At 46.6% G+C, this 1,153,433-nt stretch overlaps 1 protein-coding gene and 8 long non-coding RNA genes across 14 annotated transcripts; 4 read left to right on the top strand and 5 right to left on the bottom strand.

Annotated features, from left to right (window-relative positions):
• Positions 1-36,670: 36,670 nt before the first annotated feature.
• LOC311598894 lies at positions 36,671-48,911 on the bottom strand. The gene is made up of 4 exons (XR_014779700.1): positions 48,681-48,911; positions 47,658-47,793; positions 40,852-41,061; positions 36,671-37,028 (listed from the first exon to the last, which is right to left on the bottom strand). It is a non-coding gene; the product is annotated as an uncharacterized lncRNA (long non-coding RNA).
• LOC311598896 lies at positions 41,662-46,957 on the top strand. Its single transcript, XR_014779702.1, has 3 exons — positions 41,662-41,695; positions 42,472-43,460; positions 46,874-46,957. It is a non-coding gene; the product is annotated as an uncharacterized lncRNA (long non-coding RNA).
• Positions 48,912-54,804: 5,893 nt separating the features above from the next.
• On the top strand, positions 54,805-94,737 carry LOC311598892. 2 transcript variants are annotated; one of them, XR_014779693.1, is made up of 4 exons: positions 54,805-55,090; positions 64,970-65,132; positions 66,863-67,622; positions 93,559-94,737. It is a non-coding gene; the product is annotated as an uncharacterized lncRNA (long non-coding RNA). The 2 variants fall into 2 exon arrangements; XR_014779694.1 differs by lacking the exon at positions 93,559-94,737 and having other exon boundaries at positions 66,863-68,264.
• Positions 94,738-201,133: 106,396 nt separating this feature from the next.
• On the top strand, positions 201,134-261,404 carry LOC311599755. Its single transcript, XR_014779993.1, has 3 exons — positions 201,134-201,234; positions 257,018-257,195; positions 259,655-261,404. It is a non-coding gene; the product is annotated as an uncharacterized lncRNA (long non-coding RNA).
• On the bottom strand, positions 208,026-214,597 carry LOC311599281. Its single transcript, XR_014779851.1, has 3 exons — positions 213,994-214,597; positions 211,451-211,574; positions 208,026-208,101 (listed from the first exon to the last, which is right to left on the bottom strand). It is a non-coding gene; the product is annotated as an uncharacterized lncRNA (long non-coding RNA).
• Positions 261,405-526,251: 264,847 nt separating the features above from the next.
• Positions 526,252-978,942, bottom strand: PLXNA4 (plexin A4). Its single transcript, XM_084784426.1, has 32 exons — positions 978,167-978,942; positions 902,279-903,546; positions 886,968-887,150; positions 695,039-695,170; positions 633,201-633,301; positions 622,617-622,740; positions 621,117-621,270; positions 619,768-619,867; positions 617,151-617,265; positions 607,038-607,238; positions 598,742-598,838; positions 598,196-598,386; positions 594,326-594,477; positions 588,126-588,243; positions 583,749-583,885; positions 582,589-582,753; positions 580,075-580,168; positions 579,485-579,724; positions 578,866-579,012; positions 578,103-578,337; positions 574,113-574,255; positions 567,475-567,743; positions 564,413-564,479; positions 563,619-563,765; positions 560,498-560,657; positions 548,597-548,700; positions 547,940-548,039; positions 546,271-546,461; positions 544,950-545,119; positions 540,469-540,681; positions 535,515-535,665; positions 526,252-533,307 (listed from the first exon to the last, which is right to left on the bottom strand). The coding sequence occupies exons 2-32, from the start codon at positions 903,461-903,463 to the stop codon at positions 533,212-533,214; spliced, it is 5,682 nt and encodes a 1,893-aa protein (XP_084640552.1). The 5' UTR covers positions 903,464-903,546; positions 978,167-978,942; the 3' UTR covers positions 526,252-533,211.
• On the bottom strand, positions 747,531-752,144 carry LOC311598895. The gene is made up of 3 exons (XR_014779701.1): positions 751,941-752,144; positions 749,634-749,795; positions 747,531-747,677 (listed from the first exon to the last, which is right to left on the bottom strand). It is a non-coding gene; the product is annotated as an uncharacterized lncRNA (long non-coding RNA).
• Positions 978,362-1,003,515, top strand: LOC311598893. Of its 5 annotated transcripts, none has more exons than XR_014779696.1 (6): positions 978,362-978,434; positions 989,240-989,347; positions 991,727-991,860; positions 992,017-992,095; positions 994,237-994,312; positions 1,002,466-1,003,515. It is a non-coding gene; the product is annotated as an uncharacterized lncRNA (long non-coding RNA). The 5 variants fall into 5 exon arrangements; XR_014779699.1 differs by lacking the exon at positions 1,002,466-1,003,515 and adding an exon at positions 996,629-996,811; XR_014779697.1 differs by lacking the exons at positions 978,362-978,434; positions 989,240-989,347 and adding exons at positions 989,603-990,572; positions 991,479-991,605.
• A 133,385-nt stretch (positions 1,003,516-1,136,900) lies between these two features.
• LOC311599841 lies at positions 1,136,901-1,140,983 on the bottom strand. The gene is made up of 3 exons (XR_014780022.1): positions 1,140,840-1,140,983; positions 1,137,838-1,137,978; positions 1,136,901-1,137,090 (listed from the first exon to the last, which is right to left on the bottom strand). It is a non-coding gene; the product is annotated as an uncharacterized lncRNA (long non-coding RNA).
• Between the last annotated feature and the right edge of the window lie 12,450 nt (positions 1,140,984-1,153,433).

Genomic DNA, 1,153,433 nt, shown 5'->3' with positions numbered 1-1,153,433 from the left:
GCATTACAGAGGACACAAGGAAAGTGAGACTTGGGGGAGTGGAGGCCTTTGGGAGGTGGAGGAAATGCTGAGGTGCTCTGGGTTAGGGTGTGTTTGGGTGACTTTCCTCTGCACCCAGGAGCCATCATCTTGGGGAGTTATCCCGTCTGGGCTTGTTGACTGTGTCCAATCCCTCTTGGAGAGTTTTCAGCCTCTTATAGGCGGCCTCCCCTGCTCCGTTATATGCAACTCTGCCTCAATTGCATGTAACCTCAGGAAGGAGCTAGAATATATAGGCCCAGGAAGAATACGCATCTGTAGGGAGACCCTCATCCCTCGCTGGCTAAAGCCTTTCTGGGTGCAGGAAAGCCCCAGGGCCCTGTAAAAAACCCCTCACCTGTGCTTTGCAAGTAAGCCCAATAAACTCATCAATTCTGGAGAATGAACTCTGGTCTTGGTTGTATTGGGACCTTAGAAAAAAGGGTACACATCTCCCCTTGGGAAGGAATTTTAGTATCAGGACACCAAGCCAGGCCTGAGATAGAAGCCTAAAAGTGCATGTAGCAGTGTAGCACTAAGTGGAGATGTACCTTGAAAAACGTGATGCAGCCAGGAACAAGGAGTTGTGGGATATTCTTGAGCAAAACCACCTGAAAATGACGATGGACATCTGTTCTCTGGTGGCTGGGGTTGGAAGGGTGAGGGTTTGGGAGGAGCGGGTGGTCAGAGGACTCAACCAGGAAGCGTTAGGGGCCTGGGCATGGGGGATGGTACTGGCAGCACTGGCAAAATGCCAAGAGCCCACGACGGTGGGATGAGGTTCTGGGAATTCTGAGCTATTCGCACAGACGATATTACATGGGAGACGGAGCGTTTCGGACAAGGTGAAAGGTGAGTCTGGCTTTGTGTTTGATGTCTTTGAGGGGTCATTTGTAATTGGGGATCTCTGCTGCCTGGGCCTGATACGAGGAGAGGGGTGACATGCCCAGGGTCCTGACAGTGACCACAACTTCAAGGGAGAAGAGAAGAGCTAAGTCAGCTTGCCCATACAGGGGTGGGGGACCTTGTGGAAGAGAGTGCTTACAGGAAGGCCTCCATCTTGGCTAATATCTGGGCTTCTTCAGGGTGGAATTTGGTTTGCATAAAGGAGGAAAGACCACCAAGGATGAGCCAGCATTGTCCCCAGGGGGCAGGGTGTTTGTCAGGCCGACAGGCAGGCCCTGCCCAGGCTCCCAGCTTAGATAACCCTGAGCTATTCCAGGAAGAAAGCCCTAAGAAGATAAACAGGCTGGGGCCGGCAGATGGACAGATAACCTGCCCTTATCCCCAAGGAGAGGGGAGAGAGGGCTCTTTGGGGACAGGAAGGTGCCAGAGTCATTGGGAGAGGAGGGGGGACTGGAGCAGACTGAGAGCAGTGGCTCCAGCCCGGGAGTGGGGCAGCACGTGCCTGTGTCTCCAGCCCAGAAACGGGGGAGGCAGGCAGAGGTGGGGGTGGGGAGGGTAAGCAGGAAAGTTCTGTGGCTGTGGCTAGCAATGGAGTCAGGAGTTTCCTGACCTCACACTGAAGTCGGGACACTCAGTTTTATTTGGCGTCTCAGTGCTCAGCTGTATCTCTAGAGACTGAAGGCCAGAGTGCTTTGTTCATTTCAAGCTATGTATCAGGCATCTGTGATTATTAAAAGTGTCATTCTAGTGCTATGGAGATTGCAAGCATGTGTGTGTGTGTGTGTGTGTGTGTGTGTGTGTGTGTGTGTGTGTACAATATGAGAGAGTCTTGTAGGTTTGAGATATGTTCCAGCCTGTTCCGTGTGTAGGTAGTTATGGATTTAAAAAATAATCATTCATTTATTTTTATTTTATGTGCATTGGTGTTTTGCCTACATGCATATCTGTGTGACAGTGTCAGATCCTGGAGTTACAGACAGTTGTGAGCTGCCATGTGGGTGCTGAGAATTGAGCCCAGGTCCTTTGGAAGAGTGGGCAGTAGTCTTAACTGTTGAGCTATCTCTCCAGCCCTAGCTATGGATGTTTTAAGCCTGTGCACATGTGAGTATGGTCTATGGTTGGTTGTTGGTGATACTATGCATATGTGTACTTGTATGTAAGAGAGGTGTAGCTCTGGCATGTGTACATGTGCAGGTGGTGCATGTATTATGAATGGTACATGTAGTGTTAGTGTGTGGGTGTCAATATTTGTGAGGAATTGGTGTGTGGATGTACATGTGGAATTAATGATTGGGTAGGTATGTATATGTGGGTTTTGTATATATAGTATGTGGATGTAGATGTGTGCATGTGGGGTTAGTGTGTAGGTGTATGTTCGTGTTTATAGGGTTAGTATATGGGTTTATATGTGTAGGGTTAGTGTGTGGGTACAGGTGTGTGTATATAGGGTTAGTGTGTGGCTATAGGTACGTCTATGTAGGGTTAATGTGTGGATGTAGGTGTAAGGGGTTAGGTGTGCGTATGTGGTGTGAGTGATCTGGCGTGTGTGAGACAGGGCACTAGATGTGAGGTATATACGATGTAGCATGTTTGTGTACGTGCTGAGGGTGTGGGTGCCTATGGTATGACAGGAGTGGAGTGACAGGTAGTAGACTCCCAAGTGTGACCTGGCTCCCTCAGGCACCACCTTTCTGGAGGCAGAGTAGGGTCTTCCCACCTACTAAGTTCCCTTAGAGAGCTGCGGACCCAGGAACCTTGTCCCATCCCGTCGTGCCCTCCCCTTGCCCTCCTAGGGACTGCCTTGCCTTGTCTCCCTTTGCAGGCTTGGGCCATGTGCTTCCCTGTGGGCTCCATTTACAACATTTCCTCCCTAGGGAGGACCCTGCCCATCCTTTGACCTTAGAGAGCACCCATGTGACTGAAGATGAGCCTAGCACTGGGAGCCTGAACCTGGGCTCCTCCCTAACCGCTTACTCAGTGGCTCCTTCCTGCCACTGTCTCTGATGACAGACAGTCCTACCCACTGGGGTTTTATTCTTTCCCATTAGATTAATGATAAAAATAAATATCAATCTTGGACTTGGTAGGAATTGCTCAGAGCCCTCGGCTGAACTCATGGCCTCCAAGTCTAGATTCTACATAAGGTAAGACTGTAGCTAGCATCCAGAAAGGCCCCTTGTGGGCCTGGGAGACTCTTTCTTTTCCTCTTTCTTTCTTTCTTTCTTTCTTAGTTTCTTTCTTCCTTCCTTCTTCATTCCTTCCTTTCTTTTAAAGCATTCTAATTAGAACCAAAACAAAACCCTTCTGAGTGTTTGAGTGTGTGCCTGTGTGTGTGTGCGCACTCACATATGTACATATATGCCTGTGCCTGTGTGTGTGTATGTGTGTGTGTGTGAGAGAGAGAGTTTGTGTTTGTGTGTGAGTGTGTGTGTATGTGTGTTTGAGTGTGTGTGAATGCAGACTTGGGGGGTCTCTGTAGCCACCAGGTCCAGCTGTGTTATGATCTTGTGAGGCAAGAGGAAACTCCAGTTCAACATACTTAGTGAGCCAATTTTGATAGAAACTTCTACAGTCTGACCCTTAACAGTTTATTTTAAGCACATTTATTAAATACAGTTTAATTTGAAGTAAAATTTCCTGGTGGTGGGGGTCTGAGGGAGCCCCTGGCCGTACAGTTAGTGCAAAGATTGCCTTGACTATTAGCCACCTCCGGTCCTGCTGTGGGAGCTTAGTATATTCTGGCCCTAGAGATAACAAAGAGCACCAGGCTATTAACCACCTCCATCCCAGCCTTCTGGGTGGAAAAATAGGTTTTATATCTCTCCCATTGAAGAGACAGTGCTGTGTGTTTAGCATCCGTGGTTTCCCCTTATGGCTTATCTGTGAGCAAAAGGCCCTGAGTACTCCCAACAGTAGACCCTGTCTCAAAAAATAAGGTAGACAACGATCTGCAGAATCTCTTCAGTTGGACACTCAGCAGCCAACAGGCTGGGTCATATCTGCCACCTCCTGTCACCGTGCACCTGGAACTACTCAAAGAGGCCTGTCACTGAGCATGCCCATCCGCGATACCACGCTCCCTCTCTGCATCTCCCGTTCAGGACCACAGGGCTTTCCTGTAGCTGTTCTGTCTGCTCCTATCCTTGGCCTGTTTTCTGTTAACGTCTAGAAGTTGCCTCTTTCTCTTGATTTCTAAAGGTCCTTTGCACACTCGTATTAGGACAGAGCAGGCCTCTTCTCATCTCCCATTCCGTCACCTGGATGCAAATTTTATTTATAGGTCTTTGTTTTGGTATTCAGCCTTTTTCAACTTCTGTAAGCGCTTTGGAAGTTTCCAGTTGTCTTTCCCAATTCCCAAATCACAGAGTTATTCTCGTCTGTTTCCTGGCATGAGCCTTCTGTGTGGACTGCCCATGCGCAGTACTTTCTGGAGTGTCAGGAGTTGAACAGGCAGGAGTTGTTTTAGACACTTTACACATGGATTAACTTATGTAAGCCTCACCACGTTATGGTGCGGTGATGCCTATTTTTGTCATATTTTTTTTAAAGATTTCTTTATTATGTAAATAATACGTGTATGTACACCTGCAGGCCAGAAGAGGGCGTCACATCACATTATAGATGGCTGTGAGCCACCATGTGGTTGCTGGGAATTGAACTCAGGACCTCTGGAAGAGCAGTCTGTGCTCTTAACTTCTGAGCCATCTCTCCAGCCCTTTTGTCATATTTTCAGGCACCATAGAATGATGAGGCATAGGCACTTGGGCCGCACAGGTAAGGGGCTGAAGTGTCGCGGCAGCTGGCCAGTGCCGCACAGGTAAGGGGCTGAAGTGTCGCTGCAGCTGGCCAGTGCCGCACAGGTAAGGGGCTGAAGTGTCGCTGCAGCTGGCCAGTGCCGCACAGGTAAGGGGCTGAAGTGTCGCTGCAGCTGGCCAGTGCCGCACAGGTAAGGGGCTGAAGTGTCGCTGCAGCTGGCCAGTGCCGCACAGGTAAGGGGCTGAAGTGTCGCTGCAGCTGGCCAGTGCCGCACAGGTAAGGAGCTGAAGTGTCGCTGCAGCTGGCCAGTGCCGCACAGGTAAGGGGCTGAAGTGTCGAGGCAGCTGGCCAGTGCCGCACAGGTAAGGGGCTGAAGTGTCGCTGCAGCTGGCCAGTGCCGCACAGGTAAGGGGCTGAAGTGTCGCTGCAGCTGGCCAGTGCCGCACAGGTAAGGGGCTGAAGTGTCGCTGCAGCTGGCCAGTGTACTTCAACCTCCGTGCTAACCATTTGTCTGAGCTGACCTGCACTCAATCCTCTGATAAGATGATTATTAGATTAGAGTGTACCTGAGCCCCTTGCCCTAGCTCCCAGGCCTCACCAGAGCCAAAGGCCCGTGAGCTAGAACCCCTTGATTGCCGTGTAGCCTCAGTTCTTGCTGGGAAGCACAAAGATGGAAGCTGGCCCCACCTGGTTCTGTAGAGAAGTGACTTCCGAAGCCTAGGAGTAGAACGGGAGTGACACTGAGGGGACACACTTTCAGGCTGGTCGCTGCTGGGAGCAGCCAGGGATAGGGATCTCTGAGGATAGAGAGACTGGGTCCCCAAATTGTCCCAGTGGTACCTATTTACCGGTTCCTACGTTCCCCTGGACATGACCATCCCCTCCCATATATTGATGTCCAGACAGAAGAGCCCTGAGACAGAATTCAACAAACTGAAGGTATGGCCTAGGACAGGTGTTGTCACATGACTTCTGGGCAGGGATGAGGCTACTATGCTGTTGGGTGTCATCGACACTGACCCTATGGACATGGCGTTTGGACATTTCTGTGCTACCTTCCTGGTTCCTTTCTTCTGACATCTGGCTTCTGGTAGGAGGACATATTTCGCTCCTTCATCTTGTGCCCTTTGACAGAGCACAGGACAAGAGCAAGCCTGCTTTCTAAGGAGCATCTTTAGGTTCTGGGAACCTGTGTGGGCCCACTGTAGGTATCATGGCCTCGTGTCCTGGCTGTCATATTCTCTAACAGCTATAGTGCCGTGGTAGTCAAGTACTGAGTACAACAGAGTGAAAACAGAACCTGGTAGGTGCCCTGGGGGCTCTGTGCTAGAGGAAGCAGCTCCCAGCCTCTCCTGCTTCCACTGGGGTGACAAGGGTGTGAGTAGGGAGGTGTCTGCCGGCAGAGGAAACAGCTAGAGCTTTAACAAAGGACCCAGGCAGGAAGCCCAGGGTTTGTATAAAGACCAGTGTCCAAATGAAACTCAAAGGAGGCCTCAGGGAACAGTTGAGTTACCTCTGTTAGGGTGGTGAGGGGAAGGGAGAGAAAAGGAAGCTGGCGGGGGCTGCAATGGTGTAGCTGGCAAAGGGTGGAGGCTTGTGTTTCCTGAGGCTAGGAATCTCCTTTCTCCTTTGTGTGGGAGAAGGCAGAGTTGTCCTTCTCCCAACCTAGGTCTGCGTCTGTGTGGCGTGTCACTCTGCGTCATGGACGCAGAGGGCAGGAAGAAAAGCACAGAGCTGGAGTCTACCAGGGTGGGGACTGGTGTGGACCTCAGAGTCCTTCGGGGAAAGTTCTGGAAGGACTCCCTTATGTTGCTACCAGCCCGCTGTGCACAGTCTAATGGCAGTGGATATGAAAGAAGGCAGAAGAGGATCCTCACAACTGTGGCTGACGAGTGATGGAGTGCCCGCCTTTCACTCCTCCAGCTCCCTCTCCCAACTTTGACAAGTTGTCTACCTGGGCACATACCTGGTCCCCTTCAGCCTGGCCCTGAAGACACTGTACGGTCGATGCCTAGCACTACACAAACAGGCAGGACCGTTCTCAGCAAGTGCTCTACTACTGAGCTGTGTGCTCAACTTTCTCATTGCCTTTTCACCAGAGCCCTGGAAACAGCCCCATTCTAGGAAGCAGAACTGATGCTCTGTTCCAGGAGGCAGGAAACGCCCATGTGATCTGTCCTTAGGCAGCAACGCTGTGAATGGAACAGGGACTGGGGACTTTGGGGAAAGGGTCATTGAGGCGGTGACACTTGGCGACTCAAATCTGAACTTCCGGATTCCATGCGAGGTATGTCCTCAGGCTATGTTCACTCCTGTGTCAGCACACACACTGATGGTGGCACCTCTGACTCACATGGAATGGCGAAGATTGTTTTCCATCTCACATGGGAAGAGCTGGGTAACACTAATCTTCTCTCTCACCGTGTGTGCTTGGCGGGGTGCTAGGGGACAAAAGCCACTGGCATAGACGCTCTGTATGAGCACTTTTCCCAGCCCACTGGGCCTGGCTGGGTGCTAGGTAGAGCCAGCTCTGAGTGCTTCTCCATCTGTGGCCTGAGGACCACGGCTCTCTGCCCTCACAGAATGCTAACAAAGCCTCCTTGTCTATAAAGCAGGTGGGATGTTTCTGCTCTTACAGAACAGGGCGCTGGCCAGGAGAGCTCAACGTGGAAACTGGAGGCTCCAAACAGCTGGAGCCCGTTGTCTTTCAGTGCCAGAAGGCCACAAGTCTCGGGGAAGATCCCCAAAGGCTTCTCCCTTCTTAGGGGCTCAGTCGGGGAATCTGCTCCAAGCCTCTCTCCTAGTTTCTGGCAGCTATCAGCAATTCTTTGACATCCTTTGGTGGTGACATCTTTACTACAGTCTTCGTCTCGTCCTTGCGTGGCTTTCTTCCTGTGTGTCTTCATCCAAATGTTCCTCTTTTAAGGATAGTGGTCATTGGATTAACACTAAGGACCTCATCTTAACTTGTATAAATACATACAATATAATAAATAAACATTTGAAAAAAAACGGACGTTAAGAAAGAAATTTCAAGCAGGGTGGTGGTGACATACGCCTTTAATCCCAGCACTCAGGAAGCAGAGGCAGAGGCAGGAGGATCACTGTGAGTTCGAAGCCAGTCTGGTCTACAAAGCAAGTCCAGGACAGCTAAGGCTACACAGAGAAACTCTGTGTTGAAAAACCACGGGGGGGGGTGCGGGGGGACAAAAAACCAAACAAGGGGTAGAACAAGAAAGAAAGAAGGAAAAGAAAAGAAAAGAAAAGAAAAGAAAGAAAGAAAGAAAGAAATTTCAGAGTTCATGGCCAGCCTGATCTATAAAGCCAATCCAGAACAGCCAGGACTACAAGAGAAACCCTGTCTCTGGGAGAAAAAGAAAGAAGAAAGAAAAAAAGAAAGAAAGAAAGGAATTTTAGCTGGGCAGTGGTGGAACACGCCTTTAATCACAGCAAGCGAATTTCTGTGAGTTCAAGGTCAGCTTGGTCTATGAAGTGAGTTCTGGGACAACCAGGTCTACAAAGAGAAACCCTGTCTCAAACTCCTCCCCCTAAAATTAAAAGAAAGAAAAAGAAACAAGCTTCATTCCAAAGAGATGGGGGGTGGGGACGGGGGTTACTGGCTGCCAAGCCCACAACCTGAGCTCAATTCTGCCCAGGAGCCGCATGGTGGAAGGAGAGAGAGCTGACTCCTCAAGTTTGCTTGGGCAGGTGTTTTGTTTTTCTAGGTCTCATTGGGTAGCCCAGGCTGACTTGGAATTAACAAGCCTGGTGCCTCAGTTTGCCAAGAACTGCAGCTACAGGTGTGAGGTACCCACACACATCAGTCGCCTCAGCTTCTGAACTACAGAATGCACTGCCCAGGATGCTGACGCAAACCGCATTTCCATTGGGTTCCTGAGAAACATTAATTCATTTGGGCCATGGCTGTGCTGTGGGCAGCAGGGGCCTGTGTGTCACTTCCACGTGGGCCTCCATCAAAGGCCCGTCAGGCGCTTAGGAGAAGACCGGAGACCTCTCCATTTATTCTCAGCTTGTGACCTTTATGCCTGTGACGCAGCCTGGCAGGCTTTGTACACACACATCACCTGTGACGTCTGTCCCTCTTCTTTCTGCGCCTGTATTAGTGTTCCAGGGAGCCAGCCTCGTGGTGTGGACACATCAGGGCAGCCAGAGGAAGCTTGGTAAAGGAGGGCCACAAACACATCAGCACACGAAACACAAGCACTCGGCCAAAGACCCTCGTCCCTGGGCCCCCAGCCAGGACTGTCCCTTGATTATTTTTGTTCCCTTTCCTCTTTAACTAGATCTTGCATGAAAACAGCCTGGGCGTTGCTAAGGTAACGCCTTGGAGCCTCCCTGAACACATCATTGTTTAATTCCAGCAGCAGCAGCAACCCAGAGGAATTCGCTATTTGTTTAAGAGATGAAAGCCACAAATTTCCACACATTCTTCTCCAGCCTTGCTCCCCTTCCACAGCGAGGCTGGGCTGGAGGGGACTCACTCACGGGGCCCAGAAGATTAGTGGGTGATCCTTGCTACTTGAGAAGAGAGAAAAATGTCTTTGGGTGTTGGGGAAAATGCAGCCCCATGTGCGGGTCTGAAGGACATGATAGGTAATGTTTTCAATCCTGTGAATTGGCCCCTGCTCCCCTTCCCTGTGCTTCAATTCCACAGATAGCAACCAAAGACCTTGATGCGTGGCAACCCTAGCCTCTATGTAGAACATATGAAAACAGGACCTGCAGGAGCTGGGAATCACACTCCATCAATAGTGTACAGGCCAAACAGGCAGGAGGCCCTAGGTTCAACTGTTTAATTGAATTATTTAATCAGCACTAAATAATCTGGGGGAGGGGTGCATACCCATGAGCCTAGCACCAGGGAGACAAATGTAGGACGATCAAAGGACACATGTCAGCCTGAGATATCAGAGACTTGTCCACTTGAAGTAGGGTGTGCCTTTAATCTGGGCACTTGGCATACAGAGGCAAGTGGATCTCTGTGAGTCGGAGACCAGCCTCATCTGCACAGCAAGTTATAGGCTAGCCAGGGCTACAGAGTGAGGCTATCTCACAATAAAACAAACAAAAGGTTCTGGAAAGAAGGGCCAATTTTGTTTTTGTTTTGTATTGTTTTTGTTTGTTTGTTTGTTTGTTTGCTCGAGACAGGGTTTCTCTGCATAACAGCTCTGGCTATCCTGGAACTTGCTCTGTAGTCCAGGCTTGCCTTGAACTCACGGAGATCTGCCAGAAAGGGTCAACTTTGAATGATGCACCTGTAGCTTACTATTTAATCAGGAAGTCAGTGATCACCAGGGAGGCCTTGGGGTGAACTTGAATATGGCTTGAGGGCATTTTTAGGAACCCACACAGAAGCTGTAAGCAAGCTATGTGGCAGCCCACAGAGCGCCTGCTGTGCTCGCTAGGCAGAAACTGGAAGGCAAGGGTGCACAGCAACAGGTTTCCCATCTCCTCTCTACCAGCTCCCTCCATCTGCAGACTCCTCCGCCCCCCCCCACCCCCCCCTGCCCCCCCCCCCCCCCCGCACGGCCCTGCTCGCTATGCTCTGGCACCACGTGGCAGTTCCGCCATCTCTGGAAGTTCCTGCTTCGCTAGCCATGTGACCATCTGCTTCTCTCACTGAGCTCTGCCCGGCTCCATCCCTGTATCACATCCAAGGAATTTGGTGTAGGCCTGGGGTTCTCAACCTGTAGATCATGCCCCCTTTTGTAGGAGTCAAACAACCCTCCCACAGGCTTCTCCTAAATGTTAACATACTGCCCCAGTCTGCATAGCAACCTATGACGTCATTACCTACCTGCCACTAGGTGCACCATTGGCAAGGAGTACATAAAAGGACAAACCCACCCACCTCTCTTGCTCCTCTTCCACTCTCCTCTCTTGCCTTTCTCCCACTTTCCCCTTCCTCTCTCGCTGTCTCTATACCTGTATCTCTCTTCTTGTCCCTCTCTTTTTCTCTCTGGGTACCCCTTCCCTGATAATAAGCTTCTCCGTATCTTATCTGTTGCCTGGCATCTTATTTTTCATATTTAAAACTAAGACCATTGGACAATACCTACTTACATTATGACTCATAACAGTGGCAAAATAACAGTTATGAAGTAGCAGCAAAATAGTTTTATGGTTGGGGGGTCACTGTAACATGATCTGTGTCAAAGGCTTAGGAAGGTTGACAACTAGGCACTCACTCGCTGGACTGGGCTATCTAGGACACTGGCTGGCCAATAGAGTGGCAGCCTTTAGGTCAGGTGCTTAGCTTTGGCCTGTAGGCTATGGCCCCCACGTACGTCTATGCCATTTTTGCCCTTATCTTGGTGCCCTGGCCCAGCGTGGTGTCTTCGGTAAGTGTTCCAGAGGTCTGACCTGCCATCTGTTATAAAAGAAAGATAAAATTAGAAGAATTCCACAGAGAAAGAGAGAGAGAGAGAGAGAGAGAGAGAGAGAGAGAAAGAGACAGAGAGACAGAGAGACAGAGACAGAGAGAGAGACACACACACACAGAGACAGACAGACAGACAGACAGAGAGACAGAGACAGAGAGAGATCATTCAGGTGAGACTAAATTTTGTGGTACATGGATATGAGGTACGATCTCTCTCACATGTCAGCCCATGGACCCTGAATAAATGTACACTGCTCTCCAAGACTTCCAGCCATGGACTTGTAAGGGTTTTTGTGTTTTGTTTTGAGAGGGTGAGAGTCTCTTGCATCCTAGACTGGTTTTGAACTCACTGTGTAGCTTATGGTGAACTCCTGATGTTCGTCCTCTGCCTCTTTCTCAGGTTATCACCTATTGCTTGGTTCCTGCTGTGCTGGAGGGTGATCCCCGGCTTCATGGCACACTACACAAGCACCCTACCAAGTGAGCTGTAGCTTGAACCCCCCAGAGTTTTACTATGTAACACAGGAGGGCCTGGAACTCTGTGTAGCTCAAGCTGGCCTTGAAATCCCAACAATTCTCCTCTCTCAGTCTTCCAAGAGTTAGGATTTCCAGCTACCATGCTCAGGGTGTTGTATTTGTGCTTTCGTGGGAACTTGGGTGCCCTGACTCCAGACTCCACACAAAGGCAGAATTAAAACAGAGGCTGTGCCTGGGGCCCCACCAAAACCTGGTGACCTCTAACAAAATGTTAGACATTAGACAGCGAGTGGAAGGACAATCAGGGAGACCCGTGGAGGTACATCAGACAGACATACTCTGAGATATAGAAACTCCAAGAGAAAGCGAGACAAGCAGAGATACAAGAGTAGACACAGAGATTAATAGCAAAAACTTTTGTTTTATTTTGTTTTGTTTTGTTCTGTTTTTGGAGACAGGGTTTCTCTATGTAGCCTTGGCTGTCCTGGAGTCGCTCTGTAGACCAGGCTGGCCTCGAACTCAACAGCGATCCGCCTGCCTCTGCCTCCCGAGTGCTGGAATTAAAGGCGTGCACCACCACTCCTGGCCCTGCAAAACTTTTGAAGGGCAAAGATGACACTAACACCTTAAAGTGGAAAAGCTTTGGGAGCCCAAGTCTGAGCATGTGTGGGCTGTGACCCAGCACTCAAAAGGGACACAGCTGCTGAGCACTGGACAGTGATTCTCTGAGGAGATGTCCCCAAGGTACTGTTGTCATGTAGCTAGAAAAATATTAGCAGCCTTGAAGGCCATGGAGGATAAATATCTCTCTTCGGATACTATTCCTGAAAAAAAAAAAAAAAAAAGGAAACATCACATTGTCCTTCATATTAAAACACAGGGGAGGATCTGGAAGGAGTCAAGGAAGGGAAAAAATATGATCAAAATACGTTGTAGGAAACTTTTTTAAAAAGTTGAGTGTGGTGGCACATGCCTATAATCTCAGCACACGTGAGGCAGAGGCAGGTGGATCGATGTGAGTTTGAGGCCAGCCTGGTCTACAAAGTGAATCCAGGACAGCCAGGGCTATACTTAGAAACCATGTCTCGAAAAAAAGAAAGAAAATTAAAAAATCATTTTAAAAAAGATTTAAAATACTACATGAGAGGCAGGCAGATCACTGTAGGTTCGAGGCAAGCCTGGTCTACGGAGTGAGTCCAGGACAGCCAAGCTTACACACAGAAACCCTGTCTTGAAAAACAAAAAATTAAATAAAATAAAAAATAAGATAAAATACTACATGAAAAAGTGGGTGTTTCAGGGTATTGTTGAGGCCCATTAAGGAAGAACTACATCTTCCTGATAGTCAGAAACATGAGATATAAGAGGTACCTCAGGCCCTCCCTGTTGTGACATTCCAATCATCTCCCAAATTAGAGAACATTACCCACTGTTGTCCATTCCCCCCCCCCCCCACACACACAGAAATTAGTACATTTGAGCCTGTCAGTCACCTGGTAGACCACCCCTCAGGAAGGCTGATTTCCCAGAAGATTTGCTAAGGAGATGGGAGGAATAATTATTCCTTAATGAGATAATGTACTTTTCCCTCTCAGAAGCTGCTCTGTCAATGCAGTTGCTTAGAGAGCTTTACTGCTAAGCCTGCTTCAATTTTTTTTCTTTTCAAGAAAGGGTTTCTCTGTATAGCCTTGGCTGTCCTAGATTCACTTTATAGACCAGCTGGCCTCGAACTCACAGTGATCCACCTGCCTCTGCCTCCTGAGTGCTGGGATTAAAGGCGTGCACCACTATTGCTTGGCTTGCATGACTTTTTCTAACTAAAAAAGATTAATTTTTCCTTCTCTCTCTCTCTCTCTCTCTCTCTCTCTCTCTCTCTCTGTTTTCTTGTTTTTTTGTTTTTTGTTTTATTCTGCTTTTTGAGACAGGCTTTCTCTTTGCAGCTATCCTGGAATTCTCTTTATAGACTAGGCTGGCCTCAGACTTAGAGATCCACCTGCCTCTGCCTCTTGAGTGCTAGAATTAAAGGCCTGTGCCACCATGCCTGGCTGCTCTGCTTTTTCTTTGCATGCTAGCCAAAATCCTAAATTTGCTTGTTCTGAGACTTTTCATTATTTTCTATAAAGATTCCCACTCCTCCCGCAGTTCTTGCTTATTTTCATAGCTAAACCTTTTTTCCTTTTTCTTCTACCCATTTTCTTTCTTCTGCTTGTTTATTCTCTCTCCTGACTTTCTGAGGCAGGCTCGCACTGTGCAGCCCTGGATGTCTTGGAACTCACTGTGAACCCCAGGCTGGCTTCGAACTCACAGACAACCACCTATATCTGTCTCCTGAGCTTGGGATCAAAGGCATGTGCTACCGTGCTAAGCTTATTTATTTGTTGGTTTGTTTATTTTGAGGCAGGGTCTCCTAAGTAGATCTGGCTGACCTGGCATTTACTATGTGGACCACACTGATCTGGAAGTCATAGAGATCCGACTGTCTCTGCCTCCTGAGCTCTAAGATCAAAGGAGTATGCCACCGCCCTGCCTCTGTCCGGAGTTTTATAGTCTAACTCAGCAGGCATCTCTAGATGCTTGTCAGCCCCATTGTTTTTCTAATTCTAATAGAGTGGCCCTTTGCTTTCTTTCTGAGCCTGCTTTTTTAGTTCTTTTATGAATGAGACTAAAAACTTATGAAAGGGAATCTCGGGGGGTGGGGAGATGGCTCAGTGGTTAAGATCGCCACCTGTTCTTCCAAAGGTCCTGAGTTCAATTCCCAGCAACCACATGGTAGTTCACAACCATCCGTCACGTGATGTGATTCCCTCTTCTGGCTTTCGAGTGTGCATACAGGCAGAACACTGTATACATAATAATAAATAAATCTTTTTTTAAGAAGTGAAAGGGAATCCCAGATTCCTCAGAAAATCTGGTTAAGAGATGTTGTTATCATTAAAAATAAATAGACAGAGACGCAACAGACCTGATATGAAGAGATTTATTATAGAAGTGGAGGAAGAGAAAGAAGGGGGAAGGGCACTCCGGGGGAGCAGGCAGAGAGACAGAGTCCAGGAAAGAGAGAGAGAGAGGGAGAGAGAGAGAGGCAGGCAGGCAGACAGACAGACAGACAGAGACAGACAAGAGTCCAGGACAAAGACAGACAGACAGACAGAGGGCGGAGAGACAAGACAGAGAGACAGGTAGACAGAGAAAAAGAGAGAAAGAGGTGAGGTGGGTTGGTCCTTTTTATGTCTGGTGCACATCTGGCCAACGCAAACGGTGACATCAGAGGTTGCTAAGCAACCTAGAGGCAGGTTAGTGGGGCTGCCAGATGCTAATGGTTGAACTGAACAGTGGCTGCCACCTGTCTGGTTTTCAATCTATAGCCACCCAACAAGGTCAAAACATAAGCATGTAGGGGCTGGATACTACGCACAGGCAACCCCACCAGGGCCAGCCCTGACTGAGGGAGGGGTTGGGGGAGCTCTTCGTGCAGTGGCTGCATAACTCAGACCTGTACTCTGGGCATAGAGGTCCTCAAGACAACGCTTTCCATCTCAGAGGTGGTGACCGGAGCTCAGCGGGGATGCAACTCCCCGAGTGACGTGCTCAAAGCCACTGCCCTTCAAAGAGAGTTCACTTTTCTTTTTACCTCTTGGGTGGGAGCTCTGGTAGGTAAATACTGCCTCATTTTCTGTGAGGCTCTCTACCCCTTTGAGAAAGACGAGGACATCATTTGCTGACAAAAGGGACAGGGTGGCTCAAGTGTAGAAAGATAGTGAAAAATCCCAGCTCCTACCCAGCAGGGTGGGAGAGGAGGTGGAAAAGGACGGAAGGTCAGGTTGCTAGCATGGCACAGCTTTGAGAGAGCTTGCCCGAACCCCACTTACTCATTACAGGACCACTCTGAGGGAATCATCTGGCTGGGGGTGCAAAGTGGCTTGTGATAGGCGATTGATTAAATATTGGAATGAGCTAATGGTGGCAAAGCTATAATATATAAATGCAAGTTTATTGGAAGGGGAGAGAGTGTGTGCTGGGGTGGGAGGGAAGGGAAGGACAGAGAGCAGGGGGGTGGGAAAAGGGGGTCAGGGAACTAAAATGTCTGGATTATATAGCGAAGAGCCTCTGGGAGAGGGGAAGTCGGGGGCCCTAGGCAGAGGGCAGGGCATGCCAGGCACTCCCTGCAGCAGGACCTAATAGCAGGGGTTTGGTGAGCCGTCCATAGGGCAAAAGGGCAGGGGTCTTATACCAGCAATAGAAAATCCTTGTTCACAGCTGTGGTAAAAGCCTTGCAGTTTATAGAGGTTCCTGGGAAAGGCGCTTCTGGCTCCCCCCTGCGCCCTTTACCTCGGTGCTAGCTGTCGAACCAATAACTGACCACACACACTTAGCTACGGCGGCTCTGTACCAATCCTCATATCCCGGTGCTCTCTCCCCAACTTGCACACAGGCACCTTTGAGCTCCCCACTACCCAGGAGTAGCGTAGACCACCCATCTCAGAAGTAGGCATCACATTTGCATCGCTGGGGGACTTGAGCCAAGGCCCCAGCGGCTGGGAAAAGGAAATGCAGGCTCTCAGAGCGAAGGACAGCCAGCCTCCCGCCTCACGCCACTGCGTTACCACCGAGATGAAAAAAGAGCCGGGGGGTGAGGCCCGGGGGGGGGGGTCGGGGGGGTTCTTTGGTGCTCAGTTAAGATCTTCCTTTTGAATGCAAAGGAGAGGTGGGAACTGGAATGGAGTCAAACGTGGCTCTCCATCTCAATGCCCAGAGACAAAGGGCAAAAAAATGTAAGGAATTTCCAAAGTGCCTCCTTCGTACATCATCTCCCCCCACCCCTCTGGCTCCTCTCCACGGCTTTCATGGATGGGAAAGGCAGCTTTCTTCTCTAGGCTGGGTCTGGCCTTCTGCCCGCTCTGTTAAAGCTTGTATCAGAGCTGAAAGAAATTAGGAATCTCGCTGTGTAGCCCATGCGCTTACTGCTAGGTAAAAAGATACTTCTGGGTACTGGGGGAATGAATGGCCTTGTTGGGGGCGGGGGGGGGGGGGGTGTTCTCCTGGTCTTAGGGATGTTCGCTCTGCTTAGTGACATTGCCTTGTGAGTAGCCGTCTATGGGGGGTGGAGTAGTCAGGCACCCCTGGCATCCAGGACAACGAGAATATTTAAACTCTGAATCAGGCTGATGGAGGAGCCCTCCTCTGGCTCTGTGCTCTTTTGTTCTCCTTCCCCAATGGAAGCGGAACAAGATGGAATAGGTATTCGTTGTATCGCCAGGAACGAAGGCAGGCAAGGACACACAGATCCCTCCCTCCCTTGAAAACATCTCAGGGTTGGGCTGTAGTTGGGGGGCTGGGGAGACTGCTTGTAGCAGGCACAAAGCTGGGGGTTCAATTCCAAGCACTGCATAAAACCAGCTGTGGTAATGTATGCCTGTACTCCCAGGTGGAGGTGGATGTTATGGTTTAAGTGGTGGACCACACAAAAATCACAGCATGCAAGGGAGAGGTGTATTGGGGGAGGGGGAATATGCAGAGGCAGCCTCTGAGTGAGGGTGGAAGGGGGCAGGGGGAGTGTGAGGAGGCACTCACTGTCTTTTTATAATGGGGTACTCTGCGAACACATAGGGAGAGCAAGCGGTTCATGGCACAGTGGAGATGTGTCCTGTTTTGGTGGTTGATGATGACACTGTCACTAGGTTCCTGAGATGGGCTAAGGCTGGGGTCTCCAACAGTGGAGGCAGGAGGATTAGAAGTCCAAGGCCATCCTGGCTTGAGCTACATGAGACTCTATATCAAAAGCAAAAAGACATCTCGAGACATGTGACATTTGGGACTGCTCAGGACTTCCTGGCAGTCTAGACAAATGTCTGAGGCTCTCTCTCTCTCTCTGTGCCACTGTACTTAGTTAGCTCTTCCTCTGACCTTTTTCCTCCTTTCTCTGCAGAAAGCTGGGGTGGGGGTCACCTCTTCCTGCGGAAGGTGAGAAAAAGTATAGAAAAAGTAGAATGGAAGGAAGCGCATGCTCATCTTGGGAGGAGAGGTGGGCAGCGACACCCTCAGCATCACTTGTGAGATCCCTTCCTCTCTGCCATGCCGTGCCTGGGCTCTACTTGCTGTCTCCTGCTGACAGTACTCAAACACAAGCTTAGTCCTCCCACTGCTGCCTTGCAAAGTGGCTCTCTCTGGCCGCTGAGGGTGGTCCAGAGGGCTGGGGCAGTTCACAGCCCACCCCTGCCATGCTCGCTCACGCCTATCCTTGCATTTTGTTTACTCTGGGCCCCTCTTCCCCCATCACCCATCTGTCATCTTGCTTGAATCGCCTTCTCTAAGAAGCTTCTTTGACAAGCCCTTGCTGCCTGCTCAGCCTTGGAACTCTGTGTTGCTTGCCATGGGACCTTTGGGCCTCTCGCTTCTCATCTGTGTTACGGGGAGAGCAGCCCTCCACGTGACAGATCTTACACTGACCAAGTGGGATTAGCACATTAGGATGACAGACACCCAAGGAAGTCTCTTTTCCTGTCCTGTACCCCCACCCCGCGGTCCTAATGTACTTAATGCACTGTGTTCATTCTGCTGCCATAGGTGACGGGCTGGGGGAGCCTCATTAGAGACCAGACCGTCACCTATACCCAGGATTTCAGAGAAATCAGAGAATCGGACATGTGACCTAGGAAGTGGGAGGATGCCTTATTTCAGAGTGAAAACATGCACCGAAGGTGAAGAGTGAGGGCCCGGCGCGCAGAGGCATGCTCAGTGAGTAGCTGCCCTAGGTGTTTTCATAGCACGCTTTATGATTACGGTCAATATGAAATGGAGGAGATGGGGAGGAGGTGGTTATTCATGTTAAGGTGGAGAAAGGTTGGGAAGGTCCCCCCTTACCTTATCCTCATGTGGGGGTGCAAGGACATCTTTATATGGGGTGGTTTTGCAAAGCACGGGCCCTGGGCCGAGCAGAACTTGGAGAGCTTAGGTCCCAGACAATCAATCAGTAGCCATCAAAGCCTCCTCAACCCAATGGCTTCCAAGCTTTTGTCTTGAAGACTTGAAGAGGAACATCACGGACAATGGACGGATGGATTTTGGAGAGGAGCTTTGCTATAGCCGGGCGCTTTGGAGAAAGAAAGAAAGTAAATAGAGTTCTCGTATGGCCAGAGGGTCCCAGGGAAGGGTTGTAAAGGAGGAAGAAAGAGAAATGCTAGGCACCAGGACACAAGCCAGTGCCCTTAAAGGTTTTGGTATTTCTGATCTCGGGCCAGGGCACAACTGTTGATAGAAATAAGGGTATTTTGGCTTCTGGTCAACACAGAACTGGTTGGCAAGGACAAAGAGTACAGCTGTTCCCCATTTAGGTTCCTTCTCTAAACTGCTGGACCAGTCTTTATCTTCTGTTCTCATCATTTGTACCATATGCAAGATGGGCACGGCCCCTTCTGCAAGGCTAATGATGCTTGCTCTTAGTACCAAGGGGGATCCTAGCAAGCAGGCTTGGAGAACACTGGAGCTGGACCTTGCCCCCAGCAGACTGGACTATCGAGGGCTGGAGGTGCAGGCCTCTGCTTACTACTCAGAGGCCCAAATGATATCACTGACCCTTCCAGAAATGTGAGATTCCAACTGCCTGTAGGGTCATTAATAGATAACTATCTAAACCGGGCTGCAGGAGTACTCACCCCTACAGGATTACCTTCTGGAAGGAGGCTTAAGATAAAGATCAAAGACATCCCATTCTCCCCCGCCCCAGCCCCCCAAGAGTCCGTCCAAAAGTGCTTGTCCATCATGGGGACAGGAAGAGCCCTCAGGAAAGGCTGCCTGTTCCATTGCCTTAGAAGGCTGACTTAGCAGTCCCCTTTGGCCCTTGTCTGGTCTCTCCCTGGAGCATGTCCTGTGCTCTACTCTACAATAAACTCTGCCAAGCTTCCCCACTGGGCTCTGTGCTGCCTGTCAAAATTCTGTCCATGGCAATCACATGGAGCCGGGAGCCTTCGGGAGTCCAGAGCGAGAGCTCCATTGCCACGGAGACACCATGAAGCAAAGCGCAGCTGAGCTTGTCTGTGTTCACCATGTGAGTCTCAGGCAGCTTTGTGTGGTTTTCACAGGGCTATGATGTCCTGGTGTCCCTCGGCACTGTGGTCGGTCGTATCAGCTGGAGGTTACCCACAGGTCTCCTCCCTGTGCCTCTTGTCTGCCTCAGTTGGTACTCTTGCTTCTAAACTGTCTTTGGGAGTATACCAGGCAGGTTTTAGTTGTCTTAAATAGTGTGTAACTCTGGAAGACTTAAACCCTTGGAGTCTAAGGAGACTCTATTCCAGCGGTCTGAAAAGTGAGGTTCCCCAACTGCTTGTGAGGCATTCAGACTTCCATTCAGCCTGATACTAATGAACCCATAAATATTTAAAAAACAATTTTTCTTTTTCTTTCTTTCTTTTTATTTTTAATTAAAAAAAACTTTTTTTTGAGACATGGTGTAACCTTGGCTGTCCTGGACTCTTTTTGTAGACCAGGCTGGCCTCAAACTCACAGCAATCCACCTGCCTCTGCCTTCCAGAGTGCTGGGATTGCAGGAGTGCACCATCTTACCTGGCTCTTTAAAAACTTTCACACATATATATAAAAACATATATATTCTTTTCCCTCCCCCAACCCAATCAATTCTCACTTCTTGTTCTTTCTGTCTTGAAAACAAAACAATAAAGCACAAACAAAGAAAAAATAATTAAGAAAAAAACAAGAAACCCACAACCGGGCATAGTGGCACACATTTTTAATCTCAGCACTTGGGAGGCAGAGGCAGGTGGATCTCTGTGAGTTCAAGGCCAGCCTGGTCTACAAAGTGAGTCCAGAACAGCCAAGGATACAAAGAGAAACCCTGTGTCAAAAAACCTAAAAAAACAAAACAACAACAACAAACAAAACAAAACTAAAGCAAAAACCCATTTAAAAAATCAATGTTGTGTTGGCCAATGACTTCTGGGCATGGAGCCTGTCCTGAACAGCCCATGGGAGAAAACCGATGTTTCCCTTTTCCAGCATGTATCAATTGCAAATCATGTCTGGGTTAGGGGTGGAACCCCATGTCCACTCCCCCTGTCTGTGCTGAGATGCTGCATGGTTCGAGCTTGTACAGGTCTTGAGTGTACAAGGTGTGGTGTCTCGGAGCTCACATGCACATTAGTCCTGGGGGTCCAGAAGACACTGTTTCTTTGGAGTCGTCTGAAGGGGAGAAACCTGTTCTTTAGGATCCCAAGTGTGGGATCGAACGGTCTAGTAAGAGAACAGGTGATGTTAAGTCACTAGAAGAGCAACCACCTTGTGCAGAAGCTTAATTGCTACCAGATGAAAAAGATCCTGTGAACAGACTCTGGGAGGAGATATATAAATGAGCCCAGAACTGGCGGCGGCGAGGATTGGAGACTTGGGATAGATTTGGCTGTTCATCGCTGCCCTTCAAGACGCTTCTAGAGAAATCTGCTTGAGGGAAGGCTTCAGAGCTCCAGCTCCTGCTGAGGCTCTGGGGTCTTATTACCCCCGGTTCCAGTGGAAGAAATCCTGTGGCTCCCGGTCGGAGAATCATTCCTCGGGACTGATATCCTTAAGGTTTTGTTGTTGTGTCAATTAATCTGCATTTCCTACTGTTTTGGTTAATCTGGTTATAATTGACGTAGGCTCGGTCAATAAGTTGTTAATAAAATATTTTGGTTAAGAAAATTGAGTCTACAGTCGTCCATCAACTGTGGTTCTTACATGCCCCCCCCTTCCACACAGACCCCCACCTAGACCCATTTCTTGTATGGGCGCGGCCCTGTTTTAGTAAACCTTCTAGATTATTCTGATGTACCTTCAAGATTTAACAACCAATGTGGGGTTGTTCTGGAAGCATGAACAGTCTGCCCAGATAGCCTACGTGAGCTCAAAGAAGCCACTTATCTAAAGTAGGGGTGTAGCCCAGTGGCAGAACCCTTTGCAAGCCTCTGGGATCTATCCTGAGAACTACACAGTAAGCAAATGAGCAAATATTTCTGGCCACCCATTGCCTCAGAATCAACTTTCTATTCTGCCCTCAGATCCAGGTATCTCTGAGCCAGCACCCCCTGTCACAACCCTCCCTCCCCCGCAACTTATCAGAGGATAAAAAGTTTCTTCTGTATGCTTTGTGTATCCTGCCAGTGACATTATGCTAGTCAGGAGCTAGGAGGCTGACAGAGATCCGAGAAGAGATATGTGGACTCTCCTCAGAGACCGGCTGACTGGCTGACTGGCTGACTGGCATAGACTGCCTGGCCTGGTGCTCTGAGCCATGCCAGGATTTCCCAGAAGGCCACTGGGGTGAAGAGGGAGATTTCAGTCAGGTTGCGTTTGGCCTCTTCAGACGCCAAGTGGGAAGATCACTCTGCACCCGGGCAGCTTCCCTCAGGGAGCCAGCAGCCTGTGTGGCCAAGAATGGTGAGCCTTGAATGAATAGGGACCTTGTATTGAAGTCCTCGCTGGAGCCGGGAGCCATAACACAGGGGCTTTTCAGGAAGACTCTCGCAACAGAGACAGCATTGAACATGACGTGTGGCTCTCCGGCAGACGTGGATTCTGGTGGACGTGTGGCATTGGTAGAACGTTTGCTCTCCTCTGGACCCTGCCTGGGCTAGAAAAGGAGCTTGGGCATATTTTCCCAGAGGGAGTGCAGTTAAGAGTCACACTGTCCCTAACAGAAGCCACCCTGATACCCTCTTCCACCCAGTGGCATTTGCAACTGTACAGGAACATAGCACACGAGTAAAGGAGCTGCCATGCTAACTGGGTAAGTAGGTGTCGGACAGGAATGGGTTAAAACGGTGCACGGGGGGGGGGGGGGAGGGGGGGGCTGGTGCCTGGGGAAAATGGAGGACAGAATTCTAAGGGACCCTCTCTCAGCTTGGCTAAGGGGATCTGTACCAAGGCTGTAAGCCAGAGACAGGCAGTGAGTACAGGGGCTGACGATGGGGGTGGGGCCCCGTGGGTTGATTCACTTATTTGATTTTTGGTGAACTTGCTATGGGAAAGGCCTCCTCCTCCACCTCTGCCCACCTCTCTCCTGTGGCTGATCAAGGGTAAGTCAGACCCCGGATTCTCTCTTCCCATGCTTGCTCTTTTGTAGATTAGAGTCAGGACCAAAAGTTTTTTTTTTTCCTGGCCACAGGATATACATGTACTGCTATACACATGCATGTGTGTAGTATACCAATGTGTGTATAACACACGTACAGGCAGGTGCCCCACACTCTTCAAGTTTCAGGTCAATGGCATCCTTTCCAGGGAAGTACGGGCAGTCGCTAACTGTCTCTGCCTCCAATTTTTTTGTTTATCATGGTTTAAGATGACCCTGTCTTCCCGTAGCCAAACGATCATTTACCTGCCCAGCTGGCATCTTAGGTCTCTACCCAGGCCATAGATTTCCTCTTTCTGAGTATAGCTTTCCCTGACTGAGCCTTCACTGCTTCTGCATCAGAAGGGCCGTTGGGTCAGGCTGCAGCTCAGTTGGTAGAGTCCTTGGCTAGCCGGCACGGGGCACTTCAGTTTCCAGTGCTGCATAGACTGATTGTGGTGGCACACACCTCTAACCCTAGCCCTCAGGGGGGTGGAGCCAGAAGATTCAAAATGTTGAGTTTGTGGGATATGTGATACCCTGTGTCGGGGGTGTGGGGGTGGGTTGCACTGTGTTTTTTTTTTCCTGTAGGGTCTGTTAGGTGGAAATGTCATTGACTATTGAATATGATTATCAAACTATTCCCGAGAGTCCAAAGAGCTATAAATTATGGAGAGGTGGATTGGCTGTTGGGAGGGGGAAGTGAAGGAGTAACCTTTGGTGTTAGCTTGACACCAGGTAAGGTTCAGCCCCGCCCACCCCCACCCCTGCTCTGTGTTTCCTGCTTGCTCAGCCTCTGCTCTTGGCTAGTCCCAGGCTGTGCACGTTGCGACTGCTCAGTGCAGCTGCCCAGTTCCCGGGTTTTCAGCTTGTTTCCTAGTACGCTAACAGGAGGCTCAGGGGGCTAGGTGCAAGCTGGAGCCTGCATATGCGCAACCCTTACAGAGTGATGCTTGCCATGCCCGGGGCCCCTGGATTTCAGGTGAAGTGCTGCCTACTCCTTTTCACTTTCCCATCAGAGAGCTCTAAATGCTCTCAACTAGGACGTTTGAGGGCTCAGTATCAGCCTGCGTTGTTCAGAGGCCTCTATGGGGCCGTTAGGTCTTGAGTGTGGGGGAACCCATGGAGAAGAGACCAGAGGCAGAAGAGAGTGCTCCAGCAGGCAGCAGGCAGGGCTGAGGCCCTGGTGAGAAGCAGCTTCTGCCCCCTAACAAGGCTTGGCTGTCCAGTGCTGGCTGAGGCCGTTGAGGATGCTCTGTCCCCATAGCCTTCTGCATTGTCCAGCTTACTGAGCCACTTCCACTCTTGCCCTTTCTTCCTTGGCTCGCCTCAACCTTCCCCCTTTATCTGTCATTCCTTGAACCTTAGTCCAGCAGATGGGGACACGGAGGAACAGGTGTGTCCCTTGAGTACCCTGGCTCTCCTTTCACCTTGTTTTGCCTTTCGTATCACAACGTGGAATCTATTGGCCGTTGATTGATTATTCTATGGGTACCTCTTTCACTTGACTGGAGAGGGACTAGCTCCCAGCATGTGGCAGGTGTCTGTGCTTCAGTATTCGTGAGCAATAGACGCAGCCAGATCTGTTTCCAGAATGTCCCCCAGTGGTGACAGTGACTTTAGAAATCATATCTGTGTGTCACATAATAGCCTAACACACATTCCAAAAGTAGCTGAGAAGTGCCACATAGAATCACCTGACAGTCTCAGTATCCTGTCTCATTTGGATGGATTAGTCACTGTAGCGCAACCCACTTATCCTGACAAGAAAGTTAGCCAAAAGAAAAAAGGTCAGCTGGGTGTGGTGGCACACACTTTTAATCCTAGCCCTCTGGAAGCAGAGGCAGGGGGATCTCTGTGAGTTCAGTGCCAGCCTGGTCTACATAGTGAGGTTCAGGAAAGCCAGGGCTATGAAGGGAGACCTTGTCTCAAAAACAAAGAAACAAAAAAGGTCCAATTCTAAAATGATTATAATATCAGGGCTAGTAATGTAGCTTCCTTGGAGAGTACTTGTACAGCCTGCATGAAACCCTGGGTTGGATCCCAACATTGCGTAAGGAAATGTGGCTTGGTGGCAGACGCCTGCAGCTCCTGTGCTCCAGAAGGCAAAGACAGGAAGATCAGAAGTTCAAGGTTATTCTTGGTTACAAAGCAAATTTAAGGGTAGCCTGGGCTATATGAGATTTTTGAGAGATAGGCAGGGGGCGGGTAGCTCTATGACTGACTGATGATGGGATGGTTCAGCCTTTCTCACATGATAAGTCAGTAAAATGCAACAAACAAAACAGCTGGGCATGGTGGCACACACCTTTAATTCCGGCACTCGGGAGGCAGAGGCCAGCCTGGTCTATCGAATGAGATCGAGGATACCTAGGGCTACACAGAAAGACCCTGTCTAGAAAAATTAAAAACAAAAAGAAACAACAACATAAGTTGTCTAGTGGCTTGGTCAGTGGCACACCCCTTTAGTCCCAGCACTAAGAAAGCAAAGGCAGGTGATCTCTGTGAGTTCCAGGCCAACCTGCTCTATATAGCAAGTTCTAGGCCGAACAAAGCTACATAGTAAGACCCTGTCTCAAAACAAAACAAAACTTTTTTAGGAATATGTATATTCACATTAAAAAAAAAACTAAGAATACTAACAAATTCTGAAGACCATTTTTCCTTTGGTAGAGGATAAGGAGGCCCAAATGGCATTCATACGGCTCTTTATTACATTATTTTTTAAATATATTTTTGGTTTTGATATTTTACAAGTGCTCGGAGACTGAACCCAGGCCTTTGTAGGCAGTCTAGTTTATCAGAGAATCTCTCTCACTGTGTACGTAAACTTGGGAAGGAAGGGAATCTGATCAGTTTCATGGACTTCCTGAAGCTAGTGAGTTGTTTGCTTCCTAAGGCTTGGGGTGTTTCCCTCAAAGGCGCAGGTTTTAACTGTGAAACAGGGCTTTGTAGCTGTGCAGGGAGGGCTTTCCTGCCCAGCCCTGGCAGCAGCCCCAGCTCCCGCGGGTGGTCTTTTTTGGTTTACTTTTCTTTTTTATATACATGGTTTCTCTTGTCTATCCTGGGCTTTCTTTTTAAACCAGGCTTCAAGCTCACTGTCCCCATCCCTCTGCCTCTTCAGGATACTTACAAATACTACATTTTCCGGTGTACAGACAACTTTTTTATTTTTAAACACCCCCCCCCCACACACACACCTTGAAAAACCCATGCCAAGGTCAGGGGTCGTCTTACGCCCAATACTAACCTGCAGCTTGCTTCCCCTTCCTTATGTCCGGTGCATCTGGGGGGGGGGGTGCTGTGGCCAATTCTCCACTCTTTGGGGGGAGTATGAAACAAGTAGGAGCAAGCTGAACACATCTTCCTGTACCTCCAGGAGGAGATCATGAACGTGCATTGGTCCCCTCCAGAACCTGCCCACTTGACTCGGAGGGCCCATTTGACTCAGAGGGTTGCCTGTATTCCGGTTGAGTGTGGAGCGTGCCTTAAAGGGGCAGTGTAGGCTGGCGCCTGGCTGTCTGTGCCCTGCCTGCAAATAGACACATGCCTGAGTCTGCTGCGCAGGGTATGTGTTGGAAGAGGGGTAGTCTTATGTGGTGAGTATATTCCACACTCTATATTTTAATTGGAAAAGTTGGGGGTCGTGTTATATGCCAGAAAACACAGCATCCAACATTCAAGTGGTCCTTTCCCAGAAATATCTAGGCATGTGAAATCTGAAAACAGTGAACCTTTTTATATTCTATCCCAATAAAGTACGTTAGTGTCTCTTGAATTCTGAAGAGATTTTTTATCTGGTGATTTTTGTTGATGGTCATTGGAAAATACTGGCCTATGAACGGTAAAAAGTCCCAAGTGTGAGCCCACCTCATGTAATGTCAAAAGGCCACATTCATTCTCATCCGTCCCAATCTTGTCAGGACCACCCATTCAGGATCGGCAGACACATGGCTGCGGAGGTTTTGCAAATTTCTTCTTCTTCTCCTTCTCCTTCTCCTCCTCCTCCTCCTCCTTCTTCTTCTTCTTCTTCATTTTTGTTTTTTGTTTTTGTTTTTCAAGACAGAGTTTCTCTGTGTAGCCTTGGCTGTCCTAGACCTGCTTTGTAGACCAGGCTGGCCTCAAACTCACAGTGATCTGCCCGCCTCTGTCTCCTGAATGCTGGTATTAAAAGTGTGTGCCACCACACGGGCAAAATGTGTAGCTCAGGCTGGCCTCGAACTCGTGATCCTCCTGCCGCTGCCTCCTTCAGCAAATCCTACCGGCGTGCACCACCCACACTGGCAGCAAACTTCTAATTTCATCTTTAAAGCAGAATTTTTTTTCCTCAAGACAGGGTTTCTCTATGTAGCCTTGGCTGTCCTGGGCTTGCTGTGATGACCAGGCTGGCCTCAAACTCATAAAGATCCTCCTGCCTCTGCCTCCTGAGTTAAAGCAGAAATTTTGGGTTTTTTTGTTTGTTTATTTTTGTTTTTCAACATAAGGCTTCTTTGTGTAGCACTAGCTCCTGGAACTAACGCTGTGGACCAGGCTGACCTAGAACTCACAGAGCTCTGCCTGCCTCTGCCTCTCAAGTGCTTGGATTAAAGTTGTGTGCTGCTGCCACCACCCAAAGCTGAAATTTTATAATTGGCAACAAACATTCTCATTTGCATTCCTTGATGTGACAGGCTTATCTGCTTGTTTTCAATGAAATAACTTCAAAATTCTCCATATCTGAATAGACATGGTCTGTCAGTCATTCTTTAAAGGAAAAAGAAAAGTGGTGAATTACTCTTGTAGCTCATACACTGGTGCCTCTCCGCTCCCCAGACAGCGAACACATGTACCAGAAATATTTGCATAGTCCCTGTTTTGGCACATAGAAAATAAAAAGAGCAAGCTGGGCAAGTGGTGGCGCACACCTTTAATCCCAGCACTCGAGAGTCAGAGGCAGGCAGATCTCTGTGAGTTCGAGACCAGCCTGGTCTGCAGAGCAAGTTCCAGGACAGCTAGGGCTACACAGAGAAACCCTGCCTCGAAAAACCAAAACCAAAAACAGGAAAGAAAGAGAGCCACGGCAAAGGCTTCATAAAGCCTTCATTGTCTCATTGACAATATTCTTTCCTGCTGCAAGCACAGGTCTATCATCCCAGCACTCAGGCGGCTAAACTGGAGAATCACAGCATACGAGGCAACTTGAGACTCAAAGAAGGATACAGAGTGTTTTCCTAGCATGGATAAAGTTTTGGAGTTAACTTCCAGCACGCCTGCAATCCTGGCACTTTAGAGACGAAGGCAAGAAAATAAAAAAACAGGATCATTCTTGGCTTCATAGAGAATTAGAGGCTGGCCTGCGCTACTCAAGACTCTGTTAAAAAAATTAAACAAACAAACAAAATTAAAATAAGCTAGCTGTGACAGTGCACACCTTGGGGAGGCAGCACTTGGGGAAGCAGAGGCAGGTTCACAGAACTCTGTGAGTTCGAGGCCAGCCTGGTCTACAAAGCGAGTCCAGGACAGCCAGGGCTACAGAGGGAAACTTCATCTCAAAAAAGTTTAATTAATTAAAATTAAAATTAAAATTCCACTACTAAGAAATGTTGAGAACAGGAGAAGTAGACTTCCCCAGGGCACATACCAATTAGTTATTGAAAATCAATTGGTCAGCCTTGGAAACATATTTATATATGTGTGTAATATTATACAAACCGAGAAGGTTGTATTTCTGGATACATATACATGCATGCAACAGCAATTAATTTAAACAGAGGCCATGAATTTGAAAGAGAGCAAGGAGAGATATATGGGAGGTTTTGGAGGGAGGGAAGGGGATCTCAGGAAAGTGAGGTAGTTCCAATTTCAAAATTATAAGAAAACATTTAAAAATCCCAAGTGAGATTATTCCCTCTGTGAATGCCCAAAGGTAAAGAATACAATGACATTGCCTGTAGCAAGATGCCGTTGCCTTGGTTTACCTTGGGTACCAGCCCTAGAGAGCATCCTGACATTCTAGAAGCAACTTCTCATCAGAACTCTTTCTTTGATGACTATATGAGTGAGGCCTCCTTCTGGCTTCTTGCTGGGCTCTGTTAGAGGAGAGTGAGGTTAGGGCGCACGGTGCGGTGCACTGGTTCTCCTCCCTGGGCCCCCAGTGGTCCAGTCAGGTAGCTTCTTACAGATCTTCAACTGCGGCTGCCCGTTCCCGCTCAGGCTGGGACAAAAAAAAAAAAAAACCCGATAGCTCCTCACTGTTACCGGAGCTGTGCTGTTTTGTGCATGTCCTGTGTTCCCTTAACCCTGTCCACTTGTTGTGAATAGTCCCTCTATTTCCTTCTGTAACCTTCTTTACACACTATTGTCTTCCTGCACAAACCGTGACTCTCTGTCCACTTCCTACGGTCATGGTGCAGGCTGTCAGCCTGCCTCCCCTGCCAGCCTTTCCCCCTGGGCTAATGGCCCCTCTTATGTCTCTCACCGGCAGCCACAAGCTCTGCAAGTGGTCCACTCTTTGTTCTTTACACACTCTTTCCTTAGACCCTCCCTTTCCTCTGACACTTCAGATGGGCCGTGTACACACAAGTAAAGAGGATGCGATGGATGGATGGACAGACAGCTACATATGTAAGAATATCACCTTGCCTTTTAATTTTCTATTATACAATATCTTTTTCATTTCTTCCTTTTTTTAAAAACCCAAATTAAAACATTCTAGGCAAGTACTTTACCTCTAAGCTACACCACCAGCCCGATTAAGCAATATTTAAGCACACACACACACACACACACACACACACACACACACACACACTTAAATTATAGTAATAATAATAGTGACAGTATATGTATGAAATGGACACTCACCTAGGTTTGTCAAGCTGTCTGGAAGAAGCAGAGATCGGCTGTCTGGAAGGCCTCTCTCGACCCGTCGGGCTGCCTGCACAGGCTCCAGCTTTCATCAGCGATCACGCATGCAGGGGTGGGATCTGGTGCTTCAGCTGCCTTTGAGCCTTTTCTCTCCTGTAAGTAACCTCTCGTCCATACACTGTAAGCAACCTCACCAAGGTGGGCCTTTGTGGCACTCTCACTTTGGCCTGCTGCTTGTTTTCTGTCTGGGGTGAGTGTTTGTGTCCCTACAGGAATAGTGTCACACAACAGCATAAAGTCCCCAGGGCCACATCCCCCTCCCCCAAACCCACCCCCGACCCTTCCTACACATTCGACATGGCCACTTGTTGAATTTTGATGTCAAAGAGGAGTACCTAGCCTTACCTGAAAATGTTCTCAATATACGTCTGTTCATGTGTAAGTTTGCAAAGTGGGAGATTTCTCTCATATTCTTTCAAACAGGTCTTGTTCTGGTGGGTTTAGAATTTGCTAGCTGGGCCAGGCTGGCCTTGAATTTGTGTCCATCCTCCTGTCTCAGCCTCTCGGGTATTGGGATTACAGCGTGAATCACCACATCTGGTTCCCTCATAGTCTGCAAATAAGCAGGAGGCTGCTAAATGCGGAGCACACGTGGGAAGGCGGTGCCTTTGTTAGCTCATACAGACTCGCAGGTGGGCAAAAAATATCACCTTTCTCAGAGTTGTGTTTTGTTTTGGAATATGACTATGTTTAATAAAAAATATGTGATTTACTTTTTTTTTTTTTTTTGGTTTTTCGAGACAGGGTCTCTCTGTGTACCCTTGGCTGTCCTGGACTCACTTTGTAGACCAGGCTGGCCTCGAACTCACAGCGATCCGCCTGCCTCTGCCTCCCGAGTGCTGGGATTAAAGGCGTGCGCCACCACGCCCGGCTATGTGATTTACTTCTTAAATATGTTATAGTTAGTAAAATACACTTAAGTTTGTTTAATTGGCTGGAGAGGGGGCTCAGTTGTCAAGGGTGCTCAGCACTCCTACGCACAAAGGCACAACTCTTCATTCTCTTCCCATAGCACTGCCACCAAGCCTGGCAAGAGACTTGAAAGAGAAGAAAAAAATTGAAATAAAAAGTACATATTTTAGCTGGGCGGTGGTGGCGCACGCCTTTAATTCCAGCACTTGGGAGGCAGAGGCAGGTGAATCGCTGTGAGTTCGAGGCCAGCTTGGTCTACAAAGTGAGTCCAGGACAGCCAAGGCTACACAGAGAGACCCTGTCTTGAAAAACAAACAAACAAACAAACAAACAAACAAAGTACATATTTTTCAGGTAAAAGACTAACAATGAACCCATGACATATGAACATATTTTTAAAAAGTTTTGAAGATTTAAAACATTTTATGTGCATGAGTGTTTCACTGCACGTGTGTATGCGTACCGTGTGCATGCAGTGACTGCAGAGGGCGCCAGATCATCTCCGAGAACTGCAGTTACAGAGGGGTGTGAGCTGACATGTGACTGCTGGGATCCCAGGCAGGGGCCTTCACAAAAGCAGTACCAGCTCTACCCACTGCGCCGTCTCGCCAGCCCTTGCTTATTTTTATTTTTATTTTTAATTACTCGTGGGGGGCGCTGTTTCTAGGAATTGAACCCACCTCAAAGTCAGGCTGAGAGTTGGTGCTGCCGATAAAGTGCCACTGAATTCGGAGAATTCTTCCTTGGTGCCACGGGTTGCCTGGAACGTGGTGGCTGGCCTCTCCTTATCAGGAGACCCTTGCTTATCTCCTCTGCGAAGGAAACATTTGTTGGAAGTATTTCATGAGGGGGATAGCTCTTTGGCTGTGGAGCTGCCCAGGGTCTCTGCAGGCACCTGAGACCCAGAAGGAAAGGGGCCTTTGGCAAGGCAGTAGCGTGCCTAGCCCAGCAGGAGCTCAGCCTACCTTCCCTCCCTACTGGGCTACGGGTGTCATGCTTGCACGTGTACCCATGTGGCTACTGATGCGCGAGAGAAGACTGGGTCAGACAGAACTCAGGGATTCTGATTCCTACCTCAGCATTGGTCCTAGGATAGAAACTGGTTTTGACAAATAAGAAAGACGCATCTTGTGGAGAGAGTCTTCCAGAACGGTCCCTCCCCTGAAGGTATTTCTTGGCAAAGACTGTGCCCAGTATATGGGCCTGAATTGCCAACCTTTCTATTTTGGAATCAATGAAATGTGAGCGAGGCTCGTTAGGAACCGAGCAGTGGGTGGAGATGACCTTGTCCCCACTGTTGGTTGGCTCCTTCCATCTTGGAGTTGCTGGGCCATGAGGAGGGTTTTTCCTGGCTGTGGGCACTGGGGTTGACTCAGGGGCAGTGTGAGGCGGATGCCATGGGAAAGGGCTTGTCTGAGAGGAAGGCCTGAGGTTCCTGGAGAGAAACGATCTCACGTCCTCATTTCTCTGGCTGAAATACTGCACCGCATTCCCTGGGGGCCTTAGCAACTTCTGGCCCTGGCCTATAGAAGCTGGAGAAACTATAGGCAGGGACCCAGAGGCAAGGTGGTCCAGAGGAATGCAGGAGCCCCTTCCATCCTAATCCCCAGGGGCCTGGGGAGGCGGAGGCTGGTACAGGTTAGGACTGTGGTTTTTTTTTTTTTTTAAACCCCGGAAGCCTATCTGAAACGGGAGGGCAGGCTGTATTATTTATAGGTTTGGCCCAGCTAGGGAAGGGTCTGAGCTGGGAGTCCTGGGCCTCACACCCCTTTGGAGTAGATAAAGAGAGAGAGATCAAAGGAAGCTGCTGGTGAGCTCACTCCTTAAACACCCCTGTATCCAGGCTCTAAGATGTAGAGGCTGCAATGTTAAGACAGACATTTGTTTATACCAGGTAGGGGCATTTTGCTGGCTCTTTTCAAGCCTCTTGCACATCCCTTCTCTCATTGGAAGCCAGCCAGCATACCTCCTCTGCATAGCCCAGTAGCCCTCTTAGTGCTGGGCTTTCCTTGCAGCTTGTCAGTCTTCCAGAAAGTTCCCTTCCAATTCTAAATCCTCCTTGCTTTCTCTTGCCCAGCTCAGGTTGTCTTGTACTGAAGGTCAGTGGCAGCTTCCAGAAATCTGAGCATGACCTTCTCCTAGTGGGGACTGTCTGTGTCTGCTGCTGCCCTGCTTAAGTGGGGTCACAGCCTTTAAAGACAGATTGAGCCCCCCCCCCCCCCAGTCCTGGAACACGTGTGAATATTCCCGGAGGTATGGGATGGAGGATCAGGCCACACATCAATCACTGGGCACTCATTTTCCTAGACTCCACCTGGGAGTCCACGCTACCCTGTGGTATCCTGGCCGCTCAGACAGGGCAGCAAGGTCCCTGCCTGCTCCTCACTCAGACTTTGAAAACCCCTCTGTTCTCCCTGGCGGTGGGGCCTTTCCCAGATCCTCTCTCGCAGCCTCCTTGGGAAGTCCCTTGGCTCTCAGTGAGGGAAGCCAAGCCCAGTGCAGTCATGGAGGCTCAGGGAAGCTTGTTGTGGGTGATCTGAGACTGCCTGTGTCCCTTAGGCCTATTCAGGGACCTATGCTTCATCTCACTGGGGCCACAGAGGCTGACTGTGGGGTGTACAGCCAGACAGCGGCCTGCCCAAGCCCCTGTCTACTCTGAGCTTGGTTGCTGGTCATCGCCCAAGCACAGGGTCAGGGTCTTAGACCGCTCCTGGAATCTGGAAACCATGCGAACCCTAACAATTTTCTTCTCCTTCAAAACAAAGACTCTTTTTGATTGTTATTACTCTGTTGGCACATATAGACGGAATGATTTGGTGATAAAAATAATATTATAACCGGGAGCGGTGGCACACCCCTTTAATCCCAGCACTCGGGAGGTAGAGGCAGGAGGATCGCTGTGAGTTCGAGGCCAGCTTGGTCTACAAAGCAAGTCCAGGACAGTCAGGGCTACACAGAAAGAGACCCTGTCTCGAAAAACAAAGCAAAACAAACAAACAAACAAAAGAAAGAAAAAGAAAAAAATATAAGCAAATACTTGTAGGCGATTGCTATCGTCCAGATATGATTCTACGCATATCTTATCATCCCTCTCTCTCTCTCTCTCTCTCTCTCTCTCTCTCTCATCTATCCATCCATCCATTCAGGGTCTTTTGTATCCAGGCTGGCCTCAGCTGCCTATGTAGCTCAGGAAGATGCTTTTGTTTCCACCTCTGTCCTGCTAACACCGCAGGCCTGCGCTACTCTGCCCGGTTCACGTGGTCCTGGGGGCCTTGTGCTTGCTAGGTAAGCACTCTAGCAGTTGAGACATCCCCCAGATCTCTAAGCACATTTTAGTTATTAACTTATTTGTCCTCTGCAGCTGGGGAGAGGTCTGCCTGCCTCTTCACCTACACAGTGATGCCTTCGGGGTCAGGCATCTCTTCCTCAAGGATTCCTTACGCCCTAGGAATGTTTGCTGATGATCTGCCATTGTGAAATCCCTTGTCAAACAGGGCTAAAGTTCTTCCCTTTCCTATTCTCGTGGGGACAAAGAGCAATGGAAAGATAGGGGGAGAGCTTAAGACAGCCAGGGGAGACATGCCTGGGTCCCCTGGAAGGAAGAGAGAGGAAGTCTTGGGGTGTGTGTGTGATCACCCTGGTTGCCTCTGACTGGTGGGTTGTGGGTAGCTTGGTTCTCCTTTTCCTGCTTGCCTGGATTTCCTACCGTGAATGATTCCATTTGCACTCTTTTAAATTTTTGTATTATGATTTTGTTTATTTTGTATATGCACGTTGAGTGGGACTTGTGTAGAGGTGAAAGGTAGATTCTCTCCTTCCATCATGAGTCCTTGAAATTAGTGCTTTCATTTCCTGAGCCATGACAGGGCCATCTTGTCTGCCTCTTTTTGCACTCTTTTTTTTTTTTTGAGACAGGGTTTCTCTGTGTAGCCTTAGCTGTCCTGGACTCACTTTCTAGACCACTCTGGCCTCGAACTCACAGTGATGCACCTGGCTCTGCCTCCCGAGTGCTGGGATTAAAGGCGTGCACCACCATGCCTAGCTTTTTTACTCTTTTTAAAAAATCTCCTGAGACAGGGTTTCTCTCCGTAGCCCTGGCTGTCCTGGAACTCACTCTGATGACCAGGCTGGCCTCGATCTCCTTTTGTACTCTTAAAAGAAGACTGAGATTTTTTTAAAACAAAATGTTAGTTGTGTATTTGTGGAGCGGGGACCGTTGCACTCAGTTTCCAAGGCTGAGCACAGAAACTCCAAAGCTCTTTGGCCTTCAGCGTTCCTCCCAGTCCATCTGGCTGTTTGTCTGTCCTGAAGCCCAGAGAGCTGCTCTGACGTCACGGTCTCTGCTCTAGCCACTTCCCTCTCCCGAGCGAGCCAGCATCTAGACCCAGTGAGGTGCTCGCCATGTTGGTGGGGGCATCTGCTCTCTCTCTCCTAGGTTAGCCATGTCCGTCTCCAGCTGGGAATTGCTGGCTACTGGTTGGCATCTACACTCCTCAGCGAGCCATGCGTGTCTGAGAAAACACTGAAGCCCGGCATGAATGCCATACCCTTGGGGTGAGCTTGCGACAGCATCAACTCCCTCACATCCCTGATGGTTCAGCCGACACCATGGGGGCAGACAAAGATGCAATACTTGTGTTGACACAAGGCTTCATGGAGGCCCTTGTGCTCTGCTAGGCATGAGCAGGGCCACAGATTCCTCTAAGTTGATTTGGAAGTTTGAGAGCCACTGAGATCTCAAGGCACAGGCCTGTTATCTCAGCTTCTCTGGAGGCTGAGGCGGGATGATGGAAAGTTCAAGGCCTTCCCGGCCTACAAAGTGAGTTCAAAGCCCTTCTGGGAAATTTAAGAAGAGTCTGTCTCGAGAGTAAAAAAAAAGAAAAAAACCAGCCAAGCTCAGTGCTTGCTTAGCATGCCTAAGGCCATGGGTTCAGTCCCTAAAACTGCTAAAAAAAAGATAAGAAAAAAAGTTATTAGGACATGTCCATAGAGACAGGAGCACCCAGTGTGACATCCAACCAACATGGCAACACAGAAACCCTGGGGAAGGGGGGGGGATCACCAGGCCAGTCTTCCTTGAAGGTCCTGGAAACAGTTTTGGGGTACTGTCCCACTGGGGAAGTGACTCTTCTGGTCATTTCTAAGGTTTTCTAAGTTTTTTTCAGGGGCTCCTTTTCTGAACCAGCCCCCCCCTCTTCTGCTCTGGCTGCTCTCACTGTGTCGTCCCCCCCATCCCCCAGCTCTGCTGTTGGGTGTGGCTGTCCACTCTTTAGTCACTGCCCTGGCTCTCCAGGACACCCCGGCAGGACTAGGCATGGACAGATAAGAGCCATGCTTGTTAACACAGCTGTGCTCTGCAACACCCAAGCCTTGTTTTCAAACCTGCGGAAACTTGGGTGCGGAAGCGTGGCTACATCCACCCAACTTCAGAGTTGGGCTTGCTTCCAGATAAAAGGAAATTCAGTCAGTTTTCCCAGACACGGTGACAAAAATAGCGTCGACAGGAACCTCATAGGGTCTGCTGGAGTTCCAGTGTGACGTCTCAAAAAGAAAAATCAGTCAGGTCTAAGGTCTGGATGCTGTTAACTGTGCTGTTCCAGTGAAAACCTTCTTTGGAAGAGGTCCTCACAGGTCCTTTGGGGGAGATGTTTTACAAGGTGGAGGTGTAGTACCGGAAGACTGTCTCTTCTTCGGTTGGCAGTTAGAGTTTCTTTGGCCTTCTGAGGCCTCGCAGGCTGATAAGCTTAGTGGAAGGTTCTAAGATAAACCATCTGTGTGGTTAAGTAGATGGTACAAAGAGAGGGACAGGAATGGGACGGTAACTCTTGTTTGGATGGAGGGGACCTTTGCCTTCTGGTGTCCCATTTCAAGTGTGTGTGCCCCATGTAAGCGCCTAGTGCTGGAGGGAGCCGGATGGAGAGTAAATATCTCCTGTGGGAAGTTGTTCAGCCTCAGCACCCCCTGCGGGTAGAGTGTTGCTATCACAGATACCCTTCCTCATATTCTTCAAGGATCTTTGAAAAAGGAGCACTGGGCTTGTCATCATCGGACAGACGGTGGTTGCACTGCCAGTGAACAGCAGCGCTGAGCCACATCTCTCCATTTCCCATGCCCACCCAACTCAGAGAGCTAGCTCATCAAACGGTCCCTGGAAACTGGAGATTACATAAAGCAAGCTTGGGAAGGGCCAGCCCTCACGCTCGCGCATGCGCCCCTATTGGATGACGTCGAGATGGGAATAAGGTTTCTTGTAGGTCTTTGTCTTGTAGGTCTTGTGAAATGAGGAGGGAACTTGGCAAGGCATAGAAGCTTGGGATAAGCCTCCTACCCCCATGGAGCTTCTGTGTCCTTGGCGAAGAGCAACAAAAGTACCTCCTGCAAAGTTGCCGTCAAGGTTAAGGTGAGATGCTATTTCTGAGTACAGGACACAGCGCACTTCATAAGGCTGGGGAACGTGTCTTTATTAGGGCTTTCCATTTTGAGCTGCTTCTGTCTCCGTTTTCCTTGCCCATCTCCTTTAGGCCCTAAGGGATTGGGCGTAGGATGGGTCCACACCTTTGAGGAGGAGACAAAGGTTTCTCAGAAGAAAAAGAAACTTCTCTTGAGACACACAATGATTCGTCAGCTCTGGGGTCCTAAGGGTTACCCCACCCCCTCTCCAGCCCTCTGGGGCTCTCCCTCTGCCCCTGTCACAGAGTTCCTGCTTTCTATGGCCAGCACAAGTCCTGCCTCAAACACCCGCCCCCCCCCCCCCTCCACTGCCCTCCCGTGCCCGGAAACCCTGCCCCATTGTCCCAGGCTGCTGCCTAGGCTTCCTTCAGGAGTCCAGCTGTGCTGGGCTGATGTTTCCCCAGGTGACTGTGATGATTCAGGTGATGCCTATCACAGTTCAGGGGAAAAGGCTGCCCATGGGCCCAGCTGTGGGATATGCAAACAGTGTTTAGATAAAGTGATTTCTGAGCGTTGAAGTCAGCTCTTTTCTCCCGGCTCCCAGTCTCCAGGAGAGTGGGCTGGGGGTTGACTGTCAGTGCTGGGAGGGACTAGAGAGCGACAAAGGTGATTTCCTTGGGTAGCCTGTGTCCTGAGGAAAAGAAAGGCCAAGCAGTCTTTAGGGGTTGGGGCACTTTTCAGAAGGGCTGATTCTATTGCTTGAGTTTTTGTTTGTTTTTTCCTTTTTTTTTTTTTTTTTTTGCCTGCATGTGTGTCTGTGAGGGTATCAGATCTTGGAGTTACAGACAGTTGAGCTGTCATGTGGATGCTGGGATTTGAACCCAGGTCCTCTGGAAAAGCAGTCAGAACTCTCAACCACTAAGCCATCTCTCCAGCCCCTATTGCTTGAGTTTTGTCCCAGGAAAAAGATTCCTAGCACAGGAAAGCTTTAAAGTCAAACACTGAGCCAGTGATCTTGGGGGCTTTGCTGCTGCTGTGCTGGTGTTGGTAGTTTTGAAGGCAAGGTCTCATGTAGCCCAGGCTTGCTATAAAGCCAAGGTTGGCCTTGAACTCCTGATTCTCCCATCTCCATTTCCTGAGTGTTAGGATTAATTCAAGTTCCTAAGAAGGGATAAAAAATACTCTTCATGGGGCTGGAGAGTTGGCTCAGTGGTTAAGAGTACTGTCTGCTCTTCCAAAGGTCCCGGGTTCAATTCCCAGCACCCACATGGCAGCTCACAACTGTTTGTAACTCCAAGATCTGACACCTTCACACCAATGAACATAAATTTAAAAATTAAATAAAAATATTTTTTAAAATACTCTTCATGGTTCTTTGAAGATAATGGATCTGGTCTTCAGAGACCCTCACAGGAGGCCTGGCACAAAGACACCAGCCTATTGGGGGCTGTGTGACATGAATGCCTAGAAACACCCGACACCACTCCCTTTACTGGAAAGAGCGGGTCACGTTCTAATGGTAAGTCAGATGGGCCATCTCCGTGTGGAAGAAATAACACCTCATTCGTTCAGTAAATATTGATCGAAAGCTTGCTATGCGCCAGACATTGTTCAGGCAGCACAGGAGAGATGACAGCGAACAAGACAGTGTCTGCCCTCAGAGTGTGGATAAATGTGCAGGACAGGGGGTTAAGGGGTGGGGTAAGGACAGATAAGTGAGGAAAAACAAGTAAGGGTAATCTAACTTAGAGCCGGAGCTGCCTGTGCAAGGTCCTGAGTTCTAGCCACTGCCCTGGAAAACAGAGATGGGTCTGTGAAAACATGGAGGAGGGTGGTGGTCTGTGTGCTGCTTCCTCCCGTCACGGAAAGGAAGCTTTTCTAAGGAGGTATTAATGGAACTAACTCCAGGCCGAGCAGGAGCAGCGAAAGTCTGTGGCTGGAGGGTTTCCTAGTTAGGTCAGTGGGGGTGGGGAAGGTAGCTCAGGCAATAAAGTGCTTGTCTTGTAAGCAAGAGCACCTAGAGCTCCCAGAGCCAGGGCCCTGCCCCCCCACTGATGCTCCTATAGGCATCCGCATCCCTCTCCCTCCTCCCCCTGCCCCACCCCGTGGAGAGGACATGCATCCACAAAGCTGTGACTTAGGCTGTTGAGAGTGTCCCGAAAAGCAAGGCAGCAAAGCTGTGCTGACTTCTCTCTCCTGAAGAACACTATCCTTCCGTTACTTCTCTCAGAGTCTGTAAGGCTCAGCTGTCTCCACAGCAGGCAGAGCAGGACTCCTCCTGCCCTGAGGCAGTGGGACATGGGGGATGCCGCTCTGGCCCGGAACACTCATCTGGAGATAGCTTTGCTGACCCTAGTACCAGGCTTGTCTGCAATGCCTGCTTTAGGGGAATGGAGACCCGACGAGTCCTCGGGGTTCCCTGGACAACCAGTTTAGCCTACTTGGTCAGTGAGAGAGGTTGTGCTCCAATCTCCTCACATGTGCGTACCACATGCGTGTGCACCTGCACACAGACACATATCCTTTCCCTGACAAGGGACAGCAAGTTGGGGGTTACTAATGTAGAGACCTACTTCAGAGAAAAAGTGGGGCGATCAGAAAAGGGGGAACACAAGCAGCATAAGCATCCTCTGTGGCCACACCCGTCTGAGTAACTTACTCATGTGGGTCTGGACGCGGTCTGTGGACCCCAGGCCATACTGCCAGGACAGTGACTGGCATCCCTGTGCAGGTGACCTGTTGCTTAGCCTATGTGTGGAGGGGGCACCAGGATGTAGCAGAAAGCTGACCATGGAGGCTTGTATATTTTTTTTTAATTAAAGTGATGGCAGGCAGCTGTCTTTCTTTTCTTTTTTATTTATTTATTGAGTCCTTGCTTTCTGATTAAAACTCTGGTGCTATTTGCTGATGCCAGGGGTCATCTTGTGTTCTGAAAACACAGCAGGGCCCAGCTGCTAGCCTTGGGACCTGCTTGCTTCCCAGCTCGTGCGAAGGGTCAGTCGCAGCCAGGGCCAGCGGCTCCACTCGATGGTGCCCCCCGACTCTGGGTACCAGATCAGAGCCCTCCTTAGGCCCACCATCCAAGAGAAGAAAGTCGCTTTTGTCTCCAAGTCAATCCAGTTGCCCTAATAACTGGCTCATATTTCCCTTCATTAAACTTGATGCTCACTCAAACCCTTCGGTGCAACAATATTTCCTGGGGGCAAATAATTAGTAATGGTTAGGGCTTGTATGACAGGTGACAGGGTGTCCTGATGGGTCAGATCCATGCTCCAGTTCCACAGGTCATAGGGATAGAATGGGGATGAAGGATGGCCCCCAAAGGCAGGGATGTCTTTGAACCCCAAATCCCAGACAGGATGGATGAGGTTGAGGATTCAGAGTTAGATAAACCAGGAGAAATATGCTTCAGCCACTGACGTGCTTGCCATGCTATCATGAAGACCCGAGTTTGAGCCCCCAGAGCCCATGTAAAAAGAAATCCCAAGCCGGGCATGGTGGCACAAGCCTTTAATCCCAGTACTTGGGAGGCAGAGGCTGGCAGACCGCTGTGAGTTCAAGACCAGCCTCGTCTACAAAGTCCAGGACAGCCAAGGCTATACAGAGAAACCCTGCCTCAAAAAACCAAAAATAAAAAAAGAAAAAAAAAAAAAAGAAAGAAAAGAAAAGAAAAGAAAACCCAGTGCTGGGGAGGCAGAGGTGAGCAGATCCCCAGGAGAGTCACTGGCCCGCTACCCTAGCCATTGGGAGCTCCAGTGAGTGGCTTCTGAGGAATGACACTGAAGTTGCCCTATGGTCTACACGCACATGTACACATGTGAAGAGGAACAAATGTGAACACATGTGCATTTGCTTACATGTGTGCACCTGTACACACATGTACACAGAGAGAGGAGGGAGGTAGGGAGGGAGGGTGGAAGAATGAGTCCCTAAAAAACAAAAAACAAAGTTTGGTAAGCCCTGAGTACAAAGGACCATAACAAATCACCTTTCAGGCTGGAGAGATGGCCGAGTGGCTAGAAGCACTGGCTGCTCCTCTTGAAGACCAGGTTAGATCCAGCACCTACATGGTGGCCCACAGCCATCTGTAACTCCATTCCAGGGCATCCAAAATTCTCTTCTTGGCCCCCATGGGCACCAGGCAAACAAGACATGCACAGACATATGTAGAGGCAAAATACCTATACACATAAAAAAACTAAACCAAAAACAAACAAACAAAAAACAATAAAAAATGCTTTTAAAGCTAAACAAACAAACCCAACCAACTTTCCCCAGTGTTTAGCTTCCTGAGCCCAAATTGTACACTGCCTTCTTCCTCTGCCTTGAGTTACCAGGAAATGCTATAGCAATGGTTGGTTTTGATTATCAACTCACCTGGGTGAAGAAACACTAAAGGTACAACAAAGCACAGCTTTGAGTGTGTCTGTGAGGGTATTGAAAAGAGGCTTAGCTGAGGATGGGAGACCCATTCTTAAAGTGGATGGTCCGAGCTGGGCGTGGTGACTCATGCCTTTAATCCCAGCACTCGGGAGGCAAAAGCAGGTGGATCTTTGTGAGTTTGAGGCCAGCCTGGTCTACAAAGGGAGTCTAGGACAGCCAAGCCTACACAGAGAAACCCTGTCTCAAATAACCAAAAAAATAACTAAATAAAAATAAAGTGGATGGTCCTATCCCATGGTCTTGGGGTCCTGAACTGAACAGAAAGAAAGAAAGGAAAAAACCAGCCCAACACTGACATTCCGCTTTCTCTGGCTCCTGGTCAGGGTCAAGAGCCAAGCTGCTCCTGCCGTCTTGCTCCCCCACCGTGGTGGACTGCAATCCTCTGAACTGTGAGCCAAAATAAACCCTTCCTCCACCAATTTGCTTTTTCCAAGTAACTAGACACAGCAATGAGAAAAATTACTAATATACGTATTTCTAAAGCCAGAGCTGTTTCCCTTTCTTTTATTCACTTTCGAATAACTGCTTCCTGGGAAAATCTGAGTGCCTTCACTTAGTATTTATTTATTTTTATGTTTATGTTTATGAGAGTTTGCCTGCATATATGTATGTGTATACCTTGTGTGTGCAGTGCCTGGGAAGGCCAGAAGAGGGCATCATAACTAGAGTCACAGACGCTTGTGAGCTGCCATGTGGGTGTTGGGAATCAAATCTGGATCCTTTGGAAGAGCAGCCAGTGCTCTTAACTACTGAACCATCTCTCCAGCCCCAGGGTGCACTTATTTATTCAACAGCACAGATTTTGGAGTCGAGTCACTGGACGCTAGATGCCCACCACTCCCTTCAAGGACTCCCTCTGGCATGCACTGAGGGCCTTGGTTGAAGCCTCATTTTTCACGCTTGTCTCTGGCTCCCTGAAAAAATGTTCAGTTAAAAGATCTCACTTCCTAAGTCTGTCTGTGGACTTCCTGACTTTGCTGCCTGTTCCAGCGCTAATTCTGCCACATAGTCTCTTTGATGTCTGGGGACTCTCATAGTAGCTAACAGACACCATTTCCCAGGCACAGGCCCACACTTCTCAAGCCCTATGCCTGGGAGTGACGGCCAGGACTGTGGGTCATGGGTGAGGGGCAAAAGGTTACAGGACTGTTTGTCTTGTCATCAGTATGCACAGAGTGAATGGCCACCACGGAAAGCAAATGAGCCAGGAGGTGAGGCTTCTAGAGGCTTCTATTCCTGAAGAGGGCAGTACCCAAGTGGGAGTAAGTCATGCAACAAATATGAATATCTGGGGTGTATTGCGTTTCCCTGCCTTGTAGCTCACCAGGATGACTAGCAAATGCAGGTCTCTCAACTGAGACCCACCATGGGATGCAGATCAGAGTCCTGTCTCCTGCGGCTTAGAGGAGGGCGGGCGAGGGCAGGGGAGCAAGGGGCCTAGAGATGGAGCAAGAGGAGAGTGCTACAAATAAAAGGGGGCCAGGAAAAAAACGCTCACAGAACATCAAGGACGCAGGTCTGTGTCATGTAGACAGTTCTCCTGAACAGCTGAGGAGGCTCCCACAAAAGGCAGAGTTAGAAGCTTCCGGTTGTGAAGGAGACGGTAGATGCAAAGCCAAGCCAGCGAGGTGAAGGGTTTGGCTCCAGAATGTTCAGGCACGGGCTGAGCGGGCCCAAAAGTTCAGGACTCTCTTTTCATCCCTTCAGACACTGTCTGGGGTATAAAATCTTGAAATTGGAAAGCCGAGTGGGCTGGATTTCCTGGATGAGGAAGGACTCACGGAAGGGGACACAAATCAAAGGACCGAGGACCAGTCGGGTGTCACAGTTGTACTCTGAGTTTTTTTTTTTTCTCTTCCCTGCTCTTTAGCCACTCACTGCCCTGTCTTATCTTCCTTTTGTTTCTGTAGCTTCCTCATCTGGTGCTGGCCAGAAGCCAGCCTCTTTCCTCTCTATCCATTTGAGTTTTTTCTAATCAGTTTTGTTCTTTCATCACTATGCACCGAGTGAATGGCTGGCCACCGTGAAGAGCAAAGGAGCCAGGAGATGAGGCCTCCTTGACGGAGGAGGGTGGTACCCAAGCGGAAGCACGTCATGCGGCAGATATGAAACAGCTAGGATGTACTGAGTTCCCCTGCCTCGCAGCTCAACAGGGTGAGTAACACGTACAGAATTACCTCAGATACTAAATAGGGCCGAGCCCTCGGAATGACACAAGCAGCGCCTCACCGGCAGGAGCTGGCTCGGCCCCTGGCTCTCCCTTCATTTCCCGGACTCCTGGACATGGTGAGCTCATCTCTGCTTCCTTACCGGAAGCTTGCACCTGGACATCTCGTCACCATCCCACTCCACGTGGCCCACTGGAAAAATCCCATTTACTCGTCTGTACCTGTTGCTACACTTGTTTCTTTTGACTTCCCAGCTCACGTTGAAACCCTGCATTACAACCCTGGTTGGAAACCTCTGGTGTCATCACTTCCTTCCTCTTCCTTCCTCATGTACCCAGTAGCAGACATGTGAGGATCCATCGCTCACACTCCCCGCTCTGCTTATCATGTCTGTCTGTCCACACAGCCACGGACAGTGGCGGCTCTCACTTTGTCTTCCAGTCCAGTGTAGGAGTCAAGAGGCTCCAGCCCTGTGGCCCCCATATACTTGTTTTGAATGGCTCTGCCAGGAATATCTCTAAAGGGCAAATCATATTCTGCTTATTCATTCAATTTATTCTGGCAGCATGAATTATTGGAGCCATCGTGCGCTGGGTGCCATTTGAAGTACTTCATAAATATCAACTCATTTAAATCATCCTTTTTTTGGTTTATCTGTAACTCAGTGCTGGGGATCAAACCAGGGGTCTCGAACACGCCAGGCTTCCTCTAGGAGCTTATGAGGCAATGCATTTCTAGTTATGTCACATTGACCTTAGGATGCCACCAATTGTAAGATGCAGCTCATTTTTTCTTTAATACCATCAACAAAGCGAGGGGCTGTTGAGATGGCTTGGCAGAAAAAAGCACTTGCACACAAGCTTAATGACCTCAGTTCGATCCCGGAAGCCCACAGAAAGGTAGATGAGACATGTCTTTACAGAGTTATCCTCTGACCTTCCTACGAGTGCCGTGGCATTCGTCCCTCTTCCTCACAGACCATGTGCCCACACACAATAGTGTCAACTTTTAAACTGTGTGTGGTGTGTGACGGCACATGCCTTTATAATACCAGGAGTTGGGAGACAGAGGAAAGAGGAACCTGGTGTGTTCAGCTTTGTCTACATAGAGAGTATGGGCAGCCAGGCCAATGTAGTAGGGTGCTGTCTTTATAAGGCTAAAACAAAAACTGTAAAAAGAGAAGATTAGGTGCTGTTGTGTCAGTCTGGGGTGCACCCATTCTACCTAATATCTGAAGTGTTTCTATTTGTTAGCAACCCCAATACTTTGTTGTTGAGTTATTTTATATGTGAAGAAATATTTTTTTTACACTTGATTAGACATGGATGTTGGAATCACATATCTGCCTTGTGGGTCTATCTATCTATTATCTATCTATCTATCTATCTATCTATCTATCTATCTATCTATCATCTATTTGTTTTTTGAGACAGGGTTTCACTGGGTAGCGCTGGCTGTAATGAAACTCACTCTGTAGACCAGGCTGGCCTCAAACTCTGCCTCTGAAGTGCTGAGATTAAAGATGTGCATCACCACTGCCTTGCCAGTATGTTTTTTGTTTTGTTTTTTGTCAACCTGACAGAATCTATTTTTAAATAATTTATTTATTTTTATTGTATATGCATTGATGTTTTGTCTGCATGTTTGTGTGTAGGAGGGTGTTGGATTACCAGGAACTGGAGTTACAGACAGTTGTGAGCTGCCATGTGGATGCTGGGGATTGAACTTAGGTCCATCTTGGGGAGCAGGCAGTGCTCTTAACTGCTGAGCCATTTCACCAGTCTGCCTCTGGGGATGGCTTTGTGTATTCTCTCTCTCTCTCTCTCTCTCTCTCTCTCTCTCTCTCTCTCTCTCTCTCTCTCTCTCTCCTTCCTACCTTCCTTCTTCCTTCTTTCCTTTCTTCTCTTTTTGGAGACACAGTCTTACTGTGTAGACCAGGTTAGCTCACTGTCTTTCTTCCTTAGCCTCAGTTGGGGCTGTTCTAGTAGGTTTGGGCTAGCCTAACATGCTGCTATGCTCCGAGGCCTTATTAGATGTCCACTTCCCAAAGTAGATGCCACCCAGCGCTCCTCTCAGGCCTGGGTCCTGGCTCTGCTGGGCACAGACCTGTCCTACTAGGCTCACACTCCTGAGCCCTTCTGTAGAGGACAACTCAGCCACACCTCAGAGTCTCATGATTGGCCCTGTGCCACGTCTAGTGAGACACGGCCAGCTTGTTTTCATGTCATGGCAGAACCTGATCAGCTGTCATGTCTGGCCCGAGCTCCTCCACAGAGGACTGACTGACTTCCACACAGGTGCCTCTGGCCCCACGCAGGACTTGCTTCTGTGGTCTGAACTGCAGCACTTTTTCATGCCCTCCCCTGGGTTGGCATGAAATCAGCCTGATGGTTTGAGGAGTGTTTTAAAGAGCTGAGATGCGCTACCCCCCCCTAAGCAGCCATCAGGGGTTTAGGTCTTCTTCTTTATGCTGTGTAAGTAATATCCTGTCTTGAGGAGGTGCGTTCTTGACATCAGCATGGCTCATAGGGAAATGCCAGGCTTCATACGTTAGAGACATTCCTTGTCCCCTGTGTCTTCAGGAACCTGACCCCTCATGGCATATGATGACCTGGGCATTGCTGTCTGAGAATATGTGGGTGGTGTGTGTGTGTGTGTGTGTGTGTGTGTGTGTGTGTGTGTGCAGGTGTGTGCATATGCACACAAGTGTGCAGGGTGGGGCGGAAGTGCTGGCAGACAGACCTCCTTTTCTGATGTAAGACGCACTTCCTAGAGGCTCCAGGACCCTCTCTTCCAGTTCCTGCCCTGGGCTGGGAGCCAGCAGTTACAGTGGGAGAGATCTAGACCAGTGCCAGCTTAGGGCCCTAGCTGCCCTCCTCCGTGGTGTGGGGGTTGCCAAACCCATGTGGGAGACACAGAGAAGGAATGTTCCAGGCCTGTTCAGTTATTAAAACCCTCTCAAGATAATCAGTTACAAGGAAGAATAAAGAAACAAAAAAGCAGCTAAATTAAAAGGTACCTCCCTCCACACGTTGGCCACTAGGCCCGGAAGGCATTTGGCTGATGGTCAAGGCTGTTGGCAAGAAGGAATTTCTGTCATCTCCGGGGCACTAGGGCCTCTGAGTGTCCATGAGGATGTGGAAAATATCCCAGTGGGAAGGCCTTAGGTGCAGGCTTAGGGCCCAGGACTCAGGACTCAGGGCTCAGGCCTGGGTGTCGAACAGCGGTGGGGAGTAGACTAACAAGGGGTTAGGAGGCATGGACGCCCAGCTCCAGGGTACAGGACGCCCCACAGTCCTACACAGCTGGTGTTAGAGGAAGCTCCTAGAAAATTTATGTCAACCTTATGCCAATAAACAGGTTCTGGTTATACTAAATCTTGCTTCTATATACACTCAGAGGCCTGGGAGCATACGACACAGACAGCACCCGTATGATCTGGGAGAGCTGGCTGGGCCTGGTAGCATGGGCCTGTCATCCTACCCACTTCAGAGGATGAAGCAGGGGCATCTGCAGGTCAAAGCCAGTTTGGGTTACAGAGTGAGCTCAAGGCCAGTTTGAGCAACTTAGTTAGAGCCTGTCTGAGCAAGCAAGCAAGCAAGCAGCAAACAGGCAAGCAAGCAAGCAGCAAGCAAGCAAGCAGCAAGCAAGCAAGCAAGCAAGCAAGCAAATGGTACAGAGGAGGGCTGGGGAGATGTTGTTTAGTGGTAGAGCACTTGCCTAGAATGTGCAAGGACCCCCAGTTCCGTCCTCAGAGGACAGAAGAGGGAGAGAAAGGCTACAGGAGCTGTGTGGTATGGGATGAGGGTAAAACCGAGTGGCCCAGCAATACTGAAGCTCGGGCTTGAGGACTGCAGGACCGAGTGGAGAGAAGAGTTGGGGAGCGACTTGGACCTGACTTTTGAAGACTTTGCCCTTGACATGTGAAAGGGGAACTGACTTTAGCTACCACAGGGAGGCCCTGAGCCCAGGAGGGTCAGAGAATGCAGAGCCCCGCATGTCGGAGCTGGGAATCATGAGATCCTGTCCCCTCCTTCTAGAAGCAGGACATTAGGCCCAGAGAGGGTTAACAACACCCTGTATAGACCTGTATAGAACCATCAGGTGCCCCGCATGCATCTCGTGGGCCTTTCTGTGGCAGGCATCAGACATTCCAGGGGAGGAAGCTGCTCTTGGAACAAACCTGTGGCTGTCTTGGTGGAGACAGCTCTGAAGACACAAGGTTTCAAGTGGAATAGCTGGTACGGGGCTGCGCCCTCGGGAGGTAGAGGAGGAGTATATTCACAAGTGTGAGACCTAGACACAGACGCACCCACTCCCTAGGAAACAGAGACAGAGAGATCCAGTGGGCTGGGGATCGTTCTGCGGGTAACGCACTTCCCACACAGGCACAAAGACAGTCTGAATCCTCAGGACTTATGTCAAGTTGGAGGCAGCAGCACATGCCTGTAATCTTAGCTCTGTGAGGACCGGGGAGGCAAGGAGAGCCCCAAGGAAGCTGTGGGCCAGCTAGCCTGGCGTACACACTAGTGAACAAAAGATACCGTCTCAAACACGGTGCAAGTCAAGGACCTCTACCTGAGGCTTTTCTCTGGCTTCTGCACACCTCACCTGCATTTTTAGCACCCCTGCCTCCTACATACATATACATGCAAAGAATTTTGAAAAGTAAAACCTTGAAAAGAAAAAAAAAATTCAGCTTTAGGTATTTTACCCAGCTGCTCAGTCCTAAGACTCTGGGCAAAGCTGTGTGGTCTCCGGTACCTGTCTATTTAAACCTCCTGGCTTACGTGGCCTACGTGTTGCCTGTTGGGGGTCAGGTGATTTTAGGCACACCTGAAGAGGTGAAGAAAGGAACATAAAACGGGCCATGATGAGATGAGAGGGCTGCTGGGTGAGCAGCCGGGGACAGCACGGGGGGTGGGTGGGGGTGGGTGGGTGGGGGTGGGGGTGGGGGGGGTGGGGGGAGGAATGACCAGAACCGGCTGATTTTCCCTGTGTGGCCCTGGCTTCAGCCACATCAGAGCTGAGAGCAGGTAGGCAGCAGGCTCCTGGCAGCATTCCTCTCATAAGTGGAATAACACAATAAACTCCTCCTTAATTGACTGCTGCGGGGGAAGGTGCTCCATCATTCCTCCTCCTCACCCCACCTGCCATGGCCCTGGGGAGGAGTCCTAGCAAGGTTGACAGGAGATAAAGGCCAAACCTGCACTCTTGAAGTCCTGGCTGGGGGCTGCGCCTGGAGCCCCCTCTCCGCCTCGTACCCGCGGCTCTGCTGTTTAGACAAACCTCAGACATGCTAAGGGCTGCTGCTCCTGGTTCAACTAGGGGATGGTGTCAAGTGGAACTGGTGAGAGTCCTGGGATTCCAGCGCTGGGCAACACCCCCAACCACAGCTGCCCTCTCTAGATGCAGACAAGCTACGTCGTGGGTTCTATCTTGAGAAGGGAGCCAGGTGACTGAGGCTTCCACTGTCAATGTTGGGCAGTGTTGGCAGGGGTGGAGGGGTAAACCCAGGTGGGTAGACAACGCAGGGGACAGGCAGGGTCTACGAACTCAAATGCAATGAATGGCACTGCCGGGACTGGATCTCGGCACAGGTGAACAGCCCTCTCACCAGCCTTAGGGTCAGAGCCCACACTGGAATTTGTAGATGGAGCAAGAGAAAATGTCTTTGCAATGTACGACATGGTTCTGGAAAGACACCGTGAGCTGGCAGGAAAAAGCAGACCAGGCAGATGCCAAGAGGGGGCCTCAACGGTATTAGGAAAGGCTTGTAGGCTCTAGGGAGCTAAGAAAAGTTTGGGCGCAAGACAGTAATGTGATCAGATGCAGGTCTCCGAAAGGCCCTCCTGAGCTGCAGTGGGAAGGGCCCAGAAGTTTAGGGGCCATTTGAGATGATAGCAATCCCAATGACAGATAACATAAACCCAAGCTAGGGTCCTGGTGGAAAACGGGCGAGTCAGCCTGTTCCCATCCAGGTGTGGCACAGAAGGCAGATGGACAAGGAAGGGGCTGTGTCAGGGTAAGGTGATGGCGTTCAGAAGGTCCTCAGGGGCCTTGATGAGGGCAGGGTTAGTAATTACCACGATGCTGTTGCTATGGGTGCAGTGGTCCCAGGGGACCCTAGGCTGCCAGAGTGGGGAACTGACACCTGGGTTCTCAGTGGTTGTCAGCGATTTGTCCTGTCAGAACCCTCACCTCTGCAGTCCGCTGACTCAGGGATAGGATGCTCCTGGCAGGCGAGAGATACACAGCGGACTGAACAAGTCCTACCGTTTAAGGAGAAAACACCTTGTAGCAGAAAGCCGTCCCCGCTTCCCTCCTGCATTGACCCTTTAAGTCGTACTTTCTCAGAGCAGGCATCTGGAGAGGTCTTCCCTGGCATGGACGCCACCTGACAGATGAAGGACGCAGAGCAGGGTGAGCTGCCACGAGAGTGTCAGCACAGAGCATCTCTCAGCTCCTTGGTGACAGGCTGCCAGCTCCAAGGTCCCTTTCTTCTCAAGCATGTCCCCATGGAAGTGTCAACATGTTCCCAGGGGACAGATGTGCTAAAATCAGGTGCAGTGGATAAGTGTCCCTGACCACGGAGCCTGATCCAGGACACACTGGGAGGTTCCAACTGAGCTCTGCACTCTACCTGGTGGAGTGTAGGTTTGATGACAGACAAGTTAAGATGCACCCCTTGCTCACCCCGTGCCTGAATCCCTCCAATTGCTATCTCCTGTCCAGGCTCTACAGCCTATCTTCCCGGGTCCCTGTGCTGACCCTCCCACCTCTCTACCTTGCTCTGTCTTCCCAGCCCTCCTTTCCCTCCAGTTAGCTCATGCTGGTCACCCTTTCTTTCTCCTCAGAGGTCATCCAGGCACCAATCCCATGGATGAGCTTTGCCCTCTAGAATATTCTTCTCACCAGGTACAACCTGCAGAAACCACGTGAGATGTCCTTCCCCAGAGAGTCCTCCCTGCTCAGTCCAGCTAAAGCCTCCGGCTCTTTCTGATGCTCTTGTTTTCCTTCTCATGAATGGGTGATGCCCTCAACGGATCTTAGTACTGTCATTTTCTTGGGCCATCCATTTTCATGGCTTCATAGAGTGTCAGCGTTGCCTATTTATTGCCATGCTCTGGTGCCGAGCATAAAGCTGGCCCACTGGTGTTCATTGTGGCCTGACACCACTGTACTGTGGCCCTGGGATTCACTTTGGCCTGACCACTACTGTACCACATGTGACCCACTGGTGTTCAATGTGGCCTGACCACCACTGTACTGTGGCCCTGGCATTCATTGTGGCCTGACCACTACTGTACCACATGTGGCCCACTGGTGTTCAATGTGGCCTGACCATCATTGTACTGTGGCCTTGGAATTCATTGTGGCCTGACCACTACTGTACCACATGTGGCCCACTGGTGTTCAATGTGGCCTGACCACCACTGTACTGTGGCCCTGGCATTCATTGTGGCCTGACCACTACTGTACCACATGTGGCCCACTGGTGTTCAATGTGGCCTGACCACCACTGTACTGTGGCCCTGGGATTACCACCCAGGTGGAGCATGTCTGTGTTGCCAGCAGCACAAACAAGGTCCTATCTGACTCTGCAGGGACAAGGAGCACATGTTTTGGCCCCCAATATACCCAATTTCAATTTTCAGGCCTGCTCCTAGGGGGAATTTCTTACTCCCGGATACTTAACTTTGTTCATCTTAAAAAATTTAAAATGTGGGCCAGACAGCGGTGGTGTACGCCTTTGATCCTAGCACTTAAGGGACAGAGGCAAATGGATCTCTGTAAGTTCGAGGCCAGCGTGGTCTACAAAGCAAGTTCCAGGACAGCCAAGGTTACACAGAGAGACCCTGTCTCAAAACAAACAAACAACTCAAACAAAAAAGAAAGAGAAACTGTAGATATAAATGAATAAATTACATATAACAAAAAATTGACCATTTTTATGTATACAAATCTGTCAAATCATCTCCATTGTCTCCAGAACTTATTTCATTCTGTGGAACCAAAACTCTATCATGAAGCAAGGCCTTTCTGATCCCACCACTCCCAGGGCCAGGAACCTACTACCATTCTACCTGACGTCTCCGTGAGTCTGAGCATTCTAGCCCCCAAAGACTCTAAGAAAGCTCTACCATGAGAGCTATGTCCCCAGTCTTTTTTTTTTTTAATTATGATTGCGTCATCATTTCTCCTTCCTCTTTCATTCCTTCAAGCCCTCCCATGGACCCCTCTTTGCTCTCCTTCAAATTTGTTCATTGTCCTTGCATTAGACATGGTATTTGTTACTTGTTGCTGTGACCAAATATGTGACCAAGAGAAGCTTGAGGGAGGAAGTGTTTGTTTTGTCTTACAGTTTGAGGGAACACAGTTCATCATGGGGCTGGGAGAGTGGCGGGAGAGTATACTTAAGTTACCTCACTTCACATTTTGCCAGAGTTAGAGAGAAGACAGGAAGAGGGATGAGGCTACGAACCTCAAGGCCCTCCCCTAGGGATCCATTTCCTCCAATGAGGTTCCACTTCCTGAAGGTTCCGCAATCTAACGAAACAGCGCCATCAGCTGGGGACAGACGTACGAGCACAGGGACCTGTGATGCAGGCACCTCCCGCGGAGTCTCTGCACTGACGCACTGTGCCTTGCTTGTTCACTTAATCTATCTGTAGACGCACAAGTCACCTCTACCTGTTGTCTGTCACAACTGGGCTCCTGTGGACATGGCTGTGCACACAAATCTTCAAATCTCTGCTTTTTGTCTTTGTTTTAAAATATTACCCAGAATTCTATTTTTAGTTAATTGTTTATTTTATTTAAAAAGAGAGTCATACTATGGAGCTCAGGCTAGACTCACACTCTCTTATTTATTTGTGTGTGTGATGTGTGCAGTGTGCGCTTGTGTATGGGTGTACTCTGGTGTGGCGCCACAGATCAATGGCGGGATGCCTTTTCTCTTTCACTCCACCTTACGCTTTGAGACAGGGTCTCTCACTGAATGAGGAGCTCATTTTGGCTAGACTGGCTGCTCAGTAAGCCCTCAGGGCTCACCAGATTCTGCCTTCCAGCTTTACAGATGTGTGCCACCACATCTGGCTTTTATTCAATGCAAGGAACCCAAACCCAGGTCGTCATGAGTCCTCAGCCTCCCTTTACCCAGTGAGCCATCTCCCAGCTCCTCAAAGATTGACACCTAGGGTTGCCGATGTATGCTCCCACACTCAGCTTCTACTTACGTATATTAACTTTATTAACTTATCATGCCGCATAGTCTGCTAGTAAATATGTGAAGCCGTGCATATTTTCTGAGGTTTAGTTTTTCAAGGAATCACCACGCTGTTTTTCCACAGCAGCCGCCATGTTGCGGCAACTCTACCCACAATGCACCAGGATCTCCAATTGTACCACCTCCTTGCCAACGCGTGAATTATTTCCTGTAGCCATCCTCATGGGAGTGACAGGATTTCTTTTTGTGGTTGCACTTGCATTTCTCTAAGGATTAGTGGTAATGCGGGCCATGAAGAGAGGCGGGCAACATCCTGTGGGTCTATGAGGAGACAGTCAGACCACGAGGGCCGTGTGTTCTCTTCATCATTGCAAAAGAGGACAGGAGACATGTTCACTGCCTCAGTCCCTCTGCCAAGAGAGCCCACCTGGGAAGAAGAAAGACCCTGTGGCAGGCTGTAAACAGCTCTGGGATCTGCCCTGACGTGCTGGTCTGTGCCTGGACCAGTTCAGGGTCAGCTCATCTCTGTTCCTTCTCATGGATTCGCTGCTGCCTGTCGGACAGCTCTGATGGCCAGAGTGCACCCTGAAAACTCCTTTGAAGTAAAGCAAGGACTTTAAGTGCAATCAGCTCCTGATAACCCAGACTCCCTGCCTCAGGCCCAGGAATGCTGCCCCCTCTCCAAGCTCTGACTGTCCTGGGAGTGGCTCCTGGGCCTTTAGTCTCTGTTTGCTTTGTGGTGGCTGTGTGTTGGTTTGTACCTTTCTTCTGGGTCCAGGAGGAGAGATAACAGTTCTAGGAGACATGCTGGGATCAGAGTTTCAGGACAATCCGAGGGCTGGCAAGGGAGGGAAAGAAATGCGAAATGGCAGAAAACTCAGTGGGGGGGGGGCGGGGGAAGGGGGAGTAAGGGATGGAGTGGGGGGGTTGGGGGTGGGGGAGGGGTGGGTGGAGGTGGGGGTGGGGGGAGGGGAAGAAAGTATATGAACAGCCTAGGATGTAAAGAGTGAGCTCAGATTTCCCCCAAAGCTTGGGAGTGATCTGGGCTGACGAGGCAGAAAGTGCAAGGGTGGTCTGGACACCAGACCATGGTGGGTGGGTGAGAAACCGAAGGGACACCTGGGACAAGCGCTGGGCTCCTGGCTGATGTGCTCACATTCATGCTTTCTGTACCCGGCCAGTTCCCATCCCATTGTCTCTTGCCACAAGTCTGCCCACTTTAGGTGTCTCATGTAACTGGGCTCAGACACTATTTTGTGACAGCTTTTTTTTTTTCACTTGGCACCATGTTCCTAGGAGTTGTCCGTATGGTATGGTGCATGGGTCAGAATCTCCTGCTTTCTCTCTCTCCAGTCATCCACGGGGGAGTGTTCCGCCTGTCAGATCCCTTTAAAAGGCGAGGATGTTTTCATGTCTGAGAGACACCCCGCACCAGTCTTTGCTGTCCCTCACCTCCCCGACTTCACACAGTCTGTTGCTGCACCTAGTCCTCTCTATTCCTGCCATGTTTGATACTTCTGGACAAAGGATTTAGCTGTGAGCCTACTTCGATGAGCCTCTCAAAATGAAAACATGATAACAAAATGTTTTAAGGCTTGGGAAGCGCTGGGCCACCTCATTTCGTTCTGCCACTGATTGCTACTTCTGACTCCATTTTAGGGATGAGGAAGTTGGGGACAGGAGCCGGGGAGGGAGGCGATGGCAGTAGGAGGAGGGATGGAAAGATGGACCGGCTGTGGGCTGGGCTGCCTAGGAAGGGGGTACAGCCAGGGGGAGCCGTCCCGCTGAGAGGAAGCACAGCTTTTTCTTGGAGTCTGGAGAGGATTGTTTCTATCTCCCTGTTCTTGGTCCTGGGCTGAAGGCTCAGCCCAAGAGAAGGCAGCTCAAGCCAGGGGCAGCCCTGAGATTTAGCAGATAATATCCTGAACAGGGCTCAACCTGCGGGGGCTTCATCATGGCTGGCCCTAGGATAGAGCTATGCTGAAAGGCCTAGCCTCAGGCACACAGTGTGGGATCTCTCTGTGCCTCTCAGTCAGGCCTTCTAGGAGGCAGTGACCCTGAGTCCTCTCACTTGGCCCTCCTACCCACCCAGGACTTCAGGAACACGCGTGGGGACGGAGCAGGAGTGTCAGGAGTGGGGAGTGAACGAGAGCAGGATTTTGTGTGTGGGGCCCGCCTCACTGGAGGCTAAAGACTTAACCTCTCGTGTGCCCACTATGAGAGGCAGAGATGTCGGTCCAGATTCTGTTCCTCCTAGCAACGGTACCTCCTAGCAACGGTACCTCCTAGCAACGGTACCTCCTAGCAATGGTAACATGCGTGCTGCAGGATCACCGGGTCAGTCCAACAGAAAAGCAGCCAGAAGGAAAGTGCCAGTGAAACAGAAGGTGATTGGTTGGGGGACACGGTCTCCCCCTCTAAGGAATGGTGGCAGAGGAGGCTGGCTGGTGTCGGGAAGGAGCGAGGGAGGGGGTGATGGGAGGGGGAGGACAGACACCCTGGGAACTGATAAGTGCCCTCGGCAAAGGGAGAGAGCCAAAGATAGAAGCCAGTGGCTCTCAAAGTGGGGTGAGAGGCGTGAGCAGGCTGCTTGCATGTATCTAGGGCTGTATGCATTGTGATGTGTTTTCTAGTGTATGTGGTGTGTGAAATGTTGCATACGTTGTTGTGTGCTGTGTGTACTATATGTTGTAGTCTGTTGTGTTGTATGTTGTAATGAGTGCTGTATATGTATCATGTTATACCGTGTGTGTGATGTTGGTATGTGGATGTGGTGTGTATTGTGTACCGTAGCATTTATATTGTGTATACTGCACATGGTTTTGAGCATGTATTATATAGTGTGTGATGTTAGATACGCATGCCTGTTGTCTATTGAATGTGTTGTCTGTGCTATGGATTTGTATTGTTTACTGTAGTGTTTATATTGTGTGAGCTGTGTATGATATTGAATATATATATATGTATTGTATATTTATCATCTATGGTGATGTTGGGTATATGAATTTATCTGTGTTATGTTGTGTATGTTGTGTGAGTTATGGAGGCTTCTTATCAGCAGTTCTTTTCTTTTCAGGGTGGCCTCTGGAGCTGCTCCTGAGTGCGATGGTCAGGTCAGGTGGCTTGTGTCTGCCATCTGGTGGCCCAGAGTGGTACAGTGAATAGGCTGATATTCCCAGTGTGTGTGTGTGTGTGTGTGTGTGTGTGTGTGTGTGTGTGTGTGTGTACGTAGCGCGCTAACCCTCTGCTCCTGTACCAAGGGGGTGAATTTCTCTGAGGTGTCTCAACTTTCTCATATGGCTGAAATGTTGAAACAGCCTGGAGGGGGCCCTGGAGCTTGTGGGCCCCTTGTGTGTGGTGGTGTCAGTGTGACACCCACTGAGAGTCTGGTGGCCCTTGTTTAGTGGCTCTTCCAGAATCTCAGCACAATGTCTGTCTCTGATAGAACTTGGGAATTGTGACAAGGTGACAAGTAGGGGTCTGTAAGGACTTAATAAAAAAAAAGCACAAAATTATCTGAGATTAACGAGACCTCTCACATTTAAAAAAGCCAAATCAGTGATGCTGTGACTGGTTAAGTGTCCTGCAGAGAGCTGGCCCCAGCTGACACATGGTGGTGACTCTGCCCTCTGTAGGCAACTCATTAGCTCATTTGTGCCCTGGCTTAGGCTGCTAAGTTGAATAGTTTCTGAATGCTTGGACCTAGTCGGCTGCTGGGCTCCACGCTTGGGACAAAGTGGATAAAACTCAACCTGTGCCCAGTGGTGAAGGCCGCTTCAGGATAAATCCTCCACAAGGCGTGAGGCCGCCAACGCCCTGTCCCTCAGAGGCACGGTGCAGGGGTGGAGTGTGCTGCTAGTCTGTAGTGGCTCAAGACCCTCTTCCCTGCCTCACACCCTTGTGAAACTCACATCAAATGCTCTGCTATAGGAATGAGACTTCTGCCTTTAAAAAAAAAAGATTTATTTACTATTATGTACACATGCTGTCTGCATGTACACATGCAGGCCAGAAGAGAACATCAGATCACATTATAGATGCTTGTGAGCCACCATGTGGTTTCTGGGAATTGAACTCATGACCTCTGGAAGAGCAGTCAGTGCTCTTAACTTCTGAGCCATCCTTCCAGCCCCCAGATTTCTGCTTTTTAGCATTTATTTTGTGGCTGTGTATGGGCATTCCTCAAGAGCATGTGGAGGTCAGAGGACAGCTTTCAGGAGCCAGGTCTTCCTTTCCACCACAGGGGTCGTGAACTCTGATCTTCAGGCTTGGTGGCAGGTGCCTTTACCACTGAGCCAACCCACCAGCCTAGGAATGGCAATGAGATTTCTATGAAGTTCCTAGGAAAAACCAGTTCTTCTCAAGCATGGCTGGGACGGGAGAGTAGAGACAGTGCAGCAGATGTAAGGGTGACAGGGTGGTGGCCTCACAGGGCAGAGCCGAGAGCAATGATCAGAGAGCTGGGCGCCTCGGTTGGTTAGCCCAAGCTGAGAGACTAAGCTGTCACCACCCACTGCACTGACTGTTGCTGGCTGTTATGAGTGACAGATGTCTCCCCATGGCCCATGGGGTTTGTCAGGGCAGCTTCATTCTCTGGCACTGAGTGGACTGTTTGTTTTGTTAAATAGTAAGGAGTTTCTTCTTTAAAAAGGTTTATTTGTTTTTAATGGTGTGTGTGTGTGTGTGTGCGCGCACGCACATGGTTGTAATACCCACAGAGTCCAGAAGATGGCATCATATCCCTTGGACCTGGAGTTACAGAAGGCTGTGAGCCATCATATGGGTGCTGGAGACCGAGCCTGGGCCCTTCACAAGCTCAGCCAGTGTTCTTAACGGCTGAGGCGTCTCTCCAGTCCCCAAAGAGCAACAGTTTTTTAAAGACTTCATTATAAAGTGGCTTGGCCCCCTGCAGCCCTACTGTGGGTACCTGGCTTGCCTGAAAAATAGTAGCTGAGAGCTGTATATTCTCTCAGGGTTGTTGCACAGATTATTTCAACCATTTTACCAAGAAGATGGACAGACAGCAACATTTCCAGAAAGACTCACTCCTGGAAACAGAAAGTCACCCATGGCAACGTTAGTGACCTCAAGGTCTGGAGTCATTGCTCAAGATGACAGAGAACACTGACTCACAACTCTTGGTTTCCAATGTAGTTAAGAGAGAAACTAAAAACAGAAGGGGGTTGAGAAGACGGTGATTCGGTAGTCAGCTTAAGTTAGGACCCGGTATGAGGAGAGTTAAGCAGACTCTCTCTGAGAAGTTACTCCTTAGGTCTTGGGCGTCTGATTTTCCGGGTGAGTGGTGTTGAATTCAGCACAGGCCGACTGCAGGGCTCTGGCGGCAACTTTCCTTCTAGAGTTCTGGAGACACTGCTTTGGGAAGTGACTTCTTTCCACCTGAATCCGGTGCAAAGAGAACAAGCTGGCCTTCCTGTAGTGGCACGCACCTGTCACCCTGCAGTTGGGGGACTTGAGACAGCCGGCTACACCGTGAGACCTTGTCTCAAAAGTGAAAACAAAACAAAACAAAAACAAAAACAAACAAAAAACAAAAAAGCCAAACAAACCAAAAAACAGGGGTCTGATTTCTGATTTCAAATGTGGTCTCCATTCGTACTTAGCTAGTGTAACAGCCCCCCAAAAGGATGACATTTGTCTGTTCACTTATTTGTAGGGTCTCACTATGCAGCCAAGCTGGCCTTGAAGCTGCTTCTTGCCCGTCAGCCTCTACTGCTGGGATTCCATGTCTGTGGTATCACACCCAGCTTGATATTTTAGTTTTTAGACAGAGTCTTTCTATGTAACCCTGGATAACCTGGGCCTTGCTATCTAGGCCAACCTGGCCTGACGTTTACAGAGATCTGCCTGCCTCTGCCCCGGCCTCCTGAAAATGGTTCTTTCAAAAAACTGTTTTTATGTGTCTGAGTGTTTTACCTGGGCGCGTGTCTGGGAAAGACATGCCAACCGTGCTCATGAAGGCCAGAAGAGGGCGTCCCATCCCCTGGGACTGTAAGTGAGCTAGGGCATCTGGAAAAGAGCCTGTGCTCTTAAGAACTGAGCCATCTCTCCAGCCCCTGCAATTAGTTCTTGAAGATGTGGAAAATTTTTCTCTCTCTTTCTATTTATATCTATGCAGTAGACATGGATGCAGTGTATCTGTGGTGTTACAACTTCCTGAGGAAGGAGCCAGCAGGAAAGCAAGCTGTCTATCCAGACTCCTGAGGATGACAGTTACAGGGAGCACAGAGCTGGGAAATGTTGGCGTGGACCCATTCATGCATCAGAGCGGCTCCTTGTTTCTGAGCTTTTGGGGCCTCACCTGTTTGCCTCAGTGAGGGTAAACAGATCTTACCTCCTTGTCAGGGCTGTGAGCTTTAGTCACATGAGAAACCAGAGGCTGGATGGGGGAACAACTCAGTGGAAAAAAAGCTCTGGTCTAGGCCTTGGAGGACCCTGAACTCAGTGGTTCTCAACTTTCCTAATGCTGTGACCTTTTAATACAGTTCTTCATGCTGTGGTGTGCTACTGTTATAAACTGTTATGAAACAGTTTTGGAGATAGAGGTCTGAGAGCAGATGCTCTCTACCATGGCAACAGGAATGAGATGAACACCAGAGGGTAAAAACTAACCTCCAGGCCAGCCTGAAGTTCTGCCGTGAATTCGTGGTGAGTCCCAGCAGCACCTGCATATGTTGGAGGGTCTCAGGCCTAAGAAAAGGGGCGGAGCCTAAAGCAACTAGTCTCTGCTTGTGTGGGAGGCACCACGCGGGAGTTGGCAGCTGTGAGCCACCTGCTGCCTACACACCTGTTTCCAGGGGGACCAGGGTCCCTACCAGGGGAATCACGTGTGCCAAGCCCACCATGCAGGCACCGTGATAGGAGAGGCCAGGACAGACCTGAAGTGGGTGGGACAGGGCAACACAGGAAATGCCTGCTGGGCCTAAAAATAGTGTGGGAGGGAACAGGAAACAGAGACTTTGGGCCAACATGGAAATGCTTTCTGAGTGATCAGGAAGTGAGGACTGGGGCTGGAGGGGCAGCCACCGCCCTGCTGCACACCCCGAGGCTGTGTCTGGCGGGGGTGGGGGTGGGGGTGGGGGTGGGGACGTTGCTTCCCACCTGCGTTTTGCTTCGTTCCTAACCAGCACCGTCGTGCCTGGCTGATCTGTAGCTGCGTGTAGATGTCATTCTGTGCTTGGATGGCAGCCTGGTCTTCCCAGAACTGGGGTGGTTCCTGGGAACGTGGGCGCAGCAAGATGGTTCAGTGGGTAAAGGCACTCGTCCGCCACGCCGGGTGATCTGATTTCAATCCCTGGGACTCATGTGGTGGAGAGAGCTGACTCTTGCCATTTGACCTTTGACCGCCACATCCCCCCCCCCACACATAAATACATGTAATAAAAACATTAAAACTGGAGTAAATTCTGAAAACAAGAAACTCAAGGGTCTTTGGGAAGGAGGAAGCTTAAGGGTCTTCAGACTTTACACAGTGTGTCCTTCCTGTGCAGTGAAGACTTAGGGGTGCGTGATCAAGCAGTTGGCTTTCGTGGCCACCTTGAGGTTGGATCTTGTTCTACTGTGTGGGTCCTGGGGATCAAACTCAGCTTATCAGGATGGGTGGCAAACACCTTTACCACTGAGCTAGCTTGCCAGCCTTCTATTGTCATTTTATCTTTAATTAAAAATTATTTTATTTTATGCATGTGTTTTTAAAAATATGTTTTTATTAATTTATTCATATTACATCTCAATTGTTATCCTATCCCTTGCATCCTCCCATCCCTCCTTCCCTTCCATTTTCCCCTTACTCCCCTCCCCTATCACTGTGACTGAGGGAGACCTCCCCCTGCATATGCTTATAGGGTATTAAATCTTTTCTTGGTAACCTGCTGTCCTTCCTCTGAGTGCCGCCAGGCCTCCCCACCCAGGGGACATGGTCAAATATGGGGCACCAGAGTTCGTGTGAAAGTCAGACCCCACTCTCCACTCAACTGTGGAGAATGTCCTGTCCATTGGCTAGATCTGGGTAGGGGTTTGAAGTTTACTGCACATATTATCCTTGGCTGGTGCCATAGTTTGAGCAGGACCCCTGGGCCCAGATCTGCCCATCATGTTCTACTTGTAGGTTTCTAGGACCTTCTGGATCCTTCTATTTCCCCATTCTTCCATGCTTCTCTCACCTAGAGTCCCAATAGGATGTCCTCCCCTCTGTCCCACTTTCTTGGTAAATGAAGACTTTCATGGGACATGTCCCTTGGGCTAGTGTGCAGATATAAGTGAGTATATACCATTTGACTCTTGCTGCTTCTGGGTTAACTCACTCATTATGATCGTTTCTAGTTCAATCCTTTTGTCCACAAATTTCGGAAATTCCTTGTTTTTAATAGCTGAGTAGTATTCCATAGTGTAAATGTACCACAGTTTCTTTATCCATTCTTCTACTGAGGGACACTTAGGCTGTTTCCATGTTCTGGCTATTATGAATAAGGCTGCTATGAACATGGTTGAGCAAATTTTCTTGTTGTGTGCTGGAGCATCTTCTGGGTATATTCCAAGGAGTGGAATAGCTGGGTCTTGAGGAAGCCCTATTCCCAGTTTTCTGAGCTAGTGCCAGATAGATTTCCAAAGTGGTTGTACTAGTTTGCATTCCCACCAGCAATGAAGGAGTGTTCCTCTCTCCCCACATCCTCGCCAGCATGTGGTGTCGCTTGAATTTTTGATCTTAGCCATTCTGATGAGTGTAAGATGTAATCTCAGAATCGTTTTGATTTGCATTTCCCTGATGATTAAGGCTGTGGAGCATTTCTTTAAGTGTTTCTCAGCTGTTCAGTATTCCTCTGTTGAGAATTCTCTGTTTAGTTCTGAGCCCCATTTCTCAATTGGGTTATTTGGTTTGGTGGTCTTTAATTTCTTGAGTTCTTTATCTATTTTGGATATTAGACCTTTGTCAGATGTAGGGTCGGTGAAGAGAATGTAAGTATTTTGTCTGCACGTATGCATACACACCACATGTGTGTATGATGTCTGTAGAGACTAGAAGAAGACATTGGATGCCCTGGGACTGGAGTTGAATATGGTTGTGAGCCACTGTGTGGGTGCTGGAATCTGAACACAGGACCTCTGTAAGAGCAGTAAGTGCTCTTAACTATTTATTTATTTTGTATACAGTGCTCTGCCTGCATGTACACCTGCAGGCCAGAAGAGGGCATTAGATCATGTTATAGATGGTTGTGAGCCATCCTGTGGTTGCTGGGAATTGAACTCAGGACCTCTGGAAGATCAGATAGTGCTCTTAACTGCTGAGCTATCTTTTTTTATTTGTGTGTGTGTGTGTGTGTGTGTGTGTGTGTGTGTGTGTGTGTGTGTGTGTTTTCCAAGGCCTGAAGAAAGCGTCAACCCCTCTGGAGCTGGAACAGTAGACAGTTGTCAGTCATCCAACATGGGTGCTGAGAACTAAACCCTAGTCCTCTGCAAAGGTTCTTAAACACCGAGCCATCTTTCCAGTTCCTGCATGTTCTTCAGCTTTGCAGGAGCATGATTCTTGTATGCTGTAGTCAGCTAGGACATTAGCATGGATGGAGCCATGTGGGGCATGGCCTGGAACCCCCAGACAGTCTCAATAGGTGGTCCACACTGGAGGCTGGAGCTGTGCTTCCAACTAAGCTGCCTTGGGCGCACTTGGAGAAACATCTGTTCAGCCTTCTGTTCCCTTATGTATCTGCTAGCTCCAACCATATTGCGACCAAGTGCAAATGATCAATGTTAACTGCTACCCAGGCATGCTGTGCCCCTGAACTTTTCAGGGGTGGTGTGATGGAGGATGCTAGTTGTCAATATACTGCCTGCTTTGGCTGGGGTCATCCCATCCATGCATGTTCTGATATCCAAGGCCCAGGTTGGAACAACCCAGACCTGCTGGGATGAACTGTCACAGCCCAGGGCCCGAGGGAGCATACATTGGTGATGTGTTCCACTAGGTACTAGGCCAGCAGGTAGTAAACTCATGTGGGCCTCCAGGAGAACATCTTCCAGGCTGCTTGAGGAAGCAAACACCTCTGTTCTTTCTACCCTTGGACCTAGGTGTTCTGAGAGTTCAAATCCAGTTTCTGTGTGGATATGTTTTAGGATTCTGTAGCTCCAGCCTGGAGTTCCCCCGAGGCAGGCTTTCAGGTAGCCCAAGCTTGAATTCACTATGTAGCCCACAAGAGTAGCCTTGTTCCTCCTGTTTCCACCTCCTCGTACCCCAGGCCTAGTTTACACAGTGTGGGGGACTGAACCTAAGGCTTTGCGTATGCTAGGCGAGCACCTTACCCATTGAGCTACAGCTCCAGTGGAGGCAGCTTCAGGTGCTCTCCAGAGTTAGGGTGTCTAAGCCTCAGCAATCCTCCTGGAGCAGGGTATGGATGAGCTGTATGTAGGCTCAATTTTCTTAACAAATATATTTTATTACAAACTTATTAACTGAGAGTGCCTCACTTATTTATTTATTTATTTTGGTTTTTCGAGACAGGGTTTCTCTGTGTAGCCTTGACTGTCTTGGACTCACTTTGTAGACCAGGTTAGCCTCGAACTCACAGCGATCCGCCTGCCTCTGCCTCCCGAGGAGTGCCTCACTTATAACCTGACTAACCTAAACAATAGGAAAAGAAGATTAAAGAATACAATAATGAAACCATAAGGATATCAGTTCCAAGGAACGATTCTCCTGGCGTAGTCAGCAGGGTTTCTTCTGGAACCTGGAGCAACCAGAACCTGGAACCTCAGCCGGAGCCCGGAAGCCTTCCCTCGAGCGGTTCTCTCTAGTGGCGTCTTGAAGTGGAACAATGAACAGCCAAGACTATCTCAAGTCTCCAAAGGCACCGCCTCTTGTTTTTGGCTCATTTTTATACTTCCTCTCAGAATTTGTTCCAGGATGTTTTTCAGCTGGTTAATAACCAAGCTCCCCTACAAAGTGGTTTGACTCCTAATTGGAGAAACATCACCTGCTCTCTCACATGTAAGTGGTAAAGATTTTGCTCTCTTCCCCATCCCCTACAGACTTCAGCTGAGAGGAGTTCAGTAAGTAAGTAGATAGGATGGATTCTTGACATTGGCCAATGAGCACATGAACAGTGTGGCCATGGTGGCAGAGACGGGGGATATGCCTGGGCTGGACAACATGGACTGCTACTCACCAAGCCTGACCTGGCTGCAGCTGCGGCTGAGTGCCAACAATAGCTGTAGGTCTGGGACAGTCCACTGGTGCCTCATGCAGGGCACTGAAAGCTAAGCAAAGGCCACCCAAGTGCAGGTGTCGGGCAGTGAGTGCCACACCCAGGTGTGGCTGGGGCAGTGACTACCATTCCTGAGCATGGCTGGGGCAGTGAGCGCCGTACCCAGGAGTGGCTGGGGCAGTGAGCGCTATACCTGGGCATGGCTGGGGCAGTGAGTGCCACACTCAGGCATGGCTGGGGCAGTGAGTGCCATTCCCAGGCAAGGCTGGGGCAGTGTGTACCATACCTGGGCATGGCTGGGGTAGTGTGTGCCATACCCAGGTGTGGCTGGTGTTCCCAGTCGTTTCCTCTACAAGGTGTAAAGTCACTCCCAGAGGTGAGTGGAGGGACACAGAAGAGAGTCACAGAGGTCTAGACTGACTCAATACCATGCCATTGTCCTTTATATCCTCCCACCAGGGACAGGACCACTCTTCAGCTTGGGCCCTACCTGAATCTGTGGAGGTGACAGCACTGAGAGTGGGGAGTGACAAGAGGAACATAGACAGGTCCTAGAGTCCATAAAGCTGCACTGGTAGTAACAGTAGCAGGGCAGATGGAGGGGTTTATGTTTGTCTATAAGTCTGAAAGCTCTTTTTATTGGGGGAGGCAGAGATGCCATTCAGCCTGGATGGGAAGGCCCCAACTGAGCCTTCACTGGGATCCCAGTCTCACCCTCTTTGTCTTTTCTGACTTTAGTTTATGCGACCTTTATTTTTCCAAAAGATTTATTTACTTATTTTTTCTTGGCCTTGTGGGTATTTTGCCTCTGTGTGTGTGTGTGTGTGTGTGTGTGTGTGTGTGTGTGTGTGTGTCCCGACGTGCACAGGCCACTGTGTGGGTGTTGGTAACTGAACCCTATCCTTCCGCAAGATCAGTGGGTGCTCTTAACCACAGAGCCATCCCTCCTGCCCCAGCTCAGCCCTCCTGAAAGGATGCCTATGCTGATTGTTTCTTCCCCTAAGCCAGAAACACAAAAACAGCTTCATTTATGAATTTCAATTTTGTTTTCAGAACAACCGAAGGAACGCAAATGACATTAAAAGGGGCTAAAAAAACAAGCTCATGGATTCAGGGTGCATGTGTGGGTCCCTGTGCACTGCTGTGCTCTGTTCTGTAGAGTGACCAGCTGCTCATTAAGTGTTCCGGATGATGGGGGCTCAGCGCAGTTGTTAAGGTAAGATGCTCCTCAGTGGGCGGAGCTGACTGTTTAAGCACTATAAGGCTACTTCATAGTTCAAGAGTGCCTGGAGGAACCCATCCGCCCATTTGCCTGTTTTATGTGCCTTAAGAGTGGAGTTTTATCATTTGGAAACCCTTGTGGAGGCTTTGAGGTCTGCAGTCATTTCTGTTGTAGAAGTGGAGAGCTTGTGTGGCGAAGGGGAGAGCCCCTTAGGAGTCATGTGATTCAAGCAAAGTGCTTCTCTGAGCCCCACTTTCTCCTTCTGTACAGCGGAGAGAACACGTCGCCCACCTTCCAGGACAAGCTCAGCGGTGTGTGTGCCAGTCCTCTTTGAAGTACAAAGCGCTGTGCAATCAGAGTATTATCCATCCTGCCATCATTCTGTGTGTCATTGTCCCCATGGGAAAGCCTGAGTTGCTTTATGACAATTGGATTTACAATGTAGTTTCCAGGAATGCATTTGTCTCGAAGCAGCCATTGGCCAAGAGCAACATAACCTGACCTGGGGATAAAATGCATCTGTGGCGGCACACAGGAACTGCCTAGGCGGGTTTAACAGAGAAAGAAAAAGAGAGAAAAAGACTTGTATAGGTCGGGAGGCTTGCTTTGTTCCACTCCACTTGCGGCAACAGAGTCCTTGTGTAGAGTTCCCCAGAGAGACAGGAAAAAGCAAGGAGTGTGTAGTGCATTCGTCATGTCTGTCAAGATATTATGTATTTATCATCTATCTATTTATCTATCTACTCACTCATCAGCTTCCTTCCTTCCTTTCTTTTTCTTTCCTCTCTTCTGCCTCTCTCTGTGGCTCTGTTTCTCTCTCCTTCCCTCCCCACTTCCCATCTACTTAAAATAACTGTCTTTTGCACTTGTAGAAGCTAGTAATTTTGAATCTTAGACTAGGTTGGCAGGTTGGTGACCAAAAAACAGCAGCTAGAAGGCAGAGGCCATCTGCTGGGAAGAATGCGCTCTGGCCTAGGCAGGCAGTCTCTGCTGCGCTCAGGCCTTCCACTGCCTCCACAAGGCTCACCTGCATCCCACAGTCTAATCCGCTTCATTCAAAGTTTTCTGATCAACATATCCATCTCATGTACAAAGTTACCCCTCCAAAGCACAATGATATTTAATGAAGTATTTTAGCACTGTGGTGCAGCCAGTTGACACATACAATTTACAGTCCCGGGGGTGGGGTGTGGTTCAGGGGTAGAGCAAGTCCTTAGCATGCATATGGCTCTGCGTTTAAGCCTCAACATCAATGGAAGCCATCGTGTGCCCTCTCTTAGCTCTTCCGCTCTTCCATCCTCCACAGGCTTCTGCAGCCTCCCAGAAGTCATAGCATCTCTTTTTCCCTCATGTTTTCATAGGAAATCCTATATTTGTGTGTCCCTACGGTAGGCCAAGGGACAGTTTCCACTGAAGTGTGTGGCCTTGGTTAAGGATTTCAAGTGGGGATGAGCTGCAGAATCATCAGTTCTTACCCATCCCATGCCCCATGAGGGATCAGTGGTCCAGGCACACCACCCTTCCCTGGTGTGTGTGTGTGTGTGTGTGTGTTTTAGTTCTCTCTTGAAGCTTTCACAAACATCCTCTGCACATAGGTATGACCTTGGGCCCAGGCTTAGACAATGTTTGAGGAGAGGTAATGAGCAGTTAGTCACTGGCGAGCTCCTTTGAAGGTACAACAGCAGAGGTGACTTCACCTGGGACTACCTGTCTTCGATACCCAGGGCCAAGGACACATAATGGAAGTTTTCAGGAGACTGGAACCCTGAAGATCCGTGGAGACCTGGCAATCTAAGGGAGTATTTACAGAGTATGTCATGGCCCAGAGACCATGTAGCAAGATCTTGCCCGTCCCCCTTTGTGACCTGAAGAAGCCAGAAAGGTGACAGAAGAGGGACAACAGCACCAAGCGAAGAAGAAGGGAGCTAGCCTGCTGTAATCGGCTCACCTGGGAGGCCTGGGCTGAGTGGTGGGAGTCACCAAGTCCTGAGTCACCGAGTTCTGGGACACATTAGTATGACAGTGAGGGGCTGATAAAGGGGGTACAGGCATGCACCGCCATGCCAGGTCTCAGCCCACCCATGACTGAGGGTGTGTGTTGTTGAGCATTCTGCTTGTCCATAGGGACCTCAATACCAGCTCCTCACTCTGCAGAGCCCGGGTGCCTACATGTGGGTGAGCAGGCGGATGAACCATCATAGAACCAAGAGCATGGACGGCAGTTTCCATGGCTTCCTGTCCCACTTGCCTCCGAGCACCTGGCCATCCTTCCCACTTCTATAGTGACTTCAACTAGCTGTACCTGGAACTATTAAAAAGAAAGCTCCCCAGGATTTGTCTGTGTCTTTATCCCCATCTTTCCGGATGCTCCAGTCTCCAGACCCTCCTTCTCGTGAATATACTTCTTGCCCAGAAGGAAGCAATGCGAGGGTTGGGCTGACCAGTGGACCACATCTTTGGACGAGAGGGCCGGCTCCCATCACGGTAGCTTCCGCCTTCTACCTAAAAGAATTTTGAAAAATGACGTGTCTTCTAACTACTCTTATGAACATTTTCAAAACATGAAAGAAACTGTACAAGGTGATTTCCAACATATCTGAAATGTTTTCATTTAAAAATAAGATGCTTCCACGGAATTGGAAGGCCTGGGTGATTTTGTAACAGCCCCCATTTGGTAAAAGGCACACATGTGACTTCTTTAAAAGCCTGAAGCGTGACATCATTTGTCTCTTTGATCTGATGTTCCCACCCCAACTTCCCCCTGAGCAACTTCATCCTGATATGATACGTTGCCTTAGAAAGCACTTTATTGATCATTCTCCCACACCTCACAGCGATCCAAACACATTTGTGAAATTAAATTTTATTCCCCATGATCATCGGTCCATAAATGTTGAGTGCGTTTCTTCTGGATTGAATTATTTTTGGCAATTATTACTAATAGGCAATTGATCAAAGCAACTATAAACTTTAATAAATAGTTAAAAGGTAGAAATCCATCTTTTCAGTAGATGAATTGGTTCAAGTCCCCTCTGGGAAAATATTGCTTACTTACTGCTTGACTGAGACAAGGCTCAGTGTGTGCCCTGTGCTTGTGTTTTTGTGTTTACGGACTTAGGCACTGAGTGGCTTTGCTCACATGTGTATCAGGGTGGGGAGAGGAAGAGGCTTTGCTCTTTCTGTTATTTGATTCTTTTCATTTCTTCTAAGTCACATCGTGATCTAGCATTGATGCCTGTCTATTTATTTCTTCTTCTTATTTTTAGTAACAACTTGATTAGTTAGCAACTTGACTAGGTGCTCCTACGATGTTGGGAAAAGTAAAGAATTGAACCGTCATATGACATACAAAAAGGAAATGGAATCATTATCCTTTTCACTATGGAAACCAGAGGTTCAAAAGTAGAGCGGTCGCCTAACATGCTCAAGGCCCTGGGCTTGATACCCAGCATCATGCAAAGGGAAAAAAACCCAGATGCTATACTTTAGGTGGCCTAGGGTCTCCACATCTGGGGAGAATGTGGCACAGGGCGGTCCTGCAAAGATGTGCTTCATTTTGTCAATGGAAAAAGACTCAAGAACCTTGAAGGGGAGGGCCCCACTGGAGCTATGAGGAAGACAGACTTTTCAGAGGATTACACTTGTAGGCTGAGTATCTGAAATGGAAATTTGTCCTTCTACAGGATGTTAGTCTGGCATACCTTCTACACTGCTATTGAGCCCCAAGTCATTGGTTTGAGATAGGCCTCCTGAAAGAAGAGATTTTTTTTTGCAGCTGGGTCCGAAGGGCAGGACCTCATGCATCCTTACCCCGCCCTGCATATGAAAGGTGTGTAGATTAGCTACGCATGCTCAGTGTGCATGGGCATCTTAGTGGTGATGCATGTGCTTAGCTTGATGAATCCACAAATCAACTCCATGAGGATTTATTTATTATAAACTTTCAAGTATAGGTGAGAAGTTAAGGCTTAGCGGGACTAACTGTCCTTGGTCACATAGTTGGTAATCTGTAGAATTGGACTCTATAGAATTTGTCTAATATCAGGGGTAAGGGTCACAAGCCTGCTTAGGCAATAGGTGCAAGTGAGAAGCAGCAGAGGAGGACTGGAAGTGGATGCTTGACTCATCTTCTCTTCACCAGAGAGGGCTCCTCAGACAGTTGAAAATAACAGACTGTTCATGACTTCTTTGTGAGCAACATGGCATGGAACGAACTGGTTTATTAGGACTATCTCAGTCCTAGTGTCACCTACCATGATGGTGATTGTAATGATGCTACGGATGATGGTGGTGATAGTGGTGATGCTACGGATGATGGTGGAGATAGTGGTGCTGGTGCTGATGATGGTGGAGGTAGTGATGATGATATGGATGATGGCAGTGATAGTGGTGATGATACAGATGATGGTGGAGATAGTGGTGCTGGTGCTGATGGTAGTGATGGTGGCTACGGATGCTGATGGTACTGATAACAGTCTTGATGGTGATGATGATGATGGGATTAATCTTGATCAATAGAGATAGTGATGACAACAATGATGAGAGCAACTACACACTATATCCCATTGTTAGGTATGCATGTATGCATGTGTACCCACCCATATGTGTGTGCTCATGTGTGTGTGTATGTGTGTATGCATGTGTGCATGTGCATGTGGAAGCCCGAGTTCAATGTTGCGTATCTTTCCTTGATCACTCTTCACCATCACTTTTTAAATTTATATATTGCTTTTCAAGATACGCTTTGGTGTTTTGCCCACATGCCTGTATGTGTTAGGGTGCTGGGCCCTTAGGACCAGAGTTACAGACAGGTCCCATGTGGGACCTGGGAATTGAACCCGGGTCCTCTGAAAGAGCAGGCAGTGCTCTTAACTGCTGAGACATCTCTCTAGCCTCACTGTCGGCTACTATTTATTTATGTTTAGATTTTTTTTATTTGTTAAGGATCTTATTTCTGGGTGTATATATGTACTGTGTTTGAATGAGTATATATATATACTCATATATATATATATGTGTGTGTGTGTGTGTGTGTGTGTGTGTGTGTGTGTGTGTGTCCATGCCTTTGTGTACAGAAAATGGCATCAGATCCATGAAGGCTGAAGTTACAGACATTCATAGAATGCTCAGCTTGTTACGTAGGTGCTGGGATCTCCAAGTGGCTAGTTTTGAATGTCAGCTTGCCATAACTCAGAATCCCCTGAAAGGAGAAGCTCTGTTAAGGAATAGTTTAGGTCAGGTTGGCCTGTGGCATGTCTGTGGGGAGTTGTCTAAATTATTAATTGATGCAGGAAGACCTAGTCCATTGTAGGTGGCACCGGTCAATAGCTCCATGCAATATTAGAGTGAAGGAAGTTTGCTGAGCCTTGGCAGCAGGCAAGCACACAGCATGAGCTGATTAATTCTGCACTGTTGACTGTGGGTGTGAAATAACCAGCTGTCTCAGGTTCCTGCCTTGACTTCCCTTTAATGATGGGCTGTAGCTCGGAATTGTAAACCAAACAGACCCTTTCTGCCTATCAGTTGCTTTTGGTCAGGGTGTTTAATCACAGCATCGGAAATGAAGCTAGAACAGATTTATGCCCTGGCCACCAGGATTGCACAGCAAGTGGTCCTAAACATCAGTTTAGGCTGACCAGCCAATGAGCTTCAGGCATCCATCTCTTCCTGCTCTGCCCCTTGTACTTGGGTTGCAGGTGTTGGGCCACACCTAGACTTTATGTGGGTTCTGGGATCCTGTTAAGACCCTTGTGCTTGGCAGGGCAGTGGTGGTGCACATCTTTAATCCCAGCCCTCGAGAGGCAGAGGCAGGTGGATTGCTGTGAGTTCAAGGCCAGCCTGGTCTACAAAGAGAGTCCAGGACAACCAAGGCTACACAGGGAAACCCTGTCTTGAAAAGCTAAAGAAAAAAGAGAAAAAGGCTGGAGAGACGGCTCAGAGGTTAAGAGCACTGTCTGCTCTTCCAGAGGTCCTAAGTTCAATTCCCAGCAACCACATGGTGGCTCACGACCATCTAAAATGATATCTGGTGCCCTCTTCTGGTGTGCAAGTGTACTTGCAGGCAGAATATTTATTATACATAATAAATAAATAAATCTTAAGAAAAAAGACCCTTGTCCTTGTATGACATGCAGTTACTGACTGAACCACGACCTAACACCCTACATTAAGACACTTGCGACTCTAACTCTCTGCTCTTTTTAGCTCTTTCCCCTGCTTAGTTTGTCAAGCATTTCCTTTGTAACACACCTCTAGCTGCTGGATGTTTAAATAATCTCTCTTCTCCAGTGATGACTCCCGTGAGATCTCCATGTCCTCATCTCTGTCTTGAGTATAATGTCATTGGCACAGTGACTGTTAGCATATGCATCCCAGGATTTGTCACTGTCCTCCAGATGTGGTTTGGCCAGGCAGAATGCTGTGCAATTGATATTTCCTCTGATGTGTGGGTACCACATGAATACTTCTGGGACACCACCATGCACAGATTCGGATGCAGGTCGGCTGTAACGCCAGCCGCTCTTCTTTTCCTATACTTTGATAATTGGCAAATTGTGACCTTGACTATGAGACTTCAAGCTACCTCTGTGGAATTCCATCTCAATATCTGTAGTCCGTGTTCTGGCCTGATAAAGGGATTTGAACTCTGATTCTGCTCCTAAGACAGGACAACGCAAAGAGTGGCATAGTGAAAAGTACGGCACAGCATTGTAAACTTACACAAACCATCAGGCCAATAGTTTCTTAAGGGTCCCTTTGCCTAACAGTGATCACGTGTGTTATTTAGGGATAGGTGAGGGATATAGGATTGTTTCATTTATTTGATGTATACTAAAGTTTATGCGTTCTGGTACATTCTGGTGAAGGCAAATCTCAGAGCAGTGCTGTCAGTGCACAGCATTAGCAGACCTGACAGCAGAAAGAGTCATAATGCTCGCTCACCTGTGTAAGCTCTGTGACGCCAGCTGCCACCTGTTGGCTTCTCTTTAAGAATTTTGTGTGTCTAGTCAATGCGGAAATGCCTGAGTGGAAGGGAGTGTGGACCTTCTGGCTGGGGTCAGGTGACGATCCTCCACAAGTCCCAAGCCACTCCCCTGGAGGTCACAATAATTGGCCCCACAGGCCTCCTTTTTCCTCATCCTCAACGGGATGGGAATACTCAGCAATGTTTCTCCCGTGTCCACTTCAGCTATGGAAATATTTTCTAACATCCATTACACTAATTAACAGAAGCTGCAGGGATGATCAGAAATCAAGTTGGTCTGGATGCTTAGAAGCAGCCGCCAGAGCATGAGGTTTTCAGAAACGTATTTCAAACCTAACGACCAACCCCTGTCGAGTGTTTTCCACGTCACCGGCCTCCTTCCCCTGGGCTACACCGGTGAGACGTCTTACATGTTTATCTGTATCGCTTGCACACTGAAGTAATTTCCATGGTGACAAGGAGTGTAGCTTGTGTGTGAGTGGGGAGTCTGGGGGGCCTGGGTTTGCTCCTTGCTCTTGTTACCTGGTGTTTCTGGGCAGTAAATGTTCTGCTGCGGCCACCAGAGCTTACCTGTTGCCTGAGAGGATTGTGTACACATTCTACAAGGTCACGCGGTGTAAGTGAACAGAAGAGGTAGTTTGATGGGGGTGGGGGCGGGGGCGGGGGCGGGGGCGGGGCTGGGGCTGGGGGTGGGGGTGGAGGTGGGGGCGGGGTGGGGGTGGGGGTGGGGGTGGGGGTGGGAGCAGAGAGCAAACATGCAGCCGCCTGCCCTCAGAATCCTCATGCTGGGTTTGGGGCCTAGTCTTCTAGTCAGCCAGCAGGGTGTAGAAATGGTGATTTCAGATACACTAAATCCACAGGTGTTAACCTGTTGAAAGCCTTATTGCACAGAGGAGAAGCCCCTGCAAGTGTTACTATCTTGCTAATGCTGATGCTTAAATGATTTGAATGTGGGAAGAAAGAGCTGGTGAGAGTCCGTGCAGCACTTTTGTGATTCCATGAGCATCTGTAAGTGGCGACAGCCTTTCTGTCTGTTTTTTAAAAACACATTGAAAAAGGCATGTCGAGGGCAGGAGAGGTGGCCCTGAGCTTAAGAGTGTGTGCAGCTATTGCAGAGGACCTGTTCAGTTACCAGCACCCATGTCAGGTGGCTCACAAGCAACTGCCACCTAGGTCCAGAGGATGTGATCCCTCTTCTGGGCTTCAGGTGCACCTGCACTCACACGCATAAACCCTCACACAGGTACTCACGTGTATACATGGACACCTGCACTCACATGCATTAAACCCTCACACAGGTACTCACGTGTATACATGGACACCTGCACACACACGCATAAACCCTCACACAGGTACTCACGTGCATACATGGACACCTGCACTCACACGCATAAACACTCACACAGGTACTCACGTGCATACATGGACACCTGCACTCACACACATAAACCCTCACACAGGTACTCACGTGTATACATGGACACCTGCACTCACACGCATAAACCCACACACAGGTACTCACATGCATACATGGACACCTGCACTCACACGCATAAACCCACACACAGGGACTCATGTGTATACATGGACACCTGCACTCACACGCACACACCCACACACAGGTACTCACGTGCATACATGGACACCTGCACTCACATGCATAAACCCACACACAGATACTCACTCATGTGTACACGCAGGCAGCACCTTTAGTAAAGTATACTAAGACATTTGTGCTTGGAGCTCTTTCCCATCTTTCCAACACTGTTGTGTTTGTTTTCTTCCTCGTGTGACTAATCATGGCCATGAGGAGCTCTTCTAGATGTTAACTTTAAAGCACAGATTCAAGCAGCACACGGGGGCGCAGGTCATTAATCCTAGCACGAGGGAGGCAGAGGCAGGCAGATCAGTGGGAGTTTGATGCTAGCCTGGTCCACATAGAGAGTTCTAGGCCAGTCAGAGCGACACAGTGAGACCCTGTCTCAGAAAACAAACAAAACCAAAACACTCCTTCTGGAGACTTCTGTGGAACTCCTTTTGCCCAATTGCATTGACAGGTTTGTCAGTCAACTTTTAGTTGCTGTGATAAAATACCCAAGGTTATCCACTTGCAAGGAGAAAAGATTTATGTGGCTTCAGCCCTCACTTGGTTGGCTCCATTATTTTGGGATGTGGTGAGTAAGAACATCATGTTGGGGAGTATATGACGCAGTAAAGTGCTGACTAGGGGCTCAAGAGCTGGATCCCACAACCTCACTTCCTCCCACAAGGCCCCAGCTCCCAAAGGTCCCACCCCCTCCTAATAAAGCCCCAGGCTGGTGACAAGCCTCCAGCATAGCAACCACCTCGGGTGTCCTTTAAGTCCAGATCATCGCAGCTGGGCCAGGGAAGCCTCACAGGACACCAAGCAGCACAAGGCGTTGCATACCCCAGCACTCAGGAGTCGGGTAGGAAGGCCAGGGGTCCAAGACCATGCTTGGCTAGGCTGCAGAATGACTCATTTAGTAAACTGTATACCCTGCAAGCAACACCTGTGTTCCATCTCCAGAACTCACATCAAAAAGCGGGGTGTAGTGGGGTGCCCTTGAAATCCTACTGCTAAAGAGATAGAGTTAAGCAGATTCTTGGGGCTCACTGGTCTAACCACATAAGAGACTTCTGATGGTTTTTTTTTCAGACACAGGCCCATTGTGTAGCTCTGGCTGTCCTGAACTCACTATGTAGACCAGGCCAGCTTTGAACTCACAGAGATCCACCTATCTCTGCATCCCACGTGCTGGGATTAAAGTGCACCACTACACCCAGTCTTAGATTTTGAGTCAACTTGACACAAGCTAGGGTCATCTGGGAAAAAGGGATCTAAATGGAGAAAACACCTCCATAGCATTTTTCTGGAGGCAATATGGGAGGGTATTTTCTTGATTGATGGTTGATGGGGGAGGGCACAGACCACTGTGGGTGGGGCCACTCCAGGGCTGGTGGTTCTGGGGTGTATAAGAAAGGAAATTGAGCAAGCCAGGAGGAGCAAGCCAGTGATCAGCACCCCTCCATGGCCTGTCTCAGTCCCTACCTCCGTGTTCCTGTTTGCATTCCTGTCCTGACTTCCTTCAGTGGTGGACTGTTACCTGGAAGTGTATGAGGAAACAAATCCTTTCCTCTCCAAGTTGCTTTTGGTCATGGTGTTTTATCACAGCGTTAGGAGTCCTAAGACAGAGACCCCGCTTAAAAAAACAAGCCTACCCAAAAACAAGGGGAATGGTGCCAGAGGAATACCACTCAGGATTGACCTCTGCCCCCCACATCCGTGCATGTGTGCATATACCTATCTCCTCTCATCACTGGCTATCCGGCAAGTTCAATGCTAACCTAGGCTGCATAAAACCTTCCTTCAAAAACAAAACAAATTAAAAAAAAAACTTGAAGAGACAGATATATTCTGAGCAGGGTCTCCTTCCCACATCCACTCAGTTCCCATGTAGTTGAGGAACTAGGCTGCTATCATTTTCTTGCATTTGGCAAAAGTCGCACGCGGAACAATCTGGAAGTACCTGTTGGTCCAGAACATTCTCTTTACCAAAGCCTCTGCATTTGCCTTCCTTCTAAGCCCGTAACATTTTGGAGTCAGATCACTTGCTTTGATGGTTTCTTCCCCCTTTTCAGAATCCTTGGGGGAATTTCTCTCCCTGTTTTCTTCTTTTGCACCTGGCCAGGTTTCCTGCACACAACAGCCAGTCAATAAATATCTGTTGTGGCTGGAGATGCTCAAGAGTGAAATTGAGGAAGCCTTTCATGTGTTGATGATGGCGGTGATGTGCATCAGATGGGGGCGGGGGGGGGGGGCTGCCAGAAGCATTGATGATTGCTCTCGCAGTCCCATCTCCCCGGGCCGACTTTGCGAGCCTCTGATTGAACCATGATAACGGTATCATCTTGCTGCTTTAGAAGGAAAGGTATATGGAGATTTGACGTGCGTGGCATCTCATAACTTCCTCTGGATAAAAATAGGGGCGTTTGTCTTCTTTCATCTGAGGCGGAATCATTTCCGAGATGGAGTCTTAAATTTCGAGGTGCAGAAACATTTCCAGTTAAACATCCCCGAGAAAGCTTGCTTCATGTTTTTCTGCCCAAATGGGGAGTAAGATTGCAGAAACCTGTTACCTCCTGTAATAGGAGCTCTGAAGGGGAGCGTGCCTGCAGGACGCTGCAGTCACTCCTGGAAGGCTCCTCACCATATGCGGGCTTTTGTTTCACCTCAGAGCTGTGTGTGATTTGGAGGGACCACAAGGTGTTTTGAGAAAGAGGAATAAAGGGCAGCCCTGCATAGTGACATCTTTGGGGTGCCATGTACTGTGACAGAAAAGGTGCTGGACATGTTGATGGTACAGAAAACAGAGACCCATCCCTGCTGCAGGCATCTGTGGTGGGGTTGCGGAGGAGCTTTGGGCAAGGCAGGGATGGAGGCAGGTATGAATGGCCTTGGTGATGCAATTACATTTTGTGTTTTGTATTTATCTTTAATTTATGAGCAGAGTGTTTTGCTTGCACTTATGTGGACCTATACCACATATATGCCCAGTGTCCACAGAGGTCAGAAGATGGCAGCCGATCCCCAGAAACTGGAGTTATAGATGCTTGTGAGCCGCTAAGATTTGAACCTGGGTCCTCTGCAAGAGCAGCTAGTGCTCTTAACTACCGAACCCCCTCTTTAGCCTCTCGGCCTTATTGTTTGAGGTGGTGCTCCTGACTGAATTTGGAGCTAGCCCGGCCAGTAACTCCCTGAGAGCCTTTTGGCTCTGCGTACCTAATGTTGACATTACTGGCCCATGCTGCCATGCCCAGCTTTTTACATGGTATGCTGGGCATACAACCCAGGTCCTCATGTGTGCATGACAAACACTTTACTGACTGAGCCACCTCAACAGCCCCAATACCTGAATAAATATTGACGGGGACACCTTCGAGCTATATCAGCTGGGAGATGTAGTTTTTATTAGGGTGATAAAAGCTAAGACAAAAGTCAAGGGTTCTGCTTACCCTAGAAGGTCAGATGGACTGCTGTATGTTATGTGGCTGGCTACCCTAGTGTTGTTCTCTGCATCTGCCTGTGCAGTTGTGAGAGGGTTTGCCGTGCCATTCCACTGCCATGCCCTACTCTGTCTGCACGTGCTATCAGCATTAGGGTTAAGCAGGGACATAGTTGTAGTGCTACAGTCTTTCCACCAGAGGGAGATAGAACCCCACATATGAGACCCAGAGGATGGCTGCAGGTCAGAATTTAGCCTGTGTAGTGCCATTCTCCCCAAGAGAGACTTGATGATAAAATGTTTTCCAGCTTCTAAAGCCACGTGGAACAGAGCGTAAATTGTGGAAGTGCTTGCCCACTTGAGAGGACCTTAGGTCTGTGAGAGCACCGCTGGAGGTGGCAGGGCCACACCATCTGCTTGGAGGACCTAGCTTGTAGTGTGTACCTTGGGGAAGAATCACACCTACCTGTGGGCATGGCTGAAAGGCCCGCCTTTCTCTCAGTTACAGGTAGGACAGTCTCGGCATCAGCCTGAGGCCAGGCAGCTGCACATGACTTTGACCCTAGCTTTCTTCATCCGTGATATGGGCACCAAAAACCAGCTCTTAAGCAAGGTCCTGAACATGGCAGATGGCATCAGAGCATCAAAGCTTCCTTGAGAACGAAGGCAGGAGAGTTCAGCACTGACGATGATGGGGACTTGTCCTTCTCTCTGTCCTCCGAGACTGAGCACTGGTTTGGATCATAGAGGGATGGTACAATGATGTCACCCCATCTTTTTAAAAAAACATAATATGTATATTGATTTTTTGGGAATTTCCCATAATCATATTTACTTCCTAGTTCTCCCAGGTCCACCCTGGTGGACCAGGTCCCAGATCCTTGTGATCTCTCAGAGAAAAGAAGAAGAAGAAAAGGAAAAGAAAGTGACAAGTGACAAGTTCATTTTGTGTTGCCCATATAGTCACTGGAGCATAGTCAAACTCCCAGGGGCCAGGCCCTGAAGGAAAGCTGAGTCCTTCCCCACCCCCACGCCTGCCAGAGGCCATCAACAGTGAAGAGCTACACTTCAGCATCCTGATCACAATTTTTGAGAGTTCTTTTCGATAGCTTCCTGTCTAGACTGTTTCCTTTTTTAGGGAGGTGGGGTGGTGGCAAGGGAAAGGTTGTCACAGAAACCTTTTCTACCTCTCATTCTCAACTGTGAGTCAGCAGTCATCAATACCACGGCAGAAGCAGCTTCCTTGCCCTTTACAATCAGTCGGGAGGAGCACGGATCCCGGACTCTCACATGGCTTCTGGTGTCAGCACAGACCACGGAGCTCAGCTTGGTTTCCAGTGACAGTACAGACTGTGGACATCAACCTCGGCCTCAGTATGGACTGCAGACACCATCACAGATTCAGGTGGCAGCACAGATACAGACATCCACATGGCCTTTGGTGGGAATACAGACCACAGACATTAACATAGCCTCCTATGGGAACATGGTCCACAGACATCAACATGGCCTCCTGTGGGAGCATGGACCATAGACATCAACATGGCCTCCTGTGGGAACACAGACCAAAGACATCAACATGGCCTCCTGTAGTAGTGTGGACCACAGACATCGACATGGTCTCTTGTGGGAGCACAGACTGTGGAAGTCACACAGTCTTAACCCATCCCGAGACCATGGCTCTCTGGGGTGGTGATAACACTAGTTAGTTCTCCAAGAGGTTACACCTTTTGCAGAAAAGAATTTTTGTGATGGACTTAGCCCACGCTAAGCTGCCGTGATCCCTTAGGAATGGACCAAGATGGCCTCATTTTCCTCTCAGATGGCTCCCTTGTCTAGATGGTGGCATTGTTGGACTGGCGCTCCCACTTTGGCACATATTATGTCAGGAGAGACTGCTCCAGAGTTGGGGGCCTTGGTTTCCTCCCCTCATCTTTCTTCTTGAGACCAGATGTGTGGGAGCACTCACGGGCTCTGACAAGTTCCATTCCTGAGTAAATAAATATTCTCTCTGAGCACTGACAAGAGATCCAGAAGAAGAATAAGCCACCCGCTCGTCACCTCTTCTACTGTCCCGGGAAGAGGATGCATTTTGCTACTGGATGTGGCTGATTCAGAGACAGGGATGGGAGATGGGTTCATTTCTGCTCAGTTGGTTTGGTCTTGTCTTAGCCTTGGGAGGGACTGAGAGGAAGCAGACACTGGGTTATGGCTGGAGCAAATCAAGCAGGATGGAAGGTTGAGGAAGCTGCCCAGGAGAGAATCTACCCAAGAGAAAAAGAAACGGGATTGGATAAGGGTTCCGTAATGGAAGAGGCAGTCTAGGTTATGCTGGGCCCAGGGCATGTGCCTGACTTCATCAGAATAGTTCTGTACTCTTCTGGTTGTGGCTCTGTTGGTGGTGGTGGTGGTGGTGGTGGTGTGTGTGTGTGTGTGTGTGTGTGTGTGTGTGTGTGCGCGCGCACGCACACATGCGCATGCAACAGGAGCACACAGGACACAGCATGGTTGAAGCTCCAGCCTTGCAGCAGGCACCATCCCAGAGAAGAAAGCCTTGATTTGCACGCTGGGATGGGGAGGGGACGGATGGGATGGGGACCTCTGTGCTCTAAGACCTGCTTTCTCAGGTCTCTGCAGCATGGTTTTCAGTCTTCCACAGAACCCAGGACAGAACCAAACACAGCCTCTTTCTGACCATAGGACGGACCAGGCGGCCTGTGGGGTCCAGTGCTGGGTCCAGGAAGACAAGGTTTTGTGTGGTAGATGTTCTAGGGCCCGTTAGAAACAGAAGGTAACAGAAGTGAGAGCTCTGTGATTCCATCAGAGTCTGGCTGTGCAGTGTGTGTGTGTGTGTGTGTGTGTGTGTGATTGCAACGCAGATTCTTTGTTCTTCCATATTCCCAGCTGTACAATGGAAAGGCCCATTCCTGCCCTGCCCCGGCCTGGCCTGCTCTTCTGCCTAGGTGCGATGGTGGCAACTATGAACACACGCTGTCCTGAGAAGCATGGTGCAGACATAGCGGCGTGTCAGTACACCCTTTTTTCAGGTTAGGCAGATCCCTTTTCCCTCCCATCTCCCTCCCATCTCCCTCCCATCTCCTCAGCTTCCTTTTATCTTTTTGTGAGGTGTCAACTCCCTTAGGGTCAGCCAGTTCCATGGTTCCAATGGAAGCTGCCAAGCCTCTGTATTTATTCCCCATGGAAAGGTGAATGGTCGTGGTCCGGTTTATCTTTGGTACCAGCTTGGACGATTCTTGAGGGTCCCTGCAGGGGGCAGTGGCACACCACATCTAGGCCTCCTTTATGCTTCCTGGCCATAGCCCTGGGCTGGGCCCGGGAAGCCACCTCACTGAGCTGTGTGTGTGGTGTTCCTCAGGCAGGTCGAGAATGTCTTAATGACCTGTGCACTGTGCACTGGATTACCTAGGAGTCTGGTGAGGCAGGGCCACCCCGGCGGTCGTGCCTGGACACACGAGCAGAGGTTGAAGGGGAGCTGTCCTGAAGAACACGAAATAACAACGAAGCTCCCAGTGCTGCCCATGCACATGCTGGTGTCCCACCGAGACCCTGACTGGACATAGTGGCCACAGATGAGACTCAGGTGAGCCCTAGGAGGGCCACCTGCTCCCCCTCTAGAGCCTGCTTCTGAGCTCCAGTGGTGATAATAGCAAGGATGTCCTCAGGCAGGCCTGGAGGAAGGAGCCAAGCATTGACCTGGGCCCTCTCCTCACCCTTAGGCATACTGGAGGGGCCATCCATTCCCACATCAGTGTCTCTTTATGCTCCTCCTACTTCATCCCAAGTCCGCTTCCAGCTCCTTCCTCCGGCCCCAGCTCCCCAGCTCCTAGAAGCCCAGTCATGCGCATCCTGCTAACCCCTCCTGTGGACTTCTGGGTGCCCAAGGTGTGACTGCAGGAGCTATTGAATTAAAGTTCCCACAGCACCAGGTCTGGTGACCGTTCACCTGGGAGCCTTGTAGGACCATGCTCCCAGAGGGTGTCCGTGGCATGGGCATAAGCACAGGGCTTGGCCCAAGGTTCTGGGGCACTAGTGACTAATACTCTTTTATGCTTAACGAAGTTTTTTGAGGAGCCTTAAGGTAGGGGTTGGCCGTTTGGCCCCATTGCTCTTTGCCTGTCAGTTTCTGGTCCTGTCCTGAGCTTTGCAAGTCACGTCAGCTTACCAAAGGTGATAGCAGGGTCTTGCCAGGATCCCTCGAAGGCAAGGATCAAACTCTACCGCCTAGTGCCATACTTGCGAAAACATTTGCTCAGCAGCATCCATCGGCAGAGTCCTCGGGTGAACCTGCAGGCACGTGTTTTTGAGTTCTTACTGTGTTCTAACACCCTTCCCCTTCCTCCTCTCTTGGATTGCTGTGATATTTCAGGCCCCATGAACAGCCAGGCTTTACCATCCTGGTGAAAACCAGCTGTGGCTCCAGATGTGTGGCTAGCCAGAGGGCAAGAACAGGATGGAGCCAGATGATGGAGGGGCAGCATGAGGAAGAGCCCGGCTGGACATCGCAAGGCAGATCTGGGGAAGAGGAGGTGGGAACAAGGCAGGAGGAAGCACAGACTGGGGCGAGAGGAAAAGATGGTCAGACCAGGGAGGGGGGAGGAGTCAGGAATGGGAGGAAGGAGCACTGGTGGGAGGACTGACTAGTGGCAATCCAGTATGAGAGCCTGGAGCTCAGGTTTGGAACTAGCAGGCTTGAGGCAGTTCCCCAGGGGCCTCAGATCACAGCTCCTGCCACAAGCCCAGCTTTCTCCTGTTGGTGAGAACAGTCCCCCGTATGGCAGGGGCCGAGAGAGAGCTTATGTACGTTGTCCGTTCCTAACTGTGGGCCAGAAGGGTGGATCGAGACAGAGCCTTGCCTTCCAGGAGCTGCTGCCAGCCCAAGGTGAGTCATCCCCGGTGTTGGGGTGCCGCACCCTGAGCTCCTTCAGGGCTGCCAGCCTGGCCCTGGTGGCTGTGTACTCTGACCTCAGCCAGGTAGGGTTTCCCTGTCTTTCTCCGGCCAGGGGTTCAACATGGGTTTGTCTTGTGCTCCTTTCCTGAGCACTCCTGGGTGACAGTCCCTTGCAGAATGAGTGCCATGTTGACAACTGTGAAATGGCTCATCATCTTCCAGGTGGGATCGTTGAATAGTTTAACACAGGGCTCATAAGACAGTGGCTGGCCAGGCAGGGTCAATGAGGGGGACATTGTAGGACATTTTGAACTCCCCCCAAGCCTGCACCTCCGCACTGTGTGGGTGTTCATGCTTCCTGCTTGGAGGCCAATTTGTCACTACCCAAGAGTCTGTATTCAAAATGTTCGGAATCTGTAGGGACACGGGCTCTAGTTTTCTATAGGTGGTTCTGAGAGCCTAGAAGCCAAGCAGGGCTTCAGACTCCTGGTTCTCCTTAGCCCAGTTGAGGTCGGTGTGGTGTGCCCTTCCACCTCTGGTGGGAAGATAATAGCTGGGCCTTTCTCCCTTCCCTTCTCTCCTCTCTCTCTCTTCCCTCTCCTTTTCTTTCTTTCCTCAGTCAGGTCAGCACTGGGCTGAACTCAGGGTCCTACATATGCTAAACAGTCTACCACTGAGTTATGTTCTTAGCCCTTGTAAAGGTGTGTGTGCCTGTAGTGTGTGTGTGCGTGCATGGTGTATGCATGGCATGTGTGTACATGTGTGCATGTAGTACGCATGTGTGTATGGTATATGCATGGCATGTGTGTTCGTGTGTGCATGCAATGGAACCCAGAACTCAACTTTAGATCTTCCAACTCTGTATCTTCCATCTTATTCTTTGAGACAGTAGCTCACTGAGCCTGGAGCTTGCTGATTGGCCAGCCAGCCTAGGAGACCCTCCTGCTTCTGCCTCATCAGCAGCAGGGCTATGGGTGTGTGCCACGGTGTCTGGCTCCTATGCGGGATCCGAACCCAGGTCCTCATCTTGACGAGTGAGCACTCCATCCAATGAGCCGTCCCCGCAGCGGGTGAAGACTGTTTCTAAATCTCTCTCAACCCTTTCCTTCTCAAGTTCACAGAAAATTCATTTAAAAAATCCCAATATTCTTCAATTATGGAGCTCTTCAATCTCTAATCATTTGCTCAATGTCAATCCTATAAATTGTTTCCAGTTCCTGCTTCTCAAGTGAAACTAAATTGGACACATTAGGAGTTTTGGGACTTTAATGAAATGATTGCTACTTGGTTTCCATATGTTTCAAAAATCTTCCAACAGGATTGGTGGTTTTTAAAACATGAGTGTTTTCATACTTCCCCCATGTCAGGCTCCGTTTGGGGCCTCTCTTCTGTATCTTCATTTCGTCTTGAGGACAGTGAGGCTGTCAGAGGCGTTGTTACTCCCATTATACAAAGGTTCGGGGAAATCAAGGAGACCTTTGCTCAAAGTGGAAGCGTGCCTGTCACAGATCTCTAAGATGATGCCCGTCAGTGTAGAAATTGTCTTCAGGAAAATTTCATCCTATTAAAAAAAGGTTCATTCATTTTTTATTTATGCGTGTTGCTCCCGCTTGTATGTCTGTGCGCCGTGTGTGTGCAGTGCCTGCGGAGCTCAGAAGATGACACTGGATTCTGGAGCTGGAGTTACAGAGGGTTGCCATCCACTGTATGGGTGTTAGGTCTAACCTGGGTCTTCTGCAAGATCGGTAAGTGCTCTTGATTTTTGAGCCATCTCTCCAGCGCCCCCATTTTTTTATTTTAACAATTCACAAATATTGCAGATTGTATTTTGTATGAAATTTACACTTACAGGCTGTTGAGATGGCCCAGCAGGCGACATGCCTGCTGTGTAAGTCTAAACACCCATGTCTGATCCCTGGAACTTATGCTGGAAGAAGAAGACAGACTCCTGAAAGCTGCCATTTAGCCTCCACACGGGAACTGTGGGTGCACCCTCATGCTCACACCCCCACTGCTCACAGCTCCAGAACTTCCATAGAGGTACATGTCTGTAACTCCAGTGCTCAGGGGGCTCTGAGGCAGGAGACTGCTGTCTGAGGTCAACCCTAGTTACATGGTGACACTTTATTAAACAAAACAAAACAAAAAGAGAACTCCTCACAACAACGTATTTGCTTTAGTATGAAGGTTAATGATTTTATTTCTGTGAACCCTGGGATAGAATTGATGTTGTGGGAAGATGTGTCGCGTCTCTGCTGTGGCCTGGGCATCCCTAGACAGGGAGCTCTGACCTAGGACTGGTGACTTCTGGTCTGGCCTCGCCATGAGGCTCCTTGGTGTTGTTTGCATCTTTTCCTTCCCCTGAGTCAGCTTTGCATCTTCTAAGATGGAAGTGATTTGTATCTCAGAGCTGTTTTGAAGATAATGTGAAATAATAGACGTGAAATGGGCCGCAGAGAGCAGACGCATGGCATTTTGGGTTAACATTTACATTTTAGCATCAGGAAGCCATTTGACCCACATTGAGCTTCTGAGTTATTGTGTCTTCAGATTTATTTTTATTGCATTCTCACAGATTTATTTGACCTAGAGTTTCCCTTCAGCTCAATCTCAATTTCCCAGGGTCCAATGGAAGTTCCTGTTTCCATGACTTGATTTCTTTGCCTGGTTTATAGACTATCTCTTCAAGGGGAGGAGACCAGCAGGGAAGGCGCAGGGTGAAGGGCTATCCCTGTCCAGGAGAGTGGACATAAGCCCGGCCTACAGCAGCCCCAAAGGTCAATGCCCACACTCAGAGCATCAATATGTTCTGAGTCCCTGGATGAAAGGTGGGATGCACAGATGCTATTTATAAAAGCAAGAATGCTGGGCCAGGTGTGGTGGTGCACACCTTTAATCCCAGCACTTGGGAGGCAGAGGCGGAGGCAGGCAGATCTCTGTGAGTTCGAGGCCAGTCTGGTCTACAGAGCGATTCCAGGACAGCCAAGGCTGCACAAAGAGAAACCCTGTCTCGAAAAACTAAAACAAAACAAAACAAAACCAAGGATGATGGAATAGTCAGTGGAGGTTTTAACAGTTCTGTTCTGGGACCAGAGACTTTCCTAGTGCTGGAGAGGGATCAGTGAACATAACAGATAAGGATCCCTGCTCCTGACGAGCTTAGATTCATGTGTGTGTGTGTGTATGCACATATATGTTTATTAAGATGTATGCATACATATGCACATGAACAAACAAATTATAGAGTACATTGGAAAGGGAGGGATGATTTAGGGAAAAAAAGGAAGAGTGTTTTGGAAGCACTAAGGTCACGGCTGAGCCAGCGTTACATCAGACATTTTTGGTGATCAAACAAAAAACGGTGAGAACAACCCAGGAGGAAAATACACGCAACTTTCGATCAGATTGGGAAAAGGGAGGTCAAAGCTGACCCCTTAGCAGAGTTGCTGGAAGTCACACCAATGTGGTGACATCTTCTAAATGCTGAAGGAAAAAAAATCATCCATCTAGACTCCTACACTGAAGAGTCCCCTCAGAGCTGAGTGATGGGCTGTGAGGGCAGCTTGGTGGTGAGCTCGTAGAGCACAGAGCACATGAGGTCCTGGGTTCAGTCCCCGACAGAACGTAGAACAGAGGCGGCAACTGCCACCACCACCTGAAAGTGAAATGGAGCACTAAAACATTCCAGAGACTGAATGAAAGGATCCCAGATGGAAGTTCAGGATGTAGGAAGGAGAGAGGAGCAGAGGCGACAGTTTACCGTATCAATAAATACATGTATGCAGAGATTGACTAGCAAGAGTCATTTGTAAAGTGTGCCTATCTTCCGGGCACTTTGTGCATTAATTAATTAATTAATATACTCAATCCTCTGAGTTTAGTGCCATTAGCAGTCTGTTTGTTACACAGAGAGGCTGATGCTTACAGAGACAGAGTAGCGTGAGGGTACTCTAGCAACGACGTGCCTTTGTCTTACCCTCCAGTCTGTGTTTCCCTTACCAAATTATCCCTCTCTGATCTATCAGTAACGTATGGCTTTAAGTTCCAGGAGGATGGGCTTCCATGGGTGTCAGCTAGGTGACTGTCATCCCCACCCGCTTTCCACTTCTTGTTGAAGGCCAACTCACAGTAGCTGTAGGCACAGTAGGGAGAGCGGTAACTCCCTCTTGGTGGGACTAGTGAGCTCCGTCTGCTTCAGATGGCTTCTGGTCTACCATCTGTGCATCCGTTTGTCCATCCATCTGTCCGTCTGTCCAATCATCAGCCATCCTACAATACTTAGCCAAAATCTTGGCCTGGCCATGATGTCATCTCTTACATCTATCTATCTATCTATCTATCTATCTATCTATCTATCTATCTATCTACCTATTCTGGTCACTCTCCTGCTGATTTGCCTGTTGATTCCAGTATTACCGATGACACCCTCTACTGTTTCTGACAGGACAGCTCTTCTCGCTCTGTCACCAGATGTAAGACATTAGAGGGCAGAGACCACAACCTTTTGGCCTTGTACCTTCCAGTATGGTTGGTCTGTACTGTTGGGAATGGACTTGGGTGGTCCACACTCAGGATTTGTTACTAACAGTTTATCCTATCTACAACTGACAATGAAGTCAGCACCTGGCGCTGTACTGTATCATATTGGCTGTATTGTGTAAAGAATTGCATGGTGTTTAAAGTTCCCTTGAAAATCTGAGCAGTAGAATCCATTGGGGTCCAACCATGGAAGTATTTACACAGCATCAGTGGCAAAGCCTGGCGAACTGTACATGGATGATCAACGGCCCAAAGTAGTTCCTAAGCATCACTAACCATAGATGTTTGGTGGAATTAGACTTTCCTGTATGAACTTTTGTCATGCTGGCTTGTGGATGGCTTCACAGTCACAACCTCCCAGGTGTTCCCTCAGTCCCAGTGCATGCAGCTTCTCGCTGAGTTCTGCCTCTTCCCTGCTCGCTCATGGCTGATATCTAATCTGCTTTCCTCTGATGATCTTCATGGGAGTCTAGACACATTTGTGGGCAGAGAGGATGCCCATGAGGGTATCCATGGCGAATGCTGATGAGCCCTCCAGAAGGAGAGTAGGACTCTGTGTGCCAGTGGGAGTGTGGAGGCCGAGAGCGACGGCTGGAAGAAGATAGAGTAAGTGCCATTCCTGCCTAGGCAAGGTGCAGCAGAGAGGGCAATGTAGGTCTCAAGTGGTCCAAATAGTCTGTGGATCTCTTTTGGCTTGACAGGGGCCACAGGGAGAGTGCCGGCATAGTTACCTGGTGACTTCCTGTATCTCATGGAGAGTCAAGTCTCCCATGTGCGTCTCAGGTAAGATTGAGTGAAAGGAAAGAATTTCAAAGTAGCGTAGATATGACATATGGTGGTTTGCAGCCTTCGTTTCACGTGTGGTTCTCATTTGTATTTAAAGGAGAGGAGAAGATGTTCTTCAACCAGTCTTCCTCTCTACGTATCCAAGCACGATAGTATTTTAGTGAAGTCAGGTCTAACCCTACACTGACATACACAAGTGTGTATGCGTACAGTCAGATTTTCAGCTACAATTTGTAAAAAACTGGCTTGGTACATTAAAAAAATAGCAGCAATGATATTTTGGTAATAATTGCATCAAACATATATATCACTTGGAGAACTGGTGTCTTTACAATGCCGAGTCTCCCAATTCATGAGCACTGTATGTCGTTCAACATAATTATATCTTTGATTTATCTCATTAATAGTTTGTAGTTTTTAGAAGTCTTTTATATGCTGATTAAAAAGTTATGCCTAAGCCTAGCATGGTGATGCATATCTAAAAGTCCCAGCACTTGAGAGGCAGAAGAGAGGAAATCGCAGCCTGGAGACCAGTGCATTACATAGCAACATCCTGTCTCAAGAACAAGGCCTGGGGGTTTAGCTCAGTGGCAGAGTGCTTGCCTGGTATTAGCAAGGCCTTGGGCTTGATTTATGCCTAAGTGATGGTAATTTTATTTTTGGCTTCCATGCCTTCATTGCTAGTAGATAGAAATAACTGTACAGCTGATTTCAGAATGCTGATATATCTTGCGACCTTGCTGAATCCACTCACTGCTTCTAAGAGCTTTGCTTACAAATATCCTGGAGTGTTTTGCAAAGATGATCATGTCCTTTGCTGTCTGAGACAGTTTAATTTCTTCCTAACTGACACACTGAGTTTTTTTTTAAGTGTAAAAGTAATTCAGGCCAGGTGATGGTGGCCCACGCCTTTAATCTCAGAACCCAGGAGGCAGAGGCAGGTGGATCTCTGTGAGTTCGAGGCCAGTCCTGTCTATAGAGTGGGTTCCAGGAGAGCCAGGGCTATACAGAGTATAACCTAGTCTCAAAAACCCAACCCCCCCCAAGAAAGTAATTCAATGAAGGGAGCAAAGCATAAAACAAAATTCTGCCAACCACAAGCACCTCGCCATAATACTACAAGATATATTTTGTGCATTAGCTAAAGCAGATTACAGATGTAAGTGTAAGCCACAGAATCATAAAATGTTTATGGGCTTTATTCAAAACAAAAAGAAAAAGAAAAAAATCAAGACATAGTTAAAGCCAGGAAAAACATTGGCTTTAGATTTGCTCCCATGACTCATGAGGCCTTTTCCTGCAATCTGTCCATCCTTACTGCCCACTGCCATCCTTTCTTGGTCTTCTTTCTAAGTGTGACTCATACCTATACTTACAGCTGGAATGTTCTGCATAGATGATGTAATATTTACACATACACACATATAACAGGCTAGGATCTGTACAAATGTAATTGATAGTGAGAGTGTGCTCCAAACTCCATGGCATCTGAATGTCCACTCTAACTGTATGGTGGCTCCATGGCATAGAATTGAGGCCTGGGTGAATGACAGGCCTCCGTGATCCAGCCCTGTGATGATTTTATTAGTGAGTTCATTACAACAAAGTAATTTTAAAAACTTTGAGACACTGAGAAGTAGCGTAGGACCTTGGGAGAAGCTCTTAAGCATGACACGAAAAGCACTATCTACAATGGGAACACAAACGCATGAAACAAACTTCATCCAAATAAGAAGCCTTTGGCACCATACCAGACCCGGGGAAAGGAGTGAGAGGACAAGCTATAGATTGGGAGAATAATATCTGCAAGGCAGATATCTGACACTGGTCATCTCTAGATCACAGTAAGAACTCCCAATAACAAAAACAGACCAACAAGAAAACAGGCAAGAGATAGGGAATGGCATTTATCACAGGAGACTGCGGATGATAAGCAAGTGCGTGGAAAAATGTTGAGCATTGCTAGTTGTCCAGGAAATGCCACTGAGAGCATATTTACACATCCATGAGACTGGCTAAAATAAATAGCATCAACAGCTGCTATCGAGGCTGTGGGAAACTAGCTCTCAGGTATTGTTATTGGGTAGGATTACTCTGAAAGAGATTGAAAAAAAAAAAAAAGAATCCTATCTAGTCTAACACAATTACACTCTAGAAAAATTAAAAAAAATGTGTTTACAGACTCTCTGTGTGATTGCTTATATTGGCTTTGTTTGTAATAGTCACAAACCAGAAAGAACCAGAATGTTCTAAAATAGCTCAGTGAATAAACTCTCAGCTTATGGCCAGCTTCTCAGAAACAGCAAAGAATGGTTCATAAGTGAAACAACTTGGGTGACCTCAAGGCACAAATATTGGTCTCAAAGGGTCATGTGTTACACAATAGTTTTGTATTAGAGTTTATGGTGACAAGCTATAGCGGTGGGAGAAAAGTAATAGTTGCTAGGGGCTAGGAATGGGAGGGCAGGTGCCATTCTGTGGGTGCACGGCCAGGGAAGTCCTGAGGTTGTAGAAGAGTTCTGTTTGTGGCAGTGACGAGAGTCTATACATTTGGCAAGTTGACTCAGAATCTCACACCTACACGGAGCAGCACTGCTGTCCTTCTTTTAATATGCATCATCTTTCTGTAAGAGCATCTCTGGGGAAGACTGGGTCAAGGGTGGATGGGACCGCTCGGTGCTGTGGATAAGTGATGAGCTCGCAATAAGAAGTTAAACATAGAGAAACCAAAAGGTCCAAGCCATACCAGAAGGTAGAGAATGTGAAAGAGTTTCAAGTGTCCCCCACCCAGGGAAGAGAAAGAGACCCCAAAGCTCCGGTGTGCATGTCCCTCCCTCACATTCCCTCCCTTGGCCACTTCCCTGAAAGAGCTGCTGGCCTGGTTCTGTTGTCTCATTCATCAAAGAATGGGTTTGTCCTTGTTTAGTGTGGCTGTAATAGTTTTCTTTGGCAAACATTTCCATGATACATATTTTTTAATCCATTTCCCTTTGTTATTTATTTAACCATATTTTTTATATATACCTTGAAAGTAGCCAATAAATTTTATAAAAAGTACAGCCTAGGTTTTTTTTTGCAGCTTCTGGCTATTACAAGTAATGCTGCTATGAACATAGTTGAGCAAATGCCCTTGTGTATGATGGAGCATCTTTAGAGTATATGCCCAGGAGTGGTGTAGCTGGGTCTTGAGGTAGAGCTGTTCCCAATTTTCTGAGAAAGTGCCAGATTGATTTCCAAAGTTGTTGTACAAGTTTGCACTCCCACCAGCAATGGAGGAGTGTTCCCCTTTCTCCACATCCTCGTCAGCATGTGGTGTCACTTGAGGTTTTGATCTTAGCCGTGCTGATAGGTGTAAGATGGAATGTCAGAGTTGTTATGATTTGCATTTTCTTGATGACTAAGGACGTTGAACATTTCTTTAAGTGCTTCTTGGCCATTTGATATTCCTCTGTTGAGAATTCTCTGTTTAGCTCTGTGCTCCATTTTCAACAGGATTATTTGGTTTGTTGGTGTTTAATTTCTTAAGTTCTTTTAATATATATTGGATATTAGCCCTCTGTCAGATATGGGTTGATGAAGATCTTTTCCCAGTCTGTAGGCTGTCTGTTTGTTTTATTGACAGTGTCCTTTGCTTTACAGAAGTTTTTCAGTGTTATGGGATCCTACTTATTAATTGTTGATCTTAGAGTCTGAGCTGTTGGTTTTCTGATCAGGAAGTTGTCTCCCATACCAATAAGTTCAAGGCTCTTCCCCACTTTCTCTTCTAATAGACTTCGTGTTTCTGGTTTTATGTTGAGGTCATTGATCCACTTGGACTTGAGTTTAGATGTCCCTTAACCGAAGAATGGGTAAAGAAACTGTGGTACATCTACACAATGGAATACTATTTAGCTATCAAAAACAAGGACATCATGACATTTGCAGGCAGATGGAGCCAGAAAAGATCATCCCGGGTGAGGTAACCCAGACCCAGGAGGACACGCATGGTATATACTCACTTACAAGCAGATATTAGCTCTATAATACAGGAGAACCATACTACAATCCACAGACCTAAGGAAGCTAATTACCAAGGAGGGACCTAGAGAGGATGCATAATTCTCGCTCAGAAGGGCAAAGAAAACACTGGAAGCTGTTGAAGAGAGAGAACAGGCGTGAGCCTGCCACAGATGACGTCTGACAGACTCCGCCCGGCAGGGGAACAAAGTGGAAGCTGAGACTCACAGCTAAACTTTGGTGGAGCACAGGGAGTCCTGTGGAAGAGTGAAGGGGATAGAAGGTCCTGGAGGGGACAGGCGCTCCACAAGAAGACCAACAGAGACAACAAATCTGGGCAGTGGGGTAGGGGATGGGGGAGGGGGCAGAGCCCAGTGGCAGAGACTAATGCACCAAACAAGGACCATGCATGGAGAGGACATAGGTCCCTGCTCAGATAGACAGCTCAGTCTCCATAGGGGTCCCTTAGTAAGGGGAGCAGGAGCTGTCTCTGCCATGGACTCTGGTGCCTGCACTGATCACTTCTCCATGGTGGCTGCCTTACCATGTCACAGAGGAAGAGACTTGCAAGGCAAGGGTCAGCTGGTAGGGGAGAAGAGCAGCGTCCTGCTCTGAGGACTAGGGTAGGGGAATAGGGAGGAGGGGGAAAGGAGCGTGGGGCCTGGAGCAAAAGAGGGAGGGGACTACGACTGAGATGTAAAGTGAGTAAAGTTTTTAAAAAAAATTTAAATTAAAAGAAAGATATAAGAAAAAAGTACAACTTGATAATGCTTGACTTTTCCTTGGCCCATACAAGTTTATTTACATTGATTAATCAAATTACAGGCTTATTTGAGTATGTATAAACTTTTGTTTGATTTTTTTTTTTTTTTGTTGGCTAGGTTTTTTTTTTTTTTTTTTTTTTTTTTTTTTTTTTTTTGAGACAGGACTTCTGTGTAGCCCTGGATATTCAGGAACTCTCTATGTAGGTCAGGCTGGCCTTGAACTCACAGAGATCCACCTGCCTCCTGAGTACTGAGATCGAAGAATCTACCACCACATCCTGCTCAGTGCAGTCATTTTTTTTGAGACAGAGCTTTACTCTGTATCTCAGGTTTGCCTGGAATGCACTTCAGAGCCTAAACTGACCTTGAGCTGGTGCCAAAACCCTGTCTTTCAGCTTCCCCAGAGTTGGGCTTCCATATGTGAGCTACTATGCCTACCTCAAGAGCAGTGCAATATAGTTTGAGATAAAGTCTTACTAGGTATCCATGCTGTCCTTGAACTCAATAACCTCTTGCTTCTGTCACCCAAGTGTGGGGTGACAGGCATACACCACCATATCCAACTATGGACTGGGTTTTTCCTGCCTGTTCTTTCTTTCTTTCTTTCTTTCTTTCTTTCTTTCTTTCTTTCTTTCTTTCTCCTTTCTTTCTTTCTTTCTTTCTTTCTTTCTTTCTTTCTTTCTTTCGTGTGTGTGTATTCAGCTGTGCTTGCACATGTGTACATATGTGTAGAGACCTGAGGTCAATGTTATTTTTTCCCAGCTGTTCTCCACCTTGCTTTGTGAGTCAGGGTCTCTCACTGATTTGCTGGGACTCTCTCAGCTGCATTAGCTGGCTGTCAAGCCATACGAATCCTCGGTCACTGCTTCCCGGCACTGTATTATAGGCGCACACCACTGCACCTGACTTCTTTACACGGATGCCAGGGACAAAACTCAGGGCCTTTTGCTGGTGCAGCAAGCACTTTATAGACTGAACCATTTCTCCCACCCCTGTTTCTTTTACTAAGTCTTTATGAATCAACTGAGCATACTGAGCATTTCTCTCTCTCTCTCTCTCTCTCTCTCTCTCTCTCTTTCTTTCTTTTTCTTTAAATTATAACAGACTCCTAAGGACCCATATTTAGATTCAACATGACTAATTTTGCCTCATTTTTACCTCATTCCTCTTTCTTTATTCTTCCAGATTATTTTGAAAAAAAAAAAAAAACCGTATCCTATAAGCCCATTTCCACTGACCTTGGTCAAAAGGCAAAAAAGGTCACTTAATTTCATTCTTAGTATTTCAGATCGCATCTCTAAAATTCAGTTGTAAAGTGTACCACACACTATTCCACCTAAAAGGTTAATAATTCAGTAATATTATCAACAGAGGGCTTCCATTTTTTTCTGATTCTTTGTTTCCTTTGCCTTTGCAGATCCTGCATTTGAACTATGATCTGATGAAGATCCAGGAGTTACACGTCACTCACGTCTAGCATCCCTGCACATCTAGGCTCCCTCCAGCTCTGCCTTGTGTGTGCTTGTTGAGGGAGTGGGTCGTTTGTCGCCTGGTTCCCGCTGTCTGTACCTAGCTGACGTCATCCTGTCTCAGTGAGCGTGCCCCAGCTTCCTCAGCTACCTGCAGATGAGCAGTCAGTCCCAGGCTTGATTTCATTAAGATGTCTTTTTAAGAGCATCTGATGGGTTGTTTTGCATACTGTTACAGAGAAGCTCCCGGTGTCTGCTCTTCTTTTCGTTTTCTTTTTATGATATTAGCTGACATTAGTCATTATTACTTTGATGTATTCATTCATCAGGGGCTAGAGAATGTGGCGATACTGTGATTCTATTGTTCCTTCCTCATTCATTAGCGGGATGCCTTGACAGGGAGGAACTTCCCCTGCTCTCCTACTCGAGACTGCAGGAAGGCAAGATGAGTGTTTAGTACCTTTACTCTGTCAGTTTCATTCTCTGGTGTCTTCTGAAGAGACCAGTGAATTAAAAGCAAACATGATGTGGTTCAGTCAGTGTGATGGACAGCCTTATTTGTGCTTAAACCATGCACGTTTGCTCAGCATTGTCGCTGGCTTGGTGCCTGAGCCTGCTTGAGCTTCCTTTTCTTTCTTTTTTCTTGTTTCTTGTGAAAACATAACTGCCTACATTTTATAATATTTCCTGCTTTGACTTGGAGCCAGTCAAGTCAGAACTTCAAGAAGTTCTAGCTCCTTTCAGCAAGAAATAGTATTTGCTCACATTTAAAAAAAAAACTAATTATTTTGTGGGGCATGGAAAGTGCCACTGTGGGCATTTGCCCAGAGGACTTGTGGGAGTATTCTCCTTCCTCCATGTAGCAAACCCCTTTACCTGCAGAGCTGTATTGTTGGCCTGGACCAACTGTGTCTGAGGAGTACCACAATCTGGATGCTATTGGCCAGCTTGTTTCTGGATTAGTCATTGCTTTTATATGTTTAAAAAATCTTTTCCGTGAACATAGCCATTAAATATATCCTAAAAAATCATAAGTCACAAGGTTATCCTGGTATTTGAATTCAGGGTTTACAGACTCTTACTGAATGTTTTCTATTCTACCACACCCAAAATCCTGGCTTCTGACATCTACAGCATCTCTCCTTTCATTTCCCCATAGTATGTATATACAGTGTTTACTGTTTTTTCATGTTTGTGTGTGTGTGTGTGTGCGTGCGTGCACACACATGCACCTTTTATTAATTCAACAATGAATTGATGTTGAATTAACTGTTGTTTGATTAATTCCTCTCTGATAATTTGTGTCTATGTTGCCAACTAGATGGTCTCATAGATTCATTGCTTTTTCTCATTGCTGTATTTAAAAATAACCAAAAGGAAGAAACATGGAGGGAGGAATCTGTATTCTGGCTCACACTTTGAGGGGACATAGTCCACCATACTGCGGAGGCAGAGGTGGCTCTGGGGTGGCAGGAGTGTGTGACAACTTGCTCACATTTCAGTGGGATGGCTCCACCAAGCCACTTCCCCCAGCCGGGACCCACTTCCTAAAAGCTTCACAGCCCGGACAGCACCTTCATCTGGGGGTTGGATGTCCAAGCACATGAGCCGGCAGGGACATTTCACATTCAAATCATAAGACATATTGTGGCAATTTGGGTGAGAATGTCCCCCATAGGCTCACAGATTTTCATGCTTGGTCCCCAGCTAAATTGTCTGGAAAGGATTAAAGGGCGTGGCCTTGTTGGAGGAAGTGTGTCATTGTGGTTGGGCTTTGAGGTTTCAAAAGCCCATGCCAGGCCCAGTCTCTCTGTCTCTGTCTCTCTGTCTCTCTGTCTCTGTCTCTCTGTCTCTGTCTCTCTGTCTCTGTCTCCCTGTCTCTGTCTCTCTGTCTCTGTCTCTCTGTCTCTGTCTCTCTGTCTCTGTCTCTGTCTCTGTCTGTGCCTCCCTCTCCTCTCTGCCTGCTACCTGTGGATCAGGATGTAAAGCTCTCAGCTCCTTCTCCAGCACCATGCCTGCCTTCCATTCTCCTTGCTATGATGATAATGGAACAAGCCTCTGAAACTGTAGCAAGCCCTAATGAAATGCTTTTTTTTTTAATATATAAGAATTGTCCCCATCAGAATTAAGATAAAAAAAAACCCAAGTGACAGCACATACTGGCGAGGATGTGGAGAAAGGGGAACACTCCTTCATTGCTGGTGGGAGTGCAGACTTGTGCAACCACTTTGGAAATCAATCTGGTGCTCTCTCAGAAAATTGGGAATACCTCAAGACCCAGCTATTCCACTCCTTGGAATATACACAAAAGATGCCCCACCACACAACAAGGACATTTGTTTAACCATGTCCATAGCAGCCTTATTCGTAATATCCAGAACCTGGAAACAACCTAGATGTCCCTCAGTTGAAGAGTGGATAAAGAAACTGTGGTACATTTACACAATGGAATACTACTCAGCTATTAAAAACAAGGAAATCCTGAAATTTGCAGGCAAATGGATGGATCTAGAAATCCTGAGTGAGTTAACCCAGACCCAGAAAGATACACATGGTATATACTCACTTAAATTGGACACTAGCCCAAAAGGGATGTCATGAAAGTCTTCATTTAGCAGGAGATTGGGATAGATATTGGGATTCTGGGTAGGAGAAGTATGGGAGAATTGGGAAATAGAAGGATCCAGAGGGTCCTAGAAACATATAAGAACCATATCAAGGCTGGCAGATCTGGACCCAGGGGGGTCAGCTCAAACTACTGCACCAACCAAGGACAATACATACAGTAAACATTGAACCCCTATTCAGATCTGGCCAATGGACAGCACATTTTCCACAGTTGTGTGGAGAGCTGGGACTGACTCTGACATGAACTCTGGTGCCCCATATTTGACCACTTTCCCTCAGTGGGGAGGCCTGGTGGCACTCAGAGAAAGGATAAGCTGGCAACCAGGGTGAGACCTGATAGGCTGTGATCATATGGTGGAGGAGGAGGTCCCCTCCTGTCACAGACCTAGGGGTGGGTAATAGGGTGAAAGAGGGAGGGAGGGGGGACCGGGAAGATACAAGTGATGGATAACATTTGAGATGTAATCTGAATAAATTAAGTAAATAAAAAGTTTAAAAAAGAATTGTCTTGGTCATGGTGTTCTTCACAGCAACAGAACAGTGGCTAAGACCCACATTTTAGACAGATTTACTTATACAAGCCAGATTTTAATATTTATGAACACTGTGTGAACTATTTCCATAGCTCTCCACATGCCACAAAACCTGCCTTTTTACCTATTTCTCCAGCCCCATTAGCTTTCTCTTTTTATGGGAAGTCATTGAAATGCTTTACGACTTTTCTTTCTATTATTTTATTGTTTGTATAGGTAAAAGTACATATAGGTTCATAATCTTTTGCCTTTTCTCAGGTAAGTAAGATGTTGATATGACGTGAGGCTTAGTGTTAATTGCCAGCTTGATGGAATCCAGAATCATTAGGCAGGTAAGCCTCTGGGAATGCCCAGTGTGTGTGTGTGTGTGTGTGTGTGTGTGTGTGTGTGTATGTATGCGCGTTCATGTGTGTGCATGTGTGTGCCTGTGTGCACACACGTGTGTTTGTGTGTGTGCCTGTGTGTGCATGTGCATGTATGTTTGTGTGCATGTGTGTTCATGTGTGTGTGCATGCTGTGTGTGTGTGTGTGTATGTGCACATGTGTGTGTATGTTTGTGTGTATCTTGATTATGTTAATCAATGTGGACAGACCCATCGTAATTGTTGGTGAGCCCTTTTTCTGGGCAGATGACCCTGACTGTGGAGATGGGGAGATTGAACTGCACACTAGCATGCATTCCTCCCCTCCCCCACCTCTCTCTCCCTCTCTCTCTCTGTAACTGGGGATGCGATGCAGCCAGCTGCTCCTGGATTCTGCCGTCTTGACTTTGCTGTAATGATAGACCAGAGCCTGGAATTTTAGCTGAATAAACCCAATCTCCCTTCAGTGGCTTTTGTCTGGACATTTTATCACAGCAACAGAAAAGAAAGTGAGACACGTACAAAACCCATCTTCCCCTAGCACCCCTCATTCATTTAGCAGTGTAGGTTGGATTGTGCTTTTTTGTGGCTGCGTAGTCTATTTGTGAATGCATTGTAGATGCTACAATCAGCTCTTTGAGCATGGACAGCTGGCTTGCTTCCAGGCTTTTTATTACTAAGGGTGCAACAGTGAACAGAATTGTGTTTATGTCATTTTATATTTTAACTAATGTCTTTTTGAGATGTCTAGAATACTTATTTCAGAGTTAAGAGATAAATGCATCATAATTTGATTATTGACAGAATTGCCTCCATAGGAGTGCACAGTTTTGTGTTCTCATTAGCAGTACACGAGCACGCTCACTTCTTCACCGGCTCTCCGACGGAGTATGCTGTCACTCTTTGGGGATTTTTGCCAGTCTGACAGGTGAGAAATGGTGTCTCAGGGTAGCTTGGTCTGTGCTTCTCTTTTGTGAACGAAGTTGCACATATATTCAAATGGCGAGTACCACTTCCATCGTTTCTACTGTAAAAATAAGGTATTGATGCATACACGGTAAAATTAATCCCTCTTAGTTTGTGGTTTTGAAGTTTGAAGGGTGTGAATGGTTGTGTAGCCACCACGACAGTAAAAACATAGAGTAGGCTTCTCCACCTCCAGATTTCTCTGAGCCGCTTGGAAGGTTGATCTTCCGCTAAGTCCTGGAAACTATCCTTTCTTTTTTGTTTTAGTTCTTGCTATATTACACATGGTTTGTCCCCCAGAGGGTTAGGTGTTGGAAGCATAATCCCATGTGCTAAGGCTGAGAGGCAGTAGGGGCTTTGAAAGGGTGGGGTTCAGTGGGATCATTATTCACCAGGCACGGCGAGCTAAGCAAATCTCTTTTCTTTATAAGTTATCTTACTTCAAGAGTTTTTTTTTCAAGACAGGGTTTCTCTGTGTAGCCTTAGCTGTCCTGGACTCACTTTGTAGACCAGGCTGGCTTCAAACTCACAGAGATCCACCTGCCTCTGCCTCCCTGAGTGCTGGGATTACAGGCGTGTGTCACAGGTCCCAGCTCTTCAAGTATTTTATTATAGCAAACAGTGTTGCCATGGCTGGCCATCAGCTCATTGGCTCAGAGATCTTTCCATATCAGCCTCTCAGATAGCTGGGATACAGTATATGGTGTGTGTGTGTGTGTGTGTGTGTGTGTGTGTGTGTGTGTGTGTGCATGCACACACACAATATGAGACAGACTCTTGCTGTATAGGCCAGCTGACCTAGAGCTCATTATATAAATCAGTCTGATTTTAAATTTTTGGCAATTTTCCTGCCTCTGCCTCCTGAGTACTGGATTGCAAGGTGAGCTTCCATTTGCAGGCCAGATTTTGTATGTTATGTACTTGCATACATAAATTTAATGCTCTGTGTGTGTGTGTGTGTGTGTGTGTGTTGGCAGTGGGGGGGGGGGAGGGCTGGAGAGAGGGCTCAGTTGTTAAGAGAACTCTTGCAGAGGACCCAGGTTTGATTCCCAGAACTCACCTGGCATGTCGCAACTATCTATAACCTCAGTTTCAGGGAACTGATGGTCTCCTCTGGCCTCTATTGACTCCAGTCATATGGTACACAGATGTACATGCAAGCAAAACACCATGGAAAAAAGGGAGAGAAAAAAGGATTTAGAGGCACTGGCTCATGCCTCTAGTTCTAAAATTGAGAGGGGAAACAAGTTTGAGGCCAACCCAGGCTACATAGTGAGTTCTAGGACAGCCTGGGCTACAGAATGAGAGACGCTATCCTAAAAAATAAAAATTTGGCTTGGTGTGGTGGCACACGCCTTTAGTCGCAGCACTAGGGAGGCAGAGACAGGAGGATCTCTATGAGTTCCAGCCTGGTCTACATGGATCCAAAACAGCTAGGGCCATTACACAGAGCAACCCTGTTTTAAAAAACAAGAACAAACATTTTTTTAAAAAAGCATTTATTGGGGCCGGAGAGATGGCCCAGTGGTTAAGAGCACTACCTACTCTTCCAAAGGACCTGGGTTCAATTCCCAGCACCCACATGGCAGCTCACAACTGTCTGTAACTCCGAGATCTGACACCCTCATGCCAAAGCACATAAATTAAAAATTAAATAAAATATTTAAAAAGGATTTATTTATTTACTTGTGGGGAGTGTGTGTGTATGTGTGTGTGTGTGTGTGTGTGTGTGTGTGTGTGTGTGTGTGTGTGTGTGTGTACATGTGCATGCAGGTGCCTGTGGAGGTCAGAAAAGGACCTGGGATCCCCTTCCAGATTAGAACCGGAGTTACACTGGGTGTGAGCCACCCAGTATGGGCTCTCGAGATTGAACTAAGGTCTCAGGAAGGGCAGAATGAATTCTTAACCTCTGAACCATCTCTCCAGCCCCTCAGAAAAACTTAAAAAAAAATAGTTTGCTTGGTCATTGATCAATTTTGAGAGGTGCTTATGTGTTCGAGATGACAATCTTTTGCCAGTGATTCGCAAATATTTTCCCCCAGTAAGTAGCATGCATTTTTACTCTTTTTAATTGTATCTTTCATGAAGAAAATAAATACATAAGTTTTGATAAAGTCTAACTTGCTGTTTTCTCTCAGGCTTGTCACTTGGTTGCTAAGGAACGGTTGCCTTGGGCCTTCGTGCTTTGCGCTTCTGTTTTCTTCTAGAAGTTTTATAGTGTTAGCTTTTACAGTTCAGTCTTCTATTCATTCTGAGCTTTTGTACACAGCAAAGTATGGATTGCAGTTCATTTTCCCTTTGCATATGGAAATCAATTTGTCCCAATTGTGAAAGGACCATTTTTTGTTTAACAAATCATAGTCCTTTTGACAAAATCAATTTAACACACACACACACACACACACACACACACACACACACACTTAAATTTTGAATTGATTGAATATAGAAGCAGAATAATTTTGTACGCTGACTTTGTGCCCTGCAACCTTGATAAACTCCGTTTTTGTCTCTTGTAGATTTTTTTTGTAGTGTTTTGGTGTCGGCTCTCTTACCCTGGCAGGTAGGGATGGAACGGGAGGGGGCTTGGGTCTGCTGTTTCCTCTCCCTGGGGGCTGAACTGGATGGTGAGTGTTGGCTACCCAGCCTCCTCCTACACCCGGAGGAAAGATACACTAAGTCAGGAGTCTCGATAGAGTGAGATTTCAACTTCATTATGGCGGGTTTCTCTTATATAGAGCATAGGGAGTGGGCAGGGTATAAGCTGTCAGGAGATGTGATATCTCCCAGGATGTAAAGTGGTCTGATACTGTGGGACCGATTGGTTTTTGTTACGTGGCTGTTGGCAGGCAGGGCTCACACCAGGATGTACCCGGATGGACCATGCCTAGTCCAGCCAAGCATTTACCAGAGACTGTCGCTGAGGCCTCAGAGGCTGACAGAATCGGCTATGGGGCCCAATATTTTGGTATAAGCAATCATATTGTTAATGAAGGGTGATCATTTACTTTATATAATCTATCTGCTTTAAAAACAAAACAAAACAAAACAAAGTGAAAACAGGCTGGGGATTGATCCCTGAGCCTTGCTCTTGCACGCAAGACAAGCGTCCGATTTCGGAGCTATCTCCAGCTCTCTCCTCCCAACCTATGTGCTTTCACTCTCTCTTCACTTTATTCTGGTTATGTGTGCAATGTGATGCTGCACAGGAGTGTGGAGAGTGAGTATTTTTGCTTTATTCCCAGTGGATGTGGGGAAAATATTTCCTCTTTAGCCACTAAAATATGACATAATAAAGTCTTTACCAATAAGGCTGCTGCTGCTGAGGGTTTCACGGATGACATTTATCACCTTGAGAAAGTGCCTTACTAGTCTTAGTTTGGTGGGACTTTCAAAAATCACATCGTGTTTAATTAATTAACTAATTAATTACTTATTTACTTATTCATCTATATCTATCTATGTATCTATCTATTTATGTATCTATCTATGTATCTATGTATCTATGTATCTATGTATCTGTCTGTCTGTCTGTCTGTCTGTCTGTCTATCTATCTATCTGTCTATGTGCATGCTCATGTATGTGGACACACATGTCGTGGTGTGCTTGTTGAGGCAGAGGACAACTTTCAGGAGTAAGTCCTCTCCTTTCACCATGAGAGTCCTGGGGATTGAACTTAGGTCATCAGGCTTGGCAGCAGACACTGTCACCTAGGAAGCCACCTCCCTCCCTCACTGTGAGCTTAGATGATGAATTTTGTTGCAGGCTTTTCCTGTTCCTGTCCTGAGGAACTTATGAAACTGTGTATATGAAGGTTATTGGCTTGCATTCCCTTTTATTACAATTTTGTTTTTGTTGTATTAAAGGGATAGTTAATCTGCCTCACTTTCAAGCATGGCTTAAGGCGAGCCTGCCTTCCTAGGGGAGATAATGATTAATACACAACTGAAGTGCTGAGTATCTGCCCAGGCCTGCGATGCTATTCTATTGACTAGGAGTTTTCCTTAATTGACCATTACTGCTGTTGTGATCACTACCACCACAAAGATGTAACCCTAAAATTATTTAGGAGCCAGGCCAGAAATGAGAACCCCAAACACTTCCAACATTTCTCACCTTCATCTGGGACAGGACCAGGGCATTTCTAGCCCTTAGCAAACAAAGAAAGTGGTCAGTTTTCTTTGGGATCTTTTTATCCTAAGATGCTTAACCAACCTCTGCCTCTTGTTCTTATCTTTTTTCTTTTCTTTTTCTTAAATTTTATTAATTTATTCAGATTACAACCTAATTGTTATCCCATCACTTGTATCCTCCCGCTCCTCCCTCCCTCCCTCCTGCTTTCACCCTATTCCCCTCCCCTAGGTCTAAGACTGAGGGGGACCTCCTCCCTCACTATATGGTCATAGGCTATCAAGTCTCATCTTGGTAGCCTGCTTATTCTTTCTTTGAGTGCCATCAGGCCTCCCTACTAAGGGGAAGAGGTCAAATATGGGGCACTAGAGTTCATGTCAGAGTCAGTCCCCGTTCTTCACATAACTGTGGAGAATGTCTTGTCCATTGGGTAGATCAGAGTAGAGGTTTGATGTTTACTACTTGTATTGTCCCTGGTTAGTGCTATAGTTTGAGCAAATCCCCCTGGGCCCTGATAAGAAGAACATCGTTCTTATCTTTTTTCTAACTGCCATTACTAAGTTTACTAAGTTGAGATGATTTAGCTTCTTAGAGATTGGTGGGGACATTGACATGGCAGGTGGGATACCCTCCACATGGCCTGTCTGGAAGACCCCAAAAGCACACCAGTGGTTTTATTTGTATAACTGTCAGATGTAGGGAAGGAAGGAAGTCCTTGACTGGTGCTTTGAAAGAGACAGAGAGGAAAAGAGAGGCAGGGCTATTGGGATTACAAGTCATAGAAAGGAAGCAGCCAGGTAAGCCAGACAGAGGATGGTCTTTAAATTTTCAAATCAAAGCCAACAGAAACTGTTGATGGGCTCAGAAGCCTACCTATTGTGCCCTTGCTCATTTTCCTTTGTCCTCCAGAGCTGGACTCAAGGGTGACGGACCCAGGATGCTTTTCCAGAGTGGGAAGGACAGCTGGAAAGCCTAAGTGAGTTATGAAGTTCAGAGTAAGTTATATGTAAAAGATAAGATTTTTGAGGTAGTATATATTATCTTAAAATTTCTCAGGTCAAAGTTCAATACATTGATATTAAGCTTCTAATTATATCAATGGAGTTCTCTTAAGTTATTGATTTGTTCTTGGTAGCAGGTGTAAATGCTGCCTTTAAAGAATTAAAGATATGTTCACTTGAGGCTTGTTTATACATTATCTAAACATTACACAGTACTTAAAAGTATCAGGCTGGCGAAACTGACCTTCTGGGTATCAATAGCCATAATGGAGGGGGTATCAAATGTGAGCAAAGGGATTAAAAAAACAGTCTTTTGCCCCATGCCTTCCAAGGTCAACAAGGTCCCAGGGGATTGTGGGCACTCACCTTTTCTCTTGTTCTGTGTGGCCATGGAGACTCTGCTGGGTAGATTCTAAGCAATGTCCAGTCTACAAAGAGGAGAGTCGAGAGGAAAATTTTTCTTCAATATTGAAAGGTTTTAAGCCACACACTAATGGTTTTTACACTGGAATGTTCATTCACAATATCTATATCATGTAGTGTAATAGTAGTTTTCATGGCTACAGCATCAACTATGTGTTCTTTTTTGTTTCGTTTTGTTTTGTTTTTGATTTTGAGACAGGGTTTCTCTGTGTAGCCTTGGCTGTCCTGGACTCGCTTTGTAGACCAGGCTGGCCTCAGACTCACAGAGATCCACCTGCCTCTACATTCTGAATGCTTGGGATTACAGCTATGTGCCATCATGCCCAGCTGTGTGTTCATAAAACACTTTATTTAACAGTTGTGGGGCATCCCATGGGTAAGGTGGTAGCTATCTAGGACCCAGCAGCAGGGTAAGTGCAACATCCAAGTCTCTCTTTCTGAATCCAATAGGGTGAGTTCATCACCCTCTTGAATGAAGTCTTTAATGTTTTGGGTGGTGGAACAGCTGGTGTCATCCATAAACTCCACACACACCTGAGCACTGTCCATGTGAAGCAGTCTTGACCTTTGATGGGCTGCACGCAGCTCGTGTCCATGATGGAGGTGATCTGGCGGAGGGAACTGTGTATTCATTTACCTCAGAGGTTTGTATTCATTGTACAAGGTGGCGAGTTTCCTTATGACAGTTTCATTCATGGATGTTACAAACTTTGACTTTTATTCCTCAAACAGTCCCTTTTCATGTTCATGTTGTATGTTGCATACCATCTAGGTTCTACATGTGAAGAAAGTTGTGATACTTGTCTTCTTCAGGTTTATTTGTTTATTTAAATTACACTTACTGTCTTAGAGTTACTATAGCTGTGATGAAACACCATGACCAAAGCAACGTGGGGAGGACAGGGCTTGTTTGTCATAAACTCCCACATCACTGCTCATCAAAGAAATCAGGTCAGGAGCTTAAACCAGGCAGGAACCTGGAGGCAGGAGCAGATGGCGTGGTTATGACAGAGTGCAGCTTGCTTGCTTGCTCCTTATGGCTTGCTTAGCCTTCTTTCTTAAAGAACTCAAGACCACCAGCCCAGAGGTGTCCCCACAACAATGATGTGGGACCTCCCCCATCAATACTCATTAAGAAAATACCCAACAGAAAACATAGCCAGATCTAACGGGCATTTCCTCATCTTAGACTCCCTCCTCTCTCACGACTCTGTGTGTGGGCCCTGGGGGAAGGAGTGTGCATGAATGGAGTTCAAAGGAAAAGTGCTAGGAGTTGCTTCTTTCCTTCTACCATATGGGTTCTGGGAACTGAACTTAGGTCATCAGGCTTAACAACAGCAAGCTCTTTACCTGTTGAACCATCCATTTCTTTTATTTTGCCTACTATGATAATCTCAGGTTCCATCCATTTTCCTGAAAATGACATAGTTTTGTTCATCTTATGGATGAAAACAAAACCAATTGTTTTTTCTTCATTCATCTAAAGGTCCAATAATAAGAACAGATATGAGAATATTCAGGTCATAATAGAGTTGTTGTACTATTTTAAGTTTTCACTAAAAAAAGTACTCGTAAGGTTTATAGTGATCTCCCAACTCTTCTAGTCAATCTAGGTAGAAATTTATAGCTTATATTGATCTAAACAAATGTAACTAAGTTTCTGTTTCACTGAATTTCTATTTTTCCCCCTGTTTTCAATTTCCTTTGTTTTGGGCAGTGTTGGGATTGAACCCAGGGCTTCCTGCATGGTAGACCGCAGCTCTATCACTAAGCTACATCTCCAGCCTGATTCTCATTTTTTAATTTCCTCCCTACTGTTTCCTTTATTTGTACTTCTCCCTTCTTTATGCTCAGAGCCCATGTCCTTGACCCCAGCCACACCCCACACATTTTGACTTTGTTTTCATTCACTTCTAAGTATTTTCTAATTTTCTTTATGGTTCTGACTTTGACCCAGACATATTTTGGAAGTTGATTGCTTAACGCTTCTGTGGGTTTTTCAAATGTCTCTATTACCTATTTCTAATTTCACTTTATTATAGTCTTAGAACCTAATTTAATTGTGAGTGCCCTCTTTGTACCCGCCCCACTTGCATCCTCGGAACAGTCTTAGGCTTTGCCTTAGCTTTAGCACCCCCCTACCCCCATGCACTCGATGTGGGTAGCTTCCTGAGGAGGAGTTTTCACCATTTATTGCCCTCATCTTGGCCTCTAGCAACAGATTAACATATTATCTCTCTTGTCATCTCATGCGGCATCTGGAGGGACCCCCACCCCCACCCCTGTGTTCACACCCTACCTCTCCATGGAGGTATCAGGCTCCGGGAAGGACAGATAACTAGGTAACCTACAGCTTCCTTTTCAGAAACTAAACACAAAACAAAGAGGCCAGTTTTCAGATTGCTTGGTGAGGATATTTGATTCCAGTTTCCTATCTCCACAGAGGCCTGAGGCCTTTCGATCTCTTTTTTTTTTCTTTCAAACTCTTTATAACCCCTTGACCCATTTTCTGCTTTGACAATAATTTCTTTACATGGTGTAAGGCACTATTAAGCCCATCCAATAAGGTTTAAAGAAAGTTTTCACACTTAAGTATTCAGCACGTATGCGCGTGCATGTGCACGCACATATGTATACATATATACACACCACAGTGTGCATGTGGAGGTCGGAGGACAGTGTATGGGTTCTGGGGGGCTTGACTGAGGTCATCAGGCTAGGCAGACAGTACCATTATCTATAGAGCCATCTTAAGGGTTGCACTGATTTTCTCATTCTAGCTAATCAATTTTAGAATTCCAACTTAGTCCTTTTTCTAATCTGGATTTTTGGCAAATAGGTGTCTGTTTCCCTGCTGACTTTTAAAAAGCTTCCTTATATTTCGTTAAAGAAAGAAAGCTGAGGGTGGTGGCACACACCTGTAATCCCAGCACTGGGAAAGGCTGGTGGAGTTCAGTGAGTTCGAGGCCAGCCTGGTCTACAAAGCCAGTCCAGGACAGCCAAGGATACACAGAGAAACCCTGTCTCAAGAAACCAAAACCTGCCTCCCCCCAAAACACACACACAAAAAAACCTCAAAATAATTTTTAAAAAGTCTGATGGGGAAAAACAAGGATGGCAGCAGCCACTGGCACCTACTGCGTCTGAGGAGTCCAAGAGACCCATGGAGGCTCTGGAACAACAACAGCAACACAACAACAACAACAATAACAACAACAAGAACAGCAACAACAAAGCAAATCTTATGGGAAGATGCTTTTAAAAGGTGGACTCAGAAAATTGGAGAGAAAGATGACGGACCAGAGTTGCAAGTCCATCCAATAAGATCACAAAACTATAGCCCTCACTGCCAGAAGGCTGCACGCACTAAGGTCTTGCCTGAGGAGGCCTGGGGCTACTGGCACCAATGACAAGGAGATGTGCTGTCACCTATAGCAACTTCAGAACCAAATCAATACTGAAAAGGGCTGGTCAGAGAGGCGCCAGGGCTGCAGCCAGTGCTGGGGCAGCTGATAGGCACAGAGGTTGAGCCAGGTGAGCCTCAGGGTAGCCAACATTGAGGTTGGTGAGGTATGTGGCAGCCAGGAGCTTGCACAGAACCTGCCCCTGGGTACCTTGCTTAGCTGCAAAATGACTCTGGATAACAGTGGGATATCTGAGAGGAGACTTGGTGATGGTTCAGTACTTATGGCGCTTCAGAAACCAGAGATGTTGAACCAGACCAATGGCTTGTTGCAATGAATACTTGCATATAAAACTGTTTGGAGGTGAGGGGGGGGCAGGAAAAATACCTCGTGACAAAGTAAAGTCTCCATTGCCACTACAACAAAGGAGTATGCAACAGAGAGGTGAGGAAGATGGATGAACAGAGCAGTGAGTGTGTGGCTGAGGGAGGGGGAACTAGAGATGCATGCAAATGTTTTTGTTTCCTCAGATGAGGGGCTGAGATGACAGCCGTACCCAAGCTTCAGTAATAATACACGGCTTGAGCTGAGCCCAGAGAGTTTCTATCTATGCCTAGGCCTAGGCCTGTAAGCTTCTAACCTCCATATTCTGCAAGCCTGGATCTCAAAGGCTTCAGCTTCCAGCCTCCCTCTGCTAACATAGGCCTAGATAGAATATTTTCAGCCTTTGAGACTTACTGCTGAATAAGCTCACCCTTTCTATTTCTTTCTGAACTCTGGTTGGCTGGCTCAACTCACCTGTTTTTGCTCAAAACTCCTCTCAAGCTGACTGACTCAAAATGGCTTCTTCCCACTTCTAACTGTATCGCTCTGCTTAGAAAAACTGCCTCTGAACTCCACAAACTGAATTGCACAAATTCAACTGCACTCAACTGAATGGCTCCAAACTGTACCGTACTCCTAAACTCTTCTGTACTGTCTTCTGTCTCCATGAACTCTTCTCTCTCTCTCTCTCTCTCTCTCTCTCTCTCTCTCTCTCTCTCTCTGTGATGCTCTTAAGTAGCTTCTCTTTGCTGTTTTTTTCTTGAGAGTTGGGCATGTCCTATCTCTGACTCATCCTGTCAAATCTTTCCCTGATTCATCACTTTGTCGGCTCCTCAATTTGACATCACTGTTTGGGATTAAAGGTGAGTACTGAGGGTGTGTCTGTATTCCAGCCAGATCACACAGACATCTTTGGATGTGATCCTTTATCAGAGTAGCCATGTTGCTGGATTAAAATTCCTCTACAATTTGACAGCAATGGCAGGTGTGAGAGAAGGCTGTGGTGAGCAGGGGAGTATGCCATTGCTGAGTAGGGCTGATGGTAGTGTGCAACATCCTGGAGCTTGCGCAGACTGAGCCCCCAAACACACTGCCTAGCAGCATGATTTCCCTGGTCCTGAGCAACCACAGTAGGTCTGTGATGAAGAACAGTTCATTTTCTGGATTGGACCTCCTTGAAAGACCCCTGTGGTCTGTGCTGCCCTTCGAGGCCATGTTAGTATCTGTAGTCTGCTGTCATAGGCTGTGTTGAAACTGAGGTTCATGTGGATGTTCATGGTCTGGCGATCATGTGCATGTCTGAGGCCCATGCTGCTGTTGGAGGCTAGTGGACGTCTGTAGTCTGTGCTATTGCAGGATGCCATATTAGTGTCTGTGGTCCAGATTGCCACTGGAAGCCATGTTGATTTGTGTGGCCTGTGCAGCCACCAGAGGCCGTGTTGATGTTCATGGTCTGTGCTGCCTCCAAGGGCATTGGGTCCATGGTCCTACTGCAGCTGGGAGCTCTGTTGATGTCCATGTGCCATATGATCACCAAAGACCATGTGGGTATCCGTGGTCTGGGTTTCTGCCTGAAGCCCTGTTGATGTCCATGGTGGGGCTGCTGCCAGGGACCATATTGGTGTTCGTAGCCTGTGTTGCCCAGTGAGCCATGTTGAAGTCCTGGGCCTGTGCTGCTGCTGAGGTTGTGATAATGTCCATGGTCTATGCTTAGGCAGAGGGCCATGTTGATGTTTGTGGTGTGTACTGCCATTGGAGACCATGCTGAGGTCCATGGCCTGTGCTGATGTGGAGGCTGTGTGGATGCCCATGGTCTGTGCCGTCTCCAGAATCCATGTAGAAGTCCATGACATTTGCTCCTGCTGACTGTAAAGGGCAAGGGAGCTACTTTTGCACTGGCACCAATGACTGCAGACTCACAGTTGAGAAAGAGGGACATAGAAGGCTTCTGTGACAACTCTATCCACATTCCCCTCCTCCCCAGCCCCCAAAGTAATAGCCTAGACAGGAAGCTATTAAAGAGAACTCTTAAACACTGTGATAAGGATGCTGAAGTGTAGCTCTTCACAGCTGATGGCTTCTAGCGGTGATGGGGTGGGTAAGGACTCAGTGTTCTTTAAGGGCTGGATAATGGGAGTTTGACCAAGCTCTAGAGAGAATATGAACAACAGAAATTGGATTTCCTTTTTTTTTTCTTTTTTTTCTTTGAGAGGGATCACAAGGGTTGGTGAGGGGCAGACATGGGAGCACTGGAAAGTGAATGTGATAGGGTCCATAATGTGAAATTGCTAAATAATTAATAAAATATTATGTTGGGGAAAAAGTCTGGCATTGTAGTTCAGGGCTGGGCACATGGCTCAGCAGTAGAGGGCTGATTCTTGAAGCTCTCGGTTTAATCCCCTCCACCACAAAAGCCCAACCAATGGAGTAACACTGGAGTTTAACATACGATGCTGCCATGGGTCTGTTTCTGCTACATGTAATTTCTCCCATTTTTGGAGACGCTATATCATGTTCAATATGTATTTTGAATATTTTTCAAAAATTTCTGATTGCTGTATTTCAAGTCTATAAATAACTAAGACCAAGGTCTTACTACACCTGTGTTTGTAATTTTTCACATGTGTGTATGAGGTACTAATAGTGTGGGAAGGGAAGAAGTGAATAATCTAGAAAACTTGCGTTGCTCTTCCCCTGGGCCATCATGTCTAAACATAAAGCATTTCTAGACTGTTCCCCTATGCTGGTGCTGCACATCTGGAAGGCCAGAACTTAGGAAGTTGAGATGGGTCAGGAGTCCAAGCCCAGCTCAGCTACATGAGACATTGTTTCAAACAAAACAATAAGGCAATTGTTCTCAAGGAGATGTCCTCTGAGAGAGCGTTTGCCATCCAGAAAGTTTCTGCCGAGTTTATTAGGGCCTTCCCCACCTCCAAACTAATGTTGGCACCCAAGATAAAACTCAATTGCCTAGTAAGGCTGTTTTCTCCTATTTTGGTGACTTTCATTCTGGTTCAAATCTGTAACTAAAGACTTTTATTTCATACTTTTTTGAAGGATGGTTGGTATTTTCTGCATAAAATCATCAGAAGGTGATGATAATAATGCTCTGCCCCTGGCGTTTCTATATGTATGAACACATATACACATATACGTATGTGTATTTTAAGTGTAGTTAGCTTTGGGGGAAACAACTACAGCTGCCTTTAGGAGTTTGCATGCTCAGAAGGAAGGCATGGTTGAGTGTGCTAAGCATTGGGAAAAGCATGTCCAAGTAACTTCTTGTCCTCCTGTAGCCATACTTTGTGTGTGTGTGTGTGTGTGTGTGTGTGTGTGTGCGTGTGTGTGTGTGTGTGTGTGTTTGTAGTTTTTACAGATGATGCATGGTTGCATCCTGGGGTTTCCCATATGTATATTGCACAGATGATTTGCCAACTACACTGGGTGTTCATCAGACATTCCCAACACAGTGGGTGCTTTTGTGTGGGGATTCTGCAGAAAACTGCAGTCAGTAGCCACCGGCCTCACGCCTCTCTCAATTCATTCTGGGAGGACTTTTGGTCACTTTGTGCATGAGATGATGCTGACTGTACACAGGGGCTCCAGACAACCCCACAGCAGTAAGTGGACAATGATGGGAAAGTGTTCAGAGAAGGTAGTGGACCCACAGCTGATGAGCAAGTGAGTCAGCATTTTCTATGGGTGTGGTGGGGGACATAGGTATGAGGTGGCCATTTCTAACTCTGAGACAAATGTTTTTCTGGAAGCTGTAGTTTGTCCTGTTTTTGTGTTTGCATTTGAGGGTCTAGAGGAGTGTTTAAGCTAGTGCAAATGGATGTAGTGTTGACGTCCAGACACTGGAAAACCACAAACCCATTCTTTATCATCTAGCTTTATAATTAGATAGTCAGGCCAACGTATGTCATGCCTTCTACTGCAAATGTTGCTGTAACTTAAGAAGAAGCTAGCCAGAACAGCAGTCCATGTATTTCCTGCCAGATTCTGTATGGAAATGTGTTCCTACATACTGGGATGGAGATTTAGCCCTAATGCCCTGGCTGAAAGCTCGGGTCTTAGTAACTCAAGTTAGGCCACCCGTGGGGAGGCAGTCCTCTGGTGGCCAGGCTTAAGCTTTCCTTTTCACGGAGTCTACCTTGGTTCTTGTTTAGTTTTCCTAGGGAGTTGGCCATTGAGTGAAGGGCTAGGGCTGGGAGATGAGTGTCAGGAGGTCAGTTTTCTGTGTCTTTGTACATCATATCTTAAATCTTATGTCCCACCTCCTTGGCCTGGTCTTTGATTGTTGGTACTTGAGGCAGAAGCAGAGAGACCAGAGCACTTCCTTAGGGAGAGCTGTCAGGCTGCCCTTTTATCTGGATGATGTTTCACCTAGTTAAGTGCCCATTGCTGGCCCATCCTCCATTACAATCACCGCCTGCACTTCTTCCAGAGAAGGTGCCCTACCATCAAGTGTCTTCCCCTGGACAGAACCTTTGCTTGTGAGATACAGGTCCTTAGACCATGCATGCTTTCTCTATGACCTATTCCATCTCTGGAGGTGAATTTTATGTTGTATTCCTAACACTTCCTGTTTGGTCATCTGCAAGGGGCTGTCTGTGCCTGGAAATCTTGAGATCTGACAACCACACTGTATGATCCCTTCCCAGATGGATTGAGAACCATTGGAGGTACAGTAGGTGCAGATATAATGTGTAAGGCAATCACAATGATCTAGGTGACGGAGAGGGTGGTGGGTTTGCTTATTATCCCATGGAATGGAGGCAGATGGCTGCATTGTAAATGTAGGAGGAAGGTGGAGCATGTGGAACTACTGAAGAGATTGGGTGTGGGGTATGAGAAAAACAGAGTGATCAAAGATGACTGCAAGGTTTGGGCCTGGGCAACTGAAGAGAATTGGAGGGTGGGTATGAAGAGCACTGTGGCATGTGTGATGGTTAACTTTCGTTCTCAGCTCGACTGGAGTCAGAAAAACCTGGGAGACACACATTTGGGTGTGTCAATGTGGGCATTTCCAGAGAAGTTTAATCACAGAGAGACACACCGCTATGGATGTGGGTGGGGCCACCATACAGCCAGAGTCACAGACTGACAAGAAAGGGAAATACAGAGAGTGAGTTGAGCACTGGAGTTCATTTCTGCTTCTTGACGCAGTGTGTTTGGCCATCTCACACGCCATCACCATCCCACACAAGCATCACCACCATCTCACACAGCCATCACCATCTCACACAGCCATCACCATCTCACACAGCCATCACCACCTCACACAGCCATCACCACCATCTCACACAGCCATCACCATCTCACACAGCCATCACCATCTCACACAGCCATCACCATCTCACACAGCCATCACCACCTCGAACAGCCATCACCACCATCTCACACAGCCATCACCACCATCTCACACAGCCATCACCATTTCACACAGCCATCACCATCTCACACAGGCATCACCATCTCACACAGGCATCACCATCTCACATAGCCATCACCACCATCTCACACAGCCATCACCATCTCACACAGCCATCACCATCTCACACAGCCATCACCACCATCTCACACAGCCATCACCATCTCACACAGCCATCACCATCTCACACAGCCATCACCATCTCACACAGCCATCACCATCTCACACAGCCATCACCACCATCTCACACAGCCATCACCATCTCACACAGCCATCACCATCTCACACAGCCATCACCATCTCACACAGGCATCACCATCTCACATAGGCATCACCATCTCACATAGCCATCACCACCATCTCACACAGCCATCACCATCTCACACAGCCATCACCATCTCACACAGCCATCACCACCATCTCACACAGCCATCACCATCTCACACAGCCATCACCATCTCACACAGCCATCACCATCTCACACAGCCATCACCATCTCACACAGCCATCACCACCATCTCACACAGCCATCACCATCTCACACAGCCATCACCACCACCTCACACAGCCATCACCATCTCACACAGGCATCACCACCATCTCACACAGCCATCATCACCATCTCACAGCCATCACCATCTCACACAGCCATCACCACCATCTCACACAGCCATCACCATCTCACACAGCCATCACCATCTCACACAGCCATCACCACCATCTCACACAGCCATCACCATCTCACACAGCCATCACCACCATCTCACACAGCCATCACCATCTCACACAGCCATCACCATCTCACACAGCCATCACCACCATCTCACACAGCCATCACCATCTCACACAGCCATCACCACCATCTCACACAGCCATCACCATCTCACACAGCCATCACCACCATCTCACACAGCCATCACCATCTCACACAGCCATCACCACCATCTCACACAGCCATCACCATCTCACACAGCCATCACCACCATCTCACACAGCCATCACCATCTCACACAGCCATCACCACCATCTCACACAGCCATCACCATCTCACACAGCCATCACCACCATCTCACACAGCCATCACCATCTCACACAGCCATCACCACCATCTCACACAGCCATCACCACCACCTCACACAGCCATCACCATCTCACACAGGCATCACCACCATCTCACACAGCCATCATCACCATCTCACAGCCATCACCATCTCACACAGCCATCACCACCATCTCACACAGCCATCACCACCACCTCACACAGCCATCACCATCTCACACAGGCATCACCATCCCACACAGCCATCACCATCTCACACAGCCATCATCACCATCTCACAGCCATCACCATCTCACACAGCCATCACCATCTCACACAGCCATCACCACCACCTCACACAGCCATCACCATCTCACACAGCCATCACCATCTCACACAGCCATCACCACCATCTCACACAGCCATCACCACCATCTCACACAGCCATCACCACCATCTCACACAGCCATCACCACCATCTCACACAGCCATCACCACCATCTCACACAGCCATCACCATCTCACACAGCCATCACCACCATCTCACACAGCCATCACCATCTCACACAGCCATCACCACCATCTCACACAGCCATCACCATCTCACACAGCCATCACCACCATCTCACACAGCCATCACCATCTCACACAGCCATCACCACCATCTCACACAGCCATCACCACCACCTCACACAGCCATCACCATCTCACACAGGCATCACCACCATCTCACACAGCCATCATCACCATCTCACAGCCATCACCATCTCACACAGCCATCACCACCATCTCACACAGCCATCACCACCACCTCACACAGCCATCACCATCTCACACAGGCATCACCATCCCACACAGCCATCACCATCTCACACAGCCATCATCACCATCTCACAGCCATCACCATCTCACACAGCCATCACCATCTCACACAGCCATCACCACCACCTCACACAGCCATCACCATCTCACACAGCCATCACCATCTCACACAGCCATCACCACCATCTCACACAGCCATCACCATCTCACACAGCCATCACCATCTCACACAGGCATCACCATCTCACACAGGCATCACCATCTCACACAGCCATCACCATCTCACACAGCCATCACCACCATCTCATACAGCTATCACCATCTCACACAGCCATCACCACCATCTCACACAGCCATCACCATCTCACACAGGCATCACCATCTCACACAGGCATCAACACCATCTCACACAGCCATCACCATCTCACACAGCCATCACCATCTCACACAGCCATCACCATCTCACACAGCCATCACCACCATCTCACACAGCCATCACCATCTCACACAGCCATCACCACCATCTCACACAGCCATCACCATCTCACACAGCCATCACCATCTCACACAGCCATCACCACCATCTCACACAGCCATCACCATCTCACACAGCCATCACCACCATCTCACACAGCCATCACCATCTCCCACAGCCATCACCACCATCTCACACAGGCATCACCATCTCACACAGCCATCACCACCATCTCACACAGCCATCACCACCACCTCACACAGCCATCACCATCTCACACAGGCATCACCATCCCACACAGCCATCACCATCTCACACAGCCATCATCACCATCTCACAGCCATCACCATCTCACACAGGCATCACCATCCCACACAGCCATCACCATCTCACACAGGCATCACCATCTCACACAGCCATCACCATCTCACACAGGCATCATCACCATCTCACACAGGCATCACCATCTCACACAGCCATCACCATCTCACACAGCCATCACCACCATCTCACACAGCCATCACCATCTCACACAGCCATCACCATCTCACACAGCCACCACCACCTCACACAGGCATCACCATCTTACACAGCCATCACCATCTCACACAGCCATCACCATCTCACACAGCCATCACCATCTCACACAGCCATCACCACCATCTCACACAGCCATCACCATCTCACACAGCCATCACCATCTCACACAGCCACCACCACCTCACACAGGCATCACCATCTCACACAGCCATCACCATCTCACACAGCCATCACCACCATCTCACACAGCCATCACCATCTCACACAGCCATCACCATCTCACACAGCCATCACCATCTCACACAGTCATCACCATCTCACACAGCCATCACCATCTCACACAGCCATCACCACCATCTCACGTAGTCATCAGTGTGCCATCCCCACCTGGGTGAACTATATCCCCCCAATGCACCAGGTCATGTCAGCCCTTCTCAAGGTGCTGTTGTCAGGTTTTTTTCCTGCAGAAATGAAGAAGGAAACTCGGTGGTGGATCAGGAGCTCAGTTTTGAATATGGTCAAGTTAAGACACAAAGACACTCACTACTACAGTTTGGATCTTGAATGTTCTCCAAAGGCTTCTATGTCAAAAGTTTGGTCTTTCAGCTTGGTATTATTGGGATATAATAGAACTTTTGAGAGAGAAAGGAGAAAGAAGGGTGGTTATTGGAGACATGTCCTTTAAGTGGAATTGAATTTGCCTCCCTGGTGTGGTGTGTGTGTGTGTGTGTGTGTGTGTGTGTGTGTGTGTGTGTGTGTGTAGTCAGTAATGGGTGTGTTTGTTACTTTTCCTACTGCTGTGACAAAATAGCTGACAACAGAGAAATAAAGGGAGGAAGACTTTATTGAGGATTTGCTGTGTTGCACGGTTTGAGGGGTACAGCCTACAGTGGCAGGGAAGGCATGGCAGCTTGAGGAGAACAGATCCACCAAGAGGCTGCTGGTCTTTGCATCCATGCTCAGGAACCAGGAAAGTGTCAGTAGCCTATAAAACCTGAAGCCCTAGCCGGGTGTGGTGATGCATGTCTTTAATCTCAGCACTCCAGAGGCAGAGGCAGCATCTTTTGTGACTTCGAGGCCAGGTTGGTCTACAGAGTGAGTTCCAGGACAGCCAAGGATAAAACAGAGAAACACTGTTTTGAAAAACCAAAAACCAACCAACCAAACAAACAAAAATAAAAAAACCTGTGTCCTGCCCTTAGTGACCACTTCCTCTAGCAAGGGTCCATTCTCTAAAGATGTCACAACCTTTTCAAACTGTAGCATCTATGGGGACCAACTGTCTAAATACAGCAAGCTATGAAGTGGTGGTGATACATGCGACATTCAAATCACAGTGGTGGGCAGAGGAAGAGAACTCTAAGAAGTGAGTCTGGGAGCACTTTAATTTAACGTGTACAGAAGATAAAATTCTACTTGTTGTCGTCCTCCACTCTCTTTATGTCTGTTTCTCATCAAGAACGTGAGCTTGGTGAGGAGAGCGGCTTTGTCTGCACTGTCGCCCAGAATCAGTGATTCTATAGAAACCCCAGAATATTCGAGCACAAAGACTTCTTCATTCACTAGACCTGTGGTGGTGAAGGTGGGGTGGGTAAGCTTTTGTGCCTGGTTCCCCGGAGCCAGCCTGGGTTGCAGCTGGCAATGGAGGGCGAGTGGGTGTTCTAACACTGCCCCTCCCCCCATACACATTCTACTGAAGCTCTTTATGGAGAGCTGGGAGCTGAGGGAGCCAGGAGCCTACAGGATGGCGAGGCTGCAGCTTTTGCAGTTCGCATGCCCTGGGAAGTGGCTGTAGGTGGCCAGAGGCTCTTCTGCTCACACAGATGGCCTCTGAGGTCCACCACTCCCCTCCCCTCTCCTCAGTGTTTCTGTGTATGTTAAAGATGCAGGAAGTGTTGTAATCCTGTTACCTTGGTCTTTTCCTGCTCAGAAATCTAAAATCCAATTCCCCGAGAGTGTCAGGAAATGCAGTGGGTGCCAAGCCAGAGGCTCAGAGCCCGAGGACTTGAGTCTTCACCAGCTACCCAACAAATCGCTCCCATGGGCTTATCCCTGAAGGATGAGTCTGGGAAAGGCTCAGCTCCATCCCAGACCACTTATTCTCATCCCTGCCCAAGGCTTTCTGCCTCTCTCCATGGGGCGCAGTGGCGCCCTACTCTTCTGCACACGTCCCTTTTATTCACACTCTTCCCGTCCATCCATTTATCACTCTCTTAGGCAGAGGGTCCTCTTGTCAAGTGGAATTTCTTAAGATTAATGCACAGATGCACACAAATTGCATCTGTGTGATCTTGGGTTCCTCCCAGGCTTGGCATAGGCTCGCTTCCTTGGTGGTGTTTTCACCTGTAACATCCAGATCGGGAGAGCTAGGCACAGTTCTGAGGGCACTGGCCTGCTGACCCAGCTCTACGCATCAGCTGTCTGTCTCCAGAATCTGTCTGGGGCTGCAGCTTGCAGTTGCTGTCAAGTTGCCCTTTCTTACTCTTTTGTGCGAGCTATTGATTGTTTCCTCACAGCTCACTTCATATGCACCGGGAGCCTCCAAACCTAAGGACTGGCAGAGTTTAGGCTCTGAAGAGTGCTACAGTAGCTCCAGCAAGATGGCTCAGAGATCAATTTAACCTGCACGGTAGGAGAGACCAGTGCCTGTGAATTGTCCTCTGATCTACACACACACACACACACACACACACACACACACACACACACACACATACACACACACACACAAACACACACACATATGCACACACATACACACACATACATACACACACACATACACACACACATATGCACACACATACACACACATACACAAATACACATACATACACACACATACACACACATGAAAATGTAAAAAAAAAACCTAACACTAAGATAATTAAGGAGTAGCACTGATGGCGAAGTTGCATATAACATTAAGTAGAAAATTAAGCTGAAGATGGTGGCTTATGCTGACAATCCCAACATGTAGGAGGCTTAAGGTAGAGGATTATTTTGAGTTCAAAGTCAGCCTGGACTATATAGTGACTTCCGGACCCAGCTGGGCTACACAGAGAGAACCTGCTTCAATATTGAACATCATCTTATCCCCCCATGAATCTATGACAAGCTGACAGCCATGGTGAACACTGGGTGTGTCTTTTTCCAGGTTCCTCATTCACATTTATGCAGTGTTTCAGCCTTGAGTCTATCCTGTCCACCAAGCTTTCATCAAGTGTGAGGAGGCATCACTCTTGTGTGCTTTATGGCAATGGCACCTCAGCTCTGTGAGGGTAAAGGTCATTTCAGCTTCTCACAGGCAGTCTGATCCTAGATCAGACCAGGCTTGCTTCCTCTGGTGCACCCAGAACTGGCTCTTTCACCAGCTTCAAGCCCAAATCTAGGCCGAGTTCTCCCCTACTCCTTTGTAGTAGCACTACTTACTGGGTTTTGTTCTTTTCTCTGGAATACTGCCCCCATCTGGCTGCTATTTGCAATTACAGCCTAGATCCCACTTCTTGGGAGCAGAGAGCCCCACTTTTTTCCTCTGGAAGGTCATCTTTTGTTGTTGTTGTTACATTTTTTTTCATTTAGAATTCAGGACATTTTTATGCTTCTGTTTTCCACAGAAAGGCCCAGAGGCTCTTGGCTCTTGCTTGCTGATGCAAGCAAGGTACGTGCTAATGGCTGTTTCCCTTAGATTTCCCGAAGGCGTCACCTGGGCCAGCCTGGTCACAGGAGGGCAGGAGGAGGCTAGGGGTTCTCCAGACAAAGTCAGTATCCCTTCCTGTTGTGACTGAAGCACTGAAGACTCTAGAAGGACCTGACTCTGTCTTCTCTGCCTGGTGACACTTCCCAGTGCCTGCACCGCTTTGCTCCAGGCACCTCAGCTACACTAGTGAGCCGCATGTTGACGGTTTTGCCTGTGGCGTGAATGTCACACACCTTCAACTCCTGGTGGATTCCACCCAGTTCTTCCTCCACCAAGAAGCCTTCTCTTCCCCCTAGGCCCTTTGTCCTGAATTCTTCCTGCACATGGCATTCCTGTCAAGACAGCCTGTAGAACCCCACAGCAACCGAGGCCCTTGTTCTCCAGCTCCCCTACACTGCCCCCGTCTCCATAGGGTGGCCCATGTATTTGATGTAACAGAGATATCTTCTCAAGGGGTGACCAGCCCTCGCAAGGTCCCGAGGTGACACCCAGCAGCTAGCTCTTTAGAAGATGGCTGATTGGGAGGGACGGGTGGGGACATGGGTGTGTGGACCAACATGTCTGCATTCAGCAGAGTTCAGACCTCTCAGGGCTGGAGAACAAGTTAGGAGACAAGTAACGTTGGCTCCTGGCCATGATCCTTTGTGGTTTTATTTGTACTCTTGCCTCGGGTTTGGCAAATGACAGGGGGGCCTGGTCTGCATGGAGGGTTAACAGCCACTGTCACCTGCTTTCCCTCAGACAACAAGAATGGAGACTCTGCAGGCAGAAGTTGGGGCCCACTTGCACCCCCTCCTGCCACCAGGAAGCTGACTGGGCTCCAGCACCTTCTCCCACAGTGCCCTCTTTGGGACACCTGTTGGCTGCATCTGCCCTTGTTCCCAGCCTTTGACTCGGGGAAGAAGTTCAGAGGTCCTAGGGTGAGGAGTCATGGGTCACCTTCTTTGGGACCTTGGAAGCAGCCTGTGGACAGCCAACCCTCATAGGGCACGGGCTGCTTGACCTGGGGGTTTCTTGCAGATTGGAAAGATGACTAGCAACTAATGGGACCCAGAGATAAGTGAGGTGAAACAGAGTGATGTGACTCTTTCAAGGGAAAAAGAGTAGGAGGTACAGGCTATTCCAGGGTTCAATTAGGATATTAACCAAGGGGCATTTGCCAGAGGGGCCATTTAAACAGGCCAGAGATAAGATCTTAAATCACTGGATACCTCAGGCAGGTTCCATCATAAAATGCTGTGACTGGGAGTAGAAGTGTGAGGAGGGAATGTAGCCAGGGGCTCTGTAAAGAGAGGGCTTGGGCTGGGGTAGGGATTTATACCAGGCCTAGGATGGCTTGAGCTCTTTGGAGGAGTCTTGCTCTTGGCTGGGCTGCTGTGTGAAGTCTGGCCTGGGTGCAGAGAAAGGGAGCATAAGGCAGGAAGAAGAAAATCTTTCTGTCCTCCATGGCTCCTGGTATTGGTCCCAGAGACTCCGCCAGGATGTGCGTCCTGAAGATCAGAGGAGGTGACTGCTGAAATGTAAAAGGTGGCCAAGCTCCACACCGGCTCCCCAGCTATGCCAGTCAGAAATGCTATCTCTAGCCCACCTCTCCTTTCCCCTAATCGAATGCACAGGACTAAACTCAACTTAATTAGGAGGATTATGTGTCTTATAAATTTAATGTTTAATATTCAAGCTGCTGCTCCCCCCAGCATATTTATTAAAGATGTCCTGAGGGGAATGTTAATGGGCATGACGTCATAAGTATTTAGACCAAAGATGCTGGAGGCAGGGAAAAGGGACGAGAAGGAACGAGATCACATTAAAAAACTAGAAAGGAATTAAAATTTTCTCTTGCGTTGGGCTTGTGATGGAGGCTGCTGGGGCCTTCTGGCTGGGGTAAGATATGAGACCAAGATGAAGAGCTATGAGCTGAGCTCTTGTCCAAAGCCAAGTGCCACTGGGGTACCATGTGTGCTGGACCAGTTTTGAATCTAAGTACAGACCATGCTTTCAAGGAGCCAAAGTAAATGTTTGGATGAGGAACGGAAGTAAGGTCCCAGTCCAATGCTGCACCGATTTGGATCATCTCTGGTCATCTGGAAGCAACCTCAGTGATGTCTTAGCATGTGGGTGCCTCACTTAGATGCAGCATCCCTGTCAAATGTCAAAATAGCATTTGGATGGAGGGAAGGAGATTCTCCTAGGGTTTTGTGGAGGCTGACACATTCATCCCCAGACCCTGGGGGGAGTTTTCAGTGATTAGACCCCTAGTCCCCCAACATCTCCAGCCTTGGATGAGGCATAGATCCCTCTTCCTCCACGGAATTCATCTGTTGAGCAGTTCAGATGGAGAGGTATACAGAGGAACCAGGGATGAGTTTCTCATGCCACTCCCTGGTGATGTCACACACTGAAGTCCCTCTGAGGATGTAAAAAGCAATTGGATGTGGTCCAAATCAATCTAGTCATACAATCTGCACCCAGCTCTGTGGTCCACTTCTCTCACGTCTCTCTCAGTTCCGCATAGTTTGGCTTCTTGGAGTACTGAATGAGAGCTGCTATTTAAGGGTCAGGAGCCTTCTTAGTGCTGCTGTAGAAGGTGTTTTGTCACCCACATGGGGAAAGACACCTTATAGACTCAGAGGCACCAGCTGGGCACCTCCGACAAGTATGCCTTTCCTGAGGTGCACTTAACCTTTATGAATGTCTCTATTAGTACCTTGCTCACTTTACTGAGATTTCTTTCTTCTTTTTTATTTGCTTTTATTTTTATGTGTATAGGTGTTCTGTCTGTGGACCACATATATCACTGCTACCGTTGAAAGGTACAGGAGGCAATCAGATCCCCTGGAATTAGAGTCACAGACAGTTGTGAGCCTCCATGTGAATGCTGGAAACCCAGTCTGCATCCTCTGGGAGAGCAGCAAGTGTTCTTAACTGCTGACCCATCTCAGATGTAGCCAGGCATCTTTACCTCCCCAGGGAAAGGGAGGGAAGGATCTGAACTTCCACACAGGACCACAACAATGTTCCTGAGAATGACCTTGGCTTCGTTCTTGATTTCTATTGATACACACTGAGTTAGGGATGGCCTTGCAACTATAGTTGACGTAGGAGTTTTTCATGTTTCTGTCAGCTCCCTGAAGAATGTAGGGGTACCTTGTGCCAATTGTTTTCAGCTTTGAGGCTTTATCTGTGGCTCTGCAAGCTGGAGGCAACTGGATTAGTACCATTCAGGCTCTTTATGAGATTTCTGTAGCTGAGATGCTCTGCTCACAGTCGCCCAATGCAGACACCGCTCCCAGCTTCATTTTCTTTACTCACTCACACATTGAGTTCCTTATGAGATAGATAGATAGATAGATAGATAGATAGATAGATAGATAGATAGAGAACATGTGTGCACATAGGAGCTTTGTCTGAAGAGAGGCAAACAAAATCAGTCTGCCTTCAGGATCTGGCCTTGGTGGGGAGGCAGCCCTAGATCCCTAGGGTAAAAGTGATCTAGCCTTGGTGGAGAGTGTGCAGGGATTTCTGGCATGACTGACAGTAGCTATCAGAAAAGGCTTCCTCAGTGAGTGAGGTCTAAGCTGGGATTTGAAGGCTGTGCGGAATTTAGCTAGATTCGGGCATGAGCAACACAGGCGGGGAATGGCATGTGCCAAGGCTCAGAGGACAGAAGCACATCTGAACACTGAAATTACAGTAAGCACAGAGGATAGATCAGAGGGCAGGGTGGGGTTTGAGGGATGGGCCTGAAGGAGTAGTTGGCACTGAAGAGATGACCAGCCCTGATGACTGAGGGCCTGACACCAGGAAAGGACTTTACTTCAAGGGGGAAGAAAAAGCAGTTCTCAGTGAGTGTCACAGAGGCTCATAAAATCTATATGCAGACAAAACAGCTCACATGAGTGAGAACTGATGGTGTCTTGATGTCAGGGAGATCAATAATGAGCTACTTTCCCACTCTCTTGTCCTATCTACCACTAGCCAGTCCAGGTTAGCGAAACAGGTCACTTGGGCTGAGAGAGCACCAGAGAAAAACAGGCACCTTGAGAAACACCAAATTTCTTGTTTATTTACTCTAATTCTAGATGGCAGGAAAAAACCAGAGGTTCCCGACAGGGCAGATGCTCCTATGCCTGTCTACCGACCTCGGGGGTGTGCCCAGGCGAAGACTGAAGAGCACAGACCGACGAGCCATAGCAGTAGAGTCAAGGTGCAAGTGACGGTGGTTGAATTGCTATGGTAACTCAAATTGTCTTTGGTGCTTTGGTCTATCAAAATGTAAGTGATAGGAGAAAACATTGTGATGAACAAAGGGGTCTGTGGCTCTGACTCAGAGCAGAGGAAGGGGGACTTGGCCCTGTAGGGTAGCAGTGTGATGGACAAAAACTGGGGATGGGGTGGGGGTGGGGGAGGGGCCTGTCCTGAGTTCTGGCTGAGAGGGGCTGTGATAACAATAACCAGAAATATATGACATTATGGCAAATGCATGAGGCCTGTGAACATCTCAAGACATGCCTGGAGATCCTGAAATCTGAAGAAGGAAGGAGCTAAGTATGCGATAGATGGGCAGCAAATCATAGTGGGGTATTATCCCAGGAGACCATGAAGGAACTGAGGGTTTATGAGGGGTACCCTGTGCAGTTCACTGAGCATGTACTGGAAATGCTATGGACCCCAAGCTCTGTGGAAGAACCTTGTATTGTCTGCTGCTTTACAGTGAACTGGCAGCCTGGTGCCCCGAGGATGCTCTCCTCCAGTCTTCATCCTTCCAGGGAACTTGGAGCAGAGTCCTGCAAACTCCCTTCTGCCCCAACATTCCCAGTGAACTTACAGCCTGGGGCTGTATCTTAGTTAGGGTTATTATTGTTTTGACAGAAGTCCAAAGCGAGCTGGAGAGGAACGAATTTATTTGGTTTCCACTTCTGCATCACTGTTCATTGAAGGAAACTAGGACAGGAACTCAGACAAGGCAGGAACCAGGGGGCAGGAGCTGATGTGGAGGCTATGGAGGGCTGCTGTTTACGGCTTTGCTCCTCACAGCTTTTCAGCCTGGCTTCTTATAGAACCCAGGCGCACAGCCCAGGAATGGAATCACCCACAGTGGCCTGGGCCTTCCCACATAGGCCACTAATTAAGGAAATGTCCTGCAGGTATCCTATAGCTAGATCTTAGGGAGGCATTTTTTCAGTTGAGGTTCCCTCCTTTCAGATGAGTCTGGCTTATGTCAAGTTGACATAAAACTAGGCAGGACAGATCATTAGCTCCATCCTTCAGATGAATCTGAAGTATAACTTCTTGGGGACCCCCATCTCTTTCCCTCACCCCTTGTTGGATTTGTAGCACAGGATTCTAAGGACCTCTTCCTTGTGTTCCCAGACCCTCAGTGAGCTTGAGGCGCAGGGTCCTGGATACCTTTCCTCCCGGGTCTGTCCTCTCTGCTCGCACTCTGTCCTACCCTTGGAGGGTTTCAGGGATGCCCAGGGGAATGTTCCTGGGAAAGCCAGGAACAACATCCGTAAGCCAGAGAAACAGAAGTGAACAGGGTCTGGACCCACACGTGCCTCAGAGTTCCTTCCCGCTCTATTTCTAGGTTGTCACCCTCTTTTCCTCTCAGTGACAGCTTGAGTTGAGAAATGAGAAAAGAACGGCGAGACGCTGATATCTAATGCTGCTCCCAGCTGCCATTTGCAGGGTCTGCATGAGCTACGCTGGGTGAGCAAGAGTGGGGCGTTTCTGCCAGCTCAGGGTGTGTCTCACCTGGGAGCTTTCAGGAGGGAGACCCCACTGTGCATGGTAAACACGCTAATAGCCTTGTAAAACAGTCTGGACAGAGATCAACATGATTCTCAAAGGTCTGATGCCAAATGTGTGGATTTCTATCTACAGGATGTGATGCAGGAGGCAGAAAAGTGGGACCCCCCCACCGCCAGTTCCTGCAGTTGCCTTAAGCACCTGTGATTGACATCCTGAGGTCAACTAGCATCCCAGGCTAGCCTCAGAGTCCTAGCTACTCCATGGAGGTGGGCACCTTTGTGGAAAGCAGATGGGGAGGGGGGGCGACCCTGGTCTGGCTTGAATATATATGTTCTGCAAGAGTGTGTGCATGTGTGGGCACAGGTGGCATGTGCACTGCACAAACCAGGAAAACCAAAACCACTGAAGTCATGAAGCAGACAGACAGAAAGGAAACAGAAATAACTCCAATAGCAACCCAATCATTATGATTAATTTTTAAAGAAAAAGGCATTTCACCAGGTACAGGGAGTATGCCAAGGAAGGGGACAACCCCAGAACAAAGGGTCATTTTACCAAGCATGGTCAGTTGACAGATTCACATGCACACTCCTCACAAGCCACAAACACAACCCCATCACACCACCCTGCCACATACCCCAAAACACTAGACACCCCACTCAACCACCTGGTAAAGCTCACTCCACCACACACCCCACTCTTCCACACCACATACCGCACTCCACATATACCACACCCTACTCCAAGGTCTGGGGATATGGAAAGAGATAAGGGAGAGATTTGATGGTGCACCTGTGGCCTGAGCGACACATGTGCTGGCCCAGGGCTGGTAGGGGTGGAGAATCTTCTTCAAGCAGGCCAGGCTTGAGGCACATGAGTAGCCGGTTACCCACTGAGGGCCAGGCACAGAGTTCCCCAGAGAATGGACATCCTCAGTTCTACATCTCTCATCGCTGTGAACAAATGAAGGGCATGAAGCAGCTCGGGAGGGGAAAGGCTTATTTTGGCTCACGGTTGAGGGAGATACAGTCCACGCGGGCAGGTAGGGAGGCTTGGCGGCAGGAGCTGCTGGCAGCTAAGGCAGCGAGAGCTTGTTCACATCTGAGTGGGTCAGGAGTCAGGGAAAGGAGTTCAGGCACTCAGGTGGCTTTCTCCTTTCCTTTTTCTTTTTCTTGTATTCATCCAAGCTCATGGAACAAAGCCGTCCACATTCCAGGTCAGTCTTCCCTCCTTAAGGTTAAATCTCTCTGGAAACATAGACAAACCGAAGGGTATGTCTCATTAATGTCCAAGATGGTTCTTACATTAACAAGATTTATTTAGTATGCTTTATGTGTATGAATGTTTTGCCCGCATGTATGTCATGTATGTATGTGCACCACACACACCCCTGGTTCCCATAAGGGTCAGAAGAAGGCATCTGGTCCCCTGGAACTGGAACTACAGGCAGAACCATTATATTAGTGTTGGGACTCAAGCCCAGGCTCTGCACGCCCAGCCACTGAGAAGTCTCTTTAACCCTCGAGGTGTTTCTAAATTCAGGTTGATAGAATTAGTCATCACATCCTTTGCCTGTGCCAGGCCAGGCCACATCTCACTTTCTGAGGAGGGACTGGATTTTCCATTTTCGGAAAGAATGCTGCTCAAGTTGAAGGACCTGGGTGCAAGGTCAGGGTACCCTACCTGGGAACCTGGATCCAGAGCCCCCTGCAGCATCCTGCTCCCTGCCTTCTGCCTGCTGGGTCCCTAGGGAAACACAGACCCTAGCGGCCTCACCTGTACAGACTTCTCATTGGTTCAGCTTCTTTATCCGCAGTTCCTAGCAGCTGACTTACATTGTCTTTATGTGCTTCTATTGTGAGATCTGACCGTGTCTCAAGTGGGAAAATGCCCAGAAAAACCTCAATTTCCCACAAACAGAGATTCTGATTCATCCATGAAATGAAAGCTTGTTTCTTTGAAAGATCTTTAATCGTAGCACAGTGCGGAGGTGGTAGTGGAGGCATTTGGATTCTTGGTGGCTCCAGGGACAAGATTCACAGAATAAAAGCACACGAAGGGCCCACATACAGCTATCCTATGAATTTACACATAATATTCACGTCACGTGTGTACATGCACATGAATATGTGCTGAGCTAGACTGGGGAGAACAGGGAGACCTAAGGAGACAGCTACTTTTCATTCTGTCACAGAAGAGCTCTTGTCTGGAGAGGGGAGTCGACTTCGGTATCAACTCTGCCTTTTAAGTTAAGGTAGGACCTTGGGCAAGTCACTTCAGTTCTGTGAATTTCATCCATGTGTTGGACACAAAGGGTCTAAGGCATGAACCAGACACCGATCCAGGCTCGGACAGGAAGGGATTTTGTAAAGAGAAGTGGGTATTTATATTACCAGAAAAGCAAGAAGGAAAGACTCGAGGCCACCAGGCCAGGCAACTGCTGCTGCCTACACACCATCATAGAACCTCATAGTCCTGAAGCTAGGGATGACAAACCCTGAGCCCTGAAAGGGACCATCGACAGCACTGGTTGTCACCAGCAGCACTGCTGCTCCTCTGAAGATGGGTGTGGTACCTTCTAGGCTCCAGCCTCCAGGTCTGGCACTAATATCTCAATAGGCACATGATGAACAGAGAGTCTCAGCAGGGCCCATGGAATGTTTTAGCTCTACAGTTGCTGGAGGTAAGAGGAGAGAGCTATACGAAGGGAGACTCCACCTGAGCATTTGGGACAGTCTTTTTGCTCCAAAGTCCTGTGATTCTGTCAGGAAGCCTATGCTTGCAGAATCTCAGTAGAAGTAGCCCTTTAAGAAAATGGCCACCTGTATTACAGGCTGTGGCCAAAGATGGCCCCTAACTCCTCATCCGCCTGTCTCACCCTTCTCAGTGCTCGTGCCACTGTGCCTTGTTTATGTGGTGCTGGGGCTCCAACCCAAGACTTGGTACATACCAGGAAAGCATCCTACCAACTGAGGTATATCTACCAACTGAGGTATATCAGCCCAGCAATTCCACCTTTTGAAGAGTCCATTGATTCCGCCATTGATCTCATCATACCTTGTGCAGTTAGCCCCCTGCGCATGGGTAAAGCTTCCTTCAGGCTGGTGGCACTATAATGCTCCTTGAGTGTCATTTCTGAGGAGGGAAGGTCAAGAGAGAAGCTGCTGGTTTCTATCTCTTTCCATAATTCTTCTCACGCCAAGTCTCATCCTTATGTGAGATTAGAATTTTAGGAGCTTGGAAGGTGGCTCCGTTGCTAGAAAGTTTGCACCCAAAGTCAATGCTGGATAGTGGCGTATCTGTAACCCAGCACTCAGGAAATAGAGATGGGATTTGTGGGGGGACAGGGCATCCCTGAGGAAAGCTGCTTAGGCAAGGTTTAAGTGATAGACCTTGTTTCGATAAATAAAATTGGGAATGATCAAGGAAGATGCTCAACACTAACTTCTGCCTTACACACACACACACACACACACACACACACACACACATACACACATGAATTGGAAGAATATAGACAAAGTTCAGGGGGAAGACAAGAGTTCGTTGTGTTCACACAAGGGCCTCGGACTCGTTACAGAAGCACATGGGGCCCCTCTATCCAGGAGGCTGTGAGTTCAGCAGGGCTCCTAGCATGGGCAGCAGGGAGAAGCAGGTGGCTCCGTTCTCTGTCTCCTCTCTGCTTCCTTGGCCACCAGAGCGATCTGAGATAATGAGCAGAGTAGAGGGCAGGAGCCTGCTGCTGCTGCAGCACTGTGAGGTGTGGGATACAGAAAGAAGGAATAGAATTTAAACACAGCTTGACGAGAAACCTTCCCCATGCTTGCATCAGTCCTCCAAATTGGCACTAATTGCCACCTCCTCCTGCCACACCTGTTGGCAGAACAGTGGGAAGGGACTAGCTCACTTTCCTTGCAAGTGGTGACGGTGACAGCAAGTAGGGGAAGGTGGGGAGGACAGCATGAGGCAAGGAGGCTCTGATGGGGACCTAAGGGCATGTGGAAGGCTCTAGAGACCCCCACACCCCATCCTGCTGCCCCTTGAATCTGTAGGCCTCCTTCTTATAAAGGTCTGGGAAGCAGACACTTTTCCAATAGACAGCATCATTCAGAGGTCGACATGTGGGCCCCAGGGTGGTGCTCTCTGTGGTCATTATCCTGAGTCTGGTCCTTAGACATAGCTGGTTATCAACGTGGACTGTTCCAGTTGGAATGGCACTGGGAGTTAAGCTTCTGCTTTGAACGAAGACTTTCATAGTCTTTGTGGGTAAGAACCCCCAGAAGCACCAAGTAGGGGGAAGGCTATAACCTCAGATCAGTGACCAGGAGATCCTGTTTGGTCTCAGTTCCATCATGTCACCTTGTTGGGCCAGTGTTATCTTTACTCTCCATGGGAGGGTAGAGGCACTCCATCTTGGCTACAGTGGTCTGAGGTCCTAGGTTTTCCATGCACCTGTCCCCTCCCACTTTATCCCTTCTCTCTCTCCTTCTCCCCCGCACCCTACCTCAGAGACCATGTGTTCTCTCTGGCATTCTTTTTCTGTTTTCCTTATTTTTTTTAAAGATTTATTTATTTATTATGAATACAGAGCTCTGCCTGCATATACATCTGTAGGCCAGAGGAGGGCATCAGGTCACATTATAGATGGCTATGAGCCACCATGTGGTTGCTGGGAATTGAACTCATGACCTCTGGAAGAGCAGTCAGTGCTCTTAACTGCTGAGCCATCTCTCCAGCCCCCTGTTTTCCTTATTTTTAAAAACTATTAATTTTTATTTATGTTTCCTCTCCTTCTCTCTCTCTCTCTCTCTCTCTCTCTCTCTCTCTCTCTCTCTCTCTCTCTCTCTCTGTATGATTTGTGCATGTACCCAAGAAGGCCAGATGATGGTGCTGGATCCCATAGAGCTGGAGTTATAGGTGCTGGGAACTGAAATCAGGTTTTTATTGGAAGAGCAGCAAGTGATCAAAACCTTTGGAACATCTCACCACCCCTTGCTTTGCCTTTTTGAGACAGGGCCTCTCATAGCCCAGGCTGCCCTTGAGCTCACTACAGCTGTAAGGGTAAAGCTGGCCTTGACTTCCTAATCCTCCTGCCTCCACCTCCCAAGCACCATCACCACACCCGCCCATCCTTGCTCCTTCTCAGGTGCTTGTAGGCCGATCTGTGAGTGTCAAAAAAGAATTCCTTTGACTGCTGGGAAAGAGCCCGGATGTGCACTGAATACACAGCCGGGTTTTGTTATTCAGCAGGAAGAAAGAAGAGGGAGAAAGCAAAGGGAGAAGATATTGTTTGGGTACAATCTGTGTTTGCAATTTTCCACATCGGTTCTTTTTATGAACACTCCAAAAACAAGACAACAGCAGTGGCTGATTCAATATGCGCCATGCAGGAAAACAATAAGGAAAAAAAATAAGGGTTTTTAATAAGCACTTGGAAAGGCTGTAATTAAATCTCGGGCTCTGTTTGGAAAACAAGAATCTCATTTAGTGCTTTTGCCCCTGCGCTCCCTAACATCTGCACCCGTGTTTTCTGCTGGGCAATTACCGAGTCCTCGGTGGCTTGATTAACAAATACAGGTGCAGGTTTGCTCAGGAAGGAGATCCTGGGATGGAAGTTGGGGTGGTGGCAGGGGGCTGTGGGAGCTGGGAAGGTTTGGCTCTCCCTAACAGGTGTCTTGTGGACTTAGGGGAGCCTGAGAAAGAAGAGTTGCCGGCTGTGGGGAAGGGAGAGGGGAGGGAGGGAGGGGGGAGACAGGAGTGTCTTCTTCGCCTCTGCCTGCTCTTCTTGAATCCCTTCCCACCAAGGAGCCAAGGGTTATGGAAGAGGAGGGCTTCTCGGGATGAGGACCGAGGCACTTCTCGAACACAGTAACCAGCCTAACGTGATGGCATACACCTATAATGTAATCCTCACACACGGGGACTGGAGGCAGGAGAACACAGTGTTCAAGATCATGCCCAATTCCTCAAGCCAGCCTGATTCAAAACCAAATCAAAACCCAACCCAACCAACCAACCAACCAACCAACCAACCAATGACAAAACCCAGATCCAAGCAATTAACCCACCAATAAGCAACCATCCAAGCAACCAAATAAACAAAACCTATGGCCCAGCAGGAGAGGGCTTCTTGGTAAGACAGTGGGAGCCTGGTGACCGGATGTCCCTAGAGCTTTTCTTTGCAGGAAAATCTTTGAGATGCATAGGACTGGTTTGTCTCCTATGCCTGTTGCCAAAGTATCTGCCTTTGCCACAGACCCCTGCCTGCCCCATAGAGACATCAGACTGTCCCCCATGGTGTAAAAGTCCTGCTTGCCCTGAGAAGTCACCTGTGGTCATTGCCAAGCAGAATTCTGCCCAGGGACTGGTGCTAGTGTTCCAGCTCTGTTTTCTGTAAGGGGAAGCCAAGGCACAGAGGCTGGGCAGCACATGGAAGCTGACGTTGGCAGTAGGATATGGCCAGAGCCCTCACTGTCCACGCTTGCCTCCTTGCCCCCTCCTGTCCAGCAGATACCTTTTCTGTTCCATCTTCTGAGGACCCAGCTCTCAGGCATTTAACAGAAGGTCTTTGTGGAGGGTGGGAAGGGATATCACTGGTTTGCCTTTAGCCTCTTTGTTTTCCTGAACACCACTGTCCCAAGGACGTGGATTTGGGGCATGCACTGACAGCGGATGTCTGTCTGTAAACTTGGGTAGCGCTACCAAGCCTGAAAAACATTTTCTAGCTGGTTTCTTCAAATGCTTTAAAACATTTTTATTTTATTCTATTTTATGTGTATGAGTGTTTTGCCCACATATATATCTATGCACTATGTTCAGGAAGTGGCTATAGAAACCAGAAGAGAGCAATGGCGTCCATAAAACTGGAGTTACAGACAGTTGTAAGCTGCCATGTGGGTACTGGGACTTGAACTCAGATCCTCTAGAAGAGTGGCAAATATCCTTAACCACTGAACTATCTCTCTATCCTTTCCCCAAATCTTAATGCACTATTTGAATGCTCTCTACTGAGAAGGCACTGGGACTTGTATGCTTTCCTCAAACTTCAAGGCAAGTTGGCAGTGCCTGGAGGGCTGGGAGAACCTGCTGGCACTGATACTTGGTCTACTGATGCGCTATCTCCTTTTATGGCTCTCTGATACAGAGCTTGAATCCTTTTGAATGACTGTACTCTCTTTTCCATCCCTCTGTGACCTCCAGGAAAGGACTCTTCCTCACAGAGTCTCAAGGACAGATGCATTTCCTTTTAGAGATTGTGTCCAACTTCACGAGGCTGCCTTATGGCTTCAAGATACCCTACTCTTGTCACGGCTGCTCTCAGCGCTAGCCAGACGCTGGCTCTAGTCCCTTCTTCCTTCCTCAGCCCAACAGCTCCCTGTGCCAGCTGGAAGCAGCCCTGTTTGGTGTGTGCGTGCTCATGGTTAACTCCTGTAGCTGGTGCCAGGCTCCTGGAGAAGACCTGGGATTCTGGAGGAGCCAGCCCCCTCTTGTCAGTGCTAGGTGCGGGCTCTCCCACCCACCCACCCAGATGGACGCCCTGCTCACTGCTGCTGGGGCTGCGGTCACCCGCTGCTGCTGTGGCTGGTAGGGCCACAGCTTTTAGGCAATGGTGCCGGAATCAACTCAACAAAGGAGGGAGGCGGGGAGGAGAGATGGATGAGTATCACTCCAAATAAGGAGAGACCAATTAATATTCTTGGAACCAGCTCTCTTAGCTGTATCGTCTGCCATCAGGAAGCCGGTGCAAATGGCGAAAATTCAGATACAGACTAGAGCAGCAGGGCTATTCCTTTCAAGCTGGGGTGCTCTGCTTGGGGGAGTCTTGAGGAGTTGACACTCCACCATTACCCTTACATGCTAATTACAAACTGTAGAAAACACCTGAGGATGTCATTAATAACACCACCTGCCATGCATTTTCTACTTCCTTCTGGGAGCTCTGATGACAGAGAATGCATGATTTCATTTATTGTCACTGACACGCTGGAAGGTGGCACCTCCCCCAGCCCCCTCTCAGGTTCCGATCCAGAGGCCAGGGAGATCATTGCATGTTAATGGCTAAATCAAGTTTCAGTCCCAAGCCATCGCTCCTTTGTTGAATTTCCTTAACAGACTCTTGAAGGTGGGTCTCTTTAGAGAGACTTGCTGTCACCAGGCCTGTTTAGCATGCCGTACTCGGAGAAGGTGGGTAGAATAGCTAATGCTCAACAGATGATTGCTTTCTAAGGTGGCTGCTACACTGGTGCCGGTGCTGGTTTACTTCATGGGGCCTGCTGTTGAAGTGCCAGTGGTGGCCAGACTTCCCGTATTGTAGCCAGTCTACAGCTGTGGCGTGTACGCTGTTTGCCAAACCTGACTGCCAAGTTCTGCCTTGTGGGCTCTGGTGCACGGCCTTCACTGAGGCCTTGAAGGGTCCAACCAGGATCTGCTAGGACGGACCCTAGCAGACATGGCTCTGCGCTAGGTGAGTCTATCCTGAACCAAAGAACATTCTACTTGGTCATCAGATGCACTGGCCGTGATTCAGGTAGTGGTGAAAGAGAGGACCAGGCTTTCATCACTGACCATACCTGTCCCATTCCCACTGCCCTGCAAACCTGGCAGCAGTAACTTTCCTACGACACCACATTAGGAGTGATGCAGTAAAGTCAGGTGACCCTGTTTAGTATTAGCACTGTAGTAGATACTGTTCCCTTGTTATGATGAAAGACCTGCCCAAAGCCACTAAAGAGAGGGAGAGTTTATTCTGACTCACAGTTTGGGGGTTGTGGGGTTTGAATAGCAATGGCCTCCCGTAGAGTCCTGTGTTTGAATCCTTGGTCCATAGGACCACAGGAGGTGTGGCCTTGCTGGAATAGGTGTGGCCTTGCTGGAGCAAGTGTGTCACTGTGGGGGCGGGCTTTGAGGTCTCAGATGCTCAAGTAAGTTCTCTCCCTGCTGCCTGTGGATCCTAATGTAGGACTCTCAGCTCCTTCTCCAGCACCAGGTGGGCCTGCGTGCCACCATGTTTCCCGCCGTGATGATAGTGAACTAAGCCTCTGAACTATAAGCTGGCCCCAATTAAATATTTCCCTTTATATGAGTGGCCGTGGTCATGGTCCACCATGTGGGTTGCAGGGATTCAAAATAAGGTAATCAGGGTTGGTACCAAGTACCCACTGAGTGCCATCTTACTGGACCTATCTACATGGCCCTTTAGTCTTTCTTTTGATTACTGATAGGTAAAGACAGATCTCCTGGCCAGGTAGGTACCGGGCCCAACTGTGGTACTTACTGCCTTCAGAAATGGGACCATACAGTTATTGTTGCTTAGTAGTGCCTAACAAATACGTATGTTATTTGAATGAAGTGCTTTCCTTTCTAGAGTTTTCTGGTGGCATCCTTAGGGTCTTTTGTGCACAGAATTGGATTAATTGCAAATAAAGGCTTTGACATTTTCCTTTCCTGTTTTTATCCCATATTTGCCTATCTCTTGACTTATCGCTTTCGCTAAGACTTTCACATTGACTAAGAACAGGAGCATATGAATACCCCTGCCTCGCTCCTGATTTTAAGAGAAACAATTTAAGCCCCTCCTCCACTTAATACGATGTTGTCTCTAGGTTTCTTATATATGGTCTTTATCATTTTGAGATGCAGCCCTTCTATTCTGGGCTCTTCAGGGATTTTAACAAAGAGACGTTGGATTTTGTCTAAAGCTTATGCTGCATCTGTTGAGGTGACCATGTGATTTCTGACCTTGGAATCATATGTAACTTATAACCCTAACTGATTTGCAGATATTGGACCATCCTTGCATCCCTGGAATAAAGCCAGTAAGATCATGATGAATGATCTTTTGGATGTGCCCTTGGATTTGACTTGGAAGTATTTTGTTGAGAATTACTATGTTTATGGGGGATATTGGTCTACAGTAATCTTTATTTCTTACATCTTTATCTGCTTTTGGTATCAGGGTAACAAGTGTTCTCATGTGATTCACCATATCTATGTAAATCACGGATATTGGTCTGTAATTTTCTTTTTGGGTTACATCTTTATCTGTGTTAGATAGTAGGATAAGTCTAGCTTTGTAAGACAGAGTTTGGTAATGCTCCTTTCATTTTCCCCCCTATTTTATGGAATAGTTTAAGAAGCATTGGTGTCCATTCTTTAATGGTGTAGTAAATTTCACCAGACAATCCATCTGGGCATAGAAATTTCTAAGTCAAGAAATTTTTTCTCTTTAATTAATTAATTAATTGATTAACTTTGCATACTGATCACAGCCACTTCTCTCCTCTCCTCCCAGTCCTGCCCTTTCTCGCTCTTCCCCCATTCCCCTCTCCCCTTCTTCCCAGAGAGGGGAGCCCACCACCCCCGTCCTGTCCCACCACTTCATGTCACATCAGGACTAAGCGCATCCTTTCCACTGAGGCCAGATGAGGCTGCCCGGCTAGGGGAAAGTGACCCAATAGCAGGCGACTGTGTCCGTGTCAGGGACAGTCCCTGCTCCAGCTGCTAAGGGTCCCACATGAAGACCACATCAGCTCCGTAAGTGTGGGGGGCCTAGGTCCAGCCCATGCACGAACTTATCTTGGTGCTTCCGTCTCTGTGAGCCCCCATGGGCCTAGGTTAGTTGTTGGTCTTCTGGTAGAGTTCTTGTCCCCTTCTGGTCTCTCTGTTCTTCCCTTGACTCTCCCACAAGATTCCTTGATCTCTGTCTAACGTTTGGCTGTGGGTCTCAGCATCTGTTTTGATCCACCACTGAGTGGAGCCTCTCAGATGTTGTAATTCAGGAAATTCTTAATCACGGCATCAATTTCACTGCCTACTACAGATCTGCTTAAATTGTTTATCTCATCTTATTTTAATTTTGGTAGGTCATAAGCATCTATAAGTTCATCTGTTTCTTCTATATTTTTGAAGTAAGTAAGAGCGTATTGGCTGGTTTTGTGTGTCACCTTGACACAATCTAGAGTCTTCAGAGAAGAAGGAGGCTTGGTTGAGGAAATGCCTCCATGAGATCCAGCTCTAAGGCATTTTCTCAATTAGTGATCAATGGGGGAGGGCCCAGCCTATGATGGGTGGTGTCATCCTTGGGCTGGTGGTCCTGGGCCAGAAAACATCACCCCTCCATGGTCTCTGCATCAGCTTCTGCCTCCAGCCCTGTTTGAATTCTGCCCTGACTTCCTTCAGTATTAAACTTCAACATGTAAAAATGAATAAATCCTTTCCTCACCAACTTGCTTTGTGTTCACTGTGTTTTGTTGCAGCAATAGAAACTCTAATTAAGACAGTAGAATTTGTTTATTTTTTCCTTAAGACTGATGCTTCTTTGACTTTTATTAATATCTGTTATAATGTCTCCCCTTGCATCTCTTATTTTATTAATTTGAGCCCCTGCCTTCTGGATAGGCTAAGGATGTGTCCATTTTGTTTATCTTTTCAAAGAAACAACTCATTTTATTGACTCTTTGAATTGATTTTTTTTTCATCAACTTCTGCTCTGAGTTTTAGGATTCCTTTCAGTCTATTGACTTGAAGTTTGGTTTGTTTCTATGATTTGCTTCTTTTTTAAAAATTGATTTGTAAAATGTATACGTGTGTGTATGTGTGTGTGTGTGTGTGTGTGTGATGTGTGTATGTCATGTGTGTGCAGGAGGAGGTCGTGGATGTGAGAAGAGGACATCAGATCCCCTGGGGTTGGGAAAAACAGCAAGTGTTTTAACCACTGACCTATCTATTCAACCCTTTTGATTGCTTATCATCAGCACTTAGAGCTATAAACACCCCTCGTAGGATTGTTTTCATTCTATCTCAAAGGTTTTGTATGTTGTGTTTTCATTTTCATTTGTATTTCTTTCTTGATTTCTACAAAGACCCCTCACTTAATAATGTGTTGTTTAATTTCCATGAGTGTATGCTCTGGGGTTTATCTTGCTGTTGATTTGTAGTTTTATTTTATTGTGATCAGATGGAATACAAAGAACAATTTCAATTTTCCTGTATTTCTCAAAACCTCCAGTGGTGTCCTAATATATGATCTACCCTAGAGAAACCTCGTGGGCTGCTGGGAGCAATGAGCACTCTGCGGGGTTGGATGGAGCGGTTCTATCTGCCCAGGCCACTTGAGCTGTGAGGCTATTTAACCCACATGTACCTATTTTTTATTTTTTGTAAGGATGACCTTTCTATTGGTGAGAGTGTGGTATTGATGTTCCCTACAATTGTGCTGGGGTTCAATCTGTGGCTTTAGATCTTGTAGTATTATTTTTTTTAAAATGAAATTGGGTACACCCAAGGCTAGAATTAGAATAGTAGTGTTCTCTTGATAGATTGTTCCCCTAATCAGTGCAAAGTGACCTTACTTATCTTTTTGTACTAGTTTTAGGTTGAAGTCTATTCTATCACAAATAAGAATAGCAATATCTGCTTGTTTCCTGGGTCCATTTCCTTGGAAGTTTCCCCGCCTTTTTACCATGAGGTGGTGACTGTCTTTTGTGGTGAGTTACATTTCTTGGAAGTAACAAAATAGATGTCTCCTGCTTTTTGAGCCACCCAGTCTACTAGCCTGTAACCTTTTGATTGTGGATTTGAGACCTTTAAAATTCAGAGTTATTATTGAAAGTCATTTATTGTGAATTTTTAAATATCACAACCACTCGTCTTCTTCTCTTTCTTAACTGTTATTCTAGCATTCACCCCACTGTGGCCATGTGGCTAGATTTGGTTTTTCTCTTCACTCTAAAAAAGTGATTCTCAATCTTCCTAAGGCCGTGACCTCTTAATATAGTTTTTCATGTTGTGGTGACTCTCAACTATAAAACCATCTCATTGCTATTTCATAACTGTAATTTTGCTAGTTATGAATCATAATGTAAATATTTGTTTTCAGGACATTAGATATGTTATCCCCAAAGACAGGTTCTTGATGTCAGGAGGAACACTTGGACACATTTTTTTGCATCTTCGTATATGCACGCAAATCTTATTCATGGCCAGCCATGTGGTCCACAGACAGATAAGACACACGGTAGATGCAGACAGCAGCTTGGGTAGCAGGAGGGCCTGTGGGGCTTGCATGAAAGCAAAGGAGCACATCCTAGTTTTAATTGCTGGGCAGACCTAGAGAAGTCATGGGACCACCGCCCCACCCCCATCCTGTTCCTTACCCACCAGTACGCTACCCATCTCACCCACTGTGACCCACAGGTTGAGAACTGCTGCTCTGACAGCTTCTTTCAAGTATCTTCTGTGGAAGAGACTTGGCTATCATAGATTCTTTCAGTCTAGTTATATCATGGAATTTTCTTATGGCAGATAGCTTTTCTGGGTACAAGCCAGGTCTGGCTTGGCAGCTATTATCTTTTAGAACATGGAAATACATAATTCTAAGTCCCCTCGGGTATTAAAGTTTGAATTAAAAAACCTGGTGTGATTCTGATGGACCTACCTTTGTATGTGACTTGATTTTTTTCCTCTTGCCACTTTCAACGTATTTCCCTTGTTCTGAATATTTAATATTTTATGTATAATGTGATGAGGGAATGTTCTTTCCTGGTATGGTCTGGTGTCCCAAATGCCTCTTGTATATGTATTGTCATCTCTTTTCCTAACCGTGGGGCATCTTCCATTATAATTCTTTTGCTTATGTATTTTATGCCTTCAGAATAAGAGCCTTTTTCTTAGTGTTTAACCAGGAGATTTGATCTTTTCAGAGTGTTGTGTGTATCTTGGAATTATTTCATCTTTGTCTTTCCAGAGTAGTTCCAGTTCCTCCACGTTGTCTTTAAGCTCAGACATTCTGTCCCCTCCTCTATCCAGTCAATTGCTAAACCTCCCCAAAGAGTTTTTTAAAAAAATTACTATGTTTTTCTTTTATTTTCAAACTTTCAGATTGATTTTCCTTTAGTGTTTTTATTTCTTCATTGAATTTCTCTTTTATATCACCCATCATATTCATTATTTAATTCAGCTTTTTATTTGTGTCTTTGAACATGCTTATAATCATGTTTCTGAGTTCTCTGTCTGGGATTTCATCTAACTCACTCATGCTAGAAGCCATTACTGTAGGATTAAGGGGTTATATTGTTTTGCGTTTTCATGTTTCTTCTGATACTTAGTGTTGGGATTTAAGCATCTGGTGTTATTCTATTACTTAGCTTATTATTTTTAAAATCAGCTACCTATTGTTTTAGTTAAAGTATTTGTCATGTTCAAAATGGACTTAGATGCAGTACAATTGAGTATTTAGCTTAGAAATTAATTCAGAATCTCAGGGTATCTGATGTAGGCTCTGTATTATTCCCTGAGTAAGATGCTAACTGAGAGGCTGTTTGAGGATAGCATTACTCAACTGTCCCTCTAGGTAATTAAGGACAGTGACCTCTCTGACATTAATGACTATTGGAGAGTGGGAAAAGCCAAGGATGAAACGCAGTACATTCAGATTCTAGTTAGTAAGATGAAGAGTGAGAGAGAAGTAGGTGGGTAAGGATAAGGAGTAAGTCCTAGACCCAATCTACTTCAGAAACAAAGCAGGAGGCTGAAGTAGCTGGAGGGGAAATCTGGGATATGGTTACGGCCTGTGGCATTTGGAGAGCGTTAAATGTATGGAAGGCTACAATTAGCAAATAAAGAGAGCTTGGCCTGTTGGCGCACGTCTTTGATGTCAGCACTTGGGAGGGCAGAGGCAGGTGGATTTATTTGAGTGAGCTCCAGGACAGCCAAGGCTACACAGAGAAACCTTTTCTCAAAAAAAAAATCAGAAAGAGAGAGAGAGAGAGAGAGAGAGAGAGAGAGAGAGAGAGAATGATGAAAGAGGAAAAGAAAGAGGAATAAGAGGAAGGCGTAAATGAGCTGTGGCTGAACAGTACGGTCAAGATTGCCCTATTGTGCACTGGGTGGGGAAACATAATCAGCAGTCTCAGGACCTAACTGAGCAGGGTACAACCAAAAGCCAGACCACCCTGAGATGCATGTGCAAGAGTGGAAATTAAATAACAGAAAATAAGAGATGACAAGGAATACCTAGGCAGTGAATTGCTGGCACAGCTGTGCTGAGTCGAAAGGTGACAGTGTCAGCTCTCTAGGGCTCCAGCAGGCGTCACCCAGTAGTGTGTGTGTGCGGAGGAGCCTCAGTGTTCGTGGGTTGTGGCATGTGGGGAAGGGGAGGCTGTAAGTCCTTTTCTGCTTGTTTTTTGGACCTCTGCACTCCACTGCAGCCTCGGCTGGCCCTGCAAATTCAAGACTGTGTGGAGAAACAGTTCCCTTGCAGTTTCTGCTGCTCCTGCTAGGGCAGCTGTAGCAGGCAGGCCAGCATGCCGTCAAGCTGAGAGGACTTCCAGCTGGGCTCCTGTTCTCAGCTTTCCTCCCTCATGGAACTTCTCTTTTAAGAAGAAAAAAAAATGGCAGCTGAAAGTACAAAACTACGAATATTTAGCACATTGGATGTGATAAACGTTAGGAAAAACAATGAAGCAAGCATGGTAGAGAGCAGAAAAGGGATGCTGCAGGAGTGTAAGAAAGCCCTCAGCAGGAATCTGAAGGTAGCGGGGAAGCCAGCCACACAGGCATTTGGGGGTGAGCATCTAAATATAAGAAATATGGGGGTGCAGAGGTGGCTCATTTGGAAAAGTGCCTTATGAATCAGTACGAAGACCCGAGTCTGGATTGCCAGCGCCCTCGCAAAAGCTGAGTGTGGTGGCACATGCCCGTAACCGCAGTGCTTACGGCAGCAGTCGATGGATTCCTAGAGCTTACTGTCTGGCCAGCACAGCCAGTCAGTGAGGTCCAGGCTCAGGAAAAGACTGTTTCAAAAACTAAAGTGCAGAGTGCTAGAGGAAGAATGCCATTCTCAGATCTTCATTTGTATGCATACCAATTCATACACAACTACACACACACACACACACACACACACACACACACACACACACACCCCTCATAGGAAATAGCAGATGCAAGGCTTTCAGGCAGGGGTTGATTTAAACAGCAGCAAGGAGTCCAGGATGGCCATAAAATAGTAACAATGACAGTGTCAACAAAACCAGTGAGATAGCAGTGTTGTGCTTGGCAGAAGGCTAGCCCAAGGTTATGCAGCTACTATGTAGAAGAGCTTAGTCTAGGCATCTGGGATGCAGGCCTGCCCTGTTCATCAGCAAATGGAAGAAGAGTGAAGAAAGGACTTTACAGGATTTGTCAAAGTACGACTTCTCAGAGGAAGGAGCTAAGCACAAGAGCAGGGGCAACAGTGCCTCCCCTTTAGCATGGTGGCCCATCGTTGTGGACACCCAGGCGCAGTGGCTGTGAATAAATCCAGAGCGAAGAGGCACCCGAAACAAGGGAAAGAAACAGGAGCCAGTGCCTGATAACCGAGGGTAATTATCTGTTCCTGGAAGCCCCTCCCAGGCCTGGCTCCTTCCTGCTGTCTCGGGCGCTGACTATGGTGCTGAATGCTGATGTGCTGAGCACAGGGCAAAGTGGGCTGTGGAGGGTGATTTCTGCTAGTGCAGCAGCCGGTGTGGGGGCTGCTGGAGTGTCTGATGCTTAGGAACGTGATGAGGGCAGAATGGAAGCAGGCAAGGGTGAGGTCGTCCACTCCATGTCCGATTCTGATATTGGACACGGTATATGAAGAGTCTAGGCCCCGTGGGATGCTGGCTAGGGGGCTGTGCCGTGGCAGAAGCAGAAGGACCTGCTAGCTCCCTGTTTCCCAGTGGTGACCAGAGTAGGCCACATGTCCTGTGACTCTAGGTCACTCATATGTCTTCTTTTGTGCTGTTGTTTGGTTTTCCAGTCTGCGATGCTTAAAACCTGCCTTCAATTTCTTCGCCTTCATGAACCTCTATTATTTCTCTCTTCAAGTGTTGGTGCACGTGTAGCTTACCTCACACGACCAGGTCGTTTTCTGTCACCATTCCATTGTTCCATTTCATTTGCAGTCCTCACAATCTGCACTTCTGGAAACACGATAGATCGGCAAAAAGTCCTCCCATCCTTTCGCATCTCTGTGCTTCCACGAGTTTACTGTACTCTTTCTTGGATTATTTTCCACCAGAGCCATTGTTGTCCTTGCAGTGTTAAAAAAAAATCTCATGTGTTAAGCCAGTGGGAGTTTTAAAAGACGTCGAATCATTCTTTATGTGTTAAATATTACAGAGAAAGGGTAGATAAGTGGGAGATAGGAAGCAAGGGCTGGTGGAATCAAAGAAAACAATATTTATGCTCATTTGCAGGGATGGTAATTATGTCGCATTTTGCACGTTAATTATGAAAAGTATGGATTACCTTGGCTTGTCCTAAATGGCTGCCCCAGATGGCAGCTTGCCAGGTTATTGGTCTTTTATGGATACGAAGATTGCGTGTCTGAGTTATCGGCTGGATTGCCTCATTATGCTAGTTCTCTGGCCTCAATATTTGAGTCAGGCTGATAAATCTGATCTTGCCTTGGAGGTCTGATACTTCCTGGAGGCTAAGAGGATGGAGACGGAGAAGAAGCACCTCTGATCATGCTCTGCCCCCAACCAGATCTGTCCCATGTAAATGCCATGGCTGTTGTTCTCATTTATCTATCTATCTATCATCTATCTATCTATCTATCTATCTATCTATCTATCTATCTATTTATTTATTTCAGGGATCCAGCAGCTGCTCTCGTAGCCTGGCCATCAGTAATGTATTAAGCAGAACTTGTTTGAATCTCTGGGCATGCCATGGAGAAAGCTTTTTTTTTTCCCCCAGTAAGGCTGGGCCCAGTATCAATCATCTGTTAGCCAAGAATCTCTGAGAGCAGGAAGGAGGAAATAAGCTCTTCCTTCCCCTTTCTCCGTGTCACTTTGTCTCCCTGCCTCTCTCTGTCTGCGTCTCTGACTCTCACCGTCTCTCTCTGTCTCTGTCTCTAGTGGGTGTGGAGCGAGTGTTGAGAGTTTGAGAGATCACGGCAAGAGCTGGGAAGGATGAGAGGTGGAAGGACTGAGGAGGCAGGACTGACCGATCGTAAGACAGCGCACTGGAGCCTAAAGCAAAATAACTGGGAGGAACACGGAAGGAACGAAAGAAAGCGTGTGGTTGGGAGACCAGGGCCAGAGAATGCAAGAGTGAGTGTGACAGGGGACCCATGACAGGGGACCCATGACAGGGGACCCATGACAGGGGACCCATGACAGGAGACCCATGACAGGAGACCCATGACAGGGGACCCATGACAGGGGACCCATGACAGGGGACCCATGACAGGAGACCCATGACAGGGGACCCGTGACAGGGGACCCGTGACAGGGGACCCATGACAGGGGACCCGTGACAGGAGACCCATGACAGGGGACCCATGACAGGGGACCCATGACAGGAGACCCGTGACAGGGGACCCATGACAGGAGACCCATGACAGGGGACCCGTGACAGGGGACCCGTGACAGGGGACCCGTGACAGGGGACCCGTGACAGGGGACCCGTGACAGGGGACCCGTGACAGGGGACCCGTGACAGGAGACCCGTGACAGGGGACCCGTGACAGGGGACCCGTGACAGGGGACCCGTGACAGGGGACCCGTGACAGGGGACCCATGACAGGGGACCCATGACAGGAGACCCATGACAGGGGACCCATGACAGGAGACCCATGACAGGGGACCTATGACAGGAGACCCGTGACAGGCTGGTGACAGGCTGGTGACAGGCTGGCAGACACAGGATCTGGAGGAGAGACGGCAGCATGGACAACAAGGATGGGTAGACTTAGAACAGAGGGGGAACCAAAGACAGAAAAAGGAAACGAATAACCCACAGTCAACAAGAAACCTGAGATGAGATACATGGCAACATTACCCGAAGGCAGGGACTGGGAGACAGAAGACGACTTAAGCCATTTTCTGCTCTGTTAAGTCACCCTGGCAGCACAACGCGATGTCTGTCTCTGATCATTGTTTACTTAGAAAGCTGCCTGACGTGAGCTGAAATTAACACAATAGGATGGAAAATTGCTAATAAAACAAAAATCCCTGCCGTTAGATTTTCATAGCCTAATTATTCAGCACGTTACTCACTAATAGCACGAGACATTACCATGCTAATGTGTTGCCTGCATATGTTGAGGAGGAAGGGTGGGAGGGACTTTGACTCTGGGCGAATGGAGAAATCCCACAGTCCCAGATGGAGGACGGCTGAGATGGGTAGCGTGCGTACTGGTGGGTAAGGGAGGGGGTAGCCATGGACTTCTCTAGGTCTGCACAGGAATTAAAAACCTAGGATGTGCTCCTTTGCTTTCATGCCATCCCCACAGTCCCTTCTGCAACCCAGGCTGCTCTCTGCATCTACCATGTGCCTTATCTGTCTGCGGGTCACATGCCTGGCCGTGAATAAGATTTGAGGGCAAATAAGAAGACGCAAAAAGCTGTGTCCTAGCGGCTTCCTGACAGCCGCTGTCTTTGTTTACTTCCTCACCTGGCATCGTCTGATCACTCTCTAACTTAAGTCACACACAGTTAATTTATTGTTATTCTTGCTTTTATTGTAAATCTGTTCGCTTTTACTAAGAGACATTCTTAACTGTCCTAGACAAAGTTAGAAAGAAAGAAAAAAAAGACACTGAAGTCCAGATACTATCTTTCAGATTTCTTAGGAGATCCTTAGTCTACCCAGCTGTGGATTCAGAGATCCAGATATACATACAATATTAGCTGAATGGCCATCTGGTGGACAGAAAGACCAGCATGTTCCCCAAGATATGCTAGTTCTCCTGGGGGACAGGCGGGGAGCAGCACATTATAGAAGAGGTTTTCTTTGTTCTTGTTTCCAAGACAGGGTTTCTCTATGTAGCCTTGACTGTCCTGGACTATCTTTGTAGACCAGGCTGGCCTCAAACTCACAGAGATCCATGCCTGCCTTTGCCTCCCGAGTGCTGGGATTACAGGTGTGTGCCACTTCGCCCAGCTGAGAAGAGGTTTTTAGTGAAGGAAAAAGAGACTGGGAGAGTGTCTTCAAGCAAGTCCCAGGCTTGTGGAGGATGGTGACAGAGCTGTTGCTCTGGTGAACTGATTTTTGCTTTCATCAGCTTTGACCAATCTTGCAACTACAGGCTATTGCTAAGAGGCGCAGTCAGGCTGCAAGGCTTCCCTGAATGCATGTGGGTTGTGTGTGTGCACGTGAGTGTGTGTGTAGTGTGTGTGTGTGTGTGTGTGTGTGTGTGTGTGTGTGTGTGTGTGTGTGTGTGTGCTGGACTCTGCCCCTGGCATGGCTGGCTCTGGTAGCTGCATCCATCTTTTCCTTACTCTGGAAACAGCAATGTTCTTTCTAGCAAACTTATTTTAAGGGCTGAGGATAAAGGTTGGTACTTACCTAGTGAATAGGAGCCTGTGGATTTGTTAGTCAAGTCTGCTATAAGCCAACACCTAAAATAACAACAACAATAGAAGTCGCTGTTAATCCAGCAAGTGATTGGCTCAAGGATGGTCACTTGACTCTAACCCAGGAGCTTCCTTAGAGTCCTAGGGCACTTGCTGGAACTGGTAGCTGAGGTATTTTCTACCTCAAAGTTTCTGTCTGTCTCTGTCTTTTTTGGGATGTCTCTGGTGCAGATTTATCTCAGTAAGCCAATTTGGTAAGCCCATCATCACCTGGGCTCCTTGGTTCTACGGAACAATTCGTTCTCACTACACTTGAGCTGCTTTGAGCTAAAATTTCCCGTCACACGCAAATCAAGTCCTCCTTAGTTACACGGTTTCTTCCACTCATCTCAGCTTCAGAGCGCTTAAGGCACTCTTGGCCACTATCAACAAGATGTGACTTTATAATTCCCTACAACTATCATGTCCTTTTGTAGCCTGCCATCTGCTTTTGTGATGGCGGGTGACGAGACGGGTCAAGCAGCCTGCCGAGCAAAGCTCAGCGGACAGAAAGCTGGTGCGGAGGTCCTTGATCTTCCCTACAAAGGCTTATTGAAAACACTTTTCTCAGCCTTCCTTCCTTCTGTCGCTCCTTGGATGTGTTCCCTCCTGTAAATTGATAGCGAGAGTCTGAAACCAAGGGAGAATTTTGTAAAGAGCTAAGGTTTGCAGGAGGGATTTCAGAGTAGTGAAGCAATTATGCATGCGGGCATCTGAGTAGGCGCCATGTTTCTCGAAAGCCAGCATGGTTTCCTTTGTGTGTTACTGCGCATGCGTCTCTTGGTGGCAATATTGGCCCAGGCACAGGAAGTGGGAATCATAAAGGCTAATGACTAGGCTTCATATTTTTTTTCCCCTGGGCATATGATACAATTGCATTCCCATTCTTTTAGAGGCGGGTGTGGCTGGATGATTTGATGTTAATGTCTTCTATGGTGGCAGCTTTTGCCCACCAGACTATCTTGGAAGGAGGAGAAAAGGAGCCAACTTGGTGTGAGTGTGAGGTGTGAACAAGACGAAAAAAAACCCCACCATTTTCAGTCATCGAACAGAGTTCAGGATTCCCATTTATTGCTCATCCACTAGTAAGTAACATCAAGCATTAGATTGGTGTGGCATATATATTGCAATTAATGAACCAATAGTGAGGCATTGTTATTAAGGTAGTGCACAGAGTTCTCTCTGATTTTATTAATGCATATAATGTATGTATCATCACAGTGTCACATAGAATAATCTTACTGTTCCCCAATTCCTCACCCCACACTTCATCGCTTCATCGCTTTTATCTGCTTGTCACCTTGGCGTGACCTTGGCATCTACTGATCTTGTTAATGTCTCTCGTTTTTTTCTTTTCAGAATGCCACCTTGTTGCAATCATACATGCATATGCAGACACTTACGGCAAGCTTCTTTCATTTAGTAATGTGCTGATTGGTTTTTGTCAATTTGACACAAACCTAGACATATTTGGCTAGAGGGAATCTTAGCTAAGAAAATGTCTTTGTAAGATTGGCCTGTAGGCAAGTCTGTGTGGGGTGTGTTTTTAATTAATGATTAATGTGGGAGGGGCCAGCCAATGGCGGACAGTGCCGGCCTTGGGCTGGTGGTTCTAGGTGGTATAAGAAAGCAAGCTGAGCAATGCACAGAAAGCAAGCCTTTTAGCAGCACTCCCTCTGTGGTCTCTGCGTCCCTCCCTGCCTTGAGTTCCTGGCCAGACTTCCTGTAGAAGGATGGACTACAAGCTGTAAGATGAAATAAACCTTTTCCTCCCCTACATGCTTTTGGTCAGGGTGTTTATCACAGCAATTGAAAAGTAACAGAAACAAATAAGATGCATTTAAGCTTTTGTCACATGTGAGCTCACCTCTTTTTGTCGGAGGACAGCACTTTCATTGTGTGGAATAGCTTACACATCCAGTCACCTACTGAAGGGCATCATGGCTGCTCCTGGTTTTAATCATTATGAGTGAAGCTGCTGTAAGCATAGAGTGCAGGTTTTGTGTGTGCATACGTTTTCAACTAGGAGGGCGACTGCTTGACTGTATCTGAGACTATACCGAACTTTGTCAGATGCTGTAAAGCTGTCATTCAAAGGGACTGTACCACTTAGGATTCCTTACAGGTCAGCAAGCACCCTCACTGTGCTGCATTCCTGCCAGTCCTTGGTACTGCTAGGTGAATTCTCTCTCTCTTAGTTTTAGATATGTGGAGGAATTTCATTGTTTTCATTTGTAAGTCTCTAGCGCAACATGCAATTGGATGTCTTTTCACACTGGGTCTCAGTGCCCTCTTTGGTGATACATCTTCTCATACATCCTGCCAATTCTTTAATTGGTTGTTTATTTTCTTAATATTGAATTTGAAGAGTTCTTTCCATATTCTGGAACTTAAGGCCTTTATCAAATATGTATTTTATGAACATATTCTACCCAACTGAAGCTCATCTTTTCATTCTTTTATTAATACCTTTTGCAGAACAGCAGTTTTTAATTTTAGTTAAGTCCAACTTGACAATTTTCCTTTTAATTATTATACTCTTGGTTCTGTATCTGAAAACTCATCTCTAAAATCAGGCCATAAAGATTTTCTTCTATGGTATATTTATTTTTTGCATGCATACACATATGCTTGTTATTTCTGTGTCATGTATTTATACATATGGGCATGTATTCATGTGTGTATGCATGTGTAGTATTCACATGCGTATGTATTTATGCATGTGTTATAATGACGGATCTTTTCCCGGGAAATTGCAACACATGTTTACTCACCTCAGATAGGGATTCCACAACAAACCAAAGTATAGATACCACCAAAGTCCAATTTGGATGAGTCAATGAGTTTTATTGGGGTTACTTACAGGAAATGGGTGACGGGTCACTTACAGGGGAAGAAATGACTCAAGCTGCATCACCAAAGCCCTCCCCAGCATGGGTGGCATCCCACACAGCTGGGAACCCGGAGCACACCGCGCAGCCTGCAGGCAGCTGACAGTTTGGAATGCCCTTTCTCGGTGTCTCAGTTGGTCTGAACTTCTTCACTCAGCTCAGCTGGTTCCTACTTCTTCCAGGCAGCTGGACTGGTCTGAGAGCCTCCTTTACAGCTTTGATTGTCTGAATCAACTCTCTTCTGTCTGGGGGGGGGTGCGGGGAACGTGTCTCAGGTTTTATTACTTACTGTGGCAAGGAGGGGCCTAGTGAATAGGATCAATTTCAGGGACTTCCTGAAGCTATTTTGAGTTTTTTCACCTTTCTGCTTAAGGAGCTTCCTGCAGAACAGAATGTTTTGATCTTGGAGGAAACTATTACACAACATGCATGTATATTTATGTTTTGAGGCATGTATTTATGTGTATGCATCCATATATGTATACATATGTATGTGTTCATGTGTGTGCATGCATATGTGCTCATGTGTGTATGCATGATATACTGTTATGTACACATGCCCTTGTGTGTGTATGTTCATGTGTGTATTCATGATTATGGGTCTGTATGCATGAAAATGTGTGTGTGTGTGTGTGTGTGTGTGTGTGTGTGTGTGTGTGTGTGTGTGTTCATGGAGAAGCCAAAGGTTAACCTTAAGTGTCTTCCTCATTTGCTTTCTACCTTATTTTCTGAGACAAGTTCTTTTACTTTCACTGGAGCTCACCCCTTTGGCCAAACAGATTGGTTGGCGAGCCCTAAAGATCCACCCATCTCTGCCGCCACACTGTAGGAACAGGAAAACGTAGCTATGTTTTCTACTTGTGCTCTGGGGATCAAACTCATGTTGTTACAGAGTAAGAAATTTACCTGCTTGTGATGCATTTTGAGTTGATTGTCTATGCAAAGTAGAACTCCATATTTTGGTGGTGTTTTGGTAAGGCTGTCTCAGTGCTCCATTACCACTAGTTGACATGACTTGTAGTTGTCCACTGAATTTCCTTTGCTACTTTCTCAATGAGAGGCTGTGTATTTTATCTGGGTTCATTTTAGACTATTTTGTCACCTTGATCTGCCTATTTTCCCCAAGTGCTACTCTGTCTTGATTAGTGACCCCTCATTCTTCTCTTGATGTCAGCTGCCACCAGTTCTTGGCTTTGTTGTTATTCAATATTGTGTTGCCCGTTGTGTATGGTTTGTGTTGTTGTGACTTTCTTCGCCTTTTTATATCATCCCCAAAATAACTCTCTAAGATTTTGAATAGGATTTCATCTAATCTATTCTATAAATCTGAAGATCAGATTTGGGGAACATTGACCTTCCTACCCATGAAAATATGATATGCCTCTATTCATATCCTTGATTTTTCTCATCAGAGTTGCATATATTTCTCTAGCATTCAGTTGTGACTCATGTGGATAATGTTGTGTTTTAAGTTTTGTGTTCTAATTGCTCATTGTGAGCTAGATCTGAAAACAACCACTTTTGTATGGTAATCCATTACCATGACACCTTGTAATTGTTTGTTAATTCTAGGGGAGCTTTTTGCAGTAAATTCTTTTAAAATATTTATTTATTAATTCATTTGTATATGTATGTCTAGGCTATGGTTCATATGTAGGGATATGGAGACAACTTGTGAGAGAGTCTTCTTCTATGATGTGGGTTCCAGGGACTTGAACTCAGGTCTTCAGGCTTGTCAGCAAGCCCCCTTACCTGCTTAGCTGTTCTTCTAGCTCCTCCTAGTGGGGAAGGTGTCAATGTCTTATGATTTTTCAACACAACTATGGCATCTTCAAAAACAAGAGACACTTTTATTACATTTCTCCACTGATTTAAATTTTGCATCCTTGTCTTACTTCATCAGCTTTTCCGGATGACTTATTTGAAGCCTTTCTTCTTTTCAAACATACACATTCAGTGTTGCATTCTTTTGGCTTTTGAGATATAGTTTCAGGCAGCCCGGGCCAGGTTTGATCTTATTTTACACCTGGGCTGTGTAGAATGAGGAGAGAGCTCCTTGTGTGTTCCTGATCTCTGTGGTGCATCGTCCTGCCATTAAGTTCCTGATGTCTGTGGTGCATCGCCCTGCATCTCACCATTAAGTTCCTGATGTCTGTGGTGCATCGCCCTGCATCTCACCATTAAGTTCCTGATGTCTGTGGTGCATCGCCCTGCATCTCACCACTAAGTTCCTGATCTCTGTGGTGCATCGCCCTGCATCTCATCAGTAATACAATGCCGTGTGTGGGGTGTGTACATTCTGTGTCAAGGCAAGAAACTATCTTTTCATTGTAGTTTCATGTTTTTCTTTCTTAATCATGAATGGACAGTGGATTTCATCAAATATTTCTGCATCTATTGGTGAGATCATGCATATTTTTCTTTGTTAGCCTCTTTATATAACGGATTGTGTGAACTGACTTTTGAGGTTTTTGCTTATTTGTTTGCTTGTTTTGAGACAGGGTTTCTCTGTATAGCCTTGCATGTTAGTAATTTGTACCTGGCCAACACCTTGTCTTAAAAGATGATTTTTATGTTATTTTTGCTTTCAGGTGTTTTGCCTGCATGTGTATCTGTGCATCCATGCATGAAAGATGCTCCCCGATCCCGCCTGTGGGTGTTGGGATTCAAGCCTGAGTCCTTTGTAAAACCAGCCAGTGCTCCTAAACACTAAGCCATCTTCTTGCTCCCTAATTGCTTTTTTATTTTTTTACTTCTTGTCTTGATTTCCTGTTTCCATTTTATGATTCCTGTTCTGACTAAATTACTTCTTTGACTAGCTTCCTTAAAGTTTATATTGCTTTCTTTTTTTTTAGTTTCTTGAGATAGTTGGATTTATGCTTTCTTTTCTATCATATAATGTATGTGGTGTGTGTGTGTGTGTGTATGTGTGTGTGTGTTGTATGTTTTAAGACTGGGTCTCCTATAGTTTTGGCTTGCTTTAACTTATTATGCACTCAAGGTTGACTTTGAACTCTTGGTTTTGTTGCCTTCATTTCCCAAGTAGGAGGTTACAGGCTTGCACTGTTAAGGTTGCTTACCTTTCTTTAACCAGAAACCCTCAGCATTCAGAGGGAAAAGGAAAAACTCTTTAATTAGCACCCAGATGTAGCCTCTAGTCATTGCGTAGAGAGATGCAGACCCAATCAGAAATATTTCATATCTATAGATATATGCTTTGTCGTAATCTTGTCTGTGTGATCATTGGCCATCCTAGGGTAGTCTTTTTTATCCTTAACCTAAAGGAGATTTTCCTGAGTTTTATATAAGCTGAAATGTGCAGGTTTCTAGTCAAGACAATTTTATCTTTAGCAAACAGAGCTCACTGTTGATGCTTTTCCAGAGAAGAAGAAGGGGCAAGCAGGAATGCAGAAGTCAGTAGTTCATTTGGCTCCTGTTGTCTCAGATTAGAGACAGAGCTCCATCCTGTCTTCTTCTTACTATGTAACCTTATATTTCTAAGTAAACTTGTCGATTGTATTTAATTAATGTTAACATTGTTGTTTTTCCTTTCTCCTTCAGTACCACCATGCCTAGCGGACATTGTCAGTTTTCCAAGCACGTCACATGCTGATGCATCTACAAACTTTGGTACATTATGTTTCCGTCTTTACCTAGATCAAAATATTTTAAAATGTATCTTGGGGAAAATTCAGCTGATCTGAGATGCACAGACAGTGCGTCTGTTTGTTTCCAGTATAAAGATTTATCGAGAGGGGGATGGGCAGGATAGAGTCAATCAACAGGCTCTTTCCTCACGGCCTCCTGTACTTGTTCAGCGACCCCGACTTCTTCTTGGCCAGGTGTGGCCACACCCTCTTCTAAATGAACTTAAGGGCTTGCTTGGCCTTCAAGACATTGAGTAGCTTCTTCATGGGGCACTGCTCTTAAGGCACCAAACCAAACAGCCTTCAGATCGTGTCCCACAAATTTGGTATGCTTGTTGAGTCTTGCTTTGCTGACATTCTTGGTCACCATGTGACCTATGTTGAGTGGATCAGAGCCATTTTTGCTGCTCCCCAACGGCTGCTGTGACAAGAAAGACTGCACTTGCCATTTGTTTTGAGTGTTACAAATTTATACTTCTTTTTCTCTCTCTCTTTTTCCTTCCTTCTTTTCTTTCTTTTTTCTTTCTTTCTCTCTCTCTTTCTTTCTTTCTTTCTTTCTTTCTTTCAGACAGGGGTTCTCTGTGTAGCCTTGGTTGTCCTGAACTTGCTTTGTAGACCAGGCTGGCCTCGAACTCATAGAGACCCGCCTGCCTCTGCCTCCCCAAGTGCTGGGATTACAGACATGCACCACCATGCCTGGCTTACAAATTTATGTTCTGAGCTGTAGAAAACTCGTCTTGGTCTAGTGGTAAAGGGTAGACAATGGACTTAGAACAGTGGTCATGGTTTTCAGTGTTAGGTAACAGAAACCAAATCTTGTTAACGTTAAGCGAAGGTGAATTTGTTAAAGTTAGTGTGGGGCTGTTGAGAATATTTTTAGGAGGCGATTGCCAGATTCAGACTATTGGCTGCACGCCTAGAAACAGTCTTCCCAATTACACAACAAAGCTAAGATATCCAGTTGTGGAGAGCCTTTCTCAAGTGTGTGTGTGTGTGTGTGTGTGTGTGTGTGTGTGTTTGTGCAGGGTTTGATCCATAGTACTGCTAAAACAATAACATAAAGCAAATTAACAAAAAAGAAAAACAAGACAAAGAGACCCTAGTCAATGAAGACTGCTGTTGTCATGACCAGGCACTGACAGTACCAGTTCTGCACTTTTGTCTGGGTAGCTGGAAATGTCTGCTTCACACAGCACAAAAGAACTGCAGGTTCCCATCTCGTCATAGGACCTACCTCCACTGCATTCTGGGAGACTTCTTTTTATTTTTTATTTATTATTTTATTTTATTTTTTTATTGAAAAATAAAATCATTCATATTACGTTTCAATTGCTTTCCCATCCCGTGCATCCTCCCATTCCTCCCTCCCTCCCACTTTCACCCCATTCCCCTTCCCTATGACTGTGACTGATGGGGACCTCCTCCTCTTGAATATGATGCTATGGTATCAAGTGTCTTCTTGGTAGTCTGCTATCCTTCCTCCGAGTGCCATTGGGCCTCCCGATCAAGGGGACATGGCCAAATAAGGGGCACCAGAGTTCGTGTGAAAGTCAGTCACCAGTCTCCACTTAACTGTGGAGAATATTCTGTCCCTTGGCTAGGTCTGAGTAGGGGTTTGATGATGATTGCACATACTGTCCTTGGTTGGTGCCATAGATCCAGCAGAACCTTCTTCTTGTAGGTTTCTAGGACCCTTTGGACCCATCTATTTCCCTATCTCCTGTATTTCTCCCACCTTAGGATGTCCTCATCACTATCCCATTTTCCTGGTAAGTGAAGACTTTCATGAGACCTACCCCTTGGCCTAGTGTTCTGGGAGACTTCTGATGGGTTAGTTCCACGGCACAACACTATCTGCTTTGCTTAGAAGCAGAGTGGTCTACTAAGTAGGATAGTGCTGCACTTGGAGACGAACCCAAGGAGGGGGACGAGACTCTCAGCAGTGTGATCCTGTGCACACTGCTCCACTCTATGGGTTTCTGGAGTGGCATGTGGTCAAAGGAGACCAGAGCTTGAAGGGTTGGGGCATTCTCCAGCTTGGATATGGTGAGTGTAGCACCCAGCCACAGGCATATCCTAGGTACAGACTGGGCACAGATTAAATGGAAGATCTAAACATCAGATTAAGACCTTGGGCCATACAATTAGAATTCACCTAGGAACCTTTGTCCTCTGTGTATGGTGAAGCCTCACCCATGAGAACAGGCTCCGAAGACTGGCTCCTCACTATGCGTTTGTTGAATGAGCAAATGAGTAACTATCTTCTGCGTCATCTTCCCAGCCCAGACCCTTATATCTATGTTCATCCGGGGAGTTACTTCCTGACTCAGTGACTTGGTTTTACTTTTTTCCAGGTTCACTGAAGAGGGTTCAAAAGCACCCAGCTGTCCAGTTAGTTTCCATCCGTGCTTCTCTGAGTGTTGTGATGGGTGCCTGCTGTGTTCTCGAAAAGAAGCCAGCTCTGCTCCCTACTGTGGCCTTTTCAGCCCAGCACCCAGCTGTTGTTCTTTCCTTTCCTTTCCTTTCCTTCTTTCTTTCTTTCTTTCTTAGCTGCACTTCTCTCTCCCATCTTGGTTCTGAATTCCCCCTTGCTCAGTTGGCCTCAGCGTAAGTAGTCTAAATACATCAGTCTCCACCTTTGAGGGATGGTGTCAGCCCATAAAAGAATTTTTATTGGACTTATCCCACACAGAAGTCATGTCCTAACCACAGGGGCCACTAAGAAAGCCTGGGGGCCCTACAGAGGACTTGACAAGTCGTCCACTCTTGCCTCTTCTGAGGTAGCTTTGCACTTGCTGCCCTTCCACCTGTCTAGAATCTGCCCTTGATCCTCTCCGGGCTGGTCTCTTGTTACTGAAGGTTTCAGTGTAAAATCCACCTTGTTATACAGATCTGCCAGAGCACTCCATTTAAAGTAGCCACCCAGTACCTCTCCCAAGGCTACCCCAGAAAGATCTACCTGTTGCTTACCATGAGTTCATACACATAATTATTTATTTATTCACCACACAAACAGATGAATAGTGTCTGGCACACATTAGAAACTCAATAGTGTGTATGTGTATGTGTGTGTGTATATGTGTGTGTGTATATATGTGTGTGTTGTGCATGACTGTGTATATGGGTGGGTGCATACACTTTTTTAATGTGTGCATATGCAGAAGCCAGAAGTTTCGACACTGGGTGCCTCCTAGATCATTCTCCACTGTGTTTTGCCGGGGCAGGGTCTCTTGCTGGACTTGGAGGTTACCTATTAGGCTAGTCTAGCTGAGGAGTTTGTCTTGGAGATCTGCCCTCCTTCCAAGCTCTGAGATGCTAGGCAGGTCACCATGCCCACCTGGATTCAGTGCAGTCCTCCTGCTTATGCAGCTTGCATGTACTGCATCCACTGAGCCTCTCTCTAGCCACCAATAATATCTGTTAAGTGGATGAATCCAGCTTAAGGCAGAAAAGAAAAGCGACTCTGGCAAGGTCACACAGTTCAGGAGTAGAGGAGCATGTATGAGACCCCATGGCTGTCAGATGCTTGCGCAGGCTTTCCCTCCCATGCCGGTTTTCATAGTGAGAGTGGGAAAATGACAAATATTTCTCTCAGTGTGTGTGTCTGTCTCCATGTTTGCTGCTTGTGCATGTCAGTCATGATTACAAAACTGGTAGAGTTCATGTTTTCCTAAACAAGGACACAGAGCCTTTAGGATGCTAAGTGAGTTGGCAGGCACCGACTCTCCCTCCACCCTGTGCACGCGAGCATGTGTGTGTGTGTGTGTGTGTGTGTGTGTGTGTGTGTGAGAGAGAGAGAGAGAGAGAGAGAGAGAGAGAGAGAGATAGAGAGAGAGAGAGAGATATGAATTTGGAGTCTGAAACCAGCTTGCTCTGGCGTTCAGGTTCTTTGTTCGGCATCAGCCGCCTGAGTCTTTCCGGGAACCATTTACACTTCACTAGTATGTCTGCACAGAGAGCCTAAGCAGCAGGCAATGGGAATTTCAGGCACTATGGTGGGCTGCCAGCAGGTATGGGGTAGGAAGGCTGTACACCTTTCCTTTTGTCCTTCAAATGGCACTAGTGAGATGACATCTGTCTCTGTCTCACACGTGGGGCTCACTACTCTGGGGTCCTGGAATGCAATTGCCACACTGTGTAAGTGGCCTTGAAAGTTGTGTCATTTGAATGAGAACTCTGCGCAGCTCCATTCGGCTTTCTGCCTGACAGGACAGGCAAAGGTGGGATGTATGTAATTACTTCCCAAGTGACTGAAAAACAAAGCATCCCATTAGTTTGCTATATTCCACAAAATGCCGTGAAACTGTACCAGATCCCTCACCCTTTGGTTCCCTCGCCTCTGTCTGCAGCCTGCATCCTAGGTCCATTCTGGCACCGTCCCCTCCTTTGTTCATCTGAGCTATAGTGCATCTATCTGGCTGACTCGGAACCTTGGACACACTCAGTCATCCCTCCTCCACACTGCAGAGCAGACTATTCCTTGGGCTGTGGTGTGCTTCTCCGACTGGCTCCCTTCCCAGTCCATGTTCTCCTGCCTCAACTGTGATCTCACTGGCAGATCTTCCTGTCCTCTCTTGCAGGTAAAGCCACTCCAGATGTATTCAAAACGCTGCCAGTGCAAGTGCACAGCCAGATCTTACAGTGTGATGAGATTGTAGGTCTCAAAAGGCTGCTGTGGTGGGCGGCGGCGGCAGCAGCAGCAGCAGTGGTGTGTGTGTGTGTGTGTGTGTGTGTGTGTGTGTGTGTGTGTGTGTGCTTGTGCACACATGTACTTGCACACATGAGTGCATGCATCAACCCACAAACTTACACTCGTATCCCCACAGTTCTGAAGAGGATCTTAGGGCCATCCTTCCATCGATACAAAATCCACTTTATACTGAGAACCATTCTAGGTTCTGCCAAAGAAACGCTCAGATAGATCTTTGTCTGATATCCTGGTACTTTCATGTACATAATAGTTGACATCCGTGACCACCATTCCAGGGGCAGTGGCTCGGGAACCGGTTGCATCCCAGACACATTCCCTCTGTTCACGGTTCTACTTGCTCATTAACTTTAGTTGTATTCTTGGGCTGAAGTCACCTCTAGGGGTTGAAGTCTAATTCACTAGATTTCTCTTTCAGAGGCAGGGAAGAACAAAGGCAAAGGCGATGAGGAGGCAACGAGAAGACACACCTGTTCAAGGCAGAAACCCTCAAAGCAGCCCCTTTTGGAAACCAAACATTAAAAGTAATTTGGGTTGAGCTGAGATCTCCCTGAACTCAAAAGCACAGGTGTAGGGAGATGAGAGAGAAGAATTATCTTGGAGATACAGTAATAAGCTAATACAGCATGCATGACAACTCTGGGACCGAGATTCATAAATATATTCATGTTTGCTTTCCAGCAAGATTGATTAAATACCCAAGCAAAAAGTTGGAGTGAAAGAGAGACTGGCGGAGAGAGAGAGAGAGAGAGAGAGAGAGAGAGAGAGAGAGAGAGAGAGAGAGAGAGAGATAAAGAGAGAGAGAGAGAGAGAGAGAGAGAGAGAGAGAGAGAGAGAGAGAGGCAGAGACAGAGAGAACGTGGAAACCAGCTACAGAACTGGTGAACTGTCAAGTCCGGCAAAGAATACTTCATCAAACATGCAAACAGTCACTGCTTGAGGCATTCTGGTTGGGAGATGTCATAAATCAACCCTCCAAGAAACTTTGCAAAAGTCACATTTACCATCCATCCAGCTTTGGGCATGTACATGTTCATAGCTATAGAGAGAAGAGAATACACCTCTTGTACGGCATTTCCGGAGTTGCTTTCCAAATTACTCAGCAGAAGAGGAAAAAGCATTCCTAGCTGGTTCAGGGACAGAGCGCTGAGAACAGAGCCGATTTCCTCACCAGGGCGCCCCTTAACTTTGGGTGTTTGGGGCATATACATGGGAGGAGACGTTTGTTGTACCTGGCTGTTCACTTTCTTGTTAATTCCCTTTATGCTTTGATAGTGCTGAGGTTTGATTTTGAAAAGAGCTCATCCACAAGGGAAGGGTCTTGGGAGAAGCCACAGAGGCCAAGAGGAACTCAAGGGGAGTGGATGAAGTGGAGGAAAATGGTGGCAGTTCAGGGTGTGGCCTGCTTCCTTCTAGGCCATGGGACATAACACTGGCTATTTAGTAGGGCTAACGGACATACTGGGCTGGGAGTCTCCATCCTTGGAGGAGTATGACAATCCCCACCCCCCTCCATCCTTGGAGGAGTATGACAATCCCCACCCCCTCCATCTATGGAGGAGTATGACAATCCCCACCCCCTCCATCTATGGAGGAGTATGACAATCCCCACCCCCTCCATCTATGGAGGAGTATGACAAACCCCACCCCCTCCATCTATGGAGGAGTATGACAATCCCCACCCCCTCCATCCTTGGAGGAGTATGACAATCCCCACCCCCTCTATCTATGGAGGAGTATGACAATCCCCACCCCCCCTCCATCCTTGGAGGAGTATGACAATCCCCACCCCCCCTCCATCCTTGGAGGAGTATGACAATCCCCACCCCCACCTCCATCCTTGGAGGAGTATGACAATCCCACCCCCCCTCCATCCTTGGAGGAGTATGACAATCCCACCCCCCCTCCATCTATGGAGGAGTATGACAATCCCACCCCCCTCCATCCATGGAGGAGTATGACAATCCCACCCCCCTCCATCTATGGAGGAGTATGACGATCCCCACCCCCCTCCATCTATGGAGGAGTATGACAATCCCCACCCCCCCTCCATCTATGGAGGAGTATGACAATCCCCACCCCCTCCATCCTTGGAGGAGTATGACAATCCCCGCCCCCTCCATCTATGGAGGAGCATGACAATCCCCACCCCCCTCCATCTATGGAGGAGTATGACGATCCCCGCCCCTCCTCTCCATCCATGGAGGAGCATGACAATCCCCACCCCCCCTCTCCATCCATGGAGGAGTATGACAATCCTCACCCCCCCTTCTCCATCCCCTGCTGGGATCCAAGTCAGGGCCACCCACTGCTCTCTCCACCTGCTCTTTTGAAATACTCAGTTTATCACCACAGTCAACCAACTGAGCGCAGACATTAGAACCACCCTCCCTGCACCTTCCTAGGCACAGTTTCTCACACAGGTTCCACACACTGTCAATTAGGATGAGTTCATTTTCTTTGTCTCAGCGATGAGAAAAACTAGACTCATGTGGATGATAAGGAGAAGTCGATAGAGCAGGGAAAGTTCTGCCAAGTTTACACTTATCCCAAAGTCCTTACAATATAATGCTTTAATTTACTTCTTTCTCCCTTCTCTCCCCCAACTCCCATTTTCTTTTTCTATCTCAGTTTTTGAGACAGACTCTCACTCTGTACTCAGGCTGGCCTCAATTTCACTGCAATTCTCCTGTCTCAGTTTCCCTAATGCTGGCAATGCAGACATATTTCTAATCCCTTTATGTTTTGTTAGTTATTTTCTCTGGGCCTCAGGCTCCCCTCTTTAAGTAGGTAGCAGGACTGGATGCTCTCTCAACTTCCTTTTCAGTTTGGGAACTCTGCTCCCACAAGTCCTTTGGATACAACCAACTCTGTCCAAGCTTGATCATGCTGTTCCAACTGTCCTGTCCACATTTCTGAATGAGGTCTTTGTCCCAGACACTATCCAGGGAGCTCTGGTCTCAGCACCATCAGGCAGAAGGGATGGTTGGGAACCTGGTAGGTGTTGTAGGCCAGAGTGTCACTGCTTGCTGTAGCATCTCCTGATGGCTGTATGATTTTGTCACCCCTGGACTCTACATGTGCTGACAAAGAGATGCAAGAGACCTCACAGGGTGATCTTATATCCTTGGAGGGCCCTGTGCTGCCTGGTCAGGCCTGCTGTGGAGGAACAGAGTGCTGCTGTTGTGTAAACACATTTGCAGCTAGAGCTAGGAGTGGCCCTTCGGGGCCCATTTCCAGGGCTTGGTGGCAAGAACTGTCTTCATTGCATGATGGACAGAGCCATCGGGAAAGCTAAGCAGTCTGTGATTTCTCTCAGTGTGGAGCTGCACTCACCTAAAGGGCAGAAGGAGAGGGATAGAGCAGGCATGGGACCAAGGGCCAGGCTTCTAAGTATGTGGGCCTTCTCTGCCACATGCCCTACAGGCCATTACCCTTGGCCTGGGCCTTCAGGAGGCAGTAAGACTCCTCTGGGTACTTGCCTAGGTTGGGGTGAACCTAGTTGGCAACTGCAGGAAGAAGAGCACTCCTTTCCTTCCCTCTCTCCCTGTCTCCTTGTTTTACTTGGGAGTGGGTGGGGTGGAGTGATGGGTGCCACCTCTGGCACTGACTGGGTGGAACATTCTGGGAAGGAATCCCACTGTATTAGTGCATGATTATGTCCTCATATTAAAATTGGGGTGGGGAAGATTCTGGAATGCTGAGAGCACCCTAAGCAAGCCCACAAATGGAGGGCTTGGCCTTTAGCAATGGCTTGAGGTACAGGTCTCATTCAGTCTCTCTGCTGTAACAGAAGCTAGGGCGGCTGCTAAGCCACAGACGTTTGTTTCTCACAGTTCCGAAGCTGGAAGTTGAGGCCAGGACAGCAGTATGGAAGAGGCCCTTATGAGCAGAGCACCAACTCCCCAAATCCTCACTTGCCAGACAGCAGCCAAGGTAACACAGGCTGAAGAGCCTGCCCGAAGTTCCTCAGCTGGCACACACTGCAGATGGACTCACAACCCAGAACGCATGGCTCTGCTGTCACCCTGGTAGCTGGTTGACTCGGGGCACATCCTCCAAGCTTCATGCACCCTTCTTGACCCACATTGGCCAATACGAGAGCCACCAGCCCCCTGTGGCTCCTGAACACTTCAGCCGCAGCGTGTCTGAGTGGAGATGTGGATAGGAAGCGTAATCTGAGCTTCCAAAAACCTATGAAAAAACCATAAAGAAAAAAAAAACAAATGTAAAATATCTCATTATTTTTTATATTGATTATATGTTGAAATGATAATCAATTGGATGTACTGGTTTAAGTAAAATATCACTGTGATTTATGCCACTTCTTTCCTTTCCCTAATTTTATGTAACTACCAGAAGCTTTTAGGATATATATATATATCTTGCATCTGGGGGCTCCTGTGAATGCTCATGTGGTTTATGTGACTTGTGTCCATAGATGGGAGTCACAGGATGGCTGGAGATATAGCTCAGCTCCAGCCCCCGGGGACACAGTGGCTTGTGCAAAGTCATCCCATCCATGCTTGGCTTTTTCTGCATCTATGACTCACATTCTTTCTTGAAGATGAGCGAAAGCCCCCTGCCACCACAGGATGATATCAGCAGCAGCAAAACATGGTATCAAATTCTCTGGGGCTGTTGGCAATAGAAAGGGGACAAAACTCACACAGCCTTGTTGAGATCCTGGCTTTCCTTCATGCTAGCCTTGCTTTTTAAACCCTGGCCTTTGCTTTCTGTAGTTGGAGGTTTGGGGGTGAGGTTGGGAGGTGGGGGGGTGGTTTGTAATTCCTGCACCTCGGAGCTGTGGCAAGAAGTGACAGGCCATCTAAATAAGGCATGCAATGAGAGGCTGTCCCCTGCAGGTATGGCCCTTGCTTTTCTACCCTCCAGTTTCTATGCTTGGCTAAATGTGATACCATGTGGTGGTGACCGAATGCCAACCCGGAAAATTCCCAAAGAGAAAGCATTCCTGCTGCCCATGCATTTCCACTGTTCTCTGGTGACGTTGGAGAGGCCTGAGCCTCAGTTTCCTTCTACACGAAGGACGGTACTGAGGGAGACAGCTCTGCCCAGTGGTGGTGGACGGTGGGATCCCAGGTGCTAAGTGGTGGTGTTGGGTAAGCGAGAGAAGGGCCATTGAGTCTGCCTCTGGGTTACAGGCTTCCCCAGCCTTGCTAGTGGAGCTCTACCACCAACTCAGCCTAGCATCTGCTCCAGGTGGGAATCCAGTACCAGACATGTCAAACCATCCTGGTGATGACAGTGGACAGACAGTGGGTCTGTGCCCCATGGATCCTTCTGGCAGAGGAATACTGTAAATGTTTGGGAAATATGGGTGGCTGGGGATATCACTGGCTCCAGCTTTAAAAAAATACATACATGTGTATATACTTAAAAATAGATAAATCATGTGATTTTATCACATACAACATGATGTCTTCAGGCATATACACATTGTGAGTGACTGAATTCAGGTAACTTACTTGTAAATTAACTGACATGGTTCTGGTGAGAAGCTCTGGCGTCAGGGCTCTCATGGTGTGAATATAAAGTCCCAGAAACAGAAAGACTCAAATGGTGTATACTCACTTATATCTGCATCCTAGGCCAAGGGGCATGTCCCACGAAAGCCTTCACTTACCAGGAAACTGGGACAGAGGGGAGGACATCCTATTGGGACTCTAGATGAGAGAAGCATGGGAGAATAGCAAAGTAGAAGGATCCAGAGGGTCCTAGAAACCTACAAGCAAAACATTATGACAGGCAGATTTGGGCCCAGGGGTCTTGCTCAAACTAAGGCACCAGCCAAGGACAATACAGCTGGTAAACATTAAACCCCAACTCAGATCTAGCCAATGGTCAGAACAGTCTCCACAGTTGAATGGAGAGTGGGGTATGACTTTCTCACGAACTCTGGTGCCTCACATTTAACCATGTCCCCTAGAGGGGGAGAGCTGGGGGCACTCAGAGGAAGGACAGCAGGTTACCGAGAAGAGACTTGATACCCTATGAGCATATACAGGGGGAGGTAATCCCCCTCAGGAACAGTCATAGAGGAGGGGAATAAGGGGAAAATGGGAGGGAGGGAAGAATGGGAGGACACAAGGGATGGGATAACCATTGAGATGTAACAAGAATAAATTAATAATAAAAAATTAAAAAAATAAAGTCATATTGGAAAGCATGGTAGAAATAAATGTGTTCAGATCAATTGGAATACACTGAGTGCTGAGCCTGAACATGTCAGTCATGTGTCCACAGAGAAGGCTGTAGGTCTCTCTGAGCCTGTCTCTTACTTCTACAAGGAAGCAAAGTTGGCATAGCCAATGTAAGATGAACACAATGTATGCGAAGTGTACACTACAAATGTGCTTTGTGGACAGCCATTTATGGTGGTTATTAACGTGGAGCTGTGTCCATCACAGAATTGGCAGGGGTATTTCCATCTCTGTGCTGTGAGAAAGCACTATGTTGTCTGGAAGAATGCCACCAGCAGTAGCCCAGTGAAGGATGAATGAACTTCCGGGCACTGTTCCCTCTGTCCTTCAAGCCAACATCTTCCCTCTGCTCTGTGCATTAAGCCGTCTGAGTCATTTCCTTCTCAGAAGCCTATAGGTCAGAATTGGGAATTCTAAGGACAATTTGCGACTAAATTTCAGCCTGTCCATGGTTTATAGCAAACAAATGATTCATATTGTGCCCTTGGCCCATCTGTGGATCCTCTCGGGGCATCTACTTCCTCTTTAATGAGATGGGATGAGTAATCCTTGCCTCCCTTTCATCTTACAAGCCTACAACAGGGATGAGTCAGGTAATGGCTACAGAATCCTTTGAGGTCCTTGGAGAAATAGTTGCTATATAAATGCAAAGTATGATGTCCATTTCCATTATATCATGATTTGCAAATAAATTTCTAAGCCTACAGCACATCTATGTCAGTGCCTGTCTGGCTAGTCATCTGCTATAGTGTGTGTGAATGTGTGTGTGTGTGTGTGTGTGTGTGTGTGTGTGTGTGTGTGTATGTGTAAATCATCTCTATACATTACTCCTTGAAAGCACACCTTACAATCTGCAGCAGGTGAGGCTGTATTATTATGCATATCTGTCTTTATATGCCCGGCGTGCATGTCTGTTCTGCCTCATGCCAGTGGACAGGGTTTCTAAAAGACCCATCATTAGGATGGCCATGGGAGGAATTTCTTGCTATTGATAAGGATCTAAGTATAATGAGGGTTTCACGCTCGTCATCCTTCCTGTGCCCTTTTTATGACCCTCTTTTGTTTTGTTTTGCTTTTGAGACAGGGTCTTTCTGTGTAGCCCTGGCTGTTCTGAGCTCCTGTTGTAGACCAAACTGGCCTCGAACGCACAGAGATCCTGCCTTTGCCTCCCGAGTGCTTGAGATTAAAGGCGTGTACCACCGTGCCCAGCTAACCCTCTTAATTGAGCTGTTTGGAAGAGATGCCCTGAGAGGTAGCTTCCTAAAAATTTTAAGCAGGTTTTCCCTGATCCTAAAAAGAATGTGGATTGATGGAAGCGTCTCAATTCATGCAACCCTTTAGAGGCCATTAAGGGTTGTCAGTTATCTTAGTGAAATGATCTCAATATGTAGGGGACTTAGCTTTGGGTTTGCTGTCCATGGTTCTGAAGGTCAGAGCTTCTGTTTTGGTGGATCACAACTTACAGGGCTGAGCTTTCTTCCTTTTAAATAAAAATACACTGAAATTTAGCCCAGAGGGGAAAGTGTGCATTGATCCTAAATTGAAGGAGAGAAATTTCTTGTGTGTTTAAGAAGTCTCCTGTGTCTTCTACTCAAATGGAGACAGTTGGGGTCCTCTGGGCCTGTGTCTCCTGGGGTAACCCATATTCATCATGTGTTGACCTTTCTCACTTTGCGAGAGAGTCAATTTATGTTCACAAAACCCTCCAGAACGGCAGGGTTGGGATTTCTGCATTTTCTACCTTCATAAGGACTAACAAGTAGGTCTTAGTCCAGTGCTATGAAAGCCTTGGACCTCTTGGTCCCAACCGTCTGGTCCCTTGGACTCAGTGCTGGCACACTGATGGATTCCTTTAAGCATTCAGCTCCCAGGATATCCTGTAGTGAGGACTCCTCTTGCCTGTTCTGAGCTTTTCTGCTTTTGTGTTTAAGCCAGTCTCTCGGGTGAGCATGGCTTCCCCTATCTTATCTTTCCCCCTGCTCACTTTTAACTTGGGACCACCCTTCCGATTGCCTGTGGCATGTTTGTCATATAGGTGCCTGTCCTAACCACTTCTCCTGTTGCTGTAATAAAATACTATACTCTACCAAAAGGAATTTAAGAGGGAGGGGGACTTAACTTTGGTTCAGAGTCTGAGGGTGTTGTCCATTGCGATGGGGGAATCAAGATGCCAGGAATGAGAAGCAGCTGAACGCTGATGCTCAGCTTGCTGTCTCCTTGTTTGTAAGAAGGTCCAGGGTCCCATCCCAGTGAATGGCACCACCTGCAGTGAGGTCTTCCCACCTCACTTAGCCCCAGGTGATCCTGGATCTCATTAGGCTGACAGTGGGGTTAACCATCACAGTATTTTAGACTCTAACTATCGGAAAGCAGTCACGCTGTCTTTTATTCACATCAGCTTGGCTTTCCACACTCTTTGCCTTGGTTTGTGGGAACTAGTAAACAAACTGACACAGAAATGTGGGAGTCATCATGCTGCACTTTCCTTTATTTTTCAGTTATTAAATATCTCACTGTCTTTCTGTTCCTCCTCGGTGTCTTCCCTGTGGGTCCTTGAGAGACTGTGGGCTTTGCAGCTTCTCCCTTGGCCTCTCACTGAGGTGTTACCCTGGCACATGGTAGATCCCACACCATCTTCTCTCATTGTCAGTGAGTCCTGCTTGGAATTTTTTCAGATCAACCTGATTGTCTCTTTGTGCATTTGAACAGCTCAACAGCATTTATACTATATAATTCTCTCCATATCCTGGCGTTTCTACCTAATTTCCTGTATTTTCCACTTGTCCATGATGTCCATAGGGCAAAGACTCCTGAGTGACACCAACTGCATCACTCAGAATTTCATACAGAGCAGGAAGTTCTTTCTCCAAAGGTTTTGTGTGACTTATGAAGGGTCTGGGGTGCTGTCCATGGTGCTAGTCTCTCTCTTCCTGGCTCCTATGTCAGGAGCATTAAGATATTGTGTGTCCACGCAAACCACTGGCGCTGCTCAGTAAGCATCTTGTCTTTCATTTTTGACTGACATCCCCTGTGTCCCAGCAAAGGAGTAATGGAGTCATGTTTTCTAATACAGATTTCACTTTGAACCAGCATGGAACCCTAGGATTCCAGTAGCTGGGTTGACATCTCAGGCTATGTACTGAATAAAATACTAGACTTGGCATGCAGACCACTGGATGGAAAGAAAGCCAGATTCAGCATTTCCCAGGAAATGGCCCATAGCTCATACTACTGTGAAAACACTTTATTGTACACAGTTAACTCACATTACCGTTTTTAAAAGAAAGATTTATTTATTTATTATTATGTATACAGTGCTCTGTCTGCATGTACATCTGCATGCCAGAAGAGGGCATCAGAGCACATTATAGGTGGTCTTGAGCCACCATGTAGTTGCTGGGAATTGAACTCAGGACCTTTGGAAGAGCAGTCATTGTGCTTAACCTCTGAGCCATCTCTCCAGCCCCTCACACTACTTTTTTTTTTTTTTAAAGGACAGCTCTTTACTCTACTTTCTGCTTTGAGTGACACAGCCACAGTGAAGCATTTTGGGCATCAAAGATGATAAAGATGACTGTATCAGGACTTGATGTCTCCCACTCTGCCACCCACCTTTTATACCCAGCTCTCATCTCACTGCTTTATCCTGTTTCTGACTTTATCCTGTTTCTGAGATCATCTGCGGGGCTCCCTGGGCTTTCATACACCCATTCTCATTCCTTTAGACTCTTGGAAATTAGACAATTTGAAATTATAAATCTCATTTATTATGCAGGATAATATTACTTTTTCTAAAATCTACTTTGTCAGATACTAATAGATATGCCAACTTAATTTTGTTCTTTCTTTCTTTCTTTCTTTCTTTCTTTCTTTCTTTCTTTCTTTCCTTCTCTCTCCCCCCCCCTCCCTCCTGTGTAGTACGTTTGTGTATACATGTACCACAATACTTATGTGAAGGTCAGAGGACATCTTGGAGGAGTTGGTTCTTTTCTCTCACCATATGAGTTGTGGAGCTTAAACTCAGTTTGTCGGTGTTGACGGCAAGTGCTCTTACCCAGTGAGTCCTCTTACCAGCTCCCACTGTCTTTTCATTATTGCTTCCATGGTATACTTTTCACTTTTGACCTATCCATGTAATTCGTTTTAAAAACAGTTTTTCTTAATAGGGAGCATGGAGTTTGAACTTGCTTTTATTAGCCATTTTGTTTATCTCTGCCTTTTAATTTGTATATTTATGCCATTTGCATTTAATGTATCATTGAAACAGTGGAATCTAGCATTTCTTTTTGTTTATTCATTGTTTTCTTTTCTGCTTTTTCTTAGAGTTACTTGGATAGTTATTTATTATCCTCCCTTGATTTATTTATTGACTTCTAATCTATATTTCTTTGTACTGTTTTCAGTGACTGCTTTAGGAGTTATATGCACACAAACATTTTGAATCTAATTAGAGTTATGATATTACCACATCAATTAAGATGTGGAAACAATATAAGTTCCTTTCCTGTTTACTAATGGCCACTAAGCACATTATGTCTATCTTTGAATGTACTGTACTTACCTGTATGGAAAACTCCATCCAATAATATAACATCACTTTTCAACTAAATTGAAGAACTTAACAGGAGAAAAAGCGTTCTCTGATTTTTGGGTAATTGATGCTCTTTTCCTGATGTTTGCTGTTTCTCTGTACTGCTCTTGCCCTTCACCCCGCAGCCCTTCTGTTAGTGTGTCTTTCAGAACAGATCTGCTGATGAGAAACTTTCTTCATTTCCCTTCATCTGAGCATGCCTTCCTTTCGCTGTAGTCCCCCGAGTGCCTTTTCTGAATACACAATTCTGCCAACAGCTCCTTTGTTTCAGCACTTTAAAGATTCTACTCACGGTCTCTGGCCTCCATGTTTCTAGTGAGAAATTCACATTCTGAAGTTTGGTTCCCTGATGATATTTCCTTCCCTTTGGGTGATATCTAGACTTTGTCTATGTCTTTATCTGTTAGCTGTTTGATTATATATATCTAGGTGGGTCTTTCTTTGAGTTTATCCTATTTTAGATTTTCTGAATTCCCTGAGTTATAAAACTATGCCTTTCATCAAATCTGAGAAAAATTCAGTCATTATCTGTGCAATTATTTTGTTCTATACCAATCTCTCTCTCTTCCCTTCTGAGACTCTAAAGGCATGAATGGTACAACCTTTGATTTCACCTGTGGGTCCTTGAAATCCTTTTTCCTTTTGATCTATCTGTCCCTCAGATTGGGTGATTTTATTGATCTGTCTTCAAGTTCACTGATCCTTTCCTTTGCCATCTCCATTATCCAGTCCAAGTGTGTTTTATTTCAGACATTGCATTTTTAGCTATGGAATTTACATCTGTTTTTATATAATCTTTTGCCTTTGCTGAGATTTATTTCTTTTTTACCCCAGGAGGAATCATCCTACCTTCTTAAAGGATGGTTATAATAACTGCTTTAAAGTCTGTCTGTTAAGTTTAACATCTGTCCCTTTGATCTTAGCACCTGCTCCTTATCTCATATTGGCTGTGTGTTTCCAGTTCTTTGCTGGCTGAGTGCTTTTAGATTGTTCTTGAACATGTCGGATGTTGCATTATGAGCTTATGAGTCCCACTAAAAGTATGACACAAATCCTGATTTTTGTTAAAGTAGGTGAACCATTCAGTCAGACTGTGAGTGGTGGTCCTAGTGCTAGGTCTTCCTGGGCCTTCTGCTGTTGCTTTAGACCTGCCTCTCACAAGTGCAGCTCACAAGTACAGGTCATGTGTAGCATAAGGTTTTCTTCTTCCCATTTTGTTCTTCTCTTGGATTAAAAAGACTATCTGGTTCCCAGAGGCCTCCTTTCCTGTTCTTTGGAAACTCATAATGTCCCACTCTCACTTGACTTCATACGGTACCACTGTGTAATTCCAAATGAAAGAGTGATGTGGGCTTATCCCATACTCTGACCAAGGAGCTCTTTTCTTGGTACCTCTTGCCAGGAACACACAGATCACTTGCATAACTATCTGTGTTTATTTTCACAGTCCTCATTAGGTTACTTTTAAAGATATCCCCAGAAGAGGAAAAATTGGAAAAAAACACTGAATATTCCCTCTGCAATAGCTAGTGTTCTGTTTCTGTGGACAGAAAGGTAGAATTTCTGTATGATTTTTTGCTTATTTTATCTCATATGAAGTTTTATAATTGTGACAAGTGCCAGTGGATTAAGACAAGAAATGGTGGTGGGTGGGGAGGCAAGACATGGGCTGTGTTTCTGTGGCTATCAAGAAACATACTGCATTTGAGTTGAGTGTGGTGGTTAGGATAAATTGTCTACCACCCAGAATCCAGAATGACCTAGGCAACAAGGATTTGGGCACATCTGTGAAGACATTTCTAGATTGGGTTGAGGTAGGAAAGACTCACCGTAAATGTGGTGACACCATCCCCTAGGCTGGAGGATTAACGGCGATGAGTGCCAGCATCCATCGCTGTCTGTTTCCCAACTGCAGATGCCTCGACCCCCCACCTCCTGTTTCCAAGCCTTGCCTACCATGGTGGACCCGCTCTAGTTGTGAATCCAAAGCTGCTTTTTTTTTTGAGGCATTTATTACAGCAAGAAGAGAAGAAATTTGTAAAAGGAAAAAAAAGCCTAGTTCTTTTTTTTTTTTTAATAAAAGAAAATTCCCAACCCGGTTGTTTTATGTCTCCCTCCCGGTATCTCTGTCTGCCTCTGGTTCCTGATGTGGCCCTTCCCTTTCTCCTGTGACTCGTTATCATCTCCCAGAATGAATTCAGGAGACACATAATGACTCAGGATTGTTCGAATGCTGTTTGCCCTTTAATGGAGTCAATGTCAATAGATTCAATTTATCCGTAAAAACTTTTCTAAGTGTCCCCTCGGTAGAACATGATGTGGTAATTCTAAGATTCATGTGGAAATGCAGAGTCTAACATAGTTAAAATATCTGGGAACAAAGAACAAAGTTGAAGGGATTGTGATATCTAACTTTGAAGCTTACTGTCAGGCTCACACAGTAGCTTTTTGTTGTGGCTGTTGTAATGAAGAGTGAGATACAAGCATCCATGGAGTGGAATGAGAGCGCGGAAGAGTATGTCACGTACAGGAGCAAACTGTATTCAGTAAACCATGGACCTCAGCTTTGCCTGTGTCACCTCTCCTTGCCCATGAGGCAGCGAAGCTGGAAGGTCATTGCCACATGATTAGGTGAACATGCCCAAACAGAAGCAGGTTCGTGCCTCCGCGAAGCTCTGGGCCTCTGCCTTCCCCTCAAGGTTGGGGTTTCTGCCTGGCCCTTTCAACTCATTGATGAGCCTGGGCACATTTGAAAAGTATCTATCTAGCATGTTTTGTTTCTTCCCAGTGGTATGATTGGCTAGGCTCAGAAATCACCATGCTAGTAAAAATGCAAACTCCATGTTGAATATTAACATGCATTATGAATGATTCTGGGATCTGTATTTTTATGTATGGTTCAAACCTAGCCACACTAATCCATGTACTTATGATTTATTGTTTTAAACTCCTAGTTAGCATTCTACTGTGCCATATATCACATTTTTCTTCGGATGTTTAAGTTACTTCCAAATTCCAAAGTTTTGTTTATAGGCAATGCTGCAAAAAATTGGATAATTTTTGTGATATAAAATGTCAAGGAGAATATTATTAGGCAATAAATTAGATGCATTTTAAAATTCAAATAGACATTTTCTATATTGCTCCCAAAGTGTGTGTTTATTTATATACCCCAGAACTTTTTTTTTCTAATCTCAAATTTCTGAGATTTAAGATTCTAATACAACTCCATTGAGCAAGACTTTCCTTTTAGGCTGCTGTAGAGTCCCCGTGCAGCCGACTGATGATTCATTGGCTGCCCTGGGCCACTTACAGGTGAGGGGAGGGCAGGTGTATGAAGGGACAGAAATCTCTGAGTCAGATTTTCTTAGAATGGCTTCACAAATCCTTTTCACACCTTCACGTTTGACTGTGTTCTCTAGGTCACTGATACAACTATTTTAGGGTTCTGAAGAGTTCAGATGAGATAATAATATGACAATATCTTAGAAAGACAAAATAATATGGCACTAATATTGTTATTTTAAAGTCTTTTGTTTGTTTGAGATGTGGTCTCATGCAGTCCAGGCTAGGCTCAGACTTGCTATGTAATTGGCAACAACCTTGAGTTTGTGATCACCCTGCCTTCACATTCTAAGTGCTAAGTGCTAGGGTCACAGGCTTGTGACATCATGACTATTTGTTGACTTCATTCTTGAAATTAATGAATTGGGGGGCGGGGCTTGAGAGGTGGCTCAGAGGTTAAAAGCACTGGCTGCTCTTCCAGAGGTCCTGAGTTCAATTCCCAGTAACCACATGGTGGCTCACAACCATCTATAATGAGATCTGGTGCCCTCTTCTGGCTTGCAGGTGTACGTGCAGGCAGAGCACTGTATACTTAATAATAAATAAAATCTGAAAAAAAAATTAATGGTTTTAGTTAGTGAATCCCATACAAAATAATGGGATTCATGATAGCACTTCCCACATAAATTTTATTGTACTTTGCTCATAATTTCCCCTTTTTCTTCTCCCCTCACCTCTTCTCATTCACTCCCTTCATCTCCTAAAATGTTCCAGACTCCCACCCACGCCCCGTGTAATTGGCCAGAGGACAGTGCTGCTCAGTTTCACTGGGACAATCAGGAACTCTGATGGAACACAGATTCGGATTTGGTGGGCCTTGGTGGTCTCTGTGATTCCATGTTTGTAAGTTGCGTCCAGCAATGGTAAGTGACCAGGAGGTAGGGTAGCACTGCTTGGCTCCCGGATCTGGCTGCCCCATTTCCTCACAGCCCCTGAGCCCACTCATGAGCTTCACAGGTCTGTACTGGCTGTGGTTTAGAGTCAGGAAGAACCTAGACTTTCCCTCAGCTGGACTTCCACCTTGCCGAGAGCCCTCACGCTCCATATTGTTCCATGTTTCTTTGGGTCTGAGTGTTTGTAGTCATCAAAAAAAACAACAACAAAAACAACAACAACAACAACAACAAAAACCCAGACCCTCCAGACCTGAGTGCTGCCCAGTTCTTGCTCTTCTGTCTCTTGCTTTTCCTAATGAGCAGTGACCAGTACGGCACTCTGAGTGGCTCTGGTTTCAGAGTGATCCCTCCCATTTGTTTTATTGTTTCATTGCTGTTCTACGTCACCTTGAACCCCTGATTCCATGCCACCTGAGGGACGAATCCCAACCTGATGTCTGTTCTGCTGGCAGACACTTCCTAGGCAATGGGAGATGCTGGCTAGCCACGCATGTCCTGGTGGTCTCGTGGGCATCCTGGGTAAGCAAGCCCCCTCAGCTCCAGGTTCAGCTCCCAGAGGGGGGGGGGCGGTTGTTCCAGCTGCATTGCTCAGACACCTGTGGTAGAGTCTAGTTCAGGGCTTGTCACAGGCTCAGCATCCTGTCACTCTGACCTGATCCATGTCTTTCCTCAGCACCACATCTGCGAAATGAGTAAGTCAGACCAGAGCTTACCGGGGTGAGACTCAGGACTGAAATGGCCTCTGTAGGTCTCTGATGTAATCACTCTTGTTGATTGAGCTTAGTTCATGTTCAGGCTTGTCAAGTTAGCTAGGATCACTGTAACAGCTACCAGAGATGAGAGCTACACAACGGACCTTTGTGTTTTTTCAGTTGAGATGGCGACGTCTTAAAAAGATCAAGGTGCTATCTGAGGTCTTCTGAACAAATCCATGGCCACCTTCTTATTGTCCTGTCCTAGTGCAGGGAGGGAGGAGGGACAGAAGAAGAGGAAGGGGAGGGGGAGATGCAAACAGAGAAGGAAGAAGAGAGAACAGAGAGGTGAGTGGTGAAGGGAGCTGGGGAGAGGCGAGGGGAGAGAGGGAAGGAGGGCTCCCTCCCTGTCTCTTCCCATGAGAACACTAGGCCTCATCTTCAAGAGTCACTTAGTCAGGTTGGCTTGGCCTGGGATTAGGGTTTCAACACATGAATTTGAGGCATGAAGAGATAGCAGGGCCTTGTCACTGTGTCTTCACACTTCACACTTCTGCTAAGCTATCATTTGCTAGACAGGCTGCCTCTAGCTCCCTGCTCTGTAGTGGCCACACGCCTTCTCTCCCAGTCCCCTTGTTTATAAATGATCCGCACACGGCTCAGTGCTGAGGAAATGTTTCTCTACTTAGGAAGGCATCTATCCTCATCCCCCGACTCCAGCAGGGAGAAGCAGGTGCCTGGTGCCACTCTGTCTCCAGAGTGTGGGACAGTGCTTGGCACCCAGCGCTCTTTACTCACTGGCATGTGGATAAAAGGCCCAGGCATCAACCATCAAAGAAGCATCAGTCTCTGGAGGGTGGGAGGGAGGCTGATGGTTGGAGGGTAGGTGCACATACCACGGCAGAGAAGGTTTACATGCACACTCTAGGTGCCTGACTGTGGAGCTGTGAGGAGAGGGCTGGGGGCCATGTCACAGGTGTTCCTTGGCTTTCACCTCAGAATGACCCAGGAGAGACAAGAGGACAGGTGGCTGTCCTGTACATCATGGCTGTGCTCTGAGTACAGGTTTAATTGCATCATCTGTCACTATTGCAGTGTAAGAGTTTCTTATATTTATATTGTCTTGGAATTGACAGTAAAAATTGTGTTTATGGCATATACTATAATATATGCATATATACACATACATACGCTATTTATCTTCTTAATAAATCATCTTCTGATATGAATTTATAGTTCCATATTTGGAGTTGTCATATGAATTACAAATATCTTCTCCCAGTCAGCCGCTTGCCTTTTCATTCTTTTTAGTAATGGCTTTTAAAGAGCAGCTCAAAATTTGGATGATATTCAATTTATCACTTTTCTTCTTTTGTGGCTTGTGGTCTTTGTGTTCTAAGCTGTTTCCACCTATCCCTCACGTACAAAGACCCTACCTGCTAATCTCAAAGCACTAGGGTCAAGTCGTGTGTTAAAGTCCACCATGGGTTCCAGGCCAGGGATGATGGTGTATGCCTCTGATCCCAGCTTTGTGAGTTTGAGGATAGCCTAGTCTACACAGTAAGTTCCAGGCCAGCCAGGGCTACGTTGTGAGACGATGCCTCAAAAAAAAAAAAGTACAAAAATGTAAAATAAAATCTAGAAGTGTAGGTTGGTGCCGGTGCAGAGTGTGAAAGAGGGGCTCAGCTTCCTCATTTTGCCTAATTTTCACAATGCATTTATGAAATGACTGTTTTCTTTCTAATTATGTTGTCATCTTTGCAAAGACTTAGTAGGCCACATTAATATATGCATCTGCCTGTGTAGCTGCTATTGCAGTTCATCAATCCTCATGTCTTACCTTATGCTAATAACACTGCTTTGAAAAATGGTGCATTATGAGAAGTCTTGAAATCACTTTGTGTAAGTTCCCTAAATGTATTTTTCCCCACAAAATTTTGAGGCCATTCTAGATCTTTGGACTTTACCCATGAATTTTGAATGGATTTGTCAACATATTAAATTTCTGTTAGTGCAAGAGATAGCAGAGATGAATCCATTTGTAAATGGAGGGAGCTTTTTTGTCTTGGGTCATTGGTGACCCGCCACATCCCAGACTGGACTAAGCCACTCACCTCATGGCTAGAGCTCAAAAGAGGCAGCATCTCACCATCCTCCCAAGTTCGCACCTCCAGTGACCTAACTTCTTCCAGCTAGACCCCCACCTCTTCAAAGCCTCCTTTCCCCCAGCCGTGGTCACCCTGGGCTCCAGTACTCCAGCATGCCTGGGCCTTTGTGTGGCATTTCAGATCCAAACCATAGCAGCCGGCTTCCCCAGACAAATGCTGACGGAATCCTGACTGCGATCGCCTGATTTTGTGGATTAGTTTAGGAAGGCCTGCTATTTCACTGACACTGAATGTGAGCTAACTCCATCTATTGGGTTTCCAACATTTCACTTGCATTGTGTAGTTTTCAGCATCTTAGACAACTATTCTAGGTCTGGGTACCACTATCAGTGACGCTATTTTAAAATTTCATTTTCTAATTATTTGCTGCCGCCATAGGAAAATGCAATTGATATTTGCGCTGCAACTGTGTTTTACGACCTTGCTCAATCTGTAGTATTTCTTCTAATCCCCCTGATGTGAACAATTTCTCCATTTCCGTGCTGTTTTGGCACACAGATGTTGCACCTGTTGTTGCATTCATCCTTAGCTAGAAGTAGGAACACTGACTTTATTTGTTTTTTTCTTCCTCTGTTGTGATGTTTACAGATGGTTTAGATTACAAAGGCAGCTCAGAGTCCCACCAACAGGCAGAGTCACTTGTACCCTGGGGCAAACAACAAAAGCTTGGAATTTATCTTAATGGAAGTGGCTGTTGGGGTTTAAAGATGGCGGGTTCTTTCAAGTGACTTAATGGATCTTGAAGTAGGTTATTGACCTAGTGAGGAGCTGCCGGTGTTGGTGGGATGGGATTGAACTTTAGCTCCTGGGGCTGGTGGGTGCTGAGGGGTCATCTTTGTAATTTAGTGGACCAACCATCTTTCCCTGAGGTTGGAGGGGGTGAGTGGAGGAGGGCACGTGGATGCTATTGCTGCAGCTTTTTTTTTTCTTAATTAGGAGAAAAGAGATGGAACCTGGAATGCGAGTCTACAACCCATTCTTCATTCTCCCCAGTGCTCAGGGTAATGGTGTTTAACAGAAAGACAAATCCATCCATCTTCCTGGCGTCTTAGCCCAGGGAGGCTGCACAGGCTGCTGTCAGAAGCAATATTAGGGGCTATAAAAAGCCTTTCAAATCCCTCCCCCTTTTAATTCTCACTCTGTAATCTGCTTTCCAGGGAGAGCAGAGCTGAGGTTGCTCATTCTCCATCACCTGGAAGTTTTGGCCTCGTGGGTATTCATAAGGATTTAGATCAGCTTTGCCGTCCCATTCTTCTGTCTCCATCATTTCCCTGTTAGAGCAGGCAGCACCATGGAAGGATTTGTCTCTCTTCTTTATTCTACTGATGTTGAAATTGTCTGCTTGCTATGCCTCCGGGAAGAAGGGGCCACAGCAACTCCTCAGGATGGTAGCAGCGCCTGATGCTTGGGAGCCTGGCTTAGGGCTGAGCTGCATGCCTTTCTTCCATGTTTTTATTTTACCATTGGCACGTGCACTTCGTCTCCTCTCCTCTCTCAAGAGCATCATTGCCAGGATACATTGGCCAGCATCCCTCCCTTTTGATAATCACATCCACCCAGGGGAGAAGTCCATTTCCTAAGGATTTTCTTCCTCTACTCTCTCGTGTTGCTATGGCTCCAGCCTCTGTTCCCGTCATTTCTCTTCCATTTCCACAGCAGGTTCAGAAATTCAGTTCCACACAAATCACATGGCACTGACTACATGCCAGGGGCTTGGCGGGGAAGAGAAGGGTGGAGGGGTACGGGATCATGGGGAGAAGGTTCTCCGGAGAAAACACATGGGTACACAAGTATCTGTCACCCAGGCCAGAACTAGCGAACTGCAACAGAATTCAGCAGGGTTCTGTCTGTGTTTGTTTTCAAACGGTCTCAAACCCATCATCCTCCTGCCTCAGTCTCCCAAGAGCTGGCATTGCTGTCATGAACTACTGTGGCCAGCCAAGGAAGGCATTTTGATGATGAAGTCTGACAAGGACTTCACACACGAGCTAGACCTTGAATAATGGGTGAAGTTTTCACAAGCACAGAGGAGGGGAGGGGATCAGGAGGGGAGGGGCCTTGAAGCTGGAAAAAGCACTGCTAAAGGGCCAGAGGTGGGAGCATGCTAGTCAGCGTGACCTGGAGGGTGCATTACATGTGGCTCAGGAGAAACAGGAGCATCAAAGCCGAGTGCACACCAGTCAGGTCACAGTGGAGGACTTGGCTGCCACACTAGGGAGATGACACTGTGGGGAGCCAGCAAAGGTTTTGCACACAGTATGCAATGGTGAAAGCTGGGAGTTAGGAAGCTCCATCTCTCTGGGGAGGTAGAAATTGCTGCAATAAACCCAAGACCGTCCTCTCCCAGAGGCTCCTGGTATATACTCTAAACTCATGGGCGGGATGTCTGCTTGTGGGTCAAATTTCTATTTGATATAAATATATAAGATAGAAGTGCAAATCAAACATTTACTGACAATAAGTAATAAAGAAAGTTATTTGAAAACAGTTCTTTTGGGCCTAGAGAGATGGTCCAGCAGTTAAAAAGTACTTGTTACTTTTACAGGGGACTTACATAGTAGCTTACAACTGTCTGCAACTCCAGTTGCAGGGAGTCCAAACTCTTTCTTCTGACCTTGAGGACACCAGACACACATGTAGTACACATACATACATGCCGACAAAATGCACATACATATAAAATAAAAATTTAAAAGTCTAAAAAAAATTAATGATTCTTTGACATACATATAATTTTGTCACTTTTTAAAGAGGAATGCAAATATGCTTCCTATGAGATAGTGTTGTGTGTGGCAGTGTTCCCGGGAGACGGGTCTACTCATCCCAGATAGGAAATCCCATGACAGACTCAAGTAACGTCACTGCCAATGTACAAATTGCTGAACCAACGGGTCTGGTTAGGTAACTTACAGGACTATGAATGACTCAAGAGCATCAGTAACACCGAGAGCCCAGCTTAATGTCAGTGACAGCTCACAAAAGGCAGGACCCTGAGCTCTCTGCATAGTAAGCGGCAGCGCAACAGGTCAGAGCCTCTTTTAGACAGCTCAGCTCTGTCTCTTCCCTCAGCTCTTCTTATTCCTCATAAAATCTTGGAGAGAGAGAGGAACCTTGTGAATCTGCTAATTTCCAGAAACTTCCTGAGACTTTGTGAGCTGTTTGTTTGTTTTGTTCTGTTTTGTTTTGTGGTAGGATTTCTCTGTATATCCCTGGCCGTCTTGGAACTCACTCTGCAGGCAAGGCTGGCCTCAAACTCAGAGATCCACCTGCCTCTACCTCCAGAGTGCTGGGATTAAAAGTGTGTACCATCATGCCTGGCTCTGCTTCTTAAATCTGTTTTGTTGTTGTTGTTGTTTTTTGATTTTTCGAGACAGGATTTCTCTGTGAAGTCCTGGCTGATCTGGAACTTGCTCTGTAGAGAAGGCTAGCCTTGAACTCACAGAGAGCTACCTGCCTCTGCCTCCCAAGTGCTGAGATTAAAAGCATGAGCCACCATACTCAGCTCAACTTCCTAAATCTTAAGGAGCTGCCATTTACAAGTTTTTGACTCTTAAAATCTCTACAGGATGGACTACTTCAACTCAAATTGTGTTTTTTAAATAATATTTTTCTTTATTTATTATGTATACAGTGTTTTGCCTGTATGTGTGCTTGTGTGCCAGAAGAGGCTACCAGATCTCATTATAGGTGGTTGTAAGCAACCACATAGTTGCTGGGAATTGAACTCAGGACCTCTGGAAGAGCAGCTAGTGCTCTTAACCCCTGAGCCATCTCAATCAAATTGTTATACAACAGGTGGATATACCTGCTCACTTACACACAGAGTTCGGTCTTGGCTGAGTATGTGATATAGGGCACCCTCGGCATTCTCCAAAAGCTGATCAGGGCTTTGATTTCATAACTGTCAATGCTGCACATGCTGCTTTGCATAAACATGCATGGTGAAATGGCAGAAGTATGTTCAAGGATATTTTAGAAATTCCGGGAGTTTCTGTTTTAGTGCCAAGTCAAAATCTGCTAATCAATTTCTAAAAATGAAACTCAACTCAGCAATCCAAACAGCAACTCAAAAACATCAAATATGTCCACATAAGACAATCCAAACAGATACTAAGTTGATTCTGAGGAATGATGGTGGAAAAATAATAAAGGTTTTTGTCTTAAGCCACTGTTTCTGTTGTGAGGCATTCATCAGAGAAGACCACTTGGATACAGGCTTAAGCCAGTAGAAAGTCTTTATTAGTCAGCGGATAACTACACAGGGTCTTCGGGACCTGCGTGTGGCCCCAAGCCTTTCTCAAGGTGAGCTTTTAAGCACAAAAACTGACACACTTCAGTTAGCAAAAAGAGTTAGCTAGAGGCAGAACCGTAGAAGCCAAAAAGCAAGGTTAGTACATTTCCCAGAACTACGGACTTTGATGGATTAGGTCTTTGGTTGTTTTGGCAGGTGTGGCTGCCTATGTGCTGGCTTCCAAGGCCTGAATGGTCCTTCCATCTTGGTGTCAGTTGTGCTAAGGTCTTGGGGTCTACTAAGGTCTGGGAGCCTGTTACGTTTCTCCAAGAGTGGGAACCTGGCTGCACAGTGAAGTCATGTCATCTGCAATCTGAGCTGAGGTATTGGACAGCATCCACGAGAATGCCACAGACTGAGAAGCTATACATCAGCAGGCCAGAGACTAGTGATAGCCAAAACATTGAGAAGAGGAGGCATAAACTGCCAGAAGTTACTGAGAACGCACTGAAAGGCTTGAAAAGGTCTCTGACTCATCTCTCTGAACCTAAGACAGATACAAAGTTTTATAAGTGCAGATATTCATTGCACTGTCTTTTTTTTTTAAATGCAGAAGGAAGTAAATAAAGGAAGAAATGAAGGAAGAAAATGAGTGTTCTGCAATAATGTACAGGCCAATTAAATTATGGGTCATCCATAATGTTGACTAGTATTGCTGCATAAAATTCAATTTAAGATACTTTTGGAAAGTATTTAATGACCCATGAAAATGAATAGGATATAACATATTTATTCATTTAAAAACTCAACTCTAGGGCCATTAAGGTGGCTCAGAGGGTAAAAGTGCTTGCTGCTCAGCCTGATGACACAAGTTTGATCTCTGGGCCCCACCTGTTTGGCAGGAACCGCCCTCCATATGTGCTCTGTGTCATGTGCGTCCTGGCATACATGGATATATGTACATGCACTAAATCAATCAACCAATGTAATAAAAATTCAATTCACATGCAAAATGTTTCCACTTTAAGGATGTAGAGCAATTTTTTCCCTATTCGTAAGCTCTACTGAGGCTCAGTTCACGTATAATAAGCTAGTATTTTATGTGCAAAACTTGATATGTTTACAGAATTATGCCCAGCCACATACCCACCATGCCCATGGTGACGGGCATCCCCATTGTTTTACATTATTCTCCCATGTACCTCTATACTCATTTCTTTTTCTTACTGTCAGGCCCAGGTGACCTCTGAACCATTCTACTGTGAAAGATTAGACTCCCCGCTTTTAGAAGTTCATAAAAGAGGAAAATAACAGCACTTGTCCTTTCTATATAGCTTCTTTCACTCAGCATAATAGTTTTGCCATTCATATATGTTATTGCTTATATTAGTACTTTTTATTAGTGTATAGTATTCCAGTGGAAAAAACATATTAAGTGTGTTCAGCCATTTTCCTGTTGATAAACGTTTGTGTTGTTGCTGGTTCAATGTTCACATGACCAACGCGGCTATGAGTGTTTGCATATAGGTTTGCTTGTGGGTATATGCATTCATTTTTTTGAGTAAATCTCCGAAAGGAGAATTGTCAGCTAGTCTGGTAGGTGTATGTTTCACTTTGTAAGGCATTGCCAACCTGGTTCAGAGCATCTATACCATTTGATGCATTGATCAGAGTACCAGCTGCCACAGCTTCCTTATTAGCGTTTAAAATGGTCACACACACACACACACACACACACACACACACACACACACACACACACGCATAGGTGTGGATGCTTGTGTCCACACACAGATGCAAGGTGAGGGCATGGGATGTCTTACTCTATCACTTTCCCACTTATTCCCTTGAGACAAGGTCTCTCACTGGACCTACAGATTGTCATTGCTAGGCTAGTGGCCAGCAAGTCTCAGTGAGGCCCCTGGCTCTGTCATCCACAGCACGAGGGTTAAGGCATGTGTGCCCATGCCTGGCTTTTATTTTTTTGAATTCTCCTCTCAAATATTACATTCCACACTCAGTTTCCCCTCCCTCTACTCTGCCTAGTCCCCTCCCTGTCCCCCACCTCTCCTCTCCCAAAGATCTACCTCTCCTTCATTTCCCTTCAGAAAAGAGCAGGCCTTCCAGGGATATGAGCCAAACATGACATATCAAGTTGCAGTAAGACAAGGCACATCCCCTCATATAAAGGCTGGACAAGGCAACCCAGTAGGAAGAAAAAGCTCCCAAAGGCAGGCAAAGAGTCAGAGACAGATTCCACGCTGCCTGTTAGGACTCCCACAACAACACCAGGCTATAAAACCGTAACACATATGCAGAGGACCTAGGTCAGGCCCAGTTAGGCCCCATGATTGTCAGTTCGGTTTCTATGAGTCCCTAAGAGCTCTGGTTAGTTGATTCTGGGGATTTTCCTGTGGTGTCTTGGCCCCTTTGGCTCCTACAATCCTCCCCATCCTCTTCTGCAGGATTCCCTAAGCTCCACCTCATGTTTACCTGTGGGTTCCTGTATCTGCTCCCATCAGTTTCTGGATGAAGCCTGTTTGATGATGATTACACTAGGCTCTGGTCTACAAGTATAGCACAGTGCTACTAGGAATCATTTTTGTTTTATTCTGGTGGTGTTTGGTTCTATCCTAGGACTCTGGTCTACCCAGACCTGGTTCTTGGGCCTCCAGGCAGTGTCAGGTATGGGCTCCCTTCCATGGCATGAATCCCAAGCTGGAACAGTCATTGGTTGGCCACTCCCACAAGTTCTGTACTACCTTTCATCAGCTCATCTTTCAGGTAGGGCAAATTGTAGGTCCAAGATTTTGTGGCTGGGTTGGCGTCCCAGTCCCTCCACTGGAAGCCTTGCTTGGTTACAGAAGCTGGTTGGTTCATGCTTCATATCCCCCATTACTAGGAGTCTTAGCTAGGATCACCCTCACAGATTTCTGGGAGTTTCCATTGCACTAGGTTTATAACTTGTCTCCAAAATTCCCCCAATTCCACTCATCTTTCCCAGTACTTTCTCCTTCCATCACCCACCTCCCAGACCCTTCCTGTTCACATCCCCACCCTCTTCCAATTCTCCCTTGAAATCTATTCTATCTCCTCCTTCCCAGGGAAATCCATGCATCCTTCTCTGAGCCCTCCTTGTTACTTAGCCTCTCTGGGTCTGTGGACTGTAGCATGGTTATCCTGTACTTTACAGTTAATGTCCACTGATAAGTGAGGATATGTCATGTTTGTTTTACTGGGTTGCTTTATTCAGGATGATTTTTACCCCCCTTGTTTCATTCATTTGCCTGCAAATTTTTATGATTTTTTAAAAAACAGCTGAGTATCTGTTTCTATTTTGTGGAATAATTTGAGGAGTATTGGCATTAGGTCTTGGAAAGTCTGGTAGAATTCTGCACTAAAACCATTGGCCCTGGGCTTTTGTTTGTTTGTTTGTTTGTTTGTTTGGAGACTTTTAATGACTGCTTGCATTACATTAGGGGTTATAGGTCTCTTTAATTTTTTTTCTGAGCTTGATTTCGCTGTGGTAAGTGGTAACTATCATGAAAACTATCCTTTTTTCTTTTCCAGTTTTGGGGAGTATAGCTTTTTGAAGTATGACCTAATGATTCTTTGGACTTCCTCAGTGTCTGTTGTTATGTCCCCCTTTTTATTCCTGATTTTGTTAATTTGGATAATCTTTCTCTACTTTTTAGTTACTTTTGATAAGAGATTGGCTATCTTCCTTTTCTGACCATGTCCCCTGGATGGGGAGGCCTGGCGGCACTCAGAGGAAGGAAGGATAGCAAGTTACCAAGAAGAGACTCGATATTCTTACAGCATATATAGGGGGAGGAGGTCTCCCTCGATCACAGACATAGGGGAGGGGAGATGGGGGGAAGTGGGAGGGAGGGAAGAATGGGAGGAAACAGGGGAAGGGCTAACAATCAAGATGTAATATGAACAAATTAATAAAAAAAAGAAAGAAAACAAGGAAAAAAGAAAAATCTTGTTGATTTTCTGAAAAAAAAAAAACAGCTCTTGGTTTCATTGATTCTGTATTGTTCTCTTTGTTTCTATTTTATTGATTTCAGCCCCTAGTTTGATAATTTCCTGTTATCTGCACCTCTTAGTTTGTTTGCTTTTTTTTGTTCTAGCCCTTTCAGGTATGCTCTTCAGTTGCTAGTATGAGATCTTTCCAATATGTTTATGAAGGCACTTAGTGCTATTAACTTTCCTTTTAGCACTGCTCTCATTGTGTCCCCTAAGTTTGGGTATGTTTTACCTTCATTTTCATTGAATTCTAGAAAGTCTTTAATTTCTTTATTCCTTCCTTGACCCAGAAGTTATTCAGTAGAAAGTTATTCAGTTTTCATGAGTTTGTAGGTTTTCTTTTGTTTCTGTTGTTGAAGTCTAACAGTTTAATCCACGGTAGTCTGATAGGAGATGGGAGTTACTTGATTTTTCTTATATCTATTGAGACTTGCTTTGTGACAGACTATGTGGTCAGTTTTGGAAGAGGTTCTGAGAAGAAGATATATTCTTTTGTGTTTGGGTGAATGTTCTGTAGATATCTGTTAGGTCCATTTGAGTCATAACGTCTGTTAGTTCCATTATTTCCCTATTTAATTTCTGTCTCAATGACCTGTCCATGGGTGAGAGTGGAGTGTTGAAGTCTTCCACTATTAATGTGAAGGGTTTGATGTGTGCTTTAAGATTTAGTAATATTTTCTTTACCGATGTGGATACCCTTGCATTTGGAGCATAGAATTAAAATATCAACTTGGTAGATTTTTCTTTTGATAAATATGAAATGTCCTCCATCTCTTTTTGGTTAATTTTGGTTGGAAGTCTTTTGTATTAGATATTAGAATAACCACACAGCCACAGCAGTTTTCTTCTTGGGCCCATTTGCATAGAAAATCTTTTTCCAACCCTTTATTCGGTTGTAATATCTATCTTTGATGTTGAGGTGTAATTCTTATATGCACTAGAAGAATAGATCCTGTTTTCACATCCATTCTGTTAGCCTGTGTCTTTTTATTCAGGAATTTAGTCTATTGGTATTGAACGATATTAATAAACAATGATTGTTAGCTCCTGCTATTTGTTGTTGTTGGTAGCTGTGTGTGTTTATGTTATCCCTTTTTTTTGGTTTTGTTGGCACAAGGTTATTTCCTGTGTTTTCATGGGTGTAGTTAGCCTCCTTGCATTGGAGTTTTCATTCTAGTACCTTCTGGAGGGCTGGATAGATAATGTTTAAATTTGATTTTGTCATGGAATATCTTGTGTTCTCCATCTGTGATGACTGAGAGTTTTGCTGGATATAGTAGTCTGGGCTGGCATCTGTGGTCTTTTAGAGTCTGCAAGACAAACATCCAGGTCCTTCTGGCTTTTAGAGCCTCCATTGAAAACTCAGGTGTAATTCTAATAGGTCTGCCTTAGATGTACTTGGCCTTTTCCCCTTGCAGCTTTTACTATTTTTTCTTTGTTTCATATGTTTCGTGTTTTGATTATTATGTGGTGGAGGGGCACTTCCTTTCATGGTCCAATCTATGTGGCACTCTGTAAGTTCCTTGTACCTTTATTGGCATATTCCTCTTTATGTTAAAATTTTATTTTTATGATTTAGTTGAATATTTTGAGCAGAAATCTTCATTTTCTATTCCTATTAACTTTAGGTTTGATCTTTCCATAATGTTCCAGATTTTCTGATGTTTTATGTCAGGAACTTTTTAGATTATTTGTATAACCTAAGCCTCAGACTCTCTCTTCCATCTCTTGTATTCTGTTGGTGACGCCACCATCTGCAGTTCTTGTTTGCTTTCCTAGATTTTCCATCTCCGTTCTTTCAGTTTGTGTTTTCTTTACTGCTTTTGTTTCCATTTTTAGGTCTTGAACGGTTTTATTCACTTCCTTCACCTGTTTGTTTGTATTTTCCTGAATTTCTTTAAGGAACTTATTCATTTCCTCTTTGAGGGCCTTTATCATCTTCATAAAATTGGTTTTAAGATCATTTTTACTGTGTTTCAGCCATGTTGATATACCCAGAGATTGTAGTAGGATATCTTATGCTCCTTTGGGTTTGGGGTTATTATAGGTTTAGGTGCCAATTTCTGAGTTTATCTTTGTTGGATGGATGCTTTTTTCCCTTGGTTTCTGTTTTCTCTCTGGTCTTCCAGTCTCAGTGGCTTGTGGTTCTGATGATCAGTGAGTCTAGTAGGTTATCTCAGCTGGAGTTTTGGTAGCCTGTGTGACCCCTGAAGTTTTGGATGCTGGCATTGCCTTTGGGGTTCTGGGATTCTGAGAACTGGTGTGGCCTTTGGGGTTTCTAGTAGTGGTTTGGCCTCTGGTAGAGTGGGGGTCTTTTGCCAGAGTTGTGGGCTGAGATATGCAGCCAAGGGCATGAGGTGCTGTTGAGGACAGCTGGATGAGCTCTAAAGAATGTCAGAGGGTGGTGGTGGTGTCTTATCTAAGGTTCCTAATACCTGTGTGGCCTCCAGTAGAGCTGGGGTCTTATCCTGGTGTTGTGGGCTGGGATCTTTCTTGGCATTCTTCAAGGGATTTATTAATTTCCTCCTTTTCCATCCATTTTTTTTTCTTTGTTTTCTCCAATTGTTTGTGTTTTCCTGGATTTCTTTAAGGGAGTCATTCATTCCTCTTTAAAGACCTCTACCTTCATAAGGTTGATTTTGAGGTCATTTTCTTGTGCTTCAGCTATGTTGGAATATCCAGGGCCTGTTGTAGCTGGGCGCTGGTGGTGCCGTATTGCCCTGGCCATTGTTGATTGTGTTCTTACTCTTGCCACTAAGCATCTGGGTTTGGGGTAATTGCAGATTTAGCTGCTGATTTCTGAGTTTGTCTTTGTTGGATGGGTGTTTTTTTTCCCCTGGATTTTGTTTTCTCTCTGGTCTTCTGGGGTGAGTGGACTGTGGTTCTGGAGACCAGAGAGTCCTCTGATCTAATAGGGTGTCTCTGCTGGGGTTTTGGTAGTCAGCATGGTCTCTGAGGTTCTGGGTTCTGGCATTGCCACTGGGGTTCTGGGGTTCTGGGAATTGGTGTGGTCTCTGGTAGAGCAAGGGGCTTCTGCCAGAGCTGTGGGTGGGGATATGGAGAGAAGAGCTGTTGAGGGAGCCGGGTGGGTTGTAAGGGAATGTTGGTGGTCTGTCTATGGGAGCTTTCCTGGAGCTACGGGTACCTATGTGGCCTCTGGTATAGCACTGGGCTTCTGCCCCAGTTATGAGCCAAGACATGCCTGGCTTTTTATATGGGTGCTAGGGACCTGAATTCTAGTCCTTATATTTCCTCAAAAAAGCATTCTTACCCACTAAGCCATCTCCCCAGCCCTGAAGTTTTAAGTTTTTTTTTGTTTGTTTTTTTGGGTTTTCGAGAAAGGGTTTCTCTGTGTAGCCTTGAGTGTCCTGGACTTACTTTATAGACCAGGCTGGCCTCGAACTCATAGCAATCCACCTGCCTCTGCCTCTCAAGTGCTGGGGTTAAAGGCATGGGCCATCATGCCCTGTCTTGAGTTATTATTTTTTTAATAATAAGTTTTAAAACATACCAACTACACTACTACATACCTATTAGCCATCTATATATAGTAATATTTCACTAAGGTGGTTTAAAAATCAGTTTCATTGACATATAATTTACCAACACCAAACTCATCTATCTGGAGTGCTTCATATTTTGTGTATTTAGAGTTATATTACCACCAATACAATCATGTTTTAGGGTATTTTTGTCTCACCCAGAAGGAATCGATGCTCATTAGTAATCTATTCTTGCCTCCCATCAAGGTTGAAATGTGAAGTAACCCCCCAGGCCCATGTGTTTGAACACCTGCTTCTCAGCTGGAGGTGCTGTCTGGGGAGCTGTGGGGTCTGGATGGAGGGGAGAGTCGTGGGGTGCAGGCCTTTGAATTATACCTGGGGTCCTGCCTCTGAACCCGTTCTCTGATTTTTGATCTTCAGTGATGTGAGTTGACACTTTATGCTCCTGTCACTATGGATGGAGTCAATTGGGTCTCCATACCTTTCTGGCCATGTTGGACTATATGGTCTAACACCATAGTCCCTCCTAAATTACCTCTGTCACTTATCTTATCATTGTAACAAGAAAAATAACATACTTTCTGTGTACTGTGGTGTGACGTGAGAAAAGCAAGCCAGGCAAATGTACTACTAGAACCTTAAAAAGAAAATTTACATATTATATATACATATATACATATATTTTTATGTGGATATATAATATGTATATATGGGTACATATGTAAACATGTATGAGAAAAAGGCTAGAAGGAAATTTTGCATGTGCGGATCTTAATTGTCTTTTGCTGATGGCATTTTTATTTTCTTCTCGAATCTTTTGGAATCTCACACTGAGCACATATTAGTGCTGTAGTTTAAAAATCATTATTTACATGAAAAAGGCAGGCGATTCCTTCGGGTTGCATCTGTGGCAGGGGCAGCAGCACGCCAGGTTTGCTCACTCTATACTCGCAGCCTGATTTCCTTAGGGAAGTGAGCTTGTAAAACCGTTTTCTTCTGGGTTTCGGCAGTGAGTTGGCAGTGTGAACTTGCTGTTTGCAATATTTACGGGAACTGCCTGGGGGAGTCCTGTAAACTACTCTCTGAGTTGCATGCTCCATTGACAGACTGTCAAGTGCTCAGAAAATGTGCCCGGGAACACACATCTGTATGAGCATTGACTCACGGGGTACATCTTGCTTTGTGATGTATTGGGAGAAGGGAGGAGGTGGCTGGTTACCGGGGCCTTGCTCTTCTAGTTAGGGAAGCAGGTTTTTGATCATGCATGTTTGTGAGCACGTGTGTTCATATCATACGAATATGTGACTGTTACCGTTTGACTGTGAGATGTCCTCCAGAGGTTCCTGCAGTTGAACATCTGGTTCTCAGCTGGAGGTTGTAGGACCTGGAGGAGGTAGGGCAGAGCTGGGGAAACTGAGTCACTATGGTGTGGCCTTGAGGCTTATAGCCCAGTCCTACTTCTTGGCCTTTCTCTGCTTCCTGGTTTTCCCAGATGACAGCAGACTCTGTCACCATGCCTTTTCTGCCAATGATGACCCATATCCATGCACCCCATGAGCCAAGACAAATCTTTGTTTTCCTGGATTTCTTCTCTCAGTTTTTTTTGTCCCAGTGATGGGAGGGCCAGTAAACAAAATTACGTACATTTCACTTTGTGCGTTAGTGTGGATTGAGAAGGTTAAATATATTAGCTTCCTTGTTGCCATTTAATGACCACCACACAGTTTGATTTAGGGTAAGTCAAGTTCTGATTGCTTTCACAACATTCTCAATTCCAAGCATGCCTTTCTCAGAATCCACACCTTGTTCCTATCTCCAAAAGTCCCATTCTGGGGTGAAATTGAATCTGTATTAGCTGTTTGACTGAAGCAGTGGACTGTGGGGGATGGGGGAGACCTGAGTCAGAGATGGATAGTGACCAACTAAACCCAGAGAGGCAGGTACAAACAGAGGCTGGAGTCCATGCCAGGAGCAGTGGGCAGGGAAATGAAGGGAGAGGAAGCTATGTGTTCCTCTGTGAGTTTGTGCCCACCCAGGCCTTATGACCTATGTCATGGCATCTCTCTGTGTTCCTCTGTGAGTCTGTGCCCAGCCAGGCCTTATGACCTGTGCCATGACATCTGTCTGTGTTCCTCTGTGAGTCTGTGCCCAGCCAGGCCTTATGACCTGTGCCATATCTCTCTGTGTTCCTCTGTGAGTCTGTGCCTGCCCCACGCCTTATGACCTGTGCCATGGCATCTCTCTGACCACCTTTTCCCTACATGGGCTGCTTCCACCAGTGAGACTCATTTCTACTGTCTCATGGCTTCAGCTCTGTCAGGACTTTCTTAGACTATGATGCTTACTCCACTACACCCCTGCATGTGCACATGTCACACATGTACATGTAACTGCACATGTCAAGAACCCACCTGTAGGCGTACTTTATTGGGTTCTCATATCTCCCACACTTCCAACCCTTATTCCAACCCAATCCCTTCCAAACCTAAGTAGGAGAGAAAGAAGGTTACAAGGGAAAGGGTATATAGACCTCTTTAAATTACTTCCTGTTAATTAGGGGTGTCAGGTTCCTAGGGGCAAGTCCAATCTTTGTCATCAGAATATCTCTAAGCAGTAATCCAGCAATCCAGCAAACCAGCAATAGCAAATGCAGCAACAGGGATCAACAGCGGCGATGGCAGCAATAGGGGGAGCAGCAACTGCCACAGGCCCTCTTAGGGCTCTCCCATTTATACTCTCCAGAGTCCCCAGAATTAAACTATCTGTATCTGGCAAAAATCACACCCCACTTAGATCATGAGACAATCATAGCTAATGGCTCTGGACAAACTGAAGCGGCCACATGTTCCATACCTTGGGTTAAAAAAAATCATATTCACATATCATAACTGGGTTTTTAAAGAAACCAAAAGTTTTTACTACATTCACCCATTCCTGAACCCAGGAATCCGATTTGCTCTTAACAGAAGTGCAATTAAGGGAGGTCACACATGACAAAACTGCCTTCAGCACAGGCTATGGTGCCAGCGGTTGCCTATGGCAACAGGAAGCCAGGGTCACTGTGTTGGTGTAGGTAGTGGCTTTGTTTGAGGTTTTGCAAATGAGGAAGGTGGAGAGGGCAAAAGGTGTCCTTTGCCCTCAAATTGGAAACTTTATGAGTTTCAACATGTTCACTCAAAATGTTTCAGATTTGGGATTTTGGGCTTCAGGATGGTTAACTAGAAAAGATACAAATATCCCCAATCCCGAAATCAGGAGTGGGGGAACCTCCCAAATCTGGAAAAAACGGTCTATGGAATTTCAGATAACGAATTCTCAACATGCAGTCCATGAAGTAGTGTGGTGTGTGGCTCATGTCTGGAACCCCAGCACTTGAGAGGCTGAGGCAGGAGGATTGCTTCATATTCAAGGTCAGCCTGGGCTACATAGTGAACCCCAGGACATCCAGGGCTATGGAGTGAAACCCTACCCGAAACAGGAAGAGCAAGCAGTAAGCGACAGGCGGTCTTTAAGATGACGGCATACAGATTTGTCTCGTGGGAATCCCAGGTCTCTGTGTAATCGTCTCCTGTGAGGGTGGGCCAAGCCTAGTCCTCTACTCTTTCTCTTTTTGGTCCTCTTCTTTGCAGTCATTGTCTCCTCCTCTCTGCCCTCCTCCTCTCTTCCCCTCCTCATCATCGTCATCCTTCTCCTCCTCCTCTTCCCTCCTCCCTCCCTGGTGTTAATGGAAGTAGCATGTAGCGGGTTGTCCTATGGATAGGCCCATGTGGCAAGGAAGCGAGGGAAGCTTCTGGCCAACAACCAGGAAAGAAGAGAGGCTGTGACTATTCCGTCTGCGATGGCCTGTGAGGAAATGAATCCCACGAAGGACCAGCCACGCCAGCTTGGGGAGTGTTCCTTCTCCAGCTAAATCTGGAGTTGCTTGGAGCTCTGTGGACACCGCGGATGGAGCTTGTGAACTCCATCGAAGCAGAAATGATTAGCTAAACCACACTAGCTTCCTGACTCACAGAGACTGAGCTACTAAATGCAGGCTGCTCTCAGAGTCTTTAAGCTACAGGGTAACTTGTTACACAGAAGTAGCCGTTAGCACAACTGTTGATGCACAGACCCAGGGTCACCTGGCTTGTGAGAGAACAGGTGAATGAAGAAGCTATCTGCAGAGCTTACTGAGGCTCAGGCACTAGTCTCCTTTTACATAGAGGGCAAGTTGGAGGGTGGTTGCTGTTTTACCATGTGGCCAGTTGGTCAGTGAATGAAAAAAAAAAAAAAGAAATAGAAAGGAAAGGACATGCCTGCTCCTAGGTGTGCTGGAGGAGAGAGTTTATTGTAGACACATCTGAGAGAGTCCTGAGGGTGCACGATCCCCACTGAGCTGAGCCATGTAGGGAGAGGGAGAGGGGAAGGGAGAGGGGAAAGAGGGGGACCAGGTGCAGCAGCCAAGAGAACAAAGGTACAAAATGGTCAGTACCCAAGATGTCTGCATTATATGGGGAAGAGCCTCTAGGAGAAGGGCAGCCCAGGCCCTAGGCTGGAGAGTTTGCAGTAGAGGATTGAGTATGCCAGCCATATCCTGTAACAGCTAGGGACTGAGGAATGCTGGGAGAACCTGGCAGCTAGGTCTGCTTTAATACTTTAAATAGGCACCTCAGCCACTTGTCCCAGGCTTTGAGACTTAATAGGAGGAGGGTAGGTGCTAGTTATGTCAATGAATGTTTATAACACGCAAATGGACACCTTCATTCTAGAGAACCCAAAGGGACAGGAAGTGCCCACATGCGCCATACTACCTGAGATGTGCAGAGGTGCGTTTTAACTCTGAAAGACAATGGCTCTGAACACACGCCATGAGGTGCTTGCTGAGCCCTCAGGGCCCTAGGGAGGTGGTGGCGATCAAGAAGGCTCAGTCCTGGGGACTATTCCAGGGGTGAAAAGATTAGCTCAGAAGACTGTCACACTTGAGTCTTATGGGGCTTCATCAGACGCCCAAGGACCGGAGAGCATTTGGAAGGTTTGGCCACACCCTCAAGCTCAAAAGCCTGTGTCCCCAGTTGATTCCACAGAGGGACTGAGAGTTCCTTACCTGGAAAGTGAGGCCACAGGCAGGTTATCCTGAGGGAAGCCTCTTGCTTTTGTCCCCAGGGCAGAATCTTCTTCTAAATATTTTTAGAGAATTTGAACATTAACTGTGAAAATGCTTATACTTTGACTTTTCTTTTTTGTCCCTGGCATGTTTGCCTCAGTTTCCACAAAGCCGATGGATCTCTTGTCTCTCTTTTCAGCAACCTCACCTTCCTCGTGCCAGGCTTTTCTATTCTTCAGGGTCCTTCTGTAGCTGTGCAGAGGGCGTTCTAATGACAATACACACTTGAAATACTCAAGCCCAGATTTATTGACACACAGTGAGTCATCATCACACAACTGTGGAGAGAAGAAACTCCACAATGCTGAGGCGTCTTTTCCCTTTGTTCTTTTAAAGGCGGAATTCCTTAGGCTGATTTTCAGAAGCTTTGGACTTGGGGCCTGGAAGAACAGGCGACACTTAGCTGACAGGACAGAACAGAGTCCACCCATCCAGGCCTGAGTGGAGGAGCGGTGTAGTGGTTTCGTTCCGTGCACAAGGTGCCTGAACGGTTAAGTGTGCCTTTGGAGGGCTGGTGTGTTAAAGGAAGAAAGGGGATGGAGCAAAGGGACAGCCATTGTGTCTGACTTTCAGGGTTACCGTAGAGACAGGACCACACCCACCCTGTGGCCTGGAAAAGCAATTCCTCTCTGAGAGCGTTCTAATAAAGAAGAAAGGCATTCTTGCTAACAATGCCTTGTATTTATCTCACGTCTCTCCCTCCAGAAAAGCAGCTAGGGATTCTGAGATGTTATCTCTAGGAACGCAGGGATGAGCAGGTGAGGAGACCTCATGGGGAACCCATAATCCAATCAGTTGTCTACACGTTCCTGACTTCTTTCAGGTGATTAACAAGATGGGCCTAGAGTGGGAATCCTATGTTGGGGTGTGATATTCCAGGCAGGAAGCAGGTAAGTGTGATTTTCTCTGTGTGTGTCTCTCTGTGTCTGTGTCTCTCTGTGTGTGTGTGTCTCTCTCTGTATGTGTGTCTGTGTGTATCTATGTGTGTCTGTGTGTTTATGTATGTCTCTGTGTGCATGTGTATGTGTGTGTGTGTGTGTGTGTGTGTGTGTGTGTGTGTGTGTGTGTGTGCCACACAGACTTTTACTCTGTAGACCAGGCTTGGAATTCAGGATGTCCCCCACACTGCTTTGAACTTAGGGTAATTCCACTACCTCAGCCTCCCAAGTACTGAGATGATAAGAACTTGCTAACATGCGAGGCTATCCAGCTGCCTGAAGCTAGGGAAATTTATTCAAAGGAAGGCTCTGCACAGAACTCAGAGTCTACTGAAATCTGGAACTGGGTCCCGGGAAGCCATCTTCTCCATCTGTTTTGCTCTGGACTGGCAAGCTGGTCAAGTCGTCTGCCCAGGTCCAGTCTGCCCAGGTCCAGTCTGCCCAGGTCTGCAGCATTTGTTACTTTCCCATGCCCCCTTTTTTTCTGTAGCTTTTGCTAGCTTCCAAGTGGCTGGCTTGGTATTTGAGTTTTCTGTTTCAGGATAAGTGGTTCTTAAGCCATCCTATGCGAGGAAGCAGAGTGGTTAGCGCTGGTCTGCTGTTGCCCTGGCCAGTCTCGGCTGGTGGTTGGGAGGGTTTCCTTCTTGATGTGGGCCCTTCTCATCTCTGTTTCAGTTTCTTCTTGCTTGGAACAGACTTGGCCTCGATTCCCAGATGACCGTCATCCTCCTTGAGCCCTTTCTCAAGGGCATTACCAGCTACTGCCCTTGCCCGTCTTGTCTAACCCATTTGCTCCACACAGTCCTAGACCCCCACAAGCTGTTTATATCTGTTTGCTCGTTTGTGTACTCAGATGCCTCTGCAGCTAGCACAAGTACCATCGGTGTGTGTATGTGTGTGTGTGTGTGCACACGCGCGCCTTTTTCTCTTGTTCATTTTTCTGTCTCAGATGGTAGCTAGCAAGCATAGTGCCCCGTGAGTGAAGGAATGCATGTAAAACAACACATCTCCTTTCACACAGCCACCTCACCCTTTGTCTTTATGCTAATGTTTCATTAGTACTGTAAGAAAAGTTTCTCCTTTTTAATCAACCTTTATGACCTAATAAAGAGGTTTCTAAAAAAAATGTATTGATGTCAGACCTTCCTTCCACCTTGGGGAAATTAAGGTAGCATGCTGTGGGGTAGCCACACTGTAATGGTCCAGAGCCTATGGTTCAGGCGCCTCTGTTTCTTTATTACAATGGGTGTTGGAGAATCAGCATGTGTGCTGAGGGCAACTTTCTTTGTTTTGTTAATAACAAGTTATATATGCAAATGTATGCATATATTAGTATATGTAGATTAGTGATGATATCGCTTAGGTCTATGTTGATGGCCATGAACTTAATGAATTTATATTAGGCTCACTTTACCCCAAGTCTGAAGCCATGGCTTCTCACATGGCAAATTGTTTCATGACAGTAGGCAAGGTGCAGGCACAGGGAAGTATATGGAAAGCAGACTCAGCTGAGGTCAGCCTCCCTCTCTCTCCTGCCCTAGGTGACCACTGGGGCCACGGCCACCTCCTTGCTCATTTTGCCTGAGTGCTGGCTCTTGCATGTACTCCCGTGTACCTCATTATTCCTCATTCTGAGAGCCTGCTCCTCAGCTTCTAAGTCTCCCATGATCCTTCTTAGCAACGAGCAAGCATCTTCATTGGATTGTGGCAGCTGTGGAGCTGGCATGGAGGTGTTTGGACACAAACACCTTCTAATCCACTATTAAGTCCTCCAGTTTCTGTTCTCACTACATTAACCGTAATGAACTCTTCACATACTGATGTCAGTTTAATACGCTGCTTCCCCAGGAAGGGCCCAGTAATTTAGCGTTAATTAATGATGACTTATTGCAAATTATGTTCCTGACTTACTGATGCTCCTGGGTGATACGCACATCTTTTAGATGAAGCCATAATGTTATTGCTTAGCATTCGCACGGTGCTTCACACGTCCCCAACACTTGGTAATTGAGTTAGCTGTATTGTCACCATCCCTCAGGCTGATCCTGTCATCTGGGTCAGTAGAGGTGTCCCTCATTATAGGTAAACTTGACACTCAGAATTTCAAACTTGCCAAATTGATACAGTGGAGGAATTTCATCTCACTGTCCCAGTGTAGTCTAGAGTGAAAGGTACGAGGGCTTCGGTTTTTCATCGGGTCTTCCATGCTGGGAACAGTTTTTGAAGCATGGTGTGGAAGGGCGGTTGTGCCGGGCATTTTAAATAGCCAAGCAACACTTGAGATCTATGTTTAAGAGGAGGTGAGAGAAGGGATAAGTCCTTTGGTGAAGGGAACCCTGAGAGAGGAATGTCACAAGGAGGGGCTTGAGTTCAGGTCCCCAGAACCCACATACTAAGCAGGGTACAGTGGCACAAGCCAGCAATCCCAGCACTGGGGAAGTGAAGACTGGGGGGATCTTTCTGGCCAGCCAATCAAGCCGATTCAGCGATAGATCCTGTCTCACAAAATAAGATGGGGAGTGATTGAGGAATACTTGATGTTGACTTCCAGCTTCCATATACTGGGCACCGCGCCCCCACACCTATAATCCACACATGCAACTATATATACACAAAAAAATAAAGATAAAAATATCAACAAGGAAAACGAAACTATTAATATGGATCACATTATTAGTAAGTCTGAATTAAGCAGTATCTTTTTCCCATACAACTTCCTATGCAGTGGGTGTTATGGTTGATATTATTGGCTATGTCTACACTTTGAGAATGAGAGGGCATCTCAGTGTTATTTTCTTCATTCTCAGAGCGGAGTGAATTCAAGAGTGAGGGAAGAGCCTATCAGCCCAGCCTCAGGGGACAAGGGCTATGGATTGGAGATCGTCTTCGGTCATTTCTCATCTCCCTAACCTCTGTTCCCTGCTCACCATGGTTGCCCTTCTGTGCCGGACACATTACAGAGTCTAAAATATTAAACACATCCATTTGAAACAATATTTTGATTTCTAATAAATGATAAGGAAAGGGGAAATGAGATTCCCCTCTGGCCAGAAAAAGGGCAATCTTTACTCTCCAGGGGAGAAAGATAAGCCTACTTGATTTGTGGAGATGATGTCAAAATTAAATTATTTTTCTAGAAACTTATATAAAAATACCCCAACTTGTCTTTCTTGGAAAAAGCACGATTGCCATCTTTCTTTGTCATTATTCCGAAGCAAACTCTGGGACCTTAATTAATCTGTTCTCTATTTTATTGGTTCATTTCTGTCTTGCTCTTGTCTTGCTTGCCAACTCCATTTGAAAACACCAAAATTGGCTCCCACAACAGACAACTCGGAATTCATTTCAAGCTCAAATATAAGTAGAGCCCATATCAGAATCTGTTATTCATTATTCTTCAGCTTGGTATCAAAACCTTTTGATGGGACCCAAGCAAACTGGAGACATATTCAAATCAGGTTAGCAATTTGCACCTTCACCGAGAGCTTAGCAGGACAGCTTTGTTCTGATGCCTTGACAAAAATCTATCTGAATCTGTCGGGAAATGTAGCCTCATTTGAATCTATGGCTACATCCCAGGGTCAAGAATGATGCTGAACCAATTTGTGTCTCCAGTAGCACTGGGGGGCCTCAAAACATCAGGCTCACCTGAGAGATGTGTCCTTGGGCTGACCTCTGGTTCCCTGGTCCACTGTATTGCAGAAGCTTTGAGGTGGGCATGGGCAGAATGGCCCAGTGACAACTATGTTTGTGCCTGAAGTGCAAATGCTGGCTTTGCTCCATATGGGCTAGCTTGGGTGAGTCACTTGATTTCTCCATGCCTCTGGCTCTTCACTGAGAAAATTGGCATAGTTATGTCTACCCTATAGGGTTGTAATGTTTGATTAAGTGAGGTGATATATTTAAGACACGTGGCAGATGATGAGTGCTCAAACCAGCCACTTTTCTTAGCTCTAGAGTTAAGAGTTGGTAGGACAAACAGAGGTAGAGAAACACGTAGAAGGCAGGGCAGTAGAGATGCATGAAAGGAACACCAGGAAAGACTCGCCTGCTGATGCCCCTGCGGAGACCCAACGGAGCTCACACATCCCATTTCCACACCATCTCTATAGACAAGATTCGTGGGTAGATGAAAGAGGCTCCCATTCAGGCACATAGATGTGAGTGGGCAGAAGACGTCTTCTAGCATGGCCTGCCCTGTGGACTTGGATGCTCCACCCTCAGCAGGAACTGGAAAGAACACAACAGTTTCAGGAGCTTCGACATAATCAAGGGAATCCTCTTACAAATTGCTCAGCATATGGGCTCCTCATCTGCTCAAAAGGCCTTCCTTATGGAAGGTTCTGGACTGCAGGGAGAGGGACCTTCTTAATGCACATGGGGATTTCAGGCTCGTGGGATACAATGCTTGCTGTTACTTTTCAGTTTTGTTTATTGGTAGACTTTGGTGTTTGTCTTCACAGTGATCCAAGTTCTTGGGCCTCCGAGCCTTTCTGTTTTTCTCTTTGCATCCTGGGTCTTTGCTTCTCAGCATCTGACCATTATTGGACTTGAAGCTTTGGGTATGCTTAAGTAGAGAAGCCGGTTGCAGAATCGAGTGTCAGGACCAAACTGACTAGGAAGTGGCTGATGTCAAGTTGCAGAAGAAAGGCTTTGTCTCTGTCTATGGCCTCTTATCTCAAGTCTCTGCTCATTCCTGGGTCCTGAGTTGGGAGGGGAGGTGTTTCTTTCTCCCCACATCGTCCCTGCTGTGTTCTTGCCTTTGTCTTTGTCACTGTTCTATTGCTGTGAGGGGACACCAAGGCCAAGACAACTCTTATAAGAGAAAGTATTTCATTGGGGCTGGTTTACAGCTTCAGATATTTAGTCCATTAACATCACGGCAAAGATCATGGTGCCACATAGGCAGGCACAGTGCTGGAGAAGTAGCTGAGAGTTCTCCATCCAGATCTGCAGGCAGCAGGAAGAGAGAGAGAGAGGCTGGGCCTAACTTAGGCTTTTGAAACCCTAAAGCCCATCCACAGTAGCACACTTCTTCCAACAGGGCCTCACCTCCTAATTCTTCTCAACTAGTGCCTATGACTAAGCATTCAAATACATAAGCCTAGGGGACGGAGCTTTTCTTATTTAAACCACCACAGCCCTGAACCCTAATATGATTGTTAAATAGGATGTGAGGTACCTTAGGACAATGACTTCAGCAGGTCCCCCCCCCCCAGAAAAGGTTGGACCATTCTGGTCTGGTTCTGCTTTTAGCCCATGTCAGTGCCATATAGTCATACTTTACCACTGCCCTCTTCTACAGTCACCATTAGAGGGCGCTTGCCTGCAGCCAGCCTGGAAGTTGCAGCCTTGAATATGACCTGGGCCTTCAAAGGAGCCACGAGAATGATAAGAAACTTCTCTTTCCCAGGGGTTCAGTTAAAAAAAACTCTTCTTTAATGTGACCACCCACGTAAAATGCCTTACTCCTGCTACTGGTGGCATTTGGCTTCTTGTTTCTTCCCTAAAACTTCTCACAGTTAAAATATAAAATCTATTTTGTTTCCACATTTCTTGTCTAGTTTAAGCTTTTTGCTAAGCTTAAGGACCTTCATAGGCCAGGTCCATCTTTTTACCTTTGTATCCCCAACACCTGGAAGGGCGAAGAATTCAGCAAGCTTGAATCAACAACAACAATGACCACCACCATCACCACCACCACCATCACCACTAACACCACCACCACCACCACCTCCACCACCACCATCACCACCACCACCACCACCACCATTACCATCACCATCACCACCACCATCACCATCACCACCATCACTATCACCACCACCACCACCATCACCACCACAATCACCACCACCACCATCACCATCACCACCACCACCACCATCACCACCACCACCATCACCACCACCATCACCATCACCACCACCACCATCACCATCACCACCTCCATCACCATCACGACCACCATCACCACCACCACCATCACCACCTCTACCACCATCACCATCACCACCACCACTCCATCATCACCACCACCACCATCACCACCATCACCACCACCACCATCACCATCACCACCACCACCATCACCATCACCACCATCACCACCATCACCACAACAACAACAACAACAACAATAACATGTGAAGGGCTGAGGATGTAACTCAGTTTTTACAATTTGTACAGTTCTGGATTTCATCCCCAGAACAACATAAAAGTGGGTGTGGTGGCCCACGCTTGTAATCCCTCACATTGGAGGTGGAGAGAAGATCAGCAGTCCAAGGTCATCCTTAATTATATGGAGTTAGATGCAAGGGTACATGAGGAAGGGTGGAGGAGGGAGGGAGAGGGAGAGGGAGGGAGAGGGAGAGGTGGAGACACAGAATCTGGGGGTCAGGGGTCAGGGTGGAGCTGGAGGCTCTCAATGAAGACACTGTCCAGGCATGGTAAGGGAACAAGAATTGAATATGTCTTTTACTCTCATTGTATCATTAATTATTCAAGAATTTCCATCCATTCGAGGAATTTAAGCTTGAAGAGGTGAAATGACCTTTCTCAGCTTACCAGCTGGAATTTGCACCAACTGTCTGCTTCTAGAAAAATGATTGACAATCTTAGCTGTACATTAAACCCGCCTAGGGAGCTTCTAGATCTCAAGATGTGCATCCAGGATTGGCCCAGAGCAGAGCTTCAAGAGGGAACTCACGCATCAGTAATTTACAAAATTTCCTGGCTAGGGCTGGTGAGATGGCTCGGTGGGTAAAGGTGCTGACAACCTGAGTCTGATCCTTGAGATTCACATGGTAGAAAGAGAAGATTGGCTTCTGCAATGTGTCCTCTGGCCTCTACATGTGACTGTGGCACACACAGAGCAAATAAAGATAAAAATCATTCTTGGATGGTGACAGTGTACAGCAGGGCTGAGAATAACCTCTAGACCAATACTGGTGATTCTCCATATGGGGCCTCAGCTACCTGTACCAACAGCTCCTGGGAACTTAGCATTGACCAACCTCCTGCCTCATCCCTGACCTTGAACCTAAAGCTAGAGGGTGGGTCCAGTACCCATATCCCAGCAGCCCTCCAAGTACCGTGGTTTCACGCCACTTTGAACAGTTATACATACTGATGTTCAGGGTGGGTCGGAATCATCTGGAGATGCCATTGAACCAAACACTTGGATTTAAAAAAGCAAAAAGGCTTCAGCTTCTGCACTCATGATGCAGATGTGTGTGGACCACACCTTGAGATGCAAAGGGACTCCTCCCCACCAGGGAAGCTTTGCCTCTTAAAGTGAGGTCCCTGGGCTGTTTGCAGCCAAGCTGCCTGTAATGTCTAGTAGTAGCATATGGAGGCTTGGGTGGGTACCACTCCAAACCTTGTTGAGAGGATGGGCAGGGCACATGTAAACAAACCCAGTGGAAGGGATTCTGGGTTTTCCCTCTAAGTTTAAGAACCTCGTTCCCTCCCTCCCCCCCAAAGGATCTTTTCAATCCAGTCCACTGAACCAGTTCACTATCACAGCAAAGAGAAAATGGTGAACGCGCAGCTTTGCTCTCAGGAGGACCCTCTCTTTGGCATCCTGATCTGGTTCTCTTCCCATGGACCAGCCTTTCTGCCCACCAGAAACTCGGGAACACCATGTCTCTTGATCTCGTGGGCCCCTTAATCATAGCTCCACTGTGTAATTACATGTGAAATATAAACACTCCTGGGCTGCTTTAAGAACACTCATTAAGTCTGGGTGAGGATAGTTATCACAGGACAGAAAAACTGCCCGAAAGCTGTGTGGCCCAGGCCCAGGCTCTGTGAGTGCTTCCTGCTGTCAGTACCATTTCAGGAAAGGGAAGGGACTGGGGTCATCCTGGGATGGATAGTGCCTGCTCCTCCACCAGGCATGGACCTCAGGGTGCAGGAGGAAGGGTGGGTAAGTTCCTTGAGGACCTCCCTTCTGTCCCCAAGAGAGAGGGTTTTTTGGTGCATCGTAGTCTAGCAAAGGGGACAGACTTTATCACACGGGCTAGCTGAAGAATCTTAGCTGACAGATGGACAGAAATGACCTGCCTGGATGACCTGAATCACAACGAGCCCCTGTGGACCGAGCTGCGGACTTTTCTGAAACATGCCAAGCAGTGTGGTGTGGCTCAAGGTGGCCCTTTATGACATAGCATAAAGAACTCTGGAGGGAGTAACAGCAGTTACAAATGCCACTTTGAGGGCTCAGTTGCAGTCCCCTTCATAAAATGCAATGAACCACAGGGGTCAAGCCAGTCACAGCCCCCAGGCATGCCTGCCATGGACTGCTTCTGGTCCTTGTCACAGCCACCCTCTCCTGGTACCCCTGAGGCATGTGCTAACTGGCTTCATGGGCAGCATATGCTATTATCTGCTGAGCACAACAGGAGGCTGAGGGGAACAGGCCCCAAATGCAGGCCACAGTGGGAGCTGGCATTTGAGGGTGATACCCGACACCTCTGTGAATTCTTTATAAGCAGAATGTTCCAGCAGATCAGCAGAACTCGCTTGTGTCAGCTCCCACGTGCTCTCCGCCCCTGACCCAGCCCTACTCCAGCAAACAAGGCTCTGGGAGCTGTGATGCACACATCCTGGAGAGGGTGTGGTGGGAAGCAGAGGATGTGGTGCTTGAGAAACAAGGGCTGATTGCTCCCACACCCTTCGCAGAGACTTCTGCTCTCAGGAGGCCCTGGGAGGAACGAGGTGGGTTTTTTTTTTCCTTCCCTTTCTCTTCGGTTTTATCAAATAGGTGAAGGGCCTCCCTAGAGGTCGGTGGCTGGGTTCTGACAACTCCTGACCCATGTTGTTACCAGGATAGTCTACGTCCTGTGTCTACAGTCTTGTCCCCTAAGCTGGGTGGGACCTAGTAGGAGGAGCCAGCGAGGACAGCAGGATATTTGCAGATTGCCTGAAATGGTCTCCTGTTGCCATCTCCTAGCTTTTCTACTCTTCTGTTGAGCTGTTGAGTGAAGCCTAAGCAGCCATACTTTAGGATGTGAAGGCAGCTGAGCTAGGAAACCTTGCCCTGCTCGTCCCAGGCCAGCGCAGAGCAGCTTAGGAGAAGGCCGAGGGACAACAGTCAGGGTGCGTTCTTTCCATGTGTCATGCTGGGCTGGGGGATGAGGAGACATTACTCTCTCTCTGTCTCTCTGTCTGTCTGTCTGTTTGTCTGTCTGTCTCTGTCTCTGTCTGTCTCTGTCTGTCTCTCTCTCTGTCTCTGTCTGTCGGTCCGTCTGTCTGTTTGTCTGTCTGCCCCCCCTCTCTCTTTCTCTCTCTCTCTGTCTTTCTGTCTCTGTCTGTCTGTCTGTCTGTCTCTCTCTCTCTCTCTCACACACACACACACCCCACACCCCCCCCCCCCACACCTCCCTCCCTCTGGTTCTCTCTTAGGGTCCAGAGATGGAGAAGGTGGATTAAGAGGCCGAGAGCAAAGGATGCAAGAGCGCACTGATTGGTATTGCTTGTTTATAGAAAACTAAGTTATTAAAAGGAGGCTCATCAACTATAACACACCAGAATTTCATACTGAGCACCACTTATCTTTAAATAGAGAATAGATGGACAAGGAGTGATGCAGACAGAGACCCCACAGCATGACTGTTGTCTTCTTATGTCAGCAACAGCAGTCTGATACTTTTCATCAGAATTGGTTCAAAGCTCCCCAGAACACCCACTTCGGCATGGCCCACGTTGACTGTCTTTTTGCCTTCCAAATTCTGCCCTCCTTTTCCTAGAGAAGGGCTCTGCCCCAGAGCACCCTGTCCTGGAGCTAACAGGGCTGTTTAAGAGTCTCTTTGAGAACAGACTGTCCTCTGCTGTGTGCCTGTGGTCCTTGCTCAGATGCCTCAGGCTGCGAAGCCCAAGGACAGTAAACCACACATATGCCAAGGACTTGGGGACTAGATTGCATTATGTTGCCCGTGGCAACCAGTTCCAAGGCCAGTTCTGCCTCTGGCGTGGCTACCCATGTTTGAAACTACTATGTTTTCTTTGCTCACATCCCATCTCCAGCTTTAGGCATAATTTACAAATAAAAATAAAAATGTCTGTTTAAAATATACAACACAATACTTTGACATCTAAATATATATTATATAAACCATCATATTTGGATACCATTTTTGTGTGTGTGTGTGTATTTGTGTGAGTGTGTGAGTGAATGTATGTATGTGAGTATGTGTGAGTGTGAGTGTGTGTGTGTGTTGAGAAGAATTAAGATTTATCTCCCTAGAAAATTTCAAGTGACAATGCAGTGCGTTAACTGGACCTTATACTTTTGGTCTCCAGAAAATACCTGTCCTGTATAATGAAATCTGTGCCCTTCCATGAGTATCTCCCCACTTTCTCCTTTCCCTCCAGCCTCTGCCAATCACCCTCTAAATCTGCTTCTGCGCCTGTCTCTATTTTAGATCCTGCACATAAATGAGACCGTGCACAGTTTATCTTTCTGTGTCTGGCTTATTTTACTTAGCATAATGTCTTCCAGTTTTATCCATGTTTTCACAAATGGCAGGATTTCCTTCTGTTTTAAAGGCTGTATTGTGTGTATTTCCTGTACCATGGTTTAGCTTTTTATCCATCCATCGGTGGACATTTGGATTGATTTCATATCTTACCTATTATGAACAATACTGCAATGAACAGACATCATAATTGGGTCCAATTTTCATTTCCTTTGAATATATATATTCCCAGATATTGCATTTCTAGATCATGGGCAATTCTATTTTTGGTTTTGGGGGAGTCTCTGTGCTGTTTTGCATAGTGGGTTACTCGTTTACATTCCTACCAATAAGCTAGTATAGGCTAGTAAATGCTGCTTGATAGTTTATAATTGTAGGCTTTCCTCCCTCCACAACAAATCTCTCTCTCCCTCTTTCTCAAACACCCACTGTTTTTATGGAGACATCTGAAACATTGGCTCTCAATATGAACCTAGAGGATTGATTCTGGATCTCCAAGTTGATAAGTAAGTGCAGATAACAACCACAGACAGACAGACAGACAGACAGACAGACAGACAGACAGACACAGACACAGACACAGACACAGACACAGACACACACACACACACACACACACACACACACACACACACACCCCACTTAGAGCTGACAACCGAACTCCTAATAATGTATTTCCCACTAGCTGTGGTCAAGATCTGCAATGTTGCTGAGCCTTAGCTTTATTATCCATTCATTGTATTAAAAATACATATCTCACAAGCTTATGGTGAAGATGAAGTGAAACAATAGTGAATCTATAAGGATTAAATGATGGGTGACGATACCTTGAAAACCTGGACCACCATTTATCTACATTTTCCAAGCCAAAGAAGCAGACTATAAAAAACATATATATATATATATATATATATATAATAAAACCATCATAACCTCTCTTAATCGAACAGTTCAGTGGTATTAACTAAATTCACACTGCTGTGTAACCATCCTCAAATCCTGAGAGCTTCTCCATCTTGTAGAACATAAACTGTGCCTGTTAAACAACATTTCTCTCCTCCCCTGGCAGCCTCTGATACCCATCACTCCACACCGTCTCTATGGAGATACTAAGGACCTTATGCATGTGGAATCATGTAGCAGCTGTCTTTCTGGCTTCTTTTACTCTATGTGTTCTCAAAGTTCATCTGCGCTGTAGCATGGCTGTGGATTTCCTTCCTTGGTAAGCCTGGATGATATTCTGAGGGCATTTAAAAAATGTCTATGTAATATGAAATTCCTAGCATGTGTGAAGAGCCACAGGAAATGACAAAGTCACCTGCTACACAATGCAGCAATGGAGAAGGAATGTTTCACGTGCCCTGAACTGTCTCTACGTCCTTAGCATCCCGAGGGACTGTATCTGGGTCAGGCATACAGTTGTGTTAATCAGAGTCTATGGTTTACAACAGGGATTCCCAAAACAAACAGCACCAAGCAGTGATGAACAAGTTCATTTGCTGCTGAGGTCTTGAGAGTGAGAGGCTATAGAACTGGGAAGCAATTGGGACAGCTGAGGGCGGGGAGACAGAGCAGGGTGGTCAGCAGTTTCCCTGACAGTCTGGGCTTTATGGCAGGGGCCAATCTGTACAGGTGATAAGGACAGGCTCCAAGCAGGAATGAAGAGAAGAGCTAAGATAATACAGCAAGCTAATAATTCCCAGCATCAATGCCTTCTTCCAATGGGTCTTGGTGACCTGCAGGCAGAGGAGTGACAGCTGATGCTGGCCTTATGTAGGCACTATGGACAGCAGGTTGGATGGGGAAGGCTTCATCAAGGTTGGTGTATATTTAAAAATGAGCTAGAGGGAGGATAAAGTGTGGTGGCTTCCTTTAAGATGGCTTATGATGCAGATTACATGTATCTTGATGTATGATTTTTTTTCAGCTTTGCTCTTAACTTATTAGATAACCCCTCATTGTTAATTATGAAGCAAGGAATGTAGTGTCTTAACAAAAATAAAACAGGAGAAAAGTGACCTACTTACAAATCCAGCTTTGCTTTGTAACTCCTGTGCCATAAACCAAAGCATCATCTGTGGAAGCTACTGGAACTTCAGGTTTTGTTCATAGGATCAAAACAAGCCAGTGCTTTCTAGTAGCCTTTGGTAAAACCATGCCTTGTGAGTGACAGCAACTATTTTAAGTTCTTGGGGGCAACAGTCAAGTGTTGAGGGAAGATAGAAGCAGGGCAGGGATAGGCGGAAAATGGCGCCACAAGTGGCTTGTCTGCCTTTAACTGACTGAAGGCAAATACCTTGGTCCTATGACAGATTGTATAAATTAATACAAAACAAGTCTCTATAATCTGCTGAAAGATAAAGATGAGGTTATTCATAAGAGAAGATTCTTACTAGCCAGTTAATATGTGGGGAAAAAGTTTACTTTCATTAGTACTCAGAAAATGCCAACGAAATAAAAACAAACATAAAAGCCCAGATCACAGTGATGTGCATGTTAGATATCTTTGCTGCAAAGGGACACCATGACCATGGCATCTGTTATAAAGGAAAACATTTAATTGGGGCTGGCTTACAACTCAGAGGTTTAGTCCGTATCATCGTGAGTAGAAGCATGGCAGTGTGCAGGCAGACATGGAGCTGAGAGCTCTACGTCTTGATCTGCAGGCCGCAGGAGACTGTGTGCCACACTGCTGAAGCCTGAGCATATATGACCTCAAAGTCCACCTCCACAGTGACACACTTCCTCCAACAAGGCCACACCTCCCATAGTGCCACTCCCTATGGTCAAGGATTCGAACACATGAGCCCTTTGGGGCCATTCTTACTCAAACTACCACATTAGATCTATTGACTTATCAAAAATTAAAGGTTTGAGAATAGCCAAATTACCAAGTTTGCAGGATATGGGTTGGGGCAATGACTTAGTTGGTAAAGACTTGCCACACAGTCATAAAGATCTGAGTTCGATTCCCCAAAACCTACTCAAAAAAAAAAAAACCCAGCAGCCTAAATAACATCTATACCACACACTCCAAGGTATAGGGAGCATTGGCGAGGAGGCAATGGGATGGAATTTAACATGGGGAGGAGCGCAGTGAAAGGGCATCTTTTGCGCATGGCGTGGCTGTTGCAACCACTGACGTCACCACCTCGCAGCAGCTGTGCTTATCTGAATAAGATCTCAGCCCACCGACATCCCATCATGGATGAGGAGCGTGCTTATGAGGTTCCACTCCTACAGGAAAGTGACAGGCTGTTAATGGCTGCTGGCAGGCAGGGGGAGTAGTTTGTCTTCAGTGGTGCAGCTCATGCTCTGTATAAAACTCCCAACCTGTGTTCATGGGACACAGTTAGATGCAGTGGTTATTTAGGAAAAGAGAGATGCCTGGGCTGGGCCTGCCACCGGCTGACCAGCTCAGCTACCATCGGGGTTCAGACCCAGCACTTCAAACATCTACCCACCTACGAGCTTCTAGAGCTCATGAAGAACCTGGTTTTGCAGGACCAGAACTGCAGCAGCATCATGACTCTGGCAACAGCTGTAGATCTGAAACGACTCCACATATGGTTTAATATTTATGGTGCTTCAGAAACCAGAAACCCTAAAGCAGGCCCGACAACTTGTTGTAATGAATATTTGCATGCAAAACAGTCTTGGCAAAAGAAAAGTATGTATATTTTAAAAGAAATATATCTTTTTTACTACGTGGCACACCTCAGTTTCCAATGTCATCATGACGAATGAATAATGGATGCAGAGGAGGGAAAGTTAGAGGAACTGAGTGGTTGTGAGTGAGCTGTGGAGAGATGCAGAACCAGAGACACGGTGGCGGTGATGAGTGTGAGAGAAGCCTGCAGTGGACTGGGGGGAGGGGCTTGCACTCCGACTCAGTCTGTGAACACACTCTCCAGCTGCACAATCTCTGGTTCTGAGCAACGACAGGATGTCCAGGATGAAGAACCATTCATTTTCTGCATTGGACTTCCTCGAAAGACCTCTATGGTCCATGCTGCGCCCGGAAGCTACTTCAGTGTCTGTGGTCCACTGCTCCAGGCCATGTTGAAGCCCAAGGTTCATGGGGATGTCTGGTCCTATAGCATCTGGAAGCCATGTTGATGTCCCTGGACCAAGGTACCACTTAAGGCCATACAGATATCTCTGTTCTAGGCTGCCACCTGAAGCCATGGTGACGTCCATGTCCATGAAGTCATCAGAGGCCATAGCAATCTGAGTGGCCTACATTGCCACCTAAGGCCATGGTGATTTCCAGGTCTGTGCTGCTGTTCAGAGCTATGTCTAGGTCTGTGGTCCTACTGCAGCTGGGGTCTGTGTTGATGTCCATGACCCGTGTTATCACCAAGGACCAAGTAGATGTCTGTGGTCTGGGCTGCCGCGTGGAGCCATGTCTGGGTCTGTGCCCCTATTGCTGCAGAGGGCTGTGTTGAAGTCCGTGGTCTGTACATCCACGGGAGACCATGCAGAGGTCCATGGCTCATGCTGACACTGAAGATAATGTCACGTGATGTCCATGGTCCGTGCTGTCTGTCTCCAGAAACCATGTGGATATCCATGATCCACGGACACTGTAAAGGGCAAGGAAGCTACTTTTGCCATGGATTGATGACTGCAGACTCACAGTTGAGAATGAGGGACACGGGAAGCTTCTGTGACTACTCCTCCCTTAGCCCCCACCCCGCCTGAAAAGTAATAGCCTACACAGAAAGCCACCGAAGAGGACTCTTAAAATTTGTGACAAAGATGTGGAACTGTGGCTCTCCACAAGCACTGCTTCTGGAGAGGGATGCAGAAAGGATTCAGTTTTCTTTAAGAGACTAGTCACTGGGAGTTTGACCATGGCAACAAAAATTGGATCTTCTTCTTCTTCTTCCTCTTCTTCCTCTTCCTCTTCCTCTTCCTCTTCTTCTTCTTCTTCTTCTTCTTCTTCTTCTTCTTCTTCTTCTTCTTCTTCTTCTTCTTCTTCTTCTTCCTCTTCTTCTTTCTCCTCCTCCTCCTTCTTCCTTCTTCTTCCTCTTCTTCCTTCTTCTTCCTCTTCGTCCTCCTCTTCTTCTTTTTTGGGGGGTGAGGAAAGTCACATGAATGAGGACTGGAAAAGAAAGGTGCTTGAAGTTCATGAATTGGAATTCTCAAATAATCAATAAAAATATCATGAAAAAGAAAAAGAGATGAAAGTAAAAGGCTGACTTTTTGGGAGGAAAGAGAGGTTCCGAGGGAGTGGGAACAGATAAGAGGGTAATGGGGTAACTATGATAAAAATTAATGATATACATGTATGAGATTGTCTCAGGATGAAATTTTTTTAAAAATCCAGGAGCGGCAGCACGTGCCTGTAAACCAGTACTGGCACTTAGAGACAGGAGTACTCTTGGGACTTGCTGGCCTGACAGTCTAGCTAAAAATAAGGTAGAAAGAGAGAGAGAGAGAAAGACATGTGCCTGGCTTGTGATTTCAGTGCTGAGAGGCGGGGACAGGAGGGTCCTTTGGGACTTGCTGAGCAGCCAGCCTCACATAATCAGCAAGCCATAGGCCAATGAGGAGCCATGTCTCCAAAAGCCAAGGTAGATGGCTCCTGAGGAATGAGACTCAAGATTGACACCTTGCCTCTACATGCATGCACACATGCCCATGTGCCATACACACACACACACACACACACACACACACACACACACACACGCACACACGCACGCGCACGCACGCACACACACACACACACACACACACACACACACACACACACACACACACACACACACGAGTCCCCTAGAACATACAAAAACAATTAAATCCTCCTTAACCTGGAAAAAGCTGAATTGTATTTCCCTTTGAGGTTCTGCCTCAACCTGCTCATTCCTGTTTCTCCCTCAGATCAGTGATGGGAGGATGTTGTGCTGGACCAGGAAGGGGAGAGCAACACCTGATGCCAGGTCCCCACAGTACTCCTGGGAGATGACTGCTACACTCTGACAGCACAATTCCAGCAGAGAGTCACTATGTCCAATGTGCTGGGGACATCTTCAGAGTGTGGCAGAATGGATAGTGTAGTTTTTGCTTTGTGGCTTTGCCATGAGAGCAGTAACAACGTATGTATTTCTTGACCCAGAGCATGGATGGGCAGCATTTCACCTCTCTTACACCTTATTTATCTCCTTTAATGGTCTGAGACATTCCATTGGGCTGTGACATTCCATTGAGTAGTGATTTCCTCTAAATTTAAACATTCCATCCTAGCGGGAAGCTGTTTGAAACTTAAGAAAATTTAAAGGAAGGCTTCTTAAGCCCCCAAAAGTAAACAACTCACATACCACAGGAAGACCCTGAAACTTAGCAAATTCAGTAGGCTCCACCCTCGCTAAAGTTATATTAGCTTAACTCTTGTGTTCAGCAGTCTGCAAGCTCTACCTAAAGTTGTCTTCTAGCTCGGTGGACTTTTGGTGATACCACTGACTTTAATTCAGCCATGCTTCTTTAAGTCACCCTAAGAAATTCATTAGTCCACCAAGTTGGACTTTGATGGTATTATTACCTTGGTCTGTGTTTAAATTCTCTGTCTGTGGTGAGTTGGTATTTGTTCACATCTTCCCATAAGTAGTCATTCAACACATCCAGAGATGTGCTGTGGGTGTGGTTGGGTCACACTGGGGTACAGGGAGTTTGGAATTCATGTGAACTGATTAATAAACCTTAGTAAGTTTTCACTGGTGCCTTAGATGGTCACACTCATCTTAGTTCCTCATATTCGGTATATCACCAGTGACTTCAACCCTGTGCCACAAGAAATCTTTTCAAATATATTGATGGCAAAGCAGTATTCCCTCTGCAACCGTTCTGCACTTGTATGTTTTTTCCCCCAGAGACTGCTCTTGGGCTCAGCATATATACTTGTTAAATTTTGCCTTGGATTTGGCCACGTATATAAACCGTTGAGATCATTCTGAGCTTTTCCTCTGTCATCTCTGACAAGTGCTCTTCAGGGTGGGGGCCATCTGAACAATTGATTGGCAGATATTTTTGAAAGGCTAAGGCCAAGGACACGGTCCTGTATTCAAACAGCAGAACGTTTCGCCTTCACTGACATTGAGCCATGAGTCAACTCTCTTTGACTGTCTCTGTTCTGCTGGTCACAGCTCTAGAGAAGAACACAGAGTACAGCGACTGGGGCCGAACACTGTGAGTATATTCAGGGTCTCCCGGTGAATTCTTCAGTTGAATGCAGTTCAAGGAAATCCCCAGCCAGTTTCCTCCATACACCCAGATGAGCTGATTCTCAATTTTATTTGGGAAAGCACAGGAATGTACCGGTTGAGGAGGAAAAAACAAGAACAGAGAGAATGAATCTTTTAGAGATCAGAACCGAAGACTTATTATAAAGCTATAATGATTAGCACTGTTCCGTATCAACACCGAAGAGGCAAAAGATCAAAGGAACAGAAAAGAGAGTCCAGAAATAAAACAATAGCGCAGCACGCACATAGCAATTTGTTGTGGTACAGGGTGCATTGCACATCTTTTGGAACACAGAGGCATTTACAAAGTGACACTGGGCTATGTGGCAATCTGGAATGGAAAACAATGCTCTCTCTCTCTGGCTCAGATCTGAACTGAAACAGATCCTAGGGTGTTTAAAGACCTGAAGATGAAAGAAAAAACTTCAGCATATTGGGAGAAAAGTTAAGAGAATGTCTTCGTGACCTTCGAAGTAGGAAACATTTTTAAAATAAGATGCCAAAAACAGGAGCAAAAATGAGAAATTTTATTCATTTGACTCGATTAAAAATTACAAATACTCATTTATCAAAATACAAGGGAAAGGTCAAACTTACAGACTTGGAAAAGATGCTTTTTCCAGCTATAAAAGATAAATAATTAGTATTCAGAATCTGATAAAGCCTTTCATAAGCCAACATGAATAATACAAATAATTGACGAGGAAAAGAAATGAGAAATCTTACCAGGGACTTTTACAAAATGAAAGTCAAAACACAGAGGAAGGCATTCATCCCTCTGCAGTGCCCTGCCTCTGTGTGAATAGGTAAGTGCAAGCTGAACTCACAGCAAGTTTCCTTCTGACCTGTTAGATTGACAGTATTGCTAAGTCTGTTGATAGCAGCTGTGGGAAAGGCTGTGGAGCGTGGGCCAGACCTGCCTTCGGGAGAGCTGGGAAATGCCGGTGCGACCCAGGCTTCTACGTGCTCACTGCTGGGTGAAACAGCAAGACAGGCTGCTGGGGACCTCATGGACGCGGAAAGTTTGAAAATGGCTAATAAAGCTGAAAAATGCGCATCATACGGAGATAGTAATTTCACGCACAGGTGTGAGTCCTAGAGAAACCCTCGGCGTGGGCCAGGAAGCACTTTCCTGTCACAGGGCAATGACAAATAATCAGGTGTAATAAGGAAGACCATCAACATGATTCTTCAGCCTGAACCACCTACCTGACCGTCGGCGGGAGCGGAAGCAAATCAGCTGTGAAACATTCATTTCATGCTGACGCTTGCGACGATAGCAGCGACGGAACTAAACCCACACGGCTACCACGGATGCCTTGGAAACCTAAAGCTGAGAAAAGACAAAAAACTGTAGAAGGAGTCTTAGAGTGAGGTGCCGTTTACAGACAGAGCAGGTAAATGACGCCGTGGGAAGGGTGACAAAGCACAGCCTCTAACTCAATGCCAAAATAACAAATGTCCATTTTTATAAATACAGTTTTTAAAAATAGTATAACTGCACGCATTTGTTTGCATATTATCTATGGCTGCACTTGTGCTAAAGGAGCAGAGCTCTATAGCTGAACAGAGACAGTGTGTCCTTAAAGCCTACGTGTTTACTACACAAAGCATTTGCTGGCCCCTGGGATATACATGTATTGTTAGGCCAACATCACACACATACACACATATACACACAGGTAAACACACACATGTACATGCACATGCACACACATACATGCACACACACGCACACATACATGCACATGCACACACACAGAGGGAGAGGGAGAGAGAGAGAGAGAGAGAGAGAGAGAGAGAGAGAGAGAGAGAGAGAGAGAGAGAGAGAGCGCGCAGGAGAGGAGTCTCTTTTTGCTCAGTAAGCAGTCTCATGTTAATTAGACACTCAAACTCCTTCTACTTGGGTCCTGTCACTGTTCTAGGCGTCATCCATCCCATGATCCAAGATGGCGCTCCAGTTCTCATAGCTGCACCTTCTGTCTGGTGAGCTCCCTGGGCACGTGTGTTACCCTTGAAGCAAGAAGAGCAGCTGTGGGAGGCATTAGAAGCTTCTTCACCAAGTTGAATTATGAACTATCACTGAGTGAGTGATAAAATAATAAAGACATGAAAAGAAATAAACACTAAATGACCTTATATTGGCCACTGGTCAGTTTTAGGCAGAGGAAATGCAAGCAGGGAGAGAGAAATAAGATTGAGCTAGGTGTTCCCAAGGCACTTAGAGCTTTGTGTCTTAAGGTCTTGGCAACAGAAGCTAGGGCAATCTATTACATTTTGTGAGCATGTGTGTGCGCATACACACACACACACACACACACACACACACACACACACACACTTATAAGAGTGAAATATTCCAAGAAACATGTCAAAGGTTAAAAAGCAAGGAGGGGGGCATAGGAAGATACTTAGTCACCTTACCACCAGTTAGAATTTTAATACGCCTAACTGAAGCAAGGCTCTAAAGCCCACATGTCAGTATGGTATCCTATTAGGCTAACAGAGCTAAAGTTAACGGTGTAGTATATACTTTTAAACAGTCACTTTATTATAGGCATCTATCACCGTCGGCATTGGAGCCAGTAGGCTCAAGGGTTTTTTGATCAGGTCCAAGACACATTGCCTACATATATCCTTATTTATTTTCAGCTTTGACACACTACCAGGGAACAGGAACATCTAGGTGGGGGCCAAGCAGCTTCCACAAGCATGCACTATACCCCAGAATACTCAAAGTCACAGGGGAAGACTCCGAGCACTGGTATTTTCTTTAAACAGAGAGTTAGTTTTCAAACTTAGTGTGTCTGTGTGTAGTTTCATGTTATGCACATCACATGTGCGCAGGTGCCTGAGGAGGCCACAGGAGAGCATTGGAGCTCCCTAAACTGCAATTACAGGTGGTGGTGAGACACCTACTGTGGGTACTAGGAACCAGGTCCTCTGCAGCATGTCTGATTTGTATGTGGTGCCTGCACCAGAGGTAGCTGAACGGGACAAGGCAAATCTCCAGATCTTGGAAAGAGAACTCTCACTACCAAAAGCACATTACTCTGCTGTGTACAAAGCCGCCTCCCACTGTTTGGTTATTAGGAATACATTTTCTTTAGACCCAGTTATTTTTTCTCCCAGAAATGTATCCCAAATAAATCCCACCACAGGTCCACAGTGGTGTCACTGAGAGGAGCAGCTCACAGCCTTTGAGTGTTGCCAGGCAGGCTGTGATGGGAGTAGGTTAATTGGAGGCAACTTGGGTCACCATCCCACAAGGGTTGGTATTGCAGTGTGGCAGATGCTTGCCATGTGGAGTGGTTAGAGACAGAATTAGATGTACACAAAGCAATATGGAAAGGTTTTTAACAACCAAGATCTGACTGAATGAGATGTGTAATGCAATAACATTTCTAGAAAGAAAATGCACACACCATTGTAGTCATTTTTCAAGAACACGTGCCATCGAGAGAGTGGATATTAGATGCATTAAAATTCTGACTGGTGGTAAGGTGAGAGAGTGACCCTGTTCCCTCCCACAGTGACTCTTTGGGGACTTACTTGGAACACCTCCCGGTTAACTTGGGGCTCTGGGCAGCCCTCCTGGCCCCAGCCAATCTGATCTCCAGGGCACCAGCCTCCACTCTCCCACTCTTGTGGGTTGGGTAGAGTCTGGCCTACCCATGCCCGTGCCCTGAACTCCTCTCTGACACATGGACTTGGCTTTGGCATTTTGCTGGGCGTCTGACCATATCGCTCACCTTCTGCTCTGGCTTTTGTCACTCCTGGCTCATTGCTGACAGCTTGTGGTGGCTCTGCTCTGCTACCTGGCCTTACAAGTCAACTGAGGTGCAGGCGAGGAACCTTCTTGAAATCGTGATGGATCAGTGGTGGCCAAATAGAGTCAGGCTTGTTGCCATCTGCTGTGTCCCCAGACCATTTGTCTGCCTGCCACCCTCTCTTCCTCACCTTTCTAGCTCTTTCTCCAGAGGGCACTGACCTCTTCTGTCTCGCCTTTTCATTTCATCCTGGCACCACGACCCTTTGACTTTTAGTTAGAAATCCTACACAGCTTTTGACTTTCTGTTAACACCACCACTTGTAGGCTGGTATGCATTGCCCAGGCTGGCATCAAACTTCTTACGTAGTCCAGGCTGACCTTGAATAACAGATCCTCTGTTTCCACAGCCAGACTGCTGGGATGACAGGTGTGGGCCACCACATCCTGTTTATGCAGTGCTGGGGATCAAAATCAGGGCCTTGTAGGCAGGTACTTTACTAGCTGAGCTATAGCCTCAGCCCTGTGATGCTATGTCTTAATTTAACTTTCCTTCTCCTTTCAAAGCAAAGAGCCATAACACCACAAACGTGTCAAAAGGCCGAGTTGTTGAAGAAGAGACGGTGGGTCTGGTCTCCTAGGCCACATGTCCCATGTTTGTTGAGTCATGGTCACCCTTAGCTATCCACCAGAATGAGACGGCTTTCAGAAAGATGGTGACATTGCTAACGGGCTCAGTAGCTGAGGGGCCGCCTGGAGGGAAGAGTCAGATAGTGAGAAACAGACACAAATCTCTGCCTTGAACTGAGAATCAATCACTCACATCCTGGCTTCTGTGGCTCTTGGCCAGGGATGTTTTCAGCCGTTTCCTGGATCCAGAGAGGAGGGTTGTGTAAACGCATGCGTAGGGGATGGGTGAGTGGCCAGGTCTGTGCAGACTATAAACTCCAGTGCCCACAGAAGGCCTTGCCACATGTGCTCCTGGCATCAGTGGGGCTAACAGCTCCCGTGATCCCGCCAGCTGTATGCAAGGATTATAGTCGAGGCACAGCAGCAAGGACTCGCTTCAGTATTTTATGACAATCTGCTGTCTGTTCTCTGGGGCAGAGTGGCGGGGGTGGGGTGGGGGTGGGGTCGGGGGGAAATGGCGGGATCTGGCTGCTGGAAAACAGTAGTGGCAGACCATGCCATGAGGGAGCGTAGGCTCTGTGATGACGGCGGCTGCAGTCGATAGGCACGCAGAGGCTAATAAAACTGCAGAGCAGAGGCTCCAAGATGCTCTGCCTCAGCTGTGGTGGTTACAGTACTTGCCCCAATCACTTTGCTAAAGTGTAAATGAGCGTTGGCCAGGAGTAAGTGGGCTGAAACTACCTCTTCAAGATATGGAGGAGGGCCAATGAGGGGCTGTGACAGAGAGCCAATGGGGCAACGGCTGTGACAGGAGGGCCAATGAGGCAATGGCTGTGTCAGGAGGGCCAATGAGGCAACGGCTCAGGAGGCTGTGTTTTCAGCACCAAAGGTGTCAGAGGAATCTAGGGTCTATTTGGATGCAAGAAACCAAGGGGTATGGTTTGGATGAGCGTGTTATAAGATCTCTAATGTTTTGTGGCTTGCTTAAAAATAGGTGACAACATGGCCATTAAAATGAGTCTTAACAGAATATATGGCTCATGTGGTTACCACGGTATGGCAAACAGTTGGCAGAGGTGTTTGGGGGTTGAGTGATAATACGTAGAGCAGTAGACCAGTGGGCCTGCTAACTGATGAGTTGCCCTTTAAACAGTGGGTCCTTTTGGTACTGCTGGTTTCCACCAGAAAGAGATAAGAAGATTTATTGAGATGATATTTGGCTGGAGGGAGAAAAGAGAGAAACTGGGGTGGGAGGGGCGGATGCTAAGGCGCTGTGATGAAGGATGGGTTAGTATTGCTGGCTGAGCTCAGGCTGTCTGGCATCGCTGTGTGCATGTGGTCGATGTATGATTCTTTTTTTTTTTTTAAACAGTATCTCAACGTGGAGGCCTCAATCTCTTGTTCTTCCTACCTCTGCCTCCCAGGAGCTGGAATTGTGAATGTGTACCACCATACCCAGGCCACATCACATCTTGACTTAAATATGTGAACATGGGCAAATAGCTCAACTTTGCTAAGTTCTAACTGCCTTTTTCTTGTTATGCAAGAATAAACGATCCAGCCTGTCCATGGCATTTAGGGCACAGTGGACAGAACGTAGAGTGCTAACGTTTACAGCTTTAACAGTCACTACTCTCATTTCCCCATGAAACGTCTTAATAAGCTGGATTGTCTTTAAGGTGTGTGTGTGTGTGTGTGTGTGTGTGTGTGTGTGTGTGTGTGTGTGTTCTCAGAGGCCAGAACAGGGCATTGAATTCCTTGGAGCTGGGCTGCAGGTGGCTCTAAGCTGCACAGCATGGGTGCTGGGATCTGATACTCTGCAAAGGCTGCAAGCGCTCCTAACTGTTGAGCCAACTCTCCAGGCCCAGTCATCTACTCTTTTAAAAATCTGGCTGGATTCTTAGATGCATAAACCTTTTGACAGCAACGAGGACAATGGTGGCATATAACAATTGGCTAAGAGTGATAGGGAAGGAAAAATCACTTGACTGTCTCAGCCAGCTGCTCCTGAAAAGTTTCTGGAGTTAAAAAAAAAACCTGAAAGTCTGAGTCTATATGCGCAAGTGGCCTCAGTACATAGCAATCTTATTGCTGGTGTCCTTCTTTGTCACATTTTTCTATTTTCCATGTGGTCTACAGGGACTCTAAAAGGGAGCCATGTTTGGGGCAGGGACAAGGGAACCCAGGAGGGAGTAGAGACATCATTAGAAAGAATGTGCAGAGTCCTGGATGTAGTGAGGCTTTGCTTGGGTTCACCCTAAGCCTGGCCCTGGGAGGCAGAAGGCTGCTTAGAGACTATAAAGGGATGCCTCCTTTGGGGCTGTAAGAGCCGGTGATGATGGTTTCAGCAGGAGGGCGAGGAAGGGAAAGTACCCATTTACCTCCCCATTGGGGAGAGGTGGGCCCGAGGCCGAAAGGATCCACAAAGGGGTGACATTGGAGTGGCGGGGGGTGGGGGGTGGGGGGGGTGGGGGGGGCAGGGCATGGGCCGTGCAGAGCTGCCTGTCTCAAGCATTGGGGAAGACAGAGCTGTGCACACATGGAAAAGCAGGAGCACTTGTCTCTCTCCATCTTTGCTGTGCTTCCAAGTGACTAAGAATAGCCTGGGCTTCCGCAATCTGGCACACTGTTGGAGTCTCCTTATTACACTGGCTTGGAGGCAAACTTCAGGACTTAGGGGAACGCCAGTATGAGCGGTACATTCACTGGTATTTTCTAAATATTATGAGGTTTCAAGGAATGGGAGTCTCATGGGGTCAGGGGAAAGATTAAAGAACATCTGTGTTTGCTAATTATCTGGAAGTTAAGGTCCCACTGCCCACAGAGTGGGAGGTGGGCCCCCCCCCATCTCCCTGATGCTTGGTGTTTCAGAGAGGTGGCTGAGCATTCCTGAGAGGGAAAACAGGCTGGCGGGAGGGGAGGGGGGGAGGTCTATACTGCCGATGAATGGAGGAGGAAATTAGGGCTGTGAGTTTGCTAAATTACATGCCAGCAGCAGACAGGGATCAGGGTACAAAGCAAGAAGGAGTCTGCCCAAGGTTCAGGGAAGCTTTGGGGACACTTATGTCCCTCTGGGTCACTTGCTGTTTGAAGGTAACATCAGAATAGTACTTGCCTTTGGGTGTGGCGTTTTCTCTGCTGGTTTTCTGGAGAGAGTCCCTGGCAGGCTTGCCAACCTGGAGGCTCTCAGCAGAGGGACCAGCATTTTACCATTCACACAGCTCTTTCCTGGACACCAACGTGAAGCCTACCTGTGACTCGGCTTCCTTTCCTAGTGACCCTTTGCCACTTTCTGTCCTCAGTCTCTGGTCCTCTTGATGACTATTTATGAACCCGAGACCCTACCCCAGACAGTGGTTGCTTCCCCTCTGGCCTCCTGAGAGCTTTGGCATCAACACTCTTTACTAACCATTTACTGCAGAGGTAAGAGCTTGCTGCCCCTCACGGGTGCTGGGCTGCCAGGGCTGCTGGCTGGAGCAGGCAGTTTGTATGCTAATTCTGCTGATTGCCAGCTTCTTGAGGATTCTACTTCAGCCAAACTATTAACCATACTATCTGCCCTGGGGGAAAGATCCCCACTCCTCCCCCAGCTGCTATCCATCTGCCCTCTGCCTCCCCTCCCCCTCCAGCCTCCAACCTCTCTAGCCCCCCCCCCCCAGCCAGCCTTCCCATAGAGACCTATAAAATTTTATTTGACTCATTATAGCCCAAGCAATGCCTTATTCATTTTGAGAATAGTCCAGATTCAAATGTATTGTCTGTATCAAAGAGGCTGATTGCCCAACCTGATACTGGGGAAAAATATCAAAAGGGTTAATGGGGCCAGCCCAGGCTTCTATATATACTACATTGGTCTTTAGGAAGAGGTGCAGCCATACCCAGGCATCTAGGAGTCTTTCTCAGGGCTCCTATCTAAGATTGGTCAGGTTTGGTGTTCTTAATGGAAATGGGCCTCCAGGCAGTAAACAAGCCTCAAACCTAAGGGTAACTAAGGGCCAGAAGCTTCTTCCACAAGTATTATTAGTGCAGCCTTCTTGGCTTACCCTAACTCAGTATGCGTGACCTTGGTATGCATTACTATCCCTTAGGGAGATGGGGGAAATATCAATGCTTTGGCTATAGTCCCTGAGACTGAGATTTAATTGGTTTAGCAGAGTGTGGCTTGAGCATTGGGACATTTATAAAAGTGAAAAATACACAGTTAAGGCCTAAAGCCATTGCCCAAACCAGTTTACAACAGCCTGGACCCTAAACCAGAATGCTCATTTGTTATGTAAAGTGGGAAACTCAATGGTGAACGAGGCAAGCCAGTGCCTTGCCCACTTTCCACTCTTCTTCCCCGTAGAGGAGTCAGCTTGGAGATGCCACATGCTCCTGCAATCCAGGGAGGCATGGTGGTTTATCATAAGGAACCCAGGCTCCGTCCTCACACAGGGCTTCGTTTATGTCTTAGTTCTCCTGTTTGGAGCTACATGACAGAAGAGAACAAACAACTTAATCTTCATAAACCTCAATTTCATCATCCTTAAAATGGGGGTAATAAGAACCCCCAAAGACTTGCAAGGATTAAAGTACATGAAGGAGCCGGTCGAGTGTGCTTATAGTGATTAAAGTGCTCATTAAAGGGATGCTGTTATTACCATCAGAATAAAACCTGGTGCCTTGGTGTTCGGCGGGCCTGGTGCTCCACTCTCCCCGATGAGCTGATAATAATGCTGACTGTGAACACAGTTACTACTTGCTGAACACGATGTTAAAGGCTTTGCATATATTATCAGAGGCACCCAGAGGTTAAACAGCATGTCCAAAGCCCTCAGCTAATCAACAGCTCAGCCCAGGGCTGAAAGCAGCCAGGCTGTCTTGAGGGCTTGCCCCTGATGCTCTCACTCCATGGCACCAAGAGGGCCACAATAACCGGATGTGGTCACAGCCGGCTTTCCTGAGTGCTACTGACTGAGCCCCGGAAGAAAGGATGAGTTTACGTAAGTGTAATCCTGCGTGGAGGATCTAGAAAAAGAAGACAGCTCTATTGAGTGACACTTGTATAAATTGCTCTCTGCTCTGAACTCCTCCATATGTCTCTGGCTATTCTCTCTCTTGTATATATAGTAAAAACGCTCCCCGTAACCACACCATGAGGCGGCCATGTTGTCAGTTTATACAACCTCCTTTTGAGCTCCTGGTTTGGCCACAGACTTCATAGCTATATCGGGGTCCCAAGGATGCTTCAGGTCACTTTGACTGGATAAGGCTGTTTCTCAATACTGATACCATTTCTGGGACATTTGTGATTACACTGGGTTACCCACTTGATGCCACCTTCATGTGAGAAATGAGCTAGGACACATCGATGCTGTTTTCAGACAAAGTCTCTTTACTTAGGCAGGATGATCTTGGCCTCACCATGTATGAACTGACGATATTTCCACATGCTGCTTCAGCCTCTGAGTGTGGCAATCATAGGGTGTGTGAAAATGGGATTTTTAAATGCTCAATAATAAGCTGTGAAGGAGGCAGGTTTGATAGAGGCTGTCCGTGATGGTTCATTTTAGGATATCTTGAATCCTCTTCTGTCTCCAGGAACCCTGCTACTCGGAGTCTCAGTTAGAGTCACCTCCATATCATTCTAGAAGCCTAATAGGTCTCCAGGACATCTCAGAGATGTCCCCACTCATGTTTCTCTTCTCTGTACAAACCGTTTGCCCCTCCATGCCCACTTCCATCATCTTTCAACAGTCTGCTTGACCCTTCTGTCTTCTAGCAATGTACCTGAAGTACCATTGCTCAAAAGTCTCCTCTGATGTCATGACAAACAGTAGGAGACCCTGGCCCTGCCTATCAGAGTCTATGGCTATGTGCCCAGACTCTTGCCAGGTCTTCTTCCTGTGTGTGACTCCTGTCCTTGCGTACTTGTCTCTGTTGACTTTGTAGTCTGGCACATTGAGGAATCTGAGGCAGGACACAAGGACTTTCTGTTTCCTCCACACTTTACATGGTCTCTGGAGCAGAAGAAAACACCTTTACCGTGCTTAGCTGCTCTCCATTTGTGTAGCACTCACTCAGTGGGCTGCTTAGTTTCTTAACTTATGAAGTCAGGAGGATTCCGGAAGTTGGTTGAACTCTTTTGGGAGATAGGAGCAAGCTTCTGACCAAGGTCATGGCTGGACCACATGTGCTTTCATTCCTCCTCAGTCTTGTTGGCATCTGCTTTTGTTTTTGTGTTTTAGAGACAGGGCCTCACTGTGTAGCTCTGGCTGGTCTGAAACTCAGCACCCAAATTACCTGTCTCAACCTCTTGAGTGCTGGCATTCAAAGTGTGCACCACCACACCCAGCTGGTGTGTTCTCTCTTCAGTGCCTTTCTCTGCCCCCAAGTAGCTTTCTGCTGTCTTCTTAGGGCATACCATTAAAGCAGGGAACACCATCTACTTCTGCTCTGTCCACCTTTTCATGGCCTAGACCCACTCTTGACAAACTGTAGTACTAAGGCCAAGTTCAGGCTGTCACCTTGTTTTACAAATAAAGATTTATTAGAACCCAGACGTATCCATTCATTCTGTATTTGCCACCGACAGTATGGCGTATAAAATCTGAAATCTTTACTACCTGGCTCTCTTCACACCCTGACCTGGATCACTGGAGCCAACTCTCAGACAAGCTTGCACCATTTGATTGTTTCCTATGCTGTAGAAGCATGGCCACTCAGCACACGCAGATTGACACGATACTTTGCAACTTTAAAAGCCAGTGGGGGTGTCCAACAGTCCCTCTGCTCACCAGCATCCCAGGACCTGCCCTTTCAGGTAGCATTAAGGAGCATTTGCCAGAGAAGCCAGCTTCCTTGTTTCTGTCCTCCCAGTTGTCCCAGTGTGACTTCTGTGACCCTGAGCATCCTTGATCTGTTACTGACATGCCTTTTGTTTCTGCGGGTAAATGCCTGGCAACAGCGACTCAAGGAAGGAAGAGTTGATACAGATGGAGGGTATAATCCATTAGGGCAGGGAAAGCATGGCGGCAAGAATGTGAGGCAGCTGGTCTTGTTGCACTACAGTCAGGAAGCAGAGGCAGCGATGGATGCTAGTGCCCAGCTTTCTTTCTATTTGTTCAGTCCTGAGCCCCAGCCCAGAGGGGGTACCACCAATATTTAGGATGAGTCTTTCTTCTTCAGATAAGCCTTTTTGGAAATACCCTCATAGACATAGCCAGAGGTGTGTTTCCATGGCGGTTCCAGAGCCAGCCAAGTAAACAATGAGATAAATCACAGCCCAATTCCCCCAACAGTTTCTCTCAGGTTGACATATTTTATCCTTTTTTTTCCCTAGAAAGCTCACATCCACCCAGTCAGAAACCCAGTCAAATGTTACCTCCTCAAAAGATCCCTGAGGTTCCACCTGCTGTAGCATGCTGTGACTCTTTGTTCCTTGGGGACTGACCAGAACCGAAGCAGATAGGGAGGAGCTAGTGGGATTCCTAGGGACTTGGATGCACGGAGGAGTCCTCCAGTATAGAGGGAGGAAGTGGCTGAGTTTGCAAATACTAGTTGTAGCCTAAGCAATGGAAATGTTCTTGAGAATAAACAAGGAGGAAAACTGGGCCCAGTGAGAGGAGGGCTCGCCCATCAGTTCCTTGTGTTGAGTGATTATTATCCAGCCCCATTCTTTTACCCCTTCCTCTATTGGTAAGGGTAGAGGACCCAGCCTTCTTCTTCCCCACTGACCAGTCCTTTTATGCCATCCTCTAACCTCTCCCCCATCCCTCCCAGGACTTCATCACAGCATCTACTCTCTTTCCACTCACTAGCTCCTTCTCTTTAGTCTTTGACTTAGAGCCTCGTACTCTCTAACCACACAGCTCTCCCCAGCTTTTCTCAAGCCCTCCTTTTTCTCGCCAACTATCTACCTGCCTTCTCTCCTGACCCAGGCTTCTCCAGTAGCATGCACAGAAACCTCCAGTTCTCAAAAAGCTAACCATTAGGGATGAAGCTTCTGGGTCAACACCAACTTGGTTTCTCCATATTCTATAGCTCAAGCGGGTTTTCAGCATAGAGTCTTACCATGAAGGGCAATGGCACTAGCCTGTAATGCTTGTGGGGTCACGGGACTTCACTGATAAACCACTCCCACAGAGGTCATTCCCAGCCACTGAGCTTTTTACTAGGTAGCCTATAGTGTCTAAGAAGGACATCATCCTCTCATTATAGGGGAGCTCCAATTAAACTTTTTATATGTGTATATGTATTTAAGGATGCCTCCATAGCAGTTTTTTGAAGGGTATTTAGTGTTAGTTATTCTGCCTCATAGTCTCTCCTGTATCTTGCCTCCCATCTTCCATTCCACTTAGTTCTTCTTGCTCTATTATTCCCCATCCCCCATATGAAAATATGATACATTTATACAGTAGAATGATATTTAACTGTTAAGGAAAATGCAATTATGAAAATTTCAGGTAAATAGATGGACCTGGAAGTATTCATTCTGAGTAAGGTAACTCAGGCTCAGAAAAAAACTAACATCACACATTATTTCATATATGGATGCCAACAAATTTTTAAACTGGAACACTCACAGAGTCCAGGAAACTAGTAAGAGTCCATGGAGGAGTGGGGCACTGGTGGAAGGGGAGGTGGAACACAGGACGTATGATAGAGGTAATGTTTTTAACCAAAAAATTTAAATTAGCCAATTTGTCAAAAAGTTAAGTTGTTGAAAGGACTTGGCAGTTAAAGGTTCTTGTCATCAAGTCTACTGACCTACGTTCAATCCCTGAACTTACATGTCTTTTGTTGTAAAATTTTAGTTACATTGTGAGCTAAGATCAGTTGGCTTTAATTTAACAGTTTTGATTTCTGTGATTTAACTATCTGCCAACTTGGTATCATTTAAACAATATAAAATTATGCATATATAGACAATGTAAATATACATAATCATACATAGACATAGAGTTCCAAAAATGGCCAGTGATGACTCAACAAGAAACACAGTGGTGAGTAGACAAAAATGTTCAAAGATGATTCAGGAAAACAATCAATGATTATTCAGCAAAACACTGCAATGACTCAGCAAATTGCCTAACAACAAATCAAAACAAAACAAAATAAAACAAAACAAAACTTAAAAACAAAAACCAATGACAATGCAACAAAACACCCAACAACGACTCAACAAAACTTCAGCAATGACTCAGCAGCAGCAGCCGCTAAGAGCATAGTAAAATACTCTTTGTAGACTGGTAAAAATGCTCAGTGCTGACTCGGCAAAAATATATAGCAATGACTGGGCAAAAACCACTCTATCCTCATCTAAATAATTGTCAAGGGATGACTTGATAGAATGCCCAGTGATGACTTGGTAAAACAAAACAAAACAAAACAAAACAAAACAAAACAAAAAATATTGATGGCTCTGCAAAAATTGCCAGGAAGGCCTCTGTAAAAAGTCAGTGATGACTCAGTAAACCATATCCAATGACAGTAGCAGCAGATGACTTAGCAAAATGCTAAGTGATGACTTAGCACAATGCCTAGCAGTGATACAACACAACAGCTTGCAGTTAGGGTTGAGGTTAGAGTTGGGTGGGATTGGAGTTAGGGTTACAGGCTTAGGTTTTGGAGCTTTAGGTTTAGGGTAAGCCCATACTCTAAGCATAGCTGTGTTAGCTGCATCGGCTATGGTGATCAACACACAGCAATACTTTTCTTCAGTGCTCTGCCAGGCTTCTAAAGGACTCTATTCCAGGGACTGGCAAACTCCCTTTGTCTACTCCAGAGAAAATTGAAGCAGGCCAAGGAATTCCTGCAGGTGTACAGATCACCAGGAGGCACTGCTTTGGTTCTTCTGGACTGGGATCCCTTGCTGTCTGGGGCAGGGGACCACAGTGGCACAAAGGATTCCTTGCACTTGGTGCTTGCCACAGGGCACTCTCAGGATCCTCCACCGCCTACCCAGGAGGTGAGATGTGCCAGACAGGAACACAGACTGACACCTTCACACATGGCTTTGATTGCTGCTGACAAGGACAGTTGGAGCCCAACCTCTCAGGCCAGGCAAGACTCCTCCCACTTGTTGTAAGTTTAGAACTGGAAATCTGTCTCAGCTCTCTTCAGGTGCAGGCTGGGTTTTAGGCCAGGAGCCCCATCTTTCATGGGCATGTTTTAACGCTGGGTTTTGGCTCGAATGGCTAGCTCGTCAGGGTGGCTCCCCCATGGTCTCAGGCAGGGAGACAGCAGGAAGATCTCATTAACACCTTTCCACAAAGGGGAAAAATAATATTTCAGCTTGCTCCCTTTGTGTCCTCAAGCGGTGATAAGGTACTACCAAAGTGCCAGTCCGAGCTCCTTTCAAATGAAGGGTTATTCTGATAAGATGGAGGGGGCGGGGAGGGGGGGATTCTCTGGGGGTGGGGAGACTTGAGGAAGGGGAGACAGGCTGCTGTGAGGTTATTAAACAGGAAATGCCTGACCGAGGTGGATCAAGGGGAAATTACACATTCTGTCACATTTGCTTATTGAATCCCAGTTCCATTGAAGCACGGGGTGGAGGTGGGGGGGCAAATAACTCCACCCCCTCAACTTCCTTGTAGCTCTTATTAGATTTCACAACCTTTCAATATTAAAATGCTACTGCCGGTGGCAAAATTCCTTGTCAGTTTTTAATATCAGTAAGGGATTGTGGTATTAGGTATAAGGGAGCTGGAGGTGGGAAGGGGAGGGGGAGGCAGATGGTGTGCAGAGTCCTTGGTCCCCAAGCTTTTAAAGGTCTTTGCTCCCTAGAGCCCGTGGAAGGCCTAAGTAGCTTCTGTTTTCACAAAGAGCAGGTGGCAATCTCAGAGAGGCAGGAGGCCAGGCTGAGTTTTGCAAAAAGAGCCATCGTCACCCATATTAAAACTTTGTCACCCCAACCTCTGTCTCATAAACCTGCCAGACAGAATCCTTCTTGCCTGGAACCTATCTCCTTCGGATGAGTAGGGAGGGATGATGGTTAGCTTTCTGTTGCCATAACAAAGTAGCTGAGACCATCAATTTATAAAGCAAAAAGGTTTGTTTTGGCTCACTATTCTGGAGGCTCCAGTTCATGATCAGCTGGTCTTACTGACAGAGACAGTTAAGTACATCACAGCAGGAACATCTTCTGCTTACTAGGGAACAAAGAGGGAGTTAAAAAAAAAAGGAGGGGGACTGAGCTCCCACTGTCCTTTGAGGTCTTGTTTCAGTGATCTATAGATCTCCCACTTGGTCTCTCCTTAGAGTTCCCACCATCTCGCAATAGTGCCATTGCAGGGACCAGGCTGTTAACACAGCATCAGGGGGCACCAGGGTCACTTTTCCACCTAGATTGTCTTTCAGCAACTTGCTACCACAAAGCCTACTTCTATCTCTCTTTCCTGTCCTTTCTCCCTTGGCACGACTATTGTCCCTTCTCTAAACACAAGTGGCCTCCATCTTTTCTTTCTGGAACTGCCCTTTTTGTGAGCTCAGCCATTTAAGAATTTGGGGGTAGTAGGATGCTAATATCCAAGCTATTTTCAGAAATTAGTCTAGGAAAAAATAAAGGTACTTTTGGGGGAAAAGGCTTCCCAGCTGGTAGATGAGGACACTAGAAGCACAGGTCCTGACCTGGACCACTGACCACCTGCCCTACCCTTGCCCTAGCTGGACCACTGGCTGCCTGCCCCACCCCTGCTCTAGATGGACCACTGGCCACCTGTCCCACCCCTGCCCTAGCTGGACCACTGGCCGCCTGCCCCACCTCTGCCCTAGCTGGACCACTGGCTGCCTGCCCCACCCCTGCCCTAGCTGGACCACTGGCCACCTGCCCCACCCCTGCCCTAGCTGGACCACTGGTTGCCTGCCCCACCCCTGCCCTAGCTGGACCACTGGTTGCCTGCCCCACCCCTGCCCTAGCTCTTCTGCAGGCGCTTCTCCATCCTCCCCCCTTGGGTATGAGGTTATTCCCAGAAGTAGATGGTTTTGATAGTTTCTGTTCTGTCTGTTTTCATGCAGAATATTCTACAGTGAAATATTGGTTTCATGTGAACAGCTAGAACAAAGCTAAGAGGGATTCATTAATAGTTAGACATCTGGCCCTTCGGTGGGCCCTTTGTGGGTTCTTTAAGGGAAAAAGAAGACACGATGAGCCCAAATATATGGTGGGACCAGCAAGATGGTTCATCAGGTGGAGCACCTGAGTACAGCCACCAGCACCCACATGGTGGAAAGAGAGCTCTTACTCCCTCAGGTTATCCTCTGACCTTTGTGGCAGCTGGGGTCCAGGAGAAGGTGAGGGAGGTGGAGTCACAAACCCAGGACACAGACTCTGGAGATCAACATGGAGGTGCAGATCGGTTTTATTGTGTAGCAGCAAGCATTTTTATACAGCCTTTGGACCAATGGGGAATGGACACATAGGGTAGCCAACCATCTCACTGTCACTATCGGGAGGTGCCAGGCCACCAGCACACAAGGGATTTCCGTGACAACAGAGGAAGCAGCCACTGCCCTGTTCCGGTTCCGTTCTAAGGTTTTACTAGTTTGCTAGGATCCAGTATGCCAGCGGACATGGGCACTTATACTATAGACAGGTAATATGGAAGCCTCCCTCACCATCCACCAGGGCCCCCCAAGGGGGCTGCAGCATCCACAGACCTCCATATTTACACTGTGGCAAGTAGGCCTGTCTGAGAGGCAGCACTGAGGGAGGATCCCTGAGCATGAGGTTTTGGGAAGTCCTTTCTCTGCTCCCCCAGAAAGTGAGGACTCTCCTGTGGGCACTATGGGCTTTGGCCTTGTCATTGCACACGCCTAGTAGTACCTCATCCATCTAAGTTAGCTTAAATGCGCATCTTTTTGAGTGTAATGTTAGCTCCATGTCAACCCGAGAGGCTGTGCTCTAGAAACAGACAGTTTCTTTCTTCCTTTTTATTACATAATTTATTTTTAAAAATTTATTCACTTTATATCCCAATTGTCGGCCTTCTTATCTCCTCCCTTCCCCATGCTCCCTCACTCCATATTCCTCCCAACCATCTCCCCTAGTCCTCAGAAACAGGGAGCCCTCCTCTCCCATCATCTGACCTCAGCCTATCAAGTCTCATCAGGACTGCCTGCATCCTCTTCCTCTGTGGCCTGGCCAGGTCGCCCCTCCAGGGGGAGGTGATCAATGAGCAGGCAGCAGAGTCCATGTCAGAGGCAGCCCCTACTTACTCCCCATTTTAGGGGACCCACATAGAGACTGAGCTGCCCATCACCTACATCTGAGCAGGGGGCCCAGGTCCTCTCTATGCATGGTCCTTGGTTGGTGGCATCGGTCGTTGTAGACCCCCTGGGCCTAGATTTGTTGGCTCTGTTTGTCTTCTTGTGGAGCTCTTGTTTCCTCCAGGTCTTTTTATCCCCCAGCTCTTCCTTAAGACTCTCTGTGTTTTGCCCAAAGTTTGGCTGTGTGTTTCAGCATCTGCTTTGATCCCCTGCTGAGTGGAGTCTCTCAGAGGGCATCTATGGTAGGCTTCCATCCTGTTTCCTCTCTTCAACTGCTTCTAGCAGCTATTCTGTAAAGTCCAAGTGGATTAAAGACCTCAGCATAAAACCATACACACTAAATCTGTTTGAAGAAAAAGTGGGGAAGAGCCTTGAACTCATTGGTACAAGAGACAACTTTTTGAACAGAACACCAAGGCTCAGGCTCTGAGATGAACAATAAATAATGGGACCTCGTGAGACTGAAAACCTTCTGTAAGGCAAACAACACTGTCAATAGAACAAGACGACAGCCTACAGACTGGGAAAAGACCTTCACCAGCCCTACATCTGACAGATGGCTAATAAACAAAATATATAAAGAGCTCAAGAAATTAAACACCAACAAACCAAATAATCCAGCTAAAAATGGGTCAGATATAAACAGAGAATTCTCAGCAGAAGAATATCTAATGGCTGAGAACACTCAAAGAAATGCTTCATGTCCTTAGTCATCAGGGAAATGCAAATCAAAATGACTCTGAGATTCTGTTTGATCAAAAAACTGAAGTGACAACACATGCTGGTAAGGATGTGGAGAAAGAGAAACACTCCTCCATTGCTGGTGGGAGTGCAAATTTGTACAACCACTTCAGAAATCAATCTAGTGCTTTCTCAGAGAGTTGAGAATAGCAGTACTTCAAGACCCAGCTATACCACTCCTGGGCATATAACCAAAAGATGCTCCACCATACAAGGACATTTGCTAAACTATATTCATAGCAGCCTTATTCATAATAGTCAGAAACTGGAAACAACCTACATGTCCCTCAACAGAAGAATGGATAAAGAAATCCATTTGTGGTACATTTACAGAACAGAATACTACTCGGCTATTAAAAACAAGGAAATCTTGAAATTTGCAGATGGATGGCTGGAACTAGAAAAGATCATTCTGAGTGAGGTACCCCAGACCCAGAAAGACACACATGGAATGCACTTACTTATAAGTAGATATTAACAATATAGTACAGGATAACCCATGAACCCAAAGAAGCTAAATAATGAGGAGGACCCTAGGGAGGATGCTTAATTCTCATTCAGAAGGGCAAATAGAAGAGATAGATGGTTTCTTGCTGGAAAGACTATGCCTGTCTGAATGAGGTTAAGTGAAGGGAGGAGCAGAGCTCACTCCCATGGTTCTATCTTTAGGAAGCCTTGTGTGGAGTGCGAGTCTACCGTCTTGCCTCTCAGGACAGGGACAGAGAAGTCACAGGTGATGGTGATACTGCTGATGTGTGTGGACTTGACCAACCACGGGTGATGCACTAGTTTGCCATAGTACTCCTGCCTTCTTTGTGTCCCTAGAACCTGCCTATGTCTGGCCTCTGTGTGGCGCCTGCGCCATTGCAGTACCGAGTCGAGGGCGAGGGGCTGCGGTTTTAACTCATGCACATACAATAACACAGAGGGTCCTTCGTGCTAAGAGAGCAGCAACCACAGAAGGAGCTGCGGCAGCGGTTTATTATCCTCGGTCAGAGTTCCAAAGAGCCTTCTTATAGGCAGCAAAACAGGAATCCTCCTCCCAAGTGATTGCACATGGGAGGAAAAGTCTCGAGGAAGGGAGGGGCACGTTCTCAGAGCAGAAAACGTGACTAGCTAACCAAGATAAACACAGACATGGAAGCTGCTAGAAACAGGACATGAAACAGCAAGACAGGCAGGCAGCCCAGTCGGGCCTGGTGCCTACAACTCTGGTCAACTATACTGGCAGGGTAAGTGAGTGAAACCCTGTCCATTAGCCCTGGAAAATGGAGGCCCCATTGAGAATGAAGGGGAGCCAGGTTGACAACAGCTCTCTCCTAACAGCAGCCTAAAAAGATCTGTTCTCATTAGCAGGAGGCCCTACAGGGAGGAGCTGGGAGCCAGTGGGGTGCACGTCAGAGTGCAACAACTACACCACTCTTTAAAACAAAAACAAAGCCAAACCAAAAACAACAACAAAAAATCCTGTACTTTATTTGAGGGTGTTTAGGTCTCAGCCTCCCTTCCAACCTATCAACCCTATGAAGGAGAGAGAAAGTTAGTGGAGAGAGGGGGCCCAGCTGTTTAGGGTCAAAGGGTCCTTGGGTCTAGACGAGTCTACATCAACAGCAGACAGGCAGCAGCCTCCTCCAAGCCACTGCGCCCTGAAGCATTTGGAGCCTGTCTGCTCCAAACCACCACACCATCCATCGATGGGCTTTAGGCCACACACCCACACCACACACCACGCTCTCTCTGGGCTCTCGTTTATACCCTCAGAGCACCTCTCCATGCTGCATGAGGAAGGTCCTACCTGCTGGCAAAACCCATGGCCCACATGAAACAATTAACAGTTGTGGGCAAGCTAAAGCTCAAACTGAAACCCCACACTTGGGATTAAAACAAAAACATATTTATATAATACAACTGAGTATACAAAGAACCCAAAACTTCTACTACAACAAACTGGACAGTACCCCCTGTCTCTACCTTTCAGTTTGCTTCTGGGAAGTCTGTGTTTGCAAGTAGTGTGGCTCTTTTGGGGTCCAGGATAAATCAGATTCCGAATGCCAGTGTCTTTGAGTGTGTCTGCTCAGCACCCTGCCCAGAAGGTCAGTCTGTCTTCTCAGTCATGGATTCAAGTATCGGACATGGGACATGTACCAAAACCGGCCCATGCCTTATGCTGTAAGGAATGGAAGAAGTGCTGGGGAGTTGGCAAGCGTTGGTGGCCAGTTGTCCTTGTTCTGAGCACTCCGTGAGGGCCACTGCTGGTAGATGAAGCTACAGGGGACATTTGGCTTTTGATCATTAGGCCAAAGGACATTGATGTCAGGTTGAACAGATGGACTTGGCAGTGTGTGTGTGTGTGTGTGTGTGTGTGTGTGTGTGTGTGTGTGTGTGTGTTAACTGTTGTTACTCACTCAGCCTTCAGGCAAAAACTATCTCCAGTCCCTGCACCCAGCTCCCAGGCATGCCCTTTCTCACCACCAGGCAATCAAAGCCCCATGTGCTGTGACTCTCAGGAGGCCGCAAACTCACCCAGAGTCCATTCACAAAATGCAGGCCAGCTGCCAAGGCGAGGAGCACCTGCTTTCCCTCCCTGCTTTCAAGTTTTCTGTCCGAAGTTGCATGCCGCTGGAACAACATGTTGTAGTGCGGAAAGTCTCCTAAGAGGGGTTTTGGCATAGAGATGACAAAGGGACACAAGAATCATTCAGATTAAGAGCCATACAGATGGAAAGGCAGGAAGGCCCAGCAGGCCCCTCCCATGCAGTCAGCTTGAGTGTGAGATTTTAGGTTTGTATTAACTGTACCATTACTGTTAACAAAGTGTAAGGAAGCCCAGGCCCACTACTGCCCATGGAAGATTTCTGCTAATTGGAAAGACAGGCCTTAGATCATCCTTTTGGGGCCACAAATGTATATGTGTCCTTTGATTGGCTGCTGGGCTGGTGAGGTATACGGAGATGGAGATGGTAAGCAAGCCCTATTGGGTCCCAGGAAAAGAGTCCTTGCCTAGGACTTCTGGATAAGTATCTTTGATTTTGTATAATTCCTACCCTGGGCCAGGCAAGAAGGGCCTCTGAGCAACAACAACAACAACAACAACAACAACAACAACAACAACAACAGAGCAGTCCACAAGACACTTCACAAAAAGGTTCTGCTCTGAAAACAGTTTTGCTCTCTGCCAGTTTTAGGAAGATGTTCTTATTACTGAAAGGACACAGGCAGCTTGTCCTTGCTGGGATGTTCAAGGGTTGCAGATGTTAGAAAGAAGGGTCCTCAGGAATGGTCTGGCCCAGCCTGGCTTGGTGCTGGGCTGTGTGGCAGATCTGATGCCAGACTTGGAGGCAGGCCCTGTCCTCATGCGTCTGTATGGAGCAGATACACTGCTGAGCCTGCACCTGTCTAAGTAACAGTCAATTACTATAAAGACTAAATGAAATTCCCTTTGAAGATATGTTTTCTACAAGGCTTAGCTCATGGAAAGCTCCTGGTAAAATGCTGGGTCTTCCTGTTTCCTCACTAGTCCAAATTTCAGCAAGTTCTTATCTCTCTATTTTGTGAGAAATTAGGACAGCAATATCTGCGACAAAGTTGTTTGTATGAAATGGAGTGAAATAGAATGTGAAGTAACTGGTGAAATACTGCAGTTATCCAAAATGTCAGTTTTCCCCCATGTGAATGGTGCAATTTACCAAAAGGCCTGGAGGAGCTGGGGCTTAACTCAGAAGGTAGAGTGTTTAGCTAGCATGCTCGATGCCCTGAGTGTGACGACACACACAAGCCAGGCATGGCTGGTGCACTCCTGACTTCCCAGCACTCAGGTTAGAGCAGCAGGAAGATTAGATAAAGGCCTTGTTCTCAGCTATACCTACAGTCTGTAAGTCAGTGTGAGGCTAGCCCGGCGTACACAAGGCTTGTCCAAAAAAAAAAAAAAAAAAAAAAAAAAGACAAGACTTGGAATTTTTGTAGATGACACCATATAGCAGTGTGAGAAAGGGGGCCCCAAATCTAGCAAATGAATTTTTGGAATGAAGTCGGTACGAGTATTGATCAAGCTTCTTTTAAGAAAATCTAAAAAAAAAAAAAAAAGAAAGAAAAGAAAAGAAAGAAAGAAAGAAAAGAAAATCTCCTGCAAACACATAGTGGAGGTTAATATAACTAGATTGCTTAATTATGAGACGAAACAAGGGCAACAATACAGGAGAATATGAGGAGAAATAAAAATGTCTGCCTCCAAATTAAGTACCTTTTTATCTCATCCTCCCAGGCCATTAATTACCACTTTAACCTCGTCACGATCTCCCTACTTCACTGTGAGGAGCGCACTTAACTTTCTCTTGGTGGTGAAGTGTCAAAAACCTCCCTCAGCCCGCTGTATAGTTTTCCAGAGAATCACTTAGAGCTCTTCTCTGGCTGTCCTATCTAATAATCCTTCTTTGGATTTATTGGAGGCAAAGCGTTAAGTATTTCATCATTTCTCTAATTAGTTCTAGAGGATAGTAACAGCCCCCTTTCACAAAAAAGAAGCCGTTTCTTCTTTCAGGAGAAAGCATCCGACTTTTTATATTTCTCTCTCTACCTTCGTCCTTTCTTGTGTGGGGTGGTGCTAGGGGATCACGGTGGGTTTTGAATACTTCCTGACAGACGCATTTTACATCTTGTTTTACAAGACCCCTACTAGTGGCTGCTATTGTCCCCTTTGAAAGGTGAGGGTTTCAAGGCCCAGGGGTGTAAATACCTTTCTCAAGGTTCTTGCAGAGTGAACACTCAAGATGAGCACGTTGCTTAGCACCTCCCCCAAGCCACTACTCCCTCAAGCCACCAGCTAATAGTGCCACACAAACACAGGCAAAATGTGGTTCAGCCAGTTACTGAGGTGGGTAATATAAACCACAGTGTGCTCAAGAGCTGAGAATGGCAAAACCCAACCAACCAACCAAACAAACAAAAAATCCGAAAAACAAAACAAAACAAAACCAAACCAAGACCCTTGCCCTCCCGTCCTGCCTCCTGAGCATCAAGTGAGGTGGGGATTGCTTGGGTTGGAATCTGGGCTCCAATGTTTGCAGTCTTGTCACTAAACTCTAGTCTCCCCTCCCTTGGTTGTTCCTGAGGTTTTGTGTCCCCCTCCCTCCTCCCCGCCCCCCCAAGTCGGCCCCCACCACCGCATCTGGCACAAACGTTTATTGGGGGAGGGGGTGTCAGTCCTTATTGGCCACCACTTTCCTCATGGCTGCCAGCACGTTGCTCAGCTCCTCCCACTTCCCCTTGGTGCTGATGTGGGTGTCCACTCTCTTCTTGACGAACTTGAGCGAGCTTGTCCTTGGACACTGTGAACATCTCCATAGCGTGCTCAAGGTGCGAAGCCACACACCTCCCTCATCTTGTCCCGCATGAACTTGGTGTGCTTGATGAGGTGCTGGTGGCACCAGCTGTGCCCTCAGCTTGATGTCGTTCTTACCCCCTGCCCCCCCACCCCCTCCGCCCTCCAACCCCCCTGTCCCCCCAGCCCCACCCTCCCGCTGCCATGGGGTAATGCAGGGCAGTGGCTGCTGCTGTCCAAGAGCGCATGTGACAGGAAGCGTTGTTCCTTCTGCTCAAGACAGACCTTGTAGTGGCCACGCCTCTTTGTCTTGAAAAGAACATCTTTTACATTAATGGAGATCATCGCAGAAGAACAAGTCCTGTATTGAATAAAAGAATATTCGATTAGATAAAAAATATGTTCTAAAGCCTGATGGCCAGAACCAACTGTTTTCTTCAGAGTATTTGCTATGTGAACATAATATGGAACAATTTCAAATTATAGTTTCCACACATCAATTCCGGTTGGCTCAAACAAAAGGAGGGGTTTTGGAGAGATGCTGAAGAACCTCACAAAATCAGGACCACTGCAAGAGTCAACAGAGGAAAGAGGCTGGGCAGTGACTGCAGACTCCACACAAGTCTGGGGAAGTCACTGTCGTGGGTGCGCTGTGCCCTGTTGGAAGGACTCAGGATCCAGAAACTGCTGTGCAGGTTCCCTGGGCTGTGAGGGCACTGCAGGGCTTGTAGTCATTTCCTGCTTCAGCATGGACAGTTTTTGACTCTTAATTTCATTCTTATGCAGAAGCATAGCAAAGCCCACACCACCCCCTTCTTGGAAAGTGGTTTGGATACAAAACCTGAATGGAGTTCAAAGTGCTGGGGATTTCACACTTTTGCCAGCTCAGGGAAACTGGGCCACATTAGCCTGTGTAAGTGTGCTTGTAGTTCTTAGAACATCCCACCATAGACAGGACAATTAGCTGCCCCCAACACTGTCACCGCAGTTTGTCGAGGTGACTCTGAGTCCGTCTAAAGTTGCTCTGAAGCACAGGTTTCCAGGAGCCAGACCGCAGTCACCATAACTTAGCAGGCTCTACTGAATCGATAACTCAGAAACCTAAAGGCCATTCAGTGGCTGAAGGCTTTTTATTTAGCCTTTGTGTTTGGGTATTAATGGTATCCCTGTGGCAGCTAAATGGCAGTGGTGTTTATGGATTGGAAGTCATTCTGACAGCGTGGCTCCTGGCCATCCCTCTGGGTGAGTGAAGCCCGCAGGACAAACAGGGACATTTTGTGTTTGCTGATGCTGTGGAGTCTACCTCATTTTCTTGTAGCAGTAGTCACAAAGGGCATTAGAGGAAGAGTTTCGTTGTTTGAAAACACACATCAAGCCATCAGCTCTTTGTTTGAGTTCTAACTGCTCTGGAATCTAAATCCCTGCAAAAACAAAATGGTGTTAAATATTGGTGTTTCTCAACCCTTCTGAGGTTTAGGATTCTTTTAGTTGAAAAACAATAGTACTATGGGTATGGGATTAACTGCACTTAAATGATGACCATATATATATAATATATATATTATATATATATAATTTACTGTAGAGCACAGTGTACTTAGTAATTTCCAATGAGTTTATGTTGAATTTGTTTAAATGACATATTTGTAAAATGGACAGTTTTGAGGCACACTTTTCCTTCTGCTTAAAGACTGCACATATACCTGGCTGCTAATGATAAAGTCAGGCCTACCATTCTGAATGCTCACTATGTCCCAGGCACTGATCTAAGCGCTCTCTCTCTCTCTCTCTCTCTCTCTCTCTCTCTCTCTCTCTCTCTCTCTGTGTGTGTGTGTGTGTGTGTATGATTGCATGCATGTGTAGGTCAGAGGACAATATCCTGGTATTAATTCTCGTTTCCCCACCTTGTTTGAGATGGAGTCTCCTTGCTGCACCATAAGCGAGGCCAGCTGGCTTTTGAGCTCCTGGTGACTCTCCTGCCTCTGCTTGCCACCTCCTTTTGATCGTGAACTGAGATTATAGACTTGCACTGCCTGGTTTCATTCGCGGACTCAGGGGATCTGTGTGACAGGCACTTTACGTACTGAGTCACCCCTCCAGCCCCCGTGTAAGCATTCTAAGGTATCACTTATAGACCCTCAGGGTTAGTAGCTGGAACATATGCCAACCACAACCCCTATTTTATGGAGACAGAAACTGAGGACCACTAATGTTAAGGGACTTGCTGGAAAAGCGATGCAACCATGCTGTCCTGGAGGTGTCGCAGCACTGCCCATCACTGCTATCTACAGCATCAGCTGTGATCTGTGAGGCCCTCCAGCATGGTTGGGCTGTAGGGGAGGAACACGTGCTCCGCGTGGTTGGAAGTTGCCCTCCCTGGTGTGGGCACTGCCAGCCTCCCTGACTGTTTATCCTCCTGTCCTTACCTCCCAGCTTCCCTCCTGATGACTTCCTGGTGCTAGGATGAGCTCAGGAGAGGAGGATCCTGGGAGCAGTCAGGTGACAAGGCACAGCAGGGTGAGGGAATGTCAGGGTCAGAGGGAACAGTTTCTATGGCATCTGTTTCCTGCCATCGCTCTCCCTCTCGGGCATTCGGGATCTACTCCTGAGCAACGGCCAGTGGAGAAACACAAGTCCTGAGAGGCTAGGCAAGCTCCTGCTCCTTACTGCTCCCTTGATGCACCTTCCCCGGAAAAATCTGGTTTGGAGATTATGAGTTAAGCTAAGGGTATCTGATTTAGCTTCCTTTCCCCCTATTGCTTGAATCTAGGTTTTAAGAACTTTGTTAGAATGTTTGGTGTCTTTTTAAGAATACAGGCAGGCAGGCAGGGAGGGAGGGAAGGAAGCAGGCAGGCAGCAGGGAGGGAAGGAAGGAAGCAGGCAGGCAGGCAGGCAGAGAGGCAGGGAGGCAGGCAGGCAGGGAGGCAGGGAGGCAGGGAGGCAGGCAGGCAGGGAGGCAGGGAGGCAGGGAGGCAGGGAGGCAGGGAGGCAGGGAGGGAGGGAGGCAGGCAGGCAGATAGGCAGGCAGGCAGACAGGGAGGCAGGCAGGCAGAGAGGCAGGGAGGCAGGGAGGTGGGGAGGCTGGGAGGCAGGGAGGCAGAGAGGCAGGGAGCCAGGGAGCCAGGGAGCCAGGGAGCCAGGGAGCCAGGGAGCCAGGGAGCCAGGGAGCCAGGGAGCCAGGCAGCAACCCAGGAAGCTATAAAGATGAGGCTGTCTTCATATCTAGAAGTCTAACGTGAATGTCTGATCCCCCCTCCACCCCCAAGCCCCAAGCAAAGGCATTGCTTTTTCTTTCGGCAAACTGTCTTCCATTTAAAAATGAAGTGTTTATTGCCACTGTGTAGAGGTTCTAGATACAATATCTGCCTCCTCCCCTACTATGAATGTATCATCTGGTCCAAGGAAGATCTGGGTACCAAATCTGCCTCTGGTCCCACCTTGGATCAGCAATAGGACCAGGAATGTGGCTGTGGCTCCAGCAAGGGTGATCCATGGGCTGGGAGAGAGGACTTCATCCTTGGTCTGGAGTGTCTCCAGTGAAGGAATAGACTTGCAGAGCTATATGGAGCCTCTGGGGACCTGTGGGCATAGCAGGTGTCGCAGGGGAGACAGGCCAGTGGGCACAGAGCTCGCTAGTAGCCTTTAGGCTGTTTGTGAAGAACAATCAGTGGCCCTTTGTGTTCTGAAGTTGTTTTAGCACAACCAATGCAGAACTAGGTCCAGAGGTTTGAAAAACACTTTGCAGAGCAAGCATTCATGGAGGGACCTGAGTCTCTGTCCCTGGTCTTTGACCTCTTCCTAAGATAAGGAACTAGGCAGCATTTCCCAAGAAGGACTGCAAGCTTCCACAGCACTCAGAGAGCTATTGAATGAAAAGGGCTCACAGCAAACGTCATCAAAAGTGTGACTGGAGGTCTGCATAGGCAGTGACCTTCTAAGGTCATTAGCAGCTTTTCTGGGGATAGTTGGTGTGTCCCTTTGGGTTTTTTTGGCTAAATAAATACCAGAGGGACTTGATATAGCAGGATTGGAGTCAGAGGCCATTTCCAAGTGACCTTGAGCTAACTATTCATTGGGCCTCCATGACCTTCAGCTTTCTTGTTTGTAAATTGGGAAACTAATTTCCATTTTATGGTGGATTGTTGTGACAATTAGATAAGAGAGTGGGTGTCATGCCACATTACTAGCATCCCTAGCTTTCATAGGGGTGCTACTAAGAGGGTGACATGGGACAGTCGATGTACAAGCCATCTGATTATTAGAAGTCTGGGCCAGGGCGTGTGGCTGAGCTCACTCATTACCTTGGCCATCAGAAGATGGCGACTGCTGTCTCTCACAGCCTTCCTTGAGTTCTAGAGTGAACTGTGTTGAACTTGCTAGATTTGGTTGGTCATCTCTTGGGAAAGGTGCACAGACCCAGGGTGAGGCTTCCTTCCTGTTGCTCCTCTGCCTCTCCCCATGTCCTAGGTAGGAATGTCTGGAACTTCAGTTCTTCCTTGCTCATCACTCAGAGGCAAGAGCTATGACTCAGGTGCACAAGTGTCTAAATATTTCACAGGCAGATCAATCTGAGGTAGCAAGGAGAGGCATGAGAGAGAGAGAGAGAGAGAGAGAGAGAGAGAGAGAGAGAGAGAGAGAGAGAGGAGAGATATAGGGAGAAAGAGGAGAAAAATAAGAAAGGAAGGAGGGAGGGAAGGAAGGAGAGAGAGAAAAAGGGGGGATTCCAATGATGTTTTTGTGATTTGCAGCATGCCATGAATAAGAGTCCAGACTCTGTCTGCAATATTTTGTTTTAGCTCAGTTCAGAAGGAAAACAGCTGGGCACCTTGGCACACACCTGTAATCCCAGCACTCAGGAGGCAGAGGCAGAGCCAGAGCCAGATGGATCTCTGTGAGTTCGAGCCCAGTGGGTGCTACAAAGCGAGTCCAGGGCAGCCAAGGCTGTACTGAGAAATCTCATCTCAAAAAATCAAAACCAAAACCTAAAATCTGGACCAGAAGTCCTTCCTCTAGCTGACAACCGGAGCTATGACGGACCTCGGAGCAGTGGTGGGTAGAGACGAGAGAGGATGTGCATCTGCTATTCCTTTCCCAGCATGCAGAGCTCCTGGCTTGTCTCCAGCTTCTAGAGTCCCCTGAACCCTGACTAAGATTGTGCTCATGGTGAGGTTAGACCAGGAGGAAGGAAGACAGAGAGAGAAACCATCATGGCCACTGTATTTTGTCTACATCTTTGTCGGAAGGCAAGGCTAAGCTTGCCAGGAGGTTGGTGGCTGTCATGGTCCCATTGATGGACACCAGGTCAGGGCACTCTGAGGATAAGCTATGGTTGGTGGCTCCTAGCTGGGGAAGGTGGCGGAGGCGTTTAATATTCTCAGCACCGCAGGCATTGTTTTCCGCTGTTCTCTTTGACTACTAGGAAATGCTTAGGAGTATTCTCTGAAATGAAGATTTCCTTCATCTGGGTTTTGTTCCAAGCAAAATGTTCCAGTTGTGTGTGTGCACGTATGTTCCCATGTGTGCAGGTGTGTTTTAACCAAGCTGCTGAGCACAAAGGTTTGTTTGTTCCTACTCATGCTAGTACCACAATTTCATACTTAGAGTGGATGCTAATGCTCTATGATTGGAAAATGTCACCCTGCGTGACTAATTTGCCAGCGGGGCCTAATTGAAGTTCAGCATCATCTGCGGCTCCGGTAAGGCCTTTCTTCTGAAGTGTGTGGGCAAGGCTGCCACAGTGGTGGCAGTGGGGTGGCCCAGAGCCAGGCTGTGCTGAGAGGATAGCGATTTATTGCCCCCCATTTCTCAGGAGTTCTAAAAGGTTGGGTGGAGCATCAGCTGTGGCTGAAATGTGGTTGGCCATAAAAGAGAAGTCTGGGGCTGGACTGGCTTGTGTGGCAGGTGGTGCTCAGTAAATAACTGGGCTTTCTCCAGGGAGGACTTTTTTTGTTTTGAGTGACGGAAGCTTTGTGTGGAGGCAAGCATCAGAGGACAGAGGGACCAGAGGAGGGCAAATCCTGGCCAGTTTGTTCCCCTGGCACTTCCCTTGGGGTGTGGAATCCTTGAAGGTTTCGTGTGTTTGTCATGTGCCCAGTGCCTGTCATCACACTCAGCAGTATTGGGATCAGATGTGATCTTATACTAGACTCTTGATCTGGGCCTCAGAGTGTGTGTCTAAGAGAGAGGAAGGTGGAGAAGGGGATATTAGGAGTTTGAGACCTTAGACCTAACACATCCTTATTGGGCATCTTGAACGCATAGATTCTTTGTGAATGCACCCTATGGATTCAGTCCTTGTGGAGATTACATTCTAGGAGGATTAAATAAACAGTAAACATCTAGAGAAATAAGCCAACCCGACATAGCAAATGTGATACAGCCTGTATTGGATAAGGACAGTGGTGTGTGTGTGTGTGTGTGTGTATGTACACGCACGTGCGCGCAAGTTCGTGTGTGTGTGCATGTGCTCATGTATGTGTGTGTGTGCACGCACACATGTATGACAAGGGCATGAGCGTGGTCCAAACAGGCTTCTCTGAGGAGGCGGGGCCCAATACACATGGAGTGAGAAGGAGGCACTCTTGTGAAGAGCAAGAGAAGTTCATTGAAGCAGAGGGAGCAGCAGGCAAGGTGAATGTGCGCAAGAAGGTGGTTGATCTACATAAGGCTGTAAAGGAGGTCGGAGCTATACGGAGGGTAAGGAGTGACTGGGGCCATGCTGCAGAGGTGGCCAGAGCTGTTCTGGAGACGACATTGGATTTGATTCTAAGTAAGTGGGAATTTATTTATTTAATTACTTTTATTTTTTGAAACGTTTTTTCCCCTAGGGGTTTGTCCTTGGCTGTCCTGGAATCTACTCTATAGACCAGAGCTGGTCTCAAACTCACAGAGCCCTGCCTGCCTCCACCTCCCAAGTGCTGGGATTAAAGATGTGGGCCATGAGGTACTATTTGGTGGAGATGATATCCCAGCTCTGAGGATGAACCAGGATCTGTTCTGAGAAAGAATGAGGGACTCTGGAGGTTTCTGGGGACATCCGAGATGTCTCGGGGTGTGGAGGATGCAAAGGAGCTGTAGAGTTTTCCTTACATATAGTGGGGAGCCCTTGCCCAGCAGGGGGCAGCTGGAGGACACACTGATTCTGTAATGAACCTAATGCATGCGGCAGTGTGGAGGACGGATCCCAGGAAGGAAGAAATGAAGGAAGACAAGCTTTTGTTACTATGACCAAAGTTCAAAGGAACATGACGAAGTGTGGCTGACCAGACGGCCATAGATCTGGAAAACATGGCACACGGGCTGAGTAAACACACTGCTTAGGGAAAGAAATATGCCAGAGTTGGCAGTTTGGGGATTTTTGAATATTTGACTATCTAAATCTATATCTATATATAAAATGAGATAGTTTGGCAATGACTTCTAGGTCTATGCAAGATTTCATTTATATTTTATATTTATGTATATATATTCTGAAAGTAATTGTATAAAATGCTTTAGAGCACTTGTGTTTTGGCTATGATCCATCACATGAGGTCGGATGGGATTTTCAACCTGTGACTATGTGGCACTCAGAAAGTTTCAGATTTGAGGGACCAAGGATATGGCTGAGTAGTAAAGCACTTGCTGTGCGAACGTGAGGCGCTGAGCTCATGCAAACGGCTAGGCAGCATGCACCTGTAACCCTGGGGCTGGGAGGTGAAGACAGGAGGCTCCTGGGAGGCTGAAAGGCCAGCAAGCCTGGCCAATGAGTGAGCTCCAGTTCCAGTGGGAGACTCTGCCTCCAGATCTGAGGTGGAGATGCTCTGGGGCCTCCCCATGTGCATGCACAGGCACACTTGCCAGCATATATATATATACACACACCACACACATGCAAAGGCACATGTGAACACATTTATAAATAACAAAAACGGTCAGATTTTACAGCAGTTTTGTTTTTCAGATTAGGTATACCCAGGCTGCTGGAAAACATGCTGATAGCGTTTAACATGGAAAAACATACAGGGCAAGAAAGCACCTTTCAGCACTGGGTGGCTGCCACCTAGAAAAAGGAGTGCATGTTCAGAAGAAGCGACTTGTGGGGCTGCTGGTTGAAAGACCAATGTGCAGACGCAGTGTATTTTCAGCCAGAATAATCGAAGAATAAGATAGGCTTTAAGTATACAGGGTTACTTCTTTTTTTTTCTCCAACATCTTATAAAAAGAAGCGCGTGAATTTCCACCAAGACCATATGAATCAGTTAGCTTCCTGCTGCTGTGACAGAATGCCTGAGGTGAACACCACACAAGGAGGGAAAGTCGGTTTTGGCTAATGGTTTCCGCTGTTTCAGTCCATAGTCATTTGGCTTGGTCACTTGGAGAGCCTGTGGCAAGGGAGGACATCATGGAGAGTGGAGTGCTACAAAGCGGCTCACTCTGTGGTGGTCAGGAAGCAGAGAGACAGGGGGGGAGATGGAGACAGAGACAGAGAGAGAGAGAGAGAAAGAAAGGGGAAGAAGGAAAAAAGAGGAAGAAGAAGAAGAGGAGCAGGAGGAAGAGGAGGAGGATTCAGTGGTAGCTGGAGTGGGCCTGGAGTCCTCATATGACATTCTTTTCAAGGGCAAACTCTCTGTGACTTAACTTTCTCCAGCTTGGCTCTACAGGCAGCTCTCAGTAATGTCATCTGCTGGGAGAATTTGTTCCTTCAACATGATCATTTCTGGGACCTTTAAGACATAAGCCAGTTTAGGGAAGGCTTCCTCAAAACAGCCCTTGTGACGTACTTGAGGCCCACTTAGGGGATCTCCAGGCGTGTCACATGGCTTGTGCTGCTCCAAAGCTGGGGAATAAAAAGACAGCCATGGGAGTCAGGGAAAGGACAAAGCCATGGACAAACGTAATCTTTGGAAACAGATCAACCTCTTGATTTTCCCAGGTTTTAAGATGAAAAACTTTTTAAAATGTTGGAAAAAACCGCTTTGGACTGGGAGATGGCTCAGCAGGCAATGCGTTTGTTGTGTAAGTGTGAGTTTGGAGCCCCCAGGACCCATGTAAAATCCAGGTAGGCATGTAAGGCCAGCATTCCCAAGGCAGACACAGGGATGCTCCAGAGGAAGATGGATCACCAGAGCAGCTGAAAGGTGGTTCAGATCTGCTGCAAGAGGCGCTGCCTCAATCTGTGAGGTGGGTGAGATCAAGGAAGACATCCATTGTCAGTCTTAAGTCTCCATGTACACACACATAGGCACACGCGCACGTGCATACTACATGCACACACACACATACACACATACACACACACACACACACACACACACACACACAGAGAGAGAGAGAGAGAGAGAGAGACAGAGACAGAGACAGAGACAGAGACAGAGACAGAGAGACAGAGAGACAGAGAGAGAGAGAGAGAGAGACAGAGAGAGACAGAGAGAGACAGAGACAGAGACAGAGACAGAGACAGAGACAGAGACAGAGAGACAGAGAGAGAGACAGAGACAGAGACAGAGACAGAGCGACAAAGAGAGACAGACACACAGACACACAAACACACTGAGACAGAGAGAAAGCTTCTAGCTGAAGAAATAGAACAAAACCAAACAAATGTCATCTAGAACTTTTCAGCACAGAGAATTCCATTGTTTTCGTTGCTCTTGCCCTTTAACTCTCCCTCTCCTTCCCCTTCCCCACCCCCTTTCTTTCTCTCTCTGTGTGAGTATGTTTGTGTGCATACATATACACAGAAGCCAGAGGGTGAAGGCATGTGTCTTCCTCAATGGCCCTCCACTATACATCTATTTTAAATTGTATTGTGAATTGATTTTTATGTATGAAAGTGCTTTGTCTGCATGCATATATATGTGCCACATGCACACCTGATGCTCTCGGAGGTCAGAGGAGTGTCAGATCTCTTGAAACTGAGTTACCGATGGCTGTGGGCCATGTGAGTGCTGATGGGGACTGAATCTATTCCTGTTCAAGAGCAAAAGGGGCTCAAACTTCTGAGCCTTCCTTCCCTCCAGCTCCTTATTTTCTGAGATAGGATCTTCCTGAGCCTGGAACTCGCCAGTTTGGCTAGATGGGCTGGCCAGTGAGTTCCAGGCATCTACCTGGTCCACCCTGTGGAATTTTCCTGAGCTGGGCATTAGAATTCAGTTTCTTATGTTTCTGTGGCAGGTACTTTATCAGCTTAACTATGTAATGGTTCCTCATGCTTTGTTTCCTCATGTTTCGTTTGGTTTTGTTTTTTGTTTTTTCGAGACAAGGTTTCACTGTGTATCCTTGGCTGTCTTGAACTCGATTTGTAGACCAGGCTGGCCTTGAACTCACAGCGATCCGCCTATCTCTGCCTCCTGCTGGGATTAAAGGCGTGTGCCACCGTGCCCCGGCCTCCTCACATCTTTAACTCTTAATTTTTCACCAATTCTCCTCACCCAGGACAGCCCAAATTGGAACACCCCAGTAAACTAAAACAAATGAAAAAAAAAAAGATACTCAAGAAACCATCTATTATTTCCAGGCTCAGCAGTAGCAGGACCCCCAGCTCCTCCCTTCGTACCCCCACTGTATTAATTCAGGAGGGGAAGTTATAAGCTGACTCCAGGTTAATAATGCACTCAGCAGCATTATTATTCTATTTCCTCTGATTCTTTTCTGTCTGCGTCCACCCAGCTGTCACCCCCACCTCTTGTTCTGTACTCCAATTCCTGTATCACTTTCAGTCCCATTCTTTTGCATCCGAGTTCCCTGCCTCCTAATATTTAATTTGAATTCATAGCCCCCTCCCCCCACCCCTAGTAAATCCTCAGACAACACAGCCAGGCTTCCCCTCCACCTCCCTTCTGCTTTCTTTATTATCCGACGGTCAGATTAGCATCTGACAAGGGAGCTGAATTGACTGTCTTCTGCTTGGGTTTCAAAACCTAAGGCAGATTATTGTCCCTGTTATAAATATAAAGGACATTTTAATTTTCTAGGAGCCAAGAACAGACACCCCAGCCATTGTCAAAATGGAAGAGGGCCCCAGGGCTTCGGGTGAGTTTCCAGCAGATCCTGTGTGTTAGCTTCCTCCCTCCGTGCCAATTCTTCTTGGGAATGAGGTGGGGTAGAAAGACAGGAAAATTAAGGGACAGGACGGGAGAAGAGGCCCTCGCTCTCTGTCTGGATGAAGCTTCTTGCCAGCTGGGGATAAAAAATTCAAATATAATCAACCGCACTTGCTCTGAAGATTGAGTGTACAGAAGCAATATTGTTTTTGCAGAGAGAGATTTTCAGATAAGAGTATTAAAACAGTGATAGACCATGCTCGGGGCCCTTGGTCCCTTCCTACAGTGTTGTCCTGGAAAGTCTGCCACAAACAAGACTATTAACTTTTGTTGACAGTGAAAGCGTCTTGTGGTGCTCTAACTATCAGCTGTAAGCCTCAGGGATGTTCCCACTGCTTGGAAATGGGAACAGCAAAGCCCCGTGCTATTGGCTGCTAGCCGGGGTCACAGGCCCAAGGAAATAAAAAATGTCATATGTCCTGGTGAAACTGGTAGTCAGTCAATACCAAGGGGTTCACAGAGAGCAGAGGAAGTAAATTCTCAAAAGCCTAAAGCAGCCATGGTCTTATTTTCTGGTTTCTGCTGCACCCCACCTTCAACCTCCTTTGGGAGCTTTTTGGAGGGCATTTTGTTTTGTTTTGTTTTCATTTTGTTTATTTTGTCCACCACCCCAATGAGCTTTCCTAAACCTATAATTTTTCACCTGATCCACTGACAAATCAAAATTGTCCATATACATTCAAATTAATCAAGGTGATTAATGCCTCCCCCCGCCCCCAGCTCAATGCCTAATTTATATCAGAGCTGGATCAAATTGGCCAATTTCCTAGGATATAAAAGCCCCTTCTCTAAAGCTCTACTTAGTAATCCCTTTTCCAGACCCCTTCCCTCCGGCACGGAGTTGTCACCCCATTTCTCTGTCAAACACTGGCTGTTTGCTTTCTGTCGTGTCTGCTCATCATCCTTTACAACCATGAAACAATGAACTCAACGGTGATGCAGCAAACTGGGAATATTATTGTCAGCTCCAAAGGAAAAAAATCTGTCTCCCTAAATTCCAAAAAGCAAAGGGACTAATGGCTATCCTGGGTGCCCATTAGCATTGCGAAGTGCGAGGTGGCCTCCCGGCTCTCACAGGTACCTGTGACACACTTCAAACTCCATCTTGGCATCCTAGCTCTTCTGACCGCTTTCCCTACCTTAAACTCCCTCCAGCTCATGGGCTCCCCTCCCTTGCAGCTTCTCCTTCTCCTTACATCCCTGCTATTTAAGCTACGCTCACTCTTCTTGCCTTCCTTTTTCTGTCTCCTTCCTACCCCTCTTTTGTCTACTACTTTTGTTATATATAAAAATTAAGATGATGTTAGAATGCAAGGTACCAGCGTGGGGCGCCAAATGTTAGTAGAATTGTGCGGCGGAGGTTAGAGGTGAAGGGCGGAGCTGTACAGAGGGGTGGAATCACACCATGCAACAGATCCACTTAAGAGGGTTTAATAAGGGGACTCACGTGGGGGCGGAGGGAGAGAGAGAGGGGGAGGGACGGAGGGAGGGAAGGAAATAGAGAGGAGAGGTAGAGAGGAGGTAGAGCTAACCACGTGAAGGGTCTGTCTGTCTGTTATACGGCCCAGAGCAGGACCACGCCCCCATGGCAGGTCAGCAGTGACATCATAGGTCGGCGGACTGAAGCGGAATCCTAACAACTTTCTCTGCTCTGGACTCTTCCAGATGCCTCTGGCCGCTCTCTCCCTCGTGGCTGTAATAAAAACCTTCCCCTTAACCATACTGTGGAGTGGCCATGTCTTCAGTTTGTACGACTGTGACCCTCCTTGGCAACCCTCTGAAGGGACAGCCTCAGAACCCACCAGGCGGCGCATATGGCTGCTAAAAAGACAATGAAGCACTGCCCCTAGAAAGCCCACGCTGCCCTGGCTGGGTCTCATCCTTTCTGTGAACATCTTTCTCTTAATCTGTGTTTCTCTTAATTTATGTTTAAATCTCTTTTTTTAGTCTATGTTAAAAATCATCTCTTAAGAAATTGCAATTCTGTTTCATACTGGTTCCTCCTAACACTCTTTTCTGTGGTGATGTAAACTCTTGGCTTGCCGGATAAAAGTCTCTGAAAAGAATTGAAGTGACAACGTGCCTTAGGCTTGCCTGGGCCACTGAATAGCCTCTCTCTGTAAGAAGCACTGTTCTTGTTTGTTTGTTTGTTTGTTCTGAGACAGGGTTTCTCTGTAGCTCTGGCTGCCCTGGAACTCTCTTTGTAGGCCAGGCTGGCCTCAAACTCACAGAGGTCCACCTGCTTCTGCCTCCTGATTGCTGCGATTAAGGGCGTGAGCCACCACTGCCACTGCCTGGCTCAGAAGCATTGCTCTTATGTGGCTAGGGAAACCCTGGCTCTGCTTAGGACAGAAAGGTCCCTCATCCTGCATCTCAGTGACCGCTGATACTAACCTCCAAAGGGATAGGACTTATTAGCATTCAAGGAGGGGCTCTTGGGCCACAAAGGGCCACATGGGACCAAGGAGATTGTCTCCTCTCAGCTTCTGAAGTTTCTCATATCCCCTTCTAACGTGTTTGGGGTCGTGCAGTTAGAGGAGCAAAGTCCTGCTCTGAAACAGGCATCTGATCTCCTCAGGATAGGCGCGGGTGGGTAGTGAGACAAGCCTCAGGCCTCCACATGCAGGCCTTTAGTTCCCATGCCCCTCTGGAGACCAGCCCACTGACATATCTGAATGGTAGGCTTTGGGGACTGGGGCCAGCCAGACCTTGATCATGAACTCCCTCAAAGGTGTCCCACTCGGCAAGTATCTGTCTGTCCTTTTGTTCTCTAGAGAACAAGTTTCATAAGTCACTGGGTCTGTCGTAATGTCAGTCAGGCCCTTCCATGACACCCTTTTCACTACCTCTTTGTTTAGCTTTCCTTATACAAGCCGGAAGGCATACCTTAATCGGAAGGAGTGTGTTCTGTACCACTATGTAGCTAAAAATAGCAGGCAGACCTATCCTCGTGCTCATGTGAACTGAGAGGGTGGGGTCTCCTGTGGTCTTTGGTGGACATCCTATCTCTAGGGTGAGTAGCTGTGTGAGCCCATGAAGGGTCACTATAGACCACAGAAGAAAGCAAGAGAAAGGCATTCTCTCAGGTCCAGAGGACAGATGTCCAATATCAAGACATCACCAAGCAGTTGGCTCTGGGAGAAATATGTTCATAGCCCCTTTCTCCTACTTCTGTTGGCTGCTGGTCGCCTTTGGTATTCCATGTTGGTTGGCTATAGTAACCTTCTGATCACTGCATCCTGTGGCATCCTTTCATATGTTTCTGTGTCCCCAAGTCTGCATATGGGCTTCTTGGATGGACACTGCTCATTGGATTTAGGGCATTTGACTTGATTATAGCCACTTAGCCCTTATTTCTAAACAAGGTCACACAGATATGGGGTGGTTAGGATGTTAATAGATCTTTTTTATTTGTTTATGTAAAAATGTAAAAAAAATTACTTTATTCTTATGTGCTTGAGAGTTTTGCTTGAAACTATATGTGCATCACATATATGTGGTACCTAGACACCAGAAAAGGGTATCAGATTCCCTGGATGTGGAGTTACAGACAATTGTTAGTGGCAACGTGGGTGCTGGGAATTGAGCCCAGTCCTCTAGAGGAGCAGCCAGTGCTCTTAACGACCGAGCCATTATCCCCTCAGTGAAACTTCTTAAAGCATAAATTTCACTCCATATAACAAAGCCACTGGACTTATCGCAGGCTGATACAGCTTGGACCCTGGGTCTCTTCTTCCCGTGCCTCAGTTTCTTTTCCCAGCAAAACTATTGGTGAAGTGAGTGCCAGTCCTACCATTTAGTGAGCTTACATTCATTTTGTATTTAGCCATTCTCCTGTCTCAAGGAGATAGAGAAAGAAAAAAATGAAAAGAGAAGATGGGACAGAAAAAATAAAGGAGCAAAGGAGAAGAGCTGTAAGAAGAAGAAAGGACAAGGGGGAAACCACCTGCAAGCAAAGGGGTGTGTGGTACGTGGCCACCAAGCCTGCGTCTCTCTGTCCCTGTCCCTGTCACCCCCCCCACACACACACAGTCGGTCTGTATGTGACAATCAAGCCTGTGTCTCTCTGTCCCTGTCTGCCGCCCCCCTCTGGTATTTAACCTTGTTTGCTCATAATCTTGCTGCAAACAAATATAGCTTCATAATACGCAGCAGAACATTTCCTCTGGCTGCATACAAACTCCTGCTTTACAAACTATTATCTCCCGAGGCTATTAATTTAGAGCATATTGTGAAAAGGACTGCAAAGGCACGACCTGTCAGAGGTGCAGTGTGTGTGTCTGTGTGTCTGTCTGTGTGTGTGTGTGTGTGTGTGTGTGTGTGTGTGGAGAGAGAGAGAGAGAGAGAGAGAGAGAGAGAGAGAGAGAGAGAGAGAGAGAGAGACAGAGAGAGAGAGAGAGACAGAGACAGAGACAGAGACAGAGACAGAGACAGAGAGGAGAGACTTTTTTTTACTCCTTGAAAGTAGAAGGACTTTTCAGGTCTGTGGCTCTAGCTTGTCTTCAGCTGCCCTCTTCACAGTCTACTGGGAAAGACACATGGCTTTGGTGTAGTTACATGCACCCTCACGATGTCCAGGCCCAGCGATGGCAGCACCCATCTGAAGCCTAGTGTTCCACTCAGTCTACAGTCAGGGCCACTTTGCATCTCTTGATATCTCTGTTGCTTGCTCTAAAATGGCAGTGCTTATGTTGAGATTCCCTCAGTGAAACCACCACATTTTACAAAGCTGCCGCACTGGCTCCTTTAACTATTGCTGGATGCCAAGTCGTACCCTCTCAGTTCATATGTTCCGCCATGCATCTTGGGGGCTATATGGTTGATGACGTCCTCACAGCTGCTTGGGCAAATGGCCAGTAGGGTTGCTAAAAGGAGCAAAGAAAAATCCAGTATATCTACCCTTTACATTGTACTTTCAGCTTAACAGTGAAGTTTCAGCATAAGTATATCTTAAATATTCCATCGGCTCACTCACTTGGACTGAAAAAAAAAGTTCTTTTAAAGCAAAAACGAACTGGGCATCCTGAGTGCTTTTTGGTGAACCCAGCAAGAGGGGAAATTGATGTGATGCTTTGTTCTGATTCCTGAGTCTTGCATCTCGCATAGCTGTGAGGCCTTCTCTTTCTCATCTTTGGACATTTTCAAAGGAAACTAGTGGCTTCCCCTGTTGGTTGTCAGTCTCCTCTGTATAGAAGGGGCCAAGCGAGTGCCACAAATAAATACAGAGCCAGATTGGCCTTTGGGAATATGGCTCCTGCACTGTGATCTGTCAGCTGGAGTTCAGTACTCCTGTTTGGCACATGCATCTTGTCACGGGCGTTTATCTTTTGCCATTAGGACTCCAGAGAGGTGGGACGGTGAAATGTGAAATCCATCAAAGTAGCAAACGTCCCAGCAATCACACTTCTAAGCCTCTGCCTCAAGGAAATAATGAGAGATATGTACTTAGATTTATGAACAGTGAAAGACTGGAGACTCTCTGAGTGTCCAGTAATGGGAGGATAGTAAATGACCGGGCATTCTTGGAGTGGAATATTATGTGACAACTAAAAATGATGGCTTTAGACAAATGTTTTATGACATCCTGCTGTTAGTAATACAGAGGGTAAGGACGCATGATGCATGGCAGTGTGATTTTAACAAGTCTAGAAGGAAGTGCACCAACTCGCTTGGCAGGCTCTGCCTACAGGACTGAAACCACTCATGATTTCCCAGCACTGTCCTGCAATGAAGGGAGATAAGAGGGTGGAAAGCAGCATCTCTGACCATAGGGTTGTGTTTCCCACAAAACATCTGTGAGCACTTGTGAGTGACTTGGGCTCCTCACCCACAAGCCTGTCTTCTCCATGCCTGCAGGGTCCTGCTTAACCTCTCAAGAGTTAGCTCTCGGCCATCACTCAGCTCTGCTGCTCCCCTCAGCCCCCAGCCACACATCTCTTAAAAAGAATCTGTGTGTGTGTGTGTGTGTGTGTGTGTGTGTGTTTATCTACTTCCTTCCAAGTGTGTGAATGCTGGTGCCTGTGTGTCATGGTGTGTGAAAACTTGCAGGACTTGGTTCTGCCCCTTCACCTTAAGACAAGGCCTCTTGTTGTTCGTAGCCTTATATGGCAGGCTCGCTGGCCTGTGAACTTCCAATGATCCTTTGCTCTCCATTTCCCATCCTGCCGTAGGAGTGCCAGGGTTACCACACTACCTCATCTGGCTTTACATGGGTCCTGGGGACCTGAACTCATGACCTCAAGCTTGAGTCTCATGCACTTCACTCACTCAGCCATCTCCCTTCTGAAAGCATTGTCAAGGCAACCTCTGAACGGTGTCCTTTTTATTTTTCTGACGTCACTGGGGATTGGATCTGAAGATTGGAAAGCCTATAAGAAAAATATAACTATATACATAATACTTCAAAAATGCAATTGCGTCTATCTTTGAGAGAAGCAGCTTTTAAAGTTCCTGCATTCTCCCTCAGCCACCCCGAAGCTGTCCTGTTTTATCTCCGTCTTGCATTAGTGAGGCTCTGATCATAGTTGATGATCCACTATCCATGTTATTATGAACTCAAGTCTGGAGCTGACGTCAGGGTTTACTCTCTGTGGTTTGCCCCATGCCTGGAGTGCAATCGTCAACAGACTGGGGCAGAATTAGAGAGTGCTACTGTCCCAAGAATGCCCTGTGCTCTGCCTGTGAAACCCTCCTCTCCTGCGTGCCTTTCAGGTTTTTACACTTATTTCTTTTGAGGGTGGAACACACAGGGTGCCGCAGAGGACAGTGTGCAGGAGTCTGCCATTTTCTTCTACCGTGTGAGTCTTGGGGATCAAACTCAGATCAGCATGCCTGGCAGCAAGTGACTTTACCTCTGAACCCTCTCACCATCAGTTTTTAACCGTACACATTTTAGCAAGTAAACAAGGGCCAGCGAAACAAAAATGATTATTGTTTTTAAAATCATGACATTGCTAAGAGTGGTGCTCATGCCTATGATCCACACATTTGAAAAGCTCATGTGAGATGCTCACTACTGTGAGTTTGAGACCAGTCTGGGGGTACAAACTGAGTTCCTGAGTAGTCTGGACTATAGGATGAAACTATCTTTTAAAAAAGTGTGGTGTGTGTGTGTGTGTGTGTGTGTGTGTTTGCATGTGCGTGCATGTGTGCATGTGTATATGTGTGTGTGCGTGTGTGTGTGACCCTATTTTATATACCTCAATAAAAAACAGGAATTTTATATTCCTTAGACTTTGCAGGTCTATTGAGTTTGTGCAGTAAATGTTTGGTCCTCATGCAGCTTGCTAACAAAGGGCCTTTAAGTAGTGGGAGGGGTTGTGTCCTCTTGATCAGTTTAAGGGCCTTTGGCTTACAACTGAGAATCCATAATCTCAGCTCCTCCAGCTTTTCTGGCCTGGCATCCTCAGCACTCACTCACCCACTCACTCACCCACTTACCCACCATTTTCCTCCCTAGGCTGGTTGCCTTCAAACCATTAACTTCAGCACCCCACCCACTTCACTTCATCCTTTAAGATTTGATTAAATGCAGTGCCCTCCCTGAAGACTTCCTGCCTGTCTGGGTGAGAAGTCTGGTCCTCTCTAACATCCTGGTCACAAATTTCCATGCACTTGAAATAAATTTATTCACACCTCCTGTCTCTTGTATCGAAGGGCAGTTTTAGAGAAGATCCACATCCTATGTATGATGGCTTGAATGAAAATGGCCCACAAAACACACACACACACACACAGAAGAAAAGAAAAAGAAAAAGAAAGAAAGAAAAGAAAATGGCCCTCATGGCTCATAGAGAGTGGCACTGTTTGAAAGGACTAGGAGGTGTGGCCTTGTTGGAGGAAGTATGACCCTGGGGGTGGAGCTTTGGGGTTTCAAATGCTCAAACCAGCTGCAGTCTCTCTCTCTCTCTCTCTCTCTCTCTCTCTCTCTCTCTCTCTCTCTCTCTCTCTCTCTCCCTCCTCCTCCTGCCTGCCAATCCAGATTTCTCAGCTCCTTCTCCCTCTCCTTCTGTGTTGCCATGCTCCCCCCCCTCCCGCCATGACCATAACTGGACTAATCCTTTGAATGTAAGCATGGGCCAATTAGATGTTTCCCTTTATAAGACATGCTGTGGCCCTGATGTCTCTTCACAGCAACAGAAACCCAAAGACACTATGTGCCTTTAAAAAATGTTGCTTAGCCAGGTATAGTGGCACACACCTTTAATCCCAGCCCTTGGGCGGCAGAGGCAGAGGCAGAGGCAGGCAGCTCTCTATGAGTATAGCCTGGTCTACATAGTGAGTTACAGGCAGGACATAGGACAGCTAGAGCTACATAGTGAGACTTTGTCTTGGATAAAAAAAATATAAAACCTGTTTCTTGAACATAAGTAAAAAGTATTTGTTGATTGAAATAGTATCAGCGTCCCCAGATGAAGGATTTATTCAACCACCCTTACAATGGACCATATACCATTCTAGGCACTGAAGAGACCCTGGTGGGAACAAAATAGCGAGGCCTTTGCTCTCAGGGAATTCTCATTCTTCTGGTGAGGGATAAACAATAAGCAAGCAGATAAGAGAATCTTAGAACTAAACAGATAATATCATTCATTCAGTCATTCAACAAATACTCATTAAGCTTCTCCAACATGTGAGACATTGTTCTAGTTGCTAGGCAACAAAGCGAAATTTCTGCCTCCAAGGATGCTGTGATAATAGAGCATGGTGGGGTGGGCTGTACTCGTCGATGGAATGGTCAAGGTGAATATCTAAAGTGAACAGCTCGGGACTTTAACATGAAGAATGAACTGTTGAAGGAGAATAATGAAGAGGAATCCCAGGCACAGAAAGATCAGGAGAGAATTCCTCCATGGAGAAGAGAGAAGGCTGCAGGGGCTCCGAGGTGGGATGAGCCTGGCGTGTGGGACACGTGGCTAGCCAGTGCATCTGAGATGGTGCCTTGGCATGAGGATGGAAAAGGCCTCAGGATGATGCATGAGTGACCTCAAGCCAAAAGAAGGATGCTTACCACCACAGTCCAGGTCCGGCTTTAAGGCCCCTCTCCGTTCCAAGAAGCCGTGATGAGTCATGTGTCCTCAGCTGCTGGCTTGAGGGAATGGACCAGTCCCCATACTGATGATGGTGCAGAGGATAGGCTACTTATGTGAACGGTCGCGCTTGAATATCTGCCCCTTAGCTCTCAAACACTTCTCAAACCAAAGAGGGAACTGGGTAAGAACTAGCAAAAAGGCCCTTTTCTGAAATTATGGGTGAAGTGACCCTGGAGTTCTCTTAAGACATCACATTCCCATAGTGCTTTTGGGAAATGGGCAGGCTGGAATCGTTATCCATGAAGATGCCCGTGGAAGGTCCAGCTGGGGAGCCAGCATCTAAGCCTCTGCTGTAGGCTCTCCAGGACACTCAGAAGTGGGAAATTCCTTACTCACTCGGACCAGCTTCCAAGATTCAGAGGCTCAAGCACCCCCAATGACTTCCATTCTCTCCCAGACACCTTTCATAGGGTCCTTGACTACGGCGGAGAAAAAGATCATGGCTGGGCCCAGTGTGGCATGTTGAAATCAACCTCCGTCACAGACGCCCTGTGATTCCCGGCAAGTCCTGTCTGTCTCTGAGCCTGGGTTTGCTCCTTGGGAATGCGAAATGGAGAGATGAAATGTCACTGCTGGCTTTCTGTGATACGAATCATTGATTTTATAGAGCTGGGGACATTGAGGCAGGGGCCTTTTGCTGTCTCAGAGAAAATTGCCTTTTGAATAGAGAACGGAAATTGTAATTGCTTTGGGACTCCGGGCTCAGTGAGCGGTGCACTTCTGAGCTGGGGAGAGTCCCCAGCTGTGCTGGGAGAGTCGGGGACACGCCCACTGGCTCCACCCTGCTCCTTCCTCTCCGCCCGCTGTTATTTGGATGGTAGCATTTCTTTTCCTCCTGGATCTTCTTTCCAGTGTGACTCCTGCCACAAACACGAGAAGACACATTTCACCAGGAACTGAAAAGTACAATTATTTTTAAAGCAATATGGGACCTTTACTAGGGTGTCCCTCTTTATAGTCACGGCTTGTCGGATCTAGGAGAAGAGAGCAAAGCTGTGACAGTAGCATAAGACCAGTCGACTGCCTGAGTGTGGTGGCACACACCTATAATCCCAGCCATCAGGGGGATTGCCATGAGCTTAAAGGCGGCTAGGGCCACATAACAAGATCCTGTTTCAAAAAAAAAAATTGGAGTTCCTCCCTAAAATGACATTAAAGCCATTTACTGGAAAATGTGGGAGAATAAGTAGCTCAGCTTCTCCAAGAAGCCCTAGCACAGGTGCTGCTGGTGGTTGGAGATGTCTGGACAGCACAGCCCTTCCTCCAGCAGTTGGGACTTGATCAGCAGTGGAGAACATACCAAGCCTCGCCAGGGGAGGGCGCCAGTGGACTCAAGCCACAGAACACAGTGGCTTCTTTCAGATGGAGCCGTGCCCTGACAAGCAGAGCTTTGGGGGCTCCCATCTGTTCAAAGGCCTAAACACTAGGCCAAAGCGCCTGACAAAATAATCCTACAACGTTACAGCACAGAACCAATTCTATTTGTGAAAAGGGTGGACTGAGGGCTGCGCCCCCAAAGCCACCCAGGGACCCAAGTCCTTCCAGTTCATGATTCCACCTTTCCTGGTCCTCAGAGTTTTCCACTCATCCAGGAAATGGACAGAGCAGGCGTGGAGGGCTGCCTTAGGCTTTACAGACTGCTAGGGAGTGACAACAGTCCAAACCCATTTCCCGTTCTAAACGAGTGGTCAAATGTGCTGCCTTCATGGCCGCCTACCTCAGGGCTGTTTCTGCTCACGAAGCAGAGGGCTCCTAGCCCCATGCTCGCTCTATCTTAGGCACTGTGTACTACTTACATAAGGCATGTACGTTACGAGGGCGATGTCTGGCTCACTGAAGGACCAGGAGTGGCATGTGCCTAGCAGGTGAGGTTGAAAGCACCATCCAGGCTAGCAGTGTCTGATGTGTGAAGTCAAATGCATTTCTACACAGAGACCCCAGTATGGCTCTCAGTTCCAGTAATGAGCTCTGGAGACCTGAATAAGAAGCTGGTTTCCAGGTGACCATTGTGCAATTGTTAGAGGGATGGTTTTTTTTTTTTTCCAATTTCCGGGAGTTGTGGCGAACATAAGAAATAAGCCAGCTAGGGTGGTTGGGGCGGAAGAGATACTAGACAAATAGCATCAGAGTTCTTGTTTGGTTTCCGTAGAGCCCTGTTAGAAATGGCGGTCTGTTGTTTAGTTCACTAATGAGTTTGGGGATTCCAGCTCCTTAACACACTGCAAGTAACTGGGCATAGTGCACACAGCACCTGCCATCTCAGCACTTAGGAGGGGAAGGCAAGGGAGTGAGGACTTCATACACAGTTCTGGCTACATAGAGAGACTGAGACTAGCTTGGGTTACACAAGGCCTTTCTTAATAATCAATCAATTAATCAATCAACCAAACAACACACACACACACACACACACACACACACACACACACACACACACACACACTTCTCAAAATCCTGAAAGAGACATTATCAGTTCCTTTGCATCCTGGCTGAAAGCTGGTCGTTGGTAACAGCTCACAGCCTGATTTCTTGTCAACAGCAGCATTTCGTTAGATGGAATAAAAACCCAGAGCCATATCAAAGCAGGAGCTGAGTTAATCAGATCCAAGCCCAGGAGACTCTAGTCACTTCCATGAGCTATGTGACTATTTATTACTTATTTATTATTTGTTTATTGGTGCTGGGAAATGAGTTCAGCTCACTCGCTAAACATATGCTATGCCCCTGAGCTGTACCTTTTACTCTTAATATTTGAGTTTTGGAACGTCTGCCAACCTAGTTTTGTTGGTTTGTTTTTTTTTTTTAAAAAGAATAAGATGCTCACTTAAATGTTACGCCCGATTTAAGAAAGATAGTTTTGTTTGTTTTGCTTTTTATTTTTGTTTGTTTTAGCGAGGAGTGCTGACTGTAGTCCGGACATGATCCATTGATGCCGTTTGTCATCCTGGGGCCCATCTTCTCTGTCACTGTTTCTGAAAACTGATGTGGGACGTTGGAAGTCCACCTGTGCCATGATGGAAACAGAGGTGCCTGCCTTGAGGACATAGCAGATGGCTCGTGCTTCCCACAGGTAAACATACATTCCTTGGGTAGGTAGGAGCTAAGAGGTCCCCAGTGGGCACAAATGAAAGTATTCCGTTTGCTATGGGCTGACGTTAAAAGCCAGGACTGACACCCCGGGCCCCCCACCCTCTCGCTCCCCCACCGCAGAGCCTCAGGCAGGGAACTCTGAGAGCAGAATGGCATCTCCCTTCATTCTACCTTCTTTCTGAAGAGAAAACATACCTCAAAGTCACACTTTTTGAAGATGAAGTAAAAGGTTTCCTTTGTTGGGCAATTCGAGTTTTGGGGCATGCGCAAATGCTGCTGCGGCATTTTGTTTGTTTGTTTGTTTTTGTTTTGGAGTCCCTGTCTCTTAGTCACACACTGGTTGTGGGATCCCTGGGCTGATCTTGCACCAAACTCATTTTCAGTGTCCAGCCTTCTGCAAGGGCGCCTCTCTGTTTGTTCGTCTGCATAATGCAAATCCTTTTTAACGGGATTCTGTATTTGTCTTGGAGGCTACTTTGCTTCATTGTAATAACAGAGCAGCACTAGGCTGATGTCTCACTAATTTGCTGGGTTCATTTGTTTATTTACTTATTTATTTTTGGTCTTTTAAGACAGGACTTGTCTGCATAGCTCTGGCTGTCCTGGAAACCACTTTGTAGACCAGGCTAGCCTTGAACTCAGAGATTTGCCTGCCTCTGCCTCAAAAGTGCTGGGATTAAAGACATGTCCCACCAATGCCGGGCCTGTTTTGTTATTATTATTGTTGTTGTTGTTACTATTATTACTATAGTTGTTATTTTGAGACAGTCTTTCCCTGTGCCTCTGGCTGACCAGAGACTCTTTGTAGATCATTCTGGCTTCAAACTTCCAGTGTCACCTCTGCCTCAATCTCCCTAGTGCACGATAACAAGCATGCATCACCATCCCTTCCTGTCCTACTTTGCTTTTAATTAATGCTCGATGTGGCTCTGGGCGGTGGCAGGTACAGGAGCGCTGGGACCAGGAGCTGTTGAAATGGGAGAAGCACACAGGAGAGCAGCTATTTTATTTTATAGCAGACTTCCAAGAGAAAGGATGAAGTAGAAGTCTGCAGGAAACGCATCCATTCTGGAATCTTTCAAAGCTCTTGCTGACGTTAGTGGCATTTGGAAAGTGCTGAGCAAAACTTGGAGCTCGCAGGACTCCACAGCACCAATAAGGATGATAGGATGGTGGTGGTGGCATTTATAAACACCCTGTGCCAAAGAGCTTTTAGGAGTGGGTATTTTTTTTAAAGGTTGCTATTTATTCAGTCAAGCAAGGACCTTAAGGTGGCAGGAACCATTCCCCTTTTTAACATACATGGAAACTGAGTCACAGCACGCACATGAAGTGGCTTCTTAAAGGCTGAGATTCTGCCCCGCAGTAGAGCTGGGGCTTGAGGAGGCTGATCTTGGCAAGTCTAGGCATCTGCTTTGTGGAGCTCCCTCCATGCTCTGGATGTCTCCACAAGCGGCTAAAGGGAGCACTGATCATGAAAACGCACATCCGGAATAACCTCTGTCAACCCATCTGGTGTGCAGAATTTGACCCCAGGGCAGTTACCAAGCCTCTTTTCAAGCCCTGACCATCTGGCTCTTCTTTCTAGTCCTTACTCTGTCCTCCATCCTTCTAGAAGCTTTGGGTTCTAGATCGCTTCCTAGTTCACTGCCCTGGGATAATCTCCAGGAGGAAATGAGTCTCCCAGCAGTGGCACTTTATGGGCTTTAGTCTGAAGCTCAGCTCAGTGTCTTTGCATGGTGTCTTAGGGTCACTATTGCTGTGATGAGACCCCTTGCTCAAAAGTAAGTTGGGGAGGAAAGGGTTTATTTGGCTTATGCTTCCATTCCAACTGTTCGTCAGTGAAGGAAGTCAGAACAGGAGCTTGAACAGGGCAGGAGCCTGAAGGCAGGAGCTGATGCAGAGGCCATGGAGGGGTGCTGCTTACTGGCTTGCTCCCCATGGCTTGCTCAGTCTGCTTTCTTATAGGACCCACGACCACCAGTCCTACAATGGGTTGGGCCCTTCCCACGATTAAGAAAATGTCCTGCAGGCCTGACTGTAGTCAGATCTTACTGAGGCATTTCTTAATTGAGGCTTCCTCCTCTCCAGCGACTCTAGCTGCTAGTGTCAAGTTGACTTAAATTAGCTGGCACACATGGTTTAACTGCTGTAGAAAGTTGATATGGGAGCTCCTTTGCACCAGAACTTTAAGAAGTTCCCACTGTGGAAGCTGTAGAGATGGCTCAGTGGTTAAGAGCACATATTACTCTTTTTGAGGACCTAAGGTCAATCCCCAGAACCCACATCAGGTGGTTTACAACTGCCTGTAATCTCAGCTTCAGGGGTAATCTCGGACCTCTGTAGGCACTTGCATTCATGTGCATATACCTCCCTGCATATACATAATCAAAATAGCAAAAATAAATATTAAAAAATAAGTTCCTACTGTGGTTCCAGAGCACCAGCACTAGCATCAGCACCGGCACCGGCACCAGCACCAGCACCAGTATCAGCATCAGTACCAGCACCAGCATCAACATTAGTACCAGCATCAGTGTCACCATCAGCATTGGCACCAGCACCAGCACCAGCACCAGAATCAGCATCATCATCAGCACCAGCATCAGCATCAGTACCAGCACCAGCATCAATATCAGCATCAACACCAGCATCAAGCATCAGTACCAGCATCAGCACCAACATCACCTTCAGCATCAGTACCTACTGATGTTGGCTAAACACTCAAATTCCCAGGACTCATCCCAGACCACTGTATCATCTACTATAGGAACAAGACTCAGCTGTTGGGTTTCAGAGCTCTCCAGGGCATTCTGCTGCACACTAAAGTTTGAGAAACACAGCTCTAAGTAATATCACCTCCAAGCTTGTGAGGATGGTGTGAGACTTAAAATGAACACACATCAAGTTTACAGCCACACAGGAGTGAGGGGGTTAGTCACTTGACAGGTTAACCCTGGTTCTGTGTTCCCCACGCTGAGGTTTGAGACTGGTGTACTAAGTCAGTGCACAATGTTGTCTCAGTCCTGTTACTCAGCTTGAGGGCCTGAGTTGCTGGTGTGAAACCAGCTAGGGAAATGAAACTCAGGGATACGGTCTAAAACAGCAATGTGTTGGAACTCAGTCACCAAGCCCAGGATCTGGATTCTGCTGTTCAGAGTGGAAAGACTGTTCATTGTTGGATTTTCTCCTGTCCATCAGGGACCTGAGCCGTAGCCTTCCAGGCTTCATTTCAGCAGGGCCTGTGAATCTGTCTGCATTTAGTGTTTGGATGAAAGAAATTAACTAGGAAAATTGGTGCAAGCATGGCTAGGGGCATCAAGGACGCACATCTCTTCTCCGTATTCTTCCAGCTAGGGATTCAGCTGTTCTCCATCTCCAGACAATTTGTGGGAGATTGGCCAGCATCTTCCACGGGATGCTACGATGGCAACAGCTGCAGTTCTCATAGGAGACTGCAATCACCTTGCTGTGTACAACAAAGACTTCTAAAGCAGGAGTGTGGGGGACCTGTGTGTGAATGTGTGCCTGTGTGCACTCATGTGCATATGTGTACATGCTTACAGATGAGCATGAATGTGTTCACAAGTGTGTGCATGTACATGTGTAAGGGGAGAAGTGCAAGAATTCCCTTGCAGGAGAGAATTACTGCACAAGTGGAGCTTTCTGTTCTCCTGTGGAAGGCAGATAGTGGTCTTCCTGGAACCAAGTTTCCCCTGTATGGAACCAGGTCCTATTTAGAGATGTGGATCAGGGCTGGGAGGGACCTTAGGGATCCCACAGTCTAACCCATTGCGTAGAGGAGTCACTAGGCAGGATCCACAGTGGACCCAATGACTGAGGCTAGGTCGTGTTCTAGGAGGCCTATGTGCCAAAGCTGAGAAGCCAGGTTCAGAACATTTATAGCCACATTTTATCTGATGACAGTGTGTCTGGATTTCTCCTTCCTTCCCTCTTTTATTCCTTCCACTGGTGATTTTTCCTTTCTTCTTTCCTTCCTTTTCCCATTTTTCATCCCTCCTCCTTCCCCTCCCGCCCCTTTGAGACAAGATTTCATTGTTCTAGGCTGGCTTCAAACTTGCTATGTAGCCAAGGCTGACTTTGAACTCTTGAGTCTCCTGCCTCTACCCATAGAGTGATTAATTATAGCCCTGTGCTACCATGGTCTTCTGGATTTCTTTAAAATAAACAAGCCCACCTCCGCCTGATTGACTTAATACATGATTGTGCCAAAAATCTAATAGCAATGGCTTTACAGGGTGATGTTAGTGCCAGTCACTTCTCAGTGGTTACTTCGTTCACTGTCTCCACACTTGGTGTCAGGTATCATTCCCATCCCACGTTGTAGACGAGGAAACTGAGGCTAGGTTTCAGATGCTTGCTTCAGGGTCACAGGGTTTTGTTAAAACCTACCTGTGCTTTGTTGTTCTAGATCTCTGAAGACCTAGGGTGAAAGGGAGGGCACTAAACCATCTTAGAGGGATGCAGCCCAAAACAGGAAGTTAGTGTCACAGCCAAGACCAGAGCCCTAGAGGTCAGTCCAACATCAGGTCATGGGTCACACTCACCTGTCCCCATCACATGCCAGTGTATAGAATTTCATCAACGGCAATGTTATAGCAAGTGTGTAGCTTGTTCTAGGTGGTACTGGGGTCTAGAGGTGTCCTGGGAAATTTCTGGAGCACACGAAAGTCTTCTAAAGCTGTTGGTAAGGATTCAAGTACCTGTCAGTTGATAGATGTTGTAAATTTTTTTTAAGTTGGAAAAATATATTGGAAAGGTATTTCTGTCTTTTAGTGGTAAGCGAGCCTTTGAGTCAGTACCCCATGGTAAGGTAAAAGGCTCCCAAATGATGTTTCCCCTGAAGTGCCTGCTCGCAGTAACTCACCTTCATGCCAGGAGCAACGAGACAAAGAGAGCTGATGCCTCTTGCTGTAAGAAGTGCTTTTGTTGCTGTTTTACCCAAAATTTATGTAACTAGCTTTCATTAAGATCTGACTGTTCTGTAATGCATAAAATATCTGAAGAGCCGAGAAGGAGCCAGCAAGCTAAGGTGCTTTATTGCTGTTGAAATGTAGCATCAGCTGGGAGGCTGGTGTCCTCCCTGGATATTCCAACCTCCCCAAGAGACAGTGCTGGGCCCCCGGGAGGGCACCTGGGTGGATGAAGACATTGGCCCTGGATGTTAGTGGGGTGTACCTGGGGCCACTGATGGCTGCCCGGTCTCTGCACTCCTGGGGTTGGAGCTGGGCTGGCGTGGAGTGGCAGGTTCTGCATCCTCATTACCATTTTCCAAACGCGTCATTCTCCACTCAGGACAGCTGCTGTTTCCTCTGCCTGGAACACTCTTCCTAGGTAGCTCCATGGCTCCATTCTCTCTTTCTTCAGATCTCTGTGCAGCCAGCTGTCACTTTTGCCTGTCCCTTCTTAGTGAAATTTGAGCCCTGTCACCAGCCTTGCCTTCCTTCTCCATAGCTCTTAAAAAAAAACCACACACAGACACACACACACACACACACACACACACACACACACACACCAAAAACAAAAACAGATCTTTATTTGGTTTCTAACTCTTCTCATTCAAATGTCAGTTCCATAAGAAGAGAAGTTTTTATTCATTTTGTTTATGGGTGTAGTTCCAACTTTTAGAAAGGGTCCCGACACAGTGCATGAATGTATGAATGTGAGTCCTTGAAGGCCGGAAGAAAGACAGATTTTATAGTGTAGCCATGAGAAGATTGGTCTTCACAGCTCCTTCCTCCCAGTGGCTGTGGTCCACAGAGACATCTGGTGTGGAGGCAGCATGAGAGCCAGTGAGAACAGCACACAGGGAGGAAAGCCAGTGTCAAGTTTATACAGCACAGCACTGGTAACTTCACCTCTCTGGGTTTCGTGATCTTTTTTATCTACAGAGCGGACATGCCAGAGGGTCCCATCTGAGACTTGCTTCCTAGACCCTGCCAACCCCTCCCCCATCTCCTCCACTCTCCCTCAGAGCAGCCTGTAATTGTCCCGTAACATGGCAAGTTCAAGTTCATTTCTGTGCCAGAACTTTCGTGTCCAGAGCTCTCCTTGCACAGTGTCCCCAGAGGCCCAGAGAGGGCTCCTCATATGGGTTCTGTCTCAGATGTCACCTTAAAGAGAGGGCTTGACCACCCTGTCTACCTGAGTACCAATTCCCTGCCGTGACACAGAGAAAGCCATGTGACATCCATTTACCCTAGTTGGCACACCCAGTTCTCTTGTCTTTGTCTAAAAGGATCCTATTCCTTTACCTGCTTGCTGCCTGTCTCCCACTCTATAAGAATGGGGACGTCATCTGCCCTCCAGGTGTCCCCATTGCCTGCATCAGCACCTGGCACTTCCTACACCCTCAGTGAGCATCTGCTAATTAAATGCATGGATTAAAAGAGATCGTTCGTTCTTAGAAAGGGGTTCTGTAGAGTACATGAAACCCCACAGGCACAGTAGCCTATTATCTCTGGGGCCAACCTGCCTCTCTCCACACCTGTCTCCTCCCTTTGGCGCTGTACGCAACTGATTTTTGTCTTTCCTTTCAGGATGCAAAGTGAGGACGGGATAAGGCTAAAGGAACAGGATAAAGTCACCCTAAGGAGGAGGGAGGTAGGTGAGAGAATTGACCAACCTGCCCTCGGGAGCAGTGGGCATGGGAAACTGGCTCACACAAAGCCTCAGAGGAAAGTGAGTGGGATCACGGAGGACTGACACATGGCAGCTTCTTTCCAAGAAGTGTCTAGAATCTAGCTGAACAGGCTTGCCTGGGTTCCTGAGGGTGGAGGGTCTGACAGGAAACCCTGCTGTCCTGGCCCCTGAGGCCATAGATGTCCATAGATGTCTCTTTGAATGACATCAGATAAGCCATTCCCTTGTCTCCTGTGATTTCCCCTGCCAGGTTGGGGCAGTTCTCTTTACAGACTCACCGTCCTGGTATGGGTCTACTTGAGTCTTAGCTCCTAGCTGTACCCCATGTTAGCTACTTTGGGGGATGTGTTCCCCTGAGACACAGGCAGTAAAGTAACAAAAGCAGGGTGTGGTTGAGGGTATGTGGCTTTAATGGCCTGAGCTGTGGGAGACGACATGCCTGTGTATGCTGTTATGTGCTTTCTCCTTGCCATCTATTTGTTCAAGGTCAGGACAGGAGACACCTCTGTATGCGGTTGATGGGTGCTATCCTTAACATTTGTTCAGGAGCATTCATAGAGCTCACAGTGACATGATCTGTAGCTTCTATCTGGAACCCAGGGGAATATTTACCCCTCAGGGAATATGTGCTCCTGGGGGATGGTGTGAGTGGAGGTTGGGTTAAGACAACTGCCATGTGTACATTGATACCACCACACAGATGGGGACTCCGGGATAAAATTTCTCCCACCGGTCCCTCAGAGCAGAGGTGGAGTAGACATTCTCTTTTTCCTCCATACGTGATGTCTTTCTCCAAGCATGCCTACAAAAGCCTACCTTTTCATGGTGTTTAGAGTATTTCCAGAACATTCTACCATGTATTCATAGTGTCAGTGCTGGACAGAAATGGGTGAGCTAATGACCATCACTTTTCAAGGTGGAAAACTGTGGTGCCAAGCAAGAAGATGACAAGCTGTCTACATGATCCACTGTTTCCTTGGCTCCCAATTCATGAATATCCAGAAGTACCCACTTTACTTATAGCAATCTGTGGCCTGTCCTAGAGTTCCTGTGAGGGGTGGTTGTCCCTGGAGGATGTGAGGCAGGGAAGACAACAAGAGGAGTCAGGTTCCTTGTGAGTGTGCTTGGCTCCGCCCCTTCTTCCTCGGGGACGGAACATTGTTCTTGATATATCTTTAGTTTTGGTTTTACAGCAGTAGCTCGGACCCATGGAAGAGATATCCAAAGACCCTCAGTAGATGCCTGAAATGAAGATGTACATACCAAGCTTTTCCTATATTGCTTGGAACACTGCTATGCAGTTCCAGGGCTGAGAGACTCTTGTCTGTTGTGTGCTTTGGTGCCTCCTTTTTGTCACTGTCCTTGTGATTCGGGGTCATTGTTAAATAAAATGAGGAGTACTTGAATACAAGTGTGCGGTATAGTGGAGGATACACAGAGAGATCCTGTCTCAAAAAAAACTTAAAGAAAGAAAGAAAGAAAGAAAGAAAGAAAGAAAGAAAGAAAGAAAGAAAGAAAGAAATGTTTACATATAAAACAGGCAGGCTTGCTGGGAAGGGGACTCCAAGCTTTCTCTGCTTTCTGGGCTCACATTGCTCCGAGGCCTACCTCGACCTAGCCCTTTCTCCTTTAATTTACCCACTTTGAGAGGAGCTGAAGACAAACACTTTAATATGTAAAACACTATTGTTATTTACTATTTTTATTGCTGGGTCCCAAGCTGGGAATTAGGCTCTTTTCCCAGTATACATTTTCATTTTGTTTTGTTTTGTTTTGGTTTTGGTTTGGTTTTTTCAAGACAGGGTCTTTCTGTGTAGCCTTGGCTGTCCTGGACTCACTTTGTAGACCAGGCTGGCCTCGGACTCACAGCGATCCGCCTGCCTCTGCCTCCGGGTGCTGGGATTAAAGGCGTGTGCCACCACCGCCTGGTCCCAGTATACATTTTCAGGAAGATGCCTCAGTCATAGCCTTCTTCCCTCCATCCCTCCCTTCATTCTTTCCTCCATTTCTTCACTCAGCTCTCACCCCACTGCTCGCTCTCTCCTTTCATTCCTTCCTACTTCCCTTTATTCCCCTCTTCCTCATTTTTCTTTTTCTTTTCTTTTCTTTCTTTCTTTTTCTTTTTCTTTTTTTTTTTTTTTTAACCTAATTCAGGAAACATTCACTGACAGGCTATTTTGTTTCTGTTTAGAGCAGATTGAAGTCATTTGACCTTTGACCTTTTTTGTCCACCAGTCAGCAGCTGTCCTGCCGGCCTCTGCCATCTCACCTTTACCCTGGGAATGTGTCTTCCTTGCCCACTGTCCACCCCCCACCCCCCACTGCTGCCATTGCTATTAAGTGACGGTAACCTGCTTGCCTTAATACCCCTTCCTCTGCCTGAGCCTGTCTGGTTTCCCTGGGGAGGGATTAGGCAGTGTGGTCATAATGAGTTTGTGGCGTTTATTTCTCGCTCTTGGCCTGTCTTGTAGGAATCAGAATGAAGCTGTCATTGCTCAGTGGCCAGAACGGTCCCCAGAAAAAAAAATGCAAATAACCTTGCCCCAAGCGGCAGCATTTGGGGCTTAATTGTATTTTTGCTAATCAGGAAAACAATTAATTTGCCGGCTGCCTCTTTGGTGGGGTGCGTTTCTTTCTTTCTTTTCTGATACAGGAGACACTGCTGAGATGATCCATGTGGTGTCTCTAGATTCCGCTCCTCTCTCTCTCTCTCTCCCCAAGGCAAGGAATGACTCTTCCCTGTATCCACGGCATCCGGAGACAGCAGGGCAAGGTGATGTGCTTTCTAAAGCAAGCTGGCTTGCAGAACTTGGTCCCTGCTTCCCAGGGAGTCATGGTAGAAGCTGAACTGGGCTATAGGAGCGGCAGCCCCAGACCCAGAAAGCTGTGGTTTCTACTTCATTGCCTCCACCCCCTGCCTTAAAAGGCAGAAATGGGCTGGGGCGCGGTGGCGCACGCCTTTAATCCCAGCACTCAGGAGGCTGGTGGATCGCTGTGAGCTCGAGGCCAGCCTGATCTACAAATTGAGTCCAGGACAGCCAAGGCTACACAGAGAGACCCTGTCTCAAAAAACCAAAAATAAGTAAATAAACAAATAAATAAGTAAGTAAATAAATAAAGGCAGAAATGGTGGCACAGGTACCTGACTCTGGAGGGCCATGAGGCCAGCCTCAGAGAAGCATTAAATACAGGACTGAAGGAATGGGGTTGGGGGAGACAGGATATGTTATGTAGCCCTGCACGAAGCCGTTGACTGCCATGGTTCATGACTGACTGACGAGGGCGTCATGCGAAGCAATATGTTAGACTACAACCCCTATACTGAAAGGATGGCTTCCGGTGTAGACATCAGGTTTTATGTTTATCAAGTGCCTTCAAATCATACCGTAGGATCAGAATAGTCCTTGGGACAGAACCCAAGAGTCGAGCTAGGGGTGGTCAAGTCTATGAAGTATGTTGGTGGGAGACATGCCCTACTTATGTCCTGTTCAGTGGGGGGTACTTGTGGCTTGGAATATCCTGTCATGTAGTAGGTACTCAAATCTGGCTTGCAAGAAGGTGATGGGGCCAAGTTTAGCACAAAGATTACTAAGTTCCTTGGTTTGTGTGTTCATCAGCCTGGGATTTCAGACTATGCTCTGGCAAACAGCTGGATGAGGGGATGTCTTCTGGTGGGAGAGAAGGGCTTCTTTTGTGCAGCGATCGGTGACAAGGTCTACTCTTAAAAATTAAAATATAATTATATTATTTCTCAATTTTTTCTTCAATTCCTGCCATGTCATCCTTTCCCATTCTCTCTCTCTCTCTCTCTCTCTCTCTCTCTCTCTCTCTCTCTCTCTCTCTCTCTCTCTAAATCATGGCCTCTTTATCTTTGTTATTGACACACACACACACACACACACACACACACACACGAATATAAATACAACCTACTGAGTCCATTTAGCATTGATTTCAGAGCTGAATACTTGGCATTGGATAACCAAAAGGGTGTGGGGGTTCTTCCCCAAGGAAGGCTGTCTCTCCCACTCCCAGAATTCTTTAGTTCTCTGTTTTTATTTGTCTAGAGTTCAGGCATGTGTGTGTGTGTGTGTGTGTGTGTGTGTGTGTGTGTGTGTGTGTGTCCCACCCCACCCCACACCTCTATCCCGTGTGAGTATATCTATTTGGGTATTGTTCTTGTTCAGGATTTGTTTAGGCGGCCATATTGCTGAGGTATCATGGATGTAGCTTTGTCATTTATGGGAGACACCATCTCACTGCAAACTCTCTGGTCCTCTGGCTTTTATAATCCTTCCACTCCTCCTTCCGTGATGACCCCTGAGCCTTAGGTGCCAGACTTTGGCTGCAGATGTATCCAATGAGTCTCCGTGGGAGGCTGTTCTCTCCGTTTTGACCACTTGTGGCTTTCTGGCATGGTCTCAGTCGGCTGTAAAGAGAAACTCCATGGATAAAGGTCAAGTCTATGACGTAGGAGACATGACCTATTTATGTCCTGTTCAATGGGGGTACTTGTGGCTTGGAATGGCCTGTCATATAGGAGCTATATGCTATTAATATAATAATAACAATACTTGGTTCTCCACTAACATCCATGACCTCACGAGCCTCAGGCATTTGGCTAGGTTTCCAGTACCATGCATGATCTCCCTCCTAGTGTCCTACGGTCCTAAAGTCCAACTAGACAAGTGTTAGTTACTGCCAAGATATGAGTGTCACTATTGCACTTTACACATATCTTGCCATGCTCGTTGCTGTTGAGGTTCATGGGCTTCACAACTGAGTGTGTCTAGTGACTGTTTACCTCCCCAGGAGGAGCTTGCAGCGTAGCATCTGTCCTGTGAAAGCTAGTCCTCAGAGACGAGGCTTTCAAGTCAGATCTAGCTCAGACCCTCCAGGTCCTACGTCTGAAGTCAGCAATAAGGGTCTTACCTCTGACCCCTGGGAGGCATCTAGGGCAACAGTAATTTTTGTCTTTAAGTCTACTATGTGATTCATTACATTTAATAACTTATGTATGTTAAATTGTCACTGCATCTCTGGGATAAAGCCAACTTGATCATGGTAGGGAAAATTTCTGATATATGGTTATATTCAATATCCAAGTACTTTATTAACAAAATTTAAATAGCCATCAGGGATATTGACTTCTAATTTTCTTTATTGTTGTATCTTTACCGGGCTTGGGTATTAGAGTAATACAGGATGTGTAGAAGGGTTTGGGAACTGCTCCTTCTGTCTCTAATTTTGAATAATTTGAGAAGTATTAGCTGTAGATCTCTTGGAAGTCTGGTAGAGTTCTGCTGTGACTCCATCTGGGACTGGGCTTTTTATAGTCCTGAGGCTTTTCATTACTGTTTCAACCTCCGAATTTGTTATGGGTCTATTTCAGTTATTGGATCTCTTCTTGGTTCAACTTTGGCGGTTTGAATGAATCAAGAAATTAGTCCATTTCTTTTAGATTTTTCAATTAATGGCTTTTAAAAATGGAGTACAGGTTTTTAAAGTTTTCCCTTATGACATGCTGATTTCTTTGGTGTCTGTTATTATTTTTGCCTGTTCATTTCTGAGTCTGTTGGTTCTGGTCAGCTCTTTCTTTTGCTGAGTTGGACTACACGTTTGTCAATCTTGCTTTATCTTGTCAAAGAACCAGCTCGTGGATTCATTGATTCTCTGTATTGTTTTCTTTGATCCTATTACATAAAATTCTCTTTTGATTTTTTAAAAAAAGTACTTCTTGCTATCCATTGGATTTGGGTTTGTTTTGGTTTTGTTTTTCTAATTCCTTGAGTTGTATAATTAAGTTATTTATTTATGGCTCTTTCTGATTTTTTTTAAATGTAGGCACTTAGAGCTATAATTTTTCTTCATAGGATTGCTATTAATGTGTCCCAAAGGTTTTGCTGTGTTTTCACTTAGTTCCAGGAATTTAAATTTTACTTTCATGATACCTTCTTTGACCCATCCGTCATTCAGTAATGAATTGTTTAATCTCTGTGAGTTTATGTACTTAGTAGAGAGTGGTTTGCTGTAGACTTTAAGTTTGATTGTATTACAATCAGAGAATACAGATTTATTTCAACCTTTCTTAATTAAAAAAAAAGTGTGTGTGTTCCAGAATCTGGTTTATTTTAGAGAAGCTTCAACGGTCTGCTGAGCATGGTGTTTGGGTAGAATATTCTACAGATATGTTAAGTCCATTTGATGCATGATGCCATTTAATTTGGATTTTCTCTGTTTATTTATTTTATTTTATTTTTGTCTATGTGACCTATTGGAGAAAGAATGTATTGAAATCACCTCCTATTAATGCATTGATATCAATTGATGTCTTTAATTCTAGTAGTATGATTTTTATGAAATTAGATGCACCACACTCTAGTATAAATACATTTAGGATAGTAATGTCTTCTTGATTAACTGTTTCCTTGATTAGAATGAAGTGTCCTTCCTTATCTTTTTTTATTAGTTTTATTTTGAAGTCTAATCTGTTAGATATTAAGATAGCAACGTTTGTTTGCTTGCTGGTCCCATTTGATTAGAATCAGTTTGTTCATCTTTTTGCTCTAAGGCAGTACCTACCTTTAAAGCTAACATGAATTTCTTGTAAACAACATAAAAATCAATTTTTCTTAATCCATTCAATAACTGGCCTGTGCCTTTTGATTGTAGATTTAAGGCCATTAATATTTAGAGTTATTATTAAAAGATATGTGTTGATTGAAGCCATTTGAATTTTTCCTTATTGTTCTTTGTGGTTCAGTAATTACAGCTTCATTTGCTTTCTCCCTACAGTTCTTGCCTGTGTTTATTCTCTTCAGCCCAAAGTATTGCTTCTGGTATTCAGTTGAGGGTTTGTCTGCTGGATATGAATTCTCTTTTGTCATTTGTATTATGGAAAATCATTCTTTCCCTTCAACCATGGCAAATTATTTTGTTGGGTACAGTAGTCTAGGTTGGCATCTGTGGTCTCTTAGAACTTGGGGTACATTGCTCCAGATCTTCTGACTTACAAATATTCCATCAAGGATTCTGATGGCTTTTCCTTCATAGGTGAGTTCTTATGGTTGTTGGTTTTTTCTCTTTCAGCTTTCAATAGTTTTTCTTTCTTTTGAATATTTAGTGTTTTGACTGTGATATGTTGTGAGATGTTTCCTTTTCTTATCTTTTGTTTTGTTTTGTTTTTCGAGACAGGGTCTTTCTGTGTAGCCTTGGCTGTCCTGGACTTGCTTTGTAGCCAGGCTGGTCTCGAACTCACAGCAATTTGCCTGCCTCTGCCTCCCAAGTTCTGGGATTAAAGGCGTGCGCCACTAGTTGGGGTTCTGTATGTTTCTTATATCTGTATGGATATGTCTTTTCTTACCGTGGTAAAGTTTTCTTCTATGACTTTGTTGAAGATCTGCTTTATGCTATGACCTGGGATTCTTCTCCCTTATTTATTACTAAATTAAAAGGTTGGTCTTTTCATGGTATCTTATAGTTTTTATATGTTTCTGTCTTGTGTTAAAAATTTTCATATTCTTGGTTTGTGTAGTCTAATTCTTGATATTCAGTCTTATACTTGACTATTCTACTTGTAAGACTTTCTCTTAAATTTCCCAGTTGGATTGCTGGGGTTTGCAGTTCCATCTTCATTTCAGTGTGAGTTATCTTCAGCATTTCTTTTCTTATTAAATTTAGTTTTCAAATGCTGGATTATCTTCATCATTTTATTTAGCCTTTTGTTTGTGTTTTCCTGGACATCACTAATGAAATAATTCTCATTCTCTTTAAGTTAATTAAATGTTTTTTTTGTATGTGTGCGTGTGTGTCTTCTTTAAACTCCTGAACTCTTTGATGAGATTTATGATTATTCTTTCAAATCCTGTGTCCTAGGATTCATCTAGGTAATTTTCACTGGAGACCACTTCTGTAGAACTGATGGATCTTGGGGGCTGATCTTTCATATTCTATGTATTTTTCTGATGAAATCCAGACATGTGCACTTCTTTCGTTAGCTCTGTGAACATTGAAGAGAGGGAATGAGTGTTGGCTGGGTTAGGCCTGAGAATTGGACATGCCTGGATAGCGTGACGTCAGGGGAGCAAGCCTGTAAGAATCGTTTCCCCCCAGCCTCTGCTTCAGTTCCTGACTTGAGCCAGATAAACCCTTTCCTTCTCCAGGTTCTTTTGGGTCAGAAGTTGATGACAGAAACTGAGAAGGAGCTAGAACATCTCTATTGTGTGAACTTGGCGGTGTTTGGGGGGACTCTGGATGAGTCTCTCTACCTTTGGATGCCTGGGTTTTCACTCCCAACTTTGGTACCAGAATCCATCTTCACAATGTAGTTGCAAGATCTAAATTGTCCCTTTGTGACATAGGAAGGAGTGGAGGCTTTGGGAAACTGTCTGTGAGGGTTTGTCGGTAGCAGAAGACAAGATGGCTTCTAACCTTCCACTAGACCAGTGTTTTCCTAGTTCTCCATCAAGGCAGCTCCATCCTGTAGTGCAAAGGGCCTGTCCGGAAGCATTATCAGTTGATATGATTAAATGTCCAATACCATCAGCCTCTAGATATAGAGGCCAAGGGTGCTACTCCACAGCCTCAGATGCACAGGGTGCTACTCCACAGCCTCAGATGCACAGGATACCCACCACCTCCATCACCAGGAAAGGCCAAGAGTGTCTTCTCTAGAAAGATCTTTCTAGTAATTGGAGACAACTTAGAAGAAAAAAGGGCTGGAGCCTTGCTGGATGCAGGTCCCCGGGCAGGGGCCCTGAGTTTGTATTGTCCAGCCTCACGTTATTCTTTCTGCTTCCTGACTGTGAGCCCCGTGTGACCAGCCACTTCTTGCTATCATGTCTTCCCCACAGTGATTGACTGTGCCTCTTAAACTATGAGCCAAGATGAATTTTTTTTCCTTCTGTAAATTGCTCTTGCCAGGTCTTTTGTCACAGAAGTGCAAACAGTAACTCATACAGAGATGTTCTCCCATGGACGCGTTAAAGCCAGCGTATCTCAGTCCTCTCGCCTGGAGATGCTAGCCAGGATATTTTCGGTTGTTGTTTGTGGTGTTTCTTTTTCTGATTTCTAATAGCCTTGGGCTCTTTTTGACATCAGGAAAGTTGGGGTTTTATAGAGGGTTGGCCTTCACCTGCCACTCTTGGCTGTTTCTGACTAGAGATGTGACTACCTGTCTGCTGTCTAATGGTGGAGAAGATGGGTGTGCTGTGTCATGCTAAGAGCCTGTTGAATAATTAAGGTCCTTGTGGTTCATGGCTGGTAGGCTCCACCTTGGAGCCACTCTCGTTTTTTTTTCTATTGTGAAAAGAGCCATGATGGAGGGGCTGGCTAGCAGACTGTAGACTAGGGTTGAGCACCTCAGGTTATCTTAGCTAAATATGCTGCTCTGGACAAGGTGTTTTGGTGTTGCAAGTCTTAGTTTCCCTATCCACCAATGGGGTCTAGAGATAAGTGCCTTGCCCAACGCCCAGGGCCGTGAAGAGCAATGAACCGAGGCTGGCCAGTGCTTGTGTAGTAGGTGGATGCCAGAATCCTCTGTGAGTTATTTCACAACCATGCAGCTCATGTCACGTCCCAGTCTTGGGGATTTTAAAAGCAGTGCTCCTACCTGGCATGGTGGCCTGTTATAGAGGCTGAGGCAGGAGGATCATGAGTTCCTGGCCAGCCTTTGGTGTCAATCTGAGGACGGCCTGAGCTGTACGGTGAGACATTGTCTCAAACACCACAAGGCTGTGCTGCAAGTCAGTTTCATCTCCAGCACTGCGATTAAAAATAGAACTGCTTCTTTAAGAGATAAGTTCCTTGAAAACTGGAAGTCTCTGTAGCAAGTGCTTTGTAGACTAGAAAGTGGTGCTCCAGTGAAAGAGATTCGCTTTCACTTCCCCTATGGGTGATTCCAGTGGTGGTGCAGGGCTCGCCTATCTGGCCTGGTCACATCTTTACATACAGTCAGCTACCTAAGCAGATGGTGACACATCCTGTGGATATTTCTTTAAAAAGTAGGACAGGTTCCCATCTGCCTTGGATGGTTCTGGTGTGGCCTGCTTTTCCCAGAGGCAGGGCAGCAGCTAAATGTCCTCCAAGGATTCCTCTGACTCGGAGTCTCAGCAGTGGCTCCCTCACAGATGGGGCCATCTAGATAATAATCAGACAGCAAAGATGAAAACTACCACTAATCCAAGGCCACCAGCGTGAGGGGACCTGGAGGGCACACTGCAGATCTGAGTGGCCACTGTGAGCGTGAGTCTGGAAAGATATGGGATGGATATGTACAAATGAGACAGACAGAGAGACAGAGAGACAGAGACAGAGAGACAGAGAGACAGAAAGACAGAGAGAGACAGAGAGACAGAGACAGAGGCAGAGAGACAGAGAGAGACAGACAGACAGACAGACAGACATAGAGGGAGAGACAGAGACAGAGACAGAGACAGAGACAGAGAGAGACAGACAGACAGACACAGAGGGAGAGACAGAGACAGAGACAGAGACAGAGACACAGAGAGAGAGAGACAGACAGACAGACACAGAGGGAGAGAGAGAGAGAGAGAGAGAGAGAGAGAGAGAGAGAGAGAGAGAGAGAGAGAGAGAGAGAGAGAGAGAGGACAAGGAAAGCCTTGCATGATAACACCTGTGGTGGCGGCCCTTGTGACTGTGGGTTTGCATTAATACTCTGGATGAAGTTGGCCCTACCTGGCTGACCTAAATAGGGTGACTATAGCTTCCTTCACTATTTATCCAGCCCTCAGCCTGAAACCAGGAGGAGGCCTGCAAGCCAGGAGATTACTTTTTGTAGACTGGATCAATACAAGGTTTCTCTTTCCCAGGTGACAGAGAGGAGTGACCTAGAGGTGAGTGGAGCATCACAGAGGGGCCTGCAGTTGGGAAGGGTTGTCCTGGTTCATTGTAGCCAATTCTAATCCGGATTTGAAATCAAATGCCTTAGATCCTTGGCCTTGGTCTAAAAACACTGAAAGATCACAGACTGCTCTGCTCCTAAACTTGCCTTTGGGTGACGGCAGAGCCAGCCTGCTGCCACCAGCCTTGTCTTAGGATGTTCATGGTCCCTAATTTTAATAAGGCATGTGGACACATTTACTTGGAGCTTAGTTTTTGCTGTTCCATAAGCCTTTCTGTTTGGGGGTCACAAGCCACCCATTGTGGTCTGCTTCCCACTGTATGAGAAAAGCCTCAGCCACGGTAGTTGTACCATGGACTGCAAACTCTACTGGGGAAGCTTGTGTGCCCAGGCCTTTGAGAAATTATTGAACCAGGGGGTTTTCCTTCAGTAGCTGCTGAGGCCAGATCATTTGTACCTGGACAGCTATCTGGCTATTCTACTCCAACTTGTCACTGCTCTCTCTGTCCCATATTATAATAGAAAACTGAGATCAAAATAAATCAAGACATTGGGCTGGAGGACTGTGGGGGTACATTTGATGAAACCCTAGCATGTTACTCAGTCTTTTTGGTAGGAAAAAAAATAGTCAATTAAGTTCATTTGAAAATACTTCAAATAATTGGTGGTGCATGCCTGTAATCCTAGAACTTGGGGAGGCAGAGGCAGGTGAATTTCTGTGAGTTCAAGGCCAGCCTTGTCTACAAAGTGAGTCCAGGACAGCCAACGCTACACAAAGAAACCCTGTCTAAAACAACAAACAAACAAAAAACAAAAACAAAACAAGCAAATAACACAGAGAGTCTAGCCCTTTGAGTCAGGTAGAAGGAGATGCTCATGCCCCGAAGATGTTGGCTTACCCTAAATGTCATTTACTCTTCTTTCTCGCCTATGGTACTGTACCTCAGCACACACATGCTGCTCATGCTCAGAAACAGACATTCAAGCATACACATGCCTGGTTTGTAGCACTTGATTCGCACACGTGTGTCCAGAGGTGTTCCCTAAAGATTAAAGACTTCTTTGCCTGTGGAGCATGGCTTCTCCTTCTTATGACCTATGCTGACCCTGCAGAATGTTCAAGCATAAGAGGCTCTGTGCTGTGTTTCCTCATTGACAAGCCTGGTGGGGCAGCCTTTGGTTACTATGCAGATAGGAGAAGTCATAGCAACCTTTCAATGGCAAAGACTTCATTACCTCTCATCTTAGAGTCTTCAGTGTTAGCACAATACCTGGCGCATAACAGTGTTAGCATGGTGCCTGGTGCATAGCAGTGTTAGCATGGTACCTGGTGCATAACAGTGTCAGCATGGTGCCTGGTGCATAGCAGTGTTAGCATGGTGCCTGGTGCATAGCAGTATTAGCATGGTGCCTGGTGCATAATAGTGTCAACATAGCTCGTGGTGCATAGTAGTGTCAACATAGTGCGTGGTGCATAGTAGTGTCAACATGGTGCCTGGTGCATAGTAGTGTCAGGATAGTGCCTGGTGCATGGCAGTGTTAGTTAACATGGTGCCTGGTGCATAGTAGTGTCAGGATGGTGCCTGGTGCATAGCTGTGTCAGCACGGTGCCTGATGCATAGCAGTGTTAACACGGTGCCTGATGCATAGCAGTGTCAGCATGGTGCCTGGTGTATAGCAATGTCAGCATGGTGCCTGATGAATAGCAGTATCAGCACGGTGCCTGATGCATAGCAGTGTTAGCATGGTGACTGGTGCATAGCAGTGTCAGCATGGTGCCTGGTGCATAGCTGTGTCAGCACGGTGCCTGATGCATAGCAGTGTTAGCACGGTGCCTGGTGCATAGCAGTGTTAGCACGGTGCCTGATGCATAGCAGTGTCAGCACGGTGCCTGGTGTATAACAGTGTCAGCATGGTGCTTGGTGCATAGCAGTGTCAGCATGGTGCCTGGTGCATAGCAGTGTCAGCACAGTGCTTGGTGCATAGCAGTGTCAGCATGGTGCCTGGTGCATAGCAGTGTCAGCATGGTGCTTGGTGCATAGCAGTGTCAGCATGGTGCCTGGTGCATAGCAGTGTCAGCATGGTGCTTGGTGCATAGCAGTGTCAGCATGGTGCCTGGTGCATAGCAGTGTCAGCATGGTGCTTGGTGCATAGCAGTGTTAGCATGGTGCCTGGTGCATAGTAGTGTCAGCATGGTGCTTGGTGCATAGCAGTGTCAACATGGTGCCTGGTGCATAGCAGTGTCAGCATGGTGCCTGGTGTGTAACAGTGTCAGCATGGTGCCTGGTGCATAGCAGTGTCAGCACGGTGCCTGGTGTATAGCAGTGTCAGCATGGTGCTTGGTGCATAGCAGTGTTAGCATGGTGCCTGGTGTATAGCAGTGTTAGCATGGTGCCTGGTGTATAGCAGTGTCAGCACGGTGCCTGGTACATAGCAGTGTCAGCATGGTGCTTGGTGCATAGCAGTGTTAGCATGGTGCCTGGTGTATAGCAGTGTTAACATGGTGCCTGGTGTATAGCAGTGTTAGAACGGTGCCTGGTGCGTTTCAGACAATCGATAATTAATTTTGAACCCTAAGTCTTGTGACTAGTTCTAGGTGATGCACCTTCTTCCAGGCCATACAGCTGGGATAATTCCCTGCATGTGATGTGTGGTCAGAAATCTATCCATGGGTCCTGTCAGAATAATGATGGCAGCTCAACTTGACTCATGCAAATCTCTCCCAGGCCCCACCATGTCTGTATAACTGGTGTGATCACACCCAAAAGAACCTTAAGACTCATGGAAGATGCAAACACAGTGAATGGCTGAGCAGCTGCTGCCCTGGGACCTGAGTGACCACATGGAGCAGTGTTGTACCTTCTGCCCAGAGTCCCACCTGAAATATCACGAGGGAGAAGCAGACATGTCACTTTTAGGCCACTGAACGCTTGGAATTTTTTGTTGCTATAGCTTTACCTCTCCAGTAACACTTACCATGTTAACGTGGGCCTTGTCCATCATTCAAGTCCAAAGCTCCCAAGAAAAGGCAGTGTGTGCCTGGGGGTGTGGTCCTAGGTTAGGCGGAGAGCCTACCTGGTCTGGGATGAACACCCTTCCCCTTTAGATCTCTGCTAACAAGACCCCATTGCGGGTCTGAACTCTGATTCTCAAAGGCAAAGGAGAAGTCAGGTCACAGAGTTTCATCTTAAGTTCGGGTTAAGAAATGACCAGTGCTGTGTGCCACATGGTCCACACTGGGTCTGCCCCTGCTCTACCTGTTTCCCATTTAAGAACTAGATTCACCAGGGTGAGTATGTCCCTGTGGGAAAAGAAGGAAGGACTTATTAAGGACAACATCTTCAGGGCTTAAATAAACTATTTAGAGGAGAGAGAGAGGCTGAGACAGCCTGGTGCGCAGGGAGGGAGCCCTGGGGAGAAGCCAGAGGACTCAGCACGAATGCTAATCCAGAGGCTGTCAGTCAGGGAGACAGGCGCTGCTCCAGCCTCAAGCCACACAGTCAGCTCAGTGACAGTGTTTGGCCTTATTCCAGGGCTCAGGGTCACCTCCCATCCTGTCACTGGCACCCCAGAAACTGTGCCAGTCAGTGGCAGGAGTCCTTGCATGGCAGGGACACCTTTTAGAGGGGGCTCTCCTTGATGATGTCCACTTTCCTCCCTCCCCTTCAGGAAGAGCTCAGTGGGGGAACCAAGGGTCCTGTCCCATGGGAACTGCAACCCTGATTTTAGATGAGTGACACATAGGCATTTTTAAAAGGAAATGGGAGAATTCACATATTGATGTAAACACATATTTTTTTTTGTTGTTATAAAAGGAATGCACAGTGGTGGTAGAAAATGGGGAAAACTCGAATTCTTATAAAGTATAAAAAAACCTAAGTGCTTTAATTTCATCCCAGATGTAACCACATTAATATTTTCTAATATGTGTGTCTTCTCTCTCCATGCCCCATTTTCTATCTGATAGACGCCATCATTCTCCTTGTCTGGCTATATTTAAACACTGTAGAATTCTATTATACATATATATCTTCTACTTCACTTCTGCTCGGTTAGCATATTCCACAGCGATAAAAGCAACATCATTTTAAATAGCGGAGACATCTTCTGTATGTGGCTGAGTGGTAGACAGGAATATTGGTTTTGGTTTCCCCACCCCCAGGAGCTCTGCATCTTAACGACTCAGCGCATGGTCCCTGAGCCAACAGCATCAGCACCTTGATGGGCGGTGCAGAAGCTCAGGCTCATCCCAGCCCCACCGAGACAGTGGGTGTGTGGTGACAAGACTCTAGGTGGCACAGGGGCATACCATGCTAGAGAGGTGCTGGTCCCGTTGTGCATCCAGGCACATGGGCACAGGTGTCTGTGAGTGCCGTCAGCTCCTCCTACCCCTACAACAGTTTCTGTGCTGGCCCTGTGTTTCCATCATCCACATTTCAGTTGAGATGCAGGAAACTGAGGCACGAATTGCTTCAGCTACTTGGTTGATATTGCAAAGCTGAACACTCAGAACTAAAAAAGGTGGCCAGAGACCAGAGTCCCTGTGCTTCTGGAAGACTCTGTATGCCTGTTTGGTCCCTGGCATGTTGGGAAATCAGCAAAGCCAGACTCAGCGTTTGTCATGTGTGTAAACATGGACAAGACAGGCTACATTTAGATGACTAAAGGGTCTCTTCAATATCACGGGTAATGTCTCATTGTCTCATGCGTGCAAATATGTCAGAAAACACGTGGCAGTGCTCTTTTATCACTGTCTTGCATTTGGTCAGCCTTCCACAACATTCCTCTCTTCACCATGAGACAGGGGTTAAGGATAAAGAATTGCAACCAGCTCCAGCTCCCTGATATGTGTGTGTGTGTGTGTGTGTGTGTGTGTGTGTGTGTGTGTGTGTGTGTGTATGTATGTATGTGTGTATGTGTGTGTGTGTGTGTGTGTGTGTGTGTGTGTGTGTGTGTGTGAGAGAGAGAGAGAGAGAGAGAGAGAGAGAGAGAGAGAGAGAGAGAGAGAGAGAGGAGAGAGCACTTACAGGATGATAAAGCTTAAGGTAGCTAACAGTATGAAGGAATATAGTCATAGGCTGCAGTTCCTGAGGCCAACAAACCAGGAGAATTCCCAGAGGCCCTGGGTTAGTCATGGTAATGGGTTAAATGTGCTCTGTCCTTCTGAGCCAGATATATACACTGAGTATAAATATAAATATACACATACATAAGTGTATAAATACACACACACACACACACACACACACACACACACACACACACACACTCTCTCTCTCTCTCCTGGCCTCCAGGAGATAGTCTGAGGGTCTTTGGATAATGATTAGGTCTTGTGGTCACAGCACCCATGAACAGACTGGTGTCCTTGAAAAGCAGGTCCCAGAGAGTTACCTTCCCTCCCCTCATCATGTGAAGATAAAGCAAGGTGTGTCCTTTGCCCTAGAAAATAGGCTTCCCATCTGACCGGGCCTTCTCTGGTCTTCAGCTTCCAGCCTATAGAGCTATGGGACACCTCTGCCAGGAACAAGCCCTTGTGGGCTCTGGCATTTTGTTACAGCAACCTGAACAGACTTAGACTTATTTTCAGCATTCCGTCTAGAGAATAAGAAGTTGTGACCTTGTCTCTCTGGCCCTTGGAGGGAAGGGATCTTGGACAGTCACAGCAGTTGTGCTTGTATGATGAAGTCCAGTGTTGCTGTCAGGGTCAGGGCCAGCCTTCCAGGGCCTGGGAACTCTTCCTGGCTATTGATCTTTGGGGCGAGGTGGCAAAGAGAACCAGTCACTTAGCAGTTTCCCCTAACTCAGCAGTCATTGGCCAACTGGCTGGTCTTGTCTCAGTCAGGGCAACTAAACTGATAAGCAGGGAGAGGTGGCACCCCAGTGTGACTTTTCCTAGGGAACCTTGAACAAACAATCTATTTGGCCCAGTAAATCCTTGACAACAGACCCAAGAAATGATTCCACTCAATCAATGTGGTGACCACTGAGCTTAGTGGGCCCTGTTGTATGGGTATTAAGTGAGGAGTCCAGTTGACTCACAGGCAGCTGCATTATTGGAAAACCTGCCCCATCATGCAGGATGGTTCATGAATGTTCTCTGCAAAACCCACTGGGCACTTTGAAGACTATTCTTTTCTAAGCACTTGTTGGCGTTTATGCATAATGATGTTTATATAACACACACACACACACACACACACACACACACACACACACACACACACACACACACACACCAATCCTGTAAGTCTTAGGAACTTCTTGAGAATTATACATTTTGATTAGCTTCTGGACCTACTGTTATCATCCTTATCAGTGAGGTTGTTCAACCTCATATTCTTAGAACTCTTCTTCAACTCACTTTTCCTTCTATCACCTCTGATGACTTCATTGAGTAGCACTTCTCCCTGAATTCAAGCTCTCATTCTGGCCTGTCATCCTGAGATAATATGGCAGTCAGTGTGTATCCAGCACTGTGCAGGTTTTGGATCACTGTACCACACCCTGATCACTGCATCAGAACCCTACCTATTCTCCTGTCTCTGATTGTCCCTACCCAGTACGGTTTCCCTATGGCAACAAGACTTTTCAATCCCAAATCACATCTGCTTACATTACTGGCTTTACCTAAACTCTTTGGTGTTCAGAAAGAACCTTTGTTGTCTGGCCTCTGTGGCTTTTTATTGTTCCTGTTGTGTTTATGGCCCCCACATGACTGCTGAATAAGGGTTATTTTAGAGCAAGCATGATTTTAAATTGTTCTGAAGTTTTTTTCTAATATTGAACCCTTGTGAGAATGTCATTGTTTTCTTTCCACCTAACTGGAAAACTCCTACTTCTATACCCAGCTCTCATAGCACCCCATGACTCTCCTCAGAATGGCCTCAACACCAGTTGCTGTTTTCCTATGATTCTCTTAAGCTGTCTTCAGAGCCTTTTACAAAAGTTATCACTCATATTTCTAGCTCTGATACCAGACTACTGCCAACTACAGGACAGTTAGCCTTTTATTTCCTTCTACCTTTATGCTTCAAAGTCTCACAGAGTTATTTATGGAAAAACAAATTTCAGTTCTGGTTTCTAGGGTCGATGAAGGCTGGTGCCAGGTAAGATTCTGAAACATGGAAACAAAGATGTAAGAAGTGCACGGGGGTGAGGGGATATGGTGCTTTTATCATTTCTGGAGGAAATAAAGTGTAGGAAACTGGCTCCATTGTTCAGGTAGTTCCTTGTTGAGAGCCCAGCCTGAAGTCTTGGTCCAAGTTACTTCAAGTGGAATCTGGGTTATTCCTTTATATGTCTCTTGAATAAAGTGTTGTTTTTCATTTCTTACTTTGAATTGAAAACAGATATTTTTATTTTTAGGAGAAAAGAGGACTTATGCTCTCTATACAATTTTTTTCACTTTAGCATTTTGTCTCATTTGCCGTGTTACATCCTCTTGAAAGATACATATACAATCAACGCTCCTTTCTGAGACTTTTAAGAGTAAGCCCTATGTATAACGTCCCTTCATGCTTCCATAATTTAACATTTATTTCCCAAAAGGACATTCCCTGCCCCCATATTATCTCAAGGACTGAGTCAAGACACATAATACTGATATGGTATTGATATTTAACATTTTAGCCACATTCTCATTTGTTTTATTTTAAGATAATAGTAATAATAATACTAATAGTTATTAATATTATTACTATAATTATTATTCATGTGTGGGGTGGTGGTGGTGGTTTAGAGAACACATCACAGAGCACATATTGAGGCCAGGGGACAAACTTTTAGAGTCAGTTCTTTCCTTCTACCAACATGTGGGTTCCAGGAATTGACCTGAGGCTGACAAGCTTGTGTGGGGAGTGCCTTTACCCATTGAGCCATCTTGCTGACTCCAATGTTATCAATAATCTCAAAAATGTCCCCTAACATGCATATTTTCTGGTCTAGGATCATACATGACTATTAGGAAATTCTTTTCCCCCATTCCTTCTGTTCCTTATTTTATTATTTTTATGGTCTTGATATTTGTAAAGAGCAAAACTACCTAATGTGCAGACTATCTCTGATGGGCTGTCTGTCTGTCTCTGTGGGCCAGGGATCCCAAGGGGTACAACTGTGCTGCATCTTCATGGGAAGGCGTGGCCCTGGGAAGCACATGACATGGGTTGTCCTCTTTTGTATTTCACAAGAAATTTGTGGAAGGGAACTTAGAAGCTGTGTGAGTATCTTGTCATTCAGCAGTGGCCACTCTCAGATGCTTCTTCCAGGGAAGCACATAAGATGAGGAGTCTGCAAAGCACTATGGCTATAGACTCCTTCAAATATTTTTCTGCTCAGCAACCTTCACCTTTTGTGTCATGTCATCTCCCTGTGTTCTTAAAACTTCGCCTTGGGGAAACTGTCTGCTCTGGATGATGGTAGTGTCAGTGTGGCTGACACAGGGCCACCATACAATGTGGCCCCATGTTCTGTGGAGGCAGCAGGGGTCTTGGTCCTTGATATATATTCCATCTTTGAACATGGTCCTTAGAGATGGCTCACCTGTACCATGGTGTAAGGAGTTCAGTGTCTCTCCTCATTTCCACCCTAGCTAAAGAATGCATGTGTTCAGCCAGGTAAAATCTTCCCCCTGAAATGTTCATATGTCTGAGACCTTGACTCATTGCCACAAATTCCAAGAATGATTAACTGTCAGCCACCCCTCCCAACATTCTTTCAAGGTACTTTTCCAACCAGCAGATCACATGTAGATTCTAAGTTTGTATCTCAGTCAACGAGAAATAGCCAAGTCCCCCTCGCATTAGGAATACCTGTGAAGCCAGGTGTGTTGGCTCTCCTTCTGCAGAAATAAAGTTTGCCTTGCTGAGACACCTCCATTTGACTGATGGCCTATTGACCTGGTCTCCTAATCTTATCTTCAACAATACTGCTTACTTGGCTGCACTGCAGAACTCAGGACTCACTGTCCAGAGGACAGGACCACCTTGGACCAAAGAAGCACATCTACCCTAGAGATGCTCCTTTGTGGGAGCAAAGGAAGGATAACTTCCAGTTCCACCTGTGTCCAGGATATTGCCCCATGGGAGGGGCCCCATGTTGGAACATCAGCAAGGGCTTTCGGGTCATTCATATAAAGGAAGTGGTGCAGGCTAAGGCGAAGCTTGAGGGCATTCACCCACAGCAGTGCTGGGGAGAGTGGGTGGGCTGGAGATTGAGCCATGTAGGCTGGCATGTTTGAGACGAGGAATGAAAGAACCTGATTCAGCTTTTTAAGCGTTGGCATTATTCTTTGGGATAAGACGGAAGCCAGGTTTGTACAGTTTGACTTTTAGCCTGGTGCCCTGACAAGCAAGGGAAGATGACTGGGGGAGAGGAGATAGGGATCTGCTACAGGTGGACCTCATGGAGCCAGTAGGGTCAACATACGGGACTGGAAGATATATGACTAGAGGTACCAACAGTGTTGTTGACTAATTTGATGAGCTGTGAGGGGGAAGGACTGTCGAAGATGAATCTATGATGATCCTTAACCTGTCTCCGTAGACAGTGAGCAGGCAGTAAGCTATGTTGTAGACTAGGAGTAGGAGACAGGCTTAAGGTAGGGACCAGTAAATCCAATGACCCTGTCCGGCCATCCAGTGCTTATGATTCCTCTGCTGTCTTGTTCCTCTGTTCTTGCCTAGGATGCATGCCTCACAAGCATGGTCTCCCAGATGCCCAGGCTTCCTTCCCAGAACTGTCTCCTGAAATCCCAGGTAACCCGAGCCAGGTACGTACAAGCCAATGAAAACTCCACATGCTCTCTCAGAATCCCAGAGCTGCCAAGATGCTAATTGCCTGGTACTGGCTCTACTACCTTCATGGATGGTGATGGAAGAGAAGGCTCTGGCTTAGCCTCCTGGGGGAAAAAGCATCAAAATAAACCAGAGGGTCTTATTACAGTGGTATTTCTCCTAGACGATGCCCTCACAGTAGGGTCTTCTCAAATGCAGCACAGTTTCTGTTTCAATTCATATACATCTCAACGTGCACACACACTGGGGTTTAATTGTGGTCTTTGTTGCTCCTACAGCGTCAAGTGCCTGTAGGACTTATGGGAAATGAAGGGTTTCTGGGCTCTGTTCTCCAGGCCTGCTGATTGTGTTGCCCAGGCTCAGCTCCACACCCCCATTCTTATTTGCTGTGCTGTAAGCAATTCCTTCCCTGTGCATTTCTGGGACCATGTGGCCCAGATTCTTGCATATTGTAGCAGGAAAAGGGCACTTAGTGAGGGGAGACTTGTGACCTCCCCACCATTTCCTTCAGTGCTTTCCTGGCAATGGGGTAGCCCATTGTCCCCTCTTATAACCTTCTTCCACTGCCTGTAGGTGGCCTAACATCCTCTTGTTGTACCCAACATCATAGCCAATGGTGACAGGCAAGACTTTAGATTTAAATTTTAATTAATAAAATGAAATTCAGTTATGAATGAAGCTCTTCAGTCCCACTGGCTACATTTACAATGCTCCCTAGTCACATGTGGCTACTGGTAATGTCTTGGCCTGTGTAGATATGAAACATGTTCATCATATCAGGAAGACCTATTGGACAGAGCTGTTTGCTTGCTTGCTTGTTTTCACTGCATACATGATGTAGTGGGAATATGCATGGCACAGAAGTGTATAGAGGTCAGAAGGCAACTGTGTGGATGCATTTTTCTCCATTAACTTTTATGTGGATTTCAAAGATACAACTCACATCATCAGGCCTGCATGGCAAGCCTCCACCGAGCTATCTCACTGGTCAGGAGAAACAGAATTACACGATGCTTCTCAGAGGCTGAAAGTCCGCCAAGTGTAGGGCAAAAAACCCGTATTCCTTGAGAACCCATGGAGCCTGTATTTCTTTTTTTAAATTTTATTTTATTAATTTATTCTTATTACATCTCAATGGTAAGGAGCCTATATTTCTTGAGACCTCATGAACACTTAAGGTAGCCTAGCTGAGCTATTTAGGAAAATTAACCCCCCTGAAAGAGCCCTTTGCAATGCTTGATCCCAACATTCTTAGCTCCAAGGCAAGGGTATCCAGGCATTTGAAGGTGCATACAAGTGTCTTTAGACAAGGTATGTCCTTCTTGTCTATTATAGAGTTAAGAAGGCTCTCACTCTCCTTGTCACCTGTAAAGGGACATCAGAGACTCAACCTTGCAAGGTACTGTTGCGTGTGAATGTTGACTTTGGATGTCCATCATGGCAGCTCTGTGAGTATCAGGGTACCTGCTGCCAAGTCATTCACATTTGCTCTATGGGCTCTCTAAAGCTGTGGATGGTTGGCAAGGATGCCCAGCAGTCAAGAGAAGTTCTTCCAGCTGCTTGAAGTCCAGCCTTTTTTCTAGAAATCCAAATATTCTAAACCAAGTGTAACTACACGCTGAAAAACAACACGACACTTCGGAGGCAGGCCATTGAGATGAGTGAGCCTGATGATACAGGGGTGGGGGTCTAGAAGAGACTTGGCTGCAATGTGAACTAGTAGGAGGAGTAATGGGTGAGGAGCCTATGTCTTCCTTCCATCATCCTCTGGTCTCCATAGCAACTCACCCTCAGTAACCCACCCCCTGGACTTCTGAGACTCGCTTGTCTGAGCAGAGCCTCTACTGAAATCATGAAAACACTTTTCATAGCTGGTGTGTCTTTCTGTGAAGACGGGGCTCTGCAGAAAGCTCCACATTTGTGATCTTCTCTATCTACCTGATGTGGCAGACACAGAGCTGTGAAGAGATCATTGCAGGAGGCAAAGCCATGTTGTTCTTCCTCCTGCATCTTGGAGGTGAAGAAAGGCTGGGTGGATTTTATTCTGTGTGAGATGCAGGCCTTCTAGCAATCTTCCGTCTCTATCACCGCTTCATACTCTTTAGCATAGGAAAGACAAACATGCCCTAACATGAAGAATCAGCCTAAATGTGCGTTGGGACAGAAAGTGGGCAGTGAGTCATGACAGCTGAGAGGAGCAAACATTTCTTGACAGAAAGGGAGTAGATAGGCTGTTTGTTTCAAGCAGGGAAAATTGGTGGCAACTGATATAGTAGAATTTTAGAAATACCATTTTGCTCTAAAATTGCTCCATTTAAAACTGATAAGATCCAAAAGACTCCCATTAGAGATTCATTATTGTGGCTGCATACTTTGTCTTTTAAATGAAAACATTTAGGAATAGGCCCTTCTGTTGAGCACAGGAGAGGATGTAGAAAATGGGACCCAGGGCCAGCACGATGACACAGTGGATAGAAATGCTTGCTTCTCAAGCTGTGTGACATGGGTTTGATTCCCAGATCCTGTAGTAAAAGGAGAAAATCAAGTCCTAGAAGTTGTTCTCTGACCTCCATACATGTACCATGGGATATGCATACACACACACACACACACACACACACACACACACACACAGAGAGAGAGAGAGACAGAGACAGAGACAGAGAGACAGAGACAGAGAGACAGAGACAGAGACAGAGAGGAGGAGGGGAGGAGCAGGGGGAAGAGAAGTGGGAGGGAGGAGGAAGGGTGGATAGGGAGAAGGAGAAAACCAGTTACACTTAGAAAACAGGAGAAATAAGATAATGTGGAACACATTTGCATTGAAGAGTTGAACAGGTTTCCAAGTAAGGCTCTTGGGACACCAAGACTAACTTTTTTGTTATGCCCCAGTTTCACTTGCATTTGGTTCCAAGTAGGTGATCTAGATTGGGTTCCTTGATTTATGAGGCAACCAAAGTCAAGGCCACAATACCTGACTTAGCCACACCTCATCTTGCCACAGTCAGTCAGGAGCAAAGTCTCAGTCAAGAACTCAGAAACAGTGGGAGTTCAACGTCCCCTTTCTAGTGGAGTGCTCTCCTTCCTCTGGCAGGGCGCGTAGCCCAGGGCCAAGGACAGAGTCTGCCTGCTTGTGCCCAGCATTAAGGAGACAAAGTCCACAAACATACTGAATATAGGAAAGTCCATGCTTACCGCTCAGGGTATTTTCATCAAAAAAGAACAGGAAATAAATGTTTATTAAATGATACATTTCTAGGAGTTATAAAAAGCAAGAATCCTGGCAGAAGGAGGCAGAGTGGTTTCAGTTTGGTGAATATCTTCCTGTCCACGTTGTTATGAAATCTCCTTCCTTCCACTGTTATTAACTTATGTGCTGGCCTTATGAACCTGTTGGTCTTGACATGACACCACTCAGCTGAAAAAAAGGGGCTGTCTCCTCCTGCCAGTCTCTTTCTATCAGTTGGAATTTTTTTGAAGCCACCTTACTGTTGCTCTAACATTTCATTGGCCAAGACACACAAGACAACACACACACACACACACACACACACACACACACACACACACTCATGTATACACACACATTCTCTCTCTCATACACACACACATGTATACACACATTCTCTCATATACACACACACACATGCATATATATGTCACATGACCCTTCTTGAACCAAAGTGAGAATGAGATCACTACCGCCCAATCAAGAGCTGTGGAGGGAGATGGGGAGAAAGCCACTTTCCCCAGCTGATGGTCTCATAGAAAAACTAAATATCAAGACAACAAGAGGGAGAAAGAGGCGGTAGATCTGTGTGGGCAATGAATTGCCCCTGCTCTATCAGGGTCAATGATTAAGAGACAGAGGCAAACAGACCCTGGGACTCTCTGAGCTTGACTTGCAAGCTAGGAAGCAAACTATCTTCATGACAATTGAAGAACATAGAGTCCCAGGGGGGCGGGGCTTGAGTCCCCAGATGGGTACAGCGGAGGGGCAGCTGAGAGGAACAGCACAGAGCTGTGATAGGGTGATAGGTTGGGGGAGGGGTTGGGCCACAACTCCTAGTAGAGAGGCGTTCTAAATATGAATTCTGGAGATCAAAATTGATGAACACAGGGCGACAGAAAAGGGGAGGGGGGCAGATATTCCAAGTGAACTAACCAAGGCAGAATGTGAGGGTCAGCCCTTCCCATATGGCTATGGGTATATATGGTATTTGGGTCTCGTTTGTGATAGGACCATAAGAGACACGAAGGTAGATTTTCACTTGTTTATTCATGAGTCTCAGATGTCCATTGCCGCCTACAGAAGTAGGGTGTTTCTTGTGTTAGGAATAAATCTGTGATGTTCACCTTGAGAAATGGATAAGTGGTCAAAGAGCAGGAGAGGCATGGCTGTACAGGACAGCGAGAGCCATGGCTCTTTTATTAGGACAAGGGGTTGTCCTTGGGAACCAGGGTGTTTGTTCACAAAAGAAGTTATTCTACCAGTGGAGAGCACCGCCCCTCCCCTCCCCACCCCCACACCACAGAAGTCCTCAGCCTCCCTTGGTTCTGCTTCTTCATGAAAGAGAAAGATCTTTATGAAAGATCAGCCAAATTCAGGAACTCCAGAGTTAGGCTGGGTCCTGACTAGCGGGACTGACACATTTTTGAGGAGGCATAGGCACCAAGCATGCTAGGGATGCTTCTATTAGCACTGGAGTAGGCAATGTATGACCAGTTGGCTCTCTGGTATCCCTTTGTCACTGTGGACAACACCCAATCAGACCTCACTAGTAAAACATGCATAAAAAATCTTATGTCATTGTGAAGGCCCCGTTAAAAGCTATTGAGACGTGCTGAATAGTGACAACAGAGCCTCTCTTGCCACAGTGTCCCACTGTACAGGGGGCAGGTATGTGAAGCCAGGCCAGACAAGAGCCACCCTGACTTGATCAAGAGCCTTGTCTCTTGTCCTGTCTCCCACATTTCTACAAGCAGCAAGTAGAGGAGACAGGCTACATTTGGTGGGTGACTGGGGTACTTCTTTGCAAAAGACAAGGAGGGAGATAACACAGTGCTTAAAAGCAATTAGTTGAAGCAACAAAAAGAACAAAGGGAACAACAACAACAAAAAAGGCTATTATGCAAATGTGTGTGGCCACTTACCACCATTCTGCCTTGGGGAGCTTTGTGGTAGATGCAGAAGCTTCTGCCTATCTGAATTATTAGTCCCCTTTATGCTTAACACCAAGATTCAGTACAATTATTTGTGTGTATTTTTCTCTCTCCCATACTTCCTGATTACATTAGCAATTGGCCTCACCCATCTCTGCTGGGGGCCCAGTCGGACAAAGGTCTTTTGGTTCACCTCAGCTTTCTTTGTCCTGGCCCTTGGAGAAATGGAAGCTTTCCCTAGGGATTTCTTTTCTTTTCTTTTCTTTTTTTTATTAATTTATTCTTGTTACATCTCAATGGTTATCCCATCCCTTGTATCCTCCCATTCTTCCCTCCCTCCCATTTTTCCCTTATTCCCCTCCCCTATGACTGTGACTGAGGGGGATTACCTCCCCCTGTATATGCTCATAGGGTGTCAAGTCTCTTCTTGGTAACCTGCTGTCCTTCCTCTGAGTGCCACCAGCTCTCCCCCTCCAGGGGACATGGCCAAATGTGAGGCACCAGAGTACGTGAGAAAGTCATATCCCACTCTCCACTCAACTGTGGAGACTGATCTGACCATTGGCTAGATCTGGGTAGGGGTTTAAAGTTTACCGCCTGTATTGTCCCTGGCTGGTGCCTTAGTTGAGCGGCACCCTAGGGATTTCTTAAGGGTACAGTGTAAGATCATTTCAGGACTTGTGAGATGGCTCAGTGTGTGAGACTGTGCATGCTGCCAAACACAACAACCTGAGCTCGATCCCCAGGACACACATAATGGAAGGGGAGAACTGACTCCCCAAGTTACCCTCTCTCAGTGTAAATGCACACACACACACACACACACACACACACACACACACACACACACACACACGAACACACACTTTTAAGTTTTAAAGAAAATAGTTCTTTTTAAAAAAACAACTTTTCATTGATTCTTTTTGAGTTTCACATCATGCACCTCAGACCTGTTCATCTCCCTATTGCCTCATATCTGACCCACCACCACCACCACACACACCATCTTATCTTGGAAGCTGTAATATGTCACAGTGTGTCCCATAGTGTATCCCTCTGTCCACACATTTTCACTTGCAAATGTTCTGTGGCACCATCAATATTGGATCCTCATCAGGCCTCCTCCCAGTTATCCAGCTGTTGCCTTGTGTCATGGAGATCCTGCAGCTTTGGATCAGCGGAACCAGCCCTTTCACTAATCCCAACCATTTGTAGATAATACAGATTTTGGGGTGGGGCTACTCAAAGCCCTGGATCTGGGTCTGGGTGGTAGCTGAGCTCATTAACCTGCTGGCTCTCCATTATCCACACCACCAGGGTGAGCTCTCCACAACTGCTCTGGCTAGGCCACCCAATGTTGCCATCAGCAGGAAGCAGGGCCAGCTCTCCTGCTCTCCTGCTCTTGGGACCAGACTACCTGTACCCATGCCTATAAAGCCATCTCCACTGTGCTGTCCAAGCCAGGTGCAGGGTCTGTTCTCCCAAATGCTGCAGCCTGGGATGGCTTGGGAAATCTCTGCAATGATGATGATGCCTTCAGGGCTGGCTCACCCTTCATGATCAGGACCAGCTCCACTGTGTTGTCCAGGTGAGGGGCAGGGCCTGCTCTCCTGAGTGCTACAGCCAGTGAGGGACAGGTGGCTAGATCAGTTTTCTTCCATGCTCTCTCTTTGGGAGCTGGATCACCTGCTCCCCCTTCACCAGGGCCTCTGTACTGTGCTACCCAGGCAAGGTGCAGAGCCAACTCTCCTGAGTGCTGCAGCCAGTGAGGGACAGAGCCAGATCACCCACTCTCATGACACCAGGGTCAGCTCTCCCAACTGCCTCAGGTAGCGAGGGTCAAGGCGAGTAGGGCCTTTGCACCCATGCCATCTCATGGCTGACAGGTGGTAGGGCCAGCTCTCCAGTGATCTTGCTCTTGGGGCTGGCCCATCTGTGCACCCCCTGTACCCCCAGAGGGTCAGTTCTGCTGTGCGGTCCAGGTAAGGTATAGGGTCTGCTTTCCTGAGTGCTGCAGCTGGTGAAGGGTAGGGGTAACTCTCGTGTGCTCATGACTGTGGGCAGCTTTCCTGACTGCCAGAGGTGGCAAAGGGCAAGGGGAGAGGGAGGCTTCTGTGCCTATGCCACCACCCCACGGGCAGATGAGTGGCTGGGTCAGCTCTCCCACACTCACGCCCTCAGGGCCAGCTCATCCACATACCTGCTGCCAGGACCAGCACATTCTCTAGTGCTTCTGTAGGTGAGAGGTGAGGCCAGCTCTCCAGAGTGCAGCAGCCACTGAGGGCGGGGCATGGTCTCCACACCCCTTGGACACTCATTTGGTCCCTAGCACCTTCCCAACCAGGGAAGTCCCCATGCTTGCTAGTGGTAACAAATCAAAGACATTGACCCTTGCTGCTACATAGCCACGGACCCAGACAGGGCCTTCACCATGGTCCTAGGTGGCGGTGCTGGCTACGCACAATGAGCTCCTCCTCTCCAGCCTTGAGTCTCCAGTTCTGTCCATCTACATGCTGCTCAAGCTGCTCCATTTTTTCTCTTCCCCTTTCTGTCCACCACATTGTGGTGGCTCCTGCTGCAGGCTGGACACATGGCTGGGGGGATCCCTGGGTGACAATCCTCCAGCTACTGTCCACCTGTGCCATGGGTGGCAAGGCAGGGTTGTGGGTGGTGTGGCCATCTGCAGATCTGTCTGCCTTCCTCCTTGCATGTCGCGCTCTACGTCTATGGCCTGTCAGTGCTGTGGGATGGAGGGCAGGCCTGTGGGTGCCTTTCTCCTCCAGCACCGTGTGGCGTGGTGGGAGACAGGTCTCTCTCTGCCTTCCTCCTCCTGAGCTGTACTGCCTGGATTGGATGATTTGCGTCCTAGGCATAAGACAGCTTTGGCCACCAAGCCAGGCATCAAGCTAGGATGAACAAAGAACTATCATCTGCCCTGCCTCTGACTGACACAAGAGCACCACCACCAACAAGGTATCTCTTTGCCCTTTGCCAGGGGCAGAAGAAAATCATTATTTTAACTTAATTTTATGTGTATGTATCAGTGCCTCCATGTATGTGTATGCCTGAAAAACTTTAAAAAGGGGTTCATTTTATCCAGACTCTGCAACCTTGGCCTTGTCACTTAGGGACAAGTTGGGGGCAACAGTTACAGCCACCTGAGTATGGAGCAGCTGTACATGGCAAAGGGCAGCTCCTAAATTCAAGAATTAGTGTTGCCACCTTGAGTGTCCACCAGCTTGGATCTAGATTGTGGCTTTCATGTCTTTTTTTCCTTTTTACCAGGTGGACTTCTTGCTGACAGGCTAGGCAGTGAGTCCATTGCAAAACTTCAGTACTGGAACCCTCACTCCTGGCCTTGGACATAAAACTTGAATGTGTGTGTGTGTGTGTGTGTGTGTGTGTGTGTGTGTGTGTGTGTGTGTGTACCTGCTCAATACACTGGAATACCCTTTCCCTGCCTTCCTCCTGCTGAGTCAGAATGGGCTTAGGAGAAAGGTGGGCACTGACTTTGGCTCCCTGCAGCCAGTGCTTTTTGGACCTCACACCTTTGCCCACCCCCATGATGTCGCCATCCACCACGCCTCCTGTTTTTCTCATCTGATTAAAGTCCTGTGATTTTTCCCCCATTCTCAAGGGGAGGCCGGCCTGCGTGGCAGGTTAATCAGAGGAAAGGCTTGATGAGCTGCTAAGAGGTTGATTTGTAACTCCTCTTGAAGAAGGCTTTCTGACAGAGGTCTTTTGGAGACAGCCCCAGGAGACGTGTGCAGGCACCAGTGTGGTGCCTTCTGTGAGATGGCAAAGTTGACCCAGCCATGGCCCTGCGGGGAAGTTGCTGAAAGCAGCTGATTGCAGAGTTTGGAGTCAGACGTTTTGGCCTCTAGTCAGGAACAAGTGCGTCCCTGGGATCCTGCTGGGAGGTCCTGCTCCTTACTGGAGCCCCCTGCCTTCTGTGCATGAAAGCAGGCTTATGGACCCTGCTTCAGCTCCAGGCCTCTCTGTCCTCAAAGTGCTAATTTACTCAGCTGCCTTGGCCTCCCCAGAAACTCAGGGAGCCAGTCCCACATGCCTGATGGCCCCATTTAGAAGAGGGGACTGTTGAATGAATAGTCCCCTGCCTGCAGCTCAGCCTCATCTCCTTAATGGATCCTAATTACCCTTGTCCGGCTTGTGGCTTCTCTCTAGGGCCCACCTGTCAGGATGATGGATGGGGTGAATGGGGGATGTGGCCAGCTGGGGCTACAGGCATCCCCCTTTCTCTGGTAGGAAGGATCGCAGGAACTTTAAATCAGTCTCACCATTTCTGAAGAAAGGAAGGCCAGGGTGAGCTTTTCTCTCTCAGGACTTAGGACAGAGAGTGCTAGTAAAGCAAATGGGCTGGGCAAGGGCTCTCAGTGTTGTGGTATAAAGCCCTAGCCATACAGGAGGAGGGAGGAGGGAGGAGGGAGGAATGTGGAGAGAGGAGGGAAGAGGGAGGATGGAGGAGCCATGTGGAATACGCCAAGACAGGCCCAGGAGCTGTGGTTCATGTCTCCAGAGCCAGGTCCACTTCAATGGCATATCAAGGCAGAGAAAGCGAGCAGTCCCCAAAGCCAAGGGGCTGCTAAGTTAGGATTGCACTGACCTTTGACCTTAGGCTTATTCCATGTCTGGGGACATCAGTAAATGAACTATAGATAATCCAGGGGTCTAGACCTAGATCTCTGGACTCTAAGAACAATAGCCCCAGATGCTGGATGAGCTTGGTTCTGTTTTCCTTATAGATCAGATCAGGGACACGGAATAACCTCTACTCAGACCAAAGTACCAGGACCCCTCTTTACTCCCAAGTAACTAGAGTCCAGTGTGACCTGTGAATTAACAGCAACTGTTAATATCAAGTTTATTGATTGCACAGTGTTCTATGCTGCGTGACTCACATTATTGGCTCCTTGCAGAGTGAATACCATATCCTCCTGTGTTCACTGGCCTTGTTTTTACTGTCCCAAGTCTTAGGTGATACATCTGAGTTGGACAACCACAACATGGCAGATGAGCCATCAAGGGGCCAGAAACGGGGTCTCTTCACAACTGGAAGGCTAGCAGATTTCTGTGAAAGGAGTGGGATGTTCCTAGTGAAAGGTAAAACGTGAAAGACAATCTTCGTCTCCACCCATTTCTTGGGAGCTGCCCATCTATCTTCTGTGTCTGGGGCCCTTTGGACACAGTGACTAAATGCTCTGTTCTCCAGAGATGGCTGTTCTGTGCTGTGCTTAAATGTTGCACAAGGCTTGTGCCGGCGATCGCTGACACATAAGCCAGCACCCATAGATTACCGCTCACCAGAATCCCTGTCTTTCTAAGGCATCCTCTTTTGCTAAACAGGGCTAGTCTGCTTAGCCAACAGGCTAGATAGAATTAATGTGTGTAGCTTTTGATCTCAGCCATAGAAGATGTCATAGCATCCATCGTGACCTCTAAGATTACTGATTCTGGGGAGAACTAGCCTCTATTTCATGAGGATTTTATAGGTTAAATTGCATCTCCCACAGTGCACATGATGCCCTAGCCCCAGGATCTCACAATATAACTTTTTAGAGATGAGATATTTTTAAAAAGTGACAGTTAAACTAAACGGTAGTCTTGGGGTTGCCCTCAACCCAGTATGACCAGTGTTCTCATAAGAAGAGGGAGTTGGGACACAGGTACATAAGGAGAGGGAAATTCATGCAAAGAGACAGATGAGGAATGAGGTAGCCATTTCAAGATTAGCAGAGAGCTCTCAGAAGCAGCCATCTTGCACATACGTTTACCTTGCACTTTTATGCTTCTGGAATTTTGAGAAAGTAAAATTCTGTTTAAATTAAGTGATCTAGGGTGGTTGGGCAGGATACCACCCAGAGCCCCATGAAGAGAGCCACGTAAACACACTCCAAGTTGCCTCCAGGATATACATGTTGGTTATGTGGGTGAAGGACTTTGAGAGCCAGGTCCTCTAATCCCAGATGAGCTTCAGATGAGCCGGTCTGCCACCATCAAGTTCTCTAGCCAAGGCCCCGGGCACAATGGAGCAGTGGAGAGATATCCTTCCTGCATCTCTCAGAATCCTGACTCAGTGAACTCATGAGATGATGCTATGGTTACCATCATGGGCAGTCATTCGTCTTAGGGTGGTTGGTTATAGAAGTGATAAACTTTAAGCACCAGGTCTGCTGTGATGAAAGAGGTGCTTAACTCAGGGGTAAGATAAATGTCCTTTTGTGCCAGGCTTTTGTCATCATTCTTGTCATCTTTTTGCAATACTGGAGTTTTGAGCCGAGGGCCTCATGCGTGCTTGGCAAGTGCTTTACCACCGAGCGACTTCCCTGCCCTAGAAACTCCACTGGACAAAGCTCATTGGCCATAGGTACAAGTGCAAAGCAGTGTGTTCATGTTGATGCAGTCAAGGCTTCCTAGGGGAAGGCATTGCCCTGTCACTGTTTGGAGGTTTAGCTCTGTCTCCTACCCAAGCAGGTGCTAGCTGTAGTCAGGGAGATTGGTGAGTATAGAACAGCAGATCCAAGGAAGGGGTGTGGTTAAAACAACACCCCCACTGAGAGGGCTGGCCAGGGCCTTGGGGAGATGTCAAGACTTAGAACCTAGAATAGTGACCACAAAGCATGAGGTTGTAATATCAGGGACCCCATATGTGGACTGGGTCATCTCTGCTTTGGGCCAGAAGGCTGTCTTTGCTATGATGATCAAGGGGCTCCAGATCTGCTCCCCACCATGGGGAAATGAGTACTTGGTGAACGCTGAATCTGCTATTTATTATATCTATTATATTTTCATTTTTATAACTGTTTGAGAGTAGTATTTATATTTTTCGTATAATGAAAGGGGACTAAGAGAATAGATCTAAAAACTTGTCTGTCACATCTGTATTAATCAGCTATCTGTTATTGTAACAAAATGCACAAGGCAGGCTACTCATGAAATAAAGAGATGTTCATTTAGCACCCCTGGTCCAAGATAAGTGGCTCCACTTTTTTTCCCTATCTAATGAAGGTGCTGGGTGGACTGACAGTGAAGACATGGAGGAAGCAAGCTGCTCACATTAGGAGCCAGGAAATGAAGAGTGAGAGTCTGAGTTCTAAGAATCCCCTTTGACGTTTGACCCCTGGTGACTCAAGGACTTCCCACTAGGCTCTAACACTTCAAGTCCATAGCATCTCTCAACACCATCATCTTGGAGACCACACTTTTAACACACCAGTCCTTTGGAGCCCCATTTAAACCACTGTAACAGGGATGTTTAACAGCTGGATTCAGATCCAGGAACCTCTCCCTCTAGGGCCCAGAGGTGGATTGGAGGAGTCGTGTCTCAGCTGACTCAACCTCTGACCTCATTGTTCATCAGCTTTGTGAACCTGGTCAAGCGTGGTCAGCTCTGACAGAGTTGGTTTCCTCATCTCTACGCTGAGCCGGTAGCCCTGCCTTGGGTTACAGCATGCCAGGGCCACTGAGCCTGAAGCAAAGGGCTTAGAACAGAGAAGCCACAAATGAAGCACTGTGAGTTCTGGTTGTCACCATCTCCTGTCTCTGTAGGGTCTCAGAGGTCAAGTTGGACATGACAGGGAGGAGACTAGACAGGAAACATGAACAGGGTTGTCACATTGTCACCCATGTGTGTGTGGGATTTCTTCTTCTTTCTTAGTCCTTATTTCAAATCTCAGCATCTAAAGTCCACGAGATGGCTCATGGCTCCCTGTGGAACTAGAAGAGTGTCCCCTTAGTTCCTGTGGCTTCCAAAGCCGGGACTTTAGGACAAGAACCCTGACCCGGAGAAGGAGCATAACAGTCACATTCTATAGGGAAGTGGGGTGCCAGGCCAAGGATGGCGAGGGATTTGTCTTCTATGCAGACATTGCTTCAACCTGCAGTAGAGACTGGCAGCAATCAGGAGCTTGTAGGAGTGGGCTTGGGATGCCAGAGCGGCCTCTCCCTGAGGGAAAGGCCCAGGATGGGTTTCCTGTTGCATGTCTGTCATGCTGAAAAAGATCGGCTAAGTGTTATTGATCCAGCTCCAGGGGGAGTATTTGCTGGGAGGTCGCTGGCACCAGCCCATCACTTAGCTGGTATTCATTACTCAGTGGTGGGACAGGGAACAGAGAAGGGCTGGCATTCTGCCGCAGACTGAACTTGGCCTCGAAGGAGAAGCTTGTGATGTGTGAACTGGAAGAGAAAAGCAACCTGGAAGACTCAAGGACAACCGGCTCTCACCCTGGGTAGAAGGGTGTCTGGTGCACAGAACCATCTCCCGGGCAACCCTGGTCCTCTCAGGTCCTTCGGATGCTCCCCCAGGCTGCAGAACTGGAAAGATACTTTGGGTTATTCTCAACCTAGTCACCCCGATGGCGTTCTTAGATGCATCTGTTTTCTCAAACGCTCACTGATGTAACATGTCCTGCCCTGTGTTAAAGATGCACTGAAATGCAATTAGGTGTTACAGCAAGGTCCTAGAGGGGATCAGAACAATGTACTAGGCAAGATTTATAAGCAGGGGTGTCTAATCTGTGGCCTATGGGATATGTGTATTATTGGGTAGCTATGAGTGTGGCCCAACACGTCTGTGGATGACATCATGTCACAATGCCAAAGGACTGGATACCAATGCAAAGGATATGAATTAGGCTGTACTTCACAAGCTACTGGTTGACCTGTCTGTGCCCATAACTGTTAAGGTAGGTAATACTGACAAAAATGCTTTGTGATGGCGGTGTATGACTTTTTCTGAGGAGAAAAAGTCCCAGATAAGGTGTCAACAACAAACTAATGATTTTGTCCAAGTCCAGTTTAGTGACACATTGAATTTAGTGGGGCTATATGCAGACATGTGGGTAAAGGGTTTCTTATAGGAACATGTGGGACTCAGAGGCTACCAAAACAAACAAACAAACAAACCCACCACAGCATGGGTAGCACTCATGACTACTATACTCTTGGAACTCTCTCCAGGACTTGTGGACAGGGTGACCTGTGAGAGAGTCTTCTCACCAGAAATTAGTAATCTTGTAACTTTCAGGACCTTTTGGTTCCTTGCGTGTTGTATTTGCTTCCTAAATCTTCCACCTCCATTCTTCCACTAGGAGGGAATGCTTCAGTTGGGAGGAAAGAGCTACACAGCAGACAGGTGGCTCGTCAGACTGCCATCAGCAGTCACCATTCCTTCGATCATTATAACTTTTTCAAAAGTCACATCCAGAGACATAACAGGGCTTTATCAAGAGCTTCAGGGAAAGATTAATCCTCAGTCATGAGCAAGACTTCATAACAGTAGTTGTTAGAAACAACCCAATAGTCTGGGGTGGGGCACAAAGAGTAAATCAATAAATAGTGATTATCTACCAAATGGAAGGAGACGGGAATGGGGAGGAATGAGCTCCACGCAGCAGTGTGAATGTAATTTAGAACCTAATGAACGGGGAGGCAAATCCTAAACTGCTATGCACTCAAGCTCAGGGCCGAGACTAAACTATGCAGCATGGGCAGGCATTGCAGGTGATGCAGCCAGACAGGAAGTCAAAGTGAAGAGGAGCGGAAGGGTTAGCAAGGTGGCCACCTCAGCAGAGGAGAGCGGCCAGGAGGTACTGAACAAATGCATGAGTGATGAACAAACAAGCCGTACACGCAACAATGTGAGCCCCGGGTCCAAGAATTAACATAAATCCAATGCTAGGCATGTAGATCCAAAAACAGTGTTTTTCATTTAAATAAAAATCCGTTATTGTGTAAATTATTTATTTACTCAAATTCTAGGAACACAACAGCCTTTTTATATGCAGGGTGGGAGTGCCTTCCTCGTGTCCACTGAGCAAGAAGTAACTCTGACACACACACCCTGTTGTAGAGTGTCCCCTTTAGTTGGCGTGAATATGCTGAGGGATACATATCAATACTATAAAATAAAGCATGGTCAGGTGATTCTCAACACCCACACATTCTACATCTATAGACTCAACCAGACATGAGTCAGAAGGGCTTTAATTGCACTGACAGACTTTCCCTGTTTGCTACTATTTCCTAGATAGTAAACTAAATAAACATTTATAGCACATTTTCATAGTGTTATTATAAATAACCTAGAGGTGATTTAACATATTCAAGAAGGATGTGAGTAGGGTACATAAGGATATTGTCACTAACAGAAGCAACTTTAACGTCCATGGATTTGGGTATCTGTTAGGGAATCCAAAAACCAAAGCCCTGTGTGTCCTGAAGGACAGCTATATACACTTGGAGAAGATTTACGGTTTATTTTTGCATGTGTCTTCTGAGACATGAGAACTTCTGAAGACACATAGGTAGTTTAGGATTGTTAGAGCGTACATCTAGCTTACGGAAGTACCAATGGGGTGGGTAAATCCAGGTTCCTCAGGTACCAGCAGACGCAAAAGTTCTAATTTCTCTTTTTTACCAGGGCCAAACAGTGTAGCTCTCTCTAATGTTGACAGTTGGTTCAGTGCTGGGAATCGAACGCAGGTGTTTTTGAATGCCAGGCAAGCATCCTACCACCTAGCTATGCCCCAGCCCAGACATTCTTATTTTTTGGTCATTGTATTAGATGATGAGATTGTAGCTTCTCATACTTACATTTTCCATGTCTTTGCATGTTGAATGCCTTTTCATATACTTATTACCCACTCGGACTTTTCTTAATTATTTGAATCTCTTTTTGAACCTGTGTCTTATTGGATAATTTGTCTTCTCATTGAAATTTTATGTTTTTTATGTATATGAGTTTGTTTTGAAACTATATGTGGATATGTACATGTGAGTGTGACCATTGTGTTGGTTGTGTTTACTTTTAAAAAATTTAAATAAGCTTTACTTATTAATAAAAACAATTCAAAAGCCCATGAAAAAAATGTGGGCAAATAAACTGTTATATAGTCACACAAGGAAATATTGCACAGCCATTAAAATGAATGCGACTCTGGGACGTGTGGAAATATGGGTAAATATTAGCAAAGTTATATCAAGTGAAGACAAAAATATGATGCACACCTTTAATCCCAGCATTTGGGAGGCAGAGTCAGGTGGATCTCTGTGAGTTTGTGGCCAGCCTGGACTACAGAGCAAGTCCTAGGACAGCCAGAACTGTTATACTGAGAAGCCCTGTCTCCATCCTCCTCCCCCAAAATTACAATATGAAATACAATATAATGTCCTTTTTTAAAGATAACAAAAACATTTAAACACAGTATTTACCTTTGAGTAAGGCATGTAGCTCAGTGGTAGAGCAAGTGGCTGGTGTGCCCTGAGTTTGATTCCCAGGACCACAGATAGCAATAAGAATAACAGCTGTCTCTCCTCCAAAAAATAAACTTTAAAGGAATATAATTAGTTAATGCTATATTAAAATGTAGTAAGATAACAACCGGCCCCTTTGTGCCTGAGAATGGTGGTTACTTAGAATGGGGGCAGCGTGGGGGAGGGTACAATGTCTGTCTATGTTGATGATGATTCTGCGGAAATTTATGGGTGCTTATCACACTGTGAAAAGCATATATGTAGATGAATGATGGACTAATGATTAGATGTGAGTCAAGTATTATGATTAATTTTATTAAGTGCAGCTGAGGCTCTCTTATGAAAAAAAAAAAAGACTCCCATTCCCCACCCCCACTCCAAACCTCATGGCTGAACAGCATTGCTAGTGCCAAGAGGCAGATTATGTACTAGCAAAACTCAGTTTATTTCTGATTGGTTTCTGGAAAAGTCATTAGAAAGAAGTGTTAGTTGTATGGTTTTATTTTTTATATATATACTCTGATGCATGCTGTGTACTGTGGAGTGTAGATATGGCAATTTAGAGACCTCTTCTGCAGAAACATAGTGTCTTAGATTGGCTTTAATTTTAGATAGCCAGTTATTAGCCCGTGAGAAAGAAGCTGGCGGGGCTGGGGGCTGTGCATGGAAGGGGTGCGGGGATGGTCAAGGTAGGGAGCATTTGGAAGTCTGGTACATTTTCCCCATCAGAGAGGACAAGAGCTTAAGGGAAGGCTTTGGAAAGGGAGGAGAGGAAGACACTTAAGAGATACTTAAAAGATGGCATCTTCTGTTTCCAGCACAGGAACAGCCACGGGCTAAAGGAATCATGGATTTACTACCCTCTCTCAGCAGCGTAGCTGTCCAGCTCCAGGGTCTGCTGTCTCCCGACTCTGAGCCTCTCAGCCTCCTGTAGAACACTGACACATTTATCTGATTCCAGGACAGTTCTAACACCAGTCCCATCTCTCTTGTTGTTTGATAGTCTAGTTGGCCACACCCTCCTTATTGACAGCCTTGAGAGGTCCAGGTATTGCTGACGTGGAGCTAGTGGCTTCTGGAGGAGTTTATGTTGCAGGGAAGAATGACCCAGCTCCTATTCAGATTCCGCCTCAGCTTGGCCCATTCTATTCCTGTGACAGTAGCCCACCCATCAGGCAGTCACCTTGGACCCCTCGCCAGGGTGATGTAATTGAGAACATCAGGAGGATTCCAGAGTGCGACTAGAGGTCCTAGAGGGTAATCTGGCAGTAGGCAAGTCCTTAAATGTTTGGAAGATAAAATCACTCCTTAGAACAGCTATAGCAAAGGCTTGAAGAAGACGTGGCAGGGAGGCCCTGAGTTCCACGGGGGAGCTGAGAAGCTTGCTCTGTTGAGGCGCAAAGGCAATCAGCAGCCTCTGCCCTCTCAGCTTTCATCTACTCACGTAACCCAGAATGCACCTTAAAACCAGGTTCAAGTTATGTTGGAAAGAAAGCAAGTGACAGCAGAACCGGGCCGCCTGCTACTGCCACTTGGAAAGCGTGAGTCTCTGGGTGAGTCCTAAGTGCGAGGAATTCTCATCTCCTGACTAAATGAAGGTGCCTGGGGAGACCCTCACAGAACCTCAGTGTTCTCCACTGCTCAGGGCTAGACAGAAGAAATAGGGGTCTGGCAGGTTGTTGAGGAGTTACAGGACAGCAGTTCAAATGCTCTTTGTGTCACTCCAGAGCTGTTTTTTTTTTCCAGTTGAAGATGGAGAGAGATGGATTACAAGGATGAGGGTTAAAATGGGAAAGCCTAGGGTATCGGAGGCAGAAACTGTGGACAGGTTATCTTTCAAGGTTGCAAGTTTTCCTACATGTCAAACTAACAGTTCCCTGATGTGTTAGTCAGCTTTCCATTACTGTATCAAAATACCTGAGACAAACAACTGAAAGGGGTAAAAAGGTTCACTTTGGTCCTATCTTCAGAGTTGTCAATGCTTGTCTGGCTCCATCATTTATGGTTGGGGAAGCAGGACAGGCGGTGAGTGTGCGGTAGAGAAAGATCTGTTTACTTCATGGTAGTCAAGTGAAAAACAGAGAAGAGAGTACATTTCAGCAAATCCAACCTCTTTATATTAGGCCCTAGCTCCTGAAAGTTCCACCATGCTCCGCCCCCATCGCTCCATCACAAGCCTGTAAGGTCACCCTAGATGTTCTAGCACTGCTTGCTGTGAAGGGTGGAACCACACTGCCCAGGTGAAGCTTCTAGGCCACATCAGGCAGATCTGAAACTGGAAGTGATTCTCCGCCTACCGGAAAAGACCGTAGAACTTCCTGACCTGCTTAGAAGGTGGTTCCAGGTGTGGTTCTGGGCACAGGAGTCCTGTGGAAATGCACCGTCAATCAACTCGTGGAAGTCAGTCCATTAATCGTTTTGCCAAGTGGAGATTTGGCTTTCCAACAGCTCACTCTACAGAAAGGTTGGCGAATGGGTTCCGTGTCCCAGAGGATGTCTCGAGGTGAGCTGGACTAGTTGAAGCACAGGTTTCTAGTGACCCTTGATCAGCGGGAGCAAAGACCAGAGAGAATTATGCTGTGGACAGTGGATCTATGAAGTTATGGATTGGAGAACAGTCTTTTTTTTTTCTCCTGTGACGGTCACTACTATAGCAGCAGCAAGAATCCTCCATTGGCAGGAGAAAGGGGACGTGGTTTCCAACGCTCGCCCTCCCTTCAAACCACAGCCCCTATGGCGTTTATTTCCAGGCTTATTGCATCAGCTCCTAAGTTTGCTATGTGGAACGAGCTCGCCACAAGGCATGCTGTAGGTGATAGATAACCACAGCCTCTCTCTGCCTTTCCCACACAACGGAAGGACATAGGACGCAAGCCTCACCACAGGAAGTGCCTGTCCCACATTTGGATCTTAGGCATAAGAATGGAGAATGAAACTGTTTGGTGCTGCCTCCAGGGACCAGGCTCTTTCCAGCTGGACCCCGTCATGGACAGGCTGAGGCTGCAGACACTGCCTAAGGTTCTTGCCTACCTAGCTCCCGCTCTCTAGCCTCTTCTGCACGTGAGGCTGCTTCCCACCCTTGCAATTTAAGACTCTTGGCATCTGTAAGAGACTCCAGGAGCTCAGATGCCTCTTCTTGATGGAGGTTTCCATACCCCCACCTCTTCTTGATTGAGGTTTCTATGCCCCCACCTCTTCTTGATGGAGGTTTCCATGCCCCCCACTTTTCTTGATGAAGGTTTCCATCCCCCCTGCCCCCCGCCCTGCTGTTTATTACCTTTACCTTCTGACCCGTGTGTTGCCCACCTGGTGCCTCTTTCACGAGGATGGGAGCTGATGAGGAGAGAGACAGGACAGGGATCATAAGGCACTTTACTTCCCCTAGGCTCAAGGGCAGATGGCCCGCTGAGGACAGTGAAGGAAAGTAGGGCTGGGAGGTGACCTTGAGATTCATTTAACAGGCAAACGACAAGCATTATACAGACTTAACAAAAGAGGAACTAAATTGACATTTTATTGACTCACAGAGGGAGTTGTAAAATCAGATTCCTACACCATGAGTAGTTTGATGGAGAGCTGTCGGAGGACTCAGCCACCAAAGGCATCACTCCTAGGGCCAGTGGTACCCACTGGGCAAAGTCAGAACATGAACTTGAGCTCACTCCCAAGTGCTCAAATCACTCCCCACGGCTCCCAGATGCCAACTCAGTCCTCAGAGGGTGAAGAAGAGGGTAATTAATGTTCTAGGTGTGACCTTTACTCACAACCCTTCCTGTCAGAACCTGGTCCCTGGCCCTACAGAGGAGCCTCGAGGATAGCTTTCTCCTGGCTTTAAGGTAGAGATAGCATCGCAGGAAAGTGCCATCCTGCTTTCAGTAAGAGAGTGATGCTCTTACAGAGCCCTCTCTTCAGGCACCATGTGATGGGTGGCTTTGCAGGGAAGTGGAGCTTGCAGGAGAGCTGGGAGGCAGCTCACAGTGGCCTGCTCAGGAAAGCCCGACCTTCTTGATTTGTTTTTGCGGAGAGCTTATGGGGGGAGGGCACCCAGAGAACTTGGAGAAGGAATAGAGAGAGTCTCAGGGGGAAGGGGACAATGGTACAGATGAGACTAGACATGGGGCAGCCTGGCCTCTTCCTTTAGAAAAGTATTGAAGAATAGCAAGACTGTGGTCTAAGTACCTGGATGTAGAAAAGTAGGGTGAGGTCTGGGTATGGTGACTTACCCTGAGGTGTGCTGGCCAGCTAGCCGAGCCTACTTGGCAATTTCCAGGTCAGTGAGAAACCTTGTGGCAAAAATCAAGGTGAGTAGCACCTGAGAAATGACTCCAGAGCCTGTCCTTTGGTGTCCACACACATGCATGCTCTGTTCACCATACACACACACACACACACACACACACACAGAGAGAGAGAGAGAGAGAGAGAGAGAGAGAGAGAGAGAGAGAGAGAGACACAGACACATATGACATCACACAGACACACACACGGAGACACACACAGACACATATGACATCACACAGATACATATGACATCACACAGACACATATGACATCACACAGACACATATGACATCACACAGACACACACACATCATATGACATCACACAGACACACACACATATACACACACATGACACAGTGTGTATCTCTCTGTGTGTATTCTCTTCTCCCCTTCCAAATATCTCTTTCTCTCTCCCCCCCACAGCCCCCCCTCACCGCCAGTGTACGTGCAGGCTCAGGGTTTGAATCCCCCACATTCTCCCCTCGCTGTTGCTACCACTAACTTATGAAGGTTCTGAAGGTCGTGTCCCCTTCCTCAGTCCCCACTTGCTGAGGTCATCCATCTGTTCATCTGAAGGCTCCAAAGTGAGGCACATGAGGCCGACTCTGCAGCCGGCTCTGCCAGTTAGCCACTGGCTCCCCGGGGCGATCCAGTGCAGATAAAGAGTCTTATTAAAACAGCTTCTCAGATGATTATCCTAGGAGTCGGTCACATCCGACTTGGGGGAGTAGCACACAAACTCCTCCCTGCCTCCTTTGCCTTCTCAGCCCTTCTCCGAGAGAGCCTGGGCTCTTCTACATAGTACCCCAACTCCCCTTCGTCCCAAGTTTTGCCCAGATTGGGTTTGAGGGGAAAAGGAGCCTTTGGTTTAGCAAAAGATTTGAAGGTCACCTTCATAGAGCCCCAAACACGATAACAATCTCTTCAATCAACAAGCCTGGCTCCTCTGGAAACTAAAATAGCAACTACGGAGCCAATCGGGCCCCCTCCGCTCTCTTTTCTTCATAGGACACAAAGAAACTCTAGGGGTGAACTTGGAGATCACAGTATCTTTTAACAGGCTGAAAAGAACATTCCTGTGTCTGTCTGCAGCTTGTCAGTACAGAAAAGCTAATTATCTCAGTGCTCTCACTACCACCCTGGATCCAGCCAACTCTGTCCTTTAACTGTGGTCTTATTTGTCCTACCGATAGCCCAGAGTTCAAGGACATTCTGGCAATGCTGCACCATTTTAGACGGCAGAGAACCCAGGTCCAAGGAAGAGGGGGTGCCAGCCCAGGGTCAGCCCAGGGTAGAGTAGACCTCGGAGGAGAGACACATAGGCATCTTAGCAAGCCCTGCAGGCTCCTAATCTATTCCCCTCCTCCTTGGGCTGGGCCCTGAACTGCTGCTGTGTATAGCATCCGGTGGGCAGTTGCCAAGGCAGGAACAGATGGAGCGGGGAGGAAAGTTCTTCCACTCTGTGCCATTTGCGGAGGGGAATGAAGACTGAACTTTTCAGGTTGGAGTTAATTAGGGATAATGGAACATGCGTGGGGGCAAATTGTTGATGGGAAGGAAAGACCTGACAAATGTGCTCTCTCTCTCTCTCTCTCTCTCTCTCTCTCTCTCTCTCTCTCTCTCTCTCTCTCTCTTCCTCTCCCTCCCTCTCTCTCTCTCTCCCTGTCTCTCCCTCCCTCTCCCTCTCTCTCTCCTTTTCCCTCTCTCCCCTGTCCCCCTTTCTCTCCCTCTGCCTCCCTTCCTCCCTCTCCCTCTCTTTCTCTTTCCCCCTGTCCTTCTCTCTCCCTTCCCCCTCTCTCTTTCTCTCTCTCTCTCTCCCTGTCCCTCTTTCTTCCTCTCTCTCCCTGTCCCTCTCCCTCTCCTTCTCCCTCTCTCTCCCCCCTCTCCCTCTCTCTCTCTCTCTCTCTCTCTCTCTCTCTCTCTCTCTCTCTGTCTGTCTCTCTGTCTCTGTCTCTGTTTCTGTCTCTCTCTCTCCCCTCCTCTCTCCCTCTCAATATGGAGTAGTCTAGGAAGACAATGGCTTTGAATTAAGCTCATATGAGAAGAAATGACCGGCAGAGTCTGCTCTCCGCTCCTGAGACGGAAGACTGCAAAGAATTTGTGGAAGTGCTGTTAAATGGTAGCACTTACAAGGACAAGTGCAAACGTGGGCTGTATGGATAGGAGGCTGGGCAGAGGCCGCAGCAGGGTTACCTCATAGACTAAGTGGAGGAGCATGAACTGTTAGAAAGAGGCTTAGAGGTCATCTGCTTCAGCCCCCCAATATGCAAATGAGCAGACTGAATTAAGAGACACACCCTCAAATCTGGACAGTTCTTTTTAGAAGCTGAATGGAAGTGGAATCCAACTCTAGGCTAATCCAAAGACAGGATAAGAGTAAGAGAGCAGAGAAAGATGTGCCACGTGCACTAATGCAAAATGCGGTTGCCTTTATTAATGTCAGACAATTTGGGCTTTAGGATAGGTAAAATTACCACAGACAGTGAAGGGCATTAGGCAATGACCCAAAGCATCAATTTATTAAGAAGACATAAAAAAAATCATTAGCTCATATACATGGGATGGAATAAAAGAGGTAAGGCAGAAAGAGACAATAGGAAGTCCCACAGTTACAGTCAGAGACACCCGTCAGTCTGACTTAGACAGTTATAGAGCAATTAGACAAAACCCTGTAGAAGTCCTGAGCCTGGCACCAAACTGTACCTCATTAATATTTATTAGGCATTCGGCCAATGAAGGTAGAATTCTTTTAAGCACCGCTGTAATGTGTATGAAGTCAGACTGTATGCTGAGACATAAAATAAGACTAAATAAATCTCAGATTAAGCTTATAAAAGAAATCTTTTTTGACCATGACCAAATTAAACTAGAAACGTTCAAAAGAACAGTATCTGGAACATCCTCGTGTATCTGGAAGTTAATAAAGAATTTTCAAATAACCCATGGGTCGGATAAAGAATCCTGAGATACTAGGATTTTATTTTTCAGAATAATGGAGGGGAAGGTGTATAATATGCGGCAGCCGGCGAGGCAGGAGAGCTATTGTTAGCGTTAAATACGAATAAAGGAAAAACAGATGTTTTCAAATTAATGGTCTAAACTTCCTCTTATGAACTAGAAAATAAATGTAATTTAGAAATGTAAATTAGTAGTAAAATCACCTTCTAAGTATTTGTGATTATAGCTTTAGGGTTTTTTCCCTGGCTTTGGCCTGCGAAACTTCTTCTTGTAGACTTCTAGCTGGTTGAAGGGCTGAGAATAAGTGTGTTGAGTGCTCAGCCCTACACAGACATCTCTGTTGCTTCCTCTAAGGCCCAGGGAACATGGCAGAAGAAGGGGTGGGAAGACTGGAAGAGCTAAAGGGTAGGGAGGAGCTCAGGCTGCTGGACGCAAGGTGGCCATTGCAACCGTGAAGACCTGGCAGCTATGGCTACTGCACAAGACTTCCTCCCCCCTCCACACCCCCCATAAAAAAAGACATAAGAGTAGGAGAGGGACTAGTTGGGAAAAAGCAAGGAGTCAAAAGAATGGGGATGAGAAAAGCTAATGTGGGGTGAATATGATCACGACACACTGTAAGTATACAAGAAAGTTTTAAAAAATTTTAAAAAGGACACATTAAGCCCAAGGTAAGCAAAAGGAAGAATTTAGTAAAGTTAACAGCAGAAATCAGTGAAACCAAAAGCAACACAGACTTGCAACAAAATGCGAAGATGAACAAACCCAATGAGCCTCGAGGCTGCCTGATTGAATAAAACAGAGCCAAGAGACAGATTGTCAGCAATACTTACAAAAGATCTCACAGGACAAAACAACTATGCGATGGAGAAGTTGACTTCATGGCAATCGCTTTGATAATTTCAATAACATTAACCAAGGGCTGGAAACACACAAATAGCCCAAGGGCACTGGAGATCTAGTAAACTGAGAATGCCTGAATTTACTAAGGAGGTTGGTTTGTGGGCAAAAGTCGTCCAAAGAAGTAGAACTCAGCAACTACAGCAACACACAAACAAAGACCAACCAACCAGCTGACAACAACAAAACCCATACCCAAAGCTGGAGGCCTAGTTAATGAATTCCTTCAAATAAACACTCAAACAAACTATCAGAACATAACTACAGCCTTCCAGGAAGAGGAGAGAATGCTCATACATCTTATGGGGGCACTACTCTCATAATGACCCCAGCTGGGTTGAGATACTACTGACAGGAAAATTGTCAGCTTCTGCAGGATGTAGGATCCGGGATCTGGAGCATTGAGCATCAGTTGAGAAGGTCAACACACCAGCCTTCCCTTGAGAGTGGCATTCCCAAGCTTGAGGCTGGAAAGGAACAGATCTGCAGACAGGATCTTCTATTCCCAAAGTTCCTTTTCAGTCTTATAAATCCCCAAGCCCCCTGCAGCTAGGCACACAGTCCACACTTCTGAGGAGACCACCCCCCCATGGTCCGGAAGACACTAGGCTTCGGGAGGGGCCCAGCGCCTCTTGTTTTTATTTTCTTAGTCAGTCCTGATCTAACAGTACCCAACCACACCCTGCAAGAAAAGAAAACTGGTCCATTCAGCATGAGTGCAGACATCTCACAATTTGTATAAGCATACAAGTAAAATATTGCTAATACAATATTAATAAGTGCTGTACGTGAAAACTGTCAAGATCATGACCAAGTGAAGTTTGTTCCAGGAATGCTTGGTCCGTTTAAACACTGAAAGTGGAAGGATCATCTCAGCTAATGGAAGAAACTGTGAAATACTTATGTAAATTTAAAAATGTTATTAAAATGGACAGCACATTCTCCACAGTTGTGTGGAGAGTGGAGACTGACTCTGACATGAACTCTGGTGCCCCCTATTTGACCACTTCCCCTTGGAAGAGGCCTGGTGGCACTCAGAGGAAGGGGAAGCAGGCTACCAGGATGAGACCTGATAGGCTGTGATCATATGGTGGGGGAGGAGGTCCTCTTCTGTCACAGACCAAGGGGAGCTGAATAGGGCAAAAGAGGGAGGGAAGAGGGAACAGGAAGATACAAGTGAGGGGATAACAATTGGGATATAATCTGAATAATAAAGTTTAATAAATAAATAAATAATAAATTAAACAAAAACAAAAACCCTGTAAACAAAAGGACAGGGAGATGGTTCAGTGATTCAGAGAACTTGCTGTTCTCTGAGAGGACCAGAGGTTGCTCCCAGAACTCCAGCACCAGGGGACCCAACACCCTCTTGGAATACCCACAGATATGTATTTTATTTGTATGCTTATACAAATAAAAGAAATAAAATATATCTTTAAATAAATAAATTAAATTAAAACTATAAATTAATACTAAAAGAAATTAAGGAATACCTAAGCAAATAGAGGTGTGTACTATGTGCATGGATTAGAACTCATAAAAATTAATACTATGATTAAAAATGATCATAGGATTTCAATAGATACATTGATGAAGTTGTGTGAGTAGCCAATGAACACATGGTGAGATGACCAAAATCAGTAATGATTAAGAAAACCTAAAAATTATTCTTAGAAGCATCATGTTTGTTTTCTAATGAGGGGCAGAAAGAGGATCTATCTGGATGGGAGGAAGGGAGGAACAGGGGAGAACAGAGGAGGCAACCACCGTAATCAGGACATATTATGTGAGGGATAGGGAAGCTATTTTCAATAAAAAGGACAAAAGTGAAAAAAAATCAACAGTGTAACAAATGGTTGAAAATGCAGGACTAGATATACCACAATAGAATCATTTGACAAAGACGGATTGAGCGTCTTCATGACCAACTGAAGTCATGGTGGGGTCTCCTTCAAAAACAAGCGTGCCGTGGTTCCTGAGAACGTGAGTAGCTGAAGGGAACTTAGTTCACTGCCGTGGGGAATGGGAGTCAGCTTTTATTCAGGAATGAGCGAGTAGAGGCTTGTGTTAGAGCATTAGCATAGCAGGGATGGGAATAAATGAGTAATTTAAAAGGAGACATCCCAACTAATACCACAGTGAGCTACCCCTACCACCACAACGTAAGGGACCGACAGTTTTAAGTTCAGATGAAGACATCTCTGCCCTTGCTACTGAGAACCACACGGGGCCAATCCCTCTGGGAGGAGCCTTAGGTGTTTCTTAAAAAGTTAAGTGTGCTTTTCCACTCCACCCAAAGGCCAAACACTCTACCAGGCAGGGAGATGCGCTTAAATGTTCTTAGTGACTTTATTCATGTTGACTCCAATTAAAGGCAATCTAGAAGTCCATTTTACAGATAAAACAAAGAAACTGGCAAATAACAGAATACTACTCAGCAATGAAAAAAACTGAACTGTAAATGCAACAATGTGACAAATTTCACCAACTTCTCCATACTGAAAGGAACCAAGGACAGAAGGCATTTAAGTGACTTTATGCAAAAGAGAAAGCCTTAGGGACAAAAACCTGGTGGATGGTTGCCAGGGAGGGAAGAGAAGATGGTTGACTGTAGAGATGCGCCCAGAAACTTTCTGTGCTCCCAGAAGCATTCTGGAAGGAGCTATGCTCAGCAGTGTACTGCCAACACAGCATTTTTGTGCAGGGTACATTTGTGAAAACTTGCTGAGCCAGGCCTGCAATTCAGTGGGTTTTATATTGTAAAATCATGAAGGCTGATGGAAACACTGTGCCGCTCTACCTGATTTACAGGCAGAGGGTTGATGGGGTGGGGCTTCTACCTTATTAACTTCCGGCTCTTGACTTCTGCAACTGTAGAAAGCTGCTGGTCTCTGTGGGGCTATCCCGGGAGATAAGAGGAGAAAAACAGAGCGTGGAGAGATCTGAAGGCCTCTTATAGTGTCTGTGTAAGAAGGATGCCTAGAGTTGAGCCCTCTCAGTGTGGCCCTATCCTGGAGGGGAAGAAATTCTGTACCCACTGCATGTCAAAGAAGCTAAGTAAGGGAGGGACATAGACTGGGACACTGACAGCGCCATCAGTACTTTGGGGAGTGCAAAGCTATGGTGTTGTCTGCTTGAATACGTCTGTTTAGCAGGACATAGGAAGTCGCAGACATGGCCCCTTGAGAATGTTTCTTTCTTTTTAAATTTTTAATTAATTTTTTCATATTACATCTCAATGGTTATCCCATCCCTTGCATCCTCCTATTCTTCCCTCCCTCTCATTTTCCCCTTACTCCCCTCCCCTATGACTGTGACTGAGGGGGACTTCCTGCCCCTTTATATGCTTATATCAGCATACTAGCCCAAGGGGCATGTCCCATGAAAGTCTTCACTTACCAGGAAACCGGGACAGAGGGGAGGACATCCTATTGGGACTCTAGATGAGAGAAGTATGGCAAAGTAGAAGGATCCAGAGGGTCCTAGAAACCTACAAGTAGAACATTATGATAGGCAGATTTGGGCCCAGGGGTCCCGCTCAAACTATGGCACCAGCCAAGGACAATACGTGCAGTAAACTTCGAACCCCTACCCAGATCTAGCCAATGGACAGGACATTCTCCACAGTTGAGTGGAGAGTGGGGTCTGACTTTCACACATACTCTGGTGCCTCATATTTGACCACGACCCCTGGATGGGGAGACCTGGTGGCACGCAGAGGAAGGATAGCAGGCTACTAAGAAGAGACTTGATACCCTATGAGAATGTTTCTTATACATCTGTGGGACGTGGATTTTGAAGGCCACATTTCACATAGAGGGCCTTGTAATCGGAGCTCTAATCAGTCCCATGACCATCTCTTGTAACTTCCCCACTCATATATATGTCCCAGGCCCCCAGTGCTACAATACGTTATTGCTGTAGATGGGTGATGGCAGGTGTAGTCAGCTGAGATGACGTCAGACTGGCGAAGGATAAGAAACTCATCAAGGATGGGAGAGGTTGGGCCTAGAGAGGTGGCTCAGCCGTCAAAGTGCTTGTCTTTCAAGCGTGATGACAGGAGGCCCCAAATCATGTAAACAAAAAGTTGTATGTGTGGTGGCAAGCATCTGTGATTCCAGTGCTTGGGAGGGAGAGAGTGTGGGTCCCAGAGCATCCTGGCTAGTTAGCCTAGTCTGATCAGCGAGTTCCAGGAGGTCAAGAGATAGTTTCTCAAAACTAGAAAGGTGGATGGTATCTCAGGGGTGACATTTGAGGTTGGCCTTTAGCCTGCACATGCACACCTGTGTGCATGGGCATGTCTGCTTACACACACACACACACACACACACACACACACACACACACACACACACACACACACACACACGGACCATAGGAGAGGGAGAGGGAGAAGCAATACTTTCCTAATGCATCCAGAGAGCTGGGCTTTTCAAGCATTGTGTGCTCAAACTTTTGGCATCCAGAAGGAACTAATAACACATTTATGTTATTTTGAGGACCCAGTAAACTGGTACAGTGCTGGCCTAAGGGCTCCTCTGCAGGAATTCTGTATCCTAGCAATGCTGGGGCTCTGGCAGTTGTCTGTGGCATAGACGGCCTTTAGGATGACTGTTTACTGATCAGTTCTCAGGGAGCAAGGATAAGGCACACCATGAGTCAGAGGGACCTCTGGGGATGCTGGAATGTTCTGGGTACCACAGAAGACCTGGGATTTCACCTCCATGAGCACCAGGAACTTATAATATGCTCCTCGTCAGTGATCCCAGAAGTAGACTGTAGATAAGTAACCAGCCATAAAGTGTGCAGTGCCAAGTGGCACACAGAGGGTGCAATGCGGAGACTACTTCCTGTCCATCTAAGGCATGACGCCTCGAATGCTAGCTTTCTAGTAACACACTCTACCCTGGCCGAACTCTCAGCCGTGCATTCCTCTCTGTAACAAGGATTCTTACAAATGTGAGCAGAGGAGAAAGTGGGCAAACTCATTTGAAACCCCTATTTTAATACAAATATTTTATCAATCCTTGAAGAATTTCATATCTGTTTTTTTTAAATCATATTTACCTTCTCACATACCCCTGGATATATCCTGCACCCACTACCAATTGCATGTCGTTTTTGTTAGTTCATATCTCACTGAGTCTAATTTGTACTGTTCATATATCCATGGGTGTGGGCATCTGTAAGGGCACGTGGACCCCTTTTTAAATCAGGCATTTGGCCTATGGCCAGCACAGAAGCCTTGGTGGGTTCATTAGCAAATATATATATATATATATATAATTAATATATAATATATAATATTTTTAAAAATCAAAGTTTTGAAAAAACTTTGGATGAATGGATTGATGAATAAGTAGATAAATAGATGGGTGGATGGACAGATGGATGGATGGATGGATGCATAGATTGATGGATAAGTAGGTGGATGGATGGGTGGAGGGACAGGTGAATGGGTGGGTGATGGGTGAAAAGGATGCACATGTGGGTGAGTGGATGGAAAGATGGGTGGATGGATGGGTGGTGGGTAGATGAATGGATGGACGGATGCATGCATAGGTGGGTGGGTAGGTATATGGGTAAGTAGTAGACAGATAGGTGAATGAGTGGAAGAATGTGTGTGTGTGAGCAGGTAGATGGATAGGTGAATAAATGCATGGTGGATGGATGGATGAGTAGTTTGAAGGATGAGTGGACAGACAGATAGAAGAATTTGCCTCAGAGAAGCATAGCGCTGCCTGAATTTCACAAATACGCATGCACGTCTGGTGAGAGGGAAAGCTGGAGGAGGTAAGTGTGTGTTTGTGTGTCCTTTGATCCTCCTAGAATAAGGACTACATGATAGATTGAGATTTTATACATTTAATATTTCCTTCCAACTCCGGATGCTTTACATCTGGATGAAAGGAGCTATAAATCTCTGCAGGCAGAAGGTGGCTTGCCTGCCTTTCCACCCGCTCACTGAGATCTCACTTGGAAATCCAGCTGAAGAGTCAAGGATGAATCACAGCATCTCTGGGACAGTCCAGATAAGCAGCGATTTGCATTTTCATGTGTTCATTTGCTACTCTTGGCGGTTTTCAAATTATCTTAGAGCCACATTAATTCAGTTGCCATCTACTGCCACTCTGTGCCCAAGTGACCGGGTGATGGGGATTCAAGTGGCAGGTTTGTTTGGCTTTTCAGGCGTGTGGAGTGCTCCCTTTGGGTATCACCAGGCATATAGAAAGAGAGGAGCCCCGTGGAGAGTGACTGTAGCGACTCTTCTGCAAGGTGACAGCTTCTGATCTACCCTGCCTTTGTGTATTCTGTGTCTGCCAGTTGCTTAAAAGTAAACCGAGTGCCGATTGCTCTCCCTGGTACCTCCGCCTTACAGTGAGGAGACATCCTCACAGGTAGCTGAGTCTCCCTAGGCACTGTCGGAACTGTATGTGCCGGGGAGGCTGGCAGCAGCACGCACCATATGGCTGCCATGGAGGCGGTCTTTCTGGGAGAAGGGAAATCTTGGAGAAGTTCTACAGGCTGCACGGAACTCCCCAGCCCTGCAGAGGAAGCTCTTGTCTGGCACTTGCCAGCAGCTGTCTCAGTGGTCACAGCTTCTTCAAAGAGACCCCCGTGTGGCCAAGAGGACAATCTATCACCCAGCCATGGGGAGAGAGTGTTAACTGAAGGCAGAATTAATCCTGATGTGTCTAAGTCAGACTCCTTTACTGAAATACCTCAGACAAAGAGATTTCACAGTCTAATGTAATCCCACTCCCCTGGTTCCTCCAACCTTCACAATCCAGGGAGGTTTTAGCACTCATCAGCTGTACTTCTTGCTAAAGCGCAAATCCATTTCTGTGCCCAGAAGCACACTCTGAGTCTCCACACCCTTCACGCAAATTCTCAGAACGCTATCCAATACATTGATGAAAATGGGGATTAATTTGTTTCTCTCTCCTAATTTGCATTTGATCATCTCATAAGAATCCTTTCTATAACACTTCCATCAGCCCCTGTCTCTTCTGCTCCTTTCAGAAGACTTTTCCCATGTTCTCATAGGTTCCAATAGATAGATCACCTGTCCCAAATGAATTATCCAAAGTAAAATTTAGACTGTCTAACCAACAGTGCTGTGCAAGGCCATTTAAAGGAAGCAGACGAGTTTGGGTGACAGGAAAGGCACAGTATTTTTTTTTTCAAGTTCTGTTGGTACTTGTTGCTGGGGAGGTAGCGCGGTGAGTAAAATGGCAAGCAGGAGGAGACCTGAGTTTGTACCACTGGCATCCATATAAAAATCGGGGTTTGGTGACACACGCCTGTAATCCCAGGATGAGGCAGGTGGAGAAAGTAGCACCAGGAGAGTTTGTTGGCCAGTCAATTTAGGTGAACAATCTAGGTTCAGAGAGAGGCCCTGTCTCAAAATGCAAGGTGGAGAAAGACTGAAGTAGACACCCAACATCAAACTCTGCCCTCTACATGCACACACATACATGGGGATGTGCACTTCTGCACCTGCACACATATACATGGATATACGTGTCTCTCTCACACATGCAGTGCTCTATCTGTTGTCTCCCTCTTTTCATCCCAGGTTGCAGCATCCATGTGTTTTTAAAACTTTGTTTTCTGTGGTAAGAACACTTGAAGAGTGAGATTCACCTTCCAACATTTCTAAGTACATGATGAGGTGTTGTTGGCCACAGAGTCAATGCCATGCAGCGAATCTTCACAGCTGTGTCATCTTGCTTAGCTAAAGCTCGTTACCCCTTGGTTAGTAACTCTGTAGGTCCCTCTTGCCAGGCACAGACAATGACCATTCAACTCTGATCCTGTGAACTGGACCATTACAGATACCTCATACAGTCTTCAGCTCTCTGTGGGCACCTCTTTCCACCCATCACAGTGTCCTCAAGGTCTGCCATGCTGCCTGCTGCAGAACCTTCCTTCTCTTTCCAAGACTATATAGGATGGAGTTGTGCAGATCCACCCCTGTCTCTGCATTCATTTCACTGTAAGTGGATAAGGTCATTTCCATGTGTTGACCATTGTCAATAACTCCACAGTGGACATGGGACTGCTAATGTGTCTGAGACTTTGATTTCAGTTCTTTTAGATACATCCTCAGGAGACTGCTGAAGTGCATGGCGTTCTTATGTTTTTAAGGGACTTCCATCTTGTTTTCCATAGCTTTCCATTTAAGAGCTCCAGACTGTCAGTGTCTCACTAGCACCTGGCTTTTGTTTTTGAAAACAGTCTCCTGGCAGATGTGAAGTGATGCCTCACCGTGGATTTGATTCCTATTTCTCTGATGAGCACTGACTTGGGGTAGTTTCTGTGTATCTGCTGACTGTTGCATGTTTTGGGATTTTTGTATCCAGGTCTTCACACCATGGTTTTGAAAGGAGTGACCATGGTTTTTGCTATTGAATTGTGGGCGCCCCCAACACATTTTAGAATTAATCCTTTATCAACCACAGAGCTGCCATTCTCCTAGGTGGCATTTTGCTTTGCTTGCATTCCCCAGGTTTCCCTTCTGTTCTGTTTATTGTTGCATTTCTATTCTTTGTTTATCTTTTTAATAATTTCATCTAATTAACTCACACAGCTGGTTTAAGGAAGCCACTCAAACTCTTGTTTCCTCAACTCTGTGCTTTCCAGTTAGAATGGCTGGGTGGCATTCTCTGGCCCTACCACAGCCAGAGAGGGAGGTCTGGCCATGCAGTGTTCCCATTTATATACTCTACAAAGGAAACGGAAAATGTCAAAAACAAGCCTGTTTATAATATCTCTAAGAATAATGAAAAATGAATGAACTTACTAAGAAGGCAAAACTTTCAAACTATGAGGCATTGACATGAGAACTAAAGTGAGAACAAATAAATGACACAAAACAGCCAATAGATTCAACAAAATTCTCATCAGTATCCCAATGTCATCTTAAAAAGAAATAGTAAAACAATAGTTCTGTGATTTGTATGGATCCAGGTGGGCTGGGTGGAGACTGGGGAGGCTGAGGCAGAAGGCCTCATAATTTAAAGCCAGCTTCAGCTAGCTGCATAGCGTGTCTCTATTTTTAAAAACCAAACCAGCTTGGTGAGATGGCTCAGCAGCTGAAAGCACTTACCAGGCAAGGTTGACATTCTGAGCCTCAACCCCTGGAACATACAGTGAAAGAAGAGAGTCTGCTCTTGAAAACATGCCATGGCATGCCCATGCTGGACTCACTCTTACAGAGTATCAATTTAAAAAAACAAAATAAAAATCAAAACAAAGGCACAAAAGAGCTCAAAGAAATGACAAAATAGGTGAAACAACAAAACTACCCAAACCAAAACCCAGCATCGCCATCCTGGAAAGTCCAACCAGTCTCTAGAAGGAACAGACTCAAAGGCATCTCATCCCATTCTTGCCCTCAAGACAGACTATGGAGCCATAGCAATCAAACAGTTTGATTGTTAGAGACCAGTGGGAGAGAACAAAGGGCACAGAAATACATGTTCACAAACACACAAGCTGGCTTCACTCTGGATGCCGAGAGCACATCATAGGGGGAGAATACTGAATATCCAGTAAACAGCATTTGAGGGCTGGGTGTGTGCACACAAAAGGCTGGATCAGAAATTTAACTGTAAGACCCGACGCTTTACAACTCCTAGGACAAAGTGGAGGGCTGAAATATCATGACATTGCTCGAAATGATTTCACAAACATGACACCGAAAGTTCAGACCTCAAAACTAAAGATAAACGAATAGAGTTCATTAGGCAGATGGTTCACAGACTGATGTCACAGCGCGCTTTTTAGATGGCTTTCCCCTCTGCTTCCTGGTTTCAGGGTTTTTGTGCACTGCCAAGCAGGTGGCAGGATACTTGATCGCACTCTTCGATGTGTATCTTCAGCTACACAAAGGGCATGAAAATATGGACTGCTTTCAGTTTATTGGAAAGAGAGACCAGAAAAAAAATATTACATTAGATCTAAATCTGTCATTTAAAAATTTTTTTAGGTTAAAAACTGGTTAAATATCATCAGTTTCACTTGGTTGGATCTAATGCCCTCAAATTTGATTTAGACTAAATTTGGGTAAATGTCACTTCCTGTCCCATAGTCCCTCATGAGAGGTGGGACCTCATAAGCCCTTTCCTGCCTGAGCTGGAATGGTGGTTGGTTTGATCTGGTGCGGGTCTTATGCAGACAACCGCATTGTCTTGAGTTCACGATGCAATGACTGTGTCATGCCCAGAACACACTGTTTCACCCTTCCCCGTCTCTCCATTTGTGCACTCTTTCCACTGCCTTTTCTGTGTTGTTCCTTAGAGAGCCACAGAGAGAGTGACATAGATGTCTAATTTAGGGTTGAGTCCTCACCAGTCACTTGTTCCCCACACTCGGATCAGCTGTGATTGTCGCCTCGACTGCCAGCTACTGGGAGCAGGGTGTTCCTTTAAGCATCTTTAAATAATTTCCTTTTGACTTGCAGATATGATTAGCTCTTTTCATAAATCCTTCCTTTGGAGAGGGGGAGCTGTACGGCCAAAGTCTACTCGTCTGAATTATTTCTTATTCCAAAAGAGTGGATTCCAAATCAACATTACTGACTGCTCTATTCAGTCAGCTCAAGGACGGCCAGGAGGTTAACAAAAATCAATGGAGACTGAGTCTCAGAAGTGTCAGAGAAGGGCAAATGTATTTGACAAAAATACGTGGGACTTGAACAATGAGGCTTGTCTGCTTCCACTGCCCATACACTAGCTCTGAAGGTGGTTTCAGAGGCCAAGTTCAAGCACAGTTCCCAGTAATAGTAAACACGGAATCAGCAGTCAAAAACCCCACAGAGCTGCCTCAGGAACAACCTCATGGAAATGTTCCAATTCCACCTGTTATTGTTTTTTGAAAAGGCTCGCCTGTGCTTTGTTGCCTGGAAAAGTACAGAAGGTCCTCAACTTATCAAGGTTTGACAGAATTTTTATCGGTGTTACAGTGGTGCTGAAGTGACACACATCAAACAGCAGCTGTACTGTGAATATTGAATTATCATCTGTTGCCGGGTGAGCGATGTGAGCCACGCTCCTCTCTTTGGATGCTGGGCAGTGACAGAGGGCTGTAGTTTCTGGTCAGTCGTGTGCCCATAAGGTCCACAGATTAGATGTATTGGTTTAATCAGAGTACATAGACATCATAATTTCAGAGGCATCTGTCCTGAGGTCTAGAAGATGTTCTTAGGATCCCTTTCAGCAATAGTACTTTATCTGCTATATTTAAGTGTCTATAAAAGGAACATATCAATTTTCTGCTTACTTTAACCTCTATAAAGCACATAGGTGGATGAAAAGATGGTGGACAGGATGAAGACCAAGGACAAGCATAAACAAGAGTTGATGCAGCTGGGCGTGGTGGCACACGCCTTTAATCCCAGCACTTGGGGGCAGGCAGATCGCCGTGAGTTCAAGGCCAGCCTAGTCGACAGAGTGACAGCCAAGGTCTCACAGAAAGACCCTGTCTCAACAAAACAAAACAAACAAAACAACAACAACAACAAACAAGGGTTAATGCACTTTGAGGAAACTGCCACTGGGTTGTATTAGTTATTGCTTTTAAAGAATTTTTACTTTTTTGATGCTATGAGTAAATACTGGACAAAAAGCAGCTGAGGAGAGGAAAGGCTTGCTTGGCCCCCCAGCCCTGGGCGTTAGGTAGAGGAGAGATTCAGCACTGGATACCTCAAATGAGGCTGGCACGTGTTGCCTCTCTTCCCTCTCCCAGTCTGGTGCCAGAAAGTTGCTGCCCCACCACCAACCCTGGCAAAAATTTACCACCCTTACAGTTGATGTCCCCTGACCTTTGTCAGCTGAGTGCAGTGGAGCTGAGAACTGCTACTACTGCAGAAGAGACACAGAGCATGTGGGCGGGCTTTCCCCTGCCGTCCTTCCTCAGTGGTCCTCAGTGCTTGGACCACTCCTCGACCAAAAGGCTTCCCCCACCTGACCAAGCATCCTAATCCTTTCTTCTGTATCCAGCCCCACCACTTTGTTTGTTTTGTTTCAGAGACAGGGTTTCTATGTGTCGTCCCGCCTATCCTGGAGCTTGTTCTGTAGATGGAGCATCTTTCAATACCCCTGTTCTGGCCAATTATACGTGGCCAAACAAGCCTTACCCCAGAGACTCTACCCACCTCCCCAGGGGCATAAAGACCCCCCTCTACCTCCAATAAACTGAACCAGTTCTCTGAAGCTGTTCTTGGGTGTGTGTATTCTTTGCCTGCACACTCACTGCTGACCAAAGTCCTGCATTGCACCAACATGCCCCAGCTAAGCTTCCCTGCCCGCTGCAGCCCAGTCCAGAGCTCAACAGGCTGGCTATGCCAAGGGGGAGAAGTGGACACAGAGCAGCAGTGGTAGGGACTGACATGGCAGCAGGGGGGGGTGAGGCGACTGGTCACGTCTTATTTGCAGTCACAGAGAGTGGAAGGAAAAGGGGCCAGGCTTTCAAACTCAAGGATCCCAGGATTGATTCATGTCCTACAGTGAGGCTCCACCTTCCAAATGTTCTACAACCTTCCAAACTGGTGCCACCACCTGCGAACCAAGTATTTAAAGCCATGGATCTATGGGAAACATTTTATATCAAAACTATAAGAAGGGCAGAATTCTGGCGTGAACCTGTAGTATATAGCAAGCTCTGTCCCCATGAGGTTGTCCCCTGGCCTTTCCAATTAAAGATGAGGTACCTATCCAATACCATTGATTTCCTCTGTGGGTGACTCAGAGACACATTTCTCTTGATGGGTTCTTTTTTCTGTGGTCCCTTTGTTGCTTTGGGAAGTCCAGTAGGAATTACCAGAGGAGCAAGACAGGATAGCTATTATGAAAGCCCAATTTACTGTTTAGTTGCGTGTCTCCACTAGAAGTAGGAATGAAATAGTAGTGGATACATATGAAAACTGGTTATTAATATAAAGAAAGGCAGAAAAGACAGTGGATGGGACTGTGCTGTATCCTCACCACAGGTCATGATGCAGAACATTTGGCAAAAATGCGTAGACCGTGTGCAGAAGTGATTCCACTGTGTGTAAACTGGAAAGAGCTAACTGAACAAGAAATAAGTCAGTTTCTCTCTTGTTCCCTGCTGCCTATGTGCCCTGTGGGCAGTTCTTCTGGGATCTTTTCATAGCTCTGTAAAGCCATTGGCATTACCGTCTGTAGTGTCCTTGCCCTTAGGCAATGCCCTCTCACTTACTGTCCTTGAAGGCAAGGCTAGGTGCATGGCATAGCCCCTAAATGCTTTTTTTAAAAAAGGCTTGGTATAGCCATTTGCCTAGGAAAACATACAAGGTCTTTGACCTGTGATAACTTGACCTCTCCGCTTTACCATAATGTAAAAGCAATTATATATCAGGCAGAAGATGCATTTTGAGTGGTGAATTTACATTTCTCCCCCAGGCTGGTGTTATGAGGAGTTATAGGCCCTTTGTGCAAAGCTGGATAGTGACAGCTGCCCAGTGGGCCTTGATTGTACACACTGCTATTGTAAACCAAAGTTTCGAACTTTGTCCTTGGCAAAGAGTCACTCATTTGTTCAGGAAATGCATTCTAAACACCTAGTGTGTGCCAAGGACAGTGCTGGGAATCAAGACACAGGAACAAGATACAATCCCCACACATAAGCTGCTCAACTGAGAGAGAGCCAGACTTGTAAACAAATAATTAGAGCGCAGTGTAATTAGTGTTAATGGAGGCATGGGCGAAGAGCTGTGGTGCAAAAGAGGAGGGGCGACTACCTCAGCCCCAGTCTCAAGTCTCCAGCTGTGCCAAGACAGTTAATGTCACTGTTTCACTGGGGGGGAGGGGAAGGAGGCACTGCTAAAAAGTGATATTGCATTGGTCCAATGTTCATCACACACAGTGACACAGCCCCATCCTGGGCTGGATAACACTGGCCTTGTTCCAGGAGACTTTTCCCTAGGCCCTGACTGTGAAGCAGCCTGGGTACTGTTTGACTTGGTCACACCTATGGTGGGCTTGGTAGTAGCTGTGGGCGAGTTCCTGCATCTCACTAGGATATTTCTTGGTGCCTTTTCCTCACAGCCTGCAGCAGTCTGGGCTGCCTGACCGTTACCATGGCAACAGGAGTCTCTTTCCCATCTTCTACAAGTGCATAGAGCTTCTTTGCTGGACCGAGTGTGTGGGTCCTTGACCAGCACCCCAGCTCAGCTATAGGCTCCAGGTCATCTTTTCTGGGCTGTTTCAAGGTCTTTATTTATTCCAGGCATTAACAGCATCTTAGGAGCAAGTGGAGTCCCTTGTTCAGGCCTGAGCCCCCATCCCTCACCCTCATTAACCACCAGTTTTAATGAGCCACCCAGTAGCTTCTCAGAGTGAATGAGACTGAGGAGATCCCGAATGTTCAGGTTGTCATCTGCCAAGAATAGGCTGATCACACAGGAGATATGAGCTGGGAGCTGCCTCTGGGCAGATGAACACAGCAAGTGTGCAAGTAGCCTGAATGGCAGCACCTCGTGTGAGATGTTAATACAAACGCTACAGATGAACTGACTGAGGAGTGGTATAGGAGGATGCCTCCAGTGACAAATCTGCACAGAAGAAGCAGAAGATGGGGTCTAAAGGGTCCCTTGGCAGGTTTCACACTTGCCCTTCAGCTGAGGGTGTCAGGAAGATAAGCGGCTGCTGCCTCCTCCTGCCAGTCTCCTCACTGCCTACATCTTTCTGAGGATGAGAAGGCTGTATCCAGGGAGGTGAGACCACTGGCATCACAGATTGTGATGGTCAATGACTGTAGGTATGCAGTCAAGGATGGGAGAAGGTTTCTGATGTCGCACCCACACCTCACCAGCAACAGTGGTCCGACGGGTGTTTATCACACTTACCCCAGGACCCTCCCTTTCCTGTGAGATCAGGAATGAAGACGGAGCATTTCCCAGAGCTCTGCATTCCAGTTCCCTCTGTAAATCTGAGTTTAACATCATGACAACCAGTTATGTGGGATGAGGCGTGTCTTTCTCTTCCCAGCCACCCCATGAATTAAACCGAACAGGGTGCTTGCTAAAGTAGCGACTTGCAAAGGGACTTCCAAAGGTCCCCAAGGAGCAGGGTCAGGATGGGTGCCAAAATTAGGATGTCCTGTCCAACCCCCATGCACTTACGCCCTTTCCTTTCCAGGAAGTTTCACTGGGGTGAGATAGATGATGCCCAGAGCGGGAGGCTGTCAATTAGCAGCACAAGGCGCCGCAGGAACAGCACAGAGCTAACAGAAGCAGGAGTTCCAGAACAACCCAATAAGGCATGGCTGTCAGGAGTTCTCAGCTTTGGCCTTTGCTATTCTGTAAACACGGAGGCTCTAAATGAAAGTTGCTAACGCAGAGTGACAAGACTACCATGGGTTCTTCAAAGGTGATTTGTGTGAATGGATCTGGGGAGGCGGTGAGAGCTAGACCATAAAACCCACCTGATAAGTCTTAGCAGGCCCTCCCTTCAGAGTCTTGGTGGAGTGTGAGATGGGAGGGCCTGGCCACCAGGTTGCCTTAGCCTTGCATGTGAGCTGCAAATCGGGCAGGCAGAGTGTTTCTGGAGAAATTGAAATCCAGTGTCAAACGAGATCTTGCTGATATAATTCTTTGTTAAGCCCCCCCCCCCCGCAGGGAATAATGTATCCAATGCGACAACCCAATAAGCCCCACCATCGTCTCCACTTACCACTGAAAGCCCCTCCTCTGCCTCCTCACAATCACCATCCCTTCTTTCAGTTCAGCCAGAGCAATGGCTGCAGATCTGAAATCATGCCATGTATATATTACATTGTGGGCTCTGCTGTGGATTACAGCTTTCTGCATAGGAAAGCCTACATTTTCCATGCTGGCCCAATCTATGTCTCCGAGATGCTAGATTGCTAAACTGCGATGCTAGAAAAACTCGAAGCATCCCACCGTGTCTCTCCAGGAGACATTTGTGGGAGATGTCGGCAGCTGGGTCAATGGGAAGGAGAAAACAGCCTTTGCTGTTCCCATGAGGAGCTGGGACGCGAGTCTGCTCCTTGTTCACCTGTGTAATAGGGATGGCTGCAGAGTCCTCTACTCAGCAGGAAGGGCACATCAGGCAGGTGGCCAGTGTTGCCTCTAGGTCTTCTCCTAGGGCCTAAGAGAAGCCAGAGACCACAACCATGCCTCATCAGTGACCCTTTCAGACTTAGAATTCCAGCTGGATCAGCCTATCCTAACATGAGTATGACCCAAAACCTTGGTAAACACACAGAGGGTCAATAAACAGAACAAAGATGGATGTTAGAGGGCTTTGCTTAGGGCAAAACGAGAGTTGCCCACAGCCAGAGTGCCCTCTCTCCCTAGGAGCATACCATCTGTGCTCCCAGCCCGAGTCCTGTCTGATGTAAATAAATGCAACAGTAGACTTGGGGAGCCAACGGGACTAGAGCCCATGATTGGACACAGGAGCCACCTTAGTGATGGTGGTGGTGACTATGGAGGTATAGCATACAAGGATCTTGGAGGCCCTGGTCCTGTATTAAAAACATGATCTCGTATTTATACTGCACTCATAATGTGGTCTTAGACCACACAGGACCCTTGGCCATCTTGGATAGATCCGGTGTCAGAAAGCTCCTTCCTTAGACAGAACTTAACTTGGTCTCCTCTAATTTACCACCACTGGGTCCGGTCTTGACACCTTCCAAGGGCCACTGCTTTAATATTAAAGGCAGGTGGCCCATCTTATCTTGTCTCCTTGAGATATACGGTTTTCAGACCCCTCACCTCGAGCCATGCCCACTTGCACTTGAATGAGCAGCACATTCTCCTTGATGTGGTGAAATGACCTCAAAGCTGCTCTGAAAGAGACCTATTGTCGCCAGCGTGCAGGAGCCCAAGGCCCAAGACATGTATGGATCCTTTCAATGTTTTCTCTGAGTGAAACGTTCTACCTTATGATTCCTCATGAGAGGGAGGAGGGAGCCGGAGGAAGAGGAAGCCTTTCATAGTAGACCCAGAGAGGGTAGAGTGCTGTGAAAGCCAAATGGCCAGAGCATGGCTGCCATTCCTAAGACTTACATATAGACGCCACCTTCCCCAGTCCAGTGGTCTGAACCCTTCCAGAGGGTACAGCACCCACAGTCTCCTCCTCAGTCCCTTCTTGTCCAGCATGTTTAGCATGGCAGGCACGCAGTGATGACCTCACCACGTGGGGTGAGGCTGACTCACTCAGTCTCCCAGCAAGATGAGCTCACTGGGAGTCTGGCCAGACAGTTCCGGCTGGAGGAGACCAAAGGCTTGAGCTGGCTCTTGTTGCTCTAGTGTCTCAAATGGCTTTCTTGAACTAATCTCACTCATTTAGAAAGGACACAACTGGGGTGCAAAAGACTTTTATTTTCCCGGAACAGTGTGAGAGTGTGTGGCTGGCGTGATGGCCGCCACTCCTCAACACTTTGGCGTATACACCCTACGAACAAGGGTGTGTTCCTGCACTGATGTCCACCATTCTCTGAGCATCTTTTAGGCCCAATAAAAGACATTCAGTCTCACCTGGTACTTTCCTGCCTTGTTTCATACCCAGCCTATTATCTAGAGAATCTTAGCCACCTTTAGCTGAGAATGTTAGAGAAATCAAGAGCAGGGGGTGAGGTGTGCTCCTTGGCATAGAGGTGGCTTCCAGACCCTTTGGTGAAGACATAAACACATAAGTATGTATAAGCAGATAATGCACTCAACAGCTGTAGTCTATCAACCTATTGTCTGTCTGTCTGTCTATCTATCTATCTATCTATCTATCTATCTATCTATCTATCTATCTATCCAATCGCCAGGCACAGAGATACCAAAAGTCTAAAAATCCCAGTACCCAAGATTCACTTTATTTTTCTTCCATTTGATATTTGTAGGTCCTCTATTTGACAGTGGAAGTTCAGCCCTGGCTAACTTAAAATTATTTTTGGCGTGTTTGTGTGCATATGTGTATGCAAATGTGTGTGTGGGCACATACATTACAGGAACATGTGCACATGCTTATAGCAGCTAGAGGTTAGTGTTGAATGTCTCCCTTAATCATCCCCTCCTTATATATTAAGTATGTTTCTTGCCTGGCATGGTGGCATACACCTTTAATCCCAGCACTTGGAAGGCAGAGGCAGGAGGATCTCTGTGAGTTCGAGGCCAGCCTGGTCTACAAAGTGAGGCAAGGTCAACTAGGACTATAAGAGAAACGCTGTCTCAAAAACCCAAAAACAATGAGTATGCTTCTTATTTGAACTTGGTATTTAATGATTTGGCCAGTCCAGCCATCTAGCTTGCTCCACCCTCAAGTGCTGGCATTATAAACTGGCCCCACATGGGACTTACTTGCTCTGATCATCATGTCTGCATAGTAGTAAGCTCTACCCACTGAGTTATCGAGTTATTTCCACAGCTCTAAAGCATTTTTAAGGTGACCAGTCTCCCAGGGTACATTTCCATCACCCTTCCCCGGCTCCATCCCCTATCTAGCGCCCCCCATTTCTGGCTCACCCCCCTCCCTGCCTTCCCCCTCCCACATCCCCCCTCCCACTCCCACTCCCCTCCACCCCCTGAATCCCCACCTCCTACTCTCACCACCCTCCACCCCACCCCACATCCCTGTCTCCCCCCTCTGGTCCCCCACCCCCCCCTGGCATCCCTGCCTCCCACCCCCAGCATAGATGCCCCTTCCATGTCACTTGGCCTGCTAGCTGCTGTCCAGTTATTCTCCGAATTTGTATAAGTTCTTCCTCATTTTTGGACCCACAGGCCCTGGCAACCTTTCTATATACTGCTCCCCACCCTGCTGTCACTGATACCCCAAGGCAGATTACTTTCATTGGTCCCTTGTCATACAGAGTGATCTCTCAGCTGTAGGCTTGGTACCCAGAGCTTTGATGCTCTGGCCTGGGTTCTTACTCCTTTCATCCTCTTAAAGGTTTGGAGACTGAAGAGTTCAGGAAAGGAAGAAAGAAGTAGAGACAGAGGGGGTAGGGATAGGGAAATAGAGGGGAAGAGATGTGAAGAAGAAGAGGGAAAAGAGGAAGAGGAGGAGGAAGAGGAGGAAGTGGGGAGGGGGAGGGTGAAGATGACTTTCTGGGCCCCCAACTGCAGAGGTGAGAACTTTCTACTTTGTTCAGATGAAGGGGTACCTCCTAGTGCCTGGCACATGCTGGGCTTCGCCAGGCAACCTGTGTGTTGGCACACTATGGTAAGGTGCAGAAGGGGCTGAGACCACCTTTGGGTAATACGTAGCTTATCCTATCCTGAGCCACATTAACCAAGCACTAATTGTGCTTTCTGCATGCAGTTTGGTGCCAGTTGCCGGAATAATTCTGGCACCTGCTTGGACTTTAGACTTGCAGATTAACTCATATGGGAAGAGGGAATAATTTGTTCTCTAATAAGCCACTTGGAAGCCAACTCACTCCTACAGTTGGTATGAGCAAACTGCAGCCTGGTGATTGGAACAGAGGCTGATGATCCAGAGCGCAGACTTCTGTGCTGGCTTGCCGGTCTTTGTTGAATGTCCCACCTTGCTTTGTACCTATTGGCCTCCCTTTATTTACCTCCCACATACTGGAAGTAAGAGTCATTTTATTGCACACTGACCAACTGGATTTAAGGGGCCAGAATTTTCTGTATTTGTCACTTGTATTCCCACGGACAATTTTGATAACTATGACCAGAAGGTTAGATGAGCAGGAAATGGGTGTCATTCATGAGCACTACTCCGAGAAGCCATTCTCAAAGTGGGGTCAATGGGCTAACAGCACTGTCAAACCTAGGATGTCGCTGGAAGTGTGTATGCAGGGGCTGTCCTAGACATACCTCATCAGAAATGGAGGGAGCCCAGGAGTATGTGGCTAGGTAATTCTAAGACACGTTAAAGTCTGAGAAGCACACAGTGCTTCCAGAAATGTGGCTCAAGGCAGTGTAACACTACTGATTCAACCAATGGTCTCTAAGACCAGTCTGTCCCCAACAGTATGTAAGCCTAGCAGGTTGGATGCTGAGCAAGGGATGTGTCAAACATTCACACCAGACAGCTAGGAAGGGACAGGAAAGTGCTGAGAGAGAGAGAGAGAGAGAGAGAGAGAGAGAGAGAGAGAGAGAGAGAGAGAGAGAGAGAGAGAGAGAATATCCCAGAAGGAACCTGCTTGGGTAGGAAGGTCTACAAGTCCCAGCTAGCAGTGATGTCATAGCCACCCCACAGGGAAACTGGGGAGAACTGGTTGGAGGGAGACATGGAGAGAGATGAGGAGGAGCCTTCATTTGTCTGTTAAGGGAGGAGAGAGATGGAGAGGATGGAACTCAAATGCAGAAACTTGGGGCACTGTGCCCCCTCCCTACACCCTATCCGCCTTTGCTCAGAGTTGGCCTTGGCTGTGGCTCTAGGATATGGGATGTCTGTTTGTGATCTGGTTGGGTAGAGATAGCATCATTCTCCAGAGGCCAAATATGTGCAATATTAAAAAAGAAATCAACACTTAATGGCTTAATCAATGCTTAATGGCTGACAACACCTAATGGGTAATTCAAGGAGCCTCATTATCCCCATCATCACATCTGACGGGTGAGATGCTCTCCCTGACACACAGCAGAGCTCATGCCCCCCACCTGGGTTTTTTCCTCTCTCTCTGAGGTGACCAAGTCCCTGGTTGGGTGGGTTGTCATGAGTCTTGATGCTGAGGGGCATTCACTATAAGGTAGCGAGGCTCTCTAGGGGTAGTGGGCTGGCCCATAGCTCTGCTCTGGGGCTCAGTGTGATTGTGATAGCTCAAGGTCTTTGGTTGTGAAAGCAGCCAGAGATGGTACTAACATGGCAGGCCTAACAGACAGGAGACTACTGGAGTTGGTCAGAGAATTTTGTTTTTGAGGAGACAGACATTCACTATGGAGCAGCATTTCTCTCCCCTCCCTCCCTCCCTCCCTCCCTCCATCCCTCCTTCTCTCTCTCCTTACACATATGTTTGTATATGTGTGTGCATGTGCGCACACACAGTCTCTTACTCATCTGGGCAAGCATTATTCACCAAGAATATGAAGTCAAGTGCCTCACATAAACATATTCTGAATTAGTTAAGTGGAAAGCCGCAATTATCCTCATTCCAATAAGTTACTGATGTCACAGCAGCAATAACTCAGACGTGAAGGGGGCTGGGTCTGATTTCTCCTGGTTATATTCCGGGGAAATTATGATTCTTGTATTTTTATGTCTCATGCGTCAGTCTCCCATAGATTAATTGGGCGGCTTTTAAATGATGTAGCACTTTCTGAGGTACACAGAGAGATATAGGGGAGTGCTTGCCCTGGAATATGCTCATTCCTCTACGAAGGTGATACAGGCTGAATGACAGGCCAGGCAGCATCTGAGGGGGATGAGGTGAGGGTGAGAGCAGCATCCCTGACTCAGGGCCATGAAAGCATCAGAGTAGCTGAAGAGTCAGTATCCATTTCCCTGCTCCAAATCACAAAGACATGCAAGGCTACGGCCTTCACCAGGTCACCTGCATCCCGAGGCTCAGCTGACGGTACCAGCTGTCAGCTCTGTCCCATGCATATAATTTTTATCACATTCTAAGGTACTGCTATGTCTACATAGGACCATCCCTGGTACCTTCAACAGAAAACTGACAGAGCATTTGGGTTTATTCCTTTATTCCTTCCCCTAACTATCTTTTTCTTTTAAGACAAGGTCTCATGCAGCCCAGGCTGCCTGGAATTTGCTCTGTGGTTGACCTTGAACTCCTGATTCTCCTACCTCCATGCTGGCCTTGCAGGCACGCAACCACCATGCCTAGTTTATGCTGCTCTCGGATTTAAACCCTGGGGGCTTCCTGTGTGCTAGGCAATCATTCTACCAGCTGAGCCGTCGTCTGTCAGCTTCTGGATTAGTTTCTTAGGAATGCAAATGGAGTCCACCTAAACCCTTAGGAGTGTATCGATCCACATTTATGGAAGACTGGAAGTCCAAGATCAAAGTGTCCATCAGGCTGTGCCACCTCCCAAGACCTAGATGGGAGACAGCTGCCACTTCCAGCTTCTGGAAGCTTTGGTTTCCTTGCCTTGCAGCTGTGTGCTCCCATCTCTGCCTCCATCACATTGTGTGCTCTTGCATCTTTGCTTTGTCACATGGTGGCTCTGCCTCTCCTAAGGGCATTAGTCATACTGGGCACTCTGCTTCAAGAGAGCTCAATCTGAGTTCATTCAGTCTACTGAGATCTTATAAGGACACATCCTATGGTGTGTGGGTGGACTCCAATATACTTTTTTATTGGGGAAGATATAATTCAATGCCCCCCGAAATATGTTTATTGTCTCCCAAACACAGACTACAGCGGAGTGTGTCTGATGACTTTCCCTGGGCCAGCATGTGGGGTACCAGTATCTGTAGTGTTTGCCAGCCGTTCACATGGATCCACTACTTCCCAAATGTTTATTCCCAAAGACATTATCTGAGTGAAAGGATATGCCTTGTGGATGTGCCTACACACAACCGAGGCATTTGTCACTCACAGAATAGGGTGTTAAAGTATGGAGATTATTGACTGAGCTACTGCTAAGGCTGGCAAATCAGATCTCAAAATTATATGCTGTAGAGACCTGAGGTCTAACTAGGAGCAGATCCAGGGGGCTGGCTCTTTTTTGCACTGGTTACGTGTTATTTGTTGACAATTTGTTGTTCAGTAGAGGCATCTCACCCCTAACGTACGTGTGTGTGTGTGTGTGTGTGTGTGTGTGTGTGTGTGTGTGGTGTGTGTGTGGGGGGTGTTTGTGTGTTGTGCATTCACTACTATCTTCTACTGGTTGTTGGTGTGCGAGGTACGAGGAGACACAAAGAAGAAACCTCATAGTTAGTTAGAAAACAATCTCTGAAACAATGGAGTGTCAAAAGTGACATGGAAGCTGGTGAGAACACTGCATGTCACAGAGGACACATGCAACAATGTGCAGCATTGCACATGCAACATTCTGCACAGAAGACACGTGCAGAATGAGGCTGGTTATGTCCCCTGGCTGAGCTGCTTGACCCTGGCTGTGACACAAGCTGACCTCCTATCTGTCTGGGCCCTTCTCTGGGAAGCTTCCTCTCATTTCCTGGGAGATGCTCCGGGTCAAGGGCACTTTCCAGAGTGGACTTTTGACTGCCTCAGAAACTTCTCGTTGCTAAGCAATGATGGCGCTCACCAGAGGGGCTGCTCCTGCGCAGGGCAGCCTGTTCACCATCCCATCTGCAATTTAAATTCCCTGACAGGCAGGCACAGCCAAGCTGTTCACTTGAGATTGCAAAAAGTTAGATTGAAATACAAGGAGTATCCAATGCCTGGAGCCCTTCATAAGTTTTGCTTTGATAGTGACCGGGGGAGAGATGGGGAGAGAGGAAGGCAGGAAGCCATTGCAGGGGTAGACATACTGCGGTGAATTTATTTCCATTGCCCTGTTCCAGTCCTCTAAACCCCACTGTGTGCCTGCTTTGTAGCCTTTGCCTATTCCAAGGTAGTGGGTTTCTGAGCGCTTCTGCCTTTCCTATGGCTGTGTAGAGCACGGCCTGGTTGTGAGGACCACATAATGCCATAACCGCCATTGCCCCCATACCTGCCTGTCCTTGAGTAGCTTATGCTAGTCGAAGGGGTCAGCAGTGTCCTCCCTCGGCAATGCCACGGCTTTAGCCGAGCACTCTGCTTGGGGCTCCAACTGCATTTCATGAGGTAGCCAAGGCTTTCCTGCACCCCTGCAGGAGCCCCAAGGGAAGCCATGCCCCTCAGCATGCTTAAGGTGGCTAAGGTGTGTCAGGCAGTGTGGCAGCAATTCTGTAGTTGAGGTCCACACAGAAAGGTGGGACTCGGGGAGGAGCTTGCAGGCTCTGCCTCTCTGGAGGTTTGATTCTGTGATTAGTTCACTCAGTGTCCTCTCATCACCCTTGGGTCCTGTGTTTTTCTCTCCTGGTGTTCTTAAATGAAAAAAAAAAAAAAAGAAATATTCCTTTTACTCTGAATAATCAAAAAGCTATCTTCAAGTCACTTGGTTTTCCAAAGCTGGACCAAGGAACGTGCAATCTAAAGCAGACATTAGTGACCAGCTCAGGTTCCTGTGGTGGGAGGCTGCCTGTGGGCCACCCTCCTGTCCTCGTTGTGAGTGGGAACGAGACCCTGCGACTCAGAAGCCTGGGTAGACAGCACAGAGGCCATGCTCAGTGACCTGACCTGAGAAGTTAGGACAATTCATCCAAGGACCCTAGGTGTTGAGAGTAGTCAGGCCTGGAGTGAAAGGGCTTCATATTTATAAGGCTAACAGTAATAACCGTCATAATCAAAATAAAAGGAAAATAGCAAGTGTTGGTCCCCATGTGGAGAAGCTGGAGTCCCACAGGGCTGGTGACAATGCAGGTGGCATGACCTCACTGGGGGAAACACTTTGACAGCAACTCAGAAAAACAAACGCAGAGATAAGCCCTCCCCAGTGCTCTATCCCTAAGTCTACAGTCAGAAAACCTGAAAGCGGAGACTCATATGGATTTCTCCTACACCCGTGAGCACTCAGCATTCATTATTCACCATAGCTAAAAGCCTGGAATAACCGAAGCGCTCACTGCTGTATGAATGGAGAAGTGTGGTTTGCAACGGGATCTTAATTGGCTATGTGAATATCAATGAGAATTTGGTATGGAAACCTGGTATGTGGCACAACATGGGTGGGTTGTGGAGGCATTGTACTAGGTGAAATAAGCCAGACGCAGAGACAGGAGTTTGCTGTGAATTTACTCAGGTGAGGGGTCCTAGGGTGGTCAAATCCACAGGGGTAGGCTGCAGAGTTGGGATGACTTGGGGGTTGGGACGGGCGGAAGGGGACCAGGGAGCTACTGTCTGCAGGGTTTCCTTGTGTTATAGATGATGGAGACCTTCGGGGATGGAGAGCCGTGGCGGTTGTATAGCACCGGAGTTGTATTCAGTGCTGCCATCTTGTACGTGGATGGTAAGAGTAACTGTTATCACTTTGTGTCGGGTTTGCCATAATTACACAAGAATGAGGAGGCTGGTGAGATGGCTCAGCCGGGACAGCTGCTTTGACGCCAGGCTTGGCCGCCTGGGTTTGGCCCCCAGAACCCTTAGGATAGCGAAATGATTTCTATAAGTTGGTTTCTGGCCTCCACTAGGATCACCTTGTGCATGGACCTGTGATAGCTGCATGTACATGCACGAATGTGCTTGAGCATGTGGGCGCGCGCGCGCGCGCGCGCGCACACACACACACACACACACACACACACACACACACACACACACACACAGCACATTGAGTGAGAATGGGTTGGGAAGAACTCAGGTGATGGGATGGGACAGGGAAGGAAAGAGGTAAAGCAGCTATGAGAACACCTAGGCCGGAAGGCACAGGCCTGGCTAGAGGAGGCTGTGTGTAATGTGGATTCAGGCGACATATGGAATCACTTCTCCCAGGGCTCAGGGAACCTCACGCAACAGGAGGAGACAGAGAGTAAGAGCCAGAAGGGACAGAGGACACCAAGAGAACAAGGCCCTCTGAGTCAACATGGCCAGAGCTCACAAAGACTCAGAGAGACCTTCGGCTTGCACAGGGCTTGCACATGGATAGAGTAGCTTCCAGTTTAGTGCTTTTGAGGGATTCTAGAGTGTGCAAAGGAGTGTATCTCTGATTCTTGTGCCGTCTCTCGGGCGCTTTTCCTTTTGCTTGTTTTGTCCAGTCAGTTTTTTGTTCTACCATTATTATTATTATTATTATTATTATTATTATTATTATTATTATTATTATCCCTTAGAAGCCTGTTTTTTTTTCAAATGACAGACAGAAAGGGAGTGGATCCAATGAGAGGGGAGAGGAGAGGAGGGAAGGAGGAGGGAGGAGCTGGGAGCAGTAGAGTGTGTGGGGGGCGGGAAACTAATCCGGATATATTATGAGGAAATAGCCCCAGAAGAGACTTGATACCTTATGAGCATATACAGGGGGAGGAAGTCCCCCTCAGTCACAGTCATAGGGAAGGGGGGTAAAGGGAAAATAGGAGGGAGGGAGGAATGGGAGGATACAAGGGATGGGATAACCATTGAGATGTAATATGAATAAATCAATAAAATTAAAACAAATAAAATAAAAGGAAAAAGGAAAAAAGAAAGATGAATCTTTGCTCTGGTTTTCACAGGTGACAAAAATCAAGACCTGGAGATAGAGATAGAGAGAAGGGGGGGGGGGCAAGTACCTTGCTTTAGAGTCAAGCCAAAGGATATTCTGTTCTTTCCTTCCCAATGTGAGAATAAACATCAAAGGTGCATCAAACAGGGTGTTGATGGGGACCCGTGAAGAGGAAAGACAACCAGACCACAAAAGGATTTGGTGGGGGAAGGTTTAAGGCCATAAAAGGCAGAGCTAGCCTTGCGTGCATGGTAACATGGTCTGTAGTGTTTACATCTCCTGCCCCTTAAATCCTATCCAGGACATTAATAGTCCCCCAGCCCCGCCTACACTCTATGTTAGACTTTGGGGAGTAGCTGCTTTCCGTCCTGTGTGTGGCATCAGGGACAGAAATCAAGAGCAGCTCACCTGAACAGCCTGACTCCAAACCATCAACCCTAGGGCTAGAGGAAGCTGGATGAAGGCCTCAGGGGACAGGACTGGACTCGGGAGCTCGGGGGTGAATGTGGACTTCCTGGGTCCACATTTTGTCTCTGTCCTCTCTCTCTCTCTCTCTCTCTCTCTCTCTCTCTCTCTCTCTCTCTCTCTCTCTCTCTCTCTCTCTCTCTCTCCCCCCTCTCTCTCTCCTCTGTTTCTCTCCTCTCTCTGTCTCTCTCCCCTCTCTCTGTCTCTGTCTGTCTGTCTGTCTCTCTCCCCCGCCCCTGTCTGTGTTCGTGTCTCTGTCTCTGTGTCTGACTGTCTGTCTGTCTCTCCCTCTCCATCTCCTACTGTTTTACTACCCCTCCCCCACCTTCCACCCCAGGAAGCCCTGCTTCTGAGGCAGGTGGTCAGCCAAGCTCAAAGCCCTGAGCCTGGCTGTCTCAGGTGAGGCAGCGGAAGTCTCCTCTGCTATTTGATCTTTATGCTACTCAGGCATCTCCGAGGTTACAAATAGCTCAGCCCTCGGTGCTGACGGCAGCAATGGGACATTACAGTAATGTACCCATTCAAACAGAGTGGATGCCAAGATTGCTACAGCAGCTTTTAGCCACGGAACATTTAGCCTTCAATAATAGCATTCTGGGTCCCTCTGGAAGCTTTCTCGCAGATGCATCTGGGGTACCCCTGCCCCCACCACAGCTCTGGGACCGCAAAAGGGACAAAGAGGAGTTCTCATTTTTGTTGAGGAAACACATTCAAGTAAAGGAGCATCATGCAGAAAATAAAGAGCAGGAAGGCTGATAGATGCCATGATCGTAACTATGCATGCATAGCCCCCAGACTGATCATGGGCGAGGTCGCGTAATGGCTTTGCCTTGCAGATGCCATCAATGATACCAGGAGACACTTAGCTGTCCCAGACACAGGGCGTAGCACCGCCTTACAACAAGCTCACGATCTTGACCTCTCAGACAAGAAAAGTCATTTCAGGGCTGGCCTGCGGGGGTGGGGGTGGAGGGAGATTCTAAGCTCGGGAGGAAACTGGCCTTTCCTTGGCTCTCCCAAGCTCCAATCTCATGACTTCCCTGCAGTTGGGATCTCCACTCTGCCCTCCCGCCCTCCTGTGCAGCGTTCCTCAGGGAGCCAGCAGAATTTAAATGGCGGACCCTGCCTAAGGGTAGAAGCTCTGTAAATTGTCAAGGCTGCAACAGAATCACCAGAGGCCTTGCCCTGGGGGCGTTCAGGCAGCGACCTGCCGCAGGACAACGCCCAAGGTTCTGTCTACCACGCCTTGTTACTACTGCTCATTTAATCGGGAAGAAATCTGAGGGGGCCTGAGTCGGGTCTCTCCTTTCCAGCTTGCCAAAGCTGCGCCATCTGTTGCCTAGGACACAGAAGACCCATTCTACAGCTGAGGAGAGGGAGGCACAGAAAGATCCGAGACAAGTAGGAAGTGGCAGACACGGAGCGGTGCCCCAGGGTCCCAGTCGGCATCCGATCTACAGCAGCTTTGATCTGTGCTGAATGTTGTCCAGGGGAATATTTCTAAACTCTTGGAGCTCAAGGGGTCACGGAGTAAAATTCCCCACATGTTCTATGGTTCTGGTTACACAGCTTCGGCTTTGAAATTAGACTAGGAAATACCTGGTGAGGGCAAAGGTTGTGTGTGGGGGGGGAGCGGGGGAGGGGCGGGATAGGCAGGACCTTGCTTGATCTTTGCTCTAAGGTCTACATGAAAAACTTCAGTCAACCTTGTTCTTCCCAGATTCCACTTTGGGTCTCATTATTATGGGCCCTTTCTTTAGTTCTGTTTTGAGGTTTGTCGCTGTTTCGGTGGGTCTCAGCTGGCTGCCACAGTCTATGCGGAGGGGTCGGAACCCGCAATTCATCGTTAGAACAGCAGAGGGCGCTCCTGTCCTTGGAGAGTGAATTGTGTCTCCCACAGCACCGTCCTTACCCTTTTTAGAGGTCTTTGCTTCTTTGGGACTGAGGGTAACGCAAGTGCTTCGGAGAAAGGGCTCCCCGGGCCTGCCAGCTGCAGATCCTGACCCATCTGTGTGTTCTCAAGTGTGTGTCTTCCTCATCTGCTCTGCCGTGAAAGAAGCAGAGAGTCGGGTAGGTAAGAAAAAGGAAGAGACGGGGCTGGGCTTCAGAGAGTACTGACCACATGGGTAAGTCACTCAGGAGGAGCATCTTCCTCTGAGCACAGGTCAGACTGTTCTCAGAGGAGCACAGAAGCATCAACTCCAAATGGGGGGATGGAGGGGTAGGGTCTGTAAACCTGGCCACCTATGCTTCTTTGGGGCAGGTCATCAAGCCCTTGTGTGCCAAGAGAAGAGATTATTTAAAAATTGATTATCTCTAAAGCCCCTTCCAGGGCCCAGGCCTAGGATTCTGGATCTTTCTGTCAGTTCTTCATGGCGCTTAGCACTCTTGACATGCCAGAGCCAGGGGTCTTGTTGACACAACGCCCCTTACCCCCAACTTCTTCTTCCTGTTCCTTGAGGAAGAGAGGCTACTTGCTCACCCCATCCCAGGGACAGTTACTGTGAGCATCAGCCATGGGTGCTGCGACCATCTTACCGGACAGCTGTGCTCATTAACAACACTGCACTGAGCTCTGACCTGAGCTGGGGAAGGATTTCCTGCACCAAGGGCAGTGTGGTGTGAGAGGGCAGGGAGAAGTGAGATCTGGTCTTTGTGTCTTTGAGCCCCAGTGTGCTGATCTGTTTTGATGGCAGCAGCTCCTGTTAGGCATAGCTCTATACCTGACACCATGGAGAGTCAGGAGCAAGGGAGCCAGTTCTGGAAGAGACTAGAGAGGGAACGGAGAGAAAAGGAAGATGGGGGAAGCCCTTGGAAACACGGACCTCCCTGTCCTGCAGGGAGTCTTGGCGAGTTAGAGATATCTTGGCAGTACTCTGTGTGTGCCGTTCATCTAGACAGCGTATAGGGGCTCCGGACATTCAGGAACTGAACGTAAGGCCCAAGAGAAGATGAAGCTGTGCGCGTGTGTACTTGTAAGGCAAGATGTACCTGCAATGAAAACGCAAGCGGAACACTTACCCAGGTGGGCATCGTCAGCCAACAGCGGCCCAGCACTCACCCCCTCCCCACGGACCACACATAAACTCAAACACAAGCTAGCACCCCCTCGCACTCTCACATTGATCCCCAAGGCAGAGAACCATTTACTTGAAGAAGCATGTCTTACAAGATATTAATAAAAGATGGGCCACATTTTAACTAAAAAAAAAAAAACTCTGGAGAGTGGAGGGGAGGACAGAGGGAGACAGAAGAGGCTGGCCTAATTGAAAAGCACTTCCCACGTTCGAGCTTCCATGTAAGCACACCAGACTTCAGGACACATTCAACCAGATTTTCCAACTCATTGAAAACACTCGCCAGCTGCTGCGGAGAGACTCCACTGATTGTGTACTGAGCTTGCTCCGACAGGCCCCCCACCCCCGCCCCAGGAACTGCTTCCCCATGAGAACTCACCATGAACACCAAGCTGGAGTACATGGAGCTGGGTGAGATCTTGGAGTTTTTGCCTGGGAGGTGGGGGAACCCAGGCTGAGGCATTCATTACAAGGGGTGGGGAGGATGGAAGGGATTCTGGTAATTTCCTTGGGTATATTCTGAATACACCCAGTCTTGGTACTGGGCGGTGTGACTTTTCTTCCACTCTATCACCCCAGACTCAGACACATGTACAAACATTTCTCAGGGTGGCTTCTGGGGGCCTCATCCTCTTGGACGTGCTCAACCTACCCTAGCTCTGCTATGTGTGAGGCTCAGGGTTCCATTTTTCAAGGGTCCTTTTGTCCTTACACCATCTCCATGGGTCTGCCATGGTCCCCTCTCTTTCTTTTCCCCATGACCCAAGTGCTGGGTCTCTGGGGCTACAAGCTGTCCCTCTTCTATTGGTCACTCCTGTCCTTGGTTCAGTCCTCCTGTGCCTCAGACAAAGAGGAGACGCGATGTAAGCACAGTCACCTGAGTACACGGGCTCAGCCGGTGTTAGGTGGAACTCCACCCAGGCCCTGTGACACGAACAGCTGCAGAGATCAGAAGAGAGGAAAGGATTTGAAGAAGAGTGGAGGCCATTTCTAGCTGGGCAGTGAGACCTGGTCAGTGACACTGAGCCCTGTGACTGGGTCTCATGGCCCACTCCCGTGACCTAGGCTAACACAGGGTCTGTAGCCGAAAAGCGAGCCATTCCTCTAATCTTTCCCAAAGACAACGGGACCCTACCATTGAGGATCCTTGCCTTCAGCTCCCAGACCAGACTCACTTGTGCAAGAGCCAAGAGCCAATGACTCTCTGGAGAGCTTTCCTAGCTGCCTCGGTCCCTGACTAGGGCTGGACGTCAGGGCATCTCTAGGTCCAGGTGGAGTGGGAGGCACATGGCTTCCTTTGCAGGGTCTCTGCTGAGGTGTCCAACCACTGTCTCCCCTATTCCCTGCTGGCTTATGAGCGCTCCTTGTCAGCCGTTAGCCTTCCTGCCTGGGCTCCAGCAGGTGGGAGGCACATGAGCAATTCTCCTGTAGCCACTTTACTGAATGGACTTGGCCCAAAGCCTCCCAATGAGTCAGAGGAGCAGAGTATACCTGTGTCGTCCTTCCAAGGACCTCGCAAATGGCTGCCGGCAGGCTGCTGGCTCTGACAGGCCTGGAGTAAGAGAGTTTATTATTGATGTTCACACAGAACCCACACACTCTATGGAGACACCTTATAGTATTTTAATAAACGACAAAGGAGAAAAGCATCCATAAAACACAAGGGATTCGGGGCTGGGGAGATGGCTCAGTCAGTGGGTGAATGCTCGCTGAGTAGCCTGAAGGACCTGAGGTTGCACTGCAAGCACCCGGTGCAGAAGCCAGGCATGGCAACCTGTGTCTATAAGACTCGCGCTGGAGGAGGGTGCCAACAGGCGAAGGTGCTCACCTGTCAGCCCCGCTAGCTGAGTCAGAGAGCTCAAGGTTCAGTGACAGAGCCTTTCTCAAGAAACACGACGGGAGAATGACAGAGGGAGATGCTTGCTATTGGCCTCTGTCTTCCATATACAACACACAGACAGGCAGGGAAGATTCCAGGCTGATCCAAAGATTGGCTTGAAAGGGACTCTGCCATCCTTATTTCCCAGAGTCCTGCTGTGCTGGGAAGTTCCTGGTTGCTGTAAGGCAGGGCCCTCCCTAGGTTTTATATAGAATTGGAGTAGGTTACCATCACTGCCAGCACTGTTTGGAAAAAACGCCCCCATCAACTGTGCTCATTTGTGAGGGAGACCGGATGAGCTTAGCAAGGCGCCTCACACACTGAGGCCATGCCACCATAAAGCAATCAAGTTTCCTGGAAATGCCTCAAAAGATAGAGTGCTCTGCCCTGCCCCTGGGGGAATGGTATTCCAAAACTGTAGCCTTGCTTGTTTTGGCTGAGAACATATTATTCTTTTTTTTTTTTTTTAAGATTTGTTTATTTATTATTATATATACAGTGCTCTGCCTGCATGTACATCTGCAGACCAGAGGAGGGCATCAGATCATATTATAGATGGTTGTGAGCCACCATGTGGTTGCTGGGAATTGAACTCATGACCTCTGGAGGAGCAGTCAGTGCACTTAACCGCTGAGCCATCTCTCCAGCCAGGACATATTATTCTTTATGGCACCAAGAGCAGTTACTTAGCGCAGTAACACTTTAAGTTAGGCATAAAGGAGGACTTCCAGCTATCAATATTTATAGCATAGGATCTGCCTGCACTTTCTTCTTAGAATCTTTTCTTAAAGCACGGGTGAAGGATGAGGTTATTCCTGGGTACCTTTTAAATAAGGCCTAGAGGTATTGAATATTTTAATATCCTGTTAACATTGTTCCCCAGCCTTTCTGCTTTCCAGCATCATACTGATATGTGGGCTTCATGCAAAGGTCTCTCCCATCCCAAGCCATACACCTGGAGCCTGGCAGCTCTGGCCATTGCTGGCTGTCATGTCAGGAGAGCATGGATGACTTCCGAGTCTGCACTGGGCACAAGATACAGTTCTGTGAATCCGGCTAAGCCTCCTGTCCTTGATGCAACGCCTCCCATCCCCCATTCCCACTGCCACAAAGAGTCAGGTTTCTTAGCTCCAGTGAATTCTGGAAGGAATTGACCTAGTTTCCAGAGTCTAAAAGGTGACAAACTTCTGTAAGTGGGTGGTAAACAGTGCCTATGGGAAACAACAACAACAATCAAAACCAAACCAAACCAAACAAACAAAAAGACAGCATCTTTGAAGGGAGCAGGCTTCCTAGCCCATCCCTCCAAGGAGTGGGCTTTGGACTTTAGAGTCTCGAGGGAGCTGTTGCCTGGATGACTCCCTGCAGAGCAGGCTAGAGCTGCCTATGGGATCCTCAGGGATCAGAGGTGCTAATGGAGGCCCATGCCTATGATAGCTTAAGGGAGGCTGTGGGGGTGAGGCTTAGATTACCTGGGATGTGGCTCATGGCAGCCCTTGGCCTTCAGTGTTGAAATGAAGGCTGCCTATCCAGAAAGGCACAGATGCGCGCCCAGCCACTCACCTATTTGCCTTCCCTCGGAGTAGCAATGGCTTCCCTTCACAGAGGGGACCCCAGGCTCATAGAACTGACGTGCCTTGCCTGTGTTCATCCAACTTTAAATGGACAAAAAGCCAGAATTGGACCCTTTCCCTTTCCCTATTCTACAGAGTTTTGTGGGGCCATTCTCACGCGCACAGGTAATGTACTTTGACTATATCCCCCACCGTTCTCCATTTTCTTCCCTATTCTCTTTCCTGATGCCATCAGTCCCCTCTTCCCGAGACAGTTTCTCATCTGCTTTAATGTCATCAGTACATACTGGTTTTATGTATCTATATTGTCGATGAACCACAAATGAGAGAAAACACAAGATATTTGTCTTTCTGAGACTAGCTTAATTCCCTTAATATGATTATCTCCAGTTGGATCCATTTCCCCCGCAAATGACATTACATCAGTCATGTTTATGGCTAAAAATATTCCGCTGTGCATAGAAACAGCAGTGTCTTTATCCATTCCTCTGTCACTGGGCACCTGTGGTATTCTTTTTCAAATCAAGGTCTTCCCCCCATAACGGCCCTTTCCTAGCTCAACTTTAACCAACACAAGACTCAAAGGGGTGTGGTTAAAATGTGTCTTCCCACTCCTTTGTCCTGGGGTCAAGCCTGAAGCATTGTTGGGAACCAGAGCATGTGTGCCTAGGCATGGTCAAGCTGAGCAAGGGTGGATCATATCCTGTAGACACCCCAAGGAGACTGCCCCTGCAGAGTGCTGTTCTTAGAGCAGAGCACTCTCGGAAGGCAAGAGCTATAAGGACAAGGCAGCTCAGGGTTGAGGAAGGCAGGGGGGCAGGCGTGGGAGGGGCACCTGTACTGACTTCGAAGGAATGACCAGAAATGTATAGCATCTGCCCAAACCCATGCTTAGATCAAAACTCCAACTCTCCAATTTTGTCATTTGGCAACTCTTTGACACAAATCCAAATATGTCTCCAGGAGGAATATCTTTCACCCTCTTGCTGTCTTTGCTGTGGGCCTTCCTGCGTGGGGGCTGGGCTCTCACTTGTGGAGTTTGAGGTGGTCCACAACAGACACTGGGGTGATGTATGCAACCAGGCTTCATATGAGAGGTGCAGCACCCTCCAGCTCCCCTGAGGTACTCACTCTTGGGTGGCGGCCACCATGCTATGAGGATGCTTAAGCAGTCACACCAGAGGCTAGTCCCATAGCTCCATGTGAAGGCGGGTGCTAGAAGGAACAGGTGACTTATGTCAGTCTTCAGTTCCTGAGGTTCCTGAGCGCTTCTCCCTTAGCTTGTATGTCATTCTTGCAGCCGAGGCCTAGGACCTCACATAGCAGAGACAAATCACTCTCGTGTAGCCCTTCTGGAACTCCTGAACTACGAGCCAAATATAGCAACTGTTCTCAAAGCCAGTGCACTTGGTGATAGTGTGGCATACCGCTGCTGTAGGGAGGATGGGCCGCAGCTCAGAGGATCCTGAGACCGTGAGGCCGCAAGGCTTGATGAGATATTTGATAGTAAGGACAGAAATGTCAAATCCTAGTTCACACGCTGTGTTAGTTGCTTTCCTGCTGCTCTGATAAGATACCCCAATAAAAACAGCTTAAAGGGGGGAAAGGGTTTACTTTGTGTCACTCTTCTTGAGAGACAGAGTCCACCCTATGGTGGCAAGGAAGGTGTGGCAACAGTCAGGGAACAGGCAGCGTGCTCATCACATTATCACCCACTCACAGGAGGCACATGGTGGTGGCCCGGCATCAGGCAACTCACACCAGTGGCATAGCTCTTGTACCAAGGTTCCACCTTCTAAAGGGTCCATGCCATTCCTGAACAGCGCCACCAAGTGGGGGGGATCTGGTATTCAAGCACATGAGCCGGTGGGGAACACTTTTCTTTTTTGTTATTGTTTTGTTGTTTGTTTTTCTTCTCTTTTCTTATTCTTTTCTTTTCTCCCTAGCTGCCCTGGATTTCCTTTGTGGACCAGGCAGAGATCCGCCTGCCTCTGACATTTTTCGTTCAAACTGCCATACATGTACTTCCCTCAGCATAGTGAGCTTTTCTGTGCAGCTGCCCTGTTTACACCTCACTTTCAGACTATCTCATGAAGATTTACTGAGGTAAAGTGCCAGCCCAAGGTTGTGCAGGGTCTGAGGCAGTGCTGGGGGGGACCCTGGGTCTAGCCCTAAATCCAAACACCTCTATGAACCCTGGGTAGCCTTAGCACCACCTGGCCTTGCCTGGCCTCAGCAAAGAAAATGTCACTTACCACCTGGCACTGAGCCACGGATGGCTGGCAACAGCCCCTCCGCATGAACAGTTTGATTTGTGCTTTTAGTACCCATCATGTGAGAAGAAAAATCTCGAATGTTGTTTAATACACAGAGTTGGGGCAAAGCAGTGTGATGGCAGGTGTTATTTATCAAATGTGGGGAAGTTCGTCAGGAGACATCAATTCCAAGTGACTGTTCCAGGGGAGGCTGAGGGAAAGTGTGGGGGCTCAGCTTAGCAGGCCTTGAGAAGTGATAGGTAGTAAGCGTATGTGGGGATTTTGGATCTAGAGGTTTTGTTTTGTTTTTCCCGTCTTCTCTGTATCCCTAGGCACTCTAGGAGATGCCTGGCCTGCCATGGCCACACTTAGACTATCAGCATTTCTGGGCAAAGTGGCAGAAACAAGGCCTCTGGTGCACTCTGGGAAAAGTGTGCCTATCCTGTTTACCTGTCAGTCTTGGTTCTGGACTGTGTCTGAATCCTAAGGCCACCATGTGCCCCCATCTTCTCCTAGCATGGGATTCTGCACAGAGTTGCTTGCAATTGGCATCAAAGACAAGGCTGGGAGGGGCAGACACTGTGTGAGGCCACAGGGGCTGTGCTAGGGACCGGAACCCCCATCGTTGAAATACATCTATCAGATTCCTGCTGGGGTGATGCTACCAGATTAATCAATCACGCTGTTCCTGAGATGCCAGAGAAGGATACTCCTTTTGGGGACTTCTTCACCTTTGGGTTTCTGATGAGAAGGAGTGACTTGAATTTAGCTCTTTTGCTTAGTACCTTTTAGCCTATAGGCCCAGAATTTGACATGCTGCAGAAGGTTTACGTGATGAACGTCCTGGGTCTGATAGTAAACGCTAACCTAGGGGCGGCATTCTACAGATATCTCGCTAAGACCTACAATCAGTTGCCTTTATATAACAATGGTTACCCCCACCCCCACAATGGGAAGTGAGGGTGTCATCTCTCGGTTGAGGGGCTTACGTGTCCGATGAGGATTTCCTGGAAAATAAATATGAACACTGCAGCATTCATTTCTGCTCGAGTTTTCAGCCTGTTCTACAGAGTTCACACTTACTAGGTCTGTGAACATGAGCCAGTTCTAAACACGCACGTGCATGTATGTGGACACACACACACACACACACACACATACACACACACACACACACACACACACACACTCACCCTCTTGATTGGAGCTCTCCGAGAGCCAGTGCTGAGCTGGTTCAGAGCATGAATGTGACATGTTTATTCCCCGTGACAGTTCCTTGGCCAAGTTCCAGGTGCAGTGACAGTGACAGTGGAGGTGGGGGATGAGGTCAGCCTGAGAACACGCACACTTTCTGAGCTCATGTCATCTGGGCGTGGTGTGCTGGGTGGAGTAAGTGGGGAGTGGTTAAGTGGACAGAACGTTAGGGCTGAAAGTCAAAGGGAGTGGTGAGGTGGAAGGAACGTAGGGCTGAAAGTCAAAGGCCGGAGCTCAGCTTTTGGTGATGCTCCCCACCCCCCACTGCTCATCTTTGAAATGGGAAGCATTCTAACAAGTGTGAGCAGGACCAATTAAGACTGGAAAGTTAAAACATTTTGGAAAGTAATAGCCACACTCCATTTGGGGGTCTAAGGTTTGTTTTTAAACTATAGATTAATCCTCTGAATTGTCTAGGACAGTTACTGTTCTTTTGGAGAGAATGTGGCCAATGTGTGGATAGAGGTTGACTTTCTGCCCAGTGACACTTTGGCGTAGCCAAACAGGAAGACAGAGACTTCAAGGCTCTTTGTCAAATCCAGTTAAAACTGCCAACAGACTCCAAGGAAGTCTACCAGGGACTCTGATGTGTCGTTGATGAACTTGTCGTTAGGCAACTGTGGGCAAGCAGAGACCCACAGAGCCAGTCTGAGTGTGGGGTGCTGCAGGAGAGGCAGCACATCTTTTAGCTGTTGAGGTTCTGCTGTGACCTGCAGGTGCACTTTGCTTCCTCCCCTGCCTTTGTGGAGTCAACGAGCCTGGGGATCTGGAGCCTTTGGGGTCCAGAATGGTTGCAGACGTTGCTCCTGACCAGTAGGAGGAGGGAGTTGTAGACAGAAGGCAGGGCTGAGGCTTGTACTGGGAGCACAGGGTAGATCAGCTTATAAGTGGGAACACACATATGATGCTCACATGGGTAAACAGTGGCCTTAGAGAGTCCTGTGTCCTCATCCCATTCCCTGTCCATAGGGTCCCAGGGTACCTCTCTGCTTTGTAACGTCTTCCTTGCCTGTTTTTTAAGCCAGCCTAAGAGCTTGAATGGTCAAAGGCCAGCATGTCCTATATGTTGCTGCATACTGAACAGGTAAATAGAGTCCCAGGGATGGTCTGTCCACTGGTCACCATTTGCTGTGGTCACATGGCTGTGTGTACCACATCAGAGGCTCCTTGAGAAAGTAGTGGGGGAAAGAGTGTGATAAAAGAAAGAGAAAAGGAGAAAAGGGAAGCAGAGGGGGAAACAGGACATCATTAACTAAAGAAATATGAAAAAAATTTCTATCCTCCATGGGTGTGCAACTTCTGTTTGAGGAGGCGAAGCACACTCGTGTTCAGTTAACAGTTTCCTCAGTGAAACATGAGGAGCTTCATCCTGCAATGTCTCCTGCTGAAGAGTCAACAACAGCAAGCCTGTGTACCCCAAGAGGCAGCCTCTGAGGAGCAAGTCTGTGGGTGCACGGACAGAAGGAGCCCATGTCTGCCCTGGATGGGGCGCAGCGTAGTTGGGTGAAGGCAAGCTAAATCTAGAGTGAGAGAGATTGGAGTTGGCTTCCGAGTGGGGTGCTGACTGTGTTCTGAGCTCAGAACACCCAGACCATTGGGGAGGAGGGAGTGCTCCCGGATCCAACTGAGATTGATGCCTCGGATCCTGCCCATCTCAAGCTGTCAAGGCCCTCTTTCCTTAGAGCACATTGGGCCGGCACAGTCTTGCATTAATTTAGAGCTAATTGTCAGGTAATGAATTCGATTTGGCTCGCCATCCTGAAATCCCTTCTGCTCCCAGCTGAACACCAGTAAATCATTTGCATCACAAATCTTCTCCTCCCTGGATGCTCAGCTCGCCCAAGCTGTTGTACAGACCCTTCCTGTCTCCCGAAGCTCCCCCGGTCTTGAAAAAAAAAAATATCACCGCATTTCCTACGTTAGAGTTCCAAAGCTGAAACTCATGCAAGAAAACTGACTTTGGGGGAGGGTGTGTTTTGAAAAGTCTGGAACAATGGTCCTCTCACAGTATGGTCTCCTGAGCCAGAAGCATAAGCACTCTGGTAACACACTGAGCTGAATCAGAAACTTGAGGAATGGCTTGGAATTCCACATTTGAGAAAGCTCTCTGGTGCCCTGGCACAGAGTCAAGCCCTGGGGCCCTTGGCTTGTGTGGTGGTTTAAATGAGACTGTCCCCCACAGGCTCACATATTTTGACACTTGGTGCCCAGTAGGTGGCGCTGTTTGAGATAGTTATTAGGTGGTGTGGTCTTGCTGGAGGAAGAGCTCCAGTGGGGGCTGGCTTTGAGAAGTGATAGCCTTGGTCCGCTTCTGATTTGCTCTCTGCCTTGTGTTTGTGGTTGAAGATGCACTCACCCAGCTTCCTGCTTCAGTTGTCATGCTTACTGCTTGCTGCCATAGCTCCTTGCCATGGTAGACTCATATCCCTCTGGAACCTTAAGCACTAATAAATGTTTTCTGCTATCAGCTCTTGGGCATGGTATTTTATCACTAGAAAAGTAACTGACGTAGGCTGGATGGAACGATACAGCACAGATTTGTACTAACTTAAAGCTAATGTCGGATCGTTAAGAACAGTCACCAGGACTTCCTTCATCTCAGTGTTTCTTCTCTGTGTAAAGCCAGTTTCCCTCAGAAGTTTCTGGATGTTTATTGGGACTTCTGACTTACTTATTCTTCTATTTCCATGTTAGCTAGAATCAACTCCAGCTGAGGGGGAGAAACATATTATAAAAATATAAAACATAAGAAAAGCAGAAAGTGGCTTAAACAAGGCATGCTTTCATATTAGTAGTGTAAAGAAGTGGGCGTGGACAGTTTGGGATTAGTGTGGTGCACTGGCTGCAGAACGAGGACCTTGGTGTGGCTAGTGGTATGATGGTTTGTTTAAATCTTTCCAATCACCTTAATTGATGTGGGAAAACCCACCCTCCAAATGTGGGCAGAACCCTATGGGAAGAGCCCAGAAAAAGGGTGCATAGCTTTTTGCTTGCTTGGCCAAGCTGATTTATCTTTGCTGGATTCAGAACCAGTGTTGCTAGGCCTCCATTATTGACTCAGGACTCTGAGCTTCCCAGGCACCCTCCAGGTTTTCAGTGTCTGACAGGAATTGCTAAGGTGCCCAGCTTCATGAATGGAGCATCTATTGACTTCTCAGTCTCTCCAGCATGAGGTGGCCCCTGTATAATCAAAGAATTTATTAAATTAGTTCACGTTGAAGGAGAAACAGCAGCTATCTCACACCAGAGGGGCTGAGACCCAGAATTTACTCAGTCCTTGAGGCTGGTTACCTAAGCATTATGACTACTCTAACAATACACTACTTACAGCATACGCTTGCATGCATGCATGCACGTATGCACACCATGCAAATATGTATGCACACCCACGTGCGTAAGCATCCGTGCAAGGGCACACACACACACACACACACACACACACACACACACACATACACACACACCCTGACTCATATGGGAGACAGGAAAAGCGGAGTCCCCAAAAGGCTGGAAAGAGTGATATCCTTTGTAGCCATCACTTGCCCTGGGAGGGTCATATTCTGCCAGCTCCTGTAGTAAGCTGGAGTGTCCCTGACCCCACTAACTCGGGCTACTTTGCTTTGGTGCTGGCTACAGCTGTATTCTCCTGAGGACTAGCCCTCTGTCTTCCCCATTTGTGAATTCTCGTTGCCTGGAACTCACTAGGTACTTGTGAAGTTAAATTTAACCAATTACCTTACAATCATCTCATATGCAATTTGTCAGTCAATCATGACCTGGCTCCTGGGAAGAGGGAGGCTGCTGATGAGCAAAGGGAGTCTTCTTTCTCCTCTAGGCATGGAGTCTACCTCAGACTCTTGGGGGCACAGAGAGAGAGAGAGAGAGAGAGAGACAGACAGACAGAGAGACAGAGAGACAGAGAGACAGAGAGAAAGAGACAGAGAGAGAGAGAGAGACAGAGAGAGAGAGACAGAGAGAGAGAGAGTGAGAGACAGAGTCAGAGACACAGAGACAGAGACAGACAGAGACAGAGAGAGGGAGAGAGAGACAGAGAGAGAGACAGAGAGAGAGAGACAGAGAGAGGGAGGGGGAGAGAGAGGGGGGGAGGGAGGGAGGGAGGGAGGGAGAAAGGCCTCTGAGATAAGTGGTACAGCCCAGACCTCTATCATCTGGATGTTTTGGGAGCAACTCACAGCAGTTGGAGCTGGTAGATTAGCGATGTCTGGGAGGCTGTTGGATTTGGTCAGGGGGTGAGAAAAGAGGCAAAGGGAAGAGAGAGTAACTGCAGCTTGTGCAGTAATCTGCTGGGGCTACTTGGAGTGAAAGGAGGGGAGTCACACAGGAGGAGCGGAAAGGCATAAAAACCAGGAGGGGATTTTTATGCTGTAGGAAATAGGGAGCCTTCCACATGCAGAAGTAGGGTGCAGTGATTCAGGGGGGGGTATGAGCACTGATGGGGTAGGAGTGGAGATGTGGGCCCTGGGAAGCAGGAAGGACACTGGCAGGACAGACAGCTTCCCCTCTGCCTCTAACCGCTTCAAGGGCTTAGCAGCTTGGACTATGCCCACACGCGGGCTACAGGAAATTTTCTTATTGATTCATTCACTCGTCCTCTTGGAAGGCTTTTGTTGATACCCAGTGTGTTCCAGTTAGTAGTAGGGCAGGGATTGCAGAAGGACACAGAGGGCTCTGCTATGGGGGACACACACCTACCCAGCCAGTCTTGCATTCATGCAGAATCACCAGACAGATTATTCTGTCATACACAGGTTGACATTCTTTGGTCCTCCCCACTCCTGCTGAAGAGGCTGACTGACGAACAGGGAAGAGGGCTCTACAGGGTGAGGTGTGGTGATTGACAGGTCGACCATGTGTGATTCCTTCCCTTGGCCTTCAGGGCCTATGGGGCTCACCCATCAACTCCTTTGTATTTCTGCTAGCTGCAGCTGTCTTATCCCATAGGCCCAAGGGCAAGAGCCTGCTGATGGTCCCCTTTCTGTCACAAGCTTAGTACCAGTCCTTGGTTTTCCAGTCTCAGTGATGGAGCCCACTGGTTCTTTCCCCTCTTTGAATTCCTTGTATCTCCTGGTTCCTGGGCTAAGGAAGAAGTCAAAGGGCTCAGAAAGGTGCTCAGAACCTCTAGAGTTTAGCCAAGCAGTGCCTGTCACTGCTCTGCCCTCAGGGTGTGGTTCCTAGGTGGGGTGGAGCCAGTGTCCGGGCACACCCACTCAGGGCACATCTACCTTCATCAAACCATCAAGACACTTGTCAAAAACCATCTGCTTCAGAGCCCAGTGGGTCTGAGCAGGGAAAAAAGCACTAGGGGTGATGACATGTGTCCTACAGGCTGGCCTACGGCATTACCACCATCCAAGTCAATTATTCAGACTCTCTGGCTTTGTTTCCTATCCTGCTCAGAGAAAGATCCAGAATGAAGGCTTGGTGTAGGAATGGGTTTCCTCCATCAATAGTCAGTGGGCAAAGCTGCTCTCCAAGTTCCCTGGAACCCAGGCTGCCCCTTTGGTAGCTGGTATTCTTCACAGCGTTACTGATAAAGTGAGGTGCAACCTCAGGCCTGGCTACGTTTTCTTTCTCTAGTCTCCTTGGGGCTCCTGAGCTTCCGAGTACCCCTTCTGCAGTGGCCACCTTGATTTCCAGAACTTTCTCACTAGAGCCCTTGCAGAAAGTTTTCCTTATTCTATATATAGTGACAAAAAATATTGCAGCACAAGCACAGACCCCTGCAGAGCCACCAAGGGGAGTCATTTCAGTTGGCACCAGTCTTCCTAACCTCCTGCTGAAATATTTGCCAACCTGGCCAAGGTTTTGAGCTGCTTGGGCCAAGGAACTCCGGCGCCATTTCATGCCACACTTGAATAGATGGAAATTCCAGAGGCTGTAGAGGTTCCAGGGGGAGTTCTGATAGCCTTGACTTTGGAATCAAAGCAATATTTCATGTGTCCCACGCTTTGCACATGGGCTGCTTCCCTGTCCTCTCTAACAGCTGAGGGCAAAGCCGACCCCTGCAAGGCAGAAATGCCCCAACCCAGAGGTGTGGAATTTTGGATAAGAGACTCCCTCAGGATCAGTGTCTTTGCTTGGCTTTCTGAATGCTGTCAACAAAGTGGTAGCTGCTTGTGGTTCTCATGATGTAAGTCAGCCAAGGGACCGTCCTCTCTAGAGGATGTGTATCTTAGAGTGGGATGTCATGGGACCAGAGTCTTCTGTCTGCAGGCCTAGGATCAGCCTGGAATGTACATCATCAGATCTCTTGGTCCTCTGGCCTTATGGTTCAAACCAGAATGACACTATGAGCCCTCCTAGGTCTCACAAGTTCAGATCTTGGTGCTTCTTCATAACTCTGTGAGTTGATGCTTTATAATAAAACTACAACCGGCTGACTGCTCCATTTGTCTGAAGAATGCTGATGAATACAATAGCAATGCCACAAAGGCAGGTGACAGAGCTCGCTCTGAAATCCAGCCCCACGTTTATTTACGTTTCTGTAAAATGAAAGGAAAATCTGGATGACGTTGTACAACCATTCATGACTACTGAGATGAAGAGAAATAGATGGCTCATCCTGAGGATGGTGTGTTGGGGGGAAAATAATAATTACAAATGAAATCTGAAGCCCATCCCTCAGCCAGCTGCAATTCCTTGCCAGCCACCAGAGTTCAAAGAGGGAGACTCCAGCAAGGTCTTGAGGAGAATTACTTAATTTAGAGCATTGGAAACCCAACAATTATTTGCTCAAAAATAGAATTTGCTGAAACAACTCCAGCTTCTTATTCTTCTCACTGCATAATAAAGTAATTAGTAATTTGTGTCACTCTGATAATGTTTCTCCTTCCAATAGTCACCAGCAGTGACACTGCTGCCATGCTGGGTTCCCACATGTGCACGTGAGCATATCACACCACACACACACACACACACACACACACACACACACACACAAACACACAGACACCACACAAACACACACAAATACACACACACCACAGACACACAAACACACACCACACAAATATACACATACACACACATCACACTCACACACTCACACACACACTCACACACACACCACATTCACACTCACACACACACCACACACAAACAAAAAAACACACACACCACACACACAGACCACACACACACACACACACACACACACACACACACACACACACACACTCCTGATCTGTGGAAGAAGGCAGCTATCAAAGTTTCTCTTGTGGCTGTTTAATGGTAAAGTTCTGTGACCCCTATTATTGATCCATTACTGCATGAATAAGACAATCTATGTGAGTCTATAAGAAGGAGAATCTGGGCAGAGACAGCGGCTCTTTAGAGAATGGTGGTTATCTGTGCATTGTCAACTGTAAATCAAGACTTTATCTAGTAAATGATTTGTTCTGAAATGCGGGCTGTATTGCTGTTTAATAGGATGGTTCTTCTTTACCCAGGTGCTATGATAGCTAATTTTGATTGATGGATTTAGAGTCACACATATATGGGAGGGTGTTTTCACAGAGGTTTTGCTGAGGAGGGAAGGCCTGTCTTAAATGTGCATGGCATCATTCCACGGCTCGTGGTCCTGAACTGAAGAGGACAGAGGGAGTGAGCTGAGCACCAGCATTGGTCTCTCTCCCCTTCCAACTGTTGTTGCATTGTGAATAGCTCCCTCCCTCCCTCCCTCCCCCTCCCTCCCCCTCCCTCCCCCTCCCTCCCTTCCTCCCTTTCTTCCTTCCTGAGTTGCTTCTTGCCATGTGTTTTGTCACAGCAGTGAGAGATGTACCTAATACAAGAATACAACGTAAATCAAAATTGCACCTGCTAGACTATGAAGAATGAATCTACATAAAATGTGGCTGGTTTAAGAAAATTGAAAGCATGTTTATAAAGGGGATTTACATGTGCATTAATACATACTCTATGTCAGATTTATAAGCACTAGGTAAAAAATAAATGCTTAGATATTTGAAATAAATCACTAACATTGGAAGATGTATCCCTAAATTTATCAAACGTTGTCTAAGCTTATTCAATAAGGCAATTTATTATAACAGGTGGGAAATTGGAGGAAAGAAATTCAAATGATTGGTTGCACCAGGAATAAGTAGAGTTGCAATCACTTGTATTTATTTAATATTGGCCCTGCATAGGTACTGTGCTGGGATTGTGGCTTGGACTGTGTCCTTTAACTCTTACATCCACCCTGTCAGTTTGGTTTTACTGTTTTCCACTTTAGACATGGCTGAAACTGTCTCTTATCCAACATGCATCTCTCCCTTTCAAAGTAGCAAAGCCAGGTTACTCCAAGGCACCATAGCATGTAGGGGGTTGGCATTTTCTAGTCTCTTTTAAAGCCAAGGCTGGTCATGTGACTAACTTCTGGCCTAGAAGATATAAGAGGAGTGGTGGGTAGGCCCTCATGAGAAGCATGAGAAGCTTGCCCAAGGTCCCCTTTTAGCTTGGATATGCACCTGTTCATGTCATTTCCCTTGATTTGTGCCTCCAGATGCAAGTTGACATGATGCTGTTTGTAGCCAACATGACAATTTAGTTCAGCTACCAGGTTATAATGACTAGAAAAAAGGAGCTATGTGTTAAAAGATCTTCCTGAAAGTGTCAGAGAAATCAAAAGTCAACAAAAAATCACTGGCCTGACTTGTAGGAAAAAGAAATGAATGAGGTGGGCTTCTGTTTTCTGGCATATTTATTCTTAGAGTATCAGCTAAGCTCAGAAGGTGGGGTTGAGGAGACAGGGGGCTGAGCAGGACTCAGCTGAAGTGGGGAGCTAGGTATCTGTCAAGGATGGGGACCCTGAAACAACTCTATGGGGTGTAAAGACTACAGATGGCTAACTCATAGGAATATAGGCAAGCCCAAAGTTGTAGGGTAGACAAATCAAGGAGATTCCTGGTCCCTGGAAGAGGCTGCAGCCCCACTTCAAATTGTGTGGATCCTGAATGATGCAGCGTAGTGCTGGCCCCTCCTGCCAAAAGCAAGCATTAAAAGGGCATTATCAGAAGCTTTGGTTAAAGTCTTAGCTTTGGTTAAAAGTCTCAGCCAATTGGGTTATTTGGGTTGTTGGTGTTTAATTTCTTGAGTTTTAAAAATATATTTTGGATTCTAGCTCTTTGTTGGATGTAAGGTTGGTGAAGATCTTTTCCCAGTCTGTAGGCTGTCATTTTGTTCCATTGACAGTGTCCTTTGCCTTACAGAAGAAGCTTTTCAGTTTCATGAGGTCCCATTTATTAATTATTGATCTTAGAGCCTGAGCTGTTGGTGTTCTGTTCAGGAAGTTGTCTCCTGTGCCAATGAGTTCAAGGCTCTTCCCTACTTTTTCTTCTAACAGATTTAGTGTATCTGGTTTTATGTTGAGGTTTTTAATCCACTTGGACTTTAGTTTTGTGCAGGGTGATAAATATGGATCCATTTTCATTTTCTACATGTAGACAAACCAAATAATCCAATTAAAAAATTGAGTACTGAGCTAAGTGGAGAATTCTCTACAGAAGAATATTGAATGGTCAAGAAGCACTTAAAGAAATGCTCTAAGTCTGTAGTCATCAGGGAAATGTAAATCAAAATGATCCTGAGATTCCATCTCCCACGAAAGCTCAAGTGACAGCACATGCTGGTAAGGATGTGGAGAAAGAGGAACACTCCTTCATTGCTGGCGGGAGTGCAAACTTGTACAACCAGTTTGGAAACCAGTCTGCTGTTTTCTCATAAAACTGGGGATGATCCTACCTCAAGACTTAGCTATACCACTCCTGGGCATATACCTGAAAGATGCTTCACCATATGACAGGGACATTTGCTCAACTATATACATAGCAACTTTATTCATAATAGTGAGAATCTGGAAACAACCTAGAAGTGTTTCAACCAAAGAATGGATAAAGAAAATGTGGTACATTTACACAATGGAATACTACTCAGCTATACAAAAACAAGGAAATCTTGCAATTTTCAGGCAAATGGATGGAATTAGAAATCATGATCCTGAGTTGGGTAACCCAGACCCAGAAAGAGATGCATGGTATATATTCACTTATAAGTGGATATTAGCCATATAATACAGGATGACCATAGTACAATCCACAGACTAAAGAAGCTAAATAACAAGGAGGACCCTAGGGAGGATGCTTAATTCCCATTCAGAAGGGCAAATAGAATAGATGCTAGAAGCAGTTGAAAGGAGGAAACCAGATGGGAGCCTACCATAGATGTCCTCTGAAAGACTCCACCCACTGGGGGATCAAAGCAGATGCTGAAACTCACAACCCAACTTTGGGCAAAGTACAGGGAGTCTTAGGGAAGAGTTCAGGAATAGAAAGACCTGGAGGGGACAAGAGCTCCCCAAGAAAACAAACAGAGCCAACAAAGCTAGGCCTAGGGTGTCTACAACAACTGATGCACCAACCAAGGACCATGCATGAAGAGGACCTGGGCCCCCTGCTCAGATGTAGTTGATGGTCAGCTCAGTCTCTATGTGGGTCCCCTAAAATGAGGAGTAAGTAGGGGCTGCCTCTAACATGGACTCTGTTGTGTGCTCATTGATCACCTCCCCCTGGAGGGGCGACCTGGCCAGCCCACAGAGGAAGAGGATGCAGGCAGTCCTGATGAGACTTGATAGGCTAAGGTCAGATGATGGAAGAAGAGGGCTCCTTCTTTCTGAAGTTCCATCTTTAATAATTTACTCTAATAAAATTTTCTAAGGTGCACATAAAGTTTTATGGAGAGGAAGAGCTCATCGTAAAGGCATTTATAATATTGTCTCTGAAACGTTTGGAACTGGAGTTTGCCAAATGAGTGAGAACACATTGTGTTGGAATAATGCAGCCATTACAGATCAGAGGAAGACTCTTTCTGATCACCTGTGGCATCTGCTTTCTACAGGTATCTCAAAGGCATTGTCTGGGCTACATGTCCTGTCCCAGGTTTTTGCTGCTGTCTTTTAGGCCCCAAGTTCATTCCTTCATCTCTTTGACTATATGACCCCTGAACCAAAAGTAATAAACCAAATACAATTATTATCTTAAACCAGAGGGATTTGGCGCAGTTTTGCTCTGCAGCAAATGACAAATTGGAAAACATGTAGAGATGTTTTAGAAACACGTAAAAAAAGTGACACAAAACAACGTGTAGAGTGTAAACGAGCACGCACGCGCGCACGCGCGCGCGCGCACACACACACACACACACACACACACACACACAAAATGTGTGTACATAACAAAGACCACAAGATTTGTGCCCAAATGTGACACTGGATGTGTTGAGTAGCAGGCAGGACTATTGGCTTCTTATTTTTTTCTTGTAGCTCATGTGTTTTTTTCAGACTCTAACAACAGCTATGGATTGTTTTAAATTAAAAAAAAAAATGAAATGAAATCATGTTGGGAAGATGCATTGAGGATGAATAGGCCCTCATAGCATAGCATCACCTAAAAAGACTAAGACAAGGTTTCTGTGAAGGGCTTTCCCATTCCTGAGACCTTGCGTTTCTAAGGCTTCTGAGAACAGAATGTTGCTGGCAAGACAACCCATCAGTTTATTCTTTTATTTTTCCCACTTACTGCTCTGCACAGGAGGAGGGACGATTTTCTTGGCTGGGGAAATAGTGGAGTCAGAGGCCCAGGGTTCTCTCCTTCTCTCCGTTGGGATAGATGGGTCTATATGCCAGGGCGAGACCTCTGGCTGAGAGGGGCTTTGCTGCTGGCCTCCAGCTCTGAGCTCACCACAGAGGGCCAGACCTGCCTTCTGCTCTCTTCCTGTCTCAGGGATCAGAACAGACTCAGCAGCAAACACACCACTTTCAGCTGGCTGCTGTGATGTGAGAACTCCATTGAGGACTGGAGTTGAAATGAATGACAAGTGAAAAAAAATGACTACTTGGCTTCTACCACTGGCCACATTCCCCACGCTTCTCCTTGGGAGCAGTAAGGCTGGTATTTCCAACCTTATCTGAAGTCTGTGCTTAATTATCAATTGATGCAGACAGTTCAAAAAATGGAGAACAAACCAAAGAGGAGGATGAGCCGTCAGGGATAATTGTCTTCCAGGTACAGCGGTGGCTGTAGGCAAGTTCACATGCCTGTGTAGTGGCAAAACTTTGTTGACAACTATGAACTGTTTTTTATTGTACATTCTAAGGATCATGGCAGAATGTACATCACAACATTCACAGTGCTAGACTCTGCATGTTGGGATCATACATTTACCTTTGCGCTACTAAACTCAAGCAAGGCTTGCTGTTCTAATCAACAAAGAAGTTACTATTACTTAAACCATCGGGAGCACTTCAGTTTTAAATGAAGTGATATTCTCTGAGCATGCTCTGGGATCACAGATCTCCCTGGCCACCTAGTGCTACTTTTAGGACCAGTACAAGCTCTGTTTCCACCCCAGAACCTTAAAAAAATTTTTCTTTTTGTTTGTTTATTGAGTGGGAGATGTTGGAGGTTGGTCTGACGTACTTTGATGCTAATTAGTGCTTGCTGTCTCTGTGCCCGACCTGCGCCTTGCCTAAGAACCTAACTTGTTTGACCAATAAAAGGCCATGACACCTGGACAGGGCAAATGGGATAAGCATAGCTAAGGTTCCAGGGCTTGGGGAGACAGCGAGAATCTTGGGAGGAGGGGAGACCAGAGGAGAGGAGAGGAGGGGAGAAGATGGCTGCGCCATGGGTTAGGTGGAGAAGAAGCACATGGCCTTTGTGGATGGAGATTTGGTCCCGATGATGATAATTAGCATTTATTTGGGATTATGGATGGGAGGAAGCTTGATAGAAATTATTAGAAGCAGACGGCATGGGATTGGGACAGGGATCCCACACCTGCCCCACTATGGGAAGTAGGTTAGATAGGTTAGGGGATTAATATCTGCCCTGCCCCAGGTTAACTAAGGCTATTTTAAAATATAACAGGTGTCTGTGTCTTGATTGATTGCTAGTGGGTTAGAAAATACTGCTGTAATAATAATTACAGGCCTAATAATAAGCATTATTAGGCTATACTGATAAAATAACCACAACAAGGAGAGACAGGTTTCAAATGAAAATCCCAGAAAAATCAGAAGTCTGGTCTCGCTGTAGTTTTTGAAACAAAAATGTCCTAACGTCTCCTGTCATGTAAGCCTCAGGCATTGTAGTTAGACTCCACTGGTGTTGACTTGGTGTATCTGTCAGAGTCTGAGCAGGGAAGCAGAAACACAACTCACAGAGAAAATTTCCTGTATGGTTTACTCAGGGGCTGAGGAACTGAAAATGCAAGGGAGGGAGGGAGGGAGGGAGGGAGGGAGGGAGGGAGGGAGAGAGAGAGAGAGAGAGAGAGAGAGAGAGAGAGAGAGAGAGGCACAAGCATGCACAGGCCTAGGTGCTACAAGGAAACATCGGCTGTGCCCCTGTCTGGGGTCGGGGAAGAAAGAGAAGGCAGCGGAAAACCTCATGAGGGTCCCCAAGCAGCCAGATGACCGAGGCTTAGCAAAGTATGCAGAAACTAGCAAGTTATACGTTTTGAGTGCTCACTAACTCCCTTTTCTGCATTTGTGGTACTGGGAGCTTAACTCAGAACATCTTCAGTGCTAAGCACATGGTGACCAATGCATGCCATCCCAAGATGCTTCATTGCTTCTGGTTTTTTTTAACTATAGGTTTAGAAGGCATTTAAAAAGGAAGTACCCTTGTCCCCAGCCTCCAGCTTGACCCAATAGTGACATCTGTACACGATCAAAACCAGGGAATAGATGGGAACAATCCATTTAATCTGATTAATTACGGACTAGGTTTTACACGTTTTTTTATTTGTTTGTTTGTTTGTTTTGCATGTGCTTATTTTTAAATGTCATAATCCTATGACATAGTCTCAGCCCAGATAAAGAACTGTCCCATTAGCACAGACGAATCCTCTCCTTTACAGCCATGCCCTCTGCTTTTTTCTTAGCCTGTAGCAGTTGTTGTCTGATATCCCCAGCCCTATAAATCCTAAATATAATTTGTTTAATCAAAAAGACTGTGGAGTAGATTCAGTCCTTAAATATGTAAGAATTCTGGCTCCCTGTGCCTCAGCTTATGATCTTATTTGGAGACAGGGTCTCTGAAGGGGAATTAAAGTGCAGTCATTAGGGTGGTCTGTACTGAAATATATTAGGAATCTCATTAAAAAAAAAAAAGACAGGTAAACACACACACACTAACACACATATACAAACACACTCTCACATACACTAACACACAATACACACATACACATACTAACAAACATACACTCTCACACACGTGCGCACACGCGCACACACACTAACACACACATACAAACACACACACTCTCTCTCTCACACACACACAAACACACTCTCTCACACATTAACACACACTAACATGCACCAGTGAAACACAAGGCAGAGACCAGGGTGATGCTTTGCAGCTTCCCAAATCAAAACCAGCAAATCCTCGGAGGCCAGAAGAGAAGGCATGAAACAGAGAGACAGCTTCAACCGACACAGTGGTCTTCGACTTCCAAACTCCAAAGCCATGAGGCATTTCTGTTGGGTTACCCCTTCCCCTCCCCATGATATTTTGTGGTAGCAGCTCTAACAAACTAATCAACTAGTGCTTTTATCTAAGCTAATTTTAGCTAAGTGCCAAAAAATCAGCTCATAACTTCTTAGGATTTTTCTTGAGCTGGATGGTAGGAGTTTGTTCCAAACTGCTATTATAAGTAAGGGCCATTCTGGAAGAATCTAGAAGCCTAGGGGATCTTTGGTAGGGTGATAATGAAAGAAACAGGAAGTTCCTCCTCTAGCCACCAATCCCCACTTTGCCCCGCCCCCTTGTTCTCTGATTCAATTACAACCTACCTGGTAAAGCAGGAGGCAGCATTGCAGGCTGGAGAACAGAAGGATGGGTGAGGGGCTGAGGCAGCTCAGTGCTCAGTCACCTCACAGAGACTTGTAGTTTCTTGTATCCAAGGCGGGTTTTGTGCAGCACCTTTTGGTCCATGAAGGCCTTTAGCCAAGGAGATGTTTCTGGTCACTGATATTTTATAAACAGACTTTGAGCGACTTGTGCTTATGCCTTATTTTCAGTTTTATCTTTTAAAAATGCATAATATTAAACACCAGTGCACTGTGTTTTGCTTGCACTGTATTCCCATGAGTGGGCTGACTGCTCTCTTAAGAAGGTTTCCTTATCTGATAATAAAAAAAGTATTGGAAAGTAGGATTTGGCATACAGAAATTTAATTTACCAAAAACAACATTCCAGGCATATATATGTTCTTTAAATACAGTCAGTTTCCTTTGTGATAAACCTGAAAATCCACCATTCCTTTCAAAGGAAAAGTAACTTCTTAACTAGGCTTCGAGTGCCAGGGAGGGATTAATGCTCTCAATCATGTGCTGGTTCCCTGTGCGGGTTAATTCTCCTCTCACTGAGGAGCTTGAGATGAGTGAAATTGCTCTTCCACACTCCCAGGACCAGCTCAGTCTCCCTCCTGTAACCTTTGTGCACAGTGCTGTCCCCCCAGCGGCACCACATCAACCATCACCGGATCTATAGCAGCACCTGTGTCTATAACTTTTCGAGCCTAGCAAGGCATTTCTGATGAAGTCCACATCTTCCTACTGTAGGCTCACCACACTCTATTGCTGTCTTGGGACATCTTATTTCTAGCTTTGTCTCTAAAAACAAAGGTAAGTGGACTTCTATCCCACTCTGATGATAAATATAACACACGCTTACCGCAGAAAATTTCCAAAGCATCAAAACTCAAATACAATTGGAGGTCACACACCTTAAGTCTATCAGGTAAAATGGTTTAAATATAAAATGTCCTCTGTAGCTGGTGGCACTGTTTTGGGAGTCTGTGGAACCTTTAGGAGCTAAAGCCTAATGAAGGAAGTGTGGGTCACTGGAAGGCAGGCGTGAAGCTTCTGCCTCTTCCATATTTTTTGCTATTTTCCTTTCTGATCTGCTATGAGGAGTCCTTGGCACACACTTCATCAGCATTAATGCCAAAGTCTCCCAGCTGAACTGGACTGTACCCTCTGATACTGTGAGCTAAAATAAAACCTTCCCTGCCTGATGCTATTTTAGCTAGGTATTTTAATAAAGCATTGAAGAAAGTAACTAACACACAAGGAAAAGGACTCTAATTTATGTGTTTACTTAGACAACAATGTCACCCTCTCTCTTCATTCTTTAAGGAAAATGTATATTGGGAGAAGTAAAAAAAAATTGGATGTTCCCCCTTGTCTGGGTGCCAGGAAAACTTCAGAACTGCCTCAGGGGCACCCAGTGGGTCTTCAAGCCATTAAAATCTACTTCTCTTTCTATGTTTGTTCTCTGAGCCCTATTCTTTACCAGTTCAGCTTTTACTTGTAACCTGTTCAAGGAAGGAAGGTCTGGGTAAGCATCATACCACGTTGAGACCATTTAGAGGAGGCAGAATGGTGCTGAACGGGACTTTAGCTGGTTCACAGGCAATAGTTAAATTACCACTCTGGGAAGCAAATACTACACATTAGGGAAATTGCATAATCTCCCTCTTATGGATTCCATTCTGTTTCCCCACTCCCTCACAGTGGTGTGATGCCGGACCCCAGGCAGTGAGGGGCCCTGACATCCCTCTTATGGATTCCATTCTGTTTCCCCACTCCCTCACAGTGCTGTGATGCCGGACCCCAGGCAGTGAGGGGCCCTGACACCCCTCTCCCCTCACTTTTGCACTCCCACAGAGTTGGACACATTAGCAGTTTGGTCAGTAATCTCCAGCCATTTCCTGTCATTCATACAGAGACATTTTCTTCTCCTGTCAAAACTGGATTGAGACATCCCTTTAGAGGAAGCTGACTCTGCCATCATTTCAGAGAAGGAAGGTGATGATAATTAATATGAAATTTTTTTAGACTTACAAGTTGCTTCTGTTATGCTCAATCAGAAAATAATGACAATACAGCAGATGTTGAAATGAAGACTTTGGTGTCAGTCCTGGGTTCCAGTTTTAACCCTGTCAGTTACTTGTGGTATGACGTTGGGTGGGTGAGTTATAAGGAACCCATGCATCCATCCCATTCCATGTAAAATGGGAGTAGAAATTAAAAAAAATTTTTTTGCAGTGTTTTCATGGCATAATAAAAGTTGTAATAAGTATGATGTGTCTGATATACAGCACTGGCACTGTAATGATCCCCAGGTCATGGTGAGGACTCAGGAAGAATAGATATAAATTATGACCTATACCTGGACAGAAGTGGGCAGGCTCTGAGAATGGTGAGCTGTATGTGCCTGAGATCAGAGATGCTGACTTGTATTTTCTGTCTGTTCCTCAACTCTGTTCCAAAGATCCCATTACAGTCAGAGTCTGGGATGACCTCGCAGGTCCATGGGTTAGACCACTTGGGACCCAACTGGTGCTGTTGTTTGTGCAAGACACTGGACCTTTAGTAAAACCACGCCTGCTTCCGGTCTTGTTTTGTTTCCTGCCTCCCACCATGTGAGCAAGCAATGGCTTCGTAGTCCTGCCTCTACCAGGGTTTGGCTCTGCCGTGTTTCCTGACTCAGATGAGCCAAAAGAAGCCATTTCTCTTTTAATCTACCTCTAGGAGGTAATTTTGTTACAGGGATGACCAAAGCAACACAGATCTAGAGTGAGATAAGGGATTTCCTACCCTCACAGCCAAGCGTGAGCCATGGCACCGAAAGAAACCTTCACAGAGAGGAAAGCTAGGTCAGGTAAACTGACGCCAGAGAGGGAGCTAAGATTTCAAAGCTGTGTGGTATTTATTATATGAAGCCACAAAATCAGTGACCTTTCAAGGCTAACAGCTTATTCAGCCTGAGGTAGGAACAGCGCTGGGGCCCTGCAGTCCCTGTCTGGTCTTAGGTGCAGACTCATCCATGCTTCTCTCAACAGTGAGGGAGGGTGGTACTGTTGGAGAGACGAGAGTGCTTAGAAACATGATTTGGAGAATAAAATCCCTATACAAAAAGCTTTAAATGACTGCGAAGCATAATCTCTTTCCAAACTTCACAAATAATATGGATGCTTGGCCTTCTCCAGAAAGAATGCTGTTATCATCGCAGATGGCTCACACTAATGTGTCTTCTGGGTGCATTTCAACTTTTAAGTAACTCGGAGAAGGCTTGGGAGAAGCCTAAGGACAGAGAGCTGTTGGGAATCAGGGGAGAAAAGAGTGTGATGTAGTAAATATTTTGTCCGGTATAAAAATATTTGGATGGTGTCAAATACTTACTCAACACTCACTTTGTGACCAGGCACCCAGGATAGGCATGGCTCAAAGACATGTGCCTAGTGTAGGCATGATAAACAATGGACATGGGCCTGCTCTGGAGAGTAAACGTAATTAATTAAAAAGGTAATATTTATTGAGCCTCTTTGTTACATCTCTGTCACTGCCCCCCCCTTTTTAATAATAAGCACAGCCTGGATGTTAGCACCACCTGAACCTGTTCTTCCTTCTAAACAACTGGTTTGCTTCTTTTTTCGTTCGTTCGTTCGTTGGTTCATTCACTTATTCAGTCACTCATTCATTATGTGTGGCATGTGCATGAGTGTGCAGCTGTGTGTGTGTGTACCAATGCCTGTTCCTGTAGAAAAGCTGAAACTGTTGTAGCAGGCTTCCTCAATTGCTTTGCACCTTGGGTTTTCAGACAGGCTTTCTCACTAAACCCAGAGATTCTTGGCTGTCCGAGACCCCCCAGGGTCTTCCCATCTCTTCCTCCCAGTGCTCGGATTCTAGGAGTGTGATGGTATATCCAGCTTCTTATGTGGGGGCTGGGGATTCGAACTTGGGCTTTCATGCTTGGGCGACTAGCACTTTATCCATTTAGGCATCTTCCCAGTGACACAAGATCATGTTTATAACTCTTCCTCTTCAAAACCTTTACAAACATTTGGACATTGGGCTTGTGTGGGAGCCCCAATGCTGTCCTGTAACCTCGCTACACTTCAGTGGTCTATTTGTTGTTGTTGTTTTACAATTTTTGTTAAATTTTTTTACATATACATTTATATTATTACACATACCTACAATAAAATACCTACAGCAAGAACCATGAAACAATTAGGAATTACATAAATGTTACATCCGTAGTGTGTTGCCTATTTGTATTTAGAAACATTGAAGAAAATATCTTTCCTATCTTGGTGCACCTAAAATTCTGAATGTAAATCAATATCATAGCTCATCTCTATCAACTCAAAACATCTACCTAGACTTAAAAACATCTTAACCCCCAAACAACCAAACTTAATTGTAAAACTAAACTGTTTGTTCTTCAACCCTATCAGAGACTTGAGAAGGAATAAAATTAATTACCTGAGTACACAGGGATTGCAGGTTAGCAGCTTCCAAAATGAGAAGATGACGGAAAGTTTCCCGTCTTGAGCCAGAAGGCTGAAGGTGATGCTCCAATGTTATAGAGAATTTTGGGTGACTATTCTACTTTCGTTTCTTATTTAGTTGCTTTCCATGTGCTGTGGCAAACACTTGACAGAAGCAACCTAAGGGAGGGAGGCTTTATTTGGCTCACGGTTTAAGGGTGCAGCTCCTTCTGGCAGAGACAGTGTTGGGCTGGTGTGAGGCTGGTCACATTCCATCTGCAGGTAGGAAGCAGGATGAGGTGAATGCTGGTCCTCAGCTTGCTTTGTCCTTTTCATAGCGTGGGAGCCAGTGGCTAGGATAGTGCCACCCACAGTCTGGGTGGGCATTTCCCCTTCAGTTAAACTTTCCTGGAAACATTCTCGTAAACAAAGAAGTGTATCATCTCCAATCTAACTGACAGTGGAGACTCAGCAGCACCCTCAGGGGGCCATCATGGGCTTCTCAGGATAAAGGAGAGGTGTCAAATGGGCTCATCCTTACCGTGGCACAGCAGACAGGGAAGGGAAGGCTTGTACCCAAGAGGAAATCCACTTATGACAGGCATTTAACTTTCAGATAGCTCTCCTCTATTGAGAACGTGAACACTGCGTGTCTTTAGTGTCCTTATTAGAATAGTTCCTTTTAGATGTCATGCTAATTAGGTTAAGGAACACCTGAAAAACTGGTTAAGGAATAGTTCTGGGTGTGCGTCTATGAGGATATGTTTAAAAAGCGATGGAAGCAGTGGGTGATGAACTGAGTGGGGGAGACCTGTCCTCATAGTGCGCAGACATTCCAACTAACAGGGGGTGGTAGATGAAGCCAAAAGGTGATTCTGCTCTCATCACTGAGATACGATCTTTTACTATTGGCAGATATTGCAACAGCAGCCTTTGGACCCCAGACCACTGCAGAAAGCCCCTGGGCGCTCAGATCTTTAGCTTCTGGATTGACATTCTTTTTTTTTGTTTGTTTGTTTGTTTGTTTGTTTTTCGAGACAGGGTTTCTCTGTGTAGCCTTGGCCATCCTGGACTCACTTTGTAGACCAGGCTGGCCTCAAACTCACAGCAATCCGCCTACCTCTGCCTTCCGAGTGCTGGGATTAAAGGCGTGCGCCACCACGCCTGGCTCTGGATTGACATTCTTAGAGTGAGAAACAGCATTCCAGAATCCCCACTCACGGGCGGTCTGTCTCAGCCTTCCTTAACTACTCTAGCCACTTTCTAGTAAGTTCCTTCTCTGATATCCCATATACCTCCGTATCTTGTTATCTCTCTTGGAGCAGCACGACTCGTACACATGCTATGCCCATTTCCCCTTTCAGCACTGCCGCTGATGTGATGCACAGCTACTTTGTTCATCTCCCATCCATAATTTAGCTTCCTTGAAGGCAGCATTTTCTGACTTCTCTATTTACCATTACATTTCCAGTACTTAGAACTAAGCCTATTATGGCAAGTGCTCACTCCAAACTTAATGAATAAGCACATGCCAATGGTGCTTCTGTCTCTCCTTCCTGGTTGCAGTCACCTTCTCCTACAATAGATTTTCATCTTCATTTGGGGCTACTATTTCTGTAATCTTTCCTAGTCATGCACCTTCTTTCAGTCTCTGTCTCTCTGTCTCTCTGTCTCTGTCTCTGTCTCTGTCTCTGTCTCTCTCTCTCTCTCTCTCTCTCTCTCTCTCTGTGTGTGTGTGTGTGTGTGTGTGTGTGTGTGTGTGTGTGTGTGTAAGCATTGTCCTTAGGTAATTTTCCTCATCATTGTTATCGTCGTCATCACCATCACCACCATTGTTGTCGTCATCATCACCATATCCTCATCATCGTCGTCATCATCATCATCATCATCATCATCATCATCATCATCATCATCTCTTCTTGTTCCTTGTGGAAACAGGATCTCTCTAAGTAGGTTAGGCTAGCTGTTTAAGGAGCCCTAGGGATCCATCCATGTCTTAGTGTCTTAGTTACTTTTCTATTGCCATGATAAAACACCATGGCCAAGTGCAGCTCATAGAACAAAGAGTCGAGTTCAGCTGATGGTTCGTGGGGGTCCATGATGGCAGAGTGAAGCCATCGTGGACAAAACAGCTAAGAGCTCACAATCAGACTGCAAGCAGGAAGACAGAGAGCTGACTCAAAATGGCATGAGTCTTTGGGTACCTCAAAATCCTCCACCTGTGATATATAGAGTTCCTTCAGCAAGGCCACACCATCCAACCCTCCCTAAACAGTACCAACTGGGGACCAGGCATTTAAATGCCTAAGACTTACAGGCGGCCTCTCATTTCAACTACTACAACTTTTTTCAACTTTCCATGTGTTAGAATTACAAACTTTGCCACCATCTTGGTTTTTTGTACAGGGATTCTGCAGATCAAACTGAGGTCTTAACGCTATGAGGCACAGACTTTATTGGCCAAGCTATCTTCCCAGTTGTGTTTTATTTTTATTTTTACTTTTAACTAGGATGCAAAATAGCAGGTTTCTTTATGACATTAACATACATTTTTTTGTTTTGGTTGACCTCCCATCTCCCCATCTCCCTTCCTACTTGTACCCTTCCTCTCCCAGCATTCTCTGTTCCACATACATTTGTCATGTGTATTATTGTTCTGCCCACTGCCTTGCTCCTTACAGCCTCTTTCCCTCTGATAGTTTCCTGGCCTAGACCCACATCCACTCCCACATAAATACACATACTTAAAAACAGCAAGTGAGGATCCATGTATGTGAAAAGGGATGCAGTATTACATCTTTCTCAGCCTGGATTACAGCCTGTGCTATTATGTTTTCCTACTCAAAATATCACCTGCGAGTTTTTCCTTAATTGCATTTTTCTTTAATAAAATTCCATTGTGTATATTTTGGGACAGGGTCTCACTATATAGTCCAAGCTAGCCTAGAACTTTCTTCTTCCTGCTAGGATTGCAGTCATGTGCCACTACACTTGGCTTATCCTGGGTTTTTTTTTGTTGTTGTTGTTGTTTTGTTCTTTGGGGTTTTTTTGGTTTTTTGTTTTGTTGTTGTTTTTAACTGATTCATCTGCTTTGGTTACAGGTCTGTGCTTTTCAATTGGAAAGACAACCCTGCACAAACCTTTTGTTCCTTCTAAAAACCACATTGTAACATAGCTAACTAGTAGGGAAGGAGAAAGTAAGCCAAACAAGGTAGCTGACGTCACCATACACTCACCGTCAGGGGTGGAGAGGGGGCCTCACATGCTCTGGAATTCTCTGTATCTTGTTACCTTATCTTCACTCTCTGAGATGACCAATCCAAAACACTCTTTCTTCTTCTTTGATCACGACCTGCCCCACTCAGCATCTGGCATGGCACTTATACTTTTAGTATGGTAGTCATTATCACATGGGCTTGCCTGTGTCCATACTCATTAAAACAGAGCATATACACAATTCAGTTCTCACCCCACTGGACACATTTTAAAGATTTAACAGGTTCAGGAGGTAGTGGGAGCTTCTTGCCTGGATGGTATGGAGATGGAGTGTTTTCATCTTGGTGTAAGTTCTACTGGACAATATTGGTCTAGAAGCCTCATTCACAGAGGAAATTGAAGCTACCAAAAGAAACATGTTTAATGTATGAGAGAGGAGCCCACTTCTGTGCCCTACTATGTAAGAGATATCATCTTTTATCCAGCAGCTGAAGCAGCCCACTGTGTCCTGCAGCCTTCCTCTCCCCGTCAGTATATGTAATTGTATTTTTCCCTGCTATTATATTTTTGTTTGCATTAGGTCATATATTACATCACTGGAGCCAATAAAACAAACAGAACAACAAAATCCAAACAATTCCATCAGGGATCAGTTGGGTTCCCCCCCACCCCACCCCATTCCCACCCTTCCTTCCCTCTTCTGCCTTTGCACCAAGTTTTTAAAAAATCTTTTTTAAAATTTATTTTTGTGTGTATGTGTGCTTTGCCTGCATGAATGTCTATGTTCCATGTACATGCTTGGTGCCTGCAGAGGCCAGAATCAGGTGTTGGGTCCTGTGGGACTGGAGATGCAAACAGCTGTGAGCTGCGAGTGGATGCCTGGAGTTAGCTCAGGTCCTCTGCAGCAGTAGCCAGTGCTCTTAACCACTGGCCTGTTTCTCCATGTCCTGCCGCCAAGTTCTTCTACAGCAGTTCTTTGTGTGCCTGCCTTGCTTCCCCGATATCATATGCTGATCTGCCTTCCATCCTCGTAGTGCCCCTGAACGGCTTTCCCCAAGGTATCCAGTGATCTAAAGTAGAGGCTTTTCTGTTTTTATCTTATTTGACTTCTTTGCATCTCTTGTTGCTAATTAGTACTGCTTCTGTATGGAACATTATCTTCTCCTGGTGCTGGGACATTGGACACTCCATCCGCACCTGCATCCCCAGCCTCTGTCACTATCAGCTCCATTCATGTTGTGCTTTCATTGACTGTCACCCTTGGAAAGACAGTCCACACAGATACCCACCCAGTGTGTGCATGCACACATCACAGTGCAAATTAAAACCAGGGGCTGAGAAGATGACCCCGCGTGTAAAGGGCCCTCTGCACAAATATGAGAGCTTGGGTCCAGATTACCAGCACACATAAAAGCCAGGTGTGGCACATGCTTGTGACCTCGGTGTTGGAGGTTCCCGAGGGTTCACTGGGCGACGAGTCTAGCCAATTGTTACTGATAGTCCTGGTTACAGTGAGAGACCTTGTCTCAAACAATTAAGTGGAGAGTGATAGAGAAAGACACCCAGTTTTGACTATTGACTTGCACATTGTGTGCGTATGCTCATGCGTACATGCACACACACACATGGACACACACACACACACACACACACACACACACACACACACGTCAACATGTCTGAGAGTAAACTTACGATTCTCCTCTGGTAGGCAGCTTTTGCTTTGCTCACATCTAAGTTCCTATTTTTTCTTTTTTAAAGCATTTCCCTGTTTCCATATGTGGCGCTACAATCCCTTCAGTTTCCTAATGAGAAAAAATGGAGGCATCCTTGAAACGCCTTCTCGCAACCTATGCCGAATCAAACACAAATTCCTATTGAACTTGTTTCTAAATATTGTCTAGTCTAGTTTCTGTCTGAGCCCCTCCAATGCAGGCCCAGATCATCTCCCCCAAGCCTATGGGTCTCTTGGCTTGTCTGCGGCTTTCCAAATTGTTTTCTGTACTTTGGGGTTGCTGAAGAGAGGGCTTAGCAGCTAAGAGAGCACGGCTCTTGCAGAGGACCCGTGACCAGGTCAGTCACAGCACTCAGGTAGGGCGCCTCACAACTGCCCGCAGCTTCCGGTGTTTCCAACACCTTCTTCTGGTCCCTGCAGACCATTGCACTCGTATATACATCCCCCTATACACGTGCAAATGACTGAAAAATAAAAATAAAAGTTAAAAGAAAAAAAAATCACCTTAGACCACATGACTCGTGACCACAAACCTCTCTCCTACTTACAACTCTTCGATCCTTTCCTTTTCCTCCTTGGAGCACACCAAGTTCACTGTCATGCTCGGGAGGCCTGGCATGGCGCTCTGCGCTCAGCTCTGCATCATGCCACACTATTCAGTTCACTCTCCACCTAACTGCTGACTTGGGGCTTTGCTCTGTCCTGCTGTGTATCCTTCCTTCTGTCCTTGCCTGGCTAGCCCACACTAATCCTCAGATACCTGCTCATGCATTGCTTCCCCAGGAAGATGGCCTCTCCCTGCCAGGCAAGCACTAGCCTTAGTTATGCTGGGAAGTAGGAACCTCACTATCCCTTTCCTGCCACTTCGTATCATGCGGCCACGCTAGTGATCTCTTAAAAAATTAATGTGTATTTTCTCTGTTTCACTAAAAGCTCCCACAGAGGGTGGATGATATGAGAGTCTGTTCTAAGTTGCATCCCCTGGGCTTTGCATAGTGTCTGACACTAAGAAAGCACAAAACACATTTGAACACACGTCATAATAAATGCCACAAAGCAAATGGTGTAGAGTGGGCAGACATAGAAAAGACAGCCAATTAGGGTGGTTGGTCAGAAAAGCTTCCTGGAAGAGGAAACACGGAGTCCTGAGGAGCCCTGATTGACGTGTGCATCTGGCACAGGGCTTAGTGTGAGCAAAAGCCATAGAGCAGAAAGGGCTGACTTTCGAGGAATGAGGAAACTGGGCAGGCTGCGGGACAGTGGGTTGGGGGCAGTCACGGTGAGTTAGGAGAATCGGGCAAGGAGCAGGTCATTCAGGGTTCAGTCACCCTGAGAACATATTTACATTCTATTTGAGGCACAAAGAGAAGTCATTACAGAGGCTATGGTGTGTGTGTGTGTGTGTGTGTGTGTGTGTGCGCGCGCGCGCGCGCGCGCGCGCGCGCGTGCGTACACACACAAGTATGCACAGACATGTAGAAGCTCAAAGTTGATATCCTGTGTCTTCCTTGGTTGCTCTCTACTTAATTGAGATCCAGACTTCTCAATGGATCTCAGAGCTCCATGATTGGCTAGTGTAGCTAGCCACTTTGCTCTGGGAAATCTTTTTCTGCTTTGCAAGTGCCAATATTGTAGGTAGCCACCCATGCCTGCTTGGCTTCTATGTGGGTTCTGGGGATCCAAACTCTGATGCTCACACTTACATAGCAAGTCTCCCCAGGCCCTGTTATAAAATTATACAGTTTTTGTTTTAATTATTTTTTTTTACTTTTATTGAATGTCTATGATTCCATGTCATGCACCAAAATCCCTCTCTTCCCCCTCAATAAAATAAAACAAACAGACAAACAAAAAATCTTGTCACAGAAGCTGTAGTGTATCACGCAGTACAGCCTTTTGCCCACATATGTTTACTTTCAAATGTTCATTGCTACAAGCATGACTCTGGTTGGAGGCCTACACTATCGTTACTGGATCCTCACTGGGACTGCTGTCGGACATCCTGTTGTTGCAGTGTGTCAAGGAGATTCTTAATCTTTGGATCTGCAGGTCTGGCTCCTTCATGTGTTCCATCAGGTCATACATGGGGTAGATGTTGGGATGAGGTCCACTCAGAGGCCTGGATCACGGCCCACTCCCTTGGACCCAATCTCCAGCTCCCACGTCCTCAGGGCAGGGCCAGCTCATCATCCCCCGTGTTCTCAGGGCCAGCTCTACTGCTACTATTCACTTTGCCAGATTGTTGCTGGCCATCAAGGCCTGGATGGCCTCCTACTCCTGTGGGTACTGGAACTTGTGGGCCATCAAGTGGGTGGCAGGTAGAGGCCCCTAAAAACTTCCTTGAATTGCTTGCAGAAACCATGGATGTTGGCCCAGCTCAGCTTCTTGTCCGGGGGAACTTGTGGCTCGGTTGATTTGCGCCTTCTGAGTCTCTGGTTCCATTGTGTGCTCCATCCACCATGGGCCCCTGCCTTGGTGCTGCCCCTAGTATCCACCTCTGCATGATCCAGCTCTCAGCACTGAGCATGGCCCTGGTCCGTGAGAGGAAGCCTGTGAGGCCTGTGGTTGTGGATGGTGCAGTCCTCATTTGGGCTCAACTTGAAAAGTACCCTCTCCTCAAACGTCATCTCCTTGGCTTGCCCTGCACTGTGGAGTCACTGGGGGGCTCACAGGACCATGGTCCCATGGTTCTGTGGCAGAGGGCATAGACAACCCACATGACAGGATTTCCTTCTTTCTGGGAAACACCAGCACTGTGTTTTGGAGCTCTCAGTATGGTCCTTTGGTGGCTGTGCAGTCACTGCTGTTCTGTAGATCAGACACAGTGTTCGATTGAAGCCATCTTGGATGACCTTGGCTTGGGTATTTCTAATACATTGCGCTAAGCCTTTCCTCCCAATCAGGCCGCTCTTGGGGGGTGAACATTTCTGTTTAGCTCTGGAACACAATCCTCCTCAGAATGCATTGAGGACCTCATCTTTCGAACCCTGCAGACCCGCACCCGCCACGGGGACCCTCATCTCCCCTGTTGTTTTAATTTAAATAATTATTTTTACTCCATATATATGACTTTTTTTTGCCAGTATGCATATGTTACCATGTGAGTGCTGAGAACCAAACTTGCATCCTCTGTCAGAACAAGAAGTGTTATTAGACACCTGGCCATCTCTCCAAGCTCCTCATCATAGGGTTTTAAGGAGGGATGATGACACTGTACCTGATTTCTGGAGAAATCTTAGACTGGAAAGATACCAGAGAGGCTTGCGCATCCAGCAAGGAAGCCATTGTTGCTAACGAGGCAAGAGAGGCTGGTACCTGGGCTCAAATTATTCAGAAGGGAGTAGGAGAGAAGTGCACGGAGTCGAGGAATGGTTTGGGCATAGAAACAATCTTCTCTTGTAACATCGGATCAGAGTCAGAGAGTGGAATGAAGGAAGACACAGTCATCTCATACAACAGTTTGCATAGCCCTCGTGGTCCCATTGGTGGAGGTGGAGGTGGAGGAGGAGACTAACAGCTTTGTCAGCTCTGAGATGCTAATGAGCTGTCCGCTGGGGCCATCTCAAGGAGGCAGTTTTATGATGGTCTGGAACTCAAGAAGGTGGTTTTGGGGTGAATGTAGAACTGAATTGGCCACCATCATGTTATCTTAAATCCGGTTAAATAGCGGGGGTGGGGGGGGCACGGGCTATGTAATTTCATAAGGTGACTGCAGACTGAAGAGTATGGGGTGGAGCCTGAGGGATCCGATGTTGGGAGTTCTGGGGAAGAGAAGAGCCTGGGAGTACCTGCAAAGAGAGGGAAGAGACTAGAGATGCAAGACTGAAACCCACAAGAAGGCAGACGCATGCATATAAGCACATGCATACACATACAAATTCAAACATGCACATGCATAAATACATGGATACACTTGCTTATCCATTTACTCTTTGATAAACAAATGGGTTATTTTTTATCATTTGGCTAATATATATATATATATATATATATATAGTGCTCTTATTTTTTTTTTTTACACAGAAGAACAAATACCTGCCCAGATTCTTGTTTCCAGTCCTTTTGGGGCCTATGCCCATGAGTGGAATTTTGCAGTCATGTAGTAATTCCGTGTTTAATTTTGTGCCACTCCTAACAGGTGTATCATTTTATCTCCCCACCAGCAGCTCACACAGCATCCAATCCACCCGCATCTTTGCCAACCCTTATAGTGCCTCATCTATGCCAGCCACCCTGGTGGGTATCTCTAGGTATCTCGTGTTTATTTATAAGTCTTGGCCACATAGTTTATAAGTAGGGCAGAGGTCCTTGAAATGCCTTTGGTTTTCGAACCTGTAAACCTGGCTTCTAGGTCATACTTGGTATTTCTGACTGGTCAGCGCACAGTGGAGATGGGGCATGAGGCCAAGTCAGCTAAAGGAGACCAGGTGGATGGTGTGAGAAAGCAGAGGAGAGAGGAGAGAGAGAGAGAGAGAGAGAGAGAGAGAGAGAGAGAGAGAGAGAGGGAGAGAGAGAGACAGCAGCTGCACACAGCTCAGTGTCTGAGTCTTCCTGACCAAAATCTGCCCCATGGGTGATAGAATTTTGGAGAAACTCATGGGCACTTTCCCCAAAGGACTCACAAAGCCAGAGGCCCACCTGGTCCTGCATGATCATAACACACAGACTCGGGTAAAGGCTTGGAGGATTGAGTTCCCAGGGGTGTGACTTTTGGGTGCATCAGTTCTAGAAACATCCAAGTGCCCTCTCCATGTCCTGAGCTTCCGCGGGAGCTCTGCACTCTGCCATTTGAATCATTACTGTTTTTGTGACCTCCCCATCCAGACACAAAACCTTTACAGCTCACCTCATGATTGGTAACGGTGGCTTCGGACAAGCGGAACCTCAAGGTCACAGTGCCTGGGAGGATCTCTGAAATCCTTTCCCAACTCCTCTCCTCAGCATCGGAGCAATGAGCCAGGGAGGCAGGTCACGTGATGGCGAGGAGCCCTAAAGCAGCAGAAAGCAAGGGACAGGCCAGTGTTCCCTCCGTCCACAGCAGACTTTCTGAAGCCGGTAGGACCATGCAGGGAGCTCAGGACAGCTCTTACCTCTGCGTCTGTGAGCTATGCAGGTGTGTTCCTCTTCAAAAGGCCCCACGCCCCAGCAAAGGATCCTCTCCGGGGAGTCTTCAGCTTGCACAGAGCAAGTTACATGCTCCTTCCACTGATGCCTAGAATAAGCAGGGTAGATAGCTCATCCTTATATTTTGGATTAAAAAAAATCTTGGAATATGCTCAGTATTATTTGCTATCAGGGGAAACACAAACCAAAACCACTAGGAGGCCGGGCACTCAGGATTGAAGGCAGCGGCAGGTGGATTGCTGTGAATTTGAGGCCAACCTGGTCTACATAGGGAGTCCAGGACAGCCAGGGCTGCACAGAGAAACCCTGTCTCAAAAAAACCAAAACAACCCAAACAAACAAACACCCCAAAACAAAGCAACAAAACACAACAAGATGCCACCTTTAACCTCCCAGGATGGCTATACAGTAACAATTGAGCCTCAGAAAACAGTAAGTGTGGACAAGAAGGTGGCAAAGTGGAGCCTTCCTTCACCGTGGGAGTGGAAAGTGGTGCAGCTGCCGTGAAAAACAGCCAGGCACGGAGGCAGGAGCTTCAACACACCTTCACACAACAGGAGTTATAGAGCATCATTCACAATTCAGGCGTCTGCTGAAGTGGATAAACAAAGTGTGCTCTGTATGTGTATGTGGAATATTGTTCACCCATAAAAGGGATAGGATTTACAAAATGTCAGGCATAATATACAAAAGGGTAATTATCTGCTTACACTTCTTTGAAATATATTTCCTAGGATAGGAAAAGTCACAGATGGGAAAACCAGGGTGGGACTGGAGAGCCAATTGTCTAGTAAGTATGGAATTTTTGTTGTAAATGGTAAAAAGCATTCGGGGAAGCAGAGGCAGGAGGATTTCTGTGAGTTTGAGGCCAGCTGGTCTACAAAGTGAGTCCAGGATGAAAAAGTTTAAATATGAAGAATGGTGGTAAATTTGAATGTGTTTAATGTTTCTAAATGATTAAAATGAGAACAATAAGTTATTGGGGGGTTGGAAAAAATAGTTCAGTGAGTAAAGGCTTCTGTTGCCCCAAGTTGGCCACGGGGGTTTTATTCCCGGACAGTATATAATGGAAGGAGAGAACAACCTTCCACAGGTTGTCTTCTGACCTGCACATGAGTACCATGGCACATGAACACACGCACACATGCACACATGCAAGCATGCATACACATTAAGTAAATAAAATATAATAAAAAGTTAATATATATACAAACCAAAATGCCAGGAAAAATACCCTCTCGGACTTAGAAGCTAAGTATGAGGAAAGGTGACTGATGTTGAATTCCGGCTTCAAGATGGGGTGGGTCCTGCCTTCTGCACTATGCACTTCCCCCCCAGCTGTAATGTTACCCTGGTTGGAACTAAATGGTGCAAGCAGGAAGAGTAGGAACTTTAGAATAAAGAGCTCCTTGGTGGCCTCAGCTGGTGGCTCCATGGTGACATATCATGTGGAAATTAGTATCATAGTATGATTTCAGTCTGTAAGTCAGCTCTCCATAGAAGGCCAGAGGGTACCGCTTACTGATGACCCTCACTTGCTTTAGATGATTCAGACTCTTATTTCACAAGAGAATGCCCAAACACAGTGGGAGATAGTAAGAGCCAGCTTCCACACCTCCCACCCCACTTGATTGCTTTTCCTTTAGAAGCCACCCACAGAACGACAGAACACAAGTCATTTAAAGGTCAGAAGTGTTTGCATGGTGTTGAGTTTGTATACTGATGGAAGGCTGGAAAAATTAATCAGAGATAGACAGCCCCCTAATTAAGACAACTGTAAAGACTAAAATGTAATTACAGCTTTGTTTCCTGAAACTCTGAGAGGACTCTGACCTATGTTAGAGATGGTGGCTTCTAATGCATCCTGGTACCGTGTCAAGCTATTTCCACTGAAATCAAACATTCCCTCCTCCAAAGAAGTGGAGAGCTAAGGAAACTTACAAGGCCCAGGAAGCTCACAAAGTTACAAGATTCACAGGGTCCCTCCTTAAGGCTATGTAAGCTGTGACCCATGGCTGGCTGGGCAGAGGAGATTCTTCAGTGGTGGTGCCTGCAAATTGCGAGAGCAACTTTTGGATACTGAGTTGTCACACACTTGTGGGAATGACTTTTTCAGCGGTGCACCCATAATTCCGTAAGCATCCCAGTAAACTCATTGGTTCACCAAAGAAGACTTGGTAGAATTCTTTTTTTGGTGGGTTGTCGGTACCTAATTAATCCGAGGTGAATGTATGATTATTTGTGTAGGAAAAACCACAGAGCATAGCCACAGGTCACACATGTTATAAAGATATGCTCAGTGGCTCTACCTAGGATTAGCTATGTCTTCATGTGGAGGGGCATTTTCACCTCCTCTTCTCTCTTTTAACTTCCTGTGGCTCCATCTCTCCAACACTCCCTTCTGTTTGTATTTTGCATTGTTCTGTCACAAGGACCAACCAGTAGGCCAGGACACACAATTTCATGTTACCATCACCTGGTACTGCCTCAGTGTCCAGATTATTCTCCTCTGATACCCACCTCATTCCACTTCAGGAAGAATCCAATGGACAAGAGAAAGCCAAACCTTCTTCTTTGTTAAAAGAAAAATTAGGAGATACTCTTGGTGTTGACTTGGCAAACCTGGGAAGAGGGAATCCATGAAGAACTACGTCCATCAGATTGCCCTGAGCCTTATCTGTAGGCCTTTCTTGATTGCCAATTGCTGTAGGGAAGCCCAGCCCATCATGGGTGGTGCTATCCCTAGGCAGGTAGCCCGGGCTGTGTCAGAAAGGCAGGGTATATGAGTCTGAGTATAATCCAGCAATCCACGATCTTTTCTTCACTGCCTGCCTCCAGCTTTCTGCTTGAGTTCCTGCCCTGGTACCCCTCAATGATGATGTATTGTGACCTGAAAGTGTACCTCATCTCTTCCAACTCACTGTATTTCTCACATCATCAGAAAGTAAACTAGGACAAGGAACTAAATTCACACTTGAGTGTGAATAGTTGCTTTCACAATATTGTTCAACACTATGTAGATATTTTATATTTGATCATTGTCGTTTGATAACTCACAGAGGTGGTTATTTCCTGTCTGTCTGTCTGTCCGTCCGTCCGTCCGTCCGTCCGTCCGTCCATCTGTCTGTCTATCTATCTCTGTAGCTAACTGTCTGTTTGTCTATCTATCTCACTTCACATTTTAAATGTTGCTTCTTTGGATCAGACACTGTAATAGTTGCTTCCATTCTAAATGCACCTCCAAAGAATATTGTCAGTACAGGGCTAGCTGCATGGGATGAAGTGATGCATTTTTCTTCGGTTGATAGCTACGGGTAGCTAGCTGAGTACACTGATGCAGATTTTGTTAGATGAAATGAACTCAGGACTTTTAATGACCCCATCACCCTCCCCACTAGGACAGAATCTACAGGAGAACAGAGACCTGATGTCTTCTCTTATGGACCCCACGTTCCTGGAACAGAACCAAACATAAGGAGGGAACACAATGAAAACCAGTGGAGTGGAGGAATAAAGGCAGCATTTGAACAGAGCGACAGAGGAGCTCTTTCATGTGAGCATAGGAAGATTCTAGAATTACATGAGAAGTGAGGACTGTACACGGTCTCTTTATGAGTAAACAAGATCCTTCCAGTATTGCTCCTCTGACAAGCCCTGATGCCACAGTGCTCTCCCACTCCTTCCCCTGACAAGTGTTCTGCTTTTTGGTCCTCCTCCCAGCCAATGTCCACAAGAGCATTAGCCGACTTACCACCTCCCATTTCTCCACTCTCTGAAATGCACTTCTATCCTCTCTCACCTGGCCTTGCCTCTATCCCTGTCTCTGCATTGCCCATCAGTGACCAGGGTGGTGCTAAATGTAGTGATGGTGTTTGTCTCTCATCTCCCTCAGTGCTACTCTCTCCCTCCTCCCTAAGCGTCCACACCTATCTAGACCAGTAGAAAGCCAGAGCATCTATAGCTGGCTTCCTGCCCTGTGTTCTGGGCTTATTTTACTTCCTTTCCTGGGCTCTGTCTTTAGTCTCTTCTGTGGACACTTCTCTTTTTCTTTGCTTTCTTTCATTTTTAAATTATGTATATACATGCACACCTGTGTGGTGTTTTTGCATATGAGTGCAGGTACGCACAGAGGCCAGGGGCATTGGCTCCCTCTGGAACTGGAGCTACAGACAGCTGTGAACCACTGGACATGGGTGCTGAGCTGCAGGCTCTTCTCTGGATTTCTCAAGCTGGACTATGCAGGGCCCAGTCCTGGGTTCTCTGCTCTGAAGGGGGTTGGGGTAAAGATCATAGGGGATGGGAACCCCACTTGCATGCCTTCCACTGCCTTATTGCTGTATCCAGCCAGGCTCTTCTTGAATCCAGGCTCATATCCAGTGGCTACTTTAACTATTTGTTTCTTGTCAGACACTTGTTCCCTTTGTAGGTACAAAAAACAAATGTTGTGGCCAGCAGTTGCTGGCCTCCAAGATCACTGCCCCCACCACACACCCCAATCCTGTGCTGCCACATCTCATACTCTGCCCATTAGGATGCTGTGTTGACTCTATACCCAAAGCAAAGCCAAACTAGATAATTTCTTATCAGGAACACGTAGACCTTTATTGCTTTGATCTAAGCACTATCCTTTCCTTCCTGAACCACAGCAATGGCCTCCCAAGATTCTCCACAGAGCATCAGGGAACAATCCCTGTAAGGCACGACTCAGCATTGCAGCTGCTGTCCACTGCTGTGACTTTTAAACCAGCAACCCAAAGGGCTTCCACCAACTGCGTGCCCACCCACCCACCCAGCCTGTCCCCACTCTGCCGTCCCTTGGTTCATGGCTTGATTCACCTGTGTCCTTGCTGTTCATGCGCAAGTATAGGACTTTAGATCCATGACTTCTACGTAAAGGGCCAGATTGTAGATGCTCCCAGCTGTGTGGTTCCTATCTCTGAGACTGTTCCTCACTCACCTCTGACAATGCAGTGTGAAAACAGAAATAATATCTGTGAATAAGCATGGCTGTATTCTAATATTTTTTTTAAATTTCTAGACATAGACATTTTAATCTCATATCATAAAGATTTTAAAAGATTTTTCCTTCTCTTAAAACTGGAAGAAAAGGTCTAAGCTGGTAGTCACTGTATTAGTCAGCTTCACAGTACTGTAGGAAAAGAACCAAGGCCATCAACTTATAAAGTGAGAATTTTTGTTCTGGATCAAGTGTTGAAGGTTCTAGTCCACAGCTGGTTGGCCTTGGTGCTGTTGCTTCGAGATGACAGTGGCCACGTGTGACACAGCAGAGTCACTCATGTCCTGGCCAGGCAGCAAGGGGGAGAGAGAGGAAGGTGCCAGGCTCCCGCCACTCACTAATCAACGTCCCACTTCTCAAATGCTTCTTCAACTTTACTGCCATTCCGAAGGTCAGGCTTGTGAGACCTGGCCCTTTATGGGATGCTCAGCATCTAACCCACAGCAGTCCTGGTCTGGCCTCTGGGCCACAGTTTGCAGCCACCTGTTCTTTTCCATAAGGGAGTCTTCCTTCAGGTATCTTTTGCCTTGCTCCCTTGCTTTCCATCTGGTTGGAGCTCACATCTTGGTGCACCCCATTCTTACACATTCTTGTCTGGCTCTTTCCCTCTCATCAGCAACCCTTTGGCTGGATACTGAGACCTTTTCAGTAAAGCTGTTTAAAGACTATGGGATTTTTTAAAAAAAGTATTTTATTTAATTTTAATGTATGTTCATTGGTGTGACGGTGTCAGATCTTGGCGCTACAAACAGTTGTGAGCTGCCATGTGGGGGCTGGGAATTGAACCCCGGGTCCTTTGGAAGAGCAAGCAGTGCTCTTAACCACTGAGCAATCTCTCCAGCCCCAAGACTATGGGATTTTGCCTTACTATATATGCCACAGAGTGAGGGGCACGCGGGGAGTGAACATTAGGAAAATGAGAATGTCCTGTTGTGCCTAGAGCTTCATGGGAAAGGTGACATCTGAGTTGGAGAGTATTCCTGGAATGGAGAAGGGGTACACAGGAGGTGGTCCAGGCAGAAGACCCTGTGTGTACTAGTTTGGGGGTTGAGAGAAGGTGGGAGGGCTGGGGTCTGGAAGTATGATAGTACATCTGGGACTGATGTGCTAGGTGTGGAAAAGTCAGGGTCATAAGGGTGGTTTGCTGTGAGTAAACCTGCCACTGAGCCAGCATGCCTGTAGATCTAGAGGCTGCCATCTTGTTGCATACCAAGGCTACACCTGCTCCAAGAACCTAGTATCATCCTTCTATGCTTTCCTTAATGCTATCTACCACGAGACCCATGAGCAAGTACCAGGAGCTGGGTGTGACCAAGATGCCCTGGTCAGCATGGTACCCAGAGAACCCTGGTGACAGCCAGTTGCATCAGATCCCTTGTGTGGACATCATATGCTGGGTTGGATCGCAGACTGCCTTTCAGGCAGAGACCTGCAAGGCTCTTCAGTCTTCCCCTGCCCACATGGATGGCAGAGACCCAAGGAGCCCAGAAAGGCTCGTCTACCTTTCTCTGCTTCTCCTGGGCAAGGCGTTATGCAGGTGGAGCCGTCAGGTGATAATACGCTTTGGATTCAGGGAAGAAAGGCAGAGGCAGGGTGAGCTTTTCAAGGACCAGTGAGGGGAACTTCCCTCACGGAGGAGGAGCAGGAATCTGGAGGAGAGAGAGAGAGGCCGTTTATGGTAAGGATGGCTGGGAAGACTTCCTGGAGGTGGTAACATGGTACGCCCCTTGCAGCAACAGCAGCAGACGAAGGTAACACCACACCAGCGGACATTTGTGCAAATAGCTTGCAGCTTAGCATCAATGCAAGCATTCTGCTAATTACATCAATAATGATCATTCCACAGCCAGCCAAAAACTCAGGCCCTAGCAGATGTTGTCAGATGTATCCATTTTGTCCTATAATCTTTAAATAATCTTTTCATGAAGCCCCATCTGAAGGAGAGACCTAATCCAGCCTCCCCCGTAGGAAGGGAATTATCTTTCTGATGGTATAAAATAATCCTTTTAGGTGACATGAAACCAGCTCTCAGGCTAAATCCCCCTTTCTTCCTCCCCCTCAGGTGCCATCATCGCTGTTAAGAACTGCATTTAAGCAATAAACGGGAAGGCTGGAGGGGTTATGCTGAGCCTCAAATAGTGTTGTGTTGGTGCCTGATTCTCCTGAAAGGACAGCATGGATTTATCTTGTGACTCCCAGCTAGAGGCGAGCCTCCATTTCCCAGGGAGGAAGTGTGCCCACTGGAGCATGTCCTTAGAGGCCTTTTGGAGGGGCTGTCATGAGGGGGAGGGCGTAGGAACAGTTAAAGGCAGCCTGGGTAGAGAGAGCAAGCCCTGGAATCCAAGGGGACTACTTCTGGCTGAAAAGCAGGGTTAATCTTATAACGCTCATTTGAAGTTGTCAGCTCAGCTTGGGGAGGTTGGTGACCGGCTCAGTAACCACTTTGTGTTCTAACCTGATCACTTATTAACGATGTGGTGTGGGGGCCTCGTGTGGCTCCTCCTTTCCGATGTATAAAAGGGGAGCCATGTTTGAAACTCTCTGTCTTAGGAAATACATGTGGGGGAAAGCTGCATGCATAGTAGGCAGGAAAGCCAGAGAGCCTATGGAGCAAGTACTTCCGAGAATGCACGGAAGCTACGAACTGCAAAGCTGCTGCATCCTCTTCCTGCTGCACAGCCTTTGCTGCACAGCCTTTGCTGGAGGACAGCATTGCTGATGAGTGTAACTAGAACTCGAGTTCTTTCCCCGTCCTATTCTGCAAACCCCTGCTTTAGCCTGCCAGCTGCCCTCTCTCTTTATATGGAGTGCCTTCTAGTCTAGCTTCCCATTTCCTGGAGCAGAACTTATGTATTTTTAATACTTATTCATTTTATCATATATCATGAATGTTGGGCTGAATGCGTATCTGTGCGCCACATCCATGCAGTGCCCATGGAGGCCAGACCAGGGGATCAGATGCCTGGACCTGGAATTAGGAATGGCTGTTAGCTGCCATGTGGGTACTGGGTCCTCTGGAAGAGCACCAAGTACTTTTAAGCACTCAGCATCTCACCAGGCCCCTGAAGCTGACTTTATCAAACCCATACTACCTAGTGCCATGTGTCATACTGGAGATTTGAACAGGAGATGTTGAGGGAGCCCTTAAGAACTCAAAGACTTGTGAGGCAGACAAGCCTGTACCCCCCAAGCAGTCACAATGCCATATGGCAAGCCTTGGAATAGTGATTTGCACTAAGTATAAGGTAGGCTGGTATTCATAATTAGAGCTATTTTTGCCTTTACTGGGAGAAGGCAGCAAGGTATGCGAGGTTATACAGAGGAAAACTAGGGCAGTCTAATTTTAATAGATATGGCTAGCTGTACATGGATGCAAGTGTGTGTGTGTGTGTGTGTGTGTGTATGTAGATGGGGTTGGCATGCAGAACAGGGAACATAGAATGTACCCCCGTTCTCACATGTACCTGCTGTCTCACTGTGCAAGCCAGGGTGGGATGAAGGCTCAGACAGAAGTAGCAGAGAGACACAGGAGGAGCAGGAGCCAGAAGGCAAAGGCAACTGGAGGCTGGAAGGAGTTAAGCTTTATCCCGGAGGAGCTCTTTAGAAATCCTTCTAAACAGAGGAGTGACATGATCAGATTGGGGAAAGATAATTCTGGTGGCGGGGCGCAGCACAGATGGGAGGGGGAGTGGGGAACAGGGAGCCCTGTTCTGCAAAGATTGTGATAATCCAAGAGAGGGACGACAGGGTCTGAGTGAGGGCAGATGCGTGGGAATGAGGGCAAAGTGGATTAGGGAGATTTACAGAGAACAATCAGCCTGGGGACTGATTGAAGGCGGAGGAGGGAGTGGAGGCAGGGGAGTGGAGGCAGGGGAGTGGAAAGCTGCCCCCGAGGCTTCTGGTTGGGTAACAGGGTATGTGATGTGGTGCTAATCAGGGATCAGAGGAGGAGGAAGAGGAGGAGGAGGAGGAAGAGGAGGAAGAGGAGAATTGAATCAGGATCTTTTGCATTTGAGGATTTCCAGGAAGAGGGGTCCAGTTAGAGCCTGAAAACAGGTTTATGGCTTAGGAGAGAGGAGCATTTATTCAGTATGTACATGCGAAGTGGTGTGGTGAACAAATTCCTAGTGGTGAATATAATGGGCCCAGTCTCAACTTTTGTGGCGAAATCTTTTTCAACGAGGGAAAACAACCAATGAAAGCAAAAATAGAACAGGATCACGTGATAGAGTGTTGTTTTAGGGAGGGGTTCAGGAAAGATAGCCTAAAAGAGGTAGCATTTGAAACTAGCGTCTGGGGCCATGACAAAGAGCCAGCCCAGGAAAAGCACTTCAGTCAGAGGGAATAGCATGTGTGAAGGCTTTGTGGCAAGAGCAAGCTTAGAATGTTCAAAGAGAAAAATGGCCGGTGCCTGGTATACGGTAGGTAGGGATGGCAGGTGGCAGGAAGGACATTGGAGGTTAGAGGTCAGGTTCTAGATCCCGTGAAATGTATCATTCAAATTAGGCAAAGCAGATGCTGATAAATAGCCCCTGAAGCTCCTTAGCATGTGATAAAGAAATCAATGTACCACGGGTATCACAGCCTGTCATGGGCTGATTGCCTATCTCTATCCTAGGACTTGTATAGACAGACAGCTGCCACTTAGGAGCATTTCTGGTGTCCTAGAGGAGGGCCAGAGAGGAGGGGTGATGACTTCAAGGCTTCTCCACGAACACAGAGGTGCCACTTCCTTTGGCCAAGGGAAATGACACAGTCGGTGGAGTCAGTCAGGCGAGGGGTGCCCTTCTCCCACAGAGAGACACAGCATGTTGAGATTGTAGCACAGGTTCCCAGCTGCAGCAAGGATTTCAGACTTTGTTTGAAATGCTGCAAGAAGCATCAGCATGTTTTCCTTTTTCTCTTTCCCTTTTGCTTTCTGTCTTAACCAAGGGACGTTGTGGTAGCTCAGTGTGTAGTTTACAGAGTAGACCAAGAATGAAACTAGGGGATGTGAGAAACTGGGTAATCTACTGTGAAGCCCAGGGCAAGAGCTCCCGAAGAGTCGAATCTTGAGAAGGCCACCAGGACAGGCCCCTCTGCAGGATGAGCCAGCCCTGGCCTGGCCTCCTCAGCAGTCCTTGCCGTGTGAAGTGTGTAACAGGAATCATTGGGGGCTTTGGGACAGGAGACCTTGAAATGGCTCCCTATGCATCTCCAAGAGGAAGATGTCTGAAGGGAAAAATCGGAAAAGTAAAGAAAAATAGTGACTCAGTGCCAAGAGAGCTTGGATCCTGACTCAGGGAAGTTAGGCTGGAGGATGCGGAAAGAACGGTGACTTGTACTTCCTCTTCTTTCCCGTGTGATGAGAAAAAAGCCAACCGGGTTTGATAGTAATCCTGACACTCAGGAGACCAAAGCAGGAGGATGCAGAGTTCAAGGCTACGTCATGCAAGCAAGCAAGCAAATGAACAGACGAGAGAGAGAGAGAGAGAGAGAGAGAGAGAGAGAGAGAGAGAGAGAGAGAGAGAGAGAGAGAGAGAGAGAGGAGAGCATCTCAGGGTCAATCCCAGTGAAGAATGTTCTTCCAGCATATAAAGAAGAGAGAAAAGAGAGCAAGAGGTGAGGCTGGCTGAGAGGTAGCAGGTCCCTGGCTCAGTGTGTTATTCTGACCCATAAGCTGAAGGCAAGAGGGAAATGAAGCATTCAGTATCTGAGGGCACAGTAGACCAGAGCAGGCTTCCGCACACACCACGGAAGGCTCCTCTACTCCCAGGCTGCCCGGTCCAAACTCCATACCCAACAGATATGACTCTGCCTGCCTCCTCCGTGGGCATAAAGTAGGAGCCTTCCTTCCATCACTGCATTAATCCTTTTCCTTTCTTCTACTCCAGGATATGGGATGCTGAAAGCCAGCCAGAGGATCTGAACTGGGACTGTCCCCTCCTGCCAAGGCTCCACTGTGGCTTAGTGAGTGCTTGAATTGTGCCAGAGAGTTCTGGGTGGAAAGACAAGAGATATGGTTTTGACGTACAGGACAATTGACTCTCTCCACATAGAGGTTTTATAGCTGCTGTTTCAGGGATGGCATGGGGGGTACCAAGTACCAACTCTCTCCTTCCTTCCTTCCTTCCTTCCTTCCTTCCTTCCTTCCATCTTTCCCTCTTCCTTTCATTTTGTGGTGCTGACGATTGACCCTTCTCATGTTAGGCAAGATGTTTGCCACTGACTGCTGACAGCTCTTGACTTTCGTTTTTAAAAGGGACCACCACCTCTCTTCAAGGGAAGCCACATATGTGTTACAAGTAGGGACTGTCACCCGCTCTTCTCTTTTTGTCTCATCTTCTCCTCCTCAAGGAATCTTGCATATAGTCCGTTAGGAAACAGGTACAGTGCCTCTGCTAGTGAATACGTGAACGTGCAAATGATTTCCTAGGAGGCCCGTCTGGAAACAGAACTGGTGATTCATCTCCACCACGGGCCACAGTTCTCCACAGTGAGCTTCCCACACACACGGGAAGGTGGGAGGGAATTTATTATACTGCCAGAAAGGATGGTGACAGTATAGGTTTTCACATACACTTCTTGCTGACTGGGCCTGGTGGCCAGTGGTGAGAGTATTCCGTGCCTCTGTGGCCATCAAGGGACCAAGTTGAGCTCAGGCCATTATCCAGGGAGCTGGACAGGGAAAACCTACCTGTCAAACTGGCTGGAACCCAGAGATATAAACTCCTGCTGAGTCCTTCTGTGGCACCCTGGGGCTTTGGTGACAGAGTTAATTAATCAAGACACCAGCGTCAAAATTAAAGCAAGGAGGGAAAGTCAATTAGTGATTGAATAGCTGGAGAGGAGACATATTTTAATGAGATTCTTTCAGTTTGAGTCTCTCTCTCTCTCTCTCTCTCTCTCTCTCTCTCTCTCTCTCTCTCTCTCTCTCTCTCTCTCTCTCTCTCTCTCCCTCTCCTTCTCTTTCATTGCTAGGATTAGAAGAAGGCAAGTACAGGTACACATCTCTGTCTCTAATTTATGCTCCAGGCTGGTACAAAGATCGACTCTTCTGCTATGTCTAAATCGCCAGAGCCCCATGAAGCTATTTATCATCAGTGTGATTCTTTTCAGCAGAATGTTCATTTCAATTTACAGTCACCTCTTTAGCTCCCCTTCAGCAGGCTTGGCCAGACTCCTGAGAGAAGGTCTGAGCCGAGGCAGGGAGACGCAGGCAGGGGAGGACGGCTGCGTGGAGCTGGACTCTCCAGGGACATCTCTGCCACCTCTCCACCCTCCACAGACTCTTCTAACTCTATTTGCTTTTTACAGGAGACAGGAGAGATTATGATGTTTCACATGGTTTCCAGAAGCTGTCATGGCTAATAAAACCCTGGCAGGAGCAGGCGTCACCAAGGCTCCACAGCCTCTCGGTGCTGGGGACCAAGGGAAGGTAAGTGTAGTTACTAGCTCAGCAGCAGGCAGAGAGCAGAGATCTCGGGCACCATGAGAGAAGCCAGTCTCCGGTTTTCTCATTGCTGCGCTCGCTCCACAGGCTGACCCCACAGTGGCCGTGCAGTGGTCTGGGGCATGGGATAAAAGCAAGACTGAGGGTCAGACGAACCCCGGAAGCAATGAGTTACACTCATGTCAAGATGGGGGGGAGGTGCGGTTCAGGAAGAGAAACCATGGTCTAATGACTGGGAATGGGACATTAACTTGAAGAAATATCGCTGAGACAAGAGGAACGATGGGGCAACTTCAGGGAATCTGTATTTCTCTGACTTCATCGAAGTTAGGGTTGGCTCAGAGCTTTGAGAGGATGAACCGGAAGTGGGGCATCAGACTGTACCTTTCCTCCATACCGTAAAATAATAGGTGCTTAGGAAAAGCCACCAAGAAGGAAGGTGTTAACTGGGTCTCACTAAGCAGAGAATAAATGCTCCTGATATGTTCAGGCATTTTACAAAGTAAATATATTTAACCTTTTACATTGATTCTAAGTTTCATAATATAGCATGACTCTGGGCATTCGGGTCACTCTGAAGGCTCATCCCATGTGCAGTATGCATGGATTAAAATCTAGTTTATACTTTATTTTCTAGAAAATAAAAGCTAGTAGGTGAAACTATATATATATATATAAATAAAAAGAATGAACCATATATTTCTCATGAGGTATAAACAATTTAAACAGTTGAGGAAATAATGGAGAGGAATAGTGAAAGAGAAAGAATTTCTTAGAAATATACATCATTAGTTGGATGTGGTGGTTCACATATTTAATCCCAGTGCTCAGGAGGCAGACACAGGAGGATTTCTGAGTTTGAGGTCAGTCTGGTCTCCATAGTGAGTTTCAGGCCAGTTAAGTAAGGCCACATAGTGAGACCCTGTCTCAAAAAAAAGGGTCGGGGGAGAGGAAGTTACAACATTGTGGAAATGTCAAGGGAAAAGTGAAAAAATATTAAAGGAAATAAATCAAGCTGAAAAGAAGCAGACACCATCATGAATGCAACCTAAGAACAAATCTTTATATCTTGTATATTTTAATATGAACGAAATGGTTGTAGGATGAAGATATCTTCAGCCTATTATAACATGTAGTGCACATATACATAAGGTTAGTGTAAGCTAGATTCTACCTAGTAGATTTATTGTGCTTCATTGTAAGTACTATGTGGTGTGGGACTTCGGAATGTCTCAGATCACATTGTTGCAACGATTAACATTCAGTGCACACAACTGTTTGTTATTTGGAATGCTTTTCTTTTCTTTTTTTTTTTTAAAGGAGATTTAGCTGAATCATTGAAAAAGTTTAGAATTCTTGGGTAGCACTGCCAGAAAATCCTTTATAAAAATTGTCCAATTTGTAAGAGTACCCATTTCCCTCTACGTTTACCAGAGGCGTTATTGAGTTGAAAGGGGTGTGTATGTAGCTTGCATCAAATAAACTGCATACACTTTAAGAGTTCAGTTTGATACATTTTGATTGTAACAACCATTTAGCTTCAGAGTTGCTGCCTCACACAGGAGAGAGGGTCTTTTTCATGCCAGGGGAAGCTCTCCTGTGTAACCTGTCACCACACCCCTGCTTTGCATGCGGTAGCTACTGCTATAGCTTCTACCACTATTGACACACTGTTTGCCCACTAGATCCAAGGAATTTAACAGAAATAATTATTTTGCCTTGATTTAGTTCTTGGCCAAGCCAGTGTTTTTGAGATCCACCCACACGTTAATACTTAAGTGGTTCATTTTTTGCTCAGGACCAGGTGTTTTCTATCGCATGATCACACAAGCGCCTTTGTCTGTGCTCCCATTGATGAACAGTGGGGCGTTTCACAGTTGGATTTATTGTGAAAGAAGCTGAGGCAAGCATCCATGGACAGCTTAGAAATATCTGTCTTTATTTGTGACGTGCATTTTTATTTCTCTTATGCCTGGGAGTGAAATTGCTGGAGCAGAGGATAGGTAAGTTAATTTGATATAAATACTCAAAATAGTTGTATATTTTAAAGGCTAGGCAGAACCTAACATCCTTGCTAGAACTCGAAGTTGCCATTTGGTTCTGTTTTAGCCTTCCTAGCAAGACTGAAACTCTGTACCACATCTATTTTCCTTATGATCTACAATACTGAAAATCTTTTATTTTTTAGACCCTATGAACAATTGGTCTTTTCTCTCATGAAGTATATTTTTATGAAGATTGGCTTATTATCAGCTTACAGAAGTTTGTTACAACCAGTTTGTCAGGGGATTTCTTTTTCTCTTTTTAAAAATTAATTTATTTATTCACTTTACATGCCAATTGTAGGCCCCACCCTCCTCTACTTCTTGTCCCATCCTCCTTCCCTCTCCCCTTCCCTCCCTACCTCCCCCCAACCCACTGAAGCACATCAAGTCTCATCAAGATGGAGAGCATCCTCTTCCCTTGTGGCCTGGTGAGGCAGCCCTGCCAGGGACAAGTGATGGAAAAGCTGGCAACAGAGTCCAAGTCAGAGACAGTGGCCCCTGCTCCCATTACTAGGGGACCCACATGCAACCTGAGCTGCTCATCAGCTGTATGTATTAGGGGGAAGGTCTAGATCTGGTCCATGCAATGTCCTTGGTTGGTGCTTCAGACTCCACAGGTCCCTCCAGGCCCTGGTTAGTTGGCCCTGTTGGCCTTCTTGTGCAGTTCCCGTACAAAGGGGATTTTTAATACTATCATATCATCCACAAATAGGGATAATTTGACTTCCTCCTTTCCAATTTGGATCCCCTTGATCTCCTTATGTTGTCATATTGTTCTGGCTAGAACTTTCAGAACTATATTGAAGAGATATGGAGATAGTGGGCAGCCTTGCCTGACCCCCAAATTCCACCAGAGAACTCCTACAGCTGATAAACACCTTCAGCAAATTGGCTGGATAGAAAATTAACTCAAAAAAGTCAGTAGCTTTCCTATATACAAATGACAATCATGCAGAGGAAGAAATTAGGAAGACTACACCCTTCATGTTAGCCACAAGCAATATAAAATATCTAGGAATTACTCTAATTAAGCAAGTGAAGGACTTGTTTGGAAAAAAACTTTAAATCTCTGAAGAAAGAGACTGAAAATGACATCAGAAGATGGAAGGATCTCCCTTGTTTGTGGATTGGGAGAATTAACATAGTAAAAATGGCCATCTTACCAAAAGCAATTTACAGATTTAATGCAATCCCTACCAAAATACCTAAATAATTTTTAAAGACATTGAAAGGTCAATTCTCAACTTCATATGGAAAAACAAAAAACCCAGAATAGCTAAAACAAACTTGTACAATAAAGATCCTCCAGAGGAATCTCCGTACCCAATCTCAAGCTGTACTATAGAGCAACAGTAACTAAAATAGCATGGTACTGGCACAGCAACAGGCTGATTGGCCAATGGAATCGAATCAAAGACCCAGAAATGAATCCACACACATATGGTCACTTGATTTTTGACAAAGAAGCCAAATCTATTCAGTGGAAAAAGGATAGCATCTTCAACAAATGGTGCTGGTCTAACTGGGTGTCTACATGTAGAAAAACGCAATTAGACCCATATTTGTCACCATGCACAGAACTCAAGTCCAAGTGGATTAAAGACCTCAACATAAAACCAGAGACACTAAATCGGTTAGAAGAAAAAGTGGGGAAGAGACTGAAACACATTGGCACAGGAGACAACTTCCTGAACAGAACACCAACAGCCCAGGCCTTAAGGTCAAGAATTAACAAATGGGACCTCATGAGGCTGAGAAGCTTCTGTAAGGCAGGAAACACTGTCAACAGAACAAAGTGACATCCTACAGACTGGGAAAAGATCTTCACCAACCCTACATTTGACAAAGGTTTAATACCCAAAATATATAAAGAACTCAAGAAATTAAACACCACCAAACCAAATAACCCAATTAGGAAATGGGGCTTAGAACTAAACAGAGAATTTTCAACAGAGGAATATCGAATGGCTGAGAAACACTTAAAGAAATGCTCAACCTCCTTAGTCATCAGAGAAATGCAAATCAAAACAGCTCTGAGATTCCATCTTACACTCATCAGAGTGGCTAAAATCAAAAATTCAAGTGATACCACATGCTGGTGAGGATGTGGAGAGAGAGAAACACTCCTTCATTGCTGGTGGGAATGCAAACTTGTACAACCACTTTGAAAATCTATCTGAAGCTTTCTCAGAAAACTGGGACTAGGTCTTCCTCAAGACCCAGCTATTTCACTCCTTGGAATACACCCAGAAAATGCTCCACCACACAACAGGGACATATGCTCAACCATGTTCATAGCAGCCTTATTCATAATAGCCAGAACCTGGAAACAGCCTAAATGTCCCTCAGTTGAAGAATGGATAAAGAAACTATGGTAATTTACACTATGGAATACTACTCAGCTTTAAAAAAACAAGGAAATCTCGAAATTTGCCGACAAATGGATGGAACTAGAAAGAATCATACTGAGTGAGTTAACCCAGAAGCAGAAAGACTCACATGGTATATATTCCCTTATAATTGGGCACTAGCCCAAGAGGCATGTCCCATGAAAGTCTTCACTTACCAGGAGATTGGGATAGATGTGAAGACATCCTCCTGGGACTCTAGGTAAGAGAAATATAGGAGATGGGGAAATAGAAGGATCCAGAAGATCTTAGAAACCTACAAGAAGAATATCGTAATGGGTGGATCAGGGCCCAGGGGTGTCTGCTCAAACTATTGCACTAACCAAGGACACTACAAATAGTAAACATCGAACCACTACTCTGATCAAGCCAATGGACAGTACATTCTCCACAGTTACGTGTAGAGAAGGGACTAACTCTGACATGAACCTGGAGCTTCATATTTGACGACCTCCCCTTAGTGGGGAGCCCTGATGGCACTCAAGGAATGAATAGGCAGGCTACCCAGATGAGACTTGATAGCCTGTAACCATAAAGTAGGGGAGGAGGTCCCCCTCAGTCATGGACCTAGGGGAGGGGAATAGGGCTAGGGTAGGAGGGAGGGAGGAATGGGAGGATACAAGTGATGGGATAACAAATGAGTTGTAATTTGAATAAATTTAGAAGGGGGGATTTTTAAATTTAATTTGTTAATGGTGTATCTTCATTGAGTATAAATATTTTATTTTTACAAAGTCCAATTTATTGATTTTAAATATTTTTTAATTTTAAAAATTACATACATACAGAGAAAAAGAGAGAATCGATTAATGAATTTTTATAAAGTGAACATGCATAAATGAACAAGTGACTATGGTCAGTCCCCTCTCACTCATACCATCCCTGGTCATGGTGTCCTGATTTTCTTTCTTTCTTTTTTTTCATTCATTCATTAATTTATTTAGTTTACATCCTGGTTGGAGCTTCCCTCCCTCCTCTCATGTCAGTTCCTCCCTTTCCTGTGCCCTCTCTTCCCCTTACATGTCCCCCTTTCTTCTCAGAGAAGGGGAGACCTCCTATGGATACCCACCCACTTTGGTGTATCAAGTAGGACTGGATACATTTTCTTCTATTGTGGCTAGACATGGCTGTCCAGTTAGGGGAAAGGGATCCAAAGGCAGGCAATGGAGTCTGAGACAGCCTTTGCTTCTGCTATTAGAGGACCAAGATGTACATTTGTTACATATGTGTAGGGGCCTAGGTCTGTCCCATGCTCTTCCATTGGTGGTTCAGTCTCTATAAGCTCCTATTGGCCCGTGTTAGTTGATTCTGTAAGTTTTCTTGTGGTGTCCTTGACCTCTCTGGCTCTTTCAATCCTCCCTCCCCCTCTTCCACAAGATTCCTGAGCTCCAGCTGACGTTTGGCTGTGTGTCTCTGCATCTGTTTTCATCAGCTGCAGGGTGAAGTCACTCAGATGACAGCAATGCTAGCCTCCTGTCTGCAAGTATAGCAACATATTAACAGTGTCAGAGCTGGGCTCTCTCTCATGGCCACTCACTGGTTGGCCGTTCCCTCTCTTTCTGTTCCCTCTTTATCCCTGCATCTCTTATAGGCAGGAAAAATGTGGGTCAAAGGTTTCGTGGCTGGGTTTGGTGTCCCCATACTTCCATTGGAAGTCTTGCCTGGTTACAGGAGGTGACCGTTTCAGGTTCTGTCTCCCCTATTGCTGGGAGTCTTATCTGGGGTCATCCTCATAGATTCCTGGGAGAATCCATTGTCCTCTATTTCTAGCTCGTCCCAGAGATGCCTCCCTCCACTGATTCTATTTCTCTCACTAGCCACCTCCCCACACTTGATTCCTCCTGTTCTCCTCCCTACCACCTCTCCCACCCAGTTCCTTCCCTCCATCCACCCTGGATCCGGATGTCTATTTTATTTTCCCACCCCAGAGATTCAAGCATCCTCCCTTGGGATCTACTTATTACTTAGGTTCTTTGGGTCTGTGGATTGCAGCCTGGTTATCCTGTGCTTTATGGCTAATATCCACTTATAAATGAGTCCATATCATTTTTGTCTTTCTGGGTCTGGGTTACCTCCCTCAGAATGATCTTTTCTAGTTCTACCCATTTGCCTGAAAATTTCATGATATCTTTGTTTTTAATAGCTGAGTAATATTTCATTGTGTAAATGTATCATATTGTCTTTATCTGTTCTTCAGTTGTGAGACACCTGAGTTGTTTCCAGTTTCTGGCTATTTTGAATAAAGTTTCTATAAATATAGTTGAGCAAGTATCCTTGTTGTATGGTAGAGCATCTTTTGGGTATATTCCTATAAGTGCTATAATTGGGTCTTGAGGGAGAACTATTCTCTAATTTCCAAGAACCCATCAAACTGATTTCCAAAGTTTATACTCCTAACAGCAATGGAGGAGTGTCCCTCTTGCTCCACACACTCACCAGTGTGCTGTCTCTTAAAGTTTTTATCTTGACCATTCTTCTGGGTATAAGACTGAATCTCAGAGTCATTTTGATTTGCATTTCTCTGATGACTAATGACATTGAGCATTTGTTTATGTGCTTCTTGGCCATTAAAGAGTATTCTGTTGAGAATTCACTGTTTAGCTCTGTACCCCAGTTTTATTTGGGTTGTTCAGTTTGTTGCTGTCTAATTTACTGAGTTCTCTCTATATATTGGATATCAGTCCTCTGTTGGATGTAAGGTTGGTAAGATCTTTTCACATTCTGTAGGCTGCTGTTTTGTCCTATTGATGGTGTCTTTTGCCTTTCATAAGCCTTTCAGTTTCACGAGGTCTCATTTATTAATTGTTGTTCTTAGAGCGTTGGTGTTCTGTTCAGGAAGTTGTCTCCTGTGCAAGTGAGTTCAAGGCTCTTCCCCCCCCCCTTTTTCTTCTCTCAGATTTAGTGTATCTGGTTTTATGTTGAGGTCTCTGATCCTCTTGGATCAGGTGTGCAGAGTGAAGATATTTATATTCTTCTTCTACATGCAGACATCCAGTTAGACCAGCACCATTCACTGAGGATAATTTTCTTGCTCCACTGTACAGTTTTGGCTTCGTTTTTTAAAAATCAAGTGCCTACAGTTGTGTGGGTTGACTTCTGGGTCTTTGATTTTATTCCATTGATCAACCTGTCTGTTTTTATGGCCATATGATGCGGTTCTTATTACTGATGCTCTCTAGTACAGCTTGAGATCAGGCATGGTGATACCTCCAGAAGTTCCCTTATTGTAACAGGATTGTTTTAGCTATACTGGTTTTTTTTTAACTTTTCCATATGAAATTGAGAATTCCTCTTTTCAGATATGTAAAGAATTATGTTGGAATTTTGATGGGAATTGCATTGAATCTGTAGATGGCTTTTGGTAAGAAGGTCATTATTACTATGTTAATCCTACTGATCCATGAGCATGGGAGATCTTTGCATCTTCTGATTAAAGTTCTTGTCATACAAGTCTTTAATGTGCTAGATAAGAGTTACACCAAGATATTTTATATTATTTGTGGCTATTGTGATGGGTGCTGTTTCCTTAATTTCTTCTTCAACCTGTTTATTATTTGTATAAAGGAGGGATACTAATTTTATTAGTTAATTTTGTATTCAGCCACTTTCTGAAGGTGTTGATCATCTGGAAATATCTATGCTTTGACTTCTTTCTTTCCAATCTGTTTCCTTCTGATCTCCTTTAGTTGCCTTATTGTTTTAGCTAAAACTTCAAGTACTATATTAAATAGATATGGAGAGAGTGGGCATTCTTGTCTTGTCCCTGATTTTAGTGGAACAGATTTAAGTTTCTCTCCATTTAATTTGATGCTGGCTATTGGCTTGCTGTATATAGCCTTTATTAGGTTTAGGTATGTGCCCTATATCCCTGATCTCTCAAAGACTTTATCAAGAAAGAGTGTTGGGTTTTTGTCAAAGGCTTTTTCAGCATCTAATAAGATGATCATGTGGGTTTTTTCTTTCAGTTTTTTATATGGTGGATTACAGTAGTGGATTTTAGCATGTTGAAGCTATTCCTGCATCCCTGGGATGAAGCCTACTTGATCATGGTGGATGATGTTTTTTATGTATTCTTGCATTTGGTTTTCAAGTATTTTATAGAGATGTTTTTGCATCAATGTTCATAAAGGAATTTGGTCTGAAATTCTTTCTTTGTTGAGTCTTTGTGTGGTTTAGGTATCAGGATGACTGTGGTCTTGTAGAACGAATTAGGCAATCCTCCTTCTGTTCCAGAAATGTTCATTTGGTTTGTGGATTAGTTTGGAGAGTATTGATACTAGGTTCTTTTGAAGGTCTGGTAGAATTCTATGCTAAAACCATCTGTCCTTGGAATTTTGGGGGGTGGGTGGGGCTGGGAGACTTTTAACAACTATTTCTATTTCCTTAGAGTTTATAGGTCCCTTTAAATTGTTTACCTGATCTTGATGTAACTTTGGTAAGCTGTATCTATCAATAAAATCGCCCATTTTGCTTAGCTTTTCTAATTTTATGACATACAGGGTTTTGTTGTTGTTTGTAATTTTTCAAGACTGGGTTTCTCTGTGTAGCTTTGGCTGTCTTGGACTCACTTTGTAGACCAGGTTGTGCTTGAACTCATATAGATCCACTTGCCTCTGACTCTTGAGTGCTGGGATTACATGTGTGCACCACTGTGCCAGGCTTTATCTTTTTTTAAAAGTGTCTATCCCAGGCTTGCCTCAAATTTCAGATCCTCCTGCCTCTGCCTCCTTCAGCAAATCCTACCAGCCTGTGCCACGAGAATTGGTGGCATACAGGTTTTTAAAGTAAGACCTAAAGATTTTTTGGATTTCCTATGTGTCTGTTGTTATGTCTCCAACTTCATTTACGATTTTGGTAATTTGGAGAGTGTCTCTCTGACTTTTAGTTAGTTTGGTTAAGAGTTTGTCTAGCTTGTTGATTTTCTTAAAGAACCAACTCTTGGTTTCATTGATTATTTGTATTGTTCTCTTTCTTTCTAATTTATTGATTTCAGCCCTATTAATTATTTCCTGCCATCTACTTCTCTTGAGTGTGTTACTTCCTTTTGCTCTAGAGCTTTCAGGTGTGCTATTAGGTTGCTAGCATGGGATCTCTCCAATATCTTTATGACGGCACTTAGTGCTATGAACTTTCGTCTTAGTACTGCTTTCATTATGTTCCATAATTTGGGGTATGTTGTGCATTCTTTTTCGTTGAATTCTAAAAAGTCTTTAGTTTCTCTTTTTATTTTTTCCTTTACCTAGTGGTCATTGAGTAGGGGGTTGTTCAATTTCCTTGAGTTTGTAGGCTTCCTGTTGTTTCTGTTGTTGAAGTCCAGCTTTAATCCATGGTGGTCTGATAAGATGCAAAGGATTATTTCAATTTTCTTGAATCTATTGGAGCTTGCTTTGTGGTCGAGTATAGGCTCAATTTTGGAGAAGGTTCTGTGAGGTGCTGAGAGGAAAGTATAATCTTTTGTGTTTGGGTGAAATGTTCTGTTAGTTCATTTGATTCATAATGTCTGTTTGCTACATTAGTTCTCTGTTTAGTTTCTGTCTGGTTGACCTCTCCATTGGTGAGAATGGGGGTTGAAGTCTTTCACTAGTAAAGTGTGTGGTTCAATATGTGGTTTAAGCTTTAGCAATGTTTCTTTTATGAATGTGAGTGCACTTGCATTTGGGCATAGATATTAAGAATTGAGATGTCATCTTGGTGGATTTTTCTTTTGATGAACATGTAGAGTCCTTACCAATTTCTTTAGATTAATTTTGGTTGAAATTCTATTTTATTAGATACTAGAATGGCTACTTGGGTCCATTTGCTTAGAAAATCTTTTTACAGGTCTTTATTCTGAGGTAATGTCTATCTTTGTTGCTGATGGATATTCACGTCCCTTCTGTTAGCCTCTGTGAATTGGTGAATTGGTGAATTAAGTCCATTGATGTTGAGAGATATTTATGACCAACAATTGTTAAGTTCTGTTATTTTGATGATGGTGTTAGTGTGTGTGTGTGTGTGTGTGTGTGTGTGTGTGTGTGTGTGTGTTTCTCTTCTTTTGGTTTTTCTGGTGTGAATTATTTATTTTGTGTGTTTTCTTGGGTGTAGTTAACCTCCTTGTATTGGAGTTTTTCTTCTAGTATCCTTGTAGGGCTGGATTTGTGGAAAATATTGTTTAAATTTTGTTTTGTCCTGGAATATCTTGCTTTCTCCATCTATGATAATTCAAATTTTTGCTAAGTATAGTAGTCTAGACAGGCATATGTGGTCTCTTACAGACTGCAAGACCTCTGCCCAGGCCCTTTTGGCTTTTAAAGTCTCTGTTTAGAAGTCTGGTATAATTCTAATAATTCTGCCTTTATATGTTATTAGGTCTTTTTCCCTTGTGGCTTTTAATAAGCTTTCTTTGTTCTGTACATTTAGTGTTTCAATTACTATATAACAGGAGGATTTGTGTGTGTGGGGGGGCGCAATCTATTTGGTGTTCTGTTAGCTTCTTATATATTTATAGGCATCTCTTGGTTTAGGGTAGGGAAATTTTATTTTATAATTTTGTTGAAAATATTTTCTGGCCCTTTTAGCTGGTTTTTTTTTTTTTTTTTGGTAATGTTCCAATTTTCCTGGATGTTTTGTGTTAGAAAACTCTTAGATTTAACATTTCCTTTGACTGAAATATCAATTTCTGTTATCATATCCTCTATGCTCAAGATTCTCTCTTCCATCTCTTCTATTCTGTTGGTGATGCTTTCATCTGTAGTTTCTGTTCTCCAGGATCTCCTCAGTTTATGTTTTCTTTATTGCTTCTATTTCCATTTTTGGGTCTTGAGTAATTTTATTCATTTCCTCCACCTGTTGGATTATATTTTCCTGTATTTCTTTAAGGGGTATATTCATTTAGATTGAGTCTCTTTGAGGCCTCTATCATCTTCATATGGTTAGATTTAAAGTCATTTTATTTATTTATTTATTTACAATTTAATTTTTGTTCACTAGTTTGTGCATATGTTGTTATTTTTTAAATTAATTTATTCTTGTTACTTCTCAATGGTTATCCCATCCCTTGTATTCTCCCATTCCTCCCTCCCTGCCATTTTCCCCCTTACTCCCCTCCCTTATGACTGTGACTGAGGGGGACCTCCTCCCCCTGTATATGCTCATAGGGTATCAAGTCTCTTCTTCGTAGCCTGCTATCCTTCCTCTGAGTGCCACCAGGTCTCCCTTTCCAGGGGACATGGTCAAATATGAGGCACCAGAGTACATGTGAAAATCATAAAGTCATTTTCTTTTGTTTCAGTTGCATTAGGATCTCCAGGAATTGTTGTGGTAAGATAGCAAGGATCTAGTGGTGCCATATTGCCCTGGCTCCTGTTAATTGTGTTCTTATGCTGGCCTTAACCATCTGGTTGTCCCTGGTATTGACAGGCCTTCCGGAATGCAGGCAGAGTTGTGGGCTAAAAAATGGAGCTGTTTACCACTGTTGGGAGTCCTTTAGGGAGACCAATGGGCAGGGGGCTGGGGGAAGTGTGGGACTCACCTTGTAGTCCAAGATAGCAGCAGGCCTCTGGGAATGTAGGCAGAGCTGTGACCATACAGGAGACCGGGCAAAGCTCACCTCTGTTGGGCTTGCTCTGGGGGGCGGGTACCAGCAGGCAGAGGATTGATATATAGGGGTCCCACCTGGTCATCTGGGGCGGCAGCAGGCCTCCTGAGATCTACTTTTAATCATAAGAGTAGTCCTTTCTGTGCCTAAGACATCTTTGCTTTATTAAGATGTCAGTTAATTTTCTTTGTTATCTCCTATGGACTTTATGCTCCTAGCTTCTGTATTTAGGTTTCTGACACCTTGAGATTTATATCTGTGGGGAGCAAGGCAGAGATGGAGATTCCTTTTTTTCTCCATGAAGATCCAGCTGTTTCAGCATGACTTTTTAAAAAGACAACTCTTTTCTCTTCAAATTGGCTCGGTTGTGATAATTCTTGGTTGAGGTGTATACGGATGTACACATCTAGATCTAGTTTTTAACCTTTTATTCTGTTTGGTTAACCTGTTTATCAGGTTAACTTTATGTCAATACAGACAGAAAGTGTTATTTTCTTTAGCTTCAACATAGTTCTTGAAACAAAATAGAGTAAGTCTTCCAGTCTTGTTCCTTACTGTTACTAGTGTTTGACTGGTTTTGATCCTTTGTGTACCCATATAAGTACGGGAATGAACTTTCTAATTCTGCAAAGAATCTTGCATTTCACAGACTTCCATTATTGCTCAAGTTATATTTTTGGTAAGATTGTTGTGAATTTGTAGGCCAATTTTGGGAGAATGGATACTTTAAATTTTTTAAGTTATTTCTTCAATAAACATGATTAACTCTTCTATTTAGTTAAGATGTTTAATGGTTTCCGTTAAAGGCCTAGCCTACCTTTTATTAAGGCATTCGGTATTTTAATATTATTAAATATTTAAATTCTATTTTCCAACTTTGAGAATGTTGAAATAGAGGTGATTTTGTTATTAATCTTGTATGCTACAGCCGTAGTGCTTTCACTATTTACTTCCTGTAATAATTTCATTAGTTTCTTCAAGTTCATTACATGCAAATTCTGTGGCTTGGAAACCCAGGCTTAACTCCCTGCTTTCCAATGTGTCTTTCCTCACTGCACTTCCGCGCTGCATAGGGCTCCCACACTTTACCCTGTTTAACAGGCATGACAGTGAACATGATTGCCTTGTTCCTGATCTTATTTCATCACGAAGTGGGATGTTAGTTGTTAAATCTTCAGTGGCTACTTTTTTTAAACAGACCTTTTTGGTTCATGATGATTTCACATCATGCACCCCAATCCTACTTATCTCCCCGTCCCTCCATACCTCCCCTCCTTCCTTGCAACCTTCCCCCAAAAAGAAAAAAAATTATCTTGTTATAGTGTGTTACACACTTTTGTCTGCCCTTCATTACTTGTGAAAGTTTATCACAATGGGTCATAGTCTGGTTCGGGACCTCTGACTTCTGTTACACTATGGATACTGGATCCTCACCGGGGCTCCTCTTATATAGCCTGTTGTCCTGTGCCGTGAAGATCCTGCAGCTTCGGATGTGTAGGACCAGCCCCTTCATGCGCTCCAGCAGCTCATAGGTGGGTTAGATGTCGGGGTGGGCCAACTGAAAACCATGGTTCCGGGCCTGGATGGTAGCTAAGATGGCCAGCCCACAAGCTCTCTTGCGCCTATGCCACCAGGGCAAACTCTCCAGCAATGTCCTAGTGCCTACACAGTTAGACATTAACAGGGCCCCAGAGGGCAGCCCAGACCAGCAAAGTCGGCCTGGCCTTTGGTGGTAGCAGAACTCTTCTGTTGCAGGGCCATGGCCTTTGGCCGCAGCACAAGCCAGGACCTCACCGTGGCCTTACATGGCATCGCCGGCTACTCACATCAGGCCGTTCCTCACCACCCTCCAGTCTCCAGCTCCACCTCTCTTCACTGTGCACACATCCTTCTGCTTCTCTTTCTCTTCATTCTCTCCTCCACTTACTTGGCCATCTTAGTGGAACCTGGGGCCTCTGGGTGTCTGGGGTCATCTCAGGAGTGCTACACTGTGCCTGTGCCATGTAACACTGGGCAAGGGTTGTCTCAGGTTTGCCCTGCCCAGCCAGGCCATACAACACAGGGGTGAGTGCCATCTTCTGCCTGCCTGGGCCCTATGGCACTGGGCGGGGTGATCTAAGCTCTTAGGCCATTCTCATCGAACAGATTGAAGTTCCTGGCTTGAGAAGAAATCCTAGAGATTAAAACGAATGTATTTAAGTATATTCAAGTTTGTCAAATGCAGCTATTTAAACGATCATATGGTTTTTCTCTTTATTCATTAATTTAATTAGTTATATTTTGTTGAATGCCTGTAACCTTGTATTCTTAGAGCAAATCCCAGATGTTTATGATATATTTATTAACACAGCGATGGAATTGATTCATAGACTTTGTTAACATTTTTTTGTGAGCTTGTTCATGAAAGATATTGCTCTGTATTTGTTTTTTCATTGTATCTTTTTTTTAGCATTTTGCATCAGGATTATCATTTTATAACATAGCGTTTCCTCTTTTCTTTCCATTTTAAAGCTCTTTTAAAGAATTTATTACTCTTGGACACTTTTATACATGTGTATAAAGTACTTGGGTCATTTTTGCCCTCCCATTACCTTCTCTCATTCCACCCAACAGTGAGTCCATTCTTCTCAGTAAGTGTCCCTCCTATTTTTATGTCTATTTTGGTTGACTTATTTGATGGGATTTTTTTTTTGTGGAGGTTTGGTTTTTCAAGACAGGGTTTCTTTGTGCAGCCCTGGCTATCCTGGACTCACTTTGTAGACCAGGCTGGCCTTGAACTCACAGAGATTCTCCTGTCTCTGCTTCCCACCTGCTGGGATTAAAGATGTGTGCTGCCACGCCCAGCGGGATTCTTTGTTGATTTTGTTGTTTACTTCTTTTTTTAGACTACTGATTGTACTTAACGTTGCTTGCCTGAGTCTGGGGGTAGGTTTATTTACTGGCGCATGAGCAGCTTCACAGTGTCTATACCACTGAGAAAAATGACTCCCCTTGCCCCAGCAACCATTAACTGCCAGCAGCTTCTCTGGGAGGGGTGGGGCCTCATGACCCCCTCTCCATCATGGTGGGATGCTGATGGACCCTCATCTGTGCAGCTCTTGTGCAGGTAACCATAGCTGCTGTGAGTTCATGAGCATGGCTGCCATGTCATGTCTGGAAGACAGCATTTGGTACCAACCCTCCCCATCCTCCTGATCTTACATTTCCCCCAATCCCTCATCAGTGATGCTCCCTGAGCCTTGGGGCTGCAGGTGACAGAGACAGATGTCCTCTTCAGGGCTGAGCTTCCAACAGTCACCTATTCTCAGAACTTTGACTAGCTCTGAGACACTGCATTAATTGTAGCTCACTGAAGAGACCAAGGCTGAGAGCGGTAACCCTCTGTGGTTACAAACACAAATCTTTAGAAGACAGTTGTACAACATGGCCATATAGCAAAGCAAAGCTAGTGGGTTCCCCCTTAGGGCCTACAACTTTCCCAGCCTTGGGCTTTTAGTGGGGTGTATAATATCAGGAACAAATTCTTTCTTACAATATAGCCTTCAAATTCAATGAGAGAACTCTTGGTTAACCTCAATGATGCTCACGCTAACTACTGGGCCTCCCCGACCAATAGCTCACAGGGAGTCATCTCAGCCGAGCACTGGTATTTTTAGCTACTAACCTGTGACTTCTGTGAGCAGCATTATCTACCCACATGGGTTGCCCCAGTCCAAGCTCTCTTTTTAAGTTACAAACGAGTAGCTTTCCATATAACTTTTTCATACAGCCTCAGTTTTGGTTGACATTTCCCCTGATCCATTTCTCTTCCTTATCCTCTCATTGCTGTCACCTCCTAAACCTTTCAAGCTCCAGTGTCTTCCTCTATGTCTTAGAAAGAGAGCTTCTGCCAGATTGGCATTATTATTATCTGTATGCTTGACTCAATTCACCAAGGAAGCCACTTGAAAGTAACCTTGATTTAATGGAATGTTTTTAAATTAAAATTTCTGTTTTAAGTAGATTTAGGAAGATATTATTTAGACTTTCTATATTGTATTGGTTTTGAAATTTTTCATCTTTAAGGAATTTATGTATTTCACATTCATTTTGACATGTGTTGACCTTATGATGTCCATATCTGTCCTTTGTTGTTCTTGTAACACAGACGCAGTGTGTAGTGATGGAGCAGTTCTCATTTCTGGAAACTTCTGTTTCCCCTTTTTATTCCTGGATCAAGTTTGCTACAACTTTGTTACTTTCATTAATTGTTCTTGGAGCCTAATTAAAACTGTTGGCTTTCTCTATTTTTTTCTTTAATATCTACTCTTGTTTTTATTATTTACTCTTTCCTCCTTTGAATTTATCTTGTTTTCTTTTATGTCTTCTTCTTGTCAAAGCTTGAATAACTGGCTTGATATTTTTCCTCTCCTTTTAGAAATATTATTTTTTATTTGATAGTACACAGGAGTGCCTACAGGTATGTTTGTGCACCATGTGTGTGCCTGGTCTGAGGAGGCCAGAAGAGGGCATCAGTTTCCCTGAAACTGGGGTTACAGATGGTTGTGAGCCACCATGTGGGGGCTGGGGGGTCCTTCGTAAGAGCAGCAAGTGTTCTTAACCTCTGAGCCATCTCTCCAGGACTCTCCTCTTCTTAACATAAGTATCAATAGCTACAAATGTGCATTTAAAATAAATACTGGGACCATGTCACACAAAGCTTAATGGGATGTATTTTCATTACTCTTCAGTTCATCATTTCCTAGTTTCCCTCATGAGCTCTTTTATCTGCTCCTGTCTTTTAAGGGGATATAGTGTTTAAGTTTAGGATATTTGGAGAGCTTTAAAATCCCTTAATATGTCTCAGTCCAATTTCTGCTGCTGTATCACAGTACCCACTTCTTGGAGCTGTGAAGTCTAGCATCATGGTGTGTCATTTGGTAAAGAGCCTCTCTGCTGTGTTTCAGCAGAACCCATGGCACCAATCCCACCCATGAGGTGGATCTCCCATGATCTACTTCCCTCTGATGGGTCCTATGTCCTTATATTTTTGAAATGACAATTAAATTTTATTATGGAACAGATATAAACACATTCAAATCATAACATAACATTATTTGATTTGAAACATATTGTGGATATATGACATGCTTGGTTTTATTTCAGTCGTTTGGTACATATTTTTAATTGTTTTATGGCCCCCAATATGATCTACTTATGTTTATCTCATTTGTGTTCAAGAAACTTTCTAAAATGTTTGGGTACAGTGCTTTATAAATTTTCAGTTATCTTTAAAGTCTTGAATTCATTTTATTCTTGTCCACAAATTAAACTGAGAGAGTTCAAATATAACCATGGCTGTACATTTTTCTATATCTGTTCTCTTAATTTTGGTATTGAATATTTGGGTGGTCCATTTAAAGTTACATAGACATGTTACCTCTTTGTCTTTAGCATATTATTATAAAATGTTTTATTTTATTTTTAATACTATTTATTTTGGATGTCACTTCGCTGTTATTGATACAATCATGTTAAGTTTTGTGTTTGCATGGCATATTTTCCCATCTTTGAAATTTAAAAACCATTATTATTATGTATATGCTTATATGATTAAATATATAAATACTACCTGCTGAGTGCACTTAGTGTTGCTCTGATGTATATGTATTTAGGGTTGATTACTTGACATTGGCCAATCAACTGGTGGTCTTGTGCTGGGGAAGACTGATTCTCCCTCTCTCAGCAGTCATTAATTTCCTATAGATATTCATCTAAGAGAGGGGCCACCTGGTATTTCTTCCCTTCCTGTTAGCATGTCACCTTGTGTTGTCTCTGACTTATGTAGAAGACAAAAATCCAGCAGTCTTGGTCCTCTGGCTCTTACAGACTTTCCAACCTTCTCCTGCTGTTTCCGGAGCCTTAGGTGTGTAGAGGTTGTGTTGTACCAGTCTACATTTTAGGTATAAAATATTTTCCTTAGTTGGGTTTTATCAGATATTGTTTTCTTATGCAGTCTGATGATTTCTGCTTCAAACTTAGAGCAGCTACTTATCTACATTCATGCTAATATTGGTATGATTGCATTTAGGCTTAGTATCTTGGTTTTTTTGTCCAACCTGTTTGTTTTTCCTCAGTTTCCCTTTCTTTGAACTTCTTTGGGTGTACTGAATGCTTCAATGCATATTTTGCTCATCTCTGTTGGCTTTTGAAATACACATTTCAAAATGTGTTTGTTATAGAATTTCGTTATAGATGATCCCATGAATCATTTGATTTATAAATATGCACTTTTAAGTAATCACTTTGTGAACAATGTTAAGCTGCAACTGCCTCACTGCTGACTCATTCGTGTTCTGGTTTGTATTGTCATGCTTTCTCTATTACATATGCTATGAACCCTGTAATTCACTGTAGTAGTTTTGGTTTTATACAATTAATGTTAAAAAAAAGATTTAAAAACATGCCCACTTGACTTTCATTATAGTTTTCATCTCTCTGCCAACATCTCCTGTTTTCCTTATATTCTTTTTTGATTATTATTCTTTTTGTCAAAAAAATTATATATATTTAAATTATACAACATGCTTTGAAATATGCACACATTATGTAATGGCTAAATAAATCTAATTAACATATGCATTGCCACACAAACATCATTTTTCTGGTAAGCACACTTAAAAACTACTCTCAGCATTTTTAGACTATGAAATACCTCCTGAATTCCTGCCGAGATGAATTGCCACCTGAGAATTGTAAGATGAAGTAAACTGTTTTCTCTGCTAGTTGCTCTTGAACACTGTGCTTTATTGCAGCCATAACAAGCCTAACTAAGGCATCTCCTTGGTCTTTCCTTCTCTACTGTAGCCATAGGAACCACTGTTTTGCCTTTGCATCTATGACTCCTTAGGTGCCATGTATATTTTATTTATTTTTCTGTCAGTCACTTCTGACATCTGAGCCTCATCTTTACTGTTTCTTTCCTTATTCCACGTTTCCCTGGTTTCTGAGGCTGTCTGATCCTTTATTTAATTGAACATTGGGCTTAAAGAATAATTACAGGTAATAATATTTATCCACAGAGAAGATGATGTCTTCCACAAGCCTGCAGTATGAGGAGCTAACCCTAGTGCAGTTATCTCAAGCAGAGGCCAGGCTGTGCAGAAGCTGCAGCTTGGACAGGTACCCTGCTGGCTTCAGTCGGTCCACACGGCATCTGGCGCCTCAGCATCTCCTATGTGTCACAACCCTGCTTGGGTTAGCAGGGCTTAGCGAGTGTGCTCTTCTTGAAGGTCCTCCTTCACCCCTCTTGTCTGCTCCCACTCTCAAGCTTTCCTGTCACGTGTCCAGCCTTCAGCAAGCCACTGTCTTGCACGTGGGAAGGTCTCGATGTCACCCTGTGTTGGGGAGGGGTATTCCCTTTTCCTCTTGCATTAGCCTTCCTCCTACTTCTCATCTTCCTTTGCTAAAGAGCCGTGTGAAGGTGGCATGTGGGAGCTGAGCACTGGCTACGTAGCCGGGGCTTCGAGGAGACTCTAAACTGTTACATTAGTTCAAAGCCAGTAAAATATTACATGTGGTAGTTAATACGGAGGCTCTTAATTGTCCAACGTGCCAAGAAGCAAGTACTCAGCTGTGAATGGCACATCTGTATCATCTCACCAAAGTCAGGGCTCAGGGAGCATCGCAGATGAGAGTGAGGATAGAACCAAAGAGGACCCCATAGAAAGAAAGGTTTGAGAGGGATGTGGGGAAATGCTGACATCCAGACATCACACGGCAGCTGGGGTAGTCTGCATTGAACCTGGACAAGACCAAGCAGTTAAAAATGCCAGGACGGGGGGGGGGGGGGGGGAGGAGAGAGGTAGTTGATGCCAAGAGACGGAGAGTCACTTTTGTTGGGGGAAGAACTGTGGCTACTTTCAGGCTGCTCACCTCCAGTGGATGCCCCCACATCCATCTGCATGGGCAGCACTGATTAGTTAGTGAATTATACAAAAGGAAAAGCACACGAAGTTGGAGGGATGGTCTGTTCGGAGTGTTAGAGTGAAGGGGATGCAGGAGGGAGGGAGAGGGGGTAAACATCAAGACACATCACACGCACGACTGTACACATGCGTGGGGTCTCCTAAGGAATAAAAAGAGAAGTATGAAAGTCAGACCCCACTCTCCACTCATTTGTGGAGAATGCCCTGTCCATTGGCTAGATCTGGGTAGGGGTTTGAAGTTTACTGCACGTATTGTCTTTGGCTGGTGCCATAGTTTGAGCAGGACCCCCTGGATGGGGAGACCTGGTGGCACTCAGAGGAAGGATAGCAGGCTACCAAGAAGAGACTTGATACCCTATGAGCATATACAGGGGGAGGAGGTCCCCCTCAGTCACAGTCATAGGGGAGGGGAGTAAGGGGAAAATGGGAGGGAGGGAGGAATGGGAGGATACAAGGGATGGGATAACAATTGAGATGTAATATGAATAAATTAATAAAATTTTAAAAAGAGAGAAGTATGTCTTTGAATTTATGTCAGCTTCTTCTTCTCTCTGCTGCTTCTTCACAGAGAGGAGTAGCTGTGGAGATCCTTCACAGACGGCATCTCATCTGTTCTGACAAAACCTTTTCCCTTTCTGCACTTTCAGGACATTTAGGTTTCATAGCCGTCTCATAGCTTTCAAACCACGCTGTTATGGCTTATCTAACTAGTTCTGTTTCTAGGGAAGCTTCAAGAATCACTTGGGGGGCTCTTTTTCCTTTATTCTTCTTTAATCGAATATACCCTGACTGCAGTTTCCCCTCCCTCCACTCTTCCCAGCTGCTCTCACCCAGAGCCATCTCCGCTCTTTCCCTTCAGAAAAGAGCAGCTCTCCAAGGGAGAACAACCGAACAGGCCTTAATAAATCACAGTAAGAGTAGGCACAAACACTCTTATCAAAGTTGGATGAGGCAACCCAGTAGGAGGAAAAGGATCCCAAGAGCAGGACACATCCAGCAACTGACAGGAGCAGATGCAGAGACCCACAGCCATGCACTAGATGAAGTTCAGGAGCCCTGGGGAAGGTGAGGGGGGGCAGGGAGGGGGAAGAACTGTAGAAGAAAGAGATGCCAAGGATGCCAGGAGAACATGGCTCACAGAATCAACTAGGCAGAGCTCCTAGGGCCTCACAGAGACTGAAGCTGCAGTCATGGAGCCGGCATGAGTGCCCTAGGCCCTCTGTGTCTGCGTTACAGTTGTGTAGCTTTAGGCTTCCCACATCTTAAATAGAAACACAGCCCCCCTGGGAATTATTTTAGAATTTATGCTGGTTTAACACTGGGAACAGTATACAGTACCTTTATGTTTAAATTGTGTTTTTTATTCTCTAGGGACCAAACATCTTAAATCTTTGTCCATTAATTACATTGCCCTTTTTGTCAGCTTATTTGGCTCTCCTATGTTTTAGAGGCTTATTTCTGATCAATACTTTGGGGGATTAAATGTTAAATTTACTGCCCTTCATTACATTTGCAGCAATATTTCTGTTTGCTGAGTGCCTCTGTGCTTTACATCTTAAAGCCTACTTTATAATAAAGACCTTAATCTCTCTCTTTTTTTTTAATTCCTGTGGTGCTTCTAGGCCTATACCGTTCCTTCTCTATAGATTCAGAAAGTATTGGACTCAACGACTTTCAGAGATATTTGAGGTTTGAAAAGAAAACATTTAAGTCTTCCACTCAACTGGGATTTAGATAAATGCATAGCAGAAAGTGAGATTCTAAAATCACTGTTTCTCCAAATTGTCTCAGGACCTATCGGCCCTTGGGTGATGCCTTCTTTCCCTCACCAAGAGGTAATGACTCTTACTCAGGTCTGTTCTTGGTACCATTTGCTCTGTTGCAGCCACAACTCTTTTTCCTCCCAGGCAAATATAGAAGCTGTCAAGTGAGGAGCTGACTGTGGACCCTATGGAGCCTCTTCACGACCCCACATTCCATTCCTGTCTGAAAGGATCCAAAGATACCGTTTTACTTTTCCCTGATGACTCGTGGGGTCTGAAATTCCTGGCGCTAACGAACGCCTCTTTGAAGTCTGGCTGCCTTCTGAACTCTACCTGAGCCCTGTGGCTCCTGAAACTCGCTACCTTAAGAGGTGGAGCCTGGACAAGATTCCTGGGCGAACCTCGTGAGTCACCCACAGGGGAACGACCAGTCCTCACCGTCTCACCTGCAAATAAGTCAACCTCAAAGACAGTCCCTCAGTAATGGTTGCATCACTCCGCACCTCAGCACCCAGTTCCTGTCTGTTCTTTCTAGAAGTAAATTTCACTTCTCTCTGATCACTGGGGTGCTTATGGGTCTTAAGGTCAGACCATTCTCCAGATTACTGCAGTCTCCACGAAGGCTAGAATAGGAATCCCTTGCTGAAATGTAATTGCAATGCAATGGTTCTGAAGGGTGCAGGGGTTGGGGGGGCACTTAAGGGTAATTAGCTAACTGAGAAGGACTCATATAGTTCTCATGAGCGTGAATTAGTTTCTGCCGGAAGGCTTGATTGTAGCAAAGCCAGGCTTTCCTTTATGGCTTGTCTTTCTTGGCCATGTGCCAGTTTCTTTCTGTCGTGAGTCCAAAGTTTCGAGCATTCTCTTGACTCTCAACCTATAGAACCAGGAGCCAAAATAAACCTGTGTTTTATTATAGATGTCCTATCTCAAGTATTGTTTTCTAGCAACAGAAAGTGGATTAAGATATCCCCTATCTGTCTATTGTAATACGCTTTTCATTTCTTGCTGTTCCTCATTACTTGGGAAAAAAATCATGTTTGCTTGGGTAGCATTGCATCCATCCATAGTATTTAAACAATTGCTCCAACACAGAGGTGGTAATAATGGTTCAGGCTAGCTTCATTTCTAAGATAAATATGTAATAGTAGAAAACCCACAAATAGTCCAGAAATAATATGAAATAAAATATGCCTTGCTTCTCTAGTATATTTGTCTTTCTTTCATATCCTTTAAGGCATTTCCTCTGGCCCTGAGAGGAAGTCCATACCATAAGTCTGACTCTTAGGTCTCATCTTCACCACGTATGTTTACTTGTCCATGAGTGTATCATGGTTCTTGAACGTTGTTTTCCACATCCATCCATATCATGCTGTGTCACTTTTTCTAACACTAGCGTTGTGTTCTACCGTGTTACTTCAGCTTACCTTAATATGCTATAGGTTTTTGATATTATAAATGGCACTACTACACATAGTCTCATCTATATACTTACCTGCACAGTGTAAGCATAAGATTAAACTCCTGTAATGTAAATATTGAAGGATTTAAAATTTGTAGATTGTAACATTGTCCATCAAATAGATGTACAGATTTATACTTCTAGCCAAGGCAAATGAGGGAAAATCGTTCTCTAAGCCTTGGTCACCCCTGGATGCTACTTTGTTTATATATGAAAAGTTGAACATAGCTACTAATGTGGTTTACTTTTAAAATGTTACAATTTTTTGCTACAGAGACTTTTGTGTAGCCAAAGCTATTAACTTTCCTTGCATCGCTTCTACATCACTTTTAGTTCAATGTGTTGGCATGTCATACTTTGCAGAAAGCCAAATTTTGAGGAATTTTAAGTTGCTTTGACTTTTAAAAATTTTTCCCAAATGGCACTTACAGCTCTGCGTTCACATTCATTGTACATTATTTCCTGAGAGCCAGGTCTGAAATACTATTTAGAAGTCAAAAAGGCATGAGTGTCTGCAGGGCTGGAGAGTAGCTTTGTGCTTAACAGCACGTTTGCTTTTGCAGAGGTCCCATGTTCACGACCCAACACCCACACAGGATGGCTCACAACCACCTATAACTCCGGCATCAGGGGGTCTGACTCCCTCTTCTGGGCTCCACAGGCATGTGCACTCATGTGCACACACTCCCTCACCCTCCACGCACACACATAATTAAAAAGATAATGAAAATAACATCGGGAGCATGTGGAGGGTACTGCCAACTCTAGACCTGCACTGTTTCTCTTCCTTTCTGCCCACCAATTCACTGCATCAGAAGACCGTCCTTGAGATGCTGGAGATGAAAAGAAAAGGGGTACAGGAAAGTGGGGACCCCTGGTTGTGGGGAAGCACTTTAGAGGACATTGTGATAGACTAATTTCAAGAGTAAGTTCATGTTGGACTCCAATCCTTTACTCCTCTGGCTTCATTTGCTGGAGGGACTTATTTGGTATCCGTGCATATGTTGGGGTGGAGATTAATTAGAAGCTTGCCTTATGGTTGTGTTTGTACCTAATGATGGTCGGTTTTGTATCAGCAATCAGGGAGGGTCCTTTCTTCCCGTTGGCCTGCTACATTGGAGCATATGGTCAGTGTGTTTTAAGCATCCCTTCCATAATTTACTTTAATCTTTTCAAACTGGATTAGATTGAGGGACAAAGTCTATCTCCTTGGGGATAATGAATTTGAAATAAGTTGGGTTTCTCTCTCGTTAAGCAGAAATGAAAGGAGAATTTACAAATCCTGGCTGTGGCTTCTAATCCCTCCCTAGGTAAATTGCTTTCCGCCTTGAATGCATACAGGTGAACAAGATGCCAGACTCTCTCTGTTTTTCAGAACTGATATTAGACTTTGCTAAAATGACAGGATAGCTGGGTTTTCTGATGATTCCCTTTTGTAAACTTCAAAGCTTATGAAATCTTACACTCAGAAACTTATTTTACAGATCAATCTTTTATGTTCATGTCAATGCATACACACATTCCTATTTATGCCCAAGCCAGATTCCCAACAAGACTGAGTTTCGGGAGAGGAGGCCTGTGTGTGTTGGATCATGGCTGGCTCCCACTGCTGATTATGTGCTCTGCTCCAGTGAGTGCTAAGGACGTAGGTGTCAGATCCTCGAGGCTAGCCACATGCTATTTACTCCTCTGCTAGTATTGTTGGTTTTTCAAAGGCAGCAGCTTTTTGACTGGCTCTGACACTGCAGATCCTTAGGCACCGAATATATACATGGATTTCATTGAGGCTTATCTCAGGCTTCTGTCTCAGAGGCCAAGGAACTGTGTATGAGGTGATCTGATATTAATATAGAGAGGTTAGCAGCCCCTCTCAGTTCCTATGAGCTTTATGTCAAATTCTCTACCGTATCTGTTTTACATCTATAAAGCCTCGTCTCATTATTGCTCTCCTAGATGAGAAAGTACTTGAAGAATTATTGGGAGCACTATTTAAGTATGACCTGCCAGAGCTTAGTTTTCCGGCCTAAGAACATTCACTTTAGAATGTGGTAGATTACCTATAGAATATGGTCCAGGTTAGGTGGGGGTTTCCTCTTTATTTTTTAATTAGGCTTATTTATTTGTTCACTTTACATCCTGACCAAAGCCTCCTCCCTCCTCTTCTCCTGGCCCCACCCTCTGGCCCTCTTCCCCTTTTACCCCCTCCTCTGCTTCTCAGTAAAGGGGGGTGCCCCTCCCCCATATCAACAGACTCAGCCTATCAAGTCTTATCAGGGCTAAGCGCATCCTCTTCCCCTGATGGTAAGCAAGGCATGCACTAGGGGGAAGTGATCCAGCATCAGGCAACAGAGTCCATGTCAGAGACAGTCCCTGCTCTATTTGCTAGGGGACCCATATGAAGACCAAGCTGCCCATCAGTTACATGTGTGTCGGGTGCCTAGGTCCAGACCACGCATGCTCTTTGGTTGATGCTGTAAGTTCCCATGGGCCTAGGTTAGTTGACTCTGTTGGTCTTCTTTTGGAGTTCTTGTCCTCTCCAGGTCCTTCCATCTCTCACCCCCGCCCCCCCCCCCAGCCCCGCCATGCTTCCACAATGCTTCCTAAGCTCTGCCCCATGTTTGGCTGCTAGTCTCAGCATCTGCTTTGATCTGGGGCTGGGTAGTAGAGCCTCTCAGAGACCAGTTATCCTAGGCTCCTCTCTGTAGCATAGCAGAGTATCATTAATAGTGTCAGGGGTTGGCTGTCTACCATGGGGTGGGTCTCAGGTTGGGCCAGTCATTGGTGGGACATTCCCTCAATGTCTGCTCCCTTTTTATCCCTGCGCTTCTTGTAGGCAGGATAAACTTTGGGTCAAAGGTTTTGTGGGTAGGTTGGTGTTCCCCTCCCTCCGCTAGGAGTCCTGCCTGGCTAGGAGGTGGCCACTTCCATGATCCTTGCTGCTAGAAGTATCAGCTAGAGTCACCCCCATTTCCTTCCAGGAACCTACACTGTTGGAGGTCTCTAGCTTGTCTCAGAGATGCGTGCCCCCATGGGGTTCCCTTCTCTCTCCCCCTCCCCACCACATCTACTCCTCACCCTCATTTCTCTCCTCACAGCATCTCCTACCCTCTTCATCCTCTTATTTCCCCTTCTGAGTGAGATTGAAGCAACCTCCTTTGGTCCCTCCTTGCTACTGAGCTTCTTTGGGTCTGTGGATTGTAGCATGGTTGTCCTGTTCTATATGGCTAACATGTGCTTATGAGTGTGTACATACCATGTGTCTTTCTGGGTCTGGGTTACCTCACTCAGGATAATTTTTCTTTTCTATCTAGTTTTTCTGCTCTCTCTCTCTCTCTCTCTCTCTGTGTGTGTGTGTGTGTGTGTGTACATCTGCATGCACTTTAACCTGGAAGACTAGTTTCTTGAGATCTTTTCTCTGGTCCCCAAATAAAGATTTGTGTTGTCTGAGATGTCATGTTTGTGGTTTGTAAGATAATAATGTAAACATGGTGGCTGTGATTCTCTCCTAATCATTACAGAGAAATGGTTTCTGCTTTGCAATTTGTTCCAGGTTCCAGTTTAAGATCATCTTGAAGGAACACATGCATGAAGGGCTTGCTGCCAAGGACCCTCAGGGTTGTTCCTCATACCTGCCAGAGTTAACAGCATAAATCAATCTTAGAGCTAAAAGAAGCAGAATATCTTAGCCTCTGCAGTGCTTAATCTATGTGTGCATGACCAAGTGTATTAGTTACTCTTATCCTCATAGTAACCAAATATCTGAGAGGAAGTGGAAGCAATTTAAGGGCAAAGAGAGTTATTTTGGCTCGTGGTTGGAGGGGATACAGTCCACCATGGTTGGAAAAGCATGGTAGCAGGAGGATCCTCGGTGGAGGGAATGTGACAGCTGCTTCCTACACTTCCTGTACCACATGGAAACACCGAATCTGATGAAAACAGGCTTGGACTATAAGCTTCAGTGCCTGATCAACTTCATCCAGCTAGGCCCTGCTTCCTGAAGATTTCACTATCTTCCAAAGCAGAGCCACCATCTGGGTACCAAGTCCTCACACATGTGAGCCCATAGGAACATTTTACAATCCAACCAAAACAGCGGGCAAGAGAACTATCCTATATCACGAGTAGCTTCGAGTTTACAATTCTGTGAGTCAATGTCTTCCTAAATGCAAACAATAGTGGCAGTAATGTGTGTTCAAGGCACTGGAACAGGAGCAGATGAGAGACAAATACAGGACAGTGAATATTCTCTTCTGTCCATGATGTCACCATTCATTTGCTTCCGACACTGAAGCTGCAACCAAGAAAGGTAGGTGTATCTGTTCCCTTGGAAGTGACCTTTTGGTGTGAGATGATGGAAGATCCTCAGAGGTGATTGGGAGGGTGAGTTCAGGAGCCTCCACCCAACACTGCTCAGTTCATCTTTAGGATGAGAGTTAAAGGAAGACACAGAGCCAGGAAGGATGGAGCTATTGGGTTGGGATGTAATAGACAGGGAAACCCCAAAGAAGGGCTTGCAAGGTGGCTTAGTAGGAAAATGTGCTTGCTGGCAAGGCTGGTGACCTGGCTTGATCCCTGAAACCCATGTGGTGGAAGGAGAGAACATATTCCTGTGAGGTGTCCTCTGACTTCCACACACACACACACACACACACACACACACACACACACACACACACACACACAGGGAGAGATAGATAGAGATAGAGATAGAGATAGAGCTAGCTAGCTAACTAGATAGCTATCTAGATAGTAATAACAATATTTTAATAGAAATTGCAGGCAAAGACATGGGATTATCTAGTTGTACACTCTTTGAACACTGCCATGCAAAATAACAGCCAGAAAACCTAAGCAAAATTTTTTCAGACTACAGGATATGGAATTAGTGTAATGGATATGCAGAGAACTCACAAATCAACCAAGGAAAGGAACCCTCTGTGCGAAACTAGGCAAATAACAGACAACTCATGAAAGAAGAACTAAAATGGGGGAAACGCTGAATTTAGTATAAATATATACTTTCTACCCTACTGTCACTCAAAGACACCCAAGAAAAGAAACTTTAAGTGAGATCATATTTTCCCCTGTCAAATGTTTTGGAATTGTTTCCAGTTTTCTTTGAGCCAAATCTTGCATTGAGCAGGGGGTTCTGTGCCATTCTAAATCCCTTTGCCCTGCTTGTCAGGAGCCTGCCTCTCCTGGGCCACGTTTTGGCACGGGCAGCACGGTCACTGTGCGTGGCTCAGATGGGTCTGGCCTGAGATTATCCCCTCACCTCAGCTGACTACACTGCGCCCCTGGCTCTTGCCTGGAGGATTTCCCTCAGCTCTGTTTCTGTCCACATGAGCAGATCCAACGGCGTAAGTCAACGTCAAGAACAGAGAAGCTACAAAATGCAATCATAAAGGCTCTGATAAAATAATCAGTGAACTGTAATGAAACCTTAAAGAAATAGAGGACAAATATAATTACTTAAGAAACTATTCTTAATGTAAATGAAGGGGGAAAAAAGCCAGAAACTGTAGATGAAAAGCCATTAGATAAATAATTCACCCATTGACCATCCATCCGCTTGCTCATACACACAACCAACTCTCCACTCATCCTGTCATCCACGCACTCACACACCCATCCCTGCATCCACCCTCTATTCCTCTAAAATATGTAGAAGTTTAGATATGGGACAGAAATAGACCTATGTTAATGTATATAGTATATTTAAGTTGTTTTTACATTATCTACTCATTTTACGTGTATACACACACAAACACTCAAGTCTACTCATTTTATGTGTATACACACACAAACACTCATGCATGCACACACACATGATAATGGCATTCAGGTATGCACACACATATGATAATGGTGCTCATGCATACACACATACATGATAATAGTGTTCATGCACTGACACACACATGATAATGGCACTTATGCATGCACACATACATGATGACGGTGTTCATGCATGCACACACACATGATAATGGTGCTCATACATGCACACACACTTGATAACGGTGCAATGCCCGTGAGTTAGAGGACACATCATGGGAATCTGTTTTCTCCTTCTACCATGTGAGATTCTGGGGTGCTGCACTAAGATTGTCAAGCTTGGCAGCTATTGACTTTTGCTGCTGAACCTTCTCACTGGCCCCTGCATCAGTGATTTTTGTTTGGCAATGTGTACTTTGTGATTTCTCTTAAGTTTCCTTTTAAAAGATTTATTTTGTTTTAAAATGTTATTTGTGTTGCAGGTGAGTGTTCATGTGTGTGTGCGTGTGCACGCACACATGTGTGTGCGTGTGTTTGTGCGCACATGGAGGCCAGGAGAGAGCACCCGACCCTCTGGAGCTGGGGTAACAGGACTTTGTAAGCTTCCTGACATGGGTACTGTAAACTCAACTCAGGTCCTCCACAAGAGCAGTGTGCCCTTCAGTCATCTCTCTAGCTCCCCTTTCCTAAAGTTCTAGAGGAACCACATGTTACTTTCATTGTAAAAGAAAGAAAGAAAGAATAATTACTGTTAAAATTATTTGCAAAAGTTTAGACCTTATGGTAACTACAGCACAGAGAGGAATCCAGTTTCCATCCTGAGAAGTGCTGGTGCGGCTTCACAGATGTTCAGTAGGAGTCAACAGTGAAGCAAATGGTTTAAAAACACATTTTATATGTACCCATGGATTATAATGTCCAGATTAAAGTGGCTTAAAATTCTAATAACCAGATTCGCTGAGTAGACTTATCAGGGACAACAGATCCTGAGTGATGATGAAAATAAAACTGTCAGCATTCAAACCTCTATTTTAAAAAGCAGTTTTCTTTAGAAAAACTGGGTTTTCCGGTTACCGTTTCTACACCCTGACAGCTCACCTGACATCCTGCCTTCAGCTTCTCTAAGCTTCCTAGTTGGTTATAGTCTCATGTAAGATCAGTAGGTGCCCCCACCTCCCTCTCTCTGGCAGGTCTTGGCAAGTTTTGTTGATGGAGACATGGCAGTGTAGTTGTAGAGCCCGGATACTGTGTAGACAGACTCTGGTTCGAAGCTCAGGGCAGGGCCCGTGACATGGCTCACTTGATGAAGTGCTTTCCGCTTACACCTGGTGACCTGATTCCCAGGAGAGAACCAGCTCCCCCCAGGTTGTCCTCTGACCTCCACATGCATGCCATGGCAAGAGCACACCATTGTACACAAAACAATAATAAATCCGAAATCAAAAAAGAAAGCGAAGGGCAGGTGGCTGACAGATGAAGAAACAGGAGAGAAGCAGACAGTGGTGGTCAGGTGGATTTGGCTTTGCCTTCTCTGCTGGGCTTGACGTGGGGGACTCTCAGGCCATCTGGGGTGCAGGCACTCCTTAAGTTTCACTAGCCAGGAAGGACTCCGGGTAGAAATGTTTTCTCAAAAAGAGAACATGATCCTAGTTATTTGCGAGGCCAAGGCAGGAGAAGCACAAGTTCAAGGGGAGTGTGGGCTGCAGAGTGAGTTTAAGGTCAATCTGAAACACCCAGTGTGATCTCGTCTCAACAAAAATGGCGGCGGCAAAAGGGGCTGGGAAAACTGCACAGCATGCTTTGTTTAATCCTCAGTGGGCCCCAGGCTCTGTGCTCTTCCTCTCCTTGCCAGTCTCTTAGTCCCCACTGCTGAAATCAGAACACCTAACTAGTCTGGACCTTTGAGCCATTGGCCTCACCAAATGGGCTTGGTGAGGCATGGGTCGGTAGGGCAGTGGTCTGGAACTCAGGATATGAACCCGTCTTGGACTTTTCAAGCAATGTGAGCAGAGCCTCTTGCTAAGACTGGCCTCAGTTTCCCTGAAATGAATGTATAAGTTGGAAGATGAAGATCCACAGTGAGTCAGCATCCCCTAAGAGGGGGTCAGATGTGGCAGATTAAAGATGGGCACCGAAGGGGCAGGAAGCCAGAAACCACAAAATTAGAGTTGGCACATGAGAGAAAGAGATTAAACAGAGAAAGAAAAAAATCGCCAGCGGCTTTGGATTTACCCAGCCGGAGTTTTTCTCCACTGGGCAAGGAAAGCTTAAGTAATCCAAATTAATTTCTAGTTAAAGGCAGAGCTCAGAGAGCAATCAAACAGGTGACCACAGCTGGCACTAAATTTCACTGGGAAATAAAACACTAATGCTAAAAATAAGCCACGTGTGCTGAAAACGGGGCTGCTTGAAATTGTCAGTCAACAGCAGGTGCAGTATATTGGTTAGACATGTCAATCGTCCGTGCAACACGCCCACAGCATGCACCTGCTCCATGCTAGTCACTTGCATTCTGGGAGCTCCATCAGACAACCCTGTCATAGGGTCATTCACAATCTACAGTGGGAGATGCTCAACAAAGAGATCCAGTCAGTCTCATCAGATTTCAGTTTGGGAAATGGGTTTAGGACTTGGGCCAGAAAACATGAGGTCAACTGTAAATTACCAGCTGTCATCTTGATAAAGTGTTGTGACTTGGGAGGCTGGAGAAGCAAAGATGGACTTGAGGGAGGCCAAACAAGAAGACCTGGGTGACTTCTGTGACTATTTTCAATGTGCTATATCAAATAAAGAAAAAAAAAAGCCAGATATGGTGACTCACTGATGCTCTCCTTGGAGGAGGAGAGTGGGGGAAGAAGAGAACTTTTAAGGTGCACAGAAGGGACAAAAGGAGACCTGTGTGATTGAGGTGACTTTAGGGCACTGCTTCCCAATAATGATGCCTTTAATGCAAAATGTGACCCATAGTCTCAGATGCTTGCATCCTTGGTCCCCAGCTGGTTTTGCTCTTTTGGGAGGCTTAGAAGGTATGGTTTTGTTGGAGAAAGTATATCACTGGGGTTGGACTTTGAGGATTCAAAGACTAAGGTCATTCCTAGTTTACTCTGTCGTAAGGTTTTATTGCTGTGAAGAGACACCACCACCACAACAACAACAACTCCTTTAAGGGAAAACATTTCATTGGGAGTGGCCTACAGTTCAGAAGTTCAGCCCCTCATCATCATGGTGGCAAGCAGACAGACATGGTGCTGGGGTGATAGCTCAGAGTTCTATATTTGCACCTACAGGCAGCGAGAAACCAACTGAGCCACTAGGCCTGGTTTGAGCTTCTGAGACCTCTAGTGATACACTTCATCCAACACCTTATAGTACCATGGGGGCCATTTTTATTCCAACCACCACACTGTGCTTTGTGCTTGTGGGTCAAGATGTGAGGTCTCTGCTGGTGTGCTAGACAGCAAGTCTAATGTCTAATGACCACTGCCTCCTCTTGGCCATCATGGACTCTAACCTTCTAGAACTATAAGGCCAAATAAACTCTTTTATAACTTGTCTTGCCCATGATGTGTTTTCACATCAACAGAAAAGTAACTAAAACATCACTGTTCCTGTTTCAAGAATCACGTTGGCCTTGAGATCCATTGCTTCAACTGCAAGCACAGGGACTCCACCAGCCTTTGAAATCGGCTAGGGATGGGAGGCCCACCCCCCTGCCACTCTTGACAGTGACCTGCTTTCTGTAGATTTGTTCTGTAATAGACTACCCTCAGTGGGTATCTGCAGACCCTCCAAGAACTTAGGTCTGTAAGACTTGTTGACAATCTCTTGGCTGGCACCTTGAAGACTGCGGAAGGCACAGATCTGTATTCCAGCAGTGCATCCTGTTGCTACCGAAAGTCTCACTATCCCTACTTTCCTGTTGGAATTGTTACTGTTGTGGCAAATAAAAACTGCTCATTTGCTCACACATTGCTCTCTACCAACTCCATTCTTGGAAGAAGGACAAGACAAGAAGGCGAGATCAGAAGACTCAGCCGTCTCAGCCACCATCATGCGCACTTTCCATAGGTGAATAGAGTTGGCTTTCTGGGTTAGGAAGCCACATGCTGATATTGTCTCCTGTCACAAAGGGGCACATAGAGTCGGTTTGCCCTAGTCAGGAAGGGTTGAGTCACTGCCACCCCATAGAAAAGAAAGTGTTAACATGAAGATAGGAAGGGTGTGGCGGATGCTGGGAAAAGAAGGATAGGGAGATGTGGACAGATATATGGGAAGGCCCAGAAGAGAGATGTTGCCTATTAGAATATGCTAATGGAAGGAGACAGATTTAAAAAAAAAAGCATTGATGGATTGATTGGGGCTAAGGAGAGAGGAGAGAAGAATTAAATGTCATTGGGGTCAGGCCTGAGTGGTGACATTCTCTGAAGTATGCCATCTTAGGGAAGGAAGCACATTCAAGCACACGCCACATTCTCTAAGTCAAGCTAGATGATCCCTAAGTGATGACAGGAGATGGTTCTGACATGCTCATCTCAGAGTAGTCAGAACATCTGAAAAGACAAGCAGGCGGGTTCTAAAAAAGACAAGCAAACAGATTCTAGGTGGTTACCTGTCGTATCAGTGAAGAGGAAAGGCGGACAAGGCAGCAGCCATCTTTACTAGCCTCACGCAGCAGAGAAGGCAGAGACAGAACCAAATCAGCACCACATTTGCTGGGAACTCACTGCCTTGGCTCCTCACAGGGAAGAATGACATCTGCTTGTTCCCTGCTCTACAGCATCCTGCACAGTCACTGGTGTCTGATAAATATTCATTGACTTAATGAGTCGTTGACAACACAATTGTTTAGATGTGAGAAGGCCTTGTGCCCAGTATGCAGCCAACCACAGCCCAGTAGATAGGCAGCATGTAGCTTTGTGGGGAGTCTACACTGCTCTGAGCTGTAGATGTGTGTCCAACCGCCTGTTCATCAGCTTCTCTTAGATGCCTTGCACTCACCTTGAACTCAGAAGAAATGGGTGCAAAAACATGCAGGGCTGAGAAATGAGTGAACCCGCATTCGCTGTTTTTTTTTTCTCATGGCTGTGACAGTGTGTGACAGAAACAGTGTAAGGAAGGGACATTTTAAGGGGCTCTCCCTGTGGTGTGAGTAGCAGGAAAGGCTGTGCCTAGGCCAAAGAGAGACCAGGACCTGGATCTTGAACATTTTTCTGATTAAAGTTTTGCAGCCAACCTCTCAGTCTCTGAATAAAGTATTTCAAACAGCACAGAGCTTATCCTTTTTCAATAGTCACAGTCAGAAGAGAGTAAATTAATTATGAACATTGATTTGTTCGTTTGTCTACCTCTCTAGACATTAAATATCTCAAGGGAGGGGCTATTTAGTCAACCTTATTTCCCATACACTCCATGGTGCACATTAGACAATTGCAATGTGTGTGTGTGTGTGTGTGTGTGTGTGTGTGTGTGTGTGTGTGTATTGAAAGAATAAATGATCAAGAGGCATCTTTCAATGACCAGTATATTTTTCAATTAATTTTCATCTTATTTAAGCTTGTTTTTTTTTTCACCTCTTCAATTGTAAATGAAGTTTCTATTTAAAATATTTGGTTGTTGGGTGATGAAAGGCCTATCATGGGGCTCAGTGTGTATGTTGATGGATAGCTTGGAGTTCAGGCCTGTAATTGCTCTCTTTCACATGTGATTTCATTGTTAGTTAGTTTTCTGTCTGTTCTGTGCCTTACGGGGGGATATCCAATTCATTTCTTGATGTCTTACTAAATCTGGATGATACATTCAAGTTCTGGCTGGAGAAGGACCCTGGAGTCAGGAGGTTTAGAAAAGCTCCTTGGATGCCCCTCTAAGTGCTTTCTCTCTCTTCCTTGGTCCCAGAGAGCGGGTAAGATATTCACTCTTGTTCTATGCTGAAGGAGAACTAAAGTGTAAAGCAGGTAAGCAACTTAGCAAAATTGGAATTTAAATCAAGTTCATTCTGCTTCCTAAAGTCACGGGTGAAGAGAGATTCCACAGTGTCAGTGAATTTCAGTCATCCAGGATCCTGAAAATATGCCTGGTCTGCACTGCAGTGGGTACTTGGGTTTGGAGGCTGGGAGGTAAGGATGCTGTGGCAGGGGTGGGGGGTGGGGAAAACAGGCCCTAGGTGGGACTGTTGGATACTGTGGGACATGGTTTTCCAGAGATGTAGATAAACTCTACCTCCTTCTGGTGACCTTGGAGGGGGACAGAGACTATGACTGGTCCCTACTATGTCTCTTAAAAATGATACAGCTGGAAGGAGGCCATGTGGAGGGGACCTGTGCCCCTCACATACAATTGACAAACTGTTTAATACCTTATAAGCAAAGGCCCTGATCACCCTACATCATCAGCCCAGTCCACAAGGTTGCGTTTTTCTCCCGTATCACCACTTGGGAAACAAAGTAAGTGAGACTGTAAGAGGGACAGGGAAAGAGGCCTTGACAGGGTGGTAGAAGGAGACTCGGAGTCAAAAAGGCTCTGTTCAAGATACTGGCAGCAAAGCGAAAGCCCTCGTGGGGCCCAGAAGAGAGATGAAAGAAAGGGAACCAAGTGCTGGCAGAGGTCTACAGTCTCAACCCAGAGGGAGAAGACGCAGGGCGTTCGGAGGGAAAGAGCTTGATACCACTGCCAAGCAGGCCCGAGCCAAACGCTGGCTCTTGCAGCTATAGTGGCGGCATCGCCCTCTCTCCTTTACCCCCTGGTTTCTTTCTGGAAAAGACAACAGTGGTGCCCGCTCTGCAACTTACTATACAGATTAGAGACAACAAGACTTGACCCAACACAGTCTAGCCAGAATATAAGGCACCTCTATTCTTATCTGAGGTTTCAGGGGCATGGTGGGGGAAAGAGGCTGGCATGCAGGGCTCCCTTCTTGTAGCATAGAAAATTCTCTGTGCGAAGCCCAGGGAGAGCTCTGGCCCAACCCCAGCACCCCAAGTGGGAATAAATATTTATTGAGAGCCAGGCAACCTTACCAAATTTCTACCCGACCCCTTGGCCATGCTCCCTCTCTTCATAGTTGGCCGCCGCAGCGTTCAGCAGAGAGGGCCGCGGGCGTTTCAAAAGATTAGATGGAGGAAGCCAGCGAACCTGGGGGAACTTGAGCTGATGTGAAAAGGCTGGGCTGAGAACGCTTCAGACCCTGAAATTGAGTCACTGTTGGGATTTGCTTTTGAGCCTCTGATTTGCAGTTGGCATATTTATAGGAGACCCTGAACTATTAAAGGATGTGCTCCTGGGCCTCTTGCCAAAGCATCCCTGGCTCCGTTCCTCCCGTGGCTTGCCAAGCTTTGACTGCCCTGGGTTGCAGCCTTGCAGCCAGGGGACACTTGGAGGCCCCAAGATAGCCCTGGGAAAAGTGTCCAAAGTAATAGCCCTAATGTTTCGAAAGGCACCGTGCTAAGGGTGTTATCAGATCTCAGAAGCCCTGGCTGAGGAGCGCCTGGCCACTGGGGCCTTATGGTGATTTCAGAAGTCTGAGTCCTGACATAAATCCTGCTTCTGGCCACATGAAATGGCAACGAATGCGTCTCCCTCTTAGAGTTGTTTTCTCGAGAGTTCTTAGATCAGGCCTATGGCCGCTGTCTGGCACACAAGGCGACACCCAGTGAACAAATGCCAGGTATTGTTAGTCTGCTTTGGAAAGAAGTGAGATCTCAGGGTAGCTAACAGTGAGAGCCAGATGGGGAGTCTGGGGCCCGATCTAAGCTCAGGCGTGTTCTAATCTGATGCCGTTGCTTCTGGCCACAGGCATCCTGCTTGAGGAGGCAAATCCCCTCAGGGAGTTTCGAGTCACTATTTTGATAGAGGCTGGAGTTTGGGGGAACCCTGTGCTCTTTAGGAAGCAGGGCCCTATACACCAGAAACGTGTAGAAGAGAGAGTGTAGGCAGCCAGCCATGTGGACACAGGACTGCAAGCCTTGGTGTTGTCTTGTGTTTTGTGCTGTCTCTGTGTAGTTAGTTGTGGCTGGTAGGGGCATGTTGTCTGTGCGTGGCTTTCATTTTGCCTTGTTTCACAGCTGTGGTCTCAGGGTGGGGTGACAGGAAGGAATGCGTTGACTGTGTTACTTAGACACCTGGTCTGTCTCATTTCAGGTGGAGCCACCTGTCCCTCTGTCCGTTAACCTGGCACCCTTCCTTCTCTCACTCTCCTCCTTTACCCACTACCATCTTCTCCTCCTCAGCTCTCTTACTCTCAGAAACTATAGGAAAGTACTTCTCTGTAGCCTGGTAAGATATTTTGTTCCTTTCTAAATATTTTTTATTTTTAATTGTTACAGAGTGATTGCATATATTTTTAGAATGCAGTATGACAATGTGTGTGTGTGTGTGTGTGTGTGGTGTGTGTGTGTATGTGTGTTGTGTGTCTGGTGTGTCTTGTTGTGGTGTGTGTGGTGTGTGTGTGATGTGTATGTGTGTGTGTGTGTGTGTGTGTGTGTGTGTGGTGTGGTGTGGTGTGTGTATGTGTAGTAATGTATCTCTGCATATGCATGTGGGGGCCAGATCAGGATAGCTAGTATCTTCCTCTATGACTTTTTCGCCCTTTTGCCTTGAGATAGAATCTCTCACTGAACTGAAAATTCATCATTTAGGCTAGATGGGCAGCTAACTCTTGGGATCCACCTACCTTGGACCCACAATGTTGGGGCTACACATATACACAACTCTGCCCAGCTTTTTATCTGGGTGCTGGCGATTCAAACTCAGGTCCTCACGCTTGCTGATCCAGCCCCTAGTGCAGACGTATGCTGTGTAATCTTCGAGTCAGTGTAAGTTGAACGTCCATAGCTCTATACATTAGTTCATAGTGTTTTTGTGTCAGAAACATTCAGGCTTATTTCTGTAATATGTGCTTGACTTCTGCCAACCCTGAGCTCCTCTCTCTTCTGCAGGACATTAGGAGTTATTCTTCCAGCCCACTGTACTCTGTACCTGGTACCCTTCCTCCATTTGCCTTCTCCCACAACCATGATAGATTCTGGTAACCTCTTTTTTTAAAGTTCTTATTTATTTATTTTTATGTGTATGGATGTTTGTCTGCACATATATCTGTGCACTTCATGTATGTTTACTGCCCTTTGACGCCGGAAGTGGGTACTGGAATTCCAGGGCTGGAGTTACAGACAGTTGTGAGCTGCCATGTGGGTTTTAGGGAATTTAATGCAGGTATTTTGGAAGAACAGTTATTGCTCTTAACCACTGAGCCATCTCACCAGCCCCCATAACCACTATTCTTTTCTCTCCTTCAGTGAGATTGACTTTTAAATTTCTAAGCAAAAACATGCAATGTTCACTTTTCTGTGCCTGACTTATTTTCCCGAACATGTTCTCCAGTCTCCACGCTGCCACAACTGATGACATTTCATTTGTTTATTGGTGGAGAAGTAGTCCGTTATGGTTATACCCCACATTTCCTTTATTTATTAATTAAGCGAAGTCACCTACATTGATTCCAAAGCTTGGCAATTGTGAATAGTGCTGAAATGAATCTGTGAGTACACACATCTTGTCACGTGTCGACTCTCATTGCTTTGGGTCAAGAACTGTGAAATCAGATGGTAGATCTGTTTCCAGTTTAAACAGGACCCTCCATGCTATTGCCTATGGTGCCTTCTCTAGGGGGCATCTCTGCTAACAGTGTGAGAACTCCACACGTTATTCTTCTGCTTATGTGACGGCACCTTTCCAACAGGGATGAGATGATGCTCACCGTTAGTGACATGGGATACTTTCTCTTCATATTTACATTATGTATATCTTTGTATATTTTCCTTTGGGACATATCTGTTTAGCTTATTTGTCCAATTATTTTACCTGACACATTTATTTATTTATCCCCCCAAACTCTCATTTTTTTTTATATTTTAAGTGTAAACTTGTTTTCTTTTTCTGCAGCTGAATTGTTGTCTGGAGCCTAGTCCCTTGAATGCCATGTTCTTGAAACAGCCTACTGTAAGAGGAAATGTACCTTTTGAACTCTCTGGGGTAAAAGAACAAGGTTGTCTTTTACAACTTGCTGCTGGTTGATATTTTCATACAATATTTTCACTAAGTATATTTTATTAAGAGGTGTGGTATTTATTTTCATATGTCTGTGAAGACAAAACCAAAACTAGGAAACCACAAATTTCTTCTTTGTTATCAAGGAAAACACACTGGGCTAGTCTGTGTGATCATTGCTACAGTGCCAAATGTGGACTCTTAGTATATGTACTGGCATCTTCCTGAGCCATTACCAAGCTATCTACAAATGCTCCCAGATCTATACTCTGCATCCTGTGTAGCTGGAGAAAACTGCAGAGAGTGTGAAGTGTGCAGCAGCTTGATTGGTGGTGTGTCTGTCTGTCTTTCTTTCTTTCTTTCTTTCTTTCTTTCTTTCTTTCTTTCTTTCTTTCTTCCTGTCTCCTCCTCCTCCTCCTCTTCTTATTCCTCCTCCTCCTCTTCCTTCTCCTCCTGTTCCTCCTCCTCTTCCTCCTCCTTCTTCTTCCTCTTCTAGTCTCCCTGTCACTTCATATTTGCCCTCCACCCTTACAACCATCTCACAACCAAAAGCATATGTGTGTGCGTGTGTGTGTGTGTGTGTGTGTGTGTGTGTGTGTGTGTGTGTCTGTGTGTGTGTGTGTGTGAAAAACAAAACAAAACATAAACCTATCTTACTGTGGAAACCTCAGTGTATCACACAGTATGCCCTTTTGCCCAAACAGCTTTTCTTGCAAATGTTCATTGCAACAGACATTGATAGTGTGAGGCCTCTGTCTTCTGCTACACTATCAATACTGGATCCTCACTGGGATGCTTCTTAGTTACTCTGTTGTTGCCCGATGTCAGAAAGATCCCTCAGTTTTGGACCTGTAGGAGCAGCCCCTTCATATGCTCCAGCAGTTCATAGATGGGGTAGATGTTGAGGTGAGTCAACTCAGAGCCCTGGGTCTCTACCTGGGTAGAAGCTGAGTTGGTCAGCCTGCTAACTCTCTGGCTTTGCCCAGGTGAGGAGCTGGAGGAAGTGATGGAGTGGGCAGCATTGCTGTTTTCTGGGCCAGCTCACCCTCTTGTTGTGGGTGTAAGGTGTGGGGTGTGGGAGTTGGGTAGGGAAGATCTCTCCTGCACCTATGCCACTGCTTGACAGATGGGAGCTGGGCAGCCTTACCCATCCCCCATGCCCAGCAATCCCCCCACAGACCAGAGCCAGCTCTACTGGGCTACCCAGATGAGGTGCAGGGTCCATTCTCCTGAGTGCTGCAGCTGGATTGATGGCTTTCTGTAGATACTCCTGTGCACAGGTGGCAGACCTGCCCCACAGCCACTGTCATGGCCTTTCCGTGGCTGTGCGTTGTCAATAATGAGCATGACAGTGATGTGCAGAGTAGCCCTGTGTCCCACAGAAGGCCATACATGTGGCTCTAGCAGCTTCTACTTCAAGCCTCAGACCTGAGGTTGACAGACACCAAGACTCTCCCATCCACACATAATTGTCTTCAATGCTTGGGCTCTGGGAAGCCGACTCAAGTCAGCCTCTTATCTTTGTCTCTGATTGGCAGGCATGTGTGTGGCCCATTGGTGGGGGGTGGGGATGGATATTTGGCGAGGGAGGCAGAAGAGGCTGTGGGCCCACTCCACATAAACCTATCTGTCGCAGGCCCCAGAAGTGTGATAACATATCAGATCTCTCTCCCGGCAACCTTGTCAGACTGCTGCCAGCTCACACAGTACCAGCCTTTGACAAGAGGAAGGGAGGGTGATGGGAAACTCCTCTCCTGGCAACAGGGAGTCTGTCATGGGGCCCCCCGAGGGAGTAATGTCTATTCTTGAGTCACATCTGCCAGCACCTTGACTCAAACTTGCCAAAGAATGGGACTCCACCCATCCACCATTCTGTGTTCTGAGCTACACCAGCCAATGCACTTCTGTTACCTTAATTGCAGTGTTTAAAATACTTCGGGTCTCTGAAGGAGCTGGTATGTGGAAGGAGATTCCCTTGAGGAGATGGCAGGAATGCCCGCCTCCCTGGGGACCAGCCCCTCCTGCCCCTTCTCGTCCTTTTCCCTGCCTAGATCACTCCCTTCCTGGTCTGAGTGTATCTGTAGGATCAGAAGATGGGCAGTCCCTGACTCAATTAGTCAAATGTGGGTGTGACCCACTCCCAGGCATCCCAGACAGGCCTATTCAGAGGCCCATCGGTCCCCTTTTGCCTTCCTATAGTGCTTTAGACCTGAGGAACAAGAGACATGGCCTCCGCTGCTGCTGCAAAGAAGTCCTTTATAAGTCAAGGGTAGGAAGTGAGAGTGTCTGCCTGGCTGCCTGGCCAGTGCTGAAGGGGGGCAGAGACAAAAGGAGAAACTAGCCATCCTTCTTCCGGGAAAGGAAGACTGCCACCAGCTCCACACAGCTCTGCTCTGAGCATCTTTTCTCTCTTTCACCGGCATCCCTTATTTCTCAATGACTCTTGTAACATCCTAGGAATCAGAGCACAGGCAGGTGTGGGCCAGAGGATGCAAGAGGGCATGAACCAAGAAGGGGATTGTTTCAAGACATTCAAAGTCCAAATAGCCAAGGTGATGGCTGCCTTATAGTCTCTCCATTTAGCATTTCCTGAGCCCTGAGCCCCGGACAGCCAACTCAATTTGCAATCTGCATTTATTCCCTAGATGGGCTGATCATCAGTGGAGCTCGGCACTCAGGAAGCAGAGCTGGGCCTAGGGCCTCTTGGGGCATTAAAAACTCTTTTTCCTGGGAGCTTTCAAAGTTTTCTCAGACAGTTACTTTTACCCATTGCCAACAGTCCTGTGGTGGTAGCAAGCGGGCAATGTCACCATCGCTTTGGCTTTATAAACGATGAAGAAAAGCTTTCTCTCATCCCATTAGCACCATTCCCAAATCATGGTTGTTTAGGAATACTGCAAAGTCAAGGGTTAACCATCTAGAAAAATCACCCCAGAAAAGTCACCCTGAGGCACACAAATGCCCAGGGAAAAGTAGGAGAGTAATTTCAGGTAGTTGGCTCCACAAATACCCTTTAAATGTAATTGGAAGGCGCTCCGTGCTTGCAGCCACGCACTATAAATGCTAACTACGAGGCAGCATCCATGGAAATGAGTGGCTCCCTCCCTCAGCCAAGGCATCTGCGGGGAAAATCTCTGCACAGCTTTGCCCTCCAGATGTGTGTGGCCCCACCCCTTGCACTCTTGGAAAATGCTGTTTACTTCGAAAGAGGAGGAGCTTGATTTCATTCAGAAGTCAACACTTCTCTCCTTTTATTTTTCTTTCTCTTACTGTTGTCCAGTGAAAAGGAAGTGCCTGCACACTCTCTTATGTGGGAAAGATTAAGCTTTGTCACAGGTGGAAACAGTCTTAGCGGGCTTTACCCTTGGGGCAAGCCATGAATACCTTGTGACAGACTGTTTGGAGCCTTCCTGGGCTTGGAATTCAGGAAGCCGACCTGGGAACCCCACCATGGCTATTGTTTTCCTAATTGACCCTCGAAGGGAGAAGGAGACAGCCCTTTCTTGTGACTGGGAAGGTGGGACAAAGAAAAAACAACAGGTGGAGGCGAGGAGAGCGCGGAGAGAGGACCGGACCGGACCAGCTCGCGGGACAGAGAGACACCTAAGGACCCGTCCTGTGGAACGGATACCAGAAGGTTCATTCTTCTATCCCTTTAACCTTTTTTTCCTTCTTGTGTATGCTAGTTGGGTTGTATAATAAAGTTTAATTGTTAATAAACAGAGCCAACACTCTTATCTTTATTTTTTTTCTTCCTTGTCTTCTGTCTAGCCCCGGTCTGACCTAAAAAAGTCTCCATCAACATCTCCTAGTGCTGCTAATTTCCCACAACATCATTTTAAAAAATGTTCCCAATGTACTTCATCATACAGTTACAGCATAACTTATCTGATAATAACAATGGCGATGTGTCTGCCTTAGACATGTCATCTACTGAGTGATTCTCAGCCTTTCTCATGCTGCGGCCCTTTAACGCAGTTCCTCATGCTGTGAAATGATAAAATTATTTTTATGTCTACTTCATAACTATAATTTTGCTACTCTTATGGATCATGATGTAAATATCTTTGTTTCTGATGGCCTTAGGGGATTCCTGTGAATGGGCTGTTTGACCCAAGAGGGGTTGAGACCCACAGGTTGGGTCTTCAAACACCAAGAACCACTGATTCTACACATTCCTCACTGTCTTTCTATAAGATAAAGATGTATTATCCACTTTTTATAGATAAGAAGACAAGTTTGAGAACAACATTTTGCTCACGGTCACAGAGAGGAGGAGAACCAGAAGGGTCAGACCTTGCCTTTGGGCTGCTGACTTTCCAAATTACCATGTTGACTGCTGCTATCACTCTGGTTCTTTCCAAATTTTAAATATTACAGAACCACAAAGAATCTCTTTAGCGCTATAGTTTTAGCACATTTCCATGTTATTTCCAAGGGTATGATAGTAAGGCATTGGAGACCTACCCCTCCTTTCCATACTAGCCTTCCTTATCCACTCACAAGATTACATTTGAATCTTGAGAGAGGAGCTGTGTCTTCAAAACTGAGAACACTTATTTTTTTTTAAATCACTAAATTATTCCTGGGTGAGAAACTGATATTTTTTATTTGTTGTAAATTTTAAATTGCCAATGAGGCAAAAATAAACATTTTAAATTTGTTAGCAAGCCTTACATTTTGTTTTGTTTTTTTTTTCTTTGCTGGTGTTTGAATTCATGCCCTTTGGACAGGGGCATGGTTTTGGCATCCAAGATTTTTCTCCGTGTTGGTGTGTTCTGGTTTCCATTCCCCTCCTGGATGGAAGAAGAAAGGGAGTCAAGTGAATGGAAAGATGGGTACATTCATGCATGATTGAATGAACGAATGAAAAAATGAACTAATGGATGGATTTGATTCCCTGAATTATCCCATGGGTGGTTTTAACAAGGAAGCAGATGATGATTTTCTGTTCTTTTTTTTGACCAGACAAGACTGGTTAGCTGAAGCTCCGCTATTCTCGTTTGTTCAGATGGGTCTAATTCTTTGTGAAATGGAAGATGCTGGAGCTAACTACATGATCCTGAACTTAGAGGAACAATGATGCTTAATCCATTACTGAGTACCTGCCAAGTGTACAATGTGCCTGTCTTCACCAGGCATGCCCTGCCCAGATCCTAGACGCATGCATGGTCCATTCATTCTCTCATGGAATCAGATGAGGCTCTCAGGGAGGTCAGGTAACAACACTGTCTGTGTCTTGTTATCCATCAAAGTAAATTATTAAGGAGTTGATCAATTCCATTTCTTCTTTCTTCATTGACAAGCCTTGTTTATCAAGATACCAGACAGCTAAACATTAGGAAATTGTCACGGTAGATTTTATAGAAAGTAATTATTGGAATATTTAATTCCTAGGATGTTATAGTTGCTTGCTTCTGGAATTCAAAGGCATATCTTTTAACAGGTTCCAGGTCTCCCTCAGGCCAGGCAATTCACACTCCTGAGAAACGTCAGGCTCTACATCTCATCCAGCCAAGTTATACGCCCTCAGCTGTGACTGGGAACCGCTCGAGCCCAACAAGCATCAGACTGGTGTGCATACACCAGGTGTGATTTTACACAGAACAGAAAGCAGGTGCGAGAAGGGGAGTTTTTGGTTTGCTCACCATGATGGAAGATAGACCCAAGTCTACACAGAGAAACCCTGTCTCAAAAAACAAAACAAAAAAGAAAGAAAGAAAGAAAGAAAGAAAGAAAGAAAGAAAGAAAATTTTGAACTATTTGAGAACTCCCAATTCTTAATTATGTGTATATGTCTTTGCTCTGGTATGTGCATGGGAGTACAGGTTCATGTGGGGGGCAGAAGATCCCCTAGAGCTGGAGTTACAGGTGGTTATGAGCCACCAAGTAAGTACTGGCAGCCAAACTCTAGTCCTCTGGAAGAGCAGCAGATGCTTTCAGCCATCTTCAATCCAGCCTCCCCACCCTTCAAGGGCTATTTCCAAAAGGTTGGAGCCTTTCCAGTAGAGATTTCACATGGCAGAGTAAACACATCTTTAAGAAAAAGAGCTTTAAAGGAAACATATTTACTCTTAAATATAGGATGGACCCTACAAGTACATGGTAGCACCCCAGAAGAGATCTTATAAGTAGGGGAGTGTGGATCTGATTTGGAGGTACCTGTGGCTTCTAGTGAGTGGAGGCCTCTTTGCCCAGCTTCTGGAGTACCCCTAGAAGATCCAAATGTTCTCTGTTCCTCCTAGTCCCCCTAGTTCATCGCAAGCCACCAAGAATGCTGACTGCCCCCATTTCTGATAAGCTATGATCTTCTAATAGTTTTTGATCCTACTTGTGACAGCTCATTGTCGTCAAAGCCAAATCAGGAAAACATTAGTCTAAGATCATTTAAATACACTACATTTTATTCGATTTACTGTGAATTCCACAATCTAGAAATATTTGAAATGATGTAAGATTCCATGGCCTGGTGTCTATACCAAGGAACACTCTCCAATATGTGTCCAAACAGCTATGCCTGGAAATATCCACAGTACATTTCATTGTACTGGAAAACTAGGAACAAATAACATGTTTAACAGAGGAAGAGATACAAAACTGTGAGGAGTCATGTGATGGGGCTACTACCAAACAAATGAATTAATTAGGTTTGCATGCTCCAATGTAGAGAGGTAAAAGATACATAATATTGAGTGAAAAATGTAACTTGCAGAATGCTAGATTCAGTATTACACTATTTATACAAAACAGATGACTTAATAGCAGCCTATTTATAGCTGTATATGCAATATAAAACATCACTGGAAAAATGCGCCCTAAATTGATGACAGTGATCATGTCTGGGAAGGGCAGAGAAGGGGTTTCCACCTTATATTAATTGCTCTATATATCTTACTTTACAAAACCATGTACAGTTTAGTTCTGGGTTTTAGGAGCATACAATTCATTATTGTTTGTGCTTTTCTGCACTTCTTAAACAACAGTAAAAAGACAATGAGAAGAGTAGGGAGAAGGAAGGAAAGAAAGGAAGAAGGAAAGAGGGAAAGAAGGAAAAAGAGGTTGAGAAAGGACAGAATATATTAATGACTAATTATCTCTACTACAAGAATAAGCATAGTATACATCTCTCCTTGAAGTAGGCTCTACTACATATAAAGATGCATTCACATGGCCTTGAGGATCTGTTTAATAAATTATTTTAAATGTTGCTATCATTAGATAATGAAAAGTATGTTTCTTTTTTATGTATCAGCTGTACCTCAATTTCAGGCTCAGCAGTGGTAATTAGCTCCTCTCAAGTGCCTGATAATCTCCATCTAATCCTTTTGGAGGCCTGTTCTTTATTTTATTTTTTCCATTTCCTTCTTTTATACACTGCCTTATTCCAAATTAATGTGGGGATATAATCAAGGTACATATCCTTATTTGTGTGTGTGTGTGTGTGTGTGTGAGTATGTGTGTGGGTGAGAGGGGGGGCATCCAAGCAATCCTTCTCTTAAATTCCACAACCCTTTTCTTACATTCTAACAGTTCTAAAACGTGGATAGTAAAGGAGGAGGATACACTGCTTTTGTCTTAAGCATTGGGTCTTGGCAAACATTTGCGAGCACTGGTGTTTAAACATCTTTGGTTGGCACCGGGCAGCTTGTTCACGTCTAAAGACTGGTAGATGTCTTGGGAAACTTGTGTTCTCTGCCTTCAGGGACTTGCTCTCCACTAGGGGGAACGGATATAGGTTGGCTGAGTGGCCGTAGATGGGCAGGTCTTATTTGCAATGAGGCTAATTGCTGTACACTCTCTGTGGTTTACCAAATACAGGTGCAAACTCACACTTATGTGTCTCAGTGGACCCTGCTCCTGGTTCTAATTTCATTCTTGATCTGTTACATCAGTAAACAAAGCAATGCCTGTGGAATGAGGATGATCGGCTGTGAGGGCTCACGGACCTGGGTGGGTGCCAATGGCTGTTGTATAATGAACAGCCATTCACTTCTCACACTTTGGGAGACTGAGAAGTCTAAGACTGATCTTTAAGTTTAAGTCTAAGGGGCTGACAGCTAGTCAGGGCTCTCTTGCTATGTCATTCCAAGGACGAAGAGCAAAACGACGGTGAGAGGAAGGAGTAGCCCCGCATAGCCATAAGAAAGCAACTCACACCATAATGCCATTGACCCATTTGTTAGCTCAGCACCCTCACTGTGGAGGCCCCACATCTGCACAGGCCTCACATATCACCACTAGGTTAAGACTGAGATTAAATTGCCAACACAAGCTTTTGGAGACACGTACAACCTATAGCAGCTAAACACTGGATGGCTGGTACCACCCCCTGGCTGCACTTTTGAGTAGAGAGCTCACGTCTCCTAAAAGCATCTACAATCAAGCTTGGCATGGCTCCAGGTGCCTGTAACTCCACCAATGGAGGACAAAGACAAGTGGATTCTGAGAGCTCACTGGCCAACCAGCTTAGACAAACTGATGAGCTCCTCATTCCCTGAGATACTTACCTCAAGGGGCACGTGGTGAGAGGTAATACAACAGGGCACCTCACATCCTTCTGGACTCTGTAATGCATGCACATCAGACCTGTGCACAGTCACACAAATAGACACACACACACACACACACACACACACACACACACACACACACACACACACAAGAACGTGCATTCAGCGAGTTCATTAGTCGTGTACCTTGTGTCTGGTGATATTTGTAGCTAAGGGAATGCTAATTTGTATTTTGTCTTTATTTTTGCTATGTCTACCACGTTACATGTTTTTAAGATTTTCAGTAAAAGACATGAAAGGGATCTTTGAGAGGGAGGTAGAGAATTATATTTTAAAATAATATCTTTATTGATTGAGATTTTCATGGGATGCATTTCTGTCATATTCCTCTTCCTTCAACAAACTACTCCCACGTCCACTCACACCTTCCTGCACACCCCCAGCTTTTTAAAATATTTTTTTTAACCCATGAGGTCCAACTTGTGTTGCCCAAATAATCTTGAATATCAGACATCCCCTGGAGTATATATGACTTACCAGGGATTGTATCATTAAAGAAAATGGCATTTCTCTCTCCAGCAGCTAGCAAATGACAGCAGCTTCTCAGCTCAGGGTGGGACCTTGTGCCCTCTCCCCCTTCCCTGGTTAGATTTTGTCTGGATTGATCTTACAGAAGTCTTATGCACGATGTCTCGACTGCTACAAGTTTATACATGCTTCTTCCCTGTTGCATCTGGGGAATACTGTTTCCTTGTAGTTACTCACAGCCTCTGGCTCTTATAACATTTTGGTCCCCTCTTCCACAATGACGCATGAGCCTTGGGGAAAGGGTGGTGATGCAGATGTCCCATTTAGAGCTGAGCGTTCCATAGTTCTCTGCACATTGACTAGTTGTGGGTCTCTGTTAATCACCCTCTGATGTAAGAAAAAGCTCCTTGATAAAGATGGAGTCTGCCTATGAGTGTACAGTGAGTCACTGTGAAAAGTTTAACACCATGGTCATTTAGCAGAATAAGAGTAATGGTTGGTTCTCTGCTAGGGCCTACCACCTAGCTAGCAACAGATTCTTCACCCCAATAATGGTCCCAGGTATCTCGAGGACCAGGCCTTACTCCCACAACATTCATGTCACTATTGCATCAGTTGGTGTATCCTGAAGTCCGCTTAGTATTGGAGCTTGGCCGGTTCAAAGCGGGGTAAGAGTGATGATTACTTTCCTTCTCTGGAAGCAGGCACAGCCCCTCCCAGCACCCTGAAAGCTAGCCAGGAAGGCTGAAGCTTGAGGTAAGTGTGAGATCGGTTTCTCCATGTTCTCTTGTTCAAGTATGTGATATCTTCATCAGTAGGGTCTTACCCTCCAGGAATGGGTTCCCTCTTCTGGAATTGTTTGTGAGAACTATTTTTTTTAATGTGAAGCGTTATTACGATTAAGAGTCCCTGATCCCAAAGGAACACTTGTTATACATGTGAATTTATCTATTCTATGGACTCTGTTGCCTTTTACTTTAAGAACAATTGATCAGATATACTTCCCAATAATGGTGCCTCTGTCTTCTGGAAATGTTGATTTGACTGGCCCATATTATGGCTCCAGCTCTATCTTCTATCCACTCCTCCTGTGTCAGCTATACCTTTTAGTGGTACTAAAACTCTGGGGTTAACTATGGTTTCTTCAGGAAGATACCACATTTGCTGGCCAATTTTATGTCAACTTGACACCATCTAGAGTGACTGTAAAGAAGGGAGTCTCAATTGGGACAGTGCCTCCATAACATTAGGCTGAAGGCAAGAAAATAGGGCATTTTCTTAATTTGTGATTGATGTGGAAGGGCCTAACCCATTATGAGTCCCGCCAACCTTATGCTGGTGGTCCTCGGTTCTCTAAGAAAGCGGGCTGAGTAAGCTACGGGGAGCAAGCCAGTAAGCAACACTTCTCCACAGCATCTGCATCAGCTCCTGACTCCACTTTCTTGCCCTGTTTGAGTTACTGTCCTGATTTTCTTTAGTAATAAACAATGATGTGGAAGAGTAAATCAAATAACACCTTCCCCCAAAGCTGCTTTGGTGTTTCATCACAGCTAAAACCCCACCTGTTGAACTGTGGGTAGAGCCAGGATACACTCTATCCAGACTTTCATTTTGCTAGTTGGTAAGAGCGATTTCACGAGTAGATGTTGGATATATGGGAAATCCCAAAGCCTTTTGCTTCATGACTGTGGGTTGGGAGGCACCTACATTCCCCATCTAAAATAAGATTGTCCCCCAGAAAAACCTATATAACCATATAATACTCCATGAACACAGAAGACCCAAGAATCCACTCAAGACTGACTTCTCAGGGAGCTATCTGGCATCAACACATGTCTGGGAAGGGTTTATGAGTGAGTAGCCATCTATTACCATCCTCTCCCTCTCCCTCTCCATCCCTCTCCCCATACCCGCTCCCTCTCCCTCATACTACATTAAGCATGTCTCTCATTATATGACAAAGTATCTGACAACAACTTAGCGGAGAAATGATTTACTTTGTCTCATGGTTTTAAGGAACACAGTTTATTACAACGAGGTAAACACAGCTGACCCCACATTACACCTACAGACAGGAAGCAAAGAAAGATGAATGCTGGTTGCTCAGCTCACTCAGCCCAGGGCCCCAGCCCATGGGTCCTGCATGGTCTCTCTTGCTGTGATCAACACCATGAGCAAAAGCAATTTGGGAAGGAAAGGGTTTATTTCGTCTTATATCTTATAGTCTATAGTGAAAGGAAATCAGGGCCATAAGTCAAGGAACCTGGAGGCAGGAACCAAAGCAGAGATCAGGAATGATGTTTACTGGCTTGCTAATTTTTTTGTACAACCCAGAACCATATGACCAGTTAACACAATCTAGAGGCTTGCTCACAGGCATGCCCAGATATCTGTCTCCTAGGTGATATTAGACCCTGTCAAGTTTACACTCAACATAATAAATACAATGCCTTAGGGCTCAGGAAACTATCACATGTGCACACACACTACCACCTCCATCAGAGCCGACAACAAGCAGCTCCAACTGAGGTGTAAAAAATCTAATTGATCTTCTGAATAGGTGAATATAAGATGTGGTTTCCCTGAGACCATATGTGGATGTATTTATATATAATGGGGAAGAATCATGCTAAGAAGGGAAATGGGGAAAGATCAGAAGAGGCCCTTAATGTGTCTGTTTTTTACATTTCTGATTAGGCCCTAGTGAGGAGAGGCCATAAACAGATCTAAGTGACTGTTGTATTACGCTTGGGTAGGTGGTACTGTGGGGGAAGAAATCTCTGTGGTTAAATACTTACAGGTTTATTTTTCCTTTGGTTTTGGCTTCCTCCTTCTACAGTTCTGCCCTCTACAAGATGACCTAATGATGAGGACCATGCTCATCTCACTGTACTCTGGAACACTTGTCATTCATCACCCTATGGGGAAGAAAAGGGGGCACAGAGAACTCACGGCCCCTCCCTTTGATCTAGCACATTGCTTGCTCTCATTCTCTCATCTGTGGACCGATGACCAGGACAAGTCACATGCTCCAGCTTAGTGGAAAGTTGATGGACAGTTTTCCTATGTTCCCAGGACTTTGTCTGGGACTCAGCAGACATAGGATGTGGCCTGCCACTGAATTAGGTCCATGGTACACAAGCAATGTGCTCTTAGGATTCAGCACACAAGAACAGTGGGCTAGGGAAAGGACTGTCCGACTCTGCTGTGGGTCCTGAGGTTCCTGTGAGGTGGAGGGGATGCAGTCCTGCTGTGCACTTCAAGGGTCTTAAAGCTTCCAGAACGCAGCAAGATACCCCCCTGCATCTTCCAGAACATTCCAATAGCAATCGCTGTGCCAAAGGTTCATTCCTCTGTGTTTAACATAAAGGAGCAACCTCAACAAAGAGTATTCCTTTCATCAGTTTTATAGCAAGGAGATAACTTAGTTTTGTTTAAAATCCATGTTTCTGCTTAGCTTTTCAATTATGTGCCTACATTGATATGAGTTTTGGTTTGATTGAGTTTAGTCCCCATTCTCTTTTACTCAGGCCTTGAGAGGAATCTGACTCAATTATGGTGCTCACTGGAGAAGCCCCTGTAAGCTAATGACAAGGTGGGAGAGTGGATGTCTAGTGTTGTCCAGAGCCTAGGAGGGGTCACTGAGGAGCTCAGGACCCTTTGCCTCTTTACTGAGCAAGATAAAAATATCCTTCTTCAAGGTTATGGATAAATAATAGGTGGCATCATTGCATTCACCAGGATAGCTCCAAGAGATTTCTGGGTACTTGGACTGTCCCCTGACTGAGACGATTTCTCTATCATTGTGGATTGGAGCTCTGGCTGGGAAAGGGTCTAGACCAGTGGTTCTCAACCTTTCTAATGTTGTGACTCTTTAGTACAGTTTTTCATATTGTGGTGACCCAACCATAAAATTATTTTTGTTGCTACTTCATAACTGTAAGTTTGCTACTTTTATCAATTGCAATGCTAATATTTGTGTTTTTAGATGGTTTTAAGTGACACTTATGAAAAGGCTGTTTCCCACAGGTTGAGAACCACTGCTCTAGACACTATCTCTTCTTTTCTTTTGAGTGTCAAAGCATAATTTTGCTCCGTACATTTTAAATATTTAGTGAAAACTTGAGCTTAGGCTTAGAATCAGGAAGACACAGTCTTCATCTGACTGTAGTGACATAACTATCCTACAGTAGCATCTCTCAGAATTTCCACATCCTCTACTGGAGTAAAAATGAAGAATCACTGATGTCACATAGGTGTTAGCAGAACTAAAATGCAAAAACACACAGGAGCACTTACTGTGCTAAGTGTCAAGTCGTCACCTCCCTTTTGTTTTGAATTTAAATATACATATATATGCATAAATCATAAATAAGCAATAACTCATTTCACAAAGTGAGTGTACTCTGAGAAACCAGAATTTAGCTTAAGACAATATTTCCTAGCATCCTAAAGGCCCCAGAGATCCCTTCTGGACATTTCTACCAACTTTTCCTAAAAGAGAATCATTATCTTCAAATATCATAAATTAACTTACCTTAAATTTTTTATATAAATGGATCCAGAATTCTACTGTGTCTCACTTTTTTTTCCCCACTCAGCTTCGTAATTATAACACCTGCAGCTTCTTGTACTGTCCACACTTGCTGAACCAATGCCCTTGGCTACAAGATTCTTGTACCCAGATGCAAAAGTTTAACAACCTTGTCTCTAGTACAACCAGGTTGAGAGTGGGACTTTTAAGAGGTGGTTATATCATGAAGTCCATGACTACATGGATGGATTCTGTCATTGTCACAGGAGATGTTTATCATGGAAGTGGGTTCCTGGGCGGGGGGGGGGGGGGGGGGGGGGCAGGGGGGGCGGGGGGGGGCGGGGCGGGGGGGGGCGGAAGGCTGAGTGTAGCCACCCCCATTTTTCATGTGCTTGTAGGCATGTGGCACTTACTCCACTATCCTTCTGCCTTCCACCACGGAAGGACACGATGATGTGGACACTCACCAGGTGCAATGAAACAACCGGTCCTAGAATATGGGAAACAAATCCTTGTTCTTTATAAATCACCGCATCTCAGGTAGTCTGTAACAGAAGCACAAAATGAACTGAAAAAACAGGGAACCCAGCCCCCGAGGACACCACCTTCGCCCCTACTTCTTGGTGACTGCTTACTCCGAAAGGAAAAGTGCCGGGAAGGGGACTGCTTCAAAGCTGGGCCTCTCTTCTTAGCAAGACAGAAAGGGTTCCTCTCCAAAAGCCACGGGATAAATAATAGATAAAACCATCGCATTTGAATAGCGCAACTCAAGGGATCTCAGAATATTTTTACTAAGGCATTAAAGGAAGTTCTCGGCTCCATATCCTATGGAGGGGAGTGGGGTGTCTTTTTCTGTTTGCAGAAAAGTGAGACTCAGGGATGCCCCAGGGTGCTTTGATTCATACTTAAAAGTTTAAACAAAAGCAAAGGCTGAGTGGGGACCTATTCGATTTTCATTGGCTTTGTGTCTCGCATCTCATCCAACTCTGCCTCAGAGTCAAGGGGAAAAGGGACCGCGGCTTCCATAGCTCCAGGAGCCAATGTCTAGGCTCAGTTGCCTTCAGAATCTCCCAGAGCTGACGGCTTCATGGCTGTGGGTGGATGCCATTGCAGTTACGACATTGATCTTTAAGATCACAAAGCAATGAAAGCCATGGTTTTAGAGACAAATACCCTTCAAATAAACATCGTCCTTCTTTTGTTTTGCTAGTCTTTTATGCTGCACCCTTGAGAAACCAGTTATTTACAAGAGGAAAGCTTATCCTAATGCGGTTGGGGTGGGAAATGGCTCCCACAGGCTCATGTACACAAACAGTCCCCAGATGGTGGTTGCGTCTTACTGTGGAACGCTTAGGAAGTGGTTCTTTGCTGTACGAAGTGGGTCACTGGGTCGGCTTGATAGCTAGATCCCATTTCCTGCCCAGTGTCTGCTTCTTCGCTGTGCTGTGTGCGCGATGAGACCAGTTGCCTCACATTCCTGCCGCCATCTCTTTTCACACTGTGAGCCAAGACAAAGCTTCCTGCTTTAGACTGCTTCTCCTCAGGTATTTGATCGCAGCCACGAGAAAAGTAACTAACACACCCGCCTCCCCCTCTCCTCTCAAGTGGCCTGTTCTCTTGCTGAACAATCTTTTGGCAAAGTTCTTTCACGAGTCAAACTTTTCCTCTAGTGATTTCCACCCATTTTCCTTAGTTCTTCTCCCTAGAGCCGCCAGGATCTGCTCCAAGCCGCCCACGGAGCGGGTCCTTAACTTTGAACCCAGCTATGCCCCATCCCAGTTTACTGTTTGGATTCCAGATTTTGACCAGGATTGAATCCTTTCTTCTCAGAGTTGCACAATCTGAGTGTATAAAATATTTATTGCGGAAGCAGCTTTTTAAAAAAAGCTTTTGGTTGCTTCGCTAATGTTGTTGATGATTAAGGTCCTATGTTGAAATATGTTATTCAGTTATGAAAATTAGAGGATTGGGGTTTTAACAGTGTTGACAGCAAACCAATGGATTAAAAAAAAAAGACATATGATTGTGCGTGATAACATGTCTATATTGCATAATTTATCATAAATCTATAAAATCAAAGAGTTCAATGTAAAGCAGGTATCTTAAAATTTGATGTGAACTTATGATCACAGAATATGAAATACTGACTTTTTAATATATCTCAGAAAGCAGCAACCATGAAGAAAATGTCTGATGAATTCAATGATATTTATATATTGTATATATGAAAATATCATCAGCAAATAAACTGGCAAAGGATGAATTAAAAGCATTTTTGTAATATTTGTACCAGAGAATAAATACATTAACTATACAAAGAGCTCTTAAAATTAATTTTTAAATAAAAGATGAATCATTCTAATAGAAAAGGCAAAGAAAATAAACAGGCAATTCCAGAGAAATTTAATATCGGATGTATATGAAAAACATTCTGCTCCTTAAGTAATGAAAGATAGTCTCATTAAAACAAAATAATGTTAATCATCAATAAAATTTTAAAGATGCAAATATCCTCTCCCCGTTGAAGGCTGGGTATATGAGCGTGATGCTTGAATTCTTCTGTGTTGATGGGAGACTGGTATGGTTTTTCTGGAGGAATATTGGGTAATATTGAGAACAATAACTCAAGAGCTTAAAAAGCAGTGCATGCTATTTGATGCAGCAATTCCGTTTTTGAGTAATTCTCTTTAAGTAAATAATGATTATTAATTGTGTAGATATATATAAACATATTAGGTGTATACATATATGCACATAATTTTGAAAGCATTATTTCAACATTAAGAAATATACTTGTATTTGCAAATTAACTAAGTAAAGCAGGGCATGCACCTTGCTATATCTATATATCATTTTTATATTTTTTACTTGTAGCATCATGACAATATGACATGATAAAGTATATATAATAGGTAAATTAAAAGATGAATTATATTGAGGTGAAAGGCCAAACTAATATACCCGTCTTACTACAAGTGAAGTGAATTATTCTACGCAATTCCTGAAGGTCTCCTAACTCTGGAGACTACAGATATGTCAACATTCTTACTTTAACAAAACTGTCCATATGATAGATACTGTATTGTATTTTAAAGTGCATAGTATTAAATTATAAATTAGAGTAAATTATAAAACACCTTATGTATTGGTTTTATTTAATTAGACCTAGAACAGCCATTATAAGAGGTCGAGTTCTACAGATATCAGTGATTTTCTTCTTCTGCTCAACCCATAATGTGTATAGTAACCACCAAAGACCATGGACATTGTATTATAGAAATTGGACTCTTGGGAACCAAGTGCAAACGCAGACATTGTTACTGCTGCTTATTGTGCTGCGCGGGGGACTCCTGACTTAGCGTTAAGGAGGCTTGTGCCTTCTGCTGCCACCCATGAAACTGACAGTCTAGATTGTTACCCTGAAATAAAGTAAAATGTTATACCATTCTTGATTATTGATAGTCACCTCCTCATTATTTTTAGGAGCAGAACCCAAATGGCTGTTTAAAACTAGACGCCAGATTGCTAGTCCTTTACTCCCTGGTAACCCCTCCTCCCCACTGCTCCCTTTAGGCAGGTTCCATTTATTCCCGTTCAGCGTCACCTCATAGCTTTAGCCTTCCTCTGTAGCTGCTATAGTGTGATTGTCTGTCCTTTTCAAAATTCATGCTAAGATTTAGCTGTCACTGTACTAGGGTAAGGTGTAGAGCCCTATGAAGTGGTTGAGCCGTGTGGGTTCTTCTCCCATCGATAAGATTGGATTACTGACAACATAAAACAGTGAGCTTCCCCCTTAGTCTCTGGTCTTCCTGTCTTCCATCATTGGATAGGGTGGTAAGAAGATACTGACTGAGTGTTAGCACCTTCATTTTGATTTTCTTAGACTTCAGAATTATGAGGAAATCAGTATCTATTTTCAGTAGCTTACCCAATCTCCAGTGTTTTATGACAGCAGCATAAGTAGACCACAGTCCTGTGTGGTCTCACATGGACCACTCAGTACCTTGCCTTGGAAAACATAGTGGTCTCTTTTCCCATAATTCATTTAAGAAGGGCAAAACCAAGACTTTCCGAGCCCAGTAACAATGTCTTCAAAATCTAAACATCCTGGAGTGCTAGGTGCTAGATGAGGATGTGTTGGGGGTGACAACTGGTTATTGAAAGCCATCTTGGTTCTGAGGTGGTAACCAGGACAGATACAAGCTAAAAAGGCTGGGGACTTGAGAATATGTTCAACCAAGGGACCCATACAAAATGTTTGTCCCACGGGTATCTCCTCCATGTCCTGGTTCATCAGCTCTGTTCTTCGTTCAGCAGCTGGAGATGTGACTACTAGACACTAAGATATGACAAGGCAAAGAACAGTGTTAGGTTCAGACACAGGAGGGAGTATAAAAGCATCTGCTGGCATTTAAATCAGAGTGGGATTTAGCCAGGGCTACTGCCTCTTGCACCTCATGTCCATGAAATCAATCTCTGCTGTCATGAAGGGGCAAGGACAGGTACAGACACTGGGTGCTACGAAGAAGGTGAGGAAGAAAAAACGATGAAGAGGAGGAGGGGCAGAGAAGAGACTTCCCAAGATCTGGGACCAATTCCCTCCATGAAAAGGGACACAGCTTATTCATATTTTAAAAAAACATTCTGACACCTGGAAATTAAGATCTGGTGCCATCCAGAGTGACAAGCAACAGGTTGTTTTGGTCTGAGACTAGCCACGGGGCATAGCTGTTGAAGGAAGAACAAAGGCAGTGTGGCTGTGGGTGTGGGGAGAGAGGAGGATAGACCAGGCCACTCCTGGGCTGATGACTCGCTCGGGCTTTCTCCCTGTGATGTCTGAGGGGCCTCATGATAGCGACCACCTCTGCAGCATATGGATCAGGTATGGTAGGAGTGAGACTGAGCCTGAAGCACAGCTTCTGTATGCTTGTTGCTGTACTCTAGTGTATCTTGATTTTAGCCTGTAGAGGTTTCTGAGGGTCATGTGGTATGTTGCTAGTGGCATAAGGCCATGATTTTTTTTCCAGCTGAGAAAATCAGGATGCAAACTGAATGCTTGTAGCTGCAAAAGTTTTTCTTGCTGCTCCTGGAAATCCCAATGGGCTACAGAACGAGGCTTTCTAGAGATCAGGTGATCAGAAGGAGAAAAGTTTGCCTTTGGTTTTGTTTTCCGAGATTCAGGAAACCTAGGCCCTGAATATTTCATATCCATCAGGGGCTCTTTTCATCTTGCTTGTAATGTCAAGCGAGCCAACACATGTAGACTTCTCCCCTTCATTATTATCCTTCATTAGGATCAAGTTATCCACAACAATGTACAAAAGCCTTTCCTGCCCATCTCCCATACACTTCCTAACAGGGAACATAAAAAGCTGCAGCAGAGTGGAGGACAAAACCCTAACCCTCCCATGGACTTTATTTTCTCACTTTGTCCTTCAGCAGCCCGACTGGGCTCCATTCCCAATCCAGATCCCATGTAAAATGTCTTGTCATGGTTGTCTGTCACTGCCAACCCAGCCAGATGCATAGGATAGCCACTATTGTGGTTTGGCTATGAACTGTCCCATATAAGCTCACATGTTTGCATACTTGATCCTTACCTGGTGGTACTGTTTGGGAAGGGCACAGAACATGTGTGGGCTGACACCTTGCTGGAGGAAGTACATCACTGGGGGCAGGCTTTGAGGTTTTAGAGCCTGACCATTCTTGCTTCTTTTTCTCTTTCCTGTGTATGAATACAATTGATCGGCCAGTTTTCTGCACCCGCTGCCGTGTTTTCCCTACCACGATGGAACCACATGCCCAAACAAACCCTTTCTCCCTTAAGTTGTCTCTGTCTGGGATTGGCGAGAATCTCAGGTGCTGAAGATACAATAGAAGAAATTGATACATCTCTCAAAGAAAACCTTAAAACAGAAAAATTAGTGACACAAAGCATCCAAGAAATCAAGGACACCATGAGAAGGCTTAACCTCAGAATTATAGGAGTTGATGAAATGGAAGATGCAAAGTCCCAAGGTCCAGAGAATGTCTTCAGAAAAATCATACAAGAAAACTTCCCCGATCTGCAGAAAGAGATACGCTTGAACATACAAGAGGCCTACAGAACACCAAATACGCTAGGCCAGAAAAGAAATTCATCCCTGCACACAATAATCAAAACACTAAACTTGAAGAATAAAGAAAAGATAATAAAGGCTGCAAGAGAGAAAGGCAAAATAACATATAATGGTAGACCCATCAGAATTACACCTGACTTTTCAAGAGACTATGTAAGCCAGAAGAGCCTGGACTGGGATTACGGACACTCTAAGAGACCACAGATGCAAACCGAGGCTACTATATCCAGCAAAACTTTCAATCAACATAGATGGAGAAATCAAGATAGTCCATGAGAAAACCAAATTTAAACAGTATCTAAACACCAACCCTGCTCTACAGAAAATAGTAGCAGGAAAACATCATCACAACAAGATCAGCCACACCCAAGAAAACTCAGCATACAGATAATCGCACATCAGCAAAACCAAAACAGACACTGCCACATATAATCACCACTAACTCCACAATAAAAGGATCCAATAACCATTGGTCAATAACATCTGTCAACATCAATGGTCTCATCTCCCCAGTAAAAAGGCACAGGCTAATAAAATGGATGCAAAAACAAGATCCTTCAATATGTTGCATTCAAGAAAAATATCTCATCAACAAAGATAGACATTACCTGAGAATAAAGGGTTGGAAAAAATTTTCAAGCAAATGGTCTCAGAAAGCAAACAGGAGTAGCCATTTTAATATCTAACAAAATAGACTTTCAATTAAAATTGATCAAGAAAGATCGAGAAGGACACTTTGTCCTAATCAAAGGAAAAATCCACCAAGAGGACATCACCATCCTAAATATCTATGCCCCAAATATTAGGGCATTTGCATTTGTAAAAAAAATACTTTTAAAGTTTAAAATTACTAATTGATCCTAACACAATAATAGTGGGAGACCTCAACACCCCACTATCACTAATGGACAGATCTTCAAGGAAAAAATTAAATAGAGAAATAATCAAACTAACAGAGGTCATGAATCAAATGGACCTAACTAACATTCACGGAGTTTTTTATCCAAATAGAAAAGAATATACTTTCTTCTCTGTGCCACATGGAACCTTCTCCAAAATAGACCATATAATTGGTCACAAAACAAGCCTCAACAGATTAAAAAAAATTTCAAATAATCCCTTGTGTCCTATCAAACCACCATGGCCTAAAGCTGAGCATCAACAACAATAGAAATAACAAAAAGCCTACAAATACATGGAAACTGAACAATCTTCTACTCAATGACAACTGGGTCAGGGATGAAATAAAGAAAGAAATAAAAGACTTCCTAGAGTTTAATGAAAATGAAGGCACAATCTATCCAAACCTTTGGGACACAATGAAAGCAGGGCTAAGAGGAAAATTCATAGTACTAGGTACCTTCACAAAGAGACTGGAGACATCGCATATAAGCAACTTAATGGAACACCTGAAAACTCTAGAAAAAAAAGAAGCAGACACACCCAAGAGGAGTAGACAGCTGGAAATAATCAAACTCAGGGCTGAAATCAATAAGTTAGAAACAAAGAAAACAATTCAAAGAATCAATGAAACCAAGATCTGGTTCTTTGAGAAAATCAACAAAATAGACAAACCCTTAGCCAAACTCACTAAAAGGCAAAGGGAGAGTACACAAATTAACAAAATCAGAAATTAAAAGGGAGAAATAACAACGGATACCGAGGAAATCCAAAGAATCATTAAATCTTACTTCAAAAGCCTATACGCTACAAAATTAGAAAATCTAAAGGATATGGACAATTTCCTTGATAAATTCCACTTCCCAAAGTTGAATCAAGATCAGGCAAACAAATTAAACAGTCCTATATCCCCTAAGGAAATAGAAGCAGTCATCAAAAGTCTCCCAACCAAAAAGAGCCCTGGGCTAGATGGATTCAGTGCAGAATTCTACCAAATCTTCAAAGAAGAACTAATACCAATACTCCTTAAACTATTCCACAAAATAGAAACAGAAGGAACTCTACCAAACTCATTCTATGAAGCCACAATCACCTTAATACCTAAGCCACACAAAGACCCAACAAAGAAAGAGAATTTTTGACCAATCTCCCTTAAGAACGTAGACACAAAAATACTCAATAAAATTCTCGCAAACCGAATACAAGATCACATTAAAAATCTCATCCATCATGACCAAACAGGTTTCATACTAGGCATGCAGGAGTAGTTCAATATAAGGAAATCCATCAATGTAATTAATCATATAAACAAACTGAAGGAAAAGAATCACATGATCATCTTTTTAGATGTGGAAAAAGCATTCGACAAAATCCAACACCCTTTCATGTTAAAAGTCTTAGAGAGATCAAGGATACAAGGCACATACCTAAACATAGTAAAGGCAGTATACAGAAAACGTATAGCCAACATCACGCTAAATGACAAGAAACTTAAGTCAATCCCACTGAATTCAGGGACATGACAAGGCTGCCCACTCTCTCCATTGCTCTTCAATATAGTACTTGAAGTCTTAGCTAGAGCAATAAGACAGCTAAAGGAAATCAAGGGATACATATAGGAAAGGAAGAAGTTAAAGTTTTCCATTGGCAGATGATATGATATTATATATCAGCGATCCCCAGAAGTCAACCAAAGAACTCCTACAGCTGATAAACAGCTTCAGCAAAGTGGCAAGATAAAAAATTAACATGAAAAAGTCAGTAGCCCTCCTGTATACAGATGACAAAACGGCAGAGAGAGAAATTAGGGAAACGACTCCCTTCACAATAGCCTCAAACAATATAAAATATCTGGGTGTAAATCTAGCCAAGCAAGGGAAAGACCTTTATGAAAAAAAAACTTCAAGTCTCTACAGAAAGAAATTGAAGAGGATATCAAAAAATGGAAAGATCTCCCATGCTCATTGATTGGGAGAATCAACATAGTAAAAATGGTCATCCTACCAAAAGCAATCTACAGATTTAATGCAGTCCCTATCAAAATACCAATACAATATTTTACAGAACTGGAAAGATCAATCCTCAACTTCATATGGAAAAACAAAAAACCCAAGATAGCTAAACCAATCCTACACAAATAAAAGATCTACTGGAGGAATCTTCATTCCAGATCTCAAGCTGACTATAGAGCAACAGTAATAAAACCAGCATGGTACTGGTATAGAAATAGGCCAGTTGACCAATGGAATTGAACTGAGGACCCAGATATACATATATGACCATTTGATTTTTGACAAAGAAGCCAAAACGATACAATGGAAAAAAGAAAGCATTTTCAACAATGGTGCTGGCCCAACTGGATGTCTACATGTAAAAAATGCAAATAGATCCATATTTATCACCCTGTACAAAACTAAAGTCCAAATGGATTAAAGACCTCAACATAAAACTAGACACACTAAATCTGTTAGAAGAAAAAGTGGGTAAGACCCTAGAACTCATTGGCACAGGAGACAAATTCCTGAAGAGAACACCAACAGCTCAGGCTCTAAGATCAACAATTAATAAATGGGACCTTATGAGGCTGAGAAGCTTCTGCAAGGCAGAAGACACTGTCAGCAGAACAAAGTGACAGCCCACAGATTGGGAAAAAAAACCTTTACCAACCCTACATCTGACAAAGGGCTGATATCTAAAGTATATAAAGAACTCAAGAAATTAAACACTACCAAACCAAACAACCCAATTAAAAAATGAGCTACAGAACTAAACAGAGAATGATCAAAAGAGGAATATCGAATGGCTGAGAAACACTTAAAGAAATGCTCAACATCCCTACTCATCAGGGAAATGCAAATCAAAATAACCTTGAGATTCCACCTTACACCTATCTGATTAGCGAAGATCAATAACTCGAGTGACGACACATGCTGGAGAGAATGTGGCACAAGGGGAACACTTCTCCACTGCTAGTGGGAGTGCAAACTTGTTCAACCACTCTGGAAAGGAATATGGCACTTTCTCAGAAAGCTGGGAATAGCTCTACCCCAAGACCCAGCTATCACTCCTGGGCATATACCTGAAAGATGCCCCACCACGCAACAAAGACATTTGTGCAACTATATTCAAAGCAGCCTTACTCGTAATAGCCAGAACCTGCAAACAACTGAGATGTCCCTCAACTGAAGAATGGATTAAAATAACTGTTGTACATCTACACAATGGAATACTATTCTGCCGATAAGAACAAGGAAATCTTGAGTTTTACTGGCATATGGATGGAATTAGAAATGATCATCCTAAGCAAGATAACCCAGACCCAAAAAGACATGCATGGTATATACTCACTCATATGTGGATTTTAAATCAACATAAACATCCTAGGAGAGACTCCACCCAACAAGATATAGGGACAGTTACAGAGACTTAAAGCTGGACACTGGACAGAGTCCTGAGTGAGTAGGGTGGCTCAGTCAGGCCACAGAGGAAGAGGTCATATATAGTACAGGGGATACTAGATAAACTACAATCAGATGTTAGGGGAGGAGAGCTCTCTTATCTAAGGACTAAGAGAGGGAGGGAAAGGGGTTGAGAGAGGGGATGGGATGGGGGGGGTAGATGAGGGAGGGGGTGGGATCAGGAGGGGATGAGAGAGGGGGTCACAATTGAGATGTAAAGAACTCAAACTACAAAACAAGCAGGTAATTTATATTCCTAATCCTACTACATGGGAAGAGTCTGAGACTGGCAGAGATATAAATGTATAGGCATAGAGAGGCTGTCCGGAGCCAGCCCAGGGTCATTCAAGGCTAAAAGAATCTACTGGCTGAGGCAAAATTCTGAAGCCCCATTCCAAAGCTAAACTTCCTTATTTCAGCCTCTGCATAACTTCCTTATTTCAGCCTCTGCATAACTTCCTCATTTCAGCCTCTGCATAACCCCCTCCTTTCGACCTCTGCATAACCTCCTCCTTTCGACCTCTGCAGATGTTGTTTAGCCGGGACTTTCCAAGAGATAGTTAGCTAAAGTAAGATAGGAATTGTTTCAAGATGAATCACAGGATGTTCCCCTGCTGAGATCACCTGGAGACATTCTCAGACCCCCTACTGCTTGGCTACTGCTTCCACCCCATATAAGCTTTTGCTTTTGATTCAATAAAGAAGACCTTGATAGGAGTTCTACTTGGTCTCGTCTCCTTCTTTCTCGTCCCATCTTTTCAGGTATGGCTCCCCTCACGACCCCGTAATTACTGGTCCTGCTGGACGGGACACGTGGCGCCCAACGTGGCCACGAGGTACGAGCCCTCTACCACGACAGAGACCCTTCGTGGGAAATAATTCAGAAACTCCGCGGTCAAGTATCTCGCCGAGGTCAAAAGTACCTCCGATCGTCTCGGGTGCGGGCCTGCCGCTCACAGGACCTCTCCGCACTTAGGTAGGTGTTCATCTCTGTCAATAAGATGGGTTAAAGTCTCTCAAAGGAGGCGTAATTTATTCGCCACCTTAAAATTTTTCTCAGGGAAAGAGGAGTTAGAGTTAAAAAAGCCCTTGTAAGCATTAGCTTTTCTTACAGAGATTCAAACAGTCCTTCAGGACACAGGGAACTCGGGTATTGCTTTATAATCGTCATGTCAAATTTTATGTCTATGTCTGTAAATTTGTTTACTTTTTAAAATACTGTTTCATTTTTCTATGTCTTGATAGAGGGCTAAGCTTTACTCGCTGGCCAATTTTCTAAAACAGTGCAGCACAACATGGCACACACAGCCTATGAGACAGTAAGAGTATTGCCTCTGAGGCAGGAGCAGACCTGCCCTTTCCAGGGCCTGAACCCAGGCACAGTGGCTGCCTGTGGTGCTTGCCTCTTACAGAACAGGCATGGCTGCAAACATGTGACAAGTTGAAAAAGCACGGTCTAAGAAATAGAGTTTATTGCCTAAAACTTAGAATTTTCTTGCTTAATTTTTTTGCTTGTAAGTGACTAACAGTTTTTCAAATTGGTCTAGCAAATAGAGTTAATTCCAAATTCCTTAGCTACAAGGTGTTTATAATTTTCTTGTTTATTTGCTTAATGTTTACTTGAAATATTTCTAAAAAATTTTAGGTGCTCAAATAAGAGATATAAAGAAGTTTTGTCCTTGGAAACAAACATTTACAGCTGAGAGTTTCCAGCTTAGATCCAACTAACTAAACAAGTCCAGGGCTAATATTTCCTTGGGCCAGATAATTTTATAGACACTGCTCCTAGTTATCTGTGGGCTTGACTCCTACAGAACAGAGATGGGTACAGACACGTGGCTAGTTGGAGAGGCGGAACTAAGAGGCTGATAGAGTTCTAAACTAGGCTAGGAAATGTAGTTAACTACCTAGGACTTAGAATTTTCTTGTTTTCCTGATTAATTTTTGTTTGAGATGTTTAAAATTTTTTTACTAAAATTAGAATAAAACAATTAAACAAGTTACGGTGCCACATGCCTTTAATCCCAGCACTCCGGAGACAGAGACAAGTGGTTCTCTGTGACAGGGCATGGTGGTGCACACCTTTAATCCTAACACTTGGAGATTAACAGAGACAGAACTCTTAAATTCCAACCTGATCTCCACAGAGCATGATCTACTGATAAGCTAATTTTCTTACAAAGATGTAAGTTTTTAAACTTATATTAGACTTAAGGATTGTTTTTTCACTGTATCCCCTGCACCCCAGGCAGATAAGATCTCTTGGAGAAGTGATGCCCCTGTCTGGGTAGACCAGTGGCCCCTGACACCCCCTAAATTACAGGCTGCCCTAGCTCGCGTTGAGTCTGCCATTAATAACCAAACTATCTCCTTTTTTGACCCTACTAAACCCTTACAATTCATTGTCCTTCCCACCCCTTTTACGCCCACGGGGGTGTTTTGGCAGGGCGCCCCCCTTTACTGGGTACACCTCCCTTCGGAATCGTCTAAGGTTCTTGCCACCTACCCATCTCTGGTGGCCCAGCTCATAAAGGATGGCCTCTTACAATCGAGAAAAACCTTTGGAAAAGACCCTGACATTTTGATCCTCCCCTATACCCCAGCTCAGATTAATTGGCTATTTATCAATTCTGATATCTGGGCCATTAATTGCATAGATTTTCAAGGCAAAATCGATAACCATTATCCCCCCGATAGGTTGCTTCAATTCCTTTACAAAACGCCTATTATTTTTCCTAAAAGGACGAAATTGTCCCCTATCTCCCAGGCTAGTTTAGTTTTTACGGATGGATCTTCTAATGGTATAGCAGCTTATTCCATTGATGGAGTAACCACTCCTGTGTCTTCCCCTTTTCTTTCGGCACAGCTAGTTGAGTTATATGCTATAATACAGGTATTTACAGCCCTCCCAGACCATTCCTTTAACCTATATACCGACAGCGCCTACATTGCCTGTTCGGTCCCCTTGCTAGAAACAGTGCCTCACATAAAACCTACCACTAATGCTGCCCCATTATTTGCGGCATTACAAAGCCTTATCCATCGGCGCACCAAACCCTTTTTTGTTGGACATATTCTGGCTCATTCTGGACTCCCTGGACCTCTTGCCGAGGGAAACCGGTTAGTCGATGCCGCCACCCAGATGGTCGGGTCTATTCAGGTTCAATATTATCCCTCTGATCTAATTTCCCAAGCACAACAGGCCCACGAGCTCCACCATCTTAATGCCCACACCCTTAGGTTGCGGTTCAAAATTACCAGAGAACAGGCTAGACAGATAGTTCGTAATTGTAAGAGTTGTTTGACCTTTCTCCCCGAAGCCCACTTCGGCGTCAACCCTCGAGGACTGGTCCCAGGCGAATTGTGGCAGATGGACGTTACCCATGTTGCCTCTTTTGGAAAACAAAAATATGTCCATGTTACCATTGATACGTATAGTGGCTTTCTTTACGCCTCCCTTCAAACAGGAGAGGCCACTAAAAATGTCATCAACCATGTACTGACCTGCCTCTCTGTCATGGGACAGCCTAGAACTATCAAAACAGACAATGGGCCTGGATATACCAGCACCAATTTTAAGCAATTTTGTGCCCAATTAAACATCAAACATATTACTGGCATTCCCTACAACCCGCAGGGACAGGGAATTGTCGAGCGAGCTCACCAAACGCTTAAAAATATGCTGCTGAAATTACAAGGTACAGGGGGAACACTCTTCCCCACATTGGGCAATAACAAAACCCTTCTGTGCCATGCACTTTTTGTCTTAAATTTCCTTACCCTAGACAAAAATCACAGATCAGCAGCGGATCACTTATGGCATGGTACAACCTCTCAGACTTATGCTCAAGCCTTATGGAAAGATCTATTCACCTCCCGGTGGCAGGGTCCTGACCCTATTCTTATTTGGGGAAAGGGACATCGTTAACTCCTTCCTCTATCACTCATCAAACACCTTGGCTTACTTAGGAAGTGGACTTATGTATGCTGGCCTTGGGAGCCAGGGAGGCCTGGGGAACCCCCTCCCATTATATGCCCCAAGATAAGCCACTGGATCTTCGGCCTGAGGGTGTCCAAGCAGGATGTGATGGACAAGTGCCCAGGTACTTTTTGGGAGAAAAACCCATTTATGTGTGTCCCGGGGGGACACAGAGATCGCTCCCTTGGTCACAAATGCGGCTTCTCTAGTGACTTTTACTGTGCCGCTTGGGGATGTGAGACTACGGGAGATACCTATTGGAAACCTTCATCTTCTTGGGATTATATAACTGTTAAAAGAAAGGATCTCCCAGAGACAGTTGACCCCTCTGGCACACGTGACTGTAGTAATTGGTGCAACCCCCTTGTGATTACCTTCACTGACAAAGGAAAGAAAGCCACATGGGAGAATCGAGGCCTAGAGTGGGGACTTAGGTTATATACAGTTGGATATGATCCTGGCCTTACTTTTAAAATTAAACTACTCAAGACCATTCCCAATTCAAAACCGGTGGCCATTGGCCCAAATCAGGTCCTACAGAACCTGCGGTCTGATCCACGCCACCCAACAGCCACTGGTACACCCCATACCACCCTGTTTCAACCCACCGTACCTCCTGGCCCCTCACCTTCTGTTAATATTATCCTGACCATGGTTAATGAATCCTGGTCTGCCCTGCATGCTGTTCGTCCCAACCTTGCAGATGATTGTTGGTTATGTTATCATGCTTCCCCACCCTTTTATGAGGGTGTTGCTATCCTTAACAATCTTACTGCTACTAACGACTCCTCCCTGGTTCGCTGGAACCCAGAGGCCAGGGAAGGCATGACCCTGGCCCAAGTCTCAGGCCTGGGGCTCTGCATCAGGGGACCCAGGATGCGTTTACCCTCCGTTATTTCTCCTCTGTGTAATCAGACCCTTGAGGTCAGTGGTGGCTCCACCTACCTGGTAGCCCCAAATGATACATATTTGGCATGTTCCACTGGCCTAACCCCGTTTATCGTGGTACAGCCTTTCCTACAACAATATGATTACTGTGTGCTTGTTCAGCTACTTCCTCGATTAACAGTTTATTCTACAGATGAATTTCTCAACTTCTGGACTCCTCCGGGTACACCATCCAGAGTCAAACGCGAGCCCATTACAGCCGCAACCATCGCGGTTCTACTGGGGCTCGGGGCTGTCGGGGCCGGGACGGGCATTTCATCTTTAGTGATCTCCAATCAAAACTATCACCAGCTTAGTGCAGCCATAGATAAGGATATTGCTGAAATACAGGTTGCTATGGCAGCTTTAAAGGATTCGCTTTCCTCCCTTGCAGAAGTGGTACTGCAGAATAGGAGAGGGCTAGATTTGCTGTTTTTACAACAAGGGGGATTATGCGCAGCACTCAAAGAAGAATGCTGTTTCTATACCGATAAAACTGGGATCGTAGAAGATAGCATGAGGAAGGTCAGAGAAAGTCTAGAAAATCGCAAGCGGGAGCGAGATAGAGCTGAATCCTGGTATAAAAACTGGTTTTCTGCTTCCCCTCTTCTGACTACCCTCCTTCCTTCGTTGCTGGGACCTCTTATAGGGTTCTTGTTACTAATATCTTTTGGACCATGGGCTTTCAGAAAGATTACTGACTTTGTCAAACGCCAAATAGACTCTGCCATACAGGGACCCACCCATGTGGAAGTTCATTACCACAGGCTCGAACCACCTGACCCCGAGGCAGAAGACTGTGCCGTCCTTGATAATGCGGCTAAAAGTGGCCTCGACTTCAACAAGCTGAAACCTAAGGGCTTGAGTCGATTGTTCGCTTGAGAGGGTGCGAGGCTAAGCACTGCAGGGAACCATGCCAGACACCTCGGTAGGTTCCTGAGGAGCACGCCTGACTGCATATAGGCTGACGCGCATAAAGGATGTTACTATCCTTTTCCTGTCCTCCGCAAACGCGTCTGGGAGATTGGGGACATGTGTGACCTGAAAAAATGGCCATGCAGTGACCTCTTAACGCAACGCCCATCTTCAGGAGGGTCAGGCCTCTACTCCCCCCCCCTCTCTCTCTCTCTGCTTCTATTTAATAAAGAAGGGGCAGATGTCCGGAGCCAGCCCAGGGTCATTCAAGACTAAAAGAATCTACTGGCTGAGGCAAAATTCTGAAGCCCCATTCCAAAGCTAAACTTCCTTATTTCAGCCTCTGCATAACTTCCTTATTTCAGCCTCTGCATAACTTCCTCATTTCAGCCTCTGCATAACCCCCTCCTTTCGACCTCTGCATAACCTCCTCCTTTCGACCTCTGCAGATGTTGTTTAGCCGGGACTTTCCAAGAGATAGTTAGCTAAAGTAAGATAGGAATTGTTTCAAGATGAATCACAGGATGTTCCCCTGCTGAGATCACCTGGAGACATTCTCAGACCCCCTACTGCTTGGCTCCTGCTTCCACCCCATATAAGCTTTTGCTTTTGATTCAATAAAGAAGACCTTGATAGGAGTTCTACTTGGTCTCGTCTCCTTCTTTCTCGTCCCATCTTTTCAGGTATGGCTCCCCTCGCGACCCCGTAATTACTGGTCCTGCTGGACGGGACAAGAGGCCTCATGTTGACCACAGATTCTCTGTGACTTACTATTAGAGGCCATTACCAGTAAGGCAAGAAGGAAGATTTGTAAATGCCTTACATCGACCCATACAATGACCAGAAAACTAGCTTTAATTGTTCTGTGCATCCTGCACACCTCATACAATTATGTTAGAACTGCATAATACTTGTGAGAAATTATGTTTTCAGAGCAAAATAACCAGCTGGATCAGACCTGACTGGAATCATTCCTCCCAGCACGATGGACACTGATATCCTGCATTCTCTTCCTTTTACTCATCAGAGTTGGACAGCTTCCTGGACAACATTGTCGAAAACTTCTGATCCAATTTGGACCACCATTGCAATCTCTGGCTAAGCCTGGAATCTCTCAACATTTAGAAACTGAATCACAAATGCAATCACTAGATTGTTTAAACATTCTCTCCAATTTTGGGGAGCCCACTCCAAAGTATTACGTACCCCAATTGAACCTGAAGAAACCTGAAGAGAATGATGCCCCATTCCCTCAAAGGGGCGGGGGTTGTATAGGTTGCTGTATGCTTGCTTGGTCTACAAATGCTTATTCTCATCGGGAGGTGGTCATAAGTCATTATTGGTCTTATACAGAGAAAAAATTAGAGGAAACGCAGGAACATCTCTCTTTGCCTTTATCTTGCATACATAGGCAAGGAGATGGGAGCTGAAAAGAAAGAAAGGGAGATTTAGGAACAAAGAGGGAGGATAGAACAAAAGCTAGATGATTGAACCTACTCCTTAACTCAAGGCCTTAATTGTTACTTATAATGAAGGTTACATCTAAGTCATTGCTATAGAGTTTAGTATATTGATACAAAACATGGGCATGTCAAATACTTGGCAGATTTTAACACAAGAATATATATCCTAAGTCTAACAGATAGATATGACTATTGATATATGAGGTAAAATAGTTGAATAAGGTCTTCAAAAGCCTCAGAGGCACACAGAATATGGCATTTAAAGTTGCTCTTACAATCCTAAATTTCTTCGACAACAAGACAAATTAACTCCTGACAACACCCAGCCAACCTCAAAGAAGATGATGAGCATCAAAGAGCCTCCTTATGGACATGGTTTCAAAGGTGGCAAAATAACCACTGGGCAAAATGTTCTCGTTTCTGCCCCAAACAGAATCTGCCTAAAAATGGGCAACTGAGATGCAGGCAGAGTCGACGGCCGCACTCTGCCAAGTCAGGGTAAGCAAGTCCTCAAAAATTCCTGCCCTGCAAACAAGTCTGGCAGAAATATTAGGCCAGAAAGCTGACGATGAGGCTCCAACATTATAAAGTGTATTGGGTGACTGGTCAGGCAGTAAACTGTCTTAAGTCAATTTGTACATTTTGGAAGCTGCTAACCCACACTGCTGGTTCACTCAGGAATTTAAGTTTTATTCCTTCTCAAGTCTCTGCAGGGCATTGAAGACAGGATAGTATGGTTTTATAACCAAGTTTAGCTGGTTAGGGGACAAGATCGTCTTAGATCAAGATAAAGAAGTTAAGCTATTAAAGTTGAGATAGGATAGATATTGAATCTCATTCGGAAATTTAGACCCAACAAGACAGGAAAAACACTTACTTCAGACGAGACAAATACAGATTGCCAAGTCACTATGAATGTAACATATATAGAACTCATTATTCTCATGATTGTCACATGGTTCTCCCTGCTGTATGTAGTTTGTTTTATAGATGTGTAATAAAATAAAAATATTTAAAAAAGAAAAAAATAAATAAATGATGTGAACACATGTAGCCAACCTTGCCATTTTCTTCTTGTTTTTTTAATTTGGGTGAGATCCTCCCCAGACATGGCAGAATGTATCAATCCTGGGCATGTCTGAAGCCTGGAAGCAACAACTTGAAGTCACTTTCTAATTATTGGTCCCCAAAGGAAAAGACGGGGTCTATCCTGCTTTGTCTATTTGGGCATTATAAAGTGGAGGTCTAGGTAGTGCCTCAGCAGCTCCTGGAGGTGTTATAGTTGGAGCCCATCTCTGCTCCAGGTGGGAGAAAGGTACGGTTTTATTTTTGAAGATCAGTGCTCCCCAACATGAGCAGAGGACTGGGCATGGCAGCAGAGCAGTGAGAGGGCACAGAATCAGTGCAGCAGCCTCGTGGCTTCTGTTCCTGGTGACTTCTTCCTTCCTTCTGCTGTCAGAAGAAGCTGTGACCAGGTCCCAGGCCCCCCAAAGCTTAGCAGCAGTCAATAAATAGCTTCCTGTGAAATGAGCAATAAGGAAATCACTAGGCTGTTTGACAGGTGGCATTCATGGTCCCCACCCCTAGTCAGAGATTGCTCAGATGAACTGGACTCTTGCTAGATAGAGGTTAAAGCCAGACTAACTAGACACAATCCAAGGGCTAGGGGGAAAAGAGAGGATTCAAGTAGAAGATGGGACTTGAAAATGAAGGAGGCCTCATCGTTAAAGACCAAGGATAAGGAGGGAAGACATCACTCTGGGAAAGGGAAAGGGAAGAGGTAAAGAAAAGAAGGGGAAAATGCTGTGCTCCTGGGCATCTCATGAAAGCTGTTGACTACACACACACACACACACACACGCGCACACACACACACACACACACACGTACACTTGTGTGATGTTGGCATATATTTCCATGTATTTATGGAATTCCTAAAACATGCCTAGAGAGCAGGGAACACAAGTTAAAACTACTGAAGTATAAAGTACAAAGTGAGGAGCATCTGGGGTGGTGTGTTGGTCGGATTTTACATCACTGTGACAAAGTATGACGTAATCAACTGCACGGGGTGGGGCAGGCCCAAGAACTTGTCTTGGTTTCTTTGTTGATCATTGGCCCATGGCTGACGTAGAATATCCTAATGGCGGGAACATGTGGCAGAGGCTACTCTGCTTCTGGAATGCAGGAAGAGTCTAGAAAGAAACAGAGGCCACATGGCTTGCTGGCAGGCAGAGAGAGCATGTCCCCGTGTCACTTTGATTCCTAGCTTGAACTTTCATTTTTAGTTATTATAACTCATTTATTTTTGCATGTGTATGTATGGAGTGTGTGTGTGTGTGTGTGTGTGTGTGTGTGTGTGTGTGTGTGTGTGTGTGTGTGTGTATGTGTGGGTGCATTTGTGTGTGCTGTGCTTGTGCCCATCTATGCATGTGTATTGGAAGCCAGTGGTCAATGTTGGACATCTTTCATGTTCGCTCTTTACTCTTATTGTGTGTGTGTGTGACAATATCTCACACTGAACTTGGACTTTACTGGTTGCTGGACTCATGAATTCTGGGAATCTAATTATCTTCTCTGCCCCCCCGCCCACCCCACTCCAGCACCAGGATTTCAGAGAGATATTGCTGTCCCAGCTTTTTAAATAGGTGCTAGGGATCTAAACTAAGTCTCCATGCTTGCACAGCTAGCACTTTACCCACTAAGCCACCCCTGGAGCACCTGTTGGAGCCAAGTTAATACATGCAGTTAGTTTGATGTGAAGGAGCATGCCCAGAACTAGCCATGAACATTCTATCCACTACTTACACAACCCAGAGGTAGCTGGGTTCAAATCTCACTCTGCCAGCTACCCTTGGTGTCACCTTGGAGATGCTAATTGTCTTTTCCCGGAAACCCAATTTCCACATCTGTGCGAAGGACACCACAACATTTTCAGGATGTTTGTGAAAGTCAAATTAAACAACCGGCATAGAGATCTTCCCTGGGGATTTTTTACCAATTATATAGTAGGTTCCAGAACCACCAGACCCTACAGTTTCGTCTTATATCAATCTGCACTGCTTCTCTTTAAAGTAGTCTTTTAAAATAATGAGACTGCACATGTGCATTACAGAAAAGTTAAAAGGAGAATAGTTACTCCATAGCCTGGAGGCAACCTTTGTGCCCACTCTGGTATAACTCCTTCTGTGCTATTTTTAAAACTTCTGGGGCTCCCAAACGGTCTGTAGATGCCATGTTTAAGTTCAGCCACTGAGCGCCCCATGCTAAGGAATAGTTCCAATGTGCAAGCGTTGAGTTGTGTGGGCATCCACCCAGGAAGGGAGTTTGTGGGGACCATCCTTTATTGTCTTTGCCTCTGCGATTGAGGGAGACCAGGAGGCATGGCAGCTTTTCGCGTTTAAAAGGAAATGAATACAGCTACCCTTGCCCAGAGATGGGCCACCAAGTCCCTTGGCTTCCCCTTCCCTGCTTGCCCCGCTGGCAGCTTTCCCTCATTTCTTATCGCTGGAAAGTTCTCTGGCTGAAATTACCAACCCTGTTGCTTAGCAGTTCGTCTGCTCCCGCCTGTTCCCCTCCTGTCCCCAGGAACTGGGGGCCATGTGTTCCTTGAGCCCATATGCTGACAAACCTCTTCCCACTCAACCCGCCATCAGCTCAGGCACCAGCCAGGACCACCTGCTCAGGATCTTCCTGGCCCCTTCTGACTTCTAAGGGCAAGGTTGGGAGTGGAGGGGAGGGCTGAGTCCTTAGACAAAGGGACTCCGGGGTTTTCCACAGACCTCCCTCCTAAGGGGCCCTTCTGTGGTCCTCACTGCTGCTTTTAATTGATCTCTGCTTGGAGGGTGCTTTAGGGAAGAAAAAACAGGAGGAAGGGAGCTGGGGAAAGGCAGGACATAGCCCCAGGGAGAGTTGGCTCCACCTAGCTCATTAGCCTTGGCTGAGCAGACAGGGATGCTGAAGGCTGAACTGGGAGTGAGGTCTCAGAGGGCGGCTTCAGCACCACCTGCCTTCTCTCTTGAGCTAGTCTTAGGGTCCACAGCCCTACCCTCTCTAGAAGCACTTACCTAGTTCAATCAATTTGCAGTGGCTTATTATATTAATGACTGTGTGAGTTTGTGTGTGAAATGTTGTCCTTCTTTACGTATGTCTATCTGAGTTACTTTTTAAATTGGGTGGTTGTGTGGATGGGAGGGAGCCATCCAGGTTTCTGAAGAACTAGTCTGAAAATGTCTCCTGTGACCCATGCGAGACGACCTTTGCTGAAATTGGGAAAGTTAATCTCCGAAAACTTTATTTCATTTTCCAAAGAAGTAGAGAGCCTTCGAGGTAGGAAGGAACCAATATTCCATCCCCTGCTTGCTGAGCTCAGTGCCAGAGAGAGTGTCGGAGAGACACTCCAATTAGTTCTGGAGTCAAGGGAGGATGCTGAAGGTCCAGAATTAAATGTGAGGATGGGGGCGGGGGGGGAACCTATATATGTTAGCAAGGAAAAGTTTGGAATGCTTGGGGTTTTACAGGTATGTGGCTGATGCCACAGCCTTGCTAGACACAGCAGCCTGGCTCTGCACTTGGGCACTGGGTAGCATGAAGTTTTTACGGTTAGAGGTGGCAACTGAAAAGGGACTTCAGGTATGGACTGCCCTTGGGGCATCTTTCCTTGACAGCTACCATGGCAACAAAAGCCAAACAGGCATTGTGATGAGGACCTACCGACAGTTGTAAACTCACTGTCAGAAAGCCAATGCTCAAGAGCATCCCTGAGGGGCCAGGATTAGTGGGTAGCCTCGGAATGCTCAGACTGTCAGTGTGTGTCTGTGCTCAGTGGCTGTTCTGTTCCTTCAGATGTTACAAGACCACAGGGGTTCAAGTAAAGATGGGTGTTTACTGGCTTTTCTGATGTGGCCCTTGTGTTTAATAGGGTGTCAGTTACTTGAAGTGTCAGCAGAGCTGTGAGACCCTGAGACACAAGACACAAGACAGGAGACTTAGCTTCCAAACGCTGCAGACATAGTCATATTAGTCTGTTTTCTGTGCAAAAGAATTATGCACGATATGTTTCTAATCCATCTTTACACCCCCAAAATGATATTGATAGTGTGTTCCCACTTTATTTGTAAGCCTCATAGAGTGTAAGCCTTGAAGTGGCTGAGCATAGTCTACTGCATTGTTGTGCTAAAGTCTAGTGAACAAAACCACCTACTGTTAGCCTCTGAGACGGGGAGACCATTTTTGCAAGAAATTGAGTGCCAGCAGCGATGCTGACTAAATAGCAGTGAAAAGGTAAACCTCTGAGAAGTCTACGTAAGCAGCGACTTTAGCAATGCAAGAACACCAAATTGAAGAGGAACTCAAACGCTGGATCCCAACAAGTGCAGTGGAAGACGGGGTGGGGAATGAAAAGATGGAAATTATGTTTAACGTCAAACTATGTAAAGTCTAATGTGATGACTTTGGAGGTAACCACCAAGAACAGAGAAGTTGAATGCCTTCCTTTGGAAATAACAGACATTCACAGTGAAATAAAGCTGACCTTCTCTGAGAGAAGCATGCAAGGGGGAAACACAGGGCAAAGAATCACTGTGGTTATGCCAGGTCTGTGAGGGATCTGGGATTAACCAGGAGCTGCTCAGTTAGCTTCTTACTGGGTTCAGAAGCCTTTAGAGTTTTATATCGGTTGGAGACAAAGGATTCTGGCACTCACACTGGGCCACCAGCATGATCATCATGCATGAATTTGGATTCCCTTTGTGCCCCAAGTCCCAGGAGATGCCTATATTGATGTGGTAAGTGTGCTGGGCTTGTGCTGCCCAGGAAAGCTGAGACTGGGGAATCTGCTTTTTGTTTTTTTAATAGCAAGCAGCAAGCTTGCAGGAGGGTCCCAGAGGGAGACATGGCCTAATTCTGTAAGATTTCTTGGTATGAACGCAACTCTGAGAAATGACCCAGGTCACGAGCAGTCGGAACCTTGTTTTCTGGGCATGCGCAGAAAAATCTGCAGAAGCGTGAGAGGCTTGCTAAAAGATTTCTACCCAAATAGTTGTAAACCACACAATAAATTCAAATAAAATCAAAACACACTAGGATTATTAGTGATAGACATCTACAAACCTTGTTTTTTTTTAAAAAAAAAAATGATCGGAACTCTAAGATGTGATATGCAATTCATAAGAATCATCTGAAGTGTAGTTTCTCTTTTGGCCTTAAGTTGTTGGCCATGTTCTATGTTGGCTGGCTAAAGAATATGTGTGTGTGTGTATGTATGTATGTGCTGTGTGCATGTGTGCGGGGTGTATACATGTGTTCATGTGGTTGCTATGATGTGTCGGTAAGAAGGTATGGATAATTTCTTTTTCTTCCTCTTCCCTGCTTTGTCAAGTCCATTCACACCTTTACAAGATAGATGCATTTGAGGTAAGAAAGAATGAAGGAAGGCATACTGTGCAAACACTCGCCCAAATAAAACCAATGTCAAAATATATATTGGAAAAAACAGAATCAGGCAGAAGCTCCCTAAAGCCTGAGCTCTCCCCTAACTGAGAATGAAGCACATAGTTATTGCATAAGAGAAGAAAGAAAGGAGCATGTGTGGTCAGTACTGACATGGGGCAGCCAAGGTGAACGCCCAGCAAGAGGCCAAGAACTTAGGCTGTGTCCACAAGTGGAAGGTGGTCTGGCTAAAGTGATGGAAGAGCAGATTGTGGCTAGGGAGAGCCCAGCTTTTGGCTCACAGCATGCAGCTAGTATGTTGTAGCTTGTTGAGAAACAGAAATATGAATTTGGGGACTTTATTAACAAAGGAAGGGAGGAGCCAAATGCTGCACAGAGCTCAGGAGCATCTGGGTCATCATCTCTGCTATGCCTAAAAGGGCCCATGCTAAAACCTAACTCCACTGAGCCTCCCGTGAATAAACAACCCTGCTGTGGGCTAGGTGTCAGAGAGAGGTGTTCAGAGCAGCTATATTGCTCTTCTGGAAAACTGTGGATGACGGGCAGTGACAACGAAAAGATGTTCATGCTCAGAGAATGAAGGTCCTCACCTTGGGTCATCTGGTCTTGGACAGGGCTGAGAGCAGAGCCCAAATCTGATTCTTTCTAGAAACTCCATAGTAGGAGGTGTTAGTGTGTTGGCTGTCTGATTGTGTGTGTGTGTGTGTGTGTGTGTGTGTGTGTGCGCGCGCGTGTGTGTGTGTGTGTGTGTGCGCGTGTGCATGTGTGTGTGTGCATGTGCGTGTGCGTGTGCGTGTGTGTGTGTGTGTGTGTGTGTGTGTGTGTGGTGTTGTATTAGTGGGAGGGGCTGCCAATGATGCTGGTTTCTCTCTTTTTCCCCCTTCTTCATCTTCTGTCAACCCATTCACACTTTTGCGAGACAGATGGGGAAAGACTGCTTCGGTGGGATATGGGATTTAACACCTGGCTCCCAGGACTTGGGGCCTGGACGGGGTCTGATGCTTATGTGTCAGGGACTGTTGGAGAGGCTCCTGAGCGTCTGCCTTGGGGACACTGTGGACAAATGTCTGGAGATTTCCCCGCTGGAGGCTGAGGTGGGGCATCATACCATCTTCAGAGCTGAAAACCACTCACTCACCCAGGCCACGTGCTAACAAGCCGTTGGCAGAGGACTAGACAAAGATATTTTCAAAAGCAACAGCAACAAAAGTTGCAAACGACTCCATGAGGACAGCAGACCCATCTCTGTATCTCATTAGCGCCTGGCGAGGGGAGGGGAGCTGCTGGCTGGGGCTGCCTGGAGCTGCCTGTACCCAGGGGTCTGAAAGCCAAAACCCAGGGTTGCTTTGGGGACAAGTAGAGGCTGCTCAGGGCTCAGGAGAGGCCCCTCAGCTGCCGTGCTTATTGGTCTGCTCCCTGCGTTGACAGCTCTATCAGATTCCCTCCCAGAACTCTGGAAGCTGAGGCGGGAAGATTGCTATACACTATAGCTAGCCTGCGGTACATAGAAAGTTCTGGAATAAACTAAGTAAGCTACAGAGGGAGACCCCCATCTCATGTTATGCCTTCTAAGGAAACATACCTTGGCCTGGAAGCTGAGGTGAGATGTACTAAAACGTAGCCATTCTCTGTCCTGTGACATAAGAGAAGCCAGTAGAAGCAGAAGTCTCCTCCAACCCCAGGTGTAGGGACTCTGCTATTCTGAACTCTCCCAGACTCTTCCCCCTTAGTACCCTCCTCTACCTTAGGAACCTGAGCACCCATATCAGTCTCTTTTAAGTCAAATGACTACGTTTAAAATGTCTTTTCTCCATAGAAACAGGGATGGAAGGTAAATAACGGCTGTCACAAAGAGGGGGTGACAGTCCACTGGGTGGAGCTGGAAAAGATTTCTCACTAAGATCCTCATCCCCCTAAACAAAGGCAGCCAGAGAAGCTGACATATGTGGCTGGATTCCAAAGGCACTGTGTGCCTCAGATGCCGGGCAAGCTGGGGCCCAGCCATTTTGCTTTAGAGACTAGCCGAGTCTTGTAATAAGCTTTGGATGTTCGGTTCTGGAAAGAGCAACGAACTGTTGTGCTACAACAGTGTACAACAAGCTACAATGGACTCTCGCCGTCGGTCACCTCAGGTGAGGAGTTATGGTTCCCAGTTGCTTGTAAGTGGGGTTGGGAACAGACTTGGGCAAATATTTTGCTGAAGCCCAGGGCAGCTGCAGAGAGACACCATGGACTCCCAACGCCTGGGCAACATACCCAGAGTAATAGGCTTTTGCACTAGAATACACAGGGCATAGTCCCTAGCATTAGCACTATAGAACACTGCCTGGGGGCAGGGTTGGGGGCGGGGGCGGGGCGGGGGCGGGGGCGGGGCGGGGGCGGGGGCGGGAGTAACAAAAGGAGAACTGGCTGCCTGGAGCTATAGCCTGCCCAGCTAGAATAGGACAAAGGCACTGGTTCCAACCCCCTCACTCCTTTGGTCTGTACTCACTTCCATCCCACTGTACAGGAGGAAACCTGCTCACTTGGAGGGACGTTGAAACACTGCTATAAAAGCCGAATCCACCCCAGTTCCCTGGGGGACTCTAAAGGAAGTCGGGCATGGACTGAAGTGAGTGGTCAGATTTGCTTATGGTTGAGGAAAGCGGAAAGCTCAATTTGAGGCCAGTGCAGGAATGGCTGAGTCACTGAATCTGAGTGGTTTCAGGAGCAACCTGAGGAGAGAAGCCCACACATTGTCATCCCGCACCACCTGGCTCCTTTGTCACCTGGCACTTTGCTTTCTCATTGCAGAGGGTGGGGGTGGGGGGCTCTCTGGAGGAGTCATAGAAACAGACGCTGTTGTTCATTTATACGCCTATGACTCACGGCAAGTGGGCAATGAGCCTTCAGGAAGCTTTCAGGCTGAGCTTCCTGTTTCTTCATCCTCAACTTTGCTTGTCCCCCAGAGCTCGGGCTGTCGCATAAAAACTAGTAATGTAAGATGAATTGAGATACCGTTCTCTCTGACTTCTTCTGGGAAACAGGCGCCATAAAGTCTTGAGAACGAATATCCTGGCATCATTGGACAAGGCTTTGGGCCCTGGCTCTGAATGGCCACACAGTATCTCTAAGTTTCTGTTTCCTGGTTATGAAGCAGAAGGGAAGAAGGGCAGGCCTCTCACGGTTACTGTGGGATGACTGTAGAAGCATGAGGCGTGAGTTAGGACAATGAGCGACACATCGCAGCACATGCCATGAGCAAGCCTGGTGTGATGCTCAGCCGACTTGAACTCCCTCCAGTGTGGCGCAGGCAGCCTCAGAAACAAAGGGATGGAGGAGAAGTGAGCCAGCCCTGGTGCCCTGGAAAGAACACCGGCCCCCATCCATGTGCCTTCCCTCTGCCCCCCACAAGCAAATGGCTAACACCCCATAACGGCAGCAGCTTCGGGCCAGATGCCTTGAGTGGAGGAGCCAGATCTGGTAGCCAGGGACTTGGTCCCACGGGGCGGCACAATTGAATTTTTCCTTTCCATCTGACAGTTCAGGACTGGATGTTTCTGGAATGAAGGCAGTTCTGGAAGGTCGTTGGGAACAGTGAATTGTGATTACGCTGGCACATTTTTAATTCTGTCTCATTACAGCTGCTGTTAAGGCTGCATTATAATAATTGCTTTAGTTCTGCTTTGGTATTTTCGGGCTCCTTTAATGTAGCTGTAATCTATGTGTATATTAAAGTAAGCAGAGCCAAAGAGCAGGGGCAGCCTTGTTAGACCAAAGAAATGAATGCTAGGAGGTGGGATGGGGAGCGGGCAGGCTGGAGATGCTCAGGACAGCAGGGGGAGTGGAGGGTCTGACCCCAGGCCTACACACACTCATGCTATGACTTTCAGCCAGTCCAAGCTGCCTGTCTTGGCTCTCCCATCTATTAGATAACTTGCAAAGCATGTCCTGTAAGGGTCTGAGGAGAAAGCCTAAAGCTGGCAAGGAGCCCAGAGCATGTCAGCATTGGGCAGCATTGGGTCCTGTGGAGGAGCCTGGGCAGAACCCCAGGAAGAGCCTGCCTCTTCCTTTCCAGCAGCCTCTAGAAGGATGCTCATGACCTCTAGAGCAAGGACAGAAGTTACATGAGTAGCATGCAGACGCCCCTCATTTCCAGGGACAATTTTGCTTTGACAATCTTCCAATCTTCACTCGCTGATCTCTCTCTCTCTCTCTCTCTCTCTCTCTCTCTCTCTCTCTCTCTCTCTCTCTCTCATAGTTATAATAGACATTTATTGACTTATTCTCAAGACTTTTATTTCACAAAATTCGTTTTCAAAATTTATTTTTAATTTATATATTTACCTTACATCCCAATCTTAGCCCCTCCTTCTCTCCTCCCGATCCCTCCCTCTCACCCTCTTGCTCCTCTCTTCTGCTTCCTCCCCTTGTCTCAGAAAAGTGGAACGCCCCCCCCCCCAACAAACAGCTAACCCAAGGACATCAAGTTGCATCAGGACTGAGCTCATCCTCATCCACTGAGGCCAGGCAAGGCAGCCCTGTTAGGGTGAAGTGATGGAAAGCAGGCAACAGAGTCCATGTCATAGACAGCACCTGCTCAACTTACTAGGGGACCCACATGAAATTCAATCTGCCCCTTGGTTACATACATACAGGGGGCCTAGGTCTAGTCCATGCATGATCTTTGGTTGGGGCTTCCATCTCTGTGAGCCCCCATGGGTCTAGATTAGTTGACTCTGTTGGTCTTCTTGCAGCATTCTTACCCCCTCTGGATCCTTCTATCCTCACCCCTCTGACTCTTCCACAGGACTCCTTGAGCTCCGCCTAATGCTTGCTTGTGGGTCTCAGCATCTGATTCCATCAGCTGCTGGGTGGAACCTCTCAGAGGACAGATAAGTTAGGCTCCTGTCTGTACACATAATGGAGTCAGGGGTTGGCCCTCTCCCATGGGGTGGGTCTCAGGTTGGGCCAGGCATTGGTTAGACGTTTCCTCAGTCTCTACTCTATCTTTATCTCTGCACATCTTGTAGGCAGGGTAAATTTCTGGTGGTTTTGTAGGTGAATTGGTGTTCCCTCTCTACTTCCACTTCCACTGTCTATTCTATTTCCCCATCTGAGTGAGATTCAAGGAGGCCTCCCTTGGGTCCTTCTTGTTACTTAGCTTCTTTTGGTCAGTGTATTGTAGTATGGTTATCCTGTAATATATAGCTAATATCAATTATATGTGAGTGCATACCATGTATGTCTTTCTGGGTCTGGGTTACCTCACTCGGGATGATCTTTTCTAGTTCCATCCCTTTACTTAACAATTTCATGATTTCCTTGCTTTTAATAACTGAGTAGTATTCCATTGTGAAAATGTACCATATTTCTTTATCTATTCTTCAGTTGAGGGACATCTAGGTTGTTTCCACTTTCTGGGTATTATGAATAAAGCTGCTATGAATATAATTGAGCAAATGTCCTTGTGGTAAGGTGGGACATCTTTTGGGTATATGCTCAGATGTGGTATAGCTGGGTCTTGAGATTGTACTATTTCTAATTTTCTGAGAAAGTGCCAGATTGATTTCTAATGTGGTTGTACAAGTTCCCACTCCCACCAGCAATGGAGGGGTATTCCCCTTTCTTCACATCTTTGCCATCATAAGCTGTCACTTGAGATTTTGATCTTAGCCATTCTGACTGGAGTAAAAAGGAATCTCAGAGTCATTTTGATTTGCATTTCCCTGATGACTAAAGACGTTGAGCAATTTAAAAATGCTTCTTTGCCATTAGAGATTCCTGTGTTGAGAATTCTGTTTAGCTCTGTACCCCATTTTTAAAATGGATTATTTGGTTTGTTGGTGTTTAATTTCTTGAGTTTGTTTTATCCAAACAATATATCCAGTATATATATTGGATATTAGCCCTTTGTCAAATGTAGGGTTGGTGACCAGCCAGGGGTGTGGCTAAGCATTCTTTTTTTGAAAAAAATGTAATGTTCTTTTCTCATTCATTCATTCATTCATTCATTCCACACTGTATCCCCCTCCCCAGTTGTTAGGCTCTGCATTCTCTCCCAGTACGGCCTTTGCCTTACAAAGGACATTGTCAAGGAAGTGAGGCCCATGGAAGCTCTTGGTGGTCCCATGTTCCTCTACCTCCCTCATTTTGTATTTGGGTCAGGCAGTACCCAGCTGTTCATGAAAGATTCTTGTTCCTTCTACCCCATATGTAACCACTTCCACATGGAGTGAGTGATCTCATAGGCTTTTCCAGTGCCTTGCCAAGTTGCAGAGCAGGGCAGCTCTGTAATCCTGTCTTCAGTGTACACAATGGAACTATAACCCATTGTGTTCTAAATCTATAGACTTGGGATATCTGAATGTTCATGGGGTCTGGAGGGTACTGCTGCCCTTGGCTCTGACATATAGGGAAAATACTGCCTCACTACCTCATCATCATTTAAAAAGTCTTCATTATTAAGGATCAAACTCTGCCTAATTATCCTGTTTTGGACTCTGGGAATTAACCTACTATTCTGTCTTGGCTACCTTTCTATTGTTGTGATAAGACACTATGACCAAAACAACTTACAGAAGAAATATTTTGTTTGGAGCTTACAGTTTCAGAGGGTGAGTCCATGACCATCATCATGCGAAGCATGGCAGCAGGCAGGTAGGCAGGCAGACAGGCAGACAGGCAGGCAGACAAGCAGATAGGCAGACAGGCAGACAGGCAGACAGACAGACAGGTAGACAGGCAGACAGGCAGGCAGGCAAGCAGACAGACAGACAGGCAGATAGGCAGACAGGCAGACAAGCAGGCAGACAAGCAGACAGGCAGACAGGCAGGCAGACAGGCAGACAGGCAGACAGGCAGACTGGCAGGCAGGCAGGCAGGCAGACAGGCGGGCAGGCAGGCAGGCAGACTGGCAGACTGGCAGACTGGCAGGCAGGCAGGCAGCAGGCAGACAGGCAACAGATAGGCAGACATGGTACTGGAGCAGCAGCTGAGAGCTAACATTTTAACCCACAAATATAAGGCAGAGAGAGTTAACAAGGAATTGTGTGGGCTTTTGAAATCTCAAAGCCCATTCCCCAGTGACATACTCCACCCAGGAAGCCACACCTTCCAATCCTTCCCAAACAGTTCCAACAAGTAGGGGCCAAGCATTCAAACATAAAAGCCTTCTCATTCAAAGCATCACCACCACCCTTTTTACATGATAGCACTTTTAATCTAGTAAGGTAGCTAGAAGGTGTCCTGAACCTTTCCCGGATGCAGGATCCTTGAGTTGTTTTCTGTTACTTCTGTTTAGATGTTCTTCAAAGAAGAAAAAAATAAAAATGTCTCCAGCCTAAATAAATAGTTTTTTCTTGTTCCCATACCACATTCCAGCAAAAACTTAGGGGTGATTACCAGTACCACACACTGTTCTGAGAGTTGGAGAACATTAACAAGATGTGACTTGCTCTTTGCTTTTGATGAATTGACAGTAGCATCCACAGTCACTAAGTACCAATGATGGATACACTACTTCCTCCTTCCTCTTTTCTTAAATTGGTGTGGTAAGTACATTTACATTAAGAGTAAATGTTGTCACACTTTGACCATCAGAACCATGAAACTCACTGCCCAGGGACTTAGCTCAGCAATAGTCTCCTCCTCCCACATCACCTCCTTGTCTGTCCGGTCCCATTGTGCTTCATCTTTCTCCTGAATTTTCCTCCATGAGCCCCTTGGACCACACTGTTTAGTCCTCCCATCCCTCTTTCTCCTAGGCATTCCCCCTAAACACGCCCTTAATTAGTTAATAAAATTCCCTCCATGACACAGGCTGCTCTCCCCCAGAAAAGCCAGTGACAGATATGAGCACCATTTGGTCTAATTAGTTCTGATATTTCACACAACATATTTGTGAGGGTTTTTTTTGGAGGGGGGGGTGAGGCAGGAAAAATACTTCTATTAAAAGAACAGCAGGGAAGCTTGGATGCTGGGAATAAGAAGAGTTGGAGCCTTTTGTCAATGTGGAGAGCCTCTGTGAACTCAGAGGCGCCTGCCCGGGAACACTTGCCCCTCTGTTTCTCCTGGCACCTCTTTGCTCATTAGCTGGCCTACACAGGGCTGAGATTCACACCTTTCCTTATCCCAGTGCCATGACATTCCTGATTGAGGGGTATTTTCTATTCTGGTGGCAGAAATCTACACAAGATGATGAGGTAACATCAGAGGGTCTTAGCTATAAAGTCCTAGAGAGCTGGGACACAGTGTTCTGGGTCTTTACTGTGTCTTACACTTTGACCTTGGAATGATTACTGGATTCTTCAAGGCTACTTGGCAGTCTGAGAGCTGTGTGTCAGGGCAGAGACAGGGAGATGGGGTACAGGCATACTTTGAGCCGCTAGGCTAGATGACTCTCCAGATACAGAATATTGGCTATTATGAAGTGTGTAAATTAGGACTTACTCTTGACATTGAAAATCAGTCATCCATTCCTCTATCGCAGTTGCTGTCACCTGTTTATAACCTACAAGGTTTCAGAGCTAGGTTTACCACCCCACCATGCTGAGCTAAGTGTGCTCCACTGTCATCTTCCAACATGGCTCCAATTCCACAAACCACCTTGTCATTCCACAACTGAGAGTGAACATTAGCTCCATTTTTCCTGGTATTTAATCCAGAGGATAGGGTCCATAAGTCCTGGTAGAACTAGAAATAGAGGAGAAAACCAATCCTCATGAGAGTTCGTGCAAGGAGCCTTGATGGGACTCTAAACAATTCGGCTCCTGATGAGTCCATCCTTAACTTTGTCTTTGGGCAACACCATGACCTCTCTAGACCCACTCATCTCTAAGATGGAGGCATGGAATGAACTCAGAGCTTCGCTGTAGTTCTAATGTCCATAGCCAAGCATGGGGAAAAGGGTTATTTTAGTAAACTTATTACTGTGAGGAATGGATGAAGCCATCAAGATGAGCCTATGTTCTAAGCTTGTGGGATCTCTCAGTGATGTCTACAAACTTGTACCCCTAAGTCTACCTCTGTGTGAGTGCCTGGGAAACCAGCCCCCATATCTTCCCGGCTTCCTAGACTACTACAAGTCGCAATGGTGGTGGTTATTTTTGTGTCTGAATAACTTGTTCTGGTCCTTGTTTGCCTTGCTCTTGACCCTCTCCAGAGGAGCCCTACCTGTAGTGGCTATCCATTATAGCCAGTCCTAGACAAGGTATGGCTGCCCCTTATGATGCAGGAGGCCCATCAGTAAAGTTTCCTGCCTTTAGGTGCTTCTCCAGAGTGTGGGCTGGGAAGTCATCGTATTCCTCAGCATCAGTTCCCTCATCTAGAGTGTTAAGAGTAGGAAGAATGAAAATGTCATCTAATCCTTAGTACCATGCCTGATTTCAGTAATTGCTCAATGGATGATAGATAGATATGGTGATGTTAACGATACTTATGGTAAACCGTTATGACCTCTTCCTTCTAATCAGAAGTGTTCCCTGCCAGCCTACCTCAATACTTCCAGTGTTCCCTTTTATGAGGGACTAGAAAAAATCATTTAATTATATCTCTGTCTCTATAAATTCTGAATATTTTCAAAAAAAGGCATGAAGTCAAATAGAGATTTTTTTAAAATTAGCTTTGTGTCTGGCGAAGCTGAATTAAAAGAAGATTAAACTCAAAGAGAAGCCAGGAGTGTGGCACCTTAACAGTTCTGAGTCAAAAACCAAACCAAACCAAACAAAAACAAAACAAAAACAAAAAACAAAACAAAACAAAACAAAACAAAACAAAACCAACAATGACAAAACAGCAACAGCAGCAAAACCCAGCAGCTCCCTGGACCAGAAGCCACCTCACCCAACCCTTGAGCATCCTATACTGCCAGTGAGAGGGAGGTGCTGGGGGCAGGGTGACCAGGAAGAGGCAGAACGTTTCCTCCCAGTCCCTCAGCAAAGATGGAGCGAGAGTGAGGGAGAAAGACAGCAAAGGCTCCCATTACAACTTCCTTCTAACTTTACTTAGGGAGATGGCAGCTACTCCAATGGTGTGAGGCCACCAGAATGTCTTCCTGTAAAGCATTCTAACATACATATTTATTATACACGACTACCATAAGATTGAAGCACAAAAGCAACATGTGATAGCGAAGGCCACCACTGGGGGATGTCGTTCAGAGGTAGGGGCTTGGCCAGCATGCATGAGGTCCTAGGATTAATCTCTGATCTTTGAGAAAGAAAAAAAAAACCCATCCTGTTAGGCATGGGGTTGAGGGTGCATTGGTAACAGTGAAGGGCTGCAAGAATCAGCACCTCATCATTTCCTACCAGGTCCACGGTCAGTTTTGTGCTAGAGGACATTTAATACAATTCCTAGAGGTGTGATCAATGGCTCAAGGGATAAACTTATGATGTCTCATATTCCAGTGCTATAGAAAACTTTGTTTTCCAATGTGCTGGCCTGTGTGCTCAGGAAGTCAGGCCCTCCATGTCCAAAGCAGGTCCTGGAAGTTGAGATTGCCCTCTCACTTCCTTCTGACAGTACCTCTGGCTGGCTTTGCACACACTTCTAATTGTGGAAGCAGGCATGCAACCATCGAAGGATGGATATCGCCCACTATAGGAAACTGGCAATAGGGCAATACCCATGTTTTCAATCAACAAATCTCTCCCATTTGGTTCCAGTTCTACTCAAAAGCTGCCTGGAGTTTAGCCTGAGGAGTTATGATTAGCTCTCACCTGTTCTCAGGAGTGTCAGGGGATGGGACACCATCCTGCTACCCTCTGGGATAGATGTAGCCCCCTGTAGAAGGTAAGATGGCCCATTCTGTGATCTTTCTTCCAGTTTCCTGTGCCAAGACGTTTTCCTACCTCCAGTCCTTTTGCGGGAGGAGTTGGGCCTTACCTTGAGACCCAGTCCCTTGGTCTATTTCACTTTCTTGGACCAGATACCATTTCTTGAATACCTGCACATCATCCTAGGAAGTAGCCTGGCCATGTAGCTGGTGTAGATCCCCACATGTATCTAATACCTAGGGATGCTGCCAATGAAATAAATCCTTATGGCATATATCTTATTTTCTCATTCAATTTTAAGGTAAAATTAGGGTTGTGCTCCTTAGGGCATAGATGCTAGCCTTGAGGTGGCATCAGTGAGAAGGCTCACTTAGTGGCAGTGCTCTCCCTACTGGAGCAGCCTCTGGCTCAATGGTACCAGGCAGGAGAGGCTTTGACCTTGAGCAATGGCCCCTAGACACAGAACTGGACAGATTAATATTCTGCACTGGACAGATTGTCCCACTCCGATCCTTTCTGCCTTACTTTGCTTCCAGCAGGAGCCCCTTGGATCCTGTGCAACCGAGGCCATGTCATTGGTGACATGTCACCTGTCACTGCTTTTTCTCATGAGTTATTTAACTATCACTCAAATACCAGGCAGTCCTATTAATTTTCCATCTTATTTGGCAATTTATTTATTGTTATTAATACTTTGTCAGAAAAAATATTTATGTCCCTTTAAATAAAAGATTTAAACAGGCTTTCTCTAGGGAGTTTCCTGTATTGGGGGAGGAAAGGCTAACGTTTATCCCCTAAGGAACACAACCCTAATTTTATCTTAAAATTGAATTAGAAAATAAGATATACTCCATAAGAATTTATTTCATAGGCGACATTCCTAGGTGGCAGATACATGGAGATACTTGCAGGTAGGTGGAGGAACCACGGGACATGAAGGCAGTATGTCCTTGGTGTGTGAGGTTGATGACCCTTCAGTCCCACCTGGGTTCGCCTGCTTGGAGATCATTTCTTCCTTTTGACAGTTAGATTAGAACTATTTCTTTCACTGTAGCATTGACCAGGCCTTGTTGTAAATTTACAAGCATGAATCTATTTACTCCCTAGGCAGCCTTATATGATGGATGCTGTTACTCTCTCCGCTCTACAGAAGGGAAAACAAGGAGGCTCTGGAGCCTGTTGAAGGTCATCACACATGTAGGAAGCAGCAGAACCGATGTGAAGAGCCAGCACCTGGTGTTAGGAACTGTCCCTTCCCTGGGCTGCCTCCCAGGCCAGCTGCCATCGGGAGAAGCTGTGTGACAGGAGAAAGTGCCAGCAAGGGGTGGGGTACCTTTCTTGGGTCTTGCCAAGGTGTACCGCTGAGAAATCACACTATGCAACAGATCTAATGTAAGAGGATTGTTGGAGGAATGGAGAGCGAAAGGCAGTCTTGGAGTGGGGACATGACGGAGAGACAGGCGCAGACAGACAGACAGGCAGACGCAGGGAGGCAAGGAAGATAGAGATGGAGACAAAGAAGGAATGAAGAAAGACATGAGAGAGGATGAGGAAAGAGACAAGAGAGAGGGGGCAGTGAGAATGAGACCTGGTGTTGCTGGGTACCCTTTTATGTAGAGCATGCACCTGGGGCACCTGGGGCACCTGGGGTTGGCAGGTGATGACATAAGCTTCTGATAGGTCCCTGAGAGCGGGCCAGTGGGATTGCCTGATTATTAAGACTGGACCACCCACTCTTAGACTCGGGCCCTTGTTTCACTCACCCTCCATGAACATGGCACAGGGAGTTGACACATAGCATCTTTGCTTCCCAACAGGGAGCATGATTCATCTCTGGCATCTGCTTTCTTCACCTGGAAGGCTGGATCCCGTGTGGTGTAGAGTCGTGTTTGTCCTCGGATGAACTTGTAACAGAATCCCCATCATGATAGTCCACTTGGCAGCCACGCAGCGTTTCCAGTCTGGTCAAAGACCTCCATGGACAGTTCTGTTCATCTTGTCCTTGATGGACCTCATAGCTGCTTGTGGTTTTGGATCCAGAAAGCCATCTTGTCACTCCATGCAGCCCCTTTAACATCTAACGATGCTCCTGCTCCGCATCTTTTAGACCCTGGAAGTTGCTTACACTGTATTTGTGCTCAGAGTTTACACCTTCTAATTTCTGCATTTGGTAGGACTAAGGGGCCATGAGATATGAAAAGGGAAAAACGAAAACAGAAAAAAGGAACAGCAGGGCAGAAATCTATGATTAGAAAGTGCTTTATAGCAATTACCCAGAGCCCATCTTTGGCTGCTTCAGTCTAATATGTGAGGCTAATATCTAAGTGGCTGGTTTCAGACTGAAGAGTCTTGTGGGTCCCCCTGCCACCTGCATGTGAGTTAGCTTCTTAACTAAGGAAGTGTCTAAGGGGCATATGGCTGTTAGCAATCTGGTGGCTCCCTTGTGCTTTCAAAAGCAATGGCAGGTATGGAGCTGAGGTTGGGACTCAGGGAAACAGTTCCAGGCTGGCCTTCAGTTTTCTTGACCGGCAACAAGAGTCTCTGGCCATATTTTAGAACTTGTTCTCAGACCTCTGCGGCTGAAGGCTAACAGGGGGGTTGAGTGTCAGGAGGACAAGATGGAGGCCAGGAAATTTCCCCACCCCTGTACAGTCAAACAACATGGGGCTGACAGTGCAGAAGGGCCAGATACCAGTGAGACCTTCCCTCTGCTCAGAGGCCGGGGAAAGAAACAAGTGGACAATTAAAGTTAAACTGGCATTTCGGCGGTGGTGGCATTCATTAACAAGGCTCTGATTAACAGAGTCCACTCAAGTGACATTTGCCTGTTTCCCTCCCACCTGCTGCTCCTGCCACTACCTGCCCTGACGTCACTGTGCGTCTTGAAACCATGCTTCAACTAGAAGACAGGCTGGGTGAAGGCTCCAAAGGCAAAGAAGAAAGGACCTGATTATTGGTGGACAATTGTCACTTGTTGGTCCCAGGACAGAAATCCTTTATTGAAAGTCAGTGGCTAAGTTGGGGAGTAACAGATCTGTTCATTCTGGGGGTGGGGGGAAAGAAAAGAAGAACTAAGATGGGGAAACCTCTAGAGTTTTATCTTTTTCCTAAGAGGACAACACAGGTGACAGGGGTTGACTCGATCCTTTGATGGGAAACTGAGTGACCTGGGAAGAGTAGGGGGTCGTGGGTCCCCAAAGCACCAACTCTTCTGCTTCTCCTCTTCCCCATCGTCCAGCCCCCACCTCCCTTCTCTGACCTAGCCACTGTCAGGCTTTCTGCCCATGATGGATTTTTCAGTCTTCATTTAGTGACATGAGCATCCCAGCAAAACATACAAATGGTCCAACCATGGATCCTAATATGCAGTAAACGGTTTTTTGCCTCCTATCATTTTTTTATAGGACGAAATTGGCTTTACGCTTCCCCTGTGCTCCTTCCCGTTTGCAGGTGGACTGTTGCGGGAGGGGAGGAGTCCCCTCCACTCCCTCATCTGTGAGGCTGTCAGCTCTGTTCCAAACACCACTCACTCACCGGGAGTGGAGGGGGCAACTCAGCTTTGATTAACTGTCCTGTGATGTTAATTTCTAACAGGAGGCTGTCTTGCCTGGCTGTGCAGAAGGGCATCATTGGGGGAGGATGCGGGCATCTCTGTGGACTTCTGTTCTTTGTTTACTTGTCTTTTGGACTCTAGAAGATCATGGCTCTGTCTCTCTGTCTCTGTCTGTCTCTCTGTCTCTCTGTCTCTGTCTGTCTGTCTGTCTGTCTCCCTCTCCCCACCCCCCGCATCCTGCATCTTTTGCAGGTGCCCTTGGATCTCTCTTTAGTCTTTTGTGGCTTCTCGCATCTATGCAGAGAAGGCTCAAAAGTTGTTCGACTTTGCTATGTTACAGGACTGGAGGAAAAAATCTCTGAGCAACCCAGCAACATCTGCTCATCTCTCAGAACGGAGGACCTGCTGGTGCCAACCTCAGCAAATTCCACTCTAAGCCAGATCAGGGTCCCAGCCAGGTCACGAACTCACCCCTCTGAGCCGTCTCTATGTTTCCATTCTGCCCTAAAAACTAGCCCCACCCAGACTCCTCCAGCAGCTTCATTTCTTCCCCCTTCATGCAGACTTAGAGGTCTCAGGCCTCCAGTCCTGGCCATCTGCTCTTTTTATTTTTTTTAAAGATTTATTTATTGTATTATCGGCAGAAGAGGGCATCAGATAACATTATAGATGGTTGTGAGCCACCATGTGGTTGCTGGGATTGAACTCAGGACCTCTGGAAGAGCAGGCGGTGCCCTTAACCACTGAGCCATTTCTCCAGCCCCATCTGCTCTTTTTTTGTAAGTGGAAATGTCTAGAAAGGAATTCAAGGAGCAGACACTGTGGGGAGGGAGGGGCATTTGCTGAGGGACTTGAGTGATGACTAGATAGCCCTTCCCATAGTTTTGGAGCCATCTTGTCTGCTCAGGCAGCTGTTTCTCTGCATCTTTCTCTACCCCACTTTCTCCTAGATGCCCCCTGCAAAGCCTAGGAGGAGTGGCACAGCACCAAACCACAGTCGCTTCCTCCCTTTTCAGCCTGCCACTACTAAGTGTCCTCTTAATGCTGTGCTGATGCCAGAGGAGTTGGAGGTGGGGGGAGGAAGAGAGAGAGAGAGAGAGAGAGAGAGAGAGAGAGAGAGAGAGAGAGAGAGAGAGAGAGAGAGAGAGAGAGTGTTCTAGTTCATAGTGGTCTGGACTGTCAGGGGCCTCCTTGGTGGGACTGACTGTCCATCTCACTACTTGGCCAACAGAAAGAGAGATGGGGGGTGGGTCACTGCAAGCCTTATAAAGATGGATACCCATGTGTGTGCCCAGGATTGCACACATGCATGCACATATTCATTTTGGAGCAGTGCTTCACTGTTTAGCACAGAGGCCCAGAACAATGCCTGAAACTTAAGCGATGCTCTGACTTCAGGCTGCTGTTCGGAGAGGATAGATAATTGTGCTGGAACAAAGAGAAGGTCCTCTGAGAATGTGAAGAAGTTGAACAGAAGGCCAGGGCTCCGATGATGAGTATTATTCTCGTAAGACTCTTACCGCTCATGTGACATCAGACTACGCCTCCATCTGTGGTGAGCCTCAGAAAGGAAGAAGAGGAGAAGAAAGGTCCATGGGGACTTCAACCCAGCATGGACCCAGGAAGGGCACGGCCAGCACGGAGGGGAGCTAGGCACTGAAAGGGGTGTCCACGAAAGCTATGTAGCTTGGCCTACACAGGATATGGTGGCTGCCTACCAAGAACTGAAGGATTTTCATGGGAGGAAAACAATCACTTAGCTCTATGTTGTGCCAGAGGACAAAATTAGGACAGTCATATCCTAGGATCAGAAAGTACATTTTTTTTTGCTTGCTTTCATTTTGCAGTATTGGAACTCAAGCCTAGGACCTGTGTATGCCGGCCAAGTGCTTTAACACTGAGCCACACCTACAACCCACATGCACAGAACTTTTTTTTTAAGATTCATTTTTTAAAATTGTGTGTGTGCGTGCGTGTGTGCATGTGTGCATGTGTGTGTGTGTGTGTGTGCGTGTGTGTGTGTGTGTGTACGTGTGTGCAGGTGCCTGCAATACCAGGTCTACCTGGGGTTAGAGCTTTAGGCATTTGCAAGCAGCGTGATTTTGGTGTTGGGTATTGAACTCTGGTCCTGTGCAAGAGCAATAAATATACTCTCCTAATCACTGAGCAATCTCTCCAGCTCCTCATGTAGGCAGATCTTTCTCCCACATTTTGTCCCTCCTCATAGTCTTACTTTGCTTCTCCATGTCAAAAAGAGATGCACTGGGATTTGGGCCAGATGTGAACAACTGTATTAGTCCACTTTTCACTACTGTAATGAAATGGCCGAGGCAGCATATTTATGAAGAAAACAGGTTTAATGAGTTCAAAGTTTGGAAAGTGGGAAGTCCAAGCAGTAGAGTAGTAGCCCCCATAGGGCCCAGCTTTGCTGCCTCACATTGTGGCAGATGGAACCACACCGACAAGAGTACGCATGAGAGAGCGAGAGAGAGAGATCCCTTTGGAAGGACACAAAGCCAGAGTGAGGGGAAGTGGCTGGCCTTATAATGCCCTAATGCACCTTGGCTCCTTGATGTTCTAACCACTCAATAGTACCACGTTGGGGATCAAACTCCCAACCATGAAGCCAGGAGAACCCACTCATGCCATTCTGGCCCTCACCATCAGTGTTGAAATGGTCCTGCCCTGGGGGAAAGGCTGAGCAAGATCACAGTAAGCATCTTTCCCTTTGGGGGTTCACATTCTAACCAACTTTCCTCCACTCGGCGCCACAGAAATAAGAGGTGCTCATCTGGCTGCTAGAACCTGATGCCCTCTCAGCCCTATATGGTTTAGAGGCCCTGTGACCTCTTGACATGACCCCCCTCTCCCCCCCACTCCCCCTCCCCCCGCTGCAGAAAACAAAACTGAAGTCATTGCATGTCCTCCCTGCAGGGACAGTCCTTCAGGATGATGATCTGCTGGAGATTTGGGTTCTAAACTCAGAGGGATAAAACAGGATGAGGGATACAGTGGCCCGTGGATGAGCTTCTGGGACTCAGCAGAGTGAAGTCCTTTGTATCTCCCTATCTCATGCCACACCCTGGCTTTCCCTGCCATGCCATGGCTTGGTTTCGCTGTCTGTCACTCAGAGAAGGCGGGACTAAGAAGCAAGCGAGGTATAAAGGAGGTGTGCCAGGGCAACTAAATCCCAGGTTTAAGAGACAAAGTCATGGCAGTGAAAACAAATCCATGTCGAAGCTTCCAGCAGATTTCAGACACCTTGATTAATCATAACTTGCTGCACATTATTTCCCTATAAACAAACTACAATGTTACTCATATAAACAGCTTTATCTTGACAGCTGCAAAATGTCAAGATTTAATGTAGAGTGAGCAGAGACAGACCATATGTTCCCACTGCAGGCCTGGAACACCATCTCACAGCAAACTGCCTCACTCCAAAGATGTGGTTACAAAAGAGGCCTGGGCTCCTGCCTTGCCATGGCAGCCCCACTGCTCTCTAGTCCCCAGCCCCTGGTTTCCTGATTCTAATGGCTCAAAAACAGCTCAGAGGGAGGCTCTGCTCCGAGGGTGGGGAGCAGTGAGCCAAATGGCAGCTTGGCAAGTGTGGCTACAGTTGAGTTGTTATATAATTTTTTAAATAACTTGCTCAATAAATACAGGTGTACCACATGGGGAAACCCACAGTGATAGTGTAATTAAGAGAAAAAAAGCCAATGTACTCTTGGCATCCTGCTAAGGAGGATGCCTTCTACCTTTGCCAATGCGAAGCTTATGAAAGACATGAAACAAATGAAGGCCCCGTGGAAATGAACACTAAGGGACAAGTTAAGTGAAGAAGAAAATAGAACTTTAAGGCCTTGAAGCAAAAGTGAGAGTCTGTGCCTTGAGGAGGTATGTCACTCGGACTTCCTGTTGCTGTGACAAAATGCCTGACTGAAGGATTCCTTACGAGGAGGAAAGGTTTATTTTGACTCATGATTTCAGAAGTTCCAGGCCATGCTCAGATGGCTCCATTGTTACTTGGCCATGGTGATGCAGAAGACCGTGGCCATAGAACATGGCCACTCAGCTTCTGGTTGGCAGGACACAGTAAAACGGGAAGGAGCCAGGTGATCTGTCTAGTGACACACGTCCTCCAACTAGGCCATCTCTCTCATGTTATCATATTATGTATCCATCAAAGATTGATATTGATTAGATCATAGCCCCAGCATCCATGAACTGCCCCCCCAAGAAGCCTATCATTTGGCAATATAAACCCCAATATACAAGCCCCACAATACAAAGGATATCTCAGCTTCAAGCCAGAAAAAAATTTTCTCTTCCCAGAGAGAAGGAAACAGAGCCCACCCCATGTACAAAGGTGTCCTTAGATAAATTACGGTCTCATAGACAGAACTGTCTCCCACTCAGTGTCTCTACTTCAATCGGCCTTTCTATATAATGTCTATGCTAAAAGGTCTGTAAACCAGGGATCAATCCATCCCCCTGCCTGTTTAATTCAAAAAGTTGTGTTGGGATCCTGCCACACCCATTCACTTACGTGTTACCTGCATCTATTCTTGCGCCATGACCACAGACTGGAGCAGCCATCTCAATGTGGGGATTAATGTTGATTGTCACCTTGGTTACACTAAGAAATCCTCAGGACACTGGCAAAGCACACCTCTGGATGTATCTGGGAGGGTGTTTCCGGACATGACTAGATCGTACCTGTTCTGACCTCATGAATACATGAGTCTACTGATGGAGTCCTAGTATGAAACATTGTTGACATGGTGAAACAGAGATAGGGGCCAGTTGAAGAAAGCTGGTCACTCTTTTGGCCTGGCTGACCCTTGTAATCCCTTTCTCTGATTTCTACCCACTGCAGAGTGAATTGTTCTGTTAAATCCCTGTCTGCCACAATGAACCAATATCTCTGAAACTGTGAAAAGAACAAGCTCCCCCAACTAAGCCACCCCCCCCCACTAAGTTGTTTCAACTAAGGTAGAAAATTAGTATTAGGGAGTTGGAGCCATTGCTACCTGACCACGTGGCTCTTAAATCTTTTGAGCTGGTGCACAGGAGGAGTTTGGAAAAGGCTGGAGAACCTTGGTAGAGAAAACATGGCATGCTGTGAGTGGAGCTCAGTAGATAGTTTTGGTGGGAGCTCAGGAGAGAAAGTTGCTCTCAGGAATGCAGACAGTGAACGCCAAGCTCCTGAAGGTTCACATGGGAACAAACACTCCATTGAGAGTTGGGCTAGAGGCCTCACATGCTACATTGTGCACATAATCTGTCTACATTTTATCTGTGTCCTGAGATTGACAGCAGGATGAATGGGTTAATTTATTTGGTGGTGGGAATTTTAAAACAGTCGTCATCAATGTTTTTGGCAAGGTTAATAATGAGAATCAGGAGTGAAAAGCAGATCAAGAACACTTCAAGGATACACGATTTTAACAAAAAGCAGTGTTTTTAAGGTTATGGAGGAGAGCATTATTGTTAAAGAAATTAATGCCGTTAAAAATAAGCCAAATACTTTCCCCTTGGACAGGAGCAAAAATGGCTTAAGGGACATCCCAGGGACTGGTCTGATGCTATAGGAGTGACCTGCTCCACAGTCTTGTTTTTCTCCTCTCTCTCCTTTCTATTTGTGTTAGTTTCACTTCTGTTGTCGTTACAAAATACTCCCAACACAAACAATTTATGGCATAAAAAAGGTTAATTTAGTTCACAGTTCCAGGATACAGTCTGTAATTGTGGGGAAGTCAGAGTGACAGGAGCCAGAGACAACTTGTCATATTGCATCCATAGTAAACCATCAGAAAGGAACAAATCAGTTCACGCATGCTTGTGCTCTGGCATTTTTTGTTTTGTTTTGTTTGTTTGTTTGTTTTACCACTTTTGGGTACCTCAGGATCTTCTACCTAGACAATAGTGGCATCCATAGTGGGCAAATCTTCTTACCTCAATTAATGTAACCAAGAGAGCTAACCCCAAGACAATACTCACAGGCCAACCAGATACAGAGAGTTGCGCCAGGTAATTCAGATTATATCAAGCTGATCATTTAAACTATTTATTGCAGTGTCCTCCCATTCCCATCTTTTGGAAAATACTACTTATTCTTGTAGCATTGCTTATTTGAAATATGTAACTTGCTTTTGATTTGTAGGTTCTCTCAGCTAAGAACTTTGAGTCTTAGAGGGGCCTTAAACCTGGACTTTTGAGTAGTCCTGAACTGTGGCCATCAGGACCCAAGGTGTTGAATGGAGCTGACTTTTCATTATAGGATGCATACGAACCTTTTGATGGTCAGAGGTTGGATTTATTGTTTAAGGAGACATGTTTGAGTATAGACATACCACAGACGACTAACTTGTTTGCGTAAAATGCCTAGAATATCATATCATTAAAGTAAACCATGGGTGTGTCTGTGAAGACTCGATGGCCAGTCCTCATTGTAAACCTAATTCGATTTAGAATCACCATGGAAACTCATCATCAGCTATGTCTGTGTTTCTAGAGAAATTCAACTGAAAGGGGAAGGCCCATCCTGGATGTGGACATCACTATCCCAGGATGAGCAATAGCAAAGGAAGAATCAAGGTGAGCATGAGCACCCTCTCCCTGCTTGGTGGACTGAGGATGCGTGTGCCCAGTGGCCTCACACTCTTGCCACAATGTCTCATACACTCTGTTCTCTCAGACCGTAAACCACCACAAGTGTGTCCTCTCTTACATCGTTTCTTGTCAGATATTTGGCTACAGCAAAAGAAAAGTAATAGAGAGGGTAGGTGTCCCAGGACATGGTCAGATCATGAAGTTTCTGACCTGGTACATAGATTAAGTCCTTGAACGGCTTACAGGAGCACAGTAGTGTTCGTGTAAAGTGATAAAAGCAGGAGATGGGCCTAATTGGAGAAAGCAGGTCATCCTTCGTCTATCTCTTACCTTAGCCTCATCCTGTATGTCCCATCTCTGCTCTCTGGCCATTGTGATGTAAACTTTTCTCTGTCACGTCCCTTCATGGCACAAAGGACAGACACCTCCAAAACTGGGAAACCAGATACGTCATACTCCTTGAGTTATTTCTTTCAGGGGCACTTGGGATAAAATCAACATCATCACAGATGACAGGACCACAAAACTGAAGTATGTATTATCTGACCCACCCTTGACCAAACAAGTGAGCCTGCCCCTGCTCTGCATTAGCCCCAACTCAGACACTTGAGACATGGGTAAGGATTTTTGGCAGCCAAAGAGTTAGTCCCCTTCTTTTGGCTCTATACTTCTGATTTGCTTTTGGGGAAATACTGTCCACACCTTAATGAGTTGGTGAGACTACCAACCCAGAGAGGGACATGTGGGCTCAAGTCACTGTCAGACTTGCTCTTGCCCCTCTGACTTACTGCTGGAGTTGGCAGAATTGCTGCCATCAACGTCTTCAGACAGAGCAGATGTACCTGTCAGTCCCCTTTCTAGACCCCTAGCTATGCTGTGGGTATGGGAGCCCTGCACCTGGTTGACCTTCTGGGTGTTTCTTTTGTCTAAGTGAGTGCTTGTTTGTTTTACTCCTGACAAGAGAACCCTAAGCAATGTCAGCAGACTCATTCCCCTTGGCCCCTGGACTCAGCGCCCCTTTGTAGATATCTCTCAGCTTGGTCCTGACTCACCAGCATCTGTGCCCAGTGACCAACCCCATCTCTCTTCATCAAGTTCTTTTCCAGGGTTCTGACATGAAGTTTAGGTTTAAATAGTGGGCAAGAGGTATGCAGAGCTAAGGAGTCCTGGATGAGGTGCAGTTCTGCCCCCTGCTGACCCAACATCCCCTTTACCCCAGTCTTCCCTGAAAGATAGCCTGACTAGTTGCCTAAACTGTCTGAAGCCTCTTCCACAGAGACAACCTTCCAGCCCCCATCTCCTTTGGCTCCTACTATGGTCTCAGCCTTTTCTTTCTCCAGGCATAAAACTTCTGGACTTGGAGTTCATGGAGTTAAGTTCCATAGTCAAAAGGGAATGGCACAATTGTCTTCCTTCCCCACAGGACTGTTAAATGCTACAGTAATTGTGCATTGCAGACCTCTTTTGTTTTTCCCCTAGTTTTCCATAAGCTTGTTGCTACATGACTATTTTTAATTCTGATATCTCAGAGTACATCAAGGCCATTTAGTGTTTGAATGAACCACCCCCCCCTTTTTTTTTTTTACCATTGTGTGTTACATTGACTGCTAAGTTATCATCTTGGTCCTGTGCCTACAGAGCACTCACCATCAGAATCAAGCGGTCCTTTCTGGTGATGCTCTGAATGTGTGCCCTGGTGATGTTTCCTGGTTCCTGGTCTTAGTTTATTCAAGTTCAGGACTTTGCTCTTGCTGCCATGGGCTGCTCCAGCCCTCCTTATCCTCACAGCCCTGTCCCGACTTTCATCTCCTGACTAATGTTATTCTATTTGGCCTCCACAGCTTTTGGCTAGAACCTTGTCGGCTGACACCAGATAGGACAAGCTCCAATCCCAAAGCCCTTGAGGGAGACATAAACCTTCCAGATTATTTTTCTGTGTTTCTAAGATATCTCCTTTCCTTTCAGCTTACCCTACCCATGCCTGTCTCTTCCTGTCTCCTTTCCTCTAACAGAATCTGCAATGCATCACAGTGTCGTCTTGACCTCCCAATCCTCCTCCTCCTGTCTCCTCAGTGTTGGGATTGCTGGTGTGTACCAGCATACCCAGACTGGGTTTATACAGTATACACTTTCTATATCCAGATCTAAGACATCCTGGTCTGTCTGATCCCACAGTATCTGGTCTGGCAACAGGGTAGTTTTGCCATGAATTCTCTGGGAAATGCAAAATTGACAAGGTTTATCAGGATAGCTAAAGCTCCAAGCCCAGGACTCCTGGCTCAGCTCCTCCTGGATTCCAGAATCCAGAACCCTTGGTGTCTCCGGACTACCGAGGAGAGAAAAGCATTGTGAAGATTTTGTAGGCTTGACTGGGAAGGAGATAAATCATTCTCTGTCCCCACCCACTTTCATGGTGGCCCTGTTCCTTTTGAGTTTACGATCCTGTTTGGATGTCAGAGTCTGTCTTAAGGGTGAACTCTGTCTTCGATTGTTTTATGCCAGGAAGACTCTGAGAATATGCAAACCATCCCATATCCTAATCCCACTGTCTGGGTCAAGAAGGGATCTTGGTTCCTTTCCAGTTGGTGGAGTCTTCCAAAGAGCAGATTGTCCTAACCCAGCTCTGCACGCCCAAATATAGGAACCTAATTGTGCCTAAATAAGGCTTCATCCTCAAGATAAAGATGCCACATCTGATGGTGATTGACAGATATGGGTCTCTGGTGCCAGCAACTTCTGCAGGAGCCATGAAGTCAAAACAGATCTGGTGGGTGAGAGAGAATTCTGCAAAGAATGAACAAACATGTTGAAGTGGTCAGGACAGGCTTGCCCTGTTAAACAGACTGGGCTGTTTCTACAAGTCTTCAGAGTGTCCTTGGAGATCTGAAAATTTTGTTCCAGAAGTGACATCTGCAAGCATGCCTCTCATGGGTGGGCAGAATATGTGAAATATGTGCCTGACCACATGCCTTGCATCTCCTGTGGGATCTTGGTCTTTATGGAGGAGTGGAAGGAAACATGGCCTCAGCCCACCACCCTGTCCTCATAGAGTGCAGTCTGCCTGAGGTTGGCAGCTCACCTCACAAGCTCTGTGAGGTTTCCATGATGGAGTGGAATAGGCAGCCAATGAGTCAGATGCCATCTCTCACGAAGCCCTTCTTCTCAGCTCTGTGTTCCCTGCCTGGTAGGACACAGAGGTTGTGGTTTTAGTCACCTGTCTTTGTGTTGCCTTGTTTTGAAGACTTGACTGTAGAATTCAAAACACTCTTGATACATAAAATAGAAACGCATGAAGTAGCCAAGCTCATTCTCCAGTTATGCAGAACCAGGGACCAGGGCTGCTGTGATATGTGGCTTTGTCTTTAAGATGGCAATGGAATCATTCACCCTGTGTCTCAGTAATGTGACCTCACCATCTTCATGCCCACAGGGCATGAACATACATCTGTGGGCATACAGAAACCAAGAGAGTACAGTGTAAGTCTTAAGGATGCTGATGATCTGATGGGAACTCTTATCTCTACCCTTCCTCTCTAAGTTAACAAGCAATTAACAACAGCCTAATCTAGTCCCATGGAGAAAAGCTTGCTCTTGGGTATCTTCTGGGAATTCTTTAAAGTGTTCTCAAAGACTTTATGGCTTTCCTGATGTTGATATGGTTTGCAGAACCAAGAGCCCTGAGCAGTGGCATGGCTAGCCCAAGCCAAGCATCCTTCCAAAGTCATTACCATTGTTTTAAATATATACAGCTTTGTCACTCCTGGGAGCTGACTGGCCTTGCTAATCATGTTCTCTTTAGACTGATGTTGAAACCAGCATTTCATCTCAGTGAAAGATGAAGCCAGCTCTTAATACATTCATAACTGTACTTCATAAGGCATAAAGATCCTGAAAAATGGATGAGGTCAAACACAAGAGGAAGAGGAGGAGCCTTTTTCTTTGCCTCTGGTTGTTTTACTCTTGGTTGAATTCATGAAGTGATAAGTGAAGTCAGACCACATGACCTAAGCCTTCTACAAGGACGAAAGCCTATTTCTATAACATATGTGCATTTGTATGTGTGAGCACACGTGCACACATGTGTGCTCACATGTGTGTGCATGTGCATACAACAGAGATCACCTTGATCCAGCATGGCATGAGAGATGCTGTGATATTTCAAACCTTTTCTGGGAGCTCTCAGCCTCCCTTTATTCCTGGATTTTGGCCTTAATCAGTATTTCTCACCACCTCCTACTATTTTTTATTACTTTTCCCGGAAATGGCTAATAACTGCATTGCTTGTGAAATTCAAAATAGATAACTTGTTGAAAACTCAGTAATTCAGTCCTCCCTTCCCCCTTTTCTTTTCAGGTGTCCATGGTGACTACTTTAGCAATTCCTAGATTGTTGGGAAGCACAGTTCTCCCAGCAGCCCCTTTAGAGCCAGCTGTTCTGTTTTGTCCTTAAGGACTGATGTTGTCACTTGTTCCTTTCACATCTGAACAACATCTTTTGGCAAACCTATCTTTCTGGGCCCATGTTCTCCAGGAAAAGGCACATCCTTCATTGCTTCAAGCCTCCCTAACTGCTCGTCTTCATCCACTTCCTCATTGCTGTTCTTCAGGTCGTGTGAAAGGGCTCCAAAGGGCCCTCTCCTTCCTTGTCCCCTCTGGTCTCACAGTAATGCAGCGTCTGGCAATTTGGTCTCAATCTTCTCTCTGAAATGCTTAAATCATTCTAAGCTCTGATGCTCTGCCTGAGGATGCTACTTCCTTTCCCCGAGCATCACTGCCTCCCTGCCTCCATGCTTGGCCAGTCATGGAGAAAGAGTTCATTTCTCTTCTGCTCTCTGCTCTTGGCCATTCGGGCTTATCTTTTCCACAGCATAGCTCTGGAGCTCTGCCCTGATCCCGTCCCTAAACGGTAGCCCTTTACTTCCACTTCTCCTGGATGTGTACACCACATCACCCCCTTAGTGAGCTGAAATTCAAGGGTGCTCAGTCCAGGCTGTTTTCTTCTTTTGATACTACCCTCTCTTCCGCCTTTAGCATAGTGTGTGTGTGTGTGTGTGTGTGTGTGTGTGTGTGTGTGTGTGTGTGTGAGATACATGTGTGTGTATTAGTATGGGTGCACATGAATGCCCATGAGCATGCTTATGGAAGCCAGAAGTCATTTCTGCTGTCATTCCTTAGGCTCTGTCAGCCTTGCTCTTTGGGATGGGCCTGGAATTATGAAGTAGGCTAGGCTGGCTGGCCAGCAAGCCCTAGAGGTCCCTCTCTCTGCTTCCCTCCGTGCTGGAGTTAGAAGCATATCCAGCCACATCTGTATTTTTGTGGGGGTCTGGAGATTATGCTCAGGACCCCATGATACTGTAGCAAACACTTTGCCTGCTGAGCTAGAACCCTGGCCCTGCCCTTTAGCTCCGCCATTCTAGAGTGGCCCTTAACCTCGAGACACCATCCTCATCCTGCTCACAGCTCGCGCATGCTCAACAAGTGAATTCCGGGCATTTCTGTCGTGAAGCAGACAAGAGCCTATAGATCTGCTCCTGTCTTTTTACTTGGTCTCAACTACCAGAAGTAAAGGCTAGTATTTATTTTTCTTAAAAACTAGATAGCAGAAAGATACCAATTTTTACTGTGAAATCTAAGTTAGTTTCACATGCCTTCAATTTTCATTTTCACGTATCTTCTCTGCATTACCTGAGACCAAGGAGCCTTGGATAATTCTACGTGTGATCCTAGAAGTGTGTGTGTGTGTGTGTGTGTGTGTGTGTGTGTGTGTGTGTACATGTGCATGATTGATACAAAGTTCATGTAAAAGTGGAGGAGCAGCTTTGTGGAGTCTGTTGTCTCCCTGAAGCTTTATGTGGGGTTCTGGGATCAAACTCAGGTCTCCAGGCTCCTACATCAATTCCTTTACCAGCAGAGCCATCTCACCAGCCTCGGAGAAGTTTATATCTCTCCTTCCAATGTTGAGTCCAAATGTTTACTAATAGCCCATTTTGTGGACTAAATGAAATAACACTTATAGAATGTTTAGCAATGCATAGTAGTGTCTGACAAATATTTCCTCTTGTATTTCCCAATTTGAACTCTACTCTTTAAACAGACATGGCACTCCTATTTGAAATATGTCTTGTGTGCTCCCTCATTTTGGGTTTGGAGTTTGAGTTTAGATCCATCTGATCCCTACTCCCCTCATTTGACTCCTTCTCTCAAGCTTTTTCCATGATTACCGCTCCCAGAGAACTTTTAATTTATTGTAGTGATAATACGGTCATTTTACATTTCTCTTCATTTATAGAAAGTATGATACAAAAGTGGACCCTGATACCAACTGTGGCCTCCAGTTCCTAATACTACTGACCTCAGTCCCTGATGAGGGGACAATCAAAAGGGATGGTGCATCTTGGAACACAAGCCACAGGATTGCTGGCACATCTGACCCTGTCTACGCTCTGCAGCCATCGCCCTAGGAAAGTCCTGGCATCCCACTGAGGCTGTGTGCAGCTCAGACACAGCTTTTCCTCATAGGCTGCATAGTCTTGTTTTCTACTGAGAAGAGGAAGCGTTCTCCTGAGGATCATGGAAGACCACGCCTCTCTGTGACCAGCAGCCCCCCTTCCCAAGAACAGCTGTTACAATAGAGGTTAACACTCTATGGAGGAGTTTTCTATGGCCTTAGAAACATGTCTGGTGGGACCACTTACCTTCTTTACTTCCCCAAGCTCAAGGTTTGGGCAGATGGACCAGAGGCTGGCCCTCCCAGATGTTGGATGGAAGGGAGTCCTAACCTATTTCAGTTCCATTCTTGCTAGCAAAATTAAAGCCATCTTTTGTGCCTGAACCCAGGGAGAGCCTCTCTTCCCCATCTGTTCTCTCTGCACTTCATACCTCCTGCCGAAGTGGGAGATGGTGATGATCTTACCTTTTATTCCTCAAGTGATAATGGCTGAGAGGGGGGCCAGGAATTCAAAGGGAGGCCAAGGTTGACGCTAAAGTGTGAGCTATGGTTTTCCTGGGAGCCTTTTTTCCTTCTCTGTCCTTCAAGGTCCCACCTCTCAGAAACTTTTCAGTCACCCCCGAAGGAGCCCCCAAGAGCTTGTGCCCCACCCCCCCCACCAGGAACCCCTCAACAAGGCCGCAGCAGAGAAAGAATCATGCGGTGCTATGGTCAGCTATAGCGAGGGTTATCTAAGCATGCATGAGGCTGCGTACTCGTATATGAGCATTTGTCTCTGCCCACCCATCATGGTCAGCCTTACTCTAGCCAGTCTTGTGTTTATGAGTGCATTATCTCTGAGAATGTAGACATCTGAGGCTTGACCTATGTTTTCTTTAATCTGATGTTTTTATCCACTCTTGGAGAACTTCATACCTGCAGACAGTGTGTCTGGATCATACTAACCTCTACTCTTTCCCTTAACTCCTCCCAGATGCCACGCCCATCTGTCTAACCCCCCCTTTCCAGTTTCATGGCCCCTTTTTTTCATTTTTAAGAAAAAGGTAGCATCTTTTTATTAATTCTTAGAGAATTTTACAAAATGGATCTTGATCATATTCGCCCCCAAATGGCCCCCAATTCCTCCCTGACTCACACGCCTCAGCTCCACGTCCACCCTTTCTTTTAAAGAAGAGAGGATTCTGAAGCAGATGTTTTGGTCCTCTGGTTCCGACAGTCTTTATGCTCCCTCTTCTGCGATGTTCTCGGAGTCTTACGTATTGGGGTTCTGCTATAAATGCATTCATTGGAAGCAGGCACCCGCAGTCAGTAGACCTTTGTATTTTGACCAGTTGTGGCTTTCTGTAGTGATTTCTGTCTGCTGCAAAAAGGAACTTCCTTGATGAGGTGAAGAGTAGCTACTTCGAAGCATTAGGCAACTGTCAGTCACAGGCTCTCCTCTAGGTTCCAACCTTACCAGCCACAGGCAGTTGGCTAAGTTTATAGTCCCAGCCATAACTCCCTCTGACTGAGTGAGTGAGTGGCGGTTGCCCCTGGGATGTAAGTGCCACTATTGTATCTTTCAGAATACCTTGCCATACTGGTCCTTGTTATGGCTTGTTGGCATGACTACAAGGTAGGAGCATTGCTTTTTTCGCTCTTCATAGCTTGTATAGCCTCTGCCAAAATATGGGATTTCTTCCTTTCTTCCCATTACCACCTGACCTTTATCCATGACATTTTACTTCTCTTCGTATTTTTTTTTAAATCATGGCCAGTTTCAGAGAAAAGGAAAAAAATCAGGAAGCTAATTGTCATAAAGTAGTTTAAAATGAAAAAGAAAAAACAAACAAACCCAGAAACAAAGACATTTAGAGTGGTGACTAAAAATAAATTATATAAAAGGGGAAACCACAGTAGTATCATCTTAACAAATGTACCATGCTAATGCAAAGTACTAGCAAGTGTTAGTGACAGGGTGAGCAAAAGGGAGGAGATGGGAACCATTTCTACTTTTCAATGGGCTTTTGTGTAAATCTACAAATACTCTAAAAAGTAAAGTGTATTAAAATTGAAAACATAAAAGCAAAAGGCCAAGCTATCTATGACTGCCTTTGAGGGAGGGATTGTTCCTTTTTCATTTCTCTATCCCCAGCTTGAGGCTGTGGCTGGAATATACAGGCTGTTCATCACACCATGATGTGACTCTTGCTTCATTTAAATGTGATCCTTTCATCCTCCACGGAGTGTCCCCTCTACTTTCATGACAGCATGACAGACTCTCTCTGTCTCTGTCTCTGTCTCTGTCTCTGTCTCTGTCTCTGTCTCTGTCTCTCTGTCTCTGTCTCTCTCTCTCTCTCTCTCTCTCTCTCTCTCTCTCTCTCTCTCTCTCTCTCTCACACACACACACACACACACACACACACACACGAGACAGAGAGAGAGAGACAGAGACAGAGAGAGACAGAGACAGAGACAGAGAGAGAGACAGAGAGAGAGACAGAGAGAAGAGAAGCAAATCTAGATTTCACATAATAATGAAAACGTGATGTTAGTCTTCCTGGGTCTGGCTTATTTTTGCTTAGCTGATCATCTCCAGTTTTATTCAGTTCTCTACAAATGTACAAATGACCTATTTTTAATTTTCCTTTATGGTCAAGTAAAATGTCATTGGGTTTATGCACCACATTTTCTTTACCGACTCATCTGTGAATAGCTGTCTAGGCTAGCTCCATCACTTTGAAGTTTTAAATGATGCTATTACAAACACGGGAGTGCAAGTGTCTCTCTGATATGCTGAGAAGGTGAGAGTACTTAGGGATGAGGACAGGCAGAGTGTGTCCTCAGACACAGCATTGTCTGTAACATGGAGGAAGCTTAACAAATGCTAGCTGGCAGTGAGGTGCTGCTGCAGAACTGTTTGTGAGTTATTACTACTCCATTCTACAGGGTTTCCCACGCCACACAACATCAGAACAATTGCCTCCCAAGTCACCTTCTTAGAGGATCAGGCTGTCATGTGGCTTACTCACCTCCATGAAAATCCCATTGGTTGAATTCATTCATATGGCCCCAGCTTTTTTTTTTTTTGCAAGGGACCCTGAGAGAAAAGCTTTCCTCTGTGCTTAGAAAGAAGAAAGAAAAGTATACACAGAGCCCAGTCCCTACTCAGCCATCTTAACAAAAGGCTGAGGTTTCAAAGGCGATTTTCCCCCAATGCCATCCACTTCCATGCTGGTGAAAAGTGAAACTGCCTAAATGCTTTTGTTTGAAAATAAAATATTGATCATTTCAAATAGTGGCTGGATTGAAAGACTAAGAGGAAAGAGTGTGATCTGCCAGTAATTGAAAGAGAGAAGAGCAGTTTCTTTTGTAATAAATTATTTGAAGTAGAGTCTCAACATTTTAATGATGATAAAGAAAACCATCTCATTCACTCTGGCCAGTCCCCATAGAAAAATGCTCTTGTCTCATACTATAGATAAAAGTTCCCAAAGTGAAAAATCTATTTCCGTCTGTGAATGAAAAGTAGAGAATGAGGTTATTTTGCCAAGGGACGAAAGCTTAGAGTCCCCTTGAAAGGCAGGAGCTCCCTCACCTATGCGACCATGTACCACATTGGACATGCAGATTCATTTCCTTCCTGGGGAGAATTTCATCAGGGCAATCGGATTGACAGACAGATGACCAGATAGAGAGCTTTCATCTCCAGCCCACGTCACCTGAAACAAATGCCTGAAGTGACAGGAACACCTTGAAGAACAGGCAGGCAGCAGCTGCGGATACAACACAAGTTCAGTTGCCCTTACTATTTGTTTCACTGAGCAAAGGTGGCCAAACCGGATTTGTAATATTTATGATAGTACTGCTTTGAGTTAGATAATAATCTTGTTGCTCATTCGGTGATTTCCATAACAAATATGTGATCATATTTGCTAAATCTCAGCCCAGTACCCACATGTACAGAAGTGACCGGACTATGCTTAATTGCTGAGTGTCCCCACCCCCAGTTTACACAGTCTGCGCACAGAACTGTGTGGGAAAGATTAAGCTTTGTCACAGGTGGAAGCAATCTTGGCGGGCTTTTCCCTTGGGGCACACCATGAATACCTTGTGAGAGACTGTTTGGAGCCTTCCTGGGCTTGGAATTCAGGAAGCCTACCTGGGAACCCCACCATGGTTATTGTTTTCCTAATTGACCCTCGAAGGGAGAAGGAGACCGCCCTTTGCATGTGACTGGGAAGGTGGTGAGAAGAAAAACAAGAGGTTGAGAGAAGGAGGGCGTGCAGAGAGGAGCGAGCAGCCGGACCAGCATGCGGGACGGAGAAACACCTAAGGACCCGTCCGGTGGAACGGGTACCGGAAGGTTCATTCTTATGTCCCTTTAACCTTTTTTTTCTTCTTGTGTATGCTAGTTGGGTTGTACAATAAAGTTTAATTGTTAATAAATAGAGCCAACAGAACTGGATCTACCTGGCATCCTCCCTTTCCTCTTGTGAAGTGTCTCCCTGTAACTACCTGTGGTCTCCCCCCTCCCCCTTGTACTATCAATTAAAGACAGAATCTGTGTCCTCCAATTACAAATTGTCCAGAGAGTTATGTGACCCTTAGACTATTCCCACATGGTGTCTGTCTTGTGACGCTTAGAACACTTCCGCGTAGTGTCTGTCTGTCTTGTGAGCTCATGTAGAATGTATTCCCTTCTGCTCATCTTTTCTTGTGTCAAAGGTTGGGCAAGGAGCCCCCAGTGGCAATGCTAATCCTTGCAGATCCATCCAAGAAAGACTCAGGAAGCAAAGTCCTCACACAGCAACTCTCATGGGCCAAGGTCACATCTGTTTTAATATCTCACTTTATCCTCCCAAAGAACGAGAGAGAGAGAGAGAGAGAGAGAGAGAGAGAGAGAGAGAGAGAGAGAGAGAGAGAGAAGGTATGACTTTCCTTTCCCAGATGAAAAATATATTTAAAGCCTTTGGAACCCATTTAAATATATTTAAAGCCCAAGGTCACACAGCTGGCAGGGGTGGAGTTCAGGTTAGAACTAACACTAGATCTTTCTGGGGGCTGCCTATAACTCTGAGAGCAGGAGAAGTAGAGAGAAGGCTGCAGAAGATGCAGAGACACACACTACTGTGGCCATCACATGATAATGCAGCCCCGAAGGAGAGAGACATCCAGGCAGCAGCCTGTGGGAACCTACAATTCCTCTGCCTTCTCCAGTCTCTGCCCCTCACCTTCGACTCCTACCTGCTCTCTTGCCTGGGATGTCCTGGGGGAGCATTGTGAGGCCAACTGCACCTATTGGCCCTGTTGGATGGGATACCAGTTGCTCACTGGTTGAAACGCTTGCTGGTTCTGTTCCACCCTCAGGCTCACTCAGTCCCATTGACTTCCCTTCTGTTCTTTGTGTGGAATGTGGAAAGGGGTGTGGCAGCAAATTAGGGTTCATAGCAATCCTTAGGGAGAAAGGGATTTGGGGTCCTTCTAACCCTCTTTGCTCTCTTCTGAAGTATGGCTTGTATTCTGCCATTTAAGCCACTTAAAATTTTTTTAATTAATTATTTGTGTGAAAGAGAGAGAGAAAGAGAAAGATGGAGAGAGGGAGAGAGAGGAGGTGGAGGCAACCCATGAGTTTTCCCTTCCATTGGGAGAGCTGCAGATTCAACTCCAGTTGGCATTTTACTGGGGCGAGACCACGTCACAGTGCTACCTCAGCATGTGGCAGCAGGGGCACCAGTGGAACTCAGAGGCCAAGTCAACTCTAGCTGTGCTCCTATGGACTCCAGGGGCTGTGTTGAATCCTAACCTTCCTAGGTTGGTGCCCTCACCTGTATAGCAAGTAGCCAGAGGAGCTCGTTTCTCAGGTGCCCTCCAGGTCATGTGCCCCACCTTTGTTACATCCCATGTAGGGGAAGTCCTCAATCTCCTGGCCTGTTCCTGTGTCCCTGGCTCCCTCTTTTCTGTGTGACAGCCTTCTCTGGCTTTGTGTCAGAGGTGCAGGAACACCAGCCTCTACCAGCCTTTAGGGGTGCCCTGGGAACTGGCTCCCTCTGGTTTCTCCTCAGTGCAGCATGTCTTCCTTCCTTCCTCCCCGTACAATGTCTTCCCCCACAATTTTATCCCAAGAGCCACTGTGAAGCTATCAGGAAACTGAAGCTATTTTCATATTAGGTAAAAGGACCCATCACAAAATCCAATTAGTGGTGTCTGGGGACACCAGAATAATTGCACGTTGCCTCAAACAGGCACTGAGCTCCCTGATGCAAAGCACTGCCAGGTGCTTAGAGGATGAGACAGATGACCCTGCAGAGCAGAGAACAAAACAGACTGAAGTTCCAGATCAATTCTTTTGCAGCTTTTTAACTGGGCAATGACAGTGTTGTGAACTGTCTCAGGCAGAGGGCAGTGTGTGTGTGTGTGTGTGTGTGTGTGTGTGTGTGTGTGTGTGTGTGTGTTATGTGGTGTATATGGAATGTGTATGTGTGTGGTATATGTGTGTATATGTGGTATGTGTGGTGTGTAGTGTGCGTGTGTGTGTGTGCGCCTGCTCACGTGAGTGAGGTTTTTCCCAATGGCTTTGCCCCTGAGTTGGTCTATGCAGGGATGATCCAGGTCTTTCACTAGAGAGGACAGTTGTCCAGGGTTAGGATAGGTTGGCAGGAAATCATGAAGTGCCCCAAAAGAAATGAGCTGCTCAGCAGCACAAGCTTCGGGACCTCCTGGCAAAGTGACAGTCTTGGTAAGAGGGTCCTGTACTTGGCTAGAGATGGGAAGGCGTGCAATAGTGGGCAACAGAGCCAGCACACAAATCCACTCAGGCTTGGATTTTAAAAATGATGTAAACAGGTGGGTGAGGGTGGGGCAGTCCTAGAGAATTTATTCCTGAAACAGCATTAATTGAGGTGTATGCTGCCATGTGTCTTGGTCTTATTTTCTCTTTCTTTTTCCTTTGCTGCCCTAACAGAACACCCAAGTCTTGCTAATATACAAAGAATAGAGATTTATTCTGGTACGGTCTAAAGGCTAGGGAATCATGGCACTGGTATCTGCTTAGCTTCTGGAGAGAGCCCTGTGGAGCCTTGACTCATAAAAGAAAGCAGAGGGGAAGGTGGGGCCAAGTGGATAACAGAAAGGAGGGTTCAGCTCCCACAGGTAGCCAACCCATTCTTGGTGTAATACGTTGTCCTAGGACCCAAGACTCCTCCCAGTATGCCTTACCTGCTAACACTGGCACACTGAGAAATCAAGTCCCAGCATAATCAGACCACCACACCGTGGGAGGCTGGGATCCTGTTTCGGCTGAGACAACTCTCTTCCCTTGGCTCTTACAATAGCCCCTTAGTCCCCACCTCCTGGGCTATGTCTGAGATACTTCTCTCATTCAGCTTGTTTTTCCCTTAAGGATAGTAATTGCATGTTACCTTATTGTCGCTGTGACAACAGCCACTCAAGAAGGGCTTATTATGGCTCACATTTGGAGGGTGTAGCCCACTGTGGTGGAGAAGCCATGTCAGGAGGTGCCTGGAGAGCCTGGTCATGTGGTACCCACAGGCAAGAAGCAGCCAGAGGTGAAGGCTGGTGCTCAGCCCCCTTTCTTCTTTTGCTTCAGGCCAGGATCCCATCTAAAAGCCCACAGCCAGAGTGGGTCTTCCCATTTCAGTTAATGCTCTCCTGCGCATGCCCGGAGATCTGTCCCCTAGCTTATTTTAGATCCTGTTGAATGATGATGAGCATTAATCATGATGGTGATCATCAGAGGGTTCAAAGGGCAGGGCCTGTCTATTCAACTTCTTGTCTTGGTTTCTAAATATGCTGGTTCCTTGGCTTTTTGTGTTTGTGTCCAAAGGGAAGAAGGGAATAAAGCAGGTAAGTGAGAAGAAATAAAAAAAAAAAGAAGGAAACTGTTGCCCTTGAAGTAGATCAAGAGGATTTCCTGACAGAGTCCAAAGTCATTGTGCATTTTCTGCATGAAGCATCCAAGGAGAGCCAGGATCACAATTTAGACTGTACATCAGGAGAATGTAGGAAAAAAATCTTCCCTGCTGTTCTACAGGGCTGGTCCTTCGTCTCCAGATAATGTAACTGGTGCTTTCTCAGCTGCCAGATGTTGGGGATTGCTTTGATGCTAGCTGCACCTGCAGGGCTCCAAGGCTCAGCACTCCATCAAGAGGACCTGGGGATTGCACAGTTTAGCTCTTGTCTCCAGGATACATGGTCCTCAGCTCTAATGTGTACTAACCCATGACACCCCTGAGTTCATCCCTGGTAATCAATCGGCCTTTAATCATCTCCATTAGCATTCTTATTAGCTCCAAAGCGGAGGCTTGGAATGTGTGGACTTTCCCCTTCAGCAGGCTCTGCACCTGCGACCCTAACAGGGCCAGATCTGAGCCTTAATATGTATGAACATTCAGTGAATTTCAATTAGCCAGGAAGGAGGGGTGGGGCCCTCCAGTTCCTCTTCCCCCTCCTTCCTCTTTTTGATCCATCTCTTCTTCCTTTAAACAGTCCTTTAACCCTTGAATGAGAGACTAGAAGTTTCAGAGACTCCCACCCTTGACAGCTGGGCTGATTGAGACCTGCCATGGGCCGGCATGGCTCACCATCAGCGACCTGCCTTCATCCTGCACTCCTTCAAATGAGACCTTATGAGCCAATCGCTCCTTAAAATAGGGAAAGCGAGTCATAAGATGTGGTCGATCCTGACTTAGGATGTTCTGATGTAGGACTTCCAAGTTTTACAATGTCATTAAATCATAAACAACCAGGAGAAATCATTTCTAGAATTTTTAATTTGGATTTAAGATGCTGGGCAGCACCCTGGAGTTGTAACATTGCCAATCATGTGATCAGCTGGGGAGACAACAAGTGAGCCATGTGGTTTAACACTGATGCTGAGTAGCCTAGGTATATTGTATATACATTCTGTATTCATATTTTCTGCTTAGACAGGACCTTTCCATCACAAGTGAAGCCAAGTATGTATATGTGGCTGCACTGGACAAACTTAAGATGCTCTCACTTGGGTGTACATGGTTCCTCTCTTATCATCACCACCAGGACGTCCTGGTCATCACAGAGCCCAATAGTCCAGAACTCACTGGAGTAGTAACTGGTGGTAGAAACTTACCCGCAAGAAGCGAACGGGCTGAGCTGAGCTGAGCTGAGCTGAGCTGATTGCCCTCTGTGTCTGAGGCAGGGCATCCCGCCCTGCCATGTGCGTATGGGCCAGACGCCATCTGGACGTCTCCTCTCCCCTCTTCAGCACTGTCGTGGGCCTCACTGATTGGTTCCTTCTGCTCAGTTGCATCTCGACACTATCACTTTCTTGCTGCAAAAACATTCAGGGACAGATTGAGCTGGTGCGCACATCTCTAAGTCTGGTCTGTTTACTTTCTTCTGCTTCCTGGTTTGTGCTGGCGAGTGGTCTTCTACCACAGGCAAAGCAGACAGCTCCTTCCTTGGCCTGATCTCTCCTGCAGAGCTCACAAGGAAAACGAGGAGGTTCTCACCTGGCGCAAATTCTGCAGACGCTTTGCAGCTTAGCCCTGATGGGATGTCATAGCCCTCCACATCATACTGATAGGTTAAATGGAGACCTAGGTGGGATGGGGCTAGGATGGGGGATGGGGAGGTGTCTGAGAGGCCAAATGGATTGGACACCTGTCACCTTGCTTCCTGACCTTGAGCACAATGCCAACCTGACAGGTCCTCAGGGTTCTGGGAGATTAAGGTGCCAATGGAACTACAGGAAATGCTTCCCACAAAATAAGGAAAGGCTGTAGGAGTGCACTGAGGTACCTGAGGGACCCATTCCACCTCCAGGGGTCTCCTGCCCAGGACAGTCCCACTAACCGGCCTTCCGTCCCCAGAGAGTGCTCCCTAAGCTTGAGGAGTGAATGACTCAAGCACTCCTGTCTTGTTGACCAATGAGCAAACACCATTTTTTCTGAGCCATACAAGAGAAGATGCCCAAGGATTCCTTACCCTGAAAGGACCCAGAGGCTGGCTCGTTTTATATTAAGCATAGAACAGCTGCCTAGCATGAGTGAAGTCCTGGCTTTGATGCATATCACCTAAAGAAAATGAGAGGACCGAATGGAGAGACTGCATGGTCCCATCTTAGGACAGACTAAGATAGCCTGCTGCCAAAAAACGTCATGGAGGTGAGTGGCCGTGAGGGGTGGAAGCGAGGGGACTGCTGGGAAGAGGATTTTTCTGGAGTGTTGGCAAAGTGCCCATCGGGATATGAATGTGACTTAGAGCAGATGTAAGCGTTTGCCAGCACTTACCAAACGTGCACCAAAGGTGCATTTCATGGTTGTAGGCTACACTTCAAGATAAAGGTAACTTGTAATGGATCTTGAGATGAAGGTAATGACCTCTGGATGAAGAAGTTAGGGGCAAGTGTGCTGACTTAAAATACATTACAAAGAAGATGGGTAATGGAGGAATAGAGGCTGGAGACCTGACAGGGAAGGTCTAGAAACGTGGGCAGAGAGAGAAAGACAGAGTCTTTGCTCAGCTGGAGGATGAAGATCTGAGTTCCATGCCTCGAGCGTGTGGTCTTGTTGTTGTTGGCAGTGGTGGTGGTGGTGCTTTAAGCAGGGCTGAGGAGTTGGAGACAGGAAAATCCCTGAGCTTACTCTGAAGGACTCAGGTAACTGTACAAATGTAACTCCGTCTAGTGACTAGGCTGGAGTTTCTGTCTTTCAGAGTTTTGTAAACAAATTCCTGGAAAAGCCATAGCCCTTGGGCAACCAGGGAGGGATGGCCAAGACACTTGGCCTGAGGAAGATACGGTTGCTTAGCTACTAGTTTGAAGAGCCCCTAACTCCTGAGCAGAGTTATGTAGTCTCAAGACTTTCTTTCTCTTTTCAGCATCATTAAGGCCAAGATCCTTTTACCCTAAGAGGCAGGGATGCTCCCCTTTCCCAGAGTGCTGAAGCCTCACTGTTGTGTTTGTGATCCATCCTACCCATAAGGGAGATAAACAGTTGACCCTTAAAAAAAAAGAAAAAAGAGTATCTGCCAGTTTGCACCAGTTCAGTGAGCCCTTAGTCCCTGAGTGGAGCACTAACCAATCCCAGATGTACTCTTACCCTTGCTCCTGATCTGTGCCAATAGAAGTAAAGATTGCCTAGCCCACCTTGGAACTTCCCTTGATTACCTATAAAAAAGCCTACCTGCTCAACGCGAGGTCTTTCGCCATCTTGCTTTGCATAGGTGAGGACCCAGTACACTTGATCTCTGCAGAATAAAGGCTCTTTGCTTTTGCAAAAGACTTTGGACTCCTGGTGGTCTTTGGGGGTCTCATATAACAACTGGGCATAACAACTGACCCACTAGCCTAGCATACTTGGTGAGTCTTAGGCCAAAATGGAACTCTGTCTAAAAAAGAAAGAAAGAAAAAGAAAAGAAGCAGATGGCAGTTAAGGAACCATACCTGAGATGGACTTCTGGTCTCTACACTCATGATCTTACATGTGTGTATACACACACACACACGCACACAAACACATACACACACATGCACACACATATACAAACACATATGCACACACATACACACATGCACACACAATGCACACACACACTCACACACATGTTCTTATTTTTTATCTTAGTATACCACTCTTTAAACTTAAAAATCCATAACTTTTCCTAGAGTCATTGAGTATAAAAGGTCAGATGGCATAATTTAAATTTAAAGCATCAAGTACTAACAATAGACTCCCAGGACAAAGTCGCTTCTTTATCTTATTACAGGGTAAATGTATCTGTAATCAAAATAAACCCCAAGGTCCCATGTGGCTCGTCTGGTGCAGCCTCAAAGCTGGAGAAATGGAGCCAGTGCTGGGAAGGCAGCACTACAACTTATAGGAGAGTGCATGTCTGGGAACGTAACCTTCCAGGTGGCATTATGAGAGATCACTGAATCAAAACACTTTTAAAAAATTCTTCATGAAGCTAAGACATTCATTTTCATCCCAACCTCAATAAAATCGACTTTCCTCAGAAACAGGAATCCTTTCTCGGCAGTGAGAAAATGTCAACATCAGACCTGCTCAGATTAGTTCCAGCCTTTGTTCCCCCTGTGGCATCTGCCTCACCTGTGTCTCTTTGACAGATCTGATCCTATCACTGTACAGTCAAGGCAAAGCTGTGTTCTTTGCACACGATGAAGTCTAGGTTGGAGTTTGAAGTTTCCGCATGCAATTTGTACCCGTGGCTCAAAATCATTTCAGCTATCTTCTTGCTGGAAAGCTCTGCAGCCTCATAGCCACATCTTGGTAGAGAAGTGCACTTATAGAGGTGCAGACAGACATTGGGCAAATGGCAAGCACACAAAAGAACCCCGACTTCACTTGTGTATCTTGAAGAACATTAAAGAAATAGAATCCTAAACCCACAGCAAGCATGGACAGGTCTTCCTGCCCTGCCCAACTCACTGTCTTGGGTGCCACAAATGCTCTTCTTTAAGGTGTGCTTACCCTCCTTGGCTGGCTCTTCCTTAGGCATTGCTGTTGTGTATAGGATTTCAGTCTTCCTGGCTAACTTCTCTTGCCCAGTCACACACCCCTGCCTTTAATCTCTCTCATACCCATCTACTCTCTTGACTGAGCAAGAAAGCCCCCATGAACACAGATGGGAATCTCTCTCTTAGTGCTTGTGTGTATATTGAGAATATAGAAGAGAGAGCCACGTAAAGCAACTCATGACCAGACGGTTGATGGGCAAGAGGGGTGGGAAATTATAGGGCAGTCAATTTTATTCATGCCTTGTATGTAAAGTGCTTTTTGCAGCACTACACACACACATACACACACATAGACTCTCATACACACACACACACACATACACACATACACACACATACACACTCATACACACACATACACACACATATACACACATATACACACATACACACACATACACACACACACACACACACCCCACACACACACACACACGCACCCACGCACACGATAAGGGCGCATGTAGCGCTTTCCCCCAGATCCTTCCTCTGCCTTTTTCAGTTTAAACATTATCCTTTCCTAGAGTGTATCAATTGTTCAGGTTCCAGAGATGCTTTTACCCAACGACTTCCCTGAGACTAGACCCATATAATTCCTAAAGCAAAAATGACCACTAGCAGGAGCCTTTACTTCTCTTTCTAAGAGGCTGAATCAAGGGCATGGAGGTGGGCTTAGGAGAAGAGAAAATGTCTCCAGCAGCCTGGAGCTGATCAGAGGGAAAGCAGAAGTGATCGTCAAAAAGGAAGAATTGATTTGGGGGTCAGATGGAGAGCAAGATAAACCGCCACTAACCTGAGAGCGGCACATCTTTTAATCAGGGTTGAGATTCCCTCCACGGACCCTCACATGTTCAGCATCTTACGGCTGGCTGGTGGAGGAGGCAAGGAGGCGGCGCTGGGCAGTGGGCATAACCCTGCTTTCTTTGTTCTGAGTCCAGCTGAGGGGCTTGAGCTGAGAGACAGCTTCTAGCCTTTCACTGTAAAATTGAAAACCCCTGGAAGCCTGGGAAAGACAAGGAACTGAATGGGACTCGCAGGAGCCCTGAGCTCACGACACCACGCTTCTCGGTCTCCTCTTTGTACCAGCCTCCATTGCGCATGCGTAGCTCGGAGCCATTTTCCTCTCTCTGCAGCAGAGAGAGTTTGCAACCATCTGCTGCAGGAACATAGTTTGATGCGCTGGGGATGTGGTGCAAGCCTGTAATCCCAGCTACCGAGGATTATGGTATTATGGTCCCCCCTCAACCATTGCAAGTTCAAGGCCTGCATGAACTAGAAGTTGGAAGTCTGGAGATACAGTCCAATGATGAGTAGAGAACTGTCTACCATGTATGAGGCCGGAGGACCAGTCCTTAGTACTGGGGGAAACATAAATAGACAGACAGATGGATGGATGGACAGACGGCAGACAGTGTTCCTTGTGTTCTAGTGTATGCCACCAAACTATCCTGGCCCAGGCTCTTGCCCGTACAAGCTTGACATGGATGCCCGTATTTTACAGTCATCACCAGATTTGTATTCCCGTGTCTATCTTCCTTAATTCCTATTATACGGCCCAGAGGAATAGCAGACCTTTCTATATAGACACCAGCACTGCCTCACCCCGCTGTCATTTATTGTGCCTGTAGAATTTCTCTGTGTTAGTTTGATCTGCTGTCCTCCATAGAGCATTTGTTTACACGTGCCTGGTAAGTACCACCCTTTCCCTTGAAAAGACACCTTGTAGTTCCGGTGCCAGGCATGGAAGCATCACTTGGGAAGGGTTGATTGGTTGACCTCTCTTCTGGTTGGCGTTGTTTTAAACAAAATATCAAATGTTTGATTTTACCAATAAAGACTCAGGAGCCAGATGTTGGGGTGAAAGCCGGCTAGCTCAGAGAGGCAGAGAAACCACCCAGCTTACCTTCCTCCTCAGCCAATGTCCCAAAAGGATGAATGCTTCTTTTCCACGCCAACTCAAAAGACCCTCAAATGGAACACCACTCCCTTGTACTTTCTGTGTGTCTATCTGCCATCCTGACTTCCTCTTACTCTCTATGGCTTTTCCCTGAGTTCACTCCCTCTCAACTGGCTACTTGCTCTGACTCTTGACCTGTAGTTGACTTTATGCAATCAGAAAGCTCTTGGATTAAAGATGTGAGGTAGGGCTGAGCCACCCCACAACAAGGAACAGGTTTTCCAGTAAACAACACAATCTCCAGGTTCACGGTGTGATCAAATATCCACAAGAACTGGGTTTATAAATCACAGAAACCTCTGTAGTAACAGCAGGGCATGCCTTGTCCCCAGAGACTGGGATGTCCTCTTTTATGACTTGAGCGTAGTACAGGTCACGTGTACCACCCAAGTCCCACACTTCAGTTGGTGGCAGGAATGGGTGTGAGCAAGTTGTCTTTCTAAAGATTCAGTTTGCTTTCAGCACCTTTCCCCCTCTCTTCTTGGATCTTGCCACCCCCCTCCCTCTCCTGTGGCTTCTACCTCTCTTCTGAGGGATTGCAGCCTTTTTCTACCTCTCCTCCCTGGGTATCATACTCCCATTAATAGGAGAGTCTGTCCCACTGCTGAGCAGCTACGTGGGCAGCTCTGACATTGCTCCTGGGCTGCCTGTCTCCTTGGCTGTGGAGCAGGGTGTTTTCTCACACACCTCCAGGAGGGTTTCCCTGGGAGACGCCATGCAGCCACCAGACAGTGAGCCTTGAGTGGTTGGAGGCGCTTGGTTCTTCAATATTTATAAGTGACAGTTTTAATGGAGAGAGGAGAAGAAACATTAGCAGCAATTTGCTTCTCTCTCTCTCTCTCTCTCTCTCTCTCTCTCTCTCTCTCTCTCTCTCTCTCTCCTTCTGGATGTGAGGGGCCAGAGAAGCAAAAGGGAACAGCAGAGACAATTTGTGTTATTTAGCTGCAGACAAGTGAGACGAAGGGGAGGGCAGGGGGACCCAGAAGGAGGCAGACACCCTCCTCACACTGAGATCTGCCTACCTCCTACCACTGCCAGGAATGGCCAGGTGACAGACCATCATGAGGCAAATGGGAGAGAAAAAGGCTTCACAGGCAAGAACTGGGGCTGACCCAGGGATCTAAGAGTTCAAATAGCAGCCCTGCCCTGTTGATGCATTCATTAGGGTTTCCGCGGCTGTGGTAGACAGCATGAACAACAAGATGCTAGGGAGGGTAAGGTGTATTTATCTTACCTGCTGGTTAACAGTCACCGCTGGAGTCAGGGCACTAATACAACCAGGGCAGGAACCTGGAGCCACAAACAGGGAAAGCAGAGGCTATGCAGTAGTGATGCTTACTGGCTTGTCGTGTCTTCCCCCCCCCCCCCCCCCTTGCTCAACCTGCTTTCTTATTCCTTTCAGGAACAACATCACAGGGATTATGTCACTCCCCACCCCACCCCCACCCCACACATTAGAAATTGATCAAGAAAATGCCCCCAGGCTTACCTACAGGACAATCTGGTGGGGACATTTTTTCAGTCAAGGTTCCCTCTTCTCAAACAACTCCAGCTGTGTTAATTTGGGGTGTTGTCCCAGTTCTCTTGGGGGTCAGGGTCTAGCTGTCTATGGCTGGGCAGAGATGTCCTCAGAGACCCAGGGTGACTATTGATTGTATATGATGTGGTTCAGTCACCTCCTATTTTATAGTTGCAATGTTTCTGTGCTCTAATGTAGCTTCTCCAAAGCGCCTTTGCTGAGTGCTTCCCAGGGCACTCCTAGGAAGCAATGACATGCTGTCTACTTATTTAACATCTGCCACCAAATTGTGCTGTGACACTTTCTTTGTCCACTGGCAAAGGCTGGCTGAATCAGCTTATTTTCACCTTGTTGTGGCCTAGTTAGTTACACTGTAGTCTCTGAAAGCAAAGCCATATCTCCTGTGGATCAGTGTTCCCCTATGTGCCCAGAACAGTGAAGATCTCATTTCTAGAGGACAGAGTGAGTACTTGTCTGTCCCACAGGAAAAGCCAATCAGCTTGGAGATTGGATCCAGGAAAGTTGCTCCTTTTTTGAAGAAATATTTATAATTTATTCATATTACATGCCAATTGTTATCCCTTCATTTGCGTCTTTCCATTCCCATACTTCCTCCTTCTTATGCCCTATTCCCCTCCCCTAGACCTCTGACAGAAGGTGACCTCCCTCACCATATGACCACAATCTATCAGGTCTCATCGGATAGCCTGCTTCCCCTTCCTCTGTGTGCCACTGGGCCTCCCAAGCAAGGGGAGTGATCAAATCAGGGGCACCAGAGTTCATGTCACAGGCAGTCCCCACTCTCCCCACAACCGTGGAGAATGAGCTGTCCATTGGCTAGATCTGAAGAGGGGTGGGTCTAGGTTCACTGCATGCATTGTCCTTGGCTGGTACAGGAAACTTGCTCTTAACTGACTTGACTGGGATGAGAATTGGAGTTCTTACTGAGTTGACTGGGATCAAACACTGTGTGATCATTTTTCGTAGGGGTCTCTAATATCATAGTCTCAACTAAAGGAGTATCTTAGATGGGACGTGGGGTCAGGACTGCCCCCAATGTACTAAGCCAAACACTGCTCATGCCCTTGCCTTGCGTCCTCTGTTTTTAAGTCCCAGGGATGAGTAGGAGCTCATCTACAGCCCATGTCCCCAAAGATCCTTGGTTTCAAGTCCAGGATTGGAAAGTTGGCTTCATTGTGCGTTTCTCTCCCATCCCCTACCCATCCCCTATGCACTCTTATTATCTTGGTCCAAAAGGCTGTGTTAGAGTCTTGAAACTGCAAAGAGAGAAACACCTGTTGATAGAATCCTGTGTTTGAGAGAGAGAGAGAGAGAGAGAGAGAGAGAGAGAGAGAGAGAGAGAGTGTGTTCCCAGCAGTTCCAAACTTTCACAGTATGCAAGAGGAAGCTCCTAACAGAGGTTGGAGAGCCAAGGGAGTAGAAGAGACGCCAAGTCCTGTCTGAGCCCCAAAGCCAGCAGTGTGCCCACAAGCTGGAACCTGGTCTGGGGCAAAGCTTGGAAGAAAGACCTTCCTCCTCTTATCTCTGTTGACTCAGTTGTCTCATGACCCTTTCTTTCCTGACAGCATGTTATTCCCTTTTTCTTCAAGGGCCTCACAGATCTAGATGTACGTGTGTGTGCATGTGCGCACACAGGTGTCTGTTGGTCTGTCTGTCTGTCTGTCTGTCTGTCTGTCTCTCTCTGTGTGTGTGTGTGTGTGTGTGTGTGTGTGTGTGTGTGTGAAAGAGAGAGAGAGAGAGAGAGAGAGAGAGAGAGTAAGTAGTAGTAGTAGCAGCAGCAGCAGCAGCAGCAGCAGCAGCAGCAGCAGCAGCAGAGTAATATGAAAAACTCATGGGTAGTCTTTGTAAAGAGAAAAGCTGGACTGTCCTGGGTAAGGCTAGGATATGGATAGAATAGACCTCCCATTTTTAATTGGGTATCATGTACATGTACTACCTATTTAAAAACAACACAAGCAGTACTGACCAATTGCATCACTCATTATACAAATTACATAATGCAGCACACATCAGGGGCCAAGGAAGGTCTGGTCTTGACATGCAAGGGTGGACGGTGTCCATTTGGTCATCCCTCAGATCTCTTATGGTCAAAGTCAACTCCACCACAGTGCATCACCAGATACTTACAAGGCAGATGTATGCCTTCCTTAATCATACACTCAGGAGCCTCTGTTTTCTCTTTGTTGAGGAGCTTGGAGTGCAAGCAGGCAGTCTTCTATTTGGGAAGGTGAGAAAACCAACAGCAGTAATATAACAGGTCCAGTTATCTTGAGGAAGATGAGACAGAGAGGAAAGGCCTCATCATCTTTCTCTGCCTCTCACTCGTGCTCCCCCTCCCCCCTTTGTTTGGTGTTCTATTGGGCCTGCTTCTGCTGCTACTGCTGTCTTGGGGTGGAGTGTGGACCATGCGGGGCTTCTAGGAATGCCTGGAACCACACCTACTCATGGTGAACATTGCATGGCTCTCAAGCTACTTTGGCGCTCCCTAAAGTCTCACTGGTGGAGGTAGCAAGCTCATCTCCCTACTGTGGCTGTGTTAGTTTAGGAAGAACCCATCGAATAGCTGTGGACAGAGCTCAGTGGGCAATCATTCATCTCATTTCCAGAAAGACCTGGGTTCCATTCCCGTCACTTAAAACAAACAAACAAACAACCCTTTGCCCCCAAATGCAAGCAGGTACTGTGGTGAGAAAATTTAGAGAAATACAAAACAATTCCAAGAAGGAGTAACCCTTAGAAGCTCCCTGTAGAACAGTGACTATATCACCTAGAGCTTAAGATGGGCACAATGCTAGGGCACACACCACTGCAGGATGTTTGTTTAAAGATGGATTTCTTACCAGGTGGTGGCGACACACACCTTTAACCCCAGCACTTGGGCTGGGGTGGGGAAGAGGCAGGTGTATTTCTGTGAGTTCGAGGCCAGCCTGGTCTACAGAGGAGTTCCAAGACAGCCAGGGCCACATAGTGAAGTCCTGTCTCTAAAAAAAAAAAGGTGGGACTCACAACACATTCTTTTTTTTTCCCAATAAATGAGATTTTATACTAATTATACAGCCTAAGCTGCTGTAAGGAAAATCAAGCTTTAATGCCTCCTCTATTTTCAGAACTAGGAACAAGAAAAGGAGAGCTATCGTCTAGAGATGTTTAAAGGTTAGCAGGCCTTGTCCCCAAGATGGGATGTCAGCATGTGGGATTTTCTGTAATAAAACAGGGCAATCCATGGATGCCCTGGGATGGTCTTTCCTACTGGCAGCAATAGGTGGTACTGTGGTCAGGAAAGATCTTGCTGGCAGTCCAAGCTTTGTTTCATGGGATTAGTAGAACCTGGTATGTAGCAGATGCATCAAAGCAGTCTAGACCAGCTGTGTCTTTAAGCTGTGTGAAAGAGGGAGTCACTGGGATTTCTGTGTGTATAGAGGTGTGGTGGCCAGCTTGAATGTATCACTTAGAATGGGTCCAGGGTGCCCAGGCATTTGGTCATGAACTTCTCTAGGTAGGCCTCTAGGGAGATAATGGAATGAAATGAGCACTTGGATCTGTAGCCTGATCGAGGTGGATTGTTTGCACCCCTCCCTCCTGTTGGCCAGCCCTATCCAATCAGGCAAAGACTGAAATGAATGAAGGGACAAGATGAAAAGGCTAGTAAGGGAACTCGCTCGGCCTCATCCTTTCTGTCTTGGGACTTGAACTGAAGCATCTGCTCTTTTTGGGTCTCGTAGCTTCTGGCTTTGGGGCTAGAACTACGTATTCATCAGCTGTCCTGGCTCTGTCGCTTGCCAACAATAGACCTAGACATATCTTGGTCTTCGTCATCATGGGAGTCAACTGCTCTACAACCAAGTAGACAACATCCTGCCAGCACTTACTGGGAAAAGGAATTGTAGAGAGAAGTGGGGATTACCAGGAGCCACAGAAGTCAGAATGCATTATAATATGTCTGTATAAAATTGTCAAAGAACAAATGTAGCTAGAGAGAGAGAGAGAGAGAGAGAGAGAGAGAGAGAGGGATGAATTGAGCACAGAATCTCAAACAGATATTTGCACACTCATTGTAGCATTATTTACATTAGCTAAGAAGAAGAATCAAAGAAAATTTGTTTTGGTTTTTTGAGACAGGGTTTCTCCATGTAGCCCTGCCTATCCTTGAACTCATTCTGCAGACCAGGCTGGCCTTGAGTTCAGAGATCTGCTTGCCTCTGCCTCTTGAGTGCTGAGATTAAAGGTGTGTGCCATCACTTCCAAACTAAGAATCAAGGAAAATTTAAAGACTACTATACATACATGCATGCACACACATACACATATCTCATGTACACACACACACACACACACACACACACACACACACACACACACACACACACACAAGCCCACATGTGCATACATGCATACCAAAACCAGAGACTTAGATGTTAGGGAAAATGGAGACAAACAAATCAGTTGGTGTCATGGACCAGATAATCTGGATTCACACCTACACAGTCATGAGATTGTCACCAAAACTCTACTGCAGTTCCATTGGGGGAAAGCGTGGGCTTTTCAGGACATGAAATTGAAGAAATTGACACTCATGGGGAGGGAGGGAAGGATCTTTGTTCTTTACTTCTCATTGAGTAGTTTTATGTGGATTGCAGACATATGAAAGATAAAAGAAAAATCTAAAAGGAAACAAGAAAATATCATTGTGACCTTGAAGGCAGGCAGCAACTTCCCACGTTGTCCACAAAAATACCACTCATAAAGGACAGAGTGGTCCATGTACATTGTAATCAGAGCTGTTTGTCTATGCAAAGACATTATTTAGCATCTAAGAACCAGGAGGTAGAAGGATGGCTTGGTGGCTAAGAGTACTTGCTCCTCTTCCAGAGGATCCAGGTTTGGTTCCTGGAACCCATGTTGAGGCTTACAATTCTCTGTAACTCCAATTCCAAGAGCATCTGACTTTTCTGGCCCCATGGCCACCAGTCATGCATGGATCACACTTGCATGCATGCAGGCAAATCCCTTATCCACCTAAAAGAAAAATCATTGTAAAGAATGTGAATGATCAGTCAAGCCTTAGACCACAGGATGTTAGTAGTATATCTGATAAGAAATCCAATGATTTTCAGGGCTGAAGAGTTATAGTGCCCTACAGAAGAAATTTCCAGATGAAATGTCATCTGATGAAGAAGTCTCCAACAACAATGGAACACAACTGCAGTGAGGAGAGAGAGTGGGAAGATACCAGGCCTCACGCTAGAGGAAGCTGTGGATGTGTGTGGAGTGGGAAAGGTAGTGGACTGAAGTTCACACTCCTCTAAGGAAAGTTTGTACAAAACCAATTAGTGATGGTAAAGATCAGAAGAGTAGCTACCTGGAGGTTTGTGTGTGGCATAGTATTTACTCAGAGGGTTATGAGGGAACTGGGTGGGGGCTTATTGGGGGTAGGGTGTTGGACATATTTTATATGTTGATCCACAGGTGTCTGTGAAACCATTATTTAAACATACTTTGATACTCAAAAGGCTGTTTTGTTTCAGAAACACCTTATACCAAATCTGGGTACTCAAGTCCATTTTAAAATTGGCATAGTATGTGTACACATCTGGCTCTGATCTGTGTGGATGCCTGCATAATATCTAGGGTATTTAAAGGTGTCTAATACAATGTAAATGCTATGTAAATAGCCACCAAACTGTATATTTAAGGAGCAATGACAAGAAAAATAAATGGTAGACATGCTCAGAGTGGACATTTGTTTTCAGACATTTTCAGTTGACAATCAGCCGAATGTTCAGATAAAGAGTGCTTCATACCAAGATGGGGTACAGGAGAACTTTCTGGGGTGAAGGCTGTGTTCTATACTTTGATCTGGGCTGTATAGATTTATAGCTGTTGTCTTAATGCTTATCTACCTTGTCATTTAGAATGCATGCCTTGATTTTACAGAGCGTCTCAGGCAGAAACTAAGTGATGACAAGCCAGTGGTTCATGTAGACAGTCAAGAAGGCCTGTAGACAGGAGTAGGGGGAATTGGAAGGTGATCTCCCTCTAGGTGACACCTGGTCTGTTCCATTATGTCCTGTATAGATCCCTGGATGTTGAGGAGCCCATTCAAGTATGACAAGGACCCTGTGGATGATTTTGCACCTATTTGCTCATGGTCAAGCACAGACCTTTGCGTGGACTGTCGGTTGCTTCAGAGAAAGCCCCATCCTCCATCTCAATGCATATTTTCATGGAGGCTCAAGTTAAACAAGGTCAGAAGGCTACAGGCCAGAGTCATTTAGACAGTGTCCATGGACTGGAGCTTACCTACAACCCTGTGCTGCCCCTTGATGACGTCATGTTGAAATGGAGTCTGCTCCTTGATGACGTCGTGTTGAGATGGAGAGCCACCATTTGCGAAACTCCTTGCTGTTGAGGGAGTGATCTTATGCCTATCAAATGTGCTATTATAAAACCATAGCATGTGTGTTGTATATCTATTTCCTTCCATTTTTCTTTCTAATATGTTTTCGTTGTGTGTTACAAAAACACTGGACTGTGATGGATTTAAAAATTGAAAAGGAGACATGGGTCCTTCCTTCCTGCTGCCTTTAGGAGCATCATCTCAGACTCCATATGCATTCTAGTACATATGGAAGAGCTTGAGCTGGGTCTCTGATAAGTCAGAGGCTGCTGCCTCTTAATTGTGGTTTCCATAGTTACCAGCCACCACTGATGAGAATATGAGCAGATCTTAAAGGGAAAATCCAGGCACAGACAAAAGTCAGGAAGGTGGGGAAAAAAGGGAGGAGGGCACTGGGACCCCAGGTGGACTCTAGGCCGGAGAGGAAAACCAGGACTCTGCACAGATAGACACAGTAGTTGTTTCTATCTCAAAGGCAGAACTCCTTGGGATTAATGATGGGCTATTGTCACCACAACTTCCCATGAAGAATACAGAGTACACATGACCATAAAGGAAGATGGCCCTTCATGCTCAAACACAAGGCTGGGACTCCAGCCAAACCTCCTCCTCTCATTTGTTGAGGGTCTCCACTGCAGGGTCTCTCAAGTTGCCTCAAGAGAACATTCATTTGCTCATTCTTGTGTTTATATTTTACTCAATGAATAACCTTCAGGAAGCTTTTATTCTTTCATAATAAACACAATCATGCAGTCTTCACAGATACTATATTCATCTCATTGGCTGGAGGGTGCCCTCTTGGGTCAGAAATGGCTGTGCTAAGGGTGAAAATGTCCACACGGAGTCTTCAGTGTTTGAGATGTGAAGGGAAGATACATGGCAGCAGGTAGGACATAGGATTTTGCCACGTAGCTCATACCAGTGGGAGCCCAACTAATGCTTTTCAACTGAATGACCCGGAGCCACGGAGATCAAAGCTTTGTTAGTTTCTCTCTGTTTGGCCTTGAGTCCTCAGAGAAACCCTTCATGGCCATTTGGTTTCAGGCGGAAATCAAGTTTCCACATACCGTCTCAAGACAAACATCACCCTCCTTCACAAAACAGAAGGGGTCTCCCCAGGGGCTCGACACTAGAGGACACTGTTGCAGTTAGTTCTGAAGGAGGAACTGAAAGCCAAGCAAAAGCCTGATGCTGTTTTACTTAAATATTTGGATTATGTAAACTAAGAGGCACTCTTGCCTCAGAATTATAGACTTGTAAATCAGTCTAAAGAGAGGAGGGCCGGGGACTGGGGAGGCTTGGGATCTGAGTTTATGATCTCTCCAGAAGCCCTTGATGGAATTACAGCCCCATAACTCTAGGGAGCCTGCTTGGCCTCAGCTCTTGCTTAAGGACCCCCGGGAAGGCCCATCTGGGTGCCAGCAGCACAAGGCCTCTGTGGGGGAAATGCTGAGAGGATTGGCACAATCTCTGGCAGCTGGGCTTCAGTGTCAGCGCTTCTGGGGGGCTGTGTCAAGGGTGTGCTGCCAAGAAGTTGAGACCAGGAGGCAAGCAGAGCTCGAGGACCAAACAGCAGATGGAAGGCATTCTGTGGATTTCTGTGGTGTTCTGTGCAGTCAACCATATTGCATAGGGTGCTATGGAATCGTGTAGCAAGACAACACAGGAGTCTGTGGATGGTGCCAGAGTGTGGAAGGACACCACTCTTCCTTTTCTTTGTCCTGACTGTGCCTCCAGGCTGTGGCACTAAAAAAATGGTGTTCACCAGCCTCTCCTCACCAGGGAGAAAATGCCTGGGCCTCAGAGGAACCCACAGCCCAAGGGAAATTTGCTGAAGTAGCCAACACCGGTCCTCTTTTATCTTGGGATGGTGTGCATGGTAGAACACCATTTTAGTGGGTGACTGTCAATGTGTCCAAGACCTTCTCCTGCCCCAGCAGTAGCTCCTGTCATGACCAGGATGAAGAAGAGGCCCCAACAAGACAACAAGACAGTTTTGGATGGTACATCCATGGAGATAACCAAATGGTGGTGCAAGCCTGTAGTCCCAGCCACTTCATAGGCTTAGGCAGAAAAATCACAAGCTTAAGATATTCCTCTGGTACAGAAGTTTGAGGCCATCCTGAGTAATAGTGAGATCCATTTTGAAATAATAATTCTTAAAAATGACAGGAGATAGGACTTAATGGTAAAGTGCTTTCCCAGAATGGAAAGTCCAGGATTCAGTCCACAGTGCTGAATTAAAACAAACAAACAAAACAGACGGAAAAAAAAAAAAAAGAAAAGAAAAGAAAAAAAGAAAGAGGGAAAAATAGCCACCTTCCATGAAGTATACACACTATGCGTGTGCATGTAACACACTCCATGTCACAGAGAGGGTGGTGAGTCATAGAGATAAAGTCATTCAGTTTCCGGTCATACATGCAAACCAAGTGTGTCATTAGAGTTGATTTTTCTGTCACTATGATGCATTCCATTGTTCCATTCCTAAGATTTTTGGGTAACTTATCTTAATTCTCAACAGTTAATAATAGGGATCTTTTGAGATAAAACAAACAACCACTGTACAGCAAAGGGCACCATCGTTCAAGAAAGAGGCAACCCACAGAATGGAAAAAAAAACTTTGTCAGTTACACGTTGGACAGGATCATATCTAGTATATATAAAGAGTACAAAACACTGATCATCAAGTAAACAATCCAATTGTAATCTTAGGTATAGAACTAGACAGCGGTCTCAAGACATAAATACTAACGGCTGAGAAGTTTTTTTTTAAATCCATTTTTCTTTGGTGAGCTTTTAGTTTAGCTTTCTTTCTTTATTTTTTGTCTTATTTGTTTTTGTTTATAATTTTCATTTTTGGTGGGTTTTTTGGGAGGAGGGGAAGAGAAAAAAACATGCAATTGGGTGGGTAGGGAGGTGGGGAGAATCTGGGAAATGTGAAAGGAGAAATCATGACCAGAATCTGTTGTATGAACATTTTTTAAATAAAAATATTACTAACAAAAATTGTTCAGTAGCTTTATCCATCATATCAATGCAAATTAAAACTGATTTGAGATTTCATCTTATCCCAGTCAGAATGGCCAAGATTAATAAAACAAATGATAGCCAATGCTGGTGAGATTTCAAGGAAAAGGGAACACTTACTGAGAGTGAAAACTGGTAAAGCTACTATGAATATTAGTGTGGAGGTTCTTTAAAACACTAGAAATAGAACTATCAGAAGCTCTAGCTGTGCTACTCTAGAGCATATACCCAAAGCACTCCACAGAGACACTTGTTTATCCATGTTCATCGCTGCTCTAATTCATAATAGCCAGAAACTGGAAGCAATCATGACGTGCATGAATTGATGAAGGAATAACAAAAATGTGGCAGATTTACACAATACATTTTTTTCAATGTTAAGAAAAATGAAATTATAAAATTTGCAGATAAATGGATAATTCTAGAAATAATCATCCCGAGGGAGGTAAAAGACAACAGCATGTTTTCTCTTTTATGTAGATGCTAACTTTATGCTTTTGGTATGTGTGTTTAGTAAGAAACTGGGGTCTTCCAAGGAAGGAGATATAGAACATAGAGTGATAGATGGATAAAGGGTACATTATAACAAGAGGATTAAAGGGGAGAGGATGCAGGGGCAGGGCAAAAGAGAGACTCTGTGGAGGGACAACTAACACTAAAACCTTTCTGAAAAATGATATGGAAATGTACTACTCTAGAAGCATATATATATATATATATATAATGAATGTATAATATAATGGTGGAGTCAATACCACAACTCGACATCATATGTTACCAAATCCCCATACTAGAAGTGGATTAAGTCTTTTTTAAGTTGTTAGCCAAAGATCTCCCATAGACCTCCAAACACCACAGACTACTGTCAATTCTATTGGCTGCCCTTCACAGGTTGGCGGTAAGGCTGAAGACATCTCATACATTTGGCAAATAACACGGAGAAATTGAGCTGGTACTCAATTGGAAGCTCCATCTCTACTGTCCTGCATTCATGGTGCTAGAAGTTCCCACATAGACTACCGGAGGAAACAAGTCATCAGTGATCTCACCCAACTATAAACCCTGAGAGCTATAATAAGGAGCTACTGCAAGATATGCCCAGTGGTGCAATAGTGACATGACCGTCAGAAGAGTAACCAGTCAAAAAATGCTGAACCTGTGACTAAATAGGTCACAAGCCCAGGGGAAAACATATCACTATTATTCTGCTAAAGGAACTTAGCAATAAAGTGGCTCCTAATGACATACCACTGCTCTACTCTTAGATCAGTGTACAGCTCAGCTCTCAGCAGAGGAGTTCCTGCTTGCAGTTTAACACAAAGACCCACAGACAAACAGGGCACAGACAGTGAAAGGCTTTGCAATGTGCAGCCCTGAAACAGACACCTTTATCATTATCTCCTCCCAAGGCCCAGGGTTTTATGCAGAAGCCAGGTAGAAGGGGGTGGTGGACAAGTTTAAGGAAACAACAGTTTCTAGGCCCAACAGGTAAGATGCACATATGAATTCACAGAGATTGTGATGGTATGACTTGTACAAGCTCAAGCTAGACAAAACTCCCAATGTAAAAGAGAAGTGATAGGTCCCAGGAGAGGGGAAATCAGTCTCCCCTCTCCCCAGCCCCCAATGGAGTGATACTGGATATTTGACTATACTCCAAGGCAGACCTCATGTTCTGCCAACACAAAATCAAACTCTGTGTGTTTAGTACTCTTCTCCTTTTGTTTTTGTTTGTTTGGGTGGTTTTTTTTGAGACAGCTCTCCACTAGGTAGCTCTGGCTGTCCTGAAATGCACTCTCTAGATCAGGCTGGCCTCAGACCCACAGAGAGCCACTTTCCTCTGCCTCCCAAGTTATGAGGTAGAGGGGTAAGGCCAACGAGACTCATGTAACTCACACTGCTCGTGAGGCCCTTCCCAGAGTTATATAAATGGCAACTGTTAGGGGAGGGTCAGTCTTATGTGGTATAGCTGCCTGCAAGTTGTTCAGGAAATGCCAGGGATGAAGTTTTTTTGTGGGTCATCAACCTGTTCTGAGATGGAGATTTTCAGCGATGCCACTGTGCTGTTCACCTCCTGTTCCTGTAAGCAATCCAACAAACCCATTGGTTCATTAGACTGGGTTTGAATAGAAGTGTTTGTTTGGTCTGTCATTCCCTCCTTCTTTCTCTCTCTCTCCCTTTCTCTCTCTCTCTCTCTCTCTCTCTCTCTCTCTCTCTCTCTCTCTCCTTCCCTCCCTCCCTCCCTCTCCCTCTCTCTCTCTTTCCCTCTCTCTCTCTTGTAAATAAGAAGACTTCCTAGGAAAAGTCAGAGAACAGTTGGTGCCTAGGCAGAGATAGGTAAGTTTTGGGTCCTACTATGGGAGATAATAGGTGCAACTGAGACTGATGCATTAGAGGGTGATGCATCCCTGGGGGAATTCTGTGCATGTCTGTGTTCCTCTTAACACATGAGCTCTATCGTTGGGATGCCCCCCGAATGACTAATGGAGTAAAAAATATAATGTAACCCCTAAAGGCAGCCCACACGGGATATTTTGGCAAACAAGCACTGGTGGCAATTGGAAGATTCCTACTGTGAATGACAGGACATACAACTGAGGCTGAGCCACCCTCTTAGAAAGGACCTGTTCTCATAATGGAGGTGTTACGATGGAAAAGGTCACAGAGCTGTTATCTGATGCATTAGCCTCAGATTTGTCATGAAAAGTGGGAAAAGGTGAAGATGAGACGTGCTGCTTGCCATTTCTCTCCTGGTGAAGTGAAAGGGAAAGGGATGCTGATTTGATCTATGCTCTCTCTCACCTAGATCTCCACCCCCCCCCCCCAAGAGCCAAAGAATTGGAACCATGGTAAGAACAGGACAGATGTGAGGGAAAGAGCAAGACAGAAGTGACAGAAGACAGCTCTCACTCACAGCCAACCTTTCACTCAGAGAAAAGGAAAACCCATAAGTTGTCACGGAGACAGGGGTCTTAATAATGGCTCAGGACAGGAATATGATAACCAAGCCATAATTTGCCTCTGAAATGCTTGAATTGGGAAAACTTTTAAGTAAGGTGTAAAAGAGCACTCACATCCTGACTTGTGAAAATATGAGAGATAAGGGCAGATGGGATAAGTCCGAACGCTCTGAGAGTGGAGAAACTCGGTGATAGAGTCACTCATTCCTCCTGGGGAGAAAGGCTACACAATCTAAAGCAATACAAGGAAAACAAATCTCTTGTGAATGGATTCGCATGAGCCATTAGGGACACTTAGCTGTGACTGGCTAAAGTCCCCATGAATACTAGGGACTGGAAGACTATAAAGAAATAAGAGGCATTGCTAGGGAAATTGGCTATGAGAGATGTGGCATTTGATGCTCAGTACTTGAGTCCAGGGAGGACTGAGTTCATAGGAGGGTTAAGAAGAAAGTTAAGAAGGAAGTTAATTCAGCAGGAATGCCCCGGCTGGTGATGGATGCTAGTGGGTTTGCTGAGCCCTGTGGTGGCACATGCTTTTTATGAGGTAGAAGAGAGTCTGTTGAGTCTGCATGATTTAGACTGCCATGTAAGCCACACTCCTATAGTATAAAAAGTACTCTAGAAGGGATGCAATAAAGGAAAAACAGGCCATTGGTCCTGTCTGGACCATTTGAAAGCAAATATGGCAAGATTGTGTTAAATTAGAGTTCCCAGGAAAAACTTCACCAAAATACAAATTCTGTGTGTGTGTTGTGTGTGTGTGTGTGTGTGTGTGTGTGTGTGTGTGTGTGTGTGTGTGTGTGTTTGTGTGTTTGTGGATTCCTGGAAGGCTGTTGCTGTTGTTTGTTTAATCTAAGCACTAGTTCACATAGGTATGCATGGTAGGAGGCACAAAGGCACAATAGGAAAAGGTTAATCGTGTCCTAGGGATGAACAGTTATCCTCCAATAGTATGCTGTATGCATTTCTCTCCTGCAGGAAAGCGTACTGAGGATGGAGATTCCTTGTCTAGCTAGGACACTTCCAGCATCCAGCTGTGGCTGGTAGAGAGGAGACTACTATAACATCAGCCAGCTGGGGTCAGGAGTTTAGATTCTAGGCAAGCAAGGTTGGGCTAGCAAACAAGCATCTTATATTTTATAATTTTACAGTTTCTCAACAGAAGCTTCTTGTTGGAGTGGATGGTGGTTAATACAGAGAACCACAGTTAGTCAAAGAACAGGTAAGAAGTGCCTGTGCAGTGCTCAGCCGCAGACAGGGCATCTGTAGCATTCTCTCGACTGATTGCTCAGGAAACACTGCAAGGAAGGGGACAGAGAGATAGCGATAGCCAGAGATTGGGGAGGAATGCTACAAAGGAGCATATTTTTGACACCCCAGGGCTATTGCACTCATGACCTCAAAGCAGCTGTGGTCACCTGCACAAAATCAAGCCAGTCACCCTTCTAGAATGGATGTGAGGGGCTCATGATGGGCTCATGAGACCCAGTTTGGAGAGAAGAGCTATTGGCAGTTGATGGCTTTGTGGGAAGGCAGAGTTAGTTTTCTACATGGGTGTGGCTCATGTGCCAGTGGCTGGCCCTATGGACTGAGTGGGCTTGAAATCAAGTTAGAAAGTGTATGCATGAGCATGTGGTGTGTGTGTGTGTGTGTGTGTGTGTGTGTGTGTGTGTGTGTGTGTGTGTCTAAGAGAAGAGAAGATGGAGGGCAATGTGGGTATTGGATAGAGTCAAAACATTTTATTCATGTATGAAATTCTCAAAGAAAGACAATCATTAATTCTTCTTTGAAAAGCTTGATTTATTAAGGACATGAGGAAAAAAGACAATGACTGTAGATAGAGATAGGAAAAATACATAAGACTTGCCCAACCTCAAGCCAGATATAATCCCAACATGGTGAGGGGAGGTTGGGTATGGAGTTCCACCCTCACCTGAGGAAGCGCTGGTGGTTGACAGCTGTTGGGAGAAGGAAGAGTTTTCTGTGATGGTAGCCCGTCTTGTTCAGCCACGTTTCAGTGGGTGGCCAGACATGTGGCAGCACACATTGTGCTTGCTGGGCTAAAAAAAGAGGGCACAAAATTGGGAGGGTTGGGAAGAGCGGGAGGGTCTGAGAGGACGTGGGGGAGGGGAAGAGTATGACAAAAATCTATTAAACAAAGTTCTTAAAGAACTAGTGACAAGTCATGGAGAACAGAAGGAAGAATGGGAAAATTGAAAGGTGGAAGGAATTTGGGGATTCTACAGAAAAATATCATTTGAAATGATTCTAATATTGCTTTCTAAAGAATCAATTATGGCTGTAAAGGATTATATCTTGTGTTGCAGATGCCCTTTTGTCCCTCCCTTATGAATATCCCATCCACCTACCTTTACATCCCAGCTGTCCTCACACTGGCCAGGTGGCACTCATATGCTGTCTGGCAACATTTGCTTTAAGGACGCCAAAGCTCCTTTCTGTCCTGCGGCTCTTGGCTCATCTGCTCCAACTGGTGGAGTCCCTGGGGAAGGCACTTAGCCATTCAAACCTACTCACTAAGGAATAGGGAAGGAATAAATAGCCACTGGGCAGTCTTTAGGCAATTAGGAATGAGAGCTACCCCAAGGCGCATTCTTTATTTCCTGCAGATCCAGAGGAGTGGTGTCTCTGCTGCCTGTAAGAGGGGACAGTTTGAATTGGCTTGTCTTCTTTATGTCCCCCGCCCACCCCTGTTCCTTAGGACCACCTGCTCACAAGCCCTGTATCAGGTGCTAGTTTGGGAACTTAGGTACTTGTACGCTTTAGTTACCATTTCTGAAACTCACTGGGGAGCTGACATACACATTTGTCGTAAGATTGTACTGTTGAAAAAATTCTACACCTGCTTAATTTTATCTGTTTATTTAAAGCACTTTTTAGGGCAGCTACTATATGCTGAGTGGTATCCTGTGAACCAGGGCCAGAGGGCAGCCGTGCGAGGTGTCTTCTTCAGGAGAGTGTTCTCCAGAGCGGAAGAATCTACCACCTCCCATGAACTCACAAGGTAGCAGGACCTCTGTTAAGTGCTCCAATCAACTTGCAGCAATCCTAAGAGAAAGAAGCCATTGTTCTTATCCCGACAGATGAGAGTGCTCTGAGGGTCGGTACAGGGAATATTTCTTTTGTGTGTGCTTGAGATTCAGTTCAGGACACTAACCACCTCCCAAAAGCAGCCGAGGACAAAGGAGTCACATTGTCAGCCTAGTCCACTTGTCCTCATGTTGTCAGACAGATGCTTTTTTGTGTGTGTGTGTACATTGATGGAGGCATGGAGGCCCTCGGAAGCCTCTGATGGAACCTTGGTCTGACCCAGAGAAGTCAAATCGGGCCTTGGTCTTTGGACTGCGCACTGAGCTCTGCGGCAAGGACACTTCACTTCATTGGAGTGGGAGGTAGGCAAGCTGATGGAACTTGTAGTTGACAGCCTTTTGGATCTCGGGCTCAACCTTTTTGTTTTATATGGGGTGGAGGCTTAATGCCCTTGGCACGTGCACTCTTGGCATTGCTTGCCTGTATCTTCTTATGCTCATTCTTCTGCTTTTTGGCAAATAACATGTTTCCCCCAAAACTTGAGGTCTTTCCCCTTAAGAGACATGCATTGTGCGCCCGGAACTTCCTGGTGTTATCTCTGTGCCATTTGAGGGACCAATTGCACTTGATGTGATTCTTGGACTTAGCCATACCCACAATTAATCATGGCTCCTGAAGTGGCTGGAACATGAAGGCAAAGAGTAAGGCCACTGTCCTTAAGTGTGGATGAGTCATTTGCATGTCCAACTTCCAGTTAGGGGTCAGAACACAAATGCTAGAAAACCATAGGCTGTTTTTCACAGCTCTGGCATGATCATCCCTTCCTGGTAAATCTCTCTTCTCCCTGAGCAGCCGACCTCCCGCCTCTCCTTCATTCTCTCAGCCGTCTCCTTCCGTTTTAATCTGGGCCTGGGACAGAAAATTAGGAGCACTGAAAATGAACTCTTTTCAAAGGCAAAACGTCTATGTTGCATTTTTAATGGACTTAGGCCAAGCCAAGCCCCTGCAATCTCAGCACTCAGGAGGCAGAGGCAGGAAGAGAGTGAGCTGGATGTTAGCCTGGGCTATGTGTAGTCAGAGCCTGTCAGAGACGGGGAGGGAGGGAGGGAGGGAGGGAGGGAGGGAGGGGAGACTGGGAGGAGAGCGGGTGAGAGCAAGAGAAGGAGAAGGAGGGGAGGAGGAGGGGGAGGAGGAAAGAAGCAAAGGACAGCAAAGACAAGTACAATGACCTCTTGGTCAAAGGAACAGTTCTCTGGAGGTGAAAGTGCTAATTTTGTCAGTTGCATTGTTCAGAGTAAACCTCTTATTACCAGTAGGAGTCAGGGTGGGCTCTGTTATGCCTCAGTAACAAGAGCTCTCACATCCTAGTGACACAGAGAAGTAAGGATTGATTTTCAACTTACTCTGTATATCCACCTGCATCAGCTGGTGGCTCTTTGTAGGTTGTCATTGTCCAGGTTGATGGGACAGCTGCTCAAGGAGCACTGCAGGTGCTTATATCACTATGCTCCCATATTTCACTGGTTGGAAGCAAGCTGTGGGCCAGATGCACTTTATTGGTGTGGGACACTGTATTGCTCACCCGGGGAGAGAAAATAGAAATTATGGTACAGTAACATAAACTCTCAGTTGTCCCTAGGCATGGCTCCAAAAGCATACATGTATCATTAGTTCTAATGGATTCTCTCAGCATCCCTATGGTTTCTGCCTCCACATTTAAGGAAGGTGTTTTGCTCAAACAAAAGTCAGGTGGGTTTAGAGAAGGGGCAAGGTGCTGAAACAGAGGCCTCCGCTAGGCCAGGAGCTGCTATTCTCATTTGAACATAATACGTGTTCTCTCCCTGCAAAAGACAGCACCCAGCTGCAGTTCCCATCCTGAAGATAAAGTATTCATGATGTGAGTTGTGTAGTCCATTGTGGAAAATAATGGCCCCCGTGCCCGCCGTGGGAAGACAGCTCAGTGGCCAATTCAGTTGCTGATTGCTGGTGTGTACTCCCACAACTTCCCCGCCCCCCCCCCCACACAATTCATTTACAGCTGACTGAATAGCTCCTTAAGCTAGTATCTCACTGAGCTAAGCCAGGGTAACATTCAACTGAGTGATGGCCACTGCCTTCAAGAATCCCAGCTTAATGACAACGTTTTTCATAAGGTGTGAGATATTTACTGGGTTTTTTTTCCCAGTGACTAACTAAGGCAGACACTCTAAATGTCACCGAGGCTCCAGGATGAGGCCACTTGTGTTTGTACAGAGTTGTTTTCATGACTAATAAAACCATCCGTGTTTACATGGCCTTTTGCAGAACATCAGATCTCTTTTAAATCAATTGTCTAAGTCAGACTAAAAGCCTTTCTTGGCCTCATGGCACATTTAGAACAATCCTCACATGTGAATAAGGAAACAAGTGCACCAAGACGTGGTCTATCGGCCCAAGATCGTGGTGGTTGGGTCTGGTAAAACCTGAGATTCCACTGATAAAATCTGCTGAGGATTTGGCAGGCATAGGGTGGCCTGGAAAGTCTCAGGCTACATGCTCCTACCCAGGCCCCGTGTTTACTAAGGAGGAGAGAACCTTCTTGCTGCTCACCAGCTGCTTCCCTGGTTGAGCCTGAGAAAGCCACCTTCACGTCTTGAGGCCACAGATGTGTCTTTTTCCACTCACAAAGCCATTGCTGGGTGTCTCTGCATCACTTGCTTGTTGTGCTGGCTGTGTCTACTTAGAGGTGGCTGCCTCCCAGCCTCTGTAGTAGTTCTGCCATGTGCCAGAATGACTCTCTGGAGTTGGGATGCTAATTCTCCCTAAGATGCATTGGAAACAAAGCCTCAGGTAGAAGGACTGCTCTTATAGAAGAGGTACCCTGTGTCGTCTCAGTGGAGGTTGCCGCCCACTCATGACCCACCTCACCTAAACAGTCACATAATGACCCAGAATCTCAAACTGCATTTTAATTATTTTTTAATAAACTTTATTCTATATTACAAATAGTTTTTTTGTTCTGAACTGCAAAATAGGAATGCCTTATATTTACATACACAGGTATACAATTAATTATAACAAAGGTACAGAAGCTCGCCTTTACCAAGTTACAACTGCGCTCCAATTTAAATAGCATAGGTTTTCTTTTAAAAACTTTTTTAAATCTTTATTTTTTTTAAATCTTACTAGGATATTCTTCTTTAAAAATCAAAACCAGAAGACCCTCTTTTTTTTGTTTTCTCCAGAGATCCCATCCACCTGTCCTTGAGGCTCAGGGTAACACTGCTGTCTAACTAAAGGTATATTTTGCTTTCTTCTTTCGAAGGGTCAGTACTCAAGGTGAGAGTTTTGGAATAGAAGAAGTGGGGCAGGCTGTAAAGGAGTAAGCGGTGAGAACAGATGTGCTCTGTCCTATCTCTTTCAGAGGCATCTCTCATCTCAGACTCACAAGACCTCTGCAGCTTCTAAACCCATTCATGCATCCATTTCTAGTAATCCTTTTTCTTTGCCCTCCTATCATTTGGGGCTTAATTCTGGGTCCTCTGACCAGGCCAGAAACCCTTGCCCCTCTTCCACACCTCAGCTCTTGGAGCCATTGTCTGTCTTTTGTGGTACCTGGAGTTGCTGGTTGCTATGGTAACTTTTCAGGACTCTGCTGGGAGAGGCAGAGGCTGTTCCCTATATGTGAAGTGGGGAGGAAGGCTGCATCTACTCTTTCCTTCCCATCTCAGGCCTGGGGACCTGGTTCTAGCTCAGAGTAGCTAACTCGGGACTAAGCTAGGACCACGTGCCCCAAGGACACCAGGCCTAGGCGGGGAGAGGTATGAGGAGGGTTCATCCATTCTCAAGCCTTGTTATTGGTTTCCAAATGGAAACAAGATTCTCTGAGGTAAACTAGCTTTTATTTTTAAAGAACGGAAGGTTTAATAAGCCAACAAGCTGACAAGAGCGCCAGAGAAGGGACAGGAGGATAGATGAGGACACAGTCTGTCTTCACCTCTTGCTCATATGGAACTGATCTCTGGGTGGAACAGGACTGTCCCTCAGCTCTGTTTGCTGAGCTGGTCTCTGCTTTACAGTGTCTTTGGGGGTGCTGTTTAACTGTACCCTCTGTTTTGAACTCCACTTTGATAAGGGAGCCCTTCCAACATGTGCTTGAGTCTTGACTTTAAAGATACAAATAAAAGAAACAGGCAGAAACTGGCTGGTTGACCATCCAATTGTTTTCTGTATTATTGGGGACAGGGAGCTTGGGTCCCCCAAACTGAGCTTCAGTGCAGTTTGAAGGAAGCTGAGAAGAAATAGGAGGGAGTCAGCAATTCCAGGGGCAGCCCAGAGAGCCAGGACTGGATAGGAGTCCAAGGAGGAGGGAGGAGGGGGTGAGGACTCCCCAGCCAAAAGCCCCACCACTTAGAGCTCTCGCCATCTCTGCCAGGAGCTAGACCATGGCATTCTTTTCACTCCTTGGGAACAGTGTGTCCTGCTCATCTTTCTGTTAGCCATCAGTCTACTCAAGGGGTTCCAACGGGACGCTAATGAATACATTCTGTCTTTAGAGTGAAAGATTTAATTTTTTTTTAACTCGGATGTTCCCTCTACTAAAAAGTAATATTATTGAAGAGCAATGACCTGCAGTAGTAAAACAAAAAAGTCTCTCCTAATCTTTGAAATGTTTCCTTCAGCCACTGCTTTCTAAATGGGAGGGAGGGTGTGTCTCCTGTCAGAGCACCAGGGAAAACTTACAAGGCCCCAGTGTCCTTCTCGGGAGCCGCTCCTTCACCTACCTCCACCTGCAATGGCACCTCAGCCACTCTAAGAGTGAAGCTTGAGTTCGTTCTATGCAAAATGCCCTATGGTGAGCCAGCCAGCAATGAAGGAGTGGGCTCTGTCTGTCCGAAGGTCAGGGGAGGCACGGGGGTATTAGAGCCCTGAGGATGCTCTGCCTGGCCTGCGTACAGTTCACGTGCAGGTGTTTCTGGACCCGGTTCTTTACTAATGGGGGGGGGGAACTTCCTCCCTCCCACCTTTAAGCTCTCCTCATCTGCTTGGAAGTCACTCGGAGAATCTAAAAATTCTGCTTAACGCTTTCACGCAGACATTTTACATCCACACCCAGACTCCCTCATCACTTTCGAATTCTTAAAATATGTGGCCAAAAAAAAAAAAACCCTAATGGATTACAAAACCCCAATCAAATATGCCACATCTTTTGTTCCAAAGGGATGCGTGGTAGAGGCAGGGTCCTCCTGTCCTGAAAGGATGGGAGCGGACCCTTGATGTGGGTGAATAATGTGCCGGTAAGGCCTGGGAGGAGCCAGGATGGCCAGCTACCTGGACAGGGTCCCCTCAGCTCACTTGTAGAATACCTCTGAACCCCAATCTTCCTTTAGGAGCTTGTTGGAACAGTCACTGGGTGCTAACCTAGAAAGGGACATAAGTGCCTCTGAGTCGTCCACCTGCTGAGCACCTCCCGTGCCAGTCACCTCTTGACTTATGGGGTTCTTTGTGAGGAAGAGGGAAAATTTGTTCCCAATTACAGGAGTGTTGGCCTTTCTCAAGATGAAGCTTACTCGCTGCTTGGTGAAGTCCAAAGCAGAGAGTCCTAGGATGGAAGACGGAAGGGAGGCTCTCTTATTTATTTAAAAACAAGAGGTGCTTAGGCCAGGATGAACCACAGCAGCATCACCCAGCGTCTCAGAAAGTGGCAGAGCCTTGCATCGCAGAGATCATTTGGGAAGCCACTGCTCGGGGCTCCTCTAGTGGAGGACCCACAGGGTATTGGCTGGAGGAAGGAGACCCTATCATTCAGGGGAGCAGCCAAAGCTGGGTTGAGACAGCCCTCAGTGCTAACGGACTGAAGTACTGAGCACTGTATCAGATTCAGTACTTGGCCTTGGGGAGGTTCTTTGTACAGAAGGTTCAAAGAGGAAGAGCGGGGGGTGGGGGGTGGGGGGGCACAGGAAAGCTGGCTGCTAGGGTGGGGCACAGTCAGTAGACAGACATGCACTTGGGTGGGAGTATGGGCGTGGGGAGGCACATGATGAGCCTTAGGGATGGAATGGTAGGGTGGTAGACATGCTGGGCACTATACCAACATTAACCCAACGGGAGCAGGAGTTAAGCCTGGGAGCACAGATTTTTGTCTGTTAGCAGCTCCTGCTTCCTTGGGATTGTCCTGGAGACTCTACCTTGATCTGCAAGACTCATTGAAAGTATTTTTTCCAAATGTGGCCCCTCTCAGGCACCCCGAGCTCACCCCAGGGCTGTGGACTCCTGACATGGAGGCTCCAGGAGTTGGCTCTGGCCATGCATGTTGCACAGGGTTGCAAAGTACCTTGGTCAAGGGGAATCTCTGAGAGTTTAATCCTCTGTCCCCAAGTTTAAAACTGTATTGAAAGAAGAAGGCAAGAAAGTATTTTTTCCTGAGGAAGTAACTGACACAAAAGCTAACTTGACTTCATGGCACTAAGAAACATTAGGGTGTCTCCTTACAGGGAAGGATGAAGACATGACCAGAACACGCCCACACCTAACGAGACAAATGCCACAGAGAAGCAACCGACCTGCAGATACCTTCCTTGGTTTCTTCTACAGATTCTTTTCCATTCAGGACACCATCAATCTTCCTGCTCCCTGCTAATCTCCCTTCTACATTCAAATCCTCTCTCGGCCAGTCTCCGTGGATGTGTGATCAGTACCGTCTTAACTAGGGGTGCCAAGAGCAGGATACAGAGGTGAGGTGACTGGGTGGTGAGAGAGACGACTTATTCCCTCCAAACATAGCCTCTGAACTAACTCTAGGAGATAAATAAAGGATCCACCTTTGGAAGATCTGCAACACCCTGCAAATGAACTCTGGGCGGAGGACGAGGCACCACTGTACCACACGGCCTCCTTTCTCTGACTTAGTTCTCTGGGAGCTGACAGACCATCAGGGTCTCTGGCTGCTAAGAGGAACTAGAGACTCCTAAGGGAGGGTTGGACAGGAATAGCTGGGAGGATTTGGCAGGTTTTAGACAACACTGCTTACCCTTGCTTTTAAATGCATCACACTTGCACCAAAAACAAACAACAAACAAACAAAAACAAAAAACATCAAACAGAAGAAATGCAAAAGTGAACAAAGAAACAAACAGCAAAAGGAAAGATTTTTTTACAGGCAGATGGGCCTTGATTTCTGAGGTTCCCCCAAGCAGGCCACAGGGACTTCTTATGAAGTGTTAGAAATAACCTACACCACCAATTAAAGTAAACTACCTACCCAAAGCCCCCATCACGCAAAGCGAGGAGACCCAGGGAACTTGACTGTTCTTGCTTCTTTCTTCCTGATATGTGTATTTCTCTGAGGTGTTTGAAGTTTTGTTTGTAGCAAAAACAAAGAAAAAAAATTCTGTACCGACAAAATAATAATAACAACAAAATCACCCAGTTTAAAAAAAAAAAGCAAAGCCACGGTAACAGTCTCTTTTTGCTGCTTGTTCATTTTTCTCTAACTGTGCATAACTTAAAAATCAAGCGCATTCATCCATGCATCTAGTCACACACACACAGCTTCCATCCCGCAAATCTGTATTAAATAGGTGCATGTCTCTCTCCTCCCCAACCCTTCATATGTGCAAAAACACCTTCGCAGCTGAGATGCTTCCTCAGCATGACCCCCACATGCACCCCAAAGCCTGCCAGGTCCCGTGGCCTCATGGAAGAAAATGATAATCAGTGATACCCCACATCTCCCACACGTCTTCACCTGGCACTTGATTTGCCAAAACCTTTGGTTTCTTTTTTGTTTTGCTTTTCGTTGCTCCTCCCTACTTCCAATGCCTCTTTTCCCAACTTCTTCCTCCTGTTGGCTAAACTGGAGAGTCTGCCATTTGTCCACATTCATGCCACATGGGGCCTTCTTCTCTGGGTTGCCAAAGTTCAGCCTCGGTAGGTACCATCCCGACTTCCTATGGATGGAATGCTCATATTGCACTCAGTGAAGTATCCCAGAGCTGAAGGATGGACAGGGAACGGGACTGTCTCAACATCCTCCTACATGGGTCAAGAAATCTTTCCACATTTCCTGCTGATTCCTAGGTGCCTCCCCAACCCTGTTCCTCATATGCAAAGGGGCCCCTGCTCTTAGAGGTGCAGGGAGACACATGGACTTTGCTTGAAATGGTATAACTCCCTCTCCTAGTGACACTCATTTTAGTGATGGACAGAAATGACATATGATGCATGGAGGATGAAGGAAGGCAAGACGGAGGAGTGCTATTGGCAGCACCTTCTCCAACGCCTCTCTGGTCCCCATGAATGTTGGACAACAACAGACGAGAGCTGCCAAAAGAGATTCTTGCATATGGTGAAGACTGGATCACTCACTATCTAAGATCCCTTCAAGATTATAGGTTCCCAAGACCCGCTAATAATAGACCACCTCTTGTCACAACCCCTTGTTTCATTTCCAAGCACACATTTGCCTGACTGGCTAAAACGAATTGGCATATCCGAAGGTGGAAAAACATGATGGAGACATAAATGCTAAGGCCATGGTTAGTGGTATGCACTGTTCTCCGTATCCAGCCAGGTCCCTCGCTTGCCTCTCCAGTCCCTTCCAGGCACAAGCTGTTGGCTGAGGCTGGCTGGCATCTTGCTTTGTCTTGGTGAAGCTGCTCTTAAGAACGTTTCTTTCAATGGTGACTTCAGAAGGGACGAGGAAGAAGAACCACTGAAGAGACAGCTGAAATGCCAAAGAAACAATTCCCACAGAAGTCTGGACAGTCTAGTGACAAAGTCATCTGCATAGCAATGGCACCAGATTCTGCAGGAGGGACAAGGGCTGGGCTGTCTGTCCTGGCCTTCCATGGAGTCCTCAAAAACAGTGGGGATGGAGCCTCGGAGACAGCTGGAGGTAGAATCTCCTAGATGCACTCTGCATGTCATGGTGGATGTTGGTCATGGTGACAAAGGAGCATGGAGTTGCCTTCACTAGACAACACACAAGGCTCTGGCAATGGACCTCTGAAAATGATCAGGATGCATCTGAACTTGGGCTGGATGAATACAGAACAATAAATGTTGCCTCTAGCATAGATGATACTCGCTTTCCCTCTCTCTCTCTCTCTCTCTCTCTCTCTCTCTCTCTCTCTCTCTTACATTTCTGCTATTAGGAACCAGATTAGATGACGTAGGAGCATCTCCATGATGGGACGTAACAGCCTTCCCCTGTCTGACTTTTCGCAGGAAGGGGAGGGTCTGTATGGACACTTGGAAAGCCTCCAAGGAGATTGGAAGGGGACAGAAGGCTGCAGCCCCTGATAGAGCATCTTTCAACTTCTACTGGTCCCCACTCCAGCATCCATAGGAGGCAAGGCCTTTATCTCACAGTTACAAAGCACCCAGGCCTACTGCCTGCCCCCTTGTTGTTGTTGTTGTTTGTGTAGAAAGGGAGATCCAAGTGATGTCTCCTACTTCAGATAATACTGAGCCCACAGCTGCTTCCTGAAGCCAGGTTTTGGACCACAGTAGGGAATTCTCAAAGCAGAAGGTGAAATAGCAGCATAGAAATGTTCTCTGTCCTCAGCTCCTCATTCTTATCTCGGCCCTGCTGCTGATGCATGGGGCCAGGAGCAGCTGGGAGGGAGAGCGTTGCTCTGAGATCTTCTGGCTCCTCACCATGGGCCTGGCCATCCCTGGGCTGGCCATGGGTCAGAGACGTGGTCCAATCGCACTGGCAGAGCAACTGAAGGAGGTGGGATGCTGGAAGGAGGGAGAGACGGAAGAGGCAGAGAAAGGAAAGGAGAGGCGCTGCTGGGGGTGGGGGGGTGCGGGTTGCTGCTGATGCCTGTCGGAACTTGCACTTGGTAAAGATGATAATCTAGACTGAGGCACGGCTTGGTGTGTCCCTCCCTCCAGGGTGGCCCTGGAAGGACAGTTCTCAGCTGTCTAAGCTCATGAGGGTTATGACTTGTTCTAGTTTGTAAGCCAGTTTCTGCTTTCCACACTGGTCATCGTGGTCCAGGGGTCCGAGGATCTGTGGAAGGATCAAAAATGGAAGATTACCCGTCTGGGTATGTGTACCTGTGTTTCTAGGGAACACAAAGGCAGTGTGGATGCTGTCAGGGCATTAGTGTACCTGCTGCTATGGCTACGGCTGTGTGAGCAAGCAGCCTGAGTGACACGGGTAGGGTGAGGTGAGAGGCATACGGGCACCCATGACATACACTATCACATCTGGATAACATGTACATTCCATTGTCTGGGAGAGACAGCTGGCAAGAAGAAGCTTTGTGGCAGATGCGTATGCAGAGAAGTCACTGTCACTATAATCTCAATGGCATCTGGGGGGAACCACAGCCAGTGCAAAAGTGGGGGTGCTCGGGGGTGGGAGGAGCAGGATGTGCTTTTCTGTTATTAACAAATCCTACCTTTCTTTCTAAAATAAGGAGGTACTTCCCCAGCAGCTCCTTGAGGCCCAGATATCTACATTTTAGAAAGACAGTTGGCTTAACTTTGGCTGTTTAAAGCCAAATATCCCGGAAGGAATAAGGTTGTAATTTGAACTGGTAATTGGCACACCGCGGCTAAGGTCTACCAAACCCATTTCTGAGGTCAGGTGCTTGACAATGATGGGTGATTGTGGTGTCTGTGGAAACATTTCAGCACTTGCCAGATTGAGTCTTGGCTCTGCCAGTTGCCAGCTGGGTGATCTGGGGTGAAACATGATTTCTCTGAAGGATCCTGATCTCTTCCCTGTAATCGACATCTGCTTTGCTTGGGTGCGGTAGATAGAGCCAGGCCAGACACATGCGCACCCTAGGTGCAATTACCGGCTCCACAGGAGGCACCAGACAAGCAGGGTGGGATGCTCTCTGGTCTGAAGGTCAGGGATGAGGGTTGGTGCGCAAAATATGCTGGCTGGGTTTAGGGAGACTTGGAGGCTCCTTGAGCTTTGGATTTTGTGACTAGTTAATGCATTTTTAATTGGGGACATCATGCTAGAGCCACCTACTGAGTTGGCCAGGCATTGTCCTTTACTGCTGTGATGCTAAAAGTAGACAAGGGTTCTGCTAGGTGAAAGGATGTTCCCTTCCAAGATGAAGCAGGAGGCTTACAGTGCTGTGCCACAGAATATTCTTATTAGTTTGCCTGCCACAAACGGGTACATTTTTCCTTGGACCATAACTGGTCTGCAGACTGGTGGCAGGGGTCCCTCTCCTAAGGGACTCATCGCAGCTTCCCATTAACATGAGGGTCATATAATATGTTATTCGGGGATGGAAGGACACTGGGCACTGGACCTACGGTGGTCCTTTAACAGGGTTCTTGAATTTCTCTGGGTGACAAAACTGTGAGGAAGAAAGGAGCCTGGGCACTGGCTTTGGTCCCTAGTATTAACTTCTGTTCCAAGAAAGGTGCTATGTTCAGGATCCTCAACCACTTGGTCTGCACCTGTACAGCTAAACGACTCCCATAGCACGTTTATAGTAACCAGAAGAAGGCACCCAGTGGTGTTTTCCGAATAGGTTACACAACATTGCTTTCCATACCGTTCTATTCTGGTTTTGTTCATCCCCTTCCGTTCATACATTTCCTGTCCACCTATTTCACTCTCTTCTACTTGACCCAATCCTATTCCATTATTTTTATATTCTGGTCTCATCTGTTCTACTCCACAGGACGCCAAAGGCTACTCCACACTCCATGCCATCCACAAGAGTGAGGAAGTCCTTGCTCGAAGAGAATTAGATCAGAGAGAAAATTAAAATTATTAAAGGAGAGAAATTAACGGAGAGAAAACAAGCTAGATCTGATGGGACACATGGCATTCCTAGATACTCTGAAAGGTTGAAGAAGGAGGCAAGTTCCAGGCCAGGCTGGCCTCTAGGGGTCCAGGGTGAACTCGACATCAGTCTTGCCGATTTATGGAGACTACCTCAAAATAAAAAGTAGTAGAGCCCTTGCCTAGCATGTGGGAGGCTTTGGATTCAGTCTCGTGGCAAGAGGTGGAGAGAGGAAAAAAGAAGAAACATATTTTTATATCTGAGAAGAACAGGAATTGACGCGGGATAAATGGTTTGGATCACCCTCAGTGCCCATTTCAGCCTCACAATGCTGGCCCACGTCTGGCTGGTAGAATTTCCCAAACGGATGCACGGAGCTGTTTCTATCCATGAAGCACTCAAATACCACCCCCATCTCTGTCTATACAGATGCTGGCGTGGCAGGGCCAAAGCTTACCTCCTCGCTGTATTTGCCCACGTAGGAGAATATCTCTGAGAGCGCACTCATCGTATTGAACTCACTCATGTGCATTCGCGACTGCTCGGCCAGGTACGCGTTCATGTCCTGGTCACTTATTGCTGGCATCTTCCCAATGTCTGAGTAATACCTGTGACGAGCGGGAGGCAGAGAGGAGCTGGAATCGTACACAGAGAGTATACCAGAGGCTTGGAAGCTCCAAGCGGCCGGACCCTATGCTGTGACCACCTGGGGCTCATGGTAGTGTCCCATCTGGGCTTCCGTACCACAGCCAGGGAGGGCCCTCTGCAGCTCTGATACCGGAGACAGAAAGAGGAGGATAAAGGAGGAGGGTAGACAGAGAGGAAGCAGGAGTTGCAGGGCTTCTGCCTGGGGCATCTACTTTGTCCCCAGTTTCTGGCACAGGCCTCCAGTTTGCCCTGTGTGCCTCCCCACCAGGGCTGGAGCAGTTGCTCTTCCCTGATGGCCCATGCTCCCTGGAGGTTAGGAGAGAGAGAGGGGCGGAGGCTGCTGGTAGAGAGGGAGGCTGGCAGAAGGCAATCAGTCACTGTCACTTGCAGCTGTGCACTGCTGTCAACTGGTTAATTAGATGCCAGCATTTACATTTTTAATTTCTGCAATTTGACATTTTATGCACCAGACCTCGAAGTTCCCCGCCAGTGGAGAGCTGCACAGTTTCCTAATGAGGAAGTGAGAGGTCCCTGTGCCCCTCACACGGCCACTTTCTCGTTCTCTCTAATGTGCCTTGGGTCGCCAGTGGCAGGAAAAGAGAAGAGGTAACTGGGAAGATAGGGAGGCACTGGTGAGCCAAGAGGCCCTGTGGTTGCTGGCCCATGTTACACCAAGACCCTGGGATGCAGGGATGCAGCCATCAGCATAAGGAACCAGCACAAGGGAAATGAGAAGAGATGCCAGGACAGGGACAAGGTAAGGCAAGGGAGGTGCTGGCATGGTGTTTAAAGAGGGAAACTCCTTCACTGATGACAGTGATGAACCCCGGAGCTTTAAGGCACAAGGCAACCCCCATAGTCTCATTGGCGGTATCCTGTGTCTTCCTTAGCTTATATCCCTCACTCTCTGTTCTGACAGGGTGCTCCTGCCCCATCATCTCACCATTTCCTTGACTGTCACCTGTCCCCAACAGTGCCCAGTACTTGGGAGACAGGTTGTCAGAAACGGTTCCTTAGGGCTCCTCAGGCTATCAGCTCTAGGCCTACAATGAATGACAGCTCAATTTGTGACCAGAGTCTTCCCAGGCAGGCAAGGGCTGAGACGGCTGCTTGCCTTGGGCCATAGTCTGCAGGGATTACCACTGCATCTCGAGGGATGGAAGAGGTAGGGGGAGATGACATCTGGTGTCTGGCTATGGAAGCGGGTGGTCAGAGGGAATTCCCGTGTCTTCAAAACCCCATTCCCAGCATCAGACACAGTTGCCCACTGCCTGTTGAGTGGATCCTGCTATGGCTGGCAAGGAGGTCTTGGCCCTTGGCCTGCTGTCTAGGTAAGAATAAGGCAAAGGCTGAGTGATGAGACAGTCCAGGAAGCAGCTTGAGACCATCTGGATTTCTTCCTACTTTTCACAACACTGTCTCCCGTTCCCTTTCTGTCCCTGGAAGCCCATAGCCTTTGCATCCTTTTCCTGCTTCATTTTGGTTCCTTCGCTCCAGAAGACACCACTCTTTTCAAGTCAGGCTCCACCCCCAAACACTCATCTCAGTGTTCCAGTACACAGGGTTTGGATGAGTTAGTGATCAGGTGTGAAAGGTTGAGCAGGTGTCTCTATTCATTGCCACTAATAAAACTATATCTGGATCGAATAAACGCCAACATTCCATTTTACAGCAAAAGCACAGAGGTTTCGCTGGTGGGTCCCGACCTTGCCATTGCCAAGGAGATTTGTGCCACTGTGCCCTCACAGATCCTGTAACTGCTACGACGGATAGGTTCGCAAAGGAAAGGTTATCTTTGCGGCCCTATGCCTGAGAAGCTTGGGCACCGCTCTCTCTCACTTTCAGTACTATGGTCAGCAGCTCCTGGAACATAGCTGTGTCCAAGGCTTTAGTCCAGACAGTTCTACTCTGTCATCCGTAGAAAACTGGAGCCTCTGAGTAGGAAGGAAAACACAGGTTCCCACAGAGAGGACATAACTGTCAACAGAAGTGAAGGCCCCTGCTGTTCCTGTTACCAGGCTGTGAAACTGTCAGGCTTCTTACAAACAGCACAGGTTCCCACTGCTGCCTTCATGGTCCCTGAGGGGTATAGTAGCCTAGACTAGAGATCATTGTCTGCACAGTGAAAAGACCCTTCCCATGCCACAAACAGAAGATGATCAACATCAGTCCCTCGCAATCATTTGCCTCCTGCGGTGTACATGAGTAATGCCTTTCTCCAAAGACAATATTGGAGAAAGAAAGAGTGGGGGTAACAGAAGGATTGGAAAAATAATAGTGGAGAGGGCAAGATCAAGGACTGGAGCCTTCTTATCTGAATCTGCCAGGTAACATGCTGGCAATCTTCTCCCTGATGTGACATCAGGCCCCCACTGTGTGGCCTCATCTCTCATACTTCTCTTTGCCTTGAGGAGACTGGACTGGACCAGGGCATGTCTGTAGCCTTCTACTAGCTCCCTGGTGGGTCAACTACATGGGGCCTTGTCTTTGGAAGTTCTGGATGGCTGGAGGCAAGTGGCCACAGGCTACTCAGTTACTACCTTTCTGCCTAGTTCTCAGCCCCAGGCTGCCTCCTGCTAAGCGGCTGCATCCTCTCTGCAGGCCCTAGGTAATGTTTCCACCCCCTCCCAGGCCAGCCCATAGCTAGCCAGTCATCCCACCCCCACCCCAGCCTAGCCATGACCCTCGTGGAGTCTTCTCTGCCATGCACAGCATACAATTGCTTCCTTCCTGCTCCTGCCAAGCTGGCCTTCATGCTGGGACTTCAGTAGCAATGCCTTATCGATTGTTAAGAATGCAATAAAGCCCTGACAATGAACTTCAAACAAGTGTTCTCATCGGCTGACCGCACACGAAGAACAGAAAGGTCAGCCTTGACCTCCTTTTTGAACTTGCAGAATTTCTGCCTACAATGAGGCCCCTTTTTACAGAGGCTCTGAAAGTCTCCAAGCTCTCCTCCTCCCCCATACCAGGGCTGGCCAGTCCTGCCAACCTGCAATGCTGGCTGCCATTTGCTCTGATAAGGAGGGGCTGGGTCCCATGCCTGGTTTCAGTTCATTCCCTTTGCTGAGCTTTGGCCAACTTCTGTGGCATGCCAGCCTCTGGGGACCACATATCAGAGCTCAGGGAGCTGCTATTCAGGGAAAAGTCCTGGCTTCTTCCATGTTCACGAGTCTTTTGAAAGAGGTTGGAAGGAGGCTTCCGCTGAGTGTTATGGTCAGAGGACAGACATGCAGACAGGAAAGGCATCTTGAACCTCATGCTCTGACGCCCCTGAATGTGGCTTTCAGGGGCCATCCTGAAGGGAAGCCTGATGGCTCCAGACCCAGCAGAATGAAGGCCTCGCTCCTCGACCCACCCAACTCCAGCTTGTGGGTATTGCTGGACACTCAGAAGTGAGAGCTGCAAGGAGAAGGGGTCAGGCCCAGTGTTTCCCACGTGCCTGATACACCAGAGCCCACAGGTGTATCAGTGTCAGCTTAGTGGGTGCATGCATGAGAAGCCAGCTGCCCAGCCCTGCCTCGGCACTGCTCCCAGGGACAGCTTCACTTCAGTCGTCCATAACTAAAGCCAGGGGTCTTGATGATCACTGCTAGCTATATGGCACCAAATCCATTTGGGTGCCTTAGAAGGTGTACTTGAATGTTTACAAATTTCACCTTCCTTATGATACGGTGCATGTCACAGATGTCACCACCACTACCATTAGAAGACGTGTAAATGCATTCAGTGTGTGGCACACCCTGGTGCAGTCCCCAGTGAGTCAACAGCAGTTCCTCTCTACTCAGCTCCCACAAAGTCTGCACACAGTAAATGAGTGGGGCTCCAGTTGCTAGGGACAGCCTTGAGCTGCTCCCAGGTAAAGATCTGAAGAAAGCAGATTTCAGAGGATAACGGAATGAATATAACCAGAGGGCATGACGCTCACGTTGAAAAGGTTGTACTGAAGCCCATTACTTTGTATAATGAATATACGCATTAGTCTTTAAACAAACAAAAAATAGCGACAAAACAAAACAAAATAGAAAAGCCAAACCAAATAAAGCAGAGCTCATCAGACAACCACACTGAACAGTTGGATTCTCTCAGTGAGGTCGGTGCAGCTGTCAACGGTTCTCAGGAGAGCAAGAGACTCCTCTCCTTTCTGCCCAGACTTAACCACAGGCAAAAAACTCAATTGGGACGGTAAAGGTGGGAAGTTTTCAGAAAGTCACCACCACTACCATTAGAAGATATGTAAATGCAGAAATGGGATGGAGGACTGGGGAAAGGTTGGTGGGAGGGTACAAGTTATGCATGCATGCATGCATGCATGTGTACTATGTGTATGGTATATATGTAAATGGACATGGATAGCATGTAGACATGTGTACATATATACTTGTGGTTTTATGTATATACAGTGTATATGTATGTTCATGGTATCTATGCATACATACAGTATTGTGAATGCATGGTGTATATGGTCTATGAATTTGTATGCTATATATGCTATGTGTGCATGCACATGTAGTATATGTGTGAATGGTGTGTGTGTGTCTGTGTGTGTAAGAGAAGATGAGGGACCAGTTGCTAGGATCCATGCTGTTCCATATGGGGAGGTTGGTCACATGGCAACTTCTGCTATGATTCTCAGTGCTTGCTCCAGTGTGGAGCCCAGGGTCAGCTGTGACAGAGACTAGTCTGGAAGGTTTGGCCTGCTTGCAGGGGAGCTGCCTCTGGTCCAGCCAGGTGCCCTCAAGTTTCCATGGGGGCACACTCACCTCTCCACCCAGTTCTTGTAGCTGGGAATGTCCTTGGCATAGAGCAGCTTGTTGGAGGGAGAGTCCTTGCCCAGCCGGTGCTCTGACGTGGAGCAGGAGTCCATGAAGGTCTGGGCCACCACCGAGAGACAGGCATCCGTGATGCTGTTTTTGTGGATGTCAAACACAAACTGAGGGTTCTTGATCATGTTCACCCAAAACCGCAGGGGCAGGCTGTGTGGAGGGAAGAAATAGCTGGTCATAGGGGGATGGGACAGAGGGGGTATAGCCTGATGGAGAGTCCTGGGAAAGACCAGTGGCTACGTCTCACAGAGCTTAGATAGCGTCTGGGACTGTCTGGGGCTGCCACGGGAGGTAAAGGGTACAGGCAGGGAAGTGGGTCTACTCAGCATACAAGAAACCAGCAAGATTACAGGGAAGGCTCATCCAGAGATATACACTGGAGGAACTTGGGAGGACACAGGGCCCAGTTGTGATGTGGGACTCCAAACCTTCCTTTTGGCATACGAGTCAGCCTGTGCATGTTACAGAGCAGATTTTAGGCCTTTATTCCTATCTGCCTGATGCTGGGGCCATCCCTTTGGTGAGCTTTAAGGAATCTAGGTTTTGCATCTGACTGCTTAATGGATGATTTGGCAGAAGTCACACCCTTGCTTCCTGTCTAGCACCGTATGCCACTTCCTGCCTGGTGAAGGAACTGGCACTGAGGGTGGATGCAACCAAGTGACCTTTTCCTGCCTGGCTGCCATGTAGCACCAACTCCTTATCTAACCCATAATGTCCCATCCTTTCCCTCCTGTCTTCCAGACAGTACCCACTGCCTGCCAAGAGCTCAGCTAGCAACAGGGAATACAATGACTGGGATGCATCCTCTGTCTTCGGGAATCCTGTGTTCCAGGGTTGTAGGGAAGACATGTGCAGGCAAGTGCACATAGACAACACTTCCTGCTGAGTGCGGAGAATGTTGGACGGAGCTAGGTGCCAAATCTGCCCCGAGAGCAGCCCCTGCTGAGCCTCCTCAGAAGGGGAGGCTTGACAACTTTGCTCTTCAGTGTTGTGTGTGTGGAGTATACCTGTGTGTTTGTGTATGTGGAGGCTAGAAGTCACCCTGTAGTGTCATCATTCAGGAATCACCCTCATTGAACTGTTTAGTTTGCTCTCTTGGAACAGGGTCTCTCACTGGCCTGGGGCTCCCTGGTTAAGCTAAGCTGGCTGTCCAGGAAGCTTTAGAGACCCTCTTGCTTCTGCCTCTCTGTGCTAACTTACAAGTGCTCATTGCCACGACCAGCTCTTCTATAGGTGCTGGGTGTTGTACTCAGGTTCTCACGCATGCACGGCAAGGATTTTGCCAACTGAACCATCTTCCCACTTCCCCATCTCCTCAGTTCCCTTGTTTTGAGACAGGATCTCACATAGCCAGCCCAGGCTATCCTTTAATTGACTATGTAGCTAAGGGTCCTTCAGCCTCCACATCCCAAGCCTTGGGGTTACATGTGTGCACCATGACACACAGTTTCATATGGTGTTGGAGCTCAAACATGCCCAGGCCCATGCTTGATTTATTTTAAAACACTGCATAGGTATGTTCCGTGGATGGGCTGCAGGTAGGGAATCTATATACAGAGGCAAAGAGATTGTCTCTATACACAGTGTGGCCTGATTCTGTAGTCGCTGGGCTTGCTAGACAGAAGGCCTGAAGGAGGAGGACTGTCCCAAAGCCTCTTTGGGCTGTGCTCTCCCTGCCCATTCCAGCTCTGCGGCTCCCACCAGCCTGCCAAGCTGCTGGTAAGGAGGGGACCACCGTGCAGGCACAGATTTCTTCTTTCTCTTTGCTCCCACCTCTTTGCCTCCTGCCTCTTCCCCTGATGTTTTATTGTTGTTTTGGTGCCTGTGCTCACGGCTGGTGATAGTTACCGTGCCCGCGTGTGTTTGGCTTGCCTCTTAGAACTTAACATCTTTGGATTACATTATTTCAAGGCATCAGATACAATATTTTTGCTCTTGTGCTATCTGCCAGCAGCCAATCTGTATAATATAAACAACAGACACTATAAACACAAGAAGACCTGACATTCAGAGATGCCAGTCAATCAACAAGCACTTATTACCGTATTTTTCGGACTATAAGACGCACCTGACCATAAGATGCATCCAGTTTTTAGAGCAGTAAAACAAGAAAAACAGCAATTGGACTGCAAGGAGCACTCTAATTCCCCACACCACTAACCCCCTTGGACCATAAGAAGCACTCTAATTCTCTCTCCACCCCTGCTTTTGGGGGGAAAGTGCATCTTATGGTCAGAAAAATACGGTAAGTCTCTACAATGAGTGCCACACAGGCTTGGGATAGGCACAGTGAGGCTTGCTAATATTCATCACTGGGAATCCAGAATGGGAAGTAGATGGAGTGATAACACATAGGTACAGGGGCTCATAGCAGCTTCTCAACCTCTATAAAAGGTGGTCATGGTCTCTGGGCTTGGAGCTCTGAGTAAAAGACTCAGTTTCCCTTCCCAGTTAATTCTCCTGTTCCAATCTCTCTGGGTTTTCCTAAGTCCCAATCCGGTTAGAGGTTCTGGGAACCCACAGGGCGGCAGTAACTGCTTTTCCCTGTCCCGTAAGCCAGCAGGGAGGCAGGTGCGCCACACAGGAAGCAGAGGCACCATTGAAGCTCCTGTCTAATGAAATATTAGCATGTTATTAACATCCGTGGTGATGCTCATCTCCGGCTGATTGCAGCCACTCCAGGTAAATGAGAAGGAGTGCTATTTAGCAGAGAGCCTGTAGGGAACTGGGGAAGAAGGGGTGGGAGAGGCAGGCAAGCCACACCTTGAGTCAGGAATAAAGAGACAATGCCCTCAGCGGGGACAAAGAACTCCAGTCCCCAGGCAGAGCTGATCATTTCTAACTGCCTCTTGTCCAGGGTGCCAGGGGATCAGGGCAGGGGCAAGAGATGGCCTTCTAAGGTTGAACTTGAAGGTGATGTAGTTCTTTCAACAGTATGTGGAGTGTGCTCTCCTCCCCCGCTGCACTGTGGGCTTTCCATTGCCTGGTCCATGTCTCTGGGCAGCCCCCGTGACCTTGGGATGACTCAGAAAGAAGACTGGCATCTAAGAGGTGGTTAGTCATGTCTCCCTGGCCAACACCAATAGATGGGCTTGGTGGAGCGCCTGTCCCACTTGAAGGTGGCTGACACTAGGTAAAGAGTCACTGTCAGAGCGATGTAGACTCGAGGGTGAGTGCCGCCCCTCAGGTTCCTCCCAAGAGTCACACTGACAGGGCTTAGAGGGGAGGAAGCTGATTTCCCAGAGGCACATGATATAATCCAGTTCTAGAGGGTCCTAGAAGGATGAATGGGCTGAGCCTCTTTGGGGGCTGGTGATCTTCTGCAAGTGGAAGAGGGAAAGGTCATAAGCCATCCAGGAGACTAGCATTGACACCTCAGGCTGGCTTCTGCCTCCTCAGTTTTCAGGTCCGGGCCCCTGGATGGGCATCAGGGTACCTGCTTGTGTTCTCAGCCTGGCCAGTCCTAGTGATTATAGCACTGGACACTGGGCCTTTGCTGCTTTATAAGAAACAGCTGGGGAGAGTGGCCTGGGAAAGCACCATCTAAAGGCACCAGGAATCTGGTTCTAGGGAGTGAGACTAAACATCAGCTAGCTCTGTCGTAGCTCAAGCAGGCCGTCGCTGCTCACGCCTCATCAATATTTACTGAGCCCTGTTTCCTCAAGGTTCTGCATCCTGTGTTGAATACTGATGCTTGACCTTGTGGCTTCAGCCTCGAATGAAATACTTGCTCTATACAGTTGGTGAAGAAGATACTGTGCATTCAAAGGGCAGTGAGGACCATGGTGGAGATGCTTGGAGTGTTGTCAGTAGTTAGAAAGTCCTGTGGCCTCAAGAGAATACAAAGTGACTCTGGGCAGTTTTTGCAAAGGGGTTTTGGAAAGAAAAGATAAGCTTATTTATTGCGTGGGGTTACAATGTTCCTTTTTCAGTTGGGCACCACCTGCTTGTGCCTCAAAACCCTATTGACCCTGTCCAACACATGCATTTTCTGTGCTAGTATTTGTCTGTGTATACAGACAACTGTTTCTCTTGCCCCATATTCTCATCTGCCAGCTTACTGAGGGCAAAGACCCTGCCTGACTAGTCTAAGATCCTCAGTATTGGATATAGTGTCCCACATGCAGGAAGTAGCTGGATGTCACAGTGCCCGGCTGTGATGGTACATGTTAACTTTTGCCAGTGGATTAGAATGGTTTGTTGTCCAAATAACTGACTGGAAAGGAAGGTAAAAAGACCGATTAGAGAACCGGAAAGTGAGAAGATGGGCAAGACCAGAGGCTGGGGTTGAGTAGAGGCTCTGCTGGGAGGCAGACAGTTGTCCAGCTCATCCTCAGAAAACCTGCCTCCCTGATGCAAGCCTGGGTGGGCAGGCCGCTGGCCGTCGTAGGCGTGCCCTTCCCCTCTTTACTCACCAGTTGCTCTTCCAAGTGTGGCGCACGTGCGGGTCATGGATGCCGTGCTTATCAGCCTGCTCATCCAGGAAGTCAAACATGTACTTGATGGCTAGAGGGAGGGCAGAACCCCGGTGGGCTGTGCTGAAGATGGTCTCGAAGAGGTCATCCACAAACTTCTGCAGTGTGCCCTGAGGGAAGGGGACACACGCAGATCTAGCTCAGCCTAGGCATCTCTGGGTCGGGGTGTGAAAAGCTACCCCAGAGACATGGCACTGGAGGTCAGTGCTCTGCCCCTCTGCTAAACATGATGCGGCGGTGGGGGTGTGGAGACAATATGCCTCAGATCTTCTCCCCTCTCACAGGTCTCTGGCAATCCTACCTTTCCTCTGGCCATAGACAGAAGACAGATGGCAGGGTCCAAAACATCCTTCTCTCCCAGCCACAGGGTTTGGTTTCATATCTCTGCTGGTGCCATTGTAGCACTTTCCGAAAATGCTAATGAGCACTGGTCAGAGATGACCAATCCAACCTGCTGGTTCTGTTTGGCTACTACCCACCCTGGCTAATGATAATGAGCATCTGGTCCACACAGAGACCAGAGAACCCAGACTCTGAAGAGAAAGGCTGGAACAGCAGGCAAAGATCATCCCCAGAATGGGTATTAGAAATGGCTTTGGCAGAGTTATGGGTACAGTCCCAGTTTCCGTTCTTAGTGATGGCACATGGCACCCCAAGGGATGAGCCGTTCTTCTCTAAGGAATACGGGGAGAATAGGAGTAGATGTAGCAAGTGTCTGTAACCGAGAAGGGGTGCTGAGGAGGGTGGGAATAAGACTTCAGATTGTGTGCTAACTCATGTCTGTTGGGATCTGCCTGGATTGACAGGTTGAGCCGGATCCTGCAGCTCACTCATGACATTGTCTGACGTGGGAGGGAAGACAACAAAAGGGCCTGCTGCACACTGGGCAACTGTGCTAGCAAGTATGTGTGTGTGCGGTGTGTGTGAGCAAGCATGTGTGCATGTGTGTGTGCACACACTTGTGGGCATCTGTGGAAGGCAGAGGGCAAACTTAAAGTGTCTTCCTCCATCCCTCTCTATGGTTTTGAGACAGGAATTTTGCTGACCCTGGAGCTTGCAGTTCAGCTAAACTGGCTGGCCCGTGAACCCCAGGCAGGTCCCGCCTCAGCCGTCCCAGGACGAGGCCATCCAACTCGGGTTCTCATGCCTGCAGAGCAAGCTCTTTGCCAACAGAGCCATCTCCTCAGCCCTCAGCCACAGGCCCTTCCTGTGGCCCTTCCTGTGGCCACACACTTGCTGCAGCCTGCTTTCTGCCCCGTACCTTTGTGGCCAGTAGCCGCGTCAGGTAGATCTCAGACACCATCTTGCTCCCCCGGTCTCCCTCCTTCTGGTCTCCGTGCTCATGGTTCTTCACCAGATGCCACAGCTTGACCCCACTTTCCAGGTCGGGGGTGATCATGGGGGTTCGGGAACGGAGGCTGTCAGGGCTGCCCGTGTACCGGATCATGTTTTCTGTCAACGCAAAGAGCCCAGCAGCTCAGAATGAGTGAAACTCTGGAGTCCTTTCCACAACAACTTGCAGTGCACTCCTCTTCCCAGCCCACTGCTGTCTTAGCCTTCTGCCACTGGTTGGCTGTTACTTTGCCTCGGTGTGGCACATTCCCCGAAAGGCTTATGTCTTTCCTGCAACTTCTCGGAATTATCTGTAGCAAATTCTACACACTCATGCTGCCCCCCCCCCATTCCCATACTTGGCATTGAGTCAACCCTTAATTATTCAATTTGTAGAAATATAAGATTGTACTCTTACACTTCTCCTTGTGCATGCTCTCAAGTCCTGTAGCGTGCAGCCAATTAAATGCATATGTAAGAGCGGGTAGCCTGTCTGCCCTATGAGCAGTGGCCAGTGAGGGCTCCCAGGGCATCTGTCCATCGCTGTCCTGCTCTGGGCCAGATCACTTCTTCTATCTTACTTGATGAACTGTCTTCCTATATTTTGAGTTGTGATAAAATGGGAACTGACTAGGCAAAGGACGATGTCCTACTATGCCCATGTGTAGCCTATCTGTTCACATTTTTATCATTCACAATAACTGATTTTGTGTCTTTTTCTCTTCTAATTCCAGCTTACAACAGGAACGTCACTGCTCAGGGTGATCATGTGTCTCCACGCACTTAAGTGGTGACAGAACAGGGCATCTCTAGAGCATTGATATTATATCCAGTACCTTTCTCGCCTTCTTGCCTTTCACGCCATTGCATGATAATAGTATGTCCTTTACCAGTCGTTTAACCTCTGTGCTTCTGAGTTATAACTTCCTAATATAAATAATTGAGGGAAATAATAATTTTTTAATTCACTAGATTATTGTGAACTTCATTTGAGACGATGGGAGAAACTAAGACTTATAGACTGAATGACCTCATGAAGGTTAGTTCTCTCCCCCCCGCCCCCTCTGTGTGTGTGTGTGTGTGTGTGTGTGTGTGTGTGTGTGTGTGTGTGTACCCATAGTGAGCACACATATGTGTGTGTACATATATGGAGGCTAGAGGTCAGCGTTGAGTGTCATTTCCTAGATGCATCCCTCTTGATTTTCGACACAGTACCCTCGCTCACCTGGAGCTCACCATTAGGCTAAACTGCCTAGCCAGTAAGCCTGAGCTACCCTACTGTCTGCACTTCTCCAGAGCTAATAGTACAAGCGCCCACAACCATGCCTGGCAGTGTTACATGGGTTCTGGAGGTCGAACTTATATCCTCATGCCTGCACAGTGAGCCCTTTACCAATTCAACTATTCCAAACCCTGAGGTTCCTTTGCCTGCAGCTAAAGTACATGCTTATGCCCCAGAGTAGAGCCAGTTGCTGCCTCATCCTGGCTGTCCCTCCCAGTCAGCTGACCTGGTCCTCTCCCCTAGCCACTGAGTCCTGCTGACCACACCTGCTCAGGACCCTCCTACTCCCCATCCCTGACACCTGATGAGATCTTACCATATTTACTTGCTGAAGTCCTGGAGACTGTGGAATTGTTCACTGCATTGTAGGCTGTCACTTGCTTGGACACTAAAGCCACCACAGAACCATCTGGAACCTACAGGATAAAGACTTCTAAGGGCCTGGGCATGACAACTCTTCCCACTTATGCCAGGACATAATGACAAATTGAGACTATCTGGGGCAACGAGGGGACACTTAGCACTCTGATGGAAACGTGGGCTTTGGGGCTCCTCCTTTCCCTTGAGAACACACCACCACAAAGACCGGAATACTACCTGCATTCTGTTCATTCTGCTTTGTGGCTTTTGCATGGAACAACTTCTGGGCAGTAGCTGCCCCTAACTTTTCCCTCCCTAGGCTTTCTGGAGATCATCCAGCCTTAGGTACTCATGAGGCCTTCTAAGCAAGCATCCTTGGGGAATCTGCCCCACCCTACAGGAAGCATTCACGTCAGCATTCTATCTCCAAAGAGGCTCGGGGTCTCTGAGTGGGTGACATCAGCTCCTCTTGGGTCACTGAGGATCATGGACTGCTGGTGAAGCATACATTGGGGGCTTGGTGACTAACCTTGAGCGGCTGTAATTTAAGACCTATGAGCTCCAAGGAAATGCTATCTGCTTGGCCAGCGCCTGGCTCCCGTGGCCAGCTCACCTGGTAGTGGGCTACCGTGTTGAGTCTCTTCCAGTCGTTCTCAATCTTGGTGGTGATATCTTCATCCTGCAGGATCATCCTTGCCCCACTACCTTGTCTCCACTCTGCAAGGAGAGTGGTGGCAACTCAGAAAGGCCCTCTGGTCCCCCCGGGAGCATCCCGTGTGCCTTCTATAGGTATCACATAGGGCCATCTCTAGAACACAGACAGACTAGTAAAAGCACAAGTCCCTCCAAGAGGATGAGTTTGGACGTCCTCGAGGAAGAGATGGCAGAGCACTAGTTCTGGCTCAAAGTTAACAGGTTACCTCAGGAGAAAGGGCTGCGTATGTGAACATCACCCCCTTGCTGTCCCCTGCGCCTGTCTGCTGTGAGCGCTCAGAGCGTCAGGAAGCTGTGCAGTGTGCACAGGTTGAACGAACTAGAACTCAGTGGACACAAAGTGCTGATCGAAGCACTGGCAAATCCAGCTGGCACTATCATGGCAGCCCCATTCACTAGATGTATGGGGAATTCCCGGGGCTGGTAAGCTCTGTGCTGCAGGTTTACTTACTAGAGCCTTTTCCCTTTTCCCTGTGGTATGCCTTGAGGAAAACATGGGTCATCCTTGGAGGAGGATAGGATAAAATATTTTCAGGCTGTTCTTATCCTCTCTTCCCCCAGACTCCCATCTCCACAAAACTGATGTGGATAGAATCCATCTTAGAATCTAGACAGTGTGCGCATGCGCGCGCACATGCGCGTGCGCACACATACACACACACACTCTACCTCCCTTTCCCCCCACTCCAGTATCTACACCCCAAGACCTTGCTGATAGATCACACAGAGGGAAAGGAACTAAGAGCTCACTTCTCATCAGCTGGAAACCTCTGTCCTAATAATTAGCGCGGATCACATGTGGAAGGAGAAGCATACATTACAATCTTGAAATAGACACATGGAAGTCTATGTGCATGGCAGCTCTCCTATATGTGCTTATACATGTGAGTGTACGTACACATGGGTACATACCATTCTCATGAGCACACACTCGAAAGGAATAGCAGCCTCTTAAAGTTAAACATAACATGCACCGTGGCCACGTAGCTGCTGCCAGACCTGTGTTGTACAGAGCCATCTGGGCTTGCTCACAGTGCAAGCAGAGAGATATAGGCATCCTTGCACAACAATGCCTACCTGGCCTGCCATGGCTTTTTTTCCACATAGACCTCAGAGACACATGTGCACATTCCCTGCTTTGTTTCCCTTCTACCAAGGCTTCATCTCCCCTTATGGCCCCATTTGAGGCACAGAAAGTTCCATTTCTTCTTATATCGTACATACTGTGGTTAGAACTTTTGACTCCACCAAGCATGGGATCCGGAAGGGAAGCATCTTGCTCTGAGGAGGAGCAGAGGGGCTCCTGATATCCTAGCCCAGCCTTGCTCCTCCAGAGCATTCCGGCTACCTAGCTTAGCACTGTGCAAAGACTCAAAGGGATGGTTCAAATGTGGCCTGTTTGCTCACTGGAGTGGCGAACCCACTGGAGAAGCCACCTCTGAGGCCTGTAGCTGAATTCTGTTGGAATTGTTTATGGTGACTTGGGCCTAGGGCAGATAGGGTGAGGTGCAGGAGGGAAGTGCTCTGTGCAGGGCCTGATGATGGGTCCCTGTTTCCATCTGTCACTGGACTGTGCTGTTGTTTTTTGCTTTGCTTTTTAAACTCCCACCCTGGGTCTGCAAGCTCTCATGCCAGAGGAAAGTGAATACCTCCCTTCCGGTCAGGCAGCTGATTCCCAGGGCCGTGGACCGCCATGAAGACCAGCTGGCTTGAGGAACGTGGCAGTGGGTATCTTCTGCTTGCATGGTGAATGCTATTTGGTTTAATCAGAAGCTGTGTGGAGGGCATGGGGGGAGGGCAGCACAGGGGAAACGTCACGGCATGCCAGAGAGGGTGGTTGGCGCTCTGCACTCTTGACTCTCAGCTGGGCTGGCAAAGGTTCTCTGCCTGCAGTGCAGCTCCCAGCCCCTCTAAGTTAGCATATTAGCACCCTTGCTGGTAGAGCTGCAACAGTCTCAGTGGCATCTAAACAATGACAGTGAGTTACTGATTTGGGGCCAAAGTGCAGAATTCCCATTGCAGAGCCCTCCCTGAAGTTGTGTGATACACAGCCTGTCCAGACGTACTCAGGAGCCATGGTTGTGAGTCCCGTCCAGTAATTATGTAAGCAAACGGGAGTCAGTCTGTTTCCATGCCCCCATTCAAAAAAGTAGGGCAGGAAAAGGCCATGTCTCCCCCAGGGGCACAGACTGTCCTTGGAGTAAGAAATGGATGATTCTAGATGTCTCCCAGCAGGGCTCACACAGTGCGCAGGACACAGGAAGCACTTGGCAAATATTCATTCAGTGAATGAATAAAGGAATAAGCAAGCAAATGAAGAAAGGGCACCTGTGGCTTGGTGATGGCTGCCTTTATAACCAGTTAAAAGAGCACTTCCCATTTGTGTATGTACACGTATATGTACCATGGCAGATGGCCAGTAAGTGGCAGTTGAAGGTGAACTCTGAGCGGCTGCTAGCAACTTGAGAGAAAGGATTATGGGAACAGAGAGATGTGACCTGGTCTTTGATTATTGCCCCACATTCCACCAATATTAATTACAATTGAGAAAATAAAAAAGAGGTATGTTCAGGAAGCCAGATACAGAGAGCCATCACTCCAGGCCACTCTTCAGTTTACTGGCCAGCAGAGTTCACATGCAAGGGACTTCACAGTCTCCCCCTTGGGGGTCACTCAGTGTCCACAAAAGGAGTCCCCGTGTTCTGGGTATTCTCAGTGTGGAGGATGAGTGGGGACACAGCTCAGGTACTGCCGCCTAAGGCCAGCCATGTGCTGGGAGTTGGAGAAAGGGAAATGATGGGATGAGCCTGCACCCTCAGCTGTGGGTAGACTTATGCTTGCATCTGGCTGTCCTGACTATACCTCCCACTTGGACCTTTGGAGGTCTAACAGGTCACTGGCTGCTTTCCTTGAGCCTAGAGCTTCTGTTTTCACAAAGTCCTGACATATTGATGGGACAGCCACATCTTTTCCCGGTAGCCAAGACACTGTTAAGGATGCTGGGCAGTGAGCAGGCAAGACATACACTTACCACTGATGCCAATGCTTGGTCATAGATCTGGGGCTGCAGGATGAAGCCTCTGGGCTATCCAGTCTTACAGCCTCCAACCCAGGCCCATGCATGGGCAGGTCTTTCTGCAGGTACCTGGGAGGTAGCAACTACCGTCTTTTGATCTCAGACAGTTAAGGGTGTCTCCTTAAATACCAATGTGAGGGCTGTAAGAAGGAAGCAGGGAGCACTTGGCCTTGCTTCCGGAGCCCTTAAGCTGTTATTTTTATTACTTCTTACACAGAAAAATTGCTATGTGTTTTTTTTAAACCTAAACTATCAGAAAAATTTTTAAAAAATAAAGAAATGTGCCATCCCAATCCACTGTTGATGAAAGAGAACCTGGGCACTTATTGTATTCCTTGGGCTGTAACAAAGAAGCAAGGGCCATCAGCCAGCTACAGGGCTGACCTCTGGGGGGAAGAGAGAGTAGGGTACAACTGAAGGCACCCCTAAATTCCCAGACAGAGTTTAAATAGATCAATAAGGAAACTGCTCCCCAGGATGTATTTTCCCTGGGCAGAGTCTCCACATCTACTTTTACTGGAGGGCTCAGTTTCCATGCCATGTCCACACTGACCAACCCTCCACGCTGCCTTGGAACCTTCCAGAGGCTGGCTCCAACTTCTGTCCGCACACTGTTCCATATGTCCTGTGCCTACCATGTCCAAAATCCAGCTTCTGAAGGCGCAGAGCTTCACTGTCAGTCACGCATCTGGACTCCTACTGCCCCCTCAAGTCATCATTTGTTCAGTCAGTCAGTTGTCTCTCCACCAAATCAATATTAAATATTTCCTATGTCTCTGGTATGTCTCGGGGAAAAAAATCTAAGTGTGGACTTGGGCTCGGCTTTCTGCATGTTCTTGTCCTGTTTCGTGAGCTTACCCTGATAGAGGTGCGAGCCGTTACACTCTAGGAAGGAAAGCAGGCACTGAGGAGACAGCAAAATTAGAAGTCAAAGCCAGTCACACTCCCTGTCCTGCGAGCAGCCTGTGCTCCTGACCTGTATGCTGGGCCCATAAAATGCTTACCTGGCACTAGGAGTGAAAACCCTAAGGTGCAATTAAGACACTGAGGAGGCAGAGTAGACCTGTTATCTTAAGCTGGGAGGGGCAGTTCTCAGGGTGCCATGCTGCATACACATGGCCTGCTCAAGAGGCCCCTGGGAGGGGAAACCCCTTATTTTGTGCTCTATATTGTTGCACGTACAAAGTCAGGTATTTAAAAAGAAAACCAGCAAAGGAAAAAGTCTCCAAATCCCTGGTTGTATGCTCGTTGGAGCAAATGAATGTCTACTATAACTCAAGAAAACTAGTACTAAAAACCGATAAGATGACTCAACAGGTAAGGTGCTCGCCACCAAGCCCAGGATACACACATTGTAGTAGGAGAGAACTGACTCTTTTAAGCTGTCCTCTAACTTCCACATGTGTGATGTAGAACTCCATACCCTACCATGTGGATGTAAAATAAATTAATTAAAATGTAATAAAAAGTAAAAAACAAACAAACAAACAAACAAACAAACAAACCAAAGACCTCTTTGTGTCCCTGCCTTGCTCTGTATGAGGTGACCTTGTCAGGCCAGCCACAGGGTAGCCAACAGCTGTGTTCTTAGATGCTAAGACAGATGGGGATGCTCTTAGAGTCCAATGACAGGGGTGGGACTCTTCTGGGTACTGAATGATAACACCGAGCTCAGTCTGTGACATGGACCTTGGGTCTGGGTGGCTCTTGACAGTACCTTCTGCAGACGAGGACACCAGCCACACCATCTGGAAAGGAGCCTGCTTGTGACTACCGTGTTGAAATGCCAAGCATGGAAAGTCTCAGAGCTCCAGTCTCATCAAACTCCAATTATTGGGGTCTTGGGGCTCTGGGCCATGCAGTGAAGGGCAGGTGACAGAGGTGGGCAAGAGCTTTGTCTTTACTGAGCCCCACCCCCCCGGGGCTGGGTGGAGAGAGGAAGGAGCAGGGTATAAGAGGAGCCAGGCAGGGAAGGGCCACCCCAGCTGGGCTGGGAAGGAGGGTACATCTCTACCCAGATGACAAGAGTTGTGTATTCTCGCTCAGGGTGGCACTTGTGTGACTCTGATAAGTTTATACGTAGGAATAAGTAAGTTAGAATGAAAGGCTTGAGGGCCCTTTGACTATCGGAAGATGCCCATAAGATTTAGTAGACCAGACCATGGTGCCCGAGGTTGATCTGAAGGCCATGGATTGGGAAAAGGTGAAGAGAGAGGCCAGTGTTAGAGCAGTGGGAACAGAGAGCCATGGGGGCATGGGGAACAGCTACTTTTCTTTAAGGCAGAAATGTACAGACAGTGAGGGAGCAGGGCAAGGGCACAGGGCACAGGGCACAGGGCACAGGGCACAGGTGTGTTCAGGACATGGGCCAGAAGACTTGGAGTTGCTAGAAGATGGGGGGAAAGCATGTACACAAAATTTTGAGGAGGCATGTGTTGGCAGTGGAGATTCAGGCTTAGAGTAGAACCAACCTAGAAGGGGTCATCGCCTCTGAGAGTGTTCCTGGTCAGTATTCTGAGAGTCCACCTACTCAACAGCAGGTGCTGTGTGATAGGGTAAACCATCCTCGTAGCCCAGAGCACCTCAGTAGGCCTGGCCCTTGACAGGCAAAATGAGAAGGAGACTACATCAGGAAAGCCAAAGCCTAGAGACCCCACTTTCCAACAGGTACCTCAGTTTCCAGCCCTTGGCCTCTATGGCGGGCTCTTTTCCGAAAGCCACTCTGCCCCATTGCACAGAGCCCATGCAAGGCTGCAAGAGGAGACAGGATGCTCTTGTGCACACGTGTGGCCCGATGAGGCCAAGGCAACCCAGCCAAGGGCCCTGACTCTCTCCATAGCCACTATGCAGGGGCATCTGGGGCAAGGACCACAAACAAATTTGGGGAAATCTCTTAGAGGGTAGGAACGAGTACTCTAGGGGTTAGAAGGTTGGCACGGTACTGTGGGCCTGTAATCCCAACCACTGTGAGGTCGAGGCAGGAGAGTCAGAAGTTCAAAGTCTACGTGGGCTACAGAGCAAGTTGCAGGCCAGTCTGGACAATTTAGTAGAGACTCAGTTGCACAATAAAAAGTAAAAAGAGGTGCAGGCATGTATCTCAGTAGGCTGTTTGTATGGCATGCACAGGGCTCTAGGTTCAATCCACAGACCTTTGAGAAATCACAGGAAAGAGTAAGAAAACTGACCCCGGTGATGGGGGAGGTGGCCATCTAAAACTATTTGGTTAAAAAGAAATCTATTTTCTATTTATTGTGACAGCAAGTTCTCAAGTAGGAAATGACTGGTCTATGAAATTTAGGGTTAAGAGGAGTAATTTTAAAAATAGAAATGCAACATAGGTCTTGTAAAATGTGATGTGCCCTGGCATGGCTAATTGCAGGACAGGCAAGAGAGAGCCCAGGGGACTTTTGAGCCCGAGGTCTTATGTGTGTTAGGCAAGTAACATACCACTGGCTGAGCTACATCCACAGGCCTCGTCCTCATTTTATATTCTGAGTCAAGGTCTTAGAAGTTTCCCAGGCTAGTCTTGAACTCAGTCTGTAGCTTGGGCGTACTCGCCTTGAACTTGGAATCCTCCTGTTTCAGCCTCCTCTATAGCTGGGATCACAAGGCTGTACCATCAGCACAGGCTTTAGGGGACATTCTCTGATACACTATGGGTGGCTCCAGACGGTGTGTCAGGTCAAGCCAGAATTAAACAGGCAGGTGGTGGCCATGGGGCAGAAGGAAGGTGACCCTGACATTCATATGCATGCAGCGGGAGAAAATTGCAGGCTGAGACCTCTCTCACCACAGCTCCACCCCACAGGCACCGGAGACAGAGGACAGACTCACTCACAATCCAATTTGTTATACTTGCACCTTCCAGGGAGAGAGGGAGGGGAAAAAAAAAAGAAGAAGAAGAAGAAATCCCATTATCTTTATCTATCCTTCCCATCAGCCAGCAGAAAATGCAAACGGGGGAGAGACAGCTGCCGTGAACTCTTTATATTTCATTCAGAAGAGGGTGTATCTTTTATTGCATACAGGGATTTCTTATTTGAAAAAAAAATTCTTTCCAAATGACCTCAGCAGCAAGACAGATGTGGGGTGGTAGAGTTCCAGTGGGCGGGGGGGTGGGGTGGGGGGGTGGGGTGGGGCGGCTACTGACAGAACATTGGCTTAAACCAGAGGAATCTCTGGAGGTCAAGGGCAGTAACAGAGAGAGAAGGGGGAGTGCCTTCCCTCTACTTCCCATTGTGTGATAGGAGCCTAGGTACTGGGCTGAAGGCAAGCATTTTTATTCCCTCTGGAGGAGCGGGCAGGAGGTGTCAAGAATTAGCTCAGAGAGAAAAATGTCCTGCCCCTGCTACTATGCTCAGAAATGATGAACTTCTCCTAGTCTCCTGGCCACCAGTCCTCCAGGGGCTTACAACACGTGTACAAGAGTCACATGGACAGGACAGTACAAGATGGACAGGTTATTGAAGGGTAGAGATGCAAACAGGTCCCCGCCCAGGTACTCTAGGCTAGCCAAAGTTGTGAAATGACGGGGCCAGATTGTACATTCAGGGTGGAGTACCACCTGGACACTGTGCTTTGAGAACCCCACGCTCTTAAAATATCTGTCTTTGACTATTTTTCCTTCCATATATCCTGACAGTTTATAATCCAGGCAGACCCCATGTCCTTTGCTTTGGGTCCTGTGATGGTGAATTTTATGTGTCAACCTGGCAGGGCCGTGGTCCCAAGACACTTGACAAAACATTATTCAGCCTATTTGTGTGAGGTGTGGGTATATAAAAGTAACTTTAAATCCGGGGATTTGGGGTAAAGCAGATTACTCTCCAGAATGCGGGTGGACTTCTTCTGATTGGTTGAAGACCTACAGTGAGCAAAATGCTGACCATCCTGAGCCAGAGGTGGTTCTGCATGCAGAAGGCCACAAGCTCTTCCCTGAGCCTCCAGCTTTCCAGTGTATCCTATAGAGTTTGGACTTGCCAGCCTCCAAAATCACATGGCCAATTCTGTACAAGACACCACCCCCCTAAACACACAGGGGGAGGGGGGAGGACAGAGAGAGAGAGAGAGGGAGAGAGAGAGAGAGAGAGAGAGAGAGAGAGAGAGAGAGGGAGGGAGAGAGAGAGAGGGAGAGAGAGAAGAGACAGAGACACAGAGAGAGAGAAAGAGAGAGAAAAGAAGAAGAAGAAGAAGGAGGAGGAGGAGGAGGAGGAGGAGGAGGGAAGGGAGACAGAGACAGAGAAAGAGAGACAGAGATGCTCCTCAACTCACTCAGAGTTATGCCCAGATAAGCCCATCCTAAGTGGAGCATATAATAAGTAAAAATGTACTCCAACTTAGCTCAGCTTAAACACACTAGAGCACTTACACAGAGCCTATAGTTGGGCCAAGTCATCTGACCAAAGCCTGCGTTTTCTAATGAGATGAAGATCTCCTGTACAGTGTAGCACACCCCACTGGCAGTGAGCAGTAGAACACTGAGTGGGTGTGTGCTACCCTACTGTACAGTGGGAGACTGGCTGTTTCCCTTGGATCCCCACCAATCACAACTGCCCACAGTTACTTTAACGTCTGAGTCTGGACAAGGTTCCTGTAGAGATGAAGGGAATGCTGGGAGAACTCCAACCCAAGCAGCCATAAGTAGATGTGTTGGGGACAGCAGCCACAGGCTGGGCTGCTGAGAAGATGATGTCCACCAGGGGTGAGGTGTAGGTGAATTTCTTTAAGATAATAAGGTGTGAGACTGACTTCTTCCTGTAGTGGAGTCTGGGGCACAGGCTGGTCATGTGGGGAGAGGAAGTAGCTTGTGCCAGATAGCCTTCACTGTGGGAGCAAGAGGCTCAAGGAGAAGTGGCAGGCGCTGCTGTCCTGGTCCAAGAGCCTCACATAGCCAGTGTGGCAGGTGGCCAGGTGGCCCTTGGCATAGGTTGATCTGTGGTAGCAATGACATCTTTCTTTATACCTTGATTTGAGTTTCCAAAGCACTTTTATCTACATGAACACTTTGCCTCGCCTCCCTCTCCCGACAAGGCCAGGCCTGGAAATGACTCCTGGGTCTCTGAGGAGCCTTCGTTTTTCCATGTGTTGCAACCTAGTTTTGGTCTGAAGAAAACCAGAGTTTGGGGGCTGCGCCAAACTCCTGCTTTAATAATAATAATCTTAAAAAAAAAAAAAAAGAACCCTGGGGGAAGAGCACACAGCGGGGCTAAGCAGGGAGGCCCTTGGGAAGACACAGCAGGATCCCACCTCTCTGGGGACATACATTGGATCACACTGGTGAGGCTATGAGTCCTGAGTTTAAAGTGCCTTATGAATCCCTGCTGTAAACTCCCTGCTACAGGCTGGCGTGGTTCACTTGGGGAGACCCCAAGAGCACCAAAGTGGGAGAGGGGGTCTTCTTGGAGCACAGGACATGAGCTAGCACAGGGGGTACTGCAATACTGGAGACCCACCCATCTGGACAACAGTGGCCTTTCTAGGGCCTCTATAGCCTGTTGGTTGAGAATACAGCCACACTCTGGTGGGCCCTGGGATGCAGCTTCCTTCAGGTCTCCTCTCCTAAAGGATGGAAGAAAATGACTTTGTTGGACACTATGGCCTTCCTTCAAGATGGCTCCTGACTGTGGCTGTGAGACATATACGAGAGGCATGTTACACTTCTTCACTGAAGACGTACTTGACGGGTTTTGCAGCCTCCAATCTCTGAGGGAAGCAATTCTCCAACACTAACTGACAGTTTCTTCCTCTCCCACATATGGTGCAGGAGGCGTCAAGGAGGGAAAGATAAGCAACAGCCACCGGCCCCAACACAGTCTCTCCAGGACAGCCAGCAGGCACGAGAGGGACACACTTCCTCTGCTTGGGCTTCGATGTAAAGTGCTGGTCCCGCCCTTCCTGAACTCCATCAGGCCTGAAGCTCACACAGCCACCCACTGGCTCTTAATGTAACCCAGACACCATCCCCCAGTAGCAACTGAGCCCTGATCCCCTAAGTGGAGGGAGCTACTCTTGCCTACTTAGGAAGCCACCCTGTTCTCAAACACAGCCCCGCCCCCTGCCTTTTAGCACCCAGGCTCTCCACCAGCTCTTCCCAGGCCTCCACTCACTTCAGATATTGATGCTGAGGAGCTGAGGGGTGGCCCTATCCTGGGCCCGTAGGTAAAATAACAAAAGGAATGTGGGTTGCTACCTGGTTATCCACTGAAGCACTAGAGAGGACTCGGGAATGGCTTGAGAGAAAACAGCACCGGAGCCTTCCATACTGGAACCATTTCATTCCCCGCTCGCTCTACTGCAAGGGCCTTTGCTCCATTAGTCTATGGGGCCCCTCATGGAGGCAGAGGGAGGTCAAATGCACACAGACATACAAAGCCACTCAAGTTACAGGCACTGGTGCCCTGGGACACATGCATAAACACTCACACCCAAGACCCCTGCTGCGAAGCCTCCTCCATGCCCCAAGAGCAGGGCACTTAGAGAAGAGGGTCACCAGGTCCTGCACACATCCAGTGTTAAGCCTAGTGGGGGAAGACAGGGATAAGAGGGAATATGAGGCGTTCAAGGAGCTAATAGAACTTCCTGATGCTCAGGATCTTTACGCATCAGAATCTTGGGGGGAGGTGGACGTTGGGGGGGTAGCTGAAAAATCACTCTGGATTTGAGCAAAATTATAGATGCCCATCTGTTCTCCTCAGCTTAGTGGAAGCCAGCTTAGAGGCCAGATGGGTGCTTAGGGTGTCTGGGGGTCTTTCATCCCACCCCCATGTTGCTAGGAGTCAACATCCCCCATCATACACAGAATCCACAAATATCCACAGCCAGTGTCCTCAGCAGCATTTCCCTTCTCCCGTGGTACAGAGACACCAAATAAAAACTTTCAATGCGTCACCTCACTGAACTGTTACTATGAAGTACTTGCTGTTATTATCTCTACCTCATAGGCAAAGAAAGGAAGGCACAGATACTTTGAGTAATTTGGACAAGGTCACACAGCAAGTCCCTAGGGACCCCAGGTCTCACATCCAAGTGCCGCGAACAATGCTGGAATTGCCCTTTTCCTCCCTGGTCTCTCCAGAGCCTCCTCCAGAGCATCATTCCCGGTGTGGCATTCTGCAGAGCTCTCAGGCACAGGAAAACTGGCTCTGGGTGGCATGCCCTTGTTTATACAGGCTATGCCATCTCTTCATGGAACACTCACACACGGTGTCATTCTACTCCGCAGCAGGTCGTCACATCTCATTTTCCTCTATTCTCTTTCCCCATCCTCCATGGCTGACCCAGATCCCTGGAGCTGTGAGTATTCAGCAAAAAAATTATAGGCATTGCACAGAGGGGAGGGAGAACCTGGGCAGGTGGGGGTGGGGTGGACAAAGGCAGTGTCAAGACCTTGGCCACGGGGGCTTGGAAGAGTAGCTTTGCCCTCACAATCCCTACATTCAGATATGACACCTGCAATCCGAGCCCTCAGCCACTCAAAGCACCGCAGAGGCATTCCCTGCCAGGAGGATTCACCAGCAGAGTACCCAGTGACCTCCGGCTGTCTTTTACTGAAAGCTCATGGACCTGCTCCCACTAATTCCAACCAGACTGTAGAGGAAAACACAGCCTGCCTCCTTCTGCTCCTCTTCTGTTCCCTGAAGCTCAGATTTACATACTGCTGACTCGAAAAGGCCGGGGGTGACCAACACCAGCCTCAGGGATAGCCCTGGGACGTGGCCCTCTTACCCAGGTCCATGTCTGCAGCCTTGGGCCGATGGGAGCACGGCACATTCTTAAAGATGGCGTCTAGGATCTTCTCCTTGACCTGCGTGATGGTGTCACAGTTGAGGATCTTCACTGGGATCTCTGGGTTGTTAGCATTATCTGGACTGACACAGCTCAGGACCTGAGGGTGGCAGGGAGAGGTCACATGAATGAAGGTGACAGTAAGAGGGATTCCCAGACCCCAGCAGCATCCTGGGATCCTTCATGAATGACTCCTCCTCCTTATGATGGGCTATTGAGGGGCCAGGGCAACTCCATCCTTTCCAGAGAGGCAGGATGACATCGTGGCTTCAACATCACTGCAGAGGTATAAACTGTACATTTAGCTCCCTATCAGGACAGATGCTCAGATTTCCCAAAGGGAACAGTATCCAATGAAGAAAGTGATGGCAGCAAGGGAGGGCCTGTAACAGAACAGGCACAGAAGCATGTGCACGTCTGTAGTCCCTCACTTGTGCATCTGTGTGCAAGGGGACACGCCATTAGCACCTCCAGACCCTCACCAACTCACACACACACACACACACACACACACACACACACACACACACACACACACACTATACCCTCACACACATGCTCAGTACTAATGAGAAACTTGGCTCCTGTTTTAAAAGATTTAATTGCGTTGGTTTGGGAAGCGTTTCAGGCTGACTGGAGGCTGCGGGTTCTGTTAGAAACTTAATGTATTCTTTAAGTATAAAAAGGTGCCCTTTAAAAACTGCAGTTTCAGAGCTCCCAGTGGCCTCCCTGGCTGTGAACCTGAAGCCCTGGTCAGGGGGACGAGGCCACTGCTAGGGCAGGGCCTCTACTTCGTATTGCAGAAAGAGGCGGGAAAATAAAAACCACATCTCCAGCTACTTGCTTCCTTTAAGAACGTCAAAGCTTTTCACTGGCCATCTCATGGCGTGCTTTTTCTGTATTGCTAATGCTTTGGGGGAATCCCTGGATGGACCCCAGTGGAACAAGAAGGGAGCTATGGGGTACAGGAATGATTAGGGGTGTGTAAGAACCAGGCAGAGAGGCTGTCCTGCTGTTCTGGGCTCCCAACTACCCCGCTGCCCGTAGAGCCTGAGCACTCCGTGTCCCCCTCCTTCTTGGAACTTCACCCTGCCCCACCCCCACCCCAATGCCCCTACCAGTAACCATTTCCCAATAGCCCCGTCTGGCTTGCAGAACCAGACACCAGCCCTCCGCCTGCTTCATGTGGTGGTAATCAGAACCCTGGCCCTGGACGCCTGCCTCTCATTAGCAGCTAGACTGCTTTGAGCACAAATGGGGAAACATGCTTATTCCATTAAGAAGAAGGGGGAACCCTAAATCTATATAAAAAAAATCATACTCTCACCTTCAAAATGCCCTGAACTGAAAATAAGGGAGGCTGGGCCTCCTCCGAGCTAAATGCCTATGAGGGCCTTCTCCCTGCCAATCCCTTTCCCCCTCTGAGAGCCCTCCACACCCCTCTCCCTCCTGCTCAGGCCACTATGCTGTCCTTTCGCCAGGCGGCCCTCAACGGGCTGCTTAGCCTCCTCTAGGAAGCAATATGGCCTTGCCTGAACTCTTTCCCCGGCAGGACCACGGAGCAGAGACTGATACTTAAGGGTGATCTGTCACGGCATGCTTCTAGACACAAAGCAGTCGCCCACAAAGGATAGGGTCCCAGGCTCAGCAACACATATCCTACCCCTGGCTCTTAACTGCCTCAACGTCACCTATCTGGTGCTTCCTCGGCAGGTTCCCCTCTGCATAGAGGAGCTAGCCACCTGGTGGACTCCCAGATACATGTTAGCATTCTATCAGGTTCCTGGGAAGGAAGGCGACATTCTAATAAGCTCCTGGGGGGACATCTAGACGGCTAGTGGGCTCTAGGGGGACACACAACTAGTACTCTGGCAGATAATCAGGTATGCAGCTTACACTCATTCAGCAAGTTCCTAGGTATCTTGCACTCGGGCAGGGAACCTGGCAAACATCTAGTCTCCTAGTAAGCTCCCTGGCAGCTCCCTAGCATTCTAGCAGGCTCCTTGTAATGTGGATCCTGGAACACTGCTGTGGTTGGGTTAACTCAAGTTCCAACAGGGCAAGGTTGCTATCAGCAAACTCAGAGCTCCTGGGGTTCCTCCAGTAATCATCACTGTATTGGAGCTGCTCAGTGGACGTCTGTCCTGGTGCAGCACCATCCTTCCTGCATCGTAATGGGATGGAGTATCCTTTTCCCATATAGGAGCACCCTTCCCTACAGTCCTGCCATCACTAAGAGGAATAGTCACCCATTTCTCTTCCATTTCTTTCACTCTTTCCTGCTGGTCTCCAGATGTTTCCAGCTTAATGTCCCGCTGACTTCTTCACGTGTTCTGTAGGCCTGTCACCTGACACTAGCAGGGTGTAATCTTTTGGCCTGTGGAATAAAGGCTTCTGCAATTTGGAGACATAGTATGACTGTGATCACAACTCATTGTGTGGCAAGGGGATCGAGGAAGGTGGGTCAGGAGACACTTAAAGGTATTTCTCTCTCACTAAGAGATCCATTTAAGCCTCTGGTTTTAGAAGGGTGTGTTCCTACTCTGCCATTTTAATGGAAGTCTGCTTAGTTCTTCTATGAGCTGGAAACTGACAGGGAGCAGAAGTCCCACAGGCTGCGCCTTTCAGTTCTTGGGCAGTCAATCTGTTGGGATTCCGGGGGGTCCTTAGAAAGACGGGAAAGGAAAAACCTGAGTGGACGTCCAGCTAGCAGAAATAGCTTTGTTCTGAGATCCTACCCGGCCACAGGATCTGAACATGTCTATGTGAGCATCTGTCCCTATCAGCATGACCTCTGCCCTCATCCTCGCCGGGCCCTGACTACTCAGTTCAGCACTTGTCTTGAAGCACACCCGTGCACCAGTGGTAGAGTCAGTCACCGAGATACAGCTGAGCCGCTGGGGTACCCTGGTACACAGGCCACAGGGAGCGGGAACACCTGCCTGCTCCCTACAGCAGACAAAGTAGGAAGTGTGGCTTGTTCAGCCTTCTTTCCATTCCCTCTTCAGGACAGAGCTGACCAAGTGCCCTGCCCAAGCTCTGGCACGGTGATGCTACTCACCAGGGTCTTGTATTCGATCTGCTGCCGGATGAGCTTATCCTCACTCAGGGAGTAGCGGGCCTCTCCTGTGATGGCGTCGATGGGGCCCTTTTCCATCTGCTGCTTGATGGCACAGAAGAGGGAGAAGAGGGGCTCCCCAGCACACTCCTGCACGAGAAGAATCCCGCTATTTGAGCTCAGGGATCAAAGGTATGCAGGGCCATTGCCATTGGTCTAGCTTTCCTGGTCCTGCCTGCTTCTTGGCTGCCTTTCTCCATTTTTGTCCCTCCTAGCCACCTGTCCAGAGCCTGCCTTTTCTCTCTCCCTTTCTCTCCTCCTCTCTGCTCCTTCTCCCACCCCCACCACACCCTGCACTCTCTGTGAGCCAATTAAGAAGCGAAGTTGGTCCTCTGCAGCCCAGGACTGGAAGCCCAGCAGTTTGCTTGGCTCATCCACTGCCCGGGCACTCCCTCAGTTTATCTGTAGCGTTATGCCTTATGGGTCTGCCCTGGGACCCTTAACAGCTTTCATATGTCTGGTGCTAACAGAAAAAAAAAGGATCTTGGAGGGGAGAGGAAACTGGGAACTCACAGGTCACCTGTGTTCAGCTGAAAATGGGAATTGAGCATTTGAGACACTTGGAACCCTCTCAGTGGCACAGGGAGGAACTAGCTGGGCGAGGGGTTGTTTCTGAAGTTAGGACCAGACATGGGGCTCTCTTCAATTCAGTTCCCTGATAATAAATAACTGCATTTCTCAAGGGTTGGGTACATCGGGCTCTGTAAGAATGGCTTCCACACCTCATCACATCCTACCTTGAGGAACTTGTAGAGGAGGAAAGTGAACCAATTAGTCAACATCTTCTCAGCCACCGACTCCGTCCTGGTATAAGTAGTCGAGGGAATGGGAGAAAGAAGACAAGAAGTGGCTGGTCAGAGGCCATGGACTGTGTAGAGGGAGGAAGGACCTGCCACCATCTTACTGAACACTGTGTTTGGTAGCCTGATGCACAGCAGAGTCTTATGGCTTGCCAGGTCCTGGGGCTGAAAGCAGAGATTTTCTGCAAAATGGAGCTTGTCCTCTGGGCATGCACAGGCTCTGAGTGGGGTTTTCCTTGTGCTGTCCTATACCACTTCACAGTGATGACAGTGGTCTTCACCTAAGGTATCCAGTTGCTACTGACCATATGTGACTGCTGTACACTTGAAAGGAGGCCAGTGTGTCTGAGGGGCTGAAGTTTGTCCTCTGTATTTAGTGATTTTAGATTCAAGTCAAGATATGTGGCTGAAGATTTCCTGTTGGATAGTATAGCCTTAGAGAAACCTGGGAATGCACTGGCTGATGCATTCCTATTATATGTGTGTGTGTGTGAGAGAGAGAGAGAGAGAGAGAGAGAGAGAGAGAGAGAGAGAGAGAGAGAAGAGAAAGAGAGAGATGAGACAAAGAGAAGAGAGAAAGGAGAGAGAGAGAGGAGAGAGAGAAAGAGAGAGGGGAGAGAGAGAAAGAGAGAGAGGAGAGACAGAGGAGAGAGAGAAAGAGAGAGGGGAGAGAGAGAAAGAGAGAGAGAGGAGAGACAGAGGAGAGAGAGAAAGAGAGAGGGGAGAGAGAGAAAGAGAGAGGGGAGAGAGAGAAAAAGAGAGAGGAGAGACAGAGGAGAGAGAGAAAGAGAGAGAGGAGAGAGAGAAAGAGAGAGAGGAGAGAGAGGAGAGGGAGAGGAGAGGGAGAGGAGAGAGGAGAGAAAGAGGAGAGAGAGAGGAGAGAGAGGAGAGAGAGGAGAGAGAGAGAGGAGAGAGAGGAGAGAGAGAGGAGAGAGAGAGGGAGGGAGGGAGGGAGGGAGGGAGAGAGAGAGAGAGAGAGAGAGAGAGAGAGAGAGAGAGAGAGAGAGAGAGAGAGAGAGAGAGAGAGCAGAAAGCCGGGGGATACTAATTGGGTGGGGCATGGGAGAAAAGGTGGCATAGGAAGTTGGTCACTGTAGATCAGCTATTGCATATGGAGCCTGTCTAGGCTCATAGCATTGGCTGCCACACAGAGAAGAGGAGCACAGCTCATCCACAGATATGTTAACATCGTCCTATCTCAAGGACCACTGAGTTCTCCTAAAGAAAGCTTCTGCAGTGGCAAGGAATGCTTCTTTGAGTCTAGCCTGTGAATTTCATGTCGCGACTCAAGCCCGCTTATTGTTTTCTTTTCTGAAAGACACTGCCGTGGTGGCATGGCTGCTTTGAGCTGTACGCATTCAGGGGGTCGAAGCTTGTGCTGAGAGCATGGCCAGCTCCAGAGACAAATTAGCCCATCCAGACAGGTTTGGTGAATGTAAACACACAGTTGGTAGAAAATACTGATAACTGAAAGCCCCAGGTGTCTAGACAGATGCTGGTATTCAGGGAAGCCAGGGAAGAGAAATAGTGGAGGTTGGGGGCAGTCGGTGGCAAGAAAAGGCAGTGGGGGAGGGGACAGTGCAGGGCCACAAGCAGAAAACAAGGAGAGAAAACAGAGACCTGGAGCGAGACCATGAGACTGTGCCAGGAAATTGTCGGTGGGAGTGCTAGCAGGCAGCAGCAACCCTAGAATTATGCCAGTGGGTGGCTACACGGTGAAAGTAAAACAAAAATCAAAATGATCTACCTTGCCGTTGGCAGAGCGGTGGGATTCTCCTCTGCACTGGAGCCTTTTGCAGCTGTGCAAACAAGTGCCCCCTCCCCACCAGAAAAAAAGCCCTAAGCAAATTATTCAGAAAGCTAAGTGTATCTATCTGCCAGATATAGGGTGAGCACTACTGAGGCCTAGAGTCTGACCCACAGACCATAGGGAAGTGGAGTGGTCTGGGCAGAGAGCTGCATGTGGTGGTCTCCATGGTTTTTTTTCTAACTGCAGGTGTACTATAGCTGCCCATTGGGTCAACAGCCCAGGAGAGAAATGGTCACCCATCAAGTGGATGCAAGCACAGAACGGGGGTGGCTGTGTTTTCTAACCAGCACAAAGTCACAGGGTAGGCAGGCTTGACACTTGTCTGACCTTGTGGGTCCTGGAAGCATGTGGCAGGAAGCACGTGTTATTGTTCACATGAGATTCCACTCCCTCACAGGTTCATGTGTTTAAACACCGGGTCCCCATCTGGGAGTGACACTGCTTTAGAGGGTCATGGAACCTTTAAGAGGTGGGGTCTGGCTGGAAGAAGTAGGCCACAGACCACATCACCATAATGGACTGTATCTCTTTGAACTGTGAGCCAGAAGGAACCACTCCTACTTTACTTTGCTTGTGTCAGCTGTTTGGTCACAGTGATGAGGAACCCTGACAGCATCTAACTTCATCTAGCAGTGAATCCTGAGCGGATGGCAGGGGCCAGGACCTGTTTGCTGGGCTGTTGCTGAGTCAGCTGTCCTGAGAAGACTTTCACTTCCTGTTTCCGAAATTGTAAAACATGTTCCAAATGGGTTAGCTCCCTGTTAATATGTAGATTCCTAACAGGTCTGGGAGGGGCCCCAGGGGCTTCATTTCTATGGTCTTCTATGCTACTCTTGTTGCTGGCCCATTGGTAGCCTGAGGTTCTTTTTCTACTTTTAGTCCTGGCCTAGGTGAGGCCAGGCCATGGCCTAACTGGTTTCTCATACAGAATTACAGGAGGAAACGGTACAACTCAGAAAGCAGACTGTCAGGGGTATAACAAAGAGCAGATATGGGGCGTGCGGGGCTGTAGGCACCCAGGAGATGGGTAGGACTGGCCTCCCACAGGCGGTGTGTCACCCTTAGGAAACATAGCTGATCCCTTTGCAGCTTTCCTGTTGTGCGTGAAGGGCTCCACGGGCCATATGTTAGGACTGGGCTGCGGTCAGGGGTCCTCTGACCCTGGCTGGTCACCACAGGCCTCTCTCACCTCCTGAGTAGCAGTTTGGGGTGGTTCTTGCTCTCCAGGTTCCTGTCAATGAGGTCAGCCAGTAACTGCTTCAGCACATCCGTGGCGTACTCTAGCTTGCTCTGGAGTACCGTCATGATGAGCGAGGCCACGTTCCCTCGGTCACGCATGGAGAAGCTGCGCTGAGACTCAAGGGTGCGGATGAAGGAGAGTAGAAACACCTTGTTGTTGATGAGCTGGGCGAAGAGCTTCAATCCTTTCTCCACACGCTCCTGTCGGTAGCCTGGGACCTGCGGGGGAGATCCAGCATCCTTACGTGAGCTTCTGCGTGGCCCGTTGGCTGCCCCACAGAACAGGCTTCCACGCGCTCTATCCCAGGCACAGCTGATCTGGCTAACACAACCAAGTCCTTCTCAGTTGTCAGGCATGAGGCCTAGGATCTGTTCAACGTCCACAACTGCCCACATAGTAGGTCTGTACCTACAGTTTTGGCACACAGGCACTAAGACCAGAATTAGCCACCGTTCATAAGAGGTAGCAATGGCATTTGAACTCACTTTGCTAGACTCTGCAGGCTGAGCTCTTCCCTGCTGGTAATGCAGATCCAATGAGGATCCTGTGCCCTAGTCTACCTCCTAACCCTCTAGTGGTTTGAGAGGCCACAACTGCTATAGTTTGTGTCCTGCCTAAGGGATTACCAGGCCTGGGTTCCCAGCTAAGCTAACACCCACCCCTCCCATCTCCAACTGCCAAGGTCCTGTGGTCAAATAAGCAAGATGACTGGATTTCCCCTGGACTCTGCCACACCCACTCTGTAAGTTTGTGCAAGCTCCTTTATCTCTTTCTTAGGGCTCTCAACTGAGCTACTTTAGGGGGGGGGCTTTAAGGAGCGCCCTGATGTTCCTCACCCAGAGGAGGACAGGGTAGGTAACTTAACCTTCCTCCCTGCAGGGTAGGGTTTTTGGGAAATTCCATGTTAGCTACTTAGCTGAGCACAGTGGGCAGCCCCTGAGATGTTCAGAATGGGGCACAGCAGCCCTGTTCAAAGGGACCTCAGGCTGCCCAGCCTGCCCAGCAACAGTGGGCAGATGGATGGATGCACTGTATCCCTGAGGAGGAATGACCTACTACTAGCTATGACAAAGTGACAGATGCTGTGAACACTCGGAATGAAAAAGACAGACACTAGAGTGGCATCGCTCTTCACACAGCAGCACTTAAACACTGTTTGGGACAGGGAAGATAACTCAATGGTAATTGGAAAGTCGTTTTCTCAGGCACTTGGGAGGGGCACACAGGACATCTAGAGAGCTGGTACAGTCTGCTGCTTGATCTGAACAGTGGCTCAATCGGTGGAACAGGTAGGCTTTCTTGGGGATGCATCAGTCACTGGGCTGAGCAGTGTGTATGTGCATCACTCTGCATGTTGGTTTCAAAGAAAGCTACTCTTGGGAACTCAGCCACAGACTTGGCCCTCACGGGCAGCCTTCTTTGAACACTGAGCAGTGTTTGTCCTCTTGAGTGCATGTTGAGTCCTGGGGGTATGTTGAGGCAGGAGGGACAGCTAACACAGGTGCAAAGGCAGCAACCGAAGGGCTATGTGCCAACCTCCCAGGTCTTTGAGAAGGACTGTCATGTGTGTCACAGTAAAGAATGTGGTTTCAAAGTTGGTCAAGCTTGAGTTGAATTTTATCACTATCACTCACTAGTTGTCAATTTCTTCACCAGAAAAGTACAGCTGTTGGAAAATCAAATATGCATATGGACTTTATTCTATGCCATGTCCTGTTTGGACTGCTGTAGATACATTGGCTCATTTAATTCACACAACACTCTAGGATGCAGGTTCTTTTTAGGATCTCTGGGGCCACATGAAGACACGAGCTTTTTCAGGATCCCAAGACAGAAGCCTCCAAGCTAGGCCATGAACCCAAGCAGTCAGTACTACATCCCACCCTATCCAGAAGCCATCACATGGGCCCAGACAACGCATGAGAGGTCTTTTTCACTGACTACCATGCACAGCTGACTCACAAAGGGCAGCTATTGTATCCTGCTTCCTCCTGAGGTTTCGACTGGCAAGGACTGACAGAGGCAGGCAAGATGGCCTGTTGGCCCCAGGTCACAGAAGATAGTGGAAACAGTCATCCTCCATGTGACTCAGAAGCACCAGTGTTCTGGATCCAGGCTGAGGCATGGGCAGCAGGCTGGTGTCGGCTGGAAGCCGAGTCCCCGGCTCCTCTGCAGAGGGCACAGTAGGCCTCCATCTGCTCTGCATGGCAGAGGTATTCTGTGAAATTTCCTGGCCACAGCATTCTGGTGGGGCTGGTGGAAGCCTGCCTGCACCCAAAGCAAATCCTTTGTCCTTCCTTTGGAAGCAGTACCAGTCCCAGGAAGGACAATTCTCAGACAGAAGAGAACGACATAGTCAAGAGGATACAGCAGGTACCAGCCAGGACAAGCTGGCAGCTCATCTTGGCCATCATCAGAGCCCTACCTGCTGAGTCCCAAGAGGACCCAGCCTTGGCTTCCCTTATACCTAGCTCTATTGGTTTCCCCAATTCCTGGTGGGCTGTTGCAGTGCTGGCAAAAGATACACTGTAGCCTCACTTTGCCACAGCTCAGGCATTCATCTACCACCACCATCTCCTTCTTCTTGATTTCCTCTCCAGACTTGTGACTTACTCCCTCCCGCCACCCCCATGGCCATGGCCCTTTCTCCTCACCACGAATCCTCTGCTACTTAAAGTCAGGTTAACAGATGACATTGCTTCCCCGGGCCCTATGTGCAGTTCACAGTATGTGCATGCTTTACATGAAGCCCTCTGATGGTCTTGAGTAGGACAGTTGGGATCCTTTTAGTTTCTCAGAGAAATGACCACACTTGTCCCCGGGCCACCCTACTGCTAATGGGCGGTCCTGGATACTCAAACCCAAACTCCCCACCTATCACCATGGCTGCCTCACTGTTGCATTCAAGGGCTGTCTGGAGCCAACTCAGCCTTCTCCCTGCAGCCTTCTCAGGCACAGGGAGCCTCTCAGCTGATCAGGCTGTGTGTCAAGGGAAGGGATGGCCACAGACAGGTTTGGTAATGCAGCATACAGAGAGGACACTGTGCCAGCTGCATGGCACCCCATGCCGTGAAGACCCACTGTGAACCTTCTGTGTGGGCTGCTCTTGCATCTTAAGAATATTTTTTTATGTCCATGGCCAGCAAGCCTCTGGTGCCCAAGGCAAGACAGTTTTGGCCAGCCTCCTGCAGGAAAGGTACCATGGTCAGCAACCCGGGCTCTGGAATTAGAGAACACAGAAACTGGGTGTGGAAGAGAAGGCCAGCCTCCAGAGTCTACTACCTAGGCTACAAAATGAGAATGTGAGAGTCTGTGTCATAATGTTCTATGAATGTTAAATAAGATAGCGTACATGAAACAGTTGGCACGCACTCGCTATGCGCACACACTCGGCAGCGGTTTACTACCTGCCTCTGCAGGACCCCGGGCTGCTGTATTTTTGTCTCTGTTCACCAACAGTTTCTAGATCATCTAACACTCATCCCTCTCTGTCCTGGTGATAAAAGCAGACACTTTCTCTCCACCTGATAGAGAGTGGCGATGGAAGACAAGCATCTGGAAAAAGGGTATCCAGCACCCCCCTTTCACAGCCTGCCACCCCTCCCCACCCTGGCCAGAGTCACTCTGAAACCAAATATTTTTTACTGTCCAGATGGTTCTGCACTTTAGTTGAATTTTGTGCGTATAAAACTGGATAGTAAATTTTAATTGTAACCCAATAGGTTAGAATTTAGGAGCCAGTGATGGGTCAAAACCAGGAGTGCGTGACTGACTGTGTGTGTGTGTGTGTGTGTGTGTGTGTGTGTGTGTGTGTGTGTGTGTGTAAAGTTCTGGCATGTGCCTAGGGGCAGAAAAGTCTCTTCCTCAATTGTCTGCACTTGTCCCACGTGGCCTAGCAATATATCAGCTCAAGAGGACCCCCGCCCTTCACCCTTCCCACTGTGGTCATGTGTTCCACGAAACTGAAAGGTCGGAAAACACTGCCTTCACCAATCGGGTGTCTCCACACTCTGAACAGCAAGAAGAAACTTTCCATACCAAGAATAGGTTAGAAACCAGCAAAATAAGAGTCCACACAAGACCAAATAAGGTTCACAGTCCCAGGCTAATGTAGGGATGGTGAATTTGTGACATGGACTTAACCCCCCCCCCCCCCCACTTAAAAGTTATGTGCTTTTAGACTTGGATTTAGACTTGAGAGTTTGAACTAGTGGAATAAGGAAAATAACTCTATATACCTTTCCTGGTTGAATTCTTACATTATTCTCCCTGATGCCCAGACACAGGACATCACTCCCTTTGCTAGCACTATTGATTCCTTTCTAGTACAGACAGACAGACAGACAAACATCCTTTTACTCAGTTGTTTCCTACACTGATACTCTAGCCCAGGGTCCCCACCTGGTAGGAAGTCAGACCATAACAGCAAAGCAAAGGATTTATCTACACAGGAGCAATACACTCGTGCAAATAGACAGTGGCCTATCTGGTTACCTCCTCGACCTCTCTGAACTAGTGTTCTTTTATGTCCTGAGAATCTGGTATTTGGTTGCAAATTAAAGTGGGACTGAGAAAAGATGAAAGGCAGGAAGAAGAGTAGAAAGGGGGAGAAGCAAAGATGAGGAGTCCAAATAAGGTGATGGGTAAAGTAAGTGTCCTGAGACACCTAGTATCTTTGTGCATAAATATATGGCACGTGTATAAATGTGCATGCGTGTGTGCATGCACATGCATGCACATGCACACACACACACACACACACACACACACACACACACACACACACACACACACATTGATAAAGACTAGAGGTTCACAGCCAGAGAGAATGTGGGGACACTGCCTATATTTCTCAAAGTGCTTTGTGGTGTGTATCAGCCAGAGCGGCAAGAAGAGTTTCTCCAAGATGGAGATGCTCGTTCTCTCATTACAGAATTCGCATACAACCACACATGCACGCACATATGTCTGCATCATTGAACAAGAAAGTATGGAGAAATATGAGTGCTATAAGCATCATTATGACTAAGCAGTGTGTGCTGCCATGGGACACAGCGTGATGCATCCAGACAGATCCCATGAGGACACTGTCTCTAGCAACAGTATCTACAACTAGGAGCAAAGGGTTTGTTTCCATTATGCGGACAATGTACACCTTGAGTTCCATCTTGTTTTCTGTTGTTGCCTCGTCTGTACATTCTGCTTCCTCCTGATGGTAAGCAGATACACAGGACACCCGAAGTTCTGGTGTTCAGGTGTGCAGCCAGAAGGAAGCATGAGGTCTGACAGCCTGGACTCTCTTCTGGCTCTGTCCCCAGCAGCTGTGCGTCCTAGCCACCCAGTGGGCTCCTCTGCCCACTTACTTAGCTCACCTGTAGGATGTGTTTACCTACTCAGAGGGCTCCGGGGAAGGTAGATGGCCGAATGCACGAAAAGTACTTAAAGCCAAGTAGGCACTTTAATGGCTGTCAACTTCTAATGATCAGCCCCAGGATGCTTATTTCACCCTGTTTTCCTTGCTTATCACTTTTCAGTTTTCTCTGGTATTTGTAAGCCAATCCAAAGGCCTTTCAGAACACAGTGTAATTTGAACATATGCACAAGTGACATATCGTGCTAGACAGTAAGTCAGCTAATGTTTTCAGAAGATGGGGGTCCCTGATGCCATTACCACAGTGGGGGTTTTCTCATTCCCACTTCCACCTCCCTTCCTCATGCATCACTTGTCTTTCCTGAGGAAGCATCACATGGTAAAGTCCCTTATATAGTTACTGAGCACCAATTAATTAGTAAAATCCTTTATGCTGTGGTTTACTAAATCTAAATCCACGAACTACCCACGTTTATTGGATACATACATATACATACACATACACACACACACACACACACACACACACACATATATTTGTGTATACTTTGGGTTGGTTTGAATGAATATGGCCCCCATAGTCTCATATATTTAAACGCTTGGTCCCCAGCTAGTGGCCCTGTTCAGAAAGGATTAAGATACAGGGCTTTATTGGAAGAGACGTGAGAGCATGGGTGGGCTTAGAGGTTTCAAAAGCCTGTGCCATTCCCAGTTAGATCTGTTTTATAGTTGTTGCCTCAAGATGTGAGTGCTCGGCTAATGCTCCAGCGCCGTGCTTTCCTGCCTGCCGCTGTGCTCTTCACCTTGATGGCCATGGACTCACCCTCTGAAACTGTAAGCCCAAAAAACGCTTTCCTCTATAAGTTGCCTTGGCATAGTGTCTCATCACTCAATAGAAAACTAATATATATATATATATATATATATATATATATATATATTTTTTTTTTTTTTTTTTAAAGACTCTTTTCTACCCATTCAATCCTGTAAGGGCTCTAGGAGGCCCTAAAGTCCTACTAACAAGTGTGTTCTGAGGTTCCCTGGCTTGGCCCTATATCCACAAGAGACCGGTTAGTGTTTATAAGCTGGGAGACCACAGGCAAGAGGTACTGCCTCCATGGCCTCAGTTTCCTCACTTCTGAATGAGAATGATGGGTTTGTTGGCCACTGGCACACTGCCCTGACATAACAGGAAGGGATGGGCACTGATTTTTACCTCAAGGTCCCGTAGCACAGGGTGGTCTTCAATCCCCGGGAACAGCACTCGCATGGTGTAGGTTCTGTAGTCCAGGAAGGGAATCCCAGCTCCATCCAGGTCACTGGTTAGCTCATGGATATCTGTCTGTAGCTCTGCAAAAGCTGGCACAAAGAGAAGCCCATGAGGAGCCTTGGATGACAGCTCCGTGAGTAAAATGCTTGCCTTGCAAGCATGAAGACCTGAGCCTGATTCCTACCACTCTTGTAAAAATACTTTGCTGGGCATGGTGGTACACACTTGTCATTCTATCAGTCAGGCCATGAAGACAGGAGGATCCTGGTACTCACCAGCCAGTAGCCTACCCAACTTGGAAAGCTCCAGGCCAGTGAAAGACCCTATTTAAAAAATAAAGGTGGGCAGATCCTGAAGAGCAATAGCTGAGAATCCTGTGAGATGCTGGACAGGGCCAGCCCAAGTGTTACCACTCTGAGAACGTTCAGTGCCCACACGCAAGCCCCCAGAGGTGTGATCTGTAGACCTGTGCCTGCATGAGTGATGGATCTAGATGGCATTAACATGAGAGAAAGTTGGTCTGGGGCCTCATGTCTTTCAAACAGTAGTAGGTGGTAAGGCTGTCCCCAGACCTGTGATGCCATTGGGATCAGAAGAGGAAGGGCTCTGTTTTGTAAAATGTGTTGGAAAGGGGAGGAGGGCGGGGCAGGAGAGGGAGGTAAGCCTGTGCTTAGTGCTGCACTTTGAACTGGGTTTCCTTAGCAAATCCAAGAAGAGTTTCTTCCAGTTAAAAAATAAATAAAAGGAGTTTGAGCATCCAATTCTGGATCATGTCATTCTCAGAAGCCAAGCAAGGCTTGGGTAGAGGGACTGTCATGCTAACCTATTTCTTCTGCACAGATATGAAGAGGAAATGAACCTTTTCCTTCCTGCCTCAATACGGTGCTATCTGGTAGGGCATTATAATTGTCTGTGAGGGCCCCACTTGGCCCCTAGGGAAAATCTGGCATGAAATATAGCCCAGAGCCAAAGCCGTCATATTCTATCCTGGGCACAATGCCCCCTGAGGCTATCTCCTGCCACCTCAGAGGAGCAGCTGTCAATCCAATTAAGCTGTGGATTCTCCTTGGTTCATGCTCACACATATAGCTGTTGCATACATGCATGCACATACATGCACACACATTAACACGAGTACTGGCACACCGTGACAAAGAACAAGTCATAGTTGCTGCCTAACCAATTTATTTTCATTTATATAAACTTAGGACTAAGTGAAAAAAAAAGAATAGTTGGTGGGTTCAGAAAAGATTCATAGGCCCAAAGTAGCTCCAGGGACATCAAAAAGCAAGGCTGCGGCACAGTGGGATATGAGGATATGTGAACATGACACAACTATTCTGAATTGTGTACACAGTCCTGCCTTGCTCTTCCCGCTGACTGTGGTAGAGCTAGCATGAGGTCCGTTGGTTTCCAAGGGCTCTGATGCCAGGAAAGCCCCACAAATTTCCCGGAAAGGACAGGAGCTAAGTTGGACACTGGCAGACCTGCAGCCTCTTCTGGTTTTCCCCTCCTAGCGACCCTGTCCCATCTTGTTCTATTACGTGGATACTGGGGTTCTTGCTATATAGGGACACCTGAGACAGAAACCCTAATGCTTCTAAACATACTCTGGTGCATTCTGTGTATAAAGGGAGCCTGGAGGCCTCTTTGGCATGCACTGTCAGCAAAGCCTAACAAACATGTATTGATGGCTGATCTTAATTGCTAGCTTGAGTGGATTGAGAAGTGCCTAAGAGATTAGTGAAGCACATCTCTGGGTATGTCTATAAGGGTCCTTTAAGAAACAATTAGATAGTAGTTACCAATGTATTGACTCATCATTTGACAGATCTTTAATATGATATTGCTGTTGGAAGGGAGTTTATGTATGGAGCGTGGGTCTACTATAGGTAGATCACTGGGCTTGGGGACTGTCCTTGGGACCATATATTCCCCTGACCCCTTCCTGTTTCTGTTGCTTTCTGACAGCGGTCAGTTGAGCACTCCACATGCTCCTCCTCATCATCCATGATGAACAAACCCTCTGAGACCATGAGAAAAGAAACCTGGTTGGTTCTGTTGCGCTACTCAATCGCGGCAATATACACTGACCAACACGCTGGTGCATGCTCAGAATAAAGAACACATAGCTGTGTTTGTGTGAGTAGGTGGATAGGTATACATGGGCAGGAGTGGGGCACACCCATGTGTGTGCCTGTTTTGACTTGCATAAGAGTGTGCAAGCACACGTGTGAGGGTGCTGAGTAGAAACGTGTGTTTGCACATGTGTGTGCCAATGTATCCCAGGCTTGGGTGTGGGCTGATATCTTATAAGTGGGCACGTGGGTAGCTTCCTGGCTGACAGTGAACTCTCCACACAAACCCTTGGCCTGGGCCCCGAGCTGCCTCATAAATATGCAGCAGCTGTCTTGGCAACCTGGAAAGTGCCTCCGCTGCCAACCCTGTGTGTCCTTTGCTGTAAGATGGCTCCTTCCATCCCCGGAGCACAGCTGTCATCAGCCAGAAGCCATGGTCCCCTGTGGGACTCCACAGGTTTCTGCCTGCTGAGCCTTCCTTCCCTGGGGAGCTTCTAGAGAAGGCTGGCATCAGTCCCCTCCCTTCCACAGCTTCCTCCCGATTGGGCTGTTTCCGTGACCAGGAGGAAGAGGAGGGAGTCGGGGTTTGATGTGTCTGCAGTTTCCTTTAAGCCACCACGCACCTCCGACATTCAAAGCCTCACGCCTGCCACACATAAGAGAGATTCTAATCACTACACCTAATTAGAGGGAAGAGTACATTGCAGAGAAAAAAAAATTAAGCAGTGTAAATATAATAAAAGGCAGTAATTAACAGTCCCACAAGGCAGATGCCAGGATGACAGCTGAAGGAGGCAGAGATGGGATGGAGCCTGGCTGGTCCCCATCAAAAGAGGAAAAGCTTCCCCAGAGGGAATCCGCATGATGGGAGCCCAGGTAAGGGGCTGGATTAACACTGGGTACATATTACCCACAGAGAAATAGCTCAGCTCCTTCCTCCTGGGGTGGCTTATAGAAGGATACCCCGGGGTTATAAGCTGCCTTCTTGGGCCTGACACTGTTGATTTCCCTTCATGGTGACTTGTGTACATTTTTCAAATACAAGCTGTGAAATGCATGTCCTTTGAAATCACAGATCAACCCTACAGAATCCCCTGCCTGCTGACGGGGGAGAACTGCGGATTGCTTGTATGCTTCAAGACCTCCGGGTCTTCCCTGGAAGAGACTACAAACTCCCCTCACCCCCAAGCCAGAGTTTTGAATCTGGACACTGCTCTTGGTGTGTAAATGATCCCAGTAGCATATCTAGTAGGAGTAAGGAGAAAGCCACAAGGCGGATCGCTAGACAGGATTCTGGCCTAGGACCCTGGCTGAGCTCAGAGACTGGCAAAAAGATTCTGCAGGTAGAGTGCCCAGCCTGTGGGAGAGCCCATTGCATCCCAGTTTGCTAGTTGATGAGTAGGAGGAACTCACACATATGCACACATCCCCATACTCACAAGTGCATACATGCACACACTCAGCCTCCATCACTGCCTGCTGTGACCTTACCTGCTAGCTTGTAAATGAAAGACATAAACACACATGTATATATATATATAACTATCACTCCCTGCAGGCCTACCTGTTGGCTAATGTACTTACATATACATACATGACCTTCAGCATTGCCAAATGCTGCCCAGAAGGGTTGGTGACATAAAGGGGCACATGTGTACACATACATACATACACACACAATGACTTACATCTGTTTATATGCATATATAACCTCTAATACTACCCACTGCTGCCCAGCCTGCATGCTTGCATAGGATAGGTGCACATGTACACACACACACACACACACACACACACACACACACACACACACACACACGAGTCCAGCACCAGGCAATAGCCCCTGCACACTCAGTACCTTCCTTGCACTCCAGGGCCACACGGGACTCAAGGTTGTCCATCTGCATCTGCAGCCGCTTTAGTGTGAGGTCACTTTCTCGGGACTTGCGTTTGTAGGCGATGAGCACCGCCACAATGAAGATGATGAGGAGGCCACCAGCCACTGCAATGCTGACGATGGCGGGCAGGCTGAGTGGGCTGTCTGGGGCTATGTACACCATCCCAGGGGAATACTCCATGCCACCCACCCGTGCCTGTGGACACAGAGAAGAGAGGGATGGTAGCAGAGCAAGCTGGGGAAGGGTTCACGGCCAGCAGGAAAACAGGAGGAGCCCTCCCCATCAGAAGACACATGAGAAAGCACGGACTACAGAGGCCGCTCCATCCCCTCACTCAGGAGGACACTGTCAACACAAGGACACTGCTCACAACTGCAGTGTAGACTCAGTGTAATAGCACCGACTGACTACCCTGAGAATCATCCTGCCATCGGAGTTGGGAACTAAGACAGAGAAATGGTACCATGGACCACCCTCTCTTGGACCTAACACACAGTTTATCACTTCGTTGTTGTACCACCCAGGACAGAGGGAGTGGCCATATAAAAGAAGCTGTCTAGTGGGGCAGGAAGATGGAAGCAGGTCTGGGGTGAGCTGGAAGGAAGGCTCACAGAGGACAGGAAGTGCTGTTAGAAGTCTCTGGTAGTCTCCATGTGGCTGAGCCATTCTCACCCGGCACCCCTCGTGCCTGCTCCACATACAGTGGGGTCCCAGTAGCCTCACCATCACTTTGTGCCTGCCGATGAGGTTCGGAGACTCGCAGAGCAGCTGCACGTCTGACACTGTCACGGTGCACGGCTTCTCCCCAACCAGCACGGTGTAGTTCAGCTTCACGTTGCCTCCAGCCACGGGCGGGATCAGGTTCTTGCCCTGAGCGACAAGAAAGTCCCCATCCCCAACCTGGAGTCAGGACCACAGATGCTGGTGGCTGCCATGGCCTCCTACCCAACAGCCCATCTTATGGATGAACTAGGAAAGAGGCCACCATCAGCAAGAAGTCCAAAGAACTGGTACATGTATTAGATATGGCGTGTTATGAGTCTGGTCCCTGGGAGTGTAAGAGACAAGGAGATCTTTAAGATGTAGGACTTAATGGAAGATCATGAGGTTCCCTTGTTACATGTGCTCACGAGAACCAGGTCTGGTATTTTGTCTTTTGTTCTCCAGAACAACGAGGCATGCTAATATTTTCTTCTCCTTTATAAGTATCCAGCATCAAGTATTTTGTGACAGTAACAAAAAACAAATCAGCACACTATATAAACTAGTGTCCTCTCATTTTCCCAGTAAGAAATCAATAACTGATAATTAAAGTGCCATGAAAAAAGTTTATCTGGAATACCTTTAGGATGATGGGAGTGCCGGGCTTGAGCTCCAGGATTCCCGAGGGACCGAAAGCCTCAAACACAGGGTTAGGGTAGTAGGTGAAGTTGGTCTTGTTGAGAATTAGCAGGGACTGGACGTTGTCCAGGATGAAGCCAAATTCTTCGGGCCTCTCGGTGAGATCCGACTGGTGGTCAGGATCCAGGGCAAGGGCGGGGGCCTGGCAGGTCATCTCAGTAGCGTTCAGGACCTCACAGATCTGCAGGAGTCAGAGGAGGAGACAATGAGAAATATCTCCACACTGGAAGTCCCAGTGGCTGTCAATGTCGCATGGGGTTGATATGGAAGGGTTATGGAGGATGGAGCCAGGTTCATTCTCTTGGCTACTCTTGGATTCCACCCTGTGGCTGTCTCCCAGCTCTGGCCTTGCCCAGTGTGAATGCGATAGTGACTAGGTAAACTGGGTAGGAATGGTGGGAGTAAAACCCCACGCACTGTGGAAATAATTGATCTCTCAGGCTTATAGCCCAGACAGCTGTAAGTATGTTCAATGCAACTCCTCTATCCCGCCATCCCAGGACTTGGAGGTATCCCAGGCCATGGACTCACATTGATGTGCTCTTTCCCTCCATGCTTGGCACGGATCTGGGGGTTCTGTATGAGGTCCAGGTGAGTTCCCCAGACAGCGATAGGTGTGTTCCCACTGCCCAAAAAGAAAGAAAGGAGTGTGTGAACAACCCGCACAGGAGATGTAGTGGCCATGACGACAGTGGTCATCAGGATGAGCCACGACGGTAAGAGTGAGGGGGCACAATTGTGTCCTTGGAGACAAGGATGAAAAGCTGACCTCAGCAACAAGGAAAAGTATCTCAGAAGCCCAGAGGGAGGACAGTGGTGACCAGATGTCCACGCTGTCCCTGGCTGAGTTGTTTGTAACACGTACATCTCATGGAAGCCAGGGACAGCATGGCCCTTTAGTTCTCTGAGGCTCCCAGACTTGAGCCAGCTGTTTCAGCCCTGGCATCTCCTCCCCTATCCCTCACCACTCTTGGTCTTGTTCTAAATGGTCCCCAGCAGAACCTCCAGTGTCCACGTACAATCTGTTTTCCATGGCAACCATGCTATAGACTTCCTCCTTGGTGGCTTCAGTCCAACTGAGACCTATAAAAGCCATAGCCAAGGTAACGGCACCTCTTCTGAGAGTATGGGCGTGGCATGCTCTGAGCCTGTTGTCTCCTGAGCGCAGGTCACAGATGGGGAGGACTCAGGTGACTTAGCTCAGCGTGGCCTTTCAAAGGATGATGCTATGCTCTGTACCCAAGATGACCGAGAAACTGGTGGGGACGGTGAACAGGCCTGTGCTTGGCTATGTCCTCCTTGGACTAGAGTGAACAGTGACCTGATTGCCAGTCACCAGAGTGCCACTGACCAACATCCTGCTGTCTAAAGCAGAGCCTTGTAGGTAAATCACTTCTAAGCTTAGTAGCTAAGATTCTTTGTCCATTACACTCGCATGCGTTTCTATCCATCTGTTTACTTTCCCATCTTTAAACTTCCCGTTATTTCTCTTTCTCATTGAGTGTGTCTTGCAGGCACTCATGTGCTCACACACACACACACACACACACACACACACACACACACACACACACTTCCAGGTGTGCCTGCAGGATTCTTTCCACAGATGAGTTTCTGATATCTAGCCTGAAAATAACCCCACCATTTGTCCCCAAACAACCTGGGCAACTTACAGGAAGCTCAGATATCTCATCCTCAGATTTCCTTAACCTAAGCAAAAATGCTGGCAGTCCAGAATGTGTGTCCAACCTCTCTCATGGCATGAGTGTGACTTGGGGCACTGCCGAGTGCCAGGAAGATGACACCTTTATTTCTGTGACAATATGAAGGGAAAGTGAATCCAACAAGGCCATGAATGTCTCAGAGTATCACTGCCTAGCTTCCTGATGGGGACACAAAGGGCTGTGTCACCTTCCTGAGTCACCAGGCTCTGAAGCCAATGCCCGGCATGGCTCTGACAGACTGCTTCCCCTTCAGGGCTTAGCTAAGGACGGCCAGTACCCTTTCTCATCCCAGCAGCCAGGCTGGTTCTCTGTAGTCTTCAAGCAGAAGGTGGCCAACTATTTCTGTGAAGGGCCGGGCAGCAAATATTTCAGGCTCCACCGGCCATATGGTCTCTGTCACAATTACTCAACTCTGTGCAGTCATGAGAAAACAACTGTACACAATACAACCAGTGAGTAGAGCTGTGTGCCAATAAAATTTTATTTATAAAAATTCAGGCAACCAGTCAGCTATGGCCCTTGGGTCCTTGGTTTAAGTTTAACCCTCTAGATTAGGCTTGCCCCTGCAGAGCAACTCTTTGTTCTGTCTTCTCTAACTTCTCTAGTCCTGGGCCCCTTCCTGGGCAGAATTGACTGTTGGGAGCACTGAGCAGGGGGCAGGTGGGTAAGGTCATGTGTTGGGTAAGCAACATGGATTGAGTCTGTTCCTTCCCACCCTAAGTCTTCACTGTGTTCTCCATGCACCCTAGCACAGCAGCTTCCCAATGACCCCGAGAGGCGCTCACAGAAAGGACAGCCCCCCTGGACTCTGCTCTTCCTGATATGTCCTCTAGGCTTAGCAAAGTGGCCACAGTCAGGGGCCTGCAGCTCCATCTCTCATGAGAGGTGCTACACTCCTACACCCTAGAGACCGTGTACTCCCGTGGTCCCCAGGAAAATCCTCAAAAAGAAAGGAGGACCCATGGCTTGCCCAGGTGAACTACTGAAGTGAGGGACCCCTTGCCTGGGTTCTTCCTATGGAAGCATCTCGTGCCTTCTTCCACCTTCTGTGTCACTCTGCTTAGAGGGTTTGTGTAGGATATTGGAGAAGCAGCGAGGAATAAGGACCAGGCTGTGCCTGGCTGAGTCTGTTATACGAGAGGAACGGAGGCAAGCAGACAACAGGGGCAGTGAGGGGAAGACTGGGAAGAGGCCTGTCTCCCAAGTCACTGGGGTTATAGGCTCATGTCACCAAGCCTGGCTTCTCTTGAGCTTTTGAGAGCTGAGGAAGAGACACTAAGGCCCAGAGGCACGAGAAAGTTGTGGGGATGGGTCCTCCTACCTGACAATGCTCCACTCTGGCTCAATACGGACGATGGTGGGGTCCTCCACATACTGAAAGACCAGGTCCTGGCGTATCCTGGCCCTGTCCACCTGCACAGTCACCTTCATGTCCAACACCTCATCTGAGGATGTAGTATTACAGATAATGTAGGATGGAGAGCGCCTAGAAGGGAGGGTAGAACATAGGTTCCTAGGTACCAAGATGAGCAGTGGTCCCAGGCCAACCCCTTTCTTGGTGCATCTCAGAAGTAAGGGGTGGGCACAGCCATAGAGAGAAAGCTCATGGACCAGGCACAAGGACCTTTGAAAGGCTCTTCTGAGTCTACCTTTCAAAGAGGCCTGTTCGTTGGGCTGCCCCAGTTTTCATAAGGATCTAGCTATGTAAGTTGATGAGGTTCCTTCCTCCACGTCTCATTCCCGGCCTGCAATGAGAACCCTGCGAAGTGGGTTTCGCAGACATTGGCCCCTTGACACATCCTCCCTGTGACTCTGAGCCATGATCCCTGGCTTATAGCTCTCAGGTCTGTGACTGTGCTTGCTGCACTGAGATGGAGCTCTGCCTCTGGCCTCTTACGAGTCTCAGCCCTTCTGTAGTCGCTTTGCTCAAATTCATCCTTACCATCTTCAAAAGAATGCAGCAATGTAAGACCCAGGCTGGTCTGACTTTCAATCTGCCATAGCTCTTGTAGGAACTCTCTGAGGTCTTTGGCATTCCTTAGATGGGCTCCCTCTGGCCCCTATCCAGGCTTCTGTCTGAGTAAAGTGTATTCCTTTGGGCTGCAATGCCTAGCTGGGCAGAAGGCCTCTTGCCCTTGTTGGCTCAGTCTTGGCCTTCTGACATCACCTGCTCAGAGCAAGTTCTGGTCCTGAAGGAGCATCAGCTGCCAGTCCTAAGCTGGATGCTCACTGGTGGCCCCATTCTTTGCAAAGGGTACATCCCAGGATACCAGGCTGAACTGTGGACATCAGCAGGACACCTCCCCCACCCCCAGGGAAGGCAGGGATCCTATCTACTGTCCTCCACCAAAGAGAGAAGAGTGTCAGCTTTTAGAGGGACTCACAAATGTCAGCCTGGGAAAGGGGTGGATCCTATCCACCCCACATTTCCCTCCCAGGTGCTTTACCTGCCTAGCCCTTCCCCCTGGACCCAGGAGTTACCTGTGGAAAAGGCAGGGCTGGCTCCCGAACATCACCACCACGTTGCTGCCTGCATTCAAGTTGGTGCCTGTGATGGTGACCTGTGTCCCCCCAGACATGGGTCCCCGGCTGGGCTTCAGATCCGCGAGAGTCAGAGTCTGCATAGAAAAGAAGAGGTCTGAGGCATGCTGGGACAGGCCAAAGAGTGTGTGACAGGCTTTAGGCAGTGTCCCATGGCCTACTGAGGAACTGCCATCTAGAATCCACTCATATGGCCTTGGCAAGGCATTTTGTATTCTTGTGTGAAGAGAGCTTACATCTCTACATGAATCATAGTAGCCATGCTAGCTGCTGTGTACTGATTTTTAAAAGAAGATTTATTTATTTGTATATTTGTGTATATGAGCACTCTGTTTGCATGTATGACTGCATGACAGAAGAGAGCACCAGACAGAAGAGGGCATCAAGTTTCACTATAGGTGCTTGTGAGCCGCTATGTGATTGCTGGGAATTGAACTCAGGACCTCTGGACCAGCAGTCAGACTTATGCATATCTATAAATTACCCAGTCAATGATTTTTTTTTTCAAAAATGGCTGTCATTACCTAGTTCACAGATGAGGTTTAGAGATGTTCACCAAGTTTTCCAAGGTCACACAGCTAAAAAGTACTGTGGCTGAGACCCAGCTCCTGCACTCTGGTCTCAAGCTACTTCTCCAATAAACGGCCTCCTGTTGTTTGAGAAGGGGCCCTGCCACACCCCAAGGGCCCAAGTGGCCAGAGCATGGGATGTGTGAAGACTGTGCCCAAGGAAGCTTTCAAGGCTTGTCAAGCCCCCTGCCCTGACTAGAGGTGAGGAGCCAGCTGGGGTGGGGGCTGGGAGCAGAGCCCCAGACAGCAAGGGATTTGGAACTGCAGTTTGTTCTTTCATTAGCATTTTAATGGAAAAACTTTCCCTGGTCCCAGGTGAGAAGCCTGTATCTGCATTTAAATGAAGACTTCTCCATCCCTTTCTCCTGCTACAGCCCAAAGAACTCTGTACTGAAACCAAACCGGCTGGGTTCACACTATTATGGTTACTCTCCTGCAGGTAGTGTCCTTTGGGAGCCAGCAAACCTACCCAAGCACCATGTACCCAGATCCCAGACTGGGGACCCTAGAGACCCCTGGAGACACTCCCTGACCTTGGCTCCAGTGTTCCTCAGCTCAGTTGGAAATGCTGGCTTTGGGGCTGAACAGGCAAGGATGAGGACCTTTAGGTATCATGCTGTGTGATTGTGATAAAAACAGGCAACTTCTCTGGTCACATGATTGGGAACTGGGCCCTAAAGTGGTTATCTCCAGGGCCCATGACAGTTTTCTTGTTCAGAAAATTATAGTAATCTGCTATTTCCAAAGGGTGGCTTTGCCCCACTGGCCTCTCCAGAGAAGACACACTGAGTCTGTCTTCTGGTGTCCTGTGTCCCTGAGAGAGATTTAACAGCAAACCCCTGGAAGAATGGGTGCTTGCCGAAAGCCTCAATACAGTGGTGTTGATGCACTGGCTGGAAGGGGTCTGCTCTGGGTGGGAGAGGGTGTTATGGAAACATGTTTTAGACTTGTGAGAAACTATTAATTATTCAAGTCATGCTTCATAAATATTTCACGGTGGGTTTGCACGGGAAATCAAAGTCTGAATTATTTGCCAGCTTTTCACTTGGCTCCGTGAACCAACAGGCTAGAAGGGGAGGGAGGAGGAGACGTCCCAGCAAGGAGAGCTCCTGGGACAGAGCTGGTGACTGACCAGAAGCACGGAGCATGGATCTGGGCCTTTTGTAGCTTTGACACCTCACTGAGGGCTACCCAAGTTTGTCCCTGAAGTGGGAGGGTGGGACAGAGAGTAAAGCCTGGGAGAGCCTTCCATGAAATTCAGCGAAAGTGTTAGGGGAGGAAAAACCCATTAGCAGAGAGGAAGGCTGGAAACACCACCAACTGTACAGGCACAGAGGCATCAATAGGTCATTATAACACTAATGCTTCACCCCTCATTTGTGTAGGTTTGAGCCCCTGGGACACATGAAACTGAGTGGAGGAGTAAATGTAATAGGGAAGGTGTGAGAGAGCCCAAAGGACCCCCAAAACCTGTGAAATGAGACGTAGAAGCCACACAGTGGGCTCTGGGCTAAACTTTTCTGCAGGCCCCAAGCAGCTTCTGCCCTTGGGTGTGTACCATTTTCTAATGAGCCATCTATGTCCCTGCTTCTGCAGCTATCCACATCTGTCCAATTCCTGGTCCCATGGATGCACAAGAGTCTGGACATCCTTGTGGGTGCTCGCTGATGCTCTGCTATAAGCCCTAGCCTTGGCACCAGGAAGGGTCTCTCAACACACCCCGGAGCTCTAGAACTCGCTAGAGGAGCCTTCTGGGGAAAGATACCCCAGGACTCCAGTGGAGAGGCCTTTTAGGGTGCTGCTTAAGAAGTGTTCTCTCTGTACATATAGCAGAGTGTCGTTAAAGGTGTCAGGGGTTGGCTCTCTCCCATGGCGTGGGTCTCAGGTTGGGTTAGGCAACTCTGCACAACTTGTAGAGAGCATGAATTTTGGTTCAAAGGTTGGCATGGACTAGTGCTTCTTTTCCATCACTTGGCCCTAATAGGCTGCTTTGCCAGGCCTCAGTAGATGAGGAGGAGCTCGGTCCTAATGGGGTGGACTGGTGGTGGTCTGAGGACAAGGAGATGGGGAATAGAGGGAAGACAGTGGGAAGGAGGGACCAGCAGGAGAGAAGGGAGGGCTACGGATGGGATGTAAAATGAACATATAAATTAAAAATAGATATAAAAAGAAGAAGAAGAAGAAGAAGAAGAAGAAGAAGAAGAAGAAGAAGAAGAAGAAGAAATGCTCTCTCCCACATGCCACCTAGCTGAAGGGAAGGCAAAGAGGGCTACAGGTCACTCAGAAGCATGATTAGAAGGTGAGTCTGCCTTTTCCAGTGGCCCTGCGCAACCCTGCTTTTTATTCCCACTGGAAAACACCTAGCCTCTCCGCCCCTAAGTAAAAATTGGGTAGAGGAAGGGGCTGGGGTGCCCAACATTCTTCCTTCCTGAATATATATCTCAGAAGATGTATGTCACCAGGCTATTTCCTTAGAAGGACCTTTCAACTAGGAAAGTGACATAGGTCATTGAACAAGGGACCCAGTGGATCAGGAAGGTGCTTGCTTTGCAGCAGCTACATTCGTTGTTCCTCACGGCCTCTCTACTCCTACTGTCCTCCTCTTCCTCCTCCTCCTCCTCAGACTGCTTTTTCCTCCTCATTCCTGTCTTTTGGGGTGAGTCCATGGGGTCAGTTTTATGATAGGGAAAACACCTGTCAGGCACGAGCCACACGAAAAGTGAGAGACCAATTTGGACACGCCCTGCCTTTCCATTGCTTCTTCTGTGAAACTTTCTCTAAAGACCCCGGATTCAAGCACAACTTGCTCCATGGTGGACACAGTCCTGTAGGCACACCTGGGCTTTCCTGAGTGAGAAAAACTGGGTGAGTTGGTAAGAGGTTATCAGTAGAAGAGCAGGAATAACCAGGAGAAAGGAAGGAAGGAAGGAAGAAGGGAGGGAGGGAGGGAGGGAGAGAGGGAGGGAGGGGGAGAGGAGGGAAACTTTCTAATGTCAGCCACATGGGTTCTTTAGAAGCTGTACAATAGGAAATGGAAAGATCAAGGCCAGGAGATCAGATGGCTTTGCAGGTCTAGAAAGTTCAAGAGGGAATGTGAGTAATTTTCAGTGATTGGGCTGAGGCCTGGGTGAGATTACGGGAAGGGAACTGGTGAGTGGAGAGATGGGAGGTGAGGGCAGGGTGTGAATAGGTGACATGGGGGGGCTGCAGGTGGGAATAGGTACAAGACAGGTGAAAAGTGGGCCAAGAAGGTCACGATTGGATAGTGGGAGGGCAGGAAAAGATGACTAGTTGCTCATGATAGGATGGTGGTGGCATGCCAGGCACGGCAGTGATGGTGGCTAACAGAGAAAATAACACCACATGGGATGGAGACTTTATGATCTTCACCATATTTTGAAAGAGATACAAGTATCATTTCCGTATTACAAGCAAAGAAATGGAGGCACAGAAAAGTTGACCACCTTGTCTGAGTTCTGACAACTAGAAAGAGGCTGAGCCTAGGTGTAATTCTCAGGAGTTACCATGCTGTTTGGCCATATAATAGACACTGGGAACCAAGGGCTAAATCGGCTTTCTGGGACCCATACAAGGAGGCACAGCAGTAGAATCTAGGTCTTTGCTCCTACTCTGTTCCCGTGGGGCTCCCATGAACATGGGTGGTGGGGTGGAAGCCCTGCTCTGCAATGTGGGCCATAAGGTTTGCTGTGGCGTGCACCCAGCCAGGCCCTTGGCATCCAGGACTCACCATGAAGTAATAGAGCTGTGAGGAGCGGGCCATGAACTCAGGCCGGCACACAGCCACACAGATCTCCACAAAGCCTGCGTGCTGGCTGGGCTTCGCCTCTCCCATCTCACACACGATCCTATAGGAGGAAAGGAGATGCCTCATGAGCCACGGGACTTCCAGTACGGCTTAGCTCCGCAGCAGAGCCCAGGGTGCTGACCTGCATGAGCTCAGCAAGTGGAGCCAGAACTCAGATCTGGCCTGAGGTTCTCAAGTCTCTCCTTGTGAGAACTTGCTTCCAAAGGTTGGATGTGTGTCTTAGTGATGTGTGTCTGCTGTCCCAGCTTTTAAGCCACGAGAGGAGACATTTTCCATGTATGTATAGGGGGAAAAGTTTGGTATCATTACTCGTGCAGGTGTGTGTGTGTATGTGTTACAAATGAGGAAATGGAGGCCCAGAAAAGAAAGGTTAGGCAACTGGCCCAAATATTTATATGTTTAACATCAACCCTTGTATCATGGGGTTAAATCTATGGATTAAATCAACTACAGATCAAAACTACTGCAAAGTGTTACCTGTATTAAATATGTACAGGCTCCTTTTAAAAATATGTATTTATTTTTATTTTATATGCATGAGTATATGTTTACATGTATGTATATGCACCACGTGCATGCCTGGATACCATGGATATGAGAAAAGAGCACAAGATCTCTTGTAACTGAAATTACAGATGGTTGCTGGGAACCAACTTGGGTCCTCTGCAAGAGCAGCAGGTGTTCCTAACCACTGAGCAGTCTCTCCAGTGCCCAGGCTTACTTTTTTTCCCCCTCATGATATCCTAAACAAAACAATAGAATGACTATTCACCTAACATTTCTGATGAATTAGGTATAAGCAATGGGGAGAGGACTGAAAGCATGCAAGAGGGTGCTCACAGGTTGTCTGTAAAGACTGTGCTATCTTCTAGAAGTCACCTGAGCAGCATGGATTTGGGTATCTGTAGAAGGTTTTAGAACCAGTCACTCATGGATACTGAGAAAATGCTATTTACATATGTTACACACATGCATATGCATGTGCACATATTTTATACGCATAAATAAAAACATGAATGTTGTTAACACATATATATGATTATGTACAAGTATATATGTTTGTACACATAAACATATGTTTAAAGATAAATGTAAAGCATAGTCTACCTACTGTTTGAAATACCAGTTTGTATGTAAAAACATTCTAAGGTGCTTTGATCTAGCCTCTGCACACACAGCTCTACTTTACTCTCCCTAAAAGCTTTGTAATACTACGTACATATTTAAACCTCCATTTATCTAATAATCGTCTTATTGATGGGCATGTAAATATTCTGATATCTCTCCTGATTTAAAAAAACAGGCAAATAAGACAACATACACATACCTAAGTGTCATGTGTTTATTAGCATGGGAATACACTGAGTTAAGTGGTTTTTTTCACTTAACATTGACAGGGCCTACTGATGTTCACCCAAAGCTGTATTGATTTACACTTGTATCAGTGGCCCACTGTTTTAATGAAGACTAGTCATAATCTTGTGACAGTTTCCCAGTGGTCTACGAAAATATCTCGTTTTGAGTCCAGTGACTGTCAGAGAGGCTGCACATGTTCCTGTGTGGTTTTCCCACACCGCCTTCCTTTGACCTCTCTCTATTCTGCTGACCACTTGTCCTGTGGTGACACCTTCTTAACTAGGCATAGCAACTTTCATTTGTTGTAAGCACTGCAATTGTTTTCCTCCTGATTGTCAATTTGTTATCTGTCTTTTAACTTGGATTCTAGTATATTCTGCTACACTAGCCTTCTGAAGCATCTACATGGCTAAACAGATTCATTTCTCTCTCTCTCTTAGTTTTCCCAGACAGGGTTTCTCTGTGTAGTCTTGGCTGTCTTGGACTCCCTTTGTAGACCAGGCTGGCCTCAAACTCACAGCAATCCCCCTGCCTCTGCCTCCTGAGTGCTGGGACTAAAGGTGTGCACCACCATGCCTGGCAACAGATTCATCTCTTGCCTTTTTGTTTCTAGGTTTTGAAGCCCATGGATTTTGTTTGGTTGTTTAATTTTAGTGCTGTTTTTTATTGTTGTTGTTTGTTTGTTTGTTTTTGCGGTGCTAGGGATCAAACTCAAGGCCTTGCACATGTCACACAAGCATCTTGGCACTGAGCCACATCCCCAATCTATGTCCTTTCTTTCTTTCTTTCCTTCTTTCCTTTCTTCCTTCCTTATGTCTTTTTTTGTTTATTTGAGACAGTGTTTCTCTGCATAGCCCTGGCTGTTCTGGAACTCACTCTGTAGACCAGGCTGGCCTTGGATTCACAGATTTCTGACTAGTTCTGCCTCTCCAGTGCTTGGATTACAGGTGTAATCCAAACAAAAAAAAATTGCTGAGGAAAGATCTTACAGTGTGTGTTGCGTGCGTGTGTGTTTCTGTATAGACAGCATAATAAATACATGTTAGGTGTGGAAAAGAAAAAAGGACTCTAGGTTTTCTTCCACAGAATTAATTAGAAGCTATATTTCGCTTGATTGTGTGTGTGTGTGTGTGTGTGTGTGTGTGTGTGTGTGTGTGTGTGTGTGTATGGCACTCTGTGTGCCTGTCTGTGATCCGTCTGAAGAGACAGAGGAACTACGATGCCTTCATCGACAGAATCCAGCTTTACAATGGTATGAAAGTGATGTATACATCTGTGGACACTTGCCTACAATCCTGTACTTCGAGCTTTGTCTAGAATTTTGTACTTCTCTTGAGCTAGCCACATGGTGTGCTACTCTCTGTAATGCTGGCCATCACAAGCCGCAGAAAGCTTCAGGTCCCTGAGATCCAGAAAATACAGGAAGAAATAACATTGGTAGCTGGTTAGGGATGTACAGCACGTTTTCATCTCAGGCTGTTTCCAACTAAGTCACAACACCAAGGGCTGAGAATACAGCTCAGTGGTACAATGCTTGCTTAGCATGCACATGGTCCTGGATTCAGCCACGCCATGTGCAAAAGAGACGTAGGGTTGAGGAACATCTGTACAGTAATCTTTCTAACACACGAAATCCTTATTTTTTGTCATCGCTTCTGAATATTTTCTATTATAAATAAAGCTGAGGTAAGCAGTTTAAAATATAAATGTTTGCACAGTCTACTTGTTTAGGGAGTAGACTAAAGACTGTGGAGCACATTAGCTGGACCAGTGGTTCTCAACCTGTGGGTTGTGACCCCAATGGAGATTGACTGACCCTTTCCCAGAGGCTGCCTAAGACCATCAGAAAACGCAGATAATTATATTATAATTCATAACAGTAGCAAAATGAAAGTCATGAGGTAGCAACAAAAATAATTTTATGGTTGGGGTCACAACATGAGGAACTGTTTTAGAAGGTCACAAGAAGTTGAGAACCAGTGATCTAGACTGAAGACTGGGTGGCCAGGGATGGTGTAATACTGAGGATTGAGCCTGCGGTCAAGTGTGCTACCACTGAGCTGTATCTCTAGCTTCCCTTTTCTTTTTTCTTTCTCTTTCTTGATTTTGAGACAGTCTCACTGAGCTGCCTAGGCTGACCTTAAACCTTAAGCTCACCCACACTAGTTTAGGCAAGACGTGAGAGTGAGAATTTCCTGCCTCGGCCTCCCACATTGCTGGACTTTACAGGCATGTACTTAAAGTGCCGGCTAAAGGTCTTGCCTGGTTTTGTGTTGTTGTTTTATACTTGTGGGAGAGGGAGGGAGGGACGGAGGACACTGTATGATTGTATGTATATGGTATATGTGCGTGATACACGCATGTGAGTGTGTAGGTGGATATGCATATGTACACATGGCCAGAGCAGGAAGTTAGGGCTTTCACTCCATTGCTCTCACCTTAGAGAAACTTACCCTTCCAGTCAGGTGAGCTCCTGGGAGTTGTCTGTCTCTATCCCCCCCAGGGCTAATGTTACAGGCACCAGAGGCCATATGAAGCCTCTCGTTAAGACTTCCAAATGCCGTCCTGAGAGTTTGTCCCAGCTTTCCTCTGACCACAATAAGCGAGCCAATTGCATCAGGTGCTTATTTACATGTCTATTTTTTCTTTTCTTGAGATAGCATTTTATGTATTCCACACTGGCTTCAAACTTACTAGGCTTTTCAGGATGACCCTGAACTTCTGACCTTCCCGTCTTTACCCTGTGGTCACACCTGGGCTTTAGGGCTTCCTGTGAGCTTGTCTCTGCCCACTGAGCTTAGTCTCCGGGCCTCTGGAGCACTCACTTTTCTAAAATGTGTTCTCTGTTTTCTTTTGTTTGCGTTTTGTTTCTCATATGCACTTTTGGTTCTTTGTGTGTCTTGTGAATTATACATTCATGCTCTTTGCTCATTTTGTGATAACTGCCTTTTATTTATGAAGCCTCTTTATCTGTTAAGAAGAAGGTATCTACTAACTGTGCTGCGTATCACCATGTCCCCAGCTTTTTGATCACTTATATTTCTTTTACAGTGATTTTTAACTTTTATGTACTCGAAACCTCTAGTTTTGTTTTGTTTTGTTTGTGTGTGTGTGTGTGTGTGTGTGTGTGTGTGTTTGTGTGTGTGCGCTTTATTTTTCAGCTCATGCTTGAAACATCTTCCCCTTCATAGAATCAAATGAATTTGCTCCTGCATTTTCTTCTAATCTTTCGATTTCATTTCCGTACCGCTAACTCTATAATCTACCTGAAATGTATTTGGGTGTATAATGTAGACTAAGGATCCTACATCATTCGGTCCCTGGCCTTAGCCAGCACCATTTCCTGAAGGATCTTGCCTTTCCTTGTTGATTTGAACTGTCACCTTCATCACACACTAAATTCTTTCATGTCAGGCGTCTCGCCCCGAGCATTCTATCTCACTCCACGGATCTAACTGATATCGCAGCACTTTAATCATCGGGCTTTCTAATAACCCTGTTGATGCCTGGTCCACGGTTGAGGATGTTAAGCTTGCCCACATCCTGCTGTATCAGCAGCAGCTGGCTTTGCTTTGATTTCATAAAAACTGCAGGAGCCACAGGTAGATGTTTGGGTCGCTAAGTGACGGGAGCTGAGGGAAATGGACCCGTCCACATCCCACCTGCCACCAGTGCTGTGAGGGGACCCTGAAGTCAGAGGGATGGCACATGCGGCACCGATGTGGTTCTGAATCATTCAGTTCAGCAAGCAGAAGGGCAGAGCACTGCCCGACTAAGGGAGGCCCTGCCAGCAGCCTCCATCTAATGTGCACAGGACAGGTGATGAGGTTGCAGTCTGGGTGAGTCAGGATGGGATACAGAGTCCATTCTGCTGCCAAGCACTTTATCGTCATGTCCGCTGCCCTGGAAAGTAGTGTTTACCTATTCACTAAACAGTGCATGGCTGTTGGATCTCCTCCCATAGGTGAGATGGGGGGTCAAGGTCATCTTCTGAATTTTTTTGTAGAGAATTACAATGAGAAAAATTAGCCAAAGGACCCACAGGCCTGAAACTAAGTATGGGATTTCATTTTCAGCCCACACAGAGGATAGCCCAGGGCTAGCTTTCCTGTGGGGGAGCTCAGGGGGAGCTAGAAACAACAGAGGGAATTGAATTCACACTCCCTGGCAGACTTTAATTTTGCTCTTTCTCACCTCTCCGTACTCCAAGTAGCCAGCAGCCACGTTCCCCCCAATTATTTCCAGTCCTTGTCTACAGCTCCCCAGTATGGCATGTCAGTCGTAGGGAAGGCAGAGAGCTGAGGGTGATTGATCCTGTAGAAACTCTAGAAGGTTCGCTGCATTCTACACCCCCACCACTTGGCTCTGACTTTGCATAATTAGTCAGCTCTTAACCTGCAAATCCCAAATCTGAAACCCTTGTGCCTTGATATGGCACCATCAATGGAAAATTTTATGCCAGGAAACTTTATTTGATGGGAATTACTGCTTAAAATCACCTTTGTGCTATGCATATAAAGTGTAGGTGGGACTAATGAATTTTGTGTTAGATTTGGGGCCCATCCCTTGGATATCTCATTATGTATATGCAAACACTCTAAAGTTTGAGGGGGGAGTCCCAATCCAAAATACTTCTGGTTCCAAGTACTGAGGATAAGGGGTGCCGCAAGCCTGTGTGGCCATCGCTCCCCCCCACCAAACCCTGGGCCCTCCCTTGTCCCCCTGCCCCCCCAGTTGCATCCATCTCTCAGGTGCCTCCCACTTACTGTTCTGCAGGGATGTAGCCATCTACCAAGGGGCTGCACTCCACACCAGCCACCTTGACGTGTGAAGCGATGTCCCGAAATTCCAGGCCCAGGTTCTCCCCTCGGATGGTGACCTTGGTGCCCCCTTCCCGAGGGCCTGTCACTGGGATGATCTGCAGGGAGAAAGAAGGGCGATCCTTTAGGCCCCCAAGAAGCATCACTGCCTGTTTGCTGAAGAGGCCAGAGTGGGCGTGGCTCTTTATTGCTCCTGCTCACAGTTCCCTGAGCAGGTCCACAAGTTCTTTGGCTATCAATGGGTGGTAAAGAGTCTGTGTTTCTCTGTGTCCCTGAGGGCCGTATTCAAAGCCCCTGGTCTATTTTCCCATCCTCACAGAAGAAAAGAAAAGGATGAGAATATCAGGAGAGACTTCTGGCCTGAAATACAACCGTCTTACCCATTCAGAACCACCTGTACCTAGGACCACCCCACCCAGTCTTTAAGAGAAAGTGTCCAGTCTCCATGATCGTAAGTTGTTTCTCTCACTGAAATTCCGAGGCACTTTCTCACACTTCTTTTATGACAACCACTTCTCAGGTCAAGTTCCCCGTCCTTCCACCCAGCCCTTCTTCCTCTTTTGAGCTTATGCCTCCAGAAGCACGCTATGTCTCCAGTTCCCCCTGCCTGCCTTTTTCATCAATGGCAGCATGCTGTTGCAGCCAAGCCAACCTATTACTCTCTAGAACATTTGACACAGAGTTTACCTTCCTTCTTGGCTTGGCTTCTCGTGGAAGTGGCTTTAATTTAGACTTTACCCAGGTACACTGGTCAAAGTGACTGCCCTTCCCTCCAGAGATGTCACCATGGGTGCTAAAGCGGAGCTTGGCGTGTTTTGAGGGAGGGGCTGTGGACAATGAGTATCATCCAGCTGTTGTTTCCCACAGCAAAACCCTTTCCTGCTCCTCGTTCTCAGACTACCTACACCTGCAGCGAGGTCCTAGGGAGGTTCTGAATGGCAGGAGTCTCTAGTTCTTTCCAGAATGCCACAGTACCACAGCCTGCCAGGATTACGTATGGAGCACTATCCAGGATGGCTGGTAAAACTGAAAGAAGCAAAGACACTAAATTGGGCTGCCCCCATGGTAGTATTTCTGAGGAGAGGCTGTTTATTTACCAAAGACTAGCAACTTCCTTCCTCTTACGTAGCCCTGTGTGGACACATATGCCTGAAAGCATCTATGTGGTGTGATAGTTTACATGAGCATGTTCCCATTACAGTAGAAAAACAGCTTCGTTGGAGAAATGGACCCACTACTGCTCAAGTGAGGTGGGCAGATGTGTGGCAGGCAGGGAGAAAGTGCTCAGGTTCTCCCCCAATGCTTGTCCAGATGATGGGTCCCTAGTGTATCCCAGGTCCCGGCAGGGGGCCTGCATGAAGTTCCAGCCCTAGCTTGTCATCTGGTAAGAGCGGTTTTGTCTTTGGACCAGTCCATGGTCCCCTGGAAGGCTGATGCCAGGTTGGAGGCAGTAAGCAGCCCCCGCCATAGGAAGATTTGTTTAATTTGTCACCTTGTTCCTGTGATTTTCTTGGAGTCGGGCCAAGGAGAAAGCAAATCCAGCTGATTGGCTTCAGTGCACTGAGTCACCACATGCCACAGCCCCAGGGATGGCTTAGCTGTTAGCAGCATGGGGGTAGTGGCTCCACAGAGTTGGGCTGTGTTATGGATGGACAGGGAAGTAGAGAGGGGGATGTGAGGAAAGTGGGCTGAAAGGCCCCCTACCCAGCCCGCTGGCCTGGAAGTCACCACAGTCAACAGAATGAAGAGGGGGCTCAGACAAAGACCCAGTTTTGAAGTTATCATCACGCTGAAGAGTAAGGTCCAGATGAGGCGTGCATTCTGAAGGCCATCCTGAGGTGGCCAAAGGGGGTTCACGCATAAAAGCCAACACTGTTTCTGCTCAGACCCATCCCAGTCACACAGTTTGTAAGAGGCGTGTATGTCCTGTCACTGCAGTGAAGGGGAACATGAGTCCAGGACTCAGGAGATTTGGGAGACAACAGTATTTTCTTTATACTCTGGTATAAAGCCACAGCTCTGACAGTAGTCTATACAGGACAGGAAGATAATTACTCTGGGCTTTAACGTCTAAGACAGGTGTGAAGGGTTCAACTATGATGCCCCCCCGTTCCTACATGGAAATCCTAACTGTACCTCCTCCCCTCCAATTCATAGGTATAAGTTCTAACTAATCTCATGACTTGGTTATTTGCCCTGTTGCTATGAACAAATATCCAAGAAAAGCGACTTAAGGAGAAAAGGATTTATTGTGGCCAATGGTTGGGGGAGTTAGATGCATCACAGTGGGACAGCATCGTATAGGGCTTGGTCCCTGGCAGCAAGAGCACGCTACCTGGTGCATGGTGTTACCCATGAAGCAGAGAATGCAGAAGGAAGCTAGGCTCTAAGCCTCAATGCTTACCCTGCAGGAACCCATGTCCCCCAGCTTGGTTCCACCTGCTAGAAATTCCACAATGACCTAAAACCTAAGCACCACCTGGGGCCAAGGCTCCAAACACACAAGCCTCTGGAAGTCATTTCCTATTCAGACCACGCAATTCTAGTACCACAGAAAGTGACTTTGAGGAGCGAAAAGTCTTTACAGAGACGGTTAAGGATATCATTAGGATGGGTTAAACCCAATGTGATCACGGTGTTATTATTAAAAAAAAAAAAGGCAAATGGGACATACAGAGACATGCATAGAAGAAAACACGAAGCAGGGCAGGTGACAGCTAACCAGTTCCTTCACAGCTTTCAGAAGCAACCAGTCCTGCCAACACCTTGATCTTGAACGTCTGCCTCTAGGATAGTGATAGTCTAAGCTACAAGGTTTGTGATGCTTGGTTTCAAAACCGCAGGTGCGCAATATAATAGGACTTCTGTGCTGACCAGTCAGGGATAGGAAGGGAATGTGCAGACTCCAAAGCATGACACATATACATAGTCTAAGACCACAGTCACCATTGCTCAATATGGGATGGGTCCATCAGCAAAAATGAGCAAAGCTGGGTACCAATATGTCCTCCTGATTGACAGATGCAGATACAGCTGTTTCCTTCCTTCTTTTGGCACTCTTTCCCATCTATCTCATTATCATAATCAGCATCCTCCATGGCTGAGAGGTATTGAGGACCTATTGTGTGTTGAGCCCTCTTTCTGAGGTGATGGGAGAATTATATAGGATGCAACTCTTATGTTGGGAGAATACTTAAAAAGAGACATGCATTCTATTCCTATATAAGACATGAGTAAGGTTCTTCTGCCTGGTGGAAGACTGCCTTAGATGAACTCACTGTCAGAAGTGTGGAATGGGGACAGGGGCAGCAGCTTCCTTGTTTAGACACCCTTGGTGATGATTTAACCAGAACGGCGATGGACAAGGAGCTTGGGGAGTGCTACAGAAACTGAGGAAGCACGTGGGATGCCAGGACGCCTTCAAGTCAATCCCTGGAACTCACCTGTGGGACAGCAGACGTTTAGACTCACTGCATAGGCAAAGGATGCTGACAGAACCCTACACAGATCCAGCTTTGTCCCTACTATCTGTGTGCTTGCTTTGTTCTGCCCCATCCCTCCCTGTTCTCCACAGTTAGACTCCTCAACGGCATCCAGATATACTGCTAATCTCCCTTAGGCTTTGAGCCTTTCCTTCTGTCCCTAACTCAACTAGGCCAGAGAAAGGTCTCTGAATCAAGCCTAATCTTCCAGAGGAATCTGTGAAGAAAAATGAGGTTAAGACACAGCCAGTCATATCATCTATGGGGACCACCGGAGTGATCAACACCACAGCCAGGAACCGTCTTGAGGGCTATAGGTGGGGTGGTGGCTTACCTCTGTGATCCGAGGGTTGGTACATTTGCTGTTGGCGCCTGACAGTTCCAGCCACCGGCTCTCATGGGCAGGGCAGTGCTGGCGCAGTGTACATTGGCCTGGACTCTGACACCAGCCACACTCAAAATCTGGGTCAGCCTTGAGGCACAGCCCACAGCTCTCACGCATGGCCCCACACTTGTAGAGGTAGACTGTAGAAGACACGGACAAGAGGCACTTTGGGATGGGGAGCAGCCCAGAATGGCCACAGGGAAAGGGTGGGTCTCAGCCATCCTGTCCAGCAAGCCCCAGTCACTCTGTCCCATTCCTGGGAGCCACGACAGTGCAGAGCCCAGGGTCAGGAAGCGACAGGGGAAAGTGGATGGAGAAGAGCTAGGTCTGGGAAGGAAAGGCTCAAAGCCTAAGGGAGATTGACAGTTGCTGGGAGCGACGGATGAGATGACAGAGATGACATCTTCCCAAGAACGCAGGGCTGCTCTGCTCTCTCCTTCCCTCCCTTGCCCCAGTCCCATCCCTTCCTCCCTTCTCTACCAACCCTCTCCACACCTTTATTCTGAGCTGGGTTGTCAATGTTGAAATGTCCGTTCCACACGACTGTCAACTCCACTGGCAAGTTGTTGATCTCCATCCCCTCATAGGAATACTGCAGCCAGGATGAGGTGGTGAGGAAAGAGGGAAAAAAAAACGTTAAAGAGATCTCTATGGAGACCTGAACGCTTAGCCTGGGGCCCTCAAGAGCACACAGAGTTAAGGACTAGCAAGGACTGTGTATATGTATATATTCTTAGATATACATACAGACATGTATGGTCAGATGGAGGGCCAGAGGGGCCAGATGGTAATTCAGAGAGTGGGGCTGGGCCTCTATAGAACACCTCCGTGGGAACACACCTGGGCAGCAAGCTACCTGTGCAACAGTATACCTGCACAACAACGCATTGGTGCAACTGTATGGATGTGGGAGCCAGTTCAAGAAACAGACCACAACAGTCAATGCCAAGAGTCATAACTGGCCAACGTGCCGGAAATAGGTGACTGGGTGTGGTTTGGCCCAAATGGGACATGCTTATCAACCCCTTTGTCCAGAGGGACCGCACCAAGGCCAAGGAACATAAGAGGAGATAGAGGACTTTATGAGCTTATGGATGAGGGGGAATGCCATGAAATGCTGTGTTCCAGACAAGACATGGCTACCGCACTCATGAACTCATAGCGACTGTGGTTACCTGCACAAGATCAAGTTGGGCCAGTTGTAGCATAGATGGGTGAGGAACTCACAAGGCCTCCCTAACCGAGGAGTGACTGGCAATTAAAGGCTGGTGGCAGGGTATTGTTCTCCTTTGGGGGGTATGGCCACTGATAAGTTGCCCACACTCCAGCAGATAGCCCCATACTCATGCATATATGGATAGCACTAAATTAACTTAGTAGGTTATTAAGAAGTATGTGTGTGTGTCTGTGTGTCTGTGTGTGTCTCTGTGTGTGTGTGTCTGTGTGTGTGTCTGTGTGTGCATGTGTGTGTGTGTCTGTGTGTGTGTGTGTCTCTGTGTGTGTGTGTCTGTGTGTCTGTGTGTGTGTGTGTGTCTGTGTGTGTGTGTGTGTGTGTAAAATCCTGGGAGAGTTGGAAGTGGAAACTGGAGGTGGTGATATGATCATATTTCATTGTATACGTGTATGGAATTCTCAAAGGGGATAAAAAGGAACAGACTGGATGAACTGCTCATTGCAGCCAAGGGTCTTAAGAAAAGATTGCAGGTTGAGCCCAGGAAAAAGCCCTGTTCTGTCCCAACTGTCCAGGGAACTCTGGTCAAAAGGCTCTTCCAGGCTACACCTCTACAGGAAATGAACTCTCAGTTCCAAAAAACGTTCAGTGTTGTCAACGCCGAGAATGGGACCACTGGCCACAGGCAGAGGGAGTGGGTAGCAATAAATACGAATAAAGGAGTGTGGCTTAAAACAGGATGAATGGTTGAGCATAAGAGGGCGGTGGATTCCACAGAAGCTTTATAAGGAAGGGTGGGATATCCTGTGCTCCCACCTGATGCCACCAGGACAAGCCTTGGAATCTGCGTAAGATTTAAAATGCGCTCACAGCCGCAGCTTTCCACCGTACTGTTACCCTCTTACCCTAAAATGATGGAGGGCACCCCTGCATCTGGTTTGTCACTCAGATCCTCTGCCTGCTCTCCTTAGGAATTACTGTTCTGAGCAAGGGTGGGTCCTGAGTAAGTGATGCTGAAAGGTGAAAGAGGGTGCTGACTTGGGGAAGTTGGGTGCAGGAAGAAGGCTCCGTGTATGGCAGCCACTGCTCTGCTTGACTGCACTTACTGGTCGGTGAACAGCGTGGTCAGCGCTCCTATCCACTGTCTGGTGCTTTTCTTACTATACCAGCAGACTTCCGTGCCACACCGGGGTAGGATGGAGGAATGGAAATGTGATATGTTTTCTGGACAGGAGGGGCCGAGGACTGGCATTTTGTTGAAAAGATTCATCCATTGCGCTAGGTTAGAAGTCAGACTTGCAAATCCAGTGTTGCTCTTTTCGGTCCAGATGCAAGGTTTGGAAGGCCTGGACTGCTATGGAGGTGTGAGTGGAGAGCAAAGGAGATGGTGGAAACCGTCCCTTCTCTAAGCTGGATCCAATTCTTCTCCTGAGCAGGAAGGGAACTAGCGCAGATAGTGGGCATGGTGGCCCGACGGGAATCTCTGCAGCGAGAGTCCAAGCTTCTATCGCTTGGCAAGAATAGATTCGTTGCTTGTTACAGAAGCTTCTAAAGTCCAGAGAATTACCCAATGCCCCTAAGTTACAGAATGGACCACACTCTGAGTGTGCTGGGGTGTTCTAGACAACACAGTGAGCATCATGTCTACTCAGACCTTTTCAGACTCTATCCTATCACTCAAAAGTGTTAACTTCCTCCTTCCTAGCTGGATAAACCCAGCCCAGCCAGAAACATCTGACGTTTTCCCAATAAAATAGATGGCTAGGGAGAAGCTCCCAGCATAGCATTCACACTATCCACCAGCAGATCTGTGACTGACACATGCTGGGTACAGAGAAGAAAGCCAAGGGTGCTTGTCCTGAAGAAATGACCGCAGAGGCTTTGATTCACTACAGCCCTGCCCCTCAACTCTGAGAAATATGCTGAAGAGCCCCCAGTAGAAGTCTGAAACCTGAGATAGCATCTATCTATGCTGGATGTATTGTGCACACACACTGATGATGTAGGTGTAGTTCAGGCACAGTGTGAGGTTAACAACAACAACTGAAAAAGTAGGACAATTACAACATATTATAAAGGTATGTGCCTGCTCCCCCACTTTCCTCCTCTCTAACAAGCTGGTAACTTGGGATCAGTCAACATGATAACCGAGAGCCTATCTGTGGCCCATGACTTTAATCCAACCACAGATGGGAGGATCTATGTGAGTAACAGGCCAGCCCAGTCTACATAGTGGGTTTTAGGCTAGTCAAGGCTATATGATGAGACTCTGTCTCAAAAAGCTAAATGTGAAAAATGACATAATAACCAAGTTGTCTACTAAGTATACATCAGGCAGGTAGCATATATAGGATGGATACCCTAGACAAAAACATGGTTCATTTCTGCTATGCAGGAAAAAAAGGGAGGGGAAGGATCCCATGAAAAACTTATTTCTGGAATTTTCTATTGAAGAGTTTTTGACTGTGGCTGTTCATGGGTAGTGATGAAAAGTAAAACTGTAGATGGAGAAAGGCAACTTAATCAATTCTCCAGGGATGGATCTGGGAGGCAATCAACCCAAAATAGCTTCAGGAAGTCCCTGAAACTGACTAGATTCATTGGGCTCTTTCCTCCCAAGTATTCAATAAAGCTGCAAAGAAAACTTCCAGAAGCCAAGTGGCAAAGACTCAGTCAGCTGTATGGAAGGAGCAGAGACCAACAGAACTGCCTGGAAGAGGTTTAGGCAAACCTCATGCACCTGGAAATGATACTTTCTAACCTGTTGAACTGCCATAGGCTATGCATGGGCTCCAGGTTCCCATCTTTTGGAGCTGTCACCTATGCTGGGGTGGGCTTTGATGATACAGCTGCCTTTGAGTCATTTCTGCTTCTGTGATTAACCCCTCACCCACACTCCTATAAGTAAACTCAATAAAACTTATTGGTTGATCAAGTTGGACTTTGGTGGTATCCATATGTCTATCATGGGGCTCTCTGTAAAGGAATGTTAATTCAGAACATGGTTGTTCTGGAAAGAGATCACATCTAAAGATTTTTTTTTGTCTGTATGATCTAGTTGGAATACAAATATGCCTTTAATCTAGGAGACAGAGGCAAACAGATCTAAGTTCAAGGCCAGTCTGGTATAGAGCAAGTATCAGGTAAAGAAAAGCTTAGGTCCAAGCATGGTGGCACATGCCTTTAATCCCAAATGAAGGTAAAGGTAAAGTTGGTTTGTAGAAAGAAGCAGCCATGTTGGAAAGTGATGTTTAATTGAGTGACAGAAAAGGTGACGAATTAGAGAAGATTTGACAGAGTAGGATACACCCAACTCTCAGGAGAAGAGAGAGGAAAGGCAAGCTAATTAAGAGGAAGTTTACACACAGAGGAGGCAGTTTTAATCAGGACAGGAACAGGGAGATGGGTTGCAGAGAGAGATAACGCAGGTAAAGACAGACCGAGCCAGAAAATGAGAAGCCAGAAGATTATTGCAGATTCCTGAGTTAGTCTGAGGCCAAGCAGAGCAATTCTGGGCCAAGGGAGAAGCCAGATTAAACAAGTCAGCTGGGAGAGACTTTGAGCCAGAACAGCTGAGTTGAGCCAGCCAGCCAGAGCTCAGAAAGAACAAGAATGAGTGAGCTCATTAAGCACTAAGTCTCAGAGGCTGAAAACATTCTAGGCCTAAGTTAGATTGTACAGAGGCTAGAAGCTTCCAGGCCTAGGCCTAGGTTAGCAGAAGGAGTCAGTAAGCCTCCCAGACAACAATTGAGCCAGGAGAATAAAAGTTATGTTTACAGCTCCCTATCTGGGGAGAGGAGACATGGGTGTTCTATCTCCCTAGGAGAAGTTTTGACACACAACACTGGGTCATCCCAAGTTATGTCACAAGCCACTGGGAGTAGACTAAGAACTTTTCATTAGAATGAGGAGAGAGGTACAAATCCCAGGGCCCTACCCCAAGGAGAGGCTAATTTCATTGTCTGGAGATGGGGGGGGGGCCATTTTGAAAGAGGTGTGTGTGTGTGTGTGTGTGTGTGTGTGTGTGTGTGTGTGTGTGTGTGTGTTTCTAGTGTTGACCAAAAGTCAATACATCTGCTAGAATTAAGGAGTCAGGGGCTGCCCAGAGGAGGGAGGAGTTTGTAAGAGAAAGTAACTTCTCTGTTGTGAGAGAAAGCAGTGGGGTACTCTCTCCGAGACTCTTTCTCCCCTCCCTGTCCCATCCCCTTTTCCTTCCTTGCACACCTATAGTCCCCAGTGGGACAAGACAGTTAAAGTCTCAAGCCCCCGACTGGAGGCCTCTGGGTTCACCCAAGAGTGAGCACTAACAGAACACCTACCGGCACTGGATATCCACAGATTTGGACTTTGGAAGGTTGCTGGGCTGACTAAGTCAGATTCGCCTGAAGCCCAGCTTCTGTTCCTCAAGCCTACTCTAGCCAGGACCTAACATGGGAACAGAAGGCGTTGACTGGAATGGGGTTAAGTCAATGACGTCATCAGGTTCCTATTAAGATGGTTCTGAAATGGGCCAAGAAGAAGTTCTTATTATGCATGTATGTGATTGTGTGCAACCATAATTACATGTTATATATGTATATATGTCACACACATGACGGGGAAAGAGAGAGAGAGAGAGAGAGAGAGAGAGAGAGAGAGAGAGAGAGAGAGAGAGCGTACATGAATGTGAGCTCAATGTTTTGGATCCCCCATTTGGAATTAAGAAATATCACACACCTTTGATGATTATTACCATGTGGCCTAAAGATAATACATGCAGAGCTCCAAGCACAGCGTCTGTCACCTGCTCTAAGCCCCAACGAGAACTGTGTGTTTTGATCTGAGTGTATACACCTGGGGATGCTCTGTGAAACTATTTGTGACGCCTGTGTTTATGTTTATGGAGAATAATAATAGCAGCCACGAACTGAGTGTTTATGTGCCAGACACTTGGTACATATGGAGCTGTGTGTGTATGAAAAGGCTTATGTGTTCTGGTGCATGCACATGTCTCTGTGCATTTTCCTTTTGAAGAAAAGTGGAAAACAAAAGGCTACGAGGATCAAATATGCTGGGCAATGCTTCTTCTTTCTCTCTCCTATTTTCTGAGGTTGCAACTGGGAAATGCCATAGACATCATTAACCCCAGCTGCCCCCACCAGCCCTGAGCCTCTAGGGAAGTGGCTGTGTTCCAGAGACCTGCCCTCTCTAGGTGACCTGCCTCTATAAGGGGCAGATAGGGTACAGTAGGAGCTGTCTGTGTGTCCTTAAGCTGGGCGGCTTGGACCACTGGCTCCCATCCCCCTGACCTCCCTCACTCTGCCCTACTTAGCATTTATATAGCTCACTGCAATCAGCAGGCAGTTCATTTGTACAAAGTTCAGGGCTGCACAGGACACGGAATGAAGGAAGCAGGAGAGGTTGCAGGCTCCCTAAGGCCGGAGGGCACTCCTGCATCCCTCCAGTGGATGGCTTCTTCATCACCTTGGGAACTGTATGACCCTCAGCTTCCTCTCCTTGTAAGGCAGGGAAGGCCTCTACATGGAGTTATTCCTGCCTCTGAGCTCTCCCTTGTTCCGAGTACTGATTCTGCTAGAGAGTTCTGTGACTCGAACAAGCAAGCCCCCAAAGTGCACGAGCCCAGCAGGAGTTGGTTGGGGCACTGTGTCTATTTCCAGGGCTCTGGCCAGCTTCATGGCTTCCCTCTTTGACCAGCACTGCAGTGGGCCGGTGCCCTTTGTGGCCCACTCATGCTCGTGACCGCCAGCCTGAGAGGAGGTGGCAGGCTCTATTATTAGCGGCACTTGACATTTTCCTGGAGCCTTGGTCTAAAGTAGGCCATGCATCCCCACAGTGGCTCCCTCAGAGGCTGCCTGCTTCCAGCCCTCCTCAGCTCCTCCTACTATCCCCGGGAGCTACAGCCTCTATCCCCAGGTCTGTCCCCAAATAGTGGGTCTGGAAGTGACACCATCTGCCTACTGAGGCTAGAGTCAGGCACACACAGGGCTTGTTTTTTGTGTCCCCATTTTCCCCTTGCTCTTCTCTGACACCTTTGTCACTAATCTCCTTTTGCTAACAAACTCAGGGCTTTTCCCATTGGCCTCCCTCCCTCTCTGGATCCCAGGTTACTTAGAGATTTAGGAAAAGCAGTCTCTTCTCCACAGTCCACCTGCAGGATGACTGCAGGCGTTCCCAGGACAACCCAAAGCTGGGGATAAAGTAGCTACCTGGCTGAAGTTTTGCCCAACTTCTCAGTACAGGGTGTGCTGAGGAAACTGGGTTTGAATTCTGAATTTGCATCTCCTGAGCTGTGAGGCCTGAGGAAAGCCACCTTCCCTCTCTGGGTCCCAGAGTCCCCTCTGTTAAGAGAATTCAGAAGATAATCACCCAGCTCTGGTTTTGCCTGCATGACACCTCATTTCTATAATTCTGGGAGTGGGGTTTGGTCAGATTAAGGATGCTACATTGACCTCCTGGCTGAGATCAACATTACTCTGGGATCTATTTGATGCTGCGCCTCAACCTTAGCCCTCCCAAAGATATGCCCCTAGGGAAAGTCAGGGCTGAGTCCTCCCATCAGAGGACTCGAGGGGGTCTAGTAGGGATAGGGAGGACTCCTCTTGTATCTATTTTGAAGTTTCCCCTCCTATTGTGTCACTGCCTCAGACTTAAAACTCTCCTGTCACTGGGGGTAAGGGTAGCTGAGCTTCTGTGAGAACCCCGAGGCCCCAGAGCTAGCTAGAACTAGACCTGCCTGAAGACAGAATAGCAGCAGCCTCTACAGCTCCCAAAGAGCCCAACAATGTCCTTGGTGGCTGTTCAGAGCCTTGCTTTCTGTATCCAGCCAGCCACAAGGCTCTACATTTTCCAGAATGAAATCTGGAAGTGTCTGGAGCCAAGAGCTCAGGAGCCTAGAGGCCTGGGCCTGTACCAGAAATGTGGGTAACCTGACTTCTGCTCCAGCTGCCCTCAGGCATCTTTGTGGAGAGAAAAGAACCAAGGCAGGAAGGCAGCATGGGAAGGAATGGAGTAACCTGGCTGGAAAGGGCACATAGCTAAGGACATGATTCCCTCTGGATCCAGTGGGCAGTGTTTGGCAGCCTGGGGGCTGCTGACCTCCATCGGCAGAGCTTGACCTTGAGGATGGAACTTGTGAACACTGGGCAGGGGCCAGCTGATCCAAGTCAACTCCCACCCCATCTGTGGTACTTGCTCATGACACTTGGTCTGTGCCCGGGCGTTCTTTGCTAAGTCACGGCGTTTGTGTAGGTTTAAAGGCAGCAGTGGACTTTTGTGGCTTCAAATGCAACACTCAGGCCCAGGCTGGGTGAGAAGGAAGGGTTTAAGTCTTCTAGAGCAGATTCCAGGAAAGGGGAAGCCCTACACTGGCTGCCCCAGCCGTATGTCTTGTGCAGGTAACCCTCATAACACCATGGCTACAGTCAGAGTCCACAGCTGGTGGGCTTTTCGGTAGCCCCTAGAACCCATTATACCACAGGTTCTGAGGCTGGGTTGGGCAGAGTAGAAATACAAAAAGAGAGTCGGGTGAGCAGGGAGACCAGGGATCTATCGGGTAGCAAGCCCAGCAGAGCTGAGCTGCTGGGCGCACCAAGGGGCATAGTAAGAGGGAGGGTGACTCACGGAAGTGTTCTGACACTGCACGCTGGAGCTGTTGAAGCGCAGGGCCGGTACCCTCTGCTCGCTGCCCTGGATGTTCAAGATGCACTCATATCCCCGCTGTCCCGACTGAGGCTGTGGGAGGTTCTTAGCCTTCAGAGTGATGGGTTTGATCACCTCGACTGGTACCAGGATCTTGTCCACTCTTAGCAGCTGGGGGCAGTCCTGGGGACAGAGGACAAGGCTCAGCTTGGGCATGGGGGAGACCAAAAGGGCAGTGACCTCTGCAGACTTTGCACAGATGTTGGCCTGTTCCCCAGATGACGACAGGTCCACTCTCACACCATGGATAAAGATTAGGCATGAAAAACCCCAAGTCAGTGTCGCCGTCTTCAGGTGACTCCTCCTGGAGCCGATCCCAGGCCTCTTCAGGTTAATTTTAATGCCAATTTATACCGAAGATGTTCTGACATGCCTGTGGTTCCCTCCCAATTCCTTTCCTTCCTTGGCAGAGACTGACCCTGCTGCCTGGGCATCCTGCTCCTCTGGGGACTGATGGCATCTTTGCCTGCCAAGTTCCAGGCAGCCAGGAGTTAGGACAGATGGGCCATATGGGGAGCCACACATGGAGGCAACAGCCTGGGCCTTAGCTCTGCCGCAGTACTCAAATCTGGAACACAGCTGGGGAAAACAAGAGAGCCTCTAGTATGGGGACTGAGTGTGGCATTTGGCAATATTCTGGAATATCATTCAGTGGACTTTTCGGTCTAGAAGCTTCTGGCTAAGATCTGAGGATGGTTGAAATTGAGGAAATTTCCTTCAGAATAGATACACAGTGCTGCTCTTTGATGCCTGCGACAGCACACTTAACCACAGAGGGCCTTTGTTGTGGAGGAAATGAATCACTGGGTCCCTTTCTTTTGGGACAATCATCACTAACTTGAGAGGCTGGGATGGGCTTTGGGGATATAGAGTCAGAAGAAGATGTGGTGGGTACTCTGCTTTGTGCCAGGAAGGCGCCACCATCCCCCCAGATTCCTCATTCTCTCTAGGCACTGTCAAACCAGATGACATTTGAGCAGGCTGACCATAGAAAGCATGGTACCCATGTCCTTTCAGGGGATGTTCAGACACAGTGCTGGTCTCTATGGAGTGACATTGATTAAAGAAGCCATGGGGGAAGGATACTGGAGGGGTCTTACAGATAACTGGATGCTGTCTCTCAAAGCAAATGAGCCACGGGTTCCCTATGTTACTGAGAGCTGCACCAGGATAGCACTGAGTGTCTGACCCACCTCAGCACACCCCCACAGTGAGATTCAGCATCCCTTTGTCTATTAGGTAGGACTTGCATATCGTGAGGACAGAGGGGAGCAGCATATAGCAATATTCCATCCCTCAGGTATCCCCTAAATAGCTGGAGATAGGAACTTAGACATGTCTTTGTATGCATCAGTCACAACAGCCAAGAGGCAGAGGTACCCTAAGCATCCATAGATGCAGAATATGGTATATATCGTATAATACGGAAAAGTATCCAGCCTTAAACCGGGTGAAAATTCTGTCTCACACAACAATATGGCTAAACACTAAAGAAACTGTGCTAAGTGAAAAAAGCTAGCCTCACAATAACAAATACTGCATGCTTTCATGTGCCCAATGATGCTGAAGTAGTCATGTATTCCAAGTCAAAAAAGAGAATGCTGATATGTAGAGTAAGGGGAAATGGAGTGTTGCTCCCTGGGGATGGTTATATGGTGTGAATGCACTTAACTGTACTCTCAGAACAAGTTAGAATAGTGCTGTTTTCATTTATGCATTTCACTACCATTAAAAACCAGCCAACCAGAAGACCTGAAACATAGAGCGGCAAGGTCTCATGGTAGCCAGAGACTAGAGATGAGGACGTATCACTGCCTTGACTTTCCTCTTACAGGAAGTCCTAAGGGTTTGAAGAGGAGGGTATCGGGGAACTGTGAGGCACCCACACAGGGAGTCTTAGAGATTCCATCCCTGTGTACATTCCTGAAGCTATTTCCTGGTTCCCCATGCTCTGACAGGATGTGAATGTAGCATGCATGGACAAGAGGGATGGTTCCTTGGAGAGGTTAATGCTTGGGCTGACTAGGGGGTTGTATGGGCCTGGAGGGCTATGGATAGCAGCTCCTTGAAGAATAGGGAGTTACAATCCAGTCCTTGGGTACTGTAGACCCACCTCTTCTTAAGCCTAGGGCTGTCTTCCCTGCAGGGAGTGGGGCCTGTGCCCACACTTGGTGAGCAAGCCAGGACATACTGGTACCTCTCACTTCCACACCCCTCAGGCCCAGGGCATCTGGAATTCTAGACTCCTCTGAACAACCTGCAAGGCACCTTCTTAAAGGAGAAACTGAGTCACGGAGAGGAAAAATAAAAAGAATAACTCAGCATTAGCAGATGGGCAAACAGCTGAAGAAGGCAACTGCTTGCATCACCACCCTTCCTCTCCTCTGTGAAAGAACAGGTCCAGGTGAGCAGGGCTCTCTCTGAATGGAATCTCTCAGTCAGTTGGAGCTGGTCAGATCCACTTGAGCTGGACTAGAGCCCTGCCCTGTCCAGGAGATGGCAAGAGCTTTAGCCTTTCTCACTTGTCCCCTGTAAGATTCTCACTGAATCTTGTTAGGAGTGCGCTAATGAGTCCTGATTAGCAGTGGCCCCATACAGGCCTAGTTTGCATATAAAAAGGTTGGCAGTTCTGAGAGTGAGTTCATTAATAATAATTGGAGAGGCCCAGGGATGGGTTGGACACATCTTCCTCTAAATAGTGCTGATGTTTGACCCAAGTGCCCCTGCTTAATTGAAATGTAAAATGGCAATTTCCCCCTAGGCAACAAGGCATGAAGAGGCCATCTCCACCACCCTGCCTTTCCTCCCACCCATCATCCCAGGCTGACCTGCTGCCTGCTATGATGCCAGGTGTAAAACCACCTACAGGCTTGAAACTCAAGGGAAATGTTTGAGAAGGTACCATACCCATGGACCTTGAGTCTGAAGCACTGTTCCCCAGCCCAGGGGCTTAGGGACTCTGACACTTTGATCATCAACATTTGGGCTTCCACAGCTAGAGATAGATGCTGGGAAGTCACAGAATTAGGTTAGCCAGTCCATGTTTCCTCCTGCTAGTTTCAGAATCATGAAGAGTGTTGTTGTCAATGGTTGGCCTAACCCTAGGGATGAGAATTCTTCTTCCATGTTCTGTGAGATTCCATGAGTTACCATGGGCAAGGCTCAGAGAAAGCCAGGATCCACCAAGTGTTTCTTCTTTCATTGCCTCTCCCAGCTCAGGTTGTAGCTTTGTCCCTCTTACTCATAGGGCCTGTCTAGCCCACTCCCTGTCTCTCTGCCTTTTCCAGAATCATAGCATCACTTCTCATTAGCACAGTCCAGCCTTCTGGACTTCATGTCTCTTACTGGACCTGGCTCATTTTAATACCTTCAAATACCTCAAGCATAGGAGAGACAAGTAAGGAGGCACTTCTGTCCATGGCTCTCCTATTGAGAGTCCTCTCTGAGATTGGTCTATTCTGGTAGACAGAACTCTGTAACCTTGAAATGGATTAGAATGGTGTTGCTTTTATTTGTATATTTCACTACTGTGAAAACCAACCAACCAATAAACCTAAAACACAGAGGAGTAGTGAAGTCTCAAGGTAGCAGGGGGAGCAGTGGTGAGGGTACATCACAGCCTTGCTCTTCTTCTTACAGGAGGGCCTAAGGCTCTAAGGAGATCCATGAGGTACCCACACAGGGGGATCTCAGTGGCTCCATTACTGTGCCCTGGTACCATCTCTATGGTCCCCTGCATCTATTTATCAGAAGTAACATCCTGCAGTTAAGTTGCCATATGCTCTGAGACCCAGTAGTCAACCACATGGCCTTGGGTATGCCCACCAAACCCTCCATTTACCCATAAAATGAAGACATCACATGGACTACATGATTTTTATGATCCTGGATATTAGGACATAAAATGAAATACACATTTGTGCTCTGCCCCTGGTTCATGGCATAGAGCTTCTAAAACCATTGGAGTTTCTTGAGTGAGTCTGGTGATGGGACCATTCTATCGTCATCAATAATCCCATTTTAACCATACTTGGGTTTATACCAGTGCAGAGCTCATGTAAGGATGGAGCCTATTTGCTAGCCAGCTGTGGGGATGAGAGGATCTTTCTAGATGCTGCAGAAGAGAGAGGAGCTAAAAGCTGAGTTCAGTACCAGTGGCCAGGGTGGTAGTGGATGTTGGGAGAACCTGCCAAGAACAACATTGCAGAGCAAATGGAATGCATTTCAACCCCTCCAATCTTACAGCTCTTCTCTGGAGTGAGCACTCCAGATTAACTCTCTGGAGTAAATTAATCACTCACGCCTACGCAAAGGACCTGCCTTGGAAACCCCACACAAGGAGTCCAAGAGATGCTCATCAGGTACAAGCCCTGGCTACTCTTGAAGGGGACTGGGGTCTGTGTCTTAGCACTCACATCAGGCGGCTCATTCCATATGTAATTCCAGATCCAAAGGATCTTATCTTTTCTCATCAACCAGGGAAATGTAAACCGATATTTCTCCAAGAGCTGTGACCCGTTACAAGAAAGTATCACACTTGAAGAAGGGGCTTAGGGAGCCCTATGTTTTAGCCAATTGGTCAGAAATGCAGGTGACCATATCTTGTGACTCATGACTGGCATCCTAAGCAGGGGTGAGCTTGTGGAACTGAGTCCTTTTAACTTATGGGATCGGACACTAACTCCAGGTGGCCAGCATCAGAATGGAAGCAAAAATGTGGGCTAACACTGGGTGCTGGATCTGGTAGGCATACTGTGCTACTGTTATAACTCTAGTTGACGCAGTTAACTTGGTTGAGGTATGCACACCCTACCCCCATCACACATACCTTGTCTCGTGCTATTTTGTTTTGTAACACAACTCATAACATCATCCTGATATTTCAACAAAGATGATCCAAATAAGCAGTAACCTCAGGACTCACACATGGTGAGTCAATATTTTCTTCTGCTCATCTTATTTCCAGGCACAGATGATTATCTAGCCCCATACTGATTCCCTCCAAACCCACGCTGCCCTGCTCTTTTCAACGCAGGTATTTCTCTGAACTCTCCTTTGAAAGGGCCAGCTCCTGCAGCATGGAAAACACCTGAATTTCACAAGATTATGTGGAGACTTGAATGCATGCAATAAGAAGCCGTCTCCCTTGGAGGCTGTTTCACCCTGTGGCTACATTCTACAGTTGTAAGAATAGGCCAGGGGTAAGGAGGGATAGTGGCTGGAGGCACAGGCAAATATGTAATCGCTTGGAACTCTGGAGGTGGATCCAGACAACTCCCTGTCAACAGTTTGGCTCCTTGTATATTTTGGTCTTCACTTTAAATACACACAAATGAGGTCAGGGGTGCTGAGTGCAGGGAGCAAAGGCGATGTATGAAAACTTGAGAGCTGTCTTTCCATCCACTGTGCCCGGCTTGCCAGTGGTTCCTTTAGGAAGAGGCTTCGTAGTATATTTAAATAATTGAACAAGAGCATAAAGAGTGCTCCTGGGCTGGGAGAGAGAACACATGCCTTCAGGGCTGGGGCTGCCTGAGGCTCCCGGGGACAGGCTTGTGGATTTATAGCCCCTGGTGGATTTGCAAGATGAGAGCTCTGTTTCTCCCAGTTGTTACAATGAAATTGGGAGGATGCAAAGCTCTTGGGGACAGCACATCTGGAGTGGCTAAGGAAAGCATGATTTGTAGGCCACTTCTCCTCCCCCAATACCACTCCAGTCCCCCATCAATTCCAAACAGGAGCCAGCCCTAGTAGCCCTAACAACTGCCCAAATTTATACTCACCTTCCCAGACCCCTGATGCTCAATACAAAGATGTAATGCACCATATATTTTCTTGCTGTTCCCCAAGTTTATAATGCCATTAGCATGATCTACGATGGGCTGGTTTATGGAGAGAGCGAAGTAATAATACAGAAAGGAAATACCCATAACCCCTAGGGGGAGGGGCAGGTGAGATTGATGGAAAGTGCAGTTGTCTGGAGAAATGGCAGCCCAGTAATTGAATACCTGAAAGGGGCATGTGTGCATGGGTTGGAAACAAGTTTTGAGCAGGTTTTGGCTTTGGTTTCTCAAAGGAGGGGAAAGGCATGGCAGAGCTGGCTCCCAAGAGTGGCTGTCTGATGGAATTAAAGTAGACTCACTGACGATGGGGCAATAGCCTAGTTTATCTCCAAAGTCAAGTCTGGGTTAAATGCCTTTGGCCTTTATCTCTAAGGGTGGGGTTCATTCAGCATCAGTGATAAAGCAGCAGTCTAGGACTCTCCCTTTCAGGTTCTGTAGCTCTAGAGTGAACTTGACCCTTAGGGTCCCAGAGTTCATCATACCTGTCCTAGCCTAGGACATCTCAGAGGGATCATGGTGGCAGTGGATGCTGGGAGAACCTTTTTAAGCACAACACTGTGATCAAATAGAATATAATTCACCTCCTCAGATCTTACGATTGTTCTCTGGGGTGGGCACACTGGTTGAACTTCAAAAGGAAAAGAGAGAACAGTCTCCCTGAGATTGTTCACCTGGGAACCACCACATAGGTGTAGCTTTTCTAGCTTGGCACCTGGAGAACACAGCTTCGATAACAGTTCACTCTGACTTTTCAGCTCAGTTGAGAAAGAACAACGCAATAGCCCGTTGAGGAGCACTTCTTGCCAATGGATTTGTTTTCTATAGCAGTTCATCTTCATCATTAGTACTAAGTCTGTGGGCCAGAAGGACCTGTTAAGGTGAGGCTGTGGAGGAAATAGCAACTCTAGTTCACACAAGGGCAGAGGCTCCTGGAGTTCTGTCAATAGCTGTGCAGCCATTGGCCATTCTAGGAGACAGCTGGGAGCCTTAGAACATACTGGAAGAAGAGAACTGAGAACATGTGGGAGACACTGCCACCCCAGTGTGCTTTCACCTCACCTCATGTCTCCTCTCCTCCCCCTTTCTACTTGCTGCACAGGCTCTGGCAGCTGGTCTAAGGGTCTAAGTTGTTATCACACTGCCATCATTAGTTGAAACAAAACCATCCCTTGTAACCGGGATATAGTTACTATAAACGACATATGTTACTGGGCATTCTATTTCTAATAATTGTAATTATGCCTGAATACTTGCTGTTCATAACACAACTACAATGCCCCACCAGTTCTCCATTCCAGACCAATAACTTCGCCTGAACGTGTTCTTTGTTCAGGGAGAAGAAAGTAATTCAACACCCCTAGTGATGGCCAGGGAAGGGAGTGCTGAAGCTGGATGGGGCAAGATGAAAGCATTCCTGGGGATACAAGAGGGTGCAGAGCAGATGAAAAGCCACCTGGCAGCCTCACCTTTGGCTAAATAAAAGGACCCTATCTGCATAGCCTCACAGGGTAAAGGGGGATGTGAACCCGAAGAGTTCCAGAAAAAATTGCTGTGGCCTGAGTCTTACCAGCATTGCAAGGGGGTGTTGGCCCAGATGTCTAGGGGAACTTCAGGCTCTGAGACTGAGTCAGTCACCCATATGAGCATTCACTGTGCCCTGGGAGAGTAGTAGGTCTTGGCCCTGCGTTTCTCTTAAGTGCATTCCAGCTTGTGTGTGTGCACAGTTTCGGGAACCTAGAGGCCATGTAGACTGGTGACATCATGCCATGGCTCTGTACGTGCAGATGGGAAGATCTCATATATGCCTTTACGCTCAGCAGCTTAAGCATGAAGGCTCCGGGGCACTGTAAAATCACGGTCACATCGGTTACATCATAGCTGCTGTAGCTTGGGGCTGGAAGCGTTTTCAGGCTTATTCTACAGAGTGACGCTGTTGGGAGCTGGTGGCAAGAACTGTGAGTGGAGGGTTCACTGGGAAGCCTCAGGTCATTTGGGGAGTGTCCTTGAAGAAGACTGTGGGACTCAGTCCATGTCTCTCTCCCTTTTCACTCTTTGGCCATCATGAGATAAGCTGTTTCCCAGCAGGCCTAAAAGAAACAGGTCTTTCCAACCGTGGACTAAAAGCTTCAAAACAAGATAACTATGCTATTTCTCCCATCTCTTTCCTCCCTCTAAGTTCTCAAATACACCTTCCTTTCTCTCTTTCAAACTCATGGCTTCTTTTTCATTAATTGTTATGTGCACATATGTATTTTTAAATATAACGTGCTCAGTCTGAATATGTTACTCGTATGTATGTTCTCATGGCTAACTTTCGGGTATTGGATAACCACTTTCTGGTATTGGATAACTGCTTGGTATGTTCTTCCCTGGAGAAGACTGTTCCACACACTCTCAACATCCCTTAGTTGCCTGTAGTTCTTGTGTGTGGGGAGGTCCCACTTACAGGCTTTACTCTCATCCACGTTGGCATGTCTATTTATTATTCAGCTCATGTTTAGGCAGTGATGCAGGTGAGGCTGTATAGGTGAAGCTTCTGACATTACTAGGAGACAATCTCACAGGAAACTCCCCTATCCTTTGGCTTTGAAAATCTTTCTGCCCCCAACCTTTCTTCTTTTTAAGTTGATTTATCACAGTCATCTGCCATAGTATCGGAGAGCTGATCAACACAATAGCAGACATTTAGATGACTAGCCTGTGAATAGAAAGACCAGCATTATGCACTTCAACAAAACCCTCTTCCTATTGCATACTTTCTCTTTGTAGCCTTCATTTCTGCTATAGATTATTTCTACAAACAAAACCAAATTTTAATGGAATTTTTAAAAAAATGCTACATTTACACTAGCAAGTAGGGATTCCATTTTGAGTTCTAAAAACAATAATCTCCTCTCACTAAACCCAAACAGCTAGACTTATTCAGTAGTTCACAAACATTTATTTGCTTAGTTCCCATTTGATACATCCACTAGGAAGATGTTGCCACAGCAACCAGATGAGGTAATCAACTCAGTCTCTCCCTCTATGCTTATTTCTAAATGGTCCAGGGATGCAGTCAGACCAGAAGCAAACTGTTATAACTTCTTTCTCTTAAAATAAGCAAAAATCCAAGAAAAAGATGGGCCAAACTTCATTTCATGTGATACTGAGACAGGGGGACATGGAAGATGTCAAGTAGTGCTGGAGTCTCACACTTCAGTGATTTGCCCAGATACCATGCACTGCTTGTAGAAAATGGAAAGAGCTGACCAGCAATGGAATAGCTGGGTCTGCCTCATGTCCTTGTAATTAGCCACAATCCTCAGGGCCAACCTCTTTTTCAGCATCAAATCCTCTGAGAGGCCATGGATCCCAAGAGATGCTGACAAAGGCAGGCATCAATTGGGTACTTTGTACTGGACAACACCACCTCCCAAAGACATCCACCGTTGGATTCTGGGAATCTTGGCAACGCTTACTTTGCTTTCCTTGCTTCTTCTAATCTTTCTTTTTAAGCATCTAATGCAACCTTGTCACTAAAGGAACAGAAACAAAGCAAGGAAGAGAGGGAAGAAATTGTAGGCCTTCTCCAAGGGAGTGGTGAGAAGCGCTTGCAATTCACGAGGTCCATTGCTTTTGTTCTCCTGTCAGTCTTGGACCTTTCTATTCCCAACACCTTGGTCAGGCTCATTATGTTGAGAGCAGGGGAGACCCTGAAAGCCATTTTGTCTGACTTCTGTCACTTTCCTGGCAGATTTCACATGGGTGTTTCCTGAAGCTTTGACTCTTCCCCTCACCTCCCCCCAAAAAGAGTTAATCTATCCCGCTCCGGTCCCGAAGATCAAGACCCAGCCACACAGATAAGAATGTCAGCCCTTTGCCAGCTTTTCATGCCAACTGGATGACTAACTCATGCCCCTCCTATTCTCTTGACATTCATTTCATTTTTATTAGAGAAAAGGCAAGAGCTCACACACAGGAGACTCATGGTCATAGATTGTACCTGGACCTCTTCAACTGAGCCAGAACCAGGGCACCAGTGCCAGGCTAGGCTCTTTCATTATTGTCATATGGCGTCCATGAAGAGCCAAGGTTTGGTGGGAAGGAAGAGATCCCTGGGTTCTTCTCTTGGGTTTTAGTCTTAGGAGAAGGACAGCATGTGTGTCCCATGCTTACAAGCAGTGGCTTTCGCCATCCCCCTGCTGGGACCTACCTCAGGCAGCTTCACTCGGCCTTCCTGGAAGGAGCATGTGTTGGGATCGTGGGTGCAGACATGCCGGTACTTACACCAGTGGCAGCGGTATGGGCTCTCCACACAAGACAGACATCTGGGCACAGAGAAAAGGCACACCTCTTAGAACTTCAGCCCAAGCACCTACGTCTTTAGAGTCCAGCAAGAACATTTTGCTATTAAGGGAGATGACCCTTGCATGACAGAGTGAACAAACAACTCATACAAATCCACATTTCTCTTCTCAGGGCCTCAAGGAATGACCTCTTCCCTCAGAGCTGGAAGCCCATTTCTCCATGACCTGCTGAGCCTCCCTCTGTCCCTATTGTTTCACCCGATCCTTTGCCAATGCTCTGGTGACAGCGGGAGCTACTGAGGCTGCAGTCTCTATACTATGTGTCCCAGCACAGTTGCCAATCTAACTCTTTACCTCTACAAGAAAGGCAACTTTGTAAGAACTTTTTGTTGCTTAAAAACTCAACATGGCTCCCTACTGCTACAAGCTCAAATGCCTTGCCACATAGGCAGAACTGCTGACCCTCGCCCCCCGCCCCCCACCAAAGGCTGTACCACCATCTGTGGAACCTTTCTCTACTCCTCACTTGACCAACCTTTGGACAGTGGAAGCTTGGCCCCTCTGGGCCCATGTTTTGTCAACCTCTATGCTGGAATTCTCCTAGGCTTTTGGTGTTCTATCTCACTATTAAGCATCATGTACTCCCATGAGGCTACTAGCTTGCAAACCTTCACCAGGCAATTGGGTGGGCATTGGCTCCAATGGACAGCAGGGTCTGAGTGCTGTGGGCTTATTAAGTTGTGAATCCTCCATCTGATGACTAACACTGTGGATGGGAAGGAAATGCCACACCTGATCTAATCACTACTCTGCTTTCCTAAGGGGCAAGAAGGGAGGGAGGGAATATGCCACTAAGAGGTGACATCATGAGCAACTCCATGGCAAGAAGTGAAAAGAGATTCCTGATGTTGACTTAGCTGGCATCAGCTTAGGCAGAGGAGATGCTAGGCAGGAGAGCTGGTGTCCTAACTGAGCTAACTTCTAGTCTTATATAGATAGCCTACATGGGCTCTAAATTCTTTCTATAATATTAGAGAACCCCCAAATGTCATGTTAGATACCTAGCCTATGAAGAAAGGAGTACAGAACAGCATGTTAAGGTAAACAGAAATGTTGAGGGTCAAGCCATGTGTTTTTTGAACTCTCTTCTGTGGAGCCTTAAAGGTTCTTTGGAGCTCCTTTGGAATACCACAGGGCTCCAAATAGAGGGGTTCCTGACTACCTAACTCTTCCCAAATAATAGCTCCTTCTTTCATCTGTTTTGCATATTGGGCTTCTAATACCTAATTTCAGTTTCTATGGTGAGAAAGTTAAAAAAAAATGCACGTCTACAAATCTGGTTCAATCTTACCATTTCACAGAGGAAATAGCAATATAATCATAACAAAAAGCATAAGTAGCACCTAATCGATGAGACACGTGGCTTCTAAATGGTGCTCGTATGGCTCTTTGACTCCTTATAGCCATCCTGTGGGAAAGTCATGTCTGCTATACCGTGGTGGCAACGGCAGTGCCCCAAACAAGGACTGCTCTGATAGGAGAGTGCTCCTGGGAGGTCATGCTGTAGTTTGAATGTGCAATGTCCCCACAGGCTTCTTTTCTTGAACTCTTGGTTCCTGGTCAGTGGTGCTGTTTTGGGAAATGTGTAGAATCTTGGGGACTGTGGACTAGGTAGCATCAGGGAGTCACTGGAGGCAGGCCTTGAGGTGATGCCTGCTGGCTGCGCTGCTTCCCAAGATGTGAGAAGCCATTCTACAAACTCTTTGTTGATGCAGACAAATCCTTCCAGCCACCATGATGCCCCCACATAAGGCCCATAGAAAACTTTTCCTCCCTTAGGTGGCTTCCACCAAGCAGTTGTCACAGTGATTAGAAAAGTAACTAACACACATGAGTCACTAAATATTGTGGTGCCAGTACCACACTAGAGCACAGAATGGCTAAAACCTCTAGCCAGTCTGCTGTTCATGATCACTATCTAGAAGGAGGAGATGCCAAAGTCATACAAAGCTGAGCCAGGCTTCCGTGTCTTCATAGCGGGGCCTCTGCTGCTCTGTCTTTGGACCTTTGTCTTCTACACCTATCAGCCTGAGTTTTGAACCTGCCTATAGGGTAAGGGCATTTAGTTGACTTGCTAGACCGCCTGACCTCTCCTGGATACATGTATAGGCTTCCCTCTCTTCTCTGGCCCCTGTTCTGTGTGTGTGTGAATTGCTGTCCTTCAGATGAGCTATGCCATCCCCAGCAGAGGGTAAGAAGGGAATCAGGCTAGAAGATTTATGCCATTGAAAATACATAGGCTAAGGATTTGCAGGGCTCATACCATAGGCTGTCACGTTTGTCACTTTCCAGTCTCTTTCCATTCATTCTATTGGTACAGGAGAGAGACCTATCTTCTAGCATTAAGGTGGCCTTGCTGGAAGCCTCCATACAATGATTCCTTGAAATCATGGTAGGGACTTCTGATCTTTGCATGAGCCTTGACGCTAGGAGCAGAAAGCCAAGAGAAGCAGGGACACTTACGAATTGTGGACACTGCAGTTGTAGAAGACAAAGCTGGTGCTGGCAAAGGTCATCCCGGTCTCCTTTGACTTGAGTTGCAGCTGGACAACATGATGGTCCCCTATAAGGCAGAGTCCACCAATGGGGGCCAGGGGAAGTTCAAAACCCAAGCCAAAGTCCCACTAGCAGCGATGTGCTCTGGGAAAGAGAGCCTGCTCCTCTGTGACGCTGTCAGGTCTCATAGGCCTCTGAGCTAGCAAGGTTCAGCTCCAGGAGGACTCCCTCACACACGCATACACACAAGCAAACCAAATTGTGCTTGGTCTCCCTTCTCTGTTATGTCAGTAGACTCTCTAGTCACTTATGTGCTCGTGTGTGCACATGCATGCACATGTGTGTGTGCATACACACACACACACACACACACACACACACACACACACACACACACACACTCAAGTGACATCATGTGCTGTGTCTGAGAGCTTCATGGAACCATAAACAGTGGTGAGTAGCCAAGGAGAATCAAAATACCTCAGGAAAGCTGTTGCCAATAGTACAAGTGACATCGCCTAAGTGTATAAATGTGTGCATATACAAGCCCATCTCATCTCTGTGCAGGGCGGCCAGGTTTCCAGACTGTCTCCTCTATGAGACTCGGCTCCATAGGGGTGAGAGATACTAGGCTCCTCAGCTGGCGCCAAGGAGGCATTGGAGCCCATGTTTAATTCACAGCCCTGACCCTAGACCCTGCTTTCAGCCTTGTTCTCTGCCTTCCCCAGGAGCCTCATTAATCAATCAGCTCTGAATAAACGTGAAAAACTCAAATGGGAGGGACAACATGGAATCAATCTACCTAGGCCAGCCTGTCCCTTACCAGTGTGGAGCCTGTGTCCACTGACACTGGTCTCAGTGTAGCTGGCTATAAGCAACAGGCAGCAGAGTGTGGACGGGTGAGGATTAGTGCTCTACAGAGTCCCAGTCATGTGAGTGGGTTATGGAGCCATTGGGCCCACCCCAGCATGTCCTTCCTCCCAGCTAAAAAAAATGAGCAGATCACCACTTCCATTCACCACTACTGTTCTGGCCTCTGTAGGCTCTGTAGCCTCTCTTCATCTAGGATGAGGTAGAAGCTTGGTTGCTAAGCTACATCAGAGACAGAGGGGCTGTACCAGTTGATTTCCAAGGGAGAAAGAGAAAAATCTCGCCTCTATCCCTTTTAACCATCAGCCCACTCTCCCTGACTTATCCCTGCCCTTAGGCCCCCTCAATACCTCACATCTGTCATGAGTTCTGCTACCCAGGCACAATGAAGAGTCTGCCACCCAACTTTGCCCTCCCCCCCCCAACCCCCCAGACCACTTGCTCACCATTTTCTGTGATGATCCGGGGCACTTCCTTGGCTGCAGGGGAGTAGCACTGGATCTGATTGCCTATTACCAGCCCATCCATCTCTGACAGATCCTCAAAGGTACAGTTGACACCTGCTGACAGCTCCGGGACATTGTATGTCTCTAGGACCAGCTGGGAACAGCCCATGCAGGCAGGGGAAGAGGAGAGGAGGGTAAAGGGGAAGGGAGAATGGCAGGAGGAAGAGAAAGAGACAGACAAAGGAGAAGAGTGATTAACACAGACCAGCTTGTTAGAAGAGTGGTTAGAGAAAGCAGCACAAGGTAGAGGCAAAGACTAAGGAAACCCATTAGATCTAAATGGATTTTTTATCCCAGCAACTGGGGATACTTAGGGGATTCGTGTGCTACAAGTACTCTGAGCAGGACCAGGTTGGCTGCTGGGCCATCTCTTCCATTTGGTAAAATAAGAACCTTAACCCACCACATGGCAAGTGTGAGAACTCAGGGTCTGTATCACATTTTCCCAATGTATCTACATTGCTTCCTTATAGAGAAAGAGATTAGTGCCAATACTCACATCTACATAGTCTTATTCTATCACTCTATATTTACTCATACACCAATTGATCTCAAGTGTGTGCCTATTGCCTGAGTTTTGGACTATGATAAAGTACTGCCCCTTTGGTTGTACCGGCCCACACTCCATGTTCCTGGAAGTACATCATGTATTTTGAGCATGTTACTCCGAGCTCCACTACTCTCTCCCTTCCCATCCCTCACTCTCCTCTTAGTCCATTTTTCTCCCTTCTTATAGCTTCCACTTTTACGTCATATATAAATACATGATTTTCTGTCTCTCTATGAGTCTAGGACCCACAGATGAGAACACACAGCATTTGCCTTTCTGAAACAGAATTAAATTCACTTAATAGTATGATCTTGTTGCACCATTTTTTTCTTCAAATGGTATGTATGTGTTCTTATTTGTGACTGAGAAGAATTTCTTTGTGTGTATAGACCTTGGTTCCTTTTGTACACCTTGGTTGACAAACACTTAGGTTGATTCCACGACTTAGCCGTTCTATAAACAGTCCTGCAAAAAACATCAGTATTCAAGTACCCCATAGGCAGGAGCAGGTATTATATCTGGGTCATATGAGAGGTCCACTTTTAGTTTTGGGGGAACATGTGTTGCTTTCCATAGTGCCTAGGCTAGTTTAAATTTCTCCTACCATTTGTTTTTATTTGCTTTCTTAGTGACTGCTGTCCTGAGTGTGGTGAGATGGACTCTCAATGTAGCCTTCATTTGTATTTCTTTATCACCTTTGCTAGGGACATCTCCTTGTCATTATGAGTGGAACCTTTTCATCAACGTTCTTACCCATGCTCCCTTTCCTAGGCCCCCAGTAGACATTTCTTTACTAACATCCCACCCCTGACCTAGAGGCAGTCCTGAGAGGCCTTGGTGCGTTTTGCTGGGAAGAGTTCTTCCCTGGATCCTAGCCTTCCCACCCTTACCAGCACATTGTACTGAGAGACAGAGATGTTGTTGGGATGGACAGTCAACCGGACACACTGCTTCATCTCCGAGGCAAACCTTCGGGGTTCCCTGGAGCGTTCACACTGTTCCTTCCGCGTGCACCTGGCAAGGACACACAATGATGACCAATTGATCCAGAAAGGGGCAAACATCTCAGAAGCTCTTAGGACCTATCTAAACCTAAAGCGCTTGTTTTGTTTCTTTCTTCAAGCTTGGCCCTCTTCTATCATGCTGGGCTTTGGAAAAAGGTAGCTGTCTCTAAAAACTCTTTACCAAAAACACTCGAGAGTCATCCTAAATTCCCCTCACTCCTCTCAAAGTCACATGAAGTCATACAGTCTTGTCTAGTCTACACCTCAGTCGTCCACAGCCTCTGACCCCTCACCCCTTCTTAGCAAACCTAACTTCTTCCCACATATGGGAATAGTGCGTAATACATACTGCATTGTCTTGTACATCATGTTCTGTAGGGGACTCCAGGCCTTTTTACCAGTACAATTCCATCTAGATCTGCAGGCTAACTTAGCTTTTTTTTTTATCTGCAATCTCTCTGCCCTGACCCCAGGCAGATAGGAATTTCTTGCTTATTTCTCCCACAGCACCCTGGATTTTCTCACAATCTAGAACTTCTTAATGGTTTTTGTTGTTGGGTTTGGGTTTGGTTTTTTAAAACAGGGACTTTTTCTATCGCCCTGGCTGTCCTAGAACTCACTCTGTAGACCAGGCTTGCCACCACTGCTTGGCTGAATTTCTTATGTTTTATGATTATTGAACTAAAAGTAGGGCTCTCCTACCAAGTGGGAGCTTTTCAAGGGAAGAAATACTGATTTCTTTTGGAATCCCCTGCATACATTCTAGCAATGGAGTTAAATGTATATGTGTGTGTGTGTGTGTGTGTGTGTGAGAGAGAGAGAGAGAGAGAGAGAGAGAGAGAGAGAGAGAGAGAGAGAGAAAGAGAGAAAGAGAGAGAGAGAGGAACTCCAACTCTGTGGTACTGGAGAGCTGCTATATAAGGTTTCTATCACTCTTCAATGCCCTGTGTTGTATAAAGTGTACTGTATCACAGGTGCACCACCTCCACTATGGCCTTGGCTCTTAACAGTCTGTAATGACGAAGGCTTGAGAAAGATGCACATAATTTGTGCCCAAATTTATGCATCTCCATGTTCGCTCCATGAAGGTGTCTGAGCTCAGGAAACAGTGTTTAACCCAAGTCAGATAAAGCTCACAAATACAGAGCTGTGTCCAATGGCCAGGACTGGGACATTCTGCAATATCATTTTATTATATAGTGAAGGTGAGCGAGGTGCTCCAGAGGGACAAGCCAAGATGACAGGGGGCTGTCTGGAGATCACCCCTGCAGAGCGACAAGCCAAGATGTCATGGGAGTCGGATCACATTGGCCACAGTTGAAAGGGTGGACCTCTGAGTTCAGAGCTGGAGACAACAGTTTAGCTAACTAAGGGAAAAGCATTAATGGTGACAGCCTAAGCTGCCCTGGAAGGAAGGAGGGAGAAGAAAGGGAGACAGGACAGAGGGGGGCCTTAAAGTGATGGATGACACAAAAGTCAATCCAACTCCATATCATGCAACTATGACCACTAGTTTCTGTGTGCTAACACTGTGGTAAGGCTCGACATGCTATGCCATTTAAGCTTCCTGTGACCGACCCATCTTAGAGGCTAGAGAGCCATAGAAGAGGAAAGGTGGGTCGCTTCTTCATCCTGGTCACAACCAATCTGGGTCCATGTCAAGCCCAGGCAAACTGAACGTTTCTGCTCTGTGCAACTGTGCTAAGCTTCTAGAAGCCTCTGGGCTAAGAAGTGAGGGAGCAGACCCCCTTGCAGACTAAACCCATGCTCCTTGATGCCTTAATGCTTCGCTAACATTCTTTAGGCTCTTTAAACATTTTCCTCTCCACCATCCCTCCTAGGCTTACCAGAAAGCACCTGCTATCGTGGATACTTGTTGGACAAGCCTGAACTCCTTGGGATGAATTCAAGAGGCCCCCTCCAGACCAGGAGGGAAAGGCCAAGAATGAGTCTGGGGGGGGGGTCCCCATAGATTTCTTGGGATGCTTGAGCAAACCACTGGCAACAAGAATGCCTGCCTCTAAGTCTCGAAAGTTAATTTACCAGGCTGACTCCTTGGCAAGGATTCCATTACCTTCAGCCATTAGGCTAATGTTATGGACTTTTCCAGAGTGTCTGAACTGACATCGCTATTAATAGCGTTATTACAGCCATTAACAGCAGACCCAGAGAACTAGTACAGCTTCAATTATTCACTGACTCCCCAACTTTGAAGTTCAAATAGTCAGTAGGTCTGGGGAAAAAAAAGTGTCTTTGATTAAATTATGAAGAGTGTGGGAGTGGAGGTGAGGGTAAAGTTGTTTCCTGATCAAATATCACCAAAAGTCACCATATAAAACAGGTGGGCTCTACCTCTCTCCCAGGCTGGGGGAGGATCACAGGTAGCTGGGTGCGGACTAGTGTGACCTGCATTGCTTGCTGCTACCAAGATACCTGGGGCTGCATCTTGCCACAGTTCTAGTGCGTGCCAATTACAGGAAACCAGGTGAAGGTCACAGCATTAAGCATCAAGGCCAAATGCTTAACTTCTTGATGCCTCAGTCTTTTCTTCTATAAAATGGTATCAAACAGCTAGGGGTTCCTGACGATGTCATGAGACAGCGTTCACTAAAAGCAATTATAACTGTGCATTAAAGAGAGCTGTGAGCAAGAATTAGCTGATATTGTGACCCCATCACTTCCCTAACTTCCCCATTCCATGGCTTCAAACTGTACCTGAGGCAGAAAGGCTCCTCAGGCACATCAAAGGGAGAAGGGAAGGCGGTGGCAGGCTTCCTCACTACGGAGCTGGAGGGAGGCTCACATGCCAGGAAGGACAGGAGAGAGAAAGTGTGCTATGGGTTATAGCTTTGCTTTCTTAATAGCTGTCAAAACGTATTGAGAGCTCAGTTCTACCTCAGTGGAAAGTTAAGTTTAAGGTCAGAACCATGGCTGTTTTGGCATTTCTACCATCCTGCATGGTTCAGGAGGGCAGAGACTGCAAATGTCTAAAAACATAGACAATTGACCTTAAATGTGATGGGATAATGGCAGGGGAAGGACCATGGCTTCTGATGTCTTCTGGGGTCCATCAGAGTAATAGCCGTTTGCTTTTTGAGGACTGTGGTTTTCTAGTGGCTCAGGCCAGAGTTAGGGAATGTGAAAGGAGTTCATTTCTTGTGCTAGAAGAGTTCCTGAATTCCTTCCTAACAAGGCCACCAGTACCTGGGAAAGCAGGGCTCTCAACTCTGCAGTAGAGGCATCGGGGTCCTGCTTCATCCATTTCCCATGTAGGGAATTGGCGCTTACGTAAACTCACAAACTACTTGCTATACAACTGAGTTCTCAGGCATTTGTCTCTGTCATCCCCTTAGCCACCTCGGTCCCAAATGCAGATGTGCAGATGACCAGCAGGCCCCAGGGAGATCACCCACCCCATCCCCCAGCCCCTGAGTGAAGGTCTTCCTTACTGAGCTGTCTTTCTTCCCATTCTCATTTCACTTCTTGTGCACTGGGCCCTCCCAGCCCTAGATCAGAGGTTCTAACAGCCCTAGGGAGAAAGGCCCCAGGCCCCTGCAAGGGGTTATTATTCAAGCCAGTGGCTCCAATGAGATTATCCTCTCTAATGAAGCAGTTACCTCCGCCCTCCCCTAAGCCTGAACTTTCACTGCTGAAGGATTCCCAGCCAAGTGGAAAATTAGAAGGGAAAGGAATGGAGAAAGTGAGGGGGTGAGGGAGAGGGAAGAGGAGAGGGGGTGATTACGTCTAGTAGAAATTAATTCCTAAACACACACAGAGAAATATTAACTCCTAGTGCTGCTGGCCAAGCGAACAGATTGCAGCATGGGAAACCAGGCTCTCTGACAGGCTAGGTCAGGTAAGCCTCCCAGTCAGAGAGACCACAGCTAGACTGTCTTCCTAGACACTTCAGTGTGGGCCCACTGGGCCCAGAGATCACAACTTGTTTTCATCTTCACCCTCAGATGACCTCCAATCCTCAGCACTCTGGCCTATGCTTGAATTGAATCATTAGCTGTAGGCTTGGATCATAATGAGACAGAAGATGGAGGAGGAGGAGAAGAAAAAGAGGAAGAAGAAGAGGGAGAAGGAGAAGCAGAAGGAGAAGAGGGGGAGAGGGAGAAGGAGGAGGAAGAGGAAGAGGAGGAGAAGGAAAAGGAGGAGAAAGAATAAGTCAAGTGCTCTTCCAGATGGATCCAGCTATAGTTTGGGTCTTCAATATCTCCTATGTTCCATGTGTTAAAGCCTTGTTTCCTGGCCTATGGCACTATCAGGAAGTGGCAGGACATCTGGGCAATAGGCCTAGCCAAACGAAACTAGCTCACTGAGGGAACGGCCTTGAGGGGAGTATGGGTCCAGGTCCCTTCTGATTTTTCTTTTTGCTTTTTAGTTGCCGTGAGGTAAAGAGGCTTCTCTACCACATGTTTCCACCATGACATACTGTGATGTCATAGGCACAGAGTAACAGGACCAAGAGAACATGAAAGACCAGGTGGATGGTAGGCTGGAGTTGACAAATGAGCAGAGGAGGGAAGGAAGAAAAGCCTGAGAAAGCAAAGATGCATCCTAGCTGATCCATTCTATTTCTAAAACAGAGACACACCTTTTACTTGAGTCATTTTGGGACAGTGACCAGGATAGATTCAGATCAGCTTCATTATGCACTTTATCCAACATCCTGGTGTTTTCATGGCCATTAGTGCCATAAGGTACAATAGGCTTGGTACAGGGAAGCACTTTGATCTCTGCAATCTTGCCTGTTCCCCTCTGTACAGGCACCAGTGTGACTTGTCATCTCTCTGTCTGTGTCTGTCTCCATCTCTCCCTGTTTGACCCTCTCACTCTGTCTGCATGCATATGTGTGTGTGCAGCCTTGCTCTTTGGAATGGTCCCCAGAGAACCAAGATGTTAGAGTGATGAGCTAGCCATAAAGCTGTATGTACATGAGCTATATGCTTGTGTACGCATGTTGATGTATGCATATATGTAAGTAGATGTACATATACATGTATGTAGATATAAACATGAAGGCAATGTGGATAACAGGTGTCTCCTTTGCTTATGAACCCTTTTATTTGGTGAGGCAAGGACTCTTCACTGAGTGGGAAGCCTACTGATCCAGCCAGGTTGGCTAGCCAGTGAGCCCCAATGATCCCCCGTCTTTACCTCCCAATCCTAGGATTACAGAAACATACAATCATGCCTGGCTTTTTATGTGAGTGCCAGGAATCTAAGGTCAGGTCCTCAAACTTTTGTGACAAAAATCTTAGAGACTAAGCCATCTCTCCAGCCTCTCTCTAATTTATATGAGAAGGTGGCATTTTTTTTGTTTGTTTGCTATCCTTTTACTTTGGAGCATCTGTTAAACTTGTGAATGGCTACACACACACACACACACACACACACACACACACACACACACACACACACACACACATTCTGGGGGCTAGGAAGGAGTCAAGGGTTAGGAGAGGAAAGCAAGTATCCTTAAGTCAGTCTGTAGCTAGTGAGCCGTGGGAAAGGGGGTTGAATGTACTGGAATAGAGTTTGAGGCTTTTCTCTGGACTAGAGCCCAGCAACCTTTGGTCAAGAGTCAGTCAGAACAAATATGTTGGCAGACCCCACAAGTCCTTATGATTCTGAGGGCCTGCAGTCCTAGAAGAGACCTAGATACAGGTTAGTGTTAAGGACGTGGTTTAAGAAATTAAGACACTCTTATATTTTTGGTTGTGGGCCTAGCCTTTAATGGCTGAGCTATCTCTGCAGCCCAAGTATCATGTATAGACAGGACCTTTGTCTCCTACACATATGGACCCGATGGGCAGCTTGGTCTTCATGTGAGTCCCCTAGTAAGGGGAGCAGGGACTGTCTCTGACAAGGACTTTCTTGCATGCTTTTGGATCACTTCCCACTGGCGAGGCTGCCTTGCCAGGCCACCTTGGTAGAGGATGAGCTCAGTCCTGATGCAGACTTGATGTGTTGGGATGGGTAGGTGGGGGTGGGGTAAGCTTCTATTTTCTGAGGAGTAGGGGAGGTGGGATATGGGGAAGAGGGGGAGATGGTGGTACTAGGATGAGAGGAGGGTGGGAGCTACGACTGGGGTATAAAGTGAATGAATGAATGAATGAATGAATGAATGAATAAAATTTATACTTGGGGGGGGGGAAGAAAGTTAAGAAACAAGACAAGGCTCTGGGCTATGCTGACATGAGCAAGGCGTGACTCACATCTTAGAGTCCAACTGTCTCTTAAGAGGGTGACCGAGGTTGTTGCTTAGGAACAAAGTACTTTGTACTTCCCCAGGTGGCCTGTGGGCAGGCAGTCTAAATGCATGGTGAAGCTGTCCTAAGGAAGGAAAGAGAGTTTCCTGATAATGGATGATGGCCCAAGCACTCCAGTCCTGGGTAAGGAAAGGGGAGAAAGGGCTCTAGAAAGGAGGCCCTGGGGTCCAACCCCATCCCCTAGTAACAAGATCACAGTCGTAAAGAGCTGCGTCTGAGAAATGGCTTCCTACACACCCCTTCCTCCAGCTTTGACAGCATAGCTATAAGCTGGCTCCTCTCACCAACATTCAGACCTTAGGAAATGGAATCTCAACTGGTTGGTCCAGAGATAGCTTCTAGGATTTTCCTCTCCTTCCATCTATCTTCCTTTCTACTCCATCCTCCTTGTGCAGCCAAGACACTACAGGAAGGAAGAACTGAGCCCCTGGGCCATCCACTTTGGGTGGGTTGGGGCTTCTCTTAACAGAGGCAATCTTCAGGACATGGCAGTGAAGATGCTATGTGAATCCTCACATCATCTTCCTGGTAGTGGTGCTCACGAGTCAATGAGCTCCTGGGCCTATCAATGAGCTGGGTCTGCCGCTGGCAGTGGGCTCTCATTACCTGGCCAGACTAAGATAGGTTTCTTTGCCTGGGAATGGTGCCAGGGTGGGGGAAGATGAGACGGGGCTAGGGAGCTGTCAAGCCTGCAGGGTGTGTTCCAAGCCCTGGACAGGAGACAGCTGTGATGGGACAAAGGCAGACCAGGCTTGGAGAGTTTTATTCCCTTTTGCCCAAATCAGAACAGGTGGGCTCACATGCAGAGGCAAGCCCTGGGAAATGCAGGCTGAATAAATAGGCAGCTTTGTGTTTGCTGTCCTTGCCGTTAGGAAGACAGGCCTGTAGGCAGGGCCAGGGGCCGCAGAAGAAGGCAGCAGGGGCATTTCTCCTTACCCCTGGGCTGGCAGGTATGCACTTTGTTACATTTCCTAGTGCAGAGAGACGGACAGTAGAAACACATTTAAATGATTGTGTCGTCTCTTCTGAATATGCATTCCACAGCCCTCCTGTGACCTCTCTGGTACACAAACTCTTTCAGTGACACTGGCCACCTGTTTGCTGAGGCCCTGTCCTCAGGATTCCTGTTCCTATGGTGTTTCCTCTATGCCTCTCTCTCATCCTCTTGCTCTTTTTGTCAGTCTCTGTCTAACACACACACACACACACACACACACACACACACACACACACTCATACACACACACACACTTAATCCCTACAAAACCACAGAAAAGATTATAGAAAAACAACTAACAAAACAGTCGCAGCCTCACACTTGGAAAGTCCTCTGCGTTTGTGCCATGGAGTTCCTGAAGATTAAGCAGGCTGGGGTACTCTGTAAGGGCCCTGTCACTTAGCATAGAGTCTTGCCCAGCATGGAAGCCTGGGAAATATGCTGATACTAGTTAGTACCCTAGCATTGCATCAAAGGCCTGGTCTCCAAGAAGTTTCAGGGCAAAGACAATGTAATGTGGTCACTTTGCATCTCTGAGGCCAGTACTATATCTAGCACAGAAAGCGCAGGACTAGTCTTAGATCTGTGTGTGTGTGTGTGTGTGTGTGTGTGTGTGTGTGTTCACAGTTTTTGTAAAATATCACGACTACGCGTAACGCGAATCAGCTGTACTCACAGCCTCACAGGTGTCCAAGATGGGAGAATTAGACTGTACTGGCTTTAGCAATCATTACAAGCTCCCCTGTCACATTCACACAGTAGCTCTCACTATGGCTCTTTGGGCAAAGAGAAGCCCCAGAAGCAGCAGTTTGGTGCTGGATGACAGACAAGACAACACTGGACATCCCACTCTCTGAGAACCTCTGTTTAGGGATTGCTGATATCTACCATGCAAACTGGAGTGAGATGTGATGCCAGGCTAAGGGAGGGCAGGGTAAGAGGAGGCAGCAGGGACATCTTGCCAGTTAGGCAAAGGCAGCTTAAAACTGTGACACCCTCGGGGACTCAGGTACACCATTCAAGGACCACCTAGAAAGTCACTGGAGTCCACCAAGGCCTGAAAAGAAGGACATTCATGAGTTCTCAGCCATCGCTGCATCCTATGAGATTGTTGACTGCTCTACCTGATGTGCCGATGTTCTACTAACCACGAAGCATCAGACCCAAGTGGTTGGCCTCATCAATTCTCCTACAACCCGGTGAAGTAGGCAAACCATGCATCCTCTTTCCAGGCCACAAAGTGAGGAGGGTGGGAGGCCAGGGAGATTTGGATTTGAATTTTGTGTCAGGCACCACAGTCATGTCCGTGACTGTTTCCTTTATGGTGTGAGGCTGGAGCTGCTGCTGGCTTCCCTATGTGATGACCTGCTTTGCAGATGCTCCTGATATCCTTTGGCTTTAGTTTACTCTTGTTTTCTGCCATAGGAGTCAACTATTATGACATATAAGGGGAAACTGAGGCCATACAAGAGGTAGTGTATGACATTATTTTTTTCTTCTCAGATCTGCAGAGCGGAGATGTGGAGATTGGTGGTAAGGTACCCTAGCCCCTCCACAGCCTTCCTAAAGCCTCAGTGTCCTGAATTCTCACTGAAAGCAGTGCTCCACAGGGCTGGAATAACATCATGACACAAGCTAACAGGGACACAGAAACTTGTGTTTTGGTCCTGAAGCATTTCAGGATGGGGCCAGCCTTACTGATTACCCTGGAATGACACTTGTACCATGCTGTAGCTACCTACCAAGGCATACTTTACCACACAGTAAGCTAGGTGGCTTCAAAGTCCCCAAGGAAGGCATTAGATTGAGAAGGCATTTGTTCTTTTTCTAAGAGATCTTACTATGCAGGACAAAGAAATTTATCTCCTCCTGCCTTACAAAGTAGCACCAGGGAACTCTTCTGGCTTGACATGAGCTGGTATGAATTCTACATGCAGTTTCCCACCCTCGTTTGTGGGGGCCACTCCTGGGTTCCATCGCACTATTACCGGATGACCTTGATGTGCACTTGAGCACAGCTTCTACTCTGCTCTGAGTTGTGTGTATTTCAGCGTGGCTCAATGGTCCTTGATTTCTCTCTGCTATAAAACACCTAACAGATTTCTGGCCTTCCCTTAAGGGACTCAAGGCCTCATTATGCCTGACACCCAGAAATAGGAAGTTGGCTGTTCTCATGGAGAGACAGTATGAGAAAATAGGAGGGTGTTTTTAACTGTCAGAACCCAGGAGAGTGTTTCCTGTCTTTGGAAGAGGAGAGAGACAGGATCCTACCTCCAATTTCTTATAGTTTAAAATGACTGGAAAATTACGATAAATGTCATCGGTCCCAAGAAACTCAGGCTGCTAATGGGAAGACTACAATCTTATTTTACAATATGCGTGGCTGGCTCAGAGAATATCAGGCTTCAGGTGGCCACAGGACTCAGCCACAGCTAGGGTAGGGCCACATTTCTTTGGACTGGTGTCTAACTCTGGTGGCTATTCCAGGAAGGAACTGGAGAGACGGCTCTGTGGGTAACTGCTCTTCCAGAGGAGCCAAGTTTAGTTCCCAGCACTCACAAGGCAGCTCACAGCCATCTGGAACTCTAGTTCTGGAACTCTGAACCACTCTCTGACCTCTGTGGGCACCAAGCATGCACTTGGTGCACAGACGCACACGAGGCCAAACACTGGTATAGGTAAGATACAAATTAATTACAATTTAAAAACGATCTTCAGATCTCTCTATTCCCTATTTGTCTGCATCTCTCAGTTCATTCATCAAGTTATTATTTGTTTCCACTTTAATATGACTTTCCTCTCACTCACCTCTTCTAGAGAATAAACGGACCCCGCCCCCAATGGAAACCTAAGAAGGAAAAGTCCCATGCCATGGGAGTGGGTTTGCTCTACTGAAAAATCAGCAAATTAAGCCTGGACAAGTCCAGGAGTCTGTCTTCCTGTGGCTCTTCAGGGTGTCATTGCCAGGGTGACCGCCATATCCTGACCTGCCATCCTTCCATGGTGCTACTGTCATATATGTCTTAGTGCAGCTGGACATGTTAAAGTGAACCCAAGAAAGAAGAGAAGAGTGGGAAAGCTTGCAAAGGGTAAAAGGGAGGAAGCGTGCACAGGGAGTGGGAAGAAGGATGGAGGAGGGTGAGAGCTCCTGGAAGGGGAAAAAAAAGCCAGGAGGGATCAGCCAACAGTACTCACGTGTTATGGAGCACACACCAGCCACAGTGGGGGTCCCCAGAGCCAAGACACTCGCCACAGCTCCGATATTGCTCACAGGACTCCACAGGAACTCTGGTAAGCTAGAACAGCACAGTGGAGACCAAGCGGTCAGTCAAGAATCTTCAGAGCACCTACCTGATGGGCAGCAGCTAAAATTGTCAGCCTGAATAAAACCGTATCACCCAAGACACCCGAGGAGCATGGGGGGTGATAGGGCCCCAGAACCAGAGGGGCCATATTGGAGTAGGCGGCTGCATTGCAATCCTGAGCGTACAACCACTTACTAGATTCTAAGATGTATTTGGAAATCAGACCACATTGATTTCATATAAAGTATCCTAAAAGAGGCTCATACACTACACATTTAAATTTTCCTATTACCCACACCCCCAAATATTTCTGCAAATACCCAATCCATTACATATTTATTTCCTATCAAAGTAGTAAGGCTTATGTTCATTTTTTTCTTCATCTTGTTTTACTTTCCCTCATTCCCTTCCCTTAGGTCTCCGCACTTTTATTTTTCCAGAGAGTACTTACCCCCTCACACACACACACACACCCAGCCCCCTTCTCTCTTCCTCCTCCTCGCTGTTTACAAGGTGCCTGATCTACCCTGTGGCTGTCTTCTGCCATCTCTCATTTCATACTGTTGACCAACTTGCTCGAAAAATTGATTTCACTGCAGTTCTTTCAAAGACCAGCCTTGCTGTTTGCCCCCCACCCACGCCCTTTTCAGGATTTGAGGCTTCCTCTCCAGCCCAGAGACTTTACACTCGCTTCCAGCAGCAGCTTGTTAACATAAAATGTTCCACATGACATTTTTCACTTAGCCCAAATGCCTCCATTTCCTGCGTGCTCTTAAATATTGTTTGAATTTCTTTGTTCTCCAAGGCAGCCTTGATGTCGCCTTACATGATGCCCAAGTACCAGATACACATTTAAAGATGATACTCTCAATCAAATGAGATTTTTACTTTCCTTTTATAGACTTGGTCTTTATTTTCTATTGTGCCAGTTTCTTCTAATATATATATATATATATATATATATATATATATATATAATATGTACATTATATACATGTACATATATATGTATATATTCATTTTGAGATATTTTATATATCTACTTTTTATTAAGTGGAGGGTTTCTTGCCTAGTCCTTAACTAGAGCCAGGACAACTAGTTACGGTCACCATCAGAAGTGGTACAGTAAATTGTACATGCTGACCCGCTGAACCGTCTCTGCTTGCGAGTGAGCGCAGAGGCTGTGTTTCCCCTGCTGCTCCATAAAGCATCTGTGCTGTACAATTATGTCCACTTGGCAGGGCTACTTGTAACTCACGCACAGGAGAACTGGCACCAGAGCCTGCTCAATTAGTTTCCACACTCTTTTGGAATTAATTAATAATTAATTCCAAATCCCAGCCTGGTCTCCTTTCTCTTAATTTCCTCGTTTCCTTTATCTATCTTTTTGTAGCTGCCTCCTCTCATTCCTACAGCTTTGCCCTTGGCCTATATGGCTTGTTCTTAATGCCTCAGTTTTGCATTTGGGATTTTCTATATTTTCACATTTATGTGTATGTTTGTGTGTGTGTGTGTGCATGTGTGAGAGTGCGTGTGCATATGCACATTTGTCATGTACACATGTGGAAGTCAGAGAACACCTTCCAGAGATTCGTTTTTCCTTTCCCCATGTGGATTCTAGGGATAGAACTTGGGATACCAGGCTTGGGGGCAAGCACCAGTCCCCACTGGGTCTCCTCTTGGGATCCCTGGAATTTGATCTTAATTTCTACTGTTGCCCAGGTGATTTCCCCCATGACCTCAATGTCTTTATAATTAAATTTGATGAGTAGGGTTGGTTTGTTTGTTTGTCTTGTTTTGTTTTTTTTTATGAATTACCTTGCTGGCTGTGCAGGCAGCTAGGAATTCAGCTTATTCCTGGTGTCACTTTTCTGTCCCTCCTTAAGCAAAGACCTTTTAGTCACGTAAACACTGGCATAACAGTGTCCAACACAGAGGACCCTGACTCCTAGGAATTCAAGATTAGGATTGAGACGCACAAGCTATTTTCAATATTTCCAAAAGCCTCTTGGAAATTGGATTGTTGCTTTTCTTATGTGTTTATGCATACTCACGTGTGTCCCATATTAGAATAGAAATACTTAATACTTAATAAATGCAGTTTGTTTAGTAGACAGAATCTTTCAAAATGTGACTCCCTGAGGGGAAAAATAATTTTTAAAAAGGCCATAGATGGTGAAAGTTGGGAACCATAAGTACATAATCATGTTTTCATGGGTTCCAGCTGCCTGTCTGGCACTCCATATTTTGCATGGGCTTAAAGGAAAAAAATATCATGGCTCGTTCAAGCGAAAGCATTTTCTTGGTCTAAACTTAATTAACACTCTCCCGTTTCTCTTATGGACATGTTCAATAATCTGTCACGCATGGAATTACCCTGGAATCCTAGGGTGAACTGTGGGAGTTTCAGGGTTCATCCTGGGCTCTAGGGCTTCCCTGGAGTTCTGGAATATACCCTGAGATGCTGGGGTGTGTCCTGGGATTTGGAAATGTTAGCATGGATTCTGGGGGATGGTGCTGCCCCAGGGCTCAAGTGTTTGCCCTAGGGTTCCGAAGTGTGTGTGCCCTGAGACTCCAGGGTGTTTGTGTTCCCTGGAGTTCTAAGGTGTATGCCACTTGGAGTAAAGAGTCAGCCACTGGGTGAGTCAGATACCTCAGCAATCTTTGTGTTCTAAATATAACTTGCAACTAGTGTTTAATAATGTCAATAGCCCAGAATTATAAAATCCTTCCTCTCTTGATTTTAAACAGCTGTCATTTTCTGTTAGGTTGGAAAGGATGCTGGGGAGCCTACAGGGGGAGGCTCAAAGCATTGTTGGCCATTACGAGCAATGAACCCCCCCATTGTCTCTGGGACTTGGTTTTCCTGGTTGTTTTTTCCTTTATTAATTTATTCTTGTTACATCTCAGTGGTTATCCCATCCCTTGTATCCTCCCATTCTTCCCTCCCTCCCTCCCATTTTCCCCTTATTCCCCTCCCCTATGACTGTTCCTGAGGGGGATTACCTCCCCCTGTATATGCTCATAGGGTATCAAGTCTCTTCTTGGTAACCTGCTGTCCTTCCTCGACTCTAGATGAGAGAAGCATGGGAGAATGGCAAAGTAGAAGGATCCAGAGGGTCTAGAAACCTACAAGTAGAACATTATGATAGGCAGATTTGGGCCCAGGGGTCCCGCTCAAACTAAGGCACCAGCCAAGGACAATACAGGCGGTAAACCTTAAACCCCTACCCAGATCTAGCCAATGGACAGAACATTCTCCACAGTAGAGTGGAGAGTGGGATATGACTTTCTCACATACTCTGGTTTTCCTGTTCTTAAACATGGAGCTAAACCCCTACTCACAACGTTCCTATTCCTGAAGTGCATGGCCGTGAAGCTGTGATTTCCTCAGGCTTTCCTGAGGGCATTCCAGTCCCTGAGCCCTCTCCCAAGTCACAGAGACATGCTCTGAGCCTTCCTGGGTCTGGGGAGCTGCACCAGGAGTTGTTTAACAGACTTGGAAGACTTTTCCTCCTTAGTTCCTTCATTGTGTCATTTCCTCTTTGAGTGTGACATCACTCCGAGCCATTCATCTGTCCACTCTTCAGATGAGGCTCTGGCGTTACCTGAGCTGAACTAACTCAGAGCCTTTCCTGTCTTCCACGTCAGCTCCATGCTGTTCTTTGATTTCAACTAAGCGTCTCTACGGGACAAGGCACATGTCTCCAACAGTTGGAGAGTTAGGTCTTAGCTATGGCTTCGCTCCCAGCTCTACAGATAAACTCGTACAATTCTCTCTTGGTCTCTTTTAAATCATTTATATAATAAGAAACCATATGAGTTCATTCTAGAATTCCTTTGGAATCTGACATTCCAGCTCCTTGTAAGTGTGTCCAGACTAAACCTAAACTTCTCTCTCTCTCTCTCTCTCTCTCTCTCTCTCTCTCTCTCTCTCTCTCTCTCTCTCTCTCTCTCATTTAGCTTTCATGGACATGTGTAAACATGACATTGGGGATTTCCAAGAAAACACACCCCGAGGACGATCATGTGGGAACAGAAAGCTTTCTCCTTGAAGGGCCAACATCAGCGATCTTTACCTTCCTTCTAGCCCACTCTCACCAGGCATCAAGTCCTGTTTACTACTTGCTTCTGAGGTTGAGCTAAATGTTCCCAACCTTTTAAAGCGTGGAAGCTAAAATTGAGGGGCGGTAAGGGAATCCCAATAGGCCAAAGAAAACCGTTATCATTCGAGGGATTGATGTCATCTCTCTTCCCTTTGCAGGACCTCTCTAGGGAATGGTAGGTGCCAAGGACTCTCACAAGTCCCACACTCAGGTCACCTGCTCTCCAGCATAGGCTAGTACTGTTACTGCCTCTCTGCTTTCTCTAGCTCAGCATTGCTTCCTGCGGACATGTCTAGAATGTGTCAGAAGCTCCCTGGACATTTTAGAATCACTTTTGGAAGCTGGAATTCGTACAGACAGTTATCTCAGTTACAAAATATATACCCTATAGTCCTGGGTTCCTTTTCACACCTTGCTAGTATGTTGCAAAGGTGGCCAGATGGCTTCTCAGCCACCTTGCTCTGGTGATTCCTCTCTCTCTCCCCCTCCAGTATCTGGATTTTCTACCTACACTGGACAGCAGACAAAGCTCCCTCTCCACCTCCCCCCCCCACCTCCTTTCCTCTCCTGACCCTGGAACACAAACCACTCCAGATGCAGAGCCACACGATTAATTAAAAGCACCCCACGCTGATTAAAGTCTCAAGCTACGGTGCCAGGCATGCTAATTAACTGAGTGAGGGAATTCAGACCAAAGGAAGAGGTGAAAAAAGAAAAGTGTATGCTATGGGGCTGACTTCTGTTGGGAGAACAAATCAGATGACAATGTGACCTAAGCTATCATAATGATAGATGGTGTTAGAGACCACGGGAGATTGAAGTCCCTCCCTTGGCCACTGGACTCCAAGGAGAGGTTGTTGATTGATGTGGCTACAATGTAGCCTTTAGTGCTTCCCGAGAGGGAGCCCCGCCCCTTCTCAGGACCACCCCACACAGGAGCAAAGGGAGAATATAGCTCCTAAAACAAGAGCGAAGTGGGATCTGTGGAGTGTAGTCTTGGCACATTGCCCTGCCTTTCTATAGAAATTTACTAGGCAGTGAGCAAGCCCTTAAAAGAAAACAAAAACAAAAACAAACAAAAACAAAACCCGAAGAAAATATAAAACAAAACAAAACAAAGAAACAAAAACAAAACAAAACAAAAAATGGATTTGCCCTGTTGAGAAAGCTGGGCCTCAAAGTCACATATCCAAGTTCATGTTCATAGCAGAATTATTCACAACAGTTAAGAATGGAAGCTACTCAGGGTCCATGCACAGAGGGACGGATGAACAAAATGTGGTATGGACACGCAATGAAATGACATTCAGCTTTCAAAGGAAAGGAAGGCAGAGTGGTGGCGCATGCCTGTGGTCCAGCACTGTGGAAGCAGATGCAGTAGATGTGAAAGTTCAAGGCCAGCCTGGACTACAAGGAGATCTTATATCAAGAAGCAAAAAAAAAAAAAAAAAAAAAAAAAAAAAAAAAAAAAAGAAGGAAGGGAAGGAAAGGGGGAATGGGAGGGGAAGGACAATATGTTAAATAAAATAGGTAAGACATAAAAGGCCAATGATGGTGGCAACACATTATAGATTCATAGGAAAACTTAGAATGGTGGTTTCCGGGAACCGGAAGCAAGGAGGAAGAAATGAATTGCTGCTGAATGGATACAGAGCTTCTGTTTAGAAAGATGAAATGTTCTAGAAATGGCTACACCATTTACGTATGTCCTAATGCTCATGAGTACCCAGCAACAGTCAAAATGGCAAATCTCATGGTATATTTATTTTACAGTCATTATTAAAATGTTGCAGAAATGGTCTTCTGAGTAGGCGTGGGCAAAAGGCTCCTCTTCAGCAGGGCAAAGTTGACATGAGAACAGCTGCTCAGCACCCAGGGTCAGGGGCAAGCTGGACAACGCGTCCATGCTCACGAGAAACTTAAGTAAACCGCGTACACTTCTCAGCTCCTTGCCTTAGTCTCCCTTGGACGAAGGTTCGGAGATAGCTGTCTCCTATCAAGCGCTATCCTTTGTCCCCTGAGCTGAAGAGATCATGGCACAGCCTGTCTATACAGAACGTTCCTTTCCTCCACATCCTCCAAGAGGCTCAGAATTCAGATGGTTTGAGTAATGGTGGCTATTCCTCAATTCTAACGATTTTTTTTCTTTTCTTTTAAAATTTATGTTCATGTGTCTGTGTGAGTGTATTGTATCATGTGCTTCAGCAGTTATGAACTACCTAATGTGGGTTTTGGGGAACTGAACTTGCATTCTCTGCAGAAAAATACGTTCTTAACCTCTGAGACATCTCTTCAGACCAACCTCTGTATTCAGATAATTGCCCTTCTTCCGCTTTACAACCTGTGGGCCCTTTCCTTCCCTCCCTTCCTGATACTTTTCCCCTTTCGGTTGCTTCCTTGGGACTCACACTGGTTTTCTTTATCCTCTCCAAACTAAGGTTAGCTGCCTTAAAGAACATAGTATACATTGGCTTGGTCTTAGAGCATATTAAAGAATATCATCACTTACTTTTATTTGTGTGTGTATATATGTATATGTGTAATATTTGCATGTATGCTTTTGCAGGTGTGTGTGTGTGTGTGTGTGCGTGCGTGCGTGCTTGCGCACGCTTGCACGCACCAGAGGGCAAACTTGACTGTCATTTCTCAGGTTCTTCAACATTATTTTTTTGAGACTGAGTCTCTCACTGACCTGGATGTAACCAAGCAGGCTGAGCTAGATAGCTCTCCACCCCCAACCCCCCCAGGCATGGACGTCGGACTCAGTTAGGCATCAGACTTAGGCATCTAACTCAGGTTCTCAGCTTTGCAAGCCCAGAACTTTGCTATCTGAGCCATGCTCCTTCCCTACTTCTATCAAGAGAATCATCTCCACCATCATCACCCCTATGATGATAATGAAGATGATGAAGATGATGATGAAGATGATGAAGATGAAGAAGATGATGAAGATGATGATGATGACCATCATCATCATCTACACTGTTATCTTCCTACCTCACTAGTCTCATGACCAAAGCCCATCAAATTATAAAACAGTCGCTTAGGCTAGGATATGATGAGCAACAGAATGGAGCGAAGGACCCATCCGGGCTTTCAATACCTGGCCTTGGTCGTCGTCAGTTTCTGAGTTGGCTAAGTTTACTCCATCCCTAGAGGTTATCAGAAGCTGAGCATCTCCTGGTTGCTAGAGGAATCGGTTTGGTCTCATGGGGTCTGGCTCCATGGCAGACGACCCCTGTCAGCTTTCCCTTTAGCAAGATGCTTCTCTCTGGCAATCGGGCCTTACTCTGCCTGTTGCAGTTCTCGTTCCAAAGGGTGTCTGCTCCTTTGCAGATTCCGCGCAGAAGCACTCCTTCTGTACTGTGCACAGTCTCCCTGCATCTCTCATTTGTTTAAGCATTTGACATCCTGGTCGAAATGTGAGTTATTACTCCATCTCTACTCTTATAATTGGATGCTAATGCCACAGTGGCTACACTGAGCCTGGTGGCTGGAGTTAATTTAAATGTCCAAAAGGCTTCCTAAGTACCCAATTTCCTTCAAAATTGTCAAAAAAAGAAAGGAAAAAAAGAGGCAAGAAGACCCATTAAGAAACTGAGAGAAGCTCCTGGGGAGCTGTCACACTGCACAGATGTGGCACTTGGTGCCATCCTTCATCTGTCCCACCTGTCTCCTGTTCCCAAGCAAGGGAAGTGGGGCTGAAGAATTAACTCAGTAATGCATATACATCTCAGTGGCATGGGCTTGGGGAGCCTCCACAGTCTCTCCTCAGGCATTTCTTTCCTTTGGTGGCCTCTGGTTACAGTCCCAGGTCTGTTTCTTCTGACTTGGGGCCATGCAAGGAATTCAGAGTCCCTGGAAGCACCTCATGGCCAAGATTATCACCTATAGTCAAATCCCTCCAGGTGTGTGAACTCTTTATACTCCTCTTCTTAGAGGTGGGGAATTTTCCAGTTTGGCTGCTTGATACGAGGGACAGATGTCAAGAGACTGGTCCCAGGCAGCTGTGGACTGTACGCTGTGCCTCAGCTCATCTAAGTTGGCCTTTTAGGATCACCCTTGCTGCTACCTCATGCAGAACAAGGAGGCAAAATGTACGCTTTCCACCCTTGACACTGGGCATGGCTGTAAGTCTTGACTTGGCCAACGGAAGGTAGTGAACACAAGGCTAGTACAGCCTTGGAATTTGTTCATGGACTTGACTTTGCACTCCTGTGCTTATGGCATTTCTACAAGAAGAGTTTTCCTAGGTCTCTGCTCCCTCTTCCTCTTGGGCCTCAAAGAGCCTGTGTGGAGTAGGATCTGAGCCCTGCCCACAGCCAGATGTCAGGCTGGCTTGAAGCAGAGCTGTGCAGTGAGACAGCTGATAACGGCTGGCACTGCTCTATAAGGATGCGAGTATGAGGATAAACGTGTACCATGGGCTGCTGAGTTCCGTGTTAGCCTAGAAATAATATACACTGCTATGGCAATAGCTTGCTAAGGCATAGGTGTTGGGTAGAGAGCTACAGAAGGACACAAAAGCCCTGTGAGAGGTAGCAGGGAAAGAGTTAGATGGAGGAAAGTTTTGATCTGTTAGCCTCTTTCTATCCTAGGCATCAGTGCCGCATCCACAGTGAGTGTGGCAGTGGGAACACGTTCAGAGGTTTTTCACAGCTTCAGTATCACTCAGTGGATCCTTTTGTGTCCTTCTGTGCCCGCCACGCTCTCTTACGTGTATGTCTGCGAATGGGTAGATCTTAAGAGAATCCAGCCACGTGAAAAGTACCAAAGAAAGACTCTGGAGTAAGAACCCAGCTCTACAGACATTCCTGGCCCATCAGACTGACTTCCTGGTGTCGTAGCCTTGGGAACTAGTTTGCGTTGAGCTTTTTGAGTTCTTCTGATTATGCTCAGCTAATGTATTAGGAAGGATGCTTAGGTATGCCAATATAGCCTCCTCTGGGCTCAAGGTCATTGATAATTCCAGAGCATGAGGCTTGGGAAGCTGAGGGCTGAGCTTCAATCTGCTGTGAATGTATTGGTAAGCGTGGCTCAAGCTTTCTTCCCCCTTTATCGGGCTTCTGAGGATTCATTTTCACATAGGTGGATAAGTCATGCTGTATCTGAGTATTGGTCATGAAATCCTAATACAAATGGTCCAGGAAGCATTCTGCAACGCAAAGTAGCAGGTGTTGTGGAGAGCTGCAATTTGCTGCTATTAATAAGTATAAATGCCTAATAGGAAGCCAGTTTGCTCTGGGATCTTGGACAGCCAAGGAGTGAGTGCAGGCGCCGGAATCAGCAACATATGCTGCTGCTCATTAGCTAGTGCTGGTGCTGGGTGAGGAGCGTTCTGCATTCTGCAGCGCCTCAAGAAATCACTGTGTCCCCACACCTTAGCCCATGCCTGCATCTCACCCTATTCCTGGTCCTCCCACTGTGAACTGTGCCTCAGTGGCACACCGTCGTCCCCAGTCAGACCCCATCACCAAGGAGAGAGTTGAAGCCTTTCCTGCTGCACAGATGGAAAAGCCATGGCCAACAAAGGCTGAGCAGCTTCCCCAAGGTCACTTGGCAGCCCAGCCGGGTGGCAGTAAAGGTGGAATGGGAGATGAGGCCAGAGCTGCAGGCTGCCTTTGGATCTTCTAGGCACTGCTGGTTTTTTCCAAATATGACTCAGGGGACGGAGGAACCTGTCACTCCACATCTATATCTCGGACTTGGATTGGATTGAAAAGTTCACAGCCCCACAGGATGCTTACTGTAAGACCAGGATGGGTTGGCTGAGTTCAGGGGTGGAGCGAATACCCTTGTGAGCAAAGAAGCCAGAGCTAAGTAGGAACCCTAAAGAGAGACCAGTGATTGCTCTCTGTACATTTCTGTCTCCTCTAGGAATACTCTTTGGCTCTGGCAAGTATAATCAGAGAAGGAAATGAAGGTTGAAATAGCTTTGTCTCAATGACAAGTGGGGAGAGGGGGTTTGGGGGAAAGAAGCAGAATTGGGTTTGAGTACTGTGTCTGCCGCTTCCTGTGTGCTGTGGGCAACCTTCTCCACTTTGCTGCACCTCCTCTCTCCACTCCTCTCCTCTCCTCTCCTCTCCTCTCCTCTCCTCTCCTCTCCTCCCCTCTCCTCATGCTGGAGGACCGAAAGTCACTTGGGATGACACAGATGAGTGTGTGAACGAAATGCCAATAACAAGTTTTCCTCTATTGTTCCAGCATCTTACTGAGCTAGAAGTCATCTCTCCCGCCTCCCCCACACCGTGTATTCAGCTCATGCACACTGGGAGGAGAACAGGCAGGCGTGTGAGTGAATGCCTGCCTTCGTGACTGCATGCATGTATGAATGCAAGAATGCATGCAGGCATAATGCATGCCTGCATACAAACAGAAAGGCACGGGTGCACGGAAGAATGAAAGATTGAACGAGTGAAACATGTCCCCGTCAAGCGCCTACACATTAAAAAAAAATCCTCCTGATTTGGCAAAATATTGACTCTATCTTTAAACCAGTCATTTTTGGATTACTGTCTCAAATTCAGATTACTGCCCCAAGTCTCAAGTTCACCTTTTAGGTAGAATGTCAAAGTCTCTGCCCTCTACACTACCATGCTCACCTCACACGGTTGTCTCAGGAGACCTAATCTGCAGGGCTGTGGTGACGCAAGCTGGGTACTTCCCTGGGCCAGCACGCTCCAGTGGAGAACACTGGCAATCACACTCCCATCCTACCCAGGCAGCAGCCCTGCCTACATTGAGGGGAAATAGAACCAAGGGAAAAGAATGAACATTCTGGCATTTTCAGAGTTAACAGACTGAAAGGCATCCTCGGTATAATCTTTCCCCTCCCCCTGTTTTCCTGTGGTTTCCGGGATTATCTGAGGCCTTGCAGCTACCAGTGCTATTCTTTTGCCACTCAATAGAACCTATACAGCTAAGATGCTATTTCTTGACCTAGTCTTCAGGTCAAGGCTGAAAGAAGAGACAAACTCAAAGGACCAGAGCCCGACCAGGGGTAGTGGGGGGGCGGGGAACAAAGGCTCCCTCCCAACCCCAATTTAGCAGGTGAAGAAGTAGCTTTCAGACTGGGGATCAAAGTGCTCCTCCTGCTCCAGCCCATCTTTCACCAGGGACATGGACAAAGGCAATGGACTCCTGTGAGCTGGGGCTGGGGACCTGCTGGCTGAGCTTTCTAAGCTCAGCCTGCTCAATGGGGGCCTTTGTTCCTGCAGCCAAGAAGAAGAGGGAGGAGGAGAGGCTGGCATAGGGACACCTAACTCCCCCTCCCTACAGGCCACTGTGACAAGCTGGTTCTGGAGACTTCTCTGGCTGGCTGGCTCTGGCTCTTAGTGGGAAGCCGCAGGGTAAGTGGACAGGCCCCATCTCCAACCAGTGCTCTTCCCTTCCCTCTGCCACTCAAGGGTATCACTGGCCACTGTCCCCAGTTTTGGTCTGGCTATGGGAACTGGTCCCAGTCCGTTCATGTGAGCATGGATGTTGCAGCCGAGGGGCTGTCCTCTGATGTGTTGTCTGATCACAGCAGTGGTTTTCCACATACCTGTGCATTCTGGGCCACGGGGAAACAAATACCTCACTTTTCCTTGTAGACATCCCTGACGAGATGTGCACATCCTTTGAGCAGGAGGCAAATACCTCCCCCGCCCCCTCCAGAAGTAATTTGATCCTGGGAAAGCCACTGTGCCCCAAGGCATGGAAATGGATACCTCCCTCAGTGGAAGCCTTAAATGTCCTTTCTCAGGAAGCCAGGTGCTGCTGGCTTTAGGAGGTGACAGAAACCATGCATACTCTGTGAGGATGCCTAAACTCTCTTCCTCTCCACTCACCACTTGCCTCAAGGTACCAGCTAACCCACCAGCACCCACTCTGGCTGTCCTTGTATGATTAGCCCAGGCTTCCACTGAGAAAGTTTAAATGAAAAACAAAAAGTCTTTGCTCACTAGGTCCCCTGGGCCTGCACATGCTTACCCCTGTTCCTGGCAGGAGAAGAGGGTGCTCTGAGGGCAGTGAAGGCATGAAAGGGCAATAGTAAAGTAATAGTATAAAGCTGCTAAGAGGTCTAGGTTCCCATGTGTGGGCCCAAACTTTCCAAGGAGTGATTTTGCAGGGTTGGATGAAACCTAAAGTAAACCACCAGCAAGGCTTCCTTCTGCAATCTTTCCAGCAGAAACATCAGTGCGCTGTGTGCAGGCGCATGGCTGTGGCACTTCACTATACTAATGATTACTTAGAAGAAACCTGAGTGTCTATCCACAGGGTAGATTACGGTAAAATACCCACGCACTGGAACAATACTGGTCTGATATTTACTGACATGGACAGATAGCCACGATCCATCTTTGAGCTTAAAAAGCATGATTTGGAAAAGGCATTTCGTGACTCAGATTCTAGTTTTGACAGGGTCTTAATATGTGCTTCAGATCAGATTCTTTTTTATTAAGCTTTATTGTAAAGAACTTGCAAAAAAATAAAACCATGCAGTGAGCTTAGCCAGCTTCAAAAGCCTACACTCCACATTGAACTTCTGCACAGTTAGAAACTGTGCATCTTTGCATTATATTTTATAATTTTACTATCGAATACATAATTTTTTTTTGGCCAGGCACGCTGGCACACGCCTGTAATCCCAGCACTTGGGGAGACAGAGGCAGGCTGATCTCTGTGAGTTCGAGGCCAGCCTGGTCTACAAAGCATATCCAGGACAGCCAAGGCCACACAGAGAACCCCTGTCTCAAAAAAGACCACCTTCCCAATATATATTGCACTTACCCCCTGCCCCCCACATTTAGTGAAATACTAGGCAGAGAGTTAATACTAGAAAAACCATAGCTTTATACTTTCATGACGTGTCTCCATTGTAGCATTTTACCCCTCCTCATCACTTAAAATTCATCTTTTCTTGTTCTTTCTACAAGTTATAATAATCCATATGCACATTTGTTTACATCTATACATACATATATTTCAAGCTAGGATCTGCATATGTGAAAGAGCATGCAGATTTTGTGTGACTTCTCAATATACCTTTTCCATCCATATGTTTTCCCACAAATTCTGTAATTTCATTTTTCATTAGAGCAGAGTAGTATTCCATTTTATACATGAACCAAGTTTTCATTATCCAGTTAGCAGACTGAATTTTTAATTATCCTATGTCTTTAGGTTTCTAAGTGCTGGCATTAAAGGGGTGTACCACCATGCCCATATCAGTTTTTAGTTTTTAAAGAGAACTGTGCAGCACGGTCATATGCACAGGCACATTTTATATAAGAAATAATTTCTGATCTCCGGGCACGGTGGTACACATCTATAATCCCAGGACTCTAGGAGGCAGAGGCAGTCAGATCTCTGAATGTTTCAGGTCAGCCTGGTCTACAAAGCCAGTCCTGGACAGCCAAGGCCACACAGACAAAAATAAATAAATAAATAAATAAATAAATAAATAAATAAAGTAAAGAATAATTTCTGGAGTTAACATTAGGAGATTTGAATTTTTCACAGATAAGCTATAAGCTAAGCGTGAGTTAGCATGGCCAGATGGTGGCAGCACACGGCTTTAATCCCAGCACTCAGGAAGCAGAGGCAGGTGGCTCTCTAAGTTCAAGGCCAGCCTGGTCTACGGAGTGAGTTCCAGGTCAGCCAGGGTTACACAGAGAAACCCTATGCCCATCCCCCCCCCCAAAAAAAAGTTAGCTCAAAGTGTATTTTTAGGTCAAAGCTTTAGTTGTTTTTAACATTGATACAATTTTGAACATTCTAGAACAGTACCTATCAACTGTGGCCTGTGACCCTTTTGAGGGTCAAATTACTCTTTCCTGGGGGTGGCCTACAAGCATCAGAAAACACAGATATTTACATTACATTTATACTGATTCTAAGAGTAGCAAAAATATGTTATGAAGCAGAGTTTATGGTTGGGGCTCACCACAAAGGCTGTAGCATTAGGAAGGGGGGGAAACCACCGCACTAGAACTATGGGGAGGGTTCGTGACTTATTAGAGTCTCCTTGATCTATTTTCTGCCAGGCACAACGGACCACTGTCACTGTCTGTCCGGCAAAGTGTTTTCTCTTTGCAAAGTCAACCATCTCAATTGAATGGAGAGTCATGGTCTGACAATAACACCACCAAGTGAGGTCACCTGCTCACCCAGAAGCCATCCCTATCCAACATGGAGACGTCTCCAACTCTCCACAGAGATCCTAGGCAAGGACGAGGATTCCTCAGTCTGTGGTCCCCACAGGCATAGACTCTATCACGCTGTGTTTGGAACAGGTTCATGTCTTCATTAGGCAGTCAGTCATTAGAACAGTGCTGAGGGGTGGGGGTGACCTGAGACCTGTATGCTTATCCTACACTCTTCCAGAACTTGCTGTGAGGCCCTGGGCAGGTGTTCTCACTTCAGAGTGGCTCTCTGTTGTTCTTCATAGCAGAGCAATTCCTCATAACCCACTAACTTAACACTGGAAAAGGCCTCAGATGCCTTGCTTCAGGATCTCTCTCACCTCCATCCCCACCTTGGGAACTGGATCTGTCTGCAGTGTGCGACGCTTAGTTCTGCCCTGGTTCTTGTGACTTTGTCCAAGTGGGAGAATGCCAGTCTGGCATATTGCTTTGAATTCTACGGTGGTAAAAGACCACAGCATGTGATGATAAACTACAATGCTACCAACATATACCACGGCCATTTCTCTCTCATTGCCGTAAACAACAGAGTGGATAAAGGAGTCAGTATATCCATGAGGAGCTAGGGCTAGGCAAGCCTGATGGGATGGAAACTTCAAAGGCTTTCAAACCTGTCCTCCATTCAAATCCTGGCCTCATTATCCTTGTCTGTCCAGCAAGGGTTAAAAAAAAGCCTTTCCATCATAGGTACCAGAGAAGTCCTATTTTAGCTGATTGCCTGGCTCTTAGTGGGGGCAAGAACGCTGCTCAGGTCCCACAGTGTGGTGAGAATGGCCACATTTCCCAAAGAGAGAGATGAGCACAGCCTCCTGCCCCATCTGCCACATGGCAGTTGAGGCTAAAGAGGTGCTTAGTGGTTTTAATGAGGAGGTACACTTTCCAGGGGTGAGTGGCGGTGGGGGAGGACACACACCTATCCCATGTCTTGTGTTGTTGAGCGATCTGACTAACGTCACATTACAGCTTAGAGTAGTTCCTTGAATATGGCTGCCAGTACTACATGTAGACAGGGCATGCTGTGTCAGAGGTACCCGCTGGCCTAGGGTGTGAGTGGAGGAGGGGGCCTGTGTTCCTGCCCAGTGGGGTGTTCTCAGCAGACAAATGCAGGTGGCCTGGGGAAAGGTTTGAAGCTTTAGCCCTACTTACTCTTGGTAGTGAACGCTAACAGTAAAGAAGTGGAAGGGAGAAATATCTAGAGTGTGGAGGAGTCCACTGGAGGTGGAGAGGGAGTGCCTCCCATGACGTGGTGTTGGGCAGGAGTCGTGAGATCTGGAAACCCAGACGTGCAGCTGATGGCCACCGGCTTTCTGCGCTCTAAGCTCTTCACTCGACCACTGCAGAGCTCAGCCAGGCATTTATCATGCTCAAAACCTCCGAGGCATTATGCAGATTAAGCCACATAATACACCCAGGGACTCAACGCCACTCCTTGCAGCACCCACCCCAGATCAATAGCGGCTGCCATCACAGTCAGGACAAGCAGGGCATTTGCTTCTCCCAGCATAGATGGCATCCCTCTAAATGAAAAGGTCAGCTTGAAAGTTCAGCTTCAAGGGTGGCTAGAGGGACCCAGTAGCAGCTGACCACTTCTGCCTCGGTGGCCTACGATTCCATGCCAGGGAAAGAACAGGGTTTGAGGAAAAAGCTGATGATCTCATCCCAGACCCAGCCACCAAGTCCCTGGTTACACCATAGGTCTCAGCTACCCAGACATTGTCCCTATCAACATGGGCTTGGTGATACGGCAGGAGCCGTAGTTGTCCAGCCAGTGTCCTTTGCTCTCCACCCATTGGCCTTTCGTGCATGTGCAGGTGAACATGCATGTCTGAGCGCATGGGTGAAGAGGCCAGAAATCAACATTCGGCATCTTCTGGAATGTCTCTGCTTTGTATTTTGAGGCAGTCTCTCACTGGACCCAAAGCTCACCAGTTCTAGACTAGCTAGTAAGCTTGCCCCATGGGGCTCTCAGATTCCACCTTGTAATGCTGAGGACATAGACGTCGCACCCAGCTTTCGTGTGGGTGCTGAACATCCGAGCTCAGGTTCTCACGTTTGCACGGCAGGTGCTTTCATAGCTCAGCCATGTCCCCAGACTGAAATTTTCTTCTGCTTCAAATGACACAGAGAAGGACAGGAACTTTACGGGATCTATTTTTCCTCCTCACAGCAGCTGGGCAGGCTAGGTTAAGGCAGTAACAATTCTATCAGATAAAGCCAGGACAGGGTCAGCTGCAGACTTCCTCAGCTTGACCTTTCCCTGACCTCTGTAAACAGACATAATCCAAAACTGGCCTTGGGTCTGAGACTGAAAATTGAGCTGGTTCCTTGCCAAGCATAAGAGGCTCTTGCGCATGCCAGCACGCAGGAACATGGGTTGGCACAGTATGTCTGGCAGGCCAGGGTCAGACAGTGAGGCCCAGCATGGCAGCCTTGGCACAGTGTCTGGCAGTCCCTGCGGTGGCTAGGACATGAGGATGCTCTCTCCCTGTTTGCTGAGTGTGCAAACAAACCTGAAGGCTGCAGGGCTGAGGCAGGAGCGAGGAAACCAATGCAACTGTGAGGGGCAGGGAGCTTGCTGTAAGCGTCAGCCATTGGCCTGCCTTTCTTCCTCCACTAAGTTGGCTTGGGATACCGTTGAGTGTAGCTTGGCCTAACCCAGCATCTGGCTCACTAGGGCATGTTTTGGGTTAGAAGTCCTTCCTGGTCAGCTCACTGGGCTGCTGCTTAGTGAGTTGCAGGCCGCCTCAGACATCCTCTATATTCAACGGGGCAGTCAGGACTCTTATGAAGTGCCAGAGGAGGAATTAGGAGTCTTAGTGAAGAACCTTCAAACAGAGGAGTTGAATGAATATCAGAACTGATTTCAGAGATGTTAAAATGCTGATGCTCAGGCCAGAGACCCAAATTTGGTTCCTGGAAACACACATAGTGAAGAAAGAACTGATTCCTACAAATTATCATCTGACCTACACGTTAAAAATAGCCTTGTTCATGTAAATCTGGGTCCAGCAAAATCAGGATGTCCAAGCACTGAGATGTATTCTTCGAAGCGTTCCTCCTCTCTTTGTTTCCAACCACCACTGATGACCCTGCTGATGGTCATCCCTGGCTTTAGGACAACTGCTCTTACCCAGGGAGAGCAGAATGGAGAGATGTGAGGGCGGGGAAATGTCCTTGTCCTAGAGTCAGACAGACCCAGCAGGTGGAAGGCAGCAGAGGCCGAGTGGCGTGGGGCCAGCACCAATTCCAGACAGCAGGACACAGCTTCACGATGGATGAAGCAATTTCGCAGTCATGATTGTGTGTGACCCCTACCACAACGTGGCAAGGTCGCCATGTCAGGCATGACAGCCCTTATTTTACAGGTCAGGACACATGTGAAAGGGGGGTAAGTGACATGTCTGGCCTAAGGCCAGGCAGCCGGTGAGTGCCTGGGCCAGGAGTCTAATCCACACCTTGGCCTTGGCTTTTGAGTGTTCCCTGGCATGAGGCAGCTTCTTTACTCTGAAGACCCTTCTATGGCAGGGGCTAAGGAGCACAATCCCTTTCCTATATGGGACAATTCTACTTGAGTCAGCTGCAGGGCAGTGGCTTCAAAGTCCGCAAACACTGGCACGGCAGCATTGGCGTTGGCCAGGACCCAGGTAAACATATCTTTCAGTTGCTTTCTGTGCAGTCTGTTCCCTTCCAATCTGTCTCCATATTCTGGACACTCTTATCCAGATTAGTCTCTGCCTTGTGGGGCCAGGCAGGACTCTGGGCCACTGCAGAAACTCTAGACCATTGTTCCCATAACCCAGACCACAAGCAAACACATAGGAAGAGGAAAAGACACAGAGCTGCCAAAGCACGGGCTGGCTACATGAAGTGAATTCAAGCACCAAGAGGCCCATATAATCTATCCTTTCATTGGGTCAACCACCCATCACAGCCACGCATGCAGTGTGTTTGCCAGGCGCACAAATTTGAAAGGAAACAATAAGAATAGGACACATGGGACGGTGAGATGGCTCAGTGAATAAAAGCACAAGCCTTACTGGGTTTGACCCTTGGTACCCACATGGTGGAAGAAGAAAATAGGTTCTCTCAAGTCATCCTCTGATCTCCATGCATATACATACACATGTGCATGCACACACACACACACACACACACACACACACACACACACACACAGAGAGAGAGAGAGAGAGAGAGAGAGAGAGAGAGAGAGTAAATAAAATGAATTAAAATATTTTTTTTAAAGAATCAGGCACATTCTTAACTGTAACTTATGAAAGAATTCTATGAAGCATTCAACTGTATTTAGCTGCAGTGTGTACCACATGATCTACTCACAATCATGAAAATAAAGGATGCTGAGCTTTCTTCATACTCCATAGTCACTAGCCTTGGAGAGGCCCCTCTTTCAGCACCAGAAAGCAGATGTAGGGACCCCTCAGGGATCACAGCATGGGCTGAAACCTGAAAACTGTGAAAGACCCTTGAGGTCTTTCAGCTCATCTGCAGTCACCAAAGCCTCTGTGTATCCGGGGTCTTCTCCCCATTGAAGGCAGCAGTCTAGCCAAGCAAGTGGAAAGCAAACCAGAACTAGATGTACACAGGTGTTTAAAGCATCCTTATCCATCAGCATGCACACATGGAGGCAACTGAAATGCCCTTTATTAGAAGTCTGGCTGAAGAAACATGCACAGCTTGATAAAGGAATATCATTTGGCACTATAAACAGATGTGTTGTCCATTCAGGAGACGACATGGAGGCGACCTAAATACCTGTTACTCTGACTGAAAAGGCTACGTGCTCTATGAGCCCAACTACGTGTCCTTCTGGGGTGAGGTGGGCAGACTGAATAAAATGAGCCAGAGGACTGTTGGCACAGTGAACGCATTCTGTATGACGTCAGCATGATGAATGCATGTTATTACATGTTCACCTAGACCCATCAAACATATGCCAACAAGGAGGAACCCCAGTGTGATCTACAGGTTCTGGGTGATAATGATGCATCAGTGCACTGCGTGGATTATACCAAATCACTCTGGGAGAGGGCATAATAGTGGGAAAGGCCCTGGAGGCTGGCAGAGAGGCTGATGGGAATTCCTTAGGCTCAAGTTTGTGATGAACTTGAAACAATGTTTAAAAAATACTCTATTAAAGTTGGAAAAGGAAGGAGGCAGTATGTTATTTTTCCTTCCCCCCCCCCAACTTTTGATGGCCATGTTCACATTCACATTTCCTTAGCTGCTTCCTTATACAGTTTAACAGGACACACCCATGTGGACATGGGGAAATAAGAACATCATGGCCACCAGGATTGCTTGGGACTCTGCATTTGCTAAGAACCTTGACATGGACACTAATAATGGGGAAGGACTTGGAGCTCCTGGCTTACGCCATATGGGAGGGTGGATTGACAGATGTGGCTAAGAGGACTTGCCAATGGACATGAGTTCCCATGCCCATGTCCCCTCTCTCTGGGCCCTCTCCAGAGGGAAGTCAGGGATATGTACACAAGTGCTCATGCCTGCCTGCCACCCATTCTCACGTTACATGTGTGCTTAAGTGTGTGTTTCTAGACATACAGACTTCATCATCCCATCTACAGATGTATGTCTGCCTCTCGGTGTCAGAGCTGAATGCCTGGGCTGATGCATCCCCATTGCTTACACCAAACCCCGGAGGAACTCAGGCGTAGCTCTTCAAGCACTGGGCTATGAGGGTCAGATGGGCAAAGAGGCAGAGGACCACAGTGACTGCTCAGCAAGAGCTTGCCCCTAAGGACACGGTCCCAGAGATGCCTGTGAACTCAGCCTCTACTAGCAGTAGCCATGCGTCCATGCAAAAGCCATGTGCCAGGTCAGTCCGAACTCATACCCCTTAGTGGAGTCAGCATCCTTGTGCAGTGGGCAACTGTTGTATAGCTGTTTCCTCCAATTGATACAATCCCTCCTTTGGGACTCTTACAAGTCCTCCCCACCCCGAGATTGTGGAAGCAGAATCTATGCCCAAGGAGAGGAAGTGGGAACTCTTCAGTGGAGCTTCCTTCAGGCTGTGCAGGAAACTAATGGCACAGCTTCTCTGAGTGTGTGGTGGGGCTAGCTGGGGTGAGGGTTTTTTTGTTTTGTTTTTGTTTTTTGTTTTTGTTTTTGTTTGTTTTGTGATGTGTTTGCTCGAGTCAGCCATGCTCCTGTAAGTAGCCCTAATAAACCCACTGGCTCAGCAACCTAGGCTTGGGAAGAGCTGTTTCTTTGTCAGCCACTGGTGCCATATCTGGGGTGAGTAGCTGTTCATGTCTCCCCGGGGGAAGAGTAAAGCAGCAACCAGCGGTGTACATGAGCATCTGCAGTCTGCATTGGCAGTCCTGGCAAACAGGAGTGCCTCAGTGACGCAGCCAGAGCTCTGCCTTGCCTCTCCCTGCCTCTGGAGGCTGGCCAAGTAGGTCAGCCTCTCCAGACTACTGCGCTCTCACTTGTAAAGCGAGAGGCTCCTTCTTCCTCTAATGGCCTAAGATATATGGGAAATTGAGAGCATGCTCCCTTTCCTTCCCTGCCTCTCCTCTTGAACTTGACCCAGCCCTTCTAGACCACATGAAAACAAAACAAAAAAAAATCAATTTTAATTATAAAAATCCGTTTACTGTATCGATAAATCACTCAGGGGCCCAGCCTGGTTGTGGGGAGGAGGTTACACTGACACTGGCTTAATATGTCACTCTCCTCCACCGCCTCACTGCTCTGAGACTGCCACCCTCCCCACTTTCTACCTCAATATTCATCTTTGTCATTAGGCCGTAGATTATTAATGATGTCCTGGGTTGATGGATGGGGGCCCAGATGTTCTGAAACACACTGTGACTGCTTGTAACTTGGTTTCCAATGGACCCTTGACAAGACATTGTGATCAGCCTCCTCCCCACTTTCCAGCAGTAGGCAGATATGCCTGCTGAGGCTGGCCTTGTTTTTCTGTACAGCTCCTTGGTGGAGGGAATGGAAGACCCAGGGGCACAAGCAGAAAGAGCCTGCCTCTCTCAGGCTGCTTAGTGGGTGGCAACACAGTGCCATGTGCCCATTGGGTTCCCCTGGCAACGCATCTTTAAATTAATTAGCTGATCAGTTAATATTGTCATTGGGGTTATTCCTCATGTGATCAAAGAGAGATGTGCCATCTGCTTTCAGTGGCCACTGGGAGGTATGTGTGAGGGTCTCCTTTGGATTTCAGTGCTGTAATGTACCTGGAGAGGGAGGTGGGATGTTGGGTTAAGGAGGAAAAGCAGCAAGGATGTTTAGCTCTAAATTTTAACCACTGTCTGTGACTCCCTAAGTCAAAGGTTCATGTTTATACAACCACAGGACACTGAAACAGAGGCTTAGGTAAGAATGCAAGGAGCGAACAGCAAGTGGCCCAATGGAAGCAGCTCCATTCTCCAGGGAATCAGGGCCAATTCTTCATTTCCAGCCTCTGGGCTTGGAGTCCTGAGGTTGACATATGTGCATACAGTCAACACAGGCCCATGGGTAAAGCCACAGACATGCCAGGCAGGGGAAATGAAGATTCCCCTTGCATTTCTAGAGCCTTCCTGACATTCCCTGCCTAAGTCTAGCTGCCAGATATGTGAAATGGAGAGGCTTCTGTAAGAGGAAAGTCAGCATGGATGGCTACTGCCAGAGATGCAAAGCCCATGTGGTTTGTGGGAGGAACTGCAGGGCCAACCAATGTGCCCTACTCCTTTGAACTCCCAGCTATTGCAACCTAAGTTTTCCAGTGAGTGAGTAGCCAACTTTTCCACTGTGTATTACCATGGTGCAGTGTGGGCACGCTGCCCATCACTCAGCAGCTTTCGAGCAAGTTCCCTGACATCCCTGAGCTGCAGTGTCTTCATTGAGAGACGGAGATAATGATCCCTACCTTGGTTGATATGAGAACACCCCAGCTAGCTAGAATATTTCATCCCCATTAGCATGTCTTCTAGAAGACAGAAAGGCAATACTACTCAAAACCTACCAACACAGCCATTTGCTTGCATTGATTTTGTGGGAGAGAAAATTAAAAGCAACATCCAAGATGAGACACAGTGTTGTTTTTGGAGTCACTGCAGAGGTCCTGGATCCACGTCCAGGCTACAGATTTACTTTCCACAAATTGGTGGTGAGACCTTTGAGAAGTGAATTCAATCTCTCTCATCTGCCTCTGGAAGATCATTGTACCAATAGTGAGAAGGTGCTGGGCAGGCCCAAGAAGGTATTGTATGGAAAAGGCACTTTGGAAATTGCAAATCTGGAAAAAAAAATCTGTGGTTTCTTTTCATCTGCTACTACTGATGTATTGGCAAAGATAGTTTAGAAGTCACTTACATCGAACCTTCTGGAGAGCACAAATGATAGTCATTAGGAATTTTTTCAGATGTCCTGCAATACTGAGATACTGGATGGAAGAAGTGAGACCATTACAAACAAATGAACAAACCAAAAAGATATGAGAGAGAAAGAGAGACAGAGAGAAAGACAGAGAGAGAAGAGAATGCATCCAGGCCCAGAGACAGACCCCAAAGCTTGTGTATCAGCTTAATTAAACTGAAAGTTCTGGATTCTAGGGTAACTGTTATTGTGAAATCAAGGTCTCATCAGGGTCTCTTCCCTCTGCTTTCTCTGCAGCAGATACTTTAGTGACGCCTTCTTTTAGGATATGCAGTCTACAGAGCTCAGAGGTGACAATGGAATGACTATCAGGTGTGAGGCTTGGGCAAACTTGGCTTTGTTCTGGGATTTATATGACTCAGGCCTCATGCATTCCTTGTGAAGAGAGGCATCACGTGTTCTCTTGAGACAGTTAACATTGATTATCAGTTTGACATGATCTATATTTAGGAGACAAGCCGTTGGGCAGTCTGTGAAAGACTAGCTACATGAAGTAATCTGAAGTGGAAGGCACAACCTAAATGTGGGAGAAATTATTTCATGGGCTAGAGATCTGGATTAAATTTAAAAAAAATCAAACTAACATTCATCTCTCTCTGGCTGGCAAAGGGTGTGGCACAGGCAAGTATGCCCAGGCTCTTGCAGTGGAAACGGAAGTCTACAGAGCAGTCTTGGGAGATCAGGGTGAGGCAGAGTTGTAAGCACTGTGTGTTGTGATTCTACCAGCCACACGCATAGGCATTTACCTACCAAGAGCTAGATGTTGGAATAGGACATTGGACCCACATGGTGTAGGGAGTTGGCAGAGCACATGGGCACTGCCTTCCAGTGAAGAGCAGGGTAGGAGGGGGATGTGTGGGGGTCTCTACTGCAGCATGGGCGGGGGGGGGGGGTGAGGGGAAAAGAAAAGAAAAGGAGAAAAGGAAGGTTGATGACGCAGAGACAAACATTCGATTTGGTGCCATGTGGGGCTCAGCCGACCTTCAGCAGACCTCGGGCATTATGATAAAGATGTCCCATCTAGTCACTGGGCTGAGTTAGCTCTGGGGAAGAGAGAAGGCTCAGGGTGTACATCTGTCTTTGAAGAGAGCCAAGAAGTAAATGTAAAATCCAATACAACTATGTCCATTTTCCTGGCTTGTCCTCCCAACCCCGCCCATAGCAAAACAAGATAAAACAAGAGCAACCTCTATGTTGGAGATCTCCCATCTTTAACAACATTACGGTGGGGCTGAAAGTTCCTGGTGTCCTCTGATTAAACACTGCGCTAGGTAATGACCGATTTGCTCCTCATGCCTTTTCATCCCCCTCAGATTACTGATTGTTGTCTGACATTGGAGCCCTGTTTGCCCTTATTAAATTAACAAGCCCACAAGGCTCTTAATGAACTGAAACTCATCAAATGCTTGGAAATGAGAGAAGCCTTCGAATTATTTTCTGTTTCATGTATCTCTGTGTGAAACAAGCCCCTTTCCCTTATACTCCAGGGTGTTCACATGGCTGCATTTCAGGAATACCTAGTTCTCCTAAACCAGCAGGGGGCCAGCAGCTCACAGAGGCACAAGGCCTGGAGGACTCGGGCAGTTTGACTCTGCACAAGCATCAAGCTTTGGGTTGCACCAAGTATTTCCCTGACCCTGTAAGGATGCCTTTGGACTGTTGATGTATTTGAAAGGACAGTCCCAGGGTGCATTTGGTGTTCTTACAGTTGACTCCCTTCCCCTTTCCAACAACCCAACTGGGCTTCTGGGTAATTAAACTTGTGTATATACCATGTTGCTTTTAGGCAGTGGTGAGTTTATGGGATGGCCACATGGAAATGTGACCTTTATTGGAGGTGTTCTCTGTCCCTGATGCCACGGTTAGCTACAGGTCTTCTCATTGAGACCCTTGGCATTTGTGATGGGGCTAAAGATAAAATCTTGTAACCCTGACTACTAGGGCTCTGGGGGGCCAGTGAGATGGGCTGAGGAACTAGTTAAGGCCATAACATGCCTGCCTCAGGAGCATGAGGCTCTCAGACCGAGAAGCCATGTGAAAAAATGAAAAGTCAGACATGCCAGCAAGTGTTTACAATCCCAGTACAGGGAAGGGAGAGACAGGCGGATCCCTGAGGCTAGTTACCCAGCTAGTCTAGCCGATTTGGGGAATCCCAGGATGAAGAGACCCTGTCTCAAACAAGAATATGGACTGGCCATGAGGAATGACACTTAGGGACGTCCCCTGGAACGAGTGTTCACACACACATAGAGTCAGATAATGGGGCAACCCTGAGCAGATTTCCTTCCTCACTTCATCATGCGAGGCGGAGAAGTTTGTGTCTGGGTGCACTGATGAGCGGAGCTTGGTGGAGGTAAAGAAGAAAGGAGCACAGTGCAGAGGAACAGGGTCCTCTGCAGCCGCCAATAACTCCCAAGTTTCAGACAGCTTGTGCATGTGAGCGGTGAGGGTGGGGTGTACACCCATCTCACAGCTCTGCCCCGCAATCACAGCATCTGGTTCGTCTCCAGTCTGGACACGCGTACGTGCCTCAGTGTTCCCTCGAGAGGTTTCCCAGGGTAGTGACCTGCTTTGCGACAGCTTGGTGAAACAAGAGAATACTGTATCTTCCCAGAAAGCATCACACCTTCAGATGCGTTAAATAAACGTATCTTCACTAACGTGTGCAGAACTTCGCTTGCATTTTCTAGGGCAAATATCCTAAGCCTTGTAGAGATGATTTAGAATATGCACCCTATTTTAGAAGAGAGTTAAGCACCTACAGATTTGGTGTCCACTGGGGGTTCAGGAACCAATCGGACAGGGAGACTTGGACAGCTATACAAGGAAAACACGTATATACAGCCAAACAAAAAACTCCTTAGCTACCAACGAACATGCTGCAGATGCTCACCATGGTCAGGCACAGGGAAACTTTGGAGTCTCTGCTCTGGTTCAGAAGCTACAACATGGTTTCCTTTCTCTCATTTCCTAGTAAGACTGCCCAAGACTTCAAGAGTTAGCACCATGTGAGTTTAAAGCACACACACACACACACACACACACACACACACACACACACACACACACACATATATATATATATATATATATATATATATATATATACATATATACACAACCAACCACCCACAACACTCATCCTAGCCCGGCAGTGGGGACTCCTGCCAGGACCACTATTGATTGGCTTGCTTGATTAGTTGGTTAATTGAATATCACTGCTTTCTAATATAATTAAAACAAGATAAATACTGGAGCTTCATCCTGTAAGCAAGTGCCATTAGCGCTCATGTGCACACCCTGATTAAAAATGCGATCGACTCGCCCGGGAGGATAATTTATGAACTCACCAACGTCTAGTGCCACTCTGTGGTTTGCGGACTTGAGCTATGACCTGACTGGCACGGGGCTCTCTGACTTGTTGCGAGTGCTGTGTTCCCTCAGGAAAGAAACATATTACACAAGGAAGCAGGCGGGGTGGTTCCTCTTCGCAGGTGAACCTACCTTGGACATGTATAAAATATGAGAGAGGGAAACAGTGTACCAGGGAACCACTCTCAGCGTCCCCCCTCACCCCATGTCTCTGGATCCCCTATATAACACTGTGTTGCAACCTGCATTGCCTCATTTTCTGATTTATCCTTACTTAGTCTTATCATGAATCTGAAACTATGTTTGTATCATGGATCTGAGTGTGAAATACTTAGGGGAAAGTACTTGAAACAGGCCCAGTGTGGCTAGTGGGGAAAGTGAGGAACATATTTACTTAGAGGCTAAGAGGCTCACCCTAGAACAGTTCATCCTAACCTTCTTAATGCTGCCACCCTATTTAATACAGTTCCTTATGTCGTGAGCTCCAACCATAAAGTTATTTTTGTTGCTATTTCATATGTAATTTTGCTACTGTTATGAATTGTTAGGTAAATCTCTGTGGTTTCCATCTGGGTTTTCCAAAGGTCTTAGGTCCTTTGACCCCCCCAAAGGGCTGTGACCCACAGGTTGAGAACCTCTCTCCCATAGGCTATGGAGACAGCTAAGTACCCAGTGCTGCTGCTCATATGCCCAATGCAGGGGCTTGCTGCGTATGACTCTCCAGATGAGCAGCATCTCACACAGCTGCTTCCTCCAGGAGGGCCAACAGTGCCAGATGCCCTGGAAGATAGTTTCCAGCCCTCTTCTCTTTTTCACCATGTGCTACACCCTCAGTGAATTAAGGCACGCACCTGGCATGCCCTCTGCAGGGCATGGGACGGACAAGGAATGCGCCATTTCTTTCTTCAGTCTCTCTTATTGAAATTTCAGTTGTCCCTGTCAGTAGCACAGGATAGTAACCCCTCTTTTAGGGCCAGTGGGGTGTAATTGAGAAAGTGATTGGAGTCTCTCCAAGGAAAGTGTTATGTAAATCTGAGGTGTTATTATTCTGTTAGCTCATGCTCTTTGTTTTTGGACTACGTCCAGATGTGCTGACTGGTAAGCAAACATTATAGATTAGAAGTGAATTAAACAATTCAACGCACGAGCCCTAAAGCAGAATGGATCAGTATATCTGCTAGGCTTCATAAGATGGGAGAATTTTTGTTGTTGTTGTTGTTGTTGTTGTTATCAGTGTTGGGGATTGAATATAAGGCCTTGCGCATGCTAGGAAAGCACACTACCACTGTGTGTGTTCCTGGGAGTGCCTTTGCAAGTGTGTGTATGTACATTTATGTGGAGGGCAAAGGTCAATCTTGGGTGCTATTTCTCAGGCTCTATCCATCTTGTACCTGTTTGTACGTTTCCAGCACTAGACTTATAAGCACATACCACCATGCCAAGTTTTTAAAAGATTTTCTCAATATATTCTGATTATGGATTACATTTTCCCTTCCCCAGATCCTCCCAGACCCTCTCCCGAGATCCTCCTTTCCCTCCCCATCCACTCAAATTCATACTCATCGGAACACAATCAGGAATCCAAAAACTAACAATGAGTAATATAAAATAAAAACAAAAGACAAGAGTGGGATCCAGCAGGAGAAAAGGAGCCCAAAGAAAAAGAAAAAAAAACCATATAGATGTAGAGGCACATATATTTGCCTACACAGAAATTCCATAAAAATACAACACTGGAAATTGTAATATATGTGAAAAGATCTATAAGAAAGGAAGGAAGAAGGAAGGAAGAAAGGATGGAAGAAAGGTTAAGAGATGAAGAGGGAGGGAGAGACAGAAAGGTGGGGGAATGTCCAGCCAAAGCCCCCCAAAATGCCATTGAGTTCATTTTATGTATGAATGCTGGAAATTGAACTCTAATTCTCCAGTTGATATGGCAGACATTTTACTGTCTGAGTGAACTCCTAAGGCCCTGGATGTGGTTTTGATGATGGGTTAGGTACGTACAGAAAGGACCGTATGATACAAAAGTACAGATATTGTCGTACTAAAGAAAGAACAAAGGTTGACCTAGTGATGATACTCTGCAATGCTTCTCTCTTTCTTTCTGCTAAGGATGGTCACTTTCTTTAAGCCCATGACTGCCCTTCCCCACACACGTCCTTCTGCTGAGGTTATTTTATCTTCAGTTTTTTTCCTGAGAGGGCGACTTCATCCTGTTGTGCTTTTCCCTAAGAGGTGGCCACGTAGGGATGAATGAGAACACACTGCTGGGGTGTCTGATATTTTACCATCAGAGAGAATGGGATGGAGAATGGGATGAGGCAAATAGGGAGCCCTGCAGAGGGTAGCAGGAGCTCCTCTCAGCACGTTATGGGAAGTCGGTGTTGAGACCCTGCTTATAATGGGAAATCATGAAGAAACGTGCTTGAGGGGATGACAGGCATAATCGAGAACACCAGCATGATCAGCATCCGTTCTGTCCACTCACAGGTTTCTAAGAGGCAAAGCCATCTTCCTAAATGCTTATTTGGCAAGAAACACTATGTATAGAGAGAGTATACATATGTGTATATACATATACAGAAAAGCAAGGACATACCCTATCTAGTTTGTTTGTTTGTTTTTTTAACTTTGCAATAAAATAAATACTTATCAGTTCCCATACCACATACTGAGCGAGCTGCCACACACACGTTCCTTTCATGGGTAATTGGTGTGGCCATGGCTCCTTATGCTATATGTAGCACAGAGGTGGCTTACAAATAGAACCTGGAGAGAGGGACAGATTCAGAGATGAGAGCCGAAGATGGCTAGAAATTACAAACTGATGGAGGTCAGCAAGAGACTAGTTATTCAATCTATCTCCTGGGGGTTAGAGCCAGACTTTCTCCGGTGATTCCAAAATTACTTGGCAGTTTCATTAGGGTGAAAGGCAGTGCAGACTCATAAACACAGAGTATAAGTTGTCGCTTAAAATTTAGATGGATGCATCAACCAAACGCGGAGAGGGAATGGCACTTAACAGTCTGCTCATCAAGGAAGCTGCTCCAATTTGTGGGCCAGAGGAATGGGGATAAGAAGGAGATTTAGCTGCTGTATTTGACACTGTATATACATTTACATCCCAGTGAAAATTCTGCCAATCAGTACCTCTAGGAAACCTGATGCAAAGTGGATCCTGTACAGGGCAGGGAGCTGTCCTCACATTCCAGTGCTGATATGCAGCCGTGTAGACTTCAGAACCTGAAATAACTCCAGGGTGAACTGGTGTGCATTCTTGGCACTAACCAGAGTTTTCTGCTAGATCACCCATGAACAATGTAGAATTAAATGAGCACTCATCTAACTACTAGGGAATCGAGGGGGGAAAATCTGAGAATCTTCTCCATGTGTTAGAGATGAGTAGCAGCGGTCACTTGTACTCAGGTGTTCTGTCTTTCCTAAGTATAGAAATAGACTTTCCCATTATTCAGACTGGATGTGAAGTCATATTCCTGTCCAATGGGATGTGAACATAATTTCTATGTGTACATGCTATACCAAACTATTTAAATAATGTGTGGATATCCAGCTTTCTCTTTCCCCAGAAACAGTCTGGGGACTGTGCCATATCTGAGACACAGAGGTACAACAGATCCCAGAATGTCTCACCTGAAAAGTCCATCCCCACAGGACTACCAGTATAATGGGAAAATGTGAATAAAATAGAAATAAACATTCTGTGTTCTAAGTCTGTGAAAGTTTCAAGTATCTCCGATGCTACTCTATCCCATCTTAGTTGATGCTTTAAATTAATCATTTTTCTACAAATCAAGTCACAATAAAGCCTCATCCTTCTGCTAAGGAAATTACATAAATATACAAGGAAGGAAAATGACTACTAATATAGAGGGGAAAAAAAGAGGACATACAACTGGCAGTGTCCTCCTGGTGGTGGTGACTTACACAGTGGTTTATTTGTAAATGCTACGAGAGAACTATTTCCAGGGGCTAAATGCTTATTTGGCATAAAATTCCATTTCTTCACTCTTTTTTTAAAAAGGTTCACAGAATCCATATTGGATTTCTGATGATCAAAGTTCTGTGTAAGAAGAATCCAGGTTAGTGTCAGCATCACAGCCACAAGATGATGCCTGTGAGCATCAATCCAAGGCCAAAGAGAATGAGAGCTGAACAAACATCAAAGGGTTGGTCAAGCAGATGTCACAGGTTACCTTTTAAAGAGAACTGTTTCATTACAAAGTCCAGATTGCATGGGTCTGGGAAAGAAAAGGTAGAAAAAATGAAAGTAGACATCTAAACCACAGATTAAAATTTATTTGATCGTAAAGAAAAGAAACAAGGCTGTAGGTAAAGAGAAATGACAAAAGTTGAATGTGACTGAAGACAGAGGCAAACCTACCTGATGATAAGAAGTAGAAGGTTAGAAGGGTACTAGGCATGACAGCCACCCCTGTTATCCTGGAAGCACTCGAAGGCTGGAGGAAGATCTTGAGTTCAAGGCCACTGTGAGTTACATACCAGCATGAGCTACATAATGAGACCCTATTTAAGAAATGTGGACAGGAAGTCTCTACTGCATTTGAAGTGGGTAGGATTTAGGACATAGTTAGAAGATATATTAAAGTGTGTGTGTGTGGGTCACAGGAACATTGTTTAAAAGGCAGGTCCCTCTACATTTCTTACTGAGGAATTGACATCATTATCCAACCAATTTACAATGATCTAGAAATCATCCCAAGCAATCAACCCACTGCATCTCTTCTGACCCACCGTACAACACACACACACACACACACACACACACACACACACATTCTCTCTCTCTCTCTCTCTCTCTCTCTCTCTCTCTCTCTCTCTCTCTCTCACACACACACACACACACACACACACTTACACACACATTCTGCCATCAGCAAGGTTACGCAACCCCACAAGCATCTATTCATCCTATGTAGCTGTCTCTATTGCTACAGCTTTTTAAGTAGGGCCCTTGATTGTGATGAAGCCATCACAATTACAGCTTCATTCCTTACCAGCTGCACAGCTACAGGAAAATTGTAAACCTCTCACTTTCTTATCTATAAAATGGGAAGAAAAACTCCTTTCGGCACTGTCTGAAAAGTTATATAAATACCTAGCATAGTGATAATAAAAATTTCTTAAGCTCCATAGCTCTGGAATTTTGGGCCACTATAGTGTTATCAGAATGATCTTGAAATCAAATATTTGATGAATTCTTGTCAAGTATAAGGCATTGGTGTAGGCAAGGAAGGTACAGAAACAAATCAAAGTCATCTCATCCTTCAAAGAGTTCACAAGGATTGACCACCATCATGTAAACACACAAATGGTAGCACACTGAGTTGAGTGTGACAGCAGCAGTCAAGAGGACTTTATTGCTCATGGAATAAAATCTAGGCTTCTTGTTAGCTTGGAACTTAGAACACAGCTTGGTATCAATCTTTTCTGACTCTCCATCCTTTATGAGTTCACATCTTAGTGAATATTCCAGCGACAAAACAAAACTTACAGCTTTCTTTAAGACTTCACAATTTTCCAGATTATTCCTTGACTTTATAATTCTTCACTTACTACTAAGAATGTCGCTTTTTATCTATGTCTTCCTGTATTAACTGCTGCTCATCATTGACACTTATTATCACACTCTTCTATGGTACTTTATCATATGTTCCCTACTGCTGTCATACTTAACTCATCATGTGACTGTTTGTGTGTTTGTATGATGACAGTCAAAACCTCATGAAGTCTTTGAAGAATGGGCTGCATTTGATTTGTTTTTGTGCTTTTCTTTGCCTACACTGGTATCTTATACTTGACAAGCACTCACCAAACATTTGGTGAATGGTAATGGGGACCAATGTCTGCATAGACTAACCACAAAGCAATCAGTCAGCATAGAGGGTATAAGACCAACCCTACCTAGCTCACATCTTCAGGGAACACATGCCAACTGCTCTGATGATCCCTTGCTTTCAGAATAATTGAAAGGGCGAGAAGCATCAAGACTCACGACCATAGGAAAATGCAACGTACTATGTTATACCAAAGCACTCTAACTTATATGTTGTTGGATTTGACTATGTCATTTACATACATAAACATACACTCAAGTCTTTCTTTGACTTTGTATTCAGATTCATAACATGGTAAACTAGTTCAGCCTAGGAAATCTCACCCAGCTTTGCAGACTGAAATCAAAAGTGCAATACTGATTTTTTCCCCTCTTGCTTTCGTTCGGGGATATAGAGAAAGCTATGCTGCTGGTGTGTGATTGCCCTGCTTAGTTGTTTGCTGGAGTATTACATGGGATTCATGCTCAGATAAAAAGAGAAAAAAGAGACAATGAGTGAAGCTGCTGGGTGTGGCACTCACCAAGATCTCAGACTCCATGGTGTCTATCTCTCTGTAATTACAACCTGGACTTTGCCTTGCTTTTCCCCAGTCTACAAAATGGAAAGAATTTTATAACTCTAGATCTTTCCTACCCACCAAGATTCAAAAAGAAAAGAGGCAGATTTAAGACTCAAAGAATCTTTAAGCAAAAAGCTGGTGTCCTCAATCCCACCTGCAGAACCTCAGACATGTAAAAGCACCCTTTGTCCTCTGCCCCATCCTTTGAAAAGACAGGACAAAATGTAAAAGCAATATCTAACTGAACTGGGCTGCCAACAAATTAAGCAAAGGAAGCTAAAATAAGCTTAGGATATGATTAGACAATGAATATACCCTTTGTTTTCAGAAGAAGAGGTTGCTATGTGTGATTAAGAAATTATAATTAATGAATTATCATTTTTATAGAAACCAGAAAGTTGACAAGATGTGTCTTCAACTTATAGAGGAACATTCTATAAATAGAGATTTATGTGGAAGATTAGCAGGGCCTGTCTGGTTTCCACTGATGATCCCAGTAGCTACTGCAGCAGTTGGAGTTTCTTTAAGTGGAGAAAGGAGGAGCTTAGATGATAGGGCATAGGAGGATGGTGCACCCTGGTATGGTGACCGTCCAGAGGCAGACAGCTCAGTGGCTAAGAGGACAAACTCTCCTCATCCTGGATAAGCTGATGTCACCTACACTCTTTGTGCTTTAGTTTCTTATTCTGAGGACCCAAACCTTCGTATAGATTGTGAGAGAATATTTATAAATAACATATCTGACAAAAGGCGAGTTTGCTGAATATATGACTAACTTGCACAAGTTAATAAGACACAATATGATTTAAAAGTGGCAAAATATCAAACATCTTTCGAAAAGGAAATATATACATGGCAAATAAGCATATTGAAAGACATTTAGAATCATTAGTCATAGGAAAAGTGCAAATTAAACCAATACTAATTTAATCCCCATGGTTAGATGAATAGCTTTTTGTTGTTATTTGATTTTGTTGTTGTTGTTTTGAGGCAGGGTCTTATGTGTTGCATGTTGGCCCTGAACTTGCTGTGTACCTGAGGATAACCTTAAACTCCTAATCCTCCTGTATCTACAGCCTAAGGTTACAGGTTAATGCCACTATATCCAGGGAGATGAATATCTTTTAAAAATATCCAAGAGTACCAAATATTGGTGAAGCTGAGAAGCAATTGCAATTCCTGTATATAGATGACAAAAATAAAAACAGCAACCAGCCAGAAAAGAACTTTGCCAGTTTCATGTACTGTGAGTCAACAGCCCCATCCTTAGGTCTTTAACTCAAGAGAAACAAAAAATGTATGGTCACATGAGGAATTTTGTTTACAATCACTCCAAATTGGGAAAAGGCCCAGTATCATCAATTGGTGCATGCAAGAGTGTACCCATATCACAGAATACTCATTGGTGATGAAAAGAAAAAGAAACATCATTATAGGTGATACTTAAAAGCATTGGGTTGAAAAGAAGCATCATTTTAGGCATTGGGTTGAGTGAAAGAAGTCAGATACGAAAGGCTTCAAATGGTCTGATTCCATGTACAAGACATTCTAGGGAGGGAAAAGCCACAGAATGAAGATTGGTGACACCCAGGAGCTGGAGAAGGGGACTAATATTATTGCCTGCAAAGTGCAGGAAAGGACTTTGTGCGGTGATGCTAGTGCACTGATACGTCCAGGTCTTTACATTTGGCATTAGTTGTTTTGAACTAATCTATTTTGGCTCACAGTAAAGTTGCAAAGAGCAGCGAAATCCCCCTATCTTCTTAACTCTTTTCCCTCATGCTGAGAGCATCCATAACTGTTCTCTAAACACAGCCATGAATGGACTTGGCTGCAGCACTGTGACTATGCTCTAGGCCCTGTTCTAACATCCCAGCCATGAATGGACTTAGCTGCAGCACTGTGACTATGCTCTAGGCCCTGCTCTAACACCCCAGGGTTGTACCTCACTTTTATTCTTTTCTAGCGTCCCACTTTCTCTGCAGTGGTTACTTTTCCGCAGTGCGTTCTCATTTCCCAGGCCTGCAATCTCTCCCGGTCTTCTTGGTTTTGGCACTTGGGTGACTGCTAGTCCATTATTTTATAGAATCCGTGACAATTTGGGCTCGCCTGACATTTTGTATAGCTGCAATGAGTTTATCCTTTTCAGCACCTCCTAACAAGGGGCTCGTGATACTGACAGACCCTCTTACAGATGGTAACTCTAATCTCTGGAGTGACATGGATCCTGCTCTAAGGATGCTTTTCCCTTTGTGTTAATCAAGCTGCTGAGTAAATAAATGAAGTTTGCAAACACACTACTTCTTTTCAAACTCTTGCAAACAATATTTGTATCTCAGGATAGATCTCCTCTCTAGAAATTATTATTGTAGCGTTATTTTATATTTTTACCATTTCTTTTATGCTCTTAAAATTTTAATCCTAATTAATTGAATTTAAAAAATTTTTAAACACAATTTTGTTGTAACATCTTTTTTAAAAAAACACTCTCACCTTCGAAGACATTAAACTTTTGCCAGAACCTGTAAGCAAATTAATAACATGCCTTGAAACCATTTAAGATTATATCTTCAACTTCCTGTCCTATTGTGCACCCAGCCTGATGTTCTGGTGTGTGTGTGTGTGTGTGTGTGTGTGTGTGTGTGTGTGTGTGTGTGTTTTCAAGACAGGATTTCTCTGTGTAGTCTTGGCTGTCCTGGACTCACTTTGTATCTGAGGCTGGCCTCGAACTCACAGTGATCTACCTGTCTCTGCCTCCAGAGTGCTGGGATTAAAGGCCCCAGCCTGTTTTTTAAGCTGCATTTAAGAAAACAATGTAACCAATCTTACCAGGCTTTGGATTTCCCTTTAATCACTTTTGCAACCCAAGCTAAATGCCTACTTTTGATCTCATGTACTCTTCCGTGTCTCTGACCCAGAAAAATTAGGGGTGTGTGCGAATGCTGTGGTAATCACCTGCTGAAAATAGCCAATAGGTTGAAAACGACCTTAAATAACAAATATCCCGTGAGTGTTAGAAGCAAAGCATAGGTATAGATTCATCTGATCACAGTCTTGAGTGATAGTCTGGGTAGTAAGTTCACTTCCCTTGAGAAATTCTGTCAAAAGATTTCTGTTTTTAAAAAAAAGTACTCTTATGTCATATATTCTGTGCTGTCCAATAAATACAGAGCAAAAATTTTTGGTAGGGACAGACAATAGACAAACAGGGATAGACACGTCAGACAGGCCACAGACCCCAAACTACAAACTACAGAGAGATGAGAGATATGAGAAGTGGAGGATTCAAACGTAGGTTCATTCACTCTTGGCCTAAACTATTCCAAGAGAAAGTCTATTCTTTTTTCACTCCTTAATGTGATACCCATAAACTCACAGCTATGGCAGCCCTTATCTAAAATGTCTAAGGACTAGAAGTGCTTATGAATTTTGAGGTTTTTTTTTAAATGAAGTATTGGAATACACACAAGGCTGAAGATGATGCGTCAGTGTTATAGAGAAGTTTGGGTGACTGCTCAGGTAGCAAACCGTCTCTGTCATCTCCTCATTTGGGAAGCTGCTAACCTGCACTCCCAGTCTACTCAGGTAACCAAGTTTATTCCTTCTCAAGTCTCTGCTTGGGTTGAAGACCAGATAGTTTAGTTTTACAATTAAGCTTAGTTGTTTAGGGGTTAAGATGCTTTTAGGTCTAGATAGATGTTTTAAGTTGATAATGAGCTATGCCAGATATTGACTTACATTCAGAATTTTAGACTCACCACAATAGGAAAGATGCTTTCTTCAAGGCTGCCAAATACAAGCAGCCAAAACACTATGAATGTAACATTTATATAATTCCTGATTGTTTCGTGGTTCTTCTTGCTGTAGGTAGTTTATTGGATATATGTGTAATAATATAAATGTATATATAAAAAAAGAAATCTCTTGGGGATGGACTCCTAGCCTAAACATGAAACTCATTAGTGCTTCATATACAACTTTTATACTTAGCCTGAAAGTACATTATTTTCAGTGCCAGGGGATCAAATCCGATGCCCCATGCATGTTAGGTAAGTGTTCAGATGAGAGGAAAGACTGACAGGAAGGCCACAGCGTCCTTTCCCATGTGCTTAGATGCCCCTAGCCCAAAGTGATTTTTAAACAAAAATTTTGATTAAGTTATGGATGAAAGAAAATTAACGTTTCACTTGTGACATAATTATGACACTCAAAAAGTTTTGAATTTGGGGGCACTTGAGATTTCTTTTTTTTTCCGGATTAGAGTTACTCAATCTGCAATAACAGATCTCAAATATTTCAAAAATATCATAGAGAGAGCTGGAGAGGTAAATCAGTGGGCACTGGGTATGCTGGGCAAGCACGCAAACCTGATTTTGGAGCTACAGTGCCTACATAGAAGTTGGCCATAGCATGCATCTCTAATCCTATTGGATCACAGTGGCTCACAGTTGGTTACCTAACTAGCTAACCTATTGAAAATGGCAGACTTCAGGGTCAATAAGAGACTCTGTCTCAAAAAATAAGATGAAGAGTAACAGAAGGAAACACCCAATGTTGAGCCTTCTGGGCCAACTGGTTTACTCTCTCCTATCTGTATGACTATTTATGGACAAATATACAAATATACTTGTACACACAAGTACATACACCTTCTAATAATAATAATAATAATAATAATAATAATAATAATAATAATAATAATAATAATAATAATAACAGAAAGATTCCATATACTCTTAGTGTCCACAAAAGGCTACATCTCACACAACTATAGAATAATATAATAATTAAGTATCTAAATAAATAATTAATGAAAGCAACATTGGCATGAACTGTGGCTGTACTTGATGTCACTTTACCATGTCTAGATCACTATACCTACTAGTCATAACTGGCAATCATGTGTAAATCGTACTTTAACATACCTAGCCAATGACAAGCCCAATCCATCAAACCTCTGCAAGGAAAACAATGGCGCCTTGTCACCCTCAGACTTCATTGCTGCTGCTGCGGCTTCCCAGGCCATTTGTCTTCCACGCATGGGGTTTTAGTGGCTTAGATGGTCATAAGAGGCCAGTGCAGGTGATAAACAAAGAAAAGTGGGAAAGGGCCTCTCCTTTCTCATGACCCTTGACTATTAGTAATCTAAGTGGATTAGATTAAAAAGAGTCATGAACACCTGAGTCCAGCACAATCTAGAACTACTGGAGTGGCATCTGCCAGCTCTCCCCTCCACATCAGCATGGGTCTCCACTTTATCCCATTTCCTCTCGCCTTTCCGTTATTGACACAGACCAAGTGTAACACTTTGGTCTTCTCTCCATAGAATTTCAGTCCCTCACAGATAGTTACCGATGAGCTCCCGCATCATCCAAACAGCTTCCTGGGCCAACTGGTTTACCCTCTCCTACTGTCATGTCAGTGTCTATAACACAGTTACCTTCTTTCTGGTACCTGCCATGAGAAGACAGTACGCTAGTAACGGCTCTCTATCATGTTCTTTGTATCTCGTAAGTCTCCCCGAGCCAATAAGTCCTGTGTTCTCTGCCTTTGGCTCAGACTCTTCACCCTGTGAATGTGGGGGGGGGGCAGGAATCTTGAAATGGATTCTTCCCCAAGACGAGGTCCCCTTCCTTCATTCCCATTCTTTCTTCCCCATTCCTCGTTTTTCACTTCTCTTTATGTCCCCTCTCCATCCCAACACACTTTCCCAGGGATTACAACTGAGGACTACCAGGGACGAGAATGTGGCTTGGGGGTAGACTACTTGCATAATGTGCACAAGACTCAGGGCTCCATCCTTTGCATAACAAAATTATTTAAAAGAAGAACTGAAGGAGGAGGAGAAAAGAAGAGGAGGAGAGGCTGGTGGCTGGGTTTAAAGACACTGGTGGATTTCTACCAGCACTCTGCCTTCCTTTGTTTCCTGGATGCCTAGAAGCTAGGTCTCTTACTTAGCAGTATCTACACGATTTATTCATGAGATATGCTTCAGCCAATAGGCAAGACTGCCCAAGAAACCCACGGGCTCCTTGCCGTCCCCATGGCTGCCCTTTGACCCACTCCAATTTAGTTAGCTGTTATTATTATTTCTTCAGAGTGGCAGGTAGCCCTACTTTCTATATATTCCAAAGAGGAAAAGGGATGGAGAAGAAAGAAAGACTGATTATCAAGGAAAGGACATTTCTCCCCTCTCTGGTCAGCCAAGTAGTTTTTCTGAGCTCATTTCTGCCCTGGAAATGGGGCTGCTGCTTCTGAAATGAGCCCCCTGCATTGGTGGTGGGTTTTTCTTTTATGGCCAGTGGGTAATAGCATTTTCTGATTTATGAATTGGCAGGGGGGGAGGTGCTGAAGCCCAGATGGGCTCATCGAGGGAAAGCTGCCATATATATACTCCTGTCACAGAAAATTATTGTTTTTTATCTTGATTTTTCAAAAATTTTCTTTTGTGTGGTGGTGGGATTTAAGAACATTGAGTAGGAAGGAGATACTTGGCCTCTCTTTAGTATAAAGAAAAAATGTTCAGGCATTCGTCAGAAACAACATCTTGCTTTGAAGACAATTACCAGATGGTTTTATTATTTGAAATGTTTATGGTTCTTTGTGAAAGCCAAAGCCATGGTCCAATAGAGACACGGGGAGGGGGGCTTTTGTTTGATTGGTTTAGCTCAGAAGGTGGAATCTAAGTGGGATTGTCTTTTCTACTGTCTAAGAGCCTATTTCATGTAACTACCTTCCATCCTCCTCAAATCAGTGTGGAAACGTTCATTTAACTGAACCAAATGCTTACTGGGAATGTGCAAGGTAGGAATCACTAAGCAGACTCTGCAATGGAGATGGGAGATCAAAGCTGCAGGACAAAAAGGAGACCCAGGCTGTGCCCTGCAGGAGGAACATGCAGCTTAGGGCACGACGCATGAGGCCGACTCAGCACAGACCCCAGGCTCAGAAACCAGTGTGGACTTTCCCTGGGGATATGAGTCACAGAATGTCCTGGACAGATGATCAATGCAGGGGCTCAGGAGAGAGGCTACACATCACGTGGCTATGCAGAGGATAGATGGAAAACTGTTAGCAGCATATGCTATATTTGTTTAGGGTCTTTCTCTGCAATAAACAAATAAACCTCTCTGTAGACAAAGACCCTATTAAAGACTTCATTCCATTATTTATACATACCTCAAGGCAGGAAAAGCCACATCCCTTGATATCAAAGGTAGTTTATATATTAGACCTTCTCTAAATTATGCCACCCCGCTTCTGTGGTAAACAGAGCCACATAGTACATGTAAATGAATGGGGGTGACCAAGTTCCAATAAAATTTCACTCACAAAAGCAGGTGTTTGATCAGCTTGGGGCTGCACCGTGCCAGCGTCTCTAATAGATGAACTGAAAGAGCATGCTGGACTGGGTTGAAAGGATACCACCGCATGACAATGAATCTCACTTAAAAGGAAAAACAAATCAGACCTGCTCCAACAAAGTAAATGCATACAGAACCTGCTACAAGAGCTATTTTCTAGGCAGAAAGACTTCATGGCACATGCATCATGTACCACACAAGCTACTGGATAAACACAGAGTAAGCAACAGGTTTCCTATATGCAATCTACAGTTTGGGATCTCCTTTGGTATACAAGGGAGTCAAAAGCCATCTCTTTCCCCCACTGCACAAAGCCCCACACACAGTTAAGAGAAAGGCTTTCTCTTCTTGTGTCAAGTTTTAGAGTGATAACTGAGGGCCTGTGAGGGAAGATTCTTGCAATAAAAGTGGCTTGGTGGGATAGAGGACACCTCAGGCTGTTTAACAAGGGATTTTCTGTTTATCCTCTAGTGTGTTTCTTTTTCACAGAATAAACTCTAAATTCCAGGGGTCAATAGGGATGCCTGCCACCAGCCCGTGCATGGCCCAAACTCCCCTTTGGTGGCACCAGTTAATGCCAAGTAGTTAATAATGACCAGCCTCTTTGCTAATGGCCCAAGGCAGGGGTCCTCAAGGAGGTAGAGGCTCTAGCAGAGAGAGCTGCAGATCTAGGAGGGACAATAGTTTGCAGGATGCACATCTGGTGGTCACTGTCAAGGACATAGCCCACTCATGCTCAACTCTTTAGAAAGGTAGTAATTAGAGGGTTTTTTTTCCTGTTCATGGTGAGTGCAGCAAGATTTGGCATTTGGAGAACCATTGGATTCTGTCCCTCTCATCTTGGCTTGCCCCAGGTTTATGTCTATAACTAAGAAATAACAAGACTGGAAGGTTGTTTGAAGGCAGTGGGGACTTGGCTCCCTCAGGGACAAATGAGAATAGAGTCTTAAGTGTCAAGGCTTCAGGCAAGGAGAGGAAACTGTCAAGTAAGCATTCCTCATAACTAGGCTGACTCTGTGTCCCAGACCACACAGAGTCACTGTCACTTGTAAACTGTAGGTGACAATTCCAAGCTCTAAGGAGTAAACTCCCAGAGGACCCAAGCTTGTCTTGTACATCTGAGGGTATCCCCAGCATGGAGACCCACAAAGAATTGTGGGAACAAAGATTTCCAAGGGCTGTGCAGTATGATGTGCTCACCCATACAGCCTCCCAGCTGGAGAGTGTTGGCGTACTGTGACAGACTATAACCCCACACTGGGACAGCTGGAAGGTGCCTGGAGTAGACTGTGCCCCCAGGTATTGGTCCCTTGAAGTCCTGAGAGGACTTCCATCTCCTTAAAGAGATGTACAAATCTGATTGTTTTCCACCTGGGCCTTTGCGTGGTAACAGCTTAGAAAATATTGATCTGGCTTATGAATGAAAAGAGACTCAGAAGTCATGAACAAAGACTTGAATCCTGCCTGCCTCTTGATCGACTGCTTGCCCAATTCCTTATGGACCTGCTCCATAGCTGTCTGTGAAAATAGACACAGAGGACTGTTCCAGCCTAATTGCTGAGATGAAGAAAACACCTGAACAAAAATGAATGGGAAGACAGAAGACGGCATCAGAGTGGCTTTAAGTATGAGACGAATGTCCAAAACCAAGGGCAAGGTACTGCTAGCATAGGTGCGGCATCCTCTCTAGGCCAGACCCTTCATTCTGAAAGCAGCTCATGCAAGTGACAGGATTTACACTGTATCTTGGGACCTATGCAGTAGAACTTATACTATGTGCCTCCATGTATCGACACAGTAGACACCTATGTTTAATAGACACCGTTTGATTTGATTTGATTTGATTCCATTTAAAACAAAACTCTGGTCATGACCCTTTACATTGATTTCATGACCCGCCAAATTGATTTCTTGACCTACTAATGTGTCATGACCAGCAGTTTGCAAACCACCGGCCTGACCCTATAGCAGCTCTGCCTCCCTCCTCAGGGACTGGAAGGACTAGAGGTGGATGGAAAGATGAGTAGGGCAGGGACTGGGAGATGACTGAGATAAAAGAAGGATGGTGAGATACCCAAAGATGAGATAAAGCAAAAAGTGAAAAGAAAGAAATGAATGGGGGCATGAGAGCTATGAGAAAGGACAGCCCTGGCTTGGTAGCTGTCTTGGGTTGATAGATGCTCTGTATTGATTGGACCCCTGGTTGATAGACTCATCTTGATGGCCGCTGCCCTCAAGTTTCTGGGGTCATTCTGGCTACGGTCTTCCCACCCGTGTTGACAGCGTATCTGGACCTGGGTCAGCCAGCCCCATCGAGTTCCTCCTCACTGCTCCCAGACAGGATCTGCCATGCATTGCTCACAGGCAAGAACTATACAAAGAGCTAGAAGGCTCGGGCGCAAATAGCCAGCAAGAAGGAAGCTGACCGCAGTTTTCCCTTCATTCTGATGCAGAAGGGTTCTAGAAATTTCTGAGCAGGAGCTTGACAGCAAAGCCCTGGTATAAAGGAGATAGTGAGGAAGGCCAACATGGATGTGAAAATTAGAGAGAGAGAGAGAGAGAGAAGAATAGTTTATAAAGACGAATGACACTCATGGTTGCAGTGAGCCGAGGAAGCCTGGAGTGATTGAAGGTATAAGGGGATATGCATTGCTGACCTGGGCACAGCTATGACAAGGACTAAGGCCTTGGACTGATTGGATGACAGCAAAGATTTTCTGCACATGAGTCAGGCTCAGAATTAACAAGGCCTTCTTCCTCTGGTCCAAGTATGAGTGTTTACCACCAGTTGGCCAGTGTGTGCAAGGACTAGCAACTGCAGCTTCCTCTTCCTGGTGTTTCCATCCTGGTACTGCTCAGCTACAGAGGCCCCCTACAGAGCCTAGCAAACCCTTCCCACTGTGCTGTAGGCTATAAACATATTGAGATTCCAGGGTTTCTGTGCTGGTGGGTGTGGCCCCCTAGGAGCAGGCTCAGCCCACCTGACCCCAGCTTTCTTTAGGCTTGTGGGGGTGGCGTGAGGGTGGCGGTTATTGTTCCTTTATTAATTCCCTGCCGCCCCCAATCCAAAGCTGCTTGACTCAGTACAAGGTCAGAGGTCTCCAAATGCTTTTGCTTGCACATAAATGCTTTTGACTATTTAAAGAAAATATATTCTGCTTGTTAGAATCCATTACGTTAATAGACAGATTAGCAGTTAGAAACTAAAGAAATAAAATAGGCCTTATATAATGGATAAAGAAAATGTGGAATATTCAGGTGAAAAGTAGAATGGATGTTATATAATTTTCAGGAAAATGGGTAATAGGTGAAATTGGGTTTATAACGCTAAAGGGAAAAGCCAGTTTTAAAAAAGACAAATATTAAGTTTCTCTTACATGTGGAATCTATTTTTTAAAAATATATATGTCATATACATATATGTTATATGCATATATAAGTATATGCATATAACATAAAAGCAGAAAGGGTCTATTTGGGAAAAAGTAGAATAACAATGGGAGGGGACACAGAATAGAGTATATCTAGAGAGAACAAAGACAAATAATGAGTGATCTTTCTTATGTGAAGAACCTAGGTTTAAATATACATATTTGAATATTTATGATTTATGCTTGGAGGGAAGAAGGGGACCAGCATGACAGGGCAAGGAAAAAAGGAAGGTAATGGTGACAAACATGAGCAAAGTACAAGGCTATACGTGTGTGAAAATGCCAAGAGGAAGCCTATCATTGGGGCTGGAGGGACAGCTCAGTGGATGTGAGCACTTGCTGTAAAAGTGCCTGATAGAATCAACCTGTGCCAGGGAACAGGAGAGTGGCTGGAACTCTCTATTGGGCCAGCTCGAAGTATAGTGAAAAATTCTGCCTCAAAGATATAAGTGATAGGACATGTCTTATTGAGGATTTCTATTACTGTGATGAAACACCATGACCAAGAAGGTGGAGAGGAAAGTTCAGGCATCTACAGCACTGTTCTGTTCATCATTGAAGGAACAGGAGTCAGGACAGGAACTCAAACAGGGCAGGAACCCTGAGGCAGGAACTGATGCAGAGGCCATGGAGGGGTGCTTCTTTCTGGCTTGCTTCCCATGGCTTCCTCAGCCTGCTTTCTATAATAGAATCTAGGGCCAACAGCCTAGGGATGGCACCACTCACAGTGGGCTGGGTCCTCCCCAGTTGATCACTAATTAAGAAAACACCTTACAGCTGTATCTTATGAAGGAATTTTTCTCAGCACACCTGCATTCATATGTCTGCACATACCATACACACACATGCTACACATAAACACTCATCCCACACAAAAGAAAATCAGTGTTTTGTATATCTGTTACTTTAAAAACTAATATAAAAATAAGACATGAGTTAAGGTAAAATAACAGTGCTGGGTGTGGACCACAATGGCAGGGCTCTTGCTCAGCGTCTATTCCTGGTACCACCACCACTGAAGACAATCTCCATAAAGGTAATAGCTCATCTTCATTTTTACTTTATTAACAAGTAATATAAACATCTTACTATCACCAAGAAAATTCTTATAAATACTGGTAGAAATGATTTTTTAAGGCTCATTTTAAAAGATCTTTGGCTTTTAATGATACAGAAATACAACTCTGGGGGGTTCAAGATATCCCAGTGATTTTTTTATCAATGGTTACCACATGGGGAGAGACACCCCACAGAAAAACAACGGAGTTGCAAAAGTGGGCGTTGCTGGATAAGCTGACGAACTCAAGGCAATTAGTTTCTTTTTCTGGCTCATGAGCCAATTACGTGAAGACTGGTGTTGGAGGTTGGCTTGTAGATTTCTATCCTCCCAGGTGTCAGCTCTCGTACGGCTCCTAGGACAGCGCTGGGTTTTTGCACGTATCTCAGCAAGTGAGCTGAAATGCTCTGAGCTCTTTCATCTGGGAGATTTTTAAGCAGGTGGAAGGTTTTGTGACTAAGTTTTCAAAGTGTTCAGGCATAAATTTTTCAAGCGGCACACTCATTACCTGCACCAAATCACACCATGATAAAACATTCCAAACATTCTTGCCCCTCCGTGGTCTCTCTCCACGCCATCATTTCTACCTACAAGGACCACCTTTCCTACTCGTTGACGCTTTATCACCTTTATACTGAAGGGTAAGACGAAAGGCTTATTGTTTTCAAAGTTACGAGAAAAGTGGCATTTTCTGACAGCTGCTTGTCAGAACTGAAAAGGTCAACAAATGGGGAACATTTTGGATCTTTTAAAAGAAAACTGTTTAATTAAGTTTCCAAAAGCAGCACATGTCTGTGTCATTAAAAAATAGATTAAATAAATCAAGATCCCTTCCATAGGACTACAAAACGTCACAAAAGTGCAGTTTAAGAGATTGTGTTTATGATGTTGATGGTGTCTGTCATAAATAAACTACAAACCCATTGTAAAACGTAACAGAATCATCTAGAAAGAGTGCGAATGTTGTTCTCCCCAAATTGTGATGCCCATAGAGCTCCATGCTTTATTGTTGGTCAATGTCCGTTGTAGGATGACCAAACATGAGTGATATAGGCCCCCAAAAGGGCAGGTGGGCAAATATCAACTATATGTGAAATACAGATAAGGCCAAATTTCTTGGTTTAAGTAGAAAAATTTAAAAGTAATAACTATTAATGAAAACGGAGGCCATGGATTTGAAATAGAGCAAGGAAGGGCATATGGGAGGGTTTGGAGGGAGGAGAGAAAAGGAAGACAAGTAATTATTATCTTAAATATAAAAATAAAAAAGAAGAAGTACTAAGAATCTCTGCCCTTAAGCCATTAGATTTTTCTCTCAGCACCTTTTAGAAATGAAATGCGATTTTGGAATACTATGACAGAGGGGAGGGATGGCTCAGTGGTTAAGAGTACTGGCTGCCCTTCCAGAGGACCAGCCCCCATGTGATGGTTCACAACTATTGATAACTCTGGGGATCTGATGCTCTTTCAGGCCTCTACAGGCATCAGGCACATACATGGCATACATGTGATAAGTATGCACTCAAACAAAACACAGACAAGCATGAGTTTGGTCTCTGACACTTTGGAACAAAATACTATGTAGACCAATTCCCCCAGCTCATTGTGAATTTCTGGATCCTGGGTGGTCAGTGTTTGATTTGAAGGTCTGGATGTTGTCATCCTCTAAGGATAAATAATGGCCCCTAGCCTAGAATCCATCCGAGAAGATACAACTCCTAGCAAGAACTGTGTGGCTTAAGGGTGACAGTAGGTCAGGGACAGAACTGCAATAGTTTTACTTAAGTGAATAAGTTTAGAAAGGGTGGCTAAGTGATAGATTCAAGTTGAAGGCTGAGCTCAGAGCCAAAAGGAGCTTAGGATGCAGGGACCTGTGTGTTTCTGGAAGCCTGTCAGGCCAGATGTTACTTAGCTGGATGGAGAGTCCCTGCCCAATGGTACTGGTGGCCTTGAGGATCTGCTGGAAAGGACTTTTGTTCCCTAAGATTGGATCCCTGTGATCTGAAAGTCTTCCTGTGCCCAGAGACAGAAGATAGCAAAGAATGATCAGGGTCAAGGTCAAAGGCAGGAAAAGCAGACAGTAACAAGGGAGAGGAAACAGCACAAGCTAGGAAGGCGAATCCAGTCTTCCCGCACAAGGGCCCCTCAATGCACCCTCAGCTCTCGGGGCTCCTGGCTAATTGAGTACCAAGGCCAAATATATTTGAGTGACATTGCCTCCCACATGGTCAGCATAGCTTGCAGATTCATAATGCTAACCTATTAAATATTCAAGAAATGCTTCTGTGGAGTTATCTACTCAACTCAGATTTCCCCAGATGGAGCTGATCAAAGAAACTTTCTTTTCTATTCCTTCGCTCCAAGAAGTAAACTCTGGGAAAAGCTAGATTGACAGCTGCTGAACCCTGTACCCAGGCAGGACTGGTGGGCAAGCTCACACACATGGAGTCCTTTGTTGCCTAAGACCCTGCATATTAATGAGAAGGACCGCGTAGCTCCTGGCCTTACAGGTGAGAGAGAAGAACTTCTGAAGACAAATCTCAGGCACAAGTAGTAAGCCAAGGAGCAGGCTTGTGTGTCTGAGGGAAGTGAGGTTGACACTATATACCCAATGGGATGGCTGATGAGCCCTTGGTACTCACTGACTCAGGCTGTGAGGAAGTTACCTGTCTGCTCTCTGTCACTCTTGGCACCCCAAGCCACAGAGTCTAATGTAAATCCAAAGGCTATGGGTGTGAGGTTATGAGTGATGGAAGAAAAACATTTTGGGTGCATTTTTCCAATAAAATCTGGACAACCTTATAGCAACTGCCAACAGTCTGAAAATGAAGTGAAAGCTAAGAGTGATTGCTGAATGATTATTAATATTTAATATTGAATTATTATTTTAGTGAAATCAGTGGTTACTCCTTAGCTAGCTTTATACCCAAATAACCACACAGAGAGACTGGGATCTATTTAAATAGCCTATATCACAATGCTGCACAATAATTACTCCATTCTAAACCTCTCTGCTAGTATAGTTTTTCCCCCATTCTGATTTCCCACTTTATACTTGCTTTTAAATCATCTCCTAGGCCATTTTTAAAAAATGTTTCCTGGTCCTCTCCTCGTGGATCCTTCCTATCTTTTCTTTTCTTTTTTTTTTTCTTCTCCTCACTCCATCAGGATGTCCCACCCTATTTTCTGTTATTGCTCAACATTGGCTAGTTTGCTTTTGTTGACAACACAAAGAACAAATGGCGACATGTTTACACAAACTTGAAACTGGAGATACTTAGAATAAACATCACAATGCAATGTCCAGCTTGACCCAAATAGTGGGGTAGAAAGATCAGCATTTGAATGAACAAGGGTAAACTGCGCACAGTCACAAGAGCATTATGCAAAGAAGTGATCGAGTCCTCATGGGACAGGGTTCTAGAATTGTATCGCTCACTCACTGTAACCACTCAGTCAACAGGCACACAGAGAGAGCCTCATTTGGCTGGTGAGAACCCTCAAATACTCAGAGGTTAAATAACCTGCTCAAGGTTAAGTGGAGGCTCAGCACGGGACTGGCAGCCCAGGCGTGGATCATGCTAGAAAAAGATACCATCTACCCCTGTTGTATCTCCAGGGCTTCCTCAATGTTCTGTTCATCTTTCTGTAAGTGGATGTCCAGCTCAACCCACCCTCTACCATTCACTGCCTTGAAACCACTGCGTCCAATACCGAGTCAGCTTCAAGTTCACGCTTCCATTGTCTTCTTGTACTACTAACATGCATTTAGCGACCATGAGATACAGTGCTGCCATTTTATATTTCAGTTGGCAAGGTCACATGACAACATCAATGGCGTGTAGTCATTTCGAACAGTGGCATACATTAACAGGCATTTATTTGTTTTTTGAAACTATGTCAACAATAGTTAAACTGAGCGCACAAAGCACTTAAGTATCTAAGATTTCTGATCTCTCTTCTAGAGAACTCCAGTGCCAGTCAGCTAGAACTCATGGAATCCCACTACCTCTGTTCCAGAGGATGGGGAGAGAGAGGCGTGGGATTGTATATAGCTTCCCAGACTTGGTCCTTGAGTAAGAAAGTAAGTCTTGCAGAGTCCCGCACAGATCTAACAGATGTAGGGATATTTCAAAAGCTTCAGTCTCCAGATCATCATCCTCATGTCTGGCTGGTAAGATAGTGCATTCTGCTGGGACTGCCATTTCTCTTTCTGTCAGGCATTTGACCTGAAATGTGGCCCCTCCCAAAGCTCATGTTTTGATGGCTTGGTCCCCAATGCAGCAGTGTTTAGATGTGTGGCCCCTCGGCAGTGATTAGATCGTGAGGACTATAATATCATCACATCAGTAGATTAATTCATTGATGGATTCATAGCAATAGGCAAGAGTGAGGTAGCAGAAACATTAGCTGGTGTAGGAAGAAGGTCATAGAAGCAGGCACTCTTAACGGATGTTTCTTATGCCTGCTTCCTCCCCAGTCACCACCCCTCCTTCCCAACTGCCATGAGGTGAGCATCTTTGCTTTACTCTCCACTCTCTAACGTCGTGTTCTGCATCACCATAGTCCAGGAGACAAGCCAAGTGGCTATGGACTAAAACCTGTAGCATTGTGAGTCAAAATGCATTTTTCCACCTTAAATTGATATTTACAGGTATTTTGTCACAGCAACAGAAAGCTGACTAACACACTAATCAAGCCCAAAGCCACAGAAAATCTGTGTAATCTCTGCCTAGCAGGCGGTGAGACATGCAGCCCAAGCCTCTGAGTGCTCACATGGTGATTCCCTCCTGTGATGCTTTATGTAGCATCCCAAGTGGTTGTCTTTAAAAATGGCACTTCAAGTGAACCAAAGTATCAGGATGCTGACACCAAATTAAGAGTAGGAGTGACTGTCAGGGCAATTGCCAGAGACAGATACTTAATGGGGTGCAGGAGTAGAGACAGAGCTGCCAACAATTGCCCTAGTCACCAGCTCTGATGGCTAATCTTGATTGTCAACTTGCTGGCATCTGGGCTCTGATAAGAGACATGCCTCTGAGTATATCTTCGAGAGCATTTCCAGAAAGGATTAACTGAGGGGAAGGGACCCTTCTGAAGGATGGGCAGCACCTCCTAATGGTTTGTAAGGAGGCCTGAGGAACAAAGTGGTTTTGCTTGCCTGGTTGGCCCAGCTTCTCGCTGGTGAAGGCATCTATTCCCGTTGCTGTTGTTGCTGTTGCTCTCCTCACAGACCGCTGACTTCACTCAGCCTCCTTGGCCTTCATTATGGACTGAAGACCAGCAACTGTCTGTGAAGTGTCCCAGCCTTCCTCACCAGATTGGGACTGCCGAGGGAGAGGGCTGAACAACTGAACACTGCCTTCATTCTCAGCTCCTCCAGGATGCAGGCGGCCATCGGATTTCTCACCCTCTATCCTGTAAGCCATTTTAGCAATTCTCTCTTATATAAATATACATATAAACGTTATACTCCTCTACAGAACCTGCCTATTGTATAAACATTTAGAATTCTCGCCTTGTCCGTTTTCACATCACTCCCTTGTCTGCCTTTATACATCATCTTGGTCTAAGACAGCGGGAAGGGGAGCAGGCCATTTTACCATCTATTCTAAATATCCTAGAAGATGAGAAGCCAGAAACTCCTTTCAGCCAAGGTTATAGTCTGACTCTGAAGTGCTTCCTACAGGCCCATGTTTAAATACTTGTTTCTCCAGCTGGCGGTACTATTTTGGAAGGACATAGAAAGCAGGAGGTGGGGCTTAGCCGGAGGAAGTAGGTCACTGCGGGTAAGTACCAAACGCAGGAAATGAAATGAACATAGACTGTGCTCTGTAAAATCATGTGCCAAAATACACCTTTCCTTTCTTGAGTTATTTCTGTCAAGTATTTGGTCATAGAGGTGAAAACTATGTAATATAGCTTCCTAGTCTTACATAAACTTTAAGAATCCAATGGGGTTGGATGCAATTGTATTAAAATGCCTCCCCTAGATTGGGAAGACTAACAAAGGATATCTGCAAAGCTTCCTTGTGGTGACGTGGCTGTGTCTGATTGGAGCAGGAGACCAAGACTTCACACCCTAGAAGGTATTGTTCAACAATATGGAGAGGAAGTGTACCTTGGGATTTCCCAAGGTTGAAAGAAGCAGGGCTCTTGGGTAGTAGTTGGTATCTGGAATTGAGCCAGGCTTTAGCAGAAATTTAGGCAGAAATTTGTTTAGGTGTCCTGGTCCCTAGCAATACAATTTCTGATAGCAATGATGATAATGACAAGGATAAACCAAGGCTCACAAGCAAAACATCAAGAAACCAGAGCAGAAACGACTTGAACAATTCGCTCTGGGCAACAAAGTTGGTGAGAAGTAAGGGCCTTGATGAAAAGCCAAGTTCATGGTCTATTGTATACAGTTCTGCCTTCTAGTGACCTCTTTGAGTTGTCTAAAAGCCAAGATTTCCTATAAAAGAAGCTGCTAAAGTCATCATATTTAGATGTTAGAGACTTTTCTGCTACACAAGTGGCTATTTAGAATCACATCAGTTGGGAAATTATAGGGGCGAGGGATGCTTCCCTTCCTGTCTCTGGGAGGATGGAGTTGGTGCTGCTTGGTATTCTACATATGCCAGATAACCAAGATGCTGTGAAAGGGCTCTAGTCCCAACTTGTACCAGGCTAGGCTCAATAAAGACCAAATTAAGGGGCCTTCTCACCAGGAAGAAGTGGCAGATCATAATCTACCCATCTTCGACACTTCATCAATTAAGCTACCCTGCCTCACCATCCTTAGTAATTCTTATCTTCTAAGCTATATTCTGAAAGCATAGTGCATAGCTTCCCTGCTGAGGAACCAGGAAGGCAGACAGGATTGCTTGCTGCTGCAGAGAACTTAGCTCCTTGTGAGGGGCACTGGGGAGGAACCTGTCCTAGGAGCCGAGTCTGTCTTCCAGCCTGGCTCTTGCTTCAGTTTATTGTGTGGTTCTGGAAGTGCTGCTCACTAGTCCTGGGTGCGAAGCGGGAGGGAGGAGAGTGTGTCATCAGAGACGCCTTGGGGAATGTTCCCATTTCAAGGGCTAGGGCACAATGGGAAATCCAGGATGCCAGCACAGAGGACGGTAGGAAATTGGGAAAGGAAGCTGCCTCTTCTCCTGCTCCCAAAGGCTCAGTAATTGTAAAATGGAGACATTCTTCATTGATTGAAAAGGAAAGGGGAGCGAGAAGATTTCAGCAATGACACACTGGAGCCGTTGGGATCCATTACAGACCAATGAGAAGGCTTCTACCTGAGTGAAACTGGGCGAATTGCTGCAACAGCTTTTCTCTTTGTGAATGCCTGAGGTGGCTCAGCTCCCTGTCACTCACTTTGCAGCCTACATTTCAAGTTCACACTCCCAGGAGCTATCAGACACAACCTAGTGAGGGTGCCAGGAGCAAATGTCCAAACCAGCTTGTCACAGTGTCAGGCATCCAGACAAACCGGAACCGACAAGTTGGTCCTCCATGGGCATGAAAAGGACAATGGAGAGATAGTGGCAGCATCACTGTCAAAAACACCTCAGGTGAGAGGATCCTGGAGACCCAATGCTGATAGAGTGGGGACCACTTCTGCAGAAGCCTAGCACCTTCAACTAAAAAAGAAAAAAAAAACTACCACAAAGAAACTATCTCTGCAGTAACACTTGCCACTGAATTACGGTCCAAGATTGTCATACTTAGTATCAGTTTCAAGATTGTGACAGCTCAGAATACCTCTAGGGACACTGAGGCACAAAATAAAGTGGCCATGCATTGTGATGTGGGAGGTACTTGACAGAAGCATCATAGACTTTGGAGTTCTAAGCCCTGTGTGACATAGATATTTTTCTTAAAATATTTTTTAAATTTTTTTATTATGTGCCTCTGTATTTCATCTATGTGGATGTCTGTGCGCCATTTGTGTGCCTAGTGCCTGTGAGGTCCACACGAGGGCACTGGCCTCCCTGGGACTAGAGTTACAGATGGTTGTGAGCTTCCATGTGGATACTGGGAATGAACCCAATTCCTCTGCAGGAACAGCAGCTGTTCTTAACCTCTGAGTCATCTCTCCAGGCCCACAGATGTTTCTCAAACTGTAGTTCCACACTCTCCTGGACCACATTTCCCTCAGAAATTCTCAGTGTGGCAAAAATCACAATAAAAAAGGCGCCCCCTCACCGTTTCCCTCCTTCAAGACAGCTTACCCATCTCTCCATCTTAAACTTCAAGCAAAGAACCTAAAAGGAATGCAAAACAAGCTGACCATGGTGGCGCATACCTCTAACCCCAGCACTCGGGAAGCAGAGGCAGTTCACTGTGAGTTTGAGGCCAGCCTGGTCTATAAAAATGAGTCTAGGACAGTGAAGGCTACACAGAGAAACCCTGTCTTGAAAAACAAACAAACAAACAAACAAACAAACAGCACAACAGAGAGGAGGAAGGGAACACGGAAGCTGCCTGTTTTATGCTTTTGGATGCCTTCTGGTCTCTGACATCCTTCTCTGGACACTCTCAAATCATAAACCTAGTGCCTCCCAGGGCTGTGAGCGTGCTTCCCTGTGTCACCTAGTGCCTCCCAGGGCTGTGAGCGTGCTTCCCTGTGTCACCTAGTGCCTCCCAGGGCTGTGAGCGTGCTTCCCTGTGTCACCTAGTGCCTCCCAGGGCTGTGAGCGTGCTTCCCTGTGTCACCTAGTGCCTCCCAGGGCTGTGAGTGTGCTTCCCTGTGTCACCTAGTGCCTCCCAGGGCTGTGAGCGTGCTTCCCTGTGTCACCAGCTTCCTCTGTAGCCCTTGTCACCTGCTAAGCTTCTCTGCGAGGTATTAATAATGTTCACTGATTTTTGGCTGCTGCTTCCTGATAAAATCAAGGTTATTTATCTGTCCCTTTAAGGTTATGACCATGATGCCTTGGCCAGTGTGCAGCACAGAGTAGGTGCGTTGTGACCATCTGTTGAATGGATGGATGAATGAGCACTGGGTGATGTGTGCCAGAGCAAAATGGTCTTCGTGGCTTGCTTACTGGATCATGTTGGAGGGGGTCAGGCAGGGATGCCCCTCCTGCATCTCATCGTGTGGGAGAGCTTCATTGTCTGGCCCCCAAGTACTCAGGAGTGAGGACAGGATTAAAGGTAGCCCCAGTGGCCTGAGGGCCTCCCACTGTCAACAGAAGCCAGTCAACACAAAGGATACCATGAAAGATGGTGTTGGCTCAGATAAAGAAAGCAGATCTCTTGAGAGTGGGAAAATATGTTGGGGGTCCTTGGACCTCAAACATGGACAGCAGAGATGGTAAAAGTGGCAGAGAGATCTACCCCTTTCTTTGGTATCTCCCAAAATAGAGCCTGCTTTGACTGGGGAACAACTGCTTCTACTCCTGTTTGGGACAGTCAAGGACCCCAGGATTCCTGACTCAGTCACCTCATCTCCTCCTTGATCCACCTTCCTGCATTTTCTCTCAATTATTTCCCATCATGTTGATGGTTTTTTTGTTTATTTTAAAAATCAAACAGTAGATTCTTAGTGTGTAGATATCCCCTCCATGCTTGTGGAGGTCCAGTGGAGACACACTACATACATGCACATGTATTCACACAGCAAGGAGGAGATTGACAGAGACACAGGAACAATGTCAAGGACATGTGTGTCCACACTGTCACTGTGCAACAGAGTAACACTTAGAACTGTACAGAATGAAAGGGGGAAATGAGAGAGCCATAAGTGACACAGAAAGAGTCAGGTATATGGTAGCAAAATGACACTGACACCTGGCATCGTGCACTTATTCCCTCCAAGAAAAACTGCGTGGAAAGCAGTACTGGCTGAGTGAAAGACAGGAGCCCACACAGGGAGAAAACAGAAACAATGCCGTGGCTACTGAGGGTACAGTTTGCAGATATCAAACAAGGCATCCACTTTTGCTCACTGCGGTCTGGTTGCCAGATGTCAAGATCAGCACTTTGTACACACATCTCATTCAGTCCTCGCTGCAAGTAGAGATCAGTCCTGCTCATTATATGCCCATTGCGAAGGTACCAAACGAGTTCCTGTGCGACCCAAGTGTACAGCTCCCCGCAACGGCCTCCCCACCACCCGCCACTGCAAACCTTCTATGCTCTGGTCTCAGAACCTCAGGGCTTGCTGTGTTCCCTCGTGCCTGGATGGCTCTTCCCCTGACAGCCACCTCCTGCCACCTCAGTTTTTTTTTTTTTTTTTTTTTTTTGCTGCCTTTTGCTCAGAAGGTCCTTTCCCCAGGAACAATTTCCTAGAGACTGTTTTTCTAAGAGCATTTCTGTCACTCTCTGAGACACTACTTTACTCCTAAGTCAGGTCTATTTTCCACTGTGCTCACTGTTTTCTGACATAAGTCATTCATTCATTCCTTCATTTGTCTGAAAAGTGTCCTACCTGAAGAAGACAATCTTGATACCTTTATCTACAGAGTCTCTCAGTTCTAGAGGGACGCCTGGCTCCCAAGAGATGCTCAGTAAATAGTTGCTGGGGATCAAATGAAGAAGAGGCTGGGGTGGCTGGAATCTTAGCTGGAGTTACAGAGGCAAAAAGTAGCCTATGTGGATATGATACACAGGTATCTACACATACAGTCACCGCACACTTCATTCTCTACCGCTGCGGCCATGTGATTTCCTCATCACCACCGTCCTACCATCTTTTCTCACATGGAGAGCTGGCCCATGGTGAGAGGTTATCTGAAGTCAGAGGAGACCTTCAACCAGCAGCAAGAAGACTCTGTGGATTTCCCTGTCTATAGGTCCGTTGTGTGGCACAATGATAAAATGGCCGCAGCATCTTTCCCTGCATGCCAAAATCTCCTTTCCCAGATGCTAAATACTATATCTCCTAAGTGAGATGGAGGCATCAGAGGTCAGCATCACAAAAGGAGCCTGGAATGAGGAAGGATGGGTACCATTTAGAAGAGAGGGCAGTCCCTATTGTCTTGGCCTCTCACTACAGGGTCAAGCAGAAAATTCCTCAGGCCCAGCAGTGTCATCTTGGAGCCATTGGGGAGCTCATAGAATCAATACTCTCTAGGACTTACCCCAAGCAAGTACCTAATATCTCACCTGAATCTTAAGTGTCCTGGGCATCCAAAGAATGCTGTGCCTTACTAGGAGACAGCTAGGCCCATGGTCCTTTCCCTGGCATCAACTCCATAGAAACTAAGAGAATTTCCAGGGTGTTTACTTTGGGGGAAATCATTCTCCTAGGTCCCACACATGAGAGACAAGGTCCCTGCCCTCTGGGAATCCCCATGCCAAGGCGCAGAGAAGAAAAATAAGCCAGCGGGGAATATTCAGGCCAATAGGCAATGGAAGGAACAAGAGTGTCAGGGAGGAGACGTGATGCTGGTGTTGGATAGGGGGCTCAGCTTTAGACAGGCAATCAGCAGCATGAAAGGAGGCAGCCATGGATGACCATCAGGGCATGTGGAGATAGCAAAGGTCCTTCATTTGGAAGGAACTGCACAGCGTTAGGGATATATGGAAGCTGGCACCAAATGAATTTGGGCAGGGTCCCAGCACGGAGCTAAGCCCCAAGTCTAGAACTTGGGTTTTATGCCAAGAGGAACAGGAAAGCACTGGTGATAGGGGAACCCAGCTAGCTTCTCACAGCCTCCAGACGCTCCCCCCTCTCTCCCCTGCTCACCAGGCTGCCTTCTTCTTGCTTTTGCATCAGGCACTGCACTAGAACCAAATGTTCCATTAGGCAACTGACCTGCTACAATCCCAGGCACTTCCAAAGAAGAGTGGAAGGGTCTCCCTGAACAGATGTGGTGGAGCACAGCTGGCACCCTCCGCTACCAGCTCCCTTGGACATGGGTCCTTAACTCTGAAGCCAGCTGTAATTCAGTTTGCCGTTGCACTGGGTTTAAGAGTGAATCTGCCCATCTCATGAAGTTGGAAATTATAGATCCTTATGTGTTTTGTGGTTGTTTTTTAGTGTCTAGTGATGGCAACAAGCCACAGCAGCATAACTGAAACAAGAAGCTCAAGGCTGTAGAGTCCCGGAGCTCACTTTGTTCATATTCTCATCCATTTAACATATATGTATTGCTTTCCTATGCATTAGATATTGTTCTAGGGGCTATACTACATAAGTGAACTAAAAATATAAAACAGGTCACCATTTCTATTCACATGCGTTCTAATGAATGCCTTTGTCTGAGCCTCTCAGCATATGGCCAAGGGGAAACTTCCTCATGAGGTCTCTGGATGCATGAGCAAGAGCATCCCAGTCACAGATGAGCTAAAGTGATGAAACACGTCAATGTTTCTGTTCCTGTGGTGCTTACATTCCAAATGAGAAAGGCGCGCAGTAAGTAGTGTGCATAGGAGCTTTACAAGAAGAGATAAGTGTCCTGGATAGAGATAGAGGAACATGGGGAAGTTAGTGATTGCTGGATCTGGTGGACAGCAAGTTGGAATTTCTCCAAGGATCTCAGTGGAACCTCCTAGAAGCAAAGACTTAGAAGAGAGTCAGCCTTGTAGCTCTCTGGAGACACTTTCAGGCAAGGGGATCAGCAGAGCAAACACCCCAAAGGCAGGAGCATGCATGCCTGATGTATAGAGGACTGTCACCTGGGGCATTTCTTTGTCTGGAACACTTACTTGCCCTGCCCTAATTCTGAAGAGTCTATATGGAGAGCAGAGAGAGATATAGGGTAAAAAGGTTAGATAGTTCTACAACATAGAACATAAAAAGTCTCACTGGGCGTGGAGGGTGTGATGGTTGGCTTTTGTTGCCAAGTTAACAAAATCTAGAATGACCTAGGAAAAGATTCTCAATGAGGCTCTGTGTACGTTGTGTTGGCCTATGGGGATGTTTGTGGGGGGTTATCTTGCTTGCCATCCTTGACGTGAGTAGCCCACTGTAAGCAGAATCATTCCCTACTCAGATGATCTTAAACTACATAAGCATGGAGAAATTGAAAGTTAAGCAAGCAATCAAGCAAGCATACATTTATTTATCTATCCATGGTCTAGACTGTAGATGTAATATGACCAGCAACTTGAAGTGCCTGCCACTCTGACCTCCCAACATGCTAGGCTAGAACCTGGGGTTGTACATCAAGTAAACCCTTTTTACCACTAAGTGGCTTTTTGTCTGAGTACTTTATCACAGCAACAGAAATAAAATGAGAACAGTAGCACATGCCTACAATGCCAGCATTTGGGAATTAGAGACAAGTGGATCTGAAGTTCAAGATCATCCTTAGCTACATAGCAAGTCCAAAGCCAAGGTGACATATACAATATTCTGCCTCAAAAACAACAACAACAACAACAACAACAGCAACAGCAACCCCAAACAAATAAATAAAAGGAATACACAGGCCTCTGGGTCCTCATCAGTGCCAGAATTTGATGACTGGTACATGATGACATGCTTTAACTTAAACTTTATGAAATTTTGTTATATGCCTTGAAAAAAGTCTGGGAAGATAATGTTGGCCACAGACAGAATAGACAAGGGTCTATTGAAAATAATAGTCTTGATCCAGGGTGGAATCAGTAATATGGGAAATTGTCATATTCTGGAAATATTTTATAGAACCAACACATTTTCTGATATGTTGGATGTAGAGTCATGGGTTAAAAAAAGAAGTAAAACATGTCTGTATGGTTTTTAGCTTGGATGACTTGGTTGCTATTAACTATGATAGAGATTACTACAGATGAAGAATGCTAGAGAGGAAGATGAAAAATGTGGCCTTGGGTGTGTTAAGTTGAAAGTATGTGGAATTCACATATGTGATGATATCTAGGAGGCAAGTAGCTATGTTAGAAAGGCTGAGTAAAGAGCACAAGATGATATGTGAAGTCATGGAACTGAATAGCATCATTAAAGACTAATATAACACTAGGGGGATAAAAGAAGGAGGAGGACGGACCAGTGATCAAGAAGCAGCCACAGAGGTAACAGGAAATCCAGGATGTTGAGAGACCTTAGAAGCAAAACCCAAAGACAGCCTGGCTCTTCTAAGCTGTGATGCTCATAGGTGAAGTTTTTTCCTCTTGAATTTCTCTGAGCCTTTTCACAGACTGATCTATCAAGGTACCAATGCTAGGAGAATCCTTCAATGGGTTTCCATGGAAGGATCAACTCAAGTTTTGTAAAATTATTGCCTGACACATTTTTATGAATGAAGTGGCACTGTGGATAGCCAAGTCTCTTTCTTTGTATGTTATCAATGGCAGCTTTATGTCAAGACAACAGAGTTGGATGATGCAACAGAGTCCATATGGTTCATGAGCCCTCAGCTGCACATTAGTTGAGGGTTCATGGAAAAAGGCCACAGGTCCCAGGACTAACTCTTTTGTATTTCATGTTATTAACTCATACCATTCAAGAATATTTAGGCTTTTGCTCACATGTAGAAAACATAGTAGTCTGAAGACTAGTACATGCTACTCTTGGGTTATTCAAGCTCTCAAATGAAGTAGCTCATCACAATTACCCCTAGGTTACAGATAATAGAGCCAAGACTGGGAATATGCTAGTTATTGGTCAACTTGACCCAAATTAGAGTCACCTTGGAAGAGGGAACCCAACTGAGGAACTGCCTCCACTAGGTTGGCCTATGGTCATGTCTGTGAGACATTTTAAAGTTAATGATTGATGTATAAGGACCTAGCCCACTGTGGGCAAGGCCACCCCTAGTCAGGTGGTCCCGGGATATCTAAGAAAGCAAGGTGGCAAGCCATAGAGAGTAAACTAGTAAGCAGAAACTCTCCAGTGTCACTGCCTCACTTCATACCTTGAGTTCCTGCCTTGGCTTCCATCAATGGTGTGCTGTGAACTGTAAGCTGAGATGGACCCTTTCCTCCCTAAAGTTGTTTTGGGTCAAAAAATTTTTAAATCACACTATCAAAGAAAGCAAATCAGAACAGAGAACTCAAATGCTATGTCTAGGGCTGCTAGTCAGTTAAAGACAGGTCTGCCTTGAAGTCCAGGGATTAACCTCATAGCTAAGCTTGATAGATATGTCTTATTATTCAATGTTTGAAGCCCTGGCTGTTAGACAGAAGTTGAGGGTGCTGACCCTCTATGAACTTCAGAACAACAGAAGAGTCAGGGTTGATGTTCAGAATTACAGTTTGAGTGTGAAATGTCCCTCCCCCCCCATCATGATTACGTGTTTGAACACTTGGTCCTTAGATGGTGACCCTGGTTTGAGATGTTATAGGCTCTTAGGGACATGGGGCCAAACTAATGGACAAAGATGACTTTTAGACTACAACCTAACCCCACATCTAGCCAGAGTTCTGTGCTTCTTGTTTGATACCCCAATATGAGCAAGCCACTGCAAGCTCCAGGTTCCATTAACTGACCTACTCTTGTCTTCTTTGGGCTGGGTCCCTTGATCCATGAGTTTATAAAATGTTCTTTAACCTGTTCTAGTCATGTATGTGGCCACAGCAATGATAAGTGACTAATACACTCAGATGTTGTGGTGCCAAGGCCTGTGCCCTAAACCACGGTGCTACAAAATGAACATGCCAAGCCACTGGATACCAGTATTGACCTAGGCAATGGGGTATCTGGTTTTGATTTTGAGTCTCTGTGAAAAGCAACTCTGAAGTAGATGAACATCTGGCCTTCTCACTCCTGTCTTCCTTTCCTGTTCAATATGCCATAATCAAGTTCCCAGAATGCCTCACCACCAAGCCTGAGTGGATAGAGAGCACACTAGAAGAGACAGGAGCTGAAGAACAAAGAGACAGCTAAGGCTTCAGCTGGGTCCTTAGATGGACAGGAGTGCGCATGCCCAGTGTTAGCAGAGAGGACTGATCATTTACACTAGTCATTCAGCTTTCGCTTCTTTCAGTGTCCTTCCATGCTTTTAGCCTCAGATTTAGAAAATTATGGATTTTAGATCAGGCATGGCACGTTGAAGTGTTCAGTGTCACATGCAGATCTTGGGCCTTTTTTGAATAATTCAATTGCATCAAAGAAAGCGAGTCCCTTGTCCATCTCTTATGGGCGCAGAGTTAGGCAACGAGTGAGGAGTAGGGAATCATGTTAAGAAAATAAAAAATTACAAACAAGGGTATAGATTCACCACCAGCTGTTTATACTATCCCAGTTGTATCCAATCCCAGAGCAAAGTGTTTCACCAATCCCAAGCCATGGTGGCCTCCAAAGGGCACCACAACGACCCCCTGTATTGCTGAAGCTGGCAGATGCAGAGTCCCACACTGAGAGAAGATGTCATCGAGCTCCTATGGAGGGTAGGGCGGCTGTGGGCTTCCAGGACATAATGCACAAATACTGTGGGTGGCATAATGTGGAATTCATCTCCCTCACTCTGTGGAGTTGGGACAGGCAGAACAATCTAGAGTCTGTCAGCAAAGTCCTCTAGAGAGTTCAGGCACACTAATAAAGATGAATAAGAGAGAGAGCTATCCCTCATGGTCACTGCCTCTGTCACTCAGTGCCAAGACATCCATATTCATGAGCTAGACGGACAGCTTCCAATATGACCCCTTAGAAATGAGGGGGCAGAGAAACGGCAACACAGACGCACACTTGGGGTTCCAGGATGTGTTGTGGAATGTAACACTCTGGGCAGTGAGTCAGAGGGCTATAGGAAACATCTTTAGTTATAGGAAATTTCCCAGGGGAAACTTCCCTTTGCTTGTTAAAATGGGCGTCTGCTCTGCACTGAGGACCCTGAACAACTTACTTAGCACTCAGCTAAGGTCCAGTACCAAATCTAACAGCGCTAAGCCCTTTGGTTTTAGCCAGCAACCATCCCTGGGCTCTGTCTATTCACAGAATGGCTTTCAGATCATTGTCTAAAGGTTCTGAAAAGTTAGAGGTACCTAAGCAGGCTCAAAGCACATGATGTATCATCTTATTTTACCTCTCTATATTCCAAACCTTCATCCATCTTTCTTTCCTATGTTACTCACTTACCTAAGTTTCTTACGATAATAAATCTTTACCACCACATCAACTTCTTCAGACGAGGCATGTGACTCTGATAGGTGGTTATCCTTGTGCAGGGAAGTATGAACCAGAACTTGGGATTCTACACTTCAGAGTTTCCCCCTCGAAGTTGGAAATGTTGGTTTTGAGCCTATCCACAACATCATTTCGAGGCCGCCGGGTTTGTTCTAGACTCACGGATGTTTTCATATTTCAAATGCTCCATTCCTGTCCCAACCTACCCAGCCCCAGCCCTCAGGCAGCATCACCGAAAGGAAACACACTGTGCCAAATAAATCAAATCACCTCGCTGCAGCTGGCCTCCTGTAGGTTTCTATGGAGCCACAGGCTAGCATTTAGCTGCAAGACAAATGTCGAGCAGTGCTCAACAGCCTTACCTGCCTTTCTGACATGATGTAGAGCTGCTCGCGGTCCTTGGAAAAGGCCATGTCCCGGAGAACTGGTCCTGCATCCACCACTTGCACAGTCTCATACTGGAGGGCGTTGCCCTTGGGCCCATCCACCCGGATCTGCATAGAAAAGGAAGAGGAAGGGAAGGCGAATGCATTACTTACTTTTCTATTGCTGTGATAAAACACCACGACCAAGGCTATTTATGGAAGGAACAACGGTTTATTTGAGCTTATGGTTCCAGATGGATAAGAAATCTGTGATGACAGGAAATTATGGCTCACAGAGAAGGGAAGGAGGCGACCATTCTGAGCTTTGAAAAGAATCTGGTTTGCTCTCTGGGTTTCTATGCTCTAAGACCAGTTCGCTGAGCCAGTGATGGTCTTTAGAGATGAGTACAGTGCTGGAGTCAGGGGAGAGGGTCTAGGTTGGGTAACTGAGGCAGCTTCATCTCAGAGGATCATCCCACATAAGAAAGACAAGAGGAAAGGCTAACATTTGTTAGCAGAAATATCTTTGATATGTGGATGTGGGCTTGTCGTCATCAGAATGTCTACCCACGTGTCACTGCTCTCCTTTGGAAGCATTTTGAGGAGTAAGCCCCAGAAACATCACATCTTTCATATCCTTTGGTCCATAGAAGCCAATAGCTTACACTTCAGGTTTTAAAAAAGATGGTCAGTCCTGAAACAGCTTGACATGTTCATGTTCTAAGGGAAGGAACTCACAGGAAAATGTGCCTCATGCATGAGCCGTATTCAAACTTTTAAGAATATTTAGATGACTAGATGATCCCTGTGCTACCCCCAAGTCCTTCCTAGAAATGTTTAGACATTGTGGAAACCACCGGAAGAGACAGCCCCACCCACTCACCCCATCACTGAGAATAGACCTAGAAAAGACTTTGGCTATCCAACCGTACACAGTGCTCATCTGCCTTCTGGCCCAAGTCCCTAGAGTATCTGAAATTTAAGTGCACAGATCCAGCAGACCATCTATGTGGGTTGGGACAAGTGCTACTGAAGATGTAGCTAGGTGAGAGAGAGAGCTAGAGCATCGAAGGACTTGATGATATGCTGCTAATAAAAGGCTCTGCAAGGCATCCCTGGGGGAACTTCAGTGATTTCAATAACAAAACTGAAGAACGCATTGCATTCCAAGTGCCACCATTATGTAGTCATGTTAATTTTTACCTAGTAATTTTCAACCTCTCATGAGATCGAATAAGAGTTATTCAGAGGAACTAAATGAGAGAAAGGGGCACTGCAACTGGTGACAACTAACACATGCATCACCAGAATGGGCACTGCAACTGGTGACAACTAACACATGCATCACCAGAATGGGCACTGCAACTGGTGACAACTAGCACATGCATCACCAGAATGGGCACTGCAACTGGTGACAACTAACGCATGCATCACCAGAATGGGCACTGCAACTGGTGACAACTAACGCATGCATCACCAGAATGGGCACTGCAACTGGTGACAACTAACGCATGCATCACCAGAATGCCTCGTTTCTGCCGAGTTCACTGAACTTGGATACTAGTTGAATGTGTGGTTTTTATGTTTGATCACTTGACCACTAGTTCTTTTTCAAAGGAACAAATAAATGAAGTTAAGGCCCCTCTTTGCTGATTTCCCAGTATGCTCATGAAAACAATAACAACAGAGAAACCAGCAGAGGCTCTGCAGAGTGGTGCTCAGTTCTGCAGTAGAGATACCTCAACGCCCCAAAGCCCTTTCTGCACCCACTGCTGAACCACCAGGGTGCACAATAGCTAGGCACCGTCTCAACTCAAATGAAACAGAAACACAACACACAAAAACCAGTCTGCCTGTGAAGCGATGTGACAGTGGGTGACCACACCCCCAGCTGGGAGGAGCCCTGGAGTGGGAGCAGAGAGTGAAACTGAGCACCCTGGCTGATCTCAGGCCCCATAGGGAATGCTGGTAGAACTGAGGTCCATCCCATGCTTTTGGTTTGATCTGCTTTAGAAGCTGGATTGAGTGCCTTGTCACCTGCCTCTAGCTGCCTTGCTCCTTAGGATGGGGTGACATGCTAGATGTAGTAGACATCATATGAAATAAGCAAGAATCCTATAGACACCACCGGGGCAAACTTTCATAGGCCTGGCTTTTTTTGTTCCCCACTCTCCATATTCTGCCAGAGTGGGAGAGCAACTAGGAAGTATCTCTCTTCTACCCTAATCCAGACCACAGCCCTATATACTACAGAAAGAAAAGAGCTCATAGATCTATTTCCTGAGAGAACTACACACAAGATATGATCAAAAGCTTACTATAAAATTGGCTGTTTGATGAATAATTCTAAAATTTCATAGAAAGGACTATCTTCCAACTCTTCAGACTCTACCTAGACAAATAATAATACTTTTCAAGCATTTTTTCAAGAAATAGATAACTTGCCTAGTATTTACATCTCATAAATCTGTCACCAATATTAATATTGTCCATGCACACAGATGAGACACAGGAGGCTAAATAACTTGCCCAAGGTTACATGTCTAGTGCACAAAGACCTGGAGTCACTCACACCCATGTGTCCAGGAGCTTACACACTACCCTGAACCCTTACACTGGACCTCAAACCCTAACCCTTAACTCGGCCCTAGTGCTAATATAAATTTGCATTCTGTCCAGAAGGGAGTCTGTTTTGTGCAAACATTACCCTGGGGATGGTGGAGGAATCACGTCTTTATCTACTGCAGTTCTTTTGGGGAGGATTGTGCATATGAATGTAGACATGGCTGTGAATTTTCAAAGTAATGAGTCCTTGTATTTTTGTTCTACACCTTGCAAAGTTTTCTTAAGTAACACCTGATGATCATCTGAAGATCATAAAATTTTTCTAATGTTGACTGCCAGCATAATCATTCTCACCTTATAGATGAAGCAACTGAAATGGGGATTGATCTAATTCATGCCCAAAGATCAGTGGAAATCCAGTGTCAGGCTCAACCAGAACCCAGGTCTCTCCCAATTGCTAGATCAGCACTTGCCTCTTAGCTATTTAGATTTTCCAAAAAGCCTTTGACAAGGCTCCACATGAAAAGGTATTTTAAAATAATGAGTCTCCGTGGGATCTCAGGCACTTTGACCAAAGAAGTAGAACTGACTTAGAGACAGGAAAAGACACATTTCTGCACGGAGGAACAGAATCAAGAACTCCCTAAGCACTAGTGTTGCCACTAGTTTTATTTTTTTTTTTTTTAATGCATGGTTAAGAGAGGGGGTAGGAAACTGCTAGGATGATTCTAAGCTTTCAGAGTTAACAAAAAACCCAACAATGGGGACAGAATTGTAGACAGAGGCGCTGTGTTCTGTGGGCTGTGACGAGGGAGCTCTTATGGGGGAGTCAGCCCTGAAGGTGTGAGTCTCAAGGGCAAAAGTCATCTCTGTTGTATTTCTCATGGACTGTAGAGCATGGCTGGTTCTCTGCAAATCATTGCTGAGGAAACAAAACCTGCACTCTAGCAATCCGACAATGGCTATAAGTGGCTAGGAATGATGAAGATAAGACATAATCAAGAAAGGGAACCCCAGTATGACATTTTCTACTTCCAGCACCCCAGCAAACTCAACAAAATGTTAGGTAGCATTCCAATGAGATGTCACGGGGCCATCGCACACCAAGTCTAACTGAACACAGGCTATCCTGTTCAGCTCACTCTTTATAAGATAGAAACACAGTTGAGATGCTTGGAACTCAAGATCAGCTCACAAACAACAACCCAGGCCATGACAAGACAGTGGAGTGTTGAGATGGAAGGAGACTGTTGGCCAATGGTTGTGCTTCAGTCATAGTATAAAGGCCACCCCAAAACTTCTGAAGTACCAACATAGATCAACAAGTTTATTACTTTATACAATGCAGATGATATGGACAGGACACCTCAGCAATGGGAAAGGATCAACAAAGAAGGCATAACATGTAGGGAGACCAATTGTGTCGGGGTCATGAATGCAATTTTAGGTCCCATTTGGGACATTTTTATTTTGAGTGCTCACAATGTGGATAATGGCTCCCATATTGGATGCTGCCATCCCTACACTCTTATTCTCTACTTACTAACTGGCTTGACTAAGAATTTAGCGTGGTGACTATCCTCTTGGGGGTACTAAAGGCATAGGTCTTGCCCAACCATAATGCACTAAAAACTCCCAGGGATCTTCCATTTGTAGCATATCACAGTGTGTTCCATAGTCCTTATGTTTTTGATGTTCAGGGGATGTGAGCATCAACCTGTGGTATGGCCTCCTTCAAGTCAAGGAAGTCAAGGTGCTCGGATGCATAGGTCTGGTTCTTATCCAGCCTAGGACTCGCTAGGCTCTACTGGACACACTCCTGCCTTTTCTCCTCACACTCTGGGCATGCCTCCTGCAAAGCAGGCCTCTCGCTCCCCCGGATGATAGTCAAAATATATAACATCTGCTTGTGGCACAGGACCAACCAGTCAAACAGTTGCTGTGGGAGCAAGTTTCTGGAGGCTTCCAGCTATAGCGGCTACATCTGCTGGTGAGAAGGTGGCAGGCAGACAATTAGATGGTGATGGGCTAACTACCAAGTACACAGATGTACCTCGGTATTGACAACTGGAGAGGGCCACACTAGGACTTAACAATCGAACATTACCCCTTTGTGGCCCATACAGGAGCCTCTGTTACAGCACCGAGAATGCACTATACCACTCCCTCCAGGTAGCTTACCAAGGACACACACACACACACACACACACACACACACACACACACACACACACGCTAATCTGAGTGTCCAGGCCACTTTACCCTCCTTGTCTAGTCAGTCAGTATCCAGCGCAGAATCTTTCTAGGCAGCCTGCCCCCGTCCTTCCAGCCTTCTGGCCCCCTGCCTATCCACCAGTCGGCAAGGCACCTATCTCCATCCCTGGCACAGTGAGTCTCGGCTCTGCCAGGCAGACTGCTATTGAAACATCAGCAGGGTGGCCTCCACAAAGGTCAGCCATCCAGGGAGCTCCTGGCAGCTGCTTGTTTGTTTATTGGAACATTATCTGGGCTGGGCTGTTTATTTACATCCATTGAAGGACTGAACAATAAATATCGTCTCCCAGTAGCAGGCAGATGCTTGCACTAGAGCGTTCTGGCTGCCGTCTTGCTTGAAATAATCTCCCTAATGAGCAAACAGTGCCATTCATCTCAGAAGACGTGGGCCACCCCTGCTCTCCCCGCTTTCCTCCCTCCCTGCGTATTCCCCTCTAGCTTTGCCATGAACAGGTTGCTACACCTGCCAGGTTGCTAGGCTGTGTCCAGGTACAAAAAGAAGATAATCAGTATTCTTTCCCCTGCAAGGCAGGGAAGTGGCGGCAGAACTGACCATGGGGGAGGGGTGCAGGTTAAACTTAGAGATATGTCCCATCCCACTCTCAAGTCTATGTGAGCCTCAAATCTCTGATCAAGCTTGCTGCAAGCCTGGATGGGAGGGCTGGTCAGGGCTCCCTCTCAGGATGCTGTTGTGCAGGTGGTATACACCATTTTCAAGTCGGGCTAGAGCTATGGTCTGGCCTCCCAAGTGTCTAGAATCTGAAGAAAGCTCTACACAGTGAAATACACAGCAGTAAGTTTCCAAAGTTAGGCTTTGCTGGGCAGGCAGGGATAGGTAAAGTGCCCAAGGAGGAAAGTGAAGGGCCCAGGCTTTGGCTCTTCCTCTCAGAAGCCTTGAGTGCATGACTTTGGCTGTCTCAGCTTCCTGGCCTCATTACGGAGGCAGGAGTCCTGATGAGGGCCCTTGATAAGGGATGAGAGCTCAGGAGCACTATAGGGCTCCAGTTCTCACAGGAAAACACATCAGGAGCCATTGAATCTTAGGCAGGACAGCCCTGGTCACTTTCTCAGCATCTGGCCACACAGGCTATGGGAGAAGATGAAAGAAAAAAGTAACTATACCACAGAATGCCAGGGTCGGCCGCATAGTGGGTACTCATTTGTTAAATGAATGATCTGAGAAGCCAACTCTATATGGGATGCTACAGTTAGACTCATCACAGGCATACACACACCAAATGTGCAGATAAACATCTCCACATACCTACACACACACACACACACACACACACACACGTCCATATATACACACACTTTGTCTCCAAAGAAGAAGTGGTCCTCACTTTAAACACAGCCTTTAGAAACCCCCTAGTTCCATGAAAAGTGACGCAGGACAGAATTTTCAAGTCTGATAAAGAGGGGAGGAACTGGGGAGGATGCAGTAGGTTGGCATGGAGACAGAGGCAGATCTGAGATGAAACCTAAGGATCTCAGGTTTGGCTGGCTGTGATGTTAGGCATTTGGGGAAAGTGATCCCTCACACCCTCTCTATCACTGTGGAGGAGACATAACTTTGTATGTTGGTGACCTTAACGTCTCATCTTATTCTTGGCATTTAGAAGTTTACCCACTACAAAGCAGGTTTCTATCATGCCTTATGTACCTACTTCTGCCAGTATGCACCAAACTACAAAGACATCTATCTGTTGAGAAAACCTCACTTAATATCACCTTGAATTTCTCTGGGGCTTTTGTTTTAAAAATTTACCTCTGGCTCCTTGCTGCCACTTCTATCTGCTTTCTCTGGCCTTCCTTTTCTTCCTCCATAGCACCTGTTGCCCTATAATTTACTCTACAGTTACTCGGTTGTCATGGCTATTGTGTGCCCTCTTGCTGGAATGTAGACACTTTTAGCAAGGTGTATCTTAAGTCCTTGGACCATGCTTCTCAGATGTTTGTTAAGTGAGTGAACAGATCAATGAATGAATTAATGGATGAGTGAATTAATGAATGAATGGATGAATGTGACATCTTTATTCACCGTCATGACATAGGGCTCCCTATTTTACAATTATGAAAAAGGATGCTCTGTCTAGAAGATATAGGGGCAAGATGGTGCTGAAACCTCCCTATATAGACTATGGGAGGCAGTTGTACCCCACTTCCCTGTCCCTGTGAGTTCTACTAAATGTCACCCCAATTTGAGGTGTAGAAAGAAGTCCTGGACCCCACATCCATGTTTATCCTATTTAAGTGGCCCCAGAATAGCACAATGAAGCCTCTTTGTTTTGATTCCTTGATTCTAGCCAGGAGAAAGAGAACGCAAAAGGAACAGCAAGACTGTAAACAGCAATTAATTAGACAGGCACTGCGTGTGCATGAATCCCACGCCACAACTGCGTTACCAAACACTGCCGGCAAAATCTGGTCCCATTGGGTCTCCTATTATACACATTCAAAGGGCTGAGTGAGGACTTCTATGAAGTCATTAGACCTTTCCTTGCATTGTCCAAATCAAAGAGAGAGAGAGAGAGAGACAGAGACAGAGACAGAGAGAGAGAGAACAGAGACAGAGAGAGACAGAGAGAGACACAGAGAGAGAGAGAGAGAGAGAGAGAGACAGAGAGAGACAGAGAGAGACAGAGAGAGACAGAGAGAGACAGAGAGAGAGAGAGAGAGAGACAGAGAGAGAGAGAGAGACAGAGAGAGACAGAGAGAGACAGAGACAGAGAGAGACCGACAGAGACAGACAGAGAGAGAGAGAGAGAGAGACAGAGAGAGAGAGAGACAGAGAGAGACAGAGAGACAGAGAGAGAATGTTTGGCCTCTTAACTGCACACATGCCTGGCTGGTGACACAAGAGAAAATCTTGAACTGCAGAAGATGGAGAGTCTAAAAAAAAAAATGAACTCAAAGTTGATGGGGTTAATAGAAAGCAAGGACCAGAAAAGGCTCAGACTGACATGTTGAAAATACAGAATATTTTTAAATTGTCTCCCTGGTTCCACCTGCCCTAGAGGTGCATGAGGAGCCCACGTAACAAGTTTTGCAGGCTTACAAGTTTGCTGTGATTAGCCACTCTTCATCCTGGGTAGTCTTCCCTCACAAACTTTGCTTGACCATTCCCTGTGTCTCTCTGTTCAGATGGGAGCCTGGACAGACTGCTCCCACTCCCAGAAAACAAGTACAAATGGGTAGCTAGTTAATTCACCACCTGCTGCGAGCCAGGTACCATGCCACGTGCTTCACATGCATCAGCTCCTTCTGGTGCCTGGCAGATGGACCATTCTCATTCATGCTATTAAAAAACAGTCCTGAGATGGGGCACATTGGCAGACACTTAGGCCCATGGGCGAGCACTGTGAATCCTGGCTCTGACACGTAGGAACTGTGTGGCCTGAGATAATCCACTAAAAGTTTTCCAGCATCACTGTGCTCCTGTTCAAAGCAGAGTAATAACAGCTTCATCATTATTGACATTGTGTCAGTATTATGATGTCCCAAGAATGTAAAATATTTAATTAAGGGGTAACCATTATGTTTCAGTGAAAACTAGCAATTGGGGCTAGGGAGATAGCTCAGTCAATAAAACGTTCACCTCACAAACAATAAAACCTGAGTTTGATCCCTGAAACCCACACATAAAAATAGCTGGGCACTGTGGGAAGTGTTTCCAATCGAGTGCTGATGAGGTGGGGCGGGTGTATCCAGCCTACCTGGTCACTTCCAGACCAGTGAGACCTTAGTTCACAAACAAGATTGGTAGCACACGAAGGCTGACACTCAAGCGTGACTTCTGCCCACGTGCACACACAGGCCACGTGCTGCGTGCATAGTTACCAAGAGCAGGCTAATGTGGAAGAGCCACAGCAAACTCACTGACTGTCACTATGAAGGACACTCAGCACCCTGGGCAGAGACCCAGGAACTCCCAGAGGCTGAGGAAAATGGCGGTGACTTGGAAATGACACAACGGACCCCAGCCTGAGCTGGTGCAGTGCCACTTTTGTTGTCTTATCTGAGATGGTCAACTTCTAAGCCAAGTCTGAAGGGGCTTAGCACACAGCTGGGCACAGAGTTGAGAGCTGACAAATGTGAGCTGGATTAGGAGAGAGGGCCTAAGTGTCATCTAGGCTTGACTCCTTTACAGCCTCAGCTTTACCAGTCAGCACACACTTCTGATCCTCCAGTCTCTGGGTCTGAACCCTCATGTCATCGGGGTCACGGCTGAAGCTTCTGAGCTATGTCCTCATGTGCACCCCATCATTTCTACCCCAGCCTTAGGTTTATATATGGCCGTCAACCTAGAGCAGCACCCACTGAAACCCAGACGCCTCCTGGTGGCCCCCTCTCTTGTCTGCAGGCCCAGTCTCTCCAAGATGCAGTGGTCCTTTGAAAATAGACCTCTCATTTGTGTCCCCTCCTCCTTGTCTTCTGGTTAGTTTTATATCAGCTTGGTACAAGTGTTGTCTGAGAGGAGGGAAAACTCCATTGAGGAAATACCTCCATGAGGCATTTTCTCAATTAGCGATCTATGGGAGAGGGTACAGTCCACTGTGGGTGGGGCCACCCCTGGGTTGGTGGTCCTGGGTTCAATAAGAAAACAGGCTGAGCAAGCCATGGGGAGCAAGCCAGTAAGCAGCACCCGTCCATGGCCTCTGGATCAGCTGCTGCCTCAGAGTCCCTGCTCTGATCTCCTGTCCTGTCTTCCTTCAATCATGGAGAGCAATGTGGAAGTAGAAGCCAAATAAACCCTTTCCCTCCCACTTTGCTTTAGTCGTGGAGTTTTGTCCCAGTAATAGAAACCCCACCTAAGACACTTCCCTTCAGTCACTTTTCAGTTTCCCTTCCACCTGTCCAGTTCACTAGTGCCGCTCTAAAACTAACCCAAGGGCACATGTATGACCACTCCCATCACTTCCCACACCTGCCCACTTCCACTACTTCTTCAATGTGGCATCTGCCCAACTGTGTCTGCCATCAAGCAAAAGCTATCGGTACCCTGGCTGACTCTGAAGCCGCTTCTTTCTTCTCTTATGTTCTCTTCAAGTTCAAGTTTCATTCCAGAGGGTCAGAATCCCCAGGACAGATGTCTAGGGGCCAGACTTAAGAGCAGGCCAGGCCATGGATCCAGCCACACTCCTGCCATCTTGCCTCATATTAATATTTACAGCATGTGTTAAATTTGTTGGGTGGCCTCAGATGAAATATGCGGCTCAGATTTCTCACTTCAGGGCCACTGTGAGGATGTCACTGTGTAGACCAGGAGATGCTCTTGGCTACTAGGAGTAAGAACGTGTGCATATGAGTTGAAGCTAGTTAGCGTGCGCTGTGCTTGGTTATAGTTAAGATGCACATGGAACCAAAAGCTGTGCATGGCGATATAGCAGAAGAGCGCTTCCCAGCAAGGTTCCCAACAGCCAGCGTGCACCAGTTGCCCAGTAGATGTTTACTAAATCAACTAATGAACATGTGCATTGCATTCACGATGGAAAACATCCCCCAAAGGGTCCCAGAGTTCTCAGGAACCCTGTCACTATCTCCTAAGCTTACCTCTCCTACTATCAAATCATCCTCAAGGACCACCAGGGCTCCTAACACAAGAACCTTAGGAACACAGCTCTCATCTGATGTGGCTCCCAGCTATGAGCAGGGAACTTTGGGAGACCAAGCCTTGCTCATCCCTTGGGTACTGTTCTGCAATTTCCTTGAGAAATAAATAACCCCAGGAGCATCAGACAAGTGTGCATTAGCTCAACATCTGCTCTCTCTGATGAGTTCTGTTCTGGTCCTTTCCCCACAGCCCCATCAAGCTGCTGGGGCACCAGTCTTTCTGTAGAGCATGAAGGCTGCCTTGCAGGGACAGATGTGTGTGCTGTTGTATCGCAAAACAAACCAGTCTATGTTTACTTGGGACAAAGGAGTGAAGATTTGGCTAACCCCTGGGGGTGGGGGAGAGTGCAACTCCTCAAACAAGGGTAGAGGGGTCTCCTCTCCACATTGAGAGCCACACTGATCCAAGTAGCGCCACCTGGCTGCTGCTTACTGAAAGACTGAGGGCTGCATTGAGATGGTAACAGACTTGAAAAGCCCAGATCCAGATGAGATAGAGATAGAGATAGAGATAGAGATAGAGATAGAGATAGAGATAGAGATAGAGATAGAGATAGAGATAGAGATAGAGATAGAGATAGAGATAGAGATAGAGATAGAAGAGAGAGAGAGAGAGAGAGAGAGAGAGAGAGAGAGAGAGAAAGATAGATAGATAGATAGATAGATAGAGAGAGAGAGAGAGAGAGAGAGATATGGTGTGTGTGTGTGTGTGTGTGTGTGTGTGTGTGTGTGTGTGTGTGTGTGTGTAAAGCCAGGTAACAAGATAACAACCATGCGTACCACACTGCTAACAGCCTAGCTCAGGTATCACTGAAAACGAACGTGCCCCCCCCCCCATCCCTCTAAACGTCAGGACAGAGTCCACGCCTTCTGTGTGCTGTAGCAATTTTTCATGCACATCTTACTCATGAAGCATCCCCTGCAGCATAGCACCCACGGTGTGTCACAGTAAGGGGCCCTCAGATGCACCTTCATCCTTCCCTCCTGTCTGTATACCTCTTGACCTCATAGTACAGTCTTGAGTTGACATTTTTAGCTTCAAACCTGCACTTGGCAATAATGCCTCTAGTCATAGATGCTGTTGCACGCCATGATGAGACTGTCTGCCATGTCCAGCAACAAGTTACTGGAGCCTTTTGGAGTGGGCCTCACTGGCAGCCATCTCACAGACCTCCTCTTTCTGCCCTTATCCTGTAGGCTTCCCCAGGCATAGCCTCTGTCCCCATCTTGGTTTTTGTTTTTATTTTTTGAAATGACAGCCACCCTGAGAGCAAAATACTTGGTATTGTCACAAATGAGCTCATAGGAATTCTTGATGCCTGGAGTGAGGCATGTGAATGGCTCACAGTCAGAAAAATCTATCCCCAAAGACACTGTGGGGAAGGACCCCTCATGACTTCAAGTTGTGGATCTGAGAAGGGCATCCCTGTGCTTGGATGACATCACCAGAGGGAGCTGGAATGCACAGATGTATGAAGCTAGGGGCCCAGGGTCCAGGGGGAGGGTATGGCTGGGATACTACAAAGACTCTTTTGACCACCACTTATCCGTCCCCACCCTCAGTTGCAGAGCCTAAAGACACACTCAAGTCAGATGGTAACCTTTGACCTCAGTAAGGAGGTCACTAGAGGAGAAGGAGGTGCCAGAGTTGAAATGTCCCAGGGCCTATCAAGGAAAAAAAATACTATGTGTTTATGTGGAAGGCTCATTCTGCCAAAAGCCCATGGATTTAATTGCAGAGAAATGCATTTTAGAATAAGATATTGAAAACCCATCCTCTCTGTCACTGGCCACAGTGATTACAATTATTTATGCAGCGGTACCATGCCTATGTGTTTCACAGCAATTACACTATCGATCTAGGGACTCAAAGGCAGTGAGCAGAACCCATTGGCACTGTCCCTGTCCCTGTGGGAATTGTTTCTCCCATGCTTCAGATGTGAAAACTGAGGCTATTCATCAAGGAAGTCACCAAGGCCATAGAAGTCTGTGGCTGAAATAATCAATCATCAATACACTCATGTAATATGCAAATGTTATATTAACATATTAATAGCATCATGTCCACTTGGCCAGCACTTACTCTGCCCTGGTGGTGTTAGTTTCTAGACGTATTATGAAAGGTTCTCTAGTGGGGCAAAAGTTATGCAATGAATCAATGCACATACAAAAGGAGGTTTAATTTTAGGGTGTCTTATGGGCTGCTAGTCCAACAATGGACTCTACCAATGGAAGGTCCAAGAACCCAGTAGTTTTTCAGTCCATGAGGCTGGATGTCTCTGCTGGTCTCTAGTGTACACCACAATCTAGTAGAAGTTGATTCTAATGCTAGTGAAAGAACAGACTTCCCAGCGAGAGCAAGAGCAAGCAGGCAGAGAGTGTTCTTCTTCCACACTCTATACAGGCTTCTACCAGAAGGCGTGGCCCAGCTCACAAGTGGATTGTCTCATCTCCAAAGATTCAGATTAAAGGTAGGCCTTCCCCTTCAAATGACTTAATTAAGAAAAAAAAATCCCTCATAGGTATGTCCAGACACTTGGGTTTTACTTAATTCTAGATGTAGTCAAGATGCCAACCAAGAATAGTGATGGTAGTAGGCTTCCCGGGATAGTAACTAATGCAAGGACTTAAATCAGCTCTATGAATTCCAAGCACAGCTCTGCGTGGAACTGGCTACATGGCTTTTGGGAAATGAGTCAATTTCTCTGACCTTTCCTTCCTCGCTCAGGAAACACAACACCTCCTGCGGCAAAACATTCAGATTAGGAGAGGATGAAGTGTCACGGATTCTACCATCAGTCTTTCTGTTGGCTTCTCTCTCTCCCTCACAGTGGCAGAACTTGGGAGCAGGAACTTGAGGCTGCGCTGCGTGGTCTGAGTCAAGGGATATCCTGTGATGACAACTTTCGTTTAGCTCTGATAGCATGCTGGGGCCTGAGCTAAAATCTGCTTGTCGCTACATCGTCACATCAGCTGAATGGAACAGGTACAAATAGGGCTTGTGTTTTATGAATGAGGAAAGCAAAGGTCAGAGAAGTTGACTCATTTCCCAAAAGCCATGTAGGCGCAACGAGTTGTATACCTTATCTCCACAAGCTTAAATGAACAACAGGAAGATACACACCTGTGCAAAGACCTTTCCATGTTATGACCAGCACCTTTGGATTCCAATAAGTGAGGAATTTTTCTTGGACTTAAGCATCTTTTAATGTGCAAATGCTTTGCTGAAGGAGTGTTCGCCTCAGGCAGAAGAAGAGGATGGTAAAGAGAGAGATGCCAGCCTGGAAGAAGACCTGAGTATGGCCTATTCCAGTGCCTGGCACGCTCTGGGGCGGGCCTTGTCTCATACTACTGTTTTCTTGAGGAATCATTGCAAAATAATGACGTTAATTGCTTTCTGAGGTCCAAAGTACAAAATTATATAGAATAAATATCTATAATTGTAAAAGCTACATGTAATTGTATTACTGTAAACATAAATCTGACTACCTTTATTATACATAATATATACCTAAATGTGCGTGCATGCGTGTGTGTGTGTGTGTGTGTGTGTGTGTGTGTGTGTGTGTGAACAAATGGACAACAGAGGCCAGGCTAGATCAGGGCTGGAGAGTAGGAAGCACTTCTGAAGAATTAAAGAAATCCATCTCTTTGTACTAATTTTATAATTTTACTTAAAACTGTTTCAGGGACTTCTCTCCTGCCCCCTAAACAATGTGAGTTTCAAATTCCTAAAAGACTCTTACTCTGGTCCATCGGGAGTGGCCTCTGACTGTCTGCTTCCGTCTAGTTCATCCCGTCACTAAGCAGTAAGCACTCACTGTGTAAAATCCCATTCTGGTCCACTGGAAATGTGCCCTGGGAGTCTCCTTTGTGTAGCTCTCTCCACAGTGAGCACCTACTGTGTAAACTTCTGCCCAGAGACAAGAAGATTCAAAGGGAATTTGCCTGGCTCCTGCTTTCATAGTCTCCTTGTCTAAAATAATTAACTTTCACAGGGGGGATTTAGAAAACAGTTTCACCTTTATTTTTCCAATTTGACTCATACCAAGTGACTCATATAAGTGAACAATACAGTAAGGTGAGCCACAGTCTCATGAAGGTAAAGGGGGCAGTTATTTTTATTCATTCTCCATATATAAATAAATGAAGAGTCAGGGAGGCCAAGTGACACACCCAAATGCCAGATATAGCTAGAAAGAGGTGGGCTAAGGGTTTTCCAACAGGGTCTTCTGTCAATCATACCACCCCCTCCCAAGTAAAGTATATGCAGATTCCAGGTTGTGTGGGCCCCAAAGGGAGGGTTGAGAAGGGCACTTCAAGGCTAATAGCAACCAACCTGGTTTTCAAGGATTAGGAACATATGTATTGGGATAGGCCAGCATGGCTCCCAGAGCATTGATGGGAGAAAGTGCTGTGTATATGCAGTAGAAAGGCTTTAGATGTGGTCCAGGCTTGTGATTGGAGGAGCACAGTGAGAGGGAGGGCTTGGGGCATTTGGTTGGACACAGGAATAAGAGACTGTTGAATGTTCTTCAAAGCGTTTGGGTTTAGTCTGGAGGCAAAGGAGAGAGAGAATGCTGTATGTTTCTGAGATGGGCCTAGATCTGCTCTGATTTTCATAGCAAGGAGATAACATGTGATTTTGGCCCATTTTTCCAACTTGGAGAATGTGCTGTAAGGTCATTAAGTGAGCACAAAGCCCTTCCTTCCACAGACATTTACTTACTGTTTGAAAAAAAGGAAAATACAAAATGCTATGCCACCACCCTAAGCCCACCTCCTTTGCCTTGGGAGGTAGATTATAAAGGTTCTAAAGCTCGCAACGAGGCCGCATCCCAGAAGTCCTTAGGGGGCCAGGAATAAAGTATTGTGAGCTGCAGATTCATTTGACACACCTGACACATCACCAACCTGTGATGCTAATATTCATTGTCAACTTGACTGGCCTTGAAGCCCCACAGCCATGCCTCCCTGGTTGTGATGGACTAGTCCTCCTCAAACCCCAAGTCAAAATAAACCAACTCTTCCTTTAAATGCATTTTTAAGGCATTTGGTTACAGCAATAAAAGTAGCTAATGCGCCACCCAACACCCTAGTTTAGTAACAGAATCCATGGCAGTCATGGTTTCTTCTTCTTATGATAATGAGACTGAGTGAGGGCTGTGGCTGGCCCAGCATCACAGGAGAGAAACAGACTATGATGGTCTGGCCCAAGAAATGCCACAATTCGAAGGCTGATGTGTGTCTTCCGCTGAACACTGACCACATTCATACCATTGTCAAGCTGAGGCTCTCTAAGTGAGCCGATCGTAAGCTGGTGCTATGTGTGGTACCAGCTGTATCCCCTCAGTTCTCCCACAGTCAAGTGTCTGCGTTCGCATTGGGGTAATAACACATTTCTTCGCAGCAAGCGTTCTACCTGACGTTTTGAGACCCTTCCCGTTCTCAACAGAAGCCGAATGAACTTAGGCTCCTGGAAAATGGTAGGTTCCGTATTTTAAATTTCACTCTCCCCTGGTGGAGTTTTTGTCGAGGCCCTGAACTCTCACAAACTTGTAATATTTTAGAGCACAGATTAGAACTTCTCCCTAAAGCCTTTACTTAACAGTAGTTTCACACCAACCTTGGGAAGAGTTTCATGTAGATCACATCAATGGCCCTCGTGGCTTTGGGGTGAGCCAGCTCCCTGTCAAGAGTCCTTACACATCAGCCCTCCAGCAGATGAGTGACAGAAATGACTACACACATTCCTGCTCCCACTGCAGCTCCACCAGGTCTTGTACTCTAAGCTTACTGCCGTTACCAGTGGCCTTGACATTCATTTCTCTTTTAACCATTTTAAAAGTAAAGCACTAGAGACATATCTCAGAAAACCCACTGTTGACTCCCCCATCTTCCCCTTTACTTCAATGCAAAATCCACATGAACAAATGGGGCACTACAAATCTTACCATTGCTTGGACCTAGGTATACACAATTGTGTTGCATAGTATTTCATCAGTCTGGGTTGAAAGAGACCTGTATTGGCTTCAATTGGTTTGGAGTGAACTGAGTTGGGTTGGGTTAGATTAGATTGAATTAAGTTGGGTTGAATGGGGTTGAAGTGGGTCAGCTTTATTGCTCTGTGTGTGACTAAGCAAGGCTGGATCCCAAGTCTTTCCTGATTGCTTACACTCTGTGGCATCCAATGCCTACTTACTCACTCTTGCTGAGCCACCGTGGTCAAGCTGTGTGCAACAAGAGCAAAGTTAGCCACCCCCAAGGAAATAATAGTACCCCATTGCCAGAACACCGGCCCCCAGGGACCCTCCTAGTCGGTCTCTTTCCTTAGCTGGCTCAGGTTCCAACCATCCAGGCTGCTTCAGAAAAGGGTGGGGAAGAAAGCCAAAGGCAGGGATTGAAGAACAAGAGAGAGGCAGTCAGGGCAGAGCGCGGGGAGGGGTGGGGGCCAAGCAGCCGAGTTTGCATGCCAGCAAGCAATTCAGAGTGCAAGAATCTGACTCCTGGGAAAGTGTGTGATCTGTTTTCCCTCCAGACCTGGGGTAACTCGGTCAATGAAACTCAATCCTGAGTGGTTGTGACATAAGGTCATAGACAGAGGCAAGGCAGTGTCAGAAGTTCATCTGCACACAACAAGTGGGCTTGCAGGTGGGTGCAGGGAAGGCAGGTGGGCGGGAGGACAACACTCCTCAGAGTCGTCCTGGGGGGACTGGCACCCTTCCTGATCAAACAGGGGAACACTTCCGCTTCGGAGCACCGGAAGGGGTCACAGTGAGCTTAACCGGTCCATAACCCTATCTGCTCACTACAGGGGACCGGAAGCAGAAAAATTGCACCCAGGATCCAGAACTTCAAGGGAAAGGTGCTTCGGTTATTGGGGCGCTTGGTGGAAGGAAGGTTAGCTGCTCTCTTCATTCCTGTCCTCTCCCCGGGGCTGGGAGCCGAGGTCCTCCATCCCACACTCCTATCTCCCACGGAGGCAGGGGCACCACAGCTCTCACTAACACCATTGCCTTCTGTGCTCTTTCCCAGAAAATAGGAAGGAATCTTTTAAAGCTTTTAGCTATCATGATGCACTGGGCTTTCCTTCTCTCTCCTCACTCCAATCTCATCCGTCTCTTAAGACAGAAACCTGATATGCTTGTGCTCACTACAACAGGTTAACTCCAGCAGGCGCACGAGACTGGAGGGGGCCTGCTCGGTGAGGTGTGTGGACGCTCATGTTAGTATATAAATGGCTATGAATGCATGTACGCGCGCACCCACGTGCGTGCTCATTTGTGGGTTTCTGAAGCTGCTCTTTAAACCAGCGAGGAATAGCCACACTGACTCTTGCATCTCCTCGTACAGCCAGTAGGTGGCAGAGCTGCAACAGGCCGCTGATTCCACTCCTGTGCCACCAGGGTCAAGGCTTGGGAGGGAGGTTATGTTTACCTGTACCCCAGGTCCTGCGCAAGATGATTTGGAGAAGAGCTAGCCAAAAGTCCCTGGAAATCTCCTGTCTACCTCTCCTGATCTCTTCTACCTGTCTCTGTCCTCCCTTATTTTATCTAGAAAAGGGAGACTTTTTTTTTTTCTTTCATGTTTGTGAAGTGTCTGTGGTATGGTTTTTGGACTGAGTGGACGTTAATACCTGGCCTGTGGGGTTTGTGAAGGTACGGCTTCCCAGGGCCCATCCATTTGGATTGTCAGTCATCAGAACTGCGGGGACCTGCGAACTTCAGTTTCAAATAGACGCTTCCCCGGTGGTTTGCATGCTGAGTCCAAGGAATCCCCGAATGAGAGAGGAAACCTGGTCTTCCACCTGCTCCCTTCCTTCCGGCTGCTTGACTGTCCCAGGCCCTCAGCTCCCATTCTTAGTCACCGTGTTCTTTCCTTCTGCTTACGCCCCAGGGCTATGAGACCAATGGGCCTCCTGTCCTCTAAGAAAGTCTTCCTACAAGACCTGTCACCCCAATCTTGCTCCTGTGACCTCCCTACACTCCCGAATCCCTGTCCCCAACTGAGTCAACTGTCTTGGTGAAATAAGATTCCACAGATGAGCAGCCTGAAGCTGCACCCGCGGGTACAGAATCAGGGCATATTCCTTCAAAGCTAGCGGAGCACGAGACCCAAACAAAAGACTCACCCTAGTGCTTGGGACAGCACAACACCGCGAGGCTCCCCAGAAGTCATGCGTCCCAGTTCACTCTGACTATCCTCACAGATGGTCCCAGACCACAGACACCAAGGGCTTAAGTTCCGAAGTCTCCCTTCATGATGCTCCCAGGAGCACATCACTTGGAAGGCCATGAGAGTCCTCCTCTTCCTATTTTCTGTGGCTACTCCTGAGCCCTGGTGTCCCTTCTTTTTGCTTCTACAAACACTGTAATTCCGTCAGACTTCATCCTAACTTGATTCCACTCACAGAGAGCTTATATCCACGTCAGCCGCCGCCATACCCGGGTACCCGAAGTTAGCAGTTCAACCCATAGCAGACTAGAAATCAAGGAAGCATGTTCCTCACTTCCTTCCTGGTGAGAGGGGAGTTAAGATGGGGGCGGGGAGGGCGATGTCTCAGTACCCCCATACCTACTTTTCTCCCTGGATCAAAGTGTTTCTTTTGACGCACACAGTATATATAAAAACCACAGTCACAATGCCGGGCGTGGTGGCGCACGCCTTTAATCCCAGCACTCAGGAGGCAGAGGCGGGCAGATCGCTGTGAGTTCCGAGGCCAGCCTGGTCTACAAAGTGAGTCCAGGACAGCCAAGGCTAACACAGAGAGACCCTGTCTCGAAAAAAACAAAACAAAACAAAACAAACAAACAAAAAACCACAGTCACATACCCTCAGAACATCCTGCCTGGGTTAGAAGAATTTAAAGCAAGAAGCTCCAGGCTCCCTAGCTCATGGTTTTGAGTGTGGGCCATTGTCCAGTGGCATCTGGGGATTTGACAGCAATGCAAAGTCTAAACTCAGGGGACCTGGGCCAGTGGCCTGCATTGAACAATCCTTGATGCTTCCTTATACTTGACATGATGGTTCCAGTGGCAGAGGGCCTAAGAGTGCTCCCAGCAACCGCCTTGCCTTGCCTATCAGACATCACTTATTGCCGAAGCGCTCCCCACTCTCCGGTGCTCTGTTGCAGGAATGCTTCTCCCAGAGGCCCTTTCCATGGCCTCCTGTGAGCCCTGGAGAATGTCACTGCCCCCTCCTCCCAAGGCCACAGCCTGCCTTCTGCCTCTCCTCACCTGGCTGCCCCTCATACATACTTACTCGTCCTCACCTCCCTCCAGATCTTTGTCTTGACAGAGAGGAAAGCTTGCGGGGGGCGGGAGGGGGGGGGGAAGGAGCGGACAGGGTAAGTTAACTCTGCTCACACACAAAACAAACTGTTGTGGTTTCCCCCCCCCCCATCTGCCAAGCTGCTGAAGGCAAGGATGTCAAGCCCAGGGCGTGCGTGAACGTTAAGATCTACAGTTATCCTAGCGTGTCTGAGTTCTAAGCAAGCTTTTGTTGTTGTTGAGTTTTGTTTTGTTTTTTAAAACCATGGTCTAATTCCCAGGGAGCTGCCAGTGAGAGCCTCCTGGATGCGCTTTATGCCGGTAGTGACAGTCTCTGCACACACTGCCTGATCCAGGGGACGAGCAACTACTGTGAATAAGAGATGGTGGGTCATTCCTGGCATCTGTTCACATTTCTGATCCCCTGGAAAAGCTGGTCCCCAGCCATCTGAGATGCTGATTATTTGTCTGTTTGTACACAGAACTGCAGGCAGGCAGGGAGAGAGACAGGAATGGGTCTTGGGGATAGGTGTTAGAGCCTGGTAAATATTCAAGAAATGAAAGCTATTTCAGTGAGGTGGGGGGTGCCACAAAAGTCTTCTGCAGAGAGATAAGATGCATGCAATAAAAGTGTAGGGGTGTGTGTGTGTGTGTGTGTGTGTGTGTGTGTGTGTGTGTGTGTGTGCATGTACATGTGTGTACAGGGATGGGAAACCTTGTAGGACAGTCCCAAGTCCCTGGGAACTCTGCCCAGCCTCAACATTAACAGAAAAGGAAGCTGTGGGAGGAGCAAGGGAGGAAATATTAGAAACACAGGGGCCCCTAGAATTGCACCCCTTAAAAGAAGGTGGCAGCAAATAACAGAATCTTGGAAATTTTGTATCCAGTGTTCCCATCTTGTCTATCTCAATCACAAACCGGGAACCATCATAGTAGAATCATTGTTCAATCAAAATGAATACAGAGAGGAAAGGGGATTTCAAAGAGACTGTGTGGGGAATGTAGACATCTTCACAGGCAGGCACTTTGGCCTGAGGCCCAATTTGCATAGAATCTATAAGCCAGACAGACAAGGGTTTGCTTGAGTTTAGTTTCCTAAAGGGCTGCCCACATCATTTCCATCCACATCAGGATGTGTAACACACAGCAAGAAGGCAGCATGGAGGCTGGAGAGACAGCTCAGTGGTTAAGAACGGTACTGCTCTGGATCAACATTTGTTTGCCAGCACCCATGTAGACAGCTCACAACTGCCAGTAACAGCAGGCCCAGTGACAGCTGGTGCCTCTGGCCTCAGAGGGCACCTGCGCTAACATGTACAGGGCCCCCCACACAATCACACAGACACATATACATGCCCCCACACACACATCACACACACACAGACACACACAGACACACACACCACACACACAGACACACAGATACACAGATACACACACACACACACTTCAAAATAATTTGTAAAAACTAAAGGAGAGCAGAATGTCCTGGCCAAAGTTTCCTCTTAGTGACTCTGATATCATCTCAACCCCCAAGGTGCTGTCCAGCCCCAAGGCACACCTGGCTCCAAAGAAGCAGAGTCCTTCACCGTCCCTGCCTCAGGAAGCACGTGTCTCCTTGCCTCTACTTCTTAAATGCCTCATATGACATGTATATTTTTAAACTATTGTGAGCTATTCTTCATTGTGGGCTTAAGAAGTCATTGGGTCATTCTTTGAAATAAGAAGAGATTCTTAAGAGGAAAAGGATGTCACAAAATCCCAGGACTCCATGTTCTGTGGCATACAGTGTCATTTGGACTGAGCAGGACAGTCAATCCTCCATTTCTCTTTAGTTGTCTTCTGAAAATGCAAGCAGGATAAGAAATACAAGGTTGGAGGAAGGGGTCCATTTATATCAGTGTATTCTCCCCCGGTGCCGATGAAACACTATAGTGACATAACAGAAATTCATGGAGGGAAGAGATGTATGGAAGAAGAGACTCATAACTCAGGTGGCCACTGAGCTGTGATCCGTGTGACTTCACCTTGTCTAGTCTTCCCTGCTACCCCTCCCCAACCCAACATGGCTGTAAATCACCTGAGCCTGTGTACTACTCAGGGCTAACACTGATTCATGGAACCAATGGCCAGATGCTTGGTGGGAACACAAAGCCAAGGAAAGTGAGAGACTCCCTGGTCAGCACTGTAGTGGTTAAAAATGCTTTTTAGCCAACTTCCTCAGGACCGGTTTGTTCCCAGGGCCCTGAGGGAAGGTCAAGTTGGTCAATCACACAGGTTCACTCCACAGAAAATCAGTATCAACAGGCTTACCTTCTCCTGTCTGCATCCCACCACCGCCATGTCCCTGTCTCTCTAACTATACTGTGCCCCTGGGTATTTGTCCAAATTTGGTAGTGTTGGAGGGGAAAGAGGAGCTGACACTAAGCACAATGAACATTTACTTAGCCCTTCACACATTGGGGATGTGGGTGTTTGATGAGTAGAGAAAAACATAGCATCCCTTGGTCCATCTGGTCGTGCTATGACGTACTAACCTGGGCTTGCATCAGCTCCTCCAATCCTCACAGTGACCTGAGAACTTCACCATTATTGTCTCCAGAACCTCAGAGGGAACAGGAAATGTCTGCAGCACCAACTACCAACCCCAAAGTTCACCTAGCCCTTCCTCATGTCCATCAATGCAATGTACATACTAATATCTAAAACTGTTTAATCTGCAAAGTTATTTTGAACTTATCTGAACGGGGACTGTCGAATTCCCAGTGTGTTTTCAATAGCCAAATCTCTTTCATTTTTTGTCTTAATTAGGGTTACTGTTGCTGCCATAAGACACTACCGTCCAATTTGGGAAGGAAAGGATTTATTTGGCTTACACTTCCACACCACTGTTCATTACAAAAGGAACTCAGGAAAATAACTCAAACAGGGCAAGAACCTGGAGGCAGGAGCTGATGCAGAGGCCATGGAGGAATGCTGCTTACTGGCTTGCTCTTCATGGCTTGCTCAATCTGTTTTCTTATAGAACCTAGGACCACCAGCCCTAAGATAGTACCATGGGAGTGGGCTTTCGCTAAGAAAATACCCCACAGGCTTGGCTACAGCCCAATTTTATAGGGGCTTTTTGTTTGTTTGTTTGTTTGTTTGTTTTAAAGAGGCTTCTTCCTCTCAGATAACTAGCTTGTTTCAAGTTAACATCAAACTATCCAGAACACTTTTACATGGAAAGATGATAAGATTTATGCTAGCCATTAAGGCAGATACTCTCCTCCAGTGCTGGTCCATTGTCCTCCTGGCCCTCTGTGGTGCAGGCTATCATTGTGCTGGGCAGTCCTCTGGGAGGACCATGGCTGAAGAAGACTCTGGTAATACCTACAGTGGTGACTATGACTAGGTTAAGAGCATTATTGCAGGTTCTGAAAAAAGACTCCACCCAAGACTGGAAACCCTATGATGCAATCTGCAAGGTGGTCATGGCAGGAAGACTTCACACCTCCATCCCCACAACATCACCATTGTCATGGCGATCTACAAGGTGGTCATGGCAGGAAGACTTCACACCTCCATCCCCACCACATCACCGTTGTCATGGCGATCTACAAGGTGATCATGGCAGGAAGACTTCACACCACCATCCCCACCACATCATTGTTGTCATGGCGATCTACAAGGTGGTCATGGCAGGAAGACTTCACACCTCCATCCCCACCACATCACCGTTGTCATGGCGATCTACAAGGTGGTCATGGCAGGAAGGCTTCACACCACCATCCCCACCACATCATTGTTGTCATGGCGATCTACAAGGTTGTCATGGCAGGAAGACTTCACACCTCCATCCCCATCACATCATCGTTGTCATTATTCTTTGGTATCTTGGACGCTACAGAAAAAAAAAACTACCCTATCTTCTTTGGAATTATGAGCCCCCCCCCCTCACTGTGACTCCCTCCAAACACATAGTGTATGACTCTTAATGAAATGTAAATAAATTCAAGAACAAACAATTTCAACATCCTCCAGAGGACCAATGAGGACCCGGACCATGCTGAACAATTCTAAGATAACTAGAGACAGCAAGACAACGGGTAACAAGGGGCTGCAGACATTTGTACTTTCTGTAAAGCTACAGGGGCATCACAGACAACAGCCTTCACCAGCAATTCCTCAATTAGGATGCTAAGGTCCAAGGAGAGAGTGAGGATAACGCATGGGCAGAGAAGAAGAAATAGAGAAGCAGAGGAGAAAGCAGAAAGGGAGTGAAGGAAGGATGGAGAGAGACAGAAACATATGGGAAAGAAGTGCCTGGTCCGAATCCTTCATAAAGATGCCCTAGCAGGTTTGCACTTCCTGCTAACAGCCAGCTTTGTTTTTATTTATTCTGGCAGGGTGTACATGTCATGTAATCACTGTTTTAGTTCATTTTCCCCCAATGATAGATGGTGATAAACCACGTTGGTTGTTAATAATCTACAATTACCTAACAAAATTTGAGCTTGTAGTACAGCATCATTAATATGTTTAATTTATCGTTACAATTCCTTCAGGTTAATGGTTTGAAAGTATGTTGGAGTTTAATCTGGGCCATTATTATAAAGTGCTTGTTTCTCGTTAAAATGTAAAACTGAGATAGTCAAGATTTACTTGGGATAAAATGGCTGAAGTAATCTCCCCCTCACCTTCCCATGGAGTCGGGAATGAGATTTGGCTATTGAAAACACGCCAGGACTCCAAGAGCCCCCTTCAGATAAGTTCAAAGTAATTTTGCAGATTAAATGGTTTTCCCCCCAGGGCTAATGGGAGTCCTGCCTGAAGCCAGAGTTTGTTCTGGAAGGATTGTATGGGTGCTACAGGGAGGGGGGCAGACAACAAAAAAATGGAAAAGAACTGAATCATGCCAAAAATAGAAGCACCAAAGATTCCTGGGAAGGCATTTGAATGGCAGTCAGTGAGTGACAGGAAACAGAATACACTTTATGGGCCTTCCTTATGTCCTGAGGAAAAGATTGCAGTCGAGAATCCGCACCCCAACAGAGCCCAGGACAGAGGCGCCAGCCTCCTTCTCTGCCTAGACTTTTGCCGGGCCCTCTGACTGGCATACTGAGACAGGAACACCAGGAACTGAACTCCTGCCTCATCCTGCCTTTGCTTACAGGGCTGCCCCATCTGCCTTTCCTTTTGGTGACTTTTGGCTACACCATAGAGAAGAAAGTAAACTTCATTCAGTGCCTCCAGTTTAACCACACAGGTGTTCTCAGTGGCTTCTGGAGAGTTTAACACTCCTACCCCTCCCTGACTGAGGAGCGGGCAAGATTGCTCAGTGGTTAGGGGCACTGCTAACCACGCTTGATGACTTGAGTTCAGTCCCTGACGCTCATGATAGAATGAGAAAACATGTGCCAGTAAGCTGTTTTCTGACAAGTATGTGTGCGTGTGCATGTTTGCTTGTATGTGTATGTGGACACACACACAAACACACACACAAACACACACACAAACACACACACAAACACACACTCTTTCTCTCCAAATATATAAATGTAAAACAATTTAAGAGAAAAAAAAAGAGGTGTGGGAAAGGATGATTTAAGGCTTCAGAGAAGATTCCAGATGCCTGGTCACTTACAGTTTGTTGATAACTGAGAGAACAATGCAGTTTTTTTCCATTTTAAAAATCAGAGCCCTTGTTGTTTTATCTCTGGCTACTGTGAAAAAACCATGGAGACACGAATCATGGATTGAACTGTATTACCCAAGTACATGTGGCATCCCACCCAATACCTGTGAATATGACTTTATCTGTGTATAATATCTTTGTAGATATAATCAAGATAAGATAAGGTAGCTAAGGTAGAACCTGATTCTACAGTTCTGGTATCATTATATCAAGAAGAAGCACCATGAAGAGACGGAGAGAGAACAGAGTAACACAGTACAAGCCAAAGGGTACCCCAAACAGAAAGCCAGTTCTGGAAGCCAATGGGCCAAGGAAAGGCTTCATCCTGAATATTAGGGTATGGAGGTGGGGGACATATCCCTGCCAACACCTTACTTTGAAATTTCTGTCTTCCAGAACTGTAAGAGAGAGAATAAATTCCCAGTGTCTCAAGCTACCCGGTTTATGATCCTCCATAACTGAAATCACATGAGAAGAATACAACTAAACTCCACAAGTTATTCTTAGAGTCAGAGATGGGCCATGGGAAAGAGCGCGGATGCGCCTTGGAGAGCCACAGGGGCCCCAGAAGCTAACATCCAGGGGCACAGCAGACTCCCAACCTCCTCCTTCCCATTCTTTCTTATTTTCAAAAAGCCGTTTGAGTCATTCTGTGTGATAGTTTAGGTTCATTGCGACTGAGTCCCTGTGTGGCCAGGTGTTTGTAGCAGCAGACCCCTTTCCCTTTTGTAGATAGGCACCGTCCATTCAGTACGAGATGAATCGCAGCAGACCTCTTGCCCTTTCATAGATTGCCATCATCCTTTTAGTATGGGACAGATCGCAGCAGACCCCTCCTCCGTTTATAGATAGGCACCATTCATTCAGTACAGATCTGGATAAAACAAAAGATGCATGCTGGGAGAGTCTGCTGTCTACCTATTTTCAAGTGGAGACAGTGGTTTCCAGCTTTCCTATCCAGACTCAGATTGAGAGTGTAACATTAATATCTTGGTTCCTCAGCAGGCCAGTTGTGGGCTCTGCAGCCTCCATAATATATGGGTCAGTTTTTTTATGAGTTAAAAATGACTATGTAAGCATATATGTGTACATAAATGCACAGAGAACCAATTGTGAGTATAAATAAGCACTATTACGCATCTCCATTTTACTCTGATATTTTGTATCAGACTATGACCCATCCTCGTGATCTCATTTTAACTAATTACATCTACAATTATCCTATTCCAAATAAGGTCACACTACAAGATACCAGGAATTAGGGGTTCGGTGTATATGATCTTGGAGTAGTAAGACTCACAGTATGCAAATTGCCATAATCCAGTTTCTATTTCCTTTACATGGTGGAGAGGAAGGATTTTATTGTAGATGTGAGGGACAGTACAGTCAGAGGCATCTGGAAGATTCTAGACTGAACATGGCCAGCAGACTGAACTGGGACATGAGACGAGCAGGGAGGAAGGGCGAGTGGGAGTGGAAGAGAGGAGAGAGGGGACAAGGAGATGAGGAGAGCAGAGGACCAAGAGGGAAAAGAGAACCATGAGTTCCAGCTTACGTCTCTAAGAAGATGCTTTATTTCTGTCATGTATGTAACTTTATACACAGATACAGTAAACAGCTTCAGCTTCTCTGGAGAAGGAAGTCATAGACACCTCAGGCTTGTCAACCTTTGTGCCCTTGACGGACGAACGGCTCCGAGGCGTCACTCTGTGCATTCCGCTCCCATCTCCCTCACCTCCCTGCTGCCCCTCCCTCCGATACCAGCTTCTGTCTCAGAGCGACTCTGACCCTGGGTCACTTTCCTAGAGCCCCACATAGCTGTCTCCTCTCCTCACCTGGCTTCTTAAACACCACCAGTAATGGTTTGAATGAAAACAGCCCCCCCCCCGAAGATTTATAGGGAATGGCACTGTTAGGAGGTGTGGCCTTGTTGGAAGACATGTAGCTCTGGAGGTGGGCCTTGAGATTTCAAATGCTCAATCCAGGCCCAGTCTCTCTCTCTCTCTCTCTCTCTCTCTCTCTCTCTCTCTCTCTCTCTCTCTCTCTCTCTGTCTCTCTTTCTCTGTCTCTCTGTCTCTCTGTCTCTCTCTGTCTCTGTCTCTCTCTTCTTGCCTGCAGATCCAGATGTAGAACTTTCAGCTCCTTCTCCAGTACCATGTCTGCCTGCACACTGCCATATTTCCCACCATGATGATAATAGACTAGATCTCTGAACCTGCAAGCCAGCACCTATTAAACATTATATATATATAATGTATATATATATACATACACACGTGTGTGTGTGTGTGTGTGTGTGTGTGTGTGTGTGTATGAGATACCACTGTCATGATATCTCTTCACCAGAAATAAAACACCACCTCTCCTCAGAGATGATCTCCCCTGACTCCTCCGGCTCTGATGTCCCCATTCCTCTAACACATTTATTTTGGTTTTATTAATTATTATTATGTTTTATTATTTATTTTTATAGTGACACTTGAAACTACAGTGAGATACATATATTTTTTCCTTGCTTGTGAGAATATAAACTCCTCGGAAGCAGGAACCTTATCTGCTTCTTTCTTCGCTACAGTGTCTGTGCCCTGTTCAGGGACAGACCTGACTGATATTCAGGGAGCGCTGTGAGAGGAAAAGAGGAAAGAGGGAGAGAGTCAAGGAAGGAAGGGGGGAGGCGAGAGCAGACAGAAGAAAGAGAACTCTCACCCCTACTCTAAGATCTTCGAGGAGGCAAAACTCTTTCCAGAATAAGACTCATATACGTCTTGCTTAATCGGAAAGTTGAGCTTGCTGGATGCACTGCACCAGCTGCGCTCATAGCAGCATGGGCGCCATGTTGTAGCACACATTCACGACATGCTATTGCTCCGAGTCCTTAGACAGGTAAGCAAATGCTCTGCCACGAAAGTAAAACCTAAATTTGCACGAGCTACTTATCAAATTAGACAAAAGTTGAAATCCTTATACAAAAGGTTTCATGTATGAGTTCATAAAAAATATAAAAAGAAAATCATCAGAGCGTATGGCCCGTGTTGTCTGGCATATGAAGAAGGGCCATCTAACCAGTGCCTCACGGTGAGTTAGTTTCCAGAAAGCTCTCATCTTCCAGCTGGTTCGTCTAACTACTGGAGGAGGAGGCCCCAGCTCTGGCTACTGCTATGCTCTGAGAGCTCGGGCACCTCTGTCCCTACTGAAGGGCCCAGGTGAGCTCTGGCCGGTGGGGGAGGGGCACAGAGAACTTGTATAGTACTGATGGAAGTAAGTGGTGGGGTGCCAAATGCCACAGAAGGCGTCTTTGAATTCTCCCCCCCCCCCCGCCCCCAGTTCTCGCCCTGGCAGCCTATTTTCCTCTAGGCGCCTGACCCTGCTAATGGGGACTCTGATTCACTTCCCTATTTCTACGTTAAGTGAGGGGTCACAGGGGTCGGTCAGGCGCTGCCTTCTCTTCCTCCTGACAGATCCATAATTAGAAGGAGACAGAGCATTCAAAGAGGAGCGCTTGGCTCCAGGCACATCCTTGTCAGCCTGTCAAGCAGAAGCCTGTTCTCCATGAGCTATTTTGAGCCACCTTCTCAGCTGCATTTCTGATCCTCTCGGCCCGTGTCACCCTCCCCCAAATGCATGATGGCCCTCCTCCTACAAACTTCATCATGACATCACTGAAGCTCCTAAGTTTGGGGGGAGGGCTACACAAAGGAGCATTTTGTGCAAGATTCTCGAAGAGCAGGACGGGGAAGTCATCTCATCCTACCCAAATGGCCTATCTCTTGGTCTAGTGTCTTAGATACAAGGACCAGTGGGTACCACCATTTGCTGTAACACACGTTATCTACTGTGGGCATTCTCAGCAGAAGCTGTGGGACTCGACATATTCAGGGTGAAACTTCTCTAGAGGAGATCACAGGACACCAGCTAGAACCCAGAACATGAGGAGTGTGTTCTCTACTCAGGATCTATTCAGAAAATATCTACAACTGGGTAATTCTGGGCAGTGACCAGCAGACCAATGCACCATCCAGAAGTTCCTTTGTTGAGCCAGTTGAGAGAACACCCCCCCCCAAAAACCCACATCTGCTCTGCTGCAGCTCTGGGGACAGCTTAAAAGATGGCCTTTGTGTCCCTTGGTAGCTGACATGTACCCTCTCCTATCTCCATGGCCCCAAATGGTACCACTCACTTAACACGATCAGTCCTACAAAAACACCATCCGTAGAGGATGAGCCTCACGTTCCGCCCCTGATACAATTGGTGGGAGAAGGAGTAGTGAGGGAGCTGGCTCATGGGGCTGACCATCACAGCAGAACATGTGGTGAGCAAAATGGATGCTGTTTTGCTTGCTGCTAGGTGCTGAGGAGAGCGACTCTAGTGGTACTTCCTCTACTCCAGTCATGAAAGCTAAGGCCCAGAAGCTTCCCCATCCTGGCTAGAGGGAGGGATCCTGCTCCCTGGGGCCTGCCAGGCACTTGGTGGGAAGGGGCTATCTGTGGAGAGGGTTCTCTTCGCATCAGCGGGGTTCTCTTTCCATCCTGGGGACAGGTTGTACAGCCTCGCTCACATTCTCATCTGGCCACGGACTATCCAGTCTTATAGGATGGTTTCCTCAAAGGGAAGCCAGGAGCGTGGTTTCATAGCTTGTGGCCACCTAGCAGAGCACTTCAACTTGGCAAAGCAAGCTGACAAAGACGGTAATAATGAAAAACTGTCAACTCCACTGCTTTCAACGAAGTAATATGTGCTGGGGGCTGCTGGGTACTTTTCAAGCACCGTACCATGCCTTGCTCTTGGAAATTCTCAGAAGGAGAGACCTGCTGCAGACAAATAGAGGTGATCTCTTCTCAACCCCTGAGCGTGCCACAGACACTGCGGACTGTCTTGTGCGCTGGGGAAGTTTGCTTTTATTTCTCCAGGACAGTGGCTCCTCAAACACAGCGTGACAATGGGGTTGCCATCGTCAGCATCCTCAGCATCCTCTAACGTATTCAAAATGCATATGGTGGCCTTCCTTCTGAACCTCTTAGATGAAAACCTCAGGATGGAGCCCAGTGTCAGGAATCTGATGCTCACTCAAGCTCAGGACTTCTGCTCAAAGGGTTCCTTTGTTGATCCACAAAGGAGACACCTGCCAGGAATGTCTGACCTATAGCCCATAGGCTACATGTGTCCCAAGATGGCTATGCATGAGGCCTGGCACTTTTAATAGATGCCAGTGTGACATCACAGCATCAAAACGTTGGACATGTCTGGGCTCCAAGCCAAATGTAAATGCTTTGTGCCCGACTGTAAGTGAGTGAATCTGACTTTTGAGGCAAGCTTTGACCTTACTCTTCTAAGCCCCACTCCAGACCCCTCTGGAGTTCCCAGAGTCCCCAAGAATACCACTGCTTTCATTTCCTCACTCTGGACTGCCTCTCACATTTGCTTAGAGCTTTTTTATTTTCTTATGCACATTAACAATGAACAAGTTAGAGGGGATGAGTACAGGGGAAGGGCAGAAGTTGGTTGGTTGAAGAACTGGTGGCTGAGCGGAGCTGTGGGATTGATCTAGGCTGTGAGTCAATGGGCTCACATAAGGAAGGAGATGTCTGAGATCGCAGACAGACCCACCATGCCCAGAAGACACCATGCAAACATGACCTGGCGAACCCTGGTTCCTACTCACGCTCCCAGTAGCCCAGGATGCCTGGTATAAGGAGTAGCAGGTAGTATTTAAGAGCACAATACACAATAAATGCTTTTTGGATAAAAGGGAAGGCCAGCCGAGGGCAGTCACAGAGCAAAACAATCCCCTGCGCTGTATCTCACTAACCACCTATGACTCCAAATAACTACCTGACTCTTAGGACCTGCCAGTCATTTCCCAAGGTTCAAGATTCCACTCATGCCAGGACAGAGTGAGTGGAGATAGCAGCAGGGCCCGACGGCAGGGAGAAACAAGTCAGCTCCTGGGACACATTATTGGGCTTTGTTCTGCATCACCTAGCTGTATAATAACAGCAGGAATTAATACAGCTACAAATTAATAGCACAGAAGAGCAATCAGGAGGCTGAGATACATTTCTAATGGGCTTAGCTGAGAGGCAAAAGCAGATGGATACAGGGGCTTCTCCCCTTTCCAGCCCCTCAGCCATGTCATCTGGAGCTTGCCATGAGGCCATCATACCCTTGCATATGACCTCTGCTTTGCCACTGTCAGGGCTGTCAGGACTCTGGCCTCTGCCAAGGGCGATCATTTGGACCCTGCAGGCTGGTAACTCTCTGCTCTCACTCTCATTCAGAACGGCAGGCCCTGTAAGGGGCCACATGTGCTGTGGGCTGCTGGAGAGGAGACACCCCAACTTGAGCCCAGCATATACAGCTCCCAGCAGAGATGAGAACATTTTTTCTCAGTTGCCTCCCCCAAGGTCCTGTGACCATGGAGAGTTGTCAGGAGCAATTTTCTGTTAGGGCCAAGTGAAGTGCTTACTCAGCCATTAAATCTAATAATAACCCCGAGTGTGCAATATTTCTCTCATAATCATCGCATGCGGCTATTGCTCTCAGCTTCCTGTCCATGCCCCTCCCCCTTTAGGGGCCCAAAGCACCTGCACTGCAATCTTACTTCCCCTGGGCTCTGCACGGACAGGGGGATGGGCCGAAGGCAGGGTGTAATGTAGACTGTAGGAAGGATAGAGGGATGGAGACAGCCAGTCCTGTCCCTGCCAACCCATGGGAGCGTCAGAGACACCAAGGTCATGTGACAGAGTTGAGGTCCCGTGGGAAAGAGGAAGGGGAACTTAGGGGCTTGAAATCTGGCCGTAGATTCTGCTCAGCCACATGATTCTTGGTGGACTTTCGTGGACAGTGGGCCAACTCTGTGAAATAAAGGGGGTGGCGTGGTCACTCTCTAAGTTCCCTTCAAGCGCTCATGCCCATTAAGAGTGAAGTCATTGTGAATTCGAGGGAACATTCCAGAGCCTTCTGGAATCCTCAGTTCTTCCCTTTGCCTTCTTCATGCACACTTGGAAGGATAGGCAAGAAATCATTTGGTTCACTTGCAAGAGTGAAAAGAATGCGACATCTCTTTGTATGGACTGACCGAAGATCTTCAGGACAGGGGAAGACTCTTCTTGTTGGTCTAGATAGAGCTTAGAAGAAGGCACTACAGTATGCCTGCTTTCTCCTGTCACCTCCAGAGACCTGGCTGGCTCTGGAGTCAGGAGGTTTCCCCCTTCCTATTGTCTTTTGTGACCATCTGTCTCCACAGTGTGTACAAGCCAGACAATCTCCATCCCTCCCTGTTTAGAGTAAGTCACGCATATCCAAGGGTTGTTGATAAAGCATGTCCAAGGGATGAATGGTCCTGCAGATTTGAAATGCATCTTTTCAAATTTGGCAAAGGATGTCATAAGCTATGGGAAGTTTGACAACCTCTTGAGAACCTGAAATTCCTAAATTTCTCCTGGAAGAATTTAAACCAAGACAGTTCTTAACAAAGGGGAGGGAGAAATCCTAAGATCCAGTAAGAGAAAGAAATAGATTTGTATTCAGCTTGCAACAGCGTGGGAGAACTTCTGGCAGGAAACGATGGCGAGTGGACGTTCTCCACTCTTCTTATTGCTGGTTCTTGCCCGTGTGGAGAGTTATCCAGGCAGTCAGAGTGGATGGAGCAGGGTGGACCAGCAGAGCACATCTCTGGCTTTCTGTTTGACACAGTCAGACTCCATTAGCTGCCCAGGACACCCATGCTTATAGTCAAGTGAAGCAACTGGCCCTCTTATATTCCCTTTTATTCTTATTCTTTCTCCTAAAGTGAAATTCTGCTTATGACCCATTAAGCTGTTTTCCTGACACATTAATGGGTTTATCACCACAAAAGTCACTGGATTAGGTGGTTTTGAGAGAACGGTGCCCATTTCTGATGTTGTTGGCAATCAGGAAGGACAGTTCTTTGGATCTTCGCCGTCTAACTTGTGGCTTCACAACAGCTTTCCCTCGGGCAGGGCACTGCTGCCTGGGGTTCATGGGAAGAGATATCCAGAAGGATGGTTTATTAAGGAAGTTCAACCTAATGTCAATTTGATCAGGTAGCTGCAGAGGGCAGCTCTACCACCCTCCATCTGTTCCCAGCCCTGAACTCCAATCCCCTGGGCAGAAAAAAGGGAAATGACACCACATGTGTTTCTCTCTCTCTCTCTCTCTCTCTCTCTCTCTCTCTCTCTCTCTCTCTCTCTCTCTCTCTCTTCTCTCTCTGTGTGTGTGTGTGTGTGTGTATTTAGCCATGAGTACAAAGCAACTACAAGCAACCTAGGCAAGGGCATTTAGCAGTGGAGGCACACACAGGGACCTCTCTGCCGATGCCTCCCCCAACCCCAACTCCTCCCTGGCTTCTACTGCAAACAGGGCGAGCTGGTACCTGACTGTAATTGGTCCTCAGCTGATGGATGTCTTTAAGGAATTGTCTACATTTGTAGGGGTGCTGCTCCATAAGGGTTGGTCTTCCCCCAAAGTGATACTCTGGGAGAACTAGAACAAGCGGTGCACGCCAAAGAAGGAAGCACACACTGTACCTCCATACTCTGCTGTCTTCATGGGAGAAGACGCTGTCCAAGGCTTCACTACAGACCCTCCCTGTAAACCATGTCAGGAGCATCTCAAAAGAGACCTTCTGTTGGCATCAGCACAACTCAGGATCCTTCGGTTCATCAGAGCCCCCTTCCCCTTTCCTCCGAGGAGAGAATGCACCTACTTTATAAAGCCCTTTAAGCCAAGCAGGGCTTTGCTCATATATTTAGTTACTGCTGCATGCTCATTAGACGCATTTAAGAACTGGGATGATTTTCTAGCATCTCTGACTTTTGTTTCTGCGCTATGAGTCATCGTTCTAATAGAATTCGTATGGCCCGGTGTAAGATACAGAAGCTGCAGGGGGTGCACAGAAGTAGACTTTTTCCCCCCCACAGAGAGCAGTCTCATGTTTATATTCACGAGGAACTAGACCCTCTGCTAAGAATTACCCCCTGGTGCTTTGTGCGCTATTCTGCTCACTGTAGCAAGAGACACTTTGGATCCTGTGGCCTGAGAGTAACCAGTGGGAAGTCCAAGTTCAGGCATAGAAAGGACATTAGGCCAGAAACAGGGCTGGACCACATGGGTAGAATAGCAGAAGGTAAGGATCTTACAGCCCCAGCCCCCTTCACCAGAGGAAAAACAGTCTCTCTGTTATTTCTTCAAGCCTACCCTCAGACAGCCCACTGAGCAGTGGCTGGGATGCCAGCACTGGCTATAACAAGGTGGCTGTCCACAGGGGCTAATTTATTTCAGATGTTACTTCAAACTCTTTAATAAAAAAAATGCAAGCTCTGTGGTTCTCTTTACTGGGTCTTCCTGTTAGCCAGAAAGCCGGCACTCCACACTGACAGATCAACATTGGAGATATTTGTTCTAAGCCCTGTGAAAATCTTCAATGTGCCTGTTAATTAGAAAGAAATTAGTCAGCATAGCTTTATTTCGAAATACAACTTTACTGTCTTTTAATCTCGTAGCAGCTCATCCACTTTGGGCTGTATGTGCCAAAAATTGATGGTCCTAAGCACAGCCTATGTAGTATCGCTGGTTATATACCAAACTTCCACAGAGACCAGGAAGTTAAAGCTAGGGTTTTGAAACTGGGAGATAGAGGAGACTCGGGTGGCAAATGTGTGTCTTCCAAGTGCGGCAAGGACCTGAGTTTGATCCGTAGAACCCACATAAAAATCAGTGTGCATAGCTGTGCATATCTATAATCCCAGTGTTAGGGAGGGTAGAGACAGGAAGTTCTCTTAGTCTACTGGCTGGGCAGTCTAGCTCAGTGGTGAGCGTCAGGACAATGCGTGACACTGTCTCAAAAAATTACAGACAGTCTTCCTGAATAATGGCATTTAGGGTTCTCCTCTGCACCCCTCCAGATGTAACCACCCGTGCGTGCCACTTGTGTGAGCACACACTCATACATAAACACACATGCACGTGTCAACAAAAATTTTGAGACAAAACTAAGAGTTTGGGAGTAATGAGCAATATAAACCTTTGAGTCTAGAAGGAAGACACTAAATAAACAGGGTTACCTTTTTCTATAATAAGGGGGTGGATCAGTGATTGCCAGGCTCTAATTATTCTATCATGTGCTGACTCAGAAGCCTATGTTCTCTGTCAGGGGTTGCTCATGCCCAATAGCACCTTCCTCTCCCCACAGCCCCCATCACAAGAGTTAATTTTCCTTAAATGACTCAGCTTTGTTTGGAAGTTTTCTAGTACTTTCATTCTGGGGCTCCTTGAACCAAACTAGAAGCTTCCTCAACTCTAATTTTAGCATTAAAGAACAAGGCCACCCTATATTAAATTGGTGAGTTCTGACATCGTCCATAAAATGATGAATTTCAATGCATGAAGCAGACATTGTTTTTCTCTCATTCAAACCACCAGCAAACATGGACTCATAGCACATCCACGCCATGACCCTAGGACCTGCACCCAAAGGTCTGTTTTGTTGCTTTTTTGTAAAAACAGTCTCCCCATTCTAGGAGGGGGAGGGGAACCTGCTGACGCCTTTGGCAAGACCAGCAGAGCCACTGGGCTACTGTCTGCTGAAAAGGAAGACACCATGGGCACAGAGATAAACAGCCTCCCAGACTGAGAGAGGAGTTGCCAGACGGAGGAATGAAAGTGGGAATGACATATTCTTTATCATCTGCTTGCCTACCGTTCATGGCAGCAACCGAGGACCCAGCTGAGAACAAGAGGGAAAGCCATGTTCTCAGGAAAATAGCTTCTGCTCTCTAAGTAATCTAGTGCATGATAACTGTTTCTGGATTTAAGATTTAATTAGCTCCATTAGTGATACAAATAAGTATGTCAACAGCTCTGCTTCATTCAGGGCAACCAATGGTTTATCTCCCAATCCGCTAACAGGCTTTAACCCTGGCCAGATTCAACATGTTGAGCATATGATCCAAGCAGCATGCATTTTCCAGAAAAATCCTTCCCAGGTTCTTGATTGTGTATCCTGATCAGAAGTTGGAATAGGGAGCTTCAGGAATACAGCCACTGTAACCTGTACATTGATGGCCACTTCCCACTTGGGATCTGCTATGGTTCGGGTCTGAAATCTGTCCCCCAAAGCTCCTGTGTTTAAGACTTGATCTCCAGTGCATCTGTGTTCAGAGAGGGGCCTTTACAAGGTGACGGGATCATGAGGACCCTGACTTCATGAATGGATCAACCCAGTGATGAATTTGTGACTTAAAAGACTATGGGTGAACCTCTTTTATCTTCCTTGCTTTCTTTGCTTCCTGTTCAGCATAAGTAAGCATGCCCCTGCTGCTATGATATTCTGTTTCCTGATTGGCCAACCATAACCTGAACCCGTTGACGCCAAGAACAACAACAGACCTGTCCTCCTCTAAGCTGTTTTCCTTGGGGGAATTCATCACACAGTGTCTGATTTCATAACCTGATGACTATGCTTTTCTCTTTTGAGAAGTTCCTACAAGCATTCCGTAAGTTTCCTAGGTAAGACTAGAGACAAGATGGCATACATCCTGAACACTTACCGTGTGGTAGATGTTGGCCTCCCAGGTACCCGAAGGTAGATATTAGTCAGTTTCTTATCAGTATAATAAATATACTAACCCAAAGCAATCATCCTAGAGAGGGAAAAGGATTGTTTTGGCATTTCTAGTGTAGGTCAGTTGGCGCTGTCACCTTCGTGTCTGTGAGACATCTTATACTACAGCTAGAACACTGGGTTTTGTGCACCTCATGACCAGGAATGAAAGAGAGAGGAAGAGGAGAGATTGAGGTTCCTACATCCCCTCTTAAGGGCACATTCCCAAAGACACGACTTCCTCCCATTAGACTGTCTCCTATAGGTTCTACCACCTTCCGTCCAAGCTAGAGACCACACTTTAATGTATGAGTTTTTGGAGGACATCACATTCAAGCAGCAACAGTGTCCACGCCAGCCCCCTAATTGCAAATAAAGCAAATGAGTAAGTTGAGGCCAGAGACAAGGGAGCACATAGCTGGTGAAGGTGGGGTTTGAACATGCAATGTTGAGACTACAAAGCTCCCTCCGAAATCCTTCTCAGCACAAAGGACTATGTATCTATTTACTTCTTCATTGTTCTGCCTGTTCCCCTCACTTTCCTGACCAGAATTTATGTTCCATGGGGGTAGTGAGCCAAATCTCTGTCGACTGTGGAAATAACTCGTGGAGGTCTACAAATTAATAGCCAATCAGAGCAGCCACTTTGCTTCTATGTGGACTTCGTCTCCTACCACAGCCAGCTTCCTGCCTCTACTCACTCCCTTCACACCCAGGAAATGTGGGACTTGGAGCCAACAAAAGCTGCTTCTCTCAATCCGCTCTGCTGTTGTAATAACAAACCATAAAATTAACTAAATTTCACCACAGTGTAATGTGCTGCATAAAAGCTGTGGCAATGTGTCTGCAGGGCAAAGGAGGGCTCCATAGAAATCCGTTTCTCTTTATTGCATGGCCAACATTGCACAGCTTCTCCCCTAGAGAGACGGGCGGAGGAGTCACACGAGCAAAATCAGAACAGACATATTTTAGATACCCATTATAAACACACTTTGTGTGGGCTAATGGACAAATGCAATCTTACAAGAGTCTCAAACACATGCATGTTCAGACACACACACCCTGCTGGGGAAGCACACACAACTGTACATGTGAATGCTTGGATACATGTACAGAAACATATAGCTAAACAACGCAGCTTTACCTGTGTTGGAGACACTCATTCTTGTTCAACACTGGTGCTCAAATGGCCACCAGACAGGCAGGGAGGTACACTCTTCTCTTTGCATGCCTAGTCCACCAATAGCCACTTTATGGAACTCTGCCATCAACTAATATACCCCAGTTATAGCAAACTTCAACTATATCGCAGACGCAATGTTTAAAATCTGGAACATTCTCTGCCTGACCTGTCTCTAAGAAAGAAGCCATCCAAAATGACACCGCCGGCTGCCATGGCCAAGTGAGCAGGAAGTAAACAGCTTGATGGGACATGAGGTTGCACTGTGATGGCGTGTCTAGGCTGGACAAAAACATACCTTGCCTATTGACAGGGTTTTTCTTCACACTGGGAGAGAATGGTTGCATGTGGTGGCAGCAGGGCAGAAAGTCATTTCTGGTGGCTGCATGCATCTGGATCATTGCATTGACCCTTATAGATCCCGTAGCTGCCAAGCCCAGGAAGCAAAGCAAGGATGCTCTCCTGATTGTCTGTCCTAGGTTCTTCCTGGAAGAGGAACCTAAGCCTGGTAATTCTTGGGCTGAGGAGAAACGTCTGCTTATCACCCAGACATTACTGAAACCTGTTATTTACCTCTGAAACGAGCTGTCTCTCAAATTCACTGCCACATCCACACTCACAGACTCCACCTTCCCAGCTGCGTATTAGAGTGTGCCTTGGAGAGAACACTGGAGCAAGAGCCAGGAGACCCAGGTCTGTCCTGCCTCTGCCACCAGCATGGCAAAGAGAACGGTGAACACACAAACTCCTTTCCATCTCTAAAGGAGACAGTGACACTTTAGTGGGTCACTGAGGCCCCTATAAGCCGCTATCACTCCAAGGTGGTTTCAGATCTTTTGGGGGTCGAATATGCATGCCAATTTTTTTCTTTGCTTTGCTTCCTTCCTTTCTTTTAAAATGTTTTACATAAACAGAAGACCTTGGAAGTTATCAGAGCCAGCCAGCTACTAAGGCCAGCTGAAACATGGTGTGAGTAAGAATGAGCTGTTTCATGCTTTCGGGACAAATTGTCTTTCAAATGCTGCCAGCAGAGTAATTACACAGATATTTACATGGCGAGGATTTGACATCCTCACCCTCACCAGAGGAGGAGGATATTCCATAGATAGTCACACTGCCTCCTAGTCTAGCCTGGAATGTCTCTTAAGAATAACAATGCTGCACATTCAGTCAATAATTACTTAGTGACCACGTTGCAAATATCAGAGGGAGACAAGAGTCTGGCCCTGGAGACATACAACTGAATAAGACATAGGGTCTGTCCTCAGACAATAATGGAAAGTGATGGTCCAACTGTCCATTTTGCTCATCAAACACTGGGTGGACAAGGAAATAGCTCCTTTCTCCCTGAAAAGACACATTATAAAGTCATATTCAGATGTTGAGTTCTCTATATGGCCAATAACCAGGGTAGGATGGCTGATAAAACTGCCAGCGAGATGGCACCAGCTACCTGTCACTGTTCTCTGTGCCAGCTCCTTACAGGGAAGCGGGATGCCTGCAGAAGGTAAATGGAATCCTACAGATATACTTATGGTGAGAAGTTCTGCCCCACATCCTCACAGTTGGCTCAGATGATCACTCTGTGAGGGAACGCAGAGTTCGGTGGCATCCTTGTCATTTTAAAAACCAGATAAAGTGAGGCCCAGTAAAGAAAGAGCCACACTTGGGACATAGAATGTCAAGACTGACACTCTGCCCATCCTTGTTTGATAAGAGAAAGTGATGAGGACAGAGATGGAACAGGGTCATTGTCCTGGCTGACTTGTCAACTTGGCATAAGCTACAGTCATCTGAAAGGAGTCAACCTCAACTGAGGAAATCACAAGATCTAGCTGTAGGGCATTCTCTTAATTAGGTATTGATGGGAGAGGGCCCAAGCCATTGTGAGTGGTCCTAGATTGTTTAAGAAAATAGGCTGAACAAGCTACGATGAGTAAGCCAGGAAGCAGCACTCCTCCATGGCCTCCACATCAGCTCTTGCCTCCAGGCTCTTGCCCTGTTTGACTTTCTTTCCTGACTTCCTTCGCCGTTTCCTTGGTCATAATGTTTCATCACAGCAATAGCAACCCTGACTAGGACAGCCATCCTGCCCAACCCTCAGTCAAGTGTTTTGTACCCATCTCACTGTGGAAGATGATGGGACCATTTATGCCAGGAAACAATCTTTCAAGTGAAATTTTGTATCATTTCTTGGCAATATACTTAAAATAAATTATATATATATTATCCCATAAAAGATTAGTTTTAATAAAATCATTGAACTGAAGATCCCTTCCATTCTAACCCTGCCTTTTTCAAATACTTTGAAGTGTGCATACCACAGGCAAAGCTTCAAGAAAAAATAAGAGTAAAACAAAGTTCCACTGGTGAAAATACGTATTTTATCACATATAAGTAAATGAGCTTTGATGAAGCTGCTCACCGCTCTACTCCTTAGGTGCAATGATCTTAAATGTTGAGACACGAGTTTTCCATTTCTTCAGATTAAGATGAAAACTTAACAAAGATGATTTAGGTGGCAAAGTCCTTGAAAAGCCTGTGTGGAGAGCGTACTGAGTCTATAAAGTCTGGCCTTTCATAGGAAACTTCTTGGCAGGCACTGAACAGAGTTTCCAACCAAAGCTGACACTGATGCTGATTCTAATGATAACAAAGATGACTAATTTTACCAAGAGTACTATAGTACACATTCACTATTCACCGTCACCACCACTAACACGACCTAAGACAGGTAATCAGGGTGATAAACTACAGATCACAAATATTCACACAGTTTTCCTGACTTTCTCCTGTAGGAGAAAATGACTGGCTAGTGGCCTCATGGGTTCTCTAGATGTCAGTGGTTTTTCTTACTTTCCACATCCCATTTGCCATCTTTGCTTTAGACCCATGCAACAACAAGCTATGGCGAACCGAATCTAAGACATCAGTGAATTCCACTCAGTTCTGGCCTGGTTGAGGTTAAGAGTGCAAGAAAAAATGGCATGAAACACTCCTTCCATCCCTGTTCACTAAATTGATCACTCACATTTGAAACAGAGTAACTAGTGAATTTACTAGGATGGACAAAGAGAAATGAGAACATGATGACTCTGAAGATAAAGTGTGGGAAGAACCTAGGGTACTGTTGCTAGGCAACCAGCCATGGTCCATCACAGAAGTGGGCAGTGCTTCTGTGTAGTCGAAGGTCTATGACTTAAGATGTTTCTGAGCACCAGCGACTGAGGAGTTTTAAATCATCCCTACCTTGGTCTCCTTACCCTTGTCCCTACAGCAGATAGAACCACGGATATGGTGTCCTCAAAAGACAGCTTTGCTCAGTGGAGAGAAGCAGCCAAGAGGACACAGAGACAAATTGGGAGCAACAAAAGGCATGGGGAGGAGCATATTTACTGAAGTCCAGGTTCTGCCACCAGGCTCATTCTGTAGAGTCCATAGAGCTGTGCAGAGATGGGCGAAGCTGGCTGGAAGAAGTGATAGAGCACAGCAAGGGTCTCAACTCTATCCAGGGCCACAAGCCCGAAGAGCTAGGATTCTGAGGTCCTTCATCAGAACTGAGTTGTATCTGAAGATGACTGAGCATGTTTTAAAAGCACTGGAGAAGTCCCTGGCAGAGCAAGGGGAGAAATAGTAGCATGAAGCTTTTTCCAGTCTTTGGGTCTTGCAGTCTTTAATGCACCACATTTGATCTAAGCTAAGGCACTAATTGTATGGAACATTGTAATTTTATGTACTAATAAGAAAAAATGTAACAATTAAGTATGACAGTGCATTGCTTGTAAGGTACATTCAGTTTCAGAGATGTTAAAAATGGGACGAAAAATGTGTACCTAAATCTTTGACAACAGTATTCAAGCCCTCCACAGAACGGGCCTGCTTGATGTCTCCACCTTTTTTCCTATCTGCTCCTGAGCCAGTCCTGTTGCTCCTTCACCAGCTCACACACACCTTGTTCATCTAGACCTGGACTGATGCTGTTCCTTTTACCCAGAAGGAAAACAGACACCTCTCTCCATCTGGAACACCCATGTATTTTGTTCTATCTTCACCATGGCATCTGTGGCTTTTCTTTCAATATATTATAAGTTCCTTGAGGTAGACGAAACAATAGTTAAGTATTTATTGAGTTTCTATTGGGGGTGGATAATAAAAGAAGTATATGTGTACATAAACATGGAGATTATATATATATATATATATATATATATATATATCCAGGCTAGATATTGATAACCCATAGTCAGCTGGAAATTTCATAAGCAAGAAGGAGGAGAAGGAGAATGATAAGGAGGAGGAGGAGGAAAGGAGGAAATAAAGAAAGAAAATGAAAGAAAGAGTGAATGGGTATTCAATACACTGATCATCTCAGCTTAGCCTAGTGGAGTTCCTTTTCTCGTTAGTGTGGCCAAAGCAACCAAAAGGAGAAAGGATTTATTCTGCCTCATGGTTAAAAGGCTACAGGTCCATCATGGGGGAAGACATGGCAACTGAAAATGGCTTCTAAGGGAGTGGAGGTATGGAGCAGTTTGTTCGTGTCTTGGTAGATCAGGAAGCAGAAATACCCAGGCTCAATAGAACCAGACTACAACCCATTAAACTTTGTCCTACAGACCAATGAGTCTCCATGTTAAAAAAAATGCCCCAATCTCTCAAGGCTATACTTTTCACAAAGGGCTAAGTATTCAAACACTGAAATCTATAAGGGACATTTCACACACAAACCAGGAACATCTACTGAGGCAGGCTTAGAATTGCCAAGGTAAGGCAAAATAATCTAAACAGAACCTATTGCATAGCCAATGGCTGACGGTCCCATGGCTTTTATTGAAAAGAGCAAGACTCACAATTTGCAATGAGGTATATGCTGAACTAGCGTTAAGTGTTGTCTTCACACCAGTGGAAAGTTAGGAACCATCTATCCCATACCGAGAAGAAGGTACTAATGTGACCTGTTGACGAAGGTGAGCTATGGGTAGTTACTTTGCTGAGTTCATTCAAGCTTCTGACTGTATTCCTTAGTCAACATAGTATTCAGACACACACTCTAGGAAACACCATTGTCCATTTTTAGATGCTTTGAATCTGAGTGGCTTGAAGCATGGGCAGCATGCCAGGCATGAAGTGGCATGGACAATCCATCATCATGGCTTTCTTTTAGTGTGGAAACAGCTTTGTGGGGATCATCCAGTACAGCGCTGTTTGTTACCCTTCCTCCACCCAGGAACATCAACAAAATTGTCTCAGCCATGAGGAAATGCGTGATTATAAATAAAACAAAAGCTTGGAGGCATTATGAAAAACTAAAGAAAAAGGAAACTAGATAAAATAATAACATTGGATAAAAGTATGAATAACAATGCTGACAATAATGAGGGAGCTCATGAGTCACAGTAATACATGTATATTAGTCAAACAGAGGATCTAGGAACATAATGAGTTGCAAGCAGATTCATCTTGGCTGCAGAATAAAAAGCATCTGTGGTTATTGTTGCTCTTATAAAGTAAGCTGGGCTTAAAATACCATTGTAGACAAGTGTATCTTTTGGTACATTTGAAACCACAACCCCAGAGCAGAGTTCTGTCTTTTGTTTCTGTGGCTGAGGGATGACCAGAGATTCCTCTGAGATATGCAGGTGACTACTAACTCTTGCAAGTGGCTTAAGAAGAGACGGCCAAGCCTGATTGAACAGGCAAATACTTCCCGTGGGTGTTTCTGAGGAGATGTAGGTATTTGGCATAAGTCCCATTCAAGGACCACACTCATGGAAAACATAAAGAAAGCAGTTTTCAAAGAAGTCATATAGAAGATCAACTAAAAAGAATACATAAGTGAGCCACACCACTCCTGGGACTTTCCTTTAAGGAATGCTAGTCAACCCATGACTCAGATGCCTGGGCATCACTGGTTCCTGAGGGACTGTTCACAGTGGCTAAATTATGGAACCAGTCAAGGTGTCTATCACAGAGGAGAAAGTACAATGGGATTTTCTCCACCATGGATGTTGTTTGAAGGAAAATGGGTATAACCGGAAATAATCATATTTAACAAATTAAGTCAGTCTGAGGAAGATAAATAGCATGTGTTCCCTTTTCTTTGTAGCTCATAGATTTTTATATAGGCACATAAATTGCATCTGTATATGTGGTGAGAATGTGGAGTCAAAACTTTCTAGGGGAACAAAGGGAACAAATAGAGGGGGAGAAGGAAAAGTTGGTGGAGTAAGCAGGAAATACAGTCAAATTACATCATAAACTTGTATAAAAATGTCCTTATATGATCTAGTACTGTGTCACCGCAAACAAACAAAGCACAATGGTATCTGCTTAATCTCAGTACATGAGAAGTGGAATTGGAAGGAACAGAAATTCAAGGTCATCTTCAGCTACATAATGAATTTGAGCCAGCCTGGCCTACATGAATCCCTGTCTCAAAAAAACAAAACAAAGCAAAACACAAATTCCAAAATGAATAAATACATGTTAAAAAAATAATGCTAGTTGGGCCCTTGTGATGGCTCGGTGGGTAGAGGTACTTGCTACCAAAGTGTGTGTGCAATTATTTAAATAGCTATTTAAATTAAAAAAAAATTAAATAAAAAAGTACTGGTTAAACTCAGAGCTTTGTTCTATATGAGCACTCTACCAAGGGGTAACATCTCTAGCCCATTTTTTAATTTTTAAAAAACTGAACAAATTTTATTTTATTTCTATCAAGCCATAAAATTATTTATCATTTTTGTTTAGTTTATTAATTTGAGATTATATAATTTCTCTCTTCCCTTTTGCTTCCTTTTTCTAAACCCTCTTCCTTTCTTTCTTTCACATTCATGGCCTCCTTTTCACTAATTGTTGTTACATGCATGTATCTAGTACATATATATTCCTAATATATAAATAAAACTGCTCATTCTGTATAGTGTTACTTGTATGTATGTTTTCAGGAGACAATTTTAAGGTCTATGTAGCCCAGGCTAGCCTTGAGCTCATGATTCTCCTGCTTTACCCCTTGTATATCTAGATTTCCTAGCCTAAACCACCAGGCCCATCTGGAAAGTTATTTTGATGCGGGCTATTTCACAATATGTATGTGTGTTCTCTTAGTGAGAATTCTGAAATTGTTATCACTTGAAAATGGAAAAGCCTTCTGAAGTTATTAGAGAGCTGCTTGTAATAAGGGAAGTGTCAGCCGTGAGCTATACCGTGAAGTGATGCGCACAGCCATGAGCTACACCGTGAAGTGATGCTCACAGCCGTGAGCTACACCGTGAAGTGATTCTCACAGCCATGAGCTACACAGTGAAGTGATGCGCACAGCCATGAGCTACACAGTGAAGTGATGCGCACAGCCGTGAGCTACACAGTGAAGTGATGCGCACAGCCATGAGCTACACCGTGAAGTGATAACATGCACAAGCAGAGGGCCACTCTATTTAGATTCACAGACGCCAACCCACACCCATTATTGTCACACCCACTGCGGCTTTGGATGACTGTGTCTTCTCTCATGACAGTGTGGCTCTTGTCACAAGGGGGAGAACAGATGGGATGCCATCTTGAAAAACATGTTCTTGCCATGGGAGACAGGTTTTCTTCTCTGAGCTCATCCTAACAGTGCGAAGACAGGCTATGAGTGGGTTATAGGAGCATCATGTCGGGGTCTCCTCCTATACACCTTGGCTCTTGGGGAGGTTCCTGCCTGCTGCCGTGTGCCCCGGAGACATCCCTTTCTATGCCTGTCACAATGTGACAAAGGTCTGTCACTTTTCATGGATGAAAGACTTCAGAAAAGCTTAGTTCCCTGTAGAGCAAAGGCCAGAATGGTGGAGGACTATCTTAGCATCTCACTCACCATGGCACATGAAAAGTGTCCCATCCCATACAGCGTCTGATGTGCCTACCTACCTCCTCTGCCCGAAGCAGTCAACACCAGCCCCCATTGATTGAGGGCCTGAGCTGGACCCTTCTCCCTCCTCTGGCCTTAGCTGTCTCCCTTTTCCCTCCCTTAGCTGTCCTATTAACCATATGATGGGGTCATGTGGCTTCCTGGCAGCTGCCCATCAAAACAGTCTATTTTTACTTCTGTCCTTGAAGTGTGATCATCTCGTTTCTCAGCCCTGGGACAAGAGAGAAATGGGTTGGGGTGTTGCTTATCAATGAAAGGAGGGCCAGTGCCATCTCCAAGGCACGCAGGCATCCTGGGTTGAAACCCACAGCACAGTGAAGAGACCTATCCTAAAAGAGGAAGTGATGTCTGCTGTAAACTAGGCGGGTCGACTGTGTCTGCCTGCCGGAACATTCTACCTCAGTGTTCTCACTGCAAATTTGTAGGTGATAACCATTCCTCCAACCAAACAGGAGCCGGCAGCTGATGGATATTGGTGAGATAAATAAGTGACTGACTGAGAAAATGCATACCTGTAGACATACATTTGGAGGTAGGTCTTTAAAGTCACTCCTTTTGGGGATCAATGTAAAAGCGGAAAGTCACTTGAGTGGAGGATTTAATAACCAACAAAGTACAAACACTAAATCCTGACTGTTGACACATTAAGGGTGGCTATTTGGTAACTACCAACACCTCCAAAGCACTTAGTTAAGTGACTATTGTACTAAACCAATACTCCAAAGATCACTATTAATGTCAGAACATGAACAAGTGAAAAAAAAAATCCATCTGAGAAAAAGCTACACCAATTTATACATTCAGAGTACTTGTTATACATGCATTAAACATTAACATTTTGCTCCTGCTTATTTCTTAAGGGCAAGAAATCTCAAGTATACCCAGCGCGTCGAGCTCTCCCACAGAACAACATGCAATATCTCCCCTACGGTAGTAACAGCCACCAAGTATGCTGTGCTGAATTGAATGAATAGGATGAAGGAACGAGTCAAGGAAAGTGTCTGTTGGGATATTGGGAAAGGAAATGATGTCATCCATGGATCTACCACCCACGAGTTCAGGTGAGCGGGTTGCTCTGGGAACCCCATAGATCTGTTCCCCTAAATCTTCTGGCTGAACCAGTCAAGTCCCAGTGGGAACAGTCGCCAATAGCCATGGCTACAGGAAGCTGCTGGCAGAGTCCCAGAAGCTCCAAGAAGCTCACCCCAAGAGGAACTCTTCAGGCAGCGCCAGAATAGCGCCAACCTCACAGGAGAGCCCAGCTGGGCCATAAATTGTACTGACAAAGATAAAGACCCACATTTTCTCTTGGCTCAAAGGACTTTAGCATGGCACATTTACCCTCTGCTCTGCCAGGCTAGTGGACTGTGTTCGTGGCTTCCTTTTTCCCTGTAATTGTTCTCTTTTCCCACTCAGCCCCTTTTCCCCCTTTCCCATCTGCTGCATGAGCTATAGGCCCCCACCATTTCTGGTCAACTGGGGTGCATGTCATCCCAAATCTGGTACAGCAGGCTGTTTGTTAGGATGACCTTGAAGTCACCTTCCGCCTGAATCTTCCCTCGTTGTCAAGTACCACTTGTTCCCATGGATAGCTGTGGCCGTAGGAGAAGCACTCAAATGCGAATTAGTGGACTCTGGTGCAGATATGGTTACTTGCCACTGTGTGATTTGACATCTCTGAGCTTCACAAAACAATGCTGACCCCATGGGGTGTGTAAAAGGCTAACCAAGATATCTCCATGTTTTCATTAAATTCAGATTTCCGAGTTTGTTTTGCATGCTTCACGAGATCTTCACAACCTTTGTTCACCTCAAGGGAGGTAAGGTAGGTGTTTCAACACAGTGGGTTTCTTTTTTTTTAGGTGAGGGGCGTAACAAAAAAAGTGAATTATGAGGTCAGTCATACAAGTGGTGGGAATAGCCCAGGTCTCCCACTACTCTGTTGTTTCTAAGTCTCCTTGTCTTTCTACGGAGAAAGTTATGTAGTTTGTGAGGGAGGAAGGCCTGCTTTCCAAACACACTGGGAGATGGGCAGCACTGCCAGGAAGCATAGACAGTTCCCCTTTTTGGTCACCACACTGCAACCCGTCTCATTTCTTAGACAATATAAAAAGTCTATGCCATCCTTCATTTTCATTTTGTGCCTCAGTGTCTCTGACTTGCTCATGGCAGTGGGTTCAGGCAGACTTTTCTACCTGAATTATAAAAGAAACTGTCCAAAGTATTTTGAGCATTCTTTTCTGGGTAAATTACACACACACACACACACACACACACACACACACACACACACACGTGCATACGCAGGTGCATGAACACACCACATACATACACACACTCATACACATATATACAAGTGCACACATGTGGACTTGCACACACTACATGCAGACACACACATGCACACACTCACAGACACACATATGCTCACAGACACTCACGTATATGCAGACACACACTCATACACACATTCAAGCACACACACATATACACCAATGTACATACAAATGCTCAGGCTTGCATACACACACATGCAGAGACAAACACACACATCCACATGTGCACAAATACATGCGCACACACTAACAAATGCAAACACACACACACACACACACACACACACACACACACACACACACACAGTTTCCTAGAAATGTGGACGAGTGCAAGCTCCTAGAGGAAGTGGCTTATCTGGGCTTCCGGCAGACGTTATTGACGTGATGTGTATCCAGAGTGTTGAATGAAAAGGTGAGGTGGTCTTGACAGCGCTATCACTAGGCAGAAAGATTTGATCAGTAGTAAGAAGATGACATTAAAAGCAAAGGGCAGAGAAAGAAAACTGCCTCCCTTTGTGAGCTTGGAAAACATGATAAAATATAAATAACATGGCTGCTACCCTGGTTGCAGTTTCTCTTTTTATGCTGATTACCACTTGAGATAATTAGCTAGTACAACAAGCCAAATAGAGAACCACCTGAACTCTTTGCTAGATCACTCCCCCTCCTTTATCCCTGTAGACCAACCTGGACTAAAGGACATTAAAGCGCTCTTTGCTCAAACCCCCATCCATTCCCCCATGAGCAAGGAAATACAGAGCTCAAAGGCTAACTTCTCTTCCTTGCCTAGCCCAGAGAGGTTGCTGGGAGGAGCTTAAAGGCTGGTGTGAGGAGGGAAGCTGGGATGCATCTCCATGACAACCACCCAGGCCAAGGCCAGTTTTATCACCTGGAAACTCTAAACAAGACACAGAGGGGGATGGGGGTGGGGTGGGGCATATGTTGGGAAGTTTGGAGTCTCAAAAACATGAGCCTGCTTGACTTCAAGTGTAGGTAATACCTAACATGGCCCGGGAGGAAAGGAAAAAACAGACCCACACCACAGTCTAAGAAATCAGGCAAATCAAGGAAGACGAGTTTCTGGAGACCCGCTTTTGCTACCCAGACAGACATCCAAGATGGCCAAGAAGGAAATATTAAATTCAGTAGTGCTGAGCCTACTATCAATAGGACAGGGGCGGTATTTCTTCTAGAAGAGTCTTCAGATGATACTGGATGACTAAGAAGGGAGAGGGGACAGTTGCCCAGAACGACAATGACAGTGGCACAGCCCAGATTCCACCTACACTTACTTTCTTACTCAACCTGGGCCCATCTTACTGTTTTCAGCTGGCTTCATCTCCTTTCCCAGGAAGCACCTGCTCTGCTGAGACACAGCCACACAAAGTGTTGCCCCACATGTTCATCTTAACTCCATTTCCCCTGTAGAGAGCCATGGACACAAGGCCACTGACTCTAGAATGTGAGTGCCATGCATGAAGGAACAAGTCTCGCTTGATTCCTTGCTTCTCCTCAGCTTGGTGCTGGGGGCCCTCTACGGATTGGGTGTAATATCTCCTTCTCTCTCACCTTGCCCACTGTCCCAGTGGATAGGAGAGTCTGAAGGAGCCAGTCCACCACATGCTGACTATAGGCTCTTTACTAGACCATTGCCTTCTCTGCCTTCTGTATATGAACCATGGCAAACTGACTCCTATGGCTTGGAGAGGAACCCTCTCTCATAGGCATATTTGTCGAATGCTTGGTCCCCAGCTGGTGGCGCCACATGTGAAGGTTTAGCACCTCTGGGAGGTGGGAGAAACCAGAGGAGGCAGGCTACTGGGGAGTGTCTTCAAAGGTGACAGCTAGTCTTTATCCCTTCCTGCCGTCTAGGAAGTAAGGAATACCTTTTACCATGATTCTGCCAAAATGCAAAGGGCCAAGCAACAGACCACAGATCCCTCTGAAAGCATGAACAAAAAGAATCCTTTTCCCATTAATTTGTTTATATAGCTGCAAGGGCCACAGTTACGCACGGGCTATGGATTCGCCTATCTCCCACAGCACGTAGCTTTCAGGTGTCACTAGCATTTCTGCTGCTCTGATCCAAGGACATGACTCACAGACCCAGCTGTGCATAAGTGAGTGAATGAAGCCAAGCTGACCTTTTCATTCCAAACCTGTGTCTTTTGGCTCAGTGCTTCCCTACACTTTTTATATCATAGCACCTAATGTTTGTACACTGCTAACCTGCCAACATAAACCGAAGAGGTTGTTTACTGTTGCAGGCAAGTGGCTCAGGGATTCTGGCTATCCTTAGACCCTCCTAGAGGCTTCCAGCACTGTGGGGGTTGATATCCTTGTGCTGTAATCTTTTCTGTAAGAGACAGAAAAGAAAGGGCACCCAAAACTGTGAAGGGCATAGCTACTGTCTCCAAAGCCAGGGAAACTTAGGACACTAGTTAGTTCAATGATTATGGTTCTAGTAACCCAAGATGAATAAAATACTTAGATTAGCTTAAAATAGTCAGGTTAGACTGAGCCAATAGAAGGCCTCCTCTGGGTCTGGGGGTAGAGCTATCCTCTTAAATCTAATTACTATAGGAGAAAGGCAGAATGGGAAGCTATCACTGTCCCCCTCCCCAAACAGAATGGAGGAGAAGGTGATTCCTCACGGGAAGACTGTCACAAATATGAGGCTTTTTTCTCTGTGGCCCTCATCCCAAGCCTTCCCTAGTGTGTCCTTGAGTATGCTCATCTTGAACACAGCAGCAGTCTCTCCGCTTCCAAGCCCGAATCATCTGCTGAGGGCTACAGTGGCCACCTCATGCTGCCACTGAAGTATCAAACATGTGAGCTTTTCTTCAGAGGTTTTTTTAAAAAACAAATGAATAAGTAAATAATAAATAAATAAACAAACCCCCCCTCTCTCTCTCCCTCCCCCCCCCTCTCTCTCTCCCACCCCCACCCCCTCCGTCTCTCTTTATCTTAACAGCATCTTTCAACCCAGGAGCTGCCAGAGAAGTTAGAATCCGTAGCTATGTATAGAAACCCCATCACTCTCTACTGAAATAGAGAGGAACGGTAACGCCCCCACAGCACTTAGGGAGAGAGGGGAAATCAACCCAATCCAGCCAAAACATGGGATGAGTGGATGCTGCACTGTGCTGCCTGGCACGTGTAGGGGATTACACAGGGAGGAGGGCAGGGCGAGGAATTGCAGTGTGTGTGTGTGTGTGTGTGTGTGTGTCTGTGTCTGTGTGTCTGTGTGTGTCAGTCTGTCTGTCTCTCTGTGTGTATGTCTGTATGTATGTGTGTATGTGTGTGTTTACATGTATGTAGTGTATGTGTCTGTCTATCTGTGTGTTTATGTGTATGTATATGTGTGTGGTGTGTGTTTGTGTATGTCTGTGTGTGTCTGTGTCTGTGTGTCTGTGTATGTCAGTCTGTCTGTCTCTCTGTGTGCATGTCTGTATGTATGTGTGTATGTGTGTGTTTACATGTATGTAGTGTATGTGTATGTGTCTGTCTATCTGTGTGTTTATGTGTATGTATATGTGTGTGGTGTGTGTTTGTGTATGTCTGTGTGTGTCTGTGTCTGTGTGTCTGTGTATGTCAGTCTGTCTGTCTCTCTGTGTGCATGTCTGTATGTATGTGTGTATGTGTGTGTTTACATGTATGTAGTGTATGTGTATGTGTCTGTCTATCTGTGTGTTTATGTGTATGTATATGTGTGTGTTGTGTGTATGTGTGTGTGTGTGTGTGTGTGTGTGTGTGTGTGTGTGTGTGTGTGTGCACATGTGCTGGAAGAATCTGCCTCTGGGCATCTCATTCTCGCTCCTGGATGTACTTTATCACATTTGGAAAGGACTTTGGGGACAGGAAATTTGATGAATTCCCAACGCAATGCTTCAGGACCCTGACTGCAAAGGAGCTGTCCCTAATAACCAAGCTCCAGGCGGCTTCCCACAGTTCCAGTCCCCTTTCCCTGTGAAGTCCTTCACAGAGCTGGGAACAGATGGTCACCATCCTCTTCGTAATAACCCTCTTACACTGAAGACGGTCATTATGTCACCCCTCACCCTCTGCTTCTCCTTGTGAGGGGGAAAAAGAAGAACTCTGACATCTTTATCTTGGCTTGAAAAGTGTTTCCTTTGTCCTGGGCAATCCATCACCATCCTCCCTTTCTTCTAAAAACTGTGGTCTCTCCTCTGATCCTGCAGCAAAAATAATTAGCAGGGAGCATGTACATACCATTCCTGCCCTCTGCTCCATTACGATGGGACACACTAATCAGGGAGACGCTGAGAGGAGAGCAAAGAACACAGGCTCGATGCTTCCCCCAAGTTTCCATAGTCAACCTTCTTAAACTGAGAAAGTAAGTCAACCGCAGCCTCACAAATCTGGAAATAAAGATGCTAAGATGTCAAATATGTCCCCCAAATCAGGTTAGGAGGAGGTCTGAATTCGGATCTAGTTGTTGATAAGCTCACAGACCAGTTTGTATTAACAGGATATCAAGTCAGTTCAGGAATGCAAATCAAAGTCACAGTGAAATTCCATTTCACACCTGCCAGGATGGCCACACTAGAGTTGGGCTGTAACAGGTGTTGGTGAAGAAGTGGAGAAATCTGGACCTTCACACACTGCTGGTGCCCACATCAGTGATGCAACTGCTTTGCAAACACTTAGGCTCTTCCTCAGTTGGTTAGATAGAAATTGCTACATCACCTCCCAAAGCTACTCTTATGTCTGCAGCTAAGAGGGATGAAAACGTGGTTCACAGTAGCACCATTCATCACAGCCTTGAAGTAGAAGTGACCCAACAGTCAAGTCAGGTATAGTGGTATATGCCTGCAATCCAAACACTTGTAGAGGCAAGAGGATTGTTCAAGGCTAACTTCGGCTACACAGTGAGTTGGAGGCCAGCCCTACCGCTGTCCCCACTAGTCAGGAAACTAAGACCCAAGGTCTACGAAGAAGGAAGTGCTGAGGCCCCTCACTGACTGATCCAAGGAATACAGCAAACAAACATGCCCTCCGTCCACCATCCCATTTCCAATGGGAGGCAGGAAGCATAGGGGAGGCATCTTGCCCAAGTGTGGTGTGAGTCGAATTTAGGACTCAGCAGAGGACCTGGATGGAGGGCTTCCTCTGTGCCAGAGCCACATTCCCTCAGGTGGCAGCAGCTTGTGGCTGGCTGAGGGAAGCCTGGCAGGGAAACGGGTACTCATCCTTCACCTGCTCCTCCCTCGCTCGGTCAGTGCATAAAGCTCCAGAGAAAGAGGAAGCAAAGAAAGAAAAGAAGAAAAGAGCATTGGAAAATAAAAGGGGGCCAATTCCCTCTGATTAAGCCCGTTATTGGGCTGCGAATCAAATTAAACCACAGGGCTTTCCACTCGCAGAGTGCTATTTTAAGCCTTATTAGACTATATTAGGATTGGCATACATTTCCACTGACATAATATTGGCCTTTAATTGGATTTAAGGGCAAGGAGGCTGCATTCAGTTGCAATAGGCCCCTGCAAGGAGGAATTTGGTATGCTTCTCATAGCACCCCACTTTCTCTGCTGGCCACCATCTGAGGGTGCAAGTAGGCCTATCACCCATTCAGACCCCAAACAGCAGTCTTCTTTCTCATCCTCTAACAGGATGCCCTAGAATGGGCCCCTCTCACACATATACGTGCCCATTGCTGCTGGCAGACACCTCTGTAGCTCTAGAAGCTGCTGACCTATGGCTACCAATCAGGCTGGGTAGTGCCCTTCAGACTGTGAGCATAGCTCTGGGGAGAGTGGCTAATGTCACTCTCTGAATTCTAGGCAACTGACTGAAGAGGAGGACTTGAAGCTGGAAACACTTGACCTTGGTCTTTGAACCCCAGGTCACCCCTGGGGCAGGGGGAAGCTGGGTAGAGAAGGACCACAGGAAGTAGTGCTCGTCAGGCGAGCAGCAGGTTCTGCCTGAGGACTCAGCTCTCCCTGGATCACCAGTATAGCCAAGGATAACCCTGAACTTCTGGTCCTCCATCTTTACCTCCTGAGCTCAGGGATTATAGGTGAACGCCCTCCTCCTCCATGCAGTGAGGCAGTGATGCAGTGATGGAGATCAAAGGCTGAGCTCCTCTTAGCTGAGTTGCATCCCTACCTTTTCTCAGCTCCCTGTTTACTTACCTCTGTCAAAAGACGGATGCTCCAGGTGGGAGTTTAATGGACTGGCCTAGGGCCCTGCAGGGATCCCCAGTCACCAAACACCCATGAGAGCTGCCCTTTCCTCCTCTGTAAAGTGGGAATGCATTGTTCCTTCCTCCTTCTCCAGAATATTCTAGAAGTTAACTGGGAGAACAGGGGTAAAATGGTGCTTGTGAGGCTTAGCAACCTTCAAGCTTCTTCGCTTTCCTTTGTTTTCCAGGCTTCAAATAGTTGTACTGAAAGGCACCATCAATGTAACAGACGTCACCAACTGTGTTACAAAATAACGTTGGGATGAGAAAAATCTTGGTACAGAGACAAGGATGTATGAAATATCACTTCCCAAAATATTGCTCAAACATGGAAAAAACACACAAAATTCCTCAAGAATTTTCACTAATACATGTGAACATCGCCCATTCGCACTTGCCAAGATGCTTCTTGGCTATACTTTGATGTCTTCAATTTCCACACTTGTTTTCAACTCTTCTGCCAGAGCCATGTGCTTGTTGATTTTTACTGCATTTTTATGACGTTTCTGCTCTAGCAATAAGTTTTGCATTATTAGTTTTATCAAATAACAGAATGTCTGGTTGGCTGGCGGAGGTTTACTGGCCCGATTTTTATGGCTCCAGCCCAGAACACTTTCTGCGATCGCTTTCTGAGTAGTTCCTAAAACCTCTTCTTAAGTGTGTGCTTCTGCCTGTATTAAATCACATCTGAGAGCTAATTGTTATGGTATAAACTTAGCATCAGTGTGGTGCCAATTGCTGTAATCTTATCATTATTACTTAATCACAGGCTTGCTTGCTCCATTCTATGCAGTGCGGCATACACATGTTGGGGGAAAGTTGCTTGTAAATCCAATATTTATAAACAATGCCTTTCCCCCACACATATTATCGCACCTTAAAATGCCTATGTGGCAAATTTAGTTTAGGTGATATACCGAGTTTCCCTGACACTGGAGAGAAACGAAAAGCAAAGAAAATCAGACCAAGGTAATCCCAGATTGTAATCTGCAGCTTCCTCTGTCCTGATTTTTTGATCAGTGCCTAGGAACAATTTGCTTCTATCGCTGAGAGAAAGAAGCACTCGCTCGTGCATGAAGGGAGGACGCTAAGGCAATAAGCCAGGAAGGAGCTTGCCCAGTGATGGGAGGAGGCAGCAGTCATCCCGTCCCTCTTAGCCTGGCATCCACCAAGTCTGGAGAGTTTCTGAAGAGATCTGCAACCCCTCCAAGTCTCTGCTCTTTTCAAGTCAGGTCTGGTTCCCTCATGGAGCCTGAGCCCAGGGGATGTTTTTTTTTCCCTCTCCCTTTCCCCAACCCCAACAGATGTCCTCAATGCACGCTGACCCCCAGAGAGTTCCACATCAGTAAGAGTGAGACCTCCTGGAATGTTCCCCCAAGGGGACATCAAAGGAGCAACTGTCCTGGTGGTTTTGGATTAATGGCATCTGAATCATTACAGGGTTGAGTCGTGCTTGCCCGGGAGCAGGGCGCAGGGAAAGCACCAAGCCAGCATATTAAGGAATGGGCTGAAATCCATGAACATGGATCACACCACTGATTTAGCCAGGATGAGTAAATGATTTGAAACCCTCTGTAGTCCAAAATCTTTCTAAGGCTCACTTGGAGTCAACATGTTGTTCACTGTTCTCATAGCTACAACTAAGCCACTACAGCTCTTCTTTTCCCCTCACCAGGGAAAACAATATTCCCATGGCAGAGGGTGTCAGGATGCAGCCTTTGATAAAAATAACTTTTTGCCGTAGTGTACTCTTGTCCTGTTAATGCACTCAACGCACGTAAGTTACTGAAATAGGGGCAACTACATGGTCAATGATGCCTGAGTGCCCAAGTGCATGTGTGTGTCCCAGTGTCCCCTGCTCTGCACATGTTGTCTTTACTCTGGGCAAGGAAAGTTCTCAAAGAAGCATGACTTCTCCAAAAAAGAGGATGTTCTAGCTCCTCCCTTTGCTTGTACAGATGTGGCAAAGGCACAGAGGATCAGACAAGGGGTTATGAGCTCCCCAAAGCTCTCTTGGAGCCAACTTACTGACAGTACCAGGAAAGTGTGAAGAAGGTGACTGAGTCTCTTTGCAGCACCTGCATACTTTCAAGACACATGAGGCTGTGAGCAGTTTGGAAATTTGATTGGCCCAAAGTCTAGGAAGTGTGGGTATCCCTTTGCAGCACTGTTTCAGGGGAAGCCAATAAGCAAGCAGCCCCTCCTTTAAAGGAACCTTCCGTTATAGGAGGCTGCGATGGCAGGTGAGACCAAGTACCTGTACTGTGGTGGCAAAAGAGCTGCATCCTTTCTCTTCTTGGCCATGGTACTCAGGGCTCTTTGCTGCTCAGTAGACTTTTACTCCCCAATTTGTACCTTCAGAGGATAAAGCCCATGGCAATGTGAGAAGAAACCATGTAGGATGGTTCAACACAGAAGGGGCTAGCATGCCCTGCAAGAAACACTGTTTCTAGCTGCCTGAGTGACCCAAATGCTACACTTGGTCCCAGTCTGCACCCTAGCTATCCATCTTTCTAGGAGCCCTGATGTCATCCTCTGTAGAGTTCCCTTGTGATTATGACATCCTCATCAGTCACTGTCCCTTGCAATAGAAACTCTAACTGGCAAATCCCAAAGACAACTATTATCAGATTTTATTAGCCAGAACGGAGAGGCCCTTGACTGGAAGGTACAGACACACCCATCATGGCCTCTTCTTTCCATTAAATGGCCAGTCAAATGAGACTGTCCCTGCCTAACAGGCTCCCACTGTTAGCAGTTGCCTAGCACTGATTTGCATCTGCCTCTATCCTAAATCCAAGAGCTGCAGCCACAAGTGAGAAAAACAAACAAACTCCACAGACATGGAGACATAGGGAAGGTATAGAGGAGAGAGATGGAGGGCTTCTGAGGCAGCCATGAGTTGTGTTTCTGGGAGAAGAGATAGCTCAGCTGATGCTGCACTGTCAAAGGACCACAGGCTGGGTCAGCGATAAACAACAGCTTCGGTCCTCACACTTTGGTCCTGAGAAGTTCAGGGTGGACAGGGTACATCTTGTATATATAGGCTGTCTGGCTGCTGAGAGACATGGGGAGGGAGAGGGAGGGGGAAAAACGCACTTTTGTAACAAAGCCACTCCTATGATGATTAACAATAAGTAACTCCTTCCCTGTGACAACAGGAACCTATTCAGGAAGGCAGCGTCACCTCCCCAAGGTCTCTTAGTACTGCTCCAATGGCACCTGAGTCATATCATGGAGTTTTGGTGGAGACAGTCCATCTACAGCTAAGACGTTGTTAGTTGTTAAGTGGGTGAGTTGACAGGAAGATGTTTATGTGCTAAATGGGAAAGTTGGTTGTAGAACATGGGACACGATGAAGCAGCAGACCATGGATGCTCATTGTAAAATGTAGGAGGGGCTCCAAGACAGGGCTACAGAGAGGGATACCTGATGCCCCGTGTGCTGATGGAACTGGTACGTCATTTTAGAAGGGAAAGCAGCACCACTAGTAGCAAGTTCAAAGGTATTGTCAGGCAGAATTCTGAAGCTCCAGCAGACAGGTAAGGAATTAAGGGGTTGGGCTTTCTCCCAGATTGTGCCTCCCATGGTCTGCTCTTCTACCCTGGTCCTCAAATGTGTATGGCAGGCGCTCAGACACGGCTGTTTGTGTAGATGGCAGAGTTGGGTTTATAGCAATTTAATCAGCGGCATTAATAATGTCACCTAAGCTTAATGATACCAATTATAACCATGGTAAACATCGCCAAGCAGCTTATAAACAGTGATATTAAAGATGAACTTCCCACATTCGGTCAATGCTGTTGTTAAGAAACAAAAGTGGAAGGTTCGTTCTTTAAATAGTACCGGATTTCTGCTCTCTTTGAAAATGAAGAGGCTTAGAAGCATCCGTGAGAGGTGCTGTCTGTAGCCATTGGTGGCTGCTTTGGGAATTTCCTAGGACAGATATGAGTCCGCTGATGTCACCTACCAAACAGGAGACATGGGCACAGTTAGATGGACAATCATTCTGAGCCAAGCAGTATTGCTTCCATACCCCAAGCAAATTCTGAGAATTCCAGGTGGAAGCACATAAAATGGTCAGAGAGCAGAAGAGAGAGGAGCTAGAAAAGCTTAGGAAAATGGAAAAGCAATGGAGCTGGGATTTAATAAAGATGTCTCCATCTGTAGGAGCTCCCATAAAATGGACAGGAAGCAACCTTCCTTCTCTGAGGAAGAAATGTGTTACAGAACCAAAAATGTCCCTTGAGGGAGTCACATGATAGACTGGTGAACACAAGGACACAGGAGTTCCTGAGGAAGTCATTGTAACATCACCTGTTTACTAGGACTTTCACATTAGAGATGGCATTTCTGCCTCGTCCAAGTGGACAGAGGAGGCAATTGGCTACAGAGAGTGGGTCAGCGTGAAGTCCCTTCCAGGAACAAGAGCCTATCAAAGGGGGCTCATGTTCAGAAACACCTTCATTTCAATCCACAGGACTTGCTGGCCTCTTTCACACAAGCCACAAGAGATCTCATCTCTCTGGGCTAAGGCAGGATAAAAGGAGGAGGCGGCTGCCCACCTAGACCTGTGCTTCTCAAGCTGTGGGTCGCGACCCCATGGGGGGGTTGAATGACCCTTTCACAAGAGTCGCATATCAGATATCCTTCATGTCAGATGTTTATATTCTGATTCAATAACAGTAGAAAACTACAGTTATGAAGTAGCAACAGAATAATTTTATGGTTGGAGGTCACCACACCATGCAGAACCATATTAAAGGATCACAGTGTTAGGACGGTTTGAGAACCACTGAGCTGGACCTTTCATCCAGCGCCCAGGTGAGTTCCTGAGTGCCGAGCTCTGCCCTACATCTCCCTCAGCTTTCCTCCTTCTTTTATACCCCTCACCTCCGCCATGAGCCTGAACGGAGGCCTTTCTGCCTCTTCTGGTTCTCACAGGGGGCTAACTCATGGGAAGACGCTCTTATCCTGGATGTCCCACAGGTGGACTCATTTCCACGTCCACATCCACATCCTCATTAGTGCTCCCTGAACTCATGCAAAAGCCTGGTTCCAAGTCCAGGTCCACTTTGGGATCTTATAAGATCAAACAAGCAAAACTCCTACCTCTCAGTGTGGTGCCTGCCCACCAGGTTGTCATAAAGACAGGATCAGGCTGGGCCGCCCCGCCCCACCTCACTTCATTTGAGCCCATGTGGGGGCTCAGATGTTTCTCCAAGAAGAATTAAAGGGCTGTACCCTCTCCCTCTTCATGCAGTTTGCAGAAAGCCAGCCAACCCTCTCTGCCTCCATCCCAGGTCTTTTCAGTTTAACATCTCCAGTGACAATGCACTCTTCGGGGGGAGTTTACTGCAGTGCTTGGAAATTGCATTGTGTGTTTTTATGGATTTGTGCATACACCCGGTGGTCTTAGAACTCTGCAGGCAACTCTAATAAATAAATAACAGTGCCCGGCTGAGCCCGAGTTAAAGTGAAGGATTTTTGTTAAGCCAAAGTCTGAGAAAGGAATTACAGGGAAACGTGTAACCAGGAGGCCAAAAGCAACTGGACACACAGCCCTCCGTGCAGGGGGAAGGACCACAACACATTCTCCTCCCCTGCCAGTGGGTCTCAGTGGAGATGAGGATTTGTGAACAAGATTCAGATTCCACTGCCACTATTAAATTGGTCTTAAAGTTTAAAAACAAAGTCTTTCTGTGGCTGCGTCTATGTGCCACCAGCCATCTGGAAGGGTACTGTGAAGTTATTTAATTATCCAGATATTTCGAAACACACGAATCCCTTTTCCTACGCTTTCAATTCAACCCAGATGTGTGTGCTCCGTAGAAAGTGTCTATGACTTGGGAGTTTTCATCTGAAAATGGGAGGAGGTTGTCTAAGAGGTATCCTTCCTATGAGCAAGTATGCCTAGGGAAATGGTTTGTGTACTGATTGTGTGTGTGTGTGTGTGTGTGTGTGTGTGTTCACTTGCATGGCAGTAAAGGCATGTGTCAGCATACACATTTTTCATGCACGTGTGTGCCAGTTAGAAGACATCTCAGCTGTCCCAGGGTACCATCCACATGAACTTCTTAAAGACAAGGTGTCGGACTGGCCGTAAGCTCACCAAGTAGGCCATGCTGGGTGGCCAGCAAGCTTCAAGTCCTTGCTTGTCCCTTCCTCCTTAGCACAGGGATTAAAAGCGTGTACCGCCACAATAGGCTTTTCTATGTGGGTTCTGAACACCAATCTCAAGTCTTATGTCAAGCACTTTTACCAACCAAGCTATCTTCCCAGGACCAAAAATCCTCTAAAGAACTGTGTTACTGCCACACTACGTAACCGCAGCATCTCTAAACAGAGGGACAACTGGTCAAATGATTTGAAGGAGTGTGTTGGTGGAAAGAAAACTGGGAAAGAAGATGGCTGTCTTTTATTAAATTTTCTGGAAATAATTAGCTGTGTGGGATCTTCAGGTATGGTGATTTCTAGGTTCCAGGCCATTGTTTGATCACAGTTAATTCCTAACGCATGTGCTCACTCACTGGCTATTAATCTGCTGCCTGTTGTATGGTGGGAAACATGATGGGTGATAGGAATAAAGTGGTAAAAACAAGGCTTTTAAAAACTTTGGCAGATGATTAAATTTACAATTCGGCAAGTAATTAATTACAACAGAGAAAGCTCTAAAGAAAAGGTGAAAGGAACTACTGTGGCCATTGGTGATGTTTGGGAGACACATTTTAAGCACGACTGGGTGACTTTTGCTAGGTAGGAAGAGGGCAGTGTGTCCTGAAGAGTGAGAAGGGGCAATTCCAGCAAGGCGGAACCTGGATCAGTGGAGAGCTTGCAGGGACACAGAAAGTATTTGCTGTTGACTTGAATGCATTAACCACTCCTTGGCACATTTAGATACCAGGACTAGAAGACTTGGGTTCTAGATCCTGGCTTAACAAGCCTGGTCTTCCAAGAAAGCACTGCGATTCCTGGTACGTGGCTTCTTATCTGTAAAATGGGATTGCAAACAGGTTTGTGTTTAAGTAGGCAAGGTGCTTTACAGTGCTTTGAAAGGCAGTGCACTACTATTACAGAAGGAAAAAAAATTGAGGCCTATTGGCTTTGGCTCATCCTATTGGCTCTGTTTGATTGTGGTAGTCATTAAAAGAAATGTTGTACGTAAATTTGGCAAAAAATAAAGGGAAACCCAGCCTAAGATTTTGTCACTATCATTCTTATTGCTGACATCCACCATGGTTATGTAGACATATCACACTATCCCTGAGAGTTGACAAGAACTGACAGAAATGTCTGTGATTCACATGCCTCTGTGATTTCTTTCCTTACCGCACTAGCTAGGTATAGAGAGGAGAGAGAGGAGGGAAACAAGATGTATAGGCCACGGGCTACAGTTTTGTGGCATTATTTACAAACAGGAGACAATTCTGAAAAATACCTTATCCCCTTGAGGGCAGTGGTCTAATCAAGATGTATAATTGCCTGCCTTATCTAAATGAACACATCATTTGAGAAACTGTAATGGGTTTCTGTGTGGCTTCAACTGCTATCCAGGTCTCGATTGCTATTGAGTTCTCATTTGCCACGGAGTTCAGCTGCGGAAGGGTAATTATAACATTTAACAAATGTATTCCCTTTAGGGACTTGTGACAGACACAGCAACATCCCCTTTCTTACCCTACCAAAGTCCACAGCTCTAAGGACCACTGCCACATACCTGGAAGTGTGGGTACCTTCTGTCCCCAAACTTCTCTTCCTCCACTCCAATCCCAGGGCCTGGGGCGGCGGGGACGGGGGCGGGGGGGGGGTGTCTTGGAATCACAGTGTGAGGACTCCCAGGGAGGGACCTGGCCACCATCCACACACAACTGGGAACGTTCTCATGGTCTGTCAGGTTTCCTGGTGAACTTCAAGAAAGATTGTAGGAATAGTCTCTGAGACTCTGCCAATTTACACATCTCTCCCAGGCCCAGGGTGTCCCTCCATTCCTACAACCCCAACAAGGGGACTGTGAGGATCAGGGAAAAGAAGGTGCCTGAAAATACAAAGGCAATCATTTGTTCTTCAGGAGCAGAGGGAAGAAGTGACTTTTCTGTGGCAGGCATTGGAGGTAGCAAGACAAGCCACAGAGCGCAGTGGTACCTCTCTCAACCCAAACAATACAAAATCAAACAAAACCAAGATTAAAAAAAAATGACAGACATGGGAAAAAAGCATCTTAAACCTTCCTTGAGCTGTTATATCATGGCCAGACTCTCCATCTATCCAAGAGCCCAGACAACCCAGCAGAGAGGCCTATGTGGACTGGCTGTAGCAGGCATAGACTTTAAGCTGGTATGCCTACTTCTATGTCTTCCCACTCCATTCTCAACCTGGTGTGTTGCTCTATCAATGCAGCTCAAGCACGGGCTCATATGTGCCATGTGACTTTCATTCCTGGTAGCTGGGCTTTTCATAACCCTGTGTAGTATATCACTAAACATTTACAGAATGAATGCTAGATGCAACAAAGTGATGAGTACCACCCATAAGCTCACCGTCAGCTGTGCAAACAGCTATTTCAAGATGGAGAGTTTAATTTGGACAGTCTTCCATGCCACCCCCTGCCCTCAAGGTCTTGGCCCCAGGTGTAGTTACTTCTATTGGCCTTGGAGCCCAATGAATTCCTTCCAGAGAAAACCAAAAGGAACTTGGAGAGAAAAACAACATGTCAGATGTGCCTAAGACAGTGACAGAAGCTATGTGGCCACTCATGATGCCAGCCGAGTGACAGAGGCTAGCATCTCTAAAGGCCGCTATGGACCCATGATGCCTGGACTGAGCATTCAGTGACCAGAGGCCCACCTGTGTTTCCACTGCAGGCATCAAGTGAGCTCACAAAAAGTGACGGATTGATTGTTTTATTGGGCCTTTTATTCATGGTGCCCAAAGTGATGGATGAGTCCAGTGAAGTGGGAAGGAGGCAGGGACAATGGAGTTTGGAGAGGGGCCTGTCAGCTGCAGAGAGGCTGAGCCAGCATCCAGTTATTAGCTCGGAAGAAAAACTTCCTCTCTTGTCCTCACTTTCTCCTTTGTTGCAAGAATATTTTCTCCTACCCACATTAATGAAGAAAATAATAATAACAAAAATGTGGTGTGTGGGGAGGAGAAAGCGTTTGAAAAGGAAGAGCATGAGGCCAGGAGTTAGTTTTAACTGGATCATTTCTGTGCCTCCCTGAATATTTTGATTAAAGCCATAGGACCTCAATCAAAGCCACTGAAAGGAAATAGAGAGATGTCTGAGAACAATTTTGTTTGCTGGAATTTTTCCTCCTGTATTCTATTATGAATGGGGGGGGGTGGAGAGAACTAAAAGAGAGTTCTATGTGGTCCTCCTTTGATCTTTCAAAGAAAAGAAAGACATTAAAAAAGAAAAGAAGAAATCGACACCTTTTCTGTCCCCATTCTTTCCTTCACTGGTATCAATAGCACAACTGGGTCTGAAGGGACGTTCAGCAGCCACCAGCCCAGGTTGACCATAAATATAACACCAGCAGCATTTAGAAAAATGTAGCCTGTGAGTCCACAAGACCCCCTGCAGGGTCTTCTCTTGGTCATAGGTCTTGCCACCTCCCTGGACGTCACCTAAGGCATGAGACCTCTGAAAGGCGCTGGTACTGGATCAGTGCAGAGCAAGGTGTAAGAAGAGCATAGCAAGGTCTGAGATGCATATGTTCCTTGAAAGGGCTGGAGTGGAACGCCATCCATGCAGTGAGGGTGCTGGTCCAAACCCAGAGGGGTGAGCCAAGGCTGTGGCGTTCAAGGAAGACAGAGCCCAAGCACTCACTTCAGGAAAGGTTATAACTAATTCCAGTGCTCTCTGGGGAAGGCGATGCCCTACCAACACCAATGTCACACATCTCCAAGGCTTTCCAGGACCACAGTGACAAAATAAGCATTAACTAGACACAGAAACTGACGCAAATGCATCGGAGATAGAAGCTGGGGCAGGGGTGTCCATTGATCAAGCACTTGCCAAGCACACGGAAGCTCTGGGTTCAGCCCCCAGCACTGTGTAAAACTGGGCATGGTGGCATATGCTTTAATCTGTGTGCTCAGAAGGTGAAGGCATGGATCAGAAGTTCGAAGTCATTCTCAGTTACAAAATGAATTCGAGGCCAGCCTAGGCTACATGACACTGTCGTGGTCAGAAGGAAAATGGCTCCCATGGACTTAGCGGGAGTGGCATTATTGAAGGTGTGGCCTTCTTGGAGTGGGTGTGGCCTTGTTGGAGGAAGTGTGTCACTGGAGGGATGGGCTTTGAGGTTCGAGAAGCTCAAGCCCTAAGGGCTCAGTCTCTTCCTGATGCCTGCCCAGCTTGTAGCCCTCTTAGCTACTACCTCTCTGGCACCATGCCTGCTTGCAAGCCACCCTGCACTCCTGCCGCACCGATAATAGACTAAACCTCTGAACTGTAAACCAGCCCCAATTAAATGCGTTCTTTTATAAGAGTTGCCATGGTCATGGTGTCTCTTCACAGCAATAGAAACCCTAACTAAGGCAGAGACTCTCAAACAAAACAAAAATTCAGAGATGGGAAGAGTATTGTAACATGTGTGCTAACCCTGCCCGATTGGTAGTGACTGCCTAAGGCATTAGCAAAGAATTACTCTGAGGCTGTAATTTATATTTGCCCAGAGAAGCGATATGCAGTGTACAGGTAGACTTAAACATGAATCCTGTATGTGGCCATGCCATGTGTATGTCATGTTCATGTCATGCTTTGGTACACTGAAAAGAGCTTTGGACATGGAACCCAAAGATCATGATTGATGACTTTGGGAAAGACAGAGATTTCTGGCTCACAAGTGTCCTGTCATTCAAACAGTAAAAGTGACATGAAAACCAGTATTTATATACAGACTTTGCAATTTGTAAAATAAGTTGATACATGTTATGCCTTTGTTTACTTAATAAAATATGTAATATTAAAGCTTCTATTTCCAGTGAAAATTCAGTATAACTCCTCTCCTTGCCCTCACACTCTATCTCCATAAAAATTGACTAGTCTCAGTAGCATAATTATAAACTAGTTGTCCTTATGTGACTGACTTATTTCATTTACCATTATATCGTCCAGATCTATTCATGCTGTCAAAATGTTTCAGAATGCCTTTCATTTTTAAAGGCAGAATAATATTCTACTGTATGGTTATACCACATTTGGCTTATCTATCCATCTATCATTGGACATAGGTTGAGTCTACCTTTTGGCTACTGTGAACAGTTCTCTCATGAACATGAATATATAAAAATCTGTTTGAGATCCTAATTCTTTTTAGTAATCATATGGTATGATCTATACTTAGTTTTTTAATGAACCCCCTGCACTGTTTTCATCTTAAAGTTTAGATTAGTTCATGCCTGATTGACATAGTTGGTGGAGATGGTAAAAGATCCTACAAAGGTAAAGGTTGAAGAAACTCAAGTTAACCTTAGCTCCGTATGGTGTGTGCCTGGCCAGGAGTGCCTAGAAAATCCCCTTGCCTGGATGCTGCCCTGACTGCAGCTGGCTGGCCACCTTGCTCTGTCAGAGGTCCAGGATAGATGAGCAACAGCTTGAGCCTGTCCACTTTTTCACGCCTGGTGTGTGAAGAGCAGGTGGTCCCGGGGCCTGTGTGGAAGAGCATTCTCACTCATTCTCATCGGACGCAGTGTTTTCCTTGGCAGGGCTACCACTCAGATGTCACCCCTAAAAAGCAGCTCCATCTGCGACAAGGGTGGGAAGTGGGGGAGGGTACGACAGGGAAGGGTGGGCAGGCACGGTGGGAGGAAGCCATTAGCATTTCGGTTGTGACATATTTATGTTCAGACCTCGTCATGTGGAGCTAATGATAGGATGTTCTGATAGACACTGCTTTCAAATGATGGGCTACAAAGAAAGAAACACACTGCCTTTCTTTGTTCCACAAAGGCCTGGCAGCTGGTGCAAGCGAGCACAGAGCTTGTGATCCTGTCCTCTCTGTGATCGAGCAGTGGTGGAATGCCAACACAGAGCCATTAAGAGGCAGAGCTGCATGGGCGCATCCCAGCTGAGGGTGTCATTGGCATCTGGGGGTGCCAATCCTCTTGACAGCTTATGAAGGTTATTAAAAATGACAAGGCCCCAGAATTCATTACTAGGTCAGAGATCGGTATAAGGGTGCTAAATCTGTCTAGAAGCCATGAGATTTCAAAAGGTTCACTGAAGGTCAACCTTCTGCCCACTTTCTGGCTGAGAGCAAATGATAGGAGAACCATCCCATCCCGACAGCAGAAATTTTTCTTACTATTAAAAATCACCATGGGAGTAAACTTAGCTGGACTTGTGGAGGGGATGCTGAACGGCGTGTGAATTGAAGGAAGTTACTACAGGTTCAACAGCTTAATCCTCATGTGTTTTCATCTGTGTCTAGTAATCAGCAGGGTGTCTGCCTCACGTATATAGTGCTGTGAGCGCCAGGCATGTACGAGTACCATGCAAGACTCCAGGGGTGCTATCCATCCCATTGATGTTGTCCTTCTGGAGAAAGATGGAGCCAGACACCCCTTGATGGACACTCATTCTGAGGAATGGCTTGGCTGCTGATGCCCCAGAAAGCTGTATTTGGGCATTTCTTGATGCTCATGGCTTCTCACCACATTAGAAGGGTTAGAAAAACAAACTAGAAGTCTACTCCTGTTGCTGGGCTGTTGGCTTAGAGAGGTCAGTGGTGAGTCAGTAAAACCTCAGGGTATGCTGGTCATGTGAGTGCTTTGGGGAAGGTGTGTCTCTTGGGGTTTCTATGACCTGAGTCCCTGGATTTCCCTATGGGTGCTTGGAGTAGGGGTAGAGACATAGCAAGTGTGGTTGAGGCAGAAGTTAAAAAATGGGTTAAAAGTCTCGCTTCTGTCTTGAAAAGGCTTTACACCTGCCTCACACGCCGGGATTCAGTTTCTTTGATTCTAAAGTGAAGGGTGACACAAATGCATCGCTAAAATGTATGGTTCAGTAGACCCATGGCCAGGGACTCCATCTAGTAGATAGAAAAACCAAGAAGGGGTGCTTTGTAGATCAGCAAAGGATGAATCAAGGTTTCCAGATACCCAGACACTTTCTAGCAAGTGGTTCTCAACCTGTGGGGCTCAACCCTCATAGGGGGCTCATATTGGTTATCTTACATATCAGATATTTACATTACTATCTATAACAGTATCAAAATTACAGTCATGGAGTAGCAATGAAATACTTTTATGGTTGGGGGGGGTCACCATACCATGAAGCTCTGCATTAAAGAGAAGTTTGAGAACCACTGCTGTACAGTGTCTGATGAAGAGCCCCAAGATGTGTGCCCCATTCCCTATGCCAAGAGGTCTTGTGTAACAAGATACAGGCTCTGTGACTTCCTACCTCCTAAGATATTATAAAAAGAGAAAGAAACAAACAAGCAACATTTCTACCTTTGGCCAACCTCCTGGATCAAGGCTGCCCAGGAAATCAAGAGTAGCTATCCAAGAATATGAACGGCTGAGGTTCCAGCAAGGGGTCTTGCTAAGAAAGCAGGAAGGGGAATAAGATGACCAAGGACCAGTCTCCGCCCGGACCTGAGTCCTACGTCGGTTATCAGGCAGAGTGCTGAGAGCCAGGAAGGCCAAGTGGCTGGTTCTGCTCCTCCACTAGGGACAACAGAACTGTTATTCTTCACCAAGCTGGCTGTCCTGTGCTCTTGTCTCTCTGCTCAGACTGCAGGTCTGAGGGACAGTGGAGATCATTGAAGGGTGGGACAAGGGGTTTTCTATGACAACATAAGAAACACTCAGGTACAGTAGGGCATAGAAAGAGGAAATGGGCTTCCTAGTGGCTTCTGACCTGAGCAACAGTAAGTACCCACAATAGGATCCACAGTCGGGGGCAGTGTGGACTCCACGAGGAGGAAGGATGGAGAGACCCTACATGGCAGTACAATGAAGCATGTTTGAGTATTTTGTTCTGGTTAGCTTTTTCCCCCTTTTAAGTTAACATGCAAAAAGGATTCGATCAACTCTTAAGATCTAATGGAAAAGAGACTGGATGTCCCAGGGGAAGTGGGGGGTGGGGGGAGGAAGTCTCTGCATGCACACAAGCCTTCTTTCTGCTGCTCCTCCCTGCCGCAGCCTGTCAGGCATCCAGAAGAACAGATGTCCAAGTGCCAGCCCAGATGTGGGGTCACCCCTATGGATCTGAGGAGCAGGGGAGGAGCCACGGCCGGCCTGCCTTCTTCTGGTGCTACAGCCCCGGCCCCTGCTCTGACACGTGGGAGAGTGCACAGGGTTGGGCTCGGAGCATCATGGGACACACAGGTGCACAGGTGAGGCTCATCCTGCCCAGCTCACAGACACCTGACTGTGTCCTGGGCTCTGTGCCCCTCCTCTTAGTCATCAGCTGCTGACTAAGCCAGCGCCTGGGAAAACTGACAAGTGCTTGTCTTCAGAGCTCTGAAGAAAAAGCCCTCCAAACTGTATGGTTGCCAGAGCGAAATTGGCTGGTGTCAGCCACAAGGCCTGTGGGGACGTTAGATTTCCAGTGACAACCTTGGGGATCAAATTCAGATCCGCACCCGGCCTTGCATTCACCTCATGCGTAGTCTGAAGTGTTAGCTGTTTGGGACCACATGAGGGATGCTCTTGCTGGCCCACTTCCCATACTCCTGCTATAATCTCTACCCTTGCATTTCTCCATGCTAATGTCTTCAGCTTCTTGCGCGCAGGGAGGGGGGGCAGGGGGGGGGAGTGACGGGGGGTGGGGGGTGGTGGAGGGTCTGTCTTCATAGAACCCTGAGTCTCTCCCAGCTCAAGAAGAGAGGATCCACAGTCCCTCTGCCCGTCGACCAAGACAGCTCGTTTCAACTCCTGTCTTCCCCTCTGGCAAAATCAGCAGCAAAGACAACACTGAGCCCAGTGGCCTAAGCCCCTGCTTTGATTCTCAGGCCCCAAGAGCCACCCAGGCGCCAGCAACCTGCTAAGATGCATCAGCAGACCCCTCGCTGATATCATAAGCATATTTTCCCTTCTCAGCAAATTGACAGGACGCGGCTTCCCGGAGACAAAGATGAAGTGAGCGGAGAGCTCCCCAGGCCTGGGGAGAACAGAGAGAGAGTGTGAGAGCAGGGTCGATGGCTTCTGTTATCTGGTCACAAACCTGAGGAGCCTTCCAAGGGGGAAGGATAATGATTGTACAAACTCTGCTAATGGAGGAAGCAGAGGCTGTGTGGAAGGCGAGGAGAGTTCCCATGGGTATGATATAAAGCCCAAAGAGAAGCACCTATGGCCAGCGTTGACAGGAACATATCCCGCCGAAGCCTCAGCCGACGGACAGGCATTTTGTGACTGCTTAGAAACCATCACTGCCAATGACAAGCTCATCAAAGAAAGTGTGTTTTTATAGGTGTTGTGGAAAGAAATGATATTGATGCCTAATCTGTCCAGTCTAGCCCCTGAGCAGTAGGCGCTGTTTAAACAGGTGGCATGCTCTGTGGCTCCAGACAGCAAGCAGGAGGCTTGGCTCCCTCACAAGAGAACCCAAGCAAGTAAGGCCGAAGAGATGGAGTGTCCTTCCCCCCGCCCCCCCCCCTCTCTCTTTCTCCTGACTGTGAAGCAAACTGAACTGTAGATGACCCAGGTACATTTTTCTTAGGCCTAGTTCTCCTAGGTAGGCTCACTGGCATGAGAGACCTCTGGCCTGAGGTTAGAGGGTAGAAGACAGCAGGCTGTTGGAGTGACAAGGGGACCTTGGAGCCAGTTATATGCTTTCTTAGCTGGGATGTGGCCTTCCAAAAGCTTTGGTGATGCTCCTTGGCCTTATGTAGAATTTTTAAATTAATTAATTACTTGATTTATTCATTTTATTTTTATTTTTTCATTTGTGTGTGTGTGTGTGTGTGTGTGAGAGAGAGAGAGAGAGAGAGAGAGAGAGAGAGAGAGAGAGAGAGAGAGAGAGAGAGAGAGAGAGAGAGAGAGATCCACTGCAGCTGATCTATAAGCAGGCGTAAGCCTCCCAATATGGGTGCTAGGAACTGAACTGGAGTCCTTTTTATGAGCAGCAATGTGTTATAAGCCACTGAGCCATGTTCTCAACATGTATGGAGCTTTTCTGGCCATTTTCCCCTAATCAGTAGTGAAATATAGAATATGAAATATGCACCACAACAGATATGGTATGCTAACAAGTAGTGTACTAGCTATTTACATATAACATTTATTTTATATCAGAGAATGTACAGGACGCAGGCATGCAGGAAGATGTTCAAAGGGTGGGGATAAATACTATGCTGTTTTTTATAAAGGAGCTGAGCATCTGTGGGGACTTGGTATCTCAGGGGATCCTGGATCTAGTCTATAACTACTAAGGATGCTTATCTTTAGTAGTGTCCACTCTCCTGGACCCAGAGGGTAGAGTTTACCTGCTTCCATTCATCATAAAATGCCCATGTGTAGCAAATCTGCTTGGAGTTGCTGTGAGCAACTGCTTTCTGAGGTCTGTTGATATATCCTTTCCCATCCCCCACACCCTCTTCCCCACCCCCCACCACAGTCCCGCATAGCTATGGATGGGTGTGACTAAGCTAGGGCATTCCTTCCTTTATGCAGGGCTGTGATTTTTTGAAAGGGCACAGCCCATCCCAAGAGTTGATGACCTACTTTTGTCTTCGAGGCTTCCTGGTGAGGGTTTATGAAGACCATGGCATATGCATGAGAGCTGGTGCCTACGTAAGTACATGTTGCAAATCATGGCCCCACAGGTGGGCAGAGGCAGGCAGGGACGAGAAGAGTGGCAAGGAAATCTCAGAATAGAAAAGTGGAGAGGATGGGCACACAGTAGGCTAAAGATGCACGTGTCACTAGAGTGGAAGTGGAGAGACAGGTAGGAGACGTTAGACGTGAACCAGTAGGCATGCAAAGAAGAAATTGTCAAAAAGTATCCTCAGAGCATACCAAATATTTCCTTAAAACCCTACAAGTAAATAGCCTCAACATCAACACTTTTCTTTTAGGGTCTTAAGGGTCATTTAGAATCTTACAGATGTCCTTGCATCTCGCTGACAGTAAGGCAGTCCTGGAGAGCTTCTCACCGGGATCTCAGAACCTTTCCATTGTGAGAGCACATGGCTGAACAGAGGTCACAAGACTGTCATCAGGCCTTCTAGTACCAAAGTTATGAACTTCTGATGAGCCTTCTGTGCTCTGGTTATTGACCATTGATCATCGTCTCTGGATGGGCACCAGCTCGATTCTAGTCCCAGCCTAGATTTTATCATTCAGTTCATTCCCACTGTCCCACAATATTTTGGGGAAAGTTTATAACCGTATAGCATGCTGTGACAAGGTACCGAACAGGAACGCGGTTTCTGCCAGGAGAGCTTCAACTCCCCAACCCAAAGGAGTAGAAAGATTGGCTGGAGCCAAGCTAGAGATGGTAACTTTGAATAGTCTGCTGCTTTGATTTTTAAAATTCCCTGGAGTGAATGTACCACACCAATCCCGCACACGGAGTAGTTGGTGCAATGTCCAACCTAGTGTGGTGACGTGAATGGGAATTATTCCCCATAGGCTCACAGATTCAAATGCTTTGTCCCCAGTTGGTGGAATTGTTGATGGCTGTGAGGCCTTGTTGGAGGAGGTGTGTCACTGGGAGTGAGTGGGCTTTCAAGGCTTCCAAAGCTCATGTCCTTTCCATGCCGGTCACTGTCTGAAACTGTAAGCAAATGCCAATTAAACGCTTTCTTCTATCAGTTGATCATGCTGTCTTCACAGCAATAGAAAAAGTAAGGAACACTCCAGCCATTCCTTCCTCACTGCAGGCACTTATGTTTACCTCAGGACTGGACTTTGGTCCTCTGGTGTGATGGTAGGATGGATCCAGGGGAGGTATCTCCTCTTTGAGGGTTAATCGTAGCAACTGAAGCCAGGCTTTATGCTGGGAGGGGAGACCCTAAGCCAACCAAGGTGCCCACTTTATGATTTGATGCCTCCTATGGTGTCACCTTGTCACAGTTTTAACCCTGGAACTCTAAGGATGTGGATTTTAGCATGAAATCACAAAGGTTAGATTCAGCAGGAGGAGAGTGCCTGGTGCACAGGAGTCACTGGGTAAGCCTCTGGTGGGTGAAACCCAGGCTCTACACACACTGTGTGATGTTGTATAGTTACTAAAAGCCTCAACTCTTCTCACCTAGAAATGGACAGAGCTGGGAGGTTTGAGGAAGACATGTCTTATCTGTGGGCTCAGCAGAGGGTCTGGGGTGAAGACCCAGAAGTGCTACAGAAGTTGGTGTTTCTGAGGCATGGACTAGCACAATGATAAAGTGCTTTTGTGTGTTGCCCATGATGCAATACTGAACACGTTATAAGGCCTAAGCATCCATTACTCCATTTGTCTTCAAACTACGGTGTGGTTAGTAAATGCCATCATCATCATCATCATCATCATCATCATCATCCTCCTCCTCCTCCTCTTATTCTCCCACCAGACACAGACAAGAGTCCTGAGTTTTGCAAGTGGTCAGAGCACAGTGTAGCCAGGCAACAGAAGGAAAAGAGACTCTGCAGGGGCAGACAACCTAGCCCGACTCTCAGTGAGTGTCTGGCTGAGTTCATCTTCAGCCACAGTGCAGAGAGTCCAGGGTGGCTCGCTGCAGATGGCCAGTGATTGGCCCAGCTCAGTTTCGTCATGTTCTCTGCAAGGCTCAGGCAAATCCCAAAGGAGGCAAGGAAAGGATCAGAGTGTACCTGGTGCCTCCCGCACAGGTTGCTGTGCTCAGGCTGGGTCCCTTAGTTGTAGATACGCTTCCAGTGTTTGGAACCCACCAGACAGCAGCGCAGGAGGCTGGACTGGCCGTGCCTGGTCCCAGGTTCCTCTTGGCACAAAAGGACACAGATATACCCATTTGTCTGGCTTGCCTTTTTTCCTATCTTGGAAATCCAGATAGCACAACTGTAAGGAAGCTTATACACCTTTTGAAGTCACTATGTGCAGACATTAAAACTCACGTGCGCTAAGCCGCTGGGCCTTCATTAGAGGCGGAAAACTGTTGCATAGTTTGGCTACTAACTGCTTTTTGGCATATTTTTTTAGCCAAATAATGAGGCACCTGTGGATATGGAGACATGCGGCATCAGCAACCAAAGGAATAACTCTGGGAAAATGGAAAGTTTCACCTAAGATAAGAAAGCCACGTAACTCTCGTTAGGCTTTTTGTTCTGTCAAGGGGGGTGGGGATCCCCTGGCTTTAATAAAATCCCATTTTCCCTGTCAATCCTCCCATGTGGTAGGGGCCAGGGTTTAATGGGGATATAGGAGATGATTCTAACCTGAGGTTCAGGTGGCAGGGGCTGGTCCCACAGCTCAGCGGCTGGGATTGATTACAGAGCCACTTGCCCAGTGCCACGCAGTCAAGGAACATCAGAGAACAATCACAATGCATACCAGGCTGACCTGGGCTGAATGAAGATCGCAGCTCGGCTCCTGTTCGTTCTGGAGCTGAGAAGCAAGCTCACCATGGTCTTCATTAAAAGTGGACCCAAGGAGTAACTGATGAGTTCCAACATGTGATTTATTAGGGGCCATCTGCATTTGAAAGCCTCGGAGCCTTTAATCCACGCCTAGCTCCTTAAGGTTCCCATTAGCGCCCGGCCATTGTGTCCATTAGGAGCTGTTGGTTTTGATGAATTCATCTCTCCTGTCACATGCAATTCCATTTGGGGGGGCGTCTCACTCCCAGTTCTGAGGGGATGATCCACTGAGCCTTAATATTCCATGACAGGCACCTTCTCAAAACAAGGGTGAAGGATGGATGACAAAAGGAGCAGCTGATAGATGCTAAGTCTGAGCCAGTGAGAGCTGCAGGGAAGTTGAGGGTTAGCGGCTGATAATTAGAAGTCACTGGTGGGTATCAGAATGCATCCATCAGAAATCCGTAACCCCCCCCACACACACACACACCCATGGTGGCCGGGAGTTGTGGGAACTGATACTGGTTCTGGGCTCTTCCTCCACTAATGCCAGGGGAGCATCACTTTCTAAACCCTTGAATTCCAAGCATAGGCTCTAGCTATTCCACTCTCCATACATACTGGCTGTGCTCCCTGGGCCGTCAAGAGGACTATGACTGATGTGTCGAGTCTGCGTGAAGTCCTTGTGTCAACATGGAGCAGGCAGCTCTTTCATCCGGCAACTCTCTATCAACACAAAGAGGAGATACTCCTAAGTCCACCAAAGGACGTGTGTCAAGAAAAACTATAATTTAGGAAGTAGGTAGTCATTGCAGCCATCTTGTCTGCCTTGAAACAAGCTCCCTGTCCATTTTAGGGGCACAGGGAAGAGTGAGAGTAGGGGAGAGATTTTGATAGCAAGTTGATGTGCGTGGGCGAAAAGCCCAGCAAAGACCAGGCTGTCTCTCCGCCCATTTCAGATTGTCACAAGTCCCCCAGGGTAGGACATCTCTGGTCCCCGTTGCATAGCATTGGTTCCCAGTCGAGATCTGGGTAGGATGATGGTCAGAGAGGAACTCAGGGTGGGGGAGGGGGCTTCTCAGGACCATGTGACTGGTGTGCTCTCACCTTCCATGTCATTGCCTTGCCTTTCAATATTCCCTAGAGGCACCAACCACCCTCAATTTCACCCTGATCTTACTCTTGGGAGGAATTCATGCAAGATGGTCAGATTCACAAATACTATCCTTGGGGTCCAGAAGTCTGTATATCCCCCCCTAAAGCAAAACAGTCTCTGGACACTGAAGGACAATGGCACACGGACTAGGCTCTTTGTCACTTCACTGTATTCATCAAAACGAAACAGAGGAAAACAAAAAAAAAACAAAAACAAAAACAAAAAACCACAAAACAAACCCTCCCCCTCACAATCCCTGTTTCCTTTAACTTAGGATTTCTGGACTTGATGAGGGTGCCAAAGCTCACCCACACGAGCATTGGTCATCGTTTTCAGCAGGGCGGTCAATAATTCACACTGGGTATGCTGTGTATTATCAAATGGGCTGTGTGTTAAGTGACTTCGCTCTGCTGCAGGCAAAGGTAAGTGCTCTGAGTACATCTAAGTGGCTAGGCTAAGCTGGGCGAGCTGATAGGTTAGTTATAACGGATACGTTTTGAGACTCGTGATCTGTTCGGTTTACAATGGATTTGTCAAGACATAACCCCACCAGAAGTTGAGCAGTATCTGTACCATACGCACAGTTAGCACATGGCACGAACTGTGTGGCCGCCCTGTGCGGAATCCGGTAAGAACGGCAGACAGTGGATTAAATAACCATGCCATTGTCCAGCGTGGACATGTTGGAAGGCCCAGGAGGACAAGAAGGATTTGGTCTGCTCAGGAGTGAGGAAAAAAAAAAGGATGGAATAGGTCAGTAGTTCTTAACTTTCCTAATGCTGGGACCCTTTAATACAGCTCTTTGTGTGGTGGTGACTCCCTACCATAAATTACTTTGTCGCTACTTCAAAACTCTAATTTTGCTACTGTTATGAATCATATTGTAAATATCTGACATGAGGCCTCTATGATAGGGTTGCTTAGCCCCTAAAGGGGTCACAGTCCACAGGCTGAGACCAGTGGAATAGACCAAAAACAGCTTTCCATGGGAGCTGATACCTGAACTGAGAATGAGCTGCTGGGCTGGGTAAGAGGATGGATAAGGATGCTGGGGAGAGAGGATGTGTCACATTTGGCTAGGGGGTGGGAATGGCGCTGTACTCTGGGTAAGCAGCACGCAGTGTAGAGTTGGTGAGGGTGTGGGTAGAGAGTAAAGGTGAGCTTATGTGGGATTTAGAAAGGAAATGGCTAATGAAAGGAAGGAAAGCATGAGCATTCCTGGCTGGCAAGATGGCTTGGCAGGTAGTGATGTGCAGTGTCAAGGATGACAGCCTAAGAACTTCCCAAGGTCCCACATAGTGGAAGGAAGTCCTCATAGTTGTCCTCTGACTTCCACGACACATTTGCACACACATGCACAGACAATGCATAATAAATGATGACTGAACTTAGGCAACATAATTTTTTCTAAAGTCGGTAAGCAGTAGAATCTGAGCCTCCGCCCTATGGGTGTGATCTCAGATACTGTCTGGGCAACACAGAACCTTAGCTTCCAATCAGCAAGACCAAAATGACCACCCCGCAGTGCCTGACACACATCCTGCTGCGAGAATGAAATGTGGGTAGGGCCTTGCTGGCTTGAAAATTGAAGAAAGCGGAAAGACACAGAAAGGCGTTATCCATCAGTGGCAGGTGTGTCGGCACGGGTCCTGGAGCTGGGCAAACCTGGCTGAAGAATCTGTGGAGTTCATATGCTAAATGAAATTATCCATCACTCCATGAGGCCCAACCAACCAAGGACATGGGAAGGGAGGGTGTTCTTCTCTGCATCTGCTGTACTCCATGCAGGGGCTTGATGCTAAAAAAAGGCCCAGTACCCACTGTTTCCCAAGTACATAGCTGTTTCCCCTCATTTACACTATACTCAGCTTTCCCAAATACTTCTCACTAAAGGGTGTATTTTTGAGGGTCCTTTAAACTTCAAAAATAAAACCAACAACGTTAGGCAAGGCTCTTACAGCAAGAAATAACAACAACCACGGAAATAAATTCAGCTGTTGCATTTCTGCTACCAGGAATATTTGCTCCATGACAATCATTTCTTGGGGGGCGGGGAAGGGGAGGCTGATCAACCATGGGTTAGGCAGACAAGACACCCCAGCCCCCCAACAGCTCTGTTCTCCAAGGGAGTCAGCACACATCGCCTTTAGTTGCACCCACTCAGGCCTTCCTGTCACTTTGGTCAGGATTTGAAATCAGAAGAAACTGCCCCAGACTGTTCTAGAAAAGGCATAGGCTGAGCATAAGCTAACGTAGCCTACCTGCCCGGAGCCTTCCAGTTGCTGGCCTGTGTCTCTCTGTCCTGCCATGTCCACCTTGGTGGAGGCAGGCCAATGGCCTCCCTGCAGGCAGTGGGAACCACTGTAGGTGCCTTTGGCAACGCTTGTTTATGGAAGTTCTCTTGTCTGCATTGCTCTCTCTTCATCAAACATGAATGCTAGCAAAAACTTCTCTGCGAGTCTCATAAATTTTGTAAAAAACAAAACACAGGGGGGAAACCTATACTATATCCACCAGAGACAAGTGCAATCTCTCTCTCTCTCTCTCTCTCTCTCTCTCTCTCTCTCTCTCTCTCTCTCTCTCTCTCTGTCTCTCTCTGTCTCTGTCTCTGTCTCTGTCTCTCTCTCTCTCTCTCTCTCTCTCTCTCTCTCTCTCTCCTCTCTCTCCTCTCTCTTTCTCTCGCCTGCTACTTAGAAAAATCTGTTAAATATGAAATATTTATGCTATGAAATAGCTTCCTAGCCTTGCTTGCTGGGACCAGCTGACAAAGAACCAGAGCCCCAAATATATTCGCTTCAAATAATCTCAATCCTTAGGATATTTTTCTTTTCTGAGCCAAATGCCCGCCCCCCCTCCCCCCCCTTCAGGCCCATGGACTCTCAGAGGATGGTACAGGCAGAATGCTTTCTCTGTTAAGACCAGGGCTTCTCCACCCAGGCCTCTTCAAGTTCCAAAAGAAGGGAGGGGATAAAAGAGTGGGGGGTATCACTTCCTCTGACAGGTTGGAACATGGAGGTACAGACAGGGCTGATGATGTAGCACAGTCAGGAGACTGCTCCCCCAGCATGTGTACGGCACTGCATTATAGCCCAGCACCCTGTTCCTCATTCCATCAAATGTGCACACCGCACAGCAAGTTCCAGGCCAGTCCAGGATACACAACACCATGCCACAACCAAGCCAAACCAAATAAACATCAATCACCCAGTCACTGATTTATTTTTCACTGGAAAAAGAAAGTTGAAGTGATCAACTCAGTTCCCTCCCTGTCTTCTTTTCACACATCTCAGTGGCAAGCACCCAAACAGGCACAGCCTCAAGCCTGGGGTTCAGCCTCTTGTCCCTCCACTGTACCCAGTGTCTGCAAGTGCCAGCTCTTCCCCCTCCGGATACCCACTGAGGGCCCTGCTCCCCTCAGCTCTTTGCTATCTACCAAGTGAAGACCATTTGATTTCCTAGCTGCCTTTGTGGCCAGCAGCGTACCTCACACAGCCATTACGCCTTCTACTTGAGAAGCACTTTGCTCTCCAGGAGCCTTCGGTGAGCGCAGGCCTTGGCAACTGGAGTGGGAGAGGCCTGGGGCTGAGTGGAGCAAAGAAAGGAAGTGATGTCTTCACAGAAACACGTTTCCCCACAACACAACAATGCAGTCTTGGATAGCACAAAAGAAAAACACATCACCTGGCCAGTGTAAAGGGCCATTGGATATGAAGAGGAGGAGGCGCAGGCTGTGGTGTGAGAGCTGCCTGAGGGGCCTTCAGAGTGCTAGGCTCCCACTTGTGCTAACAGATGCTCTTTTCTGAATATCAGAAGACAGGGCACGGGCAGCATCTTGGGGACTCCACCCATGACTCCCATCGTGTGTCCCTGAGAAAGCTCTCTTTCAGTTCCCCAGCTATTGCGTCTCTATAAGGAATGTCTATGTTACTCTAAACAGTCCTGAGGGTGCCTGGAAATGGTCTTAACTGTTATAGGCTCACGGCCTCAGAGAGTGGAGGAGGTTTTGTTCTCCCGTGCCACCTGGCTGGGGTTCTGAAGCCACGAAAATGATTATCGCCACCACTTCAGAATTGGAGATGCGGACTGGTGGAGTTTAATTGAAGCCTCTATCCTTATCACCCCTGGCACATGGCTGGACAGAGTGCTCTGAGAAGTCACTGCTTGAGTTACTGGTTATTGCTAGCTTCTCCCAAACAGAGACTGCGAGTAGGGACGGGGTGTAAGGCGAGCTGTGTGCTAGGCTCTTCCAACTCCTCTGTGGCCACATAACTTCTGAGGACTCTGCCCAATCTTGTTTCGGGAGCAATGTTCTTGTGTCTCCCCCATTCCCTGACAAACTATCAGTGATTCTAAGACATTTCATGGAGAATAGCCAAGGCAAATACTAACTTGGGCTAACCTCTCTAGGCTTCAGAAATTGTCTAGCTGGACAGAGTGGCTCGCCCTGGTAATTGCATCACTTGGGAAACTGAGGCATGAAGATTGTCATGGATTGGAGGCCAGCCTGAGCTACAGAGTGAGACCACAAAATAAAATGATGTTTAAAGAAAGGGGAATGAGGATTACTTACAGGACAGATATAGCCCTGCCACTTCTGACAGAGTTTGAACCACTGAAGTTTAGAATTCTGCCCATTCTATAACTACGTACTTATTGAGATACAATTTAATTTTAAACCAATATGGTAGCCAACACAATCCTAAAATGAGCACCTATCCTCTGGTCTAAAAGTCCTGATGGGAGCACTCTCTCTCTTGTGTACAACAGATATCTACACCATTTTGTACCAAAGTTCTCTCTTACTCAATCCTGGCCTACAGGGCTCTACAGCATGGTTGATAGGCCCTGGCTTTTGTAAAAACCCCAGAAGGGAAGGATGAAATAGAGACAGCCCTGTTTTAAAAGTGCTTCTCTAGCATCTGTGGCTCTTTCTTCTGGTGTTCACCCGGACTTCCTGCAGAGCTCTGTGCTCTGTGGAGGGCCTTGCTGTAAGGGCTCAGTTCTCCGCGCACTGTGTGCTCTTAGAGACACTACCTTCTCTCAGCCTTGGGATCTCTGAGAACAGAGGCTGTGTATCTACTCTGATAAACACCCAGCAACAAGCTTGATCGGCTTCGGTCAAACCAAGCTTTCTGAAAAGAAAGAACTAACTTGTAATGAAGACCCAATTTTGCCCAAGGTGGCAATCCACCACTGACAAAACAATAGCAAAACCCAGGCTTCCTGGACACTGGAATGTAGCTCATCCCACGACAGCTGGTCTCATAAGCAATGAAAGACGCTATCTAAATGATTGGCCTCCTTAGTCTTCACACTATCTGCAGATCCCCAGACCTTTGGGGACACCGGCCAGTAATTCAGATATGAAGTTTACTACTAGCTGACACCTGACACAACCTTAGGCCCAGCCACCACCCTCTCTGTCACGGTCCTGGCTGAATTACAGTGGAGGATTGGGCAGAAGCCACTGAAACTGGCCCCAGATGGGATTCCAGGAGTAAAAGCAGACCATCCTCTTGGGACTTCTGGGAACTACAGATAACTTTTTTAATGAACCAAAATACCAAAGGAAAAAAAACCCTCCTGACAGTTGTTATCCATTGCCCAACTCCCCATGGAGAGGTGTCTGTGGAATTTGTAGTGCTGTGGTCATGTGTGAAGGGCAGCACCAGGCCCCATGGTGATAACGAGGAGGCATATTTATCTAGCACGCCTCCCCCAGAGAGCTCGTTTTTTTTTCTCCCCGTTGCAATAGCAAGGTCTTCTTGGCTCAATCCCTGGTGCCTAGCACAGAAGGGTGGTATCAGAGAAACTGGCCAGAGGTGTGCAACGATCCACAGAGGGGGCAGATAAGAGGTGGTCCTTTACATCCTGGGCCGAGGCTCAAGTATAGACAGCTGTCAGCTTCAAAAAAGTTTCATAATCCTGATTTTAAACAACCGGACTGCATTCCAGAGACCCAGGAAATAGACAGTATTCTACCCTGGGAAAGGAGGTTCAATGTACCAACAACAAAAACAAGATATTGTATATGCATACATGAGTACACACACACACACACACATACATGCATGCACACTGCACACGTCCCCCATCATGTGTGTGTGTGTGTGTATGTGTGTGTGTGTGTGTGTGTGTGTGTGTGTGTGTCCACTCAGAGTGTGTGTAATTTTGAGACTGGGTCTAATTCTATAGCCCAAACTGGAACTCATTATGTAGCCCAGGCCAGCCTCAAACTCAAGACGATCCTCCTGCCTAAGCTTTCAGTCTATTGAAAGAACAGGCATGAGCCACCATGCCCTGATAGAATTCTTGAATGGGTCTGTTTAACCAGGACCCCAGATGATGCTAAAGTGGCTGGCTCAGGAGCTATGCCTTAGGGGAAATGGCTTTTTTCAACCCCAGTGAATAAAGAAGTTACTAGGCAGAACTTCCCACTGCCAAGGTTAAGGGCTGGGCAGAAGACCAGGTCATAAGGAGAATAGTGGAAACCTAAGCCTAAATTGAAGACTTATGTTACCAAGATGGATCCAAATCGTCTTAGCAACAAGGAAACTTGATCTGCCACACCTTGTGTTTATTATCGCTTTTCATACAAGGGTTGAAGTAACTGCTGTATTCCAAACATGTGCTGGGCATGTCACCTGCATAGCAGGTTCCAATTAAGGACTGATTTGTTTGGCTTTTATCCTTGTTATTGATGGAAAAACAGAGCCTTGGAGAGTCCTGCAAAGTCTCAATCTGGCAGGGGGAGATTTAGGTGGGAATCAAAGTCACATCTTGTTCAAGTCTTATGTCTTCTTGAAGACATGTGGTGGGGAGAACAGCTATACACCCTCAGATGGGAATGGGAGACAATGTCCCCCAACTTGAAAAAAGAAATATATTTAAAAAAAAAAAGACTTCAAGGTCATCCAAAATGCTGTCTCACAGTCAAACACATTTGGAACGCTCGAATGCAAGTGAAGAGTCTATTGTTAAGAGAACAGCAGGGTACAAGTGACCTGATGAGGGAAGTGAGGGCGGCTTTAGTTACAAAGGGGCAAGGAATTAAATACAGAAGAGGGAGGAAGAAGGCTAAAATACCAGGATGTTTGAAGACAGTCACACAAGTAAGTCAGCACACACACACACACACACACACACACACACACACACACACAAAGACACAAAGACATACAGCACACACATGTGTATTTCAATAGTCCTATCCAGCTATAATGAATGGAAATAATATATATTATACTTTTAAAAATACATATTTATATATTTTATTATATATATATGCATGTATATATGAAAATTTTCCATCTGACAATGTTCCACCCAAGAGCTATAGACTAACACAAACATTGACACTGGGCATGAAAAGCCCTCTTTTGAATTGTTGCCTAGGATTGTCAAGGAGACTCCCAAAACATGTAGGCTATGGAATGGCCCTTGGTTGATCCACAGAGGTAGAAAGTAAGTCCCTATTGTTGAACTTTGGACATGAAGTCCAGAGTACTGAAGTCAGATCTGACCTGAACGCCTCTTTCCCGAAGACTAGCTTTCATGGAACCAGAAGGCACCATGCAAGCTTCCAAAGGAAGGAGGTAACCAAGAGTCTTAACCAGCTGTAATGACCATGAACTACAACATGACCAGCACGGCATGATAACCATAAGATTACCATAACGACACATGTATCTTGGCAGCAAGGCACAGCTCTCCGATTGAACATAAGTCCTACCTAACAAGAACAACATAATGCCTTGTACTGGAAATCTAGCCAGCGACCTGGGGCTAGTGTAGTCATGGATCTTGGAGAAGACCCTGCAACAACCACTTTGCTGAAACAGCACAGTCCCTAACTGCATTCTAAATATTTATCCTTTATACCCACAGATAAGCGTAGTCCTCCCCCTTAATCAGGGAAACTTCTCTTTGTAACAGATGGATACCACAGCTGATCACAATGCAGCATTGTGGAGCCTGGTTCCAATGGACACGCCCACAGCACAACTCCTGCACCTAAGGCTCAGGGAGCATTGTGGAAGAGGGGGAGGAAAGACTGCAAGAGGCAGGAGACCAGGAGTTTACTGTGAGAGTCTGTCTCCTAGAAACATCAAGAGCTACACCCATGAAGTCTCACCAACATGGCTGCCTCAACAAGACCTGGACGAGGATGACAGCAATAGACTTGCCGACATAGATGGGGGAAAGTTCAGGAGGCCTCAGCCTTAGACTAAGAATGACAGGCAACTAAGGAATGCTGAGATCAGAAGAAACTGTCTTCCCCAGAGAAGAGCACACCGATTTGTTATCCAATAGCAAATGGTCAGCCCTAAAATATCAATAGATACAAGTAACATCATAAGGATGGAGTGGGTAATAGCCATATATTCAGATACAACACATACACACACACACACACACACACACACACACACACACACACGAAAAAGAGGCCATGAATTTGAAAGAGAATAAGGGGTATATATAGAAGGATTTGGAGGGAGAAAAAGAAAGGGGCAAATGGTGTAATTATAATCTCAAAAGGTAAAAAAATTAAAGAATCTATTTATCACATTTCATTTACTATAATAATTGAGCATATAGTGACTTTCAGAGAAGAGACTATATAACATTTCTCAAAGTGGATGAGAGGGTTGGGAGTCTAATTCTGTGGTTCAGCATCTGCCTGGCTTGCATGAATGAAGAAAATTAGAATTCAAAATGTAGCAAGGGGGGTGGGACAGACAGAGAGAGAAACCCAGAGAAAGATATTTAAGCAGAGAATCATTTCTAAACTAGCCAATATCTAGTGACATAGTGAAGAACGTAGCCCAGTAACCTCTAGCATATATATTAATAAAGCCAAGAATTTAACTCCTTACTCGCATTCCGCTTGAGGACACATTCATACTTTGAAGTAAGCAGAGAGGCCATGTCTAGTGTAATCCAAATCAGATCAGAAGAGGAAACTACATCCAGGCCCCTACAGCATTGACATGGGCCTAAGGCCAGCTCCAGGAGGCCCAGCAAGGCCCAGAGGTGGGCAGGTGGTCACTGGGCACTGGATGCCCCTTGCAACCTGCAACCTCTCCAGAGGAGGAGTCAGAGGGGCCATCCTAGGAGCCACTGCCCCTCTGTCTTTCATAGGCCTCACAATTCCTTCCAGAACCATTAACCAGCCAGGGCTTTCTCAATCCACTGTTCACATTTCTATCTATTTGGCTTCTTTGAGGGAGACAAAAGAAAAGAAAAAGGCCACAAGAGGTGGGAAGAAAAGGAAGCCAGGGGCTCTCCTGGGGGCATAAGAGCAGACACTAGGCGTGCTTTCTAATGCAATGTGGCATTTGTCCTTCTTTCCCTAAAGCCCCTGGGGAAAGCAGCTGCAAGAGAGCCAAGAGCACCGCCAGTCCCCAGGGTCTGAAGCACCGACCCAGGCCTGAACAGGGGCCTCTTAGGCTTGTTTGCCTTGCCTGCCTGGGTAATATTTGAGCAGCTGCGAAGCATAACACAGACACAGGAGCTCCACACCATGCCAGCTCTAGGAGCATCCAGCAGCAGGTTTAGGCTCTTCCTGGATCAAAGGAGCTGGGTTGTTCAAACTCACCTGGAGGGACCCAAGTGAGAACCAGACAGACAATCCAATCACCAGCCTCTCATGCTAAGCATGCATAGTCAACTTTGGCAAAGGGATGGAGAGTTTAAAACTGCTGTATGTGGCATTTTGCCAATGGAGATTGCTACAGCGTCTGCGCATTAATAAAAGAGAGGGTATTGACCTGGTCTGCAATCACTGTTATTGCTAGAAAAATGATCTGCAATGATACAATGTCCTTTGTGTTTAAAGACAATGCTGCTAACACAGTGTGAAAAGTGCTCATTTTCCATTGCACAAGGATCAGATATTTTCCAAGCTACTGATACATTTGAGGGTGCTTGCAGTGTGTACTTGTGAGTGCATATATCTGCATGTGTGTATCATATATATGCACATATCGAAATACACATATATACAAATGTAGTTGCATGATAGCATGCTCATGAACTGGTTTTTGGTACATATGTATAAGTGCCTTATCCATGGGTAGCTATGCAATTTCTTGCTTGTTTGTTTGGTTTTGCATGTGTATCTGTTTGTTATGTGTATGCATGTTCACATGCAGGCACATGTGGATGTGGATGTGGATGTGGATGTGGATGGCCCAAGCTAGTTGCTCCTCCATTTCTCTCTCCCTTATTCTTTGAGACAGGGTTCCAAGTCGAATCCAGAGCTAATCAATATTCTGGCTAGGATCCTCTGCCTGATTTCTGGGTGCTGAAATTACAAAGGGCCCCTATGTCCATTTACCATCTACATGGGGCTCTTAGGATCCAAACTCCAGTTTTCACACTTGCCACTGAGTGATCTCCCCAGCCCTGGGGAATTCACATTTTTAAAAGCAATTTCTTTAATTTAAAACAAATAACTTTAAGTAGATGTTGTTGGCTGTTTAACTCAGCCAGCAGAGGGGGAAGACTCAGCCTTACATCTCCACTCAAGGTCCATCCCTCAAGTCTCATCAGTGGCATGTGATATGAGAAACACACACACACACACACACACACACACACACACACACACACACACACACACACACACCAAAAAACCAAAAACCAAAAACCAACCAGACAAACAAAAACCCAGTGATCAACTCAAGAAGGCCACCTCACTATTAAGCAAATTGGTCTGTTAGTTGCATATCTGTCATGGACAGGATACTGGACTCTTGAAACGTGTTTGTTCTAGGACCAGTATCTTAAAATATTTCTCACAAAAATTTTCAATTGCAGAAGTAATAAATGCTCACTAAGGAAACTCTAGGAAAATGTGGATGAATAGGAAAAAAATAATAAAGCGAATCTTGTCTCATTTTCCCAACACAGCTGCAATTAGCATTTGGGTAGATTCCTTTCTGGTTTTTACTTTGTGCATTATAGGAAAGCTTAATTGTATCATGTTTTTCCCCTTAATGTTATTTCATGGGGCTCAGTTACAAGATTGGCCTTTAGAGACTAAATTTCCACTGGCTGTGTAATATACAAAATCTATTTAACCGTCCCCCTAAAAATAGTATTTAAATCGATTTCAACTTTTAAATGGGGTCACACTGGCCTGGAACTAACTCTGTAGCCCAAGCAGTCTCAAACTGACAATCCTGTCCCGCGTTGCCAAGAGCTGGGATCACAGGCATGCACCGTTATGGCCAACATAGTTTCAGTTTCTATGCCAAGTAATGTTGAAATATGTGCCTAGGTGATTAAAATCTACTCTTGGTTCCTGCAGAAACCACCACTAGTTCAAAGGATTTGACTGTTTGCAATGCTCTTGCTAAATATTTGTCAATTGTTTTCTAAGAGTGTTGCACTAGTTAGAATTCCCACAGCCACGCTTCAGTGCAAACAGAGCCAGTTTTAAAGCGCACCTCAGGGACTCATTTATCAACAACTGCTTATGATGCTGTTCAGCTCCTTCACAGCCCCTGATTTACCTGTCCCTCTGTACCTGCAGAGGGCCTGCGCTGAGCCTCCACCTTGAAGATGCAAACCACCAAACAAGGCATGGACTTTCACACCAAGAAAGTCTCCATCCATCCTGGGAACTCATGTCCAAAGCAACCATCAGACGAGGTCCTTGGCAACCCTTTGGACCCATCAATGTCTACAGGCAAGGAACATTCTAGCAAGAATGATATCTCCATATATCTCATGGAAACCATCTGTGTTTGGCAGATGAACAAATCTGTAGCCCTTTCACTTGTATTCAGGTACTGCGATCTTTAGTTTTATATTCTTTTTTTCCCCTGAATTAAAAAAAAAAAGGATTTATTATAGCTACTTACTTTCTGCACATGTATGTATGTATATGCACAGGTGCAATATGTGTGTGTGAGCACATATGCCACAGCAGGCACGTGTAGGTCCGAGCTTGCTCTTTCTTTTTATCACATGGGTCAGATTATCAAGCCAACTCAGATTATCAGGCTTGATGGCTGAGTGATGTCATCAGCCTTCTCTTCCTATGGTTTTATTTTCTTCCCTTTTCTGCTGACCTAGTAGAAACCATGAACGGACAGGACACCGAGTGTTCTCATCTTCTTCACCACTCACTTCCCCAGCTTTCCTCATGGAGAATTCTAGAACCGTGCTAGACCCTGGATGCAGGAGACATAGCTGGCATGTAGTTACAACCAGACATAAGGCAAGCAATTGGATGAACTTGGGGGGGGGGTTGCTCTACGGTATTTGGAAAGAACACAGCATTCTCATGTGTGATTGGCTTCACTATGCACATCTGACCACCCACCCCTAGAGACTGGGGTGGTGGTGAGCCCTGACTTAGTTACTTAGTGCCACCGCAGTAAGTTGGGCTCCCTTCTTCCCTGCCATGGTGTCCAGGTGACTGGCCACAGAAGTAGTAAAATGAGCAGATCCCTCTATCTCTGAGGAAAGTAGTGAGCCAAGTCTTAGAGACGGCATATCCCTGTGAGGGAGTCACCCAGTTTTGTAGGTGGTAACACCAGAAAAGTTGACTGGGCCTATATTCCAGTATCTAAGTGGCCCATGAAGTGCCTAAGGCAGGGACAAGAGATCAATTACTTAACCAAATGAAGTGGAGAGATGACAGTAATCCTTTCACCTGCCCCCAAGGACTCAGATGACAAGATATGAGCTGTGATGTAAGCCAGGGTCATGCTGAGGTAGATGCTGGCTTATCTTTTCCATCTTTCAATATCCAAGGTCAACACCACACAAAGTTAGTATAGCTTTGAAGTTCTCCATGGAGTTAACAGCTGAAGAAGAGGCTCAGAGAAACTGCTGCTCAGTGAAACCTGGGGCTCCCTGCCACTGAGGGAAAGGGCAGAAAAAGGTTAGCATCAGTGAGAAACAAGGTGATGCCTTCAAGTGTCTTAGCAGACTTCGGCCATGACACACAGAAGTGTCACCAAACCCCCTTCCTCCTTTGCTTTCCCTCTTCAGGAGATGTGAATCCTGAGGTTCAGAGGCACCAAGCATTATAAGACTCCCTGGTTGATGGGGCCACTGCCGTGAGCGACATCCTGGATCACCCAGAGAACTTAGCATGTGTCCCTAGGTCTGTGCATCACACTCAGCCGCAGGAAGTGGCACAGTAAGCTGGGTAGTAACCTGAACCAGAAATAGCAAGAAAAAATAACAAGACACTCACAGCCACACCAGCCTCTAGGGCTGGGTGGGCAGACATGCATGCTGACACCAATCTTAAGTGCAAAAGCTGTGTTCTTGCTTACTACAACAGAACTCCCCCTACCCATACAAAGTTAGTCCAGCCTCCTTTCCTTTTGGCTGGTTGTAGCCAGATGCCAGCAGTGGCTCACCTCCCTCCCTGGAAGAAAACATTAGAAGCACCACCGTATCTAGACTCTCTTTTATGTAAAAGGGAGCGCACATACACAATTTCTCAGTGACAAGTCCTCCTGTGACCCACCTCACGCCTTGCTCACACATTACACAAACTGAAAGGTGAAGCAGCTTGGGGCCATTCAATAAATCATAAGCACACATCAAGATCTAAGCCCTCAACTTAATCTAGGCACGGCTGAAGTTGGCTCCGTACTTGAACACTGGAGCGGCTAATTTCCAAGTGGTGTGGGACCGATCGGATCATACCTATTCAACACTGCTCTCCTTACTGTCTGAGCTATTATACTTTTGTTAGCATTTAGTGAAGATGGGGAGATAACCTAGGGGACAGCGCTATGCAGGGGACTCCCTGAAGCTCAGATGAGAAAGGCAGAGAGAGCCCAGTCATCAACAGAGACATTGACAGCCGGGTGTGGTGATGTATGGCTGCAATCCCGGCACTTGGGAGACTGGGGAGAGGGCCTCGTGAGTTTAAGGCCAGCCTGGGCTATGTAGTGAGATTCAGTCTCAAAAACAAAACGGAACAAATGGACGACCAAACAAAAAAAAATCCTAGATGACTGACTGACTGATGGACTGACTGACAAAAAAAAAAAAAAAAAAAAAAAGAATATTGCTTGAGGAGCCTATGAGCTGCTCCACACAGAACCAGATACCAAGACTGGGAAACCGTAAGAAGAAGGCACATTTGAAAGAAGCCCGGTGAGTCCTCACTCCTCGGGGTCATCCCACCAGAGCCTGGCCAGCGTGCATGACAGCCCACAGTAGTCCAAGATCAACAAAGACCTCCTCTGCAGGGAGATAGCCAGACTATGTTTTTGTCTCTAGCCACTCCCCCAGCAGCCTGGGTCCTGCCAAAGGACCGCAGGTCAAGCCTGGGTGAGCTCCAGCTGGCCTGGTTCCTGTCATAACTGCACTTGGATTCATTAACCCAGCCCTCCCCTTCCAGCCAGTGAGGCAGGAAGCCTTCCCACCGGCCTGTTTTTCAGCCTGTCGTTTTCTTTCTCGGAAGTGGGGCAGATGGTTGCCACCATCGGAGGAGAGCTTGCTGGGAATGGAGAGTGAGTTAGTTGCCCCGGCTTGGGATGGCACCTCAGGGCTGTGCACATAAGCTCCCCAGCCACCCACTCTCCTGGCGTTTCCATGCCCAGACCATCCCCTTCCACCCCCACTCCCCACCCCCCGCGGCTTAACCTTTGTCTGAGATCCCTGGAATTCTGCCTCAGAAAAGAAAATACTGAGTTGAGCTTGGAAAACAGGGGAGGTGGGATGATGCCAAAAACCTGGCTGGAAATCCTTAGCAGGGATTACGGTCTCCAGGGTATGTTGCTCAAGACAGGGCACTTTTGTGCGGGAGCTCTGAGCATCTGAGAGTCTCAGAAGATCAGCTGAGGCTTCTCAAACTGTCTGTTGGGGAGAGCCATTCGGTAAAAATTTCCAGTCTTTTGTAGAAGAATACTTTTGTCAAATACCAGAAAAATGACCAGGAAACTTAAAATGGACAATGGCAGCCTGCAAATTCATTGCTACTGATAGTGAACAATATTAACGTGCGCATTTGCAAGTGTTCACTGAGATCTGTCCCTGCATAGACCACTAAGGAACAGTTCACAGACCGTACTTATGTCTAGTCTAGACTTGGTATATGGTTCAAGTAGCCAGAGCATTGGAGTCACATGGGAGCTCACTAGAAAAGCCCAATCTCATGTCTCACCCCAGACCCACATTCGAAAAACAAAAACAAAAACAAAACAACAATCCCCTTCCAAAAATAAAACCACATAAATTTAGAGTATGCCAACATTTGAGATATGTCAAAATGGACCACACTCTTTGTTTAATGTACTACAAAAGGATTTTTTCCCACATTCAAACCTAGAACTAACTTTGAGTAAAAAAAAAAAAAATGTACTTTATGTTAACGCATCTAGCTGAGGGGCTCTGCCAGGAAAGGGTTCCTCTTTCAAGGAGAAGGAGCTAAGCTTGAACCCTAAGACCCATGTAACATAAAGCCAGGCATCGTGGCATATGTTTATAATCCCAGCACTGGGGAAGTGGAGACAAAATCTCCCTGTGGGTTGCTGGCAGCCAGCCTGACCTACTTGGCAAGTTCCAGGCCATTGAAATTTGAAAGGCTCTGGAGAGAAGGAAAAGGAGAGAGAGAAGTGAATGACCAAGGTAGATAGCTTCAAAGGAACAGCATCTGGGGTGGTCTTCTGGCCTCCATACAACATGTACACATATGTACATGTACACCTGCGCACACAAGCAGTACATGCACACACATACACATATATACAAAAATATATTAGCAACATTGGTGTATAAGGCAGGTGTAAAGATAGACAGAGTCTGCACTCTGAAATATGTGATGGAGATTCAGTATCTGAGCAGAAACAGAACAGAGCAAACACGGAGGATGGGCATTCCAGCTGTGGCCAGATGGCACTATGGCTTAGAAGCTTCTAGATAACGAATGCCCATACAGGCTAGATCAACCATGAGTCCAGCAGAGCAGGTGTGAGGGATGGGAACTGTTTCTGAACTGCTTTGAGGATACAGAGCATTTCATAGGGTGACTTGGGAAGTCCAAGGTCAAGGAATGGAAGGCAACTTCATTGCATAGCTGAAAGGGCAGGTTTGATTGGTGACAGTAGCCTGTTTATTTACATCATGTCTGTTGGCTGGATGACCGGTATTCACAGAGCTGGTTATCAGTCACTAGGCTACGTGCCCTCAGCTGTGACTTCTCCCTGTATCTGTTTGGATCATTAAGGGCTCTCTACCTCCTACTCTATCTCCAGCATAGATCCAGAGAGGCTAGATGCTCCCTGGGGCCTCTCTGCTCCTACATCCTCCTCCACGCCACTATCTCCTCCTCAGACTGCAGACTCATTTCAGTCAGTTTCCACTGAGTATCAGGTTAGTATTTCATTAATACACCCAACCCGCACAGGAGTGAGGAGAGCTGCACACTGGTGTCAGCCACCCCTGCATTCTCTGAGCATCCCTTTGCACCTGGAAGCACTGCACTCACTTCAGTGTGACCCCTCCCCAATGGGGGAGCCTTTTCTTCCTCCAATATAATCAATTCTTAGATCTGGGGTGACCCTTAAAACTGAGGTCTCCAGTGAGCATCTTTTCCAAATCAGTTTCCCAGCTAGTTTGTGTCCCTGCCTGAGACACAGGGGTTAACTAAGCTTAGTCACCAAATGACAGTGACATTTTTTGTGCTTAACATTATGTCATTATCATCTGATTTGACTCTCAGTTTGTGTTCAGAACACTTGTTTGTGATCATTCCATTTATTTTGGCCTTGGACTTGTATCTTTTCCTCCCTAAGGGGCTACAGCATTCAAGCCCCTGAAGAATGCCCCATATCTTTTCCGTGTTATTCCCTAGAGTCCTTGGGCACTCATACTGGGGCACACTAGCTTCAAGAGTGGCTCAGGCCTAGGATTTGGGATTTGAAGAATTCAATCCAGGGACTCATGAGATGGTCCTGTTATTCCCTCTTCTCTCCTAACCCTGCCAGACCCTGGGAACACTAACCTTCATTCCTCTACATTTCAAAGTGGGACATCTTTCCACCAAGCCCTGTAACAGACGAGGTGACCCTGGGTAACAGATAGTGCCAAGCAGCTCAGACAGGAGGCAGCAGGCCGCCCACAGCTCTGACAGGAAGTCATAACTGCAAACTCAGCTATAACAAACTTAACAAAATAGTCCCAAACAGCCAGAGTGTGCCCCACTCATCTTTGTTCTATGTGAATAACTACAGCATCCCATCCTTGGAGTTGCCGTAGACGTGCTTGGCTATGTGTAGCCTCTCACTTGAGAAACAGAGCACTCAACTCAGGACCTCTTTCCATTGGTTGGTCACGAGATGGACTGTGACATCTTTCTTCCATTCCGTGCTTTTGTGTTTTCAGTCTTGGAAAATGACGTCAGCAATACAAAGGAAAATTCTTAGCTGCTGACTCAAAAGCCAAGGTGCAGAGAAAGCTTGTGGATCATGATGGGACCCAGAGGGCCAACTCTGTCATTTTTCCTAGGCTCCATGGTCTTGGGAAGTTCCCTTTTGTCCCCTCTCTCTTTTGAATGGACCAGGGTTGATGGGTCCTTGTTTCTTTCCTCCTCCCAGAAACCAGAAGGCATGATGGGAAAGATGGTGTATAGTGTATGCCACGGGTTGAGCAGAGCAGGTGTGACATCTGTGCTTGGGAGCCTGGCCACCTTCCAAGATGACGTCAGCAGGGTGGGATATGGAAACCATCTAGCATAAAAGCAAGGGGAAAGCAGACTGAGGCAGCGGGATCCTCGACTCTTTTCTTCCAAGCTCTTCTAGTTTTGAGTCCTTGCAGGTGATCTGGGTGAGGGGACAGGTGGCAGGGTGTGGGGGAGGCCAGTGGCACCTGACTGAGCTGGTGTTTTCCCGGAAGCATGGCTTCTGTGCTCGCAGCTACTCATTCAGCATTTGTGAGCCCCTACATGAACCCCAGGGATAATGCTTGAGCTGAGAGTCCGGGAAGGGCCTCTGCAAACCTTTGACCTGGGGAGCAATGAGTGAGCAGGGCTGATGGAGGCCGAAAGGAAGGAGTCTCAGGTGGAGCATGCTCAGGAGAGACCTTAGGGATGGGTATAGCCAGTTCAGGCCACCAGTAGTGATGAGGGCCTGGGAGACCAAATCCTCTCTCTTTCTTTCCATTGTCATCCTTCTGGCAATGGTATTTGGGGACACTGCTCCCCTTCACCAGGACAAATGGCTCAGTGGTCCATAGTGGGTCTGAAGACAATTGAGCTCAATGCAAAACCCAGGACAGGCACGTGTCAAAAGCCATGAGGGTTTGTTTGTGTTTCTGTCCTCGTATGGACCTTAAACCCTCTAGACACTTAACCCGTATTATGAAGTTAGTAAATATATAAATGGAGGGAAATTTTGGACTTTACCATGGTGGGAACAAATGAAGTCCTGATAGTTTCCAGGTGGGGATAACATGCTGTATTCTTTTCACGTGTCCCTGGTTTTGGATCAGTCTTTGAAAAGTAAGATATTTTCCCCCAGCCTACCCTCTGTCTACCTCCCCAGCTCTCTTCTTTGAGTCCCTGGCTCAGATTCACCACCAAGTGGCTCCAGCAACAGGGACATTTTGGATGGGTGCCAGATGTCCCAGAGGTCCTAACTTGTTGTCTGATTTCAGTGCTCTTCTATGTGGGTTGCAGTGCTCAGCCTCTATGTTGTCAAGGGCCTGGCTTGGCAGTTACTGTGACAACAGCCAGTGTCTAACCTTCTCTGGGCCATCCCAGTGAAACCCTGTCAGAGGTTGTAGATATCTTATAAAGCACAGCTGTCCTGGTCACTGTGCAGGCAAAGACGCCAGGGCAGTCAGTAGACATACATGGATACTGTTGTTCACAAAACATCCATGGTGCTTGGATGTGCTGCCTCTGCAGCAGGCAAGCAGCCAGGTCCTGGTGTCTAGCAACATAGAAAATTCTGTTCCCAATATGAGAAGAAGGGCCACCCCAACTTTCTCCAGCCGTCCTCTGATTGTCAGGTTCGTGCTCTGTAGTTTCAGTGACAATTGCCCACCAATTATTTTGAGATGTCTACTGACGCATCACAGCTACCCTGTGCTCACTCTGCTGGTCCATCCGTTGGACATCCCTACCCCACCATCACCACCATTGCCTACTCCCACAGTGGCCCTCAGCTCCTCCCAGGCAAAAAGAAGCTTCTTTTTCTATCCAAGGCTCCTGCAGACTGTCAGTCTGACTCTCCAACTAGACTTTGCCCCTCCAAGTTAAGGAATCTGCCCTTCACATAAGGCTACAAGGCAAGCACCTAGGACAGTTCTAGGCACACAATGGAACTGTCTATTGGGGCTGGTTTCCAGAAGTGGGGAGGTGGGGTGTGTGTCACAAACCCAGTGTCAGAGCCATGTGTGAAAAGAGCACAGCCTTCCATGCAACTGGGCTTTGGAAACCAGTAGCCAGGGCTAAGAGTCCCACAAAGCTTATCGCTCAGCTCCTGAGTTTATTTATCTCAGCATTCACACATTCCATCTGAGAGGTAGCTATTGAGAGCATACTGTAGGCGACTATACAGTGCACTGAGAATACAGAAGGCAGCAAGACATAGTACCAACTGTCTGGAGATGCCAGAACTAGGAAAGAGTGAAGAAAGAGAGTGTGCTGAGGAAAGACTGTGCTAGCTGGGTACCTAGGACTGAGGGTCCAGACACTCCATGGGTGCAAAGAATTCCCAGCCCAGGGGGCTAAGTGGATGCCAAAATCAGCCGAGATGCCAGGACATGGATCCCTCTTCGGAGTGGGGCTATAAAGCCAGGGCTTGCGTGAGAAGCCTAACTGTGCAGCCAGAAGCCACCCCACCACCAGACCCATTACCAATTCCAGGCACAGAGCCCAGAGGACCCAGGCCACTCATTCACACCGCAGTGGCTCTTTATTTTTTTTCCCATGCTAACTGGCCTCCCTGTCTGACCTTCCCCAATCCTCCAGTAACCTGGGTGTCTGCCTGGCTAGCAGCCACCCAGAATTTATTTATTTAATTTTTTCCCCCCAAGCCCTGGCTAAGACCCAGGACACATGGGAGGAGGCGGGGAGAGGGGGATGGGCTCAGCTTATGCTTATGCTGAACTTGATTCTCCATTCAGCCCCTGTGCTGGGCAGCCAAGTTGCCTCTGAAGTGATGCCCAGCCGGGAAGGGCTGCCTCTGTCTTACCCTCTAGGGACTGCCAGGCTGAGCTAGTGCAGATGGCACTGGCAGATGCCAGTACCAAGGGAGCTCCCTCCTCCTGGCTAATGAGGGAGCAGGTGAAAGCACCAGTGAACCAGACCAAGGGTGAGAAGTGGAACAAATACTAAATTAAAATTAGGAAACCTGGGTTCCAATCCCAATTCTGTAACTAATAGGTTGTGCGACATTGCACAGGTCACATGGTGCGGGGACACCTCTCTGAGCCTGCGTGCCCCTGTGATCTGGGCCTATGCCTCTGCTCTAGGAGTGAGCGTGTTGATTTGATAGAAAGCAGCCCAGGTCCTCATTTCTATACAACTGACCTGCTGGGGGATCCTGGGCAAATTCTCTCACCTCCTTAAGCTAAGGTTAGCAAACTATGAGAAGTCATATCCCATACAGAACGGGCTCAAAAGACGCAGGCCACCCCTGAATCCAGGACCCATGAAGCACTGTTCTCTACTTCTTCCACTGCCCAGCACAGGGTTCCAGTCTAGAGCCAGCAGTCTGTCCACTCTCTCCGTGCCTATCTATACCTGCCCTGAGCTACCGTCCATGCTTCCTTCCATTCTCCCTGCCATCTCTGTCTCTGTCTCTCTCTGTGTGTCTCTGTCTCTGTCTGTCTGTCTGTCTGTCTGTCTGTCTGTCTGTCTGTCTGTCTCTCTCTTTCTCTCTCTCTCGCTCCCAAGTTCTCTATGGCCCCCAGAAGCTTAGATCTATCAGCCTACTAAGTTTTTGGTCCAGGAATTATCAGCTTTTGGGGACCCAGGCCCTCATCACATCCTCCTGTGGCCTTTCCTTTGGGAGCAGCGGCTGTCTGCACAGTCCTGTGGGTGTGACTGTCATCTCTCTGCAAATCTATAGTAAACAGACACTAGCTAGGAAGGAGGACAGTTAAGCATTCAACTACACCTTTGTCACTTGGAAGAGATGGAGAAAAATCCGACAAAAACAACTGGTTTGGGGCTGGTAGAGAGCCTGACTTGGCAGGCCCTCCAGACTCCTGGGGAATGCCGAGACTGAATATCAGTTTCTATTTGCTAGTGACCACAGCAGGATGAGGGTGGCCGGTCGTCATCTGGGTGGAGAGAAGTTGGTAGAGTTATGGGGCAGAACAGGCAGGAAGTTGCTTTAAATGGCACTACTATGAAAGGAAGATATAACTCAAGGCCTGAAGAAGCTCTGTAGCAGAGGGTACAGCAAGAAGAAACGTGGGGCAGCAGCTTGGAGCCAGGTAGAGCACTCTTTTAAAGCTTTTCAGGCAGCCACAGGACTCTGAGCTAAGCACTGCATGTGGCCACCAAGAGCTGTGAAAGCAGAAACAAAGAGGAAGGACACACACACACACACACACACACACACACACACACACACACACACACACACAGAGCAGGATGCACTGGTGCCTCTGATACTGATTAATTTAAAGTGTCAATTGGACATAATCTAGTCACTTGAGAAGAAAGTCTCCATGAGCCTGTAGTAGGTTGACCTACGAACATGTCTATGGAAGACTATTTTGATTAAGTTATTTGAAGTGAAGAGATCCATCCACTATGGGTGGCACCATCCTCTAGGCTGGGGACCCTGGACTATTTTAAGAGGAGAAGGAGAGCAAGCTAAGCACTAACATGTGTGTGTTAGTTCATTCTCCTGTGCTGTTGGCCATGGATATAATGTGGCCAGTTGCTTCAAGTTCCTCCCACCTTCACTTACCTGCAATGGCGGATGACAACCTGGAATTACAAACCAAATCAACCTCTTCTCATTTAAGCTCCTTTTGGTATAGTGATTTCATCACAGCAAGAGGAAACAGAACTAAGACAGACCATCGAGCAACTGTGGCTGGCCAGGTCACAGAGAAGGCCTAAGATGTAGGACCAGCTCCTTGGAAAGATGGGGAAATGCCATTGGACTCTGCCTCCAAGAAGAAGCAGGAAGCTCAGACGCAAATTCTGTCAGGAGCCACTGAAGCTGGAAAGGATGGTAGTGAGTGCCAGAGCTGTGATGCCCAGCAGATCCATGGTGAAACCTCTCTCTCACCAGGCCACAACTGGAGCCCTCACACTTGGACCCTGCACTCAAGTCCACAGAGGTCTTTTGGTTGGGAATCTTTTGTTCTGTTTTCTCCATAGTTATGGAAGACACTTTCCCAAGAGCGCCCTAGCTTGTTGGATCATAAACTGATCTTGGAGCCTTATCAGGAAGAGAAATGTGGCCCTAGGGCATTCTATGGTCACATGATTAGACCTGAGATGGCTTAGGTTAAATGTATCCCCAAAATATAAATGTGGTGGCATCAAGCCCACCCTGGGATGTCCCTACATGGATGACTGAGGATACAGGGACTCAGTCGGACATCCACCAAGGAGGCCTATGCCTGGCCCATGATGTGAAAAACAGGGAATCCCCTAAGGTAGTGGTTCTCAACTCGTGGGTCTTGACCCCTTTGAGGATCAAACAACCCTTTCACAGGGTTGTCTATGACCATAAGTAAACACAGATGTTTACATTATAATTCATAACAGTAGTAACAAAAGTCATTTTATGGCTGGGGGTCACAATATGAGGAACCTGTAGTAAAGGGTCACAGCATTAGGAAGGTTCAGAATTACTGGCCTAAGCGAATGGGAAGACCCAGGTGTTCCATGGACATTTCTAGCACAATAATAACCAGCACTTAAGTAGCACTCACAAATATTGAACCCGAGCTTTCACAACAGTAAGATAAGTAGCATTTTATTCACATTCTATAGCCACAAAGACTAAGGCACAGGATGGTTAAGTGTCCTGCCTAAAGTTGAACAGTAGTTTGGTGACAGTCAGGCTTTGACGTTGTGGATGTTTTTTCCCAACACTGCACTCCTCCTCCACCCCCAGTGTTTTATGTGGCCCAGGTTGGCCTGGGCGCACTATGTACTCAAGAATGACCTTGAGCTTCTGTCTCTACCTCACCAGTGTTTGGATTGTAGGGGTGCATCACCATGCCAGGTATGGGTGGTATTTGGAATTAAACCCAGGGTATGCAAGGGTATGCTCTACCAATCAAGCTATATGCCCAGCTAAGGGCTGCACTCTTGTTTTTTGGTTTTTGTTTTGTTTTGGTTTGGTTTGGTTTGGTTTTTCGAGACAGGGTCTCTCTGTGTAGCCTTGACTGTCCTGGACTCACTTTGTAGACCAGGCTGACCTCGAACTCACAGCGATCCGCCTGCCTCTGCCTCCCAAGTGCTGGGATAAAAGGTGTGTGCCACTACCACCCAGCTGCACTCTTAACCACCTTTGGTATGGCCCTCCAAAATGAATAAAGCCACTGGCTTCTTCAGAGCCTGTCCCTAAAGTGAGAACTCTGAGGCTGTCCAGGCTCCACACTCAACTGACCCTGAGGGACTCCACACACCAGATCATCGCCAGGCTCCTGCCACTCTGACAGCTGCCGAAGGGTGGGGGTTGGGATTTCACATCACCCATGCTCTCTGCTGGGAAAACCCAGCCATCCACTGGAGGCTTAAACTCCTCTCTGTAACCAGTATTCCCGAAAACTGTACAAATGCTGGAAGATAAAAGCGCAGGGATCGGCATGAATGGAGTGGGTTTTTCAGAAACACCGTTTAACATCAAGAGCCTTCTGATGTGAGCGATTTGGATTCTGGTGCATTTCTGGATTGTTTGTTGAATTATGCATCAGCAGCTTCTGTTGCCGTAAAAAGCGCCACCGCCACTCGGGCTGTTCTGAAACCTGCAGCAACGGAGACAGTTGGGCGCACAGTTTGGGTAGTGAGATTTGTCTTTGACGACAGCAGAAACAGCAGAAAGAGAGAGAGAGAGGAGATATGGAAAAGAGCGAGTAGCAAGAATCAGGGGAGCAGTCACGAGAGTCCCACACTCTCAACCTTGCACCAGAGACAAGGTGAGTTGACAACTGACATAGGCTCAGACTTCCCAGATGGCCATCCCATGATGCAAGGAAGGAAAAGGCTAAGAGAGAGCCAGAATTCACCCTGGCCTTAGACTGTCAAATGCCTACCACCTACCACCTGAAATGGGATGTTCTCATCCAAGTTTGTACTTTCTTTTTACTGGGTCAAGGACAATTTTCCATTTACTGCAGGCTGGTATACTCATCATAAAACTACAATGGTAGACAGCATTACCAATATGACAGAGGGCACGGAGCAAGGAGGCAAAAGAACTTCAAATTGCATCCTTCTCAGGAGCTGAAAGGCAATTATAACCCTAGTCTCTTGACATCCCCAACCTTTTTCTATTACACCAGATCTGACCTTCTATCCTTCTGGGGAAGCCACCAGCATCTTTAATGACCTCTTATACCCCAAGTTTGGGGCCTTAGGTGATAGGAAAAAGAGATGTCAAAGCTCCAAGCTGCCTACTCCAAAGCCAAGCTCTGCCTCTACAAAAACATGTACCTAAACAGGTGATTTAACTTGCTTTACCCCAGTTTCCCCACCTGCCAAATAAGTTTCTCATTGTTTTTTCCTTCCTGGACAAGGTGATATATTTGAATGTCACAGCACAATGCCAAGGAGATACTGAGCAGCTGGTAAACATTATCTGCTGGTTGCACCATTATTCTCAAAAAAGAAAACAAAACAACCAAAAACACGCTATGATTTTAGACTACTCATTCAGGGTTAGTCAGGAAGGCTCTGTGGAGTGTTTTGCCCTCTGAAGGGACTGTGTTTACTAGTGCAGACTCTGCTTGATCTCTCAAACAAGGAACCTCAAACCTGTATCAGCCAGGCCAGGGGGCCCCAGGGAATGTGCTGGCATCATGTGAGTGGAGCTACCATCCATGCTGGTCTGGCAAGAGCCACATCCTTACAGTGGTCCTTTTCATCAAGCCAAAGCTACCCTCTTGGGCTGGCCCTGCTTAGGAGCTGGCCTCCAGGGACACGGGGAGGCCCCTCAGCCCAATTATAAATCAATCTAGCAGCTCTCACAGAGCCCACAGCCATAAATGGCTCTAAAAGCTCAGCCCTTTTCGGCCCGCATGCTTCAGGATTAATGAGCATCAGCTGGCAGCAGGCTGGTGGGGGCAGATGCTGACCTAATGAACAGGGTGGCCCAGCCTGTGCCCACTGGACGTGGGCAGGAGCCATAAGCAGGTGCTCTCATTATGATGGCGCTTTGCTGAGTGTCACTTTGAAAGGCAGGGCTGTTGTCACCAAGGGCATCTTATTACCCCACCCTGAATCACCCACAGAACGTACAAAGCATAACTCACAAAGGCCAAGTATTCTGAGTTCATCAGCCTCTATTTGCCATTGGATGCTGGATCATGCCTGTCCTCAAGGTCTCTAAAATCACCTGGAGGACAGACATGGAACTCCAGACATTACTTCCCTTCCCACAACACCTGTTTGGTGCTGCATCAAAGTACAGAGTCCCTACTAGAATTTTCCTCAGTCATTTCCTTGGCATAGGCAGATTCTTTCAGACATGAGCTTGCCTGAAGTGGACACATCTCTATGCAGGTTTTAAAGGAACCAAAAGATGACAAGTGTCTACCATCCTCATCACCAAAGGACACAATATAGCTCCTGCTGAACTTGTATGAGGTCCTAGGGAGACTGGTTGCAACCAAAAACTACAACAGAAATAAAAATGATCCTTTGTTGAGTACATAAAGTGCGCCAGCTCTTACAGGAATGAGCTTATCTATAAAGGGCCACATTATAAGGAAACTGAGCAAATCAGAACAGGGAAAGATTACTTTGACCAGAGAGATCATGGTGGCCTTCATGGAGGAGGCAAGATCATCATGGCCTCAGCGCAATCCAGGTCAGGACTGAGGAAAGTTTTCCAAAGATGTACATTTATGCTCTGGAAGGCAAAGTTTGCGGTCACAGGCACATTTCATTTTGGGGGGAGCTACAGCCTGGAAAATGCTACCAGGATGAAATTTCAAAATCAGGGTCTTATCACCAAGTAAAGGGGCTTTTTCTTAACTGTCTTTTTTTCCATTTTCTATATCTGCCAAGAATGTGAATTTTTTAGCGATAAAATTTATTTAGTGAAATACAAAGATCTTAAGTGTATGCATGTTGACGAATTTTTGACGAATGTGTTCACCTGTGTAACTGAAATTCCTATCAAGATCTGGAACATTTCTATGGGAGGTGAAGAACAAGAATGTAAGCTTCAGCTCTGATCATTCAGTATCCACATCTGCTGGGCACATGTGAACTAAATGCACTAAATGACCCACCTGCCCTTCCCAGAAGCAAATAGAAAATAAAATCAAGCCCCATCTGGGCAGGCAAATGCCTGGTCCACCATTTTATATCACTCGTCTTTGTATCCAAGAAGCAAGTTTCCCTGACAAGAACAGAATGGGTGATGAAACTCTTCCGGTAAATAAGGGAAAGACGTACTGTCCCCTGGGTAAAGTCTCCCAAGGAAACGTTATCCTCTTCCTCTTGTGTGATGCTAACGTCAGAGTCCTCCTCACGACACAGAAGAGAAATTTTCTGTTTGGCCACCCACCTTGGTCTCTACAACTTCTCAGGCTTGATTTGTATGGACTGGGGAAAGCAATCTAGTGGCCCAGAGCACTGCTAAACTGTTCACCTGACCAAGCCTGAGACAAAACATGTCCTAGTCTCAGGTACCCCTGCTTTTGCTTTCTGTGTTCATGGGCCATACCACTGCTGGATGGTTTTCCAGCCAAAAGCCTTTGCAAATCCCCGCCCCCAAAGAAAACAGGCATTCCAAGGCCAACATCCACAGACAGGCTGGTATCCATGAACTTCCCAGGCTCCTCAATTCCCAGGTATGGCGTAGCTAGTCACACCGCAACCCATTTTCACCCTCTGAGGCCCCAGATGTGCTCTGGGAATCTCTGCCTTTGCTGGGGAAAGCAGGCTTCTCAGCAGCATCAGCCAACATTCCAACCAGATTATTTCTCACTTGCAGGATTGCACAAAGAGGGGGAAAAAAAATAATGCTGAACATTCTGTTCGTGGAAGAAAAAATAGCAGCAGAAAACTCTCACATTGTTTGGTCTATTTTCAATTTCATTTGTGAGCCCTGCAAATAGCTATCCGTGCAAGTGGGCCAGAGGAGGTCTCCCGCAACCCAGCGCACACCATCTCAGATCAGAGTGCGCATGTGCAGAAAGACCCTTAGTCACATCATTTCTTCAAACTATAGTTCTGCCTAGTGTTACCATGGCCGGGGAAGGGGGGGAATGGAGTTAGGGAGTGAGTGAAATGTATAGGGGACCTCTGTGCACAATTTATTTTTGGAATTTTGATCAACTCTATAGTTATTTTAAAATAGTTTTTAAAAGCATAGGTCTGAGTTAATAGTGTTGTAGTCTCAGCATTAGAGTTTGAAAAGGTTCCCACAATGCCAATGTGGAGCCAGGGCTATGAGCCCCTGTTCACAGTGGCTGAGAAGGTCAAACGAATAACGTAAATAACCAGGGAGCCATTGGTGTGCCTTCAGGAGCACAGGCTTGGCTGTGAAAGAAGTCAGGGGGCTGCGGTGGAAGAACATGTACGGGAGTTAGGGGAGTTAGGGGATGTCAGGCTGGGGTACGGGAGTCAGGGGAAGTCAGGCTGGGGTTCCTCTGAAGGGTAGCAGCATGACCAGGATGGAATCCAACCAGAGTGTAGCAAAGGAGAGGAAAACAAACAGGATGTTAGCAAAGAGCATCTGAGGCCAGGAAAGAAGGACGCACTGTCCTGTGGTGGGGAAGGACAGAAGAACGTGGGGACTTTTATAGAAAGAAGGTTTATAAAAATCCCAAGTTGTCCCAATCCTGCCTGGCACCTGAACAGGTGCATCTACATACATCTGGGCCAGCTATAAGCCCTTGCAAACTGTCAGGAGTAATTGTCAGCAAGCAGCCAATTCTCCAGCAGACACTTGGCATCTCTCAGCTAACCAAACGTGGAGACCTCAGAGTGACTTCAGGATACAGCATTGATGGGAATTGAGGTAAGCCGTCCTGGTCATGGCTCATGTCCCTTTGCTTGGCTGCACAGAACTGTCTTAGATATTTCCAGCTGAAAAGCCGGCCACGTACCAGAAAATTCTAGGCCTGACCCGGGAAAGGCTAACAGAAACCTCAGTGCCCACATGCCAAGTTAATGCTCTTGACTTACAGGGTCTCCTGAGTCACCTCCTTGCTCAATGCCTCCTTTCTTATTTTATACACAAGGCTAATAAACCGGAGTGTCTGTTGCCAAGCCCGCAGCCAATTAAAAAGAACAAATTAAGCAGGAACAGCAGAGCTACATCAGACAAGATTACTGATGACAGTGAACAGTGACAGGTGACAGACTCCCTGATGGCTGGGGAAGGGAGACATGTATGCCAACTTACCTGGAGTTGGCATAGGCACTCACTAACACGGAGATGGGGACAGAAAACCTGAAGGAGAGCGTTAAGACACTCAATCCAAGTTCTAAAAGCTTCATAGAGCCTCTTTCTTTTTTCTTTTTAAAAAATTTTTTAAAAATTTTTATTAATTTATTCAGATTACCACTCAATTGTTAGCCCATGACTTGTATCCTCCCATTCCTTCCTCCCTCCCACTTTCACCCTATTCCCCTTCCCTAGGTCTATGACTGAGGGGGACCTCCTCCCCCACTATATGGCCATAGGCTATCAAGTCTCATCTTGGTATCCTGCTTATTCTTTCTTTGAGTGCCACCAGGCCTCCCCACCAAGGGGAGGTGGTCAAATATGGAGCACCAGAGTTCATGTCAGAGTCAGTCCCCACTCTCCACATAACTGTGGAGAATGTCCTGTCCATTGGGTAGATCAGAGTAGGGTTTCAATGTTTACTATTGTATTGTCCTTGGTTAGTGCAATAGTTTGAGCAGACTCTCATAGGCCCCCATCCACCCATCATGATGTTCTTCTTGTAGGTTTCTAGGACCCTCTGGGTCCTTCTATTTCCCCATCCCCTATATTTCTCTTACCTAGAGTCTCAGTAGGATATCCTCACATCTATCCCAATCTCCTGGCAAGTGAAGGCTTTTGTGGGACATGCCTTTTGGACTTCCTTGCCTTTGGTAAAGCCTGGCTGATGAAACAGGATGAATGGTTCCAGGAAAACCTGCCCTTTCCACTGCATGCCCTGGTACTAGAAGAGGAGAAAGCAGGCGTAGACTGGGACAGTGATTTGGTCATCCTGAAATCAGAATGATTAGCCTGCTATCCCCCCCCCTCCATTAGTCACAGAGGGTGCTGTAACTCACTGCTCTACACACACTGGGGTCAGTTGATACCAATCAAAAGCTAAGAAAGAAGAAGAAGCAGCTCAGCCAGGCTTTGCCAAAGGCAACCAAGAAGTGTCAGAAGCCCGTCCTGAGGCATTGGGACAGCCCCTGAGATTTGAAGGCTATAGATCTTGCTGTAAAACTCCAGCTCCAATGTGGTCAGAAAGGCTGCATGTCCTTAGCCCAGCTACACCTTGTGCTGAGCCCTCCCTCCTGAACCTTACCTTCATTCAGGACCTACACTTTAGCAGAGCACAGAGAATGTAGCCTACCCCTGCCCTGCCCCTGGGGAGACTCAGTCTCTATCTGCTTTTCGGGTCGAATTGGATCACTTCACAAAGTTCAAAGTCAGAGGGTAAGCATCCCTGGGAACGGCCACGTGGACTGGTGACCTTTCTACACCAACACCCCAGCAGGCAGTGCTGAGAGAAAACCAGAGAGGTTTGGTTTCCCGTGCTAAAATGGGGGCCAGGTCCCTGCCCCCTGACTCAAAGATCTGACCCAAGGGACACATGGTGGTTGAGGACTACAGCAAGGAGAATGGAAGCTACATACTGAAGTGTCCAGATGCCCAGCCAGGCGCTGTCTTCTTCTAGGATCCCAACTCTCAATAGTATGCCCTCTAGTACATAGAAGCGGCCTAGCAGGGAGGAACACAGTTTGAAATCCCCTGCCCAAGGTACTAGATGGAAGCAGAGCTAGAAAACCAGGTAGACAGGTAAGGAAGATGGAGACCAACCGTGTGCCCAGGGCTGGGCTGGGGCTCTAATTGCTGCTAAAGATCACTGGGCAGCCTGGGAGACACCTGGAAATCTCCTGTGGCACTTCAGGCATGGACCATAAATCATCGCCCTCTCTTTCACTTCTTCCTAATCTTATTTTCTTGCTACATCAGCCGAATTCTCCAATTGGCCTTGGTGTAAATGGGGACTTTTGTTCGTGCTCACTTTTTTTTCTCCTCTTTCTCAACAACTTCCTCCCAACCCTCAGAAAGTGATGACAGGGAATCTGCCTACAAACCCAAGATTTAAGTCTGGGCTTCCCTCGGTGGGAGGCAGAAAAAGACACACACACACACACACACACACACACACACACACACACACACGAGAGAGAGAGAGAGAGAGAGAGAGAGAGAGAGAGAGAGAGAGAGAGAGAGAGAGGGGGGGGGGGGGGAAAGGGTGTTTGGGGGCACTTGCGGGAGGCTACAGGACTGAGTGACCAGCAGGGAGAAAAGTGTCACCCAAACCCACCAGCAAACCTCTGCTCAGGCTCCCAGTGCAGCCAAAGGCAGTATAGCAGGGAGGGGCAAAGCTTGCAGCTAATCAGGATGAGAAGGCTGCTGGTGGGGGTGGGTGTGGAGGTGGGGGTGAAGATGGTGGGAGCGGGGGTGGGGGTGGGAGCGGGGGTGGGGGTGGGAGTGGGGTGGGGGGGTGGGGGTGGGAGCGGGGGTGGGGGTGGGGGCGGGGGTGGAGGTGGGGGCGGGTGGGGGGTTGGGAGCGGGGGTGTGAGTGTGGGTGGGTGGGTGTGGGTGGATGGGTGTTTGATGTTTCCCAGAACCAGAACTCCCCTGGGCTCTGTGGGTGGCTGGGGGAAGAAGAGTTTCTTTCACTTCTTTTGTTTCCATGGTTCCCAGTACCTCCATGATGCAACAAGGATCCGATCCCTTTGTGGAATTAGCCTAGTGCCCCAACCCAAGAGAGCGCGTGAGAAGCGTGCACCTTCCGTGACCCTCTGGGAACTGAAGGGAGACTGCACACGGTGCTGCTGCCCCTGAAGGTCCTGCCTGATGATACTCTCAGGAAGACCTCAAACGCTTTCTGAAGATGACTAGAGAGCTACAGACTCTCAGCGTGGCATCATCCTCCAGCCTTTCCTGAAGACTAGGTGCTGTCCCTCAGGCCCTCAGGGGAAGGAGGCTGAGACCCAGGGGCGGCTGGGTCTGAGCCTTCTACTCCACTGAGCTGCAGGACAGAGACAAAGGTAGAGGCTAGTGTTATCATTTATGTGACACACTAGGAGGGCCACACTGCTAATTTAGCTTGCTTGGTATTGTCAGGCTGGCTCTGGCGTGGGGGTCATGCACCACATGGTATCAGTTTAGTGCTCAAGACTGGGACCCTCGTGTCAGACTGCTTGACTGACATTTATATGGTGACCTACAAATCCTTCCACTGCTTCCTTTTGACACCCCCCTCCCCTGATAGAAGGATGGTAGTAGCATCATCAGCTTGTAGGGGCACAGAGGTTAGTTAAAACAGTTCCTGGGGAGTCCTCGGGAACAGTGACAGCCTGAGCCAGTGCCTGGTCTCACCATGGAGCCTTGGCTGCCCTGGAACTCACTCACCAGCCTCTGCCTCCTACCTGCCGGGATCAAAGGTGTGCACTGCCACGCCCAGCTGCCCCTGGCAGTCTTTTACACTACTCTCAATGAGAGCCAGTGGGTGGAGGATGGAACCAAGGAGCTGCGTGGGCTGAGAGGAGCCCGGTCACTGGTTCTTAGTAGATCTGAATCTGATGTTCTGCTTCTGAGAGAATATCAGAGGCTTATTCAGAAGTTAAAAAGGGGAGTCACTATGGGTATATGTTAGGTACCTTATTGTTTAAAAGAAAATGCCCAGTGGAAGCAACTTAAAGTAGGAGAGGATGGGTTTTTATTTTTGTTTGTTTATTTGTTTTTTGTTTTTGGCTACCATTTAAGGGGTACCGTCTATTATGGTGGAGAAAGCACGGTGGTGGGAAAGGTTCACCATGGCTTTGCAAGCATGAGGTAGGGCTCTTAGACAGCTATGGAACTGACCAAGAAGCAGAGAGCTGAGCCAAGAAGCAAGGGGCTAGGCTATAACCTTCAAGCCCCTCTTCTGTGGCCTTATGTTCTCCAGCTAGGTCTGACATCCAGAAAATTCTACCACTTCTACAATCCCCAAAATAGTTCCATCAGCTGACAACCAAGAGCTTGTGAGAGCCATTTCATATTCTAACCCTGGAGAGTACATGAGTGTCTGTGTGTGTGTGTGTGTGTGTGTGTGTGTGTGTGTGTGTGTGTGTGTGTGTTGCATACTACCCTGGGAGGGCTGTGCTTTCCTTCTACAGCTCTCATAGCTACTTGATGAAATGTGACGCTCCAAGCCAGGAAGAGGCCAACACGCAGTGTAGATGAAGCCTAGTCTTTAACCCAGCTATAGCATTTTTTCGGGGCTCCTGGGTCCTGGTGAACTGAGTCACCACAGGCCAGTTTAGTTTCTGTACCTCACTGTTCTTAAAAGACACCCATATCAGATGCCTGGCCACGGACTCCTGCCCCTCTCCTCCTTTGTTCAGAAGGAGATGATACTTCCGGCTGCCTGGCAGCCTTGGAAAGATTAGTGACAGCTCTGTGCTGCCCCCTCCGTATCCCTGTCCACAGAGAAGAAAGCATTGGCTTTGCGGGTCTCACGAGTCGGAAACTCAGGACACAAAGCTAAGGACATGAGCTACATAAAAGTTCCCTATCCCCACACCCGCTAGCAGCACAGCTCATGCAGTACTTACGACTCCTGCGCCACACCGCATGTCCCCAAGTGACACAAACAAAGCAGCCCTGCAGGGGATGAACAGGGAGCCTTAGGCCGGTGGTTCTCAGCCTTCCTAATGCTGCGACCCTTTTTAGTCCAATTTCTCATGCTGTGGGTGACTCCCACCAAAAAAATTATTTTGTTGCTAACTTCCTAACTGTAATTTTGCTACAGCTACGAGTCATAATGTAAATGTCTGATATGCAGGATATCTAACATGGGACCCCACAGGTTGAGAACCACTGCTCTATACTCTACCACGGCCCCGTGCCCCCCCCCTTCCCCAAGAATAGCTTTGGTTGAGACTTGACAGGCCTGGAGATTTTACTGACCTTGAAGACAGGACTAAAACAAAGCATCGCAGGAAAGTAAGCCTTCCTCTGTATACCTGCAAGGGCTCTGATATTTTCCTTCTTTATTGTATCACCTTTGTAAAATTCACTGGCTTCCTGGATCACCAGGAGGTTGTGACCCATGGTTCAGAAAGCACTGTTGGAGAGGCAGGGAAGTAGCAATGACTCAGCATGGCCACAAAGCTGGACAAGATCCCATTTTGCAGAGGGACAGACTGCTCATAACTTCAGAGTCTGAAGAGCCCCAGGGCTGAATCACAGGGTTAAAAGGACAGCCTAGATCCCAGCCCGAGCCAGCCAATTCATGGAGAACCATTCCGCTCTTCCAGGGAGTAATTCTCAACACAGCCTCAAGTTGGCTCATTTAAAAGGTATAGAATGTCACTCCTGCCTCACAATAGCGTGAGCAGCGGTTCCTTTGTGGCACATGAATGAAGCCCATATTAGGGAAGTCATTCAAGAGCGTACTCCAGGAACTTCCTCGGAACTGTGTTCAGTTACGAACTAGTCCAATGGAGGCTCTTTTCATCCCCCTCGCTCACACAATTTGGGGGAATGGAGCAGCTTGGGCCCTTTCTCACTCACTTGTTATCTGTCTTGAGTTTCTTCTCCTTTTGGTTGTTTCCAGGAACTGAAACTCTGGTGCCTCTTGACCACATGAACTAGAATAAACAGACACTCACCCCCACCAGTCAATTCCTACCAAAACGTCTCTCCTCCAGGGTGCTTGATTTTTATCATATTGGTAATGGATAAAATTTCTAGGGAAGTCTGTGAGCCATCTAATTTAACTTGCTACTTCATGGTTAGAAGACAGTGACCCAAGAAGTAGGTGAGGTCCTGACAGTCATACCCAGGACTAGAGTAAGATCTGTCTTCCAGGCCAGCTTGCTAAGTGGCTAATGGCTTGTCCATAAACAATGCATACATCCCCAGTGCTCCTAAGGTGACCTTGGCCTATTATCATGGTAGGCTGGGTGGCCCTAGAAAACCAACATGGAGTGGAGAGTAACACTGAAAACAAAACTCCACTTTCTACACCTTTTTCCTTTGTGGTGTATGGCAAGCACCAGTCCAGATAGGATTTCCATTTTCAAAGAACCACTCACCTCTAATGTCCTCGCCGTGCCATCGAATTGTGGCAGGAATATCCTGACCCTTATGAGTCAGGAAGGCTTTCCACAAGGGTGCATCATGCATGGTTTCTAGGGAAGATGTGTGTCTGGGTCCATTGACCCTCTACTCTAGACTATGAGTGAAGGAGATGCTACACACACACACACACACACACACACACACACACACACACACACACACACACCATGATCTCATACACATTCTCACACATGCACACAGACACATACAAATATGGACAAAGTTCATGGATTGTTTAAGTCTAGAAACATGCCTAGGGGGACCAATCTACATTGTCTTGTTTTTATTCTTTGGGAGTTACGTCAATACATCACTCCATCTGTCCTGATCAGCACCAACAGTCTGAAGAGCAGGCCAACATCGGCTGTGTGAAGTGGGCCGATTTCTTTTTTGTTTTGTAGAGTGGGTTCAGAGCTTAATAAAAATTTAAGAACGCTCAATAAAACTGTTCATATCATAGACTTTGTTACATCACAGCCACCCTCGAACTTAGAAGCCGCGGATTTTCACACACCAGAAACAAGGACTGTCTGCCACATTAGCAAAGATGTAATCAAATTTCATAGTTTTCTAGTGGTAACGTAAATTGGAATAATTCTTTTGGTAAGCAATTTAGCACTAGTCAATCTCTTAACATGTTCATGCTCTCTGACCTAAAATACCACTTCTGGGACTCTAGCCAAAGGAAACAGTCTGCAGTGCAAGAATTAAAAAAACACACACACAAATCTTTATGCACAATAATTTCCATATTAGCATTATTTATAACTTGAAAAGGAGAAGTAGCAAATATTTTTAAAAACCAAAGGCAGTAGGTAAATTGTGATTCATTCACATAATGGAATATGAAGCAGATGTTTACAATTACGCTTATGAAGGGTTCGTAACAAGTACAAAAATTGGTTGTCACAAGGCTTCAAGAATAGGTGGGGGGGGAGGGTCTCGTACCTATAGAATGCCGCTAATGCCCTGAGCCAGTGAGGATGTCTCAGTGGTAAGGTGCTTGTTGTGCAAACACGAGGACCCCAGCTTCGGTCCTCCATCCCAACACAAACTCTGAGCAACGGGGAGCTCTGGAGAGACCTAGGGGTGCCTAGTGCTCACTGACCAACAAGTCTAAAGACAGCTGCTAGCTCCAGGTTCAGTGGTGAGACCCCCCCCACCCCCGTCTCAAAACCATAAGATAACTGAAGTCAGCCTCTCGCCTTCCTAGTTCATGCTTTTGTTTTGTTTTGTTTTGTTTTGTTTTGTTTTTTTAGCTTTGAACAGGAGAGGCCACTATTTGCAGGACAGTCTGGCTCCAGGTGTGTTCCCAGCTCTGCAGGTTGGGATTCCCAGCTGCTTGCTTCCCTCCCAGTTCTCATCGCTAGCACCTCACCCCTCATCGCCATCTCTGTAATGAGTATGTTGGATCACATGATCTCCAAAACCGTTCTGCTGAAATATTCTGTATCTCAAAATATCATCCTTCTGTGTTAGAGAATGGGATCTCAAAAGGGGCCCAAGAGGCGTAACCATCTTACAAGTAAAATACTATAATCATCCTAACAAGTGATGGACTTGGATGGTCCTTCTGCAAGACGCAGCTGCTCCTTTACAGTCAGCGGAGGAACATGCTGACATGATGTCCTTGGGTTTGGACAGCTGGAGCCAAACATCCAAATTAAGGGGGTCTCTGGCAGCTGTGCTGCGAGGCCAAGAACTTGTGGCCGGGAGAGGTGGGGGCTGTGGACTATGCTTCCCTCCAAGGAGTGCCCCTCCCAGGATGCTGGCCAGGGCACTTGACAGTCTTCATTGGGACAGCAGATACCTAACCAGCCTGTCCGCCTGTCCTACAGCCTCCGTCCACAAATATCTCCTGGCCAAGCTCCACAGATAGTGAGAGTGTATGTGCGTGCATGCATGCATGCATGCGTGAGCTGAGTATAGCGTCATCCCACAAGTTGTCCATCTTGTGGATTTAAGTCCCATTTCCTCAGTGTTGTTGGCTATCACTCCTTAATAATTCCCTATCGGTTGGTAGGTTACAGAGGAGGGAATATAGGAGAATCCAGTCATTAAACTAGTGTCCTGCTCTGGAGGAAGAGCTGAATGGATCTCTCCCTTATCCCAAGACCCTGTCCAGCTTTCTCACAGTGTGGAAAACTGCAGCTCAGCTTGTTCCTGGATCTGGTGTGCAGACAACATGCTTCAGGATGGATAGAGGGTAAAACACAGAAGCATTTCTATCCTAGTTGGTAAATGGCCACTGTCACCTCGCCAGAACTGGCTCTTCCATTAGCATTTTCCTCTAGTGACATGCCTAACCTGTGTCATATAAAGGGCTCATGTTTTGCCCAGCAGAGGTCCTCCGGGTACTATGCCCAGCATTGTGCTTTATGTCCCTCATGGTCACCTTTGCTTGTGCCCTCTTCCTGAATTAAGTCCACTGGGTTGAGAGACTCCTCCCATATATCCCGATTACTGTGTAGGATAATCAGGGTGTCTCAAAAGTAGCAGTGGTCACCATGCTGCCCCTATTGCGTTAGGTAGTCAAGGCTGAGGCAAGGCAGCAGTGACTGGTGGACAGATGGGAAAGGCAGGCTGTGCCCTTTTTTATGTCCTCTGGGCTATTCTTTGTTCATGTTTCCTCTATTCAGACCAAGCTGGCCGTTCTTCTGACTCCTAAAGCAGCATGGTGCCATCCTTCTGAGCTCTCCAACTAGCATGAATCCCAGTTCTCACATGTCAGCTGCAGGACATAGCCAAGATGCTACACCAGGGTTTGTCCAAGACAATAAAGAAGCACAGAGAGGCCGAGCGGCTGGCCTCGGGTCACCCTATCTGTCACACTCACAGCTGGGAAGACCTTCACCCTCACTGTTAGCCCCTCCACAGGGATAATCATTAGGATTGTCACCTCCACCCCAGTGGGCAGTGAAAGGCTCTGACAGCATGGCATTTTCTTCTCTGTGAGAGAGAAAAGTGTATGTAATGGATACTAGGGAGGCCGATTCTGTGCAAGGAGGGTTATGGGTGCTGTCTTTTGTTAAGAAAGTCATGGAGGGTTTTCTTTCACTTTCAGTTGCAAATGAAATCCTGCATACATCACTAGAAAAATAGACACTGCACCATTGTCCTGTAGGTACTTGTAGGGAAGGCAATCAGAATGACGACAACTACAACGACGGCGACTATGATGATGATGATGATTTTACTAATCTTTGTCAGAGGGCAAAAGGTACCAGACACTTTTTCCCTTCTGATGGTCCGTTATCCATCCTTCCATGCATCATCCATTGTGGGCCAGTATCCTTGCTAGGAAGGTACTCCATGAGGACTCAGAGTCCCAGACATGAGCTCATGAGAAATAATCAATTAAGTGGATACTGGTCCTTGGCAGCATCTAAGATTTCCAAGACCCTGGCCAGCATCCCAATCATGTATGCTTTCACATGATCTAGTTGTTACACGATAGAGATGTGGGGGCTTAATGTAAGGGAATGTTCAGCAGTAGAGAATGAACAGGAAGGAAGACGCCTGCGCTCATGTGTTTTCACTTTAATGTATTCAGAGCTGGCAGAGAATGGGGGGCATTTAACTTCTAATTAATGGGCTGCTACATTTGTCTAAACAATGCTCCCACCTCTCCCCTTGTTGTAAAGAAGGCCCAAGCTCGCCTGGAATCAGAGGTTTCACCTCCCCATCACTGATGGGTAACTCCCACCAACTGGACTGAGTTCTGGCACCTCTCCACCTTATTTGGGCCTTAGCCCTGAAATCTCTCATCAAAGGCTAGTTCTGATATGCAATTGACAGAACCGTAACTGATTAGATATATTTTATGAGTTTGGCTCTTAACTCTATCTAAATCTATGTCCAATTGAAACTGCTCTCAATTTACTGATGTGAAAGAATGCAGAAGTTAAGAGCAGGCTATTACTGGGATTGTTTCAACTATGGTGTGTGTGTGTGTGTGTGTGTGTGTGTGACTTAGTCTCTTTCAACTTACCATAAGGCTCGGGCCTGATTGCAAGTTCTGTTACCACCTGAGCAAGAGGCATAGGAATCCAAAGGCAAGCTCATGCTAGTGTTGTGTCTGCAAGCATAGTCAGGGAAACAGGAAAACTTCATACCATAAGAAACGATGTGTCCACTGCTTTTATGGAAGAAGAGACCCAGAAAGTGAGGCATCCTGCTTGGGTGACCATCTGTGTAGCTTCTCTGGGCTCTGTCGCCTTCACCTTATGTTTCCCTACCATGTGTTTCACCCCTAGATCACATTGATGAGGAGGATCCTAGGGTCTACCCACTGATCACATGATCACATACCTAAATGCCCAGACAGGAGATATTATGGGATGTGACCTAGTCCCTGGCCTCCTGTACAGATTCAGCCCATTCATTCTGTTCTTTGTTCGCCAAGGCCTGCCCACAGAAGCCTTTTGGGGGACCCTGCCCACCTTATAGCTCCAGGCAGAGCGTTTCCTGCTACTCAGAATGCCCTACTTGGGCTCCTCCTCATCAGTGTGATCTCACAGAAAATATTACAGAGTTACGCTCTACATCATTCTCTTCTCCCCAGCCAAACCCAACCATCCCAAGCCGCTCCCTTCATCGCTCTCGAGGCCTTGCTAACTGCTTACTTTTTAAATGATCATTCGGTTTCTCCTGGTCTCTCCTGGTCAGTGGCTCCATTTGTAAAATGGAATAAATGAAGTTGGCGCATCGGGGGAGAGATGGGTGGACACTGCCCGGCCACCATGTGCCAGGCTCTCTTCCTGTACTGGGGAAACAGCAATCGACAGAACACACACTGCCCTCCTGGAGGCAATCACCTTGCAAACAGAAGTCTTGTGGGAAATTGGAATTCTGGGTGCTTTGGGCCAGAGATAAAAAGGGTTGGAAGGAAGCGAATGAGAGGCAACAGTGTCTTGTGTGCTGAAGATGAAATCCCGCATATATATCATACAGAATCTATTAGTGCAGCTGGCATGGAGGGCAATTGCTTTTTAATATAATAAGATCTTCCTTGGAGGCGATTATGAGGCAATGATAAGAATCAGGTGACATGTTGAGGTTTCTCACATGGATTAATTTCTGTTTATATCTGGCTGCTGGCAGAGTGGGGTTTCAGGGAGGAGGGTACGAGAGGAGGACCTTGGAAGAAAGCAGCTGGGAGGGATTTCTTATGGCCGCTATTGATTGAGTACAGTGCCTGCTGTGGGTCCAGGACCAGTGGGAAGGGAAGGTGAGCCTAGAGCACTGAGGAGGGCCTTCATCGGGGAGAAACACTGCATGACTTTTTACCTGTGTCCCCATCTCCTCCTCTCTCAAACCTCAGGGTGCCATTCAGGAAATAGACTCCCAGAGACATGAGCGAACTGGAACTGTTGAGGGCAAAGCTCTGGAGCCTTTGGAGGCAAAGTTATTTGATGAAAGATTTGCAGGTTTTGGTATGTGAAGGGAAAGAGTGGGGGACACAGCAAAAAAGGTGGGGTTCTCCCACACAGTATGTTTCCGATGCTGTCTCAAGGATCACTAGCTGCTAACAATAATTAACCCAGCCTTTAATCAATATCATTCTCTGCTATGGGTCGATGCAGAAGTTCAAGTGTCACCAACGCAATGGTATCTAGAGAAGAGACCTCTGAGAGGTGATGAGGCCACAGGAGCTCCTTCGTCTAGTTTAGAAAATAAGTTCTAGAATCTTCTTACTTATTATGTACCCTCAACCCAAATATGATAGATTTTTCTCACAGAGAGAATGCCATTTAAAAGCACATGTTCTTACTAGCCTGACTTCCACTGACACACCACACTTCCACCCCAAAACTGACCACCCAGCCAACAAAACTCACTACTCCATTTAGGATGCATGACAGTTATCTGTCTACATGTGACCATCAGCCTTACTCTTGCAGCATCAACTACCACCCAAATCTGCCACTCACAGTAGGTATGATTTCTTCCCACTGCCACTCAGGCTTAGCCGTCACTAAACAGATAATATAATTTTGGGAGCATAAGAACATCTTCTTGCACGTTCATCCGGAGCAACAAAACCTGCAGGGATTTGCAGTGGGAAGACCCCAGTTGCTGTAATGGCTACAACCTTGTAAGGACATGAGTCTAAGTTCATTAAGGAGCTTGGTACAGATGAACCCTGTTGCTGTTGTGATTAATAATCATAATAGACAGTGAGCTGGAGGGCTTCCCAGCTGTGCCTCCTGGGGCTCTGGTCGAGGTTCTCCTTTCTAGCCACCAGTGAATAATGGCTTGGTTTATTGGAAACTCTCTTTTCATTTTTTATGGCTTCAATTAAGTGATGGGGAGAATCCATCATGTAACCCTTTTTGTTGCACTGCTAAAGACTTCCGGAAGGGGAAATATTTATCAAACCCCAAACCATCAGAAGGAAGGCTGCGGTGAACCTAGCAGAGGCTGTAATGGCAGAGAGGTGACCAAGGATGGCAGGAAGACAAGAAGAAAATATCCCCACAGAGGTTTCCTGCCTGGACAACAGCCATACTCTTGTAAAGTATCCATTCACTTTAAAGATATCAACAAGACACCCCGTTTGTGCCTCATCTCAAACTCCATATCCCCTGGAACTAATCCACCAACTGCAGGGAAAGAAGTTAAGCAATCACCCACTCTCCCTGGTCACGTGGTCTGCTATGGCCCAGTGGGTTCAAGGCAGGATGAAAGCGTACAATGGGGGGCATCTGCATTCTTATGGGCAGAGGACATACTGCAAAGTCCACAGAAACATGGCAGCCGTGTGGAGAACCGGAATGAGGCCCCAGATTGATGAGACTGTCAAAGGGTCCATTTGGTGATTTCAGCCACATGTTCCTCCCAACACCAATGGCAACAAACACTCTGCCTGGTCGATGCACTAGCATGTACAAGCTCTTATCCCTGGCCCTAAGTTGGCCCTTACCCTTTCCCCGACCTCTGCCAGGCAGCCATGTTGGTAAGTGGAGCTGGCTTTTATTCTCCTCTTTAAATTATTCACACCCTAATCTTGGCCACTGGCATTAATCTTTCATTTGCTATTTAGACATCTGATTCCTGGGGCAGGATTGAGAGACGTCGCTGGGGAGATGAAGTTGGCCAAAGGGGAGGTCTGGAGGGAGTTGGAGTCCTGCAAAGTAACAAGGGTCTGCCTGGAATTAATGGGCTTGTCACCCTATTCCCCATCCCAAAGGAACAGTAGCCATAGTCAAAAGATGTGTCTGAAGGAATGAAGTAACAAGCCATTGTGCTTTGGAAGAAGTAAGTGTGTGTGTGTGTGTGTGTGTGTGTGTGTGTGTGTGTATGTGTGTGTGTTTGTTTGTGTCTCATATGTTCAAGTATATATGCATACAAGTATGTGCACATATGTCTGTGTGAAGGAAGAGATATGGTCACATTAAAATTAGATATTAATCAACTTGTATCATTCTGGTCTAGGGCACATAGATACAGAGAAAAGTGGGCAAAGAGAAAGAGTGACAAGTGAAAAGGATGTCCATATGGAACCCAGGAGAGCTGGCGTTGTCTCCATATACTAAGGGAACTAAAGGTCAGCCACTCTCGGTACTCAAGATGCACCTCTCTTAATAGAAGAAAAATAAAAATCTGTCTACATACTCCATTGAGCCACATACACAAAGTGGCGGGCTCTGTGATCAACATTATCCATTCAGTTTTCCAGTCAATGCCCACAGTAATCTTAGGAGACATGATAATGAACACACCCGATTATAGGTGATGAAATTGAGGCTTTTAAATATTATATAAATTAGCCTCTAAAGTCGCTCAAATAGTAAGTAATCCAGGAGGCCTGGAGCCAAGGAATTTCAGCTGCACTTACAAAGCTCTTAACCAGTGATTTGGGATGGAATAGATACATTCAACAATGACCAAAGACCATTAGGAACAAAGTTCACGCTGCCAAATAAGGAAGCTACTAGATGCACAGTTTCTTAAAGATAAATTTAAATTCAATGCAGTTGAAAGTGCAGTTCTTCAGCCACACTGACCACACTTAGAGTGTTCATTTGCCACATGTATCAGGCTGTAGAATGCCCCAATGCAGACACACATCACCGTCATCATTGAATGGTAGCTATTGAACAGTAGAGGCTGGCTGGTGGAAATGCTCTTGCGAAAGCCAGGTGGGGAAAAGGGTTGCATTAACCTGCAAGCTATTTACATCCTGAAAGGAGAAGAAAGGAGGCGGACCAGGGAAATAAAGAGAGAGAGAGAGCACCCAGGCACAGATCAATAGGTTGGTGTCACTAACAAATGTGACTTCACTCAATGTCACAGAAGGAAGCAACCTTGACACTTAGCATGCCTGACCCCTACTTGTTACACATGACACAATGACAACTAGGGAAGTGACCTGTCTGGGTCACACGATACACTAAGTCCAGGTCTTTTCTGTCCCACCGCAGCAGGCTACTCGCTCTAGGTCCTTCCCACCATCCTTGGTCTCCTCAAAGAGATCCAGAAAACACCAGAGGAGCTAACGGTGATATTTATTGTGGCATCACACTATTCTGACTGGGAGCAGGTAAGTTTTGCTTTACATGGAAAAGCCTGACATTAACCCTCTGGCTGTGCCCCCTCCCCTTTCTTATACTGGCACAAGGCTACCCAAGAATGGAGGCCAGATGTTTGCTAAGTGGCGGCAGTTGACAAGAGTTGGAAATGGCACACTGGGGCTCTCATTCTTCACTCTTCCCCATGGTCGAAGGCATATTGTAGGCAGTCAGTAAATAAACCAACCCAAGTGTGGTTAGATGGACAGGTGGGTGACTGGATGGGTGGATAACTGATGGATGTCACCTGTCTGGGAGTCCTTTAAGTGCTTCATGGACTGCTGCTCCACTCTCCTACCCCCACACTGCTGGCGACATACTCACACATGTGCTTCCTAATCAACCACCAAAAAGAGAAATGTCTCAGTGTGCAGAACATATGCAACTGCATCTCAGGCCTCAGTGTTAAAAAAAAAAAGTGACTGTATCTGCTGATGTAGGAAGACAAAGAGTGGGTAGGAGAGATCTTCAGTGGTTAAGAGCACTGGATGCTCTTCCAGAGGACCCCAGTTCAGTTCCTAGCACCTACATAAGTGCCTTACAACCATCTGTAACTCCATTCCCAGGGGTCCCAACACCCTCCTCTGGCCTCTGTGGGCACCAGACATGTGTGTGTGGTACATATATACACATGCAGGCAAGAGATCGTACACATAAAATAATAATACTTTTACAAATTTTTAAAAAAGACAAAAGGAGGGTTTTTTTTTTTTTGCTTTTGCAAAGAAATGTTGCCAGTGCTTGCCTGTTCTGGCAATCCAAAGACATTTTCAAGGCCAACTCTATTGCCTCCCCTACAGGTCAGCTCCCTTCTGACCTTGAACAATCATTACCTTTCTCACTGCATGAGGCCAATCCATCCTCCTGACATCTCACTTACTAGCTAGGGCATGGAGTATGGCTCTGAGAGCCACAAGGGAAGTTGTAAGGTGCCTCCTGTTGGAAGGCTCTTAACCAACCCCGCATCTGCCAGGGTGTTACTTTCTCTACCTTCCTAAGAGTCAGAGTGCATCCATTCCTTAGAACTGCAGTTCACACTGGAGCTGCCTCCTCGGCCTCTCTCCAGATGCTCGCTCCACTGTGTGTCTTTAAATTCTATGTTCAGCCAGTGAGATGATGCAGCTCTCTTGAGAGGAACGGCAACCTCAGATGCAGGCTTTGTTCAGTGGGTAAGGAAGGAGGAGGCACTTTAGCTCATGAAGTCCTTGAGAACAGAGGTGTTATTTCTTTACCGTTTACACCTGAGTTCCCAGTATGCAGGAAAATGCCTCAGACAATAAACAACAAATACAGTGGCTGAATGGATGGATGAATAGGTGTGTGCATGAGAGAGAGAGAGAGAGAGAGAGAGAGAGAGACAGACAGACAGACAGACAGACAGACAGACAGACAGACAGAGACAGAGACAGAGACAGAGACAGAGACAGAGACAGAGAGACAGAGACAGACCAATGACTGTGATTCACACCCTGGCTGCCACTGCTTTCTTCCAGGACTGCTGGCTCTGCCCTAGTGAGTTCTTGTTTCTTTCTTGAAGCTTCCATCAACTCCCTCCTTTAGTTTAGGCGTCACATTCCCTTTAGCTGCCTTATACTCATCTCTCTTCTTTGGTCTTTTCAGTTTATCTGGACAGTTTTTTTTCCAGAGGGTTTTTCCATGGCCACCGACAGCTCAGCACTCAGCCAGCTCTGCCTTGTATATGGCTCGTCCTCTAGACTGGCTGTCCTAGAACTAGTGCCAGCCACCTTGATGCTGTGATAGGGTTTATTTCTACCTTTACAAGCTGCAGCTTGCTCAGTTTAGGAGGGGTCCTTCTCCTTATATATCAGGGTCCATTTCTCCTGCCCCAAGCCTCTCTCCCCAACATCTACACTTGTCCCACAGAATGTAGTGACATCCACCTCCATTCTGGAACCCAGTGCCTACCAATCACTCCTGCCTCACACACAAGTGTGCCTGCTTCCCACCACAATTGTGTGGGTCAGTGTGAAGATCAAAGACCTCTTGTGAATAAGAGCCCTTTGATCCTCTGAAAGTTTCTGAAGTACAATGCACAGACCCAAAATGTCTAGAATAATTCAGTTTGCTTTGGACAAAGTGCCAGCCACAGTGGCCTTTGTGAACAGATGTTAAGGCCTTTGTCGGGGAAAGTCATAGGTAGTGTCTTCAAGGATGTGAGACGTTGCTAAGTTCTTGCTCAAACACTAACTGTTTGAAATTTAGCAGACCCCCCGGGGCACAGCCGGGAGGATGGGAGAGGTAAGCAGGGAGCCCCAGTCTAATCGTCTCCAAAGACTAAGACCAAGACTGCTGTATAGATCTGTGTTTTTCCTTCCACTGGATCTTGAGTGAAAATGTGAGCAGCAGGGTAGGAGGTAAAGGAGATGGCAGAGCGAAAGGGAGGGAGGGGAGCAGCAGCGTGTGGCTGTGTGCAGCAATGTGACTTTCCTCAATGGATTCTTCCCCTCCATTTCCTCCAGGCCTAGATTTAGTTTTAATGGCTGGGGACAGTGATTTGTCGCCATTGATTGCTATTGATGTTTTTCAATTATATCCGTGACACTTTAGGCAATATGTTTGTAAACACAAAGGTTTCTCAGATCTGGCATATTGTCACCTTGTCTGAGAGACACCCCTTATCACTATCAGATGTCAATCAATGGGGTTAAGAAGGGAGCTCTGTGTCCTTGGTCCTGGAGAGTGCTTCTCTTTCTGCCTAAACATGAGCATTTATTCATCCACTCATTCATTCCCACTAGAAAAAAAAAAGGAGATTTTTCCATGTGAGAGAAAATTGGATGTATTGAGGTCAAGATCCTCGCTGGGTCCAGGCTTTGTCCTGTGGGCAGATGTCCCCATGTGTGGCACGCACCTAGACCTTGTCCCACATATCAGAGTAATAGCGGTCAACGTCCCAGGTACACCTAGACTAGCTGTACAAGTTTTCCTACAAAGACCCTACATAACAGAAACCATCCCTGTCCTATTCACAGTATTTATATGCACAGTTGATGACTGAAATCGAAGTTTAAGGAAAGATAGCAGTCTGAGGAAAGATACAAGTGATGTGCTCCGGTATTTTCCTTCCATTCCTTTCATGTTTTGTTTTGTTTTGTTTGTTTAGAATTCTGGTCATGTTCTGCTAAGCTGACTCATAACTGGCTGTTATGACCCATGGTTAGAAAAAAACAACAGACTAGACCAGAAGTCAGTAACATTTTCTATAAAGAGCAGATAAGAATTATTGTCAGGGAAGGACAGCAGGTTACCAAGAAGAGACTTGATACCCTATGAACATATACAGGGGGAGGTAATCCCCCTCAGGAACAGTCATAGGGGAGGGGAATAAGGGGAAAATGGGAGGGAGGGAAGAATGGGAGGATACAAGGGATGGGATAACCATTGAGATGTAACAAGAATAAATTAATAAAGAAGGAAAAAAATGAAAAAAAAAAAAGAATTATTGTCAGATCTGCAAGCTGAACTGTCTCTGTCACAACTCAGCCTAACTACTGCAGCAGAAAAAAACAGTCACAGGTGGGATGTAAACAAAGGTGGCTCAATGGAACTTTGCATATAACCATGGTATTCATGTCCATGTGGGAGGAATTGTTACTCTGCTTTTGATTTCTTAAAGTACTAAATTCTATAAAAATAATACTTTATAGGTTGTGTAAAGTCAAGGGCAAGCTGGATATGTCCTATGAACCATGGTTGTTAATCTGTAGAGCATACAACATCAGCCATGGCTTGAGACATACTGTAAATTTTCCATTTGAAGGCTCTATAGCTTTCACAATTATGCTGTGGAACTGGGTGGGAGTCCCAATAAGCTTGGTCTTGAGTGTTTGTTTTTATCTGTGGGTGAACACTTTTAACCAGTGGTCCCCATTCGCCTGAGCTGTGTTTTCAGAGAAAATGTGTTTTTGTTCTGCCATGACTTTACCAAGGTTGCTTTGGATCTCTAGAACTTTCCTGACACCCATAGAGTGGTAGAAGGGGGACCACTCATTTTTTTTCAAGTCTTTTTCTTTTCTGGATTAATGAGTATATTAATGACATCTCATACAGTGATCAAATGCCCAACAAGAGGCAACTTAAGGTAGAAAGGGTTTATGTTGGCTCACAATTTGAGGGTACACAGTCCCTCATAGAAGGGAAGACATGCCCATCCATAGGCTCCTGTGCACGACAATTGGAGAGAGACAATGTTCCATCTTGATGATCAGGGGGCAGGGAACATGGGCCAGAAATGAGAGTATGTGACCCATATGGCTTACTGTCTAACCTACTTCCTTTAGGTTGGTTCTACCTCCAAAACACCCCCAAGATAGTGCTAACAAATGGGGACCAAATGTCCAAACGCATTGGCTTGTGGGAGTGTTTATACTCAAACCATGATCCTTGAGAATCTGACCGCAGACCCAGTCTCATTGCTCCTTGGCTTCCTGCCTTATACTTCAGCCCTGCACAGCCTCACAGACTATCGGAAGCTTATTTGTGTCAGGTGCCCTCCCTGTGTGTGCTCTGTCCAATGAAACGCAATTCACTCTCAAGCCTCTGTGGTCTGAATTCAAAATGCCCCCTCACCCCCGCAGACTCTTGTGTTTAAACACTTGCACCCAGCTAGTGGCGTTATTTGGGAAGGTTATGGAATGAATCGTCTGTGAACCCTTGCTAGGGGAAAGTTTTGTCAGGATTTCGCAGCCTAAGAAAAGTAACTAATACATAGACATAACATCGAGCTGTCATTTGAACCATTTTTAACTCAGTAGAGTTAAGTACATTTTTGGTTCTATGCAAGCCAGCACTACCAGTCTCCAGAATTTTTTGTCTTCCCAAACTGAAAACCCACTCATTACTCTGTTAGAAGTCCCCATCTCTCTCTCCCAAGGTCCTGCTGAGCGCCGTTATATTTTCTGTCCCTATGGTTTTAGTTAATCAGATAATTCAAGTCAGCTGACTCTCCAACACTGTGTATGTGGCAGAGCCTCAGGGTTCATCCACATCGCAGCATGGGTCAGAAATTTGTTTATTTTAAGGCGAATAGGAGCACACTCACTTTTATATGATAGGACTCAAATTTTCCTGAGACATAAGAGGGCAGCTAGCTGTGGTTTCCCCAGCTTTCTATGTACTCTGCCAGCTATGGCAATTTTGGTTCGTCAGTACCTCTTCCGCTAGAACAGTGCTTCTCAGCCTGTGGGTCTCACCCCCTTTGAGGATTGCATAGCTGATATTTACATTTATGGTTCACAACAGTAGCAAAATTATAGTTATGAGATAGCAATCAAATAATTTGATGCTTGGGGTCACTGGACCATGAGGAAGTATATCAGAGGGTCACAGCACTGGGAAGATTGAGAACCACTGCCCCAGAACCTCACCATGCCCATCTCTGCCTTTGTTTACAATGATGACCAAGAAACACACCAGCTGAATTACATCCTGCTCTGATCCTTCCCTTTAGTGAAGTTTCTGACTAGAATGCCATCTACAAGTTGAGATGGGCTACCCTCCCTGTAACTGTACAGCTTCGAAGTATGAGCTATCTAAAACAAAGCATAGTGTTTGTCTCTCAAAGTGATGACAACTTGTAGTAGTAGTCAATTAAAAATGTCTCCCAGGTCACAGACTCTTCCTACTGTTGTTAAGGAACTCAAGAGATACACACACACACACACACACACACACACACACACACACACACACACACACACGGACACACCATAAATCTCTCTCTCTCTCTCTCTCTCTCTCTCTCTCTCTCTCTCTCTCTCTCTCTCTCTTTTAGGTAGCAATTGAGCTATGATTAAAAGCACTGCAGCCAGGTCCTGGGCCTCAGATATCTCATGACCTCTACATGACCCCCAGCAAGGCTTTGTCCTCTTTGTCTAGGAAGTAGATCAAATGGTGCCTCTAAAATCCTTCCAGCAATGAGGTAATGTCTTCCAAGTGCCATGAGCCTTTTACAGGGAACTCACTGTCAAACACACACCTACAGTCACAGACAGAGGTTGAAGCTTTGAGACTAATTTACCCACTGAACACTGCCAAACTTTCACATGCCAATCCCCATCTAAGGGGCTAGGAAGCAAGGGTGAGTGTGGATCCTCCTCCTCCCTTCATAAATGGCTCTGGGTATTTGAGATTATGAGAGCCCAAGACATTACTATAGATCAATCTGTGCCTCGCAGGGGTAGGGAATACAGATGGCATATTCTGGGGTTCTGTGTGTGTACTCTCAGTATGATGTTCTACACTCCCCATACATGAAGACCTGGGAAGAAGCGCATAAGTCTGTGCCATATATCCAGTGCCATGTAACTGGTTGCTATAAAAGTAGAAACCAAAGACAGACTTGTCTGACTACAAAATTTATGAACTTAGACATGCTTGCAAGCAGCTACTGCAGCAGGAACCCACCCTAACTGCCCATCACCTACTGCAGCAGGAACCCATCCTAACTGCCCATCACCTACTGAGGCAGGAACCCACCCTAACTGCCCATCACCTCCTGAGGCAGGAACCCACCCTAACTGCCCATCACCTACTGCGGCAGGAACCCACCCTAACTGCCCATCACCTACTGCGGCAGGAACCCACCCTAACTGCCCATCACCTACTGCAACAGGAACCCACCCTAACTGCCCATTACCTCCTGAGGCAGGAACCCACCCTAACTGTCCATCACCTACTGAGGCAGGAACCCACCCTAACTGCCCATCAGCATTCCACCCAGAGGCTGACTCCTGTTAGTCACTCCTACTGGCATGGTTCTCTCCTCAGCCTGCCTCCTTGGTGACACAATGAGTGTGTCTTGTCAGCTGGCTGGCTATGGGGCTTGCATGGAGACAGAAAGAAGAATTCATTAAGTCCCTTCAGAGCTGCTCCAAGAGCTCCTGGTCACATCTAATCTCTATTATCCCCCTAAGAACCCTATTGAGTAGCTATATCATCACCCTATGGGAAAGGGGGTCACAAGGGCTAAATAATGCCGGGCGCTCTGTGAGATGTACACGTGAAGGGAACTCCTGGAGATGAAACCTGCCAAGCACAGCCTCCTCCTGCTCAAGAAGCCAGAACCCCTCCACCCAACCGGATTCAGAGAAGCAGGGGAGAGTAAATCAAATTGTGTGGTGGGCCTTGATTAGGAACATTCATCATCCTGGCCTGCTAGTCCCTTGGAGTGGCTCAGAATCGGCTGCATAGCTCCTGAGCTGTGTACCCCATCCCCAGCCTCCAGCATCCTGCAGAATTAGCTAGGAAGGCATGGCAGGGAGATGGAAGCTGCCCTGTGGAGGGAGGGAGGCCACTATCCCTGCACTGTGCTGCATTCACATCGCTCATCCCCTTTCACGTTTACAATAATCATATTGACTCGATATTTCTATTGTGCAGAATTGACACATTATTTTATTTGAACTTTCCCGACAGACCAAAGCTTATGAGCTGAAATGACACTTCCAAACTCATCTGGGAGTTGGGGATTTCAAAGCCTTAATTCAGACTGCTCACTGCTATTATGCAGAGAAGGCATGGAAAGAAGGCGTCTCCCTTTTTCCCATTGCTGCTGATGGGCAAAGTAAATCTCTGAGCAGAACAGAGGAGAGCTGTAGGCATGCGGGTTAGAACCCGAAACTACATTTCTTCTGGCTTTCCCTGAGATGGTAGTGGAGCTGAAGAGAGGAGGCGAGGCAGGGGTTTTGGTAAAAGCTGGTGTTGATGAACAGTCTGCAGAATGTTCAGTTCTTCACCACTCTCCTTTCTTCCAAACCATGGGCTTTTAAGCTGGCCTGGCCTCCATCCCTGGCATTCTGCTTCCTCATGAAATGATCAGATAGTGAACAGCTTCTGCAACTCACTTCCACCCATTCCGCTGCAGAAATGTTTGCTAATCCTCCCTCTTTGTCTGTGTCTTCCTAACTGTGTTATTCACATAGCAACATAGCTTGAGAGCCACCAGCATGTGGACCAAAGGAACCACGTGGCAGCTCTGTAACACAGCTATCACCATCATCTATAGATAGATCATCACCAAGACAATGCCTTTGGTGTGGTGCTCTTCTCTGGACTGTCACCTGAGTCACCTGAGACCCTTCTGCTTTCCTGAGGACGATCACCAACATGCCGAGGGGGCTGGTCCTAGGCCACCTCCAGAACTGGACCCCAATGGACTCTACAGCCCCAAGTGGAAACAGTGAGTCTCACTCTAAGTCTGGAAATGGAGGGGTACAGAGTCTCATCGTCATGCTGCTAAACTGACCCAGATTCGGGTCATGCATTCTACCCAGTCTTGGAGTAACTTTAGGAAAAGACACAAATCCAATAAAACTAATGCCACCTTCTGAGATCCATCCAGATCAGGTTAGAGGGACGAGGGAAGGGACTCATCCCAAGAGTGCATTAGGAGTGAGCTGAGGGTTCTGCACTCCTTCATAATGTCCAGTGAGACCTGGTCTTCCCCATCCTTCCATTGGGATCAGAGTCTTGAGATAAGCCCCACCCTGTCTTCAAGGTAAAGAGGCAGATGACCTCACTGGCTTCCGTGGTTCTGTTCCAATACCCCCATCTCTGACCTAGAGAACATTGTAAACTCTGGACTCGGCTCCCTTTTCACACAGTTCCCAATGCTCCTTGGAAGATGAGTTTTCTAACCTGGCATATTCTGATAACACGTGTTTTGGTCACTGTTGCAAGGGTGTGGCATACTCCTCCATAAACCCTGAGGGTTCATCCATTCTCCTGGCAAGACCACCCCAGGGCTGGGTGTAGGGGGTCCCATGCCTCCCTGAAGGGTATGGGTACCACTTCCTCCAGACACTGCAACCGCCCTTCCTCAGTGACCCTCCACTCTTGACCTTCTTGTCCTCACCAAGTCTAAAGCCAGGCAGGCACCCCACATCATTCCTCAGAGGGTGCAGCAGCCATTCAGGCGGTACCAGTCCCTTTCAGCTTCTCTATGGTGCTGAGATAATAAGGGGGAAAGTGTTCTCTCCTCCTTCCAAAGTGCAGACCAATTAGCATTTTTTAAATTACTACTGGAGAAACACACCTAATTAGCCACTTTAAAGGAAAGCTTTAAAAATAATAAAAAAAAAAAAGAGAAGTCATAAATTTCTAAGTGGCCACAGCTTCGAGACACTTTTAAAGCTAATTGTGTGTTTCTGGTGCTAGCAGGGGAATTGGTAGAAGTTAGAAACAGATTTTATGACCTGGGTGGGAAGGGAAGGGAAGGGGGATGATTGGGTGACCTCTACAAGCTAGTGGAGGGTTAGTGTCTAGGTGTTGGATCAGGGCTCCTCCTTGCTCCTCCTCCTCCTCCTCTTCCTCACCCTGCCTGCCCCCCTCCTTCCATCTCCTTCAGTTCTGCCCTGATCAGGGGACCTGACTTTTAGCTGACCATGTGAGTAAGAGCAAGGCAGGCTTGCAGATGACAGCATCCAGAGGAGGGCAGAGAGCAGGGGGGTGGAGGGTGAAGAAGAAAGAAGTAGTTGAGCCAGAACAGAGCCCCAGCCAACTGCCAGAAGCCTGTTTCTCATTTGTGGGCTCCACTAAACTTTACCTCAGTATGATGAGGGTCTGATTCTGAACCTGGGGACTCACTCGACCCATTCCCAACTGGAGACAGGCAGGGCTTCTGCAGCCCTCAGGCTTTCTGCCCATGCTCCCCGGCATGACACTGAGGACACACTTTATAAAGAGCAGGCGTGAGGCTCTAGGCTGACTCTTTTGAAAGGCAGACAGCATCACACAGGTTCTGCTTCCTCATGGTCTTGACCGTCCCACTGCTGGGATTTATTCCCCTAATTTTTTTTTCTAAGAGAATGGGCCAAGAGGGCTTCCCCACAGGGAGGTCACAGCACATCTGGAAGTGTGTCAAAGCCATGTCTGCAGGACTGCAGATGTTCCTGTCACCCTGAGGATCTCACTATCATTGGTCACCAGCCCTTCCATAGCCTATAGTGTAGCCCCAGAAGGGTTGTCATGGAGAGGGGGTGGGGGCCCCTGCCACACATTCCTTAGGCTGAATTGCTACAGTGTGGGTGAGAAGGAGCAGGAATCATCTTCCTCATTCACCAAGACCCTTGTTTCCATGTGTTATATGAGACTATAAAGAAATTGCATCGATTCTGGGAAAGCCCAGAGCATTTGTTCCCAATGGGGGCAGTAGAACACGTCCCAAAAGTGAAACTTTGGGAGGTACAACAGCATCTTAACTTTTGTAACTGTGCATAATACCTACCAATGATCACCCTCTCCAGCAAATGTGCATGTCTTCTCATTAGAAAGAGTCTGAATCTAATTTCCCTCTAAGGGGAAGAGGGTAATAATGAAAAATAAGTTCAGAAATGCTGGCTTAGAGACAAGGTCCCTCAGGTCACAGTTTAGGCCACATAACCAGGAATGGACTGGCTTCCGTAGATCCATAGCCACAGCAGATGAAACAAGACGTGGGGCCCAGGAGGAGCTCAGCTCCCAACCTGGCCATCGATGGCCTCTAAGGGCATTCACAGGCTCCCTGAGTGGTGGGAGGTTAACGGCCCTCCCAGGGTGATTGTGGGCAACACTGAAATGTTGCACGTCCTCTCGGTCAGATGTCTGCAAAACCAGAAAACCAACCTCAGGGGCATCTGCCTACCCTCATCCCAGCCTTAATGCTCTAAGAGAAACGGAAGAGCAGACTCTCCAGGCAGCAGTATGGAGCAGGAGGGCAGATATGGTGACCACTGGGTCCCCAGTGTTGGTGTCCCATCATTTCCCCCTTCTGTGCCACCTCTAGCTGCAGGCCTGTAAGGAGAACTAGGTACATAGAGTAGACAGCTGTCTCCTGCCCTGTAACACTGACAAATAACAAATCCTTATCCAAATCCAAATCCTCTTATCCAAAACCCCCTCCAAATAAATAATAAATAAAACCAACAAGTCTAGGCCACCTTCTTCTTTTAGCTGGTGAAGCTTCCGGCCTGGCAAGTCTCAGCTTTGAGCACAACCTGAGACTAGAGGAAAGAACTCTGCAGCATCAGATAACACTTGGTTTTGAAGGCCCCAGCATGCTTTGAGCATCCTTAGGAATCTGGAGATTGCTGGTCCAGAGGCAGGCTCTGTCTCACTTCAGGCTCTTTTCCTACTGCCTTCTAGAGCATCCCCCACGTGACTGGAGTGCGTCTGTGCGTGCGCACATGTGTGTTTTTATGGTCAAATATCTTTACCAAAGAAAAATGAGGGTAACAATCTTTCTGTCCTCTGAGGGTGGTTGGAAGAGATGGTGTTGCTGAGGAGGGGGTGGTGCCGCCTCATCCCATCCTGCCTTTCCTTTCTAGGAATCTCTTGTGCTAGCAGTGTGGGTGAGAAGGAGCAGGGAGGAAGGAGCCTGCCGCAGATGGAGAAACTCCGTGCATAGCAAGCCAACCTGAAGTTAATGCAAGTCCCAGTGCTCCATAAGTGTCCCATGCAGAGGACCATGCAGAGGCAGGACACTGTCCTCACAGTGAGTGTGTGCCATGCATGGAATACTAATTTGGACCAAAGGAGTCAGCACCTCTCTTGTTCTCCCAAGGCTGTCCGTCCAGGGACCCTGTGTTACCCAACTTGGGCCCCAGGTGGCAAGTCCCCAAACTCTTTCCACAAGCTCACCCTCCCTGGATTTCTGAGGGTGATGGATGGCTCAAGAGTTGCATATTTTTATTCTATCAAGAAAGCATAAACAATTCAATGCCAGGAGGGAAAGGCCTTGCTCCTTCTTGGCCTCTGGAAGAATCCCATGGGAGCCCTATCCACGTCACCGAGGCAGCAGAGAAAGGGAAAACAGCCAGGTCTCTGGAGCCTGGGAGCAGGAGGGAGACATGCTCTACATGATTGAGTCGGCACCCCCATCAGTGCATCCTCCCCACCAATCAGATGCTCAGGTGGCCTGGGTACCAAGGGTCGCCTCATGCTCATTCCAGTATCCCTGCTCCAAGGCACTGCCTCCTCCTCCTCCTCCTCCTCGCACAGACAGCCTTTCTCTGGCCCACTGCCAGGTCCTCGCCCACCTCCCACTCCATTCCCTGTCTGCAATTGTTTCCAATCAGTTTAGGAAACAGCTCTGAGAACAATTAGAAAAGATAACAAGGAAGAATTACATAATTACAGTCCGCCTAGATCTCAGGCACTTCAAAATTAAAAAAAAAAAAAAAGAAAGAAAATCTGTACTGAGTCCAAAGAAGGAAGGGTGTATGGGAGGTGTGTGTGTGTGTGTGTGTGTGTGTGTGTGTGTGTGTGTGTGTGTGTGTGTGTGTATGGGTATGGGGAAAAGGTTGTTCCACACTTCATTAGGGATGGGAAGGGATGTCCACCTGTTGGTCAATGCTGTCCATGCTCAGAGAATGACTCAGGTCATCATACCATACAATTCTACAGAGCAGGCCTTCTAAAGCAAACGAGCACATACACCTTTAAGAAAGATGTGTCCAGAGCTCCTACAGCACACAGTTCTCATTTCTAAGATAAGGAACAAAGATAAGCTGAAAGTCTTGCCCATATCACAGAGAACCCAAGGCTCCACAATCTAGACAGTGCCTTGCTTGTTCACAAGCTCTTGAGTGCGTGACCCAGCCGCCAGATACCCACTGGAAGAGGAGGGAGACCTGCACCTCTCGATTGGAACAGGTGAGTATATCATGAAAGTAGGCTGTTTGGGCATCATGATGTTCCTCGGTTGTCACTGTGTTTGCCCAGCATGCCCAAAGCCCTAAGTCTGAGCCCTTGTACCACATGAACTTGGCATGGTGGTAAACACCAATAATCATGGTGCTGTGGAGGTAGAGGCAGCAGGATAGCATCCTCAAGATCACCTTTGGACACACAAGGAATTTGAGGTCAACCCTGGTCCATAAACAAAGGTATGTACCACACAAACTTGGCATGGCGGTAAACACCTCTAATCATGGTGCTGTGGAGGTAGAGGCAGCAGGATAGCATCCTTAGGATCACCTTTGGACACACAAGGAGTTTGAGGCCAACTCTGGTCCATAAACAAAGGTACAGCCATCTTTGTTGTAGGGAAACTTATTTGTGGACACTAAGATACTTCATGTGCTATAGAATCTGTCCCTCCCTTGCTTCCTTCCTTCCTCCTTCCTTCCCTTTTTCCTTTCTTTTGCCCTTCAGAAATGTAAGAGCAGTTCACTCTTCCTTCCTAGGCTGGGTACAGATAAGTTGTAGGCACCGACTCTGTACCCGGAGTGGTCTTTGGAAAGACTCTTGCTGGCTGGCCTTTGTTAAGTCACACTGGCACATTCAGTCAGGCTGCCATCCGTCATTCTCTAGCATGTTTTAGACATGTTCCTGCCATCATGAGCACGCAGTTTCCAGGGGAGGACTGGCAGGTGGGAAGGGGTTTCCAGGTGGGCACATAACTGTTTCCCAGAATAGAACGGAAGAGGATCCTGTCGTAGCATAGCTCTCTCTAGGTGGAGGTTCTGCCTGCCTGTGCAGCACAGTCTAGCTTTCTCTTGCTCCTGGTGCCTCTGCTCCTACAATCGGTAGTAGTAAAACACCTTCATTCACTGAAAACAAGGAACAAGTGGGAGGCCCACTACAGGTGGGATTGCTCCAGGTAAAAAGTCAGCTCAGGGTATCAGACACCTGCTTAACTCAACCAGGTACCCACGGTGCAAGCACCTTGAGGGTAGGAACACATGGGCAAGACTCGGGCAAGGTCAGATGAGTGAGGTGAGCCAATGAATGTATGTGCAAGATGGGTGTGGTTAGCAATCTAATGAACTCTAGATCTGATGCCAGTTGAAAGGATAGAGAATTGGTGTTAAGCCGAGGACAGGCATCCCCAACAGTGGGAGCAATTGAGTTAAACCTGATGAGATTTGGACATGTACAGGAGCAGTGCAGGGAGAGAGGAAAGACGCAGGAATCCACATACCCCTGCCCCACACTCCGCTTGCTGAGTGACAGTGCAGCTTGGGCACTAAGAAATCTACTACTAACAGTGTAGAGTTAAGCTGCCTGCATCTCAATGGGGCCAAGCATATCAAACAAACAACTTTCAACCCATTGGAGGTAGGGAGTTGGAACCTTCTCCCCAGAGTGATTGGAGCGTGATGAGATTGGGAAATTTAACACCATGACTGGGAACCTATGGTCTGCAGAAAGCAAGGAGTCCAGCTACAGATGGGCTCTAGATGAGGACAGAAACAGGCAGGCCGAGCTACAATGAGAAGGGACAAAGCAAGGTGGCCTTGGACCCCTAGAGTACAGTGGGACTTGCAAAGTGATTAGTATTTATGAGTGGAGCCTGGGATTAGCTAAACTGGGCTCAAGTCCAACACCAGCAACAGCTCTCAATGGTCGATTGTCTCCCATACAGTGTTCCTGTCTGCAAAACGAGGGTTTAAAAAAAAATGGAGTCATAATGACATGGGATCATCACAGCATCTAGATGAGGTTATACATGCAAAGTGCTGGCCACAGCACCAGGCACAGAGCAGAGGCCTGGACACGTCAGCTCTCACTGCTTGCTGTACATCAGAATGGCTTTCCACACCTAGAGAAGAGGCTGTCTGGGTGAATGTGATGTATATACATATTAGCATAGGACCAAGGATCAGTTCCTATCAATTTGCCAGAGGACTGTTGGGGCCAGAGCAGCCTTTATGCAGCAGGCATGAAGGGTAGCATGCAATCCCCCCCGACCCTGTTTCTCACTTCCCAGTCCTGTGTGAAAGAGCCAACACCCACCCCTTCCCTCTCCCTCCTCAACAGCTAGTAGTGACCAATGATCAGAATGACACTCATAGCTCAATTTGCAAAAGTGAGGAAAAGGCCCAATCCAGCAGCCAGATGCCTTTCCTTACGACATGGAAATGTTGCACAGAAACTTGAAGGTTTCCGACCACGGGATAGTCTGGAGACTAATACTTAGATCTCGTTTCAGCAATCCTCGTCCTCAAGATGTGGTGAGCAGGTACTTGTTAGGCCTCTGGCCTGCAGGATAAAGTGTTCAGTATAACGGCACGAAGAACACAAGCCTTGAATGCAGCCAGCTGAGTGCTGGGCTTGGCCTTGCCACTCACCGGTCACCACGTGACAGCATAACCAGTAGCCAATGAGGGTATATGAAAAGATGTGTGTTCAACGCAGACTATGGAGAGTGGCCTGGACTCTCTCACATACAGATGGATGACCCTGAGGTTCAGAGGTATGGCTGGAGGATTTTTTCCGTTCATCACGTGAGGGGAGGATAGGTATATTGATCACCTTGGCATCCATCCGGGTGACCAAAACGCTTGCCCGAAACAACCTGTGGTTGGTTGGTAAGGTTTTATTTTGGTTTATAGATAAAGAGAATGGTAATCTAAGCTGATGGAAAAGCCACGGTAGGGTGGTGGTGGGAGCTTGTGGCAGTGGCAACTCACATCATAGAGGACCAGGGAACAGAAAATAGGACTGGAATGAGGGTTGGGCTTCATCCTCTCTAAAGGTCCAACCTTCATGGCCTAGTTCCATCAACTAGACCCCATCTGCTGAAAGTTCTGTAGGCCCCAAAAACAGCACTAACCAGCTGGAGAACAAGAGCTCAAAACCCAAAGCACAGGAGGCTTTCAGATTCAAATCCTACAACCACGCATCTCTCTCTTTCTTTCCTAGTAAACGCTGCCTTAGACCTTCATTCCTGCTTGGGAGGAAGGGGCTATAGCCGTGCCCATAGATTCCTCTCTCTCCTCACTGCTCCTGGTGGGCTGTCCCCAGCCACTATTCTGTGGCCCCTGACTTTTGAAGTTTCTGTGTGGTTCACAGTGGTTGTCTTTACTAGTCCAACGACAGACTTCCCCACCCCACACATGCACCTCTGGCTCCAGCTGAAGACACCCTTCCTGCCTCTGATGGCACATGACTGGTGAAGAAAGACCCACCCACTGTCCTTGAAACTCCCTACCCAGTCTTTTTGCAGCTTCCTCCAAACCCATTCCCAAAAACAAGAACGACAGGCCCAGGGGGCAGGCATGGAGGTTTGAAATAGAAAAGGAAAAGAAGCTGCTGCTGTTCCCAGGGAACCTCTCAGTACAACTTCCTTCCCCTGCATTTCTGTCTGGTTGCTATTAGCAACCAGGCAATCACAGTTTCCTAGTCCCGGATATAATCATCATAATCAATATAGAGTATTTATCCCACTCTTTGGTTTCAAAGAGCTTGAAGCTTTTCCCATTATTATTATTTTTTTTTCTTCACTAGCATGGGAGAGAGGATGGGAGGAGGCCTCTTTATGAAGAGTGGAAGGGCACACCATATAATAGGTTGGGAAACTGAGGCAGTGAGTAAGAAAGGACACTCAGGAAATATCCAGAAGAGCATGACTAACAGTGAGTAACATTTGGATAGCATCGCTAAAATCCTCTCAGAAAATTTTATGACACCTCTTTCTGTGAAGCCGCATCCCAAACTTTCATTCCTTGTACAGATGAAGTCTAGAGAAGTCACACAGCTTGAAATGTCATTGCCTGAACTTGAACTAGGGTCGTTTGAATCTCTTTGAGTGGCTCCTTAAAAAAAATGTCTATAGCATCTCTTCAAGGAATTATAATAAGCTGTTCGTTATCTTGTCTCGTTTTTGGTTGTGCACACAGCGCTGAAAATGCTTACACTGCCTTACTCTATGAGGCGTAGCTTCCCTTACACATGTCATCCTCCCTTCTAGTTCTAGTTACTATCCATGCCATGAGGCCAACAGGGCAGAAAACACCTTTAGTTTTTCAATGCTAGGAACTGAGCTCACAGCTTCACACACAAAACTAGTGCTCTACCAACATAGCTATGTCCTCAGCCCCAGGAGCTGCATTTACTCTCTAAAATTCTATGAACATCCTCTGACTACACTAAAAAGCACAGCAGTGTCTGTGACTGTGAAACCATGCATCCCTCCCGACAGCTATGTGATGTTACCTGTTGCTCCAGCAACTGGTTTGATGTCATCCTTTTGTACCCGCAACAAAAGTAATACTGGAAGCATGCCTTTGGGGTCCCTGAAGTGGGCAAAACATAAGCAGCCTTCCATCCTAAACACCCAGCAAAGGCTTCGGGGCCTTCGTTGCTAGTCAGTGCTGCACACACAGGCAGCTGGAGGTAAAAAAGGACTACAAATAAAACAGAAGCAAAACAGAAAGCGCACGGCCACAGACAGAACTGCTCTAAAATAAAATAATTGTCAGAGTGTTATGTGCAGCATTCCTCTCCCTCTGGGGGCAGGACGAGGACCACCAAAGAGAGAGAGAGGGAGGCCGGCTGGTGTCTAAGCTACGGACTCAGCTGCACACTGCTGTCTCGCTCCTTTCCTAATGTGCATTGTGTCATGTCCCACAGCAGACCTGACCTGTGATACCCCAGACCTACTAAGCAATGAGGTGCAAAGACTGGGGCCAGCCCGTGACTCTCTCACACCTCATGCCACACCTCCTAGAATTCTAGAAAGAATGACTCAGTGGGAAAATTCTATCCATAGACTTCATTCTACTCAGCGGAGTAAGCAGAGGGAGGAAAAATTAGAAACAAAAATGGCCAACACGCTGAAGCCTAAGCTAAGGATACATAGAGAGAAAAGCTGATGGCTGAAGTCCCCACAGATTGATGATCAGTGCCAAGCAATCAATGAAAGCCCGTTCAGAACTTACCAGACGCAATTACCATATAAGAGTTCCAATTTGGGCCCTTACACCAGGCGGCTCACTCACCATCACACAGCCTTGCCTGATTCCAAGGACACGTTCCAACCTGTTTTTACTCTCCTTCTGTCCCTATGTTTCCTCAGCTTCTGACGGGTTAGTTTTGTCTCCTGTTCCCTAATCTTAGCCAGCATCAGATTTCCTATCAAATCTTTGCACTCCCAACATCCACTGGGATGTCGTATTTCCAACATCACTGGTTTCTTTGGGCCACCACCCTGAGTTTCATGGCTTTCTGTTTACTTAGGGGTCTAGCAACGCTGTCTGTGAGGTCCAGTCCCTATTAGCCAGGAGTTTTTTCAGCTGACTGTGGTGAAATGCAAAAAAAAAAGGGGGGCAGGAGAAACATCATTCAGTCTCTCCCCTATATTATTAGTGACTAATCAAACCTGAAGTTCAGACTCTCCAAGACACAAATCCGTGGGGGGCTCTTTTTTAAGTCCTGCTGTTCTAAGCCTGATTCACAATGGCTTCTCAACAGGTCCTTTCCCCTTTCTGTAATGGCTGCTCCTTTCCTAGGAGCATGCCATCTGCTGTCTCATTCTAGCCTCACCGTCTCCTTGGGACAGATGCAATCAGATCAAGACACACGAGCTCTATTTTGCTATGTTCAGGGACACTGAGGCATGCAGTCTGGGGGTGGGGTGGGGGGTGCTTTGTTCCGGCCACCTTCCGCTACATGAACTGACATGGCTGGGCGTGGGTGTTAAAGAGTCGAGAACCAGCCCTTTGTACGGACAGGATACTGGGATGAGGGAGGCAATACAGTTCCTTCCCATGAAGATTTTTCACCATAATGAGAAATTCAAGCACAGAAGTTCAAAACCCTCCGCCTGGCTGCTCAGTTCTTAGATTCCTCTTGGGAGAGCATAGACCTGAGGTCTAGGTTCCCAGTTTGCTCCGTTTTCACCCATGAATCTCATAAAAGGCACCCTTTGAGGCTTCATCCTGTCTTCTGCAATCTGGACACATCCTCCTGTATCTTTGGGGTGTGGAGGAAGTACATGTGCCTTACCTCAGGATTCTAGGCCATGCAGGGCCACTTCCTCATTTGGAAGGTCATCCTTCTCACTGAAGTCTGCCTGAGATTTGCAGATGCTTGCAGCTGGCCCACAGCTCCTGCTTAGTGTGTACCCATAGCCCCAGGGGAGAAAACAAGGAAGGAAGGAAAATAACCAAGAAGGGGTGAGGGGAGAGATTCTGAAATCTGGACAACATCAAGAGCCCGTTTCCATGACAACTGCTCCTTATTACAGTTGCTCAAACTGCAGCCTGCTCCAATCAGCTCTGTGGATACAGTCTTTAGCCAGCCTGGGTGATGGCCCCTACCTGGCCTTGCTCTATCCCAGGAGGAAGAATGGAGATCCTGAGACACCTGCAGAATCACCATCCCCACCCCACCCTCCCAGTGCCCCACCCCGCTTTCACAGAGAACAGCGTATCAAGGAGAGGGAAGGTTTGTAAGAGGATGTTTGTAGAAGGTGGGAAAAGCAGAGGAGTATTAAGTGGTGGACAGTAGAAATCAAAGCCAAAGCCTAACATTAGTGGAGATGCCACTGTGAGCATCTACTGGGGCCAGCTATGTCAGCAGACACTTGTCTTTGTGATGGTGAGCCCTAAGCATCCACGTGATTGTCAGCCAGCCTATGGATGTGGCCAGGTTGGACATATCTACTAAGCCTTCCTCCTTCTCTTACAAAACTCTAGGTTGAAATCAATGGTCAACTTCTGCGAGGTGAAGGCCAAGGTTAATGGCTAACAGGAAGGAGACAGGAGCAGCTTCCAATCATTTCCTGAGCCAGCCTTTGGGTTGGCAAGAGCAACTGTAGCAGTCTCTACAACTGCTGGCCTGAAGGCTTTATGGCACAGGGGCTCCCCCAGATGCCTCAAGTTTCCAGAAAATGATTGGCGACTTAAGGCTTTCTCCACTGCACAGATGGAGCCTAGAGGCAAGAAACTCTTCAAAGTCACCTGCTGGGTCAGGTGTCAGACTGGGGATTCTGTTCCCAGAAAAAAATAAACTCGATTCTCTCAGAATGCTTATAGCTGCCCCACTCCTTTGTCTCATGCCCATCTGGCATTCACCCCAACACACTGCAAATCAGATGACATATGACATATTGCACTCTGGTCTGCTCTGAAGGGAGTCTGTCTACTGGGGACAAGGGGTCTGGTTTATATTTTAAGCAGCTCAGTGAAAAATGGGGGGCTGATGAGGTAAGGCAATGGCATGAACACCGTGCAGCTGTCTGGGATAATTACTTCACCCAGCCATGCTGGAGCCAGTGAGTGGAGTGCGGAGGAAAGTTTGCCCGTGGGTTATAAGCAATGGGGATAGAACCCATCCACGTAGGAAGCCTGCCCCCTCCACAGCTTGCATGTGTGCTTCGGGAAACACAGCACAAGGAGCCACGGGGTGGGAGATCCTATTTCTAACCCTTAAAGAGTTCCAGAGAAGACACCCCCATGCAAATCCCCATGTTTCTCCCCAAGTTGCCCCATGGAGAAGTGGGATGATCATTTTCTGTCACTGACTGATGAGTCAAGAGATTAGAAGGACCGAAAATCAGCATAAGACTACATGGTGAGGAGGTCAGCAAATGAATGCAGGGGGCCAAGAGACATTTGCCACCAGCTTGGAATGACCTATTTCAATTCCTACCCACCCCCCTCTGCTGTGTCACAGTTCTGCATGGTGACTCTATGGGCTCCGTACTCTACCTGACGTCAGATATTTGGAACTTGGGATGCACTAGACTGTTGACCAGCTCAGACCTGTAGGATGTGCAGCATTTCTGATTGGATTTCCCTGGGATTTCTGGCTGTAAGTTTCCCTGGGTGCTCTATCCAAACTCCAGCATGAACAGTTCTAAGGGCATTGCCTATCTCCACCCTGGACCCAGTACATAGGTGGGAAAGAGCATGTTCAAGAGCATTCTTGCAGGCTCTCATTTCTTTTGTGGCCTGAATCCTCAGATGAAGATGGCTATGTGCTGGCCCCGAGGTGAAGAGAGTCTAGTTCCGGTGAGACACTAATTAATACAAGGTCTCTACTCTATGATTCAGGGAGACACCCTGCAAGCGCAATGGTCAATACATGACACAGAAAGATCCTGAAGAGTCCAGATATTTGCAGGCCCCTTTCCTTCTCATTGTCCCTAGATGAATCCATTAAGGAGACCGATGAAATTAACCTCTATACTATAGAAATCTAGCAGGAGAAGATGTGACCTTTCTCCCTTGACCCTGTGTGTGTGTGTGTGTGTGTGTGTGTGTGTGTGTGTGTGTGTGTACTTAAATGCACATTCTCACAAATGAAACAGCAGGAACTGGTGGCGTGTGGGCGTATGTGTGAGAGCTGGGGAGGCTGCGCATATGATTATACAAAATCCGGATCACCAGTGCAAGAGCTTCATCTGAGGCAACGAAATCTAGGCCTGTCTCTCTAGCTCTAGAAACCCTCAGCCCCCTGAGCCCTCGTTGGTTCCTTCGACACCTGTTTGTCACAGAACCCTCCCTTCTCGCTCCCTCCCACCTTGACCCCATGCTTCTAACTTGACACACTATAGCCACAGTGATCTGGGCACACACAAATGCCTACAGCCACTACCCGCGCCCTGTGCAGCAGGCGGAAGAGCTCACAAGGGGCATCCTGATGACCTGAAGCTGCGACTCTTGGCACGAAGCAGAAAGCCCCACCTACAACATCATCCCCAAGGAGCGAGGGAGCTGTAGGAAAGGCACAAGAAAACTGGTAAGAGACAAGAGCCTGCCTCCCAGAGGGACTCCAGGCATAAGGGAGTAAGGGAGGCCTGGAGGCGGCTGGAGCTGCATTCCCTGTGATTGTCCTCCTGGAGGATTGAGTTGTGTCCAGGGCAGAAGCTAAACCTTAGCCGTGGACCTTCAGGGAGGTATCTCGGTGCACCTGATATCCATCTCAGCAAAACAGCCTGGGTGCAGGTTTGTGCATCCCAGGATGAAAGGGTGTTTGTAAATTTGGGTTAAAGGATGATTATGACCACAGACCTTGGGCATAATACCAGCCTTAGAGTATGTGGCCACCTGGGGCTTTATCTTGGTCTATGTAATGGAAATAATATTAATTAATGCTCACAGGGTGGCCTTCGTGACAAGCCACTAAAACGTACCTGGCATAGTAAGAGCTGATAAATATTCATTTACTTTATTATAATTTTCCAGTCCCCTCCCACCACCATGATTTAGGATGATGTAGCCAAAAAGGGATGAGTTTATAAGTATAGGTCGTAATTCATTATTTGCCACACAAGTAATGGTTACACTGCCCAGTTTACCAAGGAACCCCTAGCTCCTCCACTGCTGGTGGAAATCTTTGTGGAGGATAGTAGCTCTAACTAGATCACCTCAACATTAGTCTAGCAGTTATTTAAAAGCATCTTTCTAGTGTGGTGGTAAGGCAGGGACTCTGATATTAGACTGTGAAATTATTTTTGGCCACTTGCTAGTAATTGGACTGGTTTTATTCCAATGTCTGGCAAAAACTCAAAAAGTTCTGTGTAGGTTTATATATGTTTTAATCTTCTCAGTTCTGTTCTTTGTCTGATGGTTATTTTAAGAGATCTTAGTATCATCGTAGTTACCAGACGCAGCATGGAGGGTGTGACCATGGAAGATGCTAACATTTGTCAACAGGTGCAAAGCCACAGAATCCGCATTAGCAGAAGAGATGCTAACATTTGTCAACAGGTGCAAAGCCATAGAATCCGCATTAGCAGAAGATACATAAGCAGTTAATAGGGTCGGTAGCAATACAGCATGCTGTTTCTTTCTTTCTTTTTTAAGGAGAAAGAAACAAGGTCTCACTCTGTAGCCCAGACCACCTTATAACTGATAGCAATGCCCCTGCCTCAGCCTCCCAAGTGCTGAGATTATGAGTATAAGCCAACATGCCTGGCTTGCTATAAACTTGTTAATAGCTAAAAGAATGGATTCCAAATGTTCTAACTTCAGAGAAGTGATACATATTTGAAGTGATGAATATTCCACTTTTCTTGTGTGATCTTTCTACAATGTCTATACATGTATCAAAAAAAAATCACTTTGTGTCCTGTAAATACATACAATTAGTATTTGTCAATCAAAAATAAAGTAAGACTTATGAGTCCATGCTGTGTGGGTATCAAGATAAAAGACTCTGTCTAGTCCCAGGTAAACTGGTCACTCATAGACAGTAAACCACTGACAGACTTGTCCTGGTTTCTTTGTGTGCTAACTTGGTTTTGCTTGTTGTTGTTGTTGTTGTTTTGAGGCAAAGTCTTTGAGACAGTTTTGAGACAGGCTGGCCTCAGCCTTGAATTCACAGCACCCCACCCCACCCACCCCACCCCGTTTCCTGAAGGGACAGAATTTAGAGTCATGTGAGCACTGGACTTGTGCAGGTTTACATGAAATGTGTGGCCACACTAATTATTCAGTCAACACTGAGATGAACTAACATGTCCTTTTAAATTCTATTCAAAGCATCAAGTATGAGCCTGTAATTACTACCATGTCTAATGTGTTTTAATATCTGGTGATAATGCTAGTTAGTGGTCTCTGGGTCATTCACGTTCTGCACACCGTTCTCGGACTGAAAGTCTCATTTTTATCTCTGACCTGGAGGAAACTGAGATGGAGAAAAGAGTCTCAGCCAGATCCAGCTGCTAGGATGCTTGCAGCTGGCAGGTGCCAGAGCTTCAGGCACATGGGCCCCCAGATGCAGCAGGCCTACCTAGAAGCCACAGCAGCCATGTTTCTCAGTGCCATCCAGGGATGACCCTCACCCCACGCAAAGCAGAATCTCAGAATGTGTGACCCATCCTACTTTAGAACATATGAACATGTGATTTGGCTGTTCATGTTCTAGATCAACATATGAACATGGGTGCATGTGACGATGTGTATGCATTGTACATATATGCACATATACATATGTTCATACACATTTTTATTGTACACACATACATTCCTACACAAAAACTCATCCCATTCACCTTAGATAAAGTGTTTGCAAGGAATGTTGGCGAGAGGCTGGGAGGCATTTTGTGCTGCTCAAAGTTTGTTGGAGTCAAACCTTTGCGAACTGCAAGTGAAGGTGCAACCTGCTGAAGTCAAGAGAGTTGCATTCTAGGTAACCAAAGCAGCAAGTCTGTGTCAGCAACTCTCTTCTCTTCTCCTTTTTCATTAAGTCCATACACAACTGCTCTTACACACACACACACACACACACCGCCTCTCATGGTCTTCTATTCCCTGCTGACTAAGGGATTACCCAGGTGAGAAACATCTGGTTTCTAGCCCTAGAAAATGCTCTAACAGTGAATGAGCAGTATAGTTCCTTCTGAAGCTTTATGAGATTAGGATAAATGCTTTTGGCTGGCTAATTGGAAAACCTTACTCTGTGTGTGCATGCAAATGGATCCGTCTGTGTGGGTTTGTGCCATGCTGTCATAGATATATATTTATCTTCATAGTGGGGTCATTTATACACTGCAAATTGCCCACAAGTGAGGCAGCCAAAAAAAATCTACTGAGCTTCAACATGCACAAAAACACCAGACTTCCCAGATTTTAGCCTTAGTTTACCTTTCCTGGGGCTGCATGGGGGGAGGGTATATGTTGTTAAATCTATCCCCTTAAGCCACCCGAGGCGAGGCCCTCAGTCCTTGGAGGCTGTTGCCTTTCAGGGAAGATGTCAAATCACTCCAGACCAACACAACACAGCAAGCAACACACAAAAACAACTTTGGCCAGGCCTCTCACCCCATGCCTGCTGCAGGCTGAAGCATATGCTACTGTTTTTAAACTCACCGTACTGAAGCCACTTAAAAGAGCCTGAGAGGTAATTTATTCTGTGGCCAAGGATAGCAATTTCATTGTCCAGAGGCAAGAGGCCCAGCTGCACTGGAAAAGCTGCACGCTCACGGAACACGGGTTTAATAAGATAACAATTCCAAGGGTGTGTGCTCATAATTCTTTCTGCTCTTCCATCTCTTTCCTAAAGCTGCCAGGCAAATGTTTTTACACTGTTTCCATTTGAAAAGGCCCTCCAATGGACCTCCACAGAATAAATCAAATATTCAGCATGAGCAGTGATTACCGGCTACTTCTTTGTGGAAAAAGCTAACTACACAGGGATCAGGCCACAGTGGCTGCTGGAGGACGTTTGTCTATAAGTGGAATTTATGAAAAGTTGTATCTGACTCTTTTTGCAGCGACCCTACTGGGATTTACAAGGTTTCAGGTGGCTACCTGGGACAGACAGGAATGATGAGCAAAGGCGGCTGATAAAAGAGATAATACTTGCTTCTAGAAGCAGAGTTCAATACCACTATGAGCATCTTTTCCCAAAATAGGATGACAGCTATTCTCACATTTAATTCATTAAAATTCATTCTTGGTATGCAGTTTATTGTTATTTCTACTGCGTATATATGAAAAAAAATGCCAAGCCTGAGAATGTTATAGACCTGTCTTCCTCAACCCTAGAATAGCAATAGTGGGGCCTCGGTTCTTTCCAGCAATAACCCATGTGCATGGCCTCAGATCCCTAGTGACCTCTCATCTAGACCAGAGGTGGAGCCTATGTGTCCCGAGGAGGCTTCGCTCTCACCTCCACCTAGCGCCTGACCCGTGAGGCTGCCTACCACTTGAACTGTCTGTCACCATATGAAAGATTTAGGATTTCTAACCCTTCCTTTGCCACAGGACCTGGGATAAGATCCTGGCCAGGATGTTTGCTTCCATTCAGAACACTGAGCTTGATGGTGGGCTAGGAGCTGATGAGGTCATGGTTGATTCTTCTGGATGTGTCCAGTGTGACTATGCCATGTCCTCCATAAATGCTTATTAAATCAGTTGAGAATAACAAGAAAATCCTGCCAGCTCCCACTTGCATTCCCTAGCTAGGAACGCAGTGTGCCTGGAAACACAGTCCACCGTGCACAGAGCTCAAGGCTATAGACAGCAGCATTTCCCTGTTCTCATTCCACGAAGCTCAGCTTTTTAGGGGTAGCAATGAATGAGATCCTTTTTTAAGCTCTGCCTTGAGAGTGTATTTCATATCTCTTTACATTTCATATCATATTTGTATAAAAATATCCTGGCTCTACCACAGTATAAAAACCTATTCAGTCAAGTGACACTTCTATTGCTTTGGCTGTAGTCAGAGAGTCTATAAAAGAACGGTCTACCCACGGCCAGCAAATGCTGAGTGACAGACAAGGACGAGTCCAAGGGTGACTCAACCTAGCAAGGTCAGAGATCTGCCTTGGCTCTACTTTAGGAAAGCCCCCTCCAGGGTAGGAGGTGTCAGCTGCATTGTGAAGTGACATGCCTTTTGCCCTTTAAGTGAAAACACATGTTGGAGCGATGTTCCTGTCCCTGGAGTCATCAGTCACTGACTCAGAGGTGAGGGGAGCTCACTGTTTGAGGCTGGGGGAATCACAGACATACTCTGCCTTAGAAGAGCCCAGCCCCTCCATCATCCCACTTGTCCTTCAGGGCTGCCTGGGTGGTACAGAGACAAACAGGAGGACACGTCCAGTGTCACAGGTCTGTCAAGAGCAAAACGCTACTGGAAGACTTAGTGTCACTGGCCTGGATTTCAGTGTCCAGGGTCCCAGGTCCCAGGGGACAACAGCCACTGAGGCTGCAGGTGCAATGACATTGAATATCAGCAAGCAGAGAGCTGGGAGAGGGAGCCTGTCCCAGCCCCCAGCCCAGGCCCCAGCCCCCAGCCCCCCAGCCCAGCCCCCAGTCCCCAGCCCCCAGCCCCCAGCCCAGCCCCCAGCCCAGCCCAGCCCCCAGCCCCCAGCCCAGCCCCCAGTCCCCAGCCCCCAGCCCCCAGCCCAGCCCCCAGTCCCCAGCCCCCAGCCTCCAGCCCAGACCCCAGTCCCCAGACCCCAGCCCCCAGACCCCAGCCCAGCCCCCAGTCCCCAACCCCCAGCCCCCAGCCCAGCCCCCAGTCCCCAGCCCCCAGTCCCCAGCCCCCAGCCCCCAGCCCAGCCCCCAGTCCCCAGCCCCCAGCCCAGCCCCCAGTCCCCAGCCCCCAGCCCAGCCCCCAGCCCCCAGCCCCCAGCCCAGCCCCCAGTCCCCAGCCCCCAGCCCAGCCCCCAGTCCCCAGCCCCCAGCCCAGCCCCCAGTCCCCAGCCCCCAGTCCCCAGCCCCCAGCCCCCAGCCCAGCCCCCAGTCCCCAACCCCCAGCCCCCAGCCCAGCCCCCAGTCCCCAGCCCCCAGTCCCCAGCCCCCAGCCCCCAGCCCCCAGTCCCCAGTCCCCAGCCCCCAGCCCCCAGCCCCCAGTCCCCAGTCCCCAGCCCCCAGCCCCCAGCCCCCAGTCCCCAGTCCCCAGCCCCCAGCCCCCAGCCCCCAGCCCAGCCCCCAGCCCCCAGCCCAGCCCCCAGTCCCCAGCCCCCAGCCCCCAGCCCCCAGCCTCCAGCCCAGCCCAGCCCCCAGCCCCCAGCCCCCAGCCCCCAGCCTCCAGCCCAGCCCCAAAGCCCTAACAGATGTCCTTCCCATCCCCCCTCAGGAGTCTGCATTTCTCAAATGGGCAACTTTCCCTGCCACCTACATTCCCTTTCTGTGTTCCAACCTGCTGCTTCCCCATAGGATCTTTCTTCTTCTCCTTCTCCTTCTCCTTCTCCTTCTCCTTCTCCTTCTCCTTCTCCTTCTCCTTCTCCTTCTTCTTCTTCTACTACTACTACTACTACTACTACTACTACTACTACTACTACTACTACTACTTTTTCTTCTCCTCTTCCTCCTCCTCCTCCTTCTTCTTCCTTCTCCTTTCCTTTAGATGCTGACCTTTGCTGCTGTTCTATCCCCCTAGCATTCAGGAGATACTTATTAAGTACATTCTATGATTCAGGCCCTGACCAGAGCACAAGTATTAGGATGATGATGACGAACAGACCTCGACCTTCTTAGGTCAGGCTAGCAAGTGGGGGTAAAAATTGTGCTTAACCATGGAACCCAGTTTCCCTAATAAGTGACGCTCTGCCCCCTGACTTCTTCCTATGGGACTTCTTTTGATATACCTTGCCATGGGATGACATTCTTAAAGGTACAGGCTGTTGGGACAAGTAGGGTGTTGTGAGCTGGCCTCTTGGTGCTAAAGCAGTGATTTTTACCACTCCTAAGGCTGTGGCCTTTAGTATATCTTCTCATGTTGTGGTGACCCCCAGCCATGAAATTATTTCATTGCCGCTTTGTAACTGTAATTTTGCTACTGTTATGAATCATAACGTAAACATTGATGTTTTCCTATGGTCTTAGATGACCTCTGTAAAAGGGTCATTCAACCCCTAAAAGGGTCACGACTGACAGCTTGAGACCTGCTAGAGCAAGTGCCAGGTCTGTTTGCTGGGCCTGTGCTTCAGCCTCTAAAGGTCCCACTGTTGTTTTTTGTTTGGTTTTTGTTGTTGTTGTTGTTTGTTTTGTCTTTGTTGTTGTTGTTGTTCTTTTTTACAAAGAAGCCTGACCACAGGCCAGTAGTCCTCACAGCGAGATCCATCCACATTGCACACTTTCTTTCTTCCCAGGTCCAGACCTGTTGAGTCCGTGGACGAACAAGAAGCTATGCCCAACAGGAAGATGCTGCTTTGCCACTGCTCTGTGCCTTCCCCTTCACTGTGGCTGTGCTTTGACAGCAAAGGCTAATTCCACTGGCAGTGAGTTAGTCACAGCTTTCACAACTATGACAAGATACCCGAGAAAACAACCGGAGGGGAGAAGGTTTATTTTGGCTGATGCTTTCAGAGGCCGATGGTCAATTGGCTGGCTGCATTGTGTCTGGGCCTGTGGTATAGCAGGCCACCATGGTGGAGGTTTTTACCCCGGTGGCATCCAGGCGGCAGAGAGAACGACAGGGAGAGGTGAGGGACAAAATACAACACCAGAGAACCTGTTCCCAGTGACCTACATCCTCCAATCAGGCCCCACTGCCTATAGCTCTATCACTTTCAAATAATGCAATTAAGATATAAACCCATCCACAGATTAAATCACGAAGGAAGCCTGAGCCCTGGTGGCCTAGTCACCTATCCATGGTGCCACCAGTTGGAGACCAAGCCTTCAACACATGAACTTTTTAAAGAGACATATCACCTGCAAACCACAAGTGAGTCTATCGTTTTTATATCTTATTCTTTGGTGGTGGTGGCGGGGGAGGGGGGGACGGGGAAGGGGGAACCTTACTATTGACTAGGCTGCTTTCAGTGGGGGGTTGCAAAGGAGCCACTGAACTGCTGAATGTCTTCCCACTACCCAGCTCCATCATCACTCTGTGTGTTCCCTCTTCCTTTAGAATAGAAGACAACTTGATAGTCCCACAGCCATGGGCTGTATGACCTCTTCTCATGGGTGTTTCTAGATTCCGAGATGCAGGCAGCCAGCCAGCCATTTCCCTCTGTGGGTTACGCCAACACCTCAACTAACTGCTGCTTTTGGTCACGACCCTGTTGCCCCATGTTCCTAGACCCCGCCTTCCTTTACATCTGTTCTTCTTCATTAACCTGCTGTCTGCATCCTTTCTTTACGATGCGAAAGGGAAAGCACTGATGCCCAAGGACGCTGAGAAGGCAACTGTGGAAGACCAACACACAGCATATTTTGGGTTCCCCTTCATTTCTGAAATTGATACTTTTCTCAAATTAAAATGTTTTTGGCATAGCTTCCTTTTATAAATATGTGCTTCCACTCCAAGATGCACAATAACAGAAGGATTCCATCACGAGCAGGGTGGGGTGCATGGACCTACCAGCGCCAATGACGCTTTGCCTCATGCATTCCCTCCAAGCCTTAGTTCTCCTTTTTTCTTCAAATACATCTGATAACAAACTGAGCCAGGTCAAGGTCATTTATGTGAGCTAAAACTTACAATCTTATTAACTTCCGGCCTTCCTTAATATTGTTTGCTGGGTTCTGAAAGTCCTTTGTCTTAAAACCCTCTCTACTCCATACTCAATCCTCCTCCTCCTCCTCCTCCTCCTCCTCCTCCTCCTCAGATTTCAACACTGAACAGACCATGTCACCTTCCTGGCAGTGTCCTTCTGCTCAGCTGCTGTTAGTCAGAAACCGAATTCCTGCTTAACATTCTGCATTTGTTTATTCTGATCATGGGCTACTTTCGCTTCCATGTAAAAGGATGGGTGCTGACGTCACAGGCTTCTATCTGCGTTAAGGCCTAGGCATGTAAGCTGAGTCACAGATCACTTGCCTAGAAAGACCATAGGTTTGGCCATTAGCAATACGGCCTCAAATCAAATTAAAAATCTTGAGAAAGGCACACATGACAGTCTGTGTTGACTAGGGTGGGCTGGCTAGGGAGCTGGTTGAGGCTGCATCTGGGGCAGGGGGTAACTACAGGTACACACTTCCTCTGAATTTCCCACATTTGAGTACTCTGCGGACCACCCTTAGTAAAGCCTGTATGCCAAATTGATTTATCTAGAAGGGCAAAAGAACCAGACAATAGCTTTAACATCTTCATCTACTGAAGCCAGCACACTAGGTCCACTAAAAGCCATCTTCTAGAACTTAGTGCCCATTCCATTGCTGGTCAAGCCACTCAACCCACTTCACCACCTGTGCCCTTATACACACAGTTTAGTATCCAAACCTGCCTCGCACTTCTACATGATTTCCAAGCCAAATGAGAAGTCCTCTCTGGAGGAATTCATATTTCACACCAGCTTGAGTCTCTCTCTTGGGCCCAGAGAACTTTCTCCTAGCAGCAGCGGCGGCGGCGGCAGCTGTGTGTCTAAGCCTTAGTACCCACTCATTCATGCCCAGTTGTGTCCCATAGAACATACCTGTTGCTCACTGCCACGGGAAATGGTATAGATGAGAAAGACATTTATTTCCATTGTGTGAGCCAGAAATGAGCACCAATTTGAGCTAATCAAGGTCAGCCCTACAGACTGTGTCACTCTCTTATGGGCAGATGCTGGCGTTTTGTTCCTCTCACAAAATGCTCTGAAATTTTACCATGTTGTAGGAAAAAAGAAAAAAGGAGGGTAAATATATACTTTACCAAAATTTTCTTTATTTCGTGACCAGACCATTTCAAACACACTGTGCTTAGTTTTCTTACTGTAACAAAATATCTGATATGAACAAGGAAAGAAAGATTTCTTTTGGTTGACAATCTTAGAGAGCCCAGTCCATTACGGAGGAGAAGGCATGATGACCTTACATACAGGATGCTGCAGGCTGGGACCCCTTAGATCCCAGCAGAACAAGGGCCAAAGTGGGGTGGGGTGGGAGGGGATGTCAGTGGGGGGTGGATGCTGACTTTCAACTCACTTTAACTCACTTTCTTCTCTTATTCCATTGGATGATGCCATCCATATTCAAGGCAGGTCTTCAGATGTGTGCTTCCTCAGTCTAGACAATTTAAACGCAGTCACGTGGACAATTAAGAGTAATGGTCATTCAGAAGGAATAAGAGAAGTATGGGGGAGGGGAGCAATGGGGGGGGAGAGGCAAGGGAGGTGTCCTGGGCTGCTATTGGCTTCTTCAGTGCCATTTCTCAGAGAGTCCCATACATTATATGTCCCAGAGGGCCACACAAGCTCATGTGACATGGTAGTCAAAAGCAAAGTCATGAGTAGAGAACAAAAGCTCACAAGTCTTTCCTGGAGAATGGAACAGTTTGCTCTACTCTGGAGACTGAACTGAGGTCACTCTGGTAGGCACAACTCAACTGTATACCATGTGAACAAGAGCACTGTAGCTTACAGGGAGGAGTGGGGGAGGGGCCACTGACAGGCTTCCCATGTGCAGAGACCAAGATGGTCATGTATGATCTCTAGCACCATCGGTCAGGCTGAGCCATGAGTGGACAACAGTACTGACACATGTTTAGGACTATATGAGTTTCTGCATGTATCATGCGCACACAGAGACTGTACTATACACCCATCAGTAAAAGACACGTAAACACAACAACCATTACTATAAGCCTCTTGTGTCTGTCTCAGACTATATGTGAAAATCTATATCTTGACTCAGAAGCATCTGCCTAAGGCTCCCTGCTGGGAAAACTGACAGAGAGGCAGGAAAGGATGGAGCTGTGGGTTACAGCTGAGAGGTCAGGAGAGAAAGCAGATGAAGCTCATACTGGCCTAGGTGGTACCTGAAGTCAAGCTCTAAGTGTTCATCATGTCCCTGAGAAGTGATGGGAAAGGAAAGGAACTTCAAATACCAGACACTGTGATCCATGTTTCCAATATGCCAATACAGTAATAGCTGTTTCCATGTTCCCGGCATAACCTTTTCAGCTGCTGGTGTTAGCGTATTACAACCTCAAAGAGCCCCTCATCTTACATAGAGCTCCATTATACATAGAAGGAAATGGTCAAGGCTACTTGACCTATCTATGCAAGGGAGGTTTGTACATGCAGGCCAGGACTGGTGTGTTTGGGCCATTTGGGTCCTTTGCCGGTGGACCATGGATGCAAGCAAACACCTGTGAATCACCCGACAAGTGGGAGCCTGGACTTCCATCCTCCCTCCCCACCTTCCCATCCACTCACATCCATAATGCACATTTTCATTAGCTTCTTTGACCAGTGATCTGTTGCTTTGTTATATTAGAATTGCAAACAAATGTTCTCATTCCAGCCTTCTTTTCCCCTCTCCTCCCCCGCTGGCATCTCCAATTCAGCATTGATTTTTCTGGCCCCGCTCCACTGCCTGCCTGACATTCCTGGATGATTCCCCCTTGGAGACCTTGATCTGACTCAACAGGCTCTCACTAGAGCCCAGAATGTAACAGCGCATCACTCAGAGATACTGAGTTGGGTTTTGCCCCCTTCTTTTTCTGATCTCAAGCACCAAGACACAAGGACCCTAGGACTCCATTTCTATTATTCAAATGATGGTTACACTCCTCCTTTGAAGTGCTCAGTAGGGAGGGGAAGAGGTTCCCACAACATGCCTCTTCCTGGGAGCTGGGAACACATGAGTTTTTATTTTCCTTGTACTGATGTTTGCCCTAACTTGGATTCCTAATGATGAGGAGGTTACCCTCTAGCAAAGATGGTTTCAAAGGTCTATGGAAGATGAGATGGGCTTATATGACGTCCTTTTTTATACAGAGGACATGATCTCTAGCCCACCAGAAGGCTCATCTCAGAGAGAGGGCCTCCCTCCTGAGTCTAAGCACTAAAGCGTGCATGCACGCACGCACGCACGCACGCACGCACGCCCTTGCTCCCAACTTTTCATTTCTGATTTTTACGTGGAGAACCGGGCACCAATTAGGGCAACATTTTCCTGTCTGAGCTTCCATTCCCAATGGATGCTGACCCGTGGGTCCCTGAGTTGGCATGGTAGAGGGGCTACCACTCTACCAATAAATTCCAGCTCAGCAGGGAGGGACCCACAGTGGTGTGCTGACACTAGTGGCTGTGAGCACAGGATTACTAGGTTTTTAGGAATACTGTGTCAGGTTGTTAAATTCATTGAGAGCTTGTGTTCACTGTAGTGGAATTTTTGTATCACAAAAACTGCATTATGCTATATACATAAGAACATTTTCCCAACAACAGATTACCCAAGTGTTTAATGAGAAAGATACCCAGCTATGGTATGGACTTAGGTAAGGGAAGAGGCATAGAAAGGCAAGTTGAAGAATCCATACTCTTTGATATTTTAGAAAGAGCAATCTCTCTTCTAACAATTACCTCTCTTCTTGGGTGCAACTTTATTTCACTTGGCTGCTGTTTCTTCCCCAGAGAAAAGAATTACTAGTCAAGTTTTGAGAAATTAACTGGAGAGACTGATGGGATCGGGGTCCTATTATTTCTCACGAGCCGGAACTTGTGGGTAGGAGAGCTGGCAAAGAACTCCCAGTTGCAGATTGAATTCTGTGTGCTCTGTGTTTACAGCCAGCCCGAGTCTCTTCAGCTTGCACAAATGTTTATTCTCCATAGCTAACTAATGAATTCATCAAAAGCGGAGATTGTGCCTTTATTTCTTATAAATCCTTGATGGGGGCTGGGTAAGGTACTGAGGACATAAGCAATTAATAGATATTTAGGTTAGTACTTTAAGCTGAATCCAATTATATGGGTAGCAAACCACTGATTTATCATCAAAGATCAGGCTTTGAGTACCATTTTCCCAAGAAAGTCAAAGTTAGCCGGCTGACTATACCTGCATCATACCAGCTGATGGTCCCTGCATCAGGCTCTGCCTTGACCTTCTCTCTGAGTGGAGAGTCTATGCCACATCTTTGCTCATTCCTGCTGTACCATTAGCTGTTGTCCCTTTCTGTAGTTGTCTAGGCTTCTGGTCTCTTGTTCACATCCATGTGGTTTGAGACTCAGGTTATTAGTAAGCTGGTAACATGGTGTTTGATGATGAGGAGCTGTGCAGCTTGAATACTCCAAATAAGACGGTCTAAATTCAAGTCAATACAACAAAGCAAGTGCCCCCATTCAAAGGGGTTCAGAAGCAGGGAGGAACCATCAGCTAAGGTCAGCCACAAGAGAACCAACCGCTGGGTATTGCTAACATTTCTCTTAGGTGGAGGAAGAGGCTCAAAGGAGTCAAGAGCCTTCATAAGAGTCTCAAGGACCCGCCTCTCTGAGGTCAGGTTAGAGGTAAACAATTGTCTGGGATTCTTCCTCGGTACAGCTTTTCACGGGTCAGCCATACTTCAGGTGAGATTCTTACGTGGTGCTGCTGCCCATAAGTTGCCCAGGGGATTTCCCAGGGGTGTATCTGCCTTTGAGTTGCCCGTGTTATGGTAAGTAACCCCAATAATCGGTTGGTTCAGGAGACTGGAGTGGAATGCGATCTTTCCTTTTGGGGGCAACTGGACATTTCTTTATATTTCCTAAGGAAGGTCATGGGACCCACATTGGTGGTGTGGGGGAGGGCTGTTCTCAGGTATAGGACATCTGATGAAATGCCCTTCTCAGGTTCTGTTTCCCTCTTTTCGCTCTTGGGTACCAAACCCTGATTATCATCTCTCAGAACTTTCTCTTACCCAGGAAGGAAGACAACTGTCATTTGGTCCCCTCAATATACAGATGAGCAAACGATCCACAGAAGTTGAGTGAGTTCAGGCTCACACAGAAAGCTGTTACAGGGAGGGGCTGAAGGGAGGGGCTGGAAGCACGTGGCTTTTTGGTTAGTTAGGTAGTGTTACTACCCAGTGTTTGACATCCTAAGACTGAGAGACAACAACAAAACCTAGCCTCTCCTCCTTGTGTAGGAATCCGAAAGGCAGGGAGTGCTCGCCCCAGATGCAGGCAAGTCCTCCCAGGCAGGTAGGCGTGACCTCAGGCTGCGCCAAGAAGGCTAGGACCATCAGCAACTCTGACACATGAGTTTGGTTGTTAATGGGGAGCTCAGAGGGTCCGTTAATTCCATTACTGTCTCATCAGCAGTGAGGAATCTTGTTTCCTTTGCTGCCCCTCCCCATCTCCACAGTCATTCAGTTCAAAGGAAACTGGGGTCAGGGACAGGGAAACATTGAGACCAGAATCCTGCCCTCCCTGAATCAGGGGAGCACTCCAGCATCCTTGAAGCAAAAGAATCTTCTCAACCTGCTATAGAAACAACAGCCCAGCATCCCCCCAAGACTCAACAGCACCTCTCTCACGGTGGTTCTCATTAGCGCTTTCTCAAGAATTCCAGAATAGTCTCTGCATGTCCTTGGCCTGTGTTCTGCTATGACCTGGAGCTCTCTGGGCCAGCTGGAGGTCCAGAGGCCCAGCTATGCAAAGCAGTTGCTATGGCTCTTGCATCGTGGCTCAGGATCCCAGCAGAGGTTGGTTGATTGTTTCAAAGCTCAACTGGCCACTCAAGGTTTACAAGCCTCAGAGGGCTCACACACACAGAGAACTGCATGCCAGGTGAGGACCAAGTCCAAGACAGCTTTTAGGTCATGTTGCCTTTTGCATCTCAGCCCTTGAAGTGTGGAATACATGAGTTCAAAGGTCCAACTCGCTACCATGCTCATTTAAAAACTGAGATGGACTCTTCCATCCCACAGAAGACCATGTCTAGAAGGAAATTGAGAGACTAGGTGGGGTCTGTCCTGCTGGCTCCAGGTCAGGGTCACTCTCCACAGCTGAGGCCTCACAAGATGTCAGCTGGTGAGTGCCTCTGGGCCAGCTGGATCCTTGTCCCACATTTGCTGCCGCTGTCCCTGCACTGAGCTCTCTCCCTGCTACACCTCCTGTGCTGTTCCTCACATTACCACAGGGAGCTATGGCGGTATCTACCAACTACTTTAGTGGGTAGTCCACCAACAAGAACCCATGTGCTAGGCAACTCAGAAGGCATTTGGGGAAGAGAAAATAACAGGAATGATGGGGGGCAGTCCCCAGAAAATCAAGGAGCTAAACAATATGTAGAAGAAGTATGAAAATTAAAAATCCCCAGAAAAGTCTATTCCTAAGTGGAATTCTGACATGGGTGGGGGAGGCAGTTGGGGGAGGGAGACTTGCATTGCATTGCTGGCTGTACATTGGTGGACTGAGCAGGTGACCAGTGTCTCTGGCCGTGGAGAATCTGTCTGGAAGAAGGCAAATGGTTAGTCCATGGGCCCAGTGGGACTCCACATGATTGAGTATCACCTGGCTTCTACAAGGCCTCTGCAGCCTGGAGCAGACTGGGCATGTCAGACACGGCAGGGGCAGAGCTGTGCTGGTCACGTGTGTTTATTGGCTAGAGGTTCCTTCCTGAAGATAGAGCCAATGATCCCCTTCTTCCCTAAATTAGAAAAATGTTGCTTCCTTTATCCTTGGTGTGGACGTTCTTCCTACAAGGAGACTCAAAGTATCAGAAGCCGGAATGTGACATCACACTTCCTTCCCCAGCAGCCCCGCCCATTCCAGAAAGGAGCCCTGTAAAGGCCACGCAAGAGAGTCTTGGCCTTTTCTCTTGGCTTTATTTTCAGCTCAAATCTGGCTTCTCAGCGGAGTCAGAATGAATACAAGAAGATGTTTTTCTTCCCCTGCTCTAACCAGGGGACCGTTTCCAAAAGAACTTGAGAGTATTTATCTGTCGCCATCATCTCCAGAAGGCAGTCTACCACTGTGCATTGAGCGAGAAGAACCAGCCCAGCATGAAGAGATGGAGGAGAGAGGAAGAAAGGGCTGAGCTTCCACCTCCTACACTTGTGTCCCACCCTTTAGGACACTTTTCAAATTCCTTCAGGCCCTTTCCACGCAGGGAGCTTGAAGCATGCCCATCCCTATCAAACACTTATTAACAAGAAGGAAAAGAAGTAAAACATTCTTACATAAGCAACCCAACGTCAGCCACAATGGGGTGGGGGAGAGGGGACTGTTTAAGAAGACATGGCGGAGGTAGTTTCTAATCTCAAATCCCCCCTGAAATAGTCCCTGGGGAAGGCTCACACATACAGAGCACTGCATGCCAGGTGAGGACCAAGGTCATAGCTCCATGGAGTGTGGCACGCTACCAATCACACCTAGAGAGAAAGAAGCAAAGAAAGTAATGCTTTCTGCCTGCTCGTGAGCAACTCTGTTCCAATGTGGGCTTTCTAGGCCATGAAGGGGAAGGGGCCGGGAGACAGGAGCATCAAGGCAAGGAGTCAGAGAAACAAGTATCAGCAGCAAGGGGGCTCCCAAGATGGTCGGAAATGAAGGTCCTAATTACGTTCCTCCATTGGCGATGACCTTGGGTCACCACGTGCCAGCAATTATTTACTCTGGCAAAGTGATTAGGGAATTGGGACCAGGGAATGGATACATATTGGGGTAGAGCCACATGGGGCTTCCGAAGATGGGGGGGGGCAGTGGGAAGGATGTTACTCTTGCATCTGCCTCTTTCTAATTAGGGTCACCACAAACACTAGCGAGGGAACAGGGTATCGCCTTGCCCTTTTCTACTTCTCTGGGCGCTCAAAAATGATGAGAAAGGATGAAAAGGAGAATGATGGGTAAGGGTTAAAGAAACAACTTCTCCCCAACATATGCAAAAGCAAAAGAGGGATAATATGGAGCAAAGGACCTAAGCAAAGCATGCAGAGCAGAGCTGGACAGCACGGGGTCAGGGAGGCTGTCACAAGGGGTTGTGAACCCTAAGCTAGGAAAGAGACTGGGCCAACAGTAGCCCCAGGTGCTCGCTAGAATGCCCATCATCCAAGCCCCACCTCAGCTCCGTTTACTCAGGAACTGTGCTGGGAAAGCTAGCAGTGTGCAAGCAAGAGGCCCCTGAAGAAGTTCCGCTCATTGGCCTGAGAATCAGCCTGCCCAGAAAGGGAGCTCCAGCTTTCCAGCCCGTCCTTTGCCCTCCACAAGTATTTGAAGCTCACCCTTTCGCTCGTATCCAGCAATGCTGTCCTACCCACCCAGTGTAAGCAGAAATAGCATCTGAGTGCATGGTTTCTTTGGAAATAGAATTAGGTTTTCACCACATGCTGAGCAGACCCTTGTCTCTGGCCCTGATGTGGACAGTAGGTACTTGCTTGCCCAGTGGCCAACTGAGCTCCGTATACTTACACTTCACCCGTCTGTCTACAGGAATCACTGATGCTGCAACCGAATGTCACGGATGCTTTACTGTACCTACAATTAGAACGTGTTCCAGGAACCTCGCACACGTTACCTCACTCAGCCTTCCTGATGGCAGAAGAAAGCACTCTCTGAGAGGCGATGTCACTTGTGAGGGCCACATGACAACTAAGCGTCATCTCAAACTTCCTATTCTTGTTCCTCTATCACTTTGCCTTCTCGATGTCCTACAAATGTTAAAATGACAACAAGATACCGACATTTTCTCTGAGGTTTATTTTCAAGTCACGGAGCCAATGCTGCCTCATCATGCACCTAGGATGGGCTAGGGTCCCATGAGAAACACGTGCTGGCACTAGCGAAGCCAGCTAAGGAGGAAGACTGAGAAAAAGAAAGCCAAAGAGAGAAACTGATTTGGTGCTGGACTGTGGCCTGCCCCAAGTTTATGTCGAAGCCCTAACCCTAACAGATCATGATTATATCTGGAAATGGCCTTTAAAGAGGTAATTAACTTAACATGAAATAATTAGGGCAGACCCTAATCTGGGAAGACTGGGGTCCTTCCAAGAGGAGGAGTTTAGGATGCAGACACACACGGAGGGTAGATGTAGAACAAAGGAAGCCATCACAAAGCCAAGGAAAGAGGTCTTAAGAGAAACCAGCAATGTGTATACCCTCACCTTGGCCTTCTAGCATCCAACGCCACCATGCCAGTGATTTTAGAAATGCAGTCCAGGGCTCTTTGTTATAGCAGCCTGAGCAGATGAATATGGCCTCTCCCTGCCCACCAGGGCAGCCCACTGCCCGCTGCCTGCTGCTCCTGCAGTGGAGGCTCTGTACATCTTTACTCTGGCTGGACTATGGATGTAGGCAGGCCTCACGGAGATCAGCTGCTCTGAGAGACAGCACAGGCTGTCTGCCTGGGCCACCTGCTGCCTTCAGCCTCACCTGGCTCTGTCTGCGATGCAGGTACCCGGGATGCCAGAGCAGCCATGCAGCTTCACTCCCAACGGGTTCTGATGAGTGCGGGAGCATAAGGCCTCAGGTTGGAAACCTACACAGCAGATATAGACCGTCTCCTTCCAGAGAATAGGTTTATCCAGGGCCTCAGAGATGCACTGGCTCTGAGGATGGTGCAAGGGAACTGGAGAGAGGCAGGTGGCAGCTGTTGTGCTCAAAGCAGAAAATAAAGAGAGGAATGGAAAGGCTAACTCATGTTGAATTGTGCCAGACTAAATCATGCTCACACACATAAACACGTTCACTCATACACATGCCCAAACATGTACACACACATACACACATATTCCCACATACATGCATATACCCATACATATGAACACAAATACATACCCCACAATACATATGTACACATATATACCATATGTACACATAACTGCACACATATACCTATACTCATGCACAAAGAGATATATATGCATTCACTTACATACACCGAAAGACTGACTGTATTCATACCTGGAAACATGCCAAATCCCAATGTACTCACTCACAGGCATGCACATGTACACACCCTAGGTGACACACACACACACACACACACTTCGCCTACACATCTGTTGGGAGCCTGCGTACATTTGCCGAGTGAACACCCTCCTTGGAGAATCCCCACTTTGCATTCTCCACACACCCGCTCTTTCTGGGCAACAAACAGATCTGCATGGAATGTGCAGCTGTGAAGAGAGTTAGGCAAGCAGAGGAGGCTGCCAGCACAATCTCTGTGGCTTAGTGGAAGGGAGGGGGATGTGGTCCAGAGAGTCCACAGCCAGTGTTTGGTGGGAATGGTGCATCTTCTTAGTGGGCTAGGATAAGGCCTCAGGCTCTCAGTGCCCCTGCTTGGCTGTGCCCAGTAACCTCTCTCCCCTTGTCAAGGGACTTCAGAGGAAGGTGGGAATGTGTAAGATTTCGGCAGAATGAAGGTAAGCTCCACCTCTCTGTCTCTGTCTCTGTCTCTGATGGGTCTGAGGAAGCGTTGACAGCAGGCAGGAGGGAGATGGGGTTGCTGTGTTTGCAGACTGAAGCACTTTTGGGTTCTCATCTGCCTCTTGTGTCATCTTTTCCCAAGGCCAGGCAGTCTTTCCTGAGTGAGAAGGGGCCAGAGGTGCAGAGCCGCAACAACCAGAGGGCCTAATCAGCCGGGTCTGGACACTGATGGGATTAAAGTCAGTGACAAATTTTATTACAGAGCTCTAACCGTGCCCAGATAAGTGTGTGACGAGAAGATAACAACTCAACCGTGAGCCAGCAGCAGGCCACCAGGGAGCCCTTAACAGACAGAGTCCATGATGGGCCAGGAGAGGGGAGGGGAGCAGGACACGGAGCTGTCTTCCTCCCGAACTGTTGCTGTGACCAAATACTTGGGAAACTGCAACTTAAGGAAGTGTTTGTTTACTTTGTCTCATGTGTAAGAGATTGCATGTGTTCAATTTCAGAAGAGCCTCTGGACTTTGGGCTTTTGAACAATGTTAGAGTTGTTAAGATCTAACGGGCACTGCAGAGCTAACTTTAGGAGCGCAGCTTAAGTGATGAGATGTCTATGTGCCTCTAAGGACCAGAGATGGAATGCTAATGGTTGAAAGTGGTGTTTGGGTGTCAAGTTGGCAAAGGGTGGGTTTGTGATCTTAATCTCCATTGTCAATCTAAGTTTAGAATTATCTAGAAGATACTCCTCTGAGTGTGTTGTGAGACGATTTGAGAGAGGAGTAGCTGAAAAAGGAAGACCCACTCTGAATGTGAGTGGTGTTGTCTCATGGACTGGAGTCCCAGGCTAAATAAAAAGAAAAAAAAAAAAAGGAAAAAACCCACCAAAAACCAAAACCCGGAAAGAGCCAGCTGATCACCAGCATCCATCCCCTTCTGCTTCCTGACTGCATAGTATAACCAGCTGCCCTCCACTCCCACCGCCATGCCCCCCGTCATGCTAGACTGCACTGCAGACAACCATGATCAGGTGAAACCTTTGCTAAGTACTCTGCCACAGCACTGAGACAAGCAACTGAGCAGCCAGGGAAGAGCTTATGAATCAACCAAAAGTTGTGGGCAAGCAGGACCCCTTCACTTGTGCCTCCAGGCCACCTTTACTCTGTAGCCCTGGAAGACCCTAGGGGAAATGGATTTACACATTCTTAAAAAGATACCAGAGAAGCCATATTATTCCATGCCATCATGTAGCACAGAGAAGTCATCACTTACAGAGGGCATGACCTTCTAAAACACCATCACCGGTGAGCTCCCAGATCATAAAGAGACCCCATCTCAAGGGACTGAGGCAGAGAGCGTGCGATAAAGCTGGACACCCCATATCTTCCTCTGGCATCCCTGTGTGCAGGACACCTATCTATACATGTTCATGCAATGTATGTGTGCACACACACGCTCATCAACCTTTCAGATCTTTTAAACTTACTCAGTACACACTGGACCTTGTTATCTGTATTTCATAAACCTGGAAATAGAGATTTTCATCCACTCTTGGTGAGAATTAAAAAATGACTTGCCAAGGTAATCCATGAAGCTGCTGCTTACCCTGCAGGTAGACACTTTATAGTAATATCTTACATGTAGGAAAATCACTATATGTCAATGGTTGACATCACTGAAAGCTGAACTATTGGTGTCCCTGCACATGTCCCACCTCAGTTACACTTCTTATTGCTGTGACAAAATACCTGGGCGGGAGCACCTTTTGGAGAAGAGAGATTTATCATGGCTCATGTTTTTTGAGGGGTGGTGTCACAATCCATCATGGTGGTAGGGAAGGGACACCAGCAGACAGAGGCACCGTGCCAGCAGGAGTGTGAGGAAATCTTCACCTCCTCAGAGCACCAAGAACAGAGCACAAATGGGACAGGAAGGGAAACTGAGCTACAATCCCCAAGGTCTGCCCTGTCTCAACAATCCACCTTCTCCAGGTGGGCCCTACCTTCAAAAGGTCCTACCACATACAAAAACAAGACCACTAGCTAGGGACCAAGTATTCAAACACATAAGCCTGTGAGGGGGCACTTAACATCTAAACCAGAACCTTGCTCTCTCAGCGTCCAAACAGAGCCTCTACATTTCATGTAGGGAGTCGTGTACTGTGATGATTTTCTTTACACTAAGAAATGCAACTTAGAGTTTGATGAGAGAAGCCTTAAGTCATCTGTGCTTTAAGTTCACTTCCCTAAGGTCCCAACTATCAACGCTCTACTATGATGAAATAAAATCATTAAGAGAAGGAAAACAATAGAGTAAATCGTGGTGCAGTTATAATGCTTCCTGAAGGCAGGTTCTGTGGATGTGATGGCAAAAATCAAGACACAGTATTGGCGCACGCACGCACGCACACACACACACACACACACACACACACACACACACACACACACACAGAAAGAGAGAGAGAGATGAATAATGGCCTCCAAAGTCATCAAAGTCCTGTTATCTGGAACCTATGAAGGTTGCTCTCTATAGCCACTTGTACAGGGAGAAAGGGAGATTACCCCATATTAGCAGAACTGATCCTAAGTGCAATCCCAAGCATCCTCCTGGGAAGCAGAAGTCAGGCAGCCTTATCACACAGAGGAGGGTTGGTTGAAGGCATCAACTTTGTGGTAATTTGTTTTAGCACCTAAAAGGTACTGATAAATCTTAATATCTTTAGGCACTGAGCACCCAAAACCTAGCTTGCTCCAATCTATCTCTAAAACCCATAACACTGTATGGTCTAGAAATGAAAATGAAAAAGATTCCTTTTTTTAGATAGTCTTGAGTGAAGGTGCTTGCCATTTCCCCCAAATTATATGACTTTTTAAAGTGTTCTGGTGCAGCTGTGGCAATATCTGTGAGCACTGAATACAGGCATCAACCCAGCCATTTCACTTCTGGGCGTGTCACATTTCCAGAAAAGAAGTCAGTAGATATAGTCACCAAAAAATCTGCATAAGGAGATCTACACAAGGTATCAAGGGAGGTCCTGCTTCAAAAAGAAAAAAAATTACAAACCATTCAATAAAATAAGAATTTGTTATATATGCACGAGGAAATGTGCAAGAAGAATAAACAACCAACAAATGCATTTGTGTCACAGATCTCTCTATCACACCCATATTGTGGGACAAGAGATATGGGACAGCAGAGTGTGTGTGTGGTCCTGCCCACATGGTGCCCTGTGGATCAAGTACACAGCTGGTGAAGCAGGTCCATTTTGTGAGAAGTCAGGATGCTGGCTGCCCCTTGGAGGATGCAGGCTGGGATTTAGGATGCTGGAGGGGACTTCTGGGCAACTGAAATATTCTAACCCTTGATTTGGTACAGGTTAGACCATGGAGAAGTTGAGTGTGTGAGGCTAGTAAGGTCTATAAGGTCTGCCTCCAGGATGTACACTTGATCTTGTGTGACTACAAAAATGCAGTCTAAGGTGCCCGAGAAATTCAGGTTTATAAGTCGTCCCCTCTGCTAACCCGTTCACGTGCAAAGCCGTAGGCACAGAAGGGCAAGGGGCTAAACAAGCCTCACAGGACAAGCACAGCAAACAACGCCTGCCTATTACCATAATTACGTTTCCACAAACATGCAAAGCCCTCATTTTCCCCTCCATGTCTGCAATGTTGCGGGGACACAGGATGCAATTATGGCCCTGAAATATGCAACTCAGGAGCCATAAACACACACATCTACACAGGTCTAGGTGAGGCATATATACTTTCACGGCACAACCAAACAAGGCAGTCAGTACAACCTTCACGCTGCTGCCTCCTACTACCCAACCAGGATGCTCCCTGACCCTCTGGGCTCCAGTCCAAACAAGGATGTGAACTATGTTTGAGATAAATTCCCCTGAGCAGACCTTTTTTTTTTTTTTCTGGGACAGGGCCCCTATTTGAAAGCTGCATGAGGAATCATGTAGTAAAAGCTTAAGCAGTAGCTTCTGGTGGTGTCTCACAGCAGCAGGAGGATTTTTGTTATTATTATTGCTGTTGGGGAAAAGATCCCTCAGTCCTCTTCATGTCAAGACCTCAATCTGTGGTCACTGTCTCTCCTTGAAGAGGTGCTAGAAGCAAATCGAATGGCAGCACATGAGAAATGAAGCTGTGGTTTTCTTGGCAGGGCCGAGAGGAATTCTGGGAAAGAGCAGTGAGCAGTGAGCTGGCTGGAGCAGATTTGATTTTGTAGATTCTGCCATGCTGAAGCATATTAGGATGCTGGGGACATCCAGGGCAAGAGACTGGCACGGTCAGGCCCTGAGGCCCTTGAGAGAAGTTCGTTTGCCTTGGGCATTTTAAACTCATTTTCCCCCTCCCACTGATACTCGGCCTTCTAGTCAGCAAATCTGACTTGCATCATCTCAGGCCCAAGAAAGCTACAGATGAAAAAGCGATTCTGCAGCTTTGGGGAACCTGATGGGGCTAGGGTGAGTCCTCCATACTAACATATAACACCCAAGACCCAGTGGGATCATGTTGAGTTACCTGCTGGTCTTGACAACATTGGTAGTTCATGTCCCTGCCGGAAGGGTGAGTAATGGGAGCTAAGTTTCAAAAGTATCTGATATTCAAGTTCATGTTTTGACCAAGAAGTGTTGCCACACCCAGTCCTTCCATTGCCCCCCCCCACAGTCAATAGACACAAGGACTCACAACCGCCCCCCCACACACACACACAAACACACTCTAGCCTGTAGTATAGCGCACAGTCCCATCTTTTTGGACCGTGCTATATTCAGTTAGGTGGACAGGCAAATATGCAAAGCAGTGTCCATTTGGCATTCTCACCCTCTGCCTCTAAAAGTCCTGGTGTGCGAATTACACAACAGCAAACAATAGCAAGGATTCTTATGGCTGTGTATAACACAAAACAAAAAGAACTCAAATCATAAATTCTGCAAATCTCTTTTAAAAAAAAACAGCTCCATGGAAAAGAAATCAGCTGCGTACACAGCTTTCCTCCCAGGGCTCCCTTCCAATCACGACATTTTCTAGAATTTTAGGTGTTGAAGAACCCTGAGTGAGTTTCCACCCCGCGGAAAGCAAATTAAGTCAGGATAGCTACAGGGCTGCCTGCGGAGGAAGGAGGTGGGTGCCTTCAAACCAAGAGAGTGGCACTTACACCCGGAATGGTGGGTCATCATGGGCTCCTTGTGGCTCCGTTGTCCTTTCCTAGCTAACTTGGTAAGAATGAATCGCTGCTGGTCTCAAATATTAATAACTATGAAGATGAAAATATATACACATGGAGGAGAGAGGGAGGGAGGAAGATAAGGAAGGGGACAGGAGGAAGAAGAAGAGAGAGGAAAGGAGAAGGAGGGAGGGAGGGAGAGAGAGAGAGAGAGAGAGAGAGAGAGAGAGAGAGAGACAGAGACTTCAGAAAAGAGAGGCCACACTAGCTCACAAAAGAGTTACCAGACAACTCCCTGTAAGGCTGCCCAAGCAGAAAAGAGTTACAGGAAGAGAAAGATGTTCAGTCTAAAAGAAGCATTATCACAAGAAAACGTCCTCAACAAGGTAGAGTTATTATAAGGGAAAATGGGAGAGAAAGAAAAGTTCGGGGAATTTTCTTATTTGTATTTTGGTACAGTTCAAGAGGAATGTTGTTTGAAAAATAAAGTCAAAGTAAATAATGCCTAGAATAGAGGTCAGCAAACTTTTCCTTTAAAAGGCCAGAACGCCAGCAGCAGCAGCTCCAAGGTCAGTTCTATTTTGTAACTGAGCTGCCCACAACCATAGCAATATGTAAGCAACACGCAGAGCATACTCAATGTGAGCTGTCATCTGGCCGCATCTATCTAGAGGAAAGGACCCGCAGCTGGAGAAAGTGTGCGGGTGCCACAAGTGGCTGAAACCACAGCATCACTAAATTAGCAGGCAGCCGAAAACATAGGCAAAACTCAGATGACAGTGGGAGAGAGAGGATAGAGAGCTGAATGACCAAAGTGGGGTATACACACACACACATACACACACACACACACACACAATCACCCAAGCAGGGTGTGGTGGCTTATGCCAATAATCCCAGCACCTGGAAGACTGAGGCAAGATTATTGTGAGGTTGAGGCTAGCCTGCACCACATTGTGAATTCAAGGCAGCCTGCAGCCTGGGTCACACACACACACACACACACACACACACACACACACACCCTTGCACATATGCACATATGTGTACACACACACATGCACACATGCACGCACACAGACATGCACAAATCCTCCAATGCAGAAACAGCACAGAAGAGAGAAATGACAGTTTAATGATGACAGTTCTTTTTAAACAAGAACCTTTCTGCATGAAAAATACAAAACATGAAGCTGCCAACTAGAAGGACATAGTTGAATGCAACGCACAAGGAATTAAGTCAACCCACATACACAGATGAAACATGGTTTTGATATCGGGAGAAAGTTCTGTAAACCTTGACTTTTAAAGAGGCTAGATCACCTAAAGAGGGCTCAAAGTCCAACTTGCCCGAGGCTTCTCCCCCTGTACTCACTACTCAGGGACAGTAAAGCAATTTCACAACTTTGAGAAAAGAAAAATACCAAGCTGTGTTTTCATCTACATGTGAGGTCAACAAAATGACATTCTCAGACACTAAGAGTTTAACTTTTCTATTACCTGCATCCCTTTCATGGGGAGACAGTGTCTTAATAAAAAATGCCGATCGCCTGGGAAACTAGTCAAAATTCAGAAGCCACAGGTGGAGAGTTACAATGTATAACAGCCGTGAGCCACAGTCCTCTAGTGTCAAAACACTTAGTGTGACTTCAATTACAAAGGTAGAAATGTCAAAAAATGCTTGCAATGAATGGATATTGAAATTATCACAACATGAGACTGTGACTATGGGCCTTAAATGCTAGAACACAGTGTAAGAACGCAGAGAGAGGAGACGGACATGAAAACCACAGTGTGTGGTGTGTGGCTCTTAACGTGGATGCTGAGGGAATATGGGCTTAAGCATGCCCTCAAAAATGTAAGTGTAACCACTGTGAGGTTAAAATGGGTGACCTGTGTTCAAGCCATGAGAGAGAGAGAGAGAGAGAGAGAGAGAGAGGAAAAGATCCGGTCAATCCAAAGAAGAAAAAAGAAATGGAGGATAAAAGGTAAATAGTTAAGTCATCTGGAAAGGAAAAAAAAATCAGAAGACCTGATGATGATGATCAGAGAAGCAAGATGCTTACTATGAATTGTCAGCCACTGTGAAAAATCATAGATTTGAAGACACTGTATCACATGAGGCAATGTTCACAATACAACATTAATGCATACCTGCATGTGGAATTCTCCTGTGGCTGTATTTAACAGTACATGCTCATGGGGGTGGGGGCACAGGAACACTCTCAGAATGAATATTATTTTAATCTGGTAGAATTTCAGGCTACTTATTTCTAACTCTTAAACATTAATTATGTGTGTATGTGAGTGTATGCACACCAGGCACGGGAAGGCATGCTTGTGCACACACAGAGGCCAGAAGGGGCTGTCAGATTCCTCAGAGCTGGCCTGCCAGGTGTTTGCAGGATGCCTGGCGTGTTTCTCGGGTTCTCGAGACTGCACAGAGAGCACTCCTGAGAGCCGAGCCATCTCTTCATCCTCTCTTTGTCCTGGTTTCCTGGTTCTTCCAGCAAATCTTCACGGCTTGAGATTCTCAGAAAGTCTGTAGTCTGTGCTTTGTGGGACATGCTTTACCCACTAGCCACCCAGAGACACGGGCGTTACCAGTCCTTTTTTCGGGTGAGGAAACGGAGGCCAGAGATTTGCTTGAGGTCACGCAGCTGGAAAGGCAACTGGTGGGATTTGATCGCAGCTGTCCTGGGCTTAGACCACGTATGACCTCTGGACAGCAGGGAAGTAACCCTGGACCCTCTCACTGCATTTCCAATCTGTTCATCCCTGATGGTGACTTAGGGGGAATGCCACCTAGAAAGCCGCTTGCTACCTATTTCAGCTAGACCATAAACACAAGTGCCCTAAAGAGCTGGGCTATAGCGCAGGCTTACAGCACGTGCCTCGTGGTGTAAGGCGCAAGGCTGAGTCCCTACTACTACTAAAATAAACAAAACACAAACACTGCAGAATCTCTAGCGGAGGCCCCGGGAGCCACACGGCATGTGTGCCTCCTACACAGCCATGCTGTGCCTTCTGGTCTAGTTTCAGCGGCTAAAACTGAACTCCCAGTCATGGCAGTTTCCTGAGCCCCCACTTCTTTTGCCTCATGCCTAAGCAGAGTGGAAGCCCAGCAACTTGTCCTGAATACTTCTCCCAGCAGGCACACCACCAGAAAAAGAAAAAGAAGAAGGGGGGAAAAAAAAGCAAAAAGAAAGAAATCTGTGCTGGCTGTCAGCAAAACGAACAATATCCTTGAATATGCCTAACAGGCAGGGGAGGGGGTGGGGAGCTTACCTCTGAATTCAATGTTACTAGGACACAGTTTGCTGTAATAATACCAATTAACATTTCTCCCCCACTTAATAGTTTCTAGTACAGGATAAAAATAGCAATACACGTGGTGCTGAGATGCAAACTATAACAATGGGAATATATTCTGGAAGAGTCTTCTCTGCCTTACCCAGAGAGGGTTGCAAGGGGCTCAAGAATATGGGAGATTTAGGAAAGAATAGAGAACTGTCTAAAAATTAAAGGTCTGTCATCATGCGCCAACAAAATGCACCTGTCACGTGGGGAAATGGCATCAAATCTGAGATGAGAGGATTTGATCATGGGCACACATGAAAGTGCCAGTCCTGTGGCTGTGCTTGAGTCAGGCAGCACGTCCCAGTTGGATTCCTTGTCTGCAAAGTGAACAGGGACGCGTGACCCTCAGTCACACAGCAAGGCTAGGCCAACTATAGCCTGCCACTCGAGTGCGTGAGTAGGTCCCTGGAGATCTGGTGACAATAGTAACACACTTGCCAACAAAACCTTTTTCTCAGTGACCCAAAGGACAGTGGTCATGAGTGAGACTTCATTTTCCACAGGATGCATGGAATTCCAGCAGTAACAGGCTTTTCAGGGTCAAGGTCAGCAGATATTGTTCCTGGTCCTGACCAGAATACAAGGTTGGCAATTATATCTCCCTTACTTGTGGGTCTTTAGGGGGTTTCTCAGATAGAAATGGCTCTGTTTAAGGACAAAGGTCATCAGAAGATTTCTTCTCTCAGAGTTTGAAATTCAGCTGGGAGAAAGAATGGATGGCTTGACTTTCGGAATCACCAAGAGCTGAGCCAGCTCCAGGAACCCCAGTGCCATTTCCCAAGGAGAAACGTCTTGCTTCTTTCTTCTTCTTCTTCTTCTTCTTCTTCTTCTTCTTCTTCTTCTTCTTCTTCTTCTTCTTCCTCTTCCTCTTCCTCCTCTTCCTCCTCCTCCTCTTTCTCTTTGTCTCACCTGCATGTGTTCTCCCCGTTTCCAGGCCTTACCTAACAACACCAAATACAACAATGACCCTTATATGCTCATGGCCTTGCTTGGGTCAAGTATTCTGAGAGCTGGACTCCTTACCTACAACATGAGACTCGTGTCCCCTAATACTACCACGTGCCACATGCTGATCACAGAGGTCAAGTTGCCCCTTTTAAGGAGGTCCTTCTTGGGTTCAGCTCTCCTAATTAAGGATGGGAGGGGGCAAGTGAATTTGCTAGGAGAACAGAGAAGGTACAGAGAGTCCCTGTGTGACTCTCCTTCTGAGGACAATGCATGACCACAGATGCAATTACCCATTCACAGATTCCTGGCTGTCCAGTAGACTACTACTGGAAAAATCGCTTGTCTGGGAAGGTTTTTAACGTCTTAGGCAAACACTTACCGTCCTTGCCTCTTAGTTGGCCTTGTCATCCTTAGCAGTTCCTTAACCAGGCCTGCCAGCTAAGTCACTCATGCTTCCTTCACACAGGGAGAAGATGTGAGACAGCCTAAGAAGCTGTTGGTGTGCAAGAGCTATCAAGCTCCTGGTTCATCAGGGACTCCGCTGTGATAAGGGTCTCTACCCCACCCAGACCACAGCTTTCCACGGAAGGTGGTCTTGGGGTAAAGCAAGGTGAGTGAGAAGTGACCCATAATGCACAAGCCAAGGGGGCTGCATTCTTTTAAAAAACAGAATTCCCCACCCTCTCTTATAAGCAAAAGTTACACAAGATCTCAGCTTCTTGCCTAGGCCAGGGCCAGAGTCATTTGCTGTCACCTGCAAGGAGCATGTGAACACCCGTTGTCTTAGAATGTCCCTGTTTCAGACAACTTGGCTCTTGGATCTGTGACTCCCAGAGCTAGATCAGCTACACTCACCAAGACTCCCCTGGGAGGTAAGAGTCCCAAAGCTGGGCTTCAAGACAGCAGGAAAAAAAAATCAACATAGATAGCAGGAAAGATAACTGCGCATGGCCTGAAAAGATTCTGGACTCAGCGACACAGACTCTAAGCCTAGTTCTATGAGGAGCTAAGGCAATGTCCACAGAGGCAGCACGAGAGAGGGTTACTTGGGCCTCTCCAATACTCCAAATGCCTTTGTTATTCAAAACAGTGGTGTCCAAGTAGTGACATACACTATACTGGGGCCACTAGAAGTATGACCTCTTGGCCGTGGGATCCCGAGGTCACTTTTTACTGTCCAGGTGCTTCAAATCTCTCAGACCTCACAAAACACCTGTTCCTAGTAATGCCATTAGAGATGACTGCGCTTGGCTGCCATGGGCTTGCGCACTTGGCTCTGGCTGGTTTCTTAGCTGGTTCCCCAGGTGTACCTAAGTCCATTCTCGGATCATTTTTTCCGTCACTGAGTTGGAAGAGTCTCCATGGCTCCTTAGCTGTGGAAAACATGCCACAAACCTTGGTCACCTCATTTCAACTGGGCCTAAGATGGCCCTGAAGTAATTATGTCAGAGCTGGAAAAAGATGTACATTCCATCTGCTAAGGCTTTAAACAACGTGCGCTCACAGGCCGCCACTGCGTCGTGCTAGGAACTTAAAACACAGCTTATGTCTGGAGCCATCACTAATGTCCATACACATGCAGCTTATACGCTGTGCAAACCATTTCCCTCGATATTGTGAATACCATGCACTCCCTGTCTCAGCGAACTCTGAAGGGAAAAAATATTTGTAGACCTCACAACCAAAAGATCTTGGGTCAAAAGGGGGAAATCTCAGGGTTATGTAAAAAAAAAAATGGCAGAGGTGACCAGAAGTGTCAATGATGCTGGTAAGGCCCCTTTCAGGAGTAGGGCACCGGTGACTTCTGTACCTTATACTATAGAGGAGATAGGAGCGGAGGGAGATGAGAGGGAAGGTAGAGAAAGGCTGAGAATAAGTGGCTAAAAATGGCAGGTCCCCTCAAGCTTTTCCAGGAATAAGCCCCGTATACACACACACACACACACACACACACACACACACACATTCTATTTATGCACACACTGTTACACATTTGAGCAGAAGAGGAATTACATAACATGTCAGCTGCTCATTTCCATAGACCTGACCGAGATGGAGTATGCCCCATCTTGTGAGTACAGAAACCCACGGCTAGACTCCAGGGCCTTCAACCAGCACTGAGAGAAAAGGCCCCTCCCTGGAGCTCAGAAAGCCCTGAGAGGCCCAGAGCCTCCAGCTTGGAGACCTCCCTGCGGTATTGGTACTATGGCTTCCTCGTATGCTCCAAACCTGATCTACAATGAAGTGAGTATTGAATGTAAAGCCAAATTGAGCTCTGAATCCTGCTTCCTCCCCTCCCACCCTGCTCACAAGGAGACATGGGTTTTGAAGTTTGTACACAAACAAGTAAATGGCTACCCTGGATATAAAATTTCTTCCCCAGGCAAGCTCACTCACTTCTTAGGGCCTCTGCGAAGTCCTTAGGCTGTGCATGTAGACAGTGCCAGTGGCACAGGAGCCAGCAGATAGCACCTGCTTTGGGGACTTTGTTTTCCATCTCCTCTCTCCCCTTCCTCAGCCTTGAGTGATTAAAACTAGCAACTGCCTCTATGGTGGAAGTGGCCTCAGTTGTGGGTTCACCCGGTGACACAGTTAGTCATCATGCTGGTGACTGAAGTCTGCATCCACAGCTCGTCAGGGGTGCTTACCCATCCCCAAACAGGGCTCAGTGACAAGGCTAGAAAAGCCAGGCAGAGTACATACTTTCAGTAAGAAAGCGGTCCACAGTCTGTGTTCCCATATACTTGTATGGAGTCTTCATGCATGAGTCCTTCTGCCTGTTCTGTCTACCTCACATTACAAGAACTGGAAGGTTCCATGGTTTAATCTGCTGTGCCTCACTTAGTGGTAAATGTTACTACAATATGGCAGTGGCACCAGACAATGAGAGAAAGAAAATGAAAACCAAGTCAGCGTGTACGTCATGGTTTCCCCTGACAGTAAATACCCAGGGGCAGTGGAGACCCCCTTTGAGAGTGAGGACACCATCTGCAGCTGTCATCCCCAGCCTTGCATGCTGATAGTGTTTACCCCAGATCTTCCATGGAGCTTCAGTAGCTGTTCTTCTCAGGCAGAGCACCTCAAAGCCTTGCTGTTTTATGGTATCCAGGCCCCAGTAGGGCTCCTAGAAGCTCTCATTCTGAACTCTCTCCTGACACTAAGACAAGGCCTTCCATCCTAACATACAGTGAAGCCTGAAGTTCAACCAATGAAACTGAGAGGTTGTCGGAGCGGTCCTCTTACTCAACGCCCAAGATGGAGAGACCAGAGGCAATGGTTCAACTGGGGCAGCTGTCATGGCCCAGGGCCTTGGGGCCGGCCCTTTCCAACCTAGTTTGGACGAAAGAACCTCAAGCACTCTACTTGGTAGCCACAGAAAGTTTAGCAGAACCCTCCATCTTCATAAAAACTTGCCCCACTCTATCTGCTCCCCTAAGATGTGCACCCTCACACTTTCCCTGCCAATTCTGTCAGGATTTTACAGTCCTCTTGCTTGTAGGAGGAAGAATCGTGACACTTCCCCCCAAAGATGTCCATGTCCTAATCTTCACAGGCTGTATGTCACCTAGTGTGGCAAAGGGGACTTGGAAGGTGACAAGGTAAGGACCTTGAGGTGGATAGAGTCCCCCAAATGACAGGCACACTTAGATAACACCAGGACTTAAAAGCAAAGAGTTTTCCTGGCTGTAGTCTCTGGAAGGGAAGACAATGGAAGAAGTGGATGAGACAACACTGCTGGCTCTAGCAACGGAGCAAGAAAGCTCCAGCCAAGGAATGTGAAAGCCTCTAACAGCTGGTACAGGCCAGGAAACACATTGTCCTCAAGCACCTCTGGCTAGAAATGATGCCGTGTTGCACCTTGGTTTTAGACCAATGACACCTGTGTGGCATTCTGACCTCTAAGCAGTAAGATGGCAGCAAGTTGCTTTAACTCAGCGAGCAAGCACCTGGAATGCATTAACAGCAGCTGTAAAGTAGCACACTGCTGGTCCATGGTGAGATGGATCCCAACCTCCCCTTGTCTTTGGACTCCCCCTGAAAGTGATACTGCCTGAGTTTTCCCAGCAGGAAAGCTCTTCTGACTCTCCTGGGACTCCTAGGGATGATGTGGGAGTCAGCTCTCCCTCATCCCCTTCTGCGGAGAAGAGTCCTGTCTCCCCTGTAGTTCTTGGGGCTCTGGTTTGTTAAAGGACATAGCAGCTCTTGTAACCAACTCTTGGGATCCTTTGAGATCTAAATTATTTGTCAAAATGGTAGTCCACAAGTGCTGGCTTGAGGGGGAGGGGTAAGGAGGAGAAGCAGAGCTCTCATCCTCTGGTCCCAACCTCACCCACCTCATCATCTTTCCTGTATTAGGCACCAAATGGCTACACGCAGACAACGGAGTAGGAAGTGTGCTAGCAGGCACTCCTTGGCCAGTACTCTCTATACCTGGTTGTTTGCTTGCTTGTTTATCTTTTGTATTCTTAAATAGTCTGCGCCATCTTAAGCCACCAAGCAGGACATCCTTGCAGCATTTCAAACACTGTTTGGTCAAACTAGCACCAAAGCCACTTCTGTGGGCTTGACCCCTCAGCATCTGCACTCAGTAGAAAATCTCAAGGTTAGCTTTAGCCCGCCATTGTCTCCCAGATGCCAAACTGGCATTTCTTCTCCCGTCACATTCCCTTCCCTTCCCTCATACGTGCTTTTTTAACAATTTTTTCCATATTTTCATTTCTTTTTCTTGGAATACAGAAAGGTCTTTGTAAGTGCAGATCCAGACCTTGCCTTGCTCAGAAATATTTTCCTCACTGACTCTTTGCTTGTTTGTTTTGATGTTTATCCTGGTCAGTTATTCCAAACATAAGTTACCCATCTCTAATGGGTTCCTCACACCTGCCCTTCCTTCCTATATCATGGTTGCTTTGGTGCTTTTTGGGGAGAGGGGGAGTGCGTTTTTTTGTTTTGTTTTGTTTTCGTTGTTCAATTTCTTCTGTATCTTTTTGCCTGACCCTTCAAGATCTGCTGTGCACATAAAAGCAAATGTTTGAGACAGAGACCCCTTGGGAATAAGAGGAGAGGGGAGAATTGTCTAAGAAAGAAAGAAAGCTCCTCTCACCAGACAAGAGTGATCACAGCAAAAGCTGGGCCAGATCATTCCCCAGATTTGCCCATGCCCTTCCCCCTAGCTGACTACCTCCCAAGCCAGCCAGGGGCCCTGGAACCCAGTTCCGGCTGTCAGCAGGGATAAATTTAGTACCAATGATCTCATCTTGCAGAACAGCCTCAGGGCCTCAGAGTGCTCAGGGAAACATCACTTGGACGAGCTGAGAAGTGACAGACATTGCTGGCCCCTACAACATAGATGGCAGGCAAAGGTTCCCTGCAGGGAAACACTAAGCCCATGAGGGGTACTGGCCGGAGTGTGGGCAGCAGGTGGCAGGCTGAGGGACCTGAGACATGGATACCCTGCTTATCCCAAGGTCTCCAAGTCCTGGGCACATGGAGCTGAAGGCTCACAGCAAGTCCACAGCTATCCACACTAAGATCTAAATGAACAACAAGCAATGCCAAGTGTTCCCACTGCAGAGTTGTGGCCGATGTCCCAACACATCTCTCCTACCCCATGAAGACATTATGTGATGATGTATTTATGGATACAACAGTGGGCAGAAGCCAGAAGTGGCCTGAGCCCACTGCCTCTGTCTCCTGCCAGCAATACCAAAGCCCAACAAAGGGGGCAATCGCCTTTGTCCTTTGCAAAAAAGAATGGAAAGTTGTCACAAGTGCAATCTCTGGTTCTTCCACTGACACAGTCAGTGGACTGACACAGTCCCTTTCAGTGACTGCACTGGGGTTTCTTCCACTGACACAGTCCCTTTCAGTGACTGCACTGGGGTTTCTGACTTGCCCTGGTGGAGGCTTGCTGATCAGCTGCCCTCTCAGTTTCTTGGTTTCATGGTTATATTTTTGTACTGACGATCCTGGAGTAAACCATTCACAAGGGGTCCAACCACGGGGGCATGCCGGGAGGGTCCTTCCGCTGGGGAGGGGTTTCTTGGCTCCTTCCTCTTCTGTAACCAAGGGACAGTACCCTACAAATCTTTCTGATAGAGGATGGCAAGAATGTAACTCAGGAGAATGGACTTGACTCTTGCAAAAAGAAGAAGAAAAAAAGAAGAAGAAGAGGGAGAGGGAGAAGGAGAAGAAGAAGAAAAAACAGACTTCTAAATGTGAAAATAAAGTTACTTGCAGAAAGTAGGTCCCACCCAAAAGTGCAATCTATATTATGCTATTAAAGGTGATGGGCAGTGATGGGAAATAAATGTTGTCACATAAGAAAGGCTGGGCTTACATCTAAGCACACCAGGGCCACCCCATGTCAGTTTCAGTCACATTAGAGGAAATCAATTCCCAAGAACAAAGGCCTTTGGTCTGATCAATTCCATCCTGGGAAACACCCAGGACATGTAATTGAGGGGCTGTCAGAGAAATCAAAACACACTGAGAGTTTGGGGTGACCACCACACTATAATCCCTTCTGCCATGGGGGCAGTGCGAAGTGCCACCAGCATAAGAATAGGGTGGATGACACCTTTCCTGCTGAAGAGTTCAAAGCTGCAAAGAAAAGTGGCAAGACACAGAGCCAGGATGAACACCAGAGCAGCCGTTCTAGCCAGTGGAAGGGCCCATAGCATCAGGCATCGGAGTAAAGAACAGGGGTCAGAACCACAGTACTGTGCCAAGGTCACACCACCTGGGATCTTGGGGCTTTGGGGGCAGAAACAAAATTAGTTTGAATCGTGCTACATTTATCCTTGAAAGTCAAAATGAGATAATTTTTCTGTTCTTTTAATTAAACATTAGCTCATAAATCTAAGGCCTTGTTTCCGGGCTGGAGAAAGTGGAGGAGAGAGCCCAGTGTCTCAGCTGCAGGAGCGCTGCCTGTCACCTTCTCCCAGGTCACTGGCTACCCGCGTGCAATGTCTCCCTGCCATGGAGACCCAGGGCTGCTCAGCTGAGTCACATTGCCTTTTCTTCCCAGGACACACACACACACACACACACACACACACACACACACACACACACAAGTGGCTAATGCCCATGCCCCACCGCCTGCCCCATAAGGGCTGGTTAAGGCATCTATTTAGAGCATCTGGCTGTCCCCTGGAGGCGATGACCTCTGGGGATTTCCGACACTCTGTTGTCCTACCTCCCCTAAGTTCACATGGCTGTTTATCTCCATGGAAGTTAAAGTTGCTACCTAGAACTATACCAAACAATGAAAGTCATTGATATTGTTACTGTCTTCTTTACGACTTTTTTCCTCCTACCTACAGGGTCTGGGGAGTAGGTAAGAGTGCATGCTGTACAAGCAGGAGGGCCTGTGTTCAGATTCCCAGAGCCATGTATATGCCGGGCATTGTGGCTATGAGCATCTGTAGTACCAAAAATGATCTTTGGGCTCACATGCCAGTTAACCTAGCCCAAAACCGGTGAGCACCAGGCTCAGTACAAGACCCTGTCTCAGGGTAATAAAGGAGAGTGCAAGACACCTGACATCGTACACACACACACACACACACACACACACACACACACACACACATAACATTCTACAGTTTTATCATACAAGAGGAAAAGGTTGGAACATGTGCGTGACCAATTTGTCTCAAACCAGAGTGCAGCCACAGAGCTGAGATTTTGCAGCTGTCACACAATTTCCAAGACACCCAAGTCTGACTAGAAACAGTTCAGAGGCATGGCCAGCTGCAGTAACAGTCCCAAGCAGATGCTTAGGTATGAAGGGAGCTAAGTGCCTGAGAATAGGAAGGCAGTGGGAAGATGGTGTCCAAGGACACCCCTGGATCTTCTCTACTTTCTGTGGGCTGAAGAGAACCATGGCCACCTAATGCACTGCTTTCCTATGTTGAGCTTAAATGTGTGTACACACACACACACACACACACACACACACACACACACACACACACACACACACATATTATTCATATTACATCTCAATGGTTATCCCCTCCCTTGTATCCTCCCATTCTTCCCTCCCTCCCATTTTCCCTTTATTCCCCTCCCCTATGACTGTGCCTGAGGGGGACCTCCTCCCCTTGCATATGCTCATAGGGTATCAAGTCTCTTCTTGGTAGCCTGCCATCCTTCTTCTGAGTGCCACCAGGCCTCTCCATACAGGGGACATGTGAAAGTCAGTCCCCACTCTCCACTCAACTGTGGAGAATGCCCTGTCCATTGGCTAGATCTGAGTAGGGGTTCGAAATTTACTGCATGTATTGTGCTTGGCTGGTGCCATAGTTTGAGCAGGACCCCTGGGCCCAGATCTGCCCATCATAATGTTCTTCTTGTAGGTTTCTAGGACCCTCTGGGTCCTTCTATTTCCCTATTCTCCCATGCTTTTCTCACCAAACCAAATAACCCAATTGAGAAATGAGGCTCAGAACTAAACAGAATTCTCAACAGAGGAATATCGAATGGCTGAGAAACAAAGAAATGCTCAACGTCCTTAGTCATTAGGGAAATGCAAATCAAAACAACTCTGAGATTCCATCTTACACCCATCAGAATGGCTAAGATCAAAAATTCAAGCAACACCACATGCTGGCGAGGATGTGGAGAAAGAGGAACACTCCTTTGTTGCTGGTGGGAATACAAACTAGTACAACCACTTTGGAAATCTATCTGCACTATCTCAGAAAACTGGGAATAAGGCTTCCTCAAGATGCCGCTATTCCACTCCTTGGAATATACCCAGAAGATGCTCTAGCACACAACAAGGACATATGCTCAACCATGTTCATAGTGGCCTTATTCATAGTAGCCAGAACATGGAAACAGCCTAAGTGTCCCTCAGTAAAAGAATGGATAAAAAAAAAACTGTAGTGCATTTACATTATGGAATACTACTCAGCTATTAAAAACAAGAAATTCCCGAAAATTGTGGACAAGTGGATTGAACTAGAAATGATCATAATGAGTGAGTTAACCCAGAAGCAGAAAGACTTAAATGATATATACTCACTTATATCTGGACACTAGCCCAAGAGGCATGTCCCATGAAAGTCTTCACTTGCCAGGAAAGTGGGACAGAGGGGAGGACATCCTATTGAGACCCTAGGTGAGAGAAGCATGGGAGAATGGGGAATAGAAGGATCCAGAGGGTCCTAGAAATCTACAAGAAGAACATTTTTAAGAGGGCTACATATGGTCCAGACAGGACTGGAGGCCAGCTCCTCCCGCCTCTGTCTCCCAAGAGCTGGGACAGCAGGTATGTGCCCCACACCAAGTTCATGCTGTCCTGGGCACTCAAGCCCAAGCCTCACTCACGCTTTAGCCCCAGCCTTTGTTTTCCTGTTTTTAAACTGTTCTTTGGAGCAGCTATAGCTCTTGTGTGGTTGCTGAGCGTGCCCACATGCCCTCGAACTTTTAGGGGAAATGAGATCTAAGAAATGGAAACCCCTAAAGAGAGTGAGCAACAGAGAAAGAGAAATGGACTCCATTCCGGCTTCCTGTCCAGAATCTGCCCAGGAGCCACAAGCATCTGTCACTGTGTCCCCATCCCTCCTCCACTCACCCAACTGCTTCCGTCCACCTCTGACTCTAGACAGAGAAAGAGTTCATTCAAAAGCAAAGGTCTCCTGCCCCCACCCCCTGACCCAGGCCCCTCAAAAACAATCAAATTTAAAGCAGAGGGATTAAATTATCACTAAGCTAATTATGGGAATCACACTTAGACTGGCTGCCGGGAAGCGAGGTCAGCAAGCAAAAGGCATGAAAATGAAAGGCAGACGCAGGAAGCACTTGAAAAAAAAAAAAATCAAATGGGAGAGCCATTACCCCCTCCCCCAACCAGGAGGATGAAGAAACTGCTCTGATGTCAGAGACGCTGTCCATCTGGGCTATTGTCAGAGCATTTGGCAGCTAAATGGCTGTACTATGTCATCATCTCTAGGCCAAAGTGGGCTCGAGTCAGAGGTAAGCTGATTAGATGGTGGGCTGCTAATTTCTCGGTGACCGCAGAAGGGAAGCATGCAAGAAGGGTAGAGGCCAGGGCCCTTAAGTTGCAGAGAGAGGTTAGTGCATGGTCCTGAGTATGTGCGGGTCACTCAGCTATGCTGGGTGACTGTAGGTCTATATGCGTCAAGTCTGTGTGCAGGTTTATGAGGATAGCTTTCCAAGGAGGGGCAAGAATACGCCATGATGCATAAGTGAGCATGTACAAACATGTGCATATTGACACGTGAAAACAGGAAAAGCCTGGAAAGAAAGAGCCAGAGGGAGCCTCCTAGCAAAACTGTAGGTGAGCAGCTCCCTGGGAACTTGTGGTCATTGCAGAGGCCCTTGCAGTGATGCTATTGGCTCAGCAGTGAGCAAGCATATCTTGTGTCCCAAAAGATGCTGGTCCGGTGTTTCCTGGGCCATCACCAATGCCCCGTGCAAATTAAATACACTTTGGCCAAAAAGTTGGCAGTGCAAGAAATGAACTCTTCTGAATGCACAGGCTGGCTAGCTCCACTCAGGTTTCCAGTTCTGTTAAACCTATGGTGTAGGTCCCGACTGACAGCTGGCGTGGGCTCTTGCCCTGAGGAAGGCTGCGGCAGGGAGGGCAGTGTCCTCCTGGGGTCCTGAGTGGACTTCTAGAAATCACGGTCAGCAGAGGCAGGTCAGAGGGACCGTGAAAGAATCCTTCCAAGTTACATTACTTAGAAAAAATTAATTTGGGAGGTTCTATTTAATTGTAGGTAAAAGAAATGATTCAATAAATTTGGATAATTTTGTTTTCCAAAAGACATCTGCTGGGCACAATCTAATCATTGCATTTTAGTTGGAACATGGCCTCGATCTCAAGAAAAACTAAATTTGGGGAGTTGCAAACATCCAGAGCCTGACTAATGGAAGAAGATGAACAATTTTGGTACAGTTTCAGGAGGCAGAGAAGTAAATTACAAACACGCTGTGAGAAATCAGTTTAATAAAAATATCTGCAACACGGTGTCTGGAGTTGATGACACACAATGGCCATATCCTCCCCTTTGGAAAACTTTTCTCAGGCTTTAACCATGAGTTCTTTAACTCCAGAAACACCTGGCTCACTGTGGACCAATGAGATGTCCCCAGCCTGAAGTACATGATAACAAGCCTTATAGCAAACTATACTGACAAGGTATTCTGCGTCCTCATGGAACCCTACCCCACATACCCTGTGGTGGGGGCAGCTTCTCCCGCTCATTCTGGCTTGGTCAGTGCAACCCCCCAAGCAGCTGCAGCCACATGAAGCGCTATGTCTTATTCCTCTCTTAGCCATGTGATTGGCATACCCCACACAGGGCCTTTATTTCTGTCCCCAACAACATAGAACAAAACTGACAACCCCATGTGCATATGAACATGAGTTGGGACTAACCTTTGTCATTGCGAGTCACTGATATTTGGGAGTCATTTGTTACCTCAGCTTAACTTTGCCTAAGCTAGCCGATAATGGCTTTACAACCTTGTACAAGCAGGCACTGGAAAACAGTAACCGCTTCTAGTCAATCTCCAAACATATTTTTCCAATCTGCATGGATTCATATTGCTCAGGCAATCTGGTGGCCCTGTGTTCTTATGTAAGAGAGAGCTGCTATAATATCAGCTATATCAAGGAGCTGTTTTCTGCATTTGAAAAAAGTAAGCACACCCTTTTTAATTTATTTTATTTTGCTGGATAACACATTTCTTTTAGAAAAGAAATCTCAGCTACAAATGTTGAAGCTTATTTGCTGTAATTTCTGAGTAATCAAGATGTGACTAAATAAAAATTCAAATTGATAACATGGATTCATCACAAGGCTATTAATTCCAGAAATGGATTATTCATTTTTTAAAAAGTCTTTGCTGGCTTCCTTCAGTGAATCTAAAATTTCCCACCCCAAAGCCCATACAGCACAGTAGAGAAGAAGCCAGAGCACAGCTGAAGCGGGTAAGGATTGTTATTGCAGCCTGCATCCTTTCCACCGTAGCCTTGTCCGGTGTCCCGGAAGTCACCTGGCTGCACTCAGCAGCGCACTGCCAGCCATCGCTGTGCAAGGTCAGGTCCACACAGGGGTTTTCCCATCTTGCTCAATTAAGCCCCACTGGCTCTAAGAAAAGCTCATCTTCTAAGTGAGGCTTATAAACGCCTTTTCCTCTCCCAAATCAGGCATGACCAAGAAAAGGCCCAGAACAAATTTGATCATAAACACTAAATAAGATATTCTGGGCTGGGGAGACAGCTCAGTGATAAAGAGCTTACCTAGGTTCAACATCCAGCATAAAAGATGACATGTGTGTAAATAGATGCCTCTCTATGATCGTGATCACATGCAACTTTTTATAAGGCTATTTGCCCATTAAGAAAAGCACCTGTTGTAGAGGGATCTTTTTCTCATAAGAAATCATGGGTAAATTCCAAGCTATGAGGGAGATAAAACTGAATTATCACAGGAGAAATTTTTGATAACTTACTAGAAAGACCAAGTAAGAAATCTCAAAGTTGGGTGGGACTGGATGGGAGGAGACGTAATGGAGGAGTTACAGGAGGGGGATATATGTTCAAAATACACAGAATAAAATTCTCAAAGAGTTAATAAAATGCTGCTCTAAAAAGACCAAGTTATTGTCTTACAGATCTTTAGAAATAGACCAAAGGCATCTAAGCACCATCACTTTTGACGAAACACACACAAAATACACACTCATACACAAAAGCCTCACACATACACACATACACACCACACTCACACATACACACATACACAACACACTCAAACACAACACACGCACACAAAATATACCAAAAAACACACCCAAAACACACATACAACACAACACACACCCAAAACACACACTCATACACAAAACACAAGCACACTCACACAAAACACACATACAACATATACAAAAACTACATACATACACAATACACACAAACATACACACACACAAAATACACAAAAACCACACACACACATACACAGCCACAATATAGATAAGACTCCCACAGCATTCTATGTGTCATACTGCTAAGAGTTGAAAAACTTAATCTGAGTGTCCCCTGAGGAAGACCTAGATGCACGAAGCATCAGGATAGCGCTTCAGTTTTACACATTTACTGCGAGCAGGAGGCAAGGCGACCTCATCACAATCCTGTCTGCTTGTGCCCAGCTATTCTGAGACACGGTCAAGTGTGAGCAGTCCCTTTGCCCTGGCCACACCCATCAAACTTGGTGGGGAGGGGAGCTGTGGGGAGATAAGCAGAAATCTATCACTTTCCCTTGTAAGCTTTTTGCCTACAAAGCCCCGGGAGCCTTCTCTGGAAGGGTGGGAATCTTCTGAAAGGACGCTCAAGAGAGACCCCAGAAGGAAAACCCAGATACGGAAAGGCACTAGGTTGCCATGTTTTGGTAGCCAGAGGGTAGTGCCAAGGAAGTGACCATACCTACCCCCCGCTAATAGACCTGATCTTTGGCTGGCTTGTCCTAAGGGCATCAGATGTACTCAGCAGCTCAACCACACAGACCTGGGCTACCACCCACAAAGAGAGGCTATGAGATGTGCCATCTCCCCTGGCCCGCTTTACCTTAACAAGACTCAACTCCACCCTGAACAGTGGAGGTCACGCCTCCTAGAAAGGACAGCAAGAGTGGGTTGTGGGAAATTGTGTTGCTCTTTCAGATCCTCTGAAGTCTTAAAAGATGTACAGTTGGCTTTAAAATAATTTATGTAAATAACTATGTAGGTCTGTGTATATAATTCAGTTGATAGGATGCTTGCCCAACAGTCACAAAGCCCTGGGTTTGATCCCCAATACTGCATAAATCAGCCATGATAGTGCATGCCTATAGTCTCAGCACTTTGGGAACAGAAGCAGGAGGATCAGAAGTTCAAGACCATCCTCAGCCACATAGTATGTTTGAGCCAGACTGGGCTACATGAAACCTTGCCTCAAACTAATAAACAAACAAACAAACAAACAAACAATGGAGAGATAGATAGATAGACAGACAGATAATTTCATAGGGATTATGCAAACTATTTCGTAAATGCCGCCTCTTCTATTCCCATAGACTCACATTGTCCCCTCCAGGCACCACAATCTGTCTTAAATACCCACTGTTGCCTCAGATCTTGCTAATCCACAGCAGTCCCACCAGACGGCTGAAGTTAAGGCCTGTGACTGGATCTTCCATGCATTAGAAGTCCAGTGCTATAGAACGGCGTGGCTAAGAGGATGAAAGGGAGGAACGTCTGAAAAATATGGAGAAAATAGTAAGAGGCTGGCAATCAGGTGAGGCCTTTAGAAAAAGCAAGAAGGCTGCTTGCCAAAACGTGAAGAGATGCTGACAATGACCAGCAGCCACACTGAACCAGGACCACACATCAGACCTCTGACCCTTGCGCAGCTGCCGTGACTAAGTAAAACCGTCCATCTTCCGAAGGAAGAGAGGCAGGGACACTGGGTGACCTGCCGTGGGCAAAAGAAGCAAAGCCACACATAGCACAGTGTTCCGTAGAATGCTGAGCGAAAGTTTTAATAAGAAAGCAAAGACCAAGTAAGAGTTGAATGCATCCCAGGCCACAGGTCAGTGGTAAGAGAAAAACCAGAGGTTGCTGCTTCCTTAAAACTGTGCCTATCTCTGGTCTCAAGTTCAAGTCCCAGCAACCATATGTTGCCTCATAACCACCTATAATGTGATTGATGCCCTCTTCTGGCCTGCTAGTGTATATACAGGCAGAGCACTGTATACATAATAAATAAATTAATTAAAAAAAAACTGTGCCATCTCCCAACCCGCCCCCCCCAGCCTCCTGCAGCCTCCCCCAGCCTACTGAGGGTTGGAGCTGGGATACAGTAGCTCCTGAATAGGAATTCATCCTGCACAGAGAGGGTCGATGGCACGTGAGTGTCCTGCATATGTAGGAAGCTGTTGTTTCTCAGGGCAGCACCTCCTCCTTTAGCTAAGGCCCTGGCAAACTCAAAGCATGCAGTTCCAACCAAGACACCCTAAAGCTCCAAGCAGGACATTTTTCTTCACTGGGTCTGGTTGCTTTTACAGGGCTTCAGGCCAGGCACAGTGGATGGGCTGATGTTTGCTGTGTTTTAACCTTGGGAATGATAAGGAATGGGCTGCTTCAGGAAGATGTGTCTGTCATGCTTTATTGGATTAAAGGAGTAAGCATTTAGAAACAGGAAAATCAGTTACAATCACCCGAGCCAGAGCCGGGCAGAGAGAAGGTGCAAAGCTGTGGTAAACACACACACACACACACACACACACACACACACACACACACACACACACACGCACACCATACAGATATACATGGACCAGGTACACAAGCCAGGACGACTACCTCCCTCTGGGTCCTGGAGTGAGACTCATCCCACAGGCAGGAACTCAGGCAGAGGCAAAGCCCAGGGTCTTTCCAAGTAAATGAGACTAGGGGCAAACTTTCTGTTAAGCCATATGACCATAGGAGGGAGGCTATACTCTGTACCTAAAGGAAATGCTGAGGAGCACATAATAAACACACAGGAAACAGGTAAACGGATGGCGCTTGTCCCTAGGAGGTACCCACCGTATCCTCTTTCCTGTCATCCAGTCATTCGCCTGACTAGAAGCCTGAAGCCCTGGTCAGGAGGCGGGAATCTTCATGACCCACAGAGCTGTTGATTCAAAGATTGGCTCTGGGTCTTATTCCTCACAGAGTGCCACCCTCTCCCTAGGTGAGCTTCCCCGGAGCTTGCCCCGCTCCCTGGAGGAAAGTGTGGCTCACCTGCTCTGGCCTCTGCCCTTCACTCTCTGACTCTCTGTATGTATACGATCAAAGTTTCAGGACGCAGAAGACGGGCCGAGCCTGGGCCACCACTGTTCACTAACAATTAACCCGAAGACTGAAAGTATTGGTTTTAGTCTCCTTGGTGGCTGCTGTGTGTGGCCAGTGGCCTCCACAGTGACCCTTGGGGATTTCCATCATCTCATGCCCTAATGGAACCCCTCTCCCTGATTGTGAACCCAAGTGCTGGGCTTCCAACAACCAAAGTGGTAAGCTGTCATCTCTGAATCAGATTCCAAAGAAATAATAATGCCTTCTCTCTCTTTCCTTCTCCCTCTCCTTTTTCTTCTCCTCTTCTCCCTCCCTCCCTCTCTCCTTCCCTCCCTCTCCCTCTCCTTCCCTCTCCCACCCCTCCACCTCTTTCTGTCTATCCTCCCTCCCTCCCTCTCTCTCTCTCTCCTCTTGATCTGGAGAACTAAGGGCTCTGCTTCACTAGTGTGCAAACAGTCTTCACGAATGGGTCCACACAGTAGGGCCAACATCCAGTGAGGACCTGAGTGGCCCTGGAAGGAGATGCTCTGCCATTCAGGCCCTGAGTCATGAGACAACTGCAATCTTGCCCAGGGCCTGGACCTTAGCCTGAGAGTGGTCATGAGGCAGAGGACTCAGCCAAGCTGAGCCTGAACCTGGGTCCCTGATCCCTCAGAACTGGGTGGACACACATATTGTTCTAAGATGCTGGGTTTAGAAACAGCTTGTGTTATACAGATAGTGGTGAGCAGTATGGTTGTGTTGCTTGGGCTGGGATAGCAAGTGAAATTAATGTGGGAGAAAGTGCTTAAAAAGTCACTGTGGGTGACCTTTTGTTTTGTTTTGTTTTGGGGTTGTTGTTCTTGTTGTTATTTAGCAATAAACTCAAGCTCCGAGCAAAAACACGACACCACCACAAAGCAAGCAAATGGTGGTCACATTCAAAAACATATCCTAAGGAGAAAAAGATTCTAAGCAGAGCATCAACGGAAGCACCAGCAGGTGGACTGTGACTCAGTCAACCTGATATGGCCTCCTCTTCAAAGCAGTCCAGGAAATCACAGCACTTTCCGGGGATGGAGCCCTTCCCTGGTTCCATCCTTGCTCTGACCCTTCTCACTATTGAGCCCAGCAGGTAAGGGGAGCAACTGCAGGTGGGGCCCTGCTTCTCCTGCCTCCAGCCTCGCCCTTCCTCCCCCATACATCACATCTCTCATCTTCTCCCATCTTTGTTGTCTTGGTTACATGGCCAGACTCCTGATACGATGCTAGTTCCCCCTCCTAATGATACGTTTTTGCAAAGCATAATGTTTTACTTCAATTGCACGTGTCACTGGATAAATTCCTCCAGTGAGCCTGACGTCTGTGTATCAGTTGTCTGAATGTGTGCTGTGATTTGGGGTGGTTTGGCGGCACTTTCTCCAATCTCAATGCCTTCTCGTTTTAATGTATGGTCAGGACCTTTCCACACAAATGTATACACACATACAATTCAAAGACATGGCATGTGTATTGATAAATCCTGACTTGGCCAAACTCCTTTCTAACAACTGTCCTTTAATCATGACCTCTAACACCGATCCCCTGGGGGAGAAGATGGCAGGTGTCCCCAGGCACTGTTTTCTGGGGATTCCAATGTGTGTTTCTGCTGGAAGCCAGAAGAGAAGGCATCAAAGTCTAGCCATAGCTGTCAAGGTGCCTTGAAGGGGGCCGCAGCAGAGACTAAAGTAAAGGCATGGCCTATGCCTGCCTGCTCCAGTCACTTCCAAATGGCCACCTGAGAGCCCCTCAGAGACAGTAGGTGGGCCCATGGGCAGCTGTGAGAGTAAGAGACAGTGAGAAAATAATGGAAAAGGATGGTTGGGGGCTTCCCGGTATCAAGCACATAAAATGTGCTGGACAGGGCATTTCGCTTGGTCATTCCCCTTTCTTACTGGGTGCAACATGAAGACGAAGCTTAAAACACAACAGAAGAGACTAAGATGAAGTGAGTGGAAAGGCCAGAAGCAGACATGTCAACATGAGGCAAACATATTCTGATGATCCAGGCTTGGGATGCTAAAGGCTCAAAGGCCAGTGACAGAATAGCCTGTGTCCCTGGTTAGGGTGCACCCAGAGGACAAGCCTTGATGGCAGCGCCTTCAACCTCAGCTCTTGTACAGAAAGCATAGGTTAAAAGTCATGAGAGTTGAATACTAGCAGAGACCAGGATGAGACACACAAAACAGCAGTGGAAACAATCGCCAGTCTTCCAGGAAGGTCCCCGCCCCCTCACCGAGGAAGGGGCCCAGCACCAGTCTTTTCATGCTCTCTTTCTTTCTGTTTGTTCCTCACTCACACAAACTCCCAATAGCAGCTCAAGGTGGGAAAGTACATAGCACAACCAAGCTGAATGGCCAAACTTGAATCAGCACAGTATGATTTCTGCTCTGCTCCTAGTCAGCACGCAGAGCCTTGGCGCTGGGCTGCCCTAGATTTCAGACACTCCCTCTTATATGCCCAGGTCTACATGGCATGGGCTCAGTTTGCAGTTTATTGATTATAACGAGAAGGGTGTGTGTGTGTGTGTGTGTGTGTGTGTGTGTGTGTGTGTGTATCCACATGCATAAGCCATGGTACATGTGTGGCGGTCAAAGGACAATGTTGGTGGCATCAGTTCTTCCCTAATGTGGGTTTCTGGGGATTGAACTCAGGTTGTCAGGCTTTTGTGGCAAGTCCCATTGGCCTCTGAGACATCTTGCCAAAACCTTGGATTTATTTTTAATTAAAGTAGACTCAAATTTCTAGAGTCTAAAATTTGAAAAGAATTCCTAGATGAATTTAGGGAAGTCTGGAGCTTCAGATATGATACATTTGTGTGTAGTTCAAGTGCTCTCTCTCTCTCTCTCTCTCTCTATCTATCTATCTATCTATCTCTATCTCTCCCTCTCTCCCTCTCTCCCTCTCTCTCTCTCTTCCTCTTCTTCCTCCTCTTTCTCTCTCTCTCTCTTTCTTCCTCCTCCTCCTTCTCTCTGTCTCTCTCTGTCTCTTTCTGTCTCTGTCTCTGTCTCTGTCTGCCTCTGTCTTTCTCTCTCTCTCTCTCTCTCTCTCTCTCTCTCTCTCTCTCTCACACACACACACACACACACACACACACACACACACACACACCACCTACTGTGAGTCCCCATGACCCACCTCAACTTGGGGCTGACTCACCCTTGTAGACCCAGGGAACACAAGCGAATTGGTTTAAAGCTGATCCAGGAAATAAAAGTAAGATGATGAAATCAATCTGTGGAACACTGCTAGGAAGGCTGGGTTGTGTGTTTTACAGTCATACTGACTCCACATGGACATACACACACACACACACACACACACACACACACACACACACACACACATCTCCCGTTCTGAGCAGCTGATCTGGATTGGAGCACGCACCAAACATACACCCTGCTGCAGGCTCTGATATTACTCAGTTCAATTGTCAACTTGACAGGCTTAAGAAATGCCTAGGATGCTAGTGTCTCTATGTGATTCCACAGAGGACTAACTGAGGAGGGCAATACTCATCCTGAGTGAGGGCTGGATCCTTATCTATATAAAAAGGAGAAAGAGGGAAACCCCCTGACCTCCAGCCTTCCTCCTTTCTCTGTATCTTGGCCCACAGGGATCTGAGAAAGCAGTCACCTGCCACCATAGGCAGAGCCAGCCCCACCGCCACCCACTTCCAATCCAAGAGGGTCTGTATCCCCTGCACCGTGAGTCGAATGAAAGCATTCCTCCCTCACATTGCTTCTTGCAGGTATCTGATCACAGCCAGGAGAAGCAGGAATACAGACACATAGCAGAAAGAGCGAGCCAGAGCTCTGCTTAACCAATACGGGAGAGTGCTCCGCCCCTTAGCTGCAAACAGTGCACAACACAGCAGAAAGCACTTGGGAAAGACACGATCACACCTCCAGCGCAAGTTTACGATGTTGTGGCTCACGATGAACGTCATTCTCTCCCTCTGTTGTCAGGCAGTAATTCACTGCTGATCAGCAGCTATAAAATATGATCGCTTGGTGCAAAGAGAGAAAGTGTGTTGCAGCAGAGATGTTTAAGCAACAAATTTTTTAATCTAGATACCCCCAACATTCACACAGACACCCTAAAGCAAATCAAGATGGTGTTTGCTTCGTGGATTTTGCCTGCAGATGAAATTTTAACAGGCTATGGCTTCCTCTGAGTTCCTGGGCACCTCCTGATGATTTCAGCATTTATATGCCAGATTTTTTAACAGAGCATGCCTTTCATGTTCACCACAGGAAAAGTCTGCCAAACACACACACACACACATACACACACACACACACATGCATACACACACACACACACACACACACACACACACACACACCAGAGAACACAAAAGACATCCAAATTGGCACTCTCTTCACCTCCTTTCCCCCTTGCCTCATGTGATGTGCACTCAAGGAGTGAAATTATGGTCATCAAAGGCAAGGCTGCAAATAATTGGAACCCATACCTTTCAAACAAAATGAAAAGTCAGTAATCTGGAGGGCAGCCTACGGATAGCTGGAGTCTGGCTCCCAGGTCCCTAAAGCCCACAGCCAACTTCCCTTACTCGCAGCAACCACCCAAGCCCTTCCCGCCCACCTTGCCCATTCCGAGTGCCCTGTCATGCTGCAGAGAACTCTGAAAGGCCCTTGTACGCTCAGGAGATTATTACAGGGTGGAAAACGCCAACTCTGTAATTACGGTCGCTGTATGATTGTCATTATTCTTATACCCAAGGCTCGGTGGCTCACAAAACTTGCTGCAAAGTTCAGCTGCAGCCTCCAGCAGACTGTGGCTGGGCCTCTGCCCAGAAAGGTGGCGGTGGGTCTGATAACCTCTGGGAAACGCAAATCAGAGTTATTGCAGGGAAAGGGGCGTGGTGCCCTTGAGCTACTGGCGGTGGGAAGTTCTATTGTCTAGGAAAATAAACAAACGGGCCACTTTCACTTTTTATTATTTCAAACAACAGACGACGTGGCTGCCCTGCCTTCCCTTTCCAACTCAGACTGTCCCCTGGGCTGGCTATGCTGAGTCTGCAGAAGCAAGCACCAGGGTCGTGCAAAGCTATTAAGCGGCTGCCACTCTGAACCTGTGGAGCAGAAAGTTTGGCTGCCTGGGTGGTGAGCCCCACCCCCCACCCCAGGAGAAGGGTCGGCTCATTCCGCACCCCCCCCAATGCGACACCTCTACTCCTAGCTTTCAGATATTTACGCCTCACCAGCCCCACCACTGTTGTGGAAATTAAATATAACATCCCAGGTGGTTGAAGCTGGACCATTCTTACACAAACCCATGTGAAGGGAAGATGGGAAAGGCAAGCCTGCCTGTGGCTGAGAACACCCCAAGTTTCCTACCATGTGTTGCCTGTCATTCGTGCATGGCTCTGCCCCCCCCCCCCGCTCCGCCCCATGGCCCTCAGAAGGGTGGTTTCTGGGCATCTGTTCACCCACATCCTGGGTCATACCCTTACTCATGGAGCTGGGTGACATTGAGTTTTGATGGCAGGGGACAGGCTTCGGCACTGTTCTAAATCATTTCAGATTTACGGTGCAGTTGAGTCGGGGGGGGGGGGGGAAACACGTATTTTGTTTTCTCTTATGCAGAACTTTCCACATTCCTGTCACTGGCAACACAGTCTAAACAGCTCCAGAACTGACATAAAATTATTCCTCATCCAGGGGCTATTCTGTCTGGAAAGCAAGTCTGAGATTCCATGGGTAGCAGTCTTTTAGGGTGATGAAGAAAGTGGCTTCTCTGCTGTACTAAGATGGGGCTCACCAGTGAAAAGCATTAAAGCAACCCAAAGTGCTTGTGTGCTTACTCTCAAAACGCTTCGTCTCTCTATGGGAGCTGATGCAGCCAGTCAGTAGACACTCATTGTATGAGTTGCACAGGGTGATTGTTTAGGACCATGTATCATCACTATCACAAAACACCCGAGACAATTAACTTATAAAGAGAGCATGGGTGATCTGGACTCACAGTTTAAAAGATTCCAATCTAATTTCACTTGGCCTCATTGTTTTGGGCCATTGCAAGTTGATACAATATGACCACAACAGCATGCAATGTAGGGGTGGGGGAGGGAGGTTACATCATTAGTCAAGAAACAAAGAGAAAATAAAATGAAGGGATGAGATTAGGTCATCCTATTCAAGGACAAGACCTGATGACCTCAGGGTCTTGTACCAGCCCCCATCCGCAAAGGTTTCACCATCTCCCAGTAGGGCCAAGCATTTTACAGATGATCTAAACCATAACAAGCCTCTGGGATTTAGAAATCACTTTTCCAGTGAAGTGAATAGCCAGCGGAGAGTCCTCCTTAATAGCCATCGGAGAGTCCTCCTTAATAGCCAGCAGAGAGTCCTCCTTAATAGCCAGCAGAGATATCCACAAGGTGCTTGACTACAAGAAAGCTCACAAGATTCTCTTCCTGGTTTTATCCAGGCCCACTGGACAGATGGTCAACAAATTTGGGGACCCGATTTCCTAGCCCACTCAAAAACGTGAAGCCTCAGCCAGAAAGAAGGGAAAGCTGGCCACATCTCCTACAGCAATGAAGCGATGATTGACATGGCTCAAGAGGGAGCCTGAAAGGAAGAAGCAGGCAGGTGACGGCAATTAGACACTGGCGCTATTTGAAGACCAACACCTTGCTGCTCATTCTCTGGGCATCTACAGAACTCAGTTCAATGCACAGGTAGAAATCCCTGGGAGATACGGCAGTGAGAAGGAATTCAATTATGCTTGACGCATAAAGGGCAGGGACCCAGGAAATACAATTCTTGAGCATGTACAGACAATGGGCAAATTACCTTTCAGCTGTGCCGCTGACGACAGAACACGGGTATGAGGTGTGAGACTAGGTACTCAGTACCACGTGTGCTTTCTTCTGAGTACCTTGGCACTCTAATGGCAGACCCTGTTTTCTTTTCCATATATTCCATAATTATTCTGTATACCTGCCACTCACTCCCAATCCTGTGTCACATGTCCTCCACACTGTTACATTCCAGACCTACAAGCTATGCTTGGATATCAAGTCCACAGGAAGGGAATGATTGCTGTGGCATTACATGATAAGATGGTAGAGTAGACATAGCCTTCGAGACTTACATGGACTATGTTCTTACTCAGGGCCATTCGGAGTTAATGCCAAGACACAAATCAAAAGGAAAGAAGAGATCAAGGTTCAGTCTTCATCCTTTTACTTAGTCTGAATCACACGGTATTTGGAAAATGCCAAGGAATACCTAAGTCAGACAAGCTAAAGAGCACTTAATAATCAGCCAACTGAGAGCAGGACTTCCAGAGTTAGAAAGACACTTAACCCCATCAACGATAGCTCATAATAGAGCCACTTCCAACCCCCTGAGGATCCATGGCTGAGAACATTTCTGAATGGGCAGGTACACTTGATGCTGCCAATGAGCCAAGGTTGTCCATTGTGCCAGGACAAGGGTCACAGGCCAAGTTCTCAGACCATATGATGCCATCCATCCATAAGCCACTTCTTTGCTGCCACTGCAGCCATGGCGCCCTCCTCCCACAAGCTGGCTCTTAGCCCCATTAGCAGCTCTCAAGCAGGTCTGCACATGGCTCCATCTGTTCCCTGAATGAATTCCAGATGGATGCACCAGCCCATAAGGGCTGGAACAAGAGGAACGGGCACAGCCCTCCCCCAGTCCACCTTCTCCAGCCACCTAGACTTAATAGAGCCCTTGCCTAAGGGCATGAGGCCAAGTGGAACAGAATACACCATTTGGAACCACCTAGCAAGGCTGGGCTAACAATTCTCATGTGCCTGCCAGCTCTGGAGAAGAGTCAGTCCACCCACTCATGCAGCCTGGTTCCCATCACAGCCTACAAATGAAGGCAGAGAAAGGCCACACAACTGCCATCACCTCAACGGCAGCGTATCTCCTCAGCTCAAGTCTGTCCCCCCAGCCCACCAGGCCCATGACAGTGGGAACAGACTGTCTTCACAGTAATCAAAGCAATCGCATCTCATTCCTACCTTCTTTAGCTTGCCACTTTTGGTGCCCACGAAGGCCAGAGAGTGATTCTTGTAGACATAGGCGATGACAGACGTCATGCGGTCCCTGTCTTCAGTGAAGACCGGAATGCCACGTACCATTTCAGACACTCCCAGAGGGGCATTCATATCCAGGCCGCAGAAGTTGTCATCAATGGTTAGGAGCTGAAAATTAAATTAAATGGGAGAAATATTAGAAAAGAGCAAGGGTTGGGGGGGATGGATAACAAAAGTGTGAAACCAGGAAAATCCAGAGCCAGCCGACTTCTTAGCAATAAACTTACTTATTGCAAATCCTTCCTTTTTTTTTTTTTTTTTTTTTTTGCATTAAAAGCTCAGCTGCAGAGAAGCTAGATGGTTTCTCCAAATTCTCCAAGCAGACAGCTGCAAGCCTGCAGCAGCAACACAGATAGATCCTTGGAGGTACCTCTCACTGTGGACCACAGCATCCAACCCCTCATAACTCCATCCTGGCGGATCTGATGGGTCCATCTTCATGGTCACATGGCCCCACAAACAACTGGGCTCTTGTGTAAGAGAGACGTGGCCTCCATGACTGTGTCTACATAATGACTTGGAAGCAGATGTGCTGGTGAAAGTTCACGAGGATAGAGTGAAGTCTGCACAGGTGAAGTGTGTCCAATGGGATCACAGAGGCCCGCCCAGATGATCAGCAAAGGAGCAGGTTTGTACCTGTTTATGCTGCTACCCTCAGGCTCCCTGTCTCCTAGAACACAGTGAGCAGAGGCAGCAGTAGCCGTGTCAGGCCTATAGCAACCTTTGCCAGGACATCATCTGTGGACCGAGTTCCCCAAGATGCTCCACATAATCTCCTAGGAAACAGCCTACTGCTATGGGAGTCATAGAAAAGACCTTAAGAAGGAAAGCACCTGCTCTCAAGCTTTCCCAAACATCTCATTCTCAAGCCAACATACACTTCTGAGCACTGTCTAAACAGAAGGCTCTTCAACAGCCTATGACACAAACGACCCAACTGTTCTCCAGACTCCAAGAAATACAACCTCCAGGGGTCAAGGGTCAAGAGAGAGGACTCCGGGGCCAGTTTTTTAGTCTTTCCACTCAATCTTTATTCTTTTCATACTAGGCTTCCAGTTGCTTCCCAACAGAGGGGACTCCATGCAACAGTGGGGTCTTTTCTGGGTTCTGTTGTGCCCTGGAGGGCACAATGGCGCTACAGTGACTGATAAGCACTCTCACACCCCTCTCAAACAATTCTGGGTTGGCCGTTGGCTCTCGCTTCTCTAGGGTGCTGGGAACGTACTGGATTTCTGCTCCTTTCTTGGAAGCACTGTGTGACCTCAGTAGACTTACTCTGTCTTCCTGTGGTTTTCACTCCCCAGACTATAAAGATGAAGGGCGCAGTCCCCGTCTTTTGATGGGCTATCGTAAAGCCTATCAAGCTCAGGCCTGTAAACGTCCTCTTTGCACCTTCCAGAGAAGGGAATGAAATAAAATACAAGGTGTCGCTCTTTTAAAGGCTTAAATCCAGTCAAAGCAAGAGGCATCTGGGGAGCAGCAGGCAGGCTCCTGCCAACACCGCCCTGTGAAAGTGGCTAGCTCAGCTCTCGAGGGCCTGGGGCTCTTGCATTCCTTTCCTGAAGAGGAGCGGGCATAAGCATCATAGAGGGAGGTCAGCGTACTGAACAGCTCTCTAACCTCTCCCCTTCGTCCACATGTGGAACAAATGTCTGCCCGGTGTCTGTGGTTGGCTCCAGCCTCTGCTACATGCAGCTGGTCCAATAGATCGGATCCAACAAAACTCCCTCCCCGTTTCCCCTATTTAAAAACAAAAAAACAAAAAAACAAAAAACCCACAGCAGTGACATTTATGATGAGGCTTCAAGATCCAGTCTCACCTGCAACTTTCTTCCAATCTTGAGAAAATGAGAAAGGAGACAGGTGGTAGGGGAAAGGTGGATAGGAATAATGGGGGTTAAGAGACTATGGTGTCGCTATGGCAACACGCCAGGTGTTCCCAGGGCAGCCCAGAGCATCCAAAAATCTCATAGTCCTTGAATGTTGCCTATTCCAATTCACAAAGAATCCAAGTCCCTAATCTTCCCAGCGTATGTTGTGATACAAAGATCTCTGCTACCAGCAAAGTTTGTGTTCTGCCTATTTTTGACCCGTCTTCCTGGTAGCTGAAAGCTGAATGGCCATCTATTCTAAATAAGGGGAAACTGAGGCAGGAGGCAGAGGGAGCCCATGTTTCGTAGTTCCCTACCACCATCATCTATACAACTCTAGTTAACCTGAGGCAAAGAGAAATCTAGGCTTCTCTACTTTTATCTAGAAGAGTGTCTGGGTGGCCAGGGTTACCAAACAGTGTTTCCCTTAGCCTAGTGAAACACAAACAAATCAGCCACTTACAAAAACAGATGATGTGGCCAGGCAACTGCATCCTGACATCACGCTGTCAGAGGCAGAAACCTGCCTACCTTTCCTCTGTGGTGGTTCACAGCAAGGGGCCCAGGTGAGGAATGTTTTTACTAGGAGGAAGCTAGGGGACCCTGGCCTGGCTGCCTAGGCTCGGGGTTGGCTTATCTTGGACCACAGGGCTCCCTGCCAGGCCCCATCAGGAGGCAGGGGTTCTGTCTCCACACTTGTACCATTACACTCAACACCCACACTGCCTGCCCTTGCTCAAATGATACTGAAGATGCAAAAGGGGGCTCATGGGTGACATGATGGAAGGTGACACTCACCACCTCTGGCTTCGCCAGGGCTGGTTTTCCCTCTGAATGAGACCCCAGGTGATGAAGCTATAATCCAGGCTTTTAACCAAGCAGGCAGCCACCCTGAAGAGTGCCTTTTCTTAGTTTCCTCAAAGCTAGAGCACTAGGGGAGGGATTTTTTTTTCCACAATGAAATACTGAGAAAATACCAGCGGACAGGCTTGCATAGCCACTGAGCCACTTCCCAGGTAAAACTTATTCCTACTGTCCTCTGCAGGTGACCTTCCTTGGCTGTCAAATAGTCAGGCAGGGCCAATATAAGGACTGGATGAGGCAATGAAAAAAAGGCTACCCATGACCTGGAAGCACTTCGGTGAAGGAAGATATCTTAGGTGGATTTGTTAGTGGAAACCTAGCCCGGAACAGCAGTGATGATGGCTGAGGGGGACAGGTGCTCTTACAGGCTCCTCAGCAGCAGCCTAGGGATAATTACAGCATAGGGAAAGAATCTGACAGATTCTCCCTGCCCAAAGGCCTGCGTATGCCCATACAGTGCAGATGCCTGGGCTCCAGGCTAGTTCATAAAGCTCTTGGGCAGATGAGGATGGTATGCATTCCTGAGTACCTGGGTGAGAGGGTGCAGCGTATTTGCTGTGACCCTGGCTGGGTCTTCCCTAGGGCCCCATTAACATTATTATTAGAGCCGCAGTCACAGGAGCCAGGACAAGGCTGTAATCAGGAGTCTAGCTGTGCCTGCAGGCCCAGGCCTGGCCTCCCCCTCCAGGCATTCTACAAACGCCTGTGAACATGTTACAGCTGGCAGTGTGATATATCTTCTTCAGCCACCCCCCCCCATTGTGTTGCGCATGTTTCCATGTGTGCATACACACACATACACACACATACACACGCACATACACACACACACACACACACACACACATACACGTCTAAACGGCATGTAGAAGCCAGAGGTCAATATCAGGTGTCTTCCTCAATTGCTTTCTACCTAATTTTTAGAGACAGGATCTCAGGGTCCCTCACTGAACCTGAAGCTCATGGATCCAGCTAGGCTGCCTGGCCAATGAACTCCATTCTTATAGAGGAAGGTCCCAAGGCCCAGCACTCACTACATAGCAACAGCCCACCCAATTGGACCTAAATGCCATAGGCCCCAAAGCAGCTACCCAGCAGCCTTCAGAGCACCAGCCGCCATGGTGAGGTGGTGTGGGGAGCCAAAGCTGACACTCCGAATTACAATCTAATAGTTTACCACGCTTCCCTCGTGCACAGCAGCAAAGGTTACCGTGCAATTACGTGTCGCTACATACAAATGACATAGCAGTTACGGTTACTTTACCAATTACAAGGAAATTGCTCCCACTCTGCAGAGACTGGCACTCTGAAAAGCTCTATCATCTCCACCGAGAGGGGACTGAAAGCGCTGCCAGCGTTCTTCCTCTGCCCGTGTCCCCTGGCCATGGGACTGAACCACAAGGCAGCCACTTGAGGAGCCCAGACCTAAGAAAAGCTGGAGAAGTCAGACCTGGGAAACTGTGAGGCTTCTACTTCAGTCCCTCAAAGCATCAGTTCTCAACCTGTGGGTCTCAACCCCTTTGGAGGGTGAGCAACTCTTTCACAGGGGGGTCACCTAAGATGATCTGCATATCAGATATTTATATATATTCAGATTCCTAACAGTAGCAAAATCACATTTATGAAATAGCAACAAAAAATAATTTTATGGTTGGGGAGTCACCACAACATGAGGAACTGTATTAAAGGGTTGTAGCATTAGGAAGATGGAGATCCACTGCCTTAGAATCATCTTCCAACCTCAGGTTTAGTGATCATCTCCTAAGGACCCAACCATCATGCTGACAGCCTTAGCAGACCATCTTGAAGACTGTAAGGCAGGAGGTATCCTGACGCCCACACTATCTGGGCAGGCCCCTGGTCCACTCCTCACAGCCCCTTCCCTGCCACACAGAGGTACTTTTCCTGGCCCCCAATTGCCCACCTTTACCATAACCCCAGTGAACCCTGATTACAGAAAGGTCAGATCTAGGCCAGAGCTCAGTGGTCCAAAGGCAGTGCTAACGAGGTAGGGGTCAGCAGGTCCATCCCCCTGTGGGCCAATTAGCTGAGCTCTGGGAGATAGTCTTTCCAAAGCCACAGGCTTCTCCCCTCACCCCAGGCATCCACTGTTTACAAACAGCCCACACTGGCCCAGAAATGAGCCAATCTGATGGATGGATGGATACAGCCGACCATTCTGACCATAGACCTACCTGCCAGGCTGCTCTGGATTCCAGGAAAAAAATGAAAGGCCAGACTTGGTTCGCCCTCGCTCTGAGGACAGTAAACAGATGGGTCCTTACACACCTGGCAGCAAAACAGCCCTTCAGCCCTTCCTAGGGTAGGGAGGAATGGCCGCCCTCACATGTGAAGTACTGAGCACCTCCATAGCATCTTCCCACCCTAGGAGAGCACCAGAGCTGCCCAGGTTCCTCCTGTGGGGCCATCTGCTGGGGCCCCTTAGCCTAGAGGAACTTACTTTGAGCAAGAGGAAAAGGGGGCTTCTGGGAGAATGATGCTATTGACAGATCTTCATTTACTGGTTTGCTTCGGGATATTTATAGATGACCAAGCATTAAGACAAGTCCCAGGAACATAAAGATGCAAAAGTCTCAGTTGGTGTCCCCAAAATTGTCCTTCTCCAGTGAGGAGACCTGCCCAGGCTGTGTTTAGACAATCTGTTTGGTATCTTGCTTCAGGTGTCCATGGAGAGAATGAAGGCAGGGCCACCAACTACTAGGGAAACAGGCAAGTGACTTGGTCTCCCTTCCATGTTCCATGGCTTAGAACACAGAATAAAATACTACCATTCTTTTGTACTCCTCCAGAGAAGAAAGTAACATCACCAGGCCAGACCAAGCCACGTTACAGGAACCAAAATCAAGACATGGCTATGGCTGCCCTAGTAACCTATTAAGTTACAGGGGAAACAGAAGTCCAAATTCCCAGTCTAGAAAGACAAAACAAACAAACAAATGAACAAACAAACAACAACAAAAACAACCCCTAATGTCCAGTGTGTTGCTAGGCAGCAGCCTTAGAGAGGGTATTGTCCAGTCTCAGGCACAGTGGGGCCCACAGCTTAAGAAGGGCCTCTGCCCTCTGCCAGCTCTCTAGCCTGGACACAACCAATCCTCCCCTGCTCAGCAGGACCCGGACCAATCATCAAGGTCGGGATGTTCCTCTCTTGTATTCAAGTATTCCAAAGAAAGTGGAAATGCAAGCTTTCTGAAGACATATAAGGGAGGAGGAAAAAGAAAGAAGTAAATCTGTGAGGCGCTGGACAGAAGACCCGTTGGAATTCTTCTTCCTCACAAGCCATAAACCCTTTTTGCATTAATTACACCTACACACACACACTCACACACACACACACACAAACACCAGGAGCTGCCCATAGCAGGCCTCCGCCAGAAATCCAGCATCAGTGAATTACACATGTGGGATTTCTTTTTAAAGGCGGTATTGATCAGATAAGTTGTAATAGCTCACGTCTAAATACAGACTCCAATTGTGAAGCTCTGCAGCACAGGGTGATAATGATCACGCACTTATTAGGAGCCATATCTCAAATATGGCTGCTGACCCCTCAGGTGCTCATAAATGCGCTAGGGCCTGAAACACAGCATGCATGGGGCCCTGGAGATGAGGCTGTGTGTGTGTTGTACCTCTGTCTCCTCAGGGGTAAACAGACAGAGCTCCCAGGGGCTCCCAGAAGCCTGGAAAGGACTCCAGGAGACTATAGTAGGCTTAGCTTTAGCCTTGTTGAGGAGCCTGTTACTCTGAGATGTGTTTGAGTGATCATTTCTACAACAAAGAATTAGCACACACACACACACACACACACACACACACACACACACACACACACACACACAGGGCACATGCCTCCAACCCTTTGATGGCTTTACTGATCTGTATAATATTTACTTTCTTCTTCATCGTTCCTAATCCGCTCTGTCACTTCTGCTGAGGCTCCGACAGCACTGAACTTTCAGAGGAAAGCTGAGCAAAACTGTTACAGGTGAAGGTTGCCCCTGAACCCAAGCTGCGAGCACAGCGCAAAGGGAGTGGGACAGTGCAGTAGTCCTCTTAGTTACTAAGGCATCATCTCTGAGTGACTCTTTATTGTGTCCTTTTCAATGGAATTGTAAGGAAAATGGATGTGTACAGAGGAGCAGAGGGACAGCCAGCAAGCCACAGCCACAATAACCTAGTTACACAAATATGTTATTGAAGGGACTTGGTGCAAAGTGTCTCATGCTAGAAAAAGCAACCCAACAAATTGTAGCCAAGGTTCCCAAGAACCGAGAGACCTGCTTCCAGGCATCTCATAGAGGAGGGGAGAGAGAGGGCTAAATATCAGGGCAAAAGAAGGCCAATTGTGTCTGTCCTAGGAGCTCTGTGAGTAGGAAAGGCAGCTCCCAAAGCTTAATTAATGTGTTTCTGTACCTACGGAGCAATGGAAGCCATAAACAGGTGCAATGTTTCTTTTTATACTCATTTTGAAACCTCTGTATGTTTGGAGACCAACTGTGGACCAGTGTCACCAGATACCTGAGGAGTCTTTTGATAGTCATGATAGTGTGCTAGCCTTCTAACAGGAAACTGAGACCATTTCTTTCTGCTGTATTCCCAGGAGAGGGGCATTAATCCCGACGTGCTTTCTGCAAACCAGACCACAACCAACAGCAAACGTTTGCCATGTACCCTCCAAGGGGTTGCTGAGTAGAGCCTTCAGAGAGCAGTGCACTCAGGATCTTGGGGGCTGGACCTTCTCCTCATTAGCCCAGCTGCTGAGGGCCCCAGGTTCCTCCCTCTATTAAGTAGCCAGGGCATGGCACAATAGAGGTCTGTAGAGGCCACAGCTATGGGCCAGCTTGGCAAGAGAATCAGTACTCTGCAGGTGGCAGCTAGGCTGCGAACAAACCCAGTGGCCCCAACTGGACCCCTGGGGACTCCCAGAGAAGTTTCTCAGCCCTGTGAGCAATACCAGCCAAACATCACAAGGAAGTTTCCCTCCCCCTTCTAGACCTTGGCTTTAACCGCCCCTAGCAGCTGCCTGTCAGGGGCAGATAAATCCCACACAGCCCGCCCATCCATCCCAGCTCTTGTTCTCCCTCCCAGAGTTTAAGGCAGACAGCCACAGCCACCACTCGAACTATAATTGAAGTGGGGAATGCCACGATGATTAAGTTTGTGTGTTTCCTGGCGGGTCCAGGGAGGCAGTGGCCCTGCTCGCCAGGCTGAATTATGGGGTAGGTCATTGCCTTGTTAGTGGGAATAAATTTTATTAGCCCCACTCATGTTGCCGTGTATCTTCTTCTCTTGCTCCTTGGGCCCCGTGTGTCTGGGTAATGTCGCCTGCATGCAGGATAAGTCAGCAGAACAGATCCCATTATGGTTTGGAACACTGGCAGAGACACAGTAAGGACATGGGGAACGGTCCCGATTCTCTTTGCTCTCACAGGTATGGGTATGTGGATAGCGTAGGAGGCCAGACTCACTAGGAAGAAGGATTTAAGTGGACGGCTAGAGTAAGGAAAGTGGCCTTGGTGGCCCCTTTCTTTGTTAATGAAATGAGACCAGTTGCCAGTGTGTGGATGTGTGACCATTCCCTTCAGCCTTGCAAAAATTAAAGGACATTGAGACATTAGAGCAGCAAGGCTGTGGCTCAAAAGGTGCCTTCTTCTAGAGCATTCTCTGCATGTTCATCATGTGGGCATGAAGAAAGGAAGTCAGGCCAGCAAGCAAGCACATCCGGGGGACTAAGAAACTGAACATCACCTCAGTTAGGTACAGCCCAAACCTCTCCAAAGAAGCTACTGATTGCAAAGACCCAGTAATAAATGACAGGGACAGTAAAACCAGAGGTGGGAGTGCAGGGTGGGAATGGGACCATTCGTACTTGTCAGTACTTGTCAAAGGGTTCTGGGCCAGCCCTTGCCTAATAACGTCTGCGTGTTCCTTTTTGCTTTTTATGAAATATGTGTTATCTCACCAACTCCTTTGGCATAAAATCAGAACAGGAGGTAAACTGGCCCGATGACAGATCATGAATTGGCACTGACCGAAACCCAAAGGCCCAGACACCCTGGCCAGCATCCTTTCCAAGACACCCCCCTATTAGATGAAATGAATTAAAGGGACCCTATATCTGGAGTTATCAGTGAGTATATTCATATGTTGATTCATAAGATATCCAGACTCCCATTCAGGTGGCGCTTATGCCATACTAAATGAGGCTCTGTGCACATATACACATACATGTCTGTATACTCATGAGAAAGGAATATCACTATATCCATTGATGAGGGTAGTGTGTGGGCAGGATGGGAAACAAGCCACAGAGGGAGGCCAGGGGGTGACAAGGCACAGAAAGAGGGGTTTAGAGGAAGCCAAGGGGAAGCAGAAGCAACAGAGAGACATCAACAAGAGGGGAGTCAGACACAGGGAAAGGGGGTGCACATGTGGGCATATACACTGGGGTGCATGACGTTGGGCTGAACCCGGCAAGCGATAGCTCAGCATGGTGAGGCCACATGTCCTGAAGCCCCAGCTCAGGGACTTATACATTGAGTCTATTCAACCTGCCTATATGAAAATTCAGTATGTGTGATTACTCGGGTCTGCAGACACCGCACCCCCACACCCAAGCAGCATCCTGGGAGAACACATTCAGGAACCTTAGACTTTCTCCCATCAGATCTAGCTGGTCCCCCAGGCCTCAGTCATCACCACATGACCCGAGAAGACTGTGACATTTGCTCCAGATGAGACTTCTACTGCAAACCCTGCTGACCAGGTGGAGTAAGTGGCTTTGTACCAGGATGCCAAGCACTGGAGCTACATTTAAAGGAAGCTGGGGAGACATCTATCTTGAGGTTGTCTTATAACAACCAGATCTTAAATAAGGAAATCATTTAAATGGCTTGCAAGGAGTGAGGGCTCCTGTTGGGCTGGGAGAGACTTGCAATGTGTGTACCTAGCGGGATCTGAATGTGGTACTCCAGGAATTTCTCTAGTGGGCTGTAGTGTTGGCAAGGGCAGTTGGGAAGAGAAGTGGGGACAGGGTGGGGAAGAGGAGGAGTTCCTGGACCAAGGGAGGGTGAGTGCCAAGCAAAGAGAGGAACCCTTGCCTCTCACCATAACAGGAAACAAGCTCATGTAGTCAGAGCCCAGCTTCCTGCTGACAGGGAAATGAAAACAGCCCAAGCTGCCTGGCTGAGACCAGCCTAGGACAGCTGCCTGGCCATTCCGGATGCTCATTTTCATGGAGTTCAGGATCTCAGGCGCCAGGCAAACCTGAGTGACCATCTACGCTGGGACACAAGGCCAGCCTGAGTCTAAGGGGATGACCCTGTCCTCTTCCTGGGAAACAGACAAACCACACAGCATGTGGGGATGAGGGTCTCCTTCAGCTCAGTGATGTATGCTGTTGGGCAGGAAGTGAAAAGGAAACTGCTTCTTATACCTCTGGGACCCCCCATGGGACTGGCAAAGCCAGTGGGTAAACCTTCAAGTCACAGGGGAGCTTGGCCCAGCCATGGTTCTTTCAGATGTGCCCCTGGAATCTTGGGAGATTTTTCCAGGCTGCATTAACTTGACGAGCCCCACTTGTACATGATTTTCAGGGCCCAGGATCACATCTGTGTCCTGTCCTGCCTACATTGCCCTTGCATCCCAAGACAAGTTCCATTGGCCCTGAACTGAGGCATGCCACGGAAGAAGTAGCAGGCTGGGTCTATAGACACATGGTATGTTTAGACTTCATGATATCTAGGTAAGTACTTGATTTTCTGTCCTTGCATCTCCTTGGAGAGGATGCCGGCCTCTTCTGTTGTTCTCTAGGACTCTGGGAATGATGAACAGAGCAGGTGAAGGCTTTTGCATACTGTCAGGGCAGGGCTGTACAAAGGTGTGGTAGCCCCCACTTTCTACTCCCAGTTATGAGGGCCAGACAGGTGAATGGCGTTGATTCAAGATAAAAGCCCCTGTCCCAGGGGATCCTGGTTTTGTTTTGCCTTTGTTTTGTGTTTTTGTTTTGTTTTGTTTTGTTTTAGCAAAAGGTCACTCAGAGGTCAAAGCTCACAGAGAAGAGGAAGTGATTTGTAGCCACGCTGTGTCTGCTTTCCATTGTGAGACCTAGGCTGGTGCTGCCTGATGCCAAATATTCACTCATTCATTTCTTGGCTGCTCCCAAACTCAGACTTCAGGAAAAGGAGCAACAGACCGCTCCCTGGACCACAGCCTTTGTCCCATCTACAGGCTGTGGTGATCGACTTCCCTTCCACATTCCTGGAGACTGAGGTCTTTCCTTGACTTTGCCCTGTCCGGTTGCATACTTGCCTACAATTTTCCCAGGACTTAAGATATTTCTCTACTTATCAGTTTCCTCAGAGGCAGAGACCAGGGCTCTCGGAGGGACCGCAGCAAGCTGGAGAGGAAGAGGAATATTAGTCGCCAAGGCTAGGACAACACCTAGGCTCATGAAGGACACGGCTCCTCGGCTCACAGCAGTGCACTCCCCGGAGTAGGTTGCCTATTCCATGTTAGAACTGTCATGTCTCTGTGGGAAAGGCTGGCCTGCACAGAGTCCTAGCACAAGACAAAAAAAAAAAAAAAAAAAGATGGGCTATGGGCTCCATAGGCCTAGAGTTATGTGCTCTGTAAACTGAGAGCTGCAGGGAACCTTTGAAGTAAGCTGCAAAGGGGGACAGGGCTAGAGATAGAGGCCAAGAGTAAGAAGCTATGGAAATAGAAATTAAATCAAATTAATAAGCCCTCCCAGATGCCTTACTAGCAAGTTGGCCTCAGGCTAGTCTTTAGGTCCTTGAGTCCCAGCACAACCTAAGACCCCTGTCAGATCTTTCTAGGTCTGTAATGCCTGTGCTTTCATGATAGCCTCTGAACAATGTGCAGGCTCTACTGCCTTCTGCATTAGCCTTGGAGAAGACCTGGACTCAGGAAAAGGAAGACTCAAAAGCAAAGTTGGGGACTGCTTCTATGCCCCCAAAACACCAAGAGATGCCTCCCGAGCTCCCACAGTATCCACATCCAACAGGGCTCAGGGCTTCACACTTGCAAGGCTTCTACATGCACACCCACTCAACCGTAAGAGAGCACTCGGCCTGTTCCCCAGCCACATCTCTGCCATGAACACAGCCAGCCTTCCTGGCCCAATGGAAGCAGAAGCACCATTGAGCTCTCAGAGAGTTGCAATCAGAAGGTTCTGGAGCCATGAGGTGGGCCAACGACCCAGGATCAGGCTTCTTTCAGCTCTGAGTTCAGGGAGAGAAATAGAGGTCTCATCAGGAGATGGAAGGGGCCATCTAAGCCTCATAAATACCTTCGGATAAACATGTTAACCTGCAGGATTAGCATAAAGGATGCAACCCAAGCAAATCTCTGGTCACATTCCCCTTTGTAAGCTCTCCAAGTTATAACTACAATAAACCCCACAAGGACTCCCCACCCTACAAAGCAAACTCTTAAAGCCAACCTCCTAAGTTGAAGCCTCCTTCAGGTCTTTCCAGCAGCAGGAACCCATGGGGCAAATCCACTGTGATGGTTAGTTTTATGTCAACTTGACACAAGCCAGAGTGAAGAGCTCTCGATTGAGAAGAGCGCTCTACAGGATTTGCCCGTGGGCAAGTCTATAGTGTGTTACCTTGGTTGATGATTGACATGGGAGGGTCCGCCCCACGGTGAGCCATGCCACTTCTAGGCTAGGGGTCCTGGTGCTATGAGAAAGCCACCTGAGCAAGCCACAGGAGCAAGCCCTCCTCCATGGCCTCTGCGTCAGCTCCTGCTTCCAGTTTCTATCCTGGCTTCCCTCAGTGATAGACTGTGACATGGAACTGTAAGCTAAAGTAAACGCTTTTTCTCTCCAACTTACTTTTGGTTATGGTGTTTATCATAATAATAGAACTCCTAACTAAGAGCCTGCCTGAGATTTGGTTCCCACTTTACAGGACCCAGGGGAGGCCCCAGATTCAAAGCCAAAAGAGAATTCTGGAGTTCACCATGTTCGTTCTCTGCCTCGAGACTAGAAGCAACAACAGCACAGGAAAGGGTCAAGGGAAAGCAGGATGCCAACACAGCTGACACTGGGGCCAGCGTCACAGTATGGTCTGGCTGATGCTGACATTGTGCCGTACGGGACATGTGTGGTCTGAGCCGAGTCCAAATGAATTGTAAACCAGAGAGCCTGAGCAAAGGAACTTGGGTATCAACCAAATCAAAGGAAACTGATACTGTGCATTAAAAGCTGGCCCGGCCTCTTTTAGACCGGCTGGGAGAGAGCCCCAGCCCTGTGCAGCTTCTGGCCTCCTCCTTTCTATTCTCAGCTCTCAACTCGCCTCTAACTTGAAAGGGCTAATTAAAGCCAAAAGGAAAAAAATCAAAAGCTTGTTATCTGGCTCCATTACTCCCAGTCCTTGGCATTGGCCGGTCTCGCAAAGCTGTACTCCCTCTGTTCTCTCCAAGGGTACCATGCAGGGTTAAGGCCTATAGCTCTGCAGGCATCCAGGGTGAACTTGTCTTTTGTATTATGGCAGAAGCAAGATCAGGATAGGTACCTGTTGGTGCAGTCAGGTAGACCCCTGCAGATGCTGTTGGTCTCCAAAGCAAAACCCAAAACAGTTTTGAGCAAGTTTTCTAGAGAAAACTGTCAGAGATTGCTAGCCCCTCTGATCTCAGAACTCTCTGTTTAGTAAGGCACATCACCACCATGCCATTTTTTACCATGAGCAATGTGTGCACATGGCTGTGTAAATGCACTGGTGGAGATACTTATCACATGTATTCAAGTGCGCCAGGGTACTCAAATGTACTTTGAAGATTTAACCACGTTCTATGGGGTTGGAGTTCATTCCCTCCCAAATGTAGATTTAAATTTTGATTGCATTTTAACAGTATGAAGAGGTTCCAGGCTAACAGGGCTGGGGAGGAGCTCAGTGGTTCAAGCACTTGGTATGTAGGTGCTAAGCCTGACTTCAGATCTACAGAAGCCCATGTAAACAATGGGTGGGCATGGCGGCCCACCTATAATTCCAACCTTGGAAGGCTGAAACAGGGAAAGCCCCTGAGCAAGCTGGAGAGCCCCTGAGCAAACAATAGCCATATCTCTGAGCTCTGTGTTTGTCTGAGTGACTCTGTCTCAAAGAATAAAGAAGAGTAATTGAGATGGTTTCCCATATCACCCGTGGAGCCAACACGTACACTGGATCTGCACACTTATGCCCCTCCCCCACAAAACAGAGAAAAAGAAAAAAAAGAGGTAGGATATTTAGAGATTGTTTGTCAGTAGACTCACTTGTTGCTGTTGCTTTATTTGTTTTGTTTCTGTTTTTCAAGACAGGGTTTCTCTTTACAGCCCTAACTGTCCCAGAACTCGCTCTGTAGACCAGGCTGGCCTGGAACTCAGAGATCCACCTGCCTCTGTCTCCCCAAATGCTGGGATTAAAGGCATGAGCCACCACTCCCAGCTGGGATTATTTCTTTTATTGTGGGAGTAGGTTAAGGATGAGATCAGTCATCTCTTTCTCTTGCCTTCCCTTCATCCTTCTGCCATGTTGTGATACAGAAAGAGGGTCCTCAACAAATGTAGACACTTGCTTGTAGACTGTGGCAACCTCCAAAACTAGGTGAGATAAATTTCTGCTCACAGTTGGTGGCCCAGTCTTGACATTGCACTATAAAAGCTTGAGGGTTTTCCAGTGCTCTTCTCTATACTTATCTTCTGCTGGTTCCTCTGACTGACCTAAGTTTAAGTGTGCGCTACACACAGAGAGAGAACTAATATGGTTCATTATTGACCGCCTATATTCAGAGTCTCCCAAGCTCAGTCCTGTAGACACTCTTGACTAGATCATCTACCATCCAAAATGAACGGCTCCAGGGTTCTTGCCTTGAACTCCTTTCCTGAAAGACTGTAACCCATGAGCTGAAATAAACACTCTCCTCCCTTAAGTGCTTTCAGTTGTGCTCTTTATCACAGCAATAGAGACCTAGCTAAGACAGACTGTTTTCTCACGGCACCACAAACACAGAAGATGCCTTAAAAGTGTGGTTGATCTCTTCCTATACCCCTTTACATTCATTTACCATTTATAAACATATGCAAGGGGCTAAAATAAAACCGTAATTCTCTGAAATCCCATGTCCACCTCAAATGCAAAATGACTTCCGGTGTAAACACTCACCTTTCCGGAATCTTCCATCATTTTCCTCTAAGCTGTCGTACCACACCCAAATAAAAAGAGCATCAACTTTTCATGTTTCTGCCCACTCCCAGCCCTGTTTCTCACAACCAGCAACAAGAAAAAGACCAGACCAAGGTGCCAGTAGGAAAACTTCATTTTAGCTCTAGCTGGTGCCTTCATACTAAAGATGCTTGCCTGCTGATAATCCGAATCAATGAGACCCAAGATGGAGACCCATCAAAATCCCATAGATGCTACAAAGCTGGGGTCCATATCGCCCACACCCTACTGTCCAGGCCCTCTCCTCACTCACCGCACTGCTGCAAGGGATGTCCTTCACCTTGAGCCAGGCCAGGTCTAGTGTCCCCTCACCCCTGTAACAGGACTGCAGGCGCTCCTTAATGCGGTCATTGATCTGCTTCAGGATGAAGATGCACAAGGCAGACTCATCCAGGGACTTCATCTTCCGCTTCTGGCCCTTGGAGAAGACGGTAAAGAGGAGGTCATCATCTGGACGGACTCCCAGGGTCCGGCCAAGCACAGCACCAGCCTTAGACAGGAAGGCAGCCTGTAACAAGCGATACTCCACCCCATTGCGCTCGCAGCCAATGGGCACCTCCACGTAGGAGTTGAAGGCCGTGTCCTCTTTGCAAAGCCTCACAAGCTTCGACGTGTACACCTGTTCCTTCGTTGTGGAGCCTGGGGGAGACACCATCTCTGGCTGCAGGGTCAAGAAGTAGACAAAGTTGCCACTGCTGAAACCATAGACGTAGTAGATGTCAAAGTCGGGGATAACCGTGAAGGTGTCGGAAGGGATTTTAATCATTGAGGCCACAAATTCATCATGGAAAACATAAGCAAACATGCCGTCTGCCTCAGAGTTCTTAGTCAGCTTCCGGCTGGAGATGGTAGGAAAATATTCAGGCTTGCCATCCACAGCGGTGGCAATAAAGAGTTTATCGTCCAAGTTGTTATAGGAGACGATCACCCCAAAGACTGAGCCACTCTCATTAACTCCCGAGAGGTAATGTTCCTTTTTGTGAAAGGGCTCCCCCAACTTAAAGAGGTCCTCTAGCCTCAGGAGCTTGCAGATACCCTGGTACAGGCTCCCGCATGCGATCAGCCTGTTTTCCTTGTAGTCTATTAGGAGCATCTTGTTGACATTATTGGTGCTGGCCAGGGGCTCGTTGCAGGTCTGAACAATCCGAGGTGGATAACACTTGGGGTTGTCCTCATCTGGCCCTGTCTGGTGAGTCACCAAGACCTTGAGGTCACTAGAGAGTTTGTAGATCCTGTTGACAGCCCCCAAGTAAATGTGCCCTGTCCTCTCATCCACCACGAGGTGATTGAAGGTCTCCGTGGGCTCCCCTCGGAATGTGACGAAAGAACGCTTCGGAGATTGCTGGGGTGGCTGCCGTGAGAGCAGGGTAGAGGACCCCATCCCCACCACCAGCAGGTGGGAGAGCAGGCAAGTCCAGTTCCAGGGCATGGCTTTCATCTCCGAGACAGGTCCTCTCGGCACAGCGGCACGCCAGCAGAACTGTCCCTTCGGAGGGCCAGGACTCAGTGGCGCTGTCTCCCCTAGTAAAGAAAAAGATTGAAATGTGAGTGAACTACAAATGGGCTTTGTGGTGCCTACACATCTGCCTGAATTCAGTACATACACGGCATGACCTGTCCTGGGGAAGAAAGCCAGAGGCCAGCTAAGGTGCATGAGATGGTTATCTTGGTGGTGGCATCCCTAGTACACCTTTATCAGTAATAATGATGGTGAAAGTGATGGTGAGGATGATGATGGTGTCGCTAATAAGAAATAACCTTGCCCACTGAGTGTCTGGCTTTGCACCAATCCCCAGCCAATACCTCTGCATTCGTCTTAGCAACTCTGCCATGATGAGTGTCTTCCACCTGACCTTCTAGAGCTAAGGGCTGTACTTTCCTGTGCACACAGAGGTGACACACAGGGACCCTACATTAGTGGGTTCCCTGCTATCAGTCCCAAGTTAGTGATCCTAATGAGCAGCATCAACAGAAGGCCAGAGGGAGGAGCCATCTGTCCTGGGGGCTCCCTCTGCTCTGTCTTCAAGTTCTTTGGACCATCTCCTGCCCACTTCCTTAGGCCTAAGAGATAGTAGCAGTAATCTTTTTATTAACTCAAAACTATAGAACTAATCCCCTCAAAGAAAGCAGTCTTTCAGAAAGACTCCCAGACCCTCTTTATCTTTTGTGCTTCCCCTGTCAGATGGTACAGTGAGGTTAAACTAAAAGCCCATATCCTCCATCCTTTCCGGCTGCAGTGGCCACCAGCCCCAGAGCCTGCCTTGGGTACACAACCCAGCTCTGGGCTCTCTTTTTATTTTAATGAGATAGATCATGGCTACTTCCTATGGTGGGGACTCCCTGCGGCCTATTATTTTCTTTAAAAGGAGAGAAAATGTGCATTCAAATACCAATGATCTGAAAACAAATAAATAAAAATAAGCAAGTAAACAAATAACCTATCCCTAGAGGACAAAGCTGCCATCCATCCTAGCATCATCGCCTTCATTTCTAGTCAAAGTACTTTCTGCATGACTTTCCAGGGCACAGCATCACATTGCTTTCAGCTTGGATGAAATAAGGGCTGGAATTGCCAATATCTTATTTAGGGGTACCTCAGCTCTGTAGGATTTCTCATTCCCCCAAGCTCCTAAAATATGACGATATAGGAGGAGATAAATAAAGTAATAGAAACACCCCAGCAGGAAGAAAGCACAGGTTACCCGGACACCCAGAGAAGAGAGAAAAAAAAAACTTTACGTTGTTAGGCAAAATCCCAAGAAAAAGCAACTCAATGAGACAGTTGAGGAAGAAGACTCTCAGAGATGGAAACCCCTACTCTAATAGCAGCCCCGTAAACTAACCACGTAAACCCACGTGGTGCAGAAGTATACTCAGAGCATGCGCAACACAGGCAAGATACTGTGGGACTTGGGTGCCAGGATGTCAACTTATGGTCAAGCCAGATAAAAACGGTAGAACCTAGCTTATTGGCTGAGGTGAAGTTGTGTGACTCATACGCAAACATGCTTCGGGAGCTTCTGCTTGAGGAGAGGGAACAGGGAGCAAGCTGCTGGAAACCTTGTCAGGGGTGGAGTCTGAGGCAAACCACGAACTCAGAAAGACCATGCAAAGCTAGAAGCAAAGTGACTTTCTGGGAGGGTGTTCACAATGGAAGTATCCGACCAGGGTGTGGACGAGGAACACAACTCAGGGGAGAGTCAGGAAGAAGAGAGTCAGAAGAGAGAAAGCTACGACCCTGTTGGGGTTTTACTGAGAAGACTAAGATGCACAGAGCTGAGGAATGAGGGCAAACTTAAGTAAAAGGAGAGAAACGTCTCCCCGAGAGGCCCCTCCATGCCCCTCTATAAAGCCCCTACCTTCACCGGAGGAGAGAACAGAGCTGATGATTGCTGAGATCCAGGAGCCAAAGAGGTCTGTCTTAACCACTCACTAGAGCCCCACCAGCACCCAGTGGAGACTCGCCAACTACGTCTTGATTGGCAGAAAGACAGGCCAGAAGCAGAGAGGAACAGCAGTATGTGTGCAGCATTGACTGACCCAGGCCCCACGCAAGGTAAATGCTTTCCCCTGTATCAGCTCATATGGTTATCATGGCTCTCCCTGCAGCGGGATGGCTTTACCTATTCTATTCTGCAGATGAGGTAGCTAGTGCTTCCAGGACATGTGGCCGAGGAGGGGCAGAGTTAGAGGTGGGATCTAGGTCTGTACCACTGCAAAATCCAAACATTTTCTAGAAATGTCTCATTCCAGAAGGCAGAATATAGAGCCCTGGGAGTTCCTGTTTTATTCATATAATTCCCAGCACAGAGGTCCTAGGATATCACCTGCCAAACCCAGGGAGAAATGGAAGTTCCTGTGAACTACAGGGCACTACCTGGGAAACACCAGTTGGGGCACGGTCACATGACAATTCTGACAGTATTGATGAGCACCCGACACAGGAGCTCTGCACATCGTATAGTAGGTGCTGTTGCTGTTGTTGATAAATGAATGTAACTATATGAAGTTGGGTCAGAAAAATAAGAATTAAGATAAGGGATGGTATCTAATTTTTGTTAATTTTTTTTTCAAGGACAAGTAATGAGGAGTCAAGGCAGTTCCTCTTGAATTGGATTTCCAAATCCAAGAAGCAGAGAAGATTCAAGAAATGTATTTTCGGAAGTAGGTAATCTGGTTAAGTGGTATTCAAATTTCTGATTTTAGAGACAACAAAGGTGATATCAAAATGAAATCACAGAATGTCCCACAGGATAAAAGGTGGAGGTAAAGGTTAGGGAGATAGCTCAGTTAATAATTCGCTTGCCACACAGACATGAGAACTTGAATTTGATCCCTAGGAAGCAATGTTAAAAAGCCAGACATGGTGGTATATGTTTATAATCCCAGTCCTGAGGCGGAGAAGGCAGGCAGATCGCTGGGACTCCTTGGCCAGCCAGCCTGATATAACCAATTAGGTCAAGGCTAGTGAGAGATGCCATCTCAAAGAAACAAAGTAGACAGCACCTAAGGAAAGATACCTAAGGTTGACCTCTAACCTCCATGGGTACATATTGAAATGCACATGCTCTAGCACAGACAATCAATCAATCAATCAAACAAACAAACAAATATATATAAATAAAAGATGGTGGTGAAGGACAACTCAGACCACTGACTCTCCATTCGGTGTTCTTTCTATCACTCTTGGCCTCTTCTGACTTTATCTAAACCCGGTCCAACATCTGCTCCCCAGCCTTTGAAAGTGACAGCTATTTGGGCACCATATGCTCTGCTGGCTAACAGGGCTCTCACTGAAGCTCTGCCAACAGCCAAATTCCAGAGGGGCTGGTGTGCTCACTCCAGACAGGCACAGGCAGGTTGGGGCACAAGCTACCAGCCCTGCGGGAGGGAACTTTCAGCACACCCTGTATCAGAGGATGCCACATGCCCACCACTTGGACCACCTTACTGCACACACTCACAGACACACAGTCAACTCACAGTTCCCCAGTCAGTGCTAGGCAAGACAAGGAGGGCTATTATCGTGACTTTACTGGGCACCACTCATTCACCATCTTCTTTTAGACATGGCTATGCATCTCAAACACTTATCACTTTCTGTCCCCAGAGGGGCAGAGGAACTCATAGAAATATTAACAACATGATGAGGATGAACAGCCTCTCATTTTTTTTTACCCCAGAAAAAGGACTGATTAGAAAACAAGGAACCGAGAGATGGATGAGGGTGTGATATGGGCAAGCAAGTGGGCAGCGGCCAGACTCACTAAAGACCCCGCTGTGGGCCAGGCCAATGCCAGTCTTCCCACCCCAGCTCAGGATGCACAGATAGGCAGAGCCACTAGCCACCTCTAACTCAGGGTCACTTAAGGTTGTTCAGACGTCACAGAATGGCAAAAAATAGAGCTTCCAAAGGATGGGTGTGTCTCTCCCAGGACATCAACACGTGTAAGAGGTGTCTTTAGCCCAGGCATTCCTGGTCTAAAAAACTGGTGCAAAAAGGGTCAATTTCTGAAACTTCTATCGACTCGCATTCAAATAACCATTAAGCTGATTTTAAAATAAAAGGCACCAGGCCTCATTCTTCCAGTTATAAGAGAATAACATTTCAAAGAAATACAAAGGGATTCCTGAAGCAGGCAAGGTGGGCAAGGGGACAGAGGACAGACCCTCCCCCCACAGACCGAATCAAACCCAAACATGCTGCCACCACCCCTTTGTGAAATCAGACTTTAATTCTGAGTGGTCCCCAGGGGAGATGGAACTCATTTTTAGAAGCTGATCATCATTTTGATTAAAGTAGTTGGGACTGCCTTTGTTTTATATGGTAAGTTTTGAAGAGCTCAAACTAATTTTCATGAAGTGCTACCGTCCTCTCAGATTTCTGAGTGGCAGAAAGAAAGTTATTATAGAGCAGTTTAAAATAGCAATTAGCTCACAAAATTCCTTTAGAATTTATAAATCATTTTACGTACATTACCTCATTTTTAAAAAAATTTTCATTGTTTGCCATGACTGTATTGGGCTACATTGAATGTGGTCTCAGAAAGTACAGGCTAAGAATTACTGAGGCCAACTGGGTGTGGTGGCTCACTCTTGTAAACCAGGGCTCAAGTGAGTCTAGAACAGTCAAGGCTACACAGAGAAACCCTGTCTCAAAAAAACAACCAAACAAACAAACAAACAAAAAGAATTTGCTGAGGCCATCTTGTAACCCAAGGGAGGAAGGTATAGGGACGATCCTTGAAGAATGAAGCCATAAGAGAACAGAAGTGAGCAGAGGTGCCCGGATCCCAGCTCAGATTATATAGATGTCTAGGTGGTGTGAATGACACAACTTGGGTGCCTGTCCTGGCCGGATACATGAGCCAAAAGCTGTCCCCTTTCCACAAGCTAGCTCAGGCTCAGTTCTCTGGAGTCATTAATGAAAGGATCTTGTTTTCTACTGCTGTGATGAAATACCAAGACCAAATGCAAGTTGAGGAGGAAAGGGTTAATTTTAGTTTGTGGCTTCATATCACAACCCACTGGCTGAGTAAAGTCAGGACAGGAACTGAAATGGACAGGAGCCTGGAGGCAGGAACTGATGCAGAGGCCAAGGAGGGGTGACGCTTCCTGGTTTGCAAAGTAAAGCTTGCTCAGCCTGTTTTCTTATACAGCTCAAGACCGCCTGCACAGGAGTGGCGCTGTCCACAGTGGGCACTCCCACATCAGTCTTTAATCAATTGACCATAGGCCAATGTGGTAGAAGTATTTTCTCAATCGACAGTCTATCCCCCCAGATGAATGTAGCTCATGTCAAGTTGACAAACAAACTAACCAGGGCAAATACCCAGTCACTCAGAGAGAAATCTAGAAGTATCTAGAAGTTTCTATTGCCACATCTTCTCTACCAGCTTGTTCTTCAGCGAGGGTTAACAACAAACCTAAGAGATTTGTGTGTCCCCTGCCCACTGAGATTAATTATGCCTCTACCAGTGGTGATGCACTATCCCCAAATAAGATTTGGGAGTTGAGCATGGGTGTACAGACTTTACCAACCTCACATTGGTCTCCCTATCTTCAGGCCGTATCCACAATCCCCCTAAGGTTTCCATCATCTGCGCATGGCTTTACTGTCCGCGAGTTCACTCACTTCTCAAATGAAGTCGTCTCTGATGCCAGGAAGAATCTAAGATGTCCTGATCATATGTTAGTACAGGAACCAGTGTCCGTCAGAGACTCACAGATGACAAACTGCTGAACTGGACTGTGTCTGTTGTCCTCTCCAACATCCTGGTCACTTATGAAGAATGATAAAGAGCTGGAAAAATGGCTGACCAGAGAAAGTGTCTAACACCAAGTCTGATGGCCCCAGTTCCGTTTGTAGGTCCCACATCATAGGAGAAAACATACGTTTAAAAATTGTCCTCTGGTCTCCACATGGCACATATTCTCTCTAGTAGTACAATAAATGAATAAATGTAATAATTTTTTAACTCATAAAGATCATTTTATTTCATCGCTAAATATCTCCAATTCTAAGCCTAGATCCTGAGGCATGTGATAAATGTTTGCGAATGAAGGAAAGAAGGAAGAAATAAATGACTCTTTGATGGCAGAGTATATGAGATGGCAGCTGGGTAAAATTCAAATTCCATTGCCGGTACTGTCAACAAGGTCAAAAAGGGTATGGATTGACAATGCTGGTTTCCCCTACCAAATCCAGGGCTTATAAATACTTAAAATACTCGATTTCGTCCTTTGAAAAGGTGAGAGCAAATGCATCTGAGAAGCCACATCTTCCATACATGATTTACAAGGAGACCAGCAGCCCACCAGCTGGAGTATTGTCACAAGTCACCTTGAGCCTACACATTAGACTTTGCCCTACTCAGTCAAGCTACCCAGTGCAGACCCTGTCGAGGAAAAAGAGCAGGGCCTGAGGACATTACATTAGGGAAACAGCACAGTAGACACAAGTAGCTCGCACACATTCATCTAGTGACTATTTTTTCCTAACAAGTGACTGCTAATTGAACATATGCCCTAGGAGGAATCTCGAGCTGGGAACAGAGGGTAGTCCCCTGGAACAACACACTTGCCCATGCTTTTCAGCACCTGGGAGTCTCGGCTAGCTGTCCTCTGCAGAAGCTGTGGAGAATGCCACTTCCTCGACCCTTATCAGAGAAGCCAGGGACTCCACTACCTCCAATAGTCCTGCAGACAGTATCATACCCAGGAATCTGTAGCTCATGCAGGCATGAATGTCATGGACAAAAATCTAACTTTCTGACAAAAAAAAATGTGTGATGCCCCATGCATGAGATGTCAGAGTCCTGTCACCAGTGAGAGGGGATGTCAGTGACCATTTCCTGGCCTCAACGTTTTCACACAGTCTCCAAGCAGATCACATGGACAGTGACTTTCCCGTGGTAGTCCCTCTCCAAAGCAGGGAGCCGTGAGTGTCTCCTTGCTACAGCTTGAAAAATGCCCCTAAATTTTATGAGTTGAAACTTCAGTCCCTCAGTGAGTACCTTGATAGTGTTTGGAGGTTGGGTATTTGGGAAGTGATTGGGATGGACTAAGGTCATCAAGGCAGGACCCTTATTATGACCAGGGCTTTACAAGAAGAGGACTAAGAGGCCCTTTGTCACCATGTGACACCCTCTGTACAAAGCCCTTCATCACATCGTGCCTGTGCCTGGACCCCCTTGCCTCCAGAATTGTGAGATACATAAGCCCCAGTTCTTTGTAAAATTCCCACTCTCTGCTACTTTGTATTAGCAACAGAAAATGGACTAAGACACTACATTGGGGGAGATTTCTTTGCTTGTTTTTGTTGTTTGTTTTGTTTTGTTTCTTAACCACCCAGCTAGACAAATCAGACTCTAAGGACCTACGAGGTGGCAGAACCTGAGCATGGATGGATGCTTGGCCTGCCAGGAATATCTACACCAGGTGTAGATCCATCTATTACCACATCTGCATCACTATAGCTAAAAGATGCTACATAGAACTAGCATGTCATGTATCCGAGCTGAGGCCCAAACCAGATGCTGAGCCTCCAAGTCTCTGCTTTGGGTAGCATATGGGGCTGACAATCCTAGGGAATAGCCCCTTCAGATGTTGGAAGCTCCCTCCCTTTCTCCCGAAACTGGGCTGTACATTTCCAAGTTCGGAAAGAAGGCAGCTCACTATGCCAACATCTAATAAGAAAACAAACAAACAAAACAAAAAAAAAACCAAAAAAACACCTTCCATATCCCTTAGTGGTTGTTCCCAAATTCTGGGTGCCGTGAGGCAGTGTGTCCTTGCAGGAAGAAATGCTAGAGTTTCTTCATTGATCCCAATTCTAAAATGGACAAATAAATAATCTGTTTGAGATACCCTCTCCACTCTGCAATCTACTCTAAGCAGTACTTTTTTCCTCTGCCTACAATTTTTACTTACAGCTCCGGGTTTCAAGAAATGAGGCGCATGAGTTGTTACTTTATCGTTTTTTCCCCTGGATAACTATATTTACATGCAGGTGGGCAGCTGGCTGTAGACGGGTGTCCAGAGTGGCTCCACAAGCCAGCCAGGCCACAAAATGTTTGTTTGCCTTGCTTATAGACAAGTCCTGACCTTTACGGTCTCCCCTTTCCCTTTGTAACTATCTCAGAAGTGAGTATCCCATGGATAAAAGGGGGGGAAATGGAAACTTGGGTACCACAGTGCAGTCATCATTATCGTTGGGGTGTGATGGGGGTCATGTCAAAGCAACTGCTGCACACAAGCCGGGCGTGGTGGCGCACGCCTTTAATCCCAGCACTCGGGAGGCAGAGGCAGGCGGATCGCTGTAAGTTCAAGGCCAGCCTGGACTACAAAGTGAGTCCAGGACAGTCAAGGCTACACAGAGAAACCCTGTCTCGAAAAATCAAAAAACAAACAAACAAACAAAGCAAATGCACATTCCAAAGAAAGCCACAGGACTCTCCCTGAAGTCTACTGCATATCCAGAACCCTGGAAAAGTACAGAATGCTCTCCCTCCAGTCGGCCTGCTTCCCACCCACCGTTGCACCTCTCCTTTGGCTGCTGTTCTCTTGAGCAGTGAGAAACATAAAATTCATTAGGGGGGAGGGGCCGGGTAAAAGGGATAAAGGAGGAAGAAGGAAGAGTCATGGAGAACCAGGCACAGACTGAGAGTCCCAACCAGGCAAGCAGCCAGATCTCCAGGAAATCCTGCACCAAGTCAGCTCTTATGACACTGTGAGCTGGGTCATGGATTCTTTCCTTCGCTCCCCCCTCCCTCCTTCCCTCCCTCCCTCCCTCCCTCATTCACTCCCTCATTCACACCCTCATTCACTCCCTCCCTCCTTTCTTCTTCCTTTTCCTCCTTCCCCTTCCTCCCTTCTCTCTTTCTCTCACTCCTTAGGTCTGGGTTCACTGAAAGGCCTATAGAAAATGTTACCATGGACAGGGCTCTTAGCTTTAGCCCAGGAGCCTCCACCAGAGGGTGGAGCCAGGGGACTAGAGCAGGCCTAACCCTGAGACCTCCTTCTGGACTTCACTGCAGTCTCCTCTCCATCCTCCTCAGGGGCTCTCCCAGGGTGCAACCCCTGTCTGCATTCCCAGCAAAGCCTAGGCCACTTTGATGAAGCTCTTCACAGTGACCTGGAGGCAGCCCTTCATATCCAGGCACCGTGCAGCCCAGGGAACGCGAGGAGTCCGCCAAGCAATGGCTCTCGCCACTCCAGCCCTGGCTGGGAAGATTTTAAAACCCGGAACTTGCCAGGGAAACCTGATCCAGGCAGGAAAGGGGGTGAGGGGAATCAATAGCTTCTTTCTAGTGTCTCATTTGAAGAAACAGGCTGAGGAGAAACTGGGGTTCAGACCCCACAGCTGAAGCCTGGCATCCGTCTGGCTATCCCCCTGCCACAGCTACTCCGAACAGCTTATATGAGTGTCCTTGCCTGCTTAACTGGCTCCCAGTATTGGTTCTCCGTCCTCAGAGACCTGCAATGGCCTCTGCATGTACAAAAATGGAGGAACATCATGGGAAAGTGATCAAAGCATCCTGAAGTGTGCATTCACTTTTGCTATTGTAAGAGATGTCCCCTTTGCTATTATAAGAGATGGTAGACATCTGGGTCTCAGAAGGGGATCCGAGGCCCACTTGTCTTGTGCACATGGCTTCGGACTTGTATGGCTGAGTGGTTTTCATTTAGAAAGGAGACCCACATAGCCCTCCAGCCTTGGACTTGCAAGCCATTTTGGTTATTTTGAGCCATATCTGATGGTCTTCTCCTGGGCGAGAACTCACTCTGAAGATCCTCAGCTCCTCTTACAGGTAGGGGTAAAGGCTGGATGCTCTTAGCTCACAGACATCTGTGTTTATGCCAGTGACATTCCCTGAACTCTCTTCTCTCTGAATCTCCATGGATCAGGGCCCTGCAGACACCAAGGGCTGATGCCCTCACAGACCACAGTCTGCCGATTTTCCTTGTTGGTTCCACTGCCCGGCCCCCATCTGTAAACTGGTGTTTCTAGAATCCAGGTGGTAAAGAGCATGCCCAACTTGCTCTTCTGGTGAACCAGAGGAAAAGTGAGGAAGCTCAGACTTCCTAGAACACAGGTTATCATGGATTTGAGGAGGGATCCTCAGAGCATATTTGTAGGGGTACCGGGCACAGCCAGGGACAGCTGTGCAACGGTAGCACCTGCGACAATGGGCAGTGATTTTTATCAGATCATAGTCTGACCCTGAAGTATCTTTCTCTTGAGACTCTGAACCTTTCTTAAGTTGCCAAGCTATACAACCTAAATTATGGGATGTATCTGACATGCCAACCGTACTTTAATCCTGCAGCCTGCCTTTAGAGAGCTCGAGGTCCTTCTCTGCCAAGTAGGCCCACGTCACTCTCCTTGGAGGTAACTTCTTTTCCAAGAGGAAGGACCACAGAGTAGGGCACACTTCATCAGTTCTGTGTTGCTCCACTGTACTACCAAAGTAGTGAGTTAATCCTCTGGATTTTTGCCCCTGAAGCTGTGTGGAAGAGTGGACAGGAGGTCTGCAAGCCCTGAACCCCCACATACTACATGTGGGTTTAATATAAAGTCCCACACAAGCTGATTTTGCCCCATCTCCTCTCATTTCCGTAACAAGTAAAAAGAGACAGCCATTCCCTTCCTCGGGCTGGTGCAACATTTCCAAATAGACTGTGTGTGTGTGCGTCTGTGCATGCGTGTGTGCATGTTACTGGGAACTGAACACAGGCCACCAAGCTACATCACAGGCCTTTAACTAGACTTTCATAACTCAAGAGAGTGGTCAGATTTGGAAGCACTAGAAATAAAGGCAGGGGTTTAGGAAATCAAAGCTGAGAGTTCGTGTTATTGGGTCCAGAAGCCTGAGTATCTCTCCAGCTACCTACCACCCCTGAGACTGCCACCATCCCTGTCACTGACACCTGTATCAGAGTCAAGCAGCCATTGGCTTTCCAACCCTATCAAGTCTTCATGCAAAGAACCCAAAGTCCCTCCGAACAGTCGACTCGAGGCATGTGTGGCCAGATGGCGGCACCTCCATCATCCCCCAAAGTCTAGTGGTATGATTTCTCACGTGTCCTCCTTGTCCTCCCTTCCTATTCCATCCATCCCTTTCTCTTTCAATCCTAGAGGAAATTGGGTAGTGAACAGTTGTCTGCCTTGCCGGTCTATAGTCATGTAATTAGTGCTATTTAATTCCACAATGAGGCAAAGCTCATAAAACACAAAATATATTTCAGCTGTGTGTTGCAAATCCTGGCAGAAGTCTCCACTGCCGCCGGAAGCTGAACAAAGTTATAGTCATTCCCTAAAATAATAAATAAATAAATTCAGAATGCAAATGACAAAGTTTGGAAAGCAGGCACTTATGCTACCTGGCAATAGGCAAAGGAGAAAGAACAGAGGATTCTGGTCCCTAAAGTTTGGAAACCATTTCCATTGCCATGACAACAATGACTATCGAAAACATTTCCTATTGATTAAGTAATGCCGGTGTATTACGCCATTTCCTTGGAAGGCCATTCTGGGCTCACCCTGCGCTCACTCTCAGGCACTGACACATGCCTTGAAATCTTGTTCCCGTCACAGGATGGGAAGATAGCATTCCTCTCCTGTGTACTGGGCACAGACATGTGAGTCAGATCCGTTAAGCTGAAACCTACGGCTTCTGGTAATTACTCCAGCTTATCTAAGATCCCCCTACATCCCAACTGCCGTTTCCCTGTCAACCCCACCGCACTGACTCCTCAGTGTTTATCACAGCCACACATGGAGCCAGCAGCAGAAAATAGTGTCCTCTGTCCTGCTCCCATTCAAACGTGAAACTCAGACTGGTCCTGCGTGATGTTTCCTGGCGAGATATTCGAAGCATTTATGCACCCCAGGTAAAGAGGGACCGGCAGACCAAAGAGAGGAGTCCGCCAAAGTTCAATTTGATGACCTGGCATTATGTACAGGTGCACTGGTGACTCATTAGCAACTCCACTATTGAGTGTGCCTCTGTGAGTCCACCACTGAGACAGTCCTCTGCCTTTTACATAGTGACAAAAGGAATCCAGAGGTGGGATCTCATAAGGATCTTGTGAGCACCCCTGTACTGGGGTTGGGGTGGGGATATCAATAGGCCGGATCTCATGAGGGCCTCCTGTGGTCATCACAGCTGCTCTGCTTCAGGACCATGATGCTCCTGTTCGGCCCAGTGCAAACAGCTGTGACATCCTATGAGATGTCATCATCACTGGAAGAGCAGCAGAGCACAGATCTCTGAGACTAACATGGGTCCCCAAGTCAGGACCAGACCCTCTTCCCAACACTCCAGCAGGATCCCTGTCAGGTGACAAGAGTGTAGAATTAAAGGAGAAGCCCAGAGCAAGGTCAGGCATATCTGAATAATACCAGACCCTGCTGATGCCCTCTTTCAGGATCTGCTCAGAGCTGTGCCATTGGATGGGGCACAGAGGGGGAGGGCAGCTACACAGACAGTCAAGACTGCTGCAAAGCCCAGGAGGCCTCTATGTATTTCCAGTGGCTCTACTGAGTCTGCTGTGCCCATCAGCCACGTTGATGAGCGTTGGTGATTGCATGTCATAAAACCTAGTGAGGCTCCACAGTTGGGCAAGCTTGGAGGAAGACAGAAGAAAGTATTTCAAAGTCAAACAGCAAGTGGGGCAGATGTTTCATGTCCACTTATGCATTTGTTCAACATATATGCAGCCCTATACATTGTATACCAGTAACCTGCCTTCTAAGAGTGAAGCCATGAGTGAGACAACAATGTCTTTTATCCTATCAGACCTATTACTTATGAAAGAGACAGAGGTGGGGTGAAGATTAGTGGTAGGATGTTTGCTTAGCCTGTTTAAGGCTCTGGGTTCCATTCCCAGCACTGTGTGTGTGTGTGTGTGTGTGTGTGTGTGTGTGTGTGTGTATGTGTGTGTCTGTCAGGGGTGGGCACAAATGCTAAAGAGGAAACAAAATATACAAAAATAGCTGGGTTTAGATCATATTAACACCCAAAGGAAAAGGAACACCTATATATTAAAAACTATAGGTGGGGGCATGGAGTCTCAATCAGCCAAACGATCTCACTAAGGTGTGCTCACAGAGGCACTGATAGCCAGGGAGTAACCACCATACAAAGATTTGGGGAGTCTTCTGGCCAATAAAAAAAGTGATCACAAAAACCAAGTGGGGTTTTTTTAACCCACTAAGGAAAAAGTGGAAGACAGAGGGACCAGAAGACATGGACTAAGCATGGAAGTAATGAGTGTGATCCTAAAGAGGGGGCAGATGCTGAAGAGCACTAAATCATGGAAGGAGTTAGGGGTGGCATGGTCAGGGGTGGGCTTGGTTGGCTCAAGCTGGCTGCAGTGTTCAGAAGGGCTTGGGAGGTAGAGGATAACTACATGGTCTCTTAGGTTGGCAGACCTAAGCCAGAGGGCATGGTAGAAGATGCAACATGGTTGCTCCCACATGCTTCCTGGGGTCTATGGAGATGAAAGGAGGAAAAGAGAGAGACATTCATCTTACCGCCAAGGTTTTGAGGATCCATGGGAGTGGATGGCACTGTCATTTTAATGGTTAGGAAAAGACTGAGGACGAACAGGTCATAGGGCTAAAGACATCAAAAGCTCTATTTGGGACGTGAAGAGGCTGTTCTGCCCACAGTGGTGACTATAAGAATCATCTAGGGTGAACGATTTACAAAAGACCAATGTTGGCATCTATGGAAGTCATGGCATTTAAATGCTCCTAGAGTGTGCTAACATCACCGTAATTTCTAGATAAGAAACTTTCCATAAGTGAGATGAAATGAAGCTGGAGTGTGAGCCTACACACACTACCAAAGAACCAGGGGCAAGGGTCTTTCACCTGGACCCATCCCTTGATAGTGCACACTTTGTACTAAGCTTCTAGGCTGGAAGAAAATGATGCCAACAAAAATGCCTTACTTAGGAACCTAGAATTTTATGCTTATATCCTGTGAAATAATAATAGCAAAATTCCCTTTTTATTAAAGAGAAATTGAAAAATTCCCTTGTAATATGGGCTATTCTGTAAAGTTTGTAAGTTTCCAACCAAAATTAATATCAAAAAAAAAAAGATAGAGGTACCTGGCTTCTGTCACATAGTTCATAGCTAAAAGCCCTCTTTTCAGTCACACAGAGAAGCAGCATCCTGGGCTATGGAAAGCAGTGACAGCCCAATGGCCATACTGATGAAAATTAAACAGAAATCAAAAGGACTCAGGCTAAGCGATGGATTCTCCCTGTGTGGTTGTTTTAAAGAAGTACGTCAAAGAGAGTGTGGTGTAGAACTGACCATGTCAGCCATTTTCAGGGCGTGGCTCAAAGGCCATAAGTTCACTTGCAGTGTTGTGGAGTTCTCCTCGTCCATTTGCGGAACTCATTCATCTCTGACCTTCCCCATCAGACACAGCCACACTCCTCTCCCCCTAGGCCCCAGTCACCACTCCGCCTGGTGTCTCTATGAATCCTGGCTGTTCCAGGAACCTCAAGAACTCACGATGAGCACCTTTGCCCTTTTGCGTCTTATTTCACTTAGTGTAGTGTCTTCAACGTTCATCCAGTGGCAGGGGAGGGGTAATGTGATTTTTAATTTTAAATAATTGAGTTTCCTCCTCCAGTAAAAGTTCCTGGTTTTAAAATAACTCTTACAGTTGCTGACTTATGAGAATAAAGACAGGGGAATTAGACAAAATGTGTAGACTGAGTGAATATATATATATATTTCTATCAGCCCACATGATCCTAATACAATGCTAAGAAGGACCACAGTCCCTTCACAGCTAAACCCTAACAGAACTCTGTTCGATGAATTGGGAAACACTGGGGAACTGTGACACACATTATCTTACCCAGTGTCCTGAGCGCACTCTGATGATGAAATGTCCTTAAGGTATGTGAGCCAAGGTCTCTCTAACTTGTTAGACTACGGGATTCCTTTCCTGCCTCATACCTATCCTAACCTTAAGACACCATCTCATGATACGCACTTTGAGAAAACACATGTGTATGTTGATTTTGATCCTGAAAGCATACATCAATTTTTTTCCTAACCATGATTAAAGTCTTGTAGTGCATTGAAACAAATTACCTAACTTACAACATTCAGATCTGGGAAGAAAACCCCTAGATGAAGAGAAGCACTTGGAATGGGTGCTGTGAACACGGTCCCTTTCTGGTGAAGGCTCTGTGGTCCCCATCGCCATGGCTGCAGGATAGACGCTTCCTTCTATTAATCTACATTTAGAGCCCAATGCCTGTTCCAACCCCCTTCTCTTTTCTCTCAGCACTGCTGAGAGGGGCCACAGTTTTTTATACTTATATGAGATCCTCTATGAAAAATAGATAAAGATAGAGAAAAGAGCAAAAATCAAATGAATCCATCTGAACAAAAGGTATGTGTTTCTGTCTCAGCCGATCTCTGCTCCTTCCTTTGAGTTTGCTCAAAGGCTCTGCCAGGCTGCATACCCAAAGAGCTGGCTCAGCATCTGAGGTGCTGCAGTCAGGTGTTTCTTGAGCCGGGGCCACAATGACTGTCATGGGAAGGGTACTCACTGTGCTGCCCTAGGTTATGACACAGGCCTATGTTTGTGAAGGCTGCCATGGCTTCCAAAGAAGGCAAACACATTCATGGTGTCTGTTATCCAGGTAGAGTGGCTCCCAAAGGATCACCAAGACTGATGACAGCACGGCGTTGCAGGTGGGAGAGGGGGCTCCCCTCCTCCTCTACATGTCTTTATGCCTAAACTTTCAGTGGCAGTGAGGGTCTGATGAGGGGTCAAAGATGGACATAGCAGCACAGCAGATAGTAAAATGTGGCCTCATTATAGGAGATAGCAAAATGAAATAAGGTATGACTTGGAGACCACATGGCTCATTACAACAACTCTATATAGTTCCTTTTTCACCCCATGTTCCATGAAACAGCCAATTAAGATGCACAGCCCATTTCAGCTATGCTGCCAGATACCAACAGGCAGTTCTAAATACATGTGCTGAAGATTATCAGGAATATGTACCCCTTCACTTGAAGGCAACATGACCAAAATGTGGATGTCAGAGTCTTTAGACAAGAGTCGAAGCTAAGAGATCTCAGTGCCCCTCAAGTAGTTCTTTGACCCGTGGTAGAATCTAAACTCTGAGCCTTATATTAATATATGTCCAAGGTGGATAATTCTCTTACTAAACCAAATCTTACCACCCACCAAACACAAACTATTCTCTTGAGTACCTGACTGAACTTCTAGATGGTCTAGACAGAAGTTACCACCTCCATTTAGCAGATGAGGAAAACAAGGCTCAGTAAGGTTAAAGATCTTTTTTAAGGTCACAGAGATTCTCTAAAGAAAGAGCTGATTGGCATTGACAGTGAGTAAGAGCAATCACATGTAGTAAAGTGCCAAACAGGTACAGAAAAATAAAAAAGAAATAAAGCAATCTCTAGGGAGCAGAGAACAAGATTCAGTTTGAAGTTAAAAAAAAAAATCAATGAGGCAAATGCTCAACCTGTGAAAATCGATGAGGCAGCCAACCAATGGCCTGTATTTCCACCTGAATTGATACCCAACCACATTATGTCATATTTATATTCACCCAAACCAACTTCACACCCAACCTGCCAGCATATTGCCTGGGTACCAGAGTCAACATCTATGGGAGCATCCACCTGACCCCGTCTGAACATCTTCAAACAGCCCCGAGAGGTAGCTAAGGAAGCCTGCACACAGACGCTAGAGAAAGAAGCCTCTGGAACGGGGAGATAAGGTGACCTTCTGAGAGCTAATTTAGTCACAATGAAGACATCCATGTGGAAGCCCCAGATATCAGCAGGAGCCACCTTACAAGGCATCCCAAATTGCTACAGAAAGAGTGGGGGAACTAGAGTCCAATCAGGGTGTCAAGGCTTTATCCTCAGCACAACAATGCAACTCAAGCAGGCTGTAAGGGAAACAGTGGAATACACAGAGGGTGGTAACTAGCTCAGGGTGTTGTCCTGGAGTGCAGAGCAAGTCACAAGAAGTGCTTGGGGTTCAGGCTGCCAGGATTCAGAGGGAGAGAGCTGTGATGACTGTGAACTCTGAGTGACAGCAGTGGTGTGTCGTGCTTCATCCTATGGATGACACTCTTCTTAAGGATGAGCAGTCTCTGCTTCTGAACCCATGCTTTCTGCCAGGTAGCCATTTTTCCAGGGCTTTTCTATTCTTGCTAGTATCTTCTCAGCTTTATTCAAGTGTTTTGCCCTCTGGAGGACCACATCTGAAGCGGGACTCAAACACAATTGGAATAAACCTCTGATATGCAGCCTGATCTACTAACCATGGCTGGGTTAAGCCAGCCGCAGTGGTCTCTTTCTCAATGACAGTTTAAGAGCAGCCAGAGGACCCAGACCTGGCCAGCTGGATGTGGTGGGAAGGATGCTGGAGGCTTCAGAGATATTCAGTTATTACCAGCCTTTCACTCTGAAGATTTCTGTGGCCCCAGGGATGACGTTGATCATGTGTCCACAGTGGCTGAGCAGAGTGAGGAAAGCCTTGGAGTATGATGATGCTGGCAATGACCTAATCCTGGAGCTGCCCACCTTGCAGTCTCATTATGTTCTCACTGCCACTGGCTCTGGCAATAGCTGAGAGCACCACACTGCATCTCTTGGGAAATCTTTGGGCTACAGATATACAAATCAGACAAGCATATTCACATGAACTCTGTGGAGGGATCTAAGAGGACCAAGTCCCATCCTTTCATTAACTGGATAAGAAAAGACCCATCACAGCATACTTCCTTAGATACCATCTAAGTGAATTGGTTTTGGAAATCTGTTCTACTCTGTGAACACTAGTAAAGACAGACCCTGGCCCATGATAACTCCACCAGCACAGCTGACTAACTTCCACTGTACCAGCAACTTGATGAAACAGCAGAACATATATGCTACTTTCCTGCCCCGACTCAATCTACTCAAGTCACCCATGCAATCTCACATGCAGCCATATGTTAGTATCTGCAGAGACTTGGTTGCAGGATTCCCTCACCCCGTATACCAAAACACGTAGATGCTCAAGCGCCTTATACAAAATAGCACAGAATTTACATGCACCATACATGCATTTTCCCATATGCTTGAACTCACCTCTAGATTTGTTACAATACCCACAGCCATGTAAATACTCACCAATCATTTTTACACTATATTGTTTAAGCAATTGTGACACAAGTCTATAGATATTTGGTACAGATAACTTTTTAAAACATATTTATGTGCAATTGATTGAATCTGTGAATATGGAACCTATAAAAATCGTTTGCTTCCCTGTGTAGGCTACGTCTTCCTTTCCTATTTCATGATGTTTCTCTGTGATTGAAATAAAATCAATATGAAGTATATAATATAATGTATAAATCATGGGCTTTGGAATTCAAAGCTTGTGCTGGAAATCATCAGAGGCATGGGGTGTAGGAATTTTTTTTAAATACAGGTAATAGGATCCCTCTCCTAGAGCCCCTGACTGAAATGGTCTGTAAGAGAGGGTAGTACATTTTTAGTCAGAGAAGATGAAAATTTCTGATAGCTAAACCCTGTCATGTATAGATGAGGATGCAGGCCCGGGGAAGTCAAGAGATTTCAAAATCACATATTTGCTAGCCTTGGGTCAGAGCACCTGGGCTTCTGAATCTCAGACTAGATATCTCCCATAATGCTTCAGTGCCAACTGCAAAGCGCTCACGGTGTTGTTTGCACTTGATGAAGAGAGAAGGAACATCAGGGAGGAATTACCAAAGGCCACAAGGGAGCCTTTGGGATGGTTACAACGCTGCCCCAACTATTAAAGCACGTTCTTCAATAATGTAGTGAAACGCAGAGCCATCATATCTCAATAAAATGGTATTTTTTAGAAATACACCTATAGGCAACCTACAAAATGAGAGAAAATATCTGCCAATCAAATAACCAATAGGGAGATGCTAGGGCATGTGAAGAATTTTTACACCTCAACAACAAAAGCACAAAGGCAGGTAAAAAGCAGGCAAATGGCTTCAAGAGATACTTGCCCAGAGAAGATGCACTAGTTCCCAGTCCCATGAAAATCTGCTCAATCCCTTTAGTCACTGGGGAGATGAAAACCGCAACCCCCGAGTACTGTTGTGTGCGTGCAAAATCACAGAGCCACTTTGGAAAACGATTTGGCATTTCTACCAAGTTCCCAGCTAACACTGGGGCTGGGAGCCGGGGCCACACTTTGGGATCCGCTAATAAACAGAATCCCTTTGCAGGCGTAGAAACTCAAACTCTGAGACCACACAGCCTTGAAGCACAAGTGAAGCTACACGGTACAGAGTCAGAACCCAGGGCGCCCGGTACTATAAACCTTCATCTCGTCAACTAGATGCTCATGTGCCAACCTTGCCACTCAAGTCAACAAATAAAGGCATAAAATATGTTTACCAAGGTTGGCATGAAAACGGTCTACAAAATAACTGGCACTCTTGCCAAAGATGTTGGCCGAGGATAATGGCTAGAGGCTCGCTAGTGGGTCAGGAATTGGGAGGAACTGGAATGTGGGCTGCTTTTCTTTATTCTTGGGAAATCAGTTGCCTCTTATCAATGAAGGAAAATTCCTTCTCCTCGTCGTTTAAAATAGCACCATATCATACCGCCCTCGCACGTGCAGCATGCCTGCCACACACTCTGTAGGAGTCAGCCCTTAATAGTCTTGACATTTCCAGGGTCCACTCTTTCCGAAAGACTCTCTGATGATAGCACCTTCCCATACAAGAGTCTCAGATGACCCCTACCACCTACAGGGAGAGGGACGGACGGCTTATTCAAAGATCAGCCTCCAATAAAATGACCCTTTGTTACTCAGTGACATCCTATGCTCTCAAGCTTTCAGGACTTATTATTTTTTCCTCTTCACCTTCATCTGCTCATTCCTTCTCTATCCCCACTCTCCCTCTGGAATCTGATTCAGATTCCTGAACCATAAGAAGGAAATGATGATAGGACCCACCTCCCTAGTTGTTGTAAAGGATGAAATTAAATAGGGCCGTCCACAGAACCGGTGGCGACTCCCCCCCCCCACAAGCCATTCCTGACTTCCAAGCCCAAGGAGTCTCAGTCAACAGGCACAACAAGGCAATAGGCACAAGCCTTGCTCTTCATCATTTCCTACTTTGCATTTGCAGAAATGTTTATATGTGGTTTGGGTCCACTTCCCTGGGCCGAGGAAACCCCATAGAGAAAGCAGTACTTCTAATTTTAGCCCAGTGGGTAGAGCAGCATAAGTGCCCAACCACATCGAAAAGCACAAATGATCAGTGTTGGATGACTTTAAATTGTCCCCTAGAGTACCCTTACAGTGCTTAGAGCCCCAAAGGAAGGGAGCCAAGTGCTCGGGCAGGACATGAATTTAGGAATTAGATGGGTGTAAAGCTTTGGCATGCAAGGGTTTAACTTGTCTCCAGACACCCTCTCTTCAAAGGGTTTCCCCAAATCCACAGAGGCTGGCTTTGGTCCAGCTTTCCAGCCCCAAACATCTTCCAGTAATTCAAAGATCCCTTTTACACCAGGAATCCCCTGTGTTTACTTAAAACAAAAACAAAACTTAAAAAAAAAACTTGGCTCCGCAAGAGAACCGTTTTTCTCTTATTTGACACTCAGGGTATCTGTTCTCCTTTTGTGCTGCTAGTTGATGAAGCTGCAATGGCTCTGTCCACCACAGGGAGTTGGATTTGCTAGAGGCTTCTGGCTTCTCAGCATGCAAGCTGTAGACTCAGAGTGTTCAATAGTCTTTTCTTCACCTGCTGCCAGTGCTGGGTCCTTCCTCTGCTCCCAGCCTGCCTCCGCACCATCATCATGACACACACACACACACACACACACACACACACACACACACACACACCACCTTGAATGAGGACAGAACTCTGGCGTTCACTTCCATCCGTCAGCCCAGTCCCCTGTTGCTTAGAACAAAATAAAGATTTTGGTGGATTAGGGTTTGGTTTGTTTTTGGTTTTTTTGTTTTGTTTTGTTTTGTTTTTGTATTTTTATTTTATTTTTTTGGTTTGGTTTGAGTTTTTGTTTGTTTGTTTGTTTTTCAAGACAGGATTTTTCTGTGTAGCCTTGGCTATCCTGGACTTGCTTTATAGACCAGGCTGGCCTCGAACTCAGAGATCTGTTTGCCTCTGCCTCTCTGAGTGCTGGGGTTACAGGTGTGCACCTTTTTTTTGTTTTGTTTTGTTTTTTTAAAGCCACTATCTAGCCAACAAAGATTAAAAAAAAAATGGAGAGACATCCCTTGAGGTGGGGAGGGACTGGAGAAAGGCAGGCTGGGAAATAAAATGGCTGCTTTTTGATGGCTCTTAGAGCTTATACTACTTAAGTTGGGGGAAAACAAGGATGCTGCAGCTTGAGGCATTTCAGGGAACAGGAGTTCCTAGTGAAATGTAAAAATGGTCGTCAGAGTGAGGAAAGGATACAGGACTGTTCACTGCCTTGGTCAGAGCAGAGAAATGAGGATAAATCCAATAAACAGTTCCATCCTATCCCACCTTGATCCTTGGCTCCCAACCAACCTGCTACAGGGCCCAGATTCTACCACCTATTCCCACCATTAGACCTACTGCCTAAGGAAGGTTGTGTCCAAGAAAGGGAAACATGGTCAAGCACTCCTCCCAAGCCCCACCCCTGGTACCCAATCCAGAAGGCAAGCACTTGCCCCCAATGTGGGTGTCTGCGAGTGTCAACCACCGGAGTGGACACAGCCATGTGTAGTCATGGCTGAAAGGAATGAGAGACAACAGAGGGAAGGACTGTGGCTTGAGAGTGAGAAGAGCCAGCATGTGGAACAGGTGGGACAGACAGACGCAAAGTAAGCTGGCGTTGACGTCTTAATGCAGTGATGCCCACATTCATGTTCTGCGTGAAGCCATGTCCATCAATGTCAGGTTACACTATGATAGTGAGCCACGAAGATGAAAATGGAGCTGAGAAACCCCCGTGGCCCAGGGATGCACAAGAGAGAAAACTTGATATTGATGCCACTATGTTCCTGCTTTATATGTTTAGCAGACTTTGTATTAGTAATGTGCATTTCTTATTTATTAAAAGTTGAATTGGCTATAAAGCAGTATGCTGTATTATGTCAGCGGCAGCTTCTGATATCTAATATCTGCCATTGTCTCTTGGTGACATTAAGAAGCCACAGAAAGTAGTTCATGTCCATCGTGTAGCCTTGGGACAGGTGTTTACAAAGACAGCAATGCATGCGCAGTGATGAGATTGCCTTAGGACACATTACTCAGAACACACACCATTGCTAAACCACACACATGACTGTATTCTATTTAAATATATTTGTATCTCAAAGGAAAGAAAGCAAGCAGCTCTATGAATCCACACAAAATCAATATCCTGGTTGGGTTGCCGTACTCAAGGTCACGTGTGTCCTGGAGGTACCCTGAGAGGAGGCAGCACCATGAGGCTGAGGGACTGACTCAGTGTCCTCACTTCTTAGTTGGTCATTGATATTTTATAGGATATTACAAGTGAGTCTCATAGTTAAGGCAGTTTATTACTTATTGACAATTTATGATTCTAGGTCAACAATCTGGTGGTTTTAAAAACAAGCGAATGGTTTTAAGAGACTCGTTCAAGGACAGTGTAAGTAGAAAATTAAATAATAGAAATACTATTAATCAATAAGAAAATGGCAAGCCTCAGGATCAACCAATCAGAACATGGATCGACACTTGTCTCTCCCAAGAAAGGGATCACAATTATTCAGGAGGCTATTTTGAGAACTAGATGTGCCTTGCCCTCCTGAATGGTGAGCTCCCCATTAGGTGCTGGTGTACTTGTAGACATTGCCTTATGGCCTGCTGAACTCCATGGACCACGTTCCCTCTCCTGCTTTGCTGAAGGTTGCCCTGCCTTATCCGGGCACAGGAGAGGTGAGATTTGGTTGAGCGTCTGGTAGAGACTCCTGGTGGCTGACACCACTCAACAGACTTGCCCTTTCTCATACCATCCTTCCTCCTTACACCAGTTGCAGAGTTTTCACTTCATGGGACACGGGTGAAGAGATTCCAATATTTAAGCAAACCACAAGCCTCACTTACTAAAATGGCAACCATCCCCATATGCCACATCCTACCAATTCACGTAGGAAGCCCAAAAGCAAGTATACCGTAGGACTGATGCTTGGTCTCTTTGTACCTGGATTCCTGCCTGATCCCTTGGTCTTTCTACAGACCCCACAGGCAAGGCATTTTGTCTGTGATTGAAAATGAAGACATCTTCCTTTATACAAGAGCTAACTGCTGAGACTTTGCCACACGCTAAACTCTGGGCTGCACACTTGACCCCTCATCTCTCTTATCCTCACCTCAAGCTACGAGGTAACTATCCCCTATTAAAACCCCTCGACAGAGGAAGGAATTGGAGGTTACATAGGGCAGGTCATTTAAAGTGGAAAGCTAGACTCAAGCTCAACCCAGGATCTCCGTTTTCACCTCTCTACTGCTTCTCACAGTCGTCTGAAAAGAAGTTGAAGAAACACTTGGCATCTATCCTTGGACAAGTTTCACTCTGTGCCTCAGATCCCTTGGGTGTCAAATGAGGATATTCTAGGACCTATTGCATGAGGGTTTGCATGAGTTAATAAGCACAAAAAAGCTTTAAGGACTTCCATAAGACTAGCTGTAGCACAGTGTTAGCAGTCAGAACTGTTGTTGTTGCTGTGTTATTCTGCTTGCTTTCATGAGCTGAGTCTGCCCTCTTGTTGCCATGAATAACTAATTATTTATCTTTTAACCCGATGTTGACTTGGGGAAAAACTGTGGATTACAGAGGGGAACTCTAAGCTACCTTTACTGTCACCTCTGCGCGCTCCCTAGCTGTATCCTGGCTTCAGTGAATGGACCCAGGATGTGCTTGGCAGATTATTAAGAAGTTAACTTCAGGACCAGGCTTTCTTCAGCATCTGCAGGGCCCACACCTGGCAGGCCACACCTTCTCCTCTGCGTCAACCTGCCACATATAGGCTATCCTATGGGGACCCCAGACGCCTGGAGATTAATTAGGCTGCTGGTCCTTGGGCAAATGGGCCCAGAGGCCCCACACAAGAGGCAGGTGCTGAGAGAGGCTGACAGGCTGTGAGCCCAGAGCCAGCACAAGATAGTAGCGCGTCCAGTGGCCCCTACAACAGTGGTGCTGTCTAAGCCATCTCCCAAACCATAAGCCACTGGAATGTGGCATTAGGGTTTATCAAGTCCAAGGTACAGGGATCCCAAGGTCAGGGCAGTGAGAGCCATGAGAGAAAGTGGGTTTTGTTTGTTCGTTTGTTTTGTTTTGTTATGTTATGTATTTGATTCGGGGCCTCCTGTATTCTAAGTTGGCATCGAATCATTATGTAGACAAGGATGATGCTGAATTTGGGCTTTTCCTACCCCACCTCCCTCCTAAGTGCTAGGATTACAAGCATTCACCTGGTACCCCAGTGATGTCAACATGGGAGGTAGAAACCTGGACATAGTTTACTAGGCAGGTACCTTAGCCTGCTTGGCCAACTTCCAGGCCGATGGGTGACATCTATCTCAAACAAAAGGTGGAAAGCCCCAGGGAACAGGAAGAGCACACCCACACATACATGTGCACACGTGCAAACAAGCAGAAGTAGAGACTGAACCTAAGGCCTGTATGAGTGCTAGGCGAGCACTCTGCTATTGGGCTTCATCATGAGCCCCAGGCTTTGTTTTGTTTTGTTTTGTTTGTGTCAAAAGAACAAAAAAGCCCCACCTACACCTGCAGGTGTCAGGTCACTTGCTACACAGGAGGTTCCCCTAGCCCTCCAGTCCACAGAGAAGACCCCACGGGAGGTCAGAAGATGCTGATCCGCATCCTCGCAGAAACTGCAGTGCCTGGGAATGTTCAGCAATAGGTTAGACTTCCATTCACTCCTAAATGCAGTGGACAGGCCATGCCCACTATGAATACTCAGGGGTACCTGGCACTTTCTAAACATTCAACATAATTGAGCTCCCTAGGAATTACAACTATAATAATAAGATAGAAGGGATCCCCTTTGAACAGCTTTAGGTGAAGATACTGTAATCGCTTAAATTTTATTCATTGTCCTGAATCAAGACCTCTGTGCGTGTGTGTGAACAGGCCCACATGCACGTGCATCCACATATGTATGCTCTCACATGTTCATGCTTAAGTGAGTATACATGTGTATATAGCTAAGCACGTGCACACCTGTACATGGGCATGTGGAGGTCAGGGGACAACTTCAGGCATCGTTCTTCAGGCATCTTTCACCTTTTGTTTGAGTCTGGGTCTCTCATTGGCTTGGATCTTCACCAAATAGACTGGGTAAGCTAGCCAGAGTGAGAGCCAGGGGTTTGCCTGTCCCTTGCCATCACTGGGATTTCTAGATATGTTCTGGAGTTCCAAATTGAGGTCCTCATACATCTGAGGCAAGCACTTTACCAACTGAGCCATCCCACTTGACCAAGACACCTGTAAGGGCACTCTTGGAGACTCCCTGCTTTGTTCAGATGGCCAGACAGAGGCCTTTAGGTACCTTGGGACTAAATCGCATAAATACACCTTGCCCAAGCCTGGATAGGACCTGACAGAAAGTGGAGGCATTTCCTCACAGTTTTCTCCAAATCACACTGCACAGAATAGAGGACAGATGAAGGCACAGCAAAAAGCAAGCAGCAGCCAAAGGCCCTCTGGGAGTAAGGGGTCAAATCCATGGTGACAGGGAAAGCACCAGTAAGCCCGGGAGCCTACAACTAAAAATAAGCGCAAAGGTCTTTATCTCCGTTGACACCCGCTCCAAGCAATGGGCTCTATTGTCAAGTTCATGGGGAGGTGCACAGACAGTGGGGGCCACCACACCCCATCTGCTTGGCCTGGATGCCCCACTTCCTACAGCGAGGGCTCATTTATCAAACCGGCAGAGGGAAAAACCCTTCATTAAAGAGCTTCGCCTCTGTGGGACACTACACATCGATGGCCTCACTCCTGCACAACCTGCTTGCTTCTAGGTCACCCGGGGAATGACATCTGGCCATCACTGTCCTCGCCTTCCCTTTCCCCAGCTGTCCCCCTGCTGCCACACACGTGGAAAAAAGAGACATGTGCAGTAGAAGGCTTGGAAAAGCCAGGTTTGCCGAGGTGCTTCTGCCTGCCTGGGTGGGTGGAGGGTGCCACTGCCTTTCATCTCAGGATCCTAGAGACACGTCAGGATCTACACATCAGCTCTGTGAGAAAGGAAGCAGGGTGCTCACCCAGAGGAAACACTTGGGCCTCATGAGTTCTATATTCAGCTCACGTCGAAGGACAATGCCTTGGGCAGAGCCAATCTAAAGCCTGCACATGGCTCAGGAGTAGTTGCTTCTGACTACTGAATAGAACTTCACTGTTCCTGTGGTAAGGAGAGGCTTTTTCCTTGATTTTAGCCAAGCAGGAGCCATGAGTTTAAGTAAACACTGGAGCAAATGGATTGCAGGCCTGGAGTTTTCCTAAAGCATTGCTGGTCTGCTCGGCCTTTCCTTGTTGTATGAATCTGAGCACATCTCTAAATCTCTCAAATTTATATTCTTGAATTTTGAAAACAAGACCCATCCCACAACTGCAACAAAGTGCATTACATAAGCCCTGGTCCATAGTAAGCCATTAACAGCTGCAAGTCTAGTGCTAATAGTGGAAGCATCTCTGGCTGGGGTGGACAGCTGCCAGAGCACACGTGGGTGCCATCGGCAGCACTGCTATCCCTTGGTTGCCTCTCTTTAGGCTTCTTGGACCTTGGTCCCTGCTGTCACCTGAGCAAGTGACTACTGTGAGAAGTGACTCTCTTCTTCATACCCTAGTCCAAACACAGCTGACTGAAATCTTTTCCTTGCTTCCAGGCTGGCCTTGTGTTCTAGTTTGTTTCTCTGTTGCAGTGAAAGACATTGACCAAAAGCAGCCCTGAGACACATGCACTTGAAAGCAACACTAAATGGACCCAGCAGATGGTATTCACATAAACATATGCGTGTAAAATAATAGTTGAAGAAAAGATCATGAGGATGAGAGATGGGAAGATGCAGGAGGAGAAGCTGGAAAGAAGAAAGGAAGGGAAGGAAATACAGAAAGTGTAGTACTCATATATGAAATTCCCAGGTAACTTGAAATATTTAAATTGTCAACCTGAGCAAGAAAGGGCTTCATTGGCTTACAGGTTACAGTTTATCATCAAAGAAAGCCAACGAAGGGACTGATGCAGAGACCGTGAAGGGATGCTGCTTACCGGCTTGCTCTTCCTGGCTTGCTTGAGCTGCTTTCTTATACAACTCAGGCCCACAAGCCTAGGGGCAGTACCACCCACAGAGGGCTGGGCCCTCCGATGATGGAGACAGTTCCTCAACTGAAGTTCCCTCTTCTAGGTGTTTCAAGTTGACAACTGAAGCTAGCTATGACTACTTGCTAAAGAAAATACGCATCTAGTCTCAAAACTCACAAACATCACAGAAATAGTTATATTTTAGGAGTGCAGTTCTCTGGTCCTATGATGATCCACATCTTGTTTGACCTTCCGACCCTCTCTGTTTCCCTGTAGCTGCTACACCCAACCAGCCTGCCCATCTCTCTCCTGTTACAAGGCTCAAGAGCCTCATTAGAGCCTACTGAGGACTCAGCTTTCTCCCATTCTAGGCCTGAGGGACCTAGGACTCTCAGCAGATCAACACTACAGCCCAGATGTCTCTCAGCCGTTCTGCCTGCAGCCCTCCTAAGGCCACACAAATCTGTGTGCACGAGAGAGGGGCATGGACCGCAAATTACTGGGACTCATGCATTGCAAAGCTCAAATCAACAGTTCTCAACATGGGCAGAGCAGCCACACCTGGGAATTTGTTAGGACTGCACACTCTCAGACCCACTAAGGCTTGAAGAGTCAAGAACAGACGTTCCAGCAGTCTAAGTCTCTCAAGGCCAGCAGCAGACTCTGAAGCATGCTCAAGCTTAAGAACCATTGACTGAAGTGATATATTCAGTCAGGCCAGGTAGATATATTTCCTTAATTAACATGGCGGTTGACTAGGAATGGGCCCCCTAGACTCATGTGTTTGAATATTTGGCCCATAGAGAGTGGCACCATTAGGAGGTGTGGCCTTGTTGGAAGAAGTTGCCACTGAAATGGAGAGCTTTGAGATCTCAGACACTCAAGCTGAGGCTCGGTGGCCCACAGATCTTTTCCTGCTGTCTGCAGTTCAAGATGTAGAACTCCCAGTTCCTTCTCTGGCACCGCCATACTTCCCACTATGACGATAATGGACTAAACCTCTGAACTGTAAGCCAGCTCCAGCTACATGCTTTCCTTTGTAAGAGTTGCCATGGTCATGGTGTCTCTTTACAGCAATAGAAACTGTAACTAAGACAACACTTGGAGGTAGGACTCAAAGCAGTTTTGCCAACTTAAAACTGGTCTGCTGATGGCAGCTGTTTCTTCATGTGGTTGGTTACAAACAGTAGAGGTGACCCTGCATGTTTGTATGTATTTTTTGCTAGATTCATCTCCTTAACAAGTCTGAGAGGTTATTCTACTCCTCATGAAGGATCCTCAAGGTTTTGAAGTGAATTGTTCAAGGTCACTGGGATGCCGAGCATGTCTGAATAGCCTATCTCCCAGGAAAAGGACAAGAGTCAACAATTCTCTCCTTTGTCCTATGCTTTGTTTTTGAACTAGGTCTCAATCTATAGCAGAGGTTGGCCTTGAACTCCCAGCAATCCTTCTGCCTCAGCTTTCCTAGTGCTGAGATGACAGGTATGAGCCATCATACCTGGTTTAACATGCTCTTCTTTCTCTCTGATTTTAGAAGTTCTCAGTCAGGGGCAAGTCCCCTCTGCCATGAGCCTCTAGAAACACCTAGGCATGGCAGTGGCTGGCTGAGTGCACCTGGCTTTTAAGATACAGTACGTCACGGATCTTCATCCCACAGATGGTGCAAGATGGCTCTCAGTCATTAAGAATTATCACACACAAAATTGCTTCAAGCACCTCCATTCAAAAACCCTAACCTTCCTAGAGTCTGTAAGTAGAGCAGAACCCTACGCCCTAGGCCACCTGCTAGCAAACACATCATAATAATGTCAGGGAGGAACGACAAGTGTCATGCGACATATTCACGCTGTAGGCAGCAGACTTCCTACTTTGGTGTCATTGTTAGTTTCCACCCTATATGTTCTGTCATTTCCCTTTAGGCTTAGTTGGCCTCTAGCTCACCATCCGAGGCCAGCTGTCCACTTCCTTAGGAGTCCATAGACATGTCCCAGGGCCGTGGGTCTTTGGGAGTCCTCATGTTTTCCAAAAGCTCCCACAGGAAACTGATGTCAGGTCAAGAGGTTGGGTGTGGTGTGGATCTGTCTTTAAAACTTTGTAGCAGTTATTATTTATGACTCAAAGAAGGGTAAGAGACGTAAAAAGAAGGACTGAAGTGTGTAGTGTTCAAAAGGCAAAAATTTCTGCAGGTCAACAGTGCAAGGAGGAGACTTAATCAGTAGAATCAATAGAGATTTATTTCAAAGGATGCCCTAAGTAACATCGCCCCGACCGAGAACCAGACGGAGGCTGCTGCAACAGCACTTAGAGGCACACACAAATCACCGCTCCCCTGAAGCATTGATGACCTACAGCTCTGATGAAGTTGGTGGCCATTTCTCCTGACTTAACACCTCTGCTCCCAGACACAGCCACCCTCTCCCTAGGGACTTCTACCTGGTGCCTTCATCAGTTTCCCCCTCCCCACAGAATAGCAGCTAACTGTGCTAAAATGTTCCCTGCCCGGCAAGCCATTAAGCTGTCAAACTGAGGTGCTGAACAAACCCAGAGAGAGAGCCAGTACTGGAATGCTAATGGCAACATGGCAATTATTCTTTCTGCTCTGGACAATTCCTACTTCAACTTTCCTGGCCTCAGGTCATATTTTGTGATCCTTAGACACTGATGGGAGAGACGTGGCCTGATGGAGAAAATAACCGGGGAGATCTTTTTGTCTTGATAGAGATGGAGGGTAACTAGTAGTTTGGTGGTTTTTTTTTCTGTTGTTTTTCTTTTGACATCTATACAGGTGTCATATAATGGCTTCTGGTGATAAAGGCCCCTATCCAAAGGAAAAACAACCTCTCCATAAATACCTGGCCCGCATCAGGGAAATCGCTTTGTTACACACTTGAGTACCGTTTTTAGGGGACACTTTAAATAGAGCATCGGTTGCTACTTTCAATTTAACGTGTGAGCAGGAGCTGCCGGGCAGGTGTGGGGACAGGGTCCCAGTTTCCACTGCCTGTATCTGTTCAGACTTTTAACAGATCCACAGGCGTTGTGGCATTGAGCCAGATGCAAGATCTACTTGGGACATGAGTGAGTGCCTACTATGTGTGAGCCACACCGGCTGCTGGGCACTCCCCCCACCCCCTAGACCAAGGCATCTTACATTTTTTTCCACTAATGGTTCCATTTTAATGGAGGAATATTTACACGACACAGAAATATAAGTATATAAAATAGGAATACAAATAAAATATTTACTGACAATAAACCACTGAAAATTATTTTAAACCCATTCTTTAACATATATGTTGATTTACCAATCCTGAGATTTTTTAAAATGTATATACTAATGAACTGATATGCTCATTTGTTTAATGTAATTCAATCCAACAATAAACTAATTTGGTACTTATATGCTAAGGAATGATGGAAGGAAAATATTAAGTCTTTGTTTTCTGCCGTTAAAGCACTGTATTTCCTAAGAACAGTCAGTATTGTATGCACTGGGATCTGCACCACACAATGGTTTCAAATCAGAGTCAAGGTGTTGCAGGCATCATCTGCGGGCATCTCACCACATTTGTGTAGTGTGAAGGCATGTGCAGTGCAGCAGGCCCATGTGGTGTGTTCAGAACCAAAGCTGGGGTGAAGTCATGTCTGGAAACATGAGTGAGCAATTGCAGAAATACCTATAATTCTTTACTGTAGTAGTAGGAAAGAAAATGTCCCCCATAGATTCAAAGGGAGTGGCACAACTGCAGGGTGTGGCCTTGCTGGAGGAAGTGTTTGTCCGTTCTCTTCCTGCTACCTGTGGACCCAGATGTGGAACTCTCGGCTCCGTCTTTAAAGAGCACTGTCTGCCTGCGTGACACCTGCCATGACGGTGATGGACTAAACCTCTCAACTGTAAGCCAACCCCAGTTAAATGTTTGCCTTTATAAGAGCTGCCTTGGTCATGGAGTCTCTTCCCAACAACAGAAACTCTAAGAAACACATTTGATCTTGAATTAATTTTTGATCAGTGTGTGCTCAGAAACCTTCTGTTATTAGCTCCAGGTTTTATCTTTGCCACCGACCACACATTATTTCATCAAACCCCCACAATATAGCCTGGGTTTTTACATAAAAATGGAAGTCACCAACCCTTCAGTGAATGCATGTAGCACTTGGCCTGTCTTATGACACTTAAAATACTTCTATAAGACCCAGCTGTAGGCAACACTGTATGGCATTTTCTTAATTAGGGATTGATGAGAGCGGGCCTAGCCCTATTGTGAATGGTATCCTGGCCTAGTGGTCCTGGCTTCTATAAGGAATCAGACTGAGCAAGCCATGGAAAACAAGGCAGTAAGCAGCATCCATCCATGGCCTCTGCATCAGCTCCTGCCTGCAGGTTCCTGTCTTGTTTGGGTTCCTACCCTGCCTTCCTTCAATAATGGACATTGATACGGAAGTGTAAGCCAAATAAATCCTTTCTCTTCAACTTGCTTTTTGGTCATGGTGTTTTGTCACAGCAATAGAAACTCTAGCTAAGACAGAGTTTGTAGGCTCTTTGAACATACGCATTGATATTTTTCCTCAGTTCTAGAAAATACACTGGTATTACCTATTTGGATAACAATTTCCTAATCCTCTCTCTTTGAAAAACTCCAGTTAAATACGTAAGACATTCCTGATGTTGCCTTTATGCCCTTAACTTTTATTTTGGGTAATTTCCTTTGCCCTGTCCCCCACTTTCTTTATTATCTGTTCAGTCATTTCTGAATTCTTTTTATAGCTGCCTACTGAAATCATACTTAAATTGCTGCATTTTTCCATTCTAGATTTAGTCTTTGTTTCAAACCTACTATCTAATTTCTATAGTTCCCTATCTGCTGCCAAAAATCTTAGCCTTGTTTTGTTTCTACTTGGGAATAGTAAGTCTTGTTATTTTAGAAGCCATTGCTTCTCAACTGGAGCATCTAGGAAATCTGTAACTCTATTGCCTTGGCTGGTTCTTGCTCATGTGAACTTGGTCCCTTGTGTACTAGTATATCTTTGATCATATGCTGGGCATTGTACACAAATATTTGTTTGCATAAAAAATCTAAAAGAAGAATAAAATGTCTTCTACCTGATAGCGTTGAATTTCTTCTGCCTGGACACTTTTATAACACAGTATAATTGTCCTATCATCTTAAGAACTGACATTGTTCTCAGCAGGACCTACAAGGGCTGGTTCATTTACAGTCCTGAGGCAGCATGTTCTCATGCTTGATAGGTAGTAAGTTCTTTAAAAGTTTATTTCCCTACTTTTTTTCAGCATAAATTGACTTTTTCTTTATCTAAATTTGCTAAGTCTATGAAAGTGCACTATCACAATGTTGACGTTGTGTGTAAGCATGTGTATGTATACAAATGCACTGAAAGTTCCAGAATAAATGAAATGCTGTCCTTTCCATGCATCTGTATTTGTGAAAGAAAAAAATTTCTTGAAGTCTTGAATGTTAAGGAAACAGTGTAAGTAAGTGTTGACCCACTGCTGGTTTTGATTGACCTTATTAAAGGATAGGCCACCTGCCACGGCATTTCAGGTCACCACAGTTATAAAACTGGGTGTGCACAATTACCAGCCACAGTGGCAGGCATTTATGCATTTTGCTTTATGGTCTATTTCTTCATGAATGTGGTTTTCCTGCTCACAGCCATTCTTCATTTGACTTCCATTTGCAAACCTGAATGTTTATGTTTGCCAAGATACATTATTATTTATTATTATTATTATTGCCTATTTTCTCCTGTAACTACCTTTGAGGGACTTTGTTGTGGCTTTTTAAATGTTTCCCAAATAAATCCTCCTTTAAAAATGTAAATTTATCACTGCCCAAACATGAACAAAGAAGACACCAATGCACATGTCAAAGCAGATGGGGGAAAGCCCATGAGGCCTCAACCCTATGCAGAGAATTTCAGGCAACTAAGGAATGCTGAGAATCAGAGTAATGATCTTGCCTAAGGAACAGCACACCAATTGTTTGTCTAATGCCACATGGTCAGCACTGAAAACATATACGTATTAGAACCATTACACAACTGAGCAGGTCACGCTAGGAATATATTTGTATATACATACCCATATATGCATGTAACAAATAATGAAAAAAGAGGCCATGAATTTGAAAGAGAGCAAGGAGGGGCCTATGGGAGGATTTGGAAGGAGGAAAGGGATGGGAGAAATGCTGTAATTGAATTATAATCTTACATTTTTAAAGTTTAAAAACAGCATATAAATACCTTTTAAATTTTTACCCCTTTTCCCCCGGAGTTAGTTTTTGGGGTCTGATTTTTCAGAGTTTTATACTTTAAGGATGGTTTTCTTTTAGGATTTCAATACTTGAGATTGTTCCATTCAAGATTGTGTCTTTCTAGGCTAGAGAGATGTCCCAGTAGTTAAGAGTATTGGTTGCTTTTCTAGATGACCTAGGTTCAATTCCCAGCATCCACATGGTGGCTCACAACTGTTTGTAACTCTTGTCCTAGGAAACCCACTGACACCTTCTTCTGGCTTCCATTGATACAACATGAATCTGGTTTATGCAGGCCAAACACTCATTTACATAAAATAAAATTAAAATATTTTTAATTTTTTGAAAAGGTAATGTCTTTCAGAAACATAAGCACCAACCTAGCCACAAATCCTTGGACCAACAATGGTGTCCTGCCTACAAGATATGCTAGTGCTGTGGTGGCACAAAGCTTACAGAAGCAACCAACCAATACCTGATTTGACTTGAGCACAATCAACAAGATAGAACCCACATCAGACACTGCCTGGGTGACCTAAATAGCCCAGGGACCTAGAATAAAATCAAATACTACCCTTCTACCACCCCCCCAAAAAAAGTAGCAATAAAATGACCTCCAATGGCATCCCACTGTACTCTTATATCAGTGCCTTGCTCAGCCATCACCAGAGAAGCTTCCTCCAGCAGCAGATGGGAACAAATGCGGAGACCACAGCCAGACATTATACATAGAATTAGAGACCCTAGAACACTTAACCACTAGCAAGATGTCTCCACCAAATTCCCCGCCCCCCTCAGAGCTCAGGGAACCTATGAAAGAGGAGACAGAAAGAGTATAAGATCCAGAGGAAATAGAGGCCAAGAAATCAAGGCCGTATAAATCAACATGAGCAAAGCAAATATGAACTCACGGACACTGACACAGCATGCACACAGGGCCTGCGCAGGTCGGCACCCTGTTCTTTGGATGTATATTGTAGCTTCCAGTTTAGTGTTTTTTATGAGATTCCTGAGTGTGAAAACAAGTGAGTCTCTGTTTCTTGAGGCTTCTTTTTGGCTCTTTTTCTTCTGTTTGTTTTGTCTAATTTCACTGTATTAGTTGTTTTTTGTTTCTTACCTATTTTATTTTGTTTTGTTATTATCCCTTAGATGCCTGTTTAATTTCTAATGAGAGACAGGAAGGGAGTGGATGCAGATAGAAGGGGAGCTGGGGAGGATCTGGAAGGAATAGAAGGAGGGGACACTCTAATCTGGATATATTATGGGAGGAAAGCCATCTATTTCCAATACACGAGGGCGTAATGTCTTCCAATATTACACTGCAAACTTCACATCAGGAAGAGGATTAGCAGGTGTCCTAAGAGAAGAGGTACCTGCACAGACATACTGCGGTTATAGCAGGAGACTAGAAACACAGGAAGAGGGGTGGGGTGGGGTGGGGCAGGACTCCTATGTGAGTATGGAGTATCGACCAAAAGACTAGACAAGAATTCAAAAGGGAAATTCCTTGTTTTTAATAGCTGAGTAGTATTCCATAGTGTAGATGTACCACAGTTTCTTTATCCATTCTTCTATTGAGGGACACGTAGGTTGTTTCCAAGTTCTGGCTATTATGAATAAGGCAGCTATGAACATGGTTGAGCTTATGTCCCTGTTGTGTGGTAGTACATCCTCTGGGTATATTCCAAGGAGTGGAATAGCTGGGTCTTGAGGAAGCCCTATTCCCATTTTTCTGAGAAAGCACCAGATAGCTTTCCAAAGTGGTTGTACTAGTTTGCATTCCCACCAGCAATGCAGGAGTGTTCCTCTTTCTCCACACCCTCGCCAGCATGAGGCGTCAGTTGAGTTATTGATCTTAGCCATTCTGATGGGTGTAAGATGGAATCTCAGTGTCGTTTTGATTTGCATTTCTCTGATGACTAAGGAGGTCGAGCATTTCTTTAAGTGTTTCTCAGCCATTTGATATTCCTCTGTTGAGAATTCTCTGTTTAGCTCTGCGCCCCATTTCTCAATTGGGTTATTTGCTTTGGTGGTGTTTAATTTCTTAAGTTCTTTATATATTTTGGATATTAGACCTTTGTCAGATGAAGAGTCGGTGGAGAAGGAGATCTAACTTTCACACAAACTCTGGTGCCCCATATTTGAACATGTCCCTTGGACGGAGATGCCTGGTGGCACTCAGAGGAAAGATAATAGGTCACCAAGGAGAGACTTGATACCGTATGAGCATATTCAGGGGGAGGAGGTCCCCCTCAGACACAGACTTAGGGGAGGGGAGGGGAGTAGTAGGGGGGAAGTGGGAGGAAGGGAGGAATGGGAGGATACATGGGATGGGCTAACAACTGAGATGTAATATGTATAAATTAATAAAAATGTATTAAAAAAAAAAGAATTCAAAAGGGAAAGCAAATCCGGATGAAGGGAATAAGACAAAATAGTAGAATGATGTGACTTGCCAAGTGCTCAGAGTGGAGTGGGCAGAAAAGCATCAACATGGATGACTCACAAAGGGGAAAAGTGGTCCAAACCACCACTACCTGCCCTCCCTTAGTCACAACCCTACTTCAAGGAAAGATCTCAGTTTGAAGTGGGTGTCAAGGCCCTCCCTCCAAGCCAGAAAACCCCCTGAGGGATGACTTCACGTGGGGTGGTGCCTGATGTGTTGCCACTATGATCAGGCAGAGGGTACAACTCCTGGGGGGACAGAGAGAGGGTTGTACCCAACTTTGTGATAGCAGGCAACTTCACTCTAAGTGAAGTTGGTTGGCAGCATTGAGCTTTTGAGAGAGCTCTTTCTGGGTTGCTTGCTAACATACATGGGTTCTGAGCTATGGAAACACGAACCAGGATGTGCCATAGAAAAGAACACGTGGAAATAGACTCAGGTGTGCAGAGGGTAAGAGGGGCACACTGCATCCCTGTGAGGCAGGCGATCCTAGGGGACATGATGAATTGTCATTATTGGCTCCACTGAGTGATAAAACAGTGGCCACTGGGGTTAACTTGCCAGGTGTCTAGGTAGTGGATTCAATGGAAATGTGAACCTTTAAACTATAATCACGTCGTTTTTGGTCTAAGTGTCTACCATACACTATAGCTATTCCCACCCGCCATCCACTCTTCCATTTATATGAATAAGTGTCAAAAGGCAGCTTCCTATGAGGAAATAACTCCTGCCTCCACTGTAGGGAACTGGAAGATGAAATAAAGTAAAAGCAAAATGTTACAGAGGAAGGGCTATATAATTTCATAAATAAATTACAGAGCCTGGCATCGATCTAAGCTGAAGCTGAGCTAACTGAGGAGAGGGATCCTACCACATCCGGCAAAGCTCACCCCAGGCTCTGTGTGCTCCTGCCTCCTATTAATTGTCTGTGCCGAATCAATAAGCTTACGAAAAGCCTCTTCCCCATCCAATCCCAGGACTCCTCTTCCTCTTCACACCTGGAATTCAAGCAAGTGGAGACCCGTCTCCCAATACCCTGTGGACTCAAATTGTATGAAAGCTCCTTATATCTCTCTCCCAGAGGATCCTGTCTCCTATGGTCAATTCATAAGATATTGGGTATGGCCGCACTGCAACTCGTTAACATTAAAACACACAAGTAAAGACTGAGGACGATTGTCTGAGAAGTAGATTATTGAGTCCCTACTGGTGAGGTCAAGTTTGCCAGTTCACTGCCGAATCCCTACTGCTTGCCATGGTACCTGACTTCTATCCTTGCTTCCCAAGAGCACAGCCATGAATTGGATCCAAGATTGTCTTGGTTCTTTTTATACAGAGTTCCAAGAAGGGCCCTCATGGGAGTGTGCTCTGACCTCTTTCCTATCAAAGATTTTCTTCCATGAAAGAAAGAAAGAAAGAAAGAAGAAAGAAAGAAAGAAAGAAAGAAAGAAAGAAAGCTGAATTTCTGTAATTCTGAGGGAGGAAGAGCTCCATGGCTGTTTTCACAGGAAGAGAAGAAAGGTGAAGATAAGAATAAGTTAGGACTGAGGTGTTAAGAAGTGTGATAGGGCAGAAGCGGCTAAGAAAAGCCAGTGTTGCTAGGTAGCAAAAGCTTGCCTGATTGGTTGACACCATCTACCACAAAGTTATCAGGTACCTGCTGGGTATAGACCCAGCAGGGTGTAGATGGTTCTATTTCTGCTGATTGGTTGGATAATAGAAGAATGGGGCAGAATAAAAGCATCATTAGTAACCAGTCAATCCTAGAAATGTATTAGTAAGTAGCCATTTGCCCTTAATAACTTCCGTCCTTAGTAGCTTGTCCTTCAGAGTACTGGCTTTAACTGTCTTAGATAGATAGGTCTGGGGATCCTGCTGAGCCAGACCAACATACACTTTCCTTCTACAAAGAACACGGAGTGCCTTGCTCTAGCTGCAGAGCTAGGAACAGCATCTTGTCTACACCCAAAGCTAATATTCATGCTGAAATGTAATGGTAGCACAGTAGGAGAAGAACTAGATAGAAGGTATGTGGAAACTGATGCTTCCAGGACCAGAAGAAATAGAACATCCAGGAGGGCCCAAGTGCTAGGGATTTCCCCGTTACAGGCTATTCTCTGCGCTCCGCTCACTCTGGCCACTCCGCGTCACACCCCTGCATTCACTGCTATCTCTCTGGAATCATTTCCAGCCCCTGGCTCTAACGTGAAGCTTCCATTTTGAAAGAGCAGAGAGAAGGGACCCATTCTGTTTCTCCAAGAAGCTTCGGTGAGGCAAACATTACCCAACAATTATCACTGCAAAGAAGATGGCACCTTCCGTAACACACCCATGAGTGTGAGACGAAAAACTCAGCGGATGGGGTCTTCCATGCCCACGCAGAACCCAGGGCTCCACACCCTGTAGTGAGGATAGAGACACAGTCTTTGCCCTCAGTGGTATTTTCTTGGTTGTCTTTGTGGAGATCATGTAGTCACTTCTCATTTCAAAGCCGTACCCTAGGGGACTACTAACCCTCTAGTATAATTTCTTGGAGCAGGAACCCATGTATGGAAGCAAAGTGTCCCTGGAAGACAGAGCCTGGAAACCTATGCTTTCACTGGATATTTGTGTCATTCTTATGACATGGCCAGGACTCCCAGACTCAGGCAACAAGCCCAGAGCTGAAGACAAGTAAGACCAAAAACAAAAACAAAAACAAAACAAAAACAAAAAACAAAACAACAACAACAACAAAAACACTTGCTAAAACAAGCTAGGGAGGAAGTATTCCTTCCAAACTGAAGAGCTTGCTCCCCCAGGAAGTGGCTCCAGGCCTCTTGAGATGTCCCATTCAGGATTAAAGGCTCGGTATTCTTGGGCAGGCCTGCATTTCTATAGAAGTGCAAAGCCACATTTGAAGTGCAATCTTCTAATCTTTAAATGTGGGTCACAGCAAAACCATCCCACAGGTATAGACAAAACACAAAATACGATCTGGCTCTTAGGACTTTGGTGAGCAGTCACATCTGAGAACCATTCATTCTGAATCAAATTGCAAGGCACTGGGTTTTAGGGTACCTCCTAGCCATCTTCCTTTCTGAGGACATCGGACAGGCTAGCTGCAAGGGAGCCAATGGCTTCTAGACTCCTAGGCTTTAGACCTTAGCTTCTCCAGGGAGCAGGAGGAGATAGACTCTGACTTAAAGACCTTTCAAGGTGATCTCACTTCCCTTTCCATGATCAGGCCAAGAGTTGATTCAACAGCTGCTATCCCAAGGGACCATCCCCTCCTGGTTCAGTGCACTATCTAGCACGAAGGGAGACAAATCCCTGCCACCTGGACCCATGTTATGGAACCCCGGGAAGATCCCAAGAAATGAACGAACTTGAGGCCCCTGGTCCTTCTCTTGAGGTCCACAATTTCTAGGAGAAACGAAGCTGGCATAATTCTAGAATATGATTGTTTACAATATTTAAATCTTATCCTTGGGACACAGAAAGGGGAGAGCGGTGCTTCCTAGAATATGTCCTCATTCAAAGATGAAGTAGATGCTCCATCAGTGCCTGTCTGGTGGGACAGGAAGATAGCAATGGCTCCAAACTTAGCAAAAGTAACACACACCAAGGAGAAAATAAGATGAAGAAAAGACAGGAATTCATGAAAGTGGAACGCACACAATTGATTCCTTCCTCCTTTTCTCATATCTCCCTATGGACGTGGCTGGCATGAATGCTCACACGGAGGTTTGGAGACTAGGAAGATAAAGGAAAGAGACAGAGAAAGCCACTTCCCTGGGATCGTCCGAGATGAATTTGATCTTCCACTCTCTTTGCCTGCCCTAGGAGAGTCAATACTATAGACTTACAGAGTAAGGCTGGAGGAAATTAAAGAGGAAGGGATCCAACTCAGAGTCAAGTTTAAAAGGACCAAAAAAAAAAAAAAAACCAGGTAGAATTATTGAGGAAGCCATTTGTAAGAATATCCTCAGAATGCAGGATTACGGGGCCAATGGGAGCCATCATTAACTCACAACCAGACACTCATTTAGAATCGAGAACAGAAGGGGGCAGATGCTGAGTGTCCCTCGAGTACTCAGCTTTTTAATGATACTCTGGAGAGCAGAGGGGAGAAGGCACACCATTAGTGGAAATGACAGAAACAAACTGCCTCTCAGTGAACTATGACCTTGTCCAGAGCTTCCAAAACTGATTGCTGTCAAACTCACCTTGCTCACCTTTAAAATAAATAAATATATTTTCAGATTCTGAAATTATAATTATATGCCATTTTTCCCTTTTCTTCCCTTCCTCTAAACTCTCCCATGTATGCCCCCTGCCCACTCCCTTTCAAATCCATGGTCTCTTTTTCTCTTTTGGTTACACACATATGTGTAAATATACTGACAGAGCACCTCATGCCCAGTCTTAGTAGCCTTGGAAATTCTGATGCAATCTGTCTGAGATGAGGCTAAGAAATGAATCTTGTTTCCAAAGTTTACCAGGTAAATCATGAGCTAAGCAGGGTTTGAAAATCATAGATCTAACCCAAGACACCCACAAAATGAACATATGCAAGTCACATGCCAAAGTGGCTCTCCTGGCTCCATGACTCATGGAAGGCAGCCTGAAAGGATGGCAATTAATTACAAGTATCCTGAGAAAAAAATGCATTCATTTTAAAGTACTTCTTTCTTGCAAAGGTAAACTGGATTGGCAGCAGACTATAGTTTCCCTGATTCCAGTAGCAGAGAGAATATAGAGTCACTGTCTTTTACCATAGGAAGATATACATACAGCTCCATGTGGCGTGGGCCAAGCATCATGGCTGAACATTTTACACACATCTCTCTTCACCTGTGAGAAAGGTAGGCACATGCCCACTTCACAGAAGCAGTAGTCATCTTGTATTGGTAGGCCCACATTAAGGTGTAGCAGGCTGTGAATTTCCTCTGTGTCTGATTCCAGAATTTTCTCCTTGACCTCCAGGAAAAGACTTTCTTAATCTCTCTTCCCCCACCCCCCATATGTATATCTTTGCTTTCATTTCTGGGTCTTTGAGTTCTTAAATGTTCTAGTTTACTTTCTGTTGCTGTGGTAAACACCACAACTGAAAGCAACTTGGGGCGGAGGGGGGGTAGAATTATTTTATGCTTTCATTTCCAGACAATAGTCCATTACCAAGAGAAGTCAGGATGGAAACTAAAGGCAGGAACCTGGAGGCAGGAGCTTAAGCACAGATTATGGGAGAGCTCTAACTACTTTGCTCACAGGCTCATGGTCAGCTACCTTTCTCGTGTAGCTCAAGCCCATCTTCCTAGGGATGGTACCACCCACAGTGAACTGAGTCCTCCTACATCAGCTAGCAATCAAGAAATCCCCCTTAGATATGCCTGCGGGCCAATCTGATCAAGGCAATTCTTTAACAGAGGTTTTCTCTTTCTAGGAATCAAGTTGATAGGTAAGTTTGGCCACCACACTTAACCGAGGTCCTCCTTCATCCTAGTGCAGTCCTGTCTAATCTTCTGACTGCATAAAGACATGGCTGAGGACCCAGAAGGTGGCTGGCAGAAGCCAAGAAGAGAAGCTGAGACCTGGGTGTAGGATTTCTCCTAGAACTACTCCCAAAATTCCTACTTACATGTCCACAGCACAGAAGAACCAAAGGACAGACATTCCAACAGCAAGCCCAGAGGTGGTAGGGGACATCAAGACCCCACAGACCCAACCATCAGGAGAACTTGATCCCTGGTTTTGGAGGCAGCAAGTGATTTGCCTTGATTTCAGGCCTTTGGGTGGCTCTGTCCCCAGCCTTCTGCAGCAGCTTGCAAGCAAGCCCTGAAGATGACATGAGAGTAGAAAGCACCTCTCTTTGCAGCCACAGTCACAGAGGCCAGGATCACCATGACCAAATTAGGACAGAAAAGACTGCATTGACGCACACACTCAGCCCCGGGGAGTCTGAGCCCAAACAGATCTAATGCTGTCGAACAAAACATGAAACTGAAGAAAACACCCAGCCACACAGAGCCCTTTCAGTGGGTGGCTTCTCTCCAGGGCTGCTGGTCGCGAGGGAGAGAGAGAGCCGAGACAGACAAAGCGCTGCTTTAGAAAGCCTCAAAGAGTTTCGAGGAATGCCACGTCCGTCCCGTATCCAGTGTGGCTTAGAAAGGGGTTAGAGAGTCCCTGGTTGGTGAGTTGCACTTGGTTGTCACAGAAGGAAACAAGGCTTGAGACTCACCCAGTCCCTGCCTTTGATCAAGTTAAATCCTAATGCAAAATTAACTCAGAGTAGAGTTTAATTCTAATTGGGAGATGACTGAGAGGATTTCTATGATAAGCGGATGAGCCTAGGGGCAATTTCAAACGCAAGTGGGTTCTTCTTATTTCTTTGTTATTATTGTTTTATGTCTCATCATCTTGTATATGTTTGTGGGGTGTTATTTGGTAGAGAGAAGTGAAGAAGAGGGCTCAGCCGTGGACACCGAGAGCAGAGACATCAGCCAGTGGGCCACGGCTGGACGGTAGCAGAGCTTAGGGGTTGGCATTTCCTCCATCTATCCCAATCAGCCAGTCACAATTTGGTCACTAACCCAGACCAAGAATTCCATGACTACACTTCCCAATAAATACCCAGCCAGACAGGGAGATCAAAACTTGCTCCACCTCAGTAAACATCAGTCCAAGGAAACCTCAGGGCCCTATGTACAGAACGTTTTAGTGAGTTCTCACTCTCTTTGAGGTCTGAACTGCTCAGCTGAGTTCAAACGCTGATGCAGTTCTGAACTTGGCTGCCCATGGAAGCACCTGGCAACTGCTGGTAAATCCTGGGGCCCAACACAGTGACCCAGGCACTGTGATATAGTTGGTTCTTCCAAGGGTGTTTGAAACTCAGACTCACAGATCCTGAAACAAAAGCATTCAAAATAAATGGACTGTAAAATCCCTCTAGGGGCAGGTTGCTTCTGCCCAGCCTACTACCTGATTTGATATCTTAGAAAAGGGGCTGGCAAACAGGCATCTTATCAGTCATGCAAATTAACATTGGGGTTGTGTTATGGCTGCGTCTTTAATGTTCTTTTTGGGGTTTGCTTCTTTGTAGAGTGGTGTGGGACTTAAGAAACTCTTTTTTGTTTTCTTTTTTTAAATTTATTAATTTATTCAGATTACAACTCAATTGTTATCCCATCACTTGTATCCTCCCATTCCTCCCTCCCTCCCACTTTCACCCTATTCCCCTTCCCTAGGTCTATGACTGAGGGTGACCTCCTTCCCCACTATATGGTCATAGGCTATCAAGTCTCATCTTGGTAGCCTGCTATTTCTTTCTTTGAGTGCCACCAGACCTCCCCACCAAGGGGAGGTAGTCAAATATGAAGCACCAGAGTTCATGTCAGAGTCAGTCCCCACTCTGCACATAACTGGGCAGAATGTCCTGTCCATTGGGTAGATCAGAGTAGGGGTTCGATGTTTACTATTGTATTGTCCTTGGTTAGTGTAATAGTTTCAGCAGACCCCCATGGGCCATGATGTTCTTCTTGTAGGTTTCTAGGACCCTCTGGAGAACTTGAAGCAACCATCAAAGCAAATGCTAATTCTGAAAAATATCTTTTTTGTTTTCTTGAAACGACTTTCTAACCATCCTGTGGGTCTGGTGAGACAGCTCAGAGAGCACTTGCCACCAGCTCTACAAGCTGAGTTTCTTCCCAAGAACCCAGATGGGCTGTCCCATAACCTCCACACACCCATCGTGGTATGAGTAAACACACACACATAATTAATTAATTAACCGATTACTTCAATGTTTTCAAAAAGGAACTCCCAGCTCAGCCTTGTGCAGTTACTCCTGAATTATAGTTTAAACTATAGCTAAAGAAAGGAGAAAGCCAAGGGATAAGCCATCCCTCCCAAGAAGGGGGATTTGAGTCTAGGATCCAGGATGAGGGTAGAGCTGTCTCAACTTTGAGAAGCATGCCATGTCAGACGGACTGACTGTCATTGATGCCCTGGAGGCTCCTCAAGCACATCAACTTCCATACTCAAGAATGAAGTTTCCTCAGAAGGGGAGGGGCCGTTTCCTAAGAGAAAGGGTGAGGGGCAGAATTTAGGTCTTCAACCAGAGCTCAGAGTGCCTCCAGCTCTCCACCTGTAGCATCCTTCTTCTAGGCACAGGATGTCCAGGAGCAGGCCACGGAGCACTGGTCCTTACGGCGGCACTCCCTTGAGGATAGTCCAAGGCTAGAGATGCGGACACAGCTAGTGTGATGCAAGGTTCCTTTCTCTGTTATTCTCCTGGTCCTTTTATTATCCTCCACCCATCAGAGTTTTACTCAGAGTTTCATTCAGCCCTGAGCTCCCTGGAGCTAGGATGGATTTCGGACGGGACTTTGCAGGGTCACACTAAGAGAGCAGCCATTGATCAGCATACCCCGAATGCCAAAGGCTATGTGGGACACATATATCCAAGTGCAGCAAACTAGCTTAGAAAAATCATGATCTGAATTTTAACCACAGTGTGATTTAATCCAGTGCCCCTAAGGCACTGAAAGCCTGCTGCTATACACGGTTCCTTTCTCACTGTTGCTAGGCAGAAGAGGAGAGCAGCCCAGCAGCTCTACCTGCCAAGGGTCTCAAAATTGTTTTGCCTCTATTTTCAGGTCATCCACTCCAATGGGAGGCTACGCTGGCCACACCTCACTTTATCCCTAGTCTAGACCTCAGTTGCTCTCTCTTGCCCTGATCCTGCAGACTGCACACACAGCCATCACCTATATCTCTCTGTCTATCTAGGTCTTTCAGGTACCTCAAAGTCAGATTGTCAGAAACAGCTCACATTTTCCTATGGTTTCTGTGCTCTGCTCCTAATCGCTATCTTGGGTGGAGTATGGCTACTCACTGGCTGCTCCATGCCCACTTCCAAACCTCCTTCCTATCCCTCCCACTGACTCCCTCAATCCACCATGCCTGCATTGATAGCTTTATGTCACTAGACACAAGCTAGATTCATCAGAGAGGAAAGAGCTTCAATAGAAAAAAAAAGCCTCAAAAAAAAAAAAAAGAAAGGAAGAAAAAAAGAAAGAAAGAAAGAAAGAAAGAAAGAAAGGTGCCTCAATAAGATTAGGCTGTGGGCACACCTGAAGGGCATTTTCTTAATTAGTGATTCATATGGGAGGGCCCAACTCATTATAGGTAGCACCATTCTGGACTGGTGGTCCTGGGTTCTATGAAAACGCAGGCTGAGCAAGCATGAGGAGCAACCCAGTAAGCAGCACCCCTCCATGGCCCTTGCATCGGCTCCTGCCTCCACCTGTCCAGTCTTCTTTTGATAAAGAACTGTAATATGAAAACATAAGCTTAACAAACCTTTTCCTCCCCAAATTGTGTTTCATGGTGTCATGGTGTTTCATCACAGCAATAGTGACCCTAACTAAGACGAACTCCCATCACCTTTTCACTAGTCGAAGTGACAGTTCATGACCAACTCTCTCGCTTTGAGGCCATGTTTCTCCACCCATCAACAATGCCATCAATATGGATCTAGGAAGTAAACCTACTTAGCTTACCTCCCTGTCTCAATCCATCCCCTGGCTACCAACTCGAATGGTACCAAAGAAGTCTAAATCCATTTTTATTTTGTCTTCTCCCTCTCTCTATTCCGTTCCCTCACCACCCTTCTTTCAGGAAGATGTTGGCATCCAGTATTGATCCATATGTTTCTCCAGACTCAAATAATCAAGTGCACAGTCATATTGCATAGGTCTTTTTCTCCATCACTGTTACCTCCACTTAATAGCCATTTCAGTTATCAGATTGATTGATATGCTCTACAGTGCTTTTTTTTTTAAGAGTTCAAAACTATCAGCTTTCAGGTATCCATAAGAGGCCTTGGAATTTATCTCCAAAGCATAGGAGGAGTGGGAGCTTCTGCACTTTCTCTTCTCTCCCCTCCTGCTGGGATGCAAAAGAACCAGTATTGAATTGTAAAGCTCCAGAGATAGCAGAGCAACAAGATAGAAAGAACCTGGGATCCTGAATGACTTTGTGGAGTAAAATCCCATATACACTAAGCCATGAGAGACTGTAAAGCACTGAGAGCTGATGGTAGTTACAGAATTCACCCGTCCTGATTAATACCACAGAGCCTGAAAACAACAGAAAGAGCCAATATCAGGAAGAGCAACAGTCATCAATTTTCAGGCTTTCCTGAGTGGTGAATATGCCAGGCAGTCCCAGCTAGATCAGAGCTGTTTATATAAGACTGTCTAGCCAGCACTGCTCCCATCTTGGCCTTCTCCTGGTTTCTCTAACCAAATCATGGAGTCTAGGGTCACAGAAAGGAAGTGAAATACGATTCTAGGTGTCACCTTTCAAAGGGTGTTACTAATTGCCATCTAAAGTGAGGTAAGCCCTGGAAGAACCCTCCATGTCCTTTTAACATCCAAAACAAATCCTCTGCACACCAACCATCAATGTTAAATAAACACAAGTTTCCATTAACCTGCACCTCTGTCCGTTTACTTTTTAAAAGCAGTGTCACTCTCCTTTAAATGAACACACTAATTAGCATATTAATAAATAGCTGAATGGAATCAATGAGACATGTAATCAAGGTCTGACCAAGAGACAGGGCCAGGCTGGAGAGGCTGAAGGGAAGGAGAGGACAGCAAAGAATCTTATTAACGGGTTTGCTGAAAGGGGACATGTAAAATCAATGTCTGGTAGGCAATGAAGATGCAGCCAAAGTTGACAGTTGGTGGGGAGCTAAGTGCTTGCCCTGCCTCTCCCTGCCACAGGAAAGCCCCTGGTGAGAGTTAATGTGACCAGCAGGGAGGACAAGAGTTAATTGGCATTGGGAAAGCCGTTCAGAGATGGCGTCCAAGATCGCAGCTGGAGGAATTACCCAGAACTTCAGCATGAAGACCTAACTCTAGACCTGTATTCAAAACACTAAGAACAAGCCTGGGAGAGCTGACAGAAGTCTCAGTGAACACTCACTCTCTAAAAGATTCTGTGGAGCACTCATTTGTTTTTTGGGGGACCAGGCGATAGTCTTAGTCACCCCCAAAGTCTGGACTAATTTTTACCCCTAGATGCCTGGCCTTGAGAAGTCGGGGGCCTGACCAAGGCAGCCTTAGAGGTTCCCCCCTCTAAAAACAGGACTCCCCTTCCTCGATTCCCAGTGTCCTATAACACACCTCTGTGCAGGGCAGGAAGGCTCTAGAAAGCAGAAAAAGTGTTGAGGCTCCCAGCTGAACTAGGATCTTATCACCCACTTGCCTTGCTGCTGGAGCTTAGGCGGGCAAGCACCAAAACAAGGTTTACTCCAGCTGGGGCCCACTCCTTTGGGCTGAATACCCCTAGTTTTCATTTTCTTGGGGATGAACCTTAGAAGAGATGCCAATGGATATAAAGTCCATTGGTGCTTTGTCCCCTCCCCCAAAGCCAGCTCAGGAACACCTGTGGGAGTGGACCATGTAGCCGACTCAAAAGAAATGAAAAGTCAACAGCTGTTTTCTAGTTCCCCAGCATTGCCCATGGCAAGCCCTGACAGATGACAGAACTGGCCCCTTAGCCCCGGGGCCCCCGTGCCATGGAATTTAGCTTCCTTTTCATTTCTGACTGGCACTTTCTGGAGAAGCCAGTCTTTAAGTGTGGCTCACAGACAAATAATGTGCTGTCTGCCTCTCCTTAGCACTGGTCTGTGCACATGTCTGATCTAGAGGCCCAGCAGGGCCTTCATCCTGAGCTCCTTATTTTATTTTATTTTTTTTTATTTTTATTTTTGGCATGGTGTGTGACCTGTGACTCACTCACTCACCCTGAAGCCCACATTTCCTGAAATGGAAGTGAGGACACATATTAATGGAAGGGTATGGGGACACAGGAGAGGGCAGCTATCAGTGGCTCTTTAGGGATTTTTCCACTTTATAGCTGGTCGTATTTGGTTTTGTTTGTTTGTTTGTTTCCCAAAAGACTCACAGCACTGTAGGAACGTCTCCAGGTCTAGACCTGGCCTGGCCCATTAAAAGAGCAAAGGAGTGACAGCCGCTAGCTCAGGGGCAGAACTGTCTGTCAGCCTCCTCAAATAAATGAAACACAGGAGGGACCAGAGACAGCTGTCCCTAACCTAGTGGGACAGTGGATCAGCAGAGACACACGGTACTTCCCTGCCAGGTCCCAGAAGTTCTAGGAAAGTTCCCCAGTACCAGGCAGCATCCTCAGAAGTGCCCCCATTGCGTACTACTTCTTTGGGTCAAGCATTATGCTTTTCCAGCAATCTACTCCTGCTGCCCAGCTTCTTATGCTGTGGGTCACCACATAATTGACTGTGGAGGTGGAGAAAACCTTGGCAGCAGTAAAAGGTTTCCGGAAGCTTAACAACCAAAAATTCATTCAAAATCAAACATGTAATGAATCTGAGGTGTGCCGGGCAGCACTCCCTAGACAGCCAACATGAAAACCTTAGCCTGGCCATGCCGTCCCATCAAGCAACGCCAATGAGGAACTACTTAAAGCATCTCAGCTCAGGCTTGTGGTTCCTGTGCGTGATGAACCACACTGTCTGTACCTTGACCACAACACATTTTTGCTCCCATAAAAACATAACAATTCGCTGAAGAAAAATTCATACTTTTAGTATTTTCCTACCACCATCTCTCAGCATGTAAATGCCAAATTAATTTGTCTTTGGATTGTGTTGTGTTAGGATTTTTTTAAACAGCAAGGAGGGGTATAATGGAAGGCTTGGGGGGATTATGTAATTATATTATCATCACAAAAAATAAAATTAAAAAAATTTTAAGTAATCTATACATGTTTTTATATTTAAATTTTGGTTTATTATATGTCATATTTTAAAAATGTTTAGTGTATAAATGTGATATGTATAGGCTTTCTAGACTACATATTTTTTATTTGGGGGTATTTTTTGTTTGTTTGTTTGTTTTATTTTTTTTTTACTTTTATTGAATGTCTATGATTTACACATCATGCACCAAAATCCCTCTCCTCTCCCCATGCCCTCATATCCACCTTCTGCCCTTGCAACCTCCCCCCAGTAAAATAAAACAAACCAACCAAACAAAATCTTGTCACAGAAGCTGTAGTGTGTCATGCAGTATAGCCTTTTGTCCACATATGTTTACTTTCAAATGTTCATTGCTACGAGTCATGGGTCTGGCTGGAGGCCTACACTATTGTTACCAGATCCTCATTGGGACTGCTGTTGAATATCCCGTTGTTGCTGTGTGTCAAGGAGATTCTTAATCTTTGAATCTGCAGGTCAGGTCCCTTCATGTGTTCTAGCAGGTCATACATGGGGCAGATTTTGGGGTGAGGTTGACTCAGAGCCCTTGTCCTCAGGGCAGGGCCCAGTCTCTGGTTCCCGTGTCATCATGGCAGGGCTGGCTCACCTGCTCCCATGTCCTCAGGGCAAGGATGTCTCTCCTGCTCCTGTGTCCTCAGGGCAGGGCTGTCTCTTCCACTCTCCTGTATCCTCAGGGCAGGACTGGCTCACCAGCTCCCATGTCCTCAGGGCAAGGATGTCTCTCCTGCTCCTGTGTCCTCAGGGCAGGGCTGGCTCACCAGCTCCCATGTCCTCAGGTCAGGGCTAGCTCACCTGCTCCCGTATCCTCAGGGCCAGCTCTCCTGCTCCAGTTCAATTTGCCATATTGTTGCTGGCCATCAAGGCCTGGATGGCCTCCTACTCCTGTGGGTACTGGATCTTGTGGGCCATCAAGCAGGTGGTAAATGGAGGCCCCTCAAAGTCTTCATTGAGTTGCTCGCAGACACCACTGATGTTGGCCCAGCTCAGCTTCTTGTCCAGGGGAAATTGTGGCTCTGTTGAGTTGAGCCTCCTCGGCACTGAGCATGGCCCTGGCCTGTGATAGGAGGCCTGTGAGGCCGGTGGTGTGGGTAGTGCAGTCCTCCCTCGGGCTCAACTCAAACAGCACCCCCTCTTCAAACGCCATCTCCTTGGCCTGCACTGCGCTGGTCCACAACCTAAAAAGCAGTGGCAGCAGTGGCGGCAGCAGCATTCTGGGAGCTCACCAGAGCATTGATTGTCCCATGGTGCTGAGGCTGGAGGGCACAGACAATCCATATGACATCATTTCCTTCTTTCTGGAAAACACCAGCGCTGTGTTTTGGAGCTCTCAGTATGGTCCTTTGGTGGCTGCGCAGTCACTACTGTTCCCTGGATCCGACACAGTATGAGATCGACGCCATCTTGGAAGATCTCGGCTTGGGTATTTCTAATACATCGCGCTAAGTGTTTCCTACCAATCAGGCTCTGGAACACAACCATCCTCCTCAGAATGAATTGAGGACCTCTTCTTTCGAACCCTGCAGCCATATGGCTCTGCGCCCACAGCCCATATACATGTTTTTTTTTTTTAACTACTGTTTGAGGAATTGGGGAGAGGGTTCAACAGCACTCACTGTTCTTGTGTAGGACAGGAGTTTAGTCCCCAGCACTCATATTGTGGCCAGGGATCCACTGCCCATATCTGGCCTCTGTGGGTACCAGTCAGGCACACAAGTATATACCCAAGCATTCATACACATAAATAAAAATAAATACTTTTTAAACTTACTGTTTGAGTTGCCAGTTTAGGTTTCATTTTTTTAACCAATAAATGAATTTTGGCTTTGATTAGGACAGAATTTCCTACAATTCCTAAAATGGACCTAGCCATTCTGTGCTGTGTGTCTGTATGAAGTGGCATTCTTTGTACTGGTGATTATAAAAAACAAGATACCTATAAACTCTGAAAATGTTCTGTGTCTGACAGTATCAAATATTTAGCCAAGATCTAATTCTCTATGTAAAATTAAACAAGTGTGCCAGCCTTACTAGTATGTAAATTTACTTTCGTCTTTAATAAGCAGTAAAACTATATATAATTGCCAGATAGTCGTTTTAAAATAAATTCCTTTATGATTCATAATCAGGAAATGCTTGAGTGATAACCCTACTTCATGTAACTATAAACTTAGAATCGCCCGAGAATTTCTCAGACAGTAAGGGCCACAAGTAAAAAAGTTTAAAAAGTCCTGTCTTAGTGGGCATCTTCTATCAAGTCTGTGTCGCTGAGATTAGGGGATACAGGGAAGAAAAGGATGCTGTGACGTCAGGGACTTCTCTGGATTTCCTGGGTATCTAGTAAAAAGTAGGGAATTCTGTCCCCTCTGGTCAGTCAGTCCTCGGTAAGTAAAATTATTGTGGTAGGCAAGAAAGGAAACACGTTTCTGTGCAAAAAGAAGCAAGAATGGTCAATGGAGCCTGTAAAAAAATGTTTTTCTCACCTCTGGGACATGGGTGTACACACTGTGCATAGGAGGCAGAAGGAGTTCTCTGTGCGTTCATGTCCAGCCTAGTCTACAGAGTGAGGCCCTATCTAAAAATAAATAACTACAAAAACTATAGCACAGAGCGTTAGAGACCCTGTCTAAGGAAAGGAGAGAGGCAAAGGAGACATTGAATGGTGTGATTGCTGGAAAATGTAACTTCTCAATTTTGTCTAAGGATTCCTATATGGATGGTGACAGATGATTATAGATACAGACACAGAAATGGAGATGGTGACTATTTTCAAACCAAACATATCAGGGCACATACTGCAGCAACGGCGTGGGCTATCTGGGCCACAGGCTCTTCTGTCATCACTGTAGCGATGATGAAAAATAAAAAATGGCTGTGACAGGAACCCTGGAGTGGGCTTATAATGGGAAATGTGAACCAGATATGCCTAGTTTTCTTTTTTATTATATTTTTACTATATACACTTATATTATTACACATAAATAAAATAAACTACATACGGCAAGAAGAAACATGAAACAATCAGGAATTATATAACTGTTACATTCATAGTGTCTTGGCTATTTGTATCTGGCAATCTTGAAGAAAGCATCTTCAGTTTAAAGAATAAATTTCTGAATGTAGATCAATATGTCTCATATCTCATCTCTATCAACTTAAAACATCTATCTAGACCTAAAAACATCTTAACCCCTAAACAATTAAGCGCCATTGTAAAACTAAACTATCTGGTCTTCAACCCCATCAGAGACCTGAGAAGGAATAAAACTTAATTACCTGAGTAAACCAGAAGTGCAGGTTAGCAGCTTCTAAAATGAAAAAAATGACAGAGAGAGTTTGCTGCCTGAACAGTTACCCAAAACTCTCTATAATATTAGGGCATCATCTTCTGGCTCAATATTTCTGACAGACAAATTTGTGAGGCGGGGACTAGTGAGGACTTGCTTACTCTTTTCTTGGTGGAGCTTGGCCCTCTAATCTGCTTGCATCCAAGCTTGCCCATTTTTAGGCAGAATTCTGTCTGTGGTAGAAATGAAGACATTTTGCCCAGTGGCTGGTTTACCACATTTGAAGCTATCTCCATAAGGAGGTTCTTTGATGCTCATCATCTTCTTTGAGGAGGCTGGGTGTTGGCAAGAGTTAACCTGTCTTGTTGTCAAAGAATCTTTAAAATAATAAAAACATCTTTAAATGCCGTTTTCTGTAGGTCTCTGAGGCTTTTGAAGTCCTTGTCTAACTATTTTACCTTATATATCTATAGAATCATATCTATCTGTTAAACCTAGGATGTATATTCTTGTGATAAAAATAGACTGGTATTTGACATGACCATGATTTGATCAGCTAACAATTAGCTTGTAGTACTTAATTATTCTAAACAGCCTATAATAGCACTTTCAAGGTATTAGAAGTATTCTACTTGAGTTGTATAGGTAAAATTCCTCATATTAAAGTAGAAACATACAATGTGTATGAAGAACAATCTTAAATTTGATTTCTATACCAATGTAGCAAAATCAAACATATTTTGCATCAGTGTACAAAATTCTATACCAATGAGTTAAAAATGACCTTACTTGTGAGTAGCAATTAAGGCCTTAAGTTGGGAAGTAGATTCAATAATCTACTTTTTGTCCTACCATCCCTATATATTTCTGTACTCCCCTTCCTTCTTTTCACCCCTATCTCCACACCTATGAAAGAGCCTAGTTTTCTCTGGAGGGCAGAGCAGAGGGACAATTCTCTTGCATGCTGTGCTCGGCAGTAGAAAAACTATCCTGTTCAGATCTGGCTACACTGGATTGGTAGAAGACCTGTCATCTTCAAAATACACACACACACACACACACACACACACACACACACACACATTTATACTCTCAATCTACGTCGCTAACCATCCTTTTCCACAATTAACCCATGGTTCCTTCTTCTGCCAGTAAGAGTGTGTCTGAGAATGACACGATGTTCCAAGCCAAAAGGTGTGTTATCATGAAGAAATGGCACTCACTTTCAGAGCTAAGGTACCTGAGAGAACTGAACATTCTCTGACAACCAGGATGCTCCAGGCAATAGATTCTGATTGGATAGCTGGCCACACGCTGTGAAAACCATGCAAGAAAAATCTCAGGGGCCCTTGCTATGTGGTCTAAGGTTCCTTGACAAGAAACCAGGTCCTGGGGCTGAACACAGCAGAAATGGTGTGTTTTTGTAACTGTCCCTGTTTGGTACAATTGAACATATTCAAGTCTGTAGACGCCACACACAGTGAACATACCTCTGGTCTCCAGTGAGCCACATAGACCTCGGGACTCACTGTAGGCAAACACTAGCAGATCGTGTCCTACAGTGCTTGGCACAGTGTCCACGCAGTACTTAGCAATGGCTAAGTCACTGCCAAGAATCTCCTGTATTCTCTCTCCTAAAACCACATTTAGAGTCTCGGGTAGAAAACCAGAATAAAAAAGCCAATAAGCATCTCTATGGCCAGTGAGAGGCATTATCTGTGTCACCTCTGCAAGTGCTATAAAAACAAAGTATGCTTACTGTTGGTACTGGAAAAATCAATGGCCAAACTGAGCCCAGATTGGTTGTATAAACATGGCTGCTAAATCTAGGCTCCTGGGGAATTTTTGAGTCCTCCATAAATGAAGGAATCCCTATAAATATCTGAAGTCCCTTTTTAAGAGGTCACACTCAGATAGAGAGAAATGGGGGGGAGATGTGATAGAAGCAGCCACCTGTTCTTCGTTTCTTACCACTTGTTCACAGAACCCCAAGGATTGCTGAAGGTCAGCACAAAACAGGTGTGACAATAAACCAAGAGCGCTCAGGCTCAGGGTGGCAAGAAGCGGAACTAACAAGCTTTAGGTCTGAAGAGCGGGAACTAAGTTTGTGCAGCATTGTGGATGCTTCTACCAATTGAACAATTAATATGTGCCAAACAGTGAACAAATGAGTTCCCGTGTGTGTCCTTTAATTGTCACAGTAGTCCTTAATGTATTCCTTAACCTTGCAGTGATAGAGAAATTGGATAGCAGCAGAAACAAGTAACATACTCAGGGACACAGCCAACGAAGCTAACATGCTATCTGTAAATTACAGTAATCTCCCTCTTATCCACAAATGATTGATACATTTGGAGATTCCCACTGGGTACCCAAAACTGCAGATGGTGCTGAATACCATGTGTACTGCTTATTCCTATATGCACATGCATGCCTAGGATAAACTTCAATCTAAAAAAAAAAATTAGGCACAGTAAGTGATTAACAACAGCAAGTAATAATAAAATGTAACAATGTACTTTAATGAATATGGTCTAAGCCTGGCCACCTCTCTCACTCTTCCCCAATATCTAACTGCAGTGGCTCACTCTGCCTGAGGCGCCACGGTCCCTCCCTATGTGAGGAGAGGACGTGAATTAGAATGACGTAAGCACTGTGACATACAGCCAGACTACTGCTTAGGTCGAGTTTAACCACAAGCGCTGCAACACCATGAAAGCCAGAACGAGACAGCCCTGCACAGTAGGCAGACAGCATGCACGCTGCGGGTACAATGCACAAAGGCACGGATTCCATCACGCTAGTCACAATGACGTGTCATCTTAAACCTTAAGCATTTTCAGAAGTTTCCAATTAATATTATTTGGCTCGTAGTTGACTGTAAGTAACAGAAACTGTGGAGAGAGCAGCCCTGGGTAAAAGAGGGAGCTAATGGGTTTTCGGCTACTTCAGCTTTCCACTTTAACTCACGCATCTGGAGCAGGCTGATCAGAGAGGCACACAAAGCTGGTGAACGGGGCTTGAAAGCCTCCTTCAGAGCTGACACTTAGCAGCCCAACTACATCGTCTCAGCAGGCAGTACTGGACTTGTCGATGAGCACAGGAGTTAGGAAGAATCTTTCAGTGGAAAGTGATGTCAAAGACAGAGGATTGGTTAGAAGTGGCTTCCAGGAATCTTTGCCCTATGGGCATAAGTGTCTGGCAAGCACAGAGCCCTTTATGGCTCTATTCTTACCTAGGGCTCCCATTATGTTTGAGTGCCTGCCTTCCGAACAGTCTGCCCACTGAGCCCTCTAGAACAGCGGTTCTCAACCTGTGGGTCACGACCCTTTTGGGGGGGGTGTCAAATGACCCTTTCATGGGGGTCTCTTAAGACACTGGGAAAGCACAGAGATTTGGATTATAATTCATAACAGTAGCAAAATTGCAGTTACAAAGTATCAATAAAGATAATTTTATGGTAGGGGGTCGGTCACCACAACATAAGGAACTGCAGTAAAGGGTTGCAGCCTCAGGGAGGGTGAGAGCAGCTGTACTAGGAGGTGCTTAGGAAGCTGTATTTAAAGCACTGCTGCCTCTGCTTCAGATAGACTCACGGGAGTCACCAGGTCAATGCACTGTAAACTTCCTCCTCTGTACATTGTGCAGAAAATATTTTTGTCTCACCCCAGGACCAAAAGAAGGGATGTCTGCCACCTGCATGTTCCACATGCTGTCATGTGTGTGTGTGTGTGTGTGGTGTGTGTGTGTGGTGTGTGTGTGGTGTGTGTGTGGTGTGTGTGTTTGGTGTGTGTGGTGTGTGTGTGTGTGGTGTGTGTGGTGTGTGTGTGTGTGGTATGTGTGTATGGTGTGTGTGTGTGGTGTGCGTGATGTGTGTGTGGTGTGTGTGTGTGGTGTGTGTATGGTGTGCATGTGGTGTGTGTGTGTGGTGTGTGTGTGTGTGGTATGTGTGTATGGTATGTGTGTGTGTGGTGTGTGTGTATGGTGTGTGTATGGTATGTGTATGTGGTGTGTGTGTCTGGTATGTGTGTGGTGTGTATGGTATGTGTGGTGTGTGTGGTGTGTGTGGTGTGTGGTATGTGGTATGTTTGTGTGTGTGTAGTATGTGTGTATGGTACGTGTGTGGTGTGTGGTATAGTGTGTGTGTGTGTGTGTGTGTGTGTGTGTGTGTGTGTGTGTGTGTGTGTTGGGGAGAATGAAAGGACTTATTACCTTAGCAATCTGTCTCCTGGTAGAGCAGCTGGGCCCCACAGCAGGTCCTCTCTCACTTGTAAGAGCGGGGTGGGCCTGATGACTGACAAAGGTTGGTATGAGAGGGAGGAGTGATGTGGTAGCCTGCTTTCAGTGGCAGGGAGTACCAGAGAATGTCTATAGCTGCCTCTTATCCGTCATCACTAAAACCACCCTGACCCTATGGCAGTGTTGGCACCAGTCAGGTGCACTGATGGGTCTGCTGCCTCCAGAGTTCATCCTGGGTCCTCGGCACTCCACTGTTTCCCAGACTCAGAGAGGGGCACTCAATGACCGGTTACTTGTCAAACTCAGAAGGGATGTTCTCCAGGAAAAGTCAGGGCAAGGGTTCTGTTCTTGGTGCTACGCTGTTTCTTGGTTTTTATCAGCAATTTGAATGAAGACTGAGAATCACATTCATCAAACTTGCAGATGACAAATTCCAGGACTTGGGAAGGTCAAATGAAATAATACAAGAAGAGTCATGTGGTATTACAGTAAGACTCAGCCCATTGATGGCGATGAGCCCATTGAAGCAATCTGTCAAAAAGAAAAAGTCCCCCCACCCCAAATTAAATGTGATAAAAATAAGACCAGATCTTACATTCTTAGGTTCTTAGATTTCAAACATATATATGTTTGAAATATATGTGTGTGTGTGTGTGTGTGTGTGTGTGTGTGTGTATTACCAGACTGCAGAAGATGGTGTAAAACATACCCAAAATTAAGGCGGGACCAGTCCTGATTCCTGAAACAGCAGCTGAGCAGAAGCCAGCAGTGCATGTGCTGACCTCCTGCACATTGTGACTGCCATGACAGAGGCGTGGTCACTCCTAACTAATTAACACAGAGAGGCAATAAAGGGGAAAGCCTTCCTGAGCACCTCCAGAGTCAGGGTGTTCCCGTCATCCCCTGCAAAGGCTTTCAATTTGCCAGCCCCGCCAGGGTGTTTGACTCAGACAAGACAGATAGGAAGTGAGTTGGCAAAAGGCTGCTATGTGATATTTTCTCCACAGAAGGCAGAAAGAGTGGGGAAGTAGAGACACAAAAACAGGTGAGCAGCTGCCAAGGGCAATTGTTTAAACCCTCAAAGAAAGATCCCTTCATTTCCTGGACTTTTACGGCCATGTTATATTTCTCTCTCTGTCTCTCTGTCTCTGTCTCTCTGTCTCTCTGTCTCTGTCTCTCTGTCTCTCTGTCTCTGTCTCTGTCTCTGTCTCTCTGTCTCTCTGTCTCTGTCTGTCTGTCTAAATATCTATCTCAATATTTATAAAAGATCAGAATTTTCTGGCTCTAGACAATAGGAAATCAAGCCAGTTTAGTGGTGTTTTTGTGTTGGAAAGGAAGACTTACGAGCCCTTTGTGTCTCCCAGGAGAGACAGTGAGTGTGCGATCAAGCCTCAGCTCACTGGGTGCCACTCACAGTGGACAGGGAAGGAAGGCTGACTGAATCAACACACTCACACGTAGCTATCTCCACATGCAGATTTCCCTGTGAAACCGCTTCCCACTTCCTGTGTACTTATTTGCTTCCCGGTGGCTAACGCCCTCCACCAGCTGGCCACTCAAAAACTCCTCTTTTTAGTCAGGTGTGGTACCACATGCTTATGATTCTTGCAAATCGGGAGGCAGAGGCAAGAGGTCTACTGTGAGTTCAAGGCCAGCCAGAGCTATATAGAAAAGCTCTACCTTAAAATACTTTTTAAAGAGCAAAGCAAAACTCCTCTTTAGAAGATCAGAAAATATAGTGAAGTGTAGGGAGAAAGAGAAGAAAATCCAACATTATGTTAGATCCAGTGGGAATTATAAATGTGTGTGAGAGGATGGTTTCTCTCAAGGAGTGTGCAATTAAGTAAATGGAAATACCCAAAATACAGTCAATAAATTGCAACTTACCAGGAAACTCTTGGCAGCCTGACTTTGCAGAGAGTCTCTTCATAAGCTACGCTGACGCTGATGTGCGCGTGCGTGCAAACACACACACACACACACACACACACACACACACACACACAAAATATGCCTGCACCCAGGAAATATCTAGAATGTAAGAACATTAAAAAACCAAGTTAGCCAGTTACAGTCCCTTCCTTGCCCGGCAATATTTTAAAATTGGCAAATGTAAGTTTTAGGTGAAAATGCCATCCCTTCAAATCAATACGTGCCGGGGAAATTTTATTTGACAGTTGCAGAATTCATTTTCTATATTTGGCTGTGTGATATGTCTTAGACTTTTACTCTGGCTCTCTTGAGCACACCAACACGGGCCTCATCAAATTAAAACTGAGAGCGATTACATCACTGTAAATCCTAATGCAAATAAAATAGTATTTCACTGGATAATGACAGCCAGTAACATAAACACAGTTTATACAAATTATTTAATGAGCCCGTTTCGAAGTATTTGCCAAGAAAGGCCAGGCTTGCTTAAGCCCTGGAAGGAGGGATGGAGGGGAGCGGAATGGGTAGGAGCAGCCAACGCAAAGCAGTCTGGGATGGGAGAGCAAAGCTTGCTCTCTCCCCCCTTCCACCCAACACACAGTCTGGGGCTCAGCATCAGCCCAGAGTCTCCATCCAGCTTGCCACTATGTACATGGCTGGCATGCTGAGCCTCGAGCATTTAATGCCTCTTTGCTTGAGTCTTCCCATTTGCCCAGATGACCAGTTATCCCTCTGAGGATGTCTAATAAAACACAGGCCGACGAGAAGTCTCCTAAAAGCAGTGTGAGAAGGCAGTGCAAGCAGAGGAGGTGCCGTGGAGATCCACACCTCAGTCACAGGCTTAGAGAGGGTTGTGGGTGGGGCTTAGGTCCCCAGTTCTAGAGTCACCACCTCAGTGTAGAGACACATGTGTAGGGGGCACAACCGGGAGAGCTGGGCGTGTCCGCTGCTCGCCTTCATCCTGACCACGAGCATTGTGGTTAGGTTACTTCCCTTCCTGGGGTCTCAAGCCCTGCTCTCTGGGCCCCTAGTAAGGAAAGCCTATGCTAGCAGATAAACCAGAAACCACTGACTTTTTTCCCAAGGCCAAAAGTGCAGTCACCTTGGTACAAAATATACTGAGAACAGTTAAGCATGCACAAAACTGGGTACAGAGGCATGAGTAGATACAAACAGGAACCCTGCTGTTTCTGTGGCTCTGTTAAAGGGGGTGTGCCCCCAAAACGTTGCCTGTACCCCTACCCCAGCTCCTGTTCCAGCTCCATTCCACGAGGAAGGCCATAAGTCAGCCATGTTTAGTACCAACTAAAATACTCAGAAAGAATCCTGCAGATAGCAGATCCGTCATCTCCCCTGCAGCTAAAGGCGGCCTCTGGGGCTGAACTCTTGGAAGCCTGGCTCTAAAGAGCTGCTGTGAGCAGTGGTTGTGGTAGTCAGACACGCTGCTCTGAGCCCTCCACTCCTTACCTGAGACTGATCACCTTCCGTGGAGGCACAGGGAGCTCAAAGGATCTGCATAGACTTGAAGGAGTTGGGTTTATTTCTTCTTCAAACTAAGCTTTATCGCCATTGGCCTGGTCTCTCCAGGTCCTATGCTGAGCCCTCAGGATAGGCAAACAGAATCAGAGGTTCACCACCAGCCCAGCCTATAGGGACCACAGAACAGAATGTCCAAGCCTCCCCGTGGAATGCTAAGCACATGGCGTAGGTGTTAGCCTATTTTCCAACATGTCGCAAAGATGGGCAGCTATTGCTTTTATGCCTACTAGCACCCTGCTCTACTTGGCGTATTAATTCAGGTGCCTTCAGCATACCTGTGTGAGGCAAAGGTATGAGCACAGAGGGAGCAGCTCCTGAGCTCCCTGGATGGGCACTGTCCCACCTAAAGACATTTTAATAATAAAATTTTTCTTTAACACTCTGGACCAAGCTAGACTTTTCCAGTCACCTTGACTATGCAGACAAGCTGCTACTCTTAAGTCGTGGCTCAGATGATATGCAAACCAGCCCTGCCACCGGCAGCTTGAACAGTTCCCCCTTAGGGACCTCCATTTAGGTAAAGCTTGACCCCAAACTACCTGGAGAAAGGAATCCTAGGACAGGCCAGAGTGAAACAATGTGAGTGAGTTTACTAAGGTAAGTGTGCATGTTAGAGAGTGGGAGAGATGCTTAAGGAAAGGAGGGTACAGTAACTAAGTCATGGGTGCTGGTCCTCAAAAGAAATCAATTAGGCATCACCTCAATTATGGTTACTATTGCTGTGATGAAACACGATGACCAAAAGCATATTGGAGAGGGAAGGGCTTATTCAGCTTACACTTCCACCTCACTCTTCAGCATCAAAGGAAGTCACGACCAGAACTCAAGCAGGGCAGGAACCTGGAGGCAGGAGTTGATGCAGGAAACATAAAGGGATGCTGCTTACTCGCTTGCTCCACACAGCTTGCTCAAGCCTGCTTTCTTATAGAACCCAGGACCACCAGCCCAGGGTTTGCCCCACCTACAATGGGATGGGTCCTCCCCCTTCAATCACTAATTAAATTAATTAGGAAAATGCGCTATAGCCTGGTCTTCTGGAAGCATTTTTCTTCATTAGGGTTTCCTCCTCTGATGACTCCAGCCCCGTGTCAAGTTGGCATAAGATTAGCCAGCACAGCTGTTGTCACCATAGTGTGTGTGTGTGTGTGTGTGTAAAATCTTGTGGCTTTCTAAGTTACATTCTTACATAATTTACAACAAAATGCAGAGTCAAGTTTGTAGGTTAAATGAAAATATATGACCCGATTTAGTTATTTCTCCAAACTTAAAGAATTTGCTTTTGTAAGTGAACTCATGTATGATTTTATGAGGTGCATCACTTGAATTTCCAGGATGAGAGTGAACTGCTTGGCATGGCTAAGCCCAAGGCCACAAACATTCTGGTCCAATATAAACATAGTCTGTTGTTCTTAACACTCTTGTTTGAGTTTATCGTTAGGAAAATACACATTGTCTCTGTAGGTAATGTGGACTTATCAGTTGTGTTACAAGTGTGTTGACTCTCAGCAGGAAAGGCAAACTAGACCCCAGGGTGAGAAGCCTTCCTCCTCTTTGCATGCCCCATCCCATAATTTCCCCTGTCTTTTTTTTTTTTTATCAAGCTTCACTGTCACCCAGGATATTGGACTAGATAAACAAGTCATTGTTCCTGAGGGGCAAGGTCAAAATCTCTTTGTCATCTCTTGGGTTGATGAAGCCCCTTTCACTAGACCATGTTGTTTTGAATGTGGACTCGCTGAAGTGGAGAGGAAGGTATGTACCACGAAGTGGAACAAGAAAGCAGAACAAAGGTTTGTCATTCTCTATTGCCACCTTTTATCCAAGCTTGCTCCTTAATAGTGTAGGTACTGCTCAGCCTCCCAGGACTGTCACTTTTTTTCCCCCACTGGAAAATAGTGGGGGGCTCTCCTAAAGCTAGGCGCATGCCTGGAGTGCTGCTAGGAACATCTCAAGTAAATTGTTCAAGACAGCATGTTTAATTCAAAACATGAATCACTTGAAAAAAATGTAAACCTCCACACACGGGTCTTCTTCCTTGTTTTCCAAGCTGCTGCCAGAACCCAAGGTGAGTGCTTAAGGCCCAAGTCACAGAGGTAGATCAGCATGGGTCAGCAGAGGATGCTCGGAGCCACCAGTCTCTGGTCACCTCCACCCTGACTCGCTAGAGAGACACCTCAATTTGCTGTACCCAAAGGAGAAAGGGACACCTTTCTCCCAATCCTCACCCCAGATCCATCTCAATCTAAAAATCTCAGCTTTATAAAGGATTTCATTTGCTACCAACTGCTCAAGTTAGACACCTCGGAGATCCCCAACTCTCCTTCCCTTGTCCCCTACACCTTTACCACCACGGCTTCCATCATTAACTTTAACTCCTACACACCTCCCTAGGCTCTTCCTTTCCCGCTTTTCCCACTGACTTTGCTCATCCCCGGCTCAGGTCTCCCATAAATTACCAGAGTGACCCGACTTCCAACTGTCCTCTCTATGGATCCCACTGAGACCTTTCGACAGGAGAAGCGATCATATTGATTCTTTTCCTTGGAATACCCCCAAAGCTCTACCCCTGCCTACAGGGAAAGCCCCTCCCTGGGACGTTTGTGCTGCACCTGGCCTGTCATCTCCTCATCCCTTCCCACCTGGCCTTCAGCTCTTTCATATGACCTCAGGGCTGCATGCTTGCACCCTCTCCATGACTACCTCTGCTACGTTCTCCAGCTCGAGCCTCTCTCTGTGTGTTGACCATTTTACTAACCGTACAAAACCCAGTTAGCATCTCCTCCAGGCAAAGGTCTTCTCTGTGTCCTTCTCATTCCTGGACCCATGCCCACTTATGATCTCATTATGCCCCCATCCTTCCCACATTTCATTTAGATTCTGTTCATGCCATGCTAGAGTCATAATATACTGTTCCCTAGAGAAGAGAAAGAGACTATTTCCTATGCAGCCGTGGACACTCAAAAAACTGGCTGAACGAGTGGCCAATGGTATAGCTGGTAAAAAAAAAATCCTATAAGATCACAACAAACTTCTCTAGATAAAATATTTACGTGTATTTGGATGGACTACAGTGAAAAGTAAAAATGTAGGGAAACCTAACCCCTTCTCCAAAGTCCCCAACTCAACTCAACCTACAATGGCCAAGATTGGGATGCAACTCTGCAACCAACCCTGCTCAAACCCCCGTTCCTGGTGCTAAGCATCCCCATCCCACTTTCTCCTGCCATCCCAATGGCATCGTTCCTTCTGGACCTGCACAGCTCTTCACCAGATCAGCAAACACCGGAAGATGCCAAAGGAGTCGTGGTGAGAAGCCTAGCTCCACCACTTTCTTCCTCGATTTTCTCTGACCTTGTGTGTAAACAAACTCTGCTTTCTGAAGCCAGGCCTTTAATATGTATGATCACATCCACCTTCCTGGGCTGCAGATGGCCGGCAGGGGGTAGAAGGGCTTGTTCCTGGTTTTAAAGAGAGAAAGAGGCATTGCCCAGCCAGCACTGACTGGAGAACACTCAGCTGACTCAGGATTAGAAGGTAGACCTCCCTATTCCCTGACCAGCACATAATTCTTCTTCAATTGCTCTGAAAATGAAAACCACAGGATTAGTTTACAGGAGAGGGGTGGGGGGGGTGGGGGGGGGCGGGAGTCAGCCTGGAGAAGCTGCAGCCACATTTCTGACAAGCTCTAGTCAGAGGACCCTGTAACTTACGTAAATGACTTCTTATTACACCACAACTGACAACGGCAACATGCGAGTCTGCTGCTTCCTCTGAGGGTTCTCTTGGTCGATCATCCAAATCTCCCAGAAAGAAGAACAATTATGGCCCAAGCAGGAAAACAGGCCTCAGGACACCACCTTCCTCCCACATCTCCCGCCCCCCCAGCCCCAGCACGAGCCTAAGCCCCTCTCCCTGTGTATGTGTCTCTCGGCTGTGTCCCAGCAAATAGGATTCCTACTTTGAGGGGGAAAGAGGAAGAGAGAGAGAGAGAGAGAGAGAGAGAGAGAGAGAGAGAGAGAGAGAGAGAGAGCCAACAGTTTATAAGGAAGAAATGAGAGAGAGCCAACGGTTTATAAGGAAGAAATGAAGTGGCAATTTCCCAACATGGCTGGGAATCAATACAAGCTGTTGTCAGGGTGTTTCCTCAAAGGGTGGCTGCCATGCTTCTCCAAAGTCAAGAGCAACAGAGCTCCAGCGCTTGACTTACAACTGTTTCGTGAGAGCAAGATAGTTTAAATTTAAAACTCACTGCAGTTGGGTCTGAACTCAGCTGGGACTTGATTTACTGCTAATTCATTTCTCCGATTCCTATAATTCTAAACTCAGTCACCAAACAGTTTAACGCTGATAGAATCACCGTGCAATGCGTTATGAATGGGTCTCAGGGGAGTTGTGTTAGTGAGAGTGTGTTAGCAACTGTTACTCACTCTGGAGTGGAACTAGGTACAGGCTGAGGGTACTGGAGGCCCAGCGATTGGGCAAGTGGGTTATTAGTTGACGTCCTTGGGTAATCCAAAGCCAAGTACCAGTGGAATGGTACCTTTGTCGATGCGGAACATAACTCACCTTCCGAAGGATATAGGAAATAGTTTACACTGAGCCACATATGAGTGGTTGTGGTCTAGAAGCCCAGGTTTGTATTGCCTCAGTTGACAGGCTCCACTACGGAAACGGTTGCATGAACTGTTACGAACACATATCTAAAAGCAGCATAAATCAGTGCATTTCCCCACACACTGAGACCATTGGCAGGTGGGTACAGCAAAGTGAGCAAAGCCTTACTGCGGGTTCTAGATGCTCTCCGACGATATTCTTAGCTTCGGAGCTGACGGAAGCTAGTGGCTTACGAAGAATATATTTGAATGTTTTGCCTGGTAGTCAAAGGATGCTAAGTCAGGTACAGGGGTAAGCAGTAAACACCTGTTAAAAAGGACTAAAGAGAAGCCAAGATGACTTGGATTCTCCACCTGCAATGTTCTGGCTCATGATGTTCTAACCAGTCAAACTACAAAATCTCCAGAAACTTCCGTTCACAGCTCTCTCTCTCTCTCTCTCTCTCTGTGTGTGTGTGTGTGTGTGTGTGTGTCTTTCATGTATGTATGTGCACAAGTACAAGTACATGGATACACACACACCATTTGCCTATGTAAGATGAGCAACAGTCCGAGAAGTGATTCCTATAGGAAATACAACCTCTAGGTCGCTTTTTTGTGGACAAAGCCATGAATTTATAGTCAAAGCACAAATCTTCATCCTCTTCCCCCCTTAGGGTAGCGAAGGTTCCCCCAACACATCCCAGAACAAAATTGCTTTCAACTGTTCATAACTTACAGATATGTGTCTTAATGCAAGCCTCGTTTGCTAATTTGATGAAGACCATTTCTCTTTGTCGGCTATACTAAGGCCCGTTACTCCGTAAGTGCAGCTGGGGTTGGGGGAGATGGAAAAGGTAAATGTCATTACTCACAGGCTTTTTAAAACCTCTGCTTTGGTCAATGATGTGCAACAGAAAAGTACCACTTGTTGGGAACATGTCTATGATGTGCCAGAGCTGCATTCAATCTGAAAACAATCCCTATGTAGGATGGGCATCTGCCTGCAGGTGGTGTGGTGCTCACAGGAGTGCTGTTACTCTCTCAGAAGCAAATGACAGGGTCAACAGGTGCATGGCTGGACCTCATAAGTCTTCACTTTACCAATACCGTGGTATTACTCTTTCTAGTGTGTTCCCCTCCAAGCTGACCTTGAACTTAAAAGTGTCCCATTGAAGCACAGTATCTCCTAAAATATTGCTTCTGCCACTGCTCCCTCTTCCTCCTCTTCCCCTTCTTCCTTCTCCTCATCTTTCTCTCCAATTCTTCTAGTTATGGAACAAGGCCAGGACCTCGCACATGCTAAACCATGAACTTAGCTCTACCATTGAGCTACATGCTTGGCCCGAAAATGCTTTCTACCCAACAGAACTCTCATTTCAGGAGATGTCAGCAAGTTTAAATACGTCCACACGAACCAATCCCACTGCCAAATAAACTGGCTAGCATCTGGTTAATAATAAACGGGTTTCTCTATAGCAAGCCTGAATACACTTGCTTCGCATCTTGAGATGGAGAGGACCCGGGAAGATACCTGCAGAACTTGTTTGGCAGTGCAATGTTTTCATTTGGGCCATGAGAAGAGGAGAGTCAGTGGACAAGTGTTTAGAGAGGCTCTGGGTAAACTAGCTTGGTCATCCCTCTCCGTCTCTCAGCATCGACCCCACAGCGAGTTTCACACAGGGCATGATTCTTTGAGTCTATGCCGGTCAACATGAAGAGCCCACTGCACCCCATCCACCCTCACTCTGCACATTCAGCAAATATTTATTGATCACCTCAAGAACATGCACTTTGTGCTGGGCTTAGTATAAAAGAAGTACTAAATGGTTCCTCTCAATCTAGGACATCAGAATATAGAGTCACTCCTGGGCATCTGCAAGCAGTTGGTTCCAGGACAACACTACGCTCCATGGATAAAAACCTCTGCGGATACTCAAGACTGCTATATGTAATGATCGAATACTTGCACACGTGTGGCGTGAGCCTATACTCCTGTGTACTTTAAATCATCTCTCTATTTCTTTTAACACTGGCACAATAGAAAAGCTACTCAAATAGAGGTTATGCTACACTGTGGAGGAAATAATAAGGAGGAAGAGAGTCTGTTCACATAGGGCAGCAACATGATTGTTTTTAATATTTCTGGTGCATGGCTAGTTGAATCCACAGATGTGGAACCTGTGGATACAGAGAGCAGGTCGCACACGCTGTTCATTGTCCTCACTGCCCCTGCCGGCAACAGCTGCTTTGTCGTTGTGGAAAAGAACGAATGGGTTTCCTGATTGGGTGAGATGGGCTTTTAAGCAGGGGCGGAGCGTAGAACTCTCAGGCAGAGGACTCTGCAGACCCTGCTCTCTATGCCAGTGAGTTGCTCACATCAGTCAGTGGGTAGAGGCAAGTGCGCTTAGGGTCAGCCTCTAATGGGGAAGAGAGCTGAGAGAGCGGTCACAAGCACAGTGTGATCAGTGAGCCCTTGCCCGGCTTGACCTGAGAAGGGCTACAAAGGGCAAGAGTTACAAAAATAAAAAACTGAACATCAGAGAGGACCGGGCTGGCTAAAGGTAACAACTTAAAGAAATGGTTTATGCAGAAATATTCTCTATTGTACTGCACTTCAGTGCTTATAACAGCACTCAAATGTAAGAGGAGGACAGGTCCTGGCTCTCAGCAGCTGTGCCATCAGCTCACAGGAGCAGAAGTGCCTGGGATGGCCCCATACCACCCAGGAAGGCACTCCTGGGGTTAATATATCTCAATATCAGAGAAATGTCTTGATACTGTCCAGGATCTCTTCTTACTCTTAATATGACCAACTCAATAACTATATCAGTATTAGCTGACTGTAAAATAACTTCACTAACAAGAGCAAAAACAATGTAGCAATAGTCCTAAGGAATGCCAGCCCTCATTCCTAATGAGGTTTCAGTTGGGACTGTGGGCCGGCTGACCCACAGTGTGGTCGGCTAAGGTTGCCACGACTCTATGAGTCTGGAGAGTTCTTTATTCGAGAATTCCTTCCTGACTCACTGTCTAGACTCTAAAGAGCTGCACAGTCCTTATGCAAGGCTCGATTGAGGCATTTGCCCAGATCTCTCCTGTCCCAAGCAGCTTCCGGCTTCAGCCATTCTTCCAGCTCCCCCATGCCCCTGTCCATGGGACAACTCACACCACCCCTCTTACCCTAAAGCTGTCACTGTCTTTCTTCCTTTGGAACAAAGGTCAGGCTCCTGTAAAGGTTGTATTGTCAGACACAGTGGGAGGAACCAGAGAGGTCCAGTCCCTGGGCCTGACTGCCATCTTCTAGAGAAGCTAGGCTGAGATCAGAGGACAAGGACAGACAGGCTAAGGGAACAAATCCAGGCGTCCATCTTGAGCCAGAACAATACTGTTTGCACTTCTTCTGGGCACTAGAATTTCATGTAAATTGCAATTGAACAAGGACTTTTTCTACTTTATATTAAATATTTTTAAAATCGCTATTCTAGAACAACTTTTTCGTTTTGTAACTTGTGGTATTAAAATATAAGGCTATCTCTGCAAAAGTCCCTTCTCTGGGAAGCAATCAAGCTGAGAGTTACATTTTGCTGTATCCAAAGTCTACTTTAACTATAACACCAGCAGTTATTAATCAAAAAGAACATAGAGGAATTATTTATGAATCTAAAAATATGTGCACATGCCTGAGAAATCCTACTGCCTTGGAGGGACACAGGAAAGGGCAGAGATGGAGATGGTGCTACAGATGCTGACACTACAGATACAGTTCTGAGGACCTGGGGACCTCATAGTTACCTGAACCCAAGACTTGGTTACAAAAGTTCAGCTGAGATTACTCAGTCAATAATAAGGACAGAAGAAAGCATGGGCTGCAGAAATGACTCGGTCAGTAAAGTACTCACACTGCAAGCATGAGGTTCCACCATAAAGAAGCCGGACACGGCACCACACACTGTGGTGCCAGCAGTGGGGCTGTGGCCCGCTGGCCAGCCAGTCTTGCCAATTTGGCAAGCTCAAGGTTCAGTGAAAGACCCTGTCTCAAAAAAAATGTAAGATCATGAAGATCAAGTCTCAGCATTTACCTCTGGCTTCCACATATAGAAGCAGACACACGCACATAAATATGAACATGTGCACACATATACGTTAAAAAAAAACCCATGTAGACATTCATGTGTACACACGTGACAGCGTCTGCCGTCCTTCTTGATGGATTCCAGAGTTACACCACACTGAAACATGCTGGTATGTTGAATGAGAAAATCCTACAGCGAGAACTTGTTTAACTTTTATACCTAGTGTCTTAAACAGTCTAGACCTGGCAGCTTTGGTGTATGTAACATCTATTTACACAGCCACAAACGAACTTTGGAGATTTTTGTTCTCTTGTTGGCATTACCTTCAAGAAGCAAATCTGAGATGAAAAGCGAGAAAATGAACCTGGTGACATGCCTCGTGGACAGGTTCAATAGAAAACTCAGTTCCTGGAGCCCATTGTCACTTCATGGCTCCAGGCTCAGTGTGGGGAGAAACAACCCACCAATTCTGTGCTGCTTACTTTCCCTCCTCTTGACCTCTGGGCCAAATCTAAGGGACAATTTGTTTCTCCTTCTGCTTCTGGGCTTTTCACTGGCCTCAGGGAAGTGAGTTAGATTCTTACAAGAAGAGTTTCATGGGAATGTCAAAGAGGAAGTGCTAATCTGCAGAGATGAGGGGAAAAAAAAGACCAGCAATTGCTGTAGTTTCAATGACCTCATCTCTCAGTGCTGTTCTCCCCCCACCCCATAATGGGAACTGGGGAATTGATTATGCTTAGGCTGGGTTCGGTACATTGACTGTGGAGACGAGATCCTCTTAGCTTAGTGATGTGTTTTGTGTTGGAGCGACAAAACATCCTAAAATCCAATTTGCTGTTGCGAATCCTGGTTCATGGAGAAGGCACCGTGGAGGGGAGTGAAGATCCCAGCTTACAGGCCCAGGCTCTTAGGATGATTCAGAACTCACAGGCACCTGTTGACTTAACTCTGAGTCCTTTCTGCCTCCCCTCCCCCTGGGGTGGGTGGACGCGATACAATTCTAAGCATGCCCCTTCCAGCTAGCCCAAGTTGGGCAGAACTTTCTACACTGCGCAGTGTAGGGAGTAAAGCAAACCGCATCATGTGTGGAATAAAAGTTTCTCTCTTGAAAGTTAGAGGGAAATCCTAACCGGAGCCTCTCTTATTCTGTGCCCTTGAGTGTGCAGACCAGGGGAACTGAATGTGGGGAACCCTGGCTTTGCGGCAAGACACTCCCCACATGGTACATAGTTTCCTTGGGCCTTACTTGTACGTCTCTTCATATTACAAATGTGATTCCTAGTGGCTCCATTCAGCCTGTGTGCGCCCTCTCTTCTTTCTTTTCTTTTTCTATTCTAAATTCCAAATCCCATTACATCTGCAGGATTACCCTCCCTGCGCAGGCCATTGGTACCAACCTCCACCTACTACTGTTACCGGACATTTCCCGTGCCCCTGGATCCTAAAGCTAAGACTTTGAGAGCTAGCGAATGAATGAAAGAACAAGTACAGAGCACCACCTGTGAGCCGTGCCCTAGCACCAATCCCTGCCCAAGAGTGAACTGGCCATCTGTTGCTTAGCAACCTGGGTCCTCTGGCATCTTTAACTGTCATCCCAGCCTAAGTTCCTATGCCATCAAAATGGTAATCCACAGTCCCCACCTTACAGGCTACTTTCAGCACTCAGTGAGAGAGTGCCATTTCCATAATGCCAGCCAGCAACTTGAAATAAAGATGGAGACTTCGTCCCTTCCCTCGGCCATCACCTTCTGTGTTTTCCCCCAGAGAAAAATGGGAATTTCCTAACTATGTAACAGTCGACCTCAGAGCTGAGGGGTCTTCTAGAAAGACCCCGTGCAACTTTCCAACTCACCATCAGCTGTGGATAAGACTCCATCCCCTTAATTAATAGGGAAATTGAAGATCAAAGAACAGAAACATTTGCTTGGGGTCAGTGACAATCCAAAAGAGAAAGCAGGACCCCCACCACACTCTCCCACTCACTTAGCAAGTGGGGGAGGGGGCAACATACTGAGGACCAGCATCCTCACAGGCCAAGCAGCAGCGTGGTGACAAAGGTCAGACTGCTTAGCACTGAGACTCGGTTCCACCACTTGGTGGCTATGTGTCTTTGGACAAAGTCCTTAACCTCCTTCATCTCAGTTCCCTTGGGAAGATTTAGGGACGGCCATGGCCACTACCTCTTCAGGTGCTAGGAGGAATAAAGGAGCAGCCCCATCCAGAGTGCTCCAATGATTCGAGATCAAAGGGAGTGCCTCATAAACACTGGCCACCACAATCAGCATTAATAGCTATTATTTTCCATTCCAGTGTTTTCATAAGGGCTAAAACCAATACTAATGTTCTCACAGCTGCTTCCCTGGGGACGCTGAGGCCACGTGACCATAGCACAGGGCTCCTCACTCAAGACTTCAAGAAGCTATTCTGCTTCCCAGCAGGTGGAGGAGAAGCCTCCTCTTCTGGAACAGGCCTCCAGTGAGGAATAGGGACCCCCCCCACCTCCGCCTGCCTTCCCTTTTAAGATTCACCACCCTCCACTTAGCGGCAGAGTCCTATCCTGTCTCCTTGCTGGCTCCACCTTCCTGTCATAACCAGAACGTCAGCAGCCTGGGAAGCAAGGACAGGAGGGAGACCTAGAGTAAGTCAGGACAGTGAGAGGGGGATCAGGTGGGTGTTAGCGGGAGGGGATAGTAAGGACTAGCCTTTAAAGAGACAGCGTCTGCAGGGCTCTGCGTGGACCAAGCATTGCTCAATGGAGCCTCCAGGGCAATTACACTAATCATGTGCATCTCCCAAACAGCCCTTTGATTTATTAGCACAACGTCTTTTTTTAAATGCCGCTCTTAAATATAAATAACACTTAATCATCCAGCTGTCGTTAAATTCATGTTATATTGATTTCGTGGAGTGCCGCAAATGTGAGGGTGAATGGGCTGGTGAATACAAGCACAAAGCTGGGTGGTGGATTCAAAAGTGGGGGTGCGGGGCCGCGGGGGAGCGGGGGGGGGGGAGATGGAGCTTGGAAGAAGGAGGAAAGGATGTCCCGAGGGAAAGAAGCGAACTCTGCACAACTGCCCAGGGTCTGAAGCAGTTTTCCATCAGGGAGCACTGGACACAAACAGGAGAGGAGAGGAGAGGAGAGGAGAGGGTGACACAATGGGTGCCCGAGGAACCCCCAAGATCACAGCACAGTAGGTTCATAGTGTTGCCGCCACCTCGTCACAAGCAGTCACAAGCAGTCGGAGACCCACTGCAACAGGTCTCTGATATGCATTGTCTGCACAGTGCCTTCTCTGGTGATAGTGGGCTGGAGCTGCTAAGAAATGCCCCCTAGCTGGCTGGGAGGAGAGACGACACTTGCTATAATTTCTTTCCATCAAAGCCTGGTAATAATACCTCGGAGCTCAGAGCAGTTACTAACCCAATCCCCTGAGCTCTCTCCCCCCAGGTAGGAATGGTACCACCCTAGGAAACCCCCACTTAATTCCCAGCATCCCTCCTCACGATTAAAAGGACCTATAGGCCAAGTGTAGGCAGATTCTGCCATGCAGACTTGCCTGCCTGCAGGGAACCCAGCTGAAGCAGGAGGCTAGAGACAGGGAAGGAGACTGGAGCAAACTGGCTACCTAGGAGCAAAATTCCTCCCTGGAACATTTTCAGGGGTGGAGGGATAATATGGGATTTAGTGAAGGAGCAGACCAGACCACGGGTGATCGATGCCTGGTGTCCACAGGAGTGTTTCCAGAATAACCTCCAGCCTCTATGGGGTTGATCAAAAAGAAGCATTGTATGTCTGGGCCTTTTCTAAATCATGCAATTGGGTGCCTTCCAGTGCAGACCAGAGAACTTAAAAGGCCACAGAAGAATGGTAGAGCAAGGATATTGTGGTATACTCCAGGGCTAGGCAAAAGAGCCAGGAAATGAAAAGAAATACGTACAGATGTTAATTACTGTCTATCTTTTCCTAGAAACCAATGGCAAGTGCAGAAAGTGGGCAGATTCTTTTGAGTTCTGGTGCTTAACGTATAACCAGCATAATCACAGTTGACTGAGCATTAAAATGACAGGTCCTGAGGCTGAAAATATATGAGACAGGGAAGAGGAAGGCAAAGAAAGGAGCAGAAGGTCTGTTGCGGGAAGAAACCTGCACCCCAGCCTCCTGTACCCCCTCTGAGAGATACTTGTTTTCACTGTAGTTCACCCACTGTTCGTTACAAACCTTGTGCCACAGCCGTATGCACAGGTACATGGGCCGTCCCCATTCATACACTCCAAGTCTATGCATGCCAAAATGTGCCCATGTTTGTCACCGCCCAGAAGTCAGAAGTGGACACCCCTGTCACCTGTGCTTGCACACGTGGAGTGCGCTTGGCAAGGCTGTACTGCTTGTGTACTGCTGGGTAAGTACACACCCACCAGTCTTAAGGAGAAAATGCTGCTTCTTCCTGGTCTGGGTTCGCCCCATTGTGAGAAGCTTTCCTTTATTCCAACTTATACCCTTCTCAATCAATCAGAGGGCAGCTTACACCACAGACAGCAGGTATACAATTTTCTTCCTGGGGCATCTGCTCTTCCACCCACCTTGTGGGGGGAGGGTAGAAGCCAATTCCCATTTTTGCCAGAACGTCAAAAACAACAACAACAACAACACCAAACACACATACACACACACACACACACACAAAGAGACAGCAACAGAAACGTAGAGACTTGCTATGTGTCTTCCACGCCCAAAATAATGATTTCTTTGAATCTTCTATTCTTCCTACAATAATTGAGCCCTAAAAGAAATCTCTCTTAGGTTCTAATAGGGGAGCCATTAAAAAAAAAAGCCGTTGAAACTCCAACCACCCCCACCCATTGTAGGAAAAGTTTCAAAATGATCAGGCCTTTGAAACTCGGATGGCGGGGGCAGGGGGTGTACAACTTGAACCACTAGCTTCTGAAGAGCAACTCCGCACTCAGAAGATCCAGACTCTGGGGTGCACTAGTAGACCCCCCCCCCATACCATATAGGTGGGTCTGCCATCGTGTTCACAGTCCTTTCTCCCAGGAAGTCGTAATCCATCTCTACTCTCCCTCCTGGTTCGTGTTCTCAGACACACATCCCAAAAGGCGTGTGACACGTGTTAGCTAAAGGCTCAGGGGGGGAATCGCCTCACATGCACAGAGAAGGATAAGGAAGTGAGGGGTTGGCCGCAAATATGTGTTCCTTAAGCCCTGTCTGCTTACTGTCTACCAGAGACTGGCAACGTGAATAAGGTCTGATGCCCCTTAAAGGGCCGCAGCAGCCTCCCTAGATAAGCCATACTCTACTAGCTTTGATGCTAAAGCCCCTCCCTGCCTGACATCCCGGCGCATTCCGGAGAAGCAGTGCCACCGTTCAAAGGCGTGTGTGCTGCCTTTACTGGGGAAACGCAGAGTCTGTTCCATATGCGCCGCCCTACAGAACTGCAGCCCTAGTTGCCTATCTGGCCTCCTCCCAGACGCCCAATCACCTCGATCTCCAGATCGCTGCCCTTTAAATATGTCTGCTCTTCTCTTATTTAAAAAAAAAAATCACCTAGTGTCCAAAGGGCAAGGGGCGCAATTGCGCTGGGCGGGTCTCCTAAGACCTCCCATGACTTCTCCTGTTTCGTAAAAAACCAGTTAGGAAATGAAAGGAGCTAGAAACAGCAAAATCGCTCCCTCATCCTACCAGGCTGTATAAGAGAGTCGGTCATGTACAGAATCCCACCCTGAAAGTCCTGGGGAACAGAAGTCCAGGTCCAGAGAAGCGAAGAGCACGGGAAATCCCTGCTCCCGCTGCGCTACACCTACTCGAGTGTCCAGGTGGGACGTGGGCAGGTGCGTGAGCGCAGTGTATGCGTGCGTGCATGTGTGGATGTGTATGTATGTGTGTGTGCGCGAGCGTGTGTGTGTGTGTGTGTGTGTGTGTGTGTGTGTGTGTGTGTGTGTGTGTGTGTGTGTGTGTGTGTGTGTGTAGTGGGCTGACTCGGAGCAGGCGAGGACTCCGAGACCGGACTCGGCACCTCCGCCCGCTCTGTCCCTCTGGCTGTGCGCCCGGCCAGCGGCTCCTTACCTGGAAGCGCGGCGTTCCCTCCTTCAGCCCCAGCGCCGCATTGACACTGCAGATGGTGCCTGTACCGCTGCCTCTCGCCCTCCTCTGAACGTGTGCGTGTGCGCGCGTGTGGCTGCCTCCTCCAGCCCCAGCCCCGAACGCAAATACTCCACCGAGGCACGGGGAAGCCACGAGCAGCAGAGGAAAACGGAGGGGGCCAAATCAGAGCTTGCCGGGCTTGACAGCTCCTCTTGCAGCGTCCAAGGTGGGCGTAATGTCCAACAAAAAGGTCAGAAAATGTAGATCGATTCCAAGCACCCCTTTCCTCCACCCAGCCCCGGAGCTCAGGCAGCGACAGTGGTGGCTCTCAGGGGCTGCGGCGGCGACGCGGGGCTGCCCCCCTTCGTCCCCACCCCCGCGGGCTGAATGTCCTTGATGCCAAGCGGGCACGGCGGCGTCACTCCGCGCCGCCCATGCTAGCCGGGTCGGGCCGCTGCCCGGGCGCGGCGGTGAGTGCGTTGGGGACCCGCCGGGGAGCGCTCTCCCAGCCTCTGCGCGCCTCCCTCGGCAGTGACGGCCACCCTCTAGCAGCCAAGGGCTGGCTGAGCTGCTGTTGCCCCCTCCCCTGCCCTGGGACTAGCCGGGCAATGCCCAGGGGCCGGGGCTGGGGGACCGCGGGAGCCGCCGGCTGCTCCCCAGGGAGACGCGGAGCTGCGGTGGTAGCAGCGACGGCGGCGGCAGGCGCTGCGGCGGCCAAGAGCGCGGCCGTGGTCCAAGCCGAGCCTCCCAGGCGCGCCCCCGGCCCCCCGGGCGGGCTGCTCGCAAAGTTTGCAGGGGGCAGGGAGCGGGGCCGCCGCTGGCTCGGCCGCCGCCGGAGCTCCCGGGCTGCCTGCTGCCGCCGCGGCTCGCTGCTGCTGTGCATTGAAGCCCGGCCAAGCGCTGCAAAAACTCCAGCTGCCTGGCGCTCACTGGGTCCTCCTCTCCTCCCTCCCGCCCTCCCTGCTTCCCTTCCTCCCTCCCTCCCTCTCCTCGCCTCCTCCCCTCTCCGCCGCCCGCGGCCCGCCGCCGCCGCCGCCGCCGCTCCCTCTCTGGCTCGCTAGCTGGCGCGGAGCTCGCGGCTGACATCTAGACTGAGGTAGAGCGGCCGGCAGAGGGGGTAGGGGGCGCTTCCCTGCACGCCACCGCCGCTGGCTCGCCCACTCTCTCCAGCTTGGACGTTTGCAGACTCCTCTTGGTGTCGAGGCCTCCTCGAGCCACCCTGGCAGTGGCGACACAGGACAGAGTGTTGCATATATGGTGGCACCAAGCGACTTGGATTGGGGTATACTACCCAGCAGGCACATGGGCACAGGCGGTCAGAAGCACTTCTGGATGTTCCTAACAGACACCAGCCAAACATACACACATTCCCAAGCTGGAATCCCAGTCCAGCCCTGTCCTTCACCAACCAAGGTAACCCCACACAGAGCACTACAGTAAGCCCAAGCCCAGGGCTTGGTCCTAGTCCTAGGAGAGAACTGAATGGCCAATGCCCCAGAGCTTGCTGGGTAATCTGATACGTCTAGAGGCTGACCTTGCTTCTCTGTCTCTGAAGCCCTGGGTCCTGGACCATATCCCAAACACAAGCCAGACTTTGCCAACATCACAGTAGTTTCAGAAGCCCAAAGGAAGAAATCCTGAGGTTGCTTAAGTTGAGACAGCATCTGGCAGACAGGAAGTAGCTAAGGACAGGAAATAGGCAGCACTACCTAGAACATGTCTGCGAAGACCACCCCCCCCCGCAGTGAGCCCAACCATTAAATAAGATAAAATAAAAAATGCCCACCTATTTATCCACCCAACTCTGTATGATTCTACCATAGTTCCAAGGAAATGGCATTGTCAGCCATGTCCAGAAAGACTAGCCACTCATCAAAGAAAGATTATGTGTGACTTGGGGCTCCCAACCATGCCACTTCTTAACTTTCCTCAACCTCAGTCACTTCCTGTGCACGGCTGTCCTTCCCATCCTAACCTCTCGACCCTGCTTATCAGGAAATGAGTGACAGCAGTATAAATTCTCACACCTTCCTATAGGGATTGTATTTTCACAGAAATCAAAGTTCTAAACTGGAAAGACTCGGAAGCGAGCTGTGAGATGACAAGTTATACAGGCCCCCCCCCCCCCCCCCGCGGCAGCACCTGTGGGTCAGGCTGGCTTTACCCACACAGGACCTTGTTGCAACTGCTCTCACCAGAAGGAGGCAATGAATCAGGCAAGAGCAGGAGGAAGGCAGACATTTCTGTAGTTAAAGGGTGTTCCAGGAGACAGCATGGAGCCCTGTTAAGCTCTGGTTGTCCGCTGAGCATTGTGTGGCTCAGAAAACAGCAAGGGTTATCTTATTAGCTCGCACTAATACATTGATCTGGCTCCTCTCTTCTCTCAAACTCTGGATCCCAGACTCGAGATAAAGCATACAATATCAAGTTAGCTTCAGAAGCCCAGAGAAACACATAACAGTAATTCCATGTTGCGGCTGCTTTGACATCCTTCCAGAACCGAGGATGCCCTGGGGCCAAGTGTCTGTCTACCGTGAGGCCACAGAGACACCTGACATGCAAAATCAAAGGAGGTTGGTCCCGCAGGTCTGCTTAAGACTTGCCTAGGCCCATTTGCAAGAGTCCCCTCTGAAATTACTGCATGGCACCGTCGTAACAAGCTCACCCCAGAAGCGATGGCCAACTAGGTCCTACAGAAAGCCTTAACAGGCTACTTATATACTTCTCTAAAGGTGTACAAGAGACCTTTCCAAACCCAGTTGTCACTTGGCTATAAGGGACTTCTGTAAAAGTGCTGAAAGGGGGAAGGAAGAGGTGGGGTGTAACTAGCTGAGTGCGCCCTTCTCAGCCAATCATCCCAGCAAGTGTTTTGTTTAACACCACCTGGTGTGTGTGTGTGTGTGTGTGTGTGTGTGTGTGAGAGAGAGAGAGAGAGAGAGAGAGAGAGAGAGAGAGAGAGAGACAGACAGACAGACAGACAGACAGACAGACAGACAGACAGAGACAGAGACAGAGAGACAGAGAGAGACAGAGAGAGACCGAGAACTGATGGATGGACGGGAAGTCAGAGACTTTTTTTTTCAGAGGTAGTAAACAAACGTGTGTTTATTGTTCTTTATCTCCTGCCTAGTGTGTGGTGTCATTTATTTTCATTCAGAGGAATGAACACCGTGTGGCGCCTGAAGAGTAATGACAGAGCCCAATGACAGGGAAAGAATGTGCAGAAAGCTGGACCTACAAAGGGCAGGTGCAGCCCCTGCCAGTCCTGTTCTTAATAGGACCTTCCCTCACCCCGCCTTTCACTTTCCTGGCCTCTATTGAATACCACAGGAGGAAGGCAGGCTGGGAACAGTTACAGCTCCACACCATTGTGAGACCAGCAGAAAGGGTCAAACTAGCCACAGCAAGAGACCTGATGGTTGAAAGTTCCTTCAAATCTAGGAGTGGGGGGGATGGGTGAGGTAGACTGCCTTACTCCTCGACTCTACTACTGACCGTCATGTCATTTTGCACAGGTCACGTGCTCTCGGTGGCATTCCCCCCTCTCTCCTGCCACATTTATGCCTTCTGGTTGCAGTGGCGTACAAAAGAAACGCAAGCCCTGTGAGCGTGATTTGAAACCCTATCGCACAGCACGTGAGAGGAGCCTGTACTCCCTGTGATAGGAAAATATCTTTTTCTACGCTGGTACAATGCAGGGGCCAGGCCCTATGCTTTCCTGCCTCTTCCCCAAGAATCCATAGCCTGGAAAAGACAGCATCGGGCACTGGTCCAGACCATGCTGCTGTACTGACTACACGCCCTCTAGATCTCACACCTCCACCACCCCCACCAGATGATGAGGGGTCGAGAGAGACAGACCCTGGGCAGCCTGGCTGTTCTCTGCTGACAATAGGTGTCTGAGTCACTCACTGTAACCCTGGCCTGGTGGCAGAGCTGGGGAGGTCAGCGTCTGGCCCCATGGCCACAAGAGGGAGAAGTTAAATGGCATATTGTTTCACAGAGCCCTATTTTCTAAAGAAGCTATTTTGGTGAGATTTTGGCTGTGATTCCTTGCCAGATTTGGGGAGAAGCATACTGTGTCGTTTCTCATGGCTGAATAAAAGGACCGGTTTAAGGTGGCAGGGCGGGGGGGGGGGGCATGAGAAGATGTCTAACTTCCCCTTAGCTACCACCATTTCATTAGCTTAGGAACAGGGGCGCAATTTTCATCTATAAAAGCCAGGTTTGTTTATTAAACTATTTGCCAGAGCCTGGTGCTGCTGCAAAGACATCTTTGCCACAGGAGCAGTCCCATCACTGGGTCCTGCTCTGTGCTCTGGATAAAAACCTCTTAGCCTAAGGCTGCTTGAAAACCTACATTGTGGCGCCACCTGCAGGAGAGCACAATTATTGACTTTATCCCAAATCTTAGCCGAGAATTGGGAAGTCCTGGCCTCCCCCAAACTACCCTGGCCAGGACAGGGTTACAGACAGAAAAGGGGAACCCCTGTTATCTGGATGTGTCGCCAGATGGCCTCCATACACTCTTGACGCTTACAATGTGACATTCCTTGGAAACTGTTATTTCAAAGATCAATAATAGCTTTCCAGATTCTCAGTCCATGCAAACGTATTTCACTTATGTTGCTAAAAGTTTAAATAAGCCTAGAACTGTACATGGAAAGACTTTCTATGCCCACCTTTGCTCTGAATAATGACACGAAGACCTTTCTATTTATTAAAAGCTTCGGGCACTATAGTTGGGCAGACATTCAGCTATGCTAACCCGATAATACAGGCCTGGCCTACTTTTCAGCCACATGGCTGTTACCTGTCATCAGTCTCACCCTGGCTTTCTTCTCCATCTCTGTCCTGATGATGACTCGTCTCTCTTTCTGCCTCTGCCTTTGCCTCTGCCTCTGCCTCTGCCTCTGCCTCTGCCTCTGCCTCTGCCCCCCTCCCCGCAGAAACCTACCTCCATCCAATTTTTATTAAAACCAATCAGAAGGTGGTGGAAAACAATGTTTACAAAACATTGAGACAGGACAAGCTTCATAAAAATGACAATGACAATGTCAAAGTCCAGCCTGTACTCACCTCCCTGGGTACAGAAATCAGCACTTGAATACCCAGTGCACAAAAGCATCACTCCAACAGTGAACACATGGGTCTGTCTTCCAGGCGCTGAGCCACAGGACAGAGAAATGGGTTCCTTTGTGAGGATGGAGCATTTCTGTCACCACAGCTGTGATAGTTTTAGGACCCAAACTGCCCCTGCTTTCCTAGCCCATGCGTGTAAATAAATGGCTGCAGATAACATCTGCACCTCACTCCCCTTTATTCATCTAAGATCTTCAGCCATCACCGTCAACTCCCTCTGGGTCTCCTCCATGACGTCAGACACTCCACCCCCTGACCTGTGGTGACTGTACTTAGGAGCTGATCGTGTTATTTTCCACAGGTCTCATTACATGCCCTGCCCATCAGTCATTTAGTGGAAAAGCATCTTGGCATTACCAGCCATGTGGTGGCCTCCTAAGGATGCTTCTGCCTGGCTACACTGCTGCTCACAGCCAGTGTTGCAGCTCTGCTATAGGCTGTCAGATCACACGGGGAATGTGCAATTGTAAGGAGGATGCCCCTGTCTGACCACACACAGACACAGGGGACCATAGTCCTCTGGACTTAGAAGTAGCTACCATGTCCCCCAAGCATGGTTCCAGTGTTCCCCCGTCTTCTCCATGGCCCCCTTTATGTACTCTGCTCTGCAGAATTCTTCTTTCTCTTTCAAGCAAATGGCAGACATATCTTTCCAATAGTAAAGGTGAAAAGTTAGAGGATGGGGTAGTGTGAGGAGACACGGGAGAAGGAGGACAATGGCCTAAGTCCATTGGCCAGAAACCATGACATCCAGACCTGGCAAATTTTGGGTCTTTCTATGAAAGGTGTAGACACTTTATCCCAGCCTTTGGGGTCCTCAGTGAGGTGGTTCCAGGACATTCTAACGCAGGGTGCTTTGTGGGAGCAATTTGGAAGTGACTTGTCATGCAACAAGGCATGGCCGTGAGGTAACGGAGAACAAATTATTCCTCTGGCCTCATTAGCCTTTTACTCTCATTATTTGAGCCCATTTGGCTTTGGGATGAGAAAGAAAAGGGGAGCCCGTCCCATGCATGACACCCTGGGTTTGGGCAGGACTGAGCTCCCCTACACATCCTGCCAGGATCTCCCTGCAGGAATCCGGGGTTGAACTTCTCAGCACATCTATCTCACTGTGTTAAATGAAAATGACAAAAACCCAACCAAGGGTCTGGGAAGCAAAACACAGAGAACGAACAAGTCCGCCATTCACTCGAAGTGGCTGTCATCGGTTCCAGACTGTCAGCAATCAGAGACGTCCAGGAGCGATGCAGAAGGCCTGCGAGGTCCTATTCATTTTAATGAGTCGTCTGGCTCCAGCCCCTGACCGAGAGCCTTCTGGAAACCCGCTTGAGTGGGACCCTAGTGGGAGACCTGGCATCTGCAGAACACCACACCCCTTGAGGCCTCTCCCTCAAAGCTTTGCCTGCAGATGGTCTTGGTCCTCACCCCACCTCAAGGGAAAGAGATGGCCTGTGGCTCTTTCCTGTGCATAGAAGATGAAGCAGAGATAGGGGAAAAAACAAGACAAGCAGTCTAATTTTCTTTCCCACAATTTTCCATGAGGATGTCCCTATACCATCTCTGCTCAGGAGGGTGCAAGGGTCATCAGCAGAGCCAGGGCGTGTGCAAGAAGAGAGAAGAGCAAGATGTGGTGTCACAGATCTGCAGTCACAGCACTAGAAGGCAGAGGCATGAGGGTGGTGAGTTCAAGGTCATTCTGTGCAACACTTCCAGTTCTAAGTGAGCTAAGACTCAACAGCAAGGCCCTTCCTCAACCCCTTCCTCCCAACACATACCAACAACCAAAGGCTGAGGAGAGAGGAAGGAGGAGGAAAGAGCAAAGAAGGAGAAGAAGGAGAAGGAGGAAAGTGCCCATCCTGGGTCAGAGTAGAAAGATAGCCTAGACAATTGCCAGAGAGATCTGGGTCAATTCTGAGACCCATGGGAACCCTCTTCCCTTCATTATCTCCCTCCAGGGCTCTGTGGCCCCACTCTTCTGTCTCTGTCCTCATGGCCAGGCCCACTTTCTTTCATTAGAGAGGGCCAATAACCAATTTGGGGTAAGGGGGATTAGGCCTTATTAGTTTAGCTTGCCGGTCAGTCAAGTGACTGTTAACAGATTTCATCTGTATTAGCTCACCTTCTGTTGCTATCATATAATGGCCAAGGCTATGTAACTTTATAAAGAAAAGAGCTCTTAGTTCTGTAGGTTCAAGATTACAGTGCCAGCACTAGCTCAGCTCTGGGAAGGATCCCAGCATGGATAACATCACAATCATCAGAGCACATGAAAGAGGAAGAAGTCACATCAGCAATGGAAAGCCAGAGAGACTGGGAAATAGTTGTGTCTGTTCCCCCTTTTTCACCCCGCTTTTGCAGGAACTAATTCAGGTGTCTCAGGAGAACAACCTCAATGCTTCCTAAGGGCAAAGGCTCAGTGACCTAAGGACTCCCCACAAGGCTCCACTTCTTATCTGTCTACCTCCACAGTGCCAGCCCATGAAGAACCAAGCCTCCAACACCCATTCAAACAGGATCCACCCATAACACCATCAGGGGCTCCAACAGCACCAGCCCAACTCAGTGTCATGGCGGCCACAGTGAGGCATGTATTCTGCCCACGTGTCACTTATAAAGAAAACATTAACATACGCTCTTTCTATTAGCTATTTTTCCAAGTTCCATATCTAAGGGAGTGTATTCCTGTTCTATCAAGTGACTGTGATTTATTTTCCCCAATCAGCAAAGCAAAGCAAAGGATATTGACTTTACCTGGCTCAGGTTACACAGGAGGATCGATTGGGAATCTGTTCATGGATGCTCTGTTGCTTCCTGTTCTGTGGCTATGATAAAACACCAAGACCAAGTCTACCGAAAGAAGGATTTGTTTGGGCTTATGGTCCCAGAGGGATCAGAGTCCATCACCATTATGTTGGGGAAGGCAAGCAACAGGCAAGCATGGGAGGGGCAAGCTGAGCACTCGCATCTCACAAGCAGGAAGCAGAGGGCAAACTTTGAATAGTGGGTGGATTTGAAACCTTCAAGTCCACCCCCAGTGATACGCTTCTTCCAGCCAGACCACATCCTCTAACCCTATCCAAACAGCGCCACCAACAGGCAGGCGTCTCTCATTTACTCCCTCTGCTCAGATTTAGGATTAATTTCCTGAGCTTGGCGTCAGTTCTGTTTTTCCCTGTTAAGTACTACTATTAAAACTATGGTATTCCATGACATAGAATACTGTGCAGATATTAAATAAGTTGAAGTAAATATATGTGTTTCTGTTCCGCAGGGGGGGGGGGGGAAATGGCTTTGTATATGTATTTGCATATTTTCAAGTACACAGAAGAGTGTGTCCCTAACTCTATAGGTCTGCATATACATAGACCACTCAGAAATAATGCACCAAAAAGCTTAACAGCAAACAGGGAGACAGGGAGACATACTTCATTGTTTTATTAAATATCTTTTGTTTTTCTATGGCATTTTACCATGTGCAGGAACTGCATTCTCCACTTTTTTAAACAGCTCATTTAAAAATGAACAAAAAAAAAATTACTGCTGCTAAAAACATCTTTATCACACCACCAGCCCTCTGCTCTCTCACTTCTCGAGCCCAGCCAATCCCTCCTCCACCCCATCTGTACCGTGTTTAGGCTTTGCCTTTGTTCTACTTTCCTGCTCTCTGTTCAGAGTGGCTCCTCTCCAGTGGAGGTCACTCAGCATGTTGTCTACCCCAGCGAAGACCTCCTTATCTTGTCACCTGCAAACCAGACAGCAGTCAACTTGGCTTGAAGATTTCTTCTTGATACTAGATGGGTCAGAAGGGAACTACATAGATGCTTCAGAATGACATTTTCCAACGTTAGGAAAGGTCATCTTAGGTTGAGCGAAAGGAGACACACACCACGGTTGGTAAACTCGAAGCAAGTAACACCCACAAACAGTATGGGTATAAAATATGAAGTTAAAAAAAAAAGCTAACAATGGAAGAAAGCTTTGCACTGTTTCAAATGGGAGAGTCGAAGGAAAACCAACAGTTAAATGTTACTGTGTTGCTGCAAAGGGAAAAATAATGTGATTTCTGAAAAAATCCACAAACATAAGCATGGGCCGGAAACTGGCCACTTCCTCAGTCAAAAGTTGGCACTCAGCGGCTCAAGGCAAGACGTGGTCTAGCACTAGGACTATGCCTGGCGTTGCTGTCTGTTTCATTTGGCTACTGTAATGAAAAAGCACATACTAGGGGCCTTAAAAAAACAAATGTTTATTTCCTAATATTCTGAGCCTGGAAGTCTGAGATCTGGGTACCAGCATGAGTGGACTCTTGGTGAGGACAGTGCTCCTGATTAGGTCCTCACGTGACTTTTCTTAGGTTCATGAAGAGAGGAGAAAGAGAGAGAGAGAGAGAGAGAGAGAGAGAGAGAGAGAGAGAGAGAGAGAGAGAGAGAGAAAGAAGAAGAAGAAGAAGAAGAAGGAGGAGGAGGAGGAGGAGGAAGATCTTACATAACTCTTCATTTTTATAAGGACACTAATCCCATCATAAGTGTTTTTCTTTTAACTCTACAAAGACCTTACTCCAAACCACATCACCTGCAAAAACTCTATCTCCAAGTAGCATTAGGTTTAGGGCTTCAGGCTGCAATCCATGAGTTTAGGAGCATCACTAACATCTGCTCCTCAGCAGTTCCAAAAACAGACTTTGTTAGATTAGTCGCCTGATTCACTGATTCGTGCATGAAGATGAAGAAAATATGAGAGGGTTGGGGAGAGCACAGCCTGTTCTTTCAGAGGACCCAGGTTTGATTCCCAGAAGCCACGTGCTGGCTAACTACCATCCTAACCCCAGTCACAGGGACTCCGACACCATCTTCTGGGTAGCACAGACATCAGGCAGCATGTGTGGTACATGTAGACATGCAGGCAAAACACCCATGTACATGAAATGAAAAAAACAATAAAGAGTTCAAACATCAAGTTAGGGTGTGTATCTGAGAGGAGGGGGTGAGGAAAGAACATTGTCAAACTATCATTATGAAACCTTCAAAAAATAAATAACACTAAAAAAGGGAACCTATGAGAGGGGGATATCTAAATTGTATCAAGGCATCTGATAAATAAAAGTCTGGAAGAGCACGGGGCAACGTGGGCTGGGAGACAATGAACGCAATGGTTAAAACTCAAAGATATGTTGGGCTGGGCGTGTGGCACATGCCTTTAGTGCCAGCACTCGGGAGGCAGAGGCGGACGGATCTCTGTGAGTTCAAAGCCAGCCTGGTCTACAAAGCGAGTCCAGGACAAAACAACAACAACAAAAAACCTCAAAGATGTTCACAGAAGCATCAAAGACACCATGGAGGACAGTTTTCTTGGGATGTATGTTCTTGCACTGATCCTTATTTAGCACAATGACTCGTGACTTTGATGAAGACAGAGGAGACACCGCAACCAAATCCATGTAGACTACACTGAAAATATTGAATGTGCGTGTTGAAATCCTCTTCTTTCCTTAGAGAAAAAGAAACTTTGGCTCTGTGGCATGTTTAGTGTTCACTGGGCAGCTTGGCATGGCGGGGGGGGGGGGGCATCACACTGAGAATTGGAAAACTGAGAGAAGCTGAGCACATCTGGGTGTGAAAACACAGAAAGCCAGAAAGATGGGATTTGATCAGTGGGAGAAGATTGAGTGGGAGGAAGGAAGGGAAGTTAAGGGAGCGTTGGGGCTTTCCATACAGGAAAAAAGACTGTGAGGGTAGAGACATCAGCAGCTGTCACCAGATTTCTAGAAAGGCCTTCACAGTGAGTAACGATGGACAGGATGGCCTCATTCTGTGCTTCTCAGAGAGGCTGTCATCAAAGAACTCTATAATTTTCATTCCTTTGAGAGGATGATCTTTCTTTCTTTCTTTTGGATACATTGCCAAGTTGCAGTGTGATGCCTCCTTGTCTTTACCCTGCAAGTGTATGATCGGAGTTTGGCAGTGAAGACCTCACTCTGCATGCAAGTCACTGGGGAGGCTTCCTAAGAATGACCACCTGGTATGTATATACACCCTCTTCTGGGTACCACAGGCATCAGGCACATGGGTGGGACATGCAGGCATGCAGGCAAAACATCCATATACATGAAAGGAAAAAGAAGTTAAAGAGTTCAAACATGAAGTTGAGGGTACATGCCTGAGTGGAGGGGATGGGGAAAGAATATTGTCAAACTATATTGCATGAAATCCTCAAAAAATAAATAACATATTAGAGGGGACGTAGGAATTGTGTCAAGACATTTGATGAATAAAAGTCTGGGAGAACATGGGGGTAATGTGGACTGGGAGATAAATGGACTCGATGGTTAAATCGCAAAGATGCTCTCAGATGCATCAAAGACAGCATGATCTTTGATATACCCAAGATATAACACCCAAGGTCTTATACATGGGTATAGAAACAGCTTTGCAAATAAAGTACCAAGGAGATATAATGGCAATCTGAGACCTATGATACTCTCAATATGAGTCACCACCGGAGGCTGCCAAGGTCAATAGGATGTAAGGTACATTAATGGAGAGTAGAGTCCCAAAGGGAGTGATAACCACTGCTCCACTTTAAGATGGATCACACGTGGATTAATGCATGCTGCCCAAGGCCTTCTACTTTATGACAGATTATAGTACATTCAGGGGAGAGAGGCCCAACTCAAAAGGAAATTTAAAAAAATATATATCGATATATTTGAAACAACAAAAGGAACCAGTACTGTTCAACTTCAGGAAAGTTAAGACTCAAGGGAGCATGACGTTTCAGATATTTGAAGGGCTGCCAAGGGAATGAGCTGCAGTATCAGTTCCATATATAAGCTACGTAAGCAGGATCAATGTGTGTAATTTGTTTATGTAAAGCCATTTAGGTTCCACAGAAGCTTTCTAAGAGTTGGAGCTCTCTAAAGGAATAGATTTCCTAGAGTGTTTCTGAGCTCTCCATCAGTTGACACGTTCAGGAAGGAAGCAGGTAATTATGAAGCAGGACTTGGAATTTGGACTAAGTGACATCTCTAGTGCTCAGACATTTTAATTGTTTTCTGTCCACTGCTGCATCTGCCACAGTGACGCGGACTTGGCATTGACTCGGTCGATGTCTATTGACTTGAACTACAATCTGAGGAAGATAACCATTACTCCACACAAGATCACACTAGGGATGGAACTCAGGGATGGGGTCAGAAAAACATCATCAGTGAGTGATCTGGGGGGAGGGAGAGGATTCACCTCAGGTAAGCCTGTCTCTTCCCCACCTGGACTGTCCCACTCCTTCCTTAGAGATGCCAGCTCTGCTCAGTCAGTGCTGGTCAACATGAAGCCATTTCTTCATCATCCCCTGTAAATACTTACATAGCACAGAGTTCTAAGTTCTCAATCGTTTCTGTGACAGCTAGTTTTTCACCCATCAACCCAACACAGCCTAGAATCGCCTGGGAAAACAGTCTCAGTGGTAGACTTTTAGAGCAGATTGACCTGTAAGAATATCTGTGAGAGAGTATCTTAATTACATCAGTTGATGAGGCAAAACCTGTCCACCACTGGCAGCCTTGCTCCCTGGGCTTAGGACCCTGAGCTATGTAAGAATAGAGAAAGAACTGAGCGCAAATATGCACGCGTTAGCCCATTCTTCTCTGCCTTTGACTGTGGATTGAACATGGCTAGCTTCTTTACGTTCTTGCAGCCTTGATTCACATAGCATCATGGATGATGGCCTGGAGCTGTGAGTCAAACCCTTCCTCCCTGAAGCAGTTTTTTTGTGATATTTTAATCACAGGCACAGGAAACTAAGCTAAGACAATTTCTAAAACCACCTTCCATTCCATGTAACTCAGGGTCCAGTCTTTATTCTGCGTGGACTCAAATGGATTTGTCTTCCTTTTTACTTGGTAGCCCCCTTGTCCCCAGGAGTCCCCTTTCTACCTCTCCATCCATATCTCCTTTAGCCTTAAGAGCTTTCTATGGCCAACAAGAGCCTAAAAACCAAGCTGAGGACCTTAGTATCTCAGAAAGATCCCTGGTAATGGAAACTAGGTAATTTTATACCACTTTACTTCATCAGCTGTAAGCCTGGGTGGGTGTTGTGGTTCGCCTGACCACACGGTGTAAGTGTAAATACCGGCTGCTTTTTCCTCCTCTAGCTTGTCCTTCATCACCTGAAAAAAAATCACATTTTCTTGCCAGTCTCCTGGGGGAAATTGCTTCATCGTCAAGTGTGCCTCTCTGTGAAGGAATCTGCAGTTGTTTCTTCCACAGGTGTTCCAAATTGTGAGTCCAAATGTCCCTTCGCTGTTCCTGACTGCACATCCTCTGTTACTATGAGCATGGGGAGTCCCTTATCATCATCTCCTGAAAAGAAAACTGAAGCACCTTACTGCTTCCTCCCTAGGGTCTAGCAACTCCTTTCCGGCCCCAGCACCTTCGTCCTCGGGACTCTCCATGCCTGCCCAAGCATTAAAACTACAGAGGAAACTACTATGTCTTGTCAGAGAAAGGAAAGAAAGTGAGGAAAAGGAAGAAATGGTAAGATGAGGGCAATGATAAAAGTATCTTCCAAAGACTACAGCTTTTCATGGGACTATAACGATTTTTTTTATTTCATTGTAATTGTGGAGGAAAATATGTCAACAGGATAATTTGCAAAACTCATATCATGTTTGGATTCACCCATTCCAACAGCATTCCCGGGATGCCTATCACGTGGCCCTGTGCAGCTCAAAGCTGTCTCAGCTGGCGTCACTATGCTGGGGGTCTTCAGGTGAGTCAGAGGTCAAAGCAGCAAGAGACCTGACTTGAGGCTAAGACATGAGGGAATCATGCAGGATTAAGAGTCTGTAGAGTAGACAGTGTCACTGCCAAAACACTTGTTGGTTCTGACCATCTTCAAATTGCAATTATTCCTTTTAAACATCTATCAACTGTATTTCTGTTGTCCCCGTATTCAAAAACATAAGGCTCACCTCCATGAGAAATTGTAACATAAAAGTTTGGTTTTCTAAGTTTAGGATTTGAAATGGCAGAAAGTTGATGGTAGTGAAGCTTTTAGTCCTTTGCATGGGAAGTTGATTGCTTTACTTGAGCATCCTTGTTTCACAAGTACTGAAACCCTCCATTGGGGAACAAAGTCAAGGGCTCATGGAAGTAGATCCGTTCATCCTTCCTTCTATTTGTTTGTTGTGGAGATCTGCCCAAGCTCCTATAATGTGGTAAGTAGTGGGATGACGTGGAACTCAGAGCAGACAAGGTCCTTGCCCTTATGTTGCACACTCTGGGTAGGTGCAAGCATAAACAAAGTCATCAAATGAGCAAGTCCCGTTTGCAGTAAATTCTATGAAGGAAATGAAAACCTGATGCAGGTGGAAAGGGGGAAGAGGTTCTCAGGTTAGAGAAACGGTTCTGATGAGAGAACCGCTGAGCTTTGACTTAAAGGATAAGAAAGAGTTAGCCAGAGAAAGAGCACAGCAAACAGAGGAAGGAGCTTACACAAAGGCTCTGAAGTAAGATGTATAGGAGGAATAATAGTTCCAAGGAAAGCAAGTTAGGGGAACCATGAGAGGATCAGTATAGGAACAATGACGAAAGGAAAGGACATGAAACCAGCCGTGATAAACACACAAATACGCACATCGTACCATAGCTGCGGAATATGGAGCAGAGTCAGGAATAACCAACCATCACTCTAAAAACATCTTGAGCTTCTACCATTTCTTATGCCATATGAACCCATCCCAGTTTCCTAAAAACCAACCCGTTCTGTTAGTCAATTTCCTCATTGCTATAACAAAAGCAGAGCAAATGTAATCTAAGGAAAGAGTTGTTTGGAGTCGAGTTTGAGGGTACAGGCCCTCATGACGAGGAAGGCATGGTGGCGAGACATTGGGAACAGTAGGCTGACGGTCGCATTGCGTCTGTTGTCAGAAGCAGAGACAGTGATGACTCCCAGTGCTCACCTGGCTTCCTCCTCCCTCTTTTTATTCCATCTGTGTCACACTCCAGCCTTCCCAGATTATGAGATGGTGCTGCCCACCCTCTCAGTGGCTCCTCTTATCTTGGTTAAACATCCCTGAAAACGCCCTCAAAGGCAAGCCCCAAGAAGTACCTTCTAGATGATTCAAAATCGTGTCAAGTTGGTAATCAAGACTGTCAGTCATCACAGGTCCACCCTTTGTCAACTTGACGCCCAAACATGCCACTTCAAATTTCATGATAGAAACATATTTTTTGATTCATCTCCAACAGTCCCCCAAAGTCTTAAGAGCCAAGTTCAACATGCCTTCTAGATAAGAATACACGCAGTATCTTAATTTACAAGCCCCTATGAAATAACTGGTTCCATAACTTCCCATATACAACAGCAACTCCATGCCAAGCCTCTGGGTTGTGGTGACATCACCTAGGCTCCTCCAGACTTCAGTAGCTCAGCCTTCCCAGTTCTGCCCCATGCAGCACACCATGCCTACAGCTTCCCTCAGTATCTCACAGTCCTGGCACCTCCCTCCAGCATCCTGGGGTTTCTATCATGAATTCGGATTTGCCTTCATATCTTCACACAACGACCTTTGAAGTCCTTCACTGTAAGGACTGTGTCAACTCAAGATGCAGTCTGGCAGCTTCCACTACAACTATAGTGACTGCTGCACTTTTGGGTGGGTGGGCCTGGGGTAAGCATCTCTCTAACCAGTCCTCAAGCAGGGAGCCCCTTCACTGATGTTATCAGGTCAGGTTCTCTTCTTTTACTTTGCTTTTTCACAAGTTGGAGCCTTTGACAAGCAAGGTCTTACCCTTAGAACCGTTTTCTTATTGTCCCTGTAAAGAACATAAGCTTTCTCTTTTATGGAGTTGACTTCTTCAGCGATGATAGATGCTTTGTGTGAATACACTGGTCTTTATCTTTCACAGGACAAAAATTCCTGTTCTCATCAAACTGCACACTTTCTGCATCTTTTTAACTCACTCTTCTCCTTCAGAAATCCAGGTAAGTGCAGCAACCGATAACCAAGCCATGGATCAAATATGATGCTGTCTCGAAACTTCCACTGCCAAATAATTCTGTCTATTTCTTTGGAGTTTTCAGCCTCTTTAGCTTTCAGGTCATGGGTACAGTACAGCCTGTTTCTTTGCCAGAATATAACGTGCATGGCTTCCAGCTCACTTCCCAACGTAGTTTTTGTCTTCCTGAAAATTCACGAGCAGTTTATACTGTTTGCCCTGTGTCGGCATCCTGAGGGCCCATGCTCCAGTCAGAATGGGTCACTAAGCTCTGCCTTGAGCACCTCAAGACTTATTTAGCCCACAGCCCCAAAGTTTTCCTCACTCCTCTCACAATTTAATTGCAACAGCTTACAAGCCCCATGGTCAGGTTTATCATAGCCACAAATTCACGTCTCGGTACAACTTTTCCGTATTGGTTGTGTTTCTCACCGCTTGGCAAAATACCCAGCAGAAGTAACATGGGCAAAGGGAAGATGCGTTATTTTGGGTCACATTTTGAGGGCGCAGTTTATCACAGAAGGGAAGATGGGGGCAGTCACACTGCATCCACAGCCAAGGTGCAGGGACATGACTCCTGGTATTCAGCTGTCTTTTTCCTTTATATTTAAACTGGGAACCCAAGCTTGTGGGACAGACCTTCCTCAGATAAAACTCTCTTGAAATGTCCTCACGGGCAACCTCTAGAGTTGTATGTCTTGAGTGATCACTGTCAAGAGAAACCGTGGCATCCATAGCCTGAATACAGAAAGAAATGGAAGAAATGGTTGAAGATGGAAGATGCAGATCAGAAACTGAGGCTGTGTCCTCTGGGAAGGCTGTTCGTGAGTAAGGGAGTGCTAATCCAGCTGCTCAGCTGATGACACCCCCTTTTGTCTCACCGAGCAACAAGGCTGTGGGTACCCCTTAGGCTAGTGCAGGGACTCTGTGAGTCACCAAGAGGCAGCTTCCTTCTGATTCCTGATTCGTTGACTTTTATGCTCATTTTTTCTCAGAGCCAGAAAATGGCTAGCCTGAGCTCCAGCCTCCCTTCTCTATGTTCTTACCTAAGACACTGAAGGAGAAGGGGGTACTGGGGTACTACTCTCTTATAGGATCTCTCTCATATAATAATAGCAAAAGAAAATATCTCAGAAATTGCCTCTGAATATGACTGGCCAGAACTGGGTCATATGGCCATTCTAAACTGCAAGGAAGGCTGGGAAAGCAAGTGTCTGAAGAAAAGAAAAAAAAAAAAAGAACAGGGTTATTTGGCATTGATGTGAACTAGTCAAGATGCAGTTGTTGCCTGATTATTTGGTCGATGTGAGAGCCTTAGGTAGAAGGAAATGCAGGCTGCAGGGACTCATGCGTAGGCTGTGAGGCCTTTGTGGTAGGGAGGAAGGGAGGAAGGGAGGAAGGAGCAACCCTGTGATGGAAAGACCTTCCCCCAAGACCAGACATCAGAGACATAAGCTATAGCCCCAGATCTGAGCAAATCCCTAAAACAATTTCAGCCACTATTCTTCATCTACAAAATGGAAGCCACGACACCTACGTGTGAAGAAGCAGGCTGTGAGGAGCGGAAACTGCCAGAGTGAGCTATGAGCACCTAGCATCTGCCCACGGCTCTGTGGGGATGCAGGGAGAAAGTGTAACTTCTGTCCCTATTTATGTCCCTCGTTCTTTAAAAATATATACAGTTGTGCATATATTATACATAATACATTACAATAGCATATATATAACTCATAAATAAATACATGTACATATGTTGAAAGTGCTCAAAAAATTTACTCATAAAGGCCTAGTTTTTGAAAGTTAGAAGCACTTTTTAAAGGATATAGCGCATATAAAGCATTTGCCACAAAACTGGGCACATATTGAACCCTCAAGAAAGGCTGCCCCTGTTCTCCCATGTATAGCTTTTATGATTTGGAATGGTGAGGACAGGCATCTTTCCTAGTCATTCCAAGCTACACACACACACACAAAATCTGCATAACATGTGCACCCCAAAGCCTTCTCCCAGACAGGTAAGGTCACAACTGCTGCTCTACGCAGCTCCTCCCAGACCTCAGTGGTTACAACACTCTTAGCATCTTCTCCTTCAGCCTGCTGTCTGTGCTACCTGTTTTCTGACTGGCGGACATTTCCAGGAAGAGTCCCACAAGGGTAAGGAAAGGAGAGAAGCAAAGCTCCCCACACCCTGCCAGCTTTGTCCTGGCAATTTCTTCCTCCATGGGAGCTTTGAGTCCCATTAGCATGAGTAAATGAGAGCTGCCATGCTCTCCCTCCCACCTGCGCTCTCCACTCCCTGCAGGTACTCCTGCCACCTGAGGAAGCTCTGGTCCTTTCTTCCTCCCAGCATCACCTCTGTGGCAGGCTAAAGACAAAGATGGACACGTGGCACAGGCAGAAAAGCAGAGTCACAAGGTTGCTGAGCGGCACAGCTAGAAGACACCCAGGAATCCTATCATTCAACCCAAATCACGTTCCTCATTAAAAGCCCAAAGATTAAAAAAAAATAAAAAAATAAAAATACTGAGACTCCTTTATATACTAAGGGTCCTCCACAGAACCTTTAGCCTTTGGTTAGGCGTGCTGTGGAGACATCGTTCACATATTTAAACGTCTCCCCCTCTGAAAGCTTTGAGTTTGCCTTTAATAATCCACATTAAAAATCTTACTTAACAATTTGACTGACTCCCCCTTTAGTTCCCTTTAAGCCAGCTGCCGACAAAGGAATAAACGCGCTGAAGAAATAAAAAAAGAAGAAGCTTCCAGAACACTGTAGCCCTTTATGTGGCCTGTCTAGGCTGAAGCCCCTCTCGAATGAATCGAGAGATAATGCTAATGGAATTACACTTTGTTGACCAGAGCAGGCACTACCATGGGAAGATAAATACAGAAGCAAGGCCAGGGCACTTAATCAAAAGTAAGCCCCCTGCATTGCCTTTTTTCCCTCCCTCTGATTTTGCCTTCCTTTTTCAGCATGTCATATATACGTCTTCACTTACCCCGATGCTTTTTTTTTTTAACCCAAATAATTTGGTTTGGGGGAGGTGCCCACACACATACATCCAAAGGCAAATTATATCAGTAAGAGTTACCAGTCCTGCCTACGTTTATGGAGACACAAATGACACCAGAGCAAACATCTCAAAAGATAAACCAAACACACGTGGATTAATTCCCAGAGATGACATGGAGCTTATCTGTTTTGTTGAGGCTCCATTTTAACAAGATAAAAATCACCAGGCCCTGTGATCTGCCTCCAGTGAAGCTGTTTGCCCGCACAATTGACATGCAAGATGGGCTGTTGAGGAATATAAATTAGTGTGTGGCAGCTGGCTGTCACCTCCTTTCTGCCCACCCCCAGCTCCAACCTAGTTGGGTTAGTCACACCCTCAGAGAACAGGTCTGAGGTCCTAGGGAAAGAAAAAAAATCCACATTGTGGTAATTTGTCATCCTTTAGATCTTATGATACATCCTGACTCATTCTAAGATTAAAATGGATGAAGTGACACCTCCCCAGGTAACCGCCAAGACATCCTGGGTGCATCCGTCAGAGCTTGTTTTGTAAGACACAGAAATGGATTCCACCTGCCTCTTAGGCAAAAAACGGAACCTATTCGTTCAAAAGTGGGATGCCCCAAAGTCCTCTAGGATAGAAGAAGCTGAGCGAGACCAGGCTACAAGAGGGAGCTGTTTCCTGTGCTACTATAGGCTTGGAGCACAAAGTATCGGCAATCACTCCAGCAAGGTCTTCTGGGAGGACGGGGTCAGGGGTTAAGTCACAGATACTTGCTCATTCCTGGCTCACTGATGACAAGAGGTTGATGCGCTCTTGTTGTTGTTAAGGGAGACAGCAAGGGGCACACAGCAGGAGGCTACCAGATCAGATACTCATACAAAGAAGCTCAACGAGGAGCACCCCATAACTGACCAAAGACTACTAGGCCCCCGGTTCAGGAAAGCACGTCTGGGAACTCTGTGTTTGCTCTGAGTGTCAGGCAGGAGGCAGCTTGCAATGAGAGAGGTTCTTACTGGGCCTCAGGGAAGCTAAGACTCAGGCTTTGGGCATCATTACCAGGCAAGGGCCTCACTTCCATGCTCAATGCATTCAACCAGGTCCTCCTCCAACCCCACCCCACCCTGCACTGCCACCCAATTCATATTTTGAAGTTTTCACTCTGTACCTCAGAGTGTAAGTGTGTTTGGAAAGAAGGTTCTGGCTTATATGATGGCGTCCTGAAGTGGGTTGGCTCCTTTTCTGATCTGACTCACACCCTTATGATAGAGATTTAGATGCAGACACACCCTGAGAGAATGGCACACTGTCACCAGCCAAGGAGTGACCAGAAGCTAAGAGAAAAGACTTGAAACAGATCCTCCCACCCACCCCCACCCCCACCCCCTGCCAACACTTGGCGCCTGGGCTTCCGGCCTACATGGTGAGTCAATGCATGTCTAAGCCACTCAGTTGTGACACTTTGCTATAGCAGTCTGAGGAAAATGATGTTACTTGTCTTTCATGGGATGAGTGGGATTCTGTTTTTGGCTTCCTTTTTCAGTCCAGACTTGACTTTGAACTTTGATCTCAGAGTTCTCGAACAGCCTGCCAGCTCTCTTTGTAAACCATGGGGCCAAACGATCTCCAACATCTCTTCAGCTCTCAGTCTACATAGAATCCCTCTCCAGTCCCCTCAGAAGAGTATTCAACATCTTGAAAAGGATGTTTCGAGGACAATTTCCTCTCTACCTACGTGGATATAAAAGTCCCTGGGTGGCCCCACATGGACATCCTTCTCCCACACATCCTCTCTTGCTCAGTCACGCAGAGAGCCTTAGAAAAAGAGACTGCTCCACTCTGGAGCTGGGGCAGTAACATTTTCATAGGTATAGATGATGGATGGATGGATGGATGGATGGATGGATGGATGGACAGGCAGAAAGAGAAAGAAAGGAAGGTAGTATGGAAAGAAGAAAGATAAAGAAAGAAAGAAAGAAAGAAAGAAAGAAAGAGAGAAAGAAAGAAAGAAAGAAAGAAAGAGGAAGGAAGGAAGGAAGACCACAAAGAGACCTTTGCTGAGTTTAGATCTAATCTAGACCTCAGTTTTCATGTCAAGTTCCACAGTAGATCCATCCAGCTCCAAGTCCCATGACTTAACTACTCCTTCTCCTCCTGGAGCCTCTGCTAGCACCGGAGCATCATTAGTGATAATCCTATACCTCACAGAACAATCGGTACCACATTGAGATATAGATGATGCCCTTGCTTCTCATCGCATTTGGAGACACCACGCATTATACTGAGCTTAGTTACATTCGGGTCAGAAGCCTCTCAATGAGACAATGGTACCGTGGGGGCTGTTTGACTATTCACGCTTCCGATGCTAGGCCAGGAGCTCCCTGATAATTGGATCTAGTGTGTTCCACTACACTTGGGACACACATGGATAAACCATGCTTGCCACAGAGTGAAGACAGAAATAGAAAGCTCCCTCCTAAAGCTCATATTATTTTAAAACTTAGAGAAGCATGGTCTCACAACATCTGGACCCTGAGTTACAGCAGAGAGGACCCCTCATCCAGACAGACCTGTCCCACGTAAGTTTGTCACAATACCAATAAACAAATCACTCTAAGACCAAGGAAAAAAAGGCTTTCCCTCTCCTTTGGATTGTTATTAAATGGTTCCTTATAGTTTTTAAAATAGCAAGATGAACATGTGATTGCTTTCCAGATACCATATCTGTTATTTTCCACATTTATAAGCATTACAAAATTTCACTTTTTATATTTTGGCATTCCTCTAATTTGAATGAAATGTTATCCATATACTCACAGTACCATTATCATGCATATAAAAATAATGCTAACTCCACTTTTATCTAACTCTTATTTCTGTTGTATTTTATACTTTGCGTGTTTTATGGTTATTTTCATAAGAATGTGTTTCAAGGCTTTTTAAACATAAGAATAGTTTTGCGCTTAGTTGTTTCTTTGTTTTGTTTTGTTTTTTGAGGCAGAGTCTCACCATGTAGCCCTAGCTCCTGTGTAACTCACTATGTGGACCAGCTGGGCCTCAAGCTTGTGGCAATCCTCCTGCCTCCGGCATCTGAGTGCAGGAATTTATAGGTATCAGTCACCACATCAGCCACCTTAGATTTGGTCTGGTTTGGTTTTTCGAAAACGAAGATCCAGTCAAAGCTCATGCATTTGACTATAATACTTGAATTAGTATAATTTCCAAGTTTCTTCCTTCCATGATTCTGATTTTGAGGAGCCCAGCCTAATGTTTGACTGGCCACTTTATATACTTGCCTCATTGTTTCTTCACAGAGCTCGTTGACTTGTCTCTCAATCACTCTCTTGGTCACTGTCTTAAGTCCCCAGAACCTTTGGAGGTGGGTTGGGTTAACAGGGAATCAGAACTGAATCTTCACATGTCTCTTTCCTCTGAGAGAAGCCACAACACTGGCTGCTCCCACAGGTCTCAGTCCTGCTAGCCACGCCTCCCAAGCCCGTGGCCTTTGAGTTGGGAGCGCAGAACCTAGCTGGGAACATGCATGTCACCTCATAAGATATTATGAAGATCCAAAGGCTTCGCGGTGATTTATGTACCTTAAACGATGGGCTTTCATGCTTTAATTAAAAAGTTACGGAATTTATCTTTACTTCTGAAAAATTATGTTTATGGTTGGTTGCTTCTGTCAGTTAGCATCAGACTCCTAGGTTGGCTCCATGCTAGCATCTTTAAGCTCATTGGGGGGTGGGGGGTGCGGTAGAGGAAGGAGGTCAGTGAGAAATACCATTAAGAAGGGAAGCTGTGACAACTTTCATTATTTTTTGATGATCAAGCAATAATTTTCCATGATAAATCATCTCATTACACCTCAGACTTGGAGGCAGAATCTAAATGCCATGTCTCCTTTTTTTTTTTTTTAAGCATGAGGTGGGAGCTGTTTTTAAAGGGATTCACTTCCACTGTAAGGATGCAAATTAGAGGTTTACATTTTCTAATGGTTTCTATTTTGTTCCTAATCTGCTGATTAGCGCTTTTGTTGTACAGGAGCCACATTGGTGTCTGACTGTGCAAAGCCTCCCTGTGTTTTCTTACACAGTCAGCTGGTATCCATGTAAAACTAGATGTGGCCACAGACTGGCTGGCTGTCATTTGCCCAGTGCTATGAGCTACCCTGGTATCAAGAAGTTTTCCTCAATTCAGGACTGACCTTCTCTGTTCAGTATTCACATTCAATTTTTTCTTATTCTTTTGTGAATTGTATTATTTATGTTCACGAATATACTTATGAGTATTTATGTATTTGTCGATAAATGATTACTGTTTCTGTCTCTCCCATTTGTGTCTTGCCTCTTCTACAAGTCCGTTTCTCATCTTCCCAGCCCCTACCTAAGCTGTGGTCACTAAGCCATCACTCATGTCAGTATTCTACCAAGAGCAGAATTGTCCTATAGTATCTAAATCATTGTATGTCTGTCTCTTAAAATAAGTCCTGGTGATCTTATTTAATCACCTCTTTTTCCTTTTTTAGTCTACTGGACATTGGGTCAGAGAATTGCTTCAACCACACTCCTTAGTCATGACCAGTTCATTCGAGCATTCCCTCCCTCTTTCCCTGTCTCTGTCTCTCCGTCTCTGCCTCTCTCTCTTTGTCTGTCTCTCTGTCTCTTTGTCTCTCTGTCTCTCTGTCTGTCTATCTGTCTGTCTGTCTGTCTCTCTCTCTCTTTCCTTTGTTCTCATTCATCCTTTTTATTTCCCTTTATTCTTTTTTCTCAAAGGGATCACTGACTTCTTTTGCAATGAATTTAATGATGTTCTTTTGTTCATAATATGCACTTTTATAAAATGACAGTCTCTCCTATATTTGGAGTTTTTACTTGTATAAACACACAATATCACATGCTCCATCTGCTTCTTAGTCTTCTCCTTTAACATAATGCTCTGAACATCCAACCATATTGCTAAACATATATCCAACCTATAAGTTTTAACTACTGTGTAGATTACTGCGTTTTCTGTATATTCACTCCCCATTGATAGGCACCCAGATTACCTACGTCCCTGTAGAAGCCTATAGAATATAGTGAGGAATGGAATATTATTCAGCAAATTATTTACTACTTTGCAGATGCGTGTGTGTATGCGTGCCAATCCCCTGGAGCTGGAGTTACAGACAGTTGTGAGCTGCCGTGGGGTTGCAGGGAACTGAACACAGATCTTCTGGAAGAGCAGCCAGTGCTCTTAACTGCTGAGCCATCTCCCCAGCTCGAAGAAATGGAATGTTCATGAGTAAAGCATGCTTACTGTCCTTCAGAATGGCTGCAGCTGCATATGCCTCTACCAGCAGGACACATTTCCCACAGCTGCAGGGAATGCTTCTGAGCTGGTGAAGCTCTCAGTGAACCTGTGCTGTGCTGTCTGACATGAGCAGCCACATCAAGGATCATGGCCTCAGACCAAGGAAACTTGGCAAGGCCTTTGTCAGGCTCAGAAAGGCAAAGCCTTTCTCTGACCCAAGCACCAGTGTTTACAAACGATTGACCAGCATGTAAACAAACTGGTAACTGCAGCTTCCTCCTCCCAGTGTTTACTATCTGAGACTGCTCAACTGCAGGGACCTCCCACTGACACTAGCTAACTCCTCCTCCAGCAGTGTGTAAAGAACAAACTGAGGTTCCATGATGCTGTTGGTATTGGTACTCACCCACCAGAGTGTGTATAGCCTGTCTTGCCCCGCAGCCGCTCGGTCTCTGTGTCTATTTTTTCTTCATTCCCTGGCCATCCCAGTCAGGTTTCCAGACCCAAACTGTATGGGTCACAGGATGTAGTCCCACATCTTGGTTTGTCTCACAGGCTGAAGCAATATTTTAATTCTCATTAAAAAAAAAAAGATTTGGTTCATCTCTATATGTCCTGGTTAGCACTATGTGTTTCTGATTCCACAGGTTCTCTCTCCATAACGTTGTCTGTATTTCATTTGACATTCTTTTCCTCTGCTTATTGATTTACAAGAACGTCCTATGCATTCTAGATAACAGGCTTTCATCAATTTTAGACACAGGAAAACGTCTTCCGCCAATTATCAACTGCCAGATAACGCTCTGTGCTATCTTTCATCCAAGAGAACCCCTGAATTTGATGTGATTGTAATTAAACATTATTCTTCCTACTATTTTAAATTTTGCTGTAGGGGTTTTTCCCTCTCTACATGGTATGCGGGTTTACCCATCTTCTCAATTAAATAACCCATCTTGTCCCACTCACTTGTGAACTGTCTTAACGGAATATCTTAGTTACCACTCAGTTGCAGAAAACTATCCACTCACTTTTTCTAACTATTATGGGTTTTGTTTGGTTGGTTGGTTGGTTGGGTTTTTGTTTTTGTTTTGGTTTGGTTGGTTGGTTGGTTGGTTTGGGTTTTGTTTTTGTTTTTGTTGTTGTTGTTGCTTTGTTTTGCTTTGCTTTGCTTTGCTGAGACAAGAGTTTCTCTGTGTAGCCTTGGCTGTCCTGGGTGCACCTTGTAGACCAGGCTGGCCTTGAACTCACAGAGATCCATCTGCCTCTGTCTACTGAGTGCTGGGATTACAGGCATGTGTCACCATACCCAGATTACTATTATGTTTTTATAAATGTTTTAAATTAAAATAGAATTGTATCACTTTCCGGTTTTCTTCTCCCTCAAGCCCTTCCCAGGTATCCTTCCTTCCTGACAGGACCGATCTTTCTACTTACTCCCTCTTTTCTGTTGATGTAGGCATTTATCCTTCCATGTAAGTTTTAAAATACAGACGTATTGGCTTTGTTCAAGAAATCAGGGCTTCTATTCAAATTTTCAATATGTTTATTGGTTAATTAGAGATGAGTTGACAACTTTAAAATATTTAAATCCTATATTTGAATCCCATATTTGAACATGGCATGTGTCATCAACACCTGCTCTGGGTATCACATCAGTACTAACTTTTTCTCTGTAGAATTCTGTCATTCTTACATTCATTTCTGGTTTCATTGTTAATAAGAATACTGCTTGATTGTAAAATATTATATTTGATTATTATTATTGTAGAAAAATGCTATTTGGTTCTAGGTAGATCTGAGACCCACAAATGTTTTCCTTATGCTAATAATTTTTCCTGTATTTTCTGGACAAATATCATCTTCAAACATTAACAACCAACTCTTTCTTTCCAGCCTTTAAGCCTCTGATTTTTCTCCTTTTTTATAGTCAAGCTTCTCTGTTTTGTCTTAGACCAAGTCAATGATAATGGCACTCGATTGTCAACCTTAAAGAAATACATTTAACATTACAAAATAACAATACTCATTACACATTTTTGCTATAAAATCACCAGTTTTAAAAAAAACTCCCATTCCCTTTTTAGTTTCCTAAGAGTTTTGTCATGAATAATTCAACTTTGTCATTTACTTTTTCTATATCAGTTGAGATACGACATGGATTTTCTTTTTGGCCTATTGATATGGTAAGTTACATTGGTAGATTTTCTGTGGTTAAATTATCCCTGCTTTCGAAGAATAAACCCTGTTTGACCATGATATGTGAATTTTGTCAGCTAAGACTTTAGTTAGTAATTCTGTGTTTATGTTAATAAGTGAAACATGTTCATAGTTTCACTTCTTGTTGCCCCTTTAAGTTTGAAATAAATATTACATTAACCTCAGGAACTAGGTTGGATAGATTTTCTTTTTCTCTGTTCTAAAATGTATATATGTAAAGTTAGAATTCGCAGTTCCTTACAATAGAAATATAAAACTACCTGGGCCTAGGTTGAATTGAAAATAAATAAGGGCTTTTGTTTGCATTCTAATTTCTTTGGCATTTATTGGTCTAATTGCATCCTGGTCACTAAATTTGGACCAAGTTTGGCATTTTATATTTCCTAATATATCTGAACATTTATATCCACAATAGTCATTATCTTAATCCTTACTTTATAGTTAGTTTTTTTGTTGGCCCATATTTTATTTGTATCTTCTCTTCCCTCTTGATTGATCTGTTCAGAGTAGTTTTACTAACAACACCAAAGCATCAACTTTTTGTTTCACTAATCTTCTGTATTATTTCTCTTGTGTTTTCAATTTTATTGATATCTGCCCTTATATTTATTTCATTTATTCTTATTTCTTTCAGTGTCATAGTTTTGTTTTGACTTATATTTCCAGAATTAGCATATACTTAGTATACAGAAGGTTGTTTTTGAATCAAATGTTTATTGACTAAATGAACAAAGTGTAAATACTCTGAGATCAGATAGCCTCCTATCCATTTTAATCCAACTATGTACATAGCAATGAGAGGACCTCAGTAATGCTTAGACTATTTACCAACAATTTTAATATAAACAAATATATCCTTTGTTATATTAAGCAACCTCATGGGATCGTCTTGAAATATTTGAGCCAAAAGACAAAACAAAACAAACCATCAGACATTTTTAATATTTCATTATTGAAAGTATAGTTTTAAGAAACGATTCACATGTTTTTGTTTCCTTACTGATAAGACTAATTTTAGCTTAGTATACAATCATTTGGAAGAAAACCAAGCAATTGATGTTTGGTCAAGCATGTACCGCACACTCAGCCATCAGGGTAGCTACAGAACAGATGACGAGAACTTGCCTCCCAGCTTAGCCAGATAGAGAGACAGAACCAGCCTTGGATGCAGATCTTGGACTATGGAGAGGCACCAACAAAGAGATCTCAGCCTGTCACCATCTCGCCCAACAGTGGAGCCCCTCTTTACCCTGCAGAGTGAGTAGATAACCCTGGTGCTGTCAGAAAGTATCTGGAAATCCTCTGAACAAAAGGAAATGACCCCCAATTTCCCAATACATATCGACATCAACCATTTATAAGCAATCGCTGAAGAAGAGAGCAAAGCTGAGGATATAGCTCAGTGGTAGAGTGTTTGCCTAGAACATACAAGGCTCCAGGTTGATCTGCAGCACCGTGAACATAATAAATCAAATAATTTTAATTACAAGGGTCAGCAAGATGGTTCAGTAGGAAAGGGTGCTTGCCACATAAGCCTGGTGACCTGAGTTCAATCCTTGGAATTAGGTAAAAGGAGAAGGATCAAACTGACTTTCCAATGCTGTCCTCTGACCTTCTGACCTCTACTCATGGCACACATACCAAACATATGAGCAGCACATGTGTGTGTACACACACACATACACACACACACACACACACACACACACACACACACACACACACATGGAACAATAAGAATTTTTACATTACAAAAGTACCCAGAAAAGAGCTTTGTACCCAGAAATGAAAGTAGGATTTTTTTTTGCTTTGCTTTGCTTTGCTTTGTTTTGCTTTCCAGGCCATGTTTCTGTTCCTCTCATAGTCAGTATGCTGGCTTCCATTTTTCTTCAAGTAGTTCCTGCACTATTAAAACTGGTCATTTTAATCTCTCAAAGAAATGGCACAGACAGCTAGACTCTGTATTCTTTCTTCGAAAAAAATATCAAATGTACTGCAGAGAATTAAGTAGAATTAATTCCACCCTGAAAGAGAGGAGCTGGGTCCTTCAGTCTCTTAGTTTATAAGGTCACCAGAATCCCTTGTTGGGAATTATTCTTCCGTAAATCACATCTGTCCAGCTACTCCGCAGCCCTGAGATGCAGATAATCCAAGCAGACGCATCAATGGCCTTCCCCATGAGGGTGCTGGTACTGTTGTCAGTTACAGGATAAAGAGGAGAGCCTGGCCCCTTATATGAATCAGCCCTTTTGACCATCTGCAGGTTGGGATTCAGCCTCACAGACAAATGTCTTGCAAGTAAAGACTGGTATACATAAAGCCCCACTTCCTCAGTGCCCAGCTGAGACCCAGTATAGGAGGCGAGGGTCTGCCTTAGAACCTGGGAGATGAGTAGCCAAGTGCAGTCAAGTGCACTACACACCCAGCATGGAGGGCTAGTGTGACTCTGCATGACTTCTTTGTGAGTATTTCCTCATTATAAATAAAAATATAGAATTAACTAGTCCACCTTCAGCCACCAATGACCTCTGGCATTGGCAAATCAGCTCATGCAGGGCTCTTTAAACAGATCTTAAATCTTAGATTAATATCCTAACCTCCTACATAATAACACCTTTAAGCAAATGATGGCACTACAACTCTTATGTTCTTTTAGCCCTTATAGGTGTATATGTGTATTGTAGTGTATTTGTGCATGGTGCATGCATGTTAGTGTGTGCACGTGTGTGTGTTGACGAGCATGCACTAGTATATGTGTGCATGTGGAGGCTGACATGGGTATCTTCTGTTATCACTCTCCACCTTATTTTTTTAACAAGATCTCTTACTGAGGCGGGAGATCATTGATTGGCTGGACCATCTAACCAGTAACTTTCAGGGACCACCTGTCTCCATTCACCATCACTAGGGATACTGACACTCACGGCCACTGCTAGCTTTTGTTGTGGATGATAGAAACCCAAGCTCAGGTCCTCAGGCTTATACATCAAGCATTTTACCAACTGAGCCATCTCTCCATTCCCAGAGCTCCAATTTCTACACCAGTGTGTTGAAAAAGCTGATGAAACTCTTTACCGGCGTGTGGTGGATATTTTAAAAATACCATTTTCAAAGTACATAGCAGACCATCTTGTAAAAAGACTCCTTACAGTTAGATTTGCAGTGTCCTCACTGGTCGGCGTTTTGAATGGACGGTGTTAGTTTTGGAGGTTCTAGAGGCTTTGAGAGTTGACAAGGCCCAGCGAGAGAAAGTGAGCAACTGGTTATTAATATGGGCATGTCGTCCCTGGTAGCATCCTATAGCAACTTTTGCTTCCAATGCTCCAAAAGGTGCCTCTGCCAAGGAGGCTGCCACCATATGAGCTGCTCAGCCATGACTTCCTCAGCTTGCTGGACTGAACACCCTGAAACAAATCCCAGATAAAATCCTTCTTTTTAAAGTGGTTTCTGCCTGGTATGTTGTCACAGCAACCCTAAAGTCAGACACAGCTTGAACCAGGCTATCCGCTAAAAAGCATCCATGATCCTCTGCCATCCTCTGCGGAGATTCCTCTGTATCTCTAGTCTTTACATATGCAGAGGTAGGGGCCATAGTGCTGCCTCAGGACTTCCGTGTGGTCCAGAGTGGGCACCTGACAAGCAAGCTGATTCAGATGCTTTTTCCCTAAGGATTCAGCATTCTAAGCTCTCTCCTCACTACCTGAAAAAGAGACATTTAAAAAAGGCGGCGAAGTCCTCAGTATTTACAACAGAAATAGCAACTGTGCAAGCCCCATGCTGAGCACTCCATGGGAGTTGCCTCATTTAATTCTCACAACAACTTAGGAGATTGGCACCGTTCTCATGCACATTTTATTGATGTAGAAGCTGAGGCCCTAAAGGAACAAGAAATCCATTCAAGGTCACACAGTTAGAAAATGGCAAATATAAAGTCCAAGTCCACGCTGGGAGGCTTAAAGGCCATGAATGCCTTTTACCCTTCTGGCTTCTTTAGACTAGACCCTTCGCATGAGGCTTTGATTAGATAATTTACTATAGATGAGGCCAGAATGCTATGAGTAATGGCTTTAAGAATTCAGAGAAGGGGCTGGGAAGATGCCTTAGTGATAAGAGCTCATACGGCTTTTGAAAGGGACCCAAGTTGAGTGCCCAGAGGTCATGTTGAGGGGCTAACACCACCTCACATCCAGCTCTGGGGGATCAGAAGCCCTCTTCCAGCCTCCATGTACCTACACATATACACACATGCTAAATCAAACTTAAAATCGAAACCCCATAGTCTTCAGCAGGGACTCAGGGAGCTAAGTATAACTGGACTCCAGCCCTGTAAGTAGTAAGTACAATGATGGGTTGGGGCAAAGACCTGATGCCAAAGCTGTACTCCAAGGTTTAGAGGGTTAACGCCCTGAGAAGGTCATCTCTTGCAGGCTTGGTTCTCTATGAATTGGAAAGTGGTGGAAAGGTTAGGACCTGGGACCTAGCTAGAGGAAGTAGGTCCTGTGAAGTCAGGATTAGACTCCAACCCTTCTGTCCTTCCCAGGATCCACCACGCACTCCCACCATGCGGTCCTGCCCCCCCCCCTCCACAGGCCTGCCTGGAGCAATGGGGCCAAGAGACCGGGGACTAAAACTCTGAGATCCTGAGGCAAAGGAAGCCTTCTTTCCTTTTAAGTTGTTCTCCTTGGGCATTTGTCATATCGGAGAAAAGCTGCCCAGCGCAGGTTTGTTAGGAAGTAGGTGGGTAGCGCTAGTGAAGTTGAGCCAGGAAGTGGCATGGCCACGGGGTTGAGGTGTTGGAACCCTAGCTCCGCGTACTTGGGATTATGACCTTATTTGGAAGTAAAATCTTTGCAGACACAACCAAGATTAATTAGGTCACGAGTCCTAGTCCAAAATGGCTAGTATTCTTACTCAGACATGGAGGCTTCAACACAGACAGAATCACAGAAGAGAGGTCATATGAAGAAAGAGACAGACAAAGCCAAGAATCGCCAAGGACTGACAGCTCCCTTTGGAAGCTGGAGTATCCAAGGATCTAACTAGAGTATCCGAGAGAGCATGGCTCCACACACGCCTCAGTCACTGCCCTCTACCTTCCGGAGCCGGGAGGTAATAGGTACCTATGTCTTTCCACCATCCAGTCCCTGGAACTCTGTTACAACCCGCCAACGGAAATTAACACAACACTCATCAGAGAACACCCTCAGTTCCCTGAGTGGGCTCTAGGGGAGCCGAGGAAACCATGATTGGGAAGACGGTGTTTGGACAGTGGTTGGTACATGGTGGTGGAGCAAGATGAGCTTCCACGGAAAAACAGCCCAGCCTATACTGTCTCCATTTCCCAGGTAAGCCAGGAAACAAATGCCTCTCTCCCTCCTGCCAACACCATGCGTCTCTGGAGCCTGTAATCCTGTTGGCAGCAGGCAAGTTGACCTGTTTGTTTACTGTCTAGCTCCCTGCACCAGAAGCTTAGCTCCTTCAGGGGAGCAGTGAGTCCTGTCCCCATGACGTCACCCAAGTGTCAGATAAGCACGCACAGTGCGGTGGGCCTCCACAGGAACAATGAGGCACAGATGCTAACTAAGGCAAGGCTTGTGGTCCACCTGCTTTACCTTAAGCACTGAGTACATGCCAACCCTTCCCCTACTGTAGCTTTGGACACAGCCGATGTATTCCAGGACATGCCACAGCAGACTGTGAGAACATGGTCTGCGTCATGGGTACCATACAGGCTTTAACTGCCCAATATGCCTATTTGAAATCCTGTCAGGTTTCTATATCTTTAAAGAAGGAGGCACCTTTTAGAAGTGCTCGTTGTGAGTAACGCATGCTTGGTGAGGAATTGGCCTCCTCTGTTGTGAGATCAGCTGTCATTTGCATTCAGTAAGATGCCTTCCCTCTGTAATGAGAACTTTCTCACTCTCCCAGCTGATTAGAGTGGGGCTCAGACGCTCCACCCCCCTCTCTCTAAGTAACACTCAATTTTGCTGTAATGCAACACAGAAGTTCCTAATAGTCACCATGGAAAAATATGAGATGAAAATCACAATTCTGAGGGGAGAAATGAAGCAGAGAGCACAACACTCAGAAACGCCATCATGGCGGGTTTGTTAGGCAAGTGTGATGACCGCTACTGAGACACGTCAGCATCTCGGCTCGTTTATATGCTTACAAAACAGTTGCCTTTTTTGAGACAGCATCTTAAGTAACACAGATTAGCCTTGAATTTACTATGAACCCAAGATTGACCTTGATTTCCTGATGCCTTTACCTCCCAAATATCATGATTGCCAGCATGCGCCACCATACTTGGTTTTAAAAAGTGACTCTGGTGGGTTAGCAAGATGTCCCTGAGGACACCTGGTGCATAATGGCCTGAGGTTAGTCCCTGGAACCTACTTAAAGATAGGCACCAGAGACAGGACTCCCCAAAGTTGTCCTCTGACCTCCACGCACATGCCACAGCATAAAAATCAGTAATAACCAATAAAAATTATTTAAAGTTGCTTTTAAAAGCCCATAAATACTATGATAAATAAAGACAGCACTCTTTTCTGGGCAAAGTCTTGATTTGCTTATATAAAGGGCACAAGAAAGGCCAAAGGTTGGGAGTTACCTCAAGGTGTGATAGTCAAGTCAGCTTTCTATAACTACAGGCAAATAGCTGAAATACTTAACCTCTCAAAACTCACTTAGGTTCATAGTTTTGGAAGTCTCAGCCCATGATCAGTCAGTCTCGTTGGTTTTAGGCTTGTAGTGAGACAGTCCACCACCTCAAGTGTTACAATGGAACAAAACAGTTCTCATTAGGGCCCGGAAGAACCTGAGGTTGCACTACTTCCTCGGAAGATATGACCCAGTAACCTAAGGACCTCTCAACAGGCCCCGCCCTTTCAAGGACTCTCTTCTCAATAGAACCACCCTGGGGCGACTCAGTGAAAGTTTACCTGAAATCAAACAGGAAGTTGGAAACCCAGCCATGGGTGGTTGTAGATTATAGTGTGGATCGAGCTGAGGTCATGGGTTCCCATCTGAAGACCTTACGTGCCTCCGATACAGTCTTACGCCATTTGCTCTAGCTGTTTGCAACTTTCTCTGTTCACCTAATCTTTCTCACAGGCTGAATCACACACAAATAGATGTGAAAATCGTGCTATGCTCAAATCACTTCCTGACCCATCACCTGCCCCGGAACAGATTTCCGTTAGAAAACAAGCACTATTGCAGAATTAGCTGAACATCCGAACTCGAGGAGGGTGTTGGCAGTGGTGCTGGAATCAGCTGACAGGAACCTCTCCTGATTCACAAGGACCACCTCCTTTTAGCCTGAAGTCAATTAGGGAAGAGACAGGGCCTGATACATAGCAAAGTGTTATTAAGCAAAAGGCAACTCCTAAATCCTCATATATTTACAATCATCTGTCATTGACTTTATAAAGTGATTCTTAAAGGACATAAATAAATTCTGGAGGGAAAGCTCAGCAGTTTAAAGCACTTACTACTCATCCAGAGGACCCACATCAGGAAGCAGGCAGCTACCTACGGCTCCAGTTCTAGGTGGCCCAATGCCCTCTCTAGACTATTCAGGCAGCTGCACGTATGTGATGCACATAAACTCTCATATGCATAAATAAAAATAATAAGTAAATCGTTTACAAAATAAATACTATAAGAAATAGAGATAGCATTCTACCCTGACAATCTGGAAGTTTGCTGTGGAAATGGACACAGGAAAAGAGGAACGAGCCACAGGGGATGGCTCGTTCATAACGTGCTCAGGACCTGAGAGTGAGCCCCAGGACCCACACTTCACAGAGCTTGAGGACAGCAAGATGGCCCAGCAGGCAAAATCACTATTCCTGGATCCCACAGCATGAGGAGAAGATTGACTCCTGAAAGTTGTCCTCTGACCTGCTCGAGAATGCCATGGCAGACTCACTTCCCCGCCACACACACACACACACACACACACACACACACACACACACACACACACAGAGTCAGTCTTGGGATGAGCTTATATAGAGATGAGCTCTCACATCTATGGATCTATGGTTCTAGGTAACAGAAGTTGGCATTTTAGATGTGTGAGTCTCATCAGGATCCTGGATGACGTCTGAGTCACCAACTCAGTGGAAAAGAGTGTTCGATGTTCAAAAGGCTGAAAGACTAAGAGAAAGAGTGTAAGCCAACTAACCAAAGTGAAAGTTTCCCACAATCCAGCAAATGGGAATTCTCACGCCAGGAGCATCTCAGTTAGCAGCAGCCAGCCTCCCCCCTGCCCACAGCGGGTGTATTTTTGAAGCATTAACAGTACACACCAGCTCAGCAGTCTGAAGAAATTGCCTGTGTGACTCAACTTGTCTAAAGTAAAGCTGCCTTGGTTTGGCTGTTTCCCATCGTGACCTCTTCACCAGCCCTGGGCTGGGGCCGACAGGGCTCCCTCCGACTCACCAGGAACAGCAAAGAACACAACAGAAAATCAGCTATAAATCTGAGTAGCAGAGAAATTGGGGGGTGGCGGGGGGTGGGAGCACTTTACAGACAGAGAGATGGCTAGTTCTGAAGTTAATAGCGAGGCTAAGGGGATAGGAATTTTAGCTACCTTTGATAGAAGAGACTTCACGGAGTCCTTCATAGCTGTAACAGCTGTGGTTGCTATGTAGTGGGAATGTCCCTGGAGCCTGTGGCCTCTTTTAGCCTGGAGGTTCCAATCAGAGCACTTTACTCGCATTTATTGATTAGGCCTCCTGTGTTCCCAGGGAAGCACAGAAGCATTGTGTTCTGAAAAAGAGGACGGTATGTAATATCACATTGTCATTATCGTCACCTCTATCGTCATCACCATCAGCCCCCTAGGGGCATGATGGACACCCACGAGACTCCACCCTGGGGGCTGTAACAAAACAGCTGGACAAGAGAGAGAGATAACATTGTTCCTTTACATACACATCTATTCACTTACCAACATCTTGGCTGTGTGGCTGTTTGTCCCTCTTCCTCATAAGCCTGAGAGGTGCAGGGAGAATGCGTATGGTATCATCTCTGCATTCAACACCCACCCAGTTCAGTGGCCAAAGAAAAACAAAACTGCAACCAGCATGACTGGAGTGCCATAAAAGGAAGCCGGCCCAAGATTCTAATTACCCGAGAAAGCAATATGGTGATCACCCTTGGCCTGCTGCCCACCGTCAGTTCACCACCACAGCTTCCCAGATTCTCCACACATGATGACTTCAACCTGTCACTCAAGCTGCTACCTTGAGTCAGGCCCCCTGAGCTTTTAGAATCACTTAAAATCTAGACTCCTGTGGTCCAGTCCCTTTGGTATGGCCCAGGGGATACACCTGAGGGAGCTTGCATTTGGGGATGACTCGGTGACCACTTACTCTTTTGACTGAAACTTCTCCTTGTCTCCAGGACCACGGTAAACTCAGAAAAGGTCCTAATGGTACATATTAGTGCTTCTGCATCCATGTGACCAAAATACCTGAGAGAAGAGCTTGAATGGGGGGGGGGTTGATTTGGGCTCATGGCTTCCAAAGGTTCAGTCCACAGTCACTGGGCAGCATCCTTGGGCAGGACATCACAGCAGTAGAGGGGTGTGGCCACGGAGAGCTGTTCATCGTGTCTTGACAGGCAGGACACAGAAACAGAACGTGACAGGAGTAATAGTCACTCCCAGGAATGTGTTCCCAGTACTCTACCTCTTGCAGATAGACATCATGTCTTAAAGGTTCCAGAATCTTCCAGAATAGCATCTCCAGGTGGGGACCAAACAATTAAAGCGTGATCCGTGGTGACATTTTGTACTGACATCGCATAACATGCTGGGATCCAGCCTCACTCAGACACTCACGTCTAATCTTCCACGATGCATCTCTTATTTGCAGCCCCATACGTAGTAGGCCTGGAAAGCCAACCTGGCAAGGCCACACCCTAAAGCCTTATTCCATGCTGTCCCTTCTGCCTGGATTACCCCTCCTCCCAATGCTACCTGCTTAAACTCTCATTTGTCCCCACTAGGCCTTCTCAGCATCTACAAGCGTGACAAACCTTTCTCTCTCATTACAAGTAGACGACAGTAGCACATTGTGATTATGATATTTTCGGTTGTGTCAAGAATATGTGGGGATTTTTTTTTCTCCTAGAGTTTGAAGTCCTCAGTATCAAAGCCAACTCATTATTTGACGGTTGAGGGAGATAGAGACTCTGCAGTGGTTGGTAGAAGGTATAGTCAGAACAAAACTTCCTGCCTCCAAGTTGTACCACCCACCCCCACACCCACGCCCACCCCTGGCAGTGCGTGAGCTGATGAACTGTGTGTCACGGGATCAGAAACCCCGTAGCATGGTGTTCCTGGCGTCCCTTCACCTACGCCCTGACAACAAGACTGTGTGGGTATAAACAATGACAGAGTGAGGAGGAACGTTCCCTGGACAGTCACTGTCCACGACCCCTTCCTTCCTGTGACCACTGTCATTTTAGCTGAAGGCTGGATGGTGTCAGAGTCGGGTTGGTTGGCGTTATGGAGGAGCTTTTACTCCAGAAGTCCCACCGTCTAGCATTCATGTGCTCTTAATTGCTTCAATTAATAAATACCATTGGCTCCATCTTATATGTAAATAAGCAACATCTCTGGGGTTAATTTCCAAAACTTCACACAGCTAGGAAATGCCGGCATTGGTATTTGAACCTCTGATTGCTGGTTTGGAGGGAGCCTTGTTTCTTCTTACTATGCTGAGCTGCCTCTTACTGGAGTGAAGGCGGGAAGCCTGTAGCCTACGGGGGGGTGTAGTGTGGATGGCACAGCATGGAAAGCCAACACCCTGTGAGCACTGGTTTCAGCTTACCTTATATGGTGAGAAGAGAGGTGCCCATCTTCTCCCTGTTGCTGCAGACGAGTGGAGAGCTAATTTGGTAAGTGCGTGATTTCTGGCTTCTGTTCTCGCTACCATCTGCCTGTGTGAACTGGTGAAGCCAGGGCGGCTTGTAATTTTGCCCAACTCTAAGAGAAGGTCCTTCCATGCCTTCAGATGAGTTCATCCTCTTACTATTTTGAGAAAGATCTTCACAGAACAGGGCATTTATGGATTACTTCCAAGAACCAGAAGAGAAAGCGATACGATGTAGCCGGCACTATCACACAGACAGAGCCCTTAAACAGGATGCTAGGAGACCTGACTGGCTCCGCTCCTCCCTAGAATTTATGGAGGAGAAGAAACAAGTCCTTACAAACTCTCTCTGCCTCAGTTTCCACCAAATCCTTGCATTTGGAAGTGGCATTTTGCTGTTACGCGCCAGGCTGGCCCTATAGGTGCTCTATGCACAAGTACTAGGAAAAGCTATCTTCAGATTTCTCATCCTCACATTCTTAAAGAAGCCCTTTAGGTGCTTCTAGAAGGTTCTCCCTGCCCCTCCCTATGCCTCCAATGATAAAATGCTGCATACGGCTTCTTGAAGCCGTATCCAAGATCTCTGTGGCAGCATCCAGCCTTCTTGCTGTCCTGAAAACTAAAACATGCATAAATGATGGCAGGGCATAAGGGCTAAGAGAAGCAATTTACCCAACTAAAGCACATCCTTTAAACCCAGGTGTCATCCGTCCAAATCCAAAGGAGCGTTTTCCATTCATTCTCCGAAGGCGCTTTTCTTTACCAGGTCCTGCCTCCCTTCCGCATCTTTTAAGCATTAGCGGACCATATGGCGAAGGAGTGGCCTCCCAAGTCGCTTGTGAAGATGGCTGCCTATTGAAAGAGTAGAGTTGAGCTACTTGTGAGGTAGGCGAGCAGAAGCAAGGGCGCCCACAGGAACTGCTCTCTGCCTGTCTCCATCAGAGAGAAAGAGACACTTGCAGGCTGAGGAAGCCCCTCCTCCTATCATGGGGTTTCCCAACCCCAAGCACACACCCACCCTGTTCCCCGATCCCTGAGACTGGCAAATGAGCCAGTCCCACTACCCGCCGCCAAGTTAATTTTATAAAGTCTCTCTTTGACAAACTAAGAGGGAAAGTTGGCTGTTTCCTTTGGTTTTCTTTAGCAACACTGAAATGTCTAACATCTAAATGTGTGGTGTTTGCGAACTTAAATATGTCGCCTCTGGACCAGCCATTCCTGAAGGAACAGCTGCTCTCCAGAAGATCTAAAGTGTGAACCGGCGAAGTTACATTACTTATCTTTTCCCTAAAGAAATGAAAGGTGTTTCCCTCCCCCTCAAAGTAACAGCTCCTTCACTCCACATCAAAACTCCAGCCTTTGGCAAACACGTCTTAACGCTTCCAAATCCAAGCAGCGCCACAAAACTTCAGACTTCAAACGTGACAGCAGCAGCGGAGCCCCACGTGCATTCCTCCGTACCCACTCCTTCATGACTTCTGAAGGCCTCTGCAAGGGATCAGAGTATGGAGGGGTTGTGTATTGCTCTCCCACACCATAGTGCGCACCCGAAGCACAGAATTCATTAAATAACCCAAGACAGAGCTATATGCAAATCTCCCCAAAGGAGGAGTCTGGTCTGGTATTTAAAAAATGGTGATGACTGTACCTGAAGACGACTGGTAGGTTAACAGGAGAGAGTGTCCAGCATGCAGGGATACACACAGGTGGCTGTGATAAGGATGGAGTCTCCCAAGGAGACGCGATGCAGTGGGAAGGACCCTTCGCCAGGCCTTGTGGTACAGGTCTGTGGTCTCAACTGAGGTGGGAAGAGCCTAAGTTCAGGGCCTGTCTAAGCTACAGGGTGAGCTTAAGGCCAGCCTGGGGGATTCATTGAGAGCTTGTTTAAAAGAATGGAAGAAAGAAAGGAAAGAAAAAAAGAAAGGAAGGAAGAAAGAAAGAAAGAAAGAAAGAAGCCAGGGATTTAGCTCAGTGTACAGTGATGGCTTACTTCTATGAGGCCCTAAGTCCAAGCCTCATCTCTGTAGGAAGAATAATATGAGGGAGAGTGGGGGAGGGGAAGGAGAAAAGGGATAAAGAAAAAAAGGGGGAAGGGGAGGAGAACAGAGGAGAGGAAAAACAGAGAAGGGGATGTGTGTCTGAGAGGGGCAGGGTGTAATTAGATCTTAGCCTCCCTTGGAACACTAGAGGTAGAATTATGTTCTTCTGCATGGTGCAGGAAACTCGAGTTAACAAAGGGTTAATAGTCCGGGTGCACTATCTCTTACAAGGGAACCCTAGAAGAAGGGAGGGTGTCCACAGGCACCATGAAACTATCAGAGACCAAGGCTCTTCCTGACTTTGTGCTCTGCCATCAGCAAGGTCACCTTATAAAGAGTAGGAAACAAGGAAGGAACACAAGGGAAAAAAATCCCCTTGATGCTTCCACGGGCCAAGTCAGCTCCATTTCAGTGGCTGTCTCCTGACAGAAGACATTTCCCCCTGAGTCTCAGAGGCCAGGACTTACTCACATGATTTCATGGGGTGCTGAAAAGCAGTGCTTATAACTGGATGCATCCTGAGCCTTGGAAAATGTGGTCTCCTATCAAGTTCAGAGGGGACAACAGATTTGAAGGGACATCAGGCAGGCTGTCACAGCCTCAGCTGTCTGTCTAAAAAACCATGCATTCCACCTGTCTCGCAGCATCAGCACTATTGATATCTGGGGACAGATAAGCCTGTATTGAAAGAGGGGTGGCACTGAAGGATACAGCTTCCCTGGCCACTACCAACCAGTAGAGCAACAAAGCCATCACCCCTGCAGTTATGATAGTAAAAATGTTTCCTGACATTGTCCCATGTCTCACAGGATGTGAAGTCGTTCCCCGGTAAGAATCAATAACATGTTAAGAGGACATCAGCAGGGCTCAGAGGTTAAGAGCACTGACTACTCTTCTAGAGGTCCTGAGTTCAATTCCCAGCAACCACATGGGGTGGCTCACAACCATCTATTACCCTCTTCTGGTGTGCAGATATGCATGCCAACAGAGCACAGTATACATAATAAATAAATAAATCTTTTTAATAAAAGAGGACATTAGCATGAGGTTATAGATAATGTTTTCATAAGAATAAACATCACATATAATTATATATTTAAATGTGTTGTTAAATGCCCAGTCACTCAGCTATAATACTAAGAGAAAGGTGGAATGTATGTTTAGGCTCCCTTGAAACTCTCTTGAAACATGTTAAAGAGTCTAGTGTAGCCTTCAGTGGGCTCCAAAGCTCCAGAGTCTACTCAGAACAAACAGAGGAAGGTGACCTAGTAGCTACTCCTCTCCAGGGGTCCAGAGGTTGACTGCAGAGGAAAGTGTTCTGGCTTCCTGTGTTCTCCTTGTCCTTTTTTTTGGGGGGGGTGCCAGAAATGCCATCCCAGGGCCTCCCCACATCAGATTCACTGCTTGAGCCCCTGACCACATAGTTGACTTCTCATCTTGCCAGGCTTGCAGAGAATCAACCCCAACCTGGGTGGTGCTCGAGGCTTTGGAACTACAGGCCTTCATTCCCATGGCTTTGGATACAATTGAGAGTCGTTTTCTTTTCTTTTCTGCCGCCCCCTCTCTCTTTGGTTTTTCAAGACAGGGTCTCTCTGTGTAGCCTTGGCTGCCCTGGACTCGAACTCACAGTGATCCGCCTGCCTCTGCCTCCCAAGTGCTGGGATTTTAAAGGCATGCGCCACCATGGGCATGAGAGTGGTTTTCAATGTATCCTTTCTCCATCCGGACCCTTCCCCATCAGTGTATCCTTTCTGCGTCAGGACCCTCCCCCATCAGCCTCTCTAGGAGATGCATTCTGGGACAGGAACAGCTCCACTTCTTTACTATCCTTGCCTCCCTCCCCTCTCTACTCTCTCCTCTTTTCAGTGACCCTCCTCTGTTCTCCCTCCCTTTGCTCACCTTCACCACCACTATCTACAACAGACTCATGTAGCAACTATTTTTAATCTTCCAGAGGCTTCCGGCCATTAACGTGACAGGTGGCGCCTGGATTCCTGCTTCTGCGTTCTTTGGTCTTCCTCCTCACCTCTGGATCATTCGTTTCTTCTGGTTACTCTCTCCAATTCACTTTACCTTAGTCTCCTCTCTGTAATGACCTCTCAGGTGTTGATCTTGGTAGCTTCAGAAAAGAAATCCACAACCAGAATAAGCCAGGGAAACTGAGATTATGTGTGCCCTATATTAAGAGTTAAGGGGCGCCCTATTTTCAAAGACCCCTCATTACTCACCACCTAAGGGTTTGTCAGTTCTATTCCTCAAGCTCAGTGGTCTCCAAACATTTTTGATTGCTTGCCCTATCTATAAAACTTTTTTGAGCATCCACCCCCAGTATATACATATTTATTTATTTGTAATTATAATCACATACAACACATGTCCAAAATTATGTATATTATAAATAGACATTCTCATTATAATGGAAACAACAGACCTACTCAGAAAATAGAAGTTGTATAAGGAAAAGAAAATAAGGAATCTACCTAGCCATCCTTCTTGCCTCCCTGCATCTGGGAGGCATCCTCTGCAGCATGTTTGACCTTTAGCCATTCCCAGATGACCTCTGCGGAAGACAGCGCCTCAGAGATGTACCAGTACTTCCTATCCATCTTCCCCTTGAAGTCGGGGATGGCCACGTGACATGTTCTAGTCAGTGAGTCCTTTTGATTGGAAGGCAAAATAAATGGCTCTTTATGGCTCTCTTCTCATTTCACAAACAAGCTTGAAGCCTCCTGTTGGACCACATCTCAGAAAGAGTCATCTCAGGCACCTTGAGTGACTATTTTGCGGAGTCATTATGCTAAACATATGCTCTAGAAGTTTTTTTTGTTACTGCAACACAATGTGACTTGTCTCGAGTAATATTATTTTGTGCATCCTAAATGCCACCATCATCATAGGCTTGTTTCTGGGTGTCTGATCTCTCTGAGAGTCACACTGAGCTAAGAAGATACATCTTGACAGGGATGGTAAGTCATGCACCATGAGGGAGGAAGGATATGTCAATAAAGAATCAAGATGTAAGAAATGGTCCCTTGTCTGAAGACCTGCAATGAACCCTGGCCTGAAGACTTCTAAACTAAGGTAAGAGAAAACTCTATCTTTCTGGTTTCTGCATATCTCCTGGCTTCCTAATAGAAAGGAGTTTGATTTCAGGCAAGAACACAAATTATGTTCTTTTAAGGCTTATCTTCTAGCTCCCCTAGGTAGTAGCACCTGTCTTTTAGAAGTTTTCAGTGTAATTACAGAGGGAAAGTACCTATAGGGAATCAAGGCTACTTCAGTGGCATCTAGAACATCGGCAGACCATTTCTCAGATGCCTTCTAGAACAGCTGACCAAAAAATGGCTACTGAGCTGTACTATGGCATCTAAAGTAGCTTAGAAGAGGAAGAAATTTGGAATTCTCCTTTCAGTCTTTTATGACTTGCTATCCTGGTCCATGTACACAAAGAGGAACAGGACAATAGCTTATGCCACAGATGGCTGATGCAGTTATCACCTCCTGGCCCACATTCTAGACAGCAGCAGCACTCAGAGAAGCAATGTCATTCTTCATCTTAGAGACAGAAACCAAATGCTGCATACCTTACTTCTGCTCACATCTTATTGGTTAAAATTTAGTCATCTAGTCAAACTCAATTGCAAGGATGCCTGGAAAATGTAGTCACCAACTGCATCACCATTGACTAGTTAAATTTTGGGTATGCTACTGTTAAAGTAAGAATAGACTAAAAGATATTGGGGGACAGCTTGCAGCTTCTGGTATACCATGAGGTCTTCAGGAAGCTTTTCTCCTGTGTCCTCCTAGCCCATGAGATCTGGACTCACCTGTACCACCTGTCCAGAAGATTCATGATATCACGTTATCAATCCTTCACTCTTCTCCACAGGCTATGAAAGCAGAGGCTGGGTTCATTCTGTTTCACACGGTGTCATAGGCTTCAGCACTTTGTAGGTACTGAATAGATACACACAGTAGGTCCTCCCTTCTTTCTAGCCATAGTTTTGCTTTCCACAGTTTCAGTTCCCTGCTAGTGCTAAAGCCTTTATACAAATTACAGTAAGATGTTTTGAGACGGGATCACAATCATGTAGCTTTTTTATAGTATGTTATTATAATCTGCTTTATTCTTAATCTGTCTAATTTAGAAATCAATTTTTTATTATAGGTATTTATTTGTAGGAAAATGCATAGTAGGACAGGGTTCAATACTGATCCACAGTTTTAGGCATTTTGGGTGCCATGGAAAATGTCCCCTGAAGACATAAGGGAGCTGAATGAGTCACTTGACAACCATGTATAATGGTAGTTTTTTATTTCCCACAAAACAATTCTGCAGCATCCAGAGTCTCTGCAGTAACTGACCTTGATGGCCGAGAGGACATTTCCAAGGGAACAGTCCTCCAAGCCTGATGCACTGACCAATGACCAGAGCCCCCTCCTAAGAGATGCTTCTGAGGCTGCCATGGAGACAAGGACATGGATGAGATCCTTCTCTTAGCCAAACTGTGGAATATTCCAGAGTCTTCTGACCCATGTCACTTCTAATTATTGAGATGGTTCCAGTATGGCTCAGCAATGATTCTCATTTTAGTCACTAAAGGGGTCTGGGATGGCCTCTCTGAGACATGGTTCAACAGGAGACGTCAGGCTTGCTTGTGGGATGACAAGAGACGTGGGGACAACTGCGGATCTCTAACCACTCTTTGGTTCTGCTCAGCTTCACTTGCCTCTAGATCGAGGTCTTGGTCTCCTCCAGACTCCGAAGCTTAAGCTCTTAGGATGTGTGTCATGAGGAAAGGAGGAGAGAAAGACCAGAAGAAGCAGGTGGAAGTTGAGGGGGGCAGTTTTGGGGGGGGGGCAGTTTTGGAGTAACTGGACTCCAAGGGAGAAGCAGATAGGAAAGCGTATACTCAAGGATTGCCACTGCGGACTTTGTGGTCTCAAAACACACATGACGAAGACCTGAATTATTTGGGAAAAGTTTTAAAATTTTTCAGACTGTGTTTCTGGGGCCTACATAAGCGCTTGGCCGCTCATCAAGCTGTGGCTCAGAGGGAGTGACTCAGAACACTGGGAAAATGTCAGGAAGGAATAAATCCCAAAAAGTCTTCTTCACGAAGATTCCTTTCCTGCTTTGTAACCTTAGGAGAAATAAACAGTCCTATAAAAGAACGAAGCATATGTCAGTGGTTCTTAACCAGTTTCAGATAATAACAAGACCAGAAATTATTGTCTGAATAGCTCATGAGACACAGATAGTTTTAACTGCATTTACAATCAACCATTTTGACTGAAGACAACGTAATTGCATCATGTATGTAAACTATAGCACAGTTACTAGACATATATGTGCAAAATATTAGCTTTCATGCATAAAGAGGTGTCTCCGACTCTTTCTGTTAGTGCTCGCTAGCTTCCGGTTCAGCAGCTTTATTGTTATTATCTGTGTTTGCTAGTATATAAATGGCATCAAAATTCAAGAGAATTTTATAGAAAAAAACCACAGAAAATAAAAAATTTTATGATTTAATTAGGCTTTGCCCAAAAATACCTTTAACTGGGTATGATGGTACATGTCTTTAATCTTAGAAATTGGGAGATAGAGACAGAAAGTTCAAGAGTTCAAGGCTAACCTCAGATTCATAGCAAGCTAGATACTACCTTAGGCATGTCAGACCTTGACAAAAGAGAGAGGAAGAAATAGGGGTAAGGAAGGAGGGAGGAAGAGAGGAAAAGAGAGAGGAAGGTGGCAGAGAGGAAGGGAAGGAGAAAGAAAAAAATTTTTAAATCTATGGCCTGAAATCTCTACAAGTAAAATGGTGGTTTTTACTCATTCCTCTATTTCAACTCCTAGAGGAATATCTAGACTATTCCAGAAACAACACAAGCATGGTATAGCCCACTATTTTATTTCATCTGTGGAGCCACACTCCATTTACAAAACTACTAGAGTATAATCAGGTTTATAGGGCAGTAGCAGCACTCTGTTGCCAGTCCCAGAAGTGGGACATACCATGCCAGTGGCTGAGGTTATTAACCCTGAAAATGAAAAAGCATTCAATATGCATGAGGTCATACATAACCTCAGCCACTCCTGCGCTCCTTGAGATGACCCTGAATAAGTGGCTTGCTTCTGATCAGTTTGATAGAGTCTTGCTTCTAAGCCCAGCCATTGACCTGGAAGTGGCATGGTATGCCCCACTTCTGGGACTGGTCCATGTTTTTTTTTTCCTGCAGCTGCCTTGATGCAAATAAATAGTTTGAACCTGGAAACTATCTGGTGAAGATGGCAGACATCTAGATGGAAGGTGAGTCCAAGGTATAACTATGTGAAAAAGAAATGCCCACCAATCCTGACCACCTATTTTGATTTAATGTGAGAAGCAAACTTTGAGCACTTAAGGCCTTACTCGTCACAGCAGTCATTAGTATTATGATGGGAATTAATTCATTAAAATTATCATGGATGCTATGAAGAGGTTGGAGAAATCCAGGATCAGTCCCCTAAATAAGAATATCTCTCAAGGTGGAATAATCCATCTTAGAAACTATCTAAATAATTAGGAGCTACATGGATCGGTAAGAGGCATCATCCATTTCCAGATTTTCACAGCAGCTCTGGAGGTACCTCTTACCAGGAGTCTCTGGTCACTGGTCGGTACATTATTAGGCTTGGAGGACTGTTCCCTTGGAAATGCCCTGTCAACCAGCAACATCAATTGCTGCAAAGTCCGAATGACTACAACAGAATTGTTTCATGGGAGGTCAGAGACTTCAGGAATAACAAATGCTGTGAGCATGCTGCCCATGAGCTCAGAGCCAGTGATGAAACCACCACCTGGTTACCTGTTGAGGTTGACTTTTCATGGATCAGAGAAATGTCCTGAGGCAGAATCCTCAGGAATATGCCCAGCATGTTGCATGAAGTGTAGCTACCTAGCTGGATGGCTGTCACAAGCCCTTGGTGTAAGCTGCAGTCTGAAGCTATAAACAAAAACCAGCCCTCTAGGTGACTTGTCATCCCCTCAGCCCCTTTCTCATTATGTAATGAGAAATATATAGGAAGTGGTCATACCATGAAATGATGACCAGATGTCTATGTCTCTAGGTACCACTGGGAAGTGGGAGGGGGAGGGGGACTTCAAAAGAGATTCACCAATGAGTAAGCTGCAAAAGTTAGGGGAGATCAAGGACACAGGCGGTCCAGCTTTTGCTTTCAAACAATCAAAGAAGACCAAGTGAAGCAAGTTATACAGAACATGGTAGGAAGGAAGGGTCCTTCCTGGTTGTTCTGTCTCTGTCACCCATGGGCTTTTGCACCCTTGGCCTCTCCTGAGAGCAATAAATAAATTTCCTATGCAAAGTTACTCTCATCCAAAGATCAGGCAGGAGGCAATCTCTGGGATGTGTGGCTCCACACCCAAAGTTGACACCAAAAATGAGCCAGTAGAAATGTCCACCTTGAACCCAAGACATTCTGTATTCTGCAGTCCTGAGAGCACCTGTGCAGGAATTGCCATCTTCTTAATAGTAACGGAACTGCAGAGAGGGTAGGTGATGTGCAAGATGACACAGATGGTCAAGGATGGGGCAGGCCTGGGACCACATCCACAAGTTCCAAGTACCAATGCTTTCCCTGCTCCTCACCTCTGAGGTTCTGTGATGCAAAGTATGGGCTGACTCCACTTCCTGCTTATACGTATGCCAGGGTGGTGAGCCCACACATCTCCAAAGTCTTCTTCACACTGAGCAAGGTGGTCCTTGCCTCAGGAACATATCACAAACCCCACAAACAGTCAAATGCCTATCCTGGAGATCCTTGGGGTACAAACACATGGCCCAGAAAATGACTCAAAGCCCAGGTTCCATGCAAAGCCCCAGATGAGAGCTAGTCAGTCTTGGAAAAGGATGCATGAGCTTGGAAACTGTAGTTCCTGGGTCCTGGTATGGGTTGTGAACTTGGTCCAAGTAACACACTGGTTCTTGATCTCGTATTTAGAGTAGGAAAAAAATCTCCTTCTGGTCAAGATAATAAAATCTCTGGCTTAGAAAGAGACTTAACATTTAAGCTGGACCATCACTGACCTAGCCAAGGGACCACCTCTAGACAGGCAGACTTGCCTTAAGCCATGCTAAAAAGATAGATAGAATAATTGCTCTTTAAATGACATACTGTCCTTTTCCAACCTTTTAATGAGATGTTGTATTTTTCCTTCCCAGAATTCCCACCTTCAGCACAGTAGCTTACTAGGCCACAGCCATGAGCTTTATAAGTTTGTCTACTTTTCTGAATTCCTGAACTCAGGCAGAAACCTAAGATGTACATTTTTGAGAATTTCATTGCAGAATACTTATGCATATTTGAAGCCATTTGACTGGATGTAGAATTTTAGGTTCAAACACATTTTGCCTCAGAATTCCAAAGGCATATCTCATGGTCTAATGCCCAATATTGTTGATCTGTGCCATGCTGATTTCTACTCTTTTATATTTTATATCCCTTCCGTCTTTCCTTCCATCCTTCATCCTCGTATCTCTGCTTTTCTGCTTCCCTCCACTGATCATGCAGCTTTTAAATGGTGCCATTAAAAAGAAATTATGATGTGCTCTGCCTCCTTCAACATGCTAAGCATCTAGTGGGACCTTTCATTATTCAAACTCATTTTTATATGTAAAAGTCTTGATTCTCTTCATGTTTATTTCCTTTTCAAGGTATTCCCCTCTCTCATTTTTGTCTTCTTTTCTAAATATATTTAATCTAAATTTGAAGTCTTCTGAATTTTCTTTTTCCCTCTCATTTCAATATCTAAGTATTTTTATTTAATATCTTGAAGATTTTTCCCAACTTCCTCTTGTAACTGTTTGCTAGATTTATTTCTCTTATCTTACTTTTCATTTCCATGATCTTGTCCCTCAGGAGTAAGCCTCACCAACAGATTAAAAGCTATGAAAGAGATAATTTCAAGTCTTGAAGTCAACATAGCTCAGTCAAAGAAAACATTAAATCTAAAAAAGTATAGGCACAAAATATCCAGGAAATCTGGGACACTGTGAAAAGACCAAACATGCAAAAAGTAAATATAGCAGAAGAAATCTGGGTCAAAGGCACGGAAAATATCTTAGCAAAATAATAGAAGAAAATTTCCCGCAATCTAAAGAGAAAGATGCCTATCCAGGTACAAGAAGCATACAGAATACCAAAAGGGGAGGACCAAATATTTCCCATGGCACATAATAATCAAAATATTAAATGTACAGAACAAAGAAAGGATATTAAAAGCTACAAGGAAAAAAGACCAAGCCACATATAAAGGCAGACCTATTAGAATAACACCTGACTTCACAATGAAGGCTTGGAAAGCCAGAAGGCCTAGATGAATGTTCTGCAAAAGCTGAGAGACCATAGATGCCAGCCCAGATTACTGTACCAAAAAAAAAAAAAAAAAAAAAAAAAAAAGAATGTACTCATTTTGAGAACTGAGTACTATGAATCTAAATATTCCTTACAAACGGGTTCAGCTGTTTCTCCTCTCACTGGCCATAATGTGCTTAGACTGTCATAACAAAGTATCATAAAATGAGTGGAACAAACAATGAAAAAGTTACATTATTACAACTCTAGGGGCTAAAAGTATAAAAGTAAGGTTCTAACCTATAATACTTTGAATTAAATGTCCCTCCTAGTCTTGTAATTTAAGGATTTGGTGCTTAATTGATGGACCTGTTTGGGAGGTTTAAGACATATAGTCTTGTTGGAGGAAGTATGTCCCTGGAGGCAAACCTTGGGGCCTTAAAAACTACCACAGTTTAAAAAAAAAACTACCACAATATTTTAAGTATGCTCTCTTTGTATCTCGGTTGCCATTCAAGATGTGAGTTCTCAGCTACCGCCTCTGTCCCACCATCATGGACTCTAGCCCTCTGGAACTGTATACGCCAATAAACTGATCTATATGTTTCTTTGATGTTGGCATCTGATAACATCAATATAAAAGTAACGAATATGCAGCAACTTTGATCTCTGATGAGGGTCAGAAAGCTGTATTCTGGCAGATAGATATATATATATATATATATATATATATATATATATATATATTTTAAGATTTATTTATTACATATACAGTGTTCTGCCTGCATGTACACTTGCACACCAGAAGAGGGCACCAGATCTCATAATAGACAGTTATGAACCACCATGTGGTTGCTGGGAATTGAACTCAGGACCTCTGGAAGAGCAGATGGCGCTCTTAACTGCTGAGCCATCTCTCCAGCCCCCTGGCAGCTATATTCTGGCTTTGTTCTCACTTGGCCTTTCTTCAGAGAGTTTTCCACTATTTCTCATTATAAGAAAAGTAATTTGATTGGATTAGCAGCTGTGCTAGTTTCTTTTCTCGTTGCTGTGACGTGATATCCAACAAAAGTAACTCCAAGAAGAAAGGTTATTTTGGTTCAGAGTGTGAAGGTACAATATAAAATGGAAGGAGAGGCTTGCTGGTGACAGGAAGCCAAGAGATGAATTCTGGCACTCAGCTTCCTCTCTTCTGTTATGAAGTCCAGGACCCACACCCTTGGAATAGTGTCATCCACACTGAGGCCAAGTCTTTCATGTGTAACTAAATCTCTCTGAAAACACCTTCATACATGCACAAAGGTGTGTTTCCATGGTAACCCTAAGTTAACTAATCCTAGATTAACTAACAGAGGAGGCCACCGTCATGACATTGTCTAACTTTAATTGTCTGTGAAAGGCCCTATGCCCAAATACAATGATCCTACGGATAAGCCCCAGAGCATGAATGAGGGCCAGACACCATGAAGTCTTCCAGGAAGGGTGCCTATGTTCTGTTTCTTGCTGTCAACAAATCCATTTCTTCTTATCCTGGCACAGCTACAGAATTCTTTTCCTGTCAACTCATATGTCCCATGATCATTGCCTTCCACCTTACACAATTTTGTGAGCATTATTTGACTTAAAGAAAGAATGTTATGGTCACTTCAGTGGGGTCATGAAAGACAAGAGAAGTAAATTCAAGTGTTTAATCTATAAATTCACCTAGTATTCCTCCAAATGATACTCCAAAGAAAGACTAACACTTTTGTTTGTTTGTTTGTTTTTTGAGACAGGGTTTCTCTGTGTAGGCTTGGCTGTCCTGGACCTGCTTTGTAGACCAGGCTGGCCTCGAACTCACAGAGATACACTCGCCTCTGCCTCCTAGAAAAGAGTGATACTTCTAATCTACCATCTTTATTAGGGCTCCTCTCCTATTAAAATTACTTTATCCCCTTCTGTGACACACAAAAAGAACTTTTAAACTTCTAACCAATGTACCCATCATCAGAAAAGAATTAACATGTTTATTCCCAAGTTTCTGGGATGTAGTCCAAAACAGCCAAGCACTTGCATGAAATTTCTTTGAAATCTCAAGTTTTATTTTTTAACTATATGCAAATTTTGCCCCTAATTCTGTAATAGCTCTGTTTATTTTAATATAAGAATATTATTTTAAATTACTTAGCATTTAGGTGGCTTTGTTTTCCTCTCCTCCCCTAATTATCAGGTAAAATTGATACTTTGGAAGATGGATTGTGTTTTTCTCATGGTTTTGCATCTTTGTAAGACACACACTTTGGTTAAAGACACCGAGGCTTAGATCTGGAGGAGACTCATTCTTATTCTGTTTCCAACACCAGACACATACAAGCCACTAGGGACTACTGCCCAGTGTTTGATGAGAGGGGTGAATGGAAGAATCTCGAAGAGAGAACGTCATCTGGGTGGGGAGTGAAAGGCCATCTTTATCAGGCAGGTGGTTGAGTTGAGCTGCGTACTGCAGTGAGGACAAACCTCATGGAGTAAGTGCATGCTCTGCTTGGCTCTCAGGGTAGGGAGCTGTTTCCAAATGCTCGTGCTTCTAATCTTTTCTCCAATATCCCAGAAGTGCTGTGTCCCTGGGTGAGCTTTGCCACTGAAGTCTCATGCTAACGTGTCACCTCTTTACCTGGTTATTAGTGATAAAGCATCACAGCCCAGGCAGCTTTTAGAATGGCGGGAATAAGAGTCTATCCCCACCACGGTAGGGAAGTACGGCAGCAGGCAGTCACGGTGGCAGGAACAGCTGAGGGCTCACATCTCGAACTGCAAGCAGAAGCAGAGAGCAAACCTGGAATGACACATGGCTTTTGAAACCTCAAAGCCCACCCAGTTAGGCCACACATCCTAAGCCTCCCCAAACAGTATGACCAATGGGGAACCAGGTATTCAAATGCCCAAGAATAGTGAGGACATCTCATCCAAGCAACAATACCCAAGAAGACTAAATCTATGCTATGAGCCTGAGCCAATGTGAAAAGTCACATTCTAGAAGCAGGGCCCGTCACCCGTCTTACATACAGATGCTCCAGCTGTACGCACTGCAGGGTGGGCCTCAAACTCAAAGCCATCTCCCTCTGAAGTCAGAAAAGCTTCCTGTGAATTACTGCTCTGTATTGGGGTTATCTAGAGTAATAGAACTTATATCGTATAAACACATATATGTGTGTATAGGATGTATATATGTGTGTGCGTTTGCATATCTATATGTGTATATATGGTATATATCAATCCATATATACACATATATGTTTTTATTGGAATACACATGGATTTATTGGAATGACTTAGAGGCTGCAGTCCAGCTAATCAAAGACCAGAAAGTCTAAGAATCAAGTAGTTGCTCAGTCGACGAGGATGACTGTCTCGGCTGGACCGGGGTATATGCTGGGCACCCCAAGGAAGTGAGCTCTAATGCCAGCGAAGGGATGGACACCCCAGAAGGAGGAGGGCAAGCCGGCAGAGAGCAAACGCTTCCTCCTTTTATGTCCTTATACAGGCTTCCTGTGCACGGTGTGGCCAGATTAGTGTCTTCCCACAAAGACATGTTTCTTTCTGCCTCAAAGGGCTGGCTGGATGTGGATTTACCTATTTAAACCAAGGAAAATATCTCACAGCTGTGCCCTCCGTTTCTGGGTTGTAGGTCACTCCAGATGTAGTCAAGTTGGTGTGTCCCTGCGCACAGAAACAAGGCAGGAGTGTCACAGGAACTCTTTCGCATCTCAGAGTGAGGAGACATAGAGGCAGCTACACGTCTTCTAAGAGAACAAGGCACTAGAGAGCTCTGCGGGGAGAGACTCCTCTGGGGTTAGCACGCACTTTTTCAAGTTCCCAACACAGCTAAGAGCCCGGGCCTAGGAAAAATAACAAGAAGAAGCAGAAAACTAAATGGCGCCTCAGGGGGCGGAGACGGCTATTTGAAATCCCTTTTGGTTCCCCTTTCAGAGTCTGTCACTGTAGTCTTCTGAACCTACAAGGTCCAGACTTTAGGGCACAGCCAACCATGGATTGAAATCATCACAAAAAAGTATATGAGTGCCTGAACATGTACAGACATTGTCCCTGTCCCCAGACAGGGAGGCATAATTGCTTATATAGCTTCCACCTTGTATTGGGTATTAAAAGTAATCTCGGGACTAGAGAGATGACTCCGTGGCAAGAGCGTGCACTATTTTTGCAGAAGATTCAAGTTCAGTTCCCGGCACCCACATCCCGAAGCTCACAGCCACCTCTAGTCCTAGCTCCAGGGGATCTGATGCCCTTTTCAACCTCCGTGAACCCTTGCACTCATGTGCACCTGCTCGTGTACACACACACATAACTGAAAATAAAATAAATCTTTCTCTTAGGATATAACCTAGAAACAGGTTAAAATGTAGCATCTTCACGGGTTATGGGCAAATACTGTATCGTTTTATATAAGCGGCTTGAGTAGCTGTGGATGTTGGTATCCCCCTACAGTCCTTGGGATCCAGAAACAACTACTGATGCTCTATAACATTCTCCTACAGTTTCCTCCTTTTGGTCTCCTTTTCACTCTGTCCCCTCCTGTTATTGAATTCTACGTGGAACAGGAATGGGAGGCGGGTTGGATTAATCAGCTGCAGGAAACCATTCTGGTTTTATTATCGCATGCGGCTAACGTCAACTCACTCTTCTTCACAACCCTACAGGTGGGTTCTACGTCCGTCCCATTTTATGGAGTGGGACATGAAGCTCAGAAGTCACATGGTCCATAGTTCTGGGGCTGAGTGTGACCTGATATGGTCCTGGTTCCAGGTCAGGCTGTGCTCCACTAGCCACCCCCTGAAGCGAAAGCACAGCATCCACCACAAAAGCTCCCAGATTCCAGACTTTGTATGCCAAGAAAATTTCAAAATAATTTGGGGGAGGGTTGATCAACACAGGAGTGCCAAGTTTCTGTTTTGCCAAATAAGCACATTAAAAATAAATCCTATTATCACTATCATTTCATTTCTAAAATGACTTGTTAACACCACAAAAATGGGAAGAAATAATCTCGGGATAAAATCGGGTTCTCAGGCAGAATAAATTCAAGTCTACAAAAAGCAAAATATTCTTATCTTCCTCATTTTGTTGAAGATCAGCGAGAAATATCTGGGACCTGCTGTGATCCCTTGGAGCCACTGATCAGCTCCCCAGATCTGTTTTGTTTTTGTTTTTTTTCAGAACCCAGAGCAGAGTCCTTTGCCAAGACAGTCCTGATCTCAAGTGGACTTCCCACCCTCCCTTCACCTCCAAATATTCCTGGGCCCAAGAGGAGCCAGTGTTTAAGGTAATGTAGAGAGGGAGAGAGAGAGGGTGAGAGAAAGAACATACCAGAACAATAAGGCCAGTGTTCCAAGTGGGTTACAGAGCTCAGAGATTTGAATATGAAATGAGGCAGTTAATTGTCCAAGACAGAAGAAGACAAATAGCATCTGCCCAAGGTGAGTGAGCAAACGGGGGCCTGGCAGCCCATCCTTTGTGTCTTCTTTAGTTTGACTCTCATCAAATGTTTATTCGAAACTGAACAGCTATCGGTAAGGCTCTTGCTCTGGTCATTCTCCCCAGTTGCTCTCTGACTCTAGACCTCATCAGCTCTTGGGTGAAGGTAGCTTTGACTAGTGTCTCCACAGCCCTTGACTGAGGCTTCTGAAATGCAAATTTAGCCACAGTATCTTCTAGTCTCCTCCTCCATTCTGTTTCTCCTCATTTACCAGCAATTAAGATGGAGCCCTCCAGTAGAGCTTGATCACACATACACACACACACACACACACACACACACACACACACACACACACACACTCCTCAGCATCAACCACCATGTGTATTAGTACATACATACAAACAGAAACATGGTCCCAACATGCAGACAGACACAGATTACTCAGCCACACTCACAGTCAGTTTACCAGAGGCATGGATGCCCTCTAGCTTTGCTATACATGCGCCGTTGGGCCTCTGCCATCCTTCACTGTGTATAGGCAACTCTCCTTTTCCATCTAATTCCTACTGACCATTTCAGACCTTGCTAAGGGAGGTCTCGGCCTCTGAAGGGAGTTCCTGGAGCCTTCCTGAGCCTCTCACCTGAGCTGGGTCACAGGTGGGGAACAGGTGACACTGTTCATACCTCGCCATCCCATTACTGTGCCACATAGATGTTTCTGATGCTTACGTTTGGTGACAAGGTCATGTTGCACTTACACTTGCCTTCGCTATGTAGCATAGCCGAAACTCAGATTTTTTTAAAAATTGTGTTCTTTCACATAGAAAACCAGATGAGACATGCCCTCTGTCCCCAAGAGCTGCTAAGTCATTTGGGGACGCGCCATCTATAGATGTCAGACAATCCTGTGCTAGATTGAGAGCTACCATGAGCTAGACTACCTGGTATGGATCATTCACAGAAAGTGGACAAAGAAAACCGTGAGTGGACCATTGCTAACAATGGTTATTAGAGGACTAAGGGGCAAAAAAAAATATGGCCATGTCCTCAGCTCCCAGGACTGGCTCTTTCTAAAGCCAGCACCACACACTTTACTCCAAGACTCCAACTGGTGAGTCCCCAATTCTTCATCTGATAAGGATGAATATATAAATGTGTGTGTGTGTGTGTGTGTGTGTGTGTGTGTGTGTGTGTGTATTTAACAGTGCACAAATTTTGTGAGGGCCAGGTTCAATAAGGCTGAATGACTGCCCTCCGAAGAGAGGAAGAACACATTGTATCTGCACATGACCTGAAAGGAAGCAATTGGGGTGGAGGTGGGGCCCTGGAGAATGGGGAGGCCTCTGAGATCCTAGAACAAGAAAGCATTTGGCGGAACACTGTGGTTCCCAGCTTCAGAAGGTAGCAACCCTACGGAAGCTCTATAGCAGAGTGAGGTGCCAGGAAGACAGTCCACCTTGTCTCAAGATAAGGACAGTGTTGTGGGTTGGATGTGGCTTGACCATGTCCCTCAGGGTTTCCTCTGTCGAAGTCTAAGCACCCTTGGTGAGGAAATACAGAGATGCATACAATTTCACAGAGCTTACCAATAAGCAGGGCTTTGGGGAGATGATTAGAATTAAACAAGCCTGTTAAGATGGAACATCTATGATTGATTCCTCGAGGCTCTGCAAAATGAAAGAAAAATACCTGACATATGAATGCATATGCCATGTGATGCCTTGCTCCACCTTGGAACTCTACCTGCAAGACAGCCATCACCAGTTATAGAGCCTGACCTTGGCCCAGAACTATGAGCCAATAGAAGCCTCTCTGATAACAAGCCTAGTCAGTGACATCAAGATCTAAGCAACAGAAAATAGACTGACACAGATGGGAGATGAAGGCAGTAAGCCTGTGGCTCAGAGCCCTGGACCTGAGGTTGCCTCCTTACTTATCTGTGTGAGAACTTTCAGCATCCTAAAGGCTTTAGAGCAACAGAGCTCAACCTTCCCAGTGCTGCGACCCTTTAATACAGCTCCTCATGTTGCAGTGACCCCCAACCATGCAATTATTTGCATTGCTACTTCACAACTGTAATTTTGCCACTGTTATGACTCGTAATGCATACATCTGTGTTTTCTGATGGTCTTAGGTGGCCCTTGGGAAAGGGGCATTTAACCCCAACGAGGTCACGACCCACTGGTTGAGAACAGCTGCTTTAGAGGCTGGCCTTGAGGAGACTTGTTCAGAATGTTAGAGGAGCCAGGGGCAGGTAGATCAAGGGAAACGCTAGGGCAGAGGAAAGGGTGCACAGGCTGTGGAAGTATCTTGGTTAGCAGAGTGCTTGCCTAGAGTGTGCAGAGCCCTGGCTTCAATCCCCAACACCACATAACCCAAGAGTGGTGGGGTACACTTGTGATCTCAGCAGTCAGAAGGGAAAAACAGGAGGATCAGGAGTTTGAGGACATCCATGATTGCGTAGAGCATTCTAGGTCTGGCTTGGCCACTTAATAAAGAAAAAGAGGAGGAGCAGGGACAAGGAGGATGGGCAAAGAAGAAGAGTTGAGGTTTGCAGCCTGGACTCCTAACTACATGGGTTGGGAGACTCCTTAAAGACTAGTGTTTTGTTTGTGGGGCTTCTGGAATGGGCTTTCTAGGAGTTTGTGGGATACAGAGGCCAAACCAAAGACTGATGCCCCAGCTATTATCCCACACCGTTACCTCCATCCCACAGGTGCTAAGCAAATGTCTTCACGTCCTCATGTAACTAGGTTTCTTGGTATAGGCCATGCGAGGCCCAGGGGAGTGGCAGCAAATCCTTTTAGAGTTATTGCAGGCCTCTAAGAGGCTCTGATTTATGTGACGACATCACCCCTCATGTTTTCCACCCTGCACTCCAACAAGGAAGTCCCTTTGGAGCAGAGCACAGACTGAGCCCAGCAGCTCTGTGTCATCTGTTCTTTTCTAGAAATGCAGCTGACCTCAGGGACTGAGTCACTCCATCTTCCTCAGGAATACCTATGCCATCCCTCAACTTCCATATTTGAAAGGGCTGCCAGGGCCACAACCAAGTGAACCCAAAGGATACAGGTGGTGGCAGGTGGGAAAATGCTGCTTCACCTGGAAGCTGTGGTCTCAAAACCTCGTGGCACCAGGCTTTGCTTATTTTGTTTTGTTGTTTCTTGCTTTTTTGGTTTTGCTCCTTTGAAACAGAGCCTGGCTGTGCAGTAGCCCTAGATGACGTGGTAGCCACTTGCCTCAAACTTTCAGCAATCCTCTTGCCTCAGCCTCGTAAGAATTTGGGTTATGACACGTATGTTGGGGACTTATGTGGGAGATCCCATGTCTAGCATTGTTTCACAAATCGAAACATTGCTCAGTTTCTGGAGAGGATGCAAAGAGATGTCAGTTAGCTAACGCATGTCATGGAGCATCCACTGTGTGCTAGATCACACAGTAGAGTGTGTAACAATGACTGTGATGGTCAGATTTCTCTCGCTATAACAAACCATCTGAGATCAGAAAGGGAGTTACATTGCCTCATAGTTTCAGAGATTGTGCTCCATGATTGGGTGAATCCGTCGTTTTTAGTCATGTGCAAAAGCAGCAAACACATCACAGTGGGAGAACATGGTTGAGTAAAACTGCTTACATCTCCAGGCAAAGGGGAAGCCATGGTCCCAGTCTGCCTCAGGAGCACACTGCCAATGAGTGCACCCTAAAGACTTCTCACTAGGCTCCACGTTAGATGCTCTTATAATTCTATCCAGGAAGACAGATGTCTTTAACATGTAGACCTCTGGAGGATATTTAAGATCCAAACTATAGCAGTGACTAAAGGATACATGGTCATCTTGGAAACTTTACACTCTCCAGAATCTTTCAGCTGGCAGGAGACATTCAGAATAAATGAGTAAGTTACTAGAGAGTATGAATTCAACTGTGTCCCACAGAATTCAGATGTAAAAGTTTTTGCCTCCAACATGGAAGTGGAGACAGCCTTTGGAGATGCTAGCTAAGGTTAGAATGACATTCAAGAGGGCTCGTAATTCAGAAGGACTAGTGTCCTTCAAAGATGAAGAGAGACCAGCGCACTCTTGCTGCATATACAAAGAAACGGAGTCCTGTGAGGGCACAAAGGAAAGGCAAGAGATCGGGCTCACCAAGAACCAAATATTCTAGCATCCTGGTATAGATGTCTACCTTCCAAGAGTGTGAAAAAATAATGCCTGTTTTTATATGACCCAATTGGTGGTGTTTTGTTATAGGAGCCTGGGCTGACTAATACCTCCTTTTTTAATATACCAAGGCCATCACTACTTTGTGACTGTTATCTGTGGACTACCTTGAAAGCTATCAGCTGAATATAACACTTCTTATTACTCAGACTTCAGTCGTTAGCTTCAGACTTACTTCAGTAAGTTCTTTTGTTTGTTTGTTTTAAAAAATCTCAAGATAGATGTCTTCTTGCTAATCTTCTATGGGGGTGGACAAGAGGAAAATAAAGGCAAAATCAGCAGATGACACTTTTTCCTAACACTTCAGAGTTCAAGTTGTCTCCGTCACTTTCCAACTTGGGCTTGAAGATGACCCCTCAGAGAGATGACAGTAGAGGCAGCAACTCTCAAAAGTGTGTCACACGCCTGTCTCCAAGGCTTCCTCCCCAGCTCTTGGCACCTGTCACTGAAGATGAATGTTTGTCTTTTGGGACATGACCACAATAGACAATAATAGTTTTACACTATTTGGTTTCACCCACTTGTGAGTGTTTCTTTCATAGGTCCTAATATTATCCTGCTTGGGATGTCATACCAAAATAGCACAGTGGCTTTATTGTGTCACAGTTCAGGGAGACCATGGGCAAGATAAGGCCTGGTGTGATTTCTCCCAAGGACTTTCTCCTTGCTTTGTAGGTGGCTGCAAGCCTGCAGTGTCCTTCTCTGGCCTCTCCTCTCTGCCCTATAGCTCTGGTGTCTCTTCCTGTTTTAATAAAGACATCAATCTTATTACATCTCAGCCTCCCCACATAACTTCATTTAACCTTAATTATCTCTTTACGGGCTTGAGCTCCAAAAGCAGCCACTCTGAGGATTAGCTTTTCTTTTCTTTTCTTTTTTTTTTTTAAACAGGATTTCTCTGTTTTAGCTCTGGATGTTCTGCAACTCACTCTATAGTCCAAACTGGCCTCCCAGAGATCTCACAGAGATCTACTTGCCTCTGCCTCCTGAGTACTGGGCATAAAGGCATGTGCCGCTAACACCCAGCTGAGGGTTTGGTTTTCCATACAAAAATTTTAGGGGAACAAAATTCACTTCACAACCATACTGTAAAGCATTTCATTGTTACTTTGCAATAAAATATTGACGTAATGCTGTCTTTTAAATGCTAAAATCTGCTTTGCTTGCTAACATCAAACCAACACCCTGCTAGTCCTGTATCCTCTGTACTTAAACATTTCTGTTTTGGGGCCAAGTCATACTGACATCATTTTGAAGGAATTTTAAATATAAACTCAACCCCTCATATGTATTGTCAACCATACACCTGATTCAACTAAAGAGATGATGGTATAAATGCCCATCACCTATGGTTACCCAGACAACGGGTCCCAACAGTCATGCCCATTATCTGGCCCACACTGCAAAACAGATTTACAGTAAGATGCACCAAATTCAGAAATTCCCACTGTTGAGAAAAGAGTGCAACCATTAGATGAGTTATGGCAAAATAAATTCAATTGGGCTGTCTGTAGCTACTATACAGTTTGGCTTAATAAAGTCATTTTTATACAATAGCCACACAATTTGCAAAATGCAACAGAGAAGGCGTTTTCTCAAGATTTCATCAAAAATTTTAATGATTCATTTGTTTAATTTCTCTCCTTAATTTTCTAGGTAATAAACTCTTCACAGTATGAAATAGCTATATCCAAATGCATCTAAAATGATGTCGGAGATGTTGAAAGCCAACGTTTCTATAATTAAGTGTAATAATTATGATCAAACCTCTTCCCTATTCCATTGTGTGGATTACTTATATAACATAAAGAAGTGGAATTATTAAAATTCTAAGCTGCACAGGGGCATTAGGGCCACCCACGTCCATCATAAGAGGTGACTGATTACAAGTACACACAACGCTCGGAGGATGAAGGCTTCGTCCAGAAAGAACTGAGGCCTGGAAGAGGGGTCTGAAAGTGCCCAGGGAAGAGACTTCCAGGTGGAAAGGCCACATGTGCGGGGGGCTGACGGCAGGAAGGATAGGCTGAAGACTTGGAGCTGATGAGGAGGGAATGAGAATGTGGCAGGATGCAGGAGAGGGCAAGATAGCTTCCACCTAGTCATGCTTATACACATCACAGTGTGTAAGGAAGTCATCCATTGCTCTCATTCCTATGACAAGACAATAGCTACACATAATCTAAATGTGCAATCAGTAAGAGACCAGTAAAATAAAGGTTGGTGCTCTCAAACAAGAAGTTGTAGGCCAGTGGTTCTCAACCTTCCTAATGCTGCCGCCCCTTAATAGAACTCCTCTTGTTATGGTGACCCCCTAACCATAAAGTTCTTTCCATCGCTACTTCCTAACTATAAGTTTGCTACTGTTATGAATCATATTCTGATTAATCAAGATATATGATATGATACGCTACCTCTGTGAAAAAGTTGGTCAACCCAAAGGGGTCACAGCCCACAGGTTGAGAACTGTTCTTCTAGGCAGTTACAACAAAAGGCTCTATTTATGTGCAGTGATCTCTGAGAAACAGGAAGTGCCAGGTGATTGGAAGTGCTAGGTGTAAAATGGTGAATATAATGTGATGCAATGTGCATTATACTTAGGGCTCAGGGAATATATTGGAACAGGGAGCAGAAAGCCATAAGAGCCAAAGGACTGGGGTGTCTGTTATGAGTTACTCTCATCTACATAGGACAGGAGAGCTGGACCATGACGCCTTAACAATGTAGTCTCCTAAACAAGACACGCAAAGTAACAATACAAGTTGCTTTGCCAATGTGGATAGAGAAGCATCACAAGGCTCCAATTCTAGATGAAGAGCTACAGGGAGTTGATGATCGCTGCGAGTGGAAGAATAAGCTTTCCCTAGGGATGAGCGCCCAAAGGGTTAATCCCAAGCGGTCATTCCTAAATACATACATACATATATATATGGAACACCAAATGGACTTAGAAGGCTGCATTTACACAGAGAGAGAGGGGGGAGAGAGAGAGAGAGAGAGAGAGAGAGAGAGAGAGAGAGAGAGAGAGAGAGCGCTAAAGAAGATGTCCTGAATTTGATAGAGAAACTGGGGAATAGGAGTTTGAAGGGAAAAGAGAGTGGTAAGAATGGTATAATATTCATGTATGAAATTATATTTAAAAAGAACTGGCCAGTCTCTAAATGAAAAAAAAGGAAAAGATGATTTATACTTACTTACATGTGATAGAATATTTGTACAAGCAACTAAATAAATTGGTTACCTCCAGAGAGGCATTGAAGAGCTAGAGATGCGGAAAGAGAGTTTTGATGCACTGCTTTTTGAAATGTCTTAAGGCTTGAATAGTGTAGGTGTAATACCAGTCAGAAAAAGCAAGTGAAATGAGGAGGAGGAGGAGGAGGAAAGAAGGAAGAAGAGGAGAAAGGGAGGGAAAGGAAAGCAGAGTAGAAACCAATGGTGCCTCGTAAGTGAGGGCAACTCATCTGGGACACTGGCTCTGCTCTCAGAAGGTCAAGTGTGAATGAGTGTGGATGCTCCCTCTGTGCTCTGAGTTCCTTCTCTTGCCATTTCACCTAGTGAAGAATGGATCCTGGTCCATTAATCGTGAATTCCTCAACAGCAGGAACCTTAGCATGCAATCTCAGAATTCTTTCCCATGGTACCTAATACACACTATACACACCAAAGGGGTGCCTTGATTATAGCAGCCGGACTGGCTGATCTCTACCCCCCCACACACAAATTCCTTTTCTATAAGCCTGAGTTCAGCACAGCCAAGCTGAGGGGCTTCTCTTCTGGGCAGGCCAGTGTTCACACACCTTTCTTAGAAATGTTTTTTGTTGCTGTTGATGTTTTTGTTTGTTTGTTTGTTTGTTTTGGTGTGGTCAAAACAATGCTCTCAGGTACCAAGGAGAAAGATCTATAAACTGGGGGCTGATAATGTATTTAGGCATGTATTAGTTTATTACATTCACTTCAAATGAACCTAGAGTACTGGTTTTCAACGTGTGGGTCACAACCCTATCGCAGGAGTCACCTAAGACCATCCTGTATATCAGATACTTATATTACGACTCATAATAGTAGAAATATATATATATAATAGTTATAAAGTATCAATGAGATAATTTTATGTTCAAGGGTCATCACAACATGAGGAACTGTATTAAATGGCCACAGCATCAGGAAGGCTGAGATCCAACTGCTCTAGAGAGCATGCGCTAAGGTAAGAATACATTTCTCACTATGATTTTTCACCCCAACATATGTGAAAGCCTTTGAACCAGAGAAGGGAGGCACTAACTCTGGAGTCAAGCCAAGGTTGACTCAATCTCAGCAATATGGTTCCTCTTCCATGGTCATTTAATCTTCCCCCCTCCCCATGATAAGGCAGAAGCAGTGGTAATGTTCATCCCCTTGGGTAACACACTTAAGAAATGTGTGCACAGCACTTAAGAAATGGATGCTAGCACTATCTCATACATGAAACACTCCTTACAGATTGTTGAACATCTTATCTCTAGGCACAGACCACAGACCTGGCCAGGCTCTGGCTAAGAGCAAAGCACAGAATAGCCTATATACTGAGGAAGGTCCAGCATTCTGGTTGTCTCAGAGCCCTCCAGACCAGCATCTATTCCTGGCCTCCTCCAGTACTGCCTCAGCAGCAATGGTCTCCCCAGCATCCTGCTTATTCCTCAGAAGAGAGGCTGTGTGGTAACATAAGCACATCCCCATTCAGTGGAGAGCATTATATCGCTTTAGTGGAACATTGTTATCCCAACCCCCTTTAAGCCTGAGTGCCAAGGAAACGGATGGTCCCAGGCCACTATAACTCCTCCATGATAGATGTAATGATGAAGATGATGAAGAAAAAGATGGAAGTTGATTTGTGGTTTAAAAGGATATACAATATGCATGCCCCATTCAAAATTAAAGATGATGAATCAATGTCTGGGAGGCAGAGAAAGCGCTTTCTACTGGGGTCACTGACCATAACACATGCCTGCTCTGGCTCCCAATTTTAGCCTCTGGGAGATGGTGAGAGTTGGTTCTGTGTCTTCTTGACTGATAAAAATCCTGAAGCCTATTTCCTACCCAAATCAGTTGTCAACCCTGCACAACCACCCAAGGGTAGAAAGGACAAGTTGTCATAGCAGCCAAGAGCCTAAGGATGCTGTAAGATCAAGAGAGAGTAGAGAGGGACAGGGTGGTCTCAGCTCTGTGCAGCTTGACTTACAGAACCAGGTGCAGAAACCCACCTGCTGCCAGGGATCCACACCAGGAACTACACCCTTCATGTTCAGTTGTTGTCCCCTGCGGTATACGAACACTACCAGGATATCCTAGGTGGCTAGGGCTCTGTCATCACAAAGGCCCATAGCTTGGGTGACTTAAGGAGGTTGAGTCCAAGGGCGGAGTGTGGGCAGCTTTGGTTTCTGGGCATGGCTCTCTTTCGGGCTTACACCTTTCTGTATCTTCACAGGGCAGAACCAGAGCTCTTGTGTCTCTTCCTTCCCCATTCAAAGATATTAACCCCCCCAAACCAGGAATTCTTATGACCTAGGTATTCATTTGTCTTCATCGTCAACCACACTGGATTTATAAGAGGAGACAAGCATGTGGGCATGTCCATGAAGCCATTTCCAGAGATGCTTAACTGAAGAGAGAAGACGTATTCCAGTTGTGCGTGGCACCATTACATGGCTGAGGACCTAAATGAATGAAAACAAGAGTGAGCACTCATCCCTTTGTTTCCTGACTAAGGACACAGTGTGACCAAATGCCTCCTGCCACGGCCACCATGCCTCCCACCAAACTGAGCTACACCCTCAAAATGTGAGCCCCCCCAAAAACCCTTCTTTCCCTAAATTGCTTCTGTCAAAGCAATAGTAGCTAACACAACCTCATCTAAGTGTAATTATGCCCCCAAAGGCCTCAGTATATGAATTCCAAGGGAAACACAAATATTTCCTCTCTACAGGGAGGAAATACAGGAGAAGCTTCCCTACTCCCAGGCTCCAGGAACGGCACCGTCTCTGGGTGGCAGAGGAGCTCAGTCAGTCTCATCCTACAGCTGTGATCTCAGATGACTCAGCTCCAGAGACACCACAGCTCTTCCTGGGAGGCTGACAGAGGGGCACACTGTGCTCTATGAAGCTTGTCACCTTAATGGCCTGGTGAAGGGAGTGTGACAGAGATAGATCAAGATAATACTGTAGATTACTTACTAGATTGCCATAATCATTAACAGCCCTAATTAGTGTATAATATACTGTACCTCAGCAGCAAGTGCAAAGGCAGGCAGCAGGGATGCTCAAGTCTACAGCCCCTCAGATCTACACAGCAGGCTATTCCAACCTTGTGCCAAAGCCAGACTTGAGCTTTAGGTCCAGCCTTCCTGTGTGTGAACAGCACATCCCTCCCATTACTTTTCCTAGTCCCGATGTTACCATCCTATGGAGGTATATCACTTTATATCTCATCCAAGTGGGTGTATTCTTATGTCTTCCTTTTAGTGACTGTGGAGATGCTGGGGGCTTATTCCACAAGCAGAGGGAGTTGAGATACACTCATTGAATATGCAAAACTCAGGATATAATTCACTATCAGTGCCTGCCTTTCTCCCTCCCCACCCCACCCGCCACATGCACATACAGGCTCAGGCTCTCCTACATTCAGAAACACAGGAGTTCACAAGCATATACTCACCCATGCAAGCAGACACATACACACATGCACCCATTAGCTACACAGGTGCCTACATATGCACCTAGGCTCTCGTTTAGGTCACAGGCTTGCTGTCCATTTCCAACATCCTCAGATAATTCTTCCCTGTGACAATGGCTAATTTATCCTTGCCCAACTCTTAGCAATTTTTCAGTGACATAAAATCAAATCTCCTTATTTCCTACAGAACCTCAGCAGAGGTACTCAGAGTACTGAGTGCTTCCTGTGTTTTGCCTTCACCCTCTCCGTGGTGACGGCTTCATGTTCCAATGATTCTTAAGGAGGAGCCTCCTCCAACAAACCCCTTTCCCTATATTTAGGTGAATGAAAGCAGATGCAGTCAAGTTTTGGGGCCTATGTTCATCCCTCCTTGGTCCTGCTTAAGAGCTAGAAATGCTAACCAGATTGAGTTGAGTCTCCACGCCCTGACAGGGCCATGGCTACAAGTGGGCAATATCACTGTACATAAACACAGTGGTCCAAGAACGCTATGATCACTACATCTTGTGACCCCCATTCTAATCATGTGAGAACATCAGACAAACGCAAACCGAGACCCTACATGCGTGGTCAGTACTCGTCCAGGGTTAGGGTCATGACAAGTAAGAAAAGACAAAGAAAACCATTACATACCAGAGGAGACAAAGACGACATGACAGCATAATGCCAAATGGGTCCCTGGAGCGGGTCTTAGGACATAATAAGATGCTGAGAAGAGATAAACTCTGCTGAAGTCTGTGCTCCAGAGATGTACATAGAAGGTTAAGGAAAGCTGCACCAAACCCGAATCTCTGAATCTAAAATTATTTCCAAATAAAACATTTCTCTAAAAGCAGCTAGGCCTGGATTATTAACACAAAACAGCTCATTGCAGGCTCAGTTGTGAATGTGACAACTGAGAATGACAAGGACGGGCTGAAGTCACCTGCATCCATCCCAGCCCTGAGGGAATCACTCGGAGAAGATGCATGCTGCAGCAGCACACTTGCTGGTACTATTTCTCCCATGCAGACATGCCAAGGAAGTGCAAATCCTTACCAATCAATGTCCTGTTAATAAATAGTTTGAGCATACACATACACAGATGGCAGAAAGAGCTTTATTCTAAGATCTGTGTCAAATGAGTTAGCCTAGCAAAACAAATTAACATGTTGCATTCAAATATGCTGCTATGTGGCATATAACCCGCTGGAGTTACGTCTTTCTATTATATCTATAAAAATAGTTCTTGAATGGAGTCCAAATCACTTCCTCAGAGGGAGAAGATGTGGGCTCCACAACAGTCAGAGACTTCATGGCATGCCCCTCTAGTTTCATGAGTGACCATCTGAACCAGCTTATTCAAGGCCACACAGCCAGGCTGCATTGAGGACTCCATCTCCCAGCCTCTAGTCATGGTTCCTCTATGCCACAGATGGTCCAGGAGGAGGCCCAGAGCTGAAACTCTGCAGCGGCAAACAGCCTGGCACATTGTAACCCAATAGGTAGAGCCAACTGGCTGCAGCGGCTGAGAGCATTTGATCCTGCGGCTCACGCAGAGGGGGATGCTTCTGGGAGAAGTGAGCAGCTTTGACGAGGGATGCTGGGAAGAAAGCTCTCTGAGGATGCCATCACAGACCCCAGAGGGTATTGAGGTATCCACAGGAGCATGGACGAAAACTTCAGCCATCTCCCGATGTGGAATAAAAGGGGTGCCACCTGCAGCGGCCAGCTGCTCCTTTGATGGGCCCCGTGTAGAAGGCTGCTGGATGGATGCTTTCGGCGCAGAGAAACTGAGAAGCCCTGATGGCTGGATTCTCAGGAAATGCCAGATCTAGGGAACCAGCTCATGGGTAGAGGTCTTGCCTAACATGCACCAAGCATGCACGAGGTCCTAGATTCAATCTCCGATACCAAAATAGAACAAAAGAAAGAAAACAGAACCTCAAGAAAAGCGAGAGACCTTGAAAGAATGCCCCTGGTGTCAGAAGAGGACAGTAGGCAGTCCGCAGCAAACTTTAGTCTGGAGTCTTACAAAGCTGAATAATTCCCTGATAAGTATTGTGGTCAAAACATTTCCTCTGTAAAGCAAATATGACAGACTACACAGGGGCATGCAAATTCCAATTCCAGCCATGCCTGAAAAGCTCCATTCTTTTTGCCCCAAGCCCCTCTTGGCAGAAGAGTTCAGTGTTCAGAGCATCTGGCTTTAGAGCGAGGCTGCTACACTGTGGGCTGGAGATGTCTTTCAAAGTCTCTCGTGTTAAGGACTTGGGTGGGCTGTCATTCTGTGGCTCTTCTGGGGAGTAGTGAAGATTTTAACAAGTGAGGTGGCCCAATAAAAGGAAGTTAGGTCACTGAAGGTGTGACTTAAGCCTATGTAGGGACCCTGGCCCCTCCTCTCCCGCTGTCTCTGCTTCCTGGCCACCATGAAGTGAACAATCTCACTCCACCATGCACCCTCATCACCAAGGTGTGCTGGGCTATCACAGGTCCAAAGCAAGTATGGTAAATCGATGAGCCAAAATACACCCGTTCCTCTTGCTAAACTGATTTGTTCATTATTTTGTTAAAGCGACAAAACACAAATCAACACACAGACCTACAAAAGGATGGAGTATCAGTTAAGGGTCGCGTGTGGTTAAAAAGGTTGTCTTAGTCTTTCCCGTCCCCACAGAACTGTTTCGTCCTCTGAGCCACACAAACTACTTCACCACTTTATGCCTCATAATTCACTTCCCTGTTTAAAACCTTCCGGTGGCTTCCATGCTTTAAACTAGAACCCAAACTCCTGACCACAACGTTTAAGTAGTAGGTGGCTGCCTGCCTTTTCCCTTCCTGTCACATTGCTTCCTCCTAGTCACCCAGCAGCCCAGTGGTGGTCTCTCTAACCCCAAGTGTGATATGACTGCTTTCTGCCTGCCTCAGAACTGTAACCTTAGCCCCTCAGATCTCCCCGGAGCTGTACCCTTTACCCTTCCACAAGGCATGACCCTGAGCACCGTCAGTTTTCCTTCTAGACAAGAATCGTTACTTGTGTCTAAGATTCCCTTGCTCATATGACCAAGTCCAGTCTTTTAGTGCCCATACCCTCCTGTTAGAATGCTGGCAGCTTATGTTAATATTGTGTCCTTCATCCCCTGGAATAGTAAGCACACAGTAGGAGGCACTGGATACATAGCTATCTTAGGAGGGGATGCCCCCTACAATAGTAACCAGCACACAGTAGGTGCTGGATATACAGCTATCTTAGGGGGAAATGAGTAGATTCTCCCCGCTATTGACACATTTCTCTTCAACTTTAGCCTTGTCAACCTTTCCTAGAGGCAGCCTGAAAGCTGTGGGTCAAAAAGCAGAGGCTTAGAAGGGAAAACACTTCCCTGAGGTGGCTCACAGATCATCTCCCATCTGTCTCATTTTTCTCCTCCTAATATGTAACTGCACAAAACACTGTGGTTTGCAAGCCACTCTGACACCGGGCTGCTTTCCTCCTGGGACTGTCACACCAGCACCACTGGCTCACAAGCCAACCCTGCTATTTCTCCCATCCTTGGGTAAACTCTAACATTTGTGTCAGATGGCTCCATCTTAAGGATTTAGGACTTATAAGGATATTAAAAATATAGCCTCAGGCTATAAGAGATTTGGCATTTCATACACTGAATGAGGAGCCTGGGCATCACAAACAAGATGGTTTGGCACAGTCCCTGTGGTACCACCCTTGTAAGCAAGTTTCACACAGACAGATTGTCAGAGCTCAAAGGCCCAGGTATTTGTGACTTAGGACACTGGTTCCATTTCTTTCCCCCAGATTTTGAAGAATGAAAGATTTTTCCTTAAGCGGAAAAATAAAATAGAGGACTTACACAGCCAGACTTATAGATTTATCACATAGATCCATACCCTTGATGGAGAGATGGGGAAAAAAAGAATTTACAGTAAGTGGTACTGAGACAAAAGGAAGGAGAGACAGCAGAAAGTGTGAGACCTGTAAAAATCAAGTCCAGGTGGCCTGAGGACTGGTCTGTGGCCAGCGAAGTTGAAAACATTTAGGAGAAACCATGGATGGTATTTTTATAAACCAAAATAAGAAAGGAAAACACACAGAGACGGGCACAAGGAAAATACTGACTACCTTATTTTGCATGTTGGGGGTGGTGAGTGGGGTCTTGCCCTTGTGGGTGCACACATCTGAGTGAACATGCACATCTGTAAAGGAGTGGAGGCCATAGGTCAACCTGGGGTGCCTTTTCTTCCTCAGGAATCATCCACCCTTTTTTTTAAATCTTGGCACTGTAACTGGTTTTATTGTAATATCAGAATTCCCTTTACGCCAATGGGACTCAAAATTTCACTCCAAGGATAAACGAAAATTGTTTGGACATCACATGAATTGATGGTTTAAATCAATTCTGTGATTATTAACATACTACTACAAAGTCATTTCCCCTTGTAAAATGCCGTAAGAGTGCAGCTATTAACTTCAATCCTTTGGTAAGTGCTTCATTTTTAATTTTTAAATTATTTTTTAGATAATAATTACATCATTTCTCCCTCCCTTTCCTTCCTCCTAACTCTCCCATATACTCTCCCTTACTCTGCTCTCAAATGCGTGGCCTCTGCTTTCATTATCTGGTATTGCACACTGAACAAAGGCTACAGCAAGAGGCAGCAAACTTGAACAGGAGAGGGGGCGGGGTGGGGTTCAGAGCCTCAGCTCTATACAAAGAACCACAAGCAACCAAGGAATGCCGAGAGGAGGCCAAATGGCCTTCCGCAGGGAAGAGCACACCAGTGGGCTATCCAATACCAAACAGTCCTCCCTGAAAATACACACACAATCAAACAACATCATACAGACTGAGGAGGCTACATTTTTGTATTTCGCTATTTAGGATATAGATCAACCTTGGGTTTTGATTTGGGCTTTAGTTTTGGTTTGGTTGTGTTGGCTTTTGAGACAGGGTCTCTCTGTGTAGCCCTGGCTACCCTAGAACACACTATGTAGCCAACCAAGTCAGTCTCGAACTCAGAGAGATCACAGCCTCAACCTTCCTAGGACTGGCATTAAATATATGCACCACCATGCCCAGTCACGTTGTTTTTTTGAGACAGTGCCTCTAATTGGCCTGAGCTCACTAATAAGGCTAGGCTGGCTGGCCTGCATGCCTCAGGCCTCCTCTTGCCTTTGCCGGCCCAGTGCTGGGGTTACAAATACATGGGTCAGCTTTACTATATGGGCAGCTGGGATCAAATTCAGGTCCTCCTGCTTGTACCGCAAGCAACTTACCAACTGAGCCATCTCCCCAGTCCTGAAAGACAACTGACTGCCTTAAAATGAAGAGCTCTGTTCAAAACAAAGAAAGAAAGAAGAAAAGAAATCTGTGTCATCGAAGACATCAGTCAATAAGTAACAAGCAGCCGGGAAGAAACGAGAGGGATGTTTAATTGGTAAAGAATCTGAGTCTAAAACATGGAAATAAGTCTTTTAAGTCAACTTAGAGCGTGATAAGACTCTACAGGAAAAAAAAGGACAAAGGCTTGGAAAGGATTGTTACTCATACAAAACACGAAAAGTAAAACACATATGAAGAGGGTCAACCTTACTACCAATTATGAGACTAAATATGAAGACCACAAGGAAGCACCACTCAATATTCACAGAGCTAAGAAACCTGAGGGTGACTGGTGGTTAGAGACAAGAGGCACCTGGAACTCAGCATTCATGGATAAACATTACATTGGTCATTTTGAATCTGATCTTTGATAGCTTCATATAGTATATTTTTATCATAATCTTTCCCATCACCCAACTCCACCCAGATCCTATCTACCTACCAACTCATGCTCTGTCTCTCATATCTATCTATCTATCTATATATATATATATATATATATATATATATATATATATATATATATATATATGAATGCCACTAGAAAACATGGCGTCCACTTTGTGCTGGCCATCTACTCCTGAGCACGGATCCCACCAGGGGCATGGTTGATACACCCAGTGTCAGCCTAGTGAAGAAAGCTGACATTCCTTCTCCCAGAAGCTATTATTTGTGACTAGCTTCTTTCATAGGAGTGTGGTCAGTGGCCCCTGCCCCTCCTTGGTGCTGGGATTTTGTCTGGCCTGAGCATGTACAGTCTCTTTAAGTCCATGTGTGTACCAACCCTGTTGAGTCTGGAAAACACGGTTTCCTTGATGTCATGTATCACCTCTGGCTTTCTTTATGCTTTCTTCCACATAGATTGCAGTCTTAAGGGAAGGCATGTGACAATCCAGTTACATTTTTAAATATTCATTTCATTTCTATTTGTGTGTGTATGTGCGCAGGTGCCTTAAGATATCAAGAAAGGTCATTTAGAGCTATAATTACAGGAGGTTGGGAGACACATAACATAGGTGCTAGGAATCAAACTGGTATTTTGCATATGCATCAAGGACTTTAACCACTGAACCATCTATCTGGTCCAAGTTTTGTGTTTTGGTTTTTGTTGCTGCTGCTGTTGTTCAGCACACTTGATTTTATGTATACCCATACACTTTACATATTAAATAACATTCTATTAGAATTAGTTAATATAGGTTTGTATGATTATCACTAACCTTATTACAATCAACCCCAACATTGAATTCGCAAAGCTCAGTAGTCATCAAAGAATTCCCTGTCTCCCATAATCCCTTTAAGTTACTTTGTGGTCAGAGATTTCCCTTACTCCTGGATAAAACATGAAGTGGGTCCTATGAGTTTTCTCGGTAGTCTTGATTAGCACAAACTGTACTTCATCATCGTTGCTGCAAACAGCCTCGCCTCCATTTGGATCAATAGTTTGGGTCTTTGTAAAAGACAACTTTGATCCTGGTTTTAGGTTGAAACCTCTTGCCTGATTTGCTCGCTGTCTGTGAGGCCCTGGGAGATGGAAATGGGCCATTTCTGCACCCCTTTCTGCCAGTGCGTCTATTGCTCCTTATCCGTCTTGCTTATGATGGAGCAGTGGGATGGAGGAATAGAAGCGGGTAGAGGAAACTACAAATGGCTGGTGTCATTATGGGGATTCAGCAAGCTCTGGACTTGCCAGATGTACGCTGTGTCTTTTAAAAAAAAATCTGTGTTTTGATTATCCAACCGAGTTTCCATAAGTGATAGACTCACTTTCACTCTTACTTTTCCCTTATGATTCCTTCCAAAGTCCTTGGGCATCTGACATTAGGCCTAACTTCTTTACAGAGAAAATGGAAAATTTCAGACTACAAAACCCTTCCCTACCTCCCAGAACAAATGCTTGGTTTGGGGGGTGTTTTGTTTTTTAGTTTGGTTTTGGCTCTTAGTTGAGGTTGAAGATTATATCAGTGTGTGTTTTGTCACTGTATCATACAGATATTTCATAATACATGCGTAATGTGTATTATTAAATGCTATTTTCAAAAATTAATATATTAAAGAAGAGTATGAAGAAACACTGTCTCTGGTCCTAAATATCACTATCTTTCCTAAAATACATTTGTCCTTTAAAAGCATATTGAGGCTGAATAAGGCCAAGAAGAACTGTGGTGTAAGGAGGATCTGCCCTGTTTCTGCTCACGAGCCTGTGTCTACCCCAGAGACTGGTCACGGGGCACAACAAGCTCATCCCTTGCGTAGAACTAGGAGCCTAGAAGCTGACCTGGGCCTTGAAGGTATGAGGCCCCTGCCCACCCCCTTCCTCTGTGGTGAGAAATTTCCATTTTATCCCCCTTCTATTCTAAGTCTTCTGAGGAGAGTCTACGGACAAGGATGAGGGGTCTTTAGTACAATCTCCCCGGGGGTCCAGAATCATCCTGCCAAGCGCATACCCCTCTTCAGCAATAATTTCTTTGGTCACTGAAATGCTCCCCCCTGGACATTAAGGCCCACAGAACTTTCTGTAAAGCTCTCTGAGGTCATGTGCTTATGCCATGATGGTTGGAACATGGATGCTGAAATATGAATTAAAGGGCTTAAAGCTGCCCTTAATTTTTCAAACTGCCTTTGGCATGTGGCATGTGTCCCGTACCCTTTCCTTCTTAGTGTTCTTGTGTGTTTATGCAACTAATACCTTTTCTTCACCCATGTACCAGGCCTCTGTGTCCCTGCCTGTCAGGGTCCGATGATAGGAAGCCTGCCCTCAGAACAGGGAAGTGGTAACTGATGGCCTCTATCTACTGTCAAAGCTGCTAAAATACAGAGGTCTGTTTTGGTTTGGTTTGGTTTTTATCCTCCTTGATGCTGAGCAGAAATGCTGCCTAAACTCCACCTTTGGATACAAAACCTAAATCTGAACCAGACTAAGGATAGGTTTTCCTGAGAAGAGGTATCTGAGAGTCACAACAGGAGACAGAAAGTTCCAGAGTTGCTTTTGGCAATAGGAGTATAAAAGCATGTCTTGATAGTTAACATTAATTATCAGTGTTAAAGAATTAATCACCTGGGTAGTGGGCCTCCAGGTATGACTGTGGGGGATTATCTTTACTGTGTTAACTGAGGTGAGAAGACCACTTGCTCACTGTGGGTGGCAGCGTTCCTTGGCTGGGATCCTGGACTGTGAAAGGGGGAGGGGCCAAGGGTACCCACACACATTCATCCCTCTCTGCTTCCTGATTGTAGATGTGATGCAACCAGCTGCTTCAAATCCCCACTACCATGACTTCTCTGCCACGTTGCACTGCACTCTTGGACTAGGAGCTGAAATGCATCCTTTCTCCATTCAGTTGCTTTTGTTAGGGTATTTTTTTTTATCACACCAACAACAATAGAAACTAAGACATAATAGAATCAAACTAGAAATGAAGGACATGAAGCCTTTTTTCTCTGGTGCTTGTGCTAAAGGGCTTTGCACGACAGTGGGAATCATCCACATCTTCCTGTCCCAATGACAGCCATGAAGCATGTGTGTCTCCAAGCCCTTGCGACTTGGCTGCCCAGAGCATTATTCTTTCCATTGTCCCAAGACATTAAAGACAAATATAAATAAAGCCATTACTGCACTCCTTATCAACTCAATGAATTCAATAATAGTGGATCGGGCAAATAAAAAGTGCTGTGTAGGTAAGATCAAGTAGTATAAAATGATGGTTTTTGCAGATTATTTCAAGCATACGTGAAAAGGCAAGTTAGAATAGATACATAGACATAGAAAAACATTCAAATGAATCATTAAAATATCAATAGAAGTCATTTCTGGGTGGCAAATTTTTGATTAATTTTACTTCCTCTTCTATACTTCTTATATTTTTTTTTCAAAATTTCTATAGTGGTTATTCTACATTTAAAAGGGTTTTACTTAAAGGTTTTCTGAAGAACTTTAAATAACATGGAAACTGTATTTATTGCTAAACCAGAAATCAAGATATGATATCATACATGTAAATATAAGTTCTTACAAACTTACATAAATCACAAAAATGTAGGAAAAGATTGGAACAGTTGCAACACAATTGGAATTAATTTTTCTACTATATTACTCTCTTGCAAGCCATCTTCTCTGAAGCCAAACAGGTATTAATTTCTAAACTAGAAGAAAACAGGGAGGAAAAAGAAAATTCTGTGCTATCTGAGTAAGACTCCAGCCCCCAGCACAGAGAGAAGCTTCTCCAGTCGCTTCCTCAAGCCCCAGATGACCAGGAGTCTCCACCCCTTGTGCATCCTCTAAGGGGGTCAGAGCGAGCTCTGGCCAGTAACCTCCTGACCTGCCCACTGCTCCAATAGATGGCTACTCAATCACCTTCTGAGGGCTACCCTTTTTCCTTGGCTCTCTCCCACCCTATTACCTCAGCCGTGCATTGAATAAGATCAATAAATATGAAAAACAATTGATCTTCCCCCTTCCTCCTCTGAATGATATTGATCCTTCTGACATGCTCCCAGGAATCAAACCAGAGAGGAAGTGTGCCGTTCCCCTCGGATGCTGTGCCACTCAACCCTCTGTCCACACTTCCAATGATGTCAAGATCTCTGCACAGTGTGCTCTCAGCTTAGCAGATGTTATTGCCTTTTCTGGCTCAATAGTACCAGGGCAGGGTTCCTACTGGCAGCTTCATCAGCACCGCTCACAAGTCCCAGCCACAGCACAGGCTGAGAGGGCAGAAGCCACTGACAGCTGGTTGAGCAGCCTCCATGGTACACCTTGGGAGCATGCACTTAAAAGGGGGCTATCTCAAAGGGACACATCCCTGCCGAGAATTTCATTCTTTGTATCTCAAAACAGAGACACAGAGCCTTACAGGGAGCAGAGCCAAGAGGGAACCCCACCAAATCGCTTCTCCCTGGAACTCAGTTCCACACAGTGGACAGAACCTTGGTATGTAGAGACTTGACATTTGTTGTTTTGGCCCCAAGTGTCCATCACCAGAGTAATTCACAATATTATCAAGGCATGCACTCAGACTGTTTATGTGGTACTACTGTTGATAAGGCCAAACAAAATAGAGGGTATGTTCGCTATAAAGTGCTGACATAGAAGGGAAACTGAGGCACCTGGAGATGAAAGGCACAGATCCAAGGTTAGAGAGTCAGATTTCAGGTCTGCGTTCCATTGCTATAGTAACTGTTAAAGACTGGGGTCAGCATTTTGAACGAAGAGAGGCTTCCTTAGCTGGAAGGCCATGATCGGGTGGCTTCGTTTGTCCAGCCTCTCGTGTGGGCTCCCTGGCTGTATTATACAGTGCAGAAGAGGCCTAACACATGGGGCGGCCTTGCCTGAGGAAACAATCCAGTCTCACAAGCTAACTAGAACTCCTACAGACCACTGAATGTCTAAGAAGGTAGTGGTGCCACCATACTCTGATTTACCTCCAAAAGGACCACCACCTGACACTGCCATCCTGGGAACGACACTTCCAGTGCGTGGACCTTTGAGACACAAACTACATCCTACCACAACAGGAGCATCAGGCAGACGGGGACAGATGTATATCTAGACTTATTAAATGACACAGTTTCTTGATACAGTGGTCTCTTCTACAATGGCTGGGTTGTTAGCCTCCCACTGATCTGAAATGCACCCAGAAAATTCAGTATATTTTGCTCTATTTGGCCCTCATTGTATTCCCATTTGAAAAGTCCTCCCCTTTGGTCCCAATCACCAAATACAAAAGCATCACACTTTACTTTGAAGTGCTTGTGTGTCACAGCACAGATGCAGAAGCCAGAAGACGATTTACAGGACTCAGTTCTCTCCTTCTACAATGTGGGTCCTGGGGATCAAATTTAAGTCATCAGGTTTGGTGGCAAGTCCCTTTACCTGCTGATCCAGCCAGCCAGCTCAGAAATTTAAGATCATCAAAATAGCCTCTCTAGGCAACACTGTAGACATCTGGGAACAGCCATCCAACCACGGTGGCCGCACAGTCTTCACTCGGTTCGTCCACCTCTCGTCTTACGTCCAGCACATAGCTCCTTCCTTAGCCCTCTGAACTAAGCTTTCCCAGCCTGCCTTGGGTTGGCCCTTAATATGGATGTTCATGAGGACACAATCATGGAGGGAGGATAAAACATTCTGGGCCCTAAATACCCTTATTCCAGGAGCAGACACAGTCAGCTTCTAGGGGACTCTTACACTCTGCAAGGATGCTAAACATCTTTTGAATGGAGGGTACAATTCTCTTCTCCCTCTCCCCGCCTCCTCTGTGTGTGTGTGTGTGTGTGTGTGTGTGTGTGTGTGTGTGTGTGTGTCTGTCTGTCTGTCTGTGTGTATATGTGTGTGTGTATATGTGTGTGTGTCTATGTGTGTCTGTCTGTGTGTGTGTCTGTCTATGTGTGTGTATGTGTGTCTGTATGTGTATCTCTGTCTATGTGTGTGTCTGTGTGTGTATGTCTGCCTCTGTGTGTGTCTATCTATGTATGTGTCTGTGTGTGTGTCTGTGTATGTGTCTGTGTGTATATGTCTGTCTGTGTGTATGTCTGTGTGTATGTGTGTATGTGTGTGTGTGTGTGTGTGTGTGTGTGTGTGTGTGTGTGTTGTTCTTTCATTCTTGGCTTACTAATCAATTAGTAAGCATAGAGAAGCGGGAACAGATGGAAGACAAGGTGCACAGAGGAGGGTGCAGCAGGAAGGAGAAAGGGAAGAACCGGAAAGAGATCAGTGAGAGGCATTCAGCACAATTCATTTTAAGAACCAAGCAGAACCTTAGCAATCGCTGGCTGGTGATTCCTTCATTACACAGCCATTCCTTTAGCAAAATCGACTAAAACACAAATACCCTGATAGCGTATTAAAAGGAAGCTGGTGTGTTATTTAGCTGCAAGTTTTGAGATGGAAGAGGAGAAGAGCAGGTACTGTAAGCAAGGAGGGGGGATCAGCAGGGATGGGGGGCAGGGGCTCTGAGCTCCCCACCATGCTCCTCTGTAACCCAACCCTATCTGCCTCCTTCCACTTCTAATTTGTTTCACTTTCTCCTTTTCCTTCCCTTACTTTCCTTCTCTCTTCCTCCCTTTCTACACTGATGAGTCCTCCACCCCTCCTTCCAGCCAAGATGGCTACAAGTCTCCCAACCTAGCACAGAAGTCTGTGGTATGTGCGTTCCCGGAACTCTTGAAAAGACAGTGTTCAAATAAGCTGCTCGTAGACACTGTTCATTCCATCAGTGTGTCCTTCTTCACTCCTTTCTTCCCTCATTTTGTCCTTCCTTCTCTGAACATTCATTAAACACCTCTCTATGTACAAGATGTTGAAATTGATAAAGACAGCACACAAACCAATTCATCATTTTCCTTTGCCCAAAACATACCTGGAAGTCTAAGCCTAAGCTTAGAGAGCAGCAAACACCCGGGTTAACTCTAGCGCATTGCTATGGTTTGAGTGAGTATCGTTGATTCTCAAACCACAACTTTGTTGGGACATGAAAGACATCTAAAAAAAAATAGGACTTAGTTACACTGCTTCTAATCACAAGAGAACATGTCTTGAAGAGCATGGCCCCTCCTCTTTTTCTCTCTTTACTTCCCAGCAGTCACAAGATCAATGGCATGTACCTGCCATAATGGTCAGGCTCTCAAGAGCAACTAGGCCAACCAACCACAGACTGAAACCACCAACACTCTGAGACAAAATAAACATGTCCTCTATTTAAAGTTTATAAACTCAAGTACTTTGCTATAGTAGTGGAATGTTCACTAACATACAAACGTCCTTTGATTACTCCATTTTCTTCTCTCTGGAGATTGCAAGCAATTGCAGGGAGTGTCTCAAATGATAAAAATAAGAATATTCATAACATGTAAAAATCCTTATTTTCCCCCTCACACCCTTGAAGAAATGTGTGTTCTTTTGTCTAGAGATGCATATTCATTTGCACCCCGCTAAGAACTCGCAGAAAAACCAAGTGGTATTATTAAATATATCAGCAAAAGTGGTTTCGAAATCCATAGAATGTCTATTTTATATTTTGATGTTTTGGCAAGTCTACCTTAGAAATTGTATGATGAGATCACATTTTACAGTAAACTAGATTCATTATTCTAATTTAATATAATAGAGTATTTAGGTCTGTTCTGGTTTTTGTTTTCTCTAGCTCAAATTTTTAAAAAGATGTTACAATAACAATCACAAAAGATTGATTTTCCCCTAGATCTTCCATTGTCTAATAACTATTGTGTCATTCAAAGTATTAGATACACCAAGGACGTATACATATATTTGAGATGTAGCATGTTATGCTATGGGGAACATTAAATTAAAAGCCCCAAGGTCTGCGTTCTCCTAGCAATATTGCTGCTTATGAATCCTATGCCTCCTTTGAGTGAAGGTTCTTTTGGTAGCTAGTCTCAAACACCAGATCTCAATAGGATTTATTTATCTTAGTAATAATTCTTTGGAAGGACACCAAACTACATCAGGAAACTAAAGAAAGGTCTGGAAATCTAAACCACGTGACAAGCAAGAGAGTGGTCCCAGTACTCAGCCTAGCGGAACATGGACTCCTCCCCACGAGGCAAGCCTACCTTAAAATATCCGAGTCTGCATCTCTTCTGAACGTCAGATTCTTGAGAGAGAGAGAACGGCTTCCTAGGGCTCCATATGTGGCTGGCTACAGTATTTTAGGCCTGGGGCAAGCCAAACATCCTGGTGCTATGAGCAGCCTCACATTGTGGTAGCCAGGAAACAAAGAGTACGAGAGAGGAAGGGACCTGGGACAAGATACCCGCCAAGGCCCGATTCCCATGACCTACATCCTACATCCTAAACTTCTCAGAACCTGTCCCAAGATAGAGCCACCAGCAGGGTACCAGACATTCGATAGATGAACCCTAGGGTGCTGTTTCATACTCAGACCACAACACAAGAAAAGACACTGGTTGTCACAGGGATCTAAAGGAGGAGGGGCTCATGAGAGTAAAATGACAGCTCAGATGTGGCCACAAGGTCTTCCTTTTTGCCACATTCCTTCTCAGAAAACAGGGACATGCCAACAGTCTGGAGATCAACTCTAAGAGTCCTTGCTCAGTATCTTTAGACAAATTTCTCAATCCTCAATTCCTTTTAAAGTGAGAAGTTGAACCGTATAATTCCTAAAGTTCCTTCTAGCTGCTGCTGCCATTTCATTCTTCCCTCTATATGTGCATGTATGTACATGTCTATGTAGGTGTGTACATGTATGTACATGTCTATGTAGGTGTGTGCATGTATGTACATGTCTATGTAGGTGTGTACATGTATATACATGTCTATGTAGGTGTGTACATGTATGTACATGTCTATGTAGGTGTGTACATGTATGTACATGTCTATGTAGGTGTGTACATGTATGTACATGTCTATGTAGGTGTGTACATGTATGTACATGTCTATGTAGGTGTGTACATGTATGTACATGCCTATGTAGGTGTGTACATGTATGTACATGTATATATGGAGGCCATAGGTCAACTTCAGTTTGTTCCACAGGAGTTGCCCATCTAGGATTTGGGGTTTGGTTTTTTGTTTGTTTGGTTTTGTTTTTGAGACAAGGTGTCTCACTGGCCTGCCTAGTCCGAGGGACGTAACTATCTCTGCATCTCCAGTTATAGAATTACTAACTCATAGCACTACACCTCCACTTTGGCAAGATTTGGCGCTAGAATTCAGGTCCTCATCGTAGCATAGCAAGTGCTTTACCAACTAAGGCATCATCATGGCTCATCTTCTACTTCTTGATCTCGTGCCTAACGGTTTCCAGGGCTTCTTGGCAGTGCTAAAGAGAATCTTTGGGCAACTTTCAATATTTCCGAAACACAACAGAAATAGTTCATCGGAGATAAATTTGCTTAGTTATATTAAAACATCATGCTTTGATTTATAGCCCAGAATTGTTTCAACTCAGTGAAAGAGCAATGGTCAGAGACTGATCAAAAGCACTGACTGACAGTTGATTTTGATTAATAGAACGTAGAGACATAGTCATTATTGACTCAATAGAAGCTGATTGAAAAAATGTCTTGTGAGATTCCTTAGAAATAATGAGCGTTGGCACCCTTAAGCGGGGTTATGAAGGGAGATTAATTTACCTGTGGGAAGTTGTAATAAGTTCTCTTCACATAAACCTAGAGATATTTAATGAGAATTGCAGGAATGAAGGAATTTATGGTGACCTCTACTGAGCCTCAAAAATACCAAATCCATATACAATTGCTGTGAACATCCAAAGTAAATTAGAAAACCTTCAGATGGCCTTCATCAATGGGCTTGCTTTTAAGGAACACAGAAGAACATGGAATCTGAAAGACTTCCATTGCTCCTTTTTATTGTATGGACATGAACAGGAAAGCATGATAAAATGACTCCTGGGTCCTCGGCAAAAGCTCTTATGCTCTTGTGTCTTAACTATTCTGAATAAAGTTTGGTCTAGAAATTTCTTGTGATAGCTGGGTCATCCAGAGACCCAGATCCCAATGAACATCAAGCTAGAATTGGGTCACCCAGCTGGCCCCTAGCCTTTCACTTTCATCTTCCAGGGACTGAGACCCTCAAGATGAGGCTAAGGCTCTTTCTAGTTCTCATTTATTATCTTTCAAAATTAGTGCACATTGCCTGAGCTCTTCTGATGTGCCAGGCACTAGGCCAGGTAACCATTAATATATAGCATCTCCTTAATTCTCAACAATAAAAACAATCATTTCATCTGGTTTTATATGAGAGGAATCTGTTACAGTTTGAATATAAAATGACCCGTGGCCTTATGTTTCCAAACACTTGGTCTCCAGCCAGGAGCACTATTTCGGATGGTTGTGGAGGTCTTGGGGAAAAACATCTAGTTGCTGATATGGGCCACTGCAGGTAGACTGTGGCTCAACTCTTGGATCCATGTAAGAAGCTATGCCTCCAACTTCCACCACTATGTACCAAAGCACTCTAGCCACTATGTCACTGCTACTCATAATAAATGGTACCCTCTGAACCGTGAGCTTTAATGAAATTCTTCTTCCTTTGAGTTGTTTCTGTCAGGTATTTTGGTCACGGTGATGAGAAAAGTAACTGATGCCCTGACACAGAGGGAGGCCACGTCTGAAGGGAGAGACCAGAAGTCTTTATCGTGAAAGGCTCCCTATGCCTGGCACACAAAGGGGAAGGATGCTTCCACAGTCCCGTCCTTCAGCTGCTTCTCCACAACCTAAAGAGACATCTGCATGTGCAGTTCTTTCCCGACATCATCCCTAATCACCTAAGGTACTTGCTTCTAAATTGCGTGCCATTTGCCTTCTTGTTTCTAGAACCAGAGGTGAGACAACATACCTTCCTTGAGTTTCCTGTAGTTTCCTTGAGGACCCCCCAAAGAAAGAGGCAAGCTTCTTTCATGGATGTCCCCAGGAAGGCCTCTATGGGTTATAGGTATGGATGGTACGTCTCAGGAAGCAGGACAGGAAAGAACAGAAATCTTAGCCCCACAGAGATGACTGCCTGAACGATGATGGAGCTAGGCAATTATACCTAGGGACAAAGGTTTAAGAAGCACAGAACAAAACAGAGAATCACTTGGAGGCCCTTTCGCATCTTGGGGTCTTATGTGTCTTACAAGCCAGGTACCGAGTGGCGGCCCCAGATCACCTCATAAGAATGTGTGTACAGCAAGCAGATCTAGAAGATAATGAGGGGTCCCATATCAGAGTGGGATATGAGTGGCGACTGCCAGTTATGAAGGATTTGGGCCCCCTATTCTCAGGCTTCCTTTCCTACAGGGGAATTCATTGTGTGTGTATAGGTGTTAGGATGGTTTAAGTGAAAAACTTCCCACATAAGTCCGGGTGTTTGAACACAACTTCCCCAGCCGGTGGCACTGTTCTGGGAACCTTGTGGAGGCGCAGCCTAGATGGAGGAAGTGAGTCATTGGGAGCAGGCTGTAAGAGCATATAGCCACGCCACACTTCCACTTCACCCTCCCTGCTCTGTATTTGTGGATAAAGATGGTATTTCTCACTTCCTGCTCTGGTTGCCTACCACCATACCTCCCCACCACCAGCATTATGGACTGTCCCTCTGGAACCGTAGTCATAATGAAATCTTTCTGCCATAAGTTGCTTTGGTCACTCCCTCATGTGGGAATCTAGCTATTGCGTGTTGATCCAGAATCTCATGTCTTCCAGCAACTTGAAACAGTAATAAGCAGTTGCTAAGTTTTAACTCAAGTAATATTTTGATCCTTCACAACTTTTGCAATTAGTAGATTTGAGAACAGGTTTTTTGTTTTGGGTTTGGGTTTCTTTTTGTTTTGTTTCGTCTTGGCTTTTTGGTTTGTTTGTTTTAGTGGTGGTGGTGGTGGTGGTGGTGGTGGTGGTGGTGGTGGTGGTAGTGGTGGTGGTGGTGGTGGTTTTTCAAGACAGGGCTTCTCCATGCGGCCTTGGATGTTCTGGACTTGAGTTGTATACCAGGCTGGCCTTGAACTCACCGTAATCTGCCTGCCTCTGCCTCCCAAGTGCTCAGATTAAAGGTGAGGACCACCAAGTTCGTCTCAAGAACAAGTTTCATTGAAAAAAATATATCATGTCCTCAGAGAGACATTGACAAATGTTATTTTTTCCTTTCATAAGAATTTGAGAACATTTTCTTAAGCTTTTAGGGAAGACTGGAACCCAAGCTTTTGGAATATTAAATTTATGAATGCTTGTTTGGCTTACCTAGGATGAATTTGGAATCTCTTATCTCAGAAAATATTTTTGAGACAGGGTCTCACTATATACTTGTACATATCACTTGGAACTTGATATGTAGACCAAGCTGGCCTCTAACTTACAGAAATCTTCTGCCTCTGCCTCTCAAGTGCTAAGATTAAAGGTGTGCACCACCACAATGGGTGCTCCAGAAGATTTAAAGCATAGGGATGATGCATTTGAGCACAAAAGACACGTGACTCTTATAAGACCACAGTGCCCTAAAAAGCAGCTCCTCTCACACACAGTCCCCTAGCTTGGTTCTCATTCTTTATAAAACATCCACAACACTTTCCCCAATGCATTCATTGACTTCATATGAGTCAACCCTAGCACAAAGTCTACATGACTCCTCTGCCCTGGTAACGCCCTAAAGGAGACATTTTTAGAAAGTAAACCCTCCCATTGTAGCTGTGGGCCTGCCTGGAGAAAATGCTGATGAAACTGGAAGATCATGAAAGCAGAGGCTGGCTCCACCCACCCAGAGGCACGCATGGCTCCTCTCCACTCCCACAGACAGACCAAGACTCCTTTCCTCTGTCTTCTCCACAGTGTCCTCACAGGGGTGGCTTGAGGAATGACTCCATAAGGGAGTGGGCAGAACCAAGGAGTCATCATTTTCTATCTTCACTACTGCGTGGATCTTTTCTCCCTTTAAAACACTGCTATCTCCTTTGATTCTAATGAAACCCCAATACTTGAGAGAATTAGTAAACTCACTTACAGGTAAGGACATGAAAGTTTAAGGAGGTTACTGGAAATGCTTGAGCTAGGCTGCTACCTGTCATTCCTGAAAATAGAATCCCAATGTCTGATTCCACTTCCAAGATGCTTTCTGCGGGAGAAGGTATATGCTACAGGAAGTTATACTTCACAGGAAGGTATACCTTAAGGGAATGTATATCCCATAGAAATGTGTCTCTATTTTCTTTGTATTACTTTGATAAAGACCATGACCAAAGACAACTTGGGGAAGAAAAAAGTTTATTTCCACTTATAGGTCATGGACCATCATGAAGGGAAGCCAGGACAGGAACTCAAGGCAGGAACCTGGAGGCAGGAACTGAATCAGAAGCCATGCAGTAGTGCTACTTACTAGCTTACTCTTTCTGGCTCACTTGGGTACCTTTCTTGCATAACCCAGAAACACCTGCCCAAAAATAGCACTGCCAACAGTGAGATTGCTCCAAGAAGGTGCTGAACACACAGGATATCTGATCTGCAGGACAGAGACTAGGGACCAGGCTGGGAGCTACTGACCACAAGTCCTGAAGAGCCCTAAGTGAGATCACCATGGACTAAAGCTGGACTTCAACAACAACAGAAGTAACAAAAAGCCTACACACACATGGCAACTAAACAACTCTCTACTTAATGACAACTGGGTCAGGGAAGAAATAAAGAAAGAAATTAAGGACTTCCTACAATTCAATGAAAATAAAGGAACAACATACTCAAATTTGTGGGACACATTGAAAGCAGTGCTAAGAGGAAAATTCATAGTACCAAGTGCTTTCATAAAGAAATTGGAAACATCTCATATAGGCAAGTTAACTACACATCTGGAAGTCATAGGAAAAAAGAAGCAGAAACACCCAAGAGGAATAGATGGCTGGAAATAATCAAACTCAGGGCTAAAAATCAATAAATTAGAAACAAAGAGAACAATTCAAAGAATCAACAAACCAGGAGCTGGTTCTTTGAGAAAGCCAACAAGATAGACAAACCATTAGCCAAACTAACTAAAAGGCAGAGAGACACTATCCAAATCAATGAAATCAGAAATGAAAAGGGAGATAGAACAACAGACACTGAAGAAATACAAAGAATCATAAAGTCCTACTTCAAAGGCTTATATGCCACAAAATAAGAAAATCTAAGGGAAATGAACAATTTTCTTGATTGATTCCATTTGCCAAAGTTGAATCAAGATCAGATAACAAATTAAATAGTCTTATTTCTCCTACAGAAATAGAAGCTGTCATTAAAAGTCTCCCAACCAAAAAAAAAAAAAGCCCATGGCCAGATGGTTTCAGCGCAGAATTCTATCAGACCTTCAAGGAAGAGCTAATACTGATACTCTTCAAGCTACTCCCAAAATATAAACGGATAGAACATTAGCAAACTCTTTCTATGAGACCATAGTCACCTTGATACCTAAACCTCAAAAAGACGCAACAAAGAAAGATAATTTCAGACCAATTTCTCTTATGAACATTGATGCAAAAATACTCACAAACTGAATCCAAGAACACATCAAAGATATCATTCACCATGATCAAGTAGGCTTCATTCCAGGCATGCAGGAATGGTTCAATATATAGAAATTCATCAATGTAATCCACCATATAAGCAAACTGAAAGAAAAAACACGTGACCATTTCCTTAATTGCCAAAAAAGCGTTTGACAAAATCTAACACCTATTCATGTTTAAAGTTTTGGAAAGATCAGGGATACGAGGCACATACCTAAACATAATAAAGGCTATATACAACAAGCCAATAGCCAACATCAAATTAAATGGAGAGAAACTCAAGGAAATTATTCGAAAATCAGGAACCAGAAAAGGATGCCCACTTTTTCCATATCTCTTCAATATAGTTCTTGAAGTTCTAGCCAGAGCAATAAGACAACAAAAGGAGATAAAGGGGATCCAAATGGGAAAGGAGGAAGTCAAATTATTCCTATTCACATATGATATTATAGTGTACCTAAATGACCCCCAAAATTCCATCAAAGAACTCCAACAGCTGATAAACACTTTCAGCAAAGTGGCTGGATACTTTGGATTAATTCAAAAAAGTCAGTAGTCCTCCTGTATACAAATGACAAATGTACTGAGAAAGAAATTAGGGAAACTACACCCTTCATGATAGCCACAAGCAATATAAAGTATCTAGGAATAACTCTAACCAAGCAAGTGAAAGACTTGTTTGAAAAAAACTTCAAATCTCTGATGAAGGAGATTGAAGATGACATCAGAAGATGGAAAGATCTCCCTTGTTCATGGATCGGGAGAATTAACATAGTAAAAATGGCCATCTTACCAAAAGCAATGTACAGATTCAATGCAATCCCTATCAAAATACCTACACAATTTTTTAAAGACACTGAAAGATCAATTTTCAATTTCATTTGGAAAAATTAAAAACCCAGAATAACTAAAACAATCCTGTACAATAAAAGATCCTTCGGAGAAATCTCCTTACCTGATCTCAAGCTATACTATAGAGCAACCATAATTAAAAGAGCATGGTACTGGCATAGAAACAGGCTGGTTGACCAATGGAATCAAATTGAAGACCCAGAAATAAATCCACACACACATATGGACACTTGATATTTGACAAAGAAGCCAAATCTATTCAATGAAAAAAGAATAGCATCTTCAACAAATGGTGCTGGTCTAACTGGATGTCTACTTATAGAAAGATGCAACTAGATCCATATTTATTACCATACACAAAATTCAAGTCCAAGTGGATTAAAGACCTCAACATAAAACCAGAGATACTAAATCGGTTAGAAGAAAACGTGGGAAAGAGCCTGGAACACATTGGCGCAGGAGACAACTTCCTGAACAGAACACCAACAGCCCTGGATCTAAGGTCAACAATTAATAAATGAGACTTCATGAGGCTGAAAAGCTTCTGTAAGGCAGGAGACACTGTCAACAGAATAAAACAACAGCCTACAGACTGGGAAAAGATCTTCACCAACCCTACATCTGACAAAAGACTAATATCCAAAATATATAAAGAGTTCAAGAAATTAAACACCACCAAACCAAGTAACCCAATTAAGAAATGAGACTCAGAACTAAACAGAATTCTCAACAGAAGAATATCAAATGGCTAAGAAACACTTAAGGAAATGCTCAACATCCTTAGTCATCAGAGAAATGCAAATCAAAATGACTCTGAGATTCCATCTTACATGCCTCCGAATGGCTAAGATCAAAAAACTCAAGTGACAGCATATGCTGGCTAGGATGTAGAGGAAAGAGAGCACTCCTTCATTGCTGGTGGGAGTGCAAACTTGTACAACCACTTTGGAAATCAATCTGGTGCCTTCTCAGAAAACTGGTAATAGGACTACCTTAAGACCCAGCTATTCCACTCCTTGAAATATACCCAAAAATGCTCCACCACATAACAAGGACATATGCTCAACCATGTTCATAGCAGCTTTATTTGTAATAGGCAGAACCTAGAAACAACCTAGATGTCCCTTAGTCAAAGAATGAGTAAAGAAACTGTGGTACATTTACACTATGGAATACTACTCAGTTATTAAAAACAAGGAAATCCTGAAATTTGCAGGCAAATAGATGGAACTAGAAATGATCATACTGAGTTAACCCAGACCCAGAAAGATACACATGGCATATACTCAGTTATAATTGGACACTAGCCCAGCACAGATGTCGGCTGACAATCTTCATTTCCTGGGATATTGGGATAGATACTGAGACTTCCTATTGGGACTCTAAGTGAGAGAGGTAAGGAAGAATGGGGAAATAGAAAGATCCAGAGGGTCCTAGAAACCTAAAGAAGACCATTAAGGCTCATGGATCTAGACCCAGGCAAGTCAGCTCAAATCACTGTACCAACCATGGTCAATGCATGCAGTAAACCTAGAACCCCTATCCAGATCTAGCCAATGGGCACCACATTCTTCACAATTGTGTGGAGAGCAGGGACTGACTTAGACATGAACTCTGGTGCCCCCTATTTGACCACTTCCCCTTGGTGCCCAGATCTGGTGACACTCAGAAGAAGAGTAAGCAGGCTACCAGGAGGAGACCTGATAGGCTGTGATCTTATATTGAGGGACAAGGTCCCCTTCTGTCACAGATCTAGGGGAGGGGAATAGGATGAAAGAGAGAGGGAGGAAGAACGGGAAGATACAAGTGAGGACATAACAAATTAGATGTAATCTGAATAATTACTTAAATAAAAATTTTAAAAAAGAAAAGAAAATGTTTCACAGAATTTCCTATGGGCCAAATACATTGGAGTTGTTTTCTTAATTGAGGTTTCTTCTTCCCAGAAGATTTCAGTTTATGCCCAGTTATTCTTCTTCTTCTTCTTCATCATCATCATCATCATCATCATCATCATCATCATCATTATCATAGATATGCCACCACAGGAAGCCATGCCCCATAGGAAGACATGCTCTGTAGAAAGACAAGCCCCATAAAAGGCACACCCCACAGGAAGGCATGTCCTTTAGAAAGGTATACCCATAGGAAGATATGCCCTACAGAAAGGTATATGCTACAGGAAGGTATACCCTACAGGAAGGTATACCCTCACAAGAAAGTGGACTCTACAGAAGAAATTCATTAACAATTTGTTTCCACTTTGTAGAAAGACAAGAGCCAAGCAACTTGTTCAAAGTCATGTATTACACAAGCTATGGTTGGGTCAAAGCCAGATATAAGGTCTCTAAACTCTGTGGTTTTAGTTGCTTCTCAGTAATTTCACCTTGCTAGAATGGGTGGCAATTGCTGTGCAGAGGAGGATTGACACTGAGGATGGACATGTCATTTATCTATCTGGGCATAAACATCCCACAGTCTGTACACCAGGACTATGTACAGAATCCCTGTACCATTGATCCCTCACAACATAGGCTGCCATTTTGCTTTACTTTGGTGGCAAAGCCACAGTCGTTGGTATCAGACGACGTAGAATTTGAGTCCCAACTCCATTATTTCGTCTCTCCAAAACCTAGTATTAATGGCTTATCATCTCCCCAGCCTCAGTGTCCTCTTCCACAAAATGGGATGGTGACAGCAACCAACTTTTCATGATTCTATAAAATATAGGTATGTATGTAGATCATTAAGTAGAAGTTATTATAAGGAGAGAGTGAGTAGTTGGCAAGAAATTCTGAGGAAAGGTGACTGACAACGAAGATTGCTCCAAGAGACGTAAGTCTAATAAGCAGGGAACACTTGTGAGATCAGGAACGGACCTTCTGGGAAGGCGCTGCTCCTGATTTACCAGCCCAAGCTTGCTTATCTGCCAGGAAGTCTTGGAGCTTTAGGAAACAACATGAGTCAACACCGTCTGCCCACTGCCTTCCCCTCTGGGATGTGTTTCAGAATGCTGTGGTGCCCAGCTCTGTCTGTCAAGCTACAGGGCTCCAAGTCTGTTCCAGCCTCCATTACCACTGGAAAGCTGTGTTTGCTGTTAGTTGAAGTGGTGGGCTGAGCCCAAGAGAGACATGAGACAAAGAGATGAGCCTGCTGTTGGACACTGCTTGCCTGAGCTTGGGAGATTAAAACAGTCAACCATGCCAAGGAAGCCTAAAGGAAAATGTTTAAAGACATGGAAAATAGGGTCTGCTTGTCCTTTAGGGCACTTCAGCCATTTTATCTAAGGCACAGTATTAGCAGAGAAATGGTAGTGAAAAATACAGCAGCTGGATCCTTTTGTTCATAAAAGCTGGCTTGAAGTTGATTAAAACATGTTGTCTGTCCATGTGATAGGCTCAGTCTGTGTGCATTTGTGTGAGAGAGTGTATATTGTGTGTATGCACCTTTCAGTGGGTATTGGGCACATGCATGAATATGTGTACAAGCTTGGATGTGATGTAGAGGACAAAAGTTGATGGCAGTGTCTCTTACTTGAACCTATAGCTCCCCGATTTGACAAGTCTTCATAACAATTTTTTCCAGGGACTAGAATTCCAAGTACTAGAATTACAGGCAAGTCTCCATGCCTGGCTGGAATTCATATGGGGACTTGGGATGCTAACCCTGGTCCTCACACCTGTACTTCAAGGGCCTTGTATAAGGAGCTGTCTCTCCAACCTTGAGCGCAATCTTTAGAGAGGCTTCTCCACCTGTTAGCTGCCAAATCCTGCAGTCCTTGAGTTCTCAGTAAGGTATGGAGCCACTGAGTTCAAACATGAACTCTTGGTTCAAGAGAAAAGCATCAACCAGAGATCAGTTCCATGAAGAACATCTTAAAATCAGTTGTACCTTCTAGAAGAACAAAAGCGAGATTCATGCTATTCCAATACCCTTGATCCTGACCATGCCCTCTCCCCACCCCCCAGATCATACACCCTTAAAACCAACCCTATTCTCAGTGCCCTCCTCCATCACTTTTTCTTGGTTGTTTCCATTTGCTCCCGTCAGGACTATGCTTCTCCTGTAGTACTGTCCCTGACCACCAGTATCCCTTACCCCAGCCATACATTACCCATGCACGCTCACACCTTGAATTCTTCCTAGCACAGCCCCTCCTCCACTGTGAGGTTTCCTTCCTGAAGCCAGATGGTTGGGAGTGCTGCTTCTGAAGTCCCACACTGTTGCCAGAGAAAGAGAAAAGTGAAGTGTAATGAATCGTTGTCCAACCCACTTCTCCGGAAGGAAACTTTGAAAGAACAACAGCCCCTCTTTAAAGTGTTCAGTTCAGCCCCCAGAATGACATGGGTCATTAGAAGTGGAAGCATGCTGAAAGCCTTTTGGGGAGACTGGAGAGTATCTAAAAGAGGCCACTTGCCTGCATAAATAGAAGGGGAAGGTTGGCGCACAGAAATTCTTTTGGCTCTTGAGTCATATGCACCTAGGATTGATGGAATCATGGAGTGATTGTAATCTGACCTGAAGAACAAACTTCCTGATAGTCTAAGTTATAGACATAGAAGACCAGATGAAGACAGGGAAGGAGGAAGAGGAGGAGGAAGAGGAGGAGAAGGAGGAAGTGGAGGAAGAGGAAGAGTAGGAGGAAGAGGAGGGGAAGGCAGGAAGAGAAAGGAAGTAAAAGGTTTCTGCTATATCATGAAAATTCACATCAGACATGTCTGAATGTCCTAACTTGTGAAAAACCATAAAATAAAATAAAATAAAATAAAATAAAATAAAATAAAATAAAATAAAATAAAATAAAAACAAGAGAGAACACAAGGCAGAGAGATGAAATGGATTAACCTCAGAAGCATCATTTCAGCCCAGGGTGCTAGGATGAGGCATCCTACATGGGAACATTATAGATGGCAAAAAAGAAAAGTCAACTGTGTATTAGGTTCTCCTCACAGTTAACCCTGAAGGCCATGCCCAACTGGGACCTTGTCTCCTTCTAGGCAAACTCCTTCAGTTTCTCCCTGGGAACGATGAAAACCATAGTCAGACAGAGCTCCACTGGAGAAAAGTGCAGGTGCAGCTCCCTTCCCGTGCCGGACCTGTTAGATTAGGACTTTATTGGAAGTGAGCATTCTGTACCAATAAGACCTGGGTTCTCTGCAGAAGACCCAGTCACCCTGGGGTGGCCTGTACCCTGCATGGAAGGAGAGGTATGCACCTTGAGGCTGGTGGGAAAGGTTGGGGGGGGCACAGAGAACCATCTAGCAACAGAGTCCTCCCCTCTCTTTCCCCATCTTCCTGCTCATTGTCCCTCTGCTAATGAAAATAAGCCTGCACAGCTTCTTCTGCAGCCCAAGAATTCGTTCAGAGCAATTTGAGGCCAATTGAATGAACAGGAATAAATGAGCAGATATTGCAGTTTATGGCTGGCTGCTCTGAGGCCCCAGGCAGTGATTAGAGGACCTCGGTCCTTTTTATGCCCACAGCAAGAGGACAGTACAATCTGGCCCAGTTAAGAGCTTTAACGGTGGTGAGGAATAGAATGGGTAATTACAATCTTTGCTAATACTGGGGTGGTGGTAGCTCTGCCACCCGGACCTGAGAAATCATTAGGTGATTGAGTAAAAGATGGAACCAGTGGGTGGCTGTGATTGCTTGGTTAGGTCCACGGATAGACAGGGATGAAGTGTCCTTGCAGAAGAGAAAGACAATTGCTACTTCTGGTCGACCTTGACTGCTGCTGGCCACATCTCAACACTTGCTCATTCTCCTTGAGCAGCAGGGAAAACAATTGTGGTACATATGTGTGCACATGAGCACATTCCCCTGGGATGGGCTTGGGCACTTTGCCCATAATTCCTTTGCCTCTTCAACCCCTGGGAACCAAAGGTCTCAGAGATTCACACTCTCTCCTCCCTAAGACAAAAAGAAAGTATGAGTTTGCATTGATCCCTCCCTAATCTGTCACCAGCTCTTCCTTGTGGACAAGGACACTAATTTCCACAATGGCCACCCAGAGACCTGATAATATCTTTGATTTGGAAATGGGCTCAGATCATAGGCCACCTGTGATCAAGGAAAGCAGTGAGTGTAGCCCAACACAAAAACACAAACTCACTTAAAACATCATGATTTTTTTGGTCACGCCTCTGTCACTTGATTGCGTAGTTCTCACATGTGGATTCTACAGATGACATCATAGCAAAAGTTGGACATACCTGGAGAAAAGGGTTTTTTCTAAGTCAAGTAAACACCTTGCTTTGAGAGGTAGGTCCCTAGTCTTGAACTAAGAACTAAAGGAGATGTTAGGCAGATACGGATGACCTTGAGTGAGCATCTGAACCTCAGCGAAACATTTTTGGAAGAGGCCCCTGGGATCAACACAGATGGAAGAAACACAGTCTTTATTAGGACACCCTATATCCTTAGGCATTTTGCTCCTCTCCACTGTTCTGAGAATAAAATCAAAGATAGTGTTTTCTCTCAAACTCCCACCACACACATCCTTTGTTCTGCTTTGTAGATGCTGCATTGCTGCTATAAAAATGAGTGAGGGCTGGTTTCCTGCTCTTAAGAAACAAAAAGTCTTATAATGGAGATAGATAAGTAAACACATTTCTTTCTCTGTCACAGAAAAGACTGTGCTGAAAGTAGATGCAGGGTGTTATGGGAACAAAGAAGAATGGTACCCAATCCAGCCCCAAGGTATGATGTGATCTGCATCCTGCAAAACAAGAAGCAGTGATAAGCCAGAAAGAGCAGAACATGAGTCTGGGGGTATTGTTCAGTTGGTAGAGTGCCTGCCTAGCATGGACAAAGCTTTCTCCCCAGCACTATACAAATGGAGTTAGCGGTGTATGCCTATAATCCCAGCACCTGAAAGATGGAGGCACGAAGTTCAAGGTCAGCCTCAACTACATAGCCAGCTTGAGCCCAGTTACATGAGACCCTCCCTCAAAACAAGAACAAAGGGAAAAGGGAAAAAAAGATGTACAAAAAAACAGCAGGATGAAAATCATGGGCCTGGAAAGCCATCTGGCCAGCTTCGAGAATCACTGTTAGCCTCGGACTATTCAGAGCTAAGGTGTGGTGCAGATAGGCATCTTGGATGAAAGCAACAGCTGTAGACACCATAGCAGAAAAGAGTGACTTCCCCCCAAAAGCAAGGAGATCTTCAGAAGGGTTTTAAACCAGTAGGTGAGGGCTAAGGAAATAGGTGAGGAGTAGTCAGATTTTAAATTTTGGAGAATAGGTTGGGGTCACGGACACCAGCTAGGGAGCTATTGCCTGAGTCCAGTCTGGCTGAGACTTAAAGGAAGGACTTCTGAATCTTCAAGAAAATGCATCTGTATTCATTCAGATGTTGGTCATGGTGCAGGGTAAAAGCGAAGGAGTACCAGACTGCTAGCTTGGATAGCACTAAGGGGTCTGTTTTATGTGACCAGGTGAAACCAAGAGACTTCAGGGTGTCCTATTGGAGAATTTTCCAGAAAAATGTTGTCTTGGATCCTATGTCTGTGCAACTGATGGCTTACAGAACACATCTAGGCTCTCTGAGCATTCATTTCCTTCTGTTTGACCTGGCTCCTAGCTCCTCAACTCACTTTCTGCAAATAGGTTGCAGAGACCAAACACATTCATGTATTTGGAAATAAAGCCACTATACAAACTCGATGAGTGCAAAGCCTCATCAAATGAGCATCCTTGGGTTCCTGTTGCTGTGAACTATCTTAAGTGCTGGGCTTATCTGCTCATCATGAGTTGCAAGGTAAATTTACATGGAAGGGTGCAATTCGCTCAGCCTTAACTCATTCCCTATGTGATACTGTGGAGTGGCAGAGACACATGTCACACAGCGTATGTGCATCTCGCAGGAGCCTGGGAGGCCACTTGAGCTGATGCACTTCACACATGAGGCCACCATGGCCAGAGAGTGAAAAGTGTGCCATACAGGACCATGCTTAGCAAATGGCCAGCAGAGACAGCACTGGAACCTTCTCTGAGCCGATTCAGCAAGGTGGGTATGGATTGAACACCAAGACCCTCCTACCTCTGTGGGCCACTCTTGTAAAGAAAGAAAGAGATTTGTGGGGGGAAATGGTTGTGAAGCTCCCCGAAGTTTCAAAGACTTAGAAATATATGTGGCCTAGACTAATGAGTCTCTTCCTCTTCGTTTTGGGGCCAGAACATTTTCCAGAGTTAAATAATGCAAGACAGAATATGGATGGCATCAGTGACTGAGAGCAGCAGGCTGGAGATGTGCCCTGTGAATAAATCATAGCGCTTGGGCAGAGTGGGGTGCGGAAGAGAACGGGCAAGTGCAGAAGACAGATGAGCCTTTAATATGGGAAGGGGCGGAGGCTGGAGACTGGAGGCTGAGCTGGGAGTGAGCAGTTCACAGCCCCAGCCCTAGCTCAAAACAGAAATCAGGTGCACGTAGGTGTTTGTTCTCCCATGGCCTGAACCACATGGGTGTGTGCCATCTGCCTCATGTTTGAACATGCAGCTGGAGGCCACTCCCCACCCCTCCCCATGTGGCCATCCACTTCTGGAAGGAAGCCATGTTCTGAGAAGTGGCACCCCAACACACTGGATCAACTCAGAGACTCTGCTCGTCTTTGACTATCCACTCCAGCGATGAACACCTAGTCACCCTAGTGCTCGGTACTCAGTTACCCCGGTGCTGAGTACTTTGTGTTTAGGATGGGGTTGCTAAATATGGAAGGAAATTCTTCTGGTCTGAATCACCACAGAGGACTGAGAAGTGGAAGCCCAGTACACACAGAAAGTAAGTAAGACAGTGCATCATGGTTGACCAAGGCATAGGTCACCCCTACTGAAGATTCAGACCAGCAGAAGAAAGTCTTATTTTTCTACTGTACATAAATGTACATGATGTAAAATATATCAGCTTCCCCATTTTTTTAAGTTCTGTGATATTAAGTAGGTTCACAGCATGGACAAATCAACATCGTTGCTCTTGGACTCGTTTCCTCTTGCACAGCTGAGGCTCTGTACCCAGACCGACCTTCCCATTTGTTTCCACCTCTCCAGCCTCTGGAAGCTGCTGCGCTGGTTCCTGTCTCTATGAAGTTAAGTACTCTGGGTTGCTCGTGGAGTGGGATGATACACTATTTGTCACTTGGGTCTGGCTTAGTTTGTTCAGACTGTCCTTGGGTACATCCATTGTAGTGTGTAGAATTCCCCCTTTTTAGGAGCTGTATAATATTCTACTGCAGGGATATACCGCATTTGCTGATCGAGGTAACTTTCATGTAGAAAATGGACAGCAAGCACTTGAGATGAGAGGTGATGTAATACCCCATGCATGAGAGTCAAGACTGGGATAGGAAAGCTCCATGCAGGCTCCATGTCAGTCACATGCAGATGAGCTGACTGAGGGACTTGCTGGTTATAGAGATCTGCATCTCTTTGTTGCTCAGAAACAAAACAGACAAATAAAACCGGACACCGGGTGGATTAACAGACCTCTCTTGTGAGCCCAGGGAAGGCTCTAGAAGGGAGTTATTCATCTGAAAGGGCCTATGACACATTTAAAAGAGAAGAAAGGCTAACTTTGGATCCAGGGTGAGTTTCTATTAGTGAAATGGCTCCCAAAGCTTGTCACTTGTCACCCTGCTGGTTAACAGCACCTGGCCATTCAGCCCAGCTGCGCCTGTGCAAATCATCCTCCTAGTGGGATAGTGGAACTCTTTCCCAGCGGAGGGGACCCACTGGCAGCTCCTACACAGAAGGAAGTTAAGATGTAACTTGACTACCACCCCTCCTGAGCCCTTCCCTTAGGGCCAGGCCAGGTGACCCAATGGACTCTACCTCTCTTTCCTCTGGGGAACTTGGCTTGCCACCTGGGCCTTCCTCATACTTCCCTTGTCACTGAACAATGGCCCTCTGAGACTAATGACTTTCTCTGTGCATGGTCCTTTATGATAGTAACTATGGAATCCACCACTACAGTTTCTGACAAGAAGAAGAGCAGCTGTAAGCTTTCATCTCCATTTTATGGCCAATATCATTTCTCGTGCCCATCATTAACCCAGACCTCTCTATGGCCATGGGGTTAAGACTGAGGGAGCAACAGAACAATGACTCATAGTCCTGACATCCACATATGCCAGGCCTGAGGATACTGGAAAGAAACATGGGGTAGCCTAGAATCTACAAAGAGGCCCAAGTGACCCCTTAGATCACTAGGGTAGCTCACTACCCACCTTGGCCTATCCTGGTTCCATGATCACCAAGCAAATGTTTTTCTAGTATAGTAGAGAAGATTCTAGGGAGAGACCCAGCAGCCCCTGCCCCATCCTCACATCATGCCCTACTGTGAACCTCACCCAAGCCAGACTCGATAGAGTCAAAGTTGAAAATCCAATAGGCACTGGCCGTTTTGCAGCATCAGAGCAATCCCCATGTCTTAGGGGACTGTGTCAATTGTCACAGCGATTACTGAGTACCTATTGTGTGCTGGGTGATGAGGATAAGGAAGAATATAAGATAGACCCAAACCCTGTCCTCAGAGAACCCCTGATAGACGCTGAGCTGGCCAGCAGCATACTGAGAGTCCGTAGAGAGGCACCTAATGCATGTTGCAGAAAGTGATGTTGGATTAAAGCCAGAAGGATGAGCAGGCATCAGCTATTTGAAGCAGGTGATGCATGGCCGTTGGAGGCGGCTGCTCTGATAATGGATCTTCTGGGGTCGGGTCCTGACACCCAACCTGCTCTCCCCCTTCACCACTACCTCCCAGGTATCAACGGAGGAACCTTTTGTGAGAGATCTCAGGAGACTCATAGCTTCTGCAAAGAACACCTCCAAGGAAGGAAGGAAGACCCTCTGCATAGCGCTGCAGATGCCAGAAAGGTCTTCTGCAATCACAGGTGGGAGCCAAGTCAGGTGATGAACAGGAAAAGAGCAAAGAGCGCTGACTTAACGCAGACACTACTTAGATCCTGTTTTAGCCACTTGTGTGCTCTGCAAGCACTTTCAAGCTGGGTTAGCCTTTCTTAGCTCATTTTTGAAATGGAGAAATAACAGCCACCTTTGGACTTACTGGGGAGACAAACGGAAAGAATGAAAAGATAATGCCAGTGCCCAACCTCAGCTACGTTTTCTGAGCCACCGTTCGTTCTCCCTCTGCAAATGTATGCAACGCTTGTAAGAAGATGCGATCCTTTGTATTTCCAAAGTGTCCCTAAATCTCATTCCTGGTTCTCCAGACCATTTCTTATGAGGTCCTTGCAGTGCAAAGTCTAAGTCTGTCTCTCTCTCTCACACATACACACACACACACACACACACACACACACACACACACCACACTTTCATGAGGACAAGGGCGATGTGTGTCATTCACAGTCTATCCCCGCACTCAGCACAATGCCTAGTACATAGTGAACAATCAGCACACACTTGAGTGCCAGGCTGCGGTCTGGGCATGATGACCCTATGAATGCAGCCCCGATGGTGTTCCCCGTTTTTTAAAAGGCTGCCATTCCCTTGGCTCACATCCATCTAATAGACAACAAGAGCCCAGGACTCGTTCACACGGGGGCTGCTATTGTGTAGAGCGGCCCGTATCCAGTCTTCAGTCTGTTTTTAAACTAAAGACAGGACTTTGATTTATACCTCTTACATTTTATCTTGTTAGTTTCAGCTCATTGTTCTGGCCTGCCCAGACCTTTTTTGAATGTTCATTCTGTCATCCAGCATATTAGCCCTCCAATCTAGCTTTGCTTCATCTATCAATTTGCAAAGCACCCCTCTCGTGTCTTTATGTATCGGGATAAAATGTCAAAGAAGACAGACATGTCACATGGTTCTTTAGGGGAACAAGCAAGCCTTTTATGACCTAGCACTGGGGACATTCTGGTTGACATCCGCTCATTAATCAACACATCATGGGGATGATTTGCAACCAGTAAGGAAGGCATCGTTCGGTCTGTGATATTCCATTTTGCCCATAACAGTATTGTAAGAGTCACTGTCAAATCATCACTAGACAAGTAACAATCATACATTGGGAGGCTTCTGAGGGCCAAGTGTATGACACACTGTCTCACTGAGCCGAGTACGACAGCATCGTAAACTGCCTGGGAGAGAGACTTAGGAGGAACAAGCCAATTTGCTGGAGATGGACTCCTAACTGCCACCTGCTGGCTGGGCAACTTTAGACCATGATTTGTCAAAATGGGCCATTGGGTTCAGATTACTTCAAAGTCTAATTGATTTTCTACTACGAGGGTGTATTTCTTGTGTATGTACAGCCCGGTTCCAGGGAACTGGCCTTCCGCAGCATGGTTTGGGAACCAAGGCTTCTGACACATAATGGCTTCTTTTCAGAGATCTCCTCTGGGTCTACTCCTCCACTCAGCCAAAGCACAAAGAGAGTGGGCAGTCCCAAGGCAGGTGCAGGTCTGATGGGTCACTGTGCTCACATTTCTGTGATCAGACCTAGTCACGTGACCAGCGTCTGTCCAGAAGGCTGGGAAATGTAGGGCACATCAATGAGTGGACACATTCATCTTCGGTTGTGGTGACACAGGGTTTGTCTCACTTCGCATCTATGCCAATGGCTTGATCATATTCCTGTCTTGTGATGTCTATATTAGAGAGAAGGAGAGATTGATTGATTGATTATTGATTGACTTGCTTTAAGGAACTGACTTACATGATTGTAAGAGCTGCAGGTTGCACATTTGTGTGTCAGACTAGAAATTCCAAGAGTTGGTGTTGCAGATTTGAGTCTAAGGGCAGTTGAAAGAATCCTCTCCTACCCAGGCCCATCAAGTGATGTGGGTTCAGCCAGCTCTCACTGTCAACCATGGTGGCTTCATGCCTTTGATCTGTCCATCAAGTCTTTTGAAAGTACTGACACAGCAAAAGACTGATGTTTGACCAAACACGTGGGAGAGCTGAAAAGCTGACATGCAGAAATAACCCCTGTGATGCCATTATGCAAACTAAATGAACTTCGCCTGAGGACTATGTGACCCTCTCTTTTACACCTGATACAGAAACAGACTCTCCATAAGAACTTGCAATGACCATCACCCCACTTTATAAATGAAGAGACTGGGACTCAAACAAATAGAGTAAATTGCCCAAAACCACCTCTGCTAGAAACTCCAGTGCCAATTTCTCTCCACACACAGATACCACAGGGCTCCTGGGGCCCAATTAGTGATTAGGAATTGCTGCCTGTGGGCAGAGTGTAGGAGATGGGGGTGGGTTTGGATACAAGCTAGTCAGATGGCAGGCTCTCGGTGTTCCCTGTGAGTGTATCACATGTGTTCATAACTACTTGCCAATGAGAGTGCAGGTGTATCTATGAAATAATGCCTTCAATATCAGAGCTAGAGGGGGGTCTCATTCACTCACCAGAGGAGTACCCGGGACAATGGCTTTTGTTTCTGTTAGCCTGTGTGGCCCTATGTTCACAAGCATTAGTTGTGAGGTGGTCCTGAAGGTTCTCAGTAACAAAGGCTTGCTCACAAAGGTTCACCCCGCCATACGCAGGAGGGAGAGCACCCTTCCAACACTGGCCAGGAGCTGACTGATCAGAAGACAGCAGAGGGGAGCCTGAAACTGCCGACCCCCGTGGGAACTACACACTCAGTGGCCTACACTCTCTCAGGAGTCGTCACCGATTGCAAGACCCTGCCAAAAATGGTACTGCGTGACGGATGGTCTACAACCATCCCCTACTAGTGAGTAGCAGAAATCTCATCTTTCACAAGCATAGACTATGCCTGGAGAACACAGTTCTTGCTACCTGTGACAGGAAGTCCAAATGTACTAGCTGGCTTTTTGTCAACTTGACACAAGCTAGAGTCACAAGACAAGAAGGAGCCTCAATTAAGAAAATGCCTCTGTGAGATCCAGGCATAAGGCATTTATTTTCTCAATTAACAATCAAGGAGGGTGTGTCCAACACATTGTGGGTGGAGCCTTCCTTGGTTTGGTGGTCCTGGGGTCTATAAGAAAGCAGGATGAGCAAGCCATGGAGAGCGAGTCAGTAAGCAGCACCCCTTCATAGCCTCTGCATCAGTTCCTGCCTCCAGGTTCCTGCCCTGTTTGAGTTCCTGTCCTGGCTTCCTTTGCCAATGAACTGTGATACGGGAAGTATAAGCTGAATAAACCCTTTTCCTCCCCAACTTGCTTGTGGTCATGGTGTTTCACCACATCAAATAGAACCCTGACTAAGACACCCAGCCACATGCTGCATCCTGCTGTCTGCTGTCTGCTGTCTGTGCAGACTTTGTGCTATCTTGCTGAGCCCTCTGCCAAGCTAAGCCATTTGCACCATCTCAAGATGCTTTCTCCAGATGAGCAGAGCCCTGGTAGAAGTTCAGAGTTCCAGGCCGTGCAGCCACCAGTAACAAGGAAGTCCCCAACTTACCCCAGAGTCTGCAGTGTGAGTCCACGGAGCTGCATACTACCCTTCCCCGCCCCCACCCCCATTGGTGCGGCTGGAAAGCACTAAGCATCATCCTGTGAGGTGCACCATCATTGGCTCCCCTACTCTCAGGAAGGAGCCTCAGAGCATCCCTCATCCAGCAGGCCTCTCACTCCCCGTTCCAGCTGGCACAGACCTTGGCAGCTATAACCACAAACGCCACTTCCTCAGAGCTGTCTGCCTGTGGCCATGGCAGCTCAGGCTGGGAAAGCTGATCCCATCTGGCTACAGCCTGATCACCAGGCACTTCAGCCAAACAAAGGGAATAGGGACATGTGAACAACACGGCGTCAGCACATTATCCAGGCAAAAGTCAACATGCCCACACACAGGTGTCGCCTTATACAACAAAAGGGATTGGCTGGTACTGTTAAAGGCAAGGCAAGGCCACTGACACGGCCAATGACTTGATTGTTCAGGTAGATCCATCCTCATCGTGGGAGGTTTTAAAAGTGAGAAATCTTTCCTAGCTATATTTTGGAGGAGAGGTGGCCATAGAAAGGAAAAAGAAAGCATGAAGCCATGTTGATTTTGAAAATGGAGGAGGAGCCAAGAGTCGGTGATAGTGAATCCTGGGAGCTGGAAAAAGCAAAGAAGCCACCCTCCCTGGAGGCCCTAGAGAAGAGCACAGCCTTGTCCATATGCTTGCCGTTAAGTACGTGGTGGGACTCCTGAGACCGCTCACTTAAAAACTATAAGCTAATAAATCTGTGTTGGTTTGAGCCAGGAGTATGTGGCCATATTCTACAGCAGCCATAGGAAACTAGCACGCATGTCAGGAAGATGCAATCCAGAACAAAGCTGGAGACATAAATAGAAAATGAGACACCACAGACTAGACCCTAGACCAGCTGTGCCATCCTCCTTCTCCGGTCTGCAGTTACCATCAAAGGCCAGAGGGCTTGTAAAGAGCCAGTGGGAGTGGGAAATGATGGGAGAGGGGTGCTCTGTGTGTGTGTGTGTGTGTGTGTGTGTGTGTGTGTGTGTGTGTGTGTGTGAGAAATGGGCAGAGGAATTCCAATGCCTTTCCTACATCCATCCCCACTCTGAGAATGGAGAACAATCCTCTGTAGCCTGTGCCGCATCCTTCCCTCCTGCTGGTACCCACCAAGGGCCATCTATCAGAGGACCTATCCCTCTTCAGCAAGAGCCAACAGCCATCCATTCTCAGCTCCTCGTCATCTCTTTAAAGCGATGAACGCCATCGTTAGGAGCCTTTCATTATCAGCGGCTTGCACGCAGCTGATGTTGATTTGATAGAATCCAATTTAGCATCTTTCTCTGGGCTCTGCTCCATAGCCATTTGGGTTTAGCATGTACAGGCAGTTTGATGCTGTCTTGATGGCCTTTTAAGCGGCTGAGAAAATTGCTGGCATGGCAATTTAGTGGCAGGCAGCTCCTGGTGGGTGGGCCTGGCGAAATGGAGGGAAGGAGCAAGAGACCAAGGGGGACACTTCAGCCCATATCTGTAAAAGATAGCTAAGTAGTGTGTGTGTGTGTGTGTGTGTGTGTGTGTGTGTGTGTGTGTGTGTGTGTGTGTGTACGTTAAAGTGGAGAGAGAGCAGATCAGCTCCACAGAGGGGCTTAGAAGGTTTGGGTCAGCTAGACCATGATGTGTCCTTCTGGTGGTCCAGCCCTGACTGACCCAGCACCTATGAAGGGCAGATCACCATTCACAAAACGCTTTCTCACGTGGTTTCTAGAGGGCAGTGGTGTGCTGATAACTGACTAACCCCCAAATCTCCAAATACCCAACTTGGGCTATTCACCCATGCACCTGGTGTAAATACTCCCATTACCAACTGTAAGCCACCAATGGCATGCCGAGGGAACGCAAAATAAAGGGACATGGCCTCCATGGGTTTGGTGGCTTATTGGCAAGCATCACCTCATTGGCTCTGTGGGAACTGATTCTGAATTTGAGCCCATTTTACAACTTCTTAGAAACTAAGCCCAACCATAGGCTGTAGATGCCAGAGACTCTATGGCCCCTTGTCATGGATGGATCTGCCTTCAGTCTAGAAGAGCCCAGGCTAGGGTATTGTGGGAATGTGCAGATCGGAAGTCCTGTCCCTCCCCGCACCCCCTACTCCATACTAGAATGCCAGCCTTCTCCTGGAAAGCAAGAGGATGATGGGGTGAGACCAGGCTTCTTCCTCTGTGCTTCCAGTCAGAGACCTCAGGTAAACACTGCCATGAAAGCTTTCCCCCTGAGGAATGTGTTGCAGGCCCTGCCTCCCTGTCTACCACCCTCCTCCTCCTCAGTCTGGAGGCCAGAAGCATCTTGGGTACTCCTTCTCCCATCACACCCCTGCACCACATCTGGTTTCAACCCCAGCTGCAAAAGAAAATTCTGGGTGAGCTTGGGCTCGCCTACACTGACAATGTCCAGCTTTGAGAACACAGGCTAGCTCATTTTCTTCTGTCCCCAGCACCTCCCAGCCTTCAAGGGTTTCAGCTGCAGGTGAGTAGTACCCCAAAGCACAAGGGAGGTTGTGTCCCAGGAGGAAGGTTCCCACCAGATCCAGGTAGATCTTTCCAGTCTGCCCAAGAAGCCACAAGCAGCACAGAGACTCCATGGCCTGCTTCTCTGACTCATATCCTCACCTCCTATGTCACCTTCTAGATAAATAGCTGTCCTCACTGCTTGACTCAGGCCCTGCCTGCAGGTATACATATAAATGCTCTAGGTATGTGATTATCAGCCCCAATTTACAGATGTGGACCCTGAGGCCATGTGTCTGCTTAACTTGGGATAATAGGTTCAGCAGAGCTGCCCACAAACCCAGTGGCTCTTGAGGAAGCAAAATCTGCCCGTGTTCATTGGGCTTTCTGGCATCCCACCTCAGCCCCAGCAGGTCTGAGAGCTGGTCTCTCATCTGACTTCAGAAAAACCACTCACTGTGGCCATAAAAAGAACCACATGCCTTCTGCCCCGCCTTTGTAGTATTCTCTTTGAAAAGGGTTAAACCCAAGGTCTCACTTCATTTTTGTTACCACACACACACACACATACACACACACACACATACACACACACACACAAACACACACACACACACACACACACACACACACACACACACACACTGCATATGTTGATGTGTGTATGGTGGGGTTTCCACAATCTAAGAGCCCTTGGATCTAACTCTTTCTAATATTAACACGACACGCGGAGTCCAGGCCTTTGGAGCGTTTGGGATTTGGGGTCTGGTAATTGATTTGCCACAGTAGCAAAGGGTCCACACACAGACACCATCGTGCATCATCTAATGGACTCGGAGACATGATTAAGAAGTGTTTTCTTTGATAAGTTCTGTGTTCTGTAGTTGTCTCAGGGTGTTCTTACCAAATCCAAGGGAGCTATGACATCACTAGCTGATTTTTTCAATCCCATGCTAATCTCTGGGACTACCTTTGTATTGGTAGGCCAAAGCATTGCGTGGCACATGGCTACATCCCCAAACAAAAGACATTCTGAAATCTGAAGCACTTTAGATTAAGGAAACTGTACTCTTGTGTAGAATATGTATGCATGTATGTGTGCATGTGTGTACTAAACATTCATGTGTATCTATGTGTGTATGTGTGTGTGTGTGTGTGTTTTAAAAGTTGGCAAGAAATTCACCAAAACATTAGTAGTAGTTGTACCTGGATAGTGGTAAATCATATTCTTATTTTGTGTGCTGTCTCTGTCTTGTCTGATCTTTCTCATGAGGAGATATCGTGATGTAAGTTGCCAATGTGTTGTTTTCTCTTTAATAAGGAAAGCTCAAACCTCTCAAAGAGAACCCATTAGCAGCATCCTCAGCAGGCCTGGCCTGACTTGGTGGATGGCTGCCAGCTGTAGCATCACCCAGGAACTCCAGATCGTGGAGATGGAGGGCAGAGAGCAGACAGACAGACAGACCAGGTGAAAGTGAGAGGATGGCTCACAAATCAGACACATTTTCCTCCCTGGGCACACAGCTGCACAGGGGACGCGAAAAGAGAGCCATGTGCCGTATGTACAGGCTGATATAGTCATGGTGAGTGGAGGGTGGAAAGGCCTCAGGGTTGAATGACAGCTCTGACAGGACTGGACGAGTGTTTAGCCATCACAGAACTGCAGCAGATACAGGTGACATTCGCCACCCATCCTACTTTGAATGGGAGAAAAAGCACATTTATCCCAAGTTAACTAGTTTCCTTTGTTCATTTATTCTATACATAGGGGTTTAGCACTCCCACACTACCCTGGCCATCAGCCCCGCATCTCCCAGAACCTTAATGGCCTGTCTTACTGTGATTCCTCTCCTCCCTGCCTCCTTCAGCCCCTCACCATTTAACTGCTAGCATAATTCAGTAAGTAAATCCATCTAACACTCTACTTCGGACAGAAGTTGTGTTGTCTGGGTGTAAACGAGTCAGAACGCCTGAGGTCTTGTTGCTTCCTTTCCAGCTCTGCCACCCACCCCCATGACCTTTGGGCAGTCATCTATTTACTTTGTGATTCAATTTCCCCAAAAGAGGAAGAGTTTATTCCAAAAGAAAATCAAGAGGAGAAACACATACCACCTATTACGTATGCACAGCTATCAATTCTACCAAGACTACATATTTTTCTCCTAGGGATAAGGAGCTGGCACAAATGGAGTACATAAATTATTTCTGTCCTCAGCTCCTCCCACCACACATCTAAGGGGTCAGGCAGGCTGGTCCACGGGGCACTGAGATGACTAAGGCTAGGACGGTGGGGGCTGGGATGATGCCCGGGGCTGGGTGTGGCTCTTTCCACTTATCTTCAATGGCTTCTCCCTAGGGACCTTGTGGTCTTAATGGAGGCTGCATTAGCTGAGCTGGTGATTCAATTAGTTGTAAATGCTCCTGGCCTGGGAAGGAAGGATGGGAAGGTGGGGATTTGCTGACTCCTATTTGCCGGAAAGGGTTTCCCAAGACAATGGAGATGCAATTTGAATTCCCAAGCCCCCCACTCCTTGCTCCATTCAGGAGCCCCTGGGTCATCAAGCCCAATGAGAGCATGCTTGTGAAAGCACTTTGTAAAGTATTTTCATTACTCATTCCCCTCTCAGGAGGAGGGTCCACCCCTTGGTGCAGAGATGAAGGCTTCTCTGGGGCAGAAGTTGAAGGCCCAAGTCCCAGCCTTGAGGAATCATGAACCAATGTAAATGATAAGATGTTCTTCCGTATGGTGGGGGTGGGGACTCCTGTTTCCCACCGGGGCCTCACTTTGGAGACAAGGACCACATGTGGAGCCTCAGCTCCTAGGAGGTGCTGCTTCCTAGCTAACAAGAAAGGCTAGATGAAGGAATGTGGGCCAGAGAGGACAGTGGCACAGAGATGAGGCCACCATCTGTATATCCTTTTCCTTTGGGGAAGAACATGCAATTTTCCTAAGGGATAGAAATCACCCTGGTAGCTGCCAGGGTTTTCTTTCTGTTTGGGCTTTTATTTGGGGGAGGGGGCATGCAGCACTTTACACCTCCTGCTGTGTACAATGAGGAGATAACTTAGAAAGTGTCCCCAGGTTGGGGCTGGAGAGATGACTCAGCGGTTAAGAGCACTGACTGCTCTTCCAGAGGTCATGAGTTCAATTCCCAGCAACCATATGGTGGCTCACAACCATCTATAATGTGATCTGATGTGCACTGTATACATAATAAATAAATAAATCTTTGAAGAAAAAAAAAAAAAGAAAGTGTCCCCAGGTCCAAATCTGGCTGAATATTAAAGTTACCCGAGAAGCCCTGAAAACCATCACAGCTCAGTCACATAGACACGGACTAACTTCACTGGTCTGGCTGTGCAGTGTGATGTGAGTGGTTTTCACAGAAAAAGAGTTCTCAAAATAAAAAGATCGCGTGTCTGGAAGACTACTCAGTAGTATACTGGTAAAGTGCTCATTGTGCAAGCATGAAGACCCCAGTTCAAAGCCCCAGCATGCAAAGAGCTGGTCATGTGACTCAAGAATGGGGGAGGGGGAATGGGGGGACAGGCAAATCTGATCATTTGGCATTGCTAGCCACACCAGCCAGTCTCATTCTGCACACACACACACACACACACACACACACACACACTCACATTTAATTCATAGTGTTTGCCGATTCTCACGGCATAAGCCTGCCATGGCATATTTCAGACAACAAACATCACCATGACCAACTCCACCGACTCCTGGCGTTCTACCTTAACCATTCTCTCCTAAGTTAATTACCTAGGGTAGAGACAGTCACATCTGTAGGCTACTTGAGGAAGATGCATTTACCTGGGCCCAGGGTGTTTCAAGTCCCCAGAGCAGGGGTGAGAAAGAAGGGAAGCCTGTGGTCCTGACTCACACAGACACCTCCCTGAACCCCTACTCTCTCCCCAGCCACAGAGGCCATCATTCCCTCCCACTCTCCTGCCAAAGATACTTGCAGAGGTTGGCAGAGACTAAAGAGCAACGAAGGAAAGAAAGTGCTAGTGGCTGCCAGGAGCTGTCAAGACTCCTTCCGGGAAACAACCTCTTAGTTGTTCATCTCCTTTCTTATCCATCCGGAAAACCTCTTCAATGCTGAAAGCGGTCGGCCAGATACCCAAGAGGTCACTGTTTAGCACATTATCCACTTTCTCTGGCGGTGAGATCAACAACTCCCCAGCAGGCTCTCAGGACCCTGGTGGAGCTGGGAGGGAGAAGGAGGCGCCCACAGGAAGACGAAAGACAGATGCTGCTAGCCGTGATGGGCTCTTGGGTATTTTACTTAAGGCCGCGTCTAGACACCCTTTCTTCCAAAGATATGTGGTCACGAACATTTACAAATTCTGCCCTGTGATAGCCGTTCAGAGAACTTAGGTTTTGAGAGGGAAAGACTGTCCTAATAGGAAGAGAATATAGGCTGATGGGAGAAGCAAGGTTTGCTGATGAAAATCACACGGAAAGGAGCCTAGGCATTCCTGTGTACACCTCCAGCTGTGAGAGCTGGCAGAATCCAGAGTATATTTCATAGATGGGTTTTTTTTTATACTCCATCCATTTCTAAAACAGTGTCAACATGACTGATAGCCAGAGAAGCTCCAAGGCCAGTGCAGGCTCGAGCTGGGAGTCTCTACAGTAAGGTGACTGTGAGACACCAAGCCATTAGGGCAGTGTCATGACTAAGGCCCCTGGGCAGTAAGGGGACTCAGCTTTGCCAGGCAGTAATGAAAGGGAAGGAGGCCCATCATCTACACACTCCCCCCCCTTTTCTTCGGCACCACCAAGTAGACTTGTTAAGCAGCAAATAAAAGGTGTGTTCAACTCAGAAGAGTGTCCTTGGCCAGTTTCCTCAGAAATGTCCAAGTGGCTAACAAGGGCCCCAAGAGTGCAGGGCCAAGTGTGCCTCGCTGCTGTCCAGGTGGTTGTGGGTTCTAATCCCCACTCTGCACTAAAGGAGCTTGATAGAAAGATTAAGAGGCTGTAAAGCAAAGAAAGGTACACACTTAGGCACCAAAGACAATAATCAAAAAACATCTTGTATTTGGTCATTGTCACTCTCCAGCTGAGCTTGGATTTAGGCCAGTGTTTCAAATCTCCCAAGTGACTTGGCATGGTTGACACCCCTGGGCATATTATAATGAAATGCAAAATGAGAGTAAGGGGTTTTTGTTGGCTCTGTTTATTAACAATTAAACTTTATTATACAACCCAACTAGCATACACAAGAAGGAAAAAAGGTTAAAGGGACAAATGAGTGAACCTTCCGGTATCCGTTCCACAGGACGGGTCCTTAGGTGTCTCTCTGTCCCGCGAGCTGGTCGGGTTCCGCGCGCTCTCCTCGCCTCAACCTGTTGTTTTTTCTTCTCCCCACCTTCCCAGTCACATGCAAAGGGCGGTCTCCTTCTCCCTTCGAGGGTCCATTAGGAAAACAATAGCCACGGTGGGGTTCCCAGGTAGGCTTCCTGAATTCCAAGCCCAGGAAGGCTCCAAACAGTCTGTCACAAGGTATTCATGGTGTGCCCCAAGGGTAAAGCCTGCCAAGATTGCTTCCACCTGTGACAAAGCTTAATCTTCCCCACAGGTTTTCTGTGCAGATATTTTATGAGTCGACTGTCTCTATAGTCTGTATGTTGAGTAATTCCCAAAGGTCCATGTGTTAAGTAGGGCCAAGTGGGGTCCCATAGATCACTGGGGTATGTCATAAAAGGAGATGCTGGGGACAAGCACCATGCTGCTCATCTTGCTCACTTCCTAGCTATGCACCGAGCAGTATGCTCTACCATGGCCTTCATCACTGCTGTCTAACACCCACCAGATGCCCAAAGCAAAGGGCCTGCCCAGGCTTGCCGTGCGATCTCCAGAGCTGGGAGCGAAGCATTGCCTCTTGTCCCTTATGACTTAATTGCCTAGGTTATCCTGTTATTCCTCCAAAGTGGGCTAAATGCGCTGTTCTCACATGTGTTAAAATAAACTGAATATTTGTCACAATCCAGTCTTATGAATCAGAGAACTGACTAATTTTAAAGCTGAAAGGGAACTAAGGGTGTAGCTCAGCTGGCAGGATGCTTTCACTGTATGCATGGAACCCTGAGTTTGATCTCTAGCACCACATAAATCACATCCTGTCGTCATCTTAAAACACCAGGCCTTGGAAGGTGGAGACAGGAGAATCAAGAGTTCAAGGTCATCATCCTCAGCTACACAATGAGTTCAAGACCAGCCTGGGCTGCATGAAATCCTATCTATGAAAAAACAAACAAACAAACAAACAAACAAGCAAGCAAACAAAAGGAAAGTAGATGTCATCAGCTAAGACTATCCAATTTTATAGACAAAACAAAACAAAGAGGTGAGAAATTAAAGTGCCTGGTTTGGGTCACACTGCCTCTTAGATGTAGACCCCAGTCTTGGGGTACCTGAGAGATGGAAGGAATGGTCCTTGCAATCATTGTCATTAACAAACCTGAAAGGCTATGACAGGGGAAGAAAAAGCTGAATTGTAAAAGAAATATAGAAGTCGACAGTAACACCGACACAATTCAATGGTAAATCGGGGGTAGGGAAAGGAAAAATAGATTTCAGAATTAGGAAAGAGCCAGATCAGTCAAGGGTGAACAAAGAGAGCTGTGAATGAGAGACGAATGAGGCGCAGGACCATGGAGAGAGAGCGATGAGACAAGTGAGGTGTGAAATCAACCCTCCTTTGGCTGCATTGCATGGGGCAGCCTTGAAATATGCTGTTCACTGCCTGTCACCGTTATGGAGAAATGGTGGTGCTGGGGAGCTAGGGGTAGAGGAAAGATTGCTTCCTGTGTGCAGCTGGGGTACAACTGTAGGCCTGGGTGACCCTACACTTTCTGGAACAATGGCATCCTAGAGACTAAGAGGTTAACCCAGGCAACCACTAGCCTGGATGGGATGGCATCCCCTTTCTTCACTGCTTCCAGCCTCACCTGTTCTCCTCTTTGATGGGGGTCTTGTCAGCCTGAGTGTCAGCCAAGAAGCCAATGTCTATGCTACCATTTTCCCAAGTTTGTACCACACAGGAGTGTTCACACCAGACCCAGGCCTGAGTCCAGACTGTCTTCCAAGCACTTCTGATGACCCTCAGGCACCCCCTTCCTCCTGCTCAGGACTGAAAATAGATGACCTTTTTGCAAAATGCAACTCCAATCGGCTGTCCACTAGAGCTCCCCAGTTCAAAATGGGGAACAGTCATCCACCCCTGTATTATAGGGAGGGACCCCCAAAGGCCTCCCCAAGCCACACAGTCACACCGGAATGACACAGACTTGCAAACTAGAATGGCAGCCCCAGGAGCCAAGAGACAAAACTGGAGCTGGCATGCTGTGGTCACCAGTAAGCCTCCAGTAAAGGGCATCGTGCATGTGTCACGGAATCTGGGAGCCCCAAGACATAGAACTTACAGCCCCTTGAGAGGGTACCAGGCTTGACCCAAAAGCTTTTGTTTTCATCTACTACAAAACCACACACACCCACACACATACTCACACTCACACACACACACCACACACATACTCACACTCACACCACACACTCACACCCACCCATATACCACACATACATACATAAATACACACACACCACACACTTACACACACACACACACATGAGTACTCTCAGCAAGGCCACTGAAAGAACTCCAACAGGAGTTGCAGCAGGACAGTATCCATGGATGGGCTTAAAAGGGCAGGCTCCTGGGCTCCTGCATCTCCCAGCTTCCATTTCCATAGGCCGAGCCTGGAGGTCTAGACACCTAGCAATGCTTGTCTTCTGTGAAGCTGCATTCAATCCCTGGACCACTTTGAAGAACCCTGCAGAGAAGATTTCGTGAACTAGCCTAAAACAAATTGTCAAGAAGGAAGAGGAAGCCACGTAGCTACAATTGAACCGTTTGGCTAGGCATGATGGTGTGCGCCTTTTAATCCCAATGCTCAGCTTCTTGGGAGGCTGAGACCAGAGTATCACCAGTTCAAGACCATCTTGGGTCACATAGTGAAACTGTGGTTCAAAGCAAAACAAACTGAAACATTTCCCTGTTCATCCAATCTGATCTTTCCAGTCTGCAAGGCTGTCGACCAAGCACATGGCTGTCATCCCCATTGCACAAGGAGCTCTGAACAAAGCTATGCGCTTAGCTTTGCAGGAGTAAAGCAGAGCTGTGTGGCATGATGTGACCATCTATTTAGCTATACAGCAGAAGGAACTTGAACCAAGGAGCAATCCCTTTCTCTTCTGACTTCACCAAGACCTCCACAAACAGGCTTGCACTCAGACATGGATGGAGGTTGAGTTATTGAAAGCACTGTTTCATTTGTCCTCAGGGGCCCCAGCCACCATGACATCCCACACTTTTGAGCTCTAGTTCTACTGAGCTGTGGCTGTGCCTCCAAGCACCCTTAGCTGCTTTGCCTAGCAGCTTCTGTGACGTGCGTGGTCCTGCTTCCTCCCTGTGCACACAGAGGGTAAAGGGGGGTATGGGGGTGGGGTGAAATATGAAAGCAATATCTAAACTTAAACCTCTCGCTGAGCAACTTGATCCTATGTGACTTTGAATGAGATCCCTGTCCCTCTGCGGCTCCTTCTCCGTCCCCCACTTACCCTATGACTCTTGCCTCCCACCAATCAAGACGATTGGGAGCCTGTGCAGCAGATGCTGGCTCAGCAGATGACCTCTACATACAAATTATTCTTTATGGCTTCAGTGGAGATCGCACTGTCCAAGCCAAAATGAAATATGAAAGGGGGCAGCAGAGGATGACTCGGTGACACTCAGGAGCGGTCATTGAACGCAGCCCGTGAGTTACATTCGATACTTATTGAAATATGGCGGTGAGGTTGGATGCGGATGGGCTGTTGCTCCTTGGGTCTTCCAGATATTGGATCCAGCGTGGCCTCCAGTGACTCTCTCTCTCTCTCTTTACCCACACACCCTCCTTCAGAGAGACTAAGACAAGTTTAATTGTGTCCACACGAAGATGAGTCTCCTTCTATGTCTTGGTCCTAGTCTGATGGCTTTACCCTAGGTAACGGGCAACAGGAGGAAGGCTGGGGAGAGGGGTTCAAAGCCTTTGGTCCCTCTGCCCATCCTCTCTGCCTGGCCATGGGAACCCAGGTAGCCCCTCACTATTACCGGACCTCTGTTTCTCACGCTGGAAAATAAGAACACTACCACTTGCCCCACCAAGTCCTAAGATTAGCTGATGGAGCCAGGGTCTATGGAAACACCTGTAATCTGATTGGTCCCACAACAGTTCATGGGGTGACTCTGTAAAGAGGCGACAGCAGAGACAGAGGCTGGGCCTCAGAGGGAGAAGCTCTTGTTACCCACAGCCCACAGGTCATTGTAAGAAAAGTTAAAAATAAGTGGGACTCACTCTTTGTTCTTTCTGCCCAGCCACAGATCAGAGGTGAACAGCATTTATTTTGGAGCCTTTGTTTGCTCAAAAAACGAGAAGCCTTTTGCCTAATGAAGGACTCCTAATAGGTGTTGTTTTTCCTAAATTATCATATTAACCACAGATAATTAACAAGCGTAGCCTTAATGCCGTGGGATACTGACAAACCCGCTGAACACATCTTGTTCTCTATAAATCATCCAGTCGTCCTTCAAGGCAGCTGTTTCCTCCAGCATTGGGGAGGAACAATACTGAAGCGCTCTAAATTTGGTTGCCAGTGAAAAATCAAGTCAGCAGCGTTTCGGCTCTTTATCACCATTGCTCTATCTTAAGGTGCTGTTGCCTGTTCTATTTATAATGGTGAAAGCTGCAAACGGCCCAAACGGCCAGCAATGAGGGACCCACTTGGCAAAGCCAATTAAAAGGGATATATTTAATGCGCAGCTTACAGATACCTAAGTGACAAGACTCAAAACAATGTCAGCACACAGGAAACACGCATTTCTGAATCGTGTTAAGGGGAGAAGTGATGTACAATACCATTCTCACAGTGATTATGGCTGTATTTAAAAACGCAAATAATTATTGACGCACAGTGGATGAGAACTCAGAGAGACAAAGTGCTGTGTTTGTGGCTTGCTTGCTGCTCTAAAGTAGTCTGGGTTTGTCAGAAAGCAAACAAAGCGTGGCTGGTGGCAGTAGACCAGCTTGGTTCTGCCTCCAGCCAGCAGCACCAGGTTCCAGAATGCTGAGAGCAGTGGTCATCGAGCTCCTCACAGCGTTCCCCCCCCCACCCCCACACTCGTTTTGGGACCCCCCTCTCTGAAATGCAGTTTTATTTGTTGACCTTGAGACATCTGCATGCATGGTGATCAGCGGGATGAGTCGGTCACACCTCATTGCTCATGGCACGGAGCTGGTCCATGTTAGAAGGAGCCTTGTTCTCCACAGAAATGGATTCCGGCCTTCTTGGCCAGACTCCCTTCCCAGAAGCCCAGCTGCAGGCTAGAGCTGCCCAACTCTGGGGCCCAGCAGAGGCCTCAACCTGAAGTCTGGCTTCAGGTGGTACAAAGAATTGGGGAGGGCAGAGAGGGAGAAAAATATCTGATTTACATCCCTCAAACACTGAGGAAGGCGCAGTGTGGGCCTGGCCACACAGTGGAGGGGGAGGAGCCCTTTGAATGCCTCTGAGCTTGGTAAAGCAACTTCTCCAAACACTCAAGAACTGAATAGACTTCAGTGTCTGCCGAAGCCTTCACTGGGATGCTTAGGTCAGGAATGTCTCCCTTTAATCCCCAAGGGAAGGAGACAGGGCAGCAAGAAAGGGTAGCGGAAGCTGAGCACTGGGGTAAAATCGGGATGCTGACTGCCTGAGGACCACAAAGGGGCCCTTCGAGCTTCTCTTTCTATTCTTTTCCTGTAGCCCAAGCAGGTCTTAGATGTGCAATTCTCCTGCCTCAGCCTCTCAAGGGTGTGATAGTAAGTTGCAGGACCTAGAATCACTATGAAAACAAACCTCAGGACATGTCTTTTTAAAATTTATTTATTTATTAAAATTTATTCATATTACATCTCAGTGGTTATCCCATCCCTTGTATCCTCCCATTCCTCCTTCCCTCCCATTTTCCCCTTACTCCTCTCCCCTGTGACTGTGACTGAGGGGGACCTCCTCCCCCTGTATATGATCATAGGGTATAAAGTCTCTTCTTGGTAGCCTGCTATCCTTCCCCTGAGTGCCACCGGGCCTCCCCATCAAGGGGACGTAGTCAAATATAGGGCACCAGAGTTCATGTGAAAGTCAGTCCCCACTCTTCTCTCATCTGTAGAGAATGTCCTGTCCCTTGGCTAGATCTGGGTAGGGGTTCAATGTTTATTGCACGTATTGTCCTTGGTTGGTGCCATAATTTGTGCAGAACGCCTCAGGGCACATCTATGAGGGAGGTTTTACATTAGGTTAACTGGGCTGAGAGGACCACTGTGGGCAGCATCATTCCCTAGGTTGGGGGTCTCAGACTGTATAGAACGGCTGAGGCTAGCTGAGCACAGGTACCTGTTGCTCTCTGGCTCCTCACTATGGATGCAATGTGGCTAGTTGCTTCCAGCTCCTGCCACCACTACTTTCCTGCCACGGTGAACCTTACCCTTGAACTAGGAGCCAAAATTAATTCCCCATCAGTTGCTTTGCTTGGGTATTTTGTCACAATAACAGGAAAGGTAGTTAATGCACTGGGGTTACAGCCACACCAGCAGGCCAGGCTGTGCCTGTTCTTGCTCCGGGTTTACACACACTCTTTCTGGCTCCCTAATATAAGCCACTGGGATTTGCAAAGAAAAAAGAAAGAGTCAGGCGGTGGTGGTGCATATCTTTAATCCCAGCACTCAGCAGCCAGAGGCAGGCGGATCTCAGAGTTCAAGGCTAGCCTTGTCTACAAGATGAGTTTCAGGACAGCCAAAGCTACACACTCCTATGTCAGAGAGAGGGAGAGAGAGAGAGAAAGAAGCCAAAGACTTTGGCCTGTCCACTGGGTTTCAGAACCTGAGCTGTGTCAGTGTAATCTCTTCCCTGAAGTTTTAAACCTTAAAAGGAGAAAGCTCACTCACTATGGTGGCCCCACTGGAAACTTCATTTGTATCTCCCTGGGCTGGCGCTTGGCAGGGAGCAGGGACATGTGCCCCTCTGCGGAGACAGATGGAGGACGTGGCTTCTCCCTCCCACTGCCCTGGGTGTTTGGGAAAGGTCTCCATCTCCTCTCCTACTCACATCTGCTTGACACCCGTTATCTCCTTGGCCCCATCTCCTGCGTTCCGCCTCCTACTTTTAGTGAAAATGTATTTCTGGCATTCATTAGCACATGTAAGCAAAGTTAGAGACGAAGTCCTGAGGTGACCCAAACACTACATGGTATTCATTCTGTCCCTTGCAGTGCCTGTGGGAAGGCTTCAAACTTAGGCACTCAGATGAGCCTATTGTACTGGAAGTGCCAATAAGCAGGAAGCCCAAGCCCTCAAGTGCACTTTTCCTGAACCTGAAAATGATGGAAAAACAGACCAATGGGGACTCCTTTTGAGTACAAGGGTTGTAAAAACACAGGCATCCCTTGAGCACATGTATGTTATAGGCTTGCTTATTTATATTTTTAGAGCCAGGGTTCTCCTAGTCTTGAGCTTGTGAAAACCAGGCTGGCTCTGCATTTATGGGAATCTCCTTGCCTCTGCCCCCCAATGATTACAAGTGTGCACTGCCACACCTAGCAAAATAGGAACTCTAGATATCCAACTTTCCACACAAGGGATCTGATGCTTTGACAGGTTAAGAAATGTTTCTAAACTGGGTGTGGTGGTGCATGCCTTTAATACCAGCACTGGGAAGGCAGAGGGAAGGCAGAGGCAAGCAAGGCTCTGTGAATTCCAGGCCAGCCTGGTTTACATAAGTGAGTCAAGGACAGCCAGGGCTCTGTACACAGAGAAACCCTATCTCAAAAATGAAAAAAACAAGAAACATTTCTAAGCCCACACAGCTGGCAAGTCATGAGGTAAGGTGGACAGCCAGGCAGACTCCAGATTGCTCCTGAGAGAGTGCTATAGCCTGCCGACCACAACAGGAAGGAACATAGAGGGTGAACGTAATATTAAAACCACCACAAATACAAATCAGAGGAGCATGGAGGTGCCAGCACAGTAACCTGTGCTAGGCATAGACTCTGGGTGTTAGGTTGTAACTGGATCTCAGGGGGCTCTGCTGATTGGCCAGGGGCGACCGACTGCACCTGGAGACAGAACTTCTGTTGACCCGATGCTCTGATTGTTGGTCACCTGACCCTGCCTGAAGTGGGCAGAAGCAGGAGGCACCCTTTCAGTCACCCAAAGTCCCCAAGGCTACACCATTAACCAGAAAATGAGCATATAGATGGTTGTGCTGACAAAACCTGCCCAGTCATCTGCTTCAAACCCCTCCTCAGGAGACAGGTCCTCTCAGAAAGCCACCAGCAGCTCCCCAGCATGGTTCACGGACACAGAAATATAGCCTAAAGGTTCAGTGACTTATGAAGACCAGGAATTCCTTTCTCACCAAACTGGAGGCTGAAAAGTAGAAGTAAAAGACATGGCACTGGCAGGCGCGGCTGGCTGGTAAGGGCTGCTCTCGGCTTCCGAGATCATATCTTGATGCTGCATCTTGCTGAGAGCAGGAATGCTATGCTATCCTGTAACCAAAGGCCAAATTGCAAAGGGAGCCACTCCCCACATCAAGGCCTTGTTGTTTGTTATTATTCTTATCACTGTAACAAAATTACCAGATGGGGACGACTTACGGAGAGATTTATTGGGGATCATGATTGAGGGGGACGCCGCGATAGAGGGGAGGCATGGTAGTGAAGGAGTTTACATACTGATGGATCAGGAAGCAAGAGCTCAGATCAGAACCATCAAAAGCCCAACCCCATGATCCTTCTCTCCCAGCAATGCCCCCATCCCACTCCCAAGCCTGGTGTCACCAGCTGAGGACCAAATGTTCCAGGATACAGGATACAACCCATCAAAGGATTTTATAAGGACACATAATCCTTTGACAAGCTGTGGGCCTAACCTTATCTCATGGAGACCCACCTCTTATTGCTGTCACGCTGACAACGTTTGGATTCCAGAGCAGACGCACAGCAACCTAAGGGTCCCTCCTCTTAGCCTCCTAGTCTTCACCTGAATTTGGGTTTTCACTCTGAACTCCACCCAGAACATTCTCTCTATATCGTTCACAGGCTTCAACCCCTCCCATGAGACATTTGTGTGCCAGATCAGACCTCCCGCCACTTAAATACCTGCCCCAATCCTGTCCCCAGAGGAGCCATGGCATAGAGGATGATGCACAATTGCAGTCATCTGTAAGAAAAAAAACCCACAAGTGAAAAATAGGGACAGAGGGAAAGAGCAAGAGGGCTGCCGGCGAGATGACTCAGGAGATAAAAGGTGTCTGCCACCAAGCCTGAGGACCCGAGTTCAATCCCTGGGACTGGCATGGCAAAAGGGAAGAAGGGCCCGGTGCCCTCCAGGCTGCCTTCAACCCAGCCTGGATGTCAGTGTCCGGCTGCCCGTCCATCCTAAGGAAGGACGTGATGTAGCTTTCTCCAGAAGCCTGTAAGTTTTCCTGAGGATGACGCTTTTATTAGCTTCCTCTCCCAGGGAGGGAGCTTCAGAGATGCTGGTGCCCTGCTCCTCCTTGTCCCATCTCTCCCTGGCCCTGCTAGGCCGAGATGAGGATGATGTGTCTCCGGGGCAGGACACTGGCCTTTGTCTAGCTGATCTCAGTAGGTCTATCTTTTCAACCCTGTTTCTGTTTCTGCTTTTGAGTTTCCCATGAGAAAGTTGTCTTTCTTCTAAAACCAACGTATAATTAGATACTGACAAATTAAGAATTGGTTTAAAAAAATAAGAGCTTACAAATTAAATACACACACACACACACACACACACACACACACACACACACACACACTCCTCCTAGCTGAGTTTGAGGTCAAATATAAAGAGCATAGAATATTCCTTTATTTATTTTTTATTAATTTATTGATTGACTTTACGTCCTAGTTGCAGCCCCATCCCTCCTCACCTTCCAGTCCCACCCTCCCTCTCTGTCCCCATCATCCTTTCCCTATCCCTCAGAAAAGGGGAACCCCCCCTTCCTAACCACCCCAGCTCATCGAGTCATATCAAGACTGAGTGTGTCCTCCTCCCCTGTGGCCAGGCAAGGCAGTCCCACCAGAGGGAAGTGATCCAAAAGCTGGCGAGAGAGTCATGTCAGAGACAGCCCCCCACCCCCGCTCCCCTTGCCAGAGGACCCACATGAAGCCTGAGCTGCCCATCAGCTACATCTGTGTAGGGGGCCTAGGTCCAATCCATGCATGGTCCTTGGCTGGTGCTCCAGTCTCAGCAGGTCCCTCTGGGCCCTGGTTAGTTGTTGGTCTTCTTGTGAAGCTCCTGTCTCCTCCTGGTCCTTTTTGCATGGAATATTCTAAACAGCTTTCCTTTCCTACTAAGAAAACAAAAACTTTGCCAGGCCACTCAGAGAAGCCGGTCCTTGGGACCAGCGAACCAGAAGTTCTGGTCACAGAGGCCAGCGGAGTGAACATGGCACGCTTCTCCTGGCCACTTCCTACCCAGGAAGTGCCTGGATCATTTGTCATCTGTCATCCCTAATCATGCCAGCACCCCCAGGATGAAGGTATTCTTGTCACTCCCATACTTTCAAATGCTGGAGAACTTGCCAAGGTTACCCCATCTATAGGTGCTCCAGCTGAGATTTAAGTCCCTCATGGCCAGAAAACTTCTTCCCAGGGAGATCCACTTAACAAACATGGGAGGTTATAAGCACTGTCTGGCTCTCTCTCTCTCTCTCCTCCACTCTGCGATAGTGGTCCCAAACCAGCCACAGTTAGTGGAGACAAATGAGCTGAGGTCCAATAGAACTTTATATTTAGACACTAGAATAGAAATTTCCAGTCATGTGCTATTCCCTTGTCACAAAATATTACTCCTTTTGATTTTTTCAAAGTCTTTAAAAATAGAAACACTATCAATTCAAAGGCACATATAAAAATGTTCCTTGTCCAGATGGTCCCCAGAGCTATGGTTTGCCACTTGCCCCTGCCAGCCTCTTCTGACATTTAAAACACAGAGACTGACCCCAGCCTCTGACTACCACAAGTACCAGTGTGGCTCCACCCATCCCCCCTTGATGCTGGCTATGGCTCTACTGCCATGGGCAGAGATCCCTAAACATCATCACAAGACAAGGGTTCCCTGCTGTGTCCACACTTGCCTCTCAGCAAATGGCTTTTAGGTGTGAGTGAGGTGGTGACTTTGGTAGCAAAGAAAACAGGGGCTGAAGCCCTGAGCTGCAGACTTAGCACTCACTCACTTGCTGAGAGCTATGTGGTTCTGGGATGTCAACTCTCAGCGCATGGCTGTAGTTTCTCCATCCTTACCACACTATGAGCACTGTACAAGCAATAAAGATGGAGTGGGTAGAGGGAGGCTGGAAAGACAGCATTTTGGTCAAGAGAGCTACCTGCACTACCACAGGATCCAGGTTCAAGTCCCAGCACCTGCCCGTCATTTCACAAACATTTGTAACTGCGGTTCCAAGGAATCCAACACCCTCTTCTGGCCTCCGTGGCTACCAGGCATGCATGTGGTACACAAATACATAGACAGGCAAAACAGCCATGCATAGAAGATAATACATTTTTAAGAAAAAGAAATGAGCCCATAGGATGCTTTTCTTCCGTGGTCTAAATGAGTCATGTGGCGTGCAGAGGGAATGCAAAGGACACATCCACCCGCTCCCTCCCTCCCACTCTCAAGCACGACACCCTCTGTGCACCCTTCTCACTTCTCACCTGTACAGAGGCACCCTGGGATGTCCTTCTGCCTTAGCAGTCGGCTTTCACTGAAGGCACATTCCTCCGCAAACACTGGCTCCTCAACTGTGTTTGCTTCTTCCTCTTGGTGGCTCCTCCACAGAGGGTAGACACAGACCTGCTGCCCAGGGCCTTCCAGAAGGCACCATCGGTGGAAACACAACCACCAGGACGGCTTACCCTGGCTTCAAGTGCTACCTGCTCCTCTCTTACCCCCAAAACACACCTGCTCATGAGTGCTTGGTTTATTTAATGTAGCATCCTTATGCTTTCCAGGGTGATTTTTAGCAGCATGGCTAAAAACTTGTGGCTCAGTTGACTTAGCTGTAAAACTGTCAATAAGTCAGAGCTCCTTGGAAGAATGGCTTCCTAAGATGCTCCTAAGAGCACTCCCACTGGCTCCTGTCCATGGCTCCCTGCTATCCAGGCTGGGAGACAGGTGCAGCTGTCAACACTACCTGCCCTAACAGCCCAGTAAGAACGTGCAGCCGGCTGTCAGTAAGGTTGGCTTTCCACAGGAAAAATGGCAACAAAACTCAATGGCTCAGAGGAGGCTATTGTTAGCTTTCCATTGCTGTAAGAAAATAACTGAAGCTAAGTTCTTAGAAAGAAGTTATTCTGACTCACCATTCTGGGGAGGTCCAGGACCTGCCATTGGCTGCTGGTGAGGATCTCACAGCAGATGGCTTCACAGTGTTGGGAATACGTGATAAGAAAAGATCACGTGGCAAAACGCAAAGCTAAAGACCAGTGCACAGTCCAACTGCTTCTTTAATAACCACCTCAAGGGACCTAACCGGGCCCCACAGAAACTCGTCAGTCCCTTCCCAGGGCAATGTTCACCAGGCCTCGTGTCGGACCCCGCCGCCTCTTACAGGTGCTACATGGGACCAAACTTCTGATACATGAGTCACTGGGGGACAGACCCCTCCAAACCACAGCAGGAAGCATCAGTTAACGGACCTGAAACTGCTCTAGGGAGCCTTCTCCTACAAGACAGACACGCATCCTCTACGAGACAGATGTAACCTCAGCAGACCCTGGCCACCTTTTAGGAAGGCAGTGGTTCCAGGCGTGGGGGCCCTTCCCTGGACCAACTTGTTGGCAGCAGTTAGGAATGCAGCGCACAAAAACGGAAGCGAAGGAGTCAAGGGGGCAAACCACAAAATCTATCGCTTCCTCTGGGCAGACAGGCTTGAGGTTGAGGAAGTACGTTAGCCACAAAGAAGATTTCTTAGACCCCCACCTTTCCCTTCTGTAACCTCATCACTCAGCTCCTGACTGCATCCTCGCTCTTGGGGCCAGACGCCAGCTCTGCTCGGGAGCTCTGAGAAGCCAGTCCAGAAAGGGGTCTAGAGTGGGACTGACCTAGTCTCCACCATGAAAAGCAGGAGAAACTTTGTTCCCATTTGGAAATCAAGATGCCAGTGCGGGAAGGGGAAAGGCACATGGATGAAATCCCAGGGGCGGGAACAAGTTGATGAACTCCAAAGACATTTTTCTCAAAATGTATTAAAACAAGCATAAGATGTAGTAGCTTAGTAACCGCTTTAAGTCCACAGTTCAGTGGCCTTAACTGCACTGATATCGCACAGCCATCAGCATTCCCCACTTGCCTGTCTCTTTCTTTCTTCTGCAGCTCTGTATCCGTGAAACAACAATTCCTCATTCCTCCTGCTTCTGTGTCTGGGAAGACTATTCTAGTTGGTGGCATCATATGGTTTGGCTGGCTCCGTTTGAAGAACATAATGTCCTCAATATATAATCATGTTGTAGCATATGTTAAAATGTCCTTCCTTCTTAAGGCTGAATACTATTCCATTTTACAGATATGCCACATTTTATCATTTATCTGTGGGTGGATCCTAGGGTTGTTTCCACCTTTTGCCTATTGTGAAAATGGCTTGTTAGGACTATAGGTACATTCTGATCATCATGCCTTGGAGTGTGTATTCAGAAGTAGGATTGCTCGATCATATAACTACGTTTAATTTTTCAAAGAATTGATATACTATTTTCCATAGCTAATGAAGCTGCTTTTACATTCCTGTCAGCAGTGTAGAAGGTTCCAACTTTTTGCACACCCTATCAACACTTGTTTTCCACTTGTTCCTGCCATTTGATAGAAGCCCTCCTGAGAGGTATGAAATAGCAAAGCATTTGAAAACCTGTGAGTATGAGTGTGTGTGTCTGTCTGTGTGTGTGTCCATGTGTGTGTGTCAGTGTGTATGTGCATGTATGTGTATATATGTGTGTGTCTGTGTGTGTGTCTGTATGTGTGTCCATGTGTGTGTTAGTGTGTATATGCATGTGCATGTATGTGTATTGTGTGAGTGTGTGTGTGTGTCAGTGTGTCCATGTGTGTGTGTCAGTGTGTATGTGCATGTATGTGTATGTGTGTATATGTGTGTGTGAATGTGTGTGTGCATGTGTGTCTGTGTGTGTTTCTATGTGTGTGTTAGTGTGTATGTGCATGTGCATGTGTGTGTATTGTGTGAGTGTGTATGTGAACACCTGTGTGTGTGAGTGTGTCTGTGTGTGCATGGGTCTGTATGTGTGTCAGTGTATGTCAGTGTGTGTCCATGGGTGTGTGTCAGTGTGTATGTGCATGTGCATGTGTATGAGTATGTGTGTGAATGTGTATGTGAGTGTGTATGTGTGTGAATGTGTGTGTGAATGTATGTGCATATGCGTGCATCTGTGTATGTGTGTGAGTATGTGTGTGTGTGTTTGTGTGTATTAAGATAGGCAAGAACTACTTAGAGCAGATGTTCCCCATCTTGCTGATGTCTGTTGTTTCCTCATCAACCCTGGCAGAATCTTACAAGAAGCTTGTGAGGTTGGTACAGGTTGAACTGTTCCTCTAAAATTCATACATCCAACTCTCAGTCTATAAACTGAAGCAAAAGGGTGGCTGGAGAGAAGCCAGATGTGGGCTGTGCCTCACTAGGCTTCATCCAGCTCTACCAGGCCCTGCGTGCGTTCTCTAAGACGTCAATCTAGTTCTCACAGTGAGAAAAGCCAAGATGACTCAGAATTTTCTTTTCATTTCATCTCTCTCTCTCACTCACTCCCTCTCTCTCTTTCTCTCTCTCTCTGTCGTGCGCGGTGCCTGTGTGTGTGTGTGTGTGTGTGTGTGTGTGTGTGTGTGTGTGTGTGTCTGTCTGTCTGTCTGTCTGTCTGTCTGTCTGTCTGTCTGTCCTTTATGTTACTAGGTCTGAAGTCCTGCCTGAGAGTCTCTGGCCATACAAGGCTCCTCTGCAGATTGCTGCCACCATGCTTTAGAGAAAAAAAAAACCCACCCACTCTGGAGAAAAAGATTCCCTGGTACAGTCGTTCGCTCAGGTTGACCAAAGTCACAGAAGTTTCTGAGCGACCTTTGGCTCTTCCGGTCCCAGAGTGGGAACAGAGGATTGAGACAATGCCATCTTCAGGGTTAAAGTGATTAATTCCAGGAGCTTTGGAGTCCCACGTAAACTCCACCACCTACCCCATTCTGTCATCAGAAAGAGGTCGAGATCTACACTCCACATTTGACTGAAGACCATTAACCCTCCAATGACTTGCCCCAAAGCAGATGGTTTCCCGTTATTGGGGAGGCATGCTCTGAGGTACCAAGAGAGCCTTCCCCCAAACTTGTTGAACCATTTCATGTCCAGCTCCCTTCTCCAACTGTACCAAACACGGGCAGCTGGTATTTCATACCGCATAACTTCCCTCCCTCACCTAGTCTTTAAGGAAGATATACTGAGTCTAACAAGAGCCCCTTAAGCTCCTTTCTCCCCGATTTCATTCCCTGAGAGTATTGGATTTCAATTGCTACCCCTGGGGAAGAGGCCAAAGCAGAATGTGTGATGCTAGGGCTCAGAAACCTTTCTATGCATGCACTCCCAACACACACACACACACACACACACACACACACACACACACACACACACACACCTCTACTCCATTCCAGGGGAGGCACTCCTTTCTCTTATAATGCCATCCCGTTGTGAGTGGTGACAGGCAATAGAAATGATGTAATAATCATTTCATTTGGCTCCATCTATCATTTAGAAAATAAAAACTCTCCCCTTCATCAGGTGATGACCAAGAGGGGAAATGGCTGCTTCTGGTCAGTAAATTATGTCTGTTAAGCAGAACGGATGGGCTCTCTAGCCCAAAGCACTGTGTCTGTGTTTTACTGTACCCACTATATATTCATCAGGACCCATAAAACATCTGTCAGATGGGGTCTCCTCTGAGTGGGAAGCGCCTCCCTCCCCCAGCTTCCCCCAGCGTGGGGAGCACGAGGCAACTGGTGGCATCACATCTGCAGTCAGGAAAAGGGAGAGCGGTGAAGGCTATGCAAGCTCTCTCTTTTTTTTCCCCCCCATTCAGTCCAGGACGTTAACCCATGAAATGTTGACACTCATAGTCAAGGAAGGTCTATCCCACCTCAGTTAACTTAATCTACATAATCCTCACAGAACAGACAGACAGAGGCTCGTCTTCTTCATGACTGCGGCTCCTGTGTGGTTGACAATCTGACCATCACACTAGTTTTAGAGGACCCTGCCCGCCTGCCTCAGTGAGCCTCATTTTGCAAAATAAGGGAAACAGAAGACCAAAGCAGTAGATCTTTTCTGTCAGTCCATAAAGATCAAATCTAAACAAATCCTCCTGTTCAGCTGCAGAAAGCTCTGCTGTGTCTTTCTACAGCTTTGTGGGGAGGGTCAGAGCTGGGGTAGAACATGGCGGGGAACTGTGTCGTGCCGTGTCCCAGGCAGGAAGAAGACCAGTTAGGCTCCCTTTCCATTCCTAGAGGCCTTGCTTATCCTACGGCCTCATCCAGCCCCACAGCCTCCCCACCCTCCTCTCTACAGCAACTCAGGACTGGGTGGCCTGAGCAGCAGATTCTTTAGAGCTGCCCACAGCTCCATCTATGTCACTGTCATCCTTGGTACCAGGTTAGTGTGTGTGTGTGTGTGTGTGTGTGTGTGTGTGTGTGTGTGTGTGTGTGTCTGTTTGGTTGAAGACAAGATAAAATCAGGATGCCAGCGGGAGTGTAGGAAATTGTGGCAATGAGGGTAAAAACCAAAATGAAGGCCAGCGTGCAAAGAAAGCTTTGATCAATTAGTGGCATTGTGAAAAAAATTTTTTTCTAAGTGAAAGAAAGGAAACCATTATTTAGTGGGTGCTGGGTAGTATATTAGAACATTAAAATGCAAAAATCCCAAAGGAAATTAATTTTGTTGATGCTATATGGGCAGTTGGCCTCTTCTGTATAAACATAGTGTGGCTGTTCCCCTCTGCACTGAGTGACTTGGAGGAATTTACCCACAGGGAAAGGGAGTTCAGCAAAAACCTCTGCAACCACTTGGCAAGTTTTCATCTGAAAACAGCAGCATCCATTCCTCTACTCAGCACTAAGATTTACACGGAGAAACAAACTTCTTAGCAAATTGTTTGTGGCATCTGTGATTGCAGTATATGATGCGAATCACTTTGCATCCATATGGGTGCATGCATGCATGGAGTATGGGGTATTTCATGCATGCACATGTAAGGAGGTCAGAGGTCAACCTCAGATGTCACTAGTCAAGAAACCATCCATCCATCTTAGTGCTTTGTTTGAGTCTACGTGTCTCAGCCTCCTTGGCACTGGGGTCATAACCACATGCCAATGCACAGAGCTGGTTTAAACAGGTTCTGGGAGTTAAACCCAGGGACCCAGTCTTGCACTTCACCGTCTGAGATGCCAGCCCACAGATTATCTTTTTGCCTAACAGCTATTTCTGAGCACCCATCACATGCCTAGGATGACTTTGACCATGAAGGACCCAAGGTTAAGACACGGCCCTGCTCTCTAAGCACCCGCCTGAGATCCCAAGACAAAGGTGGCTTCTTTGCTTGGGCCAGCTTGTTCCCAAGTGAGACAATTGTTCCAGAATAAAAACAGTTTGTTTTTAATTTATTTTTAGTGTTGAAAAGAAATTCAAACCTCAGACAGGAAGAGCATTAGTGAAAAAGGCAAAGGCTGAAGCCTGCCTTCCGGTCACCTCACAGGGCTCTTGTTGATACCAGGCCTGACCATGAGATGGAACCTCAGGGAATTTTAGTGAAAGAAGATCTCCGGCCATTTCCAGGAGTCTTTCAATCACGGCTGGTCAGAGATGTACAGACAGGGAAAATCTGGTCTGTCTAGAAAGCCTCGACACCCTGGGGCACTGAGGGAAGAGTTCCTTCCTCAGGGAGGCAGAGGGTTCTGAAAAGACAACAAGCAAATGCTAGACTGGACTTGACAGCCTCCCCGGTGCTCAGGAAACCGGGCGCATGCTCTCGGACCTACAGCCAAGCAGAAGGTGCTGCGGTTCCTGGCACTGCCTATCTGTCACCAGGACTCAGTGCCCAGTCTACTGCCAGTGCCACAGTACAAAGTCAATATTTTTTTCTTCCAGAATTGCAGTTTTTTCAAAACGAGCATCACCAAGCAAATCTTGCTGCTGAAGTACTCGTGTGCAAAGGCGATGCGAGGCAGCTTCACAGTGGGATTTCTGAGGAGACAAGAGAAGAAGTAGAAGAGCCTAAGCCTCAGGGCTAGGAGGAGCCAAAAGGGCCACCTGGGAGAGATGGAGACTGAAAACACACCACAGCAGGTATCTCTTGCTGGATTTTTCTTCTTTTCAGTTGCTGAGCCTCCTGATGGCAGAGTTACAACCCAGACTTCTTGAGCAAGAGATGATCTCATTTAGCAGAAGGAAGTGGTCTTCTCCAATCTTCGGTCATGTTGTGCCGTCTTCCCGTTACCGTTCTGACACGTGCGGCTCCTGACTGTTAGATCCACCTCGCTGCATTGGAGCACAGAATTTCCCTGCTAGATTCCCCACCTCCCCCGCACCCCCCCCCCATGTTGCTTGACTCGCCGAAATGAACCTCAAGTTTGCCCCAGACTTTCCCATGCCACTATTGGGGTGTGAGTTTCTGCTTAGCTTGGAGATTTTTTTTCCCTTCAGGAAACAATTCATTCATTTGATTTTCTCCATGTAATATTGGGAGTTTACTCTTTTGCTTTCTCTGTCAAGTCTTCTGAAGGACACTTGAGCTCACAGTAAGCCTCCAGGAGCCTCTTTAAGGCAGCTCTGACTGCAAGACTGGGTGGCTTCCCTTTCTTCCTGTTCCCTCCTTTCCTTCGGCTCCAACTGGTCATCACGCATGCGAGCTCTACAGAGCTCTGGCACACCCTTCAACTTCCTCTCAGTCTCCATGGGGATGTCATCTGACTCTCTGCCCCGCCCCCACCCCCACCCCCACCCCAAACCTGTTTCACGCACATCTTCACATTTTCAAGCCTGCTTTCTGTCCCCCAGTTCCCACACCCTGTGCTCCACCGGGGTCTTTTTTGAACAACAGCTCTAGACTTCCCTGAAAATGAATGGATGTTTTCACCCAAGCAATCTGTTGTTTTCCCCTGAAATTGTTCTCCATTGTTTTGATGTGATTGTAAGATAGTGTGCAAGGGTCACCTTAGCCAAGGCAGATTTCATTGTATCTTTGAGGGCCCCAGGCATGCCCTTGAAGGTGAACTGCCTTCAAGCCATGAATTTAAAGCCTAGGGAGATGGTTTTCCTATCTTCATCCAAGCAAGGCCACCATTTTGAGGCTTTTCCTCAAGTGAACGCCTGGTCTAGTTTTTTACCATGTAACTCTAAGCACAGTCTGTAAAATGCCTCCACCCTGGTGACTCGAGAGGTGCTGTAGGCCTGGAGCACCAAGCTGGTCTTCTCACTGACTTCTCAATCAGTGGCAAACAGCAGAATCTCTCGGTCCATCTTCTTCTCACCCTAAAGCCCATTGGTTCTTTGTTGGCAGCTACCATCACAGAGCTTAAAGAGCAGAGCCCGCTGGGAAAGTTAGGGACTGCTGAGAGGTACCACTCCACAGTTACTGTAAGATACTCTGCGGCCAGGCAGCAGGCCTTCCCTGGGTCTAGAAGTTCCCGTATATTGCCTCTGGTAAATTGTATTATTTAGGCTACTACTGACCCCATAGAACCCTCTGGAATATTCTGTCTCCAATACAAGCCAGGGCCTTGGAACAAGAGTAACCAGACCATCAGCTTATATGGGAGCTAGGAAGGCCAGCAAGGGTCTCTAAAGGACTACTCCCTGATCTCTCTGCTCTGCGTGCAGAGACTCATCAAGCTAGAGACTAACTTGGAGCTCAGGCCACTCTTGGCCCTACACCAACCCTCGTGGGAGTTATTAGCTGAACCTAAACAACACTAACAACCCTACTTCCTGGTCTATCAACTTTAAACAATATCCATTGACTCCTCTTTATGAAATACAAGGATTTTAAACACAGACTTCCCCGATTTAAGACCCAGCTCGATGTTTGTGGTCTCAAGTTATCTTTTATAGATAGGTGTAAAATGGGGCTTACTTTGGGCAACAGCTCCCAAATAATGACCTGGAGACTTGTATTTATTTATGGATGCCTAGGTCTTATAGCTTGTTCCCAACTAGCCTGTAACTCAGTTTTCCCTGCCTGCTTTTTGCTCTGTGTCTGGGGCTGTTGATTTCCCCTCTCTCTGGTATCTCTCAGGGCTTGGAAGTCTCACCTCCTAATCCTGCCTCAACTGATCAGCCATCTGATTTTTATTAAAAACCAATCAGAAGGCGATGGAGATCAACGTTACTAAACACTGAGACAGGAGATGCTTCATAAAAATGGCAATGACAAAGTCTGGCCTGAAACCAGATCTCTGCCAGAACAGACAGCACCATTTAAATATACAAGGGTAAGCTTTACATGGTGCACAAAGGCATTATCCTAACGGATAGGTATACTTACTTTCAGAACATGAAACATCCTATACCTCCATTGCCTGTCCCATCACCTTTGGTCAGTGTTTTGATGTTCTTCCTGTAGCATGGGAATCTTTATGCCCTCCTCTTCCTGGTCCCTTCTTATGTTGGACTCTAACACCCAACTCGGGAAGGGGGGTCGCCGTGAGAGACCACGCGAGGCACAACACACTGATGCAAAAGCAAAGGTTTATTGTTTTTACTGACGCGCCAGGGTCCCTTCAGCCTCGGGAGGTGAAGGACCCCGAGTAGCTGTTACAGACTAGTTTTTAAGGGCAAAAACCACAAAGCACGTGGGGTTCCTTATCAAGCTTAAACCATATGGACATTGGCAGTGGGAGACTTCTTGTGGGGACTTGGGTGTGGGTCCCTAGGGCGGTTACTAGAAACCATATGGGACTTCTGATATCGGGAGCTCGCATGTAGCTATTCTGGGAACTAGGGTGGGACTCTGAGGCTAGTAGTAACGAGAACTGGGAGAAGCCTCTGGGCAGGGCAAGCAAGCGTCTTACATTTTATAATTTTATAATTTCTCATTCCCTCCTTTTTTTTTTTTATCTGGCCTCAATCTTGAGGCTCTTGTTTAAGGGCTTGGTACTGTTGGGTCAGGATTAAGGCCTGAGTGACATTAAGTCGATCTCTGATAAAAGCCATTAGGCGGTTTAAGAGGCAAGGGCCAAAGGTGAGTATAAGCAGGAGCAGGATCAGGGGCCCAATAATAGACGATATCAGGGTAGAGTACCAAGGGGACTGACTGTACCATGTTTCAAACCATCCCTGGTTGGCCTCCCGTTCTCGTTGCCGCCTGTCAAGGCGCTCTCGGAGCTTAGTCATGGAATCTCTAACTACCCCAGAATGATCCACATAAAAACAACACTGTTCTTTTAAAGCTGCACATAAACCTCCTTCTTTGAGAAACACAAGTTCTAGCCCTCTTCTATTTTGTAGGACCACCTCAGATAGTGATGTGAGGGACTCTTCTAACTTGGTGATGGACTGCTCTATGGCACGGAGGTCCTCGTCTATAGCTGTTCTAAGCATATTGAATTGTTGGGTCCCTTGTATTAAGGCTGCTGTCCCTGTCCCCACCCCTGCTGCAACCCCCAAGCTTAACATGACAGCCAGAGTCAGAGTGACTGGCTCTCTCCGAAAACGGGAAGGACGTGTGTCCTCATAGTTGGCTTCAAAAGCCTGGGCAGTCTGATAGTAAATCCTGGGGACAAGCTGGACTAGCACACAATAGTGGGTTGCAGCAAATATGGCAGTGGAGACACAAGGGGTGAGTCCAGTGTTGCAGGCCCACCATAGGTTAGAGGGAGGAGTAAGGAAGTAGTTACTGGTGGTGGTAGTTATGGAGAAGGTAAGATTACAGAGGTGTTGGTGGCTAGGAGGAACAGTGCCTAGGCAGGTCCCCTGACCTGAAACTTCCGTCAGGGTGAGCTTTTTGTGCTGACCCCAGTCACAGGAGGAATGATTACTTGTGTTAGAGAAAGTGGCTGAGGTAGCAATTCCCTCATAATAAGGTGGGCTTGGGGTGATGCAGAGCCAACAGGACTGGGTTGCTTGGGGGTTGGTGGTGTTGAGGGCTTGGAAAGCCCCCTTAACCAGATTAAAGAGCCGATCTCCAGTCTTGGGTAAGGGTGGCTCTGTGTTTGGGGTAGTGGGTGGAGGAGTTGGGGCAATAGTCGGGAGCCTGGGGCGTGGGGGTTGTACTCCAGTGTCAGCAAGGACGGGGTTGGGGCCTATAGACATTTTTAGGGGTTTTTCTAATTTTAATCTAATGGAGAAAGTAAGTCCTGGGTCAGTGCCTTCTACATAAAATCTTAAGCCCCACTGTCGCCCTGTTACCCAATCTGAATACTTTTTTCCTTTTTCTGTAAATTTTATAACTATGGGATTACATTGGCTATTGTGATTGCAAGTAGCCTGGGAGCTAGGAAGATAGCGTCCCCGCTGAGGGCATTTAGTAGTGCCAGAGTGGTTGCGGGATACAGTTATTAAGTCCCATGTCGAGGAGGGCTTCCAATAGACAGAGCCTGACGTTTCACACCCCCAGGCAGCACAATAAGAGCTTTCCAGCCCTCCGCATCGGTGGGCTTCTGATCTTGATCTACCATCTCGAGGACAAACATAAAAAGGAGCCAGTCGTAACTGGCATCTTGACCAGGGCCTGGCACAACCTAAGGCTGCTGTTCTTTGGTAATGAGTGGCTTCAGAAAGAATGGGTAACTCTTTATAACTTCTCTCTGGGATATCCCAAGTATCTAAGCCAGCAATTAAGAGGCACAAGTCTAGGGTTAGATCAGGCCACCAGGTATGGGGGGGGGCTTCTCGGGATATTGACCAGACCACATCCCCCAGTTGGGATCGGACCTGCCAAGTGAGTTTCATGGGCTGATGGGGATTGAGGTAGGCCACTGTCCCTAGGGCCAGCATGAGGAAGAGCACAGTTAAAGACCAGATCTGGTGAGTCTTATCTTTAGAGGATCTCCGGAGCGGTGTAGGCGCCATTGGGAGCGTTGCTCGGGGTCTGGAGGAGGAGGAGGAGCGGCCTTGGCGTGGGAGGCGTGTACCCAAGCTGCAATTCCGTCTACTTTGAGAGCGGTGGGTGTGGTCAGGAGGACTGTATAGGGTCCCTTCCACCGAGGCTCGAGTCCTTGGGACCGGTGTCGTCGAATGTAGACTGAGTCACCGACGTGGAAAGGATGTCCTGTCTGGTTGTGGCCAGGCTTGTAGATCTCAGCAAGGGGGGCCCAAACTTGGGCCTGTACTGCTTGTAGTCCTTTTAGGCGAGCCTGCAAATCAGTTTTGGAAGCAGAGGGCTGATAAGAATTGAGCATAGTAGACAGAGGAGGTGGCCCTCCATATAAAATCTCATATGGAGTCAAATTAAAACGAGAAGGGGTGTTTCTGGCCCTAAACAGGGCCAGAGGTAGGAGGCGTCTCCAGTCTTTTAAGCCAGTCTCTATGGTCAATTTAGTTAAGGCCTCTTTTAGGGTTCTATTCATCCTTTCTACCTGTCCTGAACTTTGGGGTCTATAAGCACAATGTAATTTCCAATCAGTCCCCAGGATCTTGGCCAATCCCTGACTTACCTGGGAGATGAAGGCTGGCCCATTGTCTGACCCAATTACCTTAGGGAGTCCAAACCGAGGAAAGATGTCTTCTAGGATAGCCTTGGTTACTGTTTGTGCTGTTTCCCGTCGGGTTGGGAAAGCTTCTACCCATCCTGAAAAAGTGTCTATGAAGACCAATAAGTATCGATAACCCGCAGCTGGGGGCTTTACCTCAGTGAAGTCAACTTCCCAGTAAGTTCCTGGTCTGTCCCCACGGACCCTGGTTCCTTCTGGGGCTTGGCTTTTTCCAGCGTTGACTTGCTGGCAGGCTTGGCAATTGGCTACAGTTTTGTCAATCAGGGCATTGGCTCCAGGGATGATGAACTCTGTTTTGTCCAGGATCTGTCGAAGCTTTTTTGATCCTAGGTGGGTCCAGGCATGCATCTGTTGGATCATGGCAGTTGCCTCTTTGGCTGGTAGCACAGTCTTGCCATTTTTGATCCACTGTTGGAGTTTTGAGTCTAATGAGGCCCCTAAGGCCTGAGCCTTGGCTTGGTCTTCTGAAGTGTAGATATATGGTTCTACTTGGCTGATTGCCTGATTGGCTTTATCAGCCTCTAGGGCCAGTGTTAGGGCCTCCATACAGGCGACTTGTTTTGCCACTCGGTCTGCCTGTTGGTTCCCCAGGGCAATGGGGTCCTGTCCTTTTTGATGCCCAGGACAGTGAATGATGGCCACTCGAGCAGGCAAGAAGAGGGCTTTTAGCAAGGCTTTAATTTCGGGCTTGTTTTTTATCTCTTTGCCCTCTGATGTTAGTAAGCCCCTCTGTTCATAGATGCTCCCATGTATATGGGCAGTGGCAAAGGCATACCGGCTGTCAGTGTAGATATTAGCCTTTTTGCCTCGAGAGAGTTCCAAGGCTTTGGTTAGGGCTATAAGCTCAGCCTTTTGGGCAGAGGTCCCCGAGGGAAGGGCCTGGGCCCATATGACTTTCTGCCCATCCACCACTGCTGCCCCGGCCCGTCTGGTACCTGAGTCCAAATAACTGCTACCGTCTGTATACCAAGTGTGGTCGGCTTCTGGAAGTTCACGATCTTGGAGGTCCTCTCGAGTTCCATGTGTCTCAGCCAACACTTGATGACAGTCATGTGGAGTCTCTTGTCCTTGGTCTGGGGCTGGCAGCAATGTGGCAGGGTTGAGGGTAACTGGAGGGCCAAAGGTGATACGTTCGGAGTCTAGGAGTAGAGCTTGGTAGTGAGTGAGACGGGCGTTGGTGACCCATCTATCGGGGGGCTGGCGTATCACTGCCTCTAATGCGTGAGGCGTGACTATGGTCAGGGATTGTCCCAAGGTCAGTTTGTTGGCATCTTTAACCAACAGCGCAGTGGCAGCCATAATGCGCAGGCATGGAGGCCATCCAGCGGCTACAGTGTCTAGTTGTTTAGATAAGTAGGCCACAGGCCGTTTCCAAGGTCCCAGAGTTTGTGCCAATACCCCCTTGGCGATCCCTTGTTTTTCATCTACAAAGAGGGTGAATGGCTTCGTGGTGTCTGGCAATCCCAGGGCTGGGGCAGACAGGAGGGCCTTCTTTATGGCTTCAAAGGCCTGTTGCTGGGGGGCCCCCCACTGGAAAGAGTCAGTGCCCCGTGTCAGAGGGTATAAGGGGGCAGCCAATTCAGCAAAGCCTGGTATCCATAATCTACAGAAGCCTGCTGTCCCCAAGAACTCTCTTAACTGTCTGGGGCTCTGAGGTGGGGGAATCTTGGCCACCGTGTCAATTCGGCTCTTGGTAAGCCATCTTTTTCCCTCATGCAGGACATAACCCAAATATGTTACCTCCTTTTTTGCAGATCTGGGCCTTCTTGGCCGATGCACGATAGCCCTTGTTACCTAGTTCTTGGAGTAAGTGCTGGGTGGCGGTGATGCAGGCCTCCTTGGTGGGAGCAGCCAATAGAAGGTCATCCACGTACTGCAGGAGTGTCACCTCAGGGTTCTGGGTGCGGAAGTCAGTCAAATCCTGGTGCAGGGCCTCATCAAACAGGGTAGGAGAATTCTTGAAACCTTGAGGAAGGCGCGTCCAGGTCACCTGTCCTGAGAGTCCTAATTCAGGGTCCTTCCATTCGAAGGCAAAATACAATTGGCTTTGGGGGGCCAAGGGCAGACTAAAGAAGGCATCCTTAAGGTCTAGAACAGTATACCAAGTAAAATCCGGCCTTAGAGTGCTCAGTAGATTGTATGGGTTAGGCACTGTGGGATGGATGTCTATCACCCTCTTATTGACTTCTCTGAGGTCCTGCACGGGCCTATAGTCCTGCGTCCCTGGCTTTTTTACAGGTAAGAGTGGAGTATTCCAGGGAGATTGACAAGGCTTTAAGACTCCTAGTTGCAGGAATCGGTGGATATGTTTTTTAATGCCCAGCCGGGCTTCTTGACTCATTGGGTATTGTTTGATTGAGACTGGTACAGCCGAGGGTTTAAGAGTCACAATAATAGGTGGCTGTGTGTGGGCTAGTCCGAGCCCTCCAGTCTCTGCCCATGCCTGAGGGAACTGCTGGAGCCATGGGTTATCTTCTGAAAGAGGCCCTTGAGGGGTGGGTTCGAACAGTCTGTGCTCATCTTGCAGTTTGACAGTAAGAATCTGCACAGGCATTCCCATGGAGTTAAGTACTTGTGCCCCTTCTTCTGAGAAATGTATTTGGACCCCCAATTTGGTTAGCAAGTCTCTTCCTAGCAGGGGATAAGGGCATTCAGGAACTACTAGGAAGGAGTGGGTCACGATACCTGTGCCAAGGTCAACAGTCCGTTTATTAGTCCATCGGTGTAACTTGCCTCCAGTTGCTCCTTGGACCCAGGAAGTTTTTGATGACATTGGTCCAGCTGGCTGGGTCAGGACTGAGTGTTGGGCGCCAGTGTCCACCAGGAAGGTGGTACGTTGCCCCCCGACTGTAAGAGTTAGCCTGGGCTCGGGGGGGGCTTCAGAGCCCTGACACCTTCAGTCACTATCTTCGCCTAGGGCCAAGACTGGAACCCTTTTCTGGTCTCTGGGTCTCTTAGGGCAGTCTCGGATCCAATGGCCTCTCTCCTTGCAATAAGCACATTGGTCCTTTTCTACCCTGGGCCGCCTCCGATCTCCCCCCTCTCTATCCTGCCCCTTAGACCTAGAATTATTAGCTACCACTGTGGCCAAGATCCGAGTTAATTCTTTGCCTCTACGTCTTTCTCGACGGTCCTCTCGTTCTTCTTGTTCCCTTGCTATCCTAGCCTCCTTCTCTTCCTCTGTTTCTCTTTTATTATATACCCTCTCTGCCTCTTTCACAAGATCCTGGGTGCTGAAGGACTGAATGTTATCCAGTCTCTGTAACTTCCTTTTAATATCAGGAGCTGCTTGATCTATGAAGGACATGACTACTGTTGCCTTGTGTTCAGCTGCCATGGGGTCAAACGGGGTATACATTCGGAACCCCTCTAATAATCTCTCCAAAAAGGCTGCAGGGCTCTCATCCTTTCCCTGAATTATGGTTCTTACCTTGGCCAAATTGGTTGGGCGTCTGCCCGCTGCTTTGAGGCCTGCCAGCAGAGTCTGGCGATAGACACGGAGACTTTCCCTACCTGCTGGGGTTTCATAGTCCCAGTCTGGACGGGTGAGGGGGAACCCTGCATCAATCTCATTGGGCAGGAGTGTGGGTGAGCCCCCGGGGCCAGGAACATTTTTTCTGGCTTCTAGGAGGACCCGCTGTCGTTCATCGGTCGTCAGGAGCACCTGCAGCAGCTGCTGGCAATCATCCCAGGTGGGTTGGTGTGTCAGCAGAATGGATTCTATCAGAGATGTCAGTGCCTGAGGGTCTTGGGAGAAAGGGGGGTTATGGTTTTTCCAATTATAAAGGTCTGAGGCTGAAAAAGGCCAGTAAGTGATTTCTCCGTTGGTTGTACGGAGAGGAAAGAGGGAAGATTGCCATTGGTCTTCAGTGGGGCCCCGGCGGAGGCGGAGGCGAGGAGGGGAGGGAGCGGGTGCTGGGGTAAGAGGAGGGTCAGGGGAAGGAGGTGCTGTGGGTGAGACAGTGGAGGGGGTAGATACGGAGGTGGTAGAGGGTAGAGACGAAGTTGGTGGGGTTAGAGGTAGGGGGTACGGAGGAGGGGAGTCCAGATGGAGAAGGTCCTGCATTGGATCTTGGGGAATAACAGGTTTCAAGAACTGCCGAGAAATCGAATCGCGGGAAGTTGAAGTCTGGTCCTGATCTCCAGCAGCTGTGGACGTTACCGGCAGGAGGGTGGTGTCAGGTTTCAATTGAGGCTTCAGCGGCAGGAATGGGCGGATCCAGGGGGGAGGGTCTGAAACCAAGCTTTCCCACATTAAGATATAGGGTACCTGATCGGGGTGGCCACGCGACCCTGGACTAAAGACAATGGATTTTACCCTAGTGATAGTCAGTGAGTCAAAGGTCCCTTCGGGTGGCCAGCCTACATTGAAGGCGGGCCACTCCGAAGAGCAAAAAGTCTGCCAGCGTCCCTTGCGGACGCTTAAAGAGAGGTTGTGTGCGCGGGCACGTATATCTTTGAAATGGTCAAGCGTTAGAGTCAAGGGGGTGGTCACAGTCTGTCCCATGTCAGCGTTGGTCGCTTCAGTCAACACAAATACAAAGAGGGCTATAACACACACAAACGCAACTAGTAGACAAGCGAACACACGCTGCGCAGCATTGAATCGACGCCAAACCAAAAATACTGATTCTGACGGCGGCGTGCGGACACGCTCGCCTACTGATTTGAGGAGACTGACGGTGTCGCCGTCAGGGCTCCTCCAGAACACCACTGAAGCGTCCTCCAGGGTGATACCAAACCACCTAGAGCGTCCTCTAGGGTGAGGGAGAGAGAGTGCTCAGCACGTCTGCCCTTACTTCTCGTCCCTGCTACTGACTTGCGCGCTACAGAGAAACAAAAATACAGACAAATACGAAACAAAAGTCACTTACGTCTCAGTCGTCCGTCGGCGGCCCGGGCCGGGGGGAGGGGAACCTTCAGTGGGTGAGTCGGGGGTCTCGGGCGACCTCAACTTCCCGGCCAATGCACCAAATGTTGGACTCTAACACCCAACTCGGGAAGGGGGGTCGCCGTGAGAGACCACGCGAGGCACAACACACTGATGCAAAAGCAAAGGTTTATTGTTTTTACTGACGCGCCAGGGTCCCTTCAGCCTCGGGAGGTGAAGGACCCCGAGTAGCTGTTACAGACTAGTTTTTAAGGGCAAAAACCACAAAGCACGTGGGGTTCCTTATCAAGCTTAAACCATATGGACATTGGCAGTGGGAGACTTCTTGTGGGGACTTGGGTGTGGGTCCCTAGGGCGGTTACTAGAAACCATATGGGACTTCTGATATCGGGAGCTCGCATGTAGCTATTCTGGGAACTAGGGTGGGACTCTGAGGCTAGTAGTAACGAGAACTGGGAGAAGCCTCTGGGCAGGGCAAGCAAGCGTCTTACATTTTATAATTTTATAATTTCTCACTTACAGGAACATGTTCATATTAAATTGACACGGTTAACATTTATTTTTGTGACTCCTACTCCATCTTCTAGGATCTTGCAGGTTTGCTCTCCCACTTTGAGTTCTTTCTTAGTGTTTCTGTAGTCACACGTACACAGGGCTCACTGAGCAAACACACAGGACTAACGTATCAATACCCTTCTGCATATCTGAGAGTTTAATCCCCAGGCCGCTCAAACAATGGTCTCAGCATAAAAGTTCAGTGAATTCCTTTTCAGATAGTCCAGCAGTGGTTTGCATCAGAAAACACTTCCTGTTTGATAGGCAGGTTTTGTTTGTTTGTTTGTTTTGTTTTGTTTTTTAGGGCATTTCCAAATACCTTTTGCTTGGCTAGTGGGTAATATTTTTTTATTTTTTATTTTTTTTTATATTCTTGAGGTTTATCAACCTCTCAAAGGTATTAGCATCCCTAAGAGCTCCCCTTTGGAGGCTGTGGAGATGGCTCAGCGTGTAAAATGGTTAACACCAGGCCCTAAGTTCAAATCCTCAGAACCCATGTAACATCAGGCACAGTGGCACATTTGTAAGCCCAGTACTCCTACAGTGAGATGGGAGGAAAAAAAATCCCCAAAAGCTCACAGGCCAGTCAGCCCGTAGTAGACAACAGCAAAGGAGTGATCCTGGCTCAGGTGGGAGGTGAGGGCTGGCATCCAAGACTGTCCTCTGCCCTCTACAGGTCGCCCCTCCCCCCCCTTTTCTCTCTCTCTCTCTCTCTCTCTCTCTCTCTCTCTCTCTCTCTCTCTCACACACACACACACACACACACACACACACACACACACACAGAGATGCTGGGGAATGCTCCCCTTTTCTTCAGATGTTCTCCACTGCAGACCACTTTTTTTCTATATCCCAGTCTGATAGTCTGATCTGGTTGTCCTTCAACTTTCCTGCCTCTTTTCATGTTTTTCCTGGATTCTTTCTTTCCTTCCCTTTGCTTCTGGGATGCATCGCGAATGACTCCCTGAGTAAAGGTAGATGGGGTGGGCAGGGGCGTGGGTCAACAGTGGGACACTGGCCTACCATGTGTACACCGCTGGGACTGACCCCTGGTACCACACAGGAGTGGGATGAACAATCTACATCGAAATCAAACGTCCTTATTTTGTCTAGATGCTTGATTGCAATTGAGCTGGATAGAAAAATAAAGTTAGGGGTTGTAGTCGTTTGAATGAGCATAGCCCCCATAGGCTCACGTCCCCAGACAGCGAACTATTTGGGAAGAAATGTGGCCTAGTTGGAGGAGGCGTGGCCTTGTAGAAGGAGGCGTGGCCTTGCAGGAGGAGGCGTGGCCTTGTAAGAGGAGGCAGGTCACTAGGAGCGAAAGCCTAGGCCACCCCAGGGTCTCCCCGCCTGCCTGCTTGCCTGGTGCCATGCTTGCTGTCATGGCGGAAACGGACGAACTCAACACAAGCAAGCCCCCAAAGTAAACATTTTCCCTTATATGACCCACCCCATGGAAGAGAGCCAACCGCTGACGATATTAATGATGCTCTGCTATGCTTGCAGACAGGAGCCTAGCAGAGTTGTCCTCTGAGAGGCTCCACACAGCCGCGGTTCAAAGCAGATGCTGAGATCCACCACCAAACATTGGGCAAACTGTGGAAAAGTGGGGTGTGGGGGAGGAAAAAGGACCCAGAGACTATAGGAGCTCAAGCAACCAACAGAGCCAGAGGGGCTTGTGGGGACTAAAGCGCCAACCAAGGACCATGGCTAGACGCGACTTAGACCCTTACACAGATGTAGCCGATGAGCAGCTCAGGCTCCGTGTGGGTCCTCTAGTAAGGGAGCAGGGGCTGGCACTGGCGTGGACTCTGTTTTCTGCTTTTTGATTACTTCCCCCTGCGGGGATTGCCTTGCCAGGCCACAGGGGAAGAGGACGCACTCAGTTCTGATTCTACTTGACGAGCTGGGGCTGGGGATCCCCTTTTCTGGGGAGTAGGAAATGGGGAGGAGGAAAAAAGGGGGGAGGCCCGGACTGGGAGGAGATGAAGGAGGGGCCTATGACCAGGATGTAAAGTGAATACATTCATTAATTTAATTTAAAAAAGAATTGTCTTAGTCACGGTGTCTCTTCATAGCAATAGGACAGTTACTAAGACAGGTCCTATTTTAGAACTTTGAAAGCCTTATTAGATTACAGATAATCAGTTGCCAGTTTATTTTTTGTTGTTCTGATTTATTTTGTTTTCACTTACGGCTCGGCTCGGGGAAGTGTGTGAACATGAGTGCAAATACCTGTAAGAGCCAGAAGAGGGCACTGTAACCTCCGGAGTCACAGGCAGTTGCACCCTGCAGATGTGGGTGCTGGGAACCACAGCTACTACTAAGCAACTAACTGTAACAGCATGTGCTTCCCCACCAGGGTAACTCCCCTGCTTCAGCTTAATCCTTCTCTGTTATTGTGGAGTTCCAGAATTTACAATGGGAGCCTCTAGTGTCAGGTTGTCGCCTTTGATTCTTTCATTCACTGTGGAAGGTCCTCTAGACCTCAAAATTAAGGTTTGTTTTTTCAACTCTAAAAAACTCTCTTTTACTGTTTTTTGTTTTTTTGTTTTTTTTTTTTTACTTTTATTTTCTCTGTTTTTAATTTCTAGGACTCTTTCCCAATGTTTGTCCTCAAGGATGAGTTCTCATGCCTCTTACCTTTCGCCAATATTTTCTTCTCTATATATTTTTGTTCTAAAACAGTCTCTTGGTTATATAATCCAAGGTTGTTCTGAACTTATTTCAGTGATCAAGACTTGTTTTAATCTCTGAGAACTGTTTCCTCTCTCTGTTTTTATTTATTACATCTTATTCTTGTTAAATGGATGCAATATATATGTCATACACATACATGTATATAGTGTGGAGGTGCATTGATGTGAGTGTGCAGGTGCCCTTACATACATGTGGAGGTCAGAGCCGAGTCAGCCTTTCCCTGCTGCTCTCTGCCTTACTGCTTTGAGATGGGCTGTCTCACTGCTTCTGCTAGGCCAGCTAACTAGCCAGCAAGCTCTTGGGCTCTGCTTGGCTCTGCTCCCCAGTGCTGGGGTTACAGCATGCACAGCCATGAACAGCTCTGGATGCGTTCCACCCTTGAGTCAAATTACGTACGATGTCTTTCTTCTGATCTTATGTGGTTTCAGGGGTGAGGGGGTCAGTCTGGTCACCCTGCTCTGTCCTTCTTCGTCCCTTTCATTCCTAAGGTCCTTGATTAGCCTTTCATGGCTAAAAAGGGACTAAGCAGCTGAGGCACAGTCTTCCACACTGCACGGAATCCAGGAAACGGATTTGCTTTCCCTCACGTCTCTTCCTCAGCACTCAGATCCCCCTGCATGAAGTGAGAACTGATGTCTGGTTGCATGCTGCAGGTTTGGCTTTTTGGAGATAGCTTGATATTCTAATTTCTTCCTAGCTATGGCATACATTAAAATTTATTTCATCTTCCAGAAAGGTGTTGACCTTTCTTGCACTCAAGCAACATTCTTAATTTCTTTGCCACAACAGACATCTCATGAGTGGCAAAGGTGAAAGTGCGTGTTCCGCCGATCATCTTGAGCCAGAAGTTCTCACTGAAAACGTGTTTGGATTCGACTATGAATTTCACCTACAAATGCTATTCTGCTATGTGCCAAACATTCTGTTTGCCTTTAATAGGTTACTGGTAAAAGTGTTAGACTAAAGATTATGCTGAGTCTATTTTTATTAAAAATTTACTACAGAAATTCAAGGTGGACTTAAGAGAAGTGTTTCAAAGGTGCAAGGGCTGAAAGTCCCCCTGACTGCAGCTGCTGCAGGCCACTTGGGCCCCTGCTGGGAGGGTGCCAGGGGCTGTCAGTCAGGAGTTAGAGCCCACATCCTGGGGCTTTGATCTTGGGCTTCTCACCAGCTCTTTCTCTGCGTCAGCTCAGCGGCCTCCTTTGCACACACCTGCTCCCCCTGGTGCTGCCAGGACGCCCAGCTGCTCCGAATGCAAGGAGGAGGGAAGGCTAGATGCTGGTCTAGGCTATGGTGTGCTGATCCACCACCACTCAGCGAGTCACAGGAGGTGAAGAGCCTTTCCAAAGTACTATCTGGGACTCTGGATGACAAAAATAGAAAGTGATTTATGTTAAGAGGCAATTTTGTCAGAAAAAGCTGATAAAAATCAAAGAAGCCTGGTAGCCTTAGAAAGAGCACTACTAAGCCGTGTTCGGTGGTGCACACCTTTAATCCCAGCACACTTGGGAGGCAGAGGCAGGCAGATCTCTGTGAGTTTGAGGCCAGCCTGGTCTACAAAGGGAGTCCAGGACATCTAAGGCTGCACAGAGAAACCCTGTCTCAAAAAAACAAAATAATAATAATAATAATAATAATAATAATAATAATAATAATAATAAAAGGAAAGGGTCCTACTTCACAAAGTGGCTTCAGTCAATATGTAAATGAAGCAGTAATGGAGTTGTGTCCCATTTAAACTTTATTCACAAAAGTAGTTAGACAGCAGGCAGTATTTGGTAATTAAAAACAACTCCAAATCTTCAGAATAATCTGAGTGGTTCTGTATGTATCAGTTATCAGTCCCTTAGTAAATGAAAGATGGAGAAACATGGCTGCTGTTTGGTAAAACCTGAGATAGGGCAGGGAGTCTCCAGAGAACAGTGTGTCCTAGTTTGTTTCTCTGGTGCTGCGATAAGACTCATTTGGATTACCATCACCATGGAGGCTAAGGCAAGAAGCAGACACCAGAGAGAAGTGCTGCTCACTGGCTTGCCTCTCCTGCTCATGCTCAGTCATCTTTGCAATATATCCCAGGATCACTGGGGTGACAGTGCCCACAGTCGGCGAGGTTCTCCCACACAAGTCATTAGTCAAGATAATTTCCCACAAACATATTCACAGGCCTATCTGATGGACGCAGTTCTTTAACGGAGGATTCCTATTCCCAGGCGTGTCACACTAAACAACCAAGGTTAGCCATCATAGGCCCAACCCTTGTCAACTTGATGCACAAGCAAATCACGGTTAAACTATTACCTTTCCTTGTCCTTAAGGTATCATATTAATCTTATAATATAAAACACAGGCTAACTTTAAAAGTTGGATTTTAAGGACTCAACATTTTAGAATTCCAAGACCTTATTAAAAATTTGAAGTCTCAGGGCTGGAGAGATGGCTCAGTGGTTAAGAGTACTGTCTGCTCTTCCAAAAGACCTGGGTTCAATTCCCAGCACCCACATGGCAGCTTACAACTGTCTGTAACTCCAGTTCCAAAGGATCTGACACCTACATACCAATGCACATAAAATAAAAAACTAAAATGAAAAAAATTTTAATATGAAGTCTCTTAACTGTGAAGTCCTACAAAATCAGAAACAAGTGGTACAATTTGCTATTCTGAGAGGGAAGAATTGGGGCCCAGCTACAGTCAGACCAAAGAAAAACCAAAAATTACAATATAAATAAAATGCTGTAGCATCTGGAACTGATTCCTGATCTTCTGGACTCCAAAGGGATTGAGAAGTCTTGCTTTTCCAGCTCGGCTATCCTTATCCTCAGTACACACATAGGTACCGTGACAAGCTCAGGGCAGCTCCTCATCCCTCTGCCACTGCCCTTTGGTGCTCCTCATCCCTCTGCCACTGCCCTTTGGTGCTCCTCATCCCTCTGCCACTGCCCTTTGGTGCTCATCCTCTGCCACTGCCCTTTGGTGCTCATCCACTACCACTGCCCATTGGTGCTCATCCACTACCACTGCCCATTGGTGCTCATCCACTACCACTGCCCATTGGTGCTCATCCACTACCACTGCCCATTGGTGCTCATCCACTACCACTGCCCTTTGGTGCTCATCCACTACCACTGCCCATTGGTGCTCATCCACTGCCACTGCCCATTGGTGCTCATCCACTGCCACTGCCCTTTGGTGCTCATCCCTCTGCCACTGCCCTTTGGTGCTCATCCACTGCCACTGCCCTTTGGTGCTCATCCTTCTGCCACTGCCCTTTGGTGCTCATCCTTCTGCCACTGCCCTTTGGTGCTCATCCACTGCCACTGCCCTTTGGTGCTCATCCACTACCACTGCCCATTGGTGCTCATCCACTGCCACTGCCCTTTGGTGCTCATCCACTGCCACTGCCCTTTGGTGCTCATCCTTCTGCCACTGCCCTTTGGTGCTCATCCTTCTGCCACTGCCCTTTGGTGCTCATCCACTGCCACTGCCCTTTGGTGCTCATCCACTGCCACTGCCCATTGGTGCTCATCCACTGCCACTGCCCTTTGGTGCTCATCCTTCTGCCACTGCCCTTTGGTGCTCATCCTTCTGCCACTGCCCTTTGGTGCTCATCCACTGCCACTGACCTTTGGTGCTCATCCACTGCCACTGCCCTTTGGTGCTCATCCACTGCCAATGCCCATTGGTGATCATCCACTGCCACTGCCCTTTGGTGCTCATCCACTGCCAATGCCCATTGGTGATCATCCACTGCCACTGCCCTTTGGTGCTCATCCACTGCCAATGCCCATTGGTGATCATCCACTACCACTGCCCTTTGGTGCTCATCCTTCTGCCACTGCCCTTTGGTGCTCATCCTTCTGCCACTGCCCTTTGGTGCTCATCCTTCTGCCACTGCCCTTTGGTGCTCATCCTTCTGCCACTGCCCTTTGGTGCTCATCCACTGCCACTGCCCTTTGGTGCTCATCCTTCTGCCACTGCCCACTGGTGCTCATCCTCTGCCACTGCCCTTTGGTGCTCATCCACTGCCACTGCCCTTTGGTGCTCATCCTTCTGCCACTGCCCTTTGGTGCTCATCCACTGCCACTGCCCTTTGGTGCTCATCCTTCTGCCACTGCCCTTTGGTGCTCATCCACTGCCACTGCCCTTTGGTGCTCATCCTTCTGCCACTGCCCTTTGGTGCTCATCCTTCTGCCACTGCCCTTTGGTGCTCATCCACTGCCACTGTCCTTTGGTGCTCATCCTCTGCCACTGCCCATTGGTGCTCATCCACTGCCACTGCCCACTGGTGCTCATCCACTGCCACTGCCCTTTGGTGCTCATCCACTGCCACTGCCCATTGGTGCTCATCCACTGCCACTGCCCATTGGTGCTCATCCACTGCCACTGCCCTTTGGTGCTCATCCTTCTGCCACTGCCCTTTGGTGCTCATCCTTCTGCCACTGCCCTTTGGTGCTCATCCACTGCCACTGCCCATTGGTGCTCATCCACTGCCACTGCCCTTTGGTGCTCATCCTTCTGCCACTGCCCTTTGGTGCTCATCCTTCTGCCACTGCCCTTTGGTGCTCATCCTTCTGCCACTGCCCTTTGGTGCTAATCCACTGCCACTGTCCTTTGGTGCTCATCCACTGCCACTGCCCATTGGTGCTCATCCACTGCCACTGCCCTTTGGTGCTCATCCTTCTGCCACTGCCCTTTGGTGCTCATCCTTCTGCCACTGCCCTTTGGTGCTCATCCACTGCCACTGCCCTTTGGTGCTCATCCACTGCCACTGCCCTTTGGTGCTCATCCACTGCCACTGCCCTTTGGTGCTCATCCACTGCCACTGCCCTTTGGTGCTCATCCACTGCCACTGCCCTTTGGTGCTCATCCTTCTGCCACTGCCCTTTGGTGCTCATCCTCTGCCACTGCCCATTGGTGCTCATCCACTGCCACTGCCCTTTGGTGCTCATCCACTGCCACTGCCCATTGGTGCTCATCCACTGCCACTGCCCATTGGTGCTCATCCACTGCCACTGCCCTTTGGTGCTCATCCACTGCCACTGCCCTTTGGTGCTCATCCTTCTGCCACTGCCCATTGGTGCTCATCCACTGCCACTGCCCTTTGGTGCTCATCCTTCTGCCACTGCCCTTTGGTGCTCATCCACTGCCACTGCCCTTTGGTGCTCATCCTTCTGCCACTGCCCTTTGTTGCTCATCCACTGCCACTGCCCTTTGGTGCTCATCCTTCTGCCACTGCCCTTTGGTGCTCATCCTTCTGCCACTGCCCTTTGGTGCTCATCCTTCTGCCACTGCCCTTTGGTGCTCATCCTTCTGCCACTGCCCTTTGGTGCTCATCCTTCTGCCACTGCCCTTTGGTGCTCATCCACTGCCACTGCCCTTTGGTGCTCATCCACTGCCACTGCCCATTGGTGCTCATCCACTGCCACTGCCCTTTGGTGCTCATCCTTCTGCCACTGCCCTTTGGTGCTCATCCTTCTGCCACTGCCCATTGGTGCTCATCCACTGCCACTGCCCTTTGGTGCTCATCCACTGCCACTGCCCTTTGGTGCTCATCCTTCTGCCACTGCCCTTTGGTGCTCATCCTTCTGCCACTGCCCTTTGGTGCTCATCCTTCTGCCACTGCCCTTTGGTGCTCATCCTTCTGCCACTGCCCTTTGGTGCTCATCCACTGCCACTGCCCTTTGGTGCTCATCCTTCTGCCACTGCCCTTTGGTGCTCATCCTTCTGCCACTGCCCTTTGGTGCTCATCCACTGCCACTGCCCTTTGGTGCTCATCCACTGCCACTGCCCATTGGTGCTCATCCACTGCCACTGCCCTTTGGTGCTCATCCTTCTGCCACTGCCCTTTGGTGCTCATCCTTCTGCCACTGCCCATTGGTGCTCATCCACTGCCACTGCCCTTTGGTGCTCATCCACTGCCACTGCCCTTTGGTGCTCATCCACTGACACTGCCCATTGGTGCTCATCCACTGCCACTGCCCTTTGGTGCTCATCCTTCTGCCACTGCCCTTTGGTGCTCATCCTTCTGCCACTGCCCTTTGGTGCTAATCCACTGCCACTGTCCTTTGGTGCTCATCCACTGCCACTGCCCATTGGTGCTCATCCACTGCCACTGCCCTTTGGTGCTCATCCTTCTGCCACTGCCCTTTGGTGCTCATCCTTCTGCCACTGCCCTTTGGTGCTCATCCACTGCCACTGCCCTTTGGTGCTCATCCACTGCCACTGCCCTTTGGTGCTCATCCACTGCCAATGCCCATTGGTGCTCATCCACTGCCACTGCCCTTTGGTGCTCATCCTTCTGCCACTGCCCTTTGGTGCTCATCCTTCTGCCACTGCCCTTTGGTGCTCATCCTCTGCCACTGCCCATTGGTGCTCATCCACTGCCACTGCCCTTTGGTGCTCATCCACTGCCACTGCCCATTGGTGCTCATCCACTGCCACTGCCCATTGGTGCTCATCCACTGCCACTGCCCTTTGGTGCTCATCCACTGCCACTGCCCTTTGGTGCTCATCCTTCTGCCACTGCCCTTTGGTGCTCATCCTTCTGCCACTGCCCTTTGGTGCTCATCCTTCTGCCACTGCCCTTTGGTGCTCATCCACTGCCACTGCCCTTTGGTGCTCATCCTTCTGCCACTGCCCTTTGGTGCTCATCCACTGCCACTGCCCTTTGGTGCTCATCCACTGCCAATGCCCATTGGTGCTCATCCACTGCCACTGCCCTTTGTTGCTCATCCACTGCCACTGCCCTTTGGTGCTCATCCACTGCCACTGCCCTTTGGTGCTCATCCTTCTGCCACTGCCCTTTGGTGCTCATCCTTCTGCCACTGCCCTTTGGTGCTCATCCTTCTGCCACTGCCCTTTGGTGCTCATCCACTGCCACTGCCCTTTGGTGCTCATCCTCTGCCACTGCCCTTTGGTGCTTATCCCTCTGCCACTGCCCTTTGGTGCTCAACCCACTATGCTGGAGTCTCCCCTGACACTCAGGTTGCACCTTCACCAATGACCTCTTGGCCTCTCTCCAGGGACATCAACCCTGCCACACTGTGTCAAGCCTCAGATTTTCTCCAGGATGCTTTCCAATCCTCGAGGTCTGCAACTGAAGTTTCACCTTCACCAACGGCCCCTCCTGGCATCTCACAGTGCCAAGCCTCAGCTTCTGTCCATGATGCCTTCAAATCCAGCACCATGTGAGAGACCCTTGACCATGATTTGCCAAGTTGTGACTTCCAGCTGGATGTGCAGCATTGGCCCCCTACTGGACCACAGCTTCTATGTGCTGACGATGAGGAGGAAGCACTTCCCAGATTCCACCTCAATGATACAGACAGATTCCTCAGCCCTAGCTGACTGCCATTGACCTGTCCCAGTGAAACACGGGTTTCACTTCTAAAGATTCTTAACCCAAATATACCACCTAAAAAGCCCCAATAGAGTCTTCACTTTGCTGGGCAACTTCACAATCTGGGCCTCCATCACCTGCATTGCTCTCAACACACTTATCTTCTAAATCCACAGAAGAGCCCATTAAGCTCTGAGCACTCAATGGCTTTTCCAGCCCAAAGTTCCAAACACTTCCACGATTCTCTCATGAAACAACACGGTCAGGCCCTTCACAGCAGCAACCCACCAGTGTCAATTTCTGTCCTAGTTTGCTTCTCTGTCGCTGTGATAAAGCACTGACTAAAAGCGACTTGGGAGAAGGAAGGGTTTCTTTGGCTTATAGGCTATGGCTCATCAGAAAGGGAAGCCAAAGCACGCATCTGCAGGCAGGCACTGGAACAGAAACCGTGGAGGAAGGATGCTTACTGGATTGCTTCCCTTGGCTTGTTCAGCTGCCTTTCTTACATACTCCAGAATCACCTTCCCAGAAGTGGCTCTGCCCACAGTGGGCTAAGCCCTCTGCCATCAATTAGCAATCAAGAAAATGCTCCACAGACATGCCCAGGGGCCAGTCTGATCGAGGAAAGTCTTCAACTGAGATTTCTTCTTCTTGGGTGACTCTAGTGTGTGCCAAATTGACAAAACCTAACCGGCACAGAAAGTGAGCATCAGTAGGGACCACTATGTCAACACCTTGATGCAGAAGCTATGAATTAGGGGTTAGTAGTTCTCACTTGGAGGCATCTTATATAGCTGGGAACCACTGTCCTTACTAGCACCCCATGATCCTCAGAAACAAAATTTTTTTAGAGCAAGCATTCTGAAATTTATCATAACTGAAGAAAAGAAAGGGAATGAAGGATGTGAGACAATCAGCGCTGTGAACAGCTGTAGCTCAGGAAGCTACTTCAAAATTTGTATTGTTTCTTAGATAGGCATTTAAGTAAGGACTGTCTTTTTGAGTGTTTGTTTGATTGATTGGTCAGTTTTGTTTTGTTTTACACTTAAAATCACCTTTCTGAATTTTGAACTAAAGCAATTGTGTAGTCAGATGAGAGAGCCCACCAGTCTCCAGGCTGGAGAAACTTAAGATACTGTAGAGGTAAGGATTGAACAGTAAGATCCATGTGACCATAACCCAGACTGCATCTGCAGTTTATGGGTGGTCATTATAAACCAATGGTAGCCCATTTTAGAATCGCAAAATGGTATAAACATCATGGAAGAGAGTATTGTGGCTCTACAGTAAGTTACAAACTGAAGACTGGAGAGGTGGCTCAGTGGGAAAAGGCGCCTGTCACCAAGTCTGGATTATCAAAGTTTATTCCCCAGGGACCCACTTGGGGGTCCCATAACTCCAGTGGGAAAGTTGTCCTCTGACTTATGCATACATATGTCACAAAAAAAGTATACTCACATCTGATGCCCACAATAATAAATAAGTAAAAATGAATACATAAACTGTAGTAAGAAAAACATTAAGCTAAAATGGGGGTTACCATATAGTGGTGAGATTCCATTTCTGGATATATACCCAAATGGAAGAGAAATTGGGGTCTCAGATACCAGTGCCTCCACACTCATTGCACTGTTAGAGTACAGACGCAATCAAAGCCTCCACTGACAAGATTAACATACTCAAACAATGGAGCATTATGCGACTTCAAACAAGAAGGAAACTTTGAGACATTCTCAATCTTTCCTTGGAAGCTGGCACAAGTGAAGGCCTTTCCAAAGACAACCTCTGTCACTAGGAATTTAGGAACATGACACACCTACAACCAGCTCTCCCTACCCAAAGATTCCTATAGCCGTTAGACTGAAGACATTGAGAAAAAAGAGTCTGTGGAGAAAGAGAACAGACTTTTTTTCTTGTCAGTATTCCTCAAATTGTATAGTTTAACAAGTATATGCATAGTTTCTATTGCTGTGGGCAGTATAAGGATCTAGAAATAACTAAAGCACACAGGAGGCAGGTTGGGAGATAACAGAGAGGGCGTCCTTGACAAGAATGAGTTACCTGTTTGAGTCTTTACATGTAAAAGAAATGTCAGTCAGCTGTAGCGGCACACACCTCTAACTCCAGCACTCAAGGAGGCAGGGGCAGGGGGATGTCTGTGAGTTTGAGGCCAACCTGGTCTACAAAGTGAGTCCAGGACAGCCAAGGCTACACAGGGAAACTCTGTCTCAACCCCACCCCACCCCCCAAAAAAGTCAAGCATGACTATGCAGGTCTGTACTGTCAGCACTGACAAACAAGCACTCATTGGGCAGCCTACCCAAAACAGTTAGCGTTTCATTCAGTGAGAGACTGGTCTCAAGACAAGAAGGTAAAGGAAAACTGAGGCAGATATTTGACTTCCTCCTCTGGCCACCGCATGGATGTTCCAAGGTGCTCATACCCACACACTCACGTGTATATGCTACAGAGGAAGAGGAAGGGAGGAAGAGGGAGGGGAGAAGGAGGGAGGGAGGAGGGAGGAGAGAGGGAGACAGACAGAGAGGAGGAGGGAGGGAGCTATGCACGGGAGGATGGTGTAGATTTCATGCAAGTGTTTCCTCATTTTACACAGGACCTTGGGCACTGCAGATTTCGGTGTGGAATAGTCATACACTTCCTGATGTGTGACCCAGTGGACAACTGCTCAATTCCACGTTGTTACCAAGCATTTCCTTCTGTCAGCTTGTCCTTCCGAGCCTCTGCCGCATCCCCATTAAACACCGATGCTACTGTTAACCATGCAGGCAAAAAGGCTTTGCATGCTGTGAGGTGTGGTATGAATTTAAATTCTCAGAAATTTCTAGAGTACATATCTGTTTTCAAGGGAAGAAGACATGATCCAAGGAGGGCAAGGTAATTATTTTGAGAATGAGAGAAAAGAAATCCTTCTAATAGGAGGAGTGAGGATGGATTGATGGCTGAGGGGCAGCCATCTTGGGGGAAATTATCTTGAGGAATAATAATAAGAAGCCAGTCTGTATATGGTGGCATGATTTCCTAGGACCAGGAGGGGGAAAGGTGAGTGGAATTTTCTCTGGATATCGTTAATCCATGGTTAGTGGAATCTGTGAATACAGAGGATGGCTGTGGTTCATTGCACTTCTGAATTCTTGTCAAAGAAACTACTGGGGATCAAACAATATCAGCTGGCCATGGGAACTTAAACCTCGCGTCACCACCTGTTCAAGGACCTTAGGACTCTGTTTCCATGGAAATGCCCAGTCTAGGCCTGCCCTTGAATGGCCAGTGAGGAGCACAGAGGCAAAGTGGATGCAGGTCTTTATCAGCGGCAATGGAGGATGATACATGAGGACGGCACTCTCCCTCTGTTCCCATTTCAGATCATACTGGGGTCCACATGCAAGAGGAAGTTGCTGAATCAGGCATCTGCGCCAAAGGACCAAGCATTCCTTCCCGGGGGCCTTGGGGACTCAAGCAATTGCCCAACTCCATGGCCTCTAGCTCCTCTTAAGTGTGATAGATGGGCTGAGTTTTCCTGGCAGTTTAAACACTTTGCATTGATTTGTGTATTAGTTTGTATATTGTTTTGAGAGACCAATTTCAAGAGAAGCTCTGCCCATCGTCCATCAAAGCTCACCGGTGCTTTATCTTCATTCTCAGTTGGCTGCTCATCAGACTCTGGGCAGGCTACTGCCAAGAGATCTGCGGCAGGGGACCTCCATCCGTCACAGTGTGGGGAGCACTCTGCCTTGGGTCTCATAAAACTCATGAGGAGGAAGCCATGTTCCATTTTCAGCTCATTCTGCTCCTGGAAGAAAATCTGGGCCACTGAAGTTTAGAAGTCTTAACATTTCCAGAGGCAAGAGGGTTGTCACACAACTAGTTCAGAGATGTGGAAACTGAGTCAAGCCCCGTGGAATAGAACAGGTATAGAGCTAACTATGTCTTCACAGTGATGTGAGATGGACAGATGGAAGAACAAGACACTTCTTTCTTTCTTTCTTTCTTTCTTTTTTTTTTTTTTTTTTGACACTTGTTTCTTTAAATGCTAAAATATCTACAACCAGAGCTGTGACTGTACAGCCTTGAAGGGGAGGCAAGGGGCAGTGAGTCTAACAGGCAACCCCTGTCCCAACCTCATCACTGTATCTCCTCACCCTTCCTGGAGAAATCAAGGGGAAGGGCACTGCACACATACAGAGAGAAAACAGCGTTGCAAAGCACTCACGAGAGCAACAGTCCCCAAGTCGCAGCCGTGTGTGAGAGGTGGTGTGTCCCTCCAAGGTTCACATGTGGAAACTTGGTTCCCAGTGTGGCAACGTTGAGAGATGATGGAACCTTTGATACAAGGTCAGTGGTGGTGCTGGTGCTGGAAGGGGTTAACCTGATTCTCCTGGCCTGTTATAAAAAAACCCAGCCTCGTTTCTTACCATTCTCAGCCTCATGTCTCCCTGTGCTCTTTCCCTCTCACTCATCCTCATAACTCCGTGCCGTTGGCTCGGATGCGTTGCAGCCAGGGGACCTCTTGTCAGAACAGACCCCATCCAAAAAGAGTGAGCTAAATCAATCTCTTTTTAAAAGTTACCCAGCACCTGACGTTTTGTTTTAGTGGCTAATGGCAGTTACAAAGAGTAAGCCTTCCTCACTGATAGCATTATCTCCAACAACCCTTTGTCCCACTCTGCAATGCAAACTGCTCCTCCATGCCACCTTAACCCTGCCTTTCTGGGACTTGCACTAGAAAGTTCCTGTCACTGAAGTGGCTCGTGGCGAATCAATGAAGGAAGACTGGGGCTACTGTCTCGTGCGAGCCAAGAGAACTACCGAGAAGTCACTAAGGCTGAGGTCACTGAGAAAGCCACAGCAGGCACTAAAGAAAGCTAAGCATATATCAGGAGGAAGGATCTCAGTTTAAATAAGTTGGGTTTTGCCTGTCATTATTTCTCTTAATTTTTGAAATTATAATTTCAAATTATATTGTAAATATATATTGTAAATATAATTACATCTTTCTCCTTCTGCTTTCTCTCCTCAAAGTGCCCAATATGCACTACCCTACTCTCATATAACATAGCTACTTTCCTATTGCCTGGAAACCCTTACAGGCAGCAGGAATAGTCATCACTGCCCAGTACACCTGGCACATTTACCCAGCACTTTAGGGGTTACCCACCATCACCATCAGATCGCCTCTGACCATCCTCATGAAAAAGGTGCTAGTTAAGGTACTGGGTGCCATGACCCTGAAGGCTATACTCTTACAGCTTAACAAGAGAATGTGTCTCACCCTTGGTACACATTTAGGAACAGTCAATGACTTCCTCCCAGTGATAATATCACACAGACATAGGCAGGCATCATGCAGAAGAGCCCAGCTACATACATATGTTACTAGTCTTGTGTGGTACAAACAAAGTTTCCTGGGAAATTTACAGGGAGGAAAATGGATGGTTTTCCTTAAGGTGACTCAGCATCTTCTCACCTATGGCTTAATCATACCCTAGGGACACACAGTCCAATATGATAAGTAGTAGCTTCATGGGGCTCTTTAAATTGACATGTTAATAAGTGAAAATAAATAGAATGTAAAACCAGTTTTTATTTGCACCAGCCTAACTTTGAGTGCTCAATAGCCACAGCAGTTAGTGGCCACCGTACTGGATAGTTCAAATATGGCTGTTTCAGCATCACAACAAGAAGTGTGAGTGGCCATCATTGTCCCAGAACCTCAGTCCCCTGATACCAATAACCAAAAGGGGAAAGTGTGGGCGCATAAAGGACCTTCACCTCTTCCTTTCTCTTTACTGCCGTGTGAGGAAAGCATTGCTGTCCTTCTCACAGTCCACTCATGTGCCCTGTGCACACTTTGTTTTGTCCTATAGATGCATGCATACATGTCTGTACATGCGTGCATCGGGGAACACATGCCTGGTTGCACAGCTACATCCCAGCAGTATCTCCACACCAGGGACAGGAGGAGGATGTGGACCATCAGACACCTTTCCTGACCACGAGTCAATCTTCCCTCTTTCCAGCTAAGGAAACCACAAATCTGGGAAGTGAAGTGAGCCAGCCAGATCATAAAGGAAGTTGGAGACGAGGCTAGAACCTTGACTGTCTGGTGCCCGCCTCCATGGCCCTTCTAAAGCAAATCAGGCATGGGAAGCAGCTTTGGTGAGGCAATACACATATCCTCAGCCTCCTCATCCCTGGCCAAGGCTGAGAAACAAAGTCAAGAAGAACATGGAGAGCTGAGAGCACCAAGTCCTACTACCCACAGAGCAGCTATTTCTAATGAGGGATCTTTCTTTCTTTCTTTTTTCTTTTCTTTCTTCCCTCTTTTCTTTCTCTTTTCTGACAGGATGCATGCACAGTGTTACTGAAAGATTATAGTTTCTGACATCATACCTACCCTTAAAGCCCACTCTCCTTTTGGCGTTCTTTTTTTTTTTAATTTGTTCACTTTGCATCTTGATTGTAGCCCCTTCCTTGTTGACTCCTGGTTGCCCTTCCCTCTCTCATATCCTCTCCTCCTCCCCTAGTCCTTAGAAAAGGGAAGCCCTCCTCCCCTATCATCTGACCTCAGCCTATCAGGTTGCATCTGGACTGCCTGTGTCCTCTTCCTCTGTGGCCTAACAAGGCCACCCCACCAGGGAGAAGCGATCAATGAGTGGGCAGACAGGGTCCATGTCAGAAGTAGCCCCTATTCCCCATATTACAGGACCCACAAGGAAACTGTGCTGCCTATCTAAGCAGAGGGTCTAGGTCCTCACCATGAATGGTCCTTGGTTGGTGCATCAGTCTCTGCAGCAGCACCACCACCCCACTACCTGGATTTGTTGGTTCCATTGGTCTCCTCATAGAGCTCCTGGAGGGACCTTTCTTAACACAGCCAGCAGGAAAATTTACCCGGAGAGGGTATTGACAGCTAGAACCTTCATTTCAGAATCAAACAAACCAAAAAGAAAGAAAAAGGAAAAGAAGACATGGATGGATACAGCTCTTTCAAAAACTGAATGTCCTGCCCATCTCCCCATCTCTAAGGTACATCTCTGTAGCTTCTCTAAGGGGTGGGGCTTCTGCCAAAGCTGAATCTGACTATGGAGGAGGGAGAGGAAACAGAACTCCAGGATAGGCTGCCATGGGAAACCAGAGTGAGATCATTCTGCAGAGATGTCATTGTCCTTCTGCCACATGCACCAGATGCACTGACCTTGACAAATAAGGATGCCCCTTGTCCTGAGGGGACAGACATGGCCCCCTGGGATTTCTCACCCTTTAACTTTATGTTGCATGGCATGTAAGCAAGGTGCACCAGGAACCCGATGCAACATGAGGGGCAATCCACCTGACTTCTGGTTCTAATGCTGATGCTCTGGAGTCGGGGAATCTCAGACTCCTTCTGTACCTCTCTGAGTTTCTCTGTATGAACAGTACCATACCATTTCCAGGTCTGACACCTGTCACTATAGAAGTGCCACACACCCAACTGCTTTAGGAGGTGCACTGCTGTCACCTCACTATAATGGTCAACCCACTCCCCTGTTTTTATATGAGTGTCACCCGTATCGCTGGGACTTGGGATACAGGAGAAGCCTCTGTACACAGCAGGAGCCCAACAGAAACTGGTGACTGGGTACCAACGTATGCCTAATCCTGACTATTAGCAGTGGGGTGTTGGATACACTCCAGTACTGGTTAAAACCCATGAGTCATTCATCTGGCAGCATCTTCTTCCAAGCAGCCTGTTCCTGCCCTCCTTCCATGCTTAGATGAGGCCAACTCCTGTTCTCCCGAAGCAGATGTGGCATTTTCTGTGGATGAGGAAAGTCTCCTCCCAGACACACTTCACCCTCTGGGCCTGCCAGAACCACTTGTTATACTATGCCAGAAAGAGACATGGTGTCCATTGGCTACCATCTGATGTCTATGGGCAGGACCATCCTGCTTAAGTGGCCCAATGCTAGCAGGGGCTGATAGAAAACTACACTCTGAGGGGATCACCACCCTTTCACCCTCCTACAGTTTTGAGAATAGGAGAATCTTCCTCACATTTTTTCTTCTGTCTTGAATACACAGAAGGTTTTACTCCCACCCCAAGTCTGCATGACAGATCCACCCTCCTGTGCCAGCTGTTACCTCCAGAGACAGATGTTACACAAGGCCCATTGCACTCTGGGATTTTTATTCTCTAAATCACATCAGTGATGGTTAGCGTCCATCCATTGTCAATCTGCCTGGATTTAGAATCACTATGGAAACACACCTCTGGGTGTGTCTCTAGGGGTGTTTCCAGAAAAGATTAACTAAAGAGGGAAAACTCACCATATACGTGAAAGTTGCCGTCCCTTAGGCTGGATAGCATACTGATTGAAATGGAGAGAATTAGCAGATCCTTGCCACTTGTTTTGCTCTGCTTCCTGAATGTAGATGCAATGTGACCAGCTGTGCCTTCCCGCCACCCATGCCTTCCCCGCTGTGACTGACTGCGCCCCCAAAGTGGGATGCCAATTGTACCTTTCTTACAGTAAGATGTTTTTGCCTGGTATTTTTTTTTACAGCAACAGAACCAAAGTAACTTAAACAGCATCAAAACGCAATGATGGCAAAACCCAACCAGCAGAACAGCACTACGATGGTCCTTCAGCAGGGTCACTTCAGTTACCACAGTTTTTTCCACATCACTGTGACAACATTGGGCAGAAGCAACCGAAGGAACGAGAGCTGTATTGTAGTTATTGTCAAGGGGTTTCAGTACACTATGGTGGGACGGCCCAGTGAATCCTGGTCACATAGCACGAGCATGGGCGGGCCATTCCTATCACAACAGATCAGAAGCAAGGCTGGAGCTGGGAGAAGTCAAAGCCCTCGCCCTACAGGCCTGCTTTCAAACTTGTGCTGGTGGAGGACATTTCAGATGTAATCTGTAACGCTGGTTCTAGACTCTCCCTTAGATTGAAGCCTAAGACTCCCCTAATAATAGGACTATGATTGACTTGCCCAGAGGGGTCACTGAGGCTCCTAAGGGTGGGTGAGAGATAAAGAAAGGAGGGTTGGCTGTGCTAAAAATACATCAGGAAAAAATCACCAGTGGCCATTTGTCCATGTTCAATCCTTATATGCGGTCCTTCCAACCTTCCCCAAGAGGTCAGAGGTTCTAGACCTTTCCATTCTCCTCTCTTCAAAACCTACCTCTTCAAACTATAGACAGATCTCCGCTACATAAAAAGGACACAGGCTTAGTCAGAAACAGAAAAACATAAGTCAGGCCTTCTCTGAGAATCTACTTAGCTCCATCAAGCTAGAAAAGTCAAAAGTTTGAACGTGCCAGTGTTGCAGCACTGAGGACAATTGGTGAATGAGAAGAGTGAATCAATGCTGAAAGCTGTCTGATCTGTGCTGGGAGGTGGTGGCACACACCTTTAATCCCAGCAGTGGTAGAGTCCGGTGGATCTCTGTGAGTTCGAGGCCAGCCTGGACTACACCACGGTGAATTTCAGGACAGCCAGAGCTATGTAGTAAGACCTTATCTCAGAAAACAGGGGGAAAAATACTTGCACTGTATCTTCCTGGGGGTACAGGAAACACACACACACACACACACACACACACACACACACACACACACACACACACACACCCTTCCTGGCTGGGCTCCTAAAATTCTTTATGTTGGCTAACTGGAGTGTCCTGTTATTTATAACAAGCTCCCTATCTCCAGCTGGAAGATTCCTCTTTAGAAAGACACACAGAACTCTGTACTGTGCTTTATTGAGGACACAACTCAGAGACAACAAATGGAAAGTTGAGAAAAGTGGGGCAGCGACACAAGGTACTGAGAGATTCTGTGCCTTCTGGGGAGCCCCTTCCTGGCATCATCAGCACTTTGCATAGTCAACCAAAGTGGAATCCTGCATCCTCTCGGCCATCACACGGGGACGCCCTTTGGAGATCCTTTCTACCCTCTTCCCACACCACAGCTGGAGTCACAGAAATGGTGCAGAGAGTGACTGACCTGGGCAGCAGCCTCACAGCTAGCACAGAATGACTGTCACGACCCAAGGCCATTGGCCCCCAGATCAGTGTTTTCTGTTGAGGTCCCACCAGAGTATGCCCCTCTCTAAAGCAGGGGTTCAGACAATGGCTTTGAGCCAGCAGTCTGTCTGAGGGAACGTGGGGCTCCCGTGCTAAGAGAAAATCACTACAAAGTTGCACACTTTCTTCTTTTCTATTTTAATATGTATGCGTATGTATGTGAAGGTGTGTTGGTGTGTGCCTACCAAGGCCAGAAGAGAGTCTCTGATCACCTGGACCTGGAATTACAGGTGGTTGTGAGCCCCCCAACATGGGTGCTGGGAATCGAACTCAGTCCTCTGTAAGAGCAGCAAGGGCTCTTTAACTGCTTGGCCAGCTCCCCAGCCCAGTTACCTCACTTTGCTTGTGGTTTGGGATTCTGGAATCAGGGATCTATATGGACCAAAACAGCTCTAAACACTCTGCTTCGGCATGTGGGCAGCTTGTGTCGATGGCGAGAGAAAGGGAATGGATCTACAAAGGGCGGAAGTGAGATGTACAAAGCTCTGCAGGCTGAGGCTTGGCCTTTACCTTGCTTAAACCCAGTTGAAGAGTTGGCTGTGCGTAAGTTGACTAAAGCGCAGCTGCTGGGATTGGCTGAGGCTCCGCCTATCATGAGTGTGGGATTGGCTGAGGCTCAGCAGCCTATCATGAGAGTTTGCCAGTACAGAAGAAGGTTTAGGCCAAACAAGATACGTACAGAGACAACTTTAGGCCAAAGTTCATTCAAGCTAAGATAATTATTTATTAAATGTTGCTTGAATGAATGGACATTGTGTTCTTCCTTCTATGAGCCTTGAAGCTCTGGCTAAGCTAATTAATGGTAATAATTTTATATCCCCAACTGTCATAGTCACATTTGTATGGAGGCTATGAAGAAGCTGGATCCCAGGCACCAAGGCAAGCACAATCGTCTAGTAAAGGGAGCTTTTAACACTGTGTGATGCTGTAAGGAAGAGCTGCACTGTGCCTTCTTGCAGAATCAGCCTATGCATAGAACAAGAAAGGGACAAAAACAATTAGACAAACACAAGCCAGTGTTTATTATGCTTAAAGCACTCAGGAAAAGAATGCATGCATTTGCAGATACTCTGTCTAGGAAAAAGCCATTGTGTAGACTACAGTGGTGATTTAGTGGGTTGCATCAGGCCCACACTCCTTTTAGGCTAAATTTATTAAACACTAAACACTGTGGCGAGGTGGCTGGCAGCTGTTCTCATTTATACACTGAGGTTTCTATCTTCCCCTGACTGACTACTACCCGGCCCAGCCAGACACGGTGCTCATGTCAGGCAGATACAAATACTCGGGTCCTTCCAGAGCATAATGGTTCATCATCTATAACGTGTGTCAAAACACAAGTTTTCCTGTCTCAACAGGCCTGGAGAGTTCCAAGGAGATGGCCAGAGCAACAGAATGAACAGCTCGGGGAGTGCCAATTGGGTAAGACCATCCATGATAGATAGGAGTGTGGTAACTCAACAAGATATGGGGCTCATGAGGACCTTCCTGTTGGGGAGCTTGTGGTCACAAATTAGAGGCACATTAACATCCTTAGAAGTGGCTGAACCGATGGCTGTGAAGGGAGCAAGGGCTGTCAACATCGCCAGAGGGAGAATGGGTAAGTGAGATGAATAGAGATCAAGCCTTTATAGCCAACTCCATTACAGAGAAAATTTTACCTTAACAAAAATATACCCAAGCCCCAGGCATAAGACCATAATAATCACATACTGTTGAAATAAGCCAGTGTGGAAGCGTGCTGTTCTCCTCCTTCTGTGCAACAGCCTCCAGTTAGAAAAGTAGTCCAGTGCGTGCCCTTTCACGTCTGCAGAACGTGGCCACACCCGCCTCCCTTTCACCAACCTCTTAACCCTGGGTAAGAGAGAAAGGAGGTTAGAGGAGAGAAGGAGGGCAGACCCCTTTACTTCTCACCGCTATTTAGGGTCAATTGGGTTCTTTGGGGGCAATACCAATCTCTGTCAAGAGCAAATGCAGCAAGCAATCTCCCCCAAGCTCTTGAGTTGAAACGTTTCTCTCAATCTATCTCCAAGCTGCCACACACACCACATACCACCACCCACCCACACCCTCTCCTCCTCCACCCCCCTATTATCTTTCTGAGAGCTCTAGACCACGCCCCTCTCTGTGCCACAAGAGGCAGGCTGTTACCAACTGGCAAAGACCACACCCTACACAAAGCATTTATCAGCTGTGGACAAACTGAAACCCAAACTAAAATCCCATGCTTGGGATTAAAACAAAAACATATTTACATAACATAACTGAGTTTTACAAAGAAACCAGAACTTCCGTTACAGGAGATAACTTAAAATGCCCTACTGGAGGGTGACACCGGAAAACTTTTAGGATTCAAGCTTAGTGGGAATCATTGCTTCATCTCACAGATTTCCATCCAACTAGATGCCCAGCTCTGATGTTATCAGCAAGGTTACTTAGAATGTTATCACTTCCAAAATGCAGAACCAAAGGCTCCGAGGGGTTTAAAGTCCCTTCTGCAAGGGACTGGAACAATGTCTCCTCAGGTAGGAGCACAGCCTACTCTTGCAGAGGAGCTAAATTCAGTTCCCAGCATGCACTATGATAGCTAACAACCAATGGACATAACTGCAGCTCTAGAGAATATGACACCCTCTTCTGGACTCCACAGGTGCTGCACTCATGTGCACAAACCCACACTCAGACAAACACATGAACACCTACTTAACATAAAAATCTTTAAATTTTTTAATGTATTCTTTTTATTGGCTATAAAGGTGGATTGAATATTATGTTTACCTTTTAATTTTCAAATCTTTTTCACATGCAAGTCTTTAGTTTTTATGGTTAAATATCGTGTTTCTTTATCTGACCTCTATATACATGCACCCATGCCGTGGGCACAGACCCCTTACATGTACCTTTTGCTGTTTTCTTAAATATTTCTTGTATTTATTTAGGGCGTGCACCATGATGGGTATATATTTACTTGATTTTTATACATATATAATATATAATATTATATATAATAGTCAAGTAAATTAACATATCCACCCTAATCATTTATGCTTAAAAGCACCTAAAACTCTATTCTTTCAGCAAAACTCCATAACGATCAAAAATGTATATTGTGACTTTGATTTTACTAGGAAAGAGACTGGAAGCAACATGATCCATTACAGAAAAATACAAGAGGGTAATTCACCTTTGCAAAGGAGTAATGCACAGTAGTGAAGGTGGGAGGAGCAAGATGCCGGCGTCCTGATAGTTTGCTAGGATGCTAGCAACATGCCAAGTAGTACATGCATAGATACTCAAAATATAAGGACACACATTGAAATGGAAACATCAAATCATAATATTGGAACCAAAGCAAGGCTTGGTGGCGCATGCCTGTATCCAGCACTCAGGGAGGCAGAGGCAGGTAGATCTCTGTGAGTTCGAGACCAGCCTGGTCTACAAAATGAGTCCAAGACAGCCAAGACTACACAGAGAAACCCTGTCTTGAAAAACAACAACAAAACTAAACAAAGAAAGAAAGAAAAAGAATATTGGAATCAGGTAACTAGGGAAGATTTTAAAACATCTACAGTATTTTGTTTCTTAGCTACATCATATTCATTAAGTAAGTATTTGATGTTCTGTTCATATCTAAACTATTCAATACTTCAAAACAAAAAACAACATAGAACATTATCACATTCCATGTAAGCTGTTTGGGGTGGCGCACGCCTTTAATCACAGCACTCAGGAAGCAGAGGCAGGCAGATCTTTATGAGTTTGAAGCCAACCTGGTCTACATAAGTTCAGGCCAGCCAGGGATACATAGTGAGACCTTGTCTCAAAACAAAACAACAAAACTCCCAAAACAAAATACTCCATCTAGCTGAAGAGCTGACCTGATAGGTAAAGACATTTATCACCAAGTCTGACAACCGGAGGTAAATTCTTAGGACCCATTTAGTGGAAGGAAAGAACCAACTCCTGAAGGTTGTCTTTTGACTTTTACACACACACCACACACGCATACACACACACAATACACACACACAACATACACACACACACAAGTAAATAAATAAGTATAATGTAATGTTTAAATATTTTAAAAATGGCTCTAGCTATATGTCTGGACCACAATGGTGCCATGGCTCTTCTGCCCATAATCTCAGTCACTGGTCCCACCCAGGTGCAAGGGGTCCCACCCACCCCCACTAACAGGCCATGCAGTGGCAGTCCCTTAAGGCTAGGTTGAGGAGTAGACCAGGATCAAGACAAGTTGCCGGAAGTTTTTCATTGTGTGGCCTGGCTGTTTTATTTTCTGTATAGTTGCCACTTGTTGCTTTCTCTATGTGTTTAGAAAATGAGCTTTTATGATGACTTCAAGTAATGTACTTATTTCAGAGACTATGGAGACTAAATGTCAAGAGTGAAATCACTCATATTGCTAGCATTCAGAGGCACTGTTGACCAATATGTATATTTACATTAGAATTCACTACAACATCATTATGTGCCTTTATTGCTTTTATTTGGTAAGTTTCCTCTGGCAACATAATTTTATTATCAGCATGCTACCTCACCTCACGGATGAATCAGTATTCCTCAGAACCACTTCATCACTGAACCTCAAGAGTTTATTTTGTTCTTTACAAAAACGCTTTTAACATAGTATTCATAGGATAAAAAAAACCCTTAATTTCTCACTTATCCCTGTAATTAAATATCAACCTCACCAAGCACAATAAGCAGAGGGCCAGGAATAAACAGCACGAGCTAGTTGAATATCTCACAGCTCAACTGGTAGAGACGGTCCCTGTAGCCTTTGAGCATGCGTGTGCTACTGTTGCCTCTCAAGGGCCTATCTTTGAGAAGCTGGTTAATTGGCAGCTGCTGCAGTTTGAATGTGACATGTTCCCCAGCAGCTACTGTTCATACACTTAATCCCCAGGCTGTAAAACCTCTTAGTAGCTAGATCCTTGCTGGAGGAAGTGCGTCACTAGGGGTGGGGCTTAAGGCTTCATAGCTTCCTGTTCCCTAGCTGCTGTCTAACTTCTAATGCAACGTGATGAGGGAGCTTCCTGTTCTCGTTGCCAGGTCTTTCCCACCTTGATGAACGGCCTCTCTCTCTCTCTCTCTCTCTCTCTCTCTCTCTCTCTCTCTCTCTCTCTCTCTCTCTCTCTCTCTCTCTCTCTCTCTCTCTCTCATCATAAGCCAAAATAAACCCTTTTCCCTGAAGTTGTTTCGAAGAGAGTATTTTATCACTGCAACAGAAAAGAAACTAGAACAGAAACCAATTAAGAGGATAGACCTGCTTGGTGATGATGGTGATGATGATGATGACGACGACGACGACGACGATGATAAAGGAGACAAATGTATATGCTCATTTGATAGATACTACCCAATTTCCCTTCAGAAGTTTAAGGATGGCAATCTGAAATTTTCTCTGTACCCTCACCACAAAGAGCAATTGCACTTTTATCAGTCATAAAAAGGTTCGCCACCTTTGCTGTAGTCCGTCCTAGGACTGAGCCCTCCACCACTAAGCCACAGCCTCAGGCCGCCTCTCACTTTCGGTTGTTGGCAGAGCCCAAGCTGCCCAGGCTGGCCTGGGACGCACCGTGCAGCTAGGCAGGCTGTAGCTGGCTCTTGCCTCAGCCTCCTAAGCAGCAGCATCAAGTCCTGAAAACCAGGTCAACTCTGCTCTCGTCTTACTTCGCACTATTAGTAGGAAAGCTGAATACTTTTGTACCGTGACTGTTTTTACGACACTCACTCATTCCCTAAGGAACTTGGTGTAGTTCAAACCTTCTTCATCTTCTAAACTTTAGAGCATTTCTTCAGCCTGGATGAACTTTTTAAAAAATTACTTTTTGTTATATATATGGATTTGGGGGAGGAAAAGAGATACACCTTTGTGGCTAATTTCACTTCAGTTTTTCTTAGACATTTTGGAACTCCTCGACATTAAGAGTTAGGTAATAAGTCACAGTTACCAAGCCCTTATCTTACTGTTAGGACATTTAAAGGAACAGAAACTGCCACTACCTTACTCTGTTATTCTACTATGAAAAGATGGAGGTGTGGCTAGGGAGACGGCTCAGTGGTTCAGAGCACTGGCTGCTCTTCCAGGGGGGATCCTGGTTCAATTCCCAGCACCCAATGGTGACTTACAACCATCCCTACTCCAGTTCCTGGAGGATCTGACACCCTCCTATGACCTCCAGGGATACCAGACATACATGTGAGGCACATAGATACACACCTGAAAGCAAAACAGGCATAAACACAAAATAAAAGATAAATGCAAAAAAAAAAAAGAGGAGGGGGGCGGTGGTGACGGGAGAAAGCACACAAAGTGGGAAAGACACATTTCAACATGTCTATAAAAAACATGAGAGCTGAACTTTGTGGCTTAGGATGGCCCCTCAGAAGGTGAGATTTTAATTTTGTACCAGCGACTTTGGCATTAAAGAGCCTCTGTCGCAGGAGCCTACACTGTCCTTTTCTCTTTCTGGAATTGTTTCTTGTCACCAGCACCACCAACCCAAACTGCAGCTGCAAAGTGTCCTCATGCACTTTCCCTGCCAGGGACAATTTGTCATTGATACAGAAACCAGGTTAGACTGTTTCAGCTACCTGGAAGCAGAAGGTTCTGGCAGGTGAGTAACACACAGCACCACACAGTGAGGGGTTGGCAACCCTCTGTCTCCTCTGCAATGTTGCCTAAGACCCTCTCCCTGGATGGCTACAACATCTATGGTGATCCTCACTGTCAAGTCTCCCACGCAGCACCCCTAGAACAGTCTTGCACTATCTTGTCTCTTGCCTCTGCACTTGAAATGTCCGTGCCTCCCCACTTGCCCAGCCCTAACCCTGGTATCCAAGGCTCTCCAAGGGGAGTCCAACCTCTTTTTCCAGACCGATCTTCCATAAGCAGCTTTGTGCTGCCTTATTGCCCAATATAACTTTGCTTCTTTATATTTTATTTAGCAAATATTTATATAGCACTTAGTATGTGACCAGTGTGGGCCTTGGCACTTTCCAAATATCCACCAGCTGGAATTAGACAAGGAAGGACGGGGATGCCTTCCTTTCTGCTTGCCTCTCCTCCCCTCCCCTCCCCTCCCCTCCCCTCTCCTCCCCTCCCCTCCTCATCCCTCCCCTCCTCATCCCTCCCCTCCCTTCCCCTCCCCTCCCCTCCCCTCCCCTCCTCATCCCTCCCCTCCCTTCCCCTCCCCTCCCCTCCCCTCCCCTCCCCTCCCTTCCCCTCCCTTCCCCTCTTCTCTCCTTTCCTCTCCATTCTTAATCTGGTCTCTGATCTCCTCTGACTCATTATGTACATCTCTGTTAGACATACAAAATATTATTCCTTCTCCGCCCCACCTCTCCAGAAAAGCAAAGACAAGACACTGGAAGATAAAGACAAAATGTTTAAGTCCTGTTGACTGGACCAAATGCCTTTCCGGCTAACCCTTGGACCTTTAAGGAAATCAACATTAAGGTTATCTAGATTAACCTGCTTCGCTCTGAGGTCCGGGAGGGTGATAGGGCTTGCCCTAAATCACGCCTCTATTTAGTGGAAGACAAGAGCACTGCTCAGGACTCCTGCCTGCTAGAATAGCGCCCTGTCTACTGTGCCATGGAAGTCCTTGATGCGTGTTCATTATGCAGATCCCCGAAGCATCAACTTGAGTCCGCTAGTCTCTCGTGTTCCAAAAATATCAGATCGTGATTGATGCCACGTTCAAGCTCAGAATCCCTCCCCTGTGGGGCCAGAGTCATGCCTGCCACCACAGACTGGGATGACACCCAAATATGCACAGTGGCTGCATGCGGAATGGCAGCTCCTGCATTTAGACCATGACTCAGCCTCTCAAATGTCCCTGGGCTTAGACGAGAGGAGGGAGCTCTCAGCACGTGTGCTGAAGGAGACATATTCTTGCTAACGGAAGAAAAAAAAAAAGGAATGTTTCCTGGATATTTCCAGCATACACACACACACACACACACACACACACACACACACACACACACCATCGCTGATACCCACTTTGGCTACGGAGAGCATCTACAACCACCCAAAGCTAGATTGCTTTCTGAGTGAGCCTGAACTGTTCAGACCTATGAGAAATGCGCATGAAATGTGAAAAGAAGCTAGCAGCCCCCACTGATGGAGAGAACTTCGATTCCGATCTGTGTAACAAGGCTGAAAGACCTTCTCAGGTGTCGGCATTCTGAAAGCTCAGAGGGACCAGTGAGCACAAACACAGGCACCTGTGGGTAAACGGGCAAGAAAATGCTACTGAATTTAAAAGGACCCGCATTCAAAACAAAACACGTGTTCCAAGTGAGCTGGAGCTAATGAGCCCAGAGGAGTGCTATGAGATGCAAGATGCTCTTCTGGACCCGGCCTGGCTGTCATACTCAAGAACTCACGGCAGCTGAGGTTACTCACGCAAGATCAAGTCAGCCAAAATCCCAGCACAGATGATGTAGGAGATCTCCAGGCCCCACCCATTACCAAGGCGTTATCGGCACTAGAGAGTTTCTGGTGGGGGGTGGTGTGGAGAATCCTTCCTTTCGTTTTATGGACGGCCCAGTGTTCAGGCCCTAGGGGCAGCACTAATTGGACTTAATGGGTCATCAAACAAGAACATGATATTGTGAGGAGGGGCTTTTTTGGGGGGATGGGGTGCAGGCTTGGAGAGGGCTGAAAGAGAGAGGGTGAAATGACCATATTTCATTGTATACCTTTATAAAATCCTCATAAACAAAAAATGTTTTAAACTACCAGAGAAAGAGGAGGTCTGTGCTATGGTGTTTGGAAGGAAGGGAAGCCCATATGGGGAGAAACCAAAGTGGCAAAGGTGCGTGGCAGGCGAGTGGAGTGGCATGTGTATCTACTACAAGATGAGGGCTGATGGTGGTAGCAAGTTCACACATTAGCAAAATGCAGCCCCTAACAGCCACATCCTTCCCCTGACCCCTCCCACGCCCACCTCGCCCATCCAAGGTGGGAAGGCTGACCCTCATCACCCGCACTTCAGTGTGGAGACAGGCTGAGAGACCAGCCAGCCCTTGGGTTCACAGCTGCCAGCCCGAGGGCTGGGATCTCGAATCCAGGTCTTCAGACTTCAAACAGAGCATCTTGGGTTCTTTTGATAAAAATCTGGACCAAGCAATAGTTTCTGAGTGTTGTCCGGGTGGATGCAGGCATGTGCGAGGCAATAGGCTAGATCTTTCAGCACTTTTGATTTTGACTTGGTAGATTTGTGGATCCAGGATCACAAACAATGCACGGGTGGGTCACAGTCGAAGTGCCTCAGCTGGCAGAGCTGAGAACTCAATTGAAAGCCTTTGATCTCTTTAGCTTACTAGGTACATTATCCTGCAAGTTTGGAGTGAGAATTACCAGCGGAGCCTTCCCTGTGAGAAAATGAACCTGCTAATGCACAAAGACCACACTATAGAAAAGCATCTCCAAGTATCTATTTAATATTGGATGGCCCGATGTCGTTTCGCATGCAAAAGCTGACCTTTTAGAGTTACTGCAAAGCTACACAGGACTGGCCACTCTCTCTTTTCCCTCTTTCAGCCTGACTTCCGGCTCTTCCAGCTGGAATCCAGCCACATCTCTGCACAGAATCAACCAGCCTTATAGAGTGTCAGATTCAAATGTGCTTAACTTGTATCCCTAATTAAAAAGGCCAGAGGAATACTCAGTAAATACTTTGGGTCTAATTAAGTCTGATTGCATTATGAAATAGAACCAGACTTTTTTTTTTTTACATTTTGAAATTCCAAAGCAATTCTATGCCCTCTCCAAAGCCACAGATGATAGCTTCTGTGTGTGACAGGCACAAGCTCTTCTCTTGAGCAGGCCTGCAGCAAAGTCACACACACACACACACACACACACACACACACACACACACACACACACTTGTGCGCAGGCACATGCTGAGCTACAAGGTTAGCCTGCCACAAGCCCTGCAAAAGAAACCATGCCTCATGTTATTTCCTCTTCTGCCTTGGGGACCATGAGCTGTCCTCCATCCTTAAGAACACAGAGGGCTTCTCTTCTCCCTCTTTGGCGGTTAACTTGTATACATATCAGGACTGGGGAGATTTGCAAATCCCAGTGGCTAAGCACTGACTCCAAGATACTGATTTGGTTTGGAAAAAATGGACTTTTAAAATGTTGAGCAGTTAAGACTGAGGGACCACAGCTAAATGACCTTATTAGTTCCTAAGCTGCCATTTTTGCCCATGTCTGTGAGTCTGCACAGTGTGTGTGTGTCTGTGTGTATGCAATAGCTGAGATGGAACCCAAGAATCTGTGTGTTCCGGGCAAGTAGTTTACCACTGAGTTATGTCCCTGGACCTTGAAATTAGGATTCTTGATTTCTTCCTACCTTTAATATGCTGGTTCCAATGGTACCCATGGTAGCTCAAACCAAAAGCCTAAAAATATGTTTCTTCCTGTACATCAGTTTAATCAGCAAAGCCAACGTGATAACATACTCAGCTTCCAAAATGGCTCCCATTGTCTCCACTTGTGGGGATTCATACCTATGGGTTATCTCTTTTCACGTGTCCCAGAGTTGGTCTGTGTGACCAACAGCACATGGAAGAACAGTGGTGCACTGGTCTATCTGAGCCAGCGGTTCTATTATAGAGGCTGTAATGTATGAAGGCGTGCTGGAGCTCAGGGGCGGGACACTTGCCTAGACTGTAAAAGGCCCTGAGTTTGCTCTTCAACACACAGGGAGCAGGTGAATATAACTGCTGTTTGTGTGAATTTATGTGTCTCCACCCTGACAAATAAACAGACATCTCCGCTCATTCTGAGGGAAGCAAGCGGCTAGCCATCATGTTGGGATCACTCCTGCGACCAGGAACTCGGCCATCTGAGAGCCACGCCCCTGAGGGCCACGCCCCCTGAGGGCCACGCCCCCCCGAGAGCCATGCCCCATGAGAGCCATGCTCCCTGAGAGCCACGTGCATGCATTTTCAAGGACATTCCTCCTGCTTTAGTCCTGACTCGACTCCAGTCTTAGCTATAGTGTCAGTGATAACCTCACAAGAGACCCTGACCCTGAAATACCCAGCTAAACTTCTGTAGATTCCCAACCGCCAGGAATTTTGTGATAGGGTGATAAGGCATTTAAGTGGCCAAATTTGGGGCAGATTGTAATTGTACCACTCAGATTTCTGCTAGCTGTGTGCCACACACTCAAGCCACTTCCACTTCATCTAGACCTCACCTCCCTCCCAATGAAACTCCTTTTCCCCACTTTGGCTTTGATCCCTGACAATCTACCATCCCTGCCCCTCCCCCCCAAGTCTTGCCTTCTCTCGATGAAGCCAGTTTCTGACCCTCCCACTCAATGTCTCCATCTTGCTCCTGTTTAATGTCTCCATATGACCTCACACTGGCTGTAGAATAAAAACCACTTCTCATCATGAGCTGACTTCAACCAGCATCTCTCACTTGCTCCCGGTCTTCCTATGATGGCTTCTTGGCTTCTTTTGCTTGTCAACTTGACTAGATTGGGACTCAGCTAAGAGACATGCCTATGGGTGGGACATCTACAAGGGTGTATCTTGAAAGGGTTAACTGAGGGAAGAAGACCCTCCCCCACCGGGGGTGGCACCTTCCAGCAGCTGCCCAGCTACAAGGAGCATCCAGAGAAAAGCTATTGTTTTGCCTATCTGCCTTATCTTCCAGCTGGCAAGGCCATCTACTCTGTTGCTGCTATGGCTATTACCTTTCTTTGTTGATATTAGAAACAAGCCTCTTTAGCCTTCCAGTTGGGACTGAAGACCTGCAGCTGCAGGCCTTCATTCCCTGTTTGGACATCCAGAACCACGGACCAGCCAGCTGTCCTGGGTTCTCAGCTTCTCCAGTGTGCAGACATCCTTGTTGGACTCCCCAGCCTGACTCATCTAAGCCTATACATCTAATAAATCTCCTTTGTAATATATATTCATTTCCATTGGTTATGTTCCTTTAGAGAACCCTGACTATTGCACACCCTTTCCATGTTTTATTGCCTTTCAGAAGCATGGCCCTGTATTGTCTAGGAAGAACCTAAATCTACTTATTTGAAACTTGGATCTGATAATTTGACCTCCGACGGCCCTCAGGCTCGGATTCTCTACTTTATTGTTTCTTCCAACCCTTGCTCACACTGGCTTGTGTTCCTCGTGTGCAGGGAGTTTGCTTTTCAAGGCTGTAAGCAGGAGGACAGTTTTTAAAACACCTGGGCACCACGATCTGGGTAACATTGCTCAAAACAGAAATGACTTTTTTGCTAAATCTTTCACAAGTGTCCATCAAACTAAAGGCAAAACGGGAGCATCCCCGCAGCGCAGAGCATCCCCGCTGTGCGGAGCATCTGGAGAGGCTGGAGAAAATACAACCTACAGTTTTGAACAAGGTTGAACCGGCAGGAGAATAAGGGAAACAAACAGAAGAAATACAGAAAGTAGGCTTCAACAAGGCTGTGTAAGCTACAGAGGTGTTTCCCTTAGGAATCTACAGATTCTTTTTTCAAGTGGCCCAGAGCCACACATGGAAAAGACTAGAAGAAAACAAACAAACCCCTAGTCTAAGCAGAACATGGCTCCTACTGGCAGAAACTCCATAGAGACTCTCAAAGGCCACACAGAGGGGGTGGGGGTGGGGTTCTCAGACCTCTGATTAGGAGAGTAAAACTGGGGAAAGGTCTCTGTGGTGTTGCAACGCTATTCACACATCCTCTTTCACTGTGACCCTGTGCCATGATTCATGGACCAATGTGACATCATATTTAATGCCAGTTTTAATCCTTAGCTCGCCCCACTGCCATCACAGGAAGAAGAAAACAATCTTGCCCGTGAGTGTGAAAGGCCACACTGTCTGAGGGGCCCAGCTGAGCACAGAGCTCCACCAATCCATCTTGGGGTGTAGTCATAGCAGTCCAGGCAAAAAAGAACACTGAGTCACCCAGACAAGCCGCCAATCGGTAAGAAATGAGTCACTATCCAGAGCCACATATTTGGGGTTGGGGAACAGAATGGCCATCACACAGACAGAGATCATGGATAAACTCCCCTTTAACTCCATTCTCCAGTCTGTGAAGCAGGGGTGATGCTTCCTCCACACGGCAACCTTTAATGTGGCTGGGGGCAGAGCCCACCTTCTTGGATCTTCTTGCAGATTTGAACAGGTTTTCACTATGGCAAGTGTCTGCAAAGGTGCCCAGCTTTATTCCTCCCTTTCACACATGTGGACTCAAAGGAGAGAGATAATCCCTCTATGTTCTGGCAGGTCTCCTGTTTGCCTGTTTGTTTGTTTGTTTGTTTGTTTGTTTGTTTTGAGACAAGGTTTTTCCTGTGTAGACTTGGCTGTCCTGGAATCCCTTTATAGACTAGCCTGACCTCGAACTCACAGAGATACCCCTGCCTCTGCCTCCCCAAGTGGCAGGTCTCTTTCAGATGGATCTTTCCACACTGACTTTCACATGAGCAGGGTCAGAGTGAGTGTGACCTTTTGGTTGCCCCGTCCTGAGATGGCTTGTCTGGTACCCAGGGTCCTTGACCTTGTACATCTTCTCTCAAGCTCAGCGGGTGGACCCTTAATTACCTATAGGTCTGTACTCCAACATGACCTTTGCAGGGAGCCACCTTTCCTAGGACAACCAAGATCTCCATCACAAACCACTTGACATCTTTTTCTAACACTTAGCTACCTGGCACACCAGTCGGTCTCCTCTGGGATACACACTTTACCACTCTCTGTGGCAAAAGGGCTCTGCCTTCTTTTCTTCTAACTCTCCAGGGTTAGAACCAAAGCCAGCCCACACCTGCTGTTCAATATTGGTTGGATAAATAAGTTCATTGTCTCTCCCAACTTTGGACCATATGCAAAAATCAGCACTATGTGTCAATTATATCTGTCAAAGAAACGGATTGTTTTTACATGGTCAAAAAGAGGTAGCTCAAAATTATCTGTGTGGTACAAGCAGTGGAAGAACACTTCGTAAAGGAGAATGGTCCTAGGTCAAGGCTGTGCGCCACCTTGAATGGCCAGTGGGATCCAGATTTCCTTTTTACTGGAGGCAACAGGATGTCATTAAGGGCTTTTGAGTATAAAATGATAGAAATTCCCCCAAATAACTTGCACTGGGTACATTTTTTTTTAAAAAATCTACTTAGATTGACTTGGAAGCAATTTGACATTTTCTTTTTTTATTAACTGGCTTTTAGAACATGTTGACAAGTGTGTTTCATTTTTGAAGGATCTTAAGAAAAATCTCTGTACTCAGGCTGGGACCACCAGGTCATCTGCAAACAGATACAGATGGCCATGGATAAATAGATGTATGCATCTGGACCCTCTGAGAACATTTTACACTCCTATAACACATGTATCTCTTATGTAACACCTGTGTGCCTATATATAGCACACACAGAATCTTGTTTTCATATCAGGCATATAGGTTCTTGCCAGAACCTTCTTCCAAGCCTGAGTCTGAGGGAAAAAAAAAGCAGAGGGAACAGTACGGAAGAGGATGTATCTCAGTCTGGTGTCAGCTTTGTCAGACACACCCAATTCCCATGAGTCTGAGTGTGTCTGCAAGCCGTGCCCACAGATGCCTGTGCTGGCATCGCCGCGGCAGAGGTCAGCCTAGACAGCGGGAATCATGGGAATCACTTCAGGGCGTGCAGGCCTCGCATGAGGAGGAAGGAGACCTGTTTATGAATTCCTCAAAGTGGAAAGTATCACCTGCAAATAAGGGCTCCAGCAGCTTCTCATCGGTTCCTCCGGCCTTCAGTGGCAGCAGACAGGATCCATAGGGGTGGTGCTATGGTTCCAAAGGGACGCCAAAGCAGAAGGGCTGTCATAACACAGGCCAGGTTCCCCAGAGCCACCCATCTGTGAGACCCCATTACTCAGGGTCTGAAACCCAGATTACTTCCTTATACAAACCGGGAAGGCCTGTTGGCGGTTCACTGTCCCACCCACACCCCCAACTAAGTTGTATCTGGCTTCCTCAAATTCTCTTCCTCCTTCCTTGAGCGGCTCCTACTCCTCATCTTCAGACTTCATCTCTCCTTCTCCCTCTCTGCTTTCTCCCCTCTTTCCTTCCCGACCCCGTCTTCCCTCCTCTCCCCTTTAGCTCCTGGGTTTCCCTGGGATAGTTTGATTTTCACCTTCTCTTCCCTTCGGATTCCTCCACAGCACACACCTGAGCACAGATCTCGGCCAGCTCTCGCGATGTCTTCCCGGGCTGCAGATGTAGAACAATGCATGTGATTTCTCAAATGCACAGCTTCTGTTTTGGCTAACTGTTCTGTTGGCGTGTGGGCTTCCACCAATGAGAAGTCCTGTGGCCTGAAACACACCGCAGCACCAACACACACAGGGAAAAGATGGGTGTGAGCAGAGTCTTGCAGACAGACTAAGATGCACAAGGAAACCACGTATGGTTTATTTATGGCATGTGTACCTATGCTACCTGTTGCTTTGGCAGGCTGGGAACCACAGTATAATTTGTGAGAGCATGCTCATATACCCTTGCTGCCACCAATATTTGTTTTCCTCCCATTCGGAAAGGCCCCTAGGAGCAATGGAAAGCCAAAGAAAAGGTAGTCAATGGGGTCAGATGGCACATACAGATGCCAGCAGTTGCTATGGCAACCCCTTTCCTGCACATCCTCCTGTATCCTCACTGCCTTGGGGGGCACCTCTGAGAGATGAAAGCAAGATTTTAGATATGGCCTTGCTTTCAGAGCCCACTTCTTTCCCTGTCCATAAATCCAGGTATATTCAAGGACCACAGAGAGCAGAGGAAGCGAACTAACCATGGTGTCCTCACTTTCTACACCTGACCAATCCAGATGGTCATGGGGCTAGAGCTCACTATGATTGGTCTCATCTGGGGAAACTATAAAGATAGTAAGAAATGTTAAAATGCTTGTTTTCGTATAGTGAGAGTTTTGATTTCTTTAAAAATTCAGTTCTGCTATGTGATTATGTTTTTGTTTTAATCCCAGGTGTAGGATAAGAGGCTGCTTCACAGCAGGTGATTATGATTTGCCTTGTGCACTAGATACACAGTGTCTAGTGGCTATCACTCTGACACTGAAGTCTTCATGTCTGTGGGGTCATGGGAAGCTAGTGCATTCAGCAAGTATGCAGCAGCTTAGAGCTGCACTTTCATAACATAAAATACTTCACAAATATATTTGATTGTATCATAATCTCAAGATCAGCTACACTGTGCAACACAGACAAGCCCATCTTTTGGTCATATACCGTCCCCCAGTTCATATTGTATTATCTGGTGCCTCACAGACTTGGCTAATAGAATGCTCCCTTACCCTGGGCCATTCCGTGACGATTCCATCTTAGAGATGGTGTCAGGGTCAAACTCAAGGCCAAGTCTGACTACTCCTAGGTTTTGTAGGTTTTGTATAAATCGTTACATTACAAAGATACAATAATAGGAACTGATAGCGTGTGGAGACAGAAGGGGAAATAACGCCAACGTGTTCAAACACCCAGAAAGATCTCTAGGGTCATATGTAGGGCACGGTATGGAGTGATGAGGAGGCAGAGCCAGAAAGCTTCGCACCCAGCCATAGTGCTGTCCTTCATCAAAGCTGTGTCCTGAGTCACTGAGACTACATGAAAGAGCAGAATGGCTATGCTACATGGCAGCCGGCCTGGACTGCGTGCTCAATTTGGTGAGATGCAAATCTAGACAATACTGTGAACCTTTATTATTTTTAGATATGATTAACTTTAATCCAGTAGACTTTGAATGAAACAGATTGCCTTCTACAGTATGGATGGGCCTCATCTAATCAATTGAAGATCTTAAGAGCTAGACTCTGGGTAGAACACTGAGAGTGATAATGAAAGAATGGGGGGATGGAAGGACCCAGAGGGTTCAGGAGCCCTACAAGGAGACCATCAAGGTTGGCGGATCTGGACACAAGGGCCCCTGCACAAACTGTTGCACCAACCAATGACAGTGCATACAGCAAACCTAGAGCCCCTGTTCAGATCTAGCCAATGGACAGCTCTTCACGGGTGTGAGGAAAGTGGGCACCTGACATGATGTCTTTGTGGGTTGAATGACCCTTTCACAGGGGTCACCTAAGACCATTGGAAAACACAGATGTTACATTATTCACAACCATAGCACAATTACAGTTATAAAGTAGCAACAAAAATAATTTTATGGTTGGGGGGTCACCACAGCATGAGGAACTGCATTAAACAGTCACCGCATAAGGAAGGTTGAGAATCACTGCTCTACAACCTTATA

Source organism: Acomys minous, assembly GCF_964271855.1.
Source record: "Acomys minous genome assembly, chromosome: 6".
Taxonomy (NCBI): domain Eukaryota; kingdom Metazoa; phylum Chordata; class Mammalia; order Rodentia; family Muridae; genus Acomys; species Acomys minous.
Note: the sequence above shows the minus strand (reverse complement) of the source record. Positions and strands in the feature narration are given on the sequence as shown.

Coding starts and splice junctions, on each gene's coding strand:
- PLXNA4 (XM_084784426.1), bottom strand. CDS start 903,463: ATGAAAGCCATGCCCTGGAACTGGACTTGCCTGCTCTCCCACCTGCTG. Junction 582,754..583,748: donor CAGCCCTGCCTTTTCCACAG/GTAACTCCTGGG, acceptor CCTCCCTTCTAG/GCGCTCTCCATCCTACATTA. Junction 564,480..567,474: donor CCCAAACTGCTACTCAGGAG/GTGAGAGAGGCC, acceptor TACTTATACCAG/GACGGAGTCGGTGGCTGAGA.